At 43.9% G+C, this 1153433-nt stretch overlaps 1 protein-coding gene across 1 annotated transcript; it reads right to left on the reverse strand.

The window, feature by feature from the left end:
- Positions 1 to 11346: 11346 nt before the first annotated feature.
- Positions 11347 to 862904, reverse strand: VIPR1 (vasoactive intestinal peptide receptor 1). The gene is made up of 13 exons (XM_078665320.1): positions 862459 to 862904; positions 603340 to 603436; positions 471763 to 471870; positions 374288 to 374394; positions 359154 to 359251; positions 299246 to 299378; positions 201632 to 201785; positions 140543 to 140603; positions 94831 to 94897; positions 84329 to 84420; positions 40498 to 40627; positions 16152 to 16193; positions 11347 to 13192 (listed from the first exon to the last, which is right to left on the reverse strand). Exons 1-13 carry the CDS (start codon positions 862516 to 862518, stop codon positions 13001 to 13003), a joined length of 1341 nt encoding a protein of 446 aa, XP_078521446.1. The 5' UTR covers positions 862519 to 862904; the 3' UTR covers positions 11347 to 13000.
- Between the last annotated feature and the right edge of the window lie 290529 nt (positions 862905 to 1153433).

Raw genomic sequence — 1153433 nt, forward strand, 5'->3', positions numbered from 1 at the left:
GCATGGTTAGCGTTGACCCCCACACCGAATTTGAAAGTACGAATTCTCTTGCCCTATCAACTCTGGTGTCATGGAATGTGGCAGGGCTGAGAAGTAAGGTAACATCTCTGGACTGGCTAGCCTTTCTGGATAATAAGGATATAATCCTCCTTCAGGAAACATGGCAGGTAACTCCGGAATTTAAGCAAGGATATCTAAACTTTTACACTTCTGCCATCCCTAGCTTATGGGGAAGACCGAAGGGAGGCTTGCTGACATGGGTTAAGCAGGACCGTAGATATTCCGTTACTCAGCTGGTCACAAATAGCCCAGATATTTTGCTAATCAAACTCAAAAGCTCAGACTTTAAGGACCTCCTTGTCTTTAATATTTATTCCAGGGGGCTCCCAGGTGGTAAACCCACCGAAGCAGTTGATCAGTTAGATATTCTCCTTGAGCGATATCGCTCAAAAGGTAACATCATTGTGGCAGGAGATTTTAATTGCTGTTTTGAACCCCTAGACAGCTATGATAGGGATCTTACAGTGGAAGAGGACTACATTTGGAAGATCCCTCAGCTGACAATACCACCTATTAAAAAATGGTCAGAGGCAGCACTACAACTCAAAGTCCTTTGTGTGGAGCATGGCCTATGTGCCACTAATGGAAGAATGGGTTCCGACAAACATGGTGCCTCTACCTTTAACAACGGTATATCTCATAGCCGCATAGATTATATCCTTACAAATAAGGAGAACTGGTCTATTATCAATGACATGCGGATAGAGGAACGGGTAGAGAGTGATCATAACCCATTAATCATGTCATTCAGGTTATTTGATCTACTAAAACGCGAGGGCCTGGGGGATTGTGTGGAGATAGCCCTCTCAAATAACCATAGACGAATCAGATGGGCAAACTGTGTAATGAATGAAGAGGGTGTTGCTGCCATGAGGGATCTGACTGTTCAGGGTATAGTGGAATTAAGGAACAATTCCACTGTGGAGGCAATCGTGTCAAATGCTAGTCGGATTCACGACAGTTTTTTTAATCAGTTAAGATCTTTCTTCGTCAAAAAGGTGACCAAAAAACAGAGTAGGCCAGCGAGAAAGGAGGATCAATGGTATGGCAAATCCTGTAGGGTTGCATACAGGGCCCTATCAGATGCAGTAAAAACCAAAGATATAGTTAAGATCAAGACCGCCCGAGTCACGTACAAAAAAACACAACTTAAGGCCAAAAGTGACTGGGACAATGAATACTGGAGGGAGCTCCTGAGTGCTAGTAAAGAAAGATCTATGTGCCCCTTTTGGGATATGGTCAAATGGGGTAGGGGGATTAAAAGGGGTGAACCTATCAATTATGTTTCACCAAACGCTTGGGTCTCTCACTATGCGTCCCAGTTTGCCGCTGTGGACGAGGAGGGAGTAGAGAGCGAAGCTCTTCTAAAAACAATTGAGTGCACAAATTACCTTTCCTTTACCAAAGCTGATATCACCAAAACTTTGAACAATATCCCTAAAGCTAGGGCACCAGGCCTGGACTCCATTCCAGCAGACCTTTTTATGCATGATAAGGACCTTTGGGCCTCTTATATCCATCTACTAGCTAATGGCATTGCGATGGGCTCACCAATACCTGAGTCCTGGAAGGGTGCCGAGATTATTCCAATTTTTAAAAAGGGGGAGGGCGCAGACCCAGGAAATTACAGGCCAATTAGCTTGATTGCTTGCATACAAAAGGTAGTGGCAAGGCTCTTACTGCAGCGTATTCAGGGCTGGATAGAGGAAAGGGATATTCTGTCGCCTCTACAGGCAGGGTTTCGTAGTCACACCAGTACCATTGACCAAGTTTTTAGATTTGTTTTATTATATTGGCGTGTAGTGTTACTAGGGGGGGTATGCTTTTTGCAGTTTTCGTTGACCTTAAATCAGCGTTTGATTTGGTGCCTCGTACTAAGCTGTGGGCAGCCTTACAAGAGCAGGGCATCCCCCTTGATATTTTGTCACTTTTAATTAGACTGCATGAAAATAATTATGCCCGGGGCCGCTGGAACCAGCAGGGAAGTGTAACGGATAAATTCCCTATCGCCAGGGGGGTTCGCCAAGGGTGTGTACTTGCCCCTACACTCTTCTCACTATACATCAACAGGGTGATCGGCTATTTTGAACAGCAACCAACCGATGCCCCCAAGCTGGATGGCAAGCCGATCCCCCTGTTGATGTTTGCAGACGATACGCTATTAATTTCGAAGACACAGCAGGGCCTCCGAAAGGCTGTTGGAGTCTTTGAAGCTTTTTGCAAAGACCATGGTCTTGTCATTAATACATCTAAGACAAAGTACATGGTCCTACATAAAAATAAATTCGTCAGAGGGAAGATGGTTATGGATGGGGTTCAACTGGAGCAGACCCAAGTATTTAATTATCTGGGCATAACCTTATCATCCAAATTAGATTGGAAACAGCGCACCAACCAGCTGGTCACGAAACACGCACAATTGACAGGAGCACTCACTAAGGAATTTTACTTATCTCATACTAGGCCAATTACCCCGGTTCTAAAGATTTATGACGCTAAAGTTGGAGCAGCAGTTCTCTATGGGTCGGAACTGTGGGGGCTCAGCAATTTGAAAAGGCTGACGGTTGCGCAAAATAAATTTTTGTGCAACATCACAGGCTTACCGGCTTCCACTCCACTGATCCCTCTCCATTACGACCTAGGGTCTCATAGCCTCGAGGATATGGCCAGATATAGATCGGCTGCCTACTGGAGGAGATTATGGGTTACTCCAGAACTCTCCCAGTATGCACGGGCCTTCCTCGAGGTAAGAGACTTCGATAAGGCTCACAAAATATTATGGGTGAGGGAGGTAAAGGCAATATACAAGGCTATGGGATTATCTCCGTTGTGGGATGACCCAGTAGGGACTCTCTTTCCACCTAGAAAAACATTTTGAGACATGTACTGGAACATGCTTGAGGTAAAGAGATTTGGCCGCTGTACTGAACCATCTTTTACGGCAGATTTCCTAGAACTTAAGCATTCTCCGGCCATAGAGGCATATTGGGATTGGATTACCATCCCAGGGGACAGGAAGAAATATCATCAGCTTAGGGTGGGGACACTACCATTAAATGCTCTCACCGCAAAATGGCATGTTCTCTTTGCCTGTCCAGAATATAAGGCTCCTAGGAGATCTTGGTTAAAACCTATTTGTGTCCAGTTAGGTCCTAAAACGGGTTGTGAGGCAGTCAGGATTCTACGTACTGACAACTCCCAAGCCGTAGTTATAGCCATAGCTAAATTTCTCCACTGGATGTGGATAATTCGGGCCCGTAAGATGAGCCTACAGTAATTTTGGCCTAATGACACTTGAAACTGTAAAATGTATCTAGTGAGTTATGTACCTAGTGATAAATTTTGAAAAATGTTAAAATATTTATGTCTTCTTTTTAACATAACTTATTTAATGATTGTAATCTATGGATTTTATGTTCGTTGGTTGGCCAATAATTGTTAATCGAGAGACGAAGTGATGAACTGTGGATTTTACTAGCTGTCAATGAAGGGTAATTTTAAAAATTTTAAATTGTAAAAATTTCTGAAAATGTCCAAGGTTGTAATCGTCTTTTATGATTGAAAAAATCGAAATAAAGACTTTTTGATTTGATTTGATATTGAAAATAATTTCTCAGTGAAGGATAGCTTCACTTGTTGTAGCCTCATCTTCTATGTAGTGAATCTGTAAATCTTTGAGAAGTATATTTCTGGCTCTGCACAAGACAGCAAGCATTGGCATGGGAAAGCTGTAGATGACTTTGGGGGAGTCACTCAGCAAAATATAATGACAAATATAACTCCAAAGTACTATAAAAGAAGCAGAATCAGATGTCAGTCAAAGATACCAAGCAGTGCTTCTTCCTAGATCTAAAAGTCTAGTTTCTTGAAATGAAAAATTTATTCTGATGTTCATAAAGGTTGTCCATGTTTACCATCCACAAGAAATCTCAAGCAACCCCAATCCAAGGGGCCATCTAAGAGTGTTGTTAGTCCTGTCATCCTTAGGGTGGACTTTCTCCAGACTTTTTGCCCTTTGCCTCCTGTTTTTGCTGATTCTTTTTGTTGGCTATAGGACTCTGATAACGTTACCACTGCTAACCAGTGCTAAAGTGCATGCGCTTCTCCCCTAAACATGGTGATATTGGTGTATACCTGATTGCCATATTTTGTGTACTGACAAGTACCTTGTAAAGTGGCAAATCACTGTTGCAACCACATTTTGGTCAGTGATGCTGATGGTTTGAAACACAATATGTAGTTCATGGGACATGGCAGTGAATCATGGGGACTCAATCTGACATTAGTTGGAGAGAATATGATTCTTCTGGTGGAACAAGCTGTGATGAATTATTTAATAATGATGAGAACCTTTTGAGCTTTGGAATGTCACTACCCATCCATGTTTTCAGGATATTGAGGCCAGCTATGCCATCTATTTTCCAGTTTTTTGGAAATGCTTGGAATGGTGAACTGACAAATTAAGGGCCATATGTATCATACTACCGTTTTGCGAATTCCAAATAGCGAATCTTAAGGAATCGCTATTTGGAATTCGCAAAACGGTAAGTATGTACAAAATCGCTATTAAATAGCGATTCCTTACCATTCCTAATTTGTGATTAGCAAATTGCTAATCGCAAATTACCCATTCATTTCTATGGGCCAGGAGGCCCATAGGAATGAAGGTGCAATTTGCGATTAGCAATTTGCTAATCGCAAATTAGGAATTTCTTCAAGGGTGCAGGGGTGTCTCAAGAACACCCTGCTGCACCCCTGAAAAAGACATTTGGGGGCATGTGGCGCACATACATGCCCTAAGGGCATGTATGGGCGTCATATGGCACCTTTTGTTTTTTGGAAAAAAGCTTTTTGAAAAGAATACGCAAATTACCACCAACTAGAAGTTGGTGGTAATTTGCGAATCCTTAATGACATTTTTTGAATATTTTTTGTTTGATACATTGCATTTAAGGAATCGCAAAATTTGCGATTCCTTAAGTGCAATCGCAAAATAAGGAATTGCAAATTTTGCTATTCCTTAATTTGCATCAAACATGTTTGATACATACCATTTGTCAAATTAGCATTCGCAAAGGCTGAAATTCGCAGAATTTCGGCCTTTGCGAATGCTAATTAGCTTGATACATATGGCCCATAATGTATTTCTGAAACATTTCTATACAATCGTATTGAGTTATAAAAGTAACATAACAGTCCTACTTGAGAAGAAACAGTTTTGTTCAGGATAATGTGTGTGCATCAAAATTCAACTTGTGGTGTTATTATGGTGCTCGAAGATCTATGGTTTATCTGTCGAATCGTTGACATTTCTGTAAAAATTGTGGCACTGAGCATTATTTTTATTCTATTTGGCACTACCGCACTTTGATAGATTTGATTGTCTAAATACAGTATTTTGAATTTGAATTTGAACAAAATAGTAAGCAAAGTTTTTGTTATTTTCAACTCAATTTCAAATGCATGGTAATTCTACCAGTCACTAGTTGAAATCTTTTAGATTTACCGCTGATTGAAAAGGATATAGAAGGCAAATAGGGACAATTGTGAGATTGTGGTAAGTCTCTTGGACCACACCCTGATAATGCAAGTCCTCATGCTCTGTCTTCTTGACCCACAGATTAATAAAATACCAATTCCAAAACAACCGTTGGTTTATATTGTATTTTGTTTATTGCTTGTTTTCAGCAGTGGCAACCACAGAAGAGGAACCCCCTGGAAACAAGGAGAAGTTTCAGAGATGATCCAAACACATATGAAGAGGTATCAGGGATTTGTATGGTTCACATACAGTACATACATTGAACAAAATAAATAACATACAAAAGAGAGAAGAAATATGAGGCACGTTCGCTTTTGTAACAAATGAGATGGATGATTCATACAGCAAAATGAAGTCCTTAAAAGGCATCACACAGAGCACTGAAATTCCATACATTGAGGTAAATAAATTTGTATTTACAAATATTTTCACTCCAAACTATCAGATATATTTAAATGGTGGATTCAAGCAATTTTATAGGTCAGACAATGTGTGAAAGATTCACATACCAGGAACTTATAAGCTACTAGCTACAGGACAGGACTATATTTTAAATTTAACATTTGAAAAAATATACCTTAGGCACCCTAAGAAACATAAACATCTTTTTGAACTGTATTTACATTTCACATTGTATCAAACATACATTCTTTTGTAATGTGCTAATCATAGTACCCTATTTACATACTACTGTACATTATCAATATATTCAGTCTGTGAAGATTGCCTGTTTGAAACAGGTGCAACCACGTATACCTAACTTTGATCTCTGCCTTAATATCTTTTTTGGTGCACACATTTCATTCTTTTCTTACAAAATGGTTGTGAATCTGTTATCTGTGTCTGTTCAGTCTACAGAAGACATGGCTCACAATCACAGTACAGGTTAAACTTTCTTGAGTAACATCATCGGACAGCTGGAAGCAAGCTCGCAGGTTAGACATCATGGAGTGTTGAAAACATCAGTCGTTGTTATCTCTCTAGCAGGTATTATGTCTAGGCACAGCAGCTAACTATGTATCACTCTTAAATTATCCAAATGCCCATATGCATACTTATGAATCAATTATTCAAGGAGCTGATTTTTAGTTACAAGCATGTTTTATAAACCATAATTTAAAGTCCCTCAGAAATAGTTCCAAATTATGCCCTAAATATCTGAGCTGAAAACAGGTGAGTAGCAGGTTGACTACTTTGAATGTATACACACTATAATTGCTAAATTAGGCGTGGAAACACATGCTTATCTTTAACTTTTCCTGGTGGAGACTGCATTACTTTCCCTTCCTCAGTCTAGTTTGTAGACCACCTTTGCAGAGGCCTACATATATGACCGCTGGTGTATGCCTGACAATGGCACTAGGATTGTGAGACTGAAATTGGGGGTTGAAAATGCCCGATACTACACAGATTCTTGCTAGAAAAAAAGCTATGATGCGTACCAACATTTCTGCCAATTACTACATATTTTCATAAGTAAGTGAACAGGAAAATAAAAGGTACAAGCTGAAGTTATCTTTCTACTTTGTTTTCTGTGAGATATGGCTCAATAAGATGCATTTGAATAGTATTGAATACTAATGATATACCCTAGGTGAAATTGCATAATCTGCATATGAATCATATTATTTCTTACACAAGTTGTCTGTTTAATGAAGGTATGGTGTTTTCCTCTGCGTGATATTAATTGAACTGAATTGCATTGGGAGAATTACATTACTTTGTCAGTAAGCCTAGGTAAGCGGAATCACAGTTAATAGACTAAGACCTCAAATGAACCACAGGCAGAATCTTGTTTGGTTGGGTGTATGCCCCAGGCAATGAAGGGTAGTCATGTAAGCATATCACATATTTTAATAATCCAGTGATGAAAGATGTGAAGCATTCAGATTAATCCTCAGATCGCTTTAGTCCTTTCAAGTCTGACTTGGGGTATAGCTGGCAAAGAACTAGGCAACCTGCAATTGGGTTTGCAGACAGTCACAGTGCCAGTGAACTCTGCCTCTCTACATTTGCAAGCATATATGTCGTCACGGCTCACACTTATACTTGTTCATACTCTCAGCTTCCCTCAAAGGCTGAGGTCCTCCCACATTCATTAAATGTACATCAGATTGCACTTTGCTCTGCTCAGGTATTCGGATTGGAAAAAAGTACCTTGATAATTGAGTGATGAGTCTTTGCCTCTGTGTATACTTTCATAAAGAAAGCATGTGCAGGGACAAAGGGAATTCTCCTATTTTTGAGGGTGCATACCAATATGTATATCGCTAAGCACCACCTTTTCGGTCAGCAGCCACCAACACGGCAGCCATGGAGTTGGACCACATTATTGTAGTTGAAATATATCCCTACAGTTATATTATGATCATACCACTCACTCTAAAATATTATCAGAGTGCGGTTAGTTATAACACATGTACACTTATCTGCAGATAAGTATTTCAGGACTCGATACAGTGGCATCCATCACAGTCATATTTACTGTATAATACAACGGGCACAAAACTGCTTATATGTGGACCAGTTTGGATAGTAAGACCCCAGGAGTGTTTAGAATATTATCCCATTATCCAAATAGTGTCATGACCACAGACAAATGAGCTCAGTTTTTGCTGCCACAAGTCATTTGAAACCAACATTCTTTAAACCATGACTTTGCTTCTCGCGACACGAGTTGAAGTGTACATTGGGTAGGTTCTTTATCAATTCATGTAAAAGTTTGGCACTGAATGTGATCTGAAAAGGTGAAATGCTGGCATTCCTTTATATTAATCATAGATAGTAAAGAGTGTAACATATGTGTTCAGAATTAATGCTGAGGCTGAATGATATGGGACGAGCCTGTACTATTCTATGGATACCTGGTTTATGGTCAGTAGGAAAAGAAGTGAAGTCTGATATTTTTGCAAGAAAACAACTAAACCATTCCACAGAGTTGGGAGAGACCCTTGCCAGGAGCAATTCTAATACTGTATATATATTTTTAAAAATATAGTTTTACAATTGTCAGTATAGCAATGTTGCCATAATCTGATTGTGTAAGTATTTCATCCAACATTGCAAATTGAGCTGTCCACGCCTGTGCTTCAGCCCCGACTGTCCTTACTCAGTGTCATTACTGCCATCCGTATTTTGGTAAAGCGGCAAGACTTTTTAATGCCTAAAAAATGTAGGATGTTTAAAATGGGTACCGCCTGTCCAACAGCAAAGGTATATATATATTTTGTTATGTATTTTTAAAAATAGTGAATAGTTATCATGGTTGCAGAGATGCATAAATTGACCTAAACGATACAGAAAAAAAATCAGATAAAGCTAGAACAATATTTTTCAATATGTATCAGCGATACAATGACAATGAATGATATTGAACAGACTGGATCCCCGACACCGCGATGGGTGCCCAAAAGGTGCCATACATTATAAGGCAAAATGATGCCACAGCTGGAATGATGGACTTGCTTAGGAAGCACAGTTCCGGTCTCACCTCGGAGCAGTGGTTAAACTATCAGTTAGAATGGGCGCCACGTGACAGTTCTGCTTTTCTGGGCTATATGTCAAATTATCAAACACAGAAATATTAGCATGCAGCAGTACATATTGAAAGATATCGAGACCTATTCATGAAGGCATTTGGTAGTATGTAAAGTAGTACTCTTTCAAGTACTCTAGGATACTTTGTGGTTTGGCCCCACAGTAACCCGCTCCTCATTGCTCTGATGCAAAAGGGTGTGGCACCACAATATTGACCTCTAAACAATGAGGTGCAACAAAATTCACTTCAAGATGAGTGATTGCACAATTTCATCAAGGTAAGTAGATGGGAAGTTAGAATAATACATCTACACTTGCCTGTGTATGCTTCTCATGACATAGTTGTAAAGGAGCCATTTCACTAAAGCATTTACAGCACATGATACTTCAAGAGTACATATTTACCTATTTTGAATTGGCTTTGGGAATCGGCCCCGAAATGATTAGAAAAAGTGCAAACGGGTAACAGTCCTTTCAAATTGTACTAATTACCAATGACTATTCGCTGGATATTTCCCATTTTATTTTCAATTCAGATGTTTTGGGGCTAATTCACCAAGGTATTTTAGAGTACCTAAAAGAGTACTCCTGCAGTACCACTTCCTGTAAATGCTTTTGTGAATTGGCCCCTGTGTATTCCAACTTAACATTTTAGATGGATTTCCCCATTGATTACTCCGGGAAGCAAAGATATTAAAGCACTCCGTTTTAATCGGTTTTACATGGATCCTATAGTTGTAACCTGAGGATGTTTAAGTCAATTTTTGATTGATATTACAGCAGGGTTCCCTAAGTTTTCCAAACACATTACAGAATGGATTTGGCATTGAACACACTCACTGAGGCCAGGACATTACCACTGTGAGCACAAGGGGGCAGGTTCTTTGCTTTGCACCAGTGTCTGAGCAATTTTGAAGGTGGTCATTGCTAATTTCCCATTTATATCAGAACTGTCTAAATAAACCATGTAAAATGTAATTTTAAAAAACTGCATTGTCACTGATGAAATGCGTGTGATAGGGCCCCAGTACAGTGACTTTCCTCATTATGCACAGAGAAAAAAATATCATAACCCCACACATTTGCCTTATGACCCATTTCATCATGGGCCGTAAACTATTCAAAAAGGAAATTTTACAAAATTCCCCGCATGTTTGTTCATCACTAAGCAATTAATATTGTCTGACTTGCATTCAAAGCACCTCCTTTAATTTATTTTTTACAAACTTGCTTTTATGTATAACGTCATTCAAACGTCTTTAAAAACACACGGGTGTTGCCGCTGAAAGAGAAAATAAACTAGTGTCGTGAAAGCAAATCTAAAAAACCCAACATATTCTATAAAGTTCAGACTGTGCATTAGTTAAATGTCCTGTCCAACAGATACTGTGTTAAGCCTCTCAGGGATTAATTCGATTCTTTCTTTGTTCAAGTTATTTCCCTGAGGGAGGTTTTCAAAGATCCTTGATTCAAAAGTTAGTACAACTAGTTTATAACTCCAAGATGACTCCTTGTCAACAGGGACTGCCATGCCCCAGTTGCTGACTTTACTTTTTCACATCTCTGTGTTCACGTATAGCTGTCCAATTGATTTAGTGAGTGAACGAAGAATTCAATTGGCTGCTAAAGGAAAGCTCAGGACTATAAAATGGCGTCTTTTATGACATTGCTTCATCTGTAAATTTAAATTAGCTATAAGCTTCGGGTCGGGCAGCTGGCCTAGTGCTGGTCACCAAATGACTTCTTGTTGTTGCTCGATTACTGACAGCAGTTTAGAGCGGTAGTATCCTTCAATAGAAGGCAATTCCCAAGGCTCCATAATTTCCTATGAAGACATTATACGGCCATGATGTACTCGCCTGCTCCATCCACCTCACCCCTTTGAGGCCTGCTGCTAAGTTAGTTGATGCAAAAAGAACATTGTTGGGGGTTTTCCATTCAGCAAAGCCTTTTTCAGGAAATTATTCACACAGGCTCACAATTAGGTATCAGATAAAGATTGTTTAGAGGCAAGGTGGGATGCTGGAGTGTCAAGGTGACCTCAGAGACATCTATTCAGCTGGATATGGTGTCTGTTCTGTGGGGGTTCTATTCAGGTAGATGCAGGAGACAGCATCTTTCGAACCAGGTATTGAGTCACATAAGCATGTAATGAATTTTGATTGCTGCAGTGTGTTTATCAGCTGCCTATTTATATTTTAAGTGGGTGGGGCTTTACTTCAGAAAGGTAAACTTACACGTTTACAGAAGTTTACGTTTGTTTGCTATTCGTAAAGGAATTTACAATTGATATCTTTTTTTTTTTAAAGAATTTTATAAAGCGCGAACTAGACCCGAGACATTGAGTATCAGAGTGCTTTACGTGAGCACCACTTTCTTTACAGATGGACACATTCATTTTTGGTAGGCACGGGTGGAAGTGATTTGACTTGAATCACAGGATGTTGAGTGTCCTCGCCGAGACTCGAACCTTGCTCCCCAGCTTCGAGATCGACTGCTCTAGCCGTAAGGTTATCTCCTCTCCCATGGAGTCTCTATGCACAAAAGAGATAGGACAGTCCTGCTGTTATAGGTTTGAAAGTATTGTTTGCATTGCATATTGAGAGGCGAAGGTGGTGTTGAATTGTAATTATAGGTACTGGGATGTTCAATATCGCACTTCTTCATGGTTGCTGGTAAAGGGGTCTCCGTAAGCATCAGGCTTGCTTGTTGCACTGAGTTGAATAACTGATATGTTTTTGAAAAGCCCCTTTTCTTTACAGCAGAGATATTTTCACAGGTTTACATCCACAGATTGCATGTTGTCGCAAAAAACCCTATATTCCTTTATTCCTTCCCTGCCTCTATTTTGAATGCACCTCTGCTTATCTTATATGCCTTTGCTATATACGACCTACTCTTAAATCTGAAGCCTGTGTGTCTTCAAGCTTTTTCTGAAATCATTTGCTTCTCACATACACCCCTCTGATGATCGACACCCAAGTCATTAAAGCACCACAAAGAAACTAATGCATGGAATGGCTTTCTTTAGCATGCAAGACTAACTCCTATATCCAATGGCATGACCACTAAATTTGGGCTCCCAAGTATCGTGCTACTCACCGTAAAGCACTTCAATGCCTTGTCAGGGGTAGTAAGCACTATATAACTGCAATTTCAATTCAATATAGGTTCTGCAGTGAATTCCACATTGATAGCATTCTATGATGTGTCAACATATATAGAGATATAGATATATTTACGAGTGTTTCATTCCTAGTTGATCTTCTCAGCACAGGTCTCAGTAGCCAACCAAACCAACACAATTCTAGAGCACTCTGCTTTCATTTTTTAACACATATGAAATACTTTGGGTTCATTTTAACACGTAAAAAGCCGATTAACTTATGCTCCTATATATATTTGTATTTTTCTATCTTTTGCTTTCATAAAATATACACATACATATATACATATATGCGCACACACACACACAAACACACATATATATGTAAACATATGTGTGTGTGTGTTTTTCCACATTCACAAAATAGAGGGTTCTTTTTTTTTCTCTGTACAAGAAGAGAGCATTTGCTCCAGAGTCAGTCTCTCTTTACAAAAAGTTCCAGACTTGAAAAGCGTTTCTGGAATCGTGCACTCGCGTGCGTGCCCCTCGTTGCTTTATGTACACAATGTCGGGAATACACGAAGGTTCTGCATCAGGTAAAGTGCATAATTTTCCACAGGTGGTGTCGTGTCTTCAGTTAATTATTTTCCTGTATTATCTCGTTTAGGAGTTTGTATTGTTTCTCATGCTTGTTTTTGATTGGGCCATGTGTTAAAAAAATACCCCTTTTCATTCCTGAATCGACTTTGTTCCTGTCAAACTAAAGACAATTCCGCTTGAAAACTTGAGCATCTTCTGGTTTTTGGGCTGGACTTCGTCAGCATGGAGATTTGGGTGTTGAATGTAGTCCCACTGCTGCCTGAAGAAGGGTGATGGTACTTCAAGTCCGACCCCAAGAACCTCTCGAGATGCCACCTCCTCCATTTCCGCTTCAGCTCTCCTTGTACCTAAGTGAAAAGCAACAGACAGTGTTATAGTACCAGCAACAATGCTTCTGGCTAATAAGGCAATTCAAATGCCCACCGTATATATTTTTTCTGTTATTTCGTGATAACTCACAATTACTTTGTGGTCACATTTGAGAAAATTGACTGTGCAGTTGTGATCCACAATCCCACAATAACTATTCAATAATTAGTCTGCTTGTGACCACTTTTTTTTTTATCTCTATGGAGATAAACACGCTCTTAAATGAATTAAAGGGTAAAGGGCATAAAGGGTAAAGGCCATAAAGTGGGGAATTGAGAAGTGAGGAGCAAATGACGTACACTACTGGTGCCAGCAAATGTCCTGCTTTACTATGGGGACATTAAGAAAACTGGGAGCCATAAGGACTGGGGAAAGGAGAGCAGAAACATATTTTCACAGCTTGCAAGTGACTTCTTGTCATCTGTGAGTTCCGGTACTTAATGACTACTACTATGGTGTTGAGGGGTAGAGTGCAGACAGTTTCCGGCTGAGATGTAAATGGAAATAAGTACAATCTGCACGCAACTTAAGTTAGACAATTTTGTGGTAGTACTGATGTTCCTTGAAAGAATGGACATACTCTTACTTTTTTTAGCTTGTTGGAAAGTTTGCATCTCACTCACTGGGGTGAGGAAAACAACCAGTCGCGGCCGGTGCAGGTAAGAGTGGTGGGGCGGGGTGTGTGGGGGGGTCCACATACAACGACGAGGGAGAATAAAACATTTTAAACAGGTAAAGGTTTTTTTTTCATTTGAAATGTTCTCCCTTGTTGTTGTATGTCGACCCCCCCCAACACTGCTTCCCCGCCCTACTGCTCTTACCTGCATCGGCAGCGGCTGAAAACAACTCTATCACAAATTCTGGCCACCTGTCATTTCAGGCATCACGTCTCTCAAAGTGATCCAGTAAGATCCTTCGCATAGCAATGGCCAGCAAAATCATGCAATTCTTACTTGGGTTCAGTACAGTGAATACAACTGCCAGGATGTATAATAATCAAAAATAGGTCCACTCCATGGATTGTTTCGAGAAGATATTTCAACCTACTAGGCCACTGGACAGTTTGATGTGCTCCTTACTGCAACAGTTTGGGAATCCCATAGTGATCACTCCTGGTCTTTAATGTACAATGCATGAAGGTTGCTTGAAAAGCATCAGGAAACACAGGGGCATATTTACAAGGGCATTGCACCACCAGAGCGTCACTTTTTGCAACGCTCTGGTGGCACAATGTGCCTGCTCCATATTTACAAGACGGAGCTAAGCCACTATGCATGGCTTAATGCCGCCTTGTAAATATGGTCCTCCTCGCAGCAGTTTTCTGCAGCAAAGGAGTTTGCAATGGGTGGTGCTGCGGGCGTTCCCACGCAACACCCATTGCTTTTTGACACTGCCCCAGATTTACAAGAAATGGTAAATCTGAGGCAGCGCCAAACACTAATGCCATTCAAAAGATGGCATTAGAATGGTGGAAAGAGGAGAAATACTTTTATGTCTCCTCGTTTTTTGCTCTTTCTAAGTGTGCTGCATCCCGCAACACACACAGAAGGAGCAAATTGCCATTAATGTTTGTTTATGTGCAGGAGATATCCCCCCCGCACATAAGCAATCATCCCTGCAACACAGACATCCCTGCACTCTCGTGCAAGGGAGCCCGTGCTGGCGCTAGGCAGCTTTTTCAGTGCTAAATTGCGTGCATCATCGCACTGCGCTGTTTCTTTGAAAATATGCCCCACAGTTTGTATGCTGGTGCTATTGCATTACCCTTTCAGTCATTGGCCAGGATCCCTTTATCTTTTGCTGCTGCAAATCAATCAAACTATAAGAAACTCATCTCTCAGAATAAATAGCAAAAGTATCAGCATGGAGTAAAGGAATTACTATGTGTATTCAATATCCAGCAAACAGTGCTCAACATTTCATTTGACAATATCCAATGCTCATTATACCAGAGTGCATGAGAGCATAGCAAGTTCCACCAAAATGTGTGCTGGAGAACCTTACTACTAATGTATGTGGAGTGTACTAGAAAGCACAGCAGGTATGTGTTTGATTAAATTCTATAGGTTTATAGGGTGCAATCATGGATCATAGAATTTAGGGTGTTTAATTATTTAGCATGTAGATTGCACATGTTAGAGGAATTTAGAAATTCAGAAGCTCGATTGTGCATTTTTAGTGTGCTAAATGGTTTTAGGGGGAATTCACTTGTTGATAGAAGCAACTTCCACAGAAGAAAATCAGGGTGGAAGGATCTGTGAGAAGAAGGGCTACAGATTAGCCATGGAATAAATACATTAATATATAAGCATTGGAATGAGGAGAAAGGCAAAATAAGATACATGAATAAATCTTAAACCTGCTGGGAGGTGTTTTTAATAGAGAAGTTACAAGTCTTTCTTGGAAAAAATCCAACAAGATGGTGGTGCGAAGGCTGTTGTCATCATGTGTGGTAGAGAACTTCACTACTGTGTTTCTGTGGAGTACTCCCCAATGAGGTATGCAAACGAATCGTTACGTTTGCAACCTGAAGTACATTCTTCAAAAGTAGGACAGTCAAACATCTCTTTCTGTCTTTCATTGTCTACTCTTGCATCCAAAATCGTAAACAGTAGTTGTCTTACCTCCTGCTCCTGACTCGTCCCATTCTGTCGGAAGACAGAAAAAAAGAACAGGAGGAATGCCGGGTACGTTTGTTAATGTACTACTGGTGGGAGGGGGGGAAGGGGTAGGGTCCAGCATTCCTTCGTTCTTTTTTTCTGTTAGTGGGATAGGATTATCTCAGTTGTAATGAATGGGAAGAGGACAGGAGGGACCTGGGGGTAATAAATCATTACAATTTCAGCCTGATGTACATTCTTTAAAGTAGGACAGTCAAACATCATTTTTTGTCTTTCAGTGTCATGCATCCAAAATGCTAAACGGTTGTAGTCTTACCTCCCCATTTAGGAAGCAATAGAGGATAGCCACAACAAAACCCTGGAAAAAAATGAAGAGAACGTGAGTACAACACTGTGAACAAATGAAGCACAGTCACAGTAAGAACTAAAAGCAATAGAAAAACAGCCATACTGAACATGGTTCCTCCAGATATATGAACTTGCTGCTTGAAGATGGAAGTTGGACATCACTCAATTACCAGAAAGAAACAGACAAACTCATGGAGAAGAAATGCTCATCAATGGCGTCTTAGGAATTTTTTTTAAGAGAGATCACTGAGAAGTTGATTAACCCCACTCCCCACCCGGTCCTCAAGTCTAAATAGTTACTTAAAAAGCAGTGTATATTCTGTATGTAGATACATATACACAGACAATTATGTATAAGGACACCTCACTCTAAAACATCAAACCATATGATTGCGTATAACTTTGTGTTGAAACATTAGAAGGGTGATGTGCTAGAATTGTTAAAGCAGTCCCACAATGTTGCACAATTAAAAGTATGACTCGAAATATCCAGCATTAAATACGTGCCTATGATTGATTCACGAAAATGCCAGGGTAGTGACATTTTGCAGTTATTTTGCATACATGCCAACCTTTCATGCTTTGGATTTATGAAAATTCTCCACTACTTTATATGAATAGCAGTACATTACGTGGCATGAGACGATTCACTAACGCATAGTTTTTTCCAAGGTTACATCTGACCACCGATCAACAATTCTCAGTTTCTGAATGAGTAGAAATATGCCTAATTCACAAGTTTAAGCTGTATGGGTATATATGATCATTAGTGGCCTGAAGCATGATACACAGGAATAGTTGTGCAATATTTAACCCCTTCCCTGTTACGTAGGCCGTCGTGAGCACTCCCTCCCCAGTGCAGCGCATGACCAACAGCCGACGCAGCCCCGCCCACCCTTTAGAACACCCGCACCGCGGCGGAAAAACCGCTGCGGTTAAGGCGTTAACAAGAAAGGGTCATGAGTAAATGGCATAGTAGCGCAAGTTGCCACAGGGAGGAAGTAGAAGACAGGGTAAACAAAAGAAAAAAGAGTAAGGGGTTTATTTATTAACTTTGTGACGCAATACAGTGCAATAAGTCACCTTGCTGTGCTGCACTTCGTGACAGGGTAAGAACAGGAATGCACCGTATTTAATGGAATATGGTGCATTCCTTCCTTTTCCCATGCGCTGGCCCACAATGAGCTGCCTAGTGACAACGCAGGTACCCTTGCACCATTGTGTAAGGGTGCCTGTGTTGCATGTAGGATTGTTTTTGTGCAGGAAGAGACACCTTCCTGCACTAAAATAATCTTGGGAGGCATATTCCGCTTCCTATGTGTGCTGCAAAGAATGACTAAGAAACAAGAAGAAATAGAGATATTTTTCCTCGTTATCCGTCCCCAAGGAAAAAGTAAGCTTTTGTCACATCCCAGGTAAAACAAGTTCTTGGAAATCTGGGGATATGTCAAAATCTTTGGGACTTGCATAGGAAAACACACCATCGGCCTTGGAAAACCTTCCTAGGGCAGAGTAAAGCAACGCAGCAATTTGCACTGCGTTGCCTTACCCAAGATTTATGGAGCCACTTGTGTGGCTTCATAAATCTGACTTAAGGTTTGTGTCCCTCTTGCAACATTTTGCAAGGTGCTAGAGGAACGCAAACCTGCTCATAAATAGCCCCCTAAATCCATAATTAGGATAAATCATTACAAAAAACACTAGAGCATATTCACTCCTGCTTTTGAGGGCAGTAAAGTATGCCTTGCCCAATAAGGTGTGCCATTACGAAAGCTGCCAGTCTGCGGTTGGCCTAGGGGAATTTTCCTGCACTTTCAAAAGAGTTGCCTGGAGTGCTGTAATACATATACTGTATGTATGCATGTATTTGTGCACTTAGTTATGTATGTATGTATATATGCATGTATGCATGAATGTATGTATGTATATGGTATTTCTATAGCACAAACCTAGTCAAAAGGCAAGATAACACTGTACAGGGTCAACAACGACCATAAATTCAAGAAGTAAGAAGAGAGGGAGGTGGGTTGTGCACAGTTAATTCATCATGATGTAGTGCTCTTGAAAGAGATCTTCAACTCCCCTAAATTAGTGACGCGTTGGGTATCTGATGGCTACAGATTGGCTGTAATTTAAATGTTTTTGGTGGGCTACAGCATAGTATATTGTACCATGGTTACCAAGGGTCCATAACTTAAATGTCATTAGCGGACTGCAGCAGTGTGATGGCAAAGTATGTCTTCAGGCCTGCCCCTGCAGCCTGAATATGCAATTTTACAACTGCAAATTTGGCCTGGCAAAGGAAATCTTTTGCCAGGCCTCAACCACCTTTTTAGGGCTCGGACTCCTCCCCACTGAAAGTGGGAGGAGTTTGAGAACTAATGTTAAAGAAGAAAAAAAAGAAGTATCTCCTAGGGCTTTGGCCGAGACAAATTCCACACATTCCTTAGCGTGTTCTGTCATCTGGCCAGTGATTCGTCTTCGTTGTGTTGTCGTTTTAATAGGCTTGAAGTGATAGGGTAAATGTAGTTTTGTTCCGCCATTTTGGGCATATTTCGTTCGTGCTCGCGCAAAGAAGTACATTAATTATAATTAGGAGCTGTCAGGGTGGCCGTGTAATGCATTCCAGATGGTGTGCGCGCGTTCACCATCTAGCAGTGTGTTTGTGTGGCGCGCGTCCTCCTCACGTGCACACAGGCATAGACGCCGTGTGCGGCTCCTTCCTGCCGGCCCGGGGAGCTGCTCTGCCGCTCTCTGGCTCACCCCCCCGTCTCCCCGCCTGATTTAGACATCGGGCACACGTGTCCTTGCTTTTTCAACGGAAGCTGAAGAATCTGTGGAGGAATGGGTCGGGGGATTTTGTGCAACGACCTTAGTGCTGCAGGGCCCGTGTTTTTCCTGCAGAAGGCATAACGCCATCCCTTCCCCGTGGATCAGGGGTGCTATCAGTCAGAATAAAAAGAGCGCGGAGTCCTCAAGTGACGGACGTGTACTTGGTAATCGGCTGCGCGATTATGCAAACGTTGTATTATCCGGTTTTGTGATGCAGTGCAGGAGAGGCTGAACATACAAATCTTTTACATCCCTTTCCAGCAGATAATGGATGCTCGAATGATCAGAGCAGAGGGAGACACAAACTCACAATTCAAAGCTCATAACTACCCTTGAGTTGTTTATTAGCCGCCACAGATGAGCCGGCAAACAAAAAGCCATTAAGCACCTATTATTTTAAAGCAGGGTGTGCGGTTTTCATCACTTTCTGTGGCTGAATTTTCACTCCCGAGTCCTGTTGGAGATAATTAATTGCTTTCAGCTGAGAGCAGTAATAATGGAATAAATTATCCCCACACTTCTGGTCAGAGGACTAGTCACGCGCCAGCCTCCTTGTTAGAAGGGACTCGTAAGACAGGTGAGAAAAGAAATATGGTACAGTTGGCCAGCACTGTAACATTTTAAATGATGTCATTGACTCGGCAGTCAATCACGCGTCCTGCCTGGAGCACTCTTGTCTTATGATGAATAGCGTTCTCTTCTCAGGAATGTTGAAGTGGGTGGCTACACCTCTTCCCCACCCCCCCCCAATTTCATGTCGTCTAGCCCTGTTTCACACACAAGTGTATTTGCCTAAGTCACACTTAACGTGCAGGAAACGTGGAAAACGGTGCACAAATCCAGAGCACATTCACAAAGACAGGGGTGTCCTAGTTCTCCACGAGGAGAAGTCATTCGCTGAAGCTCTGCCCGTTTAAGTTTTAATTAGTGAGTGCAGAGATGTGAGTGCAGAGTAGTGAGTAGTGAGTAGAGTAGTGAGTAGAGTAGTGAGTAGAGTAGTGAGTAGAGTAGTAGAGTAGTGAGTAGTGAGTAGAGTAGTTAGTAGTGAGTGCAGAGTAGTGAGTGCAGAGTAGTGAGTAGTGAGTGCAGAGTAGTGAGTGCAAAGTAGTGAGTGCAGAGATGTGAGTGCAGAGTAGTGAGTAGAGTAGTGAGTAGAGTAGTGAGTAGAGTAGTGAGTAGTGAGTGCAGAGATGTGAGTGCAGAGATGTGAGTGCAGAGTGGTGTGTAGAGTAGTGAGTAGTGAGTAGAGTAGTGAGTAGAGTAGTGAGTAGAGTAGTGAGTAGAGTAGAGAGTAGAGTAGTGAGTAGAGTAGTAGAGTAGTGAGTAGAGAGTAGAGTGGTGAGTAGTGAGTAGAGTAGTGAGTAGTGAGTAGAGTAGTGAGGTGGGTAGTGAGAAGTGAGTAGAGTAGTGAGTAGTGAGTAGTGAGTGCAGAGTAGTGACTAGAGTAGTGAGTTGTGAGTGCAGAGTAGTGAGTAGAGTAGTGAGTAGTGAGTAGAGTAGTGAGTAGAGTAGTGAGTAGAGTAGTGAGTAGTGAGTAGAGTAGTGAGTAGTGAATAGAGTAGTGAGGTGAGTAGTGAGTGCAGAGTAGTGAGTAGAGTAGTGAGGTGAGTAGAGTAGAGTAGTGAGTAAAGTAGTGAGTGCAGAGTAGTGAGTAGTGAGAAGAGAGTAGTGAGTAGTGTAGTGAGGTGAGTAGTGAGTAGTGAGTGCAGAGTAGTGAGTAGAGTAGTGAGTTGAGTAGTTAGTAGTGAGTAGAGTAGTGAGTAGAGTAGTGAGGTGAGTAGAGTAGAGTAGTGAGTAAAGTAGTGAGTGCAGAGTAATGAGTAGTGAGTAGAGTAGTGAGTAGAAAGTAGTGAGTAGAGTAGTGAGTAGTGAGTAGAGTAGTGAGTGGAGAGTAGTGAGTAGTGAGTAGTGAGTGCAGAGTAGTGAGTAGTGAGTAGACTAGTGAGTAGAGTAGTCAGTAGAGTAGTGAGTAGAGTAGTGAGTAGTGAGTAGAGTAGTGAGTAGTGAGTGCAGAGTAGTGACTAGAGTAGTGAGTAGAGTAGTGAGTAGTGAGTGCAGAGTAGTGAGTAGTGAGTGCAGAGTAGTGAGTAGAGTAGAGTAGTGAGTAGTACATCACAGGCAGCAGCTGTGCAAGCATCTTACACTCACAAGGAGACCACAGGCAGCTGAGGTGCAAGCTTCTCCCACTCACAAGAAGGACATCACAAGCAGCAGCGGTGCAAGCTTCTCACACTCACAAGAAAGACATCACAGGCAGCAGCAGTGCAAGCTTCTTACACTCACAAGGAGACCACAAGCAGCAGAGGTACAAGCTTCTCACACTCGCAAGAAATACATCACAAGCTGCAGTGGTGCAAGCTTCCCTTACACACTGACAGCAGGTACTGTGCCAAGGCAGCAGCAGCAACAGAGCAAGAGTCCCTTACAAAGAACAGGCACAGCACAGAGATGCTCAATGCAATCTTCTCATACTCACAGGCAGCAGCGGTGCAAGCTTCTCACACTCGCACGAAGGACATCACAGGCAGCAGCTGTGCAAGCTTCTTACACTCACAAGGAGACCACAGGCAGCTGAGGTGCAAGCTTCTCCCACTCACAAGGACATCACAAGCAGCAGTGGTGCAAGCTTCTCACACTCACAAGAACGACATCACAGGCAGCAGCAGTGCAATCTTCTTGCACTCACAAGGAGACCACAGGCAGCAGAGGTGCAAGCTCCTCACACTCACAAGAAGGACATCACAGGCAGTAACGGTGCAATATTCTCACACTCACAAGGAGATCACTGGCAGTACACACCACATGAACACACTCCATAACACATAGCAACAATACATTGGCATTTACAATGCCATTAGCTCAAACTCAAAAAATCCGAGCCCGATTGCATTTCTAATGCTTGTTAATACTTATAAGCAACCCCTAAGATAGGCCGTGCCTGCCCATAGAGCAAGGTGCATGATAGTTAAAAAGTAGGCCATAAGTTTAACATGTATTGGCAATGAGAAATTTCCAAAATTGTTTTACACTGTGGCAACGTTAGTTCTCCCATAGAGAAGCAATGGGTTGCATTATAACATCTTACAATCTAAAAAGTCAGTTTGGAAATAGCTTAAGAAATGGTTCAAGGACTGACTCAATTAATAGTAATTTAAAATCCAATCCAATGGTGAAGTCATATTTTAAATTGCTATTGTTAAAATGCCACTTTTAGAAAGTATCCACAGGTTGGTTACAGTGACCAGACTTAGGGGCCGATTATGATCGCGGACGGACTTTCGCCGTCCGCGATCACTGAGGAGGAGGGAACGTCCGCATGGGCTGCGGCGTTCCCTCCTGTACGATTAGGATGTGACCGCCACCCTGGCGGTCACATCCTCTATTACTTACATTGCGGCGGGTTCGGCTTCAAGCTGCACCCGCAGCAATGTAAAAAATGCAGGTGTTGCATTTGTATGCAGAAAGAGGCAGGCACCGCGCACCCCCCACCCCCACTTCACCTAGGGGGCCCGCAACGGGCCCCCGCAGTGAAGTTACACATGCTTTTCCACGGCGGAAAAGCCGCCGCGGAAAAGCATGTTTCCCATCCCATCCTAATCTGGCTGACGGTGTCTGAGAGACACCGTCACCATATTAGAGATTTTCCGCCGCGGTTGTAAGCCAACCGCGGCGGAAAAGCAGCGGACGGAAACCAGGACCCACCAGACATCCTAATGTGGCAGTGGGTCTTTGGTGGGTCCGCAGCGGATTTTCCGCATCCTCCGGGCCGGCGGTGGCTTCCGCCAGCCCAGAGGATGCGGAAAATGCGCTATCCTAATAAGCCCCTTAGATCATTGGAAAGTTTACCTTCTGACTAAGGGCCAGGTTTATAATCTGGTGGAGGCCAGTTTCTTTGAACAGGCAGGGCAGAGTAAATTACTCCATCGGTCTGCCTGCCAGTTTGCCGTTGGCCTTAGTTTTTGCATTTGACCTGGTCTAGCACAACCAGATACCCCTAGTTAGAGGTTTGCGGTTTTTGGTGCTACAAACATCTAAAACTTTAAAAAATCATATTTCTGGTAGCCTACATCCAATTTTGTCATTTTAGTGTCTATGTAACGATTACTATTTGTGCTAATTTTGTATATAATGGAGTGTGATTTTTATTTTGTTGTGTGTACTACTTATTAACATTTTTGGTACTGACACCTACTTTACATTTGTTTCTCCTAAGTTACCCCTACCTGCTCTGTGCTACACCTATAAAGGGATGAGCCGAGGTTTATATTATCATAATCCAATATTCTAACTGGACTTAGTGAGAAACAGTGTTATTAGTTCTTAATATCACTTTACAACATGAGGGCATGTACACTGCACAGACACATATTCAGTTTGCTGAATTTCACATGGGGTCTGATCTATTTCTTGTAATTCTTTGTTCCGCTGTGTCCCTGGTATAAGGAGTGTGGGCTATGGAAGTGGCTGGGTAGCCAAAGCATCACCTTTGCACAATACTAACATGTACATTTTTGTCTTGCAAATGATGTGCGGAAAAGTCTACAAGAATATATTTCTTGCTGCAAAATGATTTATTTTGAACTGCAACTATTGAACTCTTCCTGAATTAGCTGGGGGGGTTTGTATGATATAAACTGACATTTTAAGACAGTCCAGGAACACTCCTTTTGTAAGAGGTCAACTGACTAGGTTCATTGAAAGAGGAAAGAGATAAAAAGACAGTAATTTGTTCCACAATTGGGTTTGTGACATGGTTTAAACATTTAAGCTTAGCAATAGTGCCCTCTGTAATTTGTTTGAAATGAAGTCACTTGTCCCTGGGTTTCTAATTAAGATTCATGTTGTTTCCAAAGTTCTCACTGAGGCAATGAAAGTTCAAGGCATTTGAACTTCTAATCGAAAAAGTGAGAGTAAGCTTCAGATAAAGCAGGAGGGTCTTCGCATGAACATTATGGAGGATGTTCATTTGCCAATTTCATTCCTTTAAATAGTGGTTTAGCACAATGTTGGCAGTGTCAATAAAAGATTTAATGTGTCTTGGCTTCACATCAAAAATCTTTCTCTTAGTCTTATGCAGCGTAAAAGTTATTTTGGTTGCAGAAAGATGGTGATAGCCTCTAAATAGTCTTCATCACTCTTGAAGAATTTATTTAATCAAATGTTCCCTAGAAACCATGAGCAGAGGATTGAGATCTATTACATCTATTTTAAAGATGTGGTAACTAGTTGAAAACTTCAATCAGTCATTAATTTTCTTTAGTGGTAAGTACACAATGATAAATTGATTGGCATGTACCAAAAAAGTAACAACCAAGAAAACATGTAACTAAAATGGTTTTTGTGTCTGAATTGAATAGGGCCAGAGTCTTTTGTTATTTGCTATTCTTACTGCAATAGATTGTGCATATATCAATTGATATACTGAATATGAAGTGATGCACTGAAATCTGAAATGGTATATTATTGTTGCATGAATTGTAGATGATTTGTTCAACTTGTCCAAAAATAATAGACTGGAAGTGTGGATCTAGGCTGCTCTGATGAACAGTTCACACAATATTGTAGTTAAAGTTGCGCTGGTATGGTAAGTGAACGTTTGGATGAAGAACGGTACTGAGGATCAGCAATTGAAGGAGAATAGATTTAACCTATTAATTAAGAATTCAACTTTGAGAGAGCGGTGTTCTAAGTTAGAGGAATTGATCATGTACTGGAGTGGTTTACATACTAACGTGGTCAGAACAGCTTTGTTAGTTCTAGTAAGTGGCAATGGGAGCACAGTCAGAAATGTGATACATTCCTGTACATTGGGAGTCAGTCATCTGAAATCTTGTGAAATATGATTTCCCGAGACTGTGACAAGTGGCATCACAGTTAGCAGCTCTTCAGTGTTTTTTATTCAGATAAGTCATAGATAAAAGATAAAGAGCTACAGGTTAAGTTTAATACTACCACATTATCTGCTATAGAAAACATGCCATCAAGTTGCTTGCTTATCTCAGAAATAGAGATTTTCAGAGTAACAGATGATCAGAACATTGAAAGGATCAAGTTAACAAAATTACAGTAAAACCAGTCTGCCCCAGGTCATTAATGAGAGATTTGGAAATGGTTGAAATTTTTATTACAAGAAAATAGTGCTATAAGTGCATTCAGGACATGCACTGTGTCCTTTAGGACCTTACATTTGTTAAATCGTTTTTTTTAACTTGGTTTAGGAATACATTGCTTAGTTTTGGATACCATTTTAAACTGCAATTGACAAACGTTGGCAGGGATCTTAAATTGAAATATTTGTCTTTTGTTGTGGATTACATTTTTCTCAACTCTGTCTTCTAGAAATTGAATTTTTCAGGATATGACACGAGGATACATGTTTAAATGTGAACCTTGTTCAATCTGTTTTGCTCAAACCCACAAACAGAATTATTGGTTGGACATGTTTTAATGCGTGATTTTATTTGCTTGGTTTATGAAAATGTTTGTATGGTTTTGGTCGCCATTTTAAAACTGCAAGTGAGGAGGGGTGGGCAGAGAATTTAAACTGAAATGTAGCCAGTATATTTTGCTCTCGTTTTTGATCAAAGATTGTGTCAACTCTGGCTTTCAGAAATTGATTTTTCAGCCTCTGACATGAGGGTCAAAGGCTTAATGTGAATCAGGTTCTGTTTGCTTGTCTCTGACATACAGATGACACGATTCTGCATAACATTTGTTCAAGCATTGCGCTGTGCTTATTGATAGACTTTTTGTCCAACACGCAAAAAACACCTAATCTCTTGATAACCCCTTTCTAACTGCATTTGAAATAAACAATATCAGATATCATTGTTTGTAAGAACATGTAAAATGTTTGAAATTAAGATATAAGATAGTGATTATAAAAAAGACATACATTTACCTGTTCTCTGTTACATAATTTCCTTTACTACTGTTGTTTCTTACCAACTAAGTATTTAACTATTCCAGAAAAAAATAATTGTTTTGTGAGGGGTGTGTACTTAACATTGTAACCTAATTATAAGCTAAAAGTGATTTTATCCAGTGGGGATACATGATAATTTTCCAGAAACATCTGCAAAACATGTAACTTTGTATCATCCAATGGTATAAATCCAATACAGATGTTTTTGAAAGGCAAATTACAGTATTGACAATCAGGTTTTAATTAGATTGAAGGGAATATAACAGGATTCGACCAAATCACATAACAAGGAAAATGTCAACAGCTGACAATGTCTGGTAAGAATTAAAATTTTCTTATGAGACCAAAATTATAACACACAGAAAACTCATTTGTAAATTATAAAGAACTTGTTTATATCTTAACTGGCAACTACTATTTGAAATAATAGGTGGACATGAAAGGGAAGCTGACAAATCTTCATTAAATAATGCTTCTACTAAATCTATTAAAAAGATACATATTTCAAACTACTCTGTTCCCTTTAAGGAAATTGAAGTTGTGAGCAATAAATTGACCATATGCTATAAATATTAGATAGCAGTCTCAAAGTAGCCGCAGATTATAAATCTTGCTGGCTAGACAACTCAATGTAGTAACGAATTTCACGCATGTTTTACTTTTTGAATTGTATGTAAATTACATATATAGGGACTGTTTGAGTGAATAGGCAACTTGTTAAAATGTTTCTGTATTATTGTGGGGAATGTTTATTTCTTTTGTATGATTTTGGATGGCACAACTTGTCATGTAATGAAGTGAAAAAACAAAGAGATTCCCTGAGTACCAGGTTTGTGTCAGTAGGCTTTATGGGCAAAGCCTGGGTGGATTGACTGAGTGTCTCATTAGTTGGGTGTTGGGTACAATAGTGTGCCTGAGATTTCCCTAAAACAATGTTCTTTGGAAATTTTAGTAAAAAGAGTAGTGTATGATAAACCTTGCGGCAGGTCTGCAGCTCCCACCATATTATCAGGAATTTTACGTGGGTACCAATCCCAGGATGGTTCTCTCAGGTCATGGCTTATATGTAGCCTGATAGCCCAAGGGTGGGATAAATAAATACAAGCCATACGAAAGTGATGCTCAAGGACAGTCATCACTCACAACATCCTTCATAGGAGGAGATGCACCTGATTCAGCATAGACACAGTAATTGGGATTGATAAAGCAGTAGTGAGAGAGCATTAAAGTTGTTGTAAAAATGTCAACAACACTTGAGAGTAAAAAGGCATCAGGTCAATGCCAGTCGGTGCATGCCTAATCTTTGGCAGCAATTCTGTGTAATACACTAAGGCCCTCTGTAAATTATCCAATAGATCTGAATGGCTAGAACTTGCAAGGAAGACAAAGGAAATGTTGATCTATGCCAGAGATGATGAAATCATCTGCTGTGAAGAATTAAAATACCTATCAAATGAGAGTCCAGTAATTCCAGCATTATATGGACTTCCTAAAGTCCATAAATGTATAACTGACCCTCCAATGAGGCCAATCGTATCGAGTATAAATTCCCTCGCCGAACCATTGAGTCAATATGCAGATATTTTCCTACAGACTATGGTAAAGGAGCAAAAATCATATATTAAAGATACAACTGCAATGATTACAAAAAAATTGAAAAGATTAATTTTTGCCCTGAGACACAATGGCTCGTTACATTAGATATCGAGGCATTGTATACAAATATTCCTCAAGGTAGCACCATTGAGATGATTAAGAGACTAGTAACTCAAAACGATGAAGACCCATCCGCACATGCAACCTTTATTGTTGAGTGTGTGAGTATAGTGCTAAAAAACAATATCTTTTTATTTAATAATGATTTTTATAGACAGGTGAAGGGGACCAGTATGGAGGCCACCTGTGCCCCCAGTCTGGCATGCCTTTATGTAGCAGCATTTGAGGAGATCCACGTCTTTAATGAAATGACACCTTTCTTTGAAAATATCTCTGAATGGTCGCGTTACATTGATGACGTGTTTTTTATCTGGACAGGTAGTAGGGAGCACCTGGCAGACCTGAAATGGTGTGGGATTGAAGCTATAACAACTAGCTTCAGAGGAGGCAACACATCTATTAAAAGGAAGAAACGCGAACAGTACTATATGTGTCTGTTCAATACAGTTAGAAGAGGGTTAAATAGCAGGGAAGATTGGGAAAGACTGATCCAATAAACCATTCTTGAACTATGAATATGCAGTCCACTCACATAGACGACTTCATTCAGAATGTCACTCTCAAACTAAATAAATGTAAGTTCCCACACAGGTGTCTGTGTTACAGTATTCAAGATAAATTCACTATAGATATGATATAGAAATCTTGAATATTAGAAATTTCTAGATAATGTCCTGATATACCATTCTTCGCCACCCTCTACCAGTATTTCTCTTAAGATGAGGAATATATATGACACTCTGCAGGATATGACTTCAAAAACATATCGTATGAACATAGCCCACGTGAGCAACTGACGATTCACATCTCATAAATGGTTGCCAAATCAATATGTGAATATTATTGTGCTAGTATAAGGGCAAATGGTAATAATTATCAGTACCAAATAGGTTAAACTGTATCAACATTAGGAAACATACAACTGGCTAATGACCTACGTGTATTATGACCCACGTGTGTGGCCGAACGTTTGTTTAAACAATCTAAATAAAATAAACAATCATGCTATTTATAGTATGATAAATGTCACTTAGATACATCTAAATCACATATATTTGATGATGAGAAAGAGACACAAGACTATGGAAGAACCTGGTGTTACAATCGAGATGAGAAAGGTTAAGATCGCCGCCGTACAAACGTGACAATAGCACCATAATTGACGGCGTACCAGTTAAAAAGATAACTGAAGACTAAATCAAGTAATGACATCTACAATTATCCCCTAAATATACAAGAGTAGTGCGATAAATAGTAGAATTGAACTCGATAACTTTATATTTAAAATTCATCCTCGAAGTCGAGATCGAGTAACACAGTCACGTGACACGCGATATGTACGCTCATCGCCTAATATAATATTATGACTTCATTAACAAAGACCATTCCAATTTACAAAATAAAATAGTAAATAGAATGTGAAACCTCCGAGATGCTTTATTTAAAAAAAAAAAAGGGAAAATATAAAGAAAAAACGCCAGAGGTTATGACCTCTGACCTATGCGCCAGGACGTAAATAGGACCCGTACTAAGCAGCTCTGATCTCGCATTGGAACGGAATGCTGGTTGGATGCAGGGAGGCCGTAAAAAATAATTGAGGTAAGAGCTCTAACGCAAGTTAGACAGCAAGAGGGAGGGGGATACTCTGGCCCGGGACATCGAGCCCCCCTTCGCTAGTGCTACTTTTATAGGCTTAGAGAAGAGCAGATTATAGTGCGATAAGTATCAATATAGAGGCAAAATGTGCAATAGTTTCTCTCCCCGATTTATCTTGAATTTAATATAAGTAGTTGGGATATGCCTGCAACAAGTAAATATGACAAATGAGGCATGTCGTTAGATCACCTAGAGATACAAACTAATTAAGGAAGGGATGTAAGAATCAGTTAGGAGGCGTTTTAATATTCAATGCACCATCGCAGAGGGATATGCAAGATGACCCCCCAAAAAACTACTAAATAAAGGGTAGCAATAACAGCCGTTGGGCATAAAAGGCAAATGTACATCACAATTCTTTTTATAATTACAGGTCTTTTAAAAGAAAGAAACATATATACTCTTTTTCCTGCACATTTTGGTCTGCTAAATCAAAGGACCAGGTAATATGATTTCCTGTTTGTTTTGGGCAAGTGAGGCACTGTGTGAAATGAGTTTAGGTTAACCCAATTGACCAAAATACAATTTCTCTAGTAATATATCTCGGGGAAGATTACCCATGACGGCACCTCGAGTTCTTGGCAACATCCAAATTCGACTGACGAGTAGACCGTATCAGGCTCCTTGAAAAAGTTGTTTTAGGCAAGTAACAACAAAAAGTAGTTTTCCTAATATGATTCTTATGTGTTCCATAGAGACCAATGGAGCATATGTCTCTTTGCATTTGTTTATTTCAGCTTCTGCCCAGTGCACCTTGAATAAATAAACACGGTGGCTCCAACCAAGGTTCTTAGATACTAAAACCGTTTTTTAAGAAATTGGTATGTATAATATCGCAAGTAGAAATTCAATAGACCAATTGGTGGGACTGATAATATGACTTAAAAGTGTTGTAATTGCTTTTAGATATACATCTGGAGGGATTTCTCCCAAAAAAAAAAGAAAAGAAAATAATCTGACCCTCAAGTACTGTAGTAATTCTACGGATATAGAGAGGTAGGGAAAGAACACAAATGTAAAAATTATTGTATCCTTATGAAAAGGTCTCCTGTTTTTGAAAAAATCTCTTTCCAATGTAATAGGATATAAAATATAAATGCCGTTAGAAACGAAGTATGTTAATAAATATGAGATGAGCGATGTCTGTGCCCATAAACAATTAGAATACAAACTGGCACGTTGTAGCTTAAAGATAGGGTGGGATATTTTAAGGTTTGAGATATAATGTAATGTACATTGTAGAAAGTTATGAATGGTTATTGTCAGCAACTCGGGTATGTTGTTATAATAATACAAATATTCTCCATTATTTAGAAAACTGTCCTGAAGAAGGTGAACATCATTTGAAATCACCGAAACGCTGCGTCGACTTTGGTTTTCTAAAATTGTGTATTAACTGTCTTTTGTTTTCTAAAACTGTGTATGAATTGATTACGTTTTTATGAATTTTATGAGTAAATTGTATTTTAACTTTACATGTGGAATAAATTGTACAAATGATTTTTTGATACATCAAATGTTGGGTCTAGTTGTATTATTCCGATGTTAGCTGACATAATGAATGTTTAGGTTGATCTAATTGCGTTGTGTTTTTGCAATACGCTCCTTGTTTAAACCTTTATGACATATCTGTGTTCATGTATTTGGGACATACTTGATTTTGCCCTCTGTAATTTTCATCAAGAGTTGAATTTCCATGTGGAATTCTGCTTGACTTGATAATGTAAGGCCTGATTTTCCTACACCCAATTTTTGAGGTGTGGAAAACCCACATTTTTTTATTGGTCACAAATTCCAGTCAGTAAAATTGCTTGAGGCTTTTACTGCAAAAGCGGTGAGTGCTAGAAAACCAGGTGCTCCCAAGATTTTCTTTAGCAACCTGGGGAGTATACAATGCTCCTCTCTGCCAGAACTATTCACTATTCTTAACCTTCCCTCTCCTACCTTTCCTGTCACCACCCTCCATCACAGCCCTACCAGCTGTTGGCCCTGCATATATTTAACAACTTTCCAGAGCAGGTGAGAAATGTGTGCTTTAAATACCTGAGATTAAGGAAAACCTTGTGGAGTTCTGTGTGGTAATTCCACATCTACACAGTTGATACCCATTCCACAGGGTTGAACTCATAATTAAATAGTATGGGTGGGGTGTTCAATGTATTCTGTCTCATAGTTAATGAGATAGCTGCAATGGCACCCACTGCCCTATGGATATTCCTTGGAGTAAAAAAGATCATGCAGAGCAGGGTGTGCATGTTTCGTTTGAGCGCATAGGTACGTATACTATACTATAGTAAAATAGGCTTCCTGGACTGATATAGCACACAGTAAAAGTTATTAAAATACTTAGGGGTGTAAATCATTGTAAAGATGAGCATCTAGCATTTCTGCCTATTTAAAAAAAAAAGTCTAACTTATTATTTTTATTTATTTTACATTTTGATAAAGTGCTACTCTACCCGACGATGCAACAAACTTCTGAGAAAACAGCAACAAAGAGAGTCAAGTCTCAGAGTTACACTGAACAGTTTAAAGAAACTGGAACACAACATCCAAAATGGTTGGAGGGTATTCATAATCTGGTGGTGAGGTTGACCTATGTGGAGATGAGGGAGAGGGTGTCGGAAAGGAGGAGTGGGATTGAGGAGGGATAAAGTGATAGGCTGTCTGGTATTGCTGCAGAGCAGCACAGATTTGCCTGCTGCAACTCAAGGTAAGGACAGAAAGGATGAAATTACAACTGAAGGCTGCTGAGAGTGCCACAGTAAGAAATCATCCACTGTTCTTTGGCGGGACATCTGGCTGCTGAGGGCTGGTTTCTAAAACTTTGCAGTGGACAGTATAAGGCATTCAGGATCTTCTTTTCCAGTTTTATGAAAGGCAAAATCTTTCCTCCTTCACTCAACGTCAGAGGAAAAATGATGTCTTTCCACAACAGTAAATTAATTTGATATTATGTAGTATAGGGCACTGCATGCTTCTGGAAACATCAACCGTTTGACTAGCAATATGAAGTGGGGGCCAGATTTTGACCCTGGCAGATGGAGTACCATCCCTCAGGGTGGTGGAGTACTTACCATCCACCGCCCTGACAGATGGTAGTCCATCCTGTTTAGAGATGATCTCTGGCACAGCGCACATCTCTGTACATTGAAAGGAGCTGTTGTCATGGAGATTTCCTTGGGTGGACAGTCGCCATCGGTTTTGTTGGGCGTCAACCAAAGATTTAAATTTCTTGGTTTTTCAAAAACAAACTCTAAGGAGGAATCTGTTATTGATAAAGAAAACTCTCACGAGCCCCACAACTCTCAGTTGTGAGCATCATTATTTGTTTTCTGGCACTATCCTCAACCTTTTTACTGTGTGTGATGTGTTGGCTTTACTTCAATGGCCCTACTTCATTGAAAGTTGTTTGTTTCCATTAATGGCAACAACAGGGCTTTATTAATGGAAAGCTGATGATCCTTCTGACCCTAAATAGGGTAGGCAAACAGGGTACTACATCGTATTTGAATGCAGACTATGGGCTTTAAGCACTGCACATCTTTCTATTTACCTCCTTTTACCGTCCTTTGTATATGTCTGCTTTTCTTTGGTTAATATGCTCAGTAGTCCCTCCTTTTGTAACCTCCCATGAGGACTGCCCCTGTTACATGTGCTTTTACTCTTCATGGTATTTATTACTTTGTGAGCACTCTTTTTTTATTTTTGCTTGTTCAGGCTCAGGAACTCGCTTGCGCCCACACTCACTCCCTCTCCTTGGACTTCAGCTGCCTCCTCCTCCTCCCTCCTGCTCGTTTATTATTTCTTTCCTGCTTGCTCTTTGGTGTGTGTTTAGTTTTGGCTCCCAGCCGTCCCTCCACCACCGCCTTTTGCCCGTCGAGTTCACTTAATCTCCTTGTGCCATGCCAGCCTTCCACCACCACGTCCCACCCTTATTTTTAAACAATTATTAAAGTCCATTGTTTCAATACTTTACTTTTCATGAAATAAAACATGTTTTTAAAATTGTGATTAAGACTGCGTCATAGTAAAATACTGTACATTTTAAGCCAAGTGTTGAAAACTATATATTTTCAATACTTTCCAGGCATTAGTCTTGTAATCTATCATGCTCATGTATGTCTTAATATTTAGGGTTGTGATATTTTCTTAAAGATTGAGGTCCATATTTACGAAGCCTTTGCATTGTCCTTGCATTACGTAAGGTGATGTGAGGACCACACAAACGCTTCTGTAATATTCACAAAGCCACGCAAAGCCTGATTTGACTGGCTTTGCAAAGAAATGTTAAGCAAGACAGCTGCTAGCACCGCATTAAGTTACATTTCCACTTGGGAGGTGTTCCATGGGTAGAGCATGGGTGTTCCCATGCATCCACCCAGGGGTTTTGGCACATTCCTAGATTTACAAAGACTTGTAAACCTGGGAATGCATCAAGATGCTACACCTTCCAAAATAAGGTGTAGAGAGGAGAAATATTGTTATTTCCCCTCATTATTTCCTCCTTCCACACATGCTGCATTCTGCAACACATACATTGAAAGGGGAAAATGCCACAAAGTATTGTTTTTGTGCTGGAAGGTTTCCTGTCCTGCATAAAAACAATCCTGCATGCAATGCAGGCACCATTGCAAGGGATCCTGCTTTAGTGCTAGGCTGCACACGGTGCTTTAGTGCTTGGCTGCACACAGTGCACCAGCTCAAGGAGAGAGCAGAAATGCTCCATATCTTTTTAAACGTGCAGCATTTCTGCTCTCTCCCTTTCACACAACATAGCACAGCAACTTTGCCTGCTACCCTGTGTGCGTGAAAGTTTAGTAAATGTGCCCCTTCATGTTTTAAGGAATAGGGATTGATTATCAAGCAGAGGTGAGTACAATGAGCTATGTCAAACTTAGTACACTATTTGCTTTGTTGACACTATATGGAATCTGTATCTGTCAATGTCTATATTACTGGTGCTATATGGAAAAACCTTAATTACTTCTATAAATGCAAACTCTGTTTAAAATTTAAGATTTAGAAAGGCCAATGTGCTTTGGAACTCTGGTTCTGATTTTTCCGAATGTGTGTTTAAAATGAACTTCACATCCTTATATATTTTATTGGGGAGTTAACCCAATAAATAAATCTTTAAATCCTAGGATTTTATGGCCAAATTTCTGGCTACCCTGCTTTAACGTACAGTGTTTTCCCCTGTTCTATAAAACCGGCCTAGAATGCGAACTTAAGAGACACGTATGTAAGTGGTCTTGAATATGCGTCAAATTTTCGTTACCAGTTCAATGCAAGTTTCTAAATCACATTTACACATCCCTAATTAACAGCAAAGAACAATGCCTGTGACAGAGGTTATCAGTTTATCACTACGATAAGGGAATTTAGGCCTTTTTTATATTTGGCCTGTACACCATTCATGGAAAACATATTGTAATAGATACTTAAACGGATGTTGGATCGGCCAATTCAACCATTAGCACAACCACTAAATGGAGACATTTTCAATCACATATTGGATAAGCTCCTATGAGTATTTGTTTCACTGTTTTTGTTGTCTGTATGGGTGTTTCTTTCCACCAACAATAGAATGCTAATAGAACAATTTTACATGTGTAATCAGTCAGTGAGTGGCCTGGTAGTACTGGGAAGTGAGTAATGACGAAAGGCATCTGAAAAATGAATGCTATAGTAAATCAAACTCTATTTTTCTCTTATTGTTCTATGATGGCTGCTACATTTACAAACAGTCTATGAGCGTGCTGTGAATCCCATCTGGCACCAGCATATTTTAACTTCTGTATTCTAAAAAGCTTTACACAATATATTAGTTGAATTTCTTTAACCTCACTGATTTGAACTCAATATTGAGTTTTATTTATGTATTTGTAATACACTTCCTAAAATACTTGAGATCTTCTTAGAAGTGTCCAAAATTCAAACAATTTTTCTCCTGTCATATTGAAAAACTTTGATTTGATTTTGTTTATATTTAAGACAGTTGCAACAATGTTAACCGAGATTACTCCAGATGTCCTTAATGTGGCACAAATTGCTTATTTGTTGTGATAATGAGAAACAGTTTTGATTAGCAGATTAATCTGGAATGTTTATCCTATTATAAGTTAGTTGACAATTAATTAAACCAATACATGTATGGGGAGATCCATACCTTATTGCAATTTTACTTAAAGTGTAGCTCTCAGTTTTGTTCATTGCCAAAAACACAGTAAAAATAAGTGAAGATTTTGCAGCACATTCAAAAAGGAAATAACAAATGAACTACATGAGTTTATATTCATACAACATTGACCATTTGAAAAAAATAGCTCATAGGGTCTTTTAGTGGCTGCGATAAATTGGGCTGTTGGTTGACTGGGATGTGAGCCCTGGTCAAGTAACAGCCACAATTCCTTCCAGGGTGAACCACTAAAAGTCACTAAAATTAACCTGTGCTTATCCCTGGGTAGTTTTGTACAAAAACAGTCAGGCTTAACGTAGAGGCTATGTGTAAAGTATTTATGCAGCACACAAACAGCAATAAAGTGAATACGCAACAGAAAAAAATCACAAATCAATTTCTAAAAATAGAGTATAATTAAATACATTATTTGGCACCAAAAACCACAAAAATACAATCAGTAAAACTGTAGGACATAAACAGCCTGATTACGATGTCGGCCGACACCGTTGCAGTCTCAAGACTGACAGACCTCCTGTTGGCAGTCCCGACACCGCTATTACAATGCGACCGCACATGGTGCGGTGGCATACTCCCATTTCTCTATGGGAGCTTGTGCTGCGGCCGTAAACTGGCCATAGCACAAGCTCCTATGGAGAAATGGGATTTTCTGTTAATCCCTGCACGTCACGGTGCCTGCCACATGGTGCAGGGATTAACAGGGGGTACCATAGGGGCTTCCACGGCCTCCAACCAGAGGCTGCTGGAAAAAGGGGGTCCTGCTAGGGGCCCTCAAAGTCACTTTCCAACGGGTTTTTCATATCAGAAAGCCTGACATGGAAAGCCTGTCAGAAATTGACATTGTAATCCTGGAAAAGCTGTCAATAGGGATTACTGTGAGGCCTCTGACTGGCCAATGGCCTCCTTGAGCCTGTCGAAATATACCTGGAATGACTGGCCGGTTTCACTTTCGACCGCCTGCATTGTAATGCGACGGTCAAAAGTGAAACCTATGATGTGACTCAGAAAGCCTCCAACCGAGCCCCAGAGTCGGGACGAAGTCGACAGTTAAGGTCGACCATGATGAGCATGGTTTGGAAACAAGAAGTGGATTGGGCCCAGCCAGCGCTTACCATCGTACTTAGAACAATTTCTGGAGTAAAATGTCTGAGAAGGTAAAGTTCAGTGGTGCAAGGGGCAAAAGGTGTTCAATGAGGGAGCGCCATCGTCGGCTGGCCTTGGGTCGAAGCAGCAATGAAAATTTCTATGTTCAGCCTTAGTCATTGAAATGGAAGTTGAAAAATTAGGCTGAAGGCTGTAGCTGGTGACATTTCTATGAGGTCGGATACCCCTGTGGTGAAGGATCACTGAAATGGATTTGCTGCTGTGGAGAAGAACGTAGCGGGAGAAGCTGCAATGTCAATCTGGCTGATGATGCACCTCAGACAGATAGGTAAGCAGGTTCCTCCCAGTCTTTGTCTGATTCTCTGGAATGTTTTGGCCTTATTCTGTACTCAGGTTTGGGAAATGGTCATCTGGACACCCTTAGGACTACATCCAAGTGTCCACGACTAGTGAGACAACTCTTGGGGGTTCAGGATTCACTCAAGCTGGGTACAGGTGCGGGTTCAAGATGGTGGGCGCTTGTTATGTCCATTTGGCTCTGAACACGAGGCCAACTAACTAGCCCTTGGAGTCAATTCTGGTAGACCTGGGTGCAGGCATGGATGCATGGCTCAACGAGAGGGCTGGCCTCCAAGGGTGGTTCAAGGCAGGCTCCAGGCAGGCTCCAGGCAGGCAGACAGTCATTCCAGGTACAGCAGCAATGTGGCAAAATACACAGCATGTCACAGCAGCAGGCAGTCCTCTGAGAGACCTTCCACAGGTTTAGTAGTGAACCTAAGAGTGGATCTGATGGTCCTATTTTAAGCCCTGCTGCCCTTCTTCTGGAAGGCATGAGAGCTTCTGGAAAGTTTCTTCAAAGTACATTGGTTTCCCTGCCTCCCCTGCCCTGGCCCCAAGCTGGCTGCAGTGATAATACAGGATTATTAGACCTTCTGTGGGAAGACAGATCACAGTCTTGTCATATGCTAGTGGGGCTGGGCTCAGATCCACCCCTATTCTGCCAGCAGATGGCTCTTTCAGGCAAACCTACTCATAATATTGTGTCACTGTCTGGGTGGAATTCAAAAGGTCTATCTATTAGCTACACTCAATCATTGACCCAGGACTAGCTGCAGGCACAAAGGGCAGGACAATGCCAACTTTCTAAAAGTGGTACAAAGGGGGGTGGTGATGGATGGAGTATCTGAACCAATCAAATACTCACACCCAGTCAACAGATCTGGGTTTAATCCATCACCGTTCTTTAGCCCACTCTGCCACCGCCAGTTCAGACATGGCCATATGCAAATCAGTCCGACCCTGTGCATCATGGGAACAGTCCAGCCCAAAGTGCCAAGCCATGCCGTCCCTGGACCGGAAACAAGCTTCCGAGGACTGGTTTCTGGCATTTCAGCCGTCTTCAGCCCAGCTTGCTTGAATCCAGTGGCAAAGTGAGCAAGGGACTCACGTCTGAGCATACCCTGCCAACTTATGGCGAACAAAGCGGTACAAAAGGGGGTGGTGATGGACGGAGCATCTGAACCAATCACATACTCACACCCAGTCAACAGATCTGGGTTTAATCCATCACCGTTCTTTAGCCCACTCTGCCACCCCAGTTCAGACAGGGCCATATGCAAATCAGTCTGACCCTGTGCCTGATGGGAACAGTCCAACTTGAACTGCCAAGCAATGCCTTCCCTGGAACGGAAACAAGCTTCCGAGGACCGGTTTCTGGCATTTCAGCCGTCTTCAGCCTGGCTTGCTTGAATCCAGCGGCAAAGTGAGCAAGGGACTCATGTCTGAGCATACCCTGCCAACTTATGGTGAACAAAGCGGTACAAAAGGGGGTGGTGATGGACGGAGCATCTGAACCAATCAAATACTCACACCCAGTCAACAGATCTGGGTTTAATCCATCACCGTTCTTTAGCCCACTCTGCCACGCCAGTTCAGACATGGCCATATGCAAATCAGTCTGACCCTGTGCCTCATGGGAACAGTCCAGCCCAAAGTGCCAAGCCATGCCTTCCCTGGACCGGAAACAAGCTTCCGAGGACTGGTTTCTGGCATTTCACCCATCTTCAGCCCAGCTTGCTTGAATCCAGTGGCAAAGTGAGCAAGGGACTCACGTCTGAGCATACCCTGCCAACTTATGGCGAACAAAGCGGTACAAAAGGGGGTGGTGATGGACGGAGCATCTGAACCAATCAAATACTCCCACCCAGTCAACAGATCTGGGTTTAATCCATCACCGTTCTTTAGCCCACTCTGCCACCCCAGTTCAGACATGGCCATATACAAATCAGTCTGACCCTGTGCCTCATGGGAACAGTCCAGCCCGAACGACCAAGCCATGCCTTCCTTGGACCGGAAACAAGCTTCCGAGGACCGGTTTCTGGCACTTCAGCCGTCTTCAGCCCGGCTTGCTTGAATCTGTACTGGGGTGAATGTATGACATTGTTCTGCATTCTGTCCATCAACTGTTGTTTTTACTTTTGTCACCCCGAGTGGGATGGGTATGCTCAGACGTGAGTCCCATGCTCTCCACACCACTGGAGTCAAGCTATCCTGGCTGAAGACGGCTGATAGCCAGAAACCGGTCCTAGGATGCTTGATTCCGGTCCAGTAAAGACATGGCTTGGCAGTTTGGGCTGGAATGTTCCCACGAGGCACAGGGTCAAGGCTGATTTGCAAATGGCCATGTCTGAACTGGGGTGGTGTGGAGTGCAAAAAAACTATGGATTTAGGCCCAGACCTCTCTACTGGGGTGAATGTATGACATTGGTCTGCATTCTGTCCATCAACTGTTGTTTTTGCTACTTTCTAAAAGTGGCACTTTCATAATAGAAATGAAAATCCAAGTTTACCCTTCAAGAAGGTTTATCATTTTAATTTCATTGGTAGCAAACATGACCTATCCACCTCCTCTCAGTTAGGAATGACAGCTTATTAAATAAAATAAGGAATCCCCAATGTTATCCTATTGGAGGGGGAAACCTCACAGTAGTGAAAAACAAAGTTGAGAGTATTTTCACTGTCAGGACATGTAAAACCTAAGAGTACATGGAACCTTTTAAATACACAGCAACCTGTCCTATGGGCTACATAGGGCCTACCTCAGGGGATACTTATAGGTAATAAAAAGGAAAGTATAGAGGCTGGCAAGGTGGGCTAAATGACAAGTCAACATGGTAGTGTGAGCCTGCATTCAGGCTGTAATGGTAGGCCTGGTACATGTTCTGAAGGGCTACTTAAGTAAGTGACACATTAAGAGCTACATGCCACCTGTAGCACTGAATTTACAGGCCCTGGGTCTATGGTACTCTACAAGTGACTTATAAGTAAACTGAGTATGCCAATTCGGTATATGCCAATTAAACCATGTTTAGGGGAGTGAGCATAAGCACTTTAGAACAGTGGTAAAGTGCACAGAGTCCTAAGACCATCAAAAGCAAAAGTCCAATGAAATTGAAGGTAAGTAGGTAAATGTTCGTTGGAAGACCATCCTAAGGCTGACAGGTCTAACAGCGGCACAGACAATATTGATATTGTTCAAATGTAGATATATCACAAATGGAGTTATGCAAATCTTTGGGACTATTACTGCCTCTGCAGAGGAGACTGGAGATAAGCCATGGGTTGAACCAACTGTCCCGACTGTGCCACCTGTGATTGGTTTCTTGACTTTGGACCTGGTGTCTTAGAGTCACACTCATTGAGAGTGTCACACACTCTTAAATGATTTAGTGGGAGACATGGGAAGTGGCGAGGAACGTACAGACTCCCATTGCTGGTATGGATTCTGAAAATACCTATTGAATACCTTAACATTTTCTTTGCATTTTTGCTTGCTTGCTTTCTTAACTTAAATAAGCAACAGAGACAATTATTGCTCACCTGAAAGGATCCGACTATAAGATCGAAGACAAGCTTAACTTCCACATTCACATTGTCAGGCAGGAAGGCAAATATAGAATAATGAATTCCAAACAGAGGGATGAGCAGAAGTGTGGATTTAGCCAGTCGCCTGTTCAGGAGAAAAATAGAAATCATTAATAACAAAGCAGTGCAGGAATCCGTAAAGAACTGGGATAATTGTAGTGTGTAGCTGGCCACCCCCACTATAAGCAAATATTGAGCCAAAACTGTGCCAAGTCCCTCACCATTACATACAAACCCATCACTAGCGACACCAATAAACTATTTCCCATTACTGAAAAATAAAAATTGCCCAATGCTACATGGTTTGCTTTGCTTTCACAAATCTTTTGCTGATAGGAGGACACTGTGGGCCTGATTTCGAGTTTGTTGGATGGGCTACTTCATCACAAATGTGATGGATCTCCTATTCCCCCGTTTTTAAAGTACATTATAGTCATTGGCATTTGTATTAGGGTGGAGTGGATATCCATCACATTTGTGATGGAGTAACCCATCTGTCCTATGTCTGTTACCTAGAGCAAACTGTTTCCCAAATGGTCTGGCCTATCAGCAAATGAAAAGAGCACAAGGCTTTTGTGCCCAACCCTCTACCACAGCATCTAGATGCAAACTGCGTGCTCGTACTCACAAAACATTGCTTGGTCAAAATGAGAGCTAGTACTTTATACATGTTAACAGCAATTTATTAATGTTTTCAATGTAATTATCTCTACACTGCACAACATAATTGACACACTTAGTAGTCTTCACTAAATTCGCTGTCTGAGGCTTCCTCCCAGGTAGTGGTGTTGGCAAACAGTCGGAACAATGCTTGCTCAGCCTTGCGTGTTCCGACAATGCAATCGCTACCAAGCATGCCTTAACCACGCATATGCCTTAACCATGCATATGCATGGTTAAGGCACTGTGTGGTCTAGATGCTGCTGGGAGGAAGCAGGAAGGATTTAGGAGAGCCAGAGGAAGCAGTAAGTGGGGCTGCAGCAGATTTATGGGGGGTGGGGCATAGTTTGTATAGGTTGAAGGGGTACGTTTTCAGGGCTGGGGGTCAGGTACGTTTTCTGGGCTGGGCGGGTCAGGGTAGTTTTCAGGGCTGGGGGCATGGTAGATTTAGGGCTTGGGTGGTCAGAGTAGTTTTCAGAGCTGGGGGGATCAGGGTAGTTTACAGAGCAGGGGGTAGGGTTATTTTCAGGGCTGTGGTGGGGTCGGCAAACTTTTTAGGGCTCAGGGTGGGGTAGTTTTTAGGGCTTAGCACAGGGCGGGTAGATTTTAGGGCTTAGGGGAGGGTGGGATAGTTTTTAGGACGGGGCAGGGACGTTTTTAGGGCTCACCGGGGAGGGGACTGGTTTTCAGGAGGAAGAGGGTAGTTTTAGGACACAGGGCAGGTGTAGGGGTTGGGGGTTAAGACTTACCTGTCAAGTCGTGACCAGGGATATGGCTTTGCCATACATATCTTAACAATGCATATTTCATTAAAAAGGCATGCATGGTAAAGGCATATGCTTGGTTAAGATTTACATGGTTGAGAGTGCGTGGAACCAGCATTCATGGTAAATGCATGCGTGGTTCCATCACACAACCAGTTGTGTCCAACATATTTTGACAAGGCCAGACCCCTGACAAAATTTAGGATATCTACGGACTATGTAATGAGTTGCATCCAGAATCTTCTATATAAATTAACTTTTTGTGGTTATCTTGATATTCTCGCCCTTTGGAATGATGTTGAACAGCTCCTACTTCAAGGTGATATATTTTAATACATTACTAAAGTAGAATGACAAAAATCTGATCTGGACAGAAGAGAAAAACATGATTACATGTTAAGAAGGCCTGGCAAAACTTGAGCAGGGAAACCACGGAGTTGGTTTTAACATCGTCTCATGAGGAGAAATGGTTTTGAAAGGGAACGGTTTGGAGTAAAGCTGCTAAAGGTACCAGATGAAATAGATTTAAGCAGGTTCAATAATCCATGGGTGAGGAGTGCGTTGGGTGAAAGTAAGGGTGAAGATTAGGTCGATGTTTACGCATGAAATGGAAGGTTAACAATTAGCAGAACAGAGACTTTTTCAAGTAAAATGGCGGGAGTAATTGAGTTCCGCTTTTAGAGGGAAAAGCGTTGTATAATAATAGGGCATACACTCATTTGTATAAATATACACAGTTTGCAATAGTGGTTAAAAAATCAAGTCTTAATAGCAATGTTCTTTTATTTGTAGAAAACCCCTGAAGAAGGGCTTATAAATAGCCCGAAATGCATTAGTGTGGGTGTCCACCATCTGTAACCACTGGCACAAATTAAGGACTGGTTTCTCGTGTACCACAAATGAACACCATGAACATCTTGTAGTGTGCAAGAGATGAACAGCATGGACTCTTCTAGTTTGTTACATACTGTAAGCATGGCCTGTCTTTACAGACCCCAAAAAGAGCGTAAGCGCAGTTGTTAGAAGACTCAAAACTATTCCATTTCAAAATCTGAATTTTCAATTTTGCAGATTTTTATTACTGACGTCAATTATTGTATTGCTATGTTTTTGACTCTGAGATATTGAATTGAAAGGATTCTAAAAGTCAAATTGTAGCAATCTGCCAACATCACCAGCTTGATTTCAAGTATAAAAGATGAAAATATGGAAAACACGTTCTTCCGCAATACAGAGTCACCATGATAGAATTGATGATACGTGCGCCTCCTTTGGAAAACCTAGTCCCATTGTGAATCTAATTTACAAGTGCCAATAACTGCATGTAAGAGGGCAAGTTATTCACAAAAGGTTACCTATTATCCAAGTGAGTGCAATATTACAACCCTGATGGTGTAATATTAAGCATCAGTAAATCCCTCTGAAGGGGTGAGAAGTTGCCTTTCCACAACGAAGTTCCTCTGGGAAGTTTGGGAATACCACAAATTCCAGAGTTATGGGTCTATTTACTAAAACATTTATGACTATGGGGAGTAGTACTAGAATAGTATTCTTTTCTTCATTTCAGAAACGTACAACCTCCATTAGTAAAAGTAAAGAGAGGGCACAAATCTCTATTTCTACTGATGGGTATGAATACTCTCATTTCATTCTCAATGAACATGTTGGGGCCACTTGACAAAGGCATGAAAGAGAAAATAAAAGAGTACTACAGGAGCACCACTTTATGAACTCCAAAAAGCCTTTCTGAATTTGTCTCCGTGTTTGCACTCAAACTCCTCTCCATTTGTCACTTGAAACTAGACAGAAATGTATTTCTATCAAGGGCATGAATATTTCCCTCTCCAGGATGGGAAGGGAAAATTATTTTTCCTGGTATTGTGAAGAAAAGAACCCATTTCCACAAAAAACGACATTGGACAAAAGTGAAAGCAAACATAATTGCACAGCATGTACAGTTGTGCCGAGGTAATACAAATGTGCCCAAGTAAAAAGCAATTCACAATAGATTTCCAGGGGGATTCATGGAAAACTGCTACTGGTGCACCTTTCAAGCTGCATCTCAGGAAGGAATAGTTTATTGCAAAATTCACAGGAGGGCACAACTTAAAAGATGCAGATTTGTTTTTTATAAACAACTGTGAAGGAGTGTTTTTCTATCACATTATGGGGCATGTGTACAACAAAGTGATGGAGTGTGGCGTTAGCCTTCCTGGCTTAATGCTGCACTCTGCCACTTCAGAAACGCAGGACTTCACCATATTTACAACAATAGAGTGCAGCTCTGCATTACCCTTGCGCTGGCGCTAACCTTAGCAGCCTAGCGCCAATGCGGATGTATGACATTACAACGCATGATTTTACAACGCATGCCTTTACAACGCAAGTATTACAACGCTGTCCATTACAACGCATAGTGCTTTGGGGTGCTGGATAGTGAATAGTTTAATTTTCTATTCCAACTCCAGTCCCCGTGGACCCTAGGGAAGGTTATTGGATAGTAAATTAACCTATTCCCTATCCTAGAGCGCCCCCCAGAGCAATGCGTTGTAATGGTTGCGTTGTAAAGGCTCTGCGATGTAAAAGTTGCGCTGTAAAGGTTGTTTACCCGCCAATGCAAGCACCTTTGCACCATAGTGCAAGTGTGTCTGCGCTGAGGGGAACAATGTTTATGTACTTTCTGCACATAAACAATCTTTGCAGCACATATAGAAGTTGCAAGACATCATTTTATTTTTGATTGTTTATATGCAATAAGGGTCGCCTTCCTGCACATAAACAATCAATGGCATAAACTAGGAGAAATAAAGCATTTCTCTTTGTTTTGCATGTTTAAGACCAGGTTTTCCCTGGTCTTAATTTAGTCTCTGCCTCCAATTTACGCCACACTTGTAAATGGGGGCTGCATCAAAATCAATGGGTGGAACACCTACCGCTACACCCTTTACCCTCCTCTTTCACGCTAAGTACAGCGTGAAAGGGTGCCTTATTTATAAGGCAGCGTTAAGCCATGTTAAGAGGCTTAACGTTGCCTTGCAAATAAGGCAAAGCCTCTATCGCCATCACACCATCACTAAAAGTGACGTTGTGGTGGTGATAGGGGCTTGTGTGTATCCCATGGCTGTGTCAGAGACAGCATTTGCTAGAAGAAAAGGAAGTTACAACCATAACACATATGTTAACTCAACCCGTTGGGGCAACCTCTGGAAGAATACTCTGGTTGTTTTTCCTTCTCCTCATCTTCACATGATATATAAATATATATTATTCATTAAATTATCGTACACTACCATGGTGGCTTCTTGGCACTACATCAAAAAGGAGAGGCCATGATCTTCAGGAGCAATAAAATTGTCACTGCAATATTTTAGAAAACAGTGCATCAGCCCCAGTGTTGTGATGAAAATTAAGGAGGCCCCCCCCCCTGCAAAGTTCATGGAGGCCCCTCCAGACTCACTTAGAAGATCTTACCACAGGGTACTATGCTGAGGGCCCCCTCCAGAGCTCAGGGGCCCCCCTGAACTGAGGGGTAGGTGAGGGCCTTTGTTACACCACTGATCAGCCCTTGTCCACATTTAGCATGCGTTTTTTTGAGTAGGTCGTTCATATGTAATATATGTTTTAAAATCATTGTACCTATACTTTAGGTGCATTAACAGGAATCCACTGAGTTCCTGTAGGCATACACACTGAGGCCCTCATTACGAGTTATGTTATTTCACCCAGAGTGGTACGCCTGGGTAAAGTAATGCAGAGAGCAATGGCGAGTGTTTCTGGGCCTAGAATGATCAGATCTGAAGTCCTAGAATTACCAGATCTGAAGTCCTAGAATTACCAGATCTGAAGTTTCCCCGCCCGATAGTTCTGGGCCTCTCAGAGAAGTTCAGAGGATGGAGATGGAGTTGAGGCAAGCAGTGTTCCACAGCTCTAACCCACCGCCTACTGCAGTCCAATGGGAGCAGCTAATGCTCCACCCGAACAGCCACAGGGATGCTTGTCACACCTGCCCTCCCATTCAATACTCCACCACTAAACAGCAGTCCAGCTGAAATGTTCCATCAGCTCAGAAATGGCGAAGAATGTCAGCGTTAGTTTTTCACTGAAATAGTGAAATTCTGCTTGAAAAGGCACCCAGTAAATCTGAGTGCTGCAAGAGTTATTCTCAATTTCAGGGTTGAAAATTTGTGAAGGCCAAACTGTATAGTGGATATGCTGGCTGCTGAACCTCTGGTGTCTATGCTCCAAATTCCTGCCAACTAATGAGACCATGCGGGCTCTATTTATCACAGGGGTTGCACGCAATGTGGTACATGCGTGATGCAACCCCAAAATGCGACTTATCAAGCCATGCAAGGCACTTTGCATGCCCCTGAGTGGCTTGACAAAACAGGAGTAATGCAACACAGCACAAATCACTGTGCTGCATTACTCTGCCCCAGGGAGGCATTCCATGGATGCTGTGTGGGTGTTTACCCGCAACTCCCATGGATTTTGAAGCATTACTATATTTACCATTAATGGTAGACCTGGGAATGAACAAAAATGCTACACCTTCACAAGGGAGGCATAACAAGGAGAAATATCTTTATTTCTTCTAGTTACTTCCTCTTTATACGGGTGCTATATTGTGCAGCACAGAGATAGAGGGATATCCCTCAGGGGATTGTTTTTGTGCAAGAAAGTGTCCCTTCCTGCACAAAAGCAATCCTGCATGCAAAGTAGGCACCCGTGCACCATGATGCAAGGATGGCTGCAGTGGCACTAGGCAGCCCATTGTGCACCAGAGCTTGGGAAACGCAGGAATGGCCGTATTGAGATAAATATAGTGCATTCCTGTACTTTCCCTGTAATGCAGCACAGCAAAGTGACTTTCTCCACTGCAATACTTAAAATAAATAAGGATGTGTGTGTTTATTTGTTTAGTGTATATCTATACCTGCAGGCAAAGTCCAACCTCAGCGACATTTCCGGGACTTTTATCCTATTTCTGGATATTAAAAAGCATTCTGATTAAATACTCATTTGCTACACCACTTTATTCGCAAAGCCGACCTTGTTAATACACAGAATAACAACTTACCTGAGCATAGATCAAAGGACATGGAATGATTCGAACATGGAATCATAAATCTGCACCCCAAAAAGTGTGCCTCCCATGGATGCAGATTGTTGGTTTTCCCATTTCTCAAACATTCCCTGTAGGGTGCCTGGGAAGATGCCCTGGTTGCAGATTTTCAGGCAGTTTTGCAGGGCAGTCATGTGAATTTTGAAGACGTTACTATGGGTCTGATTTAGAGTTTGGTGGATGTGATACTCTGCAGGAGCGGCCCGTGCAGGTAAGAGCGGTGGGGTGATGGAGCTGGAAACGTTCAGGACTCGACAGGCGACGACGAGGGAAAATGTATTATTTATTTAATTTTCCCTTGTCATAGTCTGTTGATTTGCCCCCACCCCCACCCCACCTCTCTTACCTGCGCGCGCCACTCCTGATACTCTGTCTCAAACAAGTATGGTATATCCTATATTACATGTAATTCGGTGGACAGACTATCCTTCATGTTTATGAAGGAGTATCCCATCCTCTAAACTCTTATAAGGCCCTATGGCCCCAATGAAAACTTGTATGCCCGGTACAATTCCACATCGTAGAATGTCAGTCCAACTGAGCAATTCCACATTTTTTTTCCCTTTTCTTTTTTTTACATGGGCGAAAACAAATTTCCCATAGAGAGACCAATCCTCCTACACTTCTACCAATTGTGGGGTTTTCCCTTCCCCTTCCTAAAAAAAAGAAGTGGATTTCCTTTTGCAGGAACAACTCTCTGTCCACTTCTATTAGAGGAAGGGGTAAATGATAAGATGGTGAATGCCCATTACATGCTTATGGGCGTTCTCTTACTGGGAAGACTATCTTGGCATTATTACCCCCAGCTCCACCTTATTCCGAGGACTTGCACCTGCAGAATTGGATTTATACAATTACAATATCCTTTTGTTAATATCTAGTAGTTAAAACATCAGCCATTTTCCTCTATATATGTGCGTTTACAGCCGGAAATGCCTTCATGGATCTCGCACTAGTATTACATTGTTAAAAGCAAAATCAGTGACATAGGGCCATATGTATGAAGCAAATTCGCATTCGCAAACGCTGAAATTCGCGGAATTTTGGTGTTTGCGAATTTGCAAAATGGTATGTATAAAGGAAAATCTGGTGCAAAATAAGGAATCGCAAAATTTGCGATTCCTTATTTTGCAATTGCATTTAAGGAATCGCAAAATGTGCGATTCCTTAAATGCAATGTATGAAGCAAAAAAAAATTGTATGTATAACGGAAAATCTGGTGCAAAGTAAGGAATCGCAAAATGTGTGATTCCTTATTTTGCAATTGCATTTAAGGAATCGCACATTTTGCGATTCCTTACATGCAATGTATGAAGCAAAAAAAAATTGCAAATTGTCCCTAAGAAATCGCAAATTACCACCAACTTCAAGTTGGTGGTAGTTTGCGAATTCCTTGAAAAATGCCCATTTTCGCATTTTTCAAAGTGCCATGTGACGCACATACATGCCCACATGTGCACCCATGCTTAATTCAGGGGTGCAACAGGGTGTCCTTTGGACACCCCTGCACCCTTGAAGTTATTCTCAATTTGCGATTTTCAAATTGCGAATCGCAAAATTGAGAATACCTTCCCATTCATTCCTATGGGCCTCCTGGCCCATAGAAATGAATGGGAAAGTATTCCTTAATTGCGATTCACAATTCGCTAATCGCAATTAAGGAATACTAAGAATTCGCAAACAAAATGCGAATTTGTACATACATACCAATTTGCGATTCTGAAAACGCGATTTCTTAAAATTCGCTATTTCAGAATTGCAAATGGGTACCTTGATACATATGGCCCATAGCTAATAATTATGTCTGAGTACACAATTTGCTTTTTTTTTATGACGTTTGAAAGACTGCTTACACGAGAACTGCCTGACTCCATCGGAGAAATCCAATTTTAATCCAAACTTTGTGCAATTATTACAACGAGAAGAAAAGTACTAATGGTTACGTTTGTAATTCTTTAATAACTGCAGTGTGTCAACATTTGCCTTTACATGGCAGCCATTCCAGCTTCAGAAATAAGCGAAAAAAAAATCTTTCTCACAGCTTGAGAAAAAACAGTTGGGCGAAATACACCAAAAAGCAACTTATTAACGAAACTAATCAATACCACCTTTCAAAAGAAGGTACTCTAGCACTAAGAGTGATTAAAACAATATACTCGATGAAAATAATTATCTGAAGCACACATGGGCTCGCAAACTTTACTCCAATCATACCCGTGTTATTCAGTGCCTTCTCTTTTTCCCTCTCGAATTCGTATTCTACCACAGGTCCTAGGAAACATATTTTATTCAGAAACAGGTTCTCATCAGAGTTGTTTCACATTCTGTTGATTTGTTTCGGCCCTGACAAATACTTTCTGCTCAAGTCTCTATCACTGGTCTGCGTTATGACAAAAATGTATGCGTACCCCAGGTGTGCAAATCACTGCTGACCTCCTCCTACACACCCTCCTGTCCTGGGAGTTATGGACGACCAACTACATCTGCTCTGACAAGCTGTCAACACATCACCAGGAGCAATCTTAGTTAAGGCATTAGGCTCGGAGGCAGAGGTATCCAAGGGCAAGAATCTGCGACAACCTTTTCTTCCAGAAACAACTCCTCATTAAATGTACAATTAGATTAGTCTCTGAAAGTGACATCTCAGACAGTGGCGACTACTTGAGCCACAGAGCTCATCAGTGTAGGTGAACTGACCGGCCAATGCTCTATGTGAACACATTTTACCTATACTTCTAAATATGAGAGTCAGGGAGGAACTAACTTACTCAAATTGCAAGCTAATCCTTTCATTACTGCACTCACTTCACTACATATTTTAATCCATTTCGATAACTATTTATAGTCATATTGCCAGTGAAAGTGATACTAGACATTTAGCACAAAGGTTGCTGGTAACAGACAGAATTAACAAATTCAAATAATAAGCTGACAACAAAAAACTACTTTTAACAATTCTGTTAGAATGCTAACAACGGCAACAAACTGCAAATCATTAAAGACAGCAGGCAACTGTATACACACTAAATGCATTTGCTCAGACAGCACTACAAAGGAATCTAAAATATTGTTAAAAAAGATAAGGGATCCAAAAGGCTGCAAACATATCTACTGAGGTAAGAGCAACAAAGACAAGTACATAAAGCAAAGGATGTTCAAATGGTCCAGACGAAATCCCTTTACTGTACTGCAAGCTACTTGTGCAGTGGGCCACAACCCCACTTCTGGGTAAATCACTTTAAATCCACAGCTAGTTACCACCCACCATGACCCTTTATCTCCGCAGACTGCCATGCTCTCAACCCAGATGTACGTATCTCATCTCCAGTTGACTGGACTCCTTTTTCTATTGATCCAAATATAGGCTAGTATTTACGCCAAGTCACTCAGTTGGAACCTAAGTACCCTGCAACTACTCCTTCTTTGGGGAGTGAATTAGCTCCAGCATCCAACTGACACCCTATTATTCTAAATTTTCCTTAGCTCCACCTAAGATGAGGCACACAACTTCCATCTCTTAACTCGAAAACTGGCAGGAAAAAGGGGAGGTGTCGAAACAACTTCCGGCTCATGCCCCTGTATTTCACTCGGGCCTGTCATTCAAACTGCAGCATCCACCAAATGATGCAGCGTTGTTAATGTAGATCTTATTGATAAAATTCCCTGTGGCAAAACTCAAATTAAAGGGATAGAGTGCAGAGAAAATGGCACTGTCCTCTAAAGTCCAGACCATGGTGGAGGAAATCACTGAGGCTGGAGTCACATTAGTGTCAGCTCCAGTGAGACTACCAGCTTTAAGATGGTGTCTGAAAGATAAAGAATTGTTTATTGAGAGATCAAATGCATGGATGATAGTATGATAGATAGATAAATAAACCTTCTCACTGACACTCAATCTACTTGAAAGCTCCCGTGAGGTCAACTTCAGGATGAGGAACAACAACCCTAAAGTAAACCCTGATTAAACAAAAATCCTCATAGAGGGCGACCTATCTAGAGCTCCATGCTCCTGGTACAATATGGGATAGTGTCCAACCCACAATTATATCAATGCATAATCCTTCATGAGAAACATCACTAAAATTCCGTATGAACAACATAATAAAAACATGCTTTTTTAGCCCCTATACACCCATTATTATACCTGGCATAACAAAAATCCTCATAGAGGGCGACCTATCTAGAGCTCCATGCTCCTGGTACAATATGGGATAGTGTCCAACCCACAATTATATCAATGCATAATCCTTCATGAGAAACATCACTAAAATTCCGTATGAACAACATAATAAAAACATGCTTTTTTAGCCCCTATTCACCAATTATTATACCTGGCATATCCATGAAATCTACAGACTGCAGTCAACCTAGGCATGTATTGTCTGGACTATGCCAGTGTTCGATTGTTATGACCCCTGTCTCTTCACGGAAAAACGTAAATGATGTAAAATTGCAGCAGTCAAATTACTATTACCAAATAGATCAAATGCAAAGTTTAATTTACAGTGGCAGACAATAAACTGGCAGGGGAAAATCAGTACTCTGAGTGGAGTGCCAGCTGCATACATGACAATGGGGCCTCTGTGCCAAGGGTCAGAGGCTCTCGTAGCCTAGGACAGGACCCTCTCGCGGAAGCCTCAGCAACCAGCACCTCTTTGCTCTGGTCCCTGAAAAAGGATGGTGGGATGTGGTCTCAACTGGGACTTGTGAGGCCCTTCCACGAGCGAGCCATCTCAGCGCACCTACACCTCCATGCCCCATTGTAAGACTGGCAGCTTGGAAGACGCTGATAAACACAATGGGGGGGGGCTAAACACTGAAAAATTGCACTTTCACCCTACCACCCCAAATGGGGCAAGAAAATGGGGCTAAACACTGAAAAATTGCACTTTCACCCTACCACCCCAAATGGGGCAAGAACACTTTCTGCTGGCTAGCCACTCTTCTATAAGGGCCAATGAGGGTGCTGGAGCCCGAGGCCTACTTACATACATTACCCATACCACTCTGGACACGCACCGTTGGGTGTTGCCGAGGAGCTACTCCATAGTTTATGCACAGGCCCCTTTGGGTGTTGCTGAGGAGCTACTCCATAGTTTATGCACAGGCCCCTTTGCGGTATAACGCCTCATTATTGATTGAGGTTAGGAGCCCACCTGGCCAACGTTCAAATTAAAGGGTCACCGCCACCATTCCAACCTGGTCAACAATTAGGCCTACAAAACCTCTGCAAGGGGCTCAGGAACAGCACAGCCGCCTCCCAAGCCACGTCTGGGATTACCACTGCTTGCAGCGCTGTCTTTATCACGCCTTGGGTTCTTCGCCCACTAGATCTGCCTTCTTCACCACTGATGTACTACCTCTGGAAGTGGGGCACCTATAAAGCGACAGTGTTCGGACTGTCCCGGATGTCGGTGGACTGCCTATATTCCACTGCCCTGGCCACCACCAAGATCTACATCCTGAGACTTTGGAGATCACCCTCTCTTGTCTGACATCTGCTTCCCCATGCCTCGTTTCCTGGAGTGTGTTTAGAGAGGGAACTGCACAGGGTTGTTACCTCAAAAGCCCGGCTGGTTTGTACAGGTATCTTGCTGTGCCACCTTGCTGCTGGGTTACCTAGCTGTGGGCTTCTTGACCTTTCAGCCTGCTGTGTGTTGCCCTAGTACCTTTTTGATATCCCTAATGGACCACCATTCCTGTACACCACCTCAATTTGCCACTCCCCTCCCACCTCCCTTGCAGCTCCCAGGGGAACATTCCACCCTTCTTCCCCCTGTTGTCCACTTCCCCACTCTGGTTGTCCAAGGGTTCGGCGAGTCCTGTCTCATCATCTTCCTGGACCCTGATGGGCAGCTTTGACATTTGTGCAGGTCCTTCTTGTTGGACCACTTCCCTGCCTGGGACCCTTGGCTCTCCTTAGGTGGTTGTTGGGATGTTACATTGACAATGTCTCTTTAATACTGTTGCACGAGCACGCTCGTGATGTATGCTGTGCTGGTAGCTGTGGAACTCCTGGGACGGCAGTTGCTGCCGGGAGAGCTGGTGTCTGGACCTGATTAAAGGAAGTCCACTTAACCTTGCGTGGCCTGTCTTCCTTTCACTGGCGACGATGTCCAGCGCCTTGCTACTTCCCAGTCTTGCTGTGTGATCGCTGCCCGTTTTTCATTTAAAGCCTCGCAACGTTTTCATCTCAAATCGTTTTCAGCCTCGCAAGAAAAGTAAACTACAGAGGAGCGGCTTCCACACGGCAACAAGGACCTTGGATCGTGAGTGATTTATAGACTTTTTCCTGCTTCTTGCTGCCCTGAATTATCTCTAGCGCGAACTTTGAACCCTGCATATTTTAAAAATAAGCAGACGCGCCTGCCCTTCCTCGAGCTAAACGCGCAACCTCGTTTCAGTTCCAATGCGCGTTGGCACCCGCGCTGCTGCATATTCATTCTGACGCGCGCTGTCATTGATAACACACACGCACGCTGTCACTGGAATTCTCATGCTGATTACTTCTGAATGCATTATGACGTCTTCACCTCCATCCTGGGCAAAGTCAGAATTGTGGGCATTATGACTTCATAAAGCACAGCTAAGGAAGTGTACCAAAGGATATAAAAGAAAATAAAATAAAAAGAAACTATTGAAAGAAGTAAATATTTTCAAGGGCGCATTATAAAAAAAAAAAAAAAAAAAAAAATATTTTTGAGCAAAGAAATCTTAAAGGTCTGCAATTTTGTTTTTTCTGCAATAAGAATTTAGTGGCAGCAACTCCCCACGCAAATGGAAAAGGTAGCCTCGCCACCTCCCTTTTTACAGTCTCCAGGGCCTCCTCCTATGCCCTGGAAGCAATGGAAATCTACATTTGACGCCTATATTGAAGCCATCGATGGCGATGTTTTCACTTCTAAAAAAAAGAAAGCGCTATTGGTATACAATTTGGGACCTGAAGGAAGGTCCATTCTGGAAACCTTACCCCTAGAAGAAGTAAGGATATCGATTTCAAGCGATGATGGTGATGCACAGGTTCTAGATGAATATGCGTCTCTTGTCAAAACTCTCGACAAAAGATTTAGTCCCAAACGCAATACCGTTTTGGAACGCCACAAATTTTTGCAACGTGTGCAGATGCCTGGAGAGTCCATCGATGATTTTGTTGCTGCTTTGAGAATTTTGGCAATCAATTGTAACTATAGAGAGTTTAGGGACGAAATTATCAGAGACCAACTCATCGAACGCACTAATGACAAGAAAGTGCGTGAAAAACTTTTATCTTCTGGCGATCCTGATTTGGAGACTGCGTTGACTTTAGCCAAATCCGTTGAACATTCTCAGTTCTGCTCAAAAGAGATGAGAACCCCTGCGTCAACTGTTGTGACTCCAGCTGAACTTTCTGACGTCAATGTCATCACCACCAAAGCAGCGGTGAAAACTTCTGAACGCAAGGCATCAAATTACAATGCCTTTCGTTCTCCTGTGCCCAGGCCCAGGAATGATGTACAAGGATTGTCCTGCTATCGCTGTGGTAGTAGGTCTCACTTAGGAAACTTTAAATTTTGCTTTGCAATTAACCAATCTTGTTTCAAGTGTGGCAAAAAGGGTCATCTGGCACGTTTGTGCAAGGCCACGAGTATGCAGAAAGGATCTTCACACGTGGTGAAAAGCTTAGACGAACGTCTGTATGTTGATGATGAAGATGAGCGTTATGAATTATTAATGTTGTCTTCTTCCCCCATAGATGCTAATGGAGTTGTTGAAATAGCATCTATTGATGGATCTCGAAGAAGAAAATCCCCGAATTGTTCCATTAGTGTGAATGGTATATGCATCAAATTTTTAGCGGATTCAGGTTCTCCTTTTTCCATTGTAAATGTTAAAAATGTAGACATGTTAGGAAATATTTCTTTGACTCAGTCCTTCATCAAAATGTTTGCTTATGGGGGAAAAAGGGTGGAAGTACTAGGAAAATTTAGAGGTGAACTTGAGTTTAAGGGTGACGTTACATCTTCCATTATTTATGTTGTCAAAGACGGCACCAATTTGTTAGGCTGGCATGAACAAGGTGAACTTAATATGATCCTTGATCCTAACCATAAAGATATGGTTTTGTCTAGACGCGAGGCTAAGCAATATTATGCTTCCTTACCTGATATGGACCTTGTGCATTCCCTGAGTGTTTCCTGCAATGGCGAATGGGTGCAAGAATTTCCGGAAGTTTTTTGCGACAAATTGGGTAAACTTAAGGGTTTCCAGCATCAAATTATTTTGAAAGAGGGAGCTAAAGCAGTGGCACACAAGGTTCGCAAGGTACCACTGAGCATGCGAAATGAATTAAAGAACGAGCTTGAGAGATTGGTTCTTTTGGGTGTGATTGAACCGATTGAGGCATCAGAATGGTTATCTCCTGTAGTTTTAGCGCGTAAGGCTGACAAGTCCCTTAGGATGTGTGTGGATTTGCGTGACTTAAATGCTTGTATTTGGGTTGATAGGCAACCATTACCTAACATAAATGAAATGCTATCCACATTGGAAGGTGCCAAGTATTTTACCACCCTGGACATATTTTCAGCATATCACCAAGTGGTGTTAAGCAAGGATTCAAGACATCTTACGTCTTTTGTGACTCCAGAGGGTGCATTTCGTTATTTGAGAATGCCGTTCGGACTGGCGTCGGCTTCCGCAGTTTTTCAACGCCTTATGGGTAATCTTTTCAAGAACACTGCGGGAGTCGTCTTCTTTCAGGATGACATTCTCATTTATGGAAAGTCCATAGATGAACATAACAGCAGAGTGAGAACAGTTTTAGAAATTTTAAGAAAATTTGGTTTAACGTTAAGAAAAGATAAGTGCAAATTTCTCAAAGATAGTGTAGATAATTTGGGTCACCACATCTCGGCTAAGGGTGTAGAACCCAAAATGAAACTGTTAGACGCCATTCAAAATGCACCAGAACCATCGAACAAGGATCAGTTGCATTCCTTTTTGGGACTAGTTGAATATTACGCCAAGTTTGTTCGAAATTTTTCTGACAGGACTGTGTCTTTAAGAAACTTGCTGAAGAAAAATGTCAGGTATGATTGGTCACAAGAATGTGCTAATGATTTTTCGTTAATGAAAAATGCTATTGTACAAGCACGTCCTCTCAAATTATTCAATATTAATGACCAATGTATTGTAATTACAGATGCCAGTAATGTGGGTCTTGGGGCGGTTTTGTCTCAGAAAAGGTTGGATGGTAATGTAGAAGTTATTGCCTTTGCTTCCAGAACTCTGCGTGGCGCAGAAAGCACTTATTCAACCATTGAAAAAGAGGCGTTGGCCTTATGGTGGGGTGTACAACATTTCAGAAATTTTCTTTGGGGAAATCACATCATACTCAAAACTGACCACAAGCCTCTTGTTGATCTTTTCACTACAAAAGGTGGCGGGAGGGCTTCTCCTCGCATTGCTAAATGGCAATACAGACTTAGCGAATTTGATTATCATTTAGAATATGTCCCGGGGATAAGGAACAACGTGGCTGACTGTTTGTCCAGGTTGCCTCTCCCTCATGATAATTTGGAGCAGAGTGGCGAGGATTTAGAAATAGTGTGTGCGGTGAGTTCTATATCTGATGCTGGTATTACATTGTCAGAAACTGATTGGAAATTGGCGGTATCTGAAGATACGAATTTGTGCCATGTAATAGACTACTTAATCAATGGTTGGCCTGATGATAAATCCTTGCCTTCAGATTTAGTACCTTTTAGGAGGGTTTGTGATGAACTATCCTTAATTGATGGTGTTTTACGTAGGGGTGGTCTATTAGTGGTTCCGGATGCTCTTTGTAAAAAAGTTTTGGATTTGGCTCATGTTGGCCATTTGGGCATTCGTGCAATGAAAAGAAGGGTTCGTGAAGATTTTTGGTGGCCTGGAGTGGATAAAGCGATCGAGCATCGTGTTCGTGATTGTAGTGCTTGTGTTCTTAGTGACAAGTCCCAAGTTACCAGTCCTTCTCCTGTGACTCCGATACAAGTTAAAGAATTACCTTGGCATAAGTTAGCGTTTGATGTGGCTGGTCCATTCTATAATCTAGGAGCAACTCCGAAGTATGCACTAGTTTTGATTGATTATATGTCCAAGTGGCCAGAGATTAAATTTGTTGAGTGCATGAATTCTGCTACTGTTATTAATTTCTTCAAAGAAATTTTTTTGCGGGAAGGTTGGCCAGAGGAATTAGTGTCCGATAATGGCACTCAATTGGTGTCGAGCGAAATGGAAAGTTTCTTTAAGTTCCATGGGATCAAGCACATACTCACCTCTTTGTATCATCCTTCAAGTAATGGATTAGTGGAACGGTTAAACCGCGTTATCAAAGATCAGTTACAATTAGCCAACATCAATGGTTTGAATTGGAGAAAAGTCATTTCTGACATGTTGTGGGCGTTGAGAGTTACCCCTAATGCTAGCACTGGTGTCTCACCTTTTACCTTACTCAGAGGTAGAGTAGCAGGTTCGGAATTGAACCAGGATTGGATGCCAAGGAGAGATATTGATGTAGTCAAACTGGGCAGGGTGGCGGATGTTAGGGCATGTACTCAAGCTAAGTATGCTCAGAGTAGTTTTAGGTCATCTCCAGTGCAAGTGGGGGACTGGGTGAGGATCAGGAAACCTGTACTTTTGCGTAAAGGTTTGGCTCGTTTTTCCCCTCCTGTCCGTGTCAAGGAAGTTAAAGACCATGTAGTAATTCTGGAGAATGGTAAAATTTGGAACAAATCTCGTGTTTCTATTGTTCCTAAGAGCAAGGTGGAGTTTGTTAAGAGCAAATTTGGTTCAAAGCCCAGTGATTTGTCCATCTCTGACTCAAGTTTATCATCTCCTAGTACCAGTCTTCGAGTTTTGCCTGTCTCTAACTCTAATACTGAGTCAGATGGCACAATTGCTAAAAGATGTTCTACCAGGTGCAAAGCAGTTCCTGGTAAGTTTCGAGATTTTATCACTTACTAGACAATCATTAGTGTTACGCTTTAATTCTGTCATGTAGCTGTTTCTGCAAAGATATCAATCAAACATGTATTTTATTTGTTTTAGGGAGGGGGAGGGTTTGTGTGATTATTCATTTTTGTTTATTGCAATCAATTGAGGGAAGGGGGATGTGTTGGGATGTTACATTGACAATGTCTCTTTAATACTGTTGCACGAGCGCGCTCGTGATGTATGCTGTGCTGGTAGCTGTGGAACTCCTGGGACGGCAGTTGCTGCCGGGAGAGCTGGTGTCTGGACCTGATTAAAGGAAGTCCACTTAACCTTGCGTGGCCTGTCTTCCTTTCACTGGTATATAGTGACATTCTATTTATCGTTTTATTTGTGGTTGTGCTTTATGTTTATACGCATGTAATCACTATGTGCTCTCAGCTTGTATCATTCTTGATTATTTAAATGAAGGACGTTCAAATAAAAAAATCTAAAGAAAAACAGGACTCTGATTTCCCTCTACGTAATTTTTCAATAACTAGGACTATCCAATGCCTACTATCTAATGTAGCTCTAAGTGTCCCAGAATCCTGCCTCAAAAAAACATAGTCAGTGGAAAATCTCAGCCTTTGCAACAAACCTATGGAATAACCTCTATAGCCATATCAGCTTTTCGAATTAAAATATTAAGGACCACTTTTATAGCATGATCTTTGAGTGAAAAACCCTTATACTAAAACTAACCATCACCTCTATTTCCCACAGAACCAAACCCACAAACATGACTCCCCTTCCAAGTAACTTAAAATCTGTTTCATTGGGGGGGGGAGTTATAAACCACCGACTAGCTCCAAATGGCAGCACAGCACAGTGCCTAGCAACAGAACACATACCCAAAATGTGTAGTTATTAGGACATACATATACAAGGAGCATGAACTAAAGAATTTGAGCTAGTGATTGCCGGTGGGGGCCAGTAGTACTCATTTTTAGTGACCACAACTTACTTTTTCTCATTTTACATTTCCTGAGAGCTACTACTTAACGGCGGTGGGAGGGGGCGGTGGGAGGGAGCGGCACGAGGGGGGATGGGGAGGGAATGAAAAAAAAAATTTAAAATTCACTTACTTGCCTTCCAGCAGCCCCCCTCTCATTCTTCTCAGCCCGCTTCCAGGACTCCAGGGGTAGGAAGCAGAAACAGGAAGTACCCAGGCTTCCAGACTCCCCTAGCCAATCCCAAGGCTGCTGATAGCAGGGTTGTGATTGGTCCGAGCACCATGGTTCGGCGCTCAGAGAGGGACTGGGAGGCTGGGCGTGTTTTCCACCAGCATGTGCAATTTAGACCGGTGGAGAACATGCAAAGTGCGCCTGACTGTTTGGCTGGCCCAAGACGACCTGCCAAACCGTCATGCTAACTTACAGAGTGCCACCACTCCTCCCCTGTTCTTCTGACACAGCCCAGCTGCACCTGTCCCTAACCAGCTGAGCAACGAAGAAAAAAATATATATAATAGAAATGCATTATCATTTTATTTTTTCCTTTTTGACCTGCTCACAGAGCAGTGGGGAGACGCTCCACCGCCTTAGCAGAGGAGCTCCTCCAGGAGAAAATACACAAAGGGGAAGAAAAAGACAAACATTGTCTCAAAAGGAGAACGTAGGAACCCTCAACAGTGAGATAATGGGGCAGGTAGTGTCGGGAAGTGGATTAGAGAGACATGAGGTGGATTGAATATTGTGCAGCTTTGGCAATTGGCATCTTGACATTTAATTGCACCAGCCATGACTTCGGAGCAGAGCGTTGGACACCAGCACTCGTTCTTTTGCAAATAAATCTCTGAGAAGATGTGAGTGTACAGATGGATACATTAGCAGAAACCTAACATCATAGGGCCATATGTATCATCATCACCATTTGCGATTTCTAAATAGCGATTTTTAAGGAATCGCTATTTAGAAATCGCAAAATGGTATGTATGTAGAAAATCGCTATTTTTTAGCGATTTCCAATTATTCCTTATTTGCAAATTCGCAATTTGCGAATTCGCAAATAAGGAATAATTTCCCATTCATTCCTATGGGCCAGGAGGCCAATAGGAATGATTGTGAAATGCATTTCATTTTGCGATTCGCAATTTGCTAATCGCAAAATGAGATTGATTTCAAGGGTGCAGGGGTGTCTCAAGGACACCCTGCTGCACCCCTGAAATCAGCATGTGTGTGCATATGGCGCACATGCATGCCCTATGGGCATGTATATTCGTCACATGCCACATTCAAAAATGCCAATTTGTGCATTTTTAAAAGAAATCGCAAATTACCACCAATTGAAAGTTGGCGGTAAATTGCGATTTATTAAGCTAAATTTGCTATAGAAAAATGCTTCATACATAGCATTTAAGGAATCGCAAAATTGCGATTCCTTAAATGCTATAGCAAAATAAGGAATCGCAAATTTTTGCGATTCCTTATGATGCGATTTTTCTTACATATCAAGACATGCAAAAAAGCCTTTTGCGATTCGCAAAGGCCGGAATTCGGCGAATTCCGGCCTTTGCGAATCGAAAAAGGCTTGATACATATGTCCCATAGTGAGGTAAGGTAGGAGAAAAAAGATACAATGTAGGACTGCACAAATATTGTGGGTTTTATGACCTTTCTTGAATTGCACACTGGAGGAGCATGTTTGGTGTTCAACAGACTTCATTACAGAGTATTATTCCACGTGCACAGAAAACGTATGGTTAGATGCAGCCCCACCATTATTTCTACTCACTTAATCATGTAAAGCTTTACTCAACATCAAGCCCCCAAGACCAAAGACATAGACAATCACTTGAACATATAAAAACAAGCACCACTATTTCCACTTTCCCGACCCCGGTTGGTAACCAACCAGAACCAAATACAACAAGGTTCAGTCATGCAGCACCAGATGAGAGCAACTCACTCATAAAGCTATTGGCCCGGATATGCATACATTGACTCTCACATAAGATCTACAGATTATGATTTTACCATGTGGAGTAAAATACCAACACAGAACTGCCATGGAATAATCAACCACAGATAACATAATAGAGGCACAATGAGAACAAAAGCTAGAATGTATAGTCCTCTCAAGAAGAAAGGGATTAGGCTAACTGGGGCAGAGTATTTGCTAGTTTGAAAAGACTTATAGGACAGACCCAGGATTACACATAGGCTCGAAGATAGTGAGGTATTTACAGCACCCAATAAATATCATATCCCTTGGGTTATTTGCCTGGTGAAAGAAAATAGCTCCTGTGCCAATTTGTTCACTTGTAAATGAGGCATAACAAGGAGAATCAGCATTTAAGGCACTAGATTCCACATGTTTTGTCTTTATCAGTTCTTTTCCCCAATCACTTTATGCAGGTATAACCTGACCCCAATCTGTCAACGAAAAACAGAGGCGATGTACTAACTATCCGCTATCTCAAATTCCAATACCTGTGCAGACTCTTATTTGCGCAGGGGTCACAATGTAACCCCAGCATGCAGGCAATGTCCAAGGGTCACGAATACTGACTATGCATGGGGACATCAAATGGGTGAAGGATTCGTATATTTTAATGGCTAACTCAGCCAGAGAGGATAGGGAATTGGTTAAACAGACGGTAAGAGCCCATCAACTGCGGAAAACCGTCTTGACTATTGAACCCTATCTGGTTATTGTTACAAACCCCAGTCATCGTTTTTTATTGACCAGATTTAGGTTGAACCAAGTCCATTTATTGTTTGCAGAGTCACCAGATTGGAAAAGGGTGGAGGAATTGGGGGTTTGCTCATGTGATGATGCCTCCACCCAGGACACGATGCACTTTATCCTTCTCTGTAAGCACTTTACCTTAATCGGGAAGCGTTTTATCCTCCCTATCCTAGCTAACAAAGTCTTTCTTCAGGCGAAGCCAGCACTACTATATTTGCAGCTTTTATCAAATGTGTGGGAAATTTTTAATGTTGCCAGCTTCCTCGCTGCGGCCGTAAGAATCATGAGAAAACTTAGGCTAAACTCAACTGACCTTAATGCACTTTAACTGATTTAAATGAATGTTTGTTATGTCACAACTTAGTAACTGGGTTTTATGAATTTCGCCCAACAAGAAATTTGAATATTTCGTATTGTGTTTTAAATTTCATGTCAAATTTTCTCTGTTTTAACTTGGAATGAATTTATGTTTTTTTTAATTTCTTTGTATAAATCTATAGTATGCTTTTAGGGTTTTAAAAGAAACCGAATACAGTATTTTTGACTGACTGACTATGTATCTTTTCTTTGATATGCACATTCCTGCAGAATGACTTTGGTGGGATCTGTGTTGAGCTTTTTCTTATGTTTCTGGCCTAACTGTCTGGAGTTTGGCCCTTAATTTCACAACGGCAATGCTTGAGAGGGGCATGGAGGCTGGAGAGATCTTGACTGCATTGTACATTCTTGGTGGCCAGTCAAGTAAGCATGCTTTCAGACACCTTCAAGACTTCTATGTGCTTGCTTCTACCTTAGAGGTCTTGCTACGAAGTATGGGAATTATGCAGTAGCATAGCTAGCCCTCTGGCCGCCCATGGAGGTCCCTGTGTTTTTGCCACCCCGCGGCAGCATTGAAGAGCGGGGAGGGGGTGCTGGCGAGATTCGGCTCATTTTGCTGCCCACTGGACGCTTTATGGAGGTGGGGGGGTTTATTGCCGACCGAGAGCGGGTTAGAGCGGGAGGCAGCTGCCGCCCCCTCATCTTGTGCAGCCCAGACCCCCCCCCTTGCTATGCCACTGGAAATATGTAGGTGTATCGATATTCCAATCCCTACCAAGGAATAAACCAGTGTAGGATTTTGCGACATGATTAGGTCCTACAATTCCACCGGAAAATGGGACAAGACTGACTGTTGTGTACAGAATTCACTGGCGTATCCAGAGGCACTGGCTGCATATCATGTATTTTCATTCGTGCATAATTTGGTGGAAGAAGCCAATACCTGACTCTGTATGAAGTGGTTCAGGCAACATCCAACAACTTACAGATCACAGTAAGAATGACATAATACACATGGGTAAAGAAAGCAAAACTGCAGAGCAGGATTATGAAGACATGGTAATGGAGAACAATTAAATACTCATAAATATTGACACCCTTTCTCCACCCCACCGGAGAGAGCTCAAGTGGAATAGCACACCGCCAGGATCTCTGAGAAGACATTGAACTGTGTCAGGTGGCTGAGGAAATGACAGCAAACACTCTGCTACACAAAAGTTGTATACCACAACATTACATGATATTAATATGGAAATATTCCCTAAAAATCCATCTGTTTTAATAACAGGAAATGTCAAACAAAGACTTTTTGCCCTTTATTAAGAGTGGCATATGTATAAAAATTATTTAGGAGCGTTAAATTAGCCAGTAAAATTAGTCAAAACCTTATCATGTGAAGTCCATTTTTTATGGGAGAATGATTTGTTATCTCCTTTAAGGAATCTTGGAGAAACCTTTCAGTGCCTCGTCAGCACAGTAAGTGCACTGCTATCACTTCAACAAACAATACATGAGGTCACGAGTCTTTGTTGGGATGACAACTGCAAGATTATCTTTTCTCAGGCAATCCACTTCACGACAAACATCCGGGTCCTGGCTTCTTTACAGCATGGAAAAGGTGTTTACTGCTTGTAACGGAGGCTTTTTAAGATCGAGTATTACAACTCCCCTGCCTTAGTAGCTACTACTCCAAGGCTAAAGTGTCACTTTTGATACAGATGGCCCCAAAACATTCCTACAAAAGGTTCTACTTGTTGTAGGAATCAGAAAGCAAAGAAGTAATATGGCAAAAATTAATTTCACTAAAACAAGCATAAAATATACACTTAAACCAGCGCAAACTTGTGAAGCTCCTTAGGGTTAATCCATGTGAAACTGAGCATCTATGGTTCTGAAAAAATCCCTGAATTCACACAAAGGTTCATAATGTCATGCTTATGAACATAAAATACAAATTTACATAAAGTGTACAGTCTGAAGATAAATACCAAAGAAATCAGAGACGGTCAAATAGTGTTTCCGAACTAGATGAGTAATAAGAAGCTAGCCTAGATGGGTTAAAAACAGAAACACTCCTCATTGATGGGCCTCCAAGCACTAAATGGACACTTCAGTGCTCCGGCACTTAGAACATCCACCTCGCATTGGCATAAAGGTGCAAAGTATGGGCGTGATTTCTCACTGTCGTAGAACATAATTGTGAAACAAGAGTATCAATGCACATATTCAGTTCAGAATTGCTCAAGAAATCACTATTCAAGCAGTAAGCCATCTTCTGAGCCAGCATCAAGGAAAGAAGCACACCTCTGTGGAAGAACTTCACTGACTCACTGGCTCTCCTTTGCACATTTGCTAAATTAATAAATACATGAATGACCTACACAACGAAATCCATAAATAAATAAGCAGGCACAGTTGAAACTACCTCTGAATGGTTTGGCCATATGATATGTACATGCATGCATTCATTTTCATTCAATCCTCCCTATTTTAAAAAAAAAGAATTGTCAACAATTGAGAAGCCCAAAACCTCATTGCCCACAAAGAGAAAAACCTTGAGGAAACACTAGACCCTGAAGTATCTAGCTAATCAATTTCAATTTCAATTTCAATTTCAAAAAATCTTTATTTCGATCACAGATCATAAAAGAGCTAATCACAATCAAAGGGTATAGAAAATGAGCATCACTTCCTCAAAATGAGAAAATACACCCACGCATTTCTGTCAATACCACACCCAGCAACAGGGCTTATTTTGTTAAAGAGTAAAGGCAGATGTGCAGTGGCAGCTGGGATCTAAGGGGAGGGAGGGGTGCGGGTGCCCATGCACAAAATACATATAAATAAAATTGACCAAACACAACTTCCTCCGCTCCTGTCCTTTTCTTTGCACAGGAACTGGATGCAGCAACTCGCTTGACCAATCCTGACACTGCTCTCATGCTGCATGAGATCAGTGCTTGGATTGGAGGGAGCGGTCTCACTCGGTGCTCCACAGCACACTGGAGGCCTGCACTTACTCTAACCCAGCTGTCTTAAGATAGCTGGGTTAGAGATGTTCAAAGTGCTCACATCTGGCTGGCCATCACAAGACGGCTGGCCAAAAAGACATGCACACTTTAAACAGAGCATAGATAGCCCCTCCTCTTTCCTGCTATTGTCACTCAGCAGTGGCCCTGCAGCCATCCTGACACTCTGTTCGGGATGGAGGATTGAAAAATAAAAAGGTTATAAATGACCATTTTATTTTTCATCTCTGGGGTTTTGGAGGGATTTTAAGTGGGGCGAAACTCCTCCACTCCAACAGAGGAGCCGCCCCTGCAGATGTATGTACCTTTGGAATAACTATTTCCAAATATCAATTATATCTGAATCGCTATTTGGTCATTGGCATTCAAAATGTATGAAAAGGTTTTTCCTTAATTTGCGATTCCTAATGGGTAGCAAATTGACCTACCTCATTAAATATAATGTGGTAATTCGCAATGTACGACTCATTAAGAATCGCAGCCATCACAGAAATGGTGGCCTGCTGAGATCAGTGACCACCATGGCTGTGATTGCTGTTTAATAAAGTAATAATTGTTTTTATGCAATCGATTTTTCTTAAAGGAAAATGGGATGCGTATAAAATGAAAAAAATGAAACTTTGAGGGTTTTTTTTTACAAGTAGGCAGTGGTCCGTGGAACCACTGTCTGCTCTTATAAAATATTTTTTCAACATTCTCAAAAGGATAGGGGTCCCAAGAGGACTAATTTCCATTTGCGAATGGGTACCACCACTTCTAAAATGGTGGTCAAGTATTACTGTTTTGTGAAGGGAATATGGTCATAAAAAAGTAACACATCCCATAGCGATTACGTATTTAGAAGGGATGCCCAAAATATGCCCCTTCCAAATACCGAATCGTATATATGCAAATTGTTATTCAGTAACCAGTTACTAAATCACATTTTGCATTTTGAACATTTGAAAAAGCATTTTTCTGGTCGCAAACAGGCTGATTGACTGGAAAAATAATTTGTAGATCTAGCCCTGAGTGCAGGGGCCCAAAGTTTTCACCAGAAGCCCCCAGCAGAGCTGCCCAAGATGCCAAATTCTGTGTGATTTTGATTCCATCCAGGCACTGCCTGTGCAGGTAAGAGTGGTGGGCGGGTGGGGGGAAGTCGACAGTCGACATTGAAGGAAACAAATTAAAAAAAAGAAAACCACTTCACTTGCGCTCGCCAGATCGCGGCCTCTGAAGCAGCAAGCGCAAGGTAAGTGGTTTTCTTTTTTTTAAATCTAAGTTTCCCACGCAGTCGACTCAACCCGCACCCGCTCCTCCACTCTTACCTGCGTGGGCAATATCGATTCTATCTCAGGTCCTTCTCATCCATCATTCTACACTCCCTGTGCCTTTATCTAACTCTTACTTTCCACCTTTACTGCTTTTCTCTCTTTTGTTCTGGGTCAAAATCTAATAAGGTCAAATAAGTCCACCAGCGGAGGGTGGCTTGGGCATCCCATGCATCTTGCGCAACTTGCAGACCTCACTGCTTAGGTTCTTGATTGAATCATCGTGCCCTGAATCAGAAAAAGGGTGACTGTTCATGGATAGGGCGATAGCTGGAATGGCCCTATGAAAGATTCTTTTCTTAGTTCGCTCTCACAGCCCACAAATTTCTATTTATCTTTGATCACTGCGTCTACCCTGAGGGTCTGAGATGCAGTAGTGACTCAAGGGGGCCTCTCGTTACCCTCTCCACTCACCCTGGTGGTAGAGAACAAAAACTTCACCAGGGACTGGATTGCATCGTGTGGCAAAAGGCGGGACGTAGTTTGATTGGCTATTTCTTCAATCAGGAGCACTCCATCCCATTTGAGAGTCTGAGGGTCAAGTATACAATTCCAGAGGGAGATGATTCCGCCATACTCAAATATGACACTGGTTGCGGCAGCCGTAGATGCGGGACCTGCGCAGTGGCACCTGACTAAATTTGAGAGGTGGCTTTTAGTATGGACTTTGACGGGCATCTTGTTTCCGAATTGTTTGGGATGTTAAGGGATAGGGCGCTCGACTCAAAACCCCCTGCTCAACTGCAATGGGAGTTGGAGCAACAATCATCCCCTGGGAACTGGCTGGACATCTTTTACCGGGCGCGTCATAAAGCCTCTAGCACTTCTAATATAGAAACAGCAACATAAATCACAACATATTAGTATTTGACCCTGGTCCGGCTAGAAAATGAGAATCTGGAAGGAGGAGTTAGATGCTGTAGGTGGAGCCTATCCTAACAAATAATTTTAGAAGAATCACATGGCCTTGGGGTTTAGCAGACTGCAGGTACCAATCTAGGATTTACAAATTATTTTTCGGTTTTTTAATTGGTATGAAAATGGCAATTTTGCCCCTGTTTCATTACTGATTGTCCACTGAGATTTCTTTAAAATGCTAGGCCAAGTATTTTATAAGGAGGTAACTCAAAACACTCACTCTCACCGTAATGCCCATAATGCCTAGTGTAAGTTGGCAAGGAAGGATCTCAAGAGAGCTATTAGAGATTGTAGCCATCTGGACATCTCAGCAGCACAACTTAGCTGTAAATCTACACTTGCCACAGTGAAACACAAATGGGCTGAGAAAAATTGGTAGGACGTGCAGATAGCTGCTAGGGTCAAAGATAACAGCTCTTTCTGGCACATTGTTTCCCATGGAAGTTTAGATAGTATTCACACTCCTAGCTATTACCTTCAGCTGGAGAAGTGGGTTGATCATTTTTCTAAACTCAATGCCAAACATGATACTATTGCTATTATACCTCAGCCCATAGTGTTAAAGACTCCTCCCTATGATATATCTACAGATGTTGAACTAGTTGTTAGTTTTGAAGACACATGCACAGCCATCAACTGATTAAGATCAGAAAAACCTCCTGTCCCTGATCATATTCCTGGTGACCTGTTTAAGTTAGAACCCCCTAATCTGGATACTGTACATAAATATTATATCCAACAATGTACCTGTGGGGGGTAAAATTAATGACTCTTTGAGGGGTGCAGAGATTATTGCAGTGTACAAAAAAGGTAATGCTTCTAGCCCAATGAATTATACACCCATTAGCTGAATAGACAATGTTCGAATGAATCCATTCAAGACAAGTATTGGATAAATTGCAGGTCTGGAAGGATGCACACAGCATTCTTTCACCGCTTCAGGCAGGTTTCTTTGCTTAAACAAGTACTTGTGACCAAGTATTTAGATTAATACTATTAAACTGAAAATATGTATTTTTAAGCGACCAGCAATTGTACGTTGCTTTGGTTTATTAAAGATCAGCTTTTGATCTTGTGCCGCGAGAAAGCCTATACAATGTACTGTTAAGCATTGGAGACTTACTAACCTGGCATCTTTGATAGCCAGGATACATGATGCCAATTATGCTCAGGCCCACTGAGTAAACCATGGAGAGCTAACACAAAGAATACCCATACAGCTTGGAGTATGCTAGGGGTGCGTTTTGGACCCAACATTATTTACCCTGTATATATACACAAGGTAGTAAACAATCTTGCTGGTTGTAGAAATGATTTGCCTTGTCTGAATGGGATACAAATACTAATTTTGTTGTTTGCTAATGATTCCTTATTGATATCTAAGACTCCTGCAGGCCTGCAGATGCTGCTAGATGCATTCTTGAAGTTTTGTTCATGTAGGGGACTGGAACTCAACACAGTAAAGGCACAATTTATGGTGTTTGGGAAGGGTAGCTTCAGACACTCTAAAGTCAAGGTGGATGGGAAGTCCCTAGAGCAGGTTCACAGTTTTGACTATGTGGGTGTTAGGATGTCGGATAAGTTAAGTTGGGATCCACAATTCAGCAAAAGCCACCTACTTATGTTACTGAGATCAAAAACTATTCCCCGCTTTTTCAAGAAGACCCAGCTACGCCCAATAAGCCAGGCACTGGAGGTTTATCATGCTAAAGCCCAAGGTGCTGCGCTCTTTGGTGCTGAGATATGGGGCTAGCCGACACTAAGAAATTGGTAGTAGGGGAGAACAGTTTTGTAAGTTCTCTTGTCTCGGTTACCAATAGTACTCCACTCGTCCCCCTGTTTTTCGATGTAGGCATTAAAAGAAGCACATATTTTGCCTCACTGAAGCCTTTGATTTATTGGTTACGACTATGGTCCACACCTGAGCTACTCGATTATTCCATGGCTCTGAAAGAGTTGTTGAGGATGAATAGTGGCTAAAAGATTCCCTCATTGAAACATGTGGCAACCTGGTTTAAATTACTTGGCATGTTTTATTTATAGGATCACCCTGAGTAAGCATGGGCGGATTTTGCGGATCCACGATTCACGAATTTGCGTATTCACGGATCGTGGATCCGCAAAATCCGCGGATTTTGCGGATCGGCGGATTTGGGGGCGGGGCTTCCATGCCAGGACCATCGTGCCAGATTGAACCCTGCCCTTCATATTTATTCAAGAAGACGCCACCGTTTTGTGCCATACCTCTACTCAACTGGAGTACTTTCTACTGGATAATCAGTAAGTGCTACCTCGTTGGGTAAATGTATAGTGCTTTTACTACACTACAGCTACCTAAAGTGCCCGAGAGTTGTCAACAGCGACCAGGTGTGTGTTACTATGCAATCGCGCCGAAGGGCGCAGGGGTCCCTTGAGTGACCTATCATAGTGGGTAAATGGCGGGAAGACGGTGCACACCTCGAGTGTGTGGGCGGGGCCAAACGGACGGGGCTTCCATGCGAGTGCACATGCCTCTTGTGTGTATAAAAGGTCAGAGACTGATCAGAGCAACAGATGTAGAGACAGAAGCTCCTGGTCACAGAACAGCACGGGGATTGCGCTCGTGAAGGTCAAAGATGCAAAGGCCTGTATCCAGCGTCACAGCTGATTTTCGACGGTATATTTGGGAAGAAGGCACACCTGCCCAGCCTCCACAACGCTCAGGATTGTTTTTGGGCTGATGAATGAGTCACTGAATTAAAGCTTCAACTAGGGCACATGCTGTATTGATATCTGTAAGTGCTTCCTGTTGAGGTGTAATTTTTGTGCCAGGACCGTCGTGCCAGAATGAACCCTGCCCTTCATATTTATTCAAGAAGACACCACCGTTTTGTGCCTGTTGTAACTAATTTACGATGGCGCCGGCAAGCTGCCAGCGCCATCCTAAAATAGTTACTAAATTAGCTTCAACAGGAAGCTCTAATTGGTAAAATAAAGCAGGCGCTCGAGCCCCTGCTTTATCTTATCTATTAGAGCTTCCTGCTGAAGCTAATTAAGTAACTTTAGGATGGCGCTGGCAGCTTGCCGGCGCCATTGTAAATTAGTTACAGACCAGCAAGGCTTGAACTTTTGACCGAGGAATCCGCCGCTCGCGAATTGCGAATTTTCGGTAAATTCGCGAGAGTTCGCGGATCGCGGATTTACCGAAAATCCGCAAAATCCGCAATCGGAGCGGATTTTGCGCTCATGCTTAACCCTGAAGGAATAAGTAAGGTAGCGATACCTACTGTGAGAACGAAATAGTGGGAATATGCGCATTACCAATATACCCTGAATACAAAGGTGGAATGCTTGACTAGTCAATTTCTGGGCTTCAAGCCTAGTCCCAAATTTTAATTCGTATTAGATATGATTTCAGCACCATTAGCAAAGAGCTTGCAGCTGAGATTCCATATTGACTGCTTGCCACTAAGGACCTTTGGTGATTGGAATAGAGAGCAAGCTTCAGATAAGTGTGCAGCATGTGGCCTAGGGCCAGATGTAGGTAGAATAGATTTACCGATTCTTAATTACCGAAAATTACCGAATGTTACCGATTCGGTAATTAAGAATCGGTAAATCTGAGGGGTGGATATGTAGGTATTCCAGATGTGCTGGAATAACGAATCGGAAATATTCGGTATTTACCGATTCGGTAAATACCAAATCGGTAATGCCCATTCCTTCCTATGGGCTTTGAAGCCCATAGGAATGAATGGGCATTACCGATTCGGTATTTACCGAATCGGTAAATACCGATTTTCACAAGGGTGCAAGGGGTGTCACTTTGACACCCTCAGGCCCCCCCCAAAACAGGCTCGGGTGCCATGTGGCAGGCATACATGCCCTAAGGGCAGGTCTGCCTGTCACATGGCATAGGTGTGCATGCACACATGTGCATGCACACCGGAATCGGTATTTTACCATCAAATTGGATTTGATGGTAAAATACCGATTCGGTAAGGCCTCTGGGACTCAGAAGAGTCCCACCTACATCTGGGTGCCTCAGATTCAGTAAATTTACAGAATTTTTATTTTACCGAATCGGTAAACTTACCGAATCGGTAATTTTACCGAATCGGTAAAAAAATGCCCCCTACATACCTGTCACCCATTTACCGATCGGTAACGGCCAAAATCGGCCGTTACCGGCCGGTAAATGACCTGAAACGGCCACCTACATCTGGCCCCTAGTGCCTGAAACAGAAGAGCATATCTATTTTTTTCTGCACGGCGTATTATTACCCTCGTAAGTGCTGGATACGCCCAACTTGTTTAAACTTAAAAATTACACATTATTTGATTGCACATAGAATTTTAAATACAGATACCTCAGACCCAATTGTGCTTGCAGTAAATCGTTTTCTGCTGAATAATTGGTTTAAACACTCAAAGATTATGTCTAAAAAACACAGTGACATGCATCCCTCTGCACTCTTAACCCCTCCTATGCTCATGACGAGCTCAGCTCGTCATGAGCCACTGTTCTCGTGTGCTCATGACGAGCTGAGCTCGTCATGACAGTTAGAACGCTCAGGTGCGGGGCTAATTCCCCTCCTGTGCTGAGCGTTCTAAAGAACGGGTGTGGTCATGACGAGCTCAGCTTGTCATGAGCACACGAGAAACGTGGCTCATGACGAGCTCAGCTCGTCATGAGCACCGGGGCCCCACCCCCAGCACAGCGGGGGGAATCGGCCACGCAGCCAAGGGGTTAATAGAAGACTGTGGCCTGGTCATACTGTTTGATACAGATTCTATCTGCTGGATTTTTTAAATATTTGTTTTTAATTATATAATATGAATTCATATGCAATATTATTTTTCTAAATACTGATGTCTAAGACATATGGAGTTTTGGGATATTTATAAATTATTCAGTGATTACAGTTTTGCGCAGTTTTAACCTAGTATGTTTTAATTTGATGTGTTAATTTTTTATCTGCCTTTGTTAGATTATATCTATCAATACTTATTCATATTTTTAAGTTGTTGTACACCAAAGTCAAATATAAACTTGTATGCTTTGATGTTTTTTAAAAATAAAGTTTCTATTGATTGATGATGAGTGCCGGCGCCACCCACCTGCAGACACCAGCTCAAATTAAGTACTGGATGGAAACCCACCAGCACTTCGTAATTTTGTATACACGCCTTTTCAGGCCGTTTCGTGGGTCGCAGCCCAGGTGAAAAAAGGGAGAAGTTACTGCCTCTTTGTGACTGCACTATCCCTTCTGCCCCCAACCAAAGCCAGGCATAGACATTCACTGTGGTCTCATGCATGGATAAGCAGGGCTGGAGTGGGCTTGGAATCGGCACATAGGGTAACCATTTGTGCCTCTGTCATCCTGTCTGGGAGTTGAATGTCCTCCTTCCGGCATGTGTTCTGCTGTGTAACGATTGCTGCCCTTATAGCTACTACTTGGCAATGACATTACATTATGCCTATTTAAGGGAGAAGATGGGGCGTTACGCCTGAGCTCAGGAACCAAGATTTAGTCTGAGCATCAGCTCAACATCCTGAGATTCTGGGCAAATCACAAAATCTACCCGTGCCTAAAGAAAATAAAAAAGGATCTTATGTAATGTAACTGTTGTACATGTAAAGCACTCCCAATCCATATGAGTTGATTTTGTGCTATATATACATTTAAAAAAAAGGTATTGAGGACTTCAACCAATATATTTGTTTTTTGTGGGCTTAGGAGCACCCAGGGCGTATTTTGGGTCTTCGGCATCCAGATCATTATACTGGTGAATATGTAAGAGCTATTCATATGTGTAATTGTAAGTAAGTAGACATCACTTTCTGATCATAGAGGGACCTGTCACAACCTCAAATTTGACATTCCATTGAGCATGGCTAATCCCATATTTTTTAATAAAGCATTTTTAGTAAAGTCTTTTAAATAACCAAGGAGAAAACAATGATAAAAATAATCCTATTGCAGCAGAAAACGACTAAAGGGCCCATCTAACATCCCCATTACCCGAACCGTCCCTGGGGCCTCATATACAATATTTTGCCATAAGGCAGCGTCACCAGCCTTTGACATTTCATGAGCATGGCTAATCCCATATTTATTAATAAAGCATTTTTTTTAGTAAAGTCTTTAAAATAACCAAGGAGAAAACAATGATAAAAATAATCCTACTGCAGCAGAAAAAGACTAAAGGGCCCATCTAACATCCCCATTACCATAACCGTCCCTGGGGCCTCATATACAATATTTTGCCATAAGGCAGCGTCACAAGTCTTGTTTCTGAGCTGCCCCACAGCAAAAGAAAAGGACATTCATGTACCATATCTATCAGATATGGCACATTCCTGCCCTCTTTCCCTGTGCTAGCGATCAATTGGCTGTCATGCTCCAATGCAGGCACCCTTGCACCCTGGTGCAAGGGTGCCTGCATTGTAGGGATGATTGTTTTGTGCAGGAAGGTCTCCCTTCCAATCAGTGGAGGTAATTTCCTCTTTCTATGTGTGCTGCTGAATACAGCCCCTCCTTGCACTCGTGTGTGTCCCCAAATTCAAGCCCCGCTGCTTCCTGATACACTTTGTCGGTCATCCCTGTGCCATGTGACCAAAGAAGAGGCATTTGAGGCAATCCTGGGGAATAGACCGGAGAGCAGAACACCAATGGGAGAGGAGAGGAATGTGAATGCAAAGGGAAAGAGATGGTGCAGCAGTTATTTAGCTTCAGAGAGACATTGTTTTGGTACAAAGAAAGAGAAGGGAGGGGCGTAACCTTATGGAGAGGATAACAACTGGAATAAGGGAGCCTTTGATACTGGGAGACGGTGGGCCTGATTCACAAAGGTAAACTTACACATTGTTGTAAGTTTACATTTGTTTTGGAATTCACAAACACTGATTTTATTTTAAGGAGAACTCTGCACATAGAAAGATACAACGTGCCTATCTTTTTATACACGGAGTTCTAAGCCCTAACTGCGGAGCCTCTGTAGTTGTAAGTTTACCTTTGTGAATCAGGCCCCATAGATACTGACTAGTAAAAGTGGGTACTGAGATGTCAGATATGGGAGGGTGAATGGAAGTAGCGGAAGGCTGTAGAAATGCACTGGAATGAGAGGCACAGAGACAGCAGAGTGCATGTAGGTTTAGAAAGAGATGAGGTACAGAAGAAGAAATGTATGTACGGGAGGATCTGAAGACCTGAGAGTTAAAGTATCCCGGGGGATATAAGTACTGAGGCATAAGGGGAGGTAGTAGGATGAACCTAGAAAACAGGGATACCAAGAGAGCTAGATAGTCAATGATATGTTGGGTAATTTCTAGAGAGGGTTACTAATTGGATGATATGAGTCAGGATGCTGTCTTTGAGCAGTATGGATGATGAGAGAGCAGCTGCTTTCAGCTAAGAAAATGCATGTGCTCCATGCAGGACAGTAACGTCTTCGAAAAAGCCCACAGCTACCACCAAGCCTAGAAAGCTGCTCTTACAAAGTCCTTATTTCAATCTCTCAGCGAATCGTGTGGGGGCCAACAAATCTTTTTAGAGTGACCCACACTTATCCACAACAACAGATACACTTACTGCATTTCTGCCTTCGGTTTTCACATACTAATTGGTACAGCTGATACTTCTTGAAAGTGTTTAATGATAGTTAGTTCTGTAATTGCTATATAATTGTAGGGCTGACAATTTGTTCTGTATTAGTTACCAGTCAGCCTTTGCATTCAGAACTCCAAGCATGCACAGTGCTGTACGGTTAAAAGGAATGCCTGGCTGAACAGGTCATATGGAATTGGGCCATTTTGGCAGCTGCACATACATTGTACAAGAAAATGCCTATGTTATGGTGTAGTTTCATTTCCGGGAAATCTGTGAGAGAATAAGAACAAAAGGTTCCTAAACATGATTCTAGTGATATGCCACCAGGACTGGTTTTCATGAGTGCACTTTCTGGGTCTATCACATTTTTATTAAACCTAAATAACAATGATTATGTAAAAGGCAATACTTTACAGCATTATGCAAAATGTTAGCTAAGAGAAACCTTCCCTGTTCATGCCCCAGGAATTTATTCTTGAGGATCGTAAACTCACTCAGTGCAATTCAAGTGAAGTTTTGCACTAAGCTTTGGGTGGTGTCCATAAACTTAAGAGCCAGTGCACTGTTGGAAGTCAGTGATGTGAAAGACAGAAGTGGGGAGTACAAGTGGCAGAAGTGGGTGATGGAAATAGTAGAAGTCAGTAGCAAGATGGTGGCAGTGGTAAAAGTGGGTGGCGGCTTCCTGACAAAAACTTTGGCCAACAACACTGGTAATTGGTATTTGTAACTAATTGGAACATTTAAATGTTGGGAGCTCCATTGAAGACAATGGAATGCTCTGGGCTTCTAAGGGCTGGTAAAGGACCGGAGGTCCAACATTCCAATGTTTGTCGTTCACAGGTTTTGCTGTGAACAAAGGCTTCATGGAGCTCGAGGGGATAAAACTCACCTCTGGCTGACTGAGGCCTTTGTTTTATTTGTTAGAACATTCTGCCCTCCAGTAGAGGAATGCTCGAGTAGCCTTATGGTACAGGCCATTAAAGGCCCGCTACCTTGTTAAAGCCCTCGCCTTCGGCTTGGGCCTTTAGTGCTGGAGTGTGCTTTTAATGGTCGGTATAGCTCACTACGGCAAGCTTTAAGGCTATATTAAGCACTGGATATTCCTAGAAATCATTTCTGGTCTCAGGTTACAACCAGCATTATTTTCAAAATATTCTGGGTCAAGGCACTTACAGGTCGAATATACCTCTTTTTAACGCATGCTTTTTTCCCGCAGGGTACTACAACGCGGTTGTTACAACGACCGCATTGTAACCACGCATATCATTACCCCGCAATTCATAACAATGACTTGCGGGAGGCGCTGAATGTTGGAATAGTATAATTTACTATTCCAACTCCAGTATGTGCACCAGTAGGGAAGGTGTTGGATTTAAAATCCAACACCTTCTGCCCCCTCGTCTTTGTTCCGACTTGCGGAGTAATGGTATGCATGGTTACAACACGGTCGTTGTAACGAACGCGTTGTAATTCCCTGCGGGGAAACGTTTTTGTGGTAAATGATGTTTACCTTACAAGTTATCTATATAGGAATTTAACAGCAAGGGCAGGTTGGTCTAAATCAAAACATGAAAAGGAGAAAAGTACTGCTGAGTGTGTGAGGTTGTTCAATGACATCCTAGTCAGTCACTGAGACAGATGACCTTTTGAAGTTTGATAAGACTTAAAAAAAAACTTTGTAGAGCGGGTACTGCTCTAGAGAGGAACTGCATCCTCCTCTCAAAAATCAGCCACTGTGCCTGACTTCACATCATGGACCAGAAATTCTTCTTTTTCTGTCGTTCACTGTCGACATCAATGAATAAATAAAACACCAAGCTAGTGTACCTGTGGAAGGGTTTTCATGTACAGGAGAACAAAAACCCACGCCTCATTAGCTGTGGTTGTGGGAGTCCTAGTTCATATTATTGGAATGATAAAAAAGGTGATTAAAATTGAAACACCGCTCACAGGAATTTTAAACCTTATGTGGTTACCTTGTTCTATTAAATAATAGCTCTTCAGAATGCATCATATTGTAGCTCCACATAAATAAAATACATTTTTCTTCAGGTGCCTAATCAAGCAAATAAACCAAAATAATTAGAACTAGATGGCAGATACATTTCTTCTTTCCCTTTTACAATGTTCAGCTCATTAAGCTAACACCTGCTATTTAATACAAGATGAAATTCTAAACCTGAAGAAGCAAGAACAATATTAAACAGGTTGTTCTTATTCTGATTTATTCTCCTTCTTCGTCTTCTTCCATTTTTTCTTTTTCTACTTATTGCTGTTATTAGTAGTATTATTGTTTTTAAGTGATCTTTAATTGAGTTGAAGGTTAAAAGGTATTATGTTTGAATCCCAGAAGGATTTTATTTTTTTCAAAAGCCTACACAGAAGTATAAGCAAACAATGTTATTAAAGAATGCACGCATTTTTTTTAAATAATCGATGGTAACAATGTGAGAGGGCAGAAGAAAACAATGTTAGGTGTGTTTCACGCCCTGTTCTATTAAACAGATGACGACCCTCAAGTATCTCAGGAATCGGTATCCAAACAAATGAATTATGTTTCTTAATTGCCATCAAAACGAGAACGTGGAGGAGATTGCTTTTTAATGAAGTGTGGCATGACCACATTTTCATGACCTTGCATGATCTCAACCAGTATGAAAACAGAACTCGATAAAGAATGTGATTTCCATGCTAAGTGTAAAAGGAGTCAGCCTTTTAACTCGTATCTAAAAGAATGACCAGGATTAACAGAATCATATCTAATCCAGTAGCAGAAATACTGCCCTACAAGCTAGACATTGTGTTAACATCCTTTTTTTGTGAATGTTGTTAGTTATAAAATCTATTAAAAATTTGACTACATTTTATTATACGTGATTTCAATAGTTATTTCCACATATGATATGTCACATAATACTGCTTAGAGGCTGATTTGTCCTGTCACCCTTATAAAACAGACTGCCTTGCTAAATAAGACACTATCTGGCATCTGGTTATTTTCTGCAGGGATGAAGACAAGTAAGGCAGGTATTTAAAATAATTCAAAATGCATTTTATTATCAGTGCCTAGGCCCTACCCAATTTTATGCACATATTATTATTGAGCAACACTGGGAAAAGAATGTACCAGTTTTGCTGGATTACATTTTATACACCTCCTAATTCAGTTCCACTGCTGCACTTATTTAATTAGATTCCATTCCAGGGCCTTTCTTAAGAAAGAATAGCTGAAGAGTCTACAAATATTATTCACTATTTGGATTCATATATGTCTTATTGGACAATCAACTCCATCAACAGATTTGTCATGATAAGGTACCAGCATTGTCAGCAGACAGCATAAAATAATGTGAAAACGTGTATTAAATTCTGAGAGATTTAGATCCCACCCCAAAAACTTGGATTTTTACAAATTTGCAAATTAGATGTGCTATCCTCCCATTCATCCAAAACAGACAGACTGCAACTACCTTGTTCCAAATTCTCACTTGGAGCTACTTACAAAAGTTTAACAGCCACCTAAAACTTCCACAATATTATGTTCATTCTAGATCTCTCCAATGACTTTAATCTAAATGCTTACGTGTGGCACAAACAAATAAACCTTATCTATGTGTACCCAAAAATGGCTGGCAATTTAACAAACATTAGCAAAGCCAATAGGTCTGGCGTTTGGCATAGCTGCAATACCTTAAGGGCCTAATGTACTACGTTTTGGCGCTGCTCCGCATCAAAAGGAAAGGGCAGGAATTGTTTGGATTAATGAAATACAGCACATTTCTGCCCTCTCTGCACCAGCGCACAAATGGTTACCTAGCGCCAATGCAGGTACCCCTGAACCAAAGTGCAAGGGTTTCTGCATTGTTGGCACAACTGTTTTTGTGCAGGAAAGGGCGCCTTCCTATAAAAAACCAACAATCAATGGAGTCATTTTCCTCTTTTTATGTGTGCTGCAGAATACAATTATTTCTCCTTGTTATGCCTCCCCTGGGGAGGCACACAGTTTTGACGCATTCCTAGGTTTACAGATCCTTGTAAATCTGGGAATGTGTCAAAAACCATGGGTGTTGGGTGGGAAAACCCACAGCAATGCCCATTGAACACCTCCCTGAAGTAGAGTACGGCAAGGCAGTGCTTCGCGTTGCCTTACCTTGCTCTATATCTATGAGACCATGCAAAGCCACGAAGAGTGGCTTTGCATTGCCTCATAGAGCGAGGCCTACACCATTGAAGCATCATAAAAAGTGATGCTCCAGTGGCACAGCCTCTTCTATATGAGGCCCTATCTCTTTATTAGTAGTCCACCTCGAGTCAGAAGTTACAGCTTAAAGTCTTTAAGAAGACTGCAGTGCTTCAAGATGTTACTAGAAGTAATTTTGCGTTAGAAGCAACTTCTTAAATGTCTTTCACAAAGCTGCAGTACCTCAAGTCATTACTAGGTCTCCCTGTAGGGCAATATGCAGTTACTTTAAATTTCTTTCATAAAGCTCACAGGTTATAACTTCAACCAAGAAGTTTGCATATAAGCTATTACTACACAACTGATTTGTGCCTGCTTTCTATAGGATAATACACATACAAAAGCAGTTTTATGATGTTTGGTAAATATTGCTACTTTCAATAAATGGCTTGATTGTTATGTAGATTTTGCGATGACATCCTCATATAAATAGACACCAGTAATCACTGATATGATCAGATATGATTTGACTCACTGATATACCTTAATATTGATACTTACTACACTGTTTTTGAGTGATACTATTACTGTGTGCCAATAAATTGTAGTTGCTTTTCAATAAAATGCAACTGTGTTATGTTATAAAATATTAGGGTCCGTTGGGAATACCAATGGATGAAAAATAAAACAAAAAAAATACATTTTTAGCCATATATTCATATATGTATTTTAACCATGAATTATTTCTGCCAAACGTGAGTTCGGTCAAATGCTCTTCTTGAATCTGATGGTTAAGTCTGACGTCTTTCAAAAAGATGGAGTGAAAAATAGTGGCCCTTTCGAGTTAGGGCTAACTTCTTCAATACTTTACAAAGCAGTAGTTACTCAAGTTGTTACCAGCTGTATCTGTAACTCTAAATCTATAACTCACTGGGGGGGGGGAGAGGCCCCAAGGGGGCCTAACCTGGAGGGGTGTGACCCTTTATGACCTAAGCTTGACTAATTTTCCATCATCACTACAGAGCAAGTTGGGGCGGCACTTGCAGCAACAAAGTCGGGGTCAGAGTTAGACTCTGCCCCTCCTTTCATTATGGTAGAGCTGGTTACGGTCTTATCTGCCTCGCTCTCAACAGTCTGTAACGTCTCCTTGGACACTGCCACTTTCCCGAATAAGTGGAAGAGAGCGTTGATTAAATCTCTCTTGAAGAAAGTGTCAGCAGATCCAGCAGATATGAAAAACTATAGCCCAATCTCCCTTCTCCCATGCTGTTCGAAAGTCATGGAAAAGATCATCAATCAACAACTGACAGACTACTTGGACCAACATCAATTGCTGGACCCATCTCAATCAGGTTTTCGAGCGGGCCACAGCAAGGAGGCGGCCTTGATGGAAGTTACTGACAGCATCAGGATGTCCTTAGATAGAGGGACTCCTACTATGCTGGTGCTTTTGGACGTGTTGGCAGCCTTTAACACCATCTCGCATAGTATTTTGCTTTGCAGACTGCGGGAGATTGGTGTTGGAGGCCTAGCACTGGCCTGGCTGCAAAGCTTCCTGTCAAATAGATCACAATGTGTCAAATTACACACATTTGTGTCAGCAACCACCCCACTGGAGAAGGGGGTACCCCAGGGGTCCATCCTAAGCCCAACTCTGTTCAACATATATGTGGCTCCTCTGGCTGCCATCATAAGAGCTTGCGGTTTTGAGATGATCATGAATGTGGATGACACGCAGGTGGTACTCCCTTTCGAATCGGATCCCGCTGGTACCCAGAGCCAAGTTTAAGACCTGTATGTTGAACATAGCTGGCTGGATGGGGGATAATTTCCTCCAGCTAAATTCCAACAAAACAGAGATTCTCCTGTTTGAGAAGGCGGAGGAATTGTGGACGACAGACTGGTGGCCCTCTGAACTGGGGGAGCCCCCTTCCCCCACAAAGCAGGCGAGGAACCTGGGAATTTTGCTGGACAGTAAATTATCGTCTGAAGATCATGTGAAGGCACTCTCGAGCACCTGTTTCGGGACTCTGCGAATGCTAAGAAAAGTCTTTCCTTGCATCCCCTTGAAAGACCCTTATCCAAGCGCTTATTGTGAGCAAGCTGGATTATGGAAACACACTACTGGTAAAAGCAAGGGAAGAGCTTTCCTCCAGGCTCCAGGTACTACAAAACATTGCAGCAAGAATGGCTTTGAACAGCACTAGACGTTCCCAGTCTCGACCCTTGCTGCAACCTTACACTGGCTGCCCCTCAGAAAGAGAGCAGTGTTTAAACTCCTGACACTTGTGTTCAGGGCAAGGCTAGGTCTGGAGTCAGTATATTTAAGGAAGAAGGTAAGGCCTTATGTCCCGGGTCACCAGCTTAGGTCAAGTAATCAGAACGTATTAGTTTTGTGCAAGATTAATAAATCAAGAATGGGAGGGCGTGCATTCTCCTATTGTGCCCCCTTTCATTGGAACAGGTTACCGGAAGAGATCCGCAGCTGCACCTCTTTGGGACACTTTAAGAAATATTTAAAAACCTGGATGTTTTAGAGGGTCTGAGTGGTGAGGGTCCTGTTATTGTGCTGCCAAGCGCCAAGAGATCCCCCTGGGGATAATTTGTTGCGCCATATAAATGTTGAATAATAATAATAATCTGTAGGGCCTGATGCAATTCCTTTAAATGTCATTCATCCATTCACCTATAAGGTTCAGGGTGTGCGGTTCAAGCTAGGACTTTGCCTTAATAATATATACTACAGCGACTGTAATGATCACTGCTAGTACTATGAGTAAACATTGTACCGTTTACTAAATATCTAGATTGATATAGAAATAGTCTATGACACTCTACTAAACATAGGCCCTAGCCATCACTGTGTCGTAAATTCTTTGTTTTGTAGAAAATAGTTTCTATACGGATCGATATATGTATAATGGCTATATGTAGTCACTCAAATGAGAGAGATTCCATGGCTGAAGTGGGCTTACTTGTGCATCTTTATTTTGTTCTGTGTTGGAGGGATGCAAAATGTGAATGATATTTGAACGGGAAACAACCTTTACAACGCAACTTTTACAACGCACAACCATTACAACAAAACTTTTACAACGCAACATCCACTACAACGCATGCCATCACAACGCAACCATTACAACGCATGACACTACAACGCACACCACTACAACGCATGTCATTACAACGCAGTCATTACAACGCATACCATTACAACGCATAACATTACCATCCAACACTTACCTTACTGTTGCACCCCCTGGAGTTAGAATAGTAATGTTGACCCCTACACTATCCAACACTTACCCTACTGTTGCACCACCTGGAGTTAGAATAGTCATTTTTACCCCTACACTATCCAACATTTACCCTACTGTTGCACCCCCTGGAGTTAGAATAGTAATTTTTACCCCTACACTATCCAATACTTACCAAACATGCAATGTAATGTTATGTGTTGTAATAGTATGCGTTGTAAAGGTATTATGCGTTGTAATGGAATGAGTTGTAAATGTAGTTTTTAAAATTTTGTTGTAATGGCATGCGTTGCAATGGAATGCGTTGTAATGGATGTTGCGCCGTAAAAAATTTGTTGTAAAGGTATGCGTTGTAAAAGTGTGCGTTGTAACGTCATACATCCTATTTGAACAGACCAAGGGCAAAAAAGTGTTGAATGAAACCCTCTGTATATGTATGTTTGTCATGATTTCTTTGAAAACATGAGGCTGGCAAGACAGACGTCATACCTAAAATGGAGTGTACAAATATCACAGAATGTGTTCTCTTTGTGGAGTAGAGTGTGAATATGATTAAGGCCTATTAAAATCAAAGCTGTTTTATTTATGTCAAATATTTTCAAACAGAATAATATTTTTGGACCGATTTATAACACTTGCACTTGAGTACACTTCCTGTCCTGATAAGAGGCATTTGTTTTAGCCTATTGTAGTTGCCAGTCATGCACTGGCCACAGATTGTTTCAATACCAAAACAACTCTCCTATGTAGTTTATTTATGGAGAATGGAATCAGTTGGAATCTTGAAAACTTGGCTTTAAGTGTGCACATGTATTTAACTAGGACAAGAAAAATGTTTTACATATTTGGATTTAACAACATCAGAGCTATGGGACCTACTCATGAAAGTATTTTTTAGAATAAACACAAGTATTTCAGTAGTATTACTGTCCCCACTCAAACATGCTACTTATTAACATCTGTGTGGAGATCTCCAGCTAGACCTCTTCTATTACTTACCCGTGGAGCTCACCACCAAGAGTGCAAAAACGTATGAGTTTTTTTGTCAATGTGGAATGAGCAATGGGGAATGATTAGAGAATGGGGAACCTTTACTACGAAATTGGAAAGTAATGTAAAAATAAGGAAGGGCACAGGGAATCACATGAAAATACAAAAATACAAAAGCACAACTAAATAGAGTAAGCCAGTCACTATTCACTAAAGTCAACCCCTCATGTACTCCAGAAGTACTTCAGCACCAACAGATCCACATCTCCTCCAGCCAAGTCTTGGAGAAGGTCAGATATCACACATAGGCACTCAAGGTACTTCAAGGCACTCACATAAAAACTGGGGAGATGGTGAATAACACTAACAGTCCATAGGGGAAATTAGTGAAATACATCTTTAAAAATAAAAACACAGACACATATTAGTAAACACAGAATTAGTAGAGAACACATTCAACTACAAGAAAATGCATTAAACATCAATTACGAGAAACCAGTGAGTAGTAGAACCAAACAAAAAACATCCCAATGTTTTAAGTTAATACTAAGATAATCCATATTTTCCTCCTGGTATTTAATAAATGCGTGATATCCCATTTGTATTCCTTATTTAGTAGTCCAATTGAAAATTTGGGAAATGTAGCAATTTGCTCGCTTTATTTCTATGGACTTCATTGTTTGCAAGAAGAAGGAAATTCAATTTGATAAAGGATATTGAAAGATTTCAAAAGTACTAATTCTTCTGTATGTTTCAGTTTATTAAAATATTAGTAATTTGGTTACAGATTCTAACTTAGATCCCTCCTCAACCTAGAAACCAGTCAGACTGAATTGATGCCATGTGGAAATTGATATGTTAAATTGCTACAATGGTTGAAATTGATATGCCAAAAAATTGTATCATCCAAATACCAATACATTTTATAGGACAACACTTCTGCTAATCAAAAGTAAAGACTTACGAGTATTGACTATTTTCATTCCGCCCCACATCCGGCGAATGGAGCTTTTGTACCAATATTCGGATTATGCAGATAAAGAGGATGAAGTTCACCTAAAGAAGCAACAACACAGAGCAAGCCAAATAAAATTTTAATTTTTCCAAATGATCTTTTAAAAATATAATCATTAAATACTGTATTTATTAGTTAGATGTTTCAATAAGACATTAACACAGATTTTTCCACAGACACCCTGCTGTAATAGGGTCTTGACTTTTAGCCGATGGTCTATATTCATATTGTTCTGTGCAAGGAATAACGTGACAGGATGGCAGCCATCATGGGCCTGACATCAGCCTGCTTGGGACTTTGTGTGCTACATCCCAAGTATGATGATGTCAAGCCCATAGAATACAGCTGTGCATGAAGGACTGTGTTGCTGGGCCACAGACTTGCGACAGGCCAGGAAAAGATGTCAAATTGTCAAGAGTTTCTTTCGAGGGTCACTGCCAAAATGCATCTACTCGACGTCTAATTCACGACTCATATATTTTCCACAGTGATCAAGCTAAAATAAACATGGAAAAAGCAAACACACACGTGAAAGCGGAAATCTTATATACAATCAGCATAAGGTCACATTGGATACATTGCCTAGTAAGACACATGTACAACATGTTGTCTCTCCTAAAGTCACATAGATTAGGGATTAGCCATAATATCTGGCTTTACCAGATTTTATTAAGAATCTAGAGAACATATCCATTCAGAATGATGAATATACAAATGAATTACACAATTTCGTGGACATAATGAAAACACTGACATTTTTTCATGCTCGGTAATAACAAAGAAAAACACAATTGGAAGTTAGCATTCAAAATCAGGTGATGAGCAAGAGATATTTAGTAGTTTGTGAATTTACGTAACCAAACTATTCAATTGAAAGTATTTTCCTGAGTCGTGGTGGCAATGGTTAATTCATCGCCTGTATTAACTTAATTTTTCATCAACAAGTTTTGCAAATTATTAGTTTGGGCATTCAGAGATCAGAAAAAAGATGATATTCGTAGAGTGCACACTGCACATTAAATCACCTCATGTTTGTGAATATACAGTGTGAATCTTGTGGCCATGGAGCCAAACGGAGAACCCATTGTCTTGAGGTTTGCTGCAACATAACATGCTTCTCTACACTGTTCACCATTGTGACTGTGCTATCCAGAGAAATAGAAGTCTGAATTCGGGATTTACACTCACTTTTTCTCCTTGTACCTCTGTACAAGGTTGCCAGCATGAGTTTGGAGGTTTTGTTTGAAATAGGCCCTCGTTAGATTGAAAGCATTTAACATAAGCTAACAAGGAAGCAGCCTGATACAGCTCCAGCATCAACGTTTAAGCTGGAACTGAATTATAATGTGACGTAGAGTAGAGCATAGTAGAGTGGTATAGAGTGGAGTTGAGTAGGGTGGCATAGAGAGAGAGGTAGAATGGTGTAGAGTGTCGCACTGAGTGCTGAGAAATGAGGTGCTCACAATAGCTTTACTCAGATGGACCCTGCTGATTGTGCGTTGCTGCTTTGCTTTGACTGTTGATACCCCCAGAAAGAGCGTTGCCAGAGACGGGTGCGCGACTGCCCTGCGCTGCAGTGTGTGGTGGAGGCTTGTCGGACGTGCGCCTCTGGTACAACGGACCCGGGGACAAAAATGGGCAAACCTGACACTAGGCAGCCGAAGCAAAACTTTGAAGCGGCGGGGAAAAAGGGTACAAGCCAGATGACCAGGAACAGGATGGGAGAATTGGTGCCCAGGAAGAGGCTGCAGGACAATCTACTGACGTGCAGGATATACTACGAGAGGTCCGGCAGGGGTTTGCCACCATAGTGGACAAAGTTGATAGGATGTCGTCCAGAATGGATGGGAATTGTGCACAAACTAGACAGCCATGAAGACAGAATCAAAGAAACAGAGAAGTACATCTCAGACTCAGAATACGTGACCGCTGGCCACACGACACAACTTGCGCGCATGGATAAACTCCTGAGGGTCACAGCCGCAAAAAATGAGGACTTGGAAGAGCGCAGTAGGCGCAATAACATACGCATCCTAGGCATACCAGAATCGACAAATATGGGACGGATGGAGGACTATGTCAAGAAAATGCTGCTCACGGCAATTGGTCCTGAATCCTTCTCTAACCAATTTATTGTCGAGCGTGCACACAGATCGTTAGGGCCACATCCTCAGCCTGGCACCACCCCGAGGCCCATCATAGCGAGGCTTTTGAATTATAGGGACCGCGATGTGGCCCTGCGAGCTGCACGAAGCAAGCAGACCCTGGCGTACGACGGGAACTAATTTTCCATCTACCCGGATTTCACGCCCTTAGTTCAGGAAGAGCGGCGTAAATTTCTAGACGTCAAGGCTAAATTGCGGAAGGCACAAATTGACTATGCGCGTTTATATCCTGCTCGGCTGAGGGTCACGCACCAGGGCAGACAGAGGTTCTTAAACAAACCGCAGTAGGTGGAAGATTTTTTTAAGCAAGTGAAGAAGATGCACCGATCAGAAGGGGTTGAAGTGGACTCTCAGCGATCCCTACTGGATGACGCGGATGGCGGCCCATAATGAGACTATACTTGCGGTTTATGGACATTCTAACTGAGTGTTGGGACATGTGAGTTATTTACTTATGGGCAGTGATGCAGGAGAATCTTTGTGGTAACTACATGATGACCCATATTGTGCTACTAATAACTAGCTCACCGGGCACCCTCTGCCCAGTGGGGCCTAGCAGCTTCGGCTGCGATGCGCTCTGTGGATGGAGGGCTGCTGTGTTGCCACCTAGAGCTGGCCCCCGTAGGGAAAGACCCTGGGATTGTCCGCTACATGCTTACTGTGGGGACAAAGTTTTGTTGGGGGGGTTTGGGGAGGCGCGGGAGGACATGCATTTCTGGCAAGTTGGGGTTGCTACAGTGGGGGGTGGGGATACTAGTTCTTTGTATGCCAAATTTTCTGAAACAAGTTAACTGTTTTGGTATAGTGAGATTGCTAGACATTTTGGTAGTTGAACGTCCTGTGAGCGAATTGTTGGCAACGGACTCTGGGGGGAGGACGAGGTAACCTGCATTGGGGGGAAGGCATGTACATTGATGACTGATGTACAGGAGTATGGCTAATCCAGAGATAGGGAAATAAAAATTATTACGTGGAATTTCAGAGGATTGGGGGATGCGAGGAAAGAACGACACATCCTGGCTTATTTAGAGAGGCAGGGAACACACATTGCTATGTTGCAGGAAACACACTTCGCCCCACAACGTACCACTGCTTTTGCAAATAGATGGGCTGGGCACAGAATCTTCTCCTCTTACTCCACCTATGTGAGGGGAACAGCAATACTCATTAAAAAAACAAGTGCCGTTTCACTTGGCCGGAGACTCCTGGGACGTGGAAGGCCGTTACTGCCTGGCATGGGGGAGGTGGGATCTGTCTCTGTCACACTAGCCTTCTGCTATGGACCCAATATTGATTATCCCCATTTTTACACTACGCTTTGGGCCAAGATATTTGAAGTAGGATCTGATCATATTGTTTGGGGTGGTGATTTTAATGTAACAGAATGGTGTAGAGTGGAGTAGAGTGAAATAGAGTGACATAGAGTAGAGTGGAGTAGAGTGGAATAGACTAGACCCCTTTGTACTATTAGAGTACAAAGGGGTAGAGTAGGGGGGCGTAAATAGGATATAGTGGTGTAGAGTGGAGTAGTTTGGCGTAAACTGGAGTAGAATATCATAGAATGGAGTGTTGAAGTGTTGTTGAGTAGAGTGCCATAGAGTGAAACATTGTAGATTAGAGTGAAGTAACATAGAGTAGAGTGGTGAAAAGTACTCTAGAGTGGAGAGTTGTACTGCGGAGAGTCATAGAGTGGAGGCGCATACAATTGAGGGGCGCAGAGTGTATGACATAAAGTGGAGAAATGTAGAGTAGAGTGGATTAAAGTGTTGTAGAGTAGGGGCATAGAATTGTGTAGAGTGTAGTAGAGTATTGTAGGATGGAGTATCATAGTATGTCATGAAGTGGGGTGGAGTGGAGAAGAGTGAAGTGTCATTGAGTGGAGTGCTTTAGAGTGGCATGCCATACAGTGAACTGGCAGAGATTAAAGTCGGATGGAGTGAAGTGTCTTGGAGTGTCTTAGAGTAGAGTATAATAGAGTGGCATATGGCACAGTAGAGTGGTATAGAGTGGATCTGAGTAGAGAGGGGTGACAGCATGCAGTGGAGGAAAGTCTTGTAGAGTGGAGTAAAGTGTTATAGAGTGAACTAGAGTAGAGTGGTGTAGTTTGGCATAAAGATTCATGGAGTGTCATGGAGTGAAGTTGCATAGAGTGACATAGAGTGGATTGGCAAAGAGTGTTCTAAAGAGGACTACCATTGATTGGATTGTCATTGAGTGGAGTACCGTAGAGGGGAGTGGCATAGAATGAAGCAGAGTAGAGTGGAGTGGCTTAGCGTTCAGTGGAGTAAGGTGTCAGAGTGGAAAGTGGTGTATAGAGTGGTGTAGACTGGCGTGGAGTGGAGTAGAGTGAAATAGAGTGTCATAGAGTGATGTATTATTAGAGTATGCATATGAGTATGCATAGAGTGATATATAGAGCATATGAGTATTCATAGTGTGATGTATGAGTAGAGTGTTTTGGAGTGTCATAGAGTGGCACAACGTGTTGTGGAGTGTGATAGGGTGGCGTATGGTGGAGTAGAGTGGTGTAGAATGGACTGTAGTAGAGGGTTGTTGACTGTTGTAGAGTGGCATAAAGAGTCATACAGTAGTGGAGTGTGTAGGGCCATAGAGTGGATGGGCATAGAGTGAAGGTACATAGAGTGGAGGGGCATAGAGTAGAGAGGAGTAAAATGTTGAAGAGTGGGGGGCATAAAGTGTAGAGAGGTGTAGCGAGGTGTGTATTAGTGTAGAGTGGAGTAAAGTGTTGGAGAGTTGAGTAAACTGTTGTATAGTGGAGTAGAGAAGAGTGGCGTAGAGTGGCATAGAGTGAAGCAGAGTGGCGTAGAGTGAAGTAGAGTGAACTGGAGTTATGTAGAGTGGCATAGTGTAGAGTGGCATAGGGAGGTGTAGATTAGAGTGGCATGGAGTGTCATAGATGGTGTGGAGTGTTGTAGAATGTCAAAGAGTGGTGTAGAGTGAGTAGAGTAGAGTTAAGTAGAGTGGCATAAAGTGTAGTCAACTGTTGCGGAGTGTCGTAGAGTTTTCTGGAGTGGCAAAGACTGGCATAGAGTGGAGGACGATAGAGTAGAGGGATGTAGAGTGGAGGGTATAGAGTGGCGGGCCAGCGAGTGAAGGGGCATAGTGTAGAGTGGAGTACAGTGTCATAGAGTCGAATGGTGTAGATGTCATTGAGTGGAAGAGTGGAGGTCAATACAGTGGCAAATAGTTAGGCATAGAGTTGAGTAAAATGTCATAGTGTAGAGTAGAGTGGATGAGCATCAAGTGGAATAAAGTGGCATAAAGTAGTACAGAGTATCATAGAGTGCAATGTTGTAAAGTGGTGTGTCTTAGAATGAAGTGTCAGAGAGTAGAGTGGTATAGAGTCGAATAGTGTCATAGAGTGGAGTAGAGTCATAGAGTGGAGTGGGGTAGGGTGTAGTAGAATGGCCTAGAGTTATTTAGCATAGAGTGGTGTAGAGTTGTGTAGAGTAGTGTAGAGTGAAGTGGAGTAGCCTATAGTAGAGCGTCTTAGAGTTCAGTGGCATAGAGTGGTGTAGAGTGTCATAGAGTGGTGTGTAATAGAGGGGTATAGAGTGGAGTACAGTGTTGTAGAAGGTAATGGTTTAGGGTGAAGTAAAGTGAAGTTAAGTGTAGTGCCATAGAGCGAAGTGACATGGAGTGGATGGGTGCAGACTAGGGTGTCATAGCCTGGCATAGCGTAGAGTAAGGTTAAGTGCTGTAGAATGGAGTGCCAAAGAGTGGAGTGAAGTAGGGAGGAGTGGAGGGAAGTAGAGAGGAGTGGAGGGAAGTAGAGGGGAGTGGCGTAGCACAGAGTAGAAAAGTATCATAGATTGGAGTGCAGTAAAACAGCCTGGAGTATAGCAGAGTTGAGTCATGTAGAGTGAAGTATGCATGGTGTGGTCAGTGCACTGCCAATACAGACAACATATTTTCAATTGAAATGACCCTTACCTTTGGACAGACATACAGTTTTACTGATAAAACTGTAAAGAGAGCAAATGGTAATGTGTGGAAATGGCATCACCTATGTATTGTATAGAGGAAATATGCATGTCACACTGCTCGCACCCCACTTTAGTGTCAGTAGCGTGAGCATGACTACAAAATATGCATGAATGGCACATGCAGTATGCAAGAGTTCACAGCCATTCAAGTTGATTTTGATCATCTACTTGATTGGCAGCAAATCTACTCGAGAAGCAGTCCACTCTATGTAATGCGCACGACTGGCTGCATTAGTAAATGGTGTTTGGGGATGTCAAATCCTAAAGAATCATACCATGCAGCGATTGGTTGAATTTGGTAGGAACTCCAAGTAACAAGAGTAACATGGAGTCAAGAATTCTGCCAATTCTGAGGGCAGGATGAAACATTCTGCCTACCCAGTATTGATTTGTTTTGATCGTATTAAAATATTTGTTTCCACCACGTGGAAGAATTCCCAAAAAATTTGCTTCAGTTGTGCTTTTCTAATTCTGATATATTCTGTAAAATTTGCACAGTTCATTTACATGTTGCTGTGTTCTGGAAAAAGCCTTTGCTTTCACACTCCCAGATTCTCAGATAAAGCCTCTGATTTTGAAGTCAGAGAATACCGTATTCAGGCTATGCTCCACAAAAGGGACAAAGGGATGCTGAACAGCCTAAAATAAATAAAGACCTCAAATAGAAAGGAAGAAAATGTGAGTTACAAACCACAAAGCCAACGGTAAGCAATGGGCGGAATGAATTACCAGGGAAGCTTTCTGGTAGGCTTCAACCTAAAAAATCCTAATGCAGATAAATAATTAGAAACCCCTGTTGAGGATAGACACCTGTCCAGAGCTATCACTACTAGTATCAGATCATGTCTGGATTCAATCCACAGGACTAACTTCCTTGTTGAAAACCTAGGTATTGTCTAAGTTTAGCACATACCTAAATTTCAATTTGAGAAAAACATATATGTAATCTGTGAAAGAAATTCACAGTGACTTCCCTGCATCTTAATCACTCAAGTCACTGTCCCCATTCTAATTGCTTACTATGCTGTAGTAGATTGAAACCAAATTTACTTTACATATCTCCATTAAAAGTAAATGGAACCATTATATATTATAGGAAATATTTCATGCCACGAATAGGGATGACTTTGTGATGCTGCAATATAAAGTTCAATGGCACTTTCTCAAATATACAGCATTTCATTTAATACTATTTAAATGTACACATTTAAAATGAATATTAATAGCCCTATCAAGAATTATGGACAGTCAAGATCAAAGCATTTACAATGCCTGCAACATTTTGCTGAGTGAAAATTCCATATCTCTGATGCACCCCAGGACATTATGCACCATAAACAATACTCTACGTTCACTAAAGCACTCACGAATCACCACAAATCCCAGAAGTATTCATGTGAAGTTATTGTCTCCTGGTTTATCTTCAATTTTAAGCTACAGAAGAACTAATGTAGCAATATTTATGACCACAGATTTGGCAGGGGAAATCGGAATCATACTTAATTGGTACATCTGCAAGGCTATTGACATAGCCCACATTCAGCATGACTCACAAAGATCTTTCAGTGATTAGGTGTGGGTTATTGTAACAAACCCTGGTCACAATCATAAATTCCTAGCAGTAGGTCCCACTTCTCATTGGAAAAAGTATATTTAAGTGGTCCCATTGGTGACTGCATGATAGGTCCTGGAAATATTGGTCTGAAATCCAATTTTTCTTATTAACATTTATCAAATGAAAATTCACACTTGTGTGGTTATATTCATTTTTTCAGATATATTTCTGCAATGAAAACCAAACAAATTATACTTTCCTTTTGTTCTTTTAGATTAATTTGTATAGGAGACCGGTTTGTTTCTATAATGGAATCAACTGATGTTCATCATAGTAGGTTCCACTATGTTTATCTTAAACCACTATGTGGTAATGAAATACACCTAAACACATGACTAACAAGCAACTTACAGGACATGGTAATGGCCAGCAATTAACATGAATTGGTTTTGTGTCATTAGTTGGGAAAATTCACTAGGCTTTAAAGTACATTGTTTTTGAGGAGCCATATTTTTTTAAAAACTGATGAACTTCCCTAATGTAGGATTAGAGACCATAAGGACTGTTTCTTTGTTTGACAATGGTGATCATCTCATGGCAAAAGCAGAGAGGACTGGGGATTTTAAACTTGCCAGTAATAAAGTAATAACGAATAAAGTATTGGAAACTTAACTCCTAGTCGCACACAGGATACAGTAAGGGTGTGCAGGTTTCAGCAATCTTCTATAGCCAGACTTATTAACTACAAGAATATAGACGTAATCCTCTGCAATTAGAAATTGTTTACTCAGATGTTATATGTTCATCCCAAAATGCACTTTAGTACCTAATAGTAGAGGTGAGCAAATGTATACGCTAAAATAATCTTAAGTGTAGTGTGGTGAGCATACAGGAAGCTTTAGCAGATGTGTGTGTAGTTTTGCCCATGCTCTCCCTCTTGCCTGAGATCCACCAGTCAAGACTGAATCCACATATCATTGCCCAGCCTCAAGAATTGTCTTTGGCCACAACTGGTGAAACCACCGGGAATATATGATGTTACAACGCATGCAATTACAACGCATGCTTTTACATCACAGTCTTTACATCGCAACTACCATTACATTGCATTATTTTCCAACACATGCCATTACAACACATTTTTTAAAACTACCATTACAACACAATCCATTACAATGCATACCATTACAACACATATCATTACAAACCATAATACTTTTAGGGCAGCAGTAGGGTAAGTGTTGGATAGTGTAGGGGTAAAAATTACTATTCCCAGTTCAGTAAGTGTAACATTTGGGAAAGTGTTGGATAGTGAAGGGGTAAAAATTACTATTCCCATGTACCCCAAAACACACACCCACCCTAATACTAAAAACATCTCCAGTACTTACCTTATCTGTTGTAATGGCATGCATTGTAATGGTATGCATTGTAATGGCATGCATTGTAGTGACATGCATTGTAATGGCATGCTTTGTAATGGCATGCGATGTAAAGGCAGTTGTGTTGTAACAGTTGCTTTGTAAAGGTAGGTCGTTGTAATGACTGCGTTGTAATGGATATTTCCGTCCTCTGGAAATGAGCAAAACCTGTGTTTCTTTGGCATACATGTTCAATACAAATACCTTCTTAATATTTTACTTCTCATGTTAATAAACACAAAAAAAATCTTAGAGTAAGGTGCTATAATATATGTATATCGTCTGGCAATCCTGAAGCATGACTCTGCCCCACAGGTGTGACTATTCGGGTCAGAAGAATGTTGACCCATTAATCAAGATGAAGGAGTTCCTTTATGTAACCTCCTGGTCATCTTATTTTTACCCTTATGGGAGGTAGGCAATGAATAAAACTGGTTAGAACCATTCTAACACCATTTTAATAGGCAGATCCCAGATGGACAAACAGACACCTTCTCTAGTCAACACTAGCTAATTTAGGGGATTAGGAGACACAAACATGAAAAGAAAAGTTAATCTGCAAGCAACACCAACGATGTAGTATGCTACCATGTGTGAGTGAGGTTCTGCTTCATTTTGATTCCTAATAATTCCAGCACTTCAATCAGAGTATGGACATTAAAAGTGTGTATTTTGGGAACTCTTGAAACATCTAGCAGTCCAGTAAGACTCCACTGCCCGTGTACACATTGGGAGGCATAATTTATTTCCTGTCTTGTTATTTTGTTTTTTTGTAAAGTGCTACATGCTGCTGGCACTAATCTCCTCATTAATAGGTTTTGAAAATGGAAATAAACACAGGGAAGACATAAAGTTCCTGAAATGATACTTGCAGTTTCCGACAAGTCTGCACAATCATTACAAAGCATATCAAAATTTCTGGAGAATGTTTGGTGATTTATGTTAAACATACATCTGCATTATTATACCTTTCACTGCAAAATTGATGCTCTATAGCCTTGGCCTGGGAACAATATTACTACACTTGAGGAGATAATGTCCATTATATAGACTCACTCATTTTTCACATAATTTATATAGCAAAGAACAATACATACAATAATTAACAAGGAAATGACAAATTTCACATATTGTTTAACCATAACTTTGTGAATAGTTTTACTGATAGTAGTAAACATAACATCTTACAAGGCAGAAAATGGCACTGTTTTTTAAACTTATATTTTGTTGTTTGAAGTTCTGTATTGACCAAGTCCTAAACGTAATGATAGCTGTGTCACACATTAGTTATATGATACTTTACCAAAATAGAAATCAGGATTGGAGTCTTAATTATCCACCAATAAGGAGATTCAATTATGTCCCAACATCTGAAAAAGACAATAGCAGGTAAAAGAAAATGAAATAATAGAATAAAATGAAAGGGTATACGATTTAACAAATTTGCTTTGTCAGACAAAATTTTTTCTTTTAATCACATATTCTAATTTTTAGAGCTAAATTATTTGTTCTCCAGAATAAATACTGAGCAGCACTTAACATTAATTCTAATACCCCACCTCTAAGTGGGAAGAAGGAGTCGTGATAAATTTCTGCGCGGACAGCAACATAAAAAAATCCGTGCTTGGACCCTGTTAGTCCTTCCCACAAATTGGCGGCCACATGCAAAGTTTTAACGTAGTCTATAATTTCCTCCTAATATATTTCCATCCTAATGTGCCCACTTTCTGCCTTAACACTCTAGGTGAAGAAATCATCTGTCATTGTCGCAATACAAATAATGTAATTGTTCTGAGGGATTTTAACCCCTGGATAAAAGATCTACAAGCCCCAGTTCTTTAGCTAAAGTATTAGTTGGAAAATTTCAATTTTCTCGATGCCATTTTTACTAACTATGGCAATCTTCATTGTAGAGAAGTTACACTTCATCCATGCTCTGATCATTATTTAACATGTATCAGTCTAACCTCTTCTAAGAATAAATTATAGCTCACTCTTGCCAGTCACCTAAACAATGCTTTACTCATAAAGAAGATACTAATAGAAATTATGTTTTACCCTTTCTTTCCCACACTCTGCTTAATAGCTTTGACTCAGTCGCTCCACCTTGGCAACCTAAGAAAAATCTTTTTCAAGCAAAAAATCCGACTGAACCTGAAACTTTTTATCTCCTGAAGGCAGTAAACAAAGAAGAAAATTAGCTGTATCACTATATCACAATTGCCGCATAACCCAAGCACACAACCTTGCAAACAAACTGTTTAATTTAACCAGGGAGCTTCAAACACCTCCTATTATAAATAAGAATATTATATTCTGCCATCAGCATTTCTTTGTGAAGAATTAGTCACTTTTTTACAGTGAAAATTCTAAAACTCAAACACACAATTATGTCGGAATCTATTTTGGAACCTGACTTTGTCAATTTATTGACTACAACAGGCTCAAACTGCCCAATTTTAAACACTTTCACTCTCACAGCTAAAGAGGGCATGGCTACAATAACCAAAGATATTTAAAATAACAGTGGTCCCTAGAGAAACAAGAGTAAAAAAGGGGTGGGGGGAATGAATATAGACAGAGTCAGTATTATATTTGTATACCTTGTCCAGCCGGACAGAGGTCAGATGTTTAATATTTTAAATTTGAATAGGAACAATACAGACAAGACAATTTGTAAGTGGGACACAATACTGCATCCATCTAAACCAAGAGGGACAAACAACAAAGAACACAAAAGGCTCAGGCAAAGTGGGCAAAGCAGTAGGTTTGTTAAACACATAATTTTCAATGTGACAAACAAATTGCAAGAGAACACCTTTACATATTACATGACAATTTAGAGCAGTGTATAAGGTGTATCGGCTGTCAACGGCGTTTTCGATCCATATATACAATAAATGGATCATCATCAAGACATTTAGAATAAGCATGCCTGTGTGCAATTGCCTGTAATAAATGTTGGCAACTCCTGCATGAATAGTAACAAATATGGAACTGAGGGCACGAATGGTGAACAGCCAGACCAAGAATAATACCATCAGAGGTGTAGGGGATGTATGATGCTACATCCATCGCGTGCGTTTACCACCCGTCTTTTACCCCGCATAGTACATTACCTCGTCAACTATTACACCGAGAGTTGTAGCAACGCCAATGCGTTGCTTTCTATTGGCCAGAACATCACATCGCAGACCCTGAAATCGCACGCCGTAACAACGCGTTTCTCTCTCCACTGCCCCCACCCGTCCTGTTCTAATCTCTCCATCTCCCACGCGCACCAGTCCCCATCCTGCATTTTCTTGTCACATTTTGTTTTTCTGCAGGGCCTGTCAGATGGAAAATGATACCAGCCACATTCTTCACTATTAACCCCCCCTGCGAATTATCTTGTTATCTGTAGTAAACCCTTTGGACATGGCAGGCGGAAATGTTGAAATGGTTAACTAAAATATGGCTGTTGGCCTGTCTTGCACGCACGCATGTGCGTTGTGTGCAGAAATAGGTGCACATGTGTCACAAAGTAAGTGCATATGTGTGTTGTGACGCCTTTGAAACCATTTTGGCTACTTTCACTTTAACGTGCCGGGGCCAAGTTGCTCGTTTGCCATCCTGCAATGGCGCACTTTAAAAAAACAAAACAAAGGCGAACAAGATTTGGCAAAGCCAATAGGCAGTCACTCACTTTTACAAGGATTTCTACTTTTTATAAAACAGCTCTGACGGGTGTAAAAAATATATTTTTGATAGCAGAGAGACAATGCTTATAGGCTCTGACAAGTGTTAGGATGTGAAAATATAAGAATCCCTGTCACAAAAAATAATACCCAAAGAGTCATTATAATTTAAAATTATTAACATCATATGCAAAGCTCGCCATGGGCCACCTATATTTGGAAATATGGACTGCTTGCAAGCACAGTGGTACAGTGAGCATCTGCTCTTGTCTGCAGGTATCTTAATTCTGTGGGTACATGCACTGCCCATTCCTCAGATGCTGAACAGATGACGTCATAGTGATAATGTTATCAGTACAGTGCGACCCATTGCCCCTTCCCTTCCCTCACTGAACAAATATGAAATAAAAGTTCCGTGGGAAGGACGGGCAAACACATTTACAAACACCGGCATGCAAATGTTCATGGGCACATTTTGATAAAATACTGCAGGCTTTCTAAGGTATCATGTGAGCACACACAGACACGGTACAGAGACACACACACAACTTCAGTAAAAATGTTATGGTTTCTTTTACAGGATGCGTGGACTAAGTCACTGCATCCTGAAAAAAATATTAAAGGATGCATAATTGAGTAGGGAGACCATATATGCAGATGTGTTTGGTTTCAGGGTCTGCTATGTGATGTTCTGCATTGGCGTTGCTACAGCTCTCGGTGTCACCCATTCATCATGTATCCACCACCCAGTCACTCATCCATCCACCCATCCACCCATCCATCCACCCATCCATCCACCCATCCATCATGCATCCACCCCCCAGCCACCCATCCATCATGCAGCCACCCATCCATCCATCCACCCAGCCACTCATCCATCCATCCATCCACCCATCCATCATGCATCCACCACCCAGCCTCCCATCCATCAGGCATCCACCACCCAGCCAGCAATCCATGCACCCATCCATCATGCATCCATTCATCCACCCAGCCACTCATCCATCCATCCACCCATCTATCATGTATCCACCACCCAGCCTTCCATCCATCAGGCATCCACCACCCAGCCAGCAATCCATGCACCCATCCATCATGCATCCATTCATCCACCCATCCATCCATCATGCATCCACCAGCCAGCCACCAATCCATGCACCCATCCATCATGCATCCATTCATCCACCCATCCATCCATCATGCATCCACCAGCCAGCCACCAATCCATGCAGCCATCCATCCACCCATCCATCACATTTTGTTGTGTCATAAATACACAGTTCTACGCGAACATGGCATAATAGAATCCATCTTTACTCTCTATTAATTGCGTGCTCATGCTGCCGTGTGAATTTCTGTGCTCATGCTGCCGTGTGCATTTCTGTGCTCATGCTGCCATGTGAATTTGTCTGTTTACACACCTCACAATCTGTCAATTTATCCGCGTGTTCTGTCGTAATATACACGTTTTAAATTATGCATTGAGCAACAGTTCAATTGCGTGCTAATTCTAAGTTCACACACGCCTTTTTATTATACACAAATTATGTATTGAGCAACAGGTCAATTGCGTGCTAATTGTCATTATTTCATTTCACATTTCATCACAGTAAGTATTTCAGGACGCATGCTACCCTATCCCAGCGATGCAAGTATTTCGTGAAGCATTGTCATTATTTCATTTTACATTTATGTCACAGTAAGTGACGCATTGTCATTATTTCATTTCACATTTCGGGTCCCTCATGATGTCACAGTAAGTATTTCTGGACGCATGCTACCGTATGCCTGCGATGCAATCGCAAGCGATGTAAAAGTAACCGCGTTGTTATAGCATGCGTGCCAAGAGCATGCATTGTAACGCCGCCCGCGATGTAAAAGTCGCATTGCGATTGCAGCGCAAACTAATACATTCGTTGTAACGGGTGTTTCCCGGTGTAGGGGAACCAGAACGCTTAGAGCATCAAAGGTAATGGCACGGTATTAGTGAGACCCATCCAGTGATGGGAAGGGGAAGGCGTGATGGCTTGAGTATCCCAATGGAGGAGGGAGCCATAGCTGTGTGCTCCTAATTCCAGATATAGGGTTGTGCTAGATCCGTGTTCCTGTGTTGCAGACAGTAAATGCTGGCGTCAAAGAGTGATCAGTAAGGCTCGTTTTTAGATGTGTCTGTGGTACCTCAGATTAGATTACTAATTGCAGGTGAATTGTCAATACAATATAACTTGTCATTAATTTTAGGCAATATTGCCAATAGATGAAAAGTGCAAAGGTAAAACCATTATTTAAAAAAAAATCTAATTTAGATACTTTTGATTTAAAGAACTTCAGACCAGTTTTTTCTCCTTCCATGCTGGTCCAAACTGCTAGAGAAAGTGGTCTTTAAGCAGTGAAAAACATTATCAACCTACACAAATTATTGATCCCTTCCATGCCTGCTTCTGGTTTGGAAGGAGTACTGACCTGATGGTGCTGTCAGTGGTTGATGGTTTACGTAAACTGGTGCTTTTTTAGACCCATTGGCTGCATTGAACACCATTAACCATACAATTTTAACTGCCAGTCTTCAGTAAATTTGCATCCAAGGGAAGGTCTTGGATTTGCTATCCTACAATGTAAGCAATCATTAGCAAGTGGTTACCCTAATTTCTGAGTGTACACCCAAAGCTCTCAGCTATTGTGTGCCTCAGGGCTCCATGCCCCTCACCCTTTAGTTAAACATCTATATGCACCCACAAACCATACTTCTACAGTAAACCCTCTCTACTGTAGCTTTATCCAGTATTCTACACTTGATATTCTGCCTGGCTTGCTTTTTTTTTCTTTTGTGTTCTTCATCCTGTCAATTAACTTGTATGCGATACTCCATTTCCCAATCTGAGGGCCGGATGAAAATAGAGTCTTTCCTCACAAGAAATAGCTGCTTCCACTCCCACTCCTCACACACATCGCATCAGGACCGACAACTATTAATTGTCTTAATCATTGGACCCCGTTCCTCTGACACCAGTCAATCAACAGACCCCAAACCTTTTCCTGACTTCTAGAGTCACATGCTATATCTGATCGACTAGTTCGTATGATGTTGCTTTTACACTCAGAGAAAAGGGGTGGGGCAGCCAATTTCCAAGATTTACATATTTCTCGCCTACCCAATAAAATAACATAGAAGATTAATCTAGCAGCCCTTTTGTTTGAAGCCAATATATTATCTTGCCATAAACCAAACAAAATAAGTAACGGTGTGATTTCTAGCTGAATTCCTGTAACATCCTTCAAAAATTGAACAATATCAATCCAAAATTTAGCGATCGCTGGGCAAGTTAAAAACATGGCAATCATTTGCCAGGGGATCTTGGCACCTCGAACATACATACTGAGTTCCAGAAAATGTTGTCAATTTCGCAGGGGTCTAGTAGACCCAATAAAGAGTAAAGAGATGATTACGCTTAAAATAAGCAGGTTTAACTATCTCATGAAGCAATGAAACCTCACTCAGGTTTACATTTTCTAAAACATTTTGCCATAGCTTTTGGATATCATCATTTATATTATCCTCTGCTTCAATTAAAAATCGATACCACAAAGCTACCTCTTTGTTAATTTTCCCCGTCTTGATGGCCTGAATTAACCAAGTATAATCCTCATGCTCTACCCACTGCTGTCTGGTCCACCGAGCTGAAAGTTGATAGTATTTAGAACGAGTTAATTTTCCTTGAGTACATAAAATCAAAGATTCCCATGTTATCAAATCTATACCCGATTTTAAATCACCCCAACGAGAAAAACCTGCTTGCCTCAATGGTAAACTAAGCACATCATCCAAACATTCTGGGGTGTCTGGGAAACCTCAAATCGGAGAATAGTCGGAATAATAAAAAACTCCCATTTTATTTCGTATATAGACCCAGTTTTCCACTGCCTGTAACAAGATCTTAAATCTAACCTTTTAAAAAAATGTTGGGTCCCCGAATTTAAAAAGGAATTGCCTCTGCTCGTCCCCTAGTTCACTAAACATTTCTCCATAGATACGGCCCAATGCAGAATCATCTGGCTTATTTAATAGCATCCTAAAACGTTTAAAGTGAAACACGTGTGCATAAAACCATAAGTCGGGTAGCGCAAGGCCCCCCTTCTCCAACCTCCTCCTAAGCCTTTTCCATGAAATACGGGCACCCTTTAATGCCCAAACGAAGCTGCTGATCTTGCCCTGCATCTTTGCAACCTCAATCTTTTTGAATGGAAGGGGTATATTATTATAAAGAAAAGTTATTTTTGTGAGGATAATCATTTTAATCAAATTGACCCTACCATATAAGTTGAGAGGAAGATTTGCCCATCTATTCAGTAATTTTCCCACCTCATAGCTAATCTTTCTCCAACTAACAGTGGGAACGTCTGCTAACTTCTGAGTAATTAAGATATTGCACCTGGGATTTAACCCCAGGGGTCTCAGATGTTTGATTCCACTCCATTACCTCCGTTTTGTCTCTAGTCACACTATATCCAGAGACATTCCTGAAGGACTCTGCTCTAGACAACAGCTTAGGAATGGAGACTACGAGATTCTGTGTATATAGAATTAAATCATCTGCATATAATGCTAATTTAGCCTCAAAGTTATTATATCTAAATGGAGAAATACTGAGGTCTTGTCTGATCGATGCCGCTAGAGGTTCAATATAAATATTAAATAACAATGGCGACAACGGGCACCCCTGCCTTGTACCTTGCATGATATTGAACCATTCAGTTAATTCCCTGTTAACTAACACTCTGGCTCTAGGTACTCTATAGAGTGCCTGAACAGCTTTTATAAAATTCTTAGGGAATCCAACATTTTCCAAAGACTCCCATAGATATGGCCAGTGGACTTGATCAAACGCTTTAGCAGTGTCAACTGCCACCATAGTTACTGGAAGGTTATAGCATTCTGCTAAATCCACTATACCCAACATTATGCCAGTAAGCTCATTGAGCTGCCTTCCAGGGATAAACCCCCTCTGATCAGTATGAATAACCCTTTTTATGATTTTAGCTACCCTAGTCGCCAATATCCCCGTGAACACCTTATAGTCCGTGTTCAAAAGGGATATAGGCCTATAAGATACGTCAGCAAGCGGGTCCTTATTTGCTTTTAAAATTAAAACTATTATGGACTCAGCCCATAATGCCGGGGGATCCTCCCATCCCTCAATATTCTGTCAAACAGTTCCTTAAACACTGATATTAGGTTATCCTCTAACAATAAGTATAACTCTGTCGGGAGGCCATCTGGGCCTGCCGCTTTTCCACTTGCCATCCTTCTCAGCTGTACACAAATTTCTTCCTCAGTTATTCCAGAAGCTAAAAAAAGACTCTGATCATCATTAAGAGATGGAAGCTCCACACTTACCAAGAAGTCCTTAATTTTTTCCATCCCGGGCTCAATCTCCGCACTATATAATTTGGCCATATATCCCCGTACTTCCGTCCAATTTCAATTTCAACATTAGTGTCTAAAATCTGACTCAGGCTGCTAATTTGATTTCAAACTCTATCTAAAAGCGTGCCACTCCTCTCCCCATATGAACAATTCTTAAGTTTGCTAACCTTCCATCTGCTTATTAAGATATTATCCAGGACACTCTTATATTCTGCTTGAAGACTCTCCAGCTCCTTAGTAAGGAGTGGTACCCTGCAGAAGGACTCTAAGGAAGCCCTTTGTAATTCCTGCTCCTTACTTTGAATATTTTCAAGAAGGTCCTTCTCTCTCTTCCTAGAACTACGATTCTTCCCAACCATAGCGGATGTAATCTCAGCCCTTAAAAAAGCCTTAAAGGCATCCCAGATACCCTGGATCTTTGCTGAACCCATATTAACCTGGAAAAAGATCATAGCCTCCTCCCGCAACTTTGATTGAACCACTTCATCAAGTAAGATTGTCCGATCCAATGCCCATCTTATTACTCCTCTCTTTTCTTGTAATCTCAAAGAAAGTAAAACAGCAGAATGATCAGAGAGGATAGCAGGCAAATGTTCAACCCTTTCAACCTCTCCATATAAACACTGATCAATTAAAAAGTAGTCTATGCGGGAGTGATGTCCATATTTTTTGCTATAAAAAGTATATCCCTCATCATTCCCTTTTTTGGCTTTCCAAACATCGACTGAATTTAATTCTTGCATCAATCTTTTAAGTGCAGCCATTGAATTTAAAGGGGTGTTATACTTTCTCCTCGAAGTCCTATCTAATGCTGGACTTTGAGCTAAATTAAAACCACCTCCAATAACCACTGGGGCATTAACTAGCAGGAGGGCGGACTCCAAATTAATTAGACGGTCTGGATTATCCTGATTTGGGCCATAATAACTCACACATACCATTGCCCTATTCTGCATTTTATTATTAGCAATTATCCACCTCCCTGAGGAGTCTGTAGAATGACTTTCCAATTTAATACCACTGTTGGATCTTATGATAATGGCAACTCCTCTTGTACTACCCCTCTGATTTGAACTAACAATGTCCTGAACCCAAGACCATTTTTTAAACATATTTAAACATTCATCCTCTTCTAAATGTGTCTCCTGTAAAATAATGTTTTTAATTTTTTAAGAAACTCCATAATATGAGCCCACTTTTTCATAGTCCTCACCCCATTCACATTCCATGAGGTGAAATGTACTAAGTTCTTACTCATTTATTAATTGGAACAACTCCCACCCTCTCACCATAGGACAAAGGAGTTTCACATATATACACAATACGGCAGGTTGGGGACCCTACTTTTTTCTCTTTTTTCCAGAATGCTCCCAACACCCTGTGCCCCTCCCCCCCCAGGGAACACCCCCACTATCTCTTAGGGCGTGAGCACCTTCGAGATACCCCTATGCTAACAGGGTGAGCCCCGCTACCTAGCTCAAAGTTAACAATCTCATATCTATATATTTACACAGATAGGCACTATTAGTTATACTTGCTTATTGATGTGAATTGCTGAACTTTGCTACAGGTTACATGTTGCTCTGATAACTTACTTCCTTGTCCTGACCCATCACGACTTTATCATGCTAACTAACCTCGGGTACATCCTATCAGTAATTTTCCGAGTCGTATCTTCGTAAAAACCTGAGGGAAACTCCTCTCTATTCTGCTCCTCCCATCTTTTTTAATAAAGCATTCACTTCCTCCGGATCCCGAAAGTTATACATTTTATTGTTCAAGATGACTTTCAACATAGCGGGGAACTTCATATGCACTTGCGCTCCCTTAAGCCTAAGTTCCTTCATCTTTTGGCCTAACAGCCACTGGCGCTCCGCTGTTCTTTTACCCATATCCGAACGCATTGAGTATGTACAATCCCCAAATGTTGATGACCTTTCTTTTAATGCCCTAGTGAAAACAAGCTTCTTGATTGTGTAGGTATGGAAACAGACAAGAATCTTCCTTGGGGCTTTCCTTCCCGGCTGCAACCTATATGGGTATCTGTGCGCCCTCTGGAGTTCGTTCTCCCTGGCAATATCCACTCTATTTGAGAGTAGCTCCCCCAGTAACCGAGAAACAAAACCCTTTAGGTCTGCCCCTTCAGCATTCTCATTCATTTCCAGGATATGTATATTATTTCTCCTAGCCTGAAGTTCAAGTCTTTCCTTATCCTGCTGTAGCTCCTTGTTCCCTTGTTTTAACTTCTCGATCTCTCTGAGATTAGCAGCAGTAGTCTCGCCAAAAGCTTTCACCTCCTCTTCGAGATTCTCAGTTCGCTTAGCCAAACCATCAAATTTCTGCTCCAGGATCTTCCCGCTATCCTGAATCTCTTTCTGATTATTTTCAGAAGTCTCAAATTTGGCCATGATTTCTTCTCAGAAACTAGCCAAGTAGGCCCCTAATTGACCGCCAGCAGCACCTATATTGCTTTCCTCTTGAATGGCATATGTCGCAGCCGCAGCAGTGGAAGCAGTAGCAGCAGTAGCAGCAGTAGCAGCGCTTACAACGCAGTCTGAATTAGCTCCATTAATCTCATTAGGCTCTCTTTTTCTGAGGCAACCTGAAGTGTCTCCACTAAATTCTCTTGAACCTCAATGAGGGGAGAAAAATGATTTTCCAGCCTCAGTGGAATCCCCAACTGGTCAGGGGAACCAGCTTTTTGTACAGAGTTTAATACAGTTTTATGAACTCCACCGGTTCCTCCCTTCCTTCCCTCCCTCTGCCGGTTGAGATCCAGCAGCCTGCTCCATTATCTTGAAATGCGACCTTAAAGAGGGTATTGGCTTAGAGGCTGTCTGCAGCTTATTCGACTCACACTTTTTAATTGGCAATTTTTTTGGTCCTTTTTAAGCGGGGTTTTTTTAGCATCACCACTTGGGGAGAATCATTGCCTTTATCCTTGATAGTCCCTTTCTTAATTTTAGCCAGATCTGACCAGAGATGATACCTGCTCCTTACTGCCGTGGATCTTCCACCTCCTGTATTGGCACTCGTGTTCCCTTAGTTAAGTTTTAAATCATGAGATGGGAGACAAACAGGTGCAACTGCCCTCTCTTCCTTCTCAGGCAAAATTGCACAGTGATGCACCCCAGATACTAACGCCCAAGACTGAGACTCACTCTCCATCCAGCCTTCCTCACTTAAAAAGTAACTCTTAGCTCCGACTCTCTTCTGAGTTAGCCATGATGAAGTGACATTACACTTTTGAGGTTTTTGAAATTTTTCCACTGGATACTCAACATACACAGATTGCTCCTGCAGCCCGGACTGTCTAGATAGCTCCAGGTTACAGACTCTGAAATTCAAAAGTTTAAACTTCTCTGCGTCCCTCGTGCACTGCTAATTAGCAAGAATGCCACACTTCCCCGCACAGAGCACGATAGTATGGAGTTTCCTCCAACTCTCTGCCGCCCAGCTCCAACGCCCAAATGAGGCGGAGACGTGTCTCTCGGCGGCCGGTGTGAGAAAGAGATTCCCGGGTCCGGAACCCATACTACCTTACCTTGTGATGAGGTGTAAAACAACGTCCAAAAACCAAGTTACTGCACTGTCTTAAAGGCTACGCGGGGCATTATCCATAGTTATGAATTTTCAGATGATTGCCCCATCAGAACCGCAAAACCGCAGCCGTGCGGTATCCCTCAGACTGAAAGGTTGCAGACTCAGAAACTAGAGGCGGCAACCTCAGAAACTGCAGTTTCATCCTTCCGTAGCGTGAATCTAGGGCCGGTCAGTCAGATCCGCATTGCACACCTCAATGGACAGCATTTCTAACCTCGCAATTACGATGCCGATTTCCAACAGCCTTTCTGAGTCGGCCTGTCCGACACAGAAAGGCTATCAGAAAGTGACTTTGGGGGCCCCTAGCAAGGCCCCCTTCATCCGGCGGCCTCCATTTGGGGGCCAAGGGAGTACCTAAGGGAACCCAGTGTAAAACCCTGCACTGTGAGGCAGGCACCATGGGGTACCTGCGACACGGTGCAGGGTTTTACACATGCACCCCATTTCCACATAAGAGCCTGTATTGTCGGGTGAAACGCAAGCTCCCATAGGAAACAATGGGAATCCGACTGAACACTGTTCAGTCGGATCATAATCGGGCTGGCGCAAACACCGACCACGAGTCAGTTGGTCTCAATTCCAAGACGGTCTCAGGCAGAAAGTTTCTGCATGACATTGTGATCAGCCCCTTAGTCTGTGGCATTTGTAAACATCAGCATTTCATATCAATTAATCAATCAATCAATCAGAGCACTTGTAAAGCGCACTACTTACCCGTGAGGGTCTCAAGGCGCTGGGGGGGGGGGCTGCTATTGTTCGAAGAGCCAGGTCTTAAGGAGTCTTCTGAATGCAAGTAGGTCTTGGGTCTGTCGTATGTGGGTACGGAGGGTGTTCCAAATCTTTGCGGGGAGGTAGGAGAAGGATCTGCCTCCGGAGGTAGTGCGACGGATGCGGGGGACGGCGGCGAGGGCGAGGCTGGAGGATCGGAGCTGGCGGGTGGGGATGTGGAAGCTGAGTCTGCTGTTCAGGTAGGCTGGTCCTGCATTGTGGAGTGCTTTGTGTGCATGTCTGAGGAGCTTGAAGGTGATCCTCTTGTCTACGGGGAGCCAGTGTAGGTGTCTCAGGTGCAGGATGATGTGGCTGCGGCGGGGGACGTTGACGATCAGTCGGGCGGAGGCGTTTTGGATGCGTTGTAGTCAGCGTAGATGTTTGGCTTAGATTCCTGTGTAGAGTGCGTTGCCGTAGTGCAGGCTGCTGCTGACGAGGGCATGTGTAACCGTTCTTCTTGTTTCGGTCGTGATCCACTTGTAGATCCTGCAGAGCATGCAGAGGGTGTTGTAGCAGGAGGAGGAGACGGCGTTGACCTGTTTCGACATGGAGAGGGAGGAGTCGAGGATGAAGCCTAGGTTGCGTGCATGGTCGGTGGGTGTTGGTGCTGTTCCCATTGCGGTCGGCCACCAGGAGTCCTCCCAGGCTGAGGGGTGGGTTTGAGGATGAGGACTTTCGTCTTGTCTGAGTTCAGCTGGCTGTTCCTCATCCAGTCGGTGACGGCCTTCATTCCGTTGTGGAGGTTGGTTTTGGCGGTGAGTGGGTCCTTGGAGAGGGAGAGGATGAGTTGGGTGTCGTCGGCGTAGGAGATGATGTTGAGGTTGTGATGGCGGGCCACTTGTGTGAGGGGGGCCATGTAGATGTTGAACAGCGTCGGGCTGAGGGATGAGCCCTGGGGGACGCCGCAGATGATGTTGGTGGCTTCGGAACGGAAGGGTGGAAGGCGGACTCTCTGGGTTCTGCCTGTGAGGAAGGACGTGTCCATTCCAGGGCTTTCTCTTGGATTCCGGCTTCTAGGAGGCGTGTTCTTAGAGTGCGATGGCCGACCATGTCGAAGGTGGCCGACAGGTTCAGGAGGATGAGGGATGATGTTTCGCCATTGTCTAGTTGGCGTCTGATGTTGTCTGTGGCGGCAATGAGGGCTGTCTCGGTGCTGTGGTTGCATCTGAATCCGGATTGGGATGGGTCTAGGATGTTGTTGTCTTCCAGGTGGCGGGTCAGTTGCATGTTGACGATGTTCTCGACGACCTTTGCCGGGAACAGGAGCAAGGAGATGGGCCGGAAGTTCTTGAAGTCCTTGGAGTCCGCTTTGGGCTTCTTGAGGAGGGCGTTGATTTCGGAGTGCTTCCAGCTTTCCGGGAATGTCGCTGTTTCGAAGGAGATGTTGATGACCTTCCGTAGTTGGGGTGCGATGGCTGCGTCTGCTTTGTTGAATATGTGGTGTGGGCAGGGTCTGACGGGGATCCTGAGTGGATGGAGTTCATGACCCTGCGTGTCTCGTCGTCATTGACGTAGTCCCAGGAGGTCAGGCGGTTGGCGCTGGTAGTGTTCGCAGGGGAGGTGGCAACTGGCGTGGTGGGGGCGGTCATGGTGTTGGAGCTTTAGTGGATGTCAGCGATCTTGCAGTGGAAGAAGATGGCTAGTGAGTCGCACAGTTCTTGTGAGGGCTGGATGTCGTTGGTGTTGGCGCTGGGGTTGGAGAGTTCCTTTACTATGCTGAAGAGTTCTTTGTTGTCGTGTGCGTTGTTGTCTAGGCGGTTTCTGAAGGAGGATCTCTTTGCTAGTCTGATGAGGTGGTGATGTCTGCGGGTGGCGTCCTTGTGGGCTGCGTAGTCATCCGGTGTGCGATCGTGGAGCCAGGTCTTCTCCAGTTTCCGGCATGCGCGTTTGGAGGTCTGGAGCTCATCGGTGAACCTGGTGGCTCTTTTGCTTGTGTGGTTGTTGGGTGGTTTCTTGAGGGGGGCGAGGGTGTTGGCGCAGTCTTTGATCCACTGTCTGAGGTTGGGGGCTGTGGTGTCTGCGTTGGTAGTGTCGGTGGGGGGGGTTCTGGGTGTGGGTGGAGTTCAGCTGGTCGTCGATGACTTTGCTCCAGCAGCGGCGAGGTGGCTTTTGGGTGCGGTGATGTGTGGTCGGTTTCTTGAAGGTGAAATAAATGCAGCGGTGGTCGGTCCAGTGGAGTTCGGTGGTGTGGTCGAAGGTGACGTGGGAGCTTGTGGAGAACATGGGGTCCAGCGTGTGGCCTGCGGCGTGGGTGGGTGCAGTGACGAGTTGTCTGAGGCCGAGGTTGGCTAGGTTGTCGATGAGGGTTGAGGAGTTTGCGTCGTTGTTGTTCTCGAGGTGGAAGTTGAGGTCCCCGAGGAGGATGTAGTCCGTTGAGTCGAGTGCGTGGGTACTAGCGAGGTCGGCGATGATGTCGCTGAACTGGGCCCGTGGTCCGGGGGGTCTGTAGATGAGTGTTCCTCTGAGGGTGGTGTTGGGGTCGGTTTAGATCCGGAAGTGCAGGTGTTCGGCAGTGTTGAGGGTGTCATCTGCGTGGGTGGAGACCTTGTGGGTGGATTTGTGGGCGATGGTTATTCCTCCTCCGATTACATTGGTGCGGTCCCTGCGGGTGATCTTGTAGCCGTCAGGGATGGCTATGGCGATGTCGGGCGCCGAGGAGTCGTTCCACCAGGTCTCGGTCAGGAAGGCCATGTCTGGTGCGGAGGTGTTGAGCAGATCCCAGAGCTCGACGGTGTGTTTGCTTGCGGAGCGGGTGTTGAGGAGTATGCAGCGGAGGTGGTTGGGTCCAGTCCTGGCAGGTTTTGTGGTTCTGTCGCAGGTGAAGCTGCAGGTGCGGCAGGAGAAGGGTCCGTGGGTCCGTTTCGGGGCTGCCTGGAAGCAGGTGGGGTTTCGGCCGGTGTGAGTGCGTGGAGGCTGCTGGCGTCGTAGTGCGTTCTGGTGTTGTGGCGTTCGCGGGGTCCAGGGGTCCTGGCGCTGGGCGCGGACCTTCAGCGCGCCAAGCAGGGTCAAGGGTCGCTCCTACTGTTCAGCAGCGGCCTCCATTTAAGGCGGGAGGGAGGGAGGAGCAGCTGGGAGGTAGCAGCAGGACGGCGAGGGGGCGGGGCCGCAGAGGGCAGCAGCGGGAAATCGGAGAGTGCAGGAGCACGAGGGAAGGGTGGGGGGGACAACAGAAGGGCTAGGGCCGAGATCAGGGAAAAAAACGACAAATACAGGGAGGAAGACACCAAAGGACACAAGCCTCAGCAGCGGTCAGGGCAGTCTGGGCACAGAAGGCTCGAACTCGTGCTCCGCGCGGCGTGGAGCAGTTGAGCAGGCAGACAGGTGGAGCTGTTGGCAGTAGGGGGGCGACCTGGCCTGCAAGCAGGGTCAGGGGTCGCTCCTACTACCTATTAAAACTACACTACCTACCTGTAGGTCAAAGGATTAGTCTTAGGACTTCAAAGCAACAAAATGTGAATGCCATAAAGTTTCCTGCGATTTAAGATCTAATCAACTATTTCTCCTAAATGCTCCCCGAACTAGAATGCCTTCTTTCCTCCACTGTGACTTTTCAGTTGCCGCTGCATCAATTGAGAATTCATTACCACTTTCTGTTCATGAAGAATTTTCTGGTATACTGCCTCCCCGAGATCAATCTCCCATTCAAGCCTGGCCGAATAGTCAGCATTAAGGCCCTCATCCAGGACCTACCACTATAGCAGGGCAACTGGGTGCTTTGTTGAGGACTTTGTCAAGAATTTTTCTAAGGATTAAAATATGTCTGGCTTTGGTGGGAATGATGGAAATACGGATCTGCTGGCTCCATGGAGGCAGTGATAAAGAAATATATATGAGGGGGAACGCAGGCAGCCAGTGATCTGAAACAGGCATTTCTTGTACAAACTGCCCCATGTCAGGAGGTGGAGACAGATTCCCTGGGATACCGTGTGTGACCATTTTTCCGAGATTCTCAGATTAAATAAAAGAGGAAGCCCAGGAGAATAAATCATATCCCAACTGACCTCGTCATGCACCCTGACCCACACACATTCAGTGCATATCGCAGACCTTCATCATCCAAGAGGGGAGGTCACCAGCAGCAACTTGACCAGCAATGGGGGCGCATTGTCCAATTCCACATCAGTATACGGAAGATATGGTAATGGACTGGATAATATGCAATGTGGGCCTGTGCACAGAGATAATACAGTTCAAAGTACAGAACCTCAAACCAGTCAAGATAGATGGGTAGTATGAATGCATCCCACTTAACTTTCGGCAGCTAATCAGCCTAGGCCAATTTGATCTGTCAAGCATGAATGACACATTTACAAAGAAATACAGCAGTATGGAATGACAACCCTTTTCATTAACGCTATTCACCATGAAAGCGAAAGCTGGAGAGAAGCCGCGCCAGTCGCCTAATCCACCCGTGTGCCTATAAAAACTCCATAATTCTCCCTATTGATCACATTGATCTCGCAGTTGATCCAAATTCCAAGATTTTTTAATGCGCTCTCGATCCTTATCAACAGGCTATTCGGAGCAGGTCAAATTGTATTCTCTTTCTGAGGAAAGGTTTGGGGCTTGTTACAAATTGCATTCACCCCTGACAATGTTCCAAACAGAAATAATTCCTTTATAATGGTTTAAAGCATTCACCAGGTTTCCTAATCCATAAAATTATGTTATCTGCCTCAGGCATGGCCCGTGAAGGTAAGAGCAGTGGGGTGAGGGTCGGGGTGATTTGGCATACGATGTCGAAGGAAACTTACACTTAAAAAAAGAAAACTATTGTTCTATTTAAGTTTCCCTCATCATCATATGTCGAATCCCCTCCCCTCCTCCCCACCGCTCTTAACTGAACAGCCCACACCTGGTCTGTCAACAGCAAAATAAGTTGTTGACTAGTGTACCTGTGCGATATTGAAAAGAATAAATGAGAGATGGCATCCCTGATGAGTGCCACAAGAGATAGCAAAGGGCTGAGATATTAAGTTATTAGTGTAAAAGCAAACCATGGAAGAGTTATAGAAATGCTTAATCTAATCTGTCAATTCTATTGGCATACCTAGTCACCATATGATGGAAAATGTTATTATGATTCAATTGAGTCAAAGGCATTTGAAGCTTCCCCAAAAATTGCAGCAGCATAAAGGCTTGGCTCCAGGTCGTGCATAAGGTCAGACAAGGTTCACAGTTTATGAGCAATCAACCTGGGTCAGGAATTGACTATAGGCATCACCTGTCCAGCCTTGGGATGTGTCTTTGAGGTATCCAGAAAAATACTCAAGGGATAGTCAGTCAGAGAAGAATAGAAGTTGTGTAGCATGTGGAGAAGACTTCAAGAATTTTGGTCATCAGGAGCTGAGGTTAACCCATTAAATCTATGATTTCAGTGATATTATTGACAGACCAGCGACATCGAAATATACCTGCTAGTAATGTACCTGAATGTTCTCCCTGACCATATTCCTGGGCCTTTGCATACTTTCCCTGGAATAGGCACAACCTCCCATCCACCTCCGCATACTCAGTGATCTTGAATTGAATATGGTCTAATAATGGGGACATAGGATCTTTAGGAGCAAAGATTCCAGGTCCCTGATTTCACACTCTTGATGTGCTGGTGTGTAATCGGTGAATTTAGCACCCCACATTGTTGCAACACACATTTGCCTGTAATTACAATTTGAAAGCTTCCCAGTCCTCCCGCTCATTCAACCGAGCCCAGAGCGAACGTGAAAAATGGCGTGTCTCTTCAGTTCAACAAAAAAGAGTCTATGTAACAGGGTCTTTTTCCCACTCTCCACTGCCCATATCTAGGGGAGATTTACGAAATGTTAACTAATGGAGAATAGAGGAGTGGTCAGCAAGTGTATATGCAATGGGATTTACATCTCCAACTCACTGGCCAACAAAAGGGGTCAGAAGGCAGAAGTCTAGATATGGCCCAGCCGACAAGTAAGTTCCCTCTCTAGATACTGGATGCCTGTGCTACCACACATCCTGCAGTCAGTGCTCAGCCATTATACATTTCAGGGATGTGGTGGTCTTATCCACTGACTTATTGACTTATCTGATTATCTACACAATATACAGTTAAAGTCAATAGTGTGGGGCTCAGTAGTTAGTATTTTACCCCTTAAGTTGCTGAGGAATACTGGGTCATGTACAATGAGACCATAATCGTTGCCAATTATAATAGGCATGCCCATCAATTTTCAGACCTTTTGCCCTACCATGTTCACAGTAATCCCAATTAGTTTATGTATTTAGGATCATAAGAAACATGGTGCACAGTACTGATACATCACCGTACCTGTAACACATTCACATAGATTTGTCCTGCAGCACACAAGATACACATAATGTGTATTGGATAGGATCATATACAGATACAATTACCTAACATTTTCTGAACTGCATTTTGAAAATAGCATGGCTGTCTTAAAGGTGTTGCGAGGTTTCCTGTGCCACAAATCTCAGTTAGGAAACGAAAAAATGGACAAACTGAAATTCTTGTGAAAGACGCAGACTTAATACAAACAATTGGAATTCTGCCCGACATTACAATTGCTCAAAGATTCATTCATGCTAGAACCACAGCTACATTAGCAAGGATGAACAATCTGGGGCATACTTATTTATCCGTCACGCAAGCAATGCTGATGTGCTGGATTGGGCAAAAGGAAGAGAGCAAAAATTATCCATATGAGCATTTCTGATCTCTTCTTGAGTTGTTGGGTTATGTGCTACGTAGCACCAATGGAGGTACCCTTACACCCTAGTGCAAGGGTGTCTGCTTTATGGGCAGGATTATTTTTGTGCAAGGAGGGACACCTTCTTGAAAAAAAAGCAGCCCTTAGAGGCATTTTCCTCTTTCTATGTGTGATGCAGAAAGCCTCAGGAATGGAAAGAGGAAGTAACAAGGAGAAATAAAGGTATTTCTCCTGGTTACACCTCACTGAGAAAGGCATAGCATTGAGACGCATTTCCAGGTTTCTTAGCTTTAATAAATCTGTGAGTGCATCAAATTCCATTGGTGGATGCGTGACAATCCCTTCTTCCCCCATGGAATGCCTCCCAGCTCCAAACCTCAGCGTTGTGTTACATTTCTTTACAAAGCAACTAAGGCCGCACAAATCGCCTCCTGCATGGCAATTTCAATCATACTGAAGCGTTTGTGTTGTCCCTGCATGTCCTTACGTTGCAAGGAAAACCCAAAGGCTGGATAATTTGTTAAATCTGGGCTTCAACTCTTAATTTGTTTCAAGATCACGTTTGTCACTTCACTATGAGACATTCTAATTCCCTGGGCATGTATGAAGTGGCCTGCAACTAAATAAAATTATTCATCACTTCCCTATAGTCTGAGGATATTTTTGGTATTGTTCTAAGAAAGAAAATGAAAGAAAGAAAATGATTCCATTAAACAAGGACTGATTGAGTTACAAACTTGCTGCCTGGGTCATACGTTCTTTTATTTACTTTACTGTTCCATAACACTTTACTGGGTATTTTGTAATTGTATTTGTAAAATACATTTATATAGCGCATAAATCACCCGAAGGTCTCAGAGCGCTATCAGATCCACGAGAGAGAGACAGAGACAGTGGGCAGAAGATTAAAAAAGCCAGGTTTTAAGGTTTTTGCGGAATCTCAGGTGGTTGGGTTCTGACCTGATGTTTAGGGGCAGGGCGTTCCAGGCTTCATAAGCTGTTTTGCTGAAGGCTCTATCACCGTTTCTGCGAGTGCGAACTTTGGGAACAGTTAGAAGTAGCTTGCTAGAGGATCTAAGAATTCTGGCCGAGCTATGGAATTTAATATCAGTCCTTGTCCATGGATGCTTTTGTGGACTAGCCAGCATAGTTTGAATTTTATGCGTTTCTTTATAGACAACCATAAAAGTACAAAACAAATAGTCAAGTAAATATACAATCCATATAATTGAATTGGAATAAAAAAAAGCTGAAACAACTTCGAAATCAAGTACATCACATACAGAGGTTCAGCATAATATAAATACAGGATAAAAAGGATTCCCTATCACATAATTGTGCTGAGACCGCGCATCATAGTAGCAGATTGGCGAGTCATATCACACATTATAGTAATCCATACCGCAAAAAAAGGGCCTCGTTTAAGCTACCACTTTTTTAGGACAAAGTAAAAAAAGGGGGGGGGCAAAGGGGCAGTTATTAAATAATCAAGGTGTATCACACAGCATATTAAATAAAGACATTTGAAAATACTATCAATATAAGCACTATGATAATAAAAGGACTAGCAGCATAAAAAGCAGGGAACATTTTCCTAATATTATTTCAGGGGCAAAATTCTATATCAAAAGTTATTAGGAGTAGAAATTCAGGCCACCGCTTTAGATCTAATGCACCAACTCCAATGCAGATATTTGGACACTGCGCATACAATTGCCTGTGTGGACGCTGTACGCACTAACCGCAGAATATCCTGGTGCTGTCTGGAACCCAATTGCCTGCACATCGGAATAATCCAGGATTTTCTAGGACGCGCGTATGAAGGGCAGAAAAAAACAATATGTGCTGGTGATTCCTCAGCCTGCTGGCATGTTGAGAATATAGTGCTCACAGAGGCACCTTGCTTCCATTTCCGTAAGAGCGAGTGTTGGGAGTGTGCCATAGCGAAATTTAAGATATATGCTCCTAGCAGCTGGGGGAGATATATAATCAGAAAATGGCTCAAAGACCATATCAATCTTAAAGTCTGAACACTTATAAGCAAGAGACCCTCCGGGAGCATGCCTCATATCATCAGCTCACATGTACTCCCTGAAGGCTTTCTTAAGAGTGACCTTTGAAAGATCTTTTATAGTCTGGCAAACAGACCAAAATTCTTCAAGCCCAATCTTATATAGTTACGTCATGGAGAGAGTGGGAGTAATGATCTAGGGCTGGAGAGTATTTCAACCTGCACCAAAACAAAAGTGGTTTAAGTTGGGCATTATGAGAGATCGGCTCAAGACCCAGGTCTCGTCTAAGAGGTATACATGGGGTAGGTTTTGAAAGATTAGTGAGGGCTCTTAAGAAAGTGTTCTCAGCCATCCCCAACACAGCCAGATTAGCACTACCCCTACTTCCGCCCCATACAATGCACTGCCCTCAGCCTTTGCTCTGAACACCTTCAATGCAGGAGATATCTGCCTATCTCTAGAGGCCTGATACACTTTTAATACAGCTGCTGCATGCTAGGTAAGATGCAAACTACCTCTCTCCACCGGAGACACCCATGACATCGATTTGGTGAAATTGATCCCCAAGTAGGTGCACTCATTGACCCTCTCTAGTGGGGTGCCTTCCAAGTTTACTATGCCCCTAAAAGACCTATGGGGGGTGATAACCATCATCTTGGTCTGTTCTTGATTGATAACCAACCCTCGTTCAGTGCAAAATACTGCAAACTTGTCCACTACCCAAAAAGGTATCATCAGCGAAGAGCACTGAAGGGATGCTACGACCAGCAAAATGAGGTGCTTAATCGTCTTCAATGTAAAATGATACATTGTTTACATATAGAGAAAATAGGGTCAGGCCAGAACACAGCCCTGGTGCAGTCCATTTTGGATGGGTGTCTGTTTTATGAGTTCCCCTTTTCTTCCCCCATATAACTTGGGAATCTGTGTTCATATGCAGGCGAACTAAAACCTCCAGAAAGTCTTGGGGGGGGGGGCATTATTACTAAGCACCTCCCAAAGCTTTTTGTGTGGAACAAGGTCAAATGCAGACTTGAGGTCCCCAAAGACCAAGTTAAGGTGTGTTTTTTGCAGAAGTACTCTCTTGCAGTATATCAGTAGAAACATGAAGATTTAGTTGGTTGTACTTATCCCTTTACGAAAGCCTGCCTGTAGTGTGTAAAGGGACTGATGGCTTTCAATCCAGTCCTCCAAGCTCCCTAAAATGTGCCTTCCAAACATTTTGGGCAACATCTAGAAAGCCGGTCGGCCTATAGTTTAGAGGAGAGTCCTTGCTCCTTTCTTGTGGATAGGGGCAATGTTTGGCTGCCTTCCAACTGCCAGGAATACTAGCCCCTGCAAGATTACAATTAGATAATTTATTAAAATATGCTGCCCATACCTCAATATCCACTAAAACAAGTCTTCTGGAATGCCATGAGGGCCTGGTGCCTTTCCTCTTGCTATGAGACTGTCCCACTGATTTCCAGCTTAAATAAACCCAAAGGGGCTAGATTGGTCATACTGAAATCAACTGTTCTGTCTGTGATTGGGCCCTGCTTACGAAGATCAAAAAAATTAGAGTGTCATGTCTCTGGGGAAATGCAATCAGCCATAATGTTTTGTTGGATGCTTATTACTATTGGCTGCAAGCTTCCAAAATGTTCTAATGTCCGTAAGGGCAGCAGCTTCAAATAAGTTGCCCCGTACCTGTGTGTCCCATTCCCTATGTGCGGGTTTTATTTGAGTTAGTTAGGTTACAATCTCCTCTAGTCAAGATGAGGAGAAGCCCAGCTTTCTTATCATGGGAAATTTTGTTATACCAGGTTTGGTTCCTTTAAAGGAGCCCAACTGGGTCCAGATCGATGTACAAAGCACTCCCGCAGCATCTTAAAAAGGCCCTCAATGATCTTCACAATTTTGAGCTGCCAAAGATCATCCCTGGGTAGGGCTAGGGCCAGATCTTTTAATTCTCAAACAGAATCTCCTAGAGTATTAGCCATAAAGGTCCTAGTATCTATATTTGCTGCTACTTTATCCCATTTTACCCTACGTTTGTCATTTGACTGGACCATATTTGATCTTAGTGAGGTTGGAACATTATTCCTAGTGGAGAATGCTTTTTTTTTAGGATCACTGTCCTCCCTGCCTAGTACCTTAAAATCAACCAAGCTACTCCACAGCGGCAGGATGATCAACCAGTAATCAGTCCTACTTGCGCAATAACCTAAAGCTCTCTGGGTGATTCCATCAAATATACAGATCTGGCAAACGTCTTCTTAAGTTCCCTGCTTTTAACAAAAAATGGTACTGTACCAATCTGTTAGAAATTAGGTTGTTGGTTGACTTAGGTATAAGCCGTGGCCAAGAGGCAACCACACTCTTAGTCAGTGTAAGAGGCAAACAAATTCAAAATTAACCTGTGCACACCCTCTGGTAGCTTGGCACACAGCAGTCAGGCTTAAATTTAGAGGCTGTGTGTAAAGTATTTGTGCAACACTTCAAACAGTAAATCAGTAAAAACACTGCACAAAAAGATTCCACACCAAGTTAGAAACATAATTATGATTTTAATAAAGAAAATAAGTCCTAAACGACAAAAATCCAGTTAGTAAAAATGGGGATATTGAATTTCAAAGTTTTAAAGAAAAATAGTGCAGAGAAGCAAAAAGGGCAAAGGGATTGTGCCATACCAGGACAAATTCACAAGTTCATGCAGACTGTGATATAGAGTGGTCCAGCTACAGGAACCCAGTTAGGCCTGCTGAACTCGGTACCTACATCATGCTTGTAGAGTGCTGCGTAGATCCGCTTCGAAGATGCGCCACGCAGCAGAGGCAATGCGTTGGATCCGAGATGTGACAAGACTGCGGTGTGAGGTCCTGATGTGTCGACTTCAAGGATCCTGTCAACAGGGCTCGTGGTGCAAAATGCAGTGTCGAGGATGCTAGGCACAGAAGAGACAACGTGTGAATCCCAATGAGTGATGAAGCTGCAATGGAGAGTTTAAGCATCATCGTGAGGCTGCCGTCGAGGAGGGGTGAGAGGATCTTGCGCCTAGTAAAGCATTACACAGCAGCAGTTCCATAGATGATATGTCGGTCCCAAGATGAGGGGTTAGCAGAAATGTACTTCTTTTGCGACTGGTGTAAACCAAGCTGCAGTGGCGATCCATCAGTTTGGCCAGGGAATGCACCATTCAGCCAAAAAGATGCATTGGTTCTCCTCAGGGATGCATGGTTCAGCAGAGAAGATGCGTCAGTTCCGGTAGCAAGTACCTTAGGCCCACTTCCAAGGGACCAGGACTGGGGAGGCACCACTTGACAGTGTAGAAACACAGATGGCAGAATCCAGGTGCAGGGGTTGGAATCCTGTTAAGTCCCTAAGACTTCAGCTCAGGAAACCGGCCTGCTAGCCCTTGGAGTCTCTCTATGTTCTGGGGTCATGTGATGCAGGCCCAGTCTTTCTCACCCAGACAAGAGAACAGCATGCAGCAGATCAGCACTGCAATGGAAGAGTCCAGCAGAGTGTAGGTCCTTCTGCAGCACAGCAGTCCTTCGTCATGGAAGAGGACTCTCAGGTCCATTAGGGTACTGAAGAGGTGGTGTCTGAGGTCCAGTATTTATACCAAGTGGTGCCTTTGAAGTGAGGGTGATTTCAGAGACACGCATTTGAAGTGCATAGTGGTCTTCCCTTCCTGCCCTGACTTCAGACTCACTACAGGGGGGTATGCAACCCTTTGTGTGTGGACAGGATAGTCTATACAGGTGTGAGTGAGGCTGTGCTCATTTCTTCCCTCCTATCCTGCCAGAGATGGCCAATTGAGACACACCTAAGTTCCCATTGTGTATGGCTGTCTAGGAGGACTACATAAATCCCAACTGTCAACTACACCCAGTCATGTGACCAGAGACAGGCTACAGGCATGAAATGGCTAAAGCAAGAAAATGCCACCTTTCAAAAAGTGGTATATTCAGAACTGCAATTTAAATCCAACTTCACCATAAGTTAGGATTTTAAATTAAAATTCCAGAGACACCGAACTTGAATCAGCTATATCTTGCCATTTGAAAATTAAAGATTTAATAAGGTAATCCCAATGTTATCCTACTAGAGATGTAAACCTTGTTGTAGTGAAAAACAAATTCAAGAGATTTTCACTACCAGGATATGCAAAACTTAAAACTACATTTCCTGCGTTTTAAATACATTGCACCTTACCCTCTGGGTTGTCCAGGGCCTACCCTAGTGGTGACTGATATGTTTAAAATGGGACAGTTTGGGCCTGGGAAAAAGTTTATTTTGCCAGGTTGACATGGCAGTGTTAACTGTACACACAGGCTCTGCAATGGCAGGACTGAAACATGGGTAAGGGCTACTTCAATGGGTGGCATAACCAGTGCTGCAGGTCCACTAGTAAAATGTAATCTACTGGCCCTGGCTACATGTATTACCACTTTTATAAGTAAATTAACAATGCCAATTGAGGATGAACCAATATTACAAGGTTTAAAGTTTAGGAAAATACACTATATTTTAATAAATGATTTGACACCAAAGTGACAAAAATCCAATCAGTGGAATCAGAGATATGCACTTTTAAAGATTTAAGTGAAAATAGTGGCTAAAAGCACAACATGCCAACTGTAGTTATTTGGTCATGACAAACTAGGACAAAGCTAAAGTTCAGACTGGTCACGATGAAGCCGGGGCCAGATACAAGGACCAAGTTAAGCCTGCTGGAAGAGTACCTTAAATCCTGGCTGTGGACCAATGTAAAGTCCATTGACAAGGATGCGTTGCACAGCAGTGGTGTTTCGAGGCCTCGGGTCAGAGATGCTTTGCACTGCAGCTGTTCTGATGGGCTGTGGGAGCTGATACAAAGCCTTGCATGGACCTGCTTCATGCAGTAATAGCTTCGAGGGCCTACAGCTGCAATGAAAGGTCCTGCCTCATGCAGCGGTAGTTCAGATGAGCTGCGAGCTGCAATGCGAAGTCCTGCATCAGGGATGTATCACTTAGAGGTTCTGATGCAGAGTTCTTCAAATTAATGTATCACACTAAGTTGGTTCTGCTGAGACCACAGCTCATCTGGCAGAGCACCTTGAGGCCCACTTCCGAGGGTCCAGGACTGAAGTGGATTCACTTGGGGGCTAAGACTCCCAGCAGATGGAGCCCAGCTGCTGGGTTCAAGGTGGTTGGAGTCTTTTCTGAGCCTGAGAACTCAGAACAGGGGACCAACCGACAGGCCCTTGAAGTCACGCTGGTGGTCCTGTGTTCAAGATGCAGGTCCAGTCCTTCACTCAGGTAGCAAGGCAGCACGGTAGTTGGGCCATAGAGTAGCAGTCCTTATTGCAGAGAAGCACAGCAGGTCTGGAGGTGTACTGAAGAGTGGGTCTGAGAGTCCCCTTTTAATACACGGTGTCTTCTTTGAAGTAGGAGACATCTCCAGAGAATTCCCTTTGAAGTGCGTGAAGTTTCCTGACTCCCCGACCCTTTCTCCAAACTGGCTGCATGAAAATTGCAGGGGTGACAAGTCCTTTGTATGAAGATGAATCTCAGGCTATTCAGTTGCATGTGGGGCTATGTCCAACTCGTCCCCCAACCTGCCAGTTGATGGCAAGTCCAGGCACACCTAATCACTCTATTGTGGGTTCGTTTGGGAGGAATAAACAAAATCCATCTGCCAACTACACCCAGTCATGTGCTCCAGGATAGGCTGCAGGCACAAAGAAGTGAAGGGCGGAAAAATGTCAACTTTCTAAAAGTGGCATTTTCAAAATTGTAACTTAAAATCAGACTTTAACATTAAAGAGGATTTTCAGATACAATTTCTCAGACACCTAGCATGAAATGCTTACCTGTTCCAAATCAAAAGTTAAAACTTATGTTATAATGCAAGCCAATGTTATCCTATGGGAGAGGTAGGCCTCATAGTAGTGACAAATTAATTTTTCGCTACCAGGACATGTAAAACTTGTCTAACCTTTAAAATTACAATGCACCCCGCCTTATTGGCTCTCTAGAACCTACCTTAGGGGTGACTTATACGCAATCAAAGGGAAGTTTCAGGCTTCGCAACGGGGTTATATTGGCAAGTCGAATTGGCAGTTTGAAACTGCATCCAGGCTGAAATGGCAGGCTTTGGACATGCTTTAAGAGGATACTTAGGTGGGTGGAATAATATGTGCTGTAGACCCACTAGCAGTATTCCAATTACAGGTCCTGCGAACATGGTACACTGCGCTACATGGGTATTATAAGTATATAAAATATGACAATAAGGTGAAAGCCAATTTTAACATTTTCAGGCGAGAGAGCACAAACAGCTTGCACTAGTTAGCAATGGTAAAGCGCTAACACAAATGAATTTCAGCAAAAGTGGAGGGCAACAGCAAAAGGTTTGGAGGAAGACCCTCCTAACATTGGCACAAGTCTGAACAAAAAATATCTGCCCTATTGGATATCCTGAGTGTGTGATTTCTTTCTTCATATGGAAAAAGTGGATTTGTTTGGATATATATATATATATATGTTTATATATATATATATATATATATATATATATATTCACTGAAATAAATAATGGTTTAAGTGATGTCGTAGTTACGTTTGTATTAATATCTTACTTAACATTTAAAAAAATCAGATATTCAGTCAAAAATTCAAAGCTTAAAGTGACATCATATCTAGGAGTTTGACACTAACGACCCTATTCCAATGGCAGTGGGTCATCATAACAGGAGTGGGACTGCCCGACAAGTAGTTAGTGGTCCCACCTGCCAGATAATGATGCGACTACCATGTAGGAAGTCAAAAACATCCCTTTTTTCTGTTGTGGCCTGTGCTGCAGCCCGGAGAAGGGCCGCAGCACAAGCTGTAATAGAAAAAGAGATGGTTTTGAACATGCATGCGCCTTGTGCCATACACCATTTGGTGCCTGGCACACAGTGCATAGATGTTTTGGGAGGTACGCCATGCGCCCCCCAGGCCACATAGTGTAGGCCCACAGCGGACAGGGGCTCTGCCGGGTACCCCCAAAGTCCCTCTCGGACAGCCTTTACATGGCGGTGGGACTGCCATAAAAAGGCTGTGGGAAATGGACATTGTAATCCCCATGGCAGTGCCTGCACTAGCACCACCCTCATTGTAGGGATTACAGTCCTACCGTTGCCCTGACAGGCTCCTTGAGCCTGTTGGAGGGGCCAGTCCATCCCTCAGACTGCTGTGGTAAGACTGATCACATCATAATGCAGCAGCTGGTCCGCTATCCTGGATGTCAGTGGTACCGCCACTGATGGCCTGTCGCTGGCAGTCCCACCAACATAATAATCAGACCCTAAGAAACTAGCTACCCCTTCAATCTCACCTTACTCTGCCTTTGACCTGGTAAAGCTCTTTTGCCTTTCAGATAGGCCTGTGCAACATATATATTACAAACATACATTAATGGAGGCTTCTTGCTTTTTTTACATGCACAATGTGAGAGAGGACCTGGGTGCTTACTGAAAATCCTCTGAATCCTCTAAATTCTAGGGGATTATATATATATAAGAGCCCGTGAGCTCGAAACGCGTCTGTTTGTGCCCGAATGAATACTTTAATCGTACCTGGCTGGTGTGGCTTGTCGTCCTTTCAGTGAGTGAAGAGGATTCTGTGTATATATATATATATATATATATATATTACCTACTGGCGGTCGCCAGTAGGTATATATAGTTAGGATTTTTTCTCTATGGGATTTTTGAAAATTCTATGTCTAATAACTTTGGCGTTTGTGGACGGAATTGGCTGAAATTTTCAGGAAAATGGCACATTTTGTTTCTGAGCAGCCCTTGAAAATATGGGGGGGGGTTCGTCAAGGGGGGGCCGAGAAAAAAGGGGGGTCCCAAAACGTGTTTTTAACATTGAGTTTTCCATAGGGCGGTTGGCCTCACTTTTAGCCCGAACGGCTGAATGGATTTGCACGAAACTTGGCAAAATTGTAGGGACTGGTAGCCCGATGTGCCTTTTGTAGGTCTCAATATATGTGCTCCAGTGGATTTTGAGAAATTAACGTTTAAAAAAAGATATATATCTGTAACAGCGGACCTGGCAGCGTCCCAGGACGCGTACTTTTCGCGCAACGGAGCTTTGTGAAGCGAAGCTGATTGGTTCTCCGGCGTCTGTCAACATTCCAAACAGTCCGTAGCGGCCGCCATCTTGTCTCTCGGTAGGATCGAGAGACAAGAGGAGGCCAAAGCGAAGGGGCAAATGACCATAAGGGGGAATAGTAGATCCTCGCTGACCCCCTAGGTTTGATGTGGAGGTTTTAAAAGGGCCCCGCGGGGCAAAAAAAAAAAATTATAATAATAATCGAACGGCTGAATGGATTTGCACGAAACTTGGCAAAATTGTAGGGACTGGTAGCCCGATGTGCCTTTGCTAGGTCTCAATATATGTGCTTCAGTGGATTTTGAGAAATTAACGTTCAAAAAAAGATATATATCTGTAACAGCGCACCGCTTCGCGTACTTTTCGCGTTACGGAGCTTTGCGAAGCGAAGCTGATTGGCTCTCCGGTGTCTGTAAACATTCCAAACAGTACGTAGCGGCCGCCATCTTGTCTCTCGGTAGGATCGAGAGACAAGAGGAGGCCAAAGCGAAGGGGCAAATGACCATAAGGGGGCATAGTAGATCCTTCCTGACCTCTTAGGTTTGATGTACCATTTTGCCAAGTTTGGTGTAATTCCGTTCAGCCATTCAGGCTGTAGACGTATGTAAATGTCCAATGGAAAATTGCATGGGGAAAACACATTTGAAAGTGTTGAAATTTAGAACCAATTAAAATGTTACTTTGGTTTTGTATTTGTGTGTGATGAAAGTTAATTGGTTATGTATATATGTCAAATGAGAGGAAACCACAGCCATTTTGTGATACTACTGTCTGAGGTACATTTGTGAGGAATTTTTGGTGGTGAATTTCTGGTGTTTGATTTACACAGTACTAACACTTCTGCTACTTTTAAAAAGGTGAGTTGTTAATTTGTAAGGGGAACTATGTTGTACACTTGAAGATAATTTGAAAAATGTTTTCTGTTATTTATTTGCAGTCCTTCTGTTATACTAAATACTTGATAAAGTTAGTTTTATATTATGTATTACTAAAAACGATAAATGAAAGTGATTATTTTTTTCTGCAATTTACAGCAAGCAATTTCAAAATAAAATGGCTCACAATAAAGAGACCGTGGCAATTTCTTTTGAATTGTCCACTACATTGATTGAAATTGAGAGCACCAATAATGAAATATTGTCACAAGGAGGACATGACTTGTATGATTCCATTAGATTGATTGAAATGGACAGCACCAAGAATGAAATATTGTCACAAGGAGATGACTTGAATGATTCCACTACATTGATTGAAATTGAGAGCACCAATAATGAAATATTGTCACAAGGAGGAGATGACTTGTATGATTCCATTAGATTGATTGAAATGGACAGCACCAATAATGAAATATTGTCACAAGGAGGAGATGACTTGAATGATTCCACTACATTGATTGAAATTGAGAGCACCAATAATGAAATATTGTCACGAGGAGATGACTTGAATGATTCCACTACATTGATTGAAATTGACAGCACCAATAATGAAATATTGTCACAAGGAGGAGATGACTTGAATGATTTTTTTGATCAATCTCTTGATGGCGAATTTATCGAGTGTTTGGAGACCATAGAGTTACAAGAATCATCATTGGAGACTTTTAATGAGGACATTGCTGATGAGGACATGTTACTAGTTCTTTCAAATTTAGAAAATTCTGAAGAATAAATTTATATTTAGAAATCAAAAATTGTTTGAGACATTATTCATTTTTATTTTTAATTTATGAGGTTGTAGAGAAGTGATTGTAGTATAAAATGAGACTTATAGTATAGAGTGCAACATTTTTATGTTACATGGTAAGTTTACTCATATTTAGTTCCCTTCTGCCACTATATTATCTCCAATGTGTATTTGACATCTCTTCTTCATCTCCGGCCTCCTTTCTCTCACTGTGTGTCTCCGATGCATCTTATCGCTGCTATTTTGTGTAATTACAGAAGAGAGTAAAATAAAATAGTTCGGAACGTGAAAAGGGGGCAAAGTAGAGTACTCCTCACCCCCTAGGCCTTTTTAGGCGGTCCCAAAAGGATCAGTTTCTGCTTTCCTGAGAGATTATGGTATGAGTTCCATATACCACAATAACTTGCATTACAACATGCAAGATATCTATCTCCTATTACCAACTTTTGGAGATATTCGCGCTAAGCGCGAATATCTCCAAAAAGTAACACCTGCCCTGAGCAGTTCTTAGCCATGTTATCCAATGGGAGGTGGATAACATGGCTAAGAGCATTAGCTCGGTAATGCATGAATATCGCTGAGTTTTTAGCGATATTCATGCATTGCGGCCGTTTATTATCGCATTTGCGATAAACCTTGATAATAGCAAGGTTTATCTTCGATAATTTCTGACGATGCTTAGTGGTAAAAAATTGGTTGGTAAGCATCGTTAGCGATAAATATCGCTTAACTTTGGTAATATGCCCCAACGTCTGTTAACGTTCGATTCGAAGGAAATGAGGAAGTGTTGAAAAACATTGTCTGCGCCATCTTGCCTTTTTTGAAATGCCACACTTTTGTCGTGCACGGCAGCCATTTTAGATGTCTTGACCAGACCCACTCTCTGCACGCTGTCGATTCGTAGCATGGCTCCTCACCCACGCAAGCATCTTCCCTAGGCACTGGTCACCACCGCTCTCTGTCTTATGCATGGGCAATAAACCTCCCCCCATCTGCGCTGCTCTTCCCTGAGAATCACACTCTGTGCCCGCCCGACACCTCCCTTTCGCCCTATTCACTACCGCACCCTCTGACACTCCTCTTTCTCTGTGTCCGATTGTCCAGGCTATCAGCTAGCCCTGCAGATGTAGTTTATGGCCCCAGCTGTAAAGAATCACCCCTCTTCAAAGGAGTTATAGTAGATCAAGGCCCACACCCGATGAGATCCGTCACACCACACGTGTTCCTACCATCTGAAAACCATCCTGTATTGTGATTGGGGAGGGGACCGAGCCTGAAGCGGAAGATTCCAGGAATGACTCTTTGTACATCAAAGTTTTTACAATTATGTGTCACATTAAAAATATATAGCACTCCAACAAAGTAGTAGGAATATAAAACTTTAATAACATATAAATATATACAAGAAAACAAAAACAGTAAAAACATTTAAACAACGAAGAGACCGTGGCAATTTCTTTTGAATTATCCAATAGATTTATTGAAATTGACAGCACCAATAATGAAATATTCTTGTCAGTAGCGGTCTGTTGTGCGAATAGTTCCAAGGCAGCAGAACGCGCTGAAATCTAGATGGCACGAAAGTGATGTCTAGTAAGTTGCCGCCCAGCAAAAAACGGCGTGGGGCGCCGCGGGGGTGAGTGAGTCCACTAGGCACCACAGCTATTCTTACCGGCATTGCAGAATTACTGCTGGGGACAATGCCTGTGCTGTAGCAGGGTCACAGCAGAAACAAAAAGGATTCTGTTGAAGATGTTGTTGGTTTTCAATTTGAAAACAGTTCTGGTGTCAACTGCTATGCTAATGTAGTGGTTAATGTTTTGTTTTCTCTAGAAAATGTAAAAGAGGGGGAGGCAGTCCAAAGTTCCGTTAAAAGGGCAAAGGAAAGGATCGGTGGTTTGAACTATCAGTCAAAAAGGGGAGGGGGTGCAATAATTTTTCCTACCGGGTCACACTGTGCTTTCACCGGAAGTGAGGTCTGCAGGATTCTAGTAATTCAAAGTGAGGCTGGCGCCAGCATGGGAGCGCCGACGTCCCGCGGATACAGTTTTGTCACTCCACGGGCGATCATGGCAGTCATTCCCCATCGGGGGTCGGAGACTCCCGCGGCTCCTCTAGAATCTTCAAGGTCGTGGAGGACTACGGTGGTGGAGTCAACCAGTGACCGGGCCATTTCTTTATGCTGGGCCCGCTCTTGCCAGGTCGACCGCCATTTTGAGAGTTCGGCAGCTACCGGCGATCGCGGGGTCACATGAGCGGACGGGCTCCACCCTGCCGGGCGAGACGTTGCAGCATGGCCACAGTGGAAGAACCCTTTTCCGGGCGCCTGGAGCGCTGAGGGTGCAGCTGGGAAGCCTCCACCTGGGGAGGCGGGAGAGGCCTGTTCGCACCGTCTCTCCCTCCCAGTGCACCCCACGGCGTCTCGCTTGAGATTTGTTATGGCCGGACCAGGCGATGAGGACGAGGGGGGGGGGGTCGGAGGCATGTGCAAGACATCCCCCCCCAGTGTTGTCGCAGCCATTATAAAAGAAAGAAGTGTCCCGTCCGTCTTCGGGCCAGGCTTCCGGTGGATGTCGGCCGGACGCCTCTGGCTCTGGCCCCATGAACGGGTTTCTTGGTTTATCGGCTGCAGCCGGATCCCGTCGGCCTCGGCCCCCCGACCGTTGGTGGTCGGACCGGAAGAGCATGTGGCGGGACTACCTGCAACTCTCAAGGGCCACCGCGGCCGGACTGGGAGAGAGAGGGGAGGGTCGAGGAGACATTCCCCCCCCTGCAACTGTTCAGCGTTGTAAAGGCAATCCCCTGGCCGGGTCCCGCTGGCCTCGGCCTCTCCTCCGGCTACACCCTACGTTAGGATCTCCTGGCCGAGGCGTGGCAGCAGGACCTGCCTTATATGGGCTGCTCCCGGCTGGGCGTAGCCGGAACCCTGCCCCACCTTGGAAGTTTCCAGAGTGGGGGTGGATGTTCTACTGACTTGCATTTTCCCTAGTCTATCGATTTTTTTGGCGTGGCAGGCGGTGGGACAGCGAGGGGTGATTTGGTTTCTCTTACTGTTTTTCTGGTCTCTCACCACTGGCATATTTTAACGTTTTCTTGTTTCTAGGACATTAATAGGTTTTATCATTACGTTATGTTATCGTTTCTTTGTTCGTTGTTTAATAAAAGTTCATGTTCATCAGTGGCCTACTGATTTTCGTTTTCCTATTTTTTTCTTTCCAGGTTGTTTCATGGTAAAGTTTCTGTTAACAGGATACAGTGATCACTTCGTTATTATTGCATATGTCCTTTTCACTAGGGGTGCTCTCTGGTCGGGCCAGATGACGTATCTCTAGTAAATGGTCCGGGTGAAAAAGGTGCATCAATCAGTGGGGAGTAGATAGGCATGACAGATTACAACGGGGGAGAAAGGTCCGCATTACGTACCCTTTCACTACTTGCAAAGATTTTCCTACGTTTATTTGCAAACAGGGAATACCTCCAAAAAGAACTAATTCCCAAACAGTCAATGTTCGGACAATCAATCAATCAATGAGGAATGAAATAGGTACGACGTGTTAAAGGCTTGCGTTACCTACCCTTCACTATCTGCAAAGGGAGAGAGAATATTCCTTTTCTTCCTCGTTTGCAGGTAGAGAAGATCCTTAAGAGAATTAACTTCGAACAATTCAATGCTCGATTGAAACAATCAACAAGGGGTACTGTGAACACAAATGAACGCCGCTTATATACATACGCATTGCTATTTTCAACAGGTTGTTCCTAATGTTTCTATTTTAGCGAGGTCAAAAAGAGATCCCATTAGTGGCCTACTGATTTTGCTCGATTCCTTTTGTTTTTTTACACGATTTTTCGCTATCTGCAAAGACTAAACAGAGTATTGCGACTCTGTGCTTGTTTGTAAATAGAGAATGAACCAAAGAGAACAATCAATCAAATGGAGAGAGAAGCAGGCACGACGGATTACAAAGGGGGCAAAGGGCTGCGTTAACTACCCTTCACTATCTGCAAAGAGAGAGTACTCCTAATAGAAATGAGGGGTGGGGGGCAGCATTCAAAGCAGATCAGTGTGCATAAACACGAAAATGTTTTTACTTACCACGTACTTGACATTCGACAGCTTATGATATTTGCTATTAAAAAACCATTGAAATTCACTGAAAAAACCATAGGTTATAGACCATATATAGTTAGGAATTAGCATTTACAAAACCTTGAAAATTCACTGAAAAAACCATAGGTTATACACCATATATAGTTAGGAATTAGCATTTAAAAAACCTTATTTTACTCACACAAAACCATTGAAATTCCATATATAGTTAGTTGCACTAACTATATATCGCGCACCCGCAATCCACTGCTGATCATGTCACATATTACATCATTCATGACATGGTCAGTGACATCACTGATGACATCACTGATGACATCTCAAATGACATCACTGATGACATCACTGATGATATCTCATTTGACATCAATGGTCACATCAATGATGATATCATTAATGTGACAATACAATGCATCTCCTCACACTTTAATATAACCTCTGTTACACCCAGTGTTAAATACAGAGTATAATTTTTGAAACCATTGACACACCAATACTAGTTACTACATACGCACTCACTGATTCCTACGTCTACACACACATTCACTCATTCACCCATACAATCATTCATACATACAATCACTCATCTTTACAACACTATCATATGCACTCATACACCTATACAGACACTCACACTCTGCCACTCATCCATGGAGTTACTCACACACCTAGTCAGTCCTGTAAAGAATCAATCACACTTCCATTTTCTAATCTATACAGTTAAACATAGAGTACCTTACATTTTCAAACATATACTAACACATACTTACTCTCTTATACAATCATTGATACAAGTACACATTGATCTGCACAGAGTCACACATCTCCCAGCCAGCCACACATACACTCAGTCTCCCATACAAATACTTGGACAATCAATTAATAACCCATATAGTTACTCATATAGCTACTGATCAACACATGCAGCAGTTTACAGAACAACAGACATAATAATGCACAAATTAAGACAGTTTAGTCACTAACCCATGCACTCAGTGAGACACATTTAATCACTCACTCATACAGTCAGTCACCCACCTACTAAATGCTTCATCCAGACACTTATACATCTACTCTTTCTTCAATATGTAAAACATATTTAAACTTTACAGAAACACACAGTCACTGGATGATGTCATCAGTGATGTCATTTGAGATGTCATCAGTGATGTCATCAGTGATGTCACTGACCATGTCATGAATGATGTAATATGTGACATGATCAGCAGTGGATTGCGGGTGCGCGATATATAGTTAGTGCAACTAACTATATATGGAATTTCAATGGTTTTGTGTGAGTAAAATAAGGTTTTTTAAATGCTAATTCCTAACTATATATGGTGTATAACCTATGGTTTTTTCAGTGAATATATATATATATATATGTATATATATATATATATATACAAATATGTATATATATATATATATATATGCAAGATTACACCAGCTGAATTCCTTCCACCATCCTTTTGCTATCGAATCAATCCTTCTTTCAGATATAAGAAGATTTCTCACTACCACTCAGCATTAAATCTCTTACCTTTTATTCAGCTGTGTTTTACAATACTGCGAATTGGCATAAGATCTCAGACACTCGATTATGAACTACATCCGAGAAATACTGTTTACCTGACGACCTGTATAGCACATTTTGAGACATGAACAAAAATGGAGAGCTTTCCATTCGCTGAAGTGTGAGCAGGAGTCGTCTCTGGGGACCTGCTAAGTACAAGAGCAGATTTCGCACCATCTACAGTGAAGTGAGCGAGTCGCATTTTCCCTTTTAGAGACTTGTTTAAAGTGATTTTTGACATTTCAAAATTGTTATGTTATTTCTAGTCAACACCAACAAAAAAGTGAGCTGTCCAGTCATTGTAATGCTTCTCTATCTAAGAATTTCAGACAGTCCTAGCACTCCAAAACACTGTGCAGGACTGCAATGCATATTCGTTTGACTCCTCAAGCATATCAAATAGTTACAATGTTTGCTATGGGCACAGTGACAACAAAAGAGACTTATCAGGCACAGTTTGATACTATCTTTATTAATGATACTTTGCCCCATGCCTCCAACTATTACATCTCATGTATCTAAGCATGTATCTGATATTTATTTAGTGGGAACTTAGCCAAAAGTCAGGAACACACTGTACATGTTAAAAGGCAAGGGCGCTGTTATCGTCTGATATAAAAAGTAGATGGTTCCTTAGATCAAAAGTAGACTGTTAGTGAATGATGACGTGTTGTACATTAAAGAGGTGTGTCATTAGTTTCTTTTCCTAAATTGGAGCAGGGTTGTAGCAGTCCCTATGGATACATGGATGTTCCAGATTCTGGGTGCATTGATGTGGAGTCTGGTAGGCCAATGAGCAGCAACATTGCCACCAACCAGATGCAGGACTACTGACGTAAATTCCTACGGTCCAACTCCCTTTTTAGGTGCACCCAACTCCATCTTAGGTAATAGAGGTTGTGATCATCTCAATTTTACTTAAAGGGAGTCACCATTTTACTCAATTTATGTAGAATCCCTGGCATGTCTGCCATTGATGCAGATGTCATCTGATCTTAACTTTCTAAGAACAGTGAAAGCATCAAGTCATTCAGCTAATGACATAGCTATAACACCTGATGCAACATCATTCTGGGACAGGTATCTACTTATCACCATGTCATGGTTGAATAAGAACAAATACAGACATATACCAAAAAAGTGTAGCTGGAATTGGCGTTCTTTCACCTTATATGTTCATAACGAAACATCTAGGATGCACACCTTGATGCACATAATCTTATGTCAAAAGAAAACTAGCAACAGCGTCTCAACCGGTCTCAACCGGATTTAACAGAAACTAATATATATGTATGTACAAGACATTACAGGAAGGAAACAAAAGAGGGGAGACTCCAAGTAATTTGTTGAATGTGCTCAAGGCATCATATATTTGAAACACAAATTATACATGACAGTTTGAGGAACACAGCTAATAGTGATATAGAATATATACAGAATAATTGGTTCAACACAATAATTATTTTAGGTAATTAATCAGGGTTTAGAGCAATTCTGTGAACTAAAGTTGAGTGTGCGCCATAAATTGCACTAGTAAAATGGTTGACGGCGTTTCGATCCTAGTAAGTCAGGATAATCTTCAGGACCGGGTAGCCAAATTTGTAGGTGCAGTATGGAAAAGGAAAAGAAAGGATCAGGACGACTAAGGGCAGGGGGCACCCTGGGGGAGGAGAACGGGAGAAAAGGAATATGGAAGTAGGGGCAATGCTGCCTACCAGTAGCACACGAGGAGAGGTGAGGAGAGGTGGCCTTGGGGTTCAAGAGTAGATCAAGAATTAATGTGGGTCCTTGTGTGTGAGGCAGCATGGGGGGACGTCTGTGTGTGGCCAAGGGACCAGAGCAATAGTCTGGGGAGAAAGGGAGGGAGACACCAGAGTAAACTAATTTCCGTGCAAATGAGCATGCATAGGTAGGGGTGAGATAGTGAGGCTGAAACGGTTAACTCACCCACTGGCAACTCAACGAAGGAATCGTAGGTGAGGTGCAAGGTCAGATCCCCAATACACTGAAACGACAACAGGTGTAGAATCCTGGGGATGTAGAAGGGGTCTGAGCGTGAGTGTGGGAGATAAGGAGAGAAAGTAAAAGGTTGCGGGGCTCGGGTGTTGCCGTGGCTTACCTTAATGTATGTGGAGGTGAGGTAGAGTAAATCCGTTAAGAGATGTGTCAACGAGTATCTCCGGGCCACCACAATCGTGTGCGGTGTCATCCGGTGTCTAGTGAGTGTGTGGTGGACGGATTAGTTAAATGAGTCTAGCATTTCCGGGGAGAGCGTCAAAAGATCACATGACCGCCTCCGGATTGGTTGCGAAGGGGGTGGGTGGGGCGTTGTCGGGGACGTTACTCAACCATGAGTTGGGCGTCATGAGGACAGGGAAGAGCAACTCTGAGTAATGGTATCTGTTGGGAACACGTGTGAGTGTTGCGAAATAGTTATCTGTCAAAATTACAGTAATAAATACAGCATAAATATATTATTTACGAGGTGCAATCTACCATATTGCATAGTAAAATGGAAGGTTACTTTCAGTCTAGCATCTGCTAGGTACACATGGTTGTATCAGCAGTCTAGAAATACGAAATGGAATTAAAAATGATGAAATATACATGAATATAACATTAATACGGTTAAAGAAAAATTGGTGGCTTTAGAGTCAGCCTGGCTGTGACATGAAATTAGCAGACAGGTGAGATTCAACAATCGGCGCAAACAGTTCAACAGTATATAATTGCGTAAATAAAAAACTACGGCTAAAAACCATGTCTTGTTCAAGAGATAATCTCGTGTGTTCGAGTGTAGTGTGGCTAGGGATTTTGCAGGGCAGACAGTGTACAGGAGAAAATTGGTCAAGAATCATAGATACAGTGGGGAACAGGGATCACACCTGAATGGTGCTGTTCCACTCGTCAATCGTGTTCAGGCCCTGGTTCACTGAGTTACAGCATGTGATCCATTTGCATTCACTCTTGTTCAATAAAGTCTGGAGATTGCCACCTCTGAGGGGAAGCAAAGGTTGGTCAATCACCTGCCAAGTAATGTCCAGTTCACCGTGGTTATTTTCAAGGTAGTGTGCCACCAAGGGGGTTGTCAGAACTTTGCAATGATTCTGCTCTTATGTTGTATGATCTTTGCTTGATCATTTGGGTCGCAATAACCAACAAATCATATTCTCTGATTCCTCCAACACATCCATTGAAGACTCAGACACCAACGACGGACCAAGCACCTCTAGGAATACCAACAGACCAGCTCCCTTGTTAGCACCGGGTTTTTTAGAATAAGGCCGATACAGCAGCACGTTTGCCCTTTGAAGGGAACACTGCCTTCATGCCTCTGCCAATAATGACAGCTCTTGCTGTTAACAAAGTATGCAACATGGCTCTTCTCCCTAAGAAACTCTAGACAGCAAGTGGCTCTACCTTCCATGCTCTCTTAGTGTGGTGCATAGAAGTAGGTGTTAGGATGTTCGGTTTTTTTTTTATGTTCACAAAGTGCCTTCTAGATGTTTTTATGATAACCTGTGTAGTTACTTTTGATGTGCTGAGAAACATGACATCAATAGAGCTGTTTGCCTTGCCACTTAATACTCTATTAGCATCCTAGCCAATCCTTCTTCTCACACAAATTACTTATATAAGAGATATGCGTTAATAATCTAAGCATTAATATGGGGCTCCACAGAGATGATGGGTGCCAGTTCCTTGGCCACACAGGACTTTTTTTGTTTAGATTTTTTTAAAGTAACACAATTTCATTGGGCAGGAAAATCTGATGTACTCATCAAAATTTTCAAACATGTTCTTGTACTTATTTCAGCCACAAAACAGAGTGATAGAGACCTTCTAATGTACATCATCTTTTCTCCATTACATTTCGTGTTGTGCCACTGATGACTGACTAATTAGTATGCATTAGGTGGATTTAAAGAGGTATGCTCATCATATGGACCTGATTACAATGTAGGGCAGACTTGCGTCCGCCCGACACTGTTGCAGATTGGAAACTGCCTAACCATAGGTCGGCAGTTCTGACCACACTATTTGGTAACCATCAATTTTTTAATGGCAGCTGGTGCGGCGGGGGAAAGGCCCGCCGCACAAGCTGCCATTGAAAAGTGGATGTTTTTAAACATCCCTGTAACGTGTGGCAGGCACCATGTGGTGCCTGCCAAACGGGGCAGGGATGTTTAGGGGGACCTATAGTGGAGGGCCAGGGGGAAGAGGGCCCTGCTAGTGGCCACAAAAGTCACTGTCCAGCAGCCTTTCCATGTCAGAAAGGCCGACATGGAAAGGCTGCTGGAAAGTGACATCATAATCCCGACTGCAGAGCTGAGTTTGGCTCCGCCGTCATTATGGGATTATGAGTGTTTCCAATGCTCTCATGGGCTCCTTGAGCCCGTCAAGAGAACAGCAGACGTCCCTCTACCCGATGCCTCCGCCCGCCACATCGTAATACCAAGAGCGGACCGCAATGGCAGATGTTCGGCAGATTGCATCCGACAATCGGTTGGTTGTTGTCTGCCGGACATTGTAATCAGACCTAAAGTTGGCTGCAAAGACTTTGGGCTGGGCGGCCAGACGCGTATGACACATTTTATTGTTTGTGAATGCCAGAGGTGTCGTTTCAAAACAAATATGGATGCCAATGTGCCCTCTTAGGATGATAGACAGAAGTCTTCCAGATGGCATCATTTATTTGAGCCATCATCACCTATCTTTACAGAAAGTAGCCATCTTAAGCCGTAATGCCACCTTCAGAGAATTGGACACCCTTTTTCTTGAAATATCAGCCTATAAGAGGTCAAAACCACTAAAATATTCCTTCTCAAATATGTACCTACGGTGTGGACATCCATTCCAATGCCAATTTCAATAATCATTTTAGGAATGCTGTAAACCCTTTTGTTTCAGTGCCTCTTTGAACTGTAAAAGGCCCCAGTGAGTTAGGCAGTGTACTGAACTGATCCATCCGGATTGCCATTGCTTACTGTTCTGCAATATATTTACTGTTTGTATGAAATAGCACTGTTGTAAAGTGTATTATGCCATCGACTGGGTCTTGTCCACACTTTATAAAACATTAAATAAATAAATATGTTCATAAGTAAATAAAACATTTGCATTTACAATAAATATATTTTCCTTCAAAATAACTTTGTATTACAAAATGGTACCATGGGGGACCTGATTAAGGCGAGCCTCTCATATTTACAGTCCCTGGTCAGGACAGTCCCTAGTCACAATACTCACTGAATTATAGGGAACTTCACGTCTATTTTTATAAATTAACGGTCCCAGAGGTCAGTAGTTAAGGTTCTGGAATGGCTAGCAAAACTCATAATTAGTACCAGGAATGGGCAATAACATTTGTTGTTATCCTGGTGTGCAAAATATTTCTTTTTTATTCTTTTAACTTAATCAGATTGCTTGCTGTTAGTAGATACATAGATATATCAGACCCCAATAATGAAGACGCAAAGTCAAATACTGAAAGAAGTCCAAACTACATTCACATTGTATTATGTGTAATGCATACAAGATCCAGAAATCAAATATTTCATATCAGTACATGCACATAGTGAAATGTTGCACTACTTCAGAAAGGGTAAGGTGGCTGTGTGGTACGTTGAACAATTTTGTTGCAGTATAAGTGAGGAGTCAGTCTTGTTCTGTGATATTTATATTATTAGGTCAAAAACTGTTTCAGTTCTCACCTAAATGTTCAGGTGTGCATCCATCAGGACAAACATTTGAAACCATTTGATACAATGGCACCATAATTCTAATTTGTCTGTAACCTTCTATAGATGTGTTCTCTTTCTTTCTTTCTTTCTTTCTTTCTTTCTTTCTTTCTTTCTTTCTTTCTTTCTTTCTTTCTTTCTTTCTTTCTTTCTTTCTTTCTTTCCAGAAATCTAATTGTAACAATCTCACTTTAAAACCAATGGATCAATTGTACCCATTTACTATTAAAATATCCCAAAATAAAACATGATAAGAACGATTTTGCATTAAAATGTATTGACTGGCTGGTCTGGCAAATTGAATGTGGCTCCTCCTGAGGTTTCCAGTGAATATTCGTTACCCTGTCAGATTTGCAATAATGAAACAAAGTAAAAATGAGTGCCGTAGTTTTTTATGAAAAATCTCGTATGCTTTGAGTAAAGGATAAATGGTCAATTATTTATGTGTTTCTACCATTGCATTCCTACTTTTTCTGAAAAAGAATGTCAAACTTCCTAAAATGAAAAAGTCTTAACACGAACTACGGTTTTCTCTCCAAAGGGAATAAATATATCATTGATATAATTTGAAAAATAACTAGCCAGTCCTCTAGTAGATCCTTCAAGAAAAAGGTTCCAGTGATAAATCTTTACTGACAAGATTCCACTACAAAAGTGATTAATACCTTTCTGCTAGAGGAGCTTGTACTTTAATTACTCATTACCCATTTTTTTCCGCTTAACAAGGAAAGCCTTTATACTGGAACTGCCAGAATTCCCTAAGGACATGTCACCATAAATGAAATAGAATTTCTGCATGTGCAGGTAAGCAACTGTCCTATTCAACTTACTCCCAAATAAAAAGTGCAAATTTAGTACAATAGCCCACCCATAGTCGAACAATAAATGTGCATCAACTTTGTAGCTATCAACCCAACCTGCCCTCATGCTATGAAAACTAAACAGGTTGCAATCACCATATGAACCAAGTTATACATTTCGATTAATTTCACTATTGTCTGCAGATTAAAATTCCTTGGTAAGTTAATGTGGCTCCTTAAGCCGCCACATTACATTTAAAATCTGTTACAGTAACTGTTAGACCCGACACCCTTGGTGTGGTATTCCCCCAAACGTTTTGCCTTGACCCGTTCTGTTTTGCTGGGCTTTAGGACTCTGTGCACTTTACCACTGCCAACCAGTACTAAAGTGCTTGTGCTCTCTCCTTCAGACATTGTAAAATTGGCCTATAATTATTGGCACATTTAATGTATTTGTAATTCCAAGGTAAATGTTACTACATGTACTCAAGGGCCTGTAAATTAAATGCTACTAATGGGCCTCGAGTACACATTGTGAAAGACACTAAAGTAGTATTTTAAAACATGTCCCAGCCCTGCCACTGCAACCTGTAGTGCAGTTTTAAACTGCTATTTTGACCTGGCAAAATAAAACCTTTACCAGGCCTAAAACATCCCTTTTAATAATTATAAGTCAGTCCTGAATTAGGTTCTAAAGGCTCATAGGGCAGGTGCATTGTATTTAAAAAGTAGGATGTGAACTTAAGTATTACATGGCCTGGTAGTGAAACGCTCCCAAAGATGTTTGCTGAAAGGCCTTTTTTCGTCCCAATCATTTGTGCCTTCTGCCAATGTCCTGGGTCACATGACTGTGAATGGCTCAGCTGTTGAGGTTTCTGAATTGCTTCTAGACCATAGCACACAGGGGTTTAGGTGTGGACAGGATGGGCCATCCTGGGAGGATGACTAGGGACAGGCTGTACACAGCCCCACTTACACACAGGGCTTTGCCTCCTGCACACACAAAGGAACATGCCACCAGACCTGTCCTGTCTTTTGTAACCCTAGACAGTTTGGATCCTTGACAGAGGAAAAGGAAGAATTTTCCAGAACTAGATGTGGGGGGAGGACAAGGAGTCTCCCTAAACAAACTAGCACCAGGTATAAATATTGGACCTCCAGAGCCATTCATCAGAACATTCCTGTACCTGTGGAAGTTACAGAAGAAGGACTGCCTAGCTGCCAGAGGATTGCTCTGTAGCATGATGGACTGCCTTGCAGCCTTAGAAGGAACTCTGAACTCTTGCCATCATCCAAGCTAACCAGAGTGACTCCAAGGGTAAGTTGGTTGACCTTCTGTGTGAGCTACATGGACACAACAAGCTTCAGAGGGCTCATTGCAACTACCCACCTGACCTGCTGCAACTGGAACCTCTTGACCCCTGCTCCCCTCAACTGAAGGCAGTCCCTGATCATCTGAGGTATATCCCCAGGTCCTGAACCCTTGGCTGACATCAGGGTGTGCTCCTCCTGAAATAAAAGTGAAAATTCTGAAGTTTGGTCTCCTCCTGACTGCGACCGTGGTCATTCGCTCCAAGGCTATGTGACCGGTAGCAACCTCAAATGTGAAGTTCCAGTGAAACCAGCTCTTCACACCAATAACTGTCTGTAGTGACCAGGAACACAAGACCTGTACTTTGTGCTTAAGCAACAATGGATCATGATGACCACCAAAGAAAAGCTACCACAACGACCATTTGCGATACCCAACAAGCTTTCCTTGCTGCTACAATGACCATCCGCAATGCCCATCCTGCTCATTGCACTACTGGGGCATCCGTCCATGACCCTCAGCCTGCTCCTCAAGGCCTCTTCCAATGTGAACAGAATTCCTCGCACTAGATTTTGAAGGTAACTCTTCAGCAGACTTACCTGGCCCCTCCAACCCACAGTCCATTGTAGTCAGACTGAATATGTGACTTCCCCGGTCTAGCTTGATCATATCACCGTGAGTGACTCTTTGTGCTGTTAGGCGCTATTTTCACTTAAACATTTAAAAGCAAATATCTCAGGCTCCACTGATTGGATTTTTGTAGTTCTGAAATCATTTTATTTATTCAAATGTACTCTATGTTTCTAGATTTGTTTGCAATTTTTCTTGTGTTATGTTTTCCCTTTAGTACTACTTGTGTGCTACATAAGTTCTTTACACATTGTCACTGAATTAAGTCTGACTGCTTCTGTAGAAAGCTATTAGACGGTTGAGTACAGGTTAATTTAATTAACTTTTGTGGTTCACCCTGACAAGGATTGTAGTTGTCGCCTGAGTGGGGCTTTCACCCCCCTCAACCAATCACTTAATTTCCCACAGTAACGTATTCTGTTTCAGTCACCCACTAATACAAACTGTGGTTCAAACTCTGCAAGATGTCAGCACATTCATCGTTATCTTATGATATGTTAAGAGTGTATATTTAAATCTCATTCAGGGTGAGTCAAATGGTATGATTCAGGTTGGACCTGTCACAATAGGGCTGAAGATGCAGAAATATGTCATATTAACAAAAAGCATAGCAGGCCTCAAACCATATAGTGGGCAAAAAGAAGTAGTTCAACAAGTGAAATTAAAATATAGATATATATTTGTTTTACAGAGGGTATGGATCTTCTTTCCACATTATGCTTTGAGTGGATCTGGTATGTTTAGCAATTAAGATTAAGAGTAGGATTGTACTTAATGTATTTTGCATAACAAGTATTATTTCTATGAAGCATTAAAAACTGTAAAAAGAATTCATATTCTTACCCGTTATTATCAAAGTAAATTCTTGTGATTGTCCAAGCTGAGATAAATACTGTTGGTGCACCTGTTATCATTAAATGCAAAAAGAAATAGTGAGTTTAATTACCAACGACATCTGCAGTACATTATTATGGTATCAAATGCATCATACTGTTACCCCCACAATACGCTTTTGGACAAAATCTCAAGTTAGAAATCTCCAGAGACAGACATAATGGAAATGAAATATCATGATGCACAAAATATCATTGACTAGAACATCATTTATTGAGGTAAGTCATTTCCTTTTAAATAATATCAATGTTTATAATATTGTTTTCAATAATATAATGGTTACAAATATTGCTTTTTAATTATTTGAATCTGTATTAGTTGAAATATTAATTTTATGTGTTACTATTGTTCATATAAAAATTATTGATTTTTAAAATAAATAGCTTGCAATTTTAAGATACATTTTTATTTATTTATTTATTTTAAGAGTTTTATATAGCGCTGGCTAGACCCAGAAGTATCAGAGCGCTTTACATGAGGTTCCACAAAATTACAAGTTTACATCCGTTCCAATTTACATCAGTTACTAGACAAACCATTACAAGAGCATAGCAAACGAGATAAGTGAAGTGTAGATGGGAAGGGGGTAAGGGGGTAAGGGCAAAGGGGTGGGAGGAGATACGGCAGAAAGACGAAGGAAAGTCAGCCCAAAGTCCGGCTGGGTAGGTGACGGTCGAGGGGGAAGTCCCAAAACCCATCTCTTCTATAGCTATCAGGTAGCTCCACCAGGCTTTGGCCAAATAGCTAGGTATCAATGGGAAACATTTAAGGAACATGGCGGGCAAAATAAATGGAGCGTAGAGGGGAGAGGACAGGGAAGGTGAAAAAGGGAGGATAGGGGAAGGAGAGACAAAACGAAATCTGTCTAAAGGCCGACTGGGTAGGTGACGACCAAGGAGGGAGTCCATGGCCCATCTCCCCTATAGCTAAACCAGGTAGCTCCTTCGGGCATCAGACAAAATAGTTCAATCTCAGTACATTGAGAGAGGAAAGAAGGAGAGACATAAATAGAGGGAGGATGCGGGAAGAGACGACAGGTGAGATGAAAGGAAGTCTGGCTAAAGACCGACTGGGTAGGTGACGTCCAAGGAGGGAATCCCCGACCTGTCTCCTCTATAGCTATAGTAGTTTATGGTGTTGTAGCGGGCGTTGGCTTTGTAGGGGGAAAGGGCGAGAAGCTAATTAGGTAATACATAATTATGAATTATTTATTTACTTTTATTTAACTATTTGATTGACATTTCTTATGTAAATTATGCAATACTAATTTGTATTTGTTTTATAATATTTGAGGTTTGTAGGCATCTAGAGAGTGATGCAGATTAAGTAATAATTAATAAACAATTTCTTATTTATTGTCAATTAATTAACTCATTGATTTTGAATTATCTAAAATATGTAACAATAATTTATGTTACTTATATTTTGATTGTGGGATGCTAGGTTGCTAGGGTTAAGGGGTGGAAAGTTAATTAAGTAATAATTAATGACCTAATAATAATGTTTAGTAAATTCATTTATTCATTGATTTTTAAATATGTTGATTATGGATACTTATTAATTTTACTTATATTTTAGTTTGGGGGTTCTTTGTTGGGGTATAGCCTGAGTAGTTAGATACAAAAGAATTAACCAAAAATGAATTAACAATTTTTAATGAATCATTTAATTGATTTAAAAAATTTATATTATGGAATGGTTACTTTTTATTATGTTATGTGCCAGCTTCTAGGTTGACAAGGGTGTAAGGTGGGAAGTTAATTAATTAAATAATGAACATCATATATTTATTAATTGATAACTATTTATTTTGATGAATAGTAATTATGTATATTGAGTAATTGTCTTTCCTTTAAAAAATATATATATCTATATATCTATATATCTATATATATATATATATATTGTTGTCCAAATGCCCGAAAGCTTTTAAAGAACGCACTCCCAGCAGCTTATACCAACAGGCTTTTATTCTTAAGGAACCGGCATTTACATTTGAGACAAGTTCTCGCCGACGCGTTTCAAGGACACAGCCTTTTCTTCATGGGCAGCTTGCGAGCAAACACAGATGATTGCAATGTCATTATTATATGCAAATCCCGTCAGTGGTGCATGCGCAGTGCATTTGTCTAGTACTTTCCATTATGGGACCTGGAGTCCCCATTGGAAAATAGTTCATAGTCATAGTGAGCTCTGTGCAGTTCGTTTTAAATAAAATCATATTAAACACCCTACAGTGGGCCCCCAAATGCCTTGCCCGTTGTAGTGTCCATCACTGCTGGACTAGCCGCGGCTTCAGGCAAAGTTCCAGCGCCGCGTAGCCTCTCCTTTCTCCTTTGATGGAAACGTTGCGTTCTTACATGGCAGGGCAACCGTGAGAGTTAATTGTTGTCCAAATGCCCGAAAGCTTTTAAAGAACGCACTCCCAGCAGCTTATACCAACAGGCTTTTATTCTTAAGGAACCGGCGTCTACATTTGAGGCAAGTTCTCGCCGACGCGTTTCAAGGACACAGCCTTTTCTTCATGGGCAGCTTGCGAGCAAACACAGATGATTCCAATGTCTCATTATTATATGCAAATCCCCTCAGTGGTGCATGCGCAGTGCATTTGTCTAGTACTTTGCATTATGGGACCTCGAGTCCCCATTGGAAAATAGTTCATACTCATAGTGAGCTCTGTGCAGTTCGTTTTAAATAAAAGCATATTAAACACCCTCCAGTGGGCCCCCAAATGCCTTGCCAGTTGTAGTGGCCATCACTGCTGGACTAGCCGCGGCTTCAGGCAAAGTTCCAGCACCGCGTAGCCTCTCCTTTCTCCTTTGATGGAAACGGTGAGTTCTTACACGGCAGAGCAGCCGTGAGAGTTAATTGTGTCCAAATGCCCAAAAGCTTTTAAAGAAAGCACTCCCAGCAGCTTATACCAACAGGCTTTTATTCTTAAGGAACCGGCATCTACATTTGAGGCAAGTTCTCGCCAACGCGTTTCAAGGACACAGCCTTTTCTTCATGGGCAGCTTGCGAGCAAACACAGATGATTCCAATGTCTCATTATTATATGCAAATCCCCTCAGTGGTGCATGCGCAGTGCATTTGTCTAGTACTTTGCATTATGGGACCTCGAGTCCCCATTGGAAAATAGTTCATACTCATAGTGAGCTCTGTGCAGTTCGTTTTAAATAAAAGCATATTAAAATATATATATATATTTACTGAAAAACCATGGGTTTCAGGCCTTATATAGTTAGGAATTAGCATTTAAAAAACCTTTGAAATTCACTCAAAAAACTAAGTTTTAGGGGTGTTATAGTTAGCTGGACATTTCACTCATACAAAACCATTGAAATTGCTCCTATATAGTTAGTTGTACTAACTATATTTCGCGCACCCGCAATCCACTGCTGATGATGTCACATATTACATCATTCATGACATGGTCAGTGACATCACTGATGACATCTCAAATGACATCACTGATGACATCACTGATGACATCATCCAGTGAATGTGGTTTGCTTCGTTATTTAAAAATGCATTATATATATATAGCAATTTGCATTGAAGAATGAGTGGATATATAAAAATAAATATTTGGATGGAGGATTTAGTAGCAGTGTAATTGACTGTTTGCTTTACCAATTTATAGTGTTTCACTAAATATAGTGCATAGTGATTAAACTGTGTGAATATCTGTATCACTGTCAGTTGTTGTGTAAACTGGTTCTCCAGTTGGTTACTAGCTATGTGAAAGTCTATATTAGTTATTGATTAGTTAACTGAGTATTTGTATGGGAGAGTAAATGTGTGTGTCGTTCGGTGGGGGGGGTGTGACTGCCCAAAGATGTGTGAATAGTTGATTAAGTAGATATATGAAGTTAAAACTACATGCTCTAACAGTTGTTTGGGTGAGTGAATATCTTTATGGGTATGGTGATGAGCAAATATATTTCTCAATGGTACATGTCCAACAAACTAGAAAAATAAAAGGCAGTGTATGTGTCAGTTGTATGTAAATAAGTATACATAAGACTCAATGATTGTGTGAGTGACTGTATGGATAACTGTATACTTGTAATAGTGATTTTATAATTCACTAAGTATGACTTACTATCTAAATGAATAGATGAAGTGGTGTTTGTATAAGTGTGTAGCTAAGTAAATATGTAAGTATGATCCATTGTTTGCATACGTGAGTAGGATGACTTCATATATGAATAGGATGTGTGCTGGTGTGTAATGTTGATATAGGTGTATAAGTATGTTTGATAGTGTTCTATTGTTCATTAACAGCATGTATGAGTGAATCTACAGGTAAGTGATTAGATGTGTGTATACATCTATGAATCACTGAGTGGGTTTTTAGATACTTATATTGCTGTGACAATGGATTCAAATATGATACTCTGTATTTTACAAAGAGTGATGAAAGATTTTATTAGTGTATGAAAAGGTGTATGTGATTGTAACGTGGATGATGTCATCAGTGATGTCATCAGTGATGTCATTTGAGATGCCATCAGTGTTGTCACTGACCATGTCATGAATGATCTAATATGTGACATCATCAGCAGTGGATTGCGGGTGCGCGAAATATAGTTAGTACGACTAACTATATAGGAGCAATTTCAATGGTTTTGTATGAGTGAAATATCCAGCTAACTATAACACCCCTAAAACTTATAGTTTTTTGAGTGAATTTCAAAGGTTTTTTAAATGCTAATTTCTAACTATATAAGGCCTGAAACCTATGTATTTTTCAGTGAATTTCAAAGGTTTTTGAAATGCTAATTCCTAACTATATAAGGCCTGAAACCTATGGTTTTTTCAGTGAATTTGCAAGGTTTTTTAAATGCTAATTCCTAACTATATAAGGCCTGAAACCTATGGCTTTTTCAGTGAATTTGCAAGGTTTTTTAAATGCTAATTCCTAACTATAAAAGGCCTGAAACCTATGGTTTTTTCAGTGAATTTGCAAGGTTTTTTAAATGCTAATTCCTAACTATATAAGGCCTGAAACCTATGGTTTTTTCATTTAATTTCGAGGGTTTTTTAAATGACAATTTTTAAATGTATTAATTGTTATTTTTTTATACTGATTTACTACATTTTTGCAGGCAGGTGTTCAAAGGGCACGCCCCCTTTTTACAACACTCTGCAGCGCAACCCCTGGCGCGTTTGCAGAGGAGGAACTAATTCCCCTTGCATACTGGGGGTCCCTGGGGGGCAACTAGCCCAACAGGAGCCTCCAGTATAAGCCAGTGGGCTGCATTGCAGAGAGGTGTAATGAGACCACACCCTTTTTTTACACCTCTCTGCAAAGCAGCACCCGGGCGTGTTTGCAGAGGGGGAACTAATTCCCCTTGCATACTGGGGGTCCCTGGGGGGTAACTAACCCACCAGGAGCCTCCAGTATGCGCCAGGGAGCTGCTTTGCTTTGCCCCGGAGGGCGGCGGTCCCCGGGGCAGTGTGGGGGGATTGGGCACGCCCCACACTTCTTAATCACTATGCCCCCGCGATTTGGTCCCCCTTGAGGGTAATTTTCAAATAAACATACCGGGTTTTTAAAAAAAAACATTTTTGGCCTTGGGGGTCCTTGTGGGACCTCCTGAGCCGGCCTAGGGGGTCAGAGTGCTTCTACCCTGCCCCTTTTTTCTTCTACATGTTTGTTTTTCTGCTTTCTTGTGCCTCGGTCTACCTAGCACAAGATGAATGCCAACACTTCCTGATTAGAAGTGTTGACAGCCAATGAGCATGCTGCTTTCCTGTGAAAGGCATGCTGATTGGCTGCCACTGTCTGTCAACACTCCAAACCAGGAAGTGTTGGCAGCCATATTGTGCCTCGGTAGAACCAAGGCACAAGAAAGCAGTGAAACAAAGGTGGAAAACACGCAAAGGGGGCAGGGTAGAAGCACCCTGACCCCCTAGCACTGCTCAGGGTGTCCCACAAGGACCCCCCTGGCCCAAAAAAAATATTGTTTTTTTTTAAAAAAATCGCGGAGTACGCGCACCGTACGCGCACCGTACGCGGACCGTACGCGGACCGTACGCGTACGGTGCGTGCACCCCGTGATTTTGGGGGTCAGGGTGCCTCTACCCTGCCCCCTTTTTGAGTTCTACACGTTTGTTTTTCTGCTTTCCTGTGCCTCAGTCTACCGAGGCACAAGATGGCTGCCAACAATTTCTGTTTTGGAGTGTTGACAGACAGTGGCAGCCAATCAGCATGCAGCTCGTACTCAGGAAGGTACAGAGTACAGTAAGCTTACGGTGCAATGCCTATAGATATATACATTTTTTCAAATACAATTTTCTCAAAAACTACTGGAGGGATTTACACCATTTAAACAAAAGACCATACTGCGTACCAGTCCCTACCATTTTGCCAAGTTTGGTGTAATTCCCTTCAGCCGTTCGGGCTGTAGCCGTGTCTAATCGTCCTATGGAAAAAACCATGGGGAAAACACGTTTTGGGACCCCCCTTTTTTCTCGGCCCCCGAATACGCCCGAAACTTTCAGGGAAAGAGCGGAGCGTAACGGGACATCTTCTTTGAGAAAATCGCGTGCATTCATTAACCGGCGCCAAAGTTATTCCCAATAGAATGTTGCGGATTTCCTATGGAAACTAGGTCCTAACTATATAAGTACCCAACGTACAAGGCGCACTCGAGCGGCAACATGCTCCTAAAGAGCCTTTATATACATATATATATATATATATATATATATATATATATATATATATATGAACAATGAGAATACGCCGAACACCCAGAAGCGTTTTAAATCGTGTCTTTTATTCTCTGCAGTAGGCTCAGAGTCCATGACATGCCACTACGCGTTTCCAACTTCCGTTTTCATCAGGTGGCAATGACTCCTCACTTGCCTTATTTCCGCCGTGCCTCCAGATTGATGCTGGGCATCTTGGGAATTGTAGTCCCTTTTCCAAGTCATATGGAATTTCGACTTTTTTTAAAATACTTCTGCGCCCTCCTAGCAATTTGTATCAAGGGCCGCATCGGAGTTTCTTTCTCATACGGACATGTGGTAGTCCTTCGCTTCGAGCTTCGTATTTGCGGGATTGAAGTTGGAGCCCTCCGGTTTCCTTTGTCTTCAATACGCTTGATGCGTCCCACAGGAGATTCGTATCTCCCCGCCTGCTCCGCAAGTGTGGAAAGACTCCGGGCGCTGCCTGTACACATTTAGTTCCTCACAACCGGTCACCAAAGGCGCGCTCACTGCTGGTTCGGCTTTCAGGTGGGTGACCACAACCCTGTGATTACATATGAACAATGAGAATACGCCGAACACCCAGAAGCGTTTTAAATCGTGTCTTTTATTCTCTGCAGTAGGCTCAGAGTCCATGACATGCCACTACGCGTTTCCAACTTCCGTTTTCATCAGGTGGCAATGACTCCTCACTTGCCTTATTTCCGCCGTGCCTCCAGATTGATGCTGGGCATCTTGGGAATTGTAGTCCCTTTTCCAAGTCATATGGAATTTCGACTTTTTTTAAAATACTTCTGCGCCCTCCTAGCAATTTGTATCAAGGGCCGCATCGGAGTTTCTTTCTCATACGGACATGTGGTAGTCCTTCGCTTCGAGCTTCGTATTTGCGGGATTGAAGTTGGAGCCCTCCGGTTTCCTTTGTCTTCAATACGCTTGATGCGTCCCACAGGAGATTCGTATCTCCCCGCCTGCTCCGCAAGTGTGGAAAGACTCCGGGCGCTGCCTGTACACATTTAGTTCCTCACAACCGGTCACCAAAGGCGCGCTCACTGCTGGTTCGGCTTTCAGGTGGGTGACCACAACCCTGTGATTACATATGAACAATGAGAATACGCCGAACACCCAGAAGCGTTTTAAATCGTGTCTTTTATTCTCTGCAGTAGGCTCAGAGTCCATGACATGCCACTACGCGTTTCCAACTTCCGTTTTCATCAGGTGGCAATGACTCCTCACTTGCCTTATTTCCGCCGTGCCTCCAGATTGATGCTGGGCATCTTGGGAATTGTAGTCCCTTTTCCAAGTCATATGGAATTTCGACTTCTGAGGGTCTTACCAATGCCAAAACAAATCTATTCTCGCGACTCCAACAAAGAGGATACACCCCAGAAACATGCAGGAAAGCAGACGTGAAATGTAAAACCAAGAATAGAAAGGATCTAATATTCCCAGTGGTAAATGAAACAGCTACACATAGCCAGGCGAGACAACCCCCCAGACTAATAACAGGCTACAACCGATACCACTCGAACCTCCGCAGAATCTTAAAAAGGCACTGGCCATTAATCCACAATGACCCTACCATAGGGAGCGAAGTAGGTGAGAGTCCACTGATATCGTTCAGGAAAGCTAAATCAATGCGGAACGCCCTAGTGGTGAATGCACCGGTTCTTAAACAGAAGAAAAACTGGTTACAGTCACAGAAGGGGTTCAAAAAATGCATGAAATGCAAAGCCTGCATACATGGCATCAATACCACTGAGGTCCAATTACCTTTCAGAAGGAAGAAATACTCCCTAAGGGCACATTTCACATGCAAAACTGAGTTTGCTGTATACGTGCTGACGTGCCAGTGCGGCAAAAGATATGTGGGATCGACTATTCATCCCGTCCATGTTAGAATTCTGCAGCACCTAAGGGCGATTGCAAACCTGGACCAAACGTACCCCGTGGCGCGCCACATCCATGAGTCCCATGGGGGCAATATGGATGGTCTAACTTATTTTGTTATAGACAGCATCCCCAAGAATCCCAGAGGTGGCAATCGGAAACTTGCGCTACGCCGCCTGGAGTCTAGATACATAATTCTAATGAACTCCAAGATCCCGGCAGGTTTGAATGCGGATGAGGCCCTTAGTGTCCACATTTGAACAAACACATCCCAGCGCCTCTGTCTGCCTCCTTTGTCCCTAGTACCCGTGAACATATGCATAGTTTTTAATTTATAATCACTGTAAATACACTTTATACACACTTATCACTATAGGGAGATGACCGACCAATAGGTAGCAAACATCACACATTGTGCCACACAGCAGGCAACCCCCGCCGCTACGCTCAGCAGCACTTGTTATGTAATAGTACAATGGCAGTTCCCGCTCGCCATCCTTTATGTAGAAGGAGCATTAATCTACCTTCAATAGTTTAACTGCATTAGGCTATCAGGCCAAACAGAGCGCGCGCGCGGCGTTCTCACTCTAAACACTCACCGAGCGTGAACAATCCAGATGCTGCCAACTCGCACAAGCGCGCCTCAGGGAACTGACATGTCTGAGATTACAGCGCCGGACCAATCCACATGTATATATGAGCAGCAATGTCCAGCCTGTGTGCATGGACACACGGGATTCGCTGAAGCGCGGACACAACACATGTTAACTAAAATAGGCTGAAAGTGGGGTTGTGCTATGTTACCATTAAAGCTCGATCTCACAGTAATGTTGGGCACATTTTATCACATTGTACAAATTAAGCACGAAATTGTTTGGTCATATAGGCTGCAAGTATTTGTTACATGTGAATTTAACAGTAACAGTGGAAAGACTTCATTGATGTTCCAAATGTGCAAGTCATATGCTAAAGCAGCGTCATCATCTTGGGTGTAACCTATGTAACTATAGCAACTGTCATTTAGCATTAACTGAGACTACCCAATCAGTGAGAATGTGCTTTTGTGTATATATAAACCTCAATGTCAGTATGCATTTGTTAGTGATCAAGGCGGCAGGAGCCCGTCGAAACGCGTCTAAGCAGAAACTGAAAAGGAATAAACACGTTTGAATTGAAACTCACGGAGTCAGCGCCTTCTTTAATCAGAAGATTGGTTTGGTAAAAAATATATATATATATATATTCACTGAAAAAAACATAGGTTTCAGCCACGTTATAGTTAGGAATTAGCATTTAAAAAACCTTACAAATTCACTGAAAAAACCATAGGTTTCACCCATGTTATAGTTAGCTGGACATTTCCATACAAAACCATTGAAATTCCGCCGTTATAGTTAGTTCAGCTAACTATAACTCGCGCGCCCGCAATGCACTGCTGATGACACCACATATTACATCACTCATCACATGGTCAGCGACATCACTGATGACATCACTGATGACATCATCCACTGAATGTGTGTCTTTCTGAAAAATAAATATTTTTTTATATGTATATCTAAAGGTCGATGGAAGACTAAATGGGTAAATAAGTGTCTAAATGGATGTTTTTTTTGTAAATGTCATTGTATAACTGACTTATTAAGTGTATCTTAGTGAATACATGTATTAGCGAGTAATGTTTAAATATGTAAATATCTGTATCAGTGTCTCATTTTGTGTATAAGTGGCTGCATGGGTTGGTGAGTAGCTACACGAGTGTCTATATGGGTTATTAGTTGGTTTTTTGAGTATCAGAATGAGTGTCTGTATGGTTTGGTGGTGGGTATTACTTAGGGAACAGATGCATGAATGACTGACTCACTGTTTGTATGTGTTTTGAAGACAGCATGTGTGCAGGAATGTACGAGTGGATGAATGTGTGTATGGGTGTGCTAGTGAGTGAATGACTGCCTCAATAGTGTCTTTATGAGTAAGTACATATGTTTTAAACAAGTATATGTGAGTATTGATGTATATAAGTAAGGATATATGACAGTGACAGATTGAAAAAGTTCCTGTATAAATAAGTATGTGTTTTTATAACTGATTGTTTAACCCCATGCGCGCTGCGGGTTTTCCCGCTGTGCCCTAACATTTGCGAAAAGCCGCGTTACATGACGAGCTCAGCTCGTCATGAGCGTACGACAGGTGTAACTCATGACGAGCTCAGCTCGTCATGAGCGTGGAAGGGGTTAAGAGAGTAAGTATGTGTACGTTTCTGTAAAAGTAAGTGTAGTGGTGTGTCTATAGCTGTATATGCAAACAAATGGATGTTTGATCGTTTATTTGCATGTGTGACTATGTGTGTGAGTAACTGTATGGATGAGTATCGGTGTGTAACAGGATGTATAGGTGTATGAGTACATATGATGAGTGAGTACATGTTTAAGTGACTATATAGAACTGTTGGTGAATGAGTGAATGTGTATGTAGATGTTGGAATTACTGAATAGGTTGTTGTAACTGGTATTGGTATCTCCATTTTTTTGAAATTTTTAGGATCTATTTTTGAAATGTGTTTATCAAAGGTTATATTAGGGTGAGCGAAGGTCTGCCACTCTTTCACAAGGATGATGTCATCAGTGATGGCATCAGTGATGTCATTTGAGATGTCATCAGTGATGTCATCAGTGATGTCCTTTGAGATGGCATCAGTGATCTCACTGACCATGTGACGAGTGATGTAATATGTGACGTCATCAGCAGTGCATTGCGGGCGCGCGAGTTATAGTTAGCTGAACTAACTATAACGGGGGAATTTCAATGGTTTTGTATGAGAAAGGCCCAGCTAACTATAACATGGGCGAAACCTATGTTTTTTTCAGTGAATTTATAAGGTTTTTTAAATGCTAATTCCTAACTATAACGTGGCTGAAACCTATGGTTTTTTCAATGAATTTCTAAGGTTTTTTAAATGCTAATTCCTAACTATAACGTGCCTGAAACCTATCGTTTTTTCAGTGAATATATATATGCACTGGAAAACTAAACATCCACTTCCTTTACAAAGAAATGGAAAGTTTGCATCTCTGCAACCTCTCTCATTTTTTACCTTAGTCAACTTCTACTCAATCAACACAACAACCACAAATACACACACCTACTTGCTACCATTCTTGCCTGAGCTTATCAATTATTCTTCTTTAATTCAAATTCAAAGTGCAGGCCCTTTATTCAGCCTTCTTAGTAACTACTACCCGTGAATAGCAGTGGGTAATTTGCACACTTCCGTCCTTTCTTGCATCTTTTCTACCACACACTGCGGCAGGTTTACAAGCCCCTTGCGCCACTTTTGCATCATTTTTCCCACGACCTTGTAAACCTGCCCAACTGTGTGTACTTTAGGCACTAGCTTTCTTCCTGAGATGTGGGACTAGTTTCTCTTGCTCCCACTGCGGAATCCAACACCCTATCTGTGTAATGACCTGGAAATCCAAAGATCCACTTCACTGACAATGCAGTGGGTAGTTTGCATCTCTCCAACCTTTCTTATTTTTCAAGTTTTTCATCTTCCACTCAATCTACACATCATCCACACATACACACATCTAATTTCTGCATTCCTTAGCTGTGATTATCAACTATTCTTCTATTTTATATTCATATTCAAAGTGCAAGCCTTTATCAAGCCTTTTTGTTGTAACTACTGTTCCAGGAATTCTGCTCATACACAGAACTGTGCATAAAGACTTAGGACCTCTGTGAATTACAGTGTACCAAAACCCACCTTACTACACAAACCCCCTACCAGACTAGCAATCAGTGACTCATTGGTTCTTCGCCATAGAGCAAAAACACCAATGACTAGTCAACCCAGAACATGCGACTTAGATTACATGAAGTAAAGTGGATAACAAGAACACTCTTTCAATATAGTCTTACACCAGTCCAAAACAAGATGTAAATAAAGACACGTGCAACTTTGAAATGTTTATTTCTAACGCCATAATCTCATGCACAGTACCTTAGAAAATACAACCAAACATATTATCAGAAACAAGTTTGTCAGCATTGTTACTATTCTATGAAATACCAACGGAAAAAGCATCCTATAATGCTAAAGGTAAACAAATTTAAAATATACCTACATTTCATCCTCCCTTCCTAGCAGATTAGTTTATAACTAGAGAAAGTCTCATTGGATTACATGGGCAGACCCATACCTCTGGTACTCAGCAGTAGTGGATCACATTCAGTGCTCCACAAACTGTCAAGATACGAATGTTCTCCAACTGTGTGTAACTTTGCCTCCACAATGCATTATGAAACGCGCAAGTATCAGAGGTGGCCACAGCTGCATATGTATTATGGCTCGAACGTGCGAGGATCATTCTGAATAACAGACACAGTATTCAAGATAACCTTGATGTTCCATGCTCTCACTATACACACAAAACTAGCGAGGCAGTTTACAAATCTAGCATACCAATTATTCTCATATAAAGCAAAATACTCAGCCTTCTCTAAACAATATCACAAGTATGTGTCGTGTGCAAAGCAGAGCAGGAAAGCAAAAATAGCGTGTAAGCTTCTAATAAACCCATGCTAACTTAACAGGGTGTGAGTGCAAGGCTCAGCCCCACGGCACTCTTTCTTGATCAAAGCACGTGATATAAACGTGGGCGAATTAGGAACGCAGAGTCCAAGCTTAAAAAGCAGAGTCAGGTTCACATTTCCAAAAAAAAGTTATTCGCTCTTTGATAGAAAGCAGTAGCTAAATAATAAAGAATACATAGAAAAATCAAAGAGTCTTAATCCAACAGCGTGTTAGCACAGTATGTAGCAACAGCCTCCAACAGGAAGTCATTGTTCTCATCTGAAAACATTTCAGCCATCCAATTCAATAGTGGGAATGAACATACATGTTCCTCAACAACCGGAGACTCTATCACCATCGGAGGAAAACTCGGGTCATCTTCAATGTAACTGCGTCCCAAGAACTCGAGCGCCGCTGCAAAAACATTCCAACGTCGCATTATTCCATGTGTCTCTGCTTAGGCCATAATCCCGCCGCCAGAACAGAGCACGTCATGAACCACTAAGGGGCTCATCAGCTGGTCATAATCCGCGTTGGGAGACACCGTACTACAGAGACACAAATCCAGGGCCCAGTCGAAATCACAACTCAGGCAATGGAACACTGGTTGAACGCACGTGAAAAAGGAAAATCGAAACGATAATCCATAAGCTGCACTCAATGTAGCCAAAGGCAGCGCTCTGTAATAACTAATCATTCAGTTGCGAAGCAGCAACAGCCGGGACATATTGTCGTCTGCTGCAGGATGTGCATCTATATTTATGTAAACAAATTAATAAAAGCACACAGGCAACTAATGCGAGTATTAAGCGCAATCCACCAAAGATGCTGGAAAAAATCGAATGAAAAATCCCAAAAAGACACCAAATATACTTTTTACAGAAGTAACAAGGCCACTGCTTCTAACTTGAAAAAAGTAAGGTAACCCCGTAGTTAAGGACACATTAAAGATACTCTAAATTAACTCCCCAAAATTCAAGAGCACGTCTGTATTTAATAAATCATGCACTTCTGTGCGGGTGTTTGCTACATGAAGGACAAATGTTTCTGTACCAGATATAAGAGCGACCTCTTTTTGAGACAACAGCGCTCTTATACGACTCATTTGGTTGACTCTGCTTTCAAGGTCAAAATCGACAGCCAGATGGAAACATCCAGCTTCCCATGCAGGGGAGTTAACACAACTTTCTTTTAATCAAACCACACGCTCAGTTACCGTAATCATGTAAGCGATGCCTGCTAACATTGCACAACAATCTCCATTATTTCAAAGTAAATAACTCCTGTTTCCAGTAAACTGAACGTTGTTATGATAGCAGGTGTCGGACTACCTTTCAAAACTCAGTCCAAATTAGGCGCATCTTGTATACAAGAGCCATGCAATTGTATGTGTCTACAAATTAAGGAGTGATCTGGTACTATTGTGCAATCCTCGCCATTCACATAGACTTCTTTTCTCTCCCTCAGACACCTATATGTAAATGGTAATAACCAAGCTTCATGCAGATAAGCGCTCCCTAAACATCTATATCTGCCTACAGCATAGTATTTCATGCAAACCTCAAACTTAACCAGGTTAAAAAATAACGTTATGATACTGTAAGCCACACACCTGAATTGGATCTCCAATGACTGACCACTTCTAACCATTCTCATAGCGCGCCCTGTGCTCTGATTTGACAGTGAGAGAGTGATCGCACCATAGTTTGTACTGCTAATCATTCTCAGCATACGCTACGAATACCCTTTGACGTTACACGTCGCATCAAAGCTTCCATGTGACGTCATGTACGGCACCCCGTACAAAAAAGACGCAAATGTTTTTAATTGTTTGAAAACATATATTCATGTATTTAATGAACATACTAACAGAAGACTTAATCTAGGATAATTATGGAATAATTTTTTTTAAGTTTTAAAAATCCTATATTACTTCTATATTGTATGAGTGCAGCTGCGTGCCCCTCCGCCTGGTACCCTAGACTCCACCACGCCCAGACCCGGTTCATAAGCACGCATGATCGTCACCACAAAACCATTAGCACGCATATCGCTTTTCCACACATGCTTTTACAACTAGTATGCATTTACCACACATGATAAACGCATAATCTTAATAATGTTTTTTTGTTGACCAACACGTGTTGTAATGCCTGTGCTTTACGTCCTTCAAGTTAGTTTCTAGGTATACGCGTGACCAAGTCTGATAAGTTCGGAGGCCAAGGTCAAACACCGCGGTATCCATGGCACCCAATCTCATCGATCACAGAGAAAATATGCGCAGGGTAAAATGAAAGTAACAGGTATAATAAAAATAACGGAGGAAAACTACTAAAATGGTGGTTGGACGGAGTATGTCATCAACGTTTGGCACCTCGACACTACATTTCAAATAAATATACATACAATATGTTTATTAATATATTACAAAAGTATACCACCGGATGACACACATGACCCGGGAAAAGAAAGCGGCAAATGTAATACCTAAAAACAGGAGAGGTTTGCTTGGCGAACTTGAAGAAAAAAAAAAAAAGTGCACTTGCAAACAAGGCTGCGCATGCGTAGAGAGTACAACTGCTGCAGGAAAAAAACCCGGAAAGTTTTACATACTGTCATGGAAATATAGCTCTAAGAATTGCCCCCGGAATTTGCCCCCCGAGACCTAATGAATAAAACGGATTTCTAGTTTCTTTTCCCTTTTCCACCGCGTACGAGTACCATACGAGTACTCCGTCATTTTTATTTAAAAAATAAAAATAAAATTGACCCTAAAAATCCATGTACGACCCCCTGAGCAAGCCTAGAGAGTCAGGATATTTCTACCATGCCCCCTTTCCTTATTTCTCAACTTTGTTTTACACTTTTCTTGTGACTCGCATCTAGCGACGAACAAAATGGCTGCCAACACTTCCTGGTTTGCAGTGTTCACAGACAGTTGACATCCAATCAGCATGCAGCTCGTGCTCGTAATATGCAATATGTTTATTAATATATTACAAAAGTATAGCACCGGATGACACACACCACCCGGGAAAAGAAAGCGGCAAATTTAATACCTAAAATCAGGAGAGGTTTGCTTGGCGAACTTGAAGAAAAAGAAAAAAAAGTGCACTTGCAAACAAGGCTGCGCATGCGTAGAGAGTACTACTGATGCAGGGAAAAAAAACGGAAAGTTTTACATACTGTCATAGAAATATAGCTCTAAAAATTGCTCCCATAATTTGCCCCCGGGACCTAATGAACAAAACAGACTTCTAGTTTTTTTTCACCTTTTCCACCGCGTACAAGTACTGCACGAGTACCTCGCCATTTTTTTTTTTAAATAAAAATTGAGCCTAAAGATCCATGTACCACCCCTCTGACTAAGACTATAGGGTCATAATGTTTCTACCCTGCCCCCTTTCCTTATTTCTCAACTTTGTTTTACTGTTTTCTTGTGACTCGGCTCTCGCGACAAACAAGATGGCTGCCAACATGTCCTGTTTTGGAGTATCGACAACCAATCAGCATGCAGCTCCTGCTCGTAATTGTACGTATTTCCGTATGCCAAGATTTTTCTTTTTTTAAAAATAAAATTAAAAAAGAGCCTAAACATCCATGTACGACCCCCTGAGCAAGCGTAAAGGGTCAGAATGTTTCTAGCCTGCCCCCTTCCCTTATTTCTCAACTTTGTTTTACTGTTTTCTTCTGACTCGGTTCTACCGAGGCACAACATGGCCGCCAACACTTCCTGGTTTCGAGTGTTGACAGACAGTTCACAGCCAATCAGCATGCAGTTCGCACTCGTAATTAAACGGATCTCCGTCCGCATGTAGAACTCTGTCTCTAGATATCGCTATGATTTTAATTGTAATTTTCTCAGAAACTACTGAACAGATTTACACCATTTAACAAAAAGCACAATCTGCGAACCGAACTCTACCTCTCTGCCACATTTGGTGTAATTCCGTTTAGCCGTTCAGGCTGTAGCCCTGGCTAAAGGTCCCTATGGAAAATTGCATGGGGAAAACATGTTTTGGGACCCCCCTTTTTTCTCGGCCCCCACTTGACGAATCAACCCCAAACTTTCAGGGAAGGAGCGGGACCGAGTAGGCCATTTTCTTGGAGAAATTCATGAAGATTCGTCCACCGACGCCAAAGTTATTCCAAATAGAATATTGTGGATTTCCTATGGAAAGTAGGTCCTAACTATAACTACCTACTGGCGACCACCAGTAGGTAATATATATTTGTATATATATATATATATATATATATATATATTACCTACTGGCGGTCGCCAGTAGGTATATATAGTTAGGATTTTTTCTCTATGGGTTTTTTGAAAATTCTATGTCTAATAACTTTGGCGTTTGTGGACGGAATTGGCTGAAATTTTCAGGAAAATGGCACATTTTGTTTCTGAGCAGCCCTTGAAAATTTGGGGGGGGTTCATCCAGTGGGGGCCGAGAAAAAAGGGGGGTCCCAAAACGTGTTTTTAACATTGAGTTTTCCATTGGGCGGTTGGCCTCACTTTTAGCCCGAACGGCTGAATGGATTTGCACGAAACTTGGCAAAATTGTAGGGACTGGTAGCCCGATGTGCCTTTTGTAGGTCTCAATATATGTGCTCCAGTGGATTTTGAGAAATTAACGTTTAAAAAAAGATATATATCTGTAACAGCGGACCGGGCAGCGCTCTGGTTCGCGGACTTTTCGCGCAACGGAGCTTTGTGAAGCAAAGCTGATTGGTTCTCCGGCGTCTGTCAACATTCCAAACAGTCCGTAGCGGCCGCCATCTTGTCTCTCGGTAGGATCGAGAGACAAGAGGAGGCCGAAGCGAAGGGGCAAATGACCATAAGGGGGCATAGTACATTGTCGCTCACCCCCTAGGTTTGATGTGGAGGTTTTAAAAGGGCCCCGCGGGGCAAAAAAAAATAAAAATAATAATAATCGAACAGCTGAATGGATTTGCACGAAACTTGGCAAAATTGTAGGGACTGGTAGCCCGATGTGCCTTTGCTAGATCTCAATATATGTGCTCCAGTGGATTTTGAGAAATTAACGTTCAAAAAAAGGTATATATCTGTAACAGCGCACCGCTTCGCGTACTTTTCGCGTTACGGAGCTTTGCGAAGCGAAGCTGATTGGCTCTCCGGTGTCTGTAAACATTCCAAACAGTCCGTAGCAGCCGCCATCTTGTCTCTCGGTAGGATCGAACAGCTGAATGGATTTGCACGAAACTTGGCAAAATTGTAGGGACTGGTAGCCCGATGTGCCTTTGCTAGGTCTCAATATATGTGCTTCAGTGCATTTTGAGAAATTAACGTTCAGAAACAAGATATATATCTGTAACAGCGCTCCGCTTCGCGGAGATAAAATTATATGTGTATTACCTAGCTGTTGCTAACACCAGTTAGCGACGGCTAGTAGAAGATAGCGACCATCTTGGGCCCCACTTTGCATGTGAGTGATATTTATCACTAATGACATGCAAAGTGGGCATGCCAAGATGTTAGCGACTGGAAACAGTCGCTAACATCGCTATCTCCTATTATCAACTTTTGGAAATATTCGAGATAAGGGCGAATATCTCTAAAAGCTACCACCTGCCCTGAGCAGTTCTTAGCCATGTTATCCAATGGGAGGTGGATAACATGGCTAAGAGCATTAGCTCGGTAATGCATGAATATCGCTGAGTTTTCAGCGATATTAATGCATTGCGGTCGTTTTTTATCGTATTTCCGATAAACCTTGATAATAGCAAGGTTTATCTGCGATAATTTCTGACGGTAAAAAAATCGTTGCTAAGCATCGTTAGGGATAAATATCGCTTAACTTTGGTAATATGCCCCAACGTCTGTTAACGTTCGATTCGAAGGAAATCAGGAAGTGTTGAAAAACATTGTCTGCGCCATCTTGTCTTTTTTCAAATGCCACACTTTTGTCGTGCACGGCAGCCATTTTAGATGCCTTGACCAGACCCACTCTGTGCACGCTGTCGATCCTTAGCATGGCTCCCCACCCTCGCAAACATCTCCCCCAGGCAGTGGTCACCCCCGCTCTCTGTCTTATGCATGGGTAATAAACCTCCCCCATCTGCGCTGCTGTTCCCTGAGAATCACACCCTGTGCCCGCCCGACACCTCCCTTTCGCCCTATTCACTACCGCACCCTCTGACACTCCTTTTCCTCTGTGTCCGATTGTCCAGGCTGGTCCTAGGGTATCAGCTAGCCCTGCAGATGTAGTTTATGGCCACAGCTGTAAAGAATCACCCCTCTTCAAAGGAGTTATAGTAGATCAAGGCCCACACTCGATGAGATTCGTCACAGCAGAAGCGTTGCTATTATCTGAAAACCATCCTGTATTGTGATTGGGGAGGGGACCGAGCCTGAAGCGGAAGATTCCAGGGATTACTGTTTGTACATCAAAGTTTTTACAATTATGTGTCACATTAAAAATATATAGCACTCTGACAAAGTAGTAAGATTATAAAACTTTAATAATTTATAAATATATACAAGAAAACAAAAATAGTAATAACATATAAACATTTTTAGGGAAAAACAACGAAGTAGCGGTCGGCTGTGCGAATAGTCCCAACGCAGCACAACGTCCAGATTTCCGGCGTGGGGCGTCGCGGGGGGTGGGTCATCAGTAGCAAACTGTTGTGCGAATAGTTCCAAGGCAGCAGAACGCGTTGAAATCTAGATGACACGAAAGTGATGTCTAGTAAGTTGCCACCCAGCAAATAACGGCATGGGGCGTCGCGGGGGGTGGGTCATCAGTAGCAAACTGTTGCGCGAATAGTTCCAAGGCAGCAGAACGATGGCACCAAGGTGATGTCCAGTAAGTTGCCGCACTGGTTTTGGTATCCTACAATGCTGCTCCGAATAACGGCGTGGAGCGCCCCGGGGGAGGCGGCGTGAACGGGCCTCTCCAGGTGGAGTGTCATCTGTTGTAGTGGGGCGCCCCTTTACCGTTTCAGTTGCCATTCCGTCCGTTTTTGGTCCACTGTGTCAAAAGCCGCAATTCAGCTGAGTTGCGCCCACTCTTGCGGTGCAGCGATAGGCGGCTGTTACAGGACTCTCAAAATGGCGGCAGGCTGTTTCCTTTTTGGGCCTGGTCCACTGAAATGGCCCTGGGACACCTTGGAAATCGGACGCTTGTCTGCTAGGTCTTGGACCTCATTCTCGAAAGCGTCCCCTCCGCCTTGAGAATTCATCAAAAGTTTTGGGGGCTCCGACTCCTGCAGGCTTCTGGTGGGGAGCGGCTGCCATGATTGCTCGCGGAATGACCACGACTGAGCTACGAGATGGTGGTGCTTTCATGCTGACGCCAGCTTCAGTCTGAAACATCCAGAAACAAGGTGGGGCTTTCATCGTTTGGGGAAAAAAAAAAGTTTTCATCCTATGGAAAGTGTTGTTTTTAGGTCACATGATCAAGCCTTCCATCATTAGGAAACCAAAAGTAAAATGAACCAATGAAAAGTTTTATAAACAAGTCACATGACCTGTTATGCGGCATAGGGTGTAAAATTAGGAGAAAATACGTTGGCACGTGAGGCGGCGTCAGTAGCGGACCGATGTGCGAATAGGCCGAAGGCAACACAACGCGCCAAGATCTGGATGGCACCGAGGTGGTGTCCAGCAAGTTGCAGCACTGGTGTGGCCATCCTACAATGCTGAAAGTCGGCGTGGGGCGCCCCGTTGGCCTGTGAGTTTGCGTCAGTAGCGGACCGATGTGCGAATAGGCCGAAGGCAGCACAACGCGCTAAGATCCGGATGGCACCGAGGTGGTGTCTAGTAAGTTGTCGCACTGGTGTGGCCATCCAACAATGCTGAAAGTCGGCGTGGGGCGCCCCGTTGGCCTGTGAGTTTGCGTCAGTAGCGGACCGATGTGCGAATAGGCCGAAGGCAGCACAACGCGCCAAGATCCGGATGGCACCGAGGTGGTGTCTAGTAAGTTGCCGCACTGGTGTGGCCATCCTACAATGCTGAAAGTCGGCGTGGGGCGCCCCGTTGGCCTGTGAGTTTGCGTCAGTAGCGGACCGATGTGCGAATAGGTCGAAGGCAGCACAACGCGCCAAGATCCGGATGGCACCGAGGTGGTGTCTAGTAAGTTGTCGCACTTCTGTGGCCATCCTACAATGTTGAAAGTCGGCGTGGGGCGCCCCGTTGGCCTGTGAGATGGCGTCAGTAGCGGACCGATGTGCGAATGGGGCCAAAGGCAGCGCAACAATATTTTCTGATTTGAAGACACCACAAGGCGCTGAGATGCCAAGATCCGGATGGCACAGAGGTGGTGTCTAGCAAGTTGTGGCACTGGTGTGGCCATCGTACAATGGTAAAAGTCGGCGTGGGGCGCCCTGTTGGCCTGTGAGATGGTGTCAGTAGCGGACTGATGTGTGAATGGGGCCAAAGGCAGCGCAACAATATTTTCTACTATATTTTCGGAGTAGAAGACACCACAAGGCGCTGAGATACCAAGATCCGGATGGCATCGAGGTGATGTGTAAGTTGCGGACGGATGTGCGAATGGGGCCAAATGCAGCTCAACAATATTTTCTGAAGAGAATACACCACAAGGCGCTGAGATGCCAAGATCCGGATGGCACCGAGGTGATGTCTAAGTTGCGGACCGATGTGCGAATGGGGCCAAAGGTAGCGTAACAAGATTTTCTGTATGGAAGATACCACTAGGCGTTGAGATGCCAAGATTCGGATGGCACCGAGGTGATGTCTAGGAAGTTGTGCCACTGGTGTGGCCATCGTACAATGGTAAAAGTCGGCGTGGGGCGCCCTATTGGCCTGTGAGATGGTGTCAGTAGCGGACTGATGTGCGAATGGGGCCAAAGGCAGCGCAACAATATTTTCTGACTGACACCACAAGGCGCTGAGATGCCAAGATCCGGATGGCATCGAGGTGATGTCTAAGTTGCGGACTGATGTGCGAATGGGGCCAAAGGCAGCGTAACAATATTTTCTGTATGGAAGATACCACTAGGCGTTGAGATGCCAAGATTCGGATGGCACCGAGGTGATGTCTAGCAAGTTGGTGTGGTCATCCTACAATGCTGAAACTCGGCGTGGGTCACCCCATTAGCCTGTGAGATGGCGTCAGTAGCGGACCGATGTGCGAATAGGCCGAAGGCAGCACAACGCGCCAAGATCCGGATGTCACCGTGGTGGTTTCATAGTTGAGAGGCACTTCATCTGCAGTGGGGCGCCGAGATCCGGATGGCACCGAGGTGATGTCTAGCAAGTTGCTGTACTTGTGTGGTCATCCTACAATGCTGAAACTCGGCGTGGGTCGCCCCATTAGCCTGTGAGATAGCTGTTCTTTGGATTTGGGCCTGGTCCACTAAAATGGCCCTGGGACACCTAAGAACTCGAACGCTCGATTTTTTTTTCCTTTCCTCTACATGCAAAAAAAGGTAAATGCCCGGTATGTTACACGCTTCATCTGCCACGATGAACTCTCCAGAGGAACCGAAAAAATATATAGTTGTGGTAACTATACCATGCATCGTCATATGGAGAGGTGGCACCAATTAATTATAGTGCTGCATAAAAGAGAGATTTGGAGGAGAACCCCTGACCTGCTAGTACATTCATCAAAGAAGTGGCACTGAGAGCTTCAGAGGCAAGGGAAACGGTCCCAAATATTTAGAAGAACTTTGGAAAGATTAAAATGACATGTTTAGATTGTGGTAAATTAATTTCATGTGGGCAGATGAGTGTTACTCTAATAAATACAGCATATGAACATCATCATAGTCGATGGTTGGTAGAGACATTTTGACTATATCCTGGATCTGCCCGTCCTTGCCCAAAATGGCGCCGGAATAAATGGGACTCGTAACTCCTTGTTGTGTACTGGTTGCAGAACCTTGAAATCACGAGATACGTATGCAGTTTTGAAGCACATGGCGGGCGGGGACGAGAATTGATTGAATATTTCGACATCCCTATTGATATTAAGTTCTGATGTGTTATTGATTACTGTACTGTTGAAAATTCGAATTAACGTCACCCATGGTACTTGCCCGCAAATGTATATCTAGATAATTTTATTGTAACTGGCCCTGTCGTATTTTAATTATAAAATGTACGTCCACCGATTCCGTAACTGTTAGACACCTTAGTTTTTGCAACCTAATGGCCCGCCCGTTACGTTCCTCTACAGTGTAAATGTCTATTCATCATATACGATTACAGTTTGCTCCGTGGCAGGCCCACGTGGTTATAGGCTCGTATTTGTATAATGAAATTTTCACAATAAAGGTTTTTAAAAGAAAACATGGTAGTAGTGTATACATTGGTAAAGTTTTTAATAATAGTCACTGTTTTAGAATCATTAAAAGGCAAGTGAAATAAAGCAGACCAATTACATGAAGGGTAAAAGGTATAATACGAAGGAACGCAGTAAAGATAAATGGTCAAGGGCTGTTGTGTTTTCTATTCCTGCAACATAAAGTGATCGATAAGAATCTCATATTCAGGCGTATCGGCGACTAAGACAGCAGGTCGACCCTCTTTTGCTCAACGGCTCCGTCATGGGACGAAGAAACGCTCTTTTTCTCGAAAAAAGAATATATTTTACTTGCAGGACAGTTGTAAAATTTCCGGGAAAGTACATTAGCCTGGAACATTATAACATATATTTAAGAGAAAATAATGTTCGGAAGTAATTAAAAGCGTAATTTTTAGGTGATATGACCAAGGCTTTCATCATTAGAATAAGAAAAGTAAAATGAACCAATGAAAAGTTTTATTAACAAGTTACATGACTTGTTATGCTTACGTTACGCGCTGCGCGCCCCGGATGACTTCCGGATGCGCTAACGCGGCGCGTCATATGACGCATTACGCGACAACGCAGGTCCAGAATATAGTCAAAATGTCTCCACCAACCAGCGGTCGAAACACAACCCCTTTCAGCAGGCTAAATAGTTCTGTTAAATGACAACAGAAAGGACAGGCAACAAGAACCATCAGTCAAAGAGGGGAGGGCTAGTTCTTCTCTACCGGGTTACATTGGGGCGCTACCGGAACTGATCGAATTGGTAGTCTACAGTGTTTCTGGATGTTTCAGACCGAAGCTGGGGTTAGCATGAGAGCAGCACCATTTCGTAGCTCCGTTGTGGCCATTCCGCAACCAATCATGGCAGCCGCTCTTTATCGTTATTTTGGGCGGGGTGGGTGGCGGAGCCGAGCTGTTTTGCAGCCATCATTGTGTGGAGTTCAGTTCATCTCACTAGTTTTTTTTTTTTTTACTTTTTTTTATTTTATTTTACTCGATTCCTCTTCTTTTTTTTTACACGATTTTTCGTTATCTGCAAAGACTAAACAGAGTATTGCGACTCTGTGTTTGTTTGTAAATAGAGAATGAACCAAAGAGAACTAATTCTAAAACAGTAAATACTTGGATAACAATCAATCAAATGGAGAGAGAAGCAGGCACGACGGATTACAACGGGGGCAAAGGCCTGCGTTAACTACCTTTCACTATCTGCAAAGAGAGAGTACTCCTAATAGAAATGAGGGGGGGGGGGCACCATTCAAAGCAGATCAGTGTGCATAAACACGAAAATGTTTTCACTTACCACGTACTTGACATTCGACAGCTTATGATATTTGCTATTAAAAAACCATTGAAATTCACTGAAAAAACCATAGGTTATAGACCATATATAGTTAGGAATTAGCATTTACAAAACCTTGAAAATTCACTGAAAAAAACATAGGTTATACACCATATATAGTTAGGAATTAGCATTTAAAAAACCTTATTTTACTCACACAAAACCATTGAAATTCCATATATAGTTAGTTGCACTAACTATATATCGCGCACCCGCAATCCACTGCTGATCATGTCACATATTACATCATTCATGACATGGTCAGTGACATCACTGATGACATCACTGATGACATCTCAAATGACATCACTGATGAGATCACTGATGACATCTCATTTGACATCAATGACCACATCACTGATGATATCATTCATGTGACAATACAATGCATCTCCTCACGTTTTAATATAACCTCTGTTTCACCCAGTGTTAAATACAGAGTATAATTTTTGAAACCATTGACACACCAATACTAGTTACTACATACGTACTCACTGATTCCTACGTCTACACACACATTCACTCATTCACCCATACAATCATTCATACATACAATCACTCATCTTTACAACACTATCATATGCACTCATACACCTATACAGACACTTACACTCTGCCACTCATCCATGGAGTTACTCACACACCTAGTCAGTCCTGTAAAGAATCAATCACACTTCCATTTTCTTGTCTATACAGTTAAACATAGAGCACCTTACATTTTCAAACATATACTAACACATACTTACTTTCTTATACAATCATTGATACAAGTACACATTGATCTGCACAGAGTCACACACCTCCCAGCCAGCCACACACACACTCAGTCTCCTATACAAATACTTGGACAATCAATCAATAACCCATATAGTTAATCATATAGCTACTGATCAACACATGCAGCAGTTTACAGAACAACAGACATAATGATGCACAAATTAAGACAGTTTACTCACTAACCCATGCACTCAGTTAGACACATTTAATCACTCACTCATACATTCAGTCATGCACCTACTAAATCCTTCGTCCAGACACTTATACATCTACTCATTCTTCAATATGTAAAACATATTTAAACTTTACAGAAACACACAGTCACTGGATGATGTCATCAGTGATCTCATCAGTGATGTCATTTGAGATGTCATCAGTGATGTCATCAGTGATGTCATTTGAGATGTCATCAGTGATGTCATTTGAGATGTCATCAGTGATGTCATCAGTGATGTCACTGACCATGTCATGAATGATGTAATATGTGACATGATCAGCAGTGGATTGCGGGTGCGCGATATATAGTTAGTGCAACTAACTATATATGGAATTTCAATGGTTTTGTGTGAGTAAAATAAGGTTTTTTAAATGCTAATTCCTAACTATATATGGTGTATAACCTATGGTTTTTTCAGTGAATTTTCAAGGTTTTGTAAATGCTAATTCCTAACTATATATGGTCTATAACCTATGGTTTTTTCAGTGAATATATATATATATATATATATATACACATATAGAGTAACATAATTAATACAAATATTTATTTTACATTATATTACTTTTCTAATATTTTAAATGTACTACTATGACAATATATATATATAACTATTTTCATAGTAATACATTTCATATATTATATATGTATTACATATATATGTATATATGAATGAAATAAATGTTTGTAAAAAATATGTTACACTATTATATATGTATATATATATGTAAATATATATATATATATATATATATATATATATATATATATATATATATATATATATATATATATATATATATATATATATATATGAAACAGCTCCTCCTTGACAAAGGATTGCAGACGCCTTATCTTTGTACAAAACAATGTTATATTTTGTCAGCTTCAGCTAAATGGCAGACGCGTTTCACCTGCCATGCAGGCTTGTTCACTAGCAGTTACACATAAAGTTTCCACCATTTTTAACTCTCTACCTCTTATAACGTGCTGGGTTCTTTTCCACAAACAGTAAAAACAGACTCATAATTTCTCAAACGCTTTGAAAGTTGGTCACATATATATACATATTTTATATATTTGTTGCATAAAAACATTTAGAAATAACATATTTTGCTAAATCAATTGTGGCAACAAATTATAAATCCCAAATCTTGAATACTAAAAATTATTAAAATTGAAGTACAAAAGACTCGAACCTTGGTATGCTACATTTAGTATTGTGCACCGTTCCAACCCGCTGAGCCAACAGATGGCAATGGCCTGAGCTGGCACAAATGCCTGCATACGTGCTGTTGCTGTTCCCAATGGCTGTATTAATGTCATCATTTTCGACAATTTTCAACATGTGTCCATCAGAATACAGTAAAATAAGGAACAACAGGTAGGTGACTTTAATGCGGTAATGGACGGTGAGGTCGATCGGCATCCCGCTCATGCACTGAGACCGGCACAGCGGTGGCTCCCCGATTTCCTAGAAATGATGGGGCTTGTGGATGGTTGGAGGGTGTGCAATCCGAGTGGGGTGCAATATACACATGTGTCCGCCGCACACCATAGCCTGTCTAGAATAGATTAAGTGCTGGTGCCAGCTGCTCAGGTCTACACTGTTCGGGAAGCGCAACACTTGGGGAGAGGCATCTCGGACCACTCGCCGGTTTGGCTCCGGTTAGAGATTGACCATTTCAATGTAGGCAGGGTTGCCCCTATTAGCACTTGGCACCTGGGAGACCCCGCCACTAAGAAAGAAATAGTTACGGTTACGAACAGGTACTTTCAGGAGAATAAGGGTACGGTAGTATCGACACAGACCCTGTGGGAGGCATATAAAACTGTCGTCCGGGGGAGGCCTTATCCCTGATCGTCAAGAAAACAAAGGAACGGAAGGTGGAATTGGAGAAGGCGGAGGAGGAAGTGAAGAGATTGGAAAGAGAGGTATCTCAGGCGGCGAAGCCGGAGGGAATACTCCGGCTAAAACTGCAACAGGATGAGTTTAGGGGCCTCGCTAGGGACAGGGCTAAAGCGCAGAATGATGCGACACAGAGTAGCGTGTATGAGCACGGAGATAAAGCTGGGAAGCTGATAGCATGGCTTGAAAAGGGAGAGTGGGCATCGCGGTTGGTGTCGGAGTTGCAGGCGGAGAACTTCAGTAAAATCACAGACCCACAGGCGGTGGCAGATAGTTTTGCGGAGCATTCTAGTGGGGTGTAAACCTCGAGTGGGGTGTATACAGAGGCAGATAATAGTGCAATGATCAAGGACATCCAATTGCCCACACTCTCGGAGGACAAACGGGAATGTTTGGAATCCCCACTCACTGACGATGAGGTGGTAAAGGCCATCAAGGGAGTGCACTCAGGGAAGGCCACGGGTCCGAACGAAATTCCCATAGAATTTTATAAGCTGAGCGCCAACAGGCTAGCACCATTCCTCCACTCCATGTTTGAGGAAAGCAGGGAGAAGGGACAGCTTCCGTATGACCAGCGAGTGGCAAACATTGTGGTCATTCATAAAGTGGGCAAACCCAAGACGTGTTGTTCATCATACAGACCTAGCTCGTTACTGAACACTGAGCCTAATTGTTATATTCTATTTTTGCTTAGGTTGTCTGTGAACATCTGTGGTTATTCTCTTTGTAGAATCTTACTGTATCTTAGCAACAGAGTTAAACTAGAAGCAGTAAGAAGAGCAGTTGGAGTGAGAGGCTGTGTCTACTTCTTCTCATGTAGCCTTAATAAATCAGCTTGAACTCATCATAGTCCAGTGTAATTACTACAAAATTGATGGCGACGAGGATGGGATCTCTGTGTTTTACGCGTGTTACATCAGTGACACACACACTGTTTTACATACATTTAAATATCTTCCGACAACAGTTATTTATTACTTTACTCAGTGACATGCGCACTGTATTTTACGCGTGTTACATCAGTGACACGCACACTTTTTTTTAAAATATTCAAATATTCTAAGATAACACATATTGCTTTGGTGACATCTCCTTTGTTCTGTGTGTGTCAATCCAGTGATATGCACACTTTGTCATCATATTCTTTTGACTTTTAGTCATACCGAGCGTTTTTTTGCAGTGATATGCACACTTTTGCTATTTATACTGCCTAATGTGTTATGTTATATTAACAATTCAAGAACTATTTAGTTGTTATTTAATTTCAGTTTTGTTTACTGTTTGTCTCTGCATGTTATCTTCATAACATTCATAAAACATATGGTAGATCTGTATTATCAATATTCTAGTAACCTTTTATCTTACTCCTTCATTACTTGATCTTTCTATGATGACATCCACACAATCGGTTAATCCTCCACCTTACTTTTTAGACTCTCCAGGAGACCCTCCAATCCGTTGGGAAATTTGGCATGATGCTTTTGAAATGTATTTAGGTGCTATTGGAACCTCTTGTTTTGCAGCTGAGAGAAAAAATGTTTACTACTTCATTCTCTAGGTTTCGAAGCTAGATCAATTTTTAAACACTTACCATCTCTGACACAAGATGAATCCCAAGACCAAGATGAATATCAACAAGCTGTTTTAAAGCTCAAACACAGATTTGACAAACAACCTAGCCTCAAGGTGTTACGTCATACATTTTTCAAGAGGAAACAAACAGATTCTGAGGATGTTGACACTTATATTTCCACTCTTCGAAGACTTGCTGCTGATTGTAAGTTCGAAAATTCTACTGACCAATTGATCATAGATCAATTCGTTTGCCACTGTAAAGACAAAAATATCAGGCAAAAACTTTTAAATCTGACTGATCCAACTTTAGATGAAACATTGAAAATTGCCAAGAGCATTGTAATTTCTGTTGTTTCTCTCAAAGAAATTTATGAAAAACCTAATGATGTAGTTAGTGTTGTAAAAGTTAGCAATATTTCAAAGTCACGCACGAAGTCCAACTCCACTTCGTCTAACACTACATCTTTTCATAAAAATCAAGATTCAAGGTTTGCTAGAAAAAATAATAGTGTGTGTTTGAGGTGTGGAAGTTCCTTTCATCAAAAAGGCACCAAATGTCTGTGCAAGTATTGTAACAAAGTATGACACCTTGCAAAGGTTTGTCTGAAAAAGAAATACTCCAAGAAAACAGCTCTTTGTTCAATTTTGACAGCGACTCTAACTCTGAATTTGTTTCTGTAGTTACATGAGAAGACAACCTAAAAAATATCAGTTCCAATGTTGTTGTTGAAGGTGATCCAGCTTCGTGTGGAGATCCTATTGTTGATATTACTATTGGTCCACATACTATTCAACTTCTAGTGGATTCTGGAGCCAAAATAACGATGATTACTCAAAAACTTTTTGAGGATGTTTGGAAAGGTACACAACATTTATCACCTCCTGATAAATCGCCTGTGTCCTATGAAGGGAGGAAAATTGACCTTTTAGGATTTTTTGAAGACAAACTTGTTTTTAAAGATAGAACAATCAGACGTAAAATTTACGTTGCAGTCAAAGGACTTAACATCTTAGGATGGTTTCATCAGGGTCTTTTTGGCATGATGCTTAAACCTGGAGCGAAAGAACAAGTTCTTGTTGTTACCAATGATGATGAGTGTCAGAGATAGAAAGACAAATTTCCTAGAGTTTTTGAACAAACTCTAGGAAAAATCAAAGGCTTTAAGCATAAGATAGTGGTTAAGGAAGGAGCCATTCCAATTAAACATAAGCTATGGGGCATTCTTTCAGTGTTAGAAAAGACTTAAAAAGTTAACTTCAAAATCTTCGTTCGAAAGGTATCATTGAACCTAAGGAGTCCTCTCTATGGTTGTCTCCATTAGTGGTAGCCAGGAAGAGGAGTGGAGATCTTCGTGTTTGTGTTGATCTCAGATCATTAAACAAGGAGATCTGGATAGATTCACATCCCTTACCTAAAATTAGTGACCTTCTGGCTTCCACTAAGGGAGCGTGTTACTTCACGAAGTTAGACTTAGCTAGTGCGTACCACCAGGTGGAATTGGACCCTGAGTCTCGTCACCTGACCTCTTTTGTCTCTCCTTAAGGTACATTCAGATATTGTTGGATGCTTTTTGGACTTGCGTCTGCTGCCTCTGTTTTTCAGAGGATCATGGGTAATATGCTTAAGGAGGTTAAAGACGTTTTAGTTTTCCAGGACGATGTATTAGTGTTTGGGAGTGATTTAGACTCTCACAATTTGACTCTTGACATGGTCCTTTCCCTCTTTGAAAAAAATGGTTCGTCACTTAAGGAGGAGAAGTGTGAATTTCTCAAATCCAGTGTGGAATATTTAGGTCATGTTGTTTCCAAGGATGGTGTGAGCCCTAAATCCGGTTTGCTTTAAGCCATCATGGATGCTCCTTCCCCAAGAGATAAGGCTGGTGTTAAATCACTATTGGGTCTTTGCGAGTAATATTTCAGATGTATTTCAAATTTTGCTACTATTGTTAGACCTATCAGTAATCTATTAAAGAAAAATGTCAAGTTTCTTTGGTGTCAAGAGTGTGAGGTTGCTCTCAACAAAATCAAATCTTCACTAGGTAAAGATTCTTTTCTTAAACCTTTTGACAATAATCTTCCCTGTTGCATCACTGTTGATGCAAGTCAAGTAGGTCTGGTGGCATGTTAACTTAAATCGACAGAGGTATTGAAAATGCTGTTGGTTTTGCTTCCAGGGTTTTAAGATCCACTCAACTTCAATACTCTGTCATAGAGAAAGAGTTATTAGCCTGCACATGGCAATAGAGAAATTTCAATCTTATGTTTGGGGTAAGATGTTTTTGCTACAAACTGACCATAAGCCTCTAGTGTCAATCCTAAGTGGTGGGTTGAGCAAGTGCTCCACTCCCAGAATTTTACGCATGGTTTCAAAACTTCTTCAATATCAATTTGATATTCAATATGTACCAGGGGGAAAAATGGGCGTGCTGACTTTCTGTCCAGGTTTCCAGTCAGGTCCACGGTTTCTGATAATGTCAAATTACAAGAGTTGTCAGAGGAAGATTGTGAAGATTGCATAGTTGCAGCGTTAGAAATCTCTAGTTTGAATCTATGTTCAGAAAGTGGATGGTTTAAAGCCGTGGAGTCTGATTGTATTATCAAAGAAGTTAGTTCTCTTGTAATTGAAGGTTGGCTTAGAGAATAAGCTACCAATTCTCTTATTCAACCTTTTTGGAAATTTCAGGACAAACTTACTTTGGAAGATGGATTACTTCTTAGGGGTGACAAGTTCATCCCTCCTCAAGTGTTCCGTCCTGAAATTATACGCAAGGCTCATGATGGACATCTTGGGTGTACTCTCACGAAACTTCATGTTAGAGACACTTATTGGTAGCCCAGGATGGATTCTGAAATTCAAGATGTAGTATCTAATTGTCACATTTGTAATACCTCTGACAAAAGCTTGAAATTATCAGTTCCTCCTCTCTTACCTATAGAGATCCCAGATAAACCTTGGTTGAAAGTTGGGATTGATGTTATGGGTCCCTATGATAATCTGAAAAATGGTTTACGATTTGTATTAGTCCTCATAGACTATACGTCTGAATGGCCTGAGGTCAAGTTGGTCGGAGATGCTAACACCAAGGCCATAATTTATTTTTTTAAAGAAATATGGTTGAGAGAAGGTTGTCCTGAAAAGCTTATATCAGATAACGGTACTCAGTTTGTGAGCCATGAGTTTCAAGAATTTCTTTTAGAGTCTGGTGTAAAACATTGCAGAACCTCGCTTTATCACCCACAATCTAATGGTTTGGTGGAAAGAATGAACAGGGTGATTGGAGAGTGCATAAGATGGGCTAGATCTGGTAACCATGATATTCAGAAGGCTATAGACTGTCTGATTTGGTCTTGCAGGACCACACCTCATTCTTCCACAAAAATTAGTCCCTTTGAATTACTAAGGGGAAGAAAGGCCAATTGCAATTTTAGACCAGGGTGGATGAACAAATAGATAAAGTTTGATTCTGATATCAATAAACTAATGCCTACTGTGTTAGAAAATGTAAATGATTCACAAATCAAACAGAAAAAATGGTTTGATGTTAAGAAAGCTACCAAATGAGTTCCTCTTGTAGTTGGAGACATGGTTGAGATTAAGTCTCCTGTGTTCACTAAGAAAGGAGCTTCAAAGTTCAGTGAACCTTTTGAGGTTCTAAAAATTGTAGGGAATGCAGTTAAAGTCTCGGGTGGACATTGGTGGAATCTTAATAGAGTTGTAAAAGTTTGTACCACTGTTCATCTTAGTCCTGGTCTATCTTCTGAAACTTCTAGGTCTTTATGCTCGGATCAAATTTTGACCAGGTGAAGTTGCAGAGATATTGTTAGACCTGCTAGATTTAGAGACTAGTTATTCAGTGCATTTTCTTTGTGTGTAGAATATGATTGCCTATATGTTCACACGTATTTACTATTTGAGTCATTATATTTTCAGATTACTGTTTTTCTAGTTATTTTCTTTTTGCATTTTATATATTTTTCTTAATTTTGTTTCAGGAAAAAGGGAAGATATGTTATATTCTATTATTGCTTAGGTTGTCTGCGTACATCTGTGGTTATTCTCTTTGTAGAATCTTACTGTATCATAGCAACAGAGTTAAACTAGAAGCAGTAAGAAGAGCAGTTGAAGTGAGAGGCTGTATCTACTTCTTCTCATGTAGCCTTGATAAATTAGCTTCAACTCATCATTGTCCAGCGTAATTACTACACTAATGTCCTGGCGAAGCTGTTGGCAACAAGATTGGCCAAAGTTATTACCTCCTTGATACATGCGGATAAATTTGGTTTTATGCTGTGTCGAAACATGGCCCTCAATCTGCGATGGCTGCATGGGGTACTTATCAGAACCCCGACGATTCAACAGACAGTGATGCTGGTGTCCTTAGACGCCACTATGGCGTTTGATAGGGTCGAATGGCCCTATCAATTTGCGGTATTGGGGAAGCTGAGTTTTTGTCCAGTGTTTATTAACTGGTTGCGCCTTTTATATGCAACTCCCTTGGCCAGAGTCGTCGTAAACAATCGTAAGTCCTCTGACTTTCCCCTTGGCAGGGGTACGAGACAGGGATGTCCCCTGTCCCCACTCCTTTTCGACCTTGGCCCTAGAACCCCACGGGCGGCATGGATTCATTGGGACCGTTCCATACGTGGCTTGCCCTGGACATTGGAATGAGAGGATAAAATGTCATTATATGCTGATGATATCCTGCTTTATCTTACCAACCCGAGGGAATCCCTGATATGTTTTCTGGATGTGCTTACCATCTTTGGGAGGCACTCAGGCGTTTTCCATAATTGGTCAAAATCTGTACTTTTTGTTCTTAGAGGTGACCCACCGGTAGTCCCGCATACTTGCCCAATACGAATTGAGCCGGTAGGGTTTAAGTACCTCAGCATCTATGTTAAGCTTGACCTGAAATTATGATTTGCTAATAATCTGGGCCCCCCTCTGACCCGATTTAGGGGAGATGTGGCACGTTGGAAGGCGCTCCCGCTCTCCCTTCTGGGTAGAGTGGTGCTTTTTAAAATGATGGCCCTTCCCCGGTTCTTGTACGTACTTCAGATCGCAATGGATCCGGTTCCGGCGTCCTACTTCAGGCCCTATAGAGGCAGCTTCCTTGGGACGGTAAGCCCCGCATAGCGTTCTCTAAACTCACTCTTCCCTGGTATGACGGGGGATAGGACTGCCGGATCTATGAAAATACTACTCGGCTTCTCAGTTGGTGGCGGTGAATCACACTATATACGGGCCCCTGGGGACACTGGGTACATCATGGACCACTGGCAGGTGCCAGGGGGGCGACTTCACTAGAGCGCTATATGCCAGGCCTCGTCGGTTTCCCCTTGCGGGACCCATGGCTTATGCCGTTCAGGTGTGGCATGCGGCCAATAGACATCTTAAGTGGGAGGGGAAGCTCACACTTGCCACCCCGCTGTGGAGTTCGGAGAAGCTGGGAAGTCTATGGAAGTCTAAGGGCATTGACAAATGGGACCTCATTGGGATTACTCAGATTAAGGATGTCTGGGTAGGGGGCACAGTCCACACATTTCAATCCCTTAAGCAACAATACCACCTTCACGACTGTGAACACTACCTTTACCTTCTGATGAGCCACGCATTGCTTAAACACATGCCCAAGGGCACAATACTTCCCGACGCTTCCCCCCTCGAAGACCGGGTGTTGGATTGTCACCTCCCCGAGAAGACCATCTCACTAATATACAGGAAGCTTATAAACAATATGGAGGACCTGTTGGTACTTATACAATTACCCTGGAATGAGGATGGGCTGGAGTTAGATGATGAGGATTGGCGGGAGGCAGTTTCCTCCCCGCGGGTGGTAACGATACAGATGAGGCTCAGGTTGGTACAATTAAAGATTCTACACAGGTTGTATGTCACGGGGCCTTGTCTGGTCGGAGGGTGAGGAGTGCAGGAGGGGGTGCGGGGAACTCGGCACATTCAAACATATATTGTGGCACTGTACTGTGGTGCAGATGTACTGGGGGAAGATCCTCGACACATTGCGGGACGTCCTGGAGGTGGAGATGCGGCCGCAGGCCTGCAGGTGTATCTTGAACCTTTGGGAGCCCACGGATCTGAATGCATATAGGAAGCAATGGGTGACGTTGGCGTGCATGATAGCTGAGCGTAATATTGCCCAGTTGTGCTGCCCCGGATCGAGCCAGCTGCCCTGGATCGAGAAGTGGGTGAAGGACCTGGATTGGTGCATGTTCAGGGAATGATCAGTGCATTTGGCTAGGGGGTGTCCTGAGAAGTGGGGGAAGGTCTGGGAGGCTTGGAATCATTACCGTAGAGATGTCTTTGTACCCCCGATATGCCCAGAGGAAGTGGAGGCGCATGCGTCCCCTTGATCCATTTTCACTATTTTGTATCATTTATTTTGGATGTATGGAATGTAATGATGAAACTTTGCTAGAGCTGCTCCTGTCACCTGATGTTTTTTCCTTGTTGTGTCATTAATAAAAAGAATAAAAAAAATAAAATAAATAGGAACAGACTCATAAGTGGTCCAACAATCATTACTTTCTTAAAATTGTGCCCCAGTGCGCTTTGAAAGTTGGTCACATATATATACATATTTCATATTTTTGTTGCACACATGGTCCATTAAAATCCATAAAAACATTTAGAAATAAAATATTATGCTAAATCAATTGTGGCAACAAATTATGAATCCCAAATCTTAAGTACTCAAAAATATTAAAATTGAAGTACAAAAGACTCGAACCTGGGTCTGCTACATTTAGTATTGTGCACCATTCCAACCCGCTGAACCAACAGATGTCAATGGCCCGAGCTAGCACAAATGCCTGTATACGTGCTGTTGCTGTTCCCTATTGCTGTATTAATGTAAACATTTTCGACAACTTTCAACATGTGGCCATCAGAATACAGTAAAAATAGGAACAACAGATTTGTCAGTGGTCCGACAATCATTACTTTCTTAAAATTGTGCCCCAGTGGACTATCATCTTTCCATGATTCAATGCTTTTTAATTATGCATATATATGAGCTAAAATCTCCCTGTTAGTGTACTTCTTAGACATTCCTCCAAATTGTACAAACTTATATTATTTTAACCAAAGTGATTGAAGCAAAACTAATGTCTTGTACATACTTCATGTGGGTTTAGATTAATCACCCCAATTTTACACCTATCCCAATTGATAGGACAGGGTAACCTGAGTTGCGCCCTAGTGGGCGTGCTTGGGATTTTCTATTGTGACCTCTTTTTAGTGTTAATCTAGACCAGTCTGATTTAAAGTGCTAGTGCCAATAAATCCATTAAAACCCATTAAAAACTGTTAAAAATAGGGAGAGAAGGATGCGGCATCAAAATGTATTTTACTACAAGTGGGTATGAAAATCTTCTTCCACATTGAGGCCTGCGGGGTTCTTGGTAATAAGCAAGATTATATAGTTGGACTCTAATCTTCTCAGCTTTCTCATTTGATTCCCTCCCAGCTCGCTCTCTGGGAAGGCGTCAATCACAAAATACTGTAGTCCTTTCTCATCTTTACCATGATGTTGGCCAAAGTGTCTTGCCACTGGGTGCATTTTATCCCATTCTTAATTGCCCTTAGGTGTTGGAGGATTCGTTTGTGGACAGGCACAAGGGCACTGAAGAGCAGAGACAGCATGCTCGGTTTTGCATGTGCACTGGCCTTTGATCTTCTTCTCTTGGGGAGAGAATCCTGTTGCATAGGAGGTAGTATTTTTACCATGGGTGCATGCTTCACATTTCGCACACCTGATAAATCCTTCTTTCCTCACTAGCCAGGTCTTTTTGTCATTTTGTTCTGAATTGGTGGCAGCATATTACTCACTAAACTTTGCCTTAGTGATTTTTCTTTTCTGAACGTGATTAAGGGTCTCCGTTTGGTAAATTTCTTCAGGATGGGATCATTATAAATAACATGCCAGTGCTTTTGCAGGATTTTTCTAAGCTTATCTTGTTGATTATTAAAGCTAGTAATCATCCTGCACTGGTTATCACCACCCTTGCTTGGTTTGCCTGTATCTTTTTATGGATTAAAAAGGATTTCTCTCCTAGTTTTCTTCTTAGCTTTCCAGATTGCTGTATTCACCCAAGATTGGGGATATCCTCTGGCTGCAAAATGGCTTCTCAAACACGTCAACTCTGCCTCTAGGTCCTGATCATTGCTACAGTTTCTCATTGCTCTAAGGCATTCCCCATAGGGGATGCTCCTGACTAAGTTGTTAGGATGGAAACTAGTAGAGTCCAGTAAGGTGTTACCATCCATCAGTTAATGTACGGTATAGTTTAGTTTCCAACTTGCCCTCATGTACATAAATTGTCACATCTAGAAAGTTCAGATTTGTCTTACTTATGTCGCAAGTTAGTTTTAAATTGAGGTCATCGATATATCGACCCTATGTATAAATGTATATATATATAGCTATATAAACACAAACAAATAAATAAAAAAACAAAGGTTATAGGGATGTTGTAGATAGGCTCAGATTTCAAGTGTACAAAACCACAGAAATTCAGCAGTTATAGTTATGTAAGCTAACTCTAACACACACCCCCGCAATGCACTGCTTATGACCTGACATATTACATTACTCATGACATGGTCAGTGACATCACTCATTACATCACTGATGACTTCTCAAATGACATCACTGACAGACCCATCATAGCTTTACTTAGAACATTATACAAACCTAGATACCCTTCCTACATTGCCCTCCCAGACTCTGCGATCTGTAAATGTCATCTTGTTAACAAAAAAGAGCAATTTTTATAAGTGTGTTTATGAGCTGAGCATGCAGCTTCAAATACTGCTTGGCGAAGGAGTATTTTCCCACAACCACAAGTATGACTCTTGGTTTACCCCCCCATCCTGTGACTGTCAAGGATGCTGCTTAAAGGGTATTCCGTGAGCTGTCTGAATTTCATGCTCCCAAATCCAGGTAGCCAATTCAGGAAAGGCTTCTTTAAACGAATCAATAATATATTTTCATGGGTCCGTCCCCTCTGTTCCTTAGAGTACACCCAGTACTCTGAGAATATTCTTTCTTAGCCTGTTGTCCAGGTCTTCAAGTTTCCACTGAGTGTCCATCATCTGACATTCCAGGGATTCAGTTGTTTTTTTCCTGTTAGCAGCTTCACTCTCCAGGGTCACGACCCTTGTATCCATTTGTGCCGTGCGCTCAGTAAATTCAAAACAACTATTGACCACCTTCCTTAAAGCTGCTTGTATCTTCCTGTTTATTGTCTGGGCTTTCCTGCTCTCTGAACGCGTCTCCTCCCGGTGAGGAATATTTCTTTGGTAAATTATTTCCTGTGTTGGAGCATCTGGATGCTTTTAACCCTCCGAGTCCTTGCCGGCTAGGATACTTCCTCCTAAATTTTGAGTGTCTGTACAATCCCAATGTACATCACAAGGTGCTCTCTTTTTCACAGTCATGCGTGCTGCATGTTGTGCTCCTATGGGACAAGGGTTTCCTCTTTACCTAAAGGTGAGCTTTCTTTGCTGGGTGCACAGTCCTGTGAGTCCTGCGATTCTCATCAACCCGAAAAATCTGGAGGCGACTCCAGCTCATCCTCAAGCCTATCTGTGTAATCAGTGAGTGAAAAGTTCCTCTGCATCTACATCTACTCGCATGCCAGAATGAATGCGACCCTAAAGACTTGGAAGTTGCTGAACTCCATCACGAATCTCATAGGGTTGGATAGATTCTTTAGACTCCTTCCATTGCAGGCTGCTAGGCTCGGTCCCCCCAGGAATTGCCTTATTGAGTTTCTCCCCTGGCCCTGTCCTACCTTCCCTCTCAGTCATGCCTTTCCCACCATTGATACAGCTTCCCTCTGTACTCCCAGTTCTCTGAATCCTGCTTTCAGTTGTTCTAAATTCAGCTACCTGATGCAAAACTGCCAGCTGTGCCTGCTGGGGTACTTTCTGATTCTGGGCTTCATCTCCAATTAGGCCCTGTGTACCTGAGAAATATTGTTGCTGCATAGTCTGGGGGGAAACATCCATTCTATTGGCCATAAGCTCCCCTGTGATTCTTGTTTTTCCAAAGAAATAAATACTGCCACTGCCAGTTTTTTTGAGCTGCCTGACTCCATTGCCACTGTGTTCAGAGCTCCACTACCTTCCAGTAGCTTCTTAGGAGCTTCACTCAATCTTGCACCAGTCGTAGGATTAAGAACAGTATCCCCTAAGCCCGATTTGGTGACCCATGTAGCCTTAGTTGCCATGTTTTGTTGTGGGAATAGAGGAATAACATACAGGATCTGCTTCTGCCTGCCTTGCTGGGATGTGTCCGCACCTTTTGGCTCACATTTGCCACACCTCCACATTTACTGGGGCTTCAGACACCACGGCCAGGTTCCTGGACGGGCCACCAGAAGCAGAACAAGCGCATCTTCATCAGGGCAATTCTCTTTTACTGCTACAACATGAGACGGGCAAAATCCGCTAGTCCGAGTAGGCATCAGGGGAGGTAGAGTCAGCATCAGGCGAGGTAAAGAAGCCACACCTGCTGCTCAGGCAGCCATCATCTTGCTTTGTCAGTCCTTATGCTATTGTGGTGTTGTTCAAAGTTACAATAATGTCTTGTTCATTACTCTCAAGTCATATTTAAGCAATAATTTGACAATAGTTTCAAATTCTTTGTGTTGTAAATGTTGCTATTTTAACACTACAACTACATATTTGTGGCTACAGGTGCTAAAAGTGAAAACGTGTGCATCAATAATAAATCACACAGTAAAAACCAATAAGCTGCTAAAAATACTGAAAAAATCTGTCTCCTTAACACAGCCTATTAATATTTAAATTTGTAATGCGTGCATCTACCCCAAGGGGTTTCCTGGTGCAAGGCAGGTAGGGGAGAGATTCCTGAGTTAAAAAGCAAGGTCTTCAGGCAACTGCAGAAAGCAAGGAGAGATGTAAAACTTCTCAGTGACTCTGGGAGAGAATTCCAGAGTTTTGTACCCAAATATGAAAAGAAACAACCTTTCATATGAGACAAGTGGAACCTAGGCACACTGAGCACGGAGTGATTCATAGAATGCAAAGAGTGAGAAGGATGATAAAGTGACACTAAGTCCAGAATATACGTGAACCAGTTCCTGCTTCAGCCTTAAACATAAAGCATAGAGTTTTAAACTTGATACAGTTCTGAATAGTCAGCCAACGGAGCTTGTGAAGAAGGTTGGAGACTGAGGTTGTCTATGGAACTCAGTGAAGCAACATCGCAGCTGCTTTCTGAACTAATTGCAGCAGGCGGGTAGTATCTTTGTTGGATCCCACATACAGCACATTGTCTAGTCTGGCTATAATCAAAGCCTGAATCATAGTACTTCGAGCAGGAGCAGCAATCATTCAATTATCTGTTTTAGTCATTGGCTATTTCTCCTGTCAATCTAGCATTCCATGCATCTTAATATTTCTTCAAACTGCTGCAATCATGTTTTATTTGTCTTATTACTTACTAGTCATAATCAAGTATGGACGTTTTAGCTGTGGCAGCCTTACATCAATACACTGACAAAGTTCAGCTCCCATGATTTCTGACAATTAAATTATTCTAACACTCCAGGAGCCTCCTTAATCTCAACTTTTCACCCTTGTTTATGCAGGTCATATAAGGTTGTGTGTATGAGGGAAAGAACATGCCAAACGCCCTGGCTCTTTAACTCGTTTGATAAAAGTAAAACTGAAATATTTTCGGGAGAGGGTGAGGTTGCAGTGGCGTAATGAAACTTTAGGGGGCTCCCCTGCAAAGTAATGCCATTGCAAAACAAATTATCTTTCCACATTTAATAATCACCTCAGGAAGGAGTAGTTTCTTACCTGTAACTCCATTTCTCTTGTAGGGGTATTTCAGTGATAGTCATAATCATGTGAATAGTCCCGCTTATGTGGTGGACCCCGGAGCACTTCATTAGATATATCTTCTTAAGTTGTCATCTTCTGACTTTCTTTAGGAAGGCCTGTATAGACACTTAAGAGATAAAATACAATAATGAAGCCAAACCAACTAGGCCACACTGGCCATTACTTCATCTTGAAGTGAAAAAAGATAGCCAGTTTAACTTTTCAAATGTAGTAATTTGCTGAGTTTTACACATAGAAAACTCTCCTTCACAAAACTCCTCCCTGATTGAGATGAAAAGGAATTCATAGAGAAGCCCCCAAAGGCTGCCATTATGTGTCTGCAAATTGATTCAGTGCCTTTAAGAGTCTCTAGAGACCCCCGGTATCCCATGATGAACAGCCAGAGGCAGTTACTTTCAGTTATTTTTGAAGGTGTAGAGAAGCAGAGCCTGCTGAGTCTTGGGGACATCTGTGTCTGCCACCGGGGAGGCGGGCGGGTTGCTTATGACTATCATAGAAATACCCCTACAAGAGTAGTGGAGTTACAGGTAAGAAACTACTCCTTCTCTTGTGGGGAATTTCCGTGTCTTGTCATAATCATGTGAACAGACTAGCAAGCTCTTCCCAAAACAACTCTCCAGCGGTGGAAGAAACAGAGAACAACCTCACTATTGTGCAAATAGATTTCGAAGTGAAGCCTGCCCAACCTCAGCATCTGCCCTAGCTTCAGTGTCTAGGCAGTAGTGCTTAGTAAATGTATGTACTGACTTCCAAGTGGCAGCCTTACAGATTTCCGAAATAGGTACGTTACCAAGTCAAGACGCAGTAGCTGCTTTACCTCTGGTAGAGTGAGCCCGAGGCTTACTAACCAAAATCTTGTTGGCTTTCTGATAATACAGCTGAATACAGGAAACAATCCACCTTGAAATGGATTGTTTGGACGTAGCGAGACCAGTTCGAACTGAGCCATAGTTTACAAATAGCTGGTCCGATCTACGGATATCCTTAGTCATGTCCAAATAGAACTTCAAGACCCTCCTAACGTCAAGGGAATGAAGTGACCTCTCAGCAGGAGAAAAGGGATTCTGAAAAAAATGTAGGCATTGTAATAGTTTGGTTCACATGAAACTCTGAAACAACCTTATGGAGGAACTTAGGTTGATTTCTTATAACTACCTTCGAGGAATAAAAGACTGTATAAAGCTCTTTACAACATAATCCGTGAAGTTCTTCCAAGACAGATGCTGAAGAGAAGCCTTATGGATGGGTTCAAACGGTTCCCTCATCACTCGTGAAAGGACCACATTGAGCTCCCAGGGAGGCAAAGAATGCATAATGGGAGGAAACACTTTCTTCAATCCTTGATAATCGTTGTTACTCACAGTGAAACGAAGGAACTTACAATGTTTCCTCGCTATGGGGACGTGAAAATATGGGTCTTGCAGATCTACTGCGCATAGCCAGTCTCCCTGATGAAGTTAAGGTTAGATTTGATGCAAGGACAACATCTGAAACTTTTCTCTGCAAACTCATTTGTTGGCCTGTCGCAAGTCGAGGATGGGTCTGCACTCGTTCTTGTCTCGCTTGCGGATTAGAAAGAACTGAGAATACAGTCTTGTTCCTCTCTGTGCCTGAGGAACCGGTTCTATTGCCCTTTTCTGTAAGAGTGTGTTGGCCTCCTTCTTCAATTCGCATAGCATGTAGCGTGATCGAGTTGGAGGAATAGAAGAAGGAGGAACTGTAAAATGTAGCAAGTATCCACTGCAAACAATATTCAGCACCCAATTGTCCTGAGCCACTCTGCCAGATAGTTTTGAATGCTTGCCCCCAACAGAGTAGATAATGGGCGAGGGAGAAGAAACCCTTCAGTGCTTGGAACCAGCAGGAGCCTTGTTCTCTTGTCCAGACTGCTGGTTGGATCGTCCTTGCTGTTGCCGTTTCTGATACTGCTGAAAAGACCGCAGAAACTGCTGTTGTTGGTTGGACTGACAGCCCTGAGACCACTGAAACCTCTGAGAGGAATAACACCGCTAGAAAGGGCGGAAAGTTTTTCGTTATTCTTTAGATTATTCCAAACCTACAGTCTTCAAAGTCATTTCAGTGTTCATGCAGGCCATCTCGTTGTCCGCATGGGAGCTAAAGAGAGTCGAGGCAGAGAACAGAAGATTGGAAATGCGCTGTTGTGCCTCCGGCTTCAGAGAAGTAAGACGAAGCCAAGCATGTCTCCGTAGAGCAATTCCGTGGCAATACTCGTGGGCTGCCAGGAGTGAAGTATCCGCTGCCAGCGCTGATGACTTGATTCTAAACCATTAGGCCCTCATGCACTATCTCCTGAAAATCTTCCTGCCTGTCTCTGGGTAGGAGATCCACGAATTGTTGAAGGGACTCCCATAGGGGTCTGTCATAAAGGCCCAGCAAGGCAGTAAATCTGGCCACTTTCATGGATGTAGCCATGGTGTTGCAAGCTTTTCTCCCCACCGAATCCAGCTTATGGCTCTCCTTATCCGGTGGCACCGTGGAAGTTGGAGCCTTAGCATGCTGTTTCCGTGCAGCCACCACTATGAGTGACTCCAGGGTGGGGTCCAGTCGAAGGAAGGCAGGATCCAGCTCAGGTGGGCAATATTTCTTCTGTGGCCTAGAAGGCACAGATTTTTATAGAAGATGGCGTTGAGAACAGCTCTATAGCTGGTTCCTCCAAACCAGGCACCAACGGGAGCAATGGACGTAATGTTTGTCTCTGCTGGAGAGTTTCAAATATCACCGATGTCGATGGCACAGGAGTAGACAGGGGAATGTTCAGCTTTGAAGCCCCTCTGACCAGAACCTCCTGGAAGGTGGAGATATAGTCAACAGGAGACACCCTCTGAGGGGGAGAATCTGTTAGAGTAGGTGAGTACCTCCCCGTACTCGTGGAAGATGTATCCCTGGTATGCCGGGAGCGAGATCTCTCATATCGATGATGACGGGATCATGTGGAAGACCGGTGGTGTCTATGGGAACGATGTCTCGAGCGAGACCGTGTGCTTGGTCTTCGGGGCTCTTCAGGACGTTTGGGCTGAGGAGCCTTGAGCCCAGGCGGAGGAGGAGGCGATAGTGGAGGAGGCGGTGGAGGAGGAGGCGGAGGAGGAGGAGGTGGAGGCGGAGGAGGAGGAGGAGGAGGAGGAGGCGGAGGAGGATGAGGATGAACCAAAGGATTTGGCAGTGGTGGAGGTGTCACTGGCAGGGTCACCGGTTGACAAGGAGCAGGAGACATCCTGGATGGTGAATACGTATGAGAGTATTCCAAACTTAAAGAAGAGACCAACCTCCTCCGTTTTCTGGCTGACTGGCAAAGAAGGGGCCCTGGACTCAACATCAGACTTCCCCCTCGATTTCGATCCACTGCTCGATGGCGAGCGTCGACATAGTCTGGAACGTGAACTTCCTGTCGACAACGATAGGCTCACTACGGAGAAAGCCCCAGAACGGTACCTCGACGTCGGTGTTGACCCCTCAATGTCGAGCTTCTCATCAACTTCGATCTTCTCCTCGACGTCTACCTTCTCGTAGACGTTGATGGCGATCGGGAGTGACGCATCGATGACGACTGCCGTCGCCTGTGTGACTCCGATCAACAACAATGATGTCTCAACTGCGATCTTCGTTGAGTCGATGTCGAACGCGGGTAAATCCGCGATGCCGATCTGATCAGAGACCTCACCGTTCTTCTCCTCAACGTTGATCGTCGACATCGCTTCAACCCAGAGCCCTGAGTCGACGGACAGCATATAGTCGTCATACCTGCTCTTGACGTCGTTGTTGCCATCTTCGATGTTGATCGGGCCCAGCATCGTTTTTCTGCTGTTTTTCAACTAGGGAGCCCCCCAGAGGTTGAAGCATGGATTTTTTGGTAGAGGACGTACTCTCTCCTTGCCCAGAGGCTGAAGATGCTGCCTTCTGTCTTCTCTGCTCCAACCCTTGGAGCCAAATCTTCTCCTTGTCATGCAGGGTGCGCCTGGAAAAAGTCTTACAAATAGAGCAGGTGTCAGGCACATGAGACACAGGCAAACACAGAATACAGACTCTGTGAGCATCAGACTTGGCCTTCTTCCTACCACAGTCAGGACACTTGTCAAACATAGATGGCATTTTGACAAGAAAACTGCAGAAATTCTGCCCAAAAACTATAGCAGAAGGTAGATAAAGGCCAAATACGTCGAGTGAAACTGCAAAAATCCAAATATAGAACTAAGCTTGAATGTAATACCAAAAAAGGTAGAGCTCAATGCTCTAGGGTCCTGCTAGCAGGAGCCGGAAAAAAGAACTGAAAGTAACTGGCTGTGCATCATGGGATACCGGGGGTCTCTGGAGACTCTTAAAGGCACAGTATCCATTTGCAGACATATAATGGCAGCCCATGGGGGCTTCTCTATCCCTTCCTTTTCATCTCTAGCATGAAAAGAGGATTTTTGTGAAGGAGAGTTTTCTATGTGTAAAACTCAGCAAATTGCTAAATTTAAAAAAGTTTCACTTCAAGATGAAGTAATGGCCAGCGTAGCCTAGTTGGTTAGGCTGCTTTATTGTCTTTTATCTCTTAAGTGTCTGTACAGGCCTTCATGAAGAAAGGCAGAAGATGACAACTTAAGAAGATATATCTAATAAAGAATTACCAGGTCCACGCACGTGGGTAGGACTATTCACATGTTTATGACTATACATGGAAATCCCCTACAAGAGAATTTATGTTATGCGTCATGAGAGTACCACATTGTGTGAGCACTGCCCTGAGCCCCTCTAGAACTGCAAAATTGTATTTGCATTTTTTTGTATATATTTATATAGCATATTGCAATCTGGTGATGCCTTTGCAGCTTTGTGCAGCACTCCTGAGGGAAAAATACTCCAGCCAAATAAATAAAAAATAACTATTCAACCATAAACTCATTAAATTATGTGATTGGTGGGATTAGAGGAACAATGAAAGAGAGAAGCAGTACTTTACATCTACACAGTTAAGAGGGGTTTATCGTTTGAAAATAACTGTGTGGTAACTATGTAACACCGCACCAGAGTGTTTGTATACAAAAGAGCATTACCCAAGGCTGTGTGATCCTTTCAGAAAACTTGGACATGTTTGGATTTGTATGCACACTGATTACAATCCTTATTATTTTATGCTTGCCCCAAGGACCTGTCTCACCCGGGGGCCATTGTATAAACAAGCGCTGGAGACAGTGCTTGTTTTTTTTAAAGAAATTCACAGGGATTCACAAGTCTTGGGGATTTCCCCTGTAAATTGTTTTTTAATGTTGTTTGGCCCAGGGGGTCAGGGTATTCCTGCCCTTCCCCCTTATCTTTTTTGTTACATTTTTGTTTGGGACCCGGTTTAGTCCGAGTCCCAAGATGATTGCCAACACTTCCTGGTTGAAGTGTTGGCAGCCAACCAGATGTTTGCACAAGACTGTGAGATTCGCAGAGGGTTTGTGACTCTAGATATACAAATTTGTGTTTCCTTTAATATCTCCAAAATTACTGAATGAATTTACACCAAAGTACAGAAAGGACCAAGAGCTACTTCTCTGCCAAATTTGGTGTAATTCTGTCCAGCGGTTCGGGCTGTAGTCATGTTAAAAATTCCTTTCGGAAATTTCATGGCAAAAAAGAGTTTTGGGAACCCCCCTTTTTCTCCACCCCCTCTTGATTAATCACCCTGAAACTTTCAGCACAGAGGCTGAACTGAGCATCATACTAATTTTAAAAATATTGTGAAGATTCGTTTCAACGGCACCAAAGTTATTGGTAAAATGAAAGCGCTTTTCGTATGGAAACTAGGTCCTAATTATAACTACCTACTGGCGACTGCCAGTAGGTAATATATATGTTTGTGTGTTTATGTAAGTGTATATTTATATATATAGTATTAAATATTACAAGAATGTTTTTAATTTACAATACATTTGGTTTATATATTAAAATATTTACCATTTACAATGTTAAACTGTATCTTATTAAATTGATATATTTTTATATTTTTGACAATATTAGTGTCGACAATATGTTTTTCTAACATTTTGGTACTTACCACTATAGGTATAGAGGCATGACATAGTGGAAAACATAGTGTTTGACACAATATTTTTGTCATTAGATGTAATGGGGTGACCCTGTGTCCCTCAGAACCTGGGTATTAGTAATATAGAAAACAGTTGATCTGACAGATGATCCTGTTTTCTATATTACAGTTTTTTTGTCAACAATATTTTTTACCATGATATTGTGTCAGGGATCCACAGCACATATCAGGACCCTGTTTATCTAATTCCGCTAAGAGCACATTGATGCTAAACATAGAATTAAATTAATCAGTTGGGTAGAATATCGTAAGTAGAGTTACCACATAAGTTGTAAACAAAAGATTCTGTCACAACTATACACCTTATAAACATAATTTATTTTCAAATAGCAATTTGTTTTTTAAAAGTTTTGTTATCATTTTATACAAACAGTTAAGGCCTATCCAGTAGATTGCCATTCATGTAATGATCTATTCTGACACGTAGGCAGGACATGCAAATACATGACATACAGTATTATACTCCATTTCAATCTCAATTTCAATCTTAATGTTATTTATGTGCTGGTGATTTGTCTCTGGAGTATGCAAGCCTTTCAAAGTTCACTGTGATATGTTTATGAGAGTCTGTGACATTGGTCTGCTAGATATGTGTGGAGTGTTCCTCATATGTACTTAGGTCTTGATGCAGCGGGAGGAGTGTGCTACATAAGTATGCGTGTTCAGCACAGGTGGTAAGGTCTCAAAGCCATTGGGTAAATATTGGAGTTCATGGTCACCCTTTGTTTTTCAAGTAGTGGGGCCAGTGCAATAGGTTTGTGGTAGGGCTTTGTGTGTTATGTTGAGGTCAGGGGAAGTTATTGCCTGCAGTTCAGTGGTGAGATTCTGCTAATAGGAATTGATTCCGGTACTGATCTATGCCATATGCAAGAAGTTGGCATTGGGAGTTCCACAATATCAGAAGTTTGAGTCAGAGGAGAAGCATTACCGAAGCATAGCAGTGAAAGTGCAGTGTAACTTATGTATGAACTTGAGGTGTAGGAATCAAAAACGGTTGCTGGAGGAAATGTTTTGAGTATGCTCACAGCAATATATCCATTGCATGTCTGTTAATGCACGGTCTAGTTCAAGTTCCCAACTAGATTTGGTGTGCTGGCCATTGGTTGGTGGTATGGAGGTGATTGCATTGTACATCCGAGAAACTAGTTTTATGGGTGTGGAATGTGGGAGAAGCTTCATTAGTAGTTACCATTCTTGTTGTTTGACTGGCAATGATGGATATAATTCCAGCATGGAGTTGCAGCAAATGGCTCATTTTAATGATGTCCCATTTTTTACTATAGATACACCTGTCACACAGTTTCAAAATTGGTTCTCTAGTTGGCAGAGGTATGAACACTAACCTAGTAGAGACCACAACACTAGTCAGATTAAGCTAGATAAACACTTTAAATTAACCTGTGCTCACCCTCTGGTAGCTTGTCACGAAGCAGGCAGGCTTAACTTAAGAGGCAATGTGTACAGTATTTGTGCAACACACTCAGGTTTAGAACAATAGAGAATATTTATCTAAGTAAAACAAGACCACAATGACATAAAACCAATCCGTAGAAGTCAAGATATGATTTTTTTTTAAATAAATGCAAAAATAGTTCTTAGAAGTTACTAGTGGTCAAAAGGTTACTTGAAGTTGCAAGGGACTATCCCTAATACAAGTTCATGCCAACTGCAATGGGGAGCTGGTCGGCTACAGGACAAAGGCACATCCAGCTGAAGAAATGCTTTGACTGTAGCAAATGGTGACGTTGCGAGCCTATTGCGTCATCATAGAGCTGCGCAAAGGGGGTCCCACTTCGTCATCGAGCTCCATTGAAGTGAATGAAATGTGTCATTGTTGAGCCACGCAAGCTGTGGTTCTGTTGTCATCTAGCAGCCTCAGTGTTGGCATCAAAGGGTGATGTGAAGTAAATTCTCTTGCAGATGGAAGTTTTTGTAGAAGCCAGCTGCAGAACCCACATCTGAGGCACAGGACTGCAGGGAGCACTTCAGGCAAGGGTGGTACTCACAGTTGCGCCAGTCCAGCAGTACCAGGAGAGTTGCAAGAAGTCTTTTGTCTCCCTGAGACTTCAGTAAACAGGAGGCAAGCCAGCAACCTCTTGGAGTCACTCTGGGTTTAAGTGAGCAAGGTCCAGTCCTTGTCCTCAGCAGGGCAGAGATCAGCAGGCAGCAGGGCAGCTCAGCAAAGCAGAGAAGCAGTTCCTAGAAAAGTCAGTCAAGGCAAAGTAGTAATCCTTAAAGAACAGCAGTATTAACTCCAGCGGAGTTCTTCTCAGGTCCAGTAGGGTACTGATTTGGTAGAGTCAGAGCCCCAGTACACACACCCTAAAGTGCATTCGATGTAGGGGGTGACTTCAACATAGCTCTCTGAAGTGCACATGGATCCCTTTCAATCTATTCCCGCCTGCCAGATTATCTGTGGAGGTAAATAAGTGATTTTTGTGTAGACAGGACCCTAATAATTGAAGTGTAAGTGTCAGCTCCTATCCTTCCTCCCTGCCCAGGAAGACTCATCAGAGTTCTCAGGCCCATTTTACGTAGAAGGGGAATGATCCATCGCTTGCGGGGGAATTCGTAATATATGCAGAACAAAGTTACATGCATTGAAGACTGGGATGACATTCCGTCACATGGACATTTCATTAAATCATTCGACCAGTCATGTTGGTTGGGAAAGGTAACAAGGCGAAAAAAAGAGTTAAATCGAAACCTAGTCAAGACATATTTTTCGTAATTGGTTAGAAAAAATGTTAGGTAAGGCTGGATACCAGGAGCTGACTGAACCGATAGAATCTGTACATTAGATGATTTAAATACTTCTAGGGAAAGACGCAAATCTCTGAGATGGATTAAACAAAGATTCTTCAGGTCTTTCCTAGTGATGTCTGACATTGTCATAGGCTCAGAGAAGTAAATAGTACAGTTCAAATCCTTGAGGAAATTGGAGACATATAGTAGCCAGGGGATTTTGCTCCAATTTGATAGAGCTAAGCAATCGGTAATCAGTGTGCGGGTTAGGTGGCATTGCGTTTTGGTCCAAATACGGTGCCACAACATCTGATGTTATCTGTCAGGTAGTCGATACCTAGCTCGATGTGGCAACCGTATGTTGGGGCACTCTGGTGAAGTGCCAATGTATATTTTAAGAACCCGGTTTGCACCTTCTGTAGTTTGTCTACAGGGGCATAACCCCAGACCCCTGCGCCGTAGGTTGCTACGCTATGGCATTTAGCGTGATAGATTTTAAGCAACTCGGTTGGGGTGGGTTTACCCAATTTTCTCGAGAAGGAAACAAGAGCAGATGTTGCTCTCTGAAAAAGTAACTTTTTGCTTATCATGGCTTGTTTCCAGGATAAACGGTCGTCCATTAAAATGCCTAAATAAGGATATTCCCTGGTGCGTTCCAACCTGACTTGGTCAATAAAGACTGGTTTGGGGTTCTTCGCCTTGGGGCCGATGTGCATAACAAAGGTTTTACTTTTATTCACTTTCAGCCCCAAAGAGAGCATAAACTGGCAGTATTTGTCTAACTGTCTTTGTAACTGAATTAATGTTCTTGCTAAAATAACAGAATCGTCCGCATAAAGCAGCGCAGGAATAGGGCGGTGATTGATGGATGGAAGGTCCTGACTCCCTTCTAACATTGCCGCTTCCAGCCCGTTAGTGTAAAGGTTAAATAAGGAGGGAGCCAGGACACAACCCTGTCTAACTCCCTTGTTTACTGGAAAGGATGGGGATAGTTGGCCGGCAATCCCATATCTCACGCAAGCAGTAGCATCCGAGTAGAGCTCGCGGAGAAATTGGATTAGAGGAGGATCTACCCCCAATTCACAAAGAATAGACCACAGCCTTGAATGTATCACGCAATCAAATGCTGCGCTGAGATCAACATAGACTAGATATAGGTTACCTCTTGTGGCCCCTACGTATTTACCAATCAGAAGGGTTAGATTCAGTGCCTGTTCAACAGTACCAAGTCCCTCCTGGAAGCCATATTGGAGATCTGTCAGAATGTTATTCATAGACGCCCAATCCTGGAGACGTTCCAAGATCAGCCGGCCAGCGACTTTCCCCAAGGAGTCCAGGAGGGAGATGGGCCTGTAACAGGCTGGGTTATTACGTTCGCCCTTCTTAAAGATTGGGAGCAGGATAGATGAAGACCAAGAATCTATTAGGCCGATTTTTGTAACTGCTCCCATTACCTGGGTGACGAGTGGTGACCAGAGTTCCATATTATTTACAAAGATATCTAGTGGAACCCCGTCCGGGCCGGGGCCTTTCCAGTTTTAGACGATGACAATGCATTTATGACCTCATTGTGATCAAAGTGAAGGTCGATGGGAAATACTTGGTCCCCGGTACATTCGCTTGCCACCTGAGCCTTAGTTGTAGTATCTGAGGGGGGGCCACCAAATATCTTTGAAAAATGAGTCACCCACTCGTCGGCAGTCACAGACACATCTAGATATTGGGAAGATGTGGCATCTACCAAAAAAGGTGATTTGACCGTATGCCAGAACAGAGAACTGTCTTTACGTAGGCAGCTCTCATGTAGTTGGGTCCATAGATTTTTCTTTATTTCCTTTTTTCGGTTGTGCTGTGCAGATTTGTAAACCTTTGTAAGTTTAGCTATCTCGGCAAGATCTCTGTCTGGATTATGGAGGGCTCTTTTTAGGTCAGTTAAAGCTTTGCGGCAGGTTGTGTTGAACCAACCTTTGGAGTCCATTTTTCTGGATTTTTGTTTACAGAACAATTCTGCCCGAATAATTTTAATAATTTCCAGAAAACTAGATATAATCAAAATCAACTGGGGTGGAGAATCTATTGCCAGACAATTATTCATCCATGGAAGGGCTCGAGTTATCACTTTGCCGGTAATTACTTCTGGGTCGACTTTCGACCATTTTACCGAGAAGCCGTTTACCTTATCCATGGACAATGATTGTTGGTTTAATAAACTAACCCTAGATAGCTGAGGTAAAACGTTACTGATTGACAGGGTAACACTATTAGGGAAATGATCGCAACTAATATCTGAGCCTGTTTTAAAAGTTTTCATTTGACCCTCTAATATATCTGGGAGCATAGGATACAGTCGATGACACTTGACAGACCCCTTCCATGAAAAGTTGGAAGGAATACAACAGTTGGATTCACAAGGTCATTCGCGTAATCCAGCTCCAGTGAAAAAAGGCACTCATTCAGGCAGTTACCTAAATTCGAATGTGTGAAATGGGTCAGGGAGCAGCCATAATCATCTTGCAGGCCACAAATACCATTCTTATGGTTATTGCACAGAGAAACATTGAAATCCCCCCCAAATCACATAACAAATAAGAGAGGTGTGTTTGTTCCTTTGTTCGTTTAGAAAGGATGTGATTTCGATTAAAATTTTAATACATTCGGCGGACTGGAGGTTATTGTAAAAGTTGACAAAGAAATACAGAATGGACTTATTAAAGGAAACCTTTAAGATTTGAAAGTTCTCACTGGAAAGGAGAACAGTTAAGTTCATGATTGGTAAGTTATTTGAAGTATATACCACTAGACCCCCCTTAGGTCTACCATAAGTTTTGATGCTAGCTGGGACATGGTGTGTTTTATAACCCTGAATGTGTATAGGTTCAATGGCCCAGATTTCCTGTAAGCATACTATTTGATGCGCGCTTAATGTGTCTTGCCATGGTTTGTGGTTTATCTTGGAACGGAGACCAGCAACGTTCCAAAATAAAACTGAAAGGGTCTGAGTAGAGTTTACCGGATCTCTTATAGTGGAGGGAACATTGGGATCTAAGGTACCTGACTGTGGGTGTGGGGGTGATGTTGGTAGTATAGGAGGTGATTCAGAGGGATTATCAGAGATAATAGAGTTCTCTAGCAGTAAGTCTGGATCCGTTGGGCTTAGTGGGGCTTCGTTCCCCTATTACCAGATAACTCAATACATTTTATTGCGTTTACCAACAATGGTGGTTTAGAGGTTATTTCTACTGAGGAGGAGGAAATTGTTAATTTTAAGTCTATCATCTTATCAAGGATACCAATTGTAGAACTTGGTCTCAGTGGGCAGGTAGATGATTGTACGGATTTAGACTCCAAGAGCGGGAGACCAGTGCTTTCCTGACTAGTAGGCGATGATGGTCAATCTACCATTTCTAGGCAGTCGAATCTGTTTGCAAGTGGGATACCTCTCCAACCCAAGGGGTGGGCAGCATCTCTCCCTCCGTATCCAGACCAATCAACCCAGTCTCTTCTCCTATCCCAATTTCCCACGTGGGTCCAGTTCCATTCTGGGCCTTCTCTATAACGGGGAGTTGGCAGGTAGAAGAAGGAGAGTCTTTTGGTATCTATCCCATCGTTTGTTACTGGCATACCCCGGGAGCAGATGTGCTCTACTGTGATTGGATCTTCAAAATTGACAATTACGCAGTCACCCAGGATTCTTTTCGGCTCTTTGCCTATCCATGGGACCCTGGAACACCAGTCCTAATCACCACATAGGGACTTGCTTCTGGTGGTAAGTGTATTGGGCGTCCAGCCCTACCCCTGGGCCTTGTATTGGTATCTAGTACCCCTGGAGGCTTAGGTTGGTTGGACGTCTGGATTTTAGGGGGGGCTAGAGTTTTTGTAGTAACAGGACCCTGCTTCACCGCTGTGGCCGAGGGCTTTTGTTGTACAGATGGCGTGTCAGTGGCTGGTTTTGAGGCTTGTGCCCCTGCTTTAATAGGTTTATTGTTTACTTTTTGCACCACTGTTTGCCCAGGACCCGTCCCCCTTTGGATTATTGGGGTTGTGGTCAAAGCTGCAATCTGTTTTTCTATCTTTAACAGGGACTGTTCAATGGGTTGAAGATAGATTTTAATTAATTCCCCTAACCTAGTTAGCAATTGATTATTTATACCGCAGATTTTACACCCTCCACCCAAGTTACTATTTGCACTAATGTTTGCTACATTCTGGGATAAATTCATTATTCCAGTCGGTGTAGAAATCAACTCTCTCTGAGATGGACCTACTTGTCTTGAGGTCTGAATGGGAGGTAAGGCTTTATGATTAGGATGTTTCTTGGGGTTGTTCATTTTATGCGATTTCTTAGATTTCTTCTGTTTAGGTATCGCTCCCTCCCTTAATCCCCTATTTGATACTATAGGGGAATCCTTCAAGGTCGGACTCGCAAAAGGAACAGGAGTTTTTTCTAATAGCATAGATGATTGCGAGTCTGAAAACTCTAAAGATGCTGAAAGATCGACCGTATTTGACACAGTGTGTGTTTCTACTCGTACTTCCAGTAGAGTCCCGGGTTCTAATAGACGTGTGGGTGTCTTAGCAGCGGCAAGAGAGCCCATTGAGGACCGTTTGGCCAAGGCCAAATTCTGCAATACCCTATGTTCTAACAGGATTATGGCCTGGTCAATTGCCTCGTTAGCCCTGGTGATGAACTGGTCGATTGGGCCGGTTATCTGGGCAGCACCTTGTGCCGTTTTGCTTCTGGTACCTCTTGTTGACATAGTGTGGTTAGGGAGATAACAAGATTAATACAATATGTAAGATAGTATTTGTCCAATATGGAGTGGTAAGTAAGTTCCACGGTGCAAATGTAAATAAGACGGCCCAGTCCAGTCTTACCCGGTCTTTAACGGGCTTAAACGGGCCCGCCCTTGGCCCGGGCTTCGCCCGGCGTCCCGCGAGGCGGGGATTACACCATTCTTATGCGCCGCCTGGCACTGTCGGCTGATGCAACTGCCGCAGAGGATGCCGGTAGTGGTAGTCCCCGGCCCGCACTCCGCTCGGCGGTCGCGCTGGTGAGTTGTTGGGACCAGCGAGACGGCGGGAGGCAGCCAGGGGGGTCAGATAGTTTTTAGAGGAGGAGGGAAAGGGAAAAGCCAAAGTCTCTGACGTCCAGCGTCCTCGACTGTGTCCGCAAAAATCAAGAAATCCCACTTGTCAGGGGCTTACACCATTCTTATGCGCCGCCTGGCGCTGTCGGCTGATGCAACTGCCGCAGAGGATGCCGGTAGTTGTAGTCCCCGGCCCACACTCCGCTTGGCGGTCGCGCTGGTGAGTTGTTGGGACCAGCGGGACGGCGGGAGGCAGCCAGGGGGGGCCGATAGTTTTTAGAGGAGGAGGGAAAGGGAAAAGCCAAAGTCTCTGACGTCCAGCGTCCTCGACTGTGTCTGCAAAAATCAAGAAAATCACAATTGAAATGCTTTAAAAGTTATTCAGGACTTGAAACCGCTTGCCTTTCGATGAACATAGCCATTCTAAGACTCCTAAACTGCATCACAGGAAAACGAGGGTAGTCCGTACCTCTCACGAGAACCCCTCACTGGACCAGGAAACACAACGTCCTCCTTTCTCCGTGACAAAACAAAGAATTTCCAGGAGTCTTTCTGTCTCCTATAAAGGCACATTCTATTCACAGTTAATCTGAGCATGTCCAAACACCAACAGGAATCACTATTTCTATAATCTTACCCATGTGTAGTTTACTCGTTTGCAGGATTTGAAATGAAAACATTCTATTTTTGTTGTGGTTTGAGTCTGTTTTTTTGTCCTATAAATAATTTTTCGATTGCCACCTCTTCCTACAAACACACATCTTATATATTTTAGGTAGATTGGCGCGCATTACCCCTGTTTTCAAGACATTATGCCAGATCCATTTCGGTTCCATGATCACAAAACTATTGCAAGACTATTTTAAAACATTTGTGAATGCACTTAAACTCTACTTCATTGTAGAGGTTCACGAAGTGTATATAGGCTTTAGCTATGCATAGGCTGTAGCCCCCAAAGTAAACTTCTTGGGTGCTTATTTTAGATCATGGTGAAATAATAGATCACTCGCCTTCATCCAGTTATGGAATTTTAAGTGTTTTTAGATTTTGGATCACAGCATTCTCTTCAAATTATTTTTTTCATAGGATTTCTGTGATTTATCAATAAAATAAGATGGGCTTCCTAATTGGTGAATGACTTGTATACATGCAGTTTACTGTCGTCCTATGAAAAGTATATAACATATTGAAACATTGCACTGTTGTGTGGGACATTGTACAAATCCACTTCTCCATTTTTGATGCATTTGTGATAAAAACTGGATAATACATTTTCCCTAAAAACATAAGCATTTCACCTTAGAAACCATGGAGCAAAGTGATTTCACACTATTTGGTTTACATAAAAGAACATTTTTGTACCATATTTAAACTGATTTATAAGCAATGCGTCATACATTTTAACAGTGCTTTCACAATCACTTTGCTCCATTTTGATACCTGTGCAAAACATTTCAGTGACAACAGATGGAGTAATATCTATTTGTTGATGGCAGCAGCAGCAAAATGATGCAAATTGATATGTTTTTTTAATCCAATCATAGTGTTTACGAAGTGGTTCTTATTGTTTTTTGCTTATATACTGGTTCTACTGTGTGTATTGATGTAATTTTCCTTGTTTGATACTCATTTGGTTAGGCATCAAAATTAGGGGTGGGCGGAATTTGTGGAATTGGATTCAACGGAATTCTGCGGAGTTACATTAAAACTCCTCAAGATTCCTTTTGGCGGAAATATGCACGTTGGGCTGTGAACTGCCCCACACGGCATGCCAGAGAGCGCAGCCACACCAGTTGATTTTGCTGTTGCTTAAGTAGATTTTGTGCTCAAGCCACAGCCTTCTGACTGCAAATGGTTGGGACCGCCAGCGTTAGAAAAACCTCACCGGATGTCCTCCTAGCGACTAGAAATCGCACTAGAGGATGCCAAATATTGCTCCTGCTATCCAACCTACCCTTCTGGAGCTGCACACGAGGCGATTGGCAGAATTTGCCCGGACCCCACTTTACAACAGCAATGCGGAGTCGCCAAACATTTTGCCAATTTTTCCGGCAGAATGGGATATTTAGCCCACCCCTAGTCGAAACACGTATTTCTTCTGCCTCAACTTTCGGTAACTCTTATTTTTCTGCGTTCTCTTTTTTCCGTTTTTCTGAGCATTTTTTAGTAGTAATTAGATGAACCATTCCCACATTGTTTGTTCTAAGGATACATTTCCTAATTTCATCCATACTATTCATTATGAATGCTACACTCCAGTTGTTTTATACAGCTGTTTTTTGGGTTGTACTAGGACCTGTGGCTATGCCTTGGTTTTATCCACCTCCATACAATTTAAACCATAGTCCATTAGAGGAAATCAGTCATTTCAAGCTGGTGCTGAGACAATAAAGTAAGGCACTGTCTTGGAGCACCAATGGTAGAGTTTCTGTTCACAGGATGACAGTGCCTTCTAATGAGTTGGATTATACACCGATGTTACATGTGTACAGAAATTATTCAAGATTGGTGATTGCCCTCATTACCGTAGGTGATACCACGTGGCAAAACAACAATATATCTTGTTTCAATAAAATGGCAAAATTAATCAACCAAATCTGAGGTCACGTTGGAGTTTGTTAATCCTGCCCTTATTTAGTGTTAGTAACACCAAACAAAAGGTTCAGGTACACAATTTCAAAAGCAAACTACAAATTAAAACTACAAAATTTGCATTCGACTAAACAAAGAAGAGAAGAAAACAGAAAGAAAGAAAGAAGCCTATATTTCAAAACCCAATTCAGAAAAGTATTAATAATGTATTAGACATACAATTTTCAGATAAAAACACATTACAAATCCAATAAAACGCTCATTAACAAGGGTGTTGGCAAAACTAAGGCAACAGATTCATATCGCCAAACACGTGGCTAACATACAAACATTGCATCTATAGAAAGAACAACAAAAACAAATATAATGTGTCTTTCACAGTGTGTGGCCACAGAATGCGTCGACGGCGTTTCGACTGCTGGATGACTATGCGGTCATCATCAGGACAGACAGTGGTTTGAGCGTTTTCAGTAACAGTATTAAAAGCAGACCATTCAAATTTTGAACAGTAGATGCAGTAAGTTAAAAATTTTCATAGGTCCTCATAACAAAAAAATTAAGGACAAATAAATCAACTTGTGTGGGACTATATCTTCGTTATGGCAGGAAATCCAAATAGAGCCTTAAGTTGTAGCCCAGCGTTTGCCCAATCACTCGGCAGAAGTTTGCAGTTCTAACAGGATAATTTCCAGCGCTGTTACACATTGCATCCTGATGTTTGTTTGATTTGATTGGGCATGCCCTTTTGTAGCACGCAAGACTGTGAACGTTCATCTTCCACGGTTCAACAAGTGTCTGACTGGCTAGTGACCTTGGAAAGCAAGTAGGACTGGTGTGGTCTCTTACATATTTGTCTTGCATCTGGGAGGCCTTGGAAGCTAAGTATTTCTTTATATACTAGGCACATATGAAAAACCAGCATGGTTGGGTACATGACAGGTTGCATCAGTTTCAGCTCTAGAAGAGCACAGATATTTATTATTACCCAACTCAATAGTACTCATTTTTATCAACCATAGAAGGATGAAAGGTTGATTGGTACAGGCTGGATTTAAACCTGTTACTCCAGTAAAGTCAGTGAGAAGTATTTTACATGTTGGGAGGTTGGAAATAATTCCAATGTAGGCAATACTGTGCAAAATAGGGTACTTTACGGGCATACTGAAGATCCAATACCTCTAAATAGTCCGATGAAATAGTCCTGAGCCAGCCCATATCACGCCAGCTCCTCTGAAAGACTGTCCGACTGAGGCAAGATATTATCACATGTAGACCATTGTCTTATGCTCCATAAAGTCCTTTCTGCTTGGGTACAGCCTTGCACTGTAGTGCTAAGGTGGGGGAGTGTTGCCCCACTACCCTGCAGCAGTAAAGAAAGGAAGAAATAAAATGAGAATAACTGAATGTTATTATCATTTTATTTTGTCCTCCTCATGCAGCAGCTTTGGGTGAGAGGGTGCGGTGGGGCTGCACAACAGTTAGAGGAGTGGTAGAACCCTCCTAAGTGCGTAATGACTAATGGGCCTCCCAAAACAGTCATGCATACTTTCCCTGTTCTCCATGCAGGCTGCATTACAGCCTGCGTGGAGTACTTGCCCTCCCCTCCAACCCCTGGCTGAGTGACGTGTCAACGCTCTGACCAATCACATATCATTGCAGCGTTGTGACTTGTGATTGGTCAGGGGAGCCTGGCTGTGCTTTCTGTTCCTGGAGTCGGACGCAGGAGAGCAGGAGCAGAGAGGTAGAACCCAGCAGCAAGGTAAGTGTTTATTTTTATATATATTTTCTTTTACATTGCGACCCGTGCACCCCACCACCCACAAGCCGTACCGGCCACCACTGGTGGAGGGCAAGTAGGACTGTGGGGGAGTAAGTTACATATCAATTCAGACATTACTGGTGCTGTAGTACAGTCAATTAGAAAGCATGACGAGAGTCATTATTATTTAGCACTCCTTGAAGAAGTATTGCTAAATTTTAATATTTAGGCTTCAAAATGGCCTATAGCACCTTTAACCCCTACCGCGCTACCGCGTTTTCCTGCTGTACGCTGAAAAAAAAATGGCTTGTTTATGACAAAGCCAGCTCGTCATCCGCGTAGCGCAGGTAACGCCCATGACGAGCTGGCTTTGTCATCAGCACAGAAGGGGTTAAAACTTTGAAACGTACTGCAAGCTGTATCAGTTGATTCAATATTTCTCAATATGTTCTTGGGTTGGAGTCCTAAAACCCCTGAGGGAACTTGGAGTTGCTGCTTTGCTTGCTCACATGATGAATTTCAGGGCAGCTGTTATGCCTCACCAGTGTTAAAGTTGACCATTCACCACTGGAGCATATGTGTCAAAAGGAGAAGAGATGGACGCATGCCACTTCCATGTGTACTTATAAGAAACCCTGATATCAAGTTTTTTTACTGTAATTTGTGAACGTTCATTCCGTTAAGCTAGTAAATCGGTGTTAAAAAAAATTAGAAAACGTTATGAAAGTAAGGCACAATATATCAGAATACACAGTTTGTGATGAGCTAGCACAGATGAGGTGATAGTAGTATATGAGTGAGCTGGCATCCTGAGGCAATCTACTGCTCAAGTCAGGCCTACGCCATGTCATCACCCTCAAATTTTGGATAATACTGACCAATCAGGATAATACTTTATGTTGATACACCAGTGTTAAGCACAGGTGGAGGTGTTAGGGCTTGTGGTGAGTGTGTGCATGCATGTGTCTGCGAGGGTGTTTGTGTATATGTGCGCGTTTGTGTGTTTGCTTGTGTGAGTGTGCTTGTCTTTACAGACAAGAAGTCATTCAAACAAAGTCAAAGTCAAAGTAAGTTTTATTGTTTGGCCAAACAAATCCTCGCTCCACCTGTGACACATCTCTGAGGATACTTTTTGATAGATAGTGCTTGCTCTCAACCAAAGAATTTGGAAAGTTACTGTTCTAAATGAAGAGGAAATTGAAAGAACAATATTATTTAGTAAATCTACTTTATTTTCGCACTATTAAGATCACAATTATGATGCAATTTAAAAGTAGCCATTCTGTCACAAGCACTGAAAAAGGTTGAAAAAGTTTATGGTGAATGTGTTTAACGCTACACATATACAAACATACAAATTCAATGCCAATGATAAATTACTTTAAGTTGTATACTTCCACGACTTGTCTGCATGGCACTAATATTTAAAGAAACACAAAGCAAACTAAACATTTTCCTAAAATTCCCCACTAATCATCTCTACAAATATACATTACTGTGAGATTGCCAACATAAATCCCTTAAGAGCAAGAATATTATTTAGTATTATTACAAGATGAAAGAGAGTTCCTACCCCAGCCAATCATGATGTACCACCAGAAGTACTTTCTCTCTGAAAAGAAGGAGATGACCAGCAGAGTGTGCAGGTACAGGCCTTCCACCAGCAGCCAGAAGAAGTTGGCCATCACACAGTATTGGAAGAACACCATTGCTGCCTTGCAACCAACCTGCAAACCAAGAAGGATAAGTTAGCCTGAATTGCATTATGGGTGCAAGAATTGGATTCAGATTTGCTTGCTGAATTTCACACTCAAGAATTGCATGTTGGGAGTAACTGACAATATTACACTTCCTTGTCAAGCATTTTCTACAATCGACTTGCCTACTTCATTTATAAACCATAATGTTTGTGTAAAAGAGCAGCGTCCTTTAAAAAAATGAAAATTTACTCAAGTAGAATCAGTTTTGTAAATTTCTGATTGCCTCCTCAACCCCTCCCCATCCCAGTATTTGCTATCAGAAGTTCTGCCGCCTCCTCCCAAACATGTGGCAAATTGAAATTAGCCTCTTTCTAATGCCTTTCTGCCCCTTCACTCAGGTAATCACTCTTACAAGGTCCTTAAAGAGGGCAGACACCTGAGACCTTCAGGCAAACCCCAAGCACTAGAGATCAAGGTCATGATCATGATAAGGCGGGTGGGCCGTAAGTTTCTAGTATGAAGAAAGTAATCATAACAACAAATATTACCAGAAAATAATCTGCACATTGCCTCCTCAACCCCGTCCTCAGTGTACGACTTCAAAATTAAGGCAGATTCCAGGACATCAATCTCCCAACTACCAATGATCTTTCTGCAAAATAGATCACTAAATATACTATTGAAAGGGACAACATTTCCAAAACTCAAATGAATAAGATCGTTGCATATCATGAAGAAGCAGGCAGGTAGACCTGGACATAAACCTCATCCTGTCTGAGCCAAATCAGTTCAACTGCCAGCACTGAATTCTGTAATGGGAAATATAATCTCAGAACAACCAACGCAAGACAAGAACTAAATGGTGAGTTCACTCCCAATTGGCCAAATAAATAAGGAAGAAGCACCTTGGTACCTAGCCAGAGTAGCTTATGGGAATGATAAGCAAATCCGAGGTCATTTCCAAAAGAAAAGCCTAAAAATCTCCAGGAATGAGAGACCAATATTGGACCGTGACCCAGCAATACTGGTCACAAGCCAAAGCTGCATTGAGTCATCTTATTGCCCAGCAGAGGATTGTTCCAATCCACACAAAAATCAAGTAAATGATCTATGAATAGACAAGCCATCCAAATTTTCCCCAATGAGAAGGCCAGCCAGAAAGCAAAATTATGCAGCTAACCTGTCACTCCTCTCAGATGAACCATGAAGATGATAAAAAAAACACAAAATGGAATAGAAAATTAAAATATATGACCAGGTCAACTTACCGACCTTGTTAAAAATAAGAACATAACCTTCTGGAAGTGAAAAGCTGAAGCCAAGATATAACACATTACAAAGCTCCAAATCCATTATAGTGCACCAAAGGATGTGCATACTTCTTGCCAGGATAGTTAAGGCTTTGCACCACAATCAACTTTATATTACAAACACCATGCAGATAAAAATATAGTAAGTTACATCAACAAATGCATAATTACGCAAAAGTAGACCAGAATAGTCAAGACCCAATTCACCTGCTCCTACAAGTCCACGAGAAAAAACATAAGTATACGGTTTAATACACAACCTCCAAACTCAGCATAGTTCATAATAGGAAGAAAATGACGAAGACCTAAACTATAAGCATCAAAAACAAGCACGGAACATAAGATAAAAAAAATACCACAGGCTTAAAATACAATCTCTAACCAATTAGCACAACTGAAAACCCAAGCTAAATGAACAAATTCTAAGCAAAACTGGCAGTACTTGCACACACCACAGTTTCTGAAGGCTAATGCTCCAAACTCTATGCCCATCAGGGAGGACAAAGGAAAGAAAAACAATGTGGGCTACCATTTCCAGCTCCAAACCAACAGGCAGTACACGCGAAACTGTGTGGTGTAAGGCCTAAATCACAACCTAAAAATCCAAAATGACAACGGTCTAACATCTCACACTTCTTGGACAGCAGGGAGTACAAGAGGAAGTCAAAATGACCAGCACACTATATCTCAAGCCCCAGGACCAGCACAGAACATGAGAGTAGATGTGAGTGTCCAAGACTTAAATCACAACTCCAGCCTCAGCAAGGAATACTCTCAAAATTCATGGTATTATACTTCATATGCCCTACATAAGGGAGTACAAGAATAAGGCATAGTGAACAGGTTCTATTCCAGCAGGGAGCCTAAGAGAAGACCTTATTACCCAAACTCCAACCCAACAAAAGGCACTCACAAACGCCAGCATGGCCATGGGTCTACATCACACATTCCATGCCCAGCATAGAGTGCAAATGAAAGCCAAAAGACTGAATCAAACCCCTAAAGCTAAAACACAGCATGGAGCACTAGAAGGTCTCAGATTGACTAAGGACTAATCCACAAGCTCATTACTAATCAAGCAACACACAGAACACAAGTTACTATGACCCAGTACTCCATCTTACATGGCCAGCAGGAGGTACTGGAGAAAGCGAAAGCAACCTTGTTCCATTGTATCATATCGTCTTTAGTGTATAATTACTTTAAATCATTTACAAAGAGGATCATCTATAACACAGTATAAAAGCAAAATTCAAGTATTATGCTTTTAAAACCCGGTGATTAAATGTAATGCGTACATTTGAAGCCCGCCCAAAGTACACCTGGCTGCATTGGCTGCTTATGTGTGTGCAATGACATGCTATGTGCAAGAAGCCATCGTATATAAGATATTTCACAAGCAGAGCCAGTGATGCACCCTTTAGTTGGTGAAAAGTAAGTAGCTAAATATATTGCATTGTGAGACCAGGCATTCTGAGCTCAACATTTCACGCTAGCCATAACCAACCATTTATAAGTTGATTGATGCATGGGTAAACCATGGAGTGCAGGATCAGAATTGTGCATGAGACGCATAAAGTGTGAGTAGCATGCATAAGAACTGTGCAGTCCAAACAGAAGGGGGCCCCCCAAAAAGGAATATAGGCAGGTTCGCGGGTTTGCGGGGGAAAAAAACTATATAAACAAAGAAACAGAGGAGAGCCCTGTCTAAAGTTTTTTTTACATATGGCCCAATAAAGGGTCCTTAATATTAGCCAAGAAATCGGAACAACCCAATAACAGGTCAAATAGCAGACAACATGATATATAAACAATTATTTTTATTACTTATTTTTCTTTTTCATTTTTCTCCTTTTTTTCTTGAAGTTCAAGATTGAGTGCAAAGTGCTATACATTTTTTTTGCTTCATTTAATTAAATAAACATTAGAATAATTTCATGTCATGATGGTCTCTTTCAGCTAGTTTTGGGTTTTCAAACAAAAGGAGTGTGTATGTTGCATTTTACAGGGAAAGTGTAGCTACAATCACCAGCATGCCTAGGGCTCTTGGATATTCGCTGAATAACGAGGAAGGAAGGAAGGAAGGAAGGAAAGAAGGAAGGAAGGAAGGAAGGAAGGAAGGAAGGAAGGAAGGAAGGAAGGAAGGAAGGAAGGAAGGAAGAGAGAGGAGGGAGGAGTAATAGATCTTTACCACTTTTGTCCTTAATTAGGAGATTTACTAATGTGTAATGATATATTGTATCCCACAAGTTAAATTTAAAAGACTTTGTGACACCATAGAAGGCTAATAAGCCAGGACACATTTTCATCTATATAGTGCCAAAATGGATAATAAGCAGAAATAATAGACCTATATATCATTAGTTGGGAGCCTAATGTCATGAGCACAATCTTTACTCTGTTTAAGAAACGCCGACGATGATCTTTAATGATTGACTTTGTATAAGCACTGGGTTAAAATATATTCTAGGTGGTAACACTCCAATTAGAAATGTGAATAAATTCAACTCTCAAACACAGGACTGTGAAATATCGCTGTTCATCTTAGTTACTACTGTACGACATAAATCAACTTTGATAGCATGATTTTGTTTATAATTCTATTTATTTTATCATGTGTGGAGCTAGGTGTTTGACTAATAAATAAAAGTATATTCCTACTGCTCTGATAGATTAACAAAGTGCAATCACAATGTGATGCCTACCCTTCCAAGAAATTAGTCTACATAATGGAAGAAATTAATTGATTGTGGGCTCCGTTTCCTGTTAAATCAACTCGTTTTTTATTTCAGGAAGCAGGTAACCAACTCACAGTTGGAATGTATTAATGTCGTTAAAACAAGTTTAGTGTGCATCCAGTTCAAGAGGGACAAAAAAGACATAGCCAAAGCATTCAATTTATATACGAATTGTAAGTTACATCAATTGTAGGTTATGACAACTTCAGTTTTTTTATTTTCGCCTCATTCTGTAATTCACTAAACCAGCAATGCAATGATGTATGGCTTTAGTTTGGAAGTCGAGGCTAGACAGTATTAAAAAAACAAGATCCTCTTAAGATAGTGACAGATGATGAAATGTGGCATCATTTATGAAATGCATGACTTATGTCAGGGACATTAATTTAAATCAGGAAATTGAAAAAGATCAAAACGAATGAAACAATATCTCTGACCCCAGAACGTTTTCCACAACAAGACTTACTTTCACCCACCCACCCTGTGAAAATTAAGGAGACTGTAATTCTTATACATATGGACACTCATACTCCTTAAATGTGCACTTTTAACTTAGGGCCGGCGAAGGTGACCAGATAGGTCTTACAAAATGTTGGTAACTTCCTCAACAGTCTGGAGTGTGCTCCAATATTCAGATTCAGATTAGCTTTATTCGATTTTTAGTTAAAAACCATAAAAGCAACAACAATACATACATGCATAGATATCTCAACATTTCATTACAAAGTTAAGATCAACTATTAAAACAGGATTAAATAAATGTGACGAGTCAGCTAATCAATGTTCGTGTATATTCAGAACTAATTAGAGGCTAGAGGGTTAATAGCACAGGGTACACGGGATCCCCATCTCCAAGAATTATAATTCATTGTCATTGTCATTTGTCTTGGTAGCGGAATATGTTGGGAGCCAGGATAAAAATCATACAAGTCCCAAATGCAAATAGGGCCATCTCCTTCTTTGGGCTGGCAAAATCGTAGGTAGGGGACAATGTTCCTGTTCTTAAATTTGATTAAAATCAAGTCCCCCGATATGTCTTTGGGCAACGTACCTAGCCACCCCACCCTCCTGACACTCATGATTCCACCATCTAGGTCAGGTGGCAACGGTCTGTTATGTTTTAGCCAAAAAATGACTTTATTTAGCAGGTCCTGGTGTGTTTCGAGTTTGCCCTGGCTAAGTGCAGGGACCCCAGAGAGGACAGTCACGTATGGGGCGGCTTCGGGAGGTAGATTAATGCGGTGCCTTCTTTCTAGAGCGACCCTGGGAGATCTATGAGGTACGAATGCGGGATTAAAAGTAACGTTAGGGCCAGTTGGAATAGGTGTGGTAAGAGGGGAATCAAGAGTTTGGACTTTCCTACATGCAGAGTACTTAAGCTTTTCGTGGTTGATGGGAGGATTAGGGCAAATAGGTATAGCAGTTTTTCAGTTGGTAGAGAGTTCTTTTTAAGTGTTTTTTCAATGCTGGTCAGCCTGTCCCCCAAATCATGAATTTTTGTGACCAGAGGTGATATTGCAGATATTAACAATTTCTCAAACTGAGCCAGTAAGGACAATTGGACGGGCGATACAGGGTCGTATGTTCTATTCACAGCCTTATCTGACATAGATATAGTTGGGTTAGAGGGGGTTGATGAAGGGCTGGTGCACGATTTATGAGCGTTAGATTGAATCTCATTGTCATTATCTTTTTCCTCATCATGCTTCCTTTTACAGTTTAAACCCCAGGACAGTGTGTTGACTTGAGATTGGACTTTATTGGGAGATAGAGGTACATCCCGTGGAGTGCCGTTTAGTTGGTCAACGTCTCTACCCATTATAGGGGGGGTTGATACGTCCAGGACGTACTTTGTGCCACACAGGGTATTCAGCTCCTCCCAGATGGACATGGTTAATGGAATAAAGAACTCCAAAAATGACAATAGGCAGTACAATGCGAGATGAATAAAGAGTTAAAGCGTCTCTATACCTCCTCCTTAGAAAGAGTCAAGTGGGGTGGCCCGTCCCGTCCTCCTCTGGCCTCTGAGGGCCGTAGAGGGCCCGCCCTTTGCCCGGGCTTAGCCCGGCGTCCCGCGATGCGGAGCAGAGCGCAGTTTTAAGGCGCATCCTGGCGCTCTCGTGATAGCAGCGCCGCCGCTGAGGCTGCCGGGAGATGGAGTCCCGGGGCGGCGGCGCGATGGACAGCAGAAATTGACTCCTGGCGGTGGCGGCTGCAGTGGGGGCCTCCTCACCTCCCCCCTCCGATGTGGTAAGTGTCTCCAATATTTAAAACAACGTAAATTATTATCTACCACGAAATTACTCTAATGCCACGGAACTCCTCTCATGAATAGTGGGTGTGTCCACTTGAAGCAATTTACCATGACATATCAGTCCCAATGTTATGCCTCATTTGCACTTGACAAAGCAGTTGCTATTAAGTTTAGCTTTGTTTTCTTACACATACATGCATAGAAAATGTATATATCAGGTGCATGTTGGGCGCACTCTTATATTTTGTGTACTCATGTAGAGGCTACGTACCCGTGCATGGTAGATGCTAGTGTGATATATTCAGTTGTGTGATATACAGGTGTCCACTTGCCACACTTAAGCCACAGCGTTAAATGGCTTAACGCTGACTTGAAGTAGCTTAACGCTGCCTTGTAAATAAGGCTGAGCCCCTATCGCCACCACATCGTCGTTAAAAGTGACGTGGTGGCAATAGGGGTTTGTACATATACCCTGAGTGCTCTCTTCTAGAGCATTGTTATCTCCCCCACTACCCTTTCAGATCATAACAGGATTAAAGAACTGATGTAGACATGATTATCATTATGAAATTGCATGTTTTGTTATACCTCTTGGTTTCAGACAAGCTTCATCTGAATTAAATCTCCAGTTTCAAAAAGATATCAGCTTTGTTAAGCAGCTGTCCCAATCCACATTGTGAGTACTGCGTTCTAAATGGTTTACAGTTTTGTTACAATATGGACACTGATTATACCAAGCAGCGGAGAGGTGATAACTTTCCCTCACTCAAAAGAAAATGTTCAAAGAACAAGCAAACACAGACAAATATGGTTAGATGAGAAATTGCTTTGTCCAAGAGAAAGCAAACCAAAGAAATATATTCTAAATCATTTTACACACTAAACATAATCCTTACTGCCAGGCTTGGACATGCAATTTTAAAATTCAGATTTCACAGATCAGGGACGCTGCTAGAAGAGTCAAAAAACATAGAGGCAATATCAGAAACAACCCTAAACATTTGGAGGTTTGTAATTAGGCATTCCAAACAACTCCCATTGTGCCACAGTTTTGAAACAAGTCATGTCATGTATGATTTTGTGATCAGTGTATTTGGAGATGTTACATGGAGGTAGAGATGTAGGTGTGCTTCTCACCTGAACTAATGAAAGTTGTGATTGTTTCATGGTAGTGGTGATATCCCTTCTTGTTAGGCTTTAGTTTTAAGCCACACATTTTTTTCACATATAGCTCTTCATTAAATTGCTTTTATTCAAAATGACAACATTTAGGAAGCCCTGCCCCTTGCTCCTAGTAGTTCGTGAGGAAAAAAAAATAGTGTCTTGTCGATGGTTGGAATGTGTCCAGAGGGTACAGCCTAGGCCAAAGTGCCTGACAGGCGCATTGGAAAGGAAACAGGCAACCTGAGACATGTTTTTACCTATTGTGGCTGCATTTCAGTGCGTCCTTCATTTCCCACTTTGTTACTGTTGCCAAGAATTACCCTCATGAAAATCAGGCTTGGTTCTGCTCCACTAGGAAAAGTTCAGCCTGAACTGCCAGATCAGTTCCTCACTGTATGGTAAACATTAAACCCCAGAGTGGTTTTGGCCTGTTAAACCATGTCAATGAGGTGGATCTTGATTCCTAAGGCACAGAGAATACAGTCCCTCTGTTGTGGTGTACTCGTCACAGCGAGACAACCAAAGAGGTGATTAGATTTTTTGTTTTGAACTCGTCCAGTATAAATTACCATAGCCCACATACCAATCCATTGTCTGTGCTCTCTGTACATCTCCAGACAAGAATCACCTTCATGAAAATCAGGCTTCCTCCTGCTTCAGCAGGTACAGTCCAACCTGAACCATCTAGTCATGATCCCTATGAACCTGAAAGAGGCAACCTCATACCAGTTTTAGCCTATTGGGTCTTGCCAGTGATCTGCAGTTTGCTCCCTATAGCCCAGTGACTACTTAGAGTTAATTCAGCTTTGAATTGGTCTGTTGGATGTTGATGAACTTTACCTGTCAAGGAAAAACTTTGATCCAGTAGCAATTGTCTTTATTTTTACTGTGCTTGTGAACGTTTTAAGAATTTTTACGCTTTTGCTCAGCCTTTGTTGCTCTTCAATCAGAAGGCTGTCATGATGGGCTCTGCTTGTGCAGAGCTGAGTGCACTTTTTGTGAGCCCACAGGGCATAAAGTGAATTCATTTAACTCCATATTTCTCTGAGTTAATGCGTTATTTTCAGACTGTCTAGGTCAGAAACAGAAGGAGGTAAACCATGCTCACTGCTTTCGAGCTGTATGATGTACTACACCACTAAAGCAAATCATGATACAGCCCGGGCATAAGGACTTGATGTGATTCAATCTTGACTCTTTCATTGGGAGAGCAGCATGCTAATAACTGACTATAATTCAATGGTGAAGCAAGATTTTTAATAAACACTAAGGAAATTTAACTTTTAGAAAGTTACCTTTTCCGTGCCTGAAGTTCCTAGAAGCTAGTTTACATTTGCTCTCCCACTTCAGCCAGCCAGTTATTAGCCTTTAAGTAGAGATGAAAAAGGTGTGAAATTCCTACCAGGAGCAAACAATAGACTGGCCTGATTGGACAGAAAAGACTCTTCTGAACCTCCCAAAATATGCATTCTTATGTATCCACTGTCCGGTTGCTGAAGGACCAGCTTCATCCCACCAGGTTTATATCTCTGGGGTTTTATGTATAACCCTGGGGATGCACTTGAAGGGAAGGAAACAGGAAGCCAAAACAATTCTTGTGTCTACATTCTGGTTGCTGGAAAACCCTGCTTTGTTCTACCACTCTTTTGTTCTTTCAGTTTATTAAGGATACCATGCCTGCTTCAAACTGTATTACCATACTACAGTCCCCTACACACAACTCCACCCATCAGAGCCCAAGTTTAGTGTGTTTGAAGACTTTTGTGATCTTGAAAAGGCCCAAAGTAGATAGGGTTAGGCCTGGGAACTTATACACCATTGGTTAGAGGGTGCCCAGGAGTCAGTCCCAGCAAATAGCTAATGCCAGGTATAAAAGTGGCATGTCCAGGAACTCCCTTCAGAATACTCCTTAATTTTGGAACAACAGAAGAGGACTAAGTGTATTGTTTGTTACCTGAGAGGAGCCCTGAAGCTCCTCTTAGGTGACCTACTCCAGCTTGTAACTAGGACATAGAAGTGGACTCCAAGGATTATACGCCTGACCTCTGGATCAAATTACATGAGACCTTTCTTGGAACTGCTCAGCTGACCAGTGACAACTGGACCTGGACTAGACCCTGCTCCTGCCGCTGGCCTCTGTCTGACACCCTGTGAGTTTGTAAGGAAATCCAAATAAACAGAGGTCCTGGGGGATTTAAAAATGTAATCCTGCGGTGGATTGGGACTTAAGACACTAAAGCAATAGGCAAAATCTTTGACCTGTATGAACCTGGTTTGCCAGTGGCTTTTTTGGGTTATTTAATTCCACCCCATGCCCTGTGAGTACCTAAGACAGGGTATTGCCGCATCATGCCAATAACACACATATAGAAAAAGAAAGTGGGCAACCCAATCGACCCTTGGAGGCTTGGGAAAATTAAGTATTAACAGGTAAAGGTGCCTACAAGGGATTTACTTAGGCACATTCAGTCTAACAATTCATACAATGATATAACAAGGTTCCCGCCGGTAACCTGCAGTTAAACAATCTCTACTTTAGTTCTCAATTTCTTCCTGAAAGATCTACAAAAGATACTGATGCAAAGGGTATTGAATCTTCATTAATCAAATGTATGTAATATAAGTGTAAATGGGTACAAAAAGATTGAAACAAATACAAAAATGACCAAGGTCTCTAAAGAAATGTTATGCTATTAGTACCTCCAAGTCATTATTGAAAACATCTATTCCAAACAAAAATTCCATAAGCAGAACAGTGAATCTGATCAGAGCAGAAAACACTTTCAAAAGGGTTGTTTAACTTCAGGTTACTGGCTGGAACCTTGATATATCATTGCCTGAATTTTCAGACTGAGTGTGCTTAAGTAAACCCCTTGTAGGCCCCTTTACCTTATAGTACACATATGGCATACACTCACCCATGGCTAGTACCCATGCCAATAGTCATCACATAACATTGTCCATGAAGGTACTCTCCTCAAAGTGCTATACCCTAAATTTGATTAATGTGCATCAAGTTAATTATCAACAATACAAGCCACGCCCCCAGAAGTGATCGACCCTAGTATGCAAACATTAGCAAGAGCATGACTCAGCATAATGTTAGCAAACATTGACAGTGTCTACTAGTACAGGTTTTTAAATATTAAAATATTTCTGTCTGTATGTGTGTTTGTATGGAAGAATAAGGGAATGGATGTGAGCGTAAGCCAAGGGCTGGATAAATGGGTGCCACAGTAAGATCCTGGATGGATGGAGGAATGGGTGAATGAGTATAAGGATGGATTGTTGGGTACATTTATTACTGAACAAATTGATAAATAAGTGATTGAGGAGATGGATTAATGAGTGATGTATAAGAGGAAAATTTGATCAGTGAATTCATGAATGGATGTGGTGAACTAGACTAATATTTACATATCCAAGGGGCCTAATGATATAATATTGTTAGGAAAATATTTTGGAAGTGAACAAGATCCAACTCAGGGACAAGAAGGGTGCAGAGCAACCACGGCTCGTGCAGGGCCAAATGTGATGCAGCGCGCGGAACGAAATTCGTTTTTTTCCCCGGTACTTTACCTGACATCGTCCATATCCCGCATTTTACAACCCCCCACCCTGCCCCTCCTCTGCCTGACGTCACCGCCCGGTGTAACGCCCTGCACGAGCCGTGGCTGGTGCAGAGATAGAAAGCTTTAATCTGATGATGAGCACAAGACATAGGGTGCAAAGGTATTGAAAAGTCAAGTAAAATGCAATTATTAATTTGCACAAAACTGAAGCTGTTATGGTATGCTATATGGGTACAATGGAGGTAGAAAGTCCTTTATCCGCTGAAAAAGAGATGGGGGGCTGTTGCTCATACATAAATGTTAAGGTGTTCTGAGTGGTGCTATCCATTTCATCTGCTGTGTGATCTTTTTAACAGACATGTCCACTGTAATTTTAGAAATTCAGAACATATTCCCAACAGGTATCCCTCTCCAATGCACTGGACCACCACGCCACCATTCCCCACGTATTTGATTATCTTGCCCAAAGCACTTTCCAGACATGCCTCTCTTCCCCGATGAAGCAGGTCTCAAAAAGCAACCATGCCCTCTCCTCGCAAATTCCTGTGCAGTGAGAAGTACTATTGCTTCTTCTAAAACTCACAGGCCTACTCCAGCAGAGGCTTCTAATACACCATAGATTCTGCCACATGCATAATCGGATGCTGTGAGTCTGTCTGTCTCCAGCCTCCAAATCTGACTTCACGACCGAAGGTCTAGAGATATCAATTCTCCTTTACTGAGTCTATGATTTTCCACAAGGGCTCTCTCGTGAAGTTATTCCTTTTCCCCATATTCCGTGTTTTCATTTGGGTATTTACTGAGGCTATGCCCAGGAATACCTCCTAAAGCCCACAGAAGCAGCATGAAAGCCGTTCTTGTTTGTTGGTGGCTAAGGCCGGCCATTGGTCACCTCCTTTCATTCCTGCGCTTATCTATGGACATTAGAATCTAAAACACAGGTGAAACAAGCATGTGCAATGCAATAGGTCATGTATTCACGCTAGTTTTAGCTATTGGCATTGTAAATGGCAATGCCTTTTATTTATGTTTTGGTTTTAAAAACATAAATAAAAGGAATTGTCATGTACAATGCTAATAGCTTAATCTCCCGCAAATGTGAGACCTATTGCATTGCAAGTGCTTGTTAAATTACTCTGGCTGCTCCTAGAAGAGAACTCCTTTTTCCTCCCTGTTTTGTTTTAAATCGGTTACTTATTTGCAGTTTATAATAGGTGTCAGCTTTTGGCGTAGAAAAATCTTTCAAAAATAGGTGCTTCAGGAAAGTTAACATGCTACTGAAGTTTTTTCAGCTTCATGATGCATAGCTGGTGAGCTTAGCATAGTTTGCAATATAATTTTAATGCTGCACGCCCTCAATTTATGAGTTCATAGCATAAAAGAATGTGGTACCTCGTGGTCTTCTCTGAATCAAGCACTTGGCAAAGGAATGCCTAGTAAGTAAACCATGTCAAAACACAGTTTTCACACAGGTAAATAATAATGGCTTGGTTTACTAAAATTAATTGTCCACGCTAATATTCATAACACTCCAGGGATTTTCTTGTATTAAATATGTGTCTCTACTTAGCGTTCCTTCTTCTTTTTGAGCAGCAGAAAGCTGTGGGTGCATGTTATGATGGTCTGGTAGAGGGCAGCAAGTATGGCAATGTTCACTAAATCCAAGTATCAGTATGGGGTCAAAATAATTTGAGAAGCAAAGTGGTCTGTCTGAATGAAGGTTGTCTTTTTTCATATAGACCTTGTAATTGTTGTAGAGTCATTAGACTGGTATGTCGTGAGATGATGAAATATTGGACGGTTTTAGGCAGTTATTTTATATATTTTTATTTTAGGGAGGGTGGCAGACAGGGAGAAGACCAAAAGGGAGAATATGCTGGACTGGAGGTGCATGGTGGCGTTTCCAACAGCCTGTTGCGAGTTAGGGTGAAGTGATATCCAGAAGAGGTTGTGATAGGCTGGGTTGGGAGGGGGAGGGCTGCTGCCTGGTATGGGTTATAAGCAGGGCCACTGGAATTATGCGATTGTGAGGCAGCGGCGATGTTCACATTGTTATAGATGTGCTTCATTTGTGACATAATCCATCATCTGCTGCATAATCTGCAGGTTTTAACCCCCAAAAATAATTTCAAACTCAAATGGTTAAAAAGTAACTAAAAATGCAGCAAAACATGTTACAGTGCAGCGAAAGGCTCTTTGCAAAGGTTGACTAGTTACTTTTTTGTTGCTTATTGATATATTTGGATGTTAAACTGGTGCTAGTGAGGTGTAACTGATGTCCATACAATCGGAGTCTGTTGGCTCAGTGGACTAATGCATCCATTACAGGGGCCTGTGTTCAATCTCATGGTCACAGGTTCAAATCCCAGCGGGTCGACTCAGACTTTCATCCATCTGAGGTCGATAAAATGATTACCATTGAGTTGGTAAACAATGAACATCTGTTATTTAGCACCAAGAGACCTCTGTGTGAATGTGCACTTTACAAATACACATGTTATGTTAACAAGTTTGAAAATCACAAAATAATGAATTAACACCATCATAAAATGTGCTGCATTATGCCACATGATTTGCCTTTTCTTGCCACATAATTTACTCAAGCCTGCCCTATAATTTGGCCCTCCCTTACAGTATAATTCCAGTGACCGTGGTTATAAGAAATGCCTTCTTTTGCTGCAGGGTTAAAGTGTCCTTGTTGATGATGTAAAATGGTTTGAGGTAAGTAGGCTGAAGCAGGGGTCAGAGAGAGAGTAGGTAGTGTCTAGCTGTGGGACTTAGCCGTGAAGGTTGAGGGCCATCACTACTCCAGGTGTCAATGAGACGGAAGAGGTGGCATTGGCGATTGAACGCAGCCTCTGCCCTCTCACTCTTGGCTGCAGTATGTTGCAGTGGCAGTAGTATAGAAGCAATCGGCCGCTGTGGTAGTCCACAGGTTTTTTGAAAGCCAGCACCATGTCCCCTCAGGGAAATATGGCCCAACATTGCTGCTGTGGGTAGACTACTGGCCTGGAAGAGTTATATGTGGCCATTTTGTGGCACCACCGTGCCACAACCACAGGTCAAATAATAATCCTATAAACTTTCGAAATTGTAATGTGGAATATTCGAAAAAAGTACGTGACTAGAAGATACTTTTACAGTAGAAATCCAGTGCGGCAGGAAAAGTAAATAAATTAAGCTGCAGGCTCCTATAGCCTTGCCATTTTTACCTCATTAGCCTGCACGCTTCAGTCGAACACACCTTGGATGTCGTGTTTTCTCTTTTTATGAAGCCTGGTGCTCTCTGTCAGGGCATTCCTGCAATTCCGCAGATGTGAACACCCAGTACACACCAACGTGCCACGAGCAGGAATGCATCTAGCTCAGGGGGAGGGACAAGCCATCATGGACTACGACTGCCCTGTTAAACCTCCGATGTCTGGATTGGGGGGTACAAGAAACAAAAAAAATATTTTCAATGCAATAGGTCTTGCATTTATATGAGAGACCTATGGCATTGAAAACAAGCGGTCACCATTGTCCCTGCTGCTTGGAAAGTGAAAGCACGCATGGCGCGGCGCTGAATGTAAGCAAAGCACGTCTTTGTGCCTGAAGTAGGAGAAACTCAATAAAGAACAAGCATTAGAAATGCAATCGGGCTCGGATTTATTTGAGTTTGAGCTAATGGCATTGTAAATGCCAATGCATTGTTGCTATGTGTTATGGAGTGTGTTCATGTGGTGTGTACTGCCAGTGATCTCCTTGTGAGTGTGAGAATATTGCACCGTTACTGCCTGTGATGTGCCCCTTGTGAGTGTGAGAAGCTTGCACCTCTGCTGCCTGTGGTCTCCTTGTGAGTGTAAGAAGCTTGCACAGCTGCTGCCTGTGATGTCCTACTCACTACTCTACTCTACTCAATACTCTACTCACTACTCTGCACTCACTACTCACTACTCTACTCACTACTCTAATCACTACTCTGCACTCACTACTCACTACTCTACTTACTACTCTACTCACTACTCTGCACTCACTACTCACTACTCTACTCACTACTCACTAATCTGCACTCACTACTCACTACTCTACTCACTACTCACTATTCTACTCACTACTCACTACTCTACTTTCTACTCACTACTCTACTGACTACTCCCTACTCTACTCACTACTCACTACTCTGTACTCACTACTCTGCACTCACTACTCTACTCACTACTCACTACTCTCCACTCACTACTCTACTCACTACTCACTACTCTACTTTCTACTCATTACTCACTACTCTACTCACTACTCACTACTCTACTCACTACTCACTTCTCTACTCACTACTCACTACTCTGCACTCACTACTTTACTCACTACTCTACTCTACTCACCTCACTACTCTACTCACTACTCTACTCACTACTCACTACTCTGCACTCACTACTCACTACTCTACTCACTACTCACTACTCTACTCACTACTCTACTCACTACTCTACTCACTACTCACTACTCTACTCACTACTCACTACTCTACTCACTACTCACTACTCTGCACTCACTACTCACTACTCTGTACTCACTACTCACTACTCTGCACTCACTACTCTACTCACTACTCTCCACTCACTACTCTACTCACTACTCACTACTCTACTTTCTACTCACTACTCTACTCACTACTCACTACTCTACTCACTTCTCTACTCACTACTCTGCACTCACTACTTTACTCACTACTCTACTCTACTCACCTCACTACTCTACTCACTACTCTACTCACTACTCACTACTCTACTCACTACTCAGTACTCTACTCACTACTCACTACTCTGCACTCACTACTCTGCACTCACTACTCACTACTCTACTCACTACTCACTACTCTACTCACTACTCTACTCACTACTCTACTCACTACTCACTACTCTACTCACTACTCTACGCACTACTCACTACTCTGCACTCACTACTCACTACTCTGCTCACTACTCACTACTCTACTCACTACTCACTACTCTACTCACTACTCACTACTCTCCACTCACTACTCTACTCACTACTCACTACTCTACTCACTACTTTCTACTCACTACTCACTACTCTACTCACTACTCTACTCACTACTCAGTACTCTGCACTCACTACTCACTACTCTGCTCACTACTCACTACTCTACTCACTACTCACTACTCTCCACTCACTACTCTACTCACTACTCACTACTCTACTCACTACTTTCTACTCACTACTCTACTCACTACTCACTACTCTACTCACTACTCACTTCTCTACTCACTACTCTGCACTCACTACTTTACTCACTACTCTACTCATCTCACTACTCTACTCACTACTCTACTCACTACTCTACTCACTACTGACTACTCTACTAACTACTCACTACTCTACTCACTACTGACTACTCTACTAACTACTCACTACTCTGCACTCACTACTCACTACTCTGCACTCACTACTCACTACTCTGCACTCACTACTCTACTCACTACTCTACTCACTACTCACTACTCTACTCACTACTCACTACTCTGCACACACTACTCACTACTCTGCACTCACTACTCTCTACTCTGCACTCACTACTCTACTCACTACTCTACTCACTACTCACTACTCTACTCACTACTCACTACTCTACTCACTACTCACTACCCTACTCACTACTCACTACTCTACTCACTACTTACTACTCACTACTCTGCACTCACTACTCACTACTCTACTCACTACTCTACTCACTACTCACTTCTCTACTCACTACTCTGCACTCACTACTTTACTCACTACTCTACTCACCTCACTACTCTACTCACCTCACTACTCTACTCACTACTCTACTCACCTCACTACTCTACTCACTACTCTACTCACTACTCACTACTCTACTCACTACTCACTACTCTGCACTCACTACTCACTACTCTACTCACTACTCTACTCACTACTCACAACTCTGCACTCACTACTCACTACTCACTACTCTGCACTCACTACTCACAACTCTACTCACTACTCTCCACTCACTACTCTACTCACTACTCTACTCACTACTTTCTACTCACTACTCTACTCACTACTCACTACTCTGCACTCACTACTTTACTCACTACTCTACTCACTACTCACTACTCTACTCACTACTCACTACTCTGCACTCACTACTTTACTCACTACTCTACTCACTACTCACTACTCTACTGTGTGGTGGCGTAGGCCCGAGCCCTAAAAACAAGAGAGAAATAATATACATGCACCTGTGAAAACACAACTATACCCTCAGAAGCAGACACAAAACTATACACAGACTCAACACAATGCACAGAGACACAGAACACAAGACACACAGCCCTTTATATAATTCATAAGTTGATTTCATTTAACGTTAGAAATACTACCCACGTCATGTAGAATAAACATACCAATATATTTCCTGCTTTTGAAAAGTTTGCAGTAGGCCTTCTCTTTTCAAACGTATGCTTCGTTTTTTGGTGTAAACATTCTTTTTGTAGTGGAAACATTTTGGGGGTAAACGTAGCGTCCCTTTACTCCCTTTTAATTAACGTGTTTGTGATATAAATACGTTTTGTGTTGGTAACATCACATGCATCACACCAGGTGGGTTCACTTGATTCAGTTCTCGCGTGTGTTAATGTAAAATAGCGTGCTCTAAAGTAACTAGGTACAGACTGGATAATGTAGCGCAATGGGCTGAGCGTCTGCTGAGAGTCCCGCAGTCTGCGAGGCTCGTACTGACCCTGCCTTTCATCATTCCGAAGCTGTTGTAGAAGCGCCTAGAGTCGCTGGGACTTATGGTGCGCGCTCTACAGGTGGAAGCTGTGATTGGGTCAGGCAAAGACGCAGCATCTCTCAAGTACTCTGTCTGCTGTGCTTAGTGCTCGTGGCCTCTTTCAACTCTCTCGTCTTTGTTACTAACATACAGCGAACCGAAGGAAGAGAGTGGGAAAGAGAGTGATACTCCCCACACACTCCTCCCTCTCTCCATCTTTTCCCCTCCACGGGTTTGCGGGCGCCCTGCGGCTCTTGGCGGGTCCCGGTCCCTCGGCCGCCACTGCCGGTGTGCACAGGCCCGGCCTATACTAGCCGGAGGTGAGCAGGGGTGCGCGCTGTTTATTTGAGGTGATAAAGCGGCCCTAAGCAGTAATCTGCATCGATATGTGCCAGCAGCGGATTGGGGATGAGGGGACAGGCCGCAATTAATTGCCCTGTGGTGTGTGGGAGCGAGTGGAGCCAGCGCTGACCAGCCATTGATCCTTCAGCGGGGCCAATTCATCATCCGCGGCGGGCGTGGGGTGTTCGGGGACGGGGGTCTGTCCAGGCCCAGCTGCCCCGCCCGGGCACCGGGGCTCTGCGCTCTCCGCTGCAATCAATGCCGGAAGGGGCGGGGCGGATTCCATAAACCCGCAAACACACACACGCGTCTTAATACACTCACAGGTAGACACAGACTCACGTGCAAATACAAACACACAGAACAGACCGCCAAATGAATGGACTGCCGTGCGCGAAAGGTAAATGTTAAACGCGCGCATGATACATGCAATGCAATGGTGAACGCGCTCGCCCCATCTGGATTGCATTACACGGGCACTCTGACAGCTCCTAATTAAGATTAATAAGTCTGCCGTGTGCGAAACCGCCGAAAATATGCCAAATCGGGCACGCGTAAATTACATATAGCCTATCACGTCAACGCTACTAAATAGACAGCACAGCGAAGACGAATCACTAGGCAGATGCCATAAAAAACTAAGGAATGTGCCAGCCGGACCCCTTTCTGAAATCTTTTTTTTTTTTAACACATAAGAGCTTGGAAGCTCCGCCCCCCACTTCGTGGTGGCGTAGGCCCGAGCCCTAAAAAGTGCTTAAAAGACTAAATAACACATACTGTAGTCATGGGAGGTTACAAATTAAGACAAGGAGGTACTAAGGAGGGACTAACAATCCAATTAAGAAATCAGAAGCCAGCATTTACGAAGGACAAAGACACAAGCTAATGAAAAATATGGGCGGAGAGTGGGCCGTGCTTCTCTTCCATACTCCACTACAGCAGTCTCTCAGAGCAGTACATACGCGCCTACTCAGGCTCGACCTAAAAAGATGACATCTCTCTATTTCTAGACTCACTTGACAGTTACAAAATGAAATAGATGTATGAGTCAGTAGAAAGATCATAATGATCCTAATAGTTCTGTAAAACTGCCATATCTATTTCTAGCTAGAACAGTGGCCAGTTTTGACATGAACTGTGGATGTTTCACATAAATATGCAAAGGAAAACCACTTTAAAGTTCATGACAAGGAAAATAAAAAAAATTTCAGTAATAAAATAGTTTGTTTATGTAGCAAAATAGCTTAACGTCAAACATAGAAATCCATTATCCAATCCTTCCACTCAGGTAAAACTAAGGAAATTCTGAATGGTCATTGTACCTATAAAAACCCTTGTCTTTCAGCGGCATCAAATCATACTTTGTTAAATGGCTAGCAACTTGTCAATTTAAAATGTAGTGACATTCCTTCCCTGTAGGAAACAAGACCTAGAGACAGGTGATTCTGGCACAAGATTCACCATTCCCGAATTCCTGTTCTCTATTGAGTTACACAGCAGCTTAATTGTTGATGTGCCATCAGTTTTCTTTCTCCTAACCTAAAATGGCACTTATTATGAAATTATAACTTTTTTTCTGAATTTGAATACCTTGCGCATGTGCCAGATTCTTGGTTTTAGGATTCATGTTTTAAGTTTAATTAATAGCTGTGTTGATGCTTACCCATAGAAACGACATGTCCTGGGGTATTATTATGAGTGTAATTCTATGGCTTTACAGTAAAAAAGATCAAGAGTGGTGTGCAGGGGCTGCACACTGATAAGTGCATTCTGTCTAAGGATCCTGCCCTGCTGGCCGTTAAGAAAATGATTATTGATTCACTGTCTCACAGCTTACTAATTTTTTTCAAAACAGTTGTTTCAAAATGCAGCAAAATCCAAAATTATGTTTTTGGGATATAATAGAAGAAAATGTCCTCATGGACTGGATGGTTTGGTCTGTCTTTTTTCGATTAAGAAAACATATATGTTTTAGTCCCCTAAAATGAGTGTTGGTGTCCGTGACTTGCAACTACTGGTGCAAATAAGCAGTGAAGTTACTATTCCTGTGCATGTGCATGGCACCGGCAATGAGTACCAGGATAAAATAAATAGGCAAGCAATTTGGCACAGCTCTTCAATCTCCTCCACCAAAAACTCACAACACATTGAAATGACATACTCATCATACAAATGCAGCAGCAGCCAGACATGGTCCCAGGATTCATAACAATGACAATGGCTCTCCTTCTCCCACATTTACAGAGACCAGGAAGGAATATAAGAAAGCTATTTGGGAAGCAAAGCGTGCAAGGAATGAGCAAGACTGTATCAAAAGTGTACAAGTCTGCAATTCAAAAAATAACAAATCTTTGTGAGCCCTGATCAATCAGCTGGAGCACGGTCCCACTTGTGCTGCTGGCAATAAGTTCTGCAACAAATGTGGCTTGCACGCATTTGATCATTATATCACAGCAACAAACCAGCCATATTCTGTATAAACAACAAGGCAGACATCCCAGTTCTTGCTCTATATCCAAAGCCACTAAAATGGCGCAAATAACGAAAATAAGAGCCAATGGGCCGCCTGGCCAAAATGGGGTCCTCGCCTCAATCTACAAGCATGATCTGGACTTATGGAGGAAAATACTCTGCCAATTATTCAACTACTGCTTTCGTGAACAACGCATGCCAGAGTCTTGACAAGGGTCAATCCTGCACCTAATCTACAAAAGACAGCTATCGCTTGATTGCATTATTACACATTGATGCAAAGATCTTCGCCGGCATGCTATTGCAGGTATTGGAAAACTGTCTGGAGGAATCGGGGTGGCTCTCACACAATCAAACAGGTTTCCGTCCTTGCTCGAACACAACAGACAACCTAGTGGCCCTTTGTACCCTAATAACGACACACACTGAAAAAAAAATAACTGCTCTACATGTGCTATATTGATTTTTCAAATCCTTCAACTATGTCAAGAGGAATCTGCTGTGAGGTCAATTGGCATCATGGAACATCCCTGCCAACCTTCTGCGAGCACTACAGCTATTGTATTCTGAGACTTGGACAAACGCTAGCCTGGGCACAAATAAGGGCCTAACTCCAACAATTCTAACAAGACGAGGATTACCGCAAGGCTATGTCCTTGCTCCAGCATTTTTCAATCTGTTCATCTCAGTTTTAAGCACAGTTCTGGATGGGGCACACTCACACCTCCCAAAACTGGGTCAAGACCCATTGACGTCACTTCAATATGTGGACTATATAGTTCTTATGAATTTAACTCCCATTTGTCTATAAAACTTGCTTAACACTCTAGCTCTTAACTGCTTAACAAACTGGATGACAGTCAACTTAGACAAAACTAAAATTGCCATCTTCGGGAACGGCCACAAAAAGGAAGTGAAATTAAGCCGTGCAGGAGTTCAGTATGAAGGTACCCCAGCTATAAATACCTTGGTGTTTGAGCACCACTCTCCCAGGCTCCATCTAAACTCTCAAAAACCTCGCCTTGCTTCACTGATTGCCGCCTTTCAAAAACTGCACAGCAAATGGACGCCAACTTGGAAATCAACTGTGGCAGCAATCAAAGCAAAGCTGATCCCAATGCTGTCTTATGGATCATTAGCCTTCCAGGGAAAATTAAGTCTATTTGTGAATAAAGCCCAGAGTAAAGTCTGGCATCTGCCATTCATCTCTCACGACCCACATCACCGGCACAAATCCTGTTAGAATTTGTGTGTTCCACAAGCAAGGATTAGCACTGCAAAGCGCCCTTCTCAGGAACTGGTCATCCGTAAAAATTGTGTCTCCAAAAACTCTAAAAGCATTAATCTGGAAGGAGATTTAAGATAACAGTCAAACAAATTGCTGGGCGAGGGCGAGAAGTGAGGCATTAGAAGCACTGTCCTTGCGACATCTGTGGAAGCACACTTACCACATCACACTTTTAAACTCGCAGTGATCAAACAAACAAGGCTACTATCCTGGGTGCAAGATAAGTACCGCATCCACAAGTGCAGACACTTGTGACTATGCATCAACACATACAAATCGCCGGTGCCACAGAGGTATCTCTTCAAAACCATCAAAGGCTGATACAAATCTAGATTGTTGGCATTAAGACTCTGCCTGATACCAACAAAAGATGACATGCCACCTTTGGCCCCAGAACCAACTTCACCGTCATGCAGGCTGTGTCGGGGATCGGGCAAATCTTTCTTGGACATATAATGCATATGCCCCACTTTGCAACCAGCGTGCAGAAAACTTTTACACAATCTCTTTAATGCTAATGAAGTAAGAACATGCTTCCAAGCCTTGCTGTTTTACTTGCAAGGTGGGAGACCCAAAGTAATAACATGTTTGGTAAACTGTATTACCACTGTGGAGCAACAATTTAAAGTTGTTGCACAATCAATTGGATAAACTATGTCCTAAAGCCTTTCCCCTTTTCATCTACACTTTCTATGCACTGGCACTTTGTCGTGTGTTCGTCCATCTCAACTAAAGAGCTTTAATGAAGAGTCCTTTAGCGATTAGCAACCAAATTGAACTTTGTTATTGTTTTTTTTCTGGTACTATGCAACCCTTTCTTCAGTTTTATCTGATGCTCATTTGCTTTGCAGGTCGTATCAAGGTCAATTAATGAAGAGCTCAAACGCTTGCACTTTACCTTGTGTATACTTGATTTAATCAGGACACTCACTGAAGTGACTTTATTCTGGAAAAATGAAAACCCTTCTCCCAGTTTTATCTGCTGTGCATTAGCTTTTAAGTAGTATTAAGGCTAGGTATTGAAGAGCTCATGCACTAGCACTCTACCTTGTGTGCCATGATTTAATCAGGACATTTAGTGAAGTGACCTGTATTCTTTTAACTGGCTGTGTACTGGTTAATACCGTGTGCATATATCATGTAATGGGTTTAACTAACTAAAATTATGATTAATAAGCTATAACAATGGCACGTTCAGGCTACTTTCATTTAATTGATGAGTCTGAATTGCAGCATGTTATGATCAGCATCTTATGCTCGGTTTAATAATTTTTCATGCTTTATAGAGCAGCAACTATTCCCTGTGCTGGAGCCCTAAAAGGCGGTCTTGTGTGTCACACAGCCTATTCCAATTGAACTAGAAGCATACCTTTCAGTGTAAATCCCTATGCCTAGACAATCATTGAAGTACCCCATGCACCTGCTGTGTACTGTGCACTTCAGCAAACGTGCAATGCATGTTTTTTTTTCAGAAATAAAGCATTTCTCCATGTTTGCGCCTTCTTCAGGGAGGCGTTATTGTTTTATGCAAAGGCATTGTGTCAAACCCTTTTGGAACTTGCAGTGATGTACCCCAGTAACACCCTAGTTACTACACCTTAGGAAAAATTCGTGCAAAGTAGCAGAAATTGCCCTTTTCAATGCTAAATATCTTTTTGTGGTTGAAAGTAATCACCCTTGAAGACTTTGCGTGGCTTTGTGCGTGGGCAAGGCCTTACTCAATCTGATCAATAGCACCTCAAGTAATATTGAGAATGGGAATGTAGGTACAGAATTAGAGGGCTGATTCGTGAAAGAAAAAGCAGACTTTGTACTGTTTTAAGTCTGTCTTGAGCCAGATAAGAGGGCCTGATGTAGGAAGGGTAAATTGTATCATTGATCTTCAACTTAAATGTTGCTTTCCTTTGCCTCAAAGCAGCTGAAATTAAAAGTATCTAGCTAAAGTGGCATTTTGGGAAAATATTTCCATTAATATGACACATTTGTAATCAGTTACCCCGTTGGAAAGCCTTTTTTCAGAAGTCTGCAAGTATTAAAATAAAGATGACCAAAAACATAATCTTTCTATTAAATGGCTTTAAAAGACATGAATTTTGACAGGGCAAGGGAAATGGGGATTTATTTTCAAGAATATGCATGACTAGGGTCAAATCTGTGTCACTTTCAGTTCTACAAGCTGTTTGGCTAAGCCTAAACAGCACTTTAAATAAAATAATTCCTAATATAGATAATAACTGCACGAGGTGTGACATATTTGACAGTAGCAACTAATTTGGCAAATAACCAACATTTATGAGACTGATTATTTTCCTAAAATAATTAATATGGAATATGAAAATCTTCACAAATAGTTAAAATGGTAAAAAGGCATGTTTTAATAAATCAACTCAGAACACGGTTCTATTCATATAACTAAAAACGTTTCTGCGGCATAGATTGGGGTTCGTCACTTATTTTAAAATATGTCTTGTATTTAAGGAACGGACAGGATGCGTTGGAACTTCAGTAAAAATATTCCACAGTACTTAGTAAGAAATCAGTAGCGGCCCGTGGAGGGAGATCCATGGCGCGTGAGGCGGGTCGGGGGAGGGGGTAGTAAACACCAGAATATGGATGAACAGAGGTAAGTAAACATTTAAATAAATAAAACTAATTTAGTTTAATGAACTAAATTCATTTGAACTAAATTAATTTTATTGCGTGGCCCTCTGTGGCTTGGTGAATCTGGAGCGATGCAAAGCAGTTCAAGTCACTTCCTTGCAATGCTCTTGACCCAAGGAGGTGTTCCATGTGTGAAGCATGGTTGTTCCCATGCATCTGCCCATGGATTTTGTGCGCATTTCCAGATTTACCATGAGTGGTAGACATTAGCATGATGCTATGCAAAATGCTATGCCAATCCAGAGGAGAAGAACAAGGAAAAATATCTTTATTTCTCCTTGTTTTCCCTCTTTCTATGTCTGTTCCATTTTGCAGCACATGAAGAAAGAAGAAAACGCCCCAAAGGGTTGTATTGCAGGAAGGTGTCCGTTCATGCACAAAAACAACCATGCCTGCAATGTAGGTACCATTTCACTATAGTGCAAGGGAGCCTGCATTGGTTCTAGGCAGCACATAGTGTGCCTGTGCAAGGAGAGGACAGGAATGAGCCATGCAATGTTAAATATGGACCATTCCTGCCCTCTCTCTCTCTCATGTGCTGCAGCACAGCAAAGTGTCTTACTGCGCTGCGTGACATTTTGATGACTATGCCCCATGGTAATTTAAAAAGAGCTATTGTTGGGGACAAGTGAGACCAACTAGGGCTATACCAACTAAATCTGTGACTCGTGTAAATAAGGCCAGCAAGAGTTCAGTTGCACATACAGAATGTTTTGGGCATAATAGGTCATTCAAAAGGAAAACATTCCAATTCAATAGGATGTTGGATACAGAGGAATATTTAAAAAATGCCCAAAATAAGTCTATCCAGCATATTTTGCAAAAGCTACATCCTCTATAGTAGATAGTTTGGAAAATCATACATTTAGAGGGTGCAGAATAATAGTTGATCAATTTGGCTGGAGTGGAATAGCTGCCTGTATCACAATCCTGCATGTTCAAAAGCGGATGCATTTTCTGATTTCAAAAGCTTCAAAAAGTAATATAAAAATATGCATTAGCTAAAAATAACTGTAAAGAATGTGATGACATCTATAGGAGCACTTTCTCTAAAGCTACCTTAGTACAATAATGGGATGTTGTATTTTTTTTATATTTAGTTAATAATTTATTGTTTTAACGGAATATTCTGCTGTTGTTGACCTAGTTGTTTTTAAGGTTGCTTGCATTGCCCCCATTGGACTCTCTGCTAAGGTTCTAAATCCGACACTTATGTTATAAGTTTTAATTAATATACCTTTCTACGGATTTTGATTTACTCCCTTAGTTTAAGTCCTGAACCTCCTCCTCGCTCACACTCTTCTGATTTCTTGCTTTGTGCGCCATCTTGGGAGTAAGAAAGGTCAACAAACCCATTCTTAGCATACACGCCAACCCTCCTTATTCAGTTGGGAGGCTACAGATTTCAAAACTAGTCTCCCGCCTGCCGATTCCTGCATTCAAAAACTGGATTCCTTGGAGGGCTTCAGTCGGTACTGGTCCAGTGAGACTTATAGTATTCACTGCCAGTAACCTGCTTCTGTAGGCCTGTGCACTAAATTTTTATCACACACTCTCTGCCTGCCATATAGTGCTTTTCCGTGATCCTGACAGGTAAGGGGAAAAAATGTCTGCATTTCTGATATCCGATCCTGCAGCAGGACATTTTGAAGTCCCATGCATGACAATAGGCCCGAATCAGGCCTGGATAGAAGTCAATGGGAGAAAAACAACCTACCGATTCTTTTTTTTAAATCTCCTACTTTCCTCTTCTAAAATGTTGGCATGTATATCTTAGAGTCATATGCTGAGCCACTCTCCTCCATTAAAGTGGATCAGCTGTACAGACAGCATTTTAATCTTTAAATTGTGTAATTGTTACTGCTACCACAGTGCATTTCTTTTTTTAGTGAATAATTCCTTGTTTGAACTTCAGCTACTGTTTGAATTGCTACTGCTACATGAGTTATTTTTAAGATTTCTTGTGTTGCCTCTATCATATTTGCAGTTAAGTATGTGAAGTTGATGCCAATATTATATATTTAAATATGTTTACATTTCCATTGATTTTAGCTTATGTCTCCCCTATGCCCAGCTTCGCTCTTGCTCTGCTTATTTTATGCTTTGGGCAACATCTTGAAAGTAAGAGCGGTCAGCAGACCAGTTCTTAGGGTCATGTGCCTAGCAACTATCCACCGTAAACTTGAACACCTGTGTGGACATGAGGCAGCTCGCTAGTCTGTGCCAATCTGCTCATGCTCTGCCAATCTTTATAGCCCCCCTCCTACACAAAAGATGCTAGCAACAAGAAACCCCATTCACCTAGTGAGAAAAGAATTACCTTTCTACCTTTCAATTAGTTAGCCTTGCCCATGATCATTATGAAATGAAACGACTCAAGATGCACTCATAAAACATGACTTGCATAAACATACTTTTTCTCAGTACTGACATTCTTGCGTTTTTGAATTCAAAGATTCAATGATGAACTAAACCTGTATCCTCACCAAATAGAACCTCTATTTTTTCCGAAATCTATGCTAAGAAATTTACATATTGCCTTGACACATAGATCTGAAATCTTCTCTTCGATATAACACTATCAATTGTAGACTTGGGTCTCAGCCCACAGCATACCCCTTTTTGATGAATGAATCCCATCTGGATATACAATCCTGCAATCAAATTAGCTTCATGAAATGGGGATGTAGTGCTCATCATCCACGAATGGCAAAAAAAGAAACCATTAAACTTCACATCTATTGAGCACCATGACATTTTAGCAGTGCAATTATCTGTTTCCAGGTATCAGACACTTCTAGCCTTCACATATTCCCCCCATGCTTCAGAAAAGACGGATTTTGTAATGAACTGGGTGCTCTGTGTATACTATCTGAAAATGTTAGTTTCCTTGGTAACCTCAATTTGTGACTGGAAAACCCGACAGGATGTTCTTCAGCCCAAGGGTTCCGAACCTATGGTGTTGGGACTCCAGAATCTGAAAACCCTACTCGGGGGATTCATGAGTTCTTAAAAAATTAAAAAATATTAACAGATTAATAAAGTGCATCTGAATAAAGAAGCAAAATGTAAAATTACAATGGTAAAACTTTCTGTAAATGTGAAAGAATTAGAAATTGAAGACTAAAAATTAATTAGTATCCACAGAATGATTTATGGGAGCAGTGCAGGTGCATTAAAGAGAATACAGTATGGACGGTGGGTTGCCCCAATACTTTTTAATAGTTCCAACATTCCTATTCAAATTAAAATAATTAAAATTAAATTTTTGGTCATTAGTGTATTTGTTCAATAAATGCTTGTTTCTGTATGTTTGAGCATTGCTTTGCGGTTCACATTATCGAAATTGCTTAGACTGGGATCCCTGGAATCCAATAATGACTCAGCGGGGGTCTCCATATTCCACTATTCAGTCAGGGGGTGTTCCAGGATTCCATTAATGATTAATTGGGGGGGTCGAGTGAAATCAAAAGGTTAAGATACACTGTGTTAGACTTCATGCAAAATGTGAAAATATGTAATTGAAATCTTTTGTCCAAATTATCCACTCGTGAGCAGGTCATTCACCTGCCCTATTTTAACTACCAATAGTAAAGTACCAGTAAAAGACCCCATTCTTTTTAAAGCTGTCTTTTAATTATAAATCTCCTATTCAGCAGAAGACAAAACCCATTCCAGTGGCTCTCATCAAATTCTATGCATGGAAAGAGCTTTCTGTTAACACTTTTTGTGATGAGATTTTAGCCCAACTAAATAAGGTGGAGGGGTGGTCTAATGATATTCATATAAACAACATTCTCAGACAGTTTGAATCAACCATGACTCAAAACCTGGATGAAATCCTTTCTTCCCAACATAAACTTTCTCGGGTAGCAAAAAAATCATACCCATGTTTCTCACCTGAATTAGCCTTTCTTTGGCTGGAACTACCTCAGCACAAACAATGCCGGAGGAGATGTTATTTTGCTGAACTAAAAATGTCTTTTCAACAAAAGGTTAAAACCTATGACTCTAAAATTAAGGAGGCAAAGGCCACCTAGTATGCTCAAAGATTATCAAACGCCCCTAACCTGGCAAAGACATTTTCCAGAGTCATGAAGTGAAAACAAGAATCATTTGCTATTCAAAATAACATAGATGCTTCCCATGAGCTATGGGAGCAGCTAGCTGATTTACTTCTAAATAAAATCACCTACTCCGCTCTCTAATTGAAAAAAATCTCCCATGATCAAGCCTCTTCTAAAAAGTCATCCTTATATCCTTCAGACCTTCATACCTGTTTACCCATCCCTCTTCTCTAATTACTATCAGCTTCGTAGAATTCAGTCAACTGCTAGATCCTTTCAAGGTCAGTTTTTGTGTGGAGGAGTACAGAGCTGGTCGTAGTGTCAGCTTTAGAGGATCTATGTCAATGCGTAGATGCCAAGGGCCCGCCACCATGCTTTTTCTTGAGGCCAGGTAAACACTACATTACAATCTCACAAATCGAGCTCCAAGACCATTAATTATGGCGTAGCACAGGATTCCATATTATATCTTCTATATTCAGTCTGAGGCTAAACTTCTCCATCTACTAGGCATGTCATTTTTCCCATAAGCCGATGACACTCATCTTGTGCTCAGTTTGTCCGCTACTGGTACAAACCACTCAAAAAACGTACAAAAGTCTGACTTTGGTGGATGTGACAAAACTATATGAAACTCAATCCCAGCAAAACTAAAGTGCTCTTGACTTTCTCCAAAATCCCAATTTACAATCTTTTCTGGCCATGCTCTTTAGATCCACCTCAGACTGCAGCCTCAGCGGTAAAAAAGGAATCTAGGGATCTGTATCGATTCAAAATTAAGGGAGTTATTTTGATGGCTGTCAGACCACATCTGATGGCTCATCAGATGCAGTCCGACCGCCATCTGCTGCAGCAGTCCGACCGACGCATTACAATGCTTGCAGTCGGAGACAGCAGGTGGAGGGACAGTCCGACGCTTTCCGGCGGGCTTCTTGATCTCGTTGGAACATCGGAGGGTCAGTAATCTCTACGATAGGTGCGGTGCCTTATCCAGCACTGCTGCAAGCATTACAATGTCCCTTTCCGCCTACCATGAAAAGGCAGGCAGAAAGTGTCTTTGGGGGCCCTTAGAGGCCCTCATCCCCCCCTCTGGCCCTCTGCTATGGGGCCTGAAGGGTCACCTATGGTACCCCACTAAACATCCCTGCACCATGTGGCAGGCACTGCATGGTGCTTGCCACACGGTGCAGGGAAGATTTCAAAGTGTATATTTTATATTGTGGCTTGTGCTGCAGCCTGCAGCACAAGCCACGATAGAAAATATACACTTTGCCACTGCCGTGAAGGCGGTGGCATTGTAATTTGGGCACGGGACCGTTGACTCCTTGTCTTTCACTATCGTGCTGGTCTGACCGGCATCATAAAGATGCCCTAAGTCTGAAATCATACAAATCCCATGAAGCCACATGGACTGCTTTTTTCATTTGAAAATTCTTAGAAAAATGCTGCCACTGATGGACCCAGAAATCAGAATTCAGGTTATTAATTCTCCTGTACAATCTCACTTTGATGATAGCAATGCCATTTTATGAGCGAGTCCTAAGAAATTCAATTTGACACTGCAATGGTCCCGAATGCAGAGGCCAGAAAGATCCTTCGTATGAATACATTCAACCAAAGCTCAGCGTTCTGGGTAAGTTCCATTGGTTCCCAGTTCATAAGTGAATTGTCTTCAGACCCATGACCATTCTCCAGAGGCTTGGCTTGTGCTTCACCCTGGCAAGGACTGTGGTTACTGCTTGACCACACCTCACGCCCCAGTCAACCAACAACCCAATTTCTTACATCCATTTATACATAGGGTCTCTCTTTCCTGGCTCATATTTTCTATACATTTACCAGCAAGATATCTACGCTCTAAACTTCAACGTCTGCTTGCTATCTCCAAACCTCCACCATCACCTTTGGCAACAGAGCTTTTTCAATCGCAATGGCCAGAATGTGAAACTCCCAATCTTTTTTGCATAACCCATGTACTGATTTTATGCAAGACTTTAAAGACATATCTGTTCACTTTGGAAATGTAGTCCCTCTGTCTCCCTAACTCTGTTCTGGACTATGACATATGTACCTCTAGTTAGGCTGGCACTAAGATACTTAGGTGAACGTGTACTTTATAAATACAAACAGAAATAGAAATATTAATTTAGAGCTATTTAATCCCCTGTTATATTTATATCAAACATTTACAATGACAGCAATGACAATTTCACTGTCATGGTAATTTCATTATATTTGTATGCACCCGGTTCATCATCATCATGACTTCACAAAAATAAACAACACAAGCATTTTATGGTAATAATATTAAGAAAATGACACCCACAGTGGAAGGGAAATACAGTTAAAGGAAAGTGGCAATAGGAAACTCCCTCCCTGGAGAGATGATTGAAATCAGGTGGGTGAGGTTGACGAGGAAGTGAAGGGTGTGGAAAACGAACCATATTTGTATCATGGATTAAAACCAACAGGTGGGGATGAGAAACGTATTGAGAAGAAAATGAACTGAGAATGACACAAGACAGTGTGAGTAACTAAAGCAAAGGAGAATGTGAATTATGGGGTGGATGCCAGGGCATTCTATGTCGTGCATTCAAAGGCTATAAGTTGAAATGTCCCACCAGGTGAAGACATTTAGTGCCTGAAGCAGTACATTATTTCACAGTCGCAAAGACTTTGATTTGCCAAACTTCAGACTCTGTAAATATAGAACCGCTGGTCACAATTTACAAAAACATTTTTTTAGTCACTCTCACTCGCAAATCGGAGGGACATGAAATGGGCATTTCCATCGTATTAGTGAATTACACAGTTGCGGCCCGAGGAGGGAGTTCCATGGGGCGGATAGGTGGGGCGGGGGAGGGGCCGGGTGATGGCTAGTAAACACCGGAATAAGGATGATTGAAGGTAAGTAAACAATTAAATAAATAAAACGAATTTCGTAGCGCGCGCTGCATCGCATTTTGCGATGCAGGGCACACAACGAAATTGTTTTATTTAATTAATTGTTTACTTACCTCCAATCATCTATATTCCGGTGTTTACTACCCCCAACCTGCCCCTCCCCCGCCCCGCCTTTCTGCCCAACGGAACTCCCTCCACGGGCCGCAACTGGAATTACAATGTTATGCATCAATTGTTTGTGACTGCAATTGTGGCTGCAAAGTATGAAAAGTTTACCATTGCCCATTCAGGAGTGAGAAGTAATTCACAAAGTGGTAACTGTCCAAGTTAGACAGCTTCCACTGTGTGAAAGCCTGCTGGTAGAAAGCCACAGAGGAAGCAGCCAGCTGTAATTTATTACATGTTAAACATTTCTGTACATGTTAACATTATTAATGCGGTCTTTGTGATGGAATTAATTAGTACTTCTGTCGCATCACATTTAAAGCCCTAGTCTCAAACTTGATGTGCAAACAATACCAACTACTTTGTAACTATGACATTCTACACGGAGCTCTAAATCCTTGAGGCCCAATTCACAAAGAATGGCCACAATCTGCTTCCATCAGGTTACACATACTTTTGGAGCACATTTCTATCATTTTCTGAATTAGCGAGAAATGGCAAGAGTACTCTTTGAGAGCTGTGTCTGTCAAGGCTTATACAAGTACTCACATGTATTTACATATTTGGACATTTCCATTGGGAAAATGTAATGCAGCGATGAATTTTCACTTTTTTTCCTCCAAGTGTTCGACCTGACATCCCTGACATTATTTTCTCCCTAACTTTTTCCCATCATCGTTTTTGTTGGCTTTAGGACTCTGCACAATTTACTACTGCTAACCAGTGCTAAAGTGCTTGTGCTCTCTCCTGAAAACATGGCAGAGTTGGCTTTTACTCATTTGGCATATTTAATATTTAATTTACTGGTAACTCCCTAGTAAAGTAGCACTGCCTGTGGTGAGGGCCTTTGAATTAAATGCTACTTGTGTGCCTGCAGCACTGATTGTGCCACCCACTTCAGTAGCCCTTTAAACATTTTCAAGGCCTGCCATTGTGCCTGTGTGTGCAGTATTAAACTGCATGTCTACCCAGCAAAATAAACTTAATGCCTGGTCCAAACCTTCCTTTTTGATATATATATATATATATATATATGTTACCCCTAGGATAGGCCCTGGACAGCCCAGGGGACAGGGTGCAGTGTATTCAAAAAACAACATGTGTACTTTTAAGTTTTACACCCCCTGATATTGAAAAACTCCTAAATTCATTTTTCACTACTGCAAGGCCTACCTCTCCAATAGGATAACATTGGAATTATGTTGGGGCCCGTAGATACGATTGAGCAAATCCCAAATATAAGCAATAGCAATACCCCAGGTAGAGTTTATACTGGCCTTTAGCACTAACTCATATTTAACCAGAGATAATTTCCCAATTCTATAAAACATTCTGAAATAGTTGGATTTTACCAGAACAAAATATTATACTCACAAACTTGTAAAGTGTGTCTCTCCCAGTAAGGACAATTGAAGGAGAAAATATGGGGAAGAAGCACAAGGCACTCATTCAAGCTACACAAATGTGTTTATAATATAGTTGACAATTGGTGTGTGTTAGACCTGTCATCCTAACAGTGGTTTTCCCCCAAACATTTGCCTGCTTACCTCCTCTTTTTGCTGATTCTTTATCTTTGCCTCGGGACTCTGAGCACTTTACCAATTGCTGACCAGTGCAAAATGGAATGAGCGTCTCCCCTAAACATGGGTACATTGGCGTATACATAATTGACATATTTAGTTTACTTGTAAGTCCCTTGTAAAGTGGTATACCATATACCCAGGCCTTGCAACCTAAATGCTACTAATGGGTCTGCAGCACTGATTGTGCCACCCCCACAAGTAGCTTTTTAAACATGTCTCAGGCCTAACATTGCAGGGCCTGTGTGTGCCGTTTACTGCCACTTCAACTTGGCATTTAAAACTACTTGCCAAGCCATAAACTTAACTTTGATTAAACATATGTCACCACTAAGGTAGGCTCTTGGTAGTCCATAGGGCAGGGTGGTGTGGAAGTATAAGGTAGGACATGTACTTTTACATTTAAAATGCCTTGATCGTGACAAACAGCTAAATTAGTTTTTCACTACTGTGAGACCTACTCCTCCCATAGGTTAACACTGGAGATTCATTAATGCAATTTTAAGCTGTAATTCCTGATCAGAAAGGAGACTGCATCATGTTTTATATCTTTGGAAAAGTAACGATAAATCATATTGAATGGTAAAGTGAGATTTAACATTACTATTTTAGAAATGCCACTTTTAGAAAGTTGTCATTTTTCTGCTCTTACCCCTCTGTGTGCCTGTCTCCAATACACATGTCTGGGATGGGTGACAGCTATACTTTGTGCATTTTCTCTAGACAACTGCAAACACAGGAAGGTTAGGTGTGTCTGCATACTCATCTGCATTCTGATACATCTTCCTGGGCAGGAAGACAGGGGGAAGCTGCCATTTACACCTAAATATGCAGTGTCCTGTTTCCCACACAAAACGCTGATTACCCACTACTGAAAGTCTGGAGCCAGGGATGGGAAGAACAGGCCTGATTCAACGTCAAAGGACCTTATTTGAAGTCACCCCCACTTCAAAGGCACAACTGGGTATAAGTACTGCAGCTCTGACCCTACCAAGATAGTACACTAGTGGACCTGAGAAGAACTTTGCCAGGAGCAAAGACTGCTGTGCTACAAGGATTGCCACTCTGCTTGACTGTTGCTCTGGAAGAACTGTTTTTCTGCTTTGCTGTGCAGCCCTGCTGCCTGCTGAACTTTACCCTGCTGATGACAAGAACTGGACCCATCTGATATGAAACCAGAGTTAGACTAAGGGCTTGCTGAAGTCTCAGGGCTATCAAAGACTTCCTTCCACCCTGCAACAGCGCTTGGACTCTGCCATCTGTGAGTCCTGCCCTGCCATGTGGTGCCAATCCACCCTTGAAAGGTGATTTCTGCTGTGCTTATTCATTAAAACCGATGCATCTATGACTCTGCGCCGGTCAGAACTGACACGTCGCCCTTCGATAGTGACGCGGTTGCCAGTTGGCATCGCTTCAATGGACTGCATACCTCGACTCTGAAGGACTACGCAGATCGATGATGACAGTGCCTGCATCATAAAAGGGTTCATCAACAAAGCCTTCGACTGCCCTGTTCAGAATCAACGCATTGCCTGCATCCACAGGATCGTCAATAACGCCTCGTCTCCTCTGCTCTTCGCATTGAGTCTTCGATGCCAACACTTCATCCATCCAAGGTACTTTTTCAGTGGGACCTGCATGAGTCCTGTAGCTGGCATGCCCTCCATCTCAGTCAACCTGAAATTTAGATTTAGCCTGGTCTAGCATGCCCAGATGTCTCCAGTTTGCACTTTATGACTCTAAGCACTATCATTTGATTTAATATTCATAACTTGAGTTCTACTTATTGAATTGTTGTCATTTTGGTCCTGATTTACTCATAAAGTTATTATCTATTTTTCTAACCCTGTGTTAGTATTTTTGTGGTGCTTGCACTGTGTTACAGTGTGTGTGTTGCACAAATACTTTACACATTGCCTCTTTTGATAAGGCTAACTGCTCTGTGCCAAGCTACAACAAGGTGAATGCAGGTTACCTTTTAGTGGGTATCTAGCTTACCCTGACTAGAGTGGTGGTGCTTGCTTGTACAGGGTGCGTACTCTGATAACCAGAAACCCCATTTCTGACATTATGTTATTTTTGCTATCATCAAAGTAATATCACATCTCACAAACACTACAACCACAACACAGCTATACAAAATCATGGCGCAACTGCTGCCACGTTTCCGGTCAAAAGCAGCATATACTATTACAGCTTGAACCATTACTTTTGCCAAATTCGGTAACATACTATTTTACAGAACAACTACTTTATAAGGTATCAATCATTATAACATAATATCACAAATCACACTCCCAAATGCAATTTGTGCCATCCAGCCCCTTTGTTCTAAACTATGTATCCAATAGGGGACATCCAGGCACCACATGAAAAACCTGAAAACAAGTAGAATTAGTTATTTTTAAAACAATCTTTTTAATGTTTAAAACTACTTGCTTGGCTCTGATTAGAGTGCATATTAATGGTGAAATTACCCCTAAGGCAGATATGATAATACTTTATAAAAAACAACTGCATGAGATATCTAGGTCTTGAAAAGGCTATGATGCCTGCAGTCTAAAAAACAAACAATGGCAAAGCCAAAGGTCAGACATAGTGTGTGTCAGTGCTTTTGCGTCATTGATGGGTTAGCCATTTAATACGTTATCAAATATTCTCTCTGTTACTCATCCTTGCACTCATTAATCCATCCATTGACTCACTGTGCTCACCCAAGTGAACAAACTTCAGTCCAAATATTCAACTAAATGTGTTTCAAGCTTCAGCGAACAAATTCCGTCATTCTCCAACGGGCCCTTAGTACTGTGAATCACTGATTCTTTTCAATTAATTTCTGCCTTCGGGTAATAGGTACAGTGACTCCGTTTTTTTGTTCTTTATAACCCAAGGAGCAACCATAGGTCCAGTAATTTGTCTTTATATAGCTAGCTGCAGGGAGCAAACTGAACTTGATATGTTCAATAATTTTGTTTTTCATGAAAGAATCTTCAGGTGTTCATAATTTTTATTTAATAGGTGTTGCCTTTAAATGAAAACAACATTAAAAACACTTAAATTCCAAAAATATTCACAAGCTACTCTTGTCAGGAAGAAAATAGTAGCAGTATGTTATAAGTGTAGAAATAATTCTTCTTCTGTGTTTAGTCATCTGGGCTCCCTGGTGTACAATTCTAAGATGTATGTTGCCTATTGTCTTCTTAAAAGCAACTCACTATTTCCACCTCGACTAAACTTGGGTTACCACCAGTGATAGAATATTTCAAGAGGCCTTCCTTTCCTTCAAATCATTTTTTAAAATGGAATGCACAGGATACTTTCTATCTTGATTCCTTATTGCCCATGTAAGTTGTAAAATTATTTTGTGATCCTATAAGGAGGTACTCCATATGTTTTTCTTTTTACATGTACACAACTTGATCATATTACTGTTTTATATTATCCTCCTGGGGATGTTAGAGACAGGTGTAAAATGCTCCTTGCAATCCACACAGTGTTTGCAGGCTTTGCATCTTTTGTGTCACCCTTGGACAGGGCTGTCCCCCACCCCTTGCGTAGTTCCTTGAGGTGCTTTTGCCCCTGCTGCCGGGCTCTACAGGATGCTGCCACCCACCATATGCACCAACACTGTCTTTTGGACTAGGGGATGCTGGGTTGCGGCACCCTCTGATCGGGACGTCCCCAGCCCCCTGTGTAGTGAGACTTGCTTGGTCCGTGAAGTATAGAAGCAGGACATCCAATTATTGGGCAGGACTTCCTTTCCTTATTATTTCTATTTTTCATCCCTTTTTCTTCCTCCCCTTTTTTTTGTTGCAAAGTTGGAAGTCTACTTTAAATGCAGAGTCTCCCTTCAAACATGCGGGGAGGGTGGGCCCTCGCGTTGGTTAGTTTCAGGCTGGCTGTTCCTTATTTCCTTTCTCAACTCCTTAGTTGGAAGTCTCCAGTAAATGCAGAATCTCCCTTTAAACAACCAGGGGGGTGGGGCCTCGTGCCGGCTAGTTTCAGGCAGGCTGTGCGTCTGCTTGCGGTCCTGCTTCTCCCCCACGCTGCACTCGGAGGGCCGGTCACCTTACGCTGGCCTATCTCTCCCACTTCTATCCTTGGGGGAGGGGTGGGGGAAGCTCTGCTTCTTTCTTGCAGCTTGCCTGCCCTGTTTGCTTGCTCCTGCTGCCTGCTTGACCCTGTCCCAGTGAGAGGGCGGGGATGAACCTTGGTCTCACTCTGCGGTGCCACCACATTGCACGGCAGACTCAACTCCCATTGCTCAGCTCTCAATAAGGAGCTGGAGCGTCTGGCGGAGAAAATCCACGTCACTCCGCTGACTTGCCTCGCCTTGCCTCCGCTGCAGCTGCCAGCTCAGCTGCAGCTCGGACCACCAGAGACAGGAGCGCAGCACTGGATGCACTGAGGAGTGGGGAGATTCGATCCGCCTGCCAGTAGACCCAGAAACTCGAGGAGCCGATCCTGGCAGAGCCGGTAAGTCCTCAGTTTCCTAGATGCGGAAATGAACCGACGATATTTCCGGGTTGGCGAAGGTTAAGGTTGTTGTTTCGTGATCGTCGTGGCACGGCTCCCCAGCTCCTCGAGGTAGAATACATGAATTGTGCTTGTAGAGGTGCCTTTTAACCCCCCATCCCCCTTTGTTACGTTGGCAGCTTCCGCCATTGACCAGGTGGTTGGCTGCCTTTTTCTTGGTGCGCTTTCTCTTGAGGCGGATGGGGGCTGCCCCCTCACCCCTTTTGTTTCGGGGGTTCACTGACGTGCCCAAACTGGATTTTCAGGGTCTCCGGCGGCTGTTATGGTGCTGGCCTGTGAGGCCCCCTTTGAGGGCGGCCTCTGCAAAAGGGGGAGGGGTGAATTATTGGAACTGTCCGTAGTGAAGGAGAACGATGCAAATTAATTTAACTAGATGTAAATTAAGACGAACACATGCATGCTATAACACCGGGCAACTGTAAATTCAAAGTGCAGTCAAGATCTGCATGGCCAAAACAGCCAAGAACATTTGCAGAGTGAATAAAATCGATGATCCTATCCTGCCACCACTTTGAACCTCAGTGAGGAGGCCATACAAAGTGCAGACTCATATTTGCTCTATTTTGTGTGTGCCAGAAGCATGTTGCTATTAAAAATGGCATAGCATCTGCGAACGGCTTGCCAATGCAATCCTGCCTGTGTACCATACAGGCCCAATTCAAATATACATATATTTATCATATATAACCTAGCCAATTTTGCTCCACTGTACTTTCAATGATTGTTCTATGAGTCTTCGCTTATAACATCCCTAACTGCTTCCCACATGATATTACTAATACATCCCTTACAACAGTAATGAATACATTGTGTCCTGACATTCTGCAGCCTATGATTGTTTTACAAATTTTATAAAAGCTTACCCTGGAAGGCAAAGGTGTGCATAGGTACCATTGTCTTAACGTATCACATAGCTCTGAATTTTTATCGTACGTGTGTACACACACACCAAATGTCGTACACTTGTAAACACAGCATCACATTATCCTTGCACATCCTTGTAAGTACAGAGCCTGCAGGTGTTTGTTCAAAATCAGGACCTGCTACCTCATGGAAGGCCAAGCTGCAGTGGCGACTCCTCCGCTATGACGCAGAGAACGTCGCACCACTGCTTTTCAGCAGTGCCAAGTAGAAAAATAAAATGAGAATAAATTAGAGTTATTATCATTTTATGCTTTGGATCCTGCTGCTTTGAGGGCGAGCGGACTGCTCTGCTCTCGGAGCAGGGGAGGAGTGGTTTGCCCACTCCTAAGTGCGCAATGACTGTTTGGTCGGTCCTCTTGGGCTGCCCAAACTAGTCATGAGCACTTTCCCCGTTCTCCATGTAGGCCGCATTACAGCCTGCATGGAGAACATGCCCAACCCTCCAGCCCCTGGTTGAGTGCTGTCTCACAGTGCTCAGACCAATCACAATGCTCTATTGCAGTGTTGTGATTGGCTTTGGGGAGGGAGCCTGGCTGCCTACTTCCTGTTTCTGGAATCAGAAGCAGGAAGCAGGAGCAGAGACGCGGGACACGGCATCAAAGGTAAGTCTGTTTATTTTGTATTCCCGCTGCGCGAACCCCCAAGACCTCCCCTCCTGCGATCCCCTACCCCGTGACACCCCATGCCCGCCTTACTACCCACAAGGCATGCTCGCCGCCACTGCCAAGCTGTGCATGTACGTGATGTGCACCATGTTTGGTCCAGTTTGCAATTTATCGTGGGAGGGGACTTCCTACTGGCATTATATGTGCTGGCTGCCATGAACCACAGATGTAGAGGGACATGGCCTTCTGACATCGCAGGCTACAGCTAGTCCCACATTACAAGGGTCACTTTGCATATTATTTCCCCACCTTGGAATTGCCATTACCAGGGATAAAAGTAGATTGGGAGAAATACTGGGGATTATGGCTTTTTAAGGAAATTGAGTTTACCATGCCAATTCCTGTATTTCTTTCCTCTGTAAAGCAGGAGACTTCACCTGCCTGAAGCAGGAGAAATCAGGTGCAGTACCACATACCAGCGGTGTTTCTGCTGAACTCATTTCTCCGATGGGCCTGGTAACTCATATAATCAATGTCCAACAGAGTTAACAGGCATAATGAGATTCCTATCACAAACAGACCAAATGGAGCAATGTTTACATACATGGACTTCAATTAACCATACATGTCAATTCATTGAATGACATTTCTACCCTCATATTTGGAGTAAAATCAAATTACAAGCCTTTATTTTGAACTCCCAGGTCAAAATCTGAATATTTACTGCAGTGATGTCATAAAAGTGGGCAAACAAATTGGTTACCTACTGTTGTAACAACATTGGGAAAAGTACTTCCTTGGTGTTCCACTGCCTCATCCGGGTCTCCAGAGACCCTATTGCGACAGTAAAATGGTCTGACTCACCTTCTACAGCATCTCCTGAGCTTTTACAGACCAGAAGGAGTAGGAAAAAGTTGGGTGGTGCTGTACCCTGTGTTATTCACCTTCTCCATTTACTCACCTTCCCCATGCTGAGAGGACAAAAGAATCTGCATTGATAAGCACCTGTCACAGAGTTTCTGTCAGAGCGTTACCAGCTCTTCTTGTGTTTGGAGGCTGTGGGATGGCACTAAGGGTGATGGGGCTGGGTAGCAGGATGCCAGGCAATTAATTATTTTTCAGTTTATGGGGGGGGCGGCTTTGAGGAGGGGGAAGGTTTGCAGAAGGTCAGGTAATTATTTTTTCTGTTTGGGTAGGAGATGGGGCAGGGCGCTATGTGCAGATTGTAGTGATGAGTGAGTGGCAAGTAGCCAAATATTTGTTTTACATTTTTTATTATGTTACATATGCGTCCCCATTACTCCCCTCCCCCTGCCTATATGTTGGATGCATGGGTAGATGCTTTGGGGGTATATTCTTTGGAGGCTATGGAGTGTCTGCCAGCATTCCAATCTGCTCAATTCATGAGGGAATAGAATGCGGGATGGATTGCGAGGCTGGCTGCCAAAGCAGAACAGTATGTGCTCCGTGCCGGGCATGAGGGGAAGACAAAATACATTTTAAGTATATTCTATTCTCCAATATAAAACTATAGATTGGCAAAATGTAAATAATGTTTTTTTTGCCTTGAGGTTCTGAGTGACACACACAACTCAAGCTCCACTCTTGTTATCAATTGGATGTCACTCAGAACTCCTCAATGAAAAACATCCCCATTATTCACAGTTAATCATCCTTTATTCTATATGTTATGCATGGCTCTCCCAAGGAGTCATTAGCATGGATGACACTAATCTAAATCCAGTAATTCACTGCTATTTCGGGTTATTTGGTAGCCACTTTTGCTACATCATAAAGGAATTCCAGGCAGTTGTAGCAGGGATCTCTGAAAGCATGTCAAAGTAGTATCGTTAACCAGGGAGCACAGCTTCTGGAAGAAAGGGCACAGAGTTCTGCGGTGGTTGGCAGGAGGTCAGGTATTTATTTTTAGTTGTTTACATTTTGGACAAGGAAAAGAGTCCATGTTATGTATGGCGCCTCCATTACTACTCTGTCCCTGCTAAGCAGCTGAAAGCAGAGACCAATGACTTTGGAGGCCACAGAATAAAATTATGAATGGGGAAAAAGGGCTTTATGGGGATTTGTTTTGCCTTGGAGTTTTGAGTAACGTGATTGACAACTTGAGCTTCACTCTTATTGTCTATTTGATGTCACCCAGAACCCCTCTGTGAAAAGCAATCCCAAAATTCACTGTCACTCCTCTGTAATTCTATATGTTATGTATAGTTCTCACTGAGTGACAGTAACATGAATACCAGATTCTAAATCTCGCTATTCACTGAACCAACAGAGTGGGGTACAAAAGCTGCTTCTACTTGTGTTGCGTCATAAAGGAGTTCCAGGGTGCTCTGCCAGGGGCACTTTGAGGACCAGTCAGCGCAGTGCTGGCTCTCTGCTATGATGGAGAGCAGAGAGCACAGCTTTGAGTGGGGGAGGAGGAGGGAAGGCTCAGAGGGTGATGGAGATCAATGGCAGGAGACCAGGTATTTTGTTTCCATCTGAGAAGGGGAGGGGGGCTATTAATGTATGGCTCCCCAGTACTCCTCTGCCTCTATGAAGCAGTTGAAAGCAGGGACAAATGATTTTGGAGTACTACATTACATACAATTGTCAATGGGTAAAGTGTGCATATCAGTTACATTTTTCACTTTGGCGTTCTTACTGGCATCGCAAGTTTCACTCTTTTTTTTTAATTTAAATTTCTTTTTTTATTGAGCAAAGCATAGGGAAAAAGAAATGACATTTATATCAAGAACAATACCATTACAATGGTTTTTTGACAATTTGAGTGAAAATCAAGTAAAATCCAACAGTTCATCATATTTTTATCACATTCAGAAATAATCATCACTTTACAAATTTTATACAAAGGAAAAAAAACATAAAAAATATATCTCCTAAAGTGCCAAGTGCATTCTATTTCCTAATACAATTTCACTATCACAGTACTCCAATACTAAAAGTGCCAAGTGCATTCTATTTCCTAACCCAATTCCACAATCACAGTACTCAAGTAAGCATAATTCAAATCATTGTAATCTGGCCCGGGCTACTAGTATAGGATCCCAGCACAACAAAGATGTTAACATCTCTGGCCTCGACTGCTAGTATTCGTAAAGTGTCTTGTGCTAAAGTGCTTAAGTGCAAAAACATCTCACAGTCCCAATACTCCAATACACCTGTTGAGAGCTACTTGTCCAAGGGCCAGACCCAACAAGGATGTTTAACTTATCTGGTCTGAACTAGTAATATACATAAAGTGACTTGTGCTGAGGTGCTTAAATGTGTAATGTACCACAGTACTGTGAAAATGTAAAAAGTGCAAAGTACGCATTTACAAAGATTACCAACGTTTTTTCCCTATCCCACCTATAATTCAGGCTTGGCATCTATAATTCAGGCTTGGCATGTTATTGCTACTAAAATATTATATGGAGGTTGAGGACTCACTGATATTAAAATACTTCCAATTTTTTATAAATTTTCTCGTGGATCCCACTCTTTTGGTATAGGCCTCTTCAAACTTTTGTTAGCCCGTTTCATTTTATTCACCCATTTAAAATAGGAAGGTTCCTCCTCGGACCTCCAGTTTTGAAGTATTAGGGAGCGGGCCACCAAACTGCAAATTGCCATATAAAATTCTTCTGCCCTAGACAAATCGCTTCTCTTTGTTAAAATACCAAAGAGCGCGATCTCAGCTTCAGGTTCAATTACCTTATTAATATCCTGGCTTATTGAGGAGAAAATTTTGGTCCAAAAGTGGATCAATTTAGGACATGTATAAAAGGTATGGAGCCAATCTCCCCCCTCCTGTAGCTGACATCTAAAACATCTATTTTCTACCTCTGGAAAACGTTTATTCAAAGCTTTTGGAGTTAGATAGTCCAACCAACGCGATAAAAAAGACATTCTCTTGAAATTGGCCGCGTGGAGTGCTTTACCTCCTAGCTGTGTGATCCGTTCCCATTCCTGTCTTGAAAAAGAGCAGTTGGTTTCCTGCGATATTTTAACTAGGATTTCGTCAACTAGGGGGGAATCTTCACCCTTTCTCAGAAGCTTATACCAATTACCTATTCCCGTTAGTTTTATTTTATACAAGGCGGTAGCCAGAGAAGTTATACCTGGTGATATATTATATTTATTTATGAAGTTAGGAAGCTGAAGAAATTCAAGAAATCCCGATTTTAATTTATTGTCAGACCTAACCAGAGTCTCCTGCCAAGTAATAGGTTTCTGCGCTGTAAAAAAGGAAGCTAGATCACCAAAGCCTGAGTATTTCCACTTTTGGAGCTTATTTGAATTAATTTGAAGCCCCGTACTCTAGCACTTCTCTAATTTCAAGTAATATAACCCATCACCCCCTTCCTGCTTGAATAAAGATTGCAATCTAAAGGCAAAGTCCCGAATCGTCTTATACCTGGTCTTTTTTGGTAATTTTGCTGTTTTTAAAAAGACCGGAACTTGAGAGCCTCTCTCCTGAATCATTTTTTCATAGAAAAACATGTCAAACAATCCATTGGACTTCAATAAACGTGCTGTGAGGTCCATTATTGCTGCCACATAATACATACGTATATTTGGTAAAGCTAGGCCCCCTTGTGTAGTTCCCAACTGAAGTATACTCAGTTTCACCCTAGAAGCTTTTTTGTTCCATACAAAACCCCTGATCATGGATTTGATCTCACTAAAGTAATGGGAATTAATCCTTAACGGCACGTTAAAAATAAAGAAAAATCAATAAAGGAAGAATCAACATTTTTACCAGGGCCACGCGGCCAATCAAGGTCAATGGCAATAAAGTCAATTTCTCCAACAAAACTTTAATTTTATTTAGCGTTGTCTCGTAGTTCAAACTAAATAATTGATCAAATTTGTTGGAGACAAAAATACCCAGGTATCCGATTGGTTATTTTTTTAAGGCTTATGGTATTAAATTTGCAGGTAAAAAATTACAATCCGCATTCATGACCAACACCTTTGTTTTATTCTGATTGATCTTGTAGCCACCAATCAATTCAAACCTGCTAAATTCACCTAATGATTGGTCCAAATGTAATCTATCAGGATGTAAATATAAAATAATATCATCGGCGAATAGTTTGATTTTAACCATTCCTGTTATGGGTGGCTTAATATCGAAATTCTCACGTATTCTTGTTGCTAGTGGTTCAATAAAAAAAGTAAACAGGATAGGGGACATCGGGCACCCTTGCCTGGTACCTCCATTAATATTCACTGTCCCTATCGAATTAGCGTTAACTACCACCCTTGCTTGTGCATAGTGATAAATGTTTTTCAACATATTAATTATACTTTCAGAAAAACCAAACTTTAACAAACCAATAAATAAAGCATCTCAATTCACCAGGTCAAAAGCTTTTTCACCGTCGACCATTGAAATTAAAGTTGGAATTTTATTATTAGATACATAGTCTAACGCCTGTATTAAAAACCCAGTGTTTGAGGCCATAGATCTCCACTGAACAAAGCCAGAATGGTCAGAATGAATTAATGCCTGGGCCATCGGGGAAAAACGCTGGGCCCATATTTTCATGAGAATTTTAAAATCAGCGTTGAGAAGGCTGATTGGCCTGTATGAATTTCTCATCCTTTCCCTTCTTGACAAAACTAACTATGATGGACCCCTTAAAGCTCGAGGGAACCTGTTCTCCCAATTTAACAGCATTGAATAGTTTAGCCAAGAAGGGAGTCAATTCTTTTGCAAAGATTTTATAAAATTCAATTGGGAGCCCGTCGGCTCCACATGCTTTTACTCGGCTATTAATTTTATTGTTTCCCGAATTTCTAACTCTCAAATTTCACTCTCAAGTTTGTCCGAAAGATGGGTAGGTACCGCAGGGAGATGGACTTTATCAAAATATCTGTGAATAAGATCTGTCCCTACCTCATATGTCGTTGAATAAAGCTGAGAGTAATGGTCTAAAAACACTTGGGCTATATCATGCTTATTTCTGACTATGTTCTGTGTTTTTGGATCGATAATCTTCATAATTATAGCTTTCTCCTGTTTGGTTTTTGTTTGCCCCGCTAACATTTTCCCCACCATTTGACTCTCCTAATATACTTTTTGCTGGTAGGTTTTTGAGCTGTTGATTTCCTCAATTACAAAAAACTTTTTAAGGCAGTTTTAGCCCTTTCCAGTTGCAGCCCAACATCTGCCCCCCTGAGGTAAAATACCTCTAGAAATTAAAGCATTTGACACGTCCAACTGAAGTTTATTAATCTTGTCGCTCCTTTCTCTCATCTGCGCGGCAGAATTCGCTATCATACGACCTCTAATGGCTAACTTAAAACCTCCCCAAACTAAAAAGATTTCTGCAGTACCCTCATTTAGATTAAAAAACTCCTGTATCCATTCTTTAGTTGAAACCACCCAGATAGAGTCTTGGAGGAGCAGCCGATCCATCTGCCACCTGGATCGGGCATTTACTCCCCCTTTGATCTCAAACTCGACTGCAACCAAGGAATGGTCGGAGAAAGGATTGATCCCTGTAGATGTATCTAAAACCCTTAGGGACCGTGAACTGAGGAAAAAATCAATCTGTGAGGCTGTGTGAAATTGATTAGAGTAACATGTGAATTCAGCTGCAAGTTTCAATCTTGTTGTATATTTGATTTCCCTCTTTTGGTATTTTTCACAAACCCTCATGAAAACAAGGTGTTATTCACTGTTTCCCATCAATACGTCTATATCTTCACTCCACTGCTCAAGGCTTACATACCCAATGTAGTTTGGGAGTGCAGAGTTTTTTCTGCATTTGTCTCCCATGTTATTGTTATTGTTATTGTTATTTGATATTTATAAAGCGCGAACTGTCGCTCCAGAAGGAGCATCCTGGCGCTGAGGAAAGTGGGAGTAAACAGACGTGAGATCTAAATGGCGACCAATAGGTATGCATCTGTTAGATTGAAAAGCCAGGTTTTAAGTTGTTTCCTGAATGGGGTTTCTAGATCCAGTAGTCTTAGCTCTTTAGGCATGGAATTCCGTGCCCTAGAAGTCAAAACACTAAGAGTTTTTCCGCCCTTGGTTTTATAATGAAATTTAGGAATATTGATTAAATTACAGCCAGCTGATCTTAAAACTCGAGTAGGGTTATAGCGAGTATATCTTCTCGAAAGATACTTTGGGCCAACGTTGTTTAATAGGATTTTAAAAAGAATCCTTTTGTGGAGAGGGAGCCAATGCAATGTCCTAAGGGCTGCAGATGCAGAAGATTTTCTGGGCAGTTTCAATACCAGTCGTGCAGCCGCGTGTTGGACGCTTTGTAATTTTTTTAGCGTATGCTTTTTTACCCCTGCCATCAGGCCATTGCAATAATCGAGGCGGGAAAGTATGAGAGCAACAGCCACAGACTTTCTTGATTCGATGGGGAGAAAATCAAAGTATTTCTTCAATGATTTTATACTGTTGAAACAACTTCCTTCAACACTCCTTACATGGTGGTCAGAAGACAATGTCGAGTCAAAAAGAATACCCAGATTTCTGGCCACCACAACCGAACTGGGAGGGGGAGTTGTGCCCTTTGGCCACCATTTACTGGGGCTAAAATTATGTATGTCTGTACTGCACCTTCACCTGCAGCAGGCGGGAACATTTTAGGATTCTCAGCGTTACAAAGTAGCATTTTTCCCTTGGTGTGCTCCCCATTTAAAGAAAATCGCTTTCAGATTCACTGTCACCTGATGGTGGGGCTCTTGAAATGGCCCTGCAATAACTGAAGACTAAAGTGCATCGCTCTACGGAATTTGGAGGAAATCTGGGCCTGCCAAGCTTTGTGGCATGTCCAGATTTTGCATCTACCAACAAATTACACAATGTATTTTTTATTGTATTTTTTTATAGCGCAAACTTGGCCGTGGGGCATTAAAGACATTTATAACAAAATCAGTTACAATAGACATTTTGTGGGCACAGGGAGTTTAAATAGTTTCCCCAGATTCCCAATACTCATCCAAAGCCAGGATTTGAGCCTTATTCCTCATATCCAAATGCAGCAGCACAAGCCACTTCGCCACACCTCCTCTATCAGCTTGTGAACACACAGCACATTTTGCACATGCGCAAATCGATTCACATTTTCAGACAACCATCCTGACTTTTCAAACACCTATATCGCATACTTTTTTGACACATCAAAATAAGACACGGTATAATAGCCCCGAATAAATATTATCCGACACTAAAAACAATGAAATTGTTATTTTGGCTTCACAGAGCAATTACCACACCGAGAAGCTAGTTTGCTTCAAAACTGTAAATATTCAAGAACTGTTTTACTTGGAAGCCATGCTTGCCAGAGAAAGAAGACACTTTCCCTGGCAGAATCAAGCCCTGATCTTTGGACTGGGTAAGAGTGGTCTGCTTAATTCAGACACTCTGTTCATCACCACCCCCTTTTCTGTATCGTTTTTGGCCACTATAGGTGTGGCAGGGTATACTCAGACATGAGTCCCTTTCTCACTGCTCCATCAGGATTCAAGCAAGCCGGGCCGAAGAGGCTGAAATGCCAGAAACCGGTCCCCGGTAGCTTGTCTCCTTTCTGGTGAAGAATTGGCTTGGTAGTTTGGTCTGCCCTGTTCCCATGATGCACTGGGCCAGGGACAGACTAATTTGCATATAGCCAGGTTCTGAGCTGGGATGGGGCAGTGAGATAAATAACGGTGATGGATCAAGCCCTGATCTTTGGACTGGGTAAGAGTGGTCTGCTTAATTCAGACACTCTGTTCATCACCACCCCCTTTTCTGTATCGTTTTTGGCCACTATAGGTGTGGCAGGGTATACTCAGACATGAGTCCCTTTCTCACTGCTCCATCAGGATTCAAGCAAGCCGGGCCGAAGAGGCTGAAATGCCAGAAACCGGTCCCCGGTAGCTTGTCTCCTTTCTGGTGAAGAATTGGCTTGGTAGTTTGGTCTGCCCTGTTCCCATGATGCACTGGGCCAGGGACAGACTAATTTGCATATAGCCAGGTTCTGAGCTGGGATGGGGCAGTGAGATAAATAACGGTGATGGATCAAGCCCTGATCTTTGGACTGGGTAAGAGTGGTCTGCTTAATTCAGACACTCTGTTCATCACCACCCCCTTTTCTGACTCGATTAAATAACAGCAATGCTGTTTACTTATTCTGTTATGCAAAGTGGCAAATTATATTGCCAGTTTACGTGCCTTTTCCCAGACAATGCTGGCCCCTTAGCATCGACCGCAGCGTGCCCAGTTTCTAACATCATTCCAGGTCTGAGGCCTAAAATATGACCAGTCCGAGCCCACATAGTCTGCGTGTCAATCAGCGCTCGTGCAGTCTTGGATTTCATCCAGTGATAAACGGGTGTCCAATTTGCAATCTGTTCAGCCATCTGGCGCCCTGTGATTAACAGGCTTTGCGCCGCTGGGATCGTGGTAAATACCCTCCCCACATGCGCCCTGTCTGAAACAATACACTCACGTGGACAGCGTTTCTATGCTGGGGCTGGAACAGGCAGTCAAAAGTAAGCAATCAGAAAGTCACCGCTGTTCTTCCCCAGCCGGGTGATAAGTGATGGAGCATAAACAGCGCCGACAACAGGCCTCAAGTTGCTAAGGGTGCCAAGAATGCTCGTTGTTCTCCGCTTTCTTGGCACGCCTAATGATTTCGGTCCCTGGGCGGAAAGGAAGAACATTTGCAGAGGGCGCGCGCTTTGACAAAGAATGTACACAGCACGGTCGGCACAATCAATGGTCAATTAAAAGCCGTGGCATTGAGTTCATATTTGCCAAGTCATGGGTATAGCAAGCTTCAGTAAGGTGAAGAAAGACTTCAGCTGAAGATGAATACGTTCCTTTTCTCCACCCATCGAAATGACTCAACCTTAGCAACAGCTTTTGTAAATGGCAGGAACTGCCAACAACACTGAACTCGCTGACCTTCCCATAGCACTTAGCAAACAGAGAAATAAACGTAAAACATTGTTTCTCTGTAACAATGGCCTTCCACTGTTTACACTGTGCTGTGCTTTTGGTTGACATGATTTTTCCCATGCTAGTCAAGCATGTCCAGGCCCGAACTTGTAATATGCTTTTTTTTACTTTTGTGTTAATGGCGCTTGAATAACTAACCAAAGAAAATGAATGCACCTGTAATCCAGGTGAGGCTGGTAGTAAAATTATGCAAAATTGCAAATTTCAATTTCTTGAACTTTCACAAATTTGGTGAATTTTGCAAAATGCATAATTCAGAAATGAAGCAAATTCCACAGGCATAATGAAACTTTCACAAAAGCCTAATTACAATACATCCTGGGACACTATTAGAGTGTTTTCAGCCAGGAATCTCTATGCCAGGTGAAAGCAGGCAAAATCCCCAAAGAATATGTTCCAGTACACACGGAAACACCAACATTCACAAGATAATCCTTATGATCCCGTAATTTTGAGAAATTTCTACCACACGCAAACCCCATAAATTTACCCATAGCTGTGGGCTCAGAAATGTTATGTCAGGAACTTCCCTGCCAAAAATGGGGCCACTCTCAACATACCCGTAGGTGTTGGGTCTGATTTGACTTAAACCAGGCAAGACACAAGACACATCTGACCATGCCTATCAAGAACATTTTGCTATGCAAAGCAAGGACCTTTATAGGTTTGAGAAGGTATTGGATCCTATCTCTCCTGTACTCGCTAGAAAGCTGTTTCTCCAATGGAGATACGGCACGCTGCCCTTCCGGTCCTTTACAAGCACTTGGTCATCATCCTCCACTACAAAGCAGTGTCCGGCCTGTGATGCTATGGAGGAAACCGACTTACACGTGGCTTTCTTCTGCCCAGCCTACAAGGTAGCTAGAAAATACTGGCTCCTCCCACTGATAAGGAATATGGGCTGCAGGGAATATGCACCAATGTATAGGATTCTAAAATCTGATCTCTCTGGCCCAACTGTTTTCGCATTAACAACATTCTTTACCAAGGTTTGGCATACTCGTAATCGTATTTTAAAGATGTTGGGTCCTTCTTAAAATTTTAGATCCACAGTTTTTTAAAGCATTCTTGTATATGCATTCCAATGGTTTTATTTCTTTATGAACTGATTTATCTGTGATGTATATGTGTATTGTTCATCTTTTATGGCCAAATGGCCGAAATAAAGATTGGAAATGAAATGAAATTTTGCTATGCTTATGCTATCCATTAGAATCAATATACATGTCTTATGGTTAAAAATGAAAAGCTGCAAAACCAAGAAATAACCCTTGCACTCACTTGACTAAAGTGGGTCCTAATGAGGAGCCCCCAGATATCATACGGTCTGTGCGCCTCGACCCACAACTGTGATGAGCCCTAAGGAATGACTATTGGCCATGATAGATTTTAAGGGTGTGCAAAGTTTGCACAATTTGGTCTCATATAATTACACAAAATGTTAACAAAATTATGTGAAATTATGCGTAATTGCATGAAATGTAATCAGCTATATTCAATTTTTGACCCTAGGAAACATTTTGACAAAGCTTAAATCCCATCCACCTTCTTACAATTGCGTGAAATACTTATACATTAGTAAAAAAGCAGGCATATATCCATCACGTTTGTGTGCGAGTACCTGTCCACCAGACTCTAAATCAGGCCTGAAGTGGCAGGTGCACGCAGAACACTTAGGGCTTGATTTGTAAAGAGTTTTCTGTAGTAGTGACTTAGGGCCATATGTATCAAGCAAATTCGCATTCGCAAAGGCCGCAATTCGCAGAATTTCGGCCTTTGCGAATGCAAATTTGCTAGATGGTATGTATTAAGCAAAATCTGGTGCAAAATAAGGAATCGCAAAATTTGCGATTCTTTATTTTGCAATTGCATTTAAGGAATCGTAAATTTTGCGATTCCTTAAATGCAATGTATGAAGCAAACAAAATTTGCAAAATGTCCTTAAGGAATCGCAAATTACCACCAACTTCTAGTTGGTGGTAAGTTGCGAATTCCTTGAAAAATGCACATTTTTGCATTTTTCAAAGTGCCATGTGACGCACATACATGCCATTGGGGCATGTATGTGCCCCACATGTGCACCCATGCATATTTCAGGGGTGCAACAGGATGTCCTGGCACCCTCGATGTCCTGGCACCCTCGAAATTATTCTCAATTTGCGATTCGCAAATTGCGAATCGCCAATTGAGAATAATTTCCCATTCATTCCCATGGGCCTCCTGGCTCATAGAAATGAATGGAAAAGTATTCCTTAATTGCGATTCGCAATTTGCTAATTGCAATTAAGGAATTTTAAGAAATAGCAAAAAAAATGCTATTTTGTACATACATACCCATTTGCGATTCTCAAATAGCGATTTCTTAAAAATCGCTATTTGAGAATCACAAATGGGTATCTTGATACATATGGCCCTTACTGTTGAATATCGTACGTACGCCTCACATATGTGTAAAAAAAAGCTTTGCAAATCAGATCCTTAGTTAATCAAGATAAGCAGATCTGACAACCACCTATGCACTTTGCCCAAACCTTTTTGAACTTGGAGGTCCTTTATGTGATTAAGTGGACTTGTGTGTGTAGGCCCTGCTCAAGTATTCAGACATTACAATGTGCAGATTATATTGTGCTGGTAGTACACCAGCTCTCTTTGTAATTAAGTACAATTAAACATGCAAAACAAAAACATGATGGAGGGAATGTTGAACATTGTCAAACACTCACCCCCAGTCACAGATCTGGGTTTAATCCATCGTTATTTTTGCACCCCAGTTCAGATATAGCCATATGCAAATCAGTCTTGACCCTGTGCCTCGTGGGAACAGTCCACACCGAACTGCCTGGCCATGTCTTCCCTGGCCCAGAATCAAGCATCCTAGGACCGGTTTCGGGCTGAGCCAGGATAGCTTGACTCCAGTGGCGTAGTCATCACGGGACCCCCGTCTGGACATACCGTTCCCACTTAGGGTGAAAAAGCAACACAAAAAGATGATTGTCAAACACTCAACCCCCAGTCACAGATCTGGGTTTAATCCATCGTTATTTTGCTCACCACGCCACCCCAGTTCAGACATGGCTATATGCAAATTAATCTTGACCCTGTGCCTCATGGGAACAGTTCAGACTGAGCTGCCAGGCCATGTCTTTCCTGGACCGGAATCACGCATCCTAGGACCGGTTTCGGGCTTTCAGCCCTCATCAGCCAGGATAGCTTGACTCCATCCAGTGTATATGACTGTGTTCAAACTGGAATGGCTTGGAGAGCAAAAAAACGATGGATTTAGGCCCAGATCTCTGTACTGGGGTGAATGTATGACTTTGTTCTGCATTCTGTCCATCAACTGTTGTTTTTGCATTTGTCACCCCGAGTGGGATGGGTATGCTCTGACGTGAGTCCCGTGCTCTCCATGCCACTGGAATCAAGCTACCCTGGCTGATGAGGGCTGAAAGCCCGAAACCGGTTCTAGGATGCTTGTTTCCAGTCCAGGGAGGAGCTGGCTTGGCAGTTCGGACTGGACTGTTCCCATGGGGCACAGGGTCAAGACTGATTTGCATATGGCTGTGTTCAAACTGGAATGGCATGGTGAGCAAAAAAACAATTGATTTAGGCCCAGATCTCTGTACTGGGGTGAATGTATGACATTGTTCTGCATTCTGTCCATCAACTGTTGTTTTTGCATTTGTCACCCCGAGTGGGACGGGTATGCTCAGACGTGAGTCCCGTGCTCTCCATGCCACTGGAATCAAGCTATCCTGGCTGATGTGGGCTGAAAGCCCGAAACGGGTCCTAGGATGCTTGTTTCCAGTCCAGGGAGGACCTGATTTGGCAGTTCGTGCTGGACTGTTCTCATGGGGCACAGGGTCAAGACTGATTTGCATAAGGCTGTGCTCAAACTGGAATGGCATGGTGAGCAAAAAATCGATGAATTTAGGCCCAGATCTCTGTACTGGGGTGAATGTATGACATTGTTCTTCATTCTGTCCATCAACTGTTGTTTTTGCATAAGTACAATTGAACAGTAGGAATGGATATTTGAGACATCTTGAGGTTGATATTGATTTTAAAATGCAGATAGTCATTTCCAAGTTTTTTAATAGAAACATCTCTCTATGATGACATTTTTGCTGTAATCTTAACGGTAAATGTTGTCACTGAGAACTCTGCACGGGAGCAGCATACCAAATAAATATTACTTTCAAATGACTTAAAGCTCTAGCACAGGCTGGGAAGACGTAAAGGTTTTAATGAAGATTTGTATTAGGAAAAACATTTACTATTGCTCATGGTGACACATCCTAACACCTACATGAATCCACCAAATTTGGAACTTGTAAAGGATAAAGAACGTGAATAAAGCAAATTCAAAACTGGGGACAGTGGTAAGGTAAAATAGTTGCAGATAAGGAATTATTATCGCTCTACATATCTCTCATGAAACCTCACACAAGAAAAGAGTCCATTTCTGGACTGGATTCCAGAATTTGTAATTAAAAAGAAAAATCAGACATTGCCATTTGTAATTAGAAATAATAAAATTTCTCAGCAAAGCATACTTCCTGCAATATCTGCAATGTACGAGATTCATGATAGATTGGTTTAAGGGGAGCTACAGCAAAGATACAACAGGACACTGTTCAGTCACACATCTTAGAAAGAAACCAAAGAGCTCATTAAGTACCAAATCTTACCATTTAATTGTCACAAAAAATTTAAAGTAGCCAATAAAAGGACTATGGAGACAATGAGGTTTAACTGTGTTAGTGCAAACAACAGGAACAACCATCTCACAATGAAAGTAAATTCATTCTAAATTGATCAGTTGTGCAATGTACGCGTCGCTAAGGGACTATGATGATATTTATAAACCTAGTGGATCATAGATCCCTGAGCTGTCTCCGTAAGATAGGGCTGGATGGGGGTTGCATCGCCCCCCTTCTAGAGCCATCACAGGCTCTGGGGAGCCCACCATAGGTGGCAACATTTCTCAAAAAGGGGTGGGAGCCTCTAAAGGCACTGGGGACCACAACCCCGAAGCCGATTACCTTTTCTAAAGGTAGGGATTCACATAGCCTCCCTCCCTGAGCTATTAATACCCTCAGGGACCTATCCCCCAGGGCCAGCTCACTAGTTATGTCCCAAGGAATCCCCTCCCCCCGGGACACAGTGGTTTCCCTGCCCGCACTGGTATGGGAAGGGAAACTGTGTTTGTTCCTGCCTGACTGGAGCATTTTTTATTCTCCTGCCATGAGGGAGCAAACATAAGGTCTGCTCCCAGCCAGCAGGAGCTTATAAATGCTCCCACCAGGCGGGGCAGACTTTTGAGCTCTTTACCTTCCCACACTGACGTGGGAGGGAAACAGGTCAAGAGATTGCTCCCACCTGGAGGGAGCAGCTGAACTAGCATCTCCCTGTGGGTATGAGTAATGCCAGCTCCCACTGCACATGGGGAGCTGACTGGAGACACCAGGGGCCTGGGGTTCCGACTGCGGTCCCCAGTATTGTGAATAGTGTGTGCCCTGGTTGGGCAACAGGGCACCCACATTTAATTAACGTGGGTCCCAGGGATGAGGTCCCCTGGGCCAAAAATTTCTCAGAGAGGTAGGCTGCATGGCCCCCTACCTTTTTCAGAAAAGTAGTGGCTCTGGGGAATTGGGCCATCAGGGCCTTCTAAAGGCTTTGAAAAAGGGGCTGTCTGGTCCCTCTTCCTTTTAAAAAAAACAGCCCTGGGTGATGTGGTCCCCAGGGCCTAAACCTGCTAGCAGATGGTGCGCCCGACTGCCGCCACCAGTTTAATAAATAAGGTCATGGGTGATGGGATACCCAGGGCCAAAGCGACTCAGGAAGGGGAGTCACGCAGACCCCTCACCTTGAAAATACATATTATTCTGGGGGATGGAGTCGCAAGGACCATAATAGGCTCAGGGAGGAGGGCCACACAGCCCATCACACCCTTTTATTAAATGTATATGGCCCTGGGGCCATAGTAGTCTCAGGGAGAGGGGCCACGTGGCCTCCTCACTTTTATAATGAAAAAATTTATCTACAGGGCCTAAAGAGACGCAGTGAAGGGGGCCATGCCACCCCCTCCCCTTTATTCCATATATGGCCCTGTGGGATGGGGGTCCCCAGTGGCATAATAAGTCTTGGGAATGGGGCAGCATGGACCCCTGTGCTTTAATGTTAAAAAAAGGCCCCGGGAGACGGGGTACACAGGGCTTAAAAAGGGTCAGGGAGCGGGCAATGTAGAGTTTTAAACTCTAAAAATCACAGAAATTCACAAGATATAGTTAGCTTAAGCAACTATAACTTTTGCCCTAAGGCAATTATTACTCATGCCCCTTTACGGTCAACCTCCCACATGCAGCTAACCCCACGTTGCCTTCGCCCCCCCCCCCCCGAGCCTACTATGACCCCAAGGCCCACATTATTTCAAGATGTGTGTCCTGGTGCGCAACCAGGGCATCCACCATACATATTTTGGGGCAAGAAGAAGCCCCAGCACCCCGTGGCCGCAGCAGCTCCCTGCATGCTGTGGGGGCTGGCATTGCTTTCAGCCAGCGGGAGCAGATATTTATACTGTTTTCTCCAGGTAGGAGCAATATCTTGATCTACTGCCCTGCCTGATCTGTGCAGGTACAGAACAGATCTTAAGTTTGCCCCTAGCCGGTAGGAGCATTTTCGAAGCTCCCACCCACTGGGAGCAGACATTGTGTTTGATTCAGTTTGACTGGAGTTTTAAAAATGTTCCAGCCAGGTAGGAGCAAACACAAGTTCAAGGGAAGGTGTGCATTCTCAGACTTATTTGTGTTTGCTTAGCAAACACAAGTTTCCCTGCCCACGGTGGTGCAGGTAGGGAAACGACTGTATTCCTGGGGTGGGCTCCCTGAGACACAGTAAGTGAGCTGGTCACAGGGGATGGGGTCCCTGGGGCCATTAATGGCTTAGGGAGGGGACCTGCGTGGCCCCCTCCCTTTTAATTAAGTAACAGCCCTGAGGAATGGGGTTCACAGGGCCTTTTAAAGGTGTGGTTGTCTCCACTCCCCTTAAAATCTACTTTGGGCCATGGGGGACGGGGTCCCTGGGGCCAAATATGCCCTGAAGAGGGGGGCCAGTCTATCCTCACCTTAAAAGACACTTCGGGATCCAGGAATGGAGTTCCCATGCAGAAAATGGCAGGGGTGCTGCGCGCCCCCTGGGCCCTAGCCCACCCAGTTTTTTTTTGTTTTTTTTTTAAGAGAAGTGCTTCTTTTTAAACAAAAATTGCCATAGATTTGTGGGACTTCCACAAATTTGCGGCAAAAAATACCTAATTTGGCCCCAGGCCAAGGGGGGTCATGGTATACCAACCTTGCCCCCTTATGTCTTTTTAAATGTTTTTGTTAGGATGTGGGACTGAATCCCAAGTCCTAAGCAGCCGCGGTCGGTAGGGGAGTACCTGCTGGGGCGGTGACGTGGGGAGGGGGAGGGGCAGGGTGAGGGTTAGTAATGTATGGATAATGGAGGTTTGCAGGTAAGTAAACATTTAAATAAATCAAACGAATTTCGTTGCGCGCACTGCATTGCATTTGGGGATGCAGTGCACACAATGAAATTCGTTTAATTTATTTAAATGTTTACTTACCTGCAAACCACCACACTGAAATGGGTTAGTCTAACACCTGATGCATGGTACTTGGCAGGGCTGAGACTTCAGCCACGATTTAAGGCATAGCCAAAGTGGGCTCTGGCTCAGGGCCCCAGCCTTTAACCGCATGCGCGCTAGCGGAATTCTGCTCCTGTGCTGAGTTTTTTAAAACCGCACTTTACATGACGAGCTGGGCTCGTCATGAGCGTGCGAGGAGGCTACCTCATGACGAGCCCAGCTCGTCATGAGCGTCGAAGGGGTTAAGGGGAGCCTCCTGATATTCTTGCCGCGATGACCTTGAATAATTACTAAACCAATTGTTTCGATTACCATTATCCTTCAATTTGTTTATAACGTGGGTGATGTGTGAGTCTACTATAGCCATTCTGCAGAGAAATGTTTATTTTCCATGCAACATTCATGAAAAGGATTCTATTAGATCGCAATAGGAACAAACATATGAGAAATGAGAGTGCATCACAGATATTATTTGCAGTAATATTAGTGAACTGCTGATGTGTTACAATATTGATAACACACATCACTATCCCTGAACATTAGATGTAAACACATTTAGAATTTTGACAATTGTGCCTGTATACTGTCAGTGACCTGGCCTAAGATGGCATGAAAGAGCTAAAATGCAATCATAAATTCAATCCTGTTCTGAACAGGGTCCCCCAAAATAAAATAAGTTTGTTCCAGGGCCCCCCAAATCCTTAAGATGTCCCTGGTAGACTTGATGCATTTCTTTGGTTAATAAGGCTCAGCCGCGGGGCCAGGGCCAGCTCTAGGGCAGTGTGACCGGTGACACTGTACCGGCTGCTGACTTTGGGAGGTGTGGGGGGAGGGGTGAACGCCATGTTTGCAGGTACATTATTGTGTTAAAAGCACCTGCTGTGACATTCCTCGCCTCCAGCAATTTTCATGCAATATTAAATATGTAAAGATGGCTCTCAGAGTTTACTCTAGTGCAAGTTTTAAGGTAGCGCCAAGGTTAATATACCTGCTGCAAAGAATGTACACCATGCAGATCTCAAAGTGCAGGCTGTACCATGGCAGTACCTATAAGAAAGGCACCGATATGGGAACGCCAAAGCAAATTCCCGCTGGGCATGGACTGCCAAGTCCATGCCCTGCAGAAACAGGGGGGGGGTGCATGCACACAGAGGGGCATAACATGTGCCCACCTGCATGTATCCCCAGGTATGCGATCTCGTATAGGCTCCCAACATTTCCCTACCATACGAACAGAGCTCTAGTTGGTAATCTTTAGTGAAGTCTTATATTAGTACCACCGTTAGAGTCCTGTGCTTTTCTAAACCTGAAGTGTACTTGCCTGTGTAACTAATTCATGTAATGGTGTGTGTATGTAAATTGCAAACCTACCTTAAGACACATTATGTGGCGCTGTATGTGTGGAATGAACTGCATTTTAATTTTTTAAGCAAAAGTTTGGAGTGATATTTGCACTGATATTTGTTGCTGCACCCATATGCGCGATCCGGTTCTTGGCGCACATAGCATTGGCTGCAGCGCACAGAGACCTTACACTGCCACACACAGAGGAAACAAATTAGAGGGAACATTGGTAAAGAGTATTATTTTTATGGGACGTTTTAAGGCATGAGATTTGTGAATGTATCTGAGATTAAGCTTTTAAAGGGTACATGCAAATAGAGATGAGCATAAAGTCCTCTACCTCCGCGATCAAGGACATTTAAGAATGGATATTATTGAAAGACTAAACCTTTTGCACATCATCCTATTTCACCAACAATTTAATTACTACCATTTAGGTAACTAAGAATGCTTCAGTAAAAACTTGTGGAGCTTCTACTGTGTTAGGTAAAAGCTGCACCTGGTTGAAGAAAGGATGTACTCTCTGTTTACAGTACATAGAGAATGGGCACATGATCTGTAGCCAATCACAAAGACAGCACAACAGAAACTGCACACAGAGCACAGAACCAGGTATTGCCTTGTACCTAATGCATAGTGATCCAGCATGTGAGGCCAACCTTCCTACCATTTATCCCCCGATGAGCCTTTTTTTCCCAACTGAGAGGTGATGGATGCGAACATTACATCAATCGGTTTCAATTAGCAGTGTAAGCCATTTAGCTACTCAATAAGGACTAGGAATCTGTAACAATAGTTAGGAAGGTTTATTATAAATTTGCAATCAAATTAAGGTACAGCAATCTTAGCACTAGACTGCCAAGATACAGAATAACAACTGGGAAACTCAACCTCCTAAAGAAGTTTAGGTGCACCAGTATAAGACAAACAAGACTTTCAGTCACAGCAATACTAAAGATCAATAGCAAGATCTGGGGCTCACAGAAGACTTTCTGGTTCTCTCTTCTATACATGAGTAAAATCTAGAAACATCTAAATTAAAGTCAATGCTAACAGGGTGGTTCGATAGTCTAAGGAATCTCAAAATTCAGGGAAGTGCAGAAAAATATAGACATTTGGCAATAAGAGGAATAGTGAAGGTGTCAGCATTGCAGAAGCCCGGTCAAGTCTTCCTATTGGGTCAGAGAAATGTGAGTGTTGGCCTGTGAAGTACACAGCCAGAATCAAAAGGAATAAGTAAAGAGGTCTAGACCTCTCAAAGTTCAAGGAAAACGTGCTCTAACATCATGCAGTGTAGACTGCAGTTATTCGCTATAGCATCTCGTATGGTCCCACTCTTAGAGGGGTTCCATTGTCCTTTGCCATTCTTACATTGTAAGCTGCAACATTAATGAAATGTCCCATACTAAACATTGGAACAACACTGTCCTTTCTCAACCAAGCCATGTTGCAACAATGCTGAATAGGGCTATTCTACTCTGCACATGTGTAAGTATGACTAAGAACTACATTTTGTTTGAAATATATGAAACATTAGTGCACACATTACAAAAATCGTTATTGTTCCTAAACTAAACACATTCTAAACATGTGAGGATGGTTTATTTATCAAGTCTTCAAACAATATCTGATTTAATACAGCTAAGGCACACAGTGGTATATATAAATTCTCTAATTCTATAGTGAATGCACTTCGATAATGATGTCAAGTGCAACACCTTTATTATTAATGTTGTTAGGCCACACAGGATACATGTGCTAAGTGCACGTTAACGTCATGTACTTGTGATGTGTAAACGGGGAGCTTAAATTACGCTGTTCCAATAGTTAATTCAAGGTGTGACTCTTGCACCCTCTAGAAAGCACATGTGCTGCTAAGTGCATACTACACAAATAGCATTACCATAGGCATGTTCCTCAGACGCATGCACGGTAAATTTAGGCCATAAGCTGTATTGGGTGTGTAAACTGTGAACAAGGCAAACGGTTTGCCATGAATGCAGTATGCAAAAGGCAAGGCCATAAGTTATGATGTGTTGGTAATACTCACAAGGCTATGGGCAATGCAAAGTTAATGTGTGTCATTAGCTTCATTCCATGAAGTGCCCCTGGCAGCTGGCATTTGAAGATGGCCTTTGCATCAACTTCATCAAGTTTGTTTGGCACCCTGGGCATGCCAATGGCCTTAATCGTGTTTCTCTGGCCCAAAAAAACAGTTACATCTGAAAACAAATAACTTTATATTTGTTTGCTGCATCCTCATTTCTGTCAGTTACTCAACCCTATATTTAATGCCAACTAGTTGACTTTGTTTATAATGGGTTGCATACCGGATGGTGGAGTAAAAGAAAGCAGCAACACTATTAATAGGATTAAAGAAAGAACATATTGGGGCCTATTAGCATATCGGGCGGATCGCCACCGGCGGTGGCCTCCGCTGGCCCGGAGATGGCGATCCGCCCGCCAAATGTCCCTCGTTCACCCCCGCCATATTAGTCTGGCAGTGGGCATCGCGGCGGATGGAAAAACCATTTGCCGCTCTTCCGCCGGTTGGATTGCCGACTGGGCGGAAAAGAGACACAATATGGTGGCGGTGCCTTGTCAAAAGTGTTTTACGATATGATTAATTGCAGGAGCAGGTGCTAGGCAGTATTATGTGTTCTTTCCATGCATTTTAGTTTGTAAAGATGAACTGCTAATTGTGCTGCACTGTTGTAAAGTGATGACACACCTTGGAGGAATGTAATATAATATGTCCCTCTTTACAAGTTAAGGACTAAATTGTGCTCCTTGATCAAACAAAAGTTTATACAGGAGTCAGAATTATGAGATGTTTGGTAAATATCACACCCTAACAGTTTCCCTCTGATAAATTCTGGCAGATCAAACCTGGGAAAAGCCCATAAAAAAGCCATACATGCAAACTTATGTGTTTTAAACACTGATTCTGCATGTTATGCCTCATTTTAAAACTGAAATCTTGGAATAGGTGGCATTTACCACATGTGGCTGCTGCCTGCACTGTGAAATAAAGAGTGGCTTGTAAGCAACTGCTCCATCTTACAATTACTATGCTCCTGTGGGGGCACAGAGCATTCATGATAATGGGGTGCACTGTCCCCATCTGCACTAGGCGCACCTTTTGAAAGATGTGATGTGCACAGACGGGGACATATAACGCGCCCCTGGCCTTTTGCTTTTAATCTGAAATATTTCGAATTTTGAGAGCACCTTGGAATTAAATCAACCATGAACATGTGAATTTCATGCATTTCGCTTAAATGCCCACTTGACGTTTATATCTACAAGGAGTGCATTTCTTAAAATATGTAGGTTAACATCAGGTTAGGCTAAGAATAAAGTAAGGACGTTTCCAATGCTATCCGATAAAATCCTCTTCCCTGCCATTAGCCTATGTGTGCATAGTGCATTTTTAAAATCTTTTCAGATGTTGCATTTTTGATGAACAGAAACACGAGCACAAATTCAAAATTTCAGGATACTTTATAGAAATGAGGGTTGCAAAATATATGACTCGTCAATTTCCATAAACTGCTTGAAAATTAATTCATGACTCCATCCTACATCCGCAATGTCATAAAATACTATTAATCACTGTAACACTGTGAGCTCCACTGTAGACAAAGAAGCAGCTTAGAGCCAATAATGGCAGGTATAGTCCTGCTGCCCCACCATTCCATTGCTTGTTTTTCTGTTACTTCCTGTTAAATTCAGAACATTTTACCTTCAGAAATAGGGCTGTTATAGTAGCATTTCAGCCTTTTTCCTTTTTCTTGACTGGTCCTTAAAGGCTCCGTCATTGTAGAACTACGACTGTGGCTCAGCCTTATAACTCAGAAGAGGGCTTTAACTGCCAGTATAGCCCTCAGCAGCACATTATAATGCTATGATGCTTTTATCTCTCCTGTCACTGCCACCTCTATTTTCTAGTGCAACCAAACCTCCTAAACAAAATCTCTTCCTGTGCAAATAAAAGAAATATCAACTAAAGATTAGAAAATAAAACTGTTTCGTTAGAAGCTTGAACATTTTCTTTTGGATATTTTCGTGCACTTCTGTATTTTACAACTTTTGATTGGAACAGTCTGATGACCTACTGGCTCCTGCAGCAGTGGCCGGCACAGGTAAACGTGGTGGGGGGTGGGGCAGGGTAGGAGGGTGGCCATTGATAGACAACAGAATAGGTATAATAAAAAAATAATACTATCTATTCCGTCATCTGTCGGCTTCACCCTGCCGCGTCCTGCCCCGCCCCACATGCCTACCTGTGCCGGCCACCACTGGACTCCTGCAAGTTACAAAAATGTTCATGTCATTCAATCATGGCGATCAATTAAAGTTATGACTGGAAAGGTGTTAGTGGGAGGGTCACAGGAGGGAAATAATAATTGCATTATGAGGATTACAAAACTTTTCCATGGCATTTCCCATGCTAATCGGCAATACTTGCACCAGAGGTAAGTAGGTAAGAAACTGCTTGAAAGTTAACCACAATGTTCACAGATTGCTGCAATAGGAGAAAAGAATTCCAAATCACAGTTTTAGAATCGTTTTATTTCCTTAAAATAATGCGTTAAGAATCTTCACAATTCTGAGGGTTATCAAGTGTAGTGTAAAGAAAAACCGGTGGTGGATCATGGGAAAATATATGCCCCTCCTTGAGGAATCCTTTAAAATCGATGAATTGTGTGGTCTGGTGTACATATCCGTGATTTCCAACTCTTTTTAAGCCAGACTAAAATACCTTAAATATTCTTGTAAATTCTAGGGATCCATATCTTTGATTAATGCCAGGAAAATGTGAATATGGCAGGAAAGGTGGATCAATATCTTTAAGTGTGTTAAACCAGTCGTGACAGATGACTTTAAATTGAGTGGAATGTATTTGAATTTGCTCTGATGTTTTGAAGTCCTTTACAATAATACATTTCTACATCGTTCAATAAAAGTAATTAACTTGCAATGCAATGCCTCTGAATCATCCAAATGCTGCATAGAGAATTCCATTCAGGATTTCAATTGCATGTTTCAAAGTTATATTACATTTTTGCTGACTGCGGTTTCAAGTAGATGATTGAATGTTCAATGGCCCTGCCTGCAATTTCAGAGTATCCATTATTTGCATATGACAGTACGATTTTAAAAACTATTTTGTAATACAAACAAGCATAGGCAAAGCCAATAAATCTAGCCTTGGTAAGCTGGTGTGACGGTTTTATTTTTGTAGTTTTTAATTGCACTTGTATGGTACAAAAATAAAAGGAATACATAAAAGGCAGCAGTGTTACCATGGCAAACAGAATAGAGAGAGGGCCCCACACGGTAAGGGAACAAGGAACCATTAAAAAAAAAAAAATATATATATATATATATAGCGTTTCCCCTTGGGAAGTACAACACAATAAGTACATACAACATTCAATCTTGCCCCAGCTAAAGCTGGTCACCCGTATGTTATATTGACCCAAACTACAGTACCACTACAGTAGAGCAAGACAGTAGAGCAATACCGCAAAGGGGTATTTTCAAAACTCTTCCATTGTTTTATTGATGATAATATATTCAAAATACACATAATGTGGCAGAGTAAAATAGATTATATCCAAAAATTCAGGAACAAGCCCCTTCACACAATAAACGTTTCCCGAATTGCAATGTGTATCGACGTCCATGCGGCAGAGTCTCTCAAGTAACAAACTGACTTAAAATAATGTTTACATGAAGTAAACTACAGTGGCAATTACCAACAGTGAGGAGAACTAAGTTACCCCTCACAATATCTTCAGTCGTGTGAAGAGTGGATCAAGGATTGAAACAGAGTTATTGTATGAAGGAGATTGTTGCTGAATTTTTAGAACCTTCAAAAGAGGAAGTCCTGTTTGAACACTAGTAGCAACATACAAGTCTCAAATAGGAACCCTGCCTCTCTCATTGACTGATTTTAATTATCTGTATTTTTTAGTGGAGGAATATACACGTTGTCTTGGAGAAGCTGGTATATATCATAAGATCCACTGTAACGCGTAGACAAAGTAAAACAAACATTTGCAATGCAATAGGTCTCGCATTTGCAGGAGTTTGAGATATTGGCATTGTAAATGACAATTACTTATTTCTGTGTTTTCAAAACCTGAAAGCGGTGTGTAAACATGCACTTTAAACTTATAGTCCTTGCTTATGAGAAGAAAGGCTGGCAGTAAAAGAGGTGCAGTTACTGGCAGCTTTGCTTCTCCTAAGCAATGACTATATGTACAAAGTCTGTGCTTATGCACCTCTTGCAGGTTTGCAAAGCACATAAATAAAAGGCATTGTGATTTACAATGCCAATAGCTCACTTTTTCGCAAATGCGAGACCTGTTGCATTGCAAATGCTTTTTGTTCTCGCATTGCTGTAAATGTCTTTACTTATGTGCCCTTCCACTAGGCAGAGTACAGGCCCCCCACCCCTCCCCCAACAAACCCTTTCTATTAACATAGGGCTAGACAAATTATACACTGGGGTCTCGGACCCTGGCCTAGAAACCAACACTACAGCACTCCATGGCCAGAGCATTTATACGTCCTGTCCGTAGGGCAGGCCTAGTAACACTTCAGATACAGAAGTACTCAGCCCGGAAGTACCCTTTCAGGAGTGGGTACGAGCAGAAGAGTCGCACCTGAAGAGATAATATGCAGATCCTTAAATTTAACTAGGACAGTCTCCAGCTTAACAGATGAAAAGTCTATTTGGATTGCCAGCTCATGAGCCCGTGCTAAATATTCATCTTTTAAAATCTAAAAACAAAAATTGTGCGTCCTCAAATATTAATCGCATAATGTTTTCATTGATTTAACTTTTTCTGATATAAATGGCTTGGGTGAGTAATGCTACAAAGATTACACACGCCGAGGTGCTTTGTAGTAATAAGTAAAACAAGCACTGGCAAAGCCAAACACTAAAAATTAATTATAGCAATTTCCCTTTTTGATAACTACAGCAGTGTGTGCCTTCACATCAGACCCATAAACTACCTCCTACGAAATCCTCTTCCACACCATGTCAATTCAGTGCAGTATAACACGCACACAGCATTTTGGACAGCTAACAGAGACTCTCTCGATGGGAATATGTGCTTTAGTAGGCAGTCAACCTCGAGGGGAATTCCTTGCGAATAGCGTTACCAGATAGCATCTCGCGTGGCGTTCAAAGGGCTGCGAATACCACTGAAGCTATGCAAGTGGGGGCCATGTCTACAGCGAAGCGGAAAGAAAAATTACTAATGGTCATTTTTCCATTCCGGAGGCCTAAAGACAGACTTCACAGGAAAAAGTCTTTTAAAGAGGCGGGAGGGCAAAAGGGCGCAGCAGAGCACTAAATTTTAAAGACTACATATCCCAGTTTGCCCTGTGGGTACTCTGTCCTCGCGGCAAAACAAAGGCACAGTCACACGCTGGGTGGCAGCTTAGGTTGTAGCTCTATCGGCGATTCCCTCATGAGCCCCGAAACTTTTAAATTTAGACCCAATGCCAAAAAGTATAGGTAAAACAAAAACAAAAAAATGATAAAGAATATAGTAATGAACTATGAAAGTGGGTTTGATGCGGGGTGATTAAACAAAATGGTGTGAAAGTACTCTTAATAATTAGCCTTGGCCCATGTTCCGCCACGTCTTAGCGCTATTAAAGAGACGGTGGGTAGCTCTTTAGTGCCATATATAAAACAACCCTAGGATGGACCGTTGCGGCCTGTTTGTTAACTTGAAGTGGGCAGCAGGGCAGCACCGGGTGTGGGGGTGCCTGTGTTACCAGGGCCCTGTTTGAACTTGTACCCCCGGACGTGTGTATTCCAAGTGGCACCAGCCCCCTCACACAAAGAAAATATTATTGGAGGGGATGTGTATTGTCTGTGGCATGCAGAGAGACCAACTCGCAGGATACACTCAACAGTTACAGAACCATTCTGTGCTGTTTCGTGAGTCAGATCATTGATTGCCAGGCGCCCAATAAAGGAACAATGTCTGCCCTCGACATTCACCTTTTTCTTATCTTACTTATGACCCACCTACAGATAGTGTTTGTTACCAACCACTTAGAAGTTCTTGTGTACTTTTCGATTTAATGTGTGTTATATAGTTGTGAGGTATTTGCTGTGCAAGTGGTTCCTGTATGTGTAGACTGATTGGGAGATGATGTGTGCTGTTTTGTGTTCTGGAGTGCAAGCTTTCCAATTAGAATCAGAAAGGGACCTGGTTAGGGGAATTGCTGGGGTGGAGGTTCAAGGATCACTGCATTTCTAAATCGGATTGTCTATTTCAGTCTTTAATAAAGCATGTTAAACACCTGGTTTATTGTATATTAGCCAACAGGTTAACAGTGAAAGATGAAGGGTCACCCGAGTGGTTACTACTTCCAACCAGGATTGCTCAGTGGCTGACACCACCCCAATTTTCCCGAGTGCATACCGGTAAATGTTGTCACAGATAGTTTTTACTCACAGTAATATTCAATTCACTATTTGCCAAAAATATTAAAAGATGATCATTCTGTCGCAGTGCATACTTTCTTCGTTAACACACTCAAATATGCTGCATTGAACTGGATTCAAGTGTGCTTTAATGCTTGATTTACTCTACTCGATTCCAGTGTGCTTCAACCAATCCCTGCTGCCTCAACGCTTTCTTCGCTTTGTGTCAACCTTTAAATCACAGGTCATGTCACACACTTGTCTCTGAAGTACTCATTGTAAAAATATTAAGTAGTGGAGATGGTTTGCCTAGCTAGACACTTGAGTAAGGAATAATTTGCTCTCTGCACTGACCCGGATCACTTGCACTCTGCTGCCTGTCGTAGTGTGCTGACAGTGTCGCCCAGGAGAAAAACCAGAGACCTCTCCTTTCGCCAGCGGCTTGCTGATGGATAGGGTTACACTTTGGCATCGGACGCCGGCAGCCCTTTTAAACAAGTGCAGTGAAAGTGGTTAGGCTGGAACAGCTCCGGGACGGCTTTCACGTTAAAGCAAAACAAATGCAGCATCCCCCGAGTGATGCGAGCGTGTCCGTGTCTGAATGCGTACACGTGCAGATGTTTTGTCCATCTCTGAAGACCTAACAAGCCCGCAAGCAAAAGAGACGCTATGCGGTGCACGTGCACATCAACAGTCCAGGCGCGCACAGGAACTGAAAGCCAAATCAAGCGCGCGGTGGGAGCGGGTGAGGCAGAGAAGAGACGCCATGCACGTGCACATGACCTGTCCGGGCGTGCACATGTTTCGTCCTCTTCGCGCACCAAACCAACAGCAATAGACTTGCCAAGACGAAGCAGCGCATGCGCTGCATTTGCTGCATTCGCTACATTCGCTAGGCGAGACCTAAAAAGGTCTGCATTCGGAAAAATATATGTTATTATTACTGATGATTTCTAGATCAAGTAACATGTATAATGTTGACACAGATCAGTAATATTGAATAGACCATTGTTTTTTTATTGTTTGTGTGTTTCTCCCTGTGTTGAATCTGTCGGTATGTTTTATGGAATATATTAAGTTATTTTGCGTTGCATTGTGGAAAGAAAGAACTCATTTTTTTAACTTAGTACTTCTCAGAAGTAGGAATTGTATTTAACTTTGGAACGTGATACAATCTTTTTACTGTGCACATTATGTGTATTTGAAATATATTTTCATCAATAAAATAACGGAAGAGTTTTTCTTATAAAGTAGGTATACAAATAACAGTTTTACAACCCTTTTTAGTTTTATTGCACAACACTGGAAATATGATTCTAATTGGCGCAAAGAAAAGGTACTCTTTTCTTTGAATAAGTGTTACATGAAAAAGTAGTTTACTTGCTCATGGAATACATGAAAAAGAAAACGATTGAAAAAAAAACAAATTTTTGCAAAGTAAAGTATTGGCACATTTTCCCAGGTTGCACTTTTTATGTGGATGTTCATGTGTAATCGGTACAAACAGACCAAGACAACCATTGGCTGGAACTGGCCGATACTGTAAGCTATAGTGGATGAAAGCAAAATGATAATGATAGGTGAAGAGATAATGGACAAAAGGGCTGATCCAAAACACTTCTATTTATATATAACGTGTATGCCTTTTTTATTTGCAAATGTTTTTGATTGCATGAGACTGGTTAAACAACTAAACCTGTCCCTGTCTTCTCTCAATCCCTCACTGTAGCTAGATATAACTATCATTTATTGGAATGTTCAGAACACTCTCATCCTAATGGCATTTCCTATACACATTTTCTCTAGTTTCCTTTATGTAGGAAGTTCAGGATTTAGTACATGATCAGGTACAGGAGTACAGTATGGATATGCTAAAGCATGTGTTGTCAACTGTTTAGAATGCTTAAGATATTGTAGCAAGGCCCTTAAGGCCACATATAAAAATTCTGCTTTATATTTAATTATATTTCTAGTTGAGTCCTAATTCAGTGCCTGTTCTTTCAGGACTCAATTATTTTTTTAGCCAATTTCATGTTTACAGCTTAATAGCGCTGACATACATTACTATGCCTCCATGCATTTTATCTTGGGCGGTAGTTAGTCCACAACACCAATCCACCTGAACATAATACAATTTAAACAACATGAATGATCATTCTTTATTCAGATCATCCACTGATTCTTTTACTGGGGTGTGTAATTTAACTAGAAACTATCGAGGCACTTCTAGCTCCATCCATCAGGTAAGCCTTATTAATTCATTGTTGATCCATTTCAGAATACTTTGCTGATAGGACTCTCATCCTTTTTTCTGTTTAAGATATATTTTGCCCAAGTCACAAGGACAATTTATTATTTCATGTCTGACTATACTGTGCTGCTTTAGAATGACCCCCCTGTGACGGTTTGTTGTCCTAGTTTTGCAGATGCTCAAAATGATTTTGATTAGCTGGACTATGACGCATGAACATTTTGCAACTGAGGGCCAATACATCAACTCTGGACAACAGATAAACAAACGAGCCTCTGAAAAATTGACTTGTTGATTAATGAGGAAAAAACATTGATTTTTTTTCCTTCTGTTTACACAAAATTGCCAATTGTGCAACTCTATCTTGATGAATGATGAAAAACAGAGATTGCTTTTTCTTCTGTTTACACAAAAATTGGCAACTGTGCAACCTGATCTGGATGGGAGTCCTTTAGAAGTAATGCCTCTGTAACCTTCCCTTTATTGTGAACCAATAACTACACTTGCAACACTTGAGCCTCTCAGGGTAGCAAAGCTCTAGGGAGGTGGTGTGGGCTGGTACCCAGGCTCTCTCCATAAATTACTGTCTAACAATGTGCTTTTTCTTCTTTAATGGAAAATTATGTCTTTAGCAAAAACGACTAAATCTTACACAGTAATTTACAAATATGTTCATTTTGGTAGATGGAAATGCTTCTGGTGACACCCTCATAACAGAGGATTTGGCCTAACGGCTAGGGCGGTCGACCTCGGAGTTGGGGAACCGAGTCTCGGCAGGGACACTCAACTTCCTGTGATTCTGGGCAAATCACTTAAACTCCCCGTGCCTAACAAAAACGAATGTGTCCGTCTGTAACCCAACTGGTGCTCATGTAAAGCGCTCTAATTCCTTCGGATCCAGTCCCGCGCTATATAAAACAAAAAAAAACAAGTGGTTCCTCAACCCTATAATCACAATACCTGCACATATACTAGACACAATAGTGGAGGGGTCATTATTAAAAAGGGAGTCCTATGGCTTTCTCAAGGTATCACCATATTGACAAAAGTGGAATTATGGCATAATAAACCAATACAACACCATTAAATGTAATAGGGATGGTACCATCGTAGAAAAGTCATCCTTTTTGCACTGACAACATTCTTTGACTGCTGCTTGTGGTTATGGACTCTGAAAGTCCATGGGCTCTGTTAACCAGGTCCAGGGTCAGTGCTCTTTCCTTTATATGGTAATTTGTGCATGAAAAGTTTAAAAACTAGGCTGCATTAACCCACAGGTCCGACCCATTGCCAGGGATAGTTTGGCCATGTACAACAGGGATACTATTATTATTATTATTATTATTATTAGGGATTTTTGTAAAGCGCATGGTTACGCAGAAAGCGTGTCCCCGCGCTGGAACTGGGGCTTAGAAACAGAAGGAGGGGGAGGCCTAATTAATTTTGAAAGAGGTGCGTTTTCAATTTCTTTCGGAAGCTTGCAGGGATACAACAGGGATACATGCTGCGTTTCCCAGGAGACCATGCTTCAGAGGCAGCTTTGACTCATTGTGGTGTAATTTTGCTACTGATGGAGCTCTCCAGCCACCAGGAGCATTTTCTTTAAGCCTCCCTGATCTACATTGGCTTCTTTTGTGGAGCTGGAATTTCAAAGTTCCCTTCTCCAGACCTGTTCTCCGTCTGGGCTCTCAAATCTAACTCTTGTTTCGAGGGTGTCACAGCCAACAAGAAGGACACCTTCCCTTTCACCAGGTCACACAGCCTCATGGCTACTTGAAGTGTACCTGTGCATCACCGGAGTCAAGAGCCAGTCCAGAGAACTCCCAGGGGAACCATCCATGTCCCCCTCACCGTTCCATTCCCCCAATTGTTCCTCAGAACGTACAAGGGGGCCAAAACAACTGAGACTGGTGAGGATGGTGATGCAAAGTCACCTTCATATTTGATTGCTTCAGAAAATATGAATTTAGAACTCGTTTAATCATTCCATATATGTGTGCTCATGTTATTGTATGTGTAGATTTCGAAAAATTTGTGATTTATGTGATTTTGTTTTCTCTATAATAATCTTAAGGTTGACATGTGTAGGCCTAGATGCTCAACTCTGTTTTGAAATGAATGCTGCATTTGTACTGGCTGTGCATAACATGTTTCTCCTTCAGAAGCAAGAGTCATTGTGTTCTCAGTTCGAAATGTTTTTTTTGTTAGTTTGTATTCTGAAGGGCTTGGTGTAGCCATTAACCCCTTCTACGCTCATGACGAGCTCAGCTCGTCATGGGCGTAACCTGCGCTACGCGGATGACGACTGAGCTCGTCACGTAACGCGGGTTTTTTTAAAATGCAGCGCGCAGCGGGAAAACCGCTAGCGCGCATGCGGTTAATATGTTTGGATGACGATTCCCACCGCCTGACTAGAATGGGAGAAAAGGAGGTCAATACTCATATTTGTGAGATATCATGAAGGTTACAATGATGGAAGAAGTTGTCACTGCATTATCTATGAGAAGGAGGCCAACAAAAAATACAGAAAGAACATTAGTTTTGATCTGTTCCTTCCCGGTGGGAACTTTTATGACTTTAGCTAATAAACCTTAATGGTTTGCATACTTATTCCCCTCTGTCGTTACTGTGGCGCAAAATCTGCTTCACTGGCATTACAATGTAATTTGAACCTTAGTTCGAGAAAAAGGATCAGCCCAGTGAATGAAGCGGCATTCTAAAATTGCACTAAGATTGCATGGCAAAGCCACCAACTTCATATACATGCTATCAAGACCCATCAAGTCTTGCGTGCTAGTTGGAAATAAAGTCCTTCAATTCACCCTTGCAGTGGTACCAGGTGGTTTCTCTTTCTAGCTCCTTTTCCATCATCGCTTCCAAGTCCAGGGTCTTTTTGATGTAGCCCTCCCTTGTCCAGGGGTTTCAAGGTAGAGGTGTGAAGTTCTAGAAGAAATCCCATATTAATCCTATGGTATCACATCATTACACCACCCTAGCCCCACCCCCACTGCACAGCATTCTGGTACATTTAAACATGCCAACTTCAAGGGGTCTATGAAGAGACGTTTCCTGGGTCCTTTAGGTCTTCCCTCAAACGACACAACTGCCCAATCTCTTCCTACAAAACCTCCACAGAGCATTCTTCCGTTGCGTTGTGATGGATGAGTTGTAATGGTAGCGCGGTGTAAAGCCTGCGTTGTCATGACATACATCCCCCAGGTGCAGTGTAAGGGGTTCACATATGCAGATTTCCTCTCCACCCCTTGCTTTCCAAGGAAAAAATATTTTCAATGGCTACATTGTATGGGGAGGCCGTTGATCTTCTTGCTGAAAAGCAGAATAATTAACGTGGCCCAGCAGGGGTGGGGCAAAGGCGTGGAATGTGATTATGGCTGAGCCATGGTCAAATGATCATTTAAATGTCATAAGGAGTGAAAGTTACTGAGGATCTACACTCGGGATGCATTATTACATTAAGATAGATATCTCACTGACCCTGTGGGCTAAGTGGGTGAATATGTACTTTGGTGCAGATTGTGCCTCTACTGTGAAATTCAGTTAAGAACCACATACTTTCAGTAAGCACTACGGATCTAGAGTATGAATGCCCACTCACATTATAAGGCCTACCTTAGTTGAGCACCAATCCTTTAACCACTTCGGCGCTGATGACGAGCTCAGCTCGTCATCCGTTGTGCCGCTCGCACGCACTTTTGAAAAAAGCCGCGCAGCGCGAAAATAGCCGCAGCGCGCATGCGGTTAAGGGTCCTTTCTGTGACAGGCTACCTGTGTACATAATCCAGGCTGATCAAGACAGTAGTCTCACAAGCACAGCCTGTACATGTGCTAAGGTTTCCATGTGTAACCATCATAGAGCCTCTTACCCTAGCAGCACAGAAGTGAACCTTATCAGAAAAGTGTATACTGGCGGTAAGCACTCTTAGCACATTTTCACAGAATTTACTGTCAATGAGACTCAGGTAGAAAGATGTACTAATAGTAAAAGTTCAAAACTGGATAGTTTCAAAAGCAAAGAATCCAGGGGGGTTAAATAGGCAGATGACACTGCAACACATACCACTCTAAATGTAATTTAAATTGTAAAATCCCCCCAGAAATACTGTTATTCGAAAGTTACATACACAGTCTTGAATTATGAGTGAAAAGTAACCTTTGTAGTTCATAAAAGGTGTATTGCACTTACAAAGCAATGTAATCATGCATACTAGTGCCCTTGAATGTATCATGCTATGCAGAAAGAAATCCTCTACTAGGATTTGGAGTGTGTGTTTAGTGCAAGAATGCCACAGAACATCTTCTGCACACTGATAAGCTTGCATGTATTCATGCAGTTTGTCATGAAGCACCACTCAACTTGAAATGAAAAAATCATAAATTTCCAGTCAGTGCCAAACTAAATGTCTTTCCATAGTGAAACTGAAGATGATATATCAACAAGATTGGTGCCGGCGCAAGGGGGAATGGATGTCTTTACACCTTAATGCAGTAATTCAAATGGCCTAGACTGGAAAAATCATACTAAATGTCAGCACATAGGATTATAAAAAATCTATAAATGCCTATTTGGATATCAGATCCACTCTCATAAACTGTATGCAAGGAGAATAATACTTTCTGCCCTATGCATGATTGAGTGTACTGGCTGACTATTTCCCAATACCTGATGTCAAAGTGTGATAGCACATTTGACAATGTCTGTGTGGAGGGAGCTTTGGACTAATGCAAGCACTATTCACATTAATGTATGTCTTACAATGCCTAGGTATTTGTACTCACTAACTTAATGAGCTTGATTCTGCCAATATACATTCCCCTTACCTTGTTGTTCTTTGAAAAAGAATAACATAAGCGTTCTGAAGATTTACAATAATATTAACCTTAGCATAGCCTGCTAGGGAATCTTTGTAGTCCAAAAGGAGTTGAATCACACGTTACAAAATCCATCAATGTAGTATAAATTAACAATTCTATTATCATAATCATGATGAATGTATAATCAAATGCATGGCCAATTAGAAGAAGCATCAATGCAATTCCCTGTGTTCTGCCAGATTTACACATGATTTTCCTGCCATAACCAGTCTTATCATATATTTTCCAACTCTTTTCAAAGGCATGGTAAGCTGACCATCTTAGACACCACAGGGGTTACTTCCCCCTTTCCAAGATGAGAGAGGGTCGCTCTACAGGCAAGTTGATCAAGTTATTGATCGCATCTAAAATTCTGCCTTCAGAACCCAATATTCTACAATCATGTTGATTGATACATGAAGTCGGGATGAGTAATGACCATGGACTGCCACCAGCATCGTCATTAGTGCTACAAAGGAAGACTCATTACAAAAAATGCACTTCGGAAAACAATTAAATAAATAAATGTTAAGCTATGAGTAGCTCCCATTTTCAGTGACATATCCCACATTGTGAATGAGACTGCTGTATAGTAACAAAATGCTACATTCTGATAGGCTCCTAGCCAATACCTACTCAGGAAATTCATAGCAAATTATAGGATCAACCTGCATACCACAACACCTTCTTCCATTAACAACTGCCTAGAAAGATCACAGAATTCTGGATAGAGTTACCACCTACCTGGTTTCTCACCTGTCCTAGTGTGGAACAGAAAGTTATTTTCAGGAGGGTCGAAACTAGGCTGGTTGGAACAGTCAGGTTTTAAGTTTATTTCTAAATTCTGAGAGAGATCTAGTGGCAAGAATAGAGAGAGGAAGCTTATTTCAAGGATTGGGAGCCAGGTAAGAAAAGTAGCTCCCCCCTACTCCGGCACGCCAGGTGCAAGGCTGATGAATGAGCAGATGAGATATGGAAAGAAGTTGTCTGGAAGGAGCATAAAAGCGTACGTCACTGCTAAGGTAGGAAGGGACAAGGTTGTCAAATGCATCGTAGGTATGAGTAAGACGCTTGTAATGGGAATACTTACGTACAAACAGACAATGAAGATTTCACAATAGTCCATGGGGCAGCAACCCACAAATGCACACCACCGAAGGGAGGCTGCAATGCTACAGAGGCACCAAATAGTTGACCAAAAGAGGTGAGGGCTTGAGAGATGCTCGAACTCGAGCTATGGGTGAGTGTGGAGGAGGAGATGATACCTCCACGGAACTTGAAGTAGGTGCACCAATACAACATATAACTATGGCAATAAAGGAAACACTGAAACCACCACTGGGGTAAGTTACGAAACAATGTCCCAAACAGGTATGAAAGCTGCAGACAATACCTCCCCATGCTACAGGAGCCATTTTCACCCATTATAACTGTAAGTAATTGATGAATTGCTGTTTTTTAAAACCCCAGCACATAAAGCACATTGGAGATACTCCAAACAGTCTAAATGCAAAGAGGAAGACACACAAATCAAATGTTTGTAGGAAATGACTAATGTGTCATGCAGTTACACAGTTTCAACCTTTACAGCATATTCCCTGCAATGCTAAGCAAAAACATGGGAAAAGCCTGCAGCATTACTGGCGACTCACACCCTCAGAGTTACAACAACTACAATTGAAGGCTCAAATCCCTCAGATACCCATGGCACCCTGGATAAGGGATGACTCCTTAACTAAGGAGGATCTAAAGTGAAGACTAAAAGAACTACGTAAGGAATTGGGAAACAATTTACATCAAGAACTAGATAAATTCAAAACCAGAATCAACAAAGTGATTTCCTCCTTTCGACAAGACGTCAACTAATTGGGCACCTGAGTGCAAAATAAATAGATAAGCAGGCAAGATCTAGGCAAGACGGGGGGAATCACAGCACGCCAACCAGATAACCTGGATACTCAGATCAACTACCTCTAGCTTAAATATGAGGATTTGGGAAACAGGGTGAGACATGATAACTTGCAGATTCAGAGGAAACAAATATATTTGCTTATGTACACGGTCTTTTTACCCAGATACTATGCTTGAAAGAAGATGAACTGGTGGCCATTATGAGAGCTCACTGAGTGGCAGTAAGTAAAGAAAGTATGCAGACAGACCATGAAACATAGGGCACGATCTACAAACATTATGTACTGGATTTGGGTCACAAAAGTGATGCACACCTGAAGAAAATGTTTTTATTGGATTTACTTTCCAACACAAAACAAGATTGAAAATTGAAATTTTGGCTGGGAGAACAATATATCCAAATGGTGACTGCAAGCTACCAAGCTCCTAGGGCTTGAGTATTGATACACAAATTGGAATTAAACTCCATTGACGCGTCCCGGGGAATGAGACAGACATGCCCATGCTGTATATCATGGTAATACAATATGATATGAACGCATGATAGAGGGCATTCAACTTGGTACTTAAGACCATATAATTTTCCCTAGTTACCAATGATACCCAAACACCTTTACATGTGTTTCATACAGTTCCCATTGTAGCTTTCCCAATATTCACCTCACTGTGCATGGCACATGCTGCATTAGCTTTGCACACGTTACTACATAATCACGTTTGCTTCTGTGTCACATTATATTTTCACACAGAACCTGTAGTTGTTTTCTCGTTCTGTTCTTTCCTTGGATTTAGTCTGAACAGTAGACAAGGTCAAACAACAGTGTCCCTTGTTATTTTGTTCTGGTCAGGCACTCACACCTAGACACAACACAGAAATGTAGCTGTTGTTTATGAACATGTGAACCGTATCATATAGGTATTCACATTACTGTAACACACAGAGAAACCAATTTTTCCTGAGAGAAATCAAGGCTATATCTGAGATGGAACACACTCATCTGTGTATGCTAAGGTACAGGGTCCAAAACTAATCCCAGAGTTCTGCCTGTACCTCTCTCTATGAGTCCAGATACTCAAATTCCTGTATTCAGTTGGCTATCCAAATTTGGGGACCTGGTTTGTGAAAAAGTAGCCCTCAAGAAGGAATTCGGCCCAAAGTATTGTGCTCCTGTTCCCGGCCTTGGTATACAGGGTACAAGAACTGTAATTCTGTCACCACTTCCAGGACATTAAAACAATCTCTCTGTTTCAATTTAACATGTCAAGTTACACCAAATGGGCAATACGCCATAGTATGCTCCGAAGGGGTCCTTCACAAGACGTTCTTTGCAGCCTATGAGCACCACTGTTGCTTCTTCTCCTCGGCTGCTGGAGGGGGGAGGTCAAGCTTTTGTCAATTTGTTTTCTGTTTCTACTTCTCCATATTCTTGAATGGATGTCATTTACACCGATCCACCATTGGAAACTTCATCTGAGTTGCATTTTTTGAATCCTACTGCTGAATCACAGCCACCACTTTTCAATTTGAGTTCCTCAGGGAACTATATGAATCAAGACCATTTCTCATCAGACAGTTCATCAGTGTCTTTGGGTTTGCATTCACCTCCAGCGTGGATTTGTGTCTCAATTTCTTGTTTTTATCAACTTATCTAGTACCTCCATTGATATACATTAGGTTAATCTTTTCTTTGGTTCTCTTATTCTCTTAAAGTGTATTAGATTTGTGACTGTCTTTTTTCTTCTCATCAACGGCCATTACCTTCCAGAACATTCTGTTATAGAACTGGTCAATGGGGTATTAGCTCCTCATTCCTCTTCACACAAAAGTCAACATTCTGGCTATTCCAGTGACGGATGGAATTGTTTGGGATAAAGACCCATTCAATATATATGGCCCTAGAGAGACCCTGTAAATTCCATATGTGTTCAAAGTTTCTATAGCTGATTTAATGGTAGCGGGGTTACATTCAGACAATTGGGATGTTGATTCTGTAAATTCAATGCTTTCTGAGTTGTAATATTATACTGTGTTTGACTCAGAAGATTTATTTCTTAATTCCGCAAAGCATGAGGAGATGTTCTGCTACCACCATCTAGGGCATCATTTTTTGCATAGAGCAGGTGGGCAATGTCCCCATTATAATTACACACAGTGGAAACATTGTCCAACTCCACCACAGGGAAGTTCACAAACACAAACAAATAAATACATAGGTAGATATGAACCCCTTGGCAGCAGCTTCATGAATGAGTTATCATCCCTGCCATTCACCTATCGCTGTGAACATGCTGAAAGAGACGTTTTTCTCACGGGGAGGATTGTGACTCCATTGCCGGTCATTTACTTGTTTGTCAACAAGTAAAAATCCAAGGTGCTTGTCAAGTTTCGCCACCTAATTTAGCTTGTTATTTAAAAGGAACACCAGTTCCTGCAATCATATTTTCAAATGGAAGCTATCTCATGCCTATAATCAGGACTGTTGCGTTATGCGGGCAGGAGTCCTGAATATTGGATCCGTTTCCCAGTTAGTGACTTGTTCAACAATGCTCTGTTTCCCCCTCAGCAGGGAGTGGTAGATAGCGCGTTGTGGCCTTCCACTCCAATTTTGAAGGCAAATTTCAACAAGATAAGTAGACTTAAAGCATTATTGTTTCAAGAAGAGGTAGCTCTTATAGTTGCCCACGAGAACTTAAAAATGCAGGTGGCTACAACTACTGTCAACATAAAGTCATTGTTGAATACAAATCTTCCCCTGAATTCTGGGAAAGTGATTAATCAAATATTTAATGCTTCTGATACCATGGGTGCAGCCCATTTGTTTCTTTTTAAACTTGTAGGCTCTAGCCTCGTCATGGAGTAATACCAGCTTTTATACACATTTTCTAGCATGTTCAGTAGGTTTTCAGTCCTGCTGTTCTTCATTTAAGGAATCCTCATTCTATTTTTGATGTTCTGTATTGAATGCTCCTTCTGTGGCTGCCCCAGCCCTGGCATCACTCTAGCACTACTGTGAGCACATGTTTCAGCTCTTTAGTATGATTCCGTTACATGTGTTAGATGTGGATTGGTGTCTAACATTCTGCTGTGCTTGCTTCTCCTGTGTGAAACCTGTTTTTCACTGCATTTGCTGCACCTTTCATTGGGCACTAGACATATGGCTGGCTCTACAGATGCTTACTGCCTTGTATCTTGAGTGGCTGATGAGTCCCTCAGTGGCCCATTATCGGGACTTTACTTTGCGTTTGCGACCTCTACACAATCCAAGTCTAGAGCAAATGGCCCACTGGAGTTCCTGTGCATTGGCAAGGAGATTGCTGGATCAGAGTTTCGTTGAAACAAACACAGATTGCCTGGTGATGGTATCTGCATCAATTGGAGCTGAGGGTCATGTCTGTTCATTGGAACTTACCAACAGGGCCACAGGCTTTTATCTACGTGGATGCGGACCCCATCATGAAGTCCTTTGCCTATAAAATAGCTGCATACACACTGGATCCCTCTGACATACATTAATTAGATATTTTTATTTTGAAATTGTCATTAATTGGACCCTGAAAATCAATTTATTATAGTACATCTCTTTGAGTTTGCTTGTCTCTTGATGTCTGTCATTCCCAAGAACACGTGAACTTTGTCATATAGGTATTCACATCACTGTAAAACAGGGAGAGAGACCAATTGTCACTGAGAGAAGATCACTGCTGTATCTGAAAAGTAATACATTAATGTATATATGCTAAGGTATGGAGTCCGCTACTAATCCCAGAGATCTTTGCTGTATAATCAGTTTGCTTCTGTAGAGGGGGACTATTCTGTCTTATAATTTGACAGGACTTTTCATAATATACAGTATATTGACAATGCTGAGGGTATTTATTCTAGGCAGTTGTTTCCTAATTGTGGCACATATACTGCATTGTAGGGCACAATAGTTTAAATAAAAATTTCAACATCATTTGTGTCTCTTTCATATCTTATTTTGGATGAGTACGAGTGTGTGAGCTGAAGGGAATGTCCTGTCACCGGGATCCCTCTGAGGGTTGGGAGGGTTGTGCTATGGGGTGTCAATTCAAATGTTCCTCTGGTTATGAGTAGGAAGGCTAGTGGGAAACTATAGCTAGTCAGAGTCCGGCTCATGGTACCCAGGTGGTACGTTGACTCAGTCCCTAACTACTGATGTTCTATGCTCCTAAACATAGTTCTGCTCCTGAGCAGAATCACTGCAACAACCTCACTTGAAATACTTAGAGACTCTCTAGACAAATATAATAAAGTGTCTGGATGCAAAAAAAGATTCCAAAATAGAAATTCTCCCACTGGGACTAAACATAACATACATCAAATTGATGCAGAAAGAACTAACATGTAAAGTGGCATCAGATACGATTAGATACCTGGAGTTTAGCGTAACCTCTATGCTCAAGGGCTATACCTTTACCTAACTCAGAGAATGTACCTAGACTTTGGCATGTGGCATAAAAGAAGGCTTACATATATGGCAAACATTGTATGCTTCTTGGTTAGGCACATTGCAGCCTATAAAGATACATATATTTCCATGACTGTTATACATGTTTCAAGCCTTTCTCTTCCAATAAGGGATGAAAGATTCAGAGACTTCCAGGCATCTTTATTGAAGTTTGTGTGGTGGGCAAGCACCCGAGAATATCTATGAAACTATTAGAGAGCGACTCAACCCTACATTCTAGGGGAGCGGCCTAGAAGGGAATCAGAAAAACACTGGTTGATATGGACAGGGCAGCGGTGAGTAGAACTATATGGGACCTGGTGTGGCTTCCTAAAACTCAGACATCTGATAATGTGTACACAATTTGCCACAATATTTAGACCATGCTCAAGGTACGGGACATGATAGCTGCAAAACACAATGCCACATCCTTTCCGTCGCCTCTGATACCCATTTTTGGTAATCAAGAATTTACACTAGGTGAGGAACACCCTAGTTTTACTATGGAGAGACAGTGAATGGAGGATGATATTCGATACATTTATATCAGGACAGATTAGATAATTTGAAGACTGTAAAAGAAAATATTATTTGCCTGAGGTAGAGAGACTCCATTACTATCAAATCCAACACCGGGTATTACATAATGGAGTCAAAGAAGTAGAAGCAGCCAGAAGGACACTAATGGATGGAGAAAAAATTCTCCCATTCTATCATAGATTAACGATGTGGATCTCTACAATATTTAAATATCTAAGTATACCCATGGTGGGGGATACATGGACCTCCATGGACAAATGGGACGAACCCCCCCAGATTAAAATAGCATAGAAGAGGTGAAATCTCCTGAGGCAGGATATGTCCAAACACAGAGAACCAGTACTGAAAATAATGACATTATAATATATAACTTCAGATAAGCTTCATAGAATGGTTCTGGGAATGGCCTACACATGATGGAGTGAATATGAGGTGGTGGGTACTCACTTACATGTCTGGTCGTCATGCTAAAGTTAGCTAACTATTGTAAGGAGGTGTTGAACTCTATAAGGGAAGTGGTGGGTTACCCGATATCTGTAGAATAAGATTTTGGGATTCTGGGCCTTAGGGCTACCAAGTTGAAGGAGATGGGAAAGGGCGACTGAATGTTACTTTAGCAACTCCTATTGATAGTCTGTCTTACTATCACCAGATTTTGGAAACAACTATTTTCCCTACATGGCACACATGAATCTAGCATGTGTGGGAGATTATAGCGATGGAAAAGGTAGTGGCACACATCAATAAAACCACAGAAGCTAATACCAAAACATGGCAACCATTGGTGGACTATACAGGAAAGGCAAACTAGGGGAGAGGAGTTGGCCTAACAGCAAGGGCAGTCGACCTCGAATCTGGGGAACTAGGTTCGAGTCTCGGCAATACCGCTGAACATCCTGTGATTCTGGGCAAATCACTTGATCTCCCCATGCCTGACAAAATTGAATGTGTCCTCATGTATGCAACTGGTGCTATGTAAAGCGCTCTGATACCCGATTCGGGTCCCGTTCGTGCTATATAGAACTCTGTATAAAATACATGTGAATTATTCTCTTCTCAGAGGTTGAGAGTACTCAGATTTGTTTGACTAATGAGGGATGGCATGCTTTCAATGGGAACATAAAACTTGGAAATGGGTACCAGAGGGCAACATTACCTTTTAAGAACTGCTAAGCATGATAAGTACAATAGGAAAGGAAAAACACTTTGTGTGGGATTACAGTTATTGAATAACAATCCACAGTTTATTGTTTGAAATATATGAGTTTTGTGATGAGAATATAACAGGCATTTACCAAATGTATAATTAGGGGTAGCTGATTCTCCGGTACTCATGCATTGTCATAGTGTGTTAATTTTGATAAATCTATACTACTACTATAAAGAGAGAACTTGCACCTTTTGGCCAGGTAAACTCGGGAACCACAGCGCCAATCTACACACCCGATACATCTATGAAAATGTCAGGGTGTGTAGATGGACATAGGCTATATAAATAAAAAAAAAAAGTAAATTAAAAAAATTAAGTTTGTAAACAAAGTAGTCCCCTGAAAGTAGCGCCGGCCGGGACCTAGCGCTGGCCACGACGCGACGTGCGTGATGACCGCGACGCGACGTGCGTGATGACGATGAAGGAGGAGCGGCGGTGCAGTGACGAGCGGCTGTGCAGTGAGGAGCGGCGGCACAGGTAAGGAAAGGGAAAGTTCAGTGCGAGACTGTGTGATGCAGGGGTAGGCAAGAAGGAAGCAGCAGTAAAGGAAAATTTCGGAGCGCGAGTGAGTCGGGGCGGGAGGGGGACGCGGGAGGGGGGCGGGAGTGAGTCGGGCGGGAGGGGGGCGGGAGTGAGTCGGGGCGGGAGGGATTCGGTGCGGGAGGGGGTCGGGGCGGGAGCGGGTGTACTGCCCCAGCCCCTTTCTGCCCCAGGCAACGCTGGGGCGGGCTGCTAGTGCTTAATAAAAAAGGATTTGAAAAAAGGATCCGTCAATGTAAGGACCATGGGCCGCTCTACCCTACTGTGAGAAAAGGTAGTGAGCATATGGTCAAGTAAGTGGCCCACAAGATGGATGACTTCTTTGGCGTAATGGGAGAGGCCAAGCACTTTTAGGACATCTAAAAGATGGATGTAGTTGGGATCAGAGGCAGATTCCAAATTAAAGCTAGGTCCACAAAGGGCTATGAATGTTTGAATAATCAGAGGAGCAAGATGTGAACTGCTCCCCCGGAAGATGATACACTAAAGTCTCTCCGAAGGCCAGGAAATTGGGAGTGCATTGACCTTAGCTGAAATAATGAACAATTGAGGGTGGAGCATTTAAATGATAGCCATTCCATTTACAAATTCATTAATTATGTCCTGTTTGATTATGTTATAACCAGAAGGATTTGCAATGGCTATGTCAGAGGCAGAGATATGGTTAGTTCCCGGAATGTGCTTGGAATGGGAGACATGCTGCTGGGGAATACATCTTTAGAATATTCGCTTTCCTGTGCAAACCGATGAATATCTATTCTCTGTGGTACAAATTCCCCAAAATATTTTTTTCAATGTGTTTTCATTAAATATTCAAAATGTAAATGTTCCTAGTCTGTGAAAATACAGCCATCCATGACAGTTTTCACTGTGGTTTAAAATTCTTGCTTAATTATTCTGAATTGCAATTTTACTTATTTTAAAATATGTTTTAATTAATCACCTTTGAATGTAGTCATTTATAAACTACAGGGAGTAAAATATGTGTATTTTAAAAATAATTTTATAATAAATTGAATTAATAACAATACTTTGATGACAATAAACATTAAGGTAAAGAGTGGAAGTATGTAGTATGTAGTGGAAGAAGTAATATCAAAGTTCAAATTTCTAAATGGTAACTCATGAAAAGATTCTCTCTATCCATAAACAATAAATCTATAATGCTAAATATGAGATCTCTCTGCAAATGATTTGCTGTACCTCTTAAAAAAACGACCCAATGCATTTGTAAGGAAGATAAACAAAACTTCTACTTCGAGCAAAATGTTACTGTTTTAAAATTAGAGGGTATTAGGTGACAGAGAGAATAAATACAATAAGGAAATATATATGGAGGTGGATGTTGGGCTTAGGTGGAGATCTCCCTCATTAATTATCCCACACCCTTTAACCCCTTCGCTGCGGGGGATATTCCCCTGCTGTGCTGGGGGGGAGGAGGGTGCGCACAGCGCTCACATGCTCATGACGAGCTCAGCTCGTCACGGCCACACCCGTTCCCGTGGAACGCTCAGCACAGCAGGGGAATTATCCCTGCATGCGAGCGTTCCACGGCTCATGACGAGCTGAGCTCGTCATGAGCACCGGAGCGCCGTGGCTCATGACGAGCTTAGCTCGTCATGAGCATTCAAGGGGTTAAAATATATTATTCCATGAATGTGAAAAAATAATACCACCTTTCACTTTTTTTAAACAACTGGTTATATATATGTATTTACCCCTAACTGTCCATTGAATTCAGGCAGCGCCATAGAAAAGGTGTTAAATTTAACTTCTCCTATTCAACCATTATAATGGCCAAGAGTACACCGCTGATTTTCTTGAGCATAGAATGCTAGCATTCTAGTTGTTTATTAGAGCTCTGTGGTAAAGCTACGGTAGAAAACTGGGCAATGAACTTTACTGCTACGGAAAGAAATTCATCTATCACTCAGTATGCCAGACCTCTTATTCTTGCATGCATGGGGACAATATTTGACAATTTATATAAAATGCAAACTAATTTTACCATTCTGGAACGCAAACCACATTTTCCATCACAAAAGTCACCACACTGATTTGATCATTTAACACAATGTTCTCCATAGGGCAACTTTTCAGTTCTCCAGCTCATAATCAAGCAGCACACCATTCAGTTGTGCCATACATTTGGCATGAATATCGAATATTAGCACTAAAGTTGCTCATTAGAATTCAGTAGAAAAGACGTTGTAGTAGACACAATGGGTTCAACGGACAGACGGCTGCTTCAGTTGGAAATACATATTTTACTCAACGGGGCAGAGAGGTTTCTCACATGAATGAGGATGAGGCTTATGAAATTAAAAAAGGAGTGTCCCCATGTACCTTTTGGACCATTAACCATAATTTCCATGAGAGAATCATGAAGAATGTCTGTTTTGTTTCAAAGATGCTTAATCAAATCATTATCAGAGTCTCCGCATTTTTCACGAGGGGAAATCATCTCAGAACTCATCACAGTTCAAACAAATCATACTGCAGATACAATTAATGGCTTATATTGAAAAAAAAGTTTACTATTTTTCACTCATCCTATATGATTTTTTTTGTCAACACTCAGACTAAATTATTACTATAATGTATACCAAAAAGTCAACATGTTGGAGCCTTATCGCCCCGAAATTACAACATACATGCTTCTTATTACCTTCCATCTAAATAGTACCATGAAAAACAAACCAATTAGCTAATAATGTTGCTCATGTCACCCAAAATTTTAATGGTGTGGTTTAAAGAAGCAGTCTGACCCAAGGACGTGGGTACTGCGAGATCGTTATTGACAGGACTGGAGAAGGCCCTTCGGTTTTTCCTTGGGCCCTCTGACTCCACCCGGGTCAAAAACTCCCAGGGCGTGCCCCTGCCCCCCCTCTCCCCTCATAACAATTATTCAGAGTATTAACAGCTGCAGAGTAGTCAAAACATTCACACTACAGAGGCATGATACCTCTTGATAAATTACATTCATGCCTAAGCTATGTTGATTAGCACATTGTATCTCTATCTTGTTTCACTCAGTTATTCAGTCACTCAACTGAGGAAGATCACAGACAAATCACTTTGCTAGTGTTTTCTACTCCAAAACATGTTGTCTTCTTATGGTGAGGTGAAGCTGAAAGGAGAATAAGTGGCTGTCTTTCGACTGAAACGTGTGTTAAAGCATTCTGTTTTTTTTTTAGACTGTGGTAGGAAATGCAAGGGTCACTAGGACTAATAACATGCCTGGGCGACCCAGCAAATCATTTCTCTAGGTGAAGATTAAACTGTTCTACTCCCAGATCAATAGTGCCTTGCAGGCACGGATGTGTATAATGCAGCTTCTCTACTTCCTCCCATTGTGGCACTGAACTGTCCTTTACTTGCACATGCGCATATCTTTTGCAAAACCAAGCAGTGTTGCTGGAAGTATGGCTGCAGCACCCTCAGATATCCTTGATGGTGTTACGATGAAGAATTAAACAATGAAGAGGCTTTGGAGAAGCATTGACAGTGTGGTCAAGTACAAACTGTCACATGATGATGGGCTTTAGTTATGGTTTGGTGGGCGGCCCGTTGTTCCACCATGTGGATGGAGTAAATTACTCTGTCGCCATTGAGGATGCCCACACGGCAAATTTGTTAATGAGCACTTAGCAGTCAGCCATTTATAATGCATTGACAGGATCCACCGTCATGGTGGTTCCTGCCAAAGCATTTCACTATTTGCTGCAGTTCTGTACCAGTTTTTATTTTTCATTTTCAAAAAGAAAATTCCGAAACAAAAATTACAAGTACTGCTCCCCTCACCAAGGGAGTCTCCTCCCATGGCGGGGGACCATTGTTTGCATTTTACTGTCCCTGACTGCCAGGATTTGCCTGGCAGTGATGGACAATAAATAACGAGCTATATGTCTGCCCATCCTGATTGGGTGGTCTAACATATAGCCATTTGTCTGATGGCCCCTACTCTCTTGGGCCGTCAAAGAAGTTTGGCCACGTCAGAGATGGAGTAGTCTTCACCTGAACAACTTAACGCTCAACCGCAATTACATTTAGCAAGTGTACCTGTATATTGGGGAGGAGGGAACTGTTGCCATTGTGACAGGGTACCCTCTTTGCCAATTTATAAATCGGGCCCAACGTGCTGCTAACTGTTTGAACATGAGAGCTGTGCTTACAGTTCCTTTCTCTAACGGGTTTGTTTTGGGTACTTTATAATGTTGATTAGTGACACTTTTGTTGATGAAATAAAGAATGTCAGTGGTTTTCTAACACAAATGGAAATAAAGACAGAAATAAAGTAAAGAACAAATATCTCAAACGGTATATCAGCAGCTTGAAACGTGTCATGGCAAGGGTGCAACTGCCTAACCACCAGCTGCTGGTTCCTCTTCCCGCGTGAGCCGCACCCCCTCCCAGTGCCCGCCCCCAGCTGACTCTGCCCTTCAATACCTCTCGCGGCCCCCGATACGCGGGCACAGCTCGCAAAGAGGTCTGTTCCCTCAGTGAGCCTGACGTCGCTACAGGAGTAGCCCTGTGAATCTGTCCCTGTTGCCTTGGAGCCGCTGTTAAGAAGACCAACTGCGTGGCCGCAGAGGAGGTGAGAGGCGCGGCCCCGGGACTGCGAGGACCAGCAATCACCACCAGCTGCTGGTTCCTCTTCCCGCGTGAGCCGCGCCCCCTCCCAGTGCCCGCCCCCATCCATCCCAATCGACCATAAAATAAGCCCTACGACGCGCAGCGCGGGACGCGCGCGGGTCGCAGTCCGGGGCGAAGACCGGGCAAAGAGCGGGCCGTTTGAGGCCTTTCGAGGCCCGGAGAGTCTGGTCTGGCCCACTCCCCTTTCCTTGTCTATTGTATGAGATCCCACCATCTACATAGCCAACAGTAGTATCTGATCAGTTTGAGAAAAATGGTTGTCACCAGAGGTACCAAATTAAAAGCCCCGGGTACCGTTGGAAAACTGCTCGGGCCCATGGACGACTTCATCACGAAGGCGAACTCGTTCATAGACCAAAGTATCTCATTAATGGAAGAAAGGGTCTCTTTGGACCTTGCCTTTGCTAAGAGGTCCTCATTGGGAAACCTGGCGAACGCTAGATCACCAGCTGCAGGAGGAGCCACAGTAGCCGAGGCCAATCCAACGCGAGAGAGACGCAGTCTACCCAACACAGTTGATTTATCTGTGTCCCAACTAGCTGAATCACAGCTTAGTACCGACCTTGAAAAAACCCCGGACTTAGTTATGCAAACTTCCCCACCAATTTCCTCCTTAGAAAAAATGATAGAAAGGGGAAGGAGGGAGGGGGCGATAAGCAAAAAAAGGGTGGTTCCAAAAATCCCTATCCCAAATAATTTGTCCCTTTTACCAAGTACACAAGAAGATAGACCGGCTAGAGCAGAACATCTAGCCGTCCCAATACTAGTACATCATTCAGAGTCTGAAACATTCCCCTCGCTTACCCTGGATTCCCAAATTAATATACAATCCCCCAGGGGACTGAGCGAATCGGAGGTTCCTAATCCTTTATTGGCCAAAATAGCTATAATATTTAAACAATCACTGCAACCCTTGGAGCAAAGACTAGTGAACTTGGAGACACAGATTCTTCAGCTCATAAAAAACCAGCATCATGATCACCCCGTAGGCTGCCAAAAAGGAGGGGGAAACAACGTAAAAAAGCCACTCACTGTAAATTTAACTAACGGTAAGTTTCATTAGACTAATCCCCAACAGAAGACACGCCAAACCACAATCTCCATTGCCCCCACCAACACTATTAACCAGAAGTCACTAATCACTCCGACGATCCCTAATCCCTCAACAAATATATCTCTTTTGACGACCCCAGGAACCCCAATTACCCCGGCCCGATCATAGTGTCATCTAACAAAACTACCAATAAAATTCTTAATCAAACTTCGAATAAATCATCTAGTACAACTCCGGTCCCTCAGCACCCAGGTCCGAACTCCTCGTCGGTGAGGCCGAGGGGAAACACCGTTAAAAATTATGGTAAAACACGATCTCCAGCAGTTTTCCCTCCTGAAGCCTCACCGTACGTGGCAATTATGACTGGTGTGCCTGAGCTTACTGACCCTAATTCCGAACCTGGTTGGTCTCTAAAAAATAAAGCTCAACACTGGTTGCAGACCAACCGCCCGATCCCGTCTACATGGACGGGAAGGATCAGATCTGTTGTAAGAGTACCCTGGGTGGGCAACACTCGCAAAACTATCCCCGGGGACTGTCTAGCGATCACATTTGAGGACCCACGAATAGCAGACTATATCTGCTCATGGGAGGACATCACCTCACAGGGTGGTATTAAGATCAAATCACTCTCCTTCTTTTACCCTTTCAGACAACCAAATGGTATTCACGAACAAGTGCCCCCTTGGACAGTTCCACTCCCTAGACAGAATGATTCAGATAACTTTAGGTATCATGGTCCTTCAAGACACTATGACATAGATTATTCCTGGAACACAATAGCTCCGCGCTATCAAGGGGGAGGATGGGAAGATAGGAGACCCTACCAACAAAGACAGTTAGCCAGAGACCATCCTAGATGGGACCCATGGTATAACATCCCTCTGCAAAATAGGTACAGCAGACTTGAAATGGCTGATTGACCATCAAGCGATAATATACCTAATAATCTCCATGTACCACCTAGCCCGGTCTACTTGAATAGTCCTCCGATCTCCACGAACCTGGAAGACGTACCCCCAGTCGCACAATCAAATGAGGCCACCCCTTTGACCTCTTTGAAATCTCGTCTCTATTGGAACATAGCAGGTCTTCGTTCCAAAATCGAGGATGGGAGTGCGCAAAATTTCCTCAATCCATATCAAATAATCTGCCTCCAGGAGACCTGGATCACAGAAGAACTACACTTCCAAGGTTATAAATCCTACTTTATCCCGGCTATAAGCAGCACAATGGGAAGACCCAGAGGTGGGTTAGTAACCTACATAGCTAACACCCTGACTCTGATAAAAGTCGCTATAGTTTCCCAGGATCCCAATTTTCAAATTCTCTCCTTAACCTTTGTTAACAAGGAGACTATCTTCCTGACTAATATATATAACAACCTCCCGGAAGATCAATTCCTAACTCTCCTTGGACATATTCATGAGAGCCTGAAAAAATCCTATCTATGGAAAACTGGTAACAAGACAACCCATTTAATCTGGGGTGGAGATTTTAATCTCCACCCATGCTTAAAGATTAACCCTCTTTGTTGTGGGATGGCAGATGAACTTGATGTTCCTTTGGCACATTTTATACACAGTAAAGCAGGGAACTTATTAAATTCAGTCCTCTCTGACTTGGACCTGCAAATTGCGAACCATCAGCAAATAGAACCCAATGTATTTAGTTCGACCTATGTGGGCAGAGGTCACTCCACGACAGTAGACTATATACTTTTATCACCTGGTCTACGGGCTCTGGTCAAAGACTTTGAGGTCATCGGTAACCCACTCAGTGACCACTCAGCTTTAAAGATTAATTTGCACCTGTCACCAACCAATACTCTAAATATGGAGATTGCAAGTACGTTAAGACAAAATAAATTAGAGATTGGCAAACAGAATGGCTATACAATCAGATGGGCTAAGATTAACCCAATGGAAGTCACAAAAAAACTTTTAGTACATACATACCCAAACATCCTAAAATGCCTTGATCTATCCTCTGATCACGAGGAAGTCCTAGAGAACTTTCATCAAATTCTGGTCACCATTAAGGACCTACTGACATCAAAACCCAAAGTCAACCATCCAATAAAGAAAAGGTGGTTTGACCACAATTGTACAAAGGCCCTAAAAACTTTAAAATTAGCTCTTCACAATAAATCAAGAGATGTAGCCCAAATACAACTTCTAAGGCGCAGATATTTAAGTGAAAGAAAATTGAGAACTGCCCAACTAAAACAGAAATTGTGGGACGATCTCCATGAGAGTGCGGCATCGAAAAACAGTACGCAATTCTGGCGTATAGTCAGAACCCCATACCTATCGGATTCAGGCGCCCCTAGAATAGAAGTCGCCATAGACGAAAAGACATGGGTTGAGCATTTTTCTAACATTTTAAAAAAAATTTCCCCAAAAGATTTAACGCCCCCAGGAGCACAGTATCCTATCTCGCTTAATTTCGATATTCCCGATCTATTGGAGGCACTGCAGAAAAGTAAAATCGGAAAAGAGCCAGGCCCTGATGGAGTCCCAGTGGACTTTTTTAAAATCAACTTAGATCTTTGGGCCCCGATTTTGACAAGAGTGTGTACTGCCGTAGTCCATGAGGGAGTGCTATCCTCTTGGACAAAATCAATAATGGTCCCCGTTTTTAAAAAAGGGGACAGACAAGACGTGAAGTGCTATCGGCCCATCTCACTGTTGGATTCGCTCGGGAAAGTAGTGGGAAGAGTAATCCTAGAGCGTCTCCAGCAGTGGAGTGAGGACCGTTGCATCATCTCTGACATCCAATTCGGCTTCCGAGAGGGTTTCGGAACAGTTGAACAGGCCCTCAACCTCACCCTATTGATGGGAAAATATACACAGGCCAAGGCTAATAAAATCTACATGGTCTTTGTCGACCTCTCCGCAGCCTTCGACTGCGTTTCGCACGCTAAGCTGTGGACAATTCTCGCCCAAATGGGAGTAGATCCCCCCCTCCTGGATTTTTTACGTGAACTCTATTCTGGCGCCACGGCTAGAGTACGATTCGGCGTAAATGGCGAGCTGACGGCCCCGTTTAGCGTAGGGCGAGGAGTCAGGCAGGGTTGCGTCCTGGCCCCCTTCCTCTTCTCTTTCTACACAAATGGCTTGGAGGAGGAGATGTTGAGGGGGGCTCAGGACCTCCCACGCATTAATCATCGCCTGATTCCCGCTCTGCTCTACGCGGATGATGCGGTCATCCTCGCGCGTACTCCCCGTGAGCTTCAAAACTCACTTAATAGGTACACGACTTTTATGAGCAATTTGGACCTCAGAGTAAACGTGAAGAAAACCTTTGTTATGACAGCAGGTAGGGGCTCCCAAAGAACAAAAGCCATCCACCTTGAAGCTCAAAAACTCGACGTGACTTCCCAATACCCCTACCTGGGCATCATGATCGACGACCACCTAACATGGAAGCCAGCAGTAGTTACAAGGGGTAACCTTTTTAAAAGATCAATAGCTGCTCTAACGAGCTTTTCCCAGAGACTTGGGCAAAGGCCTCCTGTGGATCTATTAAAAATTTACACTGCCAAGTGCCTGGCTACTGCCACATACGGTGCGGGAGTTTGGGGATATGTTGACACCAGTTATATCCAGAAGGCGGAGAACACCTTTCTTAGATTCCTCCTGGCAATGCCGAGAGGCACCTCAACATACAATTAATCATTAACAGAAGAGGGAGGGAGAGGGAGTCGTGGATTCTGTCTCCCCTAGCAATTATTATAAACAAAATGGAATCCACAAGGTGGAAGGCGGTTGTTACCACAATGGTGGGGAGCAACCAGTGTTGTTAAAATACCCCTCACACACACGCACTAACATGGTTGGGTTACCCTAATCAGTAGACCACAACCACTCTAGCACTCTTTTAACAATACCAGCCGGAGACTTAATAAAAAAAAAATTCTGTACTCACGTGCCAGGTATTTTTTAATTTTTTCACTTTCACCTCACCACTTACATCTTATACCCACACACACCAAACACATAGTTCACAAGAAAAGTGCTCCTGCGTAGTCGTGAAGTCGTAGCACGCCGCATCCCGTAGAGGTTTGCGAAGACCCCGATGATGAAGCATGACACCAAGGGGCCTGTTGGTGTGTGAGGGGTATTTTAACAACACTGGTTGCTCCCCACCATTGTGGTAACAACCGCCTTCCACCTTGTGGATTCCATTTTGTTTATAATAAGCACCTCAACATACGCCATGCATCAAGAACTAGGAATTCCCTATATAGAGGACCTAATTAAAATAGAACCTGTGATGCTGTGGCGGCGCATTTGGGCATCTGAAAACAACAATCTGACTCAGTCTATCATCACTGACTCGATGGCGCTTGAAAAATCTTCTAGTATAAAGTGGCTGTCGTATGTAAAAAAAATTCTTACAGACCTAGACCTCCAGCACTGTTACCTTAACCCAGATTCCATTAGGGACATTTCAAAGAGAGCTCTTAAACTCCTAGCACTAAGACACCTGGAATCGCTAAGATTATCATCAAACGCAATGAAAATGTCGGTTGTCCACGCGAACATGGTACAATTAGCTCATGGCATCCACCCATATTTGACTCTGCAATTATCGATCTACGAGAGAATGCTACTAACACGTTTTAGACTAAATTCTTTTTTTAGATTGGTCACGTTCCCTGAGAAAAACTGCTGGAAAGATACTCTCTCTCCTTGTCCGTGCGATGAAGTATCCACACAATCAACCTTACACGTGATTTTGCTTTGCAAATTCCACCGCTCACACAGAAAAATCTGGTTATTGCCAATTTTAAGGACTTGGGGTCTTAGACAATGTAGACCAGCTCTTCTTAGACTCCAAATGCTGGAATCAGAAAATGTTTGTTATTTCGTGAGCAATTTTTTAAAATGCATCTTGAAGCACAGAAATAATTTATAAACCGTCTTACTGATGCTACTTCATGCATATTGTTATAGAAAAACTTTTTAATTAATCTTTCGATAATAGCTTCTTTTTTTAACCATACAAAAATGTAATGAATGTTGAATATTGTGTCTTTTATGGTTTTTCCACTGTGAACAAACCGAAATAAAGAACTTATTATTATTATTATTATAACTGCCCTAATGGAAGCAAGGAAACTGGGAGCGGTTTGCCGAGCTTTGATAATGTAAAGCTATTACATTTGGAGAGCATAGAGCCCCACACTCCCAAGGGCACTGGTGCCAGTGCACATGCTGCACTATTGGGGTGTACACATCAGGTATGGAAAGTAATACAGAGGAACTCAAGTCAGGTGATATAGATGGCCAGCACCCTCACCCTGAAAATTGATCCAGCACTATTGAAGCTAAGGTTACAGATCTAACAAAGAGGACCATTCCAGTAATTTCCAAAGGGTACTAAGGGCCTCACGAGGAAGGTGCATATGAAATCCTGTTGAGAAACTGCCCGCTCACGTTGAAAAAGCTGCTGCTTGCGTAAAAATCTAGTTAAGCGTCAGAAAAGGAAAAAAGGGACCGCTTGCGCTGTGCAAGGTGCTGTTCACAATGATTGCACAGTGTGGAAAAGCATCCAGCACTGTGCAATTACAGTGAACGGCATTTTCTATAGAACTCCACCGCTTGCGGAGCTCCACAAAGTGCAACAGATGTTGTTTGCCACTTTGCGGAGTTCCGAGTAGTGCAACTCCGCGAACTCCGCCCAGATTTAATATTATCAAGAGCCATGCTCCCCAAAATGAGGAAGCTAATGCAACGGGTTCCAGAGCAGACAAATTAGGACTACTTCTCAAAAGAATGTGTCAATGCACCAATAGCGGTAGCATTTCATAAGTGTCCCATAGTCCCTCCTCTGTTTGAAAATAGCTTCCATTTGTCTCCAGAGAAGTCTAAATTGGGTAATGCACTGGGCACATGTTAAATAATCAGCCTGTTTAGACTTTTAATGCAAATATTAGAAGAGTTACCAGAATGCTGAATTTTTCAAACATATATAATGCTTCCAGGGAGAGCACCCTTCATCAGAAAAACATGCCAAACCATGCCTTCTTTGCATCATCTCCAGAACTAACCTCTGTTTGTCTATCGGTGTATATTACATATATACAGGCGAATAGTCTGTATGAAAATAGTCAACTTCCGTAAGATGTGATGCTAAACTGACATGTATTTCTAAATAGCAATAGAAAGTGCCTTATTTAGAAGGTTTATATGCAGAAAGCTTCACCAAAAATCTCAAGAGCTTGCAACATATTCAAATTAATTTTGCAAAGCAACACCCAAAGGTATGAGAATGGGGTGGGTGGTAGGTAGTATTAATTGTAATGTATGTTGAATTATTAAACTCTCTGTTGTTGTGCTTAACTCCAAATTACATAAACAACGGCACTATGTTGTGGCCTACCATAAGCGCCAGTGTTGAAAATTAAGTCCAGGGGCCAAGCAACTGAAGCCACCAGCTCAAATTAAGCGTTGGAAACAGCCCATGAAAAAGCAGTAGAATGCTTTAACAGCTCAATCTATGAGCTAACACTGGTGGCTTCTATCCAACATCAAAAGTCATACATTATAACTACAAATCACTGGATGTAAATGGTCAGTTTTACCAGTCTAGCAACGAAGTTTAAATAACTACTTGCCACAAAGTAGAATATTATATATAAATAAGCACGGTAAATATACGTCATAAACTGGAAGGACAAAAATACAAATTTTCTCAGCTTGATTCACTGTTACTTTCTTGGTATTTTTAAGTTGGTACTTTTCTCTTTCAAATAGGTAATTTACTTTGAGAACATGCATCAAAAGAGAGCTGAAGAATGTGTGTGCCCTGGAATATGTAGAGAAAACATATGCAGGCGGGCAAAAGACTTAACTGTGGTAAGATAAGCAGGAAATTCTGACCGTTTTCAAACACATCTGCTCTGGAGTTACAGACACTTCTTTTAACTAAACCAATATTCACTTTTATACAGAACATTAGAAATTATAATATAGCAGGCCAAATCAAACCTGGCATTTTATGCATGTGTAATTCACGAAACAATAGGCACATGTGAAAAATATGACGTGTGTGCATTTATTGTTTTGTGGTCACTTATATATACGTGTGACAAAAGTGTGTTTAGATGCTTTGCAAGGGGTGTGACGTGCATATCTGTGAACACCCTGTTCACACAAATATGTGCCTTCTATACCTCCCATTCCCCTGTGCAAGTACAAATCTTGAATAAGGTTTCCTCAGGAAATGTCGGAATGGGTAAAAGGTAAAGAGAAAAGAGAGGGACCCCTTAAATGTACTCAAGGGAAATAGGGTACTACTACCATAACAAGAAATGATTCCCTTGACCCCAACTTAGATTCCAATACAATAATCAAAAAAAATATCAAATATCGCACTTGTATTTAATAAATGATCATTAGATATTTATAAAAACATTTTTAATGGCATCTTCATTTCATAGTACAAAACAAATTAAAACAGGTTCAAATACAAGTAAACACTTGTAACACTTCTTAAAACAATTCTTTGTGCAATATCTCACAGGAGATATCTCCCCTATTCTATCAAACAAAACTATTAAATAATCAAGCAGATTTCAATTTATGACCAGCATAAAGAAAGAGACAACACAAATATTTAAACGTAACCCCTTGTCTAATACCCGTACATATCCAAGGAATAATAGGACCACACTATTGATTTTCTGATTCAATCGACATTCAACAAATTGGTGTCCTTCCTTGAATTATGTTTTAGCAGCGTAATGTGCACGTCTGGGTAAGAAACTATGGGTGGGTTGAAGGGGACCTGTATGGAAAGTGTGTGCGCACTGTACATGTGACTTGCGTGGATTATTGTAATCATAGGGTGTATCTGTAGTGTTTTTTACTTCAAGGGGATCCATTTTGGAGGCCATCTCTGGTCACTGTTTCAGACTTGTTCTGTTTCAAGTTCAGGCACTAACTAGGAGAAATTTCAAGTAATACGTTTGAAATTTAGACATCTTAAACACAAAAAAAGGTACTCAGCTCTTCGGTCGCAAGTGCTTGAACAAACACAAAATGGAAAATGGGTATAGCCTGCCAGGCAGGTATGTATACGTTTGAACATTCCTGAGGTCCTGTGAATAGTAGAAAGACAGACACCCTAGCGAAGTCCAGGGACAGTCCCTACCCCCTTAATTCTTTCTTTCTTCCCCAGAGGTGTTACTCTAGACAGCTTCATGTGGTAGCTGAGTGGGAATATCTCTCTCTTGTGTGTTTGTTTCATATTTCCCCGAATGGAAACACCTAACTCCACTCTCCCTTCCTTCTCAACTCCTGAGTGACAAAAGCCTGACCTTTCTGGTGCTACTAAACAAATGTCAAAAACTGTGTGAAACTACTCCAGATAGGGATTTCTTTCATCTATGTTGTTGTCTGCAAGACTAGGTTAAATATTAGGTAGAACCCAGGTGAGTGTGCAGATATTCTTATTGGCAAGCCCCTCGCATGGCGGGTGGCATATATACCTGAGATTCAGAACAAGATTCTCTGGGTTCTGGCTGCCCTAACAAGTGGGGACCCACTTGATATTTTCTTTGCAAGAAGAGCTTTTGAGCGTGTGAGGTTGAGGAGAAGTCTGTGAAGTATTCAGCCCACCTACTTTGTGACTAAGGAGCAGTGCAAGGGCTTTATGTGCTAACCCTGAGAGAAGCTGAATTTGCTTTGATGCAAGAGGCAGGACTTGCTGAGGGAAGAGAGTGTCTGAAGTGTGCCCTGCTGGAGAGTGCTGGCCAGCAAAGAAGAGCCTGGCTGTACAGGAAGGACAAAGAAGAAGCTTTGGAATCAGGAGGCCCTTGATAAATACCCATGTAGCAGCAGCAATAGGGGCAACAAGAAGCTGTTCATGGGAGTGTTTTCATCTTTCTACTGTATGCCCTAGAAAAGCTAACAAATCACAGGAAGGTGTATTATTATACATCTGGGCAGCCTATTACAAGTTGCCCGCCCCGCCTCCCCCAAGGGACAAGTAGCACAATTGTAGCTGTTTTAGAAATTGCTTCCCTGTATTAATGGTAGGGTAACACAAATGTTCTTACCCCACCTTGGGAGCCCATGGGCCTGTGCTTAGCATGCATGGGTGGAGGAGTGAGCTCTCAAGCATAGGCATCCATCCAACATAAAAAAAAGAAGGCAGGGAACTATAATTAGTTTTACTTACCGAGCCGACCATGCAGTGATCGGATTCTCCATTTTCAAAAAGAATAACATCTTTTATGAACACTGATATGGCTCTCAGTATGAAGGACATGAAGAGGTGCATGTGGATATAATTCCGAGTGCAGTGCAGCTTTCTGTGGGAAGGAAAATTAGTTTAGAAACATTATTGTTTTTTAAAGTTGTAAGGGCATTTTTATAGAAACATTCTTAACACACTTGTTTAAAACATTTAATTTTACTATAAGAATAGACTAGACAAGAGTGATGTCAATTGATCCTAAGAATAGCAGCATTTTCTCCTGTCCCTCTTAATAGTTTTCATCAGTCTTACATATTTTAATGTTTATTAGTATTAATTTAACATATATCACAACTAAATATTCTGATTTTCTCAGATTAACTTTCCTGATTAGGAATCAATACTTTCATACATTTTATAGCTAAATGCCTGTGGACTGAATTTTTTGTTTATAATTCAACTTTCTCCTAATTCACTGTATTCTTCTTTGCAAGCTGTTTAAGGCTTACCACATTTTTTTTAAGTAACCGGCTGCAAATTGTGTAGCCAGGTCTCGGTCATAAAAAACACATCCGGGGAGTCATTAGTAAGGATGTCAAAGATCTCCATATGATGTTTAACCAGAGACCTGACATTTAGGCTACATATGCTAATGGCGCTCACCCCAGGCACGCAATTCTGCCGGGATGGTGTTTCTAAAGAGCGGATACGGGAAGGGGAAGGCAGTCGCCAGCTGCAACAAGTGCAGCGGTAAGGGCCACATAGCGGTGCTACTAAAGGTAAGGAGCAGGTAGGGAGACACGCTCGAATAGCCAGCAGGTCTTCTCTGTAATACCTGGTAATAGATGTAGCCATGTTGTAAGGCATAAAAGATAGAGTCCTGCCGCACCCCGCACTTTCCTTCGCGCTGACGGGCGCAGACGGGCAGGACTCTGGCGCGACTCAGGCGCAGGGAAGGCGCGCCCGCTGCGCTGATCCGCTGCGCGGTAGAGGGAGCTTTAAGTAGGCGTCCCTCGCCTCAGCCAGAGCGCTAGAGCGCTCAACGATGTACCCTGAATCCAAAGTGCACCACTTCAATATGGCGCCCAGAACCAAACCCACCCGAGGAACCTGGCCCGCCAAACAGCGGTGTGGGACCCGATTTATAGTGCAGGTAAGGGGCGTTTAAGATGACCCATTAAGAACAGGGGATAAGACAAATAAAATATGAACCAAAATATCAGATAGGGATTTTTAAAATAATAGCGATATAGACGCGCTAGACGCTATGCAGCACGCATGTACCTTCTAAGGCGCTCGCGCTTCTGCTCGCCTTAAGTAGGCGTCCCTCGCCTCAGCCAGAGCGCTAGGGCGCTCAACGATGTACCCTGAATCCAAAGTGCACCACTTCAATATGGCGCCCAGAACCAAACCCACCCGAGGAACCTGGCCCGCCAAACAGCGGTGGGGGACCCGATCTATAGTGCAGGTAAGGGGCGTTTAAGATGACCCATTAAGAACAGGGGATAAGACAAATAAAATATGAACCAAAATATCAGATAGGGATTTTTAAAATAATAGCGATATTGACGCGCTAGACGCTATGCAGCACGCATGTACCTTCTAAGGCGCTCGCGCTTCTGCTCGCCTTAAGTAGGCGTCCCTCACCTCAGCCAGAGCGCTAGAGCGCTCAACGATGTACCCTGAATCCAAAGTGCACCACTTCAATATGGCGGCCAGAACCAAACCCACCCGAGGAACCTGGCCCGCCAAACAGCGGTGGGGGACTCGATTTATAGTGCAGGTAAGGGGCGTTTAAGATGACCCATTAAGAACAGGGGATAAGACAAATAAAATATGAACCAAAATATCAAATAGGGATTTTTAAAATAATAGCGATATAGACGCGCTAGACGCTATGCAGCACGCATGTACCTTCTGAAGGGATTGGCATAGAGTGGAGTAGAGTGTCAAAGAGTGGCATAGAGTGTAGTACAGTGTTGTAGAGTAGAGTTGTATACAGTGGAGTAGAGTGTTGGACAGTGGAATGGTGTAAAGTGCGGTATGGTCCAGTGATGTAGAGTAGGAAAAAGTGTAGGAGAGAGTGTAGTACAGTGGAGTGGCGTACACTGTAGTGGCGCAGAGTGAATTACCGAAAGTAGAATAGCAGACAGGGGAATAGCGTGCATGGGAAAATGGAGTGGCATGGAGTGGAATGGCATAGTGTAGAGTGGTATACAGTGGAATGCCGAAAGTGGAGTAGGGTATAGTGGATTAGCGTAGAGTGCAGTACATTGAAGTGGTGTAGTGTAGAGTCAGGGAAACTGTTATAAATTGAAGTGGTGGCTCGTACAGTTGAGTGGAGAACTTCTTTTTTTACAGTGTTGGAAACTGTCATAGAGTGGAGTAAAGTGTTGTACAAAAGTGTGCACAGGCAGAGTTTAGTACAAATTGGGATAGCGGAGTGTACGGGGATAGAGCGAAGAAGAGTTTAGCAAAGTTGCATAGAGTACAGTAGAGTTTTGAAGAGTGGAGTTATATGGAGTGGAGGAGAGTACACTGAGGTGATCTTGAGTGGAGTAGGGTATAGTGGAGGTGCATTCAGTGGAATAGAGTAGAGTGGAGTGAAATAGAGTGGACTAGTACATAGTGGAGTGGAGTAGCGTAGACTGAAGTGGTGTACAGTGGAGTGGCTAAGAGTGAGGTGTTGTACTTTGGAGTAGCATGTAGTTCAATAACATCTAGTGCAGTAGTATACAGTGGAGTGGTGTAGACTGGAGTTGTGTACCGTGGAGTGGGGTAGAGTGTGATGGCATACAGAGCAGCGACGTCCAAAGGAATAACATAGAAAGGAATGGCGTTCAGTGTAGTGGGGTAGAGTGGAATACCATAGAGTAGAGTGGCAAAGACTGAAGTTTCATACAGTGTAATAGTAAAGAGTAGAGTGGTGTACAATGGAATAGATCAGAGTGGAGTAAAGTGGAGTGGCGCTGAGTAGAATAGCATAAAGTAGAATAGCATAGAGTGGAATAGCTTGCATTGGAGTGGTGTACAATAGAGTGGCATAGACTGGAGTGGCATACAGTGGAGTGGGGTAGAGTGGAACAGCAAACAGTGAAGTGGTGTAGAGTGTAGTGGCATCCAACGGACTAGCGTAGAATGGAGTAGTGTTGAGTGGAGTGGCATACACTGGAATGAAATAGGGTGGAGTAGCATATGGTGGAGTGGCATAAGTAGAGTGGAATAGCATATAGTGGAGTAGCATAGAGTGCAGTGGTGTACAGTGAAGTGGAATAGACTGGAGGGGTGTACACTGCAGTGGGGTAGAGTGTAATAGCATACAATGGAGTGGCTTATAGTGGAGTTTGTACAATGGAATTATTAAAATGGAGTGGCGCAAAATGGAGTAGCGTATAGTGGAGTGGCATACACTAGTAGAATAGTGAACAATGTAGTGGCATACAGTGAAATAGCATAGATTGGAGTGTTGTACAGTGGAGTGGCATACAGTGGAATAGCATAGAATGGTGTGGCATGCAGTGGAATGTCATAGAGTGGAATAGCATATAGTAGAGTAGCGTATAGTGGAGTGGCATACAGTGGAGGGGCATACAGTGGAATAGTATAAGTGGAGTGGCGTACAATGGAATGGCGTACATTGGAAGAGCATAAAGTGGAGAAGTTTATAGTGGACCCTACTGTGTACTATTGTGAAGTGACACAAATTCTGTTCCCAGCAGGCGAGAATTTTGAAAATGCTTCCACCAACTGGGAGCAGACTTGAGATCTGTTTTCCTGCCCGTACTGATGCAGGCAGGGAAACAGATCAACTTATTGCTCCCGCCCGGAGAGAGCAGCATAAATAGTCAGTGCAGTGAGGGAAACAGAAGACAAGTGTTCATCTGGTTGGAGCATTTTCAAAGTTCCTGCCCCCGAGAGCAGACTTTGTGTTTGTTCCCATTTGGTAGAAGTTGTGAAAATACTCCCACCAGGCAGTAGCAAATATAAGTTTCCATCCCTACACCAGACTCAAGGGATTGGGTCCCCAGGGCCAATAATGAAACTGCAGCTCCCCCTCCCATTACATTTTAGTAGTGGACCTGGAGAATGGGGCCACCAAGGCTTTTTTATGGCTCCGGGAGGGGAGTAGTGCCTCCACATTTTAAATTCAAAAAAAAAAGTGTGGGGTGGGGTCCTTGGGGTGAATATGGCTTGAGGAGCGGGCCATGCAGCTCCTCCCCGAATATTAGTTTTATTGGGCCCCAGGGGATGGGCTCCCTTTTTAAACAAAAAAAGGCCCCGGGATGGGGTCCTCAGGCATATGAAGGCTTGGGTAGGGATGCCACATGGCCCCCTCACTTTTTTATTGGTTTGGCCAGGTCTGAAAAGTATTTCAGAATGGGAAGGGGGCTGCACAGCTACACTGCTATTATGCATTAGGAGCACATTCATTTTTGTAAACATGCACATCCATTAGCTGGACACAGGCTGTACACATTTAGGTAGATAAGTACTATAGTAGTTACCCGCCACTCTATAAGCTATTAAACTATCACACTCATTGGTTGATGTCATCAATGATGTCATATGAGATGTCGTCAGTGATGTCATAAATGATGTAATTGAACATGTCATGAGTGATGTAATATGTAAGGTCATAAGCAGTGCATGGCGCAAGTTACAGTTAGCTATTTTAACTATAACTGGTGAATTCATGTGTTTCTTTTTTAGTTTGAAACATTAATGATATCACTGACATATTCAACAAACTATAACATCACTTTAATTACATATATAGACATAATTTCTATCTCTAGTAACCATAACTATAACTACTACCACTCTGTATTAATAGTTAAGGCTACCAGTGATAGGAATGTCCCAGATTTTTTCCCCTTAATAACTTTGCACTTACTGTGTGGAGTGAGGGGTGCTATTTATAATAATTTGGAGGTGGTGGATACATTGTAAATTAAAGCTAAAACTACAACTTTAGAATGTCTAAAGTGTGTGTAGTTTAGGTTTGAGGCTATAGAGAAAAACCAGTATTCCTAACTATGGCTATGTTTTTTCATTGAATATCTCTCTCTGCAGGGGGCCAAGGGCAGAAAGATGAAAAGGCAGGGCAGGCCAGCAGGGCAGTGGCAGCACAATGGACCAAGGAGGTTAGGAGGGAAGGAGCAGGGCCATGAACACAGAAAATGTAGGGCAGGGTCAGCATTCTGACCAGGCAGGGTTTGCGGCAGGCCAAGTGGCAGAATAACGAACAGTGGATGTCAGGAGGGGGGGGCAGGTGCATGCACAAGGTGAATGAAGGGGATGGGGCAGAGGCTGCAAGCTGTCCATGAAGGCAGGGTGGTATCAACAGGCCAGAAAACTGACCATTAAGGGAAGGAGCTAGGGGGCAGGTGCATGCTGACTTCGAACAGCGGCCCGGCAGGACCACAGAGGGAGACCCACATGTGCAGAGGCAGCAAGCTGAGTACAGAGGGCAAAAGGGAGGCAGCAGGGGCACCAAGCTGATAATTCAGGGCAAGCCATCATCAGTAGTGGCAGCACAACAGACCATTGAAGGAGGATGAGGGGGGGCAGGGGTACTCAAATAGAGAATGAAGGGCAGGGACAGCAAGCTGACCATGGAGGAGAGGCCGGCATGAACAGCGGGAGGAAGTTGACCAGATACAGCAGGCAGGCAGTAGCACGCAGATGAAGACAAGCATTGGCATAGCCAATAGGTCTTGCCTTAAAGACCTTATAAGTTTTTAGCTAGAGCTATTGGCTTTGCCAATGTCTCTAAACTATGTTGTTGAGCAATGTGGCTGCTAGAAATAAGTTAATTTTGAGCAGCAATAAGATCAATTACTTACTGCAAAGTTGTTTTTCCATAAACATGACAAAATCATGCTGAAAAGACGACGCCGTGATAACTTTTCCCTCAAAAATCTATCATGTTGTGCAAATCACATAGTAAAAAATGGGCTTTTAAAAACTATAGTATCTGCACTTTGTGAAAGAGTTCATATTTTTACAATAGAAGCATCATGCCTCTTGGATGGCAGGTGCAAGTCTAACATACAAGGATAAATGTCACATGGCCAAAAGAAAACAGAACAAGATGTTACATTATTTCATTTACATTGAGAGAGAAAATATAGCAAACAAATGTTTAGCTTCAATAATATGACAACCAATATAAACAGAATTTTGAAAAAGGCACAACAACGTACACTAACCAACATACAGTACAAAGAGGTATGTATTTATCGCGGATTCATAGTTTCTGTCTTATATCCCCAACGTTTTTTGTTTTCAAATAAGTATTATTACAGCTCAATGGGATTTTCCTTACACTGGTTTGCCCACAGCTCAAATGTACAGTAAAGCACCATAACCATTCAGTGATACACGCTGTAAATCTATTAGAAACGTGCAGTAAGATAAGCAAAGTAAATGCCCCTGCATTTATACTGTAATACTGAACTGGGGCTGGCGTGGCCGAACCGGAAAATCAACAGCTACTGTGCTGGAACAGAGAAGTGTTTAGCAAAACTTTTTCGCTTCTAGAAAATCACAGACTGCAAAGTTACAGAAATAAATCAAACACCAAAAGCCGACCTTTCTCCCACACTCCAGACCAGGCTCCGAAATTCTATTATGTCTTTCACTTTCTTTATTCCAGACTCTACCTCCGACATTCATGGAATGAGGCATATAGACTACTACATGCTGCTCCTTCACTGGGGAAGGAGGGTACTAGGCTGCACTCTGGCCCACACAGTGCGTTTTCTAAAAAAACAAGCATTAGGAATGCATTAGGGCTCGGGTTTGTTTTAAGTTAGAGATAATGGCATTGTAAATGGCAATGTGTTTTAGGCACTCTGCACTACCACTCTGCACTCTGCACTACCACTCTGCACTCTGCACTACCACTCTGCACTACGACTCTGCACTCTGCACTACCACTCTGCACTACCACTCTGCACTACCAGTCTGCACTACCACTCTGCACTACCACTCTGCACTCTGCACTACCACTCTGCACTACCACTCTGCACTCTGCACTACCACTCTGCACTGCCACTCTGCACTACCACTCTGCACTGCCACTCTGCACTACCACTCTGCCCTCTGCACTGCCACTCTGCACTACCACTCTGCCCTCTGCACTGCCACTCTGCACTACCACTCTGCACTACTCTGCACTACCACTCTGCCCTCTGCACTACCACTCTGCACTACCACTCTGCACTGCCACTCTGCACTGCCACTCTGCACTGCCGCTCTGCCCTCTGCACTACCACTCTGCACTGCCACTCTGCACTGCCACTCTGCCCTCTGCACTACCACTCTGCACTGCCACTCTGCACTACCACTCTGCCCTCTGCACTACCACTCTGCACTGCCACTCTGCACTACCACTCTGCCCTCTGCACTACCACTCTGCACTGCCACTCTGCACTACCACTCTGCCCTCTGCACTACCACTCTGCACTGCCACTCTGCACTACCACTCTGCCCTCTGCACTACCACTCTGCCCTCTGCACTGCCACTCTGCACTGCCACTCTGCCCTCTGCACTGCCACTCTGCACTGCCACTCTGCCCTCTGCACTACCACTCTGCACTACCACTCTGCACTGCCACTCTGCCCTCTGCACTGCCACTCTGCACTGCCACTCTGCACTACGCACTGCCACTCTGCACTGCCACTCTGCACTACGCACTGCCACTCTGCACTGCCACTCTGCACTAAGCACTGCCACTCTGCACTGCCACTCTGCACTCTGCACTACCACTCTGCACTGCCACTCTGCACTACGAACTGCCACTCTGCACTGCCACTCTGCACTCTGCACTACCACTCTGCACTGCCACTCTGCACTACGCACTGCCACTCTGCACTACGCACTGCCACTCTGCACTACGCACTGCCACTCTGCACTGCCACTCTGCACTCTGCACTGCCACTCTGCACTGCCACTCTGCACTCTGCACTGCCACTCTGCACTCTGCACTACCACTCTGCACTACGCACTACCACTCTGCACTACGCACTACCACTACGCACTACCACTCTGCACTACGCACTACCACTCTGCACTACCACTCTGCACTACGCACTACAACTCTGCACTGCCACTCTGCACTACGCACTACCACTCTGCACTGCCACTCTGCACTACGCACTACCACTCTGCACTGCCACTCTGCACTACGCACTACCACTCTGCACTACGCCTCTGCACTACGCCTCTGCACTCTGCACTACGCCTCTGCACTACGCCTCTGCACTCTGCACTACGCCTCTGCACTCTGCACTACGCCTCTGCACTACGCCTCTGCACTCTGCACTCCGCCTCTGCACTACGCCTCTGCACTCTGCTCTACGCCTCTGCACTACGCCTCTGCACTCTGCACTGCCACTCTGCACTACGCACTACCACTCTGCACTGCCACTCTGCACTACGCACTACCACTCTGCACTATGCCTCTGCACTAAGCCTCTGCACTACGCCTCTGCACTCTGCACTACGCCTCTGCACTACGCCTCTGCACTACGCACTACGCCTCTGCACTCTGCACTACGCCTCTGCACTACGCCTCTGCACTACGCCTCAGCACTACGCACTACGCCTCTGCACTCTGCACTACGCCTCTGCACTACGCACTACGCCTCTGCACTCTGCACTATGCCTCTGCACTACGCCTCTGCACTACGCACTACCACTCTGCACTACGCACTACCACTCTGCACTACGCCTCTTCACTACGCCTCTGCACTACGCACTACGCCTCTGCACTACGCCTCTGCACTACACCTCTGCACTACGCACTACGCCTCTGCACTACGCCTCTGCACTACGCCTCTGCACTACGCCTTTGCACTCTGCACTGCCACTCTGCACTACGCACTACCACTCTGCACTGCCACTCTGCACTACGCACTACCACTCTGCACTACGCACTACCACTACGCACTACCACTCTGCACTACGCACTACCACTCTGCACTACGCCTCTGCACTACGCCTCTGCACTACGCACTACCACTCTGCACTACGCCTCTGCACTACGCACTACCACTCTGCACTACGCCTCTGCACTACGCACTACCACTCTGCACTACGCCTCTGCACTACGCCTCTGCACTATGCCTCTGCACTACTCCCCTGCACTACGCACTACGCCTCTGCACTACGCCTCTGCACTCTGCACTACGCCTCTGCACTACGCCTCTGCACTACGCACTACCACTCTGCACTACGCACTACGCCTCTGCACTACGCCTCTGCACTACGCACTACCACTCTGCACTACGCCTCTGCACTACGCACTACCACTCTGCACTACGCCTCTGCACTACGCCTCTGCACTACGCACTACGCCTCTGCACTACGCCTCTGCACTACGCACTACCACTCTGCACTACGCACTACGCCTCTGCACTACGCCTCTGCACTACGCACTACCACTCTGCACTACGCCTCTGCACTACGCACTACCACTCTGCACTACGCCTCTGCACTACGCACTACCACTCTGCACTACGCCTCTGCACTACGCACTACGCCTCTGCACTACGCCTCTGCACTCTGCACTATGCCTCTGTACTACGCCTCTGCACTCTGCACTACCACTCTGCACTACGCACTACCACTCTGCACTACGCACTACCACTCTGTACTATGCCTCTGCACTACGCACTACCACTTTGCACTATGCACTACCACTCTGCACTATGCACTACCACTACGCACTACACCTCTGCACTACGCACTACCACTCTGCACTACGCCTCTGCACTACGCACTACCACTCTGCACTACGCCTCTGCACTACGCCTCTGCACTACGCCTCTGCACTACGCACTACCACTCTGCACTACGCCTCTGCACTACGCCTCTGCACTACGCACTACCACTCTGCACTACGCCTCTGCACTACGCACTACCAATCTGCACTACGCCTCTGCACTCTGCACTACGCCTCTGCACTACGCACTACGCCTCTGCACTACGCCTCTGCACTACGCCTCTGCACTCTGCACTACGCCTCTGCACTCTGCCTCTGCACTACGCCTTTGCACTCTGCACTACGCCTCTGCACTACGCACTACGCCTCTGCACTACGCCTCTGCACTCTGCACTACGCCTCTGCACTACGCCTCTGCACTATGCCTCTGCACTACGCACTATGCCTCTGCACTACGCACTATGCCTCTGCACTACGCCTCTGCACTACGCACTACGCCTCTGCACTACGCCTCTGCACTACGCCTCTGCACTACGCACTACCACTCTGCACTACGCACTACGCCTCTGCACTATGCCTCTGCACTACGCACTACCACTCTGCACTACGCCTCTGCACTACGCCTCTGCACTACGCACTACCACTCTGCACTACGCACTATGCCTCTGCACTATGCCTCTGCACTACGCACTACCACTCTGCACTATGCACTATGCCTCTGCACTACGCCTCTACACTACGCACTACCACTCTGCGCTATGCCTCTGCACTACGCACTACGCCTCTGCACTACGCCTCTGCACTACGCACTACCACTCTGCACTACGCACTACCACTCTGCACTACGCACTACGCCTCTGCACTACGCACTACGCCTCTGCACTACGCACTACCACTCTGCACTACGCCTCTGCACTACCACTCTGCACTACGCACTACGCCTCTGCACTACGCCTCTGCACTACCACTCTGCACTACGCACTACGCCTCTGCACTACGCCTCTGCACTACCACTCTGCACTACGCCTCTGCACTACGCACTACGCCTCAGCGCTACGCACTACCACTCTGCACTACGCCTCTGCACTACGCACTACACCTCTGCACTCTGCACTACGCCTCTGCACTACACCTCTGCATTACGCCTCTGCACTCTGCACTTCGCCTCTGCACTACGCACTACGCCTCTGCACTACGCACTACCACTCTGCACTACGCACTACCACTCTGCACTACCACTCTGCACTACCCCTCTGCACTACGCACTACCACTCTGCACTACGCACTACCACTACGCACTACCACTCTGCACTACACCTCTGCACTACGCACTACCACTCTGCACTACGCCTCTGCACTCTGCACTACGCCTCTGCACTACGCCTCTGCACTACGCCTCTGCACTACGCCTCTGCACTCTGCACTACGCCTCTGCACTCTGCACTACGCCTCTGCACTACGCACTACGCCTCTGCACTACGCCTCTGCACTACGCCTCTGCACTACGCACTATGCCTCTGCACTACGCACTACGCCTCTGCACTACGCCTCTGCACTACGCCTCTGCACTACGCACTACGCCTCTGCACTACGCCTCTGCACTACGCCTCTGCACTACGCCTCTGCATTACGCCTTTGCACTACGCCTCTGCACTACGCACTACCACTCTGCACTACGCACTACGCCTCTGCACTACGCACTACCACTCTGCACTACGCCTATGCACTACGCCTCTGCACTATGCACTACCACTCTGCACTACGCACTATGCCTCTGCACTACGCCTCTGCACTACGCACTACCACTCTGCACTACGCACTACGCCTCTGCACTACGCCTCTGCACTACGCACTACCACTCTGCACTACGCCTCTGCACTACGCACTACGCCTCTGCACTACGCCTCTGCACTACGCACTACCACTCTGCACTACGCACTACCACTCTGCACTACGCACTACGCCTCTGCACATACGCACTACGCCTCTGCACTACGCACTACCACTCTGCACTACGCCTCTGCACTACCACTCTGCACTACGCACTACGCCTCTGCACTACGCCTCTGCACTACCACTCTGCACTACGCACTACGCCTCTGCACTACCACTCTGCACTACGCACTACGCCTCTGCAGTACGCACTACGCTTCTGCACTACGCACTACCACTCTGCACTACGCCTCTGCACTACGCACTACGCCTCTGCACTCTGCACTACGCCTCTGCACTACGCCTCTGCACTACGCCTCTGCACTCTGCACTACGCCTCTGCACTACGCACTACGCCTCTGCACTACGCACTACCACTCTGCACTACGCACTACCACTCTGCACTACGCACTACCACTCTGCACTACGCCTCTGCACTACGCACTACCACTCTGCACTACGCACTACCACTATGCACTACCACTCTGCACTACGCACTACCACTCTGCACTACGCCTCTGCACTACGCCTCTGCACTACGCACTACCACTCTGCACTACGCCTCTGCACTACGCACTACCACTCTGCACTACGCCTCTGCACTACGCACTACCACTCTGCACTACGCCTCTGCACTACGCCTCTGCACTACGCACTACGCCTCTGCACTACGCCTCTGCACTCTGCACTACGCCTCTGCACTACGCCTCTGCACTACGCACTAACACTCTGCACTACGCACTATGCCTCTGCACTACGCCTCTGCACTATGCACTACCACTCTGCACTATGCCTCTGCACTACGCACTACCACTCTGCACTACGCCTCTGCACTACGCACTACCACTCTGCACTACGCCTCTGCACTACGCACTACCACTCTGCACTACGCCTCTGCACTACGCACTACCACTCTGCACTACGCCTCTGCACTACGCACTACCACTCTGCACTACGCCTCTGCACCACACCTCTGCACTACACACTACGCCTCTGCACTACGCCTCTGCACTACGCACTACCACTCTGCACTACGCACTACACCTCTGCACTACGCCTCTGCACTACGCACTACCACTCTGCACTACGCCTCTGCACTACGCACTACCACTCTGCACTACGCCTCTGCACTACGCACTACCACTCTGCACTACACCTCTGCACTACGCCTCTGCACTACGCACTACGCCTCTGCACTACGCCTCTGCACTATGCACTACCACTCTGCACTATGCACTACCACTCTGCACTACGCACTACCACTCTGCACTACGCCTCTGCACTACGCACTACCACTCTGCACTACGCACTACCACTACGCACTACGCCTCTGCACTACGCACTACCACTCTGCACTACGCCTCTGCACTACGCACTACCACTCTGCACTACGCCTCTGCACTACGCACTACCACTCTGCACTACGCCTCTGCACTATGCACTACCACTCTGCACTGCGCCTCTGCACAACGCACTACGCCTCTGCACTCTGCACTATGCCTCTGCACTACGCACTACCACTCTGCACTACGCCTCTGCACTACGCACTACCACTCTGCACTACGCCTCTGCACTCTGCACTACGCCTCTGCACTACGCCTCTGCACTACGCTTCTGCACTCTGCACTACGCCTCTGCACTCTGCACTACGCCTCTGCACTCTGCACTACGCCTCTGCACTACGCACTACGCCTCTGCACTACGCCTCTGCACTACGCCTCTGCACTACGCACTACGCCTCTGCACTACGCACTACGCCTCTGCACTACGCACTACCACTCTGCACTACGCCTCTGCACTACGCACTACCACTCTGCACTATGCCTCTGCACTACGCCTCTGCACTACGCACTACGCCTCTGCACTACGCCTCTGCACTACGCACTACCACTCTGCACTACGCACTACGCCTCTGCACTACGCCTCTGCACTACGCACTACCACTCTGCACTACGTCTCTGCACTACGCACTACGCCTCTGCACTACGCCTCTGCACTACGCACTACGCCTCTGCACTACCCCTCCGCACTCTGCACTACGCCTCTGCACTACGCCTTTGCACTATGCACTACCACTCTGCACTACGCACTACCACTCTGCACTACGCCTCTGCACTACGCACTACCACTCTGCACTACGCAATACCACTACGCCTCTGCACTACGCACTACCACTCTGCACTACGCCTCTGCACTACGCACTACCACTCTGCACTACGCCTCTGCACTACGCACTACCACTCTGCACTACGCCTCTGCACTACGCACTACCACTCTGCACTACGCCTCTGCACTATGCCTCTGCACTACGGACTACGCCTCTGCACTCTGCACTATGCCTCTGCACTACGCACTACCACTCTGCACTACGCCTCTGCACTACGCACTACCACTCTGCACTACGCCTCTGCACTCTGCACTACGCCTCTGCACTACGCCTCTGCACTACGCCTCTGCACTCTGCACTATGCCTCTGCACTCTGCACTACGCCTCTGCACTACGCACTACGCCTCTGCACTACGCCTCTGCACTACGCCTCTGCACTACGCCTCTGCACTACGCACTACCACTCTGCACTACGCCTTTGCACTACGCACTACCACTCTGCACTACGCCTCTGCACTCTGCACTACGCCTCTGCACTCTGCACTACGCCTCTGCACTATGCACTACGCCTCTGCACTACGCCTCTGCACTACGCCTCTGCACTACGCACTACGCCTCTGAACTACGCCTCTGCACTACGCCTCTGCACTACGCCTCTGCACTACGCACTACCACTCTGCACTACGCCTCTGCACTACGCACTACCACTCTGCACGTTCCTCTGGACAGAGACCGACTAAGCCATTCAGAATCGGGGCACATTTTTGGAAAAACAGGGAGGGGTTTTGCAGACTAGCCCTTGACAGTGCTGATTCTGAAACTATTATCTCCCTTAAGACTGACTCTGACCCAGCCCTAATACCATTTCAAGTGCTCTGACGCATATTGTGCTCTCGAAATCGCCTAATATGCGGTCGACTGCACTACGCCTCTGCACTCTGCACTACGCCTCTGCACTACGCACTACGCCTCTGCACTATGCCTCTGCACTACGCCTCTGCACTACGCCTCTGCACTACGCACTACCACTCTGCACTACGCCTCTGCACTACGCACTACCACTCTGCACTACGCCTCTGCACTCTGCACTACGCCTCTGCACTACGCCTCTGCACTACGCCTCTGCACTACGCCTCTGCACTCTGCACTATGCCTCTGCACTCTCCACTATGCCTCTGCACTACGCACTACGCCTCTGCACTACGCCTCTGCACTACGCCTCTGCACTACGCCTCTGCACTACGCACTACCACTCTGCACTACGCCTTTACACTACGCACTACCACTCTGCACTACGCCTCTGCACTCTGCACTACGCCTCTGCACTCTGCACTACGCCTCTGCACTACGCACTACGCCTCTGCACTACGCCTCTGCACTACGCCTCTGCACTACGCACTACGCCTCTGAACTACGCCTCTGCACTACGCCTCTGCACTACGCCTCTGCACTACGCACTACCACTCTGCACTACGCCTCTGCACTACGCACTACCACTCTGCACGTTCCTCTGGACAGAGACCGACTAAGCCATTCAGAATCGGGGCACATTTTCGGAAAAACAGGGAGGGGTTTTGCAGACTAGCCCTTGACAGTGCTGATTCTGAAACTATTATCTCCCTTAAGACTGACTCTGACCCAGCCCTAATACCATTTCAAGTGCTCTGACGCATATTGTGCTCTCGAAATCGCCTAATATGCGGTCGACTGCACTACGCCTCTGCACTCTGCACTACGCCTCTGCACTATGCACTACTCCTCTGCACTATGCCTCTGCACTACGCCTCTGCACTACGCCTCTGCACTACGCACTACCACTCTGCACTACGCCTCTGCACTACGCACTACCACTCTGCACTACGCCTCTGCACTCTACACTACGCCTCTGCACTCTGCACTACGCCTCTGCACTACGCACTACGCCTCTGCACTACGCCTCTGCACTACGCCTCTGCACTACGCCTCTGCACTACGCCTCTGCACTACGCCTCTGCACTACGCACTACCACTCTGCACTACGCCTCTGCACTACGCACTACCACTCTGCACGTTCCTCTGGACAGAGACCGACTAAGCCATTCAGAATCGGGGCACATTTTCGGAAAAACAGGCAGGGGTTTTGCAGACTAGCCCTTGACAGTGCTGATTCTGAAACTATTATCTCCCTTAAGACTGACTCTGACCCAGCCCTAATACCATTTCAAGTGCTCTGACGCATATTGTGCTCTCGAAATCGCCTAATATGCGGTCGAATGTTCCCCACACTTATAAATTCCCTGTAGTAGGCCGAATGACATGCGGCTGACGAGGCTCCGGTCCTACTCGGGCAATCACAGGTACAGCATCTGCAGAACTAACACATTGCCCTAGGCCAGGCCTCCGCCGCGCCGGCCCTCCGTGGTTGGCTGGTCGAGCACATTCCGCAGGGGCATAGATAAGCATCCCCGCGCCAGACATCGAGTCCAGAAATCTCCGAGCCTTAGGCACACGCTCTGCCCGGCTGCCCCCTCCACTTCACACGGCAGTGAATCACACAGCGAGAGATAAGAACTGAGAAGGAGTCAGCGCTCGTGATGTGTGAAAAGTTCAAGCAGGACACCTCTCTTAACCATCTGGATTGCATTACACGGGCACTCTGACAGCTCCTAATTAAGATTAATCACTCTGCCGTGCTCGTTCTCGCACAGAATATGCCACATCGGGCACGCGTAAATTACTTACAGCCTATCACGTCAACGCTACTAAATACACAGCACAGCGAAGACGAATCACTAGGCAGATGCCATAAAAAACTAAGGAATGTGCCAGCCGGACCCCTTTCTGCATTTTTTTTTGAACACATAAGAGCTCGGAAGCTCCGCCTCCACTCCGTGGTGGCTTAGGCCCGAGCCCTAAAAAACGAATATACTGCAAGCAAGAGACACAGGCGCGTGCTTGATGGTGAAGGGTTGATACTAAAAACAATGCTGTTGGCTTGTGACCTTTCACTGATGGCCTTGGGATCAGTGGTGTAACGAAAGTTGAGGGGCCCTCTATGCAAGGTACATGGAGGGGCCCCTGATCCGGATTTAACTCTGAGCTTTCAGGCCTGAGTACTGTGCTGAGGGGTTCCCCTGCAGCTTGCCTCACCGCAAAGCGGGGGCTGCGGGGGTCTCAGTTACGCCGCTGCTTGGGATATGGGAGAAGGCACAGAGCTTTTAAGTCACATATTCATGGCACCTTATAAGCTGTGGGCATGTCTGCTGAAAGGGTTAGGGTGTAGGGCCAGATAATGTACAGAAAGCACTGCCCAGGTGTTTGAAAAAAAACGAATCTTCTGACACTACAAAGATGGCTTTGGATGTGCTCAAGGGGAACAGATAAGGCATAGAAAGAACTGCGCAGGTCCTTGAAGTGCACACTACCCTTACCAGGAATTCCCTGAAGGGGTCAATTAAAGGAAGTGGTGAAGTTTAAAGTGCTTTGAAGTACTTTTTGAGCTAGGTATAGTGGAAATGGTCGGAGCTCGTTGGGTGCTAACGGTGGGTACACAAAATACTACCAGAAATGCATAGTTAACCTGTGTCCATTTCACACTTGAAGCGACGATGACTACAAAGTGCAGGCCTCCTGAGGTGCTGCTAGCTGCGACCCCTCTTGGGCGGATGTATAACATTACAACACATGCTTTTACCACGCATGCTGTTACAACGCAGTTTTTACAACGCAAACCTTTACAATGCATAGCGCTTTGGGGGGCTGGATAGTGAATAGTTTAATTTACTATTCCAACTCCAGTCCCCGTGGACACTAGAGAAGGTGTTGGATAGTAAATTAAATCTATTGCCTATCCTAGAGCGCCCCCCAGCGCAATGCGTTGTAATGGTTTTCGTTGTAAAACCTGCGTTGTAAAAGTTTCATTGTAAAGGATGTTTCCCCTCTTGGACACAGACTCTGCGCAGAGCTCAGGAAGCCTAACGGAGCTTTGAAGCCACATATTTCTTGCACTAAAGAGGTGGAGTTGCTAGCAGCATGGGCCTGGTGTGCGAGTGTCCCGGGTAATGAAGGAGGCTGGGGTCACGCGACTGCCCTGAGTACCTACTGCTAACAAATGGTGGGGAGCCCTGCCCACAACCCATTTTCAAGACCCTTCACAATAGTACCATTGACAGCCCCCATCACAGTGTGAAGTACCAGCGTGTATCCCACCGCCATAAAAGAGCCGGGCAGTTTCAGTGCTGGTGCCCCTCTAATGATTAGGCTATGTCAGTAGCAGTGAGCCCCTCCATACCCGCATCGGACCTTCGAAATCCCACAAAAATGTCAGCGTCTGTTCGTGCATTACTGCCCTAAAGATTACTTCCCCTAAGAACAAGTGCATACATCGTCTCCCAAACATGTCCTACATCAGAGTGTGTCTGTCCTGTCAACACCGGATCACGTCAAAATATGTGAAGAAAGTGTTAGTACACACGATTTCCAACTATGAGTTTTTTGCTGAGACATGCTGGTGCTCTCCAATTTCAGATATTGCAGCACCGCTGGGATGCAGAAATACTCTGGCTTTCAAATTAATGAATGGCCAGAACTTCCCCAGAACATGCCAGTGCCAGTACACCTGAGAAGGACATAGCAGCGCTGCATGATGCCTGGGACGATATGACCTCACCTAGACCCTCCTCCTAAGGGGCTCATCGGCAAATCCTGAGCACCGAAACCCCGCCCTCTTGAAACCCGTAATGAAAAAACTTTAGCAGCAGATCTTGCAGGTGCCTTTTGACCCTGTGCTGGTGTTGGGTCGATATTCTATCTCAGAACCAGTAAAAAAAAAAAGAAAGGAAGGCATGTTGCCGCTACAGTTAAAGCCTGCGCCCTTCCCCCAAAAATAATTAATAAGCACAATAGGATCCGCAGGCAGTAATAATGCGGGCGCGTTCCTGCTCGTACCTGCAACAAGGATGTATGACGTTACAACGCATACTTTTACAACGCATACCTTTACAACACATTATTTGCAACGCAACATCCATTACAACACATTCCATTACAACGCATGCCATTACAACGAATTTTTTAAAACTACCTTTACAACGCATTCCATTACATCGCATACTACGTTTACAACGCATACCATTACAACGCATAACATTACATTGCATGTAAGGTAAGTATTGGATAGTGTAGGGGTAAAAATTACTATTCTAACTCCAGGGGGTGCCACAGTAGGGTAAGTGTTGGATAGTGTAGGGGTAAAAATTACTATTCTAACTCCAGGGGGTGCCCACAGTAGGGTAAGTGTTGGATAGTGTAGGGGTAAAAATTGCTATTCTAACTCCAGGGGGTGCATTAGTAGGGTAAGTGTTGGATAGTGTAGGGGTAAAAATTACTATTCTAACTCCAGGGGGTGCAATAGTAGGGTAAGTGTTGGATAGTGAAGGGGTAAAAATTACTATTCTAACTCCAGGGGGTGCAACAGTAGGGTAAGTGTTGGATAGTGTAAGGGTACTATGTGTTGTAATTCTATGCGTTGTAATGGTATGCGTTGTAATGACTGCGTTGTAATGACATGCGTTGTAGTGGTATGGGTTGTAGTATCATGCGTTGTAATGGTTGCGTTGTAATGGCTTGCGTTGTAATGGATGTTGCGTTGTAAAAGTTTCGTTGTAATGGTAGTGCGTTGTAAAAGTTTTGTTGTAAAGGTTGTTTCCCCTGCAACAATACTCCATGGGAGTGAACTTCTCAGAAAAGGTTGAACATGCACCCACCATTAGCCATTTGCAGGCTACGATTTTTAAATGAAACACACATAAGCCAATCCAAAGTGTGGGAGGAGTGAGACCCCACAAAGTACAGACAACAGCTCGGCAAACAAAGCAAACCATGTAAATGGTCGACCTAAAAAAGACAGGGGAAGGGAGACAGGAGTAGCAAGCTAAACATGAAGGGCAGGCCGACATAGGCAGGAGAAGCACGATGGACCAAAGAGGGCTGGAGGGAGGAAGTAGGGGCAAGCACATATAGAACAGAGGGCAAGGGGAGGGATGAAGGGCAGGGGAAGCAGGATGGCCCTGGAGGCTAGGCCTGCAGGAGCAGCAGAATGGATCACGGAGGGCAGGCAGGATGGAACCGGAGTATGCAGGTGGAGAACAGAGGCAGGCAGAAAAGTGGCAGAGAGGGAGCAAGCTGACCACAGAGGTCAGGAGGCAGGCAGAAGGGCATGCAGATGGAGAAGAAAATGCAGAGAGGAGGAAGACAGAGAGAGGGGCAGCAAGCTGATCACAGAGGGTGGGATGCTGTGGTTTGACCATCTGTCTGGGGGTGGGCATGGATTAATCCAAACCCCGCTGTGCATGGCTCAAGGATGAGCGCAGTTTGGGTGTTGGCTGAGTATCTTGAAAAAAATGAAATTCAATGAAAAATATGAGATTTAAAGAGCTGTTTTATTTAGGTATTGTAATATCATCTTCACTTTCACTAAGAAAACAGAATTTAATGAAAGAATCAAAGGTTATTGTGATACTATAATTAGTCATTGAAATGTCTAAAACACTGGTGTTTATAAACCAAACAAACACTGAAATTAACCAGTTGTAGTTAAGGGAAGTAGCTGCAACTTCCTCCCAAGCCGTGCACTGCTTATAACCTCACATATTACTTCACTCGTGACATTTTAAATGACGTCAATGATGACATCTCAAAAGACATCATTTAATCGTGTCACTGCTCTGATCAGTCTCCATATTTTATTTTATTTTATTAAGTAGCTCTATTTCCTCTGAAGCCTATTGAAGATTTAAAGAAATCTTAAGAGGCATTTCACAGCTTCAAAGACAAATGCTGTTACAGGCCCCAATGGTAAACTTTATGACATTAGAATGATCTCTTTTAGCTCAGGATACAAGCTAAATCATCTTAGCTAGTCTATGTAGATTTGTGCTATCAAGCGGCCGTTTTAACACCCAACAACCCCTACATATCCCTCATACTACATGCACTGCTTTGTCTCAAAATCAAAAAATGAATTGAATATTTGGGTATTCCCATGCACAGAGAGACTATGCTTTTGAAGAATTTGTAAACATACTAGTGGGTTTAAGGAAGTGACAAAGAATTACTTAAAATGTTGTCAACTAATTTGCTTATAGCAAGGGCCAGTGCCTCAGGCTATTTTGTGGCTGCTATGCTATGCTAATTCCTCACTGAAAAAAAATATTCAAGATTAGTCATGATTCCTGCACTCCTTATAAAACATCACTGAGCACCCACAATGAATGTATGTACATATATACATTTAAGAAGAGAATGAACATATTACTCCACCCTGTTCTTAAGCCTGTGTGTGATACTTTGAGAAAATTACTCCTTAAAAAGCATTTGGCCAACCTGCAGATTTCAGGTCTAGTGATTCCAAAACTGCCCCTGAGCACGTACTGAGGGAGATATTAAAACTCTGTCGTACCTTAGTTTCTCTGATTTTTCTTACTAACAAGTAGAAAATACGTAAGACACAAGAGTGTAAAAGCAGCACATGTTCATAATATGGGTTGAGCACAACTCAGAGGTTGCATAGCTACTCTTTACTAAAACACCACTGAGGAGCAGAGACCACCAGAGACTATGTGACATATGCTATGTCCCTTCTTGTAAACCTTGTAAGATGTACTGTTGGAAGTGATTACTGAAAACCTGAGAAGTCAACAGGAGAATATTTACTATGATGCCATATCCAGGCTATTTCTCACCTCTACTTTCTTTTTAATGTTTTACTTTATTTTTCAAAGGCAAGCATGACAGAGATTAATAGCCACCCTTTCTGTGTGCCTACAAGGGAAGAACAGCCAGCCCTTCAAGAGGTATATTTAAATGGTCTATTCTCCTCCTGCAGCTATATTATATCATTTTGTGAATTTTAAATTACAGAGTGCAAATAAAATGTTCTACAATTGTGGAAACCCACTTTATTAATAATGTATAAGCACTGACCTGAGAATCATTGAGGCATTCAAAAACACACCAGTGTGTTGAATGCCACACAATCAGATTGTGGGCTTGAAACATGGCATTATATTGAAGTATATGTGTTTCAATGTATTTGCTTGCTTTCCTGCTCTGCAAAACATTTCAGCTATTTTACCATTCTATTAATGTGTTTGTATAGAAGTCGGACTGTAACAAAGCATGTCTTCTGAATGTCAAAATCTTTATTTTGTTGGATTAAGTTTAGTGCAGGCTTCCATCAGCTGTAAGAACTATGCAAACCCCGTTTAAGCCTTCACTTTGCTATCTAAGGACGGGTAGAACTTTAGTACCTTTGTTCCAAAAAAAAACCCAAACCATTGACCTGAATTTTCAGGCGGCTACTTACAAAGTGGGGCATACATTTACGGAATTTATAGTTAGTCACCCCTCTCAATATTGATATGTGGATGAATGTTGCTTCTGGGTACTCAGTGAACTAATGCATCTACTGCAGTGAAATGCAGTTGGCCCATGGCCACCAGTTTGAATCCTGGTAGTTTGCTCAGACTTTCATCTTCCTGTGGTCAGTAAATGAGAACAATAACATCTGTTATTCAGTGGCAAGATATCCACTCGTGAAAATGTACTTTATAAATCATGTTATGTGTATATGTATACATTTGATATTGTCAGTCAAAGTCTTAAGATGAATCACTACCCCAGATATAAGGGTTACATCGTTTTGCATATGTGTTTAACATTTATATAGCACTAATACCCACTTTGAGTTAACAAGGTGGAGGCGCTGTCACCTACCACCCTCACACATCACAAAGGCTCTGCCTGAGCAATCTTACAAAGTGTTTGACACTTGTCTTTTGTGACCTCAGACAAGCTGGGGCTAAAACAGGCAAGAAGGGGATGCCTGACACCTCAGGGGGGTGGAAACCTCCATGAGCTTTATCTACTTCAAAGTGGGCACCAGGTATAAATATTGGCTGCTTAGACCCAACTCTCCAGTACACTTCTGGACCTGTGGACCATGCCAGGGAGAAGGACTGCTGTGCTTCTGAAAGCAGTTGACACTCTGCTGGACTGCTGCCCTGCTTTGCTGACCTGCTCCCCTCATGCCTGGGTGAGAAGGACTGGACCTGCATTTCTAAACCACTGGACCCCAGAGTGAATCCAAGGGCTGGATAACTGGCCCCCTGATCATGAGCCTCAGGGACAGAACAGGCTTCTAAAATCTCGAACCCAGCACCTGGACTCTGCCATCTTTGAGTCCTGCCAACCCAAGTGGTGCAATCCTAGTCCTTGACCCTTGGAAGGGGACTTGAAGGTGCTCTGCCAGCCCATTTGTGGATTCAGCAATAGCAAGGTATCCCTGCTTTGGTGTGGCACAACTCAGCAGAACCGGAGTATCGCATCTGCAGCTCAATGCATTGCCCTCAGAACCGATGCATCGCCTCTGTTCAGGTGACTTCCCCAATGCATGGGCTTCGTATTGCCCATCGCAGCTGCATGATGTATCCTCACGCAAAGACATTACATCGGCCAAAGCAACCACAACCAGCGTGACACATCCACATGGAAGGACATCACCTCTCATTTGGCAGCTCACCGGAACCTCCGCTGCACAACGCATCTCTTCGCCTGGACCTCGTATCAGCTCTGCTGTGTGACACATCCTCAAAGTGGAACTCCACGTCTCTGCGCAACCAGGCTTAAGGTAATGGGTTCAGGGTATCTAATTGGGTCCTGTAGCCGGCCCTTCTCCATTGTGGTTGGCCTGAACTTGTGGCTTTGTCCTGATATAGAGCAACCAGATAACCACAGTTGGAGCTTTGTGCTTTTTTGGGACTATTTTCACTGAAATCTTTAAACTTGCATATCTCCATTCTACAGGTTGGATTTTTGTCATTTTGCTATTGTTTTGGTTGTTTTTTTAAACTTATTTTACTTTTCAAATTTGGTGTGGGATTATTCTGGTATTGTAGTTTCACTTTATTAAGGTTTAAAGTGCGCATAAATACTTTACACATTGCCTCTAAGTTAAGCATGACTGCTCAGTACCAAGCTATCAGAGGATTGAGCACAGGTTAATTTGGGGTTTGCTTGTGACTTCACCCTGATAAGGATTGTGGTTACAGCTTGAGTAGGATTTCACCCCCTCAACAAGTATCACCATTTCTTACACCATCATAGTTCAACCCATATTTAAAAATCCAAACCATCACCTGTTCAATAAAACCGTTTTAAAAGCCAACTTGCTGGAGTGAGGGAACTATTTCTATAGGAGCAAGCAAGGAGGGTGCAGACATCATGACATTTAATTGCACAATCAAATCAGCAGCCATAGCCCCAGGTAATTTGGGGTGATCGGCTCAGTTCCAGCTGTTGCACCAACTGCTGCCAATACATATATTTCACTGTTGCGATGGTCACAAGGCTCAATTTTACAGCTTTAAAACACTGAAGTTGAGTGAACTTCTGAAATTTTCCACAAACAAAGAGTTGTAATATTTTAAAATGACGCCAAATATACTCTTAACATGTAATCTTGTACACAGCTCTAAATTTGTACAAAAATAAGGGCAGGGCACAAAGCTTCCCTTAGGGGTCTGCTACCAGCCCGGCCAAATACTAGTCATGTCTAGCTCCAAGGCTAACTAGTCTTGATTCTACCTCAAACTATTTTCTTCCACAACCCTACACTTCCTGTCTCTTCATCTTACTCTTGTAGGTCCTTATTCATTCCTGCGTACTCCCTTTGTCACGATTTTCATATCATTCTCTGTCTCCTCATTTGTCCTTTTTCAATCTTTTTCCCCCTCTTGATCTGTACCAAAGTCTGTTCTTAGCTGCCAAGTTTCAAACGGCCATGTTTGGTGTGCTGCTCTAGTCCAGGTCCTTTAATTCTAGGACATGTCCTGTTTTATATCAGACTAAACACGACTACAAAACCCAAATTCAAAGAAAACACTGGGACTGGAGCACCACATCCTCATAGACCTGGAAAAATTGGCATGGTTGTCTGTTAATGAAAAAGTAATTCCTGGTCCCAAAAGAAGGGTACCAGTGCCCCCCACCTGCAACCACTGGCACAAATTAAGCATTGCTTATATTCTCTGCATTGTTTCTGGCACTGTAATAGAAAGGATTTAATTTAGTTAGTGAATAATGAATTATCCTACAAGTAATGCAAGGGTTAACTACAGAGCCACCTTCTAATGAAAAAACAAATTGATTTTAGGATACAACTCATCATACAACATTTTTTTTAAATCCATAACGTATGACAAGACTTCTGAGAACAGTAATATTGGTAATGATAATGTGAATATGTTGCAATAAAGAAGTTCTGCATTCCCATCTAAGGACAATTTTAATATGTTGTTTGCAGAAGAAATATGCCATCCATTTTATGCTATGTTTAAAATCCCTCCAATAGTTACTTTTGCATTAGCCAATTGCACAATAAAATACTGATGAAGTGGTATGAGGAGAAAACTCTGATGGGCAGGACTTCAACAGTACTCTACATCCCTTGCTAGACAGATCATACCCTCGCTCTCCCAGTCCCCCACTCACATCAATGCTAAACCCCTGAGCACCTTGGCTGCACCACTGAGCACTAGTAGACATATTGTGTCAGTGTCTTGCACTCCTTCTACTCCCACCCTTATGACCTACACAGTCGCCTTGACCCTATTGGCTGGACTACTGAGCAGGCCACGTTCATGACTCACATGCACTCAGACCACAACTCTCAGTATGCACAGGTCTGCTGGGACAACACTCTCCCTCCTATACCAATGCTGCGCCTTCACCTTCAGGCACTGGAAGATGAGGCGCTCCAAGTGACCCTGAATGTCTCCTGTGTTGAATTCCTTGAAACAAATGCCAGCACTACCTCATCATGCCTCATGGAATGGTAGCATTCAAAGTCACCATCAGGAGTCACAGCATGGGTGCTGTAGTGGAGTTGAGAAAACAACTGGATCGAGATATTGCATGGGCCGAGCACAACCTCCTTTGTCTTGAGCAGTTGGCTATCTCCTCAGCCGGGGGCAGGCACCGTCTTGCAAAGGCACGCAGCAACACACATCACTGCTGGAGCACTTGTGTTGCCTTAGCTATGCTGTGCAATCCACTCAGACTCATTCCAGAGCAGACAAAGCTGGCACTCTTTTGGCATGGCTAATTGGACAAGACAGCCTGCAGCACTCAACTCTTTACCTCATTGTGCATCCGGCCACGGACCTGCATACACAGAGTGAAATACACACTACTTTTACTCACTTTTACGAGCATCTCTACACAATGGCAGTGGGAATTGCTTACTCGGATGTTGAGGCTTTTTTATCAAGCATGGGCAGGTGCTGCCTGACTCGCCATTGAAATTCAACACAAAATCACTCCCTTTCAGATCTGCAAAGCTACATGGTTGCTGGCATCAAGCAAAACCCCAGGCCCCAATGGCCGCCCCCAAGGAATTCTATAAAAAGAATGCCACACTGCTGGCGCCCGACCTCCAAGCTCTATATGATGTGCTCTCATGCTCCTGCCTACAACAGTCCATCTGGGAAGTGCTAATCATTTCCATTCATAAACAAGGGAATGCCCATAAAACCTTTGTGTTTTTATAGATCCCTGGCAATGCTCAACGCAGATAATGAAAACTTTGGCAAAATTCTAGAAGACTGGCTGGTGCCGGTGGTCCTGCAGCTGGTCCACAGGGACAGAATAGCTTTGTGCAGAGGCACAGCACATGCCTGAACCTCTGTCACCTCTTCTGGGTCCTGGAGCAGGCACCGGCCTGATGGCCACTATCTGGCTGCCTGGTACTGCATTTGGAGAAAGCCTTCGACTACTTGAAGTGGGGCTATCTGTTTGCTGTTCTGGCCCATTTCAGACTGGGTCCCGGAATGCTTGGGCATGTGAAACTCTTGTACCCATCACCGCTGGGCTGAGTCAAGACTGGCAAATATGGGTGGCGCGGTCTGGCACCAAAGAAGATGGCAGCTGGTTAACGCCGTTCAGGACTGGGACTCGAGGATTTCTGTTGTAGGCGGGCGGCGGTGGTGCCCTGCCACCTTCAAAATCATCAGGACCTATCTTGCGTCCACCTCTGGACTACAATGGTGTCTTTTGCAGCCGCGGTAAGCCTGATAACGCTTCTTTCGCCTGAAATGTGCGGTGCAACTCCGTGACTGGAGTCCCGACCGCCACTTTGTATCTCCATAATAGTCGGCGCGTTATAGGCACCGCTGCATTTCTCTTTTCAGTCAGAGGCATAATGTGACATAATTCAATACCTCTGCAAACTCTACTCTTCCATCAATTTTACAGTTTGAGATGTGTGCTTCCTCTCTACAATGCTTTTGCTAATGCTATAGGATTTATCAATAGCATCAATGCCTGCTCCTACTTAACATTTTCATTTCTGTGCATATGGACAGGTCTTGCTACTTTGTGGCAGCATTGCTAACACCTCAATTATATAAGAGTTGGTGAGCTTTCAAGATCATGATATTATAATTTTGCTTCATCTCTATTATTTAAGCGATATTATGTTATACACCACTTGTTTATAATTTTGTGCAGCATTTGCTCTTCTATTGGCATGACGCACATGTCTATGGGGAGGATTAAGTCTGGTAGAGACGCTGCTTCGACGTCCACTCCACCACCCCGTGCTAAACCCACCACAATTCATACCTCAAATCCTTTCTCGGTTTTGCAAGGTGAAATGGAGGACTTGAACCACGATGCGCATTCCCACTTCATAGAAATAGCGACCACTTCGCTTAAGTTCACTTCTCCTCCTCCACACTCCTCCACACCAAATGGGAAAAATTTGCCTAAAATACCAACTTCCTCAGTGTTATCATCAACTAAGAGTGTTAAAAAAGACCCGCATTCACCGACTGCATCTCCACCACCAACATCCTTAGATCTGCTTCCGGAGGAGATCCAAGATCTTAAGCCATATACAGAGGAAACGAACAAATGCCTACAAGGCCTTGAGGATAAATGGTCTACCCTTGACCACAAGATTAACTCAATGGAAAGTCAAATAGACTCTTTACAAATCTCCTCTCAACAAATTCACCCCATGAAAGCAGAAATCCTACAGTTACAGAAGCAAGTGGAAAATCTTGAAACCAGGGCAGGTGTAACAACTTACGAATCTATGGTCTGAGCGAAGGATCGGAAGGCTCCAATCCCATCAATTTTTTCTACTTTTTTGCCACAGTTTCTTGGATTTCTTGAAAGCCCAGCATTAAATATGCAACGAGCACACAGACATGACCGTTCTTCTCAGAACTCGTCTATCCAACGTAATCCGAGAGGCGTCATTCTTTACTTTTTGAAATTCACAGATTTGTTGAAAGTCTTACAAGCAGCTAAGATTAAATGTTGCATATCTTGGCAAGGATCTCAGTTATTCTTCTTACAGGACTATGCGAAAACTACAGCAGACAAACTGAAAAGTTTTATAGCCATGCGTCCTGCTCCGCATAGTCTGAATGTCAGGTTTGGTCTACTCCATCCATGCCTCTTTAAAGTGACTTATAAGAACAAAAGGACAACATACAAAGATCCATCCTTACTTCAACAATTTCTTGACTGCTGTAGAGAAGAGTCCATGGAGTTTGCAAGATCTTCTTATACTTGATCATTTTCTTTTCTCTTACTAATGATGATTATAATTTTACAAATGTTCTCCTGATTGTCTAATCTTCCTTCCTTATGTCTCCCCACACTAGGTGCAGTTTCCCTGATCCATCCATTCTTGTGTAGTCCGTCTGAATAGCTACCACCTCGTGGCCTCTACCGGAGTCTCGTGACTGGTTGTTCATCTTCTCTTCGTGGTCTCAACACCCTCCACCCATGTTTGAGTTTTTGGTATGTGTTATTGTCATTTTAACAGTTTTTTTCTATCTTTTTCCCTCTTTTTCTCTTACTCTCTCTTTTTATTTTTTCCCTTCCCTTCTCTTTTTTTCTTTTCTCTATTTCAATATCACTCTCTTAATATCTTATTTCTTCCTGTTGGAGTGCTTGTTTTTTACTTCTCTAAGTATTTCACATTTTCTATCACACCCTTGTTTTGCTGTAATACTTCACATGTTCTACTATATATAATTGATTAATGACTTTACATGTTATTTCCTGGAATGTTAAGGGTTTGGGTACGCCTATTAAAGGGCAAAGGATACTTACCCATTTATCTAATCTTAACTCAGATATAGTGTTTTTACAAGAATCCCATTTAATTGCTTCAGAAGTTCTTAAACTTAAGCGATGATGGGTGGGAGATGTTTTTTCCTCTCAGGCACTAGCAAAAGAAATGGAACTGTGATTCGCGTTCATAAGAAACTTAAAGTTTCCCTTCTTTTTCAGGACTCAGATGATGAAGGGCGGTGGTTAATTGTTCACCTTAAAATCAATGATATACCTAATACTTTGTTTAATATATATGCTCCTACTAAACCTGATGGTAATTTTTGGCCTTGCATTTCCACACTTTTGATGTCTATTTCTACACCATATGTTATTTTTGGTGGGGACTGTAACTTAATTGTCAACCCTTACATTGACCGTGCATCTAAAACACCTTTTGGCTCTTCTAAAATGCATCAGCATTTTACCACCCTCATTTCCAATAGATCTCTTGTTGACTCCTGGAGATTCTGTCAACCACAACTCCGTGAGTACACATTTTTCTCCTCCACTAAGTTCTCACAATCATGCATAGAGTATTTATTTGTATCTTAAGCATTAACACAATCCATATTGCAAACAGATATTGGATCCATATTGATTTCTGACCATGCTCCTTTAATATTAGACCTAGAACTACTCCTGGTTAATGTCACCAGTAGAAGATGGCACTTTAATACCTCCCTGTTAACTGACCAAACTTTCACTTCCTCTTTTCAAGATTTTATTACTGACTTCTTTAAACGTAACATATCTTCTGTTTCATCCTTTTCTATTGTTTGGGATACTTTTAAAGCCTCAACCAGAGATTTTATTACTTCTTATGTGGCCAAAAAGAAACATCAAAACTCCCAAAAAGCGAATGAAATTCTTAAACCTATTAAACTGCTAGAGTCTCTTTATACAGCAACTAATTCTGCAGCCAAACTTAATAATCTAATCAAGGAAAATTTTAAGTATAATAAGTTATCCACAGAAAATGCTTCTGCCTATCTCCTTCGAGGTAGTGCTTGTTACTATGGTGGTCAAAACAAAATGGGCAAACTCCTTGCTTCATATCTTAAATTCAAGAAAGATCGAACTGAAATTGAATATGTATTAAATTCTGCCTCTTCTCCAGTAACTTAAAATTTGGAGATCCTGGAGGAATTTAAAAAGTATTCTACCTCTCTTTATACCCCTGAACTTATACCGGCTTCTATGGACATACAACATTATCAGAGATATTGATTTATCACCATTGGAACAAGATATTACCATAAAAGATATTTCACATGCTTTAAAACTTCTCAACACAGGAATGGCACCTGGCCCAGATGGACTGCCTGTGGAATTCTAATCCCATTTCTCCAAATCCCTCCTTCCCTATCTTCTTTCCTTATTCTCACATTTCATTTCCTCTAATGCCTCCAGTGGTACCTTTCAAGACGCTCTTGTCTGTTTACTTCCTAAAGAAGGGAGAGATTCACATCTATGTAAAAATTATAGACCAATATCATTAGTCATTTCTGATTATAAAATATTTGACACAATTCTTGCCCTTTGTTTGGAGACTTTTTTTACCATCCATTATTTGTAAGGAACAGTTTGGCTTCATTAAGGGTCAGGACATCTCTGACAATACCAGGACTTTCTTTAACATATATCCAAAAGTCTAATAATAACCTCATTCACTTGCAGCCATTTCTCTAGATGCGGAGAAAGCTTTTGATCACATTGATTGGTCGTTTATTTTCCACACTGTATCCTGGTTTGGTTTCAGTCCCAAATGTATTTATTATATGTCCTTATTATACACCCCACCCAAAGCTTCCATTTTTGCCAATGGTTTCAATTCCAACTCCTTCACGTTGCAGAGAGGTGTCTGCCAAGGATGTCCCCTTTCCCCACTTCTCTTTATTCTTGCACTAGAACCCTTTCTAGCTAAAATTAAACAAAACCCTACCATATGTGACTTTCAAAATGATAAACTTCATGTTGAAATGAGAGTCTATGCAGATGACATTCTGTTATATTTGTCCAAGCCAGAACACTCTATTCCAGCTTTCGCTGCAGAAGTCAATGCTTTCTCTTTAATTTGTGGTTATAAATTGAATCACGATAAATGCGAAGTTCTACCTCTTAAAATATTATGTTTTAAACAAGACTTTGTGCCTACTTTGCTCATGGAAATCCCAAAAGATTAAATATTTAGGTCTCTGGTTTGCTCCCTCTATTAGACAGACTCTGTCCCTAAACATGACTCATGCCCTTTCTACTTTATCTACATCTATTTCCAAATGGAATCCTTTATACTTATCCTGGAGGGGCAGACTTGCCACTATCAAAATGATGCTTGCTTTCGTCATTTTTTATATGATATCGCCTATCCTCTCAACTTTCCTGCATACTTTAAAAAAAATCTATTTTATCAGTATTCTTATGGAATGGGTCCTAAGTCGGAGGGTGGAGTCAACTTCCCAGATTTTCAACTTTACCCCAAAGCGTTTCTTCTTAAACAGCTTTTTAAATCCTTAAACCATCCAATCTCCAATCCCTCTCCATTGTGGAAAAATCTAGAGCACTCTTTCCTATTTCACGTCTCCCTTGAGGAATCTCTTACTTTCACTCACAGACACATTTGTTATCCTCACCTATACCTAATACTACACATAAGTTATTTCACTCTTTTATGTTATCACATCTCTCAAGTAAAGACCAATTTCTTAACTCCTCCATTTGGCACAATAACCTTCTTAAAATGAAAAACAAACCCATCTTTTGGAAGGCTGGGTGAGACAAAGGTCTGCTTTGGATCCATCAACTTTACTGAAATGATTATTTTCTTACATTTTCTGAAACACAATTACTTTATAAATTACCAAACTCATTTTCTGCCAAATTCAAGTTATTGATCCAAAATATATCTTCTTCCTTATCTTTAATATCTTCGACATCATCCCCCTCATTACCTCATCGCAATATTCTCCACATTTTATGTGCCCAAGCTAGCGCTTCATCTATTTACAAATTCCTCAAAACATCCATTGAACAAAGAACTAAAACTAACATAGAACTACAATGGGAATGTGAATTCCACTCTTCATGGTTCACTGCTTTTTGGGACCAATTATAGCTGAAACTCTGCAAGAATTCAAGATCAGCTAGTACAACACAAACACTTTTCTTTATATACAATCGACTTATGTTTACTCCAATGTCGCTAAATAAATTCAAATCCACACTTTCTTCAAATTGCTGGTCATGTAACACTCCTCATGCAGAACTATGTCTCATGCTTTTCTCTTGCCCATCCACACATCAGTTCTGGTTGAAGTTATGGTCTCAAATCAATGTCATCTTTCACACTCACTTCCCTTTTTCCCCTACAGATATCTTTCTAGGTACACTATCTGAACATTGTCAACCCCTTTCTTATGACATTGATGTTGTGGATTTATTAATTGCAATTTCTTAATAACAAATAAAAAAAAATTGGAAACAATCCACACAACTTTCCTTTCAAGCTTGGTGGTATAGTGTATGCTATACCCATTGACTGGATCGTGCTTTTGTCTCCCCTTTGTCTCTACTCCTGAAAAGAGAACACATATGGTCCCCTGTGACTATTTTCTTGGATACTTCGGCACAAAAGTTTACCCAACATCATCCATCATTGGAAGAAGTCCCCAAACCACCATGAATGTTTTTAGTGATATACTGTTTACTTATATATGTAGTTATATCGTTTCTCTCTTTTTTCTGTTGGTATTACATCACTTTTACAGCTATTATTCCCTGAAGTGATGATATCCTTAATAAAGTATTAAGCTCTCCTACCTCCACATTTATATATTTAGTCATGTTATTAGTACATCTTTTCCCTTGTTTCTTTTCCCTCTCTTTTTCTTTTTTCACAGTTATTGTAAAACGTTTTCCATATGCAACTACTTTGTTTTTCTTACATATCTTTTAATATAGTATGATGTAAGTTATTTCATTGTTAATTGAATTTTTGATGCTTTATCTGATTGTCTGTACTTGGTTGCATCTCTTCCAAAATAAAATTCTCTGTTTAAACCTAAAATGACTGGCAAATATATCTCTAAGCCCATATGTGTTAGACAGTGGCATTTGCCAGGTTTGACCCCTCTCTCCCCGTCTTTTGTTGCTGGCAATGGAGCCCCTGGTGCATAAACTGAGAGCCTAGTGAGAAGACTGGGGGATCACATTGGGGGATGGCTTGAATGCCTTCTCACTTTCACCAACATGCTCCTTTAAGTGCACGATATCTCTGATTCCTTGCCTGAAATTGAGGGGCTGCTCTACTCTTTTGCAGCTCTCTTGAGTTTGCACGTCAATTAGGACAAATCTTGTCTCTTCCCCTTGTCGGACAGAAGAGGCAGATCCCGGCCTCTGGCTGGGTTGGGAGGTAGTGCAGTGGCAGCCGGTATCTCGGTATCTGGATTTATTATTACGTGGCAGCGCTGGAGGATGGAAACGTACGCTGGGTGGTTTCCTCACTCTGCAGGCAGATTTCTTTTTGGATGACTTTGCAGCTGTCGGTGGCAGGACACACTGCTATGTCTAATACCGTAATGCTGCCATGCTTGCTTTATTATTTGGTTGATGGCCTGATTTATCTGCAGACAACCTTCTTTGTCATGCTTGGAAGCCTGATTAGTGGCTTGATCGGGTCTGGCAGTCGATGCAGTGGATTGTTGTTGAAACTGTGTCTGCCCACTTATAGGGCTGGGTCTCCCAACTTTGAGCACTACCACAGTGCTGCCCAACTGCAATGGGTGGAGTGGTGGTTTGCTGAGCATGACGTAGACAACACAGCAACACTGACATCCCCCAGTGGATGTTAGAGCACTTGCTACACCATTTCAACCCACTAATTTGTGCACCCATCCCACCCATGTAACTCCTGTTTGTGGTGCTTCACCTGTTGCCTTCATCTCACTAATGTCTCAGCGCATATGCCCCTTTGCTTCTGATGTTTGATACGGCCAGATGACAGGCACACATCACAATGGCGGCTACTGCCCCTGGGCGTAAGGAGGGTCCCCATACCTTGGGCGACCTCTTCTCTGTTGTTACTCTCATTTAGTTTGCTGATCTGAGTGACTAAACTGGTCTCCCACCCTGGGCAGATCATTATATACAACTCAATTATCTATACTACTATTATAAAGAGAGAACTTTGAAACTTTGATGCAGGTAAACTCAGGAACCACAGCACCAATCCAAACACCCGATACATCGTTGTAATTGTCAGGGTCTGCAGATGGACATAGGCTATATAAAAAAATAAAATATACGTTCTTTAAAATATTTACGATTAAAAAAAAAGTAGGCCCTTGGGAGTAGCGCCGGCCGCGACGTGCGTGCTGACATCAGGAGCGCGGGTAGGAGCGGCGTACAGGAGCGCGAGGAGGAGTGGCGGACATGAGAGCGGGGAGGAGCGGCGGACAGGCGGGGAGGAGCGGTGAGGAGCGGCGGACAGGCGGGGAGGAGCGGTGGCTGAGGTAGGTGAAGCGGACCGTGTGCGGCTCATTGGGGGCCTTGAAAGTGGCGGGTGCGTTCCGGGGGACCCACGGACAACGTCGGGGCGGGCGGGGGCCCTGAAGCCTGAGACAACGTCGGGGCGGGCGGGGGCCCAGAAGCCTGATTGCTCCCAGACAATGTCGGAACGGGCTGCTAGTAGATACAATATGACTATACTGGGGACCATTGCAGCCAGAACCAACCACACATCGAGTACTTCGAAATCTACATCTCTTGGGCAAAGAGTGTCATGTGGTGACATGACTTACCAAAGTGCTGTGCGAACACACCTGCCTGCCTTTTCTGACACTTCCTGACCAGTGGGGTAAGGGCTTTTGTAGGGTGTGCAGTGAAGTGGAGTTGGCCCTGGCCTACCCTGCCACTGTTTCCTGGAACATGTGGATCAAACTAATACAGTTTTACACCCTGCATAGTGCATATCTTACTCTTGCCAAGTTTAACTGGTTCTTTCTCCACACGGATGCCTCCTGCTCCCATTGCACGCACGAGGATGTGTACTTCATCCACATGTTTTGGTCCTGTTCCCAGCTGGCCAGAATCCTGACCATCTGTCATGCTCGCCTCTCCCATGCCACTGGAGTTTCTTTGCTATGCTCTTGGGGATGTGCACTCTTTGATTGTTTAAGATTCCTAAGAAAAACTGGAGTGTTGCCAGGCTCCTCGACTTGCCACTTCTCTTGGCTAAGTGGGGATCATGCCCGCCTTGAAGTTGGGGGGCCCCCTTGGCCACTCGCTTGGGCTCGATCTGTGGAGGGGTGGGTGGCAGTGGAGGGCAAAGCCTTGCAGTTGGAGGATCTGCGAGGACTCAGTGGGACACCCTGATGGAGCTTTTAAATCCAGAGTGGATGTTTCTGACCCTCTTTCACCTGTCCAGCGGCTCGTCCCCCAGCACAGAGCCTGCTTGTCAGTCCAGTGCTCCTGCCATGTTCACTACCAAAGACGCACTACCCATTGCCTTGTTTGACTGCCTTCTGCCAATTACTTGATTTATCGCCTTCAACCTCTGCCCTTTCCCTCCCCTCTTCCTTCTTTCTCCCCGATTCCACCAGGTCCCTACATTTTCAGGTGCTCGACTAGTACGATTTTCTCTTTCAGTGGCACTGGCTGTTCATTTGTATGTGGTAGGGGGGCAGACACAATTCTGTGCACCGGGTGCATGTGCTCATGATGTTGTTCTACACTTTCCTTACCTCTCCTTTTTCTCTGTGATAGTGCACACGCACATGCCTGTGCTACACGTGTTTCCCCTTGTTGTGAAAAGTCTGCACTATTACCTTGCTATATTCATTGTCACAAATAAAAACAAGGTAAAAAAACAAAACATGAGAAGAAACTCAAAAAATATTCCTGTAGACCATGAGAAATATGAGGAAAAAAAGGCTTTTGAAACAAATATCTATGTAAATTAGTAGTTGATTTAGGCCCTTATTAGGATTTGCCCAGAAAATTGGCTGGATTTCTTCCCTTTCCCAGGACTTACTAATACTGGGGGTACCGGTAACTCAGGTAGTGGAAAAAATCTGCCCCAATATGAGTTGAAACCTTGAACATCCACTAAGAAATTGGGAATTACTAGGGAAATCAGTCATTTTGAGTGGAGTAACATCTGTTATTCCTCATGTTTCACTAGACTCTCTGTGTGAATGTGAAAAACTAATAATCCGATGTGGCTGATAAATACTGCTACCAGCCCAGTCGAATTAAATAGTGTGAGCCTGACTGTGAAAGAATGCATTGAAGTTTTGCTTGTATAGTCCAAGCAGTCTTAAAGGTCAGTATACTCTCTAAGGTGTACAGACTATCAAGGTAGCACCTAGAATTTAATCATGCTGTCAGCTTTACTGATCAACGACTGTTCCTTCCTATGCCAAAAAAAACTGTCAGGAAGCAACAGCAATAAATTCAATGGATCTCATGAAAACTATTTCCAAACTCTGCAAAAGGGGACTTATTTCCTCCCACAACAAATAACTCTTAAATATATAAAAATGTTTTGAAGTGATGTTCTATTACTTACACAGATTAGGAGCTTGGCACCAAGGGTGTATGGCATTAAGGCCTAAGGAGACATCGCCCCCTCTGCATGCTGTGTTAGAAAATGCAATAAGCTGCTATTTGTCACTTCCCAGCAATGCAGAGGGTGACTCATACTGCATCAAAGTGAACAGAGTGCTACTGCAGCTACATCTGTATTATTTAGTAGACAGGTGGTGATTAAATCGACTTAGCTCTAGATACCTATTTTATTTACATATCACAGAACTGTTTAAGAAGCCAACAGTTTGGAAACAATATTATCAGATTCAGACGAAAGTTAATAGTTTAGTCTTCCGATTCCACTTTTTTAATGGTGTTTTGATTAATCTTTTCTAGTTTTAGTAATGTACTATGGACCAGATGTACAAAGCCACTTAGCATTCCTTAACGGCCCATTTAGCATTCCTTAATGGGCCGAATCACTATTTCGGCCCATTAATAAATGCTAAACGGCCTTTTCAGATGTACAAAGGGCAAAAAACAGATGCAATTTGCGATGCCTAAACCGTAGTAATTGAACATTGCAACCACAATTTAGGAATTGCAAATAGGGATTACCTGTTTGTAATTCCTAAAGCAAATGTACAAAGCATTTCCTAAATGCAAATTGGGCATTTAGGAAATGCAATTATCATCAATTTCAAGTTGATGGTAATCATGTGCAAAATAAAATTAATTTATTCAAAATGAACTTTTTTATTGTGACATAGAGAGCACATATGCCCCTAGGGCATATGTGCACTTACATGTGCATTAGGACATTCGGGGTCTTAAGCCCAGAGGCACCCTTGGCTTTGTATTTCTTAAACTGCGATTTCCTAAAAGGAAATCACAATTTAGGAAATCCAAACCATATCCTATTTCGCCCATTGGCAGGAATCCAATGCCATTTCCTATTTGCGATTCCCTAATAGAGATTCCTAATCTGTAGGAATTTCTATTAGGGAATCGCACATTATGTACATATCCTTTTGCATTTCTTAAATAGCGATTTCCATGGAGTCGCTATTTTAGAAATGCAAACGGGAACCTCAGTAGATCTCGTCCTATGTCCTTTTGTTTTAAGAAAAACTTGTGAAAAGTCTTTACCGTAAAAAAACATATATATGAATTCTGTCCCTGATTTTCCTGATATTTAAATATTTAGAAGTATTTTTGAGTAGGTCTGGTTGTATGTCATTATACTAAGGCTGATAATTTCGACCCATGATAATACCTTCTACTGCTTCTTTGAAAGGCATGTATACAATTACTCTTTACGGAGCCTATACGTAGCAGCTCTGTGAAATCGATTCAGCATTCAGGTGTGGCAAACACAAGGGACAGTACCATATAAAGTGAGCACTGTGCACCATATCACATAAAGTGAGCACAGGGAGAGCCTAATTAAGATTCTGCCTCTGCAACAGATTTGGATTTACTGGGGCCATATTATGTATTAAAGCGCATATTCTCTGTTTGCGCCTGGCACACATTAAAACAGGTGCGCCTGGCGTAAACAGAGAAAGTGCACCGTATTACATAGAATGCGTTGCTTCCAGGGCAGATGGGAACTCGTGCTGTCCTGTGGTCAGCGCATTCAAGTGAATTACGGAGCTGCTGCTTTGAAGTCGCTCTGTGTTCCACAGTGCAGGCAGCAACCCACCTACACTTTGAAGGGGGATTGGAGATCCCCTTGTATGCGGGTGTGGTCAGTGACGGCACCTGCCTGCAAGAGTATGTCTGGGGGGGTCCATTGAACCCACTTTCCCCTTCTAGAGGGCTGATCTCAGGGGCGCACTGACAGTGCGCCTCCTGGCAGCTTCTTTGCCTCTGAGGCTGTGTCTGTAATATGGCGCGGGCACAGAGGCAAAGGGATTTTTTCATTTGCATGGGGCACCCCACCATGCAAATTAGGGAGCACCCCCTGCAGATAGAGTTGGCGCTTTATGTGCGCAAGCGCTCTCGGTATTGCAGAAGGGGCCGCACAGGCATCTGGGTCCCCTTCTGTAATACCAAAGTGCCCCAGGGGTGCACAAAGCAGCAGCAAACGCCCATTGTGCCCTCGAGGCAGTTATATAATACGGCCCGTGGTGTTTTTAGTAGTTGAAGGGCTGGAGCAGAGTTCTTTTACCACTTAGACAGAGTTAAATGGTTGCTTCTTACAGAAACTTTCAAAGCATGTGCTGCTTTTGGTTAAAAATCTAGAAGCATTAGATGAAATATCAAAATTATGTTTGAACGAAACACAATAACATACCCAAAGCAACATTAAAGAATAATTAAAAATAAGAAGACATGTCACCATAAAACAGTCAAAACTGAATTCACCCTAAGAATTGAGTCATAGCGCAATAAAATCACATTAAAAAATGAAGCACAGTCGTCCAAAAAACTGTAGAACAGAATTACACGCCACACAACAATCATGCACAAACCTTCTATTAAAACATAAACACCTCCAAAATCCTGTTTTCATAATATGCTAATAAAAGTTGTTTGTAGCAAGCACTGCCTCAATTTATCACCAAGGGCATGAATAACGACAATAAAAAATGTTTTGAGCTTCGGTCTCCAGTCTTCGCCACATTTTGGATGGACTTGTGTCTTAAGTTATAAAAGAGCTGCAGGAGCACTAGTTTACCACATTAGACAGAGGTAAATTATTGCTTGTGAAGGGAACTTGCAAGGCAGGTGCTGCTTTAGGCTGGAAATATAGCAGCATTTGCTGACACAATAATATACACAAAGTACTGTAGCAACAAAAAAAAAAATAGGGCACATCCCAACTAAACAGTCAAAACAGAACACATCACAGCAACCGCAGCACAACACACCAAATGGCAATAATAGAGTATGAAAACACTGCTGCATAAAAAACAACACATCACATTGCCACCACAACAAAATAACACATACAAAATGCATCTTCCCATCTCCACTTGTTTTTTTATACGGGGGTAAATGGTGCTTGGACATAAAATAACGCCAGTCAAAAATCTTTTGTGATCAGGCCTATAGAGTGGGACTGCATTTGTGTGTAGCCTACCCACATGCATATGCAGATGTCACAAGCACCAGTTACAGCCTACCAATAGATGACACTGCTGCATGGTCGGACTGAGACAGAAAATAGGCCTAGGAACCATAATAAAAATGGCCCGATTAGTGAATTGTAAACCTATAAAAATGGCCCATGTTTGAAAGTTAGGGCAGTTTTGAACTTGTAAAAACATGCTGTATAAATGTTTTGCAAGATATTTAACTCTGCATGGGTTTGAGCTTGCTGCAGGCTATTTGTATTTTATTATTAGGCAAATAAAGAGCAGATCATAAAACACACCAGCAAACAGCCAATAAATGGAAAACACACCAGGCCGGCACAGTTAAGAGTGATGGGGTGGTGGGACAGGGCGGGGGCAGTGTGGGGTGGGGTGGGAAGTTGATAGATGATGGGATAGGTAAAATTAAATAAAGAAATTAATAAAACCACTTAACTTGCGCTCGCTGCAAAACCGACTCGGCGATGCAGCGAACGCAAGTTTTTTTTATTTAATTTTACCTATCCCATAGTCTGTCGACTTCCCCTCTCCACCCCGCCCCATCCCTGCCCCACCACCCCACCGCTCCTCTGATGTTACCTGTGCCGGTCACGCCTGAAACACACTCATCTGTCAGATTAGAACATTAGGGACGGCCTGTTGCCCTAAAGGTGAGTCTGAACCTGCACTGTGGATAAAACAAAAGTAGTAAATATAGCCAGGCTATATCCGTCACCCATTTTATAATATTGGCAATTGTAGAAAGCAAAATAAATCTCAAGTTTTTATTAAAATTTTCCATTATAAAATGGGGGCTCATAATCATAGAACTCTGCATCAAGAAAAAGAAAGGAATGATTTCACCCTTGGTATAATGCATCAGGGCGTGTAACTTACAGATTTAAATATTACATTGTGCAAGTAATATTAGGTGTTAATAGAAAAATACATGGCCTGATTAACCCAGTTTCACAATGCTCTACTTTAGAATAGTGTGACAAACCTTACCCTTTTTGCCGCAGCCACAGGACTCCTGCTCTTGGTCCCGGTCTCCCCCCGCTGCCGCAGCCTCCTGACGTCTTGGCGTGGCCACAGTGAGGGGGGACTACATTCCCCAGGAGCCTTCGCGCCAGGAAGCCGCCCACGCCCATTACGCGCCCGGAGGCGCTTAACAGACGAGGAGGACCCCGGTGGAGCGGGTGCTCTACTTTAGAATACTGGGACACACCTTATCCTTTTTGCCGCAGTCACAGGACTCCTGCTCTTGGTCCCGGTCTCCCCCTGCTGCCGCAGCCTACTTACATCTTGGCACGGCCGCAGTGAGGGGGGACTACATTCCCCAGGAGCCTTCGCGGCAGGAAGCCGCCCATGCCCATTACGCGCCCGGAGGCGCTTAAAAGACAAGGAGAGCTCGCACGTCGCGGGACGCGCGCGGGCGGCGCCGGGCTAAGCCCGGGCAAATGGCGGGCAATCTGTGGCCATCAGGGGCCAGAAGAGGCCGGGCAGGGCCACTCCATTTGGCTGAACTGTGAAAGTCGCCCCCGGATTCTGAACTGTGTTGGTTAAGACTTGGTATTGTAATATATTAATCCAGTTACATGGTGTTTTTATATATTGCCTGACAGGCATTTAACTTGTGCTTAGTTAGCTTGGTTTAATTGCATTATTAACGTTTAGTATATGGTTTCAGTTTAATAAGTGCACACGATTCTCATTCAGAGGGATAGTTCAAGCAGGTAAATATGACGAAACGCAAATTAAATAAGGGAACTAACAGTGTCTCTGAAATACCTGGTACTACCATAGACTGTTACCTTGTAAAAGCGGTTAGTGCCATTAATCTTTAGATCGACAGAGCAGAAAGGAGACTCTGATTGGGATTAGGTACTATACCTGTTCCCCCACCTATGATTGACACCCAGCTAGAACCTAGCTCTGTGACTACCACACCTCCTCTAACTATTTTGGAAACGAACCCACCAGCCCAGGGTGCAGATGGTGATCTTGAGCTAGTCGAAATACCCAGTAACTCAATAAATAATGGGTCCCCTTCCCCTAAGAGAAAATGCAAATTGTAGGAGGGCCCAGCTGAAACAACCAAAACAAGGACCAGTTAAGAAATGCACCACTGCCTCTACCCACAAAACCGTTACAGAAGTAGAGACGACGCTAGGAACACTTAATGATGAGCAGGTCAGTAAAATTAATGCACTAGTAACCAGCTCATTGGCATTACATATCAAACCCTTGGAGGATACATTAGAGCACTCACAGGAGAAGTGGGCAGACTAAAAGATATAATTATCACACTGTGGAAAAAAACGATAGAAGGTGCAACTGGGGAACCACAGTGCACACAAGGATATGAGGTAACTCAAAGGAACGGGGGTATTCATATATCGACAGGAAGGGAAGGTTCAAATATAAGCCCCACCTTAGGTACACAAACTTCAAAAAGCACCCCATTTAGTTTGGGACAGGGCAAGGGAAGATCAGGGAGATGCAGCGATCCGGGGAGAAATAAGGATGTATTGCAGATAGACACTAATAGCCTAGGCAAAGAGCAACAGGGATCCTTAAGATCTAGATCAATTAATTTGCCCCCAGCGTGCTGCCCGTATAAAGCAGTAATGGTGAATGTCCCCCCACTTAGCCCAGGCGTTGTAGAAACGCATGATTCACTAAAAAATAAGGTCGTGGATTGGTTACATCGTAACTGTGACTATCCCATTTCTTGTATAGAACAAATTCTCACAACTAGGAGAGTTAACTGGATAGGGCAATCAAAAAAAAAATCTTTCCAAGGAGATTGCGTAATTGCCAATTTTAAAAATCCGCATTACGCTCGGACAGTCCTAGAAAAGGTGTCTACAAGATCTACTACCAGTGAAAGTATCTCCCTGCTACCGCTAGGGTTATGTCTATAGGCATTTAGCAGAGGATAGATCAATGATACATGACCAGAACAGGGGGAGATTAAATCTACCTACCCCTGTATTTCAATATTACTCAATCCCGTTGTCCAATAGATTTATGCCACTCACATCCCTAGAGGAAACGGATTGACATAACTTCTCCCGCCATGACAAAAGTATGGTGGAATCAGAAAGTATAAATTCCTCAGGGGTTGTGGGACAGTTAAGAAAGGTCGATAGCTGTCTGGGGGCTACCGAGGCACTGGGAATTAACAGCCCTAGTAATCAGTTAGATGACCCTCAGGAAAGCAATCTGAATAGTTCTACCAAGGTAGCGGCCAATACGCCCGAAGATATTGGTACTGTCCCGCCGTCGATGAGTGAAGTATCTGCTTTCAGGGCGAGAGGTAATGACAATGGGTATAGCTTAGCCATATGGAATATAGCGGGATGGAATAGACTCATTGGGCTGGAAGGATTTTATTGATAGTCATGATATCCTATGTCTTCAGGAGACCTGGTGCACGGAGCAGATCTATTATGACGGGTTTGTGTCTTTTAATCTCCCAGCCCTGGCATCCCCCGCAGGTAGGGCAAAAGGGGGACTTCTAATACTTCTGTCCATTAAACTACCAGTGGAAGTTAAAATATATAAAACAATTGGATGTCACTCTCAGTTATTGTGGTTAAAACATAATAATGGTCGTAATGTGCTCCTTGTTAAATTTTATAATAACTCGTTTGACTCCTCACGCCACAATGTGGTTGTTGAATTAGAGAATGCATTAGATAACATGTGCACTGATTTACCTGTTAATTTTGACTTTTTATTGGGGGGGTGATTTTAATATACCTATATGTCCTCTTTCCCTAACTAAGGTCTGTGGGTTTAGCAATGATTCTGGTGATGAATGCATACACTTTCCCCACAGTACCTATGGAGAGCTGCTAAACTCTGTTATGGTTAAATTCGATTTAGAGGTGCTGCAGTGTGCCAGTGATGATGAAGGTAATTCTTTGCCAACATTTAGTGGCAGGAATGCCCGTACCACCATCGATCATGTATTGGCCTCAGTGAATATTAGTTTATACTGTACTACCCCAGAGATTATAGACCTATCCATTAGTGATCATAATTGTATTACTCTATCACGAAGCATCTGGGGACCTAAAGGCCAAATAATACAAACCATAGTGGATGATATTACTCCATGCAGATCAAATGGTGTTAGGATCAAGTGGAAAGGGTAAAATCTGAATAAGCTCCTAAAAAACATCGTTACGGCTTGCCATGTTGAGATATATGAGAGCTTGGATGACAATGCGGACCCTCTAGGTATTTTACTGTGTTTTAGTAAGATCAATGGTATAATTGATAATATCATGACTATAACCAGGGGGAACAGGCAAACGCGGAATAAAGGGTGGTTTGATCATGCCTGTACACAAGCCCTGATGCAACTGAAGCAAGCTCTGTCAAGTAGAATTAGGGATAGGCCGACCATCAAAAACATAAGATTAGTTTATAAAGAGCAATTGAAACGGAGGAAGAGGGTGCATCAAGAAGAGGCCTGGGACAAACTTACAATGGCTGTGGATATCTCCAACAGCAAGATGTTCTGGGACACAGTTAACTCCCCCTTCCTAAGGAACGAGGATGCTCCTGACTTAACATTACATGTTAGTTGTGAAACCTGGGTCAGACATTTCTCCAATATCTTTGACCCAGGGGACATGGGCAATACGATCTTTAGGGAGACAGACATCTGGCCTATCCTCCCTCTTAACATCACACTTGAAGATGTGGAACATGGTATTAGTAGTAGTAAGGGCGGGAAAGCGCTAGGTTCGGATGGCGTACCAATAGATTTGTATAAAGCCGAACCAGCACTATGGGGCCCTATTCTGACTAGAGTCTTCAATGCCGCAGTAACGGAAATCACACCACCCACGTGGGGCGAATCCATAATTATTACCATATTCAAGAAAGGAAATAGATCTGAGGCCAAAAACTATCGTCCAATCTCCCTCTTAGACTCATCTGTCAAGATCATGAGCAGGGTGTTGTTAGTGAGGGTAGAGGAATGGGCAGAGGATAATGGGATCTTAGCGCAGTCACAATACGGGTTTAGGAAAGGGCGGGGAACCCTGGAACAATGCATTAACTTGGACCTTTTAATAGGAAAATATACGCGCGCAAAGCAGGGGTCCCTCTTCCTCTGCTTTGCCGATCTAAGTAGTGCATTTGACCTAGTAGACCATGCTCTGCTGTGGCCGATTTTATTAGAACTTGGTGCCCCCGAGCCTATTATTTGCTTTCTCGCTAGGCTCTATAATAAACTATCCACACGAGTGCGCTATGGACAGATGGGCGAATGCACCCTCAAATTTAAGGTTAACTTAGGCATCAGGCAAGGATGCATACTCGCGCCTCTCCTTTTTACCCTGTTTATTAATGCAATTGATGACGATTTAAAAATGGTAAAGTCCGATGCACCCCAGGTGGAAGGCAAGGATGTACCGGAACTGCTATATGCAGATGACGCGGTACTCCTATAACGGACACCACTTGGCCTACAGAGGCTAATTGACAAGTTTACAGATTTTATTAGGGACAGGAAGCTGCAGATTAATAAAACTAAAACATATGCCTTAATCTGTGGCCCAAGTGCAGGGAAAACGAAACCCTTTTATGTAGACTGCCAAAGAATTTTAACTGCCGAAAAGTTCTGCTACCTGGGCATAATTTTCTCTAGCAGTGGGATGTGGACACAGGAGGTTAAGAATGTTAGGGCCAGAATGGCAAAATGTGTTTATGGGGTTTTATAATTTGCTGCCAAACTTGGGGACCGTCGCATCTGCGACATGTTGCATATCTACCAATCTAGATGCACATCGGTTGCTATGTATGGAGCTGGGGTTTGGGGTCACTGCCGCCACACAGAACTACAAACAGAGGAAAACATGTTCCTCAGAAAGTTACTTTGCCTACCCAAGTCAGCTTCCTCCGAGCTCATACATAGCGAAGTGGGATCGGATTATCTGACAGATCTAATTGGGTTAAGACCTCTGTTGGCATGGAGATCGATTTGGCTGAAGGAAGAAACTGCTTTTAACAGAAGTATTATTAATGATTGCCTTCGCCTGGACAATTGCTTGAAGATCCCATGGCTTAAATATGTAGTATCAACATTTAAGGATATTTTAAAAATTAATATCATGGCAAACCCCAGCAGTGCAAGTGAAATCCCCAAGAGGGAACTCAAATATACTTACCTGAGGAAGAAAAATTGTGATCGCCAAACTAATAATGGGCAGTTAACAACCTATACGTTTTATACAACACATGCGAATATGGAAGGCTTCCAACAATACCTAACAACGGTTACTAGAACCTCACACCGTTTTGTTCTCACTAGAATGAGGTTAGGTATTGTACATAATTTGGTCGCATTTCCATGTATCAAAAAGTATCCCACTGCCCCATGTCCCTGTGATGGCGTCACAAAACAGAGCACCCTGCATTTCCTCCTTATATGTGATTTATATTTGCACCTCCTATCACTTTTCTTAAACCCCTGTTCAAAAAGCACGGTACTTTATCTGTCAACACTGCTATGAGTTTGCTGTTTTTATTACATGAACCTGACATCTGTTTTTTTACTGCAACATATATCTTAAAATAAATTGCTGCTAGCAAGAGTATGCTTTTTTGATTTTTTTTTAATATTTTACCCATGATGCTGTTATCTACATGAAATGAACTGTATACATCTTAACTGTGTTCATGTGCTTTTATGATTGTTTTGCAATAATCGAATAAAGCTTACTGAACTGAACTGAACTGACTGATTAGTCAACTTTATTTCACAAAGTGCAGATTTAACAAAAAAAATCCCTTTAATAGAACTTGGAGCTTATAGTAGTTCTGATGTAAAATACTGTGGTCATCGAGCCAGAGAGGTTCCATTTAAGGGAATGAAGACATGTCCTCAAAGTTAACTGGAGTGCTTCATTAAAGAAGTGAATTCCAAATAAATATGAACGTTCCCATAAAAAAACGAATTTCTTCTTTTCATGTCTTTCAGTTCTGTTAGTCAATGCCCATAATTTCACCGTGTGTTTTGAGTTAATTTATGCACAACCATAAAGCCTTGTCATTTTAACTGTATATACATGAGATGTAACGTGTGTTGCAACTTTTCCAGACTATTTGATTGTGTTGCTATTGATCATGTTAGTAAAATAGATCATGACTAGACACAGAAGAAAACACTTTTGAGCAGAGGTATGTTCTTATATGCAGCTGTGGGTAGCCCCACTCTTAGGTTGCAAGAAAAAGTGTTAAAAACAATTATAAAAATGAAGAACTACTATGAAATAGTCTTTCACTGCAGAGTTGGGTGACAATAAACATCTTTGTTTTTTCAGGGCTATAATATCCTTCTGGGTGAATGTGCCCTTCACAAATACACGTTATATTATGTTACTATTTATTTAAAAAAAGACCTTACTCATGGAGAAGATTTAATCCTCCCACTTGACAACAAAGAGAGAAATATTCACACAATTACTCATAAATCTACACCTGCACATCTACTCCCGTGCAATGGCATGGATTTATTAGTGTTGGGAGTTCACATGCATTCCCAGTAGAAGGCAGGGCCCGCTGCAAAACTTGCAGTTTTCCATGTGCACTATGCAGAATGTCATGTGAATTATTTCTGGAGTTGTTATTTCTCCAGTGTGGAGTTGTACGCTGAGTACAGCTCTGCATTAGGAAAAGGTAGCTCGCTACGGACATGCAATGTTTACCTTTTCTTTTTCTCCATGGGAAAACATTTTTTACGTGAAGACAACCCATCCAACCCACTCGCACTAAGTTTGGGGGTGCACTATTACCCTTCCCTATCCAAAAGAGGAGTTATTCCATACATTGTTTACATATAGTTTGGATCAGTTTGAGGGTAGGAAAGATTAGGAATGGAGGGTGTGGATGTCCATAAGCTCACAAGGTAAACCACACCTTCCCCTTGCATGGAGTTTACTACTGAATCAGTGTATACACGTATTCTGTAGTCAGATCATTTGCATCTGCTAAGCATCCCTTATAGGAAACCTGACAGGTGCAAACTGAGACATATTCAGCGGTAAACATAGGTGTAGATTTTCAAACATTTTGCACTGGGTTACTGTGACTAAAGTGCCACTTACCAATTTACTTTCCAGTGCAAAACTTCTTTTGCGTTGAAAGTACCCTACAAATAACACAAAGCAGCGTGAGCATTGCTTTGAGCTACTTTGCGCCATGGGGATGTTACATGGGTGGTACAAGGGTGTTCCCATGCAACCACCCACGTCTTTTGATGCAAAACCCTATCTACAATCAATTGTAGACAGGGTTTAGCGCCAAAGGTTAACCCATCTGACAGGAGGCTTTAAGATTAGAAATGTTTTCATTTCTCCTTTCTTTTCCAATTTTGCATGTGTGGTGCACTGTGCAGCACACATAAAAAGTGGGAAAAGTTTTTAAACTTGTCTAGGCATAGTATTTTGTACAGTAAGGATACCCTTCCTGTACAAAACCTATGCTAGACTCAGGCACGTACCTTAGCGCTATGGTGTGTGCAGGGCCGGACTGGGAACAGAAACCGGCCCTGGCAAACTGCTCAGCTGCCCAACCCCCCCCCCTGGGGTGTGGGGGAGTGCAGCCGAGCAGTTTGCGAGGGCCAGTTTTGGCCGATTTTGTTACCGGGGGTCTAAATTGCTGACCCCCGGTAACAAAAACGGCCCCCGAGGGGCCCGAAACCGGCCCCCACCCTAGCAGACTACCGGGGAAATGCCCGGTGCCCGCTATGGCCAGTCCGGCCCTGGGTGTGTGCCTGGCGCGCAGCAGCTGAAATGAGCGCCGGCACTAGGGAGAGGGGGAGAGAGAGACATATATCTGTAGATATGACGCTCCCCTGCTCCCTCTCTTTTATGCAATGCAGCACAGCATTTTTGGGGGCTGCTCTGCGTGTTTTTTTAAAAAATCTGGCCCTTAGGGTTTAGATCTTGAATTGCTTTGCCTATTGGGCTTCGAGAGTGGAAGTTGTTAAGCTAATGAGACACTTTACTTTAATATTGAGTCTGTGCAAGGTCTGAGAGTAACAATCCAATAAATACAAATCATGTGGGGCCCAATAACCAAACATTTCTGACTGGTGGAATTAAATATCCTTGGTGGTAAATAAAGCATTTCTTGATGCAAACACCTTTTACCACTGTATTAGGAAAGAAGATTTCTCGAGATGGTGATGCATAACTAGAATGAATGTGTATATTTGTTGTGTTTCATTTTTCTGCAGTGATGATGTGCTTCACTGTTTTTGTGCTGTTGTGTTTTGTGTTGCCGTATTGCATTGTGTTGCGTTCCACCATAGTGGTGTTTATATCACTTCTGTGTTGTTGTGTTGTACCCGCTATGTCTTGGTTTTGTTTTTTATGTTCATTTGTGTTAGGTTATTCCATTATTTTCTTCTGTTTACTTTAGAAACGTCAACAAATGCTGCTACATTTCCAACCAAAAGCAGCAGATTCCTTTAAACTTCCTGTGACAGGCATTTACTGCTAAGTGGGTAACATACCACTGCTCCTGCTCTGTTACTATTGAAGACACTAGTGATCTCAAAATGATAGCAAAGGCCTGTCTTAAATTAGCCCTTCCACTGCTCACTTTATGCAATATGGAATTTGTTTTACAAATGCAACAGCGAGAGGGGGGAAGATGGCGGCCGGATAACACGTCCGGTCGGAGGCTCCTGACTCGCATGCAAAACTTCGCGTAGAGGCGCTTTTTTACTTCAAAATTCTGCACTGCCACGAAACCAAACAACGGCTTCTTTTGGTAATGAAACTAAATGTAATGAGATGATAACCTACTTTACGAGTGAAAACGGAAAATACTGGCCGCTTCAAGGTCGGGAAACGAGGGAGACACGAGACGCTGCTGGGCTGCATTTCGGAACTTGGACTGCCGCCGCTCTAGCAAGGAAGAGCCTCCGGAGCGTTGCCGGGAGACTCGGCTTTCACTTCCGGGGCAAGAGTAGCAGAGCTCACTGGGGGCAAGCAGTACAAGCGGAGTGCTCGCTGGAGTGCTCGCTGACTCCGGTGATCCTGACAGATTACAAACACACGCATCGATGTACCTTCAGTGGGGGCTTCAAAGCAGTGGAAGCAAGCACCCCAGTATCCAAAGAAATATTTATTTGGCGCTATTCTAAAGGAGTGGATTACCTAGGTGTGTCAGTACGAGCAAAGCCCACGGAAAAGAAGGAAACAAGCGAGCGAGAAGCCCATCGGGGAACCCCACAATAAAACAGCAAGTATCAACCCATGAGCAAGGTACTGGGTGGGGAGGGAGGAAAAAGGATTTCCAGCGGGTTTGACACCTACACCTACACTGATTCTGACACTCACACAGCCATTGAGGGCATTGAGGATCCCAGAGAAGAGATTGATAGTAGGGAGAAGAAGGTCACCGACACATCAGTTACACCTCTAGGTACATACACTCTGTGGGAGCCGAAGGAGGGAATAGAACCTCAAGTAGAACAGAGCAAATTTATAAGATCTTGCTATAGCCTCAGGAACAGACAGTACCTCAAGCAGGATTACAACCCCCCCGCACTTAAGGGTATAACCCCGAAGAAGTCCGGTAAAAAGCCCAAGAAGGTACGCCCTATACCTAAGTCCCGAGCAGAGAAAGTAAGCTCAGAGGAGAGGGGACAGGTGGTCCCAAAGGTAAAAATTACTCCCTCTTTGAAAACCTTCTTTAAAGTCCAACACCTCGCACAGCAAGGCGCCAACCCGCCCAGTAAGAAACAGGGAGAGCAACCGGCCCCACAGGAATCAAGGGACACCCTTTTCACTGCCTCGGGAGCACAAGATCTAGACCTAAAGACACAAGACAAGGGGAAAGACCTTGTGAACTCTGAAAGTATAGACACAGCAAATATGGAAGAAGCAGATCGTGCAGGAGAAGCACACCCATCGAGCAGTGAAAGGAAAATAGTAGAAATAGAAGATGAAGCAGAAATAACCATAACTGGTACCGAGTCTCAGGTCAACCCTATGGAGAAGTTCCTGGAGAGAATATTAAGCGAAATGAGAGACAAATTTGCGATCTCTGAGGCCAACCACGGTAAAATTCAAGATGCATGTGAGGCACTGGACTGCAAGTTAAATGCGCTTGGCGACAGAGTGACAGCAGTGGAAGAGGAGGTGGAAGACCTTAGTAAGAAGGTAGATGTCCACCAAAGAGAGATTAGATCCTTAAGACAAGAGGGAAAAAACATGAGTGAGAAACTCGAATCACTAGAAAATCAGGCCAGAAAAAACAATATAAGGATTTTGAATGTCCCGGAGAATCAAGAAGGAACTGACATCAAAAAATTTGTAATAACACTTCTTGCAGAACACTTCCCATGGGCGAGTAAAGAACTACTTGAAGAAGACATACAAAGGGTTCACCGAGACCCATTCGGAAAAGCCAAAGAAAGGAAAACACCCAGGAAAATCGTTGTCAATTTTAAAACATATACGTTGAAGGAGAGAAATCTTGGTGAGGCGCTAAAAAAAGGAATCTTTAGTAAGGACAACTGGTCCTTCAGGATTAGGTCAGATATGTCCAAAGCCTCGCAAGACAGGCAATGGGAACTGGGACAATTCATGACAGAGCTAAAGTCCCTCGGGCAGTAGTGCAAATGAAGTTCCCTCCGTCACTCAGAATCATGTGGAGGAATAAAATGCGCAACATAGGAGATCCAGAGGAGGTTAAAGAATTTCTTGAGATGGCCCGAGACAACATCAGGTCCGAAAATCCCACAAATCATTAGAAAAGTACATTACGGAAAAAGCAGAAAGAGCAAAGTATAGGCGCAAATAGAAAATAGAAGAGTCAAGGAGCCTGAAAGGGGCAAAGAGAATAGCCCTAAAAAAAGAAGAAGGAGGCTTCCCCAGGGAGGGTAAACAAGATGTACATAAAACAAAAACATAATATATAAAACAGAACACGGGTGGGGAGCAAATTAGGGAAAAAAAAAATCCTCAATAATTCTGAAAAATTGGGAAATCAAGGTTTCGGCCAGTACAATCATAATGACTGCCATTACACAATATACAATTCAAGTAATAGATGGGGTCAATTAGTAGAGAGTTTAATATACTCTCATGGAACGTAAATGGACTCAGGGTGAAAAACAGAAGAAACAGGATTTTAGAGTATTTAAAGACATCAGACAGTGAGGTTATCATATTACAAGAAACACACCTCCTGAAAGAAGAATGGAACCAAATAATGAAACATCTAGGGTGGGTGGACATGTATGTATGTACGAATCAGGAATGCAACATAAAAGGGATAGCTATAATTTTCAAAAAAACTCTCAAAATCAAGCTTGAATACTCCGTAGATAGCAAAGGTAGATGGGCAATAGCTAGGGCAAAAATTGGAAATAACCTCTATACAATAGCAGGCTATTACGGCCTGAACACAGACGACTCAGGGACATTACAAAAGTTGTACACCCATTTGTTGTCAGCCACCTCTCCAATAATATTAGGAGGTGATTTCAATATAAATATGGACCCTAAAGTAGACAGATCACCCCCGGGAAGACACACAAATCTCCCAAAAATGAGAGAGTGGCTTGGAAATTACAGGAGAGATCTAGACCTATTGGATATCTGGAAAATAAAAGGGGATAAAAGACAACCTTTCACCCTATACAATAAGAAACTTGGACATAGGTCAAGAATTGATTATTTTTTAATTGATAGAAGCCTCACAGAAGATGTAACAAACCTAGAACATCTTCCTGCTCACCTGTCAGATCATTCTGCAGTCCGGCTTATGGTGCAAAGGACAGAAATTAAAACACAAAGTAGACTGACAATCGAACGGGCTATTTTGCTCGACCAACATTGTATACAGGAGCTCAGATCAGAAACAGAATACTTTTTTGAAAATAATAGGGTAGGTACAACAAGACAAATTACATGGGATACCTATAAGGCAGTCATTAGAGGGAAACTATTAAGCCAAGGGGCCTTCAGATCAAAGACAATAAAACACAAGATAAGGGATTTGGAAAATTCTATAAACCTTCTGGATGCACAAATACTGGTTGAACAAATAACAGACAAAAGGGAAGAGATGGAGAAGGAAAGACAAAAACAAAAAGAATGCCTTGCTGACATCCTAGAAGACAGAGTAAGGACGAAGTGGGAAGCAAGCAAACTAGCAAACCACGAGTATGGGGAAGGTTGTGGGAAACTACTGGCCTGGAAACTAAAGTCAGATCTAGTAAGGAATAAGGTAGTAAGTATACAACAAGACAGCCAGTCATCACCATCATCTGAAGAAACGGTAATCAGGCAGGAATTTACAAAATTCTTCACTGAGTTATACTCCGAAGATGTCAACCCATCGGAAGAACAAATAGAAGGTTACTTGAACACTCTACCCACCCTAGCCCTAACAGAGGAAGAGAAAAAAGTCCTAAATGAAGAATTCTCCAAAGAAGAAGTAGAAGATGCAATAAAGGAATTGAAAAAAGGGAAGGCTGCGGGCCCGGATGCTCTTCCAAATGAGTTATATATGGCACTTAGAGAAACTCTGTCGCCACAAATCACAGACTTACTCAATCTGGTGTATAAACAACACGAAAAGATTCCAGACTCTTGGAATGACGCCATCATAACTATAATCCTAAAATCTGGAAAGAAGCCCACAAGATGTGAATCATAACGGCCAATATCATTACTTAACTGTGACTATAAGATCTGTACAAAAATCATGGCAAAAAGGTTGGGGAGAGTGATGACCCAGCTGGTTCATACTGATTGATCAGAAAGGCTTCATCAGAGGAAGACAACTTCAGGACCTGACCCACGAGTTATTTGGGGCAATAGACATTGCTACTTCCGAAAAAAAAACTCTCACAATACTCACCTTTGATGCCGCAAAGGCGTTTGACCGGGTGAACTGGGTCTTTCTAAATGAGGTAATGAGAAGAAATAACCTGGGGGAATCCTTCTTACACATGGTGAAAAAGATCTATAGGACCCCAAGATCCAAAATTCTGGTGAATGGGGATGTAACTAATAACATACGTATTGAAAGAGGCACTAGGCAAGGTTGCCCCCTCTCGCCATTACTTTGTAACTTGTACATTGAGCCATTGGCAAACTTTTTAAGGGAAAACGAAAAAATACTACCATTCAAACACCAGGGGTGGTCCAAAAAAGTTGCTTTATATGCCGATGATTTAATGCTTTTCGCCAATGACTACCAGTCCTCCATATCTGAAATCAAAACTACCCTTGAGAATTTTGGGAAAGTCTCAGGTTATCTGGTTAATCATTCCAAAACCGAGATTATGACTTGGAATACACATCTCTCCAATCCCAGTATCAAGAAGGAAATTAAATATTTAGGAATCACATTAGTTCACGACCTGGAGAAAATCCTGCAGATAAATCTAAATAGAGTGGCAGGCAAAATAAGAAAACTTTTAAAGATCTGGACTAGCCTCCCCTTAAGGTTCCTAGGTAGATCAAACATCATAAAAATGTCTATTTTACCCAAATATACCTACCTGTTTCATACAATTCCCTTAGAATTCAAAAGGAATTCACTGAAAAAACTACAAGGAGAAATTGCTAGCTTTATTTGGGCATCTAAGGGAACCAGAATATCATGGAAGAAAATCAGGAGAAGAAAGGAGCACGGAGGGATAGCCAGCCCTGACCTATGGGAATATTACAGAGCCTTTTTCTTTAAAAATATGAGACCACTGTTGAGGGTTCACCAATATTACCCCGAATATCTTCAAGCAATGACCATGAAAGCTGACCATTTCCTATATAAATTCGGCCACCCAAAATTCTTTAAAAAAATAAAATTGAAGGTCCTGAAGGATGCGGCCAGACTATGGTTTCAGATCAGAGGGACCTTAAATATTCCATACTACAGCCCTCTGGCCCCTATATGTGACTCCCCAGGCACCCCAGACTGCCTAAAAGATAGCATGGCAAACCCTTTGAAAACAGCCGACATTAAGTACTGGGGTCAAATCTTAAACGGATCAACGTTGATCTCATGGGAGGATCTTCATACCATCACTAAGTTCACCATCTCCAAATTTAAGTACTATCAGCTTTCTAGTTGGGCAAAAACCCTCACAGATCATGAAAAGGATACTGAAGAGCTGGAGAAAGAAATGCAGAATGTTTTGCCCATAAAGAAAGAGATAGCCAGATGGTATTGGGCCCTAATAACATCAGGAGATGAAGATCCTCAGGTTGCAGAGCTAATCTGGGGGAAGGATTTACAAACTCCAGACCTAGAGGGAGTGTGGCTAAAGTCAATCGAGAAATGCTGGGCAACACTAAAATCAGCAGCTTTGAAAAGAAATCATCTCTTCACGATCTATAGGGCTTATTGGACTCCAAAAAGACTGTTCAAATTTAAAGGTGCCCAAATCAGGAAATGCCCGAAATGCGGAGAGGAGAAGGCAGATGATATTCAAATCTTTAAAGAGTGCCAATAACTTGACGGGTTCTGGTCTGAAGTGGGTAAGACCTTAAGTTCGATCCTACAACAGCAACTAACTGTAAGTACCACCCTTGTACTTTTTGGGATTGACAGCAATATAGGAGCGGGTAAGTTAACAAAAGGGCAAGAAAACTTGTTTTTTGTTTTAATCCTCCTTGCAAGAAGGGAGATATGTATTAAGTGGGTTGGCCCAGTACCCCCTACGATTGGGGAATGGATGAATTCAGTCTTGAAAATAAACAAACTAGATAGGAGGGGAAAGCATACCAATAGAAATAACTTCTGGGCAACATGGGAAAATCATTTTAACTCTAACCTAGTGGCCGAGACGGAATGATGATCCTATGATTAAGCGATGGTAACTTCTGTTGATGGGTACAATACTCGTCGAGTAGTCAAGGTGGCTATCTCCCTCCCACTAACGAAAAAAACCAGAAAAGTTATTTGTGTGATGGTTCCAAAAGGGACTCCTCTGCAAAATCCTTCGGTTGGGAAACTCCCCTTACATATTCGTATTTAGGGGCAGTGCTGGTACAGTTATTGCAGAGGCTGAACCCAGTCATTTCCACAAAACATAAAATCGCAATATGAGGATAAAAAAAAGCAGGGTTTAAATTGCAAACTCTGTATGGAGTAAAGTTACACAGCATTCTACATGATTCTGATAAATCTGCATGGTTTATTAAAGTTCTGAAGAGTTACTTCAAACATTGTTTCAGATAAAGGTATGGAAATTAATACTCTTAGTTCAAATTTCATTTGGAACTCAGTAAAGCATATTTCATTTTTAAGCATCATCCCTGACATAGCAGGATACTCTCTTAGTATTGTTTAGAAAACTTAAGAGGATAATGTACTTTTTTAAGTATGAATGTAATGACATTGATTCTAGTTATGTGGAGAAGTGATTTTCTCTGGTCAAATGTCCATTCAACAAGCAGACGTCCATGATATATTGTGTGAGAGAATGATTTTTACTTTACAGAGGTCCAGTTCTCAGACTACAACGAAGAGACAAATTATTAGATATACTGCTGACATTTGTGATGAGGAAATTATCTAACACGAATGTTTGGCTGTATTTTTTTGCTTGTAGGTCCCAGTTCACATTTAGTGCCTGAAACCAGAAGATGGGCAAGGCTGTGACTTCAGATGTTTCACTTGCAATTGGAGGGACCTGAAATGGACTGTCCTGGAGAAGGTGATAGGAGCAGCACATGCCATTGAGAACTTGCGTATTTGTAAACAGGCTCGCTGGATCTTTTCTGAAAAGGCAGACAGGAGGGCTTGAACAAATCTATTGAGTGGCATAAGGTGGTTAAATGACATCAGTTATTTCTGGCTTTGATTTGCGTGACATAAGGTGGCTAACTGATACCAGTCATTCCTGGCTCTGATTTGCTGTAAGGCTTGCATGCACATGCAGGGACTTGTTTACCTATTTGATAACTTGGTATGTACATGTTGGCCAGTGTTCATCATTACACAGTAAACTAGGACTTTGAGGCATGAAATCCTTGGGGGGGGCTTATATGTTAGCCCCACACGTGGCACCGCTGGGATCTCGATGGGACCTTTATTATTATTAAGCTCAAGTTGGCATAAGGCTGATGGGTACCATATGCTGTGAAATGTAGTTTACTCACTTGTAATTGGTTTTTGCCACTTTGATAGCTGGCCGTGTGGTCCCTTAGATGGATCAACATACATATGCCTGAATGTGAATCAAATATATTTGTTTACTTTTTATTTACATGGCTGATAGTTTAAAATTGTTTATCAACTATATCTAATACCACTCTAAGATAATGCCCTCTTTTCCTGCTTGGCCCTATTTGATAAAGCGAATACTTTTAAGATGGTCCCTAGACCACGCTGCCCGGGATCGGAACTCGAGCTAATTTTTAGACCGCAGTGGCGATCTTCTAGCTGGCCTTATTGATTGGATGAGTTTAGCGTGTATGCATAGTCCTTCCAGCTTTTGAGGGTGTGGCTTTGAACACTCTTCTGGGTCGGTCGCTCCGTATTTTTACACACGACCGAGTGCTTAGTTATTGTTTGAGCATTGAAACTTGAACACCTGGCCCAGCGGTGAATGAATACGACATGGATGTGTGGCCGTTTGAATACTAGTTGATCATCAAATGTCTACATAGGTGCAACAAGGTTTTTAATTGCGAATCTCGACAGCACCCCTATGGGAAGCTTAAAGGAGGCTATCTGTACTTTTAAAGCAGTGTGGTGTGTGCATGTGTCAATGTGAGAGTTAATTACATTCTTAGAAAATGACTGTGAGGGCAAATAAGAATCCCCACATTTGTCTCCCCCTTCTTTTGGATAACGTGCAGATATTTATTCAAAGGTGTTTATTCTTGGCTGCACTGAGTTGTGGGGGGTAGTTATCCTTCGGGTCCTCCCCTAGAGAGTTGCTGGTAGGAGTCCACCTGGCAACCACTAGGTAATTATGCTTTATCATAAATTCGAAATGAGCATGAGGCTTGTCAAAATTTGAGGCTGTGAACTTATTCAAAGTTTTTTTAAATATGTGTTTTCTGCTGTCTCTGGCACAATCTTTCCTTCTCTTACTTTTCATCAACCACTGCAGGTCCAGTACATTTTTTGAGGTGGAGATGTGTGCCTGTGCCGTGATGAAATTGCCGCAAATATTTGAGGCAATGAAACATGTCGCCATTCAGGTTAAAATGGTTCATACATGTCGTCTTTTTAATTGAGTGTAATGTCTGGGGTGTTTGGTTCACTTTTTGTTTACATTACGGGGCTTAGATGATGGATAGATGTCACCTGTATTTACACACCATTTCATCGCATTAGTTTATGAGTTAGTATATATTCTTTTTCTGTCAAGAAAGTGATGATGATGACAAAGTGAGCAAACTGGTGAGTGCTAACCAGTAGCTCCATAGATAGGTGCTTACGTGAGGCACTTTCTGACCCACCTCACACTTTTTCTTTATTATAATTGATCAGCCCATTTGGAGACCATTGGCTGATGGGCCTGTGACATGAACTAGGTGGTTGATGATTTTTTAACAATGATTAACACATATGGGTGGGCATGACTAGATAAATGAGCATAGCCTTACCTAGGAGTGAGATACGATACCCATTTTATAGAAATTATTTATAGGTGTTATGTGTTTCTTATAACCAGGCTTTTCTTTTTGTGAGGCACTTGAAATCTAGACCAACCTTCTGTGCTTAAAAAAGCAGCAGGTTGAACAGGAGTCCCTTCTGGATAAATCCCTATATCTAATAAGGAGCGGAACCTAGCCCATGGCCCCGCTCTCCCCATGCTGCTGCACAGCTCTTGCTCCTGTCTTTTCCTTGTTTTCCCCCCCATTTTTGTGTGCCTTCGTCTTGCTTTTCTCTCGTCTTCACTGCTTCCTCCTTGCTTTTCTCCTGTATTTTAAATGCCTTCTCTTTGCTTTTCCATCATTCTCACTGCTTTCTCCTGCTTTTCCCCCTGTTTTGTGTGTGTTTTCTCCTTCCTTACATTTCTATTGCTCTCTTCTTGCTTTGTCTCCATTTTGTGTGCCTTCTCCTTGCTTTCCCCTCACTTTCAGTGCTTTCTTCTTTCTTTTTCCCTCATTGTCACTTCTGCCTGCTGCCTGTTATTTTCCGCCTCCCTCGTAGCCCCGCCTAACCCTCACCACCTCCCAGCACCCACTTAATGGAGGCCACAGCATGACCCCATTGAGCAAGTCCCAGGGCCAGCTCTCCCTGTGCTGCTGCATCGCTTCTGCTCCTGTCTTCTCCTTGGTTTGTCCACCATTTTTTTTATGCCTTCTCCTTGCTTTTCCTTCATTCTAATTGCTGTTTTTCTGTGTGCTTTTTCCTCATTTTCACTGCTTTCTCCTTGCTTTTCCCCCTTTTGTGTGTGCCTTCTTGCTTTTCCCTTGTCTTCACTGCTTTCTCATTGATGTTTCCCCCTTTTTTGTGCACCTTTTCCTTGCTTTTCCCTTGTTCTCACTGCTTTCTCCTTCCTTTTTCCCAGTCTATTGTTGTGTGGCTTCTTCTTGCTTTTCCCTTGTTTTCACTGTTTCTCCTTGCTCTGTCAATCATTTTTGGGTGCCGTTTTCTTGCTTTCCTCTATTTTTTACTGCTTTCTCCTTTCTTTTCCCCTATTTTTTTGTGCCTTCTCCTTGCTTTTCCCCTCATTGTCACTACTTTCTCCTTGCTTTTTCCCCCGTTTGTTCTGTGCCTTCTCCTTGCTTTTTCTTTGTTCTAACTGCTTTCTCCTTTTCCCCCCATTTTTTGTGTGCCTTTTTGCTTTTCCCTCATCTTCACTGCTTTCTTTATGTTTCCCCCCGTTCTTTGTGCAGCCTCCCCACACAACTACAGACCACTACCTCACTACTGGAATTCCGAAGGGCCGTCAATACCTAGCAGTTCGAATGAGCCTTCGGGACCTGCAAGTGCCTGGATCCGCTGTTGCGTGATTAGCAGCGCATCACAAATCCTGATTGATTAATTTGTTGATCCCTTTGCTGAAGCATGCCAATTTATTGGGTGAGGGTCCAACTAGTTCAAAAGTCCTAAACTCATTACTGACATACTGGCGTATCTGGAGATAATATAGCTCACCTGGGACTAACATACTTTTGGAGTTTAGTTAGTGAAATATATATGTTGTATGGTAGGCCTTCTTTATGTTCTTCTCACCACTCCTTGATATGTATATTTACTACAAAAGTATGTCACACCTATTCACAGCAAAATCTCGGTGAATCAGGCCTACCATGTTTAATAGAATTGACAAGGCAAATGCAGATGTGATTCTCAGCAAAATATTCACTCCATATTGATAGCCTTACCTGAAGAGACACAAAATGATCATAGCTGCAGTCAAGGAAATTAATGATAAGCTGTGGCCAATAGTATATCCAGTCTTGATTGTTCCAAAGAAGGCAGTCTGTAAACAATAACAAAGGAATGTAAAATAAAAATAATCATTGCATGTGATGGATGCAGATACAGTATCTGTATCCTTAGATGATATTTTGTACACTATATATACTGATTGTATATTGCACACATAGGCTGAATTTACTGATGATGGTAGTATACCATTGATCAAAGCACATAAACTGCAGCTTTGCTGATGCAGTTGTGAACCGACATGCCCATGGCACATAAACTTCACTGAGTCCCATGGAATTTTACACTGACGTTTGCAATTACATTTGGGAAGACTGACCAATGAAACATGTTTTTACGTTGCTCAATCAATGCAGAATCATATAATCTGGAAATGCGGATGCAACAATGAGCCAACCTTGTTGCAAACTATATAATCTGACCACAGTGTTGTTATCCAATAAAAAAAATCTTTCTTTGGTCTCAGAAAGATGAAATGCAGAGTCAGAGCTGAATGCATTTAGGGTCAGAGGTAAGACCCTATTCTGCAGTCGCAAAGGCTCAACATTTTCAAAATAGGAGCATTTGATAGGACCTATCAAAATAGGTATATACTCTATATGAATCCACTTTTAGGTAACGTTTTACTGGCTTCTAAATTAGGACTGTGAACAGCTACCGATTTGGTATTTGGAAGGGACATCTTGTAGGAGCCCCTTCCAAATAGCGAATGGTTTCCAAAGTATTCCCAAGCTGAGATGTTAAACCATTTGCAAAGGGGAAGGGGCATTTAATGTAGTAAAGCACAAAATCAACATGCAACATAATAGTGACAATTTTAATTGAAAACATATATTAGTGGCAATACAATAATATTATAAGTAAAATGTTATAAAGAAGTGAAAAATAACTTAAGAAAATGAAAAGGCAAAGAGTTGTGAAAGTAAGTAAGTAAATACTTTATTTCAGTCCAGAGACCATTACAGTGCAATAGCAGTAAATACATCATGATGGTAAAAAAAAACATAATAACAATAATAGCAGAGAGAGGAAGGAAAAAATACATAAAAACATTGTATTAACATTGAATTCAGAGGATGGGCATGATGTTGAACCTTGGGGAAAACAATTACAACTATAAAACTTGTTGATTAACCCAGACTAACCTATCTGGAATAAATAACAAAAATATTCTCCCATTCATACTAGTCGACAGCAGTAAGTATCCTATTCTAGGGTAAAAGTTTTAAAAGGTAGTAAAAAGATATCATACAGTACGAGCAACTTAAAAACAATTCATGGGACAATTTTGGCTGATGATACTGTGTTAATAAGACCATGCCTTATTAGCAACACTGATAATTGCAAGTCCCCAGATATTAAACTTTTCATACGTATTGTCCAGCCCCCCCCATAAAAAGCGAGCAACCGCAAATACTAAAGTTTTTTTTGTGTTACTTTTCAAAATACGCATAGCCTCCCAATAGTGCCTTACACCCTTAAGCTTGCACCATACTAAAATCCATTTATTCCATAGGACGCAATCTCTGGGGCAAAATAACAGGAAGGGAACCTCTGTTTTCTATAGGAGTAGGCAGAAGGGGCAACTCTTCAGATCACCATCCATTTTACACCATGTAGATGTAAAACTTCTTAGGGGTAGGATACCGAGGCGGAGCTGTATATACACTTGTTTCACCTCTGTTGGATATATCCTCTCCATGTAAGGCTCAAAGCTAGGCGAGCACTTATGAAGTAGAAATTGCCCTGTAAATGAGCTCTCCCTCAGCCCAGATTCTGGTCAGGTCATGTTCCCAGTAGGTTTTGTTTAATAGCAGCTGATCAAAAAACAGAAATGGTGACAGGGTCCCAGGGAAAAAAAGTTTAAAGACCTACAAGCACCCTATCCCCTAATCTAACTAGTAAAAGAACACAAAGGGGGTACTAATGGTACCATTAGTACCCCCTTTGTGTTCTTTTAATAGCAGCTGATCACCTTTGATACCTTCATCCGGTGTAGCCCACAAATGTGCTAAATTGAGTGATTCAAGCTGCTTTTTAACCAGGGGGTGTGAATGGTCGTGTAACAGTTCATCAGATCCCTTATTGCCTCTCTATAGATGGTTAATTCCAGGGTAGTCCATTTCCTCACCTAATATAGCAGTGATTTTAAAGAGGATACCAAATGAATGGGATTGAGAGCTAGATAAAATCTTAGCGGCACCAATGGTGCGTTTTTTGGAAGATTGAGAAGGCCTTTAATAAATATATTCTCCTCAATGGTTAATATAGATGCATCTGTGTTCCCCCAGATCTCTGCTCCATACGGGGCATCCGATGCTGCTGTGGCTAAATAGACTTTTATGGACTGTGACACAGCCCCACCAGCACAAAGCCTGAGAGAGTGCCACAATGCCTTGCGTTGCAGGGATGATAATAATAGTTAACCAATTTTGGGAGCTGGTATTCTATCATATGTTAGTAACATCAGAGCTTAAACTATATATGGAAATGAGAGAAATATCAATTAGTTTAGTCAAAAATATGCAGTGGTAATTCTTTGCACTATATCATCAATTTTGGCACTCTGGAGCTTCCAATCTTTGTAGATGCTTATTTACTTCATTAGTCTGTAGCACTTCAAGTGCTTTTTTCAACATATACATCAGCTATGAATGAAGGCCACCCTCATTCATCTTATATGTCAGTTATACAAGAGCTTACACTTTGGATAGGCATTGATAATAATACGAGGCAAGTATCACAGTTTGGAGCGAAATATTTAGTTCTGTTTTTTGGCATCAAATTCAAGACACTTCAAGCATTTAAATTTGTATTAAATTAGACTTATGTCATTAATGAATCAGTATTTCAGGGACATATGCTTTTACAGATATAGACATTTTAAAATGTATAATTTGTGATACATGAAATGTGAAGGGAGTGCTCAAATTTCTCAAGACAGACTCAACGTAATTTAAGGAGGGAGTTTGTCTTATAAACAAGTTAAGAGAGTTCCATAGAGCCGTAGTTAGAAGTAGACTATAATTTCCGAAAACATTTGATTTAGGCAATAATATTCTCCACTTCTAACATTGCAGGAGACCTAACGATGGTCAGTTTTCATTATTTATATTGGTGGTGTCTGGGTGTAAATTCATATAGATTAAGCATGCTGTTTTATAAAATCAGTTTACATCAATTGAAAGCTGTTTTATGAAGTAAAGCCCAGAAGGAATATGATCATATCTATGAGTGTTTGAGACTAACTGGGCTGTAGCAAGGGAGAAACCATTTAGTGATGACAAACCTTATTTAATCTACTAAGGATTGGATTGCCATAGTCTAAACAGGAGAGTCCAAATAATTGTGCTGCAGCTTTTATCCTCAAACAGTCAGAACGTGTTTCAGCTTTGAAGTAGTGTGACTTGCAAGAAGGCACATTGTGCCATTTTTTTAATGTGAGGTTCAAAGGGAAATGTTTATTTTCAACTAGGTTGAAGCCCAGCAATTTAGCTGATTCTACTGTCAGTAAATGAAAGCCAGTGTCCCAGACTGACATTATGAATTAATCCCAATTCAGGTTTAGGTTTATTTGGTTTCAGGTGCCTACTTTTCTACTTTGGTGAATAAAATAGATTGCCAGTATTGACTGGGTTGTGTGACAGAATCTCATGGGCAAAAATACCAAGAGAAAATGATATCCTGTCAAAAATATTGTTTACAATAATAGTATGTTCCCATACTTAAAATGTGAATAGCCAAATTATAATTTCAAAAATATTGAGAAAATATCGACCAGAAACAGGTAATAATATATCTTGTTTCATTAATATAGACTTTAAAGTAACTAGTTAAATTATTATAATGTTGAATAAATAGTATAATTACCTTTGGCACTGTTTGGCAAATCTTCACAAAATTGTCGCAAAAAAGTGCCCTACTTTTCCTAGTTCTGCATGGAAATGCTAGGGGTGATCCGTCAAGTGGGGGCTGAGAAAAGGGGTGTCCAAAAACATGTTATCCCCATGCAATTTCCCAATAGGATTTTAGACACGACTACATACTGGGTTAAGTGTAAATCCATTCAGTAGTTTTGGAGTTATTAAAGAAAAAATATTCATATATATCTAGGGACGTGGAGGGTTCCCAGATCCGATTCTGATCTGATTAGCTGCCAACACTTCACCCAGGAAGTACTGGAAGCCATCTTGGGACTGGGACTCATCTGAGTCATAAGAATACAGGTGAAAAGGGTAGGGGGTACGGTAGAAATACCCTGACCCCCTAGCCCTGGTGGTGGGATTATATTAAGAAACTATCAGGCACATGCATCATTGTTGGCTTTTGCGATTTCTTAATTGCGATTTTTAAGGTATCTCAATTAAGAAATCGCAAAAGCCTATGCATGAAGAAATCGCTGAAAAATTTGCGATTTCTAAACATTCCTTAATTGCGAGTCGCAAATTGCGAGTCACAATTAAGGAATACCTCCCAATTCATTCCTATGGGCCTAGAGGCCCATAGGAATGAAGGGGAAGACATTCTCAATTTGCAATTAGCAATTAGCGAATCACAAATTGAGAATGCGATTTCAAGGGTACAGGGGTGTCCAAAGGACACCCTGTTGCACTCCTGAAATTAATCTATGTACATATGTTGTGCACACACATGCCCTAAGGGCATGTGTGTGCACAACATGAAACTTTGAAAAATGCACAAAAGTGAATTTTTCCATTTTTTCCCAAACTACCATGAGGTTCAACCTCATGGTAATTTGCTCCCCCTAATTGCGAAATCGCTATTTTTAAAACTTTCATGCATTGCATTTAAGGAACCGGAAAATGCGATTCCTTAAATGCAATGGCAATTTGAGAACTCGCAAATATTTGCGAATTCTCAAATTGCGAGGGCCTTCACCCTTGATGCATCCCAGAAGCTGATTTTGCGATCGCAAACGGGCGATTTTTGCGATTCGCACCATTTGCGATCGCAAAAAACTTTGATGCATGTCCCTGAATGACTCTTGCCCTAAGGTAACTATAAATCACACAATCGCCATGCACTGCTAATTGCTCCAGATATTACATCACTCATGACATCTTCAATGACATCATTGATAATATCCATGCAAAATTTGCAGTGTAATTATTGATGAGAAAAACTGTGCATGGTGGGGTCACGGTTTCTTGATATAACTCTATCTATAACTGCTGAATTCAATGGTTTTATATGTGTAAATTCTGAAACTTACGATAACGTCACTGTAACCTATTTTTTTTTGTGAATATATATAACCTCACGGAAAAAACAAAGGTTAAACTAACATTATAGTTAGGTGAATTTCTCAGTGACAACGTCAGCATTTTGAAATAAATAAAGCATAGACATTCAGTGTTTTTTGTTAGAAGCCCTAACTATAACTTGCACCCCAGACATCCACTGCTTATGACCTTGGATATGACATCACTCATGACATGTTCTGTGACATCATTTATGACATCACTCATGACATCTCAAATGACATCATTGATGACATTATTGATGACATCATCCAATTAGTGTGTTAGATTGTTTTATAGTTTACATAGTGGCAGGTAAGTACCATATTATTTCTCTACCTTATTGTATACAGCCTGGGTCCAGTTAATGGATGTAAATGTGCTCCAAATGCACCATAGCACCATAGATGTGTGAAGGTATTGAACACTCAATAAATCGTTGCATTCAAGTGTAACTCCATCTGCCAGTGACAGTTGGCTTGCGTTCATTACATTTCACACAGGTTTGTTGGGTCTGCAGATAAGGTTTCCAACAGAAGAACGGTTCTAAGAAGTAGATACTAACTTTTGTAAGTAGCCTTGGCTTATTAGGGAGAATCGTGTCAGCAAGACAATTTCTACCTCACATAGAAGGCTGTTTGCACCATGCACTAACCTATGTCCATATGCTAGTCTTGCTTTAGAAGATAGGCTATTGGTACAATTCTCACAACAATATGAAAGGTGCAGGTAGTCTGATCTTTAGCACCTGCATATCTTGGTTTTATAGCAAATAGTGTCTTTTTTTATAACTGTGGCGTAGAGAGTACACTGTTTTTAGTGGATTCATTTTATACTATTTGGAGTATTTCTCATGAGAGTTTCACTGTTTGCAAACAGTGTGGTATAGAATAAACTCTCTCGATAGAGTACACACTGTTTACAGTACTCAGTTCTCTACTAATATCAACTTCATTTCTCAATGTAGGTTTGGAGAGTGGCAGGAGTTTGATGGAGATGAAAGCTGTCTGTAGTAGGGCATTTGTTTTGGAACTGACACCCACTATCTCTAGGAACTTGGATTTCTGTTAACAGTTGTATACAAATTCAACACCATACTCAAGGAGAGTTTCCCATATATCTGTGGTTGATTGTTAATGTGAACTGTGCTCTCTGTAGAGTGTATGATATAGGGCCAATGTTGCACATAATTCTTGCTTTCTACACCTAAGGGAGTAATATCTGAGATGGCACTAATGATACCTGATATTCTCCTGAGCTATTTTGTATTTACTGCCAGGCATCTATCATGCTACAGTAATTAATACAGCAATATGCAGGAAAACAAAGCTTGGATGATGCCATCAATGATGCCTTCAATTATGTAATTTGCAATTTCATGAGTGATGTCATAGATAAGATCATAAACAACACATGGCGGGGGCACAAGTTATTGTTAGTGATGTTAAATATAACTGCTCAATTTCTCTTTTTTTTATCAAAATGTTAATGCTGTGACTGAGAAATGTACCTAACTTTAACGTTACTTCAACCTTTGGTTTATTTAGTGAGTTTTCTAAAGTTTTTTTTAAATCCAAATCTCATATTTTTATTACACTTATCTATATAGTTATTTTAACATTTATTTTTTTAGTAAAAAAAAAAATATATATATATATATATTATATACACACACACACATCAAAAGTATTCCAACAATAAACATTTTTTTAAATACATTCAATTTGAAATACTAACAATAATATAAAGTGAATATTAGAAAACATATGTACAACCAACAAAAATATGTAAGATGATCTAAATATTAAAATAAACATATAAAGTAGTTTTATTTGATAGTGTACCCTAAATATAGAACGTATGTTGTACACATGCACTTATAAAAAAGACAACATACCCACATTTTAACAAAAAGTTACATTAAAAACAATGTTAAAATTGTAAAATATCCTAAATCCACTGTACCCAACATAAGAAAAACTGTAGGAGTTCAGAGGGAGTTGGTTTTAATTCTTACTCCAATATGCACAACAGTAGGTAAGGTGTTAGACTTGACAGTCATTAGATTTACCATTACCAGTCCAGTCTAAGCAACCGTAGGAAAACTGCTGGACTGCAGGGGGTCAATTTTACTATTACTAATCCAGTTTAAACAATAGTAGGCAAAGTGGTAGATTTACTATTATCACTCCAGTCTAAAAAAGAGTAAGGAAGTGTTGAACTTTGGAGGGGATAGATTTACTATTCCCATGCCAGCCTAAGCAACAGTAGGGAAAGTGTTTGACTTTGGAGGGGTGAACTTCACTACCCCAACTCCTGTCTAAGCAACAATAGGTAAACTATGAGACTTCAGAAGGGTTACATTTACCATTCCCACTCCAGTCTAATGACAGGTTAGAAATTGTTTGGAGGAGTTGCATTTACTCCTCCCATTTCATTGGTTGAAAAATTAGGGAAAGTGTTAAATGTCTTAAGGATTTCATATACCTATTCCAACATATGTATATTTTCTAGAAAAAATTGAAATACCTAACAGCAATAAGTCATTAAATCATATTTTAAACGAAAAATACAATGTAACTTATAAACATAAAAAAATACAAAATAATTTAAAACAAAACATGTATTTAAATACAATTTAGGTAATTTCCCTCACTACCACCAAAGAAACTTCAAACAGCCAAAGATAAAATGAGATTACAATTATTTAATTGAAAATATTACTTCTATTCAGCTGTCTAAAATTGAATATTGACAAAACAGAGGTACTATTTTTCAACCAAGTGCATCCCCTTAGGGCAGAACTATGGTGGCCGGTAGAGCTCAATCCCTCCACTGTACCTGTAGAGTCTGCAAGAAACCTAGGTTTTAAATTCGACTCTGCACTTACCAGTAAAGCTCAGGTCAGTCATGTCTCCGATTAGTGCTTTTGGAAACTAAAAACCCTAAGTAGGTTTTTCCATTTTTTATCCCGAAGGACTGTAGGAAAACGGTGGTGCATGCATTGGTCACATCACAACTGGATTATGCCAACAGTTTGTATTTGTGCCTCCCCGCATATCTAATCAGGAAACTGCAGATCATCCAAAACTCTGTTGCAAGGCTGATCAGGAACGTTGCACTCTGCCCCATTGACGTAGTCTTCACTGGCTACCAGTGAGGAAAAGAATAGAATTCAAAGCTCTAACCCTAGCATATACGGCATTGAAGGAGAACGGTCCATAATATCTGGCCAAAAAAATACAGAAATACACCCAGACCAGGTCCCTAAGATCGAACCTTCAGGAACTGCTAGTAACCCCACGATTAAAAAAATCCAGAATCGGTGGATTCTCATTCTTAGAAAAAAACGGCTGCCTTATGGAACACCATGCCGATACAGATCAGGAAAGCCAAGATAGAAAGACTGTTATGGAAAACACTGAAAACGTGGATATTTAACCTTCCCTGAATCCCATATAGAACACTATCCCTGCTGTCCTTACTGCTACTATTGCCGGGACACCCCATTGGGGGTAGCTGTGCGCTGTATAAATGGTAATAATAATCATAATAATATTAAACAACAAAATAAGAAATACATTAAAAATTACATTTATAAATATGTATATTAAAAACGTAACAAAACATCACAAATGAATCAAATAATGCAAATCATTTAAACAATAAATGAACAGTAAAATTCTAAATCATTCCTCATCAAAAAATAATTTGGATAAAAAATTAGTTTTAAAAAATTATATAATTTCAATAACTGCCTGTCTTATTCGCCTACAAACCCAACAACTCACTATTAAAATTTAGATTAGTAACAAAAGTTAAAAAATGTGACTATAGATTATATTTACAAATGAAACTAAAATAAATAAAGTAGGGAAAACAACCTAAATAAATAATTAAAAATGTAGGAATTATAACTCAATTCAAAACCTTTATATGCAATAAAAACTAAATGAACATATAGATTCTCACATCTTGTTCCCCAAACCCCCCACTAAAATATAAATTACTAACATATGTTTAAAAAATAAAAATAAAAACACAAATGAACAAAACCTAAACAAATAAAATAACAAATAAACTATTTCCATACTAAATCATCAGTGATATATTTAGTTATCAATAAGAAAAATAACATTATGTGTTATAATAAGTAAAATAAAAAATGACAATAAACGTAAATGCATTCGAATTTAATCAACTTCCCAACCTAATCCCCTATAAACCCAACAATGCACTACTCGATTATATGTTACCAATTGCATAAAAAAATATACATTGAAAACTGCAAACTATGTTTTAATAAAGTTATAACAATTATGCTAACAACATTAACACTTCAAATTGATATCCTAATTAATATATTAAATTCATAAAAAACTATATTCATCACAACTATATTAAAGTGTATGATGTTGAACACAACAATATTTCTCAAAAATGATATTATATACCAACAAAATTATACTCTTATCTTAGATATTCTGTTCCACAATATTTCAGTATTCACAATTTTTTTCACATGATATTCATGTCACACAATATTTCAAATCAGATATGTTGGTCATTCGCCCATTGAATGGTTAGAGTAAAAGGTCACTTTGTTTCAGAAATTAATGTCACCCACATAAAGAGGATTAGCTTATCCATAGATATTTAAGTAAGGATCCAATGGCCACAATGTATGTGTTTAATACTAGGGGTGCCACAACTGATGGGGAGAGGACTAGAGACAGATTCTTTCATTTTCACACATTGGTCCATCTTTCTACAGTAGGATTTGAATGATTGTAGTCTTATCTCAATCAGCCTGAACCTATGTTCAAGTGTGTAAATGAGGATGACATGGTTCAGAGTATTAAGGGGAAAAAGTTAGTTTTAATTTTCATTAAAAGATTGAGGGTACCATTAGCCTCCGTTAGGACTGAGGTGTTAGTGATTTAACCCTACAGAAGTGTGATGGAAATGTATTGCTTCCGGGCATTCCTTTGTTTGGGAGGCAAAACTGATTTCCATTACTTTAGCGACAAGTGGAATGACAGTGATGTGGAGAAAGGTCTTGTGATGGTTAAGACCATTTGGTGGTTTTTAATCAAGGGTTGGACATATCCAATTTTGAAGAAGTTGGGAACCTTCACCATGAAAACAATATGAGTTTATAGGTTCTAGGCACATTGCTGGATATGCGTGGCTAATTTGTTTTTTAAAGTTTAGGGGGTATCAATTCAATTGTAAGACGAGAGAATTTTGTCAGTGGCATAGCGGGCAGGCCGTAGGCATTATTACAAGCAAGGAAAATTGGACCCTATGCCCAGGCTTGGTAGTAGAAAAAAAGCTACATTTGGTTGCTCGGACCCATGGGCAGGGTGAACCACACCTGCTGCACTATTGATAGCCACATTCCTGGATTTTGAAAGGCTAACTCTTTGAGATAAGTCTTCAAATATTTGTTTGTACTGCAAGAGTTATATTTACTATTGATTCTCTATATTTAGAGTGGATAGTTTTCAGTGGTTAACCAAATACACAACTCTATCACTAGTTCTATCAAAATACAAAGGTATGTAAAATGAGATATCATTCACAATTCTTAAAGAAGTGCAAAATAAATCAATTTGAAAACCTATTTTTGTTGACTGTTTCACCTGCCATTTTCCCCCATTTGCTCAAATATGGTCCCAATTTCAATAAGTGAGTAAAAGTAAAGCTGCGCAGTTTCATCAATACATACTTTACACATATAATAATAATAAACAGTTTATAAAGCGCCTGGTAACACCTTCCCGGTGTGTCCCCGCGCTAGTAAGGAAGAGCTAGACACTTTAGCATAGACAGGCGCGCCGACGTGCCCCTATAGCCTATACAGATGCGTTTTCAGTAATGCTCTAAACTTAACTTCCGCGCTCTCTAGTCTTATCTCCAGAGGAAGCTGATTCCAGCTGCGGGCAGCCATTACACTAAAGGAGCGTCCTCCCATTCTTGATTTATTAGCCCGCGGGACCACCAACTGGCCCGATCCTCCCGAGGGAAGAGCCCTCGAGGGTTCATATCTGCACACTAGGTTATCCAAGTAAGAAGGGGCCCTCTTCCATACAATACGATGGCACATCAGGAGGCATTTATATTGGACTCTTTTCTTAACCGGCAGCCAGTGCAGGGTGTCCAGAGCCCGACTGGAGGCCGCTCTCCTAGGTCGTCTCAGAATCAGACGTGCGGCCGAATTTTGTAGGACTTGTAATCGCCCCAAACTTTTCTCGGTGGCCCCCAGGAATAACACATTCCCATAGTCCATCCGGGAAGTAACCAGCGCTTGAATCAAGGTCCGTCTAGCTGGCAGGGGGAGTAGGTCCAGCGTTTTATTCAGTGTTTTCAGAACACCAAAGCATTTGCCGACTAGTCGTCGGATGTGTCCCTCATAAGACAGGGTGGAATTAACCCACACCCCTAGGTTTTTTGCTTCCTCACATGGTACCGGGGTGGGACCCAGACATGGCGGCCACCACTCTGATGACCAACTAAGACTATCTCCACCCACTATCAACACCTCTGTTTTAGAGCCATTCAATTTTAAGCAGTGGGAGTCCATCCAATTAGCCATAGCCTGCATACAGGGGCTTGGGACAGAGATAGCAGCAGTTGGGTATCGTCGGCGTATGATACTAATTCCACTCCATACGCCTGAACGAACCCGGCCAGGGGGGCCATATATAAGTTAAATTAGGTGGGGCTCAGGGCAGAGCCCTGAGGCACCCCCTGGTCCAGTGCCATTTCAGCAGAGCGGGCAGACCCCAGTTGGACTTGGAAGAAACGGCCCGTGAAGAATGACTTTAGCCATCCCAAGGCATCCCCGGTTACACCACCATCGCTGAGACACTGCAGCAAGATGGAGTGTGCTACAGTGTCAAAAGCGGCACTGAGATCAAGCATCACCAGTGCCATGGTGTGCCCAGCATCCGCTCCCTGTCTCAACGTTTCAGTGGCTCTCAGAAGGGCCGTCTCCGTCGAGAAGCCTGCCCGGAAGCCCGACTGAGAGGAGTGAAGAATCTCAGCCCTCTCCAGGTGATCCACCAGTTGACGATTTACGACCTTCTCTGCCACTTTGGCGGAATAGGGAAGCAGAGATATAGGTCTCAGATTTTCAAGAACCTCCAAACCCACATTCGGCTTTTTCCTGATTGGTAGGACAATAGCCTTCTTCCTGTCAGCCGGGAGCTGTTGGGAGGTGAAGGAAACGTGAAGCACCTGCCTAAGCAGGGGTTCAAGTACCTCCAAACCCTCAACCAGCACCCTGGGAGGCGCAGGGTCACGCGGGGAGCCTGATTTTACACTGCGGCAGATACTACGAAGGTCTTCCGACGGGGGGATAACGAAATGCTCCAATCTCACCGTCAACCCTCCCCGCCCCAGTGGTTCTATAAACTCGAGGCCACTAGCAGGTTGTTCAGAAAAGGAAGCATAGATATTCTTGACTTTCCCAGCACAGAATTCAGCCACCCGGTTACACTCTGCCACCGAATCGGTAGACGGGGCGTTTTGGCTCGGTACCTGGGATATTTCTTTAAAATATTTAAATAACTCCTTCGCGGAGTGCTCTGCCTCTTCTATCCGCGTGTGGTAATATGCGGCCTTGGCCCCTCGCACTTGCCTTTGATATTTCCTCATAGCCAACTTCTAGCCATCCTTAATCCCAGAGCAGGATGTCAGCCACCAACTGCGCTCCAGCCTCTTACACTCCGATTTAACCAGCTGTAACTCTGGAGTGAACCAGGGGGCGGTCCTGCTTCTTTTACTACAAGACTTAGAGCTGCTTAGTGGCGCCGTGGAGTTTAAGGCATTTAGAATGCGTTCATCCAGCTTAGAGTTCGCACTCTCAATATCCGCACCCTCCAGCGGACCCCCGCTTAGTATACGTATATTAAAACTATTCTGGGAGAACTGCTTTCATTTACGATACAAATTTATTTTGTGTCAGCTATGTTCTTCTCATAGACTGGGCTAATTATCTCAAAGGGAACTAAATAGTGATCTGACCATGGAATCGGGATTGGGGTATCCACAGTCACACCATCCCAGCTAGCAAACACCGGATCTAATAGGTGACCGAGTGTATGCGTAGGGGAGTCGTTTTTCAACTCAAGTTGAAGTTCCTGAAATTGCTGGCGAAGGTCAGTGACATCTTTCAATTGAGTATCTTCTAAATGCATATTGATGTCACCTAAAACTAACAGTTTGCTCCGTCTAATAGCTAGGTGAGCAACGCCCTCAATGATACTAGACCTGAAGTTTCCGTAGCTGCCTGGGGGTCTATATAAGAGGATCCCGGATATAGAATCCTTTGGACTAAGCTTCAGATTGAACGTACCAGCTTCGCAACTGTCTATTTTAGTCGGGAGTAGAGTGCATTCAAATGGGGCCTTTACAATAATAGCAATCCCCCCACCTCTTCCTCCTCCCCTGTCAATTCTGGCTATGGAATATCCTGGAGGGACCGCGTTGATAATGTCCGGGTCCGAGTGTTCACCCATCCACGTCTCCATTAGAAAAAGAATGTCTAGCTTCTCATCCAACAGGAGATCCCATATTTGAATGCAGTGCTTACTCAGAGATCGACAGTTCAATAAGCCTCCTTTAACTCTCCGCCCATCAGCACATCCGGCGGGTTCCCTAATGCGTTTAAAGGAGCAGTATGGGCAATCACGCAATGCAATCGCCTCCATAGATCGTCTGCAGCGGGTTTTTAGTGGTGGGCATAGGTCACGAAGCTCCTGACTATCATAGTGGATGGGGACTCGCCCAGAATGGGTAGGGATTGTGGCCCCTAGCCCCGACCGGTCGCGGACGGGTGCAGACGGGCTTAACTTAGGCGCAACTTCGGCGTGCCTTCATCGCGCCCGCTGCACACGTCCGCTGCGCGGTCGCGGTCCCACACACATAAGTAGGCAGACGGAAATTAGGAGGGAGGGGCAGCTAGAGCGCTGACCTCCCTGCGTTGAGCCCGGAAGTGCTGGGCTCCTCCTCACCCTCCGCAGCAAACGCCCACACTGGGCGCGGCGGAACGGGGCGGGAGTGCAGGAGGTTAGTAACCCCCCCGGACTAGTATATCAGCCCCAGAAATCGTGCAGGTAAGTTAGCAAGCAACGCTGTAAGCGTAACAGTTAAAGCACACAAGCAGGCATATCTATTGATTAAAAGCGTTCTACATCAGCGCACACTACAATTTTAAAAATTCAGTGCAATATTAAAATGCTATTAATTAGCGTACAAGTGAAATGGCCAGTTAACACACAAGCGGAGGGGGCCAGCCACTGCCACCGGCTAGCTCTTCTCCACAAGTGGCCGCTTTCTCGCCTGCTTTAAATAGAGGAATGCGTACAGCGCACTAGAGCGCTGACCTCCCTGCGTTGAGCCCGGAAGTGCTGGGCTCCTCCTCACCCTCCGCAGCAAACGCCCACACTGGGCGTGGCGGAACGGGGCGGGAGTGCAGGAGGTTAGTAACCCCTCCCGGACTAGTTTATCAGCCCCAGAAATTGTGCAGGTAAGTTAGCAAGCAACGCTGTAAGCGTAACAGTTAAAACACACAAGCAGGCATATCTATTGATTAAAAGCGCTCTACATCAGCGCACACTACAATTTTAAAAATTCAGTGCAATATTAAAATGCTATTAATTAGCGTACAAGTGAAATGGCCAGTTAAAACACAAGCGGAGGGGGCCTGCCACTGCCACCGGCTAGCTCTTCTCCACTATTACAACCATCATTAGCTACACTATTTCATATAAGGAGTTAATATCATGCAAAATAATACACACCTCCCCAGATGGAGTGCTATTTGTATCATATCCACAAGCTGCAGCATAGGGCGAAGGAAACATCTCAGTCCAGCCTTGGCTAGTGCAGTTTCTGGATACATTGCCTACTGGAAAAAAGTGAAATAAAACCAAATTAAGAGACAGCACATGTCATTCAATTCTATTATCAAAATATTGTTTTTAATGATAGGACATGCAAGCTTTCAATTCAGCAGAGTAAGGATAAAAATCTATTTGAAATATGGAGTTTTAAAATATACAGTAACGACAAATTATCTATGATAGGAAGCTAGACCTAAGCATTATGGGCCTCATTACAATGTCAGATGGACTTCAGTCTGCCCGCCATACTTTCGGATGTGGGACCGGCTACCTATGAGGCGGCCTCCCCACAATTTGAATTATGATGTGACCACCATCACGGCGGTAGCATCACCTATATTTTGCATTGTGGCAGGGATGCGGTCAGCAGCCCCTGCCGCAATACAAAATATAGGGTGCAAACACATCCCTGCACTACATGGCAGGCACCATGCGGTGCCTGCCACATGGTGCAGGGATATGTAGGGGGCACCTCCCCAGGGTACATGTCCCTGCACCTGGGATTCAGGGGGCCTGCGACAGGACCTCAAATCTGTTTCTGCCAGCTGTTTTGTGGTGGATTGACTGCCGCAGTATGACCGGAGGAAAGGGATATCCTAGTCCCTACAGCGGTGCCTGGGAGGCACTGCCGCAATTCAGGGCTGTTTGGTATGACGAGTGGTCGGATTTGATCCGGTTGGTCGGTCTTTCTGACTGCCACGCTTCTCCCTGCGATCATAATATGGTGGGGGGAGAATTGCATTGCGATGGCGGAGGGCGCGCAACCAACAGCCTGTCGGTGGCGGTCCCTCCGCCATCGTAATGAGGCTCTATGTTTAGGAACTATAGGATAGATGATATGATATTGACTAAATTCATTTTTTTTAAACAAATTTGAATATTGTCAGATTAGAAGGAAATGTACACCATTTAGTAGCTATCATAAACATGTCAATAAATGAATCAATATGTCAAAGGGAAATGTTGAAGAGGCTTCAGGTTCAGCACATTTATAATGGAAATGTACACTTAAGAGACAATCTGGAGAGTGTATTTTCCACTCATGCATGTACCAAGGGCTTTCAAATCCTGAATCATTCTTTCTCATAAAAAAGGTGAGCCTTTTCATAATAGACAATCATCTAACTCACCCAGGCATCACCTGATGCACTGGAATGTGAGCGAGTTTGTCTTTGGCATCTGCGGTTGGCCTGGCGGTGATCAGTTTAATTACTGCTCTCAAAGAGGATTCTGGGTCACCAGAAGTTTAAGCCAGAAGAGTCTGCAAAAATAGCCTTATTCAAAGAGAAGAGAACTCCTGTTCTTTTTTACATTTGTGTATAAAAAGGCATGTTCATCAAATTGGTAGAAAGGTACCTCAACTATATCATTGTCTCCAGTGATCAGAAACATTCACCAGAATATCCTTTACAGACTTTGGTATTTATCTTCTTTGCAGGATTTTAAAAGAATACTCTGCATCCTGCACTTTAAAGTAGAAATGAGCTATTGTGTGGATGGTTGTTTCCTAAGTACCATCCTCTATTGATATTTCAGGGAGGGCTTGCCAAGTTGATTTGACTTTTTATGACAGAGGGTTAAAGGAAGTTAAAGTAATCCATGTATCCCAGATATTAAGCCATTGCTTCATTTTACATCGAGAAGAAGCCCTTTTTTTAACTCAAAGTTTGCTCCTAATTATCTATGCCTATCTGGCTGTGTCTGTTGAATGGGTGGAGTAGAGAAGAAAGTGACAGTGGAGCCTGGACAAGGCCAAAATATGATCACATCTCTTGAATGCAGTTATGTGAATAAGGGTAACAATAACCTCCATGCGAAAGAGTGAGGACTGCAACGTAGGACAGCAGACAATGGGTCAAATAAAAAGATATGCTATTAGGGAAACATAACAAAAATAAGTAACAGCAAGCAGCATTTAACTTAATAGACGATGTATAAACCAGGACAAAGTTGAAGATTTGTATCTATTAAGGTTCTCTGAACCATAGTCAAAAGAAGGTGGAGGTAAATTATATGAAGACTGTAAAAGTATGTGGGAGAGAAGCCTCAGCATTGATGTGAGCAGTGGGTGAGAACCAAGACAGTTACAACAATTTACTGGGTAGAAGCAAACATTGGATTCTGTGAGGAAAGCCTTACTTGGGTAAATGTGTATGTTATTTTCCCATCAGTGCCAAAAGCAACATCAAATCAAAAAAAAAAAATCAGCTAAAATCAAAAAAACATTTCTGGAACAGAAAAAATGCAATTTAATGATTACAATGACACCAAAAAGGCAAACATTTAGGGCATCAGATGTAATTGGGTTTAAAAAATAGATACAAAATATGTACAAAAATGCAGGGAAACTTCAAAAAGAAATTGATTCTATGTGACTTGATAGACTTGGTCCTAGGCATCTACTAAGGGGCCTGATTACAATCTCATTCGGAAAGCATACCGACTGAATCGGTTCGGGAATGCTTTACGAACAACTCATTTCCGGGGAGTCCGGCTGAGTGATGTAGATGCATCCGTATGCATCTGGATACGATTCGGTCAGACTCCCATTGACTTCAATGGGAGCCTGCGTTCTGAACATGAAAACAGGCTCCTATTGAAGAAAGGGGTGGCTAGGGAAAAACATGCACTCTGTGGCGGGTACCCCATGGTGCTTGCCACACTGTGCATGGTTTGGAAGAGAGGACCCATGGGTACCCCCAAGGGCCTGATTTGGAGTGCCCCGGGTGAAGGAGAGCTGCTACGGGCCCCCAAAGACCGATTCCGATAGCCGTTTCGTTCTGGTTAAACCGAATTGGAAAGGCTTACCGAATCGATCATCGTAGTCGCTTGCTCGGAAACCGAGTCCATAAGGCTCGACCTGTCTGAATACCTTTTGGAACCGATTCATACAGCCCTTATGGTTTCTAGACATAGTAATCGGTTGTTCGGAACTTGGAACAATTTGGTCGGAAACAAGGCTTTCGAATCAGATTCGGCAAGCCCAAATCCGATTATTAGCCCTTCCAAACAAAATCGTATTCGGCCCCTAAGCCTGAATACTATAACCTTCTGTTTGGCTTAGTGAAATTTAAAGCAATCAAAAACCTCTACTAGTTTAAATCTCGAACCTCTAGCCGAGAAACACTCTACAAGGTCATACACACTTATTAGTTCTGCTGAATCTCAGAAACACTGCAAAAACTCACAGCAGGACAGTCCTTTAATGTGTAGCTGTCAACTGTGTTTCATCACTGATCACACTTTAGAGCCTTTTGCTCTTTTCACAGTTTACTTTCAGAATTTGACATTTTTCTTGAGTTTCGAAATCCATCTTGGGTTGAGGCTGGGTGCCATAACCGATCCGAACCCCATAAGATTAGATACCTTGTTCACAATGACTCACTTAATTTCTCACACAGCAAGCTGGGGCTAAGTTAGCAGATGCATCCTTACCATCCACATATAAATGACCCTCTTCATTTTTTGATTGTCAAATCTAAGCTGAATCCACATTTTAGCTCTCCTGCAATTCTGCATGACTGTTTCTCAGACCTTGCATTGATTTTTGCACCACTTGTATAATTTGTACATAAAGTACCAAATACTTATTTAAAGGTTAAATCTGTCTATTATTTCTCCAAAATAGTTACCAAGTTTAGGCAAATAAAAATCATACACAGGTAGAGCTGCTTGGCAGTCTGTCATTGCTTATAAATCCAAATGGCAGTTATTTAGGACAGTTAAAAAACAAAAATACAGAGTACAAGTCAAGGTGAATTAACTGCACATCAAGTATAAGAGGAAGACTGTGAGAAGTTGGCCTGGTATATGATGTCCACAGTTCTGTGGGCACCTTGTATCAGTCCAAACAATCCCATATGGTGGTGGTTGTAAGTCAACCTTATAGACAAGCTATCCTAGGGGTAGCATGGACTAAGCAGCCTTAAAGGCTTAACTCAAGAGGGCATGTGAAGCCAGCTGTTTTACCATATGCAATCCTGTAATATCAAATGAAAGGACACCACACAAGTTATATATTATAAAAATATATGAATTTATTCTCAGAATAATCCCCAATACTCTTTATGAGTAAAGAAGCACAAGCGTTTAAACAAAAGCACAATATAACATATGAAAGTTGCACAATTATGGATAGGGCCGGTGGCCACTCAAACCATATATCAAAAAAGTGGTATAAGTATCACTAATTGATCAGTGGTAAGGCCTAGGGCCTTGGGAATCGCTTGGACTACACTGGACTAACAGTAGTTAGGACGAGAGTAGCCCGCGGGATTCGGGTGCAGCGCTTAAAGCGCACGCATGCACTAATGCAAAGTCAATGGTGCGTAAAAGTTATAGAGTTACAGTTGTAAGAGTCTTCCGACTGGACTAGAAGGACAAAACTTTAGACTTAGACACTAGAGTTGTAAACCACTACAGGAGCACCGGCGTTCAAGAGTTACCTCACCCACAGGAAGCGGGTGCACAGGTGCAAAGGTGTGTCGGGTTTCGTCACGAAGAACTAGGGTGCCTGGAGATGAAGATGCTGCAGGCGTCCCGAAGAGAAGTGTCCGGTGCGATCCAAGGGTGGATCGAAGATGTAGAGTACCTGAAAGCAGAGGGGACAGAGTCTGGGTCACTAGCCAGTGACCAGGAAGGAACCAGGAAGGAACCAGGCGATGTTGGGCGCAATCAGGTGCTTGTCGTGAAGCTTGTCTCCGCTGTCACGTGGACGCAGGGGCACTGAGGATGTCCTGGAGTGGATCACAAGCTGTCCCATAAAGGCTCTCACTGTCGGCGGTGTCGATTTCTGGATCGGAGTTAACAAGCTTTGGCCAGGGCAACCCATGCAGGATTCGAAGATCGCTTCTTACTCGGACCAGCAAGGTCAGAGCGGGTGCTCCTTTTCAGGGGAGCAAGGGCCATTCTGGAGCAACCAGACTAGCAGAGCAAATTCAAAGGTTCATCGGTACTGGGGCCACTAGCCAACGGGCAAGCGACCAGAACAAAGCGTTGAGCAGGAAAATGCAAAAAGGCCCCACGCAGCACTCGGTGAGTGTGGCGGGGTGAGCTTCAGTGCAAAAGCTGCTCGGGGCTGGAGCTTCTCAAACTCCGATGCACAGCTTCGAGGGAGCCTCGGAAGCTGCACGGTCAGCACTTCGTGGTTTTTCCAAGATGGCCGGCCCCACGCTTCAGGTCGCCTCCACTGGTCTCAGCTTTGCAGGGACTGTGGATCGGGCTGTTGGAAGGCAGGCACGCTAGGTCTTGTCGATCTCTGTTGCTCGAGTTCCGGCGGGAACTGCAACAAAGCAAATGTTGAGGTATTGGATGGTGCCTGTTTGCACAGGGTGGTCACTCCTTGACCACAAGGGAGATTCTTCAGTCTTCCACATCGAGTGGGATGTCGAAGGGTCCAGAGTTTCGTTTCATAAGTTTCAGTCAAGATAATCTGATGTGCATCTGCACAGCTCCTACCTTTATTCCAAATCAAGGGGCTGGATTAACTGCTAGGTCCCTCCTATGGGTGGGACCCAGGAAGGGGGTGGTTACACCCCTTTTCCTTTGTCCACTTTCTCGCCAGGACTGGGGCTGGAGTGCCTCAGAACCGGTTTGACTGGATTTTGCCTGGGACACCTTGTGCGCCCCAGGAAGTGTCTAGTATCTTTCAACCCACCCTGCCCCAATACACTATCTCCTGTCTGGGGAGGTGTAGCACCTCCCTGTGACAGGAAACCCTTTGTCCAGGCCTCCTCTGCCAAGTTTCGGTCAGCAGTAGGATGTCAGACTCGTGTCGGTGGCAGCAGCATCCATTTTGTGATGCTGAGGCTCTGGTTAGAATTAACCGCGTTTTAAGTAAAGTAACATGTCTTCTCCCTCTTGAAGGGTGGAATGCTACCCCTGTCACCCGAACTGGCGAGGGGGTAGTGTTCCAAAGTGTATGACACCAAACACGACATGTTTTGATAAAGCCAAACCAAAGTTAGCAATAACCGCGAGGATTATAATGCACTTAAGAGTATATGGTATGGCAGTGTCACTGGAACAGCTGCACGGAAATGGTTCCGACCTTTGCAGACAGGCTCAGCTCATGCTCGAGCACCATTCCACATAAAACCAAGCACTCTGCCTCCAGGATTGTTAAGGCCTGCCATAGGAGTGACTTATAGGTATATATGTGTCCAGATATAGGTTTAGATATAGGTATACTATATCTAAGAAAGGGGTGATTACACCACCTTACCCCAGCTGAGTGATCAGCCAGTTGTGTCGATTTAAGTACCAGCCAGCGGTGGCAAAAGATATGCTGCAGCCCCTGGTAGGCCTTGGATGCACCTATGCCCTGGGCCCCTATAGTGCACTGTACAGGAGCTGATAAGGTGTCCAGTACCAAATTGGTGATGTACCTAGGGTACATGGAGTCCATTTATAGAGAGAGCAGATAGCCTGGGACCCTGATTAGCAGGATCCCAGGCCAACTAAGTCGAAAACCAGCTAAACACTAGGCAAAAAATCTGGGGTAACCATAGTCAGGTATCCACCCTCCTACAAAGACACTCATAAATAAAGTGATTGTATGTGATGAAGAAACAACATAAGTGTTTGTGACTGGATGCATTGAATTGTGATGATGAAGTATTCCAGTAAAAAGTCAAAAAGTAGCTGAGATAACTGGCAATCTCCCCTAGTTCCTCCACCTAGAGGTAACCAATGAGGTGCAATGGCATTAACTAAGACAACAGCCTTTAAATTAGCATAGCAGACCCTACCCATGCAAAGGCTATAATGGCAAAACTAAACATTTGTACATTTGTTCTAAGAACAACTACTAAACCCAATTAAATACTATCTTAGCATCAAGTGCCAGGAGATCTTTTGCCACTTATCTTTGATGAACTATCAGATAGTTTCTAAGACCTTTCTGCCACAGATCAATGCAACTATATCTCTTTTCAATACACAGGAGAACCTTTTACCAGTTCCAGTGGGCAGAATTCTCACAAAAATCTTTGTATCCCAAATTTAAATGGAATGCCTTTATGGGATGTACAGACAATGAAACCGTCCTTTCATTTTATGTTACCTAGATGAATGCACAAGTCTTAGCCTACGGGAAACACCTGCCCTGCAAATTGGGGTTAAAGACCTTAATGTTATTTTATGTTATATTACAAGGGATTTGTAAAGTGCTCCCATACCCAAAGATGTCTTAACTTTGATTCAAAATTATTGAGACCCGCCTTCGATCAAAATCCCTTAAGGACGGTGTTTCCGCTGTCAGGATTATGATGTCAGTTTCTGACTGGCTTCCCAAGTAGCAGGACCCCCTTCTCTCTGCGGCCTATGGTTGTCGGCGGGGGGGGCACCTATGGTGCTTCTTGTAAATCCCTGCACCATGTGGCATGGACTGAGAGGGGCCCGTCACACGGTGCAGGGATTTACAGTAACCTCCATTTCTCTATGGGAGCTTGTGCCGCAATCGCGGTTTCAGACTACCAACCTGAGGTAAGTCAGGTCCGAAACCGCAGAGATGTCAGTCAGAGGCACTCTGATTGACATCATAATCAGGCCCTTAATGGTTAAAGAGCCATGTTTTCAGAGCTTTTCAAAAAGGCAAGAGGTCTGAGATTGGTTTAATGTGTGCCAGAAGGGCATTCCACAATTTAGTTGCATTCCATGTGAAGCTTCTTCCGCCTAAAGAAGCAAGCCTACAATTGAGAACTGTGAAATTATTGGCGGTAAGTTGGTGATATTGTCTGGTTGAGCGATACTAGGTGAGCCTCTGTTGAAGGTGTTTCGGGTCTGTACCATGGAGTGCCTTATGGGCAATACATAGTGTCCTGAAAGTCATTCCTTGGCTTACAGGCAACCAGTGGAGCTTGTGAAGCACTTGTCTAGCTGATTGAAATTTAGGGATGCCAAGAGCAGATGTGCTGCTGTATTCTGGAGGACCTAAAGCTTAGAGAGGAATTGCTGTTGGATGCTCAGATATAGGCCATTACAGTAATCCAGTTTGGACATGACTAGAGCTGTCATGACCGTTTTCCGTAATTTCTCAGAAACGTATGAAAGAATTTTCCTAAACATTTTGATAGTGTCGCCAGAAGAGGAGATGATGGCCTTAACCTGGTCGCCATATGTCAATTTGTTATCCACTTGCAATCCCAGAACTTCTACTTTAATTACTTGGTCTGGCAGATTACCCAGTTCTTGAGGTCGTCAGCCGGGGACCAAAAGGAGATGTCATTGCAAAGAGGATAACCTTATTTTTTCCTGAGTATAGTTTGAGCCAATTTGACCTCATCCTTTAATGGTGAATGGCACAAGGCAATTTCAGTTTCTTGTACCTTTAGAAAGTAAAAGGACCTTCTGACAGATTTAGCACCGTGGTTTAAATCAGCTTGGTTAGGCCCTTCTCACTCTGTGTGAGAAATCAAACTGACAGAGCCCGAGTAAACCAGACTTCAGATTGTCAGGCAAAAGATATTCATATTGGGTTTATTGCTCCCTTTGTAGGTGTGTACTGCCCTGCTCCCAAGGCACCAGGGAACTAGTTCCCCCTCCTTTCAATGCTCCAGGAGGCATGGCTGCAGTCTCCTGCTCCAGGGGATGGGGCGTACACCCATCACACTCAAAAACGCTTTGACAATCCTGCTGCGTGGGTCATATTGCTACCTTTTGTGGGTGCGTTTTGCCCTAAAGGACTCCCACGACACCAGGGGAATCATTCCCCCAAATTCCAACATACCAGGATGGCACAGTTGCAGTCTCCTGCTCCAGGGGGCTGGGCTTACACCCAGCACGCTCAAAAGAGCTTTGAAATTCCTGCCGCACAGGACACGCATGGGTGCGCCTAGGCAAAGCCCGGGCAAATGGTGAGCCCATCTGTGCCGGTCAGAGCCCAGAAGAGGCTGGGCTGGGCCCAATTTATCTTGACTGGTTCATCTGGACTTGGAATTTTGAGGTATTTGTCTAATGTACAATAAGCTCCATATCATTCTTTATTAGAAATTAGAGGCACACAGGGCCAGTTTGCTGATGGACTGGGGCATGAAGGGTTTTAATGATTTTTATTTGGTGGCTTTTATGTTGCATTGATAGTGACGGAGGCTGTAAGTGCAACTTGTCTATTTAAAATCCTTTCCTTGTAATCACTAATCAGATGCTGTCCCCCCACGTTCTGGGACAATTGGTGGCTGGGTGCTCCCTTATGGGGTTTTTTCTTGTATAGTGCTTAAACATGGGTAAACCGAAGGTATCTGACTTGGCACAGGACACAGTTAAACACCCAAAGAGCCTGATAATTGTACAATCAAAGAGATTGACTTCCTAATAGAAGAAGTCAAGTTACTTATTAGCACTGGTAGAACCAAGAGGAAACACAAAAAACAAAGGGGTCCATTAGGATGTAGGGCGGATCACCACCGTCCGCATGGCGTTGGCGGTCCGCCCTACATCCATCCCCACCCGCCACCCATTTACCCCCTGCCATATTAGTATAGCGGGGGTACCGTGCCAAACAGGAAGACCGTCCGCCATTTTTCTGCCCGGTCGACAAGGCGGAAAAGGGTTTAAAATGATGGCGGTGTCTGCTAGACACAGCCATCCATATTAGCATGGGGGCGGAAACATGCAACGCCACCACGAAAAGGCATGCGGAATCCTCTTACGGGGGCCCGTTGCGGGCCTCCAGGGTATTGGGAGGGTGGGGGGTGCACATGGTATTGTCATGGACATGGTGACAGGCACCTCGCGGTGCCTTTCACCTTGGGCATGACAATGCACGCAGTGCATTCCCAGCATTGTGGCGGGCGGTGCTGTGAGCATCGTCCACCACAATGCTGGGAATGGAGAATGCCACTGCCACGGTGGCATTCTAATCACTGGTGTGGGACTGCCGCACCACTGGCGGCCAGTCCCAGCACCGCCCACCATCCTAATGGACCCCAAAGTGTCTGCCAAGACCCCATACACCAAGGAAGCTCTACAGAAGAAGAAATGTACTTAGGACCTCGAAGCGACAGCTAGAACATTACCTATGGGTAAGACATCCCCAAATATTTGAATTTTTTGAAAGGGCAGCCTACAGAAGACACAGTTGTAAATTACCTTTGGCTCCAGTTCATTCTATTACAGAACCAGGTATTGTTATTTTTTTTAAGTTTTTTTTTATTCCTTATATGTCTGATCAGTATATAAATGGAGATAAAAGAGATTTCTGACTTAGTCTCTTTCTGTCTATGCGAAGTGATGCTCGGACTCTCCCCTAGGGAGGCAATGGAATTCATCACGATCTCACTCCCTGCGAGGTCGACTGACTCCAGGTAGTGGTTTGACCACGCAAAAACTGGTCTCTCATTCTTATCCCATCACCTGAAGCAATCATTTCCTCTCTTTGGTCGTGTAGACACAGACACCATTTCCTGAGACAAATGGAGAGCATGACCCAACAAGAATTTATCTGCCAATCTAGCCGGGTGATACAGCAGATCTCCTGCGGCAAATAAGAAAGCTTAGAAATGGGGTAGGGGCTCTTAAGGCAATGTTGGTACACCTCTATGCACTGGTTAATCAATCTAACACAAGCAAAAACAATCATGTAGAAAAAAGCATGATCTGTACACACACACTCAACCAACAACCCCTGAATAAGGATTCAAGATCTCCGGAACCCCAAAATCGTGTATTATCAAAAGAACAACCCATGTGACTAAACGTATGGAACCACCTAGAGGGAATTGGGGATTCACTTGGTAGGTATAAGTCTGCGAACGCTGTGGGATAATCCACTTTCCAAACCGACTCCAACAGCTGAGATTATCAAAAATACACTATGGGTAATCGGTTGAACTAAGTGAGGCCAAATATATTGTTAGCTTCTCATTGACACAGAAGTTTCTAGATGTTGAATGCAGTAGCCTTCTGAAACCATAGTGGAATGCCATTACTGTGCCATTCGACAGAAAATAATATTTTCAATTTAGGGCTGGTACATTGCCCCTGAAAACATTTACAAATAACTGGGCTTCAGATGATTATGTGATGTGCCCCATATGCCACAGTTCTGGAGAATCCACTGGTCATATAATGCTTGCCTGCTTGGGTTATGTTGGTCCCTGCCAGACATTGATTAAACCTACTTGCAGGCAACTGGAGACTCGAAGCAGCTGTACTGCTCTCAAAATTCTCAGATCAGACTCAAGACTAGTTAATACTTGTTCTGTTACCAAATTTGTGGGGCTGATGGGTGTGAGAAGTTGGCCTGGTATATGCTGTCCACTAATTAAAGTGGGCACCTTTCACCAGCCCAAATGACCCTTATTGATGATTAGATCAAAGACAACCTTACAGAAAGCTATCATTGTGTTAGCTGTGAAGAGCAGCCTTCAGGCTAAGTCTCGAAGGAATGTAAAGCAGCTTGTTTTACCAGATTAGAACCTCCTGAATAACCAAATGAAAGGAGAAACACACGAGATATATAAAATATATGTATTTATTACTAAACACTCTCTACTAACCTCTTTATGAGATTAGAGCACAAAGCACACAATATTAAATCACTAGAACGACAGTAAATAGCACAATACACAGTGGGCTCCAGGGGGAGACCAAACCATAGACAAAGAAAGTGGTATGACAGCCACAACAACTAGACACAGTGCCTAGGAGCACATAGAATTGCTGGGACCCCAAGAAACCACCCAAAGTAGTGCCACAGCGGACGCACGCAGGACTGGTGCAGTGTGAGAACCCAGGCGCGAGCTCCGTACAACTCTATGGGAAAGTCGCAGTTGGAAAATTAAAGATTAAGGACACTTTGGAGAGGACTTCAAGCAAACCCTTTGGAACATAGAAGGTTCTAAGGCCAGCACCCTTCTGAGTACCGGAGTACATGTGTTACCTATCCCAGCGGAGCCGGGTGCATAGGTGTCAAGTGAGGTCGGAAACCTTCGGCGTTTACAATGGCATGACTCAAAGAAGTGCTGCTGCTGGGAAGATGAAAAGTGTCTGGTGGGATCCAAGCCTGGATCCGAGGTGAGAAGAACCTGAAAGCAGAGGGGACAGAGCCTGGGTCACTTCAGGGTGACCAGGGGCTCGGTAGACGAATGCCCAACCATGTCTGCTGCTGCAGGCGAAAGGACGGGATGTTTGACTCTGCAGCCACCGGGACCAGGAGATGTCGACGATGACCAAAGTCCGGAGGTGAGCTGTCCCACAAAGGATGTTGAGTGCTGAGGGGTCAGTGTCTGGATTGGACACCAACAAGCCTTGGCAAATGCAACCCACGAAGAGGAAAGCAGACCCGGTGTGAACCAGCTAGGTCCTGGAGACTCTCCAAGCTATGGGAAGTCAGGGCAAATCTGGAGCAGACAGGAAAGCTCAAGAGAAATCAAAGTTACCTTCACAGGGACCTACAGGCCAACGAACCATGGATCGTGAAGGGACCTCAAGCTGAATCACAAAATACCAGCCCACGGAACACTCTTGGAGTGTAGGCCAGAAATCTTTGGTGCAATTACTGCTCAGGGTCAGGACTACATGTAGTTCAAAGCACAGCTTCAGGGATAGCCAAAAAGCATATGCTGCTGCAAAAGTACACAGTGCACAGGGGTTTGGGTTGCACGATCCCCACGAGGGATAATGGTCTTAAAATTGCTGAATGGGCAGATCGACCTCAGGGACGCTCAGGAACCCAACTCCTGTGTTGCATAAGGTCTCAGAGCCCTCAGGAGCTCGGGAGATGCAAACCGGTCAGATGCATTAAAGGTGCCTGCTTCGCAGGGGAGGAAACCTATTGTCCAGCCTCTCCAACTTGAGCTCAGCTCAGCAGCAGGAGGGCAGACGCGTGTCAGTGGCTGGCAGCATCCATTTTGTGATGCCCAGGTTGAGAAAGCTGCTACCGGGCAGCCCGATGACCCACAGTAGTGGATCTACAAGGGAGGAATCATACCTCCCACACCAGTTACTGGTGTGGAGGTATGATTCCAAGGTGTTTGACACAAAAACGACATGTTTCTAAGCAGCCGTTTCAAAGTAAGCATTTACCGCAAGGTTATAATGCACTTAAATATATATGGTTGGCTGCATCACAAACAACCCCGAAAAATAAGTTCCAACAGGTGCAGAGGGGCTCTGCTCATGCAGTAGCACCCTCTCACATAAAACCCAGCACCCCGCCTTCAGTATTGATAAGGCCTGCCATAGGGGTGACTGATAGGTTTATATGTGCAGTGATTTAGAATCGATATAGTGAACCTATATCTAAGTAAGGGGTGCATGCACCACCTTACACAGGCTGCAGTAGCAGACCTTCAGTGTCAGTTTGAATGATCTCTCAGGGGTGGCATAATACATTCTGCAGTCCCTGGGAGGCCTCTGGGGTACCTATGTCCTGGGTACAAAGTACACCATATACTAGGGACTGATAACACGGTACCCCAGAATCCAATCTGGAGTGTACCTAAAGTAGATTCAATCAATTTAGAGGAGAAAGCAGCTTGACTGGGGTCCTGGATAGCAGAATCCCAGTCAGTCTAAGTCGAAAACATTGAAACATCAGCAAAAAGTGGGGGTAACTATAAGAAGCAGATCCCACTCTCCTACAGTGGGTAATAAGAGTGAGGGCCATTGATGCACTACAAACATTTTCCAAAACCACTGCCCTACTAACAACAAAAATGACTCGAGTCCAAGCAATGCACACCGAGGCCCACACTGAGGAGTAACAGGGCCCGATAGATATGCACCTTTGTAATCTAAAAATGAATCGCCTGAGCATACTGGTTGTTTGGTTACGTTTTTTAAGTTGTCACCGAAATAAACTGTCAAGCTGCATTCCACTATGACGTCCCGGCTATGTTTACCACTTGAGAGGATTTGCCTTTTAGTTAGAGAAAGCTGTATTAACTTATTGTAAAAAACTGTTTTATAGTTTTTACGCTCCAAGAATAAGTAAGAAAATCGATTCATGGAGCAGGGTAGATTTTATTGTATTAGTCTTAGTAATCAATCTATTTTGATCTGCTGAGAACACCATGTCCCAGATTCCAGAATGAACTTGCTTTTTAAAACAATTCTGTACCGTTTTTTCCTTGTTTGCTTTCATGGCATAATATGTTGAAATAAGCTTGTTTTGGATTTGGCTTATTAAATAAAAATGGTGTTGCTTTTTCTTCAATGTGTAAAATCCATTCAAACTTTTAAAAAAATTATTTTGAATTCACATCATAAAACCATATGCTTTATTACAAACTAGGAAAATGTGTGTCACTTGCCGATTCAGGAAGCCATCAGTGCTGTATTACATAGAGTAGGAAATAGTATCAGTGATTGGGGGTTCAAAAATAGGTATGGAGATGGCTATGTTAAGATACCAGTTAGACGAGTGCCTTATGACTTCAAAATTTTTTTCCACATGCCCTATACAATTTCTCAGACCTGTAAATCACCATCCAGATAACTGTCACTGCCAGCACAAGAATTTGGTTTTGGCCACATCTCTATATTGTTCAGCTAGTCTGACAGTGATGGAGACCCGCGAAATCATTATTAAACAATATTCCCTAAATCAAATACCATCATCACACCCCATCCCCATTCACACTTCAATTGTATAACATTTACCTACCCCCTTTTTTTTACTTTTGGTGCCTTAACTTCCGAAACATTTAGTAGCCTTATTCCTTCTTCCATAATCTTCATGTGCTACTTAATATATTTTTCTTTCAGTCTCTATGCAAGATATCTCTCTTAGAAAACCACTAGCTTCTAATACCATGAGACAGCCATCATATGAAATGGACCAGAGCCGCATGCAATCCGGTTATTTTCAACTGAACTATTTGTCCCGTTCAGATCTTGCCACCATCTTAATGAGTGCACTGTCCTCGCTCTGTTTGTGGAAAAGTCAGCCCATAACGCACCTGATGCCCAGGCTGCTGGCGCAGGACGCCTCTTAGTTCCCATCTTGAACAATTACCAAATAAAGAGACGGGCGCTGGAAGCAGGAAAACAAGAACAGAGTTTTATTTCTCATGAGGAGAGCCTGTCATTTCGGACACTCGCATAGTGTCTTCAGGAGGTGCTCTAACAAGTTTCTCTGAGGCTTCGTCTTTTATACACATGTTTATGATGCACAAACATTCCTTATTGCAATAAAGACGCTTTGAAGTAGGAAAAAAAGCATGCTTGGAATCCCAGCTTCAGGCCTATTCCCATACCAGTCGCTCAGATGTCATCCTCCCCTCCTGAATGTAACAAGAGATTGTGATCTCTCAGCCGGACAGTCCTACAGGACACGAGGGCAGGAGGGGATGATCAGATCAAAGGTTGGGCAGGCGATAAGATCGGGCACTTCGGTTGGTGTATCACGGTTTTGTTATGCTGGGCAGGAAAAAGGGGGGGGTGTACATCCACGAGGCTTGGTCTTAGGACTTGGGACCGGGTCGAAAGGCCGAGTGCAGCTGGGGGGGGGCTCGTCAGCTGAGGGGAAGGGTGTTCTTGGGAGGAAATGGGGGGTGTGGGTCGAGCAGGAGGGTTACTTCTAGAGCAGGGTCACGCAGAGGGAGAGGGTTTTATGGCCGATGCATGAGCAGTGCGCGCGGGGAGGGGTGCCGGGGGTTTAACAAACGGGCAGAGAGGCCATGGTGCCTAAAATGGCTGTCGTGTACGTGTGTGCATGGGTCTATGCTGACGGGATAACACAGTCAGTGTTTCGCGATATCCGTTCTGCTTACAACAAGGGGTACAGTGAACACAAATGAACGCCGATTATGTGCATATACATTGCTATTTTCAACAGTCGCCGCTTTTTTACATAAGTCAGTTAATTTCGGTGTTTACCTCAACTGACGGAGTGTACATATAGCCATGTGTGGCCAATGAAATAGCGTTTGTCAATACTAACAGATTGCGTGTAACCATATACAGTCGATACGATTGGCGGAACGCAGCACATATGAATTTACATTTGTTGGGTTATTCATACAAGTCTAGAGATCGGCATAATACTTAGTCGGGGTCAATCAAAAAAAAGGTTCCGACACATTATAGAATAAGGTTCTGACTTTCTCTCCGGTGACATCAACATACAGTAAAAAGTGCTCTGATACCTTCGGGTCTTGTCAGTGCTATAAGAGACTTTTGGCAAACTAAATACATGAGTGACCGATGAAACATTTTTGAAAGCAATACAAAAATGGTTGAGGGAGGAATTCAGTTCGATACAAGCAATTAGTCAAGGGGTGGGTAGAAAGTTCAGGAAGGGGGGTCTTCGTCACAATGTCTTTTTAACAGCGAGCCATCACTGGTAGGCTCTGGTAGTCCGTCTTCTTTCGTTGGCGCTGTTGAGCACCGGCGGTGGAGCTATAGGTCCAGCTCGGATTCATCCTTACGCGTTGCAGGGTGCGATCAGTCCTCTGCTGTTCGATCACAGTCCTGTTTCCTAACTGATCTTCTTAGGGGTGCCTCATGCTGGGCACCTGCGTGTCTTTCTTCTTCCGTGGCAAAACCTTATTCTATCTAAATGCTGCTCTTCTTTTCTGAGTCAAAAGTTATGCGAAAAGGGTGATGTTGTTGAATAATCGAAGGAAGAGAGGGCAGAGGGGGATCAGATCTTAGAACACACCAAGGGACCAAAGGAGCAAAGGACGACGAGCAGGCAGGCCCATCAGTCGGGCTCAAAAGGGACGGGGACTTCTGGCACGAGTGGGTCAGCAAATCGAGGGCTTCAAGGCAGCCCTTCATTCCTTCTTCTGCCGAATTTGAGAGTGGTGCCTCGTCCCGCGTCTCGTTGCTCTGCGACTCCACCTTTGGTTGAGGTCACACGTGCTTCATGATCTGTGGCCAGGCTGTGCGTCACGTCCAGCTCCTCTCCTCCGGTGATTGTATTTTTGAATGGGTACAAAACAAGTTTTAGAAAAACTGGCAGGAGAAGACATTTATACATCTCAATTCCGTCCTCAATCCTAAGTAGGTGGGGGATAGGTTCATCGGTCACAGTCAGAAGTCATCACTTATGGAGTATGTAGGAGGGCATTTCCACTGAATTCGTAAGCCTATTTGGCATTCATTTGTGACGTATGTGGAGAGAAATCGGACTCCCATTGACAGTGTATTCTATCAAACTCGAAATCGAGTCCTTAGGTAGATACTCGCCCCCTTTTTTTTAACCCAAGTACTGACAATCTTACATTTCTCTTCGGGGTCGGCTAACTCTTGCAAGCAGGGGGGTTATCATCATGAGAGGGGGGGCAGAGGTTAAACATGCTTTTCTTGGGGAGCGACGGTTAATCAAGGTCATCAATTATGCTTCAGGGATAGCTGATATGGAGCTGGGGTCAATCGGGAGAAGCGAGGACGGTTTGGACAGGGAGCTGGGGTCAATCGGGAGAAGCGAGGACGCTTTGGACAGGGAGCTGGGGTCAATCGGGAGAAGCGAGGACGCTTTGGACAGGGAGCTGGGGTCAATCGGGAGAAGCGAGGACGCTTTGGACATCCGCACTTAAGTGCAGAGGGGTGAGGCAATCTGGGCATTGGGGATTGCATTTCTAACGAACTAAAAAACAGAAGACCATTGACGTTATAGTCCCCCTATAAAAAGACCAGATTAGGGGACATCAGTCGTCTTACCTGTCCTTTCTTTCATTACCAACTCGGGTTCTATCGTTTTGCAGAAAGGAGAGGTAGTAATATGGCAAGTTACAATCGTTTTAGCTCTTGTCAATTTTGCCGAACACCTTTGTGCTCGAAGAGACCCAATTAGGTTTGTGCCGGTGGGGCACAACGTTACCACACAAGGGAGGAGGGAACAGGGGGACTCTCAGAGAGAGAGAGAGAGTCGTCCGCACTTTAAACGAACCATTCGGTACACGTATGACATGGAGAGAGAGAGAGAGAGAGAGAGAGAGAGAGAGAGAGAGAGAGAGAGAGAGAGAGAGAGAGAGAGAGAGAGAGACGTGTACAATAATAGGCCATTTAGTGCGCACACAACACAGAACAGCAGGGGTCAAGTAAGATGGAAACACAGGCAGAGGGACGACGTAGATCCAAACATTACGTACACACAAACTCAGGCGGGGGAGACAGTACATGTATTATATACAAAAATCCAAGACAGAACATAGAACAGTTATTGGTATTATATACAAAAATCCAAGACAAAACATAGAACAGTTATTGGCCAAAAATGATCTCTTCCTGTATGCTGCGCATCCTTAGCATCCTAATCTCTTTTTACCTTTTTCTTCTCTTTTATCGTCGGCTGCCTTCACTGGTGGCTTTGGTTGCACACACTTACGCCTTTGGCAATTGGTCAAGAACTAACCTGGTCGGGCTAATGCTCACGGTGGGATTTTCGAATCAATGTGTTTCCAGGCTGAGGCAACAGTGGGTGTCAGTTGGGAGAACAATGGGGCAGCTTTGAGTTTCATGTCTATGAGGGTGCGAAAAGGAGGTAGTAGATTTTAAACACTGGCAACATTCCTAGTCCTCCGAGCGGAGGGTACTTGGGTAAACCTCACCTCGGAATATTCCTTAAACTTTTCCCTATTTAGTTAAACGTAGGAACTTATTCATTTAGTGCACGTCATTCTTGGTTGCATTATTCGGGGTGCCGAGCGAAGTCATATTTTGTAGTTTCCGCTTCAGGCTGTCCTCCCATGCGCTAAGTTCAGGGAGAGAAATAGTCATTGTTTGCTCGTCGTGTGTAGGCACCATAATCGAACCCCTTTTTCCCATCTCTTGTCCGCTAGATCACCATTTTTTTTTCGTACTTTAATCGACGTTCCGATGTGACCTGCAGAAAGAGGGAAAAAGAAGGGGGGGGCGGGGGCAGCATTTAAAAACACATTAGCGCGCATAAACCCGATAAGGCTTTTACTTACTACATACTCGGCCTATCTCCACGGGATGCAGTCCCTGCCAACTTGGCGTTTAAGCCCAGGTGGACCGTTTAGTGTGGGAGAGATGATTATCGGAAGCCTGTGGATAGCATAGGTCGCCCAAGTGTGGTATTACGGATCGTGTGCAGGGGGGGGGGTCAGAACAAAGGGTAGTCGGTGCAAAGTGGGGGGTGAGCCCGTGCTCTCTTTTGAGAAAAAAGGGATATAAAGTATAGGCTAAATACCAGGATCTTTAGCGGTTGCTTTAGGCTGCACAAAAATGAAAAACACATACAACAAAAACCTGGACCATTCATAATTGCAATATTTCTGCGTATTATACTTTTTAACCCTTAACTTAATCGAGCTGAGCCATTTCACCTGTATTTTAGTTATATCGGAAATAGCGGTCATTTATTCGAAACTTACCAATCTTCGCGTGACAACTACGTTTGCTTTTTCCAAAAATCTTTAATAAGAATGTTGGTGCACAAATACGGGCCTACAACCCCGTGGGCCGGCCACGGAGCAGGCTGGAACTGTACATGTGGGGATACTTTTTAGTTGAAAACCTAATGGAGTCGGTGGTCGTTGATTTCATAATAAAAAGTGCGACACGGGCAATAAAATCATATCGAAACTTCAGTGTGAGCGAGTATCAGAAGTGTTGAAATTCGAACTTTCAATAATCATGATGCGCCAAAACTTAACAACAATTCATTGTCCGAATGTTCAATCAGTACCCATCCCATATCAATTCATTGTGTTTAAAAAAATTGCATACATATCTCATGACACCAAGGCTGAGCAATCAGGGTACAACAAGGAGTTGAAAGTTTCATTTGTACCAGCGCCATTTTTGGTGCAGCCAGGCCGATCCAGGCATAGTCAAAATCTCCACCAACTCGTGGTTGGCCCAGAGCCTCTTTCGGCAGTCCAAAAGTTCCGTTAAAGGGCAACAGAAAGGATCGGTGGTATGAACCATCAGTCAAAGGGGGAGGGAGGCAACAATTTTTTCTACCGGGTCATACTGGGTTTTCACCGGAACTGATCCGAACTGTAGTTTGCAGGATTTTAGTCATTCAAACTGAGGCTGGCGCCAGCATGGGAGCGCCGACGTCCCGCGGCTACATTTTCATCGTTCCGCGGGCAATCATGGCAGTCATTCCCCATCGGGGGTGCCTGCGGGGGGGTTGGGGGCCCCCGTGGCTCTTATAGAATCTTCAAAGTCGAGGAGAACACTTCTGATTGTGGGACTCATTTCTTAATTAACAAGCAACCAGGCCATCCCTTCACGCCGGGCCCGCTCCTGCAGGGTCGACCGCCATTTTACGAGTTCCAGCAGTCACTGCATCACAAGAGTGGACGAACCCTTGTCGGGTGAGTGGAGCGTTGGGGGTGCCACTGGGGGCCTCCACCTGGGGAGGTGGGAGAGGCTCGTTCGTGCCGCCTCTCCCTCCCAGCGCACCCCATGCCGTTTTTCTCGGCGTTAACATTCATGATGGCCGGACCAGGCGATGAGGGGGGGGGGGTCGGAGGCACAAGCAAGACATCCCCCCCCGGTGGCCTGCAAGGCGCCGCTTCAGGGCCGAACGGGGAGCTCATACCAAGCCGGGGCTGGACCAGGAGATACGAGGGGGGGGGGTCGATGGCATGGGCAAGACATCCCCCCCGTGTTGTCGCAGCCATTATTGAAGAAAGAAGAGGAGGGGACACCCGGATCCCGTCGGCCTCGGCTCCTCTTCTGGCCCACCTTATGCGACGACCTCCCCGGCCGACGGCTGGCAGCAGGACCCGCCCTACACGTGCCGAAGATCTCGTCTTCCGGATGGGCGTAGCCGCGGACCTGTTGCACTTCGGGAGTTTCCAGAATGGGGGTAGGTATCTGCTGACTTGTATCTTTCTCATGTTACCGTTATTGGGGCGTGGCAGGCGGTGGGACAGACATGTTTGGAGCAGTGAGGGGTGGCGAAGCCTAGTTGCCTCGTGGCCGTCGCGATGTCAAGCTTGGCTTCTCTCACCATTTTCATGTTTCTTATTACGGGCTTATTTCTAACGTTTCTTATTTCTAACGAAATCATGTGTTTTATCGTGAGCTATTTCTAACGTTTTCCTATTTGTAGCGAAATCAAAAACTCATCAGTGGCCTACTGATTTTGCTTTCTTATTTCTTTCTCTTTTTTTTTTTTTTTTTTCTTTCTAGCGTGTTTCATGCTAAAGTTTCTGTTAACAGGATACGGTGATTACTTCGTTATTGTTGCATATGTCCTTTTTATTAGGGGTGCCCTCCGGTCGAGCCAGATGACCTACCTCTAATAAATGGTCCGGGTGGAACTAGTTTACCAATCAGTGGGGAGTAGATAGGCACGAGAGATTACAACGGGGGACAAAGGTCCACATTACCTACCCTTCACTACTTGCAAAGATTTAGACAGAATATTTCTTTTCTACGTTATTTGCAAACAGGGAATGCCTCGAACGAACTATTCCTTGAACAATAAAATGTCCAAGTAATCAATCAATCAGTGGGGAGAAAAAGATGGGCATGACGGATTACAATAGGGGACAAAAATCTGCATTACCTATCCTTCACTATCTGCAAAGGGGGGCAGAATATTTATATTCTTCCCTGTTTGTAGACAGGGAATATCTCAAAGAGCAATAATCGATAAAAATCGATAACAAACAATCAGTGGGGACAAAAATAGGCATGACGGATTACACTGGGGGACAAACGTCTGCATTACCTATCCTTCACTATTTGCAAAGAGAGAGGAACGTTCCTATTCATCGCTGTTTGCAAATAGAAAATGTCTCAAAGAGAACCAATACTTCAAGTACAATCAATCAATCAATCAGATGGATAAAGCCATCCTACCAATCGGACGTAAAGACGTCCTACTTAACCTTACCCGGACCGGACCGTGTGGGCAATTCTTCGCCTTCCCTTTTCCAGCGCCCGATCGTTCTCTTACTCCATGTTTTTACCGCAGCATTCCTGTGGGATCCCAGTCAGGACAGTAGGTCGCTTGAGAGAGGTCCTTTCGGAATCGGTGAAGTTCATTCAATCGGCAGCCGGACGAGGGCCCTCTCAAGGCAGGTATACTCCAATCGTTTAGATGTTCACCCCATCGTCTGGACCTCTCTTACCGGACCTTATGTCGCTGATGGGCCCCGCGTTGGGACGCCAATTGTGGACGCCTCTTAGTTCCCATCTTGAACAATTACCAAATAAAGAGACGGGCGCTGGAAGCAGGAAAACAAGAACAGAGTTTTATTTCTCATGAGGAGAGCCTGTCATTTCGGACACTCGCATATTGTCTTCAGGAGGTGCTCTAACAAGTTTCTCTGAGGCTTCGTCTTTTATACACATGTTTATGATGCACAAACATTCCTTATTGCAATAAAGACGCTTTGAAGTAGGAAAAAAAGCATGCTTGGAATCCCAGCTTCAGGCCTATTCCCATACCAGTCGCTCAGATGTCATCCTCCCCTCCTGAATGTAACAAGAGATTGTGATCTCTCAGCCGGACATTACTACAGGACACGAGGGCAGGAGGGGATGATCAGATCAAAGGTTGGGCAGGCGATAAGATCGGGCACTTCGGTTGGTGTATCACGGTTTTGTTATGCTGGGCAGGAAAAAGGGGGGGGGGTGTACATCCACGAGGCTTGGTCTTAGGACTTGGGACCGGGTCGAAAGGCCGAGTGCAGCTGGGGGGGGGCTCGTCAGCTGAGGGGAAGGGTGTTCTTGGGAGGAAATGGGGGGTGTGGGTCGAGCAGGAGGGTTACTTCTAGAGCAGGGTCACGCAGAGGGAGAGGGTTTTATGGCCGAAGCATGAGCAGTGCGCGTGGGGAGGGGTGCCGGGGGTTTAACAAACGGGCAGAGAGGCCATGGTGCCTAAAATGGCTGTCGTGTACGTGTGTGCATGGGTCTATGCTGACGGGATAACACAGTCAGTGTTTCGCGATATCCGTTCTGCTTACAACAAGGGGTACAGTGAACACAAATGAACGCCGCTTATGTGCATATACATTGCTATTTTCAACATGTTCACTACATCACAGAGCACCCCAAGCAAGCATGCTCAATATTGTATTGTATTGTAGCGTGGCATAAGATTGTCTGTGCTTGAAAATGAGGCTGCATCCAAATCTGCATCTAAAAGCAGAATTAAATTTATGTACAGGCACAGAGTTCAATTAACAAATAATTCTATGAGAGCCATCAATAATTCAGCGGCGGCTCCTCCGCAATGGCGGAGGAGCATTGCCCCACAGTTATATGTGCACTTATAAGGTCCCATGTCAGTTTGGCCGGCCGTCTTAGGTCAGTCAAACTGATATGCCCGTAGGTTTCCCAACCCGTCTGTATAGGACAGCTGGGTTGGGGCAACAGCACAGACTCCCTGGGCAAGGGTTAATCCAGGCCTCCCAGGTGAATCTCCACGCTGCTCTCGATTGAGAGTGAGTGGGGAGTCCGTGATGCCAGGAACTGGAAGCAGAGGAGTGTGAGGAGGCCAGCAGCACCAGGTAAGTGTTTTTTAATGTATTTATCATTAAATCCCCTGTTGCATGATACCCCCGCTCGCTTCCCGCCAGCCCCTCTCCCCTCCCCTGGGCACCCTCCACCCGCCCGCCGGTATTTATCTGTCTTGGCTGTCCCTGCAATAATTGTTCACACAATGTGTTCTTATTCAAGTTTATGGAGTAAAATCACACAGTTGTACGACAGGAGTATTTGAGAGCATCATTAAGCATGCACTACTAAGCATCTGACGGCTTTGAATTTCATAGGGGAACTTTTGACATTTAAAATAACTACTCCTACTGTCTTTATCAGACAAAAAGCATCATAACATTATCATCAACTCAGGAATCTAATAAAGAGTTCCTTTTGGGGAAAGTAGTACGGTTTTTGCAAGAAATTGTAGGGTTTTGTCACAGGTTACCAGAGATCTCTTAGTTTGTATGTAAAGGTGCCCAACATTAATTATGAAAGCCTTCTGAGATGGGTGTGCAAGGCCTATATTTATGAATGTAATGGTAATAAAAACTAGATTGAGCTCTCTGACCAACGTTTTGTGAATAACATTTGTAATTTTGTACAGTAGTATGTAAAGTAACACTACTGGAGTACTATAACGCACACCCAACAATGTTTTAGTGACAAGGCCACTAAGTTTTGTCAACCAGTCAGGTGAAATAAATTATCACTGGGTGCACTGTTGATTCTTCCTGCCTGCTGTCCAGACACCAGCAATCCAACCACAAATAGGTAACTTTTCCACACCTGTGCAAATGGTCCATGGGGAGTGACTCAAGTCAGTCTCTTACATATTTCATGCGTCTGCCTCGTCACCTCTGTCCCCATACCATACCACCAGTGAACTTTGCACTCTGTCTCATTCAGGTTTATTCATTTTTATTTCTTTTGACCTTTTCTTGCCCTGGACTGTTGGGGCTCTGAAGCTGACATCTGACAACTTTCTTCCTCACCACACTGCTTTCTGTACTATTTACTCATCTCAATACCTCTCTGATACCGAGATCAAGAACAGCTACAGCAAAGGATAGTCATCGGGCAGTTTCAAAGCTTAATCGGATGTGCTTTTATCTCATCAGAATTTGAATATGAAATAGTAACTTATTTAATTCAATGCTTTGATGCAGTTAGAATGTTGGTATCTCATATAGCCAATGAACGGATTCCATCAATTACAACATTTTTCATCATTTATATATGCAATCCAACATTGAACTGAATATAGTATACAAAAGATATCAGAAGCATTCAACACAGCAAATAAACTCCTTATGCTACCATAGAGCTACCAACACCACTAAACACCACCCCAAACATGAAACAGAACATATTATGGTATGTCTTTTATACAAATAGCGCGGCACAATTATGCCTGGATCTAGCACAAAACACTAGAGTGAACATCTCTCACACACATAAAAAACAGTAAAGAGATTTCATGTTGTATGCCACCATTAGACTGACAATAGCGCTTCCACCGTTATGTCACAGCCAAACATCTATATTAGAACTCTTAACATACACTGATGCAATCTGAAACCATATATTTGACAATCAAGGTGGTCAGAAATACCATAGACAATAAGTAATAGTAAAAAGAATATCTCACATTCTTGCATCAAAACAAACCAAAAGGGCATAAAAGTTCCAAATGCACCATAGACATGCCACCTACCCAGCAACAATATGCTCCCCTATTTCCACCGCGTTGTAATGGGAGTGAAGTGTGTGTGTGTGTGCGTGTGTGTGTGTGTGTGTGTGTGTGTGCGCGCGTGTGTGTGTGTGTGTTGCAGAAAGTTTGATGCGAAGTAATATGTAGGTAGTGTTTGCCAAACAGTGCCTGAAGGATCATTTTGGAAAAAAGATGGCAGCTATAGCAAGGAAACCCTTGAGGGTTAAGGCAGTGTGGAAGTGTTAAAGAATAAAATTGGCAACTGAGTGTAGCTGTAGGAGGTGTGTGTGAGTGCTCTGCATTGTGAAAGAAACTCAGCTAAGTGGAAGATTGGGAGGGTTACCATATGATACATACCAAGAATTTGCAATGTTGGTGGTCAAAGATCAATAGTCTAAGAATCTGCCATGGTAGCAGGAGTTACAAAATTCATTGCATGGGAGGTATAGCACCAGTTATAACACTCTGTAGTAGTCAGGAGAATAAATATGTAGAATAGAGGCTATGAGTGAACCGGGGGTTAGTTGTCAGTGGATGCTTAGAAGAGTGAAGGAAGAGTTTGGTGAAGAGCTGGCAGGATAAATAGAGAGTGATGTGGACAGGGATAGGTGGAGCAAATGTAGAGTAGAACCCTTGGTTCATCCCAAGGAAATCTGTCTACAACAATCTTTTTTTTATGTCATGCGAACACATGCAGCAGGACTGCACCAAATACAATTAATAACTGTGTAGTATTGAGGAGATGCAATGTGAGTGCAACTACAAACTGTGTTTTAAAGCTCAGACAAAAGACACACAAGCTTAATGGCAAATCAGAATGTAAAACAGAAAATAGTATCCATGTAGACATAAAGGACGGGCCAAACAATTACCAGGTGAGGTCAATAGCAGAGCCAAACGCAGACACAATGGACCTAATTCACAAAGGTAAACGTACACTTTTGGTGTACGTTTATAATTTTTTTGCTATTTAAAAACTAGAGGTGTAGTTTTAAGTGAAGTATTTTTATGTCTGCAGAGACTTTCCTATCTTCTTAAGTGCAGAGTTCCCCACAGTTGTAAAGATACTACACGTAAAACTACACAAGTACTTTGGGAATACCAAAGTAACAGTAAATTCACACCAAAAGTGTAAATTTACCTTTGTGAATAAGGCTCTATGTAGTGACAACTAAGCCACAATTCTGTAATGAATGGTCTTCTCATGTGCAATAAGCGTGAAGCAGCAGGCCATACTTCATAATGTATGGCTTACCTAGAGGAAAAGATTGAATGTAGAGACCACTGAAATGCTACATGAGATCAATGTAGAGGAAAACATTTAAAACACAAGTTAGTGAGAACGCTTTCACTATGATCATCCCACCCACCGAAAGATATAATAGCCATCTAATTCAGAGCTACCCACGGTGTAATAGATAGATGGCATTGTGGCTATCTTCAAAGGGTTAGCACTGCACAATGAACATATTGAAAATTGCTACCTGCGTGAGCTTTGATATTAAGAAAATGCGATTTCATAAATGACATAATTGACAAGGTTCTTTTCTTGTTCAGGAAGATGATTAGTTGAGCCACAATCTAGAATGTTTTGGAGATTTTGTTGCATTAGAGTCTTACAGCTCCCAGGGTGTGTAGGTTACACATTCAATCCAAGGTCTTCGGTCTTGAAACCTCCAACTGAAATCCCTTCAATACTGTAACTGTATATTTCCCAAAGTCCAGAATAATGTAATTCCAGTTGTATTTCACAATATCAGCTACAACAACATTGGCTTGCATCAATACCGGATCCACAAGATCGACCCCCCACCATACCTTCTCCCAACACAAAACAACACCAACAATGAGTCACTGCTTATTGAGAGAATGATTGGAACTCTTGTTGGGCTACATGCACTGCAGAACGTCATCAAGTTGTTGCGTGCATATTCCAGACCATCAATTTTGTGCAACATGCCTGAATTAAGTTAATTCCTTTAACTGCTTGCATGCTAATTTACAATTTGAATTAGGTGAACTCCTTCAACTGTTTGCAGGCAAATTTACAATCAAAATATATCAGAAGGCAAATGGGTATACATGTTATTGTGCATTGGATGTATGAGATTATTTTCATGCCATTTACTTGATCAAATAATCATTATATATTCTGGATGAAATATGAATGTTGAAGGTTAAAGAAATGCTTTCCATTGCCATGATTGTTGTTTTAAGTGTACAGGCTCAACTGGCTGTATTGAAATATTGTATGAGTTAGTTATCATTGTTCATTAACTGAGACTGGAATAGGAATAAAACTTATCAGATATCTTTAAAGCATATTGATCAGGGTGCAATAAATGCTAATAGGATTATAAAATAATTAAGTGCCAATGAAGTGTACTTAGGACTCATGTGACCAGACACTCAACTGCACTTTGAAGAAGCCAGGGGAGGAAGGCTCTCAGTACAACTTAGTTCAATGTGAAGAAATGAAAAAATAGAAGAAATGGAAAAGTAAGTAGATTGTACAAGCTTGAGTCTGAACCTAGATTTACAACACCAATTGTACACACTTAAGTAAAATGGAGGTGCACAAATATGCTGCCTCTTGATGCGAATTGTCATCCACAGAGTCTGGATCTGAGGACATTTACATAGGAATATGAGACGGATGAGAATGGACTTTATTACGAGACTCATGATTAAATATGATATGAGTGGTAACTCCTTTTACTTCATAAATTGCAGTTGGGAACTTCCTGAAAAACTCCCAACCCACCATCAAACCTGATGATATTTATCAGGTGAAAAAGGCGTGGAAAATAACTGGACGTGCAGCATTTTGTGCAGTGAGCTCCAAAATCCACAAGCTATGTCCCATTTTTAGAGGTGAAATTCGTAAGTAGAGTAATTTATTGCACATGAAAATTAATATCCCCAGGGAATCATTATTTGTCAAATGTGAAAAATAATTAACTAGCAGCCTGTGGCTAATTATCAGGCCCTATGTTTGGTGAATGTGCCAACATTGTATGTTGTGGGTAAGAAGTAGAATGATGCATGTTCACAGTGTCTGTGCATATGGTTGTTCACAGGGAAAGTGAAGGACACCCTAAATGTAATTGTGGATATTCACAATCGTACCTAGAGTTTTCTCTTTCCTTTGAGAAAAAGGAGCAGAAACAAATTGATTTTTCTGAGAGGTTGTGACCACAGGAAAGTTCATGAGATTGAGTATGTCTGCATATGTTTAATGACATTTCTTGAGAATTCCTGTGATTATTAGTTTCAGAGTTTTTCCCAGGATGTTTGTTAATCAAACTCAATAAAACCAGAAGCCAGATTCCTAACCATTTTTGACTCGTACTATTTTATGTTCTTGGTGGTAAGTTATGGTAGTGCTTGGTGAAACACCTTTCACCACTGTATTATGAAAGCAGAATTCTGGAGGTGGTAAAGTGTGACAATAATGTGTGTGCATATTTGTTGTGTAGCATTTTGCTGTGATATCTTCTGTTGGTTGTTGTGCTGATGTGTATTTGTGCTGCATTGCTGCAATGGGAATATGTTGTGTTGTACAGCGGTTTGGTTAATTAGGGTCTTTTTTAACTTCTTTTTTTATGTATTTCTGTTAGAATTTGTTATTATATTGCTTTGCATATGCTGTTGTGGTATATTCTGATGTTTACTTCAAATATGGTTACAATTGCGGGCTACATTTCCACCAAAAAGACGCACGTTTTTAAACTTCAGTTGACAAACAATCATTTAGCATTATTTAAAATAGGTAAACAGTATTAATGTGGCTCTTCCAGTAGTTAAGACACCATTAAGCACAAACTGTGGAGGTGACTTTCTTAACTTTCGTGCTCCATTGCTTGCTGTTTGAGATTCGCCTCAAGGAGTCTTAGGCCAGATTTAGAAAGATTTAGGGCCCAATTAAGATGGCGGGTGGACTTTGTCTGCCGCCATCCCGACGTAAAACGGGACCGCCCACCATAAGGGTGGCGGTCCCGTGGGGGCCATTAGCATGCGCCCACCACACTGGCGGGCGCATCCCGCATTTTTAATGTTGCGGGGGGGTTGCTGAAAGCACCGCCCGCCTTAATGCTAAAAATGCACATTGCGCACTTCAATGCACAACGTGACAGGCACCTGCCATGTTGTACAGTGAAGTGCAGGGGGGTACCAGTACCCCCATGTGCACCCCCCACCCCCCGGAGTCCCTGGGGGCCTGCAGCGGGCCCCCACAAGACATTCCCGTTGCCACCACGGAAAAGCATGTTCCAACCCACACCCTAATATGGATGGCGGTGTCTACCAGACACCGCCACCATATGAAACCCTTTTCCGCCCGGTCAACTCGTAATATGGCGGGCGGGGAAGGATGTCGGGCGGATCGCCACCGCCCGCATGGTGGTGGCGATCCGCCCAACATCCTAATGGGGCCCTTAGTGTTGGTATTGCATTACTTTTATTAACGCAGACCCAATGACAAATGCTGTTTGGGATTTACATACCAAAGCAAATGGCACTATGCATTGATTGTAAGAAAAAGGAACCCAAGGCAATGCAATGCACTGCCACGTGCTAATTAACGTAAGGGATGTGTTCCATGGGTAATGTATATGGGTTCCCATGCATCCAGCCATGGGTTTGGATTCAAATCCATACCTACGAAGAATTGTAGACAGGTGCATGTACCAAAATCGTGCGCCATACTCAGGCGCGGCTGGCACAAGTAAGAGCTGTGAGGCGGGGTCGGGGTGAGTCGACAGATGACAGGATGGGTCAAATTAAATTATTAAATAAATAATACAACTTACCTTGTGTTCACTGCATCGCCGAGTCAGCGATGCGGGCGAGCGTAAGGTAAGTGGTTTTATTATTTATTTTTTTATATTTACATTTCCCGTCATCTGTTGACTTGTTCCCCCAACCCCCGCCCCATCCCCGCACCCCACCACTCTTACCTGTGCTGGCCACACCTGGCCACACTAAGGCTGGTGTATGGAGAATCTTTATTTCACCTCGTTTTTTCCATCTTTGCATGAGTGTTGCTTTCTGCTGGACCCATAAAACAACAGAAATAGACTTAAAACATATTTTTGGTGCAGAAAGGGACCTCTTCCTGCACAGAAATATGCAGATCACAATGCAGATACCCTTGACAATGGCACAAGGGCACCTGCATTGGAGCATGGGTGAACAAAGTGCACCTGCATATGGAGTAACAGGAACTGCACCATTACTTTGTAGCTATGGCACAGTTCTGCCATCTAAGCACCAGGGATCAGCTCTCAGATATGAAATAGGAGGCTGGGCATGTTCCTCACCAGGCTGTGCATTACAGCCTGGAGGGGAAGATGCAAAGTGTGCATGACTTGTTGTCAGGTCCAAGAGGGCCGGCCAATCAGTCGTGCGCACTTAGAGAGTGTAAACCACTCCTCCCCCTACTCTAGCCAGCCCGCCCTGCCTGAAGAGTCACTGACAGCAATAGGAAAACTAAAGTGCTTACAACGGTACGTTATTATCATTTTATTTTTCCCTTAGAGCAGTGAGGAGAAGCTCCACCTTAGCGGAGGAGTTGCCATTGAGTTCTTCTCTCTCCAGTTCATGCAGTGCAACAACTTTGTTTGCTTGCCTGCATAGCATGAACTCTTAGTAAATCTGGGAACCTATTGAAAAATAAAGGTGTCAGACTCAGGAACTGTAGAATCATAATTACAATTTTTAGGTTTTGGCAAGGAATGTTAGGAACTTATTTAATGCGCTTACATTTATGTGTACATTCACTATTTTATTCAATGAATCACCTGATTGTTATTACAAATATGATAACAGTAACTGCTGCAAACAATGTAGGTGTGTATGTTTCAGTACTAACTTCAATATTTTTCAATTTACATTATTGGATTTGTGTGAACACTGCAAGTATTAAACAAAGATAATACATTGCACTGAAGTGTGTAATTGAAAATTATAGTTTATCAAAGCAAGTGTGTAATGGCCAGATGGAGTAGTAGCTGTCCAATCAGTCCAGGAAATTAAAAGAAATGTTATCAATTTTTGCAAATGACCATAATTTAATGACACGACTATCGACTAATGGTATTTATGTACATCATCCAGTGACGCGCCTGGACCCTTTAAGTAGATCGATCTACCAGCCTTAGGGTGGTATTGATTCAAAAATGTACTTTAATGGCCTTAGTAAAGGATAAAAAAGCTCAGGGCCTATGTGCTAAAAATAACACAACGCATATCCTTTTTATGACACTAATTTGTTTCTATCTGTACTGTGTTGCATGTTCTATATCAATGCAAAGTTGTTTAATCCCCAAAAGATTTCAAAGCGGAAAAGCAGATTGAGAAAAGCACTTTTACCGGAAGTACTAGTGAATGTAAACATTAATTGCAGAGACTATAAAAAATTAAAATACTAAAAATAAAACAGAGTTTGCAAATGAAGTTAATAAAATGTGGCCATATGCTTATTTTCCCACAATAGTTTTCCCGCGCCCTTGGAATTTTCATATACAGGAGCAAAATAAGCATTTCTGCATTCTAGTGGGAAATCCTAATTATCATCATAGAGATCTGCTTGCCACGTTATTTGCTCACACGGGGATCCCTAAACCTGATTGGCATTTCTTCACTAGGCTTTGGGAAGGGGTGTAATAGTGGTATTAGCCATGCAATAATTTCGGCAACTCCCACAAACAGTTTTATAGGATTCATTACCCTTACATGTAGATTTCCACTCTGCAAGCACTCATTGTAGAGTGAAATGCTATAGGGGAAAAATCGCAGCTGGTCCAAACCAGCTGCCTCTCAAAGGTATCTATATTGCGGGACCAATCCTTGGCTCACCCTTGCAGTTTGGCTAAAGCAGCAACTTATTAAAGACAAGCATTTACAATGCAAAAGGTTCTCACATTTGTTGCAATTGGAGCTATTTGCATTGTAAATGGCAATGTTTTTCATTTATTTTTTTGTTTACAGCCGAGTTATTATTTAAAGAAAGAAAATGAATGCACACTCTACCATATTATAAGCTTTTATAGCAACTGTACAGTAAAGCAATGGCTATATTATCATAAAGAGGTGTGAATGGATGAGTACAAATAAAAAAAAAGGATCTTAAAATGTAAAATGGAATGTATAGCAGGTGACAAGGGCTACCAATTATTCAATGAAACTATATATTTATAAAAAAAACACATGGGGAGCTGAAGGCTCTTCTAAAAGATTCTCTGGCAACATTTAAAGAAATATATTTACAGAGTGACTTTTTATTTGCTTTAATTCATTTACTACCATTTCTGTAATTAATGGAACACTACATAGAGTGATTTTGACGCTCTAAAACACCTGAGTCACAGGAGTGTAAATTGGCAATGGATGGTATGGGATTATAGTCCTATCGTAAACTGTAGATATGTTTTGAACAACTTTGAACATCACGCACTTTGAACCCGATACAAAAAGAGGTTTGCTCAAGCGTATTGGTATAAATATTCAAAAATATATAAAAACCTTAAGGATGCTTGAAGTGTCAGATAGTGCTACACCCTCCTGTGATCTCACTGACCAATGAGATCCAAGTGTTATAACCAAATGAACAATTAAATTTATGTCTGGAGATAATGCTTGCATTGTAGACAAGTGCATAACAGGTGCGTAATGAATAATGAAAAGTAAAAAAAGTGCCATGATGCAGCCTGCATGACAGCGGAGGATTCCACTGGAGGAAATGAGTTGGGATTAAAGGCACTATAAGTCCCAGAATTCTTTTGGAAATCGGTTGGGCCCACTAGGGGGCAATAAAGTGTATAAATTAAAGAGACTTTGCCTTTTTTCCTTTTCCGCCTAAATTACATGCAAAGTGCCCGTGAACAAGGAGCAGCCAGCTCCGAAACGCGTAGGGCTTTCATCATTACTCGGACAGAAAACCCCAGTTTGCCTGACAATGGAATGCTGCTGCAAATGGTGGGATTCGGCTGTCTTTGAGTGCGTCCATGCAGGTGGGATACCTTTAGTGATGATATATATATATATATATATATATATATATATATATATATATATATATATATATATATATTACCTACTGGCGGTCGCCAGTAGGTATATATAGTTAGGATTTTTTCTCTATGGGATTTTTGAAAATTCTATGTCTAATAACTTTGGCGTTTGTGGACGGAATTGGCTGAAATTTTCAGGAAAATGGAACATTTCGTTTCTGAGCAGCCCCTGAAAATTTGGGGGGGGTTTCGTCAAGGGGGGGCCGAGAAAAAAGGGGGGGTCCCAAAACGTGTTTTTAACATTGAGTTTTCCATAGGGCGGTTGGCCTCACTTTTAGGCCGAACGGCTGAATGGATTTGCACGAAACTTGGCAAAATTGTAGGGACTGGTAGCCCGATGTGCCTTTGCTAGGTCTCAATATATGTGCTCCAGTGGATTTTGAGAAATTAACGTTCAAAAAAAGATATATATCTGTAACAGCGGACCGGGCAGCGCTCCAGTTCGCGTACTTTTCGCGTTACGGAGCTTTGTGAAGCGAAGCTGATTGGTTCTCCGGCGTCTGTAAACATTCCAAACAGTCCGTAGCGGCCGCCATCTTGTCTCTCGGTAGGATCGAGAGACAAGAGGAGGCCAAAGCGAAGGGGCAAATGACCATAAGGGGGCATAGTAGATCCTCCCTGACCCCCTAGGTTTGATGTGGAGGTTTTAAAAGGGCCCCGCGGGGCAAAAAAAAATAAAATAATAATAATCGAACGGCTGAATGGATTTGCACGAAACTTGGCAAAATTGTAGGGACTGGTAGCCCGATGTGCCTTTGCTACGTCTCAATATATGTGCTCCAGTGGATTTTGAGAAATTAACGTTCAAAAAAAGATATATATCTGTAACAGCGCTCCGCTTCGCGTACTTTTCGCGTTACAGAGCTTTGCGAAGCTGATTGGTTCTCCGGCGTCTGTAAACATTCCAAACAGTCCGTAGCGGCCGCCATCTTGTCTCTCGGTAGGATCGAGAGACAAGAGGAGGCCAAAGCGAAGGGGCAAATGACCATAAGGGGGCATAGTAGATCCTCCCTGACCCCCTAGGTTTGATGTGGAGGCTTTAAAAGGGCCCCGCAGGGCAAAAAAAATAATAATTTTTTTTAGCTTTTTTGCGTGGGGAGCGTCCGGTTCGCGAACCGGGAAGCGTTCTGGGGAGCGTACTTTGTTGAAAATTAGTGAAAAAAGTTAGAGTAAAATAATAATTGTGAGTGATCAGATGTAGGGTAGCTCTGAGAAGAGCTTTTGGGTTTATGGTACATTTAGGTACTTATAAGTAGGTACCAATGCACATTCTTAAATTCAGAATGGAAATTCTGTTGCCCTCATCTGAGAAGTGAACTCCATCTCCTCTGTAGATATCTTGCATGTAGTAACGCAAGTTATTGTTGTACAAGGAGCCCATTCCATGGTCTCTCATGTAAGCTGAAACAGATTTGTTTACATGCTTCCTCGACTTCTCAATTTGTGGACAAAATTGGTTCGACCACCTCCATTTCTGTCTTTGGCATATATTTGAATATACCAAGGCAGTCTGAGGAAAAAGTGCCATCAATTGCTCAAAGGCGTCCTTTAAAAGCATTTCCAGACCTACCCCAGTCAAAGTGCCCAAATCATTACCTCCACAGTGCACAATTAACAGGTCAGGTTTTGGCAAATGCATAAAGGTTTTCACCAATGGTATCAATTGGTGACATTTTAATCCTCTGTGGCCAAACCACTTAATTTCCACATCTTGTAAATTGAGGTTAGGTAAATTCCTGTTCTCAGCATACCTCTGAGCCCAATAGATGTAACTATGTCCAACAATCCAGACAGAAAACATGGTGAGAGAAGGTTCTCCTGCAGTCAGATGAAGTGTGGCAATGAAATGGCAGTTGAAAAAATAAGAGTGTAAAATGAAAAAAACTGTGGAGTTTCTGTGTTAATGAAGCAGTAAGAGTGATTGGTGGATTTTGATTACTGAAAACAGAAAGTTAGGGTGCATGGATGAGTTCTTTGAAAGATGTATTTTGAGTGGTGAAGAAAAAATCATTAAATGAAAGAATGCACTGGATATGCAGGTGCACTGAGAGTTCAGAGTTCAATTGCAACATTGTTGTGTGAACTTGCAAACACCAGAGGTCTTCCAAGAGGTGGTTGCTATGCAAAAAAAGCAGAGAGGGCAGAGGGGGGGAAGGGTTTTAATTTGAAAAAAAGTGAGGGAAGAGTTTTGATTGGGTGACATGAGAGATATGTGTGAAGAATTACAGCATTTCTGTGCTTTTGATAGCTGCAGACTCTGGAGTGCATACCTTTTGCTCTGCTGAAGACAAATTGGTGTGTTTCTGAGACTGTTTTGAAACTTAAAGTATTTGCTTAGGTGAGAAAAGATTTCTTTAATTTAGATACAGAATAGTGTGCTTTAAGGAGAAAATTATGAAGAAAGTTGTGTTTTTCAAATGTTGCTTTGTGTCAAGTGTTTTACAAATAGATGTTGTTTCTTTGAGAAATTGTAATTGGAGAAAATGTGAAGTATTAGTACTGACAGGGTTTTTATGTGCATAGGAGCTGTGGAGTGTTTTCAAATTATGACTTGTAAAACGTTTTTGAGGAAAAGGAATGGTTTTAATATTTATGACAAGGACATAATGGTGTATGCTTCTTTATAAGGCAATTGAGTGCCTCTGATGTTATTTTTTCCATTTTAATGTAAGACCTTTCCCTGTGGAGCAAATTGCTTGTAAATATGCTCCCACCTGTGCATGGCAAATTTAGATTTTGAATGTTTGCGTTACATAGCCGTGTTAAAAGTGACCCAAGCATGCTGCAAAGGCAATCAAAAAACGCTTTCATGTGTCTTAAGGACATTTTAAGTCATTTCCCCATGTGGAGTGTTTTTAAATTATGACTTGAAAATCGTTTTTGGGGAAAAGGAATGCTTTTAAAATTTATGACAAGGACATAATGGTGTATGCTTCTTTATAAGGCATTTCAGTGTCTCTGAAGTTATTTTTCCAATATTAAATTAAAAGACCTTTCCCCGTGGAGCAAATTCCTTGTAAATATGCTCCCACCTGTGCATGGTAAATTTAAATTTTGACTGTTTGAGTTACATAGCCATGTTAAAAGTGACCCAAAAAAGTTGCAAAGGCTTTAAAAAAACACTTTCATGTGTCTTGAGGACATTTTAAGTCATTTCCCCGTGGGCAGTGTTTTCAAATTATGAGTTGAAAATCGTTTTTGAGGTAAAGGAATGTTTTTAAAATTTATGTGCGCCATATGCCTCCAAATTTCTTTTTCAGGGGTGCAGCAGGGTGTTCTTGAGAGACCCCTGCACCCTCGAAAAAATTCTAAATTTGCGATGAGCTAATTGCTAATCGCAAATTGCACCTTCATTCCTATGGGTCTCCTGCTCCATGGAAATGAATGGGTAATTTGCAATTAGCAATTTGCTCATCGCAAATTAGGAATGGTAAAGAATCGCTATTTATTCCTTAAAGTTCGCTATTTAGGAAATGCAAAAAACTTTGATGATACATATGGCGGTTCATCTCTAACAAGATAAGAAGCTTAGGGATAGATTTATGATGACTGGCGCATCACCAGGGATGTGCCAGTCATCCTGCGTCGCTGTTCCGACACCCATGGTGTGCTGCATTTACAATGCGGCGCACCATGGGGCAAAAACACCACAGATGCGTGACGCATCTGTGCCGTAAAGGTGGCGCATTGCTGGAGTTGTATCGCAAGTGTGATGAAGCTCCAGCAAGGCTCAGGGGTGCCCCTGTCGTAGGGTTTCTGTTCTCACACAGAACTAAGCACAGAGGATTGGAACCTCGGCGAATTAGGGTGCCCCAAAACTGACCTTAGTACCCAAAAACCCCCTAACAAGCTAGGTACAGTGTCACATTGGATATAACAAACTCCCAATCTTTAGACAATTCAGAACATGAAGTTACAGTACCTCAGGATACGTGGAACTCATGAACACTCGGTCGTTATATATTCATTACAAACGAGAACATGGAGTTAAGAAGAACACATGTGCATTTGAAATGTTTATTTACTAATGCCGTCTTCTCAGGCGTAGTATCTTAGATAATACAAGTACACATATTATCAGTAGCAAAATTACCAGCATAGTTACTAGTACATCAAAAGCGAATGGTGACAGTATGTTAACATGCTGTAAATGAATAAGAGTTAGCAACACTTATATTTCACCCTCCCTAATACACATATTATATTATTTGTTAAGAAGGTCTCTTTGGGTTGGTTTAGGGCGGGCCCATACCTTAGTGTCCTAGATTTGAAGGAATCACATCAGCATACACCAGCTCTCTCTTCATGTGAACCGCATCAAGTGTTGTGTATGTGTGTTCGGCAAAGCAATATAAAACGCGCCTCATGCCCAGAATTGGCAGAAGCTGCACTTATGTTATGACTATGAAGTCGTGGAGATCAGACCTCATAACAATTCTGTATCGTGTTGTTCTTGAAACTTCAGCACTCGCTGTACAGATATAGTTTAACAAGCAAAGCAGATAGTAGAGCAATAACATATTATTGTCATGTAAACCACGATGAACTACTAGGTTGAAAGCTAAAGCAACAACTAAGTGTCGTGTGCAGAAGTTGCAAAAAAGGAAAAATGGCGTTTAAACCGGTAATGAGCCCATGCTAACTTAACACGGTGTAAAGATATCCAGGATCTACATGACACCCCCCCATGATCCGGAAACGAACTGAATAAGATAATAGAAGTGCCATTTCATGAGAGCAGATTGCAACTTTATATGTGCACGGTCCACAAGGTAAAACATTAAAAACTAGCAAAATTTAATGCTAAAAAAAAATAAAACAGCCAACTACTTTATCGAGGCTTAAGCCAATAGGCAAGCTAAATAATAAAAACTTGACAAATAAGTAAATGAATTGTCAATGAAATGCTAGTACTCAGCATATCAAACATGAAAAAGGTCTATGACATAACTGTGTATGCAAAATAAGCTGCAACAGCCTCCAATAGGAAGTCACCGTCTTCATCCGAAAACAGTTCAGCCATCCAACTTAAAAGCGGAAAAGAACATACGTGCTCTCCCAGCACCGGATCCTCTATCACCATCAGAGGACAGCTCGGTGGGTTTTCAAGAAAGCTCTGTTCCAAGAAAGACTGTGTTGCCGCCAGTAAATTCCAGGGACCAATTAGTCCATGCATCAATGCCACAGCCATAATCCTTTCGCCAGGACAAACCAACTCGTGAGTAATGATAGGACTCATCAGCTGATTAAAGTCGACGTCAGGAGAAACCGGTCCGCAGAGACACAAATCAATGGCCCAATCGAAATCACAGGTTAGGCAGTGAAATACAGGCTGGACACAGGTGAAGTAGGAGAATCGAAAAGATAATCCATATGCCGTGCTTAATATCGCCAACGGCATTGTGCCATAATATTCAAGCATGCGATTGCGGAACAGCGTCAGCAGCTGCAGGGCGGGACCTTGCACAGGAAGGACATCCATATTTAAAAATGTAAAAAACCACAAGAGCGCCCGCTGCTAATGCAAGTAAAACTGGGAATCCACCAAACAAAGTGGAAAAAATAGAATGAAAGAAAGCAGGGATGACTCCAAAGATTTTCTCAAATGAAGTCACGAGACCACTGCTAACAACTTTAAAAAAATGTGCCAGGTCCTTTGTGGAGGACGCGTTAAAGATAGTCCGAACCATCTTGGTGAAATGCAAAGGCGAATCAGTATTTAAAAGGGCCTGCACCTCTGTACGGGTGTTCGCTATGTGAAGCACGAAAGTTTCACGGGCCGAACTCAAGGCCACCTCTCTCTGAGACAAAAGAGCCCTTATTCTTGCCATGCCGTTGAAATCTGCACCCAAGGTTGGTATTTGTGGCCAGATTGAAAACTCCCTATGTTCATGTGTGGGAGGAAATAGAACATTTCTGCAGCAAATAACCCGTTCACTTACTGTTACGATAAAAGGAATACTTGTAATTAACCCACAACAATCTTCATTATTGAGCATCAAATAACTACCATTTTCCAACAACTTGAACGTGGGGATGATAGCAGGAACTGGCGTGCCTTGCAACACGCAAGCCATATTTGGTCGGTCTTTGTTGTATGAACCGTGTAACTGTATGTGCCTACACATTAGTGAATGATCTGGCGTCTCAGTGCATTCCTCTCCATTCAGATAAACTTCTTGGTCATCTTTGAAGCATCTGTATGTGTATGGAAGCGACCAGACCTCATGAAGAAAACCACTACCTAAAGGTTCATAACGACCTATTGGTACATATTTCATACAATTTGAAAACTTATATAAAGCAAAACGCAGCGTTATTAAACCGTGGATAAGGCACGTTGCAGCATTGGCCTCTGCCACTGAAAAAGGCAAAGATTCTAACCTTTCAATATGTAACATTGAAAAGGAAGCATCACGCATTGACAGCAAGCGTTGTTTGTTAGTCAAATTGAATGGGGCAAATAAAGAAGAAACGTTCATGTATCCCCAGGGAACTTTACCATTTTTCAGAGTTTGAAGGGTCCAAGCAAATTGCAAGAATCTGAACTACGTTGCCAAAGCAGCCAACCTTTTGGATTTATACTGGAAATGTTAAAGGAAGAATTACGGAGTAGGGCCTGTAAATCACTAATGGACAACCGAGTAAAATTACTCCAACCATCATATTCCTCTAACTCCGGGATAGTAGGGGTGTTTAATTTTTTAGAAGTAGCCAATCCAAAGCATGTGGTCTGGGAAACTGGTGCATTCCTGGGGATGTGCTAGTTGACATCAATCTGCCCCTTTACATTTAAGTATGTGCAGGGGACACAGAGTCGGTGAGGCTTATCCAAGGTTAAGAAGAGATGAGTCCTGTTCACTGAAAAATTGGACATAGGCTTCACCTCCTCAGCATCGCTGGACATGGCTAAATAATAGCTGCAAAATGTTACTCTTGTTAAACAATTTTACTATTATAATCTCTGAGATTTGTCTCTTACTCTGCAACATCTCATTGTTGTTATCTTTCTTTAAAGATAAAGACAACATCAACATGAGCGACAATCAGCAATCAGTTGATTTCGACCTCATCATTGAACTCGTAATTGAAACATCAGTGGATGTTGATCCCTTGGATGATTTAAATCCTGAGGATGAAGAAGAACGTGATGAGGATGCAGATTTGTCAGAATTGTATGACATAGGATGGGAAGCTGACGTGCTTGAGCCTATGGAACTATAAACATTTATTTAAAAAATTTATAACAAATAAAAAGTAAAAATGTAAACCGTTTAATTTAAAAATAAAGACACCTTCAAAAACAGGTTATGTGTAGTGTCTTCAATAAAATATTAAAATATGCTCATAAAATTAGATCAGATTCACATATAAAACAGCACAGGTAAAATGAATATAAATTCCATTTCTTTTCTGCTATTTCTGTAATCTAAATTTGCCAAGCACTAAAAAATCTTCTATGTAAAAATGTTAAGTAGTGTGTTAAGTTTTTGATGACTGTTATTGATTTACTGTTGGGTAATAGTGGTTAATAACATTTTTTATTATATTTTACCACAGATTCAACTGCAGATCATTTGAAGATTTCAGCATGCCAACCAAAGAAAGACTGAGAAAGGCTGCAAAACGTCAAAGACAGCAGGTTAATGAAAAAAAGCAGCAGTCCTCTAACAAAAATATTTGTCAAGTCACCAAGAAAGCACCGGGTAAGAGTACAAAAACATTCATAAGAAATATCTGTAGTAAAAAAAATATTACTATAGAAAATGTTTCAGTCCAGAAAAGGAGAAGCAATTCAAACGGAAAGGAAAGGCCAATGAAAAATGTTACTGCTAGAGCAAGAGATAACTCTGTGCATGATAGTAGAAGGAAACAACAGTTTAGGGACATTCGTAAACGAATGTTCCGCAACAGGATAATTGGCAATTTGTTAAAATATATTAAGAAAGGTGAACAGAAAGTGTTTTTTTATAAGAGAAAAAAAATAGTTGAGAAAGTCATTGATCAGGCATTTGAAATTAAACGTAAGTTATTTATTTTGATAATCAATAGAATTAGGAAGGTAAACAAGGCAATTTATGATTTCAAAAGAAATAGTAGATGGAAGAGAATAGTTAATCGTAGTAATTTTTGTGAAGTTTTTTCTGGAGAATGGATGCATAGGTCAAGCTCTGAGGCATTTTTTAATGAGGAGAGTTATTTCCAGGATAATGATTTGGTGCATGCAGTTGACACCAGTGGTCGAGCTTATGAAGTGAAAGATGGTTGTCCAGTTGAAAAAGAAAAACTTGTGACAACAGAGATAGAAGAGGTGTTAGGTATTGAGGTTTTAGGAAGACGTCCTAAGGGTCCTGTGTACACCTGGAAGTGTAGTAGTATTTGCAGTGTACGACAGGATTCCATCAATTTGCTTTGTGATTTTATACGGTCATTTAATAAGAAAAGTTTGAAGCAGAAAATGAAGTTGTTGCAAGAATTAGATCCTTGCAGAGTGAGAGAAGTGACAGGTTTGCATGGGCATTCACTGGCTTGTCTTTCCAGGAGAGTATGCCAGAGTGTTTTTCATCATTTCAGGATGCTAGCAGTGCATCATAATAAAGTGAGGAAATTACTTAGAATGTTGTATTATGCTAAGAGTCCAGCAATTATGCTTAAACAATTATGCGCTGCTCTTTTGCATGGTTCTGAAATAGATGTGAAGAATATATGTGAAGAAATTGAGTTTTGTTACTTTGGAAGTAAAGAGGAGAATGTTGAAATTGACCAAGAAGAAGAGAGTAATGTGGAAGATAGTGTACAGGTTTCCAGTACAGATAATTTCCAGAGGGAAATTGCAACCTTTGAGGTGAAATCAAGTGAGAGGCCAAATTTCACTTGTGTGTGTTGTCGACGCACTTATTATAAGAATCAGACTAAGTTAGTGGATTTATATGCAAAAAGTGAAAGGGAAAATAATAGTGAATGGAAGGATTTTACAACATACTTGATGGTAGAAAATTGTTTTGATTTGGGATTGGATCAACGTGTGTGTACTTATTGTTGTAACAAATTAAATCAAAACCAGATGCCTGCTAGAGCAGTTCATAATAATCTGGAATTGGTTGAGATTCCTTCTGAATTGAAGGATTTAAATACTTATGAATCTATTTTGATTCAAAGTATCCATCCCTTTCAGGCTATTGTAAGAATGGAGCCAAAGACAGGGAAATTGCCTCCATCAGATTTACAGAGAGGATTAAAGGGAAGAGTTGTTTATTTGCCTCTAGATTTGAAGAAAAACATTAACACAATTGGAGTAGAAAAAGTGGAAGAGGAACCTCTGGTTATCTTAGTTAATGGGGTTCCGACAAAGAATAAGAAAATATGGCAAGATTTAGTGGATGTTAGGAAAGTCAAAAAGGCAACATTGTATTTGAAATAAAATAATAAATACTATAAAAATGTATATGTTGCAGAAGAGGAAGTAAGTGAGGAAGAGGATAGCGATTTGTGTGCTGGTCAAATTGAGAAAGTAGAACCCTGTACTAGTGAAGAAATATATGAACATTATAGTGTTCATCCTTTGCATTCCAAGGAAGTCATGGGGAATGCTATTGAGTTGTTTCAAATGAAACAAGCCAAAGGGAGTCCCATTAGTGTTTGGGAGGAAAGTTTGGAAGCTCGGTGTTTCCCACAGCTTTTTCCAACAGGTCAGGGAGGAAGATATGATGAGCGACCTCATCAAATTCCTGCTTCTGAATACCGAACTTTGCGATTGTATGCAGGAGATGCTAGGTTTCGACAATGCATTCCCTATTTGTTTCATCTCCTGTTTGAAAGCGATCTGTCTGGACTGTCATATGCAGTGAACCACATCTTGAAAAGTGGTATACACATGCAAAACATGTCGGCAAGTGACTTTATGGATAAAGTCAATGTCCAAGACAGTATTTTGGATTCTCACCTGATTAATCTCATGGCGTGTCAGCGTGGTACTAATGAGTACTGGTACCGTCGTCATGGTGATTTAAAATGTATGCTGAGGAACTTAGGAACTCCCACATGGTTCCTCACTCTGAGCTGTGCCGAGTATGGCTGGGAAGACTTACTTGAATTTCTACAAGAGGCAAATGCAAACATCGAAAACATCGAATTCAAGACACCCGGAGAACTGTGCTCTTTGGATCCAGTCAATGTATGCAGGTACTTCAATCATAGATTTGAAGCTATGATGTCTTTCATCATGAATAAGAAGAATCCACCTCTTGGAGAGGTGTTGGATTTCTTCTGGAGAAAGGAGTACCAAGCAAGAGGTGCTCCTCATATACATATGCTGCTGTGGATCAAGGATGCACCTAAATTTGGAACGGATCCAGAAGAGTCAGTGATGAGTTTCATACAACAGTATTCTACGTGTGCTGTTCCAAACGCAAAGGAGAAGAAAAGCCTAAGAGAAAAAGTTCTACGTTTCCAAAGCCATCGATGTGGAAAGTACTGTCGTCGTAAATTCCAAAACAAGGACAAGTTCTACACCAAATGTCGTTTCGGCTTTCCACGACCGGTGATTTCTAAAGGAAGAGTAAACAGTTTGATGTCTTCGCTGCGACATAATGTGATGAAGAAATCACCTAAAAACACATACAATTTGAAGAGGAACGAAGAGTCCAAGTACATCAACGACTACAACCCGGTGATTTTGTCCATGTGGAATGCTAACATGGATATACAGTTTGTGGCTGATAACTGTATGGCTGTGGCTCGGTATGTGACATCTTACATCACCAAAAAAGAGAAGACAGAATTGAAGGATATGTGGGAGGACATTTCACATGAAAAGAGCCTCAGCAAGAAGTTGTACAGTTTCAGTCTGAAGATGTTGTCGCATCGAGAAATCGGAGCTTACGAATGCTCTGATCGGTTGTCTTCAGCAAGTCTCTATGCCAAGTCCAGGAGTATCGTTTGGGCGAGTCTTGGTCTTGCTGCAACGCGTAATCGAATTCTGAAACCTGTGCGGGAAATTGAGTATTTGGCGGAAAAGGAGCCAAACAGTACCGACATTTTGAAGACCAACATGTTGGATACATATTATCCAAATCGAAGCAAACACCTCGACAATGTTTGTCTGTATGAGGTTCTTCAAAATTACATATTCAAGAGGAACATCAAAGAAGATACTGAGAAAGGAGTGTATGCTGTAATAGGAAGTGAGGGATGTCTGGTCAAGCAAAGAAAATGCCACTTGGTAAACCATCGAAAATTGAGTGGCGAATCTCCTGAAAAAAAGGAGTTTTTCTATTTAGCACTTTTGCAACTTTTCAAGCCTTGGCGTGCAGAAGAGGAACTGCTTGGAGATTTCCTCTGTTACGAAGACTCTTTCAATGCTGCCAAGGAGACCATACAATGTCCTGCTTTTCCCAAATATGTAGAAATGTTGAATGCGGAAATTGAGCAGGAAGCAACGATTGCAGCCGAGATTGCCAGAGACAGTTTTCAGGACAGTCAGAGTTCTGCTTCATTGAGTCAGGATCCACTAGGAGGACCTGTTATCGAAAATGAAGCTGCCACTGCTATGAATGAAGTGGAAAGAGCCATGGCACATGCTCAGGAGGATGCGGTTAACTTAGAAGAGTTGGAAAGACAACTCAACGTTGAGCAGAGGAAAATATATGACGAAGTTACCATGCAAATTGATCATGGATTAAGTCATGAGAAGAAAGAGTGTTCATGTACGTCGTTGAAGCCTGTCCGACTGTACGTGAGTGGAGAAGCGGGAACTGGAAAAAGTTTCCTTATTAAAGCAATTTCATGCTATTTGCAGGAAAGGACAGAGTCATCGCTGTCTTGTGTTGTCACCGCTCCAACTGGACTGGCAGCACATAACATTAAAGGGATTACTTTACATCGTTTACTGATGCTGCCAGTGGAGCATGACAACAGATTACAATATCACAAGCTATCTGGAGATGCTTGTTTTGAAGTTTCAAGAATCTTGAGGAAAATGAAACTTCTTATCATTGACGAAGTAAGCATGGTTTCCAATGTCATGCTTGCGTTTGTGCATTTGAGAATGCAAGAAGTTCTCAAAACAGAGTATGATGTGTTATTTGGTGGCAAACACATCATTGTTTTCGGAGATCTTCTGCAGCTGACACCAGTGAAAGGGCAACCTGTGTTCAAAATGCTCACGCATGAAGATACCAGGAAGTGCCTAGGGAGCATTGGCAACGTCAATATATGGTTAAACTTCAATTATGCTGAACTGCATGAAAATATGCATCAGGCGAAGGATGAAGTTTACAAGAGTATTCTACAAGATGTTAGAATTGGAAAAGTGACCGAGCATGGGAAAGAAGCTTTACATGCACGATTACTGTCAAATTTATATCCAGAACAAGATGTTGTGCCTGAGAATATTTTTCAGAAAATTACTGAGAAGAAATCTGGAATATGTTTGATGCCAACTCTTGCAGAATGTGCCAAATTCAACAACAAAATTTTGCATTTGGAAAAGCAGGAGAATGTGAAACTAGAAGCTATTGACCGAGTAGAGCATATGGGATCAACAATTATTTTGTCTGAGAATTTGAAATCAAAATTGGATTCATTAGAGAAGACTATATCTAAAACTGCAGGTTTTGAAAAGACTCTGAATGTGTGCTTGAACTGCCGTATAATTTTAAGAAGGAATTTACATGTTGAAAGAGGTCTGGTAAATGGATCAATGGGTAATGTTGTTGATTTTGTGAAATACAGAAATAGAGATGGAATTGAATTTTTAAAAATTAAATTTGATGGCATTGAGGAAGTACAGCTAATTGGTCGTTGCTCTGCTAGATTTTTGCTTGTAAAAGACTTATATGTTCGCCGTAAGCAGTTTCCTGTTTGCTTGGCATATGCGGTGACAATCCATAAATCGCAAGGTTTAAGTGTAGACAGTGCATTGGTGAATATTGGCAGTTCTGTGTTCAAGGAGGGTATGGCATATGTGGCATTGTCACGAGTTAGAACTTTATCGGGATTGTACTTGATTGAGTGTGATGTCACAAACATTTGTGCGGATCTAGATTGTGTTAAGGAATACAATAGGTTAAGAAGAGAGTATGCGCCACATTTGCCTCAATATCCTTTGTTTGAGAAACGTGTGGTAGGCCGGAAACGAAGAAATGTGACAAATACTAGGGAGGTTGCAGCAAAAAGACGAAAAGTCGATGAACCTGAAATTATAAGCAGAAACAGAAAGGATTCTGTTGAAGATGTTGTTGGTTTTCAATTTGAAAACAGTTCTGGTGTCAACTGCTATGCTAATGTAGTGGTTAATGTTTTGTTTTCTCTAGAAAATGTAAAAGAAGAGATTGTGGTCAATTCTGATCAAAGATTTTGCAGTTTGTTAAATTCTGTGTTAGAGAAATGTAGCACAGATAGAACAAAAATAGAAAGTGTGTCTGAAATTCGAAATCTGTTAGACAGATGTTCAGGCCAAACACAATTCTCTCAAAATATTCAGCAAGATTGTCAGGAGTTTTTAATGTATATACTTGATGTATTGCATGCTGAAGGTGTAGATGTAGATCACCTGTTTGGGCTTTCTTATCAATGGCAGCATGACTGCGAGAACTGTAGGGTATCAAGTAGTACTAGTGTAGACTCAGAAAGATTTATATATTTAACTTTGCCAGACAGTAAATCAGTCTCTTTTAATAAACTAGTAAAAGCAGCTGATCACAACATGGAGTGTAGCCAATGTAAATCTGAAATGATGTCCACATTATTTATACGAACATATGGCCAGTATGTTATTTTAATGTTCCAACGATGTAGGCCTGATGGAACAAAATTGACAACTTTAATTAAAAATTTTGTGGCTTCACAGTTGTCAATATCAGGAAGGACTTTTGTAACTGCAGCAATTATATATCATGACGGTCCTTCAATAACATCAGGACATTACACAGCTTATTTAAAGTCTAGAAACGGCTGGTCATTCTGCAATGATTCTGTTTTAATTTTAAAAAAAAAATTGCCGTATGACCTTAAAAACTCTTACCTGGTGTTTTTAAAACCAAAATTTTAGGGAAAGAATCTCGGGATGTGCTCTGAGGAATTTCAAGAAGTTCTAATGGCTCCTACACGATTTGGCCTTGAGGATAAGTGTAGTACAGAGACATAACTTCTTACCATAACACTGGACGTCATGTTGAAATAACTGCACTTTGAATGAATTCAGAAAAACTGTTTCTTTTTATAAGCAAATTCAAGCAGCCAATCAGAACATGGAGTAGAGGGAATGTAAGTCTGCAATGCTGTCTACTGTTTTATATTGCTTTGTGATTAAAAATGATGTAGAGAATTTAATAATTGTAGTAGTCATAGAGATAGTGTAAGTCTGCTTTATAGTAAGCAGTATCAGTGTCATAGGAAATGTAGAACATGAGTGAGCAAGAAAGGTAAGATATTAGTAATCCAGGATTGTGAAAATGATCTTCAACATTTTAATTCTGAAAGTTGCGGAAATACAACATGACGGGATTGGCTTACAAGAATTCCAAGAGTTATAAATGGCTCTGACACGATTTGGCCTTATGGAAACGTGTGGTAGAGAGCGAGAAGTCATTTATTGTATGTAACATGTTTTTGAAAACGATGGAGGTTTTCTTTCAGAAAGTGGCGGGTTGAAAGTAATAACAGCACAACAGAGTGTAAGCTGTTCATAGGACATCCTTCGCCGTCATGGAAAGTAAGTTAACTTTAAGGAGTTCTGAATTCTGATTTGTTATGTTGTATGGGTTTTTTAAACACAATCATTTTGATTGTGTTTTTTTTTCCCCGCTGTTATATGATGAATACCTTCAAGTCACTGTTTTTAGTGGAATTTGATACATTCTGAGAACAGCAAAAATAAACCATTTAACATGTATAATTAATTCTGTTCTGTTTGCATTTATGATGTACATGTAGAACTGTGTAGGAGGCATGGAGAAGGTGAGGCTTCTGTAAGTGTCAAAGTTGTTGCATACAGTGCTCATATTCTACGTAGTCTTTCATATGATAGACTACATTTCCACTATGAGATACCTAAGCAAAGGCAACACAGGTAATGTGATTGTGAAATGAGGAAAATAAACTCCACATTTTTCAATTACATCACCTGTGTTTCCTAAGTTTACGAATGACATTGTGCAGATGAAGTTTAGGTCTGTCCACGGACACAGAAGAGGTCTAGCCTTTGTTCAAGAGTAAAGTGGACATGACTTACTTCATTAGTAGGCGTTCACATGTATTATCTCCTCTGTATTCTTCAATAAGTGTAAATTTGATCTGCAACCCTGAGTAGGCCTCACCTTAAACAAACCTCTGGATAGGCCACACCTTATTGTCATCCTGAATCAATTATTTAACATGTTAGGGACAGATTTATGATAGGTGTATGCCTCTTTTGCGCCACTGTGCGTCACTTTTGTGACGCAGTCGCGGTTTAAAAGATTTGCTATGAGGGGACAAAATTATAAAATGATGAATCTAGGCAGATGTGTCATGCTGTAAAAAAACAATGCCACACGAAACCGATGCAGCAGTCATGCAAAAGATGCACAATGTTGCAAGATAGGACTCACTTCATCTGCATCAAGATACTATTAGTTTAAAATGTATATTTTTAGGACTGTGTAGGGGCATGGAGAAGCAGAGGCTTCTGTAAGTGTCAAAGTTCTTGAAAAACTATTTGTCCTTCAATCTTTTCCCTTGTTTTTTCTAATTTATTAAAAACATGTTTTAATATTTTTCAAATGTTTGTTCTCTCTTTCACAGATTTTTTAGTATAAAAAGAACAAATGACTAAGTTAACGACAATTATAAGGTAAATGTTTTGTACTCTTTTTGTTATATTTCTATCACATTTAACTTCTATTACTTCCACTGCTTCATTTGTTTAAGAATCACTTTCCTGCCTTTGCTACTTCCCTCATTCCTTTCTCTATTACTTAATTACTCTACTCCTTCACTGTTTTTCTTAGTCCCTCTCTTCTCATACTTCTTCACTCTTGGTCACTCACTCTGTCTCTATTACTTTCACTGTTTCTGACTGATCTAAAATTTTTTTTTTAAAAAGAACAGTAAGTATAAGGGAAGGAAACAGACAGTTATGTTAAAAGAAAGACAGCTATAGGGAGTAAACTAGGGATACTGTTACCCGTAATCCTCTGCTGATGATGTCACTGACCATGTCATGAATGATGTAATATGTGACATCATCAGCAGTGGATTATGGGTAATAGTATCTCTAGTTTACTCCCCTATAGCTGTCTTTCTTTTAACATAACTGTCTGTTTCCTTCCCTTATAATTACTGTTCTTTTTTTTAAAAACAATTTTTGGGTTCGCTCCCGGTTCGCGTACCGGCGAGCGAACTGGGAAGCGAACCAAGAGAAATAGAGGTTGGCAGAGTTCCAAATATTCTACCAATTTTTTAATAACGGGGAGGTAGTTCTGAAAAGAACTTTTTTTTTATTGTTTTTGTTGTTTTATATTTTTTTTATTATTTTTCTGAACATTTTTTTACTTTTTTTTAATTTTTCTGAACGGTTTTATATTTTTTTTGGTTTTTTTGGGGGGGGGAAACGAAAACGATTCATTGTAAAGGGCTCAACAGGAGCAACAAAAAAAAAAGAATTTATTATTTGGGGCGTTTCGGACAAACTGGAAGATGATTGTCAATAGCTCTGTTGATCAGAGTGATGCTACTTTCTCTGTAGCAAATGAATCCATTGCAATGTACGCAGATTTGTTTTACTTCCCCAAATCTCATTTGTATATTTGGCACCATCTCCCTGCCCTCTGGTCCCGTCACTTCCGGTACAACAGATCTTCTGGCCATAATAGGGGGATTATCTAGATCGTTACGAAACTGTGCAGCACTGTAGTTGTTAGGATGCCACCTAGTCATATGGCGATGCATTGTGTAGTTTCCGTAACTGTATTTCTTCTCGGTCCCTCTGGACAGTCTATCTTGACATATAAGGCAAGTTACGTATCTTGCATTTACTTTTTTCTGGCCTTTGGGAATTTTAAAAAATTGCCAAATGAAGTTTTCTTTCCGGTGAGACCTCCTGGGCTCTTCAGGCAAAAACTGCCTCTCTTCCTGCTCTTCCTCCTCTTCCTCTTCTTCCTCTTCTTGCTGAATTATAACTTCAGCAGGTGGTCCTCTCTTCCTTGGATGTGGTGGAGGTGGTGGGGAAGCACCAGCTGAAGCTACTAAAGAAGCCATTGCTCACTGCTAACAAAGGGTCTTTCTCTCACAAAGATGAAAGTCAGAGTGAGGAAAGAAGGAGGGGTTTTCATCATTTGGGAAAAACAATAGTTCTCAACCAATGAAAAGTGTTAATTTTAGATTACATGACCTAGTCTTACATCATTAGGAAACCAAAAGTGAAATGAACCAATGAAAAGTGTTATTACCAAGTCACATGACCTGCTGTGTTTACGTTACGCACTTTGCGCCGCCTCCCGGTTTGCTTCCGTGAACCTGCGCTTCGCGCCTCGGTTCGCTTTCGGGTACGCTAACGTAGCACGTCATATGACGTATCACGCGACAACGCGAAACGTCATGCGGACGCGAGGCGTCACGATGTTGTTTTCTAACGCGGCAGTTGCGCTAAAGGAACGTTTACCGGTTCGCAGACTATTTCGCGGCATCAAGGTCACCTAACGGGAAACTTCCCGATTCGCGAAGCGGGAGCGAAGAATAAAAAATATTTAAAAAAAAAATTATTAATAAACATATAAAATATATTTTTGGATTTAAAGAAGAATACATTTTACAGCTACAGATATTAGCTTTTAAAAAACCAATGAAATTCACTGAAAAAACCATAGGTTATAGACCATATATAGTTAGGAATTAGCATTTACAAAACCTTGAAAATTCACTGAAAAAACCATAGGTTATAGACCATATATAGTTAGGAATTAGCATTTAAAAAACCTTATTTTACTCACACAAAACCATTGAAATTCCATATATAGTTAGTTGCACTAACTATATATCGCGCACCCGCAATCCACTGCTGATGATGTCACATATTACATCATTCATGACATGGTCAGTGACATCACTGATGACATCACTGATGACATCTCAAATGACATCACTGATGACATCTCAAATGACATCACTGATAACATCTCAAATGACATCACTGATGACATCACTGATGACATCTCAAATGACATCACTGATGACATCTCATTTGACATCAATGGACACATCACTGATGATATCATTCATGCGACAATACAATGCATCTCCTCACACTTTAATATAATCTCTGTTACACCCAGTGTTAAATACAGAATATAATTTTTTAAACCATTGACACACCAATACTAGTTACTACATACGCCCTCACTGATTCCTACGTCTACACACACATTCACTCATTCACCCATACAATCATTTATACATACAATCACTCATCTTTACAACACTATCATATGCACTCATACACCTATACAGACACTCACACTCTGCCACTCATCCATGGAGTTACTCACACACCTAGTCAGTCCTGTAAAGAATCAATCACACTTCCATTTTCTAATCTATACAGTTAAACATAGAGTACCTTACATTTTCAAACATATACTAACACATACTTACTCTCTTATACAATCATTGATACAAGAACACATTGATCTGCACAGAGTCACACATCTCCCAGCCAGCCACACATACACTCAGTCTCCCATACAAATACTTGGACAATCAATCAATAACCCATATAGTTACTCATATAGCTACTGATCAACACATGCAGCAGTTTACAGAACAAAAGACATAATGATGCACAAATTAAGACAGTTTAGTCACTAACCCATGCACTCAGTGAGACACATTTAATCACTCACTCATACATTCAGTCATGCACCTACTAAATCCTTCGTCCAGACACTTATACATCTACTCATTCTTCAATATGTAAGACATATTTTAACTTTATAGAAACATACAGTCACTGGATGTTGTCATCAGTGATGTCATCAGTGATGTCATTTGAGATGTCATCAGTGATGTCATCAGTGATGTCACTGACCATGTCATGAATGATGTAATATGTGACATCATCAGCAGTGGATTGCGGGTGCGCGATATATAGTTAGTGCAACTAACTATATATGGAATTTCAATGGTTTTGTGTGAGTAAAATAAGGTTTTTTAAATGCTAATTCCTAACTATATATGGTCTATAACCTATGGTTTTTTCAGTGAATTTTCAAGGTTTTGTAAATGCTAATTCCTAACTATATATGGTCTATAACCTATGGTTTTTTCAGTGAATATATATATATATATATATCTATACTACTATTATAAAGAGAGAACACAAACCTTTGAGCCAGGTAAACTCGAAAAGTACACCACCAATCAAAACACCCAAGACATCTTTGAAAACCTCAGGGCAAGCAGAAGGACATAGGCTATTAAAAATAAAAAATATACATTGTTTAAAAAAATTTAAATAAAAATAAAGTAGTCCCTTGCAAGTAGCGCCGGCCGCGACGTCTGCGTGATGACATCATTTGCGTTTGCTCTCCCTGGCAACACTTCCGGAAATGGCGCCGAAGATCGCGACCTGCTGGGAGGATTGCCGCGGCCCTGCTTGCTGCTGGGCGAAGTGGCGGCCTGTGCGGGCGGGGCGCCTGGAGAGTGGCGGCCTGTGCGGGCGGGGCACCTGGAGCGGGACCGGTGGCTGAGGTAAGGATCAGGCTCTCCGGGACACGGGCGGGAGGGGGCCGGGCCAGGGGCAGAAGTTCACGCATGCCTCAAATGCTGCCCCCAGCCCCTTTCTGCCCCAGGCAACGCTGGGGCGGGCTGCTAGTTTATATATACATGCACACACACACATATATGTGGATAGATAGATAGAAATCTCCACTAGGATCAACTGAAAGCCGTGTCCCAAAAAAACTCCATATCACTGGATTTGCTCACTGAGTGGTCTGCAGTAGACTCAAACTAAATCTGAAAATAGTAAAGTTGCAGCAATTATGAATTAATCCTTTTAGGTCAAAATATGCATGTTGTTTTCAGAGGATGTTTTCTGCAAAGTTCAAAATGTTTCTACAAGTTCTGGTAGGAGTATTACTTTAAAGGAACGCCCTCACATTTTAGGGACTGGCTACTCAAATTGTAGTCCTTTTTCCTAAATTGTACAATGGATCCCCATCACTTTGCTTCCAGATCTACAGTAAATGCTCAGCAACAACTAATTGGGATTGTTTTCTCTCCCTCAGACCCTTCTGCACCTTTCAGCCTCTGGAGAGAAGTTCTGCAGGGTCAAGCAAGTCCACCATAAGAACCTTGATACTTCAAAGATCATGGCGTCCTTTCGCCCTCTGGGTCATGCTGAGATTAAAGCCCCTTCCTCGCACAAAATTCTGGTAGAGAATGGGATTGCTCTTTCCCATAGTCACTGGTGGGCAGTTAGGACATACTCTGTACATCAGGCTGGGAAAGCATAGTTCTCAATTATCATGGAGACTTTCTATGTGAAGCGCTCAAGCAGGGTAATTCAGCCATCTATTGGGGAAGCCACTCCTTACTAAATATTCAGGTTTTCCACTTACAGTTTTTCTGTGCTCCCCTTGTTAAACATATATTTGAGACTACCACACTTCAAAAATCCAAGACTAAGAGTATTTGTCTCAGTAATACTTAACTCTATATTCCATATCCATCATGATAGAGTGTATTGCGGCACAGATGTTCCAACTTGGTAGGCCCCATTAGCCTTCTTCCTCTAAGCCTGGGCCTTTTGTGGCCAGTCTTTGGAAGTGGCAGCTGGAAAAAAGGATCTTCTTAATATTCGAATTCAGAGTGATTCCAGACAGAAATGTCAATATAATTGGAATGCTCTTCAGCAGAGTTCAAAATAATTCAAGGGGAGGGGTAACTGGAACCTTTCTTCACCATGGGAGCATTTTTAAACATTACGAATAAAATGTCACGTTATGTATGATATGAAAGGTATGTCCTGAAAGAATGAGGATATCAGGAAATATACAACATAGAATCACATATTATGTTCAGAAACAGGTAGGACAAATATCTTTACTCCAATATCTTACACTGAGAAGGTGTTCAGAGAGCCTGCACACAGAACGCTCTCTTGCAACAATGACAGTTAAGGCAATAGGGAAGGAGGGAATAAAATAAGAATATCTATCTTAAAAATGACAAAATGTAAATTGATGAATAGAAATTAGTATATCACGATGATGATGGCAATTTTAGTAAGAAAATTACATTAACTAAAGCAGAGTAAAAATATATAGCATAGGTAGCCCAGGAAGGAGGATGGTCCAATAAAAACCCATAAAATGTGGCTTTCCGTGGGTTACCTTTTACATCAGGACCAAGTTATGCCACTAATCAGACAGATCCCTATCCTACTTGGTTCACTCCTAGAGCCTTGGATCTCAAAAATAAAAAGTCGTGTTTTACTCATTTGTCTACTAGTAATTGAAACATTGCCTTCATTATATTTCTATTGGCATCTACTTTTCATATGTTAAAGTTCCTTTGGCTTAGTATTGTTTTAAACTGTACCTTCCCACATACAGAGTGCATGCCTTGAACGCCCCTAACCCGGGTATTCGATGGGGCAGGAAGTGTTATTTCATTTTCATTTACAAAATCAGCGGTGCTGTAAAAGCTTAGTATTCCTATGATTGGGAGAAAAAAAAATCCCTGTGAACATTTGGTGAGTATTGACTTCAGTGTGTACCCGTGGTTATTTTTTGACACTTTTAAATATCAGAGTAGAGCTGATTTGAATTTTAGTTATACAAAAACTACAATGTTTCTTCTTTCTTGTAACGGTAAAGCAGTTGTAGCGCAATCAAAAACAGTGGTCATTTTTAGTGGTGACAATATTCTTGTTTAGAGCTGATCTTAATTCCAGTTATAAAAATGACAATTTTTCAACAATATTATTTCCTGCAGAGAGACAGTTTTATAATTGTATTACGGCAATAATCAGGAACAGTGGTTTTTGCTGAATTACAAGTTTCTCTTTCTGAATCATTTTACAGTTGGAAGTACTTCCAATATAGGTTTTATATGTTTCTTAGAATGCAGTGCTATTTTCGCGTTTCTTACTTTTTGGCACATTTGTCCACTCCGTATTGTATTGTATTGCACTGTGTTGCTTTGCTGTATTGCATTTTATTGTGGTGTAGTGCTGTATTGTATTGTGGTGTATTGCACGGTTATTTTTGTAGCAACAATAAATAAGTACCGACTCCAGAAAGGCTCAAATGAATTGTCTATGGGTAAAATCTCAACCTGTCATATATACATTTTAGGAGTATTTAACCTGTTTTGTAAAGCTCAGCGTTTTGCTGAGTTTTACAGTAAATGTCAGCTTTTTTTTAAATCAATGGCAGAGATATTAACCCTTTTATTGGATTAGAGATTGGTGCTTTGTGAATCATAAATCGCAATATAATTAATTAGGCATCCATAAGCTGGGCTCGGTCACTGTGCCCATTTTCCAACCTTGTAGGGCAAACAATTTTACAGATTTACCAGCTCTTTCCTTGACAAATGGTTGTAGTCCTTCTTCTCTCACTACGCAACAAAAAAACTCAAGTCTGTAATTGCCTCAGTGTTATCAGACACTGGATGGCTGCATTCATTTGCAATAACAATTATCTGATTACCAGTCTCCTACAGCTCATCGTGCTTTTCTCTTCTACGTTTTAAACTTGTTCTTTTTCGCCCCCCTTCTGCTAGGAATCTTGGATTGATCGATTAAACAGAACGTACCTAAATTCATTAATCTTCCCTGCAGCCACTGTTTCAAGCTGTCGAGTGTTTTATCTTCAAAACAGCCATCCCCACTCTCTGTGAGGGAATCCCTCATGTGCACACTTTGCATGAATAATGCCAGATATGGGCCTTCCCTCCACTAAAGTAATCAGCATTGCAACCTGCACACTTTCTTCTCATCAGTGGCATCGACCGCATCCCTGCACACTACAGGCTCTCTGAAAGCAGCAGAGCACAGGTCAAGCTACTCACTTCTGTTCATTCCCTCGACGTGGCTGGAATGCGCTCTTTCATCTAAGGACTACTCAATCACTATAGGCCTTTAAGGTCACCCTTACACACACCTCTTCAATTTAGAAACTCTCTAGCACTCTTAGACTATTCCATCTCCACTGGGAGCCATGCAAACTTTACAATATAAACATGCATAATATAGATTTCGCCCTCTCCATAATATAGATTTCGCCCTCTTCATAGGAAAAGCACATTTGTGGGGAAAGACACAGAGGTAAATACTATACATTATTTATTTAAACCATATCATTCAGCAGCAGTAACTAAATATGTCACAAGGTATGACATCACAGTCGTCCTCAGGGTACATATATGAGACCACTATTAAAGGATCTTACTTTTTTCATGCTGCTCAGCTGTTAGATAAGGGTTATCAGGGCTATAGTAGTGTTCATAGGGTTTGCCAGGATTAATCTAACTAATTGTCACATTTCCAAGAGTCGTTTAATCTTTCTTTACTACTTTATTCAAGAGCTTGTCCCTTTACTCTCTCCTTTCTGTTTTGTTCTGTGTATATGCATGCTCATTCAGCCTTTGTTTCAACCATTTACCAGTGGGCGCTGATAATTTTAGGAGGGAAGGGGTGGACGGGATGCATACACACACATGCGTGAGCACAGACCCATCCACAACATGCATTACCAAATATTCAAGCATACATGCAGGCAAGCACCAAACATTACTTTGAAAAAAGCAAGTTTACCTGCAGCTCTACCTCGAAGGTCCCAGGAGGGTTGGGTCAGCCAATGGGGGAAGGCAGAATTACCAACCACGTCATAGAATGGATGGAGTCAGTGAGACTGCTGACCCCACCACACTCTGCGACAGGGTGTCACTGATTGACACTTGGCCATGGGCACTTCAGGGCTTAAATCTGAAGTGCTCAGGTCCGAGTCAATGAGTGATACTCCCCCTCATCACGGGGGGAGGGACTCAAGAACCTTTACTCAGCTGAGGAGGTTACGCCCACAGGAGCTGTGACATCCTCAGATGAGCAAAGTTCAGCTCATGCAGCCAGGAACAATGCACAGTTAGCACATGTCGAGCTCCTGGCTCGCTCCCGAGAGTGTCTGTCACGGTGAACTTTGATCAGCCTGACAGACACTCTTCTTGAGGGGAAAAAGGTGAGGGGGTGTGGCCTACCAAACGCTGCTTGCGTTTCCCTTTCCCTTTGTTGAAAGTAGCTTGGGCCTGTGGAAAGGGTCATCCCTTAGCCCTGGACACACCACTGACAGGGGAAATGGTTGCCTATCAACCAGGTTTGTCTTCTCATCCCTCTGGCACATGCATCACCCATTTTTAGAAGACACTGATTTGAGTGGATTGGAAGCCATTTTGGTTGGTCCCACAATCACCTGGCTGGCAGGATTTATTATTCACTGGCAGGATGCCTACCATGAATTTCCCAATTTAATAAATAACAAGTTGTTTTCTCATTACTGCTAAATGACTTGGTCTAATAAATGGTACCCAGTACATTTCTCAGCATCTTTCTTTTTGAGTCCTCTTCTAAAAAAATTAAAGCTAAGGGTAAAATATAAAAGTTTGTTGTTTAGGGAGCACACGTTCTCACATATATATATATATATATATATTACTGCTCCCAGCTTGTTGTCGTCGTGCGAGGTGCACTCTAGGAGAGGTGAAGAGCTCCAAGCCGCAGCTCCAATAAACAGGTAAAAGGCACCAGCCGGCTGTTCCCCTTTCACAGTCCTGCTACCATCGTAGCCTTAAGCGTTTCGAATATTTTCTTCCTCAGAGGCTGATGGTGGAGGGAAGCAACGTGCAGTGTCCAACCACAGTCCCTTATCTAGCTTGATGACACGCCCTCTGATGGGCTGCTCGTGATGAGGCTGTGTACTGCTTTGTGGGAGATGTGGTCGGAAAAATTATTATTTGCATCCATTTCATTTTCGTTGATCCTTTCTTTTACTATGGGTATTTCAAGCTCATAGATTGAGCCCCAGTCTGTGTGTGTCTTAAAATCCAGCACCTCTGTTCCAGGTCAGAGGCTCGTAGGATACTTGCCCCTGTGGCCCCCTGCTTCAAAAGGTGGTGCACCTCGGCGGCACGACCGCCGCCTATGTATTACTGCTCCCAACTTGGTGTCATCGTGCGAGGTGCACTCTAGGAGAGGTGAAGAGCTCCAAGCCTCAGCTCCAATAAACAGGTAAAAGGCACCAGCCGGCTGTTCCCCTTTCACAGTCCTGCTACCATCGTAGCCTTACGCGTTTTGAATATTTTCTTCCTCAGAGGCTGATGGTGGAGGGAAGCAACGTGCAGTGTCCAACAACAGTCCCTTATCTAGCTTGATGACACGCCCTCTAATGGGCTGCTCGTGATTAGGCTGTGTACTGCTTTGTGGGAGTTGTGGTCGGAAAAATTATTATTTGCATCCATTTCATTTTCGTTGATCCTTTCTTTTACTGTGGGTATTTCAAGCTCATAGATTGAGCCCCAGTCTGCGTGTGTCTTAAAATCCAGCACCTCTGCTCCAGGTCAGAGGCTCGTAGGATACTTGCCCCTGTGGCCCCCTGCTTCAAAAGGTGGTGCACCTCGGCGGCACGACCGCCGCCTATGTATTACTGCTCCCAGCTTGGTGTCGTCGTGTGAGGTGCACTCTAGGAGAGGTGAAGAGCTCCAAGCCTCAGCTCCAATAAACAGGTAAAAGGCACCAGCCGGCTGTTCCCCTTTCACAGTCCTGCTACCATCGTAGCCTTACGCGTTTCGAATATTTTCTTCCTCAGAGGCTGATGGTGGAGGGAAGCAACGTGCAGTGTCCAACCACAGTCACTTCAAAATACAGCTCTGAGGGGCCCACTGAAACTGGAAGACGTGGTGGAGGAGTGACTTTCATGATTCGGCTGCAGAGGAAATATATGCGGAAACACAAGGGCCTTATGTGCTCAAACTCTCTTAGCCATAGGATGTGTTTATCTGCAGATACACTGAGGGGGAAAGAAGATGGGCTAATGCACCCGCTGTGCGCATGATAGATTGAAGCCCATCCACTCCAGCTACCATGGTGGAAAATACAACCCTTGACAAACCAGTTAGTGAGTCGCTACGCAATGCCCACGGATTTAAGAATAACAGTACAATGTGAATCCCCTTCACCTCAACTTTCAAAAGCAGGCGTGGTGCAGTACAGAAACACCAAAGCATCTACATGACCCTAAAAACGCATGGCCAAACCTAACTTCTTCTGGATTCTCTCCATAACAGCGAAGATACAGCATAATAGGTGAGGATCAAACAAGAGAGGTCTACGAAAGAGGGTATAGTTTGTTTTGACAACACAAAGAGTCTTTGTTGTGCTTTCCATCCCCCTTCCAGACAATTATCTTCTTTAGACATCAGAAAAAAAGAACACAAAAGAACCTTCTGTATAGACCATTCTGAAAAAAATCTGATCAGTTGCACTCTCAGACTCACCCATGGAGGGAAAAACGGCCAACATATGCAAAGGACATAAATCTATGAGATCTGATCTTATTGCCTTTCACCACCACTTACATGCAGTGGAAGAAAGATATAACAGGATGGAAGAAAGATATAACAGGATAGAACAAAGGATGAAACACACTGATTGTAGGCTTGACATTTTACCAGGGTCACCTGCAACAATATACTCTTGTACCTAAATGCTAAGGTCTACCCTGTAGAGGTTACATGCAGTTCTATGGCATGCCAGAGAAATTAATATGTCCAATATAGCAGACTTTCTATTTCAATTACTACCTAAACTACTTGTCATCACATTCTTACCTCCTTTTGAATTTCAGTGGGTGCACCGAATAAGACCTCACAATCTGAACAAAACAGGTTTGCCGGACCAATCGTTATCTATTTTCTCTGACATGTGCTCAATCTATCTATCTTCCTGCCCATGATGTTGATTTACTGGTTATCTACGGTATATTTCAGGCTCTTCTTGACCCTCTCATCTACCTGTGGAAAAGGGCCCCTCACTAGTTGGAATTATAGTCCCTGACTAAAGCTAATGGTAATTGTTTTTTCCACAAAACTCTCCTTCCCCTCCTTTCTGGACATAATTCTTTCATGATTCTTATACCACGTATCATTGTCTAACAATTTCACCTGACTCCTTATACCTCTTCCTCACCAAGTATTTGGGAATGTATTTGTTTCGTCTTTTTGTGGCCCTGGCATGATTTAATGGAGAATAATGACCTTTCAGACCGGTGTGTAATTTCTAATCCTGGAATAAACAATACTTTCTTGTCATGTATACATGGCTTATACATTATTTTCTGAAATTGGTGGGTGTCCTGCTGGAGGTGTTGCATTGCTCTACTGAGGTGGGAGGCATCTCGGACCACTAACTGGTGCAAGTTGGCTTAGGACTAGTACATGGTTCATAAACATTAATTGAAACATGATTATGTCCATGAATATGTCTTAAGTGCAAATTACACCGAGCAAAGCTTACTGAGGCAGCAGTCATTCAAGTTTTGGATGATAATAGAGACTCTGTTCTCTGCTCAGACGCAATGGGCAGCTGGAAAAGTGAAATTAAGGGGTCTGATGCAGAGAGTTTTAGCTACAGCTGATCACAAAATTAACTAGAGCAAGACAGATTGAGGAAGGAAACTCTTGGCACAATCAAGCAATACAATCTCCTCCAGACATCAGACTTTCTACATCTCTTGACGCTTATGCACAGTCTTACTGAAATAGTAGGAGCTGTATGAAACTGCAGCTCGATGAAAAGACTGGTGTTGAATCCTCTGCATTGACAAGGGTCTCAAAGACGGCTTCCCTCTTGACGTCAAGTTGGGCTTAGCCTGGAGATTTTCAGTGGGACAAACAAGCAAGATCGATCCGATCGGTGAGTCGACTCTATCAAGCCGGTCTCCTCCTGGAGCTTTTCTGCAAAACCTTGCACAAAGTTTCCAAACCTTTACATCTTGCAGTTTCTTGGTTCCTTTGGGATAAACAAGTGTCCATTAGCGCAGTACAAAGGTACAGAGACTCTGGATTGCCTCTTGGGGACTAGGACTCAATTTCCCACAATGCACCTGCACAGTACAGGAAAAATCCAGTTGCAACTGGTCAGCTGGGGTGATCTTCTCTTACGGCTTTCCAGCTCTGTTATACCTGTTGCTGATGAGGGAGTCCACTCCTGTTCCTGTGAGTCAGGCACATTCCTTTCTTTGTGGAGCCATGAGAGTGCAGCAGGTGCAATCTTTTTGAGGGCAAGCCATCTGTGTTGCAGTCCAAGGGTCCAGCAGGGCAGTCCTTCCTTCTTCTTCTGATATTCCAGGCAGTGTTCTCATGAGCTCCTGCAGCTCTCACATTTTTATACTGCATTCTAGTCTTGCAAGAGTGGGGCACACCCCACCAAAGAGGGGTAAAGTTACCTCCCTCTGCTATGACCACTTCATGCGAAGTGTGGTATAATTGGACAAAAATGCACTGTTCTCCAAAAATCGAAATTGAGAAAATATCTCCTTGGTGTGTGTGCCTGTGTGATCCAACCAAGTGTGGATAAAATCTGACTATATTCCCTTTCCTGCCCCTCTTCTAATATAATTAGGGGGCTCCCATCTGGCTGGGGATCAAGGAAGTGGGGGCTGACATCTGTATTCCTGCCTTTGAAGTCCAGCTTATCTCTCCAGTCCCTTACCCTGACTGGCTTCACCATGAGTCAAATCTCCCACCAAATGGTTGTATTGTTTCAGGCCCAGGCCTCTTCACACCTACTCAGGGAGTAGCTTGGTTCAGGTTGTCAAAGGTAGCTCTGCAAATTATTCAGAGATATTCCACATCTAGGAGCGATACATCTGCGAAACCTTGTGGTTGCTCAAGTTGCCCTCTAACAGTTTGGCCTCAAGTGGATGAAAGTCAGGAGTTCATCTAGGCCTATGAGGTAGGAAAGGAAGTTGTGCCGCAGATAGCGGAAGAATTTGCTGCAGTGGATGGCATTTTCTTTTTGCAGTTTGATAAGATTTAAGCGTCTCCCCGTCAAGCACGTCTCCGAGGTTCAAAATCCTTATAATGTCCCAGTCTCAAAAACCCAGCAGCTGCACCACCTGTGGAAACATGGTGCACACCCACAAAGGTGTCTAGCCCATCAGTCTCTTATCCCAATCCAAGTACTTGAATGTCATCCGCCACATCAGGATTGCCACCCTCATTACCAGGAGAGGGCCAGCAAGAGGGCCCCACTGTGCAGGAGGTGTGCTATGGCCATGCCCCGTAGCGCCCACTTTTCCATCACATAAGCAGGGTCCCCCTGACTATCTGACCACCATTCATTTACAAGCACCAATTGGGAGGCCCTGTAATAGTTCTCAATGTCTGTGGGTGCAGTCCCATCCTTGCAGGTGGACTTAGGTAATTTGTGAGTGCTATGCGACGAGAAGTATGGGCCCACAGGGATTCCCTGAGTATAGTATGAAGGCGAGGAAAGAAGGACTTAGGCAATGCAGAAGGGTAGGTCTGCAGCTGGTATAGAAGGCAGAGGAGGGATACCATTTGAAGATTGCGGACCACCACAAGAGGAACAACGGGAGAGTGGACCCCATTTCAACCTCCGTCTGCAGTCTGTCCAACAATGGTTTTATGTTCATTGTCCAGGCCAGCACCATCAGGTGTGATGTATACCCCTAGACAGTTAAATCCTCCAACAGCCACCAGTATGTCAACTACCCATTGCAGATCTGACAGAGGAGGTGTGACTAGAAAGAGGACGGATTTAGACAAGTTGAGCACAAGGTCTAACGTCTCTCCAAAGGCCACAATATTTGTATTATTCACAGGCCTGAAGTCTTATAATGTGTGAAAAAGATTTCTGCATCATACTTGGAAAGAGCAATGTGATGGACAGCTCCAGACCCCACTCGAATCCCGACACCTGTGGGTCCATGCGCAGCCACTCAGCCAGGGACACTATCACAATTGCAAACAGCAAGGATGACAATGGGCAGCCCTGCTGTGTGCCTGTCTTGATGGGGAACAGGTCAGACACCGCTGTTCCCACCCGGACGTGCTCCGTCAGGTGGTGTAGAGAAGTCGAATATAAGCAATGAACTTGGGGCCAAAGTTAAGGTGCTTCCTGAGAGTGATCAAATATGTCCAACTAACAGAATAGAACACCTTCTCTATGTCTGCCAAAAATATGGCCGTAGGGCAGCCGAGCCAGGTCCCCAGAGTGATGGCATTAGGCACCCTGCAAATGTGCATGGAGTAGCCCATTGATACATAAATCCCACCTCGTCCAGGTGCATCAAGGAAGTGAGCAAGCGGTCAGCCAGGGCTTTGGCCAAGATTTTTGTCTCTGTATTAAGCCGGGAAATGGGCCTCTAGTAGTCACACTGGTCTGTGGGCTTCCATGCCTTCAGAATCACTTCAATTTTAGCCCAGCGAAAAGCACGGGACAACTTGCCACACTCTGTTGCCTCTTTAACCACACTCTGAAAGTCTGTGATCAGATTGAGCATGAAAGATTTGTAACATTTGCTGGGGAAGCTCGTGGGTCCCGGCACTTTACCGGATGGGTTAAGGCCTCCATAAGCTGCGCCAGTCACCACTTCCACTAGGCATTGTCTATCCCAAAGGGGTAGATCAGCAATATCTAATTTACTTTTAATAAAGATATATGGACATAATTACTGCAACATAAGGCACTTTTCCCTGATTTGAATTACAGATATACTGCTGCTTCAGAGCATGCTGAAGGTGGAGAAGTATTCTCCCATGCTTTATTACACAGGGTTGTTAGAATCGGAATAGGAATCCCCTAATCCTTTATGTAACTCGGTGGTACAGCACTAGATATTCTGTAACTAGATGTAGAAGCCAGGGCCGGCTCTTCCGCTAAGGCAGAGGAGTGTTGCCCCACTACCTTTTTTCAGCATGGCAAAGAGTAAAAATAAAATGATAATAACAAGATGTTATTATCATTTTATTTTTCTGTTCTGGGCAGATTTGTGGGAGGGGCTAGGTGCTCAGGGGGAGGGGTGGTGGCACCCTCCTAAGTGCCCTCTGGGGCCAGCCAAACATTCATGCGCACGTTCTGGGTGGAGAACATGCCCAGGCTTTCATTCCCTATCTGAGCGCCGAACCACAGCGCTCAGACCAATCACAGCGCTGCATTGCAGCATGGTGATTGGCTCTGTGGAGCCTGGGTACTTACCAATCACAATGCTGCATTGCAGCATTGTGATTGGCTTAGGGGAGCCTATCCTTCTCCAACAGAAGCCAGGAAGAGAGGCGGTGTCCGTCCCGCCAGCCGGCAGATAAGTTCATTTTTTTATTTTATTCTTCTCCCCTCTCACCCCCCTTGCCTCCTTCCTCGCACCTTTGCTGATTCGCGGGAGAAAACTTTAAAAACAGGGGCAGCAGTGGGATTTTAAATTTTCCTGGTAAATCATAAAAAGATGGAAACTGAACCATCTTGAGCAGTAGCCTCTCATAACAGGTAGGATCATCAGTATTGGGCTAACATCTAACATAACTTAGCATGGGTATTTGTAAAGCGCACGTTCACCCATAGGTATCTTGTGCTGAATAACAGATGTTTATTGTTACTCAACGGTACTCATTTTATCAAACTCAGATGGATGAAAGGCTGAGTAGACCAAGCGGGATTGATCCTGTGACCATGAGGTCGAACAGAGGCTCATGCAGTGGATGCATTAGTTCACTGAGCCACCAGACCCAGCATCTGAATGTCATCATGTTCCCATTATACATTAAATGGGCATCACCCATTTGGGCCCCAGATCTACACAAGAGATGTGTAATTGTATGCAACACTTGAACTGGATTTTCAGTCTAAAATTAATAATTACAGTACAATGGATTCCAGTGCTTTGGACAGATGTGATAACCTTACTTAACAATCTTTTATGTATCCATTCAGCTATCTCTCTCTCAGTCAAACAGGTCTCTTGGAGACAGATCATATTGGTACAAATCAAAATCATTATTCAAAAAATCTCTCACTCTTCCTTTTCAGTCCCATGCCTGCAACTTTCCAAGTCCAAACCCCTAGCCGAAGAATATTTTCCTGAATTAATTATTATGTACACTGGAGATATCCAGTTTCTTTTGCATGATATGAAGACATTTTTCATTTCCTCTCAATCCATACCTATCTCAGCCCAAAATGGCTCATGGCTGACAGTGAATAATAATAACTCACCGCGTTTGCTTCTATGTGCAGCTACTTCAGTATTTAAAGAGAACATAATAGGGCCCGAAAGACACCAAAGAGGCTCATGGCTGTCAGTGAATAATAACAAGTCACAGAGTTTCTGTGTTGCTGCTTCAGTATTTAAAAGCAACATAATTCTGAATGAAAATGTGACCGCTAGTTCGGGCATCCTCCTGCAAAAAGATCCTGTTAGGGAAATGGGATCTATATGTAGGACATTTTCAGTTCAGACCTGCAAGGCACTTTGGTGCTTCTTTACAAGCCTGCTGCACCACCGGAGTGTCACTTTTTGTGACTCTCCGGCTGCGCAAATTACTAAATCACATCTATGAGGCCATACAAATCCACTGTGCATGGGTTAGGATGGGCTCAAGACAGTGCAAATCTCTGTGTGGTCTTACTCTGCGCTCGGGAGGTGTTTTATGGGTGTTGAGGTGGATTCTCCAACGCAACACCCATCGATTTTGATGCTGCCCGAGATTTACAAGTTCATGTAAAACTGGGGTAGCACCAAATCCTTATGCCTCCTGAGGTAAGGTTCAACGGGTAGAAATATCTTTACTTCTTCTTGTTTTTTCCCCTCTCTATGTGTGCTGCATTTTGCACATAGCAAGAGGAAAGCACCTCTTAGGATTGTTTTTGTGTGGGAATGTTCTCAAAAAGAAATGTGGTGGGCCTTTACCTGCAACCTCCGGCTCAAATTAGCCCGACTGTGGGATTGCATTTTAACTCAATTTTGTGTGATGTAACTGGGCTCACTTTTGGACACCAGCCAGCAGTCTCTCCATTTGTGATCAGGCAGGTCAGGTTCTGTGTTGGTGTATTATTGCTTCTATTGGAATAGGGGTTATACTTTTCTGCTTGCAGATTGCCAGGGTGTGCCCCCAGGGTAATTTATAAGAAACACATAATCTTTTCCAAGACATGTACAGTAAAAGCAGGATTCAAATGTCTTCATTTCTGGAAGAAAAGAAGCAAAGATATGGGGATCCACAGAAGTGACAAAAATAAGGGCCGTAAGTTACTTACATGTTTTTTTAGGGGGAAATATTGTTCTACTGTAAATAATGGATCATGAAAAGAACTGATGTATATTTTTCTCAAGAACAAAGAACCCTGCCCAGTCGGTATATAGTGGTCCTTTTAGTGTGCCCCCTCTGTGCTTTTGTCACCTCAACCATATCCATCCTGGTTGTACTTATTGGCCTTGGTGTACCCATTTGTGCAATGAGAGAAACCCTGTGTGAATGTTTGTATACATGATGGAACTGAATGTGACTTGATCTGAATGTGGTACGGTGTGTGTGGGACCGATAGCTCTTCCTTTGAAACTGTTGACATGACCTATATTTATTGTGTATTTTTTATGAAAATTATAATTATCAAATTGAACTGCATTAAGCAATTGACCAATAAAAAGAATTGAAAGACATTCATGTGTGTCTGGCTCCTACCCTAGAGTGTCACTCCTGATGTAAAGAATAGGATCCTCTAAAAGGACCTCTATATACCGACTGGGCAGGGTTATTTGTTCTTTTTTCTACTGTTGTACCCCATTGCCTGCCCATTATCCATAAATCCCTCCGGGAAACCCCTTCTCTATTGTTGGTATATTTTTCTCAAAACAACTTATTAATTTTCCCAAGTATTACAATAAAATGATCATAATAAGATAATAAGATAACGGATAAGCATAATCATCATCATCTTTTCGTCAAAAACAAATTGCATCCACAAACAAAAATACAGATTATCTACCAGGCAAATCTGAATGACTGAAATATCGAAATTGAGTATTTTATCTAGCTTTTACTACACCAGAATAATTGTACTCTACTTTTCAGTCGTCTCGTAGAAGTCTTTCTAACTTTTACAAAAGGAATTCAGAGGTTGCTGGTACATTTCGATCATAAAAACACATTTAAGATTGGTTTCCAAACTATACCCATATCACCAATCAAAGTACATTTAATGAGAAATGTGATATAGATTAAACACGTGTTGTTGAAAGAAATTGCCATTTTATAAAAAAAAATCGTATTGCAGTTGATAATGGTAGACACACTACTATGTGTGCCAATGCTTTTAGCTACCAATAATAGAGATTTCAAAAACTGATACAAACACATTTGAAGTGGGTAGGTAAGGTGAAGAATGAAAACCTTTCAAAACTGATGAATCCTACTCTGCGCCTTAAGTGATTATATTAGGATCAATGCTCCATCTGCAAAGCATCAGATAATACCCTCTCTCATGGTGCTGATAAGCCAGAATACACAGAAGAAAATATTAAATAAACATTTAAATGGATGTCTTTTGAAATATAATACAGGCCGATTCACTCATTTTCCATTAGCTGCTTGAGCAACCTGCTTTACACTCTCACACTTTAAGAATTAGCCAGCTCAAGTAAATAAGTGTAATCACGCCTGATGCATTCTCTGATTAAATTGCTCAATCCGGATGGATGATCAAATAGGATTCATAAAGAAGCATACTGCAGGAAACAAACAGATAACAGTTTTTCTAACCCCAATGGAACCTACTTTATCTATTCTACAATCAATAATAGCAACACAGAAAAATGCTCTCCAATTCTTAGCTGTTGTCAAAAAAATTTAAAAAAACACCTTTCTAAATCCTACAATTTGTCTGTTAATTTGTTTATTGAACATATTAATTAAGATGCGGAGCTCATAATACACGTGATCATGTCTATCCTGGAACGTTTTACATTGCTGCTGAAAGTGCCTTCATCAGAATGCAATATGTTAGCCCGTACCAACTTCTGGGCATTCATGTGTCATTATGGTTCAGGTCATTAAGTCCAGGTCATTGCGGTCACTGTTTAAAGTGGTGGATTTATGAGTGATACCTAGTGCATTCTGGGTGTTGTTGTCCTGTTGTGCTTACATTGAACTAATTAGACATGGACACCTGAAAACACAGGCGAAAAGTTCAGGACTGCAATAGTCCTTGACAACCATAAGTGAGGAAGTCACCTTAGCCATCATCTCGTTTATCAACAGTGGAGTTATAAACAGTGGAGTTCCGCAAACAGCAAGATTCTGTGCATCAACTGTGAAGCTTGAATTCTATTGGTGACTCTTCAGTGGGGGTCTGCGGTGTGCGTTTTTTTCTTGCGCACCACCAGTAATTCCTGCAAATACTACGGGTATTCTGAAGGATACGCAAAATGTCCACTTTTGGTAGTTATGTAAATAGACCTATCCTGAGAGAAAACATTTAGTTTCAAAGTTCTACATATACATTTCTTCCCCCAAAAAGATTTTTCCAAAATATTGTTCTGCAAATGCATAGGAAAAAATGGTAGCTGAATAATAATTACCTATGCACAAGTGTATTCTTGCACAAAAACCTTCACCTTAATCTAACCTTCAGTGGTCCACCTCAATCTTCCAGAACCTGCCCAAACATACTTTATTCTATCCTTGACAAGAGAGGTGAAAATTAATATGCTGCTAGAACGTCTGTATGGTTTATGTGGGCTGCTACCAAGCGAGGTATCTGTGTCACAATAATTTTGCAAACATAAGCGGATTTTATATGTGAAAAAAAATCCACTTTATAATTTACAGAATGAAAATTAACTGAATTTTTCAAAACATAAAGTTCACTTACGAATTAAACAAGTATCCTGGCTTTAGATTTAGTGGCAAGAAACAGTGAATTACAATGATTGGCCATGCTAAATGTAGTTTGCATCCACAAACACTTACGTTTGTAGGTAGCCATACATATTTTGCAGAGATGCACATATTACTATTGCTAAAGAATGCCGCAATAAGTGATTTTTTTTCAGAATGGGAAAGGGAAGAATCTGATATTCCATGGGTGTGAAGGGAGCAGGTAAAATATTTTCCAGGTGGAGAAAAAAGTAATTGAAACCAATGTGCAGTGGACATTCCATTCATGCATGTGCCCAGGCCCTCCCTAGGATTATACAAATAGGAACATGTCAGATTGAAAATTATGGCTTGTCTAGTTTTCAACAAGCGCTCAAATAATTCTTTGCGTATGTCTGAAAAATCAGATGTGAATGCAAATTATAGATATACACATGTAATCTGTAAATTTCCAAAAGGTCAGTCAAAGCATTTATTTTTTGTGCAGGCCTTAATCAGAGCAGCCACAACTACAAAAATGCACAAACCTAACTGTTGACTGACTGACTTGAGATACAAACCATATTTGTCTTCTGTGAATGTGTATGCTGCAAAATTTGTGTAGGTTTACAGTTGCACAGAGGAAGAATTACAGCATTTCAGCCACAGCAGTAGTCTTTCTTCTGAAGCACTCGCCATACCTTGAAAAAAGGCTGATTTTTCAAGCCTTTTGAAGTAAACATGTATCACCACTAGATGGCGCTCTAAGGTTGCTCCCTTGCCCAATTGAAGCATTACCATCAGGCAAAGAAACACCAACCCCTATCTGAAACACTAGGTGACAATCTTGTAGTAGTAGTATGATCATACTGAAATGTTTCAAACTGTTCACCAAATGCTTTCTACAAGAGTGAAGAACATTCACAAACGTTTCTTTATTAGTAAATGACACAAATTGAAGGGGACCTCTCTCACTCTGAAGATAAGCAACCCTTGAGTGCAGCTTGACCTTAGCATCACCTCTGAAAAAAGTTATACACCCAAAGAATCAAACACTAAACAGATAAAGCCAGTCAAAGAGTGGCATGCCTGTTGTAAAAGAAAACAAATCATACATTGATATATACGCAATGGTCCCGTGTATATATGTTAAATGCACTGTTTAAAGTCATATGTTGCATGGTTTATATTACTATAGTATGCTGTTTACATATGAATGTCACAGAATCCAAACACGCATTGCTGTACTAGTGGGGTTCACATGTTTTTATTTCATTAAAGAACACGGTCCTCTCTCTTTCTCATACTACAGAAAGAAATGTTGGTTATTATAACAGTATATTTAGTCACTGTCCCCAGGTACCCTTGTTAAAGCTGTGGTTAGCCCAAAGTGTGGTCAGAGTACTAAACTATTCAGGGGTTGCAAACACTCCAATTTACAAAATCGAAGTGTCTCTGTCAACAAAATAGTTTTTTTTGTGGTAAAAAAAACAACATTTTAGGTGTTGGTGAGATTTTAGAAACTCAAAAAGTCAAGTTTCCTAATGGTTACCAATTCACAATTTGGAAGTGGTGTGTTGTGGGTATCCATTCCAAATTACAAAACTGTACCAGATTATGAGTGGTTTGCGACTAAAATTGTGGTCGCAAACCATTGAAAAGTTACTGACTGTGAAGATGATGCGGTAATCTATTTGGGAAAAGGAAATAGGGTCCTCTCTGAACCCCCTTCCCCTTTGTGATTTGGGGTATCATTTCAAAGGGAGTCTCCAGTGGTCCAGGGGAACCACTGCAAACACTCACTGAAAGTTTAAACAAGCATTGGCATAGCCGATAGGTCTCGCATTTGGGAACTTATAAGTGTTTAGCCATGCAACAGTTGGTGCTGCATAACTAAATACTTATAGGGTTCAAAAATTGAGACCTATTGGCTATGCCAATGCTTGTTTGTTTTTGGTGCTGCTTTGTTTAAGTTGCCAGGTCTACAATAGCTGGACATGGTTTTTAATAACAGTTCTTTGCATCAAATGAACTTGTTTTCATTTCTCTGAATGTTGTTTCTATTCTGGTTGTAGGAAGCAGTCATTCCCGGGGGTGTGGGGGCTGCCTAGCTGTGCGCATGCGCAAAACTTTGCAAACGAGAAAAAGCCTGGTGCAGGCGCAATTTACAAGTGTGGAGTGAGTGAGCCCCCGGCAGCATGACTCACTCACACATGAGTTCATGCACTGCACCTGCATACTCAGCATGGTTTAAGGAAACTCGACCCACTCCCTCCCAGGCATCGAACGCATATTTACCAAGAAACTCTGAGAAGAGCCTGACTGCTGCACTGACGGCTGGTGGTGTGTGTGTCTGGTGAAAGCGTGCACCGACGGCTGGTGGTGTGTGTGTCTGGTGAAAGTGTGCACTGATGGCTGGTGGTGTGTGTGCCCGGTGAACGCGTGCACTGATGGCTGGTGGTGTGTGTGCCTGGTGGAAGCATGCACAGATGGCTGGTGGTGTGTGTGCCTGGTGGAAGTGAGCACAGACGGCTGGTGGTGTGTGTGCCTGGTGCAAGCATGCACTGATGGCTGGTGGTGTGTGTGCCTGGTGAAAGCGTGCACTGACGGCTGGTGGTGTGTGTGCCCGGTGAAAGCGTGCACCGACGGCTGGTGGTGTGTGCCTGGTGGAAGCATGCATCGACAGCTGGTAGTGTGTGACGGCTGGTAGTGTGTGTACCTGGTGGAAGCGTGCACTGATGGCTGGTGGTGCGTGTGCCCAGTGAAAGCATGCACCGACAGCTGGTGTTGTGTGTATGCCTGGTGAAAGCGTGCACTGACGGCTGGTGGTGTGTGCCTGGTGGAAGTGTGCACTGACAGCTGGTGGTGGCTGGTGGTGTGTGTGCCTGGTGGAAGTGTGCATTGACGGCTGGTGGTGTGTGTGCCTGGTGGAAACATGCACTGTCGGCTGGTAGTGTGTCTGCTTGGTGGAAGCTAGCGCTGACGGCTGGTGGTGTGTGTGCCTGGTGAAAGTGTGCACTGATGGCTGGTGGTGTGTGTGCCCGGTGAAAGCATGCACCGACAGCTGGTGGTGTGTGTGTGTGCCTGGTGAAAGCGTGCACTGACGGCTGGTGGTGTGTGCCTGGTGGAAGCATGCACCGACGGCTGGTAGTGTGGGATGGCTGGTAGTGTGTGTGCCTGGTGAAAGTGTGCACTGATGGCTGGTGGTGTGTGTGCCTGGTGGAAGCGTGCACTGATGGCTGGTGGTGTGTATGACTGGTGGAAGCGTGCACTGACGGCTGGTGGTGTGTGCCCGGTGAAAGCATGCACTGATGGCTGGTGGTGTGTGTGACTGGTGGAAGCGTGCACTGACGGCTGGTGGTGTGTGCCTGGTGGAAGCGTGCCCTGACAGCTGGTGGTGTGTGTGCCTGGTGGAAGCGTGCACTGATGGCTGGTGGTGTGTATGCTTGGTGGAAGTGTGCACTGATGGCTGGTGGTGTGTGTGCCTGGTGGAAGCGTGCACTGACGGCTGGTGGTGTGTGTGCCTGGTGGAAGCGTGCACTGACAGCTGGTGGTGTGTGCCCGGTGAAAGCATGCACTGATGGCGACTGGTAGTGTGTGCCTGGTGGAAGCGTGCAGTGACGGCTGGTGGTGTGTGCCTGGTGGAAGCGTGCCCTGACAGCTGGTGGTGTGTGTGCCTGGTGGAAGCGTGCACTGATGGCTGGTGGTGTGTATGCTTGGTGGAAGTGTGCACTGATGGCTGGTGGTGTGTGTGCCTGGTGGAAGCGTGCACTGATGGCTGGTGGTGTGTGTGCCTGGTGGAAGCATGCACTGACGGCTGATGGTGTGTGTGCCTGGTGAAAGCGTGCACTGGCGGCTGGTGGTGTGTGTGCCTAGTGAAAGCGTGCACTGACGGCTGGTGGTGTGTATGCTTGGTGGAAGCGTGCACTGATGGCTGGTGGTGTGTGGGCCAGGTGGAAGTGTGCACTGGCGGATGGTGGTGTGTGTGCCTGGTGGAAGCAGGAGCATTCACAGTGATAGAAGACACAAATGAAACTGACAAAGAGAAGGGGGAGAAGAGATGGGGAGAAGGGAGGGGGAGTGCGAGCAGAGGGGCATGATTCACAGCTAGGGGAGAGGTGTGGCGCCGCAGCCAGGGCGACTGACGCTGGAATCTGGGGACCACCGTTCGATCCCCGGCTCCGGCGGCAGGGTAGCCCAGCACCATGTGACTCTGGGCAATAGCTCGCTTAATCTTCCCGACGGCCCCCAGCGCCTAGAGACCCTTACGGGTGATTGTGCGCTTTACAAATGTGGACTTTACTTTACTTTACAGCTAGAAGACACAAATGAAGCTGACCAGGAGCGAGGGGGAAAAGGGAGGGGGGTAGTGCAAGCAGAGGAGCCTGATTACAGCAGTAAAAACACAGATGGCAGCTGTGAATGTGCACAAGCTCGTGAACGCAAGCTGTAGGCCAGCAAATGCCTCTGGTGTCATTTTTAAAAGCCACTTACTAAATGTCTTGAAGAGACAGCATGTGCTGTTTCAGGCGAGACCTGCAAAATCAGCTCTGTTTACTTTAAAGAAATCAGGCTGCTTTAAAAAACAAAACCTTATATAAAAACAGTCACAAACATGGTGCTCTGCTGACTCTTCTCGGACAACAGTAATGTGACTAATCATAGTCAGTTAACAAATTGTGGCTTGTAGAAAGAATATTCATTAGGCACGGAGGTCTATGACTCACTGCGATTCCTGATATTGGGGACTGGGTCTATTTATGCATAGGTCTGTAGGAATAATGTGAATCGGTTTGCAAACAGTTGATGCACGTTATATGAGTGCTTTTTTGGAATCGATCCTTGGTACATCTGGCCCTGTAAAAGCGGGAGAAGCGACAAATGGAGGTGCACTGTATTAGTGTACATTTCACTCGCCTTTCACATAAGAAAAGGGCAGGAATGCGCCCTCTCTATGAGATATGGCACATTTCTTTCCTTATCCCCTGCACCGGCGACACAATGGGATGCTGGGCGCCAACTCAGGCACATATGCACCATAGTGCAAGGCTCCCTGCGTTGACGGGATGATTGTTTTTGTGCAGGAAGGGAAACCTTCCTGCACCAAAACAATCACAAGAGGTTTTTTCCTTTTTCTATGTGTGCTGCAGAATGTAGCACGCATAGAAAAAGGAAAAACGTGGAGGGATGAAGATATTTCTCCTAGTTGTGCCTCCCTTACAGCATAAGTTTTGGCGCTGCCTCAGATTTACGATTTCTCGTGAACCTGGGGCAGTGTCAAAATGTCATGCATGTTGCTGTGAACGCCCCCAGCAAAACCCATTGCATGCTCCTTTTACGCAGAAAACTGTGTAAAGGGGACAAAAAAAGTGGCTTTTACTGCCTCGTAAATATGGATCAGTCTCCTGCGCCAAGGAACGTCACAAAAAGTGACGTTCCCATGGCTCAAGGGGCCTCATAAATGAGGCCCAGTGTTTTCAGATTAGTTCAACAATTATATAGAGAGTGACTTATAGAAAATTCATAAATGGGTAACAGTGTATTGTAGTCCTACATAATACTTCAGAGATTTTCCGGTGACATCATAAACCAAAAACATTTTAGCGCATTATAAATATCACCAGCACCAAAATATTGCATTAAATGGACTTAATAAAATGCACTTGTTTCGTGTGTTTCATACTCAATGCCACATTTTTGTGTTTGCTATTCTTTGTCAGTGATGATAATTCATGGAAATGATTTCATTCTCACAAAGAACATTGCTCATTTTAAGAACAATAATGTCATTAGCGTTAATTATATTTTAATTTGCTGCTAATCATCAAACAACCTAAGCACGTACTGAAATGCTTTATTTGGTCTGTGCCAGTGCAGCAACACTGACAATAGAATGACGGGGCTGCTGTGTTAAGTGAGGGTCCCAATCATGAGAAAAACAGCTTTCAAAACTTTGCAAGCGAATGGGAACAAAACACTAGACTGAAACTCGTTTGTCATATTTTTCTTCTCACACATTGTTCGTTTCAGGGCATGACCCGGGTATTTTGCACTCATATGCAAGACAATAAGCTGTTTCATTGAATAATTAAACATTTTGTGGTGGCTGAAACAGGAGTGATGGTTTAGACCTGAACACTATGGAGAAGTAGAATGTTTGGAGAAAGGGATTCCCACAATGCACAGGATGATTGTAACCTTGTTTACAAGTGCTCACTTCCCAGTCTTGCTGCTAATCTGAATGAATATAGGCAAAGACACAGGGCGCAGGCAGATGTTAAAGAAGCAAGTATTACCCATGCACCCTTCTTTCTCATTTTAGTCTTTTCTTGTGACATGATCACCACCTATTACACAGGATTTCCCACTGATCGAATTCCAACATTTCTATAGCATGGGCACAACATGGATGTTCAGTCCTGGCTCAACTTGTACAGCAACCCCCCAGACACTTTCCATAAATGGCACTGGGACAAAGGCCAATTTTCAGAAGTGTTTTATGTCTGGACTTGATAAGGATCTAAAGGTTAATTAGAAAGAGCAAAGGGCTAAGACTACCCTGGCATATTACAGGGAGAGGGACCCAGGTGGAATGTGGAAAGTGTAGTATATTTCAGGTACATAGTCTCCGAGGGAGTGGCCCAAAACACACTAATCTTGATATATGTGGGTAACACACATGGCCACAATAGAAATTGAATGAGTGGAAGGATGCCCCTGGCTCTTTCATGATAACGTTCAAGAATGCAGACAACCTTTTAAGAGCTTGGCAAAATAGCATGCACATGGAGTGCTGGGCAGAATCCCATCGGTTTGCGTTATGGTATCCCACACTAGGGTCACAGGATGTCCCTGGCCTAGGGACAACATTGATTAGATATAAGGACATTTTTTCGCAGACAAAGAATCGAATATTTAATGTTATGCATGAACGGTGTTTGTTTCTGAAAACACTCTGTTATCACCTGAAACAAAAACAAAAGTCTATTCAGAATTTTAGAACCTTCACCACCCTTAGCAATGAGTTTCTACAGGTGAGATTGCATTCTGCATAAAACCAATTTTCCAAGGACATCCAAAGTTATAGCAGTACCTTTGAGTTAGTTGTGAAGTCATGGTATTGTATATCATGAAACGCCGAAAATTGGATGGGAACCTAACTTCTTTGATTCTGAATCGTGAGTCCATAAACTCACTATAGCTGCAGGAAAACCATTAATCGGAGAAGCCAAACTGAAAAGGTGGCAGGCAATTGCGTACCTTGCCCAGCTGGAAAATCTTCTTTCTGCATCATTATAAAGTGGGTTATTATAAAGTGCTTATGCTTAGCAACAGATAAGCACAGAGCAAGTAGTTGTTGTGAGCAACTGATAGTCATCTTTTGAGAGAACTTTTTGTTCTGTATGGTAAAATCTGCTCTACTTCAAGGCTGTTGAATGTACCATTTGTGACTTACAAAGACCTCCAAATAACTTGCAATGTAGGATACATTTCTTACACTGGTCAGCTATCCCTACTTCCCTACCAAAACAAGAAAGGTAAGGAGAATATGCATGTAACAAAGGGTAGGGGAGGATAAGGATCAACTGTGATCCAGTAGGGCTTTGATTACCATTCAGAGAAAAGAGAATGGAAGGTCCGGCCGCAGTCGTAGCCCCAGATATCAAGACAACAAGAGAGATGACTGGGCTGTTCCTAGGGGGAGAAAGAAAGAAGGAGAAGGTCACTAAGGTATAAGGGCTAGTGCTCAATGGAGGACCACCCCTGGGTATCCAATTTGTTGGATATAATGGCATCACACACCCTTGCGAGTGTCATGAGGGGCCTAGTAAAAAACTACAATCTACAAAACATGACCTAATGATTAGTATCAGTGTTAAATACAGCACATAAGTTGTACTACCTGTTTGACCCTGCTCTTGCCTAAAGGTTAGAGTTATGGGGTGTCAACAGTACCCGGTGGGTCTGACATCAAGGGAGAAGCCATAGGGGTTGAGGTTTCTACTGCTTGTGTCAGGGCCAGTAATGTCTACCCATCTCACCGGGTCCAGATAGTGGTCCTGAAGAATCGCAGTCAATGTACTAGAAGCGAGAAACAAGTTGACCACACCATTTGCACTTTAGCCCCGGTCCAATCTGGGAAACCAAAGTTGCCATGAACACCGGCTGCCCTTGATTTTAATTGTGGTAGAGGACCACCAGAATAAAATTGTTTTCCGGTACATTGTACCACATTTTATGCTCACCCGCACTATTTACTCTGTCTTGGCCCCTCACCCCCACTTCACCCATAGGCAGTTGAATAAAAGATCTCCGATAAAGAGCCCCTCTTTGAGGTGAGCCCGTTGGGCATTGCACCGCCTGCCCGACGAGGAGCATTGCCTATGATGAAGCATGACACTCGCAAGGGTGTGTGAGACCATTATATCCAACAAATTGGATACCCAGGGGTGGTCCTCCATTGAGCACTAGCCCTTATACCTTAGTGACCTTCTCCTTCTTTCTTTCTCCCCCTAGGAACAGCCCAGTCATCTCTCTTGTTGTCTTAAGGAGAATATGCATACCAGATAATTCTTGAGTTAAGCGATATTTATGAACACCATCTTGCGGAATTTTCGTCGACAACACTACGATGGAAAATGAATTTTCAATAATTTCTAAAAACCCGTGGATAGCCAAAGTAGAAAAGCAATGTCTGTGAAGAAAATTGCCTCTTTCTTTGGCAAGCAGACGTTACTTCTAGGCTTTAATTGAAGTTCCTTTAGAAATTTGAACAAATCCAGTGGGAACAGAGTATTTTTGTGAGCCATGTCATTTCATTCTAATAGTTCTTCATCAATCTAATGTTTAACCCCTTCGCCGCGGGGCTAATTCCCCAGCGATGCGGGGGTTGGGGGGCCGCGCACAGCGCCGCGGTGCTTATGACGAGCTCGGCTCGTCATGCAGCACAGTGGGGCTGTAGAACGCTCCGGACAGCAGGGGAATTGTTCCCGCGTGGGAGCGCCGCAGCAGTCATGACCGTAGGTGTTAAGGATATTAGCTACTAGCTACTGTACATGAGATGTGGTCCATGGCTTCACCATAGGGCGAGTGAAAGCAACAGACTTGACTTTTCATCATAGTTGCCTCCTTGAAGAAAATGAGTGCTCAATGAAATTCACATTTGAATTGATGTATGAAAGGAACGTGAAAAATTTGAAAAGTTTCTACTTTGAGGTTAATTTCTAAATTTTTGCTTATATAGAATTTCAAAGAAATACACAAGGACGTCTCCTCTAAGCCTGAAAGTACGATGCCTGAAAAATGTAATAATCTGGTGCAGAAAAAGGACCTGTCAAAGGTATGTAATGATGACAAAAGTATAGGTTTTTTGTTGTTCGCCTACCTATGGATGTAGGACCTCTCTGGGCTGCGGATTGCCCTGCCCCTAACCCTAAATTACCTAATGACAAAATTCCAGAATACTAGTATAATGTCTGTATTAAGTGTGCTAATACATTTTAACTTTTTTAATGAGGACTGGAATTATGCCTTTATTTGCTCACCCAAATTTGTCTTACAGGAATAGATATTTATGTGAACCAGTACCTTTTTTCACTGCCACGATTCCATGACGTTCGATAAAAGTGATTTTGAGAGATCACTTATTCATCCCCTACACCAAAGGCCTTCAGATGCCCAAACAAAGATGCAATAAGAAGAACTCATAGCAAAGAGTACTTTGTATTGTTACTGCTCTTTACTGCTAACACCAAAATGTCTCCCAGTAGTAGGTGCAAATAGATAGAGCAAGCCAGGCCAAAGAACTTCGGAAACAACTTTTCCTATGTATCTGTGGACTCACGGAGAAATAGTACACTGTATGAAAGAGTTTTGCAGGTTGAAATGCTTTGATCTAGACTCCTGGGACTTATTGTGATATAAAAAGAATCTGCAGTCACTCAGAATAAAAAGATTGCTGAAGCCCAAGTTATTCACAGGTCAGTCCTTCAGATTCAACATCTCAGCTGCACCGGTAGCATTGAAAGTTAACACGGTTTTCTTTTCTATGGGAGGCGTCACATTGATCATGGTTCAGTGGAGTTGAGTGTTTGTCAGTTGCTATTATTTCTACTGTAAGACTTATTGTTAAGTGTCAATTCCCAATGTTCACTCTTCAGCTCTTTTCAGGTGTGGAAAAGCTTTGTTGGTTCGCCAGGTCATGTGACTGACCAGCCTGGTGACTGTCAGAAATCTGTTGCCACATCACACCTCTACATGAACACGCTTCCACATCAATCTTACATTGAATTATTTAGTTGCAAATGCTTTTCTCTGTGAATTAAAAATTGATTTTGATTGATAAAGGAAACATGAACAATTAAGATGCAGTACATTCCCTATACCATTATATTTTTTTAATTTTTAAATGTAATTAGCATTTATGTAGCCAATCATGCTCCTGATGCATGAGCTACTCGGTTTGGCTCCTAACCAGCTGTCAATGTCACTAAAGCTCAAACGGTGCAGCAACAACTATATCTACTGACTTCATGTTTTGTCTACAATGCACAAAGATAAGAAAATGTTGGACTTTTCCCCCCAAATCTTTTCAAAATATCCATATTTTGGAAAGAGTAATCGAAATGTCAAAATTATTTAAGGAGATGGTCAGAACATATCTCCAAAACCGCGAATGCCGAAATTGAGAGCGGATGACCATTTTACAGTTCGATTATGCTTATGTAACGTTTAAGTGCACTCCTCCATCAATCAAGACACTCCTTTAGAATTTTCAGTTCACACAGCCGCACTATACACTCATCCTGATTGATATGGTCATGTCACATTGGTTACAGCTATACCCAGAAGTCTTAATTAGGTAAATCTCCATTTTCTTCCCTCTTTCTTCAGGGCACATATGGCTGCCTTGCAGCTGATCAGGACTCCCTCTTTTCCATTGCGATATTGTTTGTTTCAGACCTCTTCCCCTTCACTCACTCAACACTACCTAGTCTTTCACTGCACGTGTATAGACCCACAACTTTGCGTCACTTAACCGGAATCAAGGCTAAATCATCAAATGAGCCTGTTAGAGAAATCCATACTTTCTGACACTGCTTTTCCTGAGTTTGCTTCACATTTCCCCCTGAAATAACTGCTTCCTTCTGGTCCTTTCCAACCTAGTCCCAGAATTCCAGAAAACCTCACATGGGTTTCAACTCATAGTGTAGAGTCATATGCAGCCCTGTTCTTAAGTACATTTTCATTGACATGCTAGCCCAGACTTTGAGCAAATTGCCAAAGTAGCTACAAGTGACAGCCCCTCACACTCCTAAATGCCGTTTTCACACTTGGAAGATTAAGACCAGGGCCATAGCTACAATTAATTTACGAAAACCACCATGTGCTTTGCTAGATCCACCCTCATCTTTCCATGTGTTTCTTACATTCAATCACAAACCCACCTCAACTTGAACAGTATCCCACAATAGGTCATGGTCATTGCTGATTACCTACTCCACATTCGGCTCTGCATCCCCTAGATCCAATATTTTCTGCTGCATAGCACCTCTTCTGGGAGAAGAAGTAAATATAACCTAAGCAAAAAACACTCCAATTGACAGGTTTGAAAAGCCAGTGAATAATGCTAAGTAGAAATTCGGAAAACTCAGCAACAAACTGATTTCCAAAAAGACTACTAACATTAACTACCTTTTTACTGTTTTCATGATATTGGCTTAGGATGAAACAACCAAGTACTGGGTGTTGGGGGGACACTAGACCCTCTGGGCACATTACACACAGCTACTTATGAGTAATAAAGTTACGAGTGTGGAATCTCTGCACTCGGGGGGAATCTCCGCACTGCACACAAACGAAGAATGTCAGACAAAGTGTAATCTTCAGATCAGACTCTAATACACTACTTAAGTGCTGGATCTTTACTTATGTAATGATCTTTAGCACTCTAAAGTAACCACAAAGGGACACGTTTATTATTCTTCATTTATTTATAAAGCACACTAACTGCACTGAGACCACACTAGAGACAGAACAGGTTGCCTGGGCTGCCTAATCTAGAAAGAGAATAGCACGGTTTTCAATCTTTTCCTGAATCTGAGTAAGGTTCAGTCAAAATGATGTTTAGCAGAATGTTCTTTCTGTATCCTGAAGGTTCTGACACCAAGCTTTTTATTCCTGACATTTGGAATAGCAAAAAGGGCTTGGGGTTGGGATTTTAAACTGCAAGAGATAAATATTTTTTGAATTTCTTAATCAGAAAAGATGCCCAAAATTGTTTAAATCTGACAGAATATACATGACATCTTAAACAGAATCATTTTATTGATGGTCAAGAAGTCAAGATAGTTAAGATAAAAGGACACTCTACCAAATTTCCTGAAGTTAAAAATGTGTATCAAAGAGGCATTTTTGATAAACTGTAGTTTATAAATGGTTTTCTTAGGCATAACTAAATACATTGAATTACACATGTTCAAGTACGATTGGATAAAAACATTAGACAATTCTTGATCCTCTGAGGAAAGATAGTAAGTAGAAAAACAGCTCATAAAAAGGGACTTAACTACGGAGAAAATGGACTACTTCAAATCTAGAGTAGCACCCAATAAGAATCTCTAGGTTCCTTAGGGTCTGCAATGGAGCAATGCAGCTGCCCACTGAGGTTGGCCAGAGAGAGACCCCTCCCCAAAGACTACATTTTAAGGAGAAGAGCAAAATCGGTATGGTTTTGAAGAACATAATGTAATGAAATACCTACCATGCTATCCCCCTATGGTCTTATGTGTCCCTAGTCAAATCAATCAAATGAAAACTTCAAGGACCAGCTGTATGACTCTTCCAATTTGCGTGCAGCAAATTGCATCATTTTGCGACTCGAAGTTTGCGACTAGCAAAATGGAATTTACAACAGTGTTTCAGACACTGTTTGTGATTCCTAATGGGGTCGCAAATTGCCTGCCTCATTAATATTTATGAGGCAGGTGCAATTTGCCAACCCATTGGGAATGGCTAGCACTCCCAGGGATGGTGGCCTGCTGGGGTCAGCAGACCACCATGTCTGTGACTGCTTTTAAATAAAGCAGTTTAAAAAAAAGTGCATCCCGTTTTCCTTAAAGGAAAACTAGATGCATTTAAAAAAAAAACAAATGAAACGTTATTGTTTCATTTTTTAAGAGTAAGCAGTGGTCCGTAAAACCACTGCCTGCTCTTAAAAAATATTTTCACTGCCAATCACAAAGGGGAAGGAGTCACCCTTCCCATTTACGAGTGGCTTACCACCCATTTGAAATGGGTGGTAAACTGCAAGTGTTTTGCGGCTGTAATTGTGGCTACAAAACAATCTTACATTGAAGTGCGACTCGCGTCTAGGAAGGGTCGCCCTTGACACGCCCATTCCTAATAGCGAGTCGCAAACCCTATTTTGTGAGTCTGTAATAGGCTACCGGCTAGCAAAATATCGTTTGTAAATAGAGCAGACCTATTTTGCAGTCGCAAATGGGTCAATCTCTGTATTTACGACTGCAAAAAATGGTTGTACATCTGCCCCCAAATGTCGGAAGCTCTCCCGTCTTGGAGCAGAGGGCCACCGAACAGCCAGCGCATCTTACACCGCTTCCTTACGCTGTCATCACATCTGTGATCAACGGATTCAAGCAAGCCGGGCCGACGACCCCTGGAATGGCAGAAACCGGTCCCCGGAAGCTTGTCTCCTTTCTGGTGAAGAATTGGCTTGGTAGTTTGGTCTGCCCTGTTCCCATGATGCACTGGGCCAGGGACAGACTAATTTGCATATAGCCAGGTTCTGAGCTGGGATGGGGCAGTGAGCTAAATAACGGTGATGGATCAAGCCCTGATCTTTGGACTGGGTAAGAGTGGTCTGCTTAATTCAGACACTCTGTTCATCACCACCCCCTTTTCTGAATCATTTTGTCCACCATAAGCGTGGAAGGGTATACTCAGACATGAGTCCCTTGCTCACTGCTCCATCAGGATTCAAGCAAGCCGGGCCGACGACGCCTGGAATGGCAGAAACCGGTCCCCGGAAGCTTGTCTCCTTTCTGGTGAAGAATTGGCTTGGTAGTTTGGTCTGCCCTGTTCCCATGATGCACTGGGCCAGGGACAGACTAATTTGCATATAGCCAGGTTCTGAGCTGGGATGGGGCAGTGAGCTAAATAACGGTGATGGATCAAGCCCTGATCTTTGGACTGGGTAAGAGTGGTCTGCTTAATTCAGACACTCTGTTCATCACCACCCCCTTTTCTGAATCAACGGAGTACATCATCAGCCTGTGCCCCTGTACGCGTTACAATTTGCCAGCTACTTGATTGGATGACATCAATGCCTTTGCCCTGATATGTTAGGACTTTCCATGCTGCATATGGTGAAAAATTAAGAACGCTATCAGCTCGTGCCAATAACCGCGTCACAATCTGCCTGTCACCCCGTTTGATGAAATCTACGCCCTTGCCCTGATATTATAGGTCTTTCTATGTTGCACATTTAGGCATCATAGAACAGCCCGCCCCTCTACATTATTTGGAGCTGGTATCTTTTTTAAAACCCTCCTATGAGACATCGCAGCTCCTCCTGGCTAGAGCCACGGGACCCAGCTCATCTGCCTGGCACCCCATGTACCGATTAACTGTTGCACCAAAAAGATCCACTTTTAATTAATACCTCACTACCTACCTCCGCAGCCATGACTGTTCAACCTGCTGGGACAGTAGCCTTTTTATCTTAGGTCATACCTTTTTGTTCATGAAAACATGGCTTCCTGATGAAGGCTTTTTAGCCGAAACGCGCATAGGAACACATTCCCTAGCCATGCCCTTTATAATTGTGGTCTAATAATCAAATACTTTGTTTTGACCAGTTTTTCCTTTGACCTGATATCCATTGATTTGTTTTAGCAACAATATCCTCTTGATGCATTCTTCTGAATTATTGTATATTTATTGTCTTTGAAATATATTTATAAAAAAGTGAATTAAAAAGATTTTTTCATATATCGACCATCTCAAGTTGCAATTGATGTTTTGTGCTTATCATATTCGTTAGTTCACACTTTCTAGGTCCACCTTATTTATTCTGTTCCTAAATGTGTATATTTACCCTTATGTAATTCTCCCTGATTTAGGAACCTGTTTCAGGGGTACCCCTTTTACTTACATCCGTCATCTGCCTCCAAATGTTCAGTATAATTTTCATATTCATTTTAAGGTAAATGTCCCTAGGCTTGAAAGCAATATTTTAACTTGCTTGCTGTTTCTAATCTTTTCACATCAATAGTAAATATTTCATGTTATTTAATTGAGGGCACTGGATCTAAATAATTTTACTGGGGGTGGCTTAGAGTGAACAAATTGGATGATCCACTATTGTATATAAACAGGAAGGGTTTATAAGTGGTTGTCTTATCAAGATGTTTGAAAGCAGAAAGCAATGGCTGCATTCCTTTTTCGAGCCAAAAAAAATAGCTAAGGATGCTTTCTTGATATTTCAAATGAACCTGCGACTGGATAATCGTGTGTATGCTGGCAAATGGGAGAAAGTCAAGCTATTTGGTACTTGAGTCTACTTTCCACTGGACTAGTTATGAACCCTTTCTGGTTGCAACAAAAGAAACTCTAGCTTGTGTGGTACTTTTAGTGAGTATGTGAAGTACATAATGGGCATGGAAAATGTATAAAGAATCTGCTTAGCTCACAAATGAAAGCAGTTATCCAGAAGCTGGCAAGCTATGGTGCAAATACAAACAATGCAAACATTACACAAATTGGAAATCGACCATTAGGATTATTTTTTGCTAAATCTATGTGTTCCATTCAGGGTTTACACTAGGTTCAAAACCCTAAGCCAACATCATAAATTAGCCTTCATCCAAAGATAACATAAACCCAGCTGGAGTAAGATACTCAAACATTCTCATTATCTCATAAAATACCACTGAAGGAAGCACTTTAACAGTGTGTTTCTGAAGTGCTTGACTATTGAAAAAACACAAACAAAAGAGTTGCCAAAAGTCATATCCACAGAGTGGGAAAATATATAGTTTGACCAGAAATGTCAATGTTGTCAGTGAAAATTGTAAACGAAGATGCTTTTAAAAAAAGAGAACTAACTAAAGAAATTGTGAAGGAATTCAACAATCAATAATGTTAAATACAGTGCTACTAATAGTACTGTTACTATGTTATATGTTATATATGTTATATAGGGATTTGTATCGCGCACTGCTACTCAAGAGTGTCCTGGCGCGGAGGGAGGTCAGTGACAAAACAGAGACAAAGGCTACACAGATTGCTTGAACAGATGGGTTTTGAGGAGCTTTTTGAAGGTAGCTAGTTCCTTGGTATGTCGCAGAGCATCAGGCAGAGCATTCCACATGGTGGTGGCCTTAACCACAAAAGACTGTCCCTCAAGTTGTGCTTGTCAAAACCTGGGAATTACCAACCGTCTTTGGAAGGCAGAGCGGAGAGGGTGGTTGGGAAGGTAAAAAGCAAACCTAGAGCTCAAATACGAGGGGCATGGACCATGTAGGGCTTTATGTGTCAGGGTCAGAATTTTAAAGCACACTCGCTGAGCCACAGGAAGCCAGTGCAAGTTGTTGAGCTGCTTACGTATGCTCAGTCTCCTCTGGATGTTAAACAGGAGCCTGACAGCTGCATTCTGAGTAACCTGCAGCTTCCCCAGTAGATACCCGGGGATGCCGATGTACAGGGCATTAGCGTAATCAAGACGCGATAGAATGAGCGCCCTGGCCACCGTCTCCCTGGCAGAGCTGGGGAGCAGGGGAAAGAACCTCCTTAGGGCTTTGAGCGTGCCAAAGCACGTCCCTGAGAGTCTCCTACTTTGTTCACGGAAGCCCAGGTCGGCTCCGAACCAGATTCCTAGATTCTTGGCGACACCACACTCCCCACTAGGGCAGGGAAACCCAGCGGGCCAGAGGGATTCTCTAAAGGCCGGAGGGAATTGGCCATAGAGGAGTATCTCGGATTTATCTTCATTGCATTTGAGGCTTGCCTGAGCCATCCAAGCAAATACAGAAGACAGGCATCGCTGGGCCACATCAGTTTGGAGATCGTCGCCCTTCCAGGTGAAGAGGAGCTGGGTGTCATCGGTGTAAGCCATATTTTGGCAACCAGCTTCTCTGCCAGATAGATCAAGGGGGTGAGATATATGTTGAAAAGGAGGGGGCTCAACGTTGACCCCTGTGGGACCCCAGTGGCCACTAGACTGGTGGACGAGGAGAAGGGGGGCATCCACACCTGTTGGAAGCGGTTGTCCAAGAAAGATTTGACCCAGGACAAGGCCATATATGTAATGCCAATATCAGACTACTACTAACAATAATAATAATAATAATAACAATAATAGTAATAATAAACAAAATACCAACAGCAACAAAATAACAAAGACAAAACTATAATACAATATACAACTACTACTACTACTACTACTACTACTACTACTACTACTAATAATAATAATAAATAAGAGGTTATATTGTGCTTCAGCACCAATATATAATAGTGCTGCGATAACAGACACTACTATTACCCAACTCAATGGTACTGTCTCTAGTTACCTCACAAAGAAGAAGGGCAGAAAGAAGCTCAAATAAGTTCTTGTGAGCTTCAAATCACATACATGTTTCTCAAGATATTGTGGGTGTCAGCATAAGCAGTATCAACCTATGTGGCTATGATGTCAGAATTGCATGCATTTTCACGACTCAAGATGATTAAAATATATTCCACATGCTATGAAATGAAATGAAATGAAGAAAGTTCTTAATAAAGCGCACTGTGACCAAGCGGCTTCCTGGCGCTAAAGGTAAAGAGCTAAAGAGTAGGTATTGCCGAAGGAGATCAGCTAGAGTACGCTATGAAAAACAAATGAGTCTTGAGAGCTTTGCAGAATTGGGAGTAGACTGGTATAGATCTGATCGACAGAGGGAGGGTGTTCCAGAAACGGGGAGCAAGTACAGAGAATCTAGTGCCTCCAGTTTTAGATCTACGGAACCGTGGAACAGTGAGGAGAGATTGATTGGAGGAATGAGGGGCACGTTTAGGAGTGTAGGGGATAATAAGAGAATTGATGAAGGCCGGGGCAGTGCAGGTACGAGCCATGAAGGCCAGGCAGCCCATCTTAAAGAGGGATCTCTGGCAGATGGGAAGCCAGTGGAGGGATTTCAAAACAGGAGTGATGTGAGAGGACTTGGGAAGGTGATAAATAAGACGGGCGGCCTGATTCTGGGTAGCCTGCAGTCGACGTAGTTCGTAGGCCGGGATGACCACATACAGGCTATTCCCGTAATCAAGACGGGAAAGAATCATTGCCAAAATAATAAGTTTAAGGGCATCAGAGGAAAAGAAACGGGACACTTTCCGGATAATCCGGAGAGAGAGGAAACAGGAAGAAACAACTGAGCTAATATGGGCATGCATGGAGAGGTCTCGACTGACTTTAATACCCAAGGTCTTTGCGGAGGCAGCCGGTATGGGTGGGGGGCCGAAGATGGAAGTCCAAAAGGCGGCCGACCACGGGGAGATGGTAGGGCCAGTCAGGACCAACTCCGCCTTGTCCAGATTAAGCTTGAGTTCGTTACGGTTCATCCACTCCGAGATGAAAACTAAAGTGGAGTGGAATTTAGGAAGGGAGTGCAGAGGAGAAGAAAGATCAAAAACTAACTGGAGGTCATCCGCATAGTTATATACGGAGACCCCCATGTCAAGGAGAGAAAGAATAAGGGGACGGATGTAAAGATTGAAAAAAAGAGGGGACAGGGAGGAACCTTGGGGAACCCCGCAAGGAACCAAGCGGGTTGGGGCGGTGTAGCCAGAGAGATGGACAGCCTGAGTCCGTTCTTTAAGAAAAGAGGCGAGCCAAGAGAGGGCGGTGCCCCGAACGCCCGCCGCGCAGTCACGGCCGAGGAGGATGGAGTGGTCGACCGTGTCAAACGCGGCGGACAGATCTAGTCTTCTTAAAGTGGACTCATTGTTTTTCAATTTCTCGTAGGATTTCAAATACAATTTTTTGACATTAACATGATACTTACAACCTCATAAATCAATGCTTTGCTCTTGTTTTCTCACTACTTGGTTTTTCCAAATACCATAACAGGCATAATGAGTTAAGATGCACAGTACTAGCTGATGTAGTTCCCCCAGAAACAGTGTCATGTAAATTGAATGGTAGCATTTTTAAGCACAACCTATCAAACGTTGAACCTGTTTTCTGAGTTTAGGTGAAAACCAGGTTGAAGAATTTGCCCCTCAATATTGCTCTGTCTCGAAAAGGCTGTGGAGATTGAGACTTTTTATTAGGACTGGCTTGACAGTGTTGCTGTCTACATGACCTAATTGTATCAGTTCTTTAAAATTTACACAGAGTGGGCTTTGGCTCAGCTCAGAGGAGCATTTGTCTCTCACCTCATGCTTTGTGGCTGGTTGGTGTATCGTTCTATCCTGAATGAGTGGCTCAATTGCAATGCATGAGGGAAGCAATTGCATCTCAAAAGTACACTGAATTATAACACATTAAATTCTTTATCTCATAGATGCTCTGTTTACAGCAAACAGTTAATGGTTTTAAGGGTTTGTGCTTTTTCAATGCAGCAACATTTTATGTTTTATTCATGACTCAAAGTGCAAGCCTTCGCTTTAGCTCTTGCATGTTTGAGGATTGGGGCTTTCCACCTCTCCAGAATGAAAATCTCCACAGTTATTGGGGAATACAATTTGATACCTTCCAATTTGTAGGGAAATAAGTAGAATATTGTTCTACAATCTTTAGTAACATTCAATACATTCAGTACATTCAAAGACAGTGAATAAGCAGGGTTGTAATCATCAATTTAGTACTCAGTAAATGTGTTGTTTTCTAAATGGGCATGGAGGACTTAGTTCATGGGGCTAATGTCCGGCTCATGGCAAACTAATTTTCTGGATCCATCATCTCCAACGTGGATTTATTTATTCACACAACATATGAGTCGTTAATAAAGATTGTTACATATTTTGAAGAACTATTTAGAGGTTTCTCTGACTTCATACAATATATCTAGTCAGGACTCTATTAGTTTATGTTAGATTTTTGTCTCTCAGAACAGGATAAGAAGTGGAATGTTTCATTGTTGGTTATTGTGGACTTTTTATTGATTTGGTGGTGGGAATAACCAGTATTTCTCACTAACTGTTGAGGTAGTCGGACAGTATCATCAATTTTGCTAGCATCAGCACAAGGTAAAGGAATCAAAAATATACAAATCTATGTCAATTTCACTTCACCAGAGTAAAGATACAATATTGAAGGTTGCAAATCTGAGATGCTTCTTCTGGCTAGAGTGATAATCAGATGATGCTGATCAAATATATGTGTCTTCAACTTGAACTAAACTTCTAGCGCTCAGGAGACAGTTTTGATTGTCTTACACAGTGTTTTGTGCAGTGGATAAAACTATAAGGTGTTGTTATTATGAAAAGAATAAATGAAGATGATCAGCATGATTTATTTATTTTTCGGGCAAAGGTTGGTAAATTAGTGATCGCCTTGTATAGAAGGATTCAAATTATCTGATGTTCAGGACATTGCTTCAAGAATTGTGTGAAGCTTGCTGCTTTAACAAAACTGGGCTTTGTTTAGTTGCTGTCTATAGGGGATTTGTTTATGAATTTTGAAAGCCATTTTTAGGTCTGGCTTGACAGTGTAGGTGCCTGTAAGACGTATTACTACCAATTGTTTAAAATATACATTTAGTGGGCTTTGGGTCCTCCCAGAGGACTATATCTCTTCATCTCATGTTAATGGCTGTTTGGTGTCTCATTCAGCCTCCTATAGAGTGTATGCCATGCAATACGAGGGACTCCTTTAGATCTTAACACTACACTGAATCATTTACACATTGAATTATCTCACAGATGCTTCCTTTAATCAAAGATCTATTTTTAGCACATCTGGTTTGCTTAATATGTTAGTCAATACTCAGACTGCAAGCCAGGCCTATTGGCTTTACCAATAGTTGTTAAAGTGTTGTAGCACTCTCACTTTAATTTCTATTACTTTAGCTGTTTCTCATTATTTTACCAAGTGCTTGCATGGAATGCTGGATTGCCAGATTTTAATCCCGGTGTTAGTATGTACAGTGACAGAATGGCAGCAGGAGATAAGGCCCACATACAAAAGTGAGTAAAATAGGCAAGAAATTAAGATGTCAGGAGTGAATCAAGTAAGGAGGTTAGGTAGAATGAGAGGCATAAGAGGGAGGAGAAACAGGAGAAGGGGATACAGCAAGGGTGTGAGATGAAAAAAGGAAAGGAGATAGAGTGGACATAAGGAGAGACAGGTAGAATGGGGTGCTTAGAGACCCATAATCAGGACCACAGCTATCATTAGAGCAGCAGGTACAGTGTCACAGAGGTCCAAGGGTGGGACAGGACCACTGCACTCTAAATAACCAAACAATATTTTAATACTAACCTGAGGTGCATTTCCTTGCTTACATTAGGGCCCATTACACACAGGCTACACCACAGCCAGTAACACTGAATCAATGCCATTTTGTAGCACACTTTATGTCTCTCCAAATCTGTTATGAAGACTAGAGTTGAATGTATGTCTACTTGCATTGGTACAATAAATGTTTGCAATATATATGGAATATGCTCTATATTGCAGTGAAGTTTAATGGGTTTGTGAGGAGCACTCCGTTATAAACAATATATTCAACCTGTATAATCGGTGCTGCAACTAATCAGGTGTGTCACGCCTGTGACTAAATGCTAGTTTAGGTGAGAAGGAATCTCAACTAGTTGCGCACTGTTCACTATGTGTTATCCAACACTCATCAATGTAAACACAAAACCAAGCAAAAACTTCAGTTATTTTAATCCATAACCTAATGCTTCTATGATCTTCTGAACGTTTTTACAAAATGCAATAATAAATCAACTGAACATATAATTTTGTGATTCTCAATTCTATACATGAAACATTTTTGTTTTCAAATCATCACAACGCAAAACATGTGGTACTTGATTTTCACATTTTCATATCATGCCCAATGCATTTCGGCACAAAGGGTGTGCCTTCATCAGGGGCTAATCTCTAGTGGACGTTAATTCCTCAAGTAAAACTAGATAAATCTGAAATGTATTGCCCTGATCTGCGTTGACTATTCCAATCTCATACGCGCTAAATTCTGACCTTCTTGCAGTGTCGCCAATATTTTAAACAGTAGTTCTCAGCCTCGTATCCCGGTATAATCCAAATTGCCTTATACCGGGATACGAGGCTGAGAACTACTGTTTAAAATATTGGCGACACTGCAAGAAGGTCAGAATTTAGCGCGTATGAGATTGGAATAGTCAACGCAGATCAGGGCAATACATTTCAGATTTATCTAGTTTTACTTGAGGAATTAACGTCCACTAGAGATTAGCCCCTGATGAAGGCACACCCTTTGTGCCGAAATGCATTGGGCATGATATGAAAATGTGAAAATCAAGTACCACATGTTTTGCGTTGTGATGATTTGAAAACAAAAATGTTTCATGTATAGAATTGAGAATCACAAAATTATATGTTCAGTTGATTTATTATTGCATTTTGTAAAAACGTTCAGAAGATCATAGAAGCATTAGGTTATGGATTAAAATAACTGAAGTTTTTGCTTGGTTTTGTGTTTACATTGATGAGTGTTGGATAACACATAGTGAACAGTGCGCAACTAGTTGAGATTCCTTCTCACCTAAACTATATTGCAGTGAGACATGCCAAAGATGTTATATTTACAAACATGAACTGGACTGAGAGATGGCAACTTCTTACTGCCGGTGTATAACGGATGGATAGTGAGGTTAGCAATGATACTGGTTTGGGCAGAAATGTCTCGCAACAATTGACAGCTGTAGGGGTAAAATTGTGAGTGAAAAGTGTGGTGAATATGGGAACCTTGCAATTAGAAGTATCATGAAAGTCCTGGAATTTCGTCAGCTACTTGAGGAAAAAACTATCCATCTCCCCGACCCTACTTGTAAATAAAGCGCAAAAGGAGATTTTGTTTTTTATAAGTTCAGTCTCAGGTCATGTCATCTCTACCTTCCTGTAGCTGAAAGTCATGCAATGGTGGAGAGGCTATGTTTTGAGTAACAGTAAGCTGTTTTCATTCCATAACATTGCATTAATGAAAGTAAACACTGAAATTAGAATTGGCAGGTTTGTTGTTTGCATATTCACCGACAAACAACATAATCAGTATAAGAGAAAATTAGCAACGATTTACCAGCTTGCAAAACATAAAAGTAGGAAAATTAATGAGCGCCTTTTCCTTACGGCATTAATAGTACTTGCTGATATCATTTTCGTTAAATATTCACGTTCCAAAAAGTTTAGAAATCCTTACGAGTCCAAAATATCAAAAAATATCATGGCTGAAGATTATGGGCCAGATGTAGGTTGCCAATTACCGGTCGGTAACGGCCGAATTCGGCCGTTACCGACCGGTAATTGGAATTTGAGATGTAGGTCACTCAATTTTACAGAATCGGTAAATTTACCGATCGGTAAATTTACAGATTCTGTAAAATACCGAGTCGGTATTTGTACCGAATCGGTAAATTTGAGATGTAGGTGGGACTCTTCTGAGTCCCACAAGCCTTACCGAATCGGTATTTTACCATCAAATCCTATTTGATGGTAAAATACCGATTCCGGTGTGCTGGCACATGTGTGCATGCACACCTCGGCCATATGACAGGCAGACCTGCCCTTGGGGCATGTATGCCTGCCACATGGCAGCTGAGCCTGTTTTGGGGGGCCAAAGGGTCAAAGTGACACCCCCTGCACCCTTGCGAAAATTGGTATTTACCGATTCTGTAATTACAGAATCGGTATTGCCCATTGATTCCTATGGGCTGCAAGGCCAATAGGAATCAATGGGCAATACCGAATCGGTATTTACAGAATCGGTAAATACAGAATCTTAACGATTCGGTATTTACCGATTCTGAAATACCTACATCTCCTCCCTCTATTTTACCACCTCTTAAATACCGATTCGGTATGAATCGGTATTTAAGAGGTGGTAAATTAAAATTACCTACATCTGGCCCTCAATGTCTTGATTGCCCGCACACAATATGACGCACAGATATCCTCAATCAAATAGTGCTTATTTTTGGGCTTCCACCTATATAACAATGTTTGAAGAGCGGCACACGAGGTACCTGGCACTCCTCTTATTTAGTTTTTCTGCCTCTTTTTATTGGAAAAAATAAAGCTAGGTTTGTGTGGCCCACAAATGAAGAAAATGATACCATACTTTAATGCAATGCAACACAGCGGGACACCTTGCTGTGCTGCGCGAAAGGAAGAGAGGGCAGAAATGGACTATATTTAACATTATATGGCACATTCCTATCCTCTCCTTGCTCCGGAGCACAATATACCCCTTGCACCAATGAATGCACCCTTGAGCCGTGTTACAAAGGTGCCTGTGTTGTAGGCAGAATTATTTCTGTGCAGGAAGGGGCGCAATCCTGTACAAAAGCAATCCTCACAGATATGTTCCTCTTTCTAAGTGTGCTGAAGAATGCAGCACACTTAGAAAGAGGAAACGAGGAGAAATAGAGATATTTATCCCCGTTGAGCCTCCAATGGGAAGGCTTAGCATTTTGACACCTTCCCAGGTCTACCTGCCTTGGTAAATCTGTGAATGCGGCCAAATCCATGGGTGAATGTGTGTAAGTCCAGGATTAAATTCAAGGTCCTGTGTCTCACCTATGGCACCCTCCATGGATTTGGCGCTGAAGACATCAGGTCTCTTCTTTCCCTGAATTCCCCTAGCAGAGCCTTACGCTCCGCTAATAAAAAACTGCTGACTGTTCACCGAGTTGCTAAAGCCAGATGGGGCGGGAGGTCGTTCTCCTCCCTTGCCCCAAGATTGTGGAACACAGTCCGTGATGAGCTAAGAGGCCAAACTTCGCCCTCTCTTTTTCGCAAGCAATTAAAAACTTGGCTCTTTGTAGAGACGTATGCGTAGCCCGGCACCTCTCCATTTCGCAAGCAGCTGTACTATCTTTCTAGCGCCTTGATGCCCTTGGGCTTAGTCGCGCTCTACAAATTCCCCTTCATTCATTCATTCATTCATTCAACACTCACACTCCACCCATGGAAAGCCTTCCATGGGCAGAGTAAGGCACGGTTGTGGCTTGCAATGCCTTGCATTACTCCAGATTTACAAAGCCACGCAGGGACATGCAAGGTGGCCTTGCAGGGCTTGGTAAATCTCATTCTAGGATTTGCATCGCCCTGCACTGCTTTGCGTGGTGGTGTAAGGGTGCAAAGAAAATCCTTGATAAATTTGGCTCCAAGTCTGTGTAGATTTCTATGACAAATTGTAGATCGCCTTAACCACAATATATTTTTAGACCCCATCTTATATAGGGCAGAGATGGGAAGCGCATGTTAATGCCTTGTTAATGTTAAAGTTTCTGTGATTTTGTCTCTTATTGGTTGCATATTTTGTAATAAGATTCTTTATTTGCAGCAAAACGGAAACATTGTAAGACAGTCATCCAAGAACTCGCTCTGTAGGTATCATGGTTGAGCTACTTCAATGCACCAAACAGCTGACTTCCTAAAAGTACATTTTAAAGCTCCAAGGAAATCAAACCTTGTCCTCTAGCTTTATATGCAGACTTAAGCTTTTTCAATCAAATATTGTCTAGGCTGAAGTATTTTGTTAGCTCTTGATCAAAGAAGGAACACAATCAAGACCCATGCCTTGTGCACAAATCATGAACTGGCTACACTTGTGGCTAATTGAGCAATGATGTCCAGTCCTAGCAACCATCCAGGCAGCCCCCCCATCACTTTAATTGCAATCCAGGTATCAAGGGCCCAAATTACAAAGACATTACCATGTGGAAATCCAATTGGCATGTGCAAATGATTGGATTTGAGAGCGTAAAGTAGACACAAAAGTTGACCTTGTATCAGTTACACTTAAGTAATATTACACAACTCTTTTGACACTCCTCGGAATGCAGGCAGAAAACAATGTGAGGTTTGAAGACCCTTCTCTTCTGTTCCACTTTTGGCCAGAAATCAAATTCTACTTTGACATGTCTCCTTCGGCACATGTCCATTAAATTATACTGTCCATTTTTAATGGTTTCAAGCAATTTTGATCCCATAAAATTGTAAACATATTACTTTCCATAGTAATAAACCTCAGGCATTAAAGTGAAAAGCAGACAGAAGTCTGTGTTCAAGCACTGTCTTATGTTACAGCCTGCGTACACACAATATATGTCCACCATGTCATAGAATCTTTCCCTGTGATATTTTTGCAAACCAGCTCCTTACTGTCTATCCGCAAACGGTTGATGGACACAACACTGATCTGAATATAATACATTTTTCGGTAGTGCAGGCACAAATAAATCCATATCCAATGTGACTGGAAAGGGAACCCCCCAATGTTGGCGGGGATGTAGGGAAAGAGGTTTGTCTAGAGGAAATATATTTTCTCCTTGTATCAAATTAAAATGAAAAACCTACAAATGCTATTGCACCTGAGTGCTGCATTTACAAATATGCAAATGCACAAGTATTACATTTTTGCACATAAAACTAATTGTTGGTGGGAGTAACCTGGAATTCACAAAAATGTTACAGAATTATTCTTTGAAAACTGTTACCATGCACCTTCTGATGACTGCTTTTGAAAATCATCTTTGACGTTCAAAAAACTTCTGCAGTTATCTCAGATGCAGGCATACATCACCAACTAAAGAACATTTTAACTTTTTTTGAAAATTAAATGTTTTATGGAAATCACAGGTCTGTTTCATTTGGTATCACTTGCTGATACTTTCATACTTGGGCCAGATTACGATGTCGGGCAGATGACACAATCTCGGACTTGGGACCGACGACCTCCGGTCGGCGGTCCCTACTGGCTAATTACAATGCCACTGAACTCTATTCAGTCGCATACTCTCATTTCTCTATGGGAGCTTGTGATACGGTCATAAACCAGCAGTAACGCAAGGTCCCATTGAGAAATGGGAGGTGTTGTTCATCCCTGCCCCCATGGCAGGCACCTCAAGGTGCCTGCCACAAGGTGCAAGGATCAACAAGGGGTACCATAGGTGCCCCATCGGCCCCCAACCGGATGCCACATGTACAAGGGGGCCCGGCTGGGGGCCCCCAAACAAGCTTTCCGACATGGTTTCCATATCAGACAGGCCGGAATGGCAATCATGTCAGAAACCATGCATTGTAATCCCAAGGACGTAAAGGCCCGCCCTTTATGATTACAAGCCGGCTCCAACTGGCCAATTGGAAGCCAGCCAGGATGACCGGCCGGTTTACTTTCCGGTGGCCAGCATTGTATTGCGGCATTTGGAAAGTAAACCGAGGGGCCGATTACAAAGCGGTCAGGAACATTTCCGGGCCGCATCGTAATCGGCCCCTTAATCTTAGTTATCTAGTCTGGAATTGAATTTTCCACATGTAATTCAATGGTAAAAGAAGAAAGAAAGAAAGTTGCCATGACTCAATTGTTGGACTTTAGCATTGCCTTCCACACCACACATAATTTCATGACTTTCTTTGTTTTTCGACCTAGTGTTTTGAAAGTTTCAGCCCAGTTTGCTGAACTCAGAGCTTCAGACATTGGGGTAAACACATTTCTTAGCCTTGTGCCTCTGTCCTTAATTTGTACAGATTGTTGTGGGTGGTGGGCAACATCAGTCCTTTCTGGGAACCTGGACTTTTTTTCATCACCAATCCTTTAGATGGAACTAGAGAAAAAAGGCTGAGAATGCAAAACTAAAGAAGAAACAGGTAGGAAAACAACAACAAAGGAAGAAAGCAAGGAAGAAAAAGAACCTGCAAGAGTGAGATAAATAGATAGGAATTGTTGGGTGTTGGAAGAAAGAGGCCACAGTGGAATCACAATGTGACAGCTTTGTGAATTAAGTCGTCACTGTGAGCCTCTGAAAAGCGGACCCTCTGCCTGCCATTATGCCACATCAAAATGCAAACTGTGGCGCAGACAGAAGAAGTTGATCCAATTGTGTGCTTTACAAAATGTAGCTGTTTGTTGATTAATTTAATCATCGTTGCCTGGAAACAGTCTTACAGATCAATATTACAGAATTCTTTATCGAGTGCCCTGCTGCTTTGATGAGGGTTTTTAGATTTTTCAAGATCGCTGATAGCTCAAAGGGATACAGCAAAATCTGATTAAAGTGAGCATAAAGTGCAATTTTAAAGCAGTCGCCGTCAAGTGCCTTACCTGTCATATCAGAGAAGTAAGTGAAGATCAACGGACAAGGCAGGACCATTATGTCACCAACGTTTGCACGCGGCCAGCAAGTAATGTTATCCCACAGACTCCCGCAGCCTGCAAAGCAAATAAGGATGGACATTAAAGGCATGAACAAATCATGGATCATCTGAAAATTATAGGCAAAGTGTTCTCACAGTTGCTGTGTAAGACTCTAACAAATTAAATGCAGTGGGACGCCTGTGTCTCCTCATCGGAGGGCAATGTAATGAGGCATTTGCGCAATTCGTGTAATTTGCTTTTACATATTTAAGCGAAATTCTCTAAAATTGCAATAAATTACGCAAAATTTGAAATCTGGTTTTGCACTATATTTTAGCCAAAATGCTTCTGTGCATCTATTTTGGGCAGCCATATATGTTCTGATCATTCATATTGTTCACATGCCTGCTTTAATCCAAGATTGGCATAACTCTAAGTAAGCATTCACAGATGAACAAGGGAGTTTAAGTTCAGAAGTAGAACAGCAAAAAAAAACGATTTTCTATCTCCAACTTCCAGGAGGTGAGGAAATAACTGCGCACAGGTCACAAATATGTGTTTTTTCCAAATTCTCAAAAATCCAAATTTGCAGCTACAAACTAGTCCATGTCCGAAAATGATTATCATCACTGCACAAGTAGCTATGAATCCAGTATCACTATTATGACTTATCCAGGCCAACATGTTTTTAACTCCTTAATACTGATATAAATCTCGAACTCTTTTTGTACTAATAATTCTACATACCAAATGTAACTTCAAAAAAGTTGCACTCATTTAATTGAAATTCCTGAAATAGCTTTTCTTGTTTTAAATTATTCTTGTTCTGCAGAAATATGTACCAATCTCATTTTCTATGGTAACTTTGTCACACACTTTGGGGCCCATTAGGATGGCGGGCGGCCTGGCGGGGGCAATCCGCCCGCCATCCGCACCTAGATTCCACGGAAAGACCGTCCGCCGCTTTTCCGCCCCGGTCGCCTTGCGACCGCAGCGGAAAAGGTTTAATATGGTGGCGTTGTCTAATAGACACCCCCAGCCATATTATGAAGGGCGTCTTTAAGTGCCTTTCAGCGGCGGCGATGCCGCCACGGAAAGGCATGCGGTCTTCACTCTGGGGGCCCCCTGCGGGCCCCCAGAGTGAAGGAGAGGTGGGGGTGCACAGGGGGGTACCTGTGGTACCCCCCTTCATTTGCCTTAAACAAAGCGGCAGGCACCGCGCGGTGCCTGCCACTTTGTTTATGCAAATGCATCAATGCATTTTTAGCATTGTGGCGGGCGGTGCAGAGAGCACCGCCCGCCACAATGCTAAAAATGCAGGATGTGCCGGCCACTGTGGCGGGCACATCCTAATACCCCCCACGGGACCACCGCAGGCGGTCCCGAATTCCGACCGGATGGCGAGCGGACAAAGTCCGCCCGTCATCCTAATGAGCCCCATAGTGTATACACGCTGGAAAATATTCTTCATTGATGTGAAAGAATACTAGTCTAGCTAGTGTTATGTTATTTGCATGAATTGTGAAAACTCAACAGAATATATTGCTACAAAACCTCACCAACAATGTCACGACACAGTGAAAAAACATTTTCAAACAAGCTTTGTCAAGAGAAACAATGAAGTGGCTTTCCTATATAAGTCCCCGACAATTGTTTAAGTCCCCCTAGCTCTATCTCTGATATTCCATCGGCAAACAAGCTTCCAAGACAGCTACTTAGGCACACATTTCAATAAGACCCTCCAGACATCGCACTGGCATCTAAAAATGTCAGATGTTATCCTTCTTATTAGTATTGCTTTACATGCTTTACTTCTCGAAAACCCACATTACGAGTAGCCTCTTCATTCTGAAATAAGTGGGAAAACTGAGGGTCTCTTTACTTTCGCATGGAAATTACTGGATGACTTGGTCCAGAAATATTGGTAATTCCTCATTTTCTAATGGACACTTAAGGTCTAACTCAGAAAGGACCAGTTTTGCCCCACCCCTGGAGTTACCAGTACATATAGTGTCTGTAACTAACGGGGTGTGGAAATACTAGCCCATTTGTCTGGCCCACCAGTAATGAGGGTGTGGCATTTTCATGTCTTTGACATGCATTCTCTCCTTAGTTATAAGTGCCCTGTGGCTCAGCCAGTGTGACTGTGAGGTATTAGAATGCTGATATGTGCATAGTTTGAGCTAGTGTCAGTTGGAATACGTGTATTGAGCAGCAAGGATAGTGCTCCCAGTGGGCCTTCCTGCTGCCTTACTACCATCTTTACATGTGACCTGAGACTGCTATCTTGACAATTAACCTTATCCTGTTTCACCTATTCTACTGTCTACCCTGCATCTTTATTCACCACAGTGGCGAAAGCGTAAAGAACCAAGCGTAAAAAGGTATTCTGCAGGAACATGAGAGGAGATTAAAATCGAAGATTACCTGAAACTATACAAAAGACCTAATACTACAACTGAACTTCTTAAAGTGCAACTGTAGGAATTTAAATGGCCTAAAAGCCCCCACGGTGTCTCTAACAGCTGACAGCCTGAGGTTTGGATGGTGAACCTTATTTTCATCTATTTTATCAGCAACCAGTTAGTCTTTACTTCTTTTTTAAGTAGAGCCTACCAGACAGCGAACACTATCTGATAGCAAAGGACATTTTGTGGGCTTACCAAGAACATGCATCCACTGGGATTTTTTTTCTGTAACTCTTATTTGCCTGCTTTCTATTGGATGACTGTCCTTGTTTCAGACTGTCCAGCTTGTGTTTGTCCCTCCCCTGGAGCATAGCCTCCTTACCATATCTTTTATTGGCTGGCTTCTATGCATACCTTTTTTAAGCACTTTACTCATGTACTTTTCCTTGTGTTGGTTCTATCCTGCCAGCCATGTTGCTTCACAACCCTCCCATTGTGTTACTTCATCTCCTTGCCAGCCAGATCACCGTTAACATTTTCAATGTTAAAAACAGCAATTTTACGCTCCGTGTCTTTTTTTTTTGCGATGCTATACATGCAACACCTATTGGCTTTGCTAATGCTTGTTAACACTTTGGGCCTGATTTATAATGTGATGCCTGATACTCTATTCATCAGTGTGACAGTAGACATGTCCTCCATCATTCAGATCGACTACCATCTGTCAAATTTATAGGAGAACGCTGGTCCCTGGGATTTTAGTCATAGGATGTGCGGGGTGGGGGTTCATTCTTTTTTTTCCCTGTCCCTCATCACCAGGTTTTCCTGGCAGTGATGGACAGGAAGAAAAAATACATTATACTGTTCACCCTGAATAGGATGAGTAGCCTAATGTCTTTCCTCTGACAGAAACTATTCTGTTGAGCCGTTGAAGGAATTGTTTCTTGGTGGAGCCAAAAGATCCCATTGATGTAAAACTTAAGGTTCGCCCATCTCCAAATGAGGCTCGGGTACTCAATTACGTTTACAATGGAGTATCCTGTCCGCCAAACTCTAAACCTGGCTCTTAGTTTGTTCCCTCCTTGGGAAGTGAAGGATTACAAACTGCATTCTTGAGCCACAAGCTTCTGTCTTTCAAGTCTTCTGTGGGTCTATGAAAACGAACGATAATGAGGAAACGTATACTGTGCTGACATGTGACTCTCCCCAATTCAGTCTGGCGCCATCTCTCTCTCACTCATTGAGAACAGAAAGCACAGCTTCTCGAATGTAGCGGGGTGGTAGATGCAGTGGGTGGCTGAGGAGGCAGCACTATGCCCATGACATTTTTGTATGAAGGGGATAGGAGAATGAGAGGACAGCATTGTCGAGGGTGGACAGCATGTGTGGCAGGATGTCGGTTATTTTTATTTTGAACAGGGCCTGGAAGGCAGAGTTCTCATGAGGGGGATGGGAAAGAAAGGCAGGATTCTAGGTATTTACTTTTTATATTGGATCCCCCTTGACGCCTCAAGCCCTTCACTGCTGACCTGCACAGGTTATGATATTTTATGGGACCATGCACATCACAAGATTTACATGGGTACTTTTGAGTAGTGTAGAGTTTTCCACTTTAGGATTTCAAGGTGACCACCTTGTTCCAGGTCATTATAGACACTGTCTTCAATTCTGACCTTTTCGCCTGCTAATCACTGATTTCAGGTGTGTTAGCCTGATTAGTTCAATCGAAGCAAACCAATATTACAACATCCAGAATACAGTAGGTTATCACCCAAAAATTCCACAGTTGGAATCCAGTGTCCATAATGATGTGGAGGGAGGTGGCCATCCTACTTCCAAGTGGCTTCAGATGCAACTCAAACATTATTGTCTATTTGATGTTGCTTTGAAGCCTTTGGTGAAAACAGCCTCCAATATTGACAGGTGCCCATCTATAATCCTACATATGCTATATACAACAAGTTATCTATGTTGCATTCTATGTTATGTTCTAAAATGATTCATCCTTGTGGATATAATCTTGGGTCTGAAAAATGTAGGGTATGACTAATAATTTACAGGCAACATTAATTTGTGTTACTTTCTCTTACTTTTATCTAGTATTGTACAGCGTGACTTGTAGTGCACTGTATTTGTCCGTTTTGAACTGATATATTGCATTCTCAATCAATCAATCAGTGACTTGTAGAGCATGACTACTCACCCGTGAGGGTCTCATGGCACTGGGTGGGGGGAGGGGCTGGGTCTGCGGTTCAGTCAAAGATCCAGGTTCATCCTGAATTGCGGCAGAGATGGTGATTGCCTGAGGTGCAGAGGCCGGGAGTTCCAGGCCTTTGCAGTGAGGTTGGAGAAGGATCTTCCTCAAGCCATGGTCTTGCGGATCCGTGGGATGGTGGTCAGGGTCGTATCTGAGCTATGCAGGTCCAGTGTTGTGGAGGGCTTTGTAGGCGTGGGTGAGAAGCTTGAAGGTGATTCTCTAGTTGACAGGTAGCCAGTAAAGGTAACTCTCAGGTGGCTAATGATGTGGTTGGGGCATGGGATGTTCAGGATGAGTCTGGCAGAGGTGTTCTGGATGGTCTACAGTTTGTTTTGGAGTTTCTGGGTGGTGCCGGCGCAGAGTGCGTTGCCGTAGTTGCGTCTGCTACTGACAAGCACATTGATGACCGTTTTCCTAGACTCAGTGGGGATCCACTTGAAGATCTTATAAAGGAGGTGAGCATGTGGAAGCAGGAGGATGAAGCAGGAGGACGAGATAGCAATGATTTGATGGTTCATGGAGAGCAAGGACTCCAGGATGATGCAGAGGTTTTATGCGCGGCCCATGGGTATGGGGGATTCCGAGTGCTGCAGCCACCAAGACTCATCCCAGGCAGATGGGAGGAGCCCAGGATGAGGCCTTCAGTCTTTTCTGAGTTGAGCTTGAGGCAGCTGTCTTTCTTCCAAGTTGCGACTGGCTTCATCCCGTCCTGAAAGTTGCTCTTGGCACCTGTGGGTTCGAGTGTGAGGGAGCGAATCAGCTGGGTGTCGTCGTCGTAGGAGATGGTGTTGAGTTTGTGGCGTCTGATGATGGCTTCAAGCTGGGCCATGTAGATGTTGAAGAGGGTTGGCTCAGGGAAGATCCCTGAGGCACACCACAGCTGATCTCTGTGGGTTCTGATTTGAATGGTGGGACTGGGAGTCTGACTCTCAGGTTAAGAAAATATTTTATGTACTTTATTTAACCCTGGAATCTTTGTTTTTGCATGTTTACCGTCAATAATCAAATCAGTGCGCATTTTTAACTGTTAAGCAGTGATCCTGGTAACTGTTTTGAATACATAGGGAAAGCTGTTTTCATATAGAGTGGTTTCCAACTAATTTTTATGAGTTTAATTATAATTAAAGTGCAAATTCCATTCCCAGACCATCTCATGAAAGCTCATAACCAAGACATGTCCCTTGACCTGCTTGTACCCACTAATGTCCGTTGCCCTCTTTTTCACTCAATAAGGCCCTCTCCAGAGAGGGCGTCCTCATAACCTTGGTGCTTCAGCAGACTGTGGTTCCAGTGGCTACGCAAGTACAGTCCCTCTGTCAGTGGCTTGGGTACCACAAGACACTTCTCTGCCTGAAATAGGAAGGCTGTGGTTGGTGGCAACAGTTCAGAGACATGTCTAAACTAACCAGCATGACAGTGTTCATATCTGATTCTGTTTTTTTTAAGCAAGTCCACTTCTCTAATGATGAAAGAACCGCAATCTAAGTAAGGTACAATTGTTGTAGAGAACTAGGGGTGTAGCTACACTTGACGGAGCAGTGCAGTGGTACTGGGGCATAAAGGCCCAAGAGGCCCACTGTGTCTTGTGCTACAATAATCTGAGAGCAGCACTTGGAGGCTGATGAGAAGCTCATTCATCAGTCTGCAGAATGTACAGTCTGTTATGGTGGAGCAGCATAATTTTGGCTCCATCCTTACAAGTCACAAATATGCAGCATAATTGTGTTCTTAGTACATGTTCTATGTGTGCCCTGATGATATTAATGTAAAGTGTTGCACTTGACATCATTATTGAAGAGCATTTAATGTAGGATTAGAAATGCATACATATACTCTGTGCCTTAACCGTATTAAATTATATACTCTCTAGAGACTTGATGAAAAACCATCATCGCCTATTAAGACTGATGTAACATGTGCACTCATGATTCATATTTGCCTTTAGATGTAGTTCTTAGTCATATTTATGCATACATATTCAAGTTTTGTACTGTATGCTACATGTAATTGGAATCAAATGTACTGACAGTTTTATTCATTTGTGTTTGAATGTGCACACACATATTAAATGTGCACCATTGGTTTAATATTTTAAGTTGTCCTGACTTGGCTTGTTTTTAATTCTGTATAAATGTTGTTTTTTATTTCTTCTTGCGTGTCTTTTTCCTTGCAGGTACGTTCACATGGTTTGTTATTTTGAGAATAAATACAACATAGTACGAGAGATAGAGTGAGTGTCTGAAAAGAAGATCTTGACAAGCAACATGGAAAGTCAGAGTGTCAACTGAAAGTGTCCATTTATTAATGTTGCAAAGGCTTATAGGTCACAACTCACAATGGACAATACCATTCCCCTGCCTAGCCTGGGAGAAAAGGTTGATGTTACAGATCACATAGTGAGAGCGGAAAGGACAATGGAGCCCATGATGATGCAGACAGAGAGGTGCTACCTGAAATATTCTGGTGCAAATAACTGGAGTTCATACTGGTAGAGGTTATATTACTTTCCTTTAGACTTTGAGAGGTTTGCACCTATATGCTTATTCCGTTAGACTTTTACTGAGTGTGGCTTAGGCTAATAATAATTTCTCTGACCCAAGAAGACTCTTGACTGAGCTTCTGAAATGCTGACACCTTCCCTTATTTCCCTTATTTTTCAGTTTTCCAACATTTCCCTGATTTTTGAGATCCATTAGGTTCAAAAACCATCCTCCTTAGCTTAGATGATTTTAGATTTCACTTATGTATAGAAGAGAGAAGAAGAAATGTTTCTCTGAGCACCAACTCCTGCTGCTGAACTTTTGTATTGCTGTGACTGAACTACTTGTTTGCCTTATACTGTTGCGCCTAAACTTCTTTAGGAGGTTGAGTATCCCGGTTGTTATTCTGTACTTTTACAGTATGGTGCTAAGATTTCCCTATCTTAACTTGACTGCTAACTTGTAATAAACCTTTTTTTACTATAGTCACTGATTCCTGGTCTTTATTGTGAAGCCAAATGGGTTATACTGTTAATTGAAATTGATTGATTTAAATGCTAACTACCTTTACTTATCAGGAGGCGAAGAACAGGTCCATTGGAGGACAAATGTTAAGGGGGTTGACCCAGAGCGCTGCACCAATGGGTAGAGGGGAATACAATATTCCCAGAGTGTACTGATGAAGAAAATTACAGCTTGGCCATGTTTACAGCACTGATTGGTGTTATATATTGCACATGCTTACACCTACCTTTGCCAATCTGCATATAAAAACAACAGTACATATTGATTGACGCTTGCCCTTTGCCTGCTGCCAGGAGAGGCCCTTCACAGAGTTCATTCTTCTGAATGAGTGGTGAATGACAAACTGTCAGAGAAATTGTGAATGCGTGTGTCTGACTAGGGAAGTAAATATCCCTTACGAGGTTAGAGCCATTTAATAAAAGAGGTGACAAGTCAAGGTTTAACCTATAAAAAGTAAAATGTTCATCTGGAATTGTCTGCTCATTTCCCCAGGCTCGCATAACAGGGCATTGCAGATGTGTTATCTGCCTAAGCTTCCCCATCCTAGTGTGCAACAGGGAGTGCTTTTATGAGAGTCTCTTGACCTGTGCTTTTCCTTTAGTAAGTGGCAGATATATTGTTACAATAGAATCATGTTTGTGAAAACGCAGAATCTTCCTTGTAAGGCGAATGTGCTGTGTGACCAACCTAGGTTGAGGAAATTGGCTTAACATAACTGCATTGTGTGCATTATACAATGCATATGCACTGGAAATATTTGTAAGCCATGTGAGAGTAGCTCTTTCAGTTTTCAATCTGTAACCTGCATGTTGTTCAGAGACCTCTGCATCAGGTACTTTACCCACAGAGCTGTCTGTCTAGAGGGCCTCAATGCTCTTATTAAGTCAGTCAGAAAGCTAAATATTCACAAATGTGGCTGATAAGAACTACTGGGATTATGTAAAACATGTATTGTTGTAGTCAAAAGTGTAAAAAAAGATCAGCAAATTGACTTAGTATAGGTAATTGTTACTTAAATGTTCTCTAGTTTTCTGAACACATTTACCTTTACCTACACGTTTATTAGGTCTCGGCTGGGCGTGGCAGGGCAGAGCCCTGCTCCGCCTCTCCGAGCGATCTTGTAAATACAAGATTTCTAAAAGGGACTGTAAGGCCCACCCCCCCTTTCCATTGGGTAGCGTCAGCCTTTATGATAAACGCTGGCTTCCCAATGGAAAGGAGTGTTTTCAGGTGCCACCCTGTCCGCTTTTCAGACAGCCCCTACGGACACCGTGGCCTGCTTTATGGTTGTGGTAAAGAACTTTCTTATCTATGGAGGCGTGATTTATTACTCTGTTTACTACTCCGGTCAGGCACGGAGCTTACAGACGCAGGGGTTCACGGGCAGGACAGAGGGATCCCGGCAGGCTCTGTAGTCTTTAGAGAAGTGGAATTCCCTCCCTCCCCTCGCCACTCTCTCGGCTGTTCCTCGCCCTCCCTGGAGTGCTCTGTGGAGCGCGCCTGCATCTCAGACAGACAGACAGACCCCCATGCCCACCCTTCCCTCGGGCTCGGACAGTAATTTTGAACAAGAATCTTAATGAAAAGAATAATTAAAAATAAATTAAATGCATGAGCACATTTCTTGAAATTGACTTGAACACACACCCTACCACTCACTGAAATGTACACTCCTAGGCTGCTGACTGCTATGCAAAGTAACTGCCAAAGAAAGAGCTTGTGGGCAGAAGCGAAGAGCGGGCGAGTTAAATATAGACAGGTTTTCCTCTTGCATCCGCTCTTCAGAGCACCACCTTCAGGAGATTGAGTTAGCAGGGAGTATCTTATTAATGTCGACCCATCTCTCCAGTCATATTACGGCTCAGAGTCTGGTGGCATGAATTTTTTGCTAAATTATGCAATTCCTTGCTCTCCTCTTAATTTTAATGTTTTTAACACAGATTTGCTTTCCTGTGGGATGGCTGGAGAAAGCAGCACTCTTTAGGTGCTCTGAATGGAGCAGAGTCTATTTTGTGTGACCAAATAACAAAAGCTATTTAAAATCACTCTCGTATATGTGACTGGTATCCCTCAGACCCGTGTTTTTGCACATTTCAATTTGACGATCTTATTTTATAGAGCGAATATTTCAAAGAGGCTGTGTATTCATAGCTAAGCCTCTTTACACTCTCCACTTACATATAGGCTGTCTTTTTCTCTCACAGCCCTGTTCTTCATGAAACCACTCATTCTACCATGTGCGTTTGGGATGCTATGCTGGCGTTATGTACTTCAGGCTGTCCGGCTTGTTTTATAAAGCGCCCACCAGCCTCACGGCTTAAAGCACACAAAACAGACGCTTTACAGAGCTGTGGACAACCGTCCCGCGCTTCACACTGCATGCGCCCTCACCAGCTCTTTCAGCCTCTCTGTGAATTGTTTTCGTGTAATGCTATTTACCGTGTCTGCTTTTTATACAGCGCTCTGAACCCCTTAGGGGACATGTTCGCGCTATAGAATACTCCTCAAATAAATAAATAACACAACTACGAAGAGGCGCCTAAAAACAAGCCGGAACTATTAGCTGTGACAGTGCTTGTTAGCATTATCAAACAAATAAGTTACAAGGATGAACTTGTTGTGAATATGTCAATATTAGTGGCGGAGCAAAGCCATAGGGGCCCCTAGGAGTGTACTGTCAAGGGTCCCCGTATCCTATCACCCCCCCCCCCCCCCACCCGGGCTTATCAAGAAATATTTGGCGTTAGTGATTTACAAACTGGGGCCAAGGAGTGCTTGGTGCGTGGGGGCCCCCAGGCCACAGTCAAGAGGCTGCGAGCACAGTAGACTTGGCAAGTAGCGGTTGGGCCTCTGCGCTGTTAAAGATGCTTTATTTGCACCGCGCCAATGGCCCTTCTTACTGGTAGTTTTTCTCTTTCACTTTTCTCCATCTCATCTTTCCGATTCTGCTGCCCATCTTTAGCCTGATTCTTTCATCACCTTTCCTGCTTTCCCCACCTTTCCTGCTTATCACCCAGCCAAGCTTTCTTCAAGCATTGCTGCCCCTCACCAACATAATGAAGCCCCCCTCTCACTGGCGCTGCTGGCCTTTACCTCTGACACTCTTATTCTGTTTTTGATGGTTTCCCCCCTCCCCCGCAGCCTGCTCTCTCTCACAGTTTTCCTCGCTTCCCCACCCTGTTCTCCTCTCTCTCAGTTTTCCTCGCTTCCCCAGCCTGTTCTCCTCTCTCTCACAGTTTTCCTCACTCCCCATGCTGCTCTCCTCTCCCAGTTTTCCTCACTCCCCCACCCGTTTCTCCTCTCTCCCAGCTTCCCTTGCTTCCACCCTGTTCTCTCTTCTAGCTTTCCTCGCTCCCCCACCCTGGTCTCCTCTCTTTCCAAGTTGTCCTCGCTTCCCCACCCTGGTCTCCTCTCTTTCCAAGTTTTCCTCGCTTCCCCATCCCAATCTAAACTCTCTCTCAGTTTTCCTCACTCCCCCATGCTGCTCTCCCCTCTCTCCCAGTTCCCCTCAGTCCTCTGCCCTGTTCTACTCTTTCTCCCAGTTTTCCTCGCTTCTCTGCCCTTTTCTCCTCTCTATCACATATTTCCTCACTACCCATCCTGTTCTTCTCGCTCTCACAGTTTTCCTCACTCCCTCATGCTTCTCTCATCTCTCTCCCAGTTCTCCTTTTAACTCCCCTTCTGTCCTCTGGTTTCATCCATTTCTGTGAGTTTCCTCTTCACATTCAAACTTATGTATCTTGTTCTCTTGCCTCTGCCATGTTCCCTCACACCTCTGCTACTTGTTCTGACAAATTTACTCTCCTCCATTTCTCCTAGTATTCTTTGCACCTCAGTCGCCCATCAGTTCACTCTATCTCTTCCAATATTCTGCTTACCTCCCACTCTTCTTTGGTAAACTGTATCTCTACTATCTCACTTTCACCTCATTCTCGCCCAGTTTCAATGCCACCCAACCGCTCCTTCTCCCACCCTACCGCTCATTCTCCCACCCTACCGCTCATTCTCCCACCCTACCACTCATTCTCCCACCCTAGCGCTCATTCTCCCACCCTACCACTCATTCTCCCACCCTACCACTCATTCTCCCACCCTGCCACTCATTCTCCAACCCTAGCACGCATTCTCCAACATGACTGCTTATTCACCCGCTCATTCTCCCTTCTGCTCATTTTCCCACCCTACAGCTCATTCTCCCTACCGCTCATTCTCCCACTCTTCCACTCATTCTCCCACCCTACAGCTCATTCTCCCTTCCGCTCATTCTCCCACCCTACAGCTCAGTCTCTCTACAGATCATTCTCCCTTCCTCTCATTCTCCCACCCCACAGCTCATTCTCCCTTCCGCTTATTCTGTCACCCTACAGTTCATTCTCCCTTCTGCTCATTCTCCCACCCTACAGCTCATTCTCCCTTCCGCTCGTTCTCCCACTCTTCCACTCATTCTCCCACCCTACAGCTCATTCTCCCTTCCGCTCATTTTCCCACCCTACCGCTCAGTCTCCCTACCGTTCAGTCTCCCTACCAGTCATTCTCTCTTCTGCTCATTCTCCCTACCAATCAATTTCCCACCCTACCACTCATTCCCCCTACCACTCATTCTCCCTACCACTTACTCTCCCACCCTACCACTCATTCTCCCACCCTACAACTCATTCTCCCACCCTACCGCTCATTCTCCCGCCCTACTACTCATTCTCCCACCCTAGCACTCATTCTCCCACCCTACCACTCATTCTCCCACCCTAGCGCGCATTCTCCCACCCTACCACTCATTCCCAACCCTAGCGCGCATTCTCCAACATGACGGCTTTTTCACCCGCTCTACCGCTCATTCTCCCACTCTACCGCTCATTCTCCCACCCTACAGCACATTTTCACACCCTACTGCTCATTCTCACACCCTACAGCTCATTCTCACACCCTACCCCTCATTCTCCCAACTTACTGCTCGTTCTTCCAACCTACTGCTCATTATCCCACTCTACTGCTCATTCTCCCACCCTACTGCTCATTCTCCCACCCTACTGCTCATTCTCACACCCTACAGCTCATTCTCACACCCTACCACTCATTCTCCTAACCTACTGCTCATTCTCTCACTCTACCGCTCATTCTCCCACCCTACTGCTCATTCTCACACCCTACTGCTCATTCTCCCAAACCACTGCTCATTTTCCCACCCTACTGCTCATTCGTACACCCTAACCCTCATTCTCCCAACCTACTGCTCATTCTCCCACCCTACTGCTCTTTCTCCCACTCTACCGCTCATTCTCCCACTCTACCGCTCATTCTCCACCCTACTGCTCATCCCCCCACCCTACTGCTCATTCTCCCACCCTACTACTCATTCTCCCACCCTATTGCTCATTCTCCCACCCTATTGCTCATTCTCCCCCCCTACTGCTCATTTTCCCACTCTACTGCTTATTCTCCCACTCTACCGCTCATTCTCCCACCCTACTGCTCATTCTCCCACTCTACCGCTCATTCTAACAACCTATCGCTCATTCTCCCACCCTACTGCTCATTCTAACAACCTATCGCTCATTTTCCCACCCTACTGCTCATTCTCCCAACCTACTGCTCATTCGCCCACCCTACTGCTCATTCACCCACCCTACCGCTCATTCTCCCACCCATTCTCTCACCCTAGCGCGCATTCTCCCACCCTACCACTCATTCTCCAACCTGACTGCTCATTCTCCCACCCTACCGCTCATTCTCCAACCTGACTGCTTATTCACCCACTCTACTGCTCATTCTCCCACCCGTTCACTCATTCTCCCACCCTACAGCTCATTCTCACACCCTACCGCTCATACTCCCACCCTAGAGCTCATTCTCATACCCTACCGCTCATTCTCCCACATTCTCCCACCCTACAGTTCATTCTCACACCCTACCGCTCATCCTCCGACCCTAGCATTTAAAAAAAAAATAATTTGGGCACGTTGTTATTAAGTGATTTTACTGAAGCACAGAGAGTTGAACCGACGCTGAGGCTAGAACTTATGTGTCCCGACTTCTAAAGTCAGCAACTCTGACAAAAAGACTCCGCTTTCATTCTCGTATGGGTTGTTCCCTTTATCGCTGTCAGCATTCTTATGGCGATGTAATCCGCTATATAAATAAGTATTGGAAATGCAATAGGTTTCGCCTTTCAGTAAGTTAAAGCCATTTGCTTTGCTATACAATACCATTAGCAAAGCAAATGCCTTTAACCTAATCAAAGGCGAGACCCATTGCATTTTCAATGCTTGTTATTTCTTACTTTTATGTAGCTTCCAGTAGCTATAATCAGACAATTACTTTCATGGAAGGTAGAGACAATGTGTTACATAGGGGTAGGGGGTAGTTGCTCACTGATTGATGCTGATAAGAACATTGAAATCCTCCAGCAAACAATTCATCTTATTTTGTGAAGACAGCTAGTAAGTATGAGTGGAAGTCCGTTAGTCTTAATCTTTATTCGATCAACCAAGAGTAGATCATAAAAGATACCAAAAAGAAACAAATGAAAAGAAAAAAAAATGGAATATTAAAAACATCTACAGTAAAATTCAAAGAAGTAAATGATCTAAAAAACAATAAAAGAATAACAATGTGCTGTTCAAATAGGCTTGCAACCCATGACAAGCGCTACAAGAAAGATATGGTGGAAGTCAGTTAATGTAGCAAGGGCTTTAAAGGGGTATTCAAAGACATACTGTTAATTCATTAACACCTTATTTCCACATATTTGCTAATTAATATCGTCAAACACAGTAAAAACAACTCAGTTGTGCATTTATTTTAGAATTGTGAATAGGGATAAATAATTGAAGTGGATTAATAAAGGGAAGATGTGAAATGTTATTGAGGGTGGTGGACAATATGTGCCTGTTATTTGGATGAACTGGATAGAAAGAAAGAATAGCTTGGAAAGGGTTGTTTGGGAGTACATTGTAGCCAAGAAATGTTTAGGATGAGCCAGACAGTGGAGGGAAATGCAGAAGAAGTGTTTTATTTTTATTTTACAAGATCCAAGACACAAAGCAACTAAAGAGAGGATATAAAATGAGGAAGACATATGAGGCACAGACATAGATAATATTTGCCTGTTCATAATGACCAAGGTGCTTCACCAAAATTAATCAAATTGTTATTAATAATCTGCAATGTATATATTTAAAACATGCTCTCCTTATGGATGGGATAGGAGACCACAGCAATGGAACCATCCCCCATGGGGTATCTCCAATAGCTAATTAGCTGAGATGGATGAAGTATTTAATCATTTCTTTATCACTAGAGGACTTTAAGTATCATTTGAACACTGTGAATGCTTTATGAAGTTGAAGTTGAGCCTCATTATAATGAAGAGAGAAACTGGTACATGTTCATTGCTCATTGACATACAATACAATATGGAATGGATACACCTAGAAGGAATGGCATAGCATTAAACAGATACAATAATTTTGGGCAAGACTATAGGTTATGTCGGGTGGCATATGGACTGTGCAAAAGATTTGATGTGTAGCTGACATTGACATCATAATAGGCTGATACAACATGAAAGTAAGTATAGGCAGAGAATGGTGTAGTACACAACAGAATTGAAACATAAGCAGAGAAGAACCTCTTATATAAAGTGTTTAACCATGTATGTTAGACAATAGATGTAAAGAGACAGTCTACGGAGTTGTGGTTATTTTGGGTAAAGCAGATGTGGTTGTTTGGGAGAATGAGCAGTTACTAAGGAGTTGGGCGGGTAAAGGAATCCCAAGGCTTCCTTGAAGGCTGGGAACCTTTCAGAGTGCAACATTTGGTGGGCCTGTTCATGGACGTCCATTCATCAAAATGCCAGTGGTAACGGAAGTGACATCATATACTTTTTTACCTTAATGATGTCACAGAAGTGACATCATGTGACCATTGACCCTGCATTGTCATCAGATAACCTTAATCCTGATAACATCACAATAATTAACATTGCTGAAGTTACAATAGAAAATATTGAAACAATAGGCTTTACTAGGGTATATAATGCACAATTTTCACATCAATTTGCTAAAAAGCCATAGGCTCTAAAAACCACTCACTAAATATTGAGGTCATTTCATGGTATGCCAAGCTACTGAAATCAGACAGTCCATGTGAGTTCACCCAATTATATTTTAAAATGTCCCATGGGTTCCCCCTTATGTAACAAATTGCCTCCATTGCTGGTCTCAATATTTTGCCATGGTAGCCCCTTTTGCCAAAACATTACATACAATATTCCAGTGGCAGAATTTTCCTAATACTGCTTCTCTTGCACTATGGTAGCCCGTTATGTCAAAGGTTATGTCTAATATGTGAAGGACCAATTTTTTCATGGATGGCTCCATGGCCTTGCCGCAGTTGAGTTATCTTCCCATATGCCAAGAATTTCTTTCAATGTTGCATCACAAGCACTTTGCCACAGGTGCCAACTATGTGAAGAATTTCCTCCAGGAAGCCAGTGCTGGCATTTTTTCATGGGTGCTCCATGCCAAAATTTACATACAGAGTGCGCCAGCAGTAGCATTTTTCCGAGAGTATACCCTATGCAAGTATTGCCTCCAGTGTTCCAGTGCCAACATTTTGTCACGGGTGCTTCTGTAAGCCAAGAAGCATGCCAGGTCCAACAGCAGATTTCCAAGCATAACAACACATGCTCACAAACATTCACTTATTCACACTCATTCAATCATTAGAACTGACTTGCACTCATTGATTTTCACCTACTCTCACCCTGATTCACTCATGTGCAGTCTCTCACAAACTCTTACTCTGAGTCACTTATTAATTTTGACACACACATCTACGATCCCATATGGAAGCATACATGCTCACACATATACACGCTCTCTCACCCAAACACACTTGCACCGGCATGCACGCACACAACATACATTAAAACCATTTTATTTTTCTTACATATGATGCGAGTAAAGGTCTAGATCTTGCTGATCGACTCTTTATTACACTAATAGTAAATAATAAACTATTATTCACTATTAATGTAATAAAAATTAGCAGAAAAAGAGGTTAGAGCCTGACTGTAATGCGAGACACCCCTGTGTTCTTGAGACTGATTTTGCCACCTCTGAAGCTCGGCAGGGGTCGCAAAGGCAGTGCCAAGGATAGCAAGAGGCAAGCTAGGGGTTGCAAAAGCGACCCCTAGCGACTCCTAAATGAATCCATGGGCCTGTTGGTCTGCGAATGGGTTGGGGACCTGAGAAGGTCACTTGCTTGGTGTCTTGGCGATGGCGACTAAAAGGCGAGTTGTAGAGACCCCTACTGGTCTACTGGATATGGGCCTTTCTGACTAGCCAAGGGAAAGAGTTCTTGCTAGCTGGTTAGCCTTTTCCATATTAAAGCCTGCTCAGGTTGAGCTTTTGCCCCAGATTCTGTCCCAAAACACAATGAACTTTTTTGGAGGAGGGTAAGTGAAATCTGCCCCGATAACAACTAAACCCCATTTTGAAACATCTTTCCATTAAGTAGAAACAAAAGAGAAATATAGTGAAGCAAGGGTCGAAGGGATGATGGCATGAGTTGGGATTTGCCTTTGATGATTTTGGGACTGTTCAGAAATACAAAAAGCTTAATATAAATGCACTCAAGTCATGCTTGTACTTTAGGCTTCCTAATGGATGGCCAATGCTGACAAAAAAATTATTATTAAAATTATTATAATACCTATTGGGAAGTGTGATCAGTGACCCATGGGCAATACAAAGACTCCACTCCGAAATGTGCGTCGGCGCTTTCCTTCTTCTCTTATGTATTTATGAAATAAATTATTTTATTTAATGATGTGTTCAGTTCATTTATGTCATTGAGTATGATTGTGTTTTGCATGATTGTTAGTTGTGTGCCTGGTGGTGTTTGACTGTATCTTGAGATGTTTATTTAACAAGCTCATAGGGCTTAACTTTTGTTGAAATTATGTATTAAATTAATGATGAAAGTAAATGAATATATTTATATAAAAAATATCTTTTTGATTAATAAAAAGTTGAATAATCAATATTGTAGTGGGACAATGTATTTTTGAGGATGGATGTATCACCTGTACATTAATCGATTGTTAAGGAGAGGTTCCTTGTTGTAATTGTCAATACAATGTGTTACATTACATGACACAGAGTATAAGGATATATTTTTTACAGACAATGCTCTGCTTTTAGTAGCTGATCGAGAATATTTATTATTTGTTTTATTACATCTTGTTACAAAGTATCGGGAATGCCAGGCTAAAAAAATAATTGTTCTTATACGGAGGTGCTGCCTTTTCCAAACATGTGCTAATGTACTCATTTTGCATGATGGCCGATAAAGTGATCCACAAACGGATATAAAAAGCTGGTAATCAACATTTTCTAGAGGTGTATCACAGGTTATACAAACCAACATGGAACCCCCAATGCAAAGGACTGGCTGAGGCCTCAATATGTAGATCTTGCTGCAGCTTGATAAAAAAGCGAACTGCACGTCATTCCTTGAGCTTCATAGATACTAAGGGCATTGCCAATTAAAATTCCAGACTTTAGTCGGAAAAAGTTTGTTATGCTATTAAGCAACATCCTTTAGTGTACACATACTGTTTTTCAGTACATTTAGCATTCACAGAGCTCTTAAAAAGTCCTTCTATTGCAATTTAAAGATGGAGAAGGATATATATATAGATATATACATATATATATATATATATATACACAAAATTCCCTTTCAGTCATAGAGTGATGCATAAATTATGCAAAAAAAGAAGCAGAGAAGTGTGGGTAGTTCTCAAGTTTAGGTGGAAAGCAGCTCCAGTATAGAGCACTCTCAACACCAGTGACACTCTAAATTTGCTCACCTCAAATGTCTGCCTTCCATGCCTAGATAGAAAGGGACAACGTATTTTACCATTTCTACAGCAAAGTTTTTAAGCATAGGATTAGTACAGTGCTACCCTTGCCAAGCTGTAAAATTATTAATGCCTTTTACCACTCCAGGCACCGTCTTACAGCTTTGAATTGGTAAATACCATCCAAGCCAACCTGAAATGAATAAAAGCAATCCCTGACACGTGTTTTGCTTTCATTAGAGCTCTTCAGAGAGGTATAGCTTTGTCCAGACAGAAGGGAGCACCCAGTATAAATCAAAACCATTCCCTTTCAGGCATAGAGTGACGCATAAATTATGCAAAAAAAGAAGCAGAACACTCTGGGTAGTTCTTAAGTTTAGGTGGAAAGCAGCTCCAGTAAAGAGCACTCTCAACACCAGCGACACTCTAGATTTGCTCACCTCAAATGTCTGCCTTTCTATCAAAGGCTTTAAGTGTAGGATTAGCACAGTGCCATCCATGCCTAGATAGGAAGGGACAAAGTATTTTACCATTTCTACAGCAAAGTTTTTAAGCATAGGATTAGAAAAGGGCTATACTTGCCGAGCTGTAAAATGGCTAATGCCTACCACTCCAGGCACAGTCTTACAGCTTTGGATTGGTAAATACCATGCAAGCCAACCTGAAATGAATAAAAGCAATCCCTGACATGTGTTTCGCTCTCATTAGAGCTCTTCAAAGAGGTATAGCTTTGTCCAGACAGAAGGGAGCACCCAGTATAAGTCAAAACCATTCCCTTTCAGGCATAGAGTGACGCATAAATTATGCAAAAAAAAAAGCCAAAACCTCTGGGTAGTTCTTAAGTTTACGTGGAAAGCAGCTCCAGTAAAGAGCACTCTTAACACCAGTGACATTCTAAATTTGCTCACCTCAAATGTCTGCTTTTCTATCAAAGTCTTTAAGCGTAGGATTAGCACAGTGCCATTCATGCCTAGATAGAAAGGGACAAAGTATTTTACCATTTCTACAGCAAGGTTTTTAAGCATAGGATTAGTACAGTGCTACCCTTGCCGAGCTGTAAAATGGCCAATGCCTTTTACCACTCCAGGCACAGTATTACAGCTTTGGATTGGTAAAAACCGTTCAAGTCAACCTGAAATGAATAAAAGCAATCCCTGACAGGTGTTTTGCTTTCATTAGAGCTCTTCAGAGAGGTATAGCTTTGTCCAGACAAAAGGGAGCACCCGTATAAGTCAAAACAATTCCCTTTCGGGCATAGAGTGACGCATAAATTATATATATATGTATATATATACACACACACACTGCAATGAAGGCCTTTATTCTAATTTATGCTTGCAGTGTCTTTTGCATTTGTTCTACCATAAAGCTCGATTAGTTGTGCCTTACAAACACCAATATTGTACCCATACTTTACTTCCCCAGAGGCCACTTGTAGTGCTAGTCTTATCAACTGGCCACCACAGTGCTGAGGAGAATACTAAAATAAACATCACTGCTGCAAAGTGATAAGAGCGCTGGCTGCAATATGCACTAATCTGCTCTTGGAGATGGGTGTGGCCATCTCACAGCTCCTCTGCAGCACTCATTGGCTGTGGCAGTAAGTGGAGCTCGAGTCAAAAGTCGAAGAGCAACTGCCCTAAGAGTCCAGGCTTCTGAATAAAAAAAACACAAAAAATATACACCAAAACAATACATGCAAACGCCTGCTTATCATTTTTTTTTTTGTATTTCTGAAGTCAACTTCTGCATAAACTTGCAGGATAATGTAATCCGGTCATTAAAATAGAATTAAATAGGATCAAGCTGATGGGCTTGCTCAAGAGATGCCCTAACCTAAGACTATCTTAAATCTGCTCTTTTCTGCATGCCCTTATGTACTCATGCTGGCAGGCATTCCCACACTCAGATTTGACCATGGAGAAGTGGGGGACAGTTAAAGTAAAGTAATTTTTCACTCTCCTGGAACAGAGGGTTTAGTGTTATCAATGGCAACAAGACTCTTGTGACCAGAAGGGTGGGTTGTCTGAGCCCTTTTAGCAAAAATCTGCTTGGAGATTGCTGCATTGTTGCCAATATATGTGAGGAATTTATTAGCTTTCTCCTAATGTTCTGATGCTCAGCAGGGAGGTATTACTCTCCTACCTTTGGGCTATTTTATAAACCTCCACCTTAGCCCAAAACGAACAGCACATTACATAGGGTAACCGTCTCAACCCCGACAATATATCGGCTACAATCCACAGGAAACATTCAGTTAAGCAATAGATATAAAGCAGAATCAAATGCAATGGTTAATGGCTGACTTATGCAACCCATTCTAGATGACACAACTGGAGGTGAAACATAAAACGGGCCTTAATCCTGCAGCACAGCGGTGGCTATATCTACTGATAACTTCTTGTCCCCGTTAACGTTTTTAGCTGGACTATTTCTGTAATCAGATCGAAGCTGTCTTTACCCAACTGGTTATCTCTCATTAATAGGTATGCCATCATTTTCCTTCAGGAAAGATGGGCTATTGCCATATTAGCTTGTGATGGCTATGCTTGCTACTTCACCCCCGCCGCCCCTCTAACTCTCGGTGTGTTAATGGGCGATTGTGAATTTGGTTCAAATAGGCTCCGAAATTAGAGGCAAAGGCGGTGAAAACAGAGTACTGAGGTCCAGGTTGTATTTGTAAAGGGAATGTACAATTTTCATCTTTTTCTATTCAATTTGTACAATAATGATTTCTTGAATTCTATTATTACAAATGTTTCCTCTCTGTTTTGACTCGTTGCAGGTTTAAAACAGAAGCATAGGCCTCTCATGCAGGAGTATAATGTAATTCTCTGCAGGGAATTCAATGTCAAATTTTCATTAAATACTATTGATCGGTGCTATCTGACTTCGTGATCAAGTGATAATTTAAGTGATTGTACGGGCATTAAACTGGGCAGCTATATTAGAACACATCATTTAACCAATATTCTTAAGATTGAAAATATTGGGGCTAGCAGGATACCATTTTACACAGGAGGGGTTGTGCTGCAGTCATATATTATACCTTGTTATACTGATGCCTAATGAGATATCTTATGCAGGTGTAAATTCTTGACACTAGCCATGGAGTTATGGCGATCACTGCCCCTTAGCTTACACTCCTGTTGTCCAGTGACAGCTGTCATATCAAGATCTTAGCTCAGCCCCAACCACAAAAGAATTTTCTTGGGTTATCTTGGTATCTGCCAAACCCTAATCAATTCCTTGATGTTCTGATTAAAAATAATGTAAATGATTTTCTGATTGTCTCTCTGAAGTGTACAATAGTGCCTGTAGTCTGCCTGCTTTCGAGGAAGTGTTTAACTGCATTAAAATGTATTTATCAAAGCCAGTGTGCAAACACAATGCTTCCCCTCAGTGCTTTTATTCTGCTTGATCTTTCGCAAACAGTCGTGTACGTAAAGTCTTAACGTCCAAAACCTAGAGAACTCGATGATGTGGCAATGTCTTGCTTGCTTTATAAAACAGCATTAAAAAGAAGGAAATCAGAAATAAACAATTAGAACTGGGAGCACATGGTACTTGCTGCTAACAGGAAAAATCAGAATGCTTTTTGGTCTAGAGTAAACTCTATTAAGTCGAGTGACAATTGAGTATCATTGATGAGCAGTCATATCACCTCTGCACGGTGGTTTACCCATTTTACAGGTATCAATTGCCCTCACTCTAATTGCCCCTCATTGATTGACTTATTTAACTGCCTTGATATGGGAGCTGAAAGTGTTTTTACATTAGATGAATTGCATGGTGCAGCACTCCAGACCCCCGCAGGCAAAGCCCCGGGACCCGATGGGTAGCCACTGATTTAGTCAAATGTAATATATATCTGTATGACCCACTTTTGACCAATGTTTTAACAAATTTTATTACAAGCAATTACCAAATTCGTAGTCCACTTCGTGTTCTTGTCCCTATATTTAAGAAGGTTAACAGACTCTGAGCTCAGATGTTACTGATCCATCTCTCTCATTGATACCTCAGTCAAAATATTAGGCAGATCCAAGAATAACAATATCTTAAATCCCTGTCAGGATGGCTTTAAGAAGAATCATGGTACAGTGGAGCAGTGCCTAAAACTTAATCTTATAATAGGTAAATACCCTATAGCCCAGTACTACACACTGTACATAGCATTAACTGACATGTCCTCAGCCTTTTACAACATTAATCATACAAAATTGTAGCTAATATTGCTCGAGCAGGGACTAGATGTGGCTCTGGTGCCCTTCTTAATTGTAAATCACAAGACTCTCTCAGCTAGGGTAAGATATAGGCAGGGCCACTGGAATTATGCGGTTCTGATGCCACCGCTTTTTTTCCGCATAATTATGGCTTTTCTGCTTTGCCTTATAATCCATCATTTGCTGCATAATCTGCAAATTTTAACAAAAGCAATTTATAGCCAGCAACAATCAACAGTTACTAAAAACTTGACAACGTGTTTATACACAGTGGAAGGCCCATCACAAAGGTTAACTTCATTGCTTATTTCTATAGTTATTTGATAAATTGACACTAATGAGGTGAAATCTTTGCCCAGACATTGTTACCATATGTAAAATTGGCATAATAATGGAACAACGCTACAAAGCAATGTAGAGCAATATGCCGCATAATTTGCATTTGTTTGCTGCATAATTTAGTCAGCCCTCGTGCATAATGTGGTACTCCCTGCCACATAATTCCAATAGCCATGGATATGAGTCAAGCAGGCCTTTATCTGACCCTTTTAATTTATTGTAGGTCTCCCCCCACATCACTCGTTGGCAAGTACGCTCACCAAACTCCACTGGCTCCCGGTGGAGAAGAGGATTCATTTCAAGACCCTATGCCTCGCATTAAAAATTCTGAAAACTGTCTCTCCACCCATGTTATGCCCACTCTTGACCGCATACACGCCTCGACGTACACTCCGCTCGGAGGGCCAGAATCTGGCAGTAGTCCCCCGTGTTAAGCAAGCCCGGATGGTAGGTCGCTCCTTCCGGTACCTTGCAGCTAAGCTTTGGAATGCCCTGCCCCCCCCCCCAGATTTGTGGAATAACTGATCTCTTGTCATTTAGAAAGGCCATAAAAACCCATCTCTTCTGCTAGACGGCGGCGTTATGTGATTACCACTGTTCCATCTGCTGTGGTGTACTCTCTTTCCTTTCTGGAAAGCGCCGGGACGCCCCTTTGTGGGGTAGCCGTGCGCTATAGAAGATCATATAACATTAACATTAACATTAACATTAACCAGGGATGCATTCTCGCACCCTTCTTTTAATCCTATATATTAATAAAGTTGAACTCCTTTTTAGCCTGTGCCAGCTTTGATGTTCTTATGATTCGTAGTGTCCTTAATCCACTCTCCTGACACAAATGATGCAGTGTTGATGGCCCGCACGCCAAAGGACTTGTGTTGCCTTGTCAGCTCCTTCTCTCGTTTTATGACTGATCTTGATCTGAGAAACTTCACCAAATCCCATATGATGGCCAGTGGCCCAAAATGGCTGAGTGTGGCTACCCTTACAGCTGGTAACAACAGATGAGATATGGTCAAAGGTTTTCCTTATATTGGGTTCTTCTTTGATTCCTCTAGAACTCGGGCCACTAACATTTCAAACTGCCGCACTAAGCTCAAGCAGTCTGCATGTGCACTTTTTAATCTACCACGACAACCAGGTGACAGGTCAGTTATACCCATTCTTATACATTTTCAAGAGCCAGTGTGCCCAACTGCTTTATATGGTGTGGGGTATGAGGTTACACCAACTGTTCAGCCTAACAGGTTAAGGCGAATCGTTTCGGCATACGCATCCTTTCAGTCCCTCCCTCTAAATTGCCTCATATGAGCGATGAAGAACTATGGCTCCCTTATATAGAAGATCATGTAAAGCTGGGCCCAATTTTCCTGCGATTATCAATCTGGTGTAACTCTGAAGTGGGCTTAATATACCTTGCTTGCTTATGTTCAAAGCCTCGGAGGGTTAGGGTGGTCTTCTTCATGTGATAATCCAACCTAAGCCTGTGTTAAGGATGCAAAATTGATTAGGCATTAATTGCCTTCTAAGTGAAGACAACTAGGTAGGGAAAACCACCGTAGAGGTCCCATGATTACCTAAAAAACAGCATTGTCCTAGTGCCTTATTTGTCTGTGGTTCCCAGCCAATGGGAGAGGGCCCTGTTACTTCAATTCAGAGCAGGAACTGTTAGGCCTCAGCTCTACCTACCGTTGGGCCACTACAACAGCTCCTCTGTACATACTTGTCCATGTGATGCTGTGTCTGATCAGTCTCTTCTAATATTATCTTTTTCTGCAATTTTTTTATAATTTTTACCAAACAATTTTATTACCGCGTCTAGGAAAATGTAAATTTTCACATTACAGAGTAGCTCCACGGTGTTTACAATTATTAAATCGTGAGGAGGTTTGTTTTTGTTCGGGTCCTTTCTTAAATGAGCAGTTTATTGTTGAAACTCTGTTCTTATATTTATTGCTGTTGTTTAAATGTTTGTTTATTATTGTACGCATATATCGTTTGTATCAATATGGCTGTTATATTCTTTTACATGTACTTTTGCCTCCGACATCCGAATAAAGTTAATTCTGATTCTGGTTCTGTCCTGTGCACACTGAAGCCTCCACTGCATTGTCTTCTGTAACCACATCATTCTACCGGAGACCTTCCACTGCATATACCCTGACACACTGCTCTTGGCTTCTATGCTCTGCTCTTGCCCCAAATACACTGTTGTCATGCCCCTCCTCCATTCATGTGTTAAACCATTCACGTAGCAATCCACTGTGCACTCACTCACCATGCAACCAGCCATCCATTACCACACTCTTTTATCCATGCACGCAACTACTTACTAACTCAGTGCCTCTAATCAGTTCATACGTCTTTATTTCGAATATTGCATCATAAAAGTCACAAACATAAACATAATACCATCCTAAAATACACATTGGGTATTTAAAAAACATTAAAATGAAGCAATATATACACACGATACAATTTTATACCAAGTATAACAAGTAAAAAGTGCAACTACATAAAACCTAAACTGGGTCAGCCCCTGACCTGGCGTTTGGCCCTAATGATCCACATCCAACCAAGAAATTTTGCTGCTGCAATTACCAGTGGTTCCCTTGTATCAGTCCTAAGAATCCTTAAGGCCTCTGACCCCACCCTCGTGCCAATTGACAAATAGGTTTAAGCCATTTTGTTTGGGGGGCTGATTAAGCAGGACATACAAAAAGTATATGGCCGATAGACTCCCTTTGATCCATGCACCAAAGGCAAAGTTCATCCCCCTGGCCATTCCAATTTTTTGTGAACGTTCTTATTGGCAGAGAACAGATCCTAAAATGGTGGTATAGCTCCCTATCACTAGTCTTGGTGATGGCGTCCCAGTAATCTTCTAAAAACGGATCAAGTTTATGCTCTAAAAACATTCCTGACAGTGCCTCTAATCAATACAGACTGTGAGGCTGATTCACAAAGGTAAATTTACTCTTTTGTGTAAGTTTATGGTGGTTTGCTATTCACAAAGGCATTTTACTGGTAGTATCTTTACGACTACGGAGTCTCTGCACTTAAGGAGATTGGACTGTCCTATCATAAACCCTGCATGGGCAGTGATCATTATAATAATATAATATTATACCAGCCAACAAACTATAGTGTCTCTTTACATGTTATTAATGTGTTTTACTAGCCTTCTTAATTATACTAATTGTATGGAGCCCAAATTTATGAAATTCTGAACCTGACCTGGAAGGATTCCAACCTGTGGCGTAATGGCTCAGCAGTCTACGTATCCGCCAACAACCGCACTTCTTTTTCAGGGGCCTTATGCTGGGATGGGTTTGTGAGCTCAAGCTTTTCAAGTGCACTACTGATAGTGCAAGACCGAAACAATGGACTGTGGTTCTTTCCCCTGTGTGATTCTGTGCAACTGATCAAAAGACCCTTGAGGGCCCTTACATGGCAAAGCGTGTGGACACCACCCCTGTGTTCATGCTGTACTGTCTGCCGTGCATTTACACATTTGCAGAGTTTGCCCATGAGCTGCAGATAGCACTCTTTCTGGGACTCAACGCATAGCTCTGGTCTGAGTTTGGGAAAGCTACCTTTGACATAATCTTCTGATACTGCCCACAGATCTTGTAAAAAAAACATTGTGCCCGATTCTGTCAAGGAAGAAAAGTGCTCTGTGTCCAACAAGAGCCAGAGAAGGGTTCAGGAGCCCCATACCTCAAGTGTTCCCATGTGTGCAGTGATATACAGAGAGTGAAAAGCAGCCCCCTATCATACTGAGTGACAGGTGCTAGGGCGGTCGACCTAGAATCTGGGGAACTGGGTTTGAGTCTCGGCAATGACGCTGAACATCCTGTGATTCTGGTCAAATCACTTAATCTCCCCTTGCCTAACAAAAATGAATGTATCCTCATGTAATGTAACTGGTGCTATGTAAAGCGCTCTGATACCCGGTTCGGGTCTAGTTTGCGCTATATAAAACTTTGTAAAAAAAAAAAAATACGAAATAAAAAAAGTAATGCAGGGGACCCCAACCCATCAGGGGACCCCAACCCTTCAGGGGACCCCTAAGCCCTTCAGAGGCTCTCATTCATCCCATGGCCAATGCATATCTGTGAGATATGGGAATCTCAAGAACCCTCATTACATTCTTTGGGGGCTGGGGAAGCATCAGGGCTTTAAGTGGGCCAGGTCCTGCAGGTTCTGAGCACCTGCAGTTTATAAAGGGGGCCTCGAAACGGGTCCCTATTGGGCTCTGTTTTGTGCCCTGGCACAAGCGGTCCATTTTTTCCGGACTGCAATGACAGCAGGCACACCCATGTGCGCGTGCTCACACTGCTCACTTCTCACTTATGGAGAAGTTACGGCATGACCTCATGCCAGGTGAGTGATGTAGGGAAAGAAATCCTTTAAAGAGAGTCATTTTCTCTCTGGATTTCCCTTCTCTTTTTGAAACTCAGGATCAGCAACAGCGTTGTGGTGTCACCAGGGCTTTAAGTGGAAGCTTTTTCAATATTATTGACAAGCCATAGTTGCTGCTTATTTATCCTATGCAGCTAGCAACCATTGACAAAGCCAATAGTCCTGACTTGCTGTATGTATGATGTTACACAGGCGGGCAACTAGAGCCAAATTTCGGGGGGGGGGCTGGAAAATATTTCGGGGGGGGGGCTAATTCTTCCAACCACGGACAAAGTAGCTGTAGGAAGGGGTGAACACACTACAAAAGCCTCATTTACAACTAAATGGTCTTTTAACCCCTTCCGCGCTAATGACAAAGCCAGCTCGTCATGGGCGTTACCTGCGCTACGCGGATGACGAGCTGGCTTTGTCATAAACAGCGCATTTTTTAAATTCCAGCGCACAGCGGGAAAACGCGGTAGCGCGGAAGCGGTTAAAGACCTGTGAAGCACTCGGGTGCGGCTGCAATTAAGTGCTTGCCAGCCTGCGAAGCTGTCTCCGCTCGGGCTGACAGACACGATGGGGTTTGGGCTGAAGCCCCGTGAGCCCAATGGGTGTTGCGCGCCTGATGTTACATGTTGTTTCATATATCTGGATTCAATGACAGAAACAGCAAAATACAAGTCGGGCGGCACACTATGCTAAGCACAGATTTTGAGCTTACGTGTTTTAAGCCACGCCCTTAATTACATTGGCTACGCCCCTTTGAGGGAACCCCCCCACCCATTTTTCTTCCCACTTAAAGCCCTGGGAGCATTATTTTGTGCTATGCCACTGCTGAGTGAGTCCAGCCCCATTCAGGATGATTTCAGTGGTGAAAATTATATACATGTCTACCAGAAAATAGCGTGTGCCCCGCCCGTTCGTGCTGTTTGCCAGGCTGAATAGCTGGTGGTTCCCCCTTCAGTCTACCCTTAAATGCCTGAGCCTATCAGGTGTTCCCATATGGCCAGCCCAGCCCTACCTCAGGAAATCGAGTGTCCAATTAATTAACGGTGTGTCTAAGGCTAAGTGGCAGGTCATTACTTGGTAATTGCTTCAATGTTTCCAACATTCCCCTGCGGCTATTTCGAAATAACCACATTAGCATTCCAAATTGTAAAAAAATATTAAAAGCTTGCTAGCTAGTTGAGTAAGCATGATGCGCTATCTAAAGCGCATCATGACTGAAGCGTGTTCTAATTACAGCTGGCAAATTGGCAGTGGAATAACAGAATGGTGCAGGGTGGGCCAGTGAAGATTAGGTAAAAACTAATGAGCCAAAAGCGCTCCTCGCTCAGATTTCATGTTGCATTTCGAATGCTAATTTACATGGTTAATAAATTAGGAAATTAAAATGTTCTCCAATAAATCGGTATAGATTTGCAAATGCTAAACCAGCCGCCTGCCCACGTCAAATATTTCTAAGCGAGGCTGGTATTTTTGCATATTTTGACTGAACGCACATTTCCTGAGGCTTTTTCCGCACCCGTGATCAAGTTGTCTAAAGTCCCAGGCCGATGTTTTCGGTCGGAGCAAGTTTCCACTGATCAGACAGCACCCTACCGTGAAAGATGGCAAACGTACAGAAAGTGTGCGTAATGTTTGTCTATTGGCGACTATGCAGTTCAGCGGGTGCGCCATTGTTTCTAGAGGAATGCACTGTGTGTGTGTGTGGGGGGGGGCGGTGGGGGGGCACTCTAGTTGATTGACATTAAGAGACCTAGGGGCATATTACCAAGCAATAGCGATAATCGCTATTGCTTGGTTAGCGGGAAAAAAATAACGCCAAGCACCGAGGATTTTTACCGCTGAGATACCTTGATATTATCAAGGCTTATCTCAAAAGCGGTAAAAATCCTGCGAAATGCATGAATATCGCTGAAAAATCAGCGATATTCATGCATTATCGTGACAATGCTCTTAGCCATGTTATCCACCTCCCATTGGATAACATGGCTAAGAACTGCTTTTAGCAGGCGTTAGCTTTTGGAGATATTTGCGCTTAGCGCGAATATTTCTAAAAGTTGTTAATAGGAGTTAGAGATGTTAGCGACTGTTTTCAGTCGCTAACATCTTGGCACGCCCATAAATAGAGATAATTATACCAGTGCACATCCCTACTAGTTACTTTTATCCAATTGAGTTTCAATTCAAATCACTTCATAAGTTCAATTTTCTTCAAGTCCACACAATTATTCAGATAGCACAAAGTCCATTAGTTCTTAAAGTTCTTATTTATTGATTGCTCTCTTGCCACATCGTCACAGCCGACGCGCGTTTCGCCCTCCGCGGGCTTTTTCAAGGCAAAGCAAAAGAGTATGGTGAGTGGCGTATTTTCATATGAATCAATAAAAACGTCAAATCCTTAATCATTGGTCCTTAAAGCCTTAGAATAGTGGATGCGAAAATTGTTCCATAAATTTCTTGTATCTCTAAATCCATTTGTCACTCAGTGGTATTTAATTTAATATAGGATTATGGGAGCCAAGATAAGTTCCATCGCCATAGCGAAACCGGTCACGTATACGCAAGGCGTCTCTCTTCCGCGTTCGTCTTGCAGTTGGGCACTCCCAAAGTGAGTATTCTCATGTTACTGGATAAATCAATACTACGGGAAAAATGCAATATTGATGTGCTGATCATAGTGGCAAATTCACCTTGTTTCTTTTTTTGTGTATCTTGGCACGCCCACTTTGCATGTCTTTAGCGATAATTATCGCTGACATGCAAAGTGGGCCCCTAAATGCCCGCTATCGCCACCAAGCTGTCGCTAACTGGTGTTAGCGACAGCTTGGTAATAGGGTGATAAAATTATGCCGCTAATGCGGCGATAATGCCCTTGGTAATATGCCCCCTAGTAACAAAGAATGTTCTGAGACTAAAAGCAGGAGCCTGTTATGTGTATGCCAGCGCCGACATTTCTTTATGGATGTTTTCTACTGGAGTACTGCAGGTTTTAGTTTCAGAAATAGGAACTAGAATGCAGTTAAATAAGACTTTGTGTTAGGGCGAACATCGAAGGAGTTACATATCGGTCTACACTGGGAACTACGTTGAGCGTATCAGGTTATATGATGAAATGGAAAAGACGCAAATATTGTATAGGTATTTAAATCAACAAACAAAACCCGAGTAAAGCAAGAGAGACAGGTCCGCCAATTTGTTGGCCCCTATGACTTAGCTCCCAAAACTTCAGAACCATGAACACTCCACTCCTTTATACATTTTGCCTATTGCCAACAATCCTGAGTTGGACGCCCAAGCTGCACTCCCTGCTTTGAACCCAGAAAGCAGGAGGAACTTCCTAAAAAACATACGTGAGAGTCTAATTAGAAAAGACAATGATGTCACTTCATCTGAGTAAAGACTGTTGTTAGACCAGGCATCCTTGGTGTGGTTTCCTCTGACTTTTTGTCTTCTGACTTCATTTTTTCTGCCCTTAGTATTCTGGTCACTTTACCTCTGCTCACCAGTGCTAAAATACATGTGCTCTTTTCCTGATACATGGTAAAATTGGCATATTACTTATAAGTCCCTATAGAAGTGCACTACATGTGCAAAGGACCTGTAAAATAAACGCTATTAGTGGGCCTGAAGCACTAATTGTGCAACCCACTCAACTAGGCCTTTAAACATGTCTCAGGCTTGCCATTGCAGAGTCTGTGGTTGCAGTTTTAAACTACCATTTTGAACTGTCAAGTTAACCCTCTTGCGAAGCCCATACCTTCATTTTAATACATAAAAGTCACCTCTAAGTTAGGCCCTGGACAGCCATAGGGACAGGGTGCAGTGTATTTAAAAAGTTGGACATTTACTTTTAAGTTTTACAAGCCTAGGTAGTAAAAACCCTTACATTATTTTTTCACTACTGCTAAACCTATCTTCCCTATAGGCTGACGTTTGGATTACCTGATCACATTTTATTATATTAGGAACATATGAATATTTCGAGTTTGGTGCCTCTGGACGTGTCACATTTTTAAATCACAACTCATGGTAAAGTTAGATTTTAAGTTGCATGTCTAAAAATGCTACTTTGAGAAAGTTGGCATTCTCTTACTTTAACCATTCATTTGCCTCTGCTTCTCTCTGAATACACGTCTGGGGTGGGTGACATTTGGCTTTGTGCATTCCCACTAGACAGCCACACACAAATAGAGCATAGGTGTGTCTTATGGGCCATCACCACGCCGATGGGCCATCCTGGGCAGGATGGGATGTGAGGAGCTGACACTTGCACCTGAATATGGCTGTGCCTGTCCCCACACAAAGATCTGCATACCCGCTGTAGTGAGTCTAGAGCCAGGGCCGGAAGGGCAGGGACATTTGTGCACTTCAAATGCCTCTCTTTGAAGTCTCCTCCGCTTCAAAGGCACAACTGGGTATAAGTACTGGATTTCTGACACCATCAACTCAGCACACTTCTGGACCTGAGGACACTCTGCCAAGAAGAAGGACAGCTGTGCTACTAAAAGGACTGGACACCTGCTCCGCTGTGCCTGCCCTCCTTGTCTGGTAGTGAGGAGGACTGGACATGCATCTCTACATTCCCAGACCCAAGTGACTCTAAGGGCTTGCTGGCTTGCCTGCTGTTCTGAATTCTCAGGGACATCAAATACTTCATTCAACCCAGCAGAAGCCTCTGGAATCTACCAACTGGAATCTACCCTGCCAAATGGTGCCATTCCAGTTCTGGGCCATTGGAAGAGGGTTTTCTGGCTATCCTTTGCAAAAATCGATATATGGCGGTCAATGAGCCAGTTGGTACTGACGCATCTCACCTCTCTGCTTCAGCATCGCCGTTGCCGCCGAAGACAAGGACATTGCTTTGGTGACTGCACAGCTTGACGGCGACGCATTGCCTTCCACGCAAGGGGTTTGACGATGATGCACCTCCAACTGCACAACTCAGAATTTACATATCACCTACAGTCCTAAGGATCGTCTCATCACCTTCTACTGCTCGGCGCATCTTGCTTCTCGTCATTAACACAACCTCCAAGAAAGTACCGTTTGCAGCGGGCCCTGTGTGGGTCCTGTACCTGACCTGCTCTACATTGTGGTCTGCCTCAACTTTTGGATTTACCCCGGTCAAGCACAACTAGATGTCCCGGTTGGCGCTTTATGCTTTTGAGGAAAATATTTCAAATTAATCTTTCAAAATTCATAACTCCAGTTCTACTTATTGGATCTTTGTCATGTTTGTCCTGTTTTACTCATGAAATTAATCTCTATGTTTGAATGCTGCTGTTGATTATTTTTTTGGTGTGGTGTTTTCACTGTTTTACCGTATTAAGTGTTGCATAAATACTTTACACATTGCCTCTTAAGTTAAGCCTGCCTGCTGTGTGCCAAGCTACCAGAGAGTGAGAATAGGTTGATTTAGGGTGTGGATCTGACTTACCTTGAATAGGATTGTGGATCCTATTTGGACAGGGTGCACATTTTGTATGTTAGATATGGGTGTAAATATAACCTATACACAGTTTGCATATGTAAACCACCCATTCATGTTTACCTTTAACTGGTAAACACTGAATGTTTGAAGCAATTCATAATGTTGTATTTAAAAATGCATGCATCTACATTAGTGCTTATGTTTGGATGGGCCCTAGACAAAATCAATAATAAACTTGATATTACTACATTTTAATTACAAAAAGAGCACTCAAGAACTATTTTAGCTATTGTAAATCATGTGTAACTTTTTTACAGTTTGAGGCGTAGCTGATGTTGTAAATGATTTGAAATAATGGCATTTAAAAACAAAATGTAGGTAAACTTGGTCAGTATATTAAAAAAGAGATGTATATAAAAATAAAAGGCCTGATTCACAAGGTTATATTTAAGTGGGTAGATCTGATCATATTCAGATCTACTTTGCTATTAACAATTTCAGAGTGCAGATTTACATATTTGTGAAGACGTACATGTCTCTATTCCCTCAAATGAAGGTTGGAGCCATGTATGGATGAATTTATGAGCATAATGTTAATTCAAGTTGTTTTTTACCTCCTGTTGATGGAAATTGCCACCACGAGGTGGAGATCTCCCTATGGCAAAGTAAAGTGGAATTTAATAAACTATTTTTTTTTGTAAAATATATTTAAATGTATGTTAATAAAATATAAATATCAAATACTTTAAAGTAATTAATATATATATATATATATATTCTCAGCAAAATATTTTCCTTGTGCAATGTAGAGGATATATATTTTCATGATAATATTTAGTTTACTGATATAATAATTCTTATGGAATGCTAGTTTAGTTTAATTCCTTGCCCCCAATGTTTTCTATGGGCGTGTACTACAGTACCATTGGTTGGCCATGTGTGGTGGTAGACTTACTCCAAGGCCAGGCTGGAGTACATTTAAGCCAGTGTTGACACTACTAGGGCTGTAATCATTTTAGAAACGTGTTTTGGGTGCTCAACTGGTCTTTCTCGTTTGTGGGTCTGTGTTTTATATTAGCAAGTCATTCGTTTTCCTTTAATCCCACCCATTTTTCAGTTTATTATTTCCCACCACTTTCCTGGTCCTCCCTACATTTACTACAAAAATGTACACTTAATTGTATGGCGGTCTTTGCCACCCTGGTGGAGATATCTGAGTAGACAAGGTAGGAGAGTGGGGGTGGAAATCTCCACCCATAAGATTATGAGTTGGATTTTGTAATAGGTAAGCAGTGCTACTGAAGTGCTACTTTACCTTCTACAAAACGCTGTATGTGAAATGGGCCCATAGTCTGTGCCCGAATCACAACCAGGGATTTACATTTTTTCCAATAGGTTACTACGTGTATAGGTGCAAATTTGTACTTTTTGAAATCCTGTATTATGCCTCGAAACCAGAAAAAGTCACAGCATTCCAGGTATAATCCTGGAGACGAATAGGGAATTCCATGTTCTGAAGCAAAAATATGCATCCAAATTTGCAGCCAAAAAGAGAACGTGAAAAGGTACTTCCTACATTTTTTCGTTTTACTTCTGCACCGTAAAAATAAATGTTTTTCTTCTATGAGTGTAAAACAACTCTTGAATTCACAAAGTCATTTATGCACTCACAACATTTTTTACTCACACAGAGGTTTACCAGTGAGTAAATCACCTGAACTCTCACAAGCTTCTGTCTTTGTCGGTATTCAGTACTCCTCTTGGATCCCTTCCTGCCTTTAATGCCGGTGTAAACTTGTGGGGGTTCATAAAGTGCAATACATTTGGGATTAATTTACAGTGAAACATCTGTGACAGTAAATCATTTTATGAGTGCAAAGACAACTTTTGTAAATTGTAAAGGATGTTTTACATCCGTAAAAAACCTGTATGCAAGTGTAAATCAGACTTATAAATTTAGGACTGGGAAATCTAGAAGTGGGTAATGCTCATGTTAACAATGCCAGCACAGCCTCATGAGGTGGGCAGCATCAAATAGTTCCTTCCCTCCCTGAGGATCACCCTCCTTTCTTACTTATTTGTCATGGACATTCAACCTTGCTAATATTTGTCAGGTCCTTTTGAAAATATCTTTTTGACTTCTTTGTTCCCCCATCCAAAATGGTTGAACTGATGGGGACTGGATTAGCCAGGTCTGGTTGCTTAGTGATTAATGCATAAACTGTAGGGGTCTGTGTTTGACTTCATGGTCACAGGTTCATATCCCGGCAGGTCCACTCAGCCTTCCATCCTTATGAGGCCGATAAAATGAGTACCATTGAGTTGGGTAACAATAGACATCTGTTATTCAGCGCCAAGATACCCTTGGGTGAACGTGCACTTACCACTGTGTGGTCTTTGGGACACCCAAATGTGAATGACTTATTAGCCATCTTTTCATAGGGTCTAGAATCATTGAGCTTGGAGACCACCAAATGCAGAAGCAATTCTTTAAACCAGTCGTACATGAAGTTCTAACTTGAAGTTATTTTACATAAAGTATCATAATAATATATTACTGTCTCAATTCCAACTATTCAGTACTTTCCACTACTCCTATGTCTAGTGAGAGTGTATGGTACAGACAAGTATGTTTCATTTGTCAGCGCAAACCTGAGGAGTGGGGGAATTCATGATTTGATGTGTGTAATGAGCATAGTATATTGTCATGTTGAAAGTAATCTCATGATCACTGTCTCCTGTGGGCTTCCTCTGACAGCTCCATGGAACATCTCAATCCAAGGGTCTATAATCGATTATCACCCCGAGAAGCATAATTAGTTACCCCTTATTTGGGAAGTTGGATCTGGACTATTGCTAGCTTGCAGATGCACTAATCACTCCATGGCTTCCATTGTGTGCATTTGATGCTGGGGCCATCTAGATTTCGGGCTTTCCCACTTTATAGTATTGTCATGATGCAATTCTACTTTTTGTCATTCCAGAACCAAAGTTGATTTCATTTGCTTTATTAGAAGAATTGCAATCCTTTCCTCAGTAGCCATCTTGATGCTGAAAATCTCTTTAGGAGGTTCAGTTCTCAACTGATATTATCTTTGCTTCTAATTCAATGGGAGTAAGACGTCTGAAACAAGGCTCTCGTCTCTTTGTAGATAATGCTTTGAATCCCCTTGGAATAGTAGGTCATGAGTGAAGAGTCTACAGCCTTGATGTGAGATGGAACTCTCCTCTCAGGAGCCCCAAACAACCTGACCTAGAAAGTCAACCTGGCAAATTGGTTAATGTTGCTGCTTTGTCTTGAAGGTGATTCAACAAGGGGAGGCAATAACATTTTCCTACTTATATCAGTGATGTCTTACACCCATTGACACCCAATAACTCCAAAGGGGAATGACCACAAGACCAGGAGAAGTAAGTGCAACATTAGAGGGGCAAACCTCAACCCAGGTGTGGAAATTATTACCCCTCGCTAACACTAATTGACACAAATGGTCTGCTGATAAAACAGCAAAAGGTATGGATCTCTGCCACAGGGCATTCCTGGGTCTAGTTGTCATGTTAATAAGGAACTTCACTTGTAGTGCTTTGTGAACTGAACACATTATTTAGAAATAGCAGGCAGACTGACTTGGCGCCAGCAAAGAACTTACAGTGCATGGGAGACATCATTCATATAATGAAGACATATATAAGATCATAAAGTCTTATAAAGCAAATTATCTACAGAATTTCTATAATTTCAAGATTAAGCTTCAGTTTGTATAAAACACTCAGAAATGTATCACTGCAGTAATCAATACCAGAAATTACATCCAACAGATTTAAGGCATTTAAGGATGTTAAAGATGTTATAATCTCTTATAATACAGGTGCACAATATGTAGCCTTCTGTTCACTCATTAAATAATGTGTACACAAAGGCATTACCAAATGCATATAATTTGTTCTTACCTAGCCAAACTATTAATGATAGACATTACAATACAGAAGTTATGAACTTCGAAGTATTTGACCTATTGACTAGCTCATCAGTGATGCTGAAAAACTACACACTATGCTTCAAAGGAAATATATTCATGATTCTGCATTACAGATGAACGAGAATAACAATTTAAGGGATTTAGAACCTCATTGCTAAGAACTTGATGCCACAATACTGTGTGCTTTAGGATTGGATTATCGATTTTCTATTGTTTTCCTATCATACTTCTGTACCTTTTATAATCTCTTTTTTTTACTTTTCTGTTAGCCAGATTGTGGATGAAGCCCCCATATATATATTTCAGTTTCATGTTTTAATAGCTAGCTGCATATCACAATTTCGACATAAAGCTCACAATCCCACCGTTTTAAGCCCAATAAAACTGAAATTATGTTCTTCTCTTCCTCCTTACATTTATCCCACACACTATTTTCCATTTGTTGCCACCAACAATGTCTTCTTCTACTCATAAACTTGACCCACACCTCTTGATTTTCCAAGTTACTAAAACGTTCTTACTCTTGTTTTCTGTTGGTTAGATCACTGTTCTAATCTTCTACTTGACTATAAAAATGAAAATGCTTGCAATGCATTCCACTAAATTATCATAAGCAACAGACATTGTAAATGTTCTGTTCACTTTCACTGCCTTCTAATAGGAAAATACTTTACACCATGAATGTAGCTTTCACCATTAACAGCTATAAAATGCAGGGCTGTTCCCTTTTGCTTTCCACCATGGAGTTAAACTTTTGCCCTTTGATAGGAACAGATCTGTGTGCATTTTTATGATGGTAAAACAATCTACTAGAGGTATGTGAATAACCACAAAGGTACAACAATGTGCAGTGTTAATTACTTGAGCTGGTTGCCCACATAGAAATGGATACAACCCAGTACTAAATCGGTGATTGCAGCATTTCCCACATAATGGAAGAAGTTCTCAATTCATAACCATACCGTGTGAATGTCAAATCCAACCAATCCTGATTTTGAGGTTCATAATGTAACTTATAAATTCATAATGTTCTATTTGTATCCATCCAAGTGCCTTATAAATGAAAAGTTTTTTCTCCAAATGTACTTTACTTCCCTAATGTTAGTTCATTTTTTAATTCTATTTTCCTCTTTACTTCCAAATGTTTCTCCTCGTAATGTCTATGTTTTCATTTTATTTTGTGTGTTTTTCCTGGCATCTCGTGGTCTGTGATAATGCGAAAGTACAATTCCATGGCTCAAATTGCTATGCGACTGCTGTCTATACTGAGTGAGCATTGAGTTACTAAGAAAAGTGAGGTGCACTGAGCATCATGCTGCCCAAAGTGGGTAATACTACCTTAAGAGTCAGACTCTCTTTGTCAAGAATTGCTTTTTAAAGAGGCACGTGGAGATACATTTACTCCTTTACAATTTTTTTTGTTTCTAGAGTTGCTCCAAAATTTCACCATTCTACCATCCATTTCCATTGCATAGTGTACATTTTCAACAAATGTCATAATTAGTATCAGCATTACTCTCTTATACCTTAAAATGATTACTAAATTCGGAAAAGGATGGGCCCCCTAAATGCACCAAGTACAAACAAGAGAAAATATGTCATAAAGGTGGGGCTCCAAACCAGGCAAAACAAGCATTGGGAAAGTCAATAGATCTGGCATTGGTCACAGCTTTTTGGCTTTGCCAATGCTTGTCTTGATTGGTATACAGAGTATGTATTGGGTGCACAAAAATGTCCTTGAATTAGCACTAGCAAACTTTGTGCTACACCTAATACATTGAAAAAAGTAGCAAAATATAACTGCAGTTGGATTTAGGGCCAGATTCACCATTTACTCATGCAGTGCAGTGCAGCAGCCGCAAATGCTGCGCCGCTCGGAAAGGAGAGAGTAGGAGAGCGCCATATTTACAGAAATATGGCACTCTCTTCCCCTTTTCCTAGCGCCAACGCTGAAAGCAGCTGCCGTGCACCACAGAGACCTCTTTGCACCACAGTGCAAGGGTGTCTCCGTGAGTCTAGCATAGGTTTTGTACTGGAAGGCTACTATGCATAGACAGACTTTAACCCTTTTTCCTCTTTGTATGTGTGCAGTACAGTGCAGCACATGTACCAAGTCGGAAAAGGAAGGAGAAATAGAAGCATGTCTCCTTTGTTGCATCTACTTCAGAAGGGCACAATTTCCTGACGCTATACCCTGTCTACTTTATTTAGGCAACAGCGTTTAGCATCCCAAACTTTGGGTGGTTGCATGGGAATGCCTATGCTCCCGCATGGTATGCCTCCTTGGTGTAAAGTAATGCAGAGCTATGCGCTATCTGCTGCTTTGCGTTACTTTCACCTTATTTTCAGCACTAAACAAGTTTAGAGCTGGAAAGTAAATCAGGAAAAAAGAGTTTTCACCAGTTTGCATCACTTGTGTGACGCAAACAATACGTAAAACCTTAGTCAATCTACCCCTTAGTACACACAAAAACATATTGCACACTGCATGTAGTCTAGCCCGTGGTAGTAATTGCTCTTAGACAGTAAGGCGGGATGTGGGATGTAGGATCACAGGTAAATTTTCTTATGCAACACATTTGCAACAGATTCCTACAGTTATTACCGAGCAGACTTAGCCTCTTCCAAATGGATGACTAAAGAAGTATGAGCGGGCGTAAAGAAAAGTGTTGCTGCACAGCTCCGACAGTCATGTGTGAGGTCTGGTACATGAATGATGGATATGTGTTGGAGAATGTATGGTAGGTCTTGTGCCAATGGTGGGGAGGGAAGAATTCAAATACTTTTACTTCCAAAGAGAGTTTACAATTGATTACACAGGGCATAGTTTGCAGTGTTGTGTTTAACTGCGACCATAAGGTGCAGAACAATCGCTGTCAGAAATTAATAGACTGTCAAAACAGCCATAACACTTTTAGAATGCCTTGGCGCGCCATGTTGGCATGCCTGAAGAGAAAACTGGCATGAGGGAAAAAGCAGACCCACATAACGGATGAAGTGTTGCTCACTGCCATTAGTAAAAATGCCACCCAGTCAGTGTCTATTTCCAGAAACCAAGAACGAGCTGCACATCCTTTAACTATGGAGGCCTGTTGTTTTTCAAATTCTAGATTCACTGGCCATTTATCACAAAGCCCAGGCATACAGTAATGATTTTTGCAATAACTCATTTTGTATTTAGGCTTCATTCATTTTAATATACTGTTTTATTGTTTAATTGCTAGTTATTTATCTCTCTTTGCACAGAAAAGCTTCAGGGCTTAATCTGTAAAATAATAATAACCATAAGTGCAGTGGCAAACAATTTTATTTACTGGTCTTCTGCCAGCTTCACTGATTGCAGGGTGTTTAATACCAAAGTTGTCTAGTTTTGATTCCAACTCATTCCTCGTTTTTGGCCCAATGTACACTTCCTGACGCTGCTTTTATTTATAATTTAGTGAATAATGTGCCCGTTTTTATTGTTCTTATATCAAGAAAGAAGCAGATGCTGACGAAGATCGAGTGTATCAAGGATGAGTGAGATACCGGGCATGAAAACCCTAAAAGTATTCTTTCTCTCTTTCATCCATCATACACTAGATTATGTCAGGCTGGTCCTCACACTCTTGAGAATTTTTATGATAACTTCCTGGTTCGTCTTCTGTACTTATTTCTATGTATCTCAGCTGAAAAGGATCAGTTAGGGCATGGATGTCAATTCACCAAAATGCCCGTGGTAGTAGAAATGACATCACACACCATTTGAACTTTTCTTTAATTCACAGACGCATGCTTACACATTCACACACTCACACACACATAAACACACTCTCACTCACAAGCATGCATACAACATACATTTAACAGCATTTTTTACTTACCTTAGCCTCCCAGATAAGCTCATATCCCAGCAAATGTACTCCATTTTGTATTACACTAATAGTGAATATTATTGTTCACTATTTGTATAATAAAAACATTGAGAGAAATCAGGAAAGTGGAGCTCCAACCAGCATTCATCAGAAAGAGCTGCACCAATGTGTTGTTGGCACTGATTTTGCCACCTCTGAGGCCAGGGCTCGCAAAAGCATTGACAAGGGTAGCAAGGAGAAAGCCAGGGATTGCAGCTGGGACCCCTGGCGACCCCTAAATGACATCCATGAGTAAGTGCTTACACATCCTTTAAAAGCACAGGAACATTTGAATGTATAATGAATAATTATATGGCGCTGGACATGACAGTCCTCTAATGTAGCTCCACAGTCTAAGTCCTAGAACTTGCTAATGCCAGACCTATTGGAAATAATTCAAGCTGCAGCGACCACACACAATTTCTGAGAAGTGGTGCTCTAAAAAAGACGTGAAGTTCCCCAAAATTAATAAAACTCCTAATCCATCTACCATATATGCCGTATCATCTGGTTTCCTAAGTGAACATTGATTTGTAAATGTGAACACTCTAGTGAGGTTTGACCATAATTCTCAAATTGAGGAATGTCCGAAACCATTTTTATACAACTAATAGCTATCAGCAATCTGATACTGGTTCAGATAAAGACTCTCCTTCGGTTATCCACTGAGTCAATGACAAAATCTCACATTGCAAATTCGTTCTGTATCAAAATGAAGTTGTGCTCTTTTGCTCATTTTAGTTAAATACTACTCAGTGATGAAATATATGGGAGAAGGTGTTTGATGCGGTCATGGCAAACTCTATAGTGCCAAGACTCACCTTTGATGTGAATTAATTTGACTTGTTTTATTACATTTTATTTTGCTTTGCAAAGATATCTTCTTTGCCTTTTTCATGTTTTTCTACATTTACTTACAGTCGTACTCTCCCAGTAAGGTAAGAGACTATCATGGACACAAATGTCCTAGACACATATTATCATCTAAGTACCAACTACTAAAATATTGTATCGGTAACTGCATACGGTAACTATGCATAACTCCACATTTATGTACTTTGACAATATATATGTCTTCAAAGTATATGGTTTTGGAGTTTAGAGTAGATTTATAGTTAGCTGCTAATACTTACCTTCACACAATTTTTGTATTTGATGTTTTGGTCTCTATATTTGTTAACGATGATAATTGTTTCCTGGATATTCTGTCATACTACTGCTCTCCAATCTTTTCAGTAAAAATAATATATGAAATAAAGTTCTCTTGGAACTATTCAACACAAACATAAAAAGAGCATGGCTCCTGCAGAGTCTAGCCCATTTTGTTAATTTTAAGCACGCATTGTATGGTAGCAACGTGATAAAATACAACACCCTTGTAGGGGGCAACGTCTATATTATTAACCATAAGGTATTGCAGTTGAGCAGTTCACAAAAGCCAATCAAAAGGAGGCTTCTTTTGTTGTGAGTTGGCAGGATTCAAAAGTGACACCAGCGGAGAGAAGGGGGTAGACCAAGGGAGATTTGCAAGACATATTTCCCTTGAGTTTCATTGTTCAAAGTGTATTGAAATTGTTAAATGGAATGTGCAAATGAGCACAAATCCTAATTGGTTTTCAATTATTTTTAAGCCCGCTGCCTTTAATCAATCAATCAATTACTCAGAATAAGCTTTATTCGAAATCACATAGTGAATCATAAAAGTAAAAAAATTATAAGATTGTCTAGGTTTAAAAACAGTAAAAAAAATACATAAAAGACATTGATAAAAAACGGACAAAAAACATCTTCCTATTATCAGTAAAACCTCTACAACAACTTCCTACGTGTAATAACAGCCAGTACAAACCGTGACAATACTTCACATATATGCAAACTCGGGAGGGATTGCAGGTAGATAAAAGCTGGACAGCATTGCACAAAACCACTGCCTTCAAATCATTTAATAAAATTACATTTTTAAATCTCAAAGTGCAAGGCGGAAAGTCCACACAAATGTGATGTGATGTGGATGCCAAATCATTACTGAAATACCAACACATATTTCATGGCTACATGTAGTCCAATCCCCTCTCCAAACCCACCGATGCCATGTGTTACACATTACCGCAAATATCTGGAGTTGTGAAATTTTCTAAAACTTTCTGTTTATTTTTAGTTGACATTCGAATGACTGATGGTATTGCGTGTTAACATACTAGACTATAAAACAACAATGTTAACATTTTTATGAGTAAAATGCTATTTCTGCATACAATAGGAGACACTTTACTAAATGGTTGCTTATTCTGAAGTCAGGAAAACAGCTGCCCAAGCGTCATTGCACACAAACAATTTATTCTAAGGGTACAGCTTGAACATTTCTGTGACACTTTATCACTTTTTGGCTGTTTAAAAGGGGAGATATGTCTCCTTTAACCAGCCAATTCAATTAAATATATTTTTTTCTACTCTAAAGCATATAATGAACAATAAATGACTGTCCAAATAATTAATATAGACTTCAAACATATAAATATTTCTATTACTCAAAAAGGTGTTCACGGATGGGTGAAGAGCAAAGCTTTCTGGAAAACACAACAAACTGCATGCTTTAAAGAAATCATGTCTTAATTCTTAAGAGAGCTCAGTGGGTTAAACTGTGAGTGCTGTAATATGTTAGTGACAGCAGTTCACAGGCAGAGCTTCCCTTACAGCAGTAAAACCACCCAGCACACAAGCATTTTCTTGGCACTATGGCATGCTTCATGTGGGTGTTTTCAGCATGACCACAGGCTCTACACTTGAAGCGAGAACCAATGAAATGAAGTTCATAGAGCAAATGTGGACTCACCCTAACTCTGCAAAGGGTATCACTAAACAAGATCGCTGTGCTCAAGATTTGACCCTGATTGGCCATCCATCCCTCTGCAGAGAAATACTAGAACCTGTTGAATCTCCTCAGTTCTAGCTCGAACAAAAAAAAAATATTGACAAAACCTGCATTTCACACAAGGACAGAGTGAGAATGTAAAGCAGCAATGGAAAAAATGTTCAGCCGCACCCGTTCCCACCCCCCTCACTAATCTCTCTCCTTTTTTCTCTCTCTCCTCTCTCGCATCTCTTGTGCCTACTGTATTTACCTGGAGGAGCGGGAGAAAGAGGCAGAGAAGACAACAGCTGCCCTCTGCCTTTAGAAACTGGCCTGCAACCACTTGAGTAAAGAAACTTGAGGTGCCCCCGGCAAAGTACTTGGAAGGGTCCGCTACGTACTCACTTAGAAGCTCTCAGGCGAGTGGATGGTGCCAGGCGCGCAACACCCAGTGGGCTCACGGGGCTTCAGCCCCCCTCGTCGTGTGTGTCAGCCCGGGCTGACACAGCTTTGCGGGCTGGCGACCATCTAATTGCAGCCGCACCCGAGTACTTAACAGGTCATTAAAAGACCATTTACTTGTAAATTAGGCTTTTGTTGTGTTTTCACCCCTTCTTACAGCCACTCTGTCTATGGTTGGAAGAATTAGCCCCCCCCCCCCAAATATTTTTCAGCACCCCCCGAAATTTGGCTCTAGTTGCCCGCCTGGATGGTGCTAATTGGCCCCCTGAAACTCGGGTGCCCTCGAAATGCAGAGGCTGCAGGTGCCTTTGTTACGCCACTGCCTGCAACGGCTCCAGCCCACCGAGGAAATGCCCAATCCAATAAAGAGCAGTTCAGCTCTGAGTTCAAGAAGAATTAAAGAATTGGTGCTTCCCCTCAACCAAAACACAAATGATCCACTATGGTCCATACAAACTGACAGGTATACACGGCTGTGACTCCTCTCATACTCGATACAATATTTCACCGCAAGCGCTGTATGCTGCGTTAAGTTTGTAACATGTCTTTGAATTTCACATACTTCAACCAATATCTCCCACATAGGGCATGCTACAACCAACATCTTTCCAGTTAAAGGAAGAAGTGTGGTTCAGTGGCCAGAGCGGCTGACTCCAGATCATGGTTCGATCACCGACGGCAGATCAGCATCATGTGACTCTGTGCAATAGCTAACTCAATCTCCCCGAAAGCCCCCAGCCGCTTGAAACCTTGAGGGGGGATGTGTTTGCTTTACAAATGTGGATTATTATTATTATTATAGTTAAACTCTTACTAAAGGGTCTCTAAGAACTGATAAAATTAGAGGGCGTTGTGTTCTTGCTAGGAGTATGGAGTGCTATACAAATGCTCCAATGGAATACAACCACACACCGTGCCTACATATGTTTGAGGTAGATGACACGTGCTATAAAATCAATATTTTTGCATGACTGAAATATTGAATTTTTAGTTCAAAGAGAAGTATATGTTGTTTAGCACATTTCCTACTGCTCCCCTGTCACTTTCTTATTATGACAAGAAATAATAAAAACTGCACTGCTTGTCATGGGAGGGGGGGGGGGGCACCGATTCAGGGGTGTAACCTTGGGACTCTAGGAGGACTATGACTGAGTAATGCAGTCAAATAATGTCCTGCCTTTTCTATCATTCAAAGCCTTTCTGACCCTTGTGCCCTCTTTGAATAATTAAAGAACAAACACATCAAACAAAAAACCTATTAAAAAGGGAAATGTGTATTGAACTAAACAAATGGATTGGCAACATGCTCAAGCACCTTTGTTTGTTCTCTGATGAATGACCTATTGAGGAGACGTGCCCCTGGCCTCATTTAAATGGCATAAAGTACATATTGGCTTCCTCATTACACAGGAGAATGGAGAGCACAGTGAGTGTGTATCAGTGGATGGCACTTGAAGCGCGTTCATGAGCAATGATCGCACAGTACAAGACAAGAACTGTGATGTTACAACGTGAAACTCAGTTTGAGAGACAGTTTTTAGTAAACAAAGGAAGAAAAAGAGACAACTGCGTAGGAAAACGAAATGAAAATGCGCTGGCTCGCAGCATATCAACATTATAGAGCTCAGACGACAATTTTGTGACATTCTGATGAAGTGATGGAATGTAACTATAGCTGGGTTAGGGTTGTCGCCACAATATAAATTCAATAAAATCCACCTGGGGAAAATTTTAGTTGGCAGAACGATTTCGCCACTTTTTTTGCAATCTTGTTACACCCTGCAGTTTGTGTAAAAACTGATGAAAAGCATTTTCTGTTTCGTGTAACAAAAAAGAGAATACAGGACTATATGTATTTATTTATTTATTTATTTCAAAGGTTTTATATAGCGCTACTGGACCCAAGAGTATCAGAGCGCTTTACAAGGATGGTGAACATAATGAGATAAATTTAACAATTAAGCGGAAAAGAGTTACAGTATGACAATGCATTCAACAGGGCTAAGGGGGGCAAAGAAACAGCAAGATAACATTAAGTGGAAAGTGAATATTATAAGTTAGGATAGAGAGGGGGTGAAGAGAGGAGGAGTGAGAAAAAATGAATGGATTGAGAGGGGGTGGGAAGAGGAGCGGACATGGGAAGAGAGAGGAGTGGACATGTTCAGAGTCAGTAACATTAGATACCCCAGTACCCAAGCTATGGCAGAAGGGCAATAAATCACATTCATAGAAAATAAATAAGTTAATTTAAAAAAAAAGGCATAAAAAGCACCAACCGCGCAAATATTAAAGGTCCGATCAGTGGTGTAACGCAAAGTGATGTTGGGATCTCTGCACCATACTCACTCTTTAGCAAAGGCAAGAGGTAAATGCAAATATTACTGTACCTCTTAAGTTGCATGACATTTTCTTTTTACTGAATAGAGTTTTAGTTTGTTGATCATTGATCAAGGGTGTAAGAAAATTCCTCTTTCTGCATGGTTATCTCCATTTTTTGCTGACTGCTATTGCTGGTGTTTGAACTCTGCATACTAGAGTACTGAGGAACAGCCCGATGTAAAACATAGCAATATTGGCTAATCCCTAAATTACATAGTCAACTTTCCTGTACATGATGCAGGAAATACACCAATAGCATAAAAAAGTTTCTTGGGGTCTAAAGCACATAATGTGTCTTCTACTAGGCTGACAAGGACAACGTGGCTTCAGGTCGTCACAGGTTGCCTGACTGCTGCAGCTTTTAAACCTTCACACAAACCAGTCAAAAATACCCTTTTTGACAGGAATAAACCCGACTTTGAAATATTAAGTAAGTCACCCCTAAGTAAACTATGCAGCCCACAAAGTAGTGTGTCTATAATTTAAAGGTGAAACATGTAGAAATTGCATGATTGCCAGATTCCTACAGTGACTAGCTCCCAAAAGCTATTTTCACTGTATAGAGCTGTAGCTAATTCTGTGAGAAAAACAGTCCATTTAAAATAGTAGTGTTGGCAATGCAGAGTGGATTAAGCTACAAACTCTGCTTTTATCAATGATTAGAAATCCAATCCAATTCTGTAGCTTAATTTCTGATAAATATACAAGAAAAGTAAGTTTTCTGAAGTTAGATTTTGCTACCTGAAGCTTCGGTAGGCTAACTAGTAAAAACTGATGAAAAGCATTTTCTGTTTCGTGTAACAAAAAAGAGAATACAGGACTAGATGTAATTGACAGGACTGAAACAAGCTATGGCAGAAGGGAAATAAATCACATTCATAGAAAATAAATAAGTTAATTTAAAAAAAGGAATAAAAACCACCAACCGCGCAAATATTAAAGGTCCGATCAGTGGCGTAATGCAAAGTGATGTTGGGATCACTGCACCATACTCACTCTTCAGCCAAGGCAAGAGGTAAATGCAAATATTACTGTACCTCTTAAGTTGCATAAACAAATCTTTTTGACTGAATAGACTTTTAGTTTGTTGATCATTGATCAAGGGTGTAAGAAAATTCCTCTTTCTGCATGGTTATCTCCATTTTTTGCTGACTGCTATTGCTGGTTTTTGAACTCTGCATACTAGAGCACTGAGGACCAGTCCAGATGTAAAACATGGTAATATTGGCTAATCCCTAAATTGCATAGTCAACTCTCCTGTACATGGTGCAGGAAATACACCAATAGCATAAAAAAGTTTCTTGGGGTCTGAATCACATAATGTGTCTTCTACTAGGCTGACAAGGAAAACGTGGCTTCAGGTCGTCACAGGTTGCTTGACTGCTGCAGCTTTTAAACCTTCAAGCAAACCAGTCAAAAATACCCTTTTTGACAGGAATAAACCCGACTTTGAAATATTAAGTAAGTCACCCCTAAGTAAACTTTGCAGCCCACAAAGTAGTGTGTCTATAATTTAAAGGTGAAACATGTAAAAATTGCATGATTGCCAGGTTCCTACAGTGACTAGCTCCCAAATGCTATTTTCACTGTATAGAGCTGTAGCTGTTTCTGTGAGAAAAACAGTCCATTTAAAATAGTAGTGTTAGCAATGCAGAGTGGATTAAGCTACAAACTCTGCTTTTACCAATTATTAGATATCCAATCCAATTCTGAAGCTTAATTTCTGATAAATATACAAGAAAAGTAAGTTTTCTAAAGTTAGATTTTGCTATCTGACGCATCGGTAGGCTAACTAGTGTTCGCCTGCCTGCAGCTGCCCACCGTGTCAGTTCTTTCCTGTTGATAAGGCGAGGAATGAGCTCTCAAAGCAAAAACAACAGCCGGGGCCTTCTGGCAATTCATTAACTTGAAAGGGACCAGGGTGAAGCTTGATGATTAATAGTTATGTGTACCATGGGACCAGGAAAAAGGAGCAACTGATTCTGAGGCAAACGGTAGGCAGCCCGGTTCTATTCTGTCTATTTCAGTGGAGGATAGAGATCGTCCAAAATTCAGTTTAATGTGGTTGAAGATAAGGAAACTGATCGCTTCCATAGACAAACTCCTGAGTGGGCTACCAGCCTTCTCCTTGAGTAGAAATATTCGGCCAATTTGATTTTCCCTGAGAATGATGCACTGTTGGATAGTTGCAGTAAGGCAAACAGAATATGCTACAAAAGGGGGAAGGTTTGCCTTTCAAACATTTAGTTACTTGGTTATGGAGTGTCCTGGAGTCACTATGACCCATAAGGTAGTGAATTGTACAAAGGTGGCACCTCCCCCCCCCCCCCAGTGCTTCAGAACACACCTGGACCTATGGAAGAAGAGAAGAGGACTGAACATTCTGTCTGTGACCTTTCTGGAGACCTAAAGGGCTGTATTTGCTCCCACTTGCAGCCAGAATTAAGAATTAGACTTCATCTGTCTGACCTCCTGTACGCTATGGGAACGTCAATAGCTGCCAGAGGTCTTTTTCTGGAATAACTAGTTAACCAGTGACAAGTGGACCTGGTGTAGACCCTGATGGTGGCCTCTGCTGGAATGGGTCCAGGACTCTTGTATTATTCCTGTGGTCTTGGTGCCTTAGAAGTGACAAAGAGGTGCTTCTCTAAGGAGTTTAAAAAGTTGAGACTTGGAACATTTTCGACCTTTGGAGGACCAGGCCTAACCGCCCATCCATCCTAGGCATAACCTTGCAAACAAGAAAATCAGGTTGGGCCTGGTTGGAACATTTTGATGCCCAAAGGATGACCCTCGTGCCTAAGGTACCTGGCCTTGGTGAGACCTGACCAGCTACAGCTTTCATGCTTGTGCAGCTGCAGCATTTGAGCTCAAATTAAGACATAAGGGTCTGATTCAGAATTTGGAGGACAGTGTACTCCTTCACAACCTTCACAAACGTGATAGAGGAGCATGTACAACAAATCCTCGGTCTTCCTGCTCATTTATGAGACAGGCTGACTGTCAGTTTTCCAATGGTGGTGCCCTTGTTAACTGCACTGTTAGAAACTTACTCCGAAGGCCCAAAGGAGTAGAAGTATCAGAGTAATCTCATCAGAATGCCCATCCTAGTTAAAGCAGTCATTTTGTTGTCCATTTTACTGTTTTCTGACATGGAGAGGAAAAAAACTATAATGACACCCACAATCTGGGAAAAAACATCCAGTAAGTTGGAGCCATTAGTGTATTGTATTTAAAATAAACAAAAGGTTTGGTGTGGAGCTGAATAGAAAATGATGGCCCTGCACCAAGCTTTCATTACCATCACACGAGCTGCCATGGTTGTGACTGTTGTGAAAACCCAGAGATCAACGGAGAGCCGGCGGTGATCTTGTACCTTGAAGGGCAGAACTCTGGCAAGGGTGGCTGTGGAATGACTTCGCTCTGCCCACCCGTCACAATCTAAATCAGGCCCTGAGGCCCAATGTAGAAATCTTGCCCAGGAGATGAGAAAACTTTGGCAGGTGAGAAATGTTCATTTTCCAGTTTGGAGCTTTTCCCACGAAAAAATAATGGCTTCAAGGGGACCTTGTCTAATAGCTATCTGATTCTCTGGAGCACTTCGCCGATACCGTCTTCAACCTTGTCCTGGTGGATGATATAAACTTTCATAAAAAAGTCTTAGAAGATAAAAACTTTGACTCAGTGGCCCAGTTGTTGCTTGACTTCTGCTCCATCATGGTCAGCTGGAAACCAAACTTCTTCTCATAGATCTGCAAGGAGCTACTTCTGATTGACATTTGGATTTTAATCATTTTTGCGTCTTCTTTATGTAAAATATTTCTTGATTTTTAAAAATGTATTATGAGATTTGTATTATTTTGTGAGTGGATGTTTTAAATGTATTGGTACTACTAAATACTTTACATACTACTTCTTTAGTTCAGCCTGGCTGCTCTATGCTATAGCTACTAGGGGTTGAGCTTAGGTTTATTATTAAACGTGTATGTTGGACCTGATAAGATATGGGACTTCTTACTTGGAAAGGACTCGCTTGCCCACTAAAAATACATTTTCTTACAAAGAGGCACTTGAATTTGAACCTTTTTCATTTAATTTCTCTGACAAACGCTTATTTTTAAAAGACACCAGTTTGCAAAAGCCCGGCCACTTGCCTTTACCAGTGGTTAAGCTGTTGCCATTAGCTCTAGGTGGTTTAAATTTCAGTTGTATAGAATTCAGAATTTTTGAAGAATATGAACATTATTGCTTCTCCCTGCTATTCATACATGTAATTTAGGGTTTTAAATGTAAATCATATTGTTTCATTGGAAGCCCCTATCCCACTGAAACTCCTCCAACTCTAACTGTCCTACGAGTTTCTGGCACAGACTATAGAGATACAGGCCTTTTTATGTAACACCGCCCTCCCACAGGAACCATCCAGGATGTGATGGCCTCATATTTCATGCCACAGTCCAAGACTGCATTCTTACATGCTCAATTGCAACTCCTAAGCTGCCTTTTGCCTGCTCCCATATGACTTTGACATTTCAGATTAATTTTGAACCTAACATAGGTTTATTTTTATCCCTATCCTGTGATCTCCTGGGATGGTTCTACTGCTACCCATATACTTAATTTGAAAGATATTCAACTGAGGTCGGCACTTTCAATACACAAAAGGTGACAAGGGTAAGCCCAGACATGGGTCCTGTGCTCACTGTGGCACTGAAATCAAGCCATACATTGCTGATGAGCTGGTTGTGCATGTTCTGGTTCGGAAAGGATCTGACCTTGCAGTTTGGGCTGGATTGCTCCCATAAGGAGCAGGTGGAAGGCTGATTTGCATATGGCTTGGTCCAAACTGAGATGGCATGGTGAGAAAGAGAACGATGGTTTGGGATGCTGCCCCAAGCGATTGCCAGTGGTTAGATAAATTGCAAGCATTCCCTCCATCATCTTTTGTGTGTTTGATGAACCACCCTAAGTAGCAAGGGTTTGCTCAGACGTGGGTCCAGTGCTCACTGTGCCACACTGTGCCGCACTCAATCCAAGCTATACCTAGCTGATGAGCCCTTATCAAGGCAAACCCGGCGCTACAAATCGGTAAGGACTTGGCCTGATTGATAGATAGGTAGATTCTTTATTGAAAAAATAATTAAAATCATTACAATAGTGCCCCAAGTTCTTCATTACGTATTAGTGTTAACACGATCAATGCTACAGCAATTCCCGCTTGGTGCTCATCTCCCTTAAATCCCATTGTTCATGACGAGCTCAGCTCGTCATGAGCACGCGAGCAGTGTACTGCATAACGAGCTGAGCTCGTCATGAGCATGGAAGGGGTTATAATATGTGAGTGCTAAAAGGCCATTCTTCAGAAAGCAATTAAAAACACAACAATTTAAAAACCCTCTGCATCCAATACGTCCAATACCTTAAATGCTAACTTTGCCTCTGGTGTAGATTCCAATGCTAACTCCTAGGGACAGTACAGTATGTTCAAGGTGCTTCCAGTACCTCGGACTTAGGATGCTAACTTTACATCTGATATACATTTCAATGATAAGGCCTAGGTAAGCAATATGTTTAAAGTGCAATATTCATAGTAACATATTAAATAAAAAGGCCTGTTTTGGAGATAGTTTTACAAGGTCAAAGGTGCTCTATTTTATTCTAGTAAGTGGACCAAAACTAAGCCCTAAGTAAAATGCACATTTTCTAACAGCATATTAAAATAAGTTAAAAGGCCATTAACCAAAGTGGACTGAAAGGCTTATGTTTGATATAATATTATTTGGCCTCATGATCATAAGGACCATGAGGGCCATGAAATACTCAGCCTACCTATATCCCGATTTACCTAGAGTGCTAGCTTTTCTGGTATGCAAAGTCAAATCTTAATGCCCATATAAGGTGCAATATTTTAGTCTTGAAAAAGGGCAAAGTTTTTGTAACAGCATTCAATCTTAAAAAAAAATTCAGAGTCCTCCGCGTCGACAGAAGGTGGTAGCACAAATTTCATAAATGTCAAGAATCAAGCCACTGGCTGCGATAATTCACCTGATGTTTAGGGTACACCATATTGGCGGCAACCAGAACTTTCTTAATAGGAGCAGATTTTCACAAATGCAGAGAATATAGGTCAGAGATTCCTCTGCTTTTGCATAAAAAGTGCATTGTCGATTGGAATCATCAAAGTTCCTCTGGCCATACCAGTAGGTTTTCAGAGAGATTAATCCAAACCTTCGACTCATCAGTGGTTTTTTCATCACCTAACAAAAAGGCAGTTAGAGGTAGTTTAGCAGGGTCCCTGAATAGTACATTGTTGTAGCTCAAGCACCATGTGTCAGGTTCTTCAGGGTCTGTACTACCTGTTCCCTCGATATTCGTTTTTCTTGCTTAAACAACCGTTTTGAGACTAGGGACACAGGTAGGTCACTTGACCATAATCACAGGCCTCCAACACATCCAAATTAAGGTTTAGGTAGCTATGCAGCTTGTCAGGGGGTTGCTTATTACTTCCCAGCGTACATGTTTTAGTGTGTTATTCTTCACCTGCTTGGCTTTGAAGTAGTAGGTCAGGAATTTTGCTTCCAATATCAATTGCTGTGAAAACTGGCACAATTAGGGCTGAACTGTTCCCATGAAGAGCAGGGTCAATGCTGATTTATATATGGCTTGGTCTGAACTGTGGTGGCATAGTGTGAAAAAGAACATTGGGTTGGGATGCTACCCAAGTGATTACAAGTGGTTAGGCAAATTGGGGGGGCGTGGCTAGCAGCCAGCGAGGATGGTCGCAGTCTAACAAGGCTCCTGTCCCCCGCCCGTTAATCCGTGATATTTATCCTTCACAGATGAGAGATCCCCGTGAAACTCCGGGAGATCTCTAAGACTGACCCCAAGCCTGCTCCGGTCTGGGAATTACCCCGGCGGCCGGACCGGTGAGGGAGTAAGACGACGTTCGAATCCGGGAGACCTGGCAACTAAGATGGCAACCACCGTGCTGCCGGAGCTGTTAAGACGGCGCTAGCAACCCTCCAGCCCCCCGTACGACCTGCGTGATCTGCGGTGGAAAGGGAGCGGTAGAACGAACGGATTGGAGCCCAGCTGGAAACGGACTTTGAGCACCGAAGGATCACGGGCTGCGGTTGCGCTCGAGCCGGCTGGAACGGGGCTCCTCCCTCCCTCCGTGGCTCCGACTGGAATCCCCGGCTTTTATTGGCCCTCTCGGCGGCGACAACCTGGAGCCGGCCCCACCTGCCCCTCATCTGGGCTGCGGCCCCGGAGCGAGAAACAACAGAGACCGGCTGGTCTGAGACTCTGGGAGCGGCGGGGTGAGAGCTTCGGAGGCGGCCATTTTGACTTGCTCGGGCCCGGCCCGAAATCACCCAGCGCCCCGGCTGTAGGGCCTGGAGGAGCCGTGCGCCCCCGAGCTCCTCCGCTGGACAGTGGCTTTCCGGCTGGGGATTGGCGCGGGTGGAGGAGCGCCTTGCACCCCAACTCCTGGGCCGGGGGGGATCGCCCGACTGCCGCTCCGGGGGGGATCGGAAGCCTTCCTGACGCCGACTTTTGGATGAGGAGCGGCGTGTGAGCCTTGGTTCCGAGCTTCCACTTACACCCAGGGCCGGCCGATAGTGCTGTCAGCGGGGGACCCACCGCCGCCTCCCCCCTGGGTGCTGGCTTGGTGCAGCGACCGGGGCCCGGTGAGACAAAGTAGCTTGTGGTCCTGCCCCCCGACCCCCTGACCGGGGAGCGCCCCTGGTGGGGCCCGTCCTGGATCCACGTAGCGGGGCTCCAGTCGCCGATCAGCCGAGCCCTCCGACTTGCCTGCCCAGCCACTCCCCCCTCTCCGCGCCGGTCCCACCTGGGGTCCACGGAACAAACGATCCGGGAGGAAGCTCCCTCCCCCCCCCACGGGAGGGAACAAGGACACGGTGGAGCGGGCCGGTGAGTAGGTGGAGGCGAAGTGACCCTGATGCGGGAGTGGGCCCCGAGGCCTGGTGGATCGAGTAGGTGAGGTGAAGGAATCGGGTGGGCTCATTCAGGCCGGGTCCTCCTGGAGGCGCTTGTGGTGACTGCTATCCCAGCTGTGGGGAGGCGCTCCGACCACCCCTGGAACTGAAGAGGACTCGAACCGAGCGCCGCGATCACAGATGGGGAAGCCTAGAGGACCGAAGAGGGACGGAGGCCCTGCTTTGGAAACGCCCGAGGATGCGACGCAGGCCCCGATGGAACTGCAGCAGATGCAAGACCGTATCCTGGAGGCCATCGCTGCCATGAAGGACGCTCTACACCAAGACATTGCGCAGGTGGCAACGGGTCTGGGGCTTCTGCGAGCCGATCATGGGAAACTTTCGGACAGAGTCAAAGCCACGGAAGACACCTTGAAGGATTTGGTACCGGAGCACAAAGCCATGGCGGGCCGGTTGACGGAGGCGCTGGAGAGAATACAAACCCTGGAGAGGCGGGCTGAGGACGCCGAAAACTGCAGCAGATGCAACAACGTACGCCTGGTGGGCCTTCCCGAAAAAAAGGAGGGCCCTGACATGGTGGAATATTTGACCAACTGGCTGAGAACTGTGGTGGCGCCGGAGGGTCTCTCGCCCTTCTTCACGCTGGAACGGGCGCACCGGGTGCCGGGCCAGACCCCCCAAGCCGGGCATTCTGCCCCGCCCCGTTGTTATCAGACTCTTGCATTACAAAGACAGAGACTGGCTACTGCAGAGGGCCAGGGATGCGGGCCCCTTCCAGGTGGACAATAGCAAGGTCACGCTATTTCCTGACTATACGTTCGAGACCCAGAGGACGAGAGCCTCCTTTCTATCCATCAAGAAGGAACTTCGTGCTGAGGGTTTGCAGTACTCGCTCCTCTTCCCAGCAAGACTCAGAGTAGTGGTGGATGAGAAGTCATTGTTCTTCCCCACGGCAGCGGAGGCATGGACCTGGTGGGACTCCTATAAAGCTGGTACGGATGGGGCTCGCGCTGTGACGGAGACGGAACTACGTCAACAACGCACAGTGAGGAAGTCACAAAGGCTCCGCGGGCGCAGACACAGATCCAGGAAGCCAACGGAATCCCAGACGGAGGACGAGAGGCGTGTGGCGCTGCAGGCAGTGATGGACCTATCGGGAGCGGAGCTGGACCAATCGGGACGGACCTCGGGCTCTGAGGACCGGGGGTCGGGAATCGGAGACAGAACTCTTGGAACTTGGCAGCACGAAAGGCCCGGTGATCACTCCGCAGACATCGGGGGACATAGTTGAATGCTGAATGCCAGTTGAGGAACTCCTCCCGAGTTGTGGCAGCTGGGGTTTGCCTTCATAGACATCGGAGCAGACTGCAGTAAGACTGTACTATTGTAAGTTGCATGGGCATTGTGGGGCGGGGAGACTGGGACGATACTTGCGGTCCTTGTAGCTAGTTCACGCCCCAGAGGGCCCTTACGGTCACCGTAGTGCAGACTGCGGATTAGGTGGGTTAAGAAAGCACGTTTGCTCTACCGAATTTGGATGGGAGCAGCTTTTTTGAAGTTAGGTCCTGTTCTGGGGGAGGGGGGCCCGGAGAAGTTGGGGACACTCAGGGCGGGGCTAGGGGGCAAGCGCAAGGGTGCGATTCATTTCAATGATGTACCGAACACTGTGGGACAATGGCTAATGCAGGTTCAATAAAGTGTGTAACTTGGAATGTGAGGGGGCTTCATACTATGGCACGGCGACACAAGGTGCATGCTTAACTGGTACGTAGAGGAGTACATATAGCGTTTCTGCAGGAAACTCACCTGACAAAGAAGGAGGGCATAGCGCTACAGCGTAGATGGAGGGGCCACGTATTCAACACCACATACTCCGCCTTTGCTAGAGGGGTTATGATCTGGGTGAGAGTGGGCATTCCTTTTCAGGTGATCAGGCAAATAGTGGACCCAGAGGGGAGATATGTGGCGGTGGAAGGCAGGCTCAGGGGTCGGCTTATTGTTCTAGGGAGCGTTTATGCACCAAATGTGGATCAGACGACTTACTTTGCTAAGCTCTCTGGTGATCTAGCCAGCTACCTCACGGGCCCAGTACTGTTAGGGGGGGACTTCAATTCAGTGGCAGACACAACCCTGGACAGGTCACATCCACCGTTACCCGCTTCCCCGATGCACCGGCTCGCGAAGAGCAGATCGAACTGGCAAGACAAATGGGGGCTGTCCCACGTCTGGCGCGCGCAGCATCTGGCGGAGAGAGATTACTTGTTTTACTCCAGCCTCCATGACCTCCATGTCCGTCTTGACGCTTTTCTGTGCTCTCCGTTGGTGCTCCCGGCGGTGGCCCGCACAGAATACCTAGCACGCACTTTATCCGACCATAACCCCCTATTGCTGACACTGGACTGGATGAACGAAATACCACAGATCCCGTCGTGGCGGCTACGGCCTGACACGCTAGATGACCCACCGTTCAGAGAGGCACTAGAAGAGAGGATTTCCCAATACTTCGCAGAAAACGAAGGCTCCGCGACCTCTAGGGCGATGGAATGGGATGCCTTTAAGATTGTAGTGCGAGGCTTCTGCATAGGAAAATTTGCTGGGGTACGCAGGACCTTGCTGGACGATTTGAATAGGGCTGAGCAGGCGCTGAGAGAGGCCGAGTTGAGGTGCCCTAATCATCCTGAGCTCCAGGGTAGGGTCTGTGAGGCACGGGAGGCGGTGGCAGTGGAAGTGGAGCGGCTCCGCAGCTTCGACCATAAGGCGTATCTAACTAAAAAACATGCAGAGGGGGATAAAGCGGGGACGCCGCTGGCTTGGTTAGCAAATCCCGCAAGGAATAGTTGTCCGATCTTGGCCATGCAGGGGGAGGAGGGACGAATATGTACCACGCAGTCAGACATACTGGACAGCTTCAGTTCTTACTACGAGAGGCTGTACCAGAGCGCGCTAGTAGCCCAAGGAGATGAAATAGATACATTTCTGGAGGAACTCCAATTGCCACGCCTGGAGCGGGAGCAGGCAGATGCCCATGGCGGTCGAATTGAGATAGCGGAGATTAGGGGAGCAGTGAAACGGATGGCACGCAACAAGGCTCCAGGCTTAGATGGCCTGCCCATTGAGTTTTATGAACGATACTTGGAGCAGCTGGCTCCCAGGCTCTGTACGGTGTACAACGAAGCCAAGGGAGGAGGGCGGCTACCGCGGTCTATGAGCGAGGCCATAATGATTCCATTGCTGAAGCCACGGAGGGAGAGCACCGATCCAACCTCTTATCGTCCGTTATCCAATGGTGACGACGGACTACAAGATCCTGAGCACTATACTGGCGGCCAGGTTGCTGGCCCACATGCAAGCCATGATCCATAAGGATCAATCTGGGTTCATACCCACTCGTAACACCACCCACAATATCCGCCGGCTGTTCAAGCTGGTGAATGACCCGCCGCAAGCTGCGAGAGCGCCTCTAGTGCTGTCAGTCGACATAGAGAAGGCCTTTGATAGCCTAGAGTGGGAGTATTTATATAGAGTAATGCGGTGTTTTGGACTAGGCGATGGCTACATACACTGGACGAAAGTATTGTACTCCTCGGCGAAGGCACGGGTGAAAGTGGGCACGCTAGTGTCACACCCATATGAGGTGTGCCGCGGCACTAGACAGGGATGTGCATTATACCCCCTGCTGTTTGCATTGGCGGTGGAACCTCTCGCGGCGGTAGCTAGAATTGGTAGTTACTATGGAGGTCTGGAACTCGGAGGGGCCCGCCACTTCATTTCGCTGTACGCGGACGACCTCCTCCTTTTCCTGGAGGATGCTGAGGGAGCGGTGGACAGAGCGGAGAGGTTACTGGAGCGATTCGGCAGGCTATCGGGTCTTAGAGTTAATTGGGCTAAGACCTGCCTGTTCCTCCTGCGGCTGGAGGAGAGTCAACCCCCCGCCTGCCAGAGAATCAGGTGGGAGCCTAGTTGCCTGGACTACCTGGGAGTGCATGTGTACCATGACGCCTCGAACGTTTTGGAGGGCAACGTGGGACCCTGCATTCGTGCCCTGCGGGGCAGTATGTCCTTCTGGTCCACCCTGCCGCTATCAGTAACAGGTCGCATATCTCTCCTGAAGATGATCGCCTTGCCCCGGTTGTTATACTACTTTCGGGCGCTCCTGATCTGGGTGCCTGGCGCGGTCTTCAAACAGCTGAGATCGTTAGTGATCTCCTTTCTGTGGGGCTCGGGCAGACGCAGGATAGCGCTGGCGACGCTCACATGCCCAAAAGACGAGGGAGGCCTGGCGGTCCCGGACTTTGACCTCTACTACCTGGCGGCTCAACTGCAGTCCTTCACACAGGAAGTAGCAAGAGAGTTTCGCGGCCCGGAACAGGAAAGAAACAGTGGCACCCCCCGCCATGTGTTGTCTTATATTGCCCTTCAGCAAAGGCTGGCGCTCGGGGACTTGACCCAGGAAGAGCATACGTTCCGACTGTGCTGGAACCGCTCACAGAAACGTACGGGAGTCAGAGACCCATACGCGCCCGAAATCCCACTGGGCATGATGACGGCGCTCCCGCACGGAGGTGACTGGTCGAGACTACAGATTTGGGAAGAAGCAGGACTACAGATGGTGGGAGATTTATACGATGACGGTGTGCTGACCCCGTATCAAACGTTGCGGGACCGTTACGACCTCCCGAGAGGAGACTTCTTATTGCACGCGGCGGTGGTGCGGGCCATACAGGCACACTGGGGAGAAGGGTTGCTCGAACCACAGACGACGTTGGCTTGTCAATACGCTATGATGTCGGCGGGCACCTTCAAGGCAGTGACATGCCTTTACTCGCGAATGCTGACCGAAACCCTTCAGCCCCTAGCGGCGCTAAAGGCCAAGTGGGAACTGGACCTGCATGCGTGAGATCCCGGACACCGCGTGGTCACAGCTGGTGAGACGGGCCAGGAAGAGCACTAGGAACGCACGTTTCCAACTGATTCATTTTTATGTGCTCCACAGGGCGTACCTCACCCCGGGGAAAATAAGGACGTACTTCGGGGCTGAGGACGCCGCTTGCCCCAGATGCACCCAACTGGGAGCGGATCTTATACACATGTTGAGGGACTGCCCCCACCTACAGGACTACTGGAGGGGGATAGGCAACACATTGAACGAGGTGGCAGGCAGGGACTTACAATATGACACAGCTGTTAGTATACTACATTGGTTTTCCCCATACGCCCAAGAATAAAACATCCAGCAAGTTTATAGACATGGGCCTCATATTGGCCAAGAGGGAAGTGACCAAGGGGTGGAAGGCGAAGTCTAGTCCCATGCACCGGAGATGGCTAAACGAATTTCTAAAATGGGCAGCTAGTGAGAGCACGCTTAGATACCAGCTGGCTCGTCGCAAACCAGATGAAAGGGCACAAGAAGCAGCGATGGCTTGGGAGATCTTGGTGCAGGCACTGCGGGATGAGCTGGCCGAGGGGGTAGCGGAAGAAGAGCCTGACAATGCACCTGATACGCCTGTTGCTCCAATGGCAGCGCCAACCACACACACACCCACTGACTGATAGAATATTTCCTGTTAACCACCACATGAACTGACTTTCCCGCGCTAGGTACTGTATGGGACACTGGGGGAGGGGGTTTTGGGGTGGGAATGTTGAACTGGTTCGCTAGCGTAGATTCGACACTCATGGGTAGTTCGGGTACACGGGGAGAAAACTCTAAATGCAGGCAGCAGAATTCCTCACATGACTCCCGTAAATGTTGAACACACGAGGATGTACTATATGATTGAACATTGCCGCCCGGCCTCAGGGATGTGGGCTGAATGGCTGTGTACTTTACCCAGATGCTCGACTAGGGGGGGTGAGACAACTGCTGTAACGTGTATTATCCTATTTGGCGTACTGTTCATGTGATGCTGCAATAAAAACGTTTAAAAAAAAAAAGTGGTTAGGCAAATTGCAGGTATTCCTTCCATCACTGTTTATATGTTTAACAAACTGATCCTACCAGGTGGCCAATGGTCCCTTAACAGCGTGGGAATATTTCTCCTAGAACGTCTGAGGATTTTCAACAGAATATCGCAGAAAAAATACAATGGGGCAAAATATTGAGCCCCAAATAATGATTAAAAAAATATTGGCAAGGAGGGTATATAAAGGCAAGTATACGTTTAGTATACATTATCCTTAGCTTCCTATATATGTACCTAAATGAAATGAAATACATATCTTCAAGCAACATAAAGATGAAGTTAATAATAGTAAATCTATACTTAATAAATTCACTTAACTTCACAATGTTTTTGATATTTAGGCCTAAATATATTTTAGCCTCCCAATATCTTTTCCTCTAAATGTTTACATATAGTCCCCACCTCCATTCTGAACAGAGTGCACAATAGCTAAGTTCTTGTCAGGTTGCACCACCAGAATCTGGAACTCACTTTTGCCTGCCTTATGCAACACATAGACCCTGACTCTAATCAAGAAAAGCTCAAATTACTAATTTTTCTAAGATATTTTTACTCAGGACGTATCTAAATTCAGTCCCATGCACACATATGCTCACAGTAGCTTGGTTGTGTATTTATTGTAGGCCTATCATTACTTTCCTTCGCTAATATTTCCTTAGGTTTCCTACTATGATATTTCACCTTCATCGTATTGCATTTCCATTTCTATCTCTCCCTCAGATTTGCCTCCCTCTTTTGTACACTATGATAGGTTACCTCTAACGTATGGCGCTCCCATGTTTGCTATAGAACTATTCATCATGTTGCCATTGGATAATCTTTATAAACTTCATATACCTTCTGGTGTCCAACTATCACCCCCTTCCCTGCTCCCCCAATCAAATTACACCTAGGTAAAATTTGGTTTAGCTGTTCCACAATATATCATGTCCTCTGTTTGCATTGAAAAGGAGTTCATTTTTATAAAGCACGGTTCAGGCCTCATTTACAAAAAATGACGCAGCGCAGAACCGCAAGCCATTTTGCCGCGACGAACAGCTTCACAGGGAGGCGTTATATTCACAACAATACAACACATCTGTGCGCTTTCCCCTAAGCTGGCACACAATTGGCTGCCGTGCGCCAGTGCAGGCGCCCTTGCGTCATGTTGCAAGGGTGCCTGCATTGTGAGGATGACTGCTATTGTGCAGGGACATCTTGATGGCATTTTCCTCTTTCTATGCATGCTGCAGGACGCAGCAAGCAAAGAAAGAGGAAAAAATGAGACCAAATAAAAGTATTTCTCCTCGTTGTGTCACTCCTACACCTCACCTGAGGAGACGTAGGATTCGGATGCACTCCCAGCTTTACAAAACTTTGTCGATCTGGGAATGTGTCAGGCTCCATGGAGGTTGCGTGGGAACACCCACAGCAACACCCATGGAATGCCCCTTTCACACAGAGTAGTGCATGAAAGGGACCCATATTTACAAGCCAATGATAAGTCACGGAGTGAGACTTTACGTGCCTTTGTAAATATGGGCCAGCTCATTGCGCTCCTGGTCCGCAAAAAAAAGTGACCGATACACCGGCAACGCAATGGCCTTGCAAATTAGCCCTTAGTCTGTTGGGACAAGTTTGCGCTACTAAAAATTGCATACATAAAAAAAAAACATATTGCGCCACGTTTGTTTTGGTAAACCATTCTGAGTATGACAATTTTGTGGTAAACACATTACAACCGATTGTCTATTAAACCGAGTCATTCTTAAACATTTTCTTCATTTGTACATTTGGACTACAGTGAGAAATGTGTAAAATATGCCATGGACAGACGGGGCAAAACATATGTATTTCAAACATTCACATGGGGCTGTGTTTTAAATTGGATGGGGCGCTCTTAGTGTGGAGAAAATTCTGCTCTTTTTTTTGCAAGTAAATTATGTAAAAAGAAACAAGTGGATGTAGAACGTTTAATTTGTTCAGCTAGAAAAAAACAGAAGTCAGACTGTTTTGCCAAGAGACATTGACAGAAAATGGCTTGGAAAAGCCTGGTTTATGCTCCAGAAATCTTTTCTAATACGTGAGTGCGGCTCTGTCAACCGTGATTTATTAAATGCGGCTGGTGTTCCTTGCGGCTTGTCTTCAAGGGATCTTGAAAACATGACAGGCTTTGTGCTCACAAATCTTCCAGCTTTTGCTGCACCTTGTATTAATCATTTTAAGGCTCCAGGACCAGCCTAACGAGGGAGCCAAGGGAGCAAATCTTCAGGGCTTATTTACAAGCTGCCTTATTGTGTTTTGAAGTTTGTCCAAGTTAGGAGAGGGTGGAAAGGTACTCCACTAAAAAAAATGTTGCTATACCGTGATATATAGATGCAAAGTTATTGCTAGCCAACAAAGGTCATTTGTCCCCATCTTTATTTACACTTGTTTACTTTTGACGTTCTCATGAGTGAAGTCATGAAAGATAAAATTGAACAAACAGCCTTTTGTTATCATATGCACCAGAGCTACAGTGATTGACATAAAACAAGGTCCAAACTGTGGAATGCCATTAGCCCCACACTGAGCTCAACAGAACTCTCAAGGTCAACAATGGAGGTCAAGGTCCAAGACCGTGCAATACCATTGGCCGTGTCGGAGATCTGACCGAAATCACACGCACTTCTGTGAACTCTTCAAAAATTAATTATTCGGACTCTGTCAAAACTAACCATTGTGTACCATTCGACCAGAATGTTGGCCATGGGAAGTCAACACTGTCGCTTCCAACATTCTCTTCTCTCTTTCCTTGCAGACTGTAGCCAGGGCCAGACTGGGAACCGAAAGTGGCCCTGGCAAACAGCTCGGCTGGCCCCCAGGGGAGGGGCGGGTGGAGGGGGTGAGGCCGAGCTGTGTGTAAGGGTCAGTTTCGGTCAATTTTGTTACAGGGGCCGATATTGCAGGCCCCTGGTCAGGGCCGTTTCTAGGTGTTTTGTCACCCAAGGCAAGAATTGAAAAATGCTGCCCCTCCCCTTTTATTTTAATTACAATTTGAACCAGTGTGTCTGTCAGTGTGTCATTGTGTTTGTGCGCGTGTGGGTTTTGGTGCCTGGAAAAGAGTTTGTGTATGTGTGGGGGGGGCGCACGTTTGTGGGTGTGTCTGCGTGAATGTGTTGTTAGGTGTCTACAGAAAGGTTGTGTGCGTGTGGTTTGCTTAGGTGTCTCTGTGGGGAGTCGTGTGTGTGTGTTGGATGTATAAGGAGTTTGTGTGTGTGTGTGTGTGTTTGAATGCTTGTGTCTAGATATGGAGATCGTGTGTGTGTGTTTGGGTGTCTACATAGGGCCTCTGAACCCCGGCACCAATGCTCCTGCTGCACTAATGGAGGCTACGGCTCTGGTCGGTGCATCTGATTAATGAAGGAACTGAGATTAGAGAAGGTTTAACCCTAGTTTATGGCTCTGGGCCACCAGCAATGGAGTACTGTAATGTTACTGCAGCACCTGGCCTCGCGCTGGCTACATTGGGACAAGCGTACGTTTTCCGGTCCAAGGTGCTTGAATATGCAGAAATAGAAGCGAGTGACAACGAACTTCTGCTGCATCTCTAGCTGCCACAGTCTGATCCGAGGATGCATGTCCATTTTTCTGTACTACACAGGACACTCAACACTCCTCACTGGAAAGCACAGGGAGCACATTTCCTTACACAATGTAAGAGCAGAAAGGTATTCCATCATCAAACCTGCACCATTAAAGGCCCTTCCATGATGTTAGCGTTTCTGAATCCCCTTGCTCCGATACCCCTGCGTCACATCCTGTTCGGTGACACACTTGCTCCTCCGAGAAGAACAGATTTTCTGGGAAGTATTGGGGAATATCTAGTTCTAGACAAGAAAATATACAAAGGTGCCATGTGCAGCAGACAGCCGCCTTGTGCCCTACAGCACATTACACTTAATGACGCAATGCAAAATGGTGGGGACCACAGGCAGAATTTGAAGAGGGCCCCTGAGTCTCCCATATCTCACAGACAAATCTTGGCCTTCAGTGTGGGCTCACGGGAGGATTTGCAGTCACCCTGCACCAGAGGGACGGCAGGGTGTACTTAATGCCCTTTATACATTAACATATTCCCTCATATGCAAAACTCCCTCTCCACCATTCTACATGGATCTACATGAAGGAAATGATGTCTGGTGAATATTGGAGCTGTTCAACAGGGCGGCAGGGCCTCAAATCACAGCAGCACTTATATTGTAAAAGCGGTGCCAATTTTGGAGGAATGCATGCAATACGTGTCCCCTCTTTTTGTTGAACACGGTCCTGTAAAATAAATATGCGCTGTTAACAGTGAAAACGAAAGCCAGTTGTGACAGTGACTGTAAATGCTCAGAGAAAACCTGCATTGCAGCATCAGTGTTCTGAAGCACCGAGTCCTCTCAGTCAGCACCTCAGCCGTCCCCGCTGCTCCAGCCGGATCGTGTTATTAGAAAGATGAGCTCTGGAGCTCATCCCTTGAAAGGCCTTGCCTGATAACGTGCAGGTAACACCTAGCGTTCCTGAAATCCGGAAGTGAGTTTGATCCGTCAACGCAAAACAAGGCGATCCGCGAGTCCTCTGGAGAGACAGTAGTGGCTGGCCACTGAAGCACACATAGAGAGAGGACATTTCTGCTCTTGCCCGCATCCAGAGATAGATGCACACGTATGCATGCACACCTCCGTGCCAGTCAGACGTGTGTACATTCACAACTACAGGAACAACGTCCACACATTAACACACACTGGCCACCTGTGAGGAAATTAAACGGTGTCGTCAATGTCCTGAATATTAGGCTCAGGGAGCCACTCTAACGCGTGTTATATAATGAGTTGCGAACTTACAATACAAACCAAATGGGCACTAGGGGCATAACACAGGCCCCTTCAAGCGGGGGATGGGGCACGGTTGAGGGAGGGGGCTCTAATCAAAACTAAATCAAGCTAGATCACATCCCTCGCCTCACACCAGCACCACCTCCATGCGAGCCGCTTACCTTGTGCTTTCCCTCTGCTGGTCAGCACCGCGTGGCTTTACCGGAGCCCGAACGATTCTCAAAACACTTCTTGTCTGTGCGCCATGATCATTCCGTGTCTTCCCTCAACAAGGGTAGTGAGTTAAAAAATACACTTATAAACTACTTGGCTCGTGGGCGACCCAGATCCCACCCCGGCCTCCCCCGGTACCTGCTGGGCCTCAGGCAGGAACTCTCTGCCTCCGCAGGTCACGCGCACATGGCCCCCGCCTGTGGCGCCGAACGTGAGGGCACGTCACGTCGCTTTTGAGGTCTAAGGCCATTTCGATTCCCTAACTCATGTTTTTGCCGCCCTCCTCCTTTTGCCGCCCTAGGCAGCCGCCTAGTCTTGCCTAGTGGTAGAAACGGCCCTGCCCCTGGTAAAAAAAAAAATGTCCCTCCCAGGGGCTCAAAACTGACCCTCACACTGGCAGCCCACCGAGAAATGCCCGGTGCCCGCTACAGCCCATCCAGCCCTGACTGTAGCTGTTGCTTTCCCACTTCAGTGCTGTGAATTAAGTACACAAGTATACTTACCACAATATAGAACTCCCCAGTTAATAAATTGATGCTCATTTCAAGCATTTAGCTATGGATCTGCTGGCGTTTAGCAACATCGGGCACCTCTTATACCAGCATTTTTTAACCGGTTCCATGCTGATGATGGAACCGCTCCGTCATCAGCCGCGGTGGCGCTGTGCTGATGACGGAGCGGTTCCGTCATGGCCCGCCCGACGAGCCTGCGTGGCACTGATTTCGCGCCTTCGAGGCGCGTTCTATTGAGCGGGCGGGGCCATGACGGAACCGCTCCGTCATGAGCACAGCTCAACCGCGGCTGGTGACGGAGCGGTTCCGTCACCAGCATGCGCCCGCCGCGTGGCCCCCCGCCCCCTTAGCGCTGCGGCGGAATAGGCGCCGCAGCGATGTGGTTAAGTGAGTGGGTATCTTTGAGAGACCTGATATTAAAGGGCGATTTGAAGCGAAGTGCTATAGTAGCCAGAATGCTGCTGCTCCTAGTCCTTTACGAAATTAACGTTTGCTTAACTCTTCAAATCTGAATTCATTTTTCTTTGAATGAGACGATTTATCACGCAGTTAAAACTACAATATTGACAACATTTTCCTTCTCAATATTTGAGAAATGCATTTCCACACTTCACCAAGTCTAAAAATAGTGGTTAAAAAATCCTGCAAGAAAGAAGGTTTTGTGAGCTAAAACCATCTTTTTAATTTTCATAACACAAGTTTTGTAGAGAGTAAATCACCCCCAAAAACATTTTTTGGGCAGAAATTTGACATTCAACCCAAATTGTACTAAGTTTCCACTTTTCAAAACTTTGGGGCATATTTACAATGAAATGGTGCCGTGCGGCGCTGCAAGTAATTTAGTTGTGCTGCGCTTCGTCATTTTAAAAGCACAGTGATATGATGTCAAAAATATGGCGCACCCTGGTATTTTTCCTTGCGCCGGGGCTAAAAAAGCTGCCTAGCAACAGTGCAAGCAACCTACGTTGCACGAATGATGCACACAAACAATTATTGATGTTGTTTTGAAGAATGCACAACACATAGAAAGAGCAAAAAACAAGGAGGAATAAAAGTATTTCTGCTTGTTGCACCACTCTAACGCCTCCTTTTTGAAGGTGTGAGTTTTTGAAGCCGCCTCAGATTACAGATCCATGTAAATCTGACGCAGTGTCAAAAAGCAATGGGTGTTGTGTGCGAATGCCCACAGCAACACCCACTGCACGCCTCATGGCAGCAGAAAACTGTGGCAAGGAGGGCCATATTTACAAGGAGGTGTTAAGCCACGCAAAGTGGCTTTAGCACCATATTCTAAATTTGGAGCAGGGCATTGCGCCACCGGAGCATCGCAAAATGTGACACTCCAGTGGCACAATGCCCTTGGAAATGTGCCCCATTGACTGTAAAAGTTTTGCAGTCTCTTGCTTGGAAAGAACTGGCATTTGACAAGAATGTCATGCTACAAAGCCTTCCATGTAGAAACGCAAGATTGGCCCAGATTTGAAAAGGTCCTCCATATTAAATGGACAATTTCAGCTGTAGACTTCTTGAAAGGATTTGAACCAAATCAACTAATATTTTTCTCCAGGCTGCTTATAATATCATGTTGTTATGACAGATATAATTGAGTTTTCTTAATGCACCAAACACTGCCCCACTTTAATTAGAATTTTAACTTGTCACAATGTCGTAAAAGATAGAAATTTGCAGGAAGCTGATTTTCATGCAGTATTTCTGAGACTGTTATCAGCTTCAGGTTCCAACAAACAAATCAGCATCAGTCAGCAATAACATTAAACTTGAGGTTATATTTAATAGACAAGTGCACTTATTTTTAAAAAGTTACAGGAGAATTAAAGACTAATTCTGATATGTCTGACATTTCGAATCTTATAGTTTTTGAAGATTTATAACTTTGTGATGCTTTACTTATTTTCTCCATTTGGAAAAAAAGGTTATTTAGAGATATTCAATAACAACTTTTGTTTAGCAAACAAGCTGTCACATTAAAAAATCATCATTTTTTCTTGACATACCTGCAAGTTATTATTGTTAACATTATTATTAGTAATTGCAGTAGTAGTTGTATCATCATTATTATTATGCATGTATTATAACATTATTGCTATTATTAACCCCTTCCGTGTGCGCGTCGGACAACGGCCGTCGCGAGCACTACCTGGCAAATGCTGCGCACATCCGTTGGCTGACGTGGCCCCGCCCACTCTTAAGAACTCCCGCACCGCGGGGGAATTTGCACCGCGGTTAAGGAGTTAATGACAATAACAGCACAATGTTTTCATAAAGTGCTTGGTATCACACATCTGTTGCTTCATAAAGCTTCAAATAGCAGATAGCTCAAATGCCTAATGTTTATCATGTTATTACTGGAGGAGACAGAGAGGTTATCAGTCATCTCATGCTCAGCAATGTAGATGAGGGCATGGAACAGGAGCACTTTGGAGACATCCTTTCTCACTTTAAGAGAGTTTAAGAGAGGATAATGAACACTGTAACAAGATATTTAAGTGGATATCCCGGTAAATTATACAGAAATATCTTTTGGGAGATAAATTAGCTTTACTCATAAAACTAAACTATGGTGCCTTGTCTATAGCTAGAAAGCAACATATCCACGTTGAGACTTGTGCAATTAAGACTTCAGGTGAAGAGAATATTCCGCATGCCGCCTTTTTTAAAAACAATAATTATTTTACAATTTTCCAGATGTTTTGTCTATACAGTTTTTTTTGTAGAACGTCTTTATTAGCATTTTAATATGGCAGAAGGCAGTGAACCCAAATGGGGTACATTGGTGCAAGTTCAACTCTCCAGCAAAGGAAAGCATGTCAGTATTACGAAAAAGTTATCTGTGTCAGCTGTCCGGTTCAGCTCCCTTATGGTTGTTGTCAAGTATGCACCGAGGGGAACCCTATGCGGAGTAAGCAGTTCAAATTCAAATTCATAAACTTTATTTGGTCTTAAAAGAAATACACCATAAAAGTACATAAAAAAAGTTCTACGTATAACTGTAAACACACGTAAGAAATAAAAATAGTAATAAAATGAGAATATTAATTTTATGGCAGCCACTTCAATCGTACGTTGTTGTGCACATGAGAAAAATATATCACTGAGTAGACCTCCCACAACTTTGGAGATGTGGTCTTATAATTGTAATCTTACTGTACTTTATCATGTTTTTCTATCCTTCAGAACTAAAACTCGAATGATCATACTAATTGGGTATCAGTGCATGTTTTTCTATATGCACTAAAATCTGCAAAATTGAGCAGGTATACCAGAAGGTTGTTTTCTAACATAGAGTGGTACAGGGATCAATTTTTGGTCCTGAAGAGAAGCCAGGGGGATGGCTTCGAAACATGTAAACTAGGGAGGAAGTAGCCCATCATAGCAAACAAACCTCTACTCCCAACCTTTAATAATACCAGCTATAAGGAGTATTAAAATGTAGTTTCCACACAGTCAGGTATTTTGTAATCCCACTATATTCACTCAGACCCTTCCACTCTCACATCACACATAGTATCACTTCACTAATAAGTGCTACCACGTCATCGTTGCTGGTAGCAGACTCCATCCCACAGTGGGCGGGAACAACCCGATGATGAAGCATGCCACCAAGGGACCTTTTGGTGGGTGAGCGTTATTTTAGCAAAGCAGTGTGTTTTCCTATACAGACTTAAGAAAACTGACCAGATTTCTCAAATACTGAAGAAAGAAGGATAGTAACATTTCTGTAGTCAAGGGTGGACTTTGTTTGTTTTTTCATAATTTACAGAGGAGAGTAAGTCCACTACCTATTGAATCTTTTCACTCCTTTTCTTGTTTATATCTACTAAGCAGTTAATTTGACAAGGATATGCGCCGCTTCAAGTTGCAGATGCCAGAATACACAACATATCACACATTTGTTTCTAGCTCCAAGAAAAATTGTTAAACTGTACTATGTTGGGCCAAGGGGAGGGGAGGCAACCATGAAACATAGGAAACAATGTAGTTTAAGTGTTGAATCATAGAAATAGATCCCTCCCCCTGAGCAGAGACTCTATTGACAGACACAGAATCAACTATAAAACAATTACAGAAAGTAGAGTTGAGTTGATTTCTCCCTCACATAATCCACTTAGTAACTCTAAATGTATGCAGTGTGAAGAATCCATATGATACCAGAATGTTAAAGATAGTGAGTGCAGGCCCATAGATTCATTAAGTGTGCCCCATATCATCCTCCAATATTATATCAATGTTGGAGAGTCCCATAAGAGATGTGGTAGATCATATCCATCTGTCCGGCATCTCCAAAATGTGATGCCCCCTATACGATCAGCCTTGGGCAATTTGAATGGGGGTCCATTACTAGTTTTGGTGTATTCTAAAATCATTCAGTGTCAGCCGGGCTTCCCTGATACCTTAGTTATGGTGGTCAAGTGTCTGGGTCCAGTCCACCTAAGGGAACCATAATGAAAGTGTTCTTGCCTCTATGGGTTTGGAATAGACATGGTCTATTAAGAGGTGATAGATGCTAGATATTACAGTCTGGTAAGTTCCCCAGGTTTGTAAATGCATTACAACAGGGAGTCTAGCAGTTCCTAGGGGAGCGCTCTTAGTCTTTTTTGAGGCAATGCATGTAAGAAAAATTGTAGGTCATTATGTTAATGTCTATGCTCATCAATCCAAAACCACATGAGAATTGATTTGCTAGTACATTTCAGCCTAGAGTTCATAGAGCCTCAGAACAAAAATGATATCAGCTCCATGTCAATAAGTTCTAAGGTTTTCATTGCTACTCTTACATGCATAATATCTAGTATATAATTAAGCCAGGGGTGACCATTATCTTAGCCTTTGAGCTATGCCCTAAAAGGAAAGGTAAAACCATGACCTTCTGACATAATCATTGGAAGTTTTGACTAACAGAGGTCAAATATATCTCGGGCATTCTGTTCACAAGGTCTCACAGGTATCTGAGGTTATGTGGCTGCCAGCCAAAGTTGAAGCCCTCCATTGATGCCGCCATTGTATCTCTGGTTAATGGTAGACCCTCACTCGTACCCCAATTTACCTTGTAACATGAAATTCTGGAGAAGTATTCGATTTTTTGCATTAGTACTGGCAGCGAGGTTTCTAGTTTAGTAAGTGTGAGGCAGATATCATCTGCATATAATAGAATCTTGAATGGTTCAGATGGTGCTGCTATTCCTGCTATGGCCGCTCTCTGGTGTATGACTGTGGCCTATGAGTCCAGTGCATGCAAAAATGATAGAAGTATCTAAGGAGAGCTGATTGCATGAAAACAATCAGAGCTAAAGCTGCTGTACTTTACTTGCGCCGTTGGGGAGTTATGCAACCACTTCCCTTTGGCAATAAAATTCTCACCTAGTCCCATTCTGTGGAACATTCGAAACATGACGTTCCATTCAATGTAGTTAAACCATGCATTATCAGTGTCCAACTATAGTGCTATAATTTCTTCTGGACACTTCCTAGAAATCCAAAGGATAAGGGCCACATTGTGTATATTATTTTTGCACATCCAACTGGTATAGATACCAACTGTGATTGACGAATAAGAGTTGATATTACCTTTTTGAGTGTAGTCGCTAGAACGTTTGCAAAAATGTTGATGTTGACTTTGCGCAAGGAGGTTGGCCGATGACTACAACAGTACTGTAGATGTTTGTTTGGTTTTGGAAATACAGTAATGAGAGATTTGTTAGAAAAGCAGAAAGGTACCTATTTGTTTCTGCCTCTTTATACCCATTATATTAGATGGCTACATTATTCGTCTTACACTATTTATAAAATTTGTCTGAGTACCCATCTTTCCTAGGCACCTTATATGACATGTCCGAGATTGACCAGTGATTTCTCCCTCTTGGAGGGATCTCCCTTCTTCAGTCAATTTCAGGATTTTAAGCTAGTGTTCAGTTTCAAGGTTGCTCCTGGATTCTGATGTGTAAAGAGATTCGTAATAAGATGCACACATGTATACATTTCTTGAGGGCTACCCACTAGGTCTTCCTTCTCAGCATAAGTGGGTGGGATCTCAACTGCTGATTCCCTTTTTCTCAGGTGAGCTGGCAGTAGCTACCCGGAACCTCCTACAGCTCATAGTGTTGGAATTTAAGACAATATATGTACTTGAATTTGGAGGTGTAGAGACTGTTAGGAGACAATCTTCTAGGTTATGTCTCTTTCTTCGAGTGGGGTTAGCAGTACATAAGCATGTTGTGACATGACTGGGGAACCTCAAATGGGGGGGGACTATGGCCATTTGAAATGAATAAAACAATGATTCCTCCAATTAATGATAGGAAAAGGCACAAACAAATCAAGAAGGAAAATCTATTTGAATGCTTGTGATTTCTATATGTTATGAATAAAGTAGAAGTGGGTAGCATGAAACTCACCCACAATGATTGCTTGGCTGCAGAGTCGATAGTTTTGAGTGAGTCGTAGCACACCAGTCCGCACGTTGATTCCTGTGCCGTGGCAGGACAATGCAGCACAGCGCCTAGAGGCAACCACTCTGCGCAGGTTGCCTGTGCACCATTCACTTGTTGAAGATACCTACTGTGGAGAACCATTTACCACATATCACACAGCTCCAACTAGGAATCCCACACAGTTGCATACATGCATTAATTGGGGACTACCCACTGCTTAATTTGAGCCGGTGGATTCCGGAGCTCAGCACCGGCACTTGATTGCCGACACCTGCCCTTGTGACACTGCCACAAGGTGGCACAATCTGGGTAATTTAGAGATAACCACAGCCATTGATTATTAATTCAATATAAATTAAAAATGTAATTTACCTGCAGCTCAAGCCATTCATATAGCTTTGGTGGCCTGAAATAGTTTGGATTGTCAAACTTGTAGGAGTATGATGGTTAGTAGCTGTGTTACTAGTATCATTGGCAGCATACCAGGGGCAATATGTGGTGCAAGCTGTAGTGGCCTAATGACAAGAGCCCTGGCAGTTATTTTCCTTACAAATTAAGCACTGGGACCACCCTACATAAATTGGGATCCAATCCCAGCCACTCCTGAGCTGTCCCATGTGTCAATTTCCCTCTGAAGCATCTCATGCATCAATAGCGCTCAGAAAATATCTCTGCATTTATTCTATACACTGGGCAGGTGCTTCCCAAACCTACATCCTGATGATAACCCTGTCTAAATTGTATGCTTAGGGTCAAAACTTTGACTTAGCACAATAATAGTGTACTTTTTAAATTTAGATTCTGAAGCATTTCACTCTTTGTCAGAGTGTGTAGCAACCACTTATGCATCCTGGAATAGTCACTAGTTTATGTACATAGATTTTATTGCACCAACACACTTGCCATTTGGGAGCAACTAATTAGTCACAAATCAATTTAAGTGTAAAACAACAATGATTTTTTTCTACTTGTTAAAAAATTAAAATAAAACTGTCCAATTGAGAAATGGAGCCAATGTCTTGATGGTCTAAATTTATCTCTTCGAAGTAGTAGAGGTTCACACTTCCCCCTTTAGGGATTACTGTTTTGCTTTATTACTAGATTACCCAGGTCCCAGGGTTACTGGGTTGCCCCCTATGTTATACACATATCTCCGAGTGAAGGAGGCTTAAAGTAGGGCCGGCTCTAGGGCGGTGCAACCAGTGCCACTGCACTGGGTGCGGACTCTTAGAGGGGACACCCTGTTTAGAAGTATTTTATAGTTTTGAAAGCACCTGCTGCTACATTGCTGGCCTCTGGCAATTTTCATACAACATTAAAAATGTCAAGATAACTCCAGTGAATAATGTTCTTACTGGAAAGAGAAGGAGTTTTGTCTAGTGGAAGTTTTAACTCATTTTATGGTTGCACAGAGGGTTAATATGCCTGCTGCTAAGAATGTGTACCATGCAGATCACAAAGTGCATATGGTTTAAATAGGTTGGTGCTTTTGTCAGAGAGATCCTTTTGTTACTAGCAGAGTAGATGTTAAAATCTTAACATGGAACAGTGAGATAATAACTGTCATCAAAGAGCTGCGTGCAAACTGCAAGGTATAGATTAGAGCATTAGGATTTTTTTCGTCTTTCATTATTCTAATGTTTCAAAAAGGGTTCATTTTGCTAAAAAAAATATCCTTATTAATAAATGTAACCCCACCCATGGGGTTATGTTTTAAATTCTGAGTCTGTTTTTTCTCCAGACCAAGCACTTGTAAACTCTACTGTCCACCAGTATGGAAGACATATTACTCACCTTGTAGTCTTCTGGCTTAATGTAACCTTTCCTATTCACTGAATTACAAACATGATTGATTGTCTTTGTGTAATGTTTGTGTGATGTAAAGTGCTCTGACACTACACTGGTACAGGTGGCACTATATAACTAAATAGATCTGAGAGAGTGTGGTTATGGAGACTTGAGGGGGCACTGTTAAAGGGTGGTTGTGAAACACTGTTGCACAGGGCGCCACCGGCGCTAAAGTCGGCCCTGGTTTAAAGTGTGGTGAGGGTAGCAGAGTGTGCAAATCGTGAACACAAATGTGATGGTGGTGATTGAAACTGACTCCAGTGCAGATGTACAGCTTTAATCTTGCATGACTGAGTCCGGATTGAAAAAGTGAAGAGACACTGTAGCAGTTAACTGACCCTGCTTACATGTGTCATTGATACAGAATAAACCCAATGATCGTCACCAGACCTGGGTACATTGCGGGAATGAAAAATTGGTCCGAGTGTCATTGGTCAAAATGTTTCTGCCAACTAGACCCTCCTGGGAGGTGTATTGGCATTCATTAGGACTTTAAAGCATCACGTCTGCTCAAGTAACATGCATATAAAGGAAAAATACAGAATTAAAGTTAGTGGCCCACAATAATTCAACAGCGGATCCATTTTGTTATGTCTCATAATCGCTGGGCATTATGCATCCACTCGAGGGACACTGGCGTGGGGCTCAGGGTGCACTCTGTGCTTGGGATAGTGGCCCTGTGAAGTACGACCACCTGTAGCTTTATAGTCTTTGACCTTCTGCCAGTGAAGTAATATATTCCCTTGATTATACATGTTCGGTCATTTTTTTGCCTCAATGGCTCAATTAATAATATATAAGAAGCACTGCTCTTCTATTGCATGAATGTTTTCTGATTTTTACATTCACAAATTCACTTTACTTAAACACTTTAGCATGTTTGGGTAGAATGATTGACATAGATAGCTGACACTTATTCTAAAAAATTATTTATGTTGTAAGAATGTGGAAAAATAGCTTTAAATTTGCTATTAAACACCAATTTGCATTATTCATTGCAATCAAAAACGTACTCTGTAATGACAGGATGAGTAATTTGAATTGCAATTGTTGACCTAGGGCAAATTCTTCCTTCAAAACCCCTGCACTGGTCTACCTCTACTGCTGCAAAAGCTGCAAAGCGGCACAGCCACATAACTGAAATGTTTTCCCTGCTCATTGTGCTGCAACCAATCTCTACCACCCCTCTCCCCACCACAGACTCCAATAGCAGTGGCTGCATACAATTTTTTTGTACTAAAGTTTATAGTTATTGATGGTGTTCTCTTCTCCTGGCATTTTTTACAAACATACATTCAATTTGAAAATGTTCCATCAATCAATATCTCTATATGTCTTGTTTGGGAGGACTTACAAATGTCAAGTGGTAAAAGTTACATCAAGACTCAGATTTCACCTCTAGATTCTAGCAGGTGGTCACAGCTTCATATCATCTTTCATAACCCTAGATCAAGACCCTTGCACAGTGTGTAAACAACGGGCCCAATTCACAAAGTTGTTGTAAGAGTAGGAGTGACTGACATCGTTGTTGGACTAGAAAAATACTTCCAATCGACTCTCTCTATTGGCATTGTGCTTAAGTTAGCAGTTAGAAGTTAGCATTTGCGGCACCATTTTGCCCTCAACCGCCATTTTGTGTAATGATCTAAACTAACTTCTGTCTCATTCTGTGTGCCTCAGCAGAAAACAGCTCCGATATTGCTTTTTTGTATTTCTTCAAGTTTGAGCTTCGCTGTCCTAATGAATACATGAATGTGCCTTTGCATACCTTCCTTTTTAGATAGGCCCGTTCTCATGCTTACAGTAGTGGGCACGGACAGAGTAAGCTTGAGGTAGAGATAACATGTATCCGATCCCAGGGGCGTAACTCATCGTCTGTGTCTCCTTTGTTAACCTGCTCCAACTGGAATTTTACAGTTTTGGACAGGTCTTGCTGGGCATTGGAAATGTATAACAACTGATGTTATGTTGGTGAGGGTCAGTCTCCTTGGTAGCATTTTAGGAGGCTAGTCAGACTGGACTCCGCTCAAGCGAATACTAATAAATAACTTGGTTTGTATTCTCTACTGTCTGACCGACTCTTCATTTGTTTGGAAGGCTGAGAAGTGGTCGCGAGTGACCGGGTGGCCCTAATCGGGTCACTTCCTTCAACATGTATTTCTCTTAGATTATTCCTAAATTAAAGGAGTGAACTAGGAGTGGTACAAGAGTAAGTCATAGCAAATTATTATTGGACCAGAATTAACCTTTCAATGATTGGACAGTTAAATATCTGCAGACAAAAGCGTGTAGGCCAGTGTCTACTGAACCTGGAAAATGCAGTATGTTGAATAATGGCGCCTGATATTTTATAACTAATTTTTCCTGTTTGACTGAGCTAGGTCTGGTAGCACGGCATTCAATATCTGTCATAACAAAGGCTCTAAAATGTATTTCACATCTTAGATTTTCTTCAGCTGCAGCCGCCCTCATTCCTTTGTCAACTTGACTTTCTTCATTAATCTCTATACTGTGCTTAGATGCATTTTGAGACAAGTGCTGCAATTGATCAAACCATAAAAATAAGAAAAATAAAATAAAATAGCAACATAATATTTCACCAAGAACAGATGCCAAGAGGATATGTTTCCTCTTTTTTTCTACTTTTATTATTCCTCTTTTTTCCTTTTTTTATTTATATTTTTTAGGGGAATCCAAAATAATTCTTCATTTAACTAGCAACTTTTCTTTTATATTCATTGCATCTGTTATTTAAATATCTTGTAAGTGCTTAACTGAATTAGATACGCTCCTGTTGCCCACAACTGAACATAAAAGCACAGCAATGTGCAAAAAAAGCCACACACGAATTTCTATGAAAACCTGCCGTTTATACATGCACAATGTCAGGAAAAAAAATTCCGTCGTCACATCTACAAAGAGGATCAATCTGTCAGTGATAATCCCTTCAAAGAGCATGTGGAAAAATGCTTCCCTTTATTTTATTTTTGGTCTACTCCCATTCAAATATTTGCTCATGCACATTGTCACGGAATCGCTGGCTCGCTCAGCCTGCAGAACGAAGATCTGAGAAGGCAGCGTGCTGAAAGATGCTTTGCAACAGCTCGCTGGAAAGTCTTGCGTGACTGTTGGACATATGTTTTTTCAGAGGAGGCATTCTGAAGTAGGCAGTGGTAGGTAACGGGATCAAAACAAAATAATATATTGTCTCAAGCAGGTTATAAATATCACCTGAGCGGGAGTATGCATGTTTTTTTTTAACTGCCTCACATGTTTGTCTCCATGATAACTTTGAATAAAATCAAAAAATAAAATAAAATAAATATATGGTAATAATACTTTTTTTTAAAAAAAGATAATAGGCTTTATAATGGAAAGGTGCACATGCGCAAAGCCTGTTACACATGTTTTACCAGAGCATTTTGCACACTTTGCATATAAGGGCATGTAGTATTTGGCTTTCTGTATTGTTTCCACGTCATGTTTAGTCTGATCATCAGCAGGGCCCAAAGGCGCAGAATGGAGCTGTCAGCAAGGGGCGGCTGCCCCTCCAAATTTCCTGTATTACGTGGCCTCCATATTTGCAATTAAATAATCACATTGTGTATTATGATGACTTAATTATTAGTTAGGGTGGCAAATAAAGCATGAAACGTGTATCAGACCCAACACCGCATTAGGGTCTACCCATTATGTCTGCTTCATACTCTGACCCCTGCGTGATGCGAGGATCAGGCAGCCAGGCAGGCACTTTCACTGACACATGCGCTAGGGCGCATGAGCCAGACATCATGGAGGCTGAAGGGCTTTATTCATTTGGCCTACTCTTATCTGTGGACTAATTTACTATGGAAATTTTACAGGAAAATGCGCTGTTTCCACTCATTATTTACAATTTTCTTGAGCGGAGAATCCACCATCCCCTAGGGGAAATGTCAAGATTGTTTGTTAGACTTGCTTGCATGCCAAAGTTCGTAAACTGGTCTTATTCCCTCACCACTTTCAAATTTCACCAGCCACCACTGGCTAAGCTGTCTGTTTTGAATAAAATCAAGACCGGCAAGCGTTACTTGGTAACTGTACGAGCAGCTGCAAGAGCTGCAGAGAGAGATGACAGCTCAGTAACACAAAGCTTTTTTGCCGCTCTTTTTTCAAAACGGCGTTCTCTATGCCCCATGCACTAATTCATGGAGTTTTAGTGAGTTTGAAAGTCAATGCAGATAGTTGCAGCTACTGCATGCGCAGTGAAAGCTTAGGGCCTGATTTCGACTTTCACGCAGTTGCGCCGTCTCTCCACCAAACTGTGAAACAGTAAAGGTATCGGATCCTACATCTGACCAACCCGGATCTCAACAATAGAAAAAACAGAACAAAGTGGCTGGACAGGATTATTCGCAAAACAATTCCCCAGACACACAGTCAATCTGTACCATGTGACCACTGGATTTGATTTTCCAAACGAATTTATTTTTCTTTTTTATACATTTATCAGCAACATTTTTGAAAAACAGGCACAAACAGAACCACTGTCAGATCAAAAGGTTCATATATACAGTATCTACAAATGTACACATTTACAAATTAGCAAAAATGAATCAAACAAAAGTGGTTAGACACACCAAAAAAAAACAATAACATATATAATAATCCACATGAATGGCAATTATATACAGTGCAAAGATTAGTCCATAAACAAAAAACAGGCACCAGTCCTAGGGATTGAAAAACCAAGTGACAGGCGGGATTGAGATCGAAAACAAGCCTGCCTGTCAGCGAGAGCCTGTGGTATAATGTTTAATAGGGTTGCGGGGCTAGGGTACAGAATGGTGAGATGATTTACATCCTAGCGGCACCCTTTGTTGTAGCCACAGGGTGGTACTGTCGACGCGTTTCGAACCTCAGTATTCAAGGTTCTCTTCAGGACGGGGACTGGGAAATAGATTCTGCAAAAAAGTACAGAATTGGTGTCAGAAAAGTACATTAGCGTACTATAAAGTGCCTACTCGGACTCCAGAAAGAGTAAAGAATATTTACCTGCACGAGGGCACAAAGATTGCCGTAGTGTAGGTATATCAGGTATATCGTGATTCGTATTCACACCTGAAAGACATATGCAAAGGTGCTCAGTGCGGGGGGAATCAAGGGGTCCCGCTAAGATTGGCAAAGGGTGTAGCTTATATATGAATCATACCTGCACTTAACGCAGAGCAAGACTTCGAGCGTGGTGTCAGGCTTCAGGAGCGTTCGGGGATCAGGGCAGCTCACATTATTTTTGCGCGTGTTGGTCTGGATAGGTGATAAAAAATCATATATGGAGTGTGTATATTAGCGTGGATTCACAGAGTATCACACACCCCACTCGCCAAGGTCAAATGGCGCGAGGTTCCTACCTGGCGTTGTAGACCAAAGAGGGGAAAACGACCGGTCAATGACCTCAATTCAGGCCGGCAGGCAAAGTTGGCCCGCTAGAAAAAGAAAACAACCTAGTATGAGCGCTAGGGTCAAAAGGCAGCAGCGGAGCTGGTTACAGAACGCTACGCAGGAAATGCTTACTTCTATGGGGGAATTAATCCAGCCTCAGAAAGATCGATGTTGCTCACTCTCTCCCAGTAACAAGCAGTCTGTAGGTGGAGCGCCGGGACACCATTAGGTATTTTAATTCCGGTTCAAAGTAACGGGGGTGTGGTCAGAAAACGGAGTGAAGCCCCTATGGAATGCTGGTATCTGTAGTTAGTAGGGAACCTGAAGTCAAGCATGTCAGCTGATTTCATGCTTGAAAGCCTGCCAGTAGCATTGCAATCTGGCAATTATACAACTTTCTCAACAGATTTATGTGACATTCCTCCCCGCGCATGCGCATATTTACAAGGCCAATACAATGAATACATTTATCCTCAGTTTAAATGAGCAACATTTACACGATAGTACTGCATGTCATCATACCCATTGTTTTCAATCAGCTGACATGCTTGACTTCAGGTTCCCTACTAACTACAGATACCAGCATTCCATAGGGGCTTCACTCCGTTTTCTGACCACACCCCCCGTTACTTTGAACCGGAATTAAAATACCTAATGGTGTCCCGGCGCTCCACCTACAGACTGCTTGTTACTGGGAGAGAGTGAGCAACATCGATCTTTCTGAGGCTGGATTAATTCCCCCATAGAAGTAAGCATTTCCTGCGTAGCGTTCTGTTACCAGCTCCGCTGCTGCCTTTTGACCCTAGCGCTCATACTAGGTTGTTTTCTTTTTCTAGCGGGCCAACTTTGCCTGCTGGCCTGAATTGAGGTCATTGACCGGTCGTTTTCCCCTCTGTGGTCTACAACGCCAGGTAGGAACCTCGCGCCATTTGACCTTGGCGAGTGGGGTGTGTGATACTCTGTGGATCCACGCTAATATACACACTCCATATATGATTTTTTATCACCTATCCAGACCAACACGCGCAAAAATAATGTGAGCTGCCCTGATCCCCGAACGCTCCTGAAGCCTGACACCACGCTCGAAGTCTTGCTCTGCGTTAAGTGCAGGTATGATTCATATATAAGCTACACCCTTTGCCAATCTTAGTGGGACCCCTTGATTCCCCCCGCACTAAGCACCTTTGCATATGTCTTTCAGGTGTGAATACGAATCACGATATACCTGATATACCTACACTACGGCAATCTTTGTGCCCTCGTGCAGGTAAATATTCTTTACTCTTTCTGGAGTCCGAGTAGGCACTTTATAGTACGCTAATGTACTTTTCTGACACCAATTCTGTACTTTTTTGCAAAATCTGTTTCCCAGTCCCCGTCCTGAAGAGAACCTTGAATACTGAGGTTCGAAACGCGTCGACAGTACCACCCTGTGGCTACAACAAAGGGTGCCGCTAGGATGTAAATCATCTCACCATTCTGTACCCTAGCTCCGCAACCCTATTAAACATTATACCACAGGCTCTCGCTGACAGGCAGGCTTGTTTTCGATCTCAATCCCGCCTGTCACTTGGTTTTTCAATCCCTAGGACTGGTGCCTGTTTTTTGTTTATGGACTAATCTTTGCACTGTATATAATTGCCATTCATGTGGATTATTATATATGTTATTGGTTTTTTTTGGTGTGTCTAACCACTTTTGTTTGATTCATTTTTGCTAATTTGTAAATGTGTACATTTGTAGATACTGTATATATGAACCTTTTGATCTGACAGTGGTTCTGTTTGTGCCTGTTTTTCAAAAATTTTGCTGATAAATGTATAAAAAAGAAAAATAAATTTGTTTGGAAAATCAAATCCAGTGGTCACATGGTACAGATTGACTGTGTGTCTGGGGAATAGTTTTGCGAATAATCCTGTCCAGCCACTTTGTTCTGTCTCTCCACCAACACAGCTGCTCCAAAGCCATGCAAGGGCCGCCCGCCTTATTACGAGTTGAACTCATGTAAGGCAGATGGTCCTTCGCCTTTCCAATGGCGGTGACTGAAAAACAGGCACCGCAATGGGACTGGCAAAAAAGTTCCAGCACGGCGTGGACAGTGACGTCCATGCCGTACTGAAACTTTGGGGGACCACAGACGGGGCACACATGTTGTGCCCCCCTGAATGTATCCGTGTGGCGGGGGAATAGGGGCCCTGGAGGGCCCTCTTTGTTGCACCACAGCAAGCCTTTTCATGGAGGGGCTCCCACCATAAAATGTCTGCCGGTGGCGGAACTCATTATATGCTGAGCGGGACTGAGCCAGTCCCGCTCAGCATGTTACATGGTGGTGCAGCTCCACCACTGCCAGGGTACGACTGCTCCCTGGTACAGCTCATGGTCCTCCGCTGCAATGACTTTTGAAGTCATAATGCGACAGACGGACCACCGCCACCACTAGTCTGGCGGTCTGAAGACTGCCAGACTCGTAATCAGCCCCTTAATTGTGATCAGAAACAGAGGCACAGCTCCATTCATTACCCAAGCCAGTATACGTACATGGCCACAGAAATTCAGATATCACATGTGGGCCATCTATATCAGGGTCTAACAGGCACAAGACAATGTTTGCTTTAGCACCCTTTCTCATGAGCACTATGGCAGTTTCCCACGTGTTAATACGTTTTGCGTATGTAATGCTCTATTTAGAACATGTGCAATTTAAATGAGAATACAGAGTGCCAATACTGACTTGTTTGCTTCTGATACAAAAAAAGCAGAAGGTGGACCCACAACATGCAAAAAATTATTTGCATATTAACTATGAAGACGCATTATTTCATGATTTGGACCAGTTGCCCTATATGCTGTAGTATTACACCACTGCCCTATTTCATATGCAATATTCTGCTTTTATATCACGACTACTGAACATTTGTATTCCACTGCAGGAATGTGTCTTGCTGATGTGTTTGTGGGTGAAACTAGCTGGGATCAGGCTTCAATTAATGTCCTGAGAGAACTTACTTGTGGGGGAAATATCAGGATGATGGCATATAAAACTGCCTAGTAAGGGTATGAAACTAAACACAAAATATGTCAATTGAGATTTTAGTTCGTTTGTCATATAGATAAGGTACGATATATATTACAATTTTTAAAAAAACTTTAAAGGGTATAACCAAAATGAGAGAATATCTGCTTTTCTCTGAACTTCAAGTCAGGTGGCTGTTTTTCTTAGGTGTCAAAAAAAGTTCTGTGACTGTATGTTCTAGTGCATGGAATGTAGCCCATTTGCTGCTGTTGTGTGTGTTAGAAATGTGTTTTCTGGTTGGCTAGGGTAAACACCTAAGCCAGAGAGAACCCACCACTCTAGTAAGGGTAAGGGTAATGCCTGCTCACCCCTTTAGTAGAATGGCAGAGCAGCCAGGCCTATCACAGAAGCAATGTGCAACACACACACCCAGTGACACACTAGGTACACCAGAAAAAGAGAACCCATGCAAGGTTATATTAAAATATCATTTGTATTATACATAAAACTTGTTAGACCACAAAACACATAATCACTTTGCCAACTAGGCGATTGTCATGGCATCACTTAGATTATACACCCCTTTGCCCTAAGGCAATGGTCATAATACCATAAGTAGTGTACTGAAGTTAACACTCCTTTAGTTGCATAGATCATACAACACTTTGCCACTAGGCACTTGTCATAAATATAGACATCAAAAATCACTTTGCCCTCTAGGCATTCATCATAACATCATAGGTCATAAATCACTTTGGTACTCTGCAATTGTCATCATCGTGTCAGTTGGAGCATTGCAATGCCCATTTCATGGTTGTTTATATTATAGATTATATCCACTCCACACTTCAAGCTGATCCTGTCACAAGGAATCGTATCATACTGGTTTTAGAGGGAAGCAAGCAACAGGCATCGATCACAATGGGTTAAACACGAATGGCAGTGGAGGGAAGTGCTAGGATCATCATGTGGTGATTAGCATATCGGTGCTAATGACCCCTAAAACACTGTTACAGGGTGCGGGTGCCGCGGGGGGTGATTGGGCCACCGGCCCGCATTTCCTTTAATGCGGCTAAAGCTGGCCACTTCTCACTGGGTGCTTCTGTAATCCTAGGGTAGAGGCATCAATCCTGGTTATCTGTTAGATACCCCGCTGGGTCCCCCGGTTTGCTGCGGCTGCCCACGACCACGTGGTGCAGCTGCCAAATGTACAGCGCTTCTACCCCCCACCTCCAACTCTGGCAAGTCAGGAGCCATCTAAGGCCCCTCAGACCCCAGCAGGATCAACCGCAGACCTGTAGGCGTCTTGGGGCGATCTCCTTTGTCCGGTCTGTCCGCTTCATTTTCGTCACGAGAATGAGGCTTGGCCTTCGTTGTTGGCCCCGCCTCTCAACCACTTGCCAGCACAGTTCCTCCGCTCTGTCTGAAAATCCTGCCCGGCTCTCTTCTCCACCTCGCAGCATTCCTGGCTGACGCTGGTTCTGTGCAGCACATGCCAATTGCCTTCGCTGCTCCCTCTTTGCTATAGCGACCTACTGGGGCTGCGCTGAGGCGCAGTGGCATCTTTGATTTACAAACCCCGATCAGGGAAAGGACATCAGCGGTTAGGGCTCACCCAAAGACGGGCCAGTGAGCCCCCAGCTCAGGGAAAACTTGTTCCAGGAAGCCTAATTCAGGGGGCTCTCAGCAATTTAAAACCCCAGACACTTTTTACAGCCAAGCAAACCCCCTACAGGAACTTACCCTCAGGGAAGCACACAGGATCTTCTCTCATAGTAAGGCACAGGGAGGCTTTCAGCAAATAAAGCCCCAGTAATCTTTTTTAGCACGGGGCAACACAATGGAAACTTTAATATCCCTGAGTCGCCTAGAACAGGAGACCAGCACGCACAGGCCTTGGAGACGTATTCCCAAGCAGGATATCACAGCAGGTCAAAAAGAGTCAGTCCTTTTCCTCCGCCACAGACAGTAGTAGCAACGGAAGGCCAACCCACCCTTCATTCATAAAATGCAGTGCTCCTCACACAGTCCTTCCGCTTTTCCTCTTGGCAGGGTCCTCTTGTTCCTGGAAATAATCTAAAGTCCTGGGGTTTAGGTGTAATACTTATACCCCAAATTGTCATTGTTCTCTTTACTGTGAGGGTCTCTGAACCCAGTTCAAACCAGTCCTGTCCTCCTTGGTGCAGCATGACCACAGGTGGCGGAGACAGTATTGTGAAAAAAGAGACACGGCCTATTCAGGTGCCAGCAATACTCCTACCACCACTCAAATGCAGACCAGGTCTAATCAGCCCTGCAATGAGTCATCCAGGCACGGCACGGCGCACCTCAACCCCCCCAGTGACTGTATAGAGAGAATTAACAACCCAGCTCCTGTCAATCAAACACCAGACGCTGAAGACACAGACAGCCAGAGGCATACAGAATGGTCAAGTGAGAAAATATCCGCTTCCTAAAAGTGGCATTTTCAAACACAGAATTTAAACACCACCTTCACCAACAGGTGTGTTAATAAATTTTAAGTTCAGAGAACCTAAACCTCATTTTTCCATCTTGTACCTATTGCAAGTTACACATGTAAAAATGTTACAATGGAACTCCAATGAAAAGCCTATGGGACAGATAGCCTTTTAACAGTGAAAAACGAATTACACAGTATTTCACTATCAGGGCATGTCACACACACCAGTACATGTTTTGCTTTCACATACACTGCACCCTGCCCATGGGGCTTCCTTGGGCCTACCCTAGGGGTGCCTTACATGTAAGGAAAGAGCGCACTTGCCAGGATAATTTGCCAGTTTACAACTTTGCATGCAGACACTACAGTGGTAAGTCTGAGACACATCCAAAGGGCTACTCAAGTGGGTGGCCAATCAGTGGTGCATACCCACTAGTATCATTTGGTTTACAGGCCCTGGCACACACTGTGCACTTTACTAGGGACTTAACAGTAAATCAAATATGCCAATCATGGATAACCAATTATTGTCATTGCATAGAGCACATGCACTTCATCACTGATCAGCAGTGGTAAAGTGCCAAGAATCCTATAGCCAACAAAAACAGGGTCAGGAAAATGGGAGGTAAAAGGCAAACAGTTTGGAGATAAACCTATCAAAAGGACCAGGTTTAATAGTGTGCAAGCTAAGAAAATGCACCAAAGTGAATTCATGGAGGACTGCAGCATATGTACTATTAAATCACCATTTATGTATTTTCCACTTAATACTCTAAAATTGCAGTTAATGGTGGATCCTTTAGTGTATCAGAGTATTTACTTTTCCTAATCGAATTTTGTTATAAAAAAAGTGGATGTTAGTATAGCCAAATCTGTTACATTATATGGATATGTTGTGCTTAAATACATGGATTTATTATCTTTTAATGTTCACAGTATTTCTCCCCAAGTTCAAGTCTGGATCTTGAAAAAAAAACTTTATTTGATGTCATCCTTTTTTTTTTTTATTAACTGAGGAAACTAAACGCCTTCCTGTCTGCTGTCATATTCACTGTGAATAATTTACAGCTAAATTAACTGATTTACAATGACTTACAGTGGTATATCTTAATGGTTCCTGCACTAGTTATTTACTTATTTCTAAAATGGAACAGGTTCCTTGCACAAAGCATTTTTTGCAGAGTGTAAGCCTGTTTGGCAAACTTTATGTAATTAGGCTGTCTGCGCTAAGGGCTGAATAAACATTTGTACTTCCAACATAAGGTGATTCTCTATTTTGCTTGCAAGTGTACATTTATTTAAAATTCACAATGCAGCAAAAGTTAATTTAAGCAACTACGTGACCTTGTATTTATCCAGTCTTCTGTAACTTAAATAACTAGTGCTGAAGGAGCATGGTAAACATATATTTTATGCTTCAGTGTGGTAGAAGATATAGTCCAGGAGCTAAAGATGCTGAGTTTGAAACATGGGAATTTTTATATTAATCACACCTTTAGACTTTGACATAAGAGGGCATGATATTAAGCAAATCACCTTATTTCTCAGTACCAATATGGTAAATTTGCTTAATGTATATGTGACGTGACAGGAGATGTTTATTCCTTCAACCCACCAGGATCTTTCTGCACCCATATGGTACTTTGGTATTATTAGAAGGGCTGCAGACTCAGTTCTAAGGCAGTATTCCCTCATTAGCACCCTTGCTAATGAAGGAAATTATATCCCCCTGATCGAGCGCCATACTATGGATGTGGGCAGAGTGGCAAAGAGACAGCCAAAAGGTGCATTGAACGTGAGCCAAAAAGCGGTGATGCACAGTCAGTGTGCCCCTCAAGTATGACCTCTTCATTGGGGTGGAGAGGGTACCATGGACCTTCCAGATATCACCCCTCAGGTGGGTGGGGTCACTGCATCCACATGCAGTTGGCTCTCTTTCTCCCATTTGAAGAGCAGTTGGATGAAGCCTGCAGTGTGAAAGGACAGATGATCTGCTTCGAACAGCCAGTCCACCTTTCACTAATGCAATGTGCAGACGGGCTGCAGCTCACTGGAGGAGGTGGGGATAGTCACATTTCAGAGCATGATATGGGGTTCCTTTGAGGATTTAGAAGTAGAGGATCAACACATTCCCATCTCTAGGGAAACAGTCATTGGTACATATCGCATCTTACCTGATGGGATGTATGACATTACAACGCATGCATTTACCACGCATGCTTTTACATCGCAGTTTTTACAACGCATACCATTACAACGCATAGCGCTTTGGGGTGCTGGATAGTGAATAGTTTAATTTACTATTCCAACTCCAGTCCCCGTTGATAGTAAGGAAGGTGTTGGATAGTAAATTAAATCTATTCCCTATCCTAGAGCGCCCCCCAGCGCAATGCGTTGTAATGGTTTGCGTTATAAAAGTTGCGATGTAAAAGCACTGCGTGGTAAAAGTTGCGTTGTAAAGGATGTTTCCCTACCTGATGTGATCCTTGACATGGTTGCAGACTGGTAGTAGGAGCACAATTCATTTACAGCCTGTACCCAGCCCATACCTACACATGTCAACATAATGGCTCTACTCCACTACCTGGCCACTGAATCTTCCCATATGGTCATTGGAGACACCATGTTTGTTTCACAGCCAAACTAATCATGGTACGTGTTATATGCACAATACCAGCTAAGTGCATCGGTTTATATCCCTGCCACAGTCAGATGTAGTCCTGGTCCAACTGTTGCATACTATTTATTTATTTATATCATAGAGTTAATAGTGTGTTGAGAACAATTTTAACAGTTTATTCTTGGGTAGAGTTGTTAAAGGCTGTGTACGATGGCTATTCTGTGAAAAGTGAGCAAAGTACAGAGTGGCAAGAGGGCTGACACAAGAAGTAGTTGCAAGAGATGAGTTGTGAGTTCTTACCTCACCTTACAATGAGGGTATTTGCACAAAATATTACGTTGTAAATATCGGGATACAGAAATATCGTTCTCAAGAATATCGATTTTTTTCAAGTAAGTAATATTGTTGAATAGAATATCGCTGTTGTTAATATTGCTTTAATATAGTTGTAAAAATATAATTATTTAATTATCTCAATGTATTTTAGCTCATATATTATATTATGTTATTATTGTTTGTGGAATTGTTAATAATATTTATAAATATAGTTTGTAATGTTAAGTGAATTATAATTTTCAATTTAATTACTAATACTAATTTATAGTGTCGTAGCGGGTTGCTAGGTTTGCAGGGCTATAGGGTTTGGAGTTAATTAAGTGATAATAAATTAACAATTAATTACTAATGTATTATTAATTATTTAATTGTTTATTAATTATATAAATTGTGCAATAATTATATTTTTTTGTTATATTTTAGGTGTGGGCTGCTGGGTTCGTAGTGGTATGTGGTGGGAAGTTAAGGAATTAATTAACAATTAATTATTGATTTATTATGCATTATTTAATTCATTGCTAATTATGTAAATAATGTTATACATTTATATATTAGTTACATTTTAGGTATGGGATGTTGGGTTTGCAGAGATATGCAGTGGCAAGTTAATTAAGTAACTCCAGTGCTTTACATCATTGAAAGGGGAGGGAGGTTGCACGGACCTCTGCCTGGGGCCATGCCATATACACATGGGAAAGGGGCCCTGGGCACCCAAGCACAGATGCCTGGCCATAACTTAATGGGGGAGAGGAGCCTTGCAGCCCCCCTCCCTTGACCGATTTTGTCCCCGGGGACTCTATCGCCCGGGCCCAGTTTTTTCTAATGGGGAAGGGGAGCAATGCGCACCCCCTCCATGGGCATATTTTGGTCCTGAGGACGGTATCTCCCGAGACCCAGCCATTTTTCAGTGGTGGAGCGGAGCCACGCGGACTCCCTCCTCTGGACTATTTCGGGCCCGGGGGACTCTATCCTCTGGGGCTCAGCCATGGCTCCTTGGGGGACCCTATGTCACCAAGTGTGCAATGGGACCTCCTGCGAGAGCCAGCATTGCTTTCACACAGGGAGCCGCTAAACATGCAGCTGCCTGTGTGAAAGCAATTCATCTGTTTGCCTGCTCACTTGACAGCGGACAGGGAAACAGATGAAAGTTCAGCTTCCGGGAGGCGAGAGCATTTTCACAGATATCACTTGCTGAACTGAAAGTTTGCTATGCCTTTACGGGATCGTTAAAACTCCTGCCAAGCCACAGCAAACAGCTCTGTCCTGGGAGTAGGCACCCCGGGACATAGCTGGAGCCAGACCTGGTGGAGGTGGCGGTCCCCAGAATCATCTATGACTGCATTGCCCCCCCTATTGTAGTTTTTTTGCCTTGGCAAGGTGGTGGTCCCTGGGGCTGTGTAGGGGGAGCACTGCTCCCCTCTATACTTAAATGAATTGACCCGGGGAGGTGATGGTCTCCGAGACTGGTGTGGTGACCTGTGGGACCCCCACATTAATTTGATGTTTAGCCCCATGGAGGTGATGGTCTCCGGGGCTGCCAGTCTCCCAGCTCATGCCACACGGCCACCTTCTTCACTCTACTGAGGGTGTATGCAGGCAGACCATGTAGTTCAACTACAAAGGTAACTACAAGGTCTGAGTAGGACTAGATACATCTTAGAACTACTTTGTGACATCCTGTTAGTGAGGCAGTCCAAGGAACGAGGGCAGAACACGGAGTGTGAGGTATATTCGTGTGATTGAAGGATTAATGTTTCCTGTGTGTGAGATTTGAGTCAGGTACATAGTGTAAGAAAGTGAATTATTAATTGGGTGGATGAAAGTCCCCTCCCACCTCCCCCGCCCAAGTAATCTAGTGTGTACCCTGTCAAGTCCATTCAAAGGTTTCAGTAATTTAAACCTGAGCCCATTCCATTGTCAATGGTACATAGCAGGCATACTTAACTTAAACAAAATGTGTAAAGCATTTAGAAGAACTAAACCAGTTAAGATCTAAAAAAACACAACATAATGAAATCACACCCCAATTCATAAAAAGTGGGCCGCACTTTCTAAGAAAAATTACACCAAAAAGATATTAGTTATTAAAGATCTAAGTAAAAAGCACTAAGAACAAGTAAAGTGCCAATGATTGTGTATGGCAGCAGTTAAGCTCGATATCACACTGTGATGAAAGTGAAATTATCCAAAGCTGAGTAAAGTTGCAGCTGTATATGAGAATCGTTGCAATAGGATGGATATCTGTTGGAAAAGGCCCCACTAAAGCTCTTGGTGTGGTTGGGAAAATCTCAGAGTGTGAAAACGCAGACTTCGTGATCAGAGAAGTCCTCTCATCAGTCGGATCTTTAATTTGTTGCTCAACTTCAGGTTGCTCTGTTTGCACATGCTTCACAACTCCACCTTACTACAGCTATCCATGGTATGCATCTTTATGTTCCCAAAAAAAGAGTTAAGATGCACAATTTGGACTAAAAATAATTCTGACAAATGAAAAATGACTTAATGTAAGAACTAACGACAAATACAAAGCAAAAATGTTTCTTTGCAGTTAATTAATGTTGGGACTTTTAATTTCAGCGTTAAAACTGAATGGAATTGCTAAACTCATGTTCTCAATTCCACATTTGAACACCAATATAGAAAGTTAATTATCAGTTGCGGTGGATGGAAGTCCCTTACAAATATTATTCGTCTAGTCAACTGTTTCAGTAACTTACAAGTGAGCTTAACCCCTGGTAGCAATGTCACATAGCAGAAAATCTTAACTTAACAAAAATGTGTTCAGCATTTAGAAGTACAAAAACAGTTAAAAAGTCAAAGGACACAATAAAAATAAAAAGACATGGAATAAGCAAAATTACACCATAATGACAAAAATCCTCAAAGAGGAATTGGAGGTATACATTTTTAAAGACTAAAGTGGAAAAGTTCCACGAAAAAATAAAGTGGCATTGATAGTCTATGGTTGCAGTTGACTTGGACCCATATCTGATTTCAGGCCAACCACTATAGAGCAAGTTTTGGATATAACAAGTAGGTATGTCCCATTTGGAGATTTTGTCTTGGGACGTGGCCCCTGAAATTAGAGTCAAAATCCTCCAGCCGGGTACGGTTGCAGGCTGTAACTGAGAAGATTTCTGCAAAGCTGGGTAGCCATGGTTTGAGTGGTGAAAGATGCAGGCTGGAAAATGTAAATGTCATGCCCAGAGAAGTCCTCCAATTGGTTGGATTTCTATGTTTGGACTTTGGGCCCGATTACATTTTTGGCGGATGGCATAGTCACCTTTGGCCTGACGGAGGACTTTATGTCTGCCAGGCCGTGACCACTCAGTCCACCAAATGTTTTCAATTTTGTATGACCGCCTAACAAGTAAAAAGTTTATGAAGGCGTTGACAGGAGCCACCGGCAAAGCGGTACCTGTCAATGCATTTTACTGTTTCTTACAGGGCTGCTTCCCTGGGAAGTAGCCTCCTATTGTGTTGTTTCAAAAATAAACTCCCAAAACTGTATTTATTTTTTTCAACAAAAAGAAAGTAATGCTTCCTTAACCATAGGAGGCTTCTCCAATGGCAGGGGTAACATGAAAATGTTTTCACTGTGCCTTACCGAAAGTGCTGTGCCAATTCTCCCAGCCGTGAGTAGGGCCTGCATCGGAGTCAGAGTGGGTGTCTCAGACGTCGGAGACACAGTGTTCGGGAGTCAGGCTGCAGTGCTCTTGGAGCCGCATGACAGGCACTGTGTCGATTCTTCACCTGCACCGGGGCAATGCATTGGTTGTTCAACCGCAGAGCAAGCTTGCGGAGGGGAAAACAGGGGTTGGAGACCAATGCATGGATTTTCTTATTTTCTTGCAGCAGAAACCACCTCCTAGGGCCCAGAATTGGAATTGGCACAAATTGGCAGGTCAGAATTCCCAGATTAGGAATTCAGGGGCTGCAGCTGAAGTCTTTGATGACCCTAAGACTTCTTAACAGTAGGCAAGCACAAACAAGCCCACAGAGATCTTGACAAGCAGGATAAGGAAGTAAAGTCCAGTCCTTTCACTGTCCAAGACAGAAACAGAAAGCAGTAGGCCCGACCAACACAGCAACAAGCAGAGTGGCAGTTCCCTCCTACAGCTTTTCCAGTTCTTCTTGGCAGAATCTCCTCTTGATCCAGAAGTTTTCTAAAAATGTGGGGTCACAGCTCTAGTACTTACACCAGTTTATGCCTTTAAGTAGTTAATATTCAAAGGAAAGTATTTGCAGTGCACAAGGCTCGCCTTTCCCTGACCTGGCCCCAGACACACTACAAGGGGGTGGAGACAGCTTTGTATGACAACAGACACAGCCCTATTCAAGCGTCAGGGACAACTTCTGCCACCCTTCTAGCTCATGAAGGCCCATTAACCTGGTGAGTGATCATCAGGATATGCAGGGCACGCATCATTTCCCTTTGTGTGACTGTTCAAAGTGAAAACACAAACAGCCCAACTGTCAGTCTAAACCAGATGTGGATTCCACAGGCAGGCAAAGGCCTAGAATGGTAAAGCAAGAAAATACCACTTTCTAAAAGTGGTATTTCAGTTCAGGGAACCCAAACTTCAAATCTCTATCTCTTTCCAAATAAAAGTTACACTTGCAAGCGGTTACAAGGCAGCTCCATTGATAACCTATGGGAGAGATAGTCCTTGTAATAGTAAAAAACGAAATTGCCAATATTTACGGTAGTGTCTGCATTCCTTTCTGGCCACGTGAAACCCTGTCATGCTTCACTTCCCTCCGCCCGCCCTCCCCTGACATTCCAGTAGCATGGGAGGGGCCTTTATGGTCCTGCTGCTTCTTCTATCGTCATCTCCCAGTGGTTGCAGGAAGCTTGTCCAGGACAATGTTTGGGATGCGCTGTGAATATCTTTTAATGACAGCGCTCATCGTGACAGGAAGAATTTCGAGCACTTTAACTGATTCTGGCTGGGCACTGCCAGGGTCGCCACAATTTCTTCCTGATGCTAGTCACATCCCGAATTGCACAGTGTAGAGTAGAGGCCGCCCTGGCTGCCTTACAAGGGAAAACGAAGTTGCCGCCTGCCTTGCAGTTACCCCGCATAAGTGATGTATGTGAGACACGGTGCTTAGGCACTCCTGAGGCTACAGCGGTGACATCATTTTAAATGTGATAAAGTAGCAGCCATAGCCTTGCAATAATTTCATCTGTGTATGCAAGATCAGTAAGCAATCTTACAGCAGCACACTCGCAGATGACTCAAACACTCATGCATGGCCTTCAGAGGGACGCTGCCGCAATACACTGCCGCGTGAGCACTCTGAGAGCTGGCTGCCTGCCCCACCATGGCTCAGTCTGGGCCCTTCCTGCCTGCAGACACTCATAGCATGCTTCTGACAGCGTCCTATCACATCTGCCTGGCTATTGCTGCACAGGCTCTGATCTCTGCCTGCTACTGTCACTGTGAAGCTCCACCATGGCTCTGTAACTGTCAAGTACAGGATGCTCACAAAAGCATAAACAAACATATGGCTCACTGACAATCCGTCAGCCATAAGACATTAATTAAGGGATCTTAAAGGTGCTAAAAACCAACATCTTCATAAGTAACTAACATTTCCATTACAACGCCAATAGCTTTAACTTTGAAAAAATGTGAGACATATTGCGTTACAATTGCTTGTTTTTTTTGCGGGCTAGTTATGCTAAATTAAACACATGTATAAACATTCTTTTCTCATTTAAAAAAAACACTCTGTCACACCCAGCCCTAATATAATGTTGCATTGTAAAATATTAAGATGAATGCACTTCAATGTAAGGTTTCTCTCTCATATATGTGCCAGTTGCCTGTAAAATAAAACAAAAGCATTTGCAATGCAATATGTCTCGCATTATTAAAGTTTGAGCTATTGGCATTGCTAAATAATGCAACACCACTAGCTCAAACTTTAATATTACAAGACCTATTGCATTGCAAATGCTTGTTAAAACCTGCTCTTGAATTGTATGGTGGATTTTGCTAAAGGAAGCCTGCCTTGTATTATTTAGGTATGTCACCAAACATCCTGGTCTGTTTTAATGTTGGTAGTTTTTTTTTAACTCAGTCCTTTCTAAACATAAATCCTTGACTGTTTGATTTGTTGTTTTTAACAGTTTTTATAATTGCTATTCTATTTTACTTGAATGTTGGCGAGTTTATGTCTGTAATGCTTTTTGATTATTTATAGATGTTCGAATAAAGCTCTTTTGAATCTAATTGGTTTTCTAATATAGGGAAAGCAATTCAAAGATGGTCGCTGATGCAAGTGCATGCATAGTGACACATCGACAGCCTCTTTGTCACTTTTATTTAACATTTGAACATGGCAAACAACATTTTTAGAACAGTAAAAGAAAGACAGCATTGGTAAAGCCAACATGGCTGGCTTTGGTGTTATAATGCATGCAGAGTCACTGGGAATAAACAAACGTAGGCTCAGAAAATTAGGTAGGTTGCATAGTGATATGGCACAAACAGTCTGTATATTTGCACATCTTTGTGCAGAAGTACATTAAAGAGAGGAATACTGTTTTTTCCAGTACTTGTTTTAAAGTATTATTGGGGGTGAACTCCCACATTCACAAACACTCCTGAAGGCAGACTCACTTGCTTCATTCAGGTAAATTCCGCCCTTCCGCTTTTTGTGTTCACCACCCAACACAGAATAAAGGTAAAGCCAGAAAGAAGTAAAAGAACATTGTATTAACAAACAAAAAGGGGAACATAACCAAGAAATTAAAAAGAAGTTTGAAAAAAGTAGTTAAGTGTGATATTCTAGTGAGCAGTGAAAAGGGCACTAGTAAAAGAGGAAAGCAGAGAGGGAATAAGATGAAGGAAAGTCAGAAACAGGAATGAAATCAGCTACCGACATCTTGGTAACCTAACCACAGGTTTAGGACCTTGTTGTTTAGATCACTGGCTTAGTACCTGCTGCAGAAATGGTGTGCAACGTGCTGGGTACAGAACAGGAGCCTGGTAGATTGTTTATAGCCTTAATATAGCTGCAACAAAGATATCCAAGTAAGTTGCCGGACATAATCTGAACCTTAGTAAGAGGAATCAGTGGTTTCATCTGTCTGCTGCAAAAGATATGTCTGTGTACATGAGTAAGTATCTTCCAGGTATGGATTCTAATCATCAGATTGAATGCTGGTAAAATTCCTCCTCATGGATACACTGCCTGCTATATAGTTAAGTGTGTACGCTGTATAGATAGCAGTAACTTAATTTATTAATAAAGTTTTTCTGAAATGTTATTTGGAAAGTCTGAGCACTCCCACAAGTAATCAAAATAATTAAAACATTATAATCAATTTAAAACAAAGAATGCGTGCAACCCAGTGTGAAGGCAGCCAGCCTGTTAAACTAAAAAACCATCCGGGGAAAACCACTAGTTTGCTGGGTGCACAGCAGTGTTAATGTATTATCATTTCAAATTCTTAGCTCAATGAATCATACAAATTCAAACAAAAAATTAAACACAAATTTCAGTTAATCTGCTTTTTGTATTTCAATTGTATCTCTTGTATGACCAAATTCTGGTTGCATACACAATAGTAAAAACTTTACTTAAAAACATGAAGTACTTAAAACCACAGTATTTTGCAAAATCAATGTCTCTTTCATTACAAAAACAATTTTTGGTGAAAAACGAAATATCACGACCATGCCCAATGCATTTCGGGATGTAAAAAGTCCCTACTTCAGGGGCCACTGTTGAAAATAAAGAAGCAGTAATGAATATGTAGTCAAAACACTTCATGTACAAAAAAACTGCTGAGCAGCGTCATGCAAGGCCAGAGACCAATAAGTAATCAAAAAGACCTCATATGTATCTTTCAAAGGCAATGCCAAGGAAAACTGTGAATTGAAAAGGAAAGCCATATGCCTGACCCCTGCACCATGTATATCAATTCTAAGTTTAGTGAGAAAATAAAATAAGCAAAGATGTTTTGTTAGTTCATGCGTAACAGTCCTAGTTAAGAGTGCATATAGACAACTTACTGACACCTAGATAATGGTAATATAGATGGCTGCAACCTCCTCCTTGGCCGTAGAATGCAGATACTTAGTATGTGGCCAATACCAATTGTTGAAACTGAATAAACTGTTCAACAAAGAAGAAAACTGCATGTAAATCTTAATGTTCCGTGAAGAAACTAATGTTAGTACCCTCAAGCTGATAGTGTATGAACTTACTAAGAAACAATGTTGCACGGTGGCATACTCCTCTCGCGGTTAACACTCCCCACACTTTGTCCAAAGCTGTTAAAAGATTATAATATTCAATTTGACAGCGTGTTCCAAGGTCATGGAACACTACAATATTTATTCTTAGTAAAACGTTCATTACCTGAACAATCTTGAGATGTTGGGAACGCTCAACTCCACTCAATTTCAAGTATTTACGAAAATGAGTCAACCACTTCATTGACGATAAAAAATCAACTTGTGTGCTCCTGTTGACCATGCGATACGTGCTGGTACCGGATTCCTCCCTATAAGCAATTATTCTTATCTACGACCATATAAAAAACCCAACCCGTCGTCGCAAGAGTCTGTAGTATCTGACCATGAACTGGACCCCACAAGAGCGCCACTAGAAGTGCAACAAGAAATATCTGATTCAAGTGCACAAACAGGCGATGGAGCATCATCTAGTCAATCGAAGTCTTTTTTAGAGTGAGGCGCGATTGGCCGACGACCACCAGATAAAAATAAACCAAGAGGGGCCAAAGAAAAAGAAGCGGAAGCTCGGAATTTGAGGAGCAAGGGCAAAGCCTTGTCATAAACATATCTTCAATCCAACTATCACCGGTGCAGCAGCAAGTACTCAACAGAGGAACATCTTTTGTTCCAGTGTACCACACAAATCCCTTGGAATTAGAAGTGTCTACCTTTACATTCTTGAGAAATCTTAGATTGAAGCATTTTTCACCAACGTGGTCCCAACATTGGAGACTCCGGCAGTAGCGAATGATGATCCAGATCCTGAATTATGGTTCTTTAAACCGAAGAGCACATATATGGCACCGATATTGCACAAGTTGTTGGATTCCTTTGAAACATCAGTCCGCAATGATTTCGCTAAGCTCAATCTTCGATCAAATCCCAGAACAAACTTGAAAAAATATGAGATTGGAATCATACATGAACTAGCTAAAGATGACAGACTCACTTTCCAGATGGCTGATAAGGGTGGCGCCTGGTAATAATGGACAGAAGTTTCTACGAACAAATGGTGTTACAACATTCACAAGAAACAACAACGTACATGAAGCTGGATCAGGACCAACTTTCAAAATCATGGATACTTTGAAACAGATCTTGGAAAATGCTGAACGCAGTTATCTCCCAGTGTCACATCCAAGAAGACTGAAGCTATATATGCTTCCGAAAGTTCATAAAAATCTCTATGAACCTCCTTTTCGCCCTATTGTTTCAGGTTGCAATTCTATTTTAATGAACAGTATTCATCTTCTTGGATTTTGTGTACAATAGATGTAACCTCATTGTACACCTCTATACCACTCAAGGAGGGTATAGAAGCAAGCGAATGGGCCTTATTGCAGCTGCCAGACATGAGTGTCAATAAAGTTTTTATATTGGAATTGTTGACATTTTGTTTACAACACAGCTATCTGCAATGGAAAGAAGATTTTTATTTACAAACAAGTGGAACCTCAATGGGTTTTTGGGGGTTCCTGCCTATGCGAATATATTCATGTCTCAGTTTGAGCATGAGTACATTTTCAAAGAGTAAGCCTGGAGTTCAAAGTTGGCATTTTACGTCAGATTCATCGACAACATTTTTCTTATTTGGAAGAATTCAAGAGAGTCATTGGAGCAACAGATCAAAGAACTGAATTCGAAGAATGAACGGATTAAATTCACACACTGTATCAGTGAAGAGAATACCTCTTTTTTGGATGTGTTGATAACCAAACAAGAACACCAGTTTCAAACATCCGTGTACACAAAGCCAACGGATAAAAACAATTTACTGCTGTATTCTAACTTTCACCTGCCAACGTTGATTCAACACTTACCATATTCCCAAATGTTACAGATCAAGAGAATTACCTCAGAAGAAACAAAGTTACAAACAGCTTTGACAGCACAGAGTGACAAGTTCATGAAACGTGGGTACCCTCAATCTGTAGTGGCACAAGCCATCAACCATAAAACACAATTGATAGATCGTAAGGATCTATTGATCAAGAGACCAAAATAAATCAAAATAGACACGTATTTATATCAAAATTCTCGACTAGATTATTTGCCATCTGAAAAATCATTAGAAACAGGTGGGAATTGTTGAAAAACGAGCTTGATTTTAAAGGTTTAATTTCGGATGAACCGTTATTTGCCTACACTCGCAGCAGAAACATTAAAGAACTACTGACAACAACTACGGTTGAGTTGAAACAATTCACAGGGATGCGAAAATGTTTTAATTATGTCAATTACAATAATGTGATCACTGGTAATACAATCAATCATCCACAGTCTGGTAAACCAATAACACTCAGGTGCATGGTGATTGTAACACCACTAATGTCATTTACACAATAAAGTGTCCATGAAGGCTACTTTATGTAGGAAAAACTTTGCGCAATATTAAAATCAGGATCACTGAACATAAGAGTACTATCCATACTAAAAGCATTAAATCAAACTTTGCCAAACACTGGACAGAACATCAGCACACTAACGCACAGTTACAATTAATAATTCTAGAATTGGTACCACTACAAACAGGTTTTGACAACAGCAGAGCGTTAGCACAAAGAGAAGTGTTGTGGACTAAATTTTTACAGACCCTCATGCCGGGGGGTTTGAATGACCAATTTGAAATGCTATGTTTCTTATGAGTATTTACATGATTTTTATACTGTATATATTAAGTTCATGTTGGCTAGCATGTTTCTGTCACAGTGATATCAGAACTCTACTTTTGGCTATGATGCTCTCATTTTCATTATTCCCAGATTGTAAATATGTAACTTTTTAGGCAATTCCGTTTTCTCACAAGCATGTGGTGTTGGCTTTTTTCAGTTTAGTGAGTATTCTCTTGACCACTCACGTTCTTCCACAAGTACAGCATGACAGCTGACTCAGAGGTTCACTCCTTTTTATCTCTTTTGATGAAAACAGGTATTAGGGCCGTTTTCATATTCTTCCTTCCAAAAAAATGTTTTAATCGCTTTCATCTGGTCAGACAGCATAATAACAAGAACATCAGCTCCAATGAGCAGGATGGCAATTCATTTTGTTATCAAATATGCATTTGTTGCATTATTGTTCCAAGCAGAAGATGCCTGTGAGTCAATAGTCAGTTCACAATCTACATAACGGATACGATTAGGTTGTTAACAATGTCATTGTTCCAGAACAGTGTGACTGGTATTTAGCACACGTGTGTGGTTGAGTCAGCTAATTTTTAACACTACTGACACATGGGATTTTGTTTCGTGGCTTTCAGTATAAATTATCAAATTGGTCAAGTTCACTCAAGTACAGTCCAAGATGGCGCACTAGTGTAATAAGGGCTAGTCCTGTTTTTAGATTTGTGACACGATCACGTGTCGGTTACAACAGAGTTTTCTACTGGAACCGGCGAGCAAAATGGTTTACTACCACTCGCGTTTATAGTCGAGCGTAGGAGCAGCGATTCTATTAGCAGTTAATAATCTACTGCATTGGTAAGTGTGCCGACTTGAATTATGTGTGAAGAAAGTGTAAAGTTATGCTTCTGGGTATTTTAGTAACAAGAATAATTGCTTATAGGGAGGATTCCGGTACCAGCGCGTATCGCATGGTTAATAGGAGCACTCAAGTTGATATTTTTGATCGTCAATTAAGTGCTTGACTCATTTTTGTGAATACTTGAAATTGAGTGGAGTTGAGCTTTCCCAACATCTCGAGATTGTTCAGGTATTGAAAGTTTTACTAAGAATAAATATCGCAGTGTTCCATGACCTTGGAACACGCTGTCAAATTGAATATTATAATCTTTTAACAGCTTTTGACAAAGTGTGGGGAGTGTTAACCGCGAGAGGAGTATGCCACCGTGCGACATTGTTTCTTAGTAAGTTCATATATGTTCAGCTTGGGGGCACTAACATTAGTTTCTTCACGGAACATTAAAACTTACATGCAGTTTTCTTCTTTGTTGAACAGTTTATTGAGTTTTAACAATTGGTATTGACCACATATCTGCATTCTACGGCCAAGGAGTACGTTGCAGCCATCTATATTACCACTCTCTAGGTGTTGGTAACTTGTCTATATGCACTCTTAACTAGGACTGTTACGCATGAACTAAGAAAACCTCTTTGCTTATTTTATTTTCTCACTAAACTTAGGATTGATAAACATGGTGCAGGGGTCAGGCATACGGCTTTCCTTTTCGATTCACAGTTTTCCTTGGCATTGCCTTTGCAAGATAAATATGAGGTATTTTTCATTTCTTATTGGTCTCTGGCCTTGCATGACGCTGCTCAGCAGTATTTTTGTACATGAAGTGTTTTGACTACATATTCATTACTGTTTCTTTATTTTCAACAGTGGCCCCTGAAGAAGGGATTTTTTACATCCCCAAATGCATTGGGCATGGTCGTGATATTTAGGTTTTTCCCAAAAATTGTTTTTGTAATGAAAGAGACATTGATTTTGCAAAATACTGTGGTTCAAATACTTATTGTTTTTAAGTAAAGTTTTTACTATTTTGTATGTGACTAGAATTTGGTCATACAAGAGATACAATTAAAATACAACAAGCAGATTAACTGAAATTTGTGTTTAATGTTTTGTTTGAGCATGTATGATTCATTGAGCTAAGAATTTGAAATGATAATACATTAACACTGCTGTTCACCCAGCAAACTGGTGGTTTTCCCCGGGATGGATTTATAGTTTTTCTCAAATGTGCATATAAACCACAAGTCAAAGTGTCAAATCCCAGTAAACCAGTTTAGTGGGTTAACCTCAACTCAGAAGTGTCCAACCTCTTCCTTATATGCTTGTTTTTTAGTATGAAAGGAATTTTGTTTAGTGCTCCTGCAGTAGAAATCAGTGCCTAACCTTCAGGAATAAATCGTTAATGGATTAAACACATGTGCTTTAAATAATCAGTTCTCCTTGTCAAGCTTTTCCAATCACAGAGTGAAAACCAGGTCACAAATACCTACACCCCAAAGTGGTCTATTGAAATTTGTGTTTTATACGCAGACATGTACAAGTTGCAATTTGATATTTTCTTCTGCCTTCTTCTCTTGTGAATGCAAAGCAATTGCGATTGAAAGTAACAGCGGGGCCTAGAGTGTTGATTCAGAGTCAATTGGGGGAGAGGATGAAGCCTAACGGCTAGAGCGGTCAGCTGCCAAGATGGGGAACAGGGTTCGAGTGTGGGAAGCGACGCTCAACATCCTTTGATTCTGGGCAAATCACTTAAATGAATCTCCCCGTGACTAACAAAATGAATATGTCCGACTGTGACACAACTGGTGCTCATGTAAAGCGCTCCGATACTTTTGGGTCAAGTTCGCACTGTAAAACTCATTACACAAGCGCCTCACCTGCCTTACTCTGACGTTGTCTGAGGGGGTCTTGCTTTTTGGGGAAGGTCGCGCTGAATCTGCTCAGGCAATGCGTGTTCGGTGTGCGACGAAGCAGGTCTTTATTAAAAATATTCACAATCCCATTAATCTTGTAATAAGGTTGATGCTTGACTACATTAGGCGGGCGCGCATCGAGTGTGTCATCTGGGCCCCACAAACCTTTCTGACGGCGTTAACACAGAAAATACAGAGAGATTCGCATCTGACGGGGATAAACGCTGGGGATACGGAAAGTTAAAAACTGTCAAAGGCACACATGTGAAAAATGTGATCAGATATACGTAGAGAATAGCTTAGCAAGAGTGCAATGGGCCTGAATGCAAGCAAGCATGTCGGTCCCACTTCTGTTCAATAAAAGACCCTATTTGGTGTGACGTCGGACCCTGTCCCTGGTGCCACTGCACCTGCTGCACCACTGAGAGCGCCCCTCTCCCCACACCCCACTCCCCACCTTTCCTCCCTGGTAGAAACGATGTTGCCCAGACAGAGATCTGAGACAGCCGAAAATATATAAACATCTAGTTCATATTTGATGTTGTACTGAAGTTTTGAATTTAAATGTTTCCGAAAAAATGAAATAATTGAAATGAAATACTGATGACAGGGTTTAGCTGATGTGAAAGAAATGCCCTGAAGACAGATGTAATGCCTTTATAATCGAAATAGAAGTCAAATACAGACGTTACAAGCACTTATATACACACATTCTGTACGGGACAGAGTGACTGTGTATTATTATAGAAAGGTCTATTGATAAACATGTACGATTTGAAAACACATTCCAAAAGATGTATTTAAATTTATGCGATCAATCTACTATGCGCACATTTATATTCACATATTGACACGCACACGCACTTATACATACAGAAACAGATATAACCAGTGGTGCGCGCGCACCACAGAGGAGCGGGGGGAGGGAGTGCGGCTGCAAGGCGAACATGCGCTGTTGCCCGTGCTAGCCAACGTCGGGAGTGGGCGTTACAAAGGCTGGACATGCGTCCGCCTTTGCCCAATCAAGTGACTTTTTTTTTTTTAACACGCGAAAGCCAATGCCTGATGCGAAAGCCTGATCACACGCACGAGCGTGTGGTCAGCTTTCAAGACCCCATACAAAAGAGCTTTTGCTGCGTGAGCAGTGCTGCGCACTGCAACGCAGGCGCGAGCCCTAAAAATGCAACAGCTAGCTCAAGACTAAATTTTTGAAAAGCTTAAAAAAATTAACCTATAGGAGGGCAATCAGTATGATGTATCATTGGGCATACATCATTGTGACAGCAAGGGAGGCAGTAACTCTAATGGGAGGGAGGATCATGATTAATTTGTAATAGAATGAGTGCCGTTGCTCAAAACTCTGCTCAGAAGAACAGTTGAATGTTGGCACACCGATACAATCATCAGGCCATTACCAAACACAGCCTACCCCTTAATCTCTCTAGTGCTGGCTCTTACCTTCTCCCTTTCTGATGTTTTTTCTGCCTTTCTCTTCCTCTGTATTTCTGCATTGTATGTTTTTCCCTCTCTTGCTCTTGGTTAATGTCTGATGTTGAAAAATAAGTGCTGGTCCCCAGAAAAAAGTGCTGGGGCACCAATCGGCAACCACAGACGCAACTCAAGCCCTGCTTGTGGCATGCACCACAGCAGAGGCGAACACAGGCCCCCGCAGTGCCCGCGGTCGGGCGGGGCCAAGCTCCAGGGGGTCCCCTCAGCACAATACTCTTTCTGGAGAGCTCCTGATTGAGTCCGAAGGGGACCCCTCCACATCCCTTGGAGGGGGGGGCTCAAGTTTCGTTATGCTAGTGCACCACGATCCTATACACTGAACCACGCGGTACACACATTCAAAATATATTGTCTTCAAATTCCTTTTGCATGATATTATGCATCAAACTTTGAAGATTGTGTTGCTGTTGCCATATGCACTTAAGTCTGGCTCCTTAAGTACCCTAAACAACTCAATATTGAGCCGTCATTGTTTTAGCCAAGACCACTGCTACAATCTCTTCAGCTAAAGCACTAGCGGGGAAATTCAGGGATTAATTATCCTTCCTGATGCCTGAGCACCGCCGTCTCATTAATTTTCCAGAAATGGCAGCCTGCCTCTGCCAACAACGGAGGCTCACTCACTGCATATTTAAAAGCAGTCATGCCTGCAGGAAGCTCAGATTTACTATCTACCTGGCTGCACGTCTGCAGGCAATTATCTCGGATTCATGGCCTGTTCCGGAAACCATACCCTTAAGCAATCACAATTTACTCACTTTCCTTCCCTCAGAAATTAATGGCTATTTGCTATCTTCGCAGAAGATAATAACGTAGTAACGTAAGAAAAATAATTGATGCTTCCATAGTCCAGTGAGAGAAGGGACTTGTGAACTAACATGTTGGTGGAAGTAATGCAAATACCACTTTCTGGTTGGAGCAGGTCTACACATACATTTATGTAATGTGCCCAGAAAGTCATTGAGTTGTTGCTGCTCTCTTAGGTTATAAATAAAAATCCTTATTTCTAGGACATATTTTTCTTATACTTAATTTCTCAAAAAACAAACTTTGGCAAATTAGAGAAATAATTCATACTTTTTGTGGTTGCAGTAAAGGTCCTTGTCATGGGGTTTCAGTAGCGGATTGAGTCAGTGTTGTAGGCACACAGGTGACTAATGTTTAATGGCAGCTAACAAAGAGCTTGGCACAAATAGTGGGTGGTAGTACAAACAGTGATCATCAGGAAGTTCTTGACCTGCCGACCCCCCCCCCCCCTTACTCTTACTACTTCAAACACAGGGGACAAGGAAAAGTGCTGCTCTAAACCTGTGTGTGAATCAGTGTGATTATATGCTTATAGCAGGCCAAAAGACATCAGGTGCACAGTACAAATACACAATAAATGCGCATTCTTTTGCACATATTCCTACAACAAATGAAAAGGAGTCATCGGAATGCTGACAATCTAAAGAACAATAATGGGGTGTTGTACAGTACTGTGTCATGAGAATGTTGGTATGAACAGACACGCGCACACATAGATCAATCAACATAGACATGAGGACCAGGACCCTTGAAACTACATTCAGCAGAGGGGGCATGACTTGACTGCCAAACATAGCATGAGCTCTGAGAACTGAGCTCTGCCGCATCGTTCTGAATAATCCAACTACAACTGCCTGCTCCCAGAGGCTACCCTGCCTGGGTGGAGTGTACACTGGCGACCAGCCTTGTGCCGAGAAATTGTGGCTGTGACTCAGTTGCAGGCAGGAGCAGTGTGGACAGGGCCAGCTGCTGGGACCAAGAAAGGTCTATAGAGCCACGCTGTGGCTGGGCCGTCACATCGCTTGGCGAAGTGAAGGTGGCTATCTCTCTTGTAGATTTGGAGGGACTGTGAGTTGGACAGTGTATCCCATTTTCCCCCTTTGCTGAACCCCTTGGAGTCTTTGACCTCCTGGTGGGCCACACAGATGGGGCCCGAGTGCGGGCCTATGACGACATCGCATGAGCACCGCGGCTTGGCTGAGCACTCCATGTGTGTCTTCGCCACCACACACAACAGCTGTAGGTTTGAGGCCTGACATGCATACAGAGCGGAGCCCAGTGGCACATGACCAAGAGCCCATGGATAGGCCCCGGCAAGCAAGTCCTGCGAGGGGCGCATCCTGGGTAGTACAGGCAATGCGATCTAGGGTGCAGGTCTGGCCTTTTTTCCTTCTCTACCCCTAGGCATATGGGCACATGAGGCTGGCTCCCTGAGGCAACCAGTGTTCCATGGTGCCTCACCCCAGACACTGTAGTCTAGTCTTGGACTTGCAGGGAGGGGCAACATTGCTGACTTGGAAACCGGTCTTCGCCGGCAGGAGACAGGCAATCCAGCGATTGATCAATGGTCCTGACTTTGATGGCCCTTTGATCTAATTATCAGTGCGGACACTGCGGCAATACACACTTGCTGATTGCATGGCATAGCCCCTGGACAGTGCCTGTATTTGAGCGCTTGGTGCTTGGCCCTTTCCTGCTCTGAGACAACTGGTGGCTTTCACCCCCTCTAGGGAGCTGAGGCAGCGGCGAGAGAGCAGCTGCTCAAGCTGATGGAGGAGCTCCTGTTTGACCATGCAGTCAGTGACTTTTGGAGTGTTGTGGGGGTGACTTGCCTAGGGCACGAGGGCCCTCCTGGGGACTGGTGCACTGCTTTGAGGCGGTGACTGCACGGCAGAGAGTGAAGGCTCCACTACTAGAGACCAGAGAGAGGACATGTCAGCAGAGACAGAGGGGCCACCTGCGAACATTGCCTCCACTGACCTTTTGCGGGCCTCGCCGGAACTCCCTTCGTGACTCAGAAGGTACAGGTTGGCAGGTGCCTACATAACATACAGAGTGGGTGTGATGCGACTATACACGGTTTTACACGACATACCTCCCATTACTTTTTATTCAGTGGGTTTGTGTTGGTTGGTTCAAAGGCTTGTCCTCTTTGAGTGGTTGGGGACGGTGTTTGTACAGGAGAGAAGACACACATCTCAGGCTAGCCTAGTTGGCTACTGCCCCTAGTAGCACCACAACAGGTAATTCTAGTTGCAAAGTATGGTATGGGAGTTAAGGGTGAAGGGAGTCCTGAGGGTTTTTTTTTTTTTACTCCTGTGTTGATGCTACAAGAGGCAGTTACATGACAGACACATGAGACACACATGGAGGCTACAGACAATGTCAGATTATGAATGGCGCACCGAACACATAGGTGAGATGCAGCGGTGTAACTACCCAGACAAACTGACTGACCTCTTGTGGACCATAAACAGCATACTAGATAAGATTAAACGAGGGGCAGTGTTCAAAGTAGCTCACTAATCCAACTCCAATATTCTCATGCTTCAGGATATCCACCTGTTGGGCAATAACTGCCCTCTCCTGGCCCGTCGGGGATATTATGGAGGTTTACCACTAGGGGTTCCACCGTGGCTTGCGGGGCACGGCCATCTTAATCCATAAGCACACCCACCTGGCACTTTCCAGGGTGTGGCACGATAACTTAGCCTTCTATGTAGCGGTGAAGGGCACCCTGCAGGGCTTCCCAATCACCCTTGTCTGCGTATATGCTTCCCCGCCCCATTCCTCTGAGTTTTTGAGAAAATTGAGCAATCTTCTCCGGGAATTGCCCAATTTACTGTGAATTCTGTGGGGAGACATTATAGGAGTGTACAACCTGGGTATGGATCGTTCCTCAGATTCCACTGGTGCCAGTTACGGCCCTACATCACTGTCTTCTTTTTTTATAAAATATGTCCCAGGTTGATGTGTGGAAGGAGGCCCACCCAATTGACCCTGGGTGCACTTTCTACTCGGCCTCATCTGTCCTTCTCCCGGTTGGACCATTTTATTAGGCCCAGTCGAGACAGTAATCCAAGTAACTTCTTTCTAGTATGGGCCCTTCTCGACCACTCACCAGTAGCGATGAACGTAGCGTGGGTTCTGCTTCAATTCACACTGGGCTGGTGCCTGGGCCACTAGAGCCTTCAGGGTGAGGAGTTTCAGGAGACTTGTCAGCATATGTGCCAATGATTCTTGAACGAAAACCAGGCATCGGTGGACTCCCAGGAGGTCCTTTGGGAGGCCCAAAAATCTCTCCTTAGAGGTGATATCATCAACTACTGTAAAGGGCAGGTTGGAGATCTTGAGGCACGGTTGCTTGACCTTGAGAGTCAATATGTCACCACAACGGAGGAGGCCCTCCTACATGATTCCCTTCACACCCAAACTCTGTTTAAACAGGATGTCACACAGGTGGCTCGCGAGACATGGCTTGCCACCTTCAGCTGCATTTAACAATGGGCAAAAAAGCCAGTGAAACCTTACACTGGCTGTGTACCCCTCACGCAACTGGGGCCCCTGTAGCCTATCTTGAAACCGAGGAGGGCTCTCATATAATGGGCAGCAAAACTAGCGCAAACGCATTTGCATCTTATTAAAGTGCCCTTTATGGCTCCGATCCCATGGGTCCTTGGGCAAATCTTCATCAACTTGTGGCAGATGTGCCAGTGCTGTGCTTATACCCGACAGATCGCAAATCACTGGAGGCAGAGATCTCATGCAAAGAGCTATGCGCAGATCTTGCGCAGCTTCACATGGGCAAAGAGCCGGGGTCCAATGGCTTTCCAGTGGAGCCCTGGCATCTCTTTTGGCCACAAACCAGCCCCTTGCTGATAGCCACTTTCAAAGAGACTCTGATAAAGGGCGAACTGGCTGAGTGAACTAAAGAATGGTGATGGATTAAACCCAGATCATTTGACTGGGGGTGAGTGTTTGATTTGTTCAAACGCACCGTCCATCATCCCCTTTTGTATCGCTTTGTTCGCCCTAAGTGTGGCAGGGTATGCTCAGACGTGAGTCCCTTGTTCCCTTGGCCACTGGATTCAAGATAGCCTGGCTGATGAGGATTATGAATCCGAAACCGGTCCCAGGATGCTTGTTTCTGGTCCAGGGAAGACATGGCTAGGCAGTTCGGGCTGGACTGTTCCCACAAGGCACAGGGTCAGACTGATTTGCATATAGCCATGTCTGAACTGGGGTGGCTGAGTGAACTAAAGAATGGTGATGGATTAAACCCAGATCATTTGACTGGGGGTGAGTGTTTGATTTGTTCACACGCTCCGTCCATCATCCCCTTTTGTATCGCTTTGTTCGCCCTAAGTGTGGCAGGGTATGCTCAGACGTGAGTCCCTTGTTCACTTGGCCACTGGATTCAAGATAGCCTGGCTGATGAGGATTATGAATCCGAAACCGGTCCCAAGATGCTTGTTTCTGGTCCAGGGAAGACATGGCTTGGCAGTTCGGGCTGGACTGTTCCCACAAGGCACAGGGTCAGACTGATTTGCATATAGCCATGTCTGAACTGGGGTGGCTGAGTGAACTAAAGAATGGTGATGGATTAAACCCAGATCATTTGACTGGGGGTGAGTGTTTGATTTGTTCAAACACTCCGTCCATCATCACCTTTTGTATCGCTTTGAGACCTAAGGGCAGCAGAGACAGTGGTGATCCAGAAGCCGAGCCTGGATGGCCCGACTGCAAAGACTACAGACCGAGATCTTTGTTGAACATGGAAGTCAAAATCTGGGCCACAATACTAGCTAATCAGCTCACAGGGTTATTGCACATATTGAACAACCAGATCAATCCAGGTTTATGCCTCTTCAGGCTCTCTTACACAATATCCACAGTGTTCACAACGCCATAGAAATGAGCGGTAGATTACTTGGTCACCTGGCTCTACTCTTCATCAACTTTAAAAAAGCGTTTGAATCGGTATACTGGGAATACTTATTCGCCCTCCTGACCTGATTTGGCCTCGGGACCAAGTTCATCAGCTCTGTCCATTTACTCTATGCCAACCTCAGGGTAAGAGTTAGATTTGAAGGGGGCCATCTTGGACTGCTTCAGTATAGAGAGGGGAAATCACCAGGACGGCCCCCTTTCCCCTTTGCTTTTTGTTTTGTCAATTTAGCCCCTAGCGAGTGGGTGTACATTGATGTTCTGTACTGTGGCATCCAGTGGTCTCTGGGAATGAGCTACAGAATATTTCTGCATGCTGATGACATCCTGTAGTTTTTCGATGACCCAAGAGCCCTCCTGATCCTCTAAATTTGTGGGTCCTAATTTGGCCTACTCATAAACAAATATCAAACAACAAAACAGTTTAAAGAGGGTCCAAGGGATATATAGTTTAAAGACCCGTACCTGATTTTTATCCCCAGCTACTTCGATATATATAACACAAGAAAACAGAGGGTCAGCCAAATCTGTTATATGGCTTCACTGTCAAACCGAGTTACCAAATCCCGGAGCGTATAAATCGCATAGAGACAGCGTGTTATAATGAAGAGTGAAACTGTGTATATAAAGACCCAACACCATGTGAAACAATCACAGATGGTTAACAAATCCAAACACTATAGCAATGGGTTACCATCAAATTGACTCAATGATCAGTCCTATCATCTGGCCAAACCCAGGTGTAAATCCGGCTGGTCCCCTGATCATTGGGACATCAAGCACCACACCATTTGTTGCTGGTAAAGGATTTGGACCACCACTACAAATGAAACGTCAGTAATGGCTGATCTATGATGGTCAAGTGAAAGATAGTGCAACAAAAATTGTAAAGTGACATAACATAGGATGGAGTGTTCTCCTATAGAAAACTTTATTCTGCGGACGAACCCCACCTCCTAATTAAAAACCAAGAACAGTGCAAAAGAGACAGTCAACAAATATCTGTCTTGTAACGGGCCAACATGTTTCTGCCTACCGGGTAAAATATCCCATGGCATTCGTCAGGGCGTTTGTTCTTTTATTAGTTGCACTTAAATAGTAGTGAAAAACAAAGCAAACACCACCTTCACCAAGTGAATAGACTCATAAAAGGGTTGAATACGGTACGACCTGTAACACCCTGGAAACATTACACCTCCATGGGAAATACGATTTCTGAAGATGAAAAATATACAACATGTGACATTATCATTCCGAACATTATTGTGTTATCTACCTATACACTGTGTATACACTCAAATCACTTTGAAAGAAAAAGATAAAGTATTGATGCTCACCCTTCATTGTAGGGGAATAGACCTCACCTCACCTGGACCTTGCTCAGGTATTACGAGGCCCCGCAGATGATAGGACTGATCATTGAGTCAATTTGATGGTAACCCATTGCTATAGTGTTTGGATTTGTTAACATCTGTGATTGTTTCAAATGCTGTTGGGTCTTTCTATACACAGTTTTACTCTTCATTATAACACCTTTAAAAGTGCCCCAAAAAGAAACTTCCTGTGTATCCCATCAACTTATATCTAAAAACCAACATATGTGGAAAACCCAGCACTCAAACTGCATGGGCCTAATCTCAAAGTGACCCAGAGACATCACTCAGCACATGCACACATAAATAGAATGAATGTTCTACAAAGGACTAATAATGAACAGCAGAATCAACCTTTACGTCTTTATTGACTCTGCTTAACTCTATCAGACCATTAGTCTGTTTTGGTGTCAAGGGGACTCACCTATCCGTCGGTACCTCAAGCACTCATCGGAGTCTTGGGGGAGGTATCGATCGGCTAAAGATCTGTTCTTACATAGTATCATGGAAGGTAGTTTGTATGGTATCCCTCCACCCTAAGTTGTTAAAAACGCGACAGACCATAGAGTAATATTGGTTCATTATTACTTTTCTTCAAAATAATAATGTACAATAACCTCAAACAACTGCTTATCTGCTCTATTTGTTGTAAAATATAGAGTGCACTCTTTTGCGCTCGAAATCCTGTGTGAGCTGCCACTCGAAACTACAGGATGACATCTAAAAACACCATTTTGGTAGTTTCTTTATATATAATGATTGCCAGATACAAGATATAAACATTGGCCAGATACAAACAGGCGCCTTCCCTAGTTTTGACCCCGATCTTGTGCAAAAAGAAACAGCCATCTACACAATCTAATTGATTGCGTGTCAAGTAGCATTAACATAGGGCGCACCGTTATGAAGTCGCGAGTGCTTTCTCATTTCAGCTCGCACTATCGCGTGATTACACGATGAACTACCCAAATACGTCATCCCGTCCAACATTGTAGTTTGTTTGTGTCAATTATCACAGAAGCGACTAACAAGCGACTATCAAGCGCATGCCCTAAATCCCGTTTTTAGTCTCCAAAAAAGGGGCAACTAGTATGCATTCAGGGTTTTAAAAGGGAACAGATCTAGCTACTCTACTCTTGATTGATGTTATAAAAGCATAGTTCCTGTTGTAAATAAATGGCAAAATAACCTGACTGCTAACTGTAAGGGCGAGCAAAGCCCACGTTTGAGGTACAAGAAACTGCTCACGGTGTAGCGCTTCTAAGTACACCAAATCCTCGTTATAAAGTATTCATTGGAATAATAAACCTGAACCAGAGATTAATGTGTAGTAATAGTACTATGGAGTTAATGACTCCTTACTTTAATGCATAGCAACTGTCAGTGAGCTACTATATATATCTCGAGAGGGGCGAATACCTCAGATAAGTTTAGCAATGTCATAGTATATATCCCTATAGTAGGGTCCAAGGGATGTCATCATTTAGCCCAATGGTATTAGTCTGGAGCTTGCAAATCCATTTTTGTTCCTTGGCGAAGAGGTAACCAGACACATCCCTTATATGTCCAGGTATATAAGGTTTTTCCAAGACAGTCCATTGGAAATGTCTTGTAAGTCTCGTATGGGACTTCTTACAGCGAAAGGAGCTCTTATGCTCAAGCATTCTTGTGCGAACTTTGCGGGTTGTCATGCCCACATATTGAATCGAACAGGTGCAAGTAAGCAAATAGATGAGGTTGTTACTGTTGCAGTTGCTGAAATTGCATTGCACCCAAGGTCTGTTAGTACCAATGTCTATCGTACTTGTGTGTTTTGTCTGGGGGCAAACAGAACAGATGCCACACGGGTGATGCCCTATCGCTGGAGGTAGATTCCATAGTGTTTCACCAACTTTTCTCGTTGTTTCTTTTGGGCGTGTATGTACCAGCCGGTCTCGAATACTGTTAGCCCGTTTGAACGCAAATAAAGGTTGCGCTATCTTTTCTTTGCTGTGATTAAGAAGGCGCCAATGCCTTCTGACAATTTTCTGAATACTGTTACTCCTAGTGTTGAAAGTACTCACAAACGTGAGTCTTTCTAACGGTGGTTTGGGAGTAGGAGGTTCAAGTAAAGCTTCTCTATTGTTGTTCATTGCTCTTTTCCTTGACCTCTTGATCAATGAACTCGGGTAATGTCTCTCCTTCAGTTGTGAACTCAGGTTTCTGGCATGTACGTTAAAGTCCTCCTTGCTCGAACAATTCCTACGGACTCGTAGGAACTGGCCATAGGGTAAATTCTGGCGTAGGGACTTAGGATGATAGCTCTCATATAAGAGCAGAGAATTACGTGCCATGGGTTTCCTGTAAACTCACTCTGCAGGCCTGCAGGTGTGGCATAAATAGACAAGTCCAAGAAAGCAATCCTTTCTTTATGTGCCTCCATCGTAAACTTTAGATACTGGTTTCTGCTGTTCAGCCACTGATGGAAGTCTTTTGCTGAATCGATGGTACCTCTCCACACCACTATCACGTCATCGATATATCGCTTCCACCACCTGACCGAGGTGTGAAACGGGTTGGTGGGAGTCAGCACATGTTGTTGCTCGAACCAATGAACATAAAGGTTCGCCAGGCTCGGCGCAAAAATGCTGCCCATGCTTGTACCAGATATCTGGAGAAAGATTTTATCCTCATATCTGATATAGTTCATTTTCATGGCCAAGGTGGCTAAGGCCATTATGAATGGTACAGGTGTGATTGACTCACGGATGTTATCCCTCAGGATGGATGTTACAACTTCGAGAGTCTCATCCTGAGGGATAGACGTGTACAAGGATTCTACATCGAAAGAGACCAAAAGGTCTCTTTCGATATCAAACTCTATTTCAGGGAGGACACGTAGCACATCTTTTGTGTCCTGTAAATAGGTAGGCATTTGTTGTACAATAGGCCGCAAAAAGGCATCTACAAAAGTAGAGAGGGGCTCCAGAGCAGATCCTATTCCTGAGACAATCGGCCTACCTGGAGGATGCCTCTGCGGCTTATGCACCTTCGGTAGAAGGTAGAAATAGGGTGTTACAGGATGTTTTGTGACTAAGAAGGTCGCCTCATTCTGGGTTATCCAACCCTCTGAGAGAGCCTCGTCAACTATGTCCTTTATTTGCTTGATGACATCTTCTGTGGGATCTTGTGGCAAGGGTGAATATGCCTGTCTGTTATTCAGCTGTCTGAGACACTCCGTCTGGTAGTCAGATGTGTTCAGAATAACTATCGAGCCGCCCTTGTCCGCAGGCTTTATAGTAATTGACTGATCCTCTGACAATGATTTCAGTGTAGTCTGTTCCAGTTTGGAAAGATTATTAAACGACCTCACTTTGGTACTCCAGAGTGTGGCCACATCTTCTGCGACAGCTTTTTCAAAGGCCAATACCTGAGGCGGGACACTATGTACTGGTGGTTGGAATTTGGATTTCACTTTGAGACCCGTGTTGGTGTCGTTATTCTGAAACTCTTCGTTGATCTTATCCTTGAAAAAATAGTGAAGTCTTAGCTTCCTGAAGAATTGGCTCAGTTCACATTGAAAAGTGAAAGGATCTCTGTGATTAGTCATGACAAATCCTAGACCTTTATTCAACACTTGTTCTTCGAGGGGACTCAGTATTTTTTGTAGATAAATTAACTACGAGGGATGATTCCCCGATGGGCCTGCTTTCTGAATCTTGGCTGTTTGACTCCGCGTGCCTGCATGGGGACTTGTCTGATCTTCCCATTGAACCCCTGTATGTTGTGCCTGCCGCCTTTTGCCTCTGGGTCGGCGTGGGCCAAACCCTAAAAAATGTTGCGAATTGTAATCATTAGGGAACCCCTGGAAATTAGGGGGAGGTGGTGGTGGGGGATCGATAGTTATTCTGAACACATCTGACTACCAGAACATCCGTGAGTCAATCACACCTGTACCATTCATAATGGCCTTAGCATCCTTGGCCATGAAAATGAACTATTTCAGATATGAGGATAAAATCTTTCTCCAGATATCTGGTACAAGCATGGGCAGCGTTTTTGCGCCGAGCCTGGTGAACCTTTATGTACATCGGTTCGAGCAACAACATGTGCTGACTCCCACCAACCTGTTTCACACCTCGGTCAAGTGGTGGAAGCGATATATAGATGACGTGATAGTGGTGTGGAGAGGTACCATCGATTCAGCAAAAGACTTCCATCAGTGGCTGAACAGCAGAAACCAGTATCTGAAGTTTACGATGGAGGTACATAAAGAAAGGATTGCTTTCTTGGACTTGTCTATTTATGCCACACCTGCAGGCCTACAGAGTGAGTTGTACAGGAAACCAATGGCACGTAATTCTCTGCTCTTATATGAGAGCTATCATGCTAAGTCCCTACGCCAGAATTTACCCTATGGCCAGTTCCTACGAGTCCGTAGGAATTGTTCGAGCAAGGAGGACTTTAACGTACATGCCAGAAACCTGAGTTCACAACTGAAGGAGAGACATTACCCGAGTTCATTGATCAAGAGGTCAAGGAAAAGAGCAATGAACAACAATAGAAAAGCTTTACTTGAACCTCCTACTCCCAAACCACCGTTAGAAAGACTCACCTTTGTGAGTACTTTCAACACTAGGAGTAACAGTATTCAGAAAATAGTCAGAAGACATTGGCGCCTTCTTAATCACAGCAAAGAAAAGATAGCGCAACCTTTATTTGCGTTCAAACGGGCTAACAGTATTCGGGACCGGCTGGTACATACACGCCCAAAAGAAACAACGAGAAAAGTTGGTGAAACACTATGGAATCTACCTCCAGCGATAGGGCATCACCCGTGTGGCATCTGTTCTGTTTGCCCCCAGACAAAACACACAAGTACGATAGACATTGGTACTAACAGACCTTGGGTGCAATGCAATTTCAGCAACTGCAACAGTAACAACCTCATCTATTTGCTTACTTGCACCTGTTCGATTCAATATGTGGGCATGACAACCCGCAAAGTTCGCACAAGAATGCTTGAGCATAAGAGCTCCTTTCGCTGTAAGAAGTCCCATACGAGACTTACAAGACATTTTTGGGAAAAACAACATCGCGAAACCGATTTCCAATGGACTGTCTTGGAAAAACCTTATATACCTGGACATATAAGGGATTTGTCTGGTTACCTCTTCGCCAAGGAACAAAAATGGATTTACAAGCTCCAGACTAATACCATTGGGCTAAATGATGACATCCCTTGGACCCTACTATAGGGATATATACTATTACATTGCTAAACTTATCTGAGGTATTCGCCCCTCTCGAGATATATATAGTAGCTCACTGACAGTTGCTATGCATTAAAGTAAGGAGTCATTAACTCCATTGTACTATTACTACACATTAATCTCTGGTTCAGGTTTATTATACCAATGAATACTTTATAACGAGGATTTGGTGTACAGAGAAGCGCTACACCGTGAGCAGTTTCTTGTACCTCAAACATGGGCTTTGCTCGCCCTTACAGTTAGCAGTCGGGTTATTTTGCCATTTATTTACAACAGGAACTATGCTTTTATAACATCAATCAAGAGTAGAGTAGCTAGATCTGTTCCCTTTTAAAACCCTGAATGCATACTAGTTGCCCCTTTTTTTGAGACTAAAAACGGGCATTAGGGCATGCGCTTGATAGTCGCTTGTTATTCGCTTCTGTGATAATTGACACAAACAAACTACAATGTTGGACGGGATGACGTAATTGGGTAGTTCATCGTGTAATCATGCGATAGTGCGAGCTGAAATGAGAAAGCACTCGCGACTTCATAACGGTGCGCCCTATGTTAGTGCTACTTTACACACAATCAATTTGATTGTGTAGATGGCTGTTTCTTTTTGCACAAGATCGGGGTCACAACTAGGGAAGGCGCCTGTTTGTATCTGGCCAATGTTTATATCTCGTATCTGGAAATCATTATATATAGAGAAACTACCAAAATGGTGTTTTTGATGTCATCCTGTAGTTTCGAGTGGCAGCTCACACAGGATTTCGAGCGCAAAAGAGTGCACTCTATATTTTACAACAAATAGAGCAGATAAGCAGTTGTTTGAGGTTATTTTACATTAATATTTTGAAGAAAAGTAATAATGAACCAATATTACTCTATGGTCTGTCGCGTTTTTAACAACTTAGGGTGGAGGGATACCATACAAACTACCTTCCATGATACTATTTAAGAACAGATCTTTAGCCGATCGATACCTCCCCCAAGACTCAGATGAGTGCTTGAGGTACCGACGAATAGGTGAGTCCCCTTGACACCAAAACAGACTAATGGTCTGATAGAGTTAAGCAGAGTCAATACAGAGGTAAAGGTTGATTCTGCTGTTCAATATTAGTCCTTTGTAGAACATTCATTCTATTTATGTGTGCATGTGCTGAGTGAAGTCTCTGGGTCACTTTGAGATTAGGCCCATGCAGTTTGAGTGCTGGGTTTTCCACATATGTTGGTTTTTAGATATAAGTTGATGGGATAAACAGGAAGTTTCTTTTTGGGGCACTTTTAAAGGTTGTATATTTACACCTTACAGTGTTTGTTTTCTGTTTTACTTCTTATATCTATGTAGTGCGGGGCCTCGTAATACCTGAGCAAGGTCCAGGTGAGGTGAGGTCTATTCCCCTACCATGAAGGGTGAGCATCAATACTTTATCTTTTCCTTTCAATGAGATTTGAGTGTATACACAGTGTATTTATTTTTATTTTTATTTTATTTATTTTATATTCTTCTATAGCGCCTGAATAGACCCCCGAAGGGGTATCTCCGCGCTTTGCCAGTAAGAATATCCTCAGATGAATATGGGTAGTACATATAAACAGAGAGGGATCAATTGCTGGGGAATAGGTACGTTTTTAAGACCTTACGGAAGGTCAGATGGTTGGTAAGTATTCTCATTTCAGAAGGTAGGGAGTTCCAGAGCTTTGGTCCAAGATGGGCCAGAGCTCTCCCTCCTTGTCTGGACCTTTTTATTCTGGGCACCTGCAGAAGCTGCTGGTTACCGGAACGAAGGGTACGTCCAGGGGCATAGGGCAGGAAGATGTTGGCCAGATATTTTGGGCCTTTGCCTATCATGCTTTTGTGGATGGTGCATAGGGTCTTAAAATGTACTCGTGCCCTCACTGGCAGCCAGTGGAGCCTAATCAGCAGAGGGAGGGAGGGAGTCCTAGGGGGGGCATTGAGGACTACCCTTGCTGCCGTGTTTTGAATCACTTGCAACTTTTTGAGCTGCCCTTCGTTTGCTCCTAAAAGGAGGCCGTTGCAGTAATCCACTCTGCTGATGACTAATGCCTGCACGAGTGTTTTCCTATGGCAGTCTGGCAGATAGGGGAACACTCTTCTTAACATTCCAATAGCTTGGAAGCAGGTGCTAGCCACCTGGTTCACATGGTCCTTGTAAGTGAGTGTCTGGTCTAATAACACTCCAAGGTTTCTCACCATGCTTTTAGGGCTGGGAACAGGGCCCAATTCCAGGGGCCACCAATCCGGTGTCCAGTGTGTTGCTGCTTGCCCAAACAACATTACCTCAGTTTTTCCGATATTACATTGGAGGCAATTTAATGACATCCATGTAGATATTGCTTTCATTCCCTCTGCAAAAGATCTTTGTATTGCAGGTGTTAGATCTTTAAAGGGAAAGAGGAGTTGGGTGTCGTCAGCATACGACACCGGTGTAAACCCAAATGATCTTGCTAGAGTGGCCAAGGGGGCCACATACACGTTGAAGAGTGTAGGACTTAAGCAAGAACACTGTGGCACTCCCTTGTTGAGCTCCCTGTAGATGGATTTGTGGGAGCCCAGCCTGACCTCTTGAGAACGGCCTGACAGGAAGCTTTCCATCCATGTCAGTGCCACTCCCTCCAATCCTACGCCCTTTAGTCGCTCAAGAAGCACTTTGTGAGACACCGTATCGAAAGCGGCGGAGAGATCCAACAGCACCAGAATCATAGAGCTACCTCCATCCAGTGCCATTCTGATGTTATTGGTCACTGTTTGGAGGGCTGATTCGGTGCTGTGGTTCGGCCTGAAACCAGATTGGGAATAGTCCAGGCCCTCCGTCGCTTCGAGATGTTGTGACAGATAGGTGTTCACATGCTTCTCAGCTATTTTGCTGATGTATGGCAGGAGCGAGATGGGGCGCAAGTTGGAGAGGTCGGTCCATGGGGATGCAGCTTTCTTGCGTATTGGGTTTACCACCGCCCTTTTCCACTCTACCGGGACGTGTCCTTTAGTAAGAGAGATGTTAATAACATTTTGTATAAAGGGGCCCAGGAGAGGGATCAGGGGAGGAACCATCTTGGCAGGGAGGAGGTCATTTGGAGATCCTGATTTAATGTGAGTAATGAGATGAGGAAGATCTGTACTTTCAATAAGGGGGAAAAATGATAATGGGTGTGGGTTATCTTTAGGCGGGGTTAGAGGTGTAATCTTATTGGTATCGCTCATGATGTTATTGGCAGCCACTATTTTCTCATATATGTTGTTTATCTTACTCTCAAAAAACGATGATATGTCGTCGCATAAAATCTGCGAGAACTCCTCAGGGCTCTCACATGCGGCGGGTTTGATGAAGTTTTGAAGGATTTTAAAAAGCTCCTTAGGGCAATTAACAGCTTCTTCCAGCTGTTGCAGAAGACGATTTTTACGGGCCGTTCTGATGTTTTTGTAGTAGATGGATTGAGCAAGACGGAAGACCGCTCTAATCTCCTCAGTCTTATGCTTCCTCCATTTTTTTCGGCTTGCCTACATTTCTGTTTTTGCTCCCTTAGCTCCTGAGTATACCAACTTTCTTGTTTAGAGGAGGGATACTCTTTGTATAGTTTTAAAGGGGCCAGGGTGTCAATGGCTTGCTTAATTGAGCCTGTGAATTTTTCCAGTGCTGTGTCTGCTGTGTCTTCAGCTAATATGGTGGGTTCTACCCAAATTTCCCGTAGGTTACTTAAGGAGATTTTGTGCCATTGGCGGCGCCAAGTCTGAGGAAAGGGTCCTTTGTTAGTGGGTTTTTTGGGGATTGAAAATGAGAATTGTAGAAGAAAATGGTCTGTCCATAGGATCTCTCTTGCCGGAAGGCAGTTGATCTTTGAACAGTTGGAGAGGACAAGGTCTAACGTGTGGCCACCACTGTGCGTGGGTCCGGTGTTTTTTATCTCTAGACCTAGATTTAACAGGTCAGTGATAAGGGAGTAAGATTCAGGTAGAGTTGGTTGGTCTACATGAATGTTGAAGTCCCCTAGAAGGACAAAATCTTCGTTGGATTTGAGTTGGGGCGCTAGCAACTCTTGGAGGAGGAGCGGGAAGTCTGGGTTTGATCCTGGGGGATGATAAGCCAGAGCTCCTTTCCAGAATATGTGGCTTTTAAGATCAATTTTAAAAAACATGATTTCAAGTAGTGGGCTTTGATATTGCGAAAATACAGTGACCTTTAAGTCATCCTTGTGTATGATTGCTAGGCCACACAATAATGTTTGGAATGATAATGTCACATGTTGTATATTTTTCATCTTCAGAAATCGTATTTCCCATGGAGGTGTAATGTTTCCAGGGTGTTACAGGTCGTACCGTATTCAACCCTTTTCTAAGTCTATTCAATTGGTGAAGGTGGTGTTTGCTTTGTTTTTCATTACTATTTAAGTGCAACTAATAAAAGAACAAAGGCCCTGACGAATGCCATGGGATTTTTTACCCAGTAGGCAGAAACATGTTGGTCCGTTACAAGACAGATATTTGTTGACTGTCTCTTTTGCACTGTTCTTGGTTTTTAATTAAGAGGTGGGGTTCGTCCGCAGAATAAAGTTTTCTATAGGAGAACACTCCATCCTATTTTAATATCGCTTTACAATTTTTGTTGCACTATCTTTCACTTGACCATCATAGATCAGCCATCACTGACGTTTCATTTGTAGTGGTGGTCCAAATCCTTTACCAGCAACAAATGGTGTGGTGCTTGATGTCCCAATGATCAGGGGACCAGCCGGATTTACACCTGGGTTTGGCCAGATGATAGGACTGATCATTGAGTCAATTTGATGGTAACCCATTGCTATAGTGTTTGGATTTGTTAACCATCTGTGATTGTTTCAAATGGTGTTGGGTCTTTCTATACACAGTTTTACTCTTCATTATAACACGCTGTCTCTATGCGATTTATACGCTCCGGGATTTTGGTAACTCGGTTTGACAGTGAAGCCATATAACAGATTTGGCAGACCCTCTACTCATAAACAAGGCAAAATCCTCCATCTATCCCATCTCTCCTTGCCCACTGGACATGTCGCGGGCACCTGATTTTTGGGTGATCCCATTGGTGTTCAAATATCTAGGAATCTTTATAACTGGTAATAGGGCCAGAGCATACAAATACAACCTGCAAACCCAGCTTAATTCAGTCGCAAGGGATGTGAAATTTTGGTCAGCTCTCCCATTGTCCCTATTAGGCTGCTTCGCCATCTTCAAGATGGTTTCATTTATCAACTACAAAATTATCCATTTCCGGTGATTCGCAACTTCCTTATCAAGACTAATGCCCTGACTAGTAACCTCTTGTCTCCCTTGGGAAGTGTTGTTAGCCTACCTTTGAGGGTGGGAGAGCGACCCCCGACATTCACCTATATTTTAGGCCCTGTATCTCTTAATATTGAACAATTGGTGGTTCAACGGGTTTAACAACACGGGAAACGCAACAGAGGGGTGGATTACGGGCCGCAGTAACCTTCTCCACTTTACCCACTGCTATGACTGTCATTCTAACGATAAGGACAGATGCTGTAAAATTTATGAGCTGAGTATGTAGGCTCACACTAGAGACTACGTTGTGTAGGGGGAACAAACTCCCACAAGTCACTGCCCTCCGTGGTATCTCTGCTTGGGTCACTATAGGTATCTCATCGCTGGGTGATGTGCTTCACAAAGAGTCACTGACATCCTTTCAGTATCTACAGTCAGAGTACATCATGCACTGCACACAGTTCTTCCGGTACTTTCTGCTCCGACACAAACTTTTGCCTTCCTTACACCCCGAAGAGGTCACTCTGGAATACTCACCCTCAGAGGCAAATATCCTATTCACTAACATCAAGGACCACAAGTTGTCCTCTATATACCAATTGCTCGTACACAGTCTGCCAGACCCGAGGGTGGGGGTGAGGGAGGTGTGGGAGCGAGATCTGGGACCGCTGGAGGATACGGACTGGACGGAGGTGGTGGCCACTCATAGAGTGGAAGTGCTAGCCTCCCAGCTTTATCTAATTCAACACAGTTGCAACATTGCACATATCTCACCAGGGCTGAACTTTTCAGAATGGTACTGATCATTACGGGAAGTTGCCCATGATGCAACGACCCTAGCGGAGACCTACTTCACACGTTTTTGCTCTGTGCTGCCCTCTTGCATTTCTGGAATGGGGTGTTGGGGACCTTGGGGGAAATGCTGGGTTGGAAAATACTATGGGATCCAAAATTACATCTCCTACACATCATGGAGGATACAGAGGGGAACAGATATCAGAGAGTACCGCTATGGCTGGTACTGATGATTGCCACCTGGGATATAGCACTTGCCTGGAAAGATGGGGAGGCGAATTTCATTGACAGATGGGCCGCAGGTATGTATTATTGTCTGAGTTTGGAACGCCTGATTTACCTAGCGAGAGTATGCTCCCAGAAAAAAACAGAAGATATGGAAGGACTGGGTTGGCCAAAGGGAAATAATGATGGAGCCCTGCCCTGTCAAGCTGTGGTTCCTGCATTGAGACATGCGCTCCGATGGGAGTCATTTGGTTTGCTGATAGAATGGATTAAGCACTCAGGGACTGACTTGCTGTATCATATTCTGAGTCATTTTCTTGTATACATTGCCATGAAAGCTTATTTGTGTCTCTGAAGTGTATTATTGTGCCTTTGTGATGTATTGCTATTATCTTTTTTTTTTAATATATTTTTATTTTCAGAGCCAGAAAAAAAGAAAAAAGAACAGAAAAGCAATCTTAATACAGAGTACATATTCAAATTGTCAGATAATCAGATGATAAAAGAAAAAAGAAAAAGGAGAAGATAAAAAAAACAAAAAACAAAACAAAAAAGTATACATTGAAAAAAACACCATAACAGTAAGCAATTCAAATATATATATGCTTAAACCCCATTCTTCCACCTTATTAGGGGCAGCCAAATCGCCTCTCCACGCTTAGTGGCTTTGGGTCCTCTAGTGGCATAAATAGCATTCTCGAGATTAAAGATCGCAAGTAGACGTGCGAGCCACATTTGAAAGGTTGGAGGCTCATTGTCTTTCAACCTTGCAGCCAATATAATTCTAAAGACCGCGGTACCGATAAATAAGAGTGCTTCCTCGTTTGGTTTTAAATTAAGTGAATTATCGTATCCGAGCACATATAATGTAGGAGAATCTGGAACTTTGTAACCAAACACCTCATCCCAGAAATCGCATATCATTCTTTTAACAAGAGTTAATTCTCTACATTCGCTAAACATGTGGATTAGTGTTGCTGGGCCGAGTGAGCATCTAGGACAGTGATCGTTCTCTCTCTGACCCCAGGCACATAGCTTTGCTGGAGTGTAATAGAGATTGAAGATAGTTTTATACATCTGAGCTTTAAGGCTAGATGACAAGAGAAGACAGTCCGTTAGTTCTAGGGTTCTATCGATATCAATATCAGGATTTGCGAGTTTGTCTGCCCAGGTAACTTCAGTTTTTTCTAAATCGTCTTGGAGTTTTGCCATAAAACAGCCGTAGATTGAGCCGATTCCGGTTGTTTTTCTGGCTATAACCTGGACGATATCAATTGTTCCCGTGCATAGACAGGGTGCTTTAGATTTAAGTATGGTATATACTTGGACAAATTTAATGTAGTCGGCGTTAGACAATTGATATTTTGTCTGTAGATCTATAAAGGTAGTTTCGTAGTTTTTCACCAAAAAGTCCCCAATAGTATTAATTCCTATCGATTCCCATTTTTTTGATATGACATCAAACCCAAGACCCAAAAATAGATTAGAGTGCCAAAGAGGGGTGTATCTATTTATTATTGGTATCTGCATATATTTTGTCATTTTAGTCCATATGCGCCAGGCATTGGAGATAGTTTTAAATTTAGTCTTTTTATAGTAGTTTGTTTCCACTTGCCTCAAAAAAAGACCCTTAGCTCTCTGCCCTAGTGCTAGCTCGTAGATTGACGGAATAGGTATGGCTTCGCTGTCATCTGAAGGGGGATAGAGTGTAGGAGCGGACTCATTTGTTGAAGACAAGAGGCCCAAAAGTAGAATAGCATATTTGGGATCGCTAATCCTCCCCTATTTTGAGGGAGTGAAAGAAGTTTAAGGGACCTCCTAATTTTGCCCTGCTGCCACATGAACTTTGACATGAGAGATTCAAGAGTTTTTAAAATATTCTCTTCAACAATCAGTGGAATAGCTCGAAAGAGGTATAGTGCTCTTGGGAGGACATTCATTTTTAGGAAATTACCCCTGCCAATGATTGAAAGTTGTAAGTTGTTAACACGGTCCAGATCTTTCTTGATATGGTTCAATAATGGCTCGTAGTTAATTTTTGGAATAAGTTTAACATCGGGACACATGCTAACGCCCAGGTATGTAGCTATATTAGCTCTCCTATAGTCTGAACACACAGTATTATCTGTACAGAGCAAGATTGTCTTCCCTTTATTTAAGGAATATCCCGAGTAATGTCCATATGTACTTGTTAAGTTTTCTATTTCTTTGATTCTATGGGATCAGGTGTGAATATGGCAATGTCGTCGGCATATGCCAAAACCTTGGTTTCATATTGACCAGTTATAACAGGTGTAATTATTTGATTTTCCAGGAGTTTTAAGATAAGGGGATTTATGTATAGGGTGAATAAGATTGGTGAGCATGGACATCCTTGCCTTGTACCTCTTGATATGTTGATCATACCTGATTCAGAGCCCATAATCTGTATTTTGGCCGTTGGGCCGCTATACATAGCTTTAACCGCATGCGTGCGGGCGGAATTCCGCTCGTACGCTGACTTTTGCGAAACCGCATGTTACGTGATGAGCTGGGCTCGTCATCAGCGTAGCAGGAGGCTACCTCATGACGAGCCCAGCTCGTCATCAGCGTGCAAGGGGTTAATGGATTTAACAAATTTAGAGCCGAAATTATTTCGTTCCAGGACTGCCCAGAGGAAGGTCCAAGAGACATGATCAAAGGCCTTTTCGGCATCAAGTAAAATCATCGACATCCGGCCCCCCGTCGCAGCCATGATAGCAAAAAGGGTGATAGCCCTACGGATGTGGTCGGTAGTTCCTTTGCCTGGAATGAAACCATGCTGCCACGGGAGACCAGACGTTTGATGACCCCAGCAAGCTGAATGGCCATAACTTTGGCATATAATTTAGAGTCCGAGTTGATTAAGGAGATTGGGCGATAGGATGTGAGTTCGTCTGGGGGTTTCCCTTTTTTAGGAAAAACAATAATATTTGTCTCTTTCCATGAAGCTGGAGGGTTACCGCTCCGTTGAATCCCAAGAAATAGATAGATCAAGGATCAGATGTCCGATATGCTTGCTCAAAATTTTATATAGATCTAGGGGAATTTTGTCCGGGCCTGCCGCTTTTCCGGACGCAAGTGAGGACAGGGCAAGTTGAACTTCCGCATAGGTAATTTCTTTTTCAAGATCCTCACGGGTAACACTGTCTAAAGTACTAAATGATTCAGGGTTATTAAGAAGGTTGCTCAGATAGCTGTTTGCTGTTATGTCGTCCTGATAGAGATTGTGATAATATTGCTGAAATGCATTAATTATATCGGAGGTCTGCGTGAGTGTCTGCCCTCTCATTCAAATAGCGGCAATAGCATTGGATACATTTTTCTGGCGGGTATACAACGCTAGGTGTTTGCTGGTCCTTTCACCGTTTTCGTATAGTTCCTTCTGGTGTACTTTGTATGTTTCAGCAGCTTTTTGGCTAAGGCCTGAGTTAAGCTCAGATTTTAACACTAACAGTTTATACATGGCATTTTTCCCATCTGTTCCTTGTGAGATTTGTATAATGTGATCTTCCTCTGCCCTTGCCAGCTCATGAACTTTCTGGGTATATTCATTAATCATTTGTTTCCGTGCCCTTGCTTGAAAGCTCATTGTCTCGCCTCTTAGTGCAGCTTTGAAACAATCCCACACCACATACCTATAGGCACTATGGGCCCATCTAACAATGTGATTAATGTAGGCTTTATTGACAAGGAGTTTGCGGTCAAACGTCCATGCCCGGTGTGTTCTTGATGGAGTTGAAATACTAATTGTGAGGTTTAATGCATTATGATCGGATATGATTTTTGGAAGTTTGATGATAGTGGCTTGCAAGGCTAAATCAGATGTTGAAAACATGTAGTCTATCCGAAAATGCTTGCGATGAGGACAAGAAAAATATGTATAGCCAGGATCTGGGTAATTTTTGGTGTTCCATATATCAACCAAGCCCAGGCTAGTCATGAGCCTACCAATCGCCCTAAAAACTCGTGGCTTACGTCCAGTATATTTTAGGTGTGGGTGTTTATCGCTTGTTTGATCGAGCGAGATCTTAAGATCCCCACACATAATAGGAGGCCCCTGCCAGTCTGCAAGTTCTAACTCGAGTTTCTCGAAGATAATGGGGGCATCTTGATTAGCCCCATATACTGAACATGCAGTAATGCTAAGAGCAAGTTTGACGATAGCCCATCTGCCTTGTGGGTCCGCTAATTTCCTTGTCGCTTGACCAAGAGAGGTTTTGGCTAGTATGGCAACTCCCCGGATGTTAAAGGTTTGTGATGTACAAACTAGTAGGTTATAACCTTTATGGTGAGCAATGTCCTCTTATCCCAAGGCAGGTGAGTCTCTTGGAGACAGATAATGTCTACCATGTTTTGATTAATTATCTCACCCAGGCATTGGCGTTTATCTCTGGATAGCAGACCGCCAACATTCCAGGTTTGAATAGTCAATTTCCCCATGAGAATGTAATAAATGAGTTCGATATTGATACTTGACACTGTTGTTTAAGTTTGGACTGCAGTTTATATCCTGTTCGATCCAACTTGATTTACATGGTGCCTGGATTAATACTTATTTAGAAAAGACAATGGCTCTTATCTTGCCGCTGGCTCTGATTTTGTTTTTTTTAACTTCGCTCCCCCCCCACCCCTCCCACCCCTCAGCGTCCACCCACCCACCCTCTACTCCCCCCAAAGAAAAGCATTCAGACTACATAAGAGTGAGCGGGGCAGAGTACGGATCCGCTGAGTCAGCCAGTGCTCATGGATGGGGAAGAGGAAGAACTCCACATCACTAGATACGGGTACGGGGGTATGGATGAATGGTGGATGATGGATGCAGGTACAGAATATCAGCATTAGCGGGTCAGAAGCTTAGTTTGTAAATTCAGGCCTGTCTGAGTCTAAATTAGTTCAGTCTCAGCAAGCTCGCCTACTCACAGTTTTACCAGTTAGGTTCGTCCCGGCTGGTCCCGGCTCATCTGCTCTGGGAGTTTTTTTCCAACCCGGTACGGCTCGATGCTGCTAGGCTAGGCTGCTTGATCGGCTCGATGGCTTGATCGGCTCGATGCTGCAGGCTGTTCGGCTGCTCGGTGCTGCAGGCTGCTTGGCTGCTGACTCGGACTTGGGTTGGTACTGTTGGCTACCTCTTGTGCAGTCTGCTGGTCTGTAGGTCTGTAGGCACGTCGACTTCTTAGCTCTGATCCGCTCCAATCAACAACCGCTGGCACACCCTACATTCGCCATCATTTCGCCATCATTTCACCAGTATTCGTGGGGAACCTCCGTGCAAAAGCACTATCCTTGGTCTCGGTCTCAGTCTCGTGGAACCTCTCGGTAATGGAAGACTCGGCAATCTCGGAGACCAGATCACCGCGTTAATTTCTTGTTTTTTCTTTGGTCACATAGTGCGATACAGCAGCGATATCGCAGGAGATCATCAGGGAATCAGAGGCACTCAGCTCTCAAAGCTGCATTTTTCTCAGTGAGTACTGGGGCCAGACTTAGCGGAGCTCCGCTTACTGCACCAGTCACACCGACGCCATCTTGACCACAAGGGACATTCAAAAGTTGTATTGCTATTATCTCTGTACCAATTGCGGGAGCTGTTTTATTAAAATCAATAAAAACTTGATTTTTTTAGGAGAAAAAAACTACATTCAGCAGGGAGGGAGGAGAGAAAATGGGAGATCTTGGGCCACTAGAGGCTGACTTTTAAATTGTATATGTGGTCTAAGTCTGGCTCTCACCATACGATGCACTGTAATCAGGGAAAGCTAAATGTTCACCAAAGGTTATACCTGCAGCTACTGTCATCCATGAGTTTGTAACAGATTACTTGCAGGGTGCTGTGACATTGAATTTAATAATAGCTAGACATACCCATCATCATGGAGTGTATTAATTATTACATGTGTTGATTACTTCAGATTGAATTGCATCACTCTAAAGGCAGTGTGATAGTTTTATTGGGTATGGAAGTGGAAACAACAGTTGTTTCAGACAGCCTCCATTTTGCATCCTCTGATAGAGATAATTGCAGATATTACTCTATTTCACCTGTTTATCCTGGACATGTATTTACATTGAAACCATCTGCTTCATCTAGCTATATGTAAATGAAGTTCCACAGAAATAGACATTAGAAACACTTGAAAAATATCAAGCACCTTAACTACAGAAAGAGTGGGGGTGACCAGTCTCTCCTTCCTATACATTAGAGATCTATTTATATACATGTTTGACCTTTACTCCCACCTGCCCAGGCCTTAGCCTGTGTGCCATATTCGCCATTTGCGATAATAGAAAAAATAATTTTGATCTGAATGACCATATTGTAGGCCTGGCAGACCCAATAACCACACAGGAACCACACAGGAAAGCTCCCAACACATAATGTAGAGTGGGAGACCATTAAGTGGAGCAAGTGGCAGTGCACAGACGACCCACACATTTAGAAAGCAAATGTACAGAATAACAAGCATTTAACTATTGTATTGCAATGTTGTGTGGTACTGACATTTAAACAGCTTTTTCCATACCACATGCAAGTTGTAAAGTGCTTTCTCCATTGTTCAGTGGGTAGCTGTTTTTCATTGTTAAGTAAAGATAGCAAAAGATAGCAAAACACACCTTGTCAATTCAAACTTTAGATTACTTTGTATCTTTCTGGTTGGTTCAAAGTGAACTGCCAGTGGAGCAGTTTGATAAACTCATGAGTACCTTTCTAACGGCCAGTGACATGCATGGGTGGCAGGCAGTGCCTTAAACAGACAGTGTCTGCCACTGATACTTGCACTTTTTAATTTGTAATTGAGGGTACCTCCACTTCGCAGCCCTGCTGTAATACATGTAATGAAAGAGTACCGGGCACTCCTCAGGAGGCAACAGGTTCTCTAAAGCAGAGACAGCAGGTTCCCTAAAGCAGCCGCGGCCCGTGCAGGTAGGAGCAGTGGGGTGGTAGGGCCGGGTGGGGGATTTTGACAGACAACCACGAGGGAAAATTGAATACATAATTCATTTTCCCTCGTCTGTTGAAACCCCCCCACCCGGTCCTATCGCCCCACCACTCTTACCTGCACAAGCCGCGGCTGCTCTGAAGAATGAGTACCATCACCTCTATATTTCCATTTAAAAAAAGGGGGCCAGGGATCCTCACCTGCAAAGCTCCTCGCCCATAAGAGGACAAATACAACTGCTTCTATCAAAACGTTATCCCATCTCTGTTAACCTTCCAGGCATTTTAACGGTTACGATTTACTCAGGCAATAAACTTTCACAGATCTGTAATTCAGATAATTAGTTAGGCAGCGCCACTATCAAGATTACAAGGTAGTATGGTAGAACAAGGGTACCCGGTTAGAAGAACCTGGGGTTAACATATGTTTAGGGAAAACAACGGTTCAGTTTGGCCCAATTGGGTCCTATGCAACAAAGTGGGTTCCCCGAGGAGGACACAAGGTAAAATTTAGTCTAGACAATTAATCATTGCGGGAGCACGAAAGTAGTAGGGGAGCATATGTGGTGTAAAATAGACATTTTATTTCACACAAGCATGATTGGAAATAGTCGGAGTAATCAGGTGCTCGCATAAAGTGACAGGTGCGTAATGTCACAAAGTGAGGTGAACTTAAAAACATTACATCGCATTGACAACAGAGGAGGAACTTCACATAAGTAAGTACAATTGAGGAAGTTCCTGTTGTAGGGGTCGACCGCGTTTCGATCTTTTAGGGACTTAAGATCATCTTCAGGACAATAAGTGAGCTACCTGAAATCTCTACTGGGGCCACTGTCCATAGGGGAGGGGGGATTTTAGTAGTCAAAGCGGTCTATGGTAAGTACAGGAATATTCCACTTGCCTTGAAGTACTGTGCGTTTTTCCTTAGTTCGTGGGGGAACTACTTCCAGCCGAAAGTAGTATGTGAGGGAAATCTGGTTGAGTCTGCTCTCGTGAAAGTCTTGGACCAACTAAAGGGTTTACTGCTATATCAATTGGAGAAGGGTAGTGGAATTCCACGATGACCCCCCCGGCGGTTCAGCGGTGCTCTGGTATCCGGGATTAAATCGCCTGCAGATAGGATAGGTCCTTATTTAAGGAGGCCGCGCGGGTGAGCCGTCAATGGCAATGCTCCCAGCCTTAAGGGTGGATTTAAAAAGTTTGGAGGCGGGAGGGCGGGTGCGTGGCTAATGTGCTGGCAGGACAGTCCTCAATTAGAAAGACACAAGGATGAGCCATCAATGGCAAGGCGCCCAACGTATGAGGTGCCTCGTTAGTGGAGCTTCAATTAGTTTAAGCTTCTATTTGGGAATCAAACACCATTCTGGTAGGCGCGCTGGAGCGAATCACTCTTGTGCGCCCACATATGCTCCCCTACTACTTTCGTGCACACGCAATGATTAATTGTCTAGCCTAAATTTTACCTTGTGTTCTCCTTGGGGACCCCACTTGGTTGCATAGGGCCGATTGGGCCAAACTGAACCGTTGTTTTCCCTAAACAACTATCAAGATTACAACACAAAGTGGTTTTATTATATTATCAGCTACCTCCTACAAAGGTTTAGAAATTGGTGTGTCACTTATACAGCACTCCACAGTGCAGAACACAATGTTTCAACCATAGAAAATCATATAATCACTACTGGTTCCGTCAATGTATTAGCTCAGCCCTGGCCTGGGGTTGAGGCATAATGCAGTAAGACGCTCTACCTTAAAATACGTGCACTGGTACATGGAGCCCAGCATGCCTTGAGATCAGGGTCCACTTGGTCCGAAGCCTGCAGATAGTTGAGATCCTCTGGAGAGAAATGGGTCATAGCCATCAGCACATAAAAGAGACAATCTCCTATCGCCATATGGGGCAAAGGCTGGTGCATGATGGACATGTGTAAGTAAGAGTAGGCAGAAAATAAGGGCTTACGTTGAGATATTTCCAAGTTCTTTGTAGCCATATCATCTACATAATCCAGTGGAAAAGGGAGAACATTTTAACTTGTTATTCTCTCTATGCCAGTGTTCTGTTGCAGGCTTTTTACAATCTGAGCAGTTTATGCCACATGGAGTGGTGGTGTACCTCTCCTGCACTGCCATTGAAATAGTGAACCTCCACAGACTCATTCTGATAACATTCATAGGGTGTAAAGCTCAAATATTATTTAAACAATGTACACAATTTCAATACTTCCAGATCTGACATTTGCTAATTGCAGAAAATTGTTAAATAAACACAGCAAAGGAAATATAGTAACCTCCCAGGCGCAAGGATCATGTAAATCCTACTTTCCATACGTTATACTTGAATTATTTTCATTTACTGAGTACAGGTCCATGTTAAAGCTTTGTATGTGTTGAAATTCTTTGGTCAGCCTATGTTGAATCATAATCCATTGCCAACCAGATCAGTGATCACTATTCAGGCACAAGTAACTACCATATCCTTGTCAAATGGGAGTAAGCTAGGCTACAAGTTTAGGTGTGACAGGCGATAACACCAATGTTTTTTATTTGGAAATCATCTAATTCATAGCAATGGAATACGTCACAAGAAAGGTAATTAGTAAAAAGAAGAAGAAGGACTTTACCTGAAGTGTGATTTTCAGGATCAGCTTCATCCATGCACTGCTCCCGCTCTCGTTCAATTGAAAGCATCATAGCACACTCTGGAAGCATACTCAATACCTGAACATGAAAAAAAAATAGGAACATATATTACTATGTAGATATTTATGTGTGTATGAATTATATATATATATATATATATATTACTTGCTGCTCAGACGTACAGCGGTATAATAGATTGTCAGCATTGGTACAAATCTACAAATCAGAGAAATAACTTCATTTTGAAAACATTTATATACTTGAAGCTTACTATAGGATGACATCAATGTGTGCTATATCTTTGCAAAGAATGAACGAATTAAAACACTGCAAGAAAGAAGGTAATCAATAAAAAGCCAAATATAAGAAGGAAAGAAAGAAAGGAAGGAAAGGAAGGAAAGGAAAGGAAAGGAAAGGAAAGGAAGAAAGAAAGAAAGAAAGAAAGAAAGAAAGAAAGAAAGAAAGAAAGAAAGAAAGAAAGAAAGAAAGAAAGAAAGAAAGAAAGAAAGAAAGAAAGAAAGAAAGAAAGGAAGGAAGGAAGGAAGGAAGGAAGGAAGGAAGGAAGGAAGGAAGGAAGGAAGGAAGGAAGGAAGGAAGGAAGGAAGGAAGGAAGGAAGGAAGGAAAGGAAGGAAGGAAGAAAGAAAGAAAGAAAGAAAGAAAGAAAGAAAGAAAGAAAAGAAAGAAAGAAAGAAAGAAAGAAAGAAAGAAAGAAAGGAAGGAAGGAAGGAAGGAAGGAAGGAAGGAAGGAAGGAAGGAAGGAAGGAAGGAAGGAAGGAAGGAAGGAAGGAAGGAAGGAAGGAAGGAAGGAAAGAAAGGAAGGAAGGAAGGAAGGAAGGAAGGAAGGAAGGAAAGAAAGAAAGAAAGAAAGAAAGAAAGAAAGAAAGAAAGAAAGGAAAAGAAGGGATGGGAAAGGAAAAAACCCATAAATATGAGAAATTATTCAGTTGACATTTTAAATATATGTTAAATGAATGCATAGTTCATAATGAACTTCAGAGACATGAGAGAGGGGTATGTCAATTAAATATCACCTCAAACATATTATCTAACCATAATATTGTGGTCTTGACTGCTAAACTTCTATGTACCAAAATATTGAAGGTAAGTACATCATTTTGTTCTGTTTTACTGCAATATTAATGCTTAAAACATTGTTTAGTTTAATATTGTTTTTAATGAAGGTGTATTTTATATTGACTTATACTATTTTATGCTATTATTAAATGTATTATTTTTTTAATGTTATCGTAATGTATTGTTTTATGTTGTTCCAATTAAATAATAATATTTATTGACTAGTTAGGTAATTGCTATACATGTTAATTGTTATTTATTTTCAAATGTTTATGTTTTATAATATTATGTATTCAATTTTAATTTCTGGTTATTTAGTTTACTGAGGGGTTGGGTGGGTCATGTTTTATTTACATAATAATTAAAGTTTATGAGTTAAATATTTTAGATATTTTCAATGCTACTTATCTATTTAAAGGTCTCATTCTTTTAATGATATATATTTTATTTATAGGGGTTTAAAGACAGATAGAGATGGCGCTCCAGCTAACTTGCTCTGAATCCTTTCTTGTGAGAGGTTGCGCTATTTGCAGTGATCTAGAGAATAATCTATGTTTGGATTGTACAAAGCTTTACTCAATCCGTTTGTTTGTAATACAAAAATTCAATAAAAAGATTTGAAAAAAAGGACGTGACATTTGTTCTGTGCACCACCTCTGGCTCAATCATTGACTTATTAGAGTCAGAGAGAGTGAAGCCGTTTGCCCATGGCAGAATATGTTAGAGGAACAAGCAATATATTATTGATATTAAAAACATATTTGAAGAATAAAATTAGGAATATGGTAGGCATTTAGTAAATGACAACGAATATCAACAAATATAAAATTTTTGTAATAAGTCCACAACCAAACAAAATCAGACATGTTGGTCCAGATTTACTAACATTGTGTATTGGGTTTTGCTGAGATTTACTATCCAATGCAGTTTCACAAAGTAACACAAGGTTGCCTTATGCACAACTGGGTGGGTGGTACATGGATGTTCCCATGAAACCTCTCACAGGTTTTGAAGCAACCACCCATGGGTTTTAAAAACAAATTCCTATCTACAACATTAATCGACAGGGATTTGCACTAAAATCTAATGCCTTCTAGTGGAAGTTGTAACTATGAGATATGTTTTCATTTCTACTCATTTTCCCTACTTTTCATGCATGATGCATTGTACAGAACACAGCAAAGCAGGTAACGGGTTAGAGAATAGTTTCTGTAAAAGAATGTGCCCTTCCAGTACAAAAACTCTTCCTTATAGAACGCACACACCCTTGCACTATGGCGCATGGGTGAGTGTTACGGTGCATTGAGGCCTAAAGTATACCGGGGCAGGGAGGGACGAAAATTGCACCATATATTGGCAAATTACAAAATACTTAATAGTTTTTACCCCAAAATTGAGACAACAACAACAATTGTAAAACTATAACACCCCTCTTTACATCAATCCATTATCAGTAAGTAATAATCTTAAAACAATAATAATTTCAATATCGGCAAATGCTTTTTAAAATTGCAAAATATGTAGCAAAATATTTATAAAAATTGATCATTTATACCCGTGCATGCACCTCACTCCTTTATCATGAAACAAAAAAAAGATATTGCACACTGCCAACTGACTTAAAGCATAATGAAGCTGGTAATACAATTCCATAAAAAACAGAATTTAAAACAACCTCAATATAGTTTTAAAATAATATTTAAAAAATATAAAAATCGTTACCAGATCATTTCATTTTCTGAATTATATCCACTTACATATGCATTATCTACAGTACAAATAATATTGTGGGTAAACAGCAAATGTATGTACTTTACACATAATGCGTGGAGCGTGGGGCATACAAAGATCACATGATCAGAATCGTGATTTCGCTTGAAGAGAGGAGTTGGCCTACCGGCCAGAGTGGTCGACCTCAAATCTGGGGAACTGGGTTCGAGTCTCGGCAATGACGCTGAACATCCTGTGATTCTGGGCAAAACACTTAATCTCCCTGTGCCTAACAAAAATAAATGTGTGTCTTCATGTAACGTAACTGGTGCTATGTAAAGCGCTCTGATACACAATTCGGGTCAAGTTTGCGCTATATAAAACTCTGAAGAAAAAAAAAGAAATTGCATGTTTGCTTCTGTCTACTAATTGTTTCCCAAGCTCCTGTAATATTCATGAATCAGTACATATGAAGTCTAACAAGGAGCATCAAACTTTATGTTCTATTTCAGATATGGTTGTGTTCTCTTCATATTACAGGAAGGACGTACTTTATCGTGTCTACCATTTGTATGACAGGAAACCATATCTAATTCCATGGCCAGTACTGGATATGAGTTTAAAAAAAAAAGTTGAAGCTCTGATATGCACAGAGATTCTTGTGCCTCTTGTTTTAATTAAAAAATGACCTAGGGCGGGGGCGTGGCTTGGATGGCAAGGAGGCTAGAGACCTAAGTCCGGAGCTCCCGACCCCCAAGTCCAACGAGCGGCGCGCATCATTGTTCAACCCGTGAGAAACGGTCCCAAAAGCCAGGGAAGTGTGTGGGAACCGGTCAGGTACCCCGCGCGAGGCTCAGTGAGAGGAAAAGTCCAGGAACGAGGCGAGGACGGAGGAGAAGACGAGCTGCCAGGGGGAAAAGAGGAGCGACCCCAAGATGGCGGCTTAACCAAGCAGATCCGGGGGAAGATAACAAGCTAGCCCAGAGACACAACACACGACTGCCCCAATCCTACCGCCCCGGCAGAAGAGAGAGGCAGTAGAGGCGAGCGGTGCAGCGGAAGCAACAGCTGGAGGGTTAACCAAGTAAGCAGGCAAACGCCAACAGAGCGAGATAGCGCGAGCAGGACAGCGCAACAAGTGAGCTAGTCACCCCCTTGCTGACTATAACCCGCAACCCAGAAACTAAGGCTGGGAATTTAAAACTTAAAAAAAAGAGGGGGGACAGTCATTTCAAGCAAAACCAAGCAGCGGAAGCCGACAACAACAAGGCGGCCATCTGGGGGAGGTGCGAAGAAGCACGGGGGCGGCCATCTTGCTAAAGCTCCCTACAGTAACACGCCCCGCGCGCCCAACGAACAGCGCAAACACAAGGCAAAGAATAGCGACAGCGCAAAAGTAACCAGCGCAAGAAACAAGCGGAAGCATCTCCGCAGAGAACGCACAAGCCGACAACAACAAGGCGGCCATCAAGGCAACGGAAGCCAACAACAACAGGACGGCCATCTGGATGAGGTGCAAAGAAGCACGGGGGCGGCCATCTTGCTAAAGCTCCGTACAGTAATATGCCCCGCGCTCCCAACGAACAGCGCAAACACCGCCCCGGCGGAAGAGAGAGGCAGTAGAGGCGAGCGGCGCAGCGGAAGCAACAGCTGGAGGGTCAACCAAGTAAGCAGGCAAGCCCCAACAAAGCGAGATAGCGCGAGCAGAACAGCGCAACAAGTGAGCTAGTCGCCCCCTTGTTGACTATAACCCGCAACCCAGAAACTAAGGCTGGGAATTTAAAACTTTAAAAAAAAGAGGGGGGACAGTCATTTCAAGCAAAACCAAGCAGCGGAAGCCGACAACAACAAGGCGGCCATCTTGGGGAGGTGCGAAGAAGCACGGGGGCGGCCATCTTGCTAAAGCTCCCTACAGTAACACGGCCCGCGCGCCCAACGAACAGCGCAAACACAAGGCAAAGAATAGCGACAGCGCAAAAGTACCCAGCGCAAGAAACACGCGGAAGCATCTCCGCAGAGAACGCACTGGCTGCACTCTCCCAACTAGCGAGCAAAACTCAGGAAGTGTAAACTTCAAATAAGGCGCTCTCCCAAGCACAGCCCACAGCGGCCAGCACGAAATAGACCGACAAGCACGCTGGCCATATCTCTCACAACCCAACACTCGGAAATAAGGCAAAGACCAAGTAGCGTTACGATAGCGAGGGAAACGACAACAAGGCGGCCATCTTGGTGAGGGGAAAAGTACAGGGCGGCCATCTTGCCGAAAAACAGCCCTACCAAACAAGTAAGCAAAGCCCTGGCATAGCGGAACAGTAAGGCAGATCAGCATAAACGAGTGCGCTGGCAGCCTTGGTATTTCCTATAACCCACAGCTCAGAACTAAGGCTGGGAAAGGGCAATCACCAAGTACAGCCCAAGCAGCGCCAGGCAGCCATCCTTGGTGAGGAGAAACACACAGCGGTACACCCCTCAACCTGCAACCTGCAACTCAGATCTAAGGCTGACATTTACAAAGCGGAACCAAGGAAGCGGTGAAGCCAAAACAAAGTGGTCATCTTGGGAGAGGGGGGAAGCAGAAGGGGGCTACCCCACCAAAAAGCGCCAGAGCGGCGCACCACAATCCAACAAACAGCGCAAACAGATGAGCGCTACTCAGAACTAAGGCCGGGTTCTAAGGGGCAATCAATCGAGCGCTACTCAAGCAGCGTCAGGCAAGCAGCACCAGTCAAGCAAGGGGCGCAGACAACAACGTGCCCTCACAAACCACCGGAAAGGGGAAAAAGGACCAGAGACCACGGTGCAGGAGGCTGGCGGAGTATAGAACGAAAACCAGAGTGGTCAAGTGGCCACCCAGGTTTAGAGACGACACCACAACGCTGATAAACGCCCTGAGGCTCAGAGAGGGTAGAGGGGGAGACAAAGCCGCAAGAGGACGCCAACCAACAGAAGGGAAGCCCAAGAACAACCAGGTCAAAAGAGGGACCGAGGCCATGGCGGGCAGAGATGGGAAACAAGGCACAAACGACCCGAAGAAGAGTAAGAATGAAATCCCACCGTCCCCGGGAAAGGAGCGAAACAACCACGGGGAAGGCACAATCACGCTGGATACGCTCCTAAAGAAAATAACCGAAGGGAATGAGCTGGCGAAAGCCACGAAAAAGACAGTAGACAGCATCCAAATGGAGCTAATAGCAATCAGAGCTGAGCAGAGCAGAGCCAATGGCAGAATAGACGAAGTAGAGAAGAGAGTAGGCATGCTGGAGGACAGCGCAAACATAACGCATAAGGACATGGGCCTCGTGATAAAGAGAACAACGGCGCTACAAAAGGCCATGGCGGAGCAGGAGGACAGGAGCCGCAAGGGGAACATAAGACTCCTAGGGGTTCCCGAGGAGGAAGAAGACACACCGGGGGCATGCGCCCTGATGCTGGAGGCCTTAATACCTAAAATAACGGGACTCAGTTTCGACAAACCGCTGGAGATTACCAAAGCCTACCGCATACCGGCCAGGAAGCATATGAACAGCAATGCCCCTAGGCCCATTATATGCAAACCCCTAAGAGAGAACCAAACAGAGGCGATATTTGCGGTAGCTAGGAAGGGCCGCCCGATGGTGATAAACGGGAGCAAAGTAACCATCACCCAGGACTTCTCCAAACTAACAGTCGAAGTGAGGAAGGGTTTCCTAGCCCAAAGGGAACATTTGCGGAAAAAGAACATTGCTTTTACATTTGCAGGCCCGTCCAGGATGAGAGTGACAGACAGACACGGAAGCAGAATTTTCGACGACCCCAACGACCTGCACCGATACCTACGGGACCCGGAACCAGAGGAGATGGAGCTGCCGAGCCCAGGGGCAAAGAGAAGGGCATCCTCTGATGAAACACAGGAAGGAGGTGAATAAGAAGGAGTGCTTTTGAAGGAACACGTGTATCGCAGTCAACCAGACACAGGAGCAACAGCAGCCACCGAGACTCTTGACTGCTACGAACAATGGCCTGGAGGACCAAGCATGAGCAACCATGCAAATAGACTCTGACAGTAACAACAATCTACCTCAAGGAAAAGAGAATATACCTCATACGATATCAAAACACTACCTCAGAAGGCCGCAAGACGTAAGCTACCAAACTTCAAGAACAACCACACCTACCGCTGCATGGCCACGGCGGCCAGGGAAAGAACGGGCAATGCGCCTACCATATCCTTTTCTTTTGAAATTGACCAGGAGGGGCAGAGTTTTTTTTATCTCTTTCTTCTCGTTTTGGGTTTGGCCAGCATGCTAAGGACAAAAGGACTTAGGAAGAACTTGGGGGGGGGGGAGTGGGAGGACCCTTGCTGCCGCACACCCGTTTTACTACTGACGGGGGGGAGGGGGGAGGGAGGGAGGGGGTCGGGCCAGGGGGGGGAGTGAAGTCGGCGAATATGACGGTACACGGCAGAGCCGCCAGTCGCATCATGAACAAAGGACCTAGAATCTTGCCTTTCTCCACAGGCATTCTATACTTTTCCTATCTCTTTTTTCCCATCCACCACCCCGGGGGGGGCCGCAGAACGCAAAGCACAAGCGACGAAGCCAAACCACCATGACAAACCCAACTAGAGCGGGCCTGGCCACTGACCTGAAGGTAGTGTCCATGAATGTTAAAGGACTGAACCACCCAGTCAAACGTAGGAAAATCCTAGACTACTTGTCCAAACTAAAGGGAGATGTGTACATGCTCCAAGAGACCAAGCTCTCCAAAGAGGAGGCGAATTCGTCAAGGCGAGATGGATAGGGGAGGTACTCTGCTCGCCGGCAAAAGGGAAAAAAAGAGGAGTAATAACCATCCTGAGCAAAAAGGCCACCATGACAACACTAGCAGTAGACACTGATGATGATGGCCGCATGCTCATAGCAAGCGTCCAGAGAGGAAGCGACACAATCCACATGGTCAATATTTACGGTCCGAACTCGGAAGACAAGCAATTCTGGCTGGGAGTAGACAGCAAGCTAGCAGATCTCCCCCAAGAGGACCTCCTGATCACAGCGGGGGACATGAACAAGACGATGGACCAGGCAACAGACAGGCACCCGAGCAGACCGAGTCATAACTCCAACAACAACAACAACACCCTCAAAGACCTATGCACCAAACATCAACTGGCAGACCCGTGGAGGCTCCAACACCCGACAGCGCGAGAATATACCTTCTACTCACACCCACACAACTCTTACAGCAGGATCGACTACATACTGATGTCCAACACACACACGCACCTCATAGAAGATACGGAGATAGCCACAATCACCGTCTCAGACCACGCTCACATAACACTCACTCTAAGTGGGAAACACAATGAGAACCCAACGAGGAGGTGGAGACTGAACGATGACATCCTCCAGAACAGAGAGAACGTCAGAGAAATTGAAGCCACAATCAAAGAGTACCTCGAGCACAACGACAATGGCGAGGTAGGGAAAGACACTGTATGGGATGCCCTCAAAGCGACAATAAGGGGAACTTTGATAAACATCAAGGCCAGGATGAACAGAGGGCGGAACAAAAAACTCCGGGAGCTCGAGGAGGAAATAACAGCACTGGAGAGAGGTCACTGTGCCAACATAACGGACAGAAACACGCTCACTTTGCTCACAAAAAAGAAATACGAGCTGAACAAGATCCTAAGTGAAAGAGCGGGCTCCTGGCTGACGAAGTTCAAGTCGGTCAACCTATGTGCCGCAAACAAAGCGGGGAAACAGCTAGCGTCCTATCTGAAGGCAAAACAAAGGCAACACATGATAGCAGCGATAACAGACCGCACGAACAAATCCCAAACAACGAACAAAGGAATACTAGAGGTTTTCAGACAATTTTACCAAGAGCTGTACACCGAGGATCAAAACTTGAGCAAAGATGCAGGACGTGACCTACTCAGTAAGACCAATCTGCCGAAGCTAGACGAGGCGGAGAGGGAATCGCTCGAAGCTGATATCTCGGAGGAAGAGATTGGAAGCGCCATTAGCCAGTTGAAACGGAACAAGGCGCCAGGACCAGATGGGTACTCGGCGACATTCTATAAAACCTTCAGCGAACACATCAAAACACTGATGGCACAAACATACTCGACATGCATCCAGAAAGGGAGGATGACGGAGTCCATGTGCGAGGCCAACATCACCATAATCCCCAAGGAGGGGAAAGACCCACAATACCCCCAGAACTACAGACCAATATCGCTAATAAACGTCGACTGCAAGATCTACGCAAAAGTCTTAGCCAACAGACTATACAGGATCCTGCCGAACATCATCCACCCCTCACAAGTGGGATATATAAAGAACAGACTGTCGCAGGACAACACAAGGTTACTGTGCCACCTGATCAACCACACAGCAAGCAGCAACGAGCAGGCAGTCATGATAGCGCTGGATGCGGAGAAGGCGTTTGACAGAGTCTCGTGGCCCTTCCTGGGTAACTGTCTGGGAGCATTTGGCCTAGGCAGGAAGTACACGGCGATGGTCATGGCCCTCTACAACAAACCAAAGGCGAAAATAGTGGTAAACGGGAGCGCATCCGAAACACTCACGCTGGGCAGAGGCACCAGACAAGGATGCCCCCTCTCCCCCGGACTATTCCTGCTCGCACTAGAGCCCCTGCTAGCCCGAATCAGGGACAACACCGAGATAACAGGCGTAAAGCTCAAGAGAAAGACCATCAAACTAGCGGCATACGCCGACGACATCCTAATCACAACAGCGAACCCCTCCACGTCGATAAAAGCTCTGATGGCCACAATAGGTGAATACGCAGAAGCCTCAGGCTACAAACTCAATAAGGAGAAATCGGAGTGTAAACCGATGAATGTCCACACCACAAGAGAAGTCCTAGGCGATTCCGGCCTAGCATGGCAAACGAAACCTCTGAAGTACCTAGGGCTCCACTTTGGGAGAGATCTCACGTCAACTCTCCAACACAACGAGGATCTCACGCTGAAGAAGATTAAGGAGAGACTGGAGTTATGGTCACCAAAGTTCATCAGCTGGTGGGGACGCATTGAAACGATCAAAATGATGATAACACCGGTAATAAACTACACGCTATCAATGCTACCACTCCCAATGACAGAGACATTTCACAAAAAATTGGACCAGCTGATAAACATCTTCCTGTGGAAAAACAAGAAGCCAAGGATAAGCCTACAAAAACTAAGACTGTCAAGAGACCTCGGAGGCCTTAACCTGGCGAACTTCAAGACATACCAGACGGCTTGTCTGGCAAGGCAGGGTATCGCCTGGGTAGATGCCACACAAACGTACAGGCCGGTATGGCTGGAGGTCGAACAAGACATCCTAGGAGGACTCAAGCCAATAGCACTCCTAACAGCAAACCGGCACCCACTGAAAACAAGCGCCATACTGAAACACACCAGAGATGCCCTGCTGAAAGTTGACAGGCTCATGGCACAGAAGCTGAAGGGCACGGCTTGGGAATCCATCTGGTTTAACTCTAAAGTGACCTACCAAGGGGCGATACTGCACAATGATACGTGGATTGGCGAAGGCATCAGCACGCCCAGCCAATTGGAAACAAAGAAAAAACCGCTGACGTTCCAAAACGTGCAGCAGCTACATGACCTCCCGAACCAAGAGTTCTACAACTTCTTAAAAATTAAGACAGCGATAACAAAGGCTAACCTGTGCGGAGGAGAGCCGGGGATCATCAAGTATATGCAGCTCATCGACTCAGCAGGTCATCAAACGGCAAAAATCTATAAACTACTCAGCCCATCTAAGATGGCGCAGAACAAAAAAGCAACCAACACTTGGGAGATGCGCCTGGGCAGGCAATTAAATGAAAAGGAGCGAGCAATAATGTGGAGTTCAGCGACAACAAACAAAATCACCCCACAACTAGCGCAAACAAAATACTGGCTGCTCCACAACGCATACTGGACACCATCCAGACTCCACAAGGTCGGCATAGCAGACTCAGACAAATGCTGGAACTGTCTGAAAGAGGAAGGGACCCTCGAACACCTTGTCTTCACCTGCGTGAAAGTTAAGAAGTTCTGGGCACAAATCAACACCTTCCTGAACGATATGCTCAAAACAAATCTGGAGATCAGCTTCGTCAGCCTGGCGACTGAGCACCTAACAGCGGACCTTAAAAGTAAAGAAGAAAGAGAACTCTTAGACCTACTCCTCACAGCAGCCCTCAAAATGATCCTAACGAACTGGAAAAACACAGCCAAAGCAAACTTTAAAACATGGATCAACTGGATTACCTTCCTGAGGGGGGCTGACAACATCACAGGCACGTTCTCGAAAGAACACAAAGCCAAGCTGCACATGTGGGACCCGCTTGATGAGCTCCTGAGAACGACCCAATAAAGGACAATCAACCCCCCCCCCCCTCTCTTTTCTCTTTTCTTCTCCAATGGAGGGAGAACAATAGACAATGGATATATATGATCGACGCCTGTGTACCTCTATCTGTACTGTATATATATATTTTTGTACGACCTTCTTTGTATATCAATAAAAATTTCTAATAAAAAAAAAAAAAAAAAAAATGACCTAGGGCCACATACAAATACTCTCCTGCCTTTGCTTAGTAAAAATGTACCTCCAGAGTAACCTCCGCAGGGAATTGGCATCAGATTGAATTAATCAGAATCCTCAACGTAAAGCTGCAGCCAGGCTCAGGATAAAAGTACTTACAAGACCTAGTTCTAACTGAAGAATGGACGTTCAAGCTAAATTATTCAAGTTACATAATCTCTGTAGGAGTTTACCCGGCCGCCACAGAGTTCTTAAAGAGCCAGTTATCAATTGGCAAGACCACTTTCACATATAACAGGGTTGGTGAGATTTTTAAACTATATAGCTGAATTAAAAAGGAAAAATTAGTACAATCATGGGCGTTAAACAAAGTTCTCAGCCTATTGCTTTAGAGTGTAAGTGGGCTATATGGGTACTGTCTGATAAATTGGAACTAAAGATTTTTCTTAGGTATATACAGGACTTAACCACCTCAAGAATTTCCTTCTCCAAATAAATACCATGTGATGTTTGCCTTTAAATATTAGTATTTTACTTTTAGATATATTTATGTTTCAAAAACGTTCTTCTGCAAATGTTTCAAAGGCGATCCAACCTTTTATGATGGCCCTTAGGCTTCAAAGCTGCATATTTGGCAGGCAGCTTATACCCTCCCTGCCTACCTCGGTCGGGGGTGGTCTCCAATATATGAAGAGAGAACTTTGGGTAAGTTTGCTACACATAGAGAGAACAAGAAGGGCACTGAAAGGCAACCTTGTTTCAACCCATATTGTTAATGTCTTACTTAAGAGACCTTGATTTCCTCCCAGGAAGCACTTGCCACCAGGTGGCAGAATGCAAGGCCAAAATTAAGTTGAGTAGAGAGCAGGGGATACGACGTATAAACAAATTACCCTCTTGTCTTTATGTACTTTTCGGTGATAGTCTGGATAATTTAAATATTATCCAGGGCAGTACAGGTAAACCTAAAGTCTGCTTGTTCCCTTGAAAGAACACCCATATCAGCCACCCTTCCTATCAAGTGGTCCAATAAACCGTTAGCAAAAACCTTACCCGTGGCATCTAAAAGTGCTATTTTACAGTAACTATTGGGGGAGGCTCCCTTGCCTTTTTTATACAGGGGTAAAGAATGACTGCCTTTCCAAGAAGAGGCAACTGCATCCTACTCATACAGAATGACAGATTGGAGCACGAAACCGGGATCAGAGTGAGGCATCTGTTTTTTATAACCCAGATCAGATTCTCATCTGGCCCCATTGCACTTGATTAACTTGATTTCAGGATAAAGGTTTTTTATCAAGGCTGTTGAAGTGGGGCCATATTCACAGGTATAATTACCCTTATATGCATTCAACTAGGCAACTGTATTGGCAGTTCATACTGCACCCAAGTTATACTGTTGATAGACAACGGAGTAGATGCTTTCCTATTTTGACAATCTTCTCCTACCAGGGACCAAAACTTCCTAGTGTTTTTAGAGACTACTGCCTCTCTTACAGCAATCCATTTTAAATCAGCTTGTTTTTTGCTTGTAGGCTGCTAAGTCTATTTCTTTATTCTTTAAGGACTTAATTATTTTGCCCATTACTATACAGTTGAGCGAACATTGGCATCTAATAATCTGATTGAAGACCCTACCTATGGGGCCCATTATGATTGCGGATAATCTGCATCCTCCGGGCCAGGCATATTAGGATGTCTGCGGTACTATGCCTTTCCACTGCGGCATTTCCGCCGTGGAATGGCATACGGTCTTTTGTTTGGGGGCCCGTTGCGGGCCCCCAGGGGTAAAGGGGAGTGGGGGTTGCACATGGGGGGTACCTATGGTACCCCAATGCCTTTGCGTGCACGAAGCGGCAGGCACCACGCGGTGCCTGCCGCTTCGTGCATGCAAAGGTATACATGCATTTTTTAACCTTGCGGCGGGTGCTGCTTGAAGCAGCATCTGCCGCAATCTTAAAGGTAGGGGATGTGGCGGTTACATCCTAATTGCCATGGAGGGACCGCCGCTGCCCATGCGGACGGTCCCTCTTCCTCGTGGGTGGCGGACGGACGCAAGTCCGTCCGCCATCATAATAGGGCCCTATGTCTCTAATCATTTTAGGGTCTGGTTGATTATAAGCATTGAAATAATTTTGCTTAGCTAGAATGGTCAGCCTAGATGAATCTTTCTTCTGTCTCATGAATAATTTCATCCAATAAGAGTATTTTTCTAGGAGGCTGCTAGGCATAGAATGTAGGTCCTCTGTAGTCTCACTGAGAAAGCTCTTCGAGGGTGGAAGCAATTTGTGAATCGGGTCCCATATCTTGAGAATTATGCCCACCTTCAAACTGGAGAGAAGTGTCAATTTTAAGTTGATCATTAAATGCCCCCCCTATTTCCAAAAGAGTGCTCCTTCCGTTCCTTTGGGCCCCACGGGAGTTGGCGTACACACCGGTGGAGCATGCCGGAAATCAAAATTCGAAAGTGTTCAAGTATCGTACTCTCTCAATAAAGTAGCAAGATGCCAGAAATAGTTTTCAGGGTGTTTATTCCTACAACAACATGTTTCGGCTAAAAAGCCTTGCTCACGTCGAAGAAATTGTGCAACCAAGGATCTTAATAAGGCATTACACAGCCCACAGAATTGTTAAACAGAGAAATAGGAAAACGTTTTTTCTATTGCTTGATTTGGGACGACAGCGGCCGACATTTTGAAATATGCAAAATTGTAAATGTCGCTTTAAGATTCATGTCTAATATACAAAATTAACATACATAAAAATATATATACTGAATATATATTTAACACGTATACACAAATAATTCGAGATGTCCTGTCGGGACATCAAATACTCGATATTATTTTGCTTGCTGTCTCCCACATAATGAACAGAAATATAATATCATGTAAGACACAGTGGTACTTCTATTAGTTCTGTCTTTCTAGCATATATTGAACACATTTGGTGCCTCTTCTTAGGCATTGTCCTCTCTCTGCTTAAAATACCCGATTCAGGAGGCCAGTGCATGCTGGTCCTTGTGGTTCAGGGCAATATTATTGTTAAGCAATAATGTTCAAAACATATCATTTCAGTTCACAAATACCTCCCTATAATGTTAGGCATGGTCATTGATAATCATGACTGTCACTAGGTAAAATACGGCTCACCTCTTACGGAAATTCGGTACCAATCAGTTACTATGTAAAAGACATCAATAACCTTTATCAAATTAACTAATAATCATAAGGCAAAATACTGAAACACATGATATTGCAACCCTTCAACCACAATGCCCAGAATACATTAGGTTTATGACATATAGTACCAAGTACCCATGTCTTCTAATCGATTGTGTTCAATGTGCTATTTATTGTGTACAAGTAACAATCCGGGTACTGCTGGCTGCTTTACTGTGAATAAAGTGCTTGGTGATTCTGTGTAAAAAGGATAAGGAGCCCGTGAAAGTGAATACAGTGTTTGGGCCCCTTCCTTGTCGTCTGTTAAGAAAAAATAAAATAAAGAATAAATAAAATTAGCGAGGTGATATTAAAAAATCTCAAATTCAGAGTCATCTGAGCATTGCAAAATTACTATTCATACAGAAAGAAATGTCCACATTTTCTAAGAATGACAGTCATAAAATGATTTCTAGAGGGATAGTAAGGGCGGGGACAGGAATAGGGCACAATAATCTCTATATGCAGAGAACAGGTTGCCTGCAGGTGATTATCATTGTCTCAAGATTATTGCATAATATCTATGTTCTCAGGTGGATTGCTAGTTCCTCATCTTGATTGAGCCACCCGGGATTTTCCCCAAACCCCTAGACCCCTGACGCAGAATGTGAGTGACTTTTACTTCGACGAGTGAGTCCATAAAGTCACTCACATTCTGCGTCAGGGGTCTAGGGGGTTGGGGAAAATCTACAGAGAACAGTGCCACTCTGTGGTCATCTAAAGGGGAAGTGTGATTAAGATAGAGTGAAGGCCTCTCCAAGGAGGTGTGGGGGGGGACTAGTAATGTTCCGAGTGATGGTAGGGTGAATGCAGGGGTCATTGGGTTTTGTTGAAACCGCATTTTTGAGTAGCGGGTAAATAATGGCTATCTTAACTAGATTGGCATTGGAAGCTTGGATAACGATGATACCATTGTATAAAGGGTGAAACATCTCCCCATTTTTGGGAGGCACAACAGTGTCTGAGTCTGCAATTACATTCCCAGCCTGTAAAACATATATAATGGCGGAAAAATTACAGAAGCACATGGAAACGTTATGCTGATCACTCAGCTATCACATAGGGATCATGTATTCATCACTGAGCAAAGAAAGTAGAACAAACGTGAATTCATAAAATAAAACACCACCAAGGCACTGTGGCAATGAGGTGCCCAAACTGATGTTTCATGACTGCTGTGTAATTTTCATCCGTTGGTGGAGAACTGCAAAACAAAATCACTCCTTAAGTGAGGAAGTAAAGCCTTAAAGAAGAAGCCTGCAATGCCCTTTTGAGAGCAAAGAGTGATAACATAACATATGTATTTGTAAAACGCACGTTCACCTGCAGGTATTTTGGCACTGAATAACAGTTGTTTATTGTTACCCAACTCAATGGTACTCATTTTATTAATGGATGAAAGGCTGAGTGGACCTGCCGGGATTTGAACCTGTGACCATAAGGTCAAACACAGATTCCTGCAGTTGAAGCATTGGTCCACTGAGCCACCAGACCTGTGATAGACCCTCCCCCACCACCAAGAGAAGTTCAACTGCTTAGGGAAAATAGCTGTCCCAGGGGCAGAATCATCTCAGTCAACCACCAGGCTGTAAGATAGAATTTTTGGGTCGAGCCTAGAGCAGCGCATGCGCTGCTTGCTCGACTATAGTAAGTGGGTTTTCAAAGTCCTACCCACAGGGTTTTGCTGGCCTAATGCCTGCGTTCACGAGAGCGTGCAATTGCACAGCTGCCATCTGGGTTTTTCTAATGGCTCCTTTGCTCGTACTCCCACTCCCTTCTCATCAGCTTTAATCAGGCTCCTTTGTTTACATTACCCCCTCACTTATCGTCAGCTTTATTGAGGCTCCTCTGCTTGCACTTCCCACTCCCTTATCCCCTTGCCCTTCTCGTCACCTCTGCTTGTTAGTAAATTTTCACCGAGTTTTTCACTTTGCATTTTAGGTCTTGTAGTACAACTTATCCCACTGTGAAATCTGGACTAGAGGTACCAGAATGCAAAGTAAAAACCTAGGCAGGATCATCTGCTCACTGGTAGATTCAGGAAACTTGACAGCTCCTCTTTAAGCTTGAGCATGTTTACATATAAGAAGTCAGAGCATTTGACTTTGGCAATGCTGCGCGGACGAGCTCGCCCCGCTGAGGACCCCGCCCAGCAGACCCTGCTGCAAGAAGGCCCCATGGTTCACCGACGAACTCAAGAGCTCCAAGAAGAACTGCCGAGCCCTCGAGAAAGTCTGGAGAAGGGAACCTACACCGGACAACAGGACCACCCTCAAACTGGCCACTCGGAAGCACCACCAGCTGATCCGCGCCGCCAAGAAAACTGCATTCAAAGACCGGCTGGACAACAACGCACACAACAGCAAGGAACTCTTCAACATCGTGAAAGAGCTTTCCAACCCCAGCGCAGGAAACAACGACATCACCCCATCGCAAGACCTCTGCGACTCCCTCGCCTCTTACTTCCACAACAAGATCGCGGACATACACAACAGCTTCAACAAACAACCAACGCACACCAGGACCGAACAACCACCCCCCACCACCACCCTCCACGCCTGGACCCCGATCAGCACCAAAGACACCATCCGCACGATGAACTCCATCCACTCCGGATCACCGACCGACCCCTGCCCCCACCACGTCTTCAACAAGGCCGACGCTGTCATCGCACCCCACCTGCGAGACATCATCAACACATCCTTCGACACCGCCACCTTCCCTGAGAGCTGGAAGCACGCCGAACTCAGCGCTCTACTCAAGAAACCAACAGCGGACCCCACCGACCTCAAGAACTACCGCCCCATCTCGCTCCTCCCGTTTCCAGCCAAAGTCATCGAGAAGACCGTCAACAAGCAGATGGCCGCCTTCCTCGAGACGAATGGATCCCTCGACCCCTCACAGTCCGGCTTCCGAGCCAATCACAGCACCGAGACCGCCCTCATCGCCGCCACCGATGACATCCGAGCCCTGATGGACAACGGAGAAACAGCGGCCCTCATCCTCCTAGACCTCTCCGCGGCATTCGACACTGTCTGCCACCGCACCCTAGTACAGCGCCTCAGCAACGTCGGAATCCGGGACAAGGCGCTGGAATGGATCATCTCCTTCCTCGACGGAAGAACACAGAGAGTCCGCCTACCACCGTACAAGTCAGAGGCCTCCGAAGTCATCTGCGGCGTCCCTCAAGGATCCTCTCTGAGCCCCACCCTCTTCAACGTCTACATGAGCCCCCTCGCGGCCATCGCACGCCAACACAACCTCAGCATAATCTCCTACGCCGACGACACCCAGCTGATCCTCTCCCTGACCAACGACCCCGCCACCGCCAGAGCCAACCTGCACGAAGGGATGAGAGAGGTAGCCGAATGGATGACGACCAGCCGCCTGAAACTGAACTCGGACAAGACGGAGGTCCTCATCCTGGGCTCCTCGCCCTCAGCCTGGGATGACTCCTGGTGGCCCCCCGCCCTGGGCACCGCACCCAAACCGACGGACCATGCACGCAACCTGGGCTTCATCCTGGACTCCTCCCTCTCCATGACAAGGCAAGTCAACAACGTCTCCTCGGCGTGCTTCAACATCCTACGCATGCTACGGAAGATCTTCTGGTGGATCCCCACCGAGACCAGGAAGACCGTCATCCAGGCCCTCGTCACTAGCCGACTGGACTACGGCAACGCCCTCTACGCCGGCACCACCGCCAAGCTCCAGAAGAGACTCCAGCGGATCCAGAACGCCTCAGCCAGACTCGTCCTCGACATCCCACGACACAGCCACATCTCCGGACATCTGAGAGACCTCCACTGGCTCCCCGTCAACAAAAGAATCACCTTCCGCCTCCTCACCCACGCACACAAAGCCCTACACGACCAAGGCCCGAGCTACCTCAACAGCCGGATCAACTTCTACGCTCCCAAACGCCACCTCCGGTCAGCCAACCACGCCCTCGCCGCCGTCCCCCGCATCTGAAGAGCAACTACAGGAGGAAGGTCCTTCTCATACCTGGCCGCGAAGACCTGGAACTCCCTCCCGACCGACCTGCGCCTGACCCAAGACCACCTCTCCTTCAGGAAGAAGCTGAAGACCTGGCTGTTCGAGCAGTAGCGGCAACCCCCCCTCCCCCAAGCGCCTTGAGACCCTACGGGTATGTAGCGCGCTCTATAAGTGTCATTGATTGATTGATTGATTGATTGTTTGTTTAGTCATTGCCTCCTTCAGCAGCAGCAGCGCCTTGGGTTTCCCTGGGCTGATTCCTCGCCAGCTGTTCGGCATCCAGGCAGACATTTGGTGCAGACAGTCTGTAGCCAGCGAGGCCTGAGAAGCCATTAAGTGTAATTCTCTTGATTGGGTTCATGCATGACACACAATGAGCACCTTTGAACCGAGTTCATTGAAACCGAATACATTCTAAAGCAATCAGGAGAAGACACAAAGTATCCCGCGATTATGAAGCAACCCCAAACCGGCTTTGAACTGTATGGAGCCTTTCCATGCCTCCCAGAGCGCTTAAACAATAATAAATTGAATAATAAAAAAAGAACGCAGTATTCTTTATCGGAATCCACAGTTCAGCCTAACAAAATTCCTAGAAGATTGCAGACAGGCAGAAAAAAAGCTGTAGGTGGTTGGACAATTGTGCTAACTCCCTAGAGGGGTACTTTGCCTGCAATTTAAACTTTAAAACAAAACACAAGCCACAGAGCTCTTAACATTCTGAGGTTGTGATTTTTTAATGGGATACACCGAACTACAAGTCCCAGAATGCAAAGCAATAACCTAGACTGCATGGGAATTTGAGAGCTCTGCATACATTATCTGTCCCCCCCCATGTGCACAATATTTTTTGTGCATATTTTAAGCCAAGAAGCTTGACACATCATTGATTTTACTTTTTCATTAAGACAAGAACAGTATAGCTTACCACTGGCAGTGAGTCATTGTGTGACTCTGAGCAGAATCAGGTTTTTCGGCCAACAACAGTGAGCACGGTTGGACTTTTAGGCCTATGGTTGTAAAGGGTAAGTTAAACATGTATAATACTGTTGGCCGAAATCTTCACACATGTATAACAGTTCTGAAATGACGCGTGTTTGTTTCTTATAATACCCCTACCTACAAGAAACACCAAGAATTGCCACGCAAACATCCAACAACATAGTAGCCAAGTTTCCTAGGTGTGACTAGTTACTTAAATCCAGAATTCTGATACTTATAGTCCTGTTATTAAAATGGGTTAAATAGGACTACAAGTACCAGAATTCTACACATTGGCAAAGACAATATGTCTTGTCTATGAGAGCTATTGGTTTTGGCAATGTTTTGCAGTGCTATAGTGCTGAATGCATCATAGTCCTTTTTTTAAATTATTATTTTTAGCCATGCTGCACAGCAGCAAGGCTGCTATAGGGCATTGCAACAAATAATTGCCGTAGTCGGCAATGCCCATGCTGTAGAGCAGGAACAACAAGCATTGGCATTGCAAATAGGTCTCGCCTTTAGGACCTTATAAGTGTTTTGTCATGCAACAGTTGATGTTGTTGCACCAAGGATATTGTGCTGCATAACTAAAGGTCCCAAAAGCGAGACCTATTGGCTGTGCCAATGATTGTTTTACTAGGACTTTAGTTTGTGTCTGACCAACTTCCTCATAATTGCCTTCTGAGTCTTTTGGGGCAGTGGTACCAGGGCGCACAGATGTCAGGATCCCTCTGCATCACAATTATTGTATTTTATGACCCAACGACAGATCTGGCTGTCCCATTTTCTTTGCTCATGTTAGAGCCCATGGCATGCTTATCACACGTTTCTTCTGGCGGAGTGTGTTGACCACCCTATTACCAGCTAGCTCTTTTATCATGCTAAATCAGTCACGCAAATACTTTATTTCAAACACACTGATTAACAAAGTAAAAGGATATGCTAAAGCAATTAACCCTATGTGCAGCTTAATAATTACCAGTGCAGCCGTGACGTTCAGCATCGTTTTGCTTTTCAGCGTTTTGGGCCTTTCATGGAAATACGGGGAGTGCTCAGAAGGCCAAAGGCCTCATGCACTGGATCAAAGATTGGTTATGAAAACCTTTTTAGGGAAGTCTGTTGTCATCAGTTGTCAAATGTCAGCAGGTGTTAACCCGCTTGCAGCATCACTGGTATTTGTGGCAAGTGGAAGCGACTCAATCGATTCAATAGAGTTTGTCTCTTCAACTGATTTTCTAATGTCCGGAGACTTCTCGTAAGGTTGTGGATTTTCCGCCATTTCATATTCATGAAAGCAAAAATACTCTGGTGCAAATTTATAAGGAACGGACCCATCTCAGCATTATAGCAGAGATGCGTCAGTTTACTTGCGTCGCACACAAAAAACCTTTCCGCCACACAATGCAGCGCACCATGGCGCACCTATTGACAGATGCATCACGCACCTGTTGGCGCAAAGGTCACGCATTGCTGGAGTTGTCCGCAAGCATGACACAACTCAAGCAATGCTCAAGGAGGCCTATACCTATTGTGCTGCGTCACTCCTCACTCCTCCTTCAAGCAGGCGTAAGGTTTTGATGCAGTGGCGTCGTAGAAGTGGTGCAGTGAAATCTTGTAGATTTCACTGTGTCCCTTTTACAAGGCTTTTCTGCGTGGGAATGCCCACCCTGCATACATTATACCTGATGCAGAAATAATGTGGCGCAGGGCTTTACAACGTGACGCATCTCCCCAGATACGTCACGTTATAAATGTGTTTCAATGTGGTGCGTTCTTTATGCCTCTGCTGCATCACAAAAATGACACAACGGCAGTGCAAAGGTGTCGCAAGGGGCTTGAACATCTGCCCCTTTGTAGTCAGATCAGCTTTTTTTGTCTGCGCAATAATATGCAGAAAATAATGAAGACCTAAAGAGAATGAGTTAATCCATGGGAAGCCTAAGTAATTGATGGCATGCTGGGGAGAAGTCATCTAATCTCATATTGGCTTCCTGTCTTGCAGCTGTGTACACAATGCTGTAAGCCGAGGAGCCATTGTTCCTCTGTGCAATTGTTCATGTTGATGCCACACGCCTGCAACGCAATGAGGAATGCACATCCATGTTCACAGCTACCAAGGGCCCCATGTCATGTGTGAGAACTGCATCCAGTCTTGAACGTTTTTTAGCCAATAACACTTTGTATGGTGGAATTTTATAGGCCATAACTGAAAGAGCAAAACAAAATCACAAGTTGCTAAAGATTAAAAAGACTGGACTGGCCTAAGGTGTCACCAGCGAATGGGACCACACAGCATCTACTCATTTTTATGGGCAAAACCGTCAGAGATCGGGTGAAGTATCTTGTTATGCCCGCATAATCCTGCGCAATTTTCCGTTATCCATTTTACACACATTTCCTGCCATGTGGTGCAATTTTGTCATCTTTCCAACTACATTTTAGGGCGGTGACACAGGAATAAGAACAAGAATGTGTTATCAGTATTTTTGTGTGATCAGTATTTTATTTACACTATATTTTTAATGCAAAATACATCATTACGGGCAAATTGTTTGAAGTTCTAAAATTTTGAGCAATTTCGCGTACCTATTGGGGATTTTAACATAATTAGGCAAAACAAAATTACGTGAATTGTGCACACCACTACGCAGAGCAGTACCCCAGCTGTCATTTCTGTTACCATTGTTACCTGCTGATATAGGGCCACGAGTATCAAATTTGGAAATAGCGATTACCTAATTCCGATTTTCTGAGACTCGCAATTAGGTGATTGTTATTTCCTATATGTGAAACTCCATGCGTTTCATATAGCGATTCCTAGTGGATCGCAAATCGACCTACGTTATTAATATTAATGAGGTAGATCGCAATTTATGATTCCTAGGAATCGCTAAAATCACGGGGATGGTGGCCTGTTGGGGTCAGCAGACCACCATGTGCGTGATTGAGTTTAAATATAGAAATATTTTTTTTTAAATGCAGGCTGTTTACCTTAAAGTAAAATGGGTTGCGTTTAAAAAAAACCAAAAAAAAAACGTTATTTTCCATGAGACCACAGCCTGCTCTAAAAAAACTTTTTTGCTGCCGTTACCAAATGGGAAGGGTTCCCTTGGGGACCCCTTCCCATTTGGGAATGGGTTACCACCTACTTAACCGCATCGCTGCGGCGGCTTTTCCCGCTGTGCGCGGCATTTTTGAAATTACCGCGTTACTCGTCATCAGCGTACGGCAGGTTACGCTCATGACGAGCTGAGCTCGTCATCAGCGTGGAAGGGGATATAGAAGGTGGCAACATGCGAATGTTTTGCGACTGCATTCGCGGTCACCAAATATTCATACATACCATTAGGATTAGCTATTTAGAAGTGACGCCCTAAACACGCCCCTTCCAAAAAGTGAATAGCAAACCCATTTTGCAATTCGGTGACAGGTTACGGAATCGCAAAATAGGCTTTGATACATGTGAAAAGCATTTTTTATGTTTGCAAACGGGCCGATTCAGCTAATCGGGCCGTTTGCAAAGCACAAAAATACTTGAAACGTGTGGCCCATATTTTTCTGAGTACTGTTAATAAGCTTGTAAAGTTTTGTAAGAGTGTCATATTGAAAGATAGCTCTGCGGTTGAGGTCCTCCACTCGTCAGTACACACATCTCCTGAAGACAAAGATTACAATAACGTTGCAATTAACTATGATGAGTATGAATTTTGACACACTGTCCTGCGGCTCGGGGAAAACAGCAAAAAACAACAGGCCCATCTTACACCGCCCGACTGGGCCGTCGATTAAATAGAAGCATGGCAGCTCTTTACATTAATCTGAAAGCAGAGGAATGTGGAGCTCTTTCTCAAGCGAATTGTCATCAAAGGAGCCCAAATTAGGTTACTTGTGTCTGAAGGCGAATCTGTTCTTCCGGGGGATTCTTTTCAAATTCAGACACATCTGAAATAATGAAAACAGGAGCACATTTGGTAAAATGGCCGGTGGCAGAACTGTGTTGCAGGAAAAGGTAGAAAGCTATGCAAATCAGCGTCTGCTTGCCCAAGATAAGGACTTTGGGGAGGTGTTGTTTCTTTCACAGTTCGGCTGCAGTGGGGGTGGAGCTGGGTAAGGTAAAAAGGCGCCTGAAACACTCCAAAGTTGGACTGACTTATAGAGAAGTCAGGCAGTGCCCTCGAGCTGGCCTGACAGGTCTGGGTGTGGGTAGTTTTTGTTTTGGCTATTTGTGGGCTGCTGGCCTGTTTTTACTGTTGATTTCTCCGATATTAAAACAAATATTGGGTGTAGCAACTACACATCCATGCAGTTTTCCATACCTGGCAAAACACTTTAACAGAACGTCTATATGAGGTCACTACTGCCCCAATTTGCAAAAACAGGTCACTTTTTTAGGTATCTTTTTCCCTTGTTGAGCCATTTTTAGGTCTCGGCTAGTAACGCGCTGAAAGCGCGTACTCGCCAGAGAACTATAGTCGGCGTCTCAGCCGTCTCAGAACGACGAAGGGAGACAAGACCTGGCCGCGCGCAGCGTTTCCCCATAGGATAACGTTGTGCGCGCGGCCAGGTCTTGTCTCCACAGCATGGCATGGCATGGCATACCAGATTGCGTCGCGCGCCTCTCTGGACTCTCTGGAATGCAGGGGGAGTCTGCAGAGGGGCGCTCGGCTGACAGGAGAAGAGAAACACGCGAGGCGCGCGTCGGAATCCGACGCTGCGATGTTACTGCGCACGCGTTGCTCTCATGTCCATGTCTCCGTATCAAACACAGCTTTGCTGGATTGTGTATATGTTTGCTGTATCGATTCATGTCTTTATTTTACTTACTCATGTTTCTTTTTTTGCGCGCACAGTGTAGTTACGTATTTAATTTGGTTTGTGATGGTTCGTTTTTTTATGTGCGCAGTTTGTGCCCCTGTCGTCTATTTCTAACATGTCCCTTATTAAAGTACAACTACGTGCATCTCTTCTACACTTGTTTTAAATCCGGGTGAGATAGTGACACACAGGGAACAGAAACGGCGTTTAAGCACACAGCAATGTCACTGCACTGCCGTGCCCCTTCTCTGTTTATCGCACGGCAGTGCCGTTACTCACCCGCCTTGGACGCCTCCCGGTAGCTCTTCTCGGGCGGGCAGGCAGACTCCTCGGGCAGGCAGGCAGGCTCATCGGCCGTGCAGCATGGCGGGCAAGTGCTTGTTTATTGTAGCCCATGCGAATGCGTGTAAACATGGCTGCCTCACTGCATGGAATACACGGGGCTGGTATTGTAATTTAAAGCGTTAATCCCATCACCGTGACAATGCAGTGGATGTAGATCAAACTATCTGTTTTTGATGATGTACACGCATAGACAAAGACTCACACAGAGACGTACACATTGAGATGTACACATAGAGACAGAGACGAACACACACATGCGTACTCACAGACACAGTGATGTACACACAGAAACAGTGATGCACACATATATACGTACAGATAGGCACACACAAAGACATAGAGGCACGTACAGAGACAAAGATGCACAGTAGAGACAGTGATGCAAAAACAGACACAGTGATGCATATACAGAGACGTACAAACAGAGATGCACACACAGGGAGGAGGACGTACACCGGAACAGTAATGCACATATAGAGACAGATACTAAGAGGCACAGACAAAGATGCACACACGAACAGTGGTGCACACAGAGAGGCACACATAGACTGTGATGCACAGACAGAGATGTACATGCATAACCTATCATATATTTTGGCATTTGAAATAAATATTAATAGATTGCTTTGCTTATAATAAATGTATTTATTATTCAACATAACAAAGAAAATTATAAACACATACTCATTTTGAAAACATTTCATTATTTAGCAATGCCAAAAACTCAAACTTAATTAATGCTAGACCTATTGCATTGCAAATATTCTGTGGATAGTGTGGAAGTCTGGCCCACTTACACGTAAAAATATGAATTATCTGGTGGTACATGACGCAAAAACAGACTCCCAGCGCCTTGAAACGGCCTTAAGGCAGCATAAGTGCTATAGAAATACATTTATGTCCTACACTGGTCCGCGATAATTGTTAATGGTTAACTGGCGTCTGATGCATGTGGTGTTGACTCAATCTCATGGGCTGAAATGTACGAACTGACAGCCTTGTAAAACGTGAATGATCATTCTCTCGGCTCCTCTTCAAACCCCTCCCCCACCAACCCCTTACTGAACAAGCTGATTGTGATGTTGATCTTTTTGGTACCTGTGTTTCTATTCTGTTCATTGGAAAATATTAAATAAACAAATTTAAAAATAATGTTACGCCCTCAGTGAGTCCCGACTCTTAAACATACACCACATGGTTTGAGGGCACAGGTTGAACTGTACTTAAACTGCAGACCCGGTATGGAAAGTGCCGGCGGCTCAAAGTCGGGATGGCTTAAGGTGAGCACGTGACACGGCCGGGGTCACGGCTACGAGTTCAGCGTGTTAGAAGCACAACCATAGGCCTGAGGGCAGGAGGAGGGAGCCACGGTCAGTCTCACACAGAGGCGGGGTATCAATCAGCCTGAGGGCAGGAGGAGGGAGCCACGGTCAGTCTCACACAGAGGCGGGGTATCAATCACAGGCACTTCTTGAGAACTATGTTCTGCTGTACAGCGCAAAGACGCACGTAGTGCCCCACCACAGGTACCAACAACCAGGAAAACAAGCATTTGCAATGCAATAGGTGTCGCATTATTAAAGTTTGAGGTATTGGCATTGCTAAATAATGCAACACCAATAGCTTTTGTTGCAGTTGGTGTTGCAATATTTAGCAATGCCAATAGCTCAAACGTAATTAACCCGAGACCTATTGCATTGCAAATGCTTGTTATTTTGGTACCTGGGCCTATTTTCGGTCACAGTCCGACCATGAGACACTCCCAGGATGGATATGGCTCCTGACACTGATAAATGGTTCGAGCAACATCATGATGGGGATCTGATTAATCGAATTAGATGGCTCTTTAAATAAAACCACATTTTGTGAAGTGTGTATTGTTGTAATTTGTTTCAGGTGTATTAAATTATATCTAAATGAATAATGCAGAAGATTTGGGGGCTTATTTAGGAAAACTGTTGCATCGTTGCATGAAAAAGCAATGCAACAGTTTTCACTGCGCCCTCCTTGCGACACGATGGATGAGCCGTAATTACTGTACGCCTGTTGGACTTGACCCTTTTGGCAGGTTCACCCCTGAACTTTTTGCCTTTTTAATATGACATAATGGTAGTGATTTCTGGTCTCTGCACACTTTGGCACTGTGGGCCAGTGTAAAGTGTGTGCGCTCTCTGAGTGCGTGTGGTGAGATTGGCCTGCCCTCCCATAGGAATGCATGCGGGATATGATTGTCCATGGTAATTCCTGATGTGAGAGGAGTGCTGGGGCGAGTTTGGTATGTGCAAACTCGTGAGATTAAATGCTGCGCAACCGTGTGCGCAGATTTATTGTGTCTAGTGGAGAAGTGCCACTCTTAGAAGTTGGCTTTTCTGTGTGCAGTGTCTGCCTGCCTGATGTGAATTGTATGTCTGGCTTGTGATTGACAGGGGCTGGCTGGTGTGCTTGGCTCCAGGAGCCAGGATGGGTCTGCCCGGTGGTGAATAGGCAGATGGGAGGGAGGAGTTGCACCTGGGACCTGAATAGGGCTGGGCCTTCCCTCCACAATGCTGGCTCCACCCCCTGTGGTGCATCTGATGTCCCTGACCTGTCCTGCGAATAGAGGAGAGGAGCTGAGCAAAACAAAGTACTCAAGTGCTCCTGAACCAGTTGTAACTGGGTCTCTCCCAGCCCTGTGCTGTGTCACAAAGGGAAAATGGTGTATAAAAGAAGGGGCTGTGACCCCATGTAAATGTTCTCTTTTTGAATCCTGACAGAGGGGGGCTTGCTGCTAGAGGGGCCCATGAAGGACCGCCATGGGGGCTGCCTCATTAATGGAGTGCCCTGCGTGCTGGCCCCTGGGCCCTACATTGCCCCCTTGATGCCTCCAAGACTCCTGGGAGCTTTTTCTTTCCTTTGCCAGGACCTGATGCTGCTTGTGTGCGCCCTGTTAGCGCTGAGGTTTTGCTCCAAAAGGAGCCCTGAAGCTGAGCAGCGCTGAGCTGCATTTTGCCCTGAGGGAATCCCCAGCTCAGGGATTCCCCCGAAATTGCTGATATCGAGCGGGTGCCCACCCCGCTTGCTGTGGTGTTTTGCTTGTGGGCTTTTGCGGGTGCCCACCCCACTTATTCTGCTTACTTTTGCTTTGATTTAGCAGGAGCCCACCCTGCTATATGTTTTTTATTACGAGGGAGCCCACCCCTCACTTTGCCGACATCGAGAAGTTTACTGCCGTGGCCCCGTGAAGGAGAACGCAACCGGAAGTTCAGGCCCGCACCCGCCTGACTGCAGGCGGGTCCTGGAATGTGTCCCTTCCGCTTCCCCCCTTGCCTGGGGGAAGCCATGCCGCGTGGGTCTTCCGAGCAGGGAGGCAAAGAGGATGGCGGCTCAGCAGGGTTCCCATGAGTGAAAGGGAGTCCTGCAGCATCTAAAGGAGTTCCCGGGTGAAGGGAATTCCCGCGAGGCTCTCGGGAGCGAGAGAGCCCCGCCCGCTGTCCCCGCCGAGCGAAGGCTGCTGCCTGCGCCTGGAGAGCCTGGTAAGTGTGAGCCTCTCTGTGGTGGTGGTGGTGCCGGTGGGAGACAGAGTCAGAGTGGCCCGTGTGCTCAGTGGGCTGCTCCAATGTGGCTACATTGTTTAGAGGGCCCCCCGTGGGGGTCCCAAGGCACCATGGGCCCGTGCCGCCCTTGGTGGGCATTTTTCTACAGCTGCCCCACTATTGCAGGGGGTCAGCTGCAGGGTTTGGTGGTCATTTCCTGAGGGGCATATGATTATATTTAGAGCCAGATGGCTCCCACGATTGGGCAGTCATTACTTAAAGGGCCAGAGTGGCCCAGGGGCAGTTCCAGGGCCCCCAGTTGTTCCCCGAGCCTGAGGGCTCCAGCATTTGGCTAAGTATCTACGGAGCCAGTGTGCTCCACGTGGGCAGATTATTTTCAGAGCCAGATGGCTCCAACCTTTGGCGCAGTAGTTCTAAGGGCCAGTGAGAGCCCATGCCGCATTTTAACTTTTACAGCTGCCCAACAAGTAGTGGGCAGCTGCACCGTTTAGGCGCAACCTTTGAGAAAGTCCCTAAGAGGGATAGAAGTGGCACAGAGGTGCCAGGCCTTCCCCAGCTGCGCAGCACTTAGTGCCAGCTGCATCATTTAGGTCCCCATGTTATTGTTCTCAGCTTCCCAGCAAGTAGTGGGCAGCTGCAACGTTTAGGTTGGCGCAGTGGCGCACCCTTGACCTTCACTGCCTAGGCAGCAGCCCTGACCCGGTGGACATAGGGCATCTGAGCCCCCATTTGAGATAGCCAGTTGGCCAGGGGGATTATTACATTTATAGGGCACCAGGCCCTAATGTGATTTATGTGCTAACTATGGTTTTGGTGCTAGGAAATGTATTGTTTATAGTATGTTTTACGCACCCTGTTTGATACCTCTAAATATGGTTTATGATTATGAGGTTGTTCTGCATATCATGGTTTATGCAAGTGAGATTATGTTCTCTGTGATTTACTCCCCAAGTGTGATTTATACTTAGGTGGTTAGGGTCTAATGTATTTAGACTTGTGTGATACTGTGCATAATGTAGTTTATGTCACAGACTGACCAGTGTTTACTGGTTGTACGTTTTGTGATCTATTTTACTTTTACTAAGTTATCTATTTTACTTTTACCAAGTTCACTTTGTGATGGTTCTGACAGTGGTCCAAGTGGCCATGTCAGGTGTACCTAATCCCTTGTAAATATTGCGCATTGCCAGTTGGCACAGTGTACAGTATGTGTTTACTATTCTAATGTGTTTTGAGAATACAAAGGCTATTTTTGATATAACCTTGTGTGGAGTTCCTTTTGGAGGGTGCCAGGGATGTTGTTACTGTTGTGCGCATGCAATATTGCTTTACACATTGCCTCCGGGATAAGCCTGACTGCTCATGCCAAGCTACCAAGGGGGTGAGCAGGGGTTATCTTTGGCATGTAACTCCCTTGCCCGGACTAGAGTGGTGGTCTCTGCCTGGCTTTGGCGCGTGCCTTAGCCAACCAGAGATCCTATTTCTAACAACGACGTTCCATGTGACAAGGAGTGATAGATGCGTCAGGAATCCTGACGTATCTGTCAGCGCAAAATCACGCATTGCAGGAGTTGTGTCTCAGGCATGATGCAACTCCAGCAATGCATAAGGCAGTCCCACACACACAGCACTGCATCACCCTTACACCTGCTATGAGGCAGCCGTAAGGTTTTGACACAGTGGCATCCTAGAAGTGGCGCAGTGAAATCTTATAGATTTCACTGCACCACTCCTTTGAGGCTTTGTTGCGTGGGAACGCCCACCCTAGATACATTATACCTGATGCAGGTATAATGTGGCGCAGGGCTTTACAAGATAGATGCATATTCCTAGATGCGTCACCTTGTAAATATGGCGCAATGTGGCACATTGTTTACGCCGCAGCTGCATCGCGAAACGTGACGCAACAATGGTGCAAAAGTGTTGCAGGGGGCTCATACATAAGGCCCTCAGTGACTTTACACTCCCTGCTGCTAGCTTCAGTGATCTGAAGACCACAAAGTCGGATATGGATGAAGCAAACTCAGCCTCCCATTCTTCTGAATTGGTAAATTGAGAGCCATGATTTGAGTGGGTAATATTACTGTACTTTATTTACAGCGCTTTGAATCTGCGCTTCAGTAGTGCATTATGAAGCCCTAGATGCAAATATGACTATTAATATTTCTTGCTACTTCTTTCTGCTAGGATTTTAATTTTGCATTGTAATTTTTACTGCCTGTCTTTTGAACGGTTTGTGAGAAAAAAATCATTGGAAATGTCATTGAATAATTGCCTTTTCCCCTGGGAATCCAGTATTCGGATTAAAAGTTCAACACTGATAATTCTAATAATATGTACCATTTATGTAAAATGCCTCATAGATGGAATGGATTTTCTGTGCTTAAGTGTTCACTATGTCAGTGAAATAGATGTCAAAATGTTCACTCATGGATTAGTGTTGAAGGCTCTTCAGAACAAGTCCAGCATGCTGAACAGAGATGTTTTTTACAATATTCAATATCACATCTATCCAGTTAGCTGATCAAAGCCCTAAAATACTACAAATCATCTAGCATTTGAAGGAGCAGTGTTGTCTCAGTACCAAACTGGGACTCACTCATTAACATTTCTATATGGTATTGCATTTTAATGGCATCTACAGGACTCCTCATACCCAGATGAGGTGCTACCCCACACGCGCGCTTAGATGGAAGAGAGCATGCCTCTGATGTGGTCTTTGTGTGTCGTGTTCCAGTATTCATGAGGATCAGAGTGGTAGTTGTATCATGCTTTTTGTCCCTGAACCCCGGAGAGTAGCAGAGACGGATAGCATGATTAGGTCTGTAATGTGCTTCAGTATCAATGGGGAGAAAGTGTCTCAATGCCGCGTGGTATATGTGGTAAAGGTTTAGGTGTTGTGTGCGATTGGCGGAGGTGGCACACTGCAAACCTACAGCTGTACTTTGAGTGGACTGGAGCAAAGGCAATTGAAAGACCATTGAATTTGGGTATTTCCATCATCCTTAGGGTGATTTGTTCCAGTTTCAACTAGGAATGAGCCTGAGATCTGTGTTGTCCACCCTCGTTAAGTGGGTGTAACGTGGTTCTGTTTGTTTGTTGTGGGATTATCTTGGAAAGATCTGTCTTCATAAACTTTCTGAATTCCATGTGGTCCTGGATATTTCTTGTCTTTGCTGATCGGACCTTCATGGCGACGTGTTGTTGCAGTACTTTGGACTGCCCACATTGGATTTTCTGTGCATTCAGGTGATTCTAGAACCCTGCGATTGACCCCCTTGAATAGAAGATAGGACAACGTAAGAAACTATTGGCGTTTGTCGACATAATAGGTGGCTTGCCACCTTGAAGTTCAAGTTTGTTTTCCCCTATTTCTGTCGCCCTGTCCTGAGGAGGCCTAATTCTTTGGAAGGCCAAAACGCGACCGCGTCGACACTTTCCCTTTGGAGGAGTCCTGTTATTCTCAATTTATTTGTGAAAGATACTTCACTGGACACATATGAGGAGTGGGGTTCCACAAAGCTTTCGTTTGGAACCGGTGTGTTCGACTACCTCCCAGTGTACCACCTAGATTTAATAGGAGGACACTTTTTGTAGTACTGTTCTATAGGGTGTAAGATAGGAAGTACTTAATAGAGATATATACACAAATTAGACCGTCCCCCTTTCTGTCATATATTGTTTTTGTTATATGGTTTTGTTGCATAAAGTGTACATGTTGCTTCATTGTGTATATTTGTTGTATATAGGTATGTACATAGGTAGGCTTATTTGTTGTGTATAATGTATACATCTTTGAGAGGATTTTGTGCTAGTGTTTTGTGATATATATATATATAAAAGAAATGAAAAAAGTATAATTTGAACAGATTACAAAAAATAAAAAGTGTAATCTTATCCTCCCGTGGGTGTGGTGATATTAGAAAACTTTCGAATAATTCCGCAGTGGACGTTAGTCACAGGACCAATAGGAGAATTTATTGTCATCTATTGTGAAAATTTGTCCATATCTGTTCCTCCTTGTGCCAATTTTTCTTTTTCTTTATATTTGCTGGAAGACAATCTTGATCTTTTGATGCCTGTAGGGAGAAGTAGGCTTCCACTGTGTGTGTAACCCTCATTCTGACATATTGCCTGCTTGCATACTTTGCAACAGTACCAGTGGGGCAGTTGAGTGCTTCACTGCGATGCACATTCACACATTGGTTCTGCTTCCTAATGTTAGTTACATGCCCTCTCAGGGGCACATGAGTTTGAAACAAATGTCTAGCTTCTGATCCATGTGTAATTTCTGTCAATTCTCTAGGTTGAAATTATTTTTGGTAAAGAACCATCCCATGGAAAAGCTGTCTATACCAGTGGGGGAGTTGTCTTAGAATTTGTAAGGAGAACTGTGAAAGGAAACCCCCACGGTCTTACCATGATCACAATGTCTGCACTGCACTGATGCAAAAGGGGTCTTTGTTTTTCTTTTTTTTCTGGCTGCAGTTCATACATTAACTCAAACAATCTGCGTTATTGCATGTTCCGATGACAGCAGAGTTCAGAAACTCTAAGAGACAATTACCAGCCTGTGATTCTGAGCTTTGCTGTCTGCAGCCCATGCACTAACTCAGAGAATTTTAGAGTAAGTATATGGCTTCCTTTTAGAGAAATGGAACTGCATTAATTGGTTACCCTGGAAAGCCTGAAAATGATTGTGAGATTAAACAGTGGCTTGTACACTATGCACAGCCCTTAAGACCATTAACATGGAACCGTGCCACACTGACTTTTCAACACAACTAATGTATGACTGCTTCTTTTCCCTATTGCATCCTTGAACAGTCCTATTGTATTCTGCCACTGAGCGTGCTTCTACATTGTGTATCCATACACATTTCTAAAAAGAATCGCTGTTCTTCTGATATTGTTTAATGCCCTGGTTCTTACTGAGTAGGGCTGCCCTTGTTCTGTGTTAGAAGCACTGACAGCCTGGCAGCGAGCTATCAAGAGAACATACTGACCAGAAAATACTATCACCCGAGCATAACAAAATAACAGCCACGCAAGAGTAATGCCTGAAACACATTAATATTAAAAATAATACATTCAAATCGAATTTGTGACCTAAAAACAATAAGCTAATACCTAGGATGAAATAATTGATTTCGGATTAATGGGTGAACGCTACTGCCAAGTCAATCAGTAAACATGATGAAATGGATGGAGGAAAGTGCTTAATAAACAGCTTGAAAACATGCTTCCAAGTGATTTCGTTACAATGCGATTTAGCAGCTACCTTTCAAAAAAATTCACTAATGCCACTTTGTTTCTTGATTTTTATTCTTGTTCTACGTGATATGAGTTGTGGCAATTTATCGGCTATTATTGTCATATTCTGATGAACTGGTGGATCTTTCCTTATCTTTCATATTGGTATCATTATGAACTGTACCTAACTGTTTTTATCTTTTTAAAATCTTAATAAAAATTATTGAACAAAAAAAAAAAGGAGACATAAAGAATGAAACAGTCCTGAAGTCTGCTAAATGTGTGCGTATAATTCCTGTATTTTTATAAAGGGATAACAGTGCTAGACTCAAAATGAACAAGTTTCCATAACCGGGCGGTATCATGGTCGTTTATGCTCAGGTGTAGCCCAGTTGTGATCCTGGTTTTATGCACCTGCACTGTCTAAATCACATACATTCTACTCGGAATTTCTCTGAGTCGGTGCATGAGCTGCAGGCAACACAGCTCTGAAACAGAGAGGCGACCACTGCTCATTGCTTCTGAGCGTTGCTGTATTGACCCCATACATTCATGCCGGGCTTTAAGTGGGATGAAAGAACTGGGGGGGTCTCTCAAAGGGACGTGGCCAATGTAATTAAGGACGAGGCTTACAACCCCATAGGGTAAAAATCTGTGCTTACCATAGTGTGCCCCCCGACTTGTATTTTGCTGTTTCTGTCATTGCATCTGTAGTGTTGCTGCAGCGGGGCGTACCACTGCAGCACACGCCCCCTCCCACTGGTTCCTGTGCATCCCCCCCCTGGGACGTGCAGGGTCTTTGGTTTGCCCCGTACGTGAGCGCCGTTGCGCTCCCTTGTGAATAAATAGCCCAGAGCCCTGGGCGTGGTCAGGGAGAAACTAGCCACCACCATAACTACACGTGTCCCAGTGTCTCAGTTACTCAGGCCTACACCGGGACACTACATTGGCGACGAGGGGGTCTGCCCCCCGCTCATCGCGTGCATTGTCGAACCCGTGACCCTGCCGGTCACCCACGCCTGGCCCGCTGCCCCGCAGCGCGCATCCTGTCAGCGGCGCGCCTCCCTGTCTGCCGAGGCCGCCCAGCAGCTTGGTCCGCATCTCCCGCCCTCACCTGGCCCGCCTGTGCCCCAGCGGAGTTCCCGAGTGCCTCGCCTGCCTCCGGCGTGACGTCCTGCCTTCCGGCTGCCTGCGCCGCTGTCCGACCCGCCCACGTGGCCTCCTCCAGGTACGGGCTGCTGCCTGCCGCTCCTCACGGCTGCCCCTGTGCCCTGCCTCCGCCTCTCTCCTGCCGCCCGGAGGCCCGCGGCCCGCTCCCTGCCGGCCGCCAGCCCCGCTCGTCATCCCGGATCTCCAGCGCATGCGCAGTTCCGACGGCAGCCATTCCTCACGCTTCTCGCGTGTCGGCGGGAACGGGAGGTTGCCATTCCTCACGCATCTGGCGGAGTAAGGCCTGTGTGTTCGCCGGAAGTGCCTCTTTCTTCCTGTTGGGCCTGGGCGGCCCCGAGGGACCTGTTTCTGCCTACAAGTGCTAGGAGTGTATCCCGTTACTCCTTCCGGCCGCCAGCATGGCCAATGTGCCCCCCCTGGAGCCCTTTTCCATCACCGGCACGCCACCCTCCCAGGCTTCTCGGTGGAAGAAGTGGGTAGAACGTTTGGAGACCTACTTTATTGCGGCGGAGGTCGCGGTGGGAAGACGCAGGGCGATGCTCCTACACCTAGGTGGAGAGGGGATCCACGACATCTCCAAGGATATCACGGAAGGCGATCCGCCCCTCACGTACGCCACCCTACGGGATGCTATCACCAGGTATTTCGAACCCTTCACCAGCGCAGACTACGAACGTTTCCTGCTCCGACAAGCGCGCCAACTCCCTGAGGAGTCAGTTGATGTGTTCTACGCGCGCCTTAAGAAATTGGCGAGCACGTGTACACTCCCAGACGCGGAAGACGAAATTCGCGCACAGTTCATTCAGGGGTGCGCATCTCTGAAACTGAGAGAGAGAGTCCTCGAAACAGACGCCATGCCTATGCGGGACATACTCGCCTTAGGACGGTCCAAGGAGCTCTCCAAAGCCCGGGCGGCCCACATGGAGCCGGGCCCAGCCGTCAAGATCAAATCAGAGCCAGTGTGCGCTGTCCGGACGCAACGTCCAGATAGCCGGTCTAGGCCGCAGAGGACCCCCCAGCCCCAGCACTCCCAGTCTACCCGGGATCGAAACTGCATGTGGTGTGGTGGTACCACTCCGCACAAAGGAGCCTGCCCAGCTCAAGGGAAAATCTGCAGTGCGTGCGGCAAAGCCAACCACTTTGCCAGTGTCTGCCTGTCGTCCCAACGGAAGAAGCCCAGCGGCCCACCCAGGAGAGCGCGGCAGGTGGCGCCACTCCCGGATACGTCACCCGGCAGTGACATGGACGACGACGACGAAGACGCCGCATCTGTCCACGTGGTGCGCATGCTCAACTCCCTGACGGCTGCTTCCTCGTCCGAGCCGATGTGCACTGTCCAAGTCCACGACCAGGCCATCCGAGCTCTCATCGGCACTGGGGCGACGATAAACCTCATGGCGGCCAGTGTACACCGGGACCTAACGGACGCTCCCGCACTCCACCCCACCAGAGTGCAAGTGTTTGCCTACGGAACTCGGCGGCCCCTACGCCTGTGCGGAGTATTCAGAACTACCATTTCGCATGACACCCGGCAGCTGCAAACAAAAGTCTACGTGTCCCAAGAGGGGTCAGGATTCCTCCTCGGTTGCAAGACGGCACGTGAACTTGGACTCATACACTTTGCCCTGACCGTACAAGCTCAAAGCCTGGACAATCTAGTCACTGAACACTCCTCACTGTTCGAGGGCATCGGATGCCTCCGTGGGCCTCCTGTCCAGCTCCACATTGACCAATCTGTAGCCCCGGTAGCTCTGCGACACCGGCGGATAGCGTTCCACCTCCGACCCAAGGTAGAAGCCGAGCTGAGAATGCTGGAACAAGCGGGAATCATCGAACGTGTGACCGGGCCCACCCCGTGGGTGTCCCCCATCGTGGTGGCGAAAAAACCTAAGCAGCCCGACGCGGTACGGATATGTGTGGACATGCGTATCCCCAACCTGGCCATCAAGAGGGAACGTCACCTAACGCCAACCATTGACGACATCATCGGAGAACTCGCAGGGTCCAAGTGGTTCTCCAAAATGGACCTAAGATCCGGGTACCACCAGATTCCGCTCCACCCAGACTCACGCCCCATCACCACGTTCTCGACACATGCTGGCCTGTGGAGGTACACGAGGCTCAATTTCGGCATCTCAAGCGCCGCCGAAGTGTTTCAGAACATTATACACAACGTCCTTCAAGGTCTCGTCGGGGTGCTCAACGTGAGTGACGACATCCTGGTGCATGCCCCGACGCTGGAAGAGCACATCCGGCGCGTCCACGCAGTGTTCGATCGCCTCAAGGAGAGAGGGTTGACTCTTCACAAAGACAAGTGCGAGTTCCTGCGAAGAGACATAAGCTTCTTCGGGTACAAGTTCTCCGACCAAGGAGTAGGCCCAGACCCAGAAAAGGTCCAAGACATCCACAACGCGCCCGCCCCCACCTCAGTGACCGCAGTCCGCAGTTTCTTAGGCATGGTGACCTACTGCGGGCGTTTCATCAAGGACCTGTCCGATCTCACTGGACCACTCAGGAATCTCACAAAATCAAATACCGCTTGGATCTGGGGTCCGGACCAACAGGAGTCGTTTGAGAACACAAAAGCGGCTCTCTCAGCCGACACCACGCTAGTGTACTTCAACCCTCAGAACGAGTCACAACTGCTTGTGGATGCCAGCCCCACTGGCCTGGGTGCCGTCCTCTCACAGCGTCAGCAAGGCGGAGAGTGGGCCCCCGTTGCATACGCCAGCCGCACCCTCACACCCACTGAACAACGCTACTCCCAGATAGAGCGGGAGGCCATTGCAATTCTGTGGGGGTGCCGCCATTTTCATATCTACCTCTATGGACACCCGTTTTCAGTGGTCACTGATCACAAGCCCCTGATACCACTCTTCCAAGGCTCTTCCTCTCGCCCTCCCCCACGGATCGAGAAGTGGGTGCTGCAGCTGCAGGAGTTCCAGTTCACAGTGGAGTACCGGCCTGGCTCGCGCAACCCGGCGGACTATCTGTCGAGACACGCCCGACCCGTCTCGGATGCCGAAGCGGCCGAAGCAGCAGACACCGAGGAGTATGTCCGACTGATCATCGAGAGGTCAAGACCTCACCCCATGTCCCTGGACGAGGTGTCATGTGCCACCAAGGAAGACGATTGCCTCCAGATCGCGATCCAGGCCATAGAGAGCGGCGACTGGAAAGCACTCCAGAGCCCAGCTTCGTTCCGCACACCTGAGGCCCAAACCATCCTGAAGGCATTATTTCAAGTCCGGCACGAACTGTCCGTATCTACAGAAGGGTGCCTCCTGCGAGGCCCTCGCCTAATACTGCCCAGCTGTTTGACCCAGCAAGCCGCGGTCCTAGCACACGGATCACACCAAGGAATTGTCAAGTCCAAGAACAGACTCCGGAGCAAGGTGTGGTTTCCGGGGCTAGATAAAGCAGTTGAGGAAGTGATCCACCGGTGCCCAGTGTGTCTAGCGACGAGCCTCCCAAACCCTCCGGCGCCAATCGTGACCGAAGATGGCCCCACATCCCCGTGGGTGCGAGTGAGCACGGATTTCGGTAGCCTCCCGGGAGGCAAGTACATGCTTGTAGTGGTAGATGACTTCTCCCGCTACCCAGAAGTGGAGATCGTGTCGTCGACGGCTACGTGGGAAGTCATACCTAAATTTGAGAAGATACTGGCCACCCATGGGCTCGTGGACGAGGTCCGCACCGACAACGGACCCCCCTTTAACGGCAATGAATTCACGGAATACCTCCAAAGCCATGGTATCAAGCACAGACGGATCACCCCCCGGTGGCCCCAGGCCAATGGAGAGGTCGAGCGCCTAATGAGGACTTTGAACAAAACTATACAAATTGCGGTTGCCGACGGCCAATGTCTGGAGCTAGCAATCTACCAGTTCCTCAGAGAATACCGTTTGACCCCCCACTGCACTACAGGAATCTCCCCAAGCCGACTTTCCTTCAATAGAGTCGTGGCAGACACCATCCCGCACCACCCGGCATGGGAACAGGCCCCACCCCCACAGAGCCGGTCCATGGAACAGCGCACCAAAACCAATCAAGAAGCGTCCCGACGAAGACGAGCAATGGATAGTCCGATTCAAGTCGGGGACAGGGTTCTGGTAAAAGACCGCCACCCCGGAGGGAAATTCCGCATGCCTTTTGAGCTGGATCCGTGGACAGTGACAGAGGTAAATGGAACCATGATCACAGCCACCAGAGCTGGCGAGTCTGTCACCAGGAATGTATCGTTTTTTAAGCAGGTGCCTGAAGAGAACATAGACTATGACCAGGATGAGTGGCACCCGACCACTCCTCATCAGCTCCCAAGTTCGGCGGATGTCAGTGCTGCAGCAAGCCAAGCAGAGAACAATAACCCCGGCATGCAAGTCGCACAGAGACCCACAGAAGACTCCACTGCTCAAGAGACCAGAGACTCGGAGGAGTCACCTGCAGCCACCGGGGAGAGTCGAAGTCAGACAAGGTACAGCCTACGTCCATGCCCGAAGCCGTCTCAGAGGTACCGTGACTTTGTAGCTCAATGCTGGCGTTGAAGAAATCGAGATGGCTGACCCCGCCGAGAACTGAAGTAAGAATGTTCTGTTTTGAAGTTAAAATGTTATACCATGTTTGCAAGTTGATCAGAGACTATACCAGAGACAGTTGGTGAACTTTCATATGGACTTTGTCTCTCCCATGCCTTACCACGGTCGCTGACCGGAGAGTATGTGGACAATAGACTGTAGCTCCTAAATGTTTTGTATACTCCTGTTTTTCCCCTAGGTAAAGGAGGAATGTAGTGTTGCTGCAGCGGGGCGTACCACTGCAGCACACGCCCCCTCCCACTGGTTCCTGTGCATCCCCCCCCTGGGACGTGCAGGGTCTTTGGTTTGCCCCGTACGTGAGCGCCGTTGCGCTCCCTTGTGAATAAATAGCCCAGAGCCCTGGGCGTGGTCAGGGAGAAACTAGCCACCACCATAACTACACGTGTCCCAGTGTCTCAGTTACTCAGGCCTACACCGGGACACTACAGCATCCAAATGTATAATACAACAAGTAACATCATACCTACATCAAGTCAGGACTATTGGCTTGTCAATGGTTGTTAGTTGCATAAGATAAATAAGCAGCAACTATGGCTTGTATATAATAATGAAAAAGCTTCCACTTAAAGTCCTGGTGACACCACGGCGAAGTTGCTGTTGCTGCTCCCGCGTTTTAAAAAGAGAAGTGAAATCCAGAGAGAAAATTACTCTCTTTAAAGGATTTCCCTTCCCCTACAACCCTCACCTGGCATGACGACATGCGGTAACTTCTCCACTAGTGAGAAGTGAGCGGTGTGAGCACACGCTCATAGATGTGCCTGCTGTCACTGCAGTCCCGAAAAAAACGTACAGTCTGTGCCAGGGCTCAAAACAAAGCCTGATCTCTATCCTTTAAAAAACTGCTGGTGCTCAGCACTGGTGAGACCCGGCCCACTTAAAGCCCTGCATGTATGGACTTTATTCAGCACAACCGCATAAAAAGCACAGACGGGCTGCTGGGCTGAAATAGTTAATGGTTTAGCTCTGGCTTAGTTCTTACACTACACATTTTGCAGAGTGGGATGATCCAGATTCTCCTTGCATTATGGAAATATCAATAGATCAGATGAAAACTGATCTGTGATTGGACTACTTTCTCCTGTGAGATCCACAGGAAGGGAACTCAGGACTACATTTTGGAAAGACTGCCCTAGTCAAATGAGCTTTGCATTTTAATTTTGGTTGATGGTAACATTGCTTGCAAAGAAGATAATATAATAGAAATGGGTTTGATAAGGTTGTCCTGGCTATGAAAGCAGGCAAACAATATCATATTCATAAGTTAAAATGAACATTTAATTGATGCAAAATAGTTTGCTATGAAACATTTGTCACCTGACGATGATCATACGATGGCCTTAACAGTAGCACTGTGGTGGGGTATAGTGAAGTGCAGATGATCATGTCTGTAGTATAGGGGGTGGTACTTTACATCCCCATTGGTTGGTTTCAGTAGACCACAGTGACCTTCCATATGCCTCACAACTTCAACCCAACATTGATGTCCATCAGGGCAATGCCCTGTCCACATTCTTTTGTGACATATGTATATCCTAAGTCTGATGAAAATAATTTACCCTACCACTTTAATTTCTGGAACACCACCCAGAATTTGATCAGGTTTCAGGTTTGAGATGGATCTCCAGATTACAAAAATTGAAAGAGGCTGCATCAAAAGCAGTTGGTGGGAATCTAATAAAAAAGACTTGAGATTAAACCAAAGAAAATCCACGACTAAATCATATTTATTCTGACCAGTCATTCGGGTCTGTGATCCTACGTGCTGTGCACGTAGGATTCGTAGACTTATGAGTTCAGAGGGCACACTTTGTAATATTAATTAGATAAATGATATGCAGATTTCAAAAGTCTTTGGTTCACTTCCTGTTAGTGCTGCTTAATTGCCCGGCTTTTTCTGCACCTCTTTTGCCCATCCTGTGCCTCTTTATGCCTTTCACCGCATCCTAGCTCGCCACACTCTGCCCCCTTCCACTTCACTGCTAATGATCTTGCAGCAACCTCATCCTTCCTAAGCCCCAGCTCCGACCCTGTAAATATTCATCTGAAGGCAAAGTTTTGCAAAGTGTAATTTCCCTATAGATACAGTGTGTAATTTGAGCTGGTGGTTGCCAGTGCTAGACACCGCACCGAATTGTCAACACCGGCACTTGTGACAGTCTGCCACAAGGTGGAGATGTCTGGATAAATTAGAAATGAACACAACAACAGATAATCATTAATTCAATTTACATTAGAAAAGACTATTGCCATCTGCCAAAGACATTCTTATACCTTTTGAGGCTTGAAATAGTCTGAATTGTCACACTTGTAGGAGTGTAATGTTAGTAGTTGTGTTGTTATTATCATTAGCAGTGATGGCAGGGGAAAGGGGTGATGTAAGCTGTAATGGTTTCCTGACGAGAGCCCTGGCCCTTATTTTTTTTTTTACAAATTAAACACTGTAAATACTAAGGCTCAGATTTACTATTCTACATGCAATGGTGTTCTCTGTGAAAAAACAGCGGAACTTCCCTACCCGACTGAGAAAAATCTTTGCTGCTCAAGACATACAGATAGAGAGTCATGGGACTAAAGGGCAGATGTATCATGGTTCCCTTTTGCGATTTCTAAATAGCGATTTTTAAGGAATCGCTATTTAGAATTCTCAAAATGGAATGTATGTAAAAAAATCGTTATTTTTATTGCGATTTCTTAGTCTTCCTTCTTTGCGAATTCGCAAATAAGGAATAATTTCCTAAGCATTCCTATGGGCCAGAAGGCCCACAGGAATGATTGTGCATTATTTTTTAATTTGCAAATCGCATTTTGCGAATTCGCAATTAAGGAATAATTTCAAGGGTGCAGGGGTGTCTCAAAGACACCCTGCTGCACCCCTGAAATGTACATGTGTGTGCATATGGCACACATACATGCCCTGAGGGCATGTATATGCGTCACATGCCACCTTCACAAATGCCAAATAGGGCATTTTCAAATGAAATCGCAAATTATCACCAACTACAAGTTAGTGGTAATTTGCGATTTCTAAACCCAAAATCACAATTTTTAAATGCCTCATACATCGCATTTAAGAAATCGCAAAATTTGCGATTCCTTAAATGCTTAAGCAAAATAAGGAATCGCAAATTTTTTGCGATTCCTTATTTTGCGATTTTTTCATACATTTCAAATAATGCAAAAAAGCCGTTTGCGACACGCAACGGCCGAAATTCGCAGAATTTCGGCCTTTGCGAATCGCAAAAGGCTTGATACATCTGCCCCTTAGCGTCAAATGTCACACTTGTGGAAAAATATATGTTTTGTGTGATGCATATCCTAGCGTGCAAAGGCACCCAAATGATAATGGGCGTAAATTTGGTATCAGATGACACCCCCTTCAGTACAATGCCCCATCCGAAAACAGCTGCAGTCAAGTTCCGTCAGATGTGTATGTATATTTACGTATAGTGAATGTGTAACGTGCCGGTGTTATTCAAAAAAAGTTTCTTCCCTCGTTTGCACCAAGTTTCGCTTGGTTTTCGAATTTGGCGCAACGACATCTGAAGCCATTTTAGTTTCTCCCCAAGTTTATGCCAAAAGCTATGGGAATTTGCACAGTTCTGCCCCAGACACCTAATTTTCGCATCCGTTAGCGGGGGTTGACCCTTCACTTTGCAAAGCGGTTTTGGCTCAACGCAAGGGTCAAATTTTGCAGAACGTTTAGTGCTTCAAAGTTGATCAACGCTGCTGTGTGAGCTACTTTGCGCCCCATGAATCTGGCCTGACGTTTTTTAGCTTCATATAGTTCTGCCATCTGAATTATATTTTCTCACATCCCTACTTAAAATAAACATCCAGGGAATATTGCTGCCCGGCTAAATAACGATTAAAGCATCGAGTGATACAAGTATTCATCTGGCAATGGGTGTATTGTCCCCAAGAGTGTCACAATTAACAGAAAGTGCAATTAGATACTCACATATCTGATGGTCGCTATGACGCGACGCAATAGGCAATTATAATGGAACCACTCGTAATTCTTCAGTGTTTAATGACCTTCTTGTGTAATTTGAACTATTCATCAGGTTTTACTATGTCCGCATGCAATTTTCTTACATGATGGACCAATATCCTGAGGCTTTAGAGAAGTTTAACAAGAATTTGAGCCAGTGCAGTGTCACAAAAATTGGAAATCTTCACCAAGTCTTGAAGTAGTGTTACTATTCCAGGGAAAATCTTGATTTGCAGTGGAAAGCTGCCCACTGGCGTAACGAAAGTTGAGGGGACCCCTTGCAAGGTACATGGAGCCCCCCCCTCTCTCCAGATTTAATCCGGAGCTCCCAGGCCTGAAAACTGTGCTGAGGGGGCCCCCTTCACCTCGGCCTCCCCCGCACTGCAGGGGCTGCGGGGGCCTGTGTTACGCCAATGAAGTAGCCCTAAAGTAATGAAAATAGTGCTTTGTGCTGCTTTGGCTGAAGGGGACATCCCCAGGAAAACACCTATGGATTTTGATGCAAAGCCCTATCTGCTAAAAAAAAAAGTTAGATAGAGCTTTGCACCAAAAATCGTGAGATAGACATAACGTTTGGGAAAAGCTTTCTTTTCAGAAAACACTTCTAACTTTAAACATGTACAGCACACATACAAAGTTATAAAAGCTTTAAACTATGTCTAGAATAGAATTTTGAACTGGGGGAACACTTTGAGTACAACACCTATGCTAGACACCATGCACACTCAGCTGCACTATTGAGCGAGGGTATGTGTGTGGTACCAAGCATCCTAAATTGTGTCAGCATAGGGGGGAGAAAACAACAGCACCATATCTTATAAGATATGTTGATGCCCTTGTCTCTCCCTGTCACACAATCCAGAACAGCAAATTTAGTTAGTGCTCTGTGCTGCATGACCTTTTAGTAAATGTGCACCTTATAGAATTGTTTAACCCCTTCGACGCTCATGACGAGCTCAGCTCGTCATGAGGCACAGTGGAGCTGTGCTCGTGACAGGCTGAGCTCGTCATAACTGCAGCGGAACGCCCACGCGGTGCTAATTCCCCTCCTGTGCTGAGTGTTCCATGGGAGTGGGCGGAGTCGTGACGAGCTCAGCTCGTCATGAGCACAGCTCCACCGTGCAGCATGACGAGCTGAGCTCGTCACGAGCACAGCGGCGCTGCGCGCGCCCCCCCCTCCCCCTGCACCGCGGGGGCATTAGCCCCACATGAAAGGGGTTAAAGTACGGTAGAAAGCTGTCAAACAATTGAAGGGAGAAGAGGACACCTCTGCTGGCCTACTACGACCCTTTTAACATAGTTATGATTCTCACCCAGTTGAAGCAGATTTTGTTTCTAAAGAGTTTCTGTCAACAAGGAACACTGTCAGTGAAATTGTAGAATGCCTGTCAGCCAGCCAGTGCTTAATTTGAGCTGGTGGTTTCTGATGGTCAGCACCAGCACTTAATTGTCAACACCAGCATTTATGACAGTCTGCCACATGGTGGCGCTGTCTGTCAAAGTTAGAGATCAGCACAACAACAGTTTATTAACTAAATATGCATTAAAATGATTAATACTTGCTGACCAGGAAATTCTTATAGCTTTAGTGACAAGGAATCATCTGAATTGTCACACATTTAGGAGTGAGAGGATCAGTAGTTGTGTTGGTATGACATTGGCAGCGCTGGCAGGGGCAATGGGTGTTTCACGCTGTAGTGACCTCCTAACAAGGGTCCTGGCACTTATTATTATTATTATTATTTTTTTTTACAAATTAACACTACAGCCAGCCATAATGTGGCATAATAGCCGGTCAGTTGTATTTTTCATTTTTCAACGAAAACTATCTTAAATTGGGATTTGGTTTGAAAAAAACAAACACAAAATAGCAATGTCCCTGACATGCTGGGAGATTTCGGAGTGCAGTGGCCGAGGCAGTGCAATGCTATCATGATAAGAGTGAGAGAGCAACTTAAGTACATACATGTTAAGAAACATCTTTGAAACTGAATTCTTACTAAAAAAAAAAAAGAAATGAGAACAGGGAACCTAGAGCAAAATAGCCCAGATTATGAGCGAGTAGTCGTTTTTTAAACCCAAAGCAAGCCCCTGTTTGCACAGGGTCATATTTCGGAGTTGTGTCCAGTTTACCCTATCAAAGACATTATCCTTCGTTAAACTTCGCAGATAAACCTGCCATAATTTAATGGAAAAAAGTGTGCAGTATTTACAGTAACACGCAGATTTTGATGCGGTAAGAACAAAAATCTGTATGTTATTCTCCAAGAACCCTGAATATGTGATAATGTATTTGGATAATGAATGAGGATGTGGTCTAAAGGCCAGAGCTGTTAACTTTGGAGCTGGGGAACCAGCCTTGAGTCTCGGTGTCGACTTAACACCCTGTGATTCTGGGCAAATGACTTAATCACCCCGTGCCTACCAAAAAATGGATGTGTCCTTGTATAATGAAACTGGTGCTCATGTAAAGCGCTCCAATACCTTCGGGTTGAGTTCACGCTATATAAAAAAAATGCATCCTATAAATTGTGAACGCCTCCATTATTTAATTTTTATTGATGCTGTGATTATTGCGCCCAACTGGGTCCACCTGTAATCAAAGCCCAAGGAGTAAGGAAAAAAAACAGAGGAGTGGACAGAACCCAACTGCTGGGTACACCAAACCTTAGTGAAGCTGGAGATCAGATCACGCATAAGACCTATACTGGTCTCAAATGAGAGGCTCAGCTATCAATAGTGTAGCAGGCACAGCAGCATCGAGACACAGGTATTTGAAGGAAGCCATCTTGACCCTAATTTTGGCTGCATTTTGCTAGGACACTGTGGATAGGGAGCATGTTCCTTGCCTACCCTAAGGCCCTATGACATCCTAGCTACACCACTTACTCCAACTGATGCCATCCTAAAGTACTCCGTCACTATCAACGCTCTGCTAGCTATACACTAACCCACACTATTAATTACTCTTCACTCAAATGGAACGCACAAGAATCCGGGAAATGTAATACATATGCACCAGTTTATCCTAGCCGCACTAATCTACACCAATATTTTCTATACCTCACCTATATGTATCACTACTACTTTGCATTGTGTTTTTACTGATTGTTTTTGTGTAGCAACGTGCTCTGAAGTAGTCTGCAGGGTATTGGTGCCATCGAAAAAACATAATAAATAATAACCTGTTTTTTATGCATTTTAATATTCCAGTATTCCCTTTTTACACATAATTACTGCCAGTATTGCCAAAGTTATGGTTCTCATATAATCGATTTTGTAAGGATGAAAGGCTGATCTAGTCGCTGTGGCTTTGATATTAATGATCAGAAGGTCTTAAAGATTTAAACGGCAACAGGAAGAGAGGGCTGCATATGTTCCGACATACCAACAAAAATGTCACAACTCCGAAAAGCACCTCGAAGCTTAAAGCTCCTCGTCAATCACTCTAATTTAGCCGGATATGTCATTGCACAAAAATAGGAAACAGAAGAGGTTTTTTTGGTTTTATTCTGATGATTTTTTAACGGCCAATTCAAAGTAAATATATGACACAGGGAAACATGGCGCACGAGTGGGATGTGGTGATAACAGGTCTATTGAGCACGCGCGCCCTCTGGGTGATTAGAACCCCAGTGATCAAGGAACGAGCAGGAAGCATATGTTTAAATGGCAGTCGGTGTTAAACGTGAAATGCTAAATATAGTTCACATCGTTTTTTCGTTGCCTGTTGTCACAAGCTGTCAAAAAACAGAGAAACGGCTAGAATAAAACAAACAAAATGAAAATGTAATTAAAAGCGACTCGAAATCGTGTTCCTCGTCTCTGTGGGGCTGACGCGATTTCGACCGCTTTTTCGATAATGCATTCTAGGAACAGAGGGCGCGGTGACTCAGCATCGCAAGGCTCTTCAGCGGTCCATGTCAGGGGACCTATTTGAGGCAAGTATTGTTCCGTTTTCTTAACTGAGACGCTTCCCATCAGAAAAGTCAATGCGTCACTTCCGAGAGGTTCAAAAGAGGACATTTGGAAGATGTCTCTCAAAGGAGGCCGCTGGCTGCATTGCTTTTTACCACTTATTTAAGGAAAGCTCAGGTAAGCAAAGGCATCTAAACCAGTGCTTTAATGGGCCGGTCCTGCCTGGTACTGAGTAGCAGCATTTTATTTTATTTTGAGAAGGAGAGTACCTGCACTTCCCAAGAATAATGTAATACTTTTAATTGGCGAGTACCGGCTCTTTACATAAACAAGCAGGTAGGTACTCTGGCACAGAGTACCTGCACTTCAATTTTTCCATTTCAAGCACTGATCTAAACATGACCTTTGAACCCGTGATCTGTGACCCTTTTGAGGCAAGGGGCGCATGCCATCAGCGCCCCAATGACACATTTCAAACATTAATTGGAATGTGCAGAAGAACCGACAGATCCCTCGGCTGATCTAAACACTTTACAACTTCCAGCAGCCTCCTATCAAGAGATTTCATCCCAGGCACAGAGCACACGCCGAAACTGTGGCTACCCAAAAGTTACTTGAGCAAGACACATTTAGCAGTCTGCACGTCATTAAAGAAAGTGGCAGAAAACTATCATAATCTAGGGGTGCTCAGGGGATGCCTTGTGGGCAAACCAGTGACCTTGAAACTTGCAGTGCCAGGGGATACCCGCAGCTTTGTCATAAGCAAACACTCCGGCGTGTTCAGGGCAATCACTTAACCTACCAGTGCCTCGAATTGAAAATATATATAACAAAAAATGTGCAAATCGAATACAAAAAACCCACCTAAACATACAAAACCTTGGAAAATCCTTCACTGATATAGGGCGCTCTGTTCTTTCCCAACTTGCTCTGCGCTGCAATAATCCTCAATACTTACTTAAAAGCCATGTTATGTTTGAGTTTGAATTCAATGCAACAGGAAGAAGAGCTGCAATTCCACCAGAATCATCCTAAGTGGCGGCTCCTCTGCCAAGGCGGAGGAGCGTCGCCCACTGATTTTCAGCAGTGTAAGGAAAACTAAAATGATAATAACTCAATGGTATTATCCTTTTATTTTTTCTTGTGGGCATGGCAGCCTTGCGAGGCTCGACCGGGCTGCTCTGCTGGCAGAGCAGGGGAGGGGAGGGGAGTCTCTGGCCAGCCAAATATTCATGCGCACTTTGCATGTTCTCCACCTAGGCAGTATTACAGCCTGGGTGGAGAACATGCCTGGGACCCTAGTCCCTGTCTGAGCACTGAACCAGAGCAGTCAGACCAATCACAAAGCTGCATTGCTCAGGGGAGCCTGGGTGTTTCCTGTACCAGCTGGCGGGAGGAGTGGTGAGACGCGACGAGGAAGACGAGGCGAGGAGGTAAGTTTAATATAATTTTTATTTACCCCCTTTCCCCCAATCTCAGCACTAGCGCGGGGGCCACGATTGCATCAAAAGTAATACATAGAAAATAAAAATGCATTTTTATTTCTTTACTTTTGATGCATTTTGCGGCACCCACATGGGTGCCGAGATTGTAACAAAAGTAATGAAAACGAAAGGAAATGGCGGGCGGCCACGTTCAGCATTGACATAAATAGGAAACAAGTATTTGCAATGCAATAGGTCTCGCATTTACGTGAGTTTAAGCTATTGGAATTGTAAATGACAATGGCTTTTATTTATGTTTTAAAAACCAAAACATATATAAACGGCATTGTCATTTACAATGCCAATAGTTCAAAGGTTCGTAAATGCGAGACCCATTGCATTGCAAATGCTTGTTTCTGCCACTTTTCAGGTGTTTCTGATAATCACGGTCATGATCAAGAAAGGGTTGGGCGCACTGAAACAAAGTAACCTTTTACAGCACAATGTTTTAATTCAGTTAGGAATTACATTTGACTAATTTTTAATGATTACTTATTGCTTTGAATTACACTCCTATTCCAAATTCGCATCTGCATAGTGCAACACTGTATCTCTTTAAAGTTAACCTTGTTATTCGTGATCTTTTAGTAAGAGTAAATGGACAAGGAATGTGACGCAGGTGCCATTTTACCCTCTATATTTTTAATGTATTATTTGTTCTTTGATTAGGGCTATTTTTACCGTTCAATGTAATCCTGAGGTATTTTTAAGACTTGTGCATTTGCAAAAACTCACAATTCAAGTTTGACACTCACATCTTTATTGTATCTGTGATTGTGTTGTTCTGAAGCACAATATAACCTAAACTTCACACTACCTCCTCTGGGCTAAGCCTTGACTAATTGATGAACTACCCAGTAAGTCAAGTAGATTTAGCAGGTCAGTCTTCATGGGCTAGTGCTTTGCTTAGTGGTGAAAACTTGCATTTCCCTTTAGATATTTTTGGACTGCCTCTCTGACTGCAAGGCTCGAGACACAAGCTTGACACAGGGAAACAAAGACAATTCAAAACGGCACACAACAATCCTATACTACCCCAGGAAGGCAGAAGCCAAAATGCTGTAGTTGAAACATATGTTTGTTCTTTGTTGAGCCAACTGTTTGAGTCAATTCCTTCTTGGATGTTTCATTCTTTGAGACACTTTGTATCCTTTGGCATATGGATTTTTACCCTGGCTGGCTGTTGTTTACCCCTGCTTCTAAATTTTCTAGTGTAATAAAATTAAAGAACACACACTCTGTCACTAGGAAAGATCTTAAAAAAAGAGTGTATGACTCTTCTGGAGTCCTGTAGACTCTGTGCAGAAATAGGGAGGCCGACAGTCCTGTCCAATCAACTGTCACTCACTACATATGACATGCAACCATACCTAAAATAGGTGGAGAATTCTCAGGATAGATTTGTCCTGACCCGTTTTAGGTTTGGTATCTTCCACCGAATAACATCCTTTCCCACAATGAACGATTGGACAAAAATGCTAACTAACTGTTCATGTGATGATTTGTTAGCCCAATCTACAATTCATGTGGTGTTTGTTCGTAACATTTGCTCAATACAACGAAAGTGATGGATTTTACCTATTTTAAAGATATTGGGTTTTAGACAATGCCGACCTGCATTATTATTTGTACAATGTTTAACAGAATGAGGATTTACAATTACCAGGTCTTTTGCATGATTTTTAAGGAACTAACCCCGAGATGCATCAAGCATCCATTTTGCGATTCCTTATTAGCGAAAAATAAGGATTCGCTAATAAGGAATCACAAAATGCTATGCATGAAGAAATCTCTAAAAAAATTGCGATTTCTTAATATTCCTTAATTGCGAGTCAGAAATTGTGAGTCGCAATTAAGGAATACCTCCCCATTCATTCCTATGGGCCTAGAGGCCCATAGGAATGAATGGGAAGACATTCTCAATTTGCGATTAGCAATTAGCGAATCGCAAATTGAGAATGCAATTTCAAGGGTGCCGGGGTGTCCAAAGGACACCCTGTTGCACCCCTGAAATTAATCTGTGCACATATGTTGCGCACAGACATGCCCTGAGGGCATGTGTGGGCGCAACATGAAACTTTGAAAAATGCACAAGAGTGCATTTTTCAAAGTTTTTGTAAATTACCATAAAGGTCAACTTCATGGTAATTTGCTCCCCCTATTAGCGAAATCGCTACTGTTTTTACTTTGTTGCATTGCATTTAAGGAATCTCAATTTGGGATTCCTTAAATGCAATCGCAATGTAAGGAATCTCAATTTAGAGATTCCTTAAATTGCGATTTTTAGGTCTCGCCTCTCAATGCGCATGCGCATTGAGCGAGACTATAGGGGCGTAAACAAGGTTTACCTAGACTGGCGATTTGATGCTGTGCCCGTGCGCTTTTAGGTCAATGCGCAAGCGCATTGACCTAAAATGCGCGTGCACATCATCAAATCGCCATCTGTTCCCCAGCAGCACTCCTCCCACTCCTTTGAAGTGCTTCACTTCAAAGGCCCCTGCTGCTTCACACTCCCCGCTCTCCTCGCTCCGCCCCGTGTCGCATTTCTCCTCCCCCTCCCCACAGCAATGCCCTCCGTCTTGTTTTCTCCGTCCCCCTCTCCCCGCTCCGCCCCGTGTCGCATTTCTCCTCCCCCCTCCCCACAGCAATGCCCTCCGTCTTGTTTTCTCCGTCCCGCTCTCCCCGCTCCGCCCCGTGTCGCATTTCTCCTCCCCCCTCCCCACAGCAATGCCCTCCGTCTTGTTTTCTCCGTCCAACCTTACTCCTGTTACTCCCTCCTGGACATCCGCACCCTCCAACGTTAGCCTCCCGCAGTCCGGGATTCAATCTCCTTCCCCAAGCGTCACCCATATCCCCATTCCTCCTGCACCTCCTTCCGTGCCCTGTGACCTTCCCCACATCACTCACTCATCCAAATTAGCCATACTGATATCTCACAACCACTGACCAGCATTTGCCCAAACCTTACCTGCATCCCCAAGTGTCCCAGCTTCCCACTCTACACGCCCTGCCCCCCCTTGAAGGCCACACCACCGCCAAGAACCCCCGGTCCTCCCTGCCTTCCTTACCGCAATCACCTCCCTTCCCAGACCGCGCCCCGTCACCACCCCGCCCATTTGTCCGTAACCCTCGTAGGAATTGCCACCAACCTACCGGCCTAGAAGGCTGAAGGCACCAAGACTGCATAACTTATGCCCACGACGTTTTATGCATCCCGGCTCAATTACTGTCTTCAAGTATCTGCAACGTGAACTTTCCCTCTTACCCTCTGCTGTGCGCCCTTCATAGCCAACCAGTTCATCCACAATCCATCCTTAATTCCATCATGCCTTTAGTGCTTATTCACCGTCTAGTGCCATCCACACGACATGATGGGCTCTGCATTTAATATCCCCTCTTTCCTCCATTCCTTCCGTATCGCCACCTGTCCTGCCCCCCCCACCAATTCGTCCCTCCCCGAGCCCCCCCTCCCTCCCAGCAGAGCCCCTAACCTTCGCAACCCGCAGCTGATGCGCCCTCCCTGTTCTCCTCGTTTTACCAATTCCTTTCCTCTGCCGACCCCCTTTTTCCTGCCACTTACCCCTTACGCCGGGTCTTCTGTGGCTGCCTGCATTGGTGCCCCATCCCCCCAATCCCTTTGGCGCCCTTTCCTTCTACCACAGTTTCTCTTTTGCACCTTGCTATCACCCCGAGCCCAACCACCCGTATATTTCACTGGGACCGCTCTTAATGACATTCTATGCCTTAATCGCTCCATTTACTGGTCGCCTCTGCTGGGAGCCCCCACCAGCTCTGTACTCGCAAATATATGCCTAATCCCTCCAGTATACCTTGCGTGCCTCTTCACCAACGAGTGACCTCCAACAATATGATGTTGCTACACATGTAATATCCGCCTCGTCCTTCCCTTTAAACGATAACTTTCACAATTACTTGCCACCCCGAGATGTCCTTGCCTGCGTGCAGCACAAGACCCCTTGCCCCTACTCCGCCCATCACCAACCCCCAAGCTAGCCCAGGACCGACCCCCACGGTCCCGGGCCAGTGAAGCTAGCACCAAGAACTCCAGCTGCCCCCCCTATCCTCTGACACCCCTTGATGTGCTTCTCTCCCCTGCTGCACTCTCCTGCTCTCTAGAGATGTGGCCTAACGACCAGAGCTGCCATCTAAGTCAAGTAAATACAAAACATGTTGCATTCCAAATGCTATAGGTGTCACATTCACGAAAGTTATAACTATTGGCATTGTAAATGACAAAGATATCAATTTAGCTATTTTAAAAAGTCAACAAATAAATAACATGTTTGTCATTTACAAGATCAATAGCTCCAACTTTTCTAATGCGAGACCTATTGCATTTCCAATGCTTGTTGCATTTGGGATGATGCATCCCAAATGTAAAAATACAGGTCGCAAAGAGGCAGATTCTGAGAATCTGCCCCTTTGCGACCAGATTTTCCTTTCATGCATCTGGGCCTAAATCAGATGCAGAAAAACTATGATAACATAAATTTCGCAACTTGAGTAGATCAGTGTATATCATAATCTATAAACACATGTGTCTTTATGACATATGAAATGTGTATGATGGTACATGCCGGTTTTTATTGCTTCTGCTTTTATGATTTTTTGGGGGAGAATCGAATAAAGTATATTAATTTGAATTCAAATGAATTAAAGAACATACAAACACTCCATACATAACATGTCTGCCCCTTCTGGTAAACTGCCTCACAGTGGTGTAATATGGCACGGTGCACAGACATAATATCGACTCCAAAATATCGTTTGGACAGAATATCGAGTTTAAAATATCGTTTGGACAAAATATCGACAGGACAGAATATAGACAGCCAAAATATCGTTTTTAAGGTAAGTGAAGTAATATCGACTGTAAATAATATAGAAAGTGAAAATATATAAGTATATAATATAGATAGTAAAAAAATTCGTTTTTATTTTTAGGGTTCAGGGTCAGTTTTGGGTTTTTGGGTAAAGGGGTATTTTTAGGGTTCAGGGTCAGTTTTCAGTTTTTGGGTAAAGGGGTATTTTTAGGGTTCAGGGTCAGTTTTCAGTTTTTGGGTAAAGGGGTATTTTTAGGGTTCAGGGTCAGTTTTCAGTTTTTGGGTAAAGGGGTATTTTTAGGGTTCAGGGTCAGTTTTCAGTTTTTGGGTGAAGGGGTATTTTTAGGGTTCAGGGTCAGTTTTGGGTTTTTGGGTAAAGGGGTATTTTTAGGGTTCAGGGTCAGTTTTCAGTTTTTGGGTATTATTTTATTATATTTTGTTACTATATATATATGTTTTAATAAATATGAAATAAAAAAATATTTATTTAACTTTCATTAATTATTTAATTATTATAAGTTAATTTAAGTAATTTTAAGTATATTTTAGTAATTAATTATTAATATTAATTTAATTTAACACTGTTTTTAGTAAATACGATATTTTTTACAACTATATTTTTGTAAATGATATTTTTAACTCGATATTTTTGTACTTACCTGTTTGTAGATAGAAACTCGATATTTTGTCTCTCGATATTTTGTCAACGATATTTTTGATGGTCGATATTCTGTCCCTCGATATTATTTCAGTGATCCATATGGCACGCCGATTTACTAAATGGGTGAACAGCAAGACAATTAAGGCTGAGCCAAGTCACAACATGGTATCAAAGAAACTGCTTGGTGGGTGGTCAGACGTGACTTATTCCACATGCTAGTGAAAGAATATTGTGCAATAACCATTGCTCATCAATATGCCAAAACGAAATAAAATGTTAAAATATTGCCGCAAGCACATGCTAAAACAGTTCTATTTATATTAAATTATCGAAAATATTGCCTCAACAGTTTGCCAAAACAGTTTCCATTTTGTATTAAGTTATCGAAAACAATGTGTCAAACCGAGGCTTGTTTACGCCTTTTAAGAGGAGAAAATGGCAACATGTTGAGTTGAAATGATAAAGATGAAACATCTTGTTACAAGTGGTGTACTCTTATACAAACAGACCCTTATCTTATAAAGGCAGGCTGCTCAGAGAGGAAGTTCACGCAGTGTATATCAATTTCAGTCCTGGTGAAGCAGGGCTCATGCCAATCCACTCCCTCCCCTTTTGAATATTCTACCTGTGGCACCCAAGAGGGTTTTTCAGTGGGAACATTTTAATTATTTAAATTGTATAACTGGCATGAGAATTTTCATATCCATGGAGTTGGGGGAGTGCAGACTGTTTGGCAACATCAGAAATACTTTGAGGCCAAACTGGCAGTGTGATCCTTTACTGAGCCAAGAGATAATGTGGGCAGGAGAGAATAAGGCAATGCTCAAAAAAATTAAATGTCTAATTATTATAATATACAACTCTGGCACGATTTAAAAAAAAAAAAGTAAACATAATCATGGACTTAGTCCACGACTCTATTACACATGACTGTCCACCCAGCCTCATTCCCATATATTATAGCTCAGTGTCCCTGTGAGAGAAATTTGAGGTTCACATTTTCAGACAAATGTACACAGGAATGTCATCAACAAATACATTTTCAGTCTATTTCCTAATTAAAATATGACAACATTCTCCCCCCAAATTCCTGAAGTAATTATTCCCGCTATCTGCGATACAGCATAAATAATAAGTTCTGTGTTGATCCAGTAGATTAAATTGACAACCAAAGCAAACAAAATACATTCTGATGAAAATAGACGTAACACATGGTTGTGGATTATTTTTACGAAAATATTGCATTTACTAAGGGAATATTTGGAAAGGTTTAGGGGTGCATTTATCAAGGGTTTTGCATCGCCTTGTACCACACAAGGGCGCACATGAGAACTCAGAGCCTACTATGAGATTTACCAAGCCACACAGGGCCACCTTTTGTGGCCCTACATGACTTGGTAAATCAGGAGTAATGCAAGTTTCTCTGCCCCAGGGAGGAGGTCCATGGGTATAGCATGGCTATTCCAATGCATCCACCCATGGATTCTGAATCGTTGCCAGATTATACACACACACACACACACACACACACATGCTCTCACCCACACACACGCACACATGCACATACACACAGGTGTGATGATGGATGTGTCCAAAGTAGATGCAACATAGAAACACCGATCCCTGCAAAATGTGAAATTTCCATATATAGCCAATACATCCAAACAGAACTTATTTACATGGTCCCTTTTTATCCTGAAGATCAGACATGGATCCTGCCCTCTTGAGCCTAAATTGAACATGTGAACTCTGAACAACTCCATCCACTTAATGAAGAGGCTACAGAATCAGAGGAAGGTTGCAAGGTCAACTCTTCCTTCAATTTGGACTATCCACAACTTACTATTGTTTATTAATTTTTATGAGTGTTTTAATGTTCGACATGCATCTTGTTGGATTCTTGCAAGTGCAAAAGAGGCAGTGGTGGCTCTGCTAATGAAAACCTGACTTATCTCCCAGCTCTAAAGAAAGCGCAAGAGCTGTAAAGTTTGTGGAGCTGGAGCTCCACTGCTTTACAGCAGTGCTCCCACTTCTCCAAAGTCTCAATGAGGACTTAATTGTTACCCATTACTACATCTTTAGAAAAGGCATGGCAGAAAACAACCTTGTATTCTACACACCTGCTGCTCACTCCGGCTGCAAACTTTCATGAGGAATTCTCATCCCTTAATATTCCTTGGGATACTGACTCATCATAAAAACCATCAAAGTTTAAAACACCATCTTTACAATTATCATAATTTACAAGAGTAAGATAATGCTTTAAGCAAACCATTACACAGTGACAGTCTTCAAATCTAATGTTCCCTTCATTGACGATCTTCCCATTTGTCTGGTAAATCTCTGGGGATGGCTCCTAATGAAAATCACTTCGAACAACTACTACCGTCTCCCATCCAAATAATTATTTCATTCAAAAAGTGAAGAAAAAGTAGACTCAAGTCATCTTTGATAGCAAACTAAGGGGCCAATTACAATGTTGGAAAGCCTCTAGCCCCTAGTCAGAGGCTTTCCGACTGACTCGTTCGGTTTGCAGTATGACTGACCGATTACGATGTCAGAGGTCGGAATGTAAACTGGTCGGTCATTCCGACTCGGTTCCAACTGGTTCTCGGAGTCTTCCAGCCGGCCGGGACCACACTGTGATCCCCTATGGACAGCATTTCCGCCTTCGGGATTACAATGTCAGTTTCCCACAGCCTTTCCGTGCCAGCCTTTCAGACACAGAAAGGCTGTCGGATAGTGACTTTGGGGGCCCCCTTGCCTCCGCGGACTACGGTTGGTGGTCAAGGGGGTACCTAGGGTACCCCCCTTTAAAACCCTGCAATATGTGGCAGGCACCATGGGGTGCCTGCCACAGGGTGCAGGGTTTTACACACACACCCATTTCTCTATGGGAGCCTTTATTATGGCCGGTTTACGAACGTGACACAAGCTCCAATAGAAAACATTGGGAATCTGACCCAACAGTGTTTGTTTACATCATAATCAGGCTGTCGGAACCGCTGACCTACGGTCGGTTGGTCCAAAGTCAGAGATGGTGTCAGTCAGGGGCAGCTCCGACTGACATCTTAATATGCCCCTAAATGTCTGACAAGAGAATGATTGTATGTTAAAGTAACAGGAGAGAAAATATTTTAGTTATCATATTCTCATACGATACTATCCATTTCCTTGATTCTTGGTTCTCCATTTAGAGTCTCACTAAGGCCTTCAATATTGCATCATCATAAATACTAGGGGAATACCCCCCGCTGGAAAATGTTTGTTCATCACCTGCCACTGCAATGTTCTTGAACTGATCTTCCTTAATCCACCAGTGTAATGGTGCACCACTCAGTCTCAAAGACCCGAAGAAGCATCCACCACCTTAGGTGCCCACGATGTATTATACCCACCCACTGGTACAAAAACATATCCCTCAATCCATCCCTGCCAGTAGATAAGACCCTACTGTAGTACAATTGAACAGAGTACAAAGGAAATGAAGCCCTTCTCATCACTCCAGAAGAAATTAGTGGGAAGCATTTCATAAATCATTTAAAAAACACATTCCAAAAGAAGCTATCTCCTATGGATAACAATGTGATGTGATTATCCCAACTAGCAACCTCCTTTGATTAGGAAATGGCTTGTAAAAAGATCCTACTACGATCCACCCTCTGACCCTTCCTCAACAGAGATGATCCATCAAACACATTCAATTCCTTCCTTCCTCCCTCCCTCCCTGCTTCCCTCTCTCCCTCCCTCCCCTCCCTCCCTCCCTTCCTTCCTTCCTTCCTACCTCCCTCCCTCCCTTGCTTCCTTCCTTCTCCCTCCATCCCTCCCTCCCTTCCTCACCAACCTTGCCACTTTCACACCTCCCTCCCTCCCTCCCTTCCTCACCAACCTTGTCACTTTACAGAGCACTTTGCAGATGACTAGGGTAACCTAAATGACAGAAATAAACATAGCATCAAAGGGAAAAGTGGAACATGTATGTACAGTCACATATAACCTTGTTACAGGTGAGCCTAAAAGCATACAAGTAGCTAAACTAACTAGAGTACCAGAAACAAACATTGTAGAAAGGGTAAGAATTGCATATTCCTGCTGTCATGAATGCCCTCCTTGGAAGTGAGCCTCGTGGAATTAAGTTGAGGTTACTTTGCCTTTGAGTTCTATCGGCTTTGCAAATGGTTCTGGCAATATGTTACTGTATATACACTGCATATCCTAGGTAAGTACAGGCTTTTAATTTGTTAACCTTTGTAAATTCTCTTTGTTTTAGTTAAATTCTGTATTGGATTTGGAATTGACAATCTTAAATACTGGCAAAGTTAAGAGGTTGTACCACTAATAGGCTAAGCCTCTGTGGGTTCCAATGTTTGTATTGAACATGTGTGGTAAGTTGCATTTAGGTGCCTGGGTGAGTTCTGGTTGTGGGAGGGTGTTAATAATGGGTCAGGATATAGAGCTCTGGAGTTGAGGTTGACTAAAGTGTGAGCAGTGGGCCAGAACAGTGTTCACATTACATGCTCATCCAAACCTTCCATCTCTTCAATAAGTACAATGTGATGGGCATGTGTGCACCATTTGTTATTACCATTTTCAACAAAATAATTGTTGTTACTCATTTATATCAAACTGCTAACAATCACTCATAAAGTCAATAGTCTGGCTTGTCGTACGCATATGTTTGATGTTGTGTGATATTTCCAGATACAATAGCAGAAATTTCACAAAGAGGGACCAAATGCTGATCAGGCACCTTGCTGTATAAGTACCGGATTGTAGTGCACATGTTTTAAGCTACACCCTTAATCGCTTGTGGCATGCCTCCTTTTAGAGTCTCCAGCCATCTTCTTCATCCCACTTAAATCACTGTTGTCCATAAATAACTTTTGCCTGCAGAGAGTTAAAAACTGTCCCATAGAAAATAACTAACAAGTGTGATGTTGTAAAGCTGTGGAGTCCTTGGAGTTCAATCTAAAATTCATGGAGAAGAAATAGGGCGCAATGACTTTGCTCCTCTGCGGCACTCACTTTGCAGCATCTCAGGGAGGACGAGGTACAGCTGGTGTTAAGCTTCAGAGAGGGAAGGGGAGAGTGCATTTCAGTGTAATAAAGTTGAGGGCCTGACCTCCTCCACTGTGATATCCCAGGCAGTGAGGGTAGGGACTGGAGCTCTTGGTCCCATGCCATTCCTTTAGATGTGGAACTGCAGTACTCGTTCCCCAGTGAAGTTGATGCAAAAGTTGTGTAGGTCCCTTGCTTCCTGGTGAAGCAGATTCAAAAATCATCAGCTTCTCAGCGAGTCAAGCATGAAGGGAAAACATGGGTGTGAGACAGCGACGTGGAGAGTGGGGGGAAGAGGGTGCAATAATTGAGGACAGCCGTAGGGGAAGCAAAAAATAGAATGAGGTGGACACAACACAGGGTCATGGGTGTCCATGAAAGCCACACGGAGGGGCTGGGGAGGGAAGTAAACTAAGGAAGGGAGAGAGCAATGTAGAGTGAGGAGGAAAAGTAAATGGGGAGAGAGCACTCATGAGGGAGTGAGAGCAACACAGACCGAGAAGGTGTAAAAAGAAGCACACTAGGGAGATAGGTGGAAAACACATCTACTCTCATGGAGTGCTTAAACAAAGAAAAATGTAGCACCTGAAAATGAGTAGTGCAAGGACACAGTAATAGATCCATGGTCCAGGGGAGGGCAAAAACAAGAAAAGGAAGGAAAGCCCACATAAGCTAAAGAAAGAGAAGCAAGCAAATATGAGTGACATTTAGGTCAACCAATACTGAGTAATGAGCAGACTCTAAGCCCACTGAAGCTAATTATACATCTAGCAGCAGACAGCACATGTACTCTCTAGTATTCAAGACCGAAAATCTAAGCTGGATAGCCAGTCTTAAGGGGGCCTAGAATCTCATGTGATAGTGAACGAGCAAACATAAGAATTGCATCTCATGATAAAGACATTGTTAAAGGTGAACTTTGATGAAGTGAATTTTAAACTCTTGCATGAATAATTCGACGTTAGGGTCATACTCTATTTGAGATGATGACATGATCTCTGGTAGTTTTTTGCCTAGCCTAATAATTAGTGTTTTACTGGAGCACTAGCACTATTCTTTTGTTTCTCATTTTGAATGCCCCATGTAGAAACTGTGATTCCTTAACTTAAAAAATTAATTGATGGACCTCGGACCAATGACTGAGTTATCTGTGATGAAATATGTGATCAGCCCAGTCTGGATTTGAATAAATATATACATTAATTCAAAAATAAATACCCTGAAAAAGAGCTCAGTGTGTCTTGGGAAAACAAATAGCATTTTCAGAAAGAAGTAAAAAATGGATGTAGCAGACTCCAATATGAAACAAACCTCTAAACTCTATCTCGTCTAAGAATCCCTGAGGCAAGCAGCTGCCAAAAACAGACATTCACTTGAATAAAACATATTGTTCTGTGTACTTTTTCATTTGCAATATTTACATTAAACAATCAAACATGTTTTAACGTTAGTAGCTTCAATAAACAGTGTTCTACTGCAAGGTACTAGTAGTTCTATGTCTTTTGTCATTAACCATCCCTACTGTAACTGCTTTACCTTTGTTAAATTTTTAGGGTGTTTTTCTCTTGATATAGACAGTCATTACCCTAGTTTACTGCAAGTAATTCTGAAATCATTCCAAATCTAAACTAAATCAAGCCCAAGCAAAACAAGGCAAGTTATTTGAAGCAATGCATAGTTTCTTAAAACCATTCGAAAGTTTCTTTATTTAGAGCTAGAAATGCATCAGATTTATATTAGTGATCATTTATATAAACACATTTGTCTATAGTTATAAGTTACATGAAAAATCACTATTACTTTGTTCCAATTCTTTCTAATAAGTATTAGAATAGTGTTAAGAAATAATGCAACACACATGGACACTGGAGAAAAAAATAGCACAATGACATAGATCTTCTTATTGATACACAATGTCCACAGTACATTAGACAGCATCTTGCACATACCTACAGTTGCATACAAATTAAACATACACCCTGATTATGAGTCAAGCAGAGCAGAATTACCATATGGATTTCCACTTCTCCTAATTAGGAATGGACTGCTGTATTTTAGAACCATATTTATTGATTTTATATGATATCATGTCCTAGAATAGCATTTATACAATAATTTCGTAGGCGAGTCATTAGACAACATATTAACACAATTATGCATGATTCATCGAGTTACATTCTACATATTATTACTGTTGAAATAGGATGATACCCTCTTGGAATTTTGTGATTTACTTGTTAAGCATATTCCATTAACAACTGCTAACAAACAGTGCCAAACCTCCCACACCACTCCCTCCTACCTGGCTCGTACCCGCTCACGTAATTCAATCTCTGGATTCAGTCTTAACTCGCCATACACATCTTATTGGGGTCTGTTATGCAGTGGGGCAGCCCGGATCACTAGGTTCCTGTCTATAATGGAAGAGGGAGGGGGACCCGCCTCTGTGGCTATTGATAGGTGTATATTCTCTATCTTTTATGCTTAAGAAAATTCAACTGACTTAAGTGACTCTACCATCATATCCCATTCCATCGAAATCAGTGTCTTCCTCAAACCCTGGTATTCCTCCCTGCTAATAACTGGCTTTTCCGCTCTGCTCTCAAACCTCATATTCCCCTGTATGGGAACACTGGATCCAATTTTCCTGGGTGGTAATTTAGCACAGTAAAACCGCATGAGGTTTCAGCTGCAGCAAGGGTAAAGCCTCATTCCTAAATTTTTGGGATGGGGGCTTCCTTGTGCCCGGACGTCCTGATGCAGCGTAAAACCTGATCATGCTTTAAATGACACAAACTAATTTTGACAACGAAACCACAAATGCGCACTTTACACGTCTAGAACAAACAACACTAAAACTGAGAAAAATTGAAGTACCAGCACCGTAAAATTGTTCTTGACTACGTAGAAACCATAGGATTAATCAAATAGTAAGTTTAAGATGTTTAATAACTGATTACGTATATACTTAACAAAGATGTCATGAAAACTAATGATGAAACAATATTTATATCAACTTCATTGTAAAGCATCATAACAAACTAGACAATGGTGCAATTAATGCATGGAATATTCTATATGACTGAAACTTTCAGTATAAGTGCCTAACATTATAAAGATCTTTGAATCATAGAAGCAAGTTTATTTACTGATTTTTAGAAAGACTTTAGATGTTGCTACTTTAGAAATTGTGATAGTAGACCACAATGAGAGTTGAATATTTCTGTGCAACATTCACTGACAACCTTCCAAAATGCTTATATATATGTTTTATTTATTTTTGTTATGATTGAACACAAATATGAGTTTATTTTACTAAATAGGAAATACTATCTTTAAAATTAATTGACTTGTCGTTCTTCCTTAGGCTGCATTATTTCATACACTTGTGAAATAGACTTTGATATGTTTCCTGAAATGTTGCTTTATTTGTTCTTGTTTATGCAACATTCTTTAAGCAACAAGAGACACTCTTACAACATTTCTTTGTGTGTGAATGGTAGGAAACTGACCTTTGGACTATATCCATGGAGAGCAAGGAAGTAAATAAGCTTTTTGTCAACTAACCTGTGAGGGCGGAATGGACAGTAATTTCTCATGATGAGCATGGGAAAGTATGCTGGAGTATCAATTTGTACCTGGAGAATGTAAGAATGGTCACATCGTGATCAGACCATCCTAGGGTGACCATTGATGTCACCATTGACAATTTGGACTAGAAAAAGTGACTTTCCTAGGAGGAGGGAGTTATAGCTATCCCTGTTCACTTTACTTGCCTCCAGCCTGCCTGCCAGATTTTCACTAACATACCCCTTGCCTTTTCGCCTATACTGATGAACTTGCCTGCTAGACGATTTGGAGCAATTTGGTGAGAGACCAGACTTGCGTGCACTTTCCTGATTTATGCTCCATTCCCCTTGCTTGTGCTCATGGCCTTTCGCCTAGTGTACTTTTACTTGATCCCTTTGCCCATACAAAGTGAACCCTTGTGAACCATCCGCCTACCTTTGTCGGTGGTAGTAATCTCTAACGATTGAAACAATCCTTTTATGGATTCCTGTATTTAGCAATACATTTGCTTTGGCTAGATGTGTGATTTTATATTTCGAGATGTAAGACTCATGACTGAGGTTCTCAAAATGCTACTTATATGCATTGATTTTGGATCTTTAATACAATAACCAAATTATCTAAATTTGTCTGAGTCTTTTATTGGGTCTTGATGTTCTTATCACATAAACTGTGCCTACAATTATCTGATGTTTAAATGCATAATAGAGAGAGTCATAGATAACTTTCAGAATAACAGGTTCTTTTGCTCATGTTTTGTGTAGCCACAGCAGAGCTCTTTGTTTGTAATTGTGAGAAGGCTACCATTAGTTGGATGGCCAACAGTGGGACATCCTGATTTCTCACCCCTCACTCAGAGGGCTGGGCAAGCACGAGCTACGAGGCCCAGCCATAAGGGATTAGACCTTTTACTCCTGATGTGCTGGGCCCGACTACCATGGGTCCTGAGCAACTGGGCCAAGTACCCATTCAGCCCGAGATTCTAAGTAGTAGCCTGAGTCGAGCAGTGAAAGATGTCTTGGAGTAAGGGGGAGGTAGATACAGGGGGATGAACACAGACGCACAACTCAAAACATGTGCAGCACCAGCAATAAAGGATTGTCCAGTCAAATACGTACTTTTATGAAAAAAATATTTATTTTACAGCTACCACCATGAAATGAAACACAACATTCAAAAATGCATTCCACCGTTGTCTGAGGTAGGGCTCTAGTGTTTCCTGGCATTTCCCTGAGTCCCAATCCCTCCTAGTTCTAGCGGTAGTGGTTATTCCCTATTCACTATAGGCAACATTCTGGTGAAGCCCCCACTAGTCTGAGTCTCAGGAGTCAAAGTTAGACTCTGTATCAAAGTCAAAAGTGTTCCCAGCGCATAAGCGCTATCTGGCAAGTAAGTTCCCCCAGTGCCGGCTGGTCTGAAATCAGTCTTACCTGACCTGCAGGATTAGAGCCCTTCTATCGGCACCCGAGCTGCAACAACTGTATCCAGTAAGTTATTTGCACAGGCCAAGGCTGCTTTATAGTTGACATTTATTGGGGTCTCAGGTTCCCCTACTTATAGTCAATTTCTAGATACCAAATGTGACTTGGTGTCTGAGTCTTTGAAGTTTATGTTGGGGTTCTGCTTCTTTTGAAGTTCCCACTCCTCTTCCCTTTTTTCTTCCAGAAAGTACTCTGTCACAGCAGAAGCAACTCCAAAGCTGGTAGCTTAACAACACTTGCAATGGGAGTGACTAGGAGTTCACACCTGGATATCAGCCACAGTGATATGTGTATCAAAAGGTTAGCCTAGGGCCTAAGCCCTATTCTGTCAGCCTAATCTCTTTCCTGAGACGTGCCAAGGCCCCGTCCTTGTTACCAGTAGCGGGCCGTGGTGGGAGTGCTGCTGGGCACTGATGTGGGGGGGGGGGGAGGGGCAGGGTGGGAGGTAGTAAACTACGGATTACGGCCGATTAGAGATAAGAACATATAAATAAATGAAACTAATTTTGTTGCGCATGCTGCAATGGCATTTGGCGATGCAGCGTGCGCATTGAAATTCGTTTTATTTATTTATATGTTTACTTATCCCTAATCGGCCGTAATCCGTAGTTTACACCCCCACCCTACCCCTCCCCATGTCAGCGCCCTGCAGCACTCCCACCACGGGCCGCTACTGCTTGTTACATCTCTCTGAATTAATGAGCACCCTTTAAAGTGTACTGAGGAGCCTGGCTCTCCCTTTCTCCAGTGTGTCCAACCCAGCTTGAAGGAATACAGCAATACACAAATCTGTTTGGTGTGATCCCTCTACCTCCTCGCCTCATTTTTTACCATGCAGCACTGTGTCTCCAAAGATCAGCCATGTATTAAACCCCTCATAGGCACACATGCACCCAGCACATGCATATAACAGAAACACACTGCAGAGCACTACATCCTTCATTTACTTTACCACTCAGAGGCATATATATATAGATATATAGATATGGATATAGATATAGCTATAGATATATAGATAGATATATAGATATAGACATATTACTTTACTTATACATACATATGTTCCATGTACTTGTGTATCTTTATATTTATTTCTATTTTTACTTTACTCCTAATTCAGCATCTCTAACTACCCTTACATTTTCCTTTTAATTTGCTATTGTTATAGGTAGAAAGTTAGGTGATCTGCAATCTGTTTCCTTTAGACCCCTCATGCATCAGACCTTTTGCTAATATACTTAATTTTTGTCTAGGAAAATTGTTTGCTCCTAAGATTGAATTATCCTTCTATTTGGAACAAATAGTTTTACCTGTTCCTGGCTCTCCTAATGAGGTTAAGCTATATTCTTTGCATGTTAGAAGAGGAGGATTGATCTTTTAAGATGGAGAAGATTCTTTTGAGAACTCGAACAACGTTTTGTTAACTCAGGTTCTGCAAGGAAAGGTTATAACTTCTAATCCTACCCTCAGTATTTCTAGGACTTACATGATTCAGAACATTCCTCAATTGGCATATAGGGTAGATCTACTATTGTAGAGGTATTTAAGTCTTGGGCAGGGGTTCAGTGAGTGCCTGTGAATGAGATAAGAAGAAATTGCAGAAAAGCCACCTGGACAGGTGCAATGTTCCAGTATTGTTTGATTTTGGATCTAATATTAATTCTTCTATAAAGTAATATGCATAAAGCATGTTTAATACAGTTTTATTTGTTGCAAAGTATGTTGTTGAGCTTATCTCTTAGAACTCTTCGGTGTATGGCCACGGTAAACTGTTTTCTTTTGGTATTCTCCATAAAGTGATGGCTGAGACAAGGAAGTGGATTATTTGGTCATGACTAAAGTACTTACAGTAATCCAAATATTGAGAGCGAATAGTCCTTGTTGCAGTCATACGTTTTAAAGTAATACGTTCCTTTCTCCCTCCCAGTTAGTACTTAGCCAGGATGATTAGCCAGTAGACATACTCAACCTCCCAAAATGCAATTATGGCCATGAAAATCTTTCCCAATACTGTATGCCACTGTGATTGAGCTAGACTTGCTTTTTGGCCTCCTTGAAACACTTGTCCTGCTCAGAGCTTTTTGCACTCAATTCCCAGTATCCTGCATTGACTCTCATTTCACATATTCAATGACCATAGCACCGGATGTAGATAGAAACACCAAGTTGGCCCTGCATAACTTTTCATTGCCCCCAAAAAACTTTGATATTTCAAGATAGAAATTTTGACCAGATCGAAGGACAATTTCAGTTGAACTACATGAATATGAGTGTTGGATTCTAAATGAGCCTCTGTTGCTATCAGAATTTAGGAGGGTATTTGTAGGTTTTTTATTCATTGACTTTTTTAGACGTGCGTATTTGTATATGAATGTAATGGGATACTTTTTTAATTTGCTTATTTACTTTTTTATTAGTTTTAATATTTGTTATCTATTTGTTAATGCATTTGTTTATTAATAGTATTTTGCATAGACAGACAGATGCAATAGGGCATCAGAATGCTTTTATGTAACGTAAGAATAATATAGTAATACAAAGAAGAGGTATGTTCAAGATTAATAGTACATGGAGAGAAGAGATATGTAATGTACTGTGAAAAATATTGAAAAATGTTATTTTATTTGATTTTTTTTCGTTTTGTAAAGTGCTACAAATTTCTTCCCAGTTGTCTTTCTTCAACAAGGCATGTGGCTGCCAGAAATTGTACTATCAGGAGTGATAATTATTAATTCTACTATGTTTCTGTAATTATAATGGCGTTTTGTTTGGATTTGCTACACAGAGAACTTCTACATTTTATGTAATGGCTGCCTTGCTACCATCCAAGAACAGCCAAGGTTACTTTTATGGAAGCTTGTAGCCTTTCTGGGAACCTCTGTTTGGGCGGTGTTGGAAACCAGCCACATCTACCACTAAAATTGTGGCTTCTCTCTCCCATTGCCTGGCATGGGGTTTCCATACAGAGTGGTGTTTATAAATATGTTAGATTGCCCTAATATAAAAAACATCACATAATACACAATTTACTACCCCGAAGGCAACAGATTGTCTACCATCACTATTTGCCCTTCACCTGTGGTGTGCAGAGATCAAATTATATCCCTCACTGTGCACTCAATTACATCATACAGCACTCCGGGGAGATTGAAATGTGGCTTTGAGGTAATAGAAAAATCAAAATAAATGTTTAAGATAAAAAACATTTGGTTTTCCTGCAGATTGCTGACATTATCAAAAAGCAGCAAAAAATGGATGATCTTGGAATTGCAATATTGACAGCAAGCAGCATGTGTATCACCAACGAGGGAGCGGCCGCAAGTCACCATCTGGCAAACCTAGAACCACCTACTGATTCCTGATCGCTTAACACGCTGCCCTATCTTACTGACTTAAGAAAAGACACACACCCAAGGGCAGTGCATCAACCGCCCTCCTTGGGTGGGGCTGTGGCACCCTCTGATCGATAATGTCAATGACTGCCTTGCCATCTGTTGAAGCAGAAATAGAAATTCCAGTGGAAATACACTATCAGGCCATTATCTGGATTTTGTGTGGAAACATTGCTCTGAGAAAATTGTGTTTTTTTCAAAAGCTAACTGAACTTTTAAGGTCCCATCATATTTGGTTTGTCTCTTGAGAGGGAGCTAACAGGGGCATCTGAAGGCCAACTTTATATGATCATTTCTATTCTGCTACAAATTACTCAAGTGGCATAAACTCAGTCTTCAGGGTCTCTGGACCGAGCAATTAGCAAGCGCTATTTATTATTCACGGTATCTTGGGGTACTGGCACGCTCCACTGTTATCAAAACAACTCTACGGGATCACAGAGGCAAGTTTTATTGGCTGAAATTTGCATGAGATAATTTTTAATGACCTCATTGTTTTAAATTATTAATTCCAAAGAAAAGAGAACTTCTCCAATGCAGAGATATATTATCTGTTGATGAGCTGCCTAGTGAATTTACAGAAAATGCCACAGTCTTTCTCATCACAACTAATACACAAGGAAGAAAAATTACATATTACTAATCTAATAACTATTTAACTCTAATCTTCGGTTCAGGAGTCACATATTACTCACAACAAATCACTTAACCTTTTCCATGCTGAGGACGGAACCGCTCCGTCATCAGCCGCGGTGGCGCTGTGCTGATGACGGAGCGGTTCCGTCATGGCCCGGCCAACGCGCCTGCGCGGTGCTGATTTCGCGCCTGCGCGGCGCGTTCTATTGAGCTGGCGGGCCCATGACGGAACCGCTCCTTCATGAGCACAGCTCAACCGAGGCTGGTGACGGAGCGGTTCCGTCACCAGCATGGGCGCCGCGCGGCCCCCCGCCCCCTTTGCGCTGCGGCGGAATAGCCGCCGCAGCGAAGGTGTTAAATGCCTAGTCAAGGGTAGCAAGCACAAAACAAATACAATTTACGATTACAGTGATGCAAATAGATTTTCCCAAAGCTTATCTTGAGTCAGTGGTTACAAGAGGGGGACACCGAGACAGAGATTTTTTTGGGGTCAAAGACTTAAATTTCATAATCAGATTTTGAACCAGGTCAAGAGAGAGAAGGGCAGGAAAGGAAGAAGTAAGGTGGAAGAAAAAGATAAGAAAACAGAGGGTAAGGGGGAAAGCAGGGACGAAAAAGAACATGCAGGAGAGAGGAAAGAAACAGGATGAAAAGGGTGGTGGATGAAAGAAGTGCGATGTGGGGCAAGAGGAGACAGCCTTGGTATTCTGTAACTTCAGCTTTCAGCAAGGCAGGAAGCGGTCTCCTACGAGACAATTTGAGCCCTTGCACTTATAATACAACATTGTTTCTGTAATCCTAATGGACACAACTTAATTGCCTGATGAAACGAAACGTCAAGGAATCGTTACTGAGAAAACTGCTGCAGCTATGCGCAGGATGGGTGGAAAGGATGATAAAAACACTTGCAGCTCATTTGTAAATGTAAATTGATACTTGTATAGCGCACTACTCACCCCCAAGCGTCTCAAGGCGCTTGTACGAATACCGCTGTGGAACCCATCCTGGCTTTCCCTGTGAGGTGTCCACTCCTGGGCACCCCCAAGGTGGAGGCCAGGCATCCTTAGCGTTGTGGGGATAAAGCAAGCTATTGCCCAGAGTTGCAGAGTGGGACTCCATGATTGGAATAGGCACCGAGGCGAGAATTATCAGGTCCATGGAATTTTTGAGCTCAAGACCTGCCGGGGCGGGGAATTGAACCCTGGTCCCGGGCTAGACCTCTGCATCAGGGTCTGCCGCTCTAACCATTGAGCCACAAGCTAGACACTTTTAATGTAAAGTTTAGTTGTAGGATTTGCAGAAATAAAGTGCGTTGTCTCTTCGTACAATTAAAGTGTGAGATGCATTTTTTCCTAAGACCGGACATCTAAGGCAAAGATCTCACCACGTACACCATAGCAGCAACCCAATAGATGTTGCCATATTAAGCCTCTACTGATCTTTGACATAATGATTCATACTGGTGGCAACCATTTCTAGGTGACTCTCAATCAATACTTATGTATGTGAGGTCCAGAAAAGTACCATGTCTTCTTTACATGAGTAGAAGTTTTAAGAAACGTACTCCTGCTCCAAAGAAACTCATGCATGCAGACACAAGCCCATACCTTGTGCAATGCATACTATGCATTGCATAGCTAGATCAAATTGGGTTACTAGATGCGAGGAAGGCAGAAAAGTTAACTGGACACTTTGAAGGTACCTGGGGCCATATTATACATTTTCCCCCAGGGGCACACATGTGAGAGTGTGCCTTCTTCGTGTGTTTTGGGGGCTCAATGATTTTATGGAAGGTGCTTCAGATTATTGTGCTGCCCCTTCTGTAAATACTGATAGCACTGACACACATAGCAACTAGTGCTATCATAAAAGGGTTTTCCATCATTTGAATGGGGGTGTGACCCCTTGCAAATGAGGGAATCTCTTTGACTCTGCACTCATGCCATATTGTAGATGTGGACGCAGACATAAACAGGCCCTAAGGAGGCTCATTCACTGTGTGCCACAAAAAGATGGCGCACTGTCAGTGTGCTTCTTTTAGGCAGTCCTCTAGAGGGGCAAAATGGAGTCCCTTAGACCCCCCAACATATCCCCCGCAGCCAGTTACAGTTTTGCTGTCACGATTCCAACTTTCCACTTGGGGCCCAGACTAGGATTTCCATTCCAACGCTACTCTGCGTTTGGTAAGTCCCAGGACTGGGTCGAGCTGAGCATATGGTCTGTGTTAACAATTAATGTTAACTGAATTCCACCTAATAGGGGCAGCTGCAGCCGCAGATCGGTGATACCCGCATCTCTATATAAGTGATATCCGCAGCCCTGGAGGGATGAGAACCGCAGCACTGCACCAGTGAGATCGGTAAACCGGGGCCAGTGAGATCTGCAAGCCAGGACCCGCATCCCGGCAACGGAACAGAAATGGCGGCATGAACATTGCGGCGACCGGAGCCTTTCCTGAAGCCCCGTGGACGAAGTGGAAACAGTAACCCGCAGCTGAAGAGCGGTCTCATGTACCAGGTACTGATAGCACCGGGGGGGGGGCAGCAGCGACATTCCTCTCTAAGTCGGACAGACTCCCCTCAGCCGCATTTGCCTGACTCTATCATGGGGGCTGTGCCGCCTGTAATAGCGGTTTCCTCTTGCACCTGAATCTTTCAGCCCGGCGCCGCCCGCTGTCCTTGCTCCGGGGAGTACATTTGATACTATGGTTGGTGTGGCGCCTCAGCTGACTCAATGGATAGCCTGCCTAGTGCCCCTTACCGCCTCTCGGACGTCGCTGCGCACCTCCTCGACCTCGCAATGACCATCATTGCAGACCTACTTACCAACAGCAAGGCCTGCTCCTAGGACCTGGTCAAGCCGTGGAGAGCACTCGGGCGGCGCTCGGGTGCCCTGCTGCCTCCATTGCAGTTTGCTGATACCTGGCTGCCTTCTACTGGGTTGGAGGGGACCACAGGGCCTCCCCCGCTTCCTGGCATCTTCACGCTTACCGGCCTGCATTCTATGGATATGGCACTGGTGGCCACCCCCGCTTGCTGACCGGTAGACTGCCTGAGCTCCCGGGTTGTGACCCCTTTCAGCTTTATGGGATGAGCCCTCCTAGTCCTCCCGGTCGTAGCAACACAAGGATACTGGTGAAAATCTCACCCGGCGCTTTAACCTCAAGATGGCGCCTGAGAAGGAATGGACCTGCTTTTTGAATGATCCAAAGCAGATCCATTGGAACTTTTACCGTACTACCTACTCCCTACCCCTCCCCGCTCTACTCCTCTCCACTTTCCTGCTACTGACCTCTGCCCTCACCCGTCCTGGCCCTAAGTCCCCACCTTGTTTATCAGTGAATGTTCCCTCGTCATTTGAGATCTAGCTATTTTGTCTGATGCCCGATGGAGCTACCTGGTTTAGCTATAGGGGAGACAGATCGGGGATTCCCTCCTTGGACGTCACCTACCCAGTCGGTCTTTAGCCAGAATTCCTTTCGTCTCTCCTGTCGTCTCTTCCCGCATCCTCCCTCTATTTATGTCTCTCCTTCTCTCCTCTCTCAATGTGTTGAGACTGAACTATTTTGTCTGATGCCCGATGGAGCTACCTGGTTTAGCTATATTGGAGAAGGACCGTGGACTCCCTCCTTGGTCGTCACCTACCCAGTCGGTCTTTAGACAGACTTCATTTCGTCTCTCCTTGTTGTCTCTTCCCCTATCCTCCCTTTCTCACCTTCCCTGCCCCTCCGCTCTACGCTCCATTTATTTTGCCCTCCATGTTCTTTAAATGTTTTCCCATTGAGACCTAGCTATTTGGCCATTGCCCGGTGGAGCTACCTGATAGCTATAGAGGAGATGGGTTTTGGGACTTCCCCCTCGACCGTCACCTACCCGGCCGGACTTTGGGCAGACTTTCCTTCGTCTTTCTGCCGTATCTACCTCCTACCCCTTTACCCTTACCCCCTTCCCCTCTACACTTTGCTTATCTCGTCTTCTATGCTCTCGCAATTGTTTGTCTAGCAACTGATGTAAATTGGAACTGATGTAATCTTGTAAATTTGTGGAACCTCATGTAAAGCGCTCTGATACCTCCGGGTCTAGCCAGCGCTATATAAAACTCTTAAAATAAATAAAATAAAATAAAGTCTCTACACCTGCCAGGGGGATTTCTAACCCCTCTGTAAAGTGCAAGCAGGTTGTCGCCTGCACAGAAAACCAGAGTGCCTTTAAGGCAGCTGACCTGAATTTCACCTAACGCGCTGTCCCCAGGAGCGTAACACAGGCCCCCGCAGCCCCTGCGGTGCAGGAGGGCCCCTGAGCTGCAGGGGCCCCCTTTAGCACCGTACTCAGGCTTGAGAGCTCCATAATAAATACAGAGTGGGGGCCCCTTCATGTACCTTGAAGGGGGGGTCCCCTCAACTTTTGTTATGCCAGTGGCTGTCCCCCAAGTAGCGTAGGCTCGCAGCTGCCCTGGGCACAGCACATTCATTGTAACAGGGCGCACTGTCCCTGTTTGAGCCCGGCTCACCTCTTTAAACAACTCAGGCCCCTTTGATTTTGTTCCTTTTCTGAAAATACAAATTTCTAACTTTCAGGGTCAGTGACTCAACATTAAAGAAAAATTATTTTATTGTAGTAGGAGTGTCTCAAGCAGTATTTAGATCGGAGTGGTGTTTGTGAATGAGATTAAATCACAGAAATCAGGATGGAATGGCCAAGGAGGTCGGAGAAGCATGTTAGTGCGACAGAACTAGAAAGAATGCTTGGCAAAATAAAAGAACGCCTAGAATTCACAGGGGAAGCAGGAACCAAAACTATCCATTCCAGCTTGTATCTCAACCCCATGCATTACAAGTTAAAGGCCTCGGAAAGGGGAGTAACATTTGAATTCAGGAACTATGGGTCCTTTACTACATTCCAATTCCAGAGACTTTATTGTAGACATTTTCAACAATTTAGGACCAGCAGGTGAGGTACCTTGTAAGAAAGAGCACATGGGAAAATTGGGTCTGGTACTCTGCCACCAAGTAAATTCAGGTGCAGGAACACTGTCCCACTCAGAACATGCTGTAGTGTTTTAACTCGGGGGTAGAGTGTGAACTGATTCATAATGAGACCCTCTTTGAATCTGATTTTCACATTATTTACATTGCTCACATTTACAATTTGAGGCTGACCATGATAAAGTAATTTGTCCAAAATCACTCTTTTTTTGGTCAAATGCTGACAAAGGGTTAAGGACTAATGTTTCCTTTGTTGCTACTTAGGAAATCAGCGGTACAAAAGGGGGTGGTGATGGACGGAGCATCTGAATCAATCAAACACTCACACCCAGTCAAAAGATCTGGGTTGAATCCATCACCGTCCTTTAGCCCACTCTGCCACCCCAGTTCAGACATGGCTATATGCAAATCAGTCTGACCCTGTGCCTCATGGGAACAGTCCAGCCCAAACTGCCAAGCCATGTCTTCCCTGGACCAGAAACAAGCTTCCGAGGACCGGTTTCTGGCATTCCAGCCGTCTTCAGCCAGGCTTGCTTGAATCCAGTGGCAAAGTGAGCAAAGGACTCACGTCTGAGCATACCCTGCCACACTTATGGCGGCCAAAAGCGGTACAAAAGGGGGTGGTGATGGACGGAGCATCTGAATCAATCAAACACTCACACCCAGTCAAAAGATCTGGGTTGAATCCATCAACGTTCTTTAGCCCACTCTGCCACCCCAGTTCAGACATGGCTATATGCAAATCAGTCTGACCCTGTCCCTCATGGGAACAGTCAGGCCCGAACTGCCAAGCCATGTCTTCCCTGGACTGGAAACAAGCTTCCGAGGACCGGTTTCTGGCATTCCAGCCGTCTTCAGCCCGGCTTGCTTGAATCCAGTGGCAAAGTGAGCAAGGGACTCACGTCTGAGCATACCCTGCCACACTTATGGCGGCCAAAAGCGGTACAAAAGGGGGTGGTGATGGACGGAGCATCTGAATCAATCAAACACTCACACCCAGTCAAAAGATCTGGGTTGAATCCATCACCGTTCTTTAGCCCACTCTGCCACCCCAGTTCAGACATGGCTATATGCAAATCAGTCTGACCCTGTGCCTCATGGGAACAGTCCAGCCCGAACTGCCAAGCCATGTCTTCCCTGGACCGGAAACAAGCTTCCGAGGACCGGTGTCTGGCATTCCAGCCGTCTTCAGCCCGGCTTGCTTGAATCCAGTGGCAAAGTGAGCAAGGGACTCACGTCGGAGCATACCCTGCCACACTTATGGCGGCCAAAAGCGGTACAAAAGGGGGTGGTAATGCCAAAAAACGGTCCTCGGAAGCTTGTTTCCGGTCCAGGGAAGGCATGGCTTGGCAGTTCGAACTGGGGTGGCAGAGGGGGCTAAAGAACAGTGATGGATCAAACCCAGATCTTTTGACTGGGTGTGAGTGTTTGATTGGTTCAGATGCTCCGTCCATCACCACCCCCTTTTGCCCCGCTTTTGGCCGCCATAAGTGTGGCAGGGTATGCTCAGACGTGAGTCCCTTGCTCACTTTGCCACTGGATTCAAGCAAGCATGGCTGAAGACGGCTGTAATGCCAGAAACCGGTCCTCAGAAGCTTGTTTCCGGTCCAGGGAAGGCATGGCTTGGCAGTTCGGGCTGGACTGTTCCCATGAGGCACAGGGTCAGACTGATTTGCATATAGCCATGTCTGAACTTGGGTGGCCGAGTGGGCTAAAGAACGGTGATGGATCAAACCCAGATCTTTTGACTGGGTGTGAGTGTTTGATTGGTTCAGATGCTCCGTCCATCACCACCCCCTTTTGCACCACTTAGGAAATCAAACATATCAGAGGTTTCAAGAAGGGTCCCATAATAATACAGGATAAGTAGAAAGTGGACCTTGGTGCTTCAAAAATATTTTAAATAAAAATGGGCATGTTTTAAATGGTTTTAATATGTAATTCCCCGTTATCTATTACAAGAACTGTGTATTCTGTTTGGTTGAAATTGAATGCTTCATTCATAAAAAAGAAAAAATGTGTGTCAAATTTCGGGAGGTGGAAATGTGCTAAAGTACAAGGGGCCAGATGTAGGAAGCTTTTTTTCAGGTCACAAACATCCCGATTCACAGAATCGTGCCGTTTGCGACCTGAAAAAAGCATTTTCAAATGTACAAAGTACTATTTGCAATTCGGTAAGATATTACCGAATCGCCAATTGTGTTTGCGGATCGCTATTATAAACGGGCGTGCCAAGGGTGTCCCTTTCTGAAAACGAGTAGTAGGGGCATGTATGAATGTTTTGCGACTGGAATGTGGTCACAAAACATTCAAACTTTACTGACTCCGTGAAGGAGGTTGTAACCCATTCGCAAACTGGAAAGGGTCCCTAAAGGACCTTCTCCTTTGTGAATGTGGGCGCCAACATTTTTTAAGAGCAGGCAGTGGTCCCACGGTCCACTGCCTACTCCAAAAAATGAAACGGAAACTTTTCATTTTTCTTTTTTAAAACATCTCCTTTTCCTTTAAAGAAAACGGCTGCATTTCAAAATAAAAGAACTGCTTTATTTAAAAAGCAGTCACAGACCTGGTGGGCTGCTGACACCAGCAGACCACTATCTCTGTGAGTGCCAGCCATTCCCAATGGGTCGTAAATTGTGACCTGCCTCATTAATATTAATGAGGCAGATCCCTTGTGACCCATTGGGAATTGCAAACAGTGTAAAACACACTGTTTGCAATTTCTTAATAGCGGATCACAATAGTTTGCTATTATGAAATCATAAACGGAAGTCTATGTACATCTGGCCCTAAAAGAGAACAGCAGAATATCGGATATGCTGTCAGATGGGGGACAGGCTGAGAAATAGATCAATTGGCCAGGCTCGGCATGACAAATGTAGATATATCTATCTGAGTAAACCAAAAAGCTTCCCCCCAGTTGGGAATCTAACCACGTGGTTAGGGAGAGAATCACAGAACTAGGTTAATATCGCTAGGTTTGAATTTTTTAATTCACACTCTATATATCCTTCTGCATATCACACAATGCATGCTTCTAATATATTAGAGAGTGAGTGGTGCTAAATATGAGGACCTTGGATTTGAATAAAGCCATGGACCATAGTGGGGCTTAGGTTGGGCTGATACATGTAGACGACGTATGGACAGCAGCGGCTTATCCGCTAAGGCGGAGGAGCATCACCCCACTGCTCTCAGAGCAGTGTAACAAGGAAAAACAAAATGATAATAACACATTGTTATAATCATTTTATTTTTCTGCATGGAGCTGGGTTAGGTTGGGGCAGAGCTGGTCTGGTTCAAAGGAGGAGGAGTGGTATGGGAACTACTAAGTGTGCATGACGGTTTGGCCAGTTGTCTTGGGCTGACTAAGCCGTCATGCGCACTTAAAATTTCTCCAACTGGCTGTGTTGCACAGCCAGATGGAGTACTGACTCAAGGCTTCCAGCACTGCTTGAGGGGCCAAACAGGCCGCTCAGACCAATCATGATGCTGCAGTCATGCTTGTGGCAGCAGCGTCATGATGGGCTTAGGGGAGTCTGGGAGTTTCCTCCCAGTCAGGAGAAAGAGAAGAGGACGGAGGAGAAGCAGCAGCCTTAACCAGGTATGTGATTTTTTTCATGTTTTGTGGCCCTCCACTTTTTCTTCAGCAAGTCATGTAAATTATATTATGTTCATCAATGAAGGGTCAAGTCTTAGACACATTAATGTACTCTAGAGTTTAAATATCTCATATGGTTCGTAGCAAGAGCTCTTACTCAGAAGTCCAATCTAGATGTAAAAATAGCCTATCCCGGGTGAAGGTCACACCCAGTGATGAAACATGCCTCTTTGATAGGTGAGGTTCCAGCGTCCTCAAAAAAGGGTGTCTGCTTCAGTCGTAATATAGGGGCTGCCTCCACACTAATATTGGATCATCTAATCACAAATTTCAGGCTCATAATACACTGTATCTCTATTGTAAAGAATCCTACCTGTGGGATTTCCTGTTTAAGTACTCTCAGATCTCTAACAGAACAACTCTCGAATAAATAAATAACATAAACAAGGCTTGCAGGCCGGATGTAGGCACCCTTAGAGTTCTGCTCAATATCCTGGACATTCTCCAAATAAACCTCAGGTTTTCACAACACTGATCTGGACTAAGCCATAATTTTGTTACTCATGATCAAGAAGACTGATAAACCCAGCTTAACCCCCCTCAAATTCATGTATTAAATACTATCAATTGCCTTTTCAAATGATCTTACTCGCCCTGCATGGCATCTCTCACCATGCTGATCATGTTCAAGCATATAGAGCAGGTACACACACACACACCTTTAATGAAACATATGTGGAGAAGTCTATAACATTGTGACAGAAATTTGCCTAAAATCAAAAGAATCACAAAAATAGTGGAGCTATATTGCCAACAAGGTTAATTATAACTCAGATATAATACCAAGATGATAATAAATCAGATTCAAAAACTTCAGAAATAATTAAAATAATATTTTACTCGCCCTATTAAACATCAGAAATAATAAAATAATATTTCACTCGCCCTATTATTGTTTGCCATAAATCTCACAATGTCAGTTTCCAGAACTATACATTAAAGTTATTATTTGATCAGGATAACATGCTGAGATCACCTGACCTTTTAATTCCCGCTCCATCAAATTTATTTACACAAAAACCTATCCTGTCTTGCTCCAGTAGAGATATGAAACAAAGACCTCTTTTATTCCACTAGAAATATCAACAGTCTTTATGCACACAGAGGATAACACAAACATTGCCTGTGTTTTATAAGTGTAGGAAATGGGAACTGCCTAGTACTTGAACCATGTTTTTTCATTCTAGAAGTAAGGAATTCTTAGTTGTGTGGGGTGGGGCGAGGATGTTACCAATATATAGGTATATTCACTGAAAAAACAAAGGTTAACGCAGAGTTATACATAGGTCTTCTAATAATAAAAAAACACAGTTATAAAATAAAATTTAAAAAACACTGAAATTCACCAGTTATACATAACTGACATAAGTATAACTTGCACCCTATAGATTTTACATCCCATCAGTGATGTAATATGTGAGGTCATAAGCAGTGCCAGTAATACTTTAATCAGTTATTTATAATTGGTGCATATCAGTGAAGTTTTTTTTTAAGGATTTTTTAATTATTAGAAGACCTAGAACTCATGGTAACCTTTGGCATTTTCAGTGATTTTCTGAGTTCTTTTAACATAGTGTTAGAACTGGGGTTTCTGGTTGTCAGGGTATTCACCCTGTACAAGCAGGAATCACCACTTTAGTCAGGGTAAGCTACATACACACTGAACAATAACCTGTGCTCACCCTTGGGTAGCTTGGCACAGAGCAGTCAGGCTTATCCAAAGAGGCAATGTGTAAAGTATTTGTACAACACACAATGGGTCGGCTCCTCTCCTCCATGGCCACCTCTCTTCATGAGCATGTTCCAATTTAGCGAGCTCCAGCTTTAATTTTCTTTCCTCCCTCCAGTCTGTCAGCTCCTCTGAGGACAGGTCCTTTGTGGAGACACTGCAACCTGCTCTGAGAATCACCACAGCTTCCAGCACATTGTTGGCTCTCTCTACAGGCAGCCCCAGAGCCATATCAGACTCCCAAATCAGGTCATCCTCATCCCCAGGAATATCCTGCTCCTCCTCTGGATTATCGTAACCTGGGTCTCCACCCAGGCTGTCATGGCTTTCTGCAGTGCCACCTTCCTGGTGAAGCCTCTTGTAGAAAATGAAAATGATTGCAAAAATCTCTCAGCTGATGCACCATGTTGAACTCTAACCTGAACAGCTCGAAATCAATTCCTGCAGGTGCTGCTTCTCCAGAGTGACTATAAACAGATGAACTAGTATAATGCGGGAACCAATTGTAATAAAAGTAATTTACATTGTGAAAATATAAATTAATCACTGGTTTTTGAATTTACAAAGCATCATTTATTGTGACTTATTATCAAGCAGACTAATCATCACTTCTGGTCGAGGTACAGGGGTGTGCATAGATGTAAAGAACTAACATTTATACATTATAGATAAGCGTACAAAACTCTGCATACAAATGGAAAGAGAACATACAACTCCCTACATTTACAAAACAAAACATGAATTGAAAACAATGAATGTGCCAGCTAGAAACATTACTTTAGTCTTCCAGTTGTTTAGACAAAAATGGCAGTACTTTACATCTGTAGCACAGTCAATAGGAGAGGTAGTCCATACAGAGTGCACACAAGGGACAATCTTGCCCTCTGAGTCATAGTGTGTGTCCATAGATTCCTTAGTGTATTTGAAGTTTGTAAGAACTCCTCCAGTTAGAAGTGTTGATGTGTTTCCGCCATGTTACTTAAGATCTCTTCAAGATGGTGGTAGAGTGAAAACACTATCAAATGCACTGCAGGGAGGGCAGAAGGAAACCACTGGGGGTCCTTAGGTAGTCGATCCGCTGGTAATGGCCAACCAACAACAGCAAAGGAATGAACAGACTGAGGGAACTTCATCCATTTCTGACTTGGTACAGATAGCCACTATCATGCATCCGGGGGGCTTTCGGATGGCTCGGTGGGCAGCATGGTACAGAGTAAACGTATGAAAGCGAAAGTTGGGAGAAAGTCCAAGGAGTGCGCCGTAGCACCAGTGGCACTAAAAGCTCTGTGGGAGCAGTTACAATCTCTTAATGGTAGAGCTGAAAAGTCTGGTTACTAGAAGCCGGTGAGTTGGCAGGAACTGGTCAGAATATGCTTCAAGCTTCTCCAGAGTGAGACATAATTTAGCAGGAAAAATCAAAAAGCAAAACAGGGAGAATTTTAAAAAGTTTGAATTGGTCTTACTATAGAGTTGTAGTGAACAATGCATTACTATATATATTGAAAGAGCAGTGAGGCTTATCTAAAGGGGCAATGTGTATAGTATTTGTGCAACACACACACACACACACACAGTAACACAACGAAACACCACAAAAATACTCCACACAGGGTTAGAAAACTAGATTATATTTTTATGAGTAAAACATGATAAAAATGACAGAAATCCAATGAGAAGAACCAGAGATATGAATTTTTAAAGATTAAATCAAAATGTAGCGCTTAGAATCAAGTAGCGCTTAGGGGTTACTTGAGGTAGCACTAGACCGGAGTAAATTCAAAGTTCAAGCCGACCACGATGGAGTGCAGGCTGGCCACAGGACTCATGCAGTTCAGACTGATAAAGTACCGTGGAAGGAGGAATCATCAACATCAAAGACTCGATGTGTCGGGTACGACCCCCACAGACGATGAAGGCTTTGTCGATGAATCCCTTTATGATGCAGGCACTGCGTCATCCTCGAGCCGCACAGACTGTCAAAGCAATGTTGTTCAACACCCCCTGCGCTAGTGTCGAAGGGCAATGTGTTGGTTCGATCGGCACAAAGTCATCACTGAGTCAAATTTAATGGATCAGCACAGAAGAAATCACCTTTCAAGGGTCAAGGACTGGATTGGTAGGGCAGGGCTCACAGATGGCAGAGTCAAGGAGCTGTTGCAGAGTTGAACGGAGATGATGGCCGTGAGACTTCAGAACATGGCCTGCAAGCCCTTGGAGTCATGTGCAATGGATCCAGTCCCTGTCCTCATGGCAGCACAGCAAAGCAGAAAAGCAGTTCTTCCAGAGCAGCAGTCAAACAGAGTGGCAGTCCTGTAGTCGTTACTATTGCCAGAGTTCTTCTCACGTCCAGTAGTGTACTGTCTAAGTAAGGAGAGCCACAGTACTTATACCCAGTTGTGCCTTTGAAGTGAGGGTGACTTCAAAGCAGACCCTTGAAATTTACAGGTCCCCCTTTCTTCCCAGCAGCCCTGATTCTAGACTATCAATAGGGGTTATTCAGCCCTTTGTGTGGGAAATAGGACACTGCCTATTTATGTTATGCTATTTTACTGAGAGTTATAGAGCGCTACAGCTGCCCCGGCAAAGGGGCGTCCCGGCGCTGATACCAAGAAAAGACTGACACAAGCAGATGGACCGGACAAGGACTATGATGCAGGGAAAAGGTGAGTAATTTCTAAGGCCACAGATATGCGCAGGAAGTGTGTTCCAAAGGATGGCCGCTCTACTGCGAAAAGAGAGGCCTCCAGCACGAACTCTTCGTGTCCAGGGGCCCACCACTAGGTGCTGACCCTGTGAGCGGAGATGTCATGAAGGGACATATGGCAAGAGGAGATTAGCCAAAATAGTGGGGGTGGTCAATTTCAAGGCTTTAAAGGAGATACATAAGGCTTTGAATTCAAATTGCTTGGCCACAGGCAACCAGTGGAGACTGTGAATGGCCTCGGACACCGGACAAGACCTGCGCAAGCCTAAAAGGGTTCTTGCTGCCGCGTTCTGTACTCTTTGTAGCCTCAGAAAGTCCGCCTTATTGGACCCTAGAAATAGAGAGCAGGCTTAATCAAGTCTAGACAATACAGATGCCTGGATGATAACCTGACACGCAGGTGCATCAAAAAAGCCCAGCAGGAGTCTGAGTCCCTGTAGAAGTCCAAAACAGGTCCTTGCCACCTTTTTGGTTTGAACTCGAAAGTTGAGGGATGAGTCCAGCCATACCCCAAGATTTTTCACTACCTGCTTGGGGGAACGGGCCCTGCCGAGGCTAGCTGGCCACCAGAGTTCACTCCACTGACCATGGTCCTTATGAGTAAGTGTCAGATCCTCCCTCTCTTCCTTCTCAGGTAGAGCTATCAAAATGCAGAAGAGTTCTCTGTTACACCCACCCTTCCTGTGTTTGTGGCTCTCTAGAGGGATAGCCCAAAGTGTAGCTGTCACCCACCCCAGTCGTGTACTGGAGACAGGCTACAAGCCACACAGAGCAGTAAGAGACATAAAAAGGTCCCCTTTCTAAAAGTGGCATTCCTAAAATAGTAACGTTAAATCCAATTTTACCAGTAAAGAGGATTTATCATTACAATTCCAAACATATGAAACAGGATGTAGCTAATCTTCTCTACTTAGGAATTACAGTTTAAAGGTGTTTTAAGGAATTCCCAATGTTAGCCTATGAGAGGGGTAGGCCTCACAGTAGTGAAAAACAAATGTAGCTGTTTGTCACTTCCAGGACATGTAAAACTTGAAAGTACATGCCCTACATTTTGTTTACGTAGCCCCCTTCCTTTAGGGCTAACTAGGGCCTACATTAGGCATGAAATATGTGTAATAAAAGGGGAATTTAAGGCTTGGCAAGTAGTTTTAAGTCAAAGTGGCAGTAAACTGCACACATATAGGCCTTGCAATGGCTGGCCTGAGACAGGTTTGAAAAGTTACTTGTGTGGGGTGCACAACAAGTGCTGCAGGTCCACTAGGAGCACTTAGATTACAAGCCCTGGGTATAAGGTATACCACTCTACAAGGGACTTACGCGTAAACTAACTATGCCAATAGGGTATACATCAATGTCATCATGTTTACGGGAGAAGCCCATGCACTTTAGCACTGGTCAGTAGTCCTACGTCCAACAAAAAGATACTGCAAAAATAGGAGGTAAACAGGCATAAAGTTTGGGGGGAGACCACCGTAAGGATGACAAGTCTAGCATGTGTGTCTCCCAGCTGAAGGTTGGGCGATCTACCCAACCTTTAGGGAGTTCTCATCACTAAGGTATAAGAACCTGGATAGACCATCAACATTGACGTAGTCTACACCTGGTCTGTATTCCACCCTGAAATCTATACCCTGAAATGGACCACCTCAACAGTTTTGGAGTCTCATCCTTCATTTGCATTAGCCACCTGAGGGGCCTGTGGTCAGTCTGAATCAGAATGTGAGTACCAAACAGGTATAGCCTCAACTTCTTTTGTGCCCAGACCACATCAAAAACATATCTTTCTATAGCACTCCACCTTTGTTCCCTGAAGAGTATCCTCCTGGAGATGAGGGTAACATGTTTATTTAGGCCCTCTTCATTTAGCTGCGATAACACTGCCCTTATTCCATGTTCTGAGGCACCTGTCTGAACAATAAACTCCTGGGAGAAGTCAGGGGCCCTGAGCTCAGGGGCTGTGCACATGGCCTCCTTCTGGGAGTCAAATTCTTTTTGGCATTCCTCTGTCCAAATCATATTTCTGGGATGCTTCTTAGAAGTCTGCTCTGTCAAAGTTGACAACAATGGTGCCATATCCCTTGACACACCTTGTGTAGTATCCAGTGAGGTCCAAGAATGCCCTGACCTCAGTCTGGGTTTTGGGGGGGATCCCTGGCCATGATAGTCTCTATCTTGACCTGGACCAGCTGCACCTTACCCCTGCCTACTAGGTGCCCCAGTTACATCACAGACCCAAGCCCTATCTGGAACTTACTGGTCTTGATAGTCAGGCCTATATGTAGAAGAGCCTGAAACACGTTCTGCAGCTGAAGGAGGTGATCTTGTAGCTGCTACTGTACACAGCTATGTCATCCAGGTAGGCGGCTGAGAAGCCCTCCATACCAGCAAGCACCTGGCTCTACAAACTCTGGAAGGTAGCAGGGGCATTTTGGAATCCAAAGGCGCATCACACAAAATTGGTGATGGCCCTCTGGAGTGGAGAAGGCTGACCTCTCCTTGACACCTTCTGTTAGTGCAATCTGCCAGTACCCTGATGTAAGATCAAAGGGACTTACTGGGCAGCCCCTAACAGGTCAATCAGCTCATCAGCCCAGGCAATAGAATGAGCATCTGTTTTTGCAACTGAGTTGAGCCGTGTAGAGTCCACACAGAACCACAGTTTAGGTATGGTGCCGAGTGGGGCAGCTTTTGGTGCCAGAACCACAGGACTGGACCAGGAGCTACTGGAAGGTTCTACCACCCTCAAAAACAGCATTTTAGGGACTTTACTCTGTTCATGAAATCAGGAAAACAATTATTTTGTGGTAAATATCTAGCTTTCTCCCCAATTTAGTGTATTTCTGTAAAGCATTTTTTTCTGTATTGTTGTTTGAATTTACCTATGGAAACCACATTTGGAAAAAAAAGCTATGGGCCCACCCTTTTTCTTGACCCTCACTTGGCAGATCACTCCAAAACTTTCAAGGAAGAAACTGGGGTGAATTAACCTTTTTTGGGGAACGGTTTTGGAAGATTCGTCATATGACACCAGCGTGTATTGGCAAAACAAAAAACTTTCTTCACTGGAAATTCTGACTTCTGTCTAAGTACAGTATATATTCTGAATTTGGCCTGAGATTATCAACTTTGAATTCAGATGTAAATTACCTATTTCAAAAACTTGTATGTCAAGATTGCAAAATGTGCATTTTGTGCAATTTCGCATATTACACAAAATGTAGGAAATTGCACCATCTTGAATTTCAAATACATTTTTACAATAAGGGCAGATTCTGGCAGTAAATGAGTCATGAAGAAAGGTTCAAGCAGAAAACATTTCTCTCATGAGACATTTTCACTCTAAACAAGTACACTTGACAGCATCTCAAGTTATTTTTTAACACAAGGTATACAGCACTGTCGTTTTTGACTCAGGATACCCTTAAACTTATTTTGCATAAGTTACAAATGCTTGCACATCATTTATGGGAACTTTTGCATTATTTGGGGGGGGGGTAAATATGCAAGTTTGGCTACACTTACTTTTGAGATTGAGCTACGCAATATTTTGCATGAGCTTCACCCTCCTTAAGCAAATTAATGAGGTAATTCACAAGTGTAACTAGGAGACCTTAACTCTTCACAATCTTAACTACCATATCTATGGCACCTGCGAGCCCAGAGATCGATTGAGCTACACACATTAGGTAAGTGGTGTCAAAAGGAGTCAACTAATATTATTTCCCTGGAATCTGTTATTGAAAAACCCACACTACCACTTTTTAACAAAAAGGGTTAGGTGTAGACTCTGCCTCCTCTGTTCTGTGTGACATATTGGATATTGCAGCAGAAGGTTTGAATGTCTTTGAAGTGGTTGGGTTGAAGAGCTCAATGTGAAGAGGATATTTGAGAGGTAGAGGAAAATGCTGTGACGCCCAAAGCTGTCCTAAAATATGCTGGATTTTTAGCTCCACAACGTTTCTTAGTTAGTTTAGTGCAACTGGACACAAAGAGAATACACTGCATCACACAGTCATTTAATTGGGAATGTAAAGTGTGGAACTACTTTAGGGATTGGTTCAGCATAAAATAATAATTGCATGCTAGCCCTCTTCAACAATCCTCAGTTTGAACCATTGGGACATCCGATCTAGCCTGGAAAGAATATAAGAAAGGCTTATCTCCCTACTGTGCTGGAAGGAATCTCTCTCAGGTGAGCACTTAATGAACTATTCCTACTGCTGCTTTAAACATTGTTCGTTTTCAGACCTGGTCTGCAGGGAGCAACCCTCCTGGGGACAAAAGGCTGCATACTAGGAGAATGTGACTTTTGAAGGTCTGAGCTTTAGAGGTATAATAAGGTTTAGGGTTAGAGAAGACTGATTACCAATTCACGTTGTCTCAGCTAAATGGCATGATGATTGGGAGGCAGAGGAAGATTTAGAGGTGAATACAAATGTTTTGAAGAAGATTGAGACAACTCAGGCTGAGCAGCCAAAGCCAAATTTTAAAGCTAAAACAATTCAAGGAACCGGTTTGGCTTAAAATAATTGTAATACACGTGCCTCATTTGCTAGACCAAAGATTCATCTATATATTTCCAGAAATTAATTGGGCCAGAAGTACCTATCCTGTCAAGGTGTGACCTCTCCAGATAGCTGTAACAAGTCAATCTCTTTTTACACCGAAGGTGTTAACCGCGGTTTGTTGTCAAGTTTAGTCATGGACAATGTATAGAGCCTTCACCTTTGTCCCATTGAACCTATTCAAGCTCCAAAAAAGTATGTAATAATGACCATGGATCTCTTGACCATGACTATACCGACTACTTATCCAGGTGTCTGTACTTAACGGCCTATTTGTTCCCTTGGATCGGCTCAGAGCTTTTTCCACCAAATGCCATGTATCTTCTAAGTGACCCCACCTCTCATATTTAACTTTTATTGTGCTCTGCATAGAGACAAACTCCAAGATGGTTCTGCTTGCCCCAAAATATTTCCAAGCTTCAAGATGGAAACCTTGACCAGATTAAATCACGAATTTCAATCTAACTGCGCAATGTTGATGGACAAGGGCAGAGGGAGCACACTGCATCTCATCCCAACACAGTTCACCCCATTGCATTCTGGTAAATGCAGTACGCTTACTTTAAAGATGCTGCCATTTTTCACCAAAGTTCGTGCAGGTAGTACTGTTTTCTCTAGACACATGTTTCTGGGTTCAGTCCTTCATCAGTAGAGAGTAGAAATGGAAGAGGGAAGAGAAAAGTCACCTGGAGTTGCTGAAATGCTGCCCTTCTTCACAGGTCACAGTAAGACTCTACAGGAACACATGTGCATCCCAGGTGAGCTTGACAGCTTGTTGGCTCAAGGAAGCCTTTTAAACACAAGAGGGGAGGGAGCACACTGCCTCTCATACCAGCATAGTTCACCCCATTGCGTTCTGGTAAATGAGGTTCGCTTACTTCAAAGTTGCTGTCGTTTTTTCACCAAAGTTGGTGCATGTAGTTGGAGCTTCTCAGCTCATTGGTTCAAGGGAGCTCAAGGTAGCCTTTTAAACAGGCTGTCTTGATCTGATAAGCCGACGGCCTCTGACTGATGTGCCTGAGCCCAGTGAATGGTATAGAGACCTGAGAAGACTTTGGGCTGCATTTCTAGCAGCCCCAAAACAATGTGTTACTCTCTACAGAAGAAGTACAACTATCCTGAAACGTGTCTAGAGATACACAGCACTGGCTGCACCAACAAGGGTGAAAAAGAAAAGACTGTCACTGAAGTAAATGTTATCATGCACTGCATTTACCATGATGCACTGGGGTGAACTGAATGCTGGGATGTGGGTGCAGCTCCCATCCTCTTTTTGTTTGAAAAGGCTCCCTTGAGCTAATGAGCTGATGAGCTGGGCAAAGATGCACCTGTGCCCAGTGGTTGGTACAAAGACCTTAGAAGACTTTGGACTGCATTTCCAGCACCTCCAAAAGAGCATGTTACTCTTTGCTGTAGAAGAACAACAATCCTGAACCGTGTTTAGAGATACACAGCACTGGCTGCACCAATAAAGCTGAAAAACTAAAGACTGTCACTAAAGTGTTATCTTCAACTGCATTTATCATGATGCATTGGGGCGAACTGAGTGCTGGGATTTGAGGCAGTCTGCTCCCACTCTCTTTTTACAATGTCAATGAAATTTGATACCTGAATTTAAGGCTCGAGAGTACAGGAGGTTGTGTCCTGATCAGACTTTGGAGAGTAATTGGGAGTTTTTTCTTCATTTACATTCAATGCTGTGCCTTTCAGTATTTAATTTCAGTTCTATATTTTTCAATCTAACTGAACTCGTATTCCTTTACTTATTATTTGTATAAAAAAATGTATTCATATATTTTATGCATTTATATATTTATGGATGTTAGTTTACGTAGACAGACAGATGCAATAGGGCAGCAGAATGCTTTTCATGTAACATAAGGTAATATAGCACTAAAAAAAGAGGCCCCTGAAAAAACGGTATAGAGAGTAGGGATACGTTATTCGCTTGGAAAGATATTGAGAAATGCGATTTTTTATTATCATTGTTTTTTATAAAGCGATACGAAACAACCTCTGAATGTCACAAAGTATCCCTACTACTACTACTTTTAACAATATAACCCTTCATCTCTGCTGAAAATACGGCTGCTCCCCGTAGGCAGCACAGTATCTACTTGTCACTTTTCTGCCCTTCACCTGTGGTGTGCAGAGATCAAATTATATCTCACAACATGCACACAATGATATTACATAGCAACCCAGAGTGACTAAGAGGTGGTTTCGGAGGTAATACAAATTTCAAAATAAATGTAGACAATAACAAAACATCTTCTCTGCAGAACCAGGACATCTAAAAAAAGAAAAAAACGCAAGCAAGGGGTAGTAAGATTTACAGCGAGCACCATGTGAAGTGTTCATGAGGGAGCGTCCGCAGCCACCATCGGGCAAACTTACTACCACCGACTGATTCCAGAGCAACATTTATCTGTTTTTTCAAAAATTATCCCTTCACTCGCTGCCCTATCTTACTGGATTACGAAGTAGCGCACGCCCAAGGGCAGCGCACCGACCGCGCTCATTGCCTGCGGCAGTGGCACCCTGTGGTCGATAAAGTCAATGTCTGCCCTGCCACCTGTTAAAGCAGAAATAGATAATCCAAAGAGAGAACCACTATCAGGTCATTACAGCCGCAGTCGGCAGTAGGAGTTCCTGCAGGGCGGAGACGTGGGGAGGAGGAGGGGCAGGGTGGGGGTAGTAATGTATGGATTACGGAGTTTAACAGGTAAGTAAACATAAATAAATATAACGAATTTCGTTGTGCGCACTGCATCGCATTTGTTGATGCAGTGCACGCAACAAAATTCGTTTTTATTTATTTATATGTTTACTTACCTGTTAAACTCCGTAATCCATACATTACTTAAGGGATACCTTCCTGCACAAAAACAATCATTAATGGCATTTAATCTTTCTATGCAGCACACATAGAAAAACTGCAGCACACATAGAAAAAGCTAAAACAAGGAGGAATAAAAGTTTTCTGCCAATCTAGCACCTGCTTTTGCATGGCGTTAGTTTTATTCGCTGCCTCAGATTTACACATTCTTGTAAATCTGGGGCACCGTCAAAAAGCAATGGGTGTTGTGGTGGAACGCCCACAGCAACACCCATTGCACGCCCCTGTCACACAGATACCGGTGTGAAAGGGGCTTCACAAATATGGTGCTCTACAAATATGGTGCAGGTCATTGCACCAGCAGAACATCAAAAAATGTGACGCTCCGGCGGCGCAATCCCCTTGTAAAAATGCCCCTTGGTTTGGCTCTTGAGAGAGTGTTAACAGACGTATCCCAGGGCCCGAAGACATGACCATTTCTATTCTGCTCTTAATCACTCATAGGGCACAATCTGAGCCTTCAGGGTCTCTGGACCGAGCCATTAGCAAGAGTTATTTATAATTCACAATAGTTATACATTCCAGACAAATGGCAGGCTCCAATGATATCAACATGACACTGTAAGTGCCGTGGTCAGGGACCTCTATGTTTTTGATTGATTGTAATTTGCAAGGATCATTTTAATGATCTCATTGTTTTGAAAATACTTACAAAGAAGAGAGAACTCTCCCACAGAGACATACTGTCTGCTGAGCCAGTGTCTTTTAAACTTATAGAATATGCAACAGCATTTCTCATGTAAATAGTTTCCCCCCCATACTTAATTTGTGTCAATGGTTATAAGTGGGGGCACTGGCACTTACGTTTGGGTTACAAGACTTATTTTATTAAGTCTTTGAACCAGATCAAGAGAGGGAAACACGGCAAATTGGAGAAGAAATGAGGAAGAGAAAAATAATAAACAAGTGGGTAAAAGAGAAAGCAGGGACGAAAAAGAACCTGTAGGCCTTAGAAAATAAAAGATACGTGTAGGGTCATGGTAGAAAGAAGTATGAGGTGGACTCAAAAGTAGGCAGCCTTGGTATTCTGCAAGTTCAGCATTCGGCACAGCAGGCAAATAGCTACTGACAAAACTTTGGGCCCCTTCACATTTAATTTTATATGGTTCTTTCGTCATTGTGGGTAGTAAAATGTATTTCCAAGAATATGTCTCATAGAAATATTCCCTTTACAATAATATTTAAAAAGGATAAAAATACAGTTTGCAATTTCATATGTCTTGAGGAAATATACATATTACAATAACATCTCGAAAATATAGAAAAACACAAAAAACAATCTCATCAGTTAAAATACACAAAATGTATCCAACCATTGTGATTAAAATTCATCCAGAACACCTCAAACTCCCTACATAAATATGCTTTTATTTCATTGTAATGCCATATTCAATATACACAACGAACTTTAAAAAGTCCGGATTTGGATGAGCAAAATATGGCTAGCCCTTGAGATCCCAACATCAAACTTCTGCATGGCTTTTAAAGTAACAAGAAATTCCTAACTACATCATCTAACACCCTGCCTTACAAAAAGTGGCCCAAGAATTTTTCCTTTCACTTAAAAAGATTATAATCTAGCAAAAAATGAACAATTGAATACTTCATTTTGAGAGTGCAAAATGAAAAAGTCATTATTTTCCAAGACTCTATTTTCATATCCAACAATTCTCCAGCCGGGATTAAAACCTATTTGCAGATGAAGAATCACACGCCTCAGTCACCTTCCCGGAACCTGAGACAAGCAGGGAAACACACCTTCTGCTCCTAGGAACTCCAAGGAGTGAGCCACTGAACTTTAAGATACTAAATAATGTCTATCTGCAATTTCTGAATCTGTCATGGCTTTCTCCTTGAGATTTCTTCTTACAGAATTGTTTTTTATTTTTCAGACTCTCATTCTCTTATTACGTCTGCCAAGGGGGGTCTGTCTTAACTATATCTTAGAAACTGTATTGGCTTACTTATAATAAATCGCCTTAGAGGCCTTAAAGTCCTTAATTTTTAGGACAATTTTAGCAGCTGATTTGCCAATTTACTGAGGCAGGCTTCCTTTGTGGAATTGTGCACGGTAAGGAAGGATATTTTTTAACTTACTAACTTTTGTTGATTTCCGCCTCCTCCTTACAGTATGTTTAGAATGATCAGTCCTAACATACGTAAATTTCCCCATAAAGTTTACTTCTGCGGTAGATGACACTAGGCCATCCCAAGATATACTTACCACTCCCTTTAGCTATAGGTGCATGAATAGGGTAATTTACCTTTTCACCGAGGTCCACCTATAAGATGTTATCAACCTGCATTCTTCCCTGGAGCTTTGGTTCAATATTAAGCACAATCTTATTTTTATTTTTTATTTTTTGTATTAATCTTTTTATTAAACAGGCTCATCATACACTACAAGTCTGAAACGATTTCACATGCACTTTACCAGTAGTCAATATATATGCTGCATTACAGTGTGTTGGGGTCAGAAATTCATAACAACACAAGAGTCATTTGAAGCTTCTTCACACTGTATAGCGCACAAGTCGCCCTCAGTTTGCTTTATCTCAGGATCCAACGTTTGTAACGATGTGTCAGAGAAATCACAGCCACCCCTACATACCTCTGTATTCCCACCAGGGGGACCATATATTTTGCCACTTTCTAATGCACCCTCTGCTTTTGTAGATTACTTCCTCTGTTCTTTGACACCAGTCTAAATCAGCCTCCCATTCCGCCAGTGGTGGGGGACGAGGCACCCCCCACTGGTGCACTATGTTCCATTTTGCTACTCCTGCTGCCAAGGCCAGCCAGAGATGAGCACAATCTTAATGCTCTCTAAGAGCTGCTGTGTGGTCAACCCTGAAGTCCATACCCTGAAATGGATCACCTCAACAGTATTGGAGTCTTACCCTTCCTTTGCATTAGCCATCTGAGGGGCCTGTGGTCAGTATGAATCAGAATGTGAGTACCAAACAGGTATAGCCTCAACTTCTTTAGTGCCCAGACCACAGTAAAACCCACTCTTTCTATAGCACTCCATCTTTGTTGCCTGAGTAGTATCCTCCTGGCGATGAGGGCTCCATGTTTATTTAGGCCCTCTTAATTTAGCTGCGATAACACTGCCCTTATTCCATGTTCTGAGGCACCTGTCCGAACAATAAACTCATGGGAGAAGTCAGGGGCCCTGAGTGCAGGGGTTGTGCACATGGCCTCCTTCAGGGAGTCAAATGCTTTTTGGCATTCCTCTGTCCAAATCATATTTCTGGGCTGCCTCTTAGAAGTCAGCTCTGTCAAGGTTGGCAATAATGGTGCCATATCCCTTGACAAAACTTGTGTAGTATCCAGTGAGGTACAAGAATGTCCTGACCTCAGTCTGGGTTTTGGGGGGAATTCCTGGCCATGATAGTCTCTATCTTGGTCTGGACCAGCTGCACCTAACCCCTGCCCACCAGGAGTCCCAGTTACACCACAGCCCCAATCTCTATCTGGCACTTCCTGGTCTTGATAGTCAGGCCTGCCTGTTGCAGAGCCTAAAGCACTTTCTGAAGCTGAAGGGGGTGATCTTCTAGCTGCTACTGTACACAGCTATGTCATCCAGGTAGGCAGCTGAGAAGCTCCCCATACAACTCTGGAAAGTGGCAGGGGCATTTTGGAATCCAAAGGGCATCACACAAAATTGGTGGTGGCCCTCTTGAGTGGAGAAGGCTGACCTCTCTTTGACACCTTCTGTTTGGGCAATCTGCAGTACCCTGATGTAAGATCAAAGGGACTTAAGTACTGGGCAGCCCCTAACCAGTCAATCAGCTCATCAGCCCAGGCAATGGGAGGATCATCTGTCTTTGTAACTGAGTTGAGCCCTGTATAGTCCACACAGAACCACCGTTTTGGTATGGTGCCCAGTTGGGCAGCTTTTAGTGCCAGAACCACAGGACTGGACCAGGAGCTACTGGAGGGTTCTATCGCCCTCAATAACAGCATTTTAGGGACTTTTCTCTGTTCATGAAATCAGAAAAACAATTCTTTTGTGGAAAATATCTAGCTTTTGCCCGAATTTAGTGTAATTCTTTAAAGCGTTTTTTTCGGTATTGTTGTTTGAATTTACCTTTGGAAACCACATTGGAATGAAATTTGAGGATACCTGAATTTAAGGCTCGAGAATACAGGAGGTTGTGTCCTGATCAGACTTCAGGAGGGTAATTGAGAGTTTTTTCTTCATTGACATTCAATGATGTACATTTCAGTATTTAATTTCGGTCCTATATTTTTCAATCTAACTGAACTCTTATTCCTTTACTTATTATTTGTATTAAATAATGTATTCATTTATTTTATGCATTGATATATTTATGGATGATAGTTAACGTAGACAGACAGGTGCAATAGGGCACCAGAATGCTTTTCATGTAACATAAAAATAATACAGCACTATAAAAAGAGGCCCCTGAAAAAACGGTATAGAGAGAAGGGATACGTATTCGCTTGGAAACATATTGAAAAATGGGATTATTATTGTTTTTTGTAAAGCGCTACAAAACATTCTCTGAATGTCACTAAGTATCCCTTCTACTACCACTTTTAACAATATAACCCTTAATCTCTGCTGAAAATATGGCTGCTCACCGTTGCCAGCACAGTATCTACCTGCCACTTTTCTGCCCTTCACCTGTGGTGTGCAGAGATCAAATTATATCTCACAACATGCACACAATTACATTACATAGTAACCCAGAGTAACTAAGAGGTGGTTTCGGAGGTATTACAAATTTCAAAATAAATGTAGAAAATAACAAAACATATTTTCTGCAGCACCAGGACATCTAAAAACAAAGAAAAAGCAAGCAAGTGGTAGTACGTTTTACAGCGAGCACCGTGTGAAGTGTTCATGAGGGAGCGTCCGCAAGTCACCATCTGGCAAACCTACTACCACCGACTGATTCCAGAGCAACATTTATCTGTTTTTTCAAAAATGATACCTTCACTCGCTGCCCTATCTTACTGGATTACGAAGTAGCGCACGCCCAAGGGCAGCGCACGCAGCGCACCGACCGCGTTCATTGCCTGCGGCAGTGGCACCCTGTGGTCGATAAAGTCAATGTCTGCCCTGCCACCTGTTAAAGCAGGAATAGATAATCCAATGAGAGAACCACTATCAGGTCATTATCTGGATTTTGTCACAATACACTGCGCTGAGAAAAATGTTCTCTTTTAGCACATTCAGTTGAACGTTGATGGTCCCTTAAACTTGGAGGCATATGTACAAGGAAATGGTGCAGTACAGCTCTGCGGCACATTTTGCAGCGCTGCGTCATTTTCAAAACACAGGTATGCACCATATTTACAAGAATACATAGCACTCCTTTGTTTTTCCTAGTGCTGGAGCTAAAAATAGATGCCTAGCACCATCACAGACCCCCTTGCAGCCAAAGTGCAAGGATGCCTGCGTTGCAGTGATGATTGTTCATGTGCAGGAAGGTATCCCTTCCTGCACATAAACAATGAATAATAGCGATTTGCTACTTCTATGTGTACTGCATTCTGTAGCACACATAGAATTAGCAAATAACCATTATTCAATTATTGTTTTTGTGCAGGAAGGGACACCTTCCTGCACAAAAACAATAATTAATGGCATTTTGCTCTTTCTATGTGTGCAGCAGAATGCAGCACACATAAAAAAAGCAGAAACGAGGAGAAATAAAAGTATTGCGCCAATCTAGCACCTGCTTTTGCATGGCATTAGTTTTTGTCGCTGCCTCAGATTTACACATCCTTGTAAATCTGGGGCACCGTCAAAAATCAATGGGTGTTGCGGTGGAACACCCACAGCACCACCCATTGCGCGCCCCTGTCACACAGATACCTGTGTGAAAGGGTACCATATTTACAAAGAGGCATTAAGCCATGCAAAGTGGCTTGACACAGCTTTGCAAATATGGTGCAGGTCATTGAGCCACCAGAACATCAAAAAATGTGACGCTCCGGCGGCACAGTCCCCTTGTACAAACGCCCCTTGGTTTGGCTCTTGAGAGGGCGCTAACAGACGTATCCCAGTGCCAGAAAGCATGATCATTTCTATTCTGCTCTTAATCACTCATAGGGTACAATCTGAGCCTTCAGAGTCTCTGGACCGAGCCATTAGCAAGAGTTATTTATAATTCACAATAGGTATACGTCCCGGACAAATGGCAGGCTCCAATGATATCAACATGACACTGTATGTGACGTGGTCAGGGACCTCTATGTTTCTGATTGATTGTAATTTGCAGGGATCATTTTAATCATCTCACTGTTTAGAATTATCACTTAAAAAGAGAAGAGAACTCCCCCACAGAGACATATTTTCTACTGAGCCAGTTTCTTTTAACCTTATAGAATATGTAACAGCATTTCTCATGTAAATAGTCCCCCCCCCTACTTAATTTGTGTCAATGGTTACAAGTGGGGGCATTGGCGCTTATGTTTGGGTTACAAGACTTATTTTATTAAGTCTTTGAACCAGATCAAGAGAGGGAAACACGGAAAATTGGAGAAGAAATTAGGAAGAGAAAAATAAGAAAAAGTGTGTAAAAGAGAAAGCAGGGACGAAAAAAATCTGTAGGCCTGAGAAAATAAAAGATACGTGTAGGGTCATGGTAGAAAGAAGTATGAGGTGGACTCAAGAGTAGGCAGCCTTGGTATTCTGCAAGTTCAGCATTCGGCACACCATGCAACTGGCTACTAACAAAACTTTAGGCCCCTTCACATTTAATTTTACATGGTTCTTTTGTCATTGTGGGAAGTAAAACGTATTTCCAAGAATACGTCTTACAGAAATATTAACTTTACAATAATATTTTAAAAGGATAAAAATACACGTTGCAATTTCATATGTCTTGAGGAAATATACATATTACAATAACATCTCGAAAATATAGAAAAACACAAAAAACTATTTCATCACTTAAAATACACAAAATGTATCCAACCATCGTGATTAACATTCATCCAGACCACCTCAAACTCACTACATAAATATACTTTTATTTAATATTAATTCCCTATATAATATACACAACGAACTTTAAAAACGTTCGGTTTTGGATGACCAAATATGGTTAGCCCTTGAGATCACAATATCAAACTTGTTCATGGCGTATGAAGTGACAAGAAATACTTCATTATTTTCCAAAACTCTATTTTCATATCCAACGTTCTCTCACCTTATTTGCAGATGAAGAATCACACGCCTCAGTCACCTTTCCGGAACCTGAGACAAGTAGGGAAACAGAAACCTTCCGCTCCTAGGAACTCCAAGGAGTGAGCCACTGAACTTTAAGATACTAAATAATGTCTATCTGCAATTTCAGAGGTTATCATAGATTTCTTCTTACAGAATTGTTTTTTGTTTTTCTGACTATCATTCTCTTATTAAGTCTGCCAAGGGGGGTTCTTTGTTAACTCTATCCTAGAAACTGGATTGGCTTACTTATAATACATCGCCTTAGAGGCCTTAAAGTCCTTCATTTTCAGGGCAATTTTAACAGCTGATTTGCCAGCTGAATTTTCCAATTTACTGGGGCAGGCTCCCTTTGTGGAATTACAAACGGTAGGGAAGAATATTTTTTAACTTACAAACTTTTGTTATTTTCCGCCTCCTCCTTACAGAATGTTTACAATGATCAGTCCTAACATATGTAAAATGTGTGCAGTGCGAAAAGTATGGCATGGTCTTTTTCCCCATAAAGTTCACTTCTGTGGTAGATGAAACTAAGCCGTCCCAAGATATACTCACAACTCCCTTAAGCTATAGGTGCTTGTATAGGGTAATTTACCTTCTCACTGAGGTCCACCTATAAGATGTTATCAACCTGCATTCTTCCCTGGAGCTTTGGGTTAGTATTCAGCACAATCTTATTTTTATTTTTTTATTTTTTATAAATCTTTTTACTAAACAGGTTCATCATACAAGTCTGAAACGATTTCACATGCACTTTACCAGTAGTCAATATATATGCTGCATTACAGTGTGGTGGGGTCAGAAATTCATAAGAACACAAGAGTCATTTGAAGCTTCTTCACACTGTATGGCGCACAAGTCGCTCTCAGTTTGCTTTATCTCAGGATCCACCGTTTGTAACGATGTTTCAGAGAAATCACAGCCACCCCTACATACCTCTGTATTCCCAACAGGGGGACCATATATTTTCCACTTTCTAATGCACCCTCTGCTTTTGTAGTTTACTTCCTCTGTTCTTTGACACCAGTCTAAATCAGCCTCCCATTCTGCCACTGGTGGGGGGCATGGCACCCCCCCCACCGGCGCTATGTTCCATTTTGCTACTCCTGCTGCTGGTGCAGCCTGAGTTAAGTACAATCGTAATGCTCTCTAAGAGCTGCTGTGTGGTCAACAAAAACGAATGCCTTCAGCATACCCTGAAATAATGTCTGCATGAGGATAAGCAGGTTCAGCTCTGAAAACTCCAGTGAGCCTCCTAAGGAATTCTGGGCTTCTAAATTGCTAGTAGGGGAGTGTAGGCCAGCATGGCTGGATCCCTCCAAGAGTTTCTCAGTTGGAGCGTTCTGCGGGGAGATGTTGGGGGGAGAATTAAAGGACAGATGCGAGCACCTCATTAACCAGGGGAGGACTATAGTTGGAGTGGACATTTAGAATGTATGATTCTTTCACCATGAAGACCCTCTATTTGTCCAACTCCCCACCCTGGTGGTCAACCCCTCCTAAGTCCAACAGCCATTGGTTGTTTTTATCTTTTTGTGCGTTCACTTCAGCCTTTGACCCCAGTCATCTCCATCATTACCCAAATAGGACATTATAGTTGAAGAGGGATCATCATAATTTGTTACCACCTCCACTAATAGGAGATCACTTAATACCTTACCAATTCCAACTTTTGATATTCCATCAACCATCTCTCTAATGGATCTCTCCACCCTACTAGCGAGTACGTTCATTAACTCCCCACCATAAGGCCAGGTCAAAACCAAGTGAACCATGAGTGCCAACATCAGGCTTGGAATATACAGGGGTGGGGTAAGTGTCAACAATGACAACATTGGTGTTAATGCTAGAGTTTATGTGATGAGACGTCTGGGGCAAGGTGAGACTCTGTGATGGAGTAGATACTCTTGCACTTTTCCACGAGCTATAGTATTTTGCTACAAAGTTCTGCATAGAGCTAGGCGAGCTCAGTCCATTCTGCTACAATGATTTCGATGGCTTTAGGGAAACCTCCTGCCTGGCCCCTGGTGGCAATTGATTCATTGGGCCTTTTTCTAATGGCTGGTTTATCCCTTTTAGTACTTTTTTCACTTTCGCCACACATCCTTGTACAGCATAAGATTCCTTCTACTCACACAGTGTCAGCGAACACAGTTTCCCGCAGGTGCACTGACAAACTGCTTGAGCTCGAAATACTTTGCAATAACATGGGGCTCATCGGAAATGCACATGTCCCATAACCATTAGACCTCTCTTGCTCAGCCAAGGGCGTGGCAATACCGCATTGGCTGCTACTGGCTCTGGATGTGACTGACAGGGTATGTAGAGATGAAGTGCTTTACCTCTGCATACAACTAATGTGTGAACTAGATTATTTTCCTCTCTAAGTATGGACATAAATGCACTGACCTCACCACGTAAACAAAAGCAACAATGCGATGGATGTTGCCATGTAACACCTCTACTGATATTTGATATTCTAACACATATTAGTGGCAACCAAAACTGGTGTATGTGAAGCTCTGAAAAGTGGCATGGTTACTGTTCCTGAAATAGAAGTTTCAGAAGCTAACTCCGGCTCCAAAGAAAATCATGCTTGGGGACACAGGTCCTCACATTGTACAATGCCTAGCTACATCAAATTGGGTTGCTAGGAGAGAGAAGGGCAGAAACAAAGACATCTGGAAGGCACAATGGGCCAGATGTACGAAACACAGGTTGCAAAATATTGGTTGCAAATTGCTACCACTATTTTTGCTATCAATGTGGTATTTAGTGAGCTGTCCTATGTGCTAATAGGCCTCTTCACAAAATACAGAATCATAGAGTCACAATTCGCCCTAAGCCATGAATATTAATGAGCTATGTCACAAATTGCAACCCTCTATGGTTCACAGACATTACAGGTATGGTAGCCTGCTGGGGTAAGCAGACCACAATGTCTATGATTGCTTTTCAATAAAGCAATTTTTTTAATGCAGTCTGTTTTCCTTAAAAGAAAAATGGGATGTGTTTAAAAAATATATATCAAGTGTAATTAATGTTTTCCAATTTGCGAATGGGTTACCACTACATTTGTGTTGCTTGTAAAACTTTATTACATCCCATATGAAATCGACATTTGGAAGGGATGTCATTAACACTCCAAATACTAATTTGGCATTTAGGCTCAATCGCAAATTGTTGCTAAATCACAATTTGGATTTGTTACATGTCTAGATTTTGCCCTTTGGACATTTTACGAAAGCTAAATTCCTTCGTACATTTGGCCCCTGTTCCTTCGGGTTTTTTTCCTTTTTTTGGAGTGCTGAAAAGCAATGGGGCGACGCTCCTACGCCGTAGTGGAGGAGCCGTCCCTGGGTGTGTTAGCCTTGTACAAAAATCAAGTGGTAAAACTGGGTCCACTCAGAATCAGCTGAAGCTGTCAGCGGCGTACGCAAAGTGGTGACCCCCCCCTGCAAAATGTAAAGAGGGGCTGCCGAGTCGCCCGTATGTCACAGATATTCATTGATCTTTTTTCTGAATCCCTTCAAGGGTTGGAGGACCCCCAGGAGGGCTGCCACCCCCCCCCCACCCCCTTGCACCATAGGGGCTACAGGATTCTGTGTTACGCCCCTGGAAGCGGTATCCCGGGCGACACAGCTCCAGACGACTCATAAGGACCAGTGTGAATTTGATATCATGAATTTACATTGCATACAAATTTACAAATTGAGGCTATAGGTCAGGGTGAGAGGCAGATAAAGTAATTTGTCCTAAATCGTAATTGTTTTGGTAGAATGATGATGCATGGTTAAGAACAGATCTCCATTTACAGATTCTTAGACAAGAAATTGTAAGAGGGGCCCCTGAAGAGTGGGAAATCTGATAGAAAGTGGACATTGGGGTTTGAGAATTGTTTAAATGTTATTCCCCCTTATTCGAAGAACCGTATATTATGTATGGTTGAAAAAGAGAGAGCACATTGTTTTAGGTCTCAGCATGCATTAATATGAGGAAATGTACTAAAAGAGAACAGACTTTCCCCTTTGAGTGACATTTTCAGCAGCCAGCAAAATATTAAGTAAACAGTGAAGTCATTGCGTATATTTACTGCACATATATGTTTTATCGCATTGCCATATTTTTCAGGTCACAAACGAAAGGGCCTTGCAAAATGCGTTTCCTAAGTAAACCAGTAACAAACATTGAGTCTCTTAACTGTAAATCAGGTCACTGCTGCTAATGCATCTGCCATGACATTTATTGCTTTAACATCAATAACATATATGACTTTCTGACTTCAACGCGGCTATTTTGGGAGCAGAGGCAATAAACTTAAAAGGTGAAAGGAAAAGTAAGATTACTCTTCTCAGCAATGAAACTTTCAGAACATAATGAAAGTGGACACTGCAGCCTTTCAAAGTAAGTGCTTTTTCTCGTTCTCCTACTGCTGCGGAGCGAATAATGCCACACTGAATACAGACATGGGCTTAAATGGGATAATAGAGTTAAACAGTGTTTAGTAGTCCAATACCAAAAGATAAGGTTACGCTACCGGAGAAGCCTTGGACGAGGGGCGCCCAATTATGGCCCAGAAGGGACGTGATTCATCCCATATTTTCATGATAACCTCATAAAATACATTTAATCACAGTGAATTTAAATGGTATATATTTACATTGTGATTCTTAACCCGACAATCTGGAATAGGTTTGAACTTTCATTGGAAACCCCATCCTTAAACAGCCTATTTTCACAGACACTTAAACTGGAGGCACTCTGCGAGTTAACATAGCTTCCACCTAGCCCCATGCCATGAGAACGACCTTCAAATAGGGCGACGTGTACAACCATTTCATTTTGTGACTCTCAAATTGCGATGTTTAGCGAGTTGCAAACTAAATGTACAACAGAGTTTCAGACACTGTTTGTGATTCCCAAATGGATTGCAAGGGACCTGGCTCATTGATATTCATGAGCAGTAGCGGTCGGCAGTAGGTGTTTCTGTAGGGCGGTGACGTGGGCAGGGTGAGGGGCAGGGTGGGGGGTAGTAATGTATGGATTACGGAGTTTTACTGGTAAGTAAACATTTAAATACATAAAACTAACTTTGTTGCGCGCACTGCATTACCAAATGTGATGCAGTGCGCGCAACAAAATTTGTTTTATTTTTTTAAATGTTTGCTTACCTGTAAAACTCTGTAATCCATACATTACTGCCGCCCACCCTGCCCCTCCCCCTGCCCACGTCACCGCCCTACAGAAACCCCTACTGCCGACCGCTACTGTTCATGAGCCAGGTCCAGTCCTGCCAAGTATCAAGCATCAGGCGTGACGTCAACGCATTTCAGTGTGGTGCTCCGCATCACCACACTGACATGCATTTGCATTAGATGCTGGCACATAAAGCGCTAAACTAGTGCACTACTGGCTACTCCAGGCTGCTAGCTTGCGTGCCTGTGTGGCTTTCCTTTGCTGGGGTGCTCCCGCGAACATCACTTGCCGGCCCGGGCACGTGCTGCCAGTAGCACAGAGCACAGCAGTTAGGCTACTACAATGTATTCTTTTTAAAAGCAGAGCAGTGCATTCCCGCCCCCGGCGCGGCACCACTGTCACAGCCTGACATCACAGCCTGGCCGACTAGGGCAGTACGTCGCTACGTTCTGCTGCCACCCGTGGCGCAAGCGGGGGTGGCTGCGTAGACAGATGAGTGGAACTGCAGCAAATGGCAGTGCTGCTTGCACCGTCGGTGTGAAATTTTTAAAAATGCACACAATTGTCTCCCATAAAAGATTGTCTTGCAGTGAAATTTTTTATATGCACCTAATTGTCTCGTGCAAATGGGAGCCCACAAACCACGGTGGGCAGCTGCTAAAGTTTTTGAGCAGCAGTCACAGCCCTGACTGTGTGCAGCTGCTGCTGTGTGGTGAGCCTGACTCTAGACTCATGCCCGAGCACCGTGTTTGCCGCGGTAGGATTCGGCGTGGCTACTCCACTCTGCCAGGTCTGTAGGTGGCCCAAAAACCAAATTGTCCATGCTGGCCCACCGTCTGCCTTGCTGAAAATATAAGTAAGTGAGACTGTGAGAGCACACTGATCATGTCACTGATTATTATTAAAATAAATCTGCTTTATAAATTTAGCGCGCAATCTGCATTAGCTGCCTGCCCTGATACACAGCCTAACTAAGTTCTCTGCAGTCACACACAGTGAGACAGCGAGAGTCTCAATCTGTCTGGACTCAGGTCACACACCGTGTAGTTCAGGGACGAGCCACTCGAAGACGTACATTTTGATATTACAGCACTTGCTGCGCTGTAGGGCCTTAGCCTGAGGCTTGCCTAATCAATGCAGCCCGGTGATGCCGCTGTCGAGTCAGTCAGCGGGTAGTACTGCCTGAGTGTGCTGATAGCTAGACTATTAAAACTGGATATATGACGTTATAACGCATACTATTACAACGCATGCTTTTACAACGCAATTTTTACAACGCAGGATCCATTACAACGAATACTATTACAACGCATTTTTTTACAACGCATATACCTTTACAACGCATACCATTACAACGTAAGTATATAATTTTTTTGAAAAATGTAAGTTATTACATTTAATATAATTTAATTTTATTTAATTGTAATTTAGTTTACTTATTTTTTTAATTTAATTTAATTTTTAATTTAATTATTTTTAAAACCCAAACCTAGCCCTGAACCCTAAAAATACCCCTTTACTCAAAAACCCATCCCTAGCCCTGAACCCTAAAAATACCCCTTTACCCAAAAACCCAAACCTATCCCTGAACCCTAAAAATTCCCCTTTACCCAAAAACCAAACCTAGCCCTGAACCCTAAAAATACCCCTTTACCCAAAAACCCAAACCTAGCCCTGAACCCTAAAAATACCCCTTTACCCAAAAACCCAAACCTAGCCCTGAACCCTAAAAATACCCCTTTACCCAAAAACCCAAACCTAGCCCTGAACCCTAAAAATACCCCTTTACCCAAAAACCCAAACCTAGCCCTGAACCCTAAAAATGCCCCTTTACTCAAAAACCCATACCTAGCCCTGAACCCTAAAAATACCCCTTTACCCAAAAACCCAAACCTAGCCCTGAACCCTAAAAATACCCCTTTACCCAAAAACCCAAACCTAGCCCTGAACCCTAAAAATACCCCTTTACCCAAAAACCCAAACCTAGCCCTGAACCCTAAAAATACCCCTTTACCCAAAAACCCAAACCTAGCCCTGAACCCTAAAAATACCCCTTTACCCAAAAACCCAAACCTAGCCCTGAACCCTAAAAATACCCCTTTACCCAAAAACCCAAACCTAGCCCCCTTTACCCAAAAACCATACTTACCTATACTTACGTTGTAATGGTATGCGTTGTAAATGTATATGCGTTGTAAAAAAATGCGTTGTAAAAGCATGCGTTGTAATGGATCATGCGTTGTAAAAGTTTCGTTGTAAAAGTCATGCGTTGTAAAAGTTGCGTTGTAACGGGTGTATACCATTAAAACTAACTATACCCAGGCAGCTGAGCTGAGGGCTCACCTGTGCTGCTGGCTGTGGGGCTGGAGCAAGTAGTGGCACACCGACCGAAGTAAACACTTCAAGTTAATAATTTGGTTGAGAGCACTACTCCGCCCTGGCTGCCGGCTGTGAGCTATGTGACTTGACTGTGTGCCTTAGCCTCAGGCTTGCCCACTGCTCATTGCTTCCGACTAGTCAGCTGACTGTGTTGACTAACTTGAAATTTTAATTAGGCAGTGCAGCTGAGAAGTCAGAGAGATCTGTGTTGTTGAGGGCTCACATCCTGGGCTGCGTGCCACTTGGGACAGAGAGCAGCCTGGAGGCCACTGAGTGATGCTCTGCAGCATCAGATTTGATTGATTGCCACTAGGAGGATCGAGGGGCCCAGTTCAGGCCAGTAATCTCCATGGCCCAGAATGTAACCCTCCATGTTCAGGCCAGTAATCTCCATGGTCCACAATGTAATGTTCCATGTTCAGGCCAATAATCTCCATTGTCCAGAATGTAACCCACCATGTTCAGGCCAGTAATCTCCATTGTCCAGAATGTAACCCACCATGTTCAGGCCAGTAATCTCCATTGTCCAGAATGTAACCCACCATGTTCAGGCCAGTAATCTCCATTGTCCAGAATGTAACCCACCATGTTCAGGCCAGTAATCTCCATTGTCCAGAATGTAACCCACCATGTTCAGGCCAGTAATCTCCATTGTCCAGAATGTAATGTACCATGTTCAGGCCAATAATCTCCATTGTCCAGAATGTAACCCACCATGTACAGGCCAGTAATCTCCATTGTCCAGAATGTAACCCACCATGTTCAGGCCAGTAATCTCCATTGTCCAGAATGTATCCCACCATGTTCAGGCCAGTAATCTCCATTGTCCAGAATGTAACCCACCATGTTCAGGCCAGTAATCTCCATTGTCCAGAATGTAACCCACCATGTTCAGGCCAGTAATCTCCATTGTCCAGAATGTAATGTACCATGTTCAGGCCAATAATCTCCATTGTCCAGAATGTAACCCACCATGTACAGGCCAGTAATCTCCATTGTCCAGAATGTAACCCACCATGTTCAGGCCAGTAATCTCCATTGTCCAGAATGTAACCCACCATGTTCAGGCCAGTAATCTCCATTGTCCAGAATGTAACCCACCATGTTCAGGCCAGTAATCTCCATTGTCCAGAATGTAACGTACCATGTTCAGGCCAATAATCTCCATTGTCCAGAATATAACCCACCATGTTCAGGCCAGTAATCTCCATTGCCCAGAATGTAACCCACCATGTTCAGGCCAGTAATCTCCATTGTCCAGAATGTAACCCACCATGTTCAGGCCAGTAATCTCCATTGTCCATAATGTAATGTACCATGTTCAGGCCAGTAATCTCCATGGCCCAACATGTTCAGACTGGTATCTACAATGTGTCCTTCTGTAATGCAATATCCCTAGCAGAGTATCCATAATACTACTGCATGTAAAGTGAAGAAGCCAAACCTGTGACTGCATAGACCAAGCACCTTCCTCAGGTGCATATCATTAATGCTTCAGTATCTTAATGTGTTGTCCATGCAATGCCCATAACGTTTCAGGAAGGAAAGCACTTTAACTGTTCCTTCTAAAGGTCCTTGTCTACCATGCCCGGGAAAGTAAGGGGGAGGAAAGCATTGTAATTTGCTGGAATACAGGACAAGACAATAGAACAGTTATGCCAGTAGTGAACCCCTCACATCTACGACCTATGGTAATTGAATTGTACTCGCTGAGGGACCACTTTCTGATTCTTTTGGTCAGTATGGTTGAGTACAGTATGCCCTGCCTTTGCATTAAATTGTGCTGTACAGGTAACAGCTCAAAATCATAGACCTGTAGGCGAGAAAGTTTGATTTCCGGTCCACTGACAATTTAAAGGCTCTGGCTGTAAATGAGATGGACAGATGCACCAGCATTGAGGGGAGCATGGAGTCAGGACTGGGCTCAGTGTGGTCAGAGTTTGGGATGGTCAGACCCACCGACCTTTCTTAATGTTATTACAGTTTGGCTCTCATTACTAGCAGCCAACATGCAACGGTATACCAATTATCAGATCACTCATAATGAGGGCCAACGTCTCCTACAGGGAGGGCTGACTTTAGGCCGGTGAGACTGGTGCAGCTGCACCTGGCACTGACTTTGGAAGGGGCACAGTCTTTAAAAATAACATGGGTTTACATGCATCTGAACTTTGTTGTGCAAACAACAGTTGTCAGGCAACAATAAAAACGCCAAGCTAACTCTGGTGATTAATTTTACAGCTGGTGAGAGGTCAGAATTTTGTCTGATGGCAGTTTTGACTCATCATAAAGTAGCGCAGAGGGATAAGGTGCCTGCTGCAAAGAGCGTGTACCATGCAGATCACAAAACTGAGTGTGAGAGAACTGTGAGTAGAGCTTAAGCGCTTTAAAAATGAAATGTACGTCAGAAACCGGCAATGGAGAGGTGCTGGGCACTGTTGGAGAGTGGTAGAGGGGGAATTTGTGAAGAAGGCGGTCATGGGGGGGCACCAAAAAGACTGTTGCATTAGGCACCACCAGCGCTAAAGTCGGCCTTGCTAGACCAGGATGAACGCTAGTCTATCTGTACTTTAGGTGCAGTAAGTAGCCTTCTGACTGGGATTAAAACCTGTGATCTGAAGGCTACACCTATCTCTGCAATTGGTACATTAACTCCCTATACCTATATTTTAGCCTGCTACATACAGAGCCTGACAAAACTATATTGTACTTTACTCATCTTTACTCCTCTTTTCAAGCTCTGGTTCCCCTTTGTCAGCAGTTGCTCCTTCGAGCTCATTAACTCTTTTTTTTACGTTCACTTATTCCTCTCTTTTCTTAACTTTACTTGAATTCTATTATTTGTGTTGTACAGTTCTAATTATGTCCTGTTAGCTCTACATGTTCTATCTCCTTGCTTTTCAGACCCTTGTTGTTTTCTCTATGTGTTGTTTTACCTTCACCATTTTCTATTTTCCTGCAGGTGTCTCTTGCCCTTCTGTTCTTTCACTTTATTTGCTACAACCCTGTTTTGTTTTTATTATCCTGCCTATCCTTTCCTCTCTCACTCCTCTCCTTTTTTTCTTCCTGCTTGCCTGCATTGGTAGAGGTGAAGTCACTCGTACAACACAATGGATTTCCCATAGAAACAGACTTTGAGCTCATAAAGATGTCAGTACAAAGCGCATAGGTCGCAGCAGTGCCAAAGAGGCGAGAAGGAGCAAAGAGATTAGAGGTATTGTGAACAATGGTTTATCCACCTCTGTTTTAGGTCCTTTTCACACTTCCCTTTCAGTGCATTGGAGACCAAGCAATTGGAGAGGTCCCCTATCCTTGCTAGAGGTCTGATGGTTTGGGTGAGTGAGTTCTGAAGATGGGAACTGGCAGCAGATTTGCTGGTCTGGCTGAACAGGTAGTTCCTTTAGGAGACTGGAGAGTCTAAAGTATACCTCGAAGCAGTGCCTAAGTTGCAAAGGAATAAGCGGCACTTATATGAGAACCTTGGATTACGTTTGCAACACGCAAAGTGGTACATGACTGACTCAAGGCTCTGAGTCAGATTTATGAGCACCCTATTTGTACCTGGCCCAGTAGTCCAAAACCAAGGTGTTTGGCTGGACACGAATCTCTCTATGAGTTTTCAGATCTCTAAAGTTGACGCTACTTGCTTTGGCATTTTGAGATGACTCAAAAAAATCTTAGGGTGTCTTCCGTTTTTGGCCCAACAAACTGTCCTGCAGGCCTTGGTGATCTCGAGACACAACAAGGGAAATATCTTATATCTCGGAGTAATCAAGAATCTGCTTAGATGTCTTCAAATAGTGCAGAACACAGTGGTAAGACTTCTACTGCATCGTCCCAAGCTCTATTCCAACACTAACCTTATCTGCGATCTCCACTGGCTCCCTGTTGAACCTCATATCCAATAAAAGACACTCTGTTACGTTCACAAATGTCTTTTGCACTCTGGTTACTCTTACTTAAGAGCTTTGGTGATGCCGTATACTCCTAGTCATTCTTTACACTCAAGCAACTCAGACCTTGCAGTTGTTCCGAGAGTTAATACTGCCAAACAGGGAGGTTTCTGGTACCCTACTGTAGCGTAGCGCAGGGAAACCCTTGGTTTGGTTGCCATGCGCTGTACAGATCGGAATAACAATAATAACTGGCTGCTTAATCCACATTCCTGTGGGTTGCTCCATGCCGCTTCAGTGTAGACTCCAGAATATACACCACGCTTGAGTCAAGATTGCATCTTCCAAGCGTAGCACCGCTGGGCGTTTCTAATGTCTATTTTTTCCAATGGTTTAGAATTTATGATACATTCCAACCCAAAAAATGGGAGGTACCTAAAGACTTGACTGCATCTATTATAACACTTTTCTCCAACATTAATCGGTCCATGCTGGTTGCAATAGGGTTTGAGCAATACACGTCCCATACAGACCACATTCAGCACGTCATCATTTTAATAAAGCACTGTATAACATCAAGTATAATACATACAGAGGAACCCTACAGAAGTAAGAGGTTCAATCATATTCTTACTTTACAACTCATTGGATTTCAGGAAACATTGTAAAGGAACATGATAACTTATGATGCATTACAAAGGACACCCTCCTGGAAGTGAGGTGGAACAATCAGACTATTTAATGTTGTACCCATTGGTAACATGAAAGGTTCACTTGCAATTCTTTGAACCCTGCCCCATAACTTTACTGCACTATTACTAATGTGACTGAAATTTTGTTTCAATTTCTGTATATTAAAGTGTTAAAGTGGTACATAGGTGAAACCTTAGCTGTGACAGGGCTGTGGGTTAAAATGGCAAAAAAAGCAACAAAAAAACCTTACACATAATTTGCTTCATTGTGCCGCATAATTTGAATTGCAAATGATCAGCACCAACCTCTATCAAAAGAGATGTAAAGTCTGGGTTAATGTGTTACAATGAAATGCTTTTTATCACGAGGTGAACGATGCGTGTTTCACCACACCTTCACGAGGATGAGACAACACAATAAAATGTGCATCTCATAATACACTTTTCCAAATTTACCGTGTCAAAGTCCATTCCTCGACGACGTTTGAATGTGTTAAACCAAAGCACTTTGCATGCCCTTTATATTGATTGTTTTATGTGTTTGCACACGCTGGGAGCCTGTTTCACGTATTTCCATTATCCAGTCCAGAGTCTGCAAATTAGACTGGTGATTTTTATAGGACTTCTTTAGTCAAATTCCACGTATTTGCCTTTCCTTCTAGAACTGTCAGCCACAACTGCCTCACTGTTGGATCCTGAACATGGGACTGCCACGTGCACTGTGCATAGAAACTTGACATTGACGCAATGAACTCGTCAGCACGAGAGACTGACGTCACAGTCACTTAAAAAAGTGCATTTAGAATCGTTCAGGTTTGGGCGATTATATTTAATTATCAACAGTAGTGTCCAGTAAGATGTTTCAGATCTATGTGCTGACCTCTTTTAAAATGCTAAGATAGGTCTGTAATCATGGCAGAACTTGAGAAAATATGTAAACAATAAATCCTGAGATACCTGTTATATTTGCCTCCATAATGTTAACTCCATTCATAGGGCAAGGAAGGCCCCGCAAGAGGGGAGGGAAGCACCCACTCTGTGTGGGGTCTTTGGGACGTACCAAATGGGGCACGCGATGGATGATGGTAGTGGCCCGTGGGCAAGTGAGTCAATGTATTAAAGAGCATGCGCAATGGGATTTATTGCAATCACCCTCAATACCATTTATTTATTTATTTATTGTATTTGTAACGTGCGACAATCATCCCCGTGCGATATCATGGCGCCAGATCGCCACTTGCCCTTCTGAGACAGTCTGTCATTTTGTGGTAGTTGATGCGTTAAAATTAATCTCTAAAAAAAAAATGTTTTTTTTATTTTTTTTTAATCTGAAGTGGTTGCCGTTAAGGCGGAGATCCAAGGGCAGTAGATTGCATTGGGCAATTGGCAAGTGGGAAAATTACCCACTGCCCGATCTGACTGTTTTATGCGCTTAAATTTGGCCAGTGCTAGGTTCAGTGATCTCAGTTCTCGCTCTGGTTTATAGAATTACCCTTTTTCTTGTAGAATGCAGGGCCTGAATTAGTGTCGTGTGAGCGTGTCGGTGGAGTTTAAAACTGGCTCTTTTGCGCATTGGCAGCCAGTGACGGGTTTCTAGGCAGGTAGATGCCAAGCTATATCTGTCTTTGTTACAGATAAGCTTGGCAGCTGCAATTTGTATTAACCGGAGTCGTGTGAATAGGTAGTGTGCTATTCCCACATAAAAGTGCATTTCTGTATTCCAGTCGACTTGTTATTAGAGAATGGATGATGGTTCTTCACCAGTCAACCGGAATCCAGTGGAACAGCCTTCTTCTGCATGGATAGTAAATCATCGATTAGAACGCCAACATTTTTTGCCACTTTCTTGGGCTCAGGTGCAGATCCCAAATTGGCAAGCCACCAAGAAGAGCCCCAGATCTGATGGGCCCGCTAAAGAGTAAGATCTCTGTTTAGTAGGTATTCAAATTCAGACAGTGAGCCATCATCCAGCTTTCTACTTCAGAGAAACACCTAGTCAGGATATGAAATTAAATGAAATGAATTTGTACTTGTATAGCGCACTTCTACCCTGAGGTGTCTTGGCGCTGTACACATACCGCTGTGGAACCCTTCCTGGCTTTTCTCTGTGAAATGCCCACTCCTGGGCACCCCCAAGGTGAAGCCAGGCATCCCAGCGCTGTTGGGGCCGTTGTGGAGATTAAGCAAGCTATTGCCCAGAGTTGCAGAGTGGGACCCGTGATTAAAATAGGCACCGAGGCGAGAATTATCAGGTCCGAGGAAATTGAGCCCAAGACCCGCCGAGGCGGGAATTGAACCCTGGTCCCGGGCCAGACCTCTGCATCAGGGTCTGCCGCTCTAACCATTGATCCACACTTCTCCACGAGGATATGTCTGCTATTGAGATGTCTCTCCTCTATTGAAATGACAAACTGGGTGTCGTCAGCATAAGAGCAGATCTCAAAGCCCCACTTTCTGACAACTTTCGTGAGGGACAAGACATATGCATTAAGAAGTGCATGGCTCAGTGAGAAGCCCCGAGGGACCCTACATCTGGATTTGGAGGGGCGTGATCTGAAGGCATTTAACTGAAAAGACTGTTAATTTACTTAAAAAGGAGCCAAACCATGTAGGGCTTTGGAATGAAGTCCAATCTCATGACGTTTTTTTATCATCGAACTATGAGAAACGGAATCAAATGCGGCATAGAGATGGAGTAGCATCAGGACTGAGGCCTTGCCCTGATCCACTTCAGATCTGATATTATCCAGAAAGGCAGTTAGCTGGGCATGGACTAGTCTTTTCAAGACCTTGGACATATAGAAGAGCAATGGTATGCGTCAGTTATTGGAAAGGATGGACACATCTATCTCCAATTTTTTATTAATGGTTGTATTAATGCTTGTTTCCAGAGGTCAGAGTAATCTGCCTCTGATAATGAGAGATTGAGGATTTGGGTTAGATAAGGGCTTGGCATGGGTGCTAGACAAGAACAAGCATTAGAAATGTAATAGGTCTCGCATTTTTTTTTGTTGAGCTATTGGCATAGCTCAACAGCTGCCAGACAGAAATTGCCACTTTGCAGGAGCTGAACAGAGCATTGCTCTGTGAAACGGCCTGAAAGCCTAAAACGATATTGATAGCCTACAAAATAAAATGACTGATCAGGATGACCAGAAGGAACCACGGATGTATTGGGATGGCCAACGCAAGTAAACAATGAGTGAAATCGCCTGGGCATGACCCAAGCACACAAAGGTGGTAGAATCAGACCCAATGCACCAATAAAAACCCTGTATTTCTAAATGGCACAACAACAAACAAATGGCAATTCTGGGCATGCCAAAACCCGATAGAGGAAATAACAAAAGGTCTTGCATACAGCGCATGTGCACTGCCTAGGCTCGACCTAAAAATGAAGTGGGGACAGGGGTCGAGTGGAAAACCAGACTTGACCTCTGCCATCAGCTTCTCAACCTGTTCCTCCTAGAGCCTTTCAAATTCTCTCATATGAGTACCTGCTCCAGGAGAGCTCATCTATTGGGGATTGTGAGTCAAGTGTAGAGATGAGCCTCCTCACAGAATGATGCACTTGTTTAAGGGAAGAGCAGGCCAGACCCCACATTTGAAGGACCTGGGTTTCCCAAGAGCCAAGAATGTAGAATGGAAGCAGAAAGAGAGGCACTTGTGAGAAGGTCCCCAAGTAGAAATCACCAGGCCGGTAGAAGGGGAACGCCAGAACATTGTCTAAGTAGTAAATGTGCTCAAATGGCAATGATGATGCTCTATGACAACAGATAAACAATTAAGCTGTGTTTTCGCATTTATGGCCTTATTATGAGTTTGGCAGTGCTGGAGTGGAACCACTGGCTCCCGCACTGCCAAACCTGTGGTTGATCAGCCCGCCAGATTAGGAGTTTTCTCCTGTCTTGCAGGTGGTTCTTTGGCTTTCCAAGGGCAATGCCTATGAAATAGGCACCACAGTGGGAATGTCAAAATGAGTATTACACAGCATGCACTGCTGTAGTCTATGCTTGCAGGTGCTAGAGTGCATGCACACAGCGGGACACAACATGTTCCCCCCTGCATGCACCCCATGGTCCTGAGGGAACAGGGCCCCCTTTGTTTCCTCTCTGCCACCGTTCTCATGGTGGGCTCACCACCATGAAAACTGTGGCAGAGATGAAACTTGTAACATGCTTGGCGAGACCACAGCAGTCCTGTCAACCATATTGTGGCCTCAAGACCGCAGCACCACCGCTTGGGATCTCTGCTCCCTTGTGGTTGTGGTGGTCACAGGGTGGCCAAACCGCCCTGGTCGCAATAGGGCGGTCGGAACACCGGCCCCACCCCTTCCCTTCAAGTCCGTCCGCCCGTGGACTGCCAGACCTGTAATTAGGCCCTAAAACTTGACAAAGCCATTATTTGCAAAACATGTCAGCTGAAGGTTTGTATTGTAAAATGGGATGTAATTAATGTAGGTGATCAAGATTTTGGATTAATTAATAAGGCTGACTACATCATTGCTATGTTCATATGTAGTTTCTGACTCGAACTAAATGTTGAAAGTTGCATCCCTCTCTTGGGAATTGAACTGCTTAACTCAGAGAGATAGTTCACGCGATAGATAAAGCACTTTTTTTTAGCACAAATGTGGTGACAATTCCTGATTTGGGGCCCACAAAGGAAGGTTTTGATGATGTGGCGAATGCATTATCTGAATCACAGCAATGGTTATATATTTTAACTCAACTATGATGATGCTTAGTAACAACCAGCTTACATCACAAAGATAGCCAGCAAAAGATAACTGCATCAAAAGGAGAACTGAAAAGATGGAATGATAGGCGGGTTAATCTCACTTTATATATTTATGAGGAGACTCTTCTAAGTGCCAGGGTAACAAGAAACACAATAGATTCCACGCCGTAACAGCTGCTCTACAGTAACTGGGGATGTTCAGTGCTATAAATGTGTTGTTTCCAATGTCACTGCCATGATCTACACAGATTTAACTCCTCATGTCAGACGTGCCATGAAACCAAGGAGACACGTAGGTGTTATTACTGAGATAGGCATCTGTGTGCAATGATTCCCATATGTTGTTTGGGACGCCCGTCCATTGACCCTCAACCAAGCACAGGACCACAGGCATACGGCCCAGCCCCCCCTGGAGGCATCAGCTTTACAACGCAGAGAGTTGCAGTCACGTAACATTACGTAACGCAACATAAATGCCATGTCGGTGAAAGGAAACAATAAAATAAGTTATTTAGAGCGCCTCTACTAATAAATGCACACAACATTTATTACCAAAGTACAGTGAAGTTCACGTGGCAAAAATGCTGTTAGTGTATGTGAAAAAAAATTCCTAGGCAGTGGCACATAAGAAATCATGTGACATAAGATGACAGCAAGAAAAGCAATAAAAAATCAAAATAGATAGTAACATCAGTTTAATAGACACATTAAAAATCATATAATATATGACAAATATAAACTGTCTATAGACAGGTCATTAAAACATAGATCAATATAATTCAATACAAACAATAATCATCAGTATATAAAAAAGACATAACAATTTTAATCAAAATATCCAAGCAAGGTGGCAAATAACATCGACGCGCGTTTCGGCGTAGAAGACGCCTTCTTCAGGAGCCACAAGGAGCAAGATTTGTTTAAAATTTTTAGTTAAAAATTCTTTAGGTAGGAGAATGCCCTCCGTTTGATTCCTCCGAGTGAAAACAGGAAATGATATGGTCCTGATTCTTAGAGTTACAGTAGGGACGGAAACATTCAATTCCTCTTCGTCAGCGCCAACCAAGTGAGGGCAATGTACCTCCTTAAACATTTTTGTAGTCAGGTATCTCTCTTGGTGGTTGAGAAAGATTATTTTTTCATGGGGCACTTAACAGCGAATACACGGTGCTGTACAGAATATCATACCAGTTCCTTAAAATCATGGATTTTCTATCATTCTCGACAACGCGATATAACCAGTATACATACTGATGCAACCAACACGGAGGATATACGCGATTTCCTGCCGATGTTCAGGAATCGTCTAGAAATGAAATGCGTTGATTACGGGCGGCCTCAAGATTACCGGCGCCGTCTCAGTCCCGTGGTAATGGCGGATAAACCAAAATGCTATTAGTGCCTCCCAGATTGCATGTTACAATGACTGTACATAGGGAAACAACTCTGTTAATTGTGCGTTCTCACAGAGTGAGTTTGGCCACTGGCATCATGGATTCAGTTAAACTATTAAAAAAACTATTCACATGGAAACCGCCCAGGTCTTAACCATATTTGCAGGGTCATTTAAAATGTATTTCCTTTGTTGGTGTGAAATGGCAGCTTTACCTCCTGTATCCTCATGCTGCCTTTTCCTTCGCCACACCGAGCAACGGTATTAATTGCATATTACACTCTGTGCATCTGCATGTTTAAAGATTTAGTCCCATGCACAACTGGCAGCCGTTCTTATGCCCGTGGATATGGGGACCGTTGAATTTTGAAATAGTTAACGTCTGATGGTTCAAGAAACAGTATGAGTGTGCAGTCAGTCTTTTATTTACAGGAAACACAACTCTGATTGCACTGTACCTTTTGATCAGTGGCTTACTGGTTAGTTATTAACATATTGATCAAGATTAGAAAAAAGTGAGAAGTGGCAGCTAAGTTGCAAATCCTTTAACATTGTTCTCTTTTCCGAATGTGTTTTTTCATATCCCTAGTATCATACTGCCATTTTCCTTTTAAAAAATTCAGAGCGTCCTGGGCCTAGTTTCAGAACTGTGACTAGTTTTCACCTTTAAGGTCCTTATTCCAAGTTGACCACATTTAAGATAGGTAGGTACCGTGACAGGAAGTACCAACCTCAACTGGTTTCTCACTCCCAAATCCAGCCACTAGATGATAAAGTCCCATGAATGGGGAATAACCTGGTGGATCTAGATTTACTGGATTGCTTTATACTCACATATATACAACTAGCGCAAAAGAATGTGTTAAATGTGAGTAGGATGAAACGTGTGTCAGTGCAGCTCCAGGGATGCTGTGGAATCACACTCTCCTGGTGCTGTGGGACTGGGTCAAGTGGGAAAAGGCCCGCATCACTGCTCAGTCAGTGGTGGAGCTAACCCATGTGCTGCCCGTGGCAGTTCCTGCATTTGCTGGCAGCAGCATGTAAGAGCGGAGGGGTGGTTACCCACAGGTAAGACCACAGGTGTGAGTAGGGGGGTCCTGGTGATTTTCGTGGTGGCCGCAGGTAAGGGGGAAGGCCCCCGCTCCCCAAGCTCATGCCGCCAGGGCAGACCAACACCCCCTCGCCTGCTATGCCACTGTGCTCACTGCTGCTGCCCCAGAATCCTAGTAATTTTACAAGGGGAGGGGGGGGGTGAGGGGAGAGGCATCCGTATTGACTCTTGCATCTAGTTATTTCAAGTGTGGTAACTCCATGTCACTTAGAATCAGTCAAAGCAGTACCCCCTGCCTTCCTGAGTAAACCCGCTGGTGAACTTGTAATAGGCCCCTCAAACTTCTTACAGAATTTCCCAGCAGCTGTAACACTCATTTAAGTCTACTGGTAACATTAGGATCTCTTACACAAATATTAATCTCAAAGTTTACATTTCTATAGGCCTTAATAAATATGATTACACTATCTGGCGAACTGGTGCCGATACCAAGCTCCAGTAATTGCTCTGAACCCAGAATATTATCTTCATTTATTTACGGCTTATGAACATGTTGGGGATTCCCTGAATGATTTAGTTCATTATTTTGTAGTTTTATAAAGCATGTTTCATTACAGCTACTTCGTACACTTGAAGAGGATTGTTAAAAACATTATGTGAGTAAGCATAATCTAGAAACATGTTATAGCTATGTCACATGAAACTAAGATAGAGGCGGACCGCATGGATGAGAATACCTCTTCTATCTGATAAGATCCTTACTGGAACTGTAGAGTGTAGGTCATAAAACTGAAATCAGCAAAGCAGTAGGAAATGCAATAAACACTTAGCAGTATCTCAACTGGGAGAATAATTTCCTTCCTGTGTATGAGTTTCACCCCTGGGATCACGATCTCATTCAATGAATGTGAGTCTTAGCCCTACTAGGACAATCTCACATATAGATGGAGCTTAACATAACAATTTGAGAAAATTCGAACTCTAAGCCTTAGAGCAAGGTTTTCTTACTTGATGAGAGTTCACAACTAGAGCACTTTTTGAGGTACTGGGTTTGAGTCGCACAATCCGAAAGGGAGACAGAAAGGGAGAGTGTCCAGTGCTTAGTTTTTAAATAAATAAGTGCCGGGGCTCTTGTCAGGAGGTCACTTTAGCTGATTTTTCCTGCCAGCACTGCCAATGACAGTAACAACAATACTGCTAACTATCACATTCCTACAAGTGGGACATTTTACATTGTTCCAGGCCCAAACGCTAAAAGAATTACTCGGGTGACATGTGTTAGCTATTTTTTATGTATATTGAATTAATAAACAGCTGTTGTGCTGATCTCTAAATTAGGTTTACAGAGCCACCTTGTGGCAGACTATCATAAAAAACTATTTCGACAATTAAGTGCTGGTGCCGAGCACCAGAAACTACCGGCTCAAATTAAACACTGAGAGTGTCAGAGATTATGTTCTGGCAAGCCCACCCATTCTCCAATATCTGGCTGGCAAGCTCACAACCTTTAGGTGGCTCTTGGCCCACCTGCAGCAAAGACACCCTCAGATCAGATATAAAGTACAAAAAAGAGTAAAGCAAGGCAACAGGTCGTTGTATGACTGAGTCACACATGGCTAAACCATGTGTGCCTCTACAACGGCGCCCAAACAAAAAATGCGTCTTAACAATGCAGCCCTTTACCACGCATGCCATTACCACACATGCCTTTACCAAGCAATTTTATGGTAAAGGCATGATTGGTAAAGGAATATGTATGGTAAAGATCACATCCGAGCCCCTCCACCTAGAGCCCGAAAACCTGCTTCACATATTCAAAACTACCCCAACCCCAGACCCGCCGTTAAGCCCTAAAACTGACCCCAGCCTTGAAAACTGTCCCTTCCCCGCCATGAGACCTAAAACTCGCCCGCAAGTCCTAAAACCTTCCCTGATCCCAACCCACCCACCCTGAGCCCTATAACTGCCCCAGTCCTGAAAACTGTCCCTTACCCATCCCCCCCGAAGCCCTAAAAACTGCCCACTATGTCCTAAAAACTACCCCGATCCCAACCCCCAGCCCTAAAATCTGACCCCCACCCCAGAAAACTACCCCAACCACCCCTGCTCTGAGCCCGAAAACCAACCCCCAGCCTTATAAACAAAGGTAATGTGTGCACCTTTTGATGGGAATTTGAATGTGATTTAAAACTGAACTCTGTAGATGTGATTAGGTTAAGTTTATATAAGAAAAGTAATTACATTTTATGTATATTTTTTACAGATGATTGCTGTCAAATATTAGAGTCCTGAAGAAGGTGGTTCGATTAAACTCCATCCACTGAAACGCCGTGTCGACAACTATTTGCTAGTCAGCATTTCAATTTTTGTGATATTTTGCATTGTCTTTATTATATGTACATTGTATGGCTGTTTTTAATTGGTTTCTAAAAAAGATGTTTAATTTGTGACACTTGATGTATGAAATATACTGACAAAGAAAGGCAAAGGAGGTGGTTACAAACAAAAGACAAACACCTATGTCATTCTGAAAAACAGTGTTTTAAAGTTATTTTTGTAAGTGATTTCTATATATATATATTACTACAATATAATAAATAACATACATTTTCGCATATATTTGGGTTCAGTATTATGAGTCTATAGAATGATTGAGGAATGATGAGTGAGATAGTGAGGACTGTAATAAGAATTAGATATTGGTATGTGGGGGGTATTTTTGTAAGTATGCCATAGTGAACCCTGTCCCCTACTGTAGTAAGGTTACCTCTCAAATTTTGAGACTTTTTTACCCAACAGGCCACTCTATCTCTGACCTAATTTATGGAAGAACTGAAGGCACACATCCTTAAAGAGCACTATACCATTGCACAATAATAAGCCACTTCTGCTCTCAGAACCAAGCAACCTCTCCAGTCACTCATTCACAGTATCTCTGCCTTTGACCTTCTACATTTCTTCACTATCTTTGACTAGGCTTACATTATAAAATACTAATTAGATAAAAGAAAGAGGGAGCTAAGAGAAGAGAAAGGGGTGGTAAACAGAGGGGAGAAGGGAAAATAAATAACTGGGTGAGAAAGGAAGGGTAATACGGAAGAGCATGGGAGAGTCTGTTTTAAGAGAAAACAGAAGACAGTAAATGGAAAGGAAAGGAAAAGAAAGAGAGAAAAGGGACTAAGTAGTTAAGAGCCGTCATAGGGTAAGATGGAGAAAAGGAGAGGAAAACAGTGAAGCAGGGGCATGGAAGGGGATTGAGGAAAAGATACGGAGAAGAGAAGGGGGATTTGTAAAAGAGAGAGAGAATACGTGATAAATGCAGGAAAGACAGAGGGAGCAGCACTGAATGAGGGGAAAAGAAACAGGACTAAGGCAACAGCAGAAGGAATCAAGAAATGCATTGTGAACAAGGTTACAAGGGTTAGGGTGGAACTTGCAGTACCTAGCACAGAGGGGCTGTGTCTAGCTTGTCATCCAATCAGACTTACAGTTTTATTTTCGTCTGCCAAAAAGGGACACGGGCCAAATGTGAGGATTGGTCTTAAAACCATCTTGAAAATACATTTCCAACTAAAATTAATGAAATTGATACAGATTTGCACACCACTTGTACATAACAAATCGAAGTTGTGCACGGAACACCTGAGTACTGCAAAGACACTGTGGCCTGGACCTTAAAATATATCGTCAATGAAGCATGTCCTTTACATTTTTCAAAGATATTGTAGTTGTAAGGAAAGAATGCAACAAAGGATTGGCCTCTAGTATGCAAATTATTAAGACAAGAAGGAGCTGGGACTATTTCCTTTGACTACATCACAGTGTTAATAAGAGGCCAAGGAAGCTATGGCACCTCTGCCTCGCTTTGTTGTTCCCAGGGCACCCATGAGCTGGTGAACACTAACATGATGATAATACTAATTCCTTGCATTTTACCAGTAGCTGCTGTTATTGGGTAGTACTGGTGGAGCGGGGAGGGAGGGCTAATTAAAAAAAAGGGGAAAGAAAAAAAAGCACTTTCCTTCCTGGCAGCTGTGTTACTCCATCCTCGCCGGGCAACAAACTAGGAAGCACCCAGGCTTCCTACTCACCTGACCAATCAAAACGCAGCTGTGCAGCATTTTGATTGGTCTGAGTGCCTTGGTTCGACGCTCTTAGAGGGGCTGGGAGGCTTGACATGTACAACACAACCAGGTGTAGAACATGCCAAGTGCGCATGAGGGTTTGGCCGGCACCCTCATGCGCACTTAGGAGAGTGCCAACACTCCTTCCCTTGCTCTGTGGGAAGCGCAGCCCCACCTGCACTGGGTTTACATAGCCAATAATGAAAAATAAAATGATAATACATTGTTATTATCATTTTATTTTTCTTGTGGCGTAACGCTTCCCTGCCTTAGCGGAGGAGCCGCCACTGTATTTTACTTTTGAAATGCAATCTTTTAATTTGCTATAGCTGCCGCACAAGAGATGTAATCAGTGATGTCACCATCAATTATGTCATGTAACATGCCATGTTTTTATATATATATATATATATATATATATATATATATATATATATATATTCACGCTCCAAGGTTGTCCACCATGTGCGTAGCACGCGAGCAGCAGCTTTATTTATATGTAGGTGAGGACGGGGATCCGCTTGTAGACGCCGCTCCGTAATGGATCTGCCCGACGTGTTTCGAAGCTCCATCTGCTTCTCTTCAGGGGCTTTAACGGAAGCGGTGTGCGCACCCGCTACACTTCTCCAATTATATAACTCGCCCGTCCATGGGAGGCTCCAGTGAGACTTCTGGGAAGTGTAGTACGGAAAGCACACAATCAAGTCCTGTATGGACTCCACAAGTGGGCCCGTCCTCGATTCCATGTACGGCTGCTACTTCACTGCCGTGACCCCCACGTTAACGGGGTGGTGCATACTCTGCGGCTGGACTGCCGCATATAGATTCACGCTCCAAGGTTGTCCACCATGTGAGTAGCACGCGAGCAGCAGCTTTATTTATGGGTAGGTGAGGACGGGGATCCGCTTGTAGACGCCGCTCCGTAATGGATCTGCCCGACGCATTTCGAAGCTCCATCTGCTTCTCTTCAGGGGCTTTAACGGAAGCGGTGTGCGCACCCGCTACACTTCTCCAATTATATAACTCGCCCGTCCATGGGAGGCTCCAGTGAGACTTCTGGGAAGTGTAGTACGGAAAGCACACAATCAAGTCCTGTATGGACTCCACAAGTGGGCCCGTCCTCGATTCCATGTACGGCTGCTACTTCACTGCCGTGACCCCCACGTTAACGGGGTGGTGCATACTCTGCGGCTGGACTGCCGCATATAGATTCACGCTCCAAGGTTGTCCACCATGTGAGTAGCACGCGAGCAGCAGCTTTATTTATGTGTAGGTGAGGATGGGGATCCGCTTGTAGACGCCGCTCCGTAATGGATCTGCCCGACGCGTTTCGAAGCTCCATCTGCTTCTCTTCAGGGGCTTTAACGGAAGCGGTGTGCGCACCCGCTACACTTCTCCAATTAATACATCCCGCTGTGTGTGGAGGTCTGAGGGGATTTGCTGCAGCCTGCGTGCGTTCTCGTTTGGGACAAACTTGGAGCATTTATATATATATATATATATATATATATATATATATATATATATATATATATATATATATATATATATATATATTATATAATATAATACTGCATGAGGGTATTACAGGGCCGGCGGGGCTGCAAATTATAGTTAGCTCAGTAAACTAAATGTGGTGGATGTCAGTGTTTTTTTGTTTTTCAATGTTAATTTCGTCTTATTTCTACACAAACTACAAACCTTTTTTTTCAGTGATTACAAACACACACACACACACACACTTGCAGTCATACATATTACATGTTTAGATAATGATAACCCCAAACCACGCTGCAGAGCTTTTACATTGTCAGGCTACTACGGTTATACACCATTAAGATCCAAATAATGTTGAAATGTTATCTAAATTATGCAGCCTAACATGCAAAGTTTGGTGCACCATTGTCTGACAGTATGATTATCATCTATTTGCAATAGATTTTTTTTTTAAGGAAATCCGCACATTATGCAACTTACAATAGAGATTACCAAGTGCAATTTACTCATATATTGTTTTTACATTTTCTGGTGGCATTTACAAACAAACCTCACAGCTTTTGGACTTGTGATTTATGGTGCCAGACACCTCTCAAAGGCAGTTTTGGCCAATACTAAACAGTGTTGTTATATACACATCTATTTAATCTCTATCTCTCTCTCACGTTCTCTATCTCACTAGCTGCTGGGTAGTTATAGTTAGGATCATGTTTCCATTGGAAAATCATTTTTGTTTTCCTAATAACTTTGGCGCTGTGTATCAATTCTTTGAAATAAATGTTCTTCCACCTCAGCACCCTCCTGGAAATTTCTGGGGTGATTCGCCAAGATGGGGCTAAGAAAAAAGGGGGTGCCCTTTCTCCATTCCTGCACGGTTCTCTTATTAATAACTTAATTGCAAAATGTTGGAGTGAGATTATCAATGACATCATTGAGGATGTTATGAGGGATGTAATATATGGGTTAATTAACAGTGCATAGCGAGAGCGCGGTGTATAGTTACCTTAGGGCACGAGTTACAGTTACCACAAATAACTATAACTGGGGAATTTCTGTGGTTTTGTACGTCTAAAAAGTTACATTGTCATTCATATTGTCACCAAAATATACTGTTACTTTAACCTTTAGTATTGTCTGTGAATTTCTAATGTTCTGTAGTAAAATTAGAAGTGTTTTTTGTAAACAGGAATTGTCTTACTCTTCTGATGGTTTGTGTTTTTTATGGATGTATGACGTTACAACGCATGCTATTACAACGCATGCCTTTACGACGCAAGTTTACAACGACTTACGTTGAGGGGCGCTGGATAGTGAATAGTTTAATTTACTATTCCAACTCCAGTCCCCGTGGATAGTAGGGAAGGTGTCGGAAACTATTCCCTATCCTAGAGCGCCCCCCAGCGCAAGTCGTTGTGAAAGTTGCGTTGTAATGGTTGCGTCGTAAAGGTACTTCGTTGTAACAGTTGCGTTGTAAAGGATGTTCCCCGTTTTTTATTAGCACACCCCTCCCTAAAACCCTGCTTTCATTTATCTAATCCCCACCCAGTTTGCAGGAACTATTTTCCCTTTTCCCTTCCGTCCCATTGTCCCTCCACATTCAATACTAAATGCTATAATTAAATGTACCGATATCTCCACCACTGGGGTGTTAAAATATAGGAGGGGCGAGATTTCCGCCCATTTGATGCACATTAAGCACTACTGCTTTCTGGTTCTCCAAGAGGCCTTTTATGAATAAAGACCCCAATCTTTAATGTAGGTAAAACATCAAGGCCGCTCAAGCACCAATGCCCTCCTTCTGTGAATATTTATTAATCAGCACAAAGAAAATTCTGAAAAACTCTCAGGTGCACAATTCAGGCGACATTTTGCAGCAGAAATTGGGTGGATGATGAAACGCCAGGGCCATTAGGTCTTTGCATAAATATTTGCTTTTTCTGCAGACTAAAAGGTAAACCAACTTAAAGTCCATAAGCCAATTGCAACTAAAAGCGAAATACAAATAGGATTAACTAGGAAGAAACCTAACCCTTCGGTGTCACACTTCTGTTGCATGTGACTTCCACACCAGTGAAATAACACTGTAAATATTTATGACACAAAAATGACAATTCAGTCAAACCTCTGATTAATACTGCGATTGCAAAATCTCTCACCTTTCTCAAAAACCTTTCTCTGTGTTTTAATAGCTGTTAGGCAGAGGAATGAGTGAATGGAGAGTCCATAGTGCAGTGCGACAGGGACAGAAATGTCCTTATCTTCAGTGAGTTCAACAACTTTGTGATAATGAAGATATGCTTTGAAAAAAGTGTCGGGTCCGGTTCTTAATGGGCGGTAATCGGGCAAACAGGGAGGCGCTCAGCAAAAACAAACAAGCGCCTAGAGTTTCTTTGCATATTTCGCAGCATTAGAAAGTCGAAAAGCGAGTTATGCGGGGTCAGAAGGAGAGGCAGTCTCTGAGCCGCCTTCACAATACATCGCCAGCTTCCATTGTCAAGAGAGACATATCAGGAAAAACTACTTAAAAATGACTTTTCCCTTGTTATAAATCGTTTAAGGCAAGGAGGAAGTTGGAAATTGTGTGTAAAGTATATCAGATAAGAAATACAATGATAGGCATAACAAATGAGGTAACTAAATGACACAGTTTTGTAATATAGTCCATAATTGCATAATCTATGCAAATTCAATATTGTGTGTTTGCGTAAAGTCGTAGGCGTCTTGGGAGGGTCTCTGACACGCAAGGGAAATTTGGCCACACTGATAATGTTTGAGGACATTCACAAATGTTTAGAAATGCCCTTGGCAAACTCAGAGCCTCAACTCACAGCTAACTACACCTGGACCTGTTAGTGCAACATAATGCTGAAGAGCAGTAATCAATCTAGGATTTATAGAATATTTTTTGCGACAGATATAATATAAAGGGAAAAGTTGATTTATGGGGACAAATGTGGGAGTTGCTAACATTCTTTTCACCACGTTGCAGATGAAATGTAGACGTTTCATACATAGCAATTATAGGGTTAGGCAAAAGGTGTAATTCACCAATATACGTGAACACTATCCACTTACACATTTACCGACTGATTTATGGCATTTTGACATAGGGCCGTGCAGCAAGGCACCCTGCTACCCTGGCCTACGCCAAGGTGAAAGGTTAAGATTGCACTGTATGCTAGCAATGCGTTGCGGCGCACCTTCCTGCACAAAAACAATCCTAAAATGTGCTTTCCTGTTTCTAAGTGTGTTGCAGAATGTAGCACACATGGAAACTGAAAAAAAACTAGGAGAAATTAAGTTATTTTTCCTCGTTACACCTCACCTCGGGAGGCGTACAGATTTGACGCTTCCCCAGGTTTGAATGTTTTTATAAATCTAGGGCAGCATCAACTTCCATGGGTGTTGCATGTGAAAATCCACTGCAACACCCATGGCGCACCTCCCGGGCACAGAGTAAGGCACCACAGCAATTTGTGCTGCATTGTCTTACTCATCGTTTATACAGCCACTCAAAGCCATGCAGGGTGGCTTTGCTTTGTTTCATGATCTTCATGAGAGCCCTGTGTCACGCATATACCACTTTACGTGGTGCAAAAGTGAATCAGGGCTCTCACAGACAAGCCCCTTAATGTAATTTACACATTTAGGGGACGATTACGATGCGACATATAGAGGCTATGACGGTCAGAACCTTCAGAGCCGCATCGTAATCGGCCACTAGGTTCAGTTTCCGACCGCAGCATTACAATCCTGGCAGTTGGAACCTAAACCAGCTGGTCATTCCGGCTGGCTTCAGACAGGCTCAAGGAGTCCATCGGCCAGTCAGAACTGCCTTTTCTCAAATGGCGATGCTGGCATGTGCAAAATGGTGCAACATGGTAACCATGTCAGAAAGCGTCTTTGGGTGCTCCCAGCAGGGCCCCCTTTGGTGTGTGGCCTCCGGTTGGGGATCAAGGAGGCACCTATGGTGCTCCCCTTTTGATCCTGTATGAACAGCACCTCCCATTTCCCTATGGGAGCATGTATTATGAGCAGTTTACGGCCGTAAAGCATGCTCCCACAGAGAAATGTAGGATTGCGATGAAACAGTGTTCGGTCACATCCTAATTAGGCGTCGGGACCGCTGAAAAGAGGTCGGTCAGTCCGAGAACAGAGACGGTGTTGGGCGGCCTTAAGTCTGTCCGACATCATAATCAGCCCCTCTATGTACGAAAGACTGGTAATATGCATGCATAGTAGTTAAATGCAGGTGACAGAGCACAGAGCTGCAGCTTCCACAAATGTGTAAACAAAGTTTATGCCTTTCATAATTAATTGATTGACTACTTTGTGAAGCAGTGTGCATGCCTCAAAAGCTATAGTGTTTTTTTCTGATGAGAGCTAAATGCACTGTGCAGTTTACGCTGTTAATTTGCTTTCCAGGGACCGTTTCATGAAAAGGTATGCAAGCTCAGCAGAATGCCTGTTTTAGCATTTGTTTGCACTTTATGACGCACATTTAACTCAGAAAAGTTCCTACTGCGCGGTTTTCAGACTGCACAGCTCGAAAACATTCTCCTCTTTCTCTATCCAAGCATGGCTGTTTGAACTTCATGCATTCATTTGGAGAAATTCTGAGATAAATGTATTTGCTTTAGACAGTGCACTAACATTGAAACAAGCGTTCTGCTCCACACTGAGCCAACCCAAGTCTCTGATTCCCAGAATCAGTAAGGCCATCAGTTTACATTCATAACAGAAATTGCCCTTTGATTGGTGGATTTCCAGTTCAGCGTGGTTCGAACTACAAAAGCTGGTCAACTGTTCACAGATTCTCAAACCTGTGAGCATCCACAAATCCTCAGCAGGTAGTTTCCCTCCCTGACAACGTTTGCAGATGTACTCCTGTCAAAGGTAGGAGGATTCCAGTTTTCAGGGTAAGTATGGAATGAGCTGGCGACATTGGTAGGGTTATAGTAGATGGATTTTCTCCAATGAGGAAAATATTTTTACAGCAGAGAAACAGAAAATAAGTTAGCAAGCAGAACTGTACATTATCATGCTTTTCCTGAACAAGTGATTTTCTTTATGTGTAAATATCTGCATAGATAGATTGTGATGGCCTACCTTCAAGTTTAAAAGAATAGGTATTTGTGTTAAAAGACGTAAGGTCTTAAAAAACAATTAATTTACATTGCAAACATGGAAATTATGCCTTATTTGCAGTAACTTGCGCCTGAACATGTTCTCTCTTTTCCAAAAGACTGATGCCAAAATTGACTAAAAGTCACAGCATTGCTTTGCACATACAGAAAACAGTGTTCAATGTTATGTTTGCATAGTGCTGCTCCTCTATGCGGCCATTGGCCATTCTCTAGCTAAAATCACTATTGAGGACAATGCTAAACATGATTTTTGCAAAGGAAAGCATGTCTTGTGTGAGTTTAATTTTGAGGCACACCATCCAGCACAAATCTCTATATAAAGGTAAGCAGTCTAATTTCGCAGAAATTACACGTTATGCAGGAAAGCGTCGGTCAATAGCCTCTTGTCCCTTGGCATGTTTCAGATGGTCCTAACATAGCTGTGCTAGGCTACTGTTTATGACTTAGTAGATATGAATTTTTTTCAACCTAGAGGTGTCTCTGTTGCTCCCACCCTGTTATGTCTCCTTGATGGACACCATCATTTACACCATTTCGCATTGTTTACAACGCCTTCACTTAGTGCAAATTCCCCTTCTAACATTGTGGCGCAAATTTACTATTATTTCACCCAGCGCAGCCCAGGAAGGGATGTATGACGTTACAACGCATGCTTTTACCACGAATGCTGTTAAACACAGTTTTTACAACGCAAACCTTTACAAGGCATAGCGCTTTGGGGTGCTGGATAGTGAATAGTTTAATTTACTATTCCAACTCCAGTTCCCGTGGACACTAGGGAAGGTGTTGGATAGTAAATTAAATCTATTCCCTATCCTAGAGCGCTCCCCCGCGCAATGCGTTGTAATGGTTTTTGTTGTAAAACCTGCGTTGTAAAAGCACTGCGTTGTAAAAGTTTCATTGTAAAGGATGTTTCCCCCCAGGAAGTGAACTTGTGCTGTGTTGCGTGAATGGAAGAGAGCAGAATACTCCATATATACACAAAGATATGATGCATTTCTCTTCTCTCCTTGCACTGGCGCATTGTGTGCTTCCTAGCTCCGATGCAGGCACTCTGGTACTCTTGAATGGTGAAATGGTACCTGCGTTACGCACAGGATTGTTTTTGTGCTCGAAGAAACACTTTCCTTTAGAAAAACAATCCTTAGAAGTATATTGCTCTTTCTATGTGTGCTGTGCTGCACACATGGAAAGAGGAACTAACAAGGAGAAATTGTGGTATGGTATGCTGTTGTGGTTCGAAGTTGGCATGGGCGTTCACGCGCACATGTCAACTTGGAATAATATCAGCGGTGTTGTTTTGAATGAGTCACGTGTGAGTTGAGTGGTTGCTGTGTTGCCGCGTGCGAGTTGTATGTATTTGAAGGTGCCGCGTGTGTGTGTAGTGCAAGTTGTATGTATTCAAATGTGCCGCGTGTGTGTGCAGGGAGCGAGCTGGTGGCTGAGAGCGTTCCGCGAGCGATGTATAAATTTGAATGGACAGGCTGTGGTATAGGGAGCGGGGGAGAACAGTTACTGTCATTCGTTGGATACCTGATTACATGTTAGATGCACAATGAACGCGTCTTTGGAGCAATTATTGTTTCTTCTTCATTTCTGCGTATTTATTAGAAGAAGTGACTTTTCAACAGAAATAAAGGTTTTTCTCCTCGTTACACGTCTGTCAGGTACGCCCACCATTTGGGCACAACATTTATAGTTCTTTGTAAATCTGGGTTTGTGTCAAAAACATGGTAAGATGAAAGAGATCACCCATGCACCACAAGACTACCTGCTTACCCGACACAAAGTGATGAAAAGTAGCGCTATGTGCTGCGTTACGGTACTTTGTATTTACTAAAACACGCAAAACAAGATTTCGCATTGGAATGTGCCACAAAAGTGAAGCAAACCTTGATCAAAATCATAGAAAATCTGGGCCTGCATACAAATGGATTTGAAAGATAAGCTCTAACATGTTTTTTTGTTCTGGAAAAAATGCATGTACAAAGATGGAGTTCAGAGAAGGAAATTACAAAAATATGTCATCCACATGAATTTAAATAGAATTGTTCGTTCTGTTTTAGTCCCCTGTATGCATTCCTTTAATTTGCTGCCATCAAGGGAAACAGTAATTGTTTAGTGTAGTAGTAATTGTGAAACGTGGGAATTTCTCATAGGGCGGCACCGCTAGCTAATCCTTCCAGCCGGGAGCAAGTGCACAGCTGAATTCCTGTTTACTCTCAGCCAATGGCAGCCTGCCATAAGTCTGTACTTTCATCTGATACAGAGCGCTAGACCACAGGATGTTCTGTGTGTAAGAAGCACCCACCTTTGCTGGAATGAAGTGCGTGCGCATAGACAGCCCTGTGACCTACAAATCTGAGAATGCAATTTTTATTGAGTGGAAACTGCACACAGAAGCAAAATAGTTCATGCTGTTGACAGCACCTACTGCAGAAAGGTTAGACGCACGTGGGGACCCCAATTCACAAAGGCCACCGCCATTGATTTTCTCTCTGGAAGGCATTTGTGGTAGCCATATGTGCATTTTCTATTGACAATGTTTCCAACAAGAGTGTTTGGAAATCTGCAGTAGTAAATCACACGTAAAGGGGTGCGAAGTAGGCATTAGAAGGTATGATTTGTTTTGTACGTTTGTGATTGACCAAAATTAAACATGTTTGTGAGAATTCGCCTACTGAAAGCTGACCTGTTTATGTCCATGAAGTGGTCAGAGAGTTACTCCATCCAAGAACAAGGTAACCGCCCTTTCAAGATAGGAAATGGAATGGATAACCATCGGATTTGCTAAATGTTTAAGAAAAGGGCTTTCTCCAAGTACATTTTTTTTTGTTTGCACTACTTTATGTAGAATAAGGCACATGGGATACATTGCATGACATTCGCAGGAATAAGCCAGAAACTTGTTGTGATTTTTGTGACGTATTAATGGGAATCTTTGTGAATTCCCAAAAAGTAGTTAGTCTACACCCATACAGAGGTAATCTTCTACAGTTACAAATGTGCTACTTTTTGTGAGTTGGGGCCATAACTTCATTTTCTTCTGGCACTTATGGCCGGATTATGACTTTGGAGTAGTTTTGCCGGCTCTCCATTGTGGTGGCTGCACCAAAGCCACGTGAGGACCACCCACCCTAAAATGACTTTTTTAGTCTTTGGCAGGTATTTCCTTTGCTGTTCCCATGGCGGTGCCTATAAAATAGGCAATGCAATGGGAACGTCGAAGGAAGTTCCAGCACAGCATGGACTTGAAAGTCCATGCTGTGCTGGAACGTCTGTGCATGCACACAAGGGGCACATCCTCTGCCCCCCTGTGTGCATCCACAAGGAGTGAGGCAAGGCTCCCTTTCCACCATGCTAGCGCCAGGGAATGGCAGTACCCTGGTGGAGTTGGCAGTCCAGGCCGGCATGACCACAAGGGTCATACTGTGGCCACCGCCACATCCCCACTAGATTTGTAATCAGGCCCTCAGAGTCAAATGTTGTTTACTTATGGTGATATAAATCATCTCCTTGTGTTTGCTTTGTTCACCCTAAGTTGGCGGAGTATCCCAAGACGTGCCACTGGATTCAAGCTAGCCTGGCTGATGAGGGCTGTTAGCCCGAAACCAGTCCCAGGATGCTTGTTTCCGGTCCAGGGAAGACATGGCTTGGCAGTTCGGGCTGGACTGTTTCCCTGAGGCACAGGGTCAAGACTGATTTGCTTAAAGCTGTGTCTCAACTGGGGGGCAAAGTGAGCTAAAGAATGATGATGGTTTCAACTCAGATCTGTGACTGGGGGTGAGTGTTTAAAAAGTTTCAGCACTCCATCCATCATCTCCTTGTGTTTGCTTTGTTCGACCTAAGTTGGCAGGGTATGCCCAGGGGCGTAACACAAGCCCCCGCAGCCCCCGCGTTGCGGGGGGGCCCTGCGCTCCTGGGGGCCCCGCCGGGCCCCTCACTGTAATACATCATGATGCATCATGAATCATGATTGATTTTAAATTAATTATGGACGGTCCGCCGTGCGTGCCACGGCACGCCCGTTGCCCGTGCCTGCCCGGGTCTGACAAAATGGTGCACTGCGCGGGCCCCTGCAAGTAAATGGTGCGGGCCGGGGCCCCCGGCCGGGGCCCCTGGAGTCATGGTGCGGGAGGCCCGGCCGGGGCCCCAGTGGAGTCTTAGAATTGGCCGGTGATGAGTGAGGCAGTGCACTGCCACAGGTAGTATTCTGGGCCCTGGACGAGCCCTGAAGCTCTTGAGGACTGGTGGTGCAGGGGCCCTGCCCGGGGCCCCTAAATTGTTACAAGGTAATTGGTGCGGGTGCCCGGCCTGGCCGGGGCCCGTGACGTGAGGCTGGCAGCGGCTCTGAACCATTGGTGCAGGCCCCGGCCGGGGCCCGTGAGGCTGGCAGCAGCACTGCAGGTCCGCAGGAATGGTGCGGGCCCCGGCCGGGGTCCGTGAGGCTGGCATTACTGACTGCAGGAATGGTGCGGGGCCCCGGCCGGCCCGGGGGCCCGTGAGGCAGCAGGCTGGCACTGCAGCAGGAATGGTGCGGGCCCCGTGAGGCAGCACTGGCACTGGAGCAGTAATGGTGCGGGTCCCCGGCCGGGGCCCGTGAGGCTGGCAGCACTGCAGTAATGGTGCGGGCCCCGGCCGGGGCTCGTGAGGCAGCAGGCTAGCACTGCAGCAGGAATGGTGCGGGTCCCCGGCCGTGGCCCGTGAGGCTGGCAGCGGCTCTGCCTCTTGAGGAAATCAATTTATCAAATGGTGCGTAGTCCCGGCCGGGGCCCCTGAAATTGATATAAATGGATAGGTAGGCCCCGGCCGGGTGACACCGTCGGTGTGTGTAACAGTGACTGACTACTACTAGTCTTAACGGTGTTGGTGGATCAATGGTGGCGGGACAGGGTGGGTGTTTACTTCTCAATCCTGACTTTCACTTTCCGCCTTCCGGGACGCGTATGCGCGCCGTGGGGGGCGGGGGCAGAGGGGATGGCTGGTGACGAATGCCCTCATTACATTTGTTGGGGGACAGGGACAACACATGCACATTGCGCATTAAAAAATGTGAGTTACAGTAAGGTGCGGCATCAGGGGCGCACAGCAGAGAAGAGAAGACAAAGCCACGCTCAGGTCAGGACTATGCAAACTCCATCACGGGCGGGGCCTTTATTTGCATTTGCAATCATTTAAATTGCCCGGCCCCTACCTGGCTAGCCTTGCGCTGCCCCCCCCGCCCCTAGCTGCCCTGGCCCCTGCCTGCCTTCTGCTGCCCATCCGCTCGCCTCGCGACGCCAGGCCCAGCAGGCCCCCAGCCCTCAGGTCAGGAGGTGAGTGCGTCTCGTGAATGGTGATGAGTCATCGACTCGACATCATGCAGTGTGAGTGAGACGGTGATCCTGGCTGCCCCTGTTGTAGAACGTTAGTGTGCAAGCAACTCTGTGCTTCGACTCTATGGCATGCTATTTTTTTTGTTCTATTTCTGCAACAGTTCTCTTATGTAACATAACTGGTTCAGGTTCTATTGTACAGTGCTCTGACACCTTCGGGTACAGTGAAAGTCCGCACTTTATAAAAATGCATTAAATAAATAAATAAATAGGAGCAGAAACGGCTATGACAGGGGGGTATGATGACGTGAGTGAAACTGTGTGTGTATGGGGGGGTACTGCTACTGCAGCTAGTCATAGACTGTCTGGGAGTCGGACTCAAGAGAACTTGAGGCTATCACCATTATTGTTTAATTTGTCATGTACCAAAAAGGGTGTTTTCTGACATTAAGGTGTCTGCTCTGCTTGTACCCGACTGTGGCTGTGGGCGACCATCTCTGGGTGTTAAGGACAACGAGAGTTAATGTGAGGACTCGCCTTCAGACAGTGCGAGGCCTTCAGCCCTTCCTGGTTTGGGGCGTTTGCGGCAGAGAGAGTGAACTCTGAAGGCCTTGGCCTTCCTCTGTAGGATGAAAACCCTACAGGACGGGTCAGCAGCGGATTACTACGTCTGATTCTGTAGACCTTGGTAACAGATAGATTCCAATGCTGACTCCGCCTTTTATCTTTCCACTGTGGGCAAAATTGGTACCCTCTTGAAATGGGTAATAACAGCCATTACTCAACAGCTAGGAGAGACAGACTGTTCACTTTATAGTGTTTAAGCAAAAAGCTAGACCATGGGCAGATGATTAGGTGAAATTGGGCAGAAGAAACCCACAGATCCTGTGTTTACCGGGACGGAGTCACCTGCCTTCAAGCCACTCTGTCCAGCGTAGCCCTTCAGGTGTCACAGTGTAGTGCCTGTGTCCCATCTCTGAGCTCCGTGATAGCAAATGTGATTCATTATTTATATTGTTCATCATGGCACCTGTATAGCGCCCAATATTCCTTTAACATGGCATCTCAGCACCTTTCAGTTACATTAATGAGGGAAATCTGTGCCTTTCCATGCGTTTTCACGGTAGTCTGGTGCTGTTTGTTGAAGGTGAGCGTTCAGTATGGTGAGTTTCACCATGATAGCTCGTTGTACCCTGTGACGGACGCCTGTTCTACTTGGAAATGGATAAATGCTCCAGTGTTTAATGGGGTGTTAGGTTTTTTTTTTGTGTGTGTTTGTACCGAATTGTTTACGCGGGTCCTTGGTTGGCAAACGTGCCCACTGCCCAAAAATATATCTTGGTATAAGTAGCTGAGGGAAACCAGTGCTGCAGGATGGCTTCACAGATACTTGAATAACTGTCGGCCTGTGTAGGGCACATGTTCATATAGCACTAGCACATGACGCAAATTAAACTGCCTCTGAGCATTGGAGTGCACGAGTGAGTGAGGCCTAGGACAGCTGTGGTGCAAGTGTGTGCGAGACTCAAAGAGATGCAACCCATCAGCCATACCAAGAGGCCGGGAGTTATTGCAGCGAGTCAGTGAGGCAGAGGCACGGGGGGAGGGGGGGAGTGCTACTTTTGAATCTGTGTGATTCGGAAATAATGTAGGACATCAGACAATTGTGGGAGACTGGCAGATGTGCTGTCAGTGAACCGGAGGGTGTTACTCTGTAGTTTAGCCGGGCAATGGGCATGAGACTCCGCAGTGGTTCCTATCCAGCCTGCAACACCCTGAAGGCCTCACCAAGCGATAAAGAGGAACGCTGCATCTTGTCAATGAGTGGCTCTCGAGTGTGAATGAGTGAGTCAAAGAGCTGCAGCCACTAAGCCAAGGTTACTACGAACCAGTGACGTAGCCAGTATGTCACTGTCATGAGACCTAGAGGGAGCAAGGAAGGAAAAGGAAACGGGGCAGGGCAGCAGGCAAGTTTGAAATCAAAAAAACCAAGCACTAAGTGCTGCTTCGTGGGAAGCTACAAATGGGTCGAGGGGTTTCCTGAAGCTGCACCTTGCTTCATGTTCAATGATTAGCACTACCAATCAGCTCAAACACTACAGAGCAACCACTCACTTTGCCAAGAAGAGCCACTACATAAACAGAATAGCCTCTCCTATCTGCTCCCAAACAGTGATCTGTTGGCCAAGAATTTCATAAAATACTTAAAGAAATTCAGCAATACATCTCTGAGCTATTGCCTCACCAATGCAACCCCAATGATTAACTCCCTTGCCATCCTTCGGCTGACTCACAGAACCTCCAACACATGTCCAGCCTCGATTCCGTGTCACTGTGCATAAAGACATAACAAAATACATCTACAGGATCGCCATTAGATACTAGTCTTCCAGGTTTATTTAAAGACCCAATGGCACTCCCATGCAATTCAGGGATTTTCTGTTCTCTCTACAACAACTCTCAAATTTTAATTAAGTCTATACACCACTTTCTTCAGGTGTGAATTAATTTTAATTTTCTCTTTCAAAGTTTCAAGGTATTGTCAATTCTATTTCAGGCCCTTCATAGTTGTTCTTTTTTCTTCATCCATAGGCAGTATCTGATACAATAGGATCACTCCTTGGCATTGTTCTGATTGCTGCCTCTGTTAAATAATCTGCCTTTGACAGTATTGTTGCAAATGGCATAGCGTGTATGTTGAGAGTGTTTCCAACTTTCTCACTAGAACTTACAGAAAGACAATATAGAGGCATTTCATTTAAATGTTGGAGGTTTCAAATCAAATTATGCTAGATTTCTGGGTGGTAGGGCAAAGTGGTACATGGTGGGCCGCACCGCCGGGGGGGCCCCCTTCCATGTTCTTTGCAGGGGGCCCCCCTCAAGTTTCGTTACGCCACTGGGTATGCCCAGACGTGGGTCCCTTGCTCACTTTGCCACTGTATTCAAGCTAGCCTGGCGTATGAGGGCTGTTAGCCCGAAACCGGTCCCAGGATGCTTCTTTCCGGTCCAGGGAAGACATGGCTTGGCAGTTCGGGCTGGACTGTTCCCATGAGGCACAGGGTCAAGACTGATTTGCATAAAGCTGTGTCTGAACTAGGGTGGCAAAGTGGGCTAAAGAAGGATGATGGATTCAACCCAGATCTGTCACTGGGGGTGAGTGTTTGAAAAGTTTCAGCACTCCGTCTATCATCTCCTTGTGTTGGCTTATGGTGCTATTCCATGACCTGTGGAAGGCTGGCTGTACTAGACACAGCTTTTATTTCTCAGGATTTCCTTAAGTACTCTGCAGGGTAACCACTCTTTTGGTCAACTGAGAAACTGGACAGGAACCATCGATAAGGATAGTAAGGTCTATACAAATGCTATCTTACAATTACTCTGTAATCCTCTGTGTAGACCTTGCAAGCCCTAATTTTGCAGTGAGCCAGAGCACAACAATAGGCTGATCTGACTAGTCATAAAACCACAGAACAAATCATCCATTTTGTCAAATGATTACACTGAACTTATCTTTCCAAATATTAGAAGCTTTGATGCTTGCTTCTGTTTTAATGCAATCTAACAATTTTCATCTAACATGATTGTCTCAGAGAGCAAATTAAAACCTACAACAACCTGTGAAATGCTCTGTGGTTCAGCTACAAGTGAAGCAGTGAGACTGGAAGATGGATACCAACATGCAGCTCTGGGCAAACCAAAACTTAACGAAGATGAGCCCCCTAAATCTTTGGTTGATTTGATAATTATGATTCCTCAAAAACTTTTATGTAGTTTGAGATTTCTGAAGCTCGACCATTCATAGCGAGCTCCCAGATTTGAATTTAACGAATACACTTTTTGGTTACATGTCTTGTTAAGAGCAAAGATTTATGGGACAAGCTACCTGAAATTAACTGCAACTGAAATACATCTTATATGGTTCAATATATAAGTTCACAGAACCTGTCTTGAATCTCCATTAGAGATCCAGCTTGTCATGTGAAACAAAAAAGGGAAAGGTGTTATAAACCACAGATAAGCACCATGGTGGCAAAATATAGCACGGGAGAGGCCTATGCCAGTACCCCAGCAGAACTGTTGCAGGTTGGTAATTCAACATCTTTTCTTGCTTAGAGCTTCATTATTGTTTTGATAATGGGATCCGTGTGAGTTCATCGCTATGCTACATGGAATTCCATCACTCTTCAGTGTCATAGTGGAGAGGGGAATAAACCAGGTCAAAATGGTCTTTCAATATCCTAAGAATCAGGAAACTCACAGGTTAGTCAAAACTACTGTTCCCATCTTGAGTGTCATAGTGGAGTGGGGAATAAACCAGGTCAAAATGGTCTTTCAATATCCTAAGAATCAGGAAACTCACAGGTTAGTCAAAACTACTGTTCCCAGTGTCAATGCACAAATCTATACCAAATGGTCATACCAAAGTATGCCGATGGCTAGGACTGGGAGTGGTGCTGTCCCAATATGGACTTTGGTGCTCCAAACCTATCAACAATACATTTGAGATCATGGTAAAAAATCAGTACTGGACATTCTCAATAAGAATGACAGACACAAGTTGTTGTTTGAATTTTTATATCAGGAATTAATAGGCAAAAAACATGAAATATGCCCTCAGTATGCTTGGCACCAAAGCATACAAATCTGTGCAAAGAACTCAGTAAAGTTAAATATAAAATCCAGCACAGATTCAACTTTGAAGCTGGGAATTGAAGGGGTTCTTGACACTGAGAAATGCATGCCCTTTTAGAGGACGTTAGAACAAGCCTTCCATACAATTCTATATAAGTACATGGGTCTCAGGATATGCACTGGAAGGAACAGGCAAGAGTACACATTTTACTACAGAATACGTTCAAGAAATTTCTCATGGTAGAATTACATTGGGTTTCAGTCATTCTCACAGTTTATTTGATCATGCTAGTTGATACAACTTGGTGAGGTACAGTGCAGAAAAGGTCTCTGGGAACACTCTGTTTATTAGTGTAAAGCTTGCAGTTCTTTATTTAGAGGAAGAAACAACAGCAATAGTCGTCACATGATGTACTGTGACATCAATGCAAGATGGAGTACAGTGTAAACACGGATTCATGTTAGCATAAGCCCAGTTTCTAGACCATTTAAAGTCAGTAAAAGAAAAAACAGCCCTCACAACATCCAAGAGACTAAAGATATGAAAAAAACAGAGAAGCATTTTTTTCAGTATTCTTTTGACATTGAGTTCCCACTACACGTATACATGTGTGTGTGTAGGTGTTCGCACTCGCTGATGCAGACTGTGTGTTTGCATATTTGTATATGTAAATGCACTTGTCTATACTTGTGTGCACTTGTCATATGTGTTTTTGTCTGTCCATAAACCTGAATTACGTGTTTCAATGCTGTGTTCATAGTGCCACGGTGGGCGTGTGATAAAATGTGTTGTATTGAGTTGAGTAACAATTAAACCTAATCCTTAGGCACGAAGGCACTAACTAGTTTGTTGGGTTGTAATGTGTGCCATATAAATGCCCATAGAAATTAATTTCTGATGGTGGGTCACACCTTAATCTTCCCCGGGAGACTATTGGTTTTCATTACTATGCATTCCTACACAGCATTATGCACTGTGCAGGTACCAACTTGTCCACCAGTGATATCCCAGCCAAAGCAATATTTAACAGTATCTGTGGTCATGCTCTGATGCTGCTTATGGCCAAGGAACTCAACCGCAAAGGATCGAATGATTCAATTCTTTTATTCCCTTTCATAGCTGGCAGGTGTGTTTCGCTCGTGCTTGCCTGCAAAGTGAGTGTGAATGTACACACTTTATTGATTCAACAAAAATACCTATACAAGCAATTTGGACTCCGTGAAGAGAGAAATACTGGACCCTAAGAATGATGTGCATTACTGCCGCTTTTAAAATCCAAAAGATGACTTTGCTTCTATTTTTCTAGACTGAAGAAACAATAGCTGAACAATGGTACGAGAAAGCAGAAACAGTCGAATGGACAGCAGCTATTGAATTACATTTGTCCAAAAAGGCCATTGTATTGCCTGATTAGTCAAGAAGACGTTGTCTCAATGAGGAATTTCGAAAGCTCTAAGCCTATGTGGTCTTATGGTTGGAAAGAAAGTCCTCTGAAAGAATTGAAATTTGTGATCAAATGTATTCAAATAAATACTTCGGTCGGATCACAAAAACTTTGCAATGGGCCAGAAAGTACTGAGCTAATTCGTAATTAAAACATTTTAGCTTCTCTTGTGACACGGAATGAGGGGTTATGCCCCAGTACATATCATTGCATAGAAACTTTTTTGTACCAGGGAAAAAGTTGAGGGAAATAGGAAACAATCATTAAAATTAGAAAATAGGTTTTGATTATTCGTATTCTAAAATGTTTAATAGAAATGTCAATAAAGTAGTGATCTCTTTAAAAAAAAAGCAAATTGGTTTTGCACAAGTTTGGCTAACTTCTTAATAAAACCTGCAACAAATTGATTTTGCCTCAATCATACTCCCATTTTTGCATCCGAGGTGGGGAAAATGTATTTCCTTCATTTTATGAATTCTAAATGTAGAGAAAAGGGCTTTGCAATCTGTTTGCTCAATGTTTTACCCTTGCACAATAGTTTAGTTAGTAGCAAATACCATTTTTTGTGAACCTCCTCAACCTTTATTCAGTCATGTTTAGGTATCAGACGGCACATTTCACAGATGTTGAAATGTTTTCCTGTTTACAGTGGTGAATACCTAAAAATGTAGTTCCTCTGATCCTCTCAGCTACCTCAGCAATTCACAGTTTCCCAGCAGGGGCTGAGAAGAGTCGCCCCAATAGAAATCATAGCTGACAAACCGGCTGCCACCTGAACCCTCCCATTTTGCAGTGAAAGCCAATGGGAAGCTGCACACAGGAGAGTCACAACCTGACCATGACACCTGCACAGATAATAGCCACCAGAGGTGAGACACTTGCTCACAGAGTAGGCACTAGGGATCAAGAATTTACAAATAAAGTAGGCACCAAGGGACAGATACATACACAGAAAGCAAAAGCAGGCACCATGAACAAGTCATGTCCCTAGAACATATCCATCCACCAACACCTGAGTTTTCATCAATCAACCCTTAACCAAGCATTCATGTTTCCACCCATACTTTCATGCAGCCATGCAACTACACCCCTCTATCTGTCCACCCACTACCCGCTCTATGAAGCCACAATCACCCAAACATTGAATCATCCTTATATAAAACCAAACAACCATCAATGCATGAAACCAACGTCCGCCTTTGCCTGTATTTGTTTTGCATAATTGCATATGAATCTGTGTGTGTGCCTTTGCACACCTTTGGGTCATTTTGTGTACATATGGGTGTTTGTATATGTTTTCTGTGCATCCATATCTCACTAAGGGCCAGATGTTGGTGGCCCATTACCGGTTGGTAAATCCGAAATTCGGTAAATTTCAGGTTTACCGACTGGTATTGAGCCATTTGCTATGTAGGGGAGATTCGGTAAATACCGAATCGGTATTTACCGATTCTGTATTTACCGAATCATCATTTACCGATTCGGTATTTACCGAATTGGTAAATGACATGTAGGAAGCACTTTGAAGAGTGCTTCTGTGCTTTAAGGATTCGTTATTTACCACCAACTATTAGTTGGTGGTAAATAACGAATACCTCTGTAAATGCAAATCTGTGCATTTACACCAGTGCCATGTGGCAGACATACATGCCCTTAGGGCATGTATGTGTGCCACATGTGCACACAAGCACTATTCAGCCTTGATTCTTTCCCCATTTTACCGAATCGGTATTTACCAATAGGAATGAATGGCAATTACCGAATCGGTAAATACCAAATCTTAACGTTTAGGTAATTTTTACCGAATTATTTGCTACATAGCATTTAACGATTCTAAAATACCGAATCAGTAAAATTCGGTATTTTAGAATCGGTAAATACTATTTACCTACATCTGGCCCTAGATATTTTGGCATTTACAACAAAAATCACAAAGAACTAGAACAAGCCAGACTTATGCCTCCTAGAATGGGCACAATAGTGTGTTAGGTATGGATACACTGAAACACGCTTTATTTCCAACATTAAGTTCATTAGCTAACTGTATTTAGTTGCCTTCTAATATCCAGTGCTGTTGACCTTCTCACATTGGTATGTAATGTTTCATATGTCATTTTCCTATCGTCCGATTTAGCTCACATGCTCTGTTTGTGCACCCAAACCGGTTTGCATAAGGAGGGTGTGCACATCTGTGAAGAGAATCTCTTATTGAAAAAAAAATTAAACACTAATAATCTCTGGCAGTTGGTTTTCAGGGCACGCAGAGAGTATAAAGAGGTGTCCTGTCCGGAAAGTCAACGCGCCCTGTTACTTCCCGTCCCCCAAGCTCACTAAGGCATATAAAATGTGCCTGGCATTGTGTAACCATTTACTAATAATACCCCACTTTCTTGGTGCTTGGATATGCATGGAGCATGCTGAAAGGCCGAAAGGAACCCCATAGGGTTGGGAACTGCAGAAGATATAACATATTTTAATTAACACAAAGGGCCTGATTAGTACGTGGGATAGATTTACCATACTGTACAGACTGATGCAGTTTTACCGTTTCAGTGAGATAACATCACCACAGTACTATGCACCAGTGGAAAGAGCAGCTTTCAGTCAGTTCGACATAAGTGTGTCAATGTAAGTACTAAACCGAATGCTGCACCATGATCCTTTTACTATGACACTGAGAACAAAGCAGGGCCTATTCTGGGACCAAACAATATTAGGTGATTGCCTAGGTTTCCACCAGCAGGACAGCACCTAATTTGCCCTTATAGAAGCAAATATAGTTCAGTTAATTACGGAGGTGTTGTATAATATTTCTGCCTAGGCAGCAAAAAGTCTTGCAAAGGCCTTTGGCAACAGAGAGATCAGAGGCTTGCTTGTTACTCTGTTAAATGTAACTAATGGGGGACAGTGGCTGCTAGGAGGAGAGATGCTTGGGATAGGAAAAACCCTAATTAATGCATAAATCCATACTGAATGTCTAATTAGCAGAGAAAATTTGCATATGTTAGGGCTGCAATTTTACTAGAATTTTCAAGACATGCTAGTTCTTTCAAATTGATTTAAGGTGGGTGCTGTCATTTTGACAAGAGTTTTGTTTTGATAAGAAATACATTAGATAAGCCCGCCTTTAAGCACAGATGGTCAGTATAACAGATGTTGTGGATAATTCTGTTTCAGTTGCAGTGGTCTAAAGATCTAATAACTTCTACAACAGCTTAGTTGTGTTACATAGTTTTCAGGCCTCGCATGAGAAAGTGCATGCGCTCTCGCTGGTGAGAGATATTGTATACCACAAGGTGCATGCAGCCACTGATTGCTTAGCCTTTATTAGCTTCATTGCCACTCTTGTTTGCTGCATTCTAATTGACCAGCAAGTCCTGGCTTTGCTTCCTTTCTCTTTCGTCTGGAGCATGGACAAAGTACTGATCGCTTCAGCTTGATTACTGTCATTCCACTAATTGCGTTGTGATTCAAGTACTACTTTTCTTTTTTTATTTTTCCCTGTCATCCTTGTTGAACCTCTTGCCATTTGTGGTTATTCGAAAAAGTCCTTTGAATTGAATGATTATTGTGCGAACAGATGTTATCTGCTTTCATAGTGAAAACAGATGCTATGTTACATTATATTGATTTGTATAGCACACAAATCACCCAAGAGAGTATCTAGGCTTTTCTGCTTCAAATTTATTTTCACTAAAACATGGGTACAATAGCTTTCTTCATATGATAGGATTTTTGGGCAAATGTCATATTTGTTTTTCTTTTTCACACATAGGGAGATTAAGTGGTTTGCTCAGAATCACGGAGAAGTTGCTCAACGACCTATAAAGCATTGGCAAAGCCAATAGGTATCGGCTTTGAGACTATTGGCCCTGCCAGTGCCTTTTGTTCATCCTGTACTACATCAACATTGCCGACTTTGGCAATGATTCATTGCAGTGATGCATAGCAGTGTGGGTACTGCACAGCACAGCTAAAAAATAATAATAAAAAAGGGCTATATTGGTAATGTACATTTGAATAAAAAGGCATATTAGCCATAGCTGCATCATAGCCCTTTTCAAAATTATCTTTAGCCACACTGCAAAGCATTTGCACTGCTGTACAGCATGTCTACAAAACATTGCCAAAGCCAGTCACACTCAAAGGCAAGACCATTGGTTTTGCCAATGCTTGTTTTGTAGTGCAATGTTCGCCAAGTCTGGCGTGTTCAAAATCAGTTAAGAGCTGCAATTTTGAGTTTATCAACAGAAGATCAGGAGGGAGGGGTTTATTTGACTGTTATCTAACCCTAATTTTGGGTGATGTGGTTTGAAAGTTGAGGGTTGTCTTTCTGCGAAAACTCTGAAGATACGTCTAAAGGCATTCATTTAAGTGACTTTATTCTTTTTAAAAAATCCTTAAAAGGAAGTTGAACTCTTGAGCAATGCTTCAGCTTTGATACGCTCTGGTGGTCCAAACCACATTTGTAGGTTTTTAATTAAAACCCAGAGGTCCCGGTTTACAAAGATGCCAGGCAACCCAGCGCAGCACGCAAAGTTGCTCGATTGTGTGACAAGGAGAGAGCAGGAGAGCGCCATATCTATAAAGATATAGCACTCTCCTCCTCTCTCCCTAGTGCCAGCAGACAATCAGGCTGCCATGCAACACACACACACCTTTGTACAATAGTGCAAGGGTGTCTTCATGAGTCTAGCATAGGTTTTGCACTAGAAGGGTATCCTTTCAGTACAAAATATAATGCTTTGATTAACCTTAAAACGTTTCCGACTTTGAATGTGTGCTGTACAGTGCAGCACACATGCAAAGTCATAAAAGAAAGGTGAAATAAAAGCATTTCTATTTTTAATGCCTGTTTTCAATTGGGCTTATTTTTTGGCAGATACAGTTTTGCAACAAAACTGTAGGTGGGTGCATGGGAATGCCCATGTACCTCCCATGGAGTGCCCCTCTGACACAGAGTAATGCTACTTTAAAAAAACTTTCCAGCACAAAACAGGTTTAGCGCTGGAAAGTATTCCAGTAAAAAAAAAAAGGTTTTTTGCTTGTTGGTTTCACTTTTATGACACAAACCCAGCGTAAAAGGTTTGCAAATCTGGCCCTCAGTATCATTATGTATGCTGTTTGACCTTGCATATCCCTCCAAACACTTGTCTACCACAAAATGTTCATTGGATTAAATGGTACAGTGGTGTTTAGAGGCATACTGGAGCAAAGTCCTGCTATGGTATATTAGACAAATAAAGGGGCAAAAGCTTAACCTTGTTAAGATTATTCTTTCTTTTCTTTCTTTCTTTCTTTCTTTCTTTCTTTCTTTCTTTCTTCCTTTCTTTCTTTCTTTTTTCCTGATTACTGTCTCTTTCGTTTACATTAACTTTAACATTTTCTCGACCTTCATTCTTCCTTTATTCATATTTATCTTTCAAAAGCTTTGTTTCCCTTTTATATCCTTTGTTGCTCTCTTCTTTTACATTTCCTAACCGTGTGATGTCTGATGCTATTTTTATAATAAAGTCAAAACATCTTATTCCTATTATTAATCAGAGAGAACAACACAATGTAACTCTGGGCTAAAGGGACACATGTAAATATTTATTTCTTATTTTAGGGCACTATGTGATGCACCGTCTCCCGTGCTTTAAACATATTTGTTCTAGCCACGATTTATGGCGGGTAAAAATCACAGTTGTATTGTGAAATCTGCACCACATTAGTCCTAAGCACTGGCATGCGGTGTCTTTACTGTGATCATTCTGGCTCCAGCCATGTTTAGTATGCACGTCATCGCTCCTATCTTAGCTAAATTTAGAAGGGCTACTTCGTATCCACGGCAAGCATGCTGATTGTAAACAGTTATTGTTGAACAATCTGTGCACATTTCACGTCACCATTTATAACTACGTCTGTCACTTGAGATGACTAACAGCCTGCCTTCTTACCCTGTAGCGAGATAAAACTCTAATGGATGAATCAATAAAAGATTGCCATAGGTGAGGCAGATAATTACTGGCAGCCCCATTTAGTCTGATACTGACAGAGGATGGAGTCCTGCTTACAGAGCTGCACAGATGTCAGTTGGGCTTCATTAATCCCCCTTGGCATAAATGGCATCTGAGACATTGGGCAACTTGACAGCATGTACCCTGAGAGTTTGGGTGAAGGGATCCAGAGGGCAGCCCAAAACCTAAACAACAATAGCTGCACTAGGTTGATTTCCCTTTGATATGATTTTCAACCATTCATTAATTCTACTTCCTGGCTTTCCCAAGCCCATTGGATATCCACCAGGATTCCAATTATTCCCTTTTGGGGTTGGAAAGAGTGGCAAGGGAACCAAGATTTGCAGACACTCTCTACCAATGGCCAAAAATGTTACAGCCTTAAAACCAGATGAAAAGTAAATTGTTTGTCAGAATATCAACTACATTACATAGTTTTTCACATTATTTGATTATGTTAATTTATGACATAAAATTTGTATTTTAGATTGCCTTTCCCCATTCCACTCCCACCCTCTCCCCCTCTCTCTTTCTTGCCCCCTCTCGCACACAACAAAAAAAAAAGAACTTTAAAAGCTTTTTTTTTCTAGGTATAGTTTTTACATCTCCTTTGGGATGCCATTGTATATTGTTAAACTTCAACATGCCTTTACCATATTTCACTGCCTTATATTTTTCTTTTTCTGTAATGATGTTTTACTTGGTTTATCGTATTCAATAAAGCTATCTAAACTCAAAAAAGTATATCAACTACAGAAATATCTGATCACAAAAATATTGAGCCAAATATATAGATAACCAAAATATTGTGAGGTTGAATATGTATGTTGGCAAGTACAGAGTTACTCTTCTGAACTTCATGCATAAGCACCATATAGATCTGTATTACCCTGTGGCAGTCGCCACTGAGTAGTTATAGTGGATAGTTATAGTTAGGTCAGCATTTCCAAAGGAAATGCCTTTTTTGTTTCTCTAATAACATTGGCGCTCTTTGGCAAATCCTCACAAAACTTTCCAATAAATTTACCTTTTTCACTTAGTTTATGCATGGAAAGTTTTCGGATGATCCATCAAGCAGTGGCTGAGAAAATGGGGAGGTCTCAAAATGCAAAGCATGCATGTATTTTCCATAGACTTTTTAGATGAGCTACCATGAAAACTGCTGAACGGAATTACACCAAAATTGGCAGGAAGCTAGATCGTGGTTCAGAAAGCGTGTAATTTGATGTAAATCTGTTCAGTACTATTGGAGTTATTAAAGTGAAATATGTATGTATGTCTAGAGATGCTGATCCATGCGGCAACAGCAATACCGTGATTTGCTAGCCGCAATCTATGGTGCCATTTTGTGCATTGGGCCTTGGTTCCCAGGGAGGAAAATAACATTTAAGAGCGGTAGAAGGGGTTACGGTAATACCCTGACCTTATGGGACTGATGGAGGGGTCTGTGAGGGCAAGAAATTGCTTCAAATAATGTTTTTAGCACGTGAGGGTCCAGTGATCCATCGCTGTGCTCAGCACGACTCCCTGTGTGCTCCCAGGCAGATCTGTAGATCCAGACCCCAATTATAAAAACACATTCACCCACTCACAGACCCGCACACCTACTCATACACTCACTGACATGTTCACACACCCACTCACACACCTACACAACCACACACACACTTACTCACACACCCACACAGCCGCTCACACACTCAGACACCCACTCGCCTACCCACAAAACCACTCACACACACACTCATAAATCTTCAGATGGATACCCCCCCGAATGCAGAAAGACAGTCACCCAAGCACTCATAACCAGCAAACTGGACTACGGCAATGCCCTCTATGCCGGAATCAACAGAACTCTGCTACACAAACTACAAACCATCGAGAACGCCGCAGTCAGACTCGTCCTTGGGACACCACGATGTGAACACATGACTCAACATCTACGAGACCTCCACTGGCTCCCCGTTGAGAAGAGAGTGACCTTCAAACTTCCCAACCATGCCTAAAAATCCCTCCACAACATCGGACCCAACGAGAGAGTCTCCTTCCACGTACCCAAGAGGAAGCTCTGCTCTGCCGACCTTGCCCTGGCAGAGACCCTCCGCATCAGCCAAAACAGAGCTGGTGGAAGAGCCTTCTCCTACATCACAGCCAAGACCTGGAACGGGCTCCCAGCAAACATCAGATGCTCCTCAAACCTGCACACCTTCAGGAAGAACCTCAAAACCTGGCTCTTCGACTGAACAGGAGCTGCGCCCCACCCCCTCCCCCAAGCGCCTTGAGACCCTCACGGGTGAGTGGCGCGCTTTGTAAACCCTCTGATTGACTCATAGATAACACAGCCACTCACACACCTTTCACACATCCGCACAAACACTTGCACACCCACACAACCACTCATAGACCCACTCACATACTCATAAAGCCACTCACACCCCCACTCCCAGACACACAAAACCACTCACATGCTTACTCACCCATAAAGCCAGTCACACACTCACTCACATACTCACACATCCACTCACACACTCGCACACCCATTCACACACCCAGAAAACCACTCACACACCCACTCATAGACCCACACAGCCACTCACACACCCACCCATATACCCACACACCCAATTACACATCCACTCACACACCCATACAGCCACTCACACACCCACTCACAGACCTACTTACACATCCATGCACCAGCTCACACACCCATACAGCCACCCAAACATCCAAAAAACCACTCACACACTCACTCACTGACCAGCGCAGCTACTCACAAAAACTCGCACACCGACTCACACACGCACACACCCACACAATCACTCAAACTATTCACAGCCACTCACACACCCACTCACAGAACTACAAAACCAATCACACACCAACTCCCAGACCCACACAGCTGCTCATACAGCCACTCACACATCAACTCACACAGCCAATAACACATTAACAAAACCATTCCCACACCTACTCAGACCCATACCGCCACTCAAACACCAATTCACATGCCAATTCACACACTTAGACACTTTTTTGCACACCTACTCATACACACATATATACACTCACACACCTACTCCCATACCCACACAACAACTCACACACCCACTCACAACCCCCACACAGCCACTCACATACTCACTCACACGCCCACATAGACACCCACACAGCCACTCCTACACAGATACAGCCACTCACTCACCCATTCACAGACCCACAAAACCACTCACACATCCACTCACAGAACACTCACCAAGTCACACACCAACTCAAACACTCACAACCCCACTTAGAACTCATAGAGCCACTCACACACCTACTCACATACTCCCATAACCACTCACACACTCACACAGCCACTCACCTACTTTCACACCCATGCAGCCACTGCCACACCCACTTACACACCCACACAGCCACTCACACACCTATATAGCCACTCACAAACCCTGACAGTCAATCACACAGCCATTCACACATCCTCACACAGGCAGTGATGGACTTAAGGAAATTGCAAAAGCAGATATTTGTATTAAATGTGTGCTTTTGGTTGGGAACTTCTCAGAGAATCCATAAAATGAATTAAAAATAAGAAAAACTTGAAGCATTGCTTTTATAGAAAGACTACATAAGGTGCAGTCCCTTTCACACCCATGCAGCCACTGCCACACCCACTTACACACCCACACAGCCACTCACACACCTATATAGCCACTCACAAACCCTGACAGTCAATCACACAGCCATTCACACATCCTCACACAGGCAGTGATGGACTTAAGGAAATTGCAAAAGCAGATATTTGTATTAAATGTGTGCTTTTGGTTGGGAACTTCTCAGAGAATCCATAAAATTAATTAAAAAAAGGAAATACTTGGAGCATTGCTTTTATAGAAAGACTACATAAGGTGCAGTCCCTTAATTTTGTAATTTTTAGTTTTTAAATATTTTATAAAAATAAATGTGTGAATAGAATGTATTTATAAACTAGTGAAAATGTATGTTAGTAAATTGAACTTATGGGTAAAATTGTAGTAAGAAATATTTATTTAATTCCGAAGATACATAAGAATGAAACACCTGTACCTGGTAGGCCTATTGTTTCTTCCATTGGCAGTACATTTGAGAACACCTCTAAAAATATAGATTTTTATCTCCAAGAATTAGTGACTGCTTTACTAGCGTACTTAAAAGACACTACCGAATTTTTGCACGTTTTGAGTAATTGTGAATGGTCTGAAGATATGTTGTTCCTAACTATGGACATATCTAGTCTCTATACCAGTATTGCTCATAATGATGGCATGCGAGCTGTTAATTTTTATCTAAACAAAAGACCGATTAAAATGCACCGACACAACCAGATGCTTATAAAAATGATAGACAGGTGTTTACACAATAACATATTTACGTTTCATAACTCTGTCTTTAAGCCACTTAGGGGTGTGGCAATGGGGGCATGTTTTTCCCCCAGCTACGCGGGGCTCCACGTTGGCTGGTGGGAGGAACATGTCCTCAGAGCACAACACGCAATTGCTTGGAACAACCATATTGTGCAATACTGGAGGTGCATAGATGACGTGTTCATCATTTGGCGGGGGGATGCACAACAGGCTATGGAGTTTGTAAATAACATCAATGTGAATAAATGAAATCTTCAATTCACTGCTAGCATTAATGCTAACACAACGAATGTCCTTGATGTCCAAGTCCAAATACGGGAAGGTAAAATTGAAACCAGCCTTCATAGAAAGAGTACCTTAGGGAACACCATACTCCACGCAGGCAGTTTTCATCCCCAGCACACGATAGCCAGTATCCCTTATGGGGAATTTTTAAGGATACACAGGGCGTGCAGCACTGTTGAAGCGAGGCAGCACCACCAACAGGAGGCTAAGAACAGGCTTATGGCGAGGGGCTACAATTCTGATCGCTTAGACGCAGCAATAGCCAAAGCAAATACATTAGATCGCTCATCCCTATTAGACCCTGATTGGTTCTGAATTACCAACGCGGAGAGACAAAACAGCATTGATCGGATTAGACTGATCACTGGCTATAGTAGACAGGCGAAAGCAATAACCAAAATAGTAAGAAGAGAATGGCCTATTACCTTGACAGACCAAGTTCTTAAGGAAGTGATACCTAAGAGCCCCACCATTACATTCAGAAGAGCATATTCCATGCGGAATGAATTGGTAACAAGTAGTCCTGAAACGAGACACACTAGCAGTTGGTTAACCCCACGCAAGGGCTTTTTCAAACGCAGCTCTTGCAGAGCATGCAAATTTGGGGTGAACACTACATCGTATTCTCCGAAACCCCGGTACACCTCAGAGCACACTACACTTGGCTCACAGAATTCGCTGTGTATGTACTAAGGTGCAGTTGTAATTTGACCGATGTGGGCAGTACCAAACTGCAAGCACACATGGGAATATTGCAACACTTAAGAGCCATAGTGAACTCGGATCCGGCATACCCGGTGGCTCGGCATTTTAAGAACGCCCATAACAACAATCTGAGTCACTTGCAATATTTCGTCATTGATGCTGTAGCACCAAACAAAAAGGGAGGAATTAGCGAGAAGAGTCTTAGACAGCTTGAGTCAAAATACATAGTGAATTTGAATAGCAAAGCACCAGCAGGCTTGAACATTGGGGAAGATTTACATAATTTTCTATGAGTACCCATTATGTTATATTATGTCTCTGATAACTAAATGGACAACTTTATCACCAGATAGTGATTTACGCGGTTGAGCAGTTCAGTCCCCAAAAGTAAGCACCAGTTACAATTAATAGTCTGCAGTTGCCCATGTCCTCTTATCCCTTTGGGGGTACCTTCCACCTGTATTAACATAGGCACCATAGATTCAACAGTGATCGGCTGATCACTGTATTATTTGGCTATGTAGGCTTTACTAGCACTAAGAATCAGAATTTATGTTTTTGTATAGCACTTTATATCACATCAGGGTGATCCACAGGGTAATGCCATATGAACAGCACAACTGGTAAATATATGATTGGACTTTCAAGTGCTACATTAGACAACAACTCAGGGGAATACAAATAACTCAGTTAACAGCATATCACCATTAGCTCTGACCTTTTAATTTCAGTATTTGTACAGATAGATTGTTGGTAGGATATGTTGGTTTAAGTCAGAAATATGTGGGAAAAGAATTTAAAAGACTACCCCGTATGTATGAATGTATTAGTACACCACATTTTGCACTTTTTTCAATTGTCGGACATAGCACGTCATTGATATTTGTTGCACTGCTGCTAGAAAATGTTTTGGTTTACATATACCCTTGAGTCTTCATCAACTAAGAGTGGCCCTTTTTTATACATAGGACATGAATTTGTATATAAGAATGTGTGAATACATGAATTTTAGCTAATAGAATTTTTACCCACCAACATATTTGGGGTTTTAATCAAATGTATTCAACATATTTACTAAGGTTCCTTTTTTGATTTTGATTATGTTTTCGAATCAAATATGAAATTCTTTTTGGGCATATGATTTAACTAATATGAAGGGGGTTAATTCCTAACACTGTTTAGGCTTTTAAAGGTGTAAGGTCCAATGTATTAACGAGCAGTGCAAGTATATGCTATATGGCAGATAGACATGACAAGATGGCGATGTCTGACAACATCTATTGCATTTTGAAAGTTCATGTCCGCTTTCTATTACCATACTGTTGCTATGTTTTTTGGCGCCACTGGGGGTTTTATAATGCACTGTTTAGCCTCCTCGTTTGTCAAGGGAACAAGGACACAGCCTTGTGTCCGAAACACGTCATTGAGGCATGCACCGTTCCATGTATTTTTGAAGAAATGAAGAAATGAAAATCTGATTTTGGCTTATTATCGTGTCCGTGTTCCTGTTTAAGTGCACCAAGGCACTGGGAAGCTGTGGAGTTGATATATATATATATGTATGTAAGAAATCTGTGAAATCCACTAAAAGAAAAAGGTTACAGGGATGTTACAGTTAGAAAATAGCATTAAAAACACAGAGATTCCCTAACAAAATCAAAGAATCCGGGGATATTATAGTTAAGTACATATGTTACACATATAAAAACCATTGAAATTCAGCAGTTAGAGTTAACTGAGCTAACTAAAACTTAAGCCCCTCCCAGCAATGCACTGCTTATGAACTCGCATATTACATCACTCATGACAAGGTCAGTTACATCAATGATGACATCTCAAATGACACCAATCAGATGAAAATTTGAGAGTCATAAATGACTATATTGTTTGGTGAATAGATTCTATTTTAATAATCAATTTGATTTAATTAAGGTTATTATGTTTGTGGTTTGTTTTTATAGCTAAGTGTTTTTTTTTAAACAGTTCAATATATGTACTAGGTGTTGGCCTCCAGAAACGCCATGAAGAGACCTGAGAAAAGTTTAGAATAGTGGTTCATGGTCCAAGGGCTTTTCCACATCTTATGGTCTCTGCATCAAAGAGAGGTCGATGTATGTGTACGTCTGCATAGGTCCTTGCTGATACGACATTTCAGACTGCACAGGCTGTTACCTTCCTGTGCCAGCCCTCTGCAAAGAATACGACATTTCAGACTGCACAGGCTTTCACCTTCCTGTGCCAGTCCTCTGCAAAGAGTGTGCATTCAGGTTGGAAGGGTGATAGAAGCTTTCGACAGTGATGGGGTAATGTTTTATATTTGTTAAACATTTTCTGGTAGAGGAGGAAGAGGGTTGTGTGGGAGTAGGGCATGATACTTGGTGCTGGTTTTGATAAAAAAAATTGTATGTGGTGGGAGAGGGTGTTTTAAACAGAGTTATGGGATGGTGGCAGGATGCTATGTATGTATGTTTGTGTATATGATAGAGGCGAAAGCATTAACAAGAGTGATGTGGGTGAGTAGCACGATGCTAGGTGTATTCTTTGAATTTGTATTTTAATGTTTTGTTTACATCTTTTTATATGATCTCATTTCCACAGAAGTGTGAAGTACATTCATAGTTTACAATTTTAAAAAGACAATAACAAATATTCACAGATGGTGAATTGAACAATACATTAATCACTGCTTCAACTGTATAAAAACATTTGTTTAAAAACATTTTTTTGATGTTGTTTAGATCATGGGGATGGTGGGGTGGATGTCAGCATAATTGGTAAATGTTATTTTTAATGTTCAATTCAGGGGATGGTGTTCAGGGAAGAGAAGCCATGTTGGACATGGATTCCCAATGACTTCTCTTACCATGTGCAGCTCATTTTCAGGATCAGTTGCTCATGGGAAGAGGATTCAGGCATACATAACATAAAAGCATTAATGAGTTAATTAATTAATGGGAGAGGATGTAGCCAAACGGCTAGAGCGGTCGACCTCGAAGCTGGCAAACCGGGCTCGAGTCTTGGCAGGGATGCTCAACATCCTGTGATTCTAAGCAAATCACTTAATCTCCCTGTGCCTAAGAAAAATTAAATAATGTGTTCATCTCAAATGCAACTGGTGCTCCTGTAAAGTGCTCTGATACCTTGGGTTCAAGTTCGCGCTATATAAAACTCTACAAAAAATACATTTAAAAAAGCGTAGTTGTCAATAGAGTGGAGTGCCCCACCTAGTTGTTCCAATTGACAATAAAGGCGGGTAGCTCTCATTATCTATTTATTACAATGTTGAACCCATTGGTTAAAAACAGCCCATTATTGACAGCTACCCATCAATGAATCCAAAGATTGCAATCACATGCTAGGTATTCAACTGCACTCTTTCCCCACTGGACGAAGTCTTAAAATTCAATGTACTAACTACATAAATCTTTCCAACCTTGGCCTCATCCTACTGCCATTCAACTGCTGGTCATGAGCTCACAGACTTATAAGGTAAAGATCCTAGTATTTAAAGGCTTCCATATCACATTTCAAAAAAGATTTCTCTTATACCATTACCTACACCAGCCCCACTTGTATCCTATGAGGTGCAAACCAGAACCTACTTACACCACCCAAACGTAGGTTCTGGTCTTTTAATGGATGTATGATGTTACAACGTGATCAAAATGATCGCGGTACATCACAACGCATCTTTTACAATGCAAGTCGTTACCAGGACTTGCCCTGTAGGGTGCTGGACTTAGGAATAGTAAGATTTACTATTCCAACTCCAGCCTACGTACAGTAGGGAAGGTGTTGGAATAGTAAATCTACTATTCCTTAGTCTAGAGCGCCCTCCAGCGCAAGTCGTGGTAACGACTTGCGTTGTAAAAGATGCGTCGTAATGGCACTGCGGTGTTTTGAACGCGTTGTAAAGGTTGTTTACCTTTTGAATCTACTTGAGCTCTTCTCAATCAACCCACTGCCATCTGATCTTAGTGCTATCCCCTTCCTTCATTCGTACAAGAAAGTGCTCCAAACAACTTTGTCCTAAAAAAAGTACACATGACTTAGACCTCCAGAACATTTCTACGTCTTATTCCCAAACCAGCAAACTTGCCACTGTTAATATCTAATATGAACATAATACTGTAAAAGATATGTATGTATTGCCTGGTTACTGTTAAATTTTATCACCCATCATACCTAGCTCCTTACCTGTAAGTATATCCATTCAGACTGATAGGATTTTTGGAAGAATTTCTACAGCTTGTTTTAAGGCACAGAGCTTGTTCAGTAAGACTCGGAGGGCGAGAGCTTCCGATTTTCCAACAATAATGTTGGCATATCATATTAATCACTTTCTGAGATGCAGTGCCTAAGGGGGGCTTAAGGGCCAGTGGAAAGACAAAGGAGGGCGGATTGTGAGGGGGGAGTTAAACAATATAATTTACAAAAAATGACCATGCTTTTTAAGACCATCAAGAGAGAGACGTGTGTGTGTATGTGTTTTTGTCTATTCCTGGTGAAATCCAACAGACATCTTACCATACCCAACTGAAAGCTTCTGTACCCAACTATTTATTAAATTATACTTTATTAAGGGGTGTAACACCCCAAACACACACACGAAGCTATGCCTTTGCTTATTTTACACCAAATAAACATAATAAATAAGCAATGGAGTGGAAAACCGCTCAACGTATGACACAACAGCATATCTCATTCCTGGGGGCACTGCAAGCAGATGACTTACCTAACCTTCTAGTCGCCCTGGTCCAGAACACTAGTAAAACGCCATTAGGTTAAGTGAGAGTAAGGCATTCAACTGCCATGAAAGCAACTGAAGCTTTAAAAATGTGAAACGGCCTACTTCAGGAATTTAAGATGTATAGAAGGTTTAATATACTGTGGGTATCTTTCCACTGACCCTGTAAGAGGGTGACGTTCAACCAGTAAGGGTTTTTTCAGTCAGACCTAATCATGCTGGGATTTCTAGGTATAGCTGCAATGAGGAGAAAATAAACTACTTGTCCCATCATGCTTAGCTCTTTCTAAACCCTGAATTGGCCGTGAATCACCCTTATTTGACAGCTTTTGCCCTCGATTTCCATGATTTTCTCTCTGGAAACCTGCTTACAATAAAAGAGAGTGTATGAAAAACATACAGGGATGCTAGATAATAGAAAAAAAACTTTAATTTTCAAATCACCCTCACAGATGTTGATTCTTCATAGCTGAAGAAGGTATTTGCATTGTTTTATTTTGCATGGCTATCGGGTTGTGGCTGAATTCTGCTCCATGTGGATTGTTGTTACACTTAAACCCAGTTATTCTGGAGTCTCCAACCTTTTCTGCAAAAATCCTCCAGAGCTACTAATAATATTAATATTGTAAAAGGGACCACATCAGACAGGGTTACATTAGTGGCCACCATATGCAAGCTTACCAGCAGTGATCCCCTCAGTGCATCAGACAGGGTCGCTAGCATTGATGTAAAAAGATTGTCCTCAATGTGGAATGCCCAAGGAATAATATGAGTAATAAGTCTCCTCAATGCCCTACGATATTCCACTCAAAATATCAACTTTAAATATATTTTCGAAATCCAACCATTTGTTTCAAACATTGGCTTATGAATTTTCAAAATCCACACATTTTTGTCTCAAATATATGCTTTTCAATTTTGATATACATACATTAACTCATCCAAGCAAAAATGTCTAATATATTCAGCCGGCCTGCACAGAGTGGAGCTACTTACAGGCAACTAGAGAGCTACCAGTAGCCCAGGAGTTGCTCGTCTATTTACATCCTTATTAAACCTTCGGTAAATTAAACAGGAACAAGGGTAGAATGCCAAGTTAGGGTCAGAGCTGCCGACTTTGGAACTGGGGAACAAGGTTGGAGTCCTGGCGTCAGTTCAATATACTGTGGTTCTGGTAGATCGCTCAATCTTCCCGTACATAAATAAAATAAAATATATAAAAAATAAAATAAAACCAGTAAACGTGTATGTGCAACTGGTGCTTATATAAAGCGCTTCAAACCCCCTTTGAAGCAAAACAGTTGCTTTTATAATTCTTATGATGGCTCTTAGAACTCCATACCAAGTTTGGCAACATTCCCCGAGCAGTGGACAAGCTCACTGGTATGAACCTTTGAACAGCTGGGCGTTAGAAAGCATTCCTGCGGTTTATAAAAGGGAGACAGGAAGGAACACAGGAGTGTTTCAACTCCTGAGATTTATGAAGACATCAAGTGATAAAAAAACCAAACATTGTTTGAGTCACAGGTCAGGCATGATGCTTATCTACACTTGGGCGGCGCCCAGTGCGTCTGCGGTGAAACAGTGGTCTCATAAAACAAAGTACGAAGTTTCCCAAAAAAGTAGCATGTTCGCTTTAAAAGCATACAAACAAATGCGTATATTGTTACCTATGACTGCTACAAACTCGAATTTTCAACACAATTAATTTCCACATTGTAAAAATGTATATATTCTGGATTTAGAAAAGTAAAACATATTGCATAACAATTAAGTACTCAGGATCAATTCTAAATTTAATCATTTATATATTGTCATTCTTATACCGAGAACATAGCTGTATATCAATGTAACTTAGTCTATCAGTTCGAGTTCCATGGCACATCATTTACAATTGAATTAAATTTCTTCCAAATGTATGCATTTCAGTACAGGGAGATGTATTTATCTGCCCAGAATCACACATGGAGCCGGAATTCGAAACAGGTCCCCAAGTTCCAAGTCTCAGGTGAGTTCTAAGGCGACATCATCCAATCATTATCATTACTAAACAATTGGAGCAGTACAGTACAATCCATTTCATAGAAGTGTTAACATTTCAAAAGATTCGAAAAGAAAGCGAAGATTTTCTTTATGGGCAAATTCCTTCCTTAACACTCCCAGTGCATATATAGTTCAGCTGCCTAGTGATATGGGGCCATATGTATCAAAATCCTCTTTTGCGATTCTCAAATAGCGATTTTTTGCGAATCGCTATTTGAGAATCGCAAAATGCTATGTATGTAAGATTTGCAATAAATTCTGCGAATCCTACATATTTCTTAATTGCGAATCTGAATTGCGATTCGCAATTAAGGAATACCTCCCCATTCATTCCTATGGGCCTAGAGGCCCATAGGAATGAATGGGAAGACATTCTCAATTTGCGATTAGCAGTTAGAGAATCGCAAACTGAGAATGCACGTTCAAGGGTGCAATGGTGTCAAAAGGACACCCTGTTGCACCCTTGAAATAAGCATGGGTGCACATGTGGCGCACATACATGCCCTAAGGGCATGTATGTGCTTCACATTGCACTTTGAAAAATACAAAAAAGTGAATTTTTCAAAGAAATCGCAAATTTGCGATTTCTTAAGGCCATATTGCACTTTTTTGGTGCTTCTTACATTGCATTTAAGGAATCGCAAAAGTTGCGATTCCTTAAATGCAATTGCAAAATAAGGAATTGCAAATTTTGCGATTCCTTATTTTGCACGCAGATTTGCCTTCCTACATACGATTTAACAAAATTGCGATCGCAAACGCCGTAATTCGGCGAATTTCAGCGTTTGCGATCGCAATTTTGCTTGATACATATGGCCCATGCTCTCTTCTTGACCTCTACTATTTCCTTTTGATTCATTCCTACTTCACTGTCACTTTATGGGGCAGAAACTGGTGCTGTGCAGTCTGCCTCTGCTCCCGCTAAGGTTTGTTTTTCTCCCTTAAGTTGTACCCCTGTTCGCCTATTCCCTCTCATTGCAATATCCTGTTTATCACGCCAAAACGCTTGATTCGTCTGTTCTGATTTTTTGTAAACATTTTTCTTAGGCTTGTAAAGCACTCTGATACCCTAACAGGTCACATTTGCGCTCCATAAAACACAGAACAAATCAATACATACACCCTCAAATGTGGAATCAAGGTTATTTATGACTCTTTGCAAGGGAATTCACCTCGATTCATGTACAAACACTGGTTTTCACCCAAATCGGGATTCCGAGAGGTGCTGATTTATCGCACTCCTGAGTTATTTTCCCCAAGCAAACTTGCATAGAGAAAAGAGGTCTCAAAGAGAAAAGTGACATCTTAAGCATCTGTGGGGCGTGGTCAAGATATATGTTGGGACCTCTTGTTTGGAACAAGTATGCCTTTATTACATCTTTTTGGGTTATTAAATCCCTCATGAAGCCAAACGACAGTGAGATATATGTTAAACCTTCTGAAACAGGGGCACACAAAAAAGTAAAGCAGAAAGCTCAAGTTGCCTACTGTTTATCGACCAAATAGTAGTAAAATAAATCTTTAGCTAGCATTGATAATGCCATTTCTGAGTTTGAATCTGGATTTCATTTATTTGCAATAACCTCTTATCTGGAATTCAGAGCCAGATTTACAAAGATGTGATGCAACGCAGTGCAGCGCTATAACTTGCTGTGCTGTGTCACATGAAGAGGGCAGGAATGTGCCAAATCTATTAAGATATTGTGCATTCCTGCTCTCTCCCTGTGCTGGCACACAGTGCAGCCTAGCGCAAATGCAGGCACCCTAGCACCATGGTGCAAGAATGCCTGCTTTGCAGGCAGGATTGATTTTGTGCAAGAAGGGACACCTTCCCATTCAAAAACAATCCTTGAGAGATTTTTTTCCTCTTTCTATGTTTCCTATAGAATGCTGAAATGTAGAAAGAGGGAAAAACTAGGACACATAAATGCATTTCTATTTGTTGCCACCCCTGCAATGGTGTACCTTTTTGACACATTATTTGGCTTACAATTGGTAGTTAATATGGGAAAGCACCAAACCTGAATGTTTCACCCGTGGAACGCTTTCCCAAGGCAGAGTAACGCAGGGCTGCAACTTTCACTACGTTGCGTTACTCCAGATTTACTATGCCACGCAGAGCCGTGCAAGGTGGCTCTGTGTGGCATAGTAATTCCCATTTAAGGCTCGTATTGCCCTTGCGTCACCTTGTGTGACACAAGGGCAATGCAAACCTTTTGTAAGTCTTACCCTCAGTGTCTAAACAGCTTGGTTCTCCCATTAAAGAACAACACAATGGGAGTGACTTTTTAGATGTTTATTGGACTTGTGCACAATATTAAAATAAGACATATACACAGCACTTGAAACTGAACTTTAGTTGCAAAATATATTGCCCTTCACTACTGACATGCTTTTTGCAACCGGGAAAATCAAAGTACTGCTAAAAGGATTTACACCATTCCATTAGTTCAATCCTAACACCTTTCTCCGAATGTCTTTTCCCTACCTCATCCCTCTTCTCTTCTGTATATGGGGCACTTCTCAGGCTAGACAGTTACTGTGATCCTGGTGAGTATAAGAAATGGGACTGGGCAGGATGCAGGAGATGCACAGTGACATAAGGAGAACAGTATAGAGATATCTGTGAGTTAGAGGGAGAATGGGTTAGAGATAGACATAATGTAGAAAGTATGTGATGTAAGGATATAAACAAAGTGAACAGAGAGAGGTGAGGTAGCCTAAAGGCAAGAAAAAGACAGGTATTAAGAGGAAAATGAAGATACAGAAAGAGAGGTATAGTAACTGGTAAAGGTGCAAGTGGTGGAAGAGAGTGGGATAAAGGTGAGAAGAAGGGCATGTAGTGAGAGACACAGGAGTGCAATTCCCCAAGGGGTGTTACATACAGAAGCAGTGAGTAAAAAATGTGAATTAGAGAGATGTAAAGGTAGTCAGAGGTAAAGACAGAGACTTGAAAAACAAAGAGATGCAAGGAAGAGATTGAGAGAGAGAGAGAGCAACATCAGAAAAGGTAGAGAAGAGGCAATTGAGAAAAATATATGAAATAGAGGAAGAGAGGTACTGATTTGTGAATTAGAAAACAAGGAAATGAAGGTGAGGTAGAGAGGATTATAAAGAAAGCAGTTGAAAAAGATAGTTGTTGTGAAGGGCTGAGTTGAAATGGAGAAAGAGGTTCAGAAAGAGATATTTTTGTGTGAGAAGGGGGCACACAGAGATCAGAAATATCCTGAATAGACATTGGCATCTGATCTATAACGATCCGATATTGAATCCATTAGTGTCAAAAAGACCACCTATAACATTCAGGAAAGCAACATCTTTTAAACAGATGGTAGTTTCCAACATGCTCCCACAAAAAACGAATTCAGGGGGTTCGACTTGGCTTAAAAGAAAACCGGGGTTTGTGAAATGTCTGAAATGTAAGGCCTGTAGACAAGGGAGAAACACACAGTCATACACACCAGGCCTTTCCAAAAGAATGAAAAAGATCAGAGGTTGCTTCACATGCCAAACCGATTTTGCTGTCTACGTCCTTCAGTGCCCTTGTGGCCTGAGGTACATAGGCAGCACAATTCATCCTGTCCACATCAGGGTTTTACAGCATATGAGGGCCATACGGAATGGAGACAAAGCATACCCGCTCGCCCGACATTTTGAGCATGAACATAACAAAGATGACTCAGGCCTGAGTTACTTTGTTATAGACAGTGTGCCACAGAGCATTCGAGGCGGAGATAGGGAGAAAAAATTAAGACGCCTTCAATCTCGGTACATTGTGGAGCTTAATACCAAGGCACCGACTGGTTTGAATGTAGAAGAGGACCTGATCACTCACCTGTAATGAGTATTGTAGGAATGTAGTATTAAAGGAACATTTAATGGAATTTGTAAAGTTCGATTTTAAGGTTTTATGTATGATTGTATATTGTATTTTGTAAATTTTGCACTAAGTACCGTGGGAGAGAATGGGGTTCACTTTAACAAGGAGAGATACAATGTTAGTTAGTAAATAAGCCCACTGGGGCGATACACGACAAATAGTAGTCAAACAGAAAACACTAATGACAGACAGTTATTGAACCCACATGGGCAGCATGAATGTAGTTAACTTGCAGTATGGCTTTATGGTATGCAGGCTAAACAGCGCATATATCTTAAACAACGTTAGCATTAATACAAATGCTATCAGATAATAGAAACCTGACGTAGTATCAATAAAGTTATAATTCAAAAATGAAGAAAAAAAGCTTGGAAGAAAAAAAACATGGCGAGTAAAATTCATGCTTAAACAGTGAAACATGCATTTAAAGGTAACCAATATGTGTGTATAGCAATGCCTAAATGTATACAGCCTGGTTTTATTGCATGTTCACGATTTATGAATATGTCGTAAAGCGTGCTCATGTTGTGAACTACGAGTCTGTTATCCATGTTACTCTCTTTGTAGTTCTATTGTCACCGGATTGTGGGTTGTTGCACAGCGTTTATAATGGCCGCCATGAAACATAAGACTTCGGTGATCAAGCCTGCGGGTCAGGCGAAACGCGTCACGAAGGGCTGACTTGAAAACATTTTTATATATATAGAGAGAGAGAGAGAGAGAGATGCTTTAAGGGCAAGAAAGCAAAAACGAAATTTATAGCACTTAACTTGTCATACTTACAAATAAGGAGATTTGTTATACTCCGGAGTTTTTCACTCGACTCAAGTGCAGCTTGTCTAGACAGATTTGTCTTTCACCAGCTCCTATTCTTAATCTAATAGGCACCCTATTACTTTTCAAATTTTTACCGAAAGAGGAATCTTTTAACCGTACATTAATTAATCTGTCTCGTCTATTCTTCCGGAAGCAGACTTGGAAAAATTCTACGTCTCAGACACATGATTTGTGGTCTTGTCATATTTCCTGCTGTCAACAATGTGGTTTTCATTAGAAAGAACAGCCCCAGTTCAGAAACATGCTCACAACGCATTAAAATCAGCAAGAATGGGTTGCATTTGTGTAGCAGAATAAAACCTTAAGGCATATAGGTATGTATAGGCATATCCACAAAGCCCTCTCGGACATGTTATCTACTATCCTCTCGAAATCTGAGTTCCAGCAACTCTGATTTGATTTCACTAATGTCAGACTGACATGATGTCAGATTCAACCACAAGACCCATAGAGGCAGGATGATAAATGTTCTAGGGGACAACTCTGACCTTAGAGCAGACTTAAGAAATTAACTGCATCTAGTAGAGTCAAAAGAAAACGTCCTGAGCCCACCAAAGTACCACTGGCACCTCAAACAAGAATTGCCAAAGTCAATAGGTCTCGCCTTTAATATGTCATTCATGGTATTTTTGTAATGCTGTGGAATGTGTTTGCATGTGTGTCTTTTGTGAATGTTATAATATTGTTTCAAGTGTTCTGTGTAAAATAATTTGTTTTAATCTGTTATTTTACCAAAACAAATTTTATTCAATTTTGTACTAGTAATATGTATTTATTGTGCATACAAATTATCCAAATATATATATATATATATATATATATATATATATATTTAAATAATCAACATTAAGTTGTTACTGCACGGTGCACCTACTGTCTTTGTGAGTGGAGCCTCTTTGAAAAAGTAAATATATTGCAGACATAGTAATAGTACATATTATAGCGGTTTTGTAAGTTATTTTTTTATTCTCTTAGTAAAGTGTGCAAGGGGGGTTTGTTTTATTAAAGTGCCCCGTGCACCTAATAGTCAATTGACCGGACCCTCGTTTGTGAAGAAAAGATACTGGGTATACAGTAGTATTGCTGTCATCTGGATGCTGCTTTGAAAGATTGCCATTGGTTACATTGTAACAGAGGAAGAGTGCATCTGAAAACACTTTAGGAGGAACATTCAATGACTTTTGGCACTACAGGAGCATTTTTATCCAGGTGGCTCTGGACAGCATTTTTAAAGTGAGCTTTCTTGAACGAGATAAGTGTTTTGCACAGAATCAGCACATTTAGTAATAATAATTAAATTAATTTGCGTCAGAGGACCAAGCAGAGCATGCCTTTGCTAAGATAGCCCCCATCAGCGTGGGCAGAGAAAGGTTTGACGCCCTTGCTGGTAGTGGTGAATTAAATGAGACAGCAGGGGGTCCCTTTTGTGTTCACTGGTCAGTACCTGGATGGGCAGGCACTAGCCCCTGAACACAAATATCCCTGTACCTCCCCCAGCTCACCAAATTCACGGATAGTTTTGCTGCCTCAAGCAGACTATGGTTTTGTTGATGTGTCAGCAGGAGTCGGAGGGTGAAGGGAGGGCAAGAAATGGGGCTAAAGCGGTGTTAAAAACATTGCCCACCATATGATAATGAAGGACTAAAACCACTTTAAACTGGCAAATCAGACTGAAACGAACAGGCAGGGACAAAGTCAAGGCTGGAGCAAGATGAGAAGGGCACTGTTATTGGCATAACCTTAATGTACACAGCTCCATGAGGCCCACAGACTATTGGTACCCTAAGCCTGTGCCCAGCTCTCCCGTGATAAAGGCTGGCCCTGAGTACAAGGAGTTTAATAGTTTTTTTCACAATGGGAGGACTATGGTGCGGCATGGTGAATAGTGTATGCGATGTAAAGAAAGTTACATAGAATAAAATGGCGATCGGATAAAATGCTGATAAGAAAAAAGGTAGAAAAAAACTACATGCAGTCACAGGGACTCCTTTCCTAATCTGTGCCATTGAAAGAAAGTAACGTTCAACAAAAAATGTCGAAACATTAAAAATACTAGTGCCAAAAGAATGCCACTCTGAAACGAAAAGAAAATGCGGGCCAAAAAAGTTTTCAGATACTCTCACATGGAATGCTTTGATATTCCTTGCCATTGAAAGAAGGTGACCAACAACAAAGTGAAATGTGTAAGCATTAAAAATGCCAATACAATGCTGATGCGAAACAAATGCCGATCTGAAGTGGAAGAAAAGGGTTAGCAAAAAAAAGTTCTCAGTAGGACAGCACCAGTAGTGGAAGGACATAAATTAAGGAAAATTAATTAGTACTTTGTTCATGATCCCATAGAAATAAAAGGAAGTGATGTCAGAGTATGGTTCCGAATTAGGAGGCAGCTACGAAGATTGACAATCAAGCCTGCAAATGGTAAGTGATGGCGGGCCTTCAAGCTCTTTACAACAAACAAATTCCTCACAGCAACAGCACGTGCACGGTGTTAGTGGAGACATACAAAGGATCAGGTACCTCCAAAGGCAAGTTTGGTCTCTCTGAAACCCACATCTGATGATCCACATTTGATCTCTTTCGCTCACATATGTATATCTTGCCACACTGGAAGGAACTTCTGAAAACTAGAACTTCTTACCAATAGGTCATTGGCGCTAATGAGTGGCTTTATCTCACAGCCAAGTGCCTTACAAACCAATGGAACAAATGCATTCATAATTAAAAATCCATTCTCACTTTTAATAAGTATGAGGGAGCAGCAACCTAGGTATATTTCTTGCCCATGACGTTTCTTCTCCAAAACGCAAAGCATAGCTAACAGTATTTCCACAAAGTGAGTTGAAGATGAGTTCATCGTGTGCATTTCTAATCAAGGCACTAACACAAATAGATCAAAACAATAACCGCAAGGTTCCAATTTGCTTTGTCCTTTAGGCACAGTGAAACAATCCCTGAAAATGCAGCTAGTTCATACCCAACACAAAACAACTTCCAAGTATTTCGTGGTACTGCAATATCATTAAAGAGGTGGTATTTTGGCTTGGAAGAGAGTGCTGCACTTCAGAGGCAATGCAGGAAAATATCCCCAACCTTCCCATTGCCTTTTAGTTTCTACGGCTGTAGTAGACACTGGGGCAGCCCCGCCCACTCGTTAGAACGCCTGCACCACGGCGGAATGTCCGCGGCGGTAAGCAGGTTAATCATCAACACAAGCGCTTTTTCATGAGCACCAGTTAAGGATACATTCATTTACAGTGAGATTAAGTAATCTGCCCAGAATCACAGGAGGGTGAGCCGTCGCCGAGACACAAACCTGGACCCAGCACAAAAATCGACAGCTCTGGCCATTATGCCACATCCTAACCGCACTTTCATGTTTAGTAGCATGTTCTGTTTTAGACGGCGCTAACACGAGAAATGGGCTGGTGCAAGCTGCCTCCAGATGAGAGCAGCTGCAGCACTTATGTTTTTTTACAAATTAACCACTGGTGTGACTGTAAATGAATAGCCCTAGGTTCACTGTTGTAGCCTGGACAGGTGAAGCTTTAAACCCCAGTTGTAATGCAAGTCAGAGAAGAGGCCAGATGGCATCCCTATTCCACCAGTAGTGGAAAGTTAACTTCTAAAAAATATACCTTGTGCTGGCTGGAAGCCTGGCTGTAATAGAACAGTTAACTTCGTGTTCCTTCCCCCTAACCACATTAATTAGCTTTCAGATAAGGCATTGCAAGATGCTCTGCAAGAAATCAAATGGCTCACGCCTAAGACTGGAGGGTGCAAAACTGGAACACTTACCAGAGGATGAGTCACTCAGGAGTTGATAGGAATAGGTGGTGGAATAAATTGCCCTGGCAGAGGACTGGCTTTTTACCTTAAGTTTCTAAAAGGAGGCTTAAGTGATAGAAGATAGTCATTAGGGAGGTCTGCTCTTACATTCGTCTCTGCTTCCAGTAGAGGACAAAGCCCCCCCTTGATCGGAGACTGGGAGTGGTTCCTCATTTTTTCGTGGCTGAAACTGCATGGAACTAGAAACTCCAGAGAGGAGTACCATACTTTTGTCACTTAGTTAAAGATTTCCCGGGGTTGTACTACTGGATATCAATGCCAACAATATCATGCTATGAGGACAGAATGTCGGTGTATATAGGAAAGTACAGATGTATTAATCCTAACTCCTCTATGTACCTTGAAGATATATGTACTGAGCAGATATATATATGTAGAGTTAGGTATAGCAAATCTAGATTTAATTACCTGTCGATATTATTTTTTCAATATTCTGTCTTCGATATTGATTCCCACTGATTTTGTGGGTTCGATTTTCATGGGACACACCACTTCTAGGACAGCTTATAGTAAGTGAGACTAGAAGTGCTGTAAAACTGGTATGTATTGTCGTGGAAAACCTCATTGGTTGGACCCATACATATCACAAATTATTGTCTAGAGCACTGGATAATAATGGCACTGCACCACCATCTTATCAGAGCATCCCTGGACTTTGAAAGAGACTAGAATAGAAGAAGAAGACGTTTGTTTGCACTATGATATTTACTTTTGAAGAAGACTGGATTGTGAACTGCTTTCCACCATTTGGCTGGCCTGCATTACAGCCTCAGGAACAAAAAAGTTTGATGAAGGGATACTTAACTGCCCAGGACATGGACGGAGTTGGATCCTGTGGGAGCTTTGGCTGGAGAAGAAGCTGGATCCCAGGAGCCTTTCAGAACAAGCATTTACAATGCTCTCGGCATTGTTAAAGTTAGAGCTATTGGCATTGCTCAAGACATTATTTTTATGTATGTTTTTGTTTTTAAAACATATAAATAAATGGCATTGGTATTTACAATGCCAATAGCTTAATCGCTCACAAATGCGAGACCTATTGCATTTGCACCCACACAGAGCCACACACACAAAGCCACCCACACACACATACAGAGCCACCCACACAAAGCCACCCACACAGTCATTCACATAGAGCCACCAACACACACACACAGAGCCACCCACACAGAGCCACCTACACACACACAGAGCCACCCTCACACAGACAGAGCCACCCACACATAGAGCCACCTACAAAAAGGCTACCCACACAGAGCCACACACACAGAGCCACACACACAGAGCCACCCACATAGAGCCACACACACACAGACCCCCCCACACACACAGAGAGCCACACACACACACACACACACTTAGCCACACACACACACACACAAAGAGCCACACACACACACACACACACACAAAGAGCCCCCCCCACACACACAGAGCCACACACACAGAGAGCCACACACACAGAGAGCCACAGAGCCACACACACAGAGCCACATACACAGAGCCACACACACAGAGCCACACACACAGAGCCACACGCACAGAGCCACACGCACAGAGCCACACACACAGAGCCACACACACAGAGCCACACACACAGAGCCACACACACAGAGCCACACACACAGAGCCACACGCACAGAGCCACACACACACACAGAGCCACACACACAGAGCTACACACACACACACACACACACACAGAGCCACACACACACACACAGAGCCACACACACACACAGATCCACACACACACACACAGCCACAGAGACACAGGTCAGCCGGTGCGCTGGCGTTCATGCCCTGGGCACCCACTGCTCCTCACCACACGCCCACCTCTGCCCAGTAACGCCCCGGGGACCAGAGGCAAGAAAAGCGATCACAACCAGGGAACAGAGGCAAGAAAAGCAAGCACAACTTGGGGGCAGAGGCAAGAAAAAACAATCACAACCAGGGAGGAGAGGCAAGAAAAAACGATCAGAACCAGGGAAGAGAGGCAAGAAAAAACAATCACAACCAGGGAACAGAGTTGCAACAGCGACACGTGGATCTGTGTAGATGACATGATGGTTCATGAGGATCTGCAAGTGAAGGAGAACCCAGACTGGTGCTCAGTGTGAACATTGGACGACTCTTCTCTCGGTCAGGACAGACCTGGACTATTGACGCTGATTATAATACTGGTGGCCACCACCAACGATCTCCGATGAAGCTCCTCACTGGGATTCAAGGCGCTGGCTGGGCTGATCTTTGCTTTGTGCCAAGCGAAGATGGAAATTGAATAATAAAGACATTTCTTTTTTCACATTTGGAGATGGGGACTGAAATTTATTATTTGGATCCCTGGAGAACCAAATGAACTTTCTTTGTAATATCATTAATTGTGAATTTGGAACATAAAGACCCTTATTTTGATGATCTGTGAGTGGCTTGGCTGAAGGGACTGATGCTCCCTCCATTCTTGAGTCCTTCGCAAGAGGACAGCGTGTTCTGGGTCTCACGCCTGGAACAACAGTCACACATGAGCAGAACCTTATCTTTTTGAAAAATTGGGGAGAGGCTGCTTCGCATCAGCCATTCCTTCACTGACGCTGCAAAGTACTGATGGAGTTCAGAGCCTCGGTTTCAAGAGCGCTGATCAGACCACCCCCAGCACGTCACAACACTTCCCTGGCGACCCTCAGTTTGAGTCATGGGGGCACCCCGGCTCTGGTCCAGAGAGAGGGAGGCTCCCCCCGCTGCAGCTACAGATAGAGATATGTCTCTAGTTTGTATGTTACACATCCTTCCTGCAACAGAATCTATCCCGTAGATGCTGCTAAAGGGTAGCATTGTTGTACATATGCTATCCTGCTGAGAAAGCTCAGTAGGTTTATGCACCTGCTGCAGTCACCTAAGGCCCATGGAATCTTATCCCGAAACATGGAACTCGATTTGTATCCTTATGAAGAAATACAACTTGGTATTGGCGCTCAGAAGCAACGTACGCTGTAATCAGCCTTCTGTAAATGTGAAGGTCTCGTAGCTCTATTGACAGTATGTATATGACTTGTTCTCTATCATTACTGTTGTTTCCCGAGTCTCTGTTCCAGCGAAGCTGCTGCTGGGCCCAGGTGAGGTGTCCAGGAGGCGGCCATCTCGCGTGGTGCAGGAGCGGGCCTGGCTGCAGCAGGCGGTCCTGTCACCTCGGCACCCCCTCCGGCCTCCGCCCCCTCTGCCGCACCCCTTCTTTCTCAGTAACTCGAGCCGCACTTCACAAGAACCCCTGTCATTTTCAGAGCCCTGAAATCCCAGCCTGGCAGCATACCAGCGCGCAGCCTGCCACCCCCGCCACAAAATGGGGGCACCGGACCTCAAAATGGGGTATTCGGGGCAAGCGCACAGGGCGGGGGGCACACGTGCATGCGGAGGACACACTTGTGGTATAAAGTGCGCCCTAACTGGAGCATCGCATCCACACACACTCTTACACACACCAGCATACACAGCACACACATTGGTGCACACTGGGGTACATGTACATGTACACGCACACGTGGGCATGCGGGAGGCACACTCGTGGTATAAAGTGCGCACTCACTGGAGCATCGCGGCCACACACACTCTTACACACACCAGCATGCACAGCACACGCAAGGGTGCACACTGGGACATATGTACATGCACACACGTGCAGGCCAGTATGCAGACTCGTGGTAAAAAGTGTGCACACACACGAACGCTGGACCATCACAGCCACACACACACTTACACACACCAGCATGCACAGCACACGCAAGGGTGCACACTGGGATGTACGCACACACGTGAACAGTCAGGGGGCGCGCACACACAGGGTAGCGGGGGGCACGTCCGCTATGAACTAGGGTGAGTACCTGCATGCACACAACAGGGGGCATGAGCACATGCATGGGTGCACACCGGGCTATATGTAAAAGCACACACGTGAACAGTCATGGGGCGAGTGCACACAGGGAAGTGGGGGGCTCGTCCTGTATAAACAAGGTTGTGTGCACCAGCACGCACATAACACGGGGCACATGCACACTCACAAGGGTGTGCACAAGCATGCACACAACAAAAGAACGGGTACATGTAGGGGTGTAGACTTAACGCCCCATGAAACGTGAGAGGTGGGGGCAGGTGGAGAGGCAATCACCTTGCAGTCAGGCGGCACCCACAGGGTTGGTGAACTGAACGTATGCCCACATCTATACTGCCATGGAGCCACACACACAGGCCTGTGGGAACAGGAACACCGGCCATGCGCATCCCTGGGTGCACATGGGGGTTGTTTGACAGTGAATACACCCACTGCATAGACATGAGGGAATGCACAAGGGTGTATAACAGGGGGCATATGTACTACATATACTGATCTTGCACTGTGAAGGTTAGCGAAACGTGCAGAATTTGCTGTAGCGTAATTACGGGAGGTTGCAAGGGGGTATACATAACCCAGCCTTCAGCACTATTCTCTGAGCACAAAATGCACCTTCACGTCTAAAGCAGACCCGAGGGTGCATTCTTCTAAAAGCACCAGAAGCAAACAACATCTGCTCACGCGCGCTAGTTTGTTTCTCCTGGACCCCTGTGAGAGGAGTTTTGTGCCAAAAATACTCATAATCACGGCAACTGGTGCAAAAGCGTAATTTTGAGCCAAAAGAGTAACGCGAAATTGCTCAGATTACTCCATCGTTATTAAAATTTCGCCGGGCCTCGCCATGCAGAGCAAACAGAGGCCTAGAAAAAACAATTGTGCAAAAAATAGCGGGGGTGGGGTGTGCGTGCCTCGTGTACGGCACATTCCAATGTAAATGTATATCCCACAGGGGTACCACAACACAGAGCAGGCCTACTCAGGCATGAAATGCACATAGAGGCAGGCATGAGACGGATGCCACTCAGACAAGCAAGCATGCATTCTGGGTATTGTAGTCTTGGTTAGCCTTCCCTTAACTCCTTACGCCCACATGCCTGATGGCGGTGATTTGCAGATGAAAACTTCAGGACTGGAAACAATGTCCGCGATGACATGGAGCAGGTGGTCCCCAAGCACAGAATCACATCACCTGCTTGGTTATAGTAGGGACTTCTGCGCACAAACACACCAGCTACTCAGATAATGAAGAACAGAACAGTTCTGAGGAGAGGAAACCCACCTCCAGGAAGGCAGCTTCAAAGAAAGACCACTGAGCTCCTGGAACCACCGCTGAAAGCCAGCAGCCTCCAAGACGCCATTTGTGAGCTCTCGCCCCGAATATCTACACACCCCATACACGAGGCATGCTCTCACGTGCACCGGCCGCAGTTATAGTGTTAGGAAACTCTGTGAGCTCAAGAGCAGAATTCAGGATCAGGGAGTTTAACGCTCGCTTCTAAAACATGCAGTGATCTGCAGGTCGCGTGCTTGAATCCCATCAAAGTCGCTCAGACACCCATCCTTCTGTCCGGAGCTCAGAGAAGGGAGTACCTCTACATTGGGTGCTAAGAATGCCAGTTACGGACAACCCTTAGAAAGGATGAGGAGCATTCGATGAAAAGACCTTACTTCGTTTTATAGCTGTTCCGTTAAAGTCACTCAATTACCGCGTTGTTTTTGCTTGCTGCATTCTCCAACGGATAGATCAAAGATAGAGGACGAAGGGAGCAATGGGGAGATCCAAGACGGCAGACGCAGGCAACAATTGGGAGATCCAAGACGCAGGCAGCAATGGGGAGGCGGGCCGTGCTTGAGCTGAGCATATCGGGGACACACGGGCGCGGTACAGCATTGGCTGGCGCTATGTGTATGCCACGATAAAATGAAAATAGAAGAACTGCTGGCAGGTTGGGGTGTATGCAAGGATAGGCTACGTTCCGATTCCGTGGTAAATGTAATAATAATAAAGCATGAAAACACAACCATGTTTCTCCGAGGCGAAGCAGAAATGCCTCGGAGAAACCACAGTCCTTTTCGGGATTGAGTGGCGTGTTTTTCGTTCTCTCCTCTTCCCATTGGCTGGAATGTAAAATTGGGAAGAGGAGAGAAAGAACCTAAAGAAACACGCCCCTCAATCCCAAAAACACGGGGCTTAAACGAACAGACGCCCCGCTCCTCCAATGGCTGGCCTCCGTTTAGGAAGCCAGCGAATGGAGAAGAGGGGCGGGTTCAAGCCCCCCACTCTAAGACATAAGATCTTGCCGGCGAGACTGCGCAAGCGCAGCCTACACAGGAGTGACTTTTCCAGAATCTTCAAGAAAATGGGAGAATAAGTTGTAGCGGGAAAAAGATCAGAGGTCTCCCTCGGCCTTGGAGCTGTGAATGGAGTTGCCAAAAAGAGCAACAGGAAAGCACTTGAGTGTACCAGTGTGAAAAGTTACTGACTCAGTCCCTGACCTCCTTGCCTCTGAGGAACAAAACAGCTTGCTGGTTACTTTTCTTATTTTTGCCTTAACTGCAAAAGCAGCTTATGGTGGCCATATTTTGTAAGTCACACAGAGTAACAGCAAGTTCAAGGGCATAGCATTATAAAAATAATCCTAACAAAGAACTACATTTATTGTTTGCCTTTCTGCAGAGATGCGCTCAAAGCACTACACACCTGAACTTTTTAACACTTCACATGCCTTGCTTTATCAGCAGCCCAATTTCATGTGCTGCACATTCGGACAAGTAAAAACAAGCATTTGCAATGCAATAGGTCTCGTATTTGCGAAAGTTTAAGCTATTGGCATTGTAAATGATAATGACTTTTATTTATGTTTTAAAAACCAACACATAAATAAAAGGCATTGTTATTTACAATGGCAATACCTCAAACTCTCGCAAATGCGAGACCTATTGCATTGCCACAGGGAAAGTGCGCATGGTGTACTGCTACTCTGTAGAAGCGCCGCCGGTGCCGGCGTTCTGCGAATGCTGTGGCAGGCAACCACAGTGAAAGCATGCATGGTGCACTGCTACTATATAGAAGAGGTCACGAGTGCTGTGGGGACGCAGCCACTGTAAAAGCACGCATTGCGCGCTGCTAATACACAGAAGCGGCTGCAGTTGCTGGTGTCTCATGAGTCCTGTGATTATTAATTAACTAAATAGTTCTCCAAACTTCTAATGAAAGCTCCAGAATTAGGACACATGTAAAAAGGGCAGTCCTAGTGGGAGGTAACAACAGAAGACTGGGAGATACTAAGAAGGGACAAATAAGCCTACGAACAAATCAGAAGCCAACATTTACAAAGGACAATGACACAAGCCAATTAAAAATATGGGCAGAGAGTGGGCGGAGTTTCAAGTCCCTACCTGAATACAGCATGCATCGCAGAGCAGCGCATGCACTGCCCAGGCTCGACCTAAAAAACAGGCTACTTATATTTTCTTACGAATACTAATATCGTGAGAATAAATCAGGATACTTGTTTTGCAGTTTGTTGAAGAGAAGGATTTGTGAAAATAACACACATATAAAAACAGTTGTGGGAATCAAAAGGCTGTTTCCCAAATTGAAATGTAGATTTCATGGCTAAATAAACCGTTACCATTGATCAAACATCCTAGCCTTGCCATTCTTCTCTGCATGGATGGCTTGTGCTACAACGGAAAGTAGACTACCAACCTATGACTATTAAGCGAGCCATTTCTTCATTGTCATTCTCACTCTATGACTCCATTGCAAGAGAGCAGGCCGCTCTTTGCAGGAGTCACTGGGGAAGAGGCTACAAGTGGTGGCTACAAGCCCTGAAATAGAAAAGGCTAACCCAGACTTCTCTTCTCTTTCCTGCGAGATCCACAATCTACGTTCAAAATCAACAGCAGTTCTTCAAGGATTTATGGAAGGGGCGGTCCACAGAACGGTTGGATGCAGACAGAAACATTGTTTATTCCAGTCACTACCAGAAAATTAAATCTTTATTATCATCACAACTTCCTTTAATTTTCTAAAATGCTTGTAACAGACTAAAGAACGAAAAAAGAATGACAGCATTACTGGTCAAATTCCCCTCACTGGATCATTACCAGGACAAGTGGGATTAATAATTTACAACTTTTCAACAATCCCTCCGAGTTATTTTGTGAGTTGTGAAGAATGAGGGGTGTCTATCATAAAAACTTCGAATTGTTTATGAGTAAAGACAACTACCATAAGGCCATGTACTTTGATAGACAATACAAAATGAACATTTCTCGTGATGTCTTACAACCTTCTACGGCTCCAGTAAAAAGGCATCAATTTAAATAAATTCATTTATGTTTACTGTTTTAATTTGCCACAAAAGATAGATGCTTTCTAAGTGTCACTCTAAAAGCGGCATCATATATGTAAACAATCAAAAGGCAAGCCCACCGGTTGCTTGTAAATACATCATCATAAGGGATTTAGAAAGATTGTTACATACAAATTGAGTAAGTAGCGCCCAGTAGGATCTCGTTAACACTGTACTCTGATCTATCATAAGTGCACATTCTAGCAGCTCTGATACACTGGTGGCATGACAGAAACAAATTGGCTGATAAGCTCCCAGAGCTGGGTAAATTAATAAGCACAGTCAATCAGTTGCATTTCTATTATGGACAGTAACAACGTCGCAATTAGTGAAATGATGTATTCTCGGCCTCTAGCTCTTTAGGGATTACACAATTAGCCACGGTAATGCGCTCATTCAGCGATTACACGAACCCTGGAAGGGGGAGACGTGATGCAACGGTCCACCATGACTGCACACTGATTGTCAAGAATAATCATGCCAAATAGCGTCTGATTACATGCTGGGGGGTTGCATTCTGATTTCGCGGGCAAACACGCATCACAATTCTGAGTTGTGTGATGATTATCTGACCAAGGATTTTTTCCACTGGCTGATTTTTACATGTCAGCAGAAAAGCAAAACATGCAGAATTTGGTGTGATGTATAATGATTCTGCATGTCATGCCTCCTGTCCCAGCGAAAAACTTGACATATTAACTACTTACCAAAACTGGTAGCTACTTTGTAGTGGGTTAAGGTCCAGTAAGTAGTTTTACTACCTTCTGGCCCACTTGTATTTGTAGCCCAAATATTTCACTGCAAGCCGCAGAACAACGCATGTCCTGTGCAAATCACAATGGGGCAATTCAGAAAGAGATCTACATTCAGAGATCTCCACACAAGTAGACTTACACCCATGCCTGTGCGTAAATCTCCACCTATTGTTGACTTGACCTTTTTTTTGCTCAGGGATATGTATGATACCTACAGGCCCCACACATGTAATGTTGTGCTTGAGTATAATACCCAGACTATGCCCCTGGATCTCCACAAGCGAGTCCTGTCGTTGTTGAAGGACTGGCGACTGGTAGGAGGACTCCATATTGTTTGTGAGTGTGTGGCTGCAGAGGAGAGTGTGATCCATTTTGGATATCCATGTTAAAACAATGCACAAGATGGCAGCTGAGTTACAGAGTGCCAACACAGAGGAAGTGCATTGCATGCAATGCAGAGGTAATGGGGGTAGCCCCAGACAACAAAGTGTCCACATAGTTCGACAATTATTGGATTGTGACCGGTTAGGAAGGGTCTGGGTGACAGATGTGGGTTGATAGTGGGGCAAATGAATTTGAGTCAGCAGATTCTGTTGTTTAGGAGAGGAAATTTCTTAGGAAGTGTCCGACCCCTTTCATCTCTCCCCTGAATGCTACTCTAGAAGGCTGATGGCAGTCAGGTGCAGAGTCTTCTCAAATCATTGTGCTCTTTGTTTTGGTTGCTTCCGTTTGTGCCAGCAGAGTCACAACCTGCTGTAAGAAGAACCATCACCTTTGATGACAAAGGGCTCTGCTCCACACAAGGAAAATTAACTATGAAAAGTAACCTCTAAAAATTAGATAGTTCCAGGTGATTGAAAATGACATCAACGTCCTGTGGCTTGAAAATGTGTATAAAAGTGAGACTCACTATCCCACTTGGTTCCAGTTCAAAGTTCTTGACTGACCAGGAGAAGGAGTGATTCAGAGAGTCCTTGAATGACTGATGAGATCCAGGGTATGTAGCTTTGATATCCAATCTCTCAGATGTGAGGGGGCATGGTAGTTTGATTGTTGTATCTTCTATTAGTTAATATAAGTTTGTGTGTAAAAAATAGCTAGGTAACCATGAGTCAACATGATTTTTCCCTTGGTCACAGACCAACAAGAAGAAATGTAAAAATTATTCCTATTGAACCTTGCACCTCCTAATAAACTTGGTGTGCCCCAATAAATTGATCTGATGTCCTCTCCCCGCAATTCAACAGTACATTGTCTGAGGGGGTTCTGTGGAGGATCCCCAAAGGGGTTTATGTTATGTTAATGGTACCAAGATCATTTTCTTTCCAATGAGGTTAAACATGGCAAATAAAAAAGAAACCTCTCCAAAAGGTTCTAGATATCTTAGTCTAATCTGAGCCTTTACTCAGACGCCTCTAAAAATATCATATGTCTTCAATAAATGGTTTTCCAATATTCATAAACAGCATTGTTCTCCTATTAATTCTTTCTTCCCTTCCATTATGAAATGGCTAACTCAGCCTTACATACCTCCAAGTTCACTAAGTTATCAAGCATTACACTGAGTAATAATGACATTTGTTATTTACAGTGCTTAGAACCAATAGAAGACAAGTATGAAGCACTGCATAAATTGTTGTTATTATTATTATTAATATTCTTAGGCCCACATGCATCAAGCTTTTTTGCATTCGCAAACGGTGCGAATCGCAAAATTCGGCCGTTTGCGAATGCAAAAACCTTTTTTGGGATGCATCATTTTTTTTCATTTTTCACAATTTAAGAAATCGCAATTTTTTGCGATTTCTTGAATTGCGATAGCATTTAAGAAATCGCAAATTTTGCGATTTCTTAAATGCTATGCATGATTTTTTTGAAATTGCGAATTCGCAATTAGGAAGGGAAAAATTACCATGAAGTAAACCTTCATGGTAATTTGCGAAAAGTTTCAAAAATACACAAAAGTGCATTTTTGAAACTAATATTTTACACACACACATGCCCTTGGGACATGTGTGTGAGTAAAATGTACTTACATCACATTTCAGGGGTGCAGGGGGGGTCCTTTGGACCCCCCCTGCACCCTTGAAATTGCATTCTCATTTTGCGATTCCTTAATTGCGAATTCGCAAAATGAGGATGCCTTCCCATTGATTCCTATGGGCCTCTAGGCCCATAGGAATCAATGTAAAGCGATTCCTTAATTGTGATTCGCAATTAAGGAATCGCAAACAAGGAAAATGAAGAAATCGCAAAAACTTTTGCGATTTCTTGATGCATAGGAATTTGCAATTCCTAAATTGCGATTCCTTAATTTTTGCAATTTAGGAATCGCAAATTCTTACAATGATGCATATACCTATTTGTGATTTGGAGATTTTGAGTTGTGCTACGGCTGGAATTTCTCAATCAATTTAAACTTCTTTTTAATTTCCAGACTAGATCTAGCAGAGTTTGCAAGCCTTATTGGGACTTACCTTCCACATGTAGTTAGAAGAACATGCATGGTTGGCATGGCAACAACTCACAGATAAGGGTTAAGGAGATATTTTCTTAGATGTGTATATCATCCATCGAGGAGGCAGAAATGACTTATCTTCCTATATCCTTCTTTCTCAAAAGCTTCCTTTCAAGCTACCTTTTGACTCTTCTTCTAAACCATGCTAACAATGGGAGAAATTTGTCTGAGCTTCATTATAATAACCTCAAAAGTGCCCATTAGGTGTACAAGAGGGTTGAATGTATGTCAGAGATTTAAGGATAAGCAGTGACTATCTAAATCAGCTGTATTTGGAATCATCATCCTACTGATCCTATTTATCAAATGGGGATATCTTTAACTTTTGGCATGGATCTGTCCTATAGCCTGCCTTGCTCTATTCTTTGTCTCGAATATGGTTAAGGCTCTCATCTTCCTGCAAAACTTAGTAGTGTATATGCAGTAACAGTTTTGTTCCACAGCATCACGTCCTATCCTGTACTCTCATGTTAGCTATAAATTGATAGGGTTTTCATCTGATGCTATTTTTTCAGGGCTAAATAATCAGGCTCAATATTGCATGTTGGTCTCAATGTTTCTGTCTGTTCTATGTAGCACCCTCATTGTGTGCACGCAAGACTGCTCGGTGAGCTAAACAGTAGCCAAAGATGCATGTGGTGATCATGAGGTAACGCTAACTCAGCTTTCTATCCCTTTGTGATCATTAATTCAAGTGCCATTCAACTAACCAACAGTGCTTAAAAGTGGCAGATGTCTGGTATGAAGTGTTATACAAAACACGTTGTTAGTATTATGATTAGTGCCTTTCTAATAAGAGGATAAGGCCTGCATTTCACTTATTACTTACGATATGTAGGGTCTAATCGAAACTGCTGCATTGAGAAGTGCAGCATAGATAATTAGAGTATGTATATGGTTCACTAAAGGCGTCAAAGGAGTACATAGCCAGCGAATTCAGTTCGAAGAGTATGTGATCACTTTACCGAAATAAAAGATGCATTTACTTACGCTCAGTGCAGAAAAATAAAAAATAAATTCATATATGAAATATGTTTTATGTCAAAATGCTTACAATCTGGAGGCAGGTGTGCTATGGCTACGGGTGTGTCTCAGTGAGGCTGCAGTCCGTCATGCCCACACAGCCCAATAAAAATGGAGATACTTGGCTGATGTTGTCCATGAGAGATGGGAAACTTTCTCTAGACAAACAAGAGTCTGGAGGGTGATTGGGGACTGCTTCCACCCACGGGGACCAAGAGCATGGGTGCTCAGTGAAGCACAGCTTCCTAGGCCTGGACTAAGAAATGAGTAGATGCTGCGGGCTCTGGTGATACTGAGCATTGAGGAACAGAGGATGGCACCAGAGGGTCCTGCTCATGTCTTGATGACTGTCTGCTGCTGCCCTCAGGCCCTGCTATGCAGGGCTCCATCTCAAACAACAAGCAAGCCGGTAACTGTCTGATAGGGCAGAAAGACCCAAGTTGTCACATTCCCTCGCAAAGCAGACGCAATTCATGTTAATGTGACAACAATACAGCCACTACCATTTCTTCTAGCACATCACATAAGATGTCTACCTTCTAATGACACAGGACATTGTCCCTTCTAATGACGGCACAATGAGGTGCCCCAGGGACTCTTATTACTTATAAGAATTGTACACTAATAAACCAGCCTACAGACCAGGGACAGATTTGAAATGATGGAACTGTAAAGGTACTAATGGACATTGCCAGGGAGAAGCACGCTCCCACCACCCAACAGATGCAACCAAGGCAAGGAACCAGAAGGGTCCTCAGGGACTCCCAATTGACCTAACACGGGGAGCAATGAACTTTAACACTGCATGTTGATAGAATTGAACCTCCCAGCAGGTGGAGATTGTAGTAAGAGGGAGCAGGCTACAATACATTAGATGGTTTACGTGGGACCCACTTACGACTAGATAGTATAACATTGCCTAGTAATAAATTGGGGAGATGAAACCCAAACAAATGCAGGTGGCTGGACTATGAACTATATGCAGCCGGGGAGCTATTTAGACAAGCAACATTACAGTTTAGCCCTTGCAGAAGGGCCTTGAACATTCGCGTGTAGGAGAGGCTGGCAGATGCTCCAGACTTGCCTGGTTGCTGTACTTTCTAAAGAAGACACTGAGCTACAACTGAAAACCACACCGTGCACTGAAAGAGTCAGAGGGGAGTGAGAAGAATCCAGAAGGACAAGAGACCTACTGTACACACAAACCCACAAGATCCCAATATTGACACAATCTGGTGGAGCGACTGAAACGCACCAAAATGTCAGGAAACAAAGATGACAACCTCCTAACAATAAGTTACCTATGATCAGCCTTACAGGCCTTGCTTCCACCTGTGGAAGCAAGGCTCCCAACAGGAAGCCTTGATGTTCTTTTCTTTTACCTTTCTTGCTTGATACATTCAGTATGTGTGGATGCATGTTGAAGTTGGATGTTTGGTTAAAAGAGGGGAAAGGAGAGGAGATAGATAACTGGAAGTCAAGAGGGGGCTCTGAGAAAGTTCTTGATTGATGGAGTAGCAGAAACATTGGCGCGGAAACAGGAGGAACAGAGGAGGAGTAGGCAGGGGAAAGTCAGAAAAGATACAGGAAATTGCTTGCTTTAGGAATTCAGGTCTTCATTTTAATATATGCTACCAATAACTGATGATAAAGGGAAAGGGGTTGCTATTTAGAGATTTATTCACAGAGCTATACACTAGTGGCAAGGAATCACGGACGAAACAGAACACATTTTTGAAAGCCTGTACCTGCCAAGGATTGCTTAAGCAAATACTTAACAATGCCCATGGAAGAGGAAAAGGTGATGGTTGGAGCATTTTGTATAGAGTGTGTCTTGGTAATGGTTTTAACAATCTTGCCATCAGCAATTTGTTCAGTTTTATACAGTGTTTATTTGACGGAGAACACACTCGGACAGCATGTACAGTACAGATTAATTTTAGCATAGTAGTAGGACTATTCAAGCACATACTTTGGACTTGGTAGTATCTATAAACTGGTACTTAACCCCAGATAAATTACATCAGCATTACAAAAGCGTGGATGGCTTCTTTTTTATTTAGAGGCTGTGGTTGTAGAGGTGGCCCTATTTATATTTGCTGGAGCTGTCACCTCCTCTCACCAATAGCCCTAGGGATATTTATAAAGGTAGTACAGAGTTTTATAATAAGTCAGAAATAGATTTTAGAATTTTAATCTGAATTTTGTCTAGAGATAGCCGGTTTTATAAATTTTAATAAGATAAGAATTAAATGGAGGAATCAATTGTATGAGCACCCAACGTTAAATGTCATATGTCTAGGGGAAGATTATTTTATAATCAAAGTATCAAGATTTTAATTACAAACCTGCATGAGGAACTGTTGGAAAATATTTTAACCTAATAATTAATTGTTATGTATTTGTTTAAAGATCACGATCTAAATAAACATACTTTTTGACTTGACTTGACCTCCTCTCACCCTATTGGAAGGAAGGGTTAGCATCAACAAAACAAATGGCAAGGTTCCATATACTGAACAGCCTTGGGCTTAAACTGAACAGGTGTGAAGGACTGAAAAGGAGAGAATGATCATTAGCCTTCCAGTAGTTTGTGGTGGCAAAAATGGAGACTGCAAGACTGTGGATAAGGGTTAAACTGGTCTTAGATTGCTTGTTTTTAAGTGCAGGTTAAAGCTCAACTGTCCCCAATAGATCAGGGCCAAGATTAATTTGCATATGTTTAGGTCCAAACTGAGGTGTCAAGATGTGAAGAAAAACGATGGACTGGTTGAAACCCACATAATTACCAGTTTCTGAGATTATTTCAAACTTTCCACCCATCACTTTTCTGTATACTCCAGTGCAAGTCTGTGGTGCAGACAGTCCCCCTACAAAGAACTTATGGTACATCACAATCTGGTAGACCATGACAATGGAGAGGATGAGCAGATACCAATGCTGGACTCTACAGGTAAAGACTGTAGGGATGTTATGTGCCATATTAGACTAAGCGCACTGTACCTCTTCAATTAGGACGTGGGTCTAGTTCTAGATTGCGAATCGCAAAAGTAATTCAGTGGGAACCTTTCCCAATCCTATCACACAGCGATGCAAAGTAGACGTTCTAGGCTTGGGGAAGGGTGAGGTACAGGGGACGTTCTTTACACTACGGGAATGGTTTAATACTGACAACAATTACTGGAATTTCCATTATGTTACAAGCATTGTCTGAAAATTCCAAAAAAAAGAATCCACACAAAAAAAGGCTTACGGCCTATATGGTGTAATGGAACTTCGTGTGAAATAATGCAGGTCTATTAATTTGTATGGTGGGAAGGAATGTGTATTTGTAGTATTAGAAACGTAGCAAAGAATATAGTGATCATTTATAAAATCACTACATTTGCAGTTCATGGTCCAATGATGTCAATGACAGTAATGGTTTGTGGACGTTTTTATGTTTTTCTCATATTTGAAGGAAGTTAAAATGTGCAAACAAAGTCCAGAAATAAAACTGATAAAGCTGTAGTGTCCTAGCATGGACACGTTCTAGTGTTCAGGAGTGATGAAATATACTTTACACCCACCCACCACAGACGTCATGGTGTCACATGACGCTGCCAATAAAAGGGGCCGAGCGCACGTGCTCGTGGCCATTCCCACTACTCCTATCTGGTGTCCGTGTCCACATTATTGCTGCTCTCCAACATGCGGGCCTAGGGCCCTTTGCAATTTTACACTGGCGACGAGGCCGGTAGTGCAGCCCATGTGTGCCACTACCCACAGCACAACAAGAAGAAAAAGGGGAAGAGAGCTGCCCGCCTGAAGGGCATCCCCTGCAGCACGGCGCAGCGCACCGAGAAGCCGGTGGGCACGTCTGAGCCTAGCAGGGACCAAGAGGCTCACAGCAAGCTGACCGGAGCCCACCCGCGTCGGCCGCCACCAACGAGTGCCACCAGGAAAGAGCGGACCGCCCAGTGCCCACCTGTGACGGCCGTGAGGCTGAGACCCCCACCGGAGAGGTGCACGGGCCGGGGGGAGCCCACCCGCCACGACCGCGACAGAGCCTCAGGCCCGCCGGCCGAAGGTGAGCTCCAGGGGCGAAGTGCCCGCCATGAACTATGCCAACGTATAAGCAGGACCAGCGGAGCCTACCCGCGGCCTGCCCGAGTCGTCCCCTGCCCCCGCCGCGTGTGTGACTAGAAGCGGTGGGGCACAGAGACTAAAGACGGCGTGGGAAAGCGCGGCCGGACCCGCAACCAACATAAACAATGAGGGGGAGGGAGCGGAGTAGCTAACCGCCTCCTACCCCCCTCGCAACGTGGTCTGGACCTTCCACAGGCCAGCGGAGCCCACCCGCGGCCCGCCGGTAGCACCCCAGCGAAGAAAGACACTGCAGAGCCAGCGGAGCCCACCCGCGGCCTGCGTCAAGCATGGCAGGTCTCCGCCGCGCAGCGTGTGCAAAGTGAAGATGCTGCGGCGGGAGACCGGAGAGTGGAGCCTCATCAGCGTTTGAATAGGCAGAGCCGGCGGAGCCAACCCGCGGCCTGCCTCGAGCTCCCCCGCCCAGGGAAGAGTGACTGGAGCGACGCGGCCCCCCGCCTGAGGGAAGCATCAACACCCCCCCCCCCCCCGCCGCGTGAGGACTGCCGAGGCTACCGCGGGCCGGGAGGGGAAAGCAGAAGAGTAAGGAAGCGCCTGCATGCGGCCAGCGCCTCCGAGATCTAGTGTGCCCCCACCTCTTAGGGCTCCCCAGCCGAGGAGTGGAGTGCTACAAACGTCAAAGTGCATGCGACAAGGGGCAGTTCCACCCCCCCCTGCACATATCCACAGCACTCGCCATCATGCCTGCACCATCCCGCCCCCAAACGAAAAGTAAACCAAAAACTGGGAAGGGACTCACCTGGAAGGCAGCATGGGGCCAGGTGACCAGCAGCATCTCCAGCCCCTGGCGTCCAGTCCCTGGGGCCGGTTCACAGCAGCAGCTCCAGCTCCCTGTGCACTGAGAGTGAGGGACAGTAGAGTGCACAGCCAGGGAGGAGAGTATCAGGCACAACAAGCCATGGCTGTAAGGAGGAATCCAGCATCACTGCCACCCAGTGGCCAAAAGCAAAAGTGCACCTGCATCAATAAGAAATAAAACAAGCACTGCACAACACAAGATAAATCAGCAGCAGCAAGGGGCAACAGACCGAGTAGCGCCCCCAGGGAGAATCTACTTACAAGCAGCAAGTAAGTGCGCAACAGCGCAGGTGACACCCACACACACCAGCAAGGAGTCGGCGGCTGCCACTCCCAACGCGACATGGGAAGAGGCACGAACGCCTCACTAAGCATCCAAGCACTGACAGAACGTCTGGAGGAAACGACTGCCAAGCACTGGAAGAGCGTCCAGGGAAAAGACTGCCACGATCAAAGGACGGAGAGAGCAGCGACGCCTTGTGGCCACAGGCGCTCACCGCAGCATCAACTACTCCCGCCAACGGTCCAAAGCAGCAAGTACCTGACGTCAGCCAAAGCAGCAAGTACCCAACGTCACGCAACAGGCATCCAAGAACCCTGCACAGTAAGTGCGCAGACAACGCGCCACGTGGCGACGCACAGCCACCGCAAGGAGAAAGAAGAGCGCAGGCAGCGCCATCGCGCAGAACAATTATCGCGGACGACCACACAACGTGGCGCCTCCCAGGAGCCGATCCGCAGAATGATCGCCCATCAAGTGCCGACCCGCGACAGGTCCCCAAAAAGATTGTTGAAGCGCAAAGTCCGACAGGACGACCAAAGGCAACCTGCCAGGCATCGGCAGAAGTGGACCGCCAAACGGTCCAGGACGTTCAACCATGAAAAGGTCTACGGACGTGGACCCCCGAACGTCACCAACCAGAATCAAGAAAAGAAGGTTCGCAACACCAACTCTGGCTGCTGAGGAAGAAGGAGAAAGTGTCCCCGACGGGGAGAAGACCAGGGGTACACATGCAGAGTGCATGGAGGACCCAGGTCAGGAGAGAAGACACAAGATCGGTCCAAGTGATGTCGCGATGCAGGAGGAAGAAAAGGAGAGATCCGAGTGGCACGTCTGCCACCGCGAAAAGGAAGAAAGAAAAGGAGAGATCTGAGTGGCACGCCTGCCACCGTGAAAAGGAAGGAAGTATATCCATGTGGCCTGTTGCCACAGTTAGGAGTGGAAGGAGAAGTCAGTGCGAAGCAACGTCCCCACAGTGAACCAACCAAGGAAAGAGAGAGGAGTGCAGGAAGACCACTCACACTCCCGAAGAGAAGGAAGGCGACAAGTGCCAGGACAACGGTGCGAGGAACACGAGGCCGGAAGAACACCAGTGGCAAAGAAGACCAGCTGATAGACGATGTTTCCGCACACCCAGGATCTGCGGAGAGGAGCAAGCGAGACCGTTTGTGACATCCACCTTTGGGGTCACATGGACACTGGACGAATGCCAGCCGTGGTGACTCAGGGGCAGAGGCCTCCGGGACGACAGTCCCCGCGACGAGAGATGGTCCTCCAACGCCCATCCAAAAGGTCAGGGGAGGGCGAAGACATCGCAAGCAAAGACAGAAACCAACAGCTACCTTCGGGACGAGGCTGCGGAATCTGAGGTGAGGCACATCGTCTCCTCCATACCCCCACTGACGGCGGCGTAGGAACAACCTGATGTGGCACATCCAGCCCAGCGCAAATCCGAGAAAAGAGGACCTCAAGGATATCCCGTGGCAGGGGAACACCGACGAGAGAGGTCATCCTGGTGAGAGGGATGCCTTGCAACAGATCTGCCTTTTGCCAAGTAGGACAGACTACAAGTGAAGCCAAGGCCGAGACCAGAAATCGTGCATCATTCCCCGGCGAACGACAAGAAATCTAACTGCACCCGTTGCCATGGAAGTTAGCAAAAGAAGGACTGTGAGGACAATTTTGTCGCAGAGTCGTCATAGACTGGTTCCATCGAGCACCCCAAACCGGTGCCACTGTGAACTGATGTTCCCCGCAGCAGATTGAACATCATCTGTGATTCCAAGCAGCGGCGGATAGAAGGACTCAGCGGAAGTTGAACACTTTACTGCATCCTGATACATTTTGTTTTCCCCACAGGTTGATTTCCTTATGTGGGTTTTTGCGATTAAAAAATGGGAGGGATGTAGTGTCCTAGCATGGACACGTTCTAGTGTTCAGGAGTGATGTAATATACTTTACACCCACCCACCACAGACGTCATGGTGTCACATGACGCTGCCAATAAAAGGGGCCGAGCGCACGTGCTCGTGGCCATTCCCACTACCCCTATCTGGTGTCCGTGTCCACATTATTGCTGCTCTCCAACATGCGGGCCTAGGGCCCTTTGCAATTTTACAAAAGCCTTCTTACAGGTTTTGACACCCCTTGTTTACTTCCTGTTTCCTCTATAATGGCACAACTGTGGTGAACAATAAATAGAGGGCCTTTGCTTGTAAAAATGTGAAAAGTCTGTGGACTTTTCAGGAGATGAAAATGACTGAAGTTGGAGTACAAGCAGGTACGTGAAAACTAGGTGAACAGACAAGGAAAAGCCAGAGGCACAGCGATATTTTTCGATTGACTAAATATGCACATACTAGTAAAGCAGCAGGACCTACCGGCACCTTTTTATTAATTATAAACACAAAGGGCAAAGGGAAAACGTAATGTTACAACAAACCTGACCAGAGTATTTTGCTGCCAAATGGATCTTAACGCTCCCGGCTCCTCGTGGTTATGATCACAGCTCTGTCCCTGGCGCCTTTTACTGAACCCGTAAAACGTTGAAGAAAGAACATTTTACTGGCAATGTGCTTTAGACTCCACAGACCATTTGTCATCAATAAAAATTATAAAAAACCTACTCTTGTCTTAACCAGAGGACTGGAGTCGTTTTATTTTCTTCGTTTTTTTAAGTTAAGGATTGTACTAAATGAACATTTCTCTGTTTAACAGGCAATAGGATGGCCATGTATGGTTCAGCCCATGGCTATGCAAAAGTGTTATTAATGCATTATTGTTTATTTATTGTTTAGCAAATGTATGCTGCCTCGATTTTACGCAGGAAGGAATTTACTCCTACCATATCCAGCCAAGTGCACAGAATTAATGTGACGATTTATAACGGAAATGGAAAAAGACAGGAAAGTTCGAAGTACATTTTGTACATTTTTTAAACAAGAAACTCAAATTATAGCTCACAGCTACTGCTGTCCTATGGACTGACCACTACGACCACTAGCGAATCTAGCTGTTTTTCATGAAGTAAAGCCCAAACAGCTGATGACCGAAGAGGGGATTGATACACACTTTGTGAGCCTTTCCTTTGTCTCACACCAATAAAACTTCCATTATACTCAAGCAATGCATCTGATGTGTCTAGTTTCGTGTCTCACTTTAATGACTAATTTAATGGTACCCAGGATGACTGTCTCCCATTAAAGTGGGCAGGGTTTGGTAATAAAAAGGTACAAGTATTATTCAAAGTATTTTTTGTTGTAAAATGAAATGTGTGGCACCCAGAACGAAAATGTCATAAATACTATCTAGATGAAGTCTTAATGGATTGTCTTGATCAATGGAGAGAATACAAAAACCTTCTTGCCAAGACGAACAAGCATTGGCTTAGCTGCCAGCATTTTGACTGGCAGTCTTTTGGTTTAGTCAGATATTATTTAGTTTCCTCGTGGTTTTTGCATATCTGTGTTGTTGGGAACGCTGTAAGGCCCTCTTCGCTCTTAAATCTGGCTAAAAGCAATACCATATTTTTGGTCTCAAAAGCCACACATTGCAGCATTGTGGTCTCTGGCACTTAAGGGAAATACATCATGCATGAATGTCCGGAAGCGGATAATTTTTAAGACCCTTACTCTGGCATACAAAGCCATGCATTCCTCCGGAGCAAAATACCTTCAGAAAAGGCTATCATTCTATTATCCTGCCAGGCCGCTCAGGTCAGGAGCCTTGTTTCTTGCTACGGTTCCCCGTGTCAAGAGAGCCCGCATCGGAGGCTGTTCTTTTAAACTATTAGCACCCCAGCTGTGGAATAAACTGCCTGTGTCCCTGCGCAGTTCCCCTAACCTGTTAACATTTAGGAAGGGGCTCAAAACTTGGCTTTTTTCCTCTTAGTTCCTGGCCCTATTAGGTTTCTTTCTCGCTGTTTTTATTTTCTTTTCTTGTTGTGTTATGAGATTGTGTGCAATTCAAAGCGTCGGGACACTCTTCTGAGTAGCCGTACGCTATATAAAACCCCGGGATAACATAACATAACATAACATAACATAACATGTGCTCCTGATGAATGGGCAAAATGCTGTCACTCACAGTGAAATTATCCAATGGCTGAAGTGGGCTGCCACACTGCCCCATGCTGTGTGCTGTAGTGGGAAGAAAATAAATGTGAGTGACAGAAAAACGGATCAATGGATGAAGACTGCTGGCTGAAAGCTTATATAAGAATATTACATAAGTAGAGTTAGTAAATCAAAAGGTTCCCCAGTTACAGTAACACAAAAGCTATTTGACAACCTTATTGACTTCTTTTCTATTATCACCTCTCATATATGTAGCTTGAGGCTTCCTAAATCAATTTCCAAATGAGTGGACTCACAACTCATAAATTCAAGACTGTTTTATGCAGCTGACTTTCAAGAAGTTCAGATGATGTCCTTAGCAGAGACCACAGAAACCACATTACTGGGAAACGAAATACTGATTCTTTATGATTCCAACCTAGATCAACTGCTGCCCCTATGACACATCAAACAGAGAAGCAAATGTCATGGCACCTTTGATCACCCTGCTTATCTATAGATAGATGGATTGAGTTCTGCCCAACTTCCTTCATCCTTCAAGAAGGAACTAATGCCCCGTTCGAAGAAACCCTCTCACAATCCAGCAAATCTGCAAAAATAATCACAGTCTCCCAACTTCCTATATCTGTCAAGGTTCAGCCTTTTTAGCAAAACAAAAATCACTAAATCCATTCTAGGAAGGATTCATAACTGATATGAGTTGAGAGTCAATTGTGTTAGCCGTAACGGAGGAGCTCTGCCTGACAGTCACTGCGGTTGGTGTCAATTTCGTCATTCTTTACCTCTCTTGGTGGCACTGGATACCACTGACCACCTCATATTGAAACAATTGCCAGAAATGGGGATCAGAGGATAAGCGTGTAAATTAAATGCTTCTTTTGTAAATAAAAAATGTATCACAGGAAACAGTGATTGGCGAACCAAATTGTCCAGTTGGTTGTCCTACATGACTCAGCTTACTTGTTACATACAAGTGACCTATATTTAAATCCCCCTTTCTAAATGAATCTCTAGATTTGTTATTTTTCTTGCCCCATGTCAATAATATGGTCACCACTTCCTTGCAGGTCATTATGGATGATAAACTGGGGCTGAAGTGAAGTCCTGCCACAGCCAGGTGTGCATCCTACAGCAGACCCTGCCTGTTATATTTCCAAATGAGCATTGTCTGCTCACGAGAATGCTACATATTTACATGTTCCATAAATATGTTGTGCTTGTTGCTTTAAGTGTACTGTTTTTATTCAAATCTGCATCTTCGGTCAGTTTTTGTCTTATAGGTGCTGGCTCTAGAATTATGGGAAGTTAGAAGTTGTCTGCCTTTTCTCTAGCCAGGTACTGACTCTGCTGCTTCCCTAATAATCCTTTGGAAATACTACTTGGATTACGTCTCATGATTTTAACACTGGCAACAAGCTGAAGGGGCACTTTCTACTTAATCACAGCACAGGAGTGGTGCCATCTTTTTGGACTGTTTAAACCTAATTTTAGGTTTCTATGGATTGCTTCAGATACTGCTATTTAAATTGGGCTGTTTGAGCTGGATATACAGTCCCTGTGAAGAAACTTAACTATTTTGGGTATTATTAGGGCACCTGTTTCAAGATCCAGGCTTGCTTACCACAAATTTTGGGACTGTTTAATCTTTCAAATTCTACAGGCTCTCTAGCCGATGCAGCAGAGTGAGGGATCTGTTCTCTGCAGGGGAGCGAGGCAAACATAATTTGTCATTGCGAGTACCGTGGATGTGCTTGAGCAGTCTATGCATAAACGACACAGCACCGTTTTGGATTGGGAGCATGCTTAGGACTTCCTGGTTCATTTCTTCATTGCCCATGCGCATGGCTGGAGTGGAATTCCCTGCAGATCGCATTTCGCTTCAGCGCCGCCGATGCACATAGCTGTCATTGAGTATTTTACTGGTTACATTTCTAACACAACTGTGCACAGCTAGTTGGGATTTCATAGTGCACTGATCACAATGAAGCCCACAGCAGGCCATGTGTGTTTCCAAGTATGTTCACTGTAATTTTCTTTGACTCTCCACCAGGTATGCTCCAGCTAACGTTCTTTGAATACTGTGCAATTTATGTGAGGGATTATTATCCAAACATATTCTGATACATGGTGACTTTGTTTCATTTATTTGTGGGTATCATTCAGATTTCTAATATAATGATGCAGTTTGAACCCCCCCACACAAAGTTTTTACAAAACAAGGGTGATCCTCTCACACCTTGAGCTAGATGGAAACCGGAGTTTCTTACATACATGAAAGCTATTGATGGGGAGAGAATGGGTGCAGAGAGAAAGAAGAATATTTTACTCCATTGCTTAGGTTTGGAGGGTCAACTAATTGATGTTCATGTCTTCGCCACAAGTTGATACAATGGGAGAAAGAGATCTAAATGTGTTTGAGGGGATTTGTTACAAATGGAACTTAGGTTTACACTTTCTTTCAGTGTGGCTTTGAACAGGTTCAAGTTTTACAATACAGCTCAATTTGAAGGGGAATCTTTTTAAGACTTTCTTACAGCCTTGAGAGCACTTTCAATGCACTGTAATTTTGGCGCTATTACTGATGAAATGATAAGGGATCAAATAATTGTTAATGTAAAAAATAAGAAGGCACAAGAACAATTGTGGGTAATGGAAGATCCAAAGTTACAGGATGACATTACCACAGTTAAAGATATTGAGCAGTTGGAAATATGGATGAAGTCTGTGTAAGACAGTGCTGCGAAGAGCATGAATATGACTGATGAAGTGTGTGTATTTGTGGATAATTCTGCATGCTAACAGGGACAAGCAAGTAAGAAATATAAAATAAATGGTCACCTATTACAGGTGTGACACTTTTGGCCATTTAGCTTCATCACATCATTGTCCTGCTATTGGAAAGTAATGCATTAAATTTGAAAGGATGGGACTTTTTTTCACGGGTGTGTACAGGTGATAAACAGAACTTTATTTATCCGCCCAACCGTAGGACGGCATGTGTGAGGGAGGTACCTTGCGTGAAATGTGTTTGTGGTGGAGACAGTGAGAAGAAAAAGGAAAAGGTTTTATCCTTGGGAAGTCAAGAGGGTGAAAAAGAGGCTAGCAAACCTCCCAAGTGCAGGGTTCAGGTCCTTAAGATTTGGAGCTCATGGCAGAATCAGTGTCTCCTTCGACAATATTCACTGAGCAATATTTTGCAGAGAAGTTTGGTGATGTTGTGACTCAAGATGACTTGAAAGAGTCAGACATTGTATACCTAAGTTTTGATGGCCATAACATTCAAGGGAAGAGAAGCACACATTAAGTGGTATGTAGCAGGGCAGGTTGTAAATGTTTTGAGATGGAAGGATCAGTGGAAGCTTGGCATCATATTGAATCCATGTAGCAAAGAGCCAGTACTATTAGTTAGTGAACCTGAGAATTTTGCATGGGAACCTTCTCAGTTTTCTGACATGTTTACTGACAGATTAGGAAAATTGAAGAGTTACAGTCAGTGGATTAACCCGTTGACCGCAGCACGAATTCCGCCGGAGTGCGGGTGAAATAATGAGTGGGCGGGGATCGGACGGCCCCCGGCCGTCCTCCGCACAAGCCCACTGTGACGTCGGACGGCCATGGGCCGTCCAACGCATGGAAAGGGTTAAACTAATTAAAGGGGCACTACCAGTGAATCAAAAATTTAGAGAGGTACCAACTAATGTGAGAGATAAACTCAAGGGCATACTGGATGAGATGTTGAGTGAAGGTATCATTGAAGAGGTTGAATCTTCTGAATGGATTTCTCTCATAGTTTCCGCATGAAAAGAGTTAAAAAAATGTTAAGGCTAAGCATTGATCTTAGAGCACTCAATTCTAATATTATGGTTGACTGCCATCCGTTACTAAACATTAACGAAGTAGTGAGTATGTTGGAGGGTGCAGCTATATTTTTCACACCTGACTAACAGTCAGCCTATCACCAGATTGAGTGAGTGACGGAGGATTCCAAGTGTTTGACTGCATTTCGTACTCCGCCAAGTTTGTTCCAGGTTAGAAGGATGCCACTTGGCCTTACCTCGGCGGTATCCGTGTTCCAGGGAGCAGTGTTTCACATCTTCAAAGGCATGGATACTTATGTTAAATGTTTCGGGATTGACATTCTGATTGTTGCACGGAGGATGTATTATGTGATATGGTAGTTGCTGTGAGGTGTGGTGCCCTTGAGCTGGAGTTGTCGATGGAGAGGTTGATCACTCGACTGGCAATCACCAAGCCTTGGCTATGGCAAATGTAGTCTTCAGATACTTCAGCGGCTGGAGGTCAACAAGAGTGGACTAGCAGCTCGAAACTTGACTTGAGATTAGCTACCACTCCGGTCTTGCAGTACACCACTTCTCTTCAGGCTCACTCTTGACAGGCCCAGTGGGTTGCAATTCTTGCGACAAAGCATGACAATTCTTCTGCAGATTGCAGTTGACTGGAGCCATCAGTCAAGGGAGTCTACTTTTGATTTCTGGTGTCCACAGAAGTTCCTCTTGCTGGGAGCAATGAGCTTTCACCAAAGACATACGTCGACACTTGAGTTCAGTAGTCCAAACTCCTGATTTTGGTGAGGGCATCTTCTTCATGCCTTTTCTTAGATTCCAATGTACAACTGAGGTTCTTGTGCCAAGGGAGCCCCTAAACTCCTAGTTTAGGTGATGTTGAGGGTGTGAAGGACAGTGGCCAATGAGCTACTGGTCCCAGCGGGTATCCCGCCCCTGTAGTGACAACATTCTGTGGGTGTGCATCGCTATACTACCCAGAATACTCTGTTTCAGGCTTTGTCAAAATGGCAGAACCCTTCCTTGGCTGTTCAGACCCCCTAGCCTACACTAAAAGTGTAGCTAGGTCTTGAGGAGTGTATGCCTCATGAATAACTCATTTTCCCACCTCCCAGAGCTACAGGGCGGGAAGGGCTTTGTGGATGACTAAGGGACAAGGTATCTGGACATCAAGGGCAGTGAAAACCTTTAAGGATCATCGCCTTGATAGCAGTAATCACCAGCCATCCTGGGAGGGTGTATGTGTGACCTCCTTCCTGCCCAGGCCTTTGACTCTGTCCTGGGGAAGTGCTAGCACATCCCACCAAGAGGGCAGTCTCTTGTCTTGGTAGCAAAAGTGGGAAGCCCACCAAGGATCTGCCTCACTGTATCCTAGAGGGGGCACCCACCCAGGGTGGCACCCCTGTGAATGCCAGCACATCCTTGACATGAGAATCATGTTGGGGTGAAAAAGTACGGTGTTTGACACCAAACATGACACGATTCGGTTGTTCCATAATGGAGTTGGCTATTTCGAGTTTCCTTGGTAGCCAGCCCACGTTACTCCATTGATCGCTGGTCACTTACAGCAAGACCTTGCTTTGCAGGGTTACTGTAGGGATAAATATGAATAAACATTTATATCCACACCTTTAATATAATGCACTCTACCTCCTGGGCCTAGGAAACAACCTTAAGAGTGACTTACCTATATTAAGGCAGTGAGGTGGCTTTCAGGAGCGGCCCGTGCAGGTATGAATGGTGGGGCGGGTGGGGGGGGGGAGCTTGACAGATGAGGAGGAGGGAAAATTAGATAAGTAATTAATTTTCCCTCGTCATTATCTATTGAGTTACTCCCACCCTGCCGCTCTTACCTGCACAAGCCACTCCTGGTGGCTCTGAAGCACATGGTGTGTGCAGAGTCCCTCTTGAGCCGACAGATTGATCGTGCAGGGCTGCAATGGCAGGTCTGCAGACATACATTTACTTGGGTCACACAGGGTGGCACAATACAGTGCTGCAGCCCTGATGACCCCTTTACCACCCTTGAGCTGGGTACCACTGGTACCATATACTAGAGATGTATCTGGGGCCAAAGTACCTTGTCAATTGGGTGTACCAAATAACATCACTTTTAGGGGAAATGCACAAGAGCTGGGGCCAGGTTAGCAGGTCCCAGTGCACTATCAGAGTCAAAAACCAGCATCTAGCAGTCTAAAATGGGCCAAAAAGTGAGGGGGGGCATCTGCAAAGATGCCCAATTTCTAACCCCGATCTTCTAAAAGATTAAGCAAAAACACTTATAGCATTTGAAGGAAATTTGTGAGGGGCTGGGAAAAGCTAGGGTTGTTGTGAAAGAAAGCAAATGAAGGCTTTTTAGGGGTCTGTGGAATATCTGGGACATACTTTGTCAAAAGAGGGGGCGGTCCCCAAGAAGTCATTGGTGGATGCCATCATCAATGCACCTGCACTGGAGAGCAAGGAGAAGTTGTTTTTATTTGCAGGTCTGTGTGAATGCCATAGTAAGTTCATCAGAGACTTCACTACAAAAATTTAACCATTAAGAGAGCTAACCAGGAGATATATGGAGTATTCATGGTCGAAAAGACAGCAGCAAGCATTTGATTTAGTCAAATGAGAGATTGTGGGGGCACCTACACTGAAATGCTTTTGTGTAAACAGAAATGTATTATTATGGTAGATGTTATGTTATGTTAAGGGGTTTATTGAGCGCGACAGCTGCCCCAGCAACGTGGCGTCCCGGTGCTAAGAAACCAAAGCACAACTTACCGGGGTGGGGGGAGGGAGGGAAGGGACCTACCGACCTGAAAAGAGGTGAGTTTTAACTGCTTTGCGGAAAGTGAGTAGGAGTAGATTGTCGATACAGCGGATATGGAAGGGAAGGGCGTTCCATAGTTTTGCCGCCCGAAGTCTGAAAGAGCGACCTCCGATGCGGCTGAATTTGGTGCGAGGGACCACTACTAAGTGTTGACCAGTAGAGCGCAGATTGCGCTGGGGGGTGTATGGAGTAAGCAGCGATCGGAGGAGTTCTGGGCCCTCTGTATTCAAGATTTTAAAAGCAGTAGTGAGGGCCTTAAATTGAATACGAGCTTCCACCGGAAGCCAGTGGAGTCTCTGGATGGTGCCTCTCACGGAGCACCTTCTGGGAAGGCCTACAATAGCCCTGGCCGCAGAGTTCTGTATACGCTGGAGCCTAGTTGTTTCGGCTTTGTCAGCGCCTAATAGTAGTACACTCGCATAGTCCAGTCGGGACAGTATGGTGGCTTGGACTATGAGCTGCCGTGTTTTGGAATTAAAGAAGCCTAGAATGGGATTAAGGCTTCTCAGCAGCCCAATGCAATTGGCTGCTACCTTTTTGGTGTGAGTTTGGTAGTTCAGTGCAGAATCCAGCCAAACGCCTACGTTTTTGACCAGGGATTTAGGAGGGGGGGTGGGCCCCAGCAGGGGGGGCCACCATTGGTTGCTCCAGTGGCTGAGGTTCTTACCCAAGAGTAGAACTTCGGTTTTTCCTGCATTAAGCTGAAGGCAGTTTTCAGTCATCCAGGCGGCAACAGCGGCCAGCCCATCTCTAAATTTTGTAGCCGAGGTAGAGGGCGTTTCAGTGAGGGTGATAACTAGCTGTGTGTCGTCGGCATACGACACCAGCGTGAGGTCCCATTCTTTGGCCACTGTCGCCAGGGGCTGCATGTATAAATTAAAGAGGGACGGGCTGAGGGCAGAAACCTGTGGGACTCCTTGGCAAATGGCATGGGAGTGGGAGGTGAATGGCGGAGCTGACACACGAAAAGATATGTTCGTAAGGAATGATCGAAACCATTCTAGTGCCCGTTCCCTGATCCCTATGCCCTCCAGACGTCTCAACAGGATATCATGGGACACTGTGTCAAAAGCCGCGCTGAGATCCAGCAATATCAGCGCAGCACTCCGACCAGTGTCCATGATTATCCTAAGTTGTTCAGTGGTGGAGAGGAGGGCGGACTCCGTACTGTGTCCAGGCCTAAACCCGTGTTGGGAAGGGTCCAAGATGTTATTTTCGGCCATATGGGCAGTGAGTATGGTGTTGGCATGGGCTTCTGCCAGTTTGGACACCCAGGGGAGCAGTGAGACGGGCCTGTAGTTCTCCCGTTTTGTGGGGTCCAACGTGGGTTTTTTAATAATAGGGGTAACCCATGCCTGTTTCCAGCAAGTGGGTACTATGGCCGATGAAAAGGAAAGGTTAAGGAGCATGGCCAGAGAGGGGAGAAAAAAGTCCAGAGTATTCAGAAAGTGAGCTGGTCTCATGGGATCTGAGGGGGCGCCGGATTTCACCTTTCTGCAGAGTTTAGCTAGGTCTTCGTGGGAGATGGGCGGCAGAAGGGTGAGCCCGGGGCCATTGCTAGGGACCTGGAGAGGGCTGGCAGAAACAGAGGCATTCTGTGGAAAGGTGTTATAGATTTTTCTCACTTTTTCTATAAAAAAAGAGGCGAGGTCTTCACACTGCTGAGTGGAGGAAATGCCTGCGGCCGAGTTGCCGCCATTTTGTAGCTTTTGGACCAGTTTGAAGATGGTTTTTGTGGGGTTGGGCTGGAATCAATTTCTTTGGCGTAGAAGGCCGCACGGGCGGTGCGTATGGCTTTATGGTATTGCTTAAGTGCGTTCAAGTAGGACGCTTTATCCTCGTCTCTATACTCCTTCCTCCAGTGGCGTTCCTTTCTTTTGCATTCTTTTCTCAGGCTTTTTAGGTTCTCGTCGTACCATGGATTCGAGGGGGTGTTCCGTCCTCTAGTCCATTTCGCTGGTATGATGGTGTCGAGACCCTTGGTGATCCATTCCTGAAAAGTGGCATATAGCATGTTAATGTCGTTCGTGATTTCAAATTTAGGTTCTCCTAGGCTGGCAGGCAGATTTATCTTTTGGAGCTTGTGCCAGGGTCGTTTAAGGCTGGAGATGGGTGCTGGAGATGGGTGCTGCCCTGTTGGGTTGAGTATCGGTCAGAATCACGAAGGAAACAAGAAAATGGTCTGTCCATCCCATAGGTGTAGGAGGATCAGCTTTGGCTTCCAGGATATTGGTAAAGACCGGGTCGAGTAAGTGACCCGCCGAGTGAGTAGCGGTTTGTATGATAGGGGTCAGCTGCAAGGCTGTAAGGTCCGCTAAAAGACTGCTGATGGTTGGATCCGAGATGGCATCGAAGTGGAGGTTTAGATCCCCCAGGATCGTAAAATTAGCGGAACTTGTGACCATGGCATGCACTATTTCTAAGAGTTCCTCTATAAATTTCGAGGAGGGGTCCGGTGGTAGTCTATATGGTGTGGTAAGTGTGTTATCACAGAAGTGTGGTATTAAGGAATGGAATGTGGCATTTGCATTTCACACCCTGAATTATACTGAAACAAGGTACGCCATAAGAGAAAAGGAATTGTTTGCATGTGGGTGGGCTGTGGAACATTTCCACAATAATGTAAGGGGCTTTAGTTTCATCTTAGGAACAGCTCATAAACTGCTTGTTGGAAAATTGTCTCCTGAAGGAGCGTGCAAAGCTACAGAACATTGAGAGGCTGATGTCTAGACTCCAGGAGCAAAATTTTAAAGTGGACCACGTGCCTGGGAAAAGCAATGTCACTGTGGACTGTTTATTAAGATTAATGTGCGATAAAAAAAAATGTTGATGAAGCAAGTGATCCTGAGGAGATAGCCAGCATAGCAGATATGATGTCTAAAGAATTTGAAGGTGTGGATGAAGAAATGTGGAAGATTTGTGTGGAAGATGTTTCATTATTCGAGAGTGTTTTGGAAACTGAAAATATGGAATATGAGTAGCCGAGGAGGAAGGAGATTTGGGCAGAATTATTTCCATACTGGAACATTTCTGAAGAGTTGGACATAGAAGGTGAGATGTTTTTTAAGGATGAAAAGTGCATTCCACCTACTGGATTGTGGGATCGCATACTGTCCTTAGTCCATGAGGGACATTTGGGAATGTCATCCGTGAAAAGGTTGGTAAGGATGACATTTTGGAAGCAGAGTCTTGATAGAGTGGTGGATAAAGTTGTACGGTTTTGTGAAGTATGTGCTAAAAGTGAAAAGATGCATAGAGTAATACCGGCTCCTTTGTGTCCCATTGAATGGCCGGATTTTCCGTGGCAAAAGGTAGCCTTTGATATTTCTGGTCCTCTTAATTTTTTATCACAATAGTGTAGGTTTGCAATGGCTTTAGTTGATTATTATTCGAAATGGCCAGAAGTGAAGTTTGTTTCTCAAGTTACCACTGCTGCAGTGATTGAATTTGTCAAGGAGCTCTTTGCTCAGGAAGGCTACCCTAAAGTCCTTACAACTGACAATGGTGTGCAGTTGAGGTCTCATGAGATGGAATGTTTTCTTAGGTATTGTAACACGCGCCATGTCACCACCATATTGTAGGAGCCTCAGGGAAATGGACAGATGGAAATGTTTAACCGTGTGTTGCAGGAGAGTATTTTGTGGGCATGTGCTTTTGCAGGGGAATGGGAAGACAAACTGAGGGAGAAGTTGTGGTCATACCAGATTACCCCTCATATCATCACGGAAGTTAGATAATTTAAACTGCTTAAAGCTAGGCATACTGTCTCTAAATTGTGCCCCTGGTGGTCCAATGTAAAGAAGATACGGAAAAATGATGGCAAGGTTTGGGAAGATATGGCCTCAAGGAAACCGGAGTTTATTGTAGGAGAATGGGTCAGGATTCATAAGCCTGGGTTTTTGGTCAAAAAAGGGTCCAGATTTGGTAAGGTTATGAAAGTGGTCAAGGGCAAAAGAAACAGTGTGATCACTCAAGATGGCAAAGTCTGGAATGACAGAAAGGTGACTAGATATGAGTGTGGCATAAAAAGGACTCAGTTTGACATTCCAGCAGGAGTGGACTCATTGGAAAGTGTGGCTTCAAGGATCATGACAGGAGGCCTACTTCTAAATTTGTAGATTTTGTATATTGTTTGGCGTCTGTCAGGTATGTGGTATTTTGATGTGTGTGGAGTCTTGCGTTGTTTTTCTTGTTTGGGTGTAGTCCTTTTGTAGGTGTTTGTTCATTTGATAGGGGATAGGTGTGTTACATATAGAAATGTTCCATGCGTATTTTGTGCATGCTACTTTAAGGGTGCTGTTCTTATTCCAATTTGTATTTCCTCAAAGTTTTTGCATTGTAGGTTCTGGTTCTAGAACTATGGGGAGTTAGGAGTTGCCTACCTTTGCTGCAGGCAGGTATTGTGCTGATCTCCTAATAAACCTTTGGAAATACTACGTGGATTACTTCTCATGATTTGTCCAACCATGAAGTGGCTGTTCTTATGACACCTGTCTTGCTCTCCAGAACTGGGGCTGTAGTGAAATCCTGCCACACTCCAGGTGTGAATCCTACAGTAGGCCCTGCCTTTTATAATTCCAAATAAGCATGGTCTACTCATGAGAGCTCTGAATCAACTCCGAGTAGGTAATTATCTATGTCTTGCACTATGCAAGATTTTGATTAACTGTCTTCAGAATGCCACTACATATTTATCAAATAACGATGGCACATAGGATCATATTATGCCTATTCTGATCAACTTCACTGGTTGCAATGCAGCATTGAATTATGATTATAGCGCTCAGCATCAGTGGCGTTGACAGTGTGTTATGGGCCATAGCGTATGGAAGGAAATGGGCTTCTGAGTCACTGTTTGAACTCCGAAATACAGCAATAATCAGTTTCCTGTATGTCTCTCAGTCATTGGTGTTCTAGTACCTCTGCACTTGTTGCATCAATGGCAGCTGCGCCATTAGCCCGTTCCCCTTCACTCAGAATAGTTCAGAATTAGTTATTTCTGTCTTATGGTATATTTTTCTTAACATTTCCGTCTATAGTTCTCAGTATTTCTTTTTGGGCCATCTAGTGGTAATTATCCATACTTATTTAATGTTTTGAGAATTAGCGGAGCGTAAATGGTATATTTTATTTAACTAATAAGCATGCACACTAGCTTTGATGCCTGTCACATTTCAGCAAATTAAGCAGTAAATATTACAAACCCCTACACCCACAGATAAATATTAGCAGAATACTAGACATATATGTTAACGTATGCCTGTATTTAAGAAAATATCCTGTTTATTAACTTCTCAAGCTATCCATCTGCTCAGTAGTTGGTTAGGAATTCATAAAGGTTAGCATGGAGAGTCTATCACAAAAGGATCATTCTCAGTATTTTTTCCCTTTTAAAAATAAATACAGGGTCTGTATTTATCTGTAAAAATCTGTAAAAATGGAAAACCGGGAGCCATATTCATAATACCTGCCACGAGATAGGACTTGAGTTCCTGAAAATTTCCAAGCCTGTGTCTCTGTGTTTGACTAGCAATGTTTGCCCCAAGTTTGTCCTTTCATAAAGTTCGGACTGGTGGCCACACTTTTGCTGTATAAGCCTTAAAGCATCCAGGATTTACATTCTTAACAAATCCCCCCAAAAAATGGGTTTGCTTAAGATATGTATTCATTAACACATTTTTTCGTTTAAAAAGAAATGTATCCTTTCAAATAGAAATGCCCTTACATCAGGATAATGTGCATACTCTTAAAAGTCAGTGGGAAGGGTGCTTTCAGAAAAGTAACTTCCAGTGAGAAAGGCTGGGTAGGTGGATTTAGTGCAGTGCTTAATTTGAGCTTGTGTTTTCCCCTGCTTGGCACCTGCACTTAATTGTGAACACCTGCGCTTGAAACAGTCTGCCACAAGGTGGTGCTCAGCGGCTAGTTTCGCGATGACCATAAAAACAGGTCATTTCTATTTCAATATACATTAAAAATGATAATTACCAGCAACCCAAGCCAGTCTTTTGGCTTTGGAGGCCTGGAGTAGTCCGAATTGTGTTGGTTAGTAGTTGTGTTGTTGCTATCATTGGCAGCGTGGCAGGGAGAATGTGTGTGCAAACTGCAGTGACCTTCTGACGACAGCCCTGGCACTTATTATTTTACATATTAAGCACTGATTTAGTGGGAATTAATATGAGCATTCACGGCTACAACCGCTGATAAAAAATGAAAATTAACTGAGTGCACATCCAGAGAAGAGATGTCACCGGATTTCATAGCAGTAATACAGGGAGGTTGCATGAAATGAATTGCATTGAGAATCGACAAGAAGCTTAAAGTAGGTTCAGGGCTTTAAGTGGGCCGGGTCTCCCTGGGTCTGAGCACCAGCAGTTTTTTTAAGGAGGCCTCGAAAAGGGTCTCTATCGGGCTCTGTTTTGTACCCTGGCACAGGCGGTCTGTTTTTTTTTCCCCCCGACTGCAGTGACCGCAGGCACATCGATGTCCGTCTGGTGAGAGTTGTAGAGGAGGGAAATCCTTTAAAGAGTCATTTTCTCTCTGGATTTCCCTTCTCTTTTTGAAACTCAGGAGCAGCAACATTGTCGTGGTGTCACCAGGGCTTTAAGTGGAAGTTTTTTCAATATTATATACAAGCCATAATTGCTGCTTATTTATCTTATGCAACTAGCAACTATTGACAAAGCCAATAGTGCTGGCTTGTAGGTATGGTGTGACTTGTTGTATCATATATCTGGATGCAATGACAGGAATAGCAAAATACAAGTCGGGCGCACACTGTGCTAAAGATTTTTAGCTTAAGTGTTTTAAGACACGCCCTTAATTACAATGACCACGCCCCTTTGAGAGACCCCTCCGTTTTTTCATCCCACTTAAAGCCCTGAGTAGGTCCACTGTTTTCAGTCATGGGAAAGAACGGAAACTGAGTCCCATCCCCTGGTTTGGTAGTCAAACTGCTATAACATGGCTGAAGTGGGGCTCCAACATCCCTGGGCCCCGGTGCCACTGCACACGCTGCACTATTGATAGCTACGCCCTTGGTGGTGGAGTGAGATGGTACATGTGCCAAATGTGACCATTTTATCGACGAGCAAGAATGAATATTTCTCAAATTCCACTAGCAGGCTGTTGTAATCTAATCTGCTCGTGACAAGAAAGTTAACGAGGTACTTAGCAGAGCTAACTGGGAGGTGCGGGTGGAGCTTTATGATGCTTAATAGCTGGCACCTGGCCATCGCGCTGGTGTTCGCGATACATCTTTGAAGCGAAAGGAGCATCATGTAAAATAAAAAATAAAAGAGTTCTGCAGAGTTGAAAGAGAGGGGTTAAAGGGCACCACGTGCCAATTGATGAAAAATCGTGCAAGGAATACATTCGGCACTTGGCCACTCACGCATGGCGTGCCGTACGTTGTTCAAGTCAGGTTTCATTTTAAGTATTTTTGTAATTAAATATCTTGGCGACGAGGATATGGCACAACCTCTGACTCCTCTTTTCGGATTTGTTTTTTGAACCAGGCATCATTTTTCGGACGGACAGATTTGAACTTGAAGAACAACCTGACACTTCTTTGTACACAATGTCTGACGTCATGTACACACTAATACGGGCGATGCTCTCATATGTTATTCCACTGCTTACAGCAATCAACTCTCAGAGGTGCGACAGCCTACATTTTGAAATGAAGGTTTACATACACCTCTTGCAGACCTAATGAACTCGCATCGTGATCTAGTGGATTTGATCTCCTTAGACATATAGCTCTCCTACGTCCCTAATAGATGGTAGATATTAAGTCAGCATAGTATAGATAGCCCTTGACCTGGATGCTGTTTAGTCTCTCCTTAAAGACTATTCATTGTGTGGAATTTAAATCCACCTGTGTAAAGTATTTTTTTTCTTTGTGTCCCTTTGCTCGTTTGCAGAGAGGCTGCATCTCCTCATGTGCAGTAAAAGGTTACAATATAAGTGGGTACCTCCACCCCCCCCCCCCCCCGCTACCACCTCCCACTTACACTACCTCAGACACCCCTGTCCTTAAATGCATTTCATTCAGGTACAAAGCCAGCCCAAGCGAAAACTGGGCCTATATTCTAAAGGAAATGTGAACTTGGGCCAATTGTTTACACATGTACTTCTACTATGTAGCAGATGTTGCTATAATATGTCCGGTACTACTAATACATCGTATATAACCATCATTTTCCTAGGAACTGAAATTAATTTGCCTGTGTAGTGTCATAAGTTGCTCAGGTACAGACCACTGGCATAACGAAAATTGAGGGGGCCTCCCTGCAAGGTATGTGGAGGGGCCCCCTCCTGGAGCTTGGGGGCCCCCTGCACCCTGTTGGGGGCTATTCAGAAAGGCACCTAACTCTGGTGAGCAGTTTACTTGTGTAAGTTTACTCTCAGACCTTTGAGTATGTTTACGACTTTTTAAACTAAAATATCATAAAGCTAATTCTATACATAACTTTTCTTTAACATCAAATGGCATGCATTTTTATGCTTAACTATTTAAATTATTTTATTTTAGTTAACATTATTTTCCTAAGTGGTTTTATTTTAAGCCCCTACCCCCATTTTTAGGTCTCTCCAACGCAGCGCGCATGCGCTGCATAGGAAAAAGCCCTTTAGTTATCAGCACAGCTTTGAAAGGCAAAAACGTGCACGCGTTGCATTGCTTTGAATGCCAACGTGTGCACGTTTGGCGATTCCCTTGCGGGAGCGAGTTATCAAACCATGTATTAATTACAAACATATGGTTCCTCTCGCTCCCGCAAGGGAAACAGGGCAGGCCCCCTCCTCTCTCCCCTCCCCCTGCTGCCTCCTCCTCACCTCGTCTTTTCTTTTTCCCCTTCAGCACGAGGCGCACCCACATGTATTACATTCATTCTTCTTCCTGATTTCTTTATGGAGCTAATTGGATTCTCCAGGTATATTTTGGTGTTTGGCTATTTTGTTACTTTGTTGCCACACATGGTACTGAGTGAAGGAATATTCTGGGAGGTATTTCTGACTGTTGTTTTGTAGAACATCAAGAAGAGGTGCTCTATTTATCTTGCCCGATTTTGTTCTGGTGAATCAGTCGTACACAAAAATCCCTGCTCCGACTTAAACTTACTAGCACTGCCCAAGTAGACATGTTACCACTGAACTCACCGAAGTGTTGGACCTACGTTTGGACCAGTGGACGGAGCCTCCTGCTGCCCTCATAGCACCCACTCCTCACGGCGGAGAGCTTGTGTCCCTTGTGTTGAGCGCCCTACCAGTCTGCACGCTGAACCTCATTGTGCAAATGTCCCTCAGAGAGCATATGCACAACGAACTCCTCCGTTTGCTTCCATATTCTCTTTAGGATCCCTAGTTTGTTTGTGGATAATAGCACCATATTTATAATTTGAAAAATCGGTTTGACACTAAACTCCGCTTATAGCTTGGTCAACAACATTTGGGCGTGGTGAGCAGTGATATCTCCCAGGGGCAGCTGGCAGTGCTGGGCAAGTAGAGGGTGACGCATCCTCCTTGAAGTCTGATCAGGCGACTGTATGGAGGTGGAAGTTTGCTCACGTTCTTTGCTTTGGGAGCACACAGGTACCCCTGTCTTAAGCTTTACTCAGTTTGGAATGTTTGTGCACGAGCTGCGCCAGAGGGTTTAGGAAAACAGCGTTTTGGCAGTTTGTTCCCTGAGATGGAAGGGCACCTGCACCATGCGCGTGGAAGTTTACCATGCAAAGTACAGCGGTCAATATTCATTTGATTGTGACCGATAAAGTCTGCATAGCATTTATCTTTATGTGCAGTCAGACAGGCTCATCTTGGCCTCCTCTGGTCCAGAACCTCTGTGGGGCTGCAGAGTGGGGCACTCTTGAAATGATTTAGGCCTTCAGGCGTTCGAGGCTCTGTCTCCTGGCCCTCTGACTCTAGGCTCTTCCTTGGGAGACGCATGATTACTGATTCCCACTGGTGCTCCGGGTAACTACCCAGGCGTGGTCTGCAGGGCTGCAGCTGCAGTGAATGGTCGAACCAGTGTCTTTTTGAAAGGCCCCAAACCTTCACTCTCCTGTCACTGCATCTCCCCAAGAATGTCTGCATCCATATTCCTCATTGATGCTTCGAGCACACCACCAGAGACATCTGGCGGTTCTTGCAGATATTTTCCTTTAGTAAGCTCATAGGGCTGGGGCAAGGCAAATCACGTCTGCACGTCCATCATTGGATTCCCTCTGCCCCAGCTTTAATCTCCTTTCAGGTGAAGAGGCCTGTCTCACTTCTCATTACCCTTCAGGTCGAGACGGTCTCTGGTGGCAGGAAAGCCCTCCAGCCTACGTGATTGCTGGACCTACTTTCTCTGGCGAAAGTGCTTCTGACTTTCCTTTTTGTGACACTGCAGTCCAGTCTTGTTGCTATTGTGGGTTTCAGTTGGCCTATGGTATTCGTGCGATGACTAATAGCTTCGCTGGGACAAGTGGAACATCTATTAATTTCAGAGTTGGATCAAATATTAAACATAGCCTGGCCTTTAAAGTGCAGCCCCATTCCACGTCCTTCGCACTATTCATAAAGAGCTGTTTTGTGTATTTCTGGGTGGAGGGCAGTTCCTTTCAGTTCTAAACCAGCCTGGTGGTAAATTTCAATGGTTTGCACTGGCCGACGTTTAACGCATTGCAAGGTCTGTTCACTGTGTTTGCCCAGTCTATGGTACAGATGGCCCCACAGTTATCAAACTAGGCCTCCCATGTGATGCATACTTTAGCACATGCGTCAGGACTCTGAGTTCATGCCAGTGCAAGCGTCCTCCTCGCAGCGCCACGCGCTCAGGCGCTATCCTGATCAGTAACGGAGCCATATCTGGGGAAATCAATAAATCCTGTATTTCCAGTGCGAAATAAAAACTGAAAGCAACAGAAGCAGAATGAAAACACCTCGAAGGACTCTTAGTGCTGGCTAAACTTAACGGTGTTGAAAAAAATGCATATAGAGACCGAAGGGCTGCATTAACGACAAGCATTGGCATAGCCAATAGGTCTCGCCTTTGGGGCCTTATAGGTATTTAGTTATGCAGCACAATATCCTTCGTGCAACATCAACTGCTGCATGGCTAAACACTTATAAGGTCCCGAAAGCGAGACCTATTGGCTATGCCAATGCTTGTTATCTATAGGAGGGTGTTACAGCACCAGTGGCTGACTATGTGTGGTGCTGGATTTACACCAGCTCTGAGCTGGAGGACTGTACTACTATTTTGGAACCTTTCTTTGGCCGTAGTAACTTTGTAAGCTGATTTGTAAATAACAATGGGCTTACTTTTGTGGATGGGTGCATGTGTCTCACTAGGTCCCTTCCTAACATCCTTCCTAACTCCCTTCTTACTCTCCCTAAACCCTCCTATTTAGCAGGAAGTATGGTCCTTTTTCCAGGCACTCCCCTTGGTCCCTCCCACATTTACTACTAAGTAGCAAACTTGTGCTACCACAAAATGCCACAAGGTCCTGACAGACTGCAACAATGGTCACATAAATGTCATTGATGCTCATAAGGCAGCGCTTAAAAAGTGAATTGGCATTTTTGTCCGCGGCTCTGAAAACCCTTGTATTGGAGCTGGTCTGGACATGTGGGAAGATGTCTGTTCTTAATAGCAAGACAACAGAAATGGCTTGTTTGTGAGTGTGTGAGTCATGTGTGCAATAGGTATATATGTGATGCAACCATTGTGCAGTGCGAATGACTGTGCAGCTAGGACATAGGTGAGTCAGCCAGGGCTAGTGGGTGTTGGGGGTTGCTTCATTCTGAAGATGATGGTAAATATGTACATTGGAACAGGTTATGCATAGCAATTCAAACTTTTGGAACTTAGGGCCTGGAATCATATTACCTACCTTTGCCTATTGTTCCTTATCTGTAAAGCATGACCGCACCATGAAGTGATTAGTTTACATTGCATGCAATAATTGCTCACTGTTCCACCTTGTGATTTCCTGTTGCTTTCTTCTTGTACTGCCATGGGTTTCTAGTCCTTCTCCAGGGCCAGTGGCAACAAAAATACCTCACTCTTTCATTTATTGCCTTACTCTGTTACACCAACCTGCTCCCATTGAACCTTGCTCACAATCAGGGCCGGACTGGCCGTAGCGGGCACCGGGCATTTCCCCGGTGAGCCAGAGGGATGAGGGCCGGTTTTCTGGCAGTGGGGGGCAGTTTTACCACTGGGGGCCGGCTTTGCAGCAGTGCTGCAATATCGGCCCCCTGTAACAAAAGTGGGAGCGGTGCTTTTTACTAGCAGCCCCGCCCACACCCGGCCGCTCCCATGGTCGGCAGAGCAGCAATCTGCCAGGGCTGGTTGCTGTTTCCAGTCCAGCCCTACTCACAATATGCCCCTATTACACGTAGCGCAGTGAACTGTGACCCATGCGCACACACACATTTGCATAACGTTTGTAGAGGTTTACCCCACCAGGTAATTACCATGTCCCATAAATCTACCCGCTCCCCCATCCTCCCCTCTCCCCCCTCTCCCCTCCCCCACCCAGAGGTAGATTCTGGTAGGTCAAACCTGCAGAACTTTAATGAGGAAAAGCAAGCGCTCAGTAAACTCGAGGACAGGCAGATGTTGGTGCACAAAGCACACAAATCGCCATGTTAGTCTCCATTTGTATAGGGAAAACTGAGCATAGGAGTTTTACAGCATTGTGCCCTCTGGTGTTCTCAAGGAGGATACACGCAGCTCGTGTGAAGGTCACAGAGAGGTCACAGCCACGTGGCTCCAAACTCTAATCTGACAGACATATTCAGTGTACACATTGTTGCCATCAAATAGATTATGTAACTAAATATCCATGTTCTTTTTGCTGGCATTTTGTATTTTTTCAGGATGGGTCATGGCAGAAAGCCATTACAGAGGGCCCGAGGAAAGAGGAGAAGTGACAAGTCAGTACGTGCGAGGAAGCCTGCCTGGCCTCTGCGAATACCAGCAAAGGGCAGGCGACAACCCCGGGAGACATAGAGACATTTATGGAATCTGTAATTACACTTAATTACCGCATTCCCTCGCCATTAGTACATCGCCTTCATAGAAAAGGGCACAGAGCATCAGGTAGGAAAGTTAGCTTTCACAACAGAAAACAAAGAAAATGCAAAATAGCCTTGGCTTACTTTTACACAGTAATTATTTAGTTAACCCCACATTTATTCAGAACTAAGAGCGTTTTCGTTTTTTCGATTTAATATTTCATTTTTGGTAGCTGCGTGGCTGGGTTAGGGCGAGGTGGGCAGGGGCACAGGGAGAGGAGTGGTGGGCACACTCTTAAGTGTGCAATGTCGGTTGGGTCAGCCGTCTTGGGCCGGCCAGTCATGCACATTTTGTATGTTCCCCACCAGGGTGCAGTACAGAGCCTGGTGAGGAGCATGGGCAGGCTCCCATTCCCTGTCTGATCACAGAACCACAACACTCAGACCAATCACAAAGCTTCGCTGCAGCATTGTGATTGGATTAGGGGACGGAGCCGGTGTGTGCTTCCAGTTCCTGCTTCCTTCCTAGGACGTCACCTGGTAAGCGGAGGAAAAACACGGCCGGCTGAAGAGGTACGTTTTTTTCTCCAAACTTTGATATAGTAGTGCATGGTATTACAGAGATCTACTTTTTGTGGAAGTACTCTGTGTCGAAGAGCAAAATGCCATCACTCACAGTGAAGTTTGTCAAAGGCTGAAGTGGGATGACCTACTCCCTCATGCTGTATGCTGTAATGTTGAAAGAAAAATGTGACTGACACTCCAACAAACCCCTGTATAAAGAGAGATGGTTGTAAGGCTTTATCTGAATACTATTTATACAATTTTAGCAAAATGCCAGACCTAAAAATGCATTAGCCAAAAGAAAAACAATCTTTTGTCTTTACAAAGTGGACATTGCCATATTAGCCCCTGGCACAAAAGAGAACTGCTTTGGCTGAATGAACTATTTGAAAAAAGCAGAATGCCATCACTCACAGTGAAGTTAACCAATGGCTGAAGTGAGCTGACCCACTGCCTCACAATGTATGCTGTAGTGGTAGAAGAAAATGTCAATGACACAACAATGAGCAAATAGATTAAGAAGGCTGGCTGAAAGCCTCTGGAGGTAAATATAAGATATGAATACATAATTTTAGTAAATTCAAAAGTTCTTGGCTAACACCAGACTTAAATAGAGTTCTCTGAGTGTCAGATGCACTTTATAACATACATGTTTACAAAATTAAGTAAATACATATCTTGTAAGATAACTTGTTGGTATCCTCTTTCTTCAGGGAACTGTTTAGTATGATTTTCTGGGGTCCAGAGTTTAACTGTATGATAGTTGCAGGTGGTGAGTACTGCCATTCATGTTTGAGGACCTGGACTAATTTTCTTCAGACTTTTTGACTCAAAACAAAAGAGAGGAAGGCAGAATGGGGGAAGAAGAGAAAGATAGGAAACAGAGAAAATGGGAGAAAGTAGGGATGCAATAGAACATGAAAGAGTGAAATAAATGGAAAGGAAGTGAAGGGTGGCGTTAGGAAGAGACACAAGGTTGATTCAAGAATAGGCAGACTTGGCATTTAGCAACCCTGGCAACTGAAGTGAGTGCTGGGCTCCTAAGAACATATTTGAGCCGCTAAACTTGTGTTTTCTTTTTAACAAATGAAGTAATGAATGGGTGGAAATATTCGGTTGCTCCACAATCTTTCGGATTTTAAATGTATACTAATTGTTATGGGCAACAGAAACTTTGCTGCAAACTATGTGAAGCACCTAAGCTCTCTTGAGGGCGATTAGTATATTTGTAATTGTAAATGCATTTGCAAACAGCTTCATACCCCTGAAGAGGCACCAAAGTGCCTTATCGGACATGTTTTAATAGTACTATTGCTGCAGTGTGAGGTTTGCTTGGTTGGAAGGGTGCTGTGTTTGACGGTGGTGTGTGTGTGAGACTTTTTCTTGGCATGCGTGGGTGGCTAGAGTGGTTCTGTTATTCTGTGTCAGGTTGCCGAGTTTCATACTGTGGTAATGGGAAATGGATTGTGCATGGTGATTGTCGAACAGTTGCTGTGAGTTACTTCGAAGGTCCCTTATGGAATTATCTGGAGACTGCTGAAACCAAGAATTCAAATTTCTTGCTGGATACAGCAGTCAGGACAGAAACTCTGTATAATCCTGGGGGACTTCAGAGGTCAGGAAGGGAGACCTGCGGGAATGTTCTGACCTAAGTCACCCTTAATGCAACTCTATTTTTAACGGGCATTTTGCCACACTTTAAAGTGTCTAGTTGGGAGCTAATGAGGGTCAAGAGTAAGGATTAAAGGGATGGACGATGTTATAGTTTTCCCTGATACAAACAATTACTGTATAGCAAGAGTTTAGGATGTTTTAACATATCCAGTCGCAGTGACAGACATCTCTGTGTGCATTGGTTGCATATCTTATTAGCCATGGTTGAGATTGGTTTAGAAGGGTTGATGTTGGCTACGATGCTCTTTACCAGTGGCCTGGTTAAATGTGATATGTGCGGTAATAACTCCTGTTATTGGTAAACTGCGAAAGGCTTTTTATACAAATACACAGTACTGTACTAGATCAATTGAGATCTGCTCTGGTACTTTAAGACAATTCTTTTTTGATAACTAAAGACACAGCAAACTGTGAAAGGCTTTTTATACAAATCCACAGTATTGTACTAGTTTGCATGATTTATTTCTCTCCTTTCTTTTTTTAAATTTCTTTAAGGCTTTTATCTGCTTTGTAAAACTCTTTGATTATGTATCACTTTCTTTTTTTCTTTGAGTAATTGCAAAGATTTTTATTAATCGCGCAATAAAGATTATTATTATTATTATTATGCATTCTTTATCGGGCTGGATGAATTCAAATCCAGCCGAGTCGGGTTTTGTCAGGTCCACTAAATATCAGCTCAAACACCACACCACTCGTAATGCGGGCCTACAGGGTACGATTTCCTTCTAGCTACCACTACTACCTCATGGAGAGGGAATGAAAGTCCAAGATGATTTGGCAAAAATCAGAGTCCACCGTTGTTATACAAGCTCAAGGAAAACATTCACTGTAGAACAGAATAGACCGGGCACATGGTAGCATACATCAGGCATAGCACTCTTCGCTCTGGTTGGAATGGCCAGCTAAAAAAAGTACAGTACTTTAATTTGTCCACTTCCAATCCACTAACCTGGGCTGCCAATGTCACTGAAGAATGCTTTGTTTTCAGGCTTTATTGTGAACAGTGAAACACTTTAGCAGGTTCTAATCAAGTTGTATTTGTACTGTGCTGCGTCTGTCGCAACAGCAATCAGTACTTGGGCAAATTCCGCTTTAAGACCGTGATAGCTGAATCCCAGGGTGATGGTGCCACCATGGTGCTCCACTGTAGTCACAATCAGCGGCATAGAAAGTTAAGCCTGGACTGAGCTGCATGTTTTTCCCTCTGTGTGGTCAGGACCGCCTCTCAATGCGAGCGACTTAAAGTGGTTACAGGAAGCCAGCGAATTACAAAGCCATGGTTGACATCATGCCGATGAATTAAGGCCCTTTTATCTGCCAAAGGGAAGGATTAGCAAAGTAAGCCCCGTGTTATTGCCTCCCGTATGCAGCTGCCTGCACAAGCTGTTTTTCATTTTCATGAATGGCATTTAAGCGCTATATATAGGCTTTCCCATTTGCTAGGTATCTGGAATACTCACACGATAGACAGCCTAAGGACCCGATCCCAGACCAGAGTTTTAAAAGGACTAAGTAAACTTAACAAAACGACACCATTTATAGGAAATATTTTAACTAAAGCTCTGCCAGTGCATAGCAGCCACATGGCTACATGTCATCTGTGACATTATCACCTACTTGTGGCTTTTTGGATGCTATTTATTTTGCAAGTTTTGCAGAATAGAGAGGGGTGTTGGCACAGCTTGTGTAAACTTTTGTTTGAAATTTAGGGCCAGATGTACAACCATTAGGAATACCAATTTCCTAATTGTGATTACCTCCTAATTACAATCAGGAAATTGGTATTCTTTATGTGTGGATTTTTGCATTGCAAAATAGTGATTCACCTACCTCATATAGATCGACCTAACTCATGAATATTAATAAGGTAGGTCCCAATTTGCGACCAATTAGGAATCGCTGCCTTCACATGGATAGTGGCCTGCTTGGGTCAGTAGACCACCATGTCTGTGATAGTTTTTTAATAAAGCAATCATTTTTTTAAAATGCAATCCATTTTCCTCAAAATAAAAGAGGATGCATTTTTAAAAAAAAATAGGAGTCCACTGCCAGCTCTTACAAAATATTCTTTTTAATATTCTCAAAATGAAAGGGGTTCTCTGGGGACCCCTTCCTATTTGCAACTGGGTTGCCAACATTTTTGAATTGCTGAAAATTTGTTATTGTTTTGCAACCAGAATTTGGTCGCAAAACATTAATAAATACTACTGTGATTCGTTATTTAAGGGGATACCCCAACCACTCTATTTCCAAATACCAAATTAAAATCAAGACTCGTTAACAAGTTATTAAATAACATTTTGGCTTCTGTACATTAAAAAAATGCTTATTTACTGTCGCAAATGGCCAGATTCAGAAAACTGGGCAGATTGCGACCTTAAAAAACTTTTGGCCCATTGTTCTGAACTCGAAATTAGTGCCTTATGGTCAAACAGAACACCAAATCAGAATATGTAAACTGAATACACTAGTATTGTACTTTATTATTTATGTAGTGCATCCACATCACTGGTGTGGCCCTGAAATGCCTGTCGGGGAAAGTGTGTGTTTATCATGTGAACTTTGGGCATCAAGAGACAGGCCAGAGGGATGCTGAAGTGATGCTGAGATTAGGCTTTTCAGTGATGCAGAAGAGTGTGAAATGGATACAGTCACACTTGTTGGTAGTAACCATCTCCAACTGACCTATCTGACTGAGTATCAACTGAACCCCTTTACTGTTGAAGCTTGTATGCTAAGACATTTTTTAAAATATTTAGAGTACTTCTTAAGCTTCCAAAACTATCTGCCCACAAATTAAGTTGAGGTCAACTTTGTGTCCTTTTTTCCCACATGCATGCTGGGTACTCAAAAAAGATAACCAGGCTTCGTGGATTCCTGTGGAGGTAGCCAAAACATAGTGAAAATGTATCAAAAGTTTTTTTTCTTGGAAAAATTATGAAAAGTGCTGCACAAGGTTAGTGTATTTGTTTTTTCTAAAAATGGCGTCCACCAACAGTTTGCCGTACTAAGACCATAGGCAATGTACAGTTGAAAGAACGAAAAAATGTAACCTCGTTTTGCATTTTTTCTGAAAGACAGTCAATTCTCTCAATTTTTTGGGTGGTTTCAGCCTACACGCAGCTGGTTGTGGACACAGATGTAACACACGTAAGTGAACCCGAAAAACAATATATTTGTGAAAAATAGAAAACCTTCGGAAGTCAGATAGAGGTAATTTGTGTAGATTGCTCACAATACTTCCAAAAAAACGTATCTGTGAAATAAAAAACATAAACAAGCACTAGTAAAGCAAATAGGTCTTGTCTTTGAGACCCATTGTCTCAGTCAATGCACTTTGTTCACGTTGCCTAGCATGAATCAACAAAGGGAAAAAAGGAAGCGATGATGCAGCAGCTGGCCGTCACGTCATTTTGAAAGCACGCATATATGTTTCATGACGTATGCACGTGATGTCGGTACCATTTTTATAATTACCGATCTGAGATGGATCCATAAATAAAGATCAAAATAAAATAGCTCGAAAGCACTTTTATTTAGAATGCATAAGGGCATGCAGCTATTTGTTTCCCGGTCCTCCCCCACTTTTTTTTCAAATAGGAACATGCTGGTACAGTCTGAGTAGCAAGGAGGAGGGGTAAGGGAAGCACACACAAGAGAGGGAGCACCAAGGAAGAGTAGGAAAAGCATAGGAGGGAGAGAATATCATAAGGGAGAAGGACATGGGTGCGACACAGCAACACAGACGTGGGGCAAACAAGCACATTGACGAGAGAAAGCAACACCAAGAGGGGGAGATAGAAGCGCACCAAATAGACAGCTAGAAAGCACATGCACTCTGATGGAATGCTTAAGCATAAAGAAAGAAAAGCGATTCCCTAAAAGTGATTAGTAAAAGACTGTGCTCTAGGAGAGGGACTAACAAAAGGTGAATAAGGCAAGCCATCGAATAAGAAGCAAGCAAATAAGAGTGACAGTAAGGCCAGTCAATGGTAAGCACTGGGTGGGATTTAGGCACACTGGACATTCTTGGGAAGATGATAATAGCTCATTTTTAACCAGACAGCTGTGATGTCTGGTAGATTTGATTTATTAATGAAAAGTAAATAGGTAAAAAATACAAATAGGAGACATGTTTTCATTTATAATTTTTTGGCCTGTGAGCTGATTTACCAATATATATCATTACATCCATCAGACCCCTAAGGGATAGATAAATCCTGTTTTTCATCTTGGCGGACATGTTACTACGTCACAATCTATATACCACGATACTCTATGGGATTTATATTTTGGGGGATGGGATATCCATCATTGTTGTGACAGAGAAACCTGTCCACCAAGATCTTGACCAGGCCCTCCGCGTTTGTTGGCTGTCCGAAGAAACATGCAATGTCCATAGCCACCAATTGAGCTGTAGTGTACAATCATTATTGAGTGTGTAACAACTATGCAGTAATTTTTCATAATAGAATCTGCAGAAGGAAGAATGGCTGTGAAGGAAGCCAATGGAATTTTTAAATGAGCTAAAGTCTATGTTTGGGTTTCACACCATGGAATTCCTTGGAGTTACATAAAAACTGTGCAAGATTTCACAGAGTTCTGCCAGTGCATTGAAAATATGCACTTTGCACAGCTCGCATTGCAATTTAGCAGCAGTAGCGTGAGCAGTGCTGAAAAATTAACGTGAACAGCACCATGCGGTGCGCAAGGGTGCACGGCCATTTGAGTTTCTTTTGCTGCCACTCGAATAGAAAATCTACTTCAGTGCCAGCGAATCTACTCGAGAAGCACCTCTTTAACTGTGACCGCATACTACCACCCGCATTAGAAAATAACACTTGGGAATGCCAGATCTTGCTCACGCTTGCATTTCTGGAGAGTTGTGGGAAAAAACTCAAAGACTTTAACCGGAAATCTGTGTTACAAGAGTAATGATCTTAAGAACAGTGGTTAGTTGTACAACTTTGAATTTGGAATTGCCCATACTATCGTGTTTCAGAGGGTATTTTGTAAAATGTGATTGTTCTGGTGATTTGGATAGCTGTGGTATTTGGAACCAGGCTTGGCCACCACCAAGGGAAACCTACCAAACCGAGACCTTTCTGAAAACTAGAAACTAACAGTGGTTCAGAGTGATGAAACTTGCATGTACTCCACTACGTTCCATTAGCCAGAATTCAGTGCAAGCATCACAGTTGGTTTAAAATCATGGATTTTGCTCACATTTCTATATGGTAAAGTACCAGACTATGTGGGGATCCAAAATTACTCCCGCCCAGCATTCAGGCTCTTCTCCTGATAAAAACAGTAACACACTTCTGAGTCTGGGTGTATCACCCGCAACAGGAAATGCTGCAAAACACAATAAAGAAACATCAAAATGTTGCCTTGTAAATAAACCCATTCTAACAATGTGGGTAGCTGTGATATTCAAGCACAACCCTAGCCGGAACTAAGGGAAGCTTCTCAGACCCAGACATTTCTGAAATCTACACACACAGAGGGGAGTCCAGGGTGGTTTGGCTTGTGTGGATTTCTCCAGATTTTTCTATCAAGAATGCCCAGAAGACATCAAACTGTTTTTAAAATCGTAGATTTTCTTTGCATTTCTGAAAAGGAAACCTCTGGAATCAGCAGTGATCCACAAACGTCCTACCACCCAACATTCCCACGTTTCTCCTGATAAAAACGGCATCCTATTTGTGTTACTGGACTCATCGGCTGTGACAGAAAAAACCCAAAATGCAACATAGAAACCATAAGATTTTGCTTTGCAAGTTGACCCATTCTGGCAATGTGGATAGCTGTGGTATTTTGGCCTGTGCATAGCTCCAACTCTGGAAAACCTTAAGAAAACAGACATTTATAGACACCCAGTGGAGACCAAGGTGATGCAACTTGTGTGGATATTACTGTTTTCTTACCCAGAATGCCTGTAAAAGTCAAAGATTAACTAAAAGCATAGCATTGTCTCACATTTCTTTAAGGAAACGTTCTGGAATCTATGTCAAACCACAAAATGCCTACCATCCAACATTCCCACACATCCAAAAATAAATTGAACCCCACTTGTGTGGTTTGGTCTGTCACCCATACCAGGAACTGGTCAACATATGGACCATATGAAGTCAATATGGTCTCAACAAGGTCGTCACATAGTTAAAGATTTGGTCGGTTCCAATGACGTGCAATAGTCCTACCCAGGGGAGGTGGTGTGGGTTAGCAATTCCAATTCGCTGGCGCACATTAACAACACTAAATAATTAATTGTCCAGTCAATGCTTTTTTTTAAATCTAAAGTACACATATTACAAATACATTACTGGATGCTACACAATGAATACCAAATATATACAGCAAGAAGATGAAAATATCTTTGGTGGTACCATCAGACCACATTTGACCCCTAGTGGGTAATGGACCCCATAATGCCTATATTCCCCACCTTCACCAGATGCAACACCACAATGATGCAACACCACAATATAAAGTGGTGCAATTTTAAATGAGGGAGGCATATTGGCTTTGGCAAGCGACCACCCCATATATAATACGCCCCTATTGGCTATGTCAAGGGTTCACCGCATTGATTTATAAAGCAATATTAACAAGTTTGATGTGACCATTAATCCTAATGGAATCATGTTTAAATGTGTTCATTGCAATGTTCAAGAATCATCATTGTCAATAAAGTGTTTGAAATAAAGCATTTGAAAAATAATCACAAACATGTCAGAGACTTCTTTTTACATTCCTTGGACCACAGAATGTAACCATAGGACCCAACACTAGGAGTATGCGCACTCCTAAGCTTTACACCAAAAGCTGCAGCCCAGGGAGCACTTTGAAATACTGAGCACCTGTCCTTAGGTTATGAAATCCACATGCTTGGGAACTTCAAGCTAGTTTGTAAAATACCTCTGGGGCTCTGCTGCACCTAATGCAGCCCTCCAATCCACCTACACATTTAGTTGGTGATGCCCCTGGCAGTTTGTGGCCCCCGTAATAAAGACCATTTTGCAAAAGAAGCTCTCCCAGACCATATGACTATGGGGCACTCCGAGAGGAATTGTGAATATCTACACAGCAGGTCAGGCTGCTGTAAGGAGTTTTCTGCTGCATTTCTTTGCCATTGATGTTTTTGGGTTAGCAATGCTCCGGTTCCACCCTGGGGCATCACAATGCATCCACTCATGTTGGGTGCCGTTCGGGAAGCCAAAGATCATTGAAACACTGCTATCTCCTTGGCATCTATGTTGTGATCCAACCCACGTTGTGCCCAGTGGGTGGGAACCGAATGAGTTGTTCGTACTTGCTGCATGGACTTCTAGCTGCAGAAATCAGAGTGGGGTGCATCCGGACCGAAGGCTTTGGTGTGGGTGGTGGGTGAGCACCCTGCTAACAACATTATCCTTCTAGGTCCCGGGAATGGGGCCCCAGGACTATGCTTGCCTGCACTGTCCTACCTCTGCCTCTTTTTGCATGAGGCCCTGGGGAATGTTGTCCCAGGGTCAAAGGTTGGCTCAGGGAGGGAGTCTCCATTAATGCCCCCTCCCTAAATTAATTAATAAGTAAAGTAAAGATTTGCTGACCCCCTCAGCACTGGCCCACCATTGGGTGATTTAAAGGTGGTGCAGTGGAGCGCCATACGCTTCTTTCTAAGTGCATGTTAAAATGGGCAATCCTTCAAGGTGTAAATCTAGGGTCCCGTTGTGCTGGTTTTGCCAATCATGGGCTCATTGTATACCCTGTAGTGAGCTTTGGGCACCAGGAGCATTTGCAACAGACCTCCTGGCCTCTAAGAGGATGCATTTTGCGGAGAGCTGGTCCTACTGGCTACCTGCCCCAGACTTCCCGCTCTCCTGGCTCCTGGTGCTCCTCTATTCCTAGTGTGGCCTTCTTGCACATCCCCTCCACTACCAGCCAGCCTGTACTCTCAAGTTCCAGAGCATTCTTTCTATCCTGCAGAGCACTTGGGGTGGCAGTGGAGTTCAGATCTTCCCCCATCTCGTCCTCGGGGAGAATAATGGGTCCAGTATTCCTGGAAAAGCCCATCTAGTCCTGAGGGGGTCAGCTGGAGTCAATCAATAAATCAATTAATCAAATCAACTTTATTTGGCTAAAGAAAAAAGAAGATAGCCATAAAAGTACACAACAGCAACAAGGCATAAATAAGCATGCAACTAAAAAGCTGATAAAAAGATAAAAATACATCCGGAGGACATTCTTAAAAACACTTTGCGCAGGTCAATATTGTCCTGAGTTTAATTGACAACAATAAAAGCTTCATACAAACAAGCATGAGAAACAGTCTGTTAGATCTGGGGGTCTCTAGTTGGCAGAGGTAGGTACCACTGTCCAAATAGAGACCCTTGCTTCTAGTCAGGGCAAGGAGATAACCCTCTGAGATAACCCCTGCTCACCCTCTAGGTAGCTTGGCACGAGCAGTCTAGGCTAACCAGAGGCAATGCGTAAAGTATTTGTACCAACGCTCACAGTAACACAGTGAAAACACCACAAACTGACTCCACAACAGTTTAGAAAAATAAAGGTATTTTTAATCTAAACTACACAAGACCAAAACGACAAAAATCCAACATACACAGTTCAAGAATATGGTTTCAAAAAGAGTTCTTAAGGTTGCATTAGAATTCTCTACGTTGCGATAGAATTCTCTACTGATGCGTGAAAAGTTCACAGTTGCGTCACTTTTACTCACAGTACCTTTTAGTTGCAACAAAGTTCCAAAAGCAGAAGCTGGTGCGGTGGAAAACAAGCGATGCGTTGCTCCTGAGACCCTGGGGAGGCGATGCGACAGCCCCGCTGCAGCAGCGGGCGTGTTGCGACGAATCCGGTCTGTATGGGGAGGAAGGCCACTTGTATGGATTCCGGTGCGTAGGTTCCGTAGGAAGTCTGTTCTCGCAAAGGCACGATGCGACGATCTCGAAGGGGCTGAGACGATCTCCGGGGCGACGATGCGCGGTCCAGCGGTGATCCTCTCTCTCGCAGCTCCTCGATGCGTTGATTCTGCGACGATGCTCGCAGCGACGTGATGCGGTCCGCAAGCAAGCGGTGCGGCGTTCTCACCCAGCGACGACAGGCTCTGCGACGATACTCGCAGCGATGTTCGATTCTCCCGCACCGGTCTGGTGCGTCCCGCAAACGGAGGATGCGGCGTCTCTGGCAGCGGCGTCAGGCGCTGCGACGATCTCGACCTCCGTAGCGGCGGGAAACTTCTCGTACTGTCGGGGATGCGCTCCGCAAGCGAGCAATGCGACACTTTTCAAGTTCAAAAGTCACTCAAGCTTAGTTTCAAGCTTCCCAGCTCAGGTACAACTTCCAGAGGCCCCACAACTGGATCAAGCACTCTAGGAAGGACAGAACTCTCTCAGCAGAGTTCAGGGAAGCTGGGGGGGAAGTCCTTTTGTTCCTGGGACTTCAAAACAGGGAGCCAGCTCTTCTCAGGCCCTTGGAGATTCCTTCAAGACAGGGGACACAGCTCAGCAGCAAAGTCCTTCCCCTCTCCTTGGCAGCAAAGCAACAGGTCAGTCCAGCAGAGCAACAGCAGGACAATCTTCCTTCTTCAGTTTCAGCTTTCTCCTTGGCAGAGGTTCCTTCTTGATTTCCAGGATGATCTAATTTTCTGTTGTCAGGGGTCCTGTACTTATACCCCTAAAGTCTTTGTTCTCTCTGTGCATGTGGGCCCTGAGCCCGGTCTGAACCAGTTCTGGGTTTTTCCTGAGTACTTTGTTTTGCTGGCTGCTTCTTTCCTTTCAGAGTGAGGGGCAGGGTCCTCAGCCGCCCAGCAGGGGGGTGGAGCCAGCATTGTGGAAGGCAGGCACAGCCCTATTCAGCCCAGGTGCTAACTCCTCCCACCACTCCAGTTGCAAATGCAGTCATTCAGCCTAGTGCTGACTCATCCAGGGGAATTCCCTCCTGGGGAATTCCCCAGCCCCTGTCACTCTCAAACCAGACAGTCAATACACAAACAGGCCCAGGCACACAGAAGGGTCAGACAAGAGAACAGCAACTTTCTAAAAGTGCTGTTCTCAAACACAGGATTTAAAAACAACCTTTCCTAAAAGATGTGTTATTAAATTCTGAGTTCAGGGATACTAGATACTTATGTCCTATCTTGTTCCTATGGGAAGAAATGCTGTTAACCACTGTAGCCAGCATCCCCCATGTTAATCTATGGAGCAAGATAGCCTTACAATAGTGAAAAACGAAAATGGCTGTAATTCACTACCAGAACATGTTACCTGCACCAGTACATGCTCTACCTTTCACATACACTGCACCCTGCCCAGGGGGGTACCTTGAGCCTTCCATAGGGGTGACTGATGTGCTCGAAAAGGGAAGGGTTAGGCCTGGTCAGTGGGGACACTGACCAGGAGGACATGGCAGTACTAAACTGCACGCAGGCACTGCAGTGGCAGGCCTGAGACACCATTTTAGGGCTACTCATGTGGGTGGCACAATCAGTGCTGCAGGCCCACTAGTAGCACTTGTCATCACCAGCCCTGGCACACCCAGTGCACTTTACTAGGGACTTCATGGTGATACAAATATGCCAAACATGTATATCCAATCAGAATAACAATTTACATAGAGAGCATATGCACTTTATCACTGATCAGCAGTGGTAAAGTGCGCAGAGTCCTATTGCCAACAGCCACGGGTCAGGAAAAATAAGGGAGGAAGAAGCAAAATGTTTGAGGATGACCCTGCAAGAAGGGCCAGTTCCAACACAACCCCCTTCCAGCCCAAAGCCAGGTTAGACCAAACGATACCTCGATGGTATTCCCTGCTTAAGGCGATAGAACACGGAAACTGGCCCACACAGCAGGGCAGTACTGTTCTACGACGTCCTAAACCCAGTTGGATCACTCTATCCATACTCTCAGGGTCCACCATACCAATCCATGTGGAACCCTTCTCCTCACCTGTGGACACCACCTGTGCAGCACCTAACTTTAATTTCCTCACAGGTGTGTCCCAACAGACCGACAGCAAGCCACAGTGACCACCAACAGTGATCAGGGATGAGACCCAGGCCTCATGCCTCTCAGGGCGCTCAAATCTCTGTGGCGTCAGAGGGTGGGGGGCAGTAGCCCCAGGTGCTTGGCACCCTTTGTCCACTCCCTCTCTTGTCAGGTCAGGTCTGACACTCTGGCACTGACCCACCAGTCCCGGACCTGTATCCGGTGGCTGGACAGGAGGCCTGGGTGGGCTTCCCCACACTCGGCCCTCCTCTTCCTTGGGTCTCTGTACCCTCCAACCTGGAGCGGTACCCCCTTCTAGAATAGTCAGGGCACCTGTGGCAGGTATCCTGCACCATTCACCCACCAGGTCAGGGGTGCTATCCTGCAACTGGTATCCCAGGTCAGGGGGGACACCCCAGACCTGGCCCTCAAACCTAGGCTCCAAAGCCTCCAGGTCAGACAACACCTGAACCTGGCATCCCCACCCAGGGACCAACCCCTGCGGTGGAACACTTGCCTGGCGCACCAGGACTTCCCTCTCGGATGTGCCCACACTAGTAGACAGTACCCACCTGGCCAACACAACGGTGTGGCCCAGTCCACCCCCATGGTGAGACTCTTGCCCTCCTTCCAGGGGCAACCCTGTCCACCAAGACAACCAAGAACACAACGTTCCTACCAGTTCAGGACCTCCCTCCAGCAACTGGTCTCCCAACCTAGGGTTTAACCCCTCAGGTTGTACCGGGGTCAGAGGCGAGGACTCCCTCCCTCTGCACCCCCTTCCAGAGCGCAGCACCCTCCCTACTGGAGGGGTACCCCATGGAACCATATTGGTCAGGACACTGGTTACAGATGTCCTTCCTTCCAGGTCAGGCAAATCCTGAACCTGGTCTCCCAACCCAGGGACCAAAATCTGCGGTTGTGCATTTGCCTGGCACGCCAGGACTTCTGGGGACTCACATGGTACCCCCTTGAGGGTGACGCACAACTCATGTGTCCTGTGACAGTCTGCCTGGTGCAGAATAGATCTCCCGACCCCTGTCCACCTGACAGTGCGGGAAGATCCCCCAGGACAGAAGTGAGGTCACCATGGTCACTCACTGGGGACTCAGCCCTTCTGACTGGTCCCTGACCCACTGGTTCTCCCACTGGGGACTCCTTCCCCCTTTCACCCCTCAGTCTGGACTTCTGTACCCTCCCAAGTGGAGCGGCACTGCCAGACTCCAGAACTGATGGAGGCCTGGTTACAGGCACTCCCCGTTCCCCAGACACTAGGAGATCCTCCTCAAATGGCCTACAAGTACAGTCTAGGTCCCCAACCTGGTGTTCCCTTAAAGAACCCTCCAGGCCTTGAGACTGGGTTTCGGGCACTGTGAGACACACCGTCCCACACTCATTCCTTCTCCACTGAGACCGGACATGAGCCCCTACACCCCTCCCACTACACTGGGACCTAACTGGACTACACTGAACCTCTTCCACCTCACAGGTCTGGAAGACATCTGAGCCACTCCTTTTGGGATCACTCCCCAATGCCTCCTCAGACTCTCTGGAATCCACCAAGAGGTCTGCCTCCAACGCAAGCTCTCTGGGATCAGAGAACTCACACTCCACAGGGTGTTGGCATAGCTCTGGAAAACAGGGACTTAAAATATGCTCTCCAACAAATGAATCACACAGCCCTCCACAGTTGTTAACCAAGCTACCCTTTGCCTCACCCTCCAGTGCCTCACACAAGTACCCCACACCACTCTCCTGCGACTGGCAAGATAGTATCTGACTGCCTCTGTCACACAACCCACACTCTTCTGGCTGGTCTTCACACACACACACCAAGGTTTCTACCATGGGGGAACCCCTCTTCCTGTACCTCTCATCTAGAGTCAGTAGAGTGTCCCTCCCACCACTAGGAATATGGTCCCCTGTGCCAGTCCCCCAATCTATTTCAGGGACACTGCACTCCACTGGAACTACATCATAAACTTGAACCCCCTGGTGTATGTCGACCCCCTCCCTCAAGTCAGGCGCCACATCTCTGGGTGTTTGTACCTTTCTCTCAGCACTGGAATCTATAATCTTGCTGTCACCATCTGAGCTGAACTCCACCTCCAACTCAGCAAAGCTCACCTCTTGAGCTACCCACGTTTCTTCTTCAGCTGAGACCCTCATGGCCTCACGCCTCTTGAGCTCCAACTCAAGCTTCCTCATTCTTAATTCATGGGCCAGGGTCAATTTCAATTCCTCTAGGGCACGGGCAACTTTGCTCTCCTCCGCCGCCCTTTCTGTAAAAACCTGTTTCGGGTCGCGGACAATCGATATTTGCCCGGCGGTATTGCCTCTGTGACCCTCTAGTTATTTAATCAATGAAGAGGCAGGCGCTGGAGACTGGAAAGCAGGAAACAAGGTTTTTATTCTCTCCGGAGGAGAACACAACGAAACGGACAGAAGGTATCGTTCTGAGGTGCTCTAACTGCATCCCTGAGGCCTGGCCTCTTATACACAAGTTTATGACTTTATTGTACATTACACATTCATGTTAAAGCTTTGATGTATGAAAAAGACATTCCCGGAACTCCCTTTGAGCCCGTTCCCACACACGTTTACAGTCGAAGTCCCCACCCTAGTCACAACAGGGGATGAGTATCACGCAGCTGGATATTCCGCCGATTCACGGAATGTGGGGGTTTGATCGGATCTCATGGAGTGGGGGCTTTGATCAACCCGGGGATCCTTTGATGGGGGAAGCTTTCTATTGTACGGGGAGGGGCAAGGGATGGTATCGGCAGAGCTGGGTGTCGGCCTGGGAACGGGGAAGACAAAACGGGCACACGGGGAAAAAGGGGGTTTGCATCTAAGGGCCGGAGATCATGAAAGGGAAGCAGGGAGGTGTCGCACTGGGAACAGGATGAGGGCCTGGGGCAGAGCAGCGCCGAAGAGGGGTTTATGACTCAAGGCAGGTGCAAGCAGGGGGTGGTCAGCGTGCAGGCTTAGTGAAGGCGAAAGGCTATGTCAGGGGCCAGCGGCATGCAAAAGGGTTCGTTCTGATCGGGGCATCTAACAAAATGGCGGGCGCGCACGACAAAAGTGTGGCATCAGGGGGAGAGGCAAGATGGCGCAGATAATGTTCACCGAAACGTACTAATTTTCAACAGTCCTCCCTTTAACATATTCAAGACATCTTGCTGGTTTATTTTCTACTCGGTTCTATTGTGGTGGGCATGAGAAAGAAAACGGTAGGAACCCTAGATGAAAAGAGTCGTAAACAATACATTTTAACATTTCTAGTTTTTAGGAGGTGGGCCTATTTGATAAACTTTGATCAATTTGTCTAGCAGGAAAGTCATAGAAATGCAATACAAAAACGATTCTGTAGCGTGAGCAGCAAGTACCTTTCATACTGGCAGGTGATTACATATATATCAGGTTCGGATTGGAGCATGATCAATACAAGGGCGGCTGGGAGAGAAATGAGGTCTAGCAGAAACGGCGATTGGGGATGTCAAATGTTCTTTGCTGCCTTTCGTTGGCGCTGTTGAGCACCGGTGGTGGAGCTACGAGTCCAGCTCGGTTCTAAGTTCTGCGTTGCAGGGCACGACCCTTTCCTCGCGTTCCTGGTCGGAAAGGTCCTTTTCGCCCTGTGTCCTTTGAGGTGATTGTCAGAAAGTTCGGATGGAAGAGGAGCGTACAAAACAGTCCATAGGGTAGGTCAGAGGAAAAGGGGGATGGAGCAAGGCCAAATTAGGAACAAACTAGGGGAACGAGAGACTTCAAATAGGCGAGCGTGTGACCGAATTCAGAGAGCGGGGACTTGTCGACAGACACTGGACATCGAGCAGGGGCATCAGGTCGACCCTTTCTTCTCATGTTGTCGAAAACAGTGCCTCGTCCTGCAGCTCTTTTCTGTCGTGGTCTCGCCTTGGCTAATGTCGCAGGTGTTCCTTAGTCTGCAGTCAGGCCTCGTGCTCCCACATCCGGTCCTTCTCTCCTCCAACAGCAGTACCCTTAAACAAGTTTGAAAAGACAGTCTTTAGAGAATTTGCAGATGAAGATAATCAAAAAGTCTATTTCTCTCCCAGCTCCAGGCAAAGAATGAAAATGCCCGTTATATTGGTGTTCACAACTGGCATATGAATGACCGGAGACGGGCTTGTTGGATTTACTATGACTTTCCTTTACAATTATTTACTACGCAGGTATTTTTCCGGGAGACGAACATGGCTAAACATTTCCTTTCTATTGATGCATCCTGCTTTTCAACTACTACGGGGTTCATTTTGATGATTTCTTTACCTTGGACTAGTCTGTTAACCTTGTAAAACATCATTCTGGATCCTACGTAACCTTTTACAGCCCGATTACTTAATTAGGAAGGACAGGGGTTTTATGGGAAACAACCAGGGACATAGGAAACTTGTGGTAAGGGCATAAATCGACCCATCTCTCACAACCGGAAATGAGGGGTAGTTTCATAATTCCAGTTTTTGGGCGGCTGATACAGGGGAGGTAACAGGGGTGATCATTTTTCCGGTTTTGGGTATTGCGACATTTCGGGGAGGGGAGGGTCGCGTATTCTGAGGTCCTTGTTTTATACCATAGGAGCCGTTGACCTGTAGTTCCCTTATTTCGGGCCAGATTAGGGAACCTCTGTCGCCTTACCTGTCCTTTCCCTTACGGCCCAACCTCGGTTCATTGGCTTCTAGCGGAAAAGGAGAGGTAATGACGCGGTCTCAGGGTGATTGTATTAAAGACAAGTTTTGTGCAAATACTGACGGTATTTGAAGCCAATTAGGTGGTGTGCTAGGGGTGGCAGTCTGCCAATTTCGGGGCTAATCACTCGGAAGAGTGGGAGTAAAAAAATAGAGGGAGAGAGAGAGAGAGAGAGAGAGAGAGAGAGAGAGAGAGAGAGAGAGAGAGAGAGAGAGAGAGAGAGAGAGAGAGAGAGAGAGAGAGAGAGAGAGAGAGAGAGCGTAACGGCAGGCTAAATAGTACACGTGCAACAGAGAGGGTGGCAGTGTATTCAAGAAAGGCTATTTAGTGCATTACGCAGTAAAGGGCATTTACGGGTCTGCGTTAGGATCTTGTAATCATGCAGTTTGAGCATTAGACAGGGTAGAGGGGACGTGCTTTGAGAAAAAGGAAAGAAGAAAGGAGGTACCATGTTGTCGCACTTCTCGCATTCTCGGTCCTTCGACCAGTTGGGTCGACGCCTCAGTCACACACACACATTCCCTCATAGTTTCGCATCATACGTCACATGGGTTCATTCGTCCAGTCTGGTTTAAGGGTGATCACTTTTTATCAGGTTGTGCTAATTTTTCGGGTTTGTTCGATACGTGAGTAGTTTGCAGGCGTGCTTAGACACCACCTTGCGGCGCTAGTCCGCTTCGTGTATTAGACATGGCAAGGCTTCGGATCTTCGCCACACCTCGGCTGTAATTTCTGATGTAACCTGCAGAGGGAGGAAAAAAGGGGGTGGGGGGAGACAGCGTTCGCGCACATTCAAATACATGGATTCATAAGTCCTTTACTTACCTCTTACTCGTCTTTCCTCCTCGGGGCAGGGTCCCCGGGGATATGGTTTCTGGAGTCGGGGGGGGGTAGTGTGTCCATATAGGTCGTGGGCGGGGAAACGTAAAAAAAAGGAAACCAGAGGTGCTTAGTGCGAGGTATCTAGTCAAAGGATGTATCTCACTATCGGAATCCTTAAACCTCTTTCAACACTGTGGCGTTCTAAGGTTCTTCGGTTCTTGGGTCAGCTCCGTTCCCTGGTACTTTGGAACGTTGTACTTTATAACATTTACATTATTTCATTTCACCCTCCCTTTACATTCCTTCATTTACACCGTTCGTTTTACCCATCCTTGGAAGTCAAGGTCTTCCCCTACGCGAGAGTTCATGGGTCAGTCGCGTACTTTGAAGGCGGAGTGTCGTGTTGTCGATCCGATCCGTCCTCCAGGGCTGGGCAACCATCTTCTTTTAACCTTAAAGAGAGAGCAGAGTAGGGTGCACAGAAAAGAACTTTCCCACCGATCCCACATTTTTAAAATAAAGCATGCAATACCCGTCCATAGTTTCAAAAACTTTATTTTGCAAAATCATTTCAGCATGTGGATTATGAGGGTGCGGTCGTATTTGGCCGGTCGTGGCAATGGCTAAAGTGCGTACAGTGGGGGGTGTCGTTTGCGGCAATAAAAACATCGGAAAGTTTGACTCATTCATTTGTAAGAAACTAAAACGTCTATTATTTGGCTGGGGGTTCGGGGGCATTTATTTTCATAATTTAGAAGCATAATCATAATGGTTGTAATCAGATTTCCTATATGCATACCGTACGTGTACGTCGTAAATGAGGTTTACATCAGTTATAAAAAATATAATAGATTTGTACATTTGTAATCAACATTTGTAACGGGGATCCTTTCATACTGTTCGTCGAGTGAGTTCTCCTTGTCTTTTCTAGCCAAGTGTACAAAGGATCATATAAAATCTCAGAACATCAAGTTTATATCAGTGCGAAGGAACACCACGAGGTGTTCGTAAGTTCCGATTGATACCAGCGCCATTTTGGGCGGGGCCGGCTCAGTCCGGAAGCAGCATCAGGGGGAAATGTTTCCCATTACTGGCAGTTTGGACCAGAGTCCTTTTCGGCAGTTCTAGAATTCATGCTAACAGAAGGAGTGGCAATGTCATGTTTGTTTCGTTGGCGATCAAGGCAGCCGTCCCTTACCGGAAGCCTGCAAAGGCCGAAGGTTCCGCCGGGGACCTTTGTAGGATCTTCAAGGCTGTGGAGATGCTGTCGGAGATGGGGGCTCGTGCTCCAGGGGGCAAATGTTCGAGTTATGTTGCTGGTCAAAGTTATTCTAGTGGCCGGGGCCCGCCTTCCAGCGGACCCAGACGCCATTTTGAGGCCCTACAGGGGCCACTCTCGTCGAGTTTGCAAGAGTGGGAGAGATCCTTCGGAGTGAAAGGAAGAGGTCTCTGTTTTGTGAAAGCGGGACGTTCGGCTGGGGTGCAGCTGTGATGCCCCCACCTGGGGGGGCGAGGGAGACTGGTTCGCATCGTCTCCTTCTCCCGGTGCACTCCAGGCCGCTCCTTTTCATCGCCCCGCATGAAGGTTTCTCCACATCCGGTGTTCCCCAAGACCTGTGCTCGGTGCTGTGGGAGTATGGCCACCATTGCACGTTCGGTGCTGCGCAAGTACTGGGGTGCCACCATGGTGTGTTCGGTGCTGTGGAAGTATTGGCACCATCGCCTGACTGGGGGTGTTCGGCGTCGGGCCGGGGGCTGGGAAACCTCCTATCGGTGGAGGTGGGAGAGGCTCGTCCGCGTCGCCTCTCCCTCCCAGCCCAACTTGGACAAATTGTTGTGGCGGTACGTGCAGGACATCCCGCCGTCCAGGGCTGCTGCGGCTGTTACGGAAGAGAAAAGGAAAAAAGGTGCCTCGTTCTTCTCTGGACATGTGGCGGGACTGCTTAAGTCTATCCAGGCCCGTTGCGGCTGGCCGAGGAGACATGTAGCGGAACTACCTACAACTGCCCAGGCTGCTGGCTCCTGCCTCTCCTCCGGCTCCCCCATACGTTAAGATTTCCTGACCAAGAGTTGGCGGCCGGGCCCGCCTTATATGGGTTGCCGTTGGTTGGGCGTAGCCGTAACCCTGCCCTACTTTGGAAGGTTCCAGAATGGGGGGGGGGCGAATGTTCTGTTTGACTTTCATTTTCTACAGTTTACCGTTATTATTCCTTGTTTGTTGTGTTAAATTAAAAGTTCAAGTTCATTAATGGTCTACGGATTTTATTTTACCATTTCTTTCTTTTCAGGTTGCTTTTATGCTAAGTTTCTGCTAACAGAGGTTGAGTAACACGGAAACACGTGTAGAGGGATGACGCAGATTTGTACATTACATACACACAAACTCAGACGGGGGGACAGTACAAGTACGACATACAAAGACCCAAGACGAATATAAAACAGTTATTGGTCATAATTATCTCTTTCCGTCTGTGAATTTGAAACGAGGCTGGGTTCCCGTCTTGACGTTGCCCGACCTAGGAGAACTTGAGCATGCCGCTGAAATTGTCCTGGCGAAATCTGTGCCATCGGGCATAATCAAACGTGGTGGTTCTGTCTGGTCTGTCTATGTAAGTCGGGTTCTTCTTTGTCTCGCGCTTTTTCTCGTACTGCCGGTCTGTCGTTCTTGTCGGCCCTTTGCCTTTACTCACGCTCAGTAGAGTCGGGCATTGGGCTTTCCAGTGTCCGACATACCTACAAAAAGCGCATTGGTTTTGCCCTAAGTCTGGTCGCCTTTTGCATAGTGTCGGGGGATAAGTTGTGGGTAGCGGTGTCCTGGGGTTGTCCTGTCGGTATATTTCTCTACTTGGTTTGTCCTCGTCTTTCCTCTGTCGTTGCATAGCCTCTCTGCGCCACATACCGAGACTGTCGAGCATAATCGGCGTTGTTTTATTATTTCGAAGGGCTATTTCTAACGTTTCTATTTTATCAAGGTCAAAGGATCCTGCCAGTGGCCACTGTTTGTCTTGACTATCTTCGGTATACCTGTGCCACAATTTATTATAGGCTATGGTGACTAATCCATAGTTTATGAACATGTCCTTATTAGGGGTGCCTTCTAGTGGAGCTATATGGTCCACCTCTAATACACGGTCCGGGCTAAACAGGCTATTAATCAGTGGGGAGAAGACAGGCATGACGGCTCGTAACGAGGGACTAAAAAGTCAGCACTGCCTATCTTATCACTAGGTGCAAAGACTGGACAGAATATTTCTATTCTACGTTGTTTGCAGGCAGTGAATACCTCATGGATCAAAATAACAAAAGACCAATAAATAACGATGGGGAGAATGAGTAGGTCCGCAAAGATCTGCGTTACCTACCCTTTTCACTATCTGCAAAAAGGGTGGTCTCTTCCCTGTTTGCAGACAGGGAATCTCCAGGAAACAATAGTTTGCGAACAACAGTTCAGTTTCAAGTGATTATTGAGTGGGGGAGAAAAAATAAGCACGGCTACTGCCCTACCTATCCTCCACTGCTTGCAAAGAGAGAGCCCGTTGTTTCTCCGTTTGTAGACAGTGAATCTCCAAATAAATAAAAAGAGCAATACTAGTATTTTTAAACAATCAAGCAATCAAGCAATTATTTCGCAACTTGTCGTGATTACACGACCTTACCCGGACCATGTGGACAGTTTTCTGTCTTCCGAATCCAGCGCCCGATCGTCCTCTTTTTCTCGTATTTCTCACGGCACTCCTGATGGTTCCCAGTCAGGACCGTAGATCACTCGAGAGAGGTCTGTTCGGAACTAGTGAAGTTCGGATGATCGGCTGCCAGACGAGGGTCTATTGGGCAAGAGCTCTCCCGATCGTTGCAGTCGTTCACTCTGTCGTCGGGACCTCTCCCACTGGATCCACGAGTCGCTGATGGGCCCCACGCTTGGGACGCCAATTGTAAAAACCTGTTTCGGGTCGCGGACAATCGATATTTGCCCGGCGGTATTGCCTCTGTGACCCTCTAGTTATTTAATCAATGAAGAGGCAGGCGCTGGAGACTGGAAAGCAGGAAACAAGGTTTTTATTCTCTCCGGAGGAGAACACAACGAAACGGACAGAAGGTATCGTTCTGAGGTGCTCTAACTGCATCCCTGAGGCCTGGCCTCTTATACACAAGTTTATGACTTTATTGTACATTACACATTCATGTTAAAGCTTTGATGTATGAAAAAGACATTCCCGGAACTCCCTTTGAGCCCGTTCCCACACACGTTTACAGTCGAAGTCCCCACCCTAGTCACAACAGGGGATGAGTATCACGCAGCTGGATATTCCGCCGATTCACGGAATGTGGGGGTTTGATCGGATCTCATGGAGTGGGGGCTTTGATCAACCCGGGGATCCTTTGATGGGGGAAGCTTTCTATTGTACGGGGAGGGGCAAGGGATGGTATCGGCAGAGCTGGGTGTCGGCCTGGGAACGGGGAAGACAAAACGGGCACACGGGGAAAAAGGGGGTTTGCATCTAAGGGCCGGAGATCATGAAAGGGAAGCAGGGAGGTGTCGCACTGGGAACAGGATGAGGGCCTGGGGCAGAGCAGCGCCGAAGAGGGGTTTATGACTCAAGGCAGGTGCAAGCAGGGGGTGGTCAGCGTGCAGGCTTAGTGAAGGCGAAAGGCTATGTCAGGGGCCAGCGGCATGCAAAAGGGTTCGTTCTGATCGGGGCATCTAACAAAATGGCGGGCGCGCACGACAAAAGTGTGGCATCAGGGGGAGAGGCAAGATGGCGCAGATAATGTTCACCGAAACGTACTAATTTTCAACATTTCTTCCTCCATTTGCTTCATCTTTAATTCAAGCCTCAACATTTCTAACTTATGATCTCTCGCCCTTTGGTTTTCCTCCAACTCCTCTGGTGAAAAACTGTCAGCTGAATGGTTGCTGCCAGCCCTTGAGGCTGCTCTGGATACAGGCAGATCCTGTGGCCTGAAACCATCCCTCTGTGCATCCTCATCCACTTCTACATCTGTCTCCCCAGCCTCTTTGGTCTCCCACCAGGCCCTTAAGGCCTCCTGTAGCTCCTCCTTCTTGGAGCAGCGCTTCATGGGGCATCCAAAGTTCCTGCAGAACTGCCTGAGTTGACCTACTTTGTAATCACTTAACATTTCAATATCAAACTCCAGTTCTGCAACATCACTTGCTGGTTTACCATTCTGAGACATGATGCTTGGATTCTTTCAGGGTTACGATCAAAAATAGAACAAAAAATAAATAATTTAGTATGCGGTGGCGTAGTGGTCTGCACTCACTAGTGATGTACACCAATTACTGTGGGCCAAGTACAAATACAAGTTCAAATCCCACCGCCTGCCACCAATGTTAGATCTGGGGGTCTCTAGTTGGCAGAGGTAGGTACCACTGTCCAAATAGAGACCCTTGCTTCTAGTCAGGGCAAGGAGATAACCCTCTGAGATAACCCCTGCTCACCCTCTAGGTAGCTTGGCACGAGCAGTCTAGGCTAACCAGAGGCAATGCGTAAAGTATTTGTACCAACACTCACAGTAACACAGTGAAAACACCACAAACTGATTCCACAACAGTTTAGAAAAATAAAGGTATTCTTAATCTAAACTACACAAGACCAAAACGACAAAAATCCAACATACACAGTTCAAGAATATGGTTTCAAAAAGAGTTCTTTAGGTTGCATTAGAATTCTCTACGTTGCGATAGAATTCTCTACTGATGCGTGAAAAGTTCACAGTTGCGTCACGTTTACTCACAGTACCTTTTAGTTGCAACAAAGTTCCAAAAGCAGAAGCTGGTGCGGTGGAAAACAAGCGATGCGTTGCTCCTGAGACCCTGGGGAGGCGATGCGACAGCCCCGCTGCAGCAGCGGGCGTGTTGCGACGAATCCGGTCTGTATGGGGAGGAAGGCCACTTGTATGGATTCCGGTGCGTAGGTTCCGTAGGAAGTCTGTTCTCGCAAAGGCACGATGCGACGATCTCGAAGGGGCTGCGACGATCTCCGGGGTAACGATGCGCGGTCCAGCGGTGATCCTCTCTCTCGCAGCTCCTCGATGCGTTGATTCTGCGACGATGCTCGCAGCGACGTGATGCGGTCCGCAAGCAAGCGGTGCGGCGTTCTCACCCAGCGACGACAGGCTCTGCGACGATACTCGCAGCGATGTTCGATTCTCCCGCACCGGTCTGGTGCGTCCCGCAAACGGAGGATGCGGCGTCTCTGGCAGCGGCGTCAGGCGCTGCGACGATCTCGACCTCCGTAGCGGCGGGAAACTTCTCGTACTGTCGGGGATGCGCTCCGCAAGCGAGCAATGCGACACTTTTCAAGTTCAAAAGTCACTCAAGCTTAGTTTCAAGCTTCCCAGCTCAGGTACAACTTCCAGAGGCCCCACAACTGGATCAAGCACTCTAGGAAGGACAGAACTCTCTCAGCAGAGTTCAGGGAAGCTGGGGGGGAAGTCCTTTTGTTCCTGGGACTTCAAAACAGGGAGCCAGCTCTTCTCAGGCCCTTGGAGATTCCTTCAAGACAGGGGACACAGCTCAGCAGCAAAGTCCTTCCCCTCTCCTTGGCAGCAAAGCAACAGGTCAGTCCAGCAGAGCAACAGCAGGACAATCTTCCTTCTTCAGTTTCAGCTTTCTCCTTGGCAGAGGTTCCTTCTTGATTTCCAGGATGATCTAATTTTCTGTTGTCAGGGGTCCTGTACTTATACCCCTAAAGTCTTTGTTCTCTCTGTGCATGTGGGCCCTGAGCCCGGTCTGAACCAGTTCTGGGTTTTTCCTGAGTACTTTGTTTTGCTGGCTGCTTCTTTCCTTTCAGAGTGAGGGGCAGGGTCCTCAGCCGCCCAGCAGGGGGGTGGAGCCAGCATTGTGGAAGGCAGGCACAGCCCTATTCAGCCCAGGTGCTAACTCCTCCCACCACTCCAGTTGCAAATGCAGTCATTCAGCCTAGTGCTGACTCATCCAGGGGAATTACCCCAGCCCCTGTCACTCTCAAACCAGACAGTCAATACACAAACAGGCCCAGGCACACAGAAGGGTCAGACAAGAGAACAGCAACTTTCTAAAAGTGCTGTTCTCAAACACAGGATTTAAAAACAACCTTTCCTAAAAGATGTGTTATTAAATTCTGAGTTCAGGGATACTAGATACTTATGTCCTATCTTGTTCCTATGGGAAGAAATGCTGTTAACCACTGTAGCCAGCATCCCCCATGTTAATCTATGGAGCAAGATAGCCTTACAATAGTGAAAAACGAAAATGGCTGTAATTCACTACCAGAACATGTTACCTGCACCAGTACATGCTCTACCTTTCACATACACTGCACCCTGCCCAGGGGGGTACCTTGAGCCTTCCATAGGGGTGACTGATGTGCTCGAAAAGGGAAGGGTTAGGCCTGGTCAGTGGGGACACTGACCAGGAGGACATGGCAGTACTAAACTGCACGCAGGCACTGCAGTGGCAGGCCTGAGACACCATTTTAGGGCTACTCATGTGGGTGGCACAATCAGTGCTGCAGGCCCACTAGTAGCACTTGTCATCACCAGCCCTGGCACACCCAGTGCACTTTACTAGGGACTTCATGGTGATACAAATATGCCAAACATGTATATCCAATCAGAATAACAATTTACATAGAGAGCATATGCACTTTAGCACTGATCAGCAGTGGTAAAGTGCGCAGAGTCCTATTGCCAACAGCCACTCAGGAAAAATAAGGGAGGAAGAAGCAAAAAGTTTGAAGATGACCCTGCAAGAAGGGCCAGTTCCAACAGAGTCCCTGTTGTATTCTTAAAGAAAGAACTCTCTAGGTTGTAGGCAGGGAAACTGTAACTTTTTTTTAAGTGCCTGTAGCTTAATAGGTAGACAAAATTCAATTTGACCATTACATTGGATTTTGAATAACTATTAAAAAAGAGTCCTGTATTAGTTCTCTAGCTGATACAAATCTGAAGTTAGCATTTATTAAATATAGTAATGTGACTCAGTGTTTCCTTATGGAAGCATGCTATCAAAAGGGGAGACAATTAGAGGGGCTTTTTAGAGGTCCAGCATACGTGCCCAAATAACAAGATCAAAACAGAGTATGCAGTTCCTAAGGAGACTAAAAGTGACTGGGGAGGAAGTGCCATTTACTGACTACCAGGAAGAAGGATGGGGAATTCCTCCTTTCGTATTTAGGGCCCTCACACACCCGGCCAGCTGGGTGTCATGCTTCATCATTGGGCATGCTCCTCGTCAGGTCGGTGCTTCAATACCTGACTGGCACCCTCAGTGGGGGCTCTTTGGCGGAGATCTTTTAATACTTGCTGTTTGGGTGAGTGCGTGTAAGGTGCCCTAAGTTGTAGAAGTGTAGTGTAATGGTGTCTAAAAAAGTGAGTCAAAACAAGGAGAGGAAGGATCAGGGCAAATAATTTAATAATCCTGCCTCCCACCGTGGTTAAAAGGGGAGTGTTGGCGACTATCTATTATAATGTCATAGGCAGCTACTCAAAGTATCATGCGGTCAACATGTTTCTTGCCTAGTTTGTCCCCTAGGGGCTCAGGCGGCAATTCATCAGGACCTATAAATGAGAGTTGTGATCTACACTAAATGGCTGATAATGAGGTGTTGTAACCTAAATATAACCATTTCAGTGGCACCAGTGGTGTGCGGTGTCCATAGGTGCAGTAGTCAATCTAGGAAAGAGCACAAATACATAAAAACAAGCAGTCACTTATAGTATGACTAACCCTAGTCGGATTGTCTCATAGCCAATTATGTAAATAATACCCAAAAACGTATTGCACACCAGTGTGGTACTAATTACATATGGAAACCTTCAGTATAATAATAGCATATAGTCGCAAAGCCAGTGGCATGTTAAAAACAAAAGCATTGGTAGTGACAGTAGAGCGGCAGAGTAGTGAAAGGTGCAGCCACTCACTATATAAAGTATAAGACTGGCCCCATTGGGATCACAGCATCAAGTGGACATGTTCATCCAACATGTGTCCTAAAAGGGGGGCCATCGGGAGGGTAATGCAAAGGTACAACAGGTTAATGAGGAATCTAACCGAAAGGCAGACTGGGACGTGTTGGACCCAGCATTCTGTGATAGCGTTAGCGGGGCATTACTTCTCTCAATGGAGGTTCGTGCCGTAGACCGTCCATAGGAAGGGCCCAGCAAAGCTAGGTGCTCACAGGGCGGCGCACAGATATGGACCGAAGGCGCGGGATCCGGGGGGATCAAGCGCGCCCCCGAGGTCCAGCAGTCTTGCACCGTGCCTACCAACAAATGGGGCGGCCAGTGCCCATGGCCACTGAGAGGCATGTTGTCAATTCCCTAGAACGTAGGGCGTGCCACTCTAGAGGTCATTGAAGATGCTTTCGGCTCCTCAGAATGGACATCACCCACATCAATACCGTTTGTAATGGAATGTGCTACCCTGGCCCTTACTGAAAACTTTTTTGAATATGACAAGAAACTTTACCACCAAACACAAGGTACATCCATGGGTAGCACATTAGCTCCTAGTGTGGCCTGTCTGTATGTGGCAGCGTTTGAGTCCAGTTCCATCTTCAACCCTTCCAACCCCTACACTAGCATGCTCATTCAATGGAAGAGATACATTGACAACGTTTTAGTCTTCTGGAAGGGAGACATGGGTAGCTGTGTAGACTGTTGCCAATGGATTAAAACATTGAATCCGTACCTCAAGTTTACTCATACCATCTCTGACTCTATTGTCCCCTTCTTAAACCTGAACATCAATCTGGTGTCAGGTACACTAAAAACAACACTCTACAAGAAACCTACTTTTCAGCAGTCCGCACCCCAGGGCCCTTAAAAACAATCTACCATTCCGACAATTTCTCTGTATTAGAAGAAATTGTACTTATATTGAGGACTAAAAGGTGGAAGCCACCAAACTAGCATCAGATCTACGCCAACGAGACTACCTGAAACAGACTGTCTCCATGGCCATGAAGAGAGCTAGAAACAACAATAGGGAGGCACTGTTGGAGAAAACTGAAAAAACACCCACTGAGGCAATCAAATGTGTAACCTCGTAAACCCCTGCGTCAAATCAGATCAGAAAGATTATACGCAAACACTGGGGCATTCTGAATTGCATTTAAAACAACAAGCAATTTGAAGGATCTAATAATACACACCAGACCAAGATACAAGAATGTACCTAGCCAAAGATGCCTATGGGGTTTACTTCCTGTGACTGGCCACTATCCATGCGGATCTTGCTCTGTGTGTCCCCAGACTAAACTCACTAAGGAGATAACCTTTGCTAACAATTTCACATGGCAGATGTGGACACATACTAACTGCAACACGAAAAATTGCATCTACCTACTATCCTGCCCATGTAACCTCACATACGTGGGTATGACTACTAGACCAGTCAAAACCCGCATAACGGAACATAAGAGTAACATTAGGTGTCACAAGACCACAACACGCCTTTACACCCATTTCCTTACATGCCAGCACACCTGTGAATCGCTCAAATGGTTGATCCTGGAAGCACATGCATCTATCAGCCCTGCAGCACTATTCCAAATTGAACAACGCTGGGTCCACCGTCTGAACTCAAACCGAAATGGGTTAAATGAGGATATCCCATGGAGCACCTTGAATAACCACCAGCCTGGGAGATAACCGACATATATCTCTACAACTTTGCAGCAAACACCTCTGAGGTTTAGCCCTACTGATATCAGCCACATCTACAACACTGGATCTTTTTGGGTTCAGCCCTACTGATATCAATTACATCTCTAACAAAGGGCATGGCAATTCAACTTCATCGCTTCAAGCGCATGCCTGGGAAGGGAGATCCAATTTCCATGAGTCCACATGCCTGCATTATATCTCATGTACCTAGACCCTATCAAGCCATAGCGATCCCCTTCGCATCATTAGCCCCTAGCGATGGCCATCACATAAGGTCTCGCTTTTTATGATTTTTATTTTATATTCATTTGACTGCCAATAGGGTGGGTCCACATGACGTCCAGACAAGGTGTGCACACATACAACTCATCACACCACGCTAAGTTGGTGCCCGTTTCTATTAGTTTCCTCTTACCTCAGTATGGCCGCCATCCACACTCCCTACAAGACTTGGTGGTTGGCACTCTAGCTCCCGAACCATGAGGCGGACGATTGACGTTGCTCGCCATTTCCGGGGGTAACCTCAGAAGGTCCAGGAACCGGCATACAAGGTTAGGTCTTCCACCGAGTGGGCGCGAGTTGCTGTAAGTACCTACACCTCTCTTTATTGCAGCTAACGAGGTAAGATCCACCAACGTTTTATGATGCCTTGGCAGTGAACATTGTGCTGTTTAACGGTATTGTTCCCTACGTTTTAGGGAATAGACAACATGCCTCTCAGTGACCATGGCCAATGGCCGCCGCATTTGATGGCAGGCACGGCGCCGGCCTGCTGGACCTCGGGGTGCGATTGATCCCCCCGGACCCTGTGCATTCTGGTCTGAGTCTTTGCGCCGCCCTGTGAGCATCTAGCTTCAGTGGGCCCTTCTATGGACGGTCTACGGCACGAACTTCCATTCAGAGATGTATTGCCCGCTAATGCTATGACTGAATGCTGGGTACACCACGTCTCAGTATGTCTTTCGGTTAGATTCCTCATTAACCTCTTGTACCTTTGCATTACCCTCCCGATGCCCCCCTCCTTTTAGGACACATGTTGGATGAACGTGTCCACTTGATGCTGTGATCTCGATGGGACCAGTCTTATACTTTATATAGGTGAGTGGTTGCACCTTTCACTACTCTGCCGCTCTACTGTCACTACCAATGCTTTTGTTTTTAACATGCCACAGGCTTTGCGACTATACGCCATTATTATACTGAATTTTTCCATATGTAATTAGTACCACACTGATGTGCAATAAGTTTTTGGATATTATTTTCATAATTGGCAATGAGACAATACGACTAGGGTTAGTCATACTATAAGTGACTGCTTGTTTTTATGTATTTGTGCTCTTTCTTATATTGATTACTGCACCTACAGACACCGGACACCACTCGTGCCACTGGACAGGTAATATTTAGGTTACAACACCTCATTATCAGCCATTCAGTGTAGATCACAACTCTCATTTATAGGTCCTGAAGAATTGCCACCTGATCCACTAAGGGACAAACTAGGCAAGAAACATGTTGACCGCATGATACTTTGAACAGCTGCCTATGACATTATAATAGACAGTCGCCAACACTCCCCTTTTAACAAGGTTAGGAGACAGGATTATTAAATTAGTTGCCCTGAACCTCCCTCTCCATGTTTTAACTCACAGTTTTAGAAACCATTACACTACACTTCTACACTTTAGGGCCCCTTACATGCACTCACCCAAACGGAAAGGATTAAAAGATCTCCGCCAAAGAGCCCCCACTGAGGGTGCCCGTCAGGTATAGCAGCGCCGACCTGACGAGGAGCATGCCCAATAATGAAGCATGACACCCAGCTGGCTGGGTGTGTGAGGGCCCTAAATCCAAAAGGAGGAATTCCCCATCCTCCTTCCTGGTAGTCAGTAAATTTCTCTTCCTCCCCTGTCACTTTTAGTCTCCTTAGGACCTGCATACTCCGTTTTGATCTCCTTATGGAAGCAGTCAGCCTTGCTACAGTGAAAATAGCTTTAGGTGTATTTCACTGTAAGGCCCAGTGGTACATTAAACTTTTTTTTTTTTTTTTTTTTTTTTTTTTTTTTATTAAACCTTTTTTTATTAACATTGTGCATCATAGAGTCATGACAGTAATAACATCAATAATCCTGTACAGTATCGATCATGGCACATTCAGCGGGCAAACATCATTTACACCGGGCATGGGACAGCATAGACGAATTCCAACATTGTTCCGGAGCCATTAGCCACCGTGCCTGTAGCCATACCCCCGCCATCCTAGCTGTGCAAATAGCCGAGGGGGGGGGGCCTCCCCACCCACGCATTTAGGCATTCCCCCGGCAAGGGAGAGAGGGATCCGCGATGACACCAGCCCTCAGCCTCCCCATCCCCGCTCAGTGACCCAACCTCGGCGCCCGGAGTAGCAATGCATCACGTGTGTGCCTAGTGTGTGTGGCCTCGCTCCGCATGCCAGGGAGCCACTCATGGGAGGGTAATTACGGGCGGAAGTCTGCTGGTTAAGGGCCAGGTCTATCGCGTGGAATGCAAGTCAGTGAATGCTGTGTGGTGTGCACCTAAACGCTCAAGGACCAGGTACCGGCTCCCCCTCACCAGCGGAGTCACTGTCGGCAGCCTGGGATAGCCAATAGGCCTGTAGGGGGGACCAGAATTCACTGGGCCTACATCGGGCAGGCATCAGATCCGCATAGACGCCGTGTTGGTCTTGGCAATATTTGAGGTCGTCCAACCATGCCTTAAACTTTGGTGCCCTCCCTCTCCCCCATCTGCACGCAATTCTCCGTTTAGCAAGAAGGAGTGCGAGATCGACAAACTTGCGATCCGATTTGGGAACGTGTTTGGTATATCCCAGCAGCATCACCATTGGCTCAAGGGCAAGAGGGCCACCGATCATCACCTGGAGCGCAGCATGAACCTGCTCCCAGTATTCCTGGATTACTCCACACTCCCAGGCCAAGTGGAGGAAACCTGCGCTCTCAGCACGGCACCTCGCACATCTGTCGTCATCCGATAGTCGAAATCGCAGCTTCCGAGCTGGGGTATAATAATACCGCTGCACAAATTTATAGTGGATAATTTTCAGTCTACAACTAGAGGAAATTCTCGCGGTAACCGAGCAGCAGTATCTCCACTGTTCATCCGTGAGTGCTGCGGGTAGGTCTGAGTCCCAGGCAGCACGCGCCTTGGACGGAACAGGGGGGCGTTGCTCTCGAATGGCCGAATATAGCCTCGACACCATGTGTCTACCGTCCGAAACGAGCATGACGTGTAGCGGCAGGACCGTGCCCGGTTCCTCCGGGTAACCAGGAAGTATCTCCTTCATACCCTGCCGGAGCCTGATGTAATAAAACACCTCCATAGGCGTCGGGGGATCAGCACAGAAGAACTGTTCCTTAGTGCGGAACTGCTTCTCATGAAATAGGTCCCCCCAGGTATGAAGTCGGATGCGGTTGCACATGGAATGAAACCCGTTTTCTGTTAGGAGCGATAACTTCGGGTGATAGGAGAGGGGCATCGCCGGTGAGTATAGCATGGGGGCTTCCAGTAATCCAGTCACTCTTCGCCAGGCGTCCATGGTACAGGTAACAGTGGTGGCAGGTGTCTCAACGTCGCCAGGCGAGCCCAGCAGCATGCCCTTAAGCGGCAGCGGGTGAACTATCCAATCCTCTGCCGCCACCTGAGGCATAAAGGGAGTGGGGTGGACCCAATAGTAAGCGTGTTGAGCCTGAGCACTGAGGTAGTATACCTCCAAGTCGGGCACGTCGAACCCGCCCCTGTCATACGGCTGCGTCAATACTTTCCAGCTGAGGCGCGGTTGTTTCCCGCCCCAAAATAGGCGAAGTAGTTCAGACCGAAGCCGCTTAAAAAAGTAGGCCCCCGGGTAGTAGGGTATATTTTGAAAAAGGTATAGGAAGCGTGGGAGGACAACCATTTTTATAAGGGATGCTCTCCCCGCCATCGACAGCGGGAGGGCCAACCAGCGAGTTACCGTATCGGCTAATTTGGAGATGGCCACCCCATAGTTCAGTCGGATCGTGTCCTCCTTAGCGAGCGACACAACAATTCCCAGGTATTTCAAGTCCGTGCTACACCACTCCAACGGGTAATCAAGCGGGAACCGGTGCACCGAGGGCGTGAGGGGGAAGAACTGCGATTTCTTCCAATTAATGTGCACGCCGGAGACTCCACCAAATAATACAAATTCTCTCAATAGGGGGTTGAGGTGTTCCTGCGGGCGTCGCACATACAAGGTAACGTCATCCGCATAGAGGGATATACCAATCTGTCTCTGGTTGCAATTAAGGGCGCTATCCTTATGCAACTGCCGAATCCTGCAAGCCAGTGGCTCAATAGCTAGGGCAAAAAGCAGGGGCGACAAGGGGCATCCCTGCCGAGTCCCTCTCGTGATCGGCATCTGTGATGACAGCACGCCATTGACGATGACCCTAGCAACTGGAGAGGTATAAAGCAATGTCACCCAGGCAATGAAGATCCGGGGGAAGCCCATCCTGCCCAATATGGCCAGGAGATAGCCCCACTCCACCGAATCAAACGCCTTGGTGGCGTCCAGGAACACGGCAGCGACCGGCAGATCCGGCGAGATAGTAGGTATGAGGGAGAACAAAGTGCGGAGGTTGTGGGACGTAGCTCTCCCCGGGACGAACCCAGACTGATCTGGCAACACCAGTGTAGTCATAAGTAGTGATAATCTAGTCGCGAGCACCTTTGCTAGAATCTTTGCATCGCAGTTGAGCAACGATAAGGGCCTGTAGGCGTCAGTATCTTTTGGGTCCTTCCCCGGCTTTAGCAGTGAAGTGATCGCCACCTCCCTCATAGAGCCCGGTAGTATCCCCTCCTCCAACGACTCCTCAAACACCTCCTTCAGCACTGGTGCCATTATGTCTATGTAACATTTATAAAATTCGGCCGGCAGGCCATCCAGCCCCGAGGCCTTGCCGTTGCTCAGTGACATGATCGCTTCTCGGATTTCGTCAATCTCGAAGGGACATCCCAGGAAAGCCCTATCACTATCACTCAGCCAACATAGTGCGATGTCATCGAGGAACCCTCCGAGGTCAACCTCTCCAGCCTGTTGTGTGGTATACAGCTGTTTATAATGCTGCAGGAAGGTGTCCTGTATTCCCTTAGTGTCCTGACAGGTTCTGCCCTCACCATCAGTGATTTCCAGTATGTGCGTGGCAAATCGCTGGTGCCTAGTGAGTGCCGCCAACACCTTTCCCGGCCTATCCCCTTCGCAATATCGACGAGCCGTCCAGTACTTGCCACGAAACTTTGCTTCCCTGGCCGCCTCCTCCTCAAATTTGGATAACTTGGCCCTGAATGCGATCGCCAGGTCAGGGGAAGGGTTTCCAACCATCTCCGCCTCCAGCGCTTTAAGCTCCGCCTCAATACTCGTCAGCGTGCGCACTATGTCCCTCAACACGCCGCAGCTTTTAGAGATTGTGACACCGCGCACAGTGGCCTTAAAAGCCTCCCAGATCGTTTCAACCTTGGCAACAGATCCCTTGTTCCTAGGGAAGAAAGCCTCGATTTCCTCCCCGAGTTCTTGTTTGAAAACCGGATCAAGTAGAGCCGAGGGGAACAGCCGCCATGGCGGGCGTACCCGTGCATATCCAGGCATATCCAGGACAGCCAGCACAGGACAGTGATCCGAGTATGTGCGAGGCAGGTGTCGCACCACGGTGACGCCACCAGCCAGTCCCCGTGAGACGAAACAGTAGTCAATCCTGGCCCATGAGCGCGCATGAGTGGTAAAGTGGGTGCCCTCCCTGGTCCCTGGGTGTAAGTGTCTCCAGCTGTCAAGCAAGCCCGCCTCCGTCAGTATGCCCCTCAGCGCTTCTCTAGCTTTCGTGTTGTATTGACCGCTACCATCTGACCTGTCCATCCCCGGGTGTAGGGAGAGATTAAAGTCCCCTCCCCAGACTATGTGTGTGGCCTCGATCTCAAGTGCATGACCCCATAGTGACAAGAAGAACCCAGGTGTGTCGACGTTTGGTGCGTAACAGTTGATGAGCATCACTACATCAGTGCCCAGTCTACCCCAAAGGATCACGTATCTCCCTTCGCTATCAGTTCGAGTCCCCAGCCTCTGGAACGTCAACTGCTTATTAATCAAGATGGCAGTGCCCCTGGAGTAGGTGGAATAGGAGGAAAACTCTCTCACCTTCGCCCACCTGTTCGCAAACCGAGGGGTGCATCGCGGGTTGAGGTGAGTTTCCTGGAGCATAGCTATTTGCACCTGGTGCCTATCTAAGTACCCCAGCACATTCCTACATTTCCGCGGGTCATTAAGGCCCCTGACATTCCAGGATATTATAGACACATTATTCAAAGTATGGTCACCCATGCTCATCATCACATCCCCGTAAACAACGATTGCAAAGAGTCTCGGCACACTGTGGTGCCGCATCCTGTACCAAATACCACATCTCACAGTACCGTCGTGTTACCTGATCATTCACGCTGACACATCTCACACGTCCAGACTCAGCACGCTTGCCATGACTACTATCCGCACATTCATTCATTCCCTCAACTTTCCCCACCCCAACATGTGAACATCCCTCCTCACTCCGCTTACAGCAACAGAACCCCCATACCCCATATCCTCCCCCATCCCACTGAAGCAACCCAAACTTGCCAGTATTACGGTCCCTCCCCCCCTCCCAAACCCCGTACTCAATAACCATAGTACAACCATGTGGGGAATCCCCTCCTGGGGGCATCAGAGGTGCACGTTCGCTCACCCCAACACTCCCCTCCCCTCCCGCATATACCATATGGGGAAGACAGAGAAGAAGGGGTGGTGCCTGGCCCATAGTAGTCCCGCAGATATGAGCCACAACAAAGGACCAACAGTTTCGGACCCACAACACTCCAATTGTAGAAAACAACAACAACTTCAACGGCCCCGCCCCTGCACAACTGTCACCTACAAGATCACATGCAGTACCATCAGTGCCTGCTCCGCAAGCACCAGTCATTCAAAGGAGTAGTGCGCACCAGCTGGGTCAGCAGTCTGCTGGGGGTCCATGGCGCAGAAAGGCAGATACCCAAAGCAAATGGCGATGGCATCGTCAGCAGAGCCCAGCCCACAATCCAACAGTGCTACAGGGCGCGAGTGGCAGAAACATCATGAGGGCGCCGCCACAATTCATTCATCCTGTTCAGCAGGATTCCCTCCCGCTACATCCTCTCCCTCGTTCCGTCTGTCTCTCCTGTCAGTGCGAAGCCGTTTAACATAATCCTCAGCGTGTTGCGGGTTCGTGAAGAAGTGTTGTTTGCCCTGATGGGTCACCCGTAGCCTGGCCGGGTACAAAAGTGCATAGTCAACCTGCAAGTCCCTCAATTTCTTCTTCACGTCCAGGAACTTTCTCCTCTGGTCCTGTACCATGGGCGTGAAGTCCGGGTAGAGTGAAAACTGCACCCCATCACAAGACAAATTCCGATGTGTGCGGGCGGCTCGAAGAGCGACGTCCCTATCGCGGTAGTTGAGTAACCGGGCGATGATAGGCCGCGGTGGTGCTCCTGGCTTGGGGACCGGGCCCAGGGACCGGTGTGCTCTCTCAACTATGAATTGGCTCGAGAAGGCCTCCTTGCCCACAGCCGTGTTCAGGATATGTTCGACATAGTCCTCCATGCGCCCTGTGTTGGTGGACTCCGGAACCCCCGTGACGCGGATGTTGTTGCGTCTACTTCTCGCCTCCAACTCCTCGTTCTTCGCTGCTAACACTCTGAGGATGTTGTCCATGCGGTCGAGGCGTGTGTCGTGCGTCGCGGCAGTGTCCTCAGCAGTGGAGATGCGCCGCTCCGCCTCTGACAACCGTTCTTCGTGCGCCTCCACTTTTTGCACCACGCCGTCCATCCTAGAGGACAGCCGATCCACCTTATCCACGACAGTCGCGAAGCCCTGCCGCATTTCCTCTATGATCAGGCGCAATTCAGGCGTCATGACCGCAGGAGGGGCCTCGGCACTTGGCTGTCTCGAGGTGCTCCCGGCGCCCGTCGCACCACGCGTTGGTTTCTTTGAAGTTGCAGGTTCGAAGGACAGTTTAGGTTGCTTAGCGTCGTTCTTACCCATGGTGACCCGGCTGTTGGCACCCAGTGGCGGCAAAAGGGTGGCGGGCTCGCCAGTCCCCTGGAGCTGAGCTATCTTGAAGTGCGTGTCCCAACGCGAGCACCCAGATATAAACCTGGCAGCGGCTTATCAAGGGGGTACAGGCGACCCCCCCCAGTCTTGGGATCCGATTCTGTTCAAAGCACTAGCGCCCGCAGCTGAGCTGACTTGAAGTGCGTGTCCCAACGTGAGCACCCAGATATAAACCTGGCAGCGGCTTATCAAGGGGGTATAGGCGACCCCCCTCAGTCTTGGGATCCGATTCTGTTCAAAGCACTAGCGCCCGCAGGTGTGTCGTAACCCCCTGGGGTCCAGCACTGCCGCCCGCCAATGCCGGTGTATCTCAGGCAAAGGAGATCAGTGAAGGCGAGTCCAGTGCATGAATGTCACAACAACAAGCATCTGTGAGGCTCCGCCAGTAGTGCCTACAATCGCCGGTGGCGCCACTGACCTCTGGGAGTGGGCGCAGCTATTGTCCCGCCTCGGTCCGGGGAGAGCCCTCCAGGCGAAGGGATGTGCCCTCGGGGGCTTTCGCCGCAGCGTCCGCCGGGATTAGGGGCGCAGACCGGCGCCGCAGCAAGGGAGCTGACACAGTGAGCAGCCCTCCCCCCTTGTTGCAGCGTTCACAGGGGGGGGGCAAGACTCACCTCCGCCCGTCCACGCTGGGCGTCCAGCAGGGCTCCCGCAGGTCCAGCCGGGTAGCGCGGCGCCGAGGCCTGGCCGCCTCGTGCAGAGCAGCGGTCTGTAGTGGCACAGCTCCCGGTCCCGGTCAGCGGCCCGCTGCAGCAACACACCTCGGCGCACCTTCAAATTGCCACAACTCGGGTCCCGAACATCGGATCCTCTCCAGATTCGGACCGGAGCTGCAACTCGGATATATCCAGCAGCGGTGCAATCCTCAGGCATCCATCTGCGGGGAAAGCGGAGCAAAGTAGGATTATGCTGGCCAGGCAGCCAGAGCCTCACAGAGGTGCGGCCATCAGCTAGTGCGCCCTCTAGCGCCCCCCCAGTGGTACATTAAACTTTGGCATGCCCTACTTTTAAATACAACATCATCTGACCTATAGGCTCACAAGGCCTGTTTAGGGATTACTAATTACTATTTAAAAGGAAGAATTAGGTCTGTGAAAAGGGGCTATTTTGGAAGGTTGACTATGCACATTAAAACTGCCATAGACATGTTACTAGCATGCAAACACCGGCTGCACATGAGAGTAGTGTTTCATGGACAGTATGCACACACACACACATATGTATGTCCCCATATTTGCGGGTAATCAGCATAGTGTCTACTATCTTCGCTCCACTGCACTAGCCATATCTTAAAAGGTCGACAATAGTGAGCGAAACTCAGATAGTGAGACTCTCCCACTGTAAAGGACCAAAAACCAGGTGATCAAAAGCAAAATATCCTGCTGGACTACATGGATGGAACCCACTTGCAGCAACATGTATGCACAGGTATGTTTCATTTCTATAGCACTAACTTAGCCAAAAAGCAACGGAGTGAGGAACACGGTCAAAGAGAAGCACAAAGTCAACAAGTGAAAGCAGAGGTAGTAGGTTAGGAATGTTTATGCACTCTAATGTAGTGTTCTTTAAAGAGGAAAGTATTTAACACTTTCTTAAATTGGAATGGGCAATGGATTGTCCTGATGGAAACAGATGTATTTCCAGATCCTGGGTGCATAGATGTAAACTGCTTACATTGTGGTCTGGTGATGTCCTGGCTGTTGGTCTGCTGAGTGTCACCAGAGGTGGTAAGCTTTTCTGCATGATAGGTGGTGGTTCTGGGCTATGGAAATTATGCATTTGGATTTGAAGATCACCCTTTGGCAGCTACGATAAGACAGGCCAAATAGAAAACTCTACTCCACTCGGGACATCAAACTTTCAGCGACAGGAACTTAAATTTACAAATAATTCAAAATGGAAGAACTTCGTTCAATGGCAGTGAAACCAGGTTTTATCAGATAATCCCATTCCTAGCACAAAAGCTTGTATGTGCCAAAAAAGATAGATACCAAAAACGCATTGCTAAATGGCTTTACGTCGCAAAACTGCTGCAGACCCCTCATATGTCATGCAAACTGTCCAAACACCCCGTGAACGCCATGTAAACTAAAACAGGACCGCCTGGTTCTGCATTGAATCTACCACAACATGAACACGCGCCAAAATGGCAAAGGGAAAATCCTGTATCTTAGCTCGCGTGCCAAAATTACAGCTATTATGCAATTAACATTTAGGTAACTGTGCATTGAAATTTGAACTGGAGGTGGGTGTATCAAAGATATCGCGCAACAGCACCACACTCGTTGATCTGATGCAAAATCCTGTTCAGCTGTGGGCTGAAACAACATTATTAGGGCGAGCGTGGCCAATGACATCATCGGTGAATGACGCGCAGGAAATGCGGCGCTGCGCTACTTTTTGTCGCCTCTTCAGATTTCCTCACAGCGTTGCGTTGAATGGGTCGCGGTAAATCTCGGTAAAGTTGGCAACTTGGCATCTAGCCCACACCCGCTTTCGAAAACGGAACCTGCTGCTGCAGCGGCATTTACTGCTCAGTCGGTAAACAAGGAGATTCTACCAGCTGGGCTGTGAGGAGCAGATGACGCGCGGTAGTCCCACGGCAGAAACAAATGCCTCAAATCGCGGTGCTTACATAATTAATGCGCGCGCCCTAATTGAGTGAATCATCGATTAGCCAGTCTGCAGGCATTTGCTGACTAATGTCTTTTGGAAGCGCCGGTGCTGGAGGTGGGAGGGGCTAATGTTAAATTATTGATGTATTTTGCCAAAAATCGTGACTTCAGATTCACCCATGGGTGATGTGTTTCTTTTGAAGGCGTGAATTTTATGTTTCCTGATGATAAAAGGCAAAGTAGTTCAAGTTCGTTTCGACTTCTGTGCCAAGGAAATCAGCTAATGGAAAGGGGAACGCATAAATATACTCTGTGGAGACACTTGAGTTTAATCTACTTTACACTTGAATGGCAAAGATGTTCAGGATTGACCTATTTGTTATTACCAGACCACATTTTAAGACAGTTGGCGGATTTAGACGTTGATGTGTGCTGTTGAAGGAGTTTGCGTGCATCCAACAAGCCTCGGGGTAGCTCAGGTGGTTAATGCACTTGTTGAAACGTTTGGTATGATATCATAGATTTTATGTTTGCGTTAAAATAAAATAGCTTAGATCAGTACTATGCCTGCTGTAAGAGCATCTTGTGTAATTTGGAGGTATTTTCTTTAAGATATCCGGGGGGGGGGGGGGGGGGGTGATAGTTTGTATGTGAATGGCACAAGGTCCAACCCTAGTAAAGTAGCTCAGGGAGTTATGACCCTCCTGCTTGTAATATAGTTGACAGTCTAGTAGCTGGGGTGGGCGGAGCTAGGTGGGCTGAGGGGAAGAGGAGGGGTCAGTACAGGATGAGGGCGGTTAGAGTAGGGACAGGGTAGGAGCAAGACGTGTGTAATAAAGCTCCAGTTAAGTTAACCCCACGTGTCTGTAGTTCTTGTAGCTGGATGCTACAGCTGGCGACGAGGGTGGGATCGGCATAATCAGAGCCTGCAGAACCCACTCGGAGTGCCCTGTCCCCTGCAGCATTGAGCAAAGAATCTGCTGCCTGGTGGTGCTGCTGCCGGAAGAAAAGGTCAGCAGCAGGTGACCCTGTTTTCCCCCAGCGTCTGTGGAAGCCCAGAGGGAACCAGTCGATCGAGCGCTGAAACGCTCGGGAAGTGAGAACTGTTTCGCGCTGGAAACGCGCGTCACGCTGGATGCGTGCAACTTAGAGCCCCAGACATACAGGAGTCGGGAGCCCACTCCGACCCTGTCTGGCACCTCGGAGTGAGCCCAGGATCCCCCGACGTCGTGGACGCCGTCCCCGAGAGCCCAGTAACGAGCGCAGCTGAAGGCGCTGAAAACGGAGCCCCGGACGTCGGAAAACCTCATGCCCGATGCGTGAGGTTTGGCATGCTGTCGGAATAAGAGAGCGGGAATTCAGGAATCGAGTCGGGAGCTCACCCCAACCCGATCTGGTGACTGTGGTGGCCAAGAGACGAGTAAACCCTGGGGTAGATCGCCCCACGAAGGCCTGCTGTCGCGCGCTGCTGAGCGCGCAATAATTGGAGCCTGGACTCCGGTGTCGGAGAATCTCACGCTGGATGCGTGAGCATTGGCCTGTCGCCGCCGAGGACTCTGCAAGGGACGGCGGGAGCCCACCCCAACCTCACCTGACTGCAGTGGCGACCTGGGGGAGCCGAATTAGGAAGATACTGCTCCTAGAGACGATGGCCGGTGAGTCCCGAGTGAAGAAAGGAGCTGAATGCTGAGAGAGAAAGTAGTGCCTGTAGACATCCACGGCGGCCATCTTTGGGTCAGGCGACTTCTGGGACATCCTCCCTGTGCAAACTATAGGCGGCCATTTTGAAGTCAGGCATTAAGCAAAGTGAACCAGCACTGGCAGCAGAAGGAAACAAGCATTGGTAACAAACAAGCATTGGCGATAGAAATAAAACAAGCATTGGCGATAGAAATAAAACAAGCATTGGCGATAGAAGTGCAGCAGAAGGAAACAAGCATTGGTAACAAACAAGCATTGGCGATAGAAATAAAACAAGCACTGGCAAACAAACAAGCATTGACACCGGAAGACCAAACGAGCATTGGCGAAGAACAAGCAAGCCTTGATAAGAACCAACAAACAAGCAGTGGCGAGTAGAAACCAACAAGCACTGGAGAAGCGAATAAACACACATTAGCGAGAAACAGCGAACCGGCACGAGCACCTCCAAAGGTGATGGTGCACACATACCGAAGAGCATAAAGGGGAGGAGCTGCTGGACAGAACCGCACGAGGTTCAGAGGAAGGCAAGACTGCGAAGGAAGGTCCCGGAAACAAGCACAGCATACACGGAGGTGACCAAAGGACTTGCACTAGCCTCACCGCGGAGAAGGAGCCCTGCGACCAGCACAGCGCGGCTGGGTAGTGGACATCTCGGAACGCAGGAAATCCAAGTTCTAGTCACTGGCGCATACGGTGGTGGTTGCAAGGATTAGTAACGCCCCAGCAGATGACCAGACCCGAGGCCTTGACCAAAGAGGATTAACTCAAAAACAACCACGACAAGCCGAGTGAGCAACCCGCCTGAATACAACCAATCAGAACCCTCTTCTCATGGCGAAGGAAGATGTAGCACACCGACGCAACCCTTGCTTCAGAGCACCACCCCCAGGAATGCAGTATGATACCTGGAGTCTGTGTCTTGAACAGAACCGATGGCTGGCGACATTGGGTGACTTCCTGGATGCCAATGGTGAACAAAGAGAGAGGAAATGTCTAATGTTGCTCCTCCATTTGGTGGGTCCAGAGGGCCGATGCCCAATCGAAACATTTTCCAAAGAGGACACAGAAATCTATAAAAGACTCCAAGAAAAGCTATGTGCCCGTCTCTCCGCACAAGCGGAAGTGGATCAAGAGCGCATCGCTTTCAACACAGCTCGGCAGGAACCAAGTGAACCATTGCCAACCTTCATCTCTCGATTGCAAAACCTGGTGCAAGGCTGCCACTTCAACACCTTTACGAACGAGGACGCAGTTCGACTCCGGATAATTGAAGGCTGCGCAAACCCCGACACAAAGCTCAAGATCTTGCAAGGAAAGTGGTCGCTAGAAGAAATCATCAGGAAGGCTGAAATTGGAATGCACGTCAAGGCAAGAGACAGATCAAAGGACCCGAATCTGAAGGCAAATTATCAAGCTACCTGGACAGATGACACTCGGAAAACAGACAAAACAAAAAAGAGAGAGAGGGAAGGCAGACCAATGAAAAGACAACGGGAGAGACACAGTGACAAGGAGTACTCTGAGTCAATCAGTCAAAGGACAACTTCAAGGAGTTCTTCACCTTCAAGATGTCATCCAAAGTCTGACCAACGGGAGAGACATAGTGACAAGGAATACTCCGAGTCAATCAGTCAAAGGACAACCTCAAGGAGTTCGTCACCCTCAAGATGTCATTCAAAGTCTGACAAGGAGGGAGCGTCAAGTGGGACAGGTCGCACCCCTGGACAAGATGGCAACTTACACAACAAGAGAGTAAGAAAGACAAACTATAGAAGGAGAGCTCAAAATGGTCACAACTGGAAGTCGGCGCAGGAACACTCTTCGTCAAGTTGTGAAGATGAGTCTGAAGGAACATCATCCAGCAGAAGAACACATCACACCCACATCATGGGTATCCGAGCACCAAACAAGTGGGAAGAAGAAATAGACCGCATAAGACGAACTGACCCTCCCCAACAACGAACAGGAAAAGACCAATGCATCAATGACACCAGGGACAACGAAGAAACTGAGAAGACATCGTTGACATGTGAGAAAGGCAAAGATGGGAAATCTCAAGAGCAAACACAAAGAACAATCACGTGGTTGTTGAGCAACTTCTCAGATGAAACAATGCCAAAGACAAGTCGACGAAGGCGCCCGGAGAATCGTTTTAAAGACAACCCTGAGTCAACGAACAACGTGTCACGGCCCACTTATGTCAGACATCCAGTACCTGATACACCATCAAAGGAACGTTTCAAAAGGAGCATGGCCAGAAACTCCTCTGATTCAGAGAGCGCGTCCGTTCGATCCTGGAAGTCGAAAAAAGACTTCTCTGACCTAGAAGGCACGTTTATGGCCAGGAACTCCTCTGATTCAGAGAGCACGTCTGTCCGATCCTGGAAGTCGACCAAAGACTTCTCTGACCCAGAGGGCTCGTCTGTTCAATCCCGTGAGTTGACCGAGTCATGGTCCCGACAACAGTCATGGCGTCAACCACCCAAACGCACCATGGAACTAAAGGACATCCTTCACGTCAAGAGCAACATGCCACACACTAAGGACTCTGAATATCCAGTCATGTCACAAGACAACCTGTCAGGTCAGCCACAAGCATATCTGGACATAGATCAGACACCGTCACCCCTGAAGGGGTCCGCGAGGTTGACCCAAAGGACCTACAAAAAGAAAACAGAGACACTGGACCTTAATCACCAGATGGGAAGGGACCAGCCATCCACTCCGCAAGGAAACCCGGACATGTCAGCAGAGAGAGATCATCAGATGAGAGAGACACCTGCCTATGCACAGATAGCCCACGAGCTCGCCAGACAACCCGAGACCGTGAACGAGTTATCAAGCCACACCGTACTGTCTGGTATGCATGACCCTGAATTGGAGAGCAGTGTTGCCCTCGACTGGACAAGACGAAAGGAAGTAAAAGTAGATGCTGGTACTCAGAAGAGGACCCAAACATTATCCACTCATGAAAGGGATCGAGCATCTGAACCAACCGTTACACCGCAGGAAGGAAACATGATGACTGCGGAGTGTGAGAGTAAACAGGTCAAACGCAACGTGGTCAGGAATACCCTGATCCAGACAACAGAAAGATTGACCAAAGCCAAGCCCACCACTGATTCGACACTACTGAGGTTTGAAGAACAGACTGTCCGCCGACCAGCGTGGTGGATTGAAGAATTGCGAACACTGAAGACATTAAGCTCATTTTGTTAAGAAAGGGGGAGATGTAATATAGTTGACAGTCTAGTAGCTGGGGTGGGCGGAGCTAGGTGGGCTGAGGGGAAGAGGAGGGGTCAGTACAGGATGAGGGCGGTTAGAGTAGGGACAGGGTAGGAGCAAGACGTGTGTAATAAAGCTCCAGTTAAGTTAACCCCACGTGTCTGTAGTTCTTGTAGCTGGATGCTACACTGCTAACAGCTGCGTGCAACCTGAACACTCTATATCTTTGAATCTTTGCAACTGTTTACTTAATCTTTCATTCTGCTGTGGATGACAAAATTGGTTCCATCACGTGGGATTGTATTAACACATATTATTAAGTTCCAGAACACAATCCAATTATTAATGTGCTGTATGCAAATTATAATGTCATTGCAATTGTGCACAGAGATCTACATTAGGTACACACAGTACTTCAAAATGTAAAGAAATTAAATGTTGTCTCTTTGCTACCTACTAAATTGACAGAGAGTGTGTCTTTGATTCGTCTAACTCTAACAGAAAGAAGACAGTGAAAGGCAGGTACATCATTTGCACCCCCTTCAAAAGAAACTAGGTGAACACACAAAATGCAATACTGATAATGGGTTGGTTGTGCCTGGCATAAGCATTAAACCTATCTTAGTGGATAGGTATTTATATCAGTTACACTGGTTGAGGAAGCCCCAACCACGTTTTGTGGCATGCTTTATCATTGGCTACCTTACCCCACCTTAGTAAGAGATGCTTCCACTGTGGACTCAACCTCTGTATTAGGTAGTTCTTTAGAAAAGGCACACTGGGTAAGGTGGAATACAGAAAAGCTAAAATACCTTGAGGTAAGACTAAAGAATGACCTCTAATAGTAGGTACGACCGGTATTGTTAAAAACAAAAATGCACTTAAACAAAAGGAACTTTGGCTTGTCCTTAAAGTGAGGTATCCAGCGTTTGGTGCTGGAGAGAGGGAGAGAGAGAGAGAGGCTCCAATCCCTCCCCGGTCAGCTGCTGCTATGCATAGCATACCCGTAACATGCATGTGTGCTGCTGGTTGTGCATTAGTGTAAGTGCACAGCAGAGCGTCAAACATGGGGGGGATTTGAGAGAACTGTCTCTGAACTTTATTCCAGATAAAAATAGCTGCCAGAACTGTAAAGTGATTAATTAAGGAAAAGAAAGTACATTTTGTGAGCTAAAAAAAGCAATGATTAAGTATAGTAAATCCTATTATGCTAGACATGTTGGCTAACTAGTTTTTTTTTTATAGATACATATACAAGACTATTAACAGATTTTCAAACTACAGTGTTTTGCAGTTTCTACATGTTTTCACACTATTGTTATACAATTTGAACAATAACTCGAATCCTCTATAATTCTCTTATAACACAGAAAACAACACAACACATTAATAACCGCTTCCATGCATTGGGCGGATCCTGGCTGTCCGAGATCACGGTGGGCGTGTGCGTCAGACGGCCAGGGGCCGTCCGATCTGCGAATGCGTCAAATTCGCCTGAACCGCAGCAGAATGTGTGCCGCAGTGAAGCGGATAATGAAGTAATGACAAATCTGTGCTTTTCTAAAAACCAAAACCTTCTGACGAATAGGACACTTTACTCCACACGCGTTTACAGCATGTGCCAGTACCCCGCATTTTTTACTCCGCAAAATCTTTTACAATGCAGGGCTTTACAACGCAATCCATTGCAACGCATTCCCCATTACAACGCAGTTTACTATTCTAACTTCACTGGGACACTGCTTTGGGGAATGCGTTGTAATGGTTTGCAGTGTAAAGACCTGCGTTTTAAAAGATTTGGTAGAGTAAAAAATGCGGGGTAATGGCATGCGTTGTAATGCGTTTGTGGTAAAGGATGTTTACCGTTCTGATGGGTGCTTGTGTGTCTATAACCTATATAAGTGACAGTCCACTATTCATTCATGTTACTTGCACAAGTCTGTTCACAATACTATTAATTGAGCTTAAGTTTTTGCTTTTGACCTGAAGAAGTCTCTGCATTGATCGTTGAGTAAACCGAAACATGTGTCCATGTAAAGTGTAGATTTGAAAATATGAATAAGGAAAAACATTCCTGTATAGTTGTTTTTGTACTCTGTAAATCCTCCATTACATATGTAAGTATTGTAATACTATGTCGCTTTTCAAAACTCAAGTGGTTGCTTTTCTCTTACCTTCAACATTACTGGTTGGTACAGCCTGCTAAAAGGCGGCTTTTCTTGTTTTTCAACTTCACTAAGAAAACATTGTTTTCAAAATCAATAGACTGTTGTTTCAAATCCTGTTAACATATTTCACTTTTTATATTGAATAATGCATCTCCAAACCATGAGTGCCCACTTCCCTCCATGTCATAGGAAAAGAATTCCAGTCTTAATCTTTTGTGTCAGCTTAATGCCTCAGGGCGTTGTAGTCTTGGCTTGCTGTTATTGATCTGATTAGACCTACACACATGATAGTAAAATTTTGCGATTGGAAAGTTCAGGACTGGAATCTGTGTCTGTGATCATGTTCAGGTTCTGGTAGGGTGTTTATGATAAAGTAATGATTGAGAGTTTTGTAGTTGGAACTGATGGCAGTGTTAGATTCTCACAGTGCGTGTCCCTGGGTCATAAAGGTGTTCACTATACATGCTCGTCCAATTTCTTGGCTTCTCTACAGAGCACACAGAGCAATAGTCACATATATGCCAATTATAATTGTGAGCAAAAAGAACAATTGATGGACGGAATGCTGAACAATGCAAACAGTCACCCCCAGACACAGATCTGTGTTAAATCCATCATCATTCTTTAGCTCACTTCGCCACCTCAGTTCAGACCCAGCTATATGCAAATCAGTCTTGCACCTGTTCCTTGTGGGAACAGTCCAACCCAAAGGTCCAAGCAAGGTCCTCCCTGGACCAGAAACAGGCATCCTGGGACTGGTTTCTGTGCATCACCCCTCTTCAGCCAGGCTAGCTTGAATCCAGTGGTGCAGTGATCACAGGACCCACTCACCGCACCACTGGATTCAAGTTAGCCTGGCAATATGAGGGGTGATCCCCCGAAACCGCTCCCTCCCAGGGTGCCTGTTTCTGGTCCAGGGAGGACCTGGCTTGGCCGTTCGAGCTGGACTGTTACCTTGAGGTACAGGGTCAAGACTGATTTGCATATGACTGGGTCCAAGCTGGGCTGGCGGGGTGAGCTAAAGAATGATGGATTAATCCCTGATCTTTTGACTGGGGATGAATGTTTGCATTGTTCAGCATTCCGTCCATCATTTGTTCCTTTTGTAATTGTAATTGAGAGTCAATAGAAAAGGGTGTGAAGGAATTACACACCTGTCCGAATATTGACAGTGCCAAATAAAAAGAAAATTCAGTGCTTACAAGAGAGTGGACAGGTTGCATGTGTGTCGGGTGATGGTGACGTGTAGAGGAGGAAGGGAAGTACGTTTGGAAAGAAAGAGTGACAAGACTGCGCTGAAGAGAAAAGCACTGTGGCGTTGGATATGAAGATGAATCATTTCATAAAGATGCAGGGAGGAAAAAGAATTAAGAATCTGACAAAGTGTGAGTTTACAGAGGAAAGTGGTGTGATGGGAAGAACTGGGATGACTCGGACAAGCAAAAGACCATTGCCATATCAACAGTCTTTAGTAAAGCTCATAAGGATGGAGGGAGAAAAAGGGAAGAGCCTAACTAAGTGTAAGACTGGTGAGGAAAGTGGTGTGAAGCGGAGAATGGGAATGACTGGGCCAAGCCACAGACCACTATCATGTCAATAGTCCTTATTCATCTTCAGTTCTCTGGCTCAAACTTTCAGAATTGGAAAAAACATCAATTATAATTAGCCACAAAAATATCATTGTTGTAACTCATTTATCTAGCAAAGTCAAAAAGCCTAGCCTGTTTTACTCAAAGGTTTGTTGTTGTGCAATATGTCTGATTACAATAACAGGGAACTCACAGAGAAGCGTCCAATCAAACCAATCAGGCTACAAGCACTAGAATGAACCAGCCTATAAAAAGAATGCTGCAGCAGGACTGAGGGTGTCCTAGGAACTTGAAGTTATAAAATAACACTGTACTACATGTTTACGCCTAAAAATAATGATGTCACATCAGTGGTGTATCAAAACTTGAGGAGGCCCCCCTGCAAAGTACATGGAAGGGGCCACCACCGGCCAGGGGTCTACCAACCATGCACAGTGATGGAGGGGGCCCCCTAGTGGTCAGCGTCCCCGCACAGCGGGAGCTGCTGGGGCTACGGCTACACCACTGTCTCACATCCAATGAAAACACAGAGCAGTACAGTGATACCCTGCTTTGATGTAGTAACGTGCACTGGAAGTAGAGGAGGAGAGATATACGTAGGTGAACAGCACTACTGGAGTGAAAAACATCAGGAATGCAGTCCTAAAATGAAACAGCATGGCTACCACCTCATAATTATTTGATTTGTGGCCGGAAGTGCATTCCTGCTGATTATTTTCTCATTACAAGCCTTCTGTTTTGGCTCAAGCGCCCAACTCATCCACCCCCTCTCCCCATGTGTGTAACAAAATAAAAGGGAATGTGAAAGAGCATTTCACAAGCAGTATTCTAGACCAGATAAAAAAATAAGCAATGGCAAAGCCAATAGGTCTCACTTTTGGGCCCTATCAGCTTTGTCAATGATTTTTAGCCATGCGCAGCATGGCTAAAGTACTAAAAAAAAGCCTTTGGCGTGGCCCACCACATCACTTTAAAGGCATGTATACCACACATAGCGTGCCTTTAAAATGATGTATGAGATGTATTTTTTTCTTTGTAGTTACTGATCCGAGTTGCCTCAGTAACTAAAATGAAAAAAAACAGGCAAGAGCTTTTTTTAAGCAGATGGAGCAAAGCAGCATAGGGGTTGAACCAACGAGGGCAGAAGCAACCCAGAGGGCGGGCGAGGGGAAGCAGATGACACAAAAAGCAAAGAGCAGCACAGGGGAGGCACAAACAGGTGAGAGAGACCAACTTGGAGCAGGCAAGAGAGAAGCACGTGGATGACAAAGCAAGGGAGAGGTACATGAGGTTGAGCGCAACATGGGGGAGAGGGGGGTGGACAGAAGCACATGGAGCCTAAGAGCAACAGTGAACGCTGAGGGGAACAGCTGAAAAACACATGCACTCCCATGACCTCCCATGACCTGCTTAACCTAAAAGATAAAAAGTATTACATGAAAAGCAAGCAGTTGATGCATAGAGCCAACCAAAAGATATGGAAAAGAAGCTATACTGCACGGGAGGGACAAACACAAGATTGATAAGCTGGGACACAAACAAGAAGCAGGCAACTGAGAATGACTGGAACGCCAACCAATGGTAAGCAATGGGTGGAGTCTAAGCCCCTGCATGTGCTTGGTATGTCTCACAATAGGCAGCACATGCACTGTCTAGGAGGCAAGACCTAAGAGGCAGCTATTTCTTTCTGGTGGAATGGTATGAGGAGAGGTGGCAAAATGATAGACAATGTTTACTTAGGTGTGAGGGAAACATGGCATAATATCTCAAAGGCCGCTGCATTAAATTCTATTCGAGCCAGGCATAGAGACAGCACAGTCCTTCATATGTTACGTGCCAGACAACGTTGTCGTGCAAATCCGGTGAAATGGATTGAAATCATTTTATAAACTGCAATTGAGTGGATGCACCAGGTTTAGAGTCTGTGAGATATCTCCGCAGCTGGCGCTCAACCCGCTCAGCTATTGTGTGGCGCGTCACAAGCATACTGTGATACACCCACTGTGGTCTGATGGCAGGTCTGCGGGAGGGCTGTTGGACAGCGCTGCAGGCTTCCTGCACAGACCCGCAGTACGCAATCTAACTGTTGGCTCACATTTTCTGACGTGTTTGCTTCCTCAGAATGACATGCATTTATCACATAAACACCGGTAGGCGAGAGGGTGACACATCCCCCACATGCTCATTGCGTGCCTCTCTGATACTAGTTTCCACGTGTGGACTAATACGAGTCGGTGCACTCGGTGCGTGGACAGCAGGCGCCACACACAGTGCACGCCGAGTTTGCAACCTTGAATGACACAGACCCCCTCCCACGAGTCCGACACTAACCCCTCCCACAAACACACTCAATCTTGGGTCGGAAGCTCCGTGTATCTCTCACTACTGGCAGTTGCGTCAAATAGCACACAATAGGAAATACGTCTATCGTGGTCGAAATATCTGGGAGCATGCCTCTGGCTTTCTAGCGCTCGACTAGACCTCCAATTCCACCGGGTTAAGGCGCCAAACGATGATACAGAGGAACCGGCTCCCCCTTTCACCCTCCATAACTGACTAACTGACTAGTTGTATTGCTTCTCACAGGAGCACTCAGTCTCTCGTGCCCAATTATGCCACTATCCTCCTCTGTTAACCTGACCCCTCGCCATCGGATAACAAACATACGCCAGTGGTGCCACCCCAAAGAAATGAGCTATGCATAGCATTGCGACATGAACTGGATCGCTTCTATGTGGTTCCAAGCTAGCGCCTATGGATACTTGTTCTTAGTGATTTTAATGTGGACGAATAGAGGTCGATGAGAAATGTAACACGCAATCAGGGCGTGCCAGTGTTTTTTTTATTAGGCTGAAAAACACCCCATTACCAGGAAAACACAGATTTCATGTAGTACAGAAGTCAGGACTACAGCCTAAGACTTGTGATTCCATTGTCATTAACTTAAGCAGCAGAACAACACAGCTGATATCACTCAGCCGTTTGCCACTTATTATGAATACTAAACTTCTAGAACATGTTTGTCTAATATGCCAGGATTCTTTCAATACACACATGTTTGTTTTTAGCAATAGTATGATGTTTCCATTAATCAAGCACCCAGAAGCAGCCACTTTGTGGACAGGAGCTATGTAAAATCCCAATGAAGTGACATATTTATGAAAACATTCACGGGTGTGCCCTCTAATTCTCCCTGAACAGATCTCTCCAATGCGGATCACCGTGCTGAAACAGGTATTTGCCAAAGTGAACTCCCGCAAAGGTGCCATGCTAAAGACATGGCAAGCGTCCAGTGGTCACTTGTACCCACAGGGATAAAAGGAACTCCCAAGAACAGAGGCCACCATGACCTCACAACACTTAGGTTTCCCCCTCTATTCCAACAGACTGTGAAACCTCTCTCTCTGCACTCCTGGTATCCAAAACCCTTCTCAATTAACAGGATTCAAACTTCTCACTCTGGTGACAACACCGCAAGTCAACGCCTGGCTCCCCCTCCCCTTTCCCAACCCACTCGCCCGCAGAGATCGTGATCGGAGGAGCAACTACAGGCAGGATGACCAGGTAACTTCACGACACTGGGTTCACCATCTTCCAGTGCCTGACTTTCACTATAAAGGCAATTTCAATAGAAGACCACCCCTAAAAGCGCTTCAATTAATGGATAACCGGGCAAGTGCTCCTAAAATGCAGATGTGGCCTAAGGGAATAGCTGATGACTTTGGGAGTGGGAACCCGGTACGAATCCTGGCGCCTGCTCAACACCCTGTGATACTGGGCCAATCACTTGACCTCCATCTGCCTAAAAACAAAAAGAAGAAATGCACGTGTAAAGTGCTCTAATGTCAGTGAGACAAGTTGCTGCTATATAATACTGCAAAAATAATAATATGAGGTAAAGCTAGCTGGTTACCCAACCCCTGGTAGGTATGTGACATGAATCTCATTCCTTCCCGTAATTGAGCGCCCGACCTCACTCCCCCTTCACCTCATACTGTAAGAACTTGCATCAATCTCTCCTGACAGCCTGTCAACCCCCACCCCAGGAAGTCTTTGCAGTGGGTCATCTACTGGTTGTAAATCCTGGAGACGTGAGTTCTGACACCTTCTTCTTCCTCATGAGAGGGAAGGCTGTGATCCGTGGAATATACCACCATCTCCATGGACCGCAGTCACCTTGCCTGTCATTAGGCGCTATCTTAACATGTCTAAGCTTGAGAACTAAGTAAAATATGAAACATGGATTAGAAGCGTGGGTCTGCGCCAACTGTCAATAACAAAACAGATTTAGGACAGAAGAAATAGGATGTTTATCACACGGATGTTTTTATACAAGACGTAGCTTATTCGTAAATAAACAGGGTTCTGTTGGTATAGTGCCCCACATGACATTCCCACGCATACCACAGGTGCTGACAAGCATTACTGTAAACGTTTGGTTGTACTTACAGGTGTGAGCATCGAACTGCAGAGTAAAGCGAGCACAAGGCATGTTCTTAAAAACTCCATGACAACCGCAGAACCGGGGTCAAGCCCGTTCCTCCTTTTTCAAAAGTATTTTAAATAACATCAAATGCCACCGTCCTCCCGAAGAGTACGCAAAAAAGAAGTATACAACAAAAGGATAAAAGTAATAAAAAGTTCAGTGCAGCTCGCAGGAAGTAGACTTGAAAATCTTCGAAGCGCTAAGCGGCGCTATCCTTGCAAAAGAAAAGTCCTCTTGTCGTGGGCACCTGGGGGATGCATGAGTTGCATGCCCTGGCTCGGGGTGGCACGCGCAGCGCAGCTGCAGTCAGCAGCAACGTGTTCCCTCCTCCCTGCAGGTTCAGGGAAACCCCTCAGTCAGCTATCCGCTCCGGTCTCCCCGTTCTGCCTTTCAAGCCCGCACTTTCATTAAAGAAAATAAAGTCAAGCGGAGGGGCGGGGCCCGGGCGAGGGCTGCGGCGCGCGAGCCAGTCACGGCGCGTCGACGACGTTGGGGGCGGCGCCGTGGCGTGGTGGGTGAGGACGTGGGAGGTGCTGCTGGCAGGTGACATGCCGGGATCAGAAGGTGTGAGTGTGATAGTGCTGCACGCAGGGCTCCCGTCCAGGTCCACTCCTCAGCGGCACATACCGGTGGCTTCCCCGCCGGCAGGAGGCAGGCACCCAATGCCTGAGGCGTCGGAGGCGATGGCCGGTGCTGTCGGCACAGACAAGTTCACCTGCACGCCCGTGTGTGCTGTTGATGCCTGGGTGTAACGTGGTACGTGAGCCCCTGTGATACCGCCTCTCAGGAGGCGAAGCTCAGTCCATGACTCCCCAGAAAGGCTAGGGTGTCACTAATCGCTCACTGCATTTTCGAGCGAAGGGGGAGGCGGAGCGATCATTAATATCTCCATCAATTTCCCTGGGATTTCCCAGGGCGGTTTCTGCGATCTGAAATCTAAGAGCAGTTTGAAATTGCATGTGCATTAAGTTTATCCTGGGGCAGTTCTGGGGAGCTCCTAAACTGGATGTCATCTCCCAGTTTTGATCTAAAAACCGTCCATAAATATCTCAAAACTCATCTTTTTCAAGCCGGATGTGACTCTGATATGACTTGTATCTCTAGTGTCAGTACAGCCGACGGTGCAGCGCACTTTTATCAAGTATATGTTTCAATTATTCATCAAAGAGATTCCCCATGATCTAGTGTCTCATAACACAACATCACGTGAGCCATACTCAAAGTATATTTTTATTTTTTAACTGTAGACGCCTAATTAAAACCGTTACATAAAAAGACCTACAATCGATATAAAAACACAAATCTGGACCTTGTACTTTCACTAGGATTCGCAACACGAGAAGAATAAAAACGACTGTCATGTTGTTATAACAAATAATAAAGGCGACATTTAAGCTGACAATGATGAAGTGCATATGCAAAAAAGAATGATAGCAGCATATTAATGTATGTTTTTTTAAACAGTCTTCCGCACTTAGAAAAGAGCGCGTTGCATACATAGATATTCAAATAAAAAAAATATAGCAAATTGTATAAAGCTCAGTCAATTCAGATAGATATGTCACAGAGGACGAGGTTAACCTCGAGATACGGCAAGTGTTGACAGAAGAACACAATATATCTGGGCTGTTAGCCTGGTACATGTTTTTTTGGCTTCCAGAAGTGCTCTGATTAAGGCAATCCTCTCGTATTTCCCTGATGCTGAGGTCCCTGACATTTTGGGACAGGATCTAAGGACTCGCTGTGTGTCTGAACCCTAGAACAGTATACAATTTGCGAGAATGAGTGGACTAAAAGTTTCTAAAAATGGTAAAATGTCTATGTGAACAGTTGTGCTTAAGAATAAATATGACTAGCTTTTTATTGTGGCAAATACAAGGACCCCGTGAGTGTGGTTTCTGGAAAGTGCCAGTGCAATTGCTAAGTGCTACAATAGATCTCTAGATGGAACTATCAGAGCCAGATCCTGATGCTGGCGTTACCTGAGCACATTGAAAAACACAGAAAAATCTCAAGTCTCACTGCATTTAAAATGTCAGAGCGAGTACAAAAAGCATTAAATGAGCTAAGCTAACAGTTTAATATAAAAAGTGGTTCTTCAAGAGGTACTAGTGCGGTAGCTGGTAATGACATGGTTATCTCGTCATCGGTGCCATCTTTCCACTGACTTGAGGAAGGATCAATGATCGCCCGATCAATGGACTGGTGCTTGCCAATGGGTTTCCTAGCTGACATGGTTTGTTCTGAGCTAAAGAGACCAACTTTGTCAACTGGATGTTCAGATGAATATTGTCCGGGTTAAGCGAGGCGATAATGGCCAGCTTTTGCTTCGACTCCCTTCTGATGCTGAATAAATGAGCCTCTTGCATCTATAAGTACTCCCAGGTACTTATATGATTGGTCCATTATAACCCTTTTGTTAGTATAAAACCAGCCTCCTCCGCAGTGTTTTTTCCTTCCTAGCGTTACTACTTTGGTTTTCTTTAGGTTTTTCTCCAGGGTGTTGGCTGTTGTGTAGACCTATAGTTCATTCAGCAGACGCTGTAACCCGATACGGTTAAAACTGAGCATGACAAGTTCATCAGCATACAGTAGGTTGTTGATCTTTTCACCTCCTAACTTGAGAGAGGGTGGCTGTTGACAGACTCAATGATGAATAACTTAAATAGCAGGGCGACCATCACTCACTCCAGCTTTACTCCTCGCATTGTGAGTATTTTCTTAATTACGCAAGCACCGTTCCCTAGTTTGATGCAAATCCACATGTTGGAATGCAGCTGGATTATTGCATCTAAGAGTTTTGGTGGAATTCACCAGGTCTTTATTTTGGACCAAAGAGCCCCACTTAAAGCCCGATCAAACGCTGCTTTAAAATCGGGCGAAACAGCAGTGCAACAGACTGTTTGAGGAAATTGCTTTATCCAAAAGACTTGAGATTACCAACAGGTTGGAGAGCGTACCAGGTTTTGTGGTGAACCTTGTTTGGTTTTTTGGAATGAGGTTCTTCGTCTCCATCCATTGCTGAGGTCTTCCAGGAGCAAGCTGCCATGGAATTTAGCTTTGCTGTCAAGAATCACTTTTAATCTGCAGTTGGTTGGATCAGGTTTAGAACCCCCTTCTTGGATAGGATGAATTATGGCCCCACACCACATATCGAGGATTGTCAAACTAATGAGGCAGTGGTCGAGGAGTGGAGAGAGCCTTTCTGCCCAGAATGGAACATTGTATTTATAAAGGGCTGGAGGGAGTCTGTTTGTCACATGTGCCCCATCTGTTCTGGCCTTTGTTATCACGTGTTCCAACTGCCTTGTCAGAGGGGACATGTCCATGGCTTGGTTGGGTGAACAATCTTGATCTTGAAGGGTGCTGGGGGTGGTAAGTAAGTCTGGGTTTTGCAGACCTTCGGTTGAGTCTTGGTTGGCATCCGCACTTGCCAGGAAGTACCCAGACAGAACGGACACCCATTCTGGCTCGGAAACGTTCACTCAACCAAGCCTGCTGGAGCCATTCAGCTGCTTGTTAATCAAGGCTAAAACATTCCTGGAATTAGATTTCTTGCTCTCGTTTTAGAGGATTGACCAAAAGTATTTAAGGCGTCTTAGCTTCTCCTGCCGTACAGTTTTCTGCACTAGTTTAAATGCTCTGATTAGTTAATTAGAACTGGGATTCCTCTGAACTCTCCTCAGTGTCGCACTGTGGCCTTTCTTTAGGCACTGAATTGTTGTCGATGTAATGGCTGGATTGGAGGGACAATACCGGCTGGCGGAGCATGGAAATTTTGCAAGGAGCCAAATAGTGAAACTTATCCATGCAATAGTCGGTGACTCTGAACTTGAGTCAAATTCTGCGGCTAGGTTGGTGTATTTAGCCTTAATGTCACCACTAATGACATATACTCCATTTGAGGCACTTTAGATTCTAGTTGTGTGTTCATTTGCAGGTTACGGTGTCAGAGGTGTGATGAAACAGATCTGAGTTAATTGTAATGAGTTGAGGCCAGTGGTTACTTAAGTGTGCGGAACGATTCTGTAACTTTGTACTGGTAAAAACATTCTCTGTTACATATTGTGTAGTCCAAGTAAGAGCAAGATTTCCTGTCAGTTCTTGACTAGGTTGGTGGTATATCTTGAGGCAGCCTTCAATTCAGAACTTTGAAGCCCACGCTGTTAAGTTGCAGGATTAGGAGCTCGACTAGTGGGCAATGTTTGCGGCCCATCTGTCTGATTTGGTATGTGATATTCATACAGATCCCCAAGAGGAGCTCATCTGAGTCCTCCTGATGGTCTTGAAAGAGGCTGGTGTTAAAATCCCCTGTTATCATACATTCGGCTTGAGGATAATCTCTGATTAAATTGCACAAAATCTGGGTCAGCAGGTTTAACTTCAGTCTCTTCTACTTTACGTTGGGGCGGACAAAAGTGGATGCTGAGGCCTCCAGTTTCTACTTTTGATTCCTTGTAGCTAGCTCTCTTTGGTTGATAACAGTTCGATGTTCCCTTGCAGTTTAACTGATACATATATTTACAGGCCACCCTCCAGTCTAAAAAACTTGTGCTCTCCCTGGCTCTGCCCATGTTTCCTGCAGAACCTTTATTCATGAACTTTTAAAAAGTCTGATAGGTCAGAGGACTGTTATTTCTGCAGAAAGCAATTGATATTTCATGAGCAGAGAGATAGCAGAGTGACTTGGAGCACGTGGATGCTGGCCGATCCATTCAGTCCTTGTGAGACGACTGAGAGAAGCTAATTCCAGCTGTTACTTGGGCAATCAGTTGCCACTATTCTGGATTAGAGAGAACTTGTAAGGAAATGACAAAAATAAAAAGTGAACAATGGAAACTACTGTTGTCTGTTATAATTGTTATACATCAATTGGACCAAATGACTGTAGAAATTAAAACAGAGGAAAGTACTAAATTTGTGTAAACTGCATATATTTTGTCACTATGTATATATAATCTATGTATATTTTCACTCTTTAGAAATTTTGTGGCTACTCCATGAAGAAGGCGCTGGACGCCGAAACGCGCGTAGAGACTCATTTCTCGCCACTGATTCGTTATTGATAAAATTACTTATGTTCTCATTTTGTTTTTAGAAATCTTGTATGAAATTTTAACTTTTATGATTGCGTTTTAATAATGATTTATTAATTGTATATTTGTTAAATAAAAACCCTTAAGTCTTACAGTCAGTTTCAGTCAATTGTTCATTTAATTTACCATTAACATGTTTGAAAATTTAGCTGCCTAGGTTGTTGCCTTTCTATTGTATTAATTTCCCTGACCTAGGAACTACAATATCCATACAATCAGGGGGTCCTTGTTAGATACACGTCAAGTATTCTGGATTACTACTTGCTATCACTGTACGCCCTAGGCTGTTCTTCAAAATTGAGATCGGCTCTCTTCTGAGGGTTTCAGGAGGCTGAGGTTTAACCAGGACTGTCAGGTAGCCAATATCTTTAAAAGGACTGATCTTGATGGCCCATTGGTGGAATAATTCTGATCTGGTTTTTAATACAATTCAAAATTTGATAGTTTATAAAAATAGTTTCATAGCCGCCAAAACATTTACAAAGCCAGTCTGAGGCATATGAAAGAGGCTACAAGGAAAAAGAAGGACAGCTCTCTTTACCTATGTCTGGAGAAATTATATGAATGCTTTTTGTAATTTCACATCTGAAATAGGATTATCACAAAATACCTCATTTAGCTATAACTGAACATGACTGGCATTGAATTGTTGAATGAGTCTCCCAATGACTCATGGTCCTCCGGGCCCAATGGCCTTTCAGTGGCAGACCTTACGTACAATATTTCATTTTGATCTCAGCAGCTGAAGACTTTTGACTGTGTATTGTGGAGTGGTAACTCCACCTCTTGTTCTTGCAGTGTACTAATCGCTGCTTTTAAAAAAGAACCCCGAAGGAAGCTAAAAATGATGACCTCATAGCCACGTTAAAAATTGAAGGTGAAGGTTTTTTTTCCCAAATAGTTATGTCTCCTTATTTAGGACGGGCTTTAAAGGGAACAGAGCCTCAATCGAGCACAGGTGGAATTTAGAGACCACAATAGTATAGGTGAGTGTAGTAATGTCCTAAAATGAGATAATTTACTGGGAAATGTATTCCAACCAAGGGACAGTGACTGCTGGCCAAGTAACTTTATGAATGCTTTTGATAGGGTTGACAAGAAATAGATTATGGTCCAAGCTGCATGCCATGAACATTAACTCCCATGTTATTGTATTTTCTACAAACATTGCGTGCATCAACCTGGGTGTAAATGCGAATTGATAATGGTTCCAAAGTCATCAACTGATTGGCAATCCGTTTGGATGTCAAGCAGGGCAACCTCATCGATGAAAATACATTTTAGTGTATATCTGGCGTACCTGTTTTCCATTATCAATATGATTAATTGTCACTCTCTGAAAATGGGAGAGCAAAGAAATTCCAGAAATGGCATATGCCGATGACCTCACAGTATTGGATAAGTCACCTATCAGGCTTCAAAGGTCTATAGACATTTTCTCCCAATACTGCAAGGACAATGGATTTTGGATGAACTTATATAAAACTAATATTATGAATTTTGGTAAGCTTAGTCACAACTTTATTTGGTGCACCGAAGACAGATGCCTGGAATAAACCTATGATTACATTGGTGTGACCACAACTTCCAATACATGTTGGTCTACCCAGTTGGCGTCTCTAAAAACAAAACTTATTAAGCCAACCTTGCAGTAAAACCCTTTTTTTTCTTCAAAATTCAACACCATTTTAAACTCTATGATCTTAAAAGTTTAGAATGGCAAGATTGTTCCTGTACTTCGTTACTATTCTGTCTTTTGTAAAGATGATATAAATACTGAATTGGGGCTTTTAAAGGCTTCCTAGCAGGTAAGTCTTTTCAGAATCAGACACAGTACTCCTTGGGAGATTGTGAATCTTGAATTTGGTCTATCTGTAATAAGTAAGTCATGCAATAAGTGGGCACTCCTCAATTTGCTTCAGCTTCATACAGAAGGTCTTAGTGACTCTTTGTCTCTCAGCTATTTAATTTTGGAAGAACTTTACAAAAGAACACAAATGTTTCTTTTCTTTATTTTTAACAATGGTACTCAACAAATATATGTTAGAACCTATATGTTTTTGTCAGAATATATCAAATTAAAACAGACCAATAACTTAATTTAACAAAATCTGATTAATTCTTTTCATTTAGAACTAAATTTGATCATATACTTGCACCTACGCATTCTTCCTTAGCTGTACAAAAATATATGACTGAGCCTACGGGCCAGACAATTTGCTACTACTTTTTACATTATTGCTTTCAGAATTCTGAAAGAATTACAATGGGGATTTGGTGTAAGTTTGCTTTAAACTTTATTGTTCCCGGGGATGTCTCTTATGTAGTTGTTATGTACTTTTCTTTAAAGGCAATTTTATTTAAAGCCTATGTTAAATTTTGATAAGATACAATGATTGAGTAGAGACATCTTTTAGACCTTCAAGACCACTCTAAGCAGGACTGAACACAATCTTTTGGATGAGTTTTCCATGCTTTTTGGAACACTCATCTTTGAATATGGCTTGCAATATGGTAGTGTTACTGTATTTCTTATTTATGTTTATAAGTATGTATTCTATTTACTGTGTTTATACCATGTACATGTATCTCATTTTGCACAACATGATGACAACTTATTTATTGTATATGTAATCAAAATAACTTTTTCAAGTGTACCTAAGGCCCTTCTGTCTGTCACATTAATCAAGTTTGGCATTTATTAATGCAAGTTACCTGTTCCAAACTATCCATGAGTTAATTTTTCCATGAAAGCTACACACATATGCAATGCAGTGCGTTGAATCTTTACTAACAGTTAACAATGGGAATGCAAGTCATCCTGGGCCAGATGTACTAAGTTTTTTTGCTTTTGCAAACGGGTCAATTCACAGAATCAGCCTGTTTGCAAAAAAAAGCGTTTTTGGTATGTACGAAACCTAACTGTTATTCAGTTACCACGTTACAGAATCATAGTTTGGGTTTACAACAAAATTTCGATTTGGTATTTGAAAGAGACGTCCCCTTCCAAATACTGAATTGAAATTCTATGTATTAATGTTTGGTGACGAATTCTGGTCACAAAACAGTAATGCTTTAACGACTACAAGCATGTAACAGTATCCCATTCGCAAATGGGAATGGATCTCGTCTGGACCCCTTCCCCTTTGTAGATGTAAAAAAGGTTTATCTAGGAGGATGGACACTGTCCTACTTCCTTTAAGGGAAATAGGCTGGATAAAAAAGATTGCTTTATTAAAAAGAAATCACATACATGGTGATCTCCTCTCCCAAGCAGCCCACCATCCCTGTGATGGTGGAGATTCCTAGGGGGGTTGCAAATTGTGACCTATCTTATTAATATTCATGAGGTAGGCTAGATCAACCCAAAATAAATCTTTCATACATGCATATGGAGAGACATTTATTCATTGCTAAGTCTATGGTTGAACCTAAGGTTGAATTAGTTTTCTTTATCAACTTTCACCAGGCAAAAATGACTGTGTCCTTGATTAAGTGTCTTCTCATTTCACCCTAAGTACACAAATTCATTGTTTTCTACACCTCCTGGCTCATCTACTACATTACTAATAAGTTTTGTTCTGTTTTTTTTACAGCATACATTGTGTTATCACTTTTCAGTTTTATTTCTCAGTTCACTATGTACATTTCATCATCATATTCAGGGACTTCTTTGGAGGACAATCACTAACCACACTTCTAATTTTTGAGAAATTACCCTCATCCACTTGTGTCTTGTGGAGTTTGATACTTTTCATGGATTAAATGTTTATTCATCGTGTGTCTCTGCACATTTTAAGAAGACAGACTGGTCCGTCTTCCAATCAAACTATCTACATTGATACACTGAAAACCTGCACAGAGGATATGCGGACTTCAGTACATTCTTTGTATTGTATTGCCAATATGCTGGGTTCTGGCCACTGTTCCTTTTTCCCAAACCAATACACCAATGAGTAGTTATCTACTGGAAGTCTTTTTTGGTCATCCCAGTACTACGGTTACCATATTGTCCACTGTGATAGTTGACATTTGTTTCTCCTGAGTTTCATGCATATGTTCGCTTGGTCTTGGAACTCCTAAAAACCATTCACGTGCAGAGAATATTTGTAGTGGTGCTGCTGGCATTTATTTATATGGTAACAGAACTTGACCCGTAGGTATCAGAGCGCTTTAAATGCGCACCAGTTGCGTTACACAAGGACACTTTCATTTTTGTTAGGCATGGGGAGATTAAGTGATTTGCCCAGAATCACAGGATGTTGAGTGCCATTGCCAAGACACAATGCCCGTTCCCCAGATTTGAGATAGACCGACCTAGCTATGTTGACCGAATCAGTAGGTTCTTCATTATTATCTGTAAATGTTTCCACCACCTATCACAATGGATCACCAGCAAATAGAACAATGGAATATATTGGTCAATGGTGCATTTGTTCTCGTTGACTTTTCGTGTCAAAATCTCAATGGGTTTGGACATTTTATTTTTTATATAAAACTTCTATTGATGACAGAGTTACAACAATTCAAGCATTACATTGATTATTCATACACACTTAACTTTTCCAGTTTGGGTTATGTACTAATTCACCTTTTGTTGATGTCTTCACAAGTTCATTATTCTAGTCCTTATGGACCCTATACAACGGGTGAGGGGGGAATGGAGCAAGGGCGGAGCAGAGATGTTTCCTCTATACACATTCCATTTACCCCATATTTTTGACCAATTTCTCGGGCATCTCCAGGCTACAGACACAGTTTTTTCCCTTATCATGCACCAGTCCATGTCTTTTTTCCATGCGCTCACTGTTGGCACTACCAATGCCCCCCACAGTCTAGCGATATTGTGTTTAGCGACTGTTAGACCTAGTGCTACCCACGTTTTCCCTTTACTGTTTAGGTCCGTAGGTTCCCAGATATTCAACAAGCACCTTTTAACTTCAGGTTCCAGTTTACACCCCAGCGCCTCCTCCAAGCAATGGAGCACTCCCCTCCAGTACCCACAGATGTGGGTGCACTCCCATATCATGTGTATAAACATGCCCTTGCTGGCCACACTGCCGCCCACACCCCAGATTTCCCCTGTAGCCCATCTTAACCATTGTTGGACCAGTGTAATATATTCTATGAATTCTTTTTAATTGTACCAGCTTTAGTCTGGAAAAGATTGCAACTTCTATGGGAGAGGCCAATGCTTTCTGCCATTCATCATCATCCAGCTCTGATATATCTGTTTCCCATTTCCCACGGAGTTGTGAGAGGCGGTCAGGAGTGTTTTTGATTAACTTCTGATAGGTCAAGGATATCGCTATTTTGGGCATGTATCCGTCTCGGAGCCTATCCTCCAGTGGCAAAGCCTTGGAGGGAGTCTCCCCCCTCGGGATTTGTGCCTGTAGAGCGTGTTGCTTAGTTTATGCAACAGTGGTCCCATGCATACAAGAAATACGTACAGCAATAAATATAGACAGAGTCAATCTATATTAGGAGCGACATGTCCAGCCGGACAGAGGTCTTTCAAGTTTACTCAATAAACACTTAGTTCAAACACAGAGAATACCTTCCACAATTCACCTAGTGTGGTACACAAGCCTGTGCCCAGCACTAACAGATCCAGTACAGAAGATAGACATAAAAAGCAAAGAAGGGCTTTTTAAGGCGAACAAACGTTTTCTGTTTTTAAATTCAGTTGTACAGAAATGACAAAGCAGCACCATTACATTACATAGTAATCAAGTTTTGCATTCGGTGCTAGACAGGTCGACGGCGTTTCGGACCCCCTATTTAATCGTGGGGACCATCATCAGGACATTCAGTTAATGCCTTAACATTAATTAGCCTCTAATTGCCTAGAAAAGGAAGGGAAATATATACATTTAGATACAGAAACTAAAGATATTTTTTCAAGTGACTTGTAGTGAAACGTGCACCCATTCGATAAACTTGCAGGTGGATTTCGTCGTGTTTGAAGATTTCAGGTGTGCATATACGTGACAGGTCGACCAGGGCTGTGCGGAGGTCTGGTCATGCTGGCAGTGTGCACTATACGTTTGCCGGTGTTCTAGTTCACGCTTCGACGCAAGGACACCACCGCCGCATCTTCTCTCAGCGTGCATATTCTCCCCATTACCCAATGCAGTTGACGGAGCTTTAGTGCTGTATTTCTGGTTGGCATAAAACCTGATTGATCAGGATGGACCAGTGATAGAGATAACTTGGATCAAGTGAGTGGCCAGTAGCTTTGCCAGTATTTTTGGCCTCAACATTTAATAATGAGATAGGTCGATATGATGAACATTTATTATTGGGGTTGCCTTCCTTGTGTATGATGACGAATGTGGCAATTCTCTGATCTCGGGGGAGCTTACCCACCTAATGACTCTCTTCGAACATGGAACTGAGATAGGGTGCGATTCTGTTGGGTTTCAATTTGTAAAGTTCAATTGGAAGACCATAAGGACCCATCACTTTCCTGGATTGAAGTCCCATAATTGCTTGTGTAACCTCATCATTTGTGATGTCACTTTCCAGAAGCTGAGAGTCCTTTATTGATAGTGTCAGGAGTGTCATGTCCAACCATAAGGCTCTCAAGTCTTCCTCGTGAAGTGAGGTATAAGATCTATATACTGACCGATAGTGATTAGTTAATTTGTCCGCTATTTCCTGTGTGTCCATGATCGTTTCCCCTGTCTCTACCATTAGTTCTGTGACTAGGAGACTTGCGTTTTTCCGTTTATCGAGCCAGGCCAACAGTTTCCCGGCTTTGTCCCCCACCTCTTATAGCCTGCCTAGCTTGTCCCTGCTTAAAGTTTTAGTCATGTCAGCAGCCAGGTTTTTATATTCTATTCTCTTTAGGTTTAACTTGTGCATAGAGCCGTTTTCTCCATTTCTCATTCCCCCCCTCCAGCCGCAGGATGTCTTTCTCCAGTCCATCTAACTCCAAATTTCTTTCCTTGTGTAACTCTGCAATCTGAGAGATTGCCTGCCCACGCACCACTGTTTTGAAGGCCTCCCAGAGCCTCCAGGCAGAACCCACCGATCCTTCATTCTCTTGGAAGTGTTGTTCTATTACTTGTGTGATTCTTTCTTTAACTACTGGAATGCAGAAGAACCAAGGGTCAATGGTTGCCATCCTTCCCACTTGTCGTTTCCCTAGAACCATGTGGGCCCACATTGGATCGTGGTCAGACATGCCCCATGCCAAATGCCACATTTCTTTGATGCTCCCCACTTGAGCTGCTGGAGTAAAAATAGTCTATCAGGAAAGATTGTTATGTGCCCCGATTTTAATGTGAATTGTACCTTGTTGGGATGGTGGACTCGCCATGCATCAACCAGCCCTATTTCTTCCAGGAAGCTGGGGAGCCTAAGCTACGAGGGCCCTAAGTCCTGGGGCAGATTCCAGTCAAGTCTTCCCAATAACACAGAATTGTAGTCTCCCCCCACAAGCAATCGCCCCTCAGGGAAAGTTATCATAATGTTACCCAAGTCTTCGAACATCGACAACTGTTAGCCCGGGGGGACATACATCGATACTATGGTGAGCGCTGCTCCCTCCCACCTTCCCGACACCGTAGCGTATCTGCCCCCTGCATCAGTCCAGGTTTGTTCATTTGCCCTTGGAAAGGAGCGCTCCCCTGGATCCTGTGATGAAACCCGAGTCTGCTACTAAATTATACCCCCACCTGGACAGGGCCCTACAAGTATTACCAATTAAGTGCGTCTACTGAAGCAGGATTACCTCGGGGGAATGCCTTTTGATGAACTGCAGTACTATACTTCTCTTAAGTTTATCCCCCAGACCATTAACATTCCAAGACAGGAGTTTAAATCTTTCATCCATTGGTGAACCCATGATTATGGTCCCTGGCTTACGCCTCCCACCAGTTCCCCGTGTTGCCCAATGCTGTACTGTCATCTAACATGCAAATGATCACAAACCAAAACCAACAGCCCCCCTCCCTGCTCCCCTGCACCTTGGGCGTAGAACTGTCCATCACCCCAACTATGCAGAGTGCCTGTCGCCCAAGCTCTGAACTAATTGTAGATTATAAGGGGGGGGCGGACTAGCATCCCCAATGCCTACCCTCTATGCATATTGTACATACTGATCGAGCTATGTAATTTAAAAGTATTATTCAAGTCACGTAGCATTTTCAGGCCATCTCTGTCAGGTGGTGATAGAGGGCTCAGGCAGCTCCTCTCTGTCTGCGCTACTCCCAGTGGCGGCTCCCTCATAGGGGTGTTTGGGTGTTGCCCCACTGCTTTCTCGCAGTGCAAGAAGCAGAAACATAATATGGTAAAAACTACCATTTTATGTCTCGCTTCTCACGTTGCAAGAAAGCAGAAGTGCCTGGTTGTGGGAGGGCGGGCAGGTGGGCGGGCAGTTCTGCGCGAGGGCAGGGGGCGTGGCTTGCCCACTGTTGTGGGTGCTGATTGTTTGGTCGGCTCTGGAGCCGCCCAAACAGTCAGTACCCACAACAGTGGGTAAGCCACCCCCCCCCTGCCCTCGAGCAGGACCACTCAGTCTCCCTTTTTCCTACATGGAGAAAATGGCACGACTGGGGCGCTCTCCTGCTGCGCTCACCAATCACAACGCTGCCATTGCAGCGTTGTGATTGGCTCCCATGTTAAGTCCCGGCCAGCTGCATCATGACTCACAGCCCAGGACGCGACTGGCAGCATGACCAATCATCACACAGCAGCCTCGGAGGAAGCGCGGGCTCGAGGGAGAAAGAACGACTATTGTTATCAGCTGGTTGAGATTTGGGGAAGAAATCCTGCAAAGCGCAAGCTGGAAGTTAAGTAAGTTACTGTGTAGTGTTTCGGTCAATGTGCTGCCCCGGCTTGTGTAGGTATTGTAGCCCCATATGGTGCTTTAAGCATGGTAATGTTCGTTTGTTTGCTGTGACGTCTTCTTGTCTTTCATTGCCCCTTATCTCTACACAAAAAGGTGCAATTAGCATTTGAAATAGCAACTCGGGGCGACAAGGTGAGAATTCTTTAAGAACTCTTCGCAGCCTTCCCTCTCTTTCCTCAGCCTGGCGTTCTTCTTCTTGGATTTCCTCCAGCAGAAAGCAGCTAATAGGGCAGAATTATTGTGGACAATCAGCATGCCTGTCGTGGCCCCAAAAATCTGATTTCTTGCTTCTCGTTTTTCCGTATTTATTTTTCCCTCTTCTTTTCTATGTGTGAATTATTTCTGCAGTCATCTCTAATGAGGGAAAAATAAATGTCAGTTTCCTGCTTCACTACTTGTATGATACTTGTGAATATTTGCTTCCAAGACACATTGAAAATGTGTAAACGTGCAATTTCTGAAAGCCTTTTTTTTAACATGGACATGTTTCAGACAAAAAAGATTGCTGCGCTTTATATACAAGCAGCAGCTTTCCTCAGATGTTGCTCTACAACTTTGTAATTGCTCTTGCTGTCCGGTGTCCAGTAGGGGCTCCCTTGCCTCTTGCTAAGTGCTACTGGGGGAAAGGTGAGCATTTCAGCATGAATGAATTCTTGTCTTTATTCTGTGTAAGTGCGAGAACACCTGAGGTTTTATAATCTTTAAAGCACAATCACAATGGTGTTGTTGTCATTTATGCCAGCCAGATAGATAATCGCACTTATTGGAAAACGTGTGTGTGGTGGGGTGGGGTGGGGGTCGGTGATGGAGCTGGAGGCTTTCTGCTGCTAATCAAGCTGACGGGATTAGGGCTAAAATAAAAGAGCTGATTTCCTTCACAGTGATGAGTGCTCGGCAGCTTTCTGCTTTGTGTCTCTTTTCAGCTGCCCTTATTGGGCTCACAAGAAATATTGTGTTTATATTAACTGTGCAGTGGCGTAACACAGGCACACACAGCCCCCGCGGTGCGGGGTGGCCTCTAGCTCCAAGGGGCCCCCTCGGCACTGCACTGTGGCCAGAGAGTTCCTGATTGAGCCCGGAGGGGTCCCCTCTAAGTACCGTGCAGGGAGGCCCCCTCACTTTTCGTTACGCCAGTGTAACTGTGTCATCGATTGAATGAAGTGGGGTGTCAACTGCGAACCTGCACGGTTTTTTGTGACCCATGTTCATTCCATATTTGAAGCGCTTATCTTAAACTCTATTTTCCAAAGCGGTAATAACAAATTAATTATCACGCCTAAATGTTCCGGTCAGAGCCTGTTTAGTTTCAGAATACGGGCGATGGGGAGAGGAGGAATTGTCGATGCTCGCATTTAAGACCTAATTGATTGGAGATTTGGAAAAATGGAGCTTTGGAAATTGTGCGAAGGTACCATGTGTGCCATAACATTCGATATGCTGTATTTTTGCTGTGAAGCTGGACACTGCCTAAACATTCCATGTGTAACTCAGAAACCATCATAAATTTGTTAAGGAAATATTCCAGAAGCTGCGAAGAGCGAATTAAAATATTAACCACAAATCTGTCATTATTGAAGAGCAAAGACAATGCAACGCATGCCACAAGAACGCATGTCACAAGACTCTTGTGAAAACGGCATATGGATTTACAGAATCTCTTATGTTTGATGTCTGACAGCACACACTCATCTGATAAGATATAAACAGTCTGCACTGTGTTGAGTAGTCTGCATTAGTACGTGTCTGTACTGGGTTGTTTGTGTGTGTTGACTTGTGAGTATGTGGTGTTGTGTTATCCCTGCCAGCGTGTGTCTGCTGTTTTTGTCTGTGTTTGTGTGTGCACACAAGAAGTCTGTCTGTTCGCTGGAAGTTAAGGCGTTTTCCTGCTTGGAGGGGGTTGTTATCTGGTCTGCTACTGTTTGTGATCTCTAAGTAGTTGGGTTGGTTCACTTCACTTGCTTACGATGTAAAACTCAGCACCTAGTTTTAAGCCTCACCACTTTGAAATGTCACCAGCCGCCACTGGCTACTCCGCTGGTCTTTCTTCAGCAGTCAATCGTGCCGATGTCTCAGTCAAAGCGGAATACTTTGTCGGAGGTGTATCTTTCCTTTGTCGGGCAATATTCTCTTTTGCTTGTCTCCATCCTTCCAGCTAATCTGCTGCAGCTTCTGGAGTGTCGAAGAACAAGGCCCTTCCTTCAGCCTCAATACAGTGTTTTGCAGGGAACAGCATTGAATACTGGATACATTATCCCTTATTTGTTTCTTGAGGCCCCGAAAGGAACGTCTTTGTCTCTGAACATTTATCCTAAAGTCCGGAAAGAAGGTGATTTTGGTGTTTTCATATTTGACTGGGGGGCCCGAACGGGTGGACTGGAGTATATTGTCATAGTCTCTAAAATTTAGGAGACTCACCAACAGCAGCTGTGGAGGTGCTCCTAATTTCGGTCTTCCACCCAGAACCCTGTGCGCTTTCTCCACTGTACATTTTTTTGACAGGCCCTTAGGTTGCAGGTTATTATAATTAGGTCCTCGACAAAGAGTTCCACCACAGGACCTTCTGACTTTATGGGACCTCCGATGATTCTAATGTTTCTATGTGATCGACCTTCATAGTCCTCTAACTTGATTTCTGTCAGTTTTCTGAATGCTTGGAGGTTCTTGATTTCCTGCTGCATTTGTTTGGTGTCCCGGTTTAGTTCCGTGGTGACCCCTTACATGGTCTTGTCCTTTTTGCTCATTTTGTGCAGGTCTACTATTATAAGTGTGACCTCTGTCGTGATTGAATCCATTCTATGTTCCAGTGAAGTGCGTACTCACGAGATGGCGTCCATGATGTCTTTCAGAGTTGGATCTCCATTTTCTGAACTCGGCCCAGTTGTCATATTACCTTTCATCACTGCTTCTGAGTTGGCTGGTTTCTGGGTTGCATACTTATCTAATTTGGTCTGGAGTGTGCCTTTTGGACCCTTGATGCTACACATTATCGCCGGTATCGCAGAGCTATGTGTGTTTTGATCTTCCACTTGGTCCTGGGTTTTGGTACGTCACCTGGCCTACTGGGGGACCCCACGAAGGTCTGTATGTTTTCCCTCCTGGCGTTTGGTGGGACCTCTTGTTTGACTGTTCTGCTCGGTCCCAAGCTGTGACACAAATTCCCACCCACTGGGGTATTAATAAGGACCTCAACTCGGAATCAGAACCTTCAGGTGGGCAGCCGTTGCCGCATTCTCTAGCTGATTTTTTGGGAGGCGAGCCAATTGCAGAGTGACTGGCACAGGGACTGGCCCCATGTCTACGCAGACCGGACCCAATATTAATGGTGCTCCTTGTATCCTACTCAGGAGCACCAATGTGTTCCACTCTGCGGTCTAACTAATGGCCTTCGGATCCGCCGCCACCACGATCACCAGATCACCGATGTCAAAATGGCTTGTCTCTTCTGTTTAGCCTTTTGCACAAGCCCACACTTAATCAGCACTGCCTCTATGCCTTCATGAGGCGTGCCCGACGTTGCTCATATGCTAAGCGGTCTTTAGTGTCAGAAAATGATTTCCCCTAATATTGCTGTTTCTTTATACCCTCCGGTAGCGTCGTCTTCCTCCGGTGACTCGCCAGATCAAGAAGGCGGGCAACCTTTCCTCTTTGCTTTTTTGCACGCACTGTCCGTTCTTCCCCTGTGATCCAGCTCACCTCGCCGGGAGTCTGGGTTTACCGACTTCTCCTGTTGGTATCTCCAGTGGCCTCTCCTGGTTCTGCTTCCTGTAGGCTGCGCTAAACTCCAAGTCACCACTTTCAGCAGCCCAGGCCGAAGATCGGAACTGCGGGCACAGAGTCTTGTCTCACGGTAAGCCGTCTCTTCGTCCCTCCACTATTGCCCCAGGTCTCGTGGTGGTTGTGGTTGTACATCACAGTATTGTGTGGACCCTGGGCCAGCTCCTGTCTGTCATCCTGCCCAGCGAGAGCCTCACTCAAGTCTGCTGCTTTACAGGACTACTAGGCCGTGACTCGTTTAGTCTTTGCGCCTCTCCTTCACTGCTTCGGCCCGGATTACGTACCACCAGTGCTTCTGAGATGGTGGTCATCCGGCTGAGGTAGTACACAGATGTGTGTGCTGGATTAATGAGATATAGGGATTAGGGAATCACAGAGCTCCCAAATGTGCGGCCATCACTGTCAGCCCTCAAGCCATGCCCCTGGGTTTGGACATTTTGATTAAGCTCTTCATTAGTCACCATTAGTCACAATCCATTTACTGGTTTTGGCATTGACATTTCAGAGCTCCAGCAGGTTGAAACCTACTGTGTGAGGGGTTTTACACTCATATAATTAGCTCACTGAATGATCTTCGAACTCTTAAGGCTTTAAAGGAATTACTAAAATATATGCAATTCCTCTCACAGATGACCAGTATATTGTGAACTGTTTCTTTCATTTTGAGGACCTCTTGCACAATCAAGTTAATAAAACTGGCTTAACAGAGCACTCTGAAGTATCCTCGACCTGCCATGAATTTGGCATTGTTAATGCCATTACAGTGGTAACTAATTCAAACCGTAGACTACTGGGATAAAACCATTTATAGTCTTTGATAAGAGGGGTTGGCCTAACGGCTAAGGCGCTCGACCTCGGACCTGGGGATCTGGGTTCGAGTCTCGGTAACGACGCCAAAAACCTCCTGTGATTCTGGGCAAATCACTTAATCTCCCCGTGCCTAAAATGAAAGTGTGTCCTCACGTAACGTAACTGGTGCTATGTAAAGCGCTCTGATAACTGATTCGGTTCGGTTCTAGTTCGCGCTATATAAAACTCTGCCAAAAAAATAAGATGTTGGCAGCTGTTTGTGATTTTCTATATGGAAAACATTGCAACTCTTTTCTGCTGACAAACACCTTTAAAATCTTTGGAACTGTCGAACCAAGTGATAGTTTCCCTTAACTTCCTTGAAGAAAACTAAGGGGCCGATTACGTCTTTGGTGGTGCGGGAGGAGGCCGTGACCCACACCCCCATAGTCAAACGCCGGCTGTTTGTCAGATTAAGAGTTTTCTCTGGGTCTGGCGGGTGGTCCTTTGGTGTTCCCACGGCGGTACCTGTGGAAAAGACACTACAATGGGAACACCAAAGCAAGTTCTTGCAAGAAATGAAATGTTTAGTTCAAGCCATTCAGGAACTGGGCGTGCATGCCTACGGGTGGGGCACACCATGTGCCCCCCTGCATTCGTTCCAGTATACAGGGGCAACAGAGGGCCCTGTAAGGCCCCCCTTGTTTTCCCACTGCCAGCCTTTTCATGTTGAGTTGACCAGCATGAAAAGGCTTGTGGTGCGGAAACTCAGAATATGCTTGGCGGTGCCGCAGTAGCACCACCAAGCATATTGCTGCGCCAGACCACCGCACGACCGCCAGGGTATGTGATTCCTTGGTGGTTGCAGCAGTCCCAAAACAGTCCGACCGCTGTAGTTTAATACGGCAGTTAGACCACTGGTGTGGCTGTCCCCGACCACCACTGCACCTCCACCATGGGTTCAGCGTACTTGTAATCAGGTCCTTAGTGTGCTGGGATGTGTAAGTAGTCTGTAGCCCAACATGTCTCTAGTGATATGGATGCACTGCACAGCATTTCGTTTCATTACCTTACACAAGGACATAATATTATTTTTTAAACATGGGGAGGTTGAGTGTTTTGCCCAGAATCACAGGCTGTTGAGCTGACACCAAGACTCAAACCTGGTTCCCCAGTTCCAAAGCCAGCATCTCTGGCTGTAACGCCATTTCCTCTCATAATCATCACATCCTATCAGTTTGGGTTCTGCTGTTTCAGGGAGATCTATTGCTTGTAGTTGCTGGTCCCATAGATTCCTTCTCCGCTTCTACCTCAGGAAGATCAGGTGCAGCTAGTCAGCAGTTCAGTTGGCTGAGAAGATTTGGTTTGCTGGGACAATTGCATTTCATACTTACTGGTCTCAGACAAAATAGATTCACTATAACTGTACAAAAACTGCTTTGTTTTGGTGGTGGTGATGGATGTACGTTGTTACAACGCATGCTTTTACTACGCATGCCTTTACAACGCAGGTTTTTCAACGCAAGTCGTTACAACGACTTGCGTTGGGGGTGCTGGATAGTGAATAGTTTAATTTACTATTCCAACTCCAGTCCCCGTGGATAGTAGGGAAGGTGTTGGATAGTAAATTAAACTATTACCTATCCTAGAGCGCCCCCCAGCGCAGTTCGTTGTAATGACTTGCGTTGAAAAACCTGCGTTGTAAAGGCACTGCGTGGTAAAAGTTGCGTCGTAAAGGATGTTTCCCGGTGGTGATATCATTGTTACTCCAGGGGAGATCCTACCATCTCCCGGCCCAGAAGAGGACATAGGAGGTATACTGGACTAGGCCCCTTGGCGGAAAAAATAAGCAGATTTGTACTTATTGACCTTTTGCTTGAAATAGAATTTTTATCCCTGGAAGACCGTTGCTGTAAATCGTAGATTTTGGACTTGAAAACCTTTGCCTGAAATTGTAAACAAGGGAAACATTTGTGTATTTGACATCTTTGAACCCTACAACAGTATTTCAGATACCTGTGTTTCAGAATATATTATCTGTGAATCAAAATAACTGAAACATTGTGAAGTTCAAGGTTGAATAGGGAAAATATGGAGTGAAAACAATTCATGATTGTGCATTAGAGTTTAGACTCTTGATAAAAAGGATATTTTGTGAACTGTGGAAAAATTTAAAATAATGGTACTGTTGAATTTTTATTGTTGCCATCCTGCCTGTTTTTCTGTATTTTTTGTTTGGCAGGATAAAGGAAAAAACTGTTGCTGAGCTGCAGATGTAGATAAAGGGACATACAGTAGTTATGCTATGTACTTGTAAATGAATGACATGCCAATTTGGCATTTTAATAATTTGTTGATCAAAACAAAAAAGTAATCACATATTTCTGTGCTTTTTCCCTCAGCAGAGGGATTCTGATTTCATAGAAGACTATCATATTTTCTATTAACAGCTGATAGATTAAATCGTTACTACGGAATAGTGGGTGCTAGGGATTTGTTGGGAATTGGTAATGAACCCACATTTTTTCTTTTATGGCTCTCTCCACACTTTTCCTCTCCAATAACCTCCTTTCCCACAACCCTTTCTTACACCTGAACACATCAATAATATGCGTTATTACAATATTCAGACTTTGTAGTTCATGGAGGTGGACCTATGGAGCATCACACTGGCCCTGAGGATCGCAAGCACTGATAGTTTTGTTCACCTATTGGCAATAAAAAACAGGTAGGAAGAGAGTAATGTTTTGTCCATTCTAATGAACTCATTAAAATATGTACCAATAACTGTATAGGGAAAGTGACAAACTGAAAATGTGTACTGAGATTATGTACTTGGTGAACCTCTGGAAACTTGGTATCAATTGGTATAGGCTATCTAAAACCAAAACATAGTGATAAAATATACAACAGTAAAATACCCATGTGTGATCCATTTGCTAGAACTGGCCCTAGTAAGCAAAAATCAGTGAGAAGTTGATGTTTAAGAAATATTCAATATTTTCAATACTAAGAATCGTCTTGATAATCTGAATTTGACATAGCACCACTACCATTATACGACCACAGAGATCGATGTTAAAAAGAGACAATAAATAAGTGGCGTCCTTCCAAAGCCAGTGTGACCCCTGTGAGAGCAACTGGAAGGCTAGCAAAAATTCTTTAAAATAATTAAAAATAATAAACTTGTCCCAGCTGGCGCAACCAAAATGGCAGGATGTGTTCAAAAACTTCTAGAAAATGGGTAATACTATGTGGTATCCTTCCAGAGGTCATAACACACTAGGAGAGCCATGAGGAGGTTCAAAAAAATTATTACATTCATTCAATATAATAACCGTGGAACAGCAGCCCAATCAAAATGGCAAACAATCATGAAAAACCTTCCACTTCAAAAGTAAGTTTACTGAAGAAGTATTAAAACATCAATACATATTACAATAAAACAAGAAGAATTACATATGGAACCGTTTAAATTTGAATAAGTTATTTAAAAAAAGGAATAATATACATCAGGAAATAAAGAAAGCTGGTTTGTATGCAGAGAAACAGTATTAATACCAATAAAGGGAAATTCAAGGAAGCTCAAGGACTTCTTGTTGAGAGAGTGTAAGAGTAAAAGAATGCTTCGCAATGGCATCTAGAAATCGTGTTATAGGAGACCATACATTTTAACGTTTCACAGCAAGAGATATGGGATGAACAAAAGTGGTATGTAATCTGTGATTGTGGCAAAGAGCATACCACTACCTTTGAAAGAATAATTTAGACAAGCCCTTCCAATTGCTTGTGATCTGCTGGAATGCAACTGCTAACAGTAAATCCAAAATATGTAACTGAAATGGGCAGATGTCCCAGTCATCAGACAGACTTCCCCCCAAAAAAATGCAAATGAAAATGGAATGGCAGTACAGAAAATTGAATTAATCTGAGTCCAAATTTGTGTCTAAAAATTGAGCACTAATGGACATATGAAGAAAAAACATTTTAAGTCAGCATGCTCGAACGGACACAACCAGTAAGTGTCAGGGTGTTCAGAATGCATTTATGTAAGGACATAGGAGATAATAAAAGTCTATTGTAAATGTAGAGAAGAGTTTGTGTGGTGTTTGTTGCTCTAGAAGATTTTTGAATTTTTATCCAAATCCTGTTCCAGAGGGAGATAGACCATACCATTTCTAAATCGTGTTCCCAGTGTAGTTTTACCTTTGTTTTTAACTCTGTCAAAAGAAGAGGATATCAAATGAAAATAAATATTAGACGCTTGGGGTTTGTGCGTAGGAATTTTCCCACTCAAAATACAAAGAAGAAGTGGAAGGAGGAGAAGATTAGAAATTAATATATGCAGCTGGTACTGTGGTTTGTAGAATCAGAAATTTGCTTTGAAATGAAGCAGGGAGGTGATGAAGATGACATGCTTGTGGAAATGAAAGAAGTGTATCTTGTTCAAAAAGTTAATGTATCCAAAGTAAACCTTTATTCCTCCATGATTTCTAAAATATGGGTTTGTTGTTTATTAGTATAAATTCATTCTGCCAAATAGTGGAACCAAGAAAAGTAGCAAGATCACTGGTGGTTGAATGTAGAACAGAATCAAGTATCTTACAAGAGTGTGTAAGGATTGGTGTAGACACCAATTGTGTAAAAGACAAATATTCTTGAAAAGAAAAAAGGGAGAGAAAGGAGTTTTCAAGGTCAACCCATAGTGGAAAAACCAGTGAGGAGTCCAAAAACCATTGTGAAACTTAACGGAATAAAAACGCCTCATGGAATTTTAAAAGGTTGGAAAAGTTTACATATTCTTCTGATATTGGACGTGACAGAGACATTCAAAATGTTTTGTTGTTCCACAAAAAGGATGTTGAAGAATTAATCATATGGTAGGATTTAAGTGGGATAGGCAAAGAGCTGTTGGAGATAGTATAAAGTATTATAGAACTAACATAATTTGGATGGTGTCAATGCGACCCCACCAAGATAAAATAGTATGGATGGAATCTCGTGATTAGTAGAGTTAATTTATTAAGGCATTTGTCAAGGTTTAAAGAAATTGCGGTTTTAATAGATTGGGTAAACCATATTCTAAGATATTTAATGTGTTGAGGAGAACACATAAAGTTGGACATTAAAAAATCTTCCTTAAAAGTATATTTAGTAGGAGGTAAATAACATTTCGCACTTATCATTATTCAACTTATATCCAGTAACAACTTGTAAGAGTCAAAATCCTTTAAAAATGCTGGAAGGGTAGACTGAGGTTAAGAGAGAAACAATAGAACATCATCAGCATATACTGCCAATTTAATTTGATGGGTGTTAAATGTAAAACCATGAATATGTTGATTTTCCCAAATTATGGATAAAAATGGTTCTAGTGCCAAATTAAAAAGAAAAGGGGATAAAGAGTAGCTTGACGAACACCCCTTGGTAGAGCAAAATAAGAAGAGGTAAGGCCATTTGCAAAAATAGCAGCCTTAGGATATAGTAGAGATATAAGGGATATCATTTTGGGCCCAAAGCCAAACCACTTAAGTGTGTGAAAAATCAAAGGCCAATATACGCGATTGAATGCCTTTTCAGCATCTAGGGCAATTGCTGCAAGAGAGTCAGGATAACACGACGATTTTGATAAAATGATGAAAAATAAGCATGCCTTATCTGTGATATAACGTCCTTTAACGAAACCCAACTGTTCCTTATCCAGTAATTGAGGAAGGTAGGATTCAAGTTGCATGGCAAGAGCTTTAGAAACCATTTTATAATCAATATTTACTAAAGAAATAGGGGCCAAATGTACGACCAAACGGCATTTGCGAACCCATTTGCGCATGCAAAAACATATTGGGTCATGTACATAGCCTATTTAGCGAGTCACCATTTTTTTGCGACTCGCTAAATAGGTTTTGTGACTCGCTGTTTGGAAGGGGCGATCCCTTCCAAATAGCGAGTCTCAAAACAATGTACTAATGTTCTGCAACTGCAATTGCGGTCACAAAACACTCGCAATTACCACCTACTTCAAGTAGGTGGTAATGCATTCCTTTAAGGAAAACGGGCTGCATTTAAAAAAAAAAAAAGCAACTTCATTAAAAAGCAGTCCCAGAATTGGTGGTCTGCTGAGCCCAGCAGGCTACCATCCCTGGGAGGGCTGGCACTCACAACAGGCTCGCAAATTGTGAGAGGCTCATTAATATTAATGAGTCTCGCAATTTGCGACCCCATTGGGAATTGGAAAACAGTGTAAGCACATTGTTGTACATTTCATTTAGCGCCTCGCAATTTGCGACTCACAATGTGTTGTAAATTGTGAGGCACGAAATGAAAGGGTCGTACATGTGGCCCTAGGTCTGTAATTTTTGCAATAATGCAAGTCTTTTCCGTCCTTTGGGATGAGACAAATGAAAGCTTCTGAGAAGGAATCAATAGATCCACATGAATGTAGAAAGTAAGTTATAAGAGTGAGCAAATGTGGAAGGAGTAATTAGCAAAATGTATGTAAAATTCGACCGTCAGTCCAACAGGACCCAGGGCTTTGTATTTTTAAAGGGCTTTCAAAGCATTATGCAGTTCATTTGGGACATATGTAAATGTAAATGTATTTCGATTTATATAGCGCACGAATCACCCAGGGGTCTCAAGGCGCTTGCTTAGGGAACCCGTCCTGGTATTCCCCTGTGAGATACCCCGGCAGGGTATCCACAAGGTGAAAGCCAGGCATCCCGCCGCGAGGGGCCGTAGTGGAGATTAAGCAAGCTATATCCCAGAGTCGCAGAGTGTGACCCCGTGAGTCGAGTAGGCACCGGAGCGAGAATTGTCAAGTCCGTGGAATTTTGAGCCCGAGACCCGCCGAGGCGGGGAATCGAACCCTGGTCCACGGCCGATCTCAGCTTCCGGGTCTGCCACCTCTAACCACTGAGCCACGCTTCTCCACTATCTGATTCCAATAGGTCAAAATTCACTAAGGGGTCTGAAGATTGATGAATAGTAGAGATATAATTCTCCAGGATGCCCGTAGGGTTGCAGAAGCGCTCTACAAATGCTATAAATAAATAATGAGATAGTCTGAGGGTATGTTCTCTGGCATGTATAGTGACCTATAGAACTGTACAAATTCTTCTAAAATTTATATTTTGGCATCTGGTGTACATCAATAATGGACTAAATGTGAAGTTTATTTTGTTTAAATTTGAGATAGTTAGCTAACAGTTTAACTGATTTATTTTGACCACCGTAAAATTTTGCACTTGTCTTCAGTAACTATAACGAGGAGTAATTTGTAGACTCCTTATTAAATTGGATTTTAGTATCAATAAGTTCTGATAAGCATTGTTTCGATTTGGAAGTGTAAAAGGAATGATCCAAACTCTTTATTTTAGCTAGGAGCTCTGCGGTGGAGATAGGGAATTTTTTGCACTTGTTGGAGATATACCTAATATTAAAATTACGAGCAGCTGCTTTAAATGCATCCCAGATGGTGTGAAAGGACATATCATCAGTTTTAGTGAAAGTATTCATGAAAAAAAGAAACAAAAGAGGAGGTAAAAGTAGAATTTAAAAGAAGTGAGTTGCTAAAATGCCATTGCTTAGGCAACATGAGTTGGGAAATTATATCCAGCTGACTCGAAACTGGGGCATGGTTTGGGTCATGGTCAGATATGAGAAGAGGACCTATATCAGATGGATGTAAATATTGGGAGACATTGTGTGATATAAAAATATGAGCTATTCTAGATTGAGTCTTATGTGGAGGGGAAAAATACTTATATTTTCGTAAGGAAGGGTTGTAAAGCCTCCAGGCATTTGTTAAATTCCTCTATTTAATGGCATGTAAAAAACATTTATGTGCTTTGTTAGGAATGAAAGAGACTGTAGAATTGCGATCAAGAAAAGGATCCACAACCTGATTGCAATCACCCGCAAAAAAAAAAATTGGCTGCAGGGTAATTAACAAGTTGTTGAGTTAAACTGGACCAAAAATGAGCATCACCATTAGTAGAGGCATATACATTAAACAAAGGAACTGGAATTATCCCAATCACTAATTTTGTGAACAGCCACCTGCCTTCCTTGTCAGATTCCTGAGAGACAAGCTTAGTGCAAAGTGACTTATGGCATGAGGTTATAACACCATTTCTTTTACCATCACTTCATGAGAAGAAAACATCACCTACCCAACTTCTCCTCAGTTTTAACGATTCAGATTCTGTAAGGTGTGACTCTTGAATTAAGGCTATGCTAACATCAAGTTTAGATAAATACGATAACATGTGCTGTCTCTTAATAAGGAAGTTTAAACCTCTGACATTCCTGGAAACAATTTTCAGGGACATACAATGCTCATATGAAAATTACAACAAAACAAACCTGCCAAAATATCAAAGGTGTTCATCCTATACCAAAAGAGAACCGGTAAGGGCAAGATGACATTAAAAGACGGTACACTGGAAATAAGAAATGGAGGAAGACAAGAAAAAGAGAGAATGTAGCAGGAGAGAAAGTACAAAAGATGTCCAAAAGAGGGAAGCAATCAAAATTGAAATAAAAAAGACGGTGATGAGTTTAAGAAAGAAGGGTAGAACAACCCTATATAAAATCCCAAAATAGAGAAGTGGGAGGGATGAGGCCACATGGAACAAATGACACGTTCAGACTCCATAAGGAAAGGCGGGCAAAGCCAGAGCACACACAACACAAAAAGTGAGGGAGCCACAAAACAGGGGATTAATGCCTGTAAAGAGAAAAATATTTATTCGTATAAAAGAACTCATTTAACAAAGCACTACTATAGATCACGTGAAAACATCTAGAACTGCACATAGGAAAACAGAAATCAAGTGAATCAATTGGTGGACGCTGTAGAGGTATCCACGGTGTTCATACTACAAGCGTTGGAAACACTTTTAACAGGTTCCTCATGGGTGCCTGCCTAATTGCTTTAGGTGACTTTAAACAAGCAGTGATGAAAAAGGCCAATGTGCGCACCATGAGAACGAAGAATCGGCCTCAATGCAAGAAACTCTCTATGCCTGTCAGCTGTACTTTTTGCATAATTTTGGGAAAAAACAAAGAATTGCCTGACCATGAAACATGCTTCATGGATCTAACAGCAGACAGGACCTTGAGGAGATCGTTATATTCTAAAAAATATAATATAAATCCTGTTGGTCTTCTCGTAGTGAAAGCAGAGATAGGTTTATTGCCTAATCTGTGTGTGTGCTGAATGTTGAGAGGGGCACCATGCAGTAGGTTTACAACTTTTGGAAGAAATGTTTTAAAGAAGGCAATAGGGTCAGAACCTTCTGAGTCTTCAGGTAAACCATAAATGCGAAGATTATTCCTCCTATTTCTGTTCTCAAGGTTTTCAACCTGTTTCTAAGGAGACAAAATCTGATAGTGAAGCACATTCACCTTAAGAGCAGTTGATTCCAGCGATGAGATGTTTTGTTCGACAATAGTAAGCTTTTCCTCCATGTGTGACCATCTATCAGTGAGGTGTTGTAGTTTAGCATTAGTCTCCTCCATGAAGGGGCGTAAAGCACGTATCTCTTCTAAAAGAAGGCCCATTGAGAAAACGGACAATGATTTTGGTGGAGAAGGCTGTTCTTTTTTTTTTGCACGTTTGATAGATATCTTCCCAAATGCTTCATTAGAACCTGATGCAGAAGCGCCATTATGTAAGGAGACCATGGAATCCTCCATTGTTGCAAGGTGTGGAAAACAATTTGAGTGAGTTATGAATTTATGAAATTGAGTAAAGATTTTGTTTTCTTCAATTTTCCCAGAAGAGGAGGAAGGAAATAACAGGTTCTTCAAATTGCACAACCATGTATAGGAGTTACCCAACAGTGCTTGTGGACAAAAACAAATAAAAATGGTCATCTATAAGACACAAATCGGTTTTACATCAGGATAGATGAGCACATGGCAAGAACAGAGGATGTGTAGAAAACAAATGTAATACTTCTCTTTACTCTTGAACCCCTCCTTGTAGCACAAACACATGCCTCATTGCAAGGCAAGGATTGTACTAATATATAACCAAACTGTACAACATGCCCATACATCATCAGTAAAGCATCAGTGAATGAACAACAAATACAAACAAGCACTGGCAAAGCCAATTGGTCTTTAACTTTCTGCAGGCCTTTTGTCCTTGTCAATGCTTGTTTTATTTTGTCATTTGTTTGGTAAAATATTATTATTGGGGAAGCTGCCATGCCCTTGCAAGTATGAAAAGAAAACATTGCCCTAAAGCAAAAATATTTTTTGTGTCAAAAACACAGATTTTCATAGTATTTTCTGTCGCAGAAATAAACTATTTTGATTGCCTATGGGCTACTTGTGAAAGAGCATACCATCATCACTCTGAGTTAAGTTACCCAATGGCTACGGTGGGATGACTCATTGGCCCATGCTGAAGTGGAAGAAAAATGTGAATGACTCAGCAACAAACCAATAGATAAAGAGGGCTGGTAGAAAGCCCCTATACATAAGTATATAATTTGTATAATTTTAGTAAAATAAAAAGGACTTAGCTAACACCAGACCAAAAAATGTATTAAGATAAACAATGACAATAGCAATGTGGAAACTGACAAAAACGTGATTAAAATACAATTTAGCCATAGGCTACTGTTTTTTCCAGCCAAAGACTTTTAAAATGTGAGGAAAGTACACATACTGATGGAAAAGCAAATGAAGAAGACAATTTAGAGCAAAGAAAATTGGCTGGCTGCCAGTGCTTAGACTCTTGCTCCCACTGCCCGCAGCCATTCAGAGGCACATGCAGATAAAACACCTTAAATTTGCAAGCAGGAATTTCATCCACGGGCCCCTAAAATATCTCTTGCATCGAAGTGTCGTGTAGTTCCTATATATCCTATACAGGATCTGCACATTCGGATAACATAAACTGTGGGATTGGTGGCAGACTGGTTCCGAGCACCCCCACCGGATATGTTAGCCTGTTTGTTTTAGCTAGCTCACAGTGCCACTAGAATCTCCTCTTATCAGGGAGAGAATAGTTTCTGGCAACCTCAGAACATGACAACCCTGATCCCCCAGGATTGTGGAAACAATATACTACCTTTTGCTCAGTCACTCGTGCTCACTTAGTTTGTCTCAGAGATACACAGAATAAACAGACTGGGCGTTTCAATAAGGATTTATTGAACAGTTGTTATTCTAGTGTAAAATAGATGTGCTGTAACAACCAGTAGACAGTAGCAGAGATATATGATTAGCAGTACTATGAAAGTAAAGGTATGGTACAGTTCTACCATTTTGCAATAATCATGAATACATACAAGTATATAAAACACATGATAAAAGTGCGTACTCCTACGATGCCTCCCTAACTAGATGTACCTAGCATCTATGTAGGTATTATGCCAAGAATCCCTCTAAGGTCTAGTCAACCCCATTACCTGAGAAAGGAGAGAATATGGGACCTCATCCTGGTCTCAAGTTGGACACCCCGCAAGGGATGTTAGACCACTGCGAGCTGGAGTGTCTGCATGCAGGAACCTCAGCGTCTCTGGTCAGTGTGTCATCCGGGAAGTCACTGTCTCCTCTGTCTTACTAAGCAAGACATGATGTATATATACCCACAGGTCTCCCCAGGGGACCTACCTTGCTGTGTTACTGTGTCGGCCTAAAGGATGACGTCAGGCCTGAAATTTATACAGAGATATTATACAGGAGAGGTTCATCCTGCTGTGCTTCCAAGAAGCCTCATGCATAATGTATGAGTTTCGAACTAGGGAAAAACCCATGTTCTGAATTTAGTGTTGTATCTAGGAATAAGGTCAGTCCCTAAGAACCGTTATGTATGTATGTAATGTAGGAATGGATATAGGTGAAAGGTTACAGTGTTACCTGCACCTATATAGGGTACCTATATGGAATATAACAGAAGCAGTAAGAATGTGAACAATTTATTAAAATAACTAAAAAAAATATCCTCCAACAGTTTAGTCCACAGCAGTAAAGTATCACAGAATAATCACAAACCTGAGTAGTCAACAATGAGAGCAATAAACTGTATCACTAGGCCTCCACCAACCCAAGATGTCCATTGCTCTTACACTCTTATCCTATAACTTGGGTCTCTCTTGCACCCACTAGTCCAAACTCTAGGCCATGCAGCAGCAAACAAATACAATAAAAGGATCCAAAATGAATATAGTGGTGGTGCCTCCCTCCCTCAAACATCAGATTATTTTGCAAAGTACAAAAATGAACTTACTTGAGATACCAAGAGTTGGAAAACTCCAATGGTGGATGATGTCTCAGAGAACGCAAACCCTCATCCTAACTCCCTGATTTCCTGTTTGGTATTATTCCTGGATTCCCCCATTTTTGCACTCTGTGAACCTGTGAGGCGAAGATAGATAGGAGGACCAGGCTTTCTTAACACACAATCACGCCTGCTTTTTGCGCGGACAATAAAGACATAACACATGCATGGGGTGTTTCTGGGCTGAAAGGACATAATGCTTATGCTGTTTAAGCTCATTTGTTGGCTTCCCTGTTTTCTGATTGGTTGGGTACTTTCAACTCAGAGGTTGGGCGGGAGTACATCGAGAACATTCAACACCAGGCAATCTTGGTCAGAATTCACCCATCTGACTCAACCTAAACCTAACGTGATGGCAGTTCTATAGATCATTTTTTCAGTATCGTTTGAGCGTGAATGTTTCACAGCAAACTAAAACACAGTCCATACATCTGTACTATTACATCCGTACTATTACTCCTACCAATTGCTAGTGTATCAGAGAGTAGTAGGCAGAGGAAAAAAATGAAGTGCACAAAAATAGAAAAGAGATTAACTTGAGGAAAGAGACATCAGAAAATAATTATCACCTCTTTGTAAAAACTTATGGGCGATTAGGATGGCGGACGGATCGCCACCGCCATGCCGGCGGTGGCGATCCGTCCACCATCCGTGCCCGTCTGCTCTCAATTTACCCCCTGCCATATTACAATGGCGGGGGGACCGCGGCGGTCAGAAACACTGTCCGCCGCTTTTCCGCCACGGTCGGCTTGCGACCATGGCGGAAAAGCTCTAATATGGTGGCAGTGTCTATCAGACACCGCCAGTCATATTAGGATGAGCTGTGGGTATGCCTTTCCGTGGCAGCTAAGGCATACGGTCTTTGCTTTGGGGGCCCGTAGCGGGCCCCCAGGATGAAGGGGGGGTGGGGGGTGTACATGGGGGGGACCTATGGTACCCCCCTGCATTTTCAAGTACAACATGGCAGGCACCACGCGGTGCCTGTCATGTTGTGCTTTGAAGCGCACAGCATGCCTTTTTAGCATTGCGGCGGGCAGTGCTTTAAGCACAGTCCGCCGCAATGTTAAAAATGTGGGATGCACCCGCCACTGTGGCGGGTGCATCCTAATTGGGGGCACGGTTCCTCCGCCCTTGTGGCGGACGGTACCTGCCCCAGACAGGATGGCGGACGGACTTTGTCCGTCCGCCATCCTAATCGACCCCTTAATTCCACCTGAATCATAAGTGCAACAATGCTCTTATGGTATCACAAGCAGTGCATTCTACTACTCATCATGCATGACACTAAAGCACTTTCAGTACATCATAACCCTCACCTTTCCAGTGATAATCCTTATTCCTTTTCACTCCAATACTCTTTTGTGCAGCAACCAATATCGCCTCATCAAGTATGACATGAAAAACACCTCCCAAAAAGACCACAGTACATCGCAACTTCCTACCCACCAAGCATTCCCTATGGTGCAAAATACTGAATGTCTGCCAATGCTTTCAGTTCCTTACTAGGAGTCTGAAGAGCTTTATAAATGTCAAAAATATAGCATAATAGAGCATTTGTGCCTTTTTTGCATTGTATATCCTTTCATGTTTTTCGTTATATGCCTTTTTCTTCTCTTCCTCTTGTTTTCTCCTTCACTTTTCTGTTCCCCCATCATTTAATCCCCTTTTCCTCCCTTTCTCATTTTATCTCCCTTTCACCAATAAATACTGCAACCAAATACAAGGGGTAAAGAAGAGGGCTGTATGCACCTTTCCTTTGGTAACTTGTTTTTAGTTCAATTCAAGCCTTTATCTTGTTTCCTTCTTCATTCCTTGGGGAGTTCAGCTGGGCCATATGTGCAGCAGGGTGTTGTGTGAAGAATGCAACCCTTTCAATGGCACCACCAGCAGTTCACTGAGGACACTAACTAACACCAAGGGAAAAAATAGCAAAATATTCAACACCTTCATTGCCACCAATGTCACTACTGTTGAGGAGAGGAGCTGGGGCATACCTTCCTGGTGGAGGGTGTTTGGGAAGTAACATCCCCCAAATTAATGCATTCTTGTCTTGACAGTAGGTTCTTCTGGGAACCCTGAAATAAAAACAAAACAGTGACCGTTGATGTAAACAGGACAGAGAAAGAGAGAGTCTGAGATCGAGATACCTACCTTGTAGCTGAATTTCAAAATATGACACCAGATAACTTGCAATCAATGCCAGATTCCCTGCTTGTCCAAATTGTGTGATCACATATTTTATTACACGCTGCCTTCTTTTTCTTTATTATCACATACAAGCACACTTTTAAGGACTTAAGTTCAGGATGTATGCTGGACAAGCACCTCATATTTGATTTAATAGAATGCAGTGCTGATCCTTCTATGATAAAAATCTCGGCCACTTTTAGGATTCACATTATTACTGACATGCCTCTTAGCTCATTAATGTCATTGTTGTTTGGAAGCGAGCCATGAATGTTTCTAAAAACCACCCCTTTTATTAAATGTCTGCCCATAAAATGACATAATTTGATATACTAAGGTGAAGCACTTCTGTTAAAGAAATACACTTTTTAAATTTTGAAGATATTGTATCATTTTTATTTTACATTTGATGCATGATAAGCATGCCAAAGGTTTTCATGGCTTAGCTCATGCACAGGCTCTCAGAGTCAAGCCAGACCCATGGCCCTGGTCTGACTTAGTTCACCCTAATAATTTGTCTGAGCGCCCTCCTCTATTTGTGACTCAGGCTTAAATCATGGGGCCGTAAGCCACTTGATAAAATGATTTGTAAAAGGCAAGGAGTAGAAATACAAAGCCCTGCCCCCTTGAACCAATTTAAAAATGCTAGAATCAAGGCTTCTTGTAGCAGAGATATAGAAGAGTGTGTGCAGTGAAAACATTGAAAATAAATGATCACAGGACAGGGACTCCAGAACGTTGTGTTGTATGTGACCATAGTAATTAGTCCCCAGGGAGAATTACCAAGCCCAGGTGGGATGGACAGGGTTGTACCATGAGCAGTGGTGTTTGGGTTGTGATAACCCTCAAATGCATTCTTGGTTTGGAAATTGAGTGTTGGGCCGGCCTTGAGTCAGGTCTGCTATGTCTGTGTCAGTTTCTTGTCATTCCTTTCACAAAGCAAGGCACACAGTCAAAACAGAAGAGTTAAGCAGTATATTCCAGATGCCAGCATAGGGTGCCATCCCTGGCAGGTCCACCAATGGTTGCCAGACAACCCCTGGACATTTTACTCCAGAACTCTAAGTGTAGTCAGGCAACTAGAACTCTGGTTTCCCCATATAAAGTAGTTCAAGCAAAACACAACACAGTAAAATATGACCCAAAACATGTTCAGCACTTAGAAAAAAAACATACAATATCACACATGGCTAGGTACACACATAATCATCCACATTTTCTGGTCTTCTTTTAAAGCATGAACTAATTCTCACAACCTTGCTTCCATTGGTATGCGCAGTTTCAGTTCTCCTTTGAGACACAGCACTGCTGGGTTTTTCTTTCTTGTAAACTACAGAAATATCCCCTATCACAGCGGACTTGGATTCACAATTTTTATAGCACTTTGCTTCTAACTCATGGCACTTTCTAAATTTTCTTGCTTTTTCCCTTCACATCTTTCAAATAAACCGTTTCCCTTTGCTGCTCACACACACTTTGGACTAGACCATCTTGACTCACCGTTCTTCTGATTTGCACCCACACTTTTTCTTACCCCGTCACCAGTCTGAAATGTTAATTTAATTTTCCTGACCATGTCATTATGCCTTCTATCATACAGATTTTAATACTTCTTTATTTTATCCTGCATAACTTGATAATCTACCTTTACACAATTGATTCTCTCTATCCAAGCAGATACAGCACTAGTGCATGCTATCCTCTCATGCAACAACAATAAAGGAGTTTAACCTGTTACACAACGTGAAGTGGTCCTATAGTTCCACAACATGTTTTTCACCTCATGTTTCCAATTTAACCCACTACTCACAGCTGGTTTAGACAATCCCCAAAACAATGTTGAACCTTTCCACTAAAAAAATTTCCATAGCGTGGTATACAGCAGTCTTGTAGTGTTTGATTCCCTCCTTCCCAAGAAATTCTAAAATTCTTCAGAAACAAATTGGAGACCAGTATCCAACACCAAAGCATCCGGAAAAAACTCCCTTCTGAAAATATCTTCACAAAATCCAATTTCATTACTTGCTCTAACTTCCCTTAGGAAAGCTGCATCTGGCCACCTAGAGAAAGAATTCATCAACGTAATGGCATACCTGTTCTCCTGACCCAAACACTCAAATGGACCACACAGATTAATGGCTACTTTCTTCCACCCTTTTTGAGAAAGGTGATAGGCACAATAGGTATTTCTGACACAGAAAGTGATTTGTCACTACATGTACAAGGCACACAATTTCAAACACACCTGTCAAAATCTACATGTTCCTTTCCCTTCATAGCGGATATACCTCCAAAACCCTCATGCAAAAGAGATAATCAACATTAACGCAAAATGGCAGGTACCACCAACTGTCACATCTCCAAACAATACCATTTGCTACTGATAACTCTTACCACACTGGTGTAACATGGACTAAAGTTCTTGCCTCACTTCACTGGACTGCACTACTGGGCAACTTTCCAACTAACAATTGTAAGATGTTGTGCTATAACAAAGCCTCTCTTCATTCATTCTACCATAAAGCACCCTCGCAGGATTACTCTACTTCTGCCACCATCCACTCGCTATCCTCCACCTCAGACTCGTTTTGTAATGGTAATCGTGACAAACAATCCCGATTGAGGTTCTTTGTTCCAGCTACATACTTGATGCTAAACATAAACTCCTGTAAACGATATATCCATTCGGTAAATTTCTGAGTTTCTTTACCCCCCCCACCGCCTTGGTGGTAAAGATGTCAATTTAGTGTTTAGGGTCCATACACAACTCAAAATTGTTCCCCCCCATGAATGTCCTGAAGTATTGAAACCCCCCACCGGCAAGCCAATAACTCTTTTTTGATAGTGCAGTACATACTCTGCTCCTTTCAATGTAGGGGACGCAAATGCTACAACTATTTCACGACCCCCACTCTCTTGCATGAGCTCATCACCTAGTCCATATGCACTAGCATCTGCTTCTATAATGGTTTTGTCATTAGGATCAAAAGGTTTCAACACAACAGCTTCAGCAATGTTTTTTTTGCACTCTTTCAAATACTAATTGACATTCCCCCAACTATTGATATGCCATTATTTTTTCCATTAAATCACACAAAGGATGCACTTTGGCAGAGAAATGAGTAACACATTTTGAGGAGTACTCTGCCAATCCCAAGAAAGAACCTAGATATTCTGTATCCATAGGTGTCGGCGCCTTCTCAATACCTTCAAGCAGTTTCACAGTGGGCTTTACACCTTGACAAGACAAGGTATATCCTAAATATTCAACCTCTTCTACTACAAATTTGCATTTGTCCATGCCCACTGTCACACCTGCATTCGGTAAGCTTTCCAAAACACTTTCCAAAACCACATCATGATGACTTTTATCAATGCCCCATACCAGTTTGTCATCTTGAAAAAATGCAACATTTAATATTCCCAATAATATGACTTGAATCAAATTTTGGAATACTGTAGTTTCAGGGGTTAGCCCAAATGACATACGTGCAAATTGATAGGCATCCTCAGATGTAAAGAACAAGGTTAATGTGCTTTGAATCAGAATGTAAACACACCTGATGTTAAGCAATTTACAAATCTAGTGTTGAAAAACACTTTGCAACCCTCACTGACATCAACATTTCATTAATGTGTGGTAAAGGATGCCGATCAATCCAAATGTTCTCATACAAGTCTCTACACACATGTTTACTTTCCATTACCTTTCTTAGTCAGGATAACAGCACTAAGCCATTTCAAGGCATCAATGGGCTCTACAACCCCCATCTCACACAACCGGTCTAATTCATCCTTTAATTGACTTCTTATTGCTAAAGGAATATTACGTACCTTATGAACTTTGGGAATAGCCCTCTTTTTAAAGCTATGTGATGCTCGAATTTATTTAAACATCCTAACTTATGGGCAAATAACACTGGAAATTTAGCACCCCACTTGTCCCATCAGAATCAGTAAGTAACACTTGATTGGGATGATTGGTCTTCAACACAAATCCCAATTATCGTTGCTCCTTCCAACCCAGCAATGTGCTTCCCTTTTCTACATAGTACCCTGTGCCCACAGTATGTCTGTTTTTATATTCCAATTTGGCTACATAATAATCTAATACCGGTAATTTATCATCATAATAACCCTCATTTTGCACAGCCTTAGGAATTAGATTCCATATACCTAAAATCTGCCAAATTGACATATCTATTAGTGTGTAAGGAGAACAAGAATCCACCCACATATGAAATTCCCCACCATTTACTTTGAGTAAACACTTAGGTGTATGGTACCTATTGCAAGTACTAGTTGGTTGTTTAGTTATGCCAGATACTACTAAAATGGTATATCACTTCCTTCAGACTCTTCAGTCACCCATTCTATCATTCTGTTGCCTAATCCAATTCATCCCACATTTCTTTCCATCTCTCTTTATCATCTTGCTGACATGGAATAAATGCCCTATTTTATTGCACTTAAAACATCTTGCCCTAAACTCAGGACTTGACAATAGCACCCTGCCGTCCTATTGATTACCTCATAGGGCAGAACTTCAGCCGGATTTGACCTGAAGGAGAACTCTGAGCTAAGCTTTACAAGTAACGATAAACTTTTGTTTGGAACTTGTCCAGAAGGGCCAAATCATAACCAAATAGAGCCATCTTCTATTTTGATCTACACCCATGTTTGAGGGTGAAGTGACTTGATGGCTCTGAGCAGGTGTGAAAGAATGTTCCAAGCCCTAAGATTCCATAAGGGCTTTGCTTAATTTACACCGTCAAAAGCCAACTTATAATCAACAAAGCAGAGATATGTTGTGCATTTCTGCTTTCCAATTTGATCCAGTAATATGGACAAGGTCAAGATGTCAGTGATTGTGCCAGAACTCCTCCTGAAACCAGATTGTGTTATTAGGATTATTTGATTTATGTCCACCCAGACAGTCAGGTCATCTAGGTCAAAAGGTGCAAACTATTTTGCTTCATTGGCTTTCAGTTCAGTGTGTTGAGGCAGTAGTTTTCAGGGGTATACAGCCTTTACAACGAAACTTTTACAACAAACTACCATTACAACGAAACTTTTACAACGCAAACCATTACAACGCATAGCGCTGGGGGGCGCTCTAGGATAGGGAATAGGTTTAATGTACTATCCAACACCTTCCCTACTATCCACGGGGACTGGAGTTGGAATAGTAAATTAAACTATTCACTATCCAGCGCCCAAAAGCATTATGCGTTGTAATGGTATGCGTTGTAAAACTTACGATGTAAAGGTAGGCGTTGTAAAAGTATGCGTTGTAACGTCATACATCCGTTTTCAGGCAAGGGTTTTTCTCTTCCTTTGTGGAGTGGGAAGATAACTGCGCCTCAGAATGAATCGGGAGGGGAGGGGAGCAGAGGGCAGGGAAGGTGAGGGGAAGGAAGGGAAGGTGAGGGGAAGGAAAGAAAGGGAAGAGAAGGAAACAAACAGAAGGGAAAATAGAAGTGGAAGAGAAGGGTAAGGAGGGAAGAGGTTCATTGTAGTGGTACAGCGGGGAGGGGCAGGTTTTCAGGGCAAGAGACTGGTTGGCACATTGATGTAAATCATCGAAGAAAATAGTTTGTTGAGGAGATTCTCCATTTTACATTCATTCCACAATTGAGGGACTTTTTTTTACATTTTCTTGGGCACCTTAGTTGACTATTATAGGATTTCTGATGATTCCTGGAGAACAATTTTCATAGCTTTCTCTCTAAAGAATATGTTTTGTTGGATTCATATTTTCAAGATAATTTTTTGAGACATTAACATCGCTTTCTTTCTGTATTTTTGCAATTTCCCTTGCCCTAAAATTATCATTTGACTCCAGTAAGTGGAGATTCACGATCCCTTCTTCTAGGAAGTATGGAATTATGTTTTTTTCAATTACCATCTGGCCAGCTATTGGTAAAGGCTTGAAGTTCAGTGAAATTAAGGAAATATTCAATTACTCTGCAGCATATCATTAAACACAGTTGTACCTACGCATAGTCAACTTTAGACTCAATCTCATGTCTTATGTGTTTGTAAAAATATGTTGTACAAACGTAGCTGCAAAACAATAGAGTTCTGTCCAAGCAGAGGGTTTTCGAGAACAGAATAGGGCAAAACGGAGGGTGTGTGAGAGAGGTGGCTATTGTCCAGTTTAATAAAAATGGACTGTTACAGCAAGCAAATCAGGGTGACAAATGGGCTTCTTTACAGAAGAAGTCCACATTTCATGGTGTCACACTGCATCAAGATTTTGTTTGAAGAGTTAGGTCTTCAAGCCCTTCAAAAGTCACAAAAGCACTGCCAGATCATGATGAAGTTCCAACCCCTTCCAATGCTCCTGTTGCGGAAGATGCAAGCTCTAAGGGAGATATTTAATACCCTTTTGAAAATGTGTCCTTTCTGTAGGGTCAACACAGATTATTATTTTTGCCTTTTAGTGAACCCTATTGTAGCTGACTATAGAACTTTGCACACTTTACCACTGCTAAACAGTGGTAAAGTGCTTATGCGCCTCCTTAATTTGCTCATATGTCGCAAGTGTATGATACCAAGTGTACGCAGCACTTGTAAATTAAATGCTACAAGTGGACTACAGCACTCACTGTGCCATCTACTGCAGTGGCATTGCAAAGTATGGCTCCAGGCTTGCCATTGTAGCCTGGTTATGCAGTTTAAACCCTTTAACTACTGGGCCCTCTTTTGACTATTTGCGGTTGTTCTTGCTTAGGACTTCATAAATTTCTTTGCACATAAAGTATCCACACCACAATAGCGTGCTTTTTTCCCAACATCCTGTAGATTCTTAAGGTGTTTGTGGATTCCTCTATAGGGGACCGAGAAAGTATACAAAATATAACATTTAAATTTTTTGAGAAAAATAGGAAAAAAGTGCTCCAGGTAAAACTGTGTATTTTTTCCTAGAAATGACATTAATGAACTGTTTGCTGCTCTAAAGTCACCATCTTACCAGCTTTCATGAGTATGCAGAGCTGAATCAATAAACCTAATTTTGTTCTATAATTCTGGAATTTTTCAAAGAGGTAGCCCTTTTCCCCCATTTTTTTCTCTCTGAACCTAGTTCCAGTTTGTGGTGTAAACCAGTGTGAAATCCTTGGGTGATCTAGGAAACCTATAGATTTCTGCAATGTATACATAATTTCCAAGTCCGTACTGTGTCATATATGTAGATTCCTATAGATTTTCTCAAAGAAAATAACTGTTGAAATAAAGAAATATTGAAAATGAGTATGAAAAAATTGTCATTTGTGACAACATTTTTAACTGTAACTTTTTGCGCAATGGCAGATTCATAAAAGCAACATACCACTATGTCCGCTAGACCCTTGTGATTGTGGTGATATATAGGGTTTGTAGGCTGTCCAACAACCCACGGTACCCAGAGCCAACAACTGAATTGCACAGTACAATGGTTTTTCATTGCATAGAGAGTATAGACCAATTCATATGGTGAAATATGTAAAATGAGAAATGGGTATGAAGAAACCCTATGTATTTCTGAAATGGGCAGAAGATCTGGAGTTTAAAAGCAGTGGGTATTTGTACATCTCAGAATTTGTGAGCACCCATACTAGTGTATGATTTAGAGAGTATTTTTTAAAGTGTCTTCTTTCTTAAACACTGACCTACATTTGAAAGGCACAAATGCAGCAAAATCCAATGGGTAATAACAAATGTTCTGCTACTCTATTCTCACACAAGACTCCCAACAAAAATTGTACCTCAGTTATGTGGGTAGGTCTAGTGTCTGCAAAGGGAAATGGGTCAAACACACACATCATGGTTGCATCATGTTTTTCCACTGAAAACCAACCTTTTTTCCGTTCTGCGTAGCTGTAGATTTTTGACCCTAGCTCAGCCAGCACCTAGGGAAGCCTAGCAAGCCTGAACATTTTTAAAACTAGACACTTAGGGGTATCCAGGGTGGGATGACTTACATGGCTCTCACCAAAGGTATTTTACCCAGAATCCCTTGCAAACATCAAACTTTGACTAAAAAAACATTTTACTAACTTTTCTGCGATGGAAAGTTTTGGAATCTTTGGGAGACACAAACGTCCTTCCACCCTGCACTCCCCCATGTCTCCTGATACAAATAGTCTCTCACTTGTGTGGGTACGCCTAGTGTCTGTGACAGGAAATGCCCAAAACACAACATGTATACATAACATTTTCCAACTCAAAACTGACCATTTTGTTGCAAAGTAGGTAGCAGTGTATTTTTATGCCCTAGCTCAGCCGGCACACAGGGAAACCTAGCAAACTTGCCCATTTATGAAAAGTAGATATCTGGGGGAATCCAGGGTTGCACGACTTGTACGGCTCTTATTAGGTATTTTTACCCAGAAGCCCATGCAAGCATCAAACTTTGGTAAGAAACACAGATGTTCCTCACATTTCTGTGGGGGAATGTTCTGGAACCTATGGAGAATCATAAATGTCCGACCACCCTGAGTTCCCACTTGCCTCCGGATATGAATGGTTCTCCACTTGTGCGGGTGGGCCAAGAGACTAAAACTCAAAAGGCCCTAAAGGGCTGTGTTGATAGATAAGCAATAGGGGTATCTGCGGTATTTGGGGATGTGCTGTGGCACCAGCCATGCAAACCTACAAGCCACAGGCATTTTTAAAAAGCAGACAACCAGTGGATTGCAGGGTGGTGTGCCATGCGTGGATCCCACAAGTTTTCCTACCCTGAATACCATGCAAACCACAAACTTTGCCTGAGATCACGCATTTTCCTTTTGTTTCTGTGATGGAAATGTTTTGAATCTACAGGAATCCACAAAATTCCTTCCGCCCAGCCTCACCCTACTTGTCCCAATAAAAATGCTGCCCAACTTGTGGGGCTGGGCCTAAGGCCTGCACCAGGAATGGATCAAACCAGGGTCAATAGAAGTCCCACATTGAAACTTCCATTGACCTTGGTCTCCACCATTATTCGAGTTAGGGCCTCAGAAGTAGTCATCGAACGGGATGCCATTCTGTTTTCTAACTAAAACCTTCTGACCCAGGTTAAATTTAGAGGTATTTGCAGAAATGATTGCTGTGTGGGAGTGTCAAAAGGATATGCTATGAAGTAAAGGAATGTAATGCTATGAGAGTATAATATAGTGTGATCACAAGAACAACAGTCTCAAACTTGCACTTATCTGACACAAAGAATTTCTCCAAACATCTAAAGCTGACAAAACTTCTCTGAACCTCCAACGTTGTCAAAACCTCTCTAACAAAGCTAAGAGAAAAACATATGTAAATATTAGTCCATGTTGCAACACACACTATAAGAAAGAAGCACATTATACTCCATTTGTCCCTGATGCCTGGAAAAAATTATTTGCAAGACAAGCTCCTTGTGAATGAGCAGAATCGGGTGGCTCACAATAGAGTGCCCCTCTGCCTCAAACCACCACAACACACGCCAGGCACTGACCAGTTCTTGCATCATTCACATTTTACTTTTCCCCAGCACAGGCTATATCATTGTGAAAATGGGTGAGTTCGCTTCAGCCATTTATCTGTTATTGTGCCATTCATATAGTAAGTCTATCCAAAATCGCTGAATACACTTCAGCCACTGCTCACTTATTCAGCCACACATCTTTTGCTTTTGCTCCCATATCATAGGGCTATGCTTCAGACCATCATCCATGGCCTCCTAAAATATTTTGGCTGTGCTAAAATGAATGACTTAATAACTGGTCACAGGCTGAAGTAGGCTCACCACTGCCTTGTGATCCAAGCTTTTCTAGGTGTAAATAAAATATTAACGTCATACTAATCATTGAATAAAATGCTGCAGGCGGTCCAGCGAGCCTCACATGGAAGGAAAAACAACCAAATATAATATATTAACACCTGTAGGGATCCACCTTTGAGTAGGAAGGGACCGGAAATGCCTTGGTTACATTTAAAATAATGGCAGCCAAATTTTCACTTCAAAGTAGGAGCCATTTGGGCATCACCTCAGTGGCCAATGGGGTGCCCACCTGAGAAAGGAATACATAAATAAATAAAGGGTTGACCACACCCGGGAGCAGACCCACTACAGAAAGTAAGACATCCCTGGTGTCCAGTAGAAACCCTGCTCATGGATTTCAGTGCAGTTGTGATCCATGAGCAGGGATCTGTATCACCAAGGCATCGCTCGAAGGAGGAACTCTCCCCTCTCCAAGGGTGCCTTTTTACCTTTTGTGCTGCCTGGGAAATCTGGGAAGATGCCAGGCAGCAGAAAACGAAATACAATATACAAATATGTAAAACACAAATATATCATATATATGCCCGCTGGGCAAGAGGTCGACCATGGTCCCCACGTTTTCTAAAATAACAACATCCCTGGTTTCAAGTGGTCACTGCACATGGATCTCGGTGTTACTGCGATCCATGAGCAGGGATCAATTTAAAAAAGGCATTGCTGGAAAGGGAAACGACTCCCCTTTCCAGTGAGGCCTTTGTACTTTTTATGTTGTTGGGGGAAAGCTGGCAAGACCTAAACTAAAACAAATATGGCTGCCAAATGTTCCCATCGCGGGAAGGGCCGACTGTGCCCCACCTCTGGGGCAGATTGCCTCCATAAATGAAAAGACAAATATATAGTATATGCCCCCTGCCACTGTAAAATAATAACATCCCTGGTGTCTAGTGGTCCCTAATCATGGAACACGGTGCATCCGTGATCCACAAGCAGGAATCAATTTGAGAAAGGCATCGCTGGAAAGAGGAGACTCTCCCCTTCCCAGCAAAAGCTTCTCTAAAATGTTGAAAGTAGGCTGGAGGGGCAAACACTTATGGATGTGCAGGGAGCTTCCTTACCAGTTCCTCTTCGCTCTTTCCAGTGGGAGATGTGACATCTGCGCACTGTGTAGTGCGCTGACCTTACTGATGGGTGGGGAAGGGTCAAGGACTGGCGCAGAAGCGATTCCGCGTCAACCCCCACTACAACCACCATGCGGACAGTCTCTAGTATGGCAACTGGAACTTCCCCCACGATCCCCCCGGAGGACAACCTGTTGACATCCTCGGCACTGCAGAGGTAGTGAGGAAGTTGTTAATGGGTCATCCTCTGTATGTAAGGGGTTAAATTACAAATTTGACCTGTCATAATAACCCCTGTTTGACAGACATAAGCATTCCTTTTAAATTTGAATATATCACTTTTAAGTAGGACTTATTGCCCCTAAGGAAGGGTATTTAAAAGTAGGACATGTAAAAGTTTAATGTTAAACATGACCTTACAGTAGAAAAGGCCTAAAAGCTATTTTCACTGTAGCAGGTTTGGCTGTTCAGTTATTGCGGTAGATGTGGGATGACAATAGGAGTACCATAGTACACTCCACACATACTCCACCAAACTTCAGAGTCCACATGTAGTGGCCGAAGACTTTGGCTACCTTGACAATGCCAAAAGTGGGTAGGGTTAGCACCAGGAACCTTTACCCCATTACCCAGGTGTTCCCGGGGGCAATTTCCACCACTTCCTTATGCCAGGCAGAAATGTGGCTTCTCCAGGCACCCAATTCAGAACAACACTTTTTGGACATGAGGAAGATTGAAGAGGACGGAACATGCTGTCTGCAACCTGAGAAGAGCCCTGGAGGACTGGATCTGCTCTCTCTCTTGTACCCAGGACAAAGAAGTGGTCTCCAAGGGTCATAAGGCTGACTTCCTGTTCAAGCTACAGGGACACAACAAGCTGCAAGAGGCCTTTTCTTGTAACTGTCCACCTTACTAGTGGCAACTGGATCTAGACTGGACTCTCCTGTTGGCCTCTGCCTGCTACACTAAGCGTCACCCCTGTGGTCCTGGGGTTTTAGAATTGTTCTCCTGTGGTGGATTAGCACTTAAAGGACTGAAGTCAGAAGGATAAATCTTTGACCTGGATGGACCTGGTTAGTGTCCCATGGCCCAGTGTTCCACGTAGCTGTTGGGCTGTTGAACAGCCATCCGTTGCTCTTTGCCAGCCACTACTGGCACAGTTGCCCCTTTTCCCTGGCTCTTACTTTGCGCTACTCCTCTGTTTGCCTTATGAACCTCTTTTTTTGTCCTCTACTCCTCTGTTTGCTGCTTTTTTGCTTTTTTCTGTCCTCTACTCCTCTGTTAGCCTTATTTGCCTCTTTATATCCTCTACTCCCCTGTTTGCTGCTTTTCTGCCATGTTCTGTCCTCTACTCAACTGTTTGCCTTATTTACCTCCTTCTCTCCTCTACTCTATTTGCTGCTTTTTTGCCTTTTTCTGTCCTCTACTCCTCTGTTTGCCTTTTTCTGTCCTCTACTTCCCTGTTTGCCATTTGCTTGCCGTTTTCTGTCCTTTACTCCTCTGTTTTCCTTATTTGTCTCTTTCTGCCCTCTACTCCTTGGTTTGTCACTTTTTAACCATTTTCAATCCTCTACTCCTCTGTAGGAAGCTGGGTCTCTATATAGTGTGTTAAAATGAAGTACACTGTGCAGGGAATTCAGTGGATCCCAGACCGGTAGACAGAGGCAAAAGTAGATAATACTAATGCTCTATTTGTGGTAGTGTGGGTGAGCAGTTAGGCTCATCGGAGGGTAGTGATAAGCATGTGTTGTGCTCACAGAGGCAATAAAAGAGATGCACACTCAAGAATCAATCCAAGAGCAATTTACAAAAATAAGACTGATTTTTATATAATTTCCCATGATTTTTCAAAGTTTGGAAATAAACACACTATTGTGCATGCACAATGATAGCCTATGGGACAAAATTCAAAAATGGATATAAATTTGCACAGTCAGTTCTAGGGGTTTACCTTCAGAGGTTGGGTAGCAGCAAGCCAAGGTCCAATGTTCCACCACATGAATGTCAGGAGCATCCCGGATTTGTCCTGGAGCAGAGTGCTGAGGTCGTTGGTAGCTTGTGTGCTACGAGAAGGAGAGCCACCTCAAAACAGGCTGCACAGAGGGACTTACAAATAAGTCCAGGGGACTCAACACAAGGGATCAGGTCGCAAGGGCTTCAGAACCACAGAAGCACAGCTGGTTTGTCGGTACCCAGGCTGAGTGGGCTGGGTGCAATGTAGATAGCTCAGTAGGGTTCTGTGGATCAAAGCGGTCTTCACAATCAGGGGCAGGCATGTTGCAGGGATGATTTCCGGATTACTGGGACTCTCATGAAGTGATTCTCAAGGGACTTGATGTCCTGCTTACGTCCTGGGCAGTTGGAATCCGGATAGGACTCTTGTTTTGATGTCGGATGCAGGTGGTTGGGTACCATGGGTATTGCTACTGCAAGGCTCTGGTAGGTCCTGCTGTCCTCTGGCTTGGTGGTGGGATGGATATGACTCTCTGGAACTGGTGTGTCAGTTATGGTTCAGTTGCTGCGTCACTGGCGATTAGCTAGTTGGTAAGTCAGACTCTGCTGGGTTGGTGCCTGCAGACTGCAGGGGAGTAGCTCTTCTACTCGAAGGAAGTTCTCTGGTGATTGGTGAAGGGCTGGAGGTGCTCCAGGATTATTGGAGCCTCACAGCAGGAGGACAAGACAGCACACCATGCTGGTCAAGTCCTTGAGGCAGCAGGCAGGGTTTTGTACCAAACGTCGGCAGCAGGTACTCTGTTCTCGGGTCAACAGTTCTTCTGTGTCCATTGTCTTCTTAGGTCCATTTAATCTAAAGTTCAGGGTCCAGGGGCACCACCTAAATGCTGAATTGAGGGGTGTTTACAGGGGGAAACAGGTAGTAGCCAATGGGCTACCCATCTTTATGGTATCTACACCCTCTATGTGACCACTTCCTTTGAAGAGTGGGCACAACCCTGACCCTAATTGACTAATTCCCTCTCGAACAAGATGGATGAAACTGAAAAGTGGGGTCCACAACACCTGTCCCACCTTAGGGCGGGTGCTGGCTGAATGTGGGTCCACCTCCAAATCTAACCACTTTTCCCTCCTGTCCTCCTGCCACAGGACAGGGGGTCACCATCCTCCACTATCTGGGGATGCCTGATTTGAATGTGTAAGGCGGCTTTACCTTTGGAGCTTCCCGACTTGGAATACCATACTGGCCTGGAGGAGGTGTGAAGCACCTCCTTCCAGAGCAGGCTTTGTTCCCGGTCCCTGAGACCGCAGGTTCTCACCCCATGAGGTTAGAAACATGTCTGGTGGTGGCAGGGTGGCTAAGATTAGTTAGAGAACCCATTAGTGTTTGGTAGGTTTTCCGGGGACCCTCTAAGGTGTCCCATGTGTGCATTTATTAATAAATCCAACACTGCCATCAGTGTTGATTATTAAGATGAGATGTTGGGTACCAAACATCCCTGGGTACAGCAAAGCCATGATGGTGCTGGGAAACCTTAATAACGGGTGTCCGGCCCATGTACCCTATATGGCTTCACTGTGCACTTACAATATCCAAGAATGGACTGGAATATTGTAGGGTCATTTCTGCTCAGGCAGATATGACCTCACATGTGGTATAGTGCACCCGGCCTTAGAGCAATAAGGCCGGCACTAGGGGTGACTAAACCTCATGCAGTATTTGGGGGCACAGCACACAGGATGTGTGCCATGTTGACTCTACTGTTTTCTCTGCATCAAGACATGCAGCCTGCAATGGCAGTTTGCATGGTCTTGGTGAGGGGTCTGTAGGGTGGCACAATTTGGGCTGAAGCCCTAGTGGACCCTCTCCATTCCCAATGCCCTGGTACCAGGGGTACCATTTCTTATGGAATTCTAGTTGTTGCTGAAGTTGTGCAATTGTGGTATAGTTTTGGGAAAGAGCTCTGGCACGAGGAACCTAGTCAGCAGGGACCAAGTGCGTTCCGTCAAAACCACATTGTGTTCCAAGCAAAAAGTGGAGGCTAACCATGTTAAAGAGAGATACTTTCCTACATCCTCTGTTTGCCTTATTTGCATCTTTATGTCCTCTACTCTGTTTGCCACTTGTTTTCACTGCCTTCCCACTCTTCCCCACCTTCGTGCTCCAGTGCCGCTGCTCTATCCTTGCTTTCCCGCCTCCTGCTAGCCCCGCCCACCAACACCCAGTACCCTTCCCACCTTCCAGGACCTACTTAATGAAGGCTGAAGCGCAGGTGCACTGCAAATGCATTCAGCGGGCGCCACAAAGGCAATCCCATCTAAAACCATCTGCACGAGGACCACACCCAGCAGCAAGACCCCTGGTTCCTGGCCCACCTGCAGGTATGACGCCGCCATCCTTGGTACCCAAACACCGGGAACCCCAGCAAACACTGCTACCATGCAGCATCACACTCTCTGGTAGGTTCATTCTCCTGTTTCAGAGGCATCTTCTCCTGCACCAGCACAACCACCGTCACATCGAAAAATACCACGATGATCTCTGGACACACCAGAAGCAACCCGTTGACTCCATTGCCTACTACTTAACACACACTCTATTTGCAAGCACACTGCTAAATTATTGGACCTCATCACCACCATTGTACCCAACATTACTTCCTCACCAAGACCTGGCTCAATCCTGCATCCACACTGGACATCACCGCAGCAATTCCCGACAGATATAAAATCACTCGCATCCAACCCCCGGGCCTGCACTTCAGCTTCTGTAACTTTATCACAGACTTCATTGCACCCCTCGCCCTGGATTCCAAAGACTACATCTTCCTCGACAACCTCAACTTTCACCTCGATGACCCTGATGACAATAACAATGACCACTTCCTCAACAGTATGAGCACCCGCAGACTGACCCAAATCATCTGCAACCCAATGCACACTGCAGGACACACGCTGGACCACATTATCACCTCCAGAAACCCCATTAAATACAGCCACATCACAGAACTCATATAGACCAACCACTTCATTGTCCTCTTCAGCATACCAACCCCCCAGACTGCCATCACCCATATGGCCAATTCACCCCTCTCCAGCTGCAGAAAAATCTCAGAGAACAGCTGGACAGATGCCCTCAACACCTCCAATCCAGCTGTTGCCACCAACCTGGAACAGGGAATTAAAAAATTCAACACACGAATCATCAACAGCGCCCACAGCATCACCCGCATCAAGAGCAGCAATCACAGAAGGCCCTTCAGAATGGCCAGCTGGTACAGCAAAAAATTCAGATCAGTGAAACATGACAGTAAACAGCTGGAGAGGAGATGGTGTGCCAGCAAGGTCTCCCTGAACAGGGCGGCCTTTAGGACCTCCTACAACCTCTACCACTGCCTGCTAGGGCAACCAAGAAGTCAGCCCTAGCTGCACGCCTCAAAACCAGTGGCAACAACAGCAAGGAACCTTTCAACATTGTTAAGGACTTCTCCAACCCGGCTGCTAGTGAAAACAACATCACTCCCTCAGAAGAGCTGTGTGACAACCTTGCCGACTTCTTACCAGCTCTTCATCCAGGACACAACCTTCATCATGAAATACATCCACTCATTAGCCCCCACAGACCCAAGCCCGCACCACACCTTCAACTTCACAAACCAAAGGATTGACCAAGAACTCACCACCTTGCTCTACATTTCAATCACTATTGCAACATTTTCTGATACCTGGAAACAGGCTGCAGTCAGTCCACTACTCAAAAAACCCTCTGCTGACCCGAACAAGCTCAAAAACTGCGGGCCAATCTCCTTACTCCCATTCCCAGCTAAAGTATAGGAAAAGACTATCAGCAGGCATCAAACAACACACCTAGAGCAGAACCAGCTATTTGACGCCTCCCAATTCGGCTTCCGCAGCAATCACAGCACAGAGACCACCCTGATCGCAGCCACCAACGACATCCGCACCCTTTTTGACTGAGGAGAAATCGCAGCTCTATTCCCTCTTGACCTCTCGGAAGCCTTCGACAATGTATCCCAGCACACGCTGACTGAAACAGTCCACCACAAATGCATCAAAGAGGACGCACTCAGACTGATCACCTCCTTCCTCACAGGAGCAGAGGTTCCGCTTACCACCTTTCAGCTGCAAACCAAAAGATATTGTCCACTTTGTCCCACAGGGCTCATCCCTCAGCCCTACACTCTTCAACATATACATGGCCCCACTGAAAAACATCATGAGATCTTACAGCCTCAACATATTATCCTATTCAGATGACACATAACTCATCTGCTCCATCTCCGATGACCCTACCATCACCATGACCAACTTCCACACAAGCATTGCCAACTGGATGAAGAACAACTGCCTGGATCTGAACAAGGACAAGATGGAAGTACTGACCTTCGGCAACCACAGCGACCCATGGAATTACTCCTGGTGGCCCTCAGACCTGGTACCTGCACCCATTTCTGCTGTCTGAGCCTGAAACCTCAGAATCATCATTGATAACAAGTCCACCATCAAATCACAGATCAACGCCATTTCCTCTGCCTGCTTTCTCACTCTACGTCTGCTATGGAAGATCTTCAAGTGGATTTTTCTGCACAAGAGACTCACCGTGAAACAGGCCCTCATCATCAGCCGGCTAGACTATGGCAACGCTTTCAACATAGGAATCGCCCCACATCTCCTACACAGACTTCAAACCAGACAGAAAGTGACAGCCAAAATTTCCCTTGGTGTCCCCGACAAACTCACATCACACCACACCACACCTCAGGCAACTCCACTGGCTCCCCGTACAGAGGAGATGGCAATTCAAGCTGCTGACCCATGCACACAAGGATCTACACAACCAAAGACCTGCCTACGTTAACCACCGCCTGAACTTCCACCAACCGTCAAGAACACTGTGCTCTGCCTCCCATTCACTTGCCCACACTTCCTGCATCAACCGAAGCAGAAGCGAGGGACACTCCTTCTCCTACGTTCCTGCAAAGACCTGGAATAACCTCCCCATGCAGCTCCGGACCATCACCTCACTTCCGGAATTCTGAAGGGCGCTCAAGACCTGGATGTTTGAATAAGCCTTCTGGTACTTGCAAACACCTGGATACCCTATTGGGTGATTAGCAGTGCTATATAAATTCAGATTAATAAATTGATTGAGTGCATGTGATCCACCGTCCCTCATGGTCAGCGCCAAATTACACATAGGTCTTGTTTTAACACAACCACTGACGATTATTGGCACTTCATGTTTCTAGGTACTATTTCTACTTAAAAATTTAAAAAAAGCATATCTCCCGTTCCTCTAATTAGATTTTTGTCATAATAGTGTAATTCTGTGTTTTAAATTGTAGTCTATATTTCTAATTAATTTTTGGTGGATTTTTATTGTTTTGCATTTCAACATTATTATTGTTATAGTACTGTATGAATGCTTTACACTTTGCCTTTAAGTTAAGCCTGTCTGCTCTGTGCCATAGCTACTAGGGAGTTGGGCTTGTGTTATTTTAATGACTTTAATGATTTACCCTGAAAAGGATTGTGATTATTACTTGAGGTGGGTGCTTACCCCCTTAACTAATCACCCAATTTCTTACATACCTCATCTATAAATACAATACTATAACATGGGTGCAATGTAGCTGATTTTACTGACAATACATATGCTTTCTCTGACAGTACATCTAGACCAGTGCAATCTTGGCCTAGTGCTTCTGATTCACAATTTGTTACTAGTTTCTATGCTGGTGGGAAAATATCCTTAATCCTTTTTTAAAGTGTTTGAGAGGCTTATTTATGAGAGTCATTCGTCACTTTTGCACCATGTAAAGTGATATATGCCTGATGCAAAACTCTCATAAAGATTTATGAAACCAAGCAAAGCCACCATGCTTGGCCTCATAAATCATGAGTAAGGTGACGCAGTGCCAACCGGTGCGTCACCATACTCTGCACCCGGGAGGCATTTATAGGGCTTTGCGGTGGGTTTTCCCACACAACACCCATGGAATTTGATGCTGCTCCAGATTTACAAAGTGGTGTAAATGTGGGGAAGCACCAAATCCTTATGCCTTCTGAGGTGAGGAGAAACAAGGAGAAATAACTTAATTTCTCCCCACTTTTTCCTCTTCCCATGTGTGCTGCAGAATGCAGCACACATAGAAAAAGAAAAACGCATCATAGGATTGTTTTTGTGCAGGAAGGTGCCCCTTCCTGCACAAAAACAATTCTGCCTGCAACGAAGACACTCATGCACCATGGTGCCAGGGTGCCTACATTGGTGCTAGGCTGCCAAATCGGCGCCACGGCATGCAGGAAGGACAGTAATGCACCATATTGCTTAAATATGGTGCATTCCTGCCTTTTCCCTTTGGTGTAGGGCAGCTCAGCAAGGCGCCTTGCTGCACTGCCCTATGCCTAAATGCCATACATGAGGCTCTTAGTTCCTGAACATACACCTCTAAATACTTTGGTCCTGTCATTTGGCACACAATTCTTCATAAGTTTGTTAGCCTGCCATTTCCTGACTCTCTAATCTCTTTTCTGCTGCGCAACACAACAAAAATGATGCTATACATTGGACAATCTTCATACCAATATTTTACTAACAGAAGGAAGATTGCCAAAAAGTATAAATGATCAGGTAGTCACCATACATTTTAGGTAAGGTGTGAACTCTCAAGCATCATAAACAGTAGTAAATGAGAAATTGCTTTTAGCTATCCTGACATCTTACATGCAATTCCATTTTATTTTAGTTACTACAATGCACTTAAGACTCTCTTGTCATTACTGCGATCAAATAATAAGATATCAATAAGACTTATAAAGTAAATTTCCCAAGACTATCCAATTTTTGGGTGGATCAGTTAAAAGCAGGCCTAGAAGGTACGGAAGTCTTGGCTGCCCTAAAATCAATGGTTGGAACTAAAGCGTGTGGGGAGGATGGACTCCCAATAACATTTTACAAGGTATTCGCCAAAGAATTGCCTTCGCCCTTGACAAAACTTTTTAATTACATTAAAAATGGGAGGCTGGTGCCCTTGCCCTTTAAAGAGGCAACAGTTGTCAGTTTTGTGAAAAATGACAAAAATGCGAAAGATATAAATTCTTATTTTTAATACAGGCGTTGGATTATTGCAACATCAACTTAACCCCAGCTTGTATTATGATGGTTGATTCGGAAAAAGCTTTCGACCTGGTTAATTAGAATACTTTGTTTTTTCGCTCTTGATAGATTTGGTATTCCTCCCCAGATCATTCTAATGTTGCGAAACATCTATCAGGGGGCACAGGGTCAGGTGTTAATAAATGCAAAACGGGTGGGCACAGTAAAAACAAGCATTTACAATGCAACGGTTTCGCCTTTGGAAAAGTTAGAGCTATTGGCATTGTAAATGACAAAATTTGTATTTATGTGTTGGTTTTGAAAACAGATAAAGAAATGGCATTTTTTAATTTACATTGGCAATAGCTCAAACTTGCGTAAATGCAATGGCTTGTAAAACTGGAGTTGCAAATACACTTACAGCCTCAAAATTGATAAAACAATGCCACATATTTGCACAACATAATCATGTTATAGGGCCTTCACCCTTGGTCGAGTTACAGCATGGTCTGAAATCAGATTATAAAATCAAGAGGGAGGTCAAGAAGTCCAACTCTGGTTAGGTCAAAACACAGTTCAGAGGAAATCTCCGCTCAAGCAGCAGGCAATCCCCAGGGAAGCTCAGGCTAAATTCAAGTAGCACGAGCAATCTTAAAGTAAAAAACACAACACAATAACGCTCCCAAAACAGCTTTGACAAAAGGGAAAACTAACAAGCACTCCCTCAATTGAGACCTGAATGCATGAGAAAACTAGCTCGATGTAATGTACTGATGTTAGAATAATTAGTGAGTTGCAAAAGGGTTATTATGAAGGGCTCTAGAAATATTTAATTTGGAGTATACAGAACATCACTGACAATTGTAAGTTATCCAGTTATCCATTCTCAGAAATGCCAAATATTCTTCACCTGACTAAATGACTATGTTTATGCAAAAAAGTATTAACGTTAGGATGAGTCATATCTACCAGGGTCAATTTTCTATTCTATGGATTGCAAATTAAACTGACGATTTACCATCGCCATCGTTGAATCTTTGCTTGCAAAGAGGGTTAGGCTGAGTGGTGTATTTTAGCAGTTTTCACTGAAATACATTAAGAATACAGAACGAATTTTCAAAGAATGTTAAGCAAATAGCCATCTTTTATTTTTTAGATTTGTTTATAGTCTCCGAAATCTAGATCATCTTAGTTTGAAGCAATACTCACTGTAAAATGTTTATTTAAAGGATTTAAACAAAAAAAATTAACATTTTTTAAAGTGTACTAACTAGCTCAGACCTGGCTCCTTAAATATTTATTTAGCACACATAAAGGTAACCTGCAGGGTGGGACTAATTTCTATTTTATGATAAATTAATAGAAGAGAAATACACAATTTTGACCTTTGGGCAGCTTTCAATCTAAGGTCATTATTCATTACTTTTATTTCATAAATATAACTGCGAACACAGCTACTTTCTGACATTAGAAGAGGCGAAGCAGTTTTGCACTAAACAACATTTTTTTATGTTGCAATGTCGGTTTAACTGAAGCCATGGTCATTAACTGAATGTTTTTTGCAGCATTGCAAACCAACAGGCATGTTACATGTGACCATATTTGCTACCTAAAGAAAAATAAGTCCTGGAAAAGTTCTAATCCCAGGCGATATTTCAATTATGCCGGCATCATTGGCATAATTTCCAGCATTTTTTGCTACGCTCTTTATGTGAACTACAGTGAAATTATGCCATTCGGCACAATTGGTACTCGTGCTGGTAAAATTCTATTGTGAGAGCACTAGAACTGCCTGCAACTCTTGTGGGGTTCTTTACGTTCATTTTTTTGCGTGAAGTACATCCGCACATCCAAACTTGATGCAAGGATGCTTTTTGCACTAGAATATAGAACAAATGTCAAATTCGTGTTTTGTATATTTTTTCTCAAATTTCGTTTATTTCATCAAAAGGAAATCACACAAATTTCACAAATATCTAAAAATGTTATGACATTTTAGTGTTTGACCAAAACAGACACGCATAGTGGAGAAGTGTGGCTCACTGGTTAGAGGAGGCAGACCTGGAAGCAGAGGTCAGCCTGGGACCAGGGTTCAATTCCCGGCTCGGCGGGGTCTTGAGTCCTAAAATGTCCATGGACTCGACAATTCTCGCTCCGGTGCCTACTCGATTCACGGGTTCACACTCTGCGACTCTGGGCAATAGTTTGCTTAATCTCCACAACGGCCCCTCGCGGTGGGATGCCTGGCTTTCACCTTGCGGATACCCTGCCGGGGTTATCTCACAGGGGAATACCAGGACGGGTTCCCTAAGCAAGCGCTTAGAAACCGCTTGGTGATTTGCGCTATATAAATTCCTGTACATTTACATTTACATAGCTAGTCGTATAATTGTATGTATGCTTTGGTACCGTCAAATTTGTTTCGGTTACAGCACTTACACTGTAATAAGTTATCTTTTGTAGAAAAAACCTCCCCTATGCATGTAAAATGTTAGGTCTGCTACCAGTCCTTCCTATTTCCTTTTGTGACTGCACAAGTTTGTTTTCTTGCCTAATGGTGTTGTCTCCAATTTTACAATACGTGTACTGTTGACTATATTTATTTTAGATATTTTACTAGATATTAGACTGTAAGGGTAGGGAAACCCTCATCTTTGGCAGTATTTCAGTTCTTCAGCTACTCGGAGAGGGGATGTAGGAGGTGGGAGATATTACAGAATTTTGCAGTTAGAGATCTAAGAGGGGAGAACTGGAATTATGGAGCAAATCCATGGACTATGAATCACCAAAATGCCAGGGATAGCAGAAGTGATATAGCACATTCTTTAACTCCTGCAAGCAGCACAGATTTGACCCCCTAGACCCATCCCAACAGTCTCCTATTTGCTGCTTTAGAGGCTTAGTGAAGGGAAAGTGTGTGGAAACAGAATGTAAATATGCCGATAAGAACCCTATTTATTTGCTATTAATGCCGTTCCATTCCGAACTCCAGAGAGCAGGGATAGCAAAAGCAGTCACCTGGGTAGCAAGGGGAAAGTCAGGGTTAGAAACTGATACAGTAACCTACTTCTAATTAATGTTAGTGTGCAAGTGAGAGGATATACAAGGCGACACGTATAGACAGGTTAAAGAAGGCAGATAACTTGACGGGAAAGCAGAAAAGGTGTCGTGCAAAGAGGGAACTAACATGGGACAAATCAGACAAAAAAGGAAGACGGGGGCTCTGATGTGCTGCTGGAGAAAGGTAGCACTAACAGCTCAATAGAACATTAAAGGCAGGCAGGATCATTTTGGAAAGGCAGGAGGCACACACGAGCACAACACAAGACCAGAGTCAAACATGCATCTAAATGTGCGTTTATTGAATCAGAATTTTTTAAAAACTTGAACTGATGGAGAACGTGTAACGAAAATGTAGCCCTTAGTATACCGCATCTTATTTTAGACAAGGAAAGGCACGGACAGCGGGAGGGGGGGGCAGGAAAGGCACGGACAGCGGGAGGGGGGGCAGGAAAGGCACGGACAGCGGGAGGGGGCGGGAAAGGCACGGACAGTGGGAGGGGGACGGGAAAGGCACGGACAGCGGGAGGGGGGACAGGAAAGGCACGGACAGCGGGAGGTGGGCAGGAAAGGCACGGACAGCGGGAGGGGGCGGGAAAGGCACGGACAGCAGGAGGGGGGACGGGAAAGGCACGGACAGCGGGAGGGGGGCGGGAAAGGCACAGACGGTGGGAGGGGGGACAGGAAAGGCACGGACAGCGGGAGGGGGGAAGGAAAGGCACGGACAGCGGGAGGGGGGGCAGGAACGGCAAACGGCAAGAAAAAGCACTCACCTGGACTTCTTCCGGCGGCGGTCGGCCTGTAATGACCAAAACAAACTTCCCCCCCAAAAAAATAGGAACCGCCCACCACCGCAATGACGTTACCAAAGGGGCTGAATGCCTAAAAATCGCCGGAACGCCCCCGAATCTGCTCCGGCTTTGACGGACAGATCTCTGTTCCAATGGCTAGCCTCCATTTATGGAGCTAGCCAATGGAACAGAGGGGCGGGACTACAGTCACATACTCTAAACAAAAGTCGCAGCTTTCGACAGTCGAAACCTAATAAATAGGGGACAAAACATGTGTCCACTTTCCCCTTTACTGTTTACGTTTTTTATAGAACCATTAGCCATCCTTATACTTTTAAAAATGATGCAATTAATGCCCCACTCTTGGGTATGGCCAAGCTAAAGCTATTTGCAGACAAAATCATTTTATACCTGAAACCCAATAGACAGAACTTGGAGTTGGTTATAGGGGGAATTTAATGACTATGAGTCAATTGGGGGCTGAATACTGACACACATTTTCTCTCAGCTAATCTTAAGATACAAGCAGCAAAACCCGACCCCATACGATATTTAGGGATATATGTCTCTGGTCAATACCAACAATCATTTAAGTTGAACTATGAAAAAATGCATGATAAAATAAAGCTATTGTTGGATATTACTGTGACGTTTTTCCGCAAACAAATACCCCGCATACCATCACTCCGCAAAAATTATTCCGCAAATACTATCACTCCACAAATTAACACAACACAAACTTTTACAACGAATATGCCTTTACCACGCACGCCTTTACAACGCAAAGGCATGTATGTTAAAGGTATACTCATTGTAAAAGTTTTAAAGGTAAGTAAGAGTACCCTACCCTACCCTACACCCTAATGTAGTACCCCTGCACCACCCACCCTCGACACACAGTCCTTTTCCTACATTTACACTACCCAGCACGACCCCCCAACACTAACATAAAGCTCTTTTCTTCCCTACAAAAACACTACAACACTACCTTAATACACTACCCCCAGCATGAACCTACACTACACAAACACTACAACACTACCCTAAACCCAAAAACACTACCCCCAGGATGACCCTACACTACACAAACACTACAACACTACCCTAAACCCTAAAACACTACCCCCAGCATGACCCTACACTACACAAACACTACAACACTACCCGAAACCATAAAACTCTACCCCGGCAGGATCCTACACTACCCAAACACTACAACACTACCCTAAACCCTAAAACACTACCCCCAGCATGACCCTACACTACACAAACACTACAACACTACCCTAAACCCTAATACACTACCCCCAGCATGACCCTTCACTACACAAACACTACAACACTACCCTAAACCCTAAAAGACTACCCCCAGCATGACCCTACACTACACAAACACTACCCTAAATCCTAAAACACTACCCCCAGCATGACCCTACACTACACAAACACTACAACACTATCCTAAACCCTAAAACACTACCCCCAACATGACCCTACACTACACAAACACTACATCACTATCTAAACCCTAAAACACTACCCCCAGCATGACCCTACACTACACAACCACCACAACACTACACTACACAATCACTACCCCAGCACAACCCCCAAAAAAATAAACCCAAAACCCCTTACCTCTCTCTCATCGTGGTTCCACTCTCCTCCTGGTTCCATCCATTTTTTAATGCACCCCAGAAGTACTCCACACCAGAGGGGGCGTGGCTAACCGCCAATCATGGCGGACCTCCTGACCGGACCAGAAAATCTGGCAATTATCGGTGGTGTGGTGGGGGTCATCTGAGGCAACATCCTGCCCGACTATATACAGGCATTGTGTAGAGAGCTGATTGCAGTGCGGGCTCTCTGCTCAGTGCCATAACTCGAGGTGTTACATGCAGTGAGGGCAACAGGCAGTGAGAATGTCATAAGCGCCTGGGCCCAGTGTGCTGGAGCAGACCGAGGTGGCCACGGGAGACCTGTGAACCACTACCCTGAGGGGCTCCGATACAGCCTGCAGAATCGGCGGTGCCCCTGTCTGGGAAAACACGCTGCGCGGGTACCCGGAGGTGAGAACAGGACGATTCCAATGTGGCACTCCGCTGGAGCCTGCTCGATTCCTGAAGCAGAACGCCGTCTGAGGCCGGGCGTCTTGGGGCGAGACAAAGCTGATGGTGCGGACTGGGCCAGACAGGGTGTACCGGGTCTGTGCGCCCCTCCTCTCCAAGTGACGTGGTCATCGGGTCTGCATGGACCGCAGAAGCAGACGTAACTCTAGGGGGGGCACATTTCACAATGCGAGTGCATTTACCATACATACCTTTACAACGAAATTCGTTGTAATGGCATGCGTGGTAAATGGGAATATGTAGCAAGGTCCCTAAATAAGTCACAGAAAAGATCTCTACTGACACTACGTACCTCGTTGTTCAAAACAATACCAATCACACAAATTTTGTTACCTACGATGGGGTATGTGAAAATTAAAATTTCACCAGAATGGTGACACACTGTGTTGTCCACTAGTTACATACATGATTATACATAGAGGCAAAGTACCACAATAAAATAAATGATACAAACTAATAAGATAAAGGGAGATTTGTTGTGCAAGTTGGTACAAAATTTATTTAGTCATGTTATCGTTTTTGTTATTATCACTTTTTAAATCAACACTTAAAATAAATACATTCAAGAAACACTTTTATAAAAACATCAAAAAAAAATCATTAAAAATGTTCATCAGAACAAAGGTCGACGCAGCGTTTCGGTTGTGGGTTTACATAAAAAACCTTCTTCAGGACCAGTTCTGAGGGTATTAAAAATTCCTCTGACTTGGATCAGTCAAGCAGCTTATTGGGCGGATGAGATGAAGAATAGATTCAATCTCAGTGTATTATTTGTTCATCAATCTTAACCGAGGTTAACTCGGATTGGAGCTTGAATGATAGGAGCCACCAATGTCCTTACTTGTGGAAGACGAGGTAAGGCCAAATTAGACTAATGTCAAACACGATGTAGCCGCAGACTTCTGACTTGTCACTTTGGGCACCGTACTTATTTGCGGGCTATTTGGGGGTTAACCTCCCACTTCTCTTTCAGGGTCGGCCTCCCTGCTCCTATCCATACAGCGTTTCATTCAGGTTCTTTTTTTATCTCAAATCTTTTTTATTGAATCAGTTTTCACATATACAATGTTTACAGTTGTCTTTCTTGGGCTGCTCTAACAATGTTTACTTGGCCCAGTGGTACCGAAGAGAGAGAGAAAAGAGAGAAGAAAAACGGAGAAGAGAAGAAAAAGGAGGGGGGGGGTGTTCTTATTGCTTCAGATATTCGTCTAGGGCTTCCCACATATCCTCTTTGGCTGTGTGGTTTGCCGCCTTGTGTTTGGCGGTAATGTTGTCTGCCCCTCGAAGGAAGGTTACCCAGTTAAACCAGCGTTTGAAGGTGGCTTTGCTGGTAGTCTTCCAGTACCCCAGAATGGTTTTAACAGCAGCCGCCAGGAGCACGTCGACTAAGTCCCGTATTTCTTTGGATTGGAGCTGTGGCTCTAGGAATCCGGTGACTATCCCTGCTAGCCCTCGTTGTATCTGGCATCCCGTGATTGTGTCTATTAGGTTGTATACTTTATTCCAGAACGCTTTGACTTTGGGGCATTCGTATATCATGTGGGCTAGGTCCCCCCTTGTTTTATGGCAGTTCCAGCAGACGCTGCTGTCACTCGCCCCTACCCTTTCTAGTTTCGCAGGTGTCCAGTCTGTGTAGTATCCAGTATTTTGTTTGTGCTAATTGTGGTGTGATCTTGTTTTTGGACGCCGATGTCCATAGTCTGGCCCTCTCCTCTTCATTTAGCGGTCTCTGGATGGTCTCTTCCCAGAAGGCTATTGTTTTGTTATTAAGAGTAGTGGTGCGTGGTGTGATTATTTTGTAGATCTGCGCTATTTGGTGGCCCGTCCTGTTTAGGTTCTGTGCATACTGTATGATGGTTGGTTTGTGTTTGGAGAGGTTTGCTTTGGTGATGGCTGCTTTGATTCTTAGGAACTCGTAGAATTCCCTGTCTGGTAGGCTGGTTGTCCTTTGGAGTGTCATGTAGGTGAGTGCATTGCCCCCTACCTCTAGTTGAGCCGGCATTGTGATACCTCTGCTGCGCCATTCTCTCCTGTCTAGCGTTTTACCTTTGTACGTGATTTTGGTGTTGTACCATATTGATTCCCATTTGGTGCCTCTGATGCTTACTTCTAGTTCTTTGTCTAATTTCAGTAGTGCTATTTTTGTGTTTCGTAGTATTGCGTTTTTCGCTTCTGGGTGTCTGTTTGCCGTGAGGGACATGATCGGGTCTGCTCCTCCTAGAATGCCCCTTTCCAGGTCCAGCCATACCGGCATGTATTCTGGTATTGGTGCAACCCAGTGTAGCCCCTGCTTGGCTAGGCATGCCGTTTGGAAGGCCTTGTAGTTTGTGAGGTTCAGTCCCCCTTGCTCTTTTTTTAGCCTGAGCTTCGCCAGGCTTATTGTTGGTTTTTTCCCTCCCCATAGGAACATGTTAATGGCTTTGTCAATTTGTTTATGGAAGTCTATGGTTAGAGTTAGTGGCAGCATGGACAGCAAGTAGTTTAGCATAGGGGTGATCATCATCTTTATTGTCTCTATTCTGCCCCACCAGCTGACGAATTTGGGTCCCCGTGTGTCTAGCTTCATCTTGATCTTTTTCAGCATTGCCTCCTCATTGTGCTCTAATGTTGATCTGAGGTCTTTCCCAAAGAGAAGTCCCAGTTATTTTAGGGGTTTTGTTTGCCACGCCAGGCCCGATGTGCCTAGGACTGCTCTAGTGGTGTGGCAGTTCATTGGTTTGCATTCAGATTTCTCCCTGTTAAGTTTATACCCTGAGACATGTGCATATTCCTCTATTGTTTGTACAAGTGCCTCTATTGATTCTTGTGGGTTGCTTGTGGTGATCAGGATGTCGACCGCGTAGGCCGCCAGTTTGAAGGTTTGACCTTCTACTTGCACCCCCGTGATCTGCGTGTTTGTTCTGATCATGTGGAGAAGAGGCTCTATTGCCAGCAGGAATAACCCTGGTGACAGGGGGCAGCCTTGTCTCGTCCCCCTACTTAAGGAGAGTGTTTCTGATGTTGCTGAGTTAACCACCACTCGAGCCCGGGGGTTTTTGTACAGGGACATAATCATTCCTCTGTATCTTTCTCCAAATCCGAATTTACGCATACATTGGTCTAGGAAAGGCCACGAGACTCTGTCAAAGGCTTTTTCTGCGTCTAGTGCGATCATTACGGCCTTCTCTGTGCTGTTTGCCGTGCGGTTTATTAGGTGGCAGAGCAGTCTCGTGTTATCCTGTGAGAGTCTGTTTTTCAGGTATCCCACTTGTGTTTTGTGTATGAGGGCGGGCAGGTAAGTATTTATTCTTGCTGCCATTACTTTAGCGTAGATTTTGCAGTCAACGTTTATTAAGGAGATTGGCCTGTAGTTTTGTGGGAATTGGGGGTCCTTCCCTTCTTTGGGGATGACAATAATGTTTGCTTCCGCCATTGAATCTGTCATGCTCCCCTTCTCTGCACATGTCTGGAAGACTCTAACTAGTATGTCCTTAAGCAGCGGTTGGAACTTTTTGTAAAAGGTCACTGTGAATCCGTCCGGCCCTGGGGCTTTGTTGGGTTTTATGGCGTCTATGGCCATCCCTACCTCTGCTTTTGTTATGTTTTGGTCTAGCGCCTCACTTTGCTCGCTGCTTAGTTTGGGTAGTTCAAGTTTCTTGAGAAGGCTCGCCCCCCGTCCGCTTGCAGTGCTGTGTCAGCGGTGTATAGGTCTTTGTAGAACCTCCTGAAGGTTTCGAGGATTTGTTTGTTCCCTGTGTGCGTTATGTTGTCTGTGTCGGTGATTGCTGCAACTGAGTGCTGCCTCTGTTTAGCCTTTAGGTAACCTGCGAGTGCCCTGCCTGCTTTGTTGGCTGAGCATAGGTTTATGGATTTGTATTTGTTTATCCATGTTGTGGCCCTTTCGCTTAATAATCTGTTGAGTTCGTACTTTTTCTTCGTTAGTGCTGTAAGTGTATTCCTGTCTTGTATGTTTGTAATGTGGTTGTTTTCTAGTTCTTTTATCTGTTCTTCCAGTTCCCTAATATTTTTGTTCCTCTTTTTGTTCATTCTTGCTTTAATGCTTATGAGTTTCCCCCTTATTGTGGCTTTGAGTGCATCCCACAGTGTCCCTTCCTCTGTGTCATTTGTGTCATTAAATTGGAGATATTCTTTGATTGCCTCTTCAATTTCGGTGACGTTGGCGGGGATTTCTGGTATATCGCTGTTGAGCCGCCATCCCCTGCTGGGTACGTCATTGTGTTTCCCGCTTATGGAGAGGGCGATGTGGGCGTGGTCTGAGACTGTTATTGGCCCTATCTCCGTTTTGTCAGTCATGTGTGTGTGTGTGTTTGACATGAGGATATAGTCTATTCTGCTGTACGAGTTGTGTGGTGTTGAGTAGAATGTGTATTCTCTGGCACTGGGGTGCTGTAGTCTCCATGGGTCTGATAATGCAAGCTTTGTGCATAGGTTTTTGAGTGTGTTCTGTTCTTGTGTGGCGTGGCTAGGCCTGTGCGGGTGCCTATCTATGGCATTGTCCATCACCAGGTTCATGTCCCCTGCTGTTATCAGTAGTTCTCTCAGTGGGATCTTGCTAAGTTCGCCTTCTACCTCCTCCCAGAACTTTTTGTTTGTAGCGTTCGGCCCGTAGATGTTTGCTATGTGCATTGTTTCCTCGCCTCTCTTGATGCTTGTAACTAGCCTCCTGCCTTCCGTATCAGCTACGCTGTCTAGTATCTTGAATTTCCCTTTCTTGCTTATAATGGTGATCACCCCTCCTTTTTTGTTGACTGCTGGTGAACATGCCGTCTCACTTATCCAGTTTGCCTTAAGCTTGTTTGCATCCTCTATGGACACTCTAGTTTCATGGAGGACGTATACGTCCGCTTTGAGCCTGTTCAGGTAGTCTAGTGTCTTTCGTCGCTTGACGGGGTGATTGAGGCCTTTGACGTTAAGCGATACTATCTTAATGTCAGTGGTTATCTGTGCTAGGCCTTGAGTGTTTTGTGTGGTCATGGTGTCTCTGTTAAGTATCTGCTCTCAGGGATGGAGCCTATGTTCGACCTCTGCAGTCGGTGTGAACCTGCCTCTCTCCACCAGTCTTTGGGCCCCCCGGGGGTCTGGGTTGGGATAGGGAAGTATGGACGAGTAGAAAAAGAAGAAGAAAGAAAGAAAAAGATAGTTGATAGCCCCACCAAGTTATGATTGTCCGCACTACATGGCCTCCCCCCTGCCCTCTCCCCCTCCTCCTCCCCCCTCCCCCCTCCCCCTGTCAATGTACTGTAAACGTGCAACAGCAACGGTTCTCCGCCCTCCTCTCCCCCCCGGGTACATTAGATCTTCCCCCGCACCCTTCCATGCTGTGCGTTGATAAAAGGATATCACGCTGCTCCCTGAGCTATGGGCCAGCCCAATGTTCTGAGAGTTCTTGCGTTCTTGGCTGGGACTCTTGCATCCTTCATATCGTATTCCCTGAGGTAGATGTCCTTTATCGCAATTCCTTAGTTTTTATGTCCATTTATCATGAGGGAGGTGTGTCCTTCTGATTGAGGTAGCAATGTTCATTTGAGGTAAGTATCTGATCGTTTCCATATCCTGACAGTGTCTATCATCGACGACCTGCTGTCCCTTTTTGTCCTGTCTCCGAGCCGTCTGATGAGGCTCTTCTCTTTGCCGTTCCCGGGCTTTTTTGTTCCATCTCTTCTTGGTCTGGCTCCTGAAGGTATCTGCGTAGCTCTGCTGGATCTTCGAACAGCCGTGTGCCTTTCCTGTCTGATATCTTCATTTTTGCCGGTCCAACAAAGCTGCAAGTTATCTTGGCCTTCTTCATCTTTTCTCTTAGTGCCAGGAACGCCTTCCTTGTTTCTACCATGCTTTTAGAGAAGTCTTGGGTGATGATTATCTTTTTGCCCTTCCAGTTGAGGGGTTGACCCTTACGTGCAAAGGCAAAAATGGCGTCTGTGTGGTTAGCTCTCAGTGGTTTGCAGATGATAGTTCTAGGGCCTTTCATGTGCAGCTGTCTTGTAGCTGGTACCCTATACGCTTTGTCAATTTCGAATGTTCTTTTGAAGTTTAGACCAGTCAGCTTGGGTATCAGTGTTTCGAGTAACGCTGCGCATGAGCCTACTTCATCTTCCTCCTCTTCTGGTACACCTAGGATTCTGATGTTCCCTTTCCTATTTTTGTCTTCTTGCTCCGAGAGCGTTCTCTGCAGGTCGCTGGAGATCTTGGATATGTAGCGAACATCTTTTTCCATGGTGTCCGATTTGTCTTCTATTTCGCTGATTCTTCTTTCTGTCTCTCCTACTCTGCTCACTATTTTGCTCTGGTCTGCACGTATGGCTGTAAGTTCTAGTTGGACGTTGTCCATGGAGATCTTTGTGGCTTTTGCCAGGTCGTTGGCTTCGGTTATTTTTTTTAAGAGAGGTCCATCGCTGACTCCGTGTTTTGCAGCGTCTTCAGTTTGATTGGCGAATCTAGATCTTTCCTAATCTTTTTGATATCACTGGTCATCATCCCGCCCAGGCCTCTTCTTTCTTGATGAGCGGACAGCCTTCCCTTCTTTTGCTGGTCTGCTTGTTGGGCGCTTTGTGAAGGGCTGGTTTTTGCGTTGGTCGTGACTTTATCCGCCTTTACTGTGCTCCCGAACGTGAACCTGTTGGGCCACCTTATTGTCCTTGTTCTAGTTTTCCCTGACGCCAGGGCTGCTGTCACTTATTGCTGCCACCCCTTCTGCTTGGCGCCGGTGCTTCACCCCGGCCTCTTACAGCGTCTCAGCCCCCACCCGTTTCCGTGGTGCCTTCTCGTGATTCTGGTGCCCTCTGGTGTGGGCTGTTGGGTATGGCTTCCCTTCCTAGGGCCTCCCTGGTGTTCGCCTCGTTCGTTCTGTTCTGCACCTTCCGCCTTCCCCACTTGCCGCTGGTGGCGCTCAATCTTTTTCAGACTTTAACTTCGTAGTGCCTCTCTTGTTGTTGTTCCCCCCACTATTGGGAGGGCCGCTGTCTGTCGCGCGGTCAGTAGGCTTCTGTGCTTGTCAGCCGGTGAGTCCTTCTTCTGTGATGGCTGCTGGCCTTTTCCCCACTCTACGCTGGACGCCGTAATTTTCCTCGTGCTTGTGCCCCTAGCGTTGTGTCGCCATGTGAGGCTTCTCCGTTATCGGGTGCAGGCCCCCAGTGAAATGCTGGCTTTTGTCGCACCACCCTCCTGTTGGTGCGTTTATTGTTATGTCTATGTGGATTGCCCTCCCTAAGATGGCCGCCGTTGGTTGTTGTCACCGTTTACGGTGAATTGCCGCGTTTTGTTATTGCGGGCGGCCCGTGGTGGACAGTGCTTCGCTCCACCATGCCTTGTTTGTCCGGCTAGCTTGGCTCCTCGCACTCCGTTCTGGCGCATGCAATAGGTGCCTGGTTTCGCCTGGCTCAGCTCGGCTCCCTGCCCCTCCCAAGATGGCCACCGTTTCGGTACACCGTTTACGCAGAGAAGCTGCGTTTTGTTATTGCGGGCGGCTTACTTGGTGATATTTGCTTCCCGTGATGGTCGGTGCTAGCAGGAAATCTGGCGCTTCGCTCCGCCTTGCCTGGTTTGCTCGGCTCAGCTGGGCTCCTCGCACTCCGTTCTAGCGCATGCAATAGGTGCCTGGTTTTGCCTGGCTCAGCTCGGCTTCCTGCCCCTCCCAAGATGGCCGCCGTTGTTTCGGTGCACCGTTTGCGCTGAGAAGCCGCGTTTGTTATAGCGGGCTTACTTGGTGATATTTGCTTCCCGCGATGGTCGGTGCTAGCAGGAGATCTGGCGCTTCGCTCCACCTTGCCTGGTTTGCTCGGCTCAGCTGGGCTCCTACCACTCCGTTCTAGCGCAATTCTTGTTCCGCTCTAGTTCGCTTCGCCGCTCCTTCTCCTCAGTGTTTGGCGGCTTGTGCTTGCTCGATTGTGATTCCGCCGGCGGGCCACGCTGCACTCCGTGCGCTTCCCTACTGGCTGCCCTTCTGCTGTTTTGCTTTAGCCGTAAGAGACTCTTAAGATGGCCGCCACTTTATGGCTTGGTTCTTTGTCCTCTCACCCTTTATTCCTTTCCGTTTGTCCTGGTCTCGTTTTCCTTTCGATTGTTCTCTTTCCCGCGAGTACTGCACCTCGCGTCCAAGCGTTTACTCCGACTCCAACCTGGTACTGTTTCCGGAGTTGTTGTGGTAGCGTTGTGAGTTTTTATGACCCCGCCATCTTGGACTGCTTCCTCGTTCTTCCTGTCTCGGGGGGTTCTTGGCTTTTTCTGCTTTCCCTCTTGGTGTGCCGCTCACACTGGCTGCCTCCCTTGCTGCTCTGCGTGTTCCTACACACCTCTTGCTGCTTTGTGCGGGAGTTTGATGCGTTTCGCCGTTTTCTCGCTGCTTTTTACCCCCGGGGTCGCGGAGCTCTCGAACTTAGGCAACCGCCTGCGTTGCCATCCAAGCCACGCCCCCCCTATCATTCAGGTTCTAATCTTCTTCAAGAATTAAGGAGAAGCATTAACATTTGATGTCAGATGAAGATGCCCATCTAGTGGCTGTATTGCACGGAGTAAAACTGGGAAACCTGTCCTATCTTCTTATCCAAATTGTGTGATCGTAGGCATACAATTTATTTCACAGAGCCTCCTTTTTTGTTCCTTGCCACATAGGAGAGCACCTTCAAACATGTGAGTTCAGGGAGTGATTGTACAAAAACATCTCACTACAGCCTATAATTGTGTTCCAGCTATAATAAGACTCTACAGCACATATAAGGTACACATGACCCCCTGGCTTGCCTCTAAGGGGTCGATTAGGATGGCGGACGGAAGGACGACCGCCGTCCTGGAGTAGGCGGAAAAAGCCTTTTTTCTGTCCGCCTGCCGCGGACACTCCGTCCGCCATATTAGGATGGGAAACACAGTCAAATTTCCGTACGCGGCGGAAGAGCACGTACCGCCGCGGAAGTACACCCCACCCCACGGCGGATGCACCCAATCCAGACACACCGCCGTACGGAATGACGTCTCTGACCGTCCTCCAAATCACGATGGCGGAAAACACACATAAAATCGCTGCGGAAAAACAACCTGCCTGAACACGGCGGAATCAGCACAGCGGAGATACACACCACAAGCAGATCGCCGTCATGGACCCAGCGCTACACGCATTTCCGATACTCTTCGTGCCCCACCACCAGCAAGTCATGGACCATCATCGACGACGACGCAGGTACGCCAACCCACCAATTGCAGCCGGAAGGGGAGTAACTGCCAGGGCTGTGACGTTGGAAGGGGGAGTGTCATGTTTGAGAAACTACATTGACGATCGCACCAATATATCCACAATTGAAGTACACAACCAGGAATGACAACGACAAATCACAAAATATGATTTACTAGCTTTATTTAATATAATAGGTGTATAATCTCAGAGTATTCAAGAGCATGGACACTGGGTACAACAGAGCAGGTACATCATTGGCAGCACATGAGAGGGCATAATGCTGTATCAGAACAGCAACAGGGCATTGTGGCCAACAGAGCAGGTACATCCGAGGCAGTAAATGAGCGGGGCTAAGTGCATCAACAGTCCATTGCACAGAACAGGTACATCATTGGCAGCACATGAGAGGGCAGCATGCAGTATCAGAACAGCAACAGGGCATTGTGGCCAACAGAGCAGGTACATCAGAGGCAGTAAATGAGAGGGGCTAAGTGCATCAACAGTCCATTGCACAGAACAGGTACATCATTGGCAGCACATGAGAGGGCATAATGCAGTATCAGAACAGCAACAGGGCATTGTGGCCAACAGAGCAGGTACATCAGAGGCAGTAAATGAGAGGGGCTAAGTGCATCAACAGTCCATTGCACAGAACAGGTACATCACTGGCAGCACATGAGAGGGGATAAGTGAATCAACAGTCCATTGCACAGAACAGGTACATCATTGGCAGCACATGAGAGGGGCTAAGTGCATCAACAGTCGATTGCACAGAACAGGTACATCATTGGCAGCACATGAGAGGGGCTAAGTGCATCAACAGTCCATTGCACAGAACAGGTACATCACTGGCAGCACATGAGAGGGGATAAGTGCATCAACAGTCCATTGCACAGAACAGGTACATCATTGGCAGCACATGAGAGGGGCTAAGTGCATCAACAGTCCATTGCACAGAACAGGTACATCATTGGCAGCACAGGAGAGGGCAGAATGCAGTATCAGAACAGCAACAGGGCATTGTGGCCAACAGAGCAGGTACATCAGAGGCAGCAAATGAGAGGGGCTAAGTGCATCAACAGTCCATTGCACAGAACAGGTACATCACTGGCAGCACATGAGAGGGGATAAGTGCATCAACAGTCCATTGCACAGAACAGGTACATCATTGGCAGCACATGAGAGGGGCTAAGTGCATCAACAGTCCATTGCACAGAACAGGTACATCATTGGCAGCACAGGAGAGGGCAGAATACAGTATCAGAACAGCAACAGGGCATTGTGGCCAACAGAGCAGGTACATCAGAGGCAGCAAATGAGAGGGGCTAAGTGCATCAACAGTCCATTGCACAGAAAAGGTTATCATTGGCAGCACATGATAGGGCAGAATGCAGTATCAGAACAGCAACAGGGCATTGTGGCCAACAGAGCAGGTACATCAGAGGCAGTAAATGAGAGGGGCTAAGTGCATCAACAGTCCATTGCACAGAACAGGTTATCATTGGCAGCACATGATAGGGCAGAATGCAGTATCAGAACAGCAACAGGGCATTGTGGCCAACAGAGCAGGTACATCAGAGGCAGTAAATGAGAGGGGCTAAGTGCATCAACAGTCCATTGCACAGCACAGGTACATCATTGGCAGCACATGAGAGGGCATAATGCAGTATCAGAACAGCAACAGGGCATTGTGGCCAACAGAGCAGGTACATCAGAGGCAGTAAATGAGAGGGGCTAAGTGCATCAACAGTCCATTGCACAGAACAGCAACATCCGAGGCAGTAAATGAGAGGGGCTAAGTGCATCAACAGTCCATTGCACAGAGCAGGTACATCATTGGCAGCACGTGAGAGGGGCTAAGTGCATCAACAGTCCATTGCACAGAACAGGTACATCATTGGCAGCACATGAGAGGGCAGAATGCAGTATCAGAACAGCAACAGGGCATTGTGGCCAACAGAGCAGGTACATCACTGGCTACCCAAGTACGTGTGTCAAGCGACCCGTCCCAAGGACAATAATAATGTCAGGGTGGTTACATTCGTCAATCTACACACAAAGTAAAATGACATGTGAGTGATGGCAACTAAACCTCACACCACAGAATCTGGTGGAGTGCTTGAACTACTCGCCTCAGACACACTTCCAGCACCAGCAACAGGAGTGTGAGACACTGCCACCGATCTACTGACTGACACATGAGCCATAGACCCAGACACACCGCCAGCACCAGCAACAGGAGTGTGAGACAGCCACCGATCTACTGACTGACACATGAGCCATAGACCCAGACACACCGCCAGCACCAGCAACAGGAGTGTGAGACACAGCCACCGATCTACTGACTGACACATGAGCCATAGACCCAGACACACTGCCAGCACCAGCACCAGGAGTTTGAGAGACAGCCACAGCTGTAGTGACTGACACATGAGCCATAGACCCAGACACACCGCCAGCACCAGAAACAGGAGTGTGAGACAAAGTCACCGATCTACTGACTGACACATGAGCCATAGACCCAGAAACACTGCCAGCACCAGCAACAGGAGTGTGAGACACAGCCACAGCTGTAGTGACTGACACATGAGCCCTAGACCCAGACACACCGCCAGCACCAGAAACAGGAGTGTGAGACACAGCCACAGATCTACTGACTGACACATGAGCCATAGATCCAGACACACTGCCAGGACATGTCCCTGTACAGTGACCAACAAATACCATGCCTGCATCTGACACATGACAGTGGCGGACACACACAGTGCCAGTACCTGCAACAGGAGAGGGTACAACTGACACAGTGCTACTACATGAGGCATGACAGCATACAATAGACACAGTGCCACTATCTGACACATGAGAGTGAACTGCAGCTGACCCACTAGGACCACTGAAATGATGAGCCGGGAAACATCCTTGATCCCGATGTTTGTATAACGACTTACCTTAACCACGAAGAGTTAACAACGAAGAGGGCTAATCCACGATCGACTGAACATGGAAGGTCGGAACAACGAAGGACTGAACAACGAAGGACGGAACAACGACTTTACCGGAGTTGCACGTCACTTCTCGCCGTCTTCCCCTCATGCTCACTGCGATTGGGCTACGTTCGAGTGATTCGTCACTCTTCTCCGCCCAATCAAAATTCAACCTTTGTTGCCTGCGGTAGTTTTGGAAAAGAATGTGGACATTGGCATCTTGAAATACTAATGTCAGCATTAACGTTTCGTCTGCACCCTGGTTTACGATAAAAAAAGTGTTTTGGGATATAGACTGGTTTTCTTCTGCTCGGATGAACGACCTTGGAAAAGCGTCTCTGGAATTCACTTCCATTCTAAGGTAGGTTATTTATTCGAATATTTGTAATTGAAATGATAAAAAATTATTTTGTTGTTGTTTTGTTTTTCAAAAGGGTGCTTATACATGTGTATTTATTTTGATGTTTAAACACGTGTTAAATGTTAATAGCAGCAGTGCGTGCGTGCAAAGCCAATCAGTCAAGAAGCTTACTGGGAAAATTCATCAAAGTAAAACAGGACAAAAAGTAATACGTGATAAATAAAACGAAACTCTGCAATGTTTAGGGTTTAGGTAGATGATAATGTTCACGAATTACTGGTATCAAGTAATTATAAGTCTACTTTCATATTTTGCGCATGTGCAGAGGTGCTCGTTATTTTTTAGAAGACTAAAAAGAAAAACACAGCATTTCATTTTTATATGATCGTATTGAGCACGAAGAAAGACAAAGAATAAACTAGTTGATTTTATAGAAAATAGAAACAGAAATTAGTAATTGGCCATATAAAGGATTTTCGTTGTTCAGGAAGTCGTAAAAAAATAAGTAGTGGTTCAGAATAGGTCGTTGTTAAACTTTCGTTGTTCAGGAATTCGTGGTTCAGGCAGTAGTTGTTTAGTCATACAACCGATGAGCCACAGGGCTATATGGGCCAGGAGGCAGGGTGGCCCTGGGAGCTGGGGAAAGCTGTACTGGAGCGACATTGAGGTGGTCAGGTGTCACTGGTGTGTGCCTCCTTTTCTTTGTGAAATGTAAGGGCACCCCGGACATGACTGGACTGGTAAGTGGAGTGTCATCATCAGACATCAAAGGTGGATCATGTGCTTTTGGTGGTCTGCTCTCTGGGGACGTGCTGGACCCTGCCTGTCGTTTGCTGTGGGCCTGCCGTCTGCCCTCTGCATCATGTGTAATGGGGGATGCAACAACAGTGTACTCCTTCCTCAGCTTCTGTGGGGCGTGGATGGGAGTAGAGGTATGGGGGACTCCACCGCTGACACATGTGTTGTACGTTCCTTAAACATCAGCCTCAGTGCAGCCAGGGGTGATATATGCCTGTCCTTGATGGTGCTCGTGTCCATGGGAGAACCCTTGGCCATGGGATGTGCCTTGGACGTAGGAGGTGTCCTGTCTCTGGAATGTCCCTGATCCCTGGGCGGTGCCCTGTCCCTGGGTGCAGACTTGTCCATTGTAGTGTCCCTCTCCTTTTTGAAGCGACCTTGCCCTTGGGAGCGTCCCTGCTCTTGGGAGGTGCCCTTTCCTTTGTAGTGTCCTTGTCCTTGGGAGTGTCCCTGCTCTTGGGAGGTGCCCTTTCCTTTGTAGTGTCCTTGTCCTTGGGAGTGTCCCTGCTCTTGGGAGGTGCCCTTTCCTTTGTAGTGTCCTTGTCCTTGGGAGTGTCCCTGCTCTTGGGAGGTGCCCTTTCCTTCGTAGTGTCCTTGTCCTTGGGAGTGTCCCTGCTCTTGGGAGGTGCCCTTTCCTTCGTAGTGTCCTTGTACTTGGGAGTGTCCCTGCTCTTGGGAGGTGCCCTTTCCTTTGTAGTGTCCTTGTCCTTGGGAGTGTCCCTGCTCTTGGGAGGTACCCTTGCCTTGGGAGTTACTTTTGTGGGGGATGCCTGTGTAGCATGTGAAGCCATGTCCCCCAACACCCCTTGATGATCCTGTGTGTCAACTCCAGTGTAGCTCACGTCGTCTTCGGTGAGAGATATCCCAGTCCTAGGGGATGGTGTCTGTGCCCTCCGTGCCCTGCCTTGCTGCCTGTGGCTGCTCCTAGTGAAATAACCTGAATAAGAGGCCTGGTCTGATAAATCACTCTCCCTGAAACATCAAGTGGTGTGGATGGTGGTACAGAAGTAGAACCCTGTCTATGTGACTGTACAATGGCTGAAGACACAGTGTTTGCCAATGACTGAACTGTTCTGTGGAGACCAGCAACATCGCCATGCATCCCCTCCATGAATGCCACCACCTGCCCCAACTTCCTATCGTGGTCTTGGAATGCATTGATCATGTTGGTCTGCCCTACACACAGCTGTCGCAGCAGATCTACTGCCTCAGCACAAAGTGCACTTTGTGTCACAGGGGCAGGTTCCGCAGTGCCTGCACCGAAGGCAACTCTGCTCCCACTCCTCTGGCGAGCACGAGCAGTACATGTTGCAGTGGGTGGCAGCGTGGGCCCTGTGTGCTGTGTCCCAACTGAAGGTGTCGATTGCCCACTCCCTGTCTGTGACAACAGTGATGACTCACCAACACTTTCTGAGGATGAGGACGATGGTGTCTCCACATGTGAGTCCTCAGGGACGGTTCTGTCCCCCTCTCCGTGGCTGCACTCTTCAGTGTCAGTCTGCGTGTGTGTCATCTCGGATCCGGATGCATTGCCACCACTCATCTCCGTCGTCTGTGTGTCAGTGCCCTCGGCCAAAGCTGGAAGAGAGAGGGAAGAGATGTTAACCTAAGTGCCATACTCACGTACTGAAGGTTACAAAGTCACACCGTTCCTTACAGTCGATTGACATGTAGCACCCATCCTGTACACGAACCACCCCTACCACACATCCTCACATCATAGGTCCGTGGGTGTCTGTGAAACATGTACATCATACAAACAGGGCAAGTGCATGCAGACCACCACCCATGTCATGCCATGGGACCCCACACCTCAACGGCATGTCCTGGAACCCTCAAATACAAATCAACTGGTATGTCCACCTGGCGGACATGGGTGCTAATGCTCACTCCGCTAATGCCACCAACATGCAATTCATGCAAAAGATACGCACCACGGATGTCACTACTGTGTCTGAGCACAAATACATGCATGCACTCACAAGTTACAGACACATACAGTCTGCTTACCGCTAGTTTGCTGTTGATCCCCTCTCAGCCGGGCAGACAGGTCAGGATGCGTCACAGCAATTATACGGTGCATTAGAGGGGTCATGGTGCGTCGGGCAAGGCGGCCTGTTCTTGGAATAATCCCCAGTGTCATCTCCGCAACATTCTTGCTGAGCCTGGATATGCCGTCCCAGCGCTTGTGGCAGTGTGTGTGTCGTCTATTGCACACCCCCACTGCCCGTACATCACGTGCTATGGTCCTCCACACGGCCTTGCGAAGGTGCAGACTTGCGGTGGGTGACAGCCCAGGACTGGCGGTGGGTGCCCGGCCAGGCCTGGCGGTGGGTGACCGGCCAAGACTGGCGGTGGGTGACTGCCCAGTCCTGGCGGTGGGTGACCGGCCAGGACTGGCGGTGGATGACGCAATGACACTGTAAGGGGGTATCTCAACTGCCATTTCAGATTGCATCATCTAATGTATGTGTTGGCCTGCACCGCCCCCGCGAAATGTGTGCACCGCCATAGCGGCGCCAGTGAGTGATTGGTTTCAAATGATGCACCGTCGCGGTAGTGCGCACATGCATTTTGCGGGGTGTGACCGGGATGGTCCTTGACCATACAGCATATGTCATGCTTAATTGCTGTGTAAACGATCATCTTCTGTGTTGGTGGAAGGCGTCCCCAGATGGCGTATGTACACACACTGCATGTCTCCGCACACATGTAATCTTCATAGTTGTACATGTGTGTCAGGACATGTCCGGAATGCTGGAAGAATATAGATGTGAAGTCTATGGACCGTGTCCACGTGCGACATTCATGTCCATTTGTTGCATGTGTGCTCATACTGTTGACCTTGCCAGTGGTTAACAAAGGCTAGTGATGTGGGCCCAAGTTGCGTCAGATGTGCATGGCGACGTGTTGACGTTTTTGGAGACACACGTTTTCATTTCTACACATCTACACAGTACATCAAGGGTGTGTACACACATTCATTAGCTGTTGTGAGTGTGTGGTTTGTGTGTGGAAGTAACAATGATGTGTGTGTACATGCATTCTGTGTATTCGTGTCTGTTGTTGTGTGCCCATGCATGTCAGGTGAGGAGGCATTGTAGGTGTGTTCATGGGTGCATGAAGACAAGGAGGGTGTGTTCCAATTTCATGTTGTGTGTGCACGTACATGTGTGTCTGTGGGGACGCTTGTCCACATATGGGCCCTCAGTCATGTGTTGTTGCAAGATGCTTGAACATGTGTGCACGTTACATTGTACATGTTAGCCCACAGGATGTTCTTTGTGGTTGTACATTGTGTGTGTAGTCAGCTGTATTGCCTTATATATTGGTCCGCTCACACATATTATCACTGTCTGCAACATGTATTATTAGCATTGTGTTGGTCAAGATGTGATAGTGTTGCACAGCTATGTGTTGTTGGTCATTTGACATCTGCTGCCATCTACTCTCTCACAGGAGGGCTCCAAATGTGCATCGGCCATACACTGTGCTGGAGGACATGGTTGACGAGGAGGTGATCCGCAAATTCCGGCTTGACCGACGGAGATTGCAGGAGCTTGTAACACAATTGTCACCTCATCTGCAGCCACGCAGGGCATATCCAGGAGCTTTCACACCCACAGCAAAGGTGATGGCGGCACTTCATTTCTTTGCGACTGGCACTTTCCAGTACACAGTTGGTCATGCCGGGGGGATGTCCCAATCCATGTTCAGCCTGGTACTGCGGGATGTTCTGAATGCCATGATGCTTTACAAGGATGATTACATCCATTTTCCACGTCCGGCAGAGTTGGCAGCAGTCAAAGGGGACTTCTATGCCCTGGCCCAGATACCACACGTAGTGGGTTCCATTGATTGAACACATATTGGTCTCATACCACCCCGGGCACGTGAAGCTGTATATAGGAATCGGAAGCACTACCATTCGATCAACGTGCAAGTGGTGTGCCTGGCTGACAACATCATCTCGCATGTGTGTGCCAGATTTCCCGGTTCCGCCCATGACTCCCACATCCTGCGGAGCAGCATTGTCCCCCAACTGATGGCTAATCTGCGTCCAGAACGTGTGTGGCTTGTAGGTGAGTGTGCTGAAAGGACAATTGTGTTGCCAGTGTGTTGTGAGGACAATTGTGTTGTATGTGTGGCATGGTGTCCCCACAAATCCTGGTAATGAAATTTGTGTCTGTCATCCCCCCACCTAGGCGACTCTGCGTACCCAAACCGGCCGTGGCTGCTGAGCCCCATCAGGAATCCTACTACCCCTGGTGAATTGCGTTATAATGATGCCCATGGGAGGACACGTCGAGTGATCGAACGTACTTTTGGACTGCTGAAGTCTAGCTTTCGCTGCCTTGACAAAACAGGAGGGGCCCTGCCATACTCACCAGGCAAAGTATGCAAAATCGTGATTGCCTGCTGCATGCTCCACAACCTGGCCTTGCGCAATAACATTGAACTGATCATGGACCCTGAAGACCAACAGGTTGCTCGGCCTCCCATCCCACCCATGTCGACTGATGAGGATAGTGGTGAGGAAGAAGGTGTGGACCAGAGGCGTCAGCTCATTGATCGCTATTTCCCTTGAATGTGAGTAACTACCGCTTGTGCAGCCAGACAATGCGTGATGTATGTTTGCTGGTGGAGTGTGGATGTGGTGTGTCTATGATGCCTGTTCTGGTATGTTCTGTTTGCAAATGTGTGTGGTAGATGGTGTACATGCAATGCTCCCTGATGTGTGTCCTGTGATCCACTTAATTGGTGATGAGTGTGGTTTGTGGGATGTTGCAGTACAGTGTGTTGTGATGGGTGTGAATCTCTTTCCTGACCTGTGTTTGTTGTTCTCTCATTATCCCTAGGTCACTCCCACAGAGGGATGATTCTCAACAACATTGATCCCTGCACCTGGTAACGTTACATTCTAATACAATCATGTGATTAAAACATGGAGGCCACACATCATTGAGTGTTTACGTAATGTTTATTTACAGGTTGAGGATTGATGTTGGTGCATATTTACAAAGAAGTGTTGGGGGGGTGAGAGTTGAAGGTCATGGCAGATGAAAACACCGTGGGGACACCACAATGTGTGATGTCCAGCTAGTCCAATAGACGTGTGGCAATGCTTGGCATTGTGGGACAGGATAGTTTGCAGGGTGAATGGCAGGCTCAGATAAGGGTGAAGTCATTGGCGGCCCCTCTTAGAGTGGGTAGATGGGGCATCACCACTGCTCTCAGCTGGATCTAGCCTCGGACGGCCCCTCCGTCTTGGAGCCGGGGCAGAGACAGCAGTTGGATCAGGTTGGTCAGGGGCCACCTCCCTGTCCGTGGGTTCAGGTGTGGGTGGCGGTGGTGTTGATGACCGGTCATGCTGGGCACTTGGGTGAGGGGGGGGTGGTGTGGCGCGGGATAGCCAGTTCCTCCACAGAGCAGTTTGCTGGCCCATGAGGTCCACAATTTGGCCTATGCGGGTATCAATGGACCGCAACAGATGACTGCTCTCTTGTGAGTCTTGGTGGGCCCGATCAGACTGTGCCTGTGACCGATATTAGGAGGCATTGACTCTGGCGATGGCTTCCAGGGTTTCGGCGCCAGGATGAGGTGGGTGTCCTTCCTCACCTCGCCGGACAACTGCACTCCTGGTTGTGAGCTGTGCCCTCACCTGTGTCCTCTCACGTCCACTCTCCCTGCTTGCCTGGGATGTTGATGGCCCATCATCGGCCGATGGGTCAGGCAGGGTGGCACAGGCAGGAGTGGTGGTGGTGGCTGCACAGCTCACAATGGCAGGTGTTGGTGTGGTGACACAGGCCAAGGTGGGGGAGGCAGTCATGTCCTGGGAGCCTGATGGCCCTGGAAGTCTGCTTGGCCCCGCATCGTCCTCTGCACCTGAGCTGGCAATGGGCTCGTCCCCAGAGAGTCCGTGCTGTGAGCTGGGCGACTGGTGCTGGCGGTTGCTGCTTTCGCCAGTCAAGTTGCATTCACCTGAGGGAGAAGATTATCATGATCAATTCTGTGGACATGACATGTTTTTGGTACCAACATTACAAATCAATAACCTCTCTCACACACCCCACCCACCACCACCCTCCCTGTGGACATGGGGGCCTGTTGGGAGTTGTAGTGCTGGTCTCTCACACCCCCCACCCACCACCACCCTCCCTTTTGACATGGGGGCCTGTTGGGAGTTGTAGTGCTGGTCTCTCACACACCCACCCACCACCACCCTCCCTGTGGACATGGGGGCCTTTTGGGAGGTGTAGTGCTGGTCTCTCAACCCCCCCACCCACCACCACCATCCCTTTTGACATGGGGGCCTGTTGGGAGTTGTAGTGCTGGTCTCTCACACACCCCACCCACCACCACCCTCCCTGTGGACATGGGGGCCTGTTGGGAGTTGTAGTGCTGGTCCCTCACACACCCCACCCAACTCTCTGACACACCCCACACACCTCACTCACACACCCCACCCACCACCACCCTCCCTTTTGACATGGGGGCCTGTTGGGAGTTGTAGTGCCGGTCTCTCACACACCCCACCCACTTCTCTCACACACCTCACTCACACACCCCATCCACCACCACCCTCCCTTTTGACATGGGGGCCTGTTGGAAGTTGTAGTGCTGGTCTCTCACACACCCCACTCACCACCACCCTCCCTTTTGACATGGGGGCCTGTTGGGAGTTGTAGTGCCGGTCTCACACACACCCCACCCACCTCTCTGACACACCCCACACACCTCACTCACACACCCCGCCCACCACCACCCTCCCTTTTGACATGGGGGCCTGTTGTTAGTTGTAGTGCTGGTCTCTCACACCCCCCACCCACCACCACCCTCCCTTTTGACATGGGGGCCTGTTGGGAGTTGTAGTGCTGGTCTCTCACACACCCCACCTACCAACACCCTCCCTGTGGACATGGGGGCCTGTTGGGAGTTGTAGTGCTAGTCTCTCACACCCCCCACCCACCATCACCCTCCCTTTTGACATGGGGGCCTGTCGGGAGTTGTAGTGCTGGTCTCTCACACACCCCACCCACCACCACCCTCCCTGTGGACATGGGGGCCTGTTGGAAGTTGTAGTGCCGGTCTCTCACACACCCCACCCACCTCTCTCACACACCCCACACACCTCACCCACCCCACCCACCACCACCCTCCCTTTTGACATGGGGGCCTCTTGGGAGTTGTAGTGCCGGTCTCTCACACACCCCATCCACCTCTCTCACACACCCCACTCACCTCACTCACACAACCCACCCACCACCATACTCCCTTTTGACATGGGGGCCTGTTGGGAGTTGTAGTGCCGGTCTCTCACACACCCTACCCTCCACTCTCACACACCCCACACACCTCACTCACACACCCCACACACCACCAATGGGGGTGGGGTCGCACACTACTCACACACCAGCGGGATCGCCCCTAAGGACTGTGGTAAGTCTAGTTCATGTTCCGCGATGCATCTTCTTTCGATTCTCTGCTATCTTCGCTATCTTCGCCATCCCTGGACATGTGTTTCGGGATATTTACCCCTCATCAGCAGGGATTAGGCCATGTTCTGGGGTTGCCGGTGGCTGCCAAATATTGCAGGTTTAGTACCACTCAGGCGCGCAGGTGCGGGGTCCCAGGCTCGTCAGCCAACTGCTCGAGGGAGCTTTAACATTACAAATGGGGGTGGGGTCGCACACTACTAACACACCAGCGGGATCGCCCCTAAGGACTGTGGTAAGTGTAGTTCGTGTTCCGCGATGCATCTTCTTTCGATTCTCTGCTATCTTCACTATCTTCGCCATCCCTGGACACGTGTTTCGGGGTATTTACCCCTCATCAGCATGGATTAGGCCATGTTCTGGGGTTGCCGGTGGCTGCCAAATATTGCCAGGTTTAGTACCACTCAGGCGCGCAGGTGCGGGGTCCCAGGCTCGTCAGCCAACTGCTCGAGGGAGCTTTAACATTACAAATGGGGGTGGGGTCGCACACTACTAACACACCAGCGGGATCGCCCCTAAGGACTGTGGTAAGTGTAGTTCGTGTTCCGCGATGCATCTTCTTTCGATTCTCTGCTATCTTCGCTATCTTCGCCATCCCTGGACACGTGTTTCGGGGTATTTACCCCTCATCAGCAGGGATTAGGCCATGTTCTGGGGTTGCCGGTGGCTGCCAAATATTGCAAGGTTTAGTACCACTCATGCGCGCAGGTGCGGGCTCCCAGGCTCGTCAGCCAACTGCTCAAGGGAGCGTTAACATTACAAATGGGGGTGGGGTCGCACACTACTCACACACCAGCGGGATCGCCCCTAAGGACTGTGGTAAGTGTAGTTCGTGTTCCGCGATGCATCTTCTTTCGATTCTCTGCTATCTTCGCTATCTTCGCCATCCCTGGACACGTGTTTCGGGGTAATTACCCCTCATCAGCAGGGATTAGGCCATGTTCTGGGGTTGCCGGTGGCTGCCAAATATTGCCAGGTTTAGTACCACTCAGGCGCGCAGGTGCGGGGTCCCAGGCTCGTCAGCCAACTGCTCGAGGGAGCTTTAACATTACAAATGGGGGTGGGGTCGCACACTACTCACACACCAGTGGGATCGCACCTAAGGACTGTGGTAAGTGTAGTTCGTGTTCCGCGATGCATCTTCTTTCGATTCTCTGCTATCTTCGCTATCTTCGCCATCCCTGGACACGTGTTTCGGGGTATTTACCCCTCATCAGCAGGGATTAGGCCATGTTCTGGGGTTGCCGGTGGCTGCCAAATATTGCCAGGTTTAGTACCACTCAGGCGCGCAGATGCGGGGTCCCAGGCTCGTCAGCCAACTGCTCGAGGGAGCTTTAACATTACAAATGGGCGTGGGGTCGCACACTACTCATACACCAGCGGGATCACCCCTAAGGACTGTGGTAAGTGTAGTTCGTGTTCCGCGATGCATCTGCTTTCGATTCTCTGCTATCTTCGCTATCTTCGCCATCCCTGGACACGTGTTTCGGGGTATTTATCCCTCATCAGCAGGGATTAGGCCATATTCTGGGGTTGCCGGTGGCTGCCAAATATTGCCAGGTTTAGTACCACTCAGGTGCGCAGGTGCGGGGTCCCAGGCTCGTCAGCCAACTGCTCAAGGGAGCTTTAACATTACAAATGGGGGTGGGGTCGCACACTACTCACACACCAGCGGGATCGCCCCTAAGGACTGTGGTAAGTGTAGTTCGTGTTCCGCGATGCATCTTCTTTCGATTCTCTGCTATCTTCGCTATCTTCGCCATCCCTGGACACGTGTTTCGGGGTATTTACCCCTCATCAGCAGGGATTAGGCCATGTTCTGGGGTTGCCGGTGGCTGCTAAATATTGCCAGGTTTAGTACCACTCAGGCGCGCAGGTGCGGGGTCCCAGGCTCGTCAGCCAACTGCTCGAGGGAGCCTCCCTTTTGACATCGGGGCCTGTTGGGAGTTGTAGTGCCGGTCTCACACACACCCCACCCACCTCTCTCACACACCCCACACACCTCACTCACACACCCCACCCACCACCACCTTCCCTTTTGACATGGGGGCGTGTTGTTAGTTGTAGTGCTGGTCTCTCACACCCCCCACCCACCACCACCCTCCCTTTTGACATGGGGGCCTGTTGGGAGTTGTAGTGCTGGTCTCTCACACACCCCACCTACCACCACCCTCCCTGTGGACATGGGGGCCTGTTGGGAGTTGTAGTGCTAGTCTCTCACACCCCCCACCCACCACCACCCTCCCTTTTGACATGGGGGCCTGTTGGGAGTTGTAGTGCTGGTCTCTCACACACCCCACCCACCACCACCCTCCCTGTGGACATGGGGGCCTGTTGGGAGTTGTAGTGCCGGTCTCTCACACACCCCACCCACCTCGCTCACACACCCCACACACCTCACTCACACACCCCACCCACCACCACCCTCCCTTTTGACATGGGGGCCTCTTGGGAGTTGTAGTGCCGGTCTCTCACACACCCCACCCACCTCTCTCACACACCCCACACACCTCACTCACACACCCCACCCACCACCACCCTCCCTTTTGACATGTGGGCCTGTTGGGAGTTGTAGTGCCGGTCTCTCACATACCCCACCCACCTCTCTCACACACCCCACACACCTCACTCACACACCCCACCCACCACCATACTCCCTTTTGACATGGGGGCCTGTTGGGAGTTGTAGTGCCGGTCTCTCACACACCCTATCCACCTCTCTCACACACCCCACACACCTCACTCACACACCCCACACACCACCACCCTCCCTTTTGACATGGGGGCCTGTTGGGAGTTGTAGTGCTGGCTGCTTTGACAACATGCAAGGCTGGGAACGTAGGAGGCAACATTTGTGTTTGGTCAAGGTGTGTCCATTTGAGGCCAGGACTTCACATTTGGGTGACTGTGTGGTCCACATGCATGGATTGGGGCCAGGGAGATGTGTGTTGGCAGTTGTGCATGGCAGACCATGGCAGTGTGATAGTGGTCATTGGTTTGTACTTACCAGCCTCTTGTCCCTCCTCGATTCCTTCCAGGCTCTCAGGGTGCAGTATGCCCAGCACCTTCTCCTCCCATTCTGCAAATGGTATGGGCTCCGGGGGAGTGCCGCCGCCAGTGTGGTGTGCCCGCAGGTGGTTCTTGGCCCTGATGCCTTTCACCCTTGCCTTGAGGTCGTGCCACCGCCTCTGGATCTCGTTTTTGGTGCGTGGCACGTTCCCTGACGCATTCACTCTGGTCACTATCCTGTCCCACATTTGGTTTTTGGTTGCCAAGGTGGTCTGCTGGACTAGGTTGCCGAAGAGATGTGGTTCGACATGAATGATTTCATCCACCATGACCTTCAACTCACTGTCTGTGAACTTGGGATTTTTCTTTGGTGCCATGGTGTGTGATGTGCAAGGTGTTGGTGGGGTGGGGTGGGATGTGCAGGTGTGTGGTGTGTAGGGATGGTGTTGTGTGGGTTTGTGTGGTGTGTGTGTTTGTGTGCAGGTTGTATGTGTGTTTGTGTGTGTCTGCTGTTCGTGGTATTGTGGCTCTTGCTTGCAGCTATGCTGTGATGCAAAGGACTGTGGTAGTGGGAGGGATTCATTTTATTCTCTGTGTGGTGGTGGTGTCCCAATGGTTGTTGGCAATCAGGTGTTCTGTGGGTGTGGTGATTTCGGTGCATTTTTCGGTGCTTGGGGGGGTGTCATTGGGGCGTGTAGTTGCTGGGGTGGGTGTTTCAGGTGGTTGGGTGTTCTGTTTAGTGTGTTTTCTATTTACTTCCGTCTGCCATTTTGTCATCGGTTTGACGGCAGGGATGGTGTTTGTGTGGTCCTTCCACAGTCATGGTTCGTTTTCCGAAGTATTGTTTCCGCGGCGGTGGAGGACGGCGGTGAGTTCCGTTGGAATGGCGGCGTTATCCTAATCGCGCGGCCGGACCCTCCGCAGGTATAGCGGCGGTTGGGCCTGTTCCCGCGGTCATGATCGTCCGCGGCGGTGGTTGTTCTTTTGGTTCCGTCCGCCGCGGACGGTGTTTGATGTGTTCCGTCCGCTGCGGACGGTGTTTGTTGTGATCCGTCCGCCGCGGTCGGAGTTTGATGTGATCCGTCCGCCGCGGTCGGAGTTTCTTGATAGGAATATCCTAATCGCAACCGCGGATTCTCCGCGGTGCGGTCGGGAGTGATTTTGCCGTGACCATGGTGGACGGTACCCGTTTCCGTCCGCCATCCTAATAGGCCCCTAAGTTCACTAACAGCATTATTCATCAGAGCTGCGGCAGAATGTTTCTCATTTTATGTTTAATAACTCTTACTTTTAAAGATTCTTCTCAAATATTCTGATGTAGTAAAATGAGTCTCTTTCCTGTGTTAAACAAATAGACTTTTGAGTTTTGATGACACCTTATCATATTCTAACGTGATATTAGCTGCATTATTTACCGGCCAAATATTTTCAAGGCTCGGCTTGTGCATGGGCTCTTAGAGCTGGAGCTGACCCTAGGCTTTCTGGCCCTACACTCTCTGTTAATTTTTTGGCTCACCCGCCTCTAATATAAACTCTTATAAAAATAAATAGGCAGGTGCATTCAATGATCCTACACACATGCATGTAGACACACAAATACTCTTTGCTCATCTTTTTATGCTAGCAAAGTCCTAAATAAACCCTTATTATTGGCCTACTTGTAGTTCTCAGTCTCCCATATTTTCATCGACAGGGCCGGCGCTAGGCATGGGCAGCTTGGGCAGTGGCCCAGCCCCCCTCCCCCGCCCAGCCAATCAGCATGGGGCCCGCACCTCTAAGGCCCCCTGCCTTGGGCCTCACACCTGTTATGTAGCACTGTGAGGTCCAAAGCCTCACAATCATTTATAGGTAGCTCTGGAAATAATAAGTGAAGGGGCCTCGCCACAATGTGCCATGACTACCAGGCACTGGGAAGGGGCGCCTCATCCCTGGCCTCGCAGCTCTACACCATAAGTGCGATGCTCAGGAAACAAAGGGCCTCTCCCAGGCTCATCACGGCCTGCAATTGACGATCTGCACTGCTCACATAAAGGCACTGCAGGACACCCACTGTCCTCCACTTTTAACCCTTTGAACTCTCAGCACTTGATGAGCTGTTAAAGAGATGCTTGTGAGTGGCAAACAGAGAGGCAGTGCAGCACACGAGGTGTCAGGCACCAAGCAGCTTCAGTGGATCCTTAAGCTACTGGGATGGATACAAACAACCTTAAATGAATGAATGAAACCTATACTCAGGACCTGTACTGAGAGTGTACCTTTGAAGGTTATTTTACAGTGCTGTCACAATGGTAAATCAATAAACTAGGCACAGGGAGATTATTATTTGCACAGGAACAAACAGTCGATTAAATTATCAGAGCCAATAATGTAACACAGGTCTACTTGGTTCAAAGGCTATTCACAGCGCCACTGTAATTATGCAGAAGAGGATGGGCAAATTGTGTGGCAGGGTTCACTAGATTATAGGTTCAAAGGCTATTCACAGGGCCACTGTAATTATGCAGAAGAGGACGGGCAAATTGTGCGGCAGAGTTCACTAGATTATGTGGTAAAAACAAATTATGCAGTGTAATGCACTACATTTTGTCATAGTACTACTTCATTATTTTCTTATTTTACTCTTGGTAACACTGTCGGTGCATAGGCTGTCCCTCATTAGTATCAGTTTAAAATAGGAATAAGCAACAAATAGGTAACCAGTGAACCTTTGAAATGGGCCTTTATTTGCATGGCAACACATGTTGCTAGGTCTTAGTTAGACCCATTAGGAAGAACACCTCTGTCCCATGGACTAATCTGTTCAATCTTAGACCCATCTCCCTGCTTCCTTTTTTGGGTAAGCTCATCGAAAAGCACGTAAACAAACATCTCTCCAACTTCCTGGAACAATCTGGAAGTTTGGATCCCTCTCAGTCTGGTTTTAGGCCGAATTATAGTACTGAATCGGCCCTGCTGTCGATAACAGACGATCTCCGCATGTGCCAGGACAGGGGAGTCTCAGCTGTCCTGGTGCTGCTGGATTTATCGGCAGCGTTCGATACTGTATCTCATACCATCTTGATCAAACGACTAGCTGAGAGTGGACTGGAGGACGTGGCACTGGAATGGCTGAAGAGCTTTCTCTCTGAACGCTCCCAGTGCGTTAGCATGGGTGGGTTCCAGTCATCTGAGGTTATGATCTCTAAGGGGGTGCCACAGGGCTCTTGTTTGAGCCCCACTCTTTTTAATATCTACGTGGCCCCCCTAGCAAAGATCATGAGAGCCTTCGGTTTCAGTCCAGTATCATACGCTGACGACACCCAGCTGCTTTTTCCTTTTACATCTATGACCGCGGAGGTCAAACGTTCCTTCTCTGAAGGGATGAAAGCAGTTTCTAAATGGATGTCCTCAAATTTTCTCCAGTGTAATGTCAACAAAACTGAAGTCATGCTTTTCGGTGAGGCTAAGATTTTATGGGCCCCGGACTGGTGGCCCATAGACCTGGGCCCAGTACCTGAATCGAAACTAGTAATCAAGAACCTTGGGGTTCGTTTGGAGCAGGAGTTATCGTTAAAACAACAGGGAAATAATATTGTGGGGTCCTGCTTCCACATGATAGGCCTTCTCCGTAAGTTATTTCCGCTTCTTCCTGATTCTACGAGAAAGACTTTGGTACAGGCGCTAGTATTGAGTCGGATCGACTATTGTAATGGTCTACTAGCATCTGCCAATGAAGAAGTACTAGACAGATTTCAAGTGGTGCAGAACACCGCTGCGAGATTGGTCCTGAACGTTCCGCCCAGGACCCCTCCCAAGCCACTGTTGGTAAAACTTCATTGGTTGTCTGTTCGCCAAAGGATCAAGTTTAAGGTGTGCTGTATAGTCCATAAGGGGCTACATGGCCTAGGACCTTCCTATTTAGCAGATACATTTGTCCCGTATGTCCCCACGCGCTCCCTACGATCTAGCAACCAGTTGCTTTTGAAGGTGCCCAGGATTAAAAAGGCTAGACAGGGAGGTAAAGCTCTGTCCGTGGTCGGTCCCACACTCTGGAACAGACTCCCACTTCCGCTTAGACAATGCGTGGACCACTCTAGTTTTAGGAATAAACTGAAAACCTTCTTGTTTCAATCCTAATTGGATCTGTTAAAACTCTCTATTCTGACTTTGTGTTTTTACTAAGAATTATGTGATCTTGTCCTTTTTTGAATCTTTCTGCCCTTCTTTTTCTTTTTACCACAGGTGCTTCTGCAGCGCGGATATACTCCCCTGGGAGTTGATTCAAGCGCTATACAAACCCGCTAATAATAATAATAATATTAGTAACTTTTGAACCGGTTGAGCAAGAAAAGATTTTTGGGTTACAATCTGTAGATTATGTAGCAGATGTTGGATTATGTGGCAAATGCGCCGAATCCATAATTATGGGAAAACCACCATGGCCACACAGTTGCATAGTTTCAGTGGCCCTGGCTATACATTTGCCACTGTATTGCATTTAGGTGAATATACCATGTGACTGGGCACTTCTCTCCCAGGTAATATTAAGGGCCTGATTATGACTTTGGCGGTATTCCCTTGGAGCGCCACACCAGTGCTCCGCCGTACGAATGCCAAAGCCGTCCTCACACCACCTGCCATATTACAACTGTAATCCTTGCCAGGCGAATGTCCTACAGCAGCTCCACTGCAGTGCCTTTCCAAGGCTCATAGGAGAGCCTTAGAAAGGCACTGCTGTAGGACCACCGCAATACTTTCCTGCACGGGATGGAATGCACCATGTTATGTATTCCTTCCTGTGCAGGAACTGGGGGTGCAAAAATACAGGGGGCACATCATGTGCCCCTCTGCATGCACCTCCATGCACAGAGGCACAAGGGGCCCTGTTAGGGACCCCTCTGTTGTCTCACCACCACCTTCTTCATGGCAGTTTCACCACCATGTAAAGGATGGTAGTGATTCTACTCTTAATATACTTGGTGGGGCTCCAGTGGCACCGCCAGCGTATTGCAGCCTCTGAACGCTGCGCAACCACTGTGGGATCATTGATCCCCAGCAGAATCAGTTGTCCTGTGGCAGTCCAACAGCCAAAGTTGGAATACAGCGGGTGGACCGCCACCGTGACTACGGCGTTCCAAAGGACCACCGTAGTCGTAATCATGCCCTTTAGTCCATGTTGTAATCCTACACTTTTAAGCAGTTTTTATATCTAATCAAAATACTCCCAATCTTGTCAAAAAGGGAGCACATCAATAAGTTCCGAAAAGTGATTGCCCAAGAGCACACAATTTGTCCAAATGGGAGGCCGGTGCAAAAAATAAAATGATATTAACAAGATGTTATTATCATTTGATTTTCTATGCGTTTATCTGAGCTAGGTCAGGCCGGGGCTGAGCTCACCAGAGCAGAGTGAGGATTGGTTTACCCTCCCTAAGTGCGCATGACTGTTTGGCCGGCCCTCTTGGGCCAGCCAAACAGTATTGTGCACTGAACATGTTCTCCACCTGGCTGTTTGCACAGCTCGGTGGAGAACATGCCCAGGCTCCCAGGCACTGCCTGTGCGGCCAAACAGGCCACTCTGACCAATCACGAACCTGCTCATGCAGAGTCGTGATTGGCATGGAGAGTCCGGGAGCCTGAGTGCTTCCGGTGCTGAGAGGAGAGGACAGCACGGAGGATAGTAAAAGGTAAGTTTAACTACTTATTTTTTCGTCTCACCACGCCCGTCTGAGGCAGCTGCCACTGCACTTTCTATGATGTCATTTTCTGTGATTGCACGCTGTATGCAAATTAGGGGGGCTTCACACATTTCCTTTCTGCCAGGGGCCCCAAAAGTCCTGGGACCGGCCCTGTTCATCGATAACCTAAAGTACATTTTCCACACAAAATGGCAATTTCCTCCCAGGTGTGCTAGTTACTGTTGAAAAAGGGATTGCGGGTTTTCTCGCAGGTTAACTTTAAAAGCGGCTTCTTTTGAGGGCGTGGCTTGGATGGCAAGGAGGCAGGAGACCTAAGTCCGGAGCTCCCGACCCCCAAGTTTAACGAGCGGCGCGCATCATAGTCCAACGTGAGAGAAACTGAGCCAAAAGCAAAGGAGGTGTGAGGGAACCAAACCGGCACCCCATGAGAGGCTCTGCGACTAAAAAGAACCAAGAACGAGGTGACGGCGGGGAGAAGACGAACGGCCAGGGGGAGAGAGGAACGATCCCAAGATGGCGGCGTGAGTCAGAAGACCGGGAAGACAGCAAGCCACGCAGCGACAGGCAGATCCACCCAGAACGCAATACCCGACTGCCCCGGCACCCCCCCCCCCCATCTCAGGAAGGAGGGAGAGAGAGGCAGCCACGGCGAGCTACCGGAGCGGGCGCAGCGACCAAGCAAGTGAGTACCGGCTCAGCGAACAGCGCAAGCAGGTCAGCGCAACGAACGAGCGGGCCGTTTCTCTCACAGACTCACAATTTCTGACGAAGGCCAAAGAGGGCAGTCATTACACGCAGCCCGGGAAGCGGCAGCTGCAACGGCAGCAGGGAAGACAACAACAAGGCAGCCATCTTTGTAGAGGGGGAGTAAGCACGGGGCGGCCATCTTGCTAAAGCTAAAGCACCTCACAGCGGAACACCCCTGGCGATAGACAGCCCGACAAACAGTGCGAGCAGGTCAGAGCGGCAAACTCGCTATTTCCGATGGCAGCGGAGAACTAAGGGGTAACCAGTTACGCACACCACAGGCGGCGGCAGCAGTGAAACCATCGACAAAGCGGCCATCTTTGTAGAGGAGGAGAAGCACGGAGCGGCCATCTTGCTGTAGCATCCCGCAGCGGAACAGCGGCCAAAGCAGGCAGACGGAGGCAGCAGCAAGGAGCAGGGCGCAAGCTCGCGGGGCAGCACAGGCAAACCGTGAGTTTCAGACAATATCGTCGTGGAGTGGTTGTTAAGAGGGCGACCATCCATGCACAGAGGGGGGATACATGTAGGCCAACAACGACGAGAGGCCGTCTCTGTGAAAGGGTAAGAGACACAGAGAGGCTAGCTTGCTGCAGCAGCTGGTCGAAGCAGTAAGAGGCAAGCGGAGGACCTGCGCAGTGACAAGGCAAGAGCGGCGACCCCTCTAGCGAAAACAAAAGGCGCAACAAGGCGCAAAACACGGAAACTAGAAAAGTGGCAGACACAGGCTGTGGGCTACACAACAACAACAACAGCGGCCATCTTAAGACATCTTAAGACAGAGGAGAAGCTCCAGGTGGTCATCCTGAGGAATCAGCAAGCGGTGTAGTGAGAAACAAGCACAGGCAGACGACGGCGAGTTGCGGAGCGGGAACAGTGAGGGGTACCACCAGAGCAAAAGCACAGCGCAGGAGGCTGGCGGAGCATAGGACTAAAACCAGAGTGGTCAAGTGGCCACCTAGGTTCAGAGACGACCCCATAACGTCGATAAGCACCCAGAGGGACAAAGAGGGAAAAAGAGGAGACAAAGCCGCAAAAAGACAGCCGCCAACAGAAGGGAGGCCCAAGTTCAACCAGGCCAAAAGAGGGACCGAAGCCATGGCAGGCAGGGACGGGAAACAAGGGGCTAACGACTTGAAGAAAAGCAAGAATGAGACACCGCCCTCTCCGGGCAAAGAGCGCAACAACCATGGGGATGGCACAATAACGCTGGACATGCTCCTGAAGAAAATAACAGAAGGGAACGAGCTGGCAAAAGCCACGAAAAAAACAGTAGACAGCATTCAGATGGAGCTAATAGCAATCAGAGCCGAGCAAAGCAGAGCCAATGGCAGAATCGACGAGGCAGAGAAGCGAATAGGTATGCTGGAAGACAACGCAAACATAACACATAAGGACATGGGGCTTGTGATAAAGAGAACAACGGCACTACAAAAGGCCATGGCGGAGCAAGAGGACAGGAGCCGCAAGGGGAACATAAGACTCCTGGGAGTGCCCGAAGAGGAAGAAGATACACCGGGAGCATGCGCCCTGATGCTGGAGGCCTTAATACCTAAAATAACGGGACTCACCTTCGACAAACCGCTGGAGATCACCAAAGCGTACCGCATACCGGCCAGGAAGCAAATGAACAGCAACGCCCCCAGACCCATAATATGCAAACCACTAAGAGAAAATCAAACAGAGGCGATATTTGCGGTAGCCAGGAAGGGCCGTCCGATGATGATAAACGGAAGCAAAGTAACCATCACCCAAGACTTCTCCAAACTAACAGTCGAGGTGAGGAAAGGCTTCCTAGCCCAAAGGGAACATCTGCGAAAAAAGAACATTGCATTCACATTTGCAGGTCCATCCAAGATGAAAGTGACAGATAAGCACGGAAGCAGAATCTTCGATGACCCCAACGACCTACACCGATACCTACAAGGTCCGGAACCAGAGGAGATGGAGCTACCGAGCCCTGGGGCAAAGAGAAGGGCATCCTCTGACGAAACACACGAAGGAGGCGAATAAGAAGGAATGTTTGAAGTAGCACGCATGTGCAACCAATCTCCGAGACTCGGAACCTAACAATCTGCCTCAGACAACCATATACAAGAACAACCGCAGCCACCGAGACTCTGATCACAACGAACATTAGGCTTGGAGTAACAAGCATGCGCAACCATGCATGGACACTCTGACATTGACAACAACAACCTACCTCAACAACAACAACATCCTACCTCAGACAGTCACAAAACAAGATAGACCACAGCCACCGAGACACGAACAATATGCCGCGAGCAATCGCACAGCAAGAACAACCATACCTACCTCAGCAAGGCCACCGCGGCCACGGGAAGAACAGGCAAGACACCGACGACCATATCCTTCTTTTTTTTTAAGCAACCGCGAGGGCGGGGGGTCGGCTAACACTAAAGACTCAGGAAGAACTTGGGGGGGAGGGAGTGTGAGGACCCTTGCTGTCGCACACCCGGTTTACTACTGATGGGGGGAGGGGGGGAGGGGGTCGGGCTAGGGGGGGGGAGTGAAGACGGCGGACAAGACAGTACATGGCAGAGCCGCCGTTTGTGTTATGAACAAAGGACCTAGAATGTTGCCTTTCTCCACAGGCACCCTATACTTTTTCTATCTCTCTATTCCCATCCAACGCCCCGGGGGGGGCCGCAGAACGCAAAGCACAAGCGATGCAACCAAACCACCTTGACAGACCCAACAAGAGCGGGCCTGTCCACTGACCTGAAGATAGTGTCCATGAACGTTAAAGGACTGAACCACCCGGTCAAACGAAGGAAAATCCTGGACTACTTGTCCAAACTAAAGGGAGATGTATACATGCTCCAAGAGACCAAGCTCTCAAAAGATGAGGCGAAACTACTCAAAGCTAGATGGATAGGGGAGGTACTCTGCTCGCCGGCAAAAGGGAAGAAAAGAGGAGTCATAACCATCCTGAGCAAGAAGGCCAACCTAACAACACTAGCAGTGGACACTGACGAAGATGGCTGCATGCTCACAGCAAGCGTCCAGAGAGGAAGCGACACAATCCACATGGTCAATATCTATGGTCCCAACTCGGAAGACAAGCAATTCTGGCAGGGAGTGGACAGCAAACTATCAGACCTCCCCCAAGACAACCTCCTGATCACAGCTGGGGACATGAACAAGACAATGGACCAGGCAACAGACAGACACCCAAACAGACCAAGCCATAACTCCAACAATAACAACAACACCCTGAAAGATCTATGCGCTAAACAACAACTGGCAGACCCGTGGAGGCTCCAACACCCGACAGCGCGAGAGTACACTTTCTACTCACACCCACATAACTCCTACAGCAGGATTGACTACATACTGATGTCCAACACACACACGCACCTCATAGAGGAAACGGAGATAGCCCCAATCACCGTCTCGGACCATGCTCACATAACACTCACTCTAAGTGGGAAACACAACGAAACCCCAACGAGGAGGTGGAGGCTGAACGATGACATCCTCCAGAACAGAGAGAACGTCAAAGAAATTGAAGCCACAATCAAAGAATACCTCGAACACAACGACAATGGCGAAGTAGGGAAAGACACCGTATGGGACGCCCTCAAAGCGACACTAAGGGGGAAACTGATAAACATCAAAGCCAGGATGAACAGAGGAAGAAACAAGAAAATCCTTGAGCTCGAGGAGGAAATAACAGCACTGGAGAGAGGTCACTGCGCAAACATAACGGACAAAAACACGCTCACCCTGCTCACAAAAAGGAAATACGAGCTGAACAAGATCCTAAGCGAAAGAGCGGGTTCCTGGCTGACGAAGTTCAAGTCAGTCAACCTATGCGCAGCAAACAAAGCAGGGAAGCAGCTGGCGTCCTACTTAAAGGCAAAACAAAGGCAACACACGATAGCAGCAATAACTGATCGCACGAACACATCCCAAACAACGAACAAAGGAATACTAGAGGTCTTCAGACAATTCTACCAAGAACTGTACACTGAAGATCAAACCCTAAGCAAAGATGCAGGACGAGATCTACTCAGTAAAACCAATCTGCCGAAACTAAAGGAGACGGAGAGGGAGTCGCTCGAAGCCGACATATCGGAAGAAGAGATTGAAGCAGCCATATGCCAACTGAAACGGAACAAAGCGCCAGGACCGGATGGCTACTCTGCAACATTCTACAAAACCTTCAGCGAACACATTAAGACACTGATGGCACAAACATATTCCACATGCATCCAGAACGGGAAGATGACAGAGTCCATGTGCGAAGCCAACATCACCATAATTCCCAAGGAGGGGAAAGACCCACAATATCCCCAGAACTACAGACCAATATCGCTAATAAACGTCGACTGCAAGATCTACGCAAAGGTCTTAGCCAACAGACTAAACAGGATCCTGCCAAACATCATCCATACCTCACAAGTGGGATACATAAAAAACAGATTGTCGCAGGACAACACAAGGCTACTGTGCCACCTGATCAACCACACAGCAAGTAGCAACGAACAGGCGGTCATGATAGCGCTGGATGCGGAGAAAGCCTTCGACAGAGTTTCGTGGCCCTTCCTGGGTAATTGCATGGGAGCCTTTGGCCTAGGCGGGAAGTACACGGCAATGGTCATGGCCCTCTACAACAAACCGAAAGCAAAAATAGTGGTAAACGGAAGCGCATCCGAAACGCTCACGCTGGGCAGAGGCACCAGACAAGGATGCCCCCTCTCCCCCGGACTCTTCCTGCTCGCTCTAGAACCCCTGCTAGCCAGAATCAGGGACAACACAGAGATAACGGGCGTAAAGCTCAAGAAGAAGACCGTCAAACTAGCGGCATACGCCGACGACATCCTAATCACAACAGCAAACCCCTCCACGTCAATAAAAGCTCTGATGGCCACAATAGGTGAATACGCAGAAGCCTCAGGCTACAAACTCAATAAGGAGAAATCGGAGTGTAAGCCAATGAACGTCCACACCACAAGAGAAGTCCTAGGCGAATCCGGCCTGGCATGGCAGACGAAACCACTGAAATATCTAGGGCTCCACTTTGGGAGAGACCTCACGTCAACGCTGCAACACAACGAAGACCTCACGCTGAAGAAGATAAAAGAGAGGCTGGAGTTATGGTCACCAAAGTACATAAGCTGGTGGGGACGCATTGAAACGATCAAAATGATGATAACACCGGTAATAAACTACACGCTAACAATGCTACCACTCCCAATGACAGAGATATTCCACAAAAAACTGGACCAACTCATAAATATCTTTCTATGGAAAAACAAGAAACCAAGGATAAGCCTACAAAAACTAAGACTGTCAAGAGACCTCGGAGGCCTTAACCTGGCGAACTTCAAGACATACCAGACGGCATGTCTGGCGAGACAGGGTATCGCCTGGGTAGATGCCACACAAACGTACATGCCAGTATGGCTAGAGGTCGAGCAGGACATCCTGGGAGGGCTCAAGCCAATAGCACTCCTAACAGCGAACCGGCACCCACTGAAAGCCAGCGCCATACTAAAACACACGAGAGACGCCCTGCTGAAGGTGGACAGGCACATGGCGCAGAAACTGAAAGGCACAGCATGGGAATCCATCTGGTTCAACACTAAAGTGACCTACCAGGGAGCGACATTGCATAACGACACGTGGATCGGGAAAGGCATCAGCACACCCAGCCAAACGGAGACCAGGCAAAGACCGCTGACGTTCCAGAACCTACAGCAGCTACATGACCTCCCGAACCAAGAGTTCTATAACTTCCTAAAAATTAAGACAGCAATAACAAAGGCCAACCTATGCGGAGGAGAGCCGGGAATCATCAAGTACCTGCAGCTCCTCAACTCAACAGGCCACCAAACGGCAAAGATCTATAAGCTCCTGAGCCCATCCAAGCTGGCGCAGAACAAAAAAGCTACTAACACATGGGAGACGCTCCTGGGCAGGCAACTGAATGAAACGGAGCGAGCAAAAATGTGGAGCTCAGCGACAACAAACAAAATTACCCCACAGCTAGCGCAAACAAAATATTGGCTACTCCACAGCGCCTACTGGACGCCATCCAAACTCCACAAGGTCGGCATCGCAGACTCAGACAAATGCTGGAACTGCCAGAAAGAGGAAGGCACCCTCGAACACCTCATCTTCACCTGCGTGAAAGTCAAGAAGTTCTGGGCACAAATCAACACTTTCTTGAACGATATGCTCAAAACAGATCTGGAAATCAGCTTCGTCAGCCTGGCGACTGAGCACCTAACAGCGAACCTAAAAAGTAGAGAAGAGAGAGAACTCCTAGACCTACTCCTCACAGCAGCCCTTAAAATAATCCTAACGAACTGGAAAAACACAGCCAAAGCAAACTTCAAAACATGGATCAACTGGGTCACCTTCCTGAGAGGAGCCGACAACATCACAGGCACTTTCTCAAAAGAACATAAAGCCAAGCTGCACATGTGGGACCCGCTCGACGAGCTCCTGAGGAAGACCCAATAAAGGACAATAAAGGACAATAACGTGCGCACCTCCCCCCCCTCCCCCCCCCCTCTCCTCTCCTCTTCTTCTTTCTTTTCTCCTCCAGTGGAGGGAGAACAATCGCGCTGCCACGAACGGACTGTCATAGTTGTACCATTGTACTCAGACCTGTATATATATATTTTTGTACGACCTTCTTTTGTATGCCAATAAAAAAAAAAAATATTTAATAAATAAATAAATAAAAGCGGCTTCTTTGCGACTTTTTAAACTGTATGGATGTGACAATATATATATATATATTTTAAATAGTGTACAAGGGGCGTCTACGTCATGATGTTAATTAAACTGAAAAATAAACAGATAAACGCATAAACTTCCGCAACACTTCAGTAATTTCCATGGATAGACCTTCACCAAAGAGCACACACGCACGCAGGCACGCACACAGGCACGACTCACGAGATGCACAGCTCACACACATACCCAATTTAGAATAATCAAGGACACGAGCAGCTCGCCCAGAGATTTGTTGCTCCTGAGCATTGGAAGAGTCTGAGCAGTCGATCTTACTGCAGGGCAGCTCCACACCTGCATTCTTTCATTCATTAATAGTGTTAAAAGTCTTCCGGCACGTGCCTGGAATGCTATCTCCGAATGACTGTCCACTTCAATTGCGGCTCTATCTCGGATTGCCCTCAACTCTCTCTCTTCTCTGGAAGAAATCCAATTGCACTAAGCTGTAAGTGGCTCAGAGTGAAACCTTGCGTCTTCCCCCTCCCCCCCGCCCCCGCCCCCGTCTCTCTTCATCTTTGTCTCTCTAATCTCTTTGCTGAAACTCGTGCGTTACCAAGCCAGGCTTGCGAAAATCTTGGTTTCATTTCCAATGACTTGTTAATGTTTACATTGCTCTTTACGGCGCGCCCATCACTAGCTCACGCGGTTCTGTGCTTGACAATATTTTTCACGCACTGTAGCTTTTAATTCGAATCCTCGAGTTTGTGCATTGTGTATTGCTAGTTATATGATGTTGTGGGTGGTGTTTCTTTTAACATGCACTCTCCTCCAAATCCATGCCGGGCTTTAATCTCACGTCACCCATACACACCGTAAAGCACGACCAATGTTACATTCCTTCTGGTGATATCTTAATACATCTGCCCTTCTCCATGGCATGAAAACAGGCAGCCGCGATGGGCTTGATGATCCTTTTAGCCACACCATAGTTATGTCTATGTTTAGCTGTCTCTTAATGTGTTTGCCACACATATATTTTGTTGTAACGCTGGCTATGAGTCAGCTAGGATGGCTGTTTGCAAGGAGAGCACACCATTTGACCGTGTGCAACTACTTCTAATGCTATCAATTCCTAGTACTGTTTCTTCTTAATTAAAGTGTGTAGACAACATGAAGCCTAGTCAGTGCATAATTTGAGCCAGTAGATGCAGGTGGCGGGTGTACCAGCTCACATTTTTGGTACTAATACAACATTTTCATCCTCAGATTTTGAGCAAAAAAGTAGATGCAGGAAAAATAAGAAAGAGATACAAAAGTGTAGTGAAACTTTGACAGTGGAAGAAAGCAGAGATGAATAAGAACCGGTAGGAGTAAAATAGAAAGATGGGACGTGTAGGTTTGTAGAAGATAGACTGACTTGAAATCAAAACTAGGATGCCTTGGTATTTGGGAAACACAGCATCCAGCTGCACCTAACGTGGCCCCTTAAGAATATCTTTGGGTTGCTGCACTTTTTTTTTCAAACTAAGCACTGGTCTGCGTCCTGTGAAGCTTACGTTTTCAGGTTCTCTATATATTTGCATTCAAGCCAGCAAACTTCAACGAAGAGGATCGGAATCAGCAATAAAAGTTTTGCTTGAAGCGAAACGACTTTGATTGTCTTCTAAACCTAGTACGATGTTGCCGATCCTGACTACAGCTTGCCTTGCACAAGGACTAATGAGTAAATTGAGACTATCTTGTGCACTTTTTTGTTTTGCAGGCACCTTTGCCAATCTGTAGTAGCTGTAGCATGTTGTAAAAGCTTGGTACATACAAGTGAACAAATGTGCCACCAATATGGGCATATGAGATTTAACTATTTGCTTGTTGATCAGAAAAGATAACTTTATGATGGTACTTATACATTTAAATGTTCTGAATTGCTATAGTTTGACTATGGCTGCCATTGAGGAACAGAACAGTGTGTAAAATAAAACAACGGCTATTTTTTTCATAAGGCGAACTAAAGATTTAGGAGCAACCTTGGTATGGAAACGTCATTGGTTGCAGCCGTGGACAGTATTAGATCAAAGGTTGATATGGGTCAGGCTGCGGTACTAATCCTAGTGGACTTGTTGGCGGTCTTCAATACCATCTCCCCCTCCATTATGATAGGTCGACTTCAGGATGTAGGAATTAAAGGATCCGTACTAGACCTATTAAGATGCTTTCTCACAGATACATCGCAGATGGAGACAATCAACCAATTCAAGTCAGACTTTCACCCTGCCATGTGGGGTTTCTCAGGTATTTCTCCTGAGTCCAACCTTATTTAATATGTATGTATCCCCACTAGCAAAACTGATGCAGACATTTGGACTACAGGCACTGTCATATGCCAATGATACCCAAATAATTGTCTCTATCACTAAAGACAATGAGTCTGTTTCAGCCAACTTCAACAACTGTACGAAGATGGTGGCTAGGTGGATTAGAAATAACTGCTTAAAATTAAATGGAGACTAGCTAGAGGTTCTAATTTTTGGTAATTAATTTTCCAATTGGTGTCCATAGATGCTGGGATTATGCTCATCCTGACTGACTGTGCAAAAAATCTAGGTGTGAATCTAGACCTAAGCTGACCTTTGATCAGCAGGTGAACTGCACAGTCTCAACCTGTTTTCTGCATCATTAGGATTCTGCGCAAAGTCTTTTTCTTCATTCCAACATCGGTGTGTAAACCGGTTGTGCTGGCACACCATCTTGACTCAACTACTGTAATATGGTCCATCTTGGTATCAACAAGTCGACTTTGACCAAGATGCAAACAGTACAAAATGCAGCAGCAAGACTAATCCTAGCCATCCCTAAATACCAGCCAGTATCAGCCGAATGAATCAAGCTGCACTGGCTACCCATACAAAAGCGCATTTCGTTTAAAGCTTTATGCCTTGCTCACAAGGCTTCACATAGCTCGTGCTCTAGAGCAATGAGAGTTATGTACCATTTCAATGTCCCCACCAGACATCTTCAGTCGGCAATCGAAGTTTGGTGGTTATACTCAAATTTAATCTTACAGACATAACACATATAATCATTGCTGTCCTCTTCTCAGCTGCACTACCTAGTGTTTAGTGCCTTGATGCCTTTGGGTAAGTGTGCACTCTGATAAATCTCATTACATGTCATTCAAGGCAACAACCAGCTAACAGCAGCTCCAAATGTAACAGCAAAAGGTTCCATAACTTATTTCTTTGCATGGGGACCTTACGTCAGGAAAAATGACATTATGGGTTTGTGTAATGTTATGCTGTTGTGGAGATAGGTTAGTCCTGTGTTGTGTAATGGTCTAAAGGTATGCATAAAGAGTTTAAAAAGGACCATATTTGTGTATTGGAAGCCAGTAGAGCTATCTGAGGTGTGTGTTTATGTGTGAGCCTCATAGTAGCTTATTTATTTATGTATTCATTTATAAAGTTTGAGTGTGGCTGCTGATTTCTGTATGGTGTGGAGATGCCTGCTCAGTTTTGTGCTGATTCCAGTGTAGAGGGTGTTGCTGTAGTCCAGTTTTCTTGTGATGAGGACTTGGGTTAAGGTTCTGCAGGTGCTGGCAGGGAGCCAATTGAAGATTTTGTTCGACATTCTCAAGGTGTAGAAGCAGGAGGCAGTGACCGCATTGACTTGTGTGGTCATGGTGAGTTGATTGTCATTGACTAAGCAGAGGTTTTGGCATGTGTGTGTGGGTGTGGGACTGAGTTCTGCTGACCATGAGGTGGTACTTAAAGACACCCTGCTAAGCACACGTGTTACTGTAGGAAGGGGTGTTAATGAAAATGGTGTTTATCAGATTCTACTATTTATGGTCATTGGTTTGAGAAGAGTTGTGAGAAGAGTTAAGCCTTATCCACTTTACCTACCATGCACATATAAGAGAGAGGTCTGAAAGGAGAAGCTAGTCATTCTCCACAGTCTACTACACACACCTGTACTCTGAGAGAGAGAACTGAAAGGAGAGGCAGTCCCTTCCTACACCCTACTATGCACATGCGTCATCTGAGAGAGAGGTCTGAAAGGAGAGCCCAGTCCCTCCACACCCTATTACCCAAACCTGTTATCTAGAGTGAGAGGTCTGGAAGTACTCTACTACACAGACCCATCATCTGAGAGAGAGGTCTGAGAGGGAAGGGTGGCCCCTCTCAACTCACTACTACGCAAATCCATCACCAGAGAGAGAGATGTATCAGCAAAGAGATCAGTCTTTCTCCACACATCTTACTACACATACCCATCATCTGAGACAGAGGTTCCAGTGGAGAGGCTCGTCACTCCCCACACACCCGCCTGACTATGCAAACCTGTCATCCGAGAGATACATCTCAAAGGAGAGGTCTCAGTGGGGAGGCCAGTCTCTCCCCACACACCCTACTATGCATACCTGTCATCTGAGGGCAAGGTCTCAGTTGAAAGTGCAGTACCTCCACATACACTACCACACTCAACTGTCATCTGAGAAAGAGATCTGTGTTGAGAGGCCAGTCTCTCCCCACACCCTACTACACACACACACACCTGTCATGTGAGATATGGGTCTCAATGCAAAGGATATTCCGTCCTCGGATTACTCTTTCCCTACAACTTTGTCACAATCCAGCGAGACTCTCTCAAGAGCTCACAAGCTTCAAGGAGTGGAGTTTGCTGGATGGATACATGCGATCTCACAAGAGGCTTGTGAGACCCTGATCGAATATTGATGAGCCAGCTACAAGGTGTTTTATGATCCCGCAAGAGTCTTGCAAGATCGTAATAAGGAGAAGTACAAAAAAAAGGGCCAAGGTTCAACCAATACCTATTATTATTTTTACATGGTTGAAGAAATGCTGTGATGTGATTGGGCGCACAATCAGAAATAGTTCACACTGTTCTTGGTGATTTGGAGGAGAAGGAAGCCTATTTGAGTTGTACTCAACATAAGTAAGTGAATTTGTAAGTGTGACATACTGGTGTCTTCAGCTGCTTATAAGAAACTGCTCTTAGTTCAGGTAATTAAAAATATACTTTATGAATTTAATTGAGAACAAGGTTTACTGAGTGAAAATCTGTTTCTAGAAGCTTATATTTGTTAATGTAGCTTCTGAGAGGTAGAGATTGGAATGTGGAGAGATGTGAAAGTTATGCACGATGTGTTGAAAAATGAAATGTTGAATTTGTATGTAGTTATAAGTAAAAGAGTGAGAACTTGCGAAATTACAACAGAAGGAATCTACAATCAATTAGTACAAGGTATAGTGTTTTTATGAACATTAGAGTACAAATATTTCACCCCTGTGAGATGTTGGGGTAGAGATATTGGTATTTCTAGATTAGGACATTGTGCTCACTATTAGAAAAGGCATGTAAATATGAATGTGTTAGTTTGCAAACTGTTATGAAACCATGTTTGAAGACATTTTATAATTTAATTGTGGATAAAAAAAGCAGTGTTTGAGGGTGTGTAATTTTTAAGAGAAAGGAATATGAAGTTAGTGGTACAGTACATATTAATATGTGATTATTGGTGAAAAATGTAAAAGTATTCAGAGAATATAGTGATGCATCACTGTTATCAGTTATTGATCAGTTTGAAACTTTCCATTTTTTGTTTATTTTGTCTTTTTTTAGAAGGGAAATGGAAAACAGAAGCTCGGAAAAACAGAAGTACCCTGTTAGACAATATATGGAGGAGGAAATAAAAAATTGATTATTTTGGAAGAAAGAGGGAACAGTAACTGTATGGAAAGTCAGGTAAAAATGTAACTGCACAACTGATGTTGTTCCTACTGTCGATGGTGACATTTGTATCCTTGGAGAAGCTTATTCTGTATAGCTCTACTTGATTTTGATGACAAAATTATCGGCTTACTGAAACAGCATAAAACTGCCTAATTTACATAAGGAGGGTTGTTTTCTACTTGAGCAGTAAGCGCCTGCCCATCTGCATAGTTTGAACCTGTGGAGGGACAGTATCTCCTGGTGCAAAATATATTGAAGCCCCTGTAGAGTTGTCTACCTCTGCGGCACAAGCCAACTGTGCCTGTGCAAACCTTTGTGGATTCATAGACCTCAGGTGTCTCCACATTCCTTTGGTACTCACACTGTATTGTTTATCTCTGTTCCCCCGGCTCAACTCTTTGCCACAAAGTTCACAGGTCATATACTTCACGGATACCTTCTTGGCACCTGTCCTCATTTTGAAGAATTGCCACACCAAGAATTCCATGGGTGGCTGTGGTGACTGAGGTTGTGCAGAAGCCACTGACTGTTCATCTGAATCAGATGAAGACATTTTATGCACAAAGGGAAGCAGAGCAAGCCAAATATGTCTAGTCTACAATAGTGAAATATTGCAAAAAGGGTGGAATCTTCTTTCTCTACAAAAAGAAATCCATGTGAACTAATCACAATGCTTCCTTAGGGCATGGTTCCTCTCCCGGACCTCCCGCTAGACTCCAATGGTCGTCTTGTGAGATTGTAAAAATATTATTGATTTATATATTTCATGAAATAATTCATAATAATTTTTACAAGCAAATGAACATTTGTAACGTCTTAATTTGTTCAGAATTACAAGGGAACACTGTTATTAACCAATTTCTAAATGTACAATCTCGCTGGTAGATCACGAGAGCCGAACAGGAAGTACAATTCATAAACAATTGTACTAACCTATTCGACTTCTGTAATCTGTTACTTTGTTCAGAATTAATATTACAGGAAAACACTGTTCTTAACTTAATCCCAAACGCACAATTGCACGAGAGAGACATGAGAGCCGACCAGAAAGTACACCCCCCTTGGAGTACACTCAGGTGATTGTGTTTTTTACCCCAGTGAGCGTCTGGTGTTAGTCTACACCTTTAAATAAAAAGATTATTACAACCTTATTTTAATGGCTCTCTTATTACAGATTAATGTTAAATAATAACGGAACATGAAAAAAAGAACTCTAAACAGTAGATTAAAATTAAATATAGAACTCTAGTGAGTAATCACACACTTAAAAAAAGTAGATTAAGGTAATGAAACAACACTATACAGTATCAAATAATGGATTACTCTCTTTCTGAATTATAATTAACTTTAATGTAAAAACACATACAAAGGCTATGAAAAGTATAAATATTGTGGCTTCACTCTGTTTTATTATTCAAACACTATTTTCAGAACTATTTTGCAAAATGTGCACCCTTTCCTTTTAAGTTACAGTATGAAAGTAATTCCCTTTCAGAATAATGTCCACACACAGGATATATTATTCAGTTATTCTACCATACATACAGTTAAAAGAAAATTACTTAAAAACCCATGAAATTCATCAAAAAAACATAGATTATAGTAACGTTAAAGCTAGGTGTGATAAAAAGATCTGTTTTCATGTAAAAAAAAAAATCTGACATTTTCCGAAAAAATACAAAGGTTAAAGTAATGTTGCGGGGGAGACAGTTACAATTAGCTCAGGTAACTTTAACTGCTGAATTTCACAGGTTTTGTACGAATGAAATCTGAGCTTAACTATAACAACCCTCTAAGCTCTGTTTTTTCTTAGTGAATTTCTAAGGTTTTTTTAATTCTATTTCCTAACTATCACATCACTGTAACCTTTTGGTCACCAGTAGGTAGTTATAGCAGGGGACCATGTTTCAATAGAAAAAACGTTTTTTTGACTTGCTGGTATGACGTTGTTTGATGAATCTTGACAAAATTTCCCCCCAAAAAGTGCATAGTGAGTCTTGTTGTGCATGGAAAGTTTCAGGGTGATCCTCACGAGGGGGCTGAGAAAAAGGGGGAAAATGGTGTTTCCCATGTTAATTCCCTTAGACACAGCTGCAGTCCAAGCCACTTGGCAGCATTACACCTAATTTGGCAGAAAACTAGCTTTTGGTCTGCAGACAGTGCTTTTGTTATTTGGTGTAAATCTGTTCAGTAGTTTGTGAGATATTAAAGAAACTCAAATTTGCATATCTACAATCGTGAAGTCTTCACGAATAATGACAAGCTTGTGCAGAGCTCTGATTGGCTGCCAACACTTCAACTAGGAACTGTTGGCAGCCATCTTGGGACTTGGCTTCAGCCTAGTCCCACACAAAAAGCAAAAAAAGAAAAGAGGACAGGGTAGGAATCCCTTTCCCCCCAAGCCTTGGTCTTGGGGTCTTAGAGGGATCACACTAGGGCAAAAAAGCACTTTAAAAAACCTTTTTGCAGCAATATTGTAAAAAATCATGGATTCACAGGAAAAATGAAAAATAAAACACGCATAGTCACCTGCTCTTGCATTTTCTAAAGCCCTCAGATGGGCCAGGCCCCAGGTAACTTAAATGCATGGAGGATGCGTGGACACACGCCCCGGGGACCACCAGCTCTCCAGGGCTGTAACTTAAAAAATATATGGGGTGGCAGCACTGCCCCCCCACCAGGCCAGGGTGCCACAACCTCCCCGGGGTTTTTAATAAAGATGGAGGAGGATTGACTACTTATTATGTGTATGATTTTTAAAAGAAGGCTCCATCTTCGCAAGTAAATTTAAAGCTGCTTCCGAAACAGAACCCACAGGGCTAGGGCTATCACCCCAGTGCAAAAAACACCCCTGCTATCCCACCACACTACCTGGACTTGGAGTCACTATCCCCTGTTGACCTCACCTGTGATTGGGACCCAATTTTCAACCAGGATATGCACCGGGATGTATGACTGCAGAATGGAGCCAAGGGAATGGGGCCATCACCCCAGCGCTAAAAGCCCCTCTTCTATCCTGCTGTGCAGGAGAATACAGTGCATGGACTTGGGGTCTCTAACCACTTTTGACCACACCTGTGGTTGGAGACCCCATTTCTCTCCAGGATATGTGCCAGGAGGAAAGACTGCAGAATAGAGCCCAAGGGGGCAGTGCCATCATCCAAGCACCTAAAGTTCCTCTGCTTTCGAGCCGCGAGGGGCAATACACTACATGGATTTGGGGTCACAAGCCCATTTTACCTCACCCGTGCCCGTGGATCCCATATTCCACTGGGGTACCTGCCAGGAGTCACAACTGCAGAAAGGAGCCCTAGGGGGGGGGGGCATCACCTGAGCGCTAAAAGCGCCTCTGCTATCCCGCTGTGTGGGACAATGCACTACCTGGACATTGGGTCACTAGCCCTTTTTGACCTCACCAGAGCCTGGGGTCCCCATTTTCCATACACACAAGGAGGTACCACGGCAGATTGGATCACAAGGAGGTGAGCCTTTACTCCAGCACTACAAGCACATCTGCTATTCATTGCCAATCAGAAGAGGCCACGAATTTAAGAGCTATTATTTGAAAATGTACGCTTTAGAGACAGACGTTCCAATTTCTCTGATATTTATTTGCACCACAGTTACTCCTAGTACCCTTCTGATCGGGGATGCTCAGTGGAAGACAGAGAGTGGGTACCCATGTAAGGTGGACCAAGGGTGCCATACAGGGATGCCACACCTGCCAGTTCATAACAGGGTCACCTCAATTTATTGACCCCGTTTGTTCCCATGGGAGGCTGTTCTGGGAGAGGTGGGATAAGAAATGGTGCAGACCAAGTGCATTCCATGTCCCATACCCTGTTAAGATCCGAAGACATTTCACATGCCCCCTCCATAATACTTTCTGCCTGCACTCAGGTGGGGGGCTTGGAGGAGGTCAATGATAGAGGAGACAGGTGGCCGCGCAAGATGGCAGGAGAAAACAAACAGGGTGCTGGTTATGAATGTTCTTGATGTCGTTATATATGCGGACAACTTAACCAAACAAAAAAGCACTTACTTCATATAGTTAAAATATCCTTGTTTGATGGAGATTTACCTCTTTGTAGTCTTGTTGTCTGTTCTACAGGAGAATTGATATATTATCCAAAATTTATGGATAAAGATCCACAAGGAACAAGTACATTGCCTAAACGCGCACAAGGTCACTGGAGACATTTGCTGTGGTCCATTATCCAGATGTAATGTAGAATATGCATTGAACATTTAACCAATGAGGTCGTTCTTAGTAATTAACCAGAAGAAAGTACTCCAGTTAGGTAAACATTTTGTTGAAAACTTTGTTCTCTTGCATGATAAAGTGGCAAGTGAGGTTCCGTTCTGGGGCAGTCACTCACACAGCTACTGGCACTCCCACAAATACATTAACACACCCATTCTGCTACTCTCACATTCACTCACAGATCCATACAATCACTACCATCTATTGACTGATCTGTATACCACTCACACACCCACAAAACCATTTCCACACCCTCTTACAGACCCATACAACAACTTACACACCCACTCACAGAGGAATACAGCCTCACACACCCACTAATCAACCTATACAGCCACTCACACACCTACTCTGAAAGGTCTCAGGTTACAGTTAGCAAATAAAATTTAAACAACCTTAGAAATTCATTAAAAACAAACAAACGTTAAAGAGGCGCTTTTGAACCTTTGTTTGGTGTGCAGGAAAGCGGGGGCAGGCGCACGTAGGACCACACGGCCCAGAACCCAGTGGGGCGACCGGCGGACCAGCAGCCCCTCCCCCTTGACACCGGGGGCACTTAACCAGCAGGCCTATCCTGCCCCACGGGACGTGTGTGGGTGGGTGGGCGCCGGGCAAAGCCCGGGCGGGTGGGCGCCGGGCTAAGCCCGGGCAAGACGGGCCGCCTGTGGCCGTCATAGGCCAAAGGAGGCCGGGCCGGGCCATCCCACTAAGCACCAGTGTAAGGTGAGTGACACTAAGCACTATGGGGAAACGTACAGTTATATCTGGCCCAAAAACTTCTACTACCACTACCATCGAAAGCATGCTCGAAAAAGCTGTTAGTATGGTTTCATCGGAGATCGAACTAACTGAAAGGAGACTTTCTATGGGCCAACCGGCACCTCAATTGCACCTGTCTGAAGGAGCAGAGCAGGGTAGTTTAATTGCCCCTCTCCCATTATCACCTAATGTATTAATTACCAGCCCCTGCCAGCGTGATATGTTGCCTGAGGGCTTTAAGATTGATGAGGATGATGAGGACAATTCAGAACGCCAAATACAGCCTCAAGTCAATGCTTGGAAATTTGGCCTCGGTCACTAAAACAGTGGGGGGAAAAAGGAAGAGAGGCATGTCAAAACCCACTAGCAGTAAGAGGAAACAGCCAGCCCGCCTAAAAACTCAACCCACTCCCCTGAGTATGTGGAGACGAGGTTCTACTGCTGTGAAATCGAGCCCAATTGAGCAAATAAATGACAATACCGTAGACTTGACCATATCAGAAGTTGCAGTTAACTCTATTCACACCCAAACTGAGTATATAACTGCCTATGGTACTCGTGAAAGGTCGGGCGATATCCTAATTGAAACCATAATGGACTCTGTTTATGATCATTTAAAAATCTTGGTAGACAAACAATTTAATGCTCTTTTTAAATGTCTGGACAGATTGGAAAACCTGGTTAAGAAACCGGATATGCAGAAAAAGTTGTTACTATTGTTGATAAAACCAGGGGGGATCAGCATTCTAAACCAACGGAGGTAGTTGATCGGGGTATATCAAATGAGAGCGGTGATTGTACACTTTCTATTGTTAATACTGCATGTGACAAGTGTGGCAATCCTAAGAACAGTCCCTTTCTTAAACTCACTCCCAGTTTGATGCCTTTGTTGAATACAGCACTTGGCAATAGGACCATTAGTAATAGTCTGTCACGAAACCTAGTACCAGCCACTCCTGTGCCGCTGGCACCCGTTCCTACAAGTATAGCAACTGCTCTGAATGATATTTCTATTTCTGAAAATCAGGTTAAGAGTCCATCTAAAGATGTCCTTCACCTACCTCCAGAAGCTTGCCCCTATGTTGTGATTTTAGCTGGTGTTCCTCCCCTGAAAAAAAGACCAATCAGAATCCTGGGAACAACTCAAGAACAAGAGTACTGATTGGTTAACAAAGTATAAGGGCCTAGGGATGGTGAACGCCAATGACATTTTAATGGTGCGACGAGTAGGATGGGTGGGACCCTCAGAAAAGAACATCTCAAGTGATTGTATAGTCGTGAATTTTAGACGCCCCCCCGGGTGAAATGGCTACTGCGAGCACAAATTCACCACAATACCGCCCCAACCCTTATACACTCACTACCCTTAGGTTTTTTCTACAAACCTCCTTTGGGCCCACGTAATCCTTCTATCCTGACATACACCACACATAATCGGTTCACCGCTCTGTCCAGTCTGGAGAGTCAGGACTGACTATCGAGTCAATCACCGATTATTACACCAGAGTTAGTGGAACCCTTAATAGTATGTCCGATTGTTACCGAACCCAGAGGCCCAGATCCTATCTTAAATGTGCTAATTTGGAACATCGCAGGATTAAGATCTAATCTGAATTCTACGGAGTGGGTTGATCTGGTTAGCAATTACAATATTCTGATGTTCCAAGAGACATGGTGCACAAATGAATTGTTTATTTAAGGATTTGTGTGTTATAATAGTATCGTACCCAGCCCCAAAATAGGTCCTCCGTGTGGGGGATTATCAACATGGATAAAGATCTTAGCTGGGGGTAGTATAAAACCTGTGTCGACAAACAATGAGAACTTCCAAGCCACGATCTACACACAGGGGGCCTCGATATGCTTAATTAATTTTTATAATAATGATTTTACATCACTACCAAATAGAAATTTGATTAATTTGTTTGAATTTATTGATGAACTAGAAGACAAGCAGAAGTATGGTAAATTAGACGGAATCTGCCTAGGCGGGGATTTTAACGCACGATTGCATAGTGGCATTGACAACACTACCACTACCCCGGTCAGGGTCAACCCATGCAAAAGAGGGGAGGAACTTTGCAATCATTTATCCTCCCGTAATTTAATTAACGTAATGGAAAAGGCTGGTGTTGATTCAAATAAGGGTCCATTGCCTACCTACAGAGGACGTGGATGTTCATCTATTATAGATTATGTTTTTATATCATCCTCATTGGTAAACTTTTTAGCACAGGCTGAGGTTTTATGTACTAGTCAAGATGATCATAATCCAATTTTAACAACTATTAGACTTTCCTCTAAATTTACCATCCAAAGGGAAATAGGGGCTAAACATTTGGTGGTATCCACTGAGAAGCTCAGAGTGATCTGGAAGGGCATAGATAATAAAGCCTTTTTTGCACGCATGGTAAAATTGCATCCCTTATTGGTAGATACGTGTTTATCAAGCAGCACCTCGGGTGGTGAGATTATTGAAGCCTTTAGTGGTTTGTGTGTTGGTATCAAACATATAGGGCCAGATGTAGGTGGCTCATTACCGGTCGGTAACGGCCGAAATTAACGAATTTCGGCCGTTACCGACCGGTAATGGGCTTTTCTTATGTAGGGGGCCGAAATTAAGGATTCGGTAATTTACTGAATCGGTAATTTAAGGAATCGGTAAATTACCGATTTCTTAAATACCGATTTGGTAAATTACCAAATTCCTAATGTAGGGAGCACTTAAATGAGGGCTTATCCCATGTTAGGATTCATTATTTAACACCAACTACAAGTTGGTGGTAAATAACGGGAAAAAAACAAAAAGCAATTTAATGCAAATTGCTTCAGTGCCATGTTGCAGACATACATGCCCTTAGGGCATGTATGTCTGCAACATGTGCACCCATAAACAATTGAGGGGTGCAACAGGGTGTCAAAGTGACACCCTGCCACCCTTCAATGTTTTCCACCTTTTCCCAAATCGGTATTTACCGATTCGGTAATTGGCATTCATTCCTATGGGCCTAGAGGCCCCTAGGAATGAATGGCAATTACCGAATCGGTAAATACCGATTCGGTAAATACCGAATCTTAACGATTAGGTAATTTTTAACGATTATTTAGCTACATAGCATTTACCGATTCGTAAATACCGAATCGGTAAAATTCGGTATTTAGGAATCGGTACGTACTATTTACCTACATGAGGCCCAAAACCTCTAAACCTGTTACCAACTCAAGCAAGAATCCCAGATGGTTCAATGGCACATGCTTGCGGGCTAACAGAGAACAGTGTGAAGCATAAGCGGCTAAACCCCGGGATATAACCCTAGTTAGATCATTAAGAGCCTGCTATAAGAAAGCAACTAAACTACACTCAGAAGAGATATTGAAAGAACGCTGGGACAACCTTGCTAGTGCTGCCTCACTTAAAGATGTAACTGGATTTTGGAAAGAAGTTAAAGGTATGAGGTCCATGGACTCGAATATTACTCCCATAAGTTGTAATATACCTAGTGAACTATGGGAGGAGCACTTTGCTAGAATCTATACAGCTCCTACAAAGACCTCTAGTAGTCATACCTGCTTCCCAGTCCTACAGGTTGCTATAACTGTATCTGAAGTCGAGGATGCCATACACCAAAGTTTAGGGAACAAAGCCCCAGGTTCGGATGGGTTATCAATCGACCTTATAAAACATGAACTGGATTTTTGGGCTCCCCTTTTATGTAATGTTTTTAATAACTTGACTAACACAGCTATCCCGAGTACTTGGTCGACCAGTATCATTGTGCCCGTTTTTAAAAAGGGTGACAGATCCAACCCCAGCTGTTGCCGCCCAATTTCTCTGATAGACAACACTTTGAAGATCTTGAGCAGGGTTATCTTTAATAAGATTAGGAATTGCGCTGAAGACAACCACATTTTAAATTGTTGTCAGCTGGACTTTAGAAGTAATGTTGGAATTGTGGAACATTGTTTGAATCTGATTCTCATTTTGGGCAAATACACGGTCGCTCAAAAAGCTCCACTTTATTTGGGTTTATGGATTTAACCCCAACTTTTGATTTTGTTAATAGATTGCGTTTATGGGAGATTCTTTTAAATTATGGGTTGGACGAGGCCTTGGTTTATTTTTTAGCGTATTTGCACAGGGATTTGAAGGCACAGGTGAGGATAAGCAACGATGGGGAGGTTTCTGGGGACATTGTCATTGGCAGAGGGGTCAGACAAGGTTGTGTTCTGGTCCCTCTACTTTTTATCCTCTATATAAATGAACTACATAACTCCCTGTCTAAACTGACCAGTGACCTACCCAAAATTAATGATAAACTATTCCCCGCGCTTCTATACGCAGACCATGCGGTCCTTATGGGCCGCACCCCCAATGCACTTCGCACTTTAGTCACAGGATTTGTATCTTTTATGGCCGATCTGGACCTCTGCACTAATTTAAAAAAATCTTATATAATAACTTGAGGGCCGAAAAAAAACTGCATTAAGTCTATAACATCGGGCAGTGAATCGCTAACATGCACAAGCACTTTTCCTTATTTGGGCCTAGTTTTTTCAGAATCAGGCTCTTGGCAAGCTCACGTGGCGCACAGCAGAAGCAAACTCTCCAAAGCGGTTAATTCCATCATTAGCCTTCGCCAACCGAAACAAGCAGAGGTAGTGTTACCGTTGATTCAGCTATATAAATCACAATGTGTATCAACGGCCACTTATGGTGCTGAAGTTTGGGGGTATGTGAATTTTAGTGGGTTCCAAATTGAAGAGAATAGATTTTGCAGAAAAATTCTCGGGGTTCAAATTTCATCTCCAACTTACATATGTCATAAGGAATTGAATTTACATTATGTGGAGGATTTTATCAGGTCTCGCCCAGCTTTATTTTGGTTAAAAATATGGCAGAATCCCGCTGCGATTTTAACAAGAGAGATAATTACAGACTGTCTTAAGTGCGACAAGGGTGGTAGCATACCCTGGCTTGCCCCAGTAAAAGACAGCTTAGCTAGTGTGAAGTTGGAGCACATTTTTTTATGCCCCCTAGCATTGGAAGGCATAAGCATGAAATCAGTTAGGGGGGCGTTGTATGACCTGTACCATAAAGAAACTAAGAAAGACAGAACATTGAGCATCATAAATCATCGATTATTAGATATATGCCCCTTCTGGAGGTACTGAGCATTCAACATCACATGCCACAGCAATACCTTAGGAAAAATATAGGGAGATGGAAAAGGAGCTTACTTTACCACCTTAGGGACGGCAGTATAAAATATTCACTTAGCTTTCCGATAGGATTCAACAGCAACCTTGAGCAGTTGAACTGCCCCTGCGGTACTGGTAGCAAACAGACATTGTTACATTTTCTACTCTTTTGTAAATACTATGTCAGATACACAAAACAGTATTTAACTCCCTATTTCAAGGCATGGGCTATTTTGGATTTTAAACTAGCACACCTTGAAATTTTAAAACTAGGGAGTGACGACTTGATTTTTCGTGTAAGCATGTTTTTACAAGCTGCGGTACGCTCACATGATTCCATGAACGAATTTTAATGCGCCACAAATTCTGTAACATCGTCTAGTGAAATGCCCTTTTTATTTTTGCTTCTATGATGGGGTTTAGTTTAATTATATCTGTATTTTGATGCGTACTACTGCCTGACTTATTACACGTTATTGCACTTTATTTGTAACATATTGCTGATTTTGCACAATCTGAATCTCATATTTTGCACTATGATATTAATGCTGCTACATTTTACAGGCCCGTCCAACATTTTTATCGTGATTTTAATACTGTAACTTTGTATTTGTATTGGATGATATTGTATATTTATATGTTTTAAAACGTGTACTGTATTTCTTACTGGTGGTGATGAACTGTGCTTTTATGGATATTTTTATCCGAATAAAGATCATTTGACTTGACTTGACTAAAGACTCTTTAGGAAATAAAATTAAAAAACCTTAGGTATTCGCTGAAAAATGACAACGGTTTCCAGGACGTTACAGTTAAGAGTTAGAATGAAAAAAACCTTAGAAATTCACTGAAAAAAACAAAGGTTACATGGATGTTATATGTAGGCTCAGATCTCACTCATACAAAACTAGGGAAATTCAGCAGTTATAGTTACCTGAGCTAACTATAACTTACACCCTCCATAATGCACTGCTTATGACCTCACATATTAAATCACTCATGAAATGGTCAGTGACATCACTGATGACAACACTGCCACTACAGATGTCATTTGAGATGTCATAAGTGATGTCTTTCGGGCGTGGGCAGCACAGCCAAGATGCAAGACATACTCTAACGGGGCTCCACCAAGTCACACCAGTTATTCTACAATATCCTGCTCCCAGTTAACCATCAGATATGCAGGCAGTCTCTGCCATGTACCTGATGCAGCAATGAACTGTTGACACAGTTCATCTTACGGGACAGATGCTTGCAACCTCCCTGGCTGCTGCCACCATGTTGCTGCCGTAGTCGGCCGCGGCGGAATTGGCCTGCTGGAGTGATATGACCCCACAGCTGTGGAACTGATAGTGGGACGCCAGCCGCAGTCATGGGGCGGAGATACCAGGGGTGTCCTGCTGTGGACCGGACGGTGCAGCCTGCTGTCATAGCGCTGCCTTGATGTGAGACCTGGGGAATGTTTAGTGGCTTATCGAGGCTCTGCTGCTCCTGGCATGAGGCTAATCCTGCTGCACCAATAGACCTTTCTGCTTCCTGGAAGGCACAATGACTTGGGCTACAGGTGAGCAGAGGGACCTGGATGTCTGCAAACACAACTTGGCCTTTTGCACGTCCCCACCTCAGTGGTGCATCAAGGCAGTTCAGGGCCCCCTGGATGCTGTGGGCAGGCCTGCCATTGACTGCGCAATTGGCGGCTCCCCTCAGCTGCCTCCTTTCTGTGAAGCATTCTTTATCTGCCCTACGCAATCCAAAAACAGATGGCCCGCTGGTGTGACCTGCTGCTACTGTATGGCATTGTTGGCAGCCCTTGAGACACTTTTGGGCTGCCTTTAGCGGTTTGGGTATGTTGCCAGGGTGGGCCGCTGTCTTGTGGCGGCGGCACTGGGAATGCGCCACTGAAGGCTGGAGTGTGAGGTGAGGCATGATGCTACAGCGCTGCCTTCAGGTGAGGCCTACTGAGTGTTATGGAACGGGTTCGAGGCACTGCTGTCTCCAGCAAGACATTGGCACTATTGTTCCCGCAGACTTGCTCTCTCCCCTGGGAGTCATGAAGATCTGAGCTCCTGGAGGTAAGCGGGAGGGTCGCTGTGCTCAAGGTTACTGACTACTCTCTCTCCTGCTTCCAAAGTGCCTAAGGCTGCCAAAGATATAACAGAGGGCCATACGTGGATGAAACCTTCTGCCCCTGCATGGTGCTGCTGATGACCCATGAGTTCCTCCTGGGCTGCATCCTCTAACCTGTGACCACCCATAGTCTATCCTGGATCTCCATGGGTGAAAGCACATATGTTAATGGGACAGTAGTTGCATAGAAGGAGAAGTCTCCTTACTCCGAACTGTCTGAAGGCTTTACCCATTGTTCCCTTATTGAATGACACTATTGGGTACACACATGTCTGTGGCCCACTGGGACCTGTCCCTGTCCTGTTACTGTTGTCCGCCCTGAGGGCCCCCCTGGTGTGGGCAGCAACCTGGATGCATCTGGAACAGCTGGGCTGCTCATGCAGCGGTGACTGGGTGGCCCTTAGCCACTAGCAACTGCTCAACCACATAAAAGGTAACTATGGGCCATCTATGTTGAGATACCCAAAACACTGCCACAAGACTTCCTTCTACAGCCACCATGGTGACCATTACTTCTGTCTCCATGTATCCCCCTGACTGTCCCTCATCCTTAGGCAGCAGATTATATATCATCCTGGAAGCTGTAGAGAAGACTCAGATGCCCCTGTAAAACATATGATCGCCTTGGAGAGCAAAATAGACAACATAGCAGCAGACCTCACTCTGCAACATCAAGACCACCCTAAGCTGGCCGACAAGGTATGCATTGGTGAACAAGCCATAGCCAAACTCCTGCTGAAATTCAAAGAAATGGAGTCTACTGTACAGGTGCTTGTGGATAGCGTCCATACCCTCGAGTACAGGGCAGAGGATGCGGAGGGCCGCTCACGTAGAAATAATATCCACATAGTAAACCTTCCGGAGGGAGCCGAGGGGCAAAATGCAGTTAAGTACTTAGATCCCTGGCTGCGCGACATGCTCCCTACAACTACCCTATTGCAGTTCTTTCTGATCGAGCGGGCCCATCGTGCTCCAACACGTAGACCCCCACCTGACTCCAACCCCATAGCACTGATATTTTGCCTTCTTCTCTACAGAGATTGCGACTCTTTTTTACAAGAGACCCAGAAAATTTGAGAAATTGTGGTCCTCATAATGTTCTTTCCTGATTACACGGTGTCAGTGCAGCATCAACAGAACTCCTTTCTGGCTGTTTAGCATCACCTCTCTGACCTGGATCTGAGGTGCACACTCCTGTTTCCTGCGCTGCTGCACATTGTAGATGAAGGAAAGAAGCACTACGTCAACCCCCTGAAGACACCTGAAATGGCTGGAAGCATCAGGAATTACATTGTCTCGCGAGAACCCGCGGGTGGACTCGGCACCTGAAAGACCTGTTGGTGGCCCCTGACCTGGAGCAGGTAATACAGGAAAGAAGATGGGCTCATCAATTGGCAGTAGAGATAAGTGAAGCCAACAGTGACTCCGGCCCTGACAATGACTCTGTAATGTCCTAAAATGAAGACAGTTCCTCTACCATTTGGCCTGCTAACATAGACTCAATGATTACTCCAAATGTCACTCCACAGACCTCTGATGACATTATTTGATCTGTGATCCACCAACTATGGCATCCATCTGTCATATGCTCAGTAGAATTCACATTATCATGTACCTTTGTTTCTCCCAGCTAACTCTTGCTTCCTTTACAGTTGACAAATATGCACAGGGCCTCCATTCCCCTTCAATGTATGCAGCTTACAGTTTGCTGTCACTCCATACCGCCGTGTAATGCCTGGCTGTGACATTGCATATCCTGTGCTGGCTGGCACACATACACTTACACTGCATGAACTGCACCTCTCTTGGCTGTTGCAGCTCCCCCTTGCACCCCCCTTTTCAGGTTTTCAGCTGACTCTGACACACATAGTTCAGCAGTTTGGGCGGAAAACACGTTGGCTCTCTACTCTAATAGTATTCAATGGTTTTACTTGGTTTTCTTTTTGGTTATATCTTTGTTCTCTGAAGCCCTACCCTCACACTCAAAGGCACATGCCACTAATGCCACCCCTTTGCTGGTTTCCCCTGCCACATGCAGTAGTAATCCCCCCTACACTTATCAACTGACTCGTGACACACACTAACATGATTACCTGGAATGTGTGAGGAATGCATACCCCTGTCAGGAGATATGCTGCCTACTCCTATCTCAAATGCTGTCCTGCATAGGTCGCACTTTTATAGGAAACACACTTAACATTCACTGAAGCGAATAGGCTCTTGTGGTGCAGGCATTGTCAGGTGTATGCCACTAACTTCTCTTCCTATGCAAGAGGAGTGCTGCTCTGGATTAGTGCTGGTAACTTCTTCTTGGTGGAGAAGGTGGTAACAGATGCTGAGGGACTTTATGTGCTCAAAAAGGCCAATCAGAAGGCCAACACATTCTCATAGGCGACATTTACGCACCTAAACACAGAGAAGCCCCTGTTCCTCCGAAGGCTGTCCGAGACTCTCTTCTGTTAGAGTGGAGTTCAGTGGCTTATAAGAGGTGACTTTAACTGTGATATGGGCACTGACCTTTACTGATCCTTCCGTCTGCTACCCAACATGCCCTCCATCCCTAACGCACAGGCATTATATGATTGGCTCAAACATTGGTTCCTTGTAGGCATCTGACACCAGCGCAATGCCCTTACAAAGGTGTACTCCTTTTCCTCACCACATCAACTGCATGTTAGAATTAACCGATCCTTTGGCTCAACCAACCTACTGCCCTGTGTAGCACACACCGCCTACCTGGGCCACACCCATTCCGATCATAACCCCCAATACGTGGAGCTCACATGGGACACAGGCCTTTCCACCATTCCCACCTGGCGACAGCAAGCAGCTGCGCTTGAAGAGTCCCTATTTCGTTTGACACTAAATACTGCCATTGGGGATTACTTTGAACACAAACACGATTTGGTACCACTTAAACTAGTTGAGTGGAACCCAGTTAAATTGGCAATCAGGGACCACTGCTTAGGAGTATCCTGGAGCATACACCAACACCTTGACAAGGACATATCCTGCATAGAATGCATGCCCCAGCAGCTTGAGACTAGTACAGAATTCTGCTGCTTGCTGATAGTCCTACACAAGCATGTCTCCAAGCTGGAGGTCCTGCGCTGCCTAAATTACGCAACCCATGCTGCAAGGATACGTGCTACTGCTGACAAATCTGGCTCATTGTTGACATGGCTGATACATTCAGAACAGCCCAGACACCCTATCATGGAACTATTATCCACTACTGACACTCTGTTCTACACTTAACAAGACATACACCTTGAACTGCCTACGCCACTACGCCTCACTATATCAATCAATATCCACTGCCACCCTGCACAACATAGATGCCTTCCTCTCCATGGTACCCCTGCCCCACATTACATCAGACCAATGGGTGGAGCTTGATTACCCTGTGACATTTTCTGAAATATAAGAAGCGATCAGAGCCCTAGCCAAAGGTAAGACCACGGACATGAACTGCTTACCTGCTGAATTTTATAAGGCCCATACCCCACTCCTTCCACCCCCTCTGCACACACTATATGAAGAGGTATTTACACTCATGTTTCCCCACTTCCCTTCGGGAAGCAATATTCATATCTCTTTCCAAGCCAGACAAAGTTTCCACTGACTTGGGCTCTTACAGGTCCTTGGCATTGCTCAACATGGACTGCAAAGTGGTGGCCAAAATCCTGGCCAAAGTCCTGTCTGGCAGGCGGTTGCCTCTTTTCTCAGCCCCGGACCAGAACAGGTTTATAATGACCCATAATATATGCCTAAACCTGCAGCGCTTCTTCCTTGTCTTACGATATGCTCCAGGCCTGTGTTTCCAGGCGGGGTGCCGGGTGCTGGACTTAGCAAAAGCCTTTGAGTCTTTGGAGTGGGCTTTTCAGTTCAATACCCTATCACGTTATGGCATGGGGGATTGCTTTATATGGCAGGTCAAGCGACTATACACTCGCCCACTGGCCAGAGTCAAGATGGGCCTCCTGGTCTTGGACTCATTCCAGATTCACAGGTGCACCCACCAGGGCTGTCTGCTTTCTTGCTAATCTTCTCCCTAGCTAAAGAGCCACTGGCACTTGCCCTTTGAGAGGGGAGTAGTGACTGGGATCTACCTCTGGGGGACAGACTGCACCCCTTCTCCCTTAATGCAGATAATCTGCTTATTTACCTCAAGGATGTAAACAAAATATCTGATCCAACCGCACTGACACTTAACCGCTTTGTGTATCTTTCCAGCTTAAGGGTTAACTGTGCAAAGTCCTGCTTGTTCCCCTTTGATCCTGTGCTACCAGATCCCCGCGTCACCCTCAGATAAACCCAAGTGGCTTGGCAACACTCCCCATTCAAGTACTTGAGTATTCATGTGTATCATACAACTGAGGACCTTTACGATGATAATCTTACATAGTCCACTACGTCCTTGTGGGCATTGATGAATTTCTGGCGGACACTGCCATTGTTGGTAGCAGGGTATGTAGCCCTCCTCAAAATGGTCACCCTCCCCTCCTCCTATATTTACCAACCTTCCCTTCCACACTTCTGCCCCCTTCTTAAGCACCCTGGAGAAACTAATGAGGAAATTCACCTCTACCTACCCACAGTCCAGGACGGGCTTGTGGTGCCAAAATTACAAGCATTACTACCTCACATCCAAACTCCAATGGGTGGCTCAATCGCTGGTGGGTCTACAGCTCGCAGACACAGTGACAATGGCACCTGCTTGGGGTTTGCTGGATACCCTACACTAGTTCCACCCCCGCACACAAGTGCCAACACCTGATCATTTACTTCTGAGAGTGGCATACCACTTCTATTGCAGATCTCTCTACCTAACGCGTACAGTGACTCCTTAAGCCCTGGCAGTGGCTCTACTTGGCATCACCTGGCTGTACATTACAACATCATCGGCAAAACTAACTGCCTGGCATGCTGCGGGCCTTCACACCCTAGGAGACCTCTACAGCGATGGTAGCCTTCTACCTAAGGAGTCCTTGATGTAGGAAGACGGTGTTACACTGGGCCATTTCCTCTTATATAACTTCCTCCCTGGCGGCGTAGTTGGGGCACAGACGGGGTAACTTGCTGCAGGATCACCCAACGTACCTCACCCTTCAGTACTTCCACGTCATGGGGCCTTGCAGGCACCTGATCCATTGGTCTGCAGATTCGCTGTGCTCCCAGGCCGCACTGCAGCATACACCTCTCCATTGCAAGTGGGAAGTAGACCTGACCCACCTCTGTATGGACAAAAAATAGGCAGCCCTTTTGGTAAGCCCAGCCAACATTTCTTGCAATGCCCGTTTTCACCTTATTCAATTTTATATTGTGCACAGAGCATATCTCACCTCTGCCACGGTAAACAATACTTCCATTGGGCAAATATTGCCTGCCCCCATTGTCTACTAGTAGATTCAGACTTCTTCCATATGGTATGGGTATGCCCATCCCTGCAGCATTACTGGCAGGGTGTCACACATCTCCTGTCCAACTGTACGCGCCAGCACTTATGCATGGGAAGTATGTCTTCTAGGCCTATACCGTAGAAACAAGAAAAACAGGGTCACATCCTGCTTCCTTGACTTAGGGTTCTAAATAATTCGTCTCATCACCCGACATTAAAAATCACAAGACCCCCCAGCTCTTGCAGCCTGGACATAATCTCTCATAGCATTGGCCGAGGCAGAGAGCGTCGCCTTACACCGGGAAGATAGTCTAGGGCTATGCAAATACCCTATTGCAACCAACTGGGATGCTATCCTGGTTGATCTGCAAACTGCTATTCAACAAGTCCCAGATGCTCACCCAGGCTCACTAACAGACAGGGAGGAAGTAGAAGTGTTGACCAATCATTGAACACACCTAGGGTGTATCTTGCTTTCCGCACACTAGGATCCCAGACTCCACTTAGCTATTTTACTTTTTTTTTGTTTGAGTCTGTTTTTTATTCGTTTTCAGTAAACAACATGGACTTTTACAATGCAAATAACAGTTTACAGTGGCTGTTAAGTACAGAGGTAAGCAACATGACACAGTGTCAATGCAGCTGGAACATGTGTGCATTTCCAGTTGAGAGACCTGGGTTGTATGCCTGGTTTAGCTATGTGTCGTGGCTTAACTTAAAGTAGGATGGTGGCTCCTAAGTTGCTAGATATAGAGTAATCGTGATGGCAAGGAGCGTCCATTACATGCATAGTAGTCTGATAACTGTGGAGAAGGTTAATAAGTAACAGGGACAAAATAATACATAACAGGCAGTAATGTGTTAAACTAGAACTCACCCCAGCCCCCCATATCTTTGTCATCCTTATGTGGCACGCTTTCTTGGGTAAATTCAGTGTGGATTATGAGACATCTACGACGAGGTGCATGTATATGCTCTCGAGGTATATCTAGGCTTTCCTGTTTTCAGTTTCTATTTTTGGTCAATTTTGGTGCGGTTTTTTCAGTTTTTTCAATACCTTAAAAAACAATGGTTAAAAATTTTCGCGCTATTAAAAACAACAGAAACAGTGTTTTTCCGGTGTTTATGGAATTTTAATTTAATTTTAATTATTACTTGCTTTCTGCACTGATAGTGCATCTGTATAAATAGCGTGTGCATAGGGTATATGAGCCCCAAATCAATTTTTTCTGCACCAGAATGGACTACAACGTCAATAGCATTCTTCATTAACTCTGAAGAATGTAAAGATGCTTTCACCATTCCATCTAGCAAGTGACAAGGATCTCTTATAGGGAAGCACTTCCAAACAGGTATCGATTTTGACAGACCATCATACAACTTTTTCACATACGTAGCTGATTTACTGAAAATACAAACAATATCACTCCAATCTTTATTGAACTTGGTTGGAACTTTTTTCAGCAGCATTCCAAGTGACGCTGCGTTCCATATTTACCAAACGTCTGGTGTCATGTTTCCACCCTTATCTTAGATGCTTGGTGACAACATTATTTTCACAAATACCTGTCACTACATCTTGCATTGAATATTTAAAGCTTAGGGTGTTTGGCAATTCACTTACAATCAATACTGACTCACTAGAAAAGGATGCTGATGGGTAAATGGGATGGTACATATTAGGAAAGAATCTTATGAAACCAGCCATTTTACCTATCAGTGAAATCAAATGTAGCCAACATATCAAATATGATTTTAATATTTCCAGATTATCTACATTTTATAAAATAACTGAATAAGACCTAAAGCATGCCTCTAAACACTCCATCTTTAGACCAAACACCACAAAACTGAAAAAAGCAGAAGGAAGAAGAGACAATGTTCCAGTGACATCCTAAACAGTAAAACTCAAGCAGAATAATGTTAGCCCAGTCTTTCTTGATGCTACCATGTATAACAAAGTTACATTGTATTGGTCCCTTCAGGAAGAAATAAAAATGTCTCTTTCACTCATCTTGTCCTTTCTTTGAATGGCACTTAGTTTGTGGTTGCAAAGGTGTTTTTTCAGTGTATATATGTTTACATCGGGGATGGCTATTTTCCTTTTGGTGGGGTTTTATCAGTTATTATAGGTTTAAACCTAAAACCAAATAGCCTAGGTATATCCCATGATTGTAGTCGTTACAAATTTCTCAGTTTGCCTTAAGCAATTATCCAACAGTGTTGGTATCACTTGGTATTAAAGGATCTACCTCAGTGGCATGAGTGGTGCGCCGTTTGGACAGTATTGTGTTCCAGTGTAAGGCCAGCAGGTTCTGGCGGAGCCCCAAAGTGTCCTCTCGGTGCAGTGCTATACCGTCCCCTGTGGCCCATGTCAGCATAGAGCGCTTCCAGGCTAGTATATGTGGGGCACAGGAGACTTCCATTGTTTAGTAATCAGTCTTTTAGCTACTGCAAACCCTAAGCCTAAAAAGCAGGAGGTCTTTTTCTCTTATATATGTGTAGGATATAAGTCTCCCAGGCAAAAGGAATGTTTAGCTCAGCGCAGTTGGTAAGTGTGTCTGCCACTGCTCGCCAGCATATTTGAAGACAAGGGCATTCCCATAGCATTTGCAGTAAATCTGCATCAACGAGGTGACAGCGAGGGCAGTCGGCATCTACTCGGTGAAAGTATCTGTTGATCTTGGCGGGTGTATGATATGCTCTTTGTGTGATATAGTATTGTATTTGGCGAAGGCGCATATTCCGAGGGATGTGCGTGGGGCCCTCTAATACCGCTGCCCTTTTGGGATCTGAAAAAGGACGGGCAGGACTTCCTCCCAGTGGAGTCTCAGTGGGGACAATGTGGTTGTGGTGTGCTGCCTGAGGGAAGCGACAAATCATTTTATAAGGTGTCCGCCACGCCCCATATCGTATAAGTACTGAATTGTGAGGTGTGTTGGGGGTTTATGGGTTATCTCCCCCAACTTAGCTGCGACCGCTGCCAGGAGTGACAGATGTAGCAAGAAGCAATCTGGATATAGTCCATTCTCTTCTACTAAGTATCGTATGGTATTAAAACACCCTCTTGGTACAGGTCCCCTATGTCTTGGATCCTCTCTTCTCACCAGTTGCATAATTCAGGGGTTGAAGTTATGGTGACCCCCCTAGGTGTGCCCCAGAGTGGCAGGGCTGGGGCCTATGGTGTTGTTGACTGGGTGATGTATAGGCTCCTGCGATAGCATCTATATGCTACATTAAATAGCAGAGGCTTGGGATGGCAGGTCCTGACACATGAGTGAAATAGACTGGTCAGAGAGGCTGGGACCAGGCCGACTGTACAGTTGCTGTATCACAGAGATGGTGGTCCACCAACTATCTGGCTACCCACTGCAACTGTGCTGTTAGATAATAACTGCTCCATCTTCAGCACTGCTAGACCTCCCTGATCTATAAGTAGATAGAGTTTCCTGATAGCTACCATATGGTGTGAATCACTCCAGATAAGGTCCCTTATAATCCTATAAAAAGGATGGGGGGATGAATAGGGGTAGATTGACGAAGTGGTATAGGAGGTCCGGCAGTATCACCAATTTAGTGAGGGCTACTCTTTCCATCACTGACAATGAAAGAGTGGTCCAAAAGGATAACTGAGAGAGGATAGCGGTTAACACCCTTCCCACGTTGCCATCTAGTAGGTCGGTTTGTAGCCTGTAAATGCGTATACCAAGGTAGCGAAAGGTGCCTGCTTGACACTGCACTCATATCTCGTTTAGTGTGTATACTGCCTCCTGACAGATATCTGTGATGGGGTACAAGCAGGACTCAGCCGCTTTGACCCCTATCCCTGATAGGGCTGCAAATTTGCTTAAGATACTTGTCATCGATGGAGGAATCAATCAAGGTCTCTGATGTATATCAGGATGTCGTTTACATACAACGCAATTGTGTGTACTCCATAATCAAGTGGAATACCCCCGGTCCCCCCCAGCATGGATGCTGGGGGGGATCGCTAGGGGCTCTATTGCCAAGGCAAAGAGGAGGGGGACAGTGGGCACCCTTGTCTGGTTCCACGCCCTATCTCGATAGGTTCTAGGATATAGGGGCCCATCCTCACCAGTACTGTTGGTTTCCTGTATAATAACTTAACCATGTTGATGAATTGTTCACTAAGGCTGTACCTGGTTAGTGTTGCGAACAAGAATTCCCATTCCAGGGAATCATAGTCTTTCTCTAGATCTAGCACTAGGCAGCCCGCATGCAGCCAGTGGTGTGGTGCACAGGTAGCAACTCTAAAGAAGCATCCTAAGTTAAAGAGGTGCTTCGCGAGGACACAAATCCATTCTGGTCAATGTGAATAAGGGAGGGTATTACAGGTGCCAAGAGGTCTCCTAGGACCTTGGCCAGTATCTTGTAATCGACGTTTAGAGTGGCTAAGGGTTGGTAGGAGCCTATGCCGGTGGGGTCCATGTCTGGTTTTAATAGAGAAACCAGGCTAGCCTCTCACATTGTTGGGGGTACTTTAGAGTCTTCTAGTGCTGCATTGTAAATGGTGAATAGGCATGGGGTTAATGTCTTGCTGTATGTTTTGTAATACTTCACCAGGAGCCCTTCCAGTCCAGGTGTTTTGCACGTTGTTAATGTTGTCATTGTGACCCGGATTACTTTGGGGGTAATTGGCTCGCTCAGTGTTGTGTGCTGCTCAGGAGTAATCTGGGGACATTTTATTCATAAGGACAACAAGGAGAGAGCAAGGAAGAGCAAAAAAAGAGGGATACGTCCTTTTCCCCTGGGTTTCATAAGTTAAGAACCATATGGACGGACCCAGTAATGAATCCACATGCAAAGATGACTCAGTGTTTTACACTGGTATATAGAAAAAACAACAGGTTTTTAGGAAGAAAACTAAAGCGGGGAGATTGTGAAGATGAAATTGTTCTTCGTTATCCCCCTTAACTGATCGACATGTTTCAGTCTCGTATGAAATAATGAGGCCTTCTTCAGGACCAGAATAGGTCAAGAAGGCGGGCAGATAGCCTTGACGAATGTGTGACTACAGGAGTCCGCCCCCCCCCCGAGATTCATATTAGCTACCTAACTACATAGCTGATTTTAACCAGATGGTGGGAACCGTAAGTACGGCTACACCACTGCATGCACAGCACACCTTAGCGAGTGTGCTGAATAATTCACGTGGCCACATACTCCTTTGCCACACTTCTCTTCTCTATGGTCCTGAAGAAAGCCTCATTATTTCATACAAGGCTGAAAAATGTCAGCCAGTTAATGGGGATGACGAAGACCAATTTCATCTATACAATATCCCTGCTTTGTTTTTAAAATTGCCCTAGGACCCCAGGAATAAACACTACCAGTGGGGGATCCGAAAGGGGGTGGTGAGGGGGATGTCATGTGGTAGGGGGAGTGAGGTTGTTAGGGAGGGTCGGTTTGGTAGGTGGCGGGTGGCAGTGGGAGCCATCAGGGGGAGGAGGAGGGGTCCTGATCTCCCTAGGGCTGTTTGGGGGCATGCCACGTGTAGAAGGGCATGTATGGTTGCTAACGATAACCAGAGCAGAGGGTGGGTTCTGTTGGCAAGTTTGGTTCTTCTGAAGAGGGAGTAGGGGAGGTTGGGGGCTGGGTTCGTGGGATGGTGTATTCCGGAGAGAGGGGAAAAGGGCATTGAAGACTCTAGATTGTCGTTGTTGGCTTGTATCAGGACTGTGCCATTGGCGTAGATGGTCACTGTGGTGTATCCAGTGTGCCTTGAGCGGTACGGGGGTGCAATTGACAATCTGCAGCTATGTGAAGTGTTGGTGGTTTTTAAAATGTTGAGCTGTGATCTGAGGATGGATTTACAAGCTTCTTGTCTTTCAGTGTGAAAGATAAGGTCCATTTTTACCTTTCCTTTGGAGGAGCAGTGGTAGATGTCTTCAAAAAGTGATTTGGGGTGCTGCCTGATCAGTTTCTGCTTGAAGTTCTTCTTCGCTTTAGGTGAGAGGTCAAGCGGGAAACTGATCGTGAGGGAGTTCAGGCCGTGCAGAGTTACATGGTTCACAGAGCGTAGGATGGTGTGGGTTGCTGCGGCAGAGGGCATTGTATGAGAGTGGCACCGTAGAGCTCTACCCCTCAGGAGAGGTGAGGGTGGTCGCAGGATGTGGTGAGGGATGGTCATGCTGCATGCAAGGACAGGTCGTGGTTTGCCGACAGTAGTCAACGCTCATCGACTGCGGGTTCTAGAGGGGTTGAGCCAGGGCTAGAAGTTAGGTCGTAATTTCCCCACAGTAGTTAGCGCACCTCAGCTGAGGGTTCTGGAGGGGTTGAGCCAGGACTTGATGTCAGCATTCAGTGGTGACTCGTCTATGCAGCTCTACTACATCACATACGGGGTAGGAGAGAGCCAGCGCAAAGTGGCGTGGTGCGTAGTAGTATTTTCCTTACTTCTTGAATTCTGCGAGGAGCAGAAGATTTGGCTGTTTCGTGTGGTCACTCAGAGGCCCTATGTGCGGCTAGGTCCACACCTGTTCAGAACCGAGCAACCTTCCTGGGTGTGAATGCTCTCTGCGGATATACAGGACATGTCCGCCAGTGGTGCATGGGAGTATTGCAGAATCCAGTCTGGCACCACGGAGGTATTCTACTGTGAGGAGTCAGCCGTTAAGTAGAGTGGTCTTCAAAGAGAAGGCCAGTAGCTCGTTCCGAACACATCTTGTGTGTCATGGGCGCAGAGGCCGGGGCAGATGTTGAAAGTCTTATGGGTCAGTTTGTGTCCGTCCCCACTATCCCACCGTCTCGGCTGTTACCAGTATCCACCTTTCAGATGCAGACTCGCGAATAGCTGTTGCAAAAAAAAAAGTGTCCGAATTGATCAGGTATTTAACTGCTGGTACTTATTGTTAAGCGTTGCCAAGGTACGAGGATGATCTGCTTATCCTCATATGCCCATGGTGTAGTTAGGTTGAGAGTTCGCGGTTGTATGGGTTAACTGTTGTGCCTATGCTGGCATTGCGGCCATCTTAAAGACAGGCAAGTGGTGGAGGATGTTGCCAGCTCATGGGTTTGTACGCAGGCTTGGGGATTGTTATGCAGGTGGGGGTCTGGGAAAAACAGCTGCAAGTATTCACTTGGTGGCTCTTGTAGTGTGGTCGGTCTGGTATCTAGCTGCTGGGCGGGACGGCCATTTTGAAGTCAGGCAGCTGGGGACTGTGAGATTCTGTGCTGACCTGGGGGTTTGGAGATACTTTTTCATCCATCGTTCCAGTAGCGGGTGTCCTCATTAGAGGTTCAGTGATGAGGTAGGTGCATGGGGAGAAGTTCTGTTTCTTCTCTCCTTTTCCCCTTATTTTTTTTATTTTTTTTAATTCTTTCCTTCCCCGGTCCGCCGTAGGGGTCAGGGGCTGTATTCTCTATGCTGCTGGGCTGTGCTTCTTTGTCAGCGGCGGCTGTTGGGGGACTCAAATATTCTTTGATGTTGTTCTTGTCTTCCTTCTCGATTCCTTTTTCTTTTTTATACCGCCATGATGCCAATGAACGCTGTGCAGGGTGCAGGGAGCTAGCGAGGCCTGGGCCCTTTCACTTTCGTTTCCGGGTCTTTGCTCCCTTCGTGCCAATTCCTGTGGGCTTTGGTTGGCGGCAGAAGCAGTGGATGTTGAAGCGATTCTGCTTCCAGGTGGTCCAATGGAAGACTGGCAGATGTGGCATGAGGGGGGGGGACGAGCAGGGATTTTCACAGTGTGCCGGTGATCTTTGTGTCCGGGACCCAGGCACTTTCAGTTTCAAATTCAGCTCCGATCCTTCCTCCGTTTTCTTTACGATGTTTCGCAGATGGCTGCTGTCAAGATTCATAGCGGCGCCTACCTGACATTCAGTTCAGTTGACACTTCCTGGTTTCGGCGGGGATCGGGTGCGATGGGAACTACATGTCCCATGATCCTCCAGGCCTTAAACGTATATCACGAGATCACGCGCGTGTGCCAGCGCGCGTTATTCTGTTTATTTTCTCGGTTCCTTGTGCTGCCGGTCGCCTTTGGATGAAGGTCCGACCTTGCCTGGAATTCCGATTTCAGAGCGGCAGGTAAGACCGCTTATTGTGAGCATACTGTTTGGAGCAAGGAAGCTGAACACAGAGGTACTCTTGCCTCGTGTTGCAGTATTCCTTACAGGAACTATTGTGGATTGACACGGAGGTGGAATCAACCTCGTGTTATTTGTTTTACGCTGTGCCAGCATTTCTGAGACTGTTTTTGGGAAGCGGAACACGGAGGTATTATCAGCCTCGTGTTACCGTTTTTCCACTTTGCTGGTGATACGTTAAGGAAGCAAGCCTTTCCTTGGGTGTGATTTGCGCTGGAGCAGTTTTGTTTGGAACTTAGTTAGCCGGAGCGTTGGTGGTGGTCGCAACCAGATGCTACCGGTTGTTTTCAGTTTTAGGAATTATTTCTCTAATTTGAACTTTTAAACCTTGTTGGATATTAGGGTGCCAAGTAGCTCTGGAGTATTGGGGTGATCGCAACTCTGTACCACCAGGCAAGTATTGTGCTCTGTGTAGTCCTTAAAGAGCGGAACACAGAGGTGGTCGCAATCTCATGTTACCGTGTCCTTTGGTCTGGTGTATTTATTTCAGCGTGGGTAAAGTGAACTTGGGGCTTGCCTCTCAACTTGCCTACACAGTAAATTTACTTGCTTCCTAGGTTTGGGAAGCTCTGTACACTTTGTTCTTTTACAGTTGGTGTTAGAATAACTCAACATTTCCTCTTGAGCATCTCCTAAGTGTCTTCTGGTAGGTATTATAGAGGACCATCATATAGACCTGTACTGTGTTCACTCTGATTAGGTATTCATGCTATGTTTTTCTTGTTACAGGGAAAGGGAAACTTTATCCATTGTTTTGTTTATTTACTGAAGACAAAGGTTTTCTTCCTTATTGATTTCAGGTATGCATGCCTAGCGAGACTTCATGAGAGTAGTTGTGGTTAGAACAGTGTTACATTTATTGATGTTTCTTTATGTCATTTCAGATCCCTATTCTTAGCTGTCCCTTTCCCTTCCCTTATCCCTCGCCTGATAGCCCGAACACCCTGTATATTTTATGTTCAGTGTGTTGGTGACGTCAGGAGGTGGAACCTTATCTACAACAAGCGGATCCTGCAGAGCGAGTTCTGACAGAATAACGCTCCCACGAATAGCGCTCCGCCGGGTCCGTTTGTTCAAGGTATGGCCTCCATGGAGGACGTCCTACAGGTACTTGTTTTAGTGCAACAGGAGTTAGCTGCTTCTAGAGCCGAAACTACTGCTCTTAGGGACAAGGTGGGCAAGCTGGCAAGGAATCCGTTCGATACCTCGCCTGCTAGTCCTCAGATACAGGTTACGGTTCCTCCACCCATACCATTAGCAAGCCCTGAACGGTACTCGGGGGATCCTGCTAAAACACAGATGTTCTTGACACAAATTCTACTGCATTTCTCATGCAAACCCGCCTCTTTCCCCAATAATCATACTTGTGTGGCCTTCGCCATATCTTATTTGGTGGGAGACGCTGCTAACTGGGCTGTTTCCTTGGTTAGAAACAACAATGCCATGTTGTCCGATTGGTCGGCTTTTAGATTAGTGTTTGAACAGGTCTTTGATAGAAGAACGACCACTTTTAGCGCTGATAGGGAACTGTTGGAGTTGAGGCAGGGGAGAAATGATCTTGTTACCTACTTGACAACCTTTATTCGGTTGATAGCTGAGACGTCCTGGCCGGAGGAAAAAAGGATGTTGATATATTACCAGAGTTTGAGAGTAGAGTTAAAAGATATACTCGCGCAGATTGACCGCCAACCAGCTACATGTGCTGATATGATCAATCTTACTCTGAGGTTAGATGGTAGGATGGCTGAGCGTGGTGGGGAAAGAAAACGGTGGGACAAAGGCTATGTCCGGACTGAGAGTAATCCCCGGAAGACGTTGGCTCCTCCAGTAGATGGTAATGAACCTATGGAAATAGGGGCTGTACATGCCCCTTTGTCTAGAGAAGAGAGAGATAGCCGCAGAGCACAGGGTCTGTGTATGTATTGCGGGGAAAAAAGGGCACTATGTCAGGGATTGCCCGTCTAACCCAAAGTCTACTGGAGGGTGGGCAAAGAAAAGACTGGCTGTATCTTCAACAGGTGGTAGTGATTCGACTACAGACAAGAAGTTGGACACAGAGGAGGTTAAGCAATGGCAGATTCCTTCTTTGTCGAATTAGAAGTTACAAGACATCGTGTCTCACATCATCCTTCCCATGAGTTTAGAATGTGATCACAAAATACATCAAGTCTTAGTGATGATTGATTCAGGGGCCACGGGTAACTTCATAGACAAAGGTTTGGTTTCCAACTTATCCTTAAAAAGGGTCAAGAGGGACACACCAGAAGAGGTATGGGCAGTGGATGGCAAGCCATTGAAGTCAGGGTTGATCACAGAACAAACGGAGCAATTGGACCTCACGGTATCTGTTTCTGGAGGGGAACCCAGAGACTCCTTATTCCTTAACATCATTGAAGCACCCCAGTATGAGGTAATTTTGGGTATGCCGTGGTTAAGTTTTCACAACCCCACCATAGACTGGAAAACAAAGACAGTTGAGTTTCTTTCTCCTGTATGTCAAGAACAGTGGAGAAGCGTGGCTCAGTGGTTAGAGGCGGCAGACCCGGAAGCTGAGATCGACCGTGGACCAGGGTTCGATTCCCCGCCTCAGCGGGTCTCGGGCTCATAAATTCCACGGTCTCGACAATTCTCGCTCCGGTGCCTACTCGACTCACGGGGTCACACTCTGCGACTCTGGGCAATAGCTTGCTTAATCTCCACTACGGCCCCTCGTGGTGGGATGCCTGGCTTTCACCCTGTGGACACCCTGCCGGGGTTTCTCACAGGGGAATACCAGGACGGGTTCCCTAAGCAAGCGCCAGGATGCCCTTTGGGTGACAGGTCTGCGCTATATAAGTACACCTACATTTACATTTACATTTGGTTCTTCATCAATCCTCTCAGGCGTTGGTTTTGTCATCTCCTTTTTTGGTGGCTACAGCAGCCGAGAAGGACATGGTTTTACCCAATGAGTATCGGTCATTTAGTGAGTGTGTTCTGTGAAAGGATGGCAGAGAGACTGCCTCCACATAGAACATATGACTGCTGCATAGACCTGGTGGACGGGGCTCCTATACCCTCTTGTAGGGTGTAGGCCTTGTCGGTCCCTGAAACCCAACATTTGAAGGACTATTTGGATCATTACCAGAGGTTAGGATTCATTAGGCCCTCGAAGTCCCCTGCATCATCCCCTCTGTTTTTTATTGCAAAAGCAAATGGGGATTTGCGGGCATGTGTCGACTATAGACAGTTGAATAAGTACACAGTGCGTAACAGGTATCCCTTGCCTTTGATTACGGTTCTATTGGACCAGGTAAAGGATGCCAAGATTTTCCCCAGGCTGGATCTCAGGGGCGCGTACCATTTGGTGCGCATCCGGGAAGGGGACGAATGTAAAACTGCCTTCAAAACACGTTATGGATTATATGAATACACTGTAATGCCGTTCGGGTTGTGTAATGCCCCGGCGGCATTCCAGTTCTTTCTTAACGATGTTTTGAAGGAGTACGTGGACATTAGTGTTGTAGTCTATATAGATGATATCCTCATCTACTCAGAAGACACTGGCTTGCACACTGCCCATGTCCTGCAGGTATTGCAGCGATTAAGAGACCATTGCTTGTTTTGCAAGTTGAATAAATGTGAGTTTGGAGTGGAAAAGGTGGAGTTTCTAGGAGTCATGCTTTGCTCAGATGGACTGCAAATGGCAGAAAGAAAAGTACTGGCAGTGCAAAACTGGCAGACCCCTAAAACAGTGAGGGAGGTGCAATGTTTTTTTAGGTTTTGCCAATTATTATAGGCGATTCATCCTCCATTTCTCGCAGGTAGCGGTACCTCTGTCCAGCCTGCTTAGAAAGGGTGTTCCCTTTCAGTGGTCTGCAGAAGCAGAACAGGCTTTTGTCTTCCTTAAGCAAGCATTTACGTCAGTACCTATCTTGGCTCATCCAAAACCCGATCTTCCTTTCATTGTGGAAGCCGATGCCTCGGACGAGGCTGTCGGGGCCATTTTGTCCCAAAGAAATCAACATACAGGACAAATGCATCCTGTGGCATATTTGTCTAAAACTCTAAGTTCTGCGGAAAAGAATAACACTATTGCTGAGAAAGAACTGCTAGCCATAAAAAGAGCATTTCAGGAGTGGAGGCAATACCTGTGGGGTGCGGTGTTTCCTGTGACAGTATATTCCGATCACCGCAACCTACAATATATGAGAACAGCCAGGCACTTGACGCAGAGGCAGATGAGGTGGATGCTGTTTTTTGCAGGGTATGACTTCGTCATTACATTCCGTCCAGGGAGTGACAATCAGAAAGCTGATACACTGTCCAGATTAGGAACTGAAGAAAAAGATGTCAGAACGTGGTCCTTGGAGGCGATAGTGGAACCTTCCAAAGTCATTTGCTTGCTAAGCGCTGAGAACTTTTTGTCCAACATCAGGAAACATAAAACACCCATTGCTTGGGTGACGTGGTGTAGCCAGGTGAATGATCGCTCACTGAAACAGGGGTTGCCTTTCGTGAACAACAGACTGTTCTTACCCTCAAAGGAGATGAGGCAAAAGGCTTTTGAATGGTGTCATCAGACACTGGTATCAGGACATCCGGGAGTGAAGAAAACCTTACAGCTCATGACGAGACATTTCTGGTGGGAGGCCATGGCGGTGGAGATAAAGTCCTGGGTGGCAGGATGCGAGGTCTGTGCCCGTGCAAAAGGAGTGAATTGCAAAAGCAAAGGAAAGCTCATAACCATGCCTACTCCTCTGAGGCCTTGGCAAAGCATCAGTCTGGATTTCATAACTGGGTTGCCCCGTGATCAAGGGAAAACAGCTGTATTGGTAGTGGTTGAAAGTTTGACCATGATGGGGCATTTCATCCCTTGCAGAAATCTCCCTACGGCAGGTGAAACAGCCCAGTTGCTGTTAACTGAAGTCATTCGCCTTCACGGAATACCTGAAATCATCGTCTCTGATAGGGGACCCCAATTCATAGCCAGCTTCTGGAAATCATGGTGTAAAGCTTTGCATATTGCCTCCTCCCTCTCCACCAGTTTTCACCCGCAGACGGATGGTCAGACGGAGAGGCTGAATCAGACGCTGAAAAAGTATTTGCGTTGCTATGCTACCGAAGCACAGGATTCTTGGGTTTCGTTGTTGTGGATGGCTGAACTTGCCTACAACAATGCCTGGCATGGTTCCATGGAGCGTCTCCTTTCTGTGATAACTATGGTTTTGATGCAAGGATTCTGCCAATTACCATTCCAGATGAGGTGGCGAATCAACCATCTGTTCTAGGGGTGGTGAAGAGGTTGCATGCCATACAACGGCTGGTGAGTAGACAGTTGTTGAAGGCAAAAAGGGAGTATAAGCGATGGGCGGATGCTCACCGTGCCGATGGACCAGTGTTTCAGGTAGGTGACAGAGTTTGGTTATCTACTCGGAACATCCGGTTTAAACTGAGGAGTGTGTTTTATCCGCGCTTTATTGGTCCGTACACTGTCTTGAAGCGTGTGAACCCTGTGGCCTACAAGTTGAAGCTACCGATAACACTCAGAATACACCCTGTGTTCCACTGCAGTCTGTTAAAACCTGCCCTGGCTGCTCAGAGTCATGCTCCCCCTCCCATTGGCCGTGATGGTGGCTTGGAATTCATGGTGAAGAGCATTAACGACTCCAAATGGAGAAGGGGTGTGTTGTGGTATTTGGTGTCATGGAAAGGGTACGATGCCGAGGATGATTCGTGGGAGCCTTGTTCAAACGTACACGCGCCTGTGTTGGTGCGTTCTTTCCACCAAAGGTTTCCTGCTAAGCCTGGCCCTAGGAGGCGCTAGGGAGGAGGGCATGATGTCAGGATTCATAGCGGCGCCTACCCGACATTCAGTTCAGTTGGACTTCCTGGTTTCGGCGTGGATCAGGTGCAATGGGAACTACATGTCCCATGATCCTCCAGGCCTGAAATGTATATGATGAGATCACGCGCGTGAGCCAGCGCGCTTTATTCTGTTTGTTTTCCGGGTTCCTTGTGTTGCCGGTCGCCTGTGGATGAAAGTCCGACCTTGCCTGGAATTCCGATTTCAGAGCGGCAGGTAAGACCGCTTATTGTGAGCCATACTGTTTGGGGCAAGGAAGCTGAACACGGAGGTACTCTTGCCTCGTGTTGCAGTATTCCTTACAGGATAATATTGTGGATTGACACGGAGGTGGAATAAACCTCGTGTTCTTTGTTTTACGCTGTGCCAGCATTTCTGAGACTGTTTTTGGGAAGCGGAACACGGAGGTATTGTCAGCCTCGTGTTACCGTTTTTCCACTTTGCTGGTGATACGTTTAGGAAGCAAGCCTTTCCTTGGGTGTGATTTGCGCTGGAGCAATTTTGTTTGGAACTTGGTTAGCCGGAGCGTTGGTGGTGGTCGCAACCACACGCTACCGGTTGTTTTCAATTTTAGGAATTATTTCTCTAATTTGAACTTTTAAACCTTGTTGGATATTAGGGTGCCAAGTAGCTCTGGAGTATTGGGGTGGTCGCAACTCTGTACCACCAGACAAGTATTGTGCTCTGTGTAGTCCTTAAAGAGCGGAAGACGGAGGTAGTCGCAACCTCATGTTACTGTGTCCTTTGGTCTGGTGTATTTATTTCAGCGTGGGTAAAGTGTACTTGGTGCTTGCCTCTCAACTTGCCTACACAGTACATTTACATGCTTCCTAGGTTTGGGAAGCTCTGTACACTTTGTTCTTTTACAGTTGGTGTTAGAATATCTCGACATTTCCTCTTGAGCATCTCCTAAGTGTCTTCTGGTAGGTATTATAGAGGACCATCATATAGACCTGTACTGTGTTCACTCTGATTAGGTATTCATGCTATGTTTTTCTCGTTACAGGGAAAGGGAAACTTTATCCATTGTTTTGTTTATTTATTGAAGGCAAAGGTTTTCTTCCTTATTGATTTCAGGTATGCATGCCTAGCGAGACTTCATGAGAGTAGTTGTGGTTCGAACAGTGTTACATTTATTGCTGTTTCTTTTTGTCATTTTAGATCCCTATTCCCAGCTGTCCCTTTCCCTTCCCTTATCCCTCGCCTGATAGCCCGAACACCCTGTATATTTTATGTTCAGTGTTTTGGTGACGTCAGGAGGTGGAACCTTATCTACAACAAGCGGATCCTGCGGAGCGAGTTCTGACAGCTGCGGCGTAAGGTCAGGATTCAAGTTTCTTTATTGCCTGGTCCGGTGTGGAGCGGCAGAAAGAGGTGTGTAGGGGGGGCAAGTAGGGATTTTTACCAGTTGGTGATCCTAGCACCCGGGAGCTCTGTTGAGGAGCTCCTTCCCTTCTCATGTATTTATTATAGACAAAAAAACGATTCAAAGCTCATTCAAATAAATTTGCCGGATTCGCGATGACAACACAGCATCATCATAAATCCCATGTGACAGAGAAAAAATGCATTTGATTGGCTTAAACACCTTTCAACGATTAATAGACAAAGAAAGCTCCCATTTTCTGTATTCTTTAGGAGTGAATTTGATTTTTCACACTTTTCCATCTCCCTACTTCATTTTGTTTTGGATTTGGTGTGTTGGTTGGTTTTTCTTTGAAATAATGGTGTCTGCTCCTCAGATTCATGAGAAGATCAAGAAAGTTCTTCATTGGAGGAGGAGTTGAGGCCAAAAAAGAAAGTATTGCCTGGCAACTGTGGCTAAAAAGGTGAAATGCAACATTTGCCACAATATACTGTCTAGGAACACAGACAAAAATTACCTTTTGTGGTACTTCTAGCATGCTAAAGCACCTGAAGACTATACAATACCTGCTGGAGATGAAGCAGAACAATCAGGCACCGCATCAGTTTACTCAAGTAGCGGCTCGCATAGGGCGTGCTATGGGGCGGTGAGGCGTAATAAATATTTTCCTCTGTTTCTGTCGTATGTCTGAGTGTACTACCGCCCCACCCTGCCCCTCCCCGCCACAATGCCCCGCAGCATGCCCTATGCGAGCCGCCACTGGTCCCCTCAAGTCTCTACAGACATTCCTCTGACTGTCCTGGAGTAAGAGAAGCTCAGGCAATTTTGCCTCAAATGTAAAAAGATTTTGAGCATGGGCAGGAGTCAATCCTTGCTCTGATTGACATTTGTAACACACACAAGTGCTTGCTTGTTTGTGTTCCACCAGTTTTTTGCATGTTTGTGTGCTGTGTTACGAAGCAGTATGTTTTACTGTTCTATAGGAAAAACTGATAAAAACCCCAAAATACCCCCAAATTGTTAGAAAATACAAAAAAAGAAAATGTTAACAAAAAAATAATGATTCTTGTTAGAACCGTATATTCTAGTTTGAGAAAGAAAAAATATATGTTACATATATGTTTGTAAAAATGTCAGTATATCTTGTTTTGTCTGACACTGTGTCAGTTAGTGTATAGATGAGTGAGTGGGTATGGTGGTGTATGTATGGATGAGTTAGTGGGTGTGTCAGTGGCTGCATGGGTTAGTTAGTGTGTTTTAGTACCTGTATCAGTGAATGAGAGTGAGTGGCTGGATAAGTGAGTGAGCGGTTACGTTAGTAGCGATATGAATCAGTAAGTGGGTGTATTAACCCCTTCGATGCTGATGACGGCCGGGAGCCGTCATGGCGCACAGTGCTCGTGTGCTGATGACGGCTCCTGGCCGTCATGGCACCTACCTGCGGGAGGAGGGCTGGTGCTCCCCCCGAGTGTCCTCGATCTTTTTTTTTACCTCGGGAGGCAGGGGAAGACCGTCCCGTGCCTCCCCCACCCGCCCCCTCCCACATCACTGATGACATCAGCGCACGAGCCGCGCTGACGTCAGGACTTGTTTACTTTCTGTTTTCTCACCGGTGGCCGCCATTTCCAAGCTGCGCCTCGGTGGGGAAACAGGTACGCACAGCGATCTCGCTGCATCGTTTTTTGTTTGCGAGGCACCGGGGGACAGAAAAGGGTTTGCCTTTCCCCCGGTCCCTCTTTTCTGCATTCCTGCTGCACGGTCGTGCAGCAGGAATGCAGAATAGTCCGATTTTTTTGGGGGGGGGATTTCTGTTTCGGGGAGCGGCCCCTTGAGCAAGGGTCGCTCCCCCAGGGGTGCATAATGTTTTACCGTGTCTGCCCCCCCCCCAATTGTGGAGCCCACTGGACCACCAATGTATCAGTGTATGGGGAGTGGCCCCTTGGGCAAGGGTCACTCCCCTTGGGGGCATGCTTTTGGCTGTCTGCCCCCGTGGGGGGCAGATCAAGCCGTGCTTTATGTTTTTTGTAGCCCACTAGGCCACCAGGGATGGTTATAAGGAGAGTGTCCCCTTGGGCAAGGGTCACTCTCCATTTTGGCCCACTAGACCACCAGGGATGTGTGTGGGGAGCGGCCCCTTTGGGCAAGGCTCACTCCCCAAGGGGTGCAAATATTTCTACGGTGTCTGCCCCCATATATTTTGTATTTTTCTGGCTGCCTGGACCACAGATTTTGCGGTCTATGGGGAGTGGCCCCTTGGGCAAGGGTCACTCCCCTTGGGGGCATGTTTCTGGCAGTCTGCCCCCTTGGGGGGCAGATCAAGCCGGTGTTTTTGTTTTTTGTAGGGCCCACTAGGCCACCAGGGATGTTTAGAAGGAGAGTGATCCCTAGGGCAAGGGTCAGTATCCATTTGGCCCACTATACCACCAGGGATGTGTGAGGGGAGCGGCCCCTTGGGCAAGGGTTGCTCCCCAATGGGTGCAATTTATTTTGGCAGATTGAATGTTTGGTAATGTATTGGCCCACTGGACCACCAAAGAAGCCATGTGTGGGGGGTGGCCTCAAGGGCAAGGGTTTCTCCCCTTTTACAGTGGTGAATATTTTATTTATACCCCTAGGCCCACTTACCCCTTAGCTTTTTTGGTGTATTGTGTGTTGACTGGTGCATTATTTGAATATGTGATTGTAATGTTTTTTCTTCTCCTTTTTATTGTAGTGTAAAGCTTGTGATTCCTGTTTGCGGTTTCGGCAGTGGTTGTTCTGCAGTTTTGCGTATTTGCATTTATTTGGTAAGAAAAACATTTTTGTAGGGTTTACTTCAAATGAGTATTATTGTTATGCATAAATGTCTTTTTTTGTAAGTGCTGTCATAATGGCTGTATTTCTGTTTGTGTTCTGAGCATGAAATTAATTGTGATGTGTTTTGCGTTGTCTTATGTGTAATTTGTTTTTTTTTCTTTTTCTTTTTTAGTGGGATATTGTTGATCCTTTCTGTGTCTGTGCAGAGTAGGTGGTGCTGAGTCTAGCTGCTTCTGTCAAGTGAGTGGTATAGTGTCGGAGTATATAGGTCTGTGAGATAAAGCAACATTGTGTTTATTTCTTTTTTTTTCCAAAGGATTTGTTGTTCACGTGTTTGACAAATAATCTTTTTTAGTTAGCATTATGGCTAGCCGTAGAATGACTGCTCAGCAGGTGATTGGTTTGCTTCTTGAATCTTCCTCTGAGCTGGATTATGAGACTGACAGTGCGTCTGAGGGAGAGGAGGGAGGGGAGGGAGGGGATGATTCAGGCAGTGAGTTTTCTCTCCACATGGAATCATCGGATGATGAATCCAATCTCAGTGAGGACGAAGTGCCTGTTTTAGAGGAGGAGATTGATGTGCCGATGGTGCAAGAGACATCTGGTGTGCAGCCTGGTGCTGCAAACCTTCCCATTGGAAGTGCTGGACTCTGGGTTGATCCAAACATGGTGCAGCGGGTGTTGTCTGACTTTACTGGTTATGCAGGGTGTAGAGTGGATTGTGAAAGTTTCTTGCCTATACAGTTTTTTAAGTTGTTCATGGATGATGTCTTTTTGGCTGAGATTGTTGAGCAGACTAATTTGTATGCGGAACAGTTTTTGAGGAACAACAGTGCCAAACTTGGGCCCCACTCTAGAGCTACCCGTTGGACTCCCACAAATCTGGATGAGATGAAGAGGTTTTTAGGTTTGACTTTTTTGATGGGCATGATAAGGAAGCCTTCCCTGGCTTCATATTGGTCTTCCAGTCCCTTGATGGCAACGTCTATATTTCCTGCAGTTATGAGTCGTGATAGGTATTTACTTTTGCTTCGGATGCTGCATTTCGTTGATAATGCTTTGGTGTTGCCACGAGATCACCCTGACTGTGACCGCCTTTTTAAGATTAGGCCTGTTATTGATCATTTTGTAGATCGATTTTCAGAGATCTATACTCCAGGCAAAGAAATATCTATTGATGAGTCTTTGGTCTTGTTCAAGGGTTGTTTACTTTTTAAGCAGTACATTCCTAGCAAGAGGGCACGTTATGGAATTAAGCTGTATATGTTGGCTGAGAGTAGGACAGGATATGTCTCCAATTTACGTGTGTACACTGGCAAGGATTCCACTATTGACCCCCCTGGTTGTCCGTCCACTTTTGGAGTGGCAGAGAAAATTGTCTGGGATCTTGCTAGAGGACTGTTTTACAGAGGCCACCATTTGTACCTTGATAATTTCTACACTGCTTTGCCATTGTTTAGGAGTTGTTGAAAGTGGACACTTTTGCCTGTGGCACAATCCGCTCTAACCGTAAAGGTTATCCGAAAGAGCTTGTTTGCAAAAAGCTTCAGAGGGGACAGTGCAGTGCCTTGCGTAGTGATGAACTGCTAGCTGTAAAATTTGTCGACAGGAGGGATGTGTACATGCTGACTACCATCCATGATGAAAGTACTACATCTGTGCCTGTTTGGGGTGAGGTTGCTGAAGTGCGTAAACCTGTGTGCATTGTAGACTACAATAAGCACATGGGTGGTGTTGACAGAGTAGATCAGAGGTTGGAACCTTACACTGCTATTCGTAAGTCTTATATTTGGTATAAGAAGTTGGCCATCCATCTGTTTAATATAGCAACTTTTAATGCTTTTGTTGTGTTCAAGGAGTGCTCTCCTGCATCAAAGTTGACTTATGTTCAGTTTCAGGAGTCTGTGAAAGGCAGCCTTGTTGTTGTGGATCAGGCACATGTTCCTAGAGTCGGAGTGGTGGAGGAAGTGGCTAGATTGCGAGATCGCCATTTTCCTGATTACATTCCTCCCACGCCCAAAAAAAACAATTCCTGTAAGAGATGTAAAGTCTGCTATCGAAGAGATGTGCGGAAGGATACTCGTATGCACTGTGCCGATTGTCCTTCTCATCCTGGGCTGTGTGTGCCCAGATGTTTCAGAATGTATCACACTCAAAAGAAATTTTGGGAGCTACCGTGAGTCTAATGGTCTACTGCCTGGTGTGTAATGGTTTTTATTGGTTATTCAGTTGCACCTGTGGCATTAGTATTTTGTTTTTTAGTTACCGCTATTTGTAGTTGTAGTTTTGTATCTAGTTCCAAATGGTTTGTAATTTTTTTCTTTGTTTTAAAAAAAAAATTATTTGGCGGTGTGCGTGGACTGGTGTTTGGCTGGCGGCGTGCATGGACTGGTGTTTGGCTGGCGGTATGCGTGGACTGACGCATGACTTGCGGTGTGCGTGGATTGGCGATTGGCTGGCAGTATGCTTTGACTGGCGCTTAGCTGGTGGTGTGCGTTGACTGGTGCTTGGCTGGCGGTGTGCGTTGACTGGTGCTTGGCTGGCGGTGGGTGTGGACTGGCGTTTGACTGGATGGTGTGCGTGGAGTGGTACTTGGCTGTCTGTGCACGGAGTGGTGCTTGGCTGGTGTTGTGTGTGTGGAGTGGCGCTTGGCTGCTGGTGTGCGTGGAGTGGTACTTGGCTGGCGGTGTGCGCTGAGTGGTGTTTGGCTGGCGGTGTGCATGGTCTGGTGCTTGGATGGTGGTGTGCGTGGACTGGCGCTTGGCTGGTGGTGTGTGTGGAGTGGCGCTTGGCTGGATGGTGTGCATGGAGTGGTACTTGGCTGTCTGTGCACGGAGTGGTGCTTGGCTGGCGGTGTGTGTGGAGTTGCGCTTGGCTTGCGGTGTGTGTGGAGTGGTGCTTGGCTGGCTGTGTGTGTGGACTGGTACTTGGCTTGCGGTGTGCGTGGAGTGATGCTTGGCTGGTGGTGTGTGTGGAGTGGTACTTGGCTGTCGGTGTGCGCTGAGTGGTGTTTGGCTGGCGGTGTGCATGGTCTGGTGCTTGGATGGTGATGTGCGTGGACTGACGCTTGGCTGGTGGTGTGTGTGGAGTGGCGCTTGGCTGGATGGTGTGCATGGAGGGGTACTTGGCTGTCTGTGCACGGAGTGGTGCTTGGCTGGCGGTGTGTGTGGAGTGGCGCTTGGCTTGCGGTGTGTGTGGAGTGGTGCTTGGTTGGTGGTGTGTGTGGAGTGGTACTTGGCTGTCGGTGTGCGCTGAGTGGTGTTTGGCTGGCGGTGTGCATGGTCTGGTGCTTAGATGGTGGTGTGTGTGGAGTGGCGCTTGGCTGGTGGTGTGTGTGGAGAGGCGCTTGGCTGGATGGTGTGCATGGAGTGGTACTTGGCTGTCTGTGCACAGAGTGATGCTTGGCTGGCGGTGTGTGTGGAGTGGCGCTTGGCTTGCGGTGTGTGTGGAGTGGTGTTTGGCTGGTGGTGTGTGTGGAGTGGTACTTGGCTGTCGGTGCGCGCTGAGTGGTGTTTGGCTGGCGGTGTGCATGGTCTGGTGCTTGGATAGTGGTGTGGGTGGAGTGGCGCTCGGCTGGCGGTGTGTGAGTAGTTACTTTCTGTTGGTCACTACACACACTGCTACTTGAGTGACACTCCACCCAGTCCATCATTTTGTGTAGTTGCAGTGTCAGAAATGTGGGCGTGTGAAAGTGATGGGCCCTTGAATGGCGCTGTCTGCTGGTGTGAGTGTGGAAATGTGAAGGGTCCGCGGCTGGCGGTGTGAATGTTTTGTATGTGTTACACGTACGAAAGGTGTATGAATGGCCTGTAAAGAGGTTGGTGCCTTGACGTGGCTTTACAGCTCACGAGCTGTGAGTTAGTGGTTCAGTTTATCATACTTTCAATTATACGCAGTGTATTTCATTTTTGTGAAATTACTTGCGAATACAATTGTATGTACTGAATCATCACTCACCCTCGTGCCAAATCCAATCAGTATGTGTGTGTGCTTGCTGATTAGATTGCTGTGCAGTAATATTTGTCTTTTTTCTCTTTCTGAAGTAGGGTGTACCTTGTCCCTTATTGTGATTGTTGTAATGTGTTGCTGTTCCTTCTGGATGGTGTCAATGGTCTGGTTTTTATCAGGTATGAAAGGTGCGTGAATGGCCTGTAAAACGGTTGGTGCCTTGTCGTGGCTTTACAGCTCACGAGTTGCGAGTCACTGGTTCGGTTTTTATGCATTTATTTATTGACAGAGCATTTCATTTTTTTTAAATATCTTGTTAATAAAATTTTATGTACTGAACCATCACTCGCCCTCGTGCCAAATCCAACCTGTATGTGTGTGTCTTTGAGGAATAGATAGCCGTGCTTGAATGTTTGACTTTTGAGTAACTCTGTTAAGGTGTACATTATAGCTTTAAATAACTTACTAAATTTAAATATTATTGTTAAACCATGGGAGTATATGGTCATGTCTTTCTGGTGAATTCTATTGTTGATTTTTATCCACAATCTCCTGCAAACTTGAAATTGTCTGTAACAATTTCTATGCAATATTGTCCCAAGAATCGCACGCTCTCAAATTGAATAGTTAATTCTCCACCGTACGATTTGGACCTTTTCCTGTTGCAGCCACTATGCCTACCCACGCAAGTGAGGTACCATTTTTATCGGCTGACCTTGGGGAACGCTGGGTGGGAGGAAATTTGTGTGAGCCCAGTGATGCCACGCTTTCCCACACAAAAATGTGTGAAAAATCAGATTTTTTTCAGCTATAATTGAGATTTGCAAGGGATTCTGGGTAAAGGAACGTTGAAGGATCCACGCAAGCCATACCTCCTTGGAAGCCCCCTGGTGTCTACTTTTCAGAAATGTGTGGGTTTGGTAGGTTTCCCTAGATGGCCGTCTAGCACGGGGCCAAAAACCCAGGTAACCCCTCTTGCAAAAGCTGGTGGTTTTGACATTGTCACCATTGTCAAATCCACCAGCTTTTGCTAGAGGGGTTACCTGGGTTTTTGGCCCCGTGCTAGACGGCCATCTAGGGAAACCTACAAAACCCACACATTTCTGAAAAGTAGTCACCCGGGGGCTTCCAAGGAGGTATGGCTTGCGTGGATCCTCCAACGTTCCTTCACCCAGAATCCCTTGCAAACCTCAATTCTAGCTGAAAAAAATCAGTTTTTTCGCACTTTTTTAGTGTGGGAAAGCGTGGCATCACTGGGCTCACACAAACTACCTCCCACCCAGCGTTTCCCAAGGTCTCCCGATAAAAATGGTACCTCACTTGCGTGGGTCGGCATAGTGGCTGCAACAGGAAAAGGCCCAATTCGTACGGTGGAGACTCAAAAATTACTTTTAGCAAAACTATCTTATTTTTTGAGGGGGTCACCTGAACTTTTGGCCCGGGGCTTGGCGGGCCTCTTTGGAAACTACCAAACCCAAACAGTTCTGAAAACTAGACACCCGGGGGAGTCCAGGGAGGTATGGCATGCGTGGGTCCCCCAATGTTTTCCTACCCAGAAATCCCTGCAAACCTTAAATTTAGGTTAAAAAACCACTTTTCCATACATTTGTGGGTGGGATCTCCCTGCCGGCACAAATGTCCTACCACCCAGCATTCCCCTTGATCTCCCGAGTAAAATGATACCTCACTTGTGTGGGTGGGCCAAAGGCCTGTGACTATGGTGGGGTGCTTAATTTGTCACACCTAAATACTACATTTTTTAAAATTTAATTTTTAGCCTGTTCTGCTTTGGGGCACCCACACAAGTGAGGTATCATTTTACTCGGGAGAACAAGGGGAACGCTGGGTGGTAAGACATCTTTGCCGGCACGGAGATCCCACGCAATAAAGTTTGGAAAAGTGATTTTTTTACCTAATTTTAAGGTATGCAAAGAATTCTGGGTAGGAAAACATTGGGGGACCCACGCATGCCATACCTCCCTGGACTCCCCCGGGTGTCTAGTTTTCAGAACTGTTTGGGTTTGGTAGTTTCCAAAGATGGCCGCCGAACCCCGGGCCAAAAATTCAGGTGCCCCCCCCAAAAATCAAGGTTGTTTTGCTATAGGGTATTTTAAATTCTCCACCGTACGATTTTGACCTTTTCCTGTTGCAGCCACTATGCCTACCCACGCAAGTGAGGTACCATTTTTAGTGGGAGACCTTGGGGAACACTGGGTGGGAGGAAATTTGTGTGAGCCCAGTGATGCCACGCTTTCCCACACAAAAATGTGTGAAAAATCTGATTTTTTCCAGCTATAATTGAGATTTGCAAGGGATTCTGGGTAAAGGAACGTTGGAGGATCCACGCAAGCCATACCTCCTTGGAAGCCCCCGGGTGTCTACTTTTCAGAAATGTGTGGGTTTGGTAGGTTTCCCTAGATGTCCGACTAGCACGGGGCCAAAAACCCAGGTAACCCCTCTTGCAAAAGCTGGTAGTTTTGACATTGTCACCATTGTCAAATCCACCAGCTTTTGCTAGAGGGGTTACCTGGGTTTTTGGCCCCGTGCTAGTCGGCCATCTAGGGAAACCTACCAAACCCACACATTTCTGAACAGTAGACACCCAGGGGCTTCCAAGGAGGTATGGCTTGCGTGGATCCTCCAACGTTCCTTTACCCAGAATCCCTTGCAAACCTCAATTCTAGCTGAAAAAATCAGTTTTTTCACACTTTTTTTGTGTGGGAAAGCGTGGCATCACTGGGCTCACACAAACTACCTCCCACCCAGCGTTCCCCAAGGTCTCCCAATAAAAATGGTACCTCACTTGCGTGGGTCGGCATAGTGGCTGCAACAGGAAAAGGCCCAATTCGTACGGTGGAGACTTAAAAATTACTTTTAGCAAAACTATCTTATTTTTTGAGGGGGTCACCTGAGCTTTTGGAACGGGGCTTAGCGGGCATCTTTGGAAACTACCAAACCCAAACAGTTCTGAAAACTAGACACCCGGGGGAGTCCAGGGAGGTATGGCATGCGTGGGTCCCCCAATGTTTTCCTACCCAGAAATCCCTGCAAACCTTAAATTTAGGTTAAAAAACCACTTTTCCATACATTTTTTGGTGGGATATCCCTGCCAGCACAAATGTCCTACCACCCAGCGTTCCCCTTGATCTCCCGAGTAAAATGATACCTCGCTTGTGTGGGTGGGCCAAAGCCCTGTGACTATGCTGGGGTGCTTAATTTGTGAAACCTAAATACTAGATTTTTTTAAAAATTCATTTTAGCCTGTTCTGCTTTGGGGAACCCACACAAGTGAGGTATCATTTTACTCTGGAAAACAAGGGGAAGGCTGGGTGGTAGAACATTTTTGCCGGCCCGGAGATCCCACGCAAAAAAGTTTGAAAACGTGATATTTTTACCTAATTTTAAGGTTTGCAAGGAATTCTGGGTTGGAAAACATTGGGGGATCCAAGCATGCCATACCTCCCTTACTCCCCCGGGTGTCTAGTTTTCAGAACTGTTTGGATTTGGTAGTTTCCAAAGATGGACGCCGAACCCCGGGCCAAAATTTCGGGTGCCCCCCCCCAAAAATCAAGGTTGTTTTGCTATAGGTTATTTTAAATTCTCCACCGTACGATTTGGACCTTTTCCTGTTGCAGCCACTATGCCTACCCACGCAAGTGAGGTACAATTTTTATCGGGAGACCTTGGGGAACGCTGGGTGGGAGGAAATTTGTGTGAGCCCAGTGATGCCACGCTTTCCCACACAAAAATGTGTGAAAAATCAGATTTTTTTCAGCTATAATTGAGATTTGCAAGGGATTCTGGGTAGAGGAACGTTGGAGGATCCATGCAAGCCATACCTCCTTGGAAGCCCCCGTGTGTCTACTTTTCAGAAATGTGTGGGTTTGGTAGGTTTCCCTAGATGGCCGACTAGCACGGGGCCAAAAACCCAGGTAACCCCTCTTGCAAAAGCTGGTGGTTTTGACATTGTCACCATTGTCAAATCCACCAGCTTTTGCTAGAGGGGTTACCTGGGTTTTTGGCCCCGTGCTAGTCGGCCATCTAGGGAAACCTACCAAACCCACACATTTCTGAAAAGTAGACACCCGGGGGCTTCCAAGGAGGTATGGCTTGCGTGGATCCTCCAACGTTCCTTTACCCAGAATCCCTTGCAAATCTCGAATATAGCTACAAAAAATCAGATTTTTCACACATTTTTGTGTGGGAAAGCGTGGCATCACTGGACTCACACAAATTTCCTCCCACCCAGCGTTCCCCAAGGTCTCCCGATAAAAATTGTACCTCACTTGCGTGGGTAGGCATAGTGGCTGCAACAGGAAAAGGTCCAAATCGTACGGTGGTGAATTTAAAATACCCTATAGCAAAATAACCTTGATTTTTGGGGGGGGCACCTGAGTTTTTGGCCCGGGGCTCGGTGGCCATCTTTGTAAACTACCAAACCTGAACAGTTCTGAAAACTAGACACCCGGGGGAGTCCAGGGAGGTATGGCATGCGTGGATCCCCCAATGTTTTCCTACCCAGAATTCCTTGCAAACCTTAAAATTAGGTAAAAATACCACTTTTTCAATTATTTTTACGTGGGATCTCCGTGCCGGCAAAAATGCCCTACCACCCAGCGTTCCCCTTGTTCTCCAGAGTAAAATGATACCTCACTTGTGTGGGTGCCCCAAAGCAGAACAGGCTAAAAATGAATTTTTAAAAAATCTAGTATTTAGGTTTCACAAATTAAGCACCCCAGCATAGTCACAGGGCTTTGGCCCACCCACACCAGCGAGGTATCATTTTACTCGGGAGATCAAGGGGAACGCTGGGTGGTAGGAGTTTTGTGCCGGCAGGGAGATCCCACCCAAAAATGTATGGAACAGTGTTTTTTTAACCTAAATTTAAGGTTTGCAGGGAATTCTGGGTAGGAAAACATTGGGGGACCCACGCATGCCATACCTCCCTGGACTCCCCCGGGTGTCTAGTTTTCAGAACTGTTTGGGTTTGGTAGTTTCAAAAGATGGCCACTGAGCCCCGGGCCAAAAACTCAGGTGCCCCCCCAAAAAAATCAAGGTAGTTTTGCAATAGGGTATTGTAAATTCACCACCGTACGATTTGACCGTTTCCTGTTGCAGCCACTATGCCTACCCACGCAAGTGAGGTACCATTTTTTTTGGGAGACCTAGGGGAACGCTGGGTGGGTGGAAATTTGTTGATCCACGCAGATTCCAGAACTTTCCACCACAGAAATGTGAGGAAAATGTGTTTTTATGTCAAATGCTTAGCTTTGCAAGGGATTCTGGGTAACAAAACCTGGTGATAGGCAGTCGAGTTACCCCATCCTGAATTCCCCTGGGTGTCTTGTTTTAAAAAATGTATAGGTTTGCTAGGTTTCCCTAAGTGCTGGCAGAGCTAGGGCTCAAAAACAAAAGGTAGTCTCTTTGTCCCAAAAGGGAAGATTTCACTGGGAAATTGAGGTGCGACCATGTTGCGTTTTGCGCTGTTTCATGTCGCAGCCACTATGCCTACCCACACAAGTGAGGTACCATTTTTTTCGGGAGACCTGGGGGAATGCTGGGTGGGTGGAAATTTGTTGATCCACGCAGATTCCAGTACTTTCCACCACAGAAATGTGAGGAAAATGTGTTTTTTTGTCAAATTCTTAGCCTTGCAAGGGATTCTGGTTAACAAAACCTGGTGGTAGGCAGTCGAGTCACCCCATCCTGAATTCCCCTGGGTGTCTACTTTTCAAAAATGTATAGGTTTGCTAGGTTTCCCTAGGTGCCGGCAGAGCTAGGGTGCAAAAACTACAGGTAGGCACTTTGCCATAAAAGGGTCAATTTGTAACTGCAAAATTGAGGTGTGACCACGTTGCATTTTGCGCCGTTTCCTGTCGCAGGCACAAGGCCGACCAATACAAGTGAGGTACCGTTTTTATCGGGAGACTTAGGGTAATTCAGATTTGTAAATCAACTGTTATTACCAATTGAGCTTTCATGCATTTCCCCCTTTCAATGAAAGACATTGTGTAAATAAAATCTTTTTGAAAAATGACCAATAATTCTCATGCTAGTATGAGTATTCCCAATTTTGAAAATGTGCAATTATATACTGTTTCTAAACTCTATAATTTGTACCCAATTCAGAAATACATAGGTGTTTTTCATACAGATTTTTCCATGTATACATTTTCCAAGACAAAGTGCTCTATACCCAGTAAATGAAAAAATACCATTGCAAGTGGCTGCTCAGTTGTTAGATCTGGGTTCGTCGGGTTCTTGGTGAAACTACAAGTCCTATATATCCCCACAACCAGGAAGGTCTAACGGATGTAACGGTATATTGCTTTCCAAGAGCTGTCAAAATTAGAAAAAGTTATAGGTGAAAACGTTGAGACAAAAGGCTGTTTTTTTCAACAAATGTTCAATTATTCCAATATTTAACTGTTAGTTTCTATAAAGAAACCTTCATAGATTTAGACAAATGACCCCTTTCTGAATTCAGAATGTTGTCTACTTTTCGAAAATGTACAGCTTTCCATGATCCATTATTGCTTTCAAACACATTTCTACCATTAACTGGAAGTAGGTGGAAAGCGCTAAACATAGCAAAAATAGGCTATGTCCCAGAAAAATACCAAAACTGTGTGAAAAATGTCGGTTCTCTGACAAAAGACTGTCATTCCCTAAAAGCTGAGAAAATGGAAATTTCAGCCCCACAAAGCCTTTTTTGATAACTTTTTCAGGGAAAAACCCAGAGGCTTTCATTTGCAGCCCGTTTTTCCCATTTTTCTGAAAAAAACAAAAATTTCACTATATTTTGGTTAATTTCTGGGACCCCTCCAAGGGAATCCACAAACCCTGGGCGCCTTTAGAATCCACATGATGTTGGAAGAAAAGGACGCAAGTTTGGCATGGATATCTTATGTGGTCAAAAAGTTACAGGGGCCTACTCTCGCACTACCCCAAAACGCCAAAAAAAGGCTTAGCACAGGAGGGGAAAAGGTCTAGCAGCGAAGGTGTTAATGCCCATGGGGGAGTGAGTGGGTGTTTTAGTGGCTGCATGAGTGAGTGAACAAGTGTTTTGCTAGTTATATGAGTGAGTGACAGGGTGCATGAGTGCCTGTATGGTTGAGTGAGTGCATGTGCAAGTGCCTGTATCAGTGAGTAAATGTGCCTGTGAGTTGCTATATGAGTGAGTGGGTGTGTGAGTCCTGTATGGGTGAGTGAGTGGGCGTATAAGTAGTTGTATGAGTGAGTGAATGGATGTGTGAGTGATTGTATGAGTTAGTGACAGGGTACATTAGTGGCAGTATGGGTGAGTGAGTGGGTACGTGAGTGACTATATGGGTGATTTAGTAGCTGTGTGAATGGCTATTTACATCAGTGAGCTAACTCTGTGGCTTTATGTTTCAGTGAGTGTATCAGTGTGAGAATGGGTATGTCATTGGGTACATCAGTGTATGCCTGGGTGTCTTACTGGATGCATTAGTGTTTGGCTGGGTGTGTCTGTGTGTGCTTTGTTTTTTGCCTGGGTGTGTCAGTGTCTGCATTTGTGTGCCCCTGGGTGTGCCAGTGTGTTTCTGGGCGTGCTATTGCATTCACTAGTGTATGGCTTGCTGCCTCAATTATTACTTTGCTATATACCTGGATGTGTCCGTGTCTACATCAGTGTATGCTTCAGTGTGTTAGGGTATTTATCAATGTGTGCTTGGCAGTGTTATTGGATGCATTAACGTTTGACTGGGTGTATCAGTGTCTGTATTGTTGTATACCTGGGTGTGTCAGTCTGCAATGGGGTGTCCCTGGGTGTGTAAGTGTATGCATCATTGTCTGTCTGGGCGTGTCAGTATATGCATTAGGGTGTGCCTGGCTTGTGCCAGTGTATGCATCAGTGTGTGCCCGGGTGTGTCAGTGCATCAGTCTGTGTTTATATCTGTCAGTGTATGCATTACTGTGTATGTGGATGTCAGTGTGTGCCTGGGTGTACCAATGTATATATGTGTGTCTCTGTGTGTGAGTGTATGCATCAGGGTGTGCCTTGGTGTGTCAATGTATGCATGAGTGTATGCCTAGGTGTGTCAGTGTTTGGCTGGGAGTGTGCGTGTATGCATTAGTGTGTGCCTGGGGGTGTCAGTCTATGCATGAGTGTGTGTGTGTGGGTATGTCAGTATACGCATTACAGTATGTCTGAGGGTGTGCATGTGCACATCTGTGTGTGCCTGGATGTGCCAGTCTATACATGAATGTGTGCTTGGGTATGTCAGTGTATGCATGACTGCGTACCTCGGTGTGTCAGTGTAACCATCAGTGTATTCCTGGATGTGCAGTGTGTCAGTGCTGGCTTGGGTGTGTCAGTGTATGCCACAATGTCTGCCTATGGTCCTATTGGATGTATTATAAAGGGTAAATATGCAATTACTCACCCACAGTACTGCAATAAATATTTCCATTGATCTGTGTAAAAAGAGAGAAAATATAAATATAAGTTATTGTTACATATAAATTTGCATAGTAAAGTTTAAATGTCTGTACTACAAATGTTCATGTTTATCATACACCATTACATAGCTGTAACAATGTAGTGTAATTATACATTTCATTTAAGCATTTAGTTTTCCCTTTTTTATTGTTCTCAGTATTCATACTTAAACACCATAAATTATATGCTTAAAAAACAGTCATAAAGATTGTAGAAAAAATAAGTGACACTATGCATTGCACTCCCTTCAATTATTTAATAAATTCTTTACCCATAGTTAATGAACTAATATAAATAATCATATCTTAAAAAGAACTTGTATTATTAGAAGTGGTATATTACAACTAGTAGATATAAAGCACACTTGGAATTTTGGAGACCCTTTCTAAGAAATCACACCTGGTAGACCGAATGATGTCTTAAACACTGACGATCCATGTAGAACAAATACAGGATACCACGTTTTAAATACTAATCCTACTTAGAACTTTGGTTGAAGAAACACAAGGTAAGAATTTGGTAGTTTGAAAGGCTGCTTTGGTTTGAATTTAGGGTTGATGTCATTACATTCTGTCCATACAGTGCACTCTTTAAATAGACAGTAATGTTCAGATGTTATATTAAGTCCTTAATTTAAGATTGCAGCCAAAGTAGTGTAAATTCTTTCAGAAATTGATCTCTGTCCAGCTTTAAAGTTTTAATTTTGGTTATAAATTCAGATCCATCTTCTCTGCATCATTACAGCATTAATATAAGGTATTTTCCACAACTTCATAAATGGAATGTAGACATAACATCTGATCTACAATTTGGGCAGCTCATATTTTAGTTAGCAGTTTTGATCAATCTGTCAAAAAAAGTTTTGCAATCTAGTAGTGTTAAGTACAGAAATCGTTCAGAATTGATTTGAGTGGTAGACGTAAAAGAACAATCTTCACACTCAAGGTTCCACGTGTAACTCATCTATCAATACTGATTTCTTCTTCTTTTAAAACTCCATGGATGACCATTGTAAATTACTGGGCATATTTTTGAGCGCTGTGAGTAAATACTACTGATCCACTACATATATTTCGAATGGCTGAAGCAGAATGTATTACAATCCTATCAGTATGTAAACGTTGCAGCAAACCACACAGTGCAGAACATAATCTCTTCTGTGGTTTCTGTTTAATTGCATTTATAAGATGTGGTAAATGAAAGCGTACATTGAGAACATCATTTGAGCAGTTGACATCCGAAGAGTTTGACAGTTAGTAACCTACAATATCTCTCTCATTCTCTAGTTTTTTCTTCTTAACATTTTCCTTGTTCTCCTTCTTTTCAGGAACTTCAGTAAATTATTTTCTTAGCTTCCACTTTGGACAGATTATCAATTTTTCATAAATGGAATACTACCCTAAATGAGTACCATACATATTTATTAACCAATTGTACTCATTCACACAGTTTGCATCACCACTAACTTTGCTGTCATCAAATTAAAACAAAAACAAACCAGATAATGTTCTACCTCATGTCAATGCTACATATGACATATCTTCTTTAAATACAGTACTACCAATATAAGAACAAGTTGCATCTACACTTAAATCTTGATAGTTACAGCGTATGCTAGAGAGACTGGAACCCTGCTGTTCTGGATACAGTCAATGAATCTTGCTTGGCTTGCAGTTTTTAATTTAGGAGCACTGTCACACCCTGATGTTCCAGTTTGTATATTGCTGTAAGTTGTAAAATGTCTTCTTTCTCCAATTTTAGTAAGTTTTAATTAAAACAGGAGCACTCTTGTAATGTAGGCATGGGGCAGACTATGGATTTTCCTTCTTCAATAAAATTGTACATTAGCTGTGCTGCTCTCTTGTTTGCAGAAAATAGTTTCTTCACAAGTCTAGTCTCTAAGCAACATCTTTTCTCCTTTGTCAGAATTCCCTACTCTAATATCCTTCCGTATATTTCCATACTCCACATTAGATGCTTGCCACATATACTTAAGTAGTGCGTTGTATTGGAAGTTAGGCCACATTTTTACATTTCCATTACTTCCCAAAGAATCCTGAGTTTTGTCATGGAGAAGTGATTTGAACACAGGCTGTCCTTTGACGGGCATAAGTTGTAGTAAGTCACTAAAGACAATTAAGAGCTTTCCTCCCAACAGCACATCATACTCGTTTTTTTAAATCTTTTGCATTCTCGAGTGTACAAAGGAAAGCATTAATTTTGAGACCATACATACCTCATCAATGATTACAAGTTTTAGTTTCTTCAATACTCTTGAGACTTCATGACAAGCCTCACTGTATAGCTTTTGGTACTCCAGTTTGTTGCCATGTACTACAGGTGGCATACGTTGATGATGTAAAGTAATTCCTTTAATGTTGTGTGCAGCTAATCCTGTTGGTGCTGTTACTACAAAAGACTAATTTGAGTCTGTAGTGCTCGGTAGGTAAGTGGTGAGAACTTCAATGAAGACGTTTTTCCCAGTGCGAGGTTGACCACTGACCTTTTTATAGTACCGGCTTAAATGATGAGCATTTACATTCATTCTTCTCGGCGAGGAAACCATGCTCCATATATATATTTCTTTCTGCTCATCGTTCAGTTGTCCAACTAAGTGCTCCAAATCAACAATTTCTTGTTGCATTGCAGTCTCCACCTCACTCATGGCTCGGGCAGCTTCATTTTTAATAAAAGCAAATGTTTCCTTCTGTTCAGTCTCATCATTTAACATTTTCATGTAGTTTGGAAATACTGAGCACTGAATGCTGTCTTTCACAGCATTGAAAGAATCTTCTAAGCAGTCATACTCTCTGAGTAACTCATATTCACAACACTAAGGCTTGAAGAGTTGTAGAAGTACCAAATAGAAAAACTCTCTTTCATCAGGAGTTTGGCAAGTACATTTTCTGTGGTTAATTTGATTTCCTTTTTAAAAACAACCTTCACAACCAACAACTCCATATTTCCTTTCATCTATTTTTCTGCTACATTTATTCTAGATCTAGACTCCTTGGATAGTACCCATCCAACATATTTGGTTTCACAATGTCTGTACTTTCTATGTCAAACTCTGCTAGGTACTGAATTTCCCAAAAAGAATTCAACATTCTATTTTGCGTGCTTGCGAAACCTAGACTTACCCAAACAATTCCCCTTGACTTTGAATGGAGACTGCTCAAGTAGTCACATCATTCATAAAAACCTATCTCTCTATGTGAAATCATTTTCAAATTGAAGGTATATAGTTGCTTGGTTCAAGTCTTTTTTGCAGAAATCTCCTCCCACATCTCCTTTATCCCTGACTTCTCTGATTTTGTAATGTGAAAAGTGATATAATGAGCAAGAGCATTGGAGTTGTCTGCATCTATTTGTATATCCTTATTTGCATTCCTCATTTTCAGAATAACAGGATCATAGGCAATTATACACTTGGAGGCATCTGTTCTTCTGAGGATGTATGTACATTTTTGTGATTTTAGCATCGGTGTATGTCTGACTGCAGATAAAAAAGTTGTCCACCCTTTCTTTGGAAATAACAGGTCTTGGAAATCCAAAATGACATTTAGTGTAAAATTTTCCTTTTGCTATGTACCTCTGCAGACAGTACTTCCCACATCTATGTGACTGAAAACGCAGAACTTGCTGTTTTACTCCTTTTTTGTCACTGTTTTTTGGGATGGTGCACAAAACATACTGCTCTATGAAAGAAAGTACAGAATCATCCATGTCTCTTCCAACATATAAATACTCCAAAAGAAAACAGTTACTTTGCCAAGAGGACGGATTGCTTTGTGACAGAGAAAAAGATAGTATGGCTTAAAATATCCACAAACATTAGCAGGATCGATAGACCAAAGTTCTCCTGCTGTGTTCACATTGATGTCCTTATTTTTTGAGTTTGCTTCTTTCAAAAACTCAAGTAAGTCATCCTATACGTACTCTGGACAGCGGAGTGTCACAAACCAAGTGGTGCACCTAGGTTTGTCAACATACATTTCAGTTCTCCATGATGACGATGACAATACTTGTTGGTCCCACATTGGCATCCCATCAAAAAGAACAAATTGTATTCCATCCTTCACATGAACTTTGTCAACGAATTCCTTGGCAGAGAGATTTTGTAGATTAACTATTTTCAGTATGTGATTCACAGCATATGATAGTCCAGACAGGTCACTCTCAAATAATAGATGTAATATGTTTGAAATATGATGGCAAAATCTAGGGACCTTTAAATAATCTGGTTGACCTGTATTCAGCTGCTGGTATTTGTATGGGATGGTCATAATACCGGCCACCTGCTCCAGTGAGAAATAGTTGCAAAAAAAAGCGAGCCTCTAAAATTTTCTCCCACACGCTAATTGGAGCTCCTCTTGCTTGTTTCATTTGAAAGTGGTCAATAGTATCGCCAATAACTTCTTTGGAATGCAATGGAAGTAAACTATAGTGTTCATATATTTATTCTGATTTGGATCTATCCACTTTTTTTCAGTCTGTTCACTTGGTGGCAATGTTTCATTTTCCATACAACTTACATCTCTAAGGACATCAACATTGTTATTATAAAAATTATCTAGTTTGAGGTATAATGTGCCTTTTTTAACTTTATTCTCAGGTGACTGGACGAACTGTGAGAGGGGTGGGAATTTCATGCCCCCTTTCTTGGTTAGTGAGCCCTGAAAGAGGTCTTTAATGGTGGATTCTTGCTTGAGTCTGGGGCTGCCATGGTTCCCTTGGTAACAGCTGTTCAGAAAGTCAGTGTCTGCTGATGGGCACTGTCTACTGGGAGATGTGGGTCAGTGGGTGGCCCACCTCTGTTAGAGGGTCAAGTGTTCACAGAGTACAGTTTGCCCTTATCTCATGCACTTAGGGGCTAAGATTAAATCAAGCATTCCATTCATCACTTTTTGCTTACTATACTAGTTCACCATAAGTGGGACGGGTATGACCAGATGTAGGTCTTGTGCACACTGTGTAACTGGAGCCAAGCTATATCTGGCTCATGAGCCCATAACAAGGGCAAACCCAGTCCTGAATTGCTTGTGTTCTGGTTGAAGGAGGACCTGGCTTGGCAGTTCCCATTGTAGCAGACTTATTTGCTTATAGCTGGGTCAAAACTAAGGTGGCACAGTATGCAAAATAATGATGGATTGGGATGCAGCCATCACATTTTTCTATACTGTAGCATGCCACCTTAAGTGCGATGGATATGCCCAGTAGTGGCTTCTGCGCACACTGTCACTGGTACCAAGCTATACCTGGCTAATGAACCAATAACAAAGAAAAAACTGGCCTTGGGTTGCCTGTGTTCTGGTTTGGGGAGAACCTGGCTTCACAGTTTTGGCTGGACCGTTACCATTGGAGCAGGGTCAAGACTGATTTGCATATAGCTTGGTCCAAACTGGGGTGGCATGGTGTGCAAAATAATCATGGATTGGGATGTGGCCCAGAGTAGTTATGAGTGCTGAGATTAGTTCCAGCATTCCATTCACCACTCTTTGCCTACTGTATTATGTCACTCTAAACAACACCAAATTAAGCACAACACTAGACTTTCTAGAGACTTTAGTATGTGCTAAGCCTGAGGGGTGGTGTGGCAGTGGGGGGGGGGGGGGGAGCTGGGGGTAGAGGGGAGTTGTTGGGTACTTATTCAATGTCCACTGATGTGGCCAAGTTGTGCTTTGTGTCTGTCTTGTGGACTGGTAATCTCTATTGTTCAACAAAACGTTTTCAAAGGTAAAAATAATAAAAAAATAAGAAGACACAACATATCTATCTAATATTATTTGGAGGGGGAACTGATTGAGTTGTATTTCATATTTTGAAAACTGGTCTAGTCAAATGGAATGTCTGTAGTTGTTTGAACTGTCCCTCTGTCCACACTGCTTTTTGCCTTCCTCCTCCTATTTTTTTGCTGAAATTATTTTTGCTGGTGTTAGGACTTTGTGCATGTTACCACTGCTAACCAACACTAAAGTGCTGTGCTCTTTCCTAAAAACATGGTAGAATTGACTTATACCTAATGGGTACATTTAATTTACTTGTAAGTCCCTAGTAAAGTGGCACTGTTTATGCACTAATTGGCATGCAGCACTGATTGTGCCACCTACTAAAGTACTGAGAGAAAGGGGGTCCCAGCAATTGACAAACAATTCAAGCACATCAATAAAATTAGAGAGGCATTCAATGAAACTACACTGTATTTATTCACAATGTAGGTATATATTAAATATCATATCCTTAAATAAACACTCATAGGCTGTGAAGTGCCCCAGGGGGTAAGGGAAGTGATGAGGTGAGGATAGTGTGGATAGGGAATAGTGACAGTAAAAAAAACAAATGGCGCAACCGCACTTGTATGTCAATTTAGATATAAACCAACAAAAGACCATAGGTTCAACACATCACTTAATTAGCATCATACTTCACGTAACACATTGAATGTTTAAATGATGGGGTGAAGCTGAAAAACAAAGGACAGTTGTCGACGTTTCAACCCTCTAAAAATTGCAGGAGTTTAGTTGTATCCTTGCTTCGGGGTCTTCATCAGGACGGGGTAGGGGCAGGCAACCTATTTAATACATATCAATAATTGAATTTAATTTTACTTAGTGCAATGAGTCACAGTGAGAGCAACTATATAGCACACTATTACAGACAAAGCATACCTATTTGATTGTTGCTTGTCTTCAAATTGAAAGTTGTAAAGGTGGAATACTTCATAGGGTGTTAACCTCGGATCCTAAGATAAAGGAAATTTTGAAAATATTGGAGAATAAAAACTAGCATTAAGTTGCATCGTTTTATGTAGACTGACTAAGAAAATACTTACATGGTATGCCGATGCTGAAAGGCCCTCAGGTCTAAGAGGGGCATACCATTAATTACATTGCTAATTCGATATGAACTTCAGATTATAGTCAGTTAAATAAAGCATGAAACGGACACATTGACTCACAGTAAAGATGGGCATTCCCGGTGGAAATTAATCAGGCACGCGGTCGGGAATCTAAGAAGGAAAGGCGGGATTTAATGCCTCGAAATCAAGCAGCATTTCGTTAGTGGCGTCAAGGTTAAGGAAAGAAGGCTTACCCGTAGGTAGACTGTTGACTGTATCAATCCCTGTTCGTTTGTAATTTTAATGAAACACGACAATTTAGGCACCATCTGAGGAGAAATAAAACACCGTATTGTAAACCCCGGGCGTGAGCACTAAAATGCCATATGGGTCGTATCAGTCTACAGCTCACCGGAGGCAGAGTGAATCGGCGTTTCTCTCCAGCTCACGTCTGGAAATGGCGATCGGCGCTTCCTGTTGAAGCGGTAACTAGGGCAACCTCATCACGTGATAGCAACTATACGTGTAGATATCGTGAACAGACTCCCGGGAGGGAAAAAGTTAATGGGGAGAAGTCCCGAATGTTGTATAATGAACTGGAGGTTTAGAGGGATCATAAAATTAATACTAGGTGATGAACTACTATTGTGTTACATTATGGGGAATGCCGTCATAAAAATGAATTTGAGGGATATCGACCAATAGAAAAATTGGTTGGTGTTGGATATTATATGAGCCGTGTAATGCATATGTGGTGTACCTGTCACATGACGGTAAAGACCACAGCAGAAACAGCATATTGTCATGAATCAAAAATGTGACTTGTTAAAATACCATAGATTGATCATGCTATTCAAACTAAAGATACAAGATCGTAGGCATTGTTTAGTGGTCATGGAATAACTTCAAGCAGCATATTAGGAAACATGCGTACATATATTCATATGGCTTATCTACCATGATGGCAACATATTGTCATGAATCAAAAATGTGACATGTTAAAATACCATAGATTGATCATGCCATTCAAATTAAAGATATAGGATCGTAGGCATTATTTTCGGATAACTTCAGGCAGCATATTGGAAAACATGTGTACATATATTCATATGGCTTTTCTACCGTGATGGTATGGTTATAATGGATCAGGCAGACTTACTAACTCGTGTAGATTGAGCCATGAATAGAAAGATGACAATTCATTAGAATCCCCATCCCAGATCAGCAGGATGTCATCAATATATCTCATCCAGAGACCGAGCTGGTCTCTGAATGGATTGAGGGTATTTAGGATGGTGTCGTCCTCAAATGCTGACATGTATAGAATAGCCACATCAGGAGCGAATGGGGCACCCATCGCTACGCCCTGGGTCTGAAGGAAGAACTGGTTCTTAAATATAAAAAAGTTTTTGGTCATAGCTATCCTTAGTAAAGTGATAATGAATTCCGTTGGAACTGTCACTGGTGCAGGTCGTTGTTGAAGACATCTGGTTATGGCTAATGAATTGTCATCTTTCTATTCATGGCTCAATCAGCAATCTCCCCATCTTAAATTCACGATCCAGTCTGACAATCATACCGTGAATTTTCTGGACATTACCATCTATGAGAATTCTGGCAGTCTACTGATGACACTCTATCGTAAGCCAGCTGAAAGGAATTCATTGTTACAATACAATAGCCACCACCCTCGAGCCTTACGAGATAACCTGCCTTTCGGGCAGTTCCTACGTATCCGTAGGAACTGTTCCAATAAAGACCATTACTTTGAAGAATCAGAAGATCTCTCCAATCGTCTTCAACAACGGGGCTATCCCAGACGACTTGTTAAAAGAGCAAGGAAACGTGCTTGGTTCTATCCGCGGGAACACCTACTAACTCCAAAAGACAGAACTGATCAACAGCAAGATAGAATTGTTTGTGTAACAACATTCTCAACTAAAAGCAACAAAATAAAGCGAATTGTGAACCAACATTGGGATTTGATTGCAGACGATGTGAACCAAAAGAATACCCCACTACATGCCTTCAAGAAAGCGAAAAGTGTAAAAGATTATGTAGTTCGTTCTCTCTTACCAACCCAAGAAGATCCAACCCTAACTGCCCTATGGAACCTTCCACCGATTGTCGGCCATTTCAGATGTGGACAATGTAAGGCCTGTAATACAACTATACAAACTAAGGAATTCGAACACAACCAACGAACAGTCCAGCTCAAATCTCATAGCAACTGCAATACCTCCAACATAATCTACGCGATAATATGTCCATGCAATTTGATATATATTGGGCAAACTCAGCAGAAGGCTAAATTGAGAATCCTCCAACATATGAGTCGGATCAGATGCGAGGTGCATGGCGCACCCCTTGTTGACCATTTCAAATCGGCTACACATCCCCCAGAGAGCCTTAAATGGGTTGTGCTAGAGAAGGCAATCCTAGGACCCCGTGGGGGTAATGCCACAAGTATTCTTAACACACGAGAGCTAAAGTGGATGCTTTTCTTTGATTCCATTCAAAATGGTCTGAATGAACATGACAACTCCTTTTCACAATTAGCGAACTTACCCTGACTCCACTAAAGTAAATTCTGCTCTGGACGCTAGTTAGTAAGTCTGCCTGATCCATTATAACCATACCATCATGGTAGAGAAGCCATATGAATATATGTACACATGTTTTCCAATATGCTGCCTGAAGTTATCTGAAAATAATGCCTACGATCCTGTATCTTTATTTTGAATGGCATGATCAATCTATGGTATTTTAACATGTCGCATTTTTGATTCATGACAATATGTTGCCATCATGGTAGATAAGCCATATGAATATATGTACGCATGTTTCCTAATATGCTGCTTGAAGTTATTCCATGACCACTAAACAATGCCTATGATCTTGTATCTTTAGTTTGAATAGCATGATCAATCTATGGTATTTTAACAAGTCGCATTTTTGATTCATGACAATATGGTGTTTCTGCTGTGGTCTTTACTGTCATGTGACAGGTACACCACATATGCATTACACGGCTCATGTAATATCCAACACCAACCAATTTTTCTATTGGTCGATATCCCTCAAATTCATTTTTATGACGGCATTCCCCATAATGTAACACAATAGTAGTTCATCACCTAGTATTAATTTTATGATCCCTCTAAACGTCCAGATCATTATACAACGTTCGGGACTTCTCCCCATTAACTTTTTCCCTCCCGGGAGTCTGTTCACGATATCTACACGTATAGTTGCTATAACGGGACGAGGTTGCCCTAGTTACCGCTCCAACAGGAAGCGCCGATCGCCATTTCCAGACGCGAGCTGGAGAGAAACGCCGATTCACTCTGCCTCCGGAGAGCTGTAGACTAATACGACCCATATGGCATTTTAGTGCTCACGCCCGGGGTTTACAATACGGTGTTTTATTTCTCCTCAGATGGTGCCTAAATTGTCGTGTTTCATTAAAATTACAAACGAACAGGGATTGATACAGTCAACAGTCTACCTACGGGTAAGCCTTCTTTCCTTAACCTTGACGCCACTAACGAAATGCTGCTTGATTTCGAGGCATTAAATCCCGCCTTTCCTTCTTAGATTCCCGACCGCGTGCCCTGATTCATTTCCACCGGGAATGCCCATCTTTACTGTGAGTCAATGTGTCCGTTTCATGCTTTATTTAACTGACTATAATCTGAAGTTCATATCAAATTAGCAATGTAATTAATGGTATGCCCCTACCTTTACTCTTAGACCTGAGGGCCTTTCAGCATCGGCATACCATGTAAGTGTTTTCTTAGTCAGTCTACATAAAACGATGCAACTTAATGCTAGTTTTTATTCTCCAATATTTTCAAAATTTCCTTTACCTTAGGATCCGAGGTTAACACCAACTTTCAATTTGAAGACGAGCAAAAATCAAATTGGTATGCTTTGTCTATAATAGTGTGCTATATAGTTGCTCTCACTGTGACTCATTGCACTAGGTAAAATTCAATTCAATTATTGATATGTATTAAATAGGTTGCCTGCCCCTATCCCGTCCTGATGAAGACCCCGAAGCAAGGATACAACTAAACTCCTGCAATTTTTAGAGGGCCGAAACGTCGACAACTGTCCTTTGTTTTTCAGCTTCACCCCATCATTTAAACATTCAATGTGTTACGTGAAGTATGATGCTAATTAAGTGATGTGTTGAACCTATGGTCTTTTGTTGGTTTATATCTAAATTGACATACAAGTGCTGTTGCGCCATTTGTTTTTTTTACTGTCACTATTCCCTATCCACACTATCCTCACCTCATCACTTCACTTACCCCCTGGGGCACTTCACAGCCTATGAGTGTTTATTTAAGGATATGATATTTAATATATACCTACATTGTGAATAAATACAGTGTAGTGTCATTGAATGCCTCTCTAATTTTATTGATGTGTTTGAATTGTTTGTCAATTGCTGGGACCCCCTTTCTCTCAGTACTGCTACTACCCAGGTCCCAGTGACTATGGTTGGGTGAACCCCCTTTTTATACACCTACTAATGTAGCCTGTCAAACATATTGCATGCCTGCCATTGTAGCATGTGTGTGTAGTTTTGAACTGCCATTCCGGCCTGTCAATGTAAACCTTTTACCAGGCCCAAGCCTTCTTTTTTAATACATATAAATCACTCCTAGTGTAAGCATGGGCAGCTCAAAGGGCAGGGTGCAGTGTATTTAAAAGGTGGGACAGGTACATTTAAGTTTAGCGTGTCCTGGTACCGAAACACTCTTACATTCATTTTTCACTGCTGCAAGCCACCTCTCCCATAAAATGACAAAGGAGTTACCTTACTACCTTTAAAAAGCTGTAATTTCCAAATGGGAACATCTTTGGTGTCTTTGGAACTGTATTGAGAAATCCTAACTCAAGGTGAAGTCAGATTTTAAACTAAAAGTCTGAAAATCCCACTTTTGGAAAGTTTTACTTTGTGAAGGGGTTAGCCCTAATACAGACAACTAGATAGGGCCTATCAAATTAGAAAAACATGTTATCTAGCTGTCACATTAAATACTGTTTTTGACTTGAACAGACTCGGACCAATCACTGATGACATTGGTCTATATATTTATTTATTCATCATTCTATGTTTTTTATATAGACCATTTAACATTTGTCTTTTGTTTCAGAGCAAGGGAAAAACGCTGTTTGTTTTCGCAATAAACAATTTAAATCATAATCCAACGCAAAACATGTTGCAAACAATACATATACACAATAATTTGATGAAAAAATTAATTACAATTTTGAACCAGTCATCAATTTCTAAAACTCAGCAACAATAATCATGATTTGTTTTTCAATTAGTCATTCCCTTTCAATGCTGCTGTCCACTGGGAACTATTATTTAGGCTCCTAAGGTTAACAATTTTCAAACCATTCGCTAGAGCAGATTCTAATTGACTACATATGTTTCCTAGGTGGTGAATAATGCCACTATTCACAACCTGGGGGACATATGTAGTCAGAAGTTGATGACTTTTACAGCTGCTCATTCACCTGTTGCAGTATGAGTGAGCATTTTGTTGTGCATTGCAGTAGTTTATTTGTAAAGTTTGACAACACAGGATGACTCCAGAATATGATCACTAGCTTTGCGAGCAGCTTGACCCGGTCCATGCTTTTTACAAGTGTTCCCTGCAGCCAGTATCCATCATGATGTAATTCTGTGTTCGACAGTTTTATGGTGCTTCCAAATGGACCATTTTTTAACCAAGAAGATGTTTCATTCAATTTGTAATTACTGCAAGAGCTTTCTGTTTCATAACATTGATGTATTACAGTTCCAAGCCCCTGAGCCGGCCATAATTCCGAGCTACAGCACAATGGCATTAACTATGCAAAATGGGCGGATGCAACTAAGGACAGTAGCACTTAGTGATTCATAATGGTGTTGGGGCAATGATGGGAAGCAGATGCACAAGAAAACACATAATATTTAACTCTGTTGCAGAGGACGCATCATGGCTGTGCTGAAGATTTCCTACCTCCTTGCCATGATTGTGGTCTTCAAGATTGATAGTTTCTATTGGCTTCTGTTATACCTCAGCCTAAGTCAATACCTCATCATCTCTCTCTCTCTCTCTCTAGATATATATATATATATATATATATATATATATACATATATATATATATATATATATATATATATATATATATATATATATATGTATATACCATATTTCTCTCTCTTAACTCTACCACACAATTTGCCATGTCTTTTAGGATAGTCGTATCATGTATACCCCATTTTACATACATTGTCCCATCCACACGACTATAACGATTCTAAACAGGGGACCTTTTACCTAGTAGCTTGCTCCTATCTCTTCAACACTAGGCTCTTAGTCTTCTATCAGAATCCCTGTACCTGACATACATAAACATGTCCCCAGGCACTGCTAACTTATTCTTTATAAGGGTCACCACTTTTTTCTTCCTGTGGATGATCACACTTGTTTATAGAAGCATTGGTGATTGTTTTCAAAACATTCATGATTGTTTTCACAACATCCATGATTGTTTTCAAAACATATTGATTTTCGAAAAAACCCTGGAGTGACCACTTTATTATAAAACACCCTCACTCCCCCATACACATTAGAGGAGGATTCCTTCCAAGCTGAGATGGAGTCCTGCATGCTGAAACTTCGACAAGCAGTGGTCTGACATCTCTTGTGTGTTGTCATCCTCTACGCAGAGTCGGGGTCCTTCATTCTAAACCATCAGATGAGGGGGCTGGTTCTTCCCTGGGGGTTTCATGGCTACAGATACACATAACTATATGCATATACACCTACACATACAGGTTAGGCTTGGTACATTTAGCAAATTACTTAGGATGCACATTTTAGGACTATGCAAGTGCTACTGTTTTTATCTGAACTTTTCCTGTTCATCTTATTAGCACTATGGTAGAAATGTATCTACTATTCCCTATAGTTGGACTAGCAATCTCTTTCATATGCTGCTGTCTCCTGATTTTCGCAACAATATGTTTTACACAAAGTTGCCTCTGGACCAATACATTCTTATTGAAATGTCCTAATCACCATCCTGTGTATTTTTTGAGAGAAAGCAAGAACGAAAGTCTGAGCAAAATGTACTGTGCTGTTTCCCACGATCACTGAGCAATCAGGGTTGTCATGTTCAGTGGTTGCCAGAGATTACATGCACCACCGTAGAATACAGGGGGGTGGTACTGGCACTGTAGATCTAGCTAATCATATGGCTTACATAGCCTCTGGGGGGTGTCCGGAAGTGGTGGGGACATCAAGCCCTCAGTTTGGGTCATCGAAAATGCGCAGGTCCTGGAGGACTCCTAGGAACTACACAACATGGCGCCACCAACGTTTGTTTGATCCTTAACCAGTTAACCGCGGAAATTCCGCTGCGGTGCGGCTGTTGTATTGAGTGAGCAGGGCCGCGTCGGCCAACGGGCACATTGAAGGGGTTATATTAACAGTGAAAATCTGAATAGTTTAGTCATGCTTTCTCAGAAAGCCCTACTCACACCTTTTCAGAGACATCTGAAGTGGGGAGGGACTCCACCTTAGCTGAGCAGATATACTCTGTGTATTGGCTGAAGGTTTAACAAGCTCATGAAGGATAAAAGGTTCCCCACATTGTGCAAAACTCTACCTTATAACTTTCTCTTCTCCTTCAAAAATGACTGAGCTCATGAGTAGCTTGGGGGAAGATGAAATTGCAAATGCTCTTAACATCACAGTGAATTGTAGGCATGTAGTAACTATGGAATTATTAGAACACAGTGTACCCTTAACAGGTGACTGTGTTTCCTTCATGATTGTGGCACATGAGGTGTTCGGATCAGAGATATTCTATTCTTGGGTTCAGTTTCCTACTGCAGATCTGGTGACTAAATTGTTCCACACATACATTGTAGTTGAACCGCCGGATGATATATTCCATACGAAGACATTAAAGTTCCTTTAACTTACCAGCAGCATACAAACTGGTTTAAAGGCGCCCTACAAAACACATAACATCTGTTGTGAGACTCGGTCCACTCAGCATAGACGGAGCACCCTGGCCGGTCTTAGCGGAAAACCCTCCACATACCAAGATAGATACACTACCCGGGGATAAAGTCCGTGAAATATGCAAAGACATGGTCAGGCTATACAGACACATTGTCCAGTTCGTCATGCGAACATTGACAGTCCAACCTGCGAGAAATGCTCCAGCTGGTCCACATCATGCAACACCTACAAGTAACCTACAGACACTGAAATCAGTAATGGGGACAATACCTTCCAAACGCGACCAAGTTCCTTTCGGGATAGCACAAAAAATTACCCAGCTGGAAGCAGTGTCTCCCCATACGGGTCAGCAGTAAAAACACAGAATGCTAACAATTTGCTTGCCAATGGGGATGGTTAACTCGATTGAGGATTGTACCACTTGGGGAACAACCTTTGATGCCGTTTACATCAGAATACACAGTACCCCTTCCTTAGCAGTTGTTCCAGATGAATTGAAACAGGTACAGAATGGGTATGGTGCAGGACATGCCCTGGACTTGGGAATGAAACTGATGGATAATTTTGCGCAAGTCTCTGAAATCATGCTGAGCAACATAAAGGGGGAGACAGCAGCAGTGGCCATACACAGCTGCCTAACGGAAATAGCACCTATCAATAGGGAGAGAGAATTACCAAAAATTATTGAAGAAACCTATGCTGATTTAGGTAGGGATAATTTGGGAACCAAAGTTGGGAAACCGCAAATAGTAGGTAGTCCCCACAAAGACAATGCAAAGCAAGCACCCGCTTCTTCTAAAAAGAAATGGGAAAATAAAAATTCAAAAAATATCAATTCAGAAAACGATTCATGATCACAGGGTGGGTCTCCCCAACGGGAGTCCTCTGAAGAGAGGTACAACCTTAGGAATAGTCAGACATTAGGAAACCTGAATGGTATCAGGACACTGATACACGTTCCTTTCAGGGTTCATCATAAAAACTCGGCAAGAGACGGGCAATCAGAACAAAAGAAAGAATATCGATCAAAGACAAAAAGGGAAACACATCAAAAATAAGATTATATTATCAAGCAGGAAGAGCAACCTAAAGCAAAGCCTCAAGTCAAAAGAAATAAAGTAGCTGGCTTAAAAATTAGAAATGCCCATGTTACTGAGGACTCAGCTTCTGAATGTGGACTGGGCTCTGACGTTTCTAGTCAGCGCAGAAGAAGTAACAATAGCTCGCCAGAACCTGAAGGATTTTCTGGTGACCGCGGTATTGAATGAACACATCACGGTGGAAACACCTGATACGAGAGTTAGTCTCCTACATAGACTGTATGAAATTACACTTCAAATAGAGTGGGATATATCAAGAAAAATTAAAGTTCTCCTTTGGGAGAAATTGACATATGGATTTGTCATACTGCTAGCAGAAAAAGATTGGCCGCCTGAGGTTGTGATGTATTGGTAAATGGAGAAAGCATAATTATGCCCGCTTTCTCCGAATTCGTTCCAGAATCTTTGAAACATTCATACGCGTAGTAGTGGATGCTAGTGCTAGCTCCGGCACTATGCTGCAACCACATAGGGTGGGACGTGGATGGTTTATTTGAATAATCATTGTTGAAACGTTAAAGCCCTGTTGGTTGACTTTTCCAAATATTTAGCATGTTTTGCAGTAAAGGTGAGGCTTGAGAGTGAGACTGCTGCATTTAAAGTCCGGTTCTGAGTTTAGTTTTTGCACTAGGGTACGTGACAGATCACCTGGGGGGGGGGTTGAAGGTTGATAAATGCAGAGCAGGTTTCAAACAATTGATGCAGCTACCATTGGGAATGGAATGACGTGTGGAGGCACATAAAATGAAAATGGTGTAATTAATAGTGCTACAGAAAGCAGTTGAAATAGAGGAATGCTCTTTCCAGTTTAAAACCAGATAAACATGTCACATGCCACAGTAAGCACTTGGAAGAACATGACTGCAAATAGGGATAAAAGATTGTCAGTAAGGGTGAAAACGAGGTCAAAAGCAATTCAGAATTGTAGGAATTTTTTACTTGGGACATGCAATGGTTTGGATAATCGGGTGCTTTATTATGGGTTGTTGTGGAAATTAATGCTTGTTGAAATTGAACTGCTTTTGAGGCATGAATTTTTAGTGTTTCACAGCACAGTTATTTCAAATGAATAATGCAAGTTGCTTAGCTTTTTTAGTGCTTCAGAGGAGTTATTATTGAACTGATGGTTGTTTATTAATTTTCTATATTCTAGATACCCCTGACGAAGGGAACTTCCCGAAATGCACTGGGTGTTCTTAAATAAAACCGTGACATGAGGAAACATTTAATTCTCCTGTGTTTTCATTAAAATCATAAATTAACATACGAATGAGTAAAATAAATTGATGAAGTCAAAAGGAAAAAAGTGTTAAGCAATGAAGTAATACGTGGATGAAATGAAGGTTGAAATAGAAATTCGATTCACTGGATTCATTTGTAATGGATTTGGCTGTGCAGATTGAAGGGGATCAGATGCGGTTCCCACGTGTTCTATTAATATTGCAGCGCAATTGGGCGGAGCGCGGAGCAAGCGTGCATGCCTTGAGACTGTTGAAGTAATTAAGTACAGCAAACTTGGAGCATAAATATGGAGTCCAGTGGTGTGCATCTCACAACATCTGAATGCTCACGTGGAGTCTACTTACCATGAAATCGCTTTAAAATATACTCCATATCCACAGAAACAGAATTCGTTGTTTGTTAATTAATGCTAATTATTGATTTAAAATTAAAATATGTCAATTGTGTAATTAATTTTTAATGCAAGTTGTGGGGTTTATAGTGGTAAAGGGTGGAAAGTAAATTATTTTATATTAATTAATAAGTTGTTAATTGATATTAATTTGTTAATGTAATATGAGTTATTGGAATTGTGTAACGATATTTAGGTGTGGGTTGTGGTGTTTATTGGGGTAGAGGGTGGAAAATTAAATTATATTTAATTAAGAATTAGTTAATTATAAATATTAATTTAGCAATTGATAAATATTTATGGTAAGTGTTTATTATTATTTTGTGTGTGTGTGTTTATAGGGGTAACGTTTGGGGTAAATACATTTTTTATTTGATTTACTTTTTTTAATGAATAATATTTGTTAAATTCATAATTAATTATGTTAATTATGGCGGTAAACTAAAAAAAAATTAAATGTGGATTGAGAAATATGTGGTGTTATAGGGTAGGAAATAAAACATATTACATTTATGTAATAAAAAATGTTTTTGCTTACAAACATTTTCTATTAAAAAATAGTTTTGTTTTTTTTAAATAATTTTTGAATTTTTAAAAATAATCTTTCTAGGCATTTGTTAGATCTTTTTAAAATTTTTATCTGTTTCTATCTTTTGTAATATTTAAAACTTTTATATATGTTTTTTTTTAAATCTTTGTCGTTGTTAATTTGTTTGTGTTAAATTTTGAACTGAGTCCATTGGAAATATAAATTTTTACCGTCCGCTATCCTTTTTTTTTTTTTTTTTTATAATATTTTTTTATTTTTTTTCTCTTATAAGGGTAAAGGGCACAACACATCATAAATTAAACTTTACAACTTTTGCAATAAAGTGAAAAAAGAAAAGAAACAGAAAAAAAAATTAAGAATGCATCACTAATCAGTAAAAAAGAAAACAAAGCAAGCACAAAAAAACGAGTAAGAGAGCATATTAGGCATCATTATTCTCATCCTTCCACCTAGTTATTGGTTCCCAGATTTCCGCTCCCAATTTCCTTTCCTTTTTCCCCTTTCTTGCATAAATCGCTTTTTCCAGGTTATATATCCTAAGTATTCTGGCTAGCCACTGTTGATATGTTGGCGGTAATAAATCAAGCCACGCTGAGGCAATACATAATCTTAATACAGCCATTGCGACAAAACCCCTTCCCTCTGGGTTCCATCCACGTTCACACCTAACAATATTATTGTGGGTGTCAGATTAACAAATATTCCTAACGAGTTTTGAAGAAAAGCCTCAATCCCTTTCAATATAGGAGCTAGTTGGGGACATGTTGCAAATACATGTTTCATATCCGCCTGCAAACTTCCGCATCTTGGGCAGCTAATACCCGTTACTCCCCCCCATTGCTCAATTTTTGCCGGAGTGTAGTATAGCCGATATAATGTTTTATAATGTTGCGCCTGGAGGGTTGCGGAGCAAAGAACATTCTGACCCAACTCTAATGACAGCTTAAAACATTCTCTTTCTGTCCCCAGTTTCTCTGCCCAACTCCCACTCCATTTTTCTAAATCATCCTCTCTTGTTTCTGTTAACTCATAATAAAGCCTCTTAATAGTGCAATTTACTCCCTCCTGTACCACCTCCATTATGGCATTTTTTTCAAATCCCGCAGACCCCCCCCGTTTTATTTATATATCTTTCTAGGCATTTGTTAGATCTTTTTAACATTTTTATCTGTTTCTAGCTTTTGTAATATTTAAAACTTTTATATATATATATTTTTTTTTAAATCTTTGTCGTTGTTAATTTGTTTGTGTTAAATTTTGAACTGAGTCCATTGGAAATATACATTTTTACCTTCCGCTATCCAATACTTTTCCTACTGTTGCTCCCACTGGAGTGTGAAAAGTAGTTTTTATCCCTCCGCTATCCAACACTTTCCCTACTGTTGCACCCACTGGAGTGGGATTAGTAATTTTTACACATCCTCTATCCAACACTTTTACTACTCTTGCACCATTGTAGTGGGAATAGCAATTTTTACCCCTCTGCTATCCAACAATTTCCCTACTGTTGCACTCACTGGAGTGGGAATAGTCATTATTACCCCTCCGCTATCCAACACTTTCCCTACTGTTAGACTCACTGTAGTGGGAATAGTAATTTTTACCTCTGCGTTATCCAACACTTTCCCTATTGTTGCACTCACTGGATTGGGAATAGTACGTTTTATCCCTCCGCTATCCAACACTTTTTCTACTGTTGCACCCACTGGAGTGGGAATAGCAATTACAACCCATTCGCTATCCAACACTGTCCCTACTGTTGCACCCACTGGAGTTGGAATAGAAATTTTTACCACTCCGCTATCCAACATTTTCCCCACTGTTGCACTCACTGGAGTGGAAATATTAAGTTTTACCCCCTCCGCTATCCAACATTTTCCCTACTGTTGAACCCATTGGAGTGGGATATTAGGTTTTACCCTTCCGCTATCCAACACTTTCCCTACTGTTGTGCTCACTGGAGTGAGAATAATAATTTGTAACCCTCCGTTATCCAAAATTATCTTTACGATTGTACTTACTGGAGAGGGAATATTAAGTTTTACCCCTCTACTATCCAACACTTTCCCTACTGTTGCACTCACTGGAATGGGAATAGTGAGTTTTACCTTTCCGCTATCCAATACTTTCCCTACTGTTGCACCCACTTGAGTGGGAATAGTAATTTTTACCCCTCCGCTATCCAACACTTTCAATACTGTTGCTCTCACTGGAGTGTGAATAGTAATTTTTACCCCTCCACTATCCAACACTTTCCCTACTGTTGCACTCAATGGAGTACAAAATTTAATTTTAAAGACTAATACATATTTTTATGTTTTAATTTATAATATAAGTTTTCTTTTATTATAGTTTATGATGTGTGTATGTAAATATATATGTATATTTATTTGTAAATTTTTACATATTTATACAATTATGAAATACATTTAAAATTATAGTTTAATTCTTTTAAAGGAAATATATATACATATACAGGCTGAAGTACAACTGCTTACTTTGGGACTTTCCTACTGTCCTGAGAGTAATTTTAATTACGAAAACACTAGAGTGGATGTATTCAAATTTATCAGAAAGCTCAAATTGCGTAAATACTATGCCATGAAGGGGGGCCTAGCAAACAAATCTACAAACATAACCCACACACCCAAGAGAAGTGGGCTCCAGGCTAAGGATATACCGTTAATAAAAACGCTACATTCATTACGCAATATGAACACATCCAATCAGAGCACCCAAGACATTGCCCAAGAGGACGATATCAACATAGGCCAAACAACGGCAAGCGCTTTCAAAGTCCCTTCTACTTTCATACCACAAATGCCCAAAGACGCCATAGACACATATGCAGAACTTCTAACGGATGGTCTAAAGAAACTGCACACCCAGGTCAGAAAGCAACAAAGCTTTACCAATGCCAACATGCGGCCTTACAACACTTTGATGAAGAAGCTGAAAACTAACCAAGCAATAATCATCAACCAATCTGACAAGGGGGGGAATGTGGTGCTATGGAGTAAGGCACAATATATGGAAGAAGCTTTGAGACATTTGAATGACACTACCTGCTATGCTGAGATTGATCTTAGAACTGCGAAATCCATTCAACAATCGTATCATAAAGAACTAAATGGGTGGAAACGTGAAGGCCTTTTGTCTAGGGATGAGATGAAATTTCTGCACAAAGACCATCCTGTGCTGCCAAATATATATTTCATCCCCAAAGTTCATAAAAATACTACACCTATCCCGGGCAGACCCATAGTGGCAGCAATTAACAGTCTATTTGAAAATACCTCCAAGTACATTGACCACCATTTACAGGACTTTGTCACCACCCTCCCGGCCTACATTAAGGACACAACTGAATTTTTGAGGGAAATCAACCAATGCGTGTGGTCAGCTGATTTTTTGTTAATGACAATGGACATTGCTAGTCTGTACACTAGTATTTCACACACAGATGGCCTCAAAGCTATCAAGTTCTACTTAGATAAAAGACCGGTAGAGCTTTATAAGCACAATGCCATGCTAATTAGCATGGTAGAACGTTGTCTGAATAACAATGTTTTTTTGTTTAACAACAAAGTATATCGACAACTAAGAGGTGTGGCCATGGGGGCATGTTTCTCCCCCAGCTATGCGGGATTGCATATGGGCTGGTGGGAGGAACATGTCCTCAGGGTCCAACACGCGGAGGCTTGGAACACCAATATTGTGAAGTATATGAGGTATATAGACGATATTTTTATCATTTGGAGAGGAAGTCTGACAGATGCACAACACTTTGTGGATATTATCAACATCAACAAATGTAATTTGGCATTCAGTGCTGAAATAAGTGATAAAAAGATCAGCTTTTTGGACGTGCAGGTAGAAATAATTAACAACACACTTACCACAAGCCTATTTAGGAAGAACACGGCAGGTAATTCTATCCTGCATGCACGTAGCTTTCACCCTGAGCACACCATTAGAGCAATCCCTTATGGGGAATTTCTCAGAATTCACAGAACATGCAGCTCGGTGGAACTCAGAGACCATCACCAAAAGGAAGCAACTCAACGGCTACAAGCCAGAGGCTACAAACTTAGCGCACTCCACAAAGCTAGACTGAGAGCCAATAGAGTAGATCGTAATAGTCTATTAAGGGCACCCATCACCAACCCCCAGTCAGAAAAACCTAACGATAACAATAGTGCCATAAGACTGATCACTAGTTATAGCCGTCAAGCACGTCAAATCTCCAACCTAGTCAGGGGTCAGTGGCCTATTATTCTTACAGATCCTGTCCTTAAAGACATCTTGCCCAGTAAACCAACTGTGACCTATAGAAGGGCTTTCAGTATGCGTAATGAACTTGTCTCAAGTTCACCTGAAGTACCCAAAAATGATGATTGGCTATCACCTAGAAAAGTTTTTTTTCGTTGCATTACATGCCGCGCCTGTAAATTTGGTGTGAACACCAAAACATATCTGACTCCCTTTGATTCTAAACCGGTTACCATCAAGGCCCACTACACATGTAAAACTGAGCTAGCGGTATATGTTCTCACTTGTACGTGCAATCTGCGTTATGTGGGTAGCACGAAACTTCCAGTGCACCAGCGCATCCTCCAGCATCTGAGGGCTATAGTCAATTGTGACCAGAGCTACCCGGTAGCACGACATTTCGATCTATATCACAATAGGAATTTGTCACACCTAAATTACTTTGTGATTGATGCCGTGAAAACCAGCAAGAAAGGTGGCGACTATGAAAAAAGACTTAGACAACTAGAGTCACTTTACATTGTACGACTAAACAGTAAAACCCGGGAGGTTTAAATATGGGAGAGGATTTGAGCAACTTTTTGTAATTTAACGAATTTTTTTACATTCTGTGCTCCAAATTTAGTGAGTATACTATCGCTAGTACACGGAGTTTTCTAATCATTACATTCTGTAACTATTGAAGATATCCCAATCCTTCTTCTATTCATGAATAGTTACTTTATTATGCAGATTCTTGAATTATATGTTATATACTGAAACTCCAATACCAGCCATATGTTATATAGTCCAATTTATTTCCATTCCACTTTGTCAGATTCTGTTGCAAATTAAGATGTGAAGTAACATCTTAAGTTCTAGATTTCAAAGCCACATTTGTCTTCTAATGAACATTATGATATTCTATTGCCAGTTATTCACATTCTGAACACTTCTCCACTTTTAATTTATTTGATTTATGAGTTTGTATATAATGGACTATTGATCAGCACGATTGTTTGCAATTAATTTGCTTTTGACATACTTTGATCTAAATATTATACGCGTTCCACCACGGGGCAACCATTTCTAGGTTTTGTATTGGACACATGTGACCATTTATAAATTTCTATGGCATTTCTCATATATAGAGGAATGCACATATGTTGGATGAATTAACTTTGTGATCACACGTATCGTTACACTGTATTTGTACAGATGCAATCATTTATTAGGCCAAAATTGTTCATGATAAGTATTTGGACTTTATAATATTCATATTGTATGATGAAGTACAAACATCAGAATTGACATTTGATTTTTTGTTTAACGATTTTTTGTTGAATGTTTATCATCCGTGTATATAATCATTCAGTATTTGTACTGTTATAGTTTTTACAATAGGTAACTCCACTCCAAAATGGCCCCCAAAGATTTTGTATACAACATATAGGACACTAATTTAAGTCCCTCGTTTATGTTGATGTATTCTAATTTTGGATTTGGCGCGCGTTTTCAAATTGGTTGATACTTTAGTATGTACATAGTCCATTTTCCCGTCAACAGTGAGCAAGGGCGTTCACGCACGAAACGCGTCTGTCCGACGATCTTTTGCACCCCTGCACTTTATGATTTTGCAAATAAAAAAAATCATATACTGAAGACTGGCTTTGTGACGTGTATTCTGCTGTCTGCGTACTGGTGAGCGTGCATGAGGTTGAATGCACAGTGACCGGTTGGAGTAATGTATATATATATATATATATATATATATACATATGAATCAAAACAGTTCCAACGTGGTTTCACACGCTCTCAGAGACCCACAACACAACGCCAAGCCAGCAAAATCCACCTACAACCTGTTTCGACTTCCACGAAGCCTTGATCACGTAAGTGACAAAAGATGCATGCAAGTTTTAAATAAAGTTTCCGAGCAGTCACATGGACATAAACAAAGGACTAAGGTATCAGTCAGAACAATGGCGGCCATCTTGTAATGGTCAAATGACGTTTGGTATAACAGTTGCTCGCCAAATTGCATGTAAAAAAACACCATTAGGAATAATGTTTTCAACACAATGCACAAACATGAAAGCTTCGTGAATCACATAAAACCGTTCTCAAATGTAAATCGATTTTCACATGGTTGATAAATACACAGAATCACTGGCATGATAATTCCACAAGTTGCAGGTTGCCCATGCATGACGTGTCAGTCCATGGTCCCAATGATTATCAGGACTAAAGAAGAACCCATGTCTCGTGATCTGAGACCTTCATAGTGTAAGTTAAACAAAATTGTGAGAAATATGGCAAACAAATGCCAAACAAATGTGGGTGGTGTCAGCCATCAGATGAATGATTTTATGGCTGGAATGAGCGATCCAGTGAAAGGCCTGTCCGGAAAGGGTGGGATAGAGCTAAGTCAGACGGCCCTAGGGGCAACTGTAACTTATTGTTAGTTCCCTTGTTGCCAAGTTACGGTTACCAGGTAAAATACCTTAAAGTTGAAGCTGTAGCACAGTGTGGAAATAAATTACAAATTACATACGTTGGTAGACAAATGTCCCGGTGGCAAGAAAACAGTCCCAAGGGCTCAGCTGAACCCGGTGCCCACTGTGATGTCTTGATGCCCGAGGTGTTGCCCGTAATGGGCGTGCTCTTAAGGTGCTATCAGGAACATGAATGGCGTGGGGCCTAGTGCACAGTGCCGTGAGGGGCCCCTATCCCTGTTGTGCTCCTGTGAAATCAAAGAACAGAGTTTAAAATCAAACATGACAACATGATATGCATGCAATTAATAAACAAGCTCATAATGCATGGACAGAAGAGTACGACTAAAAACCATCCGTCATCGACGCCCCATCCAGCATCCGCGAGCAGGAGGAACCTCTCACTGTGAGAGGGGAGACCCAACACACGCTATAGCAGCAGCAGCAACAATAACACCAAGGGCTGCCTAGCATGGAAGAAGAAGACGAGAGAAGAGCTGCCGCAAAAATCCTGTTCAAAAGGAAAAAGAATTACTCTGTCATCGCAAAGGTGGCCAAGAGCGGCACTCCACAAACCATTAAAGACAAGATCAGCAAATTGGAGAAACTTAAAAGAGGCGAAATTTCCAAATGGTGGGAGGCCATCTCTCTCCAAAATTACATCGACCAAGAGATGGTGCCTAGAGGGCTGAGAATCTTCACCACTCCCACCTATGAGGCACCCAATCCTGATATGTTGGCTGAATGGTCGGAGCATCTGGCCAACAGTTCTAGGAAGATGCTAGAGATTCTAGTAAAATACGCCTGGATAGACAGGGATGTATTGCTTAAAGACATTGCGGAGCTGATGGATGACATCAAAAAATATGCAGAAGAGGACACTGTCACCAAACTTGTCTCTGACATGAAAGAGCGTCTGAGACAATACGAGGAGGACATTAAAACACGCAAGGAGAGGAAACTTGATCGAGATTACAAGGATTATGACACAGGTAGAATCCTAACCTTCAGCCGCAAATTTGATCACCTATATAACAACGAAGTTATGACAATTCAGCCAGTAGCGGCGCAAGGAGGGGAAGAGAACTCTCTGGTACTAAGCAAGACTGAGTCAGATATATCCAATGTATCCACAGAAGAAAACAATAGAGCGGATAGAACACCTCGTAAGGCTAATTTTTTAGAGGAATATCGTCACCTGCGCCGGAGCAAACGGACGAACATGGAGACTCCGGCCCCCTCGCCCAATGCAACGAGAGGACGAGGACGACCGAGAGGATGAGGAAACGCAGGAACCGGGGCAAGAGGCTCCTTCAGAGGTGGAAAAAGAGGCAATGCAAGGGGCAACATGGGAAATATGAACACTCGCTCCAACAAAAGACAATAATGGATCCCATGATGGTAAATAAAACTATCATGAATCTTTCTAAAAGGACAATCACTAACATTGAAAAAATCACTTAAAGTTTGGGGTTATCATTTTGTCCCTCGATGTCCTTCAACTATAGTGAATCCAGGATTGATCTTTTCAAATATGTTCGAAAATTAAAATTGAAAAAATGGCACAAATTAGAGGTAGAGAAGACAAAACATCACTGTGCCACGAGACAACGAAGCTGATATGTTTAGGATCAGTGATGTAGATGCCCTCATCAATATTGCCCTACTCGAACAAGAAAGTGACAGGGAACTGCCCACGACAGGGCCCTCTCCCTGTGAAGATAGAGAAACTGACAACAATAACACACAGCTTCTTGGTGAGACAGGTTTCATCACTGACAGAAGTACAGCCTCAGGTTTCAAGCCTAAATCCACCTTTATCCCCATCATGGCGCATGATGCGATTGACACATTCGGACTGGACTGTTCCCATGAGGCACAGGGTCAGAGCTGATTTGCATATAGCCAGTGTCTAACCCAGGGTGGTGTGGAGTGCAAAAAACGATGGATTTAGGCCCAGATCCTTGTACTGGGGTGAATGTATGACATTGTTCTACATACTGTCCATCAACTGTGTTTTTTGAAATTTTCACCCCGAGTGGGCTGGGTATGCTCAGACGTGAGTCCCAGGCTCTCCACACCACTGGAGTCAAGCTATCCAGGCTGATGAAGGCTGATAGCCAGAAACCGGTCCTTGGATGCTTGATTCCGGTCTGGGAAAGACATGGCTTGGTAGTTCGGACTGGACTGTTCCCATGAGGCACAGGGTCAGAGCTGATTTGCATATAGCCAGTGTCTAACCCAGGGTGGTGTGGAGTGCAACAAACGATGGATTTAGGCCCAGATCCTTGTACTGGGGTGAAAGTATGACATTGTTCTACATTCTGTCCATCAACTGTGTTTTTTGAAATTTTCACACCGAGTGGGCTGGGTATGCTCAGACGTGAGTCCCAGGCTCTCCACACCACTGGAGTCAAGCTATCCAGGCTGATGAAGGCTGATAGCCAGAAACCGGTCCTTGGATGCTTGATTCCGATCTGGGAAAGACATGGCTTGGTAGTTCGGACTGGACTGTTCCCATGAGGCACAGGGTCAGAGCTGATTTGCATATAGCCAGTGTCTAACCCAGGGTGGTGTGGAGTGCAAAAAACGATGGATTTAGGCCCAGATCCTTGTACTGGGGTGAATGTATGACATTGTTCTACATTCTGTCCATCAACTGTGTTTTTTGAAATTTTCACCCCAAGTGGGCTGGGTATGCTCAGACGTGAGTCCCAGGCTCTCCACACCACTGGAGTCAAGCTATCCAGGCTGATGAAGGCTGATAGCCAGAAACCGGTCCTTGGATGCTTGATTCCGGTCTGGGAAAGACATGGCTTGGTAGTTCGGACTGGACTGTTCCCATGAGGCACAGGGTCAGAGCTGATTTGCATATAGCCAGTGTCTAACCCAGGGTGGTGTGGAGTGCAAAAAACGATGGATTTAGGCCCAGATCCTTGTACTGGGGTGAATGTATGACATTGTTCTACATTCTGTCCATCAACTGTGTTTTTTGAAATTTTCACCCCGAGTGGGCTGGGTATGCTCAGACGTGAGTCCCAGGCTCTCCACACCACTGGAGTCAAGCTATCCAGGCTGATGAAGGCTGATAGCCAGAAACCGGTCCTTGGATGCTTGATTCCGATCTGGGAAAGACATGGCTTGGTAGTTCGGACTGGACTGTTCCCATGAGGCACAGGGTCAGAGCTGATTTGCATATAGCCAGTGTCTAACCCAGGGTGGTGTGGAGTGCAAAAAACGATGGATTTAGGCCCAGATCCTTGTACTGGGGTGAATGTATGACATTGTTCTACATTCTGTCCATCAACTGTGTTTTTTGAAATTTTCACCCCGAGTGGGCTGGGTATGCTCAGACGTGAGTCCCAGGCTCTCCACACCACTGGAGTCAAGCTATCCAGGCTGATGAAGGCTGATAGCCAGAAACCGGTCCTTGGATGCTTGATTCCGGTCTGGGAAAGACATGGCTTGGTAGTTCGGACTGGACTGTTCCCATGAGGCACAGGGTCAGAGCTGATTTGCATATAGCCAGTGTCTAACCCAGGGTGGTGTGGAGTGCAAAAAACGATGGATTTAGGCCCAGATCCTTGTACTGGGGTGAATGTATGACATTGTTCTACATTCTGTCCATCAACTGTGTTTTTTGAAATTTTCACCCCGAGTGGGCTGGGTATGCTCAGACGTGAGTCCCAGGCTCTCCACACCACTGGAGTCAAGCTATCCAGGCTGATGAAGGCTGATAGCCAGAAACCGGTCCTTGGATGCTTGATTCCGGTCTGGGAAAGACATGGCTTGGTAGTTCGGACTGGACTGTTCCCATGAGGCACAGGGTCAGAGCTGATTTGCATATAGCCAGTGTCTAACCCAGGGTGGTGTGGAGTGCAAAAAACGATGGATTTAGGCCCAGATCCTTGTACTGGGGTGAATGTATGACATTGTTCTACATTCTGTCCATCAACTGTGTTTTTTGAAATTTTCACCCCGAGTGGGCTGGGTATGCTCAGACGTGAGTCCCAGGCTCTCCACACCACTGGAGTCAAGCTATCCAGGCTGATGAAGGCTGATAGCCAGAAACCGGTCCTTGGATGCTTGATTCCGGTCTGGGAAAGACATGGCTTGGTAGTTCGGACTGGACTGTTCCAATGAGGCACAGGGTCAGAGCTGATTTGCATATAGCCAGTGTCTAACCCAGGGTGGTGTGGAGTGCAAAAAACGATGGATTTAGGCCCAGATCCTTGTACTGGGGTGAATGTATGACATTGTTCTACATTCTGTCCATCAACTGTGTTTTTTGAAATTTTCACCCCGAGTGGGCTGGGTATGCTCAGACGTGAGTCCCAGGCTCTCCACACCACTGGAGTCAAGCTATCCAGGCTGATGAAGGCTGATAGCCAGAAACCGGTCCTTGGATGCTTGATTCCGGTCTGGGAAAGACATGGCTTGGTAGTTCGGACTGGACTGTTCCAATGAGGCACAGGGTCAGAGCTGATTTGCATATAGCCAGTGTCTAACCCAGGGTGGTGTGGAGTGCAAAAAACGATGGATTTAGGCCCAGATCCTTGTACTGGGGTGAATGTATGACATTGTTCTACATTCTGCCCATCAACTGTGTTTTTTGAAATTTTCACCCCGAGTGGGCTGGGTATGCTCAGACGTGAGTCCCAGGCTCTCCACACCAATGGAGTCAAGCTATCCAGGCTGATGAAGGCTGATAGCCAGAAACCGGTCCTTGGATGCTTGATTCCGGTCTGGGAAATACATGGCTTGGTAGTTCGGACTGGACTGTTCCCATGAGGCACAGGGTCAGAGCTGATTTGCATATAGCCAGTGTCTAACCCAGGGTGGTGTGGAGTGCAAAAACGATGGATTTAGGCCCAGATCCTTGTACTGGGGTGAATGTATGACATTGTTCTACATTCTGTCCATCAACTGTGTTTTTTGAAATTTTCACCCCGAGTGGGCTCGGTATGCTCAGACGTGAGTCCCAGGCTCTCCACACCACTGGAGTCAAGCTATCCAGGCTGATGAAGGCTGATAGCCAGAAACCGGTCCTTGGATGCTTGATTCCGGTCTGGGAAAGACATGGCTTGGTAGTTCGGACTGGACTGTTCCCATGAGGCACAGGGTCAGAGCTGATTTGCATATAGCCAGTGTCTAACCCAGGGTGGTGTGGAGTGCAAAAAACGATGGATTTAGGCCCAGATCCTTGTACTGGGGTGAATATATGACATTGTTCTACATTCTGTCCATCAACTGTGTTTTTTGAAATTTTCACCCCGAGTGGGCTGGATATGCTCAGACGTGAGTCCCAGGCTCTCCACACCACTGGAGTCAAGCTATCCAGGCTGATGAAGGCTGATAGCCAGAAACCGGTCCTTGGATGCTTGATTCCGGTCTGGGAAAGACATGGCTTGGTAGTTCGGACTGGACTGTTCCCATGAGGCACAGGGTCAGAGCTGATTTGCATATAGCCAGTGTCTAACCCAGGGTGGTGTGGAGTGCAAAAAACGATGGATTTAGGCCCAGATCCTTGAACTGGGGTGAATGTATGACATTGTTCTACATTCTGTCCATCAACTGTGTTTTTTGAAATTTTCACCCCGAGTGGGCTGGGTATGCTCAGACGTGAGTCCCAGGCTCTCCACACCACTGGAGTCAAGCTATCCAGGCTGATGAAGGCTGATAGCCAGAAACCGGTCCTTGGATGCTTGATTCCGGTCTGGGAAAGACATGGCTTGGTAGTTCGAACTGGACTGTTCCCATGAGGCACAGGGTCAGAGCTGATTTGCATATAGCCAGTGTCTAACCCAGGGTGGTGTGGAGTGCAAAAAACGATGGATTTAGGCCCAGATCCTTGTACTGGGGTGAATGTATGACATTGTTCTACATTCTGTCCATCAACTGTGTTTTTTGAAATTTTCACCCCGAGTGGGCTGGGTATGCTCAGACGTGAGTCCCAGGCTCTCCACACCACTGGAGTCAAGCTATCCAGGCTGATGAAGGCTGATAGCCAGAAACCGGTCCTTGGATGCTTGATTCCGGTCTGGGAAAGACATGGCTTGGTAGTTCGGACTGGACTGTTCCCATGAGGCACAGGGTCAGAGCTGATTTGCATATAGCCAGTGTCTAACCCAGGGTGGTGTGGAGTGCAAAAAACGATGGATTTAGGCCCAGATCCTTGTACTGGGGTGAATGTATGACATTGTTCTACATTCTGTCCATCAACTGTGTTTTTTGAAATTTTCACCCCGAGTGGGCTGGGTATGCTCAGACGTGAGTCCCAGGCTCTCCACACCACTGGAGTCAAGCTATCCAGGCTGATGAAGGCTGATAGCCAGAAACCGATCCTTGGATGCTTGATTCCGGTCTGGGAAAGACATGGCTTGGTAGTTCGGACTGGACTGTTCCCATGAGGCACAGGGTCAGAGCTGATTTGCATATAGCCAGTGTCTAACCCAGGGTGGTGTGGAGTGCAAAACACGATGGATTTAGGCCCAGATCCTTGTACTGGGGTGAATGTATGACATTGTTCTACATTCAGTCCATCAACTGTGTTTTTTGAAATTTTCACCCCGAGTGGGCTGGGTATGCTCAGACGTGAGTCCCAGGCTCTCCACACCACTGGAGTCAAGCTATCCAGGCTGATGAAGGCTGATAGCCAGAAACCGGTCCTTGGATGCTTGATTCCGGTCTGGGAAAGACATGGCTTGGTAGTTCGGACTGGACTGTTCCCATGAGGCACAGGGTCAGAGCTGATTTGCATATAGCCAGTGTCTAACCCAGGGTGGTGTGGAGTGCAAAAAACGATGGATTTAGACCCAGATCCTTGTACTGGGGTGAATGTATGACATTGTTCTACATTCTGTCCATCAACTGTGTTTTTTGAAATTTTCACCCAGAGTGGGCTGGGTATGCTCAGACGTGAGTCCCAGGCTCTCCACACCACTGGAGTCAAGCTATCCAGGCTGATGAAGGCTGATAGCCAGAAACCGGTCCTTGGATGCTTGATTCCGGTCTGGGAAAGACATGGCTTGGTAGTTCGGACTGGACTGTTCCCATGAGGCACAGGGTCAGAGCTGATTTGCATATAGCCAGTGTCTAACCCAGGGTGGTGTGGAGTGCAAAAAACGATGGATTTAGGCCCAGATCCTTGTACTGGGGTGAATGTATGACATTGTTCTACATTCTGTCCATCAACTGTGTTTTTTGAAATTTTCACCCCGAGTGGGCTGGGTGTGCTCAGACGTGAGTCCCAGGCTCTCCACACCACTGGAGTCAAGCTATCCAGGCTGATGAAGGCTGATAGCCAGAAACCGGTCCTTGGATGCTTGATTCCGGTCTGGGAAAGACATGGCTTGGTAGTTCGGACTGGACTGTTCCCATGAGGCACAGGGTCAAGAGCTGATTTGCATATAGCCAGTGTCTAACCCAGGGTGGTGTGGAGTGCAAAAAACGATGGATTTAGGCCCAGATCCTTGTACTGGGGTGAATGTATGACATTGTTCTACATTCTGTCCATCAACTGTGTTTTTTTAAATTTTCACCCCGAGTGGGCTGGGTATGCTCAGACGTGAGTCCCAGGCTCTCCACACCACTGGAGTCAAGCTATCCAGGCTGATGAAGGCTGATAGCCAGAAACCGATCCTTGGATGCTTGATTCCGGTCTGGGAAAGACATGGCTTGGTAGTTCGGACTGGACTGTTCCCATGAGGCACAGGGTCAGAGCTGATTTGCATATAGCCAGTGTCTAACCCAGGGTGGTGTGGAGTGCAAAAAACGATGGATTTAGGCCCAGATCCTTGTACTGGGGTGAATGTATGACATTGTTCTACATTCTGTCCATCAACTGTGTTTTTTGAAATTTTCACCCCGAGTGGGCTGGGTATGCTCAGACGTGAGTCCCAGGCTCTCCACACCACTGGAGTCAAGCTATCCAGGCTGATGAAGGCTGATAGCCAGAAACCGGTCCTTGGATGCTTGATTCCGGTCTGGGAAAGACATGGCTTGGTAGTTCGGACTGGACTGTTCCAATGAGGCACAGGGTCAGAGCTGATTTGCATATAGCCAGTGTCTAACCCAGGGTGGTGTGGAGTGCAAAAAACGATGGATTTAGGCCCAGATCCTTGTACTGGGGTGAATGTATGACATTGTTCTACATTCTGTCCATCAACTGTGTTTTTTGAAATTTTCACCCCGAGTGGGCTGGGTATGCTCAGACGTGAGTCCCAGGCTCTCCACACCACTGGAGTCAAGCTATCCAGGCTGATGAAGGCTGATAGCCAGAAACCGGTCCTTGGATGCTTGATTCCGGTCTGGGAAAGACATGGCTTGGTAGTTCGGACTGGACTGTTCCCATGAGGCACAGGGTCAGAGCTGATTTGCATATAGCCAGTGTCTAACCCAGGGTGGTGTGGAGTGCAAAAAACGATGGATTTAGGCCCAGATCCTTGTACTGGGGTGAATGTATGACATTGTTCTACATTCTGTCCATCAACTGTGTTTTTTGAAATTTTCACCCCGAGTGGGCTGGATATGCTCAGACGTGAGTCCCAGGCTCTCCACACCACTGGAGTCAAGCTATCCAGGCTGATGAAGGCTGATAGCCAGAAACCGGTCCTTGGATGCTTGATTCCGGTCTGGGAAAGACATGGCTTGGTAGTTCGGACTGGACTGTTCCCATGAGGCACAGGGTCATAGCTGATTTGCATATAGCCAGTGTCTAACCCAGGGTGGTGTGGAGTGCAAAAAACGATGGATTTAGGCCCAGATCCTTGAACTGGGGTGAATGTATGACATTGTTCTACATTCTGTCCATCAACTGTGTTTTTTGAAATTTTCACCCCGAGTGGGCTGGGTATGCTCAGACGTGAGTCCCAGGCTCTCCACACCACTGGAGTCAAGCTATCCAGGCTGATGAAGGCTGATAGCCAGAAACCGGTCCTTGGATGCTTGATTCCGGTCTGGGAAAGACATGGCTTGGTAGTTCGAACTGGACTGTTCCCATGAGGCACAGGGTCAGAGCTGATTTGCATATAGCCAGTGTCTAACCCAGGGTGGTGTGGAGTGCAAAAAACGATGGATTTAGGCCCAGATCCTTGTACTGGGGTGAATGTATGACATTGTTCTACATTCTGTCCATCAACTGTGTTTTTTGAAATTTTCACCCCGAGTGGGCTGGGTATGCTCAGACGTGAGTCCCAGGCTCTCCACACCACTGGAGTCAAGCTATCCAGGCTGATGAAGGCTGATAGGCAGAAACCGGTCCTTGGATGCTTGATTCCGGTCTGGGAAAGACATGGCTTGGTAGTTCGGACTGGACTGTTCCCATGAGGCACAGGGTCAGAGCTGATTTGCATATAGCCAGTGTCTAACCCAGGGTGGTGTGGAGTGCAAAAAACGATGGATTTAGGCCCAGATCCTTGTACTGGGGTGAATGTATGACATTGTTCTACATTCTGTCCATCAACTGTGTTTTTTGAAATTTTCACCCCGAGTGGGCTGGGTATGCTCAGACGTGAGTCCCAGGCTCTCCACACCACTGGAGTAAAGCTATCCAGGCTGATGAAGGCTGATAGCCAGAAACCGATCCTTGGATGCTTGATTCCGGTCTGGGAAAGACATGGCTTGGTAGTTCGGACTGGACTGTTCCCATGAGGCACAGGGTCAGAGCTGATTTGCATATAGCCAGTGTCTAACCCAGGGTGGTGTGGAGTGCAAAAAACGATGGATTTAGACCCAGATCCTTGTACTGGGGTGAATGTATGACATTGTTCTACATTCTGTCCATCAACTGTGTTTTTTGAAATTTTCACCCCGAGTGGGCTGGGTATGATCAGACGTGAGTCCCAGGCTCTCCACACCACTGGAGTCAAGCTATCCAGGCTGATGAAGGCTGATAGCCAGAAACCGGTCCTTGGATGCTTGATTCCGGTCTGGGAAATACATGGCTTGGTAGTTCGGACTGGACTGTTCCCATGAGGCACAGGGTCAGAGCTGATTTGCATATAGCCAGTGTCTAACCCAGGGTGGTGTGGAGTGCAAAAAACGATGGATTTAGGCCCAGATCCTTGTACTGGGGTGAATGTATGACATTGTTCTACATTCTGTCCATCAACTGTGTTTTTTTAAATTTTCACCCCGAGTGGGCTGGGTATGCTCAGACGTGAGTCCCAGGCTCTCCACACCACTGGAGTCAAGCTATCCAGGCTGATGAAGGCTGATAGCCAGAAACCGGTCCTTGGATGCTTGATTCCGGTCTGGGAAAGACATGGCTTGGTAGTTCGGACTGGACTGTTCCCATGAGGCACAGGGTCAGAGCTGATTTGCATATAGCCAGTGTCTAACCCAGGGTGGTGTGGAGTGCAAAAAACGATGGATTTAGACCCAGATCCTTGTACTGGGGTGAATGTATGACATTGTTCTACATTCTGTCCATCAACTGTGTTTTTTGAAATTTTCACCCCGAGTGGGCTGGGTATGATCAGACGTGAGTCCCAGGCTCTCCACACCACTGGAGTCAAGCTATCCAGGCTGATGAAGGCTGATAGCCAGAAACCGGTCCTTGGATGCTTGATTCCGGTCTGGGAAATACATGGCTTGGTAGTTCGGACTGGACTGTTCCCATGAGGCACAGGGTCAGAGCTGATTTGCATATAGCCAGTGTCTAACCCAGGGTGGTGTGGAGTGCAAAAAACGATGGATTTAGGCCCAGATCCTTGTACTGGGGTGAATGTATGACATTGTTCTACATTCTGTCCATCAACTGTGTTTTTTTAAATTTTCACCCCGAGTGGGCTGGGTATGCTCAGACGTGAGTCCCAGGCTCTCCACACCACTGGAGTCAAGCTATCCAGGCTGATGAAGGCTGATAGCCAGAAACCGGTCCTTGGATGCTTGATTCCGGTCTGGGAAAGACATGGCTTGGTAGTTCGGACTGGACTGTTCCCATGAGGCACAGGGTCAGAGCTGATTTGCATATAGCCAGTGTCTAACCCAGGGTGGTGTGGAGTGCAAAAAATCGATGGATTTAGGTCCAGATCCTTGTACTGGGGTGAATGTATGACATTGTTCTACATTCTGTCCATCAACTGTGTTTTTTGAAATTTTCACCCCGAGTGGGCTGGATATGCTCAGACGTGAGTTCCAGGCTCTCCACACCACTGGAGTCAAGCTATCCAGGCTGATGAAGGCTGATAGCCAGAAACCGGTCCTTGGATGCTTGATTCCGGTCTGGGAAAGACATGGCTTGGTAGTTCGGACTGGACTGTTCCCATGAGGCACAGGGTCAGAGCTGATTTGCATATAGCCAGTGTCTAACCCAGGGTGGTGTGGAGTGCAAAAAACGATGGATTTAGGCCCAGATCCTTGAACTGGGGTGAATGTATGACATTGTTCTACATTCTGTCCATCAACTGTGTTTTTTGAAATTTTCACCCCGAGTGGGCTGGGTATGCTCAGACGTGAGTCCCAGGCTCTCCACACCACTGGAGTCAAGCTATCCAGGCTGATGAAGGCTGATAGCCAGAAACCGGTCCTTGGATGCTTGATTCCGGTCTGGGAAAGACATGGCTTGGTAGTTCGGACTGGACTGTTCCCATGAGGCACAGGGTCAGAGCTGATTTGCATATAGCCAGTGTCTAACCCAGGGTGGTGTGGAGTGCAAAAAACGATGGATTTAGACCCAGATCCTTGTACTGGGGTGAATGTATGACATTGTTCTACATTCTGTCCATCAACTGTGTTTTTTGAAATTTTCACCCCGAGTGGGCTGGGTATGCTCAGACGTGAGTCCCAGGCTCTCCACACCACTGGAGTCAAGCTATCCAGGCTGATGAAGGCTGATAGCCAGAAACCGGTCCTTGGATGCTTGATTCCGGTCTGGGAAAGACATGGCTTGGTAGTTCGGACTGGACTGTTCCAATGAGGCACAGGGTCAGAGCTGATTTGCATATAGCCAGTGTCTAACCCAGGGTGGTGTGGAGTGCAAAAAACGATGGATTTAGGCCCAGATCCTTGTACTGGGGTGAATGTATGACATTGTTCTACATTCTGTCCATCAACTGTGTTTTTTGAAATTTTCACCCCGAGTGGGCTGGGTATGCTCAGACGTGAGTCCCAGGCTCTCCACACCACTGGAGTCAAGCTATCCAGGCTGATGAAGGCTGATAGCCAGAAACCGGTCCTTGGATGCTTGATTCCGGTCTGGGAAAGACATGGCTTGGTAGTTCGGACTGGACTGTTCCCATGAGGCACAGGGTCAGAGCTGATTTGCATATAGCCAGTGTCTAACCCAGGGTGGTGTGGAGTGCAAAAAACGATGGATTTAGGCCCAGATCCTTGTACTGGGGTGAATGTATGACATTGTTCTACATTCTGTCCATCAACTGTGTTTTTTGAAATTTTCACCCCGAGTGGGCTGGATATGCTCAGACGTGAGTCCCAGGCTCTCCACACCACTGGAGTCAAGCTATCCAGGCTGAAGAAGGCTGATAGCCAGAAACCGGTCCTTGGATGCTTGATTCCGGTCTGGGAAAGACATGGCTTGGTAGTTCGGACTGGACTGTTCCCATGAGGCACAGGGTCAGAGCTGATTTGCATATAGCCAGTGTCTAACCCAGGGTGGTGTGGAGTGCAAAAAACGATGGATTTAGGCCCAGATCCTTGAACTGGGGTGAATGTATGACATTGTTCTACATTCTGTCCATCAACTGTGTTTTTTGAAATTTTCACCCCGAGTGGGCTCGGTATGCTCAGACGTGAGTCCCAGGCTCTCCACACCACTGGAGTCAAGCTATCCAGGCTGATGAAGGCTGATAGCCAGAAACCGGTCCTTGGATGCTTGATTCCGGTCTGGGAAAGACATGGCTTGGTAGTTCGAACTGGACTGTTCCCATGAGGCACAGGGTCAGAGCTGATTTGCATATAGCCAGTGTCTAACCCAGGGTGGTGTGGAGTGCAAAAAACGATGGATTTAGGCCCAGATCCTTGTACTGGGGTGAATGTATGACATTGTTCTACATTCTGTCCATCAACTGTGTTTTTTGAAATTTTCACCCCGAGTGGGCTGGGTATGCTCAGACGTGAGTCCCAGGCTCTCCACACCACTGGAGTCAAGCTATCCAGGCTGATGAAGGCTGATAGCCAGAAACCGGTCCTTGGATGCTTGATTCCGGTCTGGGAAAGACATGGCTTGGTAGTTCGGACTGGACTGTTCCCATGAGGCACAGGGTCAGAGCTGATTTGCATATAGCCAGTGTCTAACCCAGGGTGGTGTGGAGTGCAAAAAACGATGGATTTAGGCCCAGATCCTTGTACTGGGGTGAATGTATGACATTGTTCTACATTCTGTCCATCAACTGTGTTTTTTGAAATTTTCACCCCGAGTGGGCTGGGTATGCTCAGACGTGAGTCCCAGGCTCTGCACACCACTGGAGTCAAGCTATCCAGGCTGATGAAGGCTGATAGCCAGAAACCGATCCTTGGATGCTTGATTCCGGTCTGGGAAAGACATGGCTTGGTAGTTCGGACTGGACTGTTCCCATGAGGCACAGGGTCAGAGCTGATTTGCATATAGCCAGTGTCTAACCCAGGGTGGTGTGGAGTGCAAAAAACGATGGATTTAGACCCAGATCCTTGTACTGGGGTGAATGTATGACATTGTTCTACATTCTGTCCATCAACTGTGTTTTTTGAAATTTTCACCCCGAGTGGGCTGGGTATGCTCAGACGTGAGTCCCAGGCTCTCCACACCACTGGAGTCAAGCTATCCAGGCTGATGAAGGCTGATAGCCAGAAACCGGTCCTTGGATGCTTGATTCCGGTCTGGGAAATACATGGCTTGGTAGTTCGGACTGGACTGTTCCCATGAGGCACAGGGTCAGAGCTGATTTGCATATAGCCAGTGTCTAACCCAGGGTGGTGTGGAGTGCAAAAAACGATGGATTTAGGCCCAGATCCTTGTACTGGGGTGAATGTATGACATTGTTCTACATTCTGTCCATCAACTGTGTTTTTTTAAATTTTCACCCCGAGTGGGCTGGGTATGCTCAGACGTGAGTCCCAGGCTCTCCACACCACTGGAGTCAAGCTATCCAGGCTGATGAAGGCTGATAGCCAGAAACCGGTCCTTGGATGCTTGATTCCGGTCTGGGAAAGACATGGCTTGGTAGTTCGGACTGGACTGTTCCCATGAGGCACAGGGTCAGAGCTGATTTGCATATAGCCAGTGTCTAACCCAGGGTGGTGTGGAGTGCAAAAAACGATGGATTTAGGCCCAGATCCTTGTACTGGGGTGAATGTATGACATTGTTCTACATTCTGTCCATCAACTGTGTTTTTTGAAATTTTCACCCCGAGTGGGCTGGATATGCTCAGACGTGAGTCCCAGGCTCTCCACACCACTGGAGTCAAGCTATCCAGGCTGATGAAGGCTGAAAGCCAGAAACCGGTCCTTGGATGCTTGATTCCGGTCTGGGAAAGACATGGCTTGGTAGTTCGGACTGGACTGTTCCCATGAGGCACAGGGTCAGAGATGATTTGCATATAGCCAGTGTCTAACCCAGGGTGGTGTGGAGTGCAAAAAACGATGGATTTAGGCCCAGATCCTTGAACTGGGGTGAATGTATGACATTGTTCTACATTCTGTCCATCAACTGTGTTTTTTGAAATTTTCACCCCGAGTGGGCTGGGTATGCTCAGACGTGAGTCCCAGGCTCTCCACACCACTGGAGTCAAGCTATCCAGGCTGATGAAGGCTGATAGCCAGAAACCGGTCCTTGGATGCTTGATTCCGGTCTGCGAAAGACATGGCTTGGTAGTTCGGACTGGACTGTTCCCATGAGGCACAGGGTCAGAGCTGATTTGCATATAGCCAGTGTCTAACCCAGGGTGGTGTGGAGTGCAAAAAACTATGGATTTAGACCCAGATCCTTGTACTGGGGTGAATGTATGACATTGTTCTACATTCTGTCCATCAACTGTGCTTTTTGAAATTTTCACCCCGAGTGGGCTGGGTATGCTCAGACGTGAGTCCCAGGCTCTCCACACCACTGGAGTCAAGCTATCCAGGCTGATGAAGGCTGATAGCCAGAAACCGGTCCTTGGATGCTTGATTCCGGTCTGGGAAAGACATGGCTTGGTAGTTCGGACTGGACTGTTCCCATGAGGCACAGGGTCAGAGCTGATTTGCATATAGCCAGTGTCTAACCCAGGGTGGTGTGGAGTGCAAAAAACGATGGATTTAGGCCCAGATCCTTGTACTGGGGTGAATGTATGACATTGTTCTACATTCTGTCCATCAACTGTGTTTTTTGAAATTTTCACCCCGAGTGGGCTGGGTATGCTCAGACGTGAGTCCCAGGCTCTCCACACCACTGGAGTCAAGCTATCCAGGCTGATGAAGGCTGATAGCCAGAAACCGGTCCTTGGATGCTTGATTCCGGTCTGGGAAAGACATGGCTTGGTAGTTCGGACTGGACTGTTCCAATGAGGCACAGGGTCAGAGCTGATTTGCATATAGCCAGTGTCTAACCCAGGGTGGTGTGGAGTGCAAAAAACGATGGATTTAGGCCCAGATCCTTGTACTGGGGTGAATGTATGACATTGTTCTACATTCTGCCCATCAACTGTGTTTTTTGAAATTTTCACCCCGAGTGGGCTGGGTATGCTCAGACGTGAGTCCCAGGCTCTCCACACCACTGGAGTCAAGCTATCCAGGCTGATGAAGGCTGATAGCCAGAAACCGGTCCTTGGATGCTTGATTCCGGTCTGGGAAATACATGGCTTGGTAGTTCGGACTGGACTGTTCCCATGAGGCACAGGGTCAGAGCTGATTTGCATATAGCCAGTGTCTAACCCAGGGTGGTGTGGAGTGCAAAAAACGATGGATTTAGGCCCAGATCCTTGTACTGGGGTGAATGTATGACATTGTTCTACATTCTGTCCATCAACTGTGTTTTTTTAAATTTTCACCCCGAGTGGGCTGGGTATGCTCAGACGTGAGTCCCAGGCTCTCCACACCACTGGAGTCAAGCTATCCAGGCTGATGAAGGCTGATAGCCAGAAACCGGTCCTTGGATGCTTGATTCCGGTCTGGGAAAGACATGGCTTGGTAGTTCGGACTGGACTGTTCCCATGAGGCACAGGGTCAGAGCTGATTTGCATATAGCCAGTGTCTAACCCAGGGTGGTGTGGAGTGCAAAAAATCGATGGATTTAGGTCCAGATCCTTGTACTGGGGTGAATGTATGACATTGTTCTACATTCTGTCCATCAACTGTGTTTTTTGAAATTTTCACCCCGAGTGGGCTGGATATGCTCAGACGTGAGTTCCAGGCTCTCCACACCACTGGAGTCAAGCTATCCAGGCTGATGAAGGCTGATAGCCAGAAACCGGTCCTTGGATGCTTGATTCCGGTCTGGGAAAGACATGGCTTGGTAGTTCGGACTGGACTGTTCCCATGAGGCACAGGGTCAGAGCTGATTTGCATATAGCCAGTGTCTAACCCAGGGTGGTGTGGAGTGCAAAAAACGATGGATTTAGGCCCAGATCCTTGAACTGGGGTGAATGTATGACATTGTTCTACATTCTGTCCATCAACTGTGTTTTTTGAAATTTTCACCCCGAGTGGGCTGGGTATGCTCAGACGTGAGTCCCAGGCTCTCCACACCACTGGAGTCAAGCTATCCAGGCTGATGAAGGCTGATAGCCAGAAACCGGTCCTTGGATGCTTGATTCCGGTCTGGGAAAGACATGGCTTGGTAGTTCGGACTGGACTGTTCCCATGAGGCACAGGGTCAGAGCTGATTTGCATATAGCCAGTGTCTAACCCAGGGTGGTGTGGAGTGCAAAAAACGATGGATTTAGACCCAGATCCTTGTACTGGGGTGAATGTATGACATTGTTCTACATTCTGTCCATCAACTGTGTTTTTTGAAATTTTCACCCCGAGTGGGCTGGGTATGCTCAGACGTGAGTCCCAGGCTCTCCACACCACTGGAGTCAAGCTATCCAGGCTGATGAAGGCTGATAGCCAGAAACCGGTCCTTGGATGCTTGATTCCGGTCTGGGAAAGACATGGCTTGGTAGTTCGGACTGGACTGTTCCAATGAGGCACAGGGTCAGAGCTGATTTGCATATAGCCAGTGTCTAACCCAGGGTGGTGTGGAGTGCAAAAAACGATGGATTTAGGCCCAGATCCTTGTACTGGGGTGAATGTATGACATTGTTCTACATTCTGTCCATCAACTGTGTTTTTTGAAATTTTCACCCCGAGTGGGCTGGGTATGCTCAGACGTGAGTCCCAGGCTCTCCACACCACTGGAGTCAAGCTATCCAGGCTGATGAAGGCTGATAGCCAGAAACCGGTCCTTGGATGCTTGATTCCGGTCTGGGAAAGACATGGCTTGGTAGTTCGGACTGGACTGTTCCAATGAGGCACAGGGTCAGAGCTGATTTGCATATAGCCAGTGTCTAACCCAGGGTGGTGTGGAGTGCAAAAAACGATGGATTTAGGCCCAGATCCTTGTACTGGGGTGAATGTATGACATTGTTCTACATTCTGCCCATCAACTGTGTTTTTTGAAATTTTCACCCCGAGTGGGCTGGGTATGCTCAGACGTGAGTCCCAGGCTCTCCACACCACTGGAGTCAAGCTATCCAGGCTGATGAAGGCTGATAGCCAGAAACCGGTCCTTGGATGCTTGATTCCGGTCTGGGAAATACATGGCTTGGTAGTTCGGACTGGACTGTTCCCATGAGGCACAGGGTCAGAGCTGATTTGCATATAGCCAGTGTCTAACCCAGGGTGGTGTGGAGTGCAAAAAACGATGGATTTAGGCCCAGATCCTTGTACTGGGGTGAATGTATGACATTGTTCTACATTCTGTCCATCAACTGTGTTTTTTTAAATTTTCACCCCGAGTGGGCTGGGTATGCTCAGACGTGAGTCCCAGGCTCTCCACACCACTGGAGTCAAGCTATCCAGGCTGATGAAGGCTGATAGCCAGAAACCGGTCCTTGGATGCTTGATTCCGGTCTGGGAAAGACATGGCTTGGTAGTTCGGACTGGACTGTTCCCATGAGGCACAGGGTCAGAGCTGATTTGCATATAGCCAGTGTCTAACCCAGGGTGGTGTGGAGTGCAAAAAATCGATGGATTTAGGTCCAGATCCTTGTACTGGGGTGAATGTATGACATTGTTCTACATTCTGTCCATCAACTGTGTTTTTTGAAATTTTCACCCCGAGTGGGCTGGATATGCTCAGACGTGAGTTCCAGGCTCTCCACACCACTGGAGTCAAGCTATCCAGGCTGATGAAGGCTGATAGCCAGAAACCGGTCCTTGGATGCTTGATTCCGGTCTGGGAAAGACATGGCTTGGTAGTTCGGACTGGACTGTTCCCATGAGGCACAGGGTCAGAGCTGATTTGCATATAGCCAGTGTCTAACCCAGGGTGGTGTGGAGTGCAAAAAACGATGGATTTAGGCCCAGATCCTTGAACTGGGGTGAATGTATGACATTGTTCTACATTCTGTCCATCAACTGTGTTTTTTGAAATTTTCACCCCGAGTGGGCTGGGTATGCTCAGACGTGAGTCCCAGGCTCTCCACACCACTGGAGTCAAGCTATCCAGGCTGATGAAGGCTGATAGCCAGAAACCGGTCCTTGGATGCTTGATTCCGGTCTGGGAAAGACATGGCTTGGTAGTTCGGACTGGACTGTTCCCATGAGGCACAGGGTCAGAGCTGATTTGCATATAGCCAGTGTCTAACCCAGGGTGGTGTGGAGTGCAAAAAACGATGGATTTAGACCCAGATCCTTGTACTGGGGTGAATGTATGACATTGTTCTACATTCTGTCCATCAACTGTGTTTTTTGAAATTTTCACCCCGAGTGGGCTGGGTATGCTCAGACGTGAGTCCCAGGCTCTCCACACCACTGGAGTCAAGCTATCCAGGCTGATGAAGGCTGATAGCCAGAAACCGGTCCTTGGATGCTTGATTCCGGTCTGGGAAAGACATGGCTTGGTAGTTCGGACTGGACTGTTCCAATGAGGCACAGGGTCAGAGCTGATTTGCATATAGCCAGTGTCTAACCCAGGGTGGTGTGGAGTGCAAAAAACGATGGATTTAGGCCCAGATCCTTGTACTGGGGTGAATGTATGACATTGTTCTACATTCTGTCCATCAACTGTGTTTTTTGAAATTTTCACCCCGAGTGGGCTGGGTATGCTCAGACGTGAGTCCCAGGCTCTCCACACCACTGGAGTCAAGCTATCCAGGCTGATGAAGGCTGATAGCCAGAAACCGGTCCTTGGATGCTTGATTCCGGTCTGGGAAAGACATGGCTTGGTAGTTCGGACTGGACTGTTCCCATGAGGCACAGGGTCAGAGCTGATTTGCATATAGCCAGTGTCTAACCCAGGGTGGTGTGGAGTGCAAAAAACGATGGATTTAGGCCCAGATCCTTGTACTGGGGTGAATGTATGACATTGTTCTACATTCTGTCCATCAACTGTGTTTTTTGAAATTTTCACCCCGAGTGGGCTGGATATGCTCAGACGTGAGTCCCAGGCTCTCCACACCACTGGAGTCAAGCTATCCAGGCTGATGAAGGCTGATAGCCAGAAACCGGTCCTTGGATGCTTGATTCCGGTCTGGGAAAGACATGGCTTGGTAGTTCGGACTGGACTGTTCCCATGAGGCACAGGGTCAGAGCTGATTTGCATATAGCCAGTGTCTAACCCAGGGTGGTGTGGAGTGCAAAAAACGATGGATTTAGGCCCAGATCCTTGAACTGGGGTGAATGTATGACATTGTTCTACATTCTGTCCATCAACTGTGTTTTTTGAAATTTTCACCCCGAGTGGGCTCGGTATGCTCAGACGTGAGTCCCAGGCTCTCCACACCACTGGAGTCAAGCTATCCAGGCTGATGAAGGCTGATAGCCAGAAACCGGTCCTTGGATGCTTGATTCCGGTCTGGGAAAGACATGGCTTGGTAGTTCGAACTGGACTGTTCCCATGAGGCACAGGGTCAGAGCTGATTTGCATATAGCCAGTGTCTAACCCAGGGTGGTGTGGAGTGCAAAAAACGATGGATTTAGGCCCAGATCCTTGTACTGGGGTGAATGTATGACATTGTTCTACATTCTGTCCATCAACTGTGTTTTTTGAAATTTTCACCCCGAGTGGGCTGGGTATGCTCAGACGTGAGTCCCAGGCTCTCCACACCACTGGAGTCAAGCTATCCAGGCTGATGAAGGCTGATAGCCAGAAACCGGTCCTTGGATGCTTGATTCCGGTCTGGGAAAGACATGGCTTGGTAGTTCGGACTGGACTGTTCCCATGAGGCACAGGGTCAGAGCTGATTTGCATATAGCCAGTGTCTAACCCAGGGTGGTGTGGAGTGCAAAAAACGATGGATTTAGGCCCAGATCCTTGTACTGGGGTGAATGTATGACATTGTTCTACATTCTGTCCATCAACTGTGTTTTTTGAAATTTTCACCCCGAGTGGGCTGGGTATGCTCAGACGTGAGTCCCAGGCTCTCCACACCACTGGAGTCAAGCTATCCAGGCTGATGAAGGCTGATAGCCAGAAACCGATCCTTGGATGCTTGATTCCGGTCTGGGAAAGACATGGCTTGGTAGTTCGGACTGGACTGTTCCCATGAGGCACAGGGTCAGAGCTGATTTGCATATAGCCAGTGTCTAACCCAGGGTGGTGTGGAGTGCAAAAAACGATGGATTTAGACCCAGATCCTTGTACTGGGGTGAATGTATGACATTGTTCTACATTCTGTCCATCAACTGTGTTTTTTGAAATTTTCACCCCGAGTGGGCTGGGTATGCTCAGACGTGAGTCCCAGGCTCTCCACACCACTGGAGTCTAGCTATCCAGGCTGATGAAGGCTGATAGCCAGAAACCGGTCCTTGGATGCTTGATTCCGGTCTGGGAAATACATGGCTTGGTAGTTCGGACTGGACTGTTCCCATGAGGCACAGGGTCAGAGCTGATTTGCATATAGCCAGTGTCTAACCCAGGGTGGTGTGGAGTGCAAAAAACAATGGATTTAGGCCCAGATCCTTGTACTGGGGTGAATGTATGACATTGTTCTACATTCTGTCCATCAACTGTGTTTTTTTAAATTTTCACCCCGAGTGGGCTGGGTATGCTCAGACGTGAGTCCCAGGCTCTCCACACCACTGGAGTCAAGCTATCCAGGCTGATGAAGGCTGATAGCCAGAAACCGGTCCTTGGATGCTTGATTCCGGTCTGGGAAAGACATGGCTTGGTAGTTCGGACTGGACTGTTCCCATGAGGCACAGGGTCAGAGCTGATTTGCATATAGCCAGTGTCTAACCCAGGGTGGTGTGGAGTGCAAAAAACGATGGATTTAGGCCCAGATCCTTGTACTGGGGTGAATGTATGACATTGTTCTACATTCTGTCCATCAACTGTGTTTTTTGAAATTTTCACCCCGAGTGGGCTGGATATGCTCAGACGTGAGTCCCAGGCTCTCCACACCACTGGAGTCAAGCTATCCAGGCTGATGAAGGCTGAAAGCCAGAAACCGGTCCTTGGATGCTTGATTCCGGTCTGGGAAAGACATGGCTTGGTAGTTCGGACTGGACTGTTCCCATGAGGCACAGGGTCAGAGATGATTTGCATATAGCCAGTGTCTAACCCAGGGTGGTGTGGAGTGCAAAAAACGATGGATTTAGGCCCAGATCCTTGAACTGGGGTGAATGTATGACATTGTTCTACATTCTGTCCATCAACTGTGTTTTTTGAAATTTTCACCCCGAGTGGGCTGGGTATGCTCAGACGTGAGTCCCAGGCTCTCCACACCACTGGAGTCAAGCTATCCAGGCTGATGAAGGCTGATAGCCAGAAACCGGTCCTTGGATGCTTGATTCCGGTCTGGGAAAGACATGGCTTGGTAGTTCGGACTGGACTGTTCCCATGAGGCACAGGGTCAGAGCTGATTTGCATATAGCCAGTGTCTAACCCAGGGTGGTGTGGAGTGCAAAAAACTATGTATTTAGACCCAGATCCTTGTACTGGGGTGAATGTATGACATTGTTCTACATTCTGTCCATCAACTGTGTTTTTTGAAATTTTCACCCCGAGTGGGCTGGGTATGCTCAGACGTGAGTCCCAGGCTCTCCACACCACTGGAGTCAAGCTATCCAGGCTGATGAAGGCTGATAGCCAGAAACCGGTCCTTGGATGCTTGATTCCGGTCTGGGAAAGACATGGCTTGGTAGTTCGGACTGGACTGTTCCCATGAGGCACAGGGTCAGAGCTGATTTGCATATAGCCAGTGTCTAACCCAGGGTGGTGTGGAGTGCAAAAAACGATGGATTTAGGCCCAGATCCTTGTACTGGGGTGAATGTATGACATTGTTCTACATTCTGTCCATCAACTGTGTTTTTTGAAATTTTCACCCCGAGTGGGCTGGGTATGCTCAGACGTGAGTCCCAGGCTCTCCACACCACTGGAGTCAAGCTATCCAGGCTGATGAAGGCTGATAGCCAGAAACCGGTCCTTGGATGCTTGATTCCGGTCTGGGAAAGACATGGCTTGGTAGTTCGGACTGGACTGTTCCAATGAGGCACAGGGTCAGAGCTGATTTGCATATAGCCAGTGTCTAACCCAGGGTGGTGTGGAGTGCAAAAAACGATAGATTTAGGCCCAGATCCTTGTACTGGGGTGAATGTATGACATTGTTCTACATTCTGCCCATCAACTGTGTTTTTTGAAATTTTCACCCCGAGTGGGCTGGGTATGCTCAGACGTGAGTCCCAGGCTCTCCACACCACTGGAGTCAAGCTATCCAGGCTGATGAAGGCTGATAGCCAGAAACCGGTCCTTGGATGCTTGATTCCGGTCTGGGAAATACATGGCTTGGTAGTTCGGACTGGACTGTTCCCATGAGGCACAGGGTCAGAGCTGATTTGCATATAGCCAGTGTCTAACCCAGGGTGGTGTGGAGTGCAAAAAACGATGGATTTAGGCCCAGATCCTTGTACTGGGGTGAATGTATGACATTGTTCTACATTCTGTCCATCAACTGTGTTTTTTTAAATTTTCACCCCGAGTGGGCTGGGTATGCTCAGACGTGAGTCCCAGGCTCTCCACACCACTGGAGTCAAGCTATCCAGGCTGATGAAGGCTGATAGCCAGAAACCGGTCCTTGGATGCTTGATTCCGGTCTGGGAAAGACATGGCTTGGTAGTTCGGACTGGACTGTTCCCATGAGGCACAGGGTCAGAGCTGATTTGCATATAGCCAGTGTCTAACCCAGGGTGGTGTGGAGTGCAAAAAACGATGGATTTAGGCCCAGATCCTTGTACTGGGGTGAATGTATGACATTGTTCTACATTCTGTCCATCAACTGTGTTTTTTGAAATTTTCACCCCGAGTGGGCTGGATATGCTCAGACGTGAGTCCCAGGCTCTCCACACCACTGGAGTCAAGCTATCCAGGCTGATGAAGGCTGATAGCCAGAAACCGGTCCTTGGATGCTTGATTCCGGTCTGGGAAAGACATGGCTTGGTAGTTCGGACTGGACTGTTCCCATGAGGCACAGGGTCAGAGCTGATTTGCATATAGCCAGTGTCTAACCCAGGGTGGTGTGGAGTGCAAAAAACGATGGATTTAGGCCCAGATCCTTGAACTGGGGTGAATGTATGACATTGTTCTACATTCTGTCCATCAACTGTGTTTTTTGAAATTTTCACCCCGAGTGGGCTGGGTATGCTCAGACGTGAGTCCCAGGCTCTCCACACCACTGGAGTCAAGCTATCCAGGCTGATGAAGGCTGATAGCCAGAAACCGGTCCTTGGATGCTTGATTCCGGTCTGGGAAAGACATGGCTTGGTAGTTCGAACTGGACTGTTCCCATGAGGCACAGGGTCAGAGCTGATTTGCATATAGCCAGTGTCTAACCCAGGGTGGTGTGGAGTGCAAAAAACGATGGATTTAGGCCCAGATCCTTGTACTGGGGTGAATGTATGACATTGTTCTACATTCTGTCCATCAACTGTGTTTTTTGAAATTTTCACCCCGAGTGGGCTGGGTATGCTCAGACGTGAGTCCCAGGCTCTCCACACCACTGGAGTCAAGCTATCCAGGCTGATGAAGACTGATAGCCAGAAACCGGTCCTTGGATGCTTGATTCCGGTCTGGGAAAGACATGGCTTGGTAGTTCGGACTGGACTGTTCCCATGAGGCACAGGGTCAGAGCTGATTTGCATATAGCCAGTGTCTAACCCAGGGTGGTGTGGAGTGCAAAAAACGAAGGATTTAGGGCCAGATCCTTGTACTGGGGTGAATGTATGACATTGTTCTACATTCTGTCCATCAACTGTGTTTTTTGAAATTTTCACCCCGAGTGGGCTGGGTATGCTCAGACGTGAGTCCCAGGCTCTCCACACCACTGGAGTCAAGCTATCCAGGCTGATGAAGGCTGATAGCCAGAAACCGATCCTTGGATGCTTGATTCCGGTCTGGGAAAGACATGGCTTGGTAGTTCGGACTGGACTGTTCCCATGAGGCACAGGGTCAGAGCTGATTTGCATATAGCCAGTGTCTAACCCAGGGTGGTGTGGAGTGCAAAAAACGATGGATTTAGGCCCAGATCCTTGTACTGGGGTGAATGTATGACATTGTTCTACATTCAGTCCATCAACTGTGTTTTTTGAAATTTTCACCCCGAGTGGGCTGGGTATGCTCAGACGTGAGTCCCAGGCTCTCCACACCACTGGAGTCAAGCTATCCAGGCTGATGAAGGCTGATAGCCAGAAACCGGTCCTTGGATGCTTGATTCCGGTCTGGGAAAGACATGGCTTGGTAGTTCGGACTGGACTGTTCCCATGAGGCACAGGGTCAGAGCTGATTTGCATATAGCCAGTGTCTAACCCAGGGTGGTGTGGAGTGCAAAAAACGATGGATTTAGACCCAGATCCTTGTACTGGGGTGAATGTATGACATTGTTCTACATTCTGTCCATCAACTGTGTTTTTTGAAATTTTCACCCCGAGTGGGCTGGGTATGCTCAGACGTGAGTCCCAGGTTCTCCACACCACTGGAGTCAAGCTATCCAGGCTGATGAAGGCTGATAGCCAGAAACCGGTCCTTGGATGCTTGATTCCGGTCTGGGAAAGACATGGCTTGGTAGTTCGGGCTGGACTGTTCCCATGAGGCACAGGGTCAGAGCTGATTTGCATATAGCCAGTGTCTAACCCAGGGTGGTGTGGAGTGCAAAAAACGATGGATTTAGGCCCAGATCCTTGTACTGGGGTGAATGTATGACATTGTTCTACATTCTGTCCATCAACTGTGTTTTTTGAAATTTTCACCCCGAGTGGGCTGGGTATGCTCAGACGTGAGTCCCAGGCTCTCCACACCACTGGAGTCAAGCTATCCAGGCTGATGAAGGCTGATAGCCAGAAACCGGTCCTTGGATGCTTGATTCCGGTCTGGGAAAGACATGGCTTGGTAGTTCGGACTGGACTGTTCCCATGAGGCACAGGGTCAAGAGCTGATTTGCATATAGCCAGTGTCTAACCCAGGGTGGTGTGGAGTGCAAAAAACGATGGATTTAGGCCCAGATCCTTGTACTGGGGTGAATGTATGACATTGTTCTACATTCTGTCCATCAACTGTGTTTTTTTAAATTTTCACCCCGAGTGGGCTGGGTATGCTCAGACGTGAGTCCCAGGCTCTCCACACCACTGGAGTCCAGCTATCCAGGCTGATGAAGGCTGATAGCCAGAAACCGGTCCTTGGATGCTTGATTCCGGTCTGGGAAAGACATGGCTTGGTAGTTCGGACTGGACTGTTCCCAGGAGGCACAGGGTCAGAGCTGATTTGCATATAGCCAGTGTCTAACCCAGGGTGGTGTGGAGTGCAAAAAACGATGGATTTAGGCCCAGATCCTTGTACTGGGGTGAATGTATGACATTGTTCTACATTCTGTCCATCAACTGTGTTTTTTGAAATTTTCACCCCGAGTGGGCTGGGTATGCTCAGACGTGAGTCCCAGGCTCTCCACACCACTGGAGTCAAGCTATCCAGGCTGATGAAGGCTGATAGCCAGAAACTGGTCCTTGGATGCTTGATTCCGGTCTGGGAAAGACATGGCTTGGTAGTTCGGACTGGACTGTTCCCATGAGGCACAGGGTCAGAGCTGATTTGCATATAGCCAGTGTCTAGCCCAGGGTGGTGTGGAGTGCAAAAAACGATGGATTTAGGCCCAGATCCTTGTACTGGGGTGAATGTATGACATTGTTCTACATTCTGTCCATCAACTGTGTTTTTTGAAATTTTCACCCCGAGTGGGCTGGGTATGCTCAGACGTGAGTCCCAGGCTCTCCACACCACTGGAGTCAAGCTATCCAGGCTGATGAAGGCTGATAGCCAGAAACCGGTCCTTGGATGCTTGATTCCGGTCTGGGAAAGACATGGCTTGGTAGTTCGGACTGGACTGTTCCCATGAGGCACAGGGTCAAGAGCTGATTTGCATATAGCCAGTGTCTAACCCAGGGTGGTGTGGAGTGCAAAAAACGATGGATTTAGGCCCAGATCCTTGTACTGGGGTGAATGTATGACATTGTTCTACATTCTGTCCATCAACTGTGTTTTTTTAAATTTTCACCCCGAGTGGGCTGGGTATGCTCAGACGTGAGTCCCAGGCTCTCCACACCACTGGAGTCAAGCTATCCAGGCTGATGAAGGCTGATAGCCAGAAACCGGTCCTTGGATTCTTGATTCCGGTCTGGGAAAGACATGGCTTGGTAGTTCGGACTGGACTGTTCCCATGAGGCACAGGGTCAGAGCTGATTTGCATATAGCCAGTGTCTAACCCAGGGTGGTGTGGAGTGCAAAAAACGATGGATTTAGGCCCAGATCCTTGTACTGGGGTGAATGTATGACATTGTTCTACATTCTGTCCATCAACTGTGTTTTTTTAAATTTTCACCCCGAGTGGGCTGGGTATGCTCAGACGTGAGTCCCAGGCTCTCCACACCACTGGAGTCAAGCTATCCAGGCTGATGAAGGCTGATAGCCAGAAACTGGTCCTTGGATGCTTGATTCCGGTCTGGGAAAGACATGGCTTGGTAGTTCGGACTGGACTGTTCCCATGAGGCACAGGGTCAGAGCTGATTTGCATATAGCCAGTGTCTAACCCAGGGTGGTGTGGAGTGCAAAAAACGATGGATTTAGGCCCAGATCCTTGTACTGGGGTGAATGTATGACATTGTTCTACATTCTGTCCATCAACTGTGTTTTTTTAAATTTTCACCCCGAGTGGGCTGGGTATGCTCAGACGTGAGTCCCAGGCTCTCCACACCACTGGAGTCAAGCTATCCAGTCTGATGAAGGCTGATAGCCAGAAACCGGTCCTTGGATGCTTGATTCCGGTCTGGGAAAGACATGGCTTGGTAGTTCGGACTGGACTGTTCCCATGAGTCACAGGGTCAGAGCTGATTTGCATATAGCCAGTGTCTAACCCAGGGTGGTGTGGAGTGCAAAAAACGATGGATTTAGGCCCAGATCCTTGTACTGGGGTGAATGTATGACATTGTTCTACATTCTGTCCATCAACTGTGTTTTTTGAAGTAAACAATTCAGCACCTACAGAGACAAGAAAAAGAAGTATAGATCTGGTCGCGACAATTTGTCTGCGAATCAGAGGGATGCCCTCAAATCTCTTATGAATGACAAAACAATTGTCATACGCATCGCCGACAAAGGCGGCAATATTGTCATCCTGGACAGAGACCAATATGTGGTGAAGCCACTAGACAACTCTCTGATGACAATTACTATACGACAAGCACCTCTGACATGTACAACGACAGTGTTGTCGCACTATGGGAGAAGCTAAAGATGTGGAAGGACAAGGGCATTTTGAAGTGGAAGGAGAATAGGTTTTTGAAGAACTATAATCCTACCCTCCCAGTCCTATATCTCCTACCCAAAATCCACAAAAACAAGGAAAATCCCCCGGGGAGACCCATTGTTTCCTCGAGGGGTAGTGTGGCAGAACATGTATCCAAGTACGTAGACCACTATCTGCGTGACTGGGTGCAGGGTTTAGCCAGTTATGTCAAGGACACTAAAGATTTTCTGTCCAAACTTCAAAACCTTGTATGGGACAAGGACTGCCTTCTTGTCACAATGGATGTCCAGGCCCTATATACCATCATCAATCACCAACAGGGCCTGGAAGCGTGCAAACATTTCCTGGACAAATGCCCTCTACGCTTCAGGGAGCACAGCAAAATGCTCCTTGAAATGATGGAATTCTGCCTCCTCAACAATTTTTTTCCTTTTTGATGGCATCATTTACAAACAGGTGACAGTGACGGCGATGGGTTCGTGGTTTGCCCCAAGCTTCGCGAACCTCTTCATGGGGCATTGGGAGCAGAAGATCTTCACGGACCCATCGTTGGTCGACCAGCTGAGCCACATTGTCACCTGGTGGAGATACATTGATGATCTCTTCCTGGTGTGGAGGGGATCGGAGATTGAAGCCTCACGCTTCATCGATCTTCTCAACACCAATGACAAGAACATCAAACTTACCAGCACCATCAGCAACATCAGCGCTGAATATCTTGATGTCAGGATCGACATCACTGACAACAAGATATACACCTCACTCTTTAGGAAGAAGACGGCTGGCAACAGTATTCTCCATGCCCTCAGCAGTCATCCGGAACCGCTCAAATGGAGCATTCCCTACGGTGAACTGCTGAGGGCAAGGAGAAACTGTAACACTGAGGCCAGTTACCAACAGGCCGCATTTGAAATGCTTGACCGTTTCAAACTCAGGGATTACCCGGCATGGGTGCTGAAAAAAGCCAAAGCCAAGGCAGATGCTGTCATATGCAGCGACACGTTGGTTGAGAATACCCCAGATGACACCACACCAGGTGACTATGACAACACCCGACTTATCTTGACTTACAACAAGGAATCCAGGCAGATCCAAAAGATTGTTGCCAGAAACTGGAACATACTGAAAAGTGATTTATTTATTTATTTATTTTATTTATTTCTGACATTTATTGAGCGCGAACGAATACCCGTAGGCGTCTCGGCACTAGACTAATCAGCTGTCTTTCCCCAGATATAAATAACTTCGGCGGATCGATGGGCAGTATCACTGGTTAAACAGCCAGGTTTTTAATCTCTTCCGAAACTGCAAAAGTGAAGGGCTGGTTCTGATGTGTTGTGGCAGGGTATTTCATATCTTAGGAGCCGCGACTGAGAAGCGGCGGTCGCCCCAAGAGACTGTCTTAGAGCGCGGAACCACTAAGTGATTGAGCGTTAAGGATCGGAGCTGTCTGATCGGTTTATAGGGTATGAGCTGGTCCTTGAGGGGGCGTGGTCCTTGATTGTGAAGTGCCTTATAGACTATGCCGAGTGACTTAAACTTGATCCTGTTTTGGATCGTCAGCCAGTGGTATGTCCTTATAGTGTCCAAAATGGGTGCGAACTTTGATGTTATGGACAGCAGACGTGCTGCTGCATTCTGTATTGTCTGCAGCTTTTTAGTTACTCTGGCTTGTGCATTTAAAAAAAGTGCATTGCAATAGTCTAAGGATGATAGAACTAAGGAACTGACCAGTGTTTTGGCTGCAGCATCCGGGAGAAAGGGAATGATTTTCCTTATTAATCTAAGTTTATGATGGGCTGTAGCCGCTACTTTGCCATGAAGTTAAGATGATCATCAAAGGTTACTCCCAAATTCCTGACCTTGGGGGTCGGGCTAGGAGGGGTACCGAAGGCTGATGGCCACCAGGATGCAGACCAACTCGGGGAGAGGGGTCCGAAGATGACCACCTCCGTTTTATCGGAGTTGAGCTTCAGGCAGTTACCTGCCATCCACTCTCAAATAGCCATCATTCCAGTTTGGAAGCGTTCTGCCACCTCCAGTCCATCACCTTTAATGGCCAACACCAGTTGCGTGTCATCGGCGTATGAGGTTAGGCTCATCCCGTATGCTTTGATCACACAAGCAAGGTCCGACACATAGATGTTGAATAGTGTCGGACTAAGGGATGAGCCTTGAGGAACCCCAACACGGTAGTGACAGCTTGGCTGATTGGTATGGCCCCAGTGTGACCACCTGTGTTCTATCGGCCAGGAAGGAGGAGAGCAAGTCTCACCATAGGAGATTTAATCCCAGAGAAACCCAGTATCACATACAGAAAGGGCAGGAATATCAGATATTTGTGTCCGCAGTGACATCACTGATTACCCTGACAACCGAGGCCTCGGACTGTAAGGGTTTTTTCCGCGCGGCCACTGCAAAGCCTGCAAACACAGCACCCTGGTCAAGAAAGTTGAATACAATGGCATAACCAAAGAGATCACCCAATTCCTTACCTGTAGCACCATGTTCGTGATTTATGTGATAGTCTGCCCTTGTGGTTTATGGTACATTGGCAGCACTACTGCCCATGCCAAAAAACGCATCCTGGAGCACCATCATCCACAAAGATTCCAAATATCCTGTGGCTAGGCACTTTAGTGACAATCATTTCTCTGATCCAGCCCTCATGAGATTTTTTATCTTAGAACAGACCAACAGGAACCCGAGGGGTGGCAATAGAGTGCTCAAGATGAGACAAATGGAATCTAAATACATCATCAATTTCCAAACTAAGGCTCCAGGGGGCTTGAATCATGATGAGGAACTGGCAGTCCACTTAAAAGACGATTATTCATAATTGTACATCATTTGGTAATCTGCCAGCATGAATGTGTGTTTATCTATACATATATGGTTTTTAGTCGTACTCTTCTGTCCATGCATTATGAGCTTGTTTATTAATTGCATGCATATCATGTTGTCATGTTTGATTTTAAACTCTGTTCTTTGATTTCACAGGAGCACAACAGGGATAGGGGCCCCTCACGGCACTGTGCACTAGGCCCCACGCCATTCATGTTCCTGATAGCACCTTAAGAGCACGCCCATTACGGGCAACACCTCGAGCATCAAGACATCACAGTGGGCACCGGGTTCAGCTGAGCCCTTAGGACTGTTTTCTTGCCACCTGGACACTTGTCTACTAACGTATGTAATTTGTAATTTATTTCCACACTGTGCTACAGCTTCAACTTTAAGGTATTTTACCTGGTAACCGTAACTTGGCAACAAGGGAACTAACAATAAGTTACAGTTGCCCCTATGGCCGTCTGACTTAGCTCTATCCCACCCTTTCCGGACAGGCCTTTCATTGGATAGCTCATTCCAGCCATGAAATCATTCATCTGATGGCTGACACCACCCACATTTGACTTGCATTTGTTTGCCATATTTCTCACAATTTTGTTTAACTTACACTATGAAGGTCTCAGATCACGAGACATGGGTTCTTCTTTAGTCCTGATAATCATTGGGACCATGGACTGACACGTCATGCATGGGCAACCCGCAACTTGTGGAATTATCATGCCAGTGATTCTGTGTATTTATCAACCATGTGAAAATCGATTTACGTTTGAGAACGGTTTTATGTGATTCACGAAGCTTTCATGTTTGTGCATTGTGTTGATAACATTATTCCTAATGGTGGTTTTTTACATGCAATTTGGCGAGCAACTGTTATACCAAACGTCATTTGACCATTACAAGATGGCCGCCATTGTTCTGACTGATACCTTAGTCCTTTGTTTATGTCCATGTGACTGCTCGGAAACTTTATTTAAAACTTGCATGCATCTTTTGTCACTTACGTGATCAAGGCTTCGTGGAAGCCGAAACATGTTGTAGGTGTTAATAACCACCCTTGGATTTTGCTGGCTTGGCGTTGTGTTTTGGGTCTCTGAGAGCGTGTGAAACCACATTGGAACTGTTTTGATTCATTTCGATTACCGGCACGCTCGGCCGCTCCCTCGGGGCCAGGCAACCTGAAGAGCAGCGTTTGGGAGAATATATATATATATGTATATATATTTATATTACATTTTATGTATGTATATTTAAATCTTTTTTAATTAAATTATTTTGATTATATTTGTTAAAATGAAAATTAAAGCTAAATACTTTTTCTAGTTAATGTTATTATTTAATATATTTAACATTAATTGTTAATTTAAAAAAAATCGATATTTTGTAGATCTATATTTTTCACATCTGTATTTTTGTTTCGATATTTTTGTATTTACAATTTTTTTTTTTTTTTAACCAGTCCGCTAATCACCGTGACCAGTCGATTCACCAGTAGTTTCGCCAATATCTTGGGTTCAGCGTTTAAAAGTGAAATCGGGCGATACGATGAGCAGCGCTCACGGGGCTTGCTGCCGTCTTTATGAATGACTACAATAGAGGCCAGCCTCTGGTCCCTGGGGAGAAATCCAAGGTCTCGCGACGCCGCAAACATACGCAGCAGATACGGCGCCATTTTGTCTGGGCATAGCTTGTACAGCTCAACCGGTATACCGTTAGGGCCCGAAGCCTTCCCTGAACGAAGAGAGCGAATAGCGAGCGCAACCTCATCGACGGAGAAATCAGCCTCCATTAACACCCCGTCTGACTCCGAGAGACTGGGCAATTCAAGATCACGAAGCAGCAAACGCGAGTCCTCCTCCGGCAAGCCCGAAACCGGCACGTACACGACCCGAAAGTGCTGGGCAAACACCTCAACTATCTCAACCGGGTCCACGACTTGCGTTCCGTCAACACTCTCAACCACAGGCACCACACGGTTCAATCTGTCACGCCTATCCAGCCAAGCAAGCAACTTCCCCGCTTTATCACCCACATCATAGAGACGCCCCTGCTGCATACGATGCATTGCCTCAGCTGAGGCAGTCACCAAAGCTCTGTAATCAGATTGCTTGAGAGCCAAAACATGCAGTGTCTCAGGCGTAACCCCAGCCTCCAACCGTTCCTCCAACCCAGTAATCTCAGACTCCAAGCTTACCACCTCTTCTTGTTTACGCCGCTTCTCATCAGCAACCAGGGACAAAGTCTGACCACGGATCACAGTTTTATAGGCCTCCCATAGGGAGACTGGGGAAGACACCGACCCCTCATTTTCGGCAAAATAAAAATTCATGCATTTGACCACCTCAGATCTGATTTTGGGATTCTGAAAGTGCCATGGATTGATCGGGGCAATTCGGCCCCCAGTCCCCAGACAGATATCTAAGTGGAGCCACATCGGGGAGTGGTCTGAGATCCCTCTAGCCAAGTGTTTAATTTCACGCACAGAGATCAACTGCACCATAGGCACTAGGATATAGTCAAGTCTCGAGAGACTTCCATGGGCTCCCGAGTGGAAAGTGTACTGAAGTCGGCCAGGGTGCAGTTGTCTCCAGCAGTCAGCCAACCCAAAGGCATCCAAGAATTTCCCCAACCATAACTGCGATGCAGGGAGGAGCCTGGGGGGGCTACGATCACTCTCTCCATTCGCCACAGAGTTAAAGTCTCCACCCAACACCAGCAAGCCATCGGGTAAACCCAGAATGACCTCACCCAAGTCGGCGAATGTGGTAGATTGCAGCCCAGGCGGAACATAAATAGATAGTATGGAAATCAATTTCCCCTCCCATCTCCCCGTAATGCCAGCATAACGGCCTCTGTCATCCAACACTGTACTATCTAACTCCAAGGGAAGGGAATTCCTGACCAGGATACCAGCCCCTCTCGATCCCGAGGTAAAGCCGGAATGTGCCACCAGACGATAGCCTCTTCTGTTAAGTGCATGACATGTATTGCCCACCAAATGTGTCTCTTGGAGCAAGACCACATCCGGGGAACATCTCTTCAAGTATTGTAGCACAATCCCACGTTTTATTCTGTCCCCAAGACCGTTAACATTCCAGCTCAACACCCTAAGTCCCCCACCCCCCATCCCGGAAGGAGACTGACCGCCCTCCCCATCTCGAAACAGTCACATGTAAGCAAATGTAAAGCAAAGCACAGCCTCGGAACAAACAAAAAGAAAAGAACCCCCCCACCACCCCCAGTGAACCCATCAAATTCAAACCCCCCTCCCTGCACCCCTGCGGTAGACCGAAAAGCCACCCCAACTTGCAGTGTGCCTGTCGCCCCATTAAACTAACCTACAGAAAGAGAGAAAAGTCCCCAGAGGAGAAAGATCCCCTGAACCCCCCCACCCCCGGGCATTCACACCATGCTTGAATCATAGTCTCTAAGCCACTGCAACGGGTTCTGGCTCGTCGATGTAGACTCACTGCTCCTGGGCCTCCACGCCTCCCTCGGCGCCTCTCGAGTCCTCCGGGCCCTCACGACGCGGCGACAAAGTGTCCAACCAGTCACTAACCACCTCAGGGCGGTCAAAGAAGAACACACGATCAGCATGCTCGATTCTCAAGCGAGCCGGGAAAAGCATAGCATATTTCAGTCCCAGGTCTCTGAGCCGCTTTTTCACACCTGTAAAGCCCATCCTTTGTTTCTGTACTGCCTGAGTGAAGTCCGGATAAAAACGAATTGAAACGTTCTCAAATTTAGTGGGCCCATTGGTCCGTGATGCTTGCAGGATAGCGTCTCTATCACGAAAATTGAAGAGTCTAGCAATTATGGGCCGCGGAGCGGCTCCCGACTTTGGCTTGCCACCCGGGACACGGTGGGCCCGCTCCACAGCGAAGAATTTACTTAGGCCTTTCGGTACCAGATGTTTCAGCACAAGGTCCTCCACCAGGATATCAACAGGCATGTCGGCAGAATTCTCCGGGACACCCACAATGCGAACGTTGTTGCGTCAGGCCCGGCCTTCAAAATCTTCCAAACGATTGGCAAACAGGTCACAATTAGCCCGAAGATGGCGGACCGTGGTCTGGAGTTCCGAGACATCCGTGGTCAGACTGGCAGTCTTGAGGTCGAGAGATTTGACACGCTCGTTTGTTTTCCCAAGGTCCGCTCTGATGAGGGTGACATCAATCGCCACCGTATCAATCTTAGCCGCCAGAGTTTCATATTGCTGGCCCATGGCGGATTGAACACTCGCAATAGCGCCCATAACGTCTTTCAATGTTGGCTCCTCGTCATCAGGAGTACCGTCCCCAGCTTCCTCCAGGGCACCACTCGATCCACCCGGGGAGCCCCTTGGACGAGTAAATCGATCAATGGTCTGAGATTGGGCGACCCCCCCCTCGGGACGAACCTCTAGTGCCGCGTCTCTCAACGACTGTTCTGCCCGTCATGACGTGTAAGGAGCCCCAACGGGAATCGTAGAATCCAGTCAAAACGATCTCCGTCGTGGCAGGCTCGGAAGCGCGAGCGGACAGGGACACAGCGCCAGCGACAGGCTGGCAGCGATGGCAGAGTCGGAACTCCAATCTGGAATTGGGCGTTCACAACAAGGATCAGAAACGAAACCGAAAGTACACCAGGGGGAAAGGGCGTGGCTTATCGGCTGTTGTTGTTCGATTGCCACCTGGGTACCTCGGGGACTCAAGCCCCCGGCTGGCATACGATGTAGGCCCCAAAGTCCAGGGCGCAGCAAGTCCAGTATCCGACGGCCAAATCGAGTACTGAAAGGAACGCTGGCATCAGCAGGGCATCAATAAAGAGTACCCGTCGTCATAATCAGGATCATTCACAGGATAGTCGCGGGAGGCGGAAGGGGTCTCGGGAGCCCTTAGCTCACGCGTCCATCTTGGAATCGCGCGAAGCTCCTCCCCCAGTATTTACAATTTTAAATATAGGATCTCGATATTTTTACATCAATATTTTTGCCTCAATATTTGTGTATGGGGATATTTTGGGAAGAGATATTCTATTAGTGAACTGTTCCTGCACTACGAACAAGAATACCCTCTTCCGAATGAAATCATGCCTCTAGAGAAATATGAATACATCACTTATACTAATGGATCTTCTAAGCCTGCTATAGGAAGTAAACAGCAGTATAGCGTTGCATGTGCTCTAGTGAAGGGTCTTATGTAGGACAGCAAGTTATGTCCCAGTAATACGAGTACGCACTCTCTAGGAGATTGTACAGCGCAGTTGGCAGAGCTGAAAACTCTCATCTTGACACTACAGTATACAGATCGGGAATTACACACACTGATAGTCTGCGATTCGTTTTACTGTGTGCAGTCGTACAATGAATGACTTCATTACTGGGGCCAAAATGGGTTTAGAGATTCCAAGGGTTTCGCAAATAAACATAAATTGGTATGGGAACAAGTGGAAAAGCTGAAAGCATGCCTGCCACAGGCTCAAGTTATTCACATCTTGAGTCACCAGCATGTTGGCATACACCTTGCAGGGAATTCACTGGCTGATGGAGCTACCAAGGCAACAGTGCGAACTGCTGCCGTTGCTGCAATCACTTGTTCTAGCATGAGGATAGACAGAGACATACTAAAAGCTCCGAAAGGCTGTCCACTCAAATATTCCTATAAGTTCGATGCACAAAACACACCGTGTGCTCAAATTCCAGGAGTGGGGGATAGAGTTACGCCAAACACTGATCGCAGATTAGGTTTAATTCTAGCTACACAGGAGGGTCTGGGCTCTTCACAGGTGAGAGTCACTGCTACAGTTTTGTTACTGAAGCAGCGATTCTGGTGGGCAAGTTTGTGTAAGCAAACAAAGGCTTATGTCCTAAAGTGTGACATCTTCCGGCAGATGAGAGGTTCCACTGTAGCACGGCCACCACAAACATCAATATTCATTGCAGACAGACCTCTTGCATGTGTCTATTTGGATCACTGCGGTCCTTTAATTTCAGACGTGGCTTACATGTACATCTTGGTGGCAATGGAATCATGCTCTAGATTTCTATGGGTTTGGCCTTAGCGCTCGGCTGACGCTCAAACTGTAATAAAGGATTTTTGAGTCTTCATTGGGACATGTGTAATTGGCACGTTACATTCCGACCGTGGCCCTGAGTTTAGCTCCCAGGCTTACAAGGAAGCCATGGAAAGTATGGGCATGGCCTTGGGGTACTCCTTTCCCTGCCATCCCAAAGGAAATTTGGTGGTTGAGGGGAAAAACCGGGACATAGAGCAATCCTTAACAACAAGGGTATTAGATGCGGGCAGTAGTTGGATAAATCACCTATATGGGGTCCGGAGGGCACTGAATAATATTCCAAGAAAATCCTTAGGAGGATGTACCCCCTATGAGATCCTGTATGGGACAAGAATATGGGCACCTGACCTAGATTGTGCCAGTACAGTGGCAGATGTAAAACCATTTGAATTGAATGATTGTTTGGCTGTTTGACAGAAACTAAATGAATTTCGGGCATCACAAAGCAATGTCCAAGTAAAATGTACTGCCACTGGGGAAGTGAAACCTGTCTGGGTCCCAAAGATTCGGGACCTGGTCAGAGAAAAGAACATGGACAAGAAGGAGTTTGGGCCCTCCTACAGACCACCTGTACCTATCCCGGCGGTTCAAGGAACAAGAACAATACTTATTTTGCCCCTTGCTGGCTGAGAAGAAAAAAGATTTGTCTCCATTGATCTGACCAGACTACACTATGTGGCCGATTTTCAACAGCAGGCCATGTGGAGTCCTAAAAAGCCACAGATCTCCTCTTGCTACTATACAGGAAATTCAGATGGAAAGACTAATAATGTTTCAAGACTTCTCTTCGCACGATGCCGGAGTAACCGATGACGGAGTACGAATTACATTTGTTGAAACTGAAACACAGATTGCAATTATGCCCAACAATGAACTTTACATCAATGTGCCTTCACAAGAAGCAATTGCCAGTTCTACAAATACCGCTGAGCTCCCAAAGATAGATTGAACTGTGTCTGGCTACTTTATCAATTTCAATGACTTCTCTTCAGATCCGAGTCAACCTGAGCAAATGCCACACATCTCTAAAAAATAAAAACTTTGAATATTTTATCTCTGGCTAAAAAAGACGTACTTTGTGTCCCATTGGCTGTATCTGTGGCTTGCATTGGGGATTCTGTTCCTGTTAATTTGGATTTGTATAGTAAATGTATTTTTCCTACTACTGAATGGACATTACCTCCCACAATGCTCTGCAGCACAACCTGTGAACTTGGTCTTGAAACCACATATGTCATCCTAACATGAACTAAGAGACTTGTCCCTAGTGAACATTTCAGCAGTTCTAGTACCGGATGATATAGTTTGGGATAGGGATCCATATCATGTATTTGGTCCCACTGAACATTTGAAAATTCTACACATGTTTAAAATTTCAATTAATGATTTCATTACCCCAAGTACACTCTCTGATGATTGGGACATTGAGACTGTAAATACTATGCTCTCAGATTTAGAACAATCTACTGCATTTTCTTACAGGGAATTGTATGAAGATACACCTGACTTCAACAGTATTTATTGTTACGAGCACTATGGCCATCACTATTTGCCCATAGCTAGTGTTCCACACACTGTAAACACTTACCATCAATGAGAAAATTGCCCAATACCACCAAAAAGTAGTTATGCCACTTTCGCACAGAAATCTGCATACTTTTCAGGGTTCCATACATCAGACCCAATGTCATACCACAATAAGCTAGTACAGAGAAATGCAACTGCAAAGAAAATGATGCTGACTAACGCAAAGCTCATATATTCAGCAACTTTCATCTACCAACGGTCTATACAAGGTTTCGACTGTTGGAGGGACACGATAGACACAAAATCGATCTGAGGGCCGAAAGATTGGCAGGTTCAGGGAACAGTGACTTTATTTAGAGCTTGCCTCATACCATTACAGATAATATTCCTGAACAGAACAGTGCAACAAACTACCTGCTACGGGTTTGCAAAAATGAAAGACCTGACAACACCACTCATCCACTCGCCCATACCTATTAAAGGTATATCAAATGACACACTGATTAGTGAGGAGGCACTGGGTACAATGATACAGAATGGTACATACAATTCTTCAGCTCCCATTTGGAAGGGATGGTTGGTTTGGCCTATCGACACAAATAGGGATCAAGCAAGATTCAAGGGTACCACCAGAGGGGTTAGCATTCACAGGCCTGACCAATGCTATGTACGCAAAAACGACCCAGGGGTAGTGACTGCTTATAGTGCTGGGTAGTTGTGCCTGGAATGGCTAAAAACCTCAACACTACAACAGGTGAAACAACACTTGTCCATTTTAGCTGATAGTATGGATCTTAGGTGTTTCTTGTTAGTTTCAAAGAAACTGCGTAAGAAATGCTGCTTGTATGCCATCTATAATGAACTGTGGAAAGTCTCCCAACAGGATGCTGTTGAGAAATTACACGAAAATGATAGGATTAACCTAGAAAAGGCCCTGGCTGTGGTAGACAACGGTATGACCACACTTTTTTCACATATTTATTCACTGGGCAACATTGTGTCATCGGCAATCAGCATAATGGAACAAGATTTGTCTCTTTTACAAAACAGGCAATCTCAATTGCGATCCATTACGCTGGACGCTGCAATCATTGCGTTCAGGCCACTTGCCATGGTGATACATTAACAGCACAAGTTTGTTCTCAGTTTACAATCTGACCAACAGACAGCTGACTATGGGATGCAGAGACGCAAAGTACACCATGCTGCTCATTGATAAACTAGTAAGGGCGGGCAGAGAACTCCGCTCCACCAGCGGAGTGTGCATAATTGTCCCTACTCTGTGCTCTGCTGAGAACACAGACTTTAGGCAAAACTCCAACTTCGCAGCAGAGTGGAGTTAGCCAGCCCCTCGACAAAAAAGGCTCCCTGCCTCAACCCCTTAATTAAAAATATTAAAACACAAATTAAAAAAGAAAAAAGTCACTCTCCGAGCTGCACTCTTCCTCCTCGCCGTGGTCTTTCTTTGCATAGTTCTCGCAAGATGTAGGTCAGACGTAGGGGTTTGCGGGATTCACCACTGTAGAATACAAGGGAGGTGGTAGTGGCACTGTAGAGCTAGCTGGTCTCATTGCTGACATATCCTCTGTAGGTGTCCGGAAGAGGTGGGGACACCAAGTCCTCAGTTTAGGCCATCCAAAACACTCAGGTTCCGGGGGACTCCTAGGAACTACACTACAAATTATCTTTCCAACTTAATCAACCTATTTCTAAACTCTATCACTCTCTCTCTCACTCTCTCTTCCTATCTCCAACTCTACCTTTCTCTAACCCTCTTTCCTTCTCTATCTCACTCACTATCTCTGCCTTACTGCTCTCTCTTGACTCTGGCTCTTACTTATATATGCAAATTACTCTATCTCAATATACCATCTCCCTCTTGTTTTCTATCACTTTCGCAATCACTCTCTCACTCTCTCAGTCTCTCTTTCTACATCTATACTTTATTTATTTCTAGTCAATAATCCTCTACATTAACGCTCCAAATATCATACACCAACTTTGGGGTCGATTCCGATTCGGGAAAAAAAACGTCCGTACGATCTGTATCCGGAGCCCTCTCCGTACGAATCGTACCCGTCCGTCCGAGTCGCGAAGTACGATCCGTATTCCGTGAATCCGTCCGAATCGTCGCGATCCGTACATATTGCAAGGCTGAAACCGTGAACCGTACGACTCGTACACATACCGTACGACTCGTACACATGCCGTACGACCCGACGAGTACGATCCGGACCGGGGTATGAGGACGTGATTCGTACGGTCCACGTCAGGTAAGGGCGAGTCGTACAGAAAAGCACACAAACACATACACACCGTACGGTCCGTACCCCCCATAATCGCAGGGGTACGCACCGTAACCCTGCGATCATGGGGTGTACGAGCCGTACCCCCATTGTACGATCGGTGTACGAGCCGTACCCCCATTGTACGATCGGTGTACGAGCCGTACCCCCATTGTACGATCGGTGTACGAGCCGTACCCCCATTGTACGATCGGCGTACGAGCCGTACCCCCATTGTACGATCGGTGTACGAGCCGTACCCCCATCGTACACCGATCGTACAATGGGGGTACGGCTCGTACACCGATCGTACAATAGGGGTACGGCTCGTACGCCGATCGTACAATGGGGGTACGGCTCGTACACCGATCGTACAATGGGGGTACGGCTCGTACAACGATCGTACATGGGGTACGGCTCGTACGCCGATCGTACACCGATCGTACATGGGGTACGGCTCGTACGCCGATCGTACATGGGGTACGGCTCGTACATCGATCGTACATGGGGTACGGCTCGTACACCGATCGTACATGGGGTATGGCTCGTACATCGATCGTACAATGGGGGTACGGCTCGTACACCGAGGCGCGAACTCTGCTTTTACGGCTGTTTTCAGCTCCCGTAGAAAAAGGGTCGTACGGTGCGTACCCGACACGTATCGTACTTTCTGGGTCGTAAAAACCAGCCGCGAACCGTACAGATGTCGCGTACAGCGGGTTCCGAGGGAGAATCGTACGGAAATTAGAGTCGTACGGTGTCTTGTACGACTCGTACGGAGTACGGCTCCTGGTACGAATCGTACTTCGTCGTACGTACGGGACGTTTACAGGTACGATTCGTACGGGGAAAAAACGCTCCGTACGACGATTCGGAGCGCATTTTACCGGATCGGAATCGACCCCCTTGTGTTTATTTAGTGCAAACCTGCCGAAATTTCTCACAGTAGTCAGTAATATACTTTCATGGCCTCGTTGACTGCTCTTTTATGTGATTGTACTCGTTTTTTGCAAAATAACTCATGGATCGTAAGCATTTTGAATACAGAGAAAAATGGAAGCAGTTTATACTCGTCATCTTGAAGGTAAAGTTCTTATTTGGTATGATATGCACACTAGAGCAATCCACAGAACAATATTCTATTTAAGCTGTCAGTACTTCTGTGTTGTCATATCACAATTGTTTTGTGGACGAAGGACCAACTAAAAGAGCCACGATGATGAACTCAAACTTTTTTGTCTAGTTTGCTTCAACGATACTAACTTCCCCCAAAAAATTTTGTCGAGATTCTAGTGCACTTGTCTAAGGCATTTTTTTCGGAGCAGTAAACCTAGTTTTAACATGTTTGTTTCTTTTTTTTAAATTTTTTTACTCGCGGCTTGTTTTTTAATGATTAATATTTCAAGCGCACCCAAGCCTCATTGGCAGCATTACAATACTACACTACTTACTGCCAGTATGAATACATACCGTTAGAGATAGGTCAAATATCTAAGTTATTCCAATGTAAACAAACGAAGAATGACTATATCCTTCCACAATGTATGTGGACGTCAAAGTAACAAACAGTAGCAAATCTCACAGGCAATTCAGATAAACATTACAAGTTTTTGCAAAAATCAATGGCATCCAGTTCATATTAAATCTAAATGCTGCTACACGATCTGATACATGTGTCAATGTTGCTTCATGCTAGAGCAGCTAGTTTATTTCCAATACTAAAGTTATAAAAATATAAATCCCTAAAGATAGAAGTTAATTTGTAGTCCTAGGAGCACAGCTTCATATATATTATTTCATGCTTTCTCATTCTTGCCCGTGCATTCTCTTATTTCCATGATGTCAATTCAATTTCTTCAATCTGTGCGTGTGTTTAGCAAAGAGAACCTACTGGCACAGATGCAGATTCTTACGCTACAACTATTTTTTTCACAGCAGTTTGTGAACAAACTATGGGGGATATGTACAATAAAGTGGTGGAGCATGTCATTAGCCGCATGGGCTTAACGACACACTCCGCCACTATAGAAACGCAAGGCTGAGCCACATTTACAAGCATGTGGTGCAGCCTTGCGTTTCCCCCTGCTATGGCACTAAGTTTAACAACTTAGCGCCAACGCAGGCACCCTTGCACCAGAGTGCAAGGGTGTCTGTGTGCAGGGGAGGATTGGTTATGGGTAGGAAAATGTCACTTCCTGCACATAAACAATTCTAAAAAGCCAGATTGTTATGTTATGTTATGTTATGTTACTGGGTACTTATAAAGCGCACGGCTACTCCCTGGAGTGTCCCGGCGCTAGAAGAAAGAGAACCAGTGACAGAGCCAAACAGGACGCCCCAAGGGCTGCTGACCTATTTTGAAAAGAGCCAAGTTTTTAATCCACGTCTAAAGCTAAGGAGGTCCTGCACCTGATGTAGGGCTGGCGGCAGGTTATTCCAAAGCTGCGAAGCGACCACCTGAAAGGACCGCCCGCCCATCCGAGAGGGGGAGAAATTTGGGATTTGCGAAAGCCGCTGATTTGAGGACTTCAAACTTCTGGGAGGAACATAGTGCTGGCATCCGTTTCTCAGATATAGAGCCCCAATATTATGAAAGGCCTTAAAAGCCAGAACCAAGGCTTTGAAATGTGTCCTCTTACGTACTGAAAGCCAGTGCAAGGACTTCAGGTGAAGAATCATGTGTGTCCTAAGATCCACCAATAGTATGGCTCTAGCCGCAGCATTTTGCACCACCTGTAGGTGGCCAAGAAGGTATTCAGGAAGGCCTAAATAGAGAATATTCACATAATCTAGGCGGGACAGAATCAGTGCTTGTACTACTGTTTTCCTATGGGAAACCGTGAGTAATGGGAGGAAGTTTCTCAACATTTTCAGTAGGCCAAAACATGTGCCTGCCATGGCCTGGACCTGGGATTTCATGGACATGTCCACGTCCATTTTAACCCCAAGATTCTTAACAATTGTAACTAGGGTGGCAGGAGGGGACATATTCTGTGGCCACCAATCACGCCACTCCTCCCCCGGATTATAACCAAAAAAGATAATTTCTGATTTTTCAGAATTGCACAGTAGTTGATTCTGTTTCAACCATTCAAAAACTGCTGACAGGCAGGTGTTTATCTCATTCCCATTCAGGGCCTCATCCTTACCGCATGTGAACAACAATTGTGTGTCATCGGCGTAAGATATGACTTTGGCGCCGTATTGTTCTGCCAACGGCGCCAATGGGGCCATAAAGACATTAAACAGAGTGGGCAGCCCCACATTCAATGGTAGAATGGGGGCTGCAAAAGGGGGAGACCAGACTGTTTGCTGACGATTCTCCAGGTAAGATGTAAACCACCGCAGGACCGTGCCCCCTATGCCACAACCTTGGAGTCTACCCAAAAGGAGGTCATGGGGCATGGTATCAAAAGCTGCTGAGAGGTCCAACAGAATCAAGACAGCCTTCCTTCCTTTGTCAAGTGTGGTTTTAATAGATTCAGAGATTTCCAGAAGGGCTGTTTCGGTACTGAAATTGGCTCGAAATCCTGATTGGCTGGGATGTAATACACAATTGGTCTCAAAAAAGTCCGCAACAACTTTATTTACGTATTTCTCCAGGACCTTGGAGAAAAAAGGCAGTAACAAAATTGGCCTGTAGTTTCTGGCTACAGAAGGGTTGACGGAATATTTTTTTAGGAGGGGGAGAATTTTCCCATACTTCCAGCTATCCGGCATCACTCCATCAGCCACAGAGAGATTCAGGACCCTGTTGACAGCTGGGTTTATCACCTCTGCAACAGCTGCCAATATTTTAGCGGGGCAGGGGTCTGAGGGTGAGCCTGATTTTAATGATTTCATTATTTTCAGGGAGTCATCTAGCCTGATTGGAGGGAAATGCAGTAAAGATCCGCCACCGTTGGGTAAGGCAAGGGGGAGCTTACCAATAGTGGCTGCTAAGGCAGTCTGTGCTTCCCCAAGCGTAGCTTGAATGGTAGTAATTTTTGTATAAAAATAATGTGCAATGCGGGTCGTCCATTCATTAGTGGGAGTAAAAAGACTCTTGGTAGCACAGGGGGAGGAGAAGTCTTTAACAATATTGAACAGTTCCTTTCTTTTGTTGCCTGCTTTCTCTATTTTTAAAGACAGGAAGTTCTTCTTTTCCAAGTGGATTTTGACGTAATGGGCTTTTAATGCCACTTTGTACACTAACTTATCCCTGGAGCTGAAATTCTTCCTCCAGACTCTCTCCAGACGTTTGCATGTACTTCTGCTTTTCCTGAGAGTCTCCGTAAACCATGGAGCTGAGGCTCTACCATCCTTAGCTACACAGGACTTTTGAGGGGCAAGCTCATTCGCACGATATTCCAGCCAACTTTCTAGTGAGCTTACGTCCTACATTAAGTTGCCACTATAACAGATAGGATGAGTTTTAAGTGCACTATCAAGTGCAGCCGCAGTCATCTGATTAAAAGATCTAAAACTTCCGGTGAGAGGCCTACAGTGTGTTTGAGACTGAGGTGATTTCTTGCTTACTCTGAAATTAAGTAATCAATGGTCTGACCAAACAATAGGGCAGGGTGGGTCCGTTTCAATCTTATCCGTTGAAAAAACCTGATCAAGGATGTGGCCCCTTTCGTGCGTGGGGGAGAAAATATATGGGGTCAGGTTTAGCATGCTAAGAGATTCATACAGTTTCAAAGGCTCGGGGTCAGTACATTGATCCATATGGATGTTAAAGTCTCCTAGTACCAGACATTGTTTATAGTTTGCCACCATAGGTGCAATCGTGTTACCTAGTGACTCCAGGAAACGGGTCGCCGGCCCAGGTGGCCGATAAATTACAGTACCTGCAATTGACTGGTGGGCAGATACCCGTAGTAAGAAACCGAGAATCTCGGCCCCTTCTCGGCCCCTTCTAACTCTAGAGTGGGTAGATTTGTGCAAGAGAACACATTTTTATAAATTATGGCTACTCCTCCACCCCGACCACCCAGCCTGTCCTTTCTTAGTAACAAGTAGCCGGAGGGAATGGCGTTTGCAACAGTGGGGTTGGAGCCTTCATGAAGCCATGTCTCAGTTAGAAACATAACATCAGGTTTAAGCTCAGTGATAGCGTCAAAGATTTGAAACTTGTGCTGTTTCATAGAGCGTGTGTGAAAAAAGCATAACTTTAAGGTCATTATTGGACAGAGCATTCTGCAGCAAAGGGGGGGGGTGCCCAGAGTTCGAGAGCTCGCTAACCTTCCTACGTCTGAGGGGGACAAAGCTACCCAATTACAGACATTACATTTGAGGTCCTTCGTACCGGCCACAGAGGATGAATGGGGATGGCAACTCACACACTTACCAATTGCCAACAAACATTTCCTGCTGTAGCATACGCGGCTGTCCCTTGGATACAAGTTCTTGGTGTACATGAACTAGAGTTTCCAGCACCGGACGCTGACGGGACGCTGACGGGCGCAGACGGGCTTGCCTTTGGCGCTCCAGCGGCGCGTTCCCGCAGCGTCCTGTTTTAAAGGCCCCAGGGTGAGCAACTAGACCGCGCCTTAACTAAAATGGCGGGTCGTTCCGTAACTTTCATGTGTACAAAATGGCATTTTTTTTTAAAAGGTTTGTTTATGTACAGGAAGGGGCATCTTCCTGTACATAAACAAACCATGGCATTTTGCTTTTTCCATGTGCGCTGCACAAGGCAGCAAACATGAAAAAAGCAAAAACAAGGAGAAATAATGCATTTCTCCTTGTTTCATCAACTTAAGACCAGGATTTTCCTAGTCTTAATTTTGGTGATGCCTCCTGTGAATGCCACCCTTGTACATTGGTGGCAGCATCAAATACAATGTGTGTTGCGGGGGAACCCCCACTGCATGTCCCTTTCATGCTATACATAGCGTGAAAGGGTGCCTTATATACAAGGCAGCATTAAGTCACATTAATTGGCTTAAGACTGCCTTGTACATAAGGCAAGGCCCATATCCCCACAGGAACGTCACAAAAAGTTACGTTCCCATGGCGATAGGGGCTTGTACATATTCCTCAATACATACCAAATCACAACGCATTTTGACTGGTTCTTCTCCATGTCTTTTGTGGCAAGCACAGTAATGCATGATGTAGATGCTTTTTTACTATAGTATGAAGAAAGCAGCTTGTAAAAGTGGTTCTGTGTGACTTGAAAATTTGTGCTTATTGCAATTTGTTGTTATATGATTGTACTATTTTATTGTTTTGGTGTTGCATTGTGTGTGGCTGTTGTGCTGCTTTCATCTTTTGCCTGTTCTGTCATGTAGTACGGCGTGCCCTGTTATGCATATGTTGTGTTATTTGTGACGTTACATTATTATATTGTGTTATGTAATTACCTTGGAGATGTCCAACAAATGCTGCTACATTTCTGACAAAAAGCAGCTCTTTCCGTCACAGTTCCATTGATAACCAATAATTTACCAGTGTGAAAGGTGGTACAATACACGTCTTCAATGATTTAAGACAGTTGCCAACTCAAAACTGTTGCAAGATGCTATTTCTTAAATTATCACAAATTTAGAGACATATTTATCAAAGTTTAGCTTTACCCTAGCACCACACAAGGTAGTGGAAGGGCGGTACTAGACCTAGAATGATGTTTACCAAGCCACGCAAGGCCACCTTAGATGGCCCTGCATGGCTTGGCACATCTTAATTAACGCAAGGCAGCACAATTTGCCGCTATGCGTTACCCTGCCTCATGGAGACATTCCATGGGTGAATTGTGGGTGTTCCCATGCAGCCACCCATGGATTTTGCTGCATTCCCAGATTTACCAAGACTGGTAAACCTGGGAATGCGTTAAAATGCTACGCCTTCCCAGGAGATGCATAAAAGATAGAAATATCTTATTTCCTCTTTCCACATGTTCTGAATTCTTCAAGGGTGCCTGGTTTGCTCTAGGAAGCAGTTTGTGCACCAGTGCAGGCAGAGAGCAGGAATGCGCCATATCGTAATAGATATGGTGCATTATTGCCCTCTCTCTTTCATGCACAACACAGCAAGATGTCTTGCTGTGCTGCATTGTGTGAAATAATGATACATATGGCCCTTAGTTTGCCAGTGGAGTTCCTAGAAATCACTGCTAGCTGAAATCCAGTGATACATTAATATTTCTGAAAGGTAACAGACATTTCTCTACGTAGAAATAAACAACAGGCTCTGATTAATTGAATAAAGGCATTAATACATAGCTATACTGAGCAAATCAGAACATAACTGTAAACATCCTCCAAATAATTTTAAATACCGTTTAGCATCACATTTAAAATATCATTCATATAACTCAGTGTTCTGCAACTTTTCCTTTGTCGCAAAAAACAACTTTTACCATGTCTTTTCTAATCAAATATCTCCGACTTATTGACCGAAAGGTTAGTCAGGTGGTCACAGAATTCCCACCAAGTGCTTACAATTCACAGTCACCAGAAAACAGCCTGCATGCAAAGTGTCCAAGGAACGGACTCTTTTTCACACATCATAAACGATTATGCCTGCGTGTAAAAGCACACTGAACGTATTGAGGAAACTCATGCCCTTTAACCCTAAATCCAGTACCGGTCGGTGGTGGGAGTGCTGCTGGGCGGTGACGTGGGGCGCGCAGGGTGGGGGGTAGTAAGCTACGGAATACGGCCAAATACAGGTAAGTAAACATATAAATAAATAAAACGAAATTCGATGTGCGCACTGCATCACCAAATGCGACGCATTGCACGCAAAGAAATTCATTTTTATTTATATGTTTACTTACCTGTATTTGGCTGTATTCCGTAGTTTACGTCACCGCCCGGCAGCACTCTCACCACTGACCGCTACTGCCTAATACACTTAAATACCGGACACACGCTGACTTGCTCTGATCCTTTTTGACTGCTGCATCTGACGTACATTGGCTATCGGGATTCTGTCTTTCATGCTTTGCGCCATGTCCATAATGTTGTTAGTAGAATGATGGTTTGCCTAAATATCTGAACCGTAGTCACATCAAACAACACCAGCTCCAATGCTTGAACAAAAGCTCCCTAATACAATTTGAATGTACAATTCATCATCCAAAAGCAATATAGGAAAACATCAAACCAAGTCCAAAAATTTACCACATTCAGTTATACTTGCCAACTAGAACTACCATGTTGATCCTGCTACCCAGGTGGCAAGCAAACATACTTAGGAGGATGCTGAATCACAATAGCCCACCCTATAGATCTTGCTCTCCCCATGTAGTAAGTGCAGACAAAAGCTTCTTGCCTTCAGGAATCAGCTACAAAACTACTTCTTACAATGGTTCTACATCTCAGGAACAGTTTCGAACCACCTAGTGACAAACTTAAAAAAGCAAATACTTCTGCAAAAAAAAAACCTGTCTGCATCCCCAAATAAAATAATGATTATGTTTTTTCATCCTAAATATTAATTGGGTGTGCTAGTACTTAGTAGTTAGTTAGATGTAGTTAGAATAAAAAGCTAGGGGCTGCTGGGCCTTACTAATGTTCTGTTTTGAAGAACATATCTTCGCAGTCGCAAATTTCTAGGGTTCGGTAGAAGAAAATGGCCCCCAACATTTGCATGAATTGGTAGGCTCTACATTGCTGACTATGGGCAAACTTACCATAGATGGTGATTTAACTGTATACAGTGCAATAAATTATATTCATCTTCACAAGGCAGGAAACAGGATAAATTACAAATAAATCAGGTCCTCAAAGATTTAAAGTCAAATTTTGGTTTTTATTATCTATTTTGTTTTGTCCTCGTATCACCATGGCTTCCGCAAACTCAGGCTATCTCGCAATAGTTGTCCAGCCCCCAGACTGCTGCATTTGCGTTGGCCGCACCGACCTGGACCAAACATCCATCCCCTATGTCAATGACTAGGTGGAATTATGGGTTCTACTGGTGCCGACAAGCCACCTTGCCTGGAAAAATCGGCCAATATCCCATTCGTCCCTCCAGTCTTACTGTCAGTGTCCAATGTACAGTTTCAGTGCACCACTTTTAACCAGTCCATTGGAGGAGGAGATAATGGAGCTGTCCAGCTTTTACAGATCTCTGTCCTGGCAAGGGGTATGAGATAGAAAAACAAGCCCCTCTGAGATCTACTCAGAAGACTGTGCAATGTCATATCCACCCCATAAGAACCAGCATGAAGCTTAGATTATTTCTGACCCACCAGGATCTCATCGAATACATTACCCACATTCTTCCAAAACAAATGCTTGTCGTTAGTGTCTTGATGGCCACATCACCAACATCTTTGTGTTGGATTTTGTACAAACCTTGCAATCTTTTGAGGGGTTAAGTATAGTCTGTTAAGGGTAAAAAATTATTTTGCTTCAAATTAGCTGGTTTAACCACAGAGTACAAATGCCTCAGAGATACATGCCACATAAGCTGTAACTCTGACCCTGGGATAGTCCCCTCTCATACAGACTTTAGCACTGCCGTATTACTATCCTTGGTATCCAAAAGCTTCCAGTACCAGATGGCAACCTCTTTGCTCTCAGGCCTCACATCGTGCAATAGCGACTCATTTTCCCAGGCTCTCCTCCACCTCCCAATTGACAATTGCAAACCAGGAGTAAAGTTGCAGGTATTTAAATCTTGATAGTGAGCCTTCATTCCTGGCTTTTAGCACTTCTCAGGGTAATCCCCCCTGTACTGAAAACAGGTTCCCCCAAAAAGCGATTCCGGCCTTCCTCAAGGGAAGGCTAAACCCATACTGAAAGCACTCTGTGGTGACCAGGAAATCCCAGATAGACAAAAAGTCTGAGAATAAACCAATCACCATGGTCCTCCTGACTCAAAACCATAAACTCTACACAGTCTTTAAATCTTTTAATTGCACTTTTAAAAAAAGATTTGGAGCACCAAACTTATATAGAGATCCTATAGATTTCAACTCACTGGTCATCTCTGCTAAAATCAACCCCCAAGTTTAACTATCTGGGGTTCCCAGAAGCATCTCACAATTTTTCAATTGAAAGGCCATACAATACAGATTCAGGTCCAGAAGAGCTACACCACCTTTCAACAGTCTTCGCCTAAATTGTTTTCATGCAAGCTTTGCCCTACCCGAAGTCCATATGAACGATGTAAATTTCAAAGAGGAGAGGAGACAGGACAGCCCTACCCGCGCATGTACAAATTCTAAAACTTCTAATCAATGACCTATTAAACAGAATTCGGACTGAAAAATTCTCGTACAGCCTATGAAGGGTCAGAATGAAGCAAGGACTGAAACCAAATACTGCCAAATCCTCCCACAAGTAAACCCAACATACTCGGTTGAATACCTTGGCAGCATCTATTGTGACCAAGGGATTCCAATAGGCGGTGGCCAGATCAATGAATTCGATCCATTGCTGAGTAAGCTCATGATTCTGTCGCTTTGGTACAAAGCCCATCTGATCTCGATTAATTAACTGAGGGACTAATATAAGGCCTGGGCAGAGTTCTCAGTTCCGGAAGCAGCAGAGTCTATTAAGTTACACAGCTTTCACTGATTTTAAGTGCCGAAAGTTTGTCCCGCGCTGCAAAATCAGAGCAAATTGCACTCCACACTGCACCGGATGGTGCTGATGCTTTCTGCAGCTCACGTAGACATTCTACTCGAACAGTAGCTTCATTAATGTAAGCAGCAGATTTCTCAACTTAACTTTGGCAAGCCGCATGAGAGAAAAACTCAATTCTACGGAGTGGGCAAAACTCCACTCATTCTGCATGGCGGAACGGAATTCCTTGCCCACCCCTAGCTAATATGGCCAACCTTCTAGCCAAAATACTCATGAAAACTTATAGTCTGCATTCTGTAAAGAAATTAGCCAATAAGAATCGACCTTGTCTTTAGCAGGCTTTAAAATCAAGACAATCACGGCTTCTTTCCATGAGTTAGGAATATGAGCATTCCCCAGATATATTTACTTGAACAATGTCTTCCACATCAGTACAATCTTTTCCTTTAAGATCTTTTAGAGCTCTGGGAGAATGGCATTGGGACCTGCCACCTTCCCATTCTTAATATGTGATAAACGCTCCCTGATTTTCTCCTCAGTAATCTGTGCCTCCAAGCACTCTTCACCTGATGTTGTAAGCCCAGGCAGGTCAATACCCCTCAACCATTCTCTGAGCCTATCCAAATCCAGAAATACCTCTTTTAAAAAAAAAAAAGAGAGACCAGGTGCCCCTTCACTTACTCAACCTTATTAGAAATGTCCCCCCGAGATGACAACCAGCTCCTTAATGGTATTCTTGGACCTCTCAGCTCTCGCCTTCCATGCCAGCAACGCACCAGATCGCTCTCTATACTCAAATTATCTCATGCACCTGGACTGCCACCTTTCTCTACACTTCATATCAAACTTCATTTTAAAGTTTAGCTGTGCCTCGTCCAGCTGCTTCAATACTCTTTCCCTATCTAGTGGGGTGTTTTGCATCCACAGGGCAGCCTCCAATGTCTCAACTTCTTGCTCAAGTCTGGCCAGTTCCGCCTTCTCTAACTTAAAAAAAAATGTGCCTGACTCCACAAAACCCCTCGAATAAAAGTTTTGAAGTGTTCCAAATTATCTTGAGAGAAGCTGAGCTGGCATTGTCATTAAAGAAATTAGCACCAGCTTTTGTCAAGACAGAAGCAACTCCAACATCCAGTAGGAGCTCGATTTACCATCCACCTTAATTCTGTCTATCTCCTGTACATTGAAGAATCATGGTAACAGCAGAGTGGTCAGAGATATGCCCTGGCAGATGATTGACCTCTTTCATTTTAACGGCTAGGGCTCTATCAAAAAAGAAGTAATGAAGCCTTGAATAGTGGTCATATTTTTTGCTGTGAAATGTATACCCTCTCATCAGGCCCTTTAGACGGCGCAAAATGTCAACCGACCCCAAATTCTGTGAAAATATTTCTAAGAGGCTGCCTGGTCCTAGGTGTTTGGGTGCTCTCTCTCCTTTTGGATTTATCTCCCTCAAGAATCAATTGGAACAATGACTCCACCAGGTTCCACTCCAAATTCAATGTATGCTGGGTATCATCTGTGTTTGGACCATAGTATCCTGCACACAGAAATTCATACCCAGCGCATCTCATGCCTGCCAGGCCCCCCATGTCTGAGCTATCTGTTTTTGAAGGTATGACCTCCACCCCAACTCTCTTCCTTAACAGAATCGAAACCCACTTACGATACTCTGCTTAGTCAGAGACCATATAGCTCTCCAATCATCTGAATTTAGAAAAGTGAGCTCGACTCTCAATCGCAGCTAGATGAGTCTCCTGCAGGATCATAACATGGCTCTCCTCGAGGAACTACAGCACCACTCTCTGCCACCCTCAAAACCTAAGACCATTGAAATTCCAAGTTAAGAAACATAACTCCTTACCACCCCCAACTGGTTCCAGCGTGATTCCATCCCCTTCTCCTATAGTGTATCTGGGGCCAGTGCACGGAAGGGACTACTACTTGGTGAAATTGAGTAATTTATTTTTTATTTTTACCCACTGCTCCCCACCCATTGCCCATCCCTCACCCTCCCTGAAACCCCACCCTGGCAAACCCTCCCAATACTAATAGCATAGAGTGTCCCCGGGGTACATACGTAAACAAAATCTGAATGCTTAACCGCAGTGTGCCCCCTTCCCTTCTGCCACCAGCATCCAACCACATGCTCTAACTTCAGGGATTCAAAAGATCAAGAGTTTGCCCCCCTTTTTAGTAGAACCGACCAATGCATCCATGACCTCCAAGGCACAGTAATTAAACATCTGATTGTTTCACATGATATGCAGCATTGCCAGGAATTTTAATTGCACCTTAGCCTCCAATTTATGTAGCTTCCCCATTCTCCTACTAATCCGCCACTGCCAATTGTCTGTTGCCTTACACACATCGGACTGATGGTAAAGGAGAACCCTTTAGCAGTAAAGGAGCTGCAGTTCAAGGCAGTACCCAGAATAACCTCCTTTACTGCATATGAGAGGAAATCTACCAAGTCCTTCCTTGGCTTCTGTTTTTGCGGGTTCCTTTTAAAAGGGGCTCTGTGTGCTCTCTGTATCTCCTGATCGAGGTTGATGTCTGGCTTATCTTTTAAAACTATATCCCACAGTAGAGCAGTAATGAAGGCCTTCAAAACTGTGTTTCTATTAGACATAGAGGAATACAGTCCAACAAATATAACTGTTTTATAATGTCTTCACAAATGAACTGTTTTTAGTTCCTCAGACCCTTTTCAGTTGTAAAGTTACTAACATCTGAAACAATTTTCCAGCCATGTTTTCATTTAGATATTGGTTAAATTACAAAATTAAATTAGGAAGCTAAGGGCTAGCAGTTTAATTAATTGTTACTTTAGGGGGAGCTTCGGGTAGTGGTTACAAGGTGGTTTATCGTTGGATTATGAGAGCAGTATGAGCATTCTGTCAATGCAGCAATCGCCTAGGATATTTTTAAGACCACCCTACATGGTGAGGTCATTTTCATAGCTTTTCTAGGAAAATGAGGGACAAAAGTTACACTCACGCAGGTAAAACATCTAAAACAGGCAAAATGCTAGGTAATTTGATCAAATATCAGTACAAATAGGTGAGTGGATTCTTAATTTTCTTTGCATGAGGTTTACTTTGCAAAAGAGTCTATCAAGATGTCTGTTGTTGGTAAACTGCTATGAGGAGGATCAGTATATGGAGTAACTCCTAATTGGTTCTGCTAAAGTGAAGTTCAATCAAAATAGGGTTGAAAAACATGAACACCAACAGATATGTGGTATCACAGTCGATCTCAAGGGCTGTCAAGAAATATTTTTGCAACATTATAGGATGTTATACCAGGATGATAAAATATTACAAAAGTCTGTAATCAGTAACTAGTTTGCAGATACAGATTTAACAAAACTCTCTGAAACAAATCACAGCACAGGTTTTATTAATGATTTGTTTCAAAATGCCCAAAGTGTAGAGACCATTTGGTAAAGATAGGATACTGGCTGAAATTATTTAAACCTTTTTAGAGGTTCTAGAGAAAACACTATGGGGCCGATTAGGATGGAGGATTTTCCGCCTCCTCCGGGCAGGCGGAAGCCACCTCCGGCCCGGAGGAGGCGGAAAATCCTCTGCGGAGTCACCAAAGACCCACCGCCGCATTATGATGGCTGGTGGGTCTTGGTTTCTGTCCGCTGCTTTTCCGCCGCGGTCGGATTACAACCGCGGCGGAAAAGCTCTCATTTGGCTGGCAGTGTCTATCAGACACCGCCAGCCAAATTAGGAAACATTTGTAAACATGCTTTTCCGCAGCGGTTTTTCCGCCGTGGAAAAGCATGTGTACTTTTGATTTTGGGGGCCCGTTGCGGGCCCCCAGGGTGTGGATGGGTGGGGGGTGCACATGGGGGGTACCCATGGTACCCCCCAGCATTTACATGCACAAAGCGGCAGGCACCGCGCGGTGCCTGCCGCTTTGTGCATGTAAATGTAAAACATGCACTTTTAACATTGCGGCGGGTGCTGCTTAAAGCAGCACCCGCCGCAATGTTAAATATCCAGGATGTGACCGCCACGGTGGCGGTCACATCCTAATTTGCACGTAGGGACCGCCGCAGCCCATGCGGACGGTCCCTCCACCTCTGGGATGGCGGACGGACGCAAGTCTGTCCGCCATCCTAATCGGCCCCTATGTGCACTAGTAAATCACATGGTAAATGAAGGTGAGGTTCTGCTGACTCCTCAAGGCAGGATTCTATTTATCTTTCTGAAACCAGGCAAGTCAGCTGAGGACCCTGGATCTTACAAACCTTTAACTTTTCTTCATTCAGATTATAAATTATTAGCTAAGGCTTTACCTCTTGGAGAATCAAGTCAGACCAAAATAGGTTTATTCATGGTCTTCAAATCTCTCCCAAATGCATTACTTAATCCAGGTATTGCATTTGCTGTCAAAATCAGCATCCATGCAGTAGCCATAATGCTCAATGCGGAAAATGACTTTGACATTTATAAACTGAAAATTACTTTTTAGCATCTTGGATAGAATAACTTTACTAACTCAGCTCATGGGGTTATTTTTGAGGCTTTATTGAGATCCCACTACTACAAGAATTCATTCTGGTAGTGAAGGGAATAGAGGGCTAGATGTACAAAAAAATTAGTTTGTGATTTCCGAATTGTAAATTTTTGCGATCTCAGCAATTAGGAAATCGCAAGCACACATGTACAATTATGCCATAGACACATTTTGCGATTCCCAGTGAGTCGCATATTACCTACCTCATCAATATTCATGAGGTAGGTCTTGCGTTGAGACCCATTGGAAATGGCATGCATTCACAGGGATGGTGGCCTGCTGGGGTCAGCAGACCACCATGTCTGTGATTGCTTTTTAGATAATCTATTTTTTTGTAATGCATCCTGTTTTCCTTAATGGAAAACGGGATGCATTTCAAAATAAAAATGAAAAGCTACATTTTCAGTTTTTAAGAGTAGGAAGTGGTACATGGAACCACTACCTGCTCTTAAAAAGTTTAGGCACCCACATTGACAAAGGGGAAGGGGTCACTTGGGGCCCCTTACCACTTGCGAATGGGTTACCACCAACTTGAAGTTGGTGGTAACTGTGAATGTTTTGCGACCCCATTCTCTGTTGCAAAACAGTGTGACTTGCTATTAGGAAGGGACGCCCTTAACACACCAATTCCTAATAGCGACTTGCAAACCCTATTTTGCGAGTTTTAATAAGTTACCGACTCGCAAAATTGGGTTGGTACATGGCAAAAAGCATTTTAATGGTTGCAAACGGATCGATGGGCCTTTTGTGAGCTGTAAAATGCTTCGTACATCTGGCCCATAGAGATCTCAAGATGCCCACGTAAGTCCTATGTCACCCACCTATTTGCTTTGTTTGTTGAACATTTTGCATTTTCTATACAGCCATATAGGGGTGCAATTATACCAATGACCACTTATGCTAAATTAAAGCTATATGGAGATGATACAATTCTGGTTTTGAGAGCGTATAGATACAAGATAGAATAGGGATTAGATCAAATTGAGAAGTTAACTGCAAAGGGGCTATTTCAATCTGCATAACACTTCAATCCTATTACTCAATATATCAGCTGTGATGTTGCACAACGTTTTGCAGATGAATTATCCTGATGGCCCAAAATATTGTCTTGGTGTTTGTGCCACTGGGTAAAAAATGTATGAACTCTATGATTTAAATTACTTTTTGGCGTTGTCACACTAATGAAAATGTCAGTACTTCCCATCTTCACTCTCTTGCTTACCTGTAATCATTATCTTTTACCCTTAACATTTTTTAAGCAGTTCCAGATGATGGCTCTTGCTTCTCATGGGCAGATAAGAGACCTTGAATGAATGAATCTAAGAAAATTATATTCAAGATACTTCATTGCACGAAAAGACACAAAGAGATTATCTTTTGCAATTTAAAATATTATAGGTACGTGCCAAAAATAATCAAGAAGACTGTAGAATTCTGTTTCCCCTGATGGATGCCAAAGCTAATAAAAAATAGTCAAGGGTGCTCTGCTCCCTCCCATTCAGGAAATCAGCAGATTACTCTGAATTGGCAAACAAAAAAAGTTGTTCTCTACAGTGCATTGAACCAATGTCAATATTGCACCGCATTGCCACGGATATCAAAATGCCAACATTGGAAATGGGCTTCACATGGCCTCCAATTATTCAAGGTTCGAAGGCTATTGGACTGACATTGGATGGGGGTTGTTGACCGGGCGGGCACTTGTTTAAATGTTAAAATCAAACCCCTGCCGAAAACATTTACGGACTATGTATGTGGTAAAAAATGTAATTTTGTTCCGATGTAAGTAGCTGGTTCTATCAACACCACTGCATAATTTCTCAATCTACGAATATTGGAGAACGGCATAAGATGACCAAGGTGAAGAGCTATGAATATCTTTAAGCATTAATAAATTATACCAGGAGAAACATTTGTGAAAAATGCAATAACTTTCTGAGCAATACCAGCATGTAGATCAATCTAGGTGTTAAACCGAATTGCTATCATTTTACTTTGGTTTGTTTATAATTTATCACTTATATATTGTAATAATAATAATAATAATCCACATTTGTAAAGCGCACAATCACCCGTTAGGGTCTCTAGGCGCTGGGGGCCGTCGGGAAGATTAAGCAAGCTATTGCCCAGAGTCACATGGTGCTGGGCTAACCTGCCGCCGGAGCCGGGGATCGAACCCTGATCCCCAGATTCCAGCGTCAGTCGCCCTGGCCGCGGCGCCACACCTCTTCCGCTATTGTGTGAGCACTGGTCTTGATTATGTATAATGAACACCTAAAAAAAACCCAGAGTAGGCACCTGCCTAAGGATCTTCCTTGCCTCATGTATTAGGGCCACTCAGAATCCACTTGTCCTCATGAAACAGCTACAATAGCACATTTTCCTACAATGTCTCTTCTTCTCAGCACTTGCTTCACTTCAACTTGGTTACCAACTGGAAAATGAATTGCTTCTACAAATGCTGCATCCCCAAACCATTGATGATTGTAGATTTTTCCCCCTTAAATATTACGCTTGAATCTAATCATACGTTTACATTCCCTTTGCAAGCAGGGAATTAGGCAATGTTATTATGTTAAGTAATGTTATTTTTTGTATCCCAATGACTGTTTCAAATCACTATATTACAAATACTATTATGTGCATTTCCCGTTCTGCCTTCGTCATACAGATAAATGTATAGTTTTTGATATTGATTAATCAACCAAGCTATATAGTACTACTAAAACTTGACCTTCAAAATATCATGGTACACGAATTTCGAGGGCAGAATATCAAGAACAAAATATCAACATTTTAAGTCCACATAGTTAAGTATATATTTACTATTACCAACTCCCCATTTATGTACCTTGAAGATATAGGTACCACATAGGTACAGCTATGTGGAGTTAGGTCATGAAAATCTAGACTTACTTTTATGGTATCCCATCGATATCCTGTGGTCGATATTGTGAGAGATATTTTTAGATTGATAAATAATGTATGCTCTGCATCATGGACATTTTGCATCAAAAGCAATTTTACAGCACTATTTAGAATTATATTTCCTGGGCTTGTCCAAACTCTATCCAAACTATGCCTGACTCCATCTTTTATTTGTGTGTGTGTGTGCATGTGTTCACTTCTCCTCTCACGTCATAAAGTAAAATGTGCACTAATGAAATGTTGTGTTTACACGCTGCTATCAAAGAACTCAGGAGGTAACTTTCCTCTCAAATGTAACAAATGTTCAAGGCCTTTCCTCTCTGTGCCTCAGTAGGCCTATTCATTGTATGATTTTGCCATTGTTAGAGTGTAACTAGAATCTCAAGTTCACATGAGAAGACACCCCACATCAAAACTGCAGTATTTCAGAATAATAAGCAACATCGTATATGTCGAGTTAAGTAACAGAAGCGTACATCACTGGTAACATAATATAGCATAATCAAAAGTCATTGAGCTAGTTTCATAGATATAGGCACATCAATATCACACTTGGCTGCCACATCACCTGTGTAATGATACACACATCAATCAGAAGTCATAATCCTTCATCCGAGCCGGTATCCGAGCCAGAGCTCCCCTTATCATTACATTTAGTGAGCAGAAGACCCCCCATCATTATCTCTCCTGCAGCCCCCTCATCAGAGTGCGAAAGGTGCATATGATGTTCCTCAGCCACCAACCATTCAAGCAGGTCCATCAGCCATTGGGATGCCGTCAGTACTCTGGTTCCCAACCACCTGATGGCCACACGTCTCTTAGAGAAGAAGTGCAAGCTGAATAAGTTTATAGGGGATCTTATGCCCTTTAGGCCTCAACACCACTCCCAGAAGACAGATCACCAGGGTCAGGGGGATCACTACACTGGCAGCCTCCTCAATTCGTGGCACTATCGCCCTCCAGAAATTCAGAACCTCAGTACAGGCCCAGGCAAGATGTAAAACGGTGACACTCACTTCCCCACATTGCATAAATTTTTCCGCACTTTAGGGGTCCATTCTATTCAGTTGACAGGGAGTCACATAGGTGCAGTGTAGGATGCTGAAATGTAATAACTTAAATCTATTATTACAGGATACCATTTGCACTAACTCGGTTGTGTGTGCCCAATCATCATCTGTTCTTTGCTCTTCTAGTTCACTCTCCCATGCCCATTGTACTAAGTAGGGCTTTTTCAACATGTCTGTCGAGCATTTTTTTAGGTTAATGTAATCAGGTGCCATCCCTCCTCCCACTGGAGCAAACCACGAAGTGCCTGGGAGTGCTGCGACACTGCTGGTAAGTCATCCTTTTAACTTGGCGTAATGAAGAAAGTGACCTGGACCTATGCCAAAGGTCTCTTGCATATCTTGAAATGCAAGTAAAACCTCACCAGGGTAAAGGTTGCCCACCATCTAACACCCTCCAGTCCTCCATTGTTCCAGAGACATATCTGCATTGATTGCCTTGAATGGTGCAAGAGCCCAGAGCCTCAACTCCCTATCAAAGTGAACCCTGTGATGTAATTTTTGACCACGGTTTCCCAAATCGCAGCTGTATGCCTCACCAGATATGGGACAGGGCACTCCGACCTACCTTCCCACGTCAATAAGCGTGCCAATGTGTCATCCCAAGCATATCCCTGAACAGCCATTTTTCTCAATTATTAGGATCTGCGAGCCACCTCATGGCATGCTGTAACTGTGCAGCAAAATAGCAAAGTTGCATATCTGGGAGAGCTAGTTCTCCATCTTCCATATCCCTCTTAAGTGCTGATACTGCTACTCTGCAGTACCATCCAGACCAGATCAACAAGATTAACAAACTATGTAATTTACAAATGATCTGAGGCTCGAACAGTAACATCTAAGTCTGAACTAGGTAGAGGCAGCGTGTGAGGAAGACTCTTTTTCGCCACTGCCGCCCTGCCCATCACCGACCAGGGAAGTCTGTTTCAGAACCCAGTTGAACTTTCAAGACCTCCTACAACCTGCCCACTTTCAAGCGCCTTTGAGCTGCTTCAGTAGGCGTGACCCATATGCCCAGATAGAAAAATCCCTCCATCTCCCAGTGGAGCCACAGATTCGTGAGTTTGGTGGGCGGCATCCCCATCCACCCTCCAAGGAGAAATAACAGTGTCTTTCAGACATTGACCCTGAGGCTGGAGACCTCACCAAAGGCAGCCAGCAGCCTCATCTATATTGGTAGCAACCGGCCGGGAGAGCGAACATAAATGAGTGCATCATCACAATGAGATAACAATGAGATGACATGCATTGAGCCACCCACTTGAGTCCCCCATGGTTCCAGCTCCATATGTAGAAGCAAGGCAAAGGGTTTGATCACAAGTGCAAAGAGGAGCGGCGAGAGAGGACATCCCTGCCCGGTCCCTCTGTCTACCAGTCACACCTATGAGATCTTGCCTACTACCTTATTGGAAACTGAGAGCTCTGTGTACAGGTGTTTTACCCAATCATAAAAGATAGGCCCAAACCTCATGCTCCACAGCACAGCCAACAGGTAACTCCACTCTACTGTATCAAAGGTTTTTTCTTGGTCTAAGGAGTCCAGAGTAATTTCCAGGTGATCAGCCATGGTTTCATGTGGTATGTTTGTTGATCTACATAATTTGAAAGTTTTACTACATGCTGGCATCAATTCACACTGATCCTTATGGATCAGGCCTCAAATGAGCCCCCCAGTTTTGTCACTAGGATTGATCATAGCAGATTGACATCTGAGTTGAGCATAGTGAGTGGCCTATTCGAGGAAGGGTCCGCCAGGACTACCCGGGCTTCAGCATAAGGCACACAATCCGTTCCCGCATGGTGGCCAGGAGAAGCACCCTTGACTCAAGTAGGAATTCCAACTATTTTTCCTTGAGCACAGTGGTGTAGGTTTGGTAGAACTCCACGGGTAAGACATCCCCATTGGGGGCCTTAGACATATTGAGGGCACCATAAGCCTTACCCACTTACTCCAGGGAGAGCTCCTCCTCCAACTCTCGCACACATTCTGGGGCTAGGCAAGGTAAGCCAACCCCCTCAAGAAGTCCCTCAATTGCTCCTGCTGGGCCAAGCACACTGGCTTGGTACACAATCTTAAAATGTTCTACAAGAGTAGACAGAATGTTCTGCTGACTGGTCACCAAGGCTCCATCGGGAGCTTGAAGATGCAGTATGGGTGAGACCTCCAGTTCATGCCTTAGGATCCATGTCAGGGACCTGCTGGATTTATCCCCCTACCTGTGCAGTCGTTGATGATGTGCCTTAAGTGTATACCTATCTAGAGTGTCCCAGAGCCGCTATATTATCCCACTGCACCTGCAGCACCTCTGCAAGTGTTTCTGCTGAACATGCCTCTGATCCATGCAGGTCTGCCAGGAGCCTCTCCTATACTTTGGGATCTGCCTCTAGCTGTCTCCGAACCCCACAGGTGGTCCACACACACGCTCCTCTCACAACTGCCTTTACCACCTCCCATTTGGTAGCTCTGGTATCCATGGTCTCTAGTTCACAGTTTAATAATCCGCAAAATAGGCTGCCAATGAGCCCTGACCCACCATGTCTATCAGGAGATTGGGGAACATCCGCCAACTCAAAGCACTGTGGGGCACATCTCCCCACCATAAGCTGAGCAGCAGAGGTGCATGGTCAGAGAGGGACCACCCCAAATGCGTCACGGTGACCAGTCGTGCAGGGTACCCCTGTTAGAGGCTGTCCAGGTGACTAAATGTCTTGTGTGTCAGAGAGTGGTAAATATACTCACGGCCCTCTTGGTGCACCACATGCTACCCAACCAGAAGGCCCAGATTGTGCACAACCGCGGCAAGGGCACCTTACCATCAGGGACTTAGTACCCCATTTTGTGGGTGGCGCTCTCTTTCAACCTCCAGAATGCAATCGAAATCACCAGGCCAGATTACGAGGGACCCTGTACTACCCTCCAGGAGGTTCGGAATTCTCTTTTAAAATATGTCTATCTTCTACATTGAGTATGTATTCAGGATTGTAATATATTTACCATACAGTGTAACCAGCAGTAGGAGGTAGCGCTCCTCTACATCCGCCTCACTGTAAGTATGTCGAAATGTGACCCCCCTGCAAACCAGATTGCCAACCCCAGCATAAGAGGAATAAGCAGCAGTAACACTTCTTTGCTAGTTTTGGGAGTTCCCCACCTATTAGATGTGTTTTTTTGTAGGCAGGCTATCTGCACCTTGTTATGTTTTGGAAGTGAGTGCACTCTATATTGCTTGGAGTAGCCCTTTAGGCCCCTGCCATTCCATGTTATGGCATTTATGCACTCAGCCATGAAGCCCTATGATCTTATCTTTAAGAGATGGCCATGTTACAACTCACAGTCAGCCATCGCAGAAAACCCAGGTGAGTAATCTGAAATCTCATTTGCACTGCAACCAAAAATAGTGCACTCCCCAACAGGAGGTACATACACACTGCAGATCCATTAAGATTCCTGCTGTCAGGACACACAGTCTAATCCCTTGGTCCCCACTGAAGGCCTACCACTAAACATGGAGGGCACTCCCCTGGACCCCATACACAATATAATGCTATTTCCAATAACATATCACAAATAGGCTCCAACACATAATCAACATAATCATCATATACATTCCCTAATGCACCCTGTACAGGATGTATCCAACCGCCCAGAAAGGAAAATGGGAACAGACAAGGTAGGGTCAGTGGGAGACAGCGCAGGACTAAAAGTCAGACAGCAAAATCATCCAATGGCATGGTAACTGCCAGGGTATGCAGGTCTCCCTCCGGTCCTGATACATTTTCAGATGAGACCAATGCCATGGTACCATCACCTTGAATAAAAATCCTTGTTGGGCTCACCCGCTAGGCACAGAACCCCCTCCAGATGCTGGTTCCTCACATGCCCTCTAGTTTGGACTGCAAGGCCCCCTGGTGCTCCGGGCTTCGGCTCGCTCGGGGTTCATCCTCTCCCTGGGGACCTTGCCCCAAACCTCCAGCCACCTCCACCTCCGGACATCCTCCGGTGTATCAAGGAAGTGGCATTTACCCCCAACAAAACCCATAATTTGGCAGGAGACAGCCACTTTTAGGAGAGGCCCATTGCGCTCAGCTTAGCCTTGACTTTAAAAAGCTATTCTGGGACCCCTGCACTTTGTTTGTGTAGTCGGGATAAATGGAGCTCTTGTGGTTCTCAAAGCGGCATTGTCCACCTCCCAAGCTGCATGGACAATACAGTCTCTGTCTTTATAGATCAGAATACTGGCTATGATAGTTTGTGGTGCTGCCTCCGGCCTGGGGAGTGCAACCAGGGCTCAATGCACCCTCTCGATTGCAAAAAGGGGTAAAAGCCCACTCTGCCTTAGGGTGTCACAGATCCATCCTCTCACCCTAATTATGACAGGATATCCCCTCCACATTCTCCACTTGAGCCTCCAGGGCCCTGGTTTTGGATGTAGTCATTGCCTACCTTTTCTGTAGTGAGGCCATCTGAGATTGGAGCTCAGCAATACATCCCTCAGCAACACAAACTTTGTCAGAAGAAGGTTCACCTCAAGTGGTACTGTTTTCATTCTTCCCTCAAATAATGTCCTGAAGCCCTGAATAGCATCAATCAATTCTGCCTGCAATGGCTCCCCAAACAAATGATGGATGGAATGCTGAATTAATCATACATTTTCCCCAGTGAATATATATCTGGGTTGAATCCATTGTTCTTTTGCTCACTAAGCCACCCCAGTTTAGACCCAGCCATATGCAAATCAGTCTTGACCCTGTGCCTCATGGGAACAGTCCAGACCGAACTGCCAAGCCAGGTCATCTCTGGACCGGAAACAAGCATCCTGGGACTGGTTTCAGGGTATGTGACCCTTCTTCAGCCAGGCTAGCTTGAATCATCCAGTGGCACAGTGAGCAAGGGACCCACGTCTGGGCATACCCATCCCACATAGGGCGAAAAGAACTACGCAAACAAATGATGGACGGAATGCTGAATGAATCATACATTCTCCCCCAGTCAAGAGCTCTGGGTTAAATCCATCGTTCTTTTGCTCACCATGCCACCCCAGTTTAAACCCAGCCATATGCAAATCAGTCTTGACCCTGTGCCTCATGGGAACAGTCCAGAACAAACTGCATAGCCAGGTCCCCCCTGGATGGGAAACAAGCATCCTGGGACCAGTTTCAGTGTATGTCACCCTTCTTCAGCCAGGCTAGCTTGAATCCAGTGGCACAGTGAGCAAGGGACCCACGTCTGGGCATACCCATCCCACATAGGGCAAAAAGTGCTAGGCAGACAAATTATGGACGGAATGTTGAATGAATCGTACATTCTCCCCCAGTCTAGAGATCTGGGTTAAATCCATTGTTCTTTTGCTACAAAATTCCAATTCTGCCTCTTCCATACTGGGTGCCTTTCCATTCACAGACTTGATGCTTTGAATAGTTAATAAAAAATGGAACCAACCAAAAAAAACAGTAGTATGCAGTGGCGTAGTGGTCTGCACTCACTAGTGATGTACACCAATGACTGTGGGTCTAGTACAAATACAAGTTCAAATCCCACTGCTGACCAACAATGTTAGAACTGGGGGTCTCTAGTTGGCAGAGGTAGGTACCACTGTCCAAATAGGGACCCTTGCTTCTAGTCAGGGTAAGGAGGAAATCCCCTGAGATAACCCCTGCTCACCCCCTTGGTAGCTTGGCACGAACAGTCAAGGCTTATCAAAGGCAATGTGTAAAGTATTTGTACCAACACTCACAATAACACAGTGAAAACACCACAAACTGACTCCACAACAGTTTAGAAAAATAAAGGTATTTAATCTAAACTACACAAGACCAAAATGACAAAAATCCAGCATACTCAATCAAAGGAGGGAGGAGGAATATAGTGTCCAGTTAATTCCCCTTGTCAGATATCAAAAAATCAAAAGAACAGGACACTTGTAACTACGTTACACAAGGTTTGTATCAGACTCCCCTCATAAACGCTATGTTAATATTTGGTGCGGTTTATGTTGTTTATCCGCCCCATATAGTCGTTGTGGCATTTATCATTGGGTTGTCTGAATGTGCTGTATGCCAGCCTCAAACCTGAGGCAACCTCTGGTGCTGCGTAGTAGTGTCCAGCGATATGCACAACTACCCCCGTTGGTGAAGGTTAAGGTAAAACACACATCCACATCCTAAAAACTCTTTAATTGATACAGGATGTGATCTGTGATTAAAAAGGAAAAATGGGTATGCACTGCAAACAAGTTACTGGATCTATGCATATCACTTTATCGTCAACATGTTTCTGCTCCTTTGTGCCCAGCCGGTACTGCCCCTCTGCCCCTGGACCGGGGTCAGAGCCAGCACTGAACGCGGAAGTCGCTTCCCATGCGGCCTGGGACCGAGGGTCCAATTTCCCCTGACGACGAACGAAGCCTACGAATGAAAGGTAAATTTAACCTCATCAAATCTGTGGGTAATTAAGATTACTCAGTGAATACTGCACAAGTTGTGTGAGTACTTTTAAGCGTATTTTTTGTTTTGTCTTGTCCTGACGAATGCTCCATAGACCCGGCTGGGCACAAAGGAGCAGAAACATGTTGACGATAAAGTGATAGGCATAGATCCAGTAACTTGTTCGCAGTGCATACCCATTTTTCCTTTTTAATCACAGATCACATCCTGTATCAATTAAAGAGTTTTTAGGATGTGGATGTGTGTTTTACCTTAACCTTCACCAACGGGGGTAGTTGTGCATATCTCTGGACACTACTACGCAGCACCAGAGGTTGCCTCAGGTTTGAGGCTGGCATACAGCACATTCAGACAACCCAATGATAAATGCCACAATGACTATGTGGGGCGGATAAACAACATAAACCGCAACGAATAATAACATAGCGTTTATGAGGGGAGTCTGATACAAACCTTGTGTAACGTAGTTACAAGTGTCCTGTTCTTTTGATTTTTAAAAATCCAGCATACACAGATGAAGAATATGGTTTCAAAAGAGTTCTTAAAGTTGCAATAAATTAATCCACAGTTGCGTGAAAAGTTCACAGTTGCGTCGTGATGCGGTCCGCAAGCAAGCGGTGCGACGATCTCACCCAGTGACGACGGGCTCTGCGACGATACTCGCAGCGATGGTAATCTTCCCGCACCGGACTGGGGTGTCCCGCAAGCGAAGGATGCACTGACTCTGGCAGCGGCAACAGGTGCTGCGACGATCTCGGCCTTCGTAGCGGCGGGAAGTTCCTCACACTGACGGGGATGTGTCCCGCAAGCGAGCGATGCGACAAAACTTGTAGAAAGTCTTTACAAGCTTGGTTTCCAGCTTCCCAACACAGGTACAACTTCCAGAGTCACCACAACGGGCCCAAGCACTCTAGGAAGGACAGAACTCTCTCAGCAGAGTTCAGGGAAGCAGGGGGTAAAATCCTTTTGTTCCTGGGACTTCTTAACAGGGAGCCAGCTCTTCTCAGGCCCTTGGAGATTCCTTCAAGCAAGGGGACACAGCACCAAAAGCAAAGTCCTTCCCCTCTCCTTGGCAGCAAAACAACAGCAGGTCAGTCCAGCAGAGCAACAGCAGGACAGTCTTCCTTCTTCAGTTTCAGCTTTTTCCTTGGCAGAGGTTCCTACTTGATTCCAGGATGATCTAATTTTCTGTAGTCAGGGGTCCTGTACTTATACTCCTAAAAGTCTTTGATCCCTTTGTGCAGGAGGGCTCTGAGCCCGGTCTGAACCAGTTATAGGTGTTCCTTGAGCACTTTGTTTTCCTGGCCTCTTCTTTCCTTTCAGGGAGAGGGGCAGGGTCATCAGCCGCCCAGCAGGAGGTGAAGCCAGCATTGTGGAAGGCAGGCACAGCCCTATTCAGGCCCAGGTGCTACACCCTCCCACCACTCTAGATGCAGATGGAGCTATTCAGCCCAGGGATGGCCCACTCAGACTCTGGGAGCCACCCAGCCCCTGTCACTCACAAACCAGACAGTCAATTCACAAACAGGCCAAGGCACACAGAAAGGTCATACAAGAGAACAGCAACTTTCTAAAAGTGCTTTTCTCAAACACAGGATTTAAAAACAACCTTTCCTAAAATTTGTGTTATTAAATTCTGAGTTCAGGGATACAAGACTTTTGTGTCCTATCTTGCTCATATGGGAAGATATGCTGGTAGCCACTGTAGCCAGCATTCCCCATGATAGTCTATGGGGCAAGATAGCCTTACAATAGTGAAAAACGAAAATGGCTGTAATTCACTACCACAGCATGTCACCTGCACCAGTACATGCTCTACCTTTCACATACACTGCACCCTGCCCAAGGGGGTAAATTGGGTCTTCCATAGGGGTGACCAATGTGTACAGAAAGGGAAGGGTTAGGCCTGGCCAGTGGGGGCACTGACCAGGAAGACATGGCAGTTCACAGACTGCACACAGGCACTGCGGTGGGAGGCCTGAGACACCATTTTAGGGCCACTCATGTGGGTGGCACAATCAGTGCTGCAGGCCCACTAGTAACATTTGTTATCACCAGCCCTGGCACATTCAGTGCACTTTACTAGGGACTTCTTGGTGACACAAATATGCCAATCATGGATAACCAATCATAATAACAATTTACACAGGGAACACTTGCACGTTGACACTGAACAGTAGTGGCAATGTGCCCAAAGCATCTAAACCAGCAAAAACGAAATCCAGCACAGCATCAAAAATACAGGAGGTAAAGGCAAAAAGATAGGGGGAAACCACACCAAAGATGCCAGGTCTAACACTTGTCCCCTCCAGCTGAAAGTGGGGAGAACTACCCACCCTCTTGGGAGTTCTCTTCACTAAGGCAGAAAAACCTGTACAGACCATCAGCATTGGTGTGTTCTGTGCCTGGGCAGTGTTCCACCGTGAAGTCCATTCCCTTTAGGGAGATGGACCACCTCATCAGTTTTGGGTTCTCACCCCTCATCTGCATTAACCATCTGAGGGGCCTGTGGTCTGTCTGAACACAGAATTGAGTCCCAAACAGGTAGGGCCTTAGCTTCTTCAGAGCCCAGACAACAGCAAAAGCTTCCCTTTCAATTGCACTCCACCTCTGTTCCCTGGGGAGTAGCCTCCTACTAATGAAAGCTACAGGTTGGTCCCAGCACTCGTCGTTGATCTGTGAGAGTACTGCTCCCACACCATGCTCTAAAGCGTCTGTCTGCACTATGAACTCACTGGAGAAGTCAGGTGCCTTGAGCACCGGTGCTGTACACATGGCAGTCTTCAGGGCATCAAAAGCAGTTTGGCAGGCGTTGGTCCAATTTACTTTCTTGAGCTGCTTCTTGGAAGTCAGCTCTGTCAAGGGGGCAACAATGGTGCCATATCCCTTGACAAACCGTCTGTAATACCCGGTGAGACCTAAAAAGGCTCTCACCTCTGTCTGGGTCTTGGGGGGCTCCCAAGCCAGAATGGTATCAATCTTCACCTGTAGGGGCACCACCTGGCCGCTCCCTACCTGGTGTTCCAAGTACATCCAGATCCCTGCCCTATCTGGCATTTGCTGGCCTTGATAGTGAGGCCTGCTCTTTGCAGAGCCTTCAACACTTCACAGAGGTGTTGCAAGTGTTCTTCCCACGTGGAGCTGAACTCAGCAATGTATTCCAGGTATGCAGCGCTGAATTCCTCTAGCCCGGTCAATACCTGGTTAACCAGTCTCTGGAATGTGGCAGGGGCATTCTTCAATCCAAAGGGCATGACTCTGAACTGGAAGTGCCCCTCTGGCGTTGAGCATGCAGATCTCTCTTTGGCTCCCTCAGTTAAGGCAATCTGCCAGTACCCAGATGTTAAATCAAACGTACTGAGGTACTGGGCAGCTCCCAACTGATCCACAAGCTCATCAGCTCTGGGGATTGGGTGTGCGTCAGTCTTCATGACCGCATTTAGCCCACGGTAGTCCACACAAAACCGGAGTTCTGTAGTGGCACCGGGCACAGCAGCTTTTGGTACTAAGACCACTGGGCTAGCCCAGGGGCTGCTGGAGGGCTCAATCACCCCTAGCGCCAACATCTTGGAAACTTCTTCCTTGATGCTGGCCCTGACCTTGTCAGCTACTCTGTAAAATTTCTGTTTCACAGGCAGGCTATCTCCAGTGTCCACATCATGGACGCACCAATTGGTGACACCTGGGGTCAGGGAGAACAGGGAGGAAAACTGACCCAACACCTGGCGACAGTCCCTCTGCTGTTCTGGGATCAGGGTGGGCGAGAGGACCTCACCATCCACTGACCCATCTTGCTCCTTGGCTGCCAAGAGGTCAGGGAGAGGATCACTATCCTCTTCCCTTCCATCATCTGTAGCCATGACCATTGTCACTTCAGACCTCTCAAAGTGGGGTTTGAGGCGGTTCACATGCAAGACTCTCAGGGGCTGCCTGGGAGTCTTCAAGTTAACCAGGTAGGTTACTTCACTCTTGCGCTCCACCCCCTCATATGGCCCAGTCCACTTGTCTTGGAGCGCACAAGGCTCCACTGGCGCCATCACCCGCACTTTCTGCCCAGGTGAAATTCGACCAGAGTGGTATTCTGGTCGTACCATCTTTTAATTTCTTCGTGGCTAGCTTCTAGGTTCTCCTGTGCGAGCTTCCTGAAGCGTTGTGTCTGGTTGCGGAAGGCCAGCACGTAGCTGAACACATCCTAGGGTGTCTTCCCACAGGATTTCTCCCACCTCTCCTTCACCAATGTTAGAGGTCCTCTAACAGGGTGGCCATACAGGAATTCAAAGGGATTGAACCCTAAGGTTTTCTGAGGCACCTCCTTGTAGGCAAACAACAGGCATGGTAGAAAGACGTCCCACTTCCGTCTCATGGGCTCCGCTAGGCCCATAATCATACCTTTCAGGGTGCGGTTGAACCTTTCAACCAACCCATTTCCTTGAGGGTGGTAAGGAGTGGTGAACTTATAGGTTGGCCCCATGCAGAACCCGTATTTTGGATTCCCACCCATGTATCCCCTGGGACCAATGCCACTCTTCCCGGGCAATCCCGGCCCCCACAATCCCTTTTTAGGACAGGGCCGAAGATCAAGAGGCAGGAGAAGACAAAACCAACAACAACCGCAGGTGCACTGGGCCTAAGAGGTAAATCCAGTGAGCTCCAATACCCGCCAGAAGACGAAAGACCAACCGGGCACCAGCAAACAATAACAGACTCAAATCAAACACCATTGGTATTCAATTTATCCAGCACGTCCTTGACACCCAAAGAACAAGCAGTACTGGAAAAAGGCCTTTCATTCACCCCCACATCAAGACTTGACAAATTCAAGTTACACGTGGAACTGGCAGAGTTCTTTAGAAAGCTTAAACTCAAGGCCTTCTTTGAGAAATCGACAATGGACGACCAACCTGCCAATGAGAACCCAAATGTCACAGGCCTAAGTACTAAATCCACCTTCAACCCGCCACCATCCACAGTGCCCCCTGAGATCAGCACTTTTGAGTTGGCATTATACAACGATGATAAAGATCAATTTACAATGGTCAGGCGATTTCAGTAGTTGTTTCCTAAGTTAAATTTGCCCGGCGTAAAACGCCTCTAATACCATACGAAGTTATTCAATAAAGAGGCAGGCGCTGGAGACTGGAAGACAGGAAACAAGTTTTATTCCGACGGAGTAGAACACGTCAGATCGGACAACAAGGTATCGTCTCGAGGTGCTCTCTCTACCTCTCTGAGACCTGGTCTTTTATACACTGGTTCAAGACATGTGGACGCTCTTTATTACAATAAGAGCATTTATGAAGCATGAGAATGACATCAGAACGATATCCCCGACACCCCCCAGTTCCAGCCCATTCCAACACATGACAACAGTAGAGACCCTTTCCCCTCATATGATTGGGAGGGGCTATCACGCAGCTGAGTGTTCTGCCGATCTCTTTGGAATGTGTGCGCCTGATCGAATCTCCGGGGGTGGGGATGTCATGATCAATAGTGGCCTCTTTCAGGAGAGGCGAGTGCATACAGTAATGGGCAATAAACTGTATCCTGGGCTAAAGGATGACCAGCAGTCAGTGCTGACGTTCAGGCTCAGAGGAAGGGGTCATCAAAGGAGGGGTATTCATGGACGGAAAGGAGGTGTTGGTCAGGCGCGGGGTGCGATTCTTAGGGACAGAGTCATGCGGGAGGGGTGGGCTCATGACTCGCGCATGTGGGAGAGGGGCAGCCAGGGTGCATGGGGAAGGCTTGCATGGTCAGGGAAGTGTGCTGACGGGCGATCGTGAACAGGGAGACCATGGTACCTAAAATGGCTGTCGTGTATGCTCGTACGTGGGTCTGCAAGATGGCGTAGATGATGTTCAATACACGAACTAAAATTCCACAGTCCTCCCTTTAACATGTCTCGCCAGCTTGTCAGTTCGGATCGATCCCCATGAGACCACGCACCTCTACCTCGTATAGGGGACTCATGTGCTCAGGTTTAAAGTTCAAAGTCTTCGGGCACATACAGTTGGAAATGAGTGCACATAAAGATGGTAAACATTGAATACCTAAACAACACCCACATAGTATCATCATTGGTATTAGAAAAAACGTGAACAGTCTCCATCCCCAGTTCTTTAAAGTGTCCCAGAACCAGCCTCCAAGCGACCATCCTTCCTGTTCCTGGTGAACCTCCGAGGACAGTCTGTGGAGGTGTTCGATTGCTTTGTAGACTGAAGGTGAGTTATCTGGCACGTAGGTGCAACAGCTGGAGCCGATGATACGGCATGCACCTCCACGGTCGGCCAGAACCACATCTAGAACAAGACGGTTTTGAAGAGCCACGAGGCGGACTGCCTGAAGTTCAGCCGTGTTGTTGGCGAGGATGCCAGCGGTGATATTAATGGTTGTTTCTAAGGCCTGAGTTAGGTGTCGGATTGCGCGGCTATTGGCCATTGGTCCCCACAGAGGAACAAGTCCCTTTGCTGCATCCAGGAACTGTGCTCCGGTGGAGTCGGCTTGTTCAACATCTCCAGCGCGCTTTTGCCGGTGGTGGTTGGCTGGAGCCACATACGTGGGAGGAAGAATGAAGGCGATGTAGCACGTACCCTTCCAGCCTTTTGGGAGCCACGTGTAAGCTTTGGTGCCACAAACAAAGTACATATTCGGGGAAGCAACAAAGGAGGGGGGGTCAGCTGAGGCCAATGTTTTGGTGATGCGGCATGAACTGTGACCCACCAGCTGCGTTCCTTGTCCTTCGAGGCATACGAGTCCTGTGACATTGATGACAGACAGGGCCGCAGTCAGGGTGGCAGCCGTTTGTTTCCGCAGGTGGGAGAAGGTGGATCTGGCTGGATTGTGGAGCACCTGCATTTCGACCCTTTCTTTGGCAGGGATGTTCGTAAGGAAGGTTGAACCTGAAATTGCGGGACAAAAGGGCTTTCCTGTGTTGTTCAGCCAGAACCCATAGTAGAAGTGCGACACTGTCTGACCAGAAGCGGCGTTGTCCTTGTGGCTTTCTTGCATGAGGATCAACCAGGCGAGGCAAGAGCCGTGAACTGAGAAAGGTGAAGGAATAAAGGGGATGGAGTGTCCGGTAGCATGTGGGAGCAACCCACAGATCCAGCAGTTTGTGGCATTTGCAGCAAGGTTGTGCTGGTGCAACAGTCGTACAAAGGAATTGTTCCAGAATTCCCTACGCCTTTCTCGAAGCTGAGGTGAAAGGGTGATCAGGTGGTGCTCTTTCACGGTGGTTGGCTGGACAGTGGTTGGCAACATTTGGTGAGCGGGTGTGCTTTCCTCCAGGATCCAGAAGGAAGTCAGGAGGAGGAGGCAGAACAGGGAGATAATGAAGAAGGCGATTGTCTTTGATTTGTGCAAATTGTCAGTTTTTGGATTCATATAGTGGGTATTTCCTGTTGCTTTCGACGTCTTCTTATCTGGCGCTTCCATCATCTTCTTATCTGGCGCTTCCATCATCTTCATCTTCAAGGTGCTCGGTAGTGGGCAGAACCACAGACTTAGTTTAGCTTCTCTCCAGGTAACCCTTGGTTGCTTTGGGTCACCGTTCTGAGATTTTTAACTTAGTCAGTGGCCTACTTAGCCGAAGCTCCCTCCTTTCGACGCAGGAAATACCCTTCTCGAGATGGCACAGTGGGATCAGAGTGTTTTGCAAGTTCAAGTGCCTCGGTATCAGGATAGCAGTTCAATGATGGTCGGTCTTTGTTCAGGAGCTCTTCCTGGGTGCTGACGTTGTCTGTCGTGGCCAGGGTCGAGGAAATCTTCTTGCAGTGGTGCGCATGCAGCCAGTTCTTTTTCCCCTCCACTCGAAGAGCCGTCCGAGTGGTGATCAGTACTTGCCAGGGGCCCGTCCACCGGGGTTCCAGACTCTTCGCTCGTTGAAAGTTCCGGATCAGGATATAGTCCCCCGGTTGGATATTGTGACCGGGACCCCTGGAAGTATCGGGGATGGCCTGCTGCACCTGTTGATGAATGACAGACAATGTCTTAGTTAACTTGTACAAATAATCTGACAGCAGGACGTCGGGGACGTCATGAATGGAGGTTGGTTTGGGGGCAGTCCAGAGGTTCATAGGCCGTCCAAACACAACTTCGTAGGGGGTCAAGTGATGCTTAGTGGGGGTGGAGCGCATCGATAGTAATGCCAGTGGAAGGGCATCTGGCCACTTAAGTCCTGTGGTGGCCACTATTTTTGACAGTTTCAGTTTCAGTGTAGCGTTGTGTCGTTCAACCAGGCCAGCGGATTGGGGGTGGAAGACCGCATGGAACCTTTGTTTGACCCCCAACCCCTTCAGGATAAGTTGGATAACTTCAGCTATGAAGTGGGGGCCATTGTCGCTCCATAAAATTCGACAAAGGCCGTAGCGAGGGAAAAACTCCTTCAGTAGTACTTTGGCAGTAGTCATGGCAGTGTTATCACGGGCCGGATAGGCTTCCACCCATTTGCTGAAGGCACATACAATGACTAATACGTACTTCAAGCCTTGGCACCTCTCTAATTGGATGTAATCCATCTGGAGGACCTCAAAGGGGTGGTCGGGGATCCCAAACCCTCCCCAGGGTACCACAGTTCCTTTCCCGGGGTTGTGTTGTAAGCAGATAAGGCACTGTTGGACTAGGCGTTTGGCTGAGTCGGGGATCTTGCCGTTGTGCCAGACTTTGGAAATGAGTTCGATCATGGGGGCAGAACCTATGTGTGCAGGGGAATGTGCCATTGTCAGTATGGGGATCAAGTATGCATCAGGCAGCAACCATTTGTTTGTGTCCTTTGTCCGCCAGCAGCCTTCATCGTCCCTTAGACCCACCCGTGCCCACTCAGTCAGTTCGTGTGGTGTGCTGGTCGATTGGATATCCCTGATCGTTTCCCTAGCGTTGGTCCATTTCTCTGCTTGTGACCTGGTCACATACATGCGTGTCGTGGCCCTATTCTCAGCTGTGGTTCGGGCAGTGATGTCGGCTAGTGCGTTTCCCTGTCCAACTAAATCTGTCACCTTCTTGTGTGCCTGACATTTGATCACTGCTAATCGTGTGGGGAGAAGGACTGCTTCAATCAGGGCGGAGACTAAATCTCCGTGAAGGATGGGTGTACCATGGGACGTCAGGAATCCCCTTTCCCTCCACAGGATCCCAAAATGATGAACTACCCCGAAGGCGTACTGGCTGTCCGTGTAAATGTTCGCCGTGGTTCCTGTTGCTATGATACATGCTCGTGTGAGGGCAATTAGTTCTGCTGCCTGTGCGGATCGTTGTGTGATGCAAGCAGTTTCAACTACTGTTCGAGCAGTCGTTACCGCATAGGCAGCAGAAGTGGTGCCGTCTGGGATTTTGATGCAAGAGCCATCTACCCATAGTTCTCCGTCAGGATCTGTGAAAGCAACGTCTCGGAGGTCAATTCTACTCCTAGTCTGCTCGTCTGTGAGAGTCACGCAGTCGTGTATAGGGGGCACATCTGGGTCATTTTCGGGCAAGGGTAACAGTGTAGCAGGATTTAATGTCGTGCATCTCTTCAGAGTGATGTGGGGCGCAAGCAAAGTCAATTCGTATCCTGTCAGTCGTGCACTAGTCAGATGTTGAGTCCTTGTCTGGTTCAAAAGCGTGTCAACTGCATGGGGTACTAATACTGTGAGAGAGTTCGAAAGTACAATTCCCTCACTCTGTCGGATAGAGACAGCAGCAGCGGCTACTGCTCGAAGGCAGGCTGGTAGAGCTCTGGCGACTGGATCAAGAGTGGCAGAGAAGTAGGCACAAGGGCGCTGTTTGGTGCCGATGGGCTGGGTTAGAACGGACAATGCGCATCCCTCCCTTTCGTGAGTGTAGAGGGAGAAGGGCTTGGAGTAATCTGGTGTTCCTAGAACGGGTGCCGAGCAAAGGGCATCTCGCAACTCCTTAAAGGATGCTTGGCATTCGGGGGTCCACGGGAGTGGGAACGGAACATCTTTGGCCAACAGGGAAAGTAGGGGTTTTATAATGAGACTGAAATTTGGTAGCCATTGTCGGCAGAAAGAAGTAAGGCCTACTAATGAACTGACTTGCTTCTGTGTTTTTGGAATGGGGTGTCTAGGATGGTTTGGATTCGGTCGGGTGTAAGTTTTCTCCCTTCTTTGGACAGGAGATGACCTAGGTATGTTACTTGGGACTGACAGAACTGCAGTTTCTTTTTGGAGACTTTGTGGCCATTCTCCGCGAGAAAGTGCAAGAGTTGGATAGTGGCTGTGATTGCAAGTGGAGTGGTGTCGGCCGCCAAAAGGATATCATCGACATATTGGATCAACACCACTCCATCTGGTAGCTGGACGGCGTCCAGCTGCCTTTTCAGGGCCTGGCTGTAAATGCTGGGACTTTCAGTGTAGCCCTGGGGAGCTCTACAAAATCGGTATGAACGGTTTTTTAAAGTGAAGCCGAAGAGATAACGGCTGTCTGGATGGATGGGGATAGAGAAAAATGCATTTTTAAGATCTATAACGGTGAAGGTGGTGGCAGTGGACGGGATGAGGGTCAGAATGGTGGCGATGTCTGAGACTACGGGGTACTGTGGCACCACCACTTTGTTGACTTCTCGCAGGTCGATGATGAAGCGGTACGCTTTCTCATCCCCCTCACCTTGCTTCTTAACAATGGGTAGGATAGGACTATTGCAGACATTACTAACCACTTCCTCTACCACTCCTGCATTTACCAAGGACTGAATAATCGCTACCAATGCCTTCTCGCCTTCGGGCGATATCCCGTACTGTGGGAGTTTCGGGAGTATTGCATCTGGTCGAACAGTTATGTGTACAGGATCGATCATCATTCGTCCTACATCCGAGTCGTTTCTGGCCCATAGGTGCAGGGGTAGCGAATCGAGCAAGGATAGGTCAGCATCTGTTAAAGTGTACATATGTCGTGCGGGGTAGGGTCCGGACATGTTCGGGTTGTCGTACAGGATAACTCGGACTCCTTCCGGGGAACACCTAATAGTAGCTCGGAAATGTTTCAGTAAATCAATACCCATAATAGCGTCAGGGGAGTTGGAGGAGAGCAGAAACGTCGTGTCAGTGGGATTGTTTCCTAGGTCAAAGGAGATAGGTACAGACAGGGGATTAGTGGAGGGCGTCCCATCGAAACCTATCGAGGTAATGTGTGAGCCAGACAAGGGTGCCCTTGGAATCAGTCATTTTGATAACACACTACGTGTCGCTCCAGTGTCTACCAAAAATGGAGACTTTGTACCCAGGACCTTAGCAGTGACATAAGGACCTTGCTGGTCAACACAGAGCTCGACTGGATCCCTCCCTTGCCCCTGGCAGTCCTATGCAGAGTCGTGATCATTGTAGCCATCGGACTGTTGGCACTGATTCTGTCGGGGGCGGTCAAATGTGTTTGGTCTACCAGATCGGTCATTGGTGGTGTCGTGGGTCTGTCCTCGTCCCTGCCCTCCAGTTTTGGGGCCATTTGCCATGTCCCTTGTCTCTTTATTTGTAATCAGTTCCCGAAGGGCTAGGCATTGAGACTTCCAATGTCCAAATTCTTTACAAAATGCACATTGGTTCTCATCAAGGTCGGTTCGTGGAGCGCCAGGGGTGGGGTTGCGGTCTCTAGGGGTCGAATTCCTAGGGGCATTTGACTGGTAGTTTCCCCTATACCGTTCCCTCCCTGTGGTCACTCCCTGTAGTTGTGCAATCATTACTCGTTCCTTTAGGTCCTTTTTCTTTTTCTCAGTTGCCCTTTCGTTCTCGTTCTTTTGGTGTTCGTAATACTGAGCCATCTGAAGGATAGCTGCAGGTTTAGAGGCTCCCCAACTACTTTCGCTAGTCTGTAACTTTTGGGAGACCTCTTGCGATAGCCCCTTTACGTAGTTCTGCACGAATAGGTGTTGTCCGGTTGCGGTGGTCATGTCTTGGCCACTGTAGTTGGAGAACACTGTTTCAAATCGTGAGAAGTATTCTGATACGTCCTCCTGAGGTTTCCGGCGGCAGGCCGTGACTATCGACCAGTCTACCTTCTTTTCTGGGATCAACGTTTTTAGCTTCTGCACTATTTTGTCGGGGAGTTCCAATATGTCTTTTACAGGTTTCTTTCCGGGCTCTCGCTGCCTATCTAGTTCATCGAGTTTTGTCCAGGTGTGTCCGAACAGATCTGTGTGGTCGGCTCTCCGGATTTGCTTCCACACATCAGCCGGCAGACACAACCCGAAAAACAAATCCATGTCCGCTAGAGTCATTATGGTTGAGCCCAAGGCTGTGCCTAATTCGGTATAGAATGCTGTAGGGTTCTTTCTTAAATCGGGCAGGGTTTGTCTAAAAGTTAAAATATCTTGCCGATCCCATGGTTGGTAAAGCCAGTTGTACACAACCCTCCCTTTGGCATCTGCATGGTTGATATCATCGTTTGTTCCCTGACCTCTTGGGGGAACCCAATAGGGGGCGGCTTCTCTGATAGGCATCATGGTGTTGGCTGCTTCTAATGAGGGCTCAATCGTCTCAGGGACTGTGATCTTGACCTCTGGTTTCTGTTCCGCGAGGTGGCGGAAGACCTCAAGCGTTTGCATGAAGAGGTCCGTCACATCGCTTTCAGCCCCATCTCCGACATCAACCCTTCTATATAGAGCCGTCACTTTAGCAGGACCCTTAGTCTGGTACCTATCCTCATACGCGTTCAGGGTGTGGTAGCTGAACCGTAAAATAAAATGCCGTCTGTGACTACCGGCATGCGAGTTGTGCATATTCATCGTATATTCTTCGCTTTCCTTTCGTTCTACCAGGGTTTTTGCTATTTGGTCGATTCCATCCCGCTCATCTTTGCTCAACCTGTTTGGTCTGGCTGTTAGATGCCTGCTGATCTCATGCTCATCTGCTGTTGTTACCAACGCGGTTGGTGCGAAGGCCGTAAGAGCCGGGGCACTAGCGCTAGGGTTACTCACACCTGCATTTTGAACTGGTGAGTGTTGTGCTAGAGGTTGGCTGGGAGCATAAGGAGGAGGCATGTAGATAATTGGAGGACCGAGCAGTAACTCGTCATTTGCTCGCTGTTTGGAGGGAATCTCCGGGTAGAGCGCAGCGGTGGTCCTGACAGGGCATTGACCTGTGAGTCCTGATTCTTGCGTTTGTTTAACTTTCTCTCTTCTTCTTTTTTCTTCATCTAGTTCTTTTGCGGCTAGATGGGCTGCTTTTCGTAATTCTTTCACTGTTTTTACTTCCTCTCTTTTCCTGCGATGGTCTGCTTCTTTGCGCCACATGCCAATACTAACGAGCATAGTGGGCGTTACCTTATTTATTTTTACAGCTGCTTCTAGTGTTTTTATTTTATTTTCATCAAAAGAACCTATCAGTGGCCACTGGTTTTTAGGATCCCTTTTTGTATATTTATGCCATAACTTACTATAAGCTATAGCGACTAGTCCTTGCTTAGTAAACATGTCCTTATTAGGGGTGCCCTCCAGTGGAGCTGGATGGTTCATCTCTAATAAGCGGTCCGGGTTGACCCAACTATGAGCCAATGGGGAGAAGATAGGCATGACGGATTACAATGGGGGGCAAAAGCCTGCACTACCTATCTTTTCACTATTTGCAAAGACTGGACAGAATAGTCTATTCTACGCTATTTGCAAACAGAGAATACCTCCAGAAAGAACCAATTCCAAACAGTCAATGTTTGGGCAAACAATCAATCAATGAGGAACGAAATAGGTACGACGTGTTAAAGGTTTGCGTTACCTACCCTTCACTCTCTGCAAAGGGAGAGAGAATATTCCTATTCTTCCCCGTTTGCAGGCAGAGAAGATCCCTAAGAGAACCAACTTCGAACAATTCAATGCTCGATTCAATCAATCAATCAATGGGGAGAAAAAAAGAATAGGCACGACGTGTTAAAGTTTTGCGTTGCCTACCCTTCACTATCTGCAAAGACTAAACAGAGTATGGCGATTCTGTGTTTGTTTGCAAATAGAGAATTTCTCAGAAACGGTTAATAAGTAATACTAGTATTTTCAAACAATCAATCAATCAATTTCGCAATTTGTCGTGTGTCACGACCTTACCCGGACCGCATGGACAGTTTCTCGTCTTCCGCTTCCAGCGCCCGATCGTCCTCTATTCTCTGTTGCTATCGCGGCACTCCTGGTGGTTCCCAGTCAGGACCGTAGATCACTCGGGAGAGGTCTGCTCGGAATCAGTGAAGTTCAGATGATCGGCTGTCAGACGAGGGTCTATCGGACAGGAGCTCTTCCGATCGTTGCAGTCGTTCACTCTGTCGTCGGGACCTCTCCCACTGGATCCACGTGTCGCTGATGGGCCCCGCGTTTGGGACGCCAATTGATAAAGATCAATTTACAATGGTCAGGCGATTTCAGTAGTTGTTTCCTAAGTTAAATTTGCCCGGCGTAAAACGCCTCTAATACCATACGAAGTTATTCAATAAAGAGGCAGGCGCTGGAGACTGGAAGACAGGAAACAAGTTTTATTCCGACGGAGTAGAACACGTCAGATCGGACAACAAGGTATCGTCTCGAGGTGCTCTCTCTACCTCTCTGAGACCTGGTCTTTTATACACTGGTTCAAGACATGTGGACGCTCTTTATTACAATAAGGGCATTTATGAAGCATGAGAATGACATCAGAACGATATCCCCGACACCCCCCAGTTCCAGCCCATTCCAACACATGACAACAGTAGAGACCCTTTCCCCTCATATGATTGGGAGGGGCTATCACGCAGCTGAGTGTTCTGCCGATCTCTTTGGAATGTGTGCTGAAGGACTGGACTTTTAACAGTACCAGCGGTGCCAGGGAACAACACCTATAACCTTCATGGGATACCTGTTTCGGCGCACAAACTACAGAGACATGGGACACTTCCTTCGGCGTCAAAGATCAGCTTTATTACTGCAGGGAAACAAGAGTCATAAGAAGTACATGGAGTAGTTCTGCGAGTCTGCTTCAAATTGCATTTGTAGGTCGCTCTCTTTTATACAGAATGTTGCCATTGCATAACATGTGGACAAAAGATTACAATCCGGTTCCCACAGTAAACTTCAAAGAGGTCGCTTTCATGTGTTCAGAATCCCGGAACATATTTACAATAGCAATGCCGGTTCCCAACTGTAAAAGTACATCTTCCCACCGTTAGGCACACCCATTAGAGTTGTAAATGACAGAGAAGAAGAGACAAGAGCAGCTGCAAGGAAGTCAGACACGTGTAGAGAAAAGAGTGTGGGGGTAATATCGGAAGCATGATCGTAGGATCAAAGAGTTGGATCCCATCGCCTGCAAGGCTGTCACAATAAGCCGGCACGACCAGATTACCCTCAAGCTGTGCCATCTGCCTTTGCTGTGTCATTCCTCCGGCCATAAAGATGCATGAAAGGAATATGCGTCTTCCGCAAGGCTTGGGAACTAGAGGGTCAAGGGGCGAACAGTTACCTGCTCGCTGACTACGTGAGGGCAAGAAACAAAATGGATGCCGTATCTAAAATGGAACCCGAGGGTTCAGATGAAGAACGCGTAATATTAGACGAACCCTGGCAGGTAGCGTAGCGAAACTTCGCACACTTGTCGAGCTCGTCATTTGCGGTTCGTAGATACCAAACTCGTCCATATTCGGCAATGCCCAGAACATCGTAATAATTTTTACGGAACCTCAGACGGTCCTTTTGCCCTCATGTAGGCAAGCACTAGTCGGAATCATAATCGATTTCGATACTCATCAGATCATTCAGATGTTGCTGATACATTATTCTATCCTTCAATGCCTCTTTGGTGACAACGGGCTGTCTTATACACGTCGTAGCACAAAGGCCACATAAGGCAGGACCACATTGCACACAAAGACAACACGAGAACAGAAGTGTCACAACAACCCCTATGATCATCAGAATCTTCCAACCCCAAGTCGATATCAGACCCCAAAACCATCCCAGAAGCGTCCAATTTCCCTCGTCCACGTGTATGGACTCCGAAATTTTGTGCAACTTAGAGATGGCTTGATAAACCGTTGGAGCGTTATCAGGTATGAATATGCAGCAGCTCGAATGGATGACTTTACAAACCCCACCTCTATCTGCTAGCACGATATCTAGAACCATATGGTTCTGTAACGTCATCAGTCTATCCGCCTGGAGTTCGGCTGTCAAATTACCAAGGGCATTTGCAGTTATGTTGGCAGTTGATTCTACTACACGAGTTAACTGCCTCAAGTTCCTGCTATTAACCATCGGTCCCCAGAACGGTAGGAAACCCTTAAAGAAGTCTCCCGCTTCTTGTCCGGAAGTATCTTCTTTGCTAATCACACCTCTTACAATTCTATTTCTGTGATAATCGGAGGCCACAGTGAAAGTGGGAGGCAAAAGATTCGCAATATAGCAGGTACCCGAGAAGTCATGAGGTAACCACGTATAGGCTCGATCATAACATACAAAGTAGGTACCCTTGGCAGGCAGGAAAACAGGGGAAGAGAGCGTCGGTAAGACATACGTCTCGGTACAAGCACTCTCCCCAAACTGAGCTCTCGGATTTCGACCAAGACCTTTCAAGCAGAAATTACCAAGGTGAGGTACAATCCATATCGGTGGCGAGCTTTTAAGCTGCCTCTCACCCACTGATAAGCTGTACTCAGCCTCACTTAGTTCCTTATATGCTCACACCTCTTCCTCTGGGATGAGCGATGCGTCAAAAATATCTCTATCTAAGTCTGCAATAGCTCTCGCCAGAGTCTTGTGGTACGGGCCAGGACCAGAGTTTGCTGAGCGTGGTTCTCGATGGGGGTAGGAATCTAGTGCGCTACGGAACATAGTTTGTAATGCTCGAGCTGACCCTTGTGCACTATAAGGCAGAACTAAGTACGGAATACCCTTATCCATGGTATGTGGCATTAACCCACACACCCAACAATTGGTAGTGTTTACCACTAACTGATGCTGATGCAGGAGTTGGATAAAAGAGTTGTTTCTGAATTCCGCACGTCTGACTTGTTCGTGTTGAGGCAGAGGATAAAAGGAATGTGGAGAGACAGTAGAAACGAAATATTGATCATGAGATGGAAGAGTAGGTGTAGCAGAAGACAATAAGAACTGAGATCCATAATATACTCCTCCTACCAATAGCATAGATATGGTGAGAAACAGTATGATTACTTGTGAGAAAAACCATTTTGTATGACATATTTTATGCACTGCAGATTTTTTCGCCAAAATTTCTTCTCTTTTCGCCAGCTCAGACAATGATGATTCCATCCCCTAACAACCGTCCGCGACGTTCTTGACGCACTTCGTTCTGAGTAGCGGTTATCAATTCCCAGGAGTTCCCAGAAATCGATAATAGAAACCAACCTTGTGTCGATAGCTGCTAAACAGAAGGAAGTACCCGCACGGCCTTACGGTCAACCTGGATGGTAGGTTCTAGCTAAATAATGTTCTTGGCTGTACGAAAAAGAAAAAGATACACAATATATAATGTCCACTGTTTTCAGAGCAATGTAGAACCTAGAAACAAAAAAATCTTTTTATTTGTGGCTTATTCGTGGACGAAGAAAATATCGGCTACTTCCAGGGCGAGTCTGATCTTCAAACAGTGGATTGGACGGCAAAGGAGTGTTCAATTGTTCAGGCGATTGTTCAACAGTCAAATTTTCCAAGGTTGACGTGGAGGAAATTGTTTGAGGGGGATCAACAACGGTGTCAGATACAAGCCGAGCTTCGCTGAATGGAACGAAGCGTTGCGGAGTCTCGGTCTCAGATGAAGAAAGACCTCTTCTCGTCCAGGTGTCCGACGGCAGAGGAAGCGGGACTCTTTTCGTGTGGGTAGCGTGTGCCCAGTTCCGACGTCCGTGTAGTCGAACCGCCGTCCTCGTAGCCAGCTGAACCTGAAACGGGCCCACAAATCTTGGTTCAAGGTTTCGTTTTCGTCCGTAGTTTCTGACGAGGATCCAGTCTCCTGGTTGAAGTCGATGACCAGGACCCTCTGTTTGTGACGGCAGAGCCTCAAAGACCTGTTGGTGAATCAAACTCAATTTAGCAGTCAGATCATAGAGATAATCGATCAACATAGGGTATTCAATTCTATCAAATTCCTTGGGTCTTGGGACTCCCCATACATTGGCAGGACGGCCGAACACAATCTCATATGGGCTAAGCCCTACTCGAGAGTGTACAGTCGCCCTGGTCGACAGGAGAGCTAGAGGCAAAGCGTCGAGCCATGATAAACCAGTTGTTGCCTGAATTTTAGCCAATTTCAGTTTTAGAGTGCCATTATATCCCTCAACCAATCCTGCTGATTGTGGATGGTTTGCACTATGAAATTTTTGTACTATCCCTAAACCGCGACACACACTCTTCATCACACTCCCAACAAACTCACTTCCGTTGTCCGACCATACGACCCGAGGCATTCCGTAGCGGGGAAAATATTCTTTGAGCAAAATTTTTGCCGTGGATAAAGCCGTATTATCCTTAAGGGGGTAGGCCTCAATCCACCTAGAGAATGCACACACCACAACCAACACATACTTCAAGTTATTACATCGGTCCATGTGGATAAAGTCCAACTGGATGACTTCGAAAGGGTATGTAGGAGGGGCAAAATGGCCAGGTGGAGTAGGGGTGCCCTTACCAGGATTGTGCATCAAACACACCATACAATTCTTGACCACTCTCTCGGCACACTTAGTAATCCCATCATTCTTCCATACATGAGACAACAACTTGCATATGCCTTTCGTGTTGATGTGTGCCATACCGTGAGCCATTGTAACAACAGCGAGCACATACGCATCCGGTAACATCCATCTCTGCTTCTCTGATAGATCCACCCAACATCCATTCTCATCCAATCTTCCCGTGCTCTCTCTCCATTTAGTCCTTTCCGTCTCAGTGGCTTCATTCTGTATTCCTTTCACACTTTCAAATGTGTCTTCACACATACCAGTCTCTGTTGGCCATTTCACTGAGCTCGTAACATACATTCTGTTCGTCAAATCTTTAGCCGTCTCTTTAGCCGTTTCATCCGCAAACGCATTTCCACGACCCACATCATCTGTTACTTTCTGATGTGCGCTACATTTGTCTATGGCCACTTGTTTAGGCAATGTGAGTGCATCTAAAAGATCATTTACAAGCTGACCATGTTGAATCTTCGTGCCATGCGACGTAAGGAATCCTCTCTCTCTCCACAGTCGTCCAAAACTATGTGCCACACCAAACGCATACTGACTATCTGTAAACACATTCACCCGTTTATCTTTAGACAACACACACGCTCTCGTCAAAGCAATTAACTCGGCAGCCTGAGCCGAATTCTGACTTAGTCTTTCGCTTTCCACAATCGTTCTCAATGTAACTACAGCATACGCAGTCGTCACATCACCGTTCGGCAACTTGAAACAAGAACCATCCACATACAAAGTACCATCGGGATCTGTCAATGGAGTATCTTTTAGGTCAATACGACCCTTAGTTTCCTCTTCAGTTCTGAGATAGCAGTCATGTACTGCTTCACCACTTGATTCTGTGTCGATCGGCAGCAATGTTGCTGGATTCAACACATTACATCGTTTTATCCGTATGTGACTGGCCAGCAACGTCAACTCATATCCAGACAATCTTGCGCTCGTCAGATGTTGAGTTTTCGTTCGATTCAATAGAGTGTCAACTGCATGCGGAACCATTACCGTGAGCATATTATCCATGACTAGACCTGCGGACTGTCGAATGGACGCCGCAGCTGCCGCTGTAGACCTTAAACAACTCGGCAAGGCCCTTGCTACTTGGTCTAAAGTCGAAGAAAAATAGGCACATGGGCGTTGCTTACCACCAAAAGGTTGTGTTAGAACACTCAACGCACAACCATCCTTCTCGTGAACGTAGAGTGTAAACGGCTTACTGTAGTCAGGAGTGCCCAACACAGGAGCCGAACACAACGCATCACGTAATTCAGAAAAACTTTTCTGACACTCTTCAGTCCAAGGCAATGGGGATGAAACATCCTTGCACGTAAGGGCTATCAATGGTTTCGCCAACAATGAAATTTGGAATCCATTGTCTGCAATAGGACGTAATACCTAAAAAGGCGCGAACATCTCTCTGGGTTTTTGGCACAGTCATTCGGTTAATCGCTGCAATTCTCTCTGGGGTCAACCTTCTCCCTTCTCTTGACAATAAGTGACCTAAATAGGTAACTTCTTGACAACAATACTGTAGCTTTGAAGGCGATACCTTGTGGTGTAAGTCATGTAGATAGTGTAACAATGATACTGTAGCCGTTTTGCAAATAGCTTCTGTATCAGCTGCCACTAAAAGATCATCAACGTATTGAATCAAGGCTGCACCCGTTGGTAAAACAAAGGCATCAAGCTGACCTTTAAGTGCTTGGCTGTAGATTGACGGACTCTCACAGTAGCCCTGTGGAGCTCGTTTTAGCCTAAAACTGCGACCACCTAATGAGAATCCGAATAGGTCTCTGCTTTCCTCTGCAATTGGGATGCTAAAGAAAGCATTCTTTAGATCGATCACTGTGAACCAGGAGGCAGATGCCGGAATCATTGTTAGTAAAGCCGTAATGTCGGGAACCACAGGAAATTGTGGAACCACTATTTTGTTCACCTCTCTTAAATCTATTACAAAACGATACACAGGAGGTTTAGTTGGGTCAGTTCGTTTCAGAATTGGTAATACAGGGCTATTACACACATTTCCATGAGTTTCTTCAACAACACCTTTTCCAATGAGATCATGAACGATTGCTAACAGCGCTCGTTCGCCCTCAAGAGAAATACGATATTGAGGCAAACGCGGTAATCGCGCATTTTGTTTCAATTGAATCACATAGGGTGGAATGTCTAACAGGCCCACATCGTTGGGACCTGTGGCCCATAGGGACGCAGGGAGGGAACTCAATTCAGGTGGGAATTTATCGACCGATAAATACATGGGAGAGATCACTCTCCGTCCCAATGTAAGCTCCACTCCTTCGGGGGAACAATACAATGTTGCATACAATCGTTTCAACAAATCCAGGCCCAAAAGATTTTCACCACAACCTGTGGATAGAATCAGTGGAGCCGTTAGCTCACGAGGTCCAATCATAAGAGGCAAAGGATTAGAGACTGGGTTACTAACAGGGGCGCCAGAGAATCCAACGGAGACGTTCGTTAAGCCAGACAAAGGTGCGCCAGGGAGTTTCGAATGCATGATGGAACTTTTCGTCGCACCAGTGTCTAACAGAAAAGGCTCAACTACACCCGATGTAGCCACTGCAACGTAAGGCCCACTCTGATCGACCGGAACTGACACTACTCCCTCTCTTTGTCGTTGGCTGTCCTAGTAATGGTCATTTACAACAGTCTCATGCTCTACGTAATAATCGTCCACATTATACTGTGCAGATCGGGCTGACCCCGCATTTCGCTGGTCGAAACAATTATTCACGTCCGATTGATTTTGATGACGATCAATCTGATTGTGGGATGAACCACGACCTCTACCACGTGATGTCTGTTGGGGACCACCACCACGGTTTCCTCGTGTCGACACACCATTCAGGCGGTCCCGTAAGGCAAGACAATCATATTTTAGGTGTCCCTCTTTCCTACAATATGCGCACTGATTATACCCAAGTGAAGATCTATAATCAAAGTTATCAGAACGCGGCTGCATTCTATCAGGCTGTGCTCGTGGTCGATACTGCTGTTGTGAATCATTTTGGTTTGATCGTGGAGAGTATGCTTGCTGTAACAAAACCTTCGTTTTGAGCTCTTTTGTTTTCTTTTCTACACGATCACTTTCTTCCTTTTCCCTATTCTCATAATACTGGGCCGTTGCTAGTATTTGTGCAGGGGTTGAAACTGCCCACGCACTCTCTGAATTCTTCAGTTTGTTGCTTAATTCAGGCAACAAATTCGACACAAATTTGTCAACAAATAACCGCTGGCCTCCCTCAGTTCCCATGTCCTGGCCGCTGTGGTCGACAAACGCTTCCTCAAACCTTGTAAAGAAATCCGAGACACTCTCGTCTTTCTTTTGCTTACAAGCTGATAACTTATCCCAGTTCACCTTCATCGCTGGCATGAGAGTTTTCATGAGCGTAATTATTTTCTGAGGCAAATCCAAGATCAACTGGTCAGGTTTAGCCCCACCAACTTGTAATGCATCAGCTGCTAGCAGTGCAGCCCAATCACCCCCTAATTCAACTGCGTGATTGGCTTGACGAATTTTAGCCCAAACTGGTTGCGGTACAACATTGCCAAACAACATGTCGATGTCGGCAAGGTTCATAATAGAAGCTTCCACCAGTTGCGATAACTCCTTATAATAACCAGCCGGATTTTTACGCGGATCGGGTAAGGATTACTTCACTTGCAAAACTTCCGATCGTTTCCATGGAAGATGTATCCACACTCTTCGAAAATGCGGTAAAACCACAGGGTTTGCATTAGGATCACCAGGCACCCAAAGTGGCGGAACCTCTCTCATAGGATACTGACCAGGAGCCGCTTTCCAATTCTCAGTGGTATCATCTGAGGACACCCGAGAATGTGCTGTGGATCTAAACGCTAATAAGCGTTCCACGGCACGTCGTACATCTTCACCTACGATCATACCGTTCGAAAAGTGACTCTGAAGTTCAATTACGTCGGACGGTACATTATCTACATCATCATTATACCATTCTTCCCTCAAAAAGTTACACATCTCTTCAAACACGAATCTCTGCGTAGGCTCATTAAACTGAGAAAACGTGTCAAAGACCACACGAGGAGTGTAGTTAGCAGGATGTCTTATCCACCTATGTGCCATGGTTACTAACGTCTCTTTCTCCCTACCACTAGGGATCTGACTCCGTCTTTGAGGAGTTTCAGATAAATTAGACGAAAATAATGGACCAGAAAGAGGTGAATAAAGGGTAGCAACAGAGTTAGGAACACGCTTACGAACAGAAGGGGAAAGAAAAACAGGGGAAACAACACTGGAGGTGAAGGAAGGCATAGTAGGAACGGACAAGGTAGTCGGAGTAGCAGAAACAACAGTCTGCGAAGGTACAGGTACAGGAGCAGTAGGAACAAGGACAGGTGGTGGAACAAACGTAGGGTTAACAACGGGCTGGCCCGCAGCCGCTGGAGCAACAAGGGGTACAACAGGAGGTACTACAGGAGCAGCTACAGGAGCAGTAGCACCCTGTACATAAGGAGGTGGAGATTTCATCAAATATGATAACAAGGAATCCTCTTTCAAATCTTCTTCTTTCTTCTCTAAACTATTCGGTAAAACTGGGTAACATTTATCTATTTTCATGTGATGCAATCTAGTAGAGATTTCCATTTCCTTTTCTTCTTTGTCTTGTTTACATTCTCGTATAGTTTGCATTATAGGAACGAACCCTTGCTTTTGATCCTTTTTAAGTTGTTTGATTTCTTTCTGCTTGGCCTCTTTACGCCATATCCGAAAGGAATCAAACATAGCTGGCCTAGCTTTCTTTAAAAATAATTTAGCCTCAAGATTAGATAAAATCGAAAGTTCAAAAGTTCCATGTGGTGGCCATCTAAGGTCACCGTCTTTCTTTGTATAGCGGACCCAGTAATCATTATATATTATAGGACCTACCCCATGTTGACTATAAAGATCATGTATCGGAGTTCCAACTGGAGGTATCGGACACGAGTCCTCCAACCGGGAATCCATTGCGCAACATTGGAAAATACGAAACAAACCACTATGGCTAGGCATCGTGCACACTAACCTAGTATCAAACTTCAAGGATTACCGAAGCAATAAAACCTCGTGTAAGTCAAAACCCTCGGTTTTTGGCAATTGCAACTGTCAAATAATACTAAGAACCAATACTAAGAACCACAAATGCAATGGAACCATGCAATACAACAAAGCCTTAAGGCTATCACAAAGCTCGGAGAGCTAACAACAAAGCCTGAGGAGGCTATAACAAAGCTCAGTGAGCTATTACAACAAAGCCTTAAAGGCTACAACAAAGCTTTCGAGAAGCTAGAACAACCACTAAGGACTGGGAGCGACCCACAAAATACTTAACTCAGAACTTCAATGGCGTCACCAGGAAGGCCCGTCTAAATGTACAGGAATTTATATAGCGCAAATCACCAAGCGGTCTCTAAGCGCTTGCTTAGGGAACCCGTCCTGGTATTCCCCTGTGAGATAACCCCGGCAGGGTATCCACAAGGTGAAAGCCAGGCATCCCACCGCGAGGGGCCGTTGTGGAGATTAAGCAAGCTATTGCCCAGAGTCGCAGAGTGTGAACCCGTGAATCGAGTAGGCACCGGAGCGAGAATTGTCGAGTCCATGGACATTTTAGGACTCAAGACCCCGCCGAGCCGGGAATTGAACCCTGGTCCCAGGCTGACCTCTGCTTCCAGGTCTGCCTCCTCTAACCAGTGAGCCACACTTCTCCACCGTCTATCGTCTCGCTTGTACGTAAGGTCTGCGCCGGGCGTCGAAGACAGGTCGACAGTCAGGGCATCGGTCCGTCGCAGCCGTCAGGAGGCGGGAATCTTCGCAGGGAAAAACTTCGGGCCACTTATTTCGACAACAGGATCGATGAAGCGGGGTGCACCTTCCCTCAGAGATTTCACACGAAGTTCCTCACGATCATCAGGCTTTGGACCGGTACCGCTGAAGTCGCCCCACGTTGGGCGCCAACTGAAGGACTGGACTTTTAACAGTACCAGCGGTGCCAGGGAACAACACCTATAACCTTCATGGGATACCTGTTTCGGCGCACAAACTACAGAGACACGGGACACTTCCTTCGGCGTCAAAGATCAGCTTTATTACTGCAGGGAAACAAGAGTCATAAGAAGTACATGGAATAGTTCTGCGAGTCTGCTTCAAATTGCATTTGTAGGTCGCTCTCTTTTATACAGAATGTTGCCATTGCATAACATGTGGACAAAAGATTACAATCCGGTTCCCACAGTAAACTTCAAAGAGGTCGCTTTCATGTGTTCAGAATCCCGGAACATATTTACAATAGCAATGCCGGTTCCCAACTGTAAAAGTACATCTTCCCACCGTTAGGCACACCCATTAGAGTTGTAAATGACAGAGAAGAAGAGACAAGAGCAGCTGCAAGGAAGTCAGACACGTGTAGAGAAAAGAGTGTGGGGGTAATATCGGAAGCATGATCGTAGGATCAAAGAGTTGGATCCCATCGCCTGCAAGGCTGTCACAATAAGCCGGCACGACCAGATTACCCTCAAGCTGTGCCATCTGCCTTTGCTGTGATTCAGAAAAGGGGGTGGTGATGAACAGCCTTTGCTGTGTCATTCCTCCGGCCATAAAGATGCATGAAAGGAATATGCGTCTTCCGCAAGGCTTGGGAACTAGAGGGTCAAGGGGCGAACAGTTACCTGCTCGCTGACTACGTGAGGGCAAGAAACAAAATGGATGCCGTATCTAAAATGGAACCCGAGGGTTCAGATGAAGAACGCGTAATATTAGACGAACCCTGGCAGGTAGCGTAGCGAAACTTCGCACACTTGTCGAGCTCGTCATTTGCGGTTCGTAGATACCAAACTCGTCCATATTCGGCAATGCCCAGAACATCGTAATAATTTTTACGGAACCTCAGAGCGCCTGATCGAATCTCCGGGGGTGGGGATGTCATGATCAACAGTGGCCTCTTTCAGGAGAGGCGAGTGCATACAGTAATGGGCAATAAACTGTATCCTCGGGCTAAAGGATGACCAGCAGTCAGTGCTGACGTTCAGGCTCAGAGGAAGGGGTCATCAAAGGAGGGGTATTCATGGACGGAAAGGAGGTGTTGGTCAGGCGCGGGGTGCGATTCTTAGGGACAGAGTCATGCGGGAGGGGTGGGCTCATGACTCGCGCATGTGGGAGAGGGGCAGCCAGGGTGCATGGGGAAGGCTTGCATGGTCAGGGAAGTTTGCTGACGGGCGATCGTGAACAGGGAGACCATGGTACCTAAAATGGCTGTCGTGTATGCTCGTACGTGGGTCTGCAAGATGGCGTAGATGATGTTCAATACACGAACTAAAATTCCACAACGACGTTGAAAATCTTAGTCCTACCAATCATTTCAACAACCTATCCACAGATGAAAGAGACATCATCCAACGTCTCAAGACCAACCCCTCAATCATTGTTAAACCAGCTGACAAAGGGGGAGGTATTATCCTTCTAGACAAAAAAGATTACGACACGGAATGCCGCAGACTGTTAAGTGACACAAGAAATTACAAAAGATTGGAACAAGATCCCACTGACACTCTTCAGAACACTATCCAGACACTAATAAAGAATGCCTGCGATGCTGAACATATTTCCAAGCAAGAAGCAGAGTACCTCTGCCCCCAGAAAGTTAAAATACCATACTTCTACACTGTACCCAAAGTACACAAAGGCAAAATCCCCCCACCGGGCAGACCCATAGTGTCTGGTATCAAATCGCTCTTAGAGCCCCTGTCAAGCTACTGCGACTTTTTTCTCAATCCGCTAGTGCAACAAACGCCCGGCTATATCAAGGACACCAAACACTTACTACAAGTGATCAACAACATGGAGTTTAACACTGAGACCCAACTCCTGGTAGGGCTGGATATTGAGAGCCTCTATACCAGCCTACCCCAAGACGCCACAATAAAAGTGCTCAGGGACATCCTCAGGGAGTCGCCATGGCCCTACCACACCCCCAGAGAATTCATCCTCCAATGCGCCACACTGGCACTAAAGGAAAATTATTTTGAATATGAGGGAACCCTCTACCTCCAGACCAATGGAACATCCATGGGCAGCGTTTTCGCCCCAAGCGTAGCAGGTCTTTACGTCCACCAATGCGAACGCACGCGCATTGCTGACAGCGCAAACCCCTATCCCAACCACATCTTCGCATGGCGCCGTTATATTGACGACATCCTTGTGATATGGGAGGGTCCACAAACAACCCTAGATCAATTCCTCATCTGGCTTAACGGCAGGGACCCATACTTGAAGTTCGCCAGCACTATCAGTGCAAATCAACTTGCTTTCCTGGACCTAAATATAACAGTCAAAGATGGTAGACTCACCACGACAACCTACTATAAACCCACGGCCAGAAACTCTTTACTCCACTTCACAAGCTTCCACCCACGCCCGCTAAGGGAGAACCTTCCCTTTGGGCAGTTCTTACGTATACGCAGGAATTGCAGTGATATAGCAGACTATAAAAAACAGTCCGCTGAACTATCTAAGAAATTGGAGGCCCGGGGCTACCCACCAGCCATCATCTACAAAACCTGGAAGAGGGCCAGGAACCAGAATAGAGAGGCCCTCCTTGAAACCATACCTAAAGAAGAGCAGGAAAAACCTATCACCTGCGTTACGACGTATAACACAGCCTCCATTGAGGTAGCCAAACTCATTAAGAAGAATTGGAAGATCTTGAATTCTGGCCAGAGGCAGTGGGACATACCACGTTTTGCTTACAAGAGAAGCAATAACTTGAAGGACCAACTAGTTAACACCCGTCCCAAAACGCAGAACACACAAGAACCGAACATCATTCTGAACGCATGGGGCCTCCCAAAAGTAACTGGACACTACCCCTGCAATGATTGCAGTGTGTGTCAGTTAACCACCCACACCAAAACTCTAACCCTAGACCCCAACAAAGTGTGGACACAACGCAGCCACACCAACTGCAATTCATGGAATGTGATCTACCTCCTCACCTGCTCCTGTGGTCTCCGCTATATCGGCATGACCACCCGCAAAATACGTACTAGGGTCACTGAGCACAGAAGCACCATTAGGTGCAAGAAAAACATCAGTAAATTAACCAACCACTTCATCACCCATGGCCATACCCCCAATGACCTCACATGGACAGTCATCGAACAAATGCCTGAGCAGGCATTAGACAATGAGAGAAGACTGATGAGCAAAGAACAGCGTTGGATCTACCGCCTTTCCTCACATACTAATGGCCTGAACTATGCGATCCCTTGGAACTCGGTCACATCCTGACGTAAACCTCTACACAGAGGTTTTTACTAGTACCCATTCAACCCAGTTGACCTATGAACTCCCACTCAACTGAGGTTACCTCTCCTAATCGTACCCAACCCACATCGGGGTGTGACAAGTTGCCATACCCAGCCATAGTCTCCCGCTCCTGCGGCACTCTGTGATGATCCATTACACTATGCCCGAGCAAATGCATCTAACCAATTACTGATCACTATCTCCTTGAAATTCCAAGCCCGCACTATTGATAGTGGCAGATTGCATACTACTACAACGGTTCCCCCCGTTCAACACGGCACATGCTCTGCCGTGTTAGACCCGCACCCGCACCCGCACATGCGCAAATAACTAGTGTCTCACCTCCGCTCATGCGCAATAGATACAAACAGACCCGCGCATGCGCTAGAAACTAGTCTCTTTCCACCGCCCATGAGCAGTCAGCTAGGGACACACCCGGGGAAGTCTTTCTACTCTTACTCCCCGCTACAGGTGCCGATAGTTAATCCAATTAGCAAGCATATAAAAACGAGGAAGAAACTCCAGCTCTTTCTACCGGAGTACGAGGACGGTGCAACAGGTACAAGGCAGGCTCTGACCAGAAAAGCTGTGAGTATGACAACCTCCAAGCAACAATCTCTGGGTAAGCGCTTTTCCCTCCTTACAGGTCTCTAACTCCCAGTGGCCAACATTATTTCCCTACAGGGTCAACCCCTTACCGCTTCACTCGTGGAAGCATTGGCTGCAAAATCCAAGCGTAAGAATATTTACTTACGCCCCATCACACTTTGTACCTCATGCATATGTGTGATACTCGTGTTTTAGCGACACCACCCCCAATTATTTGCGATTCTCACAATAATGGTACCACCAGTGCCATTACACTTTTGCCGACTGTAGTCTACCCACTGAGCACTGTAGATTTGGCATTCTATGTATAGGACTATGTGGCGAAGACGCCAATTTGACTCTCCTTTTCTTACATGTTTTGTCTATGTCTTCAATGTTGTCGGTACAGGCATATATGAGAAGGGAATCCCCTCTCACACTTAGAGAAACACCTTAGTGAGTGTAACACATAGCCTGGATTACACTCCTTTTTAACCTGCACTACACTCTTTCTTTTTTAAAAGGTCCTGAGGAATGCCAGATTTAATTTAAGGCACTGGCTGAAACATGTCGACCAACTGATGGATGTAGGGGGTAGTAACTTGCCTCCCTTAAACATCCCCAAGCCTTATTTTAACCGCTGACGGGGGACCAGTTATTAAAATGTAATTTACCCTCGGGTACTGGGACCCTCGCCAAGCCGTTTTAACTCATACTTCACTTTACACCTCACACTGCACTCTCAGTAATAATACCAGCTCCGCTGTAATCAGGCGTCGCAGCACACCCGGGACACATTAGGTGTCACTGGGTGGGCCCAATGATGAAGCATGCCACAAACTAGGTTGGTGGGTGAGGGCATCATGAACTCACCAACGAGGTGCCCATGACAAATCTAATCAGAGTCCTAACAATATTGGTCATATTTAAGCTAGTCTCTTTTGATAACACATATAAACTACGGGGACTCGGACTAGCTTTCTAGTCCTCTCTCTCTCTCTCTTGATACGCGCGAACGTATAAGTTACCCCACACTCCGACCACAGAGACTTCATGTACCTAGAGATGAAGTTGGTACCCCGGTCGGAGACCACCTCTCTGGGGAACCCCACTCGGGAAAAGATCCCCATCAATGCACGGCCCACCACGGGTGCTGTGATTGTCCTGAGAGGGACTGCTTCCGGGTACCGGGTGGCATGGTCCACCAAGACTAGGATGAACCTGTTGCCTAAGGCTGTCTTGGGGTCCAAGGGCCCCACAATGTTGATGCCCACCCGCTCGAAAGGGGTGCTCACCACAGGAAAGGGTTGGAGGGGTACCTTGCACTTCCCTCCGCTCTTGCCACTGACCTGACATGTTTGGCAAGTTCTACAAAAGGTACCAACGTGCTTCTTCATCTGGGGCCAGTAGAAGTGGGTGACAAGCCTTTGGAAGGTCTTGTCTTGCCCCAGATGTCCTGCAAGAGGCACGTCATGAGCCAGACCCATTAGGAAGTTCCTGAAGCGCACAGGTACCACCAGCACACGGGCTGCACCGGGCTCAGCAAACTTAGGCTCACTATACAACAACTCATCTTCTCAGTAAAGGAAATTATCTTTGGACGCTCCACCTGCTGCCTGGTCTGCGGCCTGTTGCCGCACACCAATGAGGGAAGAGCACTGTTTCTGCGCCTTGCAGAATTCCTCTCTGGAGGGCCCACCTTCTTGCTGCCAATGGGTCAGCTCAGGCAGGTCGCCCAGTTCGGTCACCTGTTCCCCTGTAGGTTCCAGGGAAGCCCCCTCAGGTTCTGCTTCTTCCTGGTCTGTGGGAATGGCCGGGGTTGGTTTCCCACGCCCCCTATCTCTTCCTCTCTTGGCAGGTCTCTGGGTCACTGTTTCGGGCTCCAGTTCTGCTGAATCACCCCTACTGCCTGCCATAGCACGCGTGGTCACACACATCCACGCAGGCAAACCCAACATCTCCAGATGAGTTTGGTGCTCCATATCCTTCCATGGAGAACTCTCCAGGTCATTACCTAGCAGTTAGTCTACAGGCAAGGCATCTCTGACAACAACTTCCAAGAGACCAGAGACCCCTCCCCATTCAAAGGGAACACGCACCACTTTGCAGAGGCGCACTGAGCTGTCAGCTGCCACTACAGGGCGGAGTACATCGGGAATGACCTGCTCTTCATACACCCACTGACACCTCACGGATGTCACACTGGCTCCTGTGTCTCTCAGAGCCTCTATCTCTCTCCCATTGATGATCACTTTCTGCCCGTATTTCTTAGTGTTAGGGGGCAGTAAGGTTTCCTGGACCATCTCTTGGTCTCCTAAAGAGACAAGGGTCATAACTGCTAGTCCCTCCTCCCCACTAGAAATCAAATCTCCTCCCAAAGCTACACTTGCTAACCCTGGGGCTGGAGCACCAGTGGGTGCTGGAGGTTTCTTGGGACATCTAGGAGCAAAGTGGCCCACCTCATTGCAGTGATAGCAGGTAGGGGGACCCCTGTTGTTCCTGTTGTCTCTATTGTCCCGCCTGCCCCTAGGGGGCCATGGCTGTCTAGGTCTGGGGGGTTGGGATTCCTGTCCCTGGAAACTATTTTGGGGCCCATGAGAGAACTTCTTTTGGTTACCCTTGTCCCCCCCACTCTTCTGCTAGGGACCCTGCCCACCTTTGGCTGTGGTACCCACAATTCCTCTGTGGACCCTGGTACTGGTCCAGCGGTCCACCTTCTTAGCAAGCTCAATTGGGTCTGTCAGCTTGCTGTCTAAAAGATGCTGGTGCAGCTCTGGAACACAAAGACTACTCAAGTGCTCCCAACTAATTAAATGCAACAATCCCTTATAATCAGTTACTTTGCTGTCCTACATCCAACCTTCCAGTGCACATGAGTACAAATTCACACACTCCATCCAAGTCTCAGACTCTCTTTTCTTAGAGTGCCAATACTGCAGTCTTTAGTGCTCTGGAGTAAGTCCATACCTGACATAAGGCCTCCTTCATATTGGGGTAGGTCATGGTACCTGCTAACTCTAAGAGCTCTAGAGCACTCCTCCCAGAAGCCTCAAAATGTTTCCACAGGCCCGCCCCCAATGCTGTTCAGGCACACCATTCATTCTCAATGCAATCTCATAAGAAGTAACCCAGGCATAAATATCCTCACTCCTATGGTAATTCTGTACCAGATCCTTGGGAATATATACTTTGCCCCCCTGCACTGGCTGTGCGCTGCCACCATTTGAACTGGAATCCATCTGCTTGGCCTTGATATCCAGTTCTCTCATGCTCACTTCATGAGCCAAAAGAAATTTCTGCTCCTCCAGGACACGTGCATTTTTGCTCTCCTCCGCTGCCCTTTCTTTTTCTACCTCCAATTGCTTCATTTTCATTCTCAAGATTTCAATTTCATGATCTCTCACTTTTTGATTTTCTTCTAACTCTTCTGGGGTCAGACCCCGGCCGGAGTGGTTGCTGCCGGCCCTTGAAACCCCCCCTTTCCACTTGCACCATTTCCATCTTGGGCCTCCCAATATGCCTTCAAGATGCTCTGTAGGTCCTCCTTCCTGAGGCTGTTCTTTATGGGGCACTCAAAGTGGCTGCAGAATTGTTTAAGCTGTGCAACTTTGTAGGAATACAAATCCTCAATACAAAATTCCAATTCTGCTTCTTCCATACTGGGTGCCTTTCCATTCACAGACATGATGCTTTGAAGAGTTAATAAAAAATAGAACCAACCAAAAAAAACAGTAGTATGCAGTGGCGTAGTTTTCTGCACTCACTAGTGATGTACACCAATCACTGTGGGTCTAGTACAAATACAAGTTCAAATCCCACTGCTGACCAACAATGTTAGAACTAGGGGTCTCTAGTTGGCAGAGGTAGGTACCACTGTCCAAATAGGGACCCTTGCTTCTAGTCAGGGTAAGGAGGAAACCCTCTGAGATAACCCCTGCTCACCCCCTTGGTAGCTTGACACGAACAGTCAAGGCTTATCAAAGGCAATGTGTAAAGTATTTGTACCAACACTCACAATAACACAGTGAAAACACCACAAACTGACTCCACAACAGTTTAGAAAAATAAAGGTATTTAATCTAAACTACACAAGACCGAAATGACAAAAATCCAACATACACAGTTCAAGAATATAGTTTCGAAAGAGTTCTTAAAGTTGCGATAAAATAATCCACAGTTGCGTGAAAAGTTCACAGTTGCGTCACGTTTAGCCTACAGTACCTTTAAATGCAACAAAGTTCCAAAACAGAAGCTGGTACGGTGGAAAACAATCGATGCGTCACTCCTGAGACCTTGGGGAGGTGATGCGACAACCCCGCTGGATGTAGAGGGCATGTTGCGGGGACTCCGGTCTGTAAGGGGAGGGATGCGATACCTTGTATGGATTCCGGTGCGGAGGTTCCGTAGTGAAAAAGCTCGCAAAGGCACGATGCGATGATCTTTGGAGCTGCGACGATCTCCGGGGCGACAATGCGCGGACCAGCGGTGATCTTCCACTCGCAGCTCCTCGATGCGATGGCTCTGCAACGACACTCGCAGCGACGTGATGCGGTCCGCAAGCAAGCGGTGCGACGATCTCACCCAGTGACGACAGGCTCTGCGACGATACGCACAGCGATGGTAATCTTCCCGCACCGGACTGGGTTGTCCCTCAAACGAAGGATGCGATGACTCTGGCAGAGGCAACAGGCGGTGTGACGATCTAGTAGCGGCGGGAATTTCCTCACACTGACAGGGATGCGCTCCGCAAGCGAGCGATGCGACAAAACTTGTAGAAAGTCTTTAAAAGCTTGGTTTCCAGCTTCCCAACACAGGTACAACTTCAAGAGGCACCACAACTGGCCCAAGCACTCTAGGAAGGACAGAACTCTCTCAGCAGAGTTCAGGGAAGCTGGGGGTGAAGTTCTTTTGTTCCTGGGACTTCTTAACAGGGAGCCAGCTCTTCTCAGGCCCTTGGAGATTCCTTCAAGCAAGGGGGCACAGCACCAAAAGCAAAGTCCTTCCCATCTCCTTGGCAGCAAAGCAAAAGCAGGTCAGTCCAGCAGAGCAACAGCAGGACAATCTTCCTTCTTCAGTTTCAGCTTTCTCCTTGGCAGAGGTTCCTTCTTGATTCCAGGATGATCTAATTTTCTGTAGTCAGGGGCCCTGTACTTATACCCCTAAAAGTCTTTGATCCCTTTGTGCAGGAGGGCTCTGAGCCCGGTCTGAACCAGTTCTGGGTGTTCCTTGAGCACTTTGTTTTCCTGGCCTCTCCTTTCCTTTCAGAGAGAGGGGCAGGGTCGTCAGCCGCCCAGCAGGAGGTGGAGCCAGCATTGTGGAAGGCAGGCACAGCCCTATTCAGGCCCAGGTGCTACCCCCTCCCACCACTCTAGATGCAGATGGAGCTATTCAGCCCAGGGATGGCCCACTCAGACTCTGGGAGACGCCCAGCCCCTGTCACTCACAAATCAGACAATCAATTCACAAACAGGCCAAGGCACACAGAAAGGTCAGACAAGAGAACAGCAACTTTCTAAAAGTGCTGTTCTCAAACACAGGATTTAAAAACAACCTTTCTTAAAATATGTGTTATTAAATTCTGAGTTCATGGATACCAGACGTTTGTGTCCTATCTTGCTCCTATGGGAAGATATGCTGATAGCCACTATAGCCAGCATTCCCCATGATAGCTATCCCATGATAGCTATGGGGCAAGATAGCCTTACAATAGTGAACAACGAAAATGGCTGTAATTCACTATCAGAGCATGTCACCTGCACCAGTACATGCTCTACCTTTCACATACACAGCACCCTGCCCAAGGGGGTACCTTTGGCCTTCCATAGGGGTGACCAATGTAAAGGGAAGGGTTAGGCCTGGCCAGTGGGGACATTGACCAGGAGGACATGGCAGTTCACAGACTGCACACAGGCACTGCGGTGGCAGTCCTGAGACACCATTTTAGGGCTACTCATGTGGGTGGCACAATCAGTGCTGCAGGCCCACTAGTAGCATTTGTTATCACCAGCCCTGGCACACTCAGTGAACTTTACTAGGGACTTCTTGGAGACACAAATATGCCAATCATGGATAACCAATCATAATAACAATTTACACAGGGAGCACTGAACAGCAGTGGCAAAGGGCCCAAAGCAAAAACGAAATCCAGCACAGCATCAAAAATAGAGGAGGTAGAGGCAAAAAGATAGGGGTAAACCACGCCAAAGATGCCAGGTCTAACACATGGTGAGCAACAAAACGATGGATTTAGGCCCAGATCTCTGTACTGGGGTGAATGTATGACATTGTTCTGCATTCTGTCCATCAATTCTTCTTTTTGCATTTGTTACCCCGAGTGGGACGGGTATGCTCTGATGCTAGTCCCGTGCTCTCCATGCCACTGAAGTCAAACTATCCTGGCTGATGAGGGCTGAAAGCCCTAAACCGGTCCTAGGATGCTTGTTTCCAGTCCAGGGAGGACCTGGCCTGGCAGTTCGGGCTGGACTGTTCCCATTGGGTGCATGGTCAAGACTGATTTGCACATGGCTGGGTCCAAACCGGAATGGCATGGTGAGCATCAAAACAATGGATTTAGGCCCAGATCTCTGTACTGGGGTGAATGTATGACATTGTTCTGCATTCTGTCCATCAATTGTTCTTTTTGCATTTGTCACCCCGAGTGGGACGGGTATGCTCAGAGTCAAGCTACCATGGCTGATTAGGGCTGAAAGCCTGAAACCAGTCCTAGGATGCTTGTTTCCAGTCCAGGGAGGACCTGGCCTGGGAGTTCGGGCTTCCCTGGGAAGGATGAAAGGTTGAGCTCCATCTGCTGCGAGTCAAACTCGTGCTCTGCTGCTTCTTCAAGAGTACTGCAGGATGCCTTAGCCCGCTAGGCTAGCGTGAGAACGTTTTCATCCCTGTTAGTTACTGGATATATAATTTGGTGTCACAATTGTTAGAGCATACAGAAATGAATGTGTTGTGTTTTGTAAAAGCTCAGTAAGCGAACCAGATGTGTAAGAATGTAGTTTAAACATAATATGCTGGAACGCACACCATGGTCGTGTAAACATACTCACTTTTGTCTTCTGTGGACCCATGTGTTTTTAAGAGAATGGCAGGCATAGTAGCTCTTGAAATGGTTACTTATTTGGGTTTACATTTCTGCAATTGTGAAAGTCCGCAAAGTTGGCTTAGGATGTGAAACTGTGACCGCAGTCCTAGTATCCTGCGAGTGCTGATGAGTTAGAAGGCATGGGCTACATGTGTTCATGTTCACACCCTCCAATGGAGGAAGAGGGGGCATTGGTGGAGGAAATGTGTGTGAGAGCAGGGATCGCAACGTACCAAGGGAAGGACTCATGAAGGAGCTATGTATTGAGGCCAGGTAGAAGTGTGTGCAAGCAGAGAGCAGACTGGAGTGCTTGTGTAATCAGAACCAAAGATATTTTGGGATTAGAAACTGACGAGCAAAAGAAATTTGAAAAACAGACCCACAGAGCGTTTCCCTTGCGGGAGCGAGCAGGGGCACCATCTGTTTGCAAGTTAATTACATACAGATGTCGACAAAGCTAACTCCCGCAAGGGAATTGCCAAATGTGCACGTGTTGCCATTGCAAGCAATGCAATGCGTACACGTTTTTGGCCTAAAAAGTGAATCGATTTCAAGAGGTCTCTTCTCATGTAGCGCATGCGCGCTGCTTAGGCAATACCTAAAAAGGACAGAAAAATAAATTAACATGTACCAAGGTGACTAATAGGAAATTAGAGGTGGACGAGCCAATAAAAGCTCGAGACAGGTTTGAGCTTGAAGCCTGGCTGTGGCTCACTGCGAGGTCCTCTTGGAACCTCGAGCCTATTAGGAGCAGACCTTTCATGTGGATTATCTAGCTAGCTCCCTGTCCCATGTGGCGTCAAGGACAGAGTTGCCGACTGTGGAAGTGGGGAACCAGGCTCGAGTTTGGAATTGGCTCAACACCACGTAATTCTGGGCAAATCACTCAATCACTGCATGCCTATAAACAATGCAAGTGTAACCTTTCTAATACTGGTGCTCATTTAAACTGCTCCATTACTTTCAGGTCCAGTTCACGCTATATTTTAAAACTGTAGAAAAATACACTAAGAGTTTAAAACAAAGCCGTTAACGTACGGAAAGACAAATAAAGTTGATGCTGTATTGAGTACCAATACAGCATCAATACAATCCACATAATATCACTCAGTGAGACATATTAACACGCCACATAATTACACTCTACTCAACACAATATAAATACACTCCACACAACAACACTCAAAACCACATAATTACACTACATAATTACACTCTACTAAATGCAACATACACCCCACATAATACCACTCAATACCACATAATTACATGCCACATTATTACACTCTACTCAATACAACATAAATACAAACCACACAATATCAATCAGTGGTACATAATAACAAGCCACATAATTACACTCTACTCAATACAATATAAATACACTCCACACTACAACACTCCAAACCACATAATTACACTCTACTCAATACAACATAAATACAAACCACATAATATCAATCAGTGTCACATAATAACACGCCACATAATTACACTCTACTCAATACAATATAAATACACTCCACACAACAACACTCAAATCCACATAATTACACTCTACTAAATCCAACATGCACTCCACATATTACCACTAAGTACCACATATAACACTTTTTAGTAGAACTTTTCTACATAAAACACATCACCCACAATACTCTACAACATAGCCAAAACTTCAACATAAACACATAAGGTCCCAAAAGCGAGACCTATTGGCTATGCCACTGCTTGTTGTTTTTCCCATTGACCTCTTTTTGGCTTTCTTTGTGTCTCCTTTGCTCTAGTATTTCTTCTAGTCACTTTATTTTGCCACCTGTCATTGTGTCTCTGTGTGATACATCATTTTCTCAATATTTTCTTTCTTTCTGTCTCTTTTAATACATGTTTTACATCATTGATCTCTTCTTCCTTCTACAAGCATTTCCAGCTCTTTGGCTTATGTTTTTATTTCTGCGAATGCATTTTTTCTGCTTTTCCTTTTTTCAAATATCCCTGTCTGTTTTTGCCCAACTCTGTTTTCGTTTTATATCTTTTGTTGAATGTGTATCTGTCTCTCTGTTTTTGAGCTTCTGTTTGTCATCTTCGTCCTCTTCTTTCAGGTTCCTAGCACTTTCTTTCAGTTAGTCTGTATTGCCTGTTGCCTGAATTTGGTTTGTATAGTGTTCCTGTCTCTGTGTTGTCTGTTTCTCTTTCATTCATTTACATCCACACATATATACAACTTCGTTTCTTTCTCCAGTTCTGCATCTGCCATTGGAGTGTGTATTCCTGTCCTTTGTTAATTTTACGTTTTTTGTTAAGTGATTTTGATGTTATTGCACAAAAATAAGCGTCCTGTGTAATGTACAGAGGATATGGAGCAGCATTGCCAGACCACATGGATTTATAGACAACACCCCATGTGTTAAAGGTTATCAGCTTAGAATAAGGACTCAAAAATGAGCTGTGTGTTTGAAAATATTGAAAGGAATGCCAATTTCGTGCCTTATTTGGTCTCGTGCAGAACATTTGACAAATGGCAAGAGTTTATATGAAAAGTGAGATGGAGTTTAGAATGGAAAATCTTACACTGCAAGGAAAGGAGAAAGGGTTAGTATCAATATTCAGGCTGATTTATGATGGCACACATACAAATAAACCAACTATTAAATGTATAATGCTTTCATGACAGAGTGCGTGACGGCAAAACACTATATTACACTGTAATAAAATACATTTAAGTATCCCTTGTTAATAATAGCAGTTTTTTTATTGCTGTTGGGAAGTGCAGTGGATATTGATTTTTGTGGTCATTTGTGAGGCCTATCAAGCTCTGAGTAAACAATTCGATATGAGGCTGTGTCTCTTCCTGGATTTCAGCAGTACCTACGAGGTGGCAGGGTATTGATGTGTGATGTCTTCACTCTTTCATATTATTGTGTATCTTTGTATGCCACACAGGTAACGACTACAGTATTTCAGTATCCTAATGAATATGGAAGTTTCAAAGATTTGTCTCCATTGTAGAACATGGGCATCTGGGTTTCTTTTTTGTACATTGATAGACATATGCTGGAATCGCAATGCACAGTCTGTACTGAGATGAATGACTAGGTTATTTATGTGCACTGCTGTTGCACTTTATTGAGCTTTGTACAATTTGTAAAAGACAGTTGTGTTTTTATAATGGAACTTTTTAATGGAACTATTATAGGTTCGTGCTTTGTTGCTAGTGTTTACGCCATCGCCTCAAGTAGAAGCTGTATGTCAATCTATTGTTCATTGTTGAGTGTGTTTAGTATGGAGATCTTGTCTACTTTCAGTCTGGATTTTAATTGCTGGGCTTTTAATGAATTGATTCTTGACTAAGTGGTTATGTTATATTTATGTAACTATTGCCTGAACTGATAGGATTCATTCTCGTAAGTGAGTGAGTGGTGTTTTGCATCTTAGTAAGTCTCGTACAAGTTTATTCACGTAATTGGTTATCGTACCAGAGTTACCCAAGCCTGATAACATGAAATATACGTATTGTTACCTCTGAACCAGGGTTTTAAATACATTTTATTCCAATCTTTGAAGGGACTATCTGTGAGCTCCCTTTGCTTATATTTATGTAGGGTTTATCTCTTCTTCTTCTTCTATAAGGCCTATTTACTTTTATGTGATGTACTTATTATGTGTGTTGTACTTTTATGACCCTGGAGATAGAAATAAAGTTTATGATGATGATGATGGTTTAAGTTTCAGGAAGAAAGATAGGCCACTTTAGACTAGAATGTTTGCAAATCTCAATTTTGGTTCAAGGTGCAACTGCTCTCCACTCTCCTCACCTTATACAGACACTTGTTACCAAACACCTCTCCTAATTAAATAAATAAAGCATTTTTTAAAGTGTATGGGTACACCCAATGGCGTGTCTCTGTGCTAAGTCCTGACCTGACCAGAGGAGGAGAGGAACATGGGAGGCTCATCAAGAAACAGTTTCAGTCGACTTAAAAAGCCAAGATTGAAGTCCTATACGAAAGGCATTTTCTGATCTTGGCCAGTCAGGTGCATTGGGAAGGAGTTCCCTATCTTAGCCGCCAAATGGCTAAAGGAATGGGCCCCCAGCCTGACCCTCTGCACCTGAGATACCTGCACTGGATTTGCCCTGGCAGATCTTAACTTATGTGAGGGTAAGTTGGGTTGCACCATAGAGAGCAAGAATTTGGGGCCCTTGCCCTTTAGAATGTTGTGGTAGTAGCACATACCCTTGTAGATGATTCTTTTTCCCACTGGCAACCAGTGGAGAGAAACAAGGGTGTCCAAGATCGATGATTTCGAGGCAGTTTCAGAACTAAGAGAGCTGCCACAATTTGTATCCTTTGAAGTTTCTGCAGGCTTCCTTTAGCAGCCCCAAGGTATACAACATTGCAGTAATCTATTTGAGAGGTTACTTCGGCGTGCACAATGGTTTTCCTGGCCGCTATAGGGAACAGGTCCTGGGTCTTTCTCAGGATTTTAAGGATCTCGAAGCATTTCCCCGTTACACTATTTATCTAATTCTCCAACAACAGTTTAGGGTCAAACCATACACCCAGATTTTTGGTTGCAGATTTGGGAATGGGTGTCTGACCCAGGAGATCCAGTCACCAAGTCGATGTCTAGATGGAGGGGGTTTTTCCGACTATCAGTACTTCCGTTTTGTTACCATTTGGCTTAGGACAGCTATTTGCCATCCGAGAGGGTAGTTCTTCCAGACACGAAGTGAACTGTGATGCAGCAGTATCCTTGCCCTGAGAAAGTATAACAATAAGATGCGTATCACTAGCATATACCACAATGTTCACATTGTGCCTTTCCACAATCTCAGCTAAGGGGAAGATGTAACGATTAAATAAATTAGGGCTCAGGATCAAGCCATGAGGTACACCTTGAGACAAAGATAAAGTGTTTGACATGAACGGTCTTTGGCCAAGTTGAAAACTGCTGGAATGGAGAAAAGAGGCAATCCATTGCAGTGCAATTCTTCCTACACCACACCACATGAGCCTATGGAGAAGTAGGCCATGTGATATGGCGTCAAAGACTGCACTGAGATCTAGCAGTACCAGGGGAGCAGTAATACTGCTGACTCAGTAGAATGAGAAGCCCTGGAACCAGATTGAGATGGATGTACCAAATTGTTAAATTTAATAGAGCTCGTTAGTTGGATGTTCACAAGATTTTCGGTTATTTTCACAAAAAAGGACAAAGTGAAATAGGTCTGAGATTTTCTAGTTGCGTGGGATCAGCTGCAGATTTTTTTTTCATATCGGGACCACAAACGCATGCTTCCATTTTTGAGGGCTTTACCTAATAGGAATAACATAGAGATGAGCTGCTGTAGTTGGGGAGAATAACATTCATTCCATGTGTTAGGATTTTTGGCGACAATGGGCCTAGAGGGGATCCTGATTTAATTAGCATAAAGAGTACTTTTAATTCCTTGAGAGAGGGGACAGTGAATTTAGTAAGACTATTCGTGGTAGCCAATTCTTCAAGAGGGGTTCCTAAGCCCCTGCAATTTGGATCCTCAGCAGGGAAGGTGTCATAGATTGTAGCTACTTTTGATGCAAAGAAGGAGGCAACCTTGTTGCAACTTTCATTGGATGATGTTGATACTGCTGTGACACGTTCCAGAGAGGATAATGGGTTTACAATAGAGAATAATTATTTAGAGGAATTATTCACACTCTCCACTTTCTGAATGTTGAAACTCTCTGTTAGTTTTCCTGACAAGTTTATGATATTGATTCAACGCTGTTTTATAATTGCCTCGATTGGCTATGCTATAGTAAATCCACCAAAGGCACTCAAGGTATTTGCAAGATTTCTTAGCTGATTGACTCATTGTACCACGGTGCAGAGCCAAGGCCCTTGATTTGTGCCTGGTGATTTTTGGGTCCATACTGCCTAATGCTCCTGTTATCCAGTTCACCAAATTAGTATTGGATGTATCCACGTCTTCCCCCACAACAAGACTCAGAGCTAAGAGTGCCTTGGATAATGTCTCTGGGCTGATCTCCGCACACTTCCTAGTAGTTACCAATTCATTGCTGCTCCTGATCGACGTGGATTTTGGCAGTGGTATATTAAATGCAATCAGATAGTTGTCAGACCAAGGAACTGCTATAAGAGTTTCAACCTCGAGTGTGGAGAAATTTAAAAAGATAGGATCTAGTGTATGACCCAACACATGAGTGGGTCCTGATTCCCGCTGAGCTAATTAGACCATTTCTAGCTCCCCGCTTAGAGATATGCCTCATTGTTGAAGCTATCATCAAAATGTGTCCACTCATAAGCCATCAAGAAATAGCCTGCCTCAAAAGGGGCGTGGGAGTTCAGCAGTCTCTCCAGAACAAACAGGGCACTAACCAGGGCCTACCAATTACTAGTGCATCAGGAGAGCTACCTCTTCGGTCCCGCAATACTGGTACAAATACTAAACATTGAAATAAGAACAGTAACTTAAGTGCCACAAAGAAAAACATAAAAATAAAAAAAATAAACATAGGGGCGTCTGGCACCACCCTGCACACAAGTACTACAAGTAAAGTAAATGTGCAGTAAGAAACTCCAGAAAAAGTGACAAAATGCACTTAAAAAGGAGTGGGTGCAATATACAGAATTCGGTACGGGTGAACTCCTACCAGAGATCAGGCCCAGCACGTCCACTCATCAGCCATCAATAAATAGGACATCTCAAAAGGGGCATGGCAGTTCAGCAGTCTATCCAGCACAAACAGGGCAGGCAACAAAGCACTAACCGGTGCCCAGCAATCCCTAGCACATCAGGAGAGCTTCCTCTTCAGACCAGCAATACAGTTAAAATATTAAATTCTAAAATAAGAACAGTAACTTAAGCGTGATAAAGAAACACAGGCAAATATAAAAACAGAGGGGAGCCAGGCACCTCCCTGCACACAAGGGCTACAAAAAAAGTAAATGTGCAGTAAGACAATCCAGAAAGAGTGATACAATTCACTCCATAAGGAGTGGATGCAATGTACCGAATTTTGTGAGGGTGAACTCCTACCAGAGATCAGGTCTGGCATGTCCGCGCATTGGCTCCTTTGCTAAAAAACCATCACAGAACACTCTGAGCACAGGAAAGGAATTGTGGGACTCCACTTTTAAAATCTAAGCTACGTGATTCTGCCAACTTTAGGAAGTGGCAACTAGAAACTCTTTGTAAATCTCAACCAATTCTATAGAACGTACCCAGGAATCCACACACTGTTTTTAATGCTGTGTATTCATTGAACAATGAAGCAATGAAGTATCATGAAAACCTTGCAACCATTAAGCTATTGTAACTAACATGAACCCCAGGAACCACAGTGCCTGTGAAAACAACGGGGAAGCACCAGGATATACACACTAGCATATGCATCCTGCAATCTAAATGATACTACCCTAATTTGCAGAGTCTGAATCTCCCTCTCCTCCGCTTATCACTGTGGTGTGTGGCTTGAACAGGGGAATGATACATGCAGTGGTTGAGGGAGTGCAAGAGTGTTGGCAGGGGACTATGTTCCCCTCTTTGTGAACACCTAAATTCTGATGAACTATTGAATTCTCAGCGGTGATCTTCAAAGAACACTACATTACCTCCTCGTAAGTCTTCCTCGCCACATGAATAACGAAGGTGAGCTTCACTCCACACCAGAACCCTCCAAAGCAAAAAAAGTTAGCCTCCCATACCTCCCATCCCTTCCCAATATGGCCGACCCATGTCACCCTTGACCTCTATAAGAGGCAGGCTGGCCCAACCCTTCAGCTTTTTTTTTGGCTCTGCGCTGACTCTCCATGTATGCTGTCAGGGAAGTGGGTTCCTGCTATAGCATGACCTTGGGTCCTTGGGTGGAGGCCCTGCTCTTGCTGGCCCTTGCGCTTGGGGATCCTCCCCTTCCTTCCCCCGATTCCTCTCTTTAGGGGTGGTTAGGCTCTGCCATAGCGTGTCAAGGGTTAATGGGATTTTTTGTTGGGAAATGCCCTGCCCAGGGGCCCCCGTCTATGTCTTCTGGAAATGCATGACCTTGCTCAGTTGATACCGTTGGTTCGGGCTGGCGCCCGGCGGGCCGTTCTCTGGCTCCGGGGCGTGCTTTCCGCTACTGCTGTGTTTGGCTGCGGGGCCCGCAGGGGGCTCGCTTCGCTGTCTACTCCCGTCTCGGGTTGCTATCTATGATGCCCGTGGGTTGTGGTGAAGCCCCCTTGATTTTAATTAGCTCCGAGGAGCTGCGTGGGCTTACCTTATGTTACAATCTGGGTGGTGCTCGGTTTCCAGCACCGTCTTCTGTCCTCCTGGCCTCGTCCGCCCGTGCTCATGGTGCAGCATGGGCGGTTGTTGCAATCTTCGCTTGGCGATTGCGTGCGGGGGACGCACTTCCCACTTTTGGTTTCCGGCCTGCTGTGGGACCGGTTGGGGCATTGCACCCTTCCCATAGAGTGGGTTGCATTCCGACTTTGTTTTGCTGTAAGGCACTCGATTGTTCCCCGGCCAACGGTTCTTCCCGCCTCCAGTCTCCCACTGGTTTTCAATCATATTTGTTTTGCAATATTATAATTATTAAAAATTTTCCTTCTATTAAATATAATCTCAGTTTCTTTGAAATAATTATTTTTAATATAATTGAATGTGCACAAGGGTATGTCCTCCAGCTATAGTTGATGACACTAATAGTGAACCCAAAATTGACGCAGAAAATAAACTTAATGCATTTAATTCTGCACTTTAAAATCCTGTAGAATAATTGATAGAACGTTTGGAATATTTAAATCCAGATTTCCTCATTTACACCAGTTTGTAAGACAACAACTATAGATAGCAGACATGGTGTCCAAAATAATTGCTCTATGTACAATCCATCACATCATTCTTGTACATTCTTCTATTCTAAAATAGTTTGTATTAAATTGTGAATCTGTATGTTTTTCTAAAATGTTGATATAATTTATACATATTAATTGAATTTTCATAAACAACCTAAACGTATATATATTTGTAACATTTTGGAAAAAAAACAATGTAAAAAATAAAATAAAAAAAACACAAATACAATGGGAACAGTCCAGTCTGAAGTGCTAGGCCAGGTTCTCCCTAATTTGGAACACAAGCAACCCAAAACCCATTTTGCTGTTATTAGGGCTCATCAGTTGGGTAAAGCTTGGTTTCAGTTTCACGCTGTGCAAGGGACATATATCTGGACATAACCACCCTACTTACTGTGTCACACTGAAGTATAAAAATAGGTAATAGGTTGAGACTGATTTGCATATGGTTGCCAAAGAAGGGTGGCATGGTGTGCAAAGGACCGATGGGCTGGAATAAGGCCAGAATAATTACCAGTGGTTAAGATTAATTGAAGCATTCCATTCATCACTTTTGTGTATACTTCAGCCCTGCTCTGGGCATCCATACTGTAGGAAGGTGGCTACCTGACTATGGTTACCCCAGATTTTTTGCCTTGTGTTTAGCTGGTTTTCGACTTAGTTGGCCTGGTTCCCTGCTAATCAGGGCCCCAGGCCATCTGCTATCTCTGTAAAATGGATTCCATGTACCCTAGGTACATACCACAATTGGAAATGGACTCCTTGTCAGCCCCTGTACCATGCACTATAGGTGCTCAGGGCATAGGTGCCACCAAGGCCTACCAGGGGCTGCAGCATATCTTTTGCCACCCCTGGCTGGTTCTTAAATTGACACAACTGGCTGATCACTCAGCTGGGGTAAGGTGGAGTAATCACCCCTTGCTTAGATATAGTATACCTATATCTAAACCTATATCTGGACACATATAAACCTGTGAGCCACTCCTATGGAAGGCCTCATCAATCCTGGAGGCAGAGTGCGTGGTTTAATGTGAGATGGAGCTCTAGCATGAGCTGAGCCTGTCTGCAGCCGTCGGGAACAAATCCCTAAGCTGTTTCAGGATAATGCCATACCATATACTCTTAAGTGCATTATAATCCTCGCGGTTATATAGCAACTTTGGTTTGGCTTTATCAAAACATGTCGTGTAAGGTGTCATACGATTTGAAATACTATCCCCTCGCCAGTTCTGGCGACGGGGATAGCATTCCACCCCTCTAGAGGGAGAAGACATGTTACTTTACTTAAATGCGGTTAATTTCTAACAGGACCTCGGATCCACAAAATGGATGCTTCTGCCACAGACACAAGTCTGACCCCCTGAAGCTGACCGAAACTCAGCCAAAGGGGCCTGCACAAAGGGTTTCCTGTCGCAGGGAGGTGTCACACCCCCCCAGACAGGAGATAGTGGATTGTAGCAGGGAGGTTTGAAAGAAACCAGACACTGCATGGGGAGCACAAGGCTTCCCCTTGCATAATCCGGTCAAACCGGTTCTGGGGCACACCAGCCCCAGTCCCAGCGCGGCCTGGATCAAAGGAAAGGGGTGTATCCACCCCCTTCCTGGGTCCCACCCATAGGAGGGGACCTAGCAGGTAATCCAGCCCCCTAGATTGGTATAAGAATGGGAGCAGTGCCAAAGCACTTCAGATTATCCTGATGAAACATAAGAAACGAAACTCTGGACCCTTCGACATCCTACTCAACGTAGAAGACTGACGAATCTCCCTTGTGGTCAAGGAGTGACCACCCTGTGCAAACAGGCACCATCCAGCACCTCGATGTCTGCTTTGTTGCAGTTCCCACAGGAACTCGAGCGACAGAGATCGACGAGATTAAGCTTGCCTGCCTTCTAACAGCCCGATCCACAGTCCCTGCACAGCTGAGACCCGTGGAGGTGACCGGAAGTGTGGGGCATGCCATCTTGGAAAGACCACGAGACGCTGACCGTGCAGCCCACGAGTGACCCTCGTAGCTGTACACCGGGGTTTGAGAAGCCCCAACCCTGAGCCACTCCTGCACCGAAGTTCACCCCTCTACACTCGACGAGTGCTGCGTGGGGCCCTTCTGCTTCTTTTGGCTCAACGCGTTGGCCCGGTCACTTGCCAGCCGGCTTGTGGCCCCTGTGCTGACGAAACTTGAAAAACGACTTGCGATTCTGGTTGCTCCAGATTTGCACCAGCTCCCCTGAAAAGGAGCCCCCACTCTGACCCTCCTGGTCCGAGTGAGAAGCAATCTTCCGGTTCCGCGTGGATTGCTTTTGGCAAGTGTTGTTTGCTCCAATCTTGAAGCCGACAGCTCCGACGGCGAGAGCCTGCGTGGGACAGATCGTGACCTGCTCCTGGATTTCGTAGATGCCCCAGAGCCCACGTGACAGCGGAGAGAAGCTCCTCAACAATCACCTGATTGCGCCCGACATTGCCTGGTTCCGTCCTGGTTCCACCCTGGTCACTGCTGAGTGACCCAGACTCAGGTACTTTTCGACTTCGATCCACCCTTGGATCCCACCGGACACTTCTCCTTCACAGCGCCTGCAGCCTCTTCAGCTTCAAGCACCAAGAATCAGCGTGACGAAACCCGACACTACTTCGACCCTATGCACCCGCTTCCTGTGGGTGAGGTAACATTGCAACGCCGGTGTTCCCACACTGGTACACACCTCTAGGGTCTGTGTCTTAAGTTTTGTCCCTCTAGGTTCAGCGGAAGTGTCCTTAAACTCTATTTGTGTAACTTTTACGCACCATTGACTAACATTGGTGCATGCGTGCGCTTTCAGCACTGCACCCGAATCCCGCGGGCTTTTCCCGACTTCAGCATTGCTTGTCCCGACTGCTCCCAGCGATTCCCTAGGCCCTAGGCCTAACCACTGTTCGATTGGTATCTCTTATACCACTTGTTTAGTATATGGTCTGAGTGGCCCCTCGCCCTCATCCATAATTATGCAACTTTGTATGTTATACTGTGCTTTTGATTTAACGCTTGTGCCCCTTTATTCATAAAGAGTACTGGGGATTATTGTGAGTAATAAATACATATATTTTTATAATATATACTTGTGTGGTGTCTTTTCATTTGATATTACAGGATTGTGATTGGTAAAACAGCTCGCTTAACACAACCTCTTGAGTTAAGCATTTAAGGCTGCTTAGTCTATGCTACCATTAAGATAGCTTGTCTATAAGGTTGACTTACAACCAGACACCATAAGGGGATATTTGGACTGATACAAGGTGGTTCCAGAATTGGAAACATCATATATCAGGCCAACTTCTCACACATACATGAATATGCGATGATGACCAGGCAATGGTAGGCGCACAACAAGATTATGGCTATTTGTACACCTTTCACGTATTACAGTGTGCTTCAAGCAAGGAATGGAAGGTCACCTTTCTTCCATACACACTCAGAATAGATTCCAAGAAAACAGTTCACAATTGTTCCTCGCTGAGCACCACAAAAAAGTAAATATTTTTTTAAATATAACACATGTTTTTCAATCCTAGTTCCCAGGTACAGAAATGTAATCAATTATAACACCAAGGAGAGTCTCTATATTCCATATGCGCAAAGTCTCTTCAATTATCACACCACCGTCAGGTTGTAATATTGTTGTGTTGATCCAATTTTATTCATACAGCCATGAACGTCCTTCCATCAAAAATGTATACAGCCACAGCCAACACGTGTTTCGTCTGGCATTAATGTCATGCCATTTGACTTCTTCAGGGCAAATCAAAAGATTGCTTCTATCCTTTATCTTATTTATGAGATTTCTGTACAAGTCACCAGTTGCTGCGCTTGCAAAATAAAAAGGAAATGCGAGGAAAATCTTCACTCGCTAGAATCCAAACTCATATCCAAAATCCATTAAATTGTACTCCTTCACGTTATTTGCAACCTATAGTAAATCTTCCCACTGTCAAAATTAGGTGTCAGGACTATATATCCAATTTGTCGATGTCAAGTATCCAAGCACAGTTATCAATCCAGACGTCTCAAGTTCTCACTCCATAAACAAGCGTGTACGCTTGTTCGGGCATACCAATCAGCTACTACTTATTTTGCAAGCGCAGCAACTGGTGACTTGTACAGAAATCTCATAAATAAGATAAAGGATAGAAGCAATCTTTTGATTTGCCCTGAAGAAGTCAAATGGCATGACATTAATGCCAGACGAAACACGTGTTGGCTGTGGCTGTATACATTTTTGATGGAAGGACGTTCATGGCTGTATGAATAAAATTGGATCAACACAACAATATTACAACCTGACGGTGGTGTGATAATTGAAGAGACTTTGCGCATATGGAATATAGAGACTCTCCTTGGTGTTATAATTGATTACATTTCTGTACCTGGGAACTAGGATTGAAAAACATGTGTTATATTTAAAAAAATATTTACTTTTTTGTGGTGCTCAGCGAGGAACAATTGTGAACTGTTTTCTTGGATTCTCACACATACATATCACAATCTTAGTCATAAGTTGATTTTGTGGTGTGGGTATTGCATTCTGGCAGATCACTAGGACAGTGCTGTCATCATTGAATGATATGATCATTGAGAGTTGAGCTAAATTATGTTTGGACTACTGTGGTCATGTTAGATTAATTCATGGCAATGTCTTATTCATTTTTGTTGGGTGTGAGTGATTTGAGATGCACGTAGTTGCATGTCTTTATCATTTGATTATGTAGGCCAGAGGTTCCTGAGGTTCCCTATGCCTAGTATTTAGAATTATTCTAAATGTTTGTATGTGTACAACTAAACTGTATTTGATGTTCTTTCTGTGTTTTGTTCTGTATGTGATATGGGTACATCTTCAATGCATTTATTAACTGCATGATTTCCTGCTGTCTGGCATATCTCCAAGGTGTTGGATGCATGTGCAAAAGCCTGTCTGATTTGTTAATTATTATGTGTAATTGCTTGAATAGTTAGAAGAGTATATCTGTGTCTTTTGTTAAATATGAAAATGCATATAATTGTTTAATTCTTCCGAAGTAAAAGGCTTATTGGCTAGGAGGGTTTTCTGAGCTGTGATATTGGCATGTATGTATGTTGCCCCTCCAGTGACTTCTTTGAGGATAGTGTTGTAAGAAATGAAAACAGAATGTAAAAAGCAATGGGGTGATGACTAGATTGTAGCTAATTATTGACATAATTTATTAACTCATAGGCGTCTTGATACAGTTGCCTGAGCTTGTAAGGTCCTCCAGGTCCCAGGATCTTGCTGTGCGAAGAAAAGGGGATGTGCTGGGCCCGCGCATCAACTAACGCTGCTTAGCACCACCATCACTCCTGCTGTGCAGGATGAATGAGGGCCCAGCCCAAGCAAACCCAGGGCCAAGGGCAGGTCCGTCATCACCCAGAATCTGCTGGGCTGAGCAACCCCTCTTGGTCCCACAATAAATCAAGGTACTGTTTGCTAGAAATTGGGTTATTGGTTGAGGGGGTGGAAACCCCATACAGGCAACAACCACAATCCATGGTCCGTAAT

This window comes from Lissotriton helveticus, chromosome 10 (assembly GCF_964261635.1).
Source record: "Lissotriton helveticus chromosome 10, aLisHel1.1, whole genome shotgun sequence".
Lineage (NCBI taxonomy): Eukaryota > Metazoa > Chordata > Amphibia > Caudata > Salamandridae > Lissotriton > Lissotriton helveticus.

What these genes read in the sequence shown, in the direction of transcription:
- VIPR1 (XM_078665320.1), bottom strand. Translation starts at nt 862,518, where the DNA reads ATGGAGTTTTTAAGAACATGCCTTGTGCTCGCTTTACTCTGCAGTTCG. An exon ending in GTACATCATGATTGGCTGGG is followed by an intron (nt 140,604 to 201,631) that starts GTAGGAACTCTC and finishes TAATGATAACAG; the next exon opens with GTGCACCAACAGTATTTATC. An exon ending in CAATCCTGATTTCTATTTTG is followed by an intron (nt 84,421 to 94,830) that starts GTAAAGTATCAT and finishes TTGCTTCTTTAG; the next exon opens with GTGAACTTCATCCTCTTTAT.